Below are 1,112,094 nucleotides of genomic sequence, written 5' to 3'. Positions count from 1 at the left end.
AAAATCAGTATCATTTGTCATAAATAAAATGTACTGTGAAAATAAACACAAAGAAAGCCAAATGATCTTAGTTTGTAGACACATGTTGTTACCTAAGGAAGGCTTGCTCTCTCCCTTGAAAAAGGAGACTGAACAAGTTAGCCAGGTGATTTATACCAGCACAAACGGAGAATTTCGCTTTGATGTAATCAGAACCTGAGACTGGGATCCCAGGCTGAGAACAAAGAAGGTTTTCTTGTGTCCCCACTGTCAATAGAGTTGAAAACAATTGAGGCCAGATACCTTCTTAGGTTATCAGAGGCGGAGGCGGCTGAGCCTCAAAAAGAGCAGATGCCTGGATAGAGGGGCGGGGGAGGGGTTGAGGACCTTCAGTCCTGACTCCTGACTTGGTCAGGAATTCTGCCTCCTCTGAGGCACGAAGGGGCCTGAGAGAATCACTCTCAGGGACCACAGAATAGTAAGGAAGGAGGTGGCGTCCATCCACTGGAGGTCGGAACCCGTCTTGACCTGGAGCTGCGACTCCAGCAAGGAGTGTGGAGACAGAGGCTTTGGAGGAGCCTTGGTGCTCCCCTCCCAAGCCCCACGCCCACAGGGTGGAGAGTGCATGGAATGGGAGCTGAGGGCAGTTGAGGCGGTCAAGCCAGAGTGACCCTCCGATGCTGGGGAACCTCGCAGGGCCTACTGAAGAATGCGTCCCCACGCTAATGGGAGAAACAGAATTTAAGACGCCCAGAACAAGGGGACCTCAACAGCCAAGAATGTCAGCCAGAGAGGCAACTGAGCCAAAGAGGATCTGACATCGTTTAGGGAGGAGACATTTTTCCCTCTTCCTTCTTTCCCAAAATCATGGGAGAAAGCGATTCCACTGAGCATGGCAGAAGGGAAAAAAGAAAACATTTCAGGTTTGTACCTCGCTTGATTCAGATTGTTCAATAAACTGGGTAGAGAAGGATTAAAACAACTTAAAAAGATCTCACTTTCACACTCTGCCATCCAACTGCTGCCTAGACTGTGACATCTAAAATCATCTCTGGTTCCTCCTACAGTTTAGAAAACACTGCTCAAGGGAAAGTGAAGAGCTGCCTTCAGCCCCACCTGCAATCCAGCTGCGATGCTGAAAACGTGATAGGATGATACCTAAACAGCTTCTCCACCCCATCTTTATCAACCTTGGTCTGTCTTTTCCAAGCTATGGAGTCCATAAAATTTAGTAACATTACATCCTTGACCAAAGTGACTGTTTTTCTCTCAATTTACCCCCCTCTTTCTATTTCTCTCACTTGTTCTATTTTCCTTCCCTCTTACTGATTTCCAGTTCTTGAGTTTCCTTGGTCAGCAAGGGAGAATTACTCTCCACTGGTGGGTCTTACGGTCAAATGAGAACCAGGACACCATGGGAGGCAAAATGTTGGGGAACAAAAACTCCTGCCTGCAATGGCCAGGGTCTGAGTTCAGGTTCTGCCGTATTGTCTATACTAGTTTACATTCTGAGCATCAGTGCATGAGGGTTTTCTTTTCCCCACATCCTCACTAACACTTGTTATTTCTTGTGTTTTTGATGACTGCCATTCTGACAGGTGTGAGGCTGTATCTCATTGTGGTTTTTATTTGCACTCCCCTGATAAGTGGTATTGAGCATCTTTTCATGTACCTGTTGGCCATTTGTTTGTCTTCTTTGGAAAACACTGCGAGTTTTTTAAAGAGTAAAGTAGTGCTATGTGTTGTTCATGATATATACATATGAAGGGAAAGAACTTCAAATGTGTGGAAAAACACATTAAACTCATGCTAATGGAGAGAAAGAGGCCATGGGACTGGGGAAGGGTACCCAGGGGCTGAAAGAAATAGTCAAGGCAAATATAACAAGTTAGGAACAACTGTTCAGTCTGGGTGGTAGGCACATGAATGTTTACTGTACTGTATTACTCTCTGTGTTTTTGTCTTTTGAAAAAAAATTTTTCTTAAAAAATATTTCTGCTCAGTGTTGAAAATCTGGAGAAAACAGAAAAGGGTAAACGCAATGACAATAATAAAAACCCAACATTCATGGGTATATGTACCTCCCATCTTTTTTATTCATTTATGCATACAAATGCGCTTAAACACAATTGGATCGTTCTGTTTTGTGGTACCTAAGTTGCCTGCTGGCAGCTGGGTTGGATGGCCTAGGTGTCAAACAGCAGGCCTTACGAAAATGAAACATTCCCTCCACCCTTTTATTATTGAAGCTTCTGGTTTATAAAACTGCTCTTTACGAAAGATCTGTTGTGTAGAGCGTAAATATTTAATTTAATCCACATCACTTAGGCCTGCCTGGTGTTTGTTTTTCATTTATATTTTACTGTGTTACATAATGCCAAATTCATCTGCCAATTCACTCCATTCAGTTTTTTTAAAAAAGTAAAATAGTTTTTTGGTATTGTATAGATACCAAGTGTTCAGGTGATCCGCTAAAGTTCTTTTTTATCTACTTGGTTTAGAATTGTTTATGTGTCTTCCTTCTACCCCAGTAATATCAGTAGATGAGGGTATGTTTTTTTTCTCTTCACCCTTTCACTTTTCAACCACCTACTTCTTTGAGTTTGAACTAAACTCAGGAGTTGGTTAAGGTTTGAATACTCAACCAGTCAGGAAATCTGGATTTGGTCTCTAATAGCTAAAAAAGTCACCTGAAAGTCTAAAACTGCACTGTCCAGTGTAAGTAGCCACTAGGCATATGTGGCTCTTTAAGTTTAAATTTATTAAAACTGAATAAAATTTAAAAATCAGTTCCTCCATTACAGGAGGCACATGTCCAAGTGCTCAGTAGTCACGTGTGGTTGGTGGCTTCCATGCTGGACAGCCCAGGTCTAGAACATGTCTGTACCTCGGAAAGAACTGTTGGACGGTGCTGGTCTAGATCATGTGCCAGCAGTTATGTCATTTCCTGCACTTTCCAAATTCCCCATCTTCATCTTCCTAACTTTGAAAAGCTTCTGCAGGTGCAACTCTGGATGAGGAAACTGTGGGTAAGACATGAATGATGAAGTCAAAACTAGCTAATTGGAGTCCTCTTCACTCTTCCCTAGGGACCACTATTTCCCATAAGCTACTCAGGCTTCTGTCCTGGTCTCCATCTTTGAGTTGTTGTAAGATTTTCAGATAAAGATCTTACCAAGAGGGCTTCCCTGGTGGCGCAGTGGTTGAGAATCTGCCTGCCAATGCAGGGGACACGGGTTCGAGCCCTGGTCTGGGAAGATCCCACATGCCGCGGAGCGACTAGGCCCGTGGGCCACAATTACTGAGCCTGCGCGTCTGGAGCCTGTGCTCCGCAACAAGAGAGGCCGCGATAGTGAGAGGCCCGCGCACCGCGATGAAGAGTGGCCCCCACTTGCCGCAGCTAGAGAAAGCCCTCGCACAGAAACGAAGACCCAACACAGCCATAAATAAATAAATAAATAAGTAAATAAATAAAAAGATCTTACCAAGTGACAGAGGTAGATCCACGCACCCAAGGCTCCTTATTATGTTTATTTATGAAAGAAAGTTTGAGGATTTGAGGCAAATTTAATCGGTAATCCAGTTTTGTCCTTAGACAAACTTCTAGTCACTGCTTCCTTCTTGGAAGGTAGACTAATAGTCAACTAATAAAGGGTGGAGAGCAGGAAATTGGCTAATTTGCATCCAGTGACTCCATAAGGTCAATAAGCGGTCACAGCTCAGAACAGCTCTTATTTTTGTAGAGGACGTGCTCTATGGACAAATAAGGTGACAAGATAAAGTAGCACCTGTAAATCTTTGAACCGAGGAAAAATAGTTAGCAAATGAAATTTCTCGTGAATACACCTTTCCTAAACTTATGAGGCGATTTTTTCTTCAAATTCTCTCCATTGTTTCTGTGTACCTAGTGCACCGTGATTTAGCTTTTCTTTGTTTTTTTTCTCCCTCTGTACTTTTGCATTTAGCTTTTACAGAAGTGTGCTCTACTGCTATTCTAGAATGAGTCTATATACCACTTAACCCTTAAATCACCACATTTTATTAGAACACCTACAGAGTATTTATTATTTCAATTAATAAATGTATGTCCTTTTTGATAATTATCTTGGGGCATGAGTACCAAGTGGAAAACACTCAGAAAATTATGCAGAACTAAAAAAGCCTTCAGCCAATGACAAATGTACTCTTTAGGCATTATGCCATTTAAAATAATTACAAAGCAGCTTTCACAAAATACTCTCTTATGGAGAAGCCAGCTGAAAAAAGATCAATGTTAGTACAGAAACTCTGAAGGAAGCCAAACTAGGGGCTTCACCAGGGCTGGAGTGGGGAAGAACTTAGGTAAACAAGTGTCCTCCACCATGAGGCCTCTGTGGTTTCCAGGTCCCTCTTCTCTAGATGGAATTTGGGACCTGTGAGTAGGCGTACCCCACCAGATCACAAATTGCTCCAGCACTGCAGAGGGAAAGAGGCAGTCACTAGGAAACCAAATCTCAAACCACTTAGGTCTTTACAGATGTGGTCAACACTTACAATTCTCCTTAGAAGCAAATAAGCAACTTGTTCAGACTCTCCAAGGTGAGTTCAGTCTCATACTTGGAGACTTTCAGAGGGAAAGGCATACATCTGATGAGTTCTAATTTAAGTCTGTGAATCTTTTCCTGAATTGCTAGACAAATATTAGCCCTGTGTGCTGTTGCCACTGTCATCTCTTCAGCTCACTAGAGGCTAGTCATCACTCCCAGCTCCCTGCCTTTGCCTCTTCTGTAGCAATAATGAGCTTGGAAAGAGACTCTGAGAGGCCTCCTTGATTTTATTCATATATTTCATTTTTTATTTTTTTAATGTCTTTATTGGAGTATAATTGCTTTACAATGGTGTGTTAGTTTCTGCTTTATAACAAAGTGAATCAGCTATACATGTATATATCCCCATATCTCTTCCCTCTTGCATCTCCCTCCTTCCCACCTTTCCTATCCTACCCAGCCTCCTTGATTTTAATCAGCCACACAGAGTAACTCATTACAAACAATCTCACTTCATGTTGTGCATATTTTTCAGGGCGATGCTCAGACCCCCTGTCTAAGTATAGTCACATGCTTACAGAAAACACATATTCCCAGGCTCCACCTAAGACCCAACTACTCAGAATCTTGGGAGAGGTGTCAGGAATGTGCATGCTAATCAGCTCTCTTCCATGATTCTTTCACTAAAAGGAAAGATTGAATGGATGGAAGATAAGAAGTGTTTCTATGCCTTTTTCTATAAAGGAACAAGATGAGTCAGAAATTCAGCTAAATCTCTGAACTAGAACAAAAAAAAATTAATAATTGAGAAATAACTCTGGGCAAAAAGCAGAAGAATTTAAAGCTGTAAGTACTTCCAAGGAGTCCAGGGACTTGGCAAGCCCTTGGCCATCGTCTTTCCCTCATTTTTCAAGCCAGTTCCAGTTTCAGATATCCTGTCATGTTGGTTGAGACCACCAGCAAGTGGTCACTTCTCTTTATTTCCATTTCTCATTTGTAAAATGAGAAATCGAAATTTCTGTCTTGTACACCACATAATGTTTTTGTAACGATGGATCCAATGGGATAACATATGTGAAAGCAGTTTGCAAACTACAAAGTGCTTTACAAACATTATGAGGTCCAGGGAATAGAGAACTGTATTATTCTTTCATTGACTAATTGTTCGTCATTTTGGAAAAAAAATCAGTTACTAATTCAATCTTCTCTTCTGTGAATTAGGGCCATGTCTTTGCATCATGAGTGAACTGTATTATGGCACAATCAATTCATTCATTGTTTGTCTTTGCAATTAAGTTAACATGTGGTAATTTACACTGATTATGGAGCTACTCAGATAAGGTGCGTTACCTAGGGCTCTTGGTAAATGTAGACAAAATTTAAATCCTCATCTCTCTCACCAGTCTTCATTTTGTATCTTTTCTTCTTTGCCGTTCATTTAAAGTTATCTATTTAGTTTTAAAGTAAGTAATACATATGTAAGAATCAAAATTCAAAAGGTATAAGTCTCTTTACACGTACATCTCACATCCATCTAATTTTTGCTTACCCTTGGAAAGCAATTACTGTCATTGGTTTTTTTTTTCTTTTTAATTTTATTGAAGTATAGTTGATTTATAATGTTGTGTTAATTTCTGCTGTACAGCAATGTAACTCAGTTATACATATATATTTATTCTTTTTCATATTCTTTTCCATTATGGTTTATCACAGCATATTGAATACAGTTCCCTGTGCTATACAGTAGGACCTTGTTGTTTATCCATCCTGTATGTAATAGTTTGCATCTGCTAATCCCAAACTCCCTGTCACTGATTTCTTGTATACACTTCCAGAGATTATTTTTATGCATACACAAATAGATATAAATATAGATCATCTCTCCTTTTACTTTTCAACATGATGACAGCATACTCCACACACTGTTCTGTGCTTTGCTTGCTTCACTTAACAATACATCTTGGAGATCTTTCCCTAACACAAAACAGTTTCCTCAATCTTTTTTACATCTACAGTAAATTTCATTGCATAGCTGAGCTATAATTCATCTACCCTGTCTCATAATGATGAACTTTTAGGTAGATTCCAATCTTTTGTCATAAATAATGCTATAGTGAATACATTTGAACATTCATTATTTTCCATTTGCGTGAGTACTTCTGGAAGCTGACTTCCATATGCCTTCTTTTCTAGCCTCTGAATGTTTTGGTTGACTTTCTGGGACTCTACCCAAGTTGTGCACAACCTTCTTCAATTAGGAAAACCAAAATTGAACACAATACTCTAAGAATAATCTTCCTAGTGCTGAATATAGCAAGATTGCTTTTCTCTCTTTTGTTCTTGCAAATCAGATCTGCCACAATTGTAAGCCAGTTTTTAAAAATGGCCTAACAACTGTTCGAAAAAATTGTTTATTAAAAATAATGACTAACATTGCTGAAGAATATTAAATATCTAAGCACCGTGATTTCCAGTTATTTGACTATTTGTCTTTACATGTTTTCTTCCTATTTAACACATGTTCTTTGTTTTGGTTTCTATCTTAATGTAAGGGTTTGTTAAGTTCAAGGCTGCTCAAGACACAACAATGAAAGCAATTAAGAACAAGGTGTAGAATGGGAAAATAATATTTTAACTGTCAAGTATGTATTGTGGTTAACTGCTCTGATTTAAAATATTTCATCTCAAAAAAAAAAAAAAAAAAAAAAAAATATTTCATCTCATCTGATCATATGCCTTAGCTTTAGAATATATAATCACCACACAAATATAGAACATCTTTGGACCAGGAATTTGGTAACTATAGACTGTTAATGTTTCAGGTGTCAGCAATGGCTTAAGAATTTCCAGTTTTCTTTATTGTTGCTCAATGCTCAATGGTTCAAAGTGGCTTAGTAGCAGGCAGAATAGCCACTAACTCTAAGGAAGTTTTGAGGTATTTACTAAGCATACAGAAGCCAAATGGCACTGTATTCATTTTTGATAAGAAGTGGAACTTAAATAATGGAAAGCCACAAACAATCCCCAAAGTTCACTTTAATTAATTGCCTCACCACGATTTTCTGTCTCACTTTTTTTTCTTTTCTTTCCTCACTCCCTAATCTCCTTTTGCCAGGATTTCTCAAGAGCGGTAAAATTGACTTCAAAAAAATGTCCTTGCATTTCCTCAAAGGAATGGCACAAAAGGTGGTTAGTAGGTTGAGGAACTAAGAGGTCACAGATAACACAAAAAGTAGATGATGGTTGAGAGTTGACTTTGATTTTCGTCAATCACCTCTGAACTCAAATTAGAATTGACTTATAGCTGAGTGATAGAAAACAGCCGAACGCAGGACTGAACAGCCCAAATTTCTTTTTAAAGAACTAAGCAAAATGGCATGATGAAGAATGAGAAAGCCATTCTTTACCTTTTCTCAAAGGTGAGAATCCTGAGGCCGATTTGCACCCTTTGTCACTGTAAATTCAACCTCATAGATCCTGAAAGCTTCAACATTAATCTATCTAGGGCAGAAACCAAGAGTAAAAGAGAAAATAAACAACCATTACAAGAATAACTTCTCTTGCAAGGATAGGTTATTCCCCCTTACATCAGTCTTTACAACTTGAAACTGTTACAAACTTTCTCTTTGATGATGTTAACTCAATCTTGTGATGTTCAAGTATCACTTATCCTCACCAAATATGGCAGTTCATACGTTTGCCTTATATTTATCTTGACTGTTCTCTGAGCACTTCAGTGTAAATAATTTCTATCAGATCTGAAAGGTTGCATCCATAGTCAAATCTCAATGATTTGAGTAACAGTTATGCTTTTTTTTTTTAAAGGATATTTATTTTACTTTTTTTTTTTTTTAAAGGAATTCCTTTATTTTTATTATTTATTTATTTATTTATTTATTTTTGGCTGTGTTGGGTCTTCGTTTCTGTGCGAGGGCTTTCTCTAGTTGCGGCATGCGAGGGCCACTCTTCATCGCGGTGCGCGGGCCTCTCACTATCGCGGCCTCTCTTGTTGCGGAGCACAGGCTCCAGACGCGCAGGCTCAGTAGTTGTGGCTCACGGGCCTAGTTGCTCCGCGGCATGTGGGATCTTCCCAGACCAGGGCTCGAGCCCGTGTCCCCTGCATTGGCAGGCAGATTCTCAACCACTGCGCCACCAGGGAAGCCCAGTTATGCATTTTAAATTACTTATATCAAGTATTCAATTCCGTCTGCCTCTCACAGGCTCTTCATTTACGGGCAGCCTCTTATTCTTCAGTTTCACCCTTAGATATATTTTTTTCGTATGCATCTCAAAGGAAAATCTTTTTTTCTCACCTAACCACAATACCACTGTCACAGCTAACAAATTTAACAAAACTTCTCAAAGTGAGTCTTGATTTCATAATATTTTACCATGGCTGTGTAATTTAGTGTGTGAATACCAGCCAAGTACAGGTGATACAACCCTGGTTTTCTCAAAAGATCTGTAAAGCTGGTTGTTCCAAGATGAGCTACAGCTGAGGCCATGATGGCGGGTTAGTCACCACACGGCGCCTCGTCTGGTCTGCAACCCATTCCCAAAAAAGGAGCGAGACCGAGAGAGACCTACTGGAGTATATCTGGAAACAACTCAAGTCTTCAGCGGCCTCCATCTTGTAAAATGTAACGAGGGATTTAAAAGCTGATTTAGACTATGTTTTTGGACTGCTGGACGCTGAACCCTTTTTGTCTCAAAATAGTACAGAGATCATCAAAAGTCCCTGTAGGGCAGGCATCAGGAGCTGTTTTGAATGCAGCTGACTGTGCTTTTAAGGAGGTGTGCCAGCAAATGTGATCAGGAACAACTTCTCATAAAAAGTCAGTAGAGACAGAGCCACATAAAGACATGTCCAGAATTTGGATACCAGGTCACCTTTTGAGAATAAAACTACTGAGCACACATACTTATTTCAAGTAGCCATTTGCAGAAGGACTAGTGCTGTGGGTGAAAACATTGGAAACAACTCATTTCCAACAAGTGGACAGTTAAATATTTGGTGGCATTTGAGCGGCATGAGTCTAGTCTAGTATTTAAGACAGACAGTTCTGGAAAGAGGCAGACATGAGTTGCAATCCTGTTGTGTCCAGCTATTTTCTATGTAACCCGGAACAAATTATCTAGTCTCTCTAAGCCTCAGAGAGTTGTTGTGAGTACTAAACTAAAAGTTAAATGCAGTAATTTTCAGTTTCTCATATACCTTGATATTGGAAAGGAGGTTCTCCAAGCAGTTAGCATGAGTGATCTGGTCCTCTGAAAACAGTAATGCCATTGTCAATTGATGTATTATCTTCTAGTTCTACATGGCAGTCTCTCTCTCTCTCTTTTTTTAAATTTTGGCCACACCGCACGGCATGTGGGATCCTAGTTCCCTCCCACCCAAGGATCCAATCCATGCCCCCCACAGTGAAAGTGTGGAGTCTTAACCCCTGGACCACCAGGGAAGTCCCTGGCAATCTCTTTTGAGTTTGGTTACCTAAAGATGGTACTTGAAGGGTTCTGATAAAATTTCTGACCTGCAAAACAGTGGACTACCATATGGGCCAGGAATTCTACTTTTTTTTTTTTTTTAAATAAACAAGGTGGGTTTTTTTTGTTTTTAATAAATTTATTTATTTATTTTTGGCTGCGTTGGGTCTTCATTGCTGCACGCGGGGGCTTTCTGTAGTTGCGGCAAGCGGGGGCTACTCTTTGTTGCGGTGCGCGGGCTTCTCATTGCGGTGGCTTCTCTTGTTGCGGAGCATGGGCTCTAGGTGCACAGGTTTCAGTAGTTGTGGCACGTGGGCTCAGTAGTTGTGGCTCACGGGCTCTAGAACATAGGCTCAGTAGTTGAAGCTCACGGGCTTAGTTGCTCCGTGGCATGTGGGATCTTCCTGGACCAGGGCATGAACCTGTTTCCCCTGCATTGGCAGGCGGATTCTTAACCACTACGCCACCAGGGAAGCCCAGAAATTCTACTTTTAAGTATATACCCAAGAGAAATAAAAACATAGGTCCACACAAAAACTTGTGCACAAATATCCATAAAAGTATTATTCATAATAGTCTAAAAGTGGAAACAACATAACTATCTATCAACTGATGAATGAATAATTGAAATGTGGTCTATCCATATAATGGAATATTATCTGGCACTAGGAAGAAATGAAGCACTGATACATGCTGCAACATGGTTAGCTTAAGCTTGAAAACATGATGCTTAGAGAAAGAAGCCAGTCACAAAAGACCACATATTTTATTTTATTTTTTAAAAATTTTATTGAAATATAGTTGATTTACAATGTTGTGTTAATTTCTGCTGTACAGCAAAGTGATTCAGATATATACATATATATATATATATATATATATATATATATATATACACACACACACATTCTTTTCCATATTCTTTTCCATTATAGTTTATCACAGGATATTGAATATATTTCCCTGTGCTACACGGTAGGACCTTGTTGTTTATCCATCCTATAAATAATAGTTTGCATCTGCTAATGCCGAACTCCCAGTCCAACCCTCCCCTCCCCCCTCCCACTTGGCAACCACAAGTCTGATCTCTATGTCTGTGAGTCTGTTTCTGTTTCGTAGATATGTTCATTTGTGTCGTATTTTAGATTCCATATATAAGTGATATCACATGGTATTTGTAAAAGACCACATATTTTATGATTCCATTTACACGAAATGTCTAGAAAAGGCAAATCTATAGATACAGAAAGTAAACCAGTGGTTGCCTACGGCTGGGAGGAGGAAGCAGGGGCAGGAAACAGGGAGTGACTACTAATAGGTACAGTGATCCTTTTGGGTATAATGAAAATGCTCTAAAATTGATTACGGTGATAAGTGCACAATTCTGTGAATTTTCTAAAAACTATTGAATTGTACACTTTAAATGGGCACATTGAATGGTATGTGAACTACAACTCAAAGCTTTTATATAAAAAACAGAACAAAACAACAACAAACATAAAACCAGAAATAGACCTTGGGGTCCCACCAAGCCCCTCTTACCCTGTGAGGCTCTGCCGAAGAAGCTGACTGCGCTCACTCTCTGACATTTCTTAATTGAAACAACAAGCAAATATTGTCAATATAAGACAAAGAAAAAATCATGGCGTATAGCTTGTTCTACATCTTACCTTCAATTCAGAGGGTTTTCAGGTGACAAAGCTGAGGGGTTTCATAGACTACTTTATCAACATCTATTCAATGATGCACAGAATAACAAATAGAGAACCAAAATAAGGATCCCAGGAAGGACAGCTGGGAAGGAGGAAAGATGAAATTTGTAGCTAACTTGGCAGTACGATCCAACCTAAACTGAATGTTGAGAAATAAAGTAATCGATATTGTCTATTTCCTACTCAGTATCCTTCCCCCTATTCTCCCTTCCTATGTGATTTTCATTCTGTTAACACCCCTCCCCCATCTCCCCCCACTTCCACTTCCTTGGCCGTCCTGGTTGACTTAAGACATTCAGCACACTTTATTTTTGCCCCTCTTCCCACCTCACACCCCAGTTATTGAGTGAGGAGTGGGTATGTGACCTAAGTTGTCCAACCAGAGAATCTCAGGACTCTCGCTTGGAAGCCTGAGGCAGAAGCTGTCTTTTCTCCTGGACAATTTCCTGAGCAGATGTAGGACAGGATCAAAAACTATCACAGATGCCTCACTGTTAGCCTGTGGATGAAGCTGACAGAAGAGGAGGACCAGGAGAATCACAGAGACGTGAGCTGCAGTCCTGATTGGAACCATGCCCCATCTCTACGTTTTCACCTCTAGATTTTTCCAGTTACATAAGCCAATAAATACTATTTTTGTTTAAGCTGTATTAAGTAGACATTTCTATTATTTACAGCCAAAAACATAAAAATGGATAATTCTAATAAATTCTAAACTCATGCCTAAACTTAATATTTATTAAGATGCTTAGAACAATGCCTGGCATGTAGTAAGTGCTATGTAAGTGTTAGTTATAGTTACTATTATTGACAGAAGTCTTAGTATTATAAAACAAAGAAAATAATAGTGACTAACCTATCTACTTAACAAAACATTGTTATTAAGACAATGGAAAACAAAAGAAAAGGGCATCATTCCTCCCTCCGTTGTAAAAGTAATACATATCCATTATAGAACATTTGAAAAACACAGAAATAGATTAAGAAGAATTTAAAAATCATTTATAATCCCACTCTCTAGAAAAAAGTAATATTTTGGTTCATTTTCTTCCAGTCTATTTTAAATATATAATTGAAATTATTCTACATATACAACTTTGCATTCTCTTCTTTAAAAAATTTACCATATCTCATAAGCATTTTTCCATCATTTATTCTCATTTTGGATTATTTTCCTAGGATGGAGTCCTAGAAATGAATTGTCCTAGAAATGAAAGTGAGACTTGCAGGGTTCTTTTGAACATGAAATGAGATAATGGATACAAGAGACATTCGAAAATGGAAAAGCACTATACAAATATGAGCTACTATTTAATATCATTAGCTCTTCCCCTAAACTTGCTCCTCCTCCTGAATTCTCTATCTTGCTGAATTGCAGTAGCATGATCACCACCACCAGAAACAGCCAGCCACAATTACCTGCTGTCTTGTATCAAGAACTTATCATGTGCTGTGCATTGAGCTAAACAGGTAAGCACTTTATCCATTATTCCATTTAGTCTTTGTAAGATCCCTGCTAAAAAGGTGATAGTATCCTATTTTGCAAAGAGAATTCCGAGCTTTGATGGAATTAAATAATTTAAGGTCACACAACCAGAAATTGTAGAGCAGGGATTTGAACCCTAAAAGTCATCAGTCTAAAGTCCCTGCCTTAACCACTTGCTATTTGCTATTAGGCCCTTTTCCCCAGTGTGCATTTCTTCTGTATCCCACACGTCATTGAGTGGGGCACTTTCTGGTCCCTGTGTCACTCTCCTCTGCATTTCTACTTCTTCTGCCCTAGTTTGGGCTCTCATTGTGTCTTCCCTGGATGATTTCAATAGCCTCCTGATCTGATGAATCTGACAAAGTGATCTTCCTAAAATGCAAATCTGACCATCAGTTAGTGGTTCCCCAGATCTGCCAAGAGAAAGTTCAAAATCTTTAGTGAGTATCCTTATTTCTTGTGACCCCTCTTCTCCTGTTGCTCCCCTGTGGTGTCATGCCTCTTTATGCTTCCCCGTCCATACCCAGACCAATGCCTTGGCTAGCCATAGCTGCCTTCTTTGTCCAGGTGACTCCTATCTTTTCAAACTCAGTTAAAGCATCTTCTTTGGGAAGTTTTCCCTGTTACCATCACACTCTTTGACATTGAACAGACAGCCTTTATTTATTAAGCAACTTGAGAACAAGAAGCCTATCTTGTTTCACTTTATATCCCAAGTAAAGTATTGATTGACACATGGTATGCTGTAGGTGCTGAATAAATATCCACCAAATGAATTTTTATGTGACTTTGGTATTGATATCTCATCAGGAAATGTTAGGGTGTATTAATGAAATGCACACTGTCCAGAAAAACAACATTATGCTCTATATAGGATGTGAAATATGGTGCTCAGTTTTGGAGTCTACATTTTTAGAGGTTGACTAGTAAATTGGAATTTATAGAGAGGTGTAAAGAAGGTAAGAAGGTCTGGTAACAATGTTGCATGTAAAATGGTTACAGAAATGAGTCTGTTTACATTAAAGAAAAGACTTTGGAGTGGGGGGCAGAATGGGAGATGAGAGCCATCTTCACATACATGATGAAGATTAGCTGAATAAAGACAAAATTTCTTTTTTTTTCTTCCTTTTTTTTTTAAATTAATTTTTATTGGAGTATAGTTGCTTTACAATGTTGCGTTAGTTTCTGCTGTACGGCAAAGTGAATCAGCTATACGTATACATATATCCCCTCTTTTTTGGATTTCCTTCCCATTTAGGTCATCACAGAGCACTGAGTAGAGTTCCCTGTGCTATACAGAAGGTTCTCATTAGTTATCTATTTTATACATAGTGGTGTATATATGTCAATCCCAATCTACCAGTTTATCCCACCCTCCCTTCCCCCCTTGGTATCCATACGTTTGTTCTCTACATGTGTCTCTATTTCTGCTTTGCAAATAAGTTCATCTGTACCATTTTTCTAGATTCCGCATATAAGCGATATTATATATTTGTTTTTCTCTTTCTGACTTACTTCACTCTGTATGACAGTCTCTAGGTCCATCCACGAGACAAAATTTTCTAATCATAGAACTGTGAGTTTCTCCATCCTTCCGTTACAGCCATTATGAAAGGACTTCTGTACAGGGTAAAAAAATGCCCCAAATATATTCAAACTCTTTGATTTGGGGCTCCTCAAGCTGAGTAATTTCACATCGGCTTGTCTGAAAAGCAAGTACCATGTAGAAGTCACCAACAATAAGAACTTTTAGTGCAAGCAGTTTCCAGCGCTGAGGTTTTTATCATCATTTTATATTTTCCACACTGAAGGCAGAGGAAATCATTGGAAGAAGCACCAAACAAGAACAGTAAAAAAATGTGGCATCGTTATGGGCAGCTGAGAAAATAGCCATAGCATAGAGGCAGAACAGCCCAAATACAAGGAATGGGATGGCTCCTTTCAAATGAAGACTCAGGAACAACAGGAAATAAAGGAAGGTAAATAGGCAGGGCCGCATGCAATAACAACTCCTCCAAAAGTGATTTGCAGCCAGAGGCAGCTTTTCTGCAGAGTTAATTAAGCTCTGCGATCACTCTTTTGCCCTGGGCTCCCCTGAGACCTCCGCAGGGACTCTGAAAATTTAACATTTGTCTTTATGAGGACACCCAAAACTGTATAAGTTTTAGACCTTACAGAACTTGTTTGCTTCAAGCCTGTCAACCAGTTGACCAGCAAAACAAAGCGTAGCATATGTGTAGTGTGTTTAAAGTTATTTTTCAAGCACTGTATTTCAGCCACACCTACATACCCAGATTGTAATCAGTTAAACGGGTATTATCTTTGAGAACAAAAGATATTTACATGAAGACTCCAGGGCCAGATTCTTTCTTATGTCTAGACCCTGCCCTGGCATTATCGAATTTGGGTGCCCTGTACTGATTTTAAGTACTTGATATTTTTGTCTATTTGACTTGTTTGAAAACCAGATCCTGTTTTAATTTAGACCAGTAGGAGGTATAAGAAAGTCTTTATAAGTTAAAATATTTAAATTTTAATTACCTACTCATGTGGTGAAGGTGAAAATCATGCAAGGTTAAACCTGTTCTGCTTCTTATAGAGCGTCCCTCTGAGAAGTGATGCCACCTGTTCAACATCAGTGGCAGAGGGAACACGGAAGCCTTCTAAGCAGGAGAGAAATAGGAGACCGCTAGGGAACTTTCTAATTCCTCTTGAGTTACATTTTGTAGAGTGGCTTCTCTGTTTATGAATAGAAGTGTGATTTTACAGAATATCACAAAGCTACCTTAAAAGGCAAGCAGAGGGGCTTCCCTGGTGGTGCAGTGGTTGAGAATCTGCCTGCCAATGCAGGGGACACGGGTTCGAGCCCTGGTCTGGGAGGATCCCACATGCCGTGGAGCAACTAGGTCCGTGAGCCACAACTACTGAGCCTGCGCATCTGGAGCCTGTGCCCCACAACAAGTGAGGCCGCAGTAGTGAAAGGCCCGTGCACTGCTTTGAAGAGTGGCCCCCACTTGCCGCAACTAGAGAAAGCCCTAGCACGAAACGAAGACCCAACACAGCCAAAAATAAATAAATAAATAAATAAATAATCCTTCCCTCTTAAAAAAAAAAAAAAATGCAAGCAGAAAGAATGGCCAGCCATTGATAACATTTTCCATGTATCCATGGAGGGACTTATTAGACGAATGTTTTCTGATACCAGCTAGGGAGTTGGTTAGCATGATGTGAGCAGACGACCTTAAGTTTCTGAGTCACACAAACCAAGATTCAATTTCCTTCTCTGCTGGTTACCGGTTTTGGTTGTGGGCAAGTTATTTAACCTCTCTGAGCCTTGGTTTCCTCATCTGCAAAGTGAGGATGATATGCATCTTACAAATCTGAATGGTCTCTCTCGCACTGTCAATTTCTCCCCTTCCCCAGTGGTTTCTTGGGTTTTTTTGTTTGTTTGGTTTTTATTTTGACTGCACTGCCTGGCTTGTGAGATCCCAGTTCCCCATCCAGGGATTGAACCTGGGCCACGGCAGTGAAAGTGCGGAATCTTAACTACTAGACCACCAGGCAACTCCTCTTCCCCCGCACAGTGGCTTCTTATCAATGGTAAACAGCAACAAAAACAACAACAAAACTCTCTACCCGTACCCCACAAGAGCTGCTCCACTAGCTCGCTCTTTCAGCAGGAAACATCTTGGAGGATATGACTGTGCTTGTTAGCTCTGCCTCACCAGCCACTTAAACCTTTACTTCCTACATGTAGCTTTACATCTTAAAAAGAAATGACCAGTGACCAGGTTCTATGATCTCCAAGTTCAGTGATGCTTTCTTAGTCCTCATCCTACTTGGCCTTTTCTAGCTTTTGACTCTATGCTGTGATGATAAACATAGGTTAGACAGAAAAACAATATATCATTCTGGGTTTCTTTCTACCTCTCTTGTTGCTGTCCCCATTGGCTGTCTTATGGTTTCAACCACTTTGGGGTAGGTAAATCCCCAAATTCTAATTCTAGTTCCAAACTCTCTCTGAGCTCTTTCCCAAGTAATGACTGTGTATCTCATGCTGGAGATGTTGTTGGCATTTCGTCAACTCCACTCCCCTATCCCCATTATCTTTTCCCCATTTCTGCCAATGGCATTGTCCTTACCATATTCTCCCAGGCACCATGTTTGGACACATGAAGTTCCTTTTGTTCCTCCTCCTCTTCTCCTCCTTTCCAGTCCCACTGCATCTCTCTTCATTCTGCCCACAATCACTCTTTCCCTGATATCACAATAGGCTCCTAGTTGGCCTCCTTGCCTCTAGACTCTGGTTCATACCTCATATGGCTGTCACACTCAATTTGCCTAAAGCCAACTCTAACTATATCTTTTTTCCAAAGATTTCTATGGCTCCCCAGTATCTTTTAGGTAAACTGACCAACCATCTTACCTTTGCTATTTATTACAAACCCTGTCCTCCAAAGAAATGAAATACTCACATGTTCTCTTACATGCCTTGTGTTTTTCCAGTGCCATGCCTTTGCTCGCGTTGCTCCTTCCATGCTTTTTGTCCTCTCCTGGACATCCTTTGTATATTCACAGGAACTCTCAGATATAAGCTCTTCTATGATACTTGCCTGCTGTCCTCAGCCAGATGTAACCAACTTCTTCCCCCAATTTATTCCTTAAAAAGCACAGACAGTTCTCTTGGGCCGTTTATGACTTTCCACTTAGTAGTATACTTATGCATGCACAAGTTTTATCTTCTCTGCCAGAGTGTAAAGCTCATTTAGTTATGTGTTCCTTCAGCAAATATTTTTTGAATGTCTATTAAGTGCAACCACTCTGTAGAGATACAGAAGTGAACCAAACATGACTCCTCCCCTCAAGGGACTCATGATGTAATTAAGGAGACAATAAAGAAAATAAATCACTAATGTTTAGTTTACAAACAGTGTGTCAGAGGTATATATAGAATGTTCTGGAGAACACAAAGGACGTGTATCAGCTCAGCCTTGGAGGAGAAGGGGAGAGCAGAAAACTTCCATGAGCAGGTGATACTGGAACCAAGTCTTAAGTACTGAGTCAGTCATGGATGGTGTGGTGGGTTTGGGGGTGAGAGGATACATTCTGGGTATGGTATATTTAAAGGCTACCAGTTATAAGCCAAGGCCAAGCTTATAACCAGTTCATATTCATGTCCCATACTACATTGTTCCAACACCTGCGTTAGAGCAGGACCATTCCATTGTAAAGTATTCACCATTCTGATTTGTGATGAGAAAAAGGCAATGTAGTGAGTTGTCAAAAATTTACATTGTATCTGTCTTTTAAATTGTAAAATGATGACCATTCTTACTTTTTGTTGTTGTTAAATGTTCTTTCTTTAATGAAACAGTGGTGATAACACACAGTTGTGTCAACGTTTTATTTAGAAAACTAAAACACTGGTAATTTTTTTATTTTTAAATTTTTTTATTGACATATAGTTGATTTACAATGTTGTGTTAGTTTCTGCTGTACAGCAAAGTGATTCAGTTATACATATGTATACATTCTTTTTTATGGTTTATCATAGGCTATTGAATATAGTTCCCTGTGCTCTACAGTAGGACCTTGTTGTTTATCCATTCTACATATAATAGTTTGCATCTGCTAATCCCAAACTCCTAATCCATCCTTCCCCCATCCTCCCTCCCCTTTGGCAACCACAAGTCTGTTGTCTATGTCTGGAAACACTGGTAACTTTAAATGCTACTCCAATTTTAAAAATTTTGTTTTACTGACCCATGATGTTCAAGAATCAAGCTCTCAGAAGTATTAGTGGATTAGAATTCCCTGGACAGCTTTAAACAAAGTGTATATTGAATCCCTTATGCTACCTTAGTCTTAGTGATTCAAAATTTCCAAGGTAGGAGCTTAGGAATTTGCCTTTTTATAAAACTTCTTAGTTGATTTTGAAAAGCATCCTGATTTGGGAGCAGCTGCTCTACCTGGATTCAATTCACCTGAATAAGTGTCAAATGGATGAGTGGGTGCTGCTCATATAAGGATACGTTTAGGGACATAAACTACTTTTTTTCCCCAACAATGAAATGCACACATCTTAAGTGTACGTGAAAGATAACTCTTTTACAAGAAAGTCTGATTCTTAAGAAGAGAGGAGAAACAGGAGGTTATTTTAGGCCTTTTCCTTTTGTGAACAAAGGGTAATGAAGTGAAAACATAGTACTCTTCAAATGACTTGGTCGCTGACGTGAACATATTTAGGATGAAAAATCATTGTTTGAGAACTGCAATACTAAGTATGCTCCTGTGAGTGTCACTTAATAAAAAGAGAGTAACATTTTAAAAGAACATTGATAAATAGGGCAACAAAGTTTTATTAATGATCCTTCAGTGACCTGAAAATGCAAATAAACATCTTTCAGGACCTATTTTAATTAATTAATTAATTAAAACATATTAAGGTTTTTATTTAATTAAATTAATTTATTTATTTCATGTGGGATCTTAGTTTCCTGACCAGGGATCAAACCCATGCTCCCTGCCTTGAAAGCATGGAGTCTTAACCACTGAGCCACCAGGGAAGTCCTCAGGACATAAATAATTTTAGACAGATAACCGCCAGGTCATTTTTCTACATTTCCTTGCCCTATTCCATGATATTAGAGTTCAGCCTTGCATACACAGTCCCAAAAGCATGAATACTGGGGCCACTGCTCCGAACCTAGGGAATTTCACTTGCTTTTCTCTTAGCATTTAGATTCATAGAAATTTAGACGTCCTTGAGTTGAGTCCCTGATTTTGTGGGCAAGGAAACAGGTCCAGAGGGGCTGTAGGACACATCCAAGGCTCCACAACAGAATTAGGACTTTCACAGTCACTTGGTACTGTTTCATGCACATTTTCACAGAAAATTGCACTTCATGCTTTTCTCAACTGTACATTCATTTTTCATTGAATCACACAAATTGGGAAAGTAAGACAGGCGTTTAATATTTACACCTGTCAGGGGAGGAAAGATAGTCCACATGATGAAGGGCTTGCCCATAGTTATACAGCTACGCCGGTCAGCTCCGGCTGCCATAGCGAAATACCACAGACTGGGTGGTTTAAACAACAGGACTTTCTTTCTGACAATTCTGGAGGCTGCGAAGTCCAAGAGCACGGTGCTGGCCGGCTTGGTTTCCCGATGATGAGGGCTCTCTTCCTGGCCTTCTCTCTGCGTCCTCGTGTGGATGGGGGTGGGTGGATGGTGGAAACAAGCTCTCTGGTCTTTTCTTATAAGGGCACTAATCCCCTCTTGTGGGCCCCCACCCTCATACCTCATCTAATCCTAATTACCTCCCAAAGGCCCCATCTCCAAACACCATCATATTAGGGGTCAGGGCTTCAACATATGTGCATGTTGGAGAGGATACACTTCAGTCCACAGCAACCGTTGAACTAGGACCAGAACCCAGCAGAACTGGTTTCAGTGACGCTGCACAAACATGTGTTGGGGTGTCCGGGGTGAGGGGCCCTGCAGTATTACATACCCATGCCTTGTCAGTGGCAGGAGAGCTCCGGAAATAACTAGGGGAGCAAGTGCCAGAGTGGGGAATAGCGCTCTGGGTATTCAGAAGCAGATGATTTTACCTCCAAGCGAGCAGAGGAAGATGAAAAGGTTTTCAACAGGCAAATATTGGAGCGAGGACAGTGCAGGCATGGGGAGAGCTCTGCAGTGGAAAGGGGCCGGCTGTCTCTGGAGAATGGGTTAGAGCCTGTTCAACCACAGGAATGGGCACGTCACGCAGCGGGGCTGGAAAATCCAGCGTTCTCCTCGTTGCCGCACTCTGCGTGTACTCCGTGGACGCTGTGTCTCCCTTTTTACTGTCTGTTTCCTGGGGTAGAGACCCTGTTCTTTATTCATCTGGAAACTAGCAAGGACTATGCAGAGGGTGGTCCATAAATCTCGCGGCTATTGAAAGGAAACAAAGCCAGAGGCGCCCCAGCCGCGGCGAGGCCGTGCCAGCTGTGAACCCGGGCAGCAGAATGTTTCCCGACTGAAAGTGGAAACGCAGCGGAGCAAGAAGGCAGAGAGAAGCAGGTCTCTTGCTAGTGATCTTAAACTAGAGAAAAAAAGAAACATGATCTTTTCCTAAAATACACGAGGAAGGGGACCTGGGCTTTGAGGTCAACGTTGTCCTTGCACTACTGGTCTCCAGTGGGAGGAAGCTATCCCGGGCTCTAGTGGCCCCTGGGAAGGAACAGGAAGGATGAGGCCTAATAAACAGAGGTCAAAAGCGTGGAAACACGGCCGAGCGAAGCGGCGAGGAAAGGGCGAAGCCGGCTCCGGGCTGGCAGCGAGCTAGGAAGAGGCGCGCCCTGCGCGGGGTCGAAGCCGAGGAAAGCTGCCTCATGGCAGCCCTTCCTCTGCCAGGGGGGAGGGCCTTCTGCAAACCTGCCTGGACTCGGAACAATTCATCCTGGTTTTTTTTTTTATCCTGTTTTTAATAAAATCATTTGCAGAACCCCAAAGAGGGCGGTACCCAGAGGAATCTGGAAAATACCCCGCAGGGGCGGGGAGTGGGGCGTGTCCGTATCAGGCCGCTGCAGGCGAACAGACGGGCGCATTGCGGGCAGACAACCGTGCACGGTTCCAAAGGCCGAAGCGCGCCCCCGCCCGGGCCGAGCTGCAGGCCCCCACCCAGCCTGCGCACACCCCCGCGTACACCCCCGCGTCTCCGGGCCTCGGGGTCCCGGCGGGGGCGGGGCGTCAGCGGCTGGGGGCGGGGCCGGGCGGGGGTGCGCGGCTGGGGCGGTGGGAGGTGCGGGCCCTTCCGTCCCCTGATTGGATCTGGGCTGAACAAGGGGCGGTGTCTTGCGGCGGTTCTGCGGGCCGGCATTGGGCGCTGGATATGGAGGGCGTGGTTTTGTGAAGTCAGTTCCGGTCGGTGTAAAACCCCCGGGGCGGCGGCGAGCGGGCTTCAGATGCTTCTGGGTCGCGTTGGGGTGAGCCTTCGAGTCCGTGTGTGTGTGTGAGCTTGAGCGCCGAGCGCTAGAGCGACCCGGCGAGGGATGGCGGCCACCGGGACCGCGGCCGCCGCGGCCACGGGCAAACTCCTGGTCCTGCTGCTGCTCGGGCTCACGGCGCCCGCCGCGGCTCTGGCCGGCTACATTGAGGTGGGCACCGGGCGAGCGCCCGAGCCCTTTCTCCTGCGCCCGCGAGGGAGCGCGGCCTGCGGGCGGGCGGGCCGCGGGGTCCGGGCCGGGCGGGGGGGCGCGTCGCGCGGGGCGGTGGGGGTGGTCCGGCGCTGCAGCGGGTCTGGCGCGCCTCCCCCGCCCGCCCCTGCTTGGCACAGCGCTTAGCGCTGGAGGTCGGGCTGCCTCCGACGCCGCAGAGGCCAAATGAAAGGCATCGGGGTTGCGGGGGGCGGCGGGCCGCCTCGGCCGCCCCAGCCCCCATCCCGCCCGCGGCGGCGCCACATCTTCTGGGGACCCCGCGCGGCCCAGACGCCCACCCCGCCCTCCCCCGGGACCACGCGAGCCTCTGCCGTGCGCCCCGGGGTGGCCCGCAGCCCGAGACCCGGTGCGGCTGGGCTCGCTCCGGGGGCGGCTGTGCAGACCCTGGCCCCGGGCTGGGGCGGGCAGCGCGCTCCCCGCGCGGCGCCGGGGCTTCCCACCGGGGAGCGGCGGATGCGGCCTTTGTTGGCGAGGTGGGCCGAGCCGCGGGGATGCGGGCGTCCCGGCTCGGCGCCGGGGGAGTGCCGCGATGCGGGGCGAGCGCCTCTCGGGCTGCACCGGAGAAGCTCTGCAGCCCGCAGCGGGTGTGCCCTCTCCTTCCTGTGTGCCTCGCGCTCCAGATCCTGCGCGCTGGCATCGGGCCTTCGGGAGGAATTGTTAAATATAGCCGTTTGCCTGAGTCTAATAAACAAGGGGAAACCCCTCTCTGCTGCTGTGCTGTGTTGCTCCCTTTTGTGGTGGGTTTCAGCGAGCAGGGACGCGGTGGCCGTGAATACGTTGTAAAGACTCTTGTCTAATCGTACTTCTTTGCTGTAAGTAGTTTTTCTGCACCTGATAACCCCGTGGCATCTCTGTGCCGGGAGGATGTTCCAGCGCCTGGGCTCCTGGGTGATTCGTTGGGGTCGCGCCGCGGGGACAGGCGGCGTTGCTGAGGTCCGTGGGTCCTGCAGGGTGGCCTGGACGTGGCCGCTTCACAGAAACCTTTCTGTTCCTGAGGGAGACGTGGGACTTTATTTTTACTTGCCTTCTCGAAATAGTGCTTGAACTGTCGGACTGGAATGTTTCGGGTGTGTAGTTTATTTCCCCCCTTCGCTATTTTAAAAATTACAATGGATTTCTGCGTGGTTGGCTAATTTCAGAGAGAAGTGAGACTGGATTTGATTACCTAGGCATTGACTGAGAAGTTTCTAATAAAAACCCACAGTTAGAACGTGTTCTTCTGCAGAATGTGTAAATATTTCCACGATTAGAATAAATCTAATCAAGAACAAACCTCCGATGGAACGGCTTAAAACGTTTGTATTCATCCTGCGTAAAGCTTTGATTCTTGGGGGGCCGGGGGCGGGGGGAGAAGTTTTAAGTAGAAATAGTTAATGTTTATATACGCATGCTTTTAGATTAGGATTATTTTCGTTTCCACACAGTGGTTAGTTAGATTTATATCTGTGGTCCCCAATAGGGTGTCGCAGGGAAGCAAGCTAATCATTGGGATGGGAGGGGAAGGAAGAAGATTTTGTATGGAACATAGAATTTAACTCTTAGGTCAGGATGTCAAAAACCATTGTTCACACTGTTTTACCTCACTTCCCAGAGGTATGAGTAACTTCAGGCACTAGTGAATTCACAAAAAAGGGTCCATCAATTTTAAAGTACATCTTTCAGGTTTAAATGGAATATTAATACTTGATGCCTGCAGAGAAAGAGAAATGAACAATATCAGAATTAGCTGTTGTGGATTAAATTTGATTATTACCCACATCATTGTTCAATCGGAAAGTCTGGCTAGACAGAAAGTAGGAATTAGACATTTCCCTAAAATGGGTTTTGAATGCTGTGTTATGAAACTTCTCTTCTTTGGAACTGTATTTTTGCCCATACTTGCTAAATTATCTTTCAGATGGTTTTTCCTTTTGTCCAAGAGGCAGAATTTCCTTCGTATGTATATAATTTGATTTAGTTTATTTACTTTCAGGCAAAGGACTGCCTAAGCCTTGATTTAGATGAGGATGGCCTAAATCAGGATTTGCTTTGGGATGGTCCTTATTGAGATTAGCCAAAAGGATTCTAGCCAAATCCCTGATCAAATTGCTTGGCACAGAATTATTGATTGGCAAATTTTGAGTGTTACTTGGTGTTGACTGAATTAATCTCTTACACCTGTTTAAAAGAAAAAAAGTCTCTGTACTCAGGGTCACTTCCTCTGTTAAATCTGAGACAAGTTCAGTCGTGGGCCTGCTCCCATGTGGGATTCTCAGACGGTATTTGTGCTGAAATTCTGCACTCTGTACAGTGGACATTGAGGCTTCTGAGAGCCAGTTCATTCCACCACATTTTACAATGAGTGGGCCCTTTGATAGTCAATTTTCAGGAAACTCAACGTATGATGTCTGAGGCAGAGGATCAAGAAGCTTTGCGCTGATATTTCTGATTGGTGGTGGAGGGGATGTCACATTATGACCTGGACAGATACCAATGCCTCCGATAGGAGCATCAGCCTGTTAACCTCATAACCATGTTAAAATCGTTTGATAAATGTGATGAGCTAAGTTTTGGCATATCAGGCCCTCCTTTCGCGGGCGTTTGTTTCATCCTCTAAAGCTGGGCTGTCCCACAGTGTAGCCACTTGCAGTGTGGCTACTGTGATTGAGGAATGAACTTTCCATTTTATTTAATTTTAGCTAATTTGTATTCAAAAACACTCTATTTGGTGATTGGAAAACATTTAACTTGGTATATGAGTCTGCTTTTTAAACTATTTGATACATTTTATGAAATCTAAATGCAGATCCAGTATTTCTTGTGAAAATTTAGCATCTGAATTGAGGTGTACTGTAGGTGTAAAATGCACACCAAATTTTGAAGACTTAGTATGAAAAAACTTGTAAAATAACTCATTTATAATTTTCATATTGAGTGTATTGAAATGATAATATTTTACACATTGGCTAAGTAAAATATATTAAAATTAGTTTCACCTGTTTCTTCTAATTTTAATGTGTCTTCTAGAAAATACAACGTATGTAACTCATATCTACTGGACAATGCTAATTTAATTTCTTGCTTAAGGTTGATGCTGCCGTGAGTGTTTTTATGAGCACAATTTTTAAATATGTTGCTATTTTTTCCCCCAATAAAGTCTTGCTTAAAGTTGGTCCAGTATGATCTTAAGAACAATTTTGAATATTTTTCTGTTACTTTTTTCAATTAGAATTTTTATTTAGAAATAATTTCAAGCTTACAAAAAATTATAAAAATTGTACGAACAGCTCTTATACCCTTTACCCAGATTCATCAATTTAACATTTCTCCTATTCAGCGTTTGCTTTTTCATTCATTTTGTTATTACGTATTTTTTGCTGAACCGTTTTGAGAGCAGGTTGCATACATCATGTCCCTCTACTCCTGAAAACTTCAGTGAGTATTGCCTAAGAACCAAGGAAGTTGTCCTGCATAAGCTTAGTACAGTTATCAGCTTAAAGAAATTTAACTTTGGTACAATATTTTGATCAAGTCTGCTGTCTGTGTTCCATTTTGCCAGTTGAACCAATAATGTCCTTCATAGCATTTGAAAACATGCTTTTTTTGTTGTTGTTAAAGAGCTTTAGAATTCTTGGCAATAATATGTGAAGGGTTAATTTTTTTCCAAATATAAAAATCATATTTTTAATTTATCTGATATTGTTTCAACTCTGGAAAATCAAAACTTAAAAACCTTTCAAGATTACTTAATTATATTACTCTTACTGAATTCTTGGGGTTTTGCATTTTCTTTTTAAAATAACAAGAAAAATTATATAGGGAGTGCATATTCATTGTAAACATTTTAAATGCATTTGAACAATAAGAAATGAAAAATAATCTGAGATTGTGTCGTCTGGGGAAATCTCACTGTAAACGTTTTGGTGTGGTGTGTATCCTCCTAGAGCTCTCAGGTACATACATTATATCAAAGAGACACATAAATTGCGTATTGAAGCTGGTACCTAACAATTAGTATTTTGAATTGTTCTAAAATGAACTACTGAAAGAAAATAGTTTTCTGTGTGATAAAAAGTAGGGATAAATTTTTGTACAGTAACTGTAAAGTCTGTGGAGGGAGGCCATTTGAGAATTCGAAATCGCCCATAATCCAATTTTCATGAGTTGTTTTTTTTAGTGAGATAAACTAGATTACCTTGACTCTTAATTAAGTTTCGTATAGTGTACCTTGGTTTATGTCCTAGGATGGAAAGTGAACCATGTAGGCGCATTCAAATAGAAACAAGTTCCAGTCCTTTGTATCAAGTATAACTAATAACTAACTACCTTATTGCTGAGAGAAATTTTCTTAAATAAACATCATGAAGGCTTTTTTTTAATGAAACTTTTTGAAACATAACTATAATCTATTTTTAAAATACAACTTTTCATTTGTTATTCATCCCACTGGTGTTTGTTGAACACTGCTACCAGGTTCTGTGTTAGATGCTAAACAGTGCAGTAATAAAAGCAACTATGCATAGGGCCTTTTCCTCTGCAGTGCACTTGCATGATGTGATTTCCAGGCCCTACCCCCAGAGATTCTCACTGAGGATATCTGGGATTCTCATTGTCACAGGCTCCCCAGGGGATTTTTATGGGCAGGTAGAGAAAAACAAACTCCAGCAAACAAAAAGCCAACAGAACTCATCTGGGGACATGATCTTATGTAAGTCCTCAAAAGTCTGGTGAAGTAGGTATTCGTATCCATACCTAAAACGGGAGTCAGGTGAGGCAGAGGGTTCAAGGCAGTGCAGCAGGGCCAGGGTGAAAATTGGTCTGTCTTATTCGGAGTCTGTCGCTCACTCTTTCTTCTATATCAGGGTGTTTTGGTTGCAGATTTCTTTTTACTCCTGTCTACCTGTTTTCTCCACTATCAAAAAACCTGATGTGAATATTTTCTTTAAAAGAAGCTAATTTCATAGATGTTGTAATGTTATCATGAATCAATATATGCCGAACTGCTAACAGTGGTTATCTTTGAAGGATGTAATTACAGGGGACTTTGCCTTTTTACATTTTCCATAGGTTTTAAAAAAAACGTCTAATGCCTTTTAATATAATATGCAAGTTCTCTTTTTTTTTAAAGAGGGGTAAGCTTGTTCTATCTTTGTATTCTGATAAATTTTAAGGAAAGAAACAGTGACCACTTGTGGGGAATCTTACCAAAATCAGTGTATGGGATTCTTTGGAAGAGAAAAGGTTACTGGCACCAGATCTATGATCATTGGCCAAGTTGATAGACAAACTATTAGGAAGAGGCTGACACAGTAACCAACATGACTGGAATAAGATTGTGGTCCAGAAAAAAGTCAATCAGCATTTGGAGTGGGGCACCTGTGGTGTGGGTTAATCGAATAGCTCAGCACAACCTTTCTACTCTGCCTTCCTCAGCCTCACGCCTCCTGTGGCTGCAGAATGGCTGTTGCAGTTTCAGAACACGTGCTTCGATTTGATAACATCCAGGGGATTGTGGGGCTTTCTCAGAGCGCATCAGCACAAGACCCCTCAAGTCTTACTGTACAGAATTATATCAGGTGCTTCCAGCCACACCAGTCATGGGTGGGGAGGGGATGGTGGTGCTGTGATAGGCTTAGACTGCACACTGGGTTCTGTTGGAAAAGAGGGCTGTGGATGTTGGGTAGATAGCAACCCAACATCTGCTACCAGGGCATTATCTGTTTGGGAGGTTATATAGCTAGGCTGGCTGGAAAGAAAAAGAATGAATTTATTCTTACCTAAATGATCTGTGAGTTAAAAGTTTGCCGGTGAAATTGAGACCTCAAAGGAACCTCTCAGGTGATTTGTCAGGATCTCGGCACATCCTTTTGAGGGATATTGCCATCCAGAACAGAAAGGCAGGAATGGAGAAGTATGTAAAAATTTGTAAGGGAGGTAATTAGCCTAGAGAAGAAGAAAACGTGGGATTTAGTGTTGGTGAAGAATGTAAGCATTGTCAAATTTTTATATATTGGCTCTGGAAGGCTAAATAGATGACTTACCTAGGCTGAAGCAGAATTTTTACCTGGAGAAATGAGCCAGTAAGAGTGTGAAGAGTATAGGAGCCTTTAATTATGACTATGACCAACATAGTATAGTAAATATATAAAAGATACTCATATCCACCACCCAGTTTTTTTAAATTTTAGCACTTTCTGTATTTGTTTTAGCCTGTTTGTTGTTGTTTTTTTTTAAAGAGCTAAAACATCATCAGTAGAGAAATAAAACATTGTTAGGCCTCCTTTGAACTTTCCCCCATCCCATTAACCTTCCTTTCCAGAAGTAACTCTTAGCTTGAGTTGGGAATTCAGCATTCCCACTCCTGTTTTCGTGTTGAGAGAGACCCCCTTCATCTCTCTGGATTCCGAAGAAACTTACCCAGGCTCTTAGAGTTGTAATAAATATTTATCAGTGCAGAGTGCTAATTGTTCGAGCATATTAGGATGATTGTAGAAGGCAACGATGCTAAGATATTTGAACTGAAAGTAAGGGTAACCCTGTGCTCATGAAGGTGCCAAGCACTCAAGGCAACATTGCAGCCGTCTCCACCCACGTCTCAAGCCTGGAATATTTTTGAGCTTTTAAAAATTTAAATACACAAAGGAAAAAAAGTTATAGCTCAATGTATTTTCGTAAAACATACTTGCGTGACCACTGCCAAGGTCAAGAAATAGAACATTCCCCTCCCCCACTTCCCCCTCCCCCTCCCTCTCCCCCAGCAATTATCCCGACTTCTATGGTGATGATGTCTTGCTTTTCTTTTGTATAGTTTTACCACCCAAGCATTCATCCCTAAACACTGTAGTTTAGTTTTTCCTGTTTTCTCGCTTTATATAAATGGAATCTCTCAGTATATGTTGAGTATCTGGCTTCTTTCACTGAACATGTTTTTGAGGGTCATTTGGATTGACGAGCATAGCTGTGGTTCACTTGTTTCCACAGCTGTATAGTATTCCAGTGTATGAAGAAACCACAATTTGTTCTACTGTTGATGGACATTTGGAATGTTTCTGGTTTGAGGTTATTGAGATAATACTGTCCTCTCTGCTGCTTGCCTTTTTACGCTGTTCTTAATGATGTCTTTAGAAGAAGTTCTCAGGTTTAATGTATAATTTATCAGTTTTATTTTTTTTAATTATGGTAGGTGCTTTTTGTGTCCCATGTGAGTTTTCCCCACCCTGAGGACATAGTTATTCTCCTGTTGCTTACTAGGGGCCTTTTTTTTTTTTTTAAATTAATTAATTTGTTTATTTATTTATGGCTGTGTTGGGTCTTCGTTTCTGTGTGAGGGCTTTCTCTAGTTGTGGCAAGCGGGGGCCACTCTTCATCGCGGTGCGCGGGCCTCTCACTATCACGGCCTCTCTTGTTGCGGAGCACAGGCTCCAGACGCGCAGGCTCAATAGTTGTGGCTCACGGGCCTAGTTGCTCCGCGGCATGTGGGATCTTCCCAGACCAGGGCTCGAACCCATGTCCCCTGCACTGGCAGGCAGATTCTCAACCACTGAGCCACCAGGGAAGCCCCACTACTAGGGGCCTTTTGTTTTGCCTGTCACATTTGGAGCTACAGTTTACCTGGAACTGATTGTTGTGTAGATATGAAGTATTGGTCTTTTTATTATTTTTTTTTTTTCCATATGGCTATCCAACTTGCACCATTTATTGTCAAGGTCTCCTTTCCCTTCTGTTCTCCCATGCCACCTTTGTTGTTAATTAATATCTCTGTATGGGTGAGTCTATTTCTGGGCTCTCCTAATCCATTGATCTCTTCTCTATCCCTGTAACAAGAGTACACTGTCTTAATGACTGTACTTTATAATAAGGTTTTTTTGTTTTCTTAATAATTTTATTTATTTATATTTTTTGTCTGCGTTGGGTCTTCGTTGCTGTGCATGGGCTTTCTCTAGTTGTGGCGAGCGAGGGCTACTCTTCATTGTGGTGCGCGGGCTTCTCATTGCGGCGGCTTCTCTTGTTGTGGAGCGCAGGCTCTAGGCGCGTGGGCTTCAGTAGTTATGGCGCGCGGGCTCAGTAGTTGTGGCTCTCGGGCTCTAGAGTGCAGGCTCAGTAGTTGTGGTGCACGGGCTTAGTTGCTCCGCGGCATGTGGGATCTTCCCGGACCAGGGCTTGAACCCATGTCCTGGAATTGGCAGGTGGATTCTTAAACACTGTGCCATCAGGGAAGTACCTATAATAAGGTTTTATAACTACTAGAGCAAGCCCTTCTGCCTTGGTTCTCTTCAGTAATGTCTTGACTATTCCTTAACCCTTTTCTTTCCATTTACATTTGCCACATTTAGCCAAAAACACTGATTGGAATTTAGATTCGATTGCATCGAGTCTGTAGTTGAATTGGGAAAAATAGACATTTTTCCAATACTGAGTCTTCCAATCCAGAAACATGGCATATACCTTTATTTAGGTCCTCTCTAATTACCCTCAGTGTTTTATAGCTTTTTGAATAGAGATCTTGTACATCTTATGTTAGATTTATTTATAGATATTTGATTTTTTAAATGCTATTGTAAATGGCATCTTAAAATTGTCATTTAGTTGTGGTTGTTGAAATGAAGTTGATATTTTCAAATTGATCATGTATTCAGCGGTCTTGCTAATAAGCTTGTGTACTAATTCTAATAATTTATCTGTAATTTTTAAAATTTCTGAGTATATTCTGTGAATTGTGACAGTTTAATTTCTTTCCTTTTATTTTTAAAAAACGAGATATAATTGAATATAACATTGTGTAAGTTTACAGTGTACAGTGTTCTGATTTGATACATTTATATATTGCAATATGTTTACCATTGTACCATTGCTGCTAATACCTCTATCAAACATAATTATAATTTCTTTTTGGTGGTGAGAGCTATTAAGATCTAGTCTTTTAGCAACTTTGAAGTTTATAAAACAGTATTGTTGACTATAATCACTGTGCTGAATGTTAGATTTCCAGAGTTTATCTGCTGTTTACAAATTTGTACCATTAAACAACATGCAAGTTTTGATATATAATATTTTCATTATCATTCAAGTAAAAAAATAGATTTTTCCATTGTGATTTAATTTTTTTACCCACAGGTAATTTAGAAGTACACTTCTTAGTTTCCAAAGATGTGGAGATTATCTGGTTGTCTTTTTGCTGTTTATTTCTAAGTTAACTGCATTGTGGTCAGAGAATTAGTCTGTATGATTTCAGTTTTTTCAAATTTATTGAGACTTGCTTTATGACCTAGTTGATGATAGAATTTTTGTTGTGTGCATAGAGAAAATGTTTATGCTGTAGTTGTTACTTCCAGTGTTTTACATGTATTCTGATCATGCTGTTTTCATGTTGTTCAGATCTTTATTCTTATGTTTTTTTAAATCTTTTTTTCTTTTATTGAGAAAGGTATGTTAAAAATCTCCCACTGTGATTTTGGGGAAGTTTTTTTTCTCCTTGTCATTCTGACAATTTTTGCTTTGCTTACTTTGAGGCTGTCATTAGGTGCCTACAGACTTAAAATTGCTATCTATTCCTGAAGAATTGGGCTTCTCAGAGTTATAGTTTCCCTTGTTATCTCCAGTAAGGTTTTTGCCTTTATCAGCACTTGGTCTACTGTTTCCATCTTTGTGTTTTAGATGTGTTTATGGTTGCTTTTTCTTTTGTTAACTTACGAGGCAGAGTTCGTCTTTTACTGGAATATTTAGTCCATTTTCATTTAATGTGATTGCTAAAGTATTTGAGTTTTCATCTGCCTTCTTATTTAGTGTTTTTTGTTTGCTCTGCTGGTTCTTATGTTTCTTTTTTTTCTTTTTTTCTAATTGAAGTATAATTGGCACACAACATTATATTAGTTTCAGGTGCACAACATAATGATTTGATATTTGTATGTGTTGTGAAATGATCACCACAGTAAGACTAGTGAACATCCATCACCACAGATAGTTACTTATTTTCATGTGTGTGTGATGAGAACTTTTAAGATTAATTCTCTTAGCAACTTTAAAATATACAATACAGTGTTATTAATTATAGTCACCGTGCTGTACATTACATCCCCAGGACTTATTTATATTATAACTAGAAGTTTGTACCTTTTGACCACCTTCACATATTTTGCCCACCCTCCACCCCTCAACCTCCACTTCCCACCTCTGACAATGAGTGATCTTTTCTCTATATCTACAAGTTCAGTGTTTTTAGAGTCCACATATAAGTGAGATTGTACAGTATTTATCTTCCTCCATCTGACTTATTTCACTTAGCATAATCCCCTCAAGGGGATTATGTTGTTGCAAATGGTAGGATGTCCTTTTTCATGGCTAAATAATATTCCTGTGTGTGTGTGTGTGTGTGTGTGTGTGTGTACACACCATATTTTTTTGTTCATTCACCTGTCAATGGACATTTAGGTTGCTATGTTTATTCCCTTATTTAACTCCTTTGGAGGTGGTTATTATTTTACTTCTCTCTCTTATTACTTTGGAGCATACTTGTATAATCTTTTGTTTTCCCTTTAGTGGTTACTATAGACATTTCAATATCTTTCACTTAATCAGTGTCTTATATTAATTGGTATTTTTGCCCTCTTCCTGCTCAGTAGAAGGTTATTAGAACACTTTAACTCTATTTAACCCCTCTCAACATTTTTGCCATTGTTGTTATGTATGTTAATTTCATTTAAACCCCAGAAGACCTCATACAAGCCATGTTTTATACAATCAAATGAATTTAGATCAGTGATTGTGAACTTTGGAGGCACACTGGTATCATCTGGGGGAACGTTTATAAAACACAGATTGTCTGCACTCCAATTCAGACAGATTACATCAGGGTCTCTTGAGGGAGGGTGTCAAGCATTAGTGTTTCTTAAAAACTCCGGTGATTCAAAGATGCAGTGAGTTTGAAAGCCTCTGATTTAGATTTACATATTCTCTTTGTTACTCTTCATGCCTTTTGTATCTCTGACCTTCGTTTTGGGATAATTTTTTGTCTTCCAAAACACACTTTAGAATTTTCTTAAGGTTGGCTGGTGACATATATTCTTTCACCAAATACCTGTTTTAGTGTCTTTTTGCAAGATAGGTTCATCGGGAATAGAATTTCTTTAATCATTTTAAAGATCTTATTCTTTATTCTATTCCTGGTAAATACCCTGATGTTCAATATTATCAATAGCTTATTGGAATTAACTGTCAGATTGTTGTTCCTTTGAAGATAATGTGTCCCTTATCTCTGACTACTTAGTAGATTTTCTCTTTGAATCTGATTTTCAGCAATTTTACCATGTACCTAGGTTTGGATTTTTTTTTAATGTATAGTCCCTTGGCATCCTTGGCGGATTGGTTCCAGGACACCCCTACCCCCAATACCAAAATCTGTGATGCTCAAGTCTGTTATGTAAAATGGTTCTAGTATTTGCATGTAACCGTCAAATATCCTCCTGTATACTTGCAGTCATCTCTAGATTACTTAAAATACCTAATGCAATGTAAATGCTATGTAAATAGTTATGAATATAATGTAAATGCTATGTAAATAGTTGTAAATATAATGTAAATGCTATGTAAATAATTGTTGGCCCGTGGCAAATTCGAGTTTTGCTATTATGAATTTTCTGAAATTTATTTTCCCCTGAGTAGTTTCAATCCATGGATACACAGTCTGAGGATATGGAAGGCTGACTGTCTTCGGCTTGTAGAGCTCCTTGAATCTGTGGTTTGTTGTCTTTCATCAGTTTTAGACAATTATCAGCCATTATCTAAGTATTTAAGTATTTAAATATTGCTTCTGCCTATTTCTCTTTTCTCTGGGACTCCAAAAACAAACATTGTAGACACTGTTACTCTGTCCTTTGTGTTTTTCCATGCCTCATTTGATAGCTTTTCTTTTGACCCATCTTTCGGCTTACTAATGATTTCTCCAGCTATATCTAGTCTACCATGAAGTCCCATCCATTGAGTTCTTAATTTTAGTTGTTGTGGTTTTCAGTTTTATAATTTAAAATTGTTTTTTTTAATTGTTCCTAGATCAGAGCTGAAATTCTCAATTTTTGTCTTTTGTGTCTTTGAACATGAAAAGTATACTAAGAGTCTCTGTCTGGTAATTCCTGTGTTTGGGGTCCCTGTGGATATTTTCCTGTTGTCGGTTTCTGCTGGTTATTTATTCATGTTATTTTGTTTCCTTGTTTGTCAAGTTATTTTTGATTATGAGCCATACGTTTTATTTACACAAATGCTTATAGATTAATTTAAGGCCTAGGCTAATGTTATGCTCCAGAGAATGTTTGATTTGCTTCTACCTGGAGTTTGATGGACTAGAGATCCAGGATCTCTCGTTTCACGGATTGAGAGGATTGGAAGATGAGCTGCAGTCTCTGTGAAGTCCTGTCAATTCTGGATTACCCGTCTAGGTTCAGCCTGCATTGGCGTGTCAACTCCAAACCACTAGTGTATTTCCAAATATGTTTCCTTTCTCCTCTCCCTCCTGCCCTGGACTCCAGTCCCTTTCCCATTGGTCCTTACAGGCTGTTAAAAGCACTGCTCAGCTACTCCCTTTAGGATCTTTCAGCATTCCCAGAGGAAAAAAGCCCTGTGAGCTATATTCATCTCCTTAGACTTTCATCCTCCTCTGGTTACTGACCTAGGAAATCTTCACTGTCTTTTTAGGTCCCTACTGCCTTTAACTAAGTGCTTTTTAAAAAATATTTACTTATGTGGCTGTGCTGAGTATTAGTTGCCGCACGCAGGATATTTGTTGCCAAGTGTGGGATCTTCATTGTGACATGCGGGATCTTTAGTTGCGGCATGTAGGCTCTAGTTCCCTGACCAGGGATCAAACCCAGGCCCCCTGCATTGGGAGTGCAGAGTCTTAACCACTGGACCACTAGGGAAGTCTCTAACTAAGTGCTTTTAAAAAATATTTTATGTTGCTTTTCTAGCTGTCTTAATCAGGAGGGTTGGTCTGAATTACCTAGTTGACCATAACTGGAAATTAATTCCCTTGAAATTAGATATCTACTGGGAGTTTACAGAGAGAACCTGTGTTACTTTAGGTAATTGGGGAAGAAGAATAGACAAGCAGGAATAGAGTGGCAGATTCTGTTGGTGGTTGGAGTGATAATAACAGTGACAGTTATATTTATGGTGCAATTACTATGTATAGTGTTTTACATGTACTCACTGAAACCTTTGAACTACCTTCTGAGACACATACTATGGTTATCCCTGTTTTACAGATATAGGAACCGAGGCATGGACAGATAAAGTAACTTGACCAAGGTCACAATCAGTAAATGATGAACTGGCTTTCAAGTTTGTGCTAACTGGTAGAACAGATGGCCTGGTCAGAGGCCTGGAGAAGGGATATCTCAGGTCAGCATGGGGCCACCAAAGGTTTATGGAGAAGTTACCAGTCAACATTTAGGCAAAAGTTTGCAGTAGGTGATTCTTAGTAATCAGAAAGTAAAGAGAAAACTCTTCTGAGGTTATTTCTCTATCTTTCTCCACTACCAAACCACTATCAGGTCATGGAATTTAGATTTACAGTCATTGTACATTATGACTTGAGAGTGTATCATCTCAGGAACCTATTTGCTACTTCTTACAGTCTTACAGTCTTTCATTAAAAAAGACTGAGATTCTAAATTGATTTTTTTACAGATGATTATTATGGTGACTCTTAGTGTGTATCCTGTGTTAAAGAAAAAATATATGGTCATTGTGAAAAATCTAGAAAACACAGGTAAAGCTAAAAACAAACAAAAAGCAAAACAAAAAAACAGAAAGAAATTAACAGTAATTTACCATCCAGGTAAGTAACTTTAAAATTTTCCCAGTCTGTGTTCTGGACATGTTTGTTTTTTGAAAGAATGGATTCTCCCTTATATGTTTATAAGCTGTTTTCCTGCCTTTTGACATACTGAATAACTTTCCAAGCCGTTAAAATATTTTACAGCATCACTTTTTTTTTTTTTTAATTAAATTTATTTATTTATTTATTTTTGGCTGTGTTAGGTTTTCGTTTCTGTGCGAGGGCTTTCTCCAGTTGTGGCAAATGGGGCCACTCTTCATCGCGGTGCGGGCCTCTCACTATCGCGGCCTCTCTTGTTGCGGAGCACAGGCTCCAGACGCGCAGGCTCAGTAATTGTGGCTCACGGGCCCAGCTGTTCCGCGGCATGTGGGATCTTCCGGGACCAGGGCTCGAACCCGTGTCCCCTGCATTGGCAAGCGGCTTCTTAACCACTGCGCCACCAGGGAAGCCCAACAGCATCACTTTTAATTGAATCACCCTTCATGGTTTGGGGCATTTGAATTCCCTGCATTTTTAAATATGCAATAGCCACCACTTTTAGTTGCCTTCCGTACTCTGAATTGGGAGTACTTAAGCCGATGCACAAATATTTTGAGTTATTGCATGAGAATGCTGCCTGCCAGCCAGTGGTTGGATGTTTGCAGCAGTATTGGAACCATAATTTGAATATTTTATTGTGTTTTGCCCTTATTTTATTGTTGAGTAGCACAATGTTTGATGGAGTTGGTGCTTTCTAGATCTAGAGTCTTTGAACTTAGGTGAACGCACAGTGGGCTCAGTTATGTAGAAAGAACTAAGGAATATTTATAAAATGATAGAATTAAGTGTTTTTTTTTCCATTTTCCCAAGATTAAATGATTATTTAAAAAGCGCGCCACACTGTATAGAAATCAACATTCTCTCCCATAATTCTGTGCATCTGGGACTATAGAAATGTCACTGTCCCTGCCCCACATCTTCAAATTAACATTCTTAGGTCACAACAATAAGTCTTCCCAAAGGGGACCTTCCGGGAAAACAAGCTATTTCCTCGGCTCATATTTCCCCCTTTTTGTAGCATGCACCAGCAATCTGTCCACGAAGAATATACTGGGGAGTAGGGAGGGCATCCACCAGCAAGCCCACGGTTGTTGACAGCTGTAAGATTAGAGACAAGCACAAAGGGCTACGTCAGCATACTGGCAAAAAATCCTGTGACAGCTTGGGAATAACTCTTCATTTCATTCATGGTGGAAACCCCACTGTCCAGTGCATAAGTATTGACGAGGTAGGCCAGTGAGTTACAGAGTCACAAAGAAATACTGTCACCTAGGAGGCGAGGAATAAGACCCGCAGAAAATCCTAGGATGACTTCTTCCCGATGGATAGTTGCTAGGAAGTCACAGAGTCCACAGTACTTGGGTTCTCTGCCAGTGAGTTGTACCATAGATCTCAGAGTGATCACGTGGAAGGGAGGTGTGGTGAGAGTAGCAGCAGAATGGGCCGTCGCCTCTCGAGTTGTCGCCTTGATAACTCGGTCAAAGGAAGATGGAACTTCTTTCTGTCCATTTCCAGATCCTGACTCCTCAGCCTTGTCACACTCCTGGTAACGTGGTAAAACTTTACCATGGACCACAGATCCAAGGACCCCTGAACACAGTCTTGGGAGTTAAGCCTGTGAACAATCCACACTTCCCATTGATGCTCGCCATGTGCTGAGCATAACAAGAGAGGCCAGGAAGCTGACAAAATTGCTGCCCAAAAATATTTCATCCTGTTGTTGGAGGAAGAGGCTCATATCCCACCTGGATGAGCACCTTCACGTACGTGAGCGGCTGGGACAGGATGGTGAGACCGGAGCCCGGGAGCACCTGACTGGCCGCATCCGCCATGATGGCACCCGCGGACGGACAGACAGATGGAGCCACCAAGTGACCAAGCCGGTCCCGGATCACGTGCCAGGGCCGCTGGCTTCACTGGCCCGCCCGCGGTGCGCCTAGAATTAAGTTTTTAAGGATAATTTTTTCCTAAAAGACTGGAAATAGTTGAGATTTGTATAAATTATTAGCTTTCTAGTGACAGAACTGCCCCCCCCCCCCCGCTCCCAAAATAACATGCATATCTTTGAAGTTGCCCGTCTTTTCAGGATTTTATGTAAAAACAAGAGTCTTCTAATTCTGTCATTTATTTGTTTCTTTATAATTTACATTTCTAATTTTTCTTTAATGCAAACAGTATGCAGTAGATATCTCTTTTTTTATCCTTCTAGCTGTATCTCAGATTGACATTTAAAAGAACCTTTGGATATAACTTGTTCCAGAGTTGAAGACTTTCCCTGGTAACTGGTTCATTTGGAGTTCTTCATGGTCATGATTATTGGCAGACGTTTATTAAATTGCTGTATGCAGGGCGCTGCACAGAACACATAGCACACAGCCGAGGGCAACATATATTGGGCTGGCCAAAAAGTTCATTCGGTTTTTTCCGTAAGCTGTCTCTAGTAGCGCTTAGTTGTCTTTAACTTCATTTGAAACAGTTTTGTTAGATTGTATTGTGATAGCTGTCATATCAGTATGCATTTTTAAAACACTATCAAAATTGGTGAAGTTTTGTGTGGCCATTTTAATATTGAAGATGGAAGGAAAAAAAGCAACATTTTCAGCATATTATGCTTTATTATTTCAAGAAAAGTAAAAACAACTGAAATGCACAAAAAGATTTGTGCAGTGTATGGAGAAGGTGCTTTGACTGATCGAACGTGTCAAAAGTGGTTTGCGAAGTTTTGTGCTGGAGATTTCTTGCTAGACCATGCTGCACAGTCGGGTAGACCAGTTGAAGTTGATAGCGATCAAATAGAGACATTAATTGAGAACAATCAATGTTATACCACGCGGGAGGTAGCGGACATACTCAAAATATCCAAATCAAGTGCTGAAAATCATTTGCACCAGCTTGGTTATGTTCATCGCTTTGATGTTTGGGTTCCACGTAAGTTAAGAGAAAAAAACCTCTTGACAGTATTTCCGCATACAATTCTCTACTTAAACATAATGAAATGTTCCGTTTTTTAAACAAATTGTGACGGGCGATGAAAAGTGGATACTGTACAATAACGTGGAACAGAAGAGATCGTGGGGCAAGTGAAGTGAACCACCACCAACCACACCAAAGGCCGGTCTTCATCCAAAGAAAGTGATGTTGTGTATATGGTGGGATTGGAAGGGAGTCCTCTATTATGAGCTCCTTCCGGAAAACCAAACGATTCATTCCAACAAGTACTGCTCCCAGTTAGACCAACTGAAAGTAGCACTCGACCAAAAGCATCTGGAATTAGTCAACAGAAAACGCATAATCTTTCGTCAGGATAATGCAAGACTGCGTGTTTCTTTGATGACCAGGCAAAAACTATTACAGCTTGGCTGGGAAGTTCTGATTCATCTGCTGTATTCACTGGACATTGCACCTTTGGATTTCCATTTATTTCAGTCTTTACAAAATTCTCTTAATGGAAAATTTCAATTCCCTGGAAGACTAAAAGGCACCTGGGACAGTTCTTTGCTCAAAAAGATAAAACGTTTTGGCATATGGACACCAAGGGGGGACAGCTGGGGTGGGGGGGGGGGCCGGTGGTGGTGGTGTGATGAATTGGGAGATTGGGATGGACATATATACACTAATGTATAAAATAGATAACTAATAACCTGCTGTATAAAAAAATAAAATAAAATTCACCAAAAAAAGATTAAAAGTTTTGGGAAGATGAAATTAGGAAGTTGCCTGAAAAATGGCAGAAGGTAGTGGAATAAAACGGTGAATATATGCCGTGGAGCAACTAAGCCCGTGCGCCACAACTGCTGAGCCCACGTGCTGCAAACACTGAAGCCCACGTGCCACAACCACTTAAGCCCACGTGCCTAGAACCCATGCTCCACAACAAAAGAAGCCACCACAATGAGAAGCCCACGCACTGCAACGAAGAGTAGCCCCCACTCACCGCAACTAGAGAAAAGCCCGTGCAGCAACGAAGACCCAATGCAGACAAAAATAAATAAATTTTAAAAAAACGGTGAATATGTTTTTCAGTAAAGTTCTTGGTGAAATGAAAAATGTCTTCTTTTTACTTAAACACCCAAGGAACTTTTTGGCCAAGCCAACTTTTTGGCTTCTTTTGTTTATCATCCTAAGATGATAAACAAAAGCATTTTAGGTGGTTGGAAAAATGATAGTCAACACTTCTCCAGTCTTTTAAAAATATATTATTTTAATCTAGCTTATCTTTTTTAAAGAACCTACTTATAGGGTTTACTTCCAGGTATTTTTACATTGTCAGCCATTAAGTTCCTGCTTTCAGTTCTTTTGGGTATGTACTGGAAAGTGTAATTGCTGGATCATATGGTAATTCTGTGTTTAACTTTTTGAGAACTGCCAACCTCTTTTCCACAGGGGTTGCACCATTTTACATTCCCACCATCAGTGGCAAGGGTTCCAATTTCCACACATCTTGGCCAACACTTGTTTCCTTTCTTTTTATTTTTTTGGATATGGCAGCAGCAGGCCCCCTTTATTTGTCAGAGACTCTAGTCTCCCCAAGGGAGGCTGAGTGTGGGTTGTCATTTTGTCTTATACCCCTGTCTGTTCTCTGTCATCTAGAGGCACAGAGTTTTCAACGCTTGTTGAAAAGAGGATAAAGTTGGCTTGAAATCACCTCTTGCAATAACGATTTATTACTCATTTTCAAGTGAATTGCAAACCACATTTCATAGCAGAATCTTCGCTGATTGGCTGGTTGGACTCTGCCCTCCCCCTCCCCCCTTTTGAAGAGGATTTCTTCTTAATGCTGTATGAATGTTTTTCCTTATAGCAACTCTTTTTTTCTTCCCTCTCTGTTCCCCTCTCTCTCCCTCCCCCTCCGTGTGTCTCTCTCTCTGTCTCTGTCTCTTTCTCATAGCAACTCTTTAAGAAAAATGATTACTTGAGGCTTGATTAGCTGCCTCAGGATCTACATTAATAAAATATCCTGCTGGGCTGTTGTTTTGAAAGATTAATCTTGTGAATTGATACAAGTCATTGAGACTGAGTGTTGGTTAGTGTTGTTTTTAAACAATGGAAATAGTAGGACAGATTAAAATCAGATTAAAATGTTTTAAGTATTGATTTTGAAAGATTAAATACAAAGCACAGACTCAAAGCTGATAAGCTCCCAGCCAAGCTGAGCCATTACGTGTGTGTGGGTGTGTGATGAGTGAAGAAGCAAATTTGTCACAGGATGGTGGGAGTTAAGGCAGATTATAAATCCAGCACCAGTCCCTACTGGACGATTGAATCCTCACTAAAGTATCCCCATGGTGATCTGATACTAGGCGAGCAACATCTATGCCTGTCTCTGAAAAGCTATAGAAAATAAAATAGAACATAGACTCCGAGTCGATTTGAGGTAATGATGTTTGTTTCAGTAAACATTAAGAAGGTAATGTTATAGCTGTACCACTTCTAGCATCCTTTTTACTTGGTAATTTGTGAAGATAAATTTCTTTTGGATATCACATCAGTATTTGGAACATTTTGGAGTTTTATGGGAGAAAATGTTTGGAAGAAAACAGAGACAAGTGATCAGAGAGGTAATGTGTCCTGTACAAATATAGGACCTCGATTACATCATTTTATACCAGCATAGGTAGGGTTCATTGTTGGCCAAGTAAAATATTATCATGTTAAATATTACTGAGACTAAGGTGTGGCTTTTGTGATGTTATGTGAGGGTTATTATTAGTCTTATGTACGTTTGGAAATATTTGAAACCCATTTTTTCCATAGGGCCAAAGAATTCACTTTAACCTAATACGAACACTTGTTTTTACCCTGGCATCAGGCGTTAGAAGTGAGTTGCAAAAATTCTTCCATTGAGCTACTTACAATAGCTGTTCCCAAGGAAGGTGAAGGAGAATCATTCTAATAGGCCAGCACGGATTGCCCAAATTTGGCTTGGGTGCTAAGTTACCGGATAGTATTATACTTAAATAGCTGCTTGGCCTGCCAGTTTTTGAAGGCTTCAAGGTGAACTAGTTCTGATGACTTTGTAAGACTACTAGTACTATAGAGTTTGGGAATCTTTCCTTTTATATTAGGATTATTCTGTTTACGTGATGTCTCCCTTACCAGCCCGAGCCTCCATGTGGGTGAGAACTTGTGACTCTTCAATTTGTTGTCTCCGGAGCCTGCTCTAATAAGGCCCTTGCAAATGTGTATTGACTCAAATTCCTGTGTGATGTGAGTACCATATCATATATACTGTATCTGTTCTGGCCTTCTTTTTTTTTTTTGGTCTTTGGAAGACCTTTGGGTTTTGTTCTGTGGTTGTCAGAAGCCTGAGAGAGTGTCTTTTTGTTTTTGTTTCTCTGTTTTGTCTGTTTGTTAATGTCTCAATCAGGCTTCTTTTACTACCTGTAGGATCTAAAGAGTTGGGGGATGGAGGCGGGTTGCCATTCCTCCCCCACCCTCCAGCAGTTGGATAAAATAAGAACTTGGGCTCTTGGCACTGCTTTACCCACTTACATAACCCATACCAAATGCTCTTTAAGAAGAAGTGTCTCAGGGTCCTTTTTCCTGTCTAATTCCCGTTCGTTATTTTACTTGTAACCACTTGTCTCTTTTGCACAAGCCTGGCCTCTTTAGAGAAGCTTTGTGGCTCTTACCCATTTAGCCATCCAAGGACCCCATTCCTGTAAATGCCAGAAACTCTTGCTAGCCTTCATAACGGAAGAAAGGAAACTGCAGTTAAACAGAATCTACAGGTAAATGAAAAAAAGTCGTTCCGGTCGTGTCTTCCCCTAGCACAGTGTTAGCTGAACACTTAACACAGCGCTGTCCAATAGAAATAAAGGCGAGCCACATATGAAATGTAACTTTTTCTAGTTGACATTTTTTTTAAAAAGCAAAAATAGGTGAAATGAGCTTTAACAGTATAGTCTATGTAACTCTGTATATCTGAGATACTATCATTTCAACGTGTATAATCTCCTGGATGAATGCAGAGGCTTCCTAAGTGGCCCCCTTGTCTCCACCTGATCTTGCCACATCACACCCTCCCATCTTCTAAAATATGCCCAGCAGGGTCGTTGTGGTGCTGGCGCTGGAGGAGAGCCCCGGCCCAGTTTCCTTGGGGAAGGGGTTCTGGAGACTTAGCCGTCCACTCCCCGCAGCCCCGCGCCTACCCCTGCCACAGCGCTTCTCAGATGACGGCGCCGTCTCCACTTCCTTACCTCTTGTGCATAATGTAAGTGTTCATTTGCTAGGCTGGCCGTGGCAAAGTACCATAGACTGCGTGGCTTAAGCAGTTGAAATTTATTGTCTCGCTCTTCCTGGAGGCTGGAAGTTTAAGGTCAACGTGCTGCTGGGTCACGCTCCCTCTGAAGGTCTGAGGGGGGAATCTGTCCCAAGCTTCTCTCGGCTCTGATAGTTCTTGGCTTTGGGCAGCATAGCTCCCATCTTCACGTGGCATTCTCCCTGTGCGTGTGTGTTGTCTCTTCACATTTTTCCTCCTTTTATAGGGGTGCCATTCAGGTGGGATTAGGGGCCACCCCACTCCAGTGTGACCTGATCTTAATTACTGATATCTGCAACAACCTTATTTCTAAATAAGGTCGCATTTGGAGGTGATGGGGTTAGGACTTCAACGTATGAATTTAAGAGGGGCACAGTTCAGCTCATAACACCCAGTGACTAGCATATTGACTGTAACATAACTGTAAAATGATCAAATGAAATAATCTGAGGAAAGGATCAGAGTTTTATTTTCTTAAAGGCATTATGTTTAAATAATCAAGATAGAAGCTCTCAATTTTATTAATACTTCTCATCTCTAGTTTTCAAATATATTCATAGTTAGTGGCTTTTGAATTGTTGCACCTCAAGAGATGCAGGTGGAGGGACTTCCATGACGGTTCAGTGGCCAGGACTCCGCGCTCCCAACGCAGGGGGCCCAGGTTCGATCCCTGGTTGGGGAACTAGATCCCACATGCTGCAACGAAGAGTTTGCATGCTGCAACTAAGACCCAGCGCAGCCAAATAAATATTTTTTAAAAAAAGAGAGAGATGGAGGGTGGAGGGTGCAGGTGGAGGGTTCTAGCTCTAACTCTGTCCTGGTGAGAGAGTGAATAGACCAACAAGGACAGAGAACAGGAGAGAAGAAAAGATGTCCATGCAGACTTGACGATGGACCTAGTGACTGAGCCAGCAGACCAGAAAAGCTGGAACCTAAATGCAGGGACACCAGGTAAAAGCAAGCTGATCTGCAGAGCAGACCTTGAATGAGGGATGGGAAGCATCAGGGTGAGGCTAATGGCAGGGAGGGGTTGAAGCTAAACGTGAGTAATCGGGCCCTGAATACCGCACCTCGCCGCACCTCAGGAGAAGACTTCAGGTTCCTCGGGACGCCAGGCGCAGCAGAACAGGAGGCACTGAGAGGGGAAAGGCTCCCTTCCTAGGCCCCCCAGACCTGCAGCAGCCAGGCTCGGGGGCCCCAGTCAGGGAGCTGAAGGATTCCTTTCTGGACAAGGTCTGTCCATGACCAGCAGGGTCCCTTTCCTCAACACTGAGTTAGATGACTTAGGGTCTCCAGCCACTTCAGGAACACCTTGAACAAGAACAAAACAGATGGGGGAACAGCAGCTTGAAGACCGTGCAGGGAACAGGCAGGTAACTTCAGTAGGCTCTTGATATTTACCTCAGAGAGGAGAGGGGGTTTCCTCTGTGAAACAATAGTTTGCGATAAAAAAAAGGCTTTCTGAGAACAAGGAAGAGTTCTTGGTGGTTAGAAATGTGATACCAGACATTTAAAGATCTGGTTAGAAATCGTTCTGAAAGGGAACAGAAAGAATCTGGAAGAGGTAAGAAAGGAAGAAGATCATTATAGGAGGTAAGAGGTAAGAAAGGAAGAAGATCATTATAGGAGGTAAGATGCGGCTGGTAAGAATTTCAGAAAGAGGAGAGAGGGAACCCAGGACTGAGTGTTTCCACATTGATGTGGCCCACTGAGCGCTCAGGCAAGTGAATGACAAAAACTCAGACCCAGGCCTATTAGAATTGAATCTCAGGATACCGAAGATTGGTAAGATTTTACTTCCATGTAGGAAAAAACCAGACCTGCATAAAGAACGAGGGATCAAATTGGCTTTAGATGTACCAGCAGCAGTGCCGGAAGCTAGAAGGCCCTAGCTCCGTATCTTAAACTCTGAGGGAAAATTGTGTCCAGGTTACAATTTAGTGCTTGTCCAAATTGCCAGCAAAGTGTGTGTGTAAGATAAAAAGTTGCACGTGTGAAAGTTTTCGGGAGACTGTGGGAAGCAGTGAGCCACTGACACAGGCGGTAAGTCAGGAAGGAGCAGAGTGCTGAGTTGGGAACAGGAGAAAAGGGGGAAGGGGTTTTCAGGACGGTTGTGATCAGTCCCAGGAGTGGCAGCTGTGCTCAGGCCTGGAGAGTCGTCAGTGCAGTTGAAGCAGGAGGACGGTGCCTTGTCTTCAAGCAAAGGGATCAGAGCCATCCAATCTTCTCTGCAGATCTTCCTGGCAGGCTGAGTGCCAGCGGTCAGTACAGGCAGGTAAAGGAAGAGATGGCCTTGCAGAGGCCGAGGGGGGAAAACAGATGCCTAAGGAAGGAGCTGGAACCGTAGTACCTTTTTTAAAAAATTTTTATTGATTGATTGATTGCTGTGTTGGGTCTTCGTTTCTGTGCTAGGGCTTTCTCCAGTTGCGGCAAGCGGGGGCCACTCTTCATCGCGGTGCGCGGGCCTCTCACTATCGCGGCCTCTCTTGTTGCAGAGCACAGGCTCCAGACGCGCAGGCTCAGTAGTTGTGGCTCACGGGCCCAGTTGCTCCGCGGCATATGGGATCTTCCCAGACCAGGGCTCGAACCCGTGTCCCCTGCGTTGGCAGGCAGATTCTCAACCACTGCGCCACCAGAGAAGCCCCCGTAGTACCTTTTTATGTCATAATCATGTAAATAGGAGTATTGATTTGACCAGCAGATCAAGGGGAAGAAGGTGGGTGAACATAGGGTCTGGTGGTTTAAGAGTTCAATCCTTTTGAATAGGAAGCCGATCGATGATGTCCGGACTGAAAAGGTATGGAAGTAAAGCTTGTCATTTAGAAATGTTGAGGCATAGATAGTGGGAGAAAAGGCTGGAAGGGCCGCCTTGGGGTGGAGGACTCCGCTAGGAACCTGGTGGTGGGTGGCTTTTCAGGCTGGGCACGTGGACTCAAGTGGCAAAAGATAAAAAATGGAAACTTGCCATGCTGCCTGAGTTGTTTTCATTTTACTTGTCATTCATTACAGATGTACTTATGTGAAGGCTAGCACAGTGTTAATCGTTTAGAAATCGCTGCTGAGTGGTATCTGCTTAATTCTTACTAGCTTAACTAAATGTGTTGGAGGGAAAACAAGAGCACAGCCTTCAGAGTCAGACAGTCACCTCCTTGGGTGTGAATGATTACCTACTAGGTAGTTGGTGCTGTTTCCAGGTGCCGAGGTTAGAAAACCCGGATGCCACCCCCCCCAAACACAGCCCCACCCCCTGCCAACCTGCATCCTGTTGGAGGGATATGGGCAGTGCAGGTGAATGAGCAGGTGGTTTCCTGTTGCTGGAGGGGAAAACAAAACACCGGCAGGGTGGGGCCTGTCCTTGGGAAGGGCCCCCAGAGATGCACATTCGAGCTGGGTCCTGAAAGGGGAGACGTGACGGCTCAGGGAAGAGCAGGGGCAGAGATCGAGGTGGAGAGCCTTGAGGCAGGAGAGGCCCTGGCTTGTGCCCAGGAGGGTGGTGCCCATCGCCAGATGGGTTGATGGAGGGAGCGGGGAGGAAGCAGGGGTTGTCAAGAGTTGGAATCTCTTGGAACACGAGAGTGAGTGATATGTTCTGCCTTGAGATGATTCAGAATGCTGTGGTCGGAGTGGGTCTCGGAAGGCAGGGTGGACATAGCTCCCCAGGAGCCCACCTGACCAGTGGGACAGAAGTGCTCCTGGGCTTTCCCCTCTGGGGGGCGTTCACACACACGTTTACATCCTTTTTATTTATTCTTTTTACTTGGGCGTAGCTTTTCCTGCTCTCCTTTATGCATTTATTTAATAGTTAGGTGGCTGGTACCCAGGAAGGCTAATTAATGGCAGAGACAGCAAGCAGTAAGCATGCTGACGAGCAGCTCATACTCGCTTTATTGCTTTATTTTTTTAAATTGCTGATAATTACAATAATGTGCATGGGCACGGGTCCCAGACAGGAAGAATTATTGTCTGCAGGCAGATCTGGTGTGAGCTGATAATACAGTATTTACTTTTACATTTAAATGCTGCATAAATCATGGCAAAGATGCCTTTCTGGCTTGATTTGAACTTGGAGAGGGTGGAGCTCTTTCATATTTGTGTTATTTTCATAGCTGTTTTGATGGACATTAGAAGTCAGTGATTTGTTACATCAAGATTGGTGTGTGAATATTGCTTGACCTAGTAAACAGTGAAATGTTTAGCAGAATAGCATATGGAAATTGCCGATTTTGTATTTTTAAATGTGCATTTCCTCTCCCTGCCCTGTGAATGTCATCCTGCCAAATTGTCTTATTTTCTATTTATAAAGAAAGAAAGATATGGGTTATTCACGGAGGAATTTCTGCTCTTTCTTGCCATTCAGCGTCACAGAACCTTAGAAATAAAGTGCTAACTCTTTGGTTTTCATGGAATAGTAAAAGCTAAGAAAAACATTTTAGATAAAGTTGTCAGCTCTTAATATTGTGGAAGGAGCATTTTTAAAAAAACGGACTACCCATTTATTACTGCTGCCATCCTATGAAAAACATTTTAAAGCAAAGGTAAAAAAGAAGGGAACCTTAGAATTCAGGACAGTCACTTCTTCTTATCTTTTCCCAGATAGTGTATTAAAGGAAAAAAGATCCAGTGAAATCAGTTCAGATGTCTGACATTGGCTGTTGATGTTTGTGCTTGTAACACCTTGAAGTCAGAGCATTTCAGCCAAAGCTGACACGTTAGATAGTTTCCCAACTTAACCTTGGTAAAAATCACTAAGTTGAGTGTTTATTTTAGTGAAATATTTCTATCTGAAGAATAGAATTTTTTAAAAAGAGGTGTGACTTATTGTTTCAAGTGCATGAAATATTTGAAATATGCCCCCAAATGACCTAATTTTTAATGACTGACTTAATGCCTTTAAAATAAACAAAATATTATAGAGCATCAAATCAGCCAGAAGTAAGCTTATAACTTCTGAGAATATTGCCAGGTTTGTGCTTGGATATTCAACAGAAAACTCTCCGTTATTTGTAGTATTTCTGTCATCTGTGAATCAATAAGAATGACTTAGAATGAACATATTTAATGACTAATATTTAATCATCTGTACTTCTGGGTGTTTGTTACTTGAAATCATTTCAGCCTTTTAAGGTTTAGGAAACATGCCTACACACCTCCCGCCAACCCTGTCTAGGCTGTTTATTTAGCAGGCTCTTGGTTGCTGCCTGAGTAATATTGGCCAATGAGTGCCAAGGGGAAGACCAGGTTCACACCATGGAGATCCTCTGATGTTAATATTCATACTCCATCCTCCTGGCTTTCTGACCTCTGCAGGTAGCAGCCTTCAAAGCGTGACATACTACTGCTTTTGTTTGGAATCATGCAGATTTTTATTCAGTGAAGAAGCTGTCTTTGTTTGCAAGCCATGTTTCTTATGCATCAGGAGCTGTAGGAAAGTAGACTTCTGTCTGCCGTAGCGTGAGCCAGAGCTAATAGTATGGGTGTCATTTATTGTAATACCTAACATTTGGGTAACGCCATATTTATGTTGCCCAAAAGTGAAAACTGGGGTCAGGAGAGAAACTAAATAACCTCCGTGAGGCTACTTAGCTTGTAAGTCAAGGGGATATCCCTCAAGAAAACAGATTTAGAGAAATAACGTAGTGCCCTCGTGATCACAGCAGTGTCTCTGTAGAAAGCACAGGTTCATTTTGACCTCACTTCCATTTGGCCGGAAGCTGGACCAGTACTAGGAAGCCAGCAACCCCCCCAGTGATTTTCTTTTAAATGGTAAGGCAGTATTAAATTGTCATATAAACATTTGGTGACTGAATTCCCTGAAAATAAAGTGTGGAGTGTGAATGCAGGCCTCTTCAGGCGTGTCCAGATTTCAAAGGCAGAGAAGGAATGTGCAGCCTTCACCCCATTTCGTGGGTCTGGGGAGGATGACCGGTCACGTGGTGTGCCCATGACTTAAGCCCTGGTTCTCGTGGCCAGAGAAAATGACGTCTTCAGGAGCCAGCCGACGATAGCGATGCTAACGTTTGAGTCGGGTATTGTGCTTAGTGCTTACGTGCATTCTCTTAGTTTAATCCCACAACAGGCCCGAGAGGGATAGTATGTCAGTAGCCCTGTTTTACAGATAAAGACATTTAAAGCCTGATACTAATAGCCACCAACACTTGAAGAACGCCTATGTAACAAGCACTGTTTCAAGCACTTTACGTGTGTTAAACTCATTTAAACCTCAAAACAGCACTGTGGTGTGTAGTTACTATTGTCCTTATTTTATAGACAGGAGACTGAGGTCCAGAGAGGTTAGGGAACCTGCCAAACGTGGCACAGCCTGTCAGTGGTGGGGCTGGAACACAGTCATGGTGTGTCCACCTCGTACAGCTCGTGCTCTTCTCCGGTCACATTGCGTACTTCCTCCAGGGTCAGGAGTGGAAGGAGCGGAAGGTGACGGCTGGCCGGGCCACGTCCCTGGGACCTCTGTACCCGAGGAGGTCAGTTTCGTGGAATCCCTATTCCAGGCAATTGGAAAGAAACACAGGAGCCTGTAAAGAACTTGTTCACTTGAGAATTTTAGATCCATAAACACTGTTCTGCCTTTTTTTTTTTTTACTTGAAAGTGTTTTATGTATTTCAGTAACTTCCTTTATAAAAGACTCTTAGCTCTCATCTTAGAGACACATACAGAAAGACAGACCTCTCTTAAATCTTGGTGCTTGGATCCTCCCCAGGGTAACCCAGATGGACAAATCGCCATGTTCCTATAAAAAGCCTTGGAGACAGTCTAAACCGTCTCCAGTCTTGGAAATGATACATCATTTATACTTTAATATTCACAGCTCTAATAAAAGCAGGGATTACTTGTATAAATTACTGCCTATGAAAATTATACCTAACAGCTGGCATACGTCAGTGGAAGAATAATGGCCTTTTACATTCAGAGTTGTTCCGCCTAACCCTAATTCACAAGCTTCTAATTAGAATTAAGTTCAAATGTTAACAACAGCAACAAAAAGCCAAGGATTTTCAGTTGGCGTAACGTAAACTGTCACTTTTAAGAACAGGTTTCTCAGTTTGCTGTTCAAGCTGGAAAATGCTTAACCAGAGTCCTGATATTTTATTAAATAGTGTGTTGAAATGTTTGAAGTTTGGAGCTTTTTTTTTTTTTTTTTGGCTGCAGTGGGTCTTCGTTGCTGCACGCGGGCTTTCTCTAGTTGAGGCGAGCAGGGGCTACTCTCGTGGCACTGCACGGGCTTCTCATCGCGGTGGCTTCTCGTTGCAGAGCACGGGCTCTAGGCGCGTGGGCTTCAGTAGATGCAGCATGCGGGCTCAGTAGTTGCAGCTCACGGGCCCTAGAGCACGCGAGCTTCAGTAGTTGCGGTGCATGGACTCAATAGTTGTGGCTCATGGGCTCTAGAGCACAGGCTCAGTAGTTGTGGTGCATGGGCTTAGTTGCTTCGCGGCATGTGGGATCTTCCCGGACCAGGGCTCAAACCCGTATCCCCTGCATCGGCAGGTGGATTCTTAACCACTGTGCCACCAGGGAAGTCCTTGGAGCTTTTTTAAATTGAAAGCTTCACGCTGTACTGCTGAGGAAGATGCACTAGGGACTTCAAACTACAGTCACCCTTTGGACAGTAACAGAAGTGGAGTTTCTCATACGTTAGGTTCTGGGCAGAATTGTAATAGTCCTCCCATTGGAGATAAATCAAATGTAATATATATACGCATGGGGTTTTACTACATTAGGGTATGTTCAGAATAAATAGTTAAGATTTTCAGGTAGGTACTGGGCCTGCTCTGATTATACTTGCTCGTCGCCCTGCCAAAGAGCATGTCTTCTCTTTGCAGATTGAAACCGTCCAGTTACAGTCGAAATTCAGGCAAGCGATGAACAGGATTTAAAAAGATCAAAACTGTTTTATTTTGAACTAATTTTAGAGTTTTTAAAAAGTTGCAAAAATACTAGAGGGAGTTCCCCTGTACCCTTAGACTGCGCCTCTCTCAATATTAACATCTGACATAACCCTCGTGCAGTTATCAAAACTGGGAGCTTGACATTGGTACAGCAGTGTTAACTGATGCACAGGCCTTATTCAGATGCTGCTCCAGTTTTCCCACCAGTGTCCTTTTCCTGTTCCAGGATCCCGTCTGCGCTCCCACGTTGCATCTGTTTTTTCTCCATAGCCTCCAGTCTGAGACAGTCCCTCGGTGTGTCTTTCCTCATCTGTCCTCTTACACGAATTTATGGCTGGTGAGGTTGACGGCAGCGTCTCCACTGTGAAGTAATTTGTCTTCCCTTTTGTAGTTAATATATTGGGGCGATAACCTTGAAACTATGGATTTTTTAAACTTTGATTAAGTAAATCTTAGGTGCAGGTTTGTGGACACAGACCTAAGTCATTTTAATTTAGGAATCATGAAGTACCATTCAGAACTTAAACAGAAATGAATACAGGATCTTCACATCCATGAATAGATTGTCATTTTACTGACTTCTTCATTTAAAAAGGAGGGTCTTTGAGCAAGAGTCTGTGTCTTGATGTCACTCCTGTGCCGGTGGTGAGTAGGTGCTACACGTTCAGTGCTCTAATGGGAGCTGGAGCTGTGCTGCCCTGCTCCTGGCGGTACATGGACCACAGGAGCACTTCCTGTCGCAGGAAACAGACACCCTCAGGATTAGAATAAAGCCCTCCTCTTTGGAGGATACTCCCTCCATGGCAGGCACTTTCACAGAGCCTGGAGCCAAATTGGAATCTGGGGCAGTAGCTTTAGTGAGGAAGGAAGTAATGGATTAACTGTTTGCTTTGGATTGGGAGGCTTTGTGAAGGGAGGTGGGGCTGAGGTGGGCCCAGGAGTTGCTTCTCTTGAGGTGATGATTAAAGGCCGTGTTTGAAGTTAGGTTCAGATTTATGTTTGTTTCTATTTATTTATTGCTTTAAAGCCATTTCAGGTTTTCAACCAAGTTACTAGAAGCACTTTCTACCAAGTTGAATTTCCATCCTTGGGTAGCTGAGTCAAATTAATAAAATGGAATTTCTTATTAAGAATGAATTATTAAGTAAAATGGAAGTGCTGGGCTAGGAAAGCAGTTGATGCAATTTGTTCTCAGAGCCTTAAAAATGCTGCAGTGTGCATAGATCAAGGGCTGGCCGCAGTGCCCACGCGTGGGGCGTTAATTTTCTTTCGTAGAGGATCTCAGGTTCACAGGATATCAGAAGTGCTGACTTGGCAACGAAATCCCATTTGTAACATGTTAGGTTAGGAAACAGATTGATTTATACGTTGATGTAATGGGTCAAGGCACAGTGTGTGCCTCAGAAAATGGAGAGCACATTAAATAAGAGCATTTTCAAAGGAAAGAAGCACAAACATTACAGGAAAAAGCGGTCCTGTTACACCCTAGGTAAGGTTGGGGTATGTTTGATTAGTTGATCCCTAGACGTGGTCCGCAGAGGCTTTTTATATTCCAGATGATACCTTCTTGAGAGTCTCTGATGACCACAGGGATTAATCTTTCTGAACTCAGAAATGAATCACGGCAGCCTGTGAGCTGTCTGGACTGGCTCCAGTTGCCCTCCTTTTCCTTGGTGGAAACCGATGTGAGGAGCTGTGGCTGTCAGGCTGCCTCTTCCTGCTGCTCTAACCTCTGGTATTTTAGATCCTCCGTAGGGAAGGCACTGTTGACCATCTCTGCACAAAGATCAAGTGCACTTACCACCGATGTATTGACCTCAGTGGTTGACCCGTAAACCGAGCATTCGTACACTTGGAACTCTTGTGGCCTTTCAGCCAACAGCCATAGCGAGCCACACGTGGACTGTCGTCTTCAGCGTGACGAGCGACTGCTTGCACAGCTCTGACCGTGCCCCGGCTGTGGCCTGGGTGAGCTCATGTAATTGACTGATGCTGTTTCTTACCTGTATTCATTTCTGGAATTAAAGAGGCAAATGCCTCCCTCCCCCGCCCCGCCCCTGTACTTCTGAAAGATTAGATACCACCCTGACATCCTATTTAATGTTAAAATATACCAGTCCGTGGAGAGAATTTAGAAAGGATCGCTTAGCGTCTTTCACGTTTAACTGTGGTAGTTCATTTATAGCCGGTTTAGGAAATACTTTCCTTCTAACCTGTAGATTTGGCTTTCTTGCTTACATATTTATCATGTCTTCCTGGATTTTCTTTGTTCGTTTCTGTCTGAGCTTTTGAAGAGCAGGAAGGAAGGAATTTGCTGGAACACTGGTTTCGGTGCACAGAGCATCCCTGGCGTTTGCTTGCCTTTGTCTCTGTGTGTACCACTTATGATAATACTGTGTGCCCGTTTCCCTCTGTATCATAACCCAAGTTTCTAGCCTTAATCCTCAGATATGGCTCCCAGAAGAAGAATGGCCAGTAGAAGAGGCATTTTTGTGCACATCTCCAGCTCAGTGTGAGAATTAAGTGCCTTTGTCGTGTGCCTCTTTATACCTTTTAATGATCTGTTTGAATTAAACGCCATTAAGGTACTATCTATACCTTCTTTCCACAGATACCTTTAAATGTTTTTTCTTTCTTTGGGGGAGACAGGACTTCACACCAGTCTGTAGCTTCATATGCAGTTATTGTGAACGCACAGGATCTGTCTTCTACTTTAACAGATGATTATTCATCACAGTGGGGTGACAGTCTATTCTGCTTAATAAAGTTGCTGACTGTTCTCCTCGTTGGATTTAATTGAGGTGTTTTTCAACCCTGATTGATCTTGGCGACATTTTAGATCCAGATTAGCTTTCTCCCAGCTATCCAGCAAGTGTTCGTGCTTCCTTCTCTCACACTACTGGAAAGCAGGCTAATTTGAATAAGCTCCTAAGCAAAACGTGTAGGTGGTAAATTTGTCCTAGAAGAAGATCGGGGTGTATTTCAGAATCAAACGTAGGCTCCTAATTGGAAGGACCATTCATGTCTGTGTAACCAGTCCATCAGCACAAATACAGGAGACTTGCCTGGAAAGCACACAGTTTTCCATATATTTTAAAAGTCAGGGAATTCCCTGGCGGTCCAGTGGTTTAGGACTCTGTGCTTTCACTGCCAAAGGCGTGGGTTTGATCCCTGGTCGGGGAACTAAGGTCCCACAAGCTGCAGGGTACGGCAAAAAAAAAAAAAAAAGTCAAATCTACTTTTTCTTGTTAATATAGGAAAACCATTTAATACTAATGCTCTTTGCTCTTTTTGAAAAGATCATAATAGGCCAGAGAGTCTAACCCGACCCCTCAAGTTTTAACATTTTAAAAAGATGTTTAATTTTGGTTTTGAAAGAACTTACGCATTAGGAGAGACCACAGAACTTTACTGTGAATGTAGCCATCAGTATTGGTACATCTTTAGATGCAGGGATGCCTGTGTTTTTTCTGGTGCACGAAGAGCCTTACTGTCATCAAACCTAAATGTTTTCTCACCTGTAATTTGTGAGCTATTGATGGCTACGAATAGTTGATTTTTTTCCTAACATGAGATAAAATTGTTCATGAAATCCCTTTTAGTGTTCTCTTTCCACGCACAACACCATTGCGTGTTGAGTTGCGCAAGCCATGCTGCCTCTTGGTCACCCCCCAGCCATTGTCACCCAGTCTTGCCTGCCTTGCTGTCTCCTGGTGCTGCCTTACCCAAGTTACTGTCGTCTCTCCAGCTCCCTGAGCCATCCCCCTGCCTACAGAGAACATCAGAGCTGCATTTGAAAAATATTAACTCTGTACTTAGAACCCTCAGCACTCCATCCTTTCTTGGTCTACAGACCATCCAGTCTTGACCACGTGTGCCGCCCACCCTTCCCTTAGACCCTCCACAGACTCACAGTCTACATTCTCCCCCAACGGAGATGGCCAGAGCTACTCCGGTGTCACAGTTCAGAAAGCTTCCCCATCACCTCCTACCCAAGCCTAAGTCACATTCCCTTTTTGTTTTGTATGCTCCTTCAGCTCTGTGTTCTTTTCCTTCGTAAGACATCTGGGAATCTTTTTGTGTGAGAATTGACTCTTGAACTAGACCATAAGCCCCAAGAGGGGCTTCCCTGTTGGCGCAGTGGTTGAGGGTCTGCCTGCCAATGCAGGGGACGCGGGTTCGGGCCCTGGTCTGGGAGGATCCCATGTGCCGCGGAGCAGCTGGGCCCGTGCGCCGCAGCTGCTGGGCCTGAGCGCAGCTGCTGGGCCTGAGCGTCTGGAGCTTGTGTTCCGCGGCGGGGGAGGGGCCGCGATAGTGGGGGACCCGCGCGCCGCGGTGGGAAGTGGCCCCCGCTTGCCGCGGCTGGGGAGATCCCTCGCACGGAGGCGGGGGCCCAGCACAGCCAAAAATAAATTAATTAATTAATTAATTAAAAAAAAAAAGTAGGTAAACATTAAAAAAAAAAAAAGCCCCAAGAGGGCAGGGGCCATAACCTTTTGCTTATCCTTGTGTCCTGAGCATTTAGCACGTTGCTGTGCAAAAATAGTAGTTGCTCAATAAAATTTTGTCGTGTAAGTGAATTGAGTAAAATTGCTGGAACTCTCGCCGTTCTATACTTTTGTGTTTTGGTGTCTTAAGGAATGGAAAGTGGGTTTGCTTGTATTAGAGGGGACTGCAGGTGCATTATGTGTTCCCAAGTCAGAAGTATCTAGATGGGGAGCCGTGGTTGCAGTTCCCACGCACACTTCTCTCTGATTATATATGTCCAAAGGTCATTTTTTATTCTGGCTTAGTTCCTGGGAAGAGGATTTGTTTATGAAGAAAAAATAGTAAGTAATGAAGTTTTTTTTTTTTTTAATGAAGATTTTTTAAAAGGTCAATTCTACTGTCACAAACCGCTAAGTGACTCTCCCTCCGTGCCAGCCTCTTGGGAGTTAACCTGGAATTTATTTTCCCTTCGATAGGCCCTTGCAGCCAACGCCGGAACAGGGTTTGCTGTTGCTGAGCCTCAGATTGCAATGTTTTGTGGAAAGCTAAATATGCACGTGAACATTCAGACTGGGAAATGGGAACCTGACCCAACAGGCACTCAGAGCTGCTTCGGAACAAAAGAAGAAGTTCTCCAGTACTGTCAGGAGGTAAGCGTGCTGCCAGAAATGTAAACGTTTCTGGGTCACGTTTGAACCTGTTTACTTTAGAAATAGGTGCTCTGTCATTCTGCTGTCTTGACCTAAGACCAAGCTGGTAACGATGGGGGCAGCAGGCTTTTGTTCTGAGTGTGCCCTTGGCCTGGGTGTGCTGTGAGCTCTCTGTCCTTTCTGGACGGAATCCTGCAGAAGCTTGGCAGGGCCTTAGAAGTGCAGCCTGGTTCCCTTGGCTTCCCACGTGTTATGGGAAGTTGTGAAACAAGCCCAGTGTCACGTGTGTGCTTGTGTTTTGCACTTGCTGGTAGAAGCCACCAGTATCATAAGGGATTATCTCATGTCTGATTCAACAGACTTTTTGGGTCAACGCTTGACGTAGAAAAGGGTATGAGATGTTTTAATTTCTTACCAAAACTAGCCTTTGGGGTCAGGGTTGGAATATTATTCTGTAATTTCATTAACACACACTTCCATAGACTTGCCTCTTAAATGTTTTAGTTCTTGAACTCAGCTATTTACACGCACCCTACAAGTGGACTTGATACCTAATAGACTTGTTCGGGGCTGCACGCTTGCTGCTTGTGTAGGTCTTTTTTCAAAGAGAATGTGTTAGAAGTGGTCCAGAATCTACTTGTCAAAAGAAAGCTAACAGTTATGGTACCTCTTGACTTGATTAGTTCCGCTGGGACCAGGCAGCAGGGGGGACTTCAGATTTACGTGGGGCTTTGGGGAAGCTGAGCACACAGACACTCGTCCTGGCTCACCAGCGAGCGTTCGTCTTTTATGGACAAAGTCAGCCTACGGTGTGTGTTTCCTCTTCCCTTGCAGATGTATCCAGAACTACAGATCACAAACGTGATGGAGGCAAACCAGCCAGTCAGCGTGGACAACTGGTGCCGGAGAGACAAGAAGCAGTGCAAGACTCACATCGTGATCCCCTTCAAGTGTCTCGGTGAGCGTCCTGGAGCACCTCTGGGTTACTTCTCAGGAAGGCGGGGTCCCCAGTTTTACATTTCACCTTCTCCTGGCTCACAGTGAGATGTCGTCATCTGTTAGGAAGCCAAGGGCTGCAGGTGTTTATTGGGGGACTGTCTCTTTTGAGTACTCAACGGCTTTCTGGTGTCGATAGGTGACTTGTCTTTGATGGTCACTAACTCCACCTCTCCCATCATGGGCGTCCTCTGTTTTTTCAGGATGAGCCTTTTCCACACCCGAGTAAGCGTGCTGCCCTCGGAGTGGTCCAGCTTCGTTCACACTGAGAGTTTGAAATTACTGTTTATAGTCCTGGTATCGATAGTACCGAAGCAGCCGAGGGGTGGTCTTTTGTTCCCCTTACTTTGCCCTACACACATTTTGCAAGCACCGAAATCCTGTGTTGTTAGCCAGACCAAACCTGTGGCAGTTTTCAGAGGCCGAAGAAATGAGTCGTAGCTGCCTGTAGACAGTCAGGGATGCGTCATCCAGGCCCTGTGCCACCTGCCTTACTGAAGGGTCAGCTGATAAGGGTGTTTATGACTCTGTGTGTTTCTGTTAGCGGTCAGACCTAACTCAAGTGCAGCCGTAACATTTTATTACCCAGAAGTAGAGTCACTGCTCCAAATGCTCTTTTAGTGAATGTGCTCGTTCTGACCACTGATCATTGACACATCTGAGTTACGTTCGCACGTCTGTTGCCTGGCTGATTCAGGAACAGATTTGGTCGTAGAAACTTAAAAGGGCGAAACGATCAACTTTAGATGATCCGTGATAGGACTGACATAGATAGAGCACTAACATAGCCTGGGTAGTTCTGCGGATGTATTTAATTTTAACCATTAACTTAACCTGTTCCCCTCCCTCCTTCATTAAAACCTTTCTGGGACTTCCCTGGTGGCGCAGTGGTTAAGAATCCGCCTGCCAATGCAGGGGACACGGGTTCAAGCCCTGGTCTGGGAAGATCCCACATGCCGCAGAGCAAGTAAGCCCGTGCGCCACAACTGCTGAGCCTGCGCTCTAGAGCCCGCAAACCACAACTACTGAGCCCGTGAGCCACAACTACTGAAGCCCACGTGCCTAGAGTCCATGCTCCGCAACAAGAGAAGCCACTGCAATGAGAAGTCCGCGCACCACAACGAAGAGTAGCCCCCGCTCGCCGCAACTAGAGAAAGCCCGCGCGCAGCAACGAAGACCCAATGCAGCCAAAAATAAATAAATAGCTAAATTTATTTAGAAACAACAACAAAAAAACCTTTCCTAACATGGAACTCATTGCTTTTCTCATTCTCACATGTAGCAAAGTAACAGGAAGAGGCAGCACCTGAATAACAGTATTTACCATAGCAGTTACTTTGTTTTAAAAGTATTTGAGTACGGGGAAAAGAGGACACGGTGTGTGCTTAACACCATTTACTTAAAACTGAGCCCCATGCAGTAGTGTGAGGCTTGTGAATGGTTTTGTGTGATGTGGTTTAAAGATGTTCTTTCATTCCCTTTGGCTGTAAGAAATCTCTGAGTATGAGGTTTCATTCATTCTCTGTAAAATTCTCAAACTTAAGAGAGTACCCTTGAATATTCGTACACGATAGATAGTACCTAGCAATCATTTTCTTCCTTTTGCACTGTCATTACCAGAGGCTTTGTGGCCTGGTCTCCCCCATCCTGCATGTTGTCACTTGTTGGCTCCACTACCCACCCAGGAGTCTGAGCTGGAGACCTGGGAGACCTGTATCTCCCCACACCCAGCCAGTTCTCAAGGCAGCCTGATTTTTACCTCTTAAATATGGCTTAGAACCATGGTTCCCAAACTGTGCGCAAAGGCACCCCAGGGCACTGGGGATATTTTTGCTTTTCAAGGAAAACGTGTCAGACATTGTGAACGAGCTGGAGGCGCTCACAGTTTCAGCATCAGCTCATCCCGTTCCTTTCGATGACCGCATGTCTCTGTGGGACTGTTTCTTAGTGGTTTCTGTGAGGAAAAGCCAGCATCGCACCAGAATTGCTGAAGAAATGGGGGTGATGGTGCTGAGTGTACGGCCGTGCAGGAGGAGTTGTGCAGTGCCCAGCAGGCACAAGGTGTCAGACACAGGTGCTTTTTACTACGTTGTCGCCCTGACTACTTAAATTTTCGGCACCCTTCTGGCCTGGGGGGTGCTGTGAAAAACTTCCTGGGACACCCAGAGTACCGTGACTGGGGAAACTTTGGGAGCCTCCGGCTGGTCCGTCCGAGTCCCCTGCTCTAGCTCAGCCTTTTATCATTTCCTGCCTGGACTGTGCGAACCGCTTCTGCGCGTGTCTCAGTGCTGTTCAGTCCATCACCCTCGCTGATCCAAAATGAAGACTGAACTGTCTCTCCTGCACATAAAACCCTTCAGTAGCTCCTCTTCACCTAAAAGACCAGGTGTAAGCGCCTTAGCACAGTTTGGAAACTGCATGGTGTGGCCCTTGCTTAGCTCTGCCCCGTCCTCCCCGCCCCTGCCCCGTCCTCCCCGCCCTCCCCGCCCCTGCCCCGTGCTCCCCGCTCCTGCCCCGTGCTCCCCGCTCCGTCCTCCCCGCCCCCGCTCCTGCTCCGCGCTCCCCGCCCCTTCTCCGTCCTCCCCGCCCCTGCTCCGCGCTCCCCGCTCCGCGCTCCCCGTTCCTGCTCCCCGCCCCCGCTCCGCGCTCCCTGCCCCCGCTCCGTCCTCCCCGCCCCCGCTTCGCGCTCCCCGCCCCTGCTCCGCGCTCCCCGCCCCCGCTCCGTCCTCCCCGCCCCCGCTCCGCGCTCCCCGCCCCTGCTCCGCGCTCTCCGCCCCCGCTCCGCGCTCCGCGCTCCCCGCCCCCGCTCCGCGCTCCCCGCCCCCGCTCCGCGCTCCCCGCTCCTGCTCCGCGCTCCCCGCCCCTGCTCCGCGCTCCCCGCCCCTGCTCCGCGCTCCCCGCCCCTTCTCCGTCCTCCCCGCTCCTGCTCCGTGCTCCCCGCTCCTGCTCCCCGCCCCTTCTCCGTCCTCCCCGCCCCTGCTCCGTGCTCCCCGCTCCTGCTCCATGCTCCCACCACAGCACGTCCATCTCGTGGCTCCTGCCACGTGCAGTCCAGCTCCCACTGGAGTGACTTTATGTACTCACTTTGCTTGGCGAGTTCTCCTTTTTGCACTCATCTCAGGGACACCTCCTTTAAAGGAAGCCTTTCCTGCTGCTCTAACTTCTGTCTTGACATCCAGGTTTCTCAGCTTCTCTTTGTTACCGCCGGTGCCCCATCACCCTGCACGATGCCGGTCTGTTGATGTGTCTTTCTCCAGTTACACTCTGCGCACCTTGGGAGGAGGGACACGGCTTTAGTCTTCTCTGTCCCCGCAGTCAAGACGGTACCTGGAACTAGGATGCTGTCTGTTGATTACAAGACCACTACCATAGCTGGTGCACAGCGAAAATGTTCTTTTCTAAATGTCACAGTTTGAGTTTTTCAGTGCCAGAGAACCAGACGATGCATGATATTGTCATTAACTAGATGCATAAAACAATTTGACCATAAGCCATTCAATACCTTCTTTGCGTTGTGGTCACTGAATAATGCATAATACAGTCTTCAGTGTTAGTAAATTCACACAGTTATTGTGTTTACAGCAGCATCCATTTGGACAACTTCTTAGCCAGGAAGGAGAGCTACCTGTTGGTATTTTTAAATAAATAAAACAGTTGCCTGAGCCTAAGCTAGTAGGGGACCAGGTGACTGGAGTTTAAGGGAGGTTAGGAAAAAAGTACTGCCAATTCCTTGTCATCATTTGAGAAGCAGAAGATTGTAATGTCTCTCTGTCCCCGTCCCCACCCCTTTAGAGCCCCCAGGCACTGGGTAATTATCAGCACCACTTTCTTTTTACCATAGGCTCCTTAGAAAGCCTTTTGGTTCTAGTCTTTCAGGATTACTTTTGTCTTTTTAACTTAAAAATAATACGGGACTTCCCTGGAGGTCTGGTGACTAAGATGCCGCGCTTCCATTGCAGGGGGCGTGGGTTCGATCCCTGGTCAGGAAACTAAGATCCCGTATGCCATGCGGCATGGCCAAAAATAGGGGAAAAAAAATTAAAAATAATAACAGTTTTAAAATAATTTCAAGTTTACAGAATGGTTGCAAAAATAGTACAAAGAGCTTCCATTAAATCTTTTCCTCAGATTTCAGATTTTCCAACTGTTAACATTTGATTAATACGGTAAAATTAATCTTACCGCTTGTATCTCCCCACAGGTTTTGTTTTTTTTTTAAATCATTTAAGTTGCAGACATGGTATCCTTTTATCCCTTAATACTTCCTTGTATATTTTTTATAAACGAGGACATTCTGCCATATAACTATAGTACAGCTGTCAAAATCAGGAAATTATCATTGATATAATATCTAATCTACAGACCCTGTTCAAGTTTCACCTGTTGTTCCAACAACACCAGGATCTAATTCATTGTTTCAACGTTGCATTTAGTTCTCTCTGTAGCCTTTCCTTGTCTTTCTTTGGATTTTAGAGTACAGGCCAGTGGCTTTGTAGAATGCAATTTGGGTCTGTCTTAGGATCCTTTTGATTTGTGCGTTTTTGAGGGCACTGTCACAGAAGTGTTCTTCTCTCTGAATCATTTTAGGAATTCCATGATGTCACTTTGTTTCATGACCGGTGATAACTTTTATCACCTGGCTAAGATGGTGTCTGCATTCATTTATTCATTTCATTATGGACTCAGTGTCCAGATTTGTCCAGTGGGACCCCCCCCACTTCATGCTGACTCCTGTGTCTTTTTGCTATGTCCCTATTATTCTTTGAAAGCTTCCTTACTTTCTGGTACAAAAAGATGCTTCAGGCTCATCCTGTGTTCCCTACCCCACCCCTGGAGTCAGCCATTTCTCCAAGAAGAAATGGTTTTCTTTAGTGGGGAATGGTATTTAGAAACCAAAATCTGGGTATTAGGCGTGCTTACTGCTATTATGCTGTTATTGCTTCTAGGCCCGCTCAGCAGACAGACCTAGGAAATATATTTATATACACATATTCATGCCCATATAAATCTATATTTCTATACGTGTGGACATTAAGAGCAGTGAGCTCATATTGATACCTCCAATTCCATTATCCTCAGTATATTTATTTATTTGCTCAATATTCCCTGTAAATAATCAGTCTCTCTGCTTCTTAAAAACAGATTTGTTGAGATATATTTCACATACTATATATAATTCATCCATTTTAAAGTGTACTGTTGAATGGTTTATAGTATATTCACTGAGTTACACAACCATACACAATTCTTTTAACATACAAACTACTAAAAATTAATCCAGTAAAAAGCAAGCATCCTATATATTTTATTCCCCAGAAATAACCACAGTGAGTCCTTTTATACGTGTTAAGGTGAATACCACGTGTTGCAGTAAAGAGATGGTCATAGTGTGCTTAGCTTCAGCCCTGAAACCCCCTTTAAGATATTACTGCCCAGCAAACCCAAAGCACAGGCAGGCCAAAGGGCAAGGAGATGGGAAAACAGGCTATGTCTACTTGGTCAGGTACCCGTACTAATTGGTTTGGTTGATCCAGGGGCGTTATGGATGTCCTCAGACACTGTTTTTGTTTGCCATTGTTTTGCTAGCTTTAGGGGAAGGACGTGTCTTGATTAGCACTCTTGAAGGCTGTTTGAGAATGAATTTAGGTAACGGGTAGTGTTGGCATCAGGCCTGGTGTCTCGCTGTCTGTAGACATCTGTGCACCTGTCACTCAGTTCTGCCCTATTTTGAGAGCATGCTTGACCACCCACCAGTGTGACTCTTTTCACTGATATTCAGTATATTTGGTGAGAAGTTATACTTCAACCTTGCCTCTGAAAATGAGTCCTATATCTTATGTTATTACGAATTGCCTGTTTATCCATAAGATTTTATCTAAATAAATAGGATGATCTGAGTGGGGCAGAGTTGGTGAACTGTGAAGAAGCAAAGCTGCTGGTATTTGGGGGGAAGGAGTTAGTCATCTCTGACATTTATATATAGACTGGCTCCTGCATCAAAAGAAGAGAGCTTTGTGAGCCCATGACTGTTTCTGTTGTTGGTAATTTCTGGAAGGAGATTTGGATGGGGAGTATTACTGTGTTGAAGACTGCCAGGAAGGGTCTTGTTCTCAGAAGCTTTGAGGTGGGGCCCGGAGTGAGCTTGGAGCTTACTTGTCCGCTGCAGGTGTCTGTCCGCAAGTCGTCTTCCGCCTTTGAGTTCCTGACAGCCCGTCAGCAGTTCCCCCTGTTCCCGCTGTGGACCCTTGTTGCAAGGTTTATGTTTCTGTTCATGACGATCGTTCAGGCTCTTTAACTTCTCAGAGCCCTATTTACCTCCAAGACGTCTGCTAAGGGTGGCTGCCAGACCTCTCAAAAACTCACGTTGGGTGGTCAGGTTAATTTTCTTGGTTTTCTCTCATTACAGCAGGCTTTCTCCCCGCTGCTTACAGCTTCCAAGGGCCCCGTAAATGACATGGTCTTCCTGTTTGCAACCAGAGAGTACTGTTTTTATTGGCTGCGCTGTGCGGCTTGTGGGATTTTAGTTCCCCAACCAGGGATGGAACCTGGGCCCTCGGCAGTGAGAGCACAGAGTCCTAACCGCTGGACCGCCAGGGAAGTCCCAACCGCAGAGTACTTTTGCAGTAGGTTTATTTATACATATGAGTGTTGGTATCGAGGGGCTTCCCCAAGTGGGTGAGCAGCCTTTGTTACTTTGAAAGGAATTTTATTAACTCTGAAAAAGCTCTAAGACCTGATGGCTGCCATGGCCCTGCTGGTGGGAGGTGGTATGAAAGAGAAACAGTATCACAGGGAATGAGTGGAGACTGAAGATAAATCATAAATGCAGCTTAAATGAAAGCCTGTAGTTTAGATTTTGCTAAATTGCCGTGTTCATTGACCAGCTTATTGCCTTGAATAGTAAAAACAATATAGGTTTCCAGTGACTTAGGGAATTGGGGGCACCGTCTATTGTACTCCAACGGGTTAAATTGAGAATTGTTACAACCTTAGATAAACTTTTAAAGTGAGACCAAACCATCTTCAGTGTTTTTCTGTAAAACAGAGTAATACTGATTTGCTTAGGTCAGTCTTTTTCCTAGAAGTTTCTGATAATTATTTGTATCAAAGGCAAAAAGTAGCAGTGAAATGACAGAACTGATGCTGGGATTGAAATGTGTTCCTCTTTTAATTTACATGTTTATAAAGTTTTTGTTTTTGTTTTAAATAAAAGAAATTGGGAAAAAGGAAGGCAAAAACAATCCTTTCCAGTTTCTGCACTCCATTAACCATATTAACATTTTGGTGTATAGACAAGACTTTTTTTCTTTGGATACACATGGAAATGTGTGTGCTTTTAAATGCTTTTTTTTTTTTTTTTTCCTAAATTGGATCATGCTAAATATGCTTTCCTGTTTAGTGCTTTTTTAAAAAGTTGACATTTATTGAACATCTATTAGGTGCCACTCTTAGGGATGCATACATCTTTTGAGTCTGTCTTTTTAAACAGATTTAGCCTTAAGGAGTTAACCAGGCTTAAGGAGAGGTTAGGGATATCGGGTGTGTTTATTCCTTTGCTTATTTGTTTAATGATTGTTAAAATTATTAAACCGTCATGGAAATGGAAATGTTTCCATGTTATATACAGATATTTAACCATGTTTCTTATAACCCCATGGTATTCCATTAAGTACCATTATTTAACTAATTCCCTATTGAGGAACATTTAGGTTGGTTCTGTTTTTGGTTTTTTTTTTTAATAAATTTATTTTATTTTTGGCTGTGTTGAGTCTTCGTTGCTGCAAGCAGCCTTTCTCTAGTTGTGGCGAGTGGGCTTCTCATTGTGGTGGCTTCTCTTGTTGTGGAGCACGGGCTCTAGGCACGTGGGCTCAGTAGTTGTGGTTCATGGGCTCTAGAGCGCAGGGTCAGTAGTTGTAGCGCACGGGCTTAGTTGCTCCGTGGCATGTGGGATCTTCCTGGGCCAGGGCTCGAATCCGTGTCCCTTGCATTGGCAGGCGGATTCTTAACCACTGCGCCACCAGGGAAGCCCTGGTTCTGGTTTTTATTTATTTATTTATTTATTTTGATATTAACAATTCTGTAATAAATATCTTTGTTCACTTTCTTAATTACTTCCTAAGAGTACGGTTTTAGAATTGGAATTGTTGAATCAAGGAGTGCTATTCTGTTTTAAATCAGTGGCGTTAGTTCTTTTTTGGTTTTCAGAGGTCAGACAGATCAATTTAATCATGATTCCATAGCAGAAGATTGATGGCGTTTAATCTTACAGTTTAGCATGGAGTTAATTATTAAATTTCTGGCATTAAAATTTTTAAAATTTTAAACTTAATTTCATTTTGAGATATTTCAAGCATACTGAAAAGATAAAACATAATATGATGGCCACTCATGTACTCACTGTCCTGATTTAAGTTCTTGCCTGTTTTGCCATATTTGCTTTTTTTTTTTTTTGGCTGCGTTGGGTCTTTGTTGCTGCTGCGTGCGGGCTTGCCATATTTGCTTAATCTCCATCTTATTTTTTAATTAAGGGATTAAATGTCCCAGAGTCCCATCCTTACATCCCTTCCCTCCCTCCCTCCCTACCCTTGGAGGTCACTGCTACCCCACTGTCAGGGTGTATCATTCCCATGCCTGTTTTTATACTTTTGCTACATACGAATGTGTCTGTAAACAATTTGTTTTTGTGTTTTAAAACTGACATTAATGGTGTCATACTGCACTTGACCTTTTATAACTTGCTTTTTTACTTTATATCATTTTGGGGTTTATCTAAGGTGTAATACAAGCAGATTTAGTTAATGCATTTTTAACTAAAATGAAATGATATGTCGTACTCCACTATATTTTTAAAACCCAGTTTGGTTATTGTTTCTATAGAATATATATAGTAGTGAAATTGCTGTCTAAACTTTTTCTCTGATGTTGCAGTTGTACATATAAAATTGAGGTTTTACAAATTAAAGGATATGAACTGTTGCCTAACTGTAGATTTCTTGATAACTGTGGTTGTATAGTTTGCTTTGTATAAAACTAGTTACTCAGGACTTGAAACTAACAGCATTAACATCAGTAATTAGAGCAAATACTTAAATAATGCTTAGTGCTTACTATGTACCAGATTCTGCTCTAAGTTTTTCCTGTGTTGTACGTATTACATCCGGCCTCACAGCAGCAAGATAAAGAAACTGAGGCACAGAAAGTTTGAGTAACTCGCCCAAGACCTCTCTGCTAGTAGCAGCGGTGCTGAGATTAAACCCTGGCATTTAGCCCTGTACACACTGCCTCTTACGTGTACTCTTTTGTTGCTTTTTTGTCATAAATTAACAAACATGGGGAGTTCCCTGGTGGCCTAGTGGTTAGGATTCTGGGCTCTCACTGCCGAGGCCCGGGTTCAGTCCCTGCTTGGGGAACTGAGATCCCTTAAGCCAGGAGGTGCGGACACAACAAACACAAAAAATGTATATAAATAAAGATCGCTTAGTCCATACAGCCGCCACCCACAGTGTGCGCTGGTGGTTGGAGGTCAGAATTTCAGTGATTTCTCCTTAGACTGAGTGTCGTGGTGCTTCTCCTGATGGAGGCGAATCCTAGTTTACCCCTGCGCTTTGCTTTTTAAGCTTCGATTTTAAGCCTGGTTCGGGGGTGAAGCTTGTTTCCATCTCCCCAGAGCCTTTGGGGCCCTCGAGGGCAGCACCGTGTCTAACTAACCGTTGTGCTCCTGCATTAGTGTCAAACTGAGCTATCTGGTCCCCGAAGTCCCTGTGCTAATGGCAGAGTGAAACCTCGCTGCCCTGCGGAAGGCTGTTTGGATGTGCGGTGGCTGCCTGTGACGGTGGGAGCACATCCCCCCCCTCACAGCAGACCAGGGGCTGCCCTTTGCCTCCGCATGGGCAGCAGACGGACAGACTTCTCGGGCCCAGAGACGGAGGCCTGAGCTGCAGTGAGGCTGGGGAGTGGGTCTGCATGTAGACTTCCCGCTAGTTCAAGTCTTAAGACCTTTTTTTTTTTTTGGCCATGCCACTTGGCTTGGGGGATCTTAGTTCCCCGACCAGCGATTGAACTCAGGCCCCGGCAGTGAGAGCGCCGAGTACTAACCACTGGACTGCCAGGGAATTCCCCCTAAGACCTTTCTTAGGCCAGATTACTTTCTTATTAGACTTTCCATTTTTTTTTTAAACCTCAGAGGTTAGCCTGCCTGCTTCCTTTTCCCTCCCCTACCTATTGCGTCTCTCCTGAGCTAAGTACCACCCTGGTTTTCTTGCACTCGGGCCCTCAGTAGAGCATGTTGGTGATGCATCAGAAGCGCCTGGGATGCTTGTTCCGTGCAGATCACTGAGTCCCAAATTAGACCTACTACTGAACCAGGTTCTCTGGGTGATGAGCCAGTGATTACGTTTTTAGCTTTTTGTTATGGAAGTTACAAACATATCCGAACACGGAGAAGATAATCGCATTAACCCTCGTGTGCTGTGTAACGGTTCATGAACCACTCACCCTGTCTGTGGCCAATCTGGCCTACCCCTCGTTATTTGGAAGCAAATCACAGATAACGTTTTCTTTTCCTGTAAATACTTCAGCATGTATTTCTAAGAGAGAAGGACTCTATTTTCTAAGCAGCGATGTGTATTTTTCCCCAAGCTTTTTATTTTTGAAAGGTTTCAGACCTATAAAAAACGCAGTAGTGAATACTCTATACCTGTTACCTAGGTTTCCCAGTTTTGCCTTATCCATCTCACTGTGTGTGCCTTACTTACTTTTCATTGTTAGGCCATTTGAAAGTGAGTTGGGACATTAAGATAGTTCACCTCCAAGTAGTTTTCAGCTTGTTTTTCTTAAGAGCAAGGACATTCTCCCGTATGACCGTGATACAGCGATCACACATGGGACAATTGTCCTAAATGTTCAAATAATGTCCTTTACAGCTTCCTTTTAAAAAGGATGATACATTATATTTAATCTAGGCAGTTCCTCAGCTTTTTCTTTTGAATCTTTTATTTATTTTATTGTATATTACTTTATTGTTTTGGCGGCATGTGGGATCTTAGTTCCCTGACCAGGGATTGAACCCGTGCTCCCTGCACTGGAAGTGCAGAATCTTAACCACTGGACCACAGGGAAGTCCCTGAATATTTTATGACAATAATATCTTTTAAGAGTCTAGGTCATATGTTTAACACTATCTCTGAATTTGAATTTGTCATTTTTAAAAAAAATTTATTTATTTTATTTATTTTTTATTTTTGGCTGCGTTGGGTCTTTGTTGCTGTGTGCTGGCTTTCTCTAGCTGCAGAGAGCAGCTAGTGGGGGCTACTCCTCATTGTGGTGCGCGGGCTTCTTATTGTGGTGGCTTCTCATTGTTGTGGAGCACGGGCTCTAGGCGCGCGGGCTTCAGTAGTTGTGGCACGTGGGCTCAGTAGTTGTGGCTCGTGGGCTCTAGAGCACAGGCTCAGTAGTTGTGGTGCATGGGTATAGTTGCTTCGCAGCATGTGGGATCTTCCCAGACCAACCAGGGCTCGAACCCGTGTCTCCTGCATTGGCAGGCGGATTCTTAACCACTGCGCCACCAGGGAAGTCCCTGTCATATTGTTTTGTATGATTAGAGTCAAATGGCATATTTTGGCAGAAAGACTGTGTAGGTGATCTGTTCGCAAAACATCACTTAAGTCAGCTTGTCCGTTATTGCTTACCCAGTTAAGTAGTGTCTGCCAGACCTTCCTTCCCACTGCAAAGACGCCTCTTCCCCTTCATAATTAACCCTCCACTGATGATTTGTACCTGGATCAGTTATCGCAGTGGTGGTTTGTCTTAGAGCTAGGTGTCTGTAGGTCCACAAAGGGCTAAAGTAAGATTCACCTGTTCTTTGGGAGAACACCCAGTCTTAGTTTCCTGGGCGTTTTGTTATTAGAACTGACGTGGGCAGAAATAGAAGTAAGAGGCTAGGAACGTTGTCCACGTGAAGCCGGAGGTGGTGGGGAGTACCTGTGTGTGTTTGAGGTCATGCACGGGAGTTCTCTTCCCGTTTCCCCCGTAGGATGCTGTAGCCCTGCACCAGAAGTTAAGGGATTGAGGTCGGGAAGGAGTGAGGAAGTCCCGGGCTTTGTGGTTGTAACAGAGTGTTGAGCTCTTGTGGCTGCTGGCCTGGAGCTGAAACGTCCAGTTGGCTTTGGAAGATGAGGTGCACATCAGCTTATACGCATTAGAGACCGCTCCTGTCCGCACGTGACTGTGTGACCGTCACGGTAACCTGCAGTCAGGGTTGTTTTCACCTGGAATCATGATCAGGTTTTCTTCTGACAAAGCTTCTCTTTTCCAGTGGGCGAATTTGTAAGTGATGTTCTGCTAGTTCCAGAAAAGTGCCAGTTTTTCCACAAGGAGCGGATGGAAGTGTGCGAGAATCACCAGCATTGGCACACCGTGGTCAAGGAGGTAAAGGAGTGGATGGAAAAAGTCAAAGGTTGTTTTTTAGGAAAGTAGTATTTTTTCTCGACACCTTACCATAATTTTAAATTAATTTTCTTTCCCTTTATCTCATCAAAGTTTACAATTACTTGTATCTTTTAAATTAAAACTATTTGGTAGAAGAACAGATATTTTTGTAAGGAAGTACAGTATTAACAGTTCAGCCCCTGAAGTCAAGGACATGAAAAAGATCGTTAAGTAAGGATTCTGTCGGCAGGGCCCCCAGCGAGGCCACCCAAACCCTAAGGCGTGTGTGGAAATAGCCAGTTATAGAAAATCTGTGTCTGGACATGCATGCTGACAGGTTTAGATATCATTTCATGCTTCCCGTGGGGAGAATGACCCTTTCTTAGCTTGTCCTCTGCGTTAAGTTGGTTTTCCAGCCAGTTGCCTTTCTTTTGTCTAGTTCTGAAGTAATTCTGAATTCCTCACCAATTAGGAATGTATGTTACCATTGACCACCATTAACCAGCGTGGATAATTACTAAAAGAAACCTCCTTTCCTTAATTTTATTCCAACTTTGGGCTTTCATTGGTTTTAGCCCAGATGATGTTTCCCCATTGCAAATTAAGCAAAATTTGTACATCTTAAAATAGTAGGGTCGCAACTTTTTGGCCAAAAATTTACGTGTCCGTGAGAAAGGCTAACATTGTGATTTGGTAAGGGTTTCTTTTGGATAAAGCTAGGGATCGGGGGGTCTTTGACCACACTTGCTGTGTTCTGATGTCGGTCTGTGGGTTTCCCGCAGGCCTGCCTGACTCAGGGAATGACCTTGTACAGCTATGGCATGCTGCTCCCCTGTGGGGTGGACCAGTTCCACGGCACCGAGTATGTGTGCTGCCCTCAGACAAAGATTGTTGAATCTGCTGTGTCAAAAGAAGAGGAGGAGGAGGAGGAGGAGGAGGAAGATGAAGAGGAAGACTATGATATTTATAAAAGGTAACCTCCTGTCCTGAGCCTGTGGATGGCCGTGGCTGCTGGCCCCTGGCTTCCCGGTGAAGCGGGCACTGCCCGTTCCTGCCAGAGCTGGGCCGGCACATCTCACTTGGGCCATGGCTGAGCCCAGGCACGCCAGTGGCCTTCAGCAGCGCGTCGTCCCGGCCACGTGCCTTCCTGCAGGGTAGCCCGGTGCCTGCTGCCTGGCGGTCCCCTTCCGCTGAGGTGGCCGGGCTGAGCGCTTTAGCGGCACAGCTCACCATGGGCTGAGCTTATTTCCTGCCTCTGTCTTTGTGTTTCAGAACAGGGAAGGGACTCATTGTTGTGCTCTGTGCATAGCAATTGGTATTAACCTTCCTTTTTTTACTGTGACCTTCAGTGAATTTCCTACCGAAGCAGATTTGGAAGACTTCACAGAAGCAGCTGTGGACGAGGATGAGGAAGATGAGGAGGAAGTGGTGGAAGATCGCGATTACTACTACGACACCTTCAAGGGAGACGACCACAACGAGGAGAGCCCGACCGAGCCCAGCAGCGACGGGACCGCTGCAGAGAAGGAGATCTCTCACGGCGTCCAAGGTAACCCCACGGAGAGCCCCCGCGGCTGTAAAATCCACCTGGCAGTTATTTACTTAGAATTTGTTAATATTCTTTAATTTGCCTAGAGACTGCTTTCCTCACAGGTAAGTCACAGGAGGGTGGCTTCATGCCCCGAAGGTGAGGTCAGCTCTGGGCACTGCAGGCGGTCGACAGATTTTAATCAGGAAACTAAGCTTTGCATTGTAAGGACTTAACTAGAGAATTAGAGAGACCACGTGGGCTGCCCTCGGGCAGGATTCTTCCACATTCAGCCGGAAATGGTCTCTCCTGAGGGGGATCCCCTTCCTCAGTAACTGCTAAAGCCCCAACCTTTCGGAGTGGAAGTCACTTCCTTGGTTCCCTTCCTGAGTGTGTTCCCATCTGTAGGCTGCCCTGTTTGTCCATCAGAAAGAGGTTTGCAGCTGGGAGGGTGGAATTTGATGACCTACTGGTAGGGGATCAGGGCCAGCAGTGTTTTCATTTCACCATGTAAAAAAAAAAAAGTTGTGACAGTTCTAGACCATTTTATGTGCAGCCTCCTGCTGATAGGATATTCGAAACCAATTAGGATCTAAAGAATTACTCAGGATTCAACCAGGAGCAGATGACTTAATGAGTCTAGAAGTTTGTGATTCACCCTGGAGAACATAGAACTTACACGCGTCCTTTCCAGGGGCCTAAGTAGTGTTTACGATGGTTACCGCCACTGAAACAGCCTCTGCACCTGCCTGTCTCCTTCTGCCCTTGACACCCCCGGGACGGCCAAACCAGGCAGCTGTGCCCACTTCACAGATGAGAAGCGTGAGGCCCCTCCATGTCAGCCCTGCCCCGCTCTAGACTCGAGACAGTGCAGAAAGCACCAGTCCGTATTCTCAGGGCCTAGGGCTCTCTCTTGCATCAGGAAGGAAAACGACCACTTCCTCAGGGTTGACTGGCAGGAATTGGCAACTGCGTTGGCCAGGGCGCCAGGTGCTGCCCCATCTTGGCCTTCGCTGATGTTAAGTGTCGCCTGGTCCTTCTCCCCTTGCTGGTCTGTAGCTCTGTGAACCCCTGGAGCTGCTGCCCGGCCCCTGCTGACATTCTGACCGTTTCCACACAGCTGTCTGCTCCCAGGAGGCGCTGACGGGGCCCTGCCGGGCCGTGATGCCCCGGTGGTACTTCGACCTCTCCAAGGGGAAGTGCGTGCGCTTTATATATGGCGGCTGCGGCGGCAACAGGAACAATTTTGAGTCTGAGGAGTATTGTATGGCTGTGTGTAAAGTGATGAGTAAGTCCCGCCGCCCTGGCTGTGCAGCTCCATCCCGTCCAACGTTCTGTCCCCCGGCGTCCTCGTGACTGCGTCTCTGTGGTGCTCCCTGCCCACTCGGTGTTTGCTGTTGGTCGTCTGCTCTTCTCTCTGTGCTTTCTAGATCTAGCTTTGCTTTCCTTTCGGCAGCTGTCAGCTCAGTTTTCTGTGTCCTGTGCTCACCGTGGGCCCGTGGAGGTGGAGGTGGTGGTGGAGGTGATGGAGGTGGTGGAGGTGATGGTGGTGGAGATGGTGATGGTAGAGGTGGTGGAGGAGGTGATGGTGATGGTAGAGGTGATGGTGGTGGTGGAGGAGGAGGTGATGGTGGAGGTGATGGAGGTGATGGTGGTGATGGTGGTGGTGGAGGAGGAGGTGATGGTAGTGATGGTGGACGTGATGGTGATGGAGGAGGTGATGGTGGTGGAGGTGATGATGGTGGTGGTGGAGGTGATGGAGGTGGTGACAGCGGTGATAATGGTAGCAGTGATGGCGGAGGAGGTGGCGCTCCCTCCCTGCCACAGGGGAGAGCCCGGGGCCTGCCCTTTCTCATCCAGAGCCTCCGTGTTGGTTGGGTTGGGAAGGCAGCCCTGCCCTCCTCTGTTCAAGGCTGAAACTCACGAAGGACAAGCGGACAGGTCGTGAGTTCTGCACATCTTGTGTCCAGGCTTTTATCTCTCACTCTTGTCTTGAGCGGCCCTGTGCCAACCCCCCATGATGCACACTAGCTAAGGGGGTCACCTACTCTCCAAAGAGGTGACAATAAGGACACTTCAGGGAGCCGAGAACATTGGAACATCTTGCCATATGCACTCCAGGGAACGTGCTCTGCAGCCAAGTGGTGGTGACTCTGTTTCCCCAGTATTCTGGCAGCGCTGGATCAGGCAGAGCTTTAGGAGTTTTAGTTTATGTGTTCTTTGGTCACAAAGAAATTCAGTGTTCAGCTGAGTCAGGTTTACTTAGATGTCAGTAGGTTGCCTTTCTTCATAGTTCCCCCTTTTCCTGTTTAAGACCCCCTTTCTCGTCTGGAGCACTTCTGACCCGTGTGTAGGAGAACCCTCCGGCTAGGCAGACCCTTCTTCATTCTGATTCTGGAATTCATTGGAATAATGAGCTGCTGCCATTCCTGGTATTTGCTCTAAAGATTTTTGGCTGTAGCTTCTGACGGTTTTTCGTTCACATGCCATCTTGTTCCCTCTTTCCTTCCCCAACTAAAAGATTTTTTAAATCTTAATATGATTTGGTTTACTTTTAGGGCTTCCACTCCAGCTGCTGCTTTGTGAACTTTTTATTTGAAATGATTGAAAAGATGAGAAAACAAATGAGCCCTTAGGGAACGTTGGTGGCAGAAACTTTTTTATTTAGGAAAGATGGAGATAGAAATTATCGTGATCCTTCCTGCTTTGTAAAACTTCTTAAACTAAGGGGCAGCAAAACGCTGTTTGGGGTCAAAGCCTGAGCAACCTGGGTCGTTAAAGACCTCGCTGAATATGGAGGTGCGGTCTTTACCCAGAGGATCAGGCGGACGGTGTCGTAAGACACCGGGGGCTGGCAGATTGCTGGAGCGGGAACGGTTGCGAAGCCCGCAAGGTCGTGCTTCCCGGCAGGCCATGGGGCCCGGCTGGAGGGTTTCGGAGCCTAGAAGCATCACTGCTCCTGTGGGCAAGTTTGCTTCCCTCCTTGAAGGGGACTGAGGCCTGCACATTTCCGGCTTCCTGAGCTGGTCGCTTGCACACAGACAGAGGGATGTGGTTCTAGGTTCGAGCCCATCGTGTCTTCAGAACCAAGCTTCCAGACCTGCTGCCCCTTTGCCCTCTCGTTCCGACGGGGGGCAGGGGGGTGGGTGGGGCGGAGGCAGCTTGCGCTTGTATTACCTTCATCCGGCCCGGCGGTATGAACCAAAGGCTCTGTCTCCAACACGTAAGCCTTTAAGCTGCGGACGTGCGCTGCCAATGGCGCCGTGTTTGTTGGCACCAGTGGACTTCAGTGCTTCGAAATTCCCCTGGCTGAGCTTTTGAGTATTGTGGGGAATGTGGTTTCTGAAGCTAACTGTGCATATTCTGATTTAGTTATAGTCTGAAAATTGGCTGTTGAGATCCTATTTAAATTAATGTAGGAGCCAGATAGATGTTCTTGACAAGACTTAAGCTGTAGCTTCTAGGGTTAAAACTCAGTAGAAGAGGGTGAATGAAGACACCCCGACGGAAGGACTGCAGAGTGGCTGACTTACTTGTGGTCACACTCATCAGTTACACAGCTGGTCTCATGTTGTGTTAAAGTTACGCAGTTCTGGAAACTGGGAGGATTTGTTTTTGAATTAAAATTCGTTGATCTTGGCTTTTGCTCTCCAAGTGGCTCTCAAGTGTGTCCCGATGGAGCAAGTTGTGTGAGCAGGTTGCCTGACGTTCCTCCTTGGCCTGGGAAATCCCCAGTGAGTTGGGGTAATGAGAGTTTCCACAGGTATTTCTTAAGAGGTGGACTAAGTAAACCTGTCATCTCAACCCTTCCTGGATGAGGATAAGCTCCTTTGTGCAGATACACATCTGCCTGGGGCTGGTAGGAACTCAGGAACTTAGACTAGTTCGGAGTGTTTGTTCTAACGGGTTTGGTCCCTGGGTGGTGGCCTGGTGAGGCCAGTGAGTGCCATGGATAGAAAAGCCCAAAGCATCTTCACACTTGTGGTAAGCCCTTGTCCGATACATTGCCCCTGCTGTGGGGCTGGGGCTGAGGGACCTCCAGTGGAACTGAAAACTAAGCAGCTGGAGCTGGAGCATTTGGACTTTCTCTGCCCAGTCTGTGTGCAAAGAACATTAAGTTGAATCAGTTGCCCAAAGTGAGTTGTGACCTAAAAATAGCCAGAGAAAAAGAGGAGACCCGAGCCCCGCAGTGCCTTTGCACGTGTGACTTCAGCCCTGTCTCTGGTCAGATGCTCTCAATAGGGTAGTTCTTGTTTAGGTTTTAAGGTTTCAAGAACTGAGGGAAGGTATGGAAGTGGTTTCCTTTTCTGCCCCTGAAGTCCTAAATAGATGCCTCACCGGTCCCGAAGGTACGGGCGGGGTGCGGACGCGCCCGGTGGCTGGATATTGGGTAAGGAAGATGGAGTGGCGTCCCAGCAGACGGGCGCAGCCTGCCCTTGAGCGCGGTGCCGGACACGCCGGTCCCGTCTGCAGGCCCAGCCAGGCTTCGTTCCCTGAGCATCGTGCGACTTCCGCGTGGGGCCGACCCCTGGAGAGAACCCTCTGGTCACTTTGTTTCAGTTCCCCCAACTCCACTGCCAACCAATGATGTCGACGTGTATTTCGAGACCTCTGCAGATGACAATGAGCACGCGCGCTTCCAGAAGGCCAAGGAGCAGCTGGAAATCCGGCACCGAAACCGGATGGACAGGGTAAACCTCGGGCTCCCTTATCTTCGTGCTGTCAGGCATCAGCTAACTTGGGGTTCGTGGTTGAAGCAGAGGGACGCCACTTCCCCAGGTTGTTGCGCTAACCGAGTTAGGACAGGTGAGGTGTGAGAGTGTAAGCAGGCAGGCCTGCCTTCTGGGCGGAGCTAGTCCTCCTCCCTATCTCCACGATAATGGAATTATCCTCTGAGTGCTTATCTGTTTCAGACTCTGCGAGGAGCACTTCCTGTAAACATTATGTTCTGCCTCTTTTTCTTTGCCATGAACTAGCTTTTTACATTTTTTTATTTTGAAGAAGGAAACTTTACATCAATATTGTAAGTAGAAAGCTAGTATCATTTACCATTAGAACAAGGTAACTAGAAAAATATATTGGATGAAAGCAAACAGTGTTAAAGCATTCCAGCTAGATACTGTTGCCTGTGGAGTTTCAGGGATGCTTTCTTTTCCTTCAAGGAGTTATAAGTGCCAGAGCAACAGAGCACCAGAGTGCAACTTTCTCCTAGACTTACTTGGAAAGGTTGAAAAAAAAAATTGAAAAGGGAATTTTTTGCTAGGGCTGGGTACCACCTAAAATCCCACACATCCCCTGTGGTGGGCTTGTATGCTGGGAAATGCTTGTTGCTCTGTTTTATCCACATCAGTTCTGAGAAGTAGGTACTCCCCCTCCCCCCACCCCCAGGAGACTAAGGCCCGGAGACTGGTAGATAACCTGCCCAAGGTTATGAACAAGGCAGTCGTGGAACGGGGCTCCCCTGGGAGAGCTGACGCCCTGCATCTTCGGAGGCAGCAGTTCTGGGACAAACCCGGAGCTCATGAGTTTGTGGGATGTGATTTCCTCGTGCACTTGTCCACATTACATTCAGGGCTTGGCAGTATTTTTAGAAAATGGGATCGTTTCAGAGATGATTCTGGCTATAGTGGCTTTGACCTTTGTTCCAGGTGAAGAAGGAATGGGAAGAGGCTGAACTTCAAGCCAAGAACCTCCCCAAAGCAGAGAGGCAGACTCTCATTCAGGTGAGACGTGTCCTCCAGAGAGGGGCTCCCAGGCTGACCCTTTGGAGTATGGTCGGAGCCAGAGTCTCCACAAGTTAGAGTTTGACATCCCCTTTTGGTTGAGCGCTTACGTTACGAGGATATTTTCACTGACCTCCCAACTGGCGTTCTCTAGAATTGCTCACCTGCGGTGGAGGGAAGCCAAAGCTCAGAGCAGAGCACGCCTCACTCAGGCCTGGAAGGGACCTTAGCTCGGCTGTGTTTATTCTGCTTTCCTGGCAGAAGTCCTCGGGCATCTTCCTTCTAGGCTGTGCCCTGTTTTCCGGCAGTACTGCAGTACCGAATGCTTTTTTTTTTTTTTGCAGACTTACTGAAAAGTCAAAAGGCAGAAAATAAATCTATCAGTTTATCTTTAACTTTGGATGTAAGGATGTAATCAGACTCACAGCAGCTGCCTCCCTTTGGCTAGAGGAGGTTGTTGACAGGAATTCACAGGACTGATTTGGGATTCATAAAACTAGTTACATCTTAAGTCAGCTTGCGTTTATGTTTAGCTGAAATCTCTCTTCTCATGATGTTGATATTTTATCGGCTCACCTTCACTTTTTTATCAGTAACCTAGAAAATCCGCGAATGTTAATTTCCACATAGCCAATGCACCCTATGCAGGGAACTTCAGCTCGGCAGCCTTAAACCTGCCTGCAGACCTGGCCAGGCACCCCGCAGGGAGCTCGCCCTTCAGGACTTGGTGTGAATGGCTCGGCCTCACCTGCCACAGGACAGGACTGTGGTTTGGGGGCGCCTTGCTGCAGTGTGGGAAGAACGGCCTTCCTTTCCTCGCGGTGCACACGGAGAGGCCAGGCCTGGGCTTGCGTGCTAGGGATTTCAGTTAGGGAGGTGCTGAGGAGCCCAGACATAACATGCTCTCGTTAGATGGGGAAGTGCAGTCGGCCCTTGGACCGCAGGGGTTTGAGTTGCGTGGGTCCCCCTACACGCAGATTGTTTTCAATGGTAAAGGCCACAGCACCGCACATGGGCGGTTGGCTGAATCCGTGGATGCGGAACCGCGTGTACAGAGGCCTGACTGTAAGTTACACTGGGATCTTAGACCACAGGGAGGATCGGTGCCCTTAACCCCTGCGGTGTTCAAGGGTCACCTGTAAGTGTCCAGACGGAAGTCAGAGGAGGTGTTCTGCGACCTCAGCCCTGCTCCACACGACTCTGTGCCGCTTGCAGGGGCGCTGGGCGCAGAGAGGCACAGAGCGGGGTCTGACGCCGTGTGCGTAGGTGCCCGCAGGTGCGTGAACTCGATGTGGCTCCCGCTTTATGGTTTAGCACTTCCAAGCCATGGTGAAAGCCCTGGAGAAGGAAGCGGCCAGCGAGAAGCAGCAGCTGGTGGAGACGCACCTGGCGCGGGTGGAGGCCATGCTCAACGACCGCCGCCGGGTGGCGCTGGAGAACTACCTGGCCGCCCTGCAGTCCGACCCTCCGCGGGTGAGAATCGCTGAAGTAGCGTGTGTAGAACCGGTGTGAGCTCACATTGCGCTCGAGGGCCCGCGGGCCGCCTGTGGTGTGGACGCGGCTTCTGCTGGAAAAGCAGAACCTCGGGGTGTTGGCTGGTAGTTCCCCAATTATTGCATGTTTATAGTAGCCTTACTTTCAAAGAATAAAAACACGTCTTCCATGGACAAAGGCTTCTGAACCAGTTCTATTCTAAATAAGATGATAAGTTAATTTATATCGCAGTTCTTATCTGCCAGTGGTGTCAAACTTTATCCCTTAGCTCTAACTTGCCTTGCTCTGGGGGATGGAGAGGATCGAAAAGGAGGGTATTTGTAGTCTCCTTAAGCAAGTAAAGTCTTCTGGGTGACACAGGTCACCCTGTGCTTGTGATTATGGTGGCAGGCGCCAAGCTCAGGAAAGGGGACAGACAGACAGATTGGAGGAGAACGGTGGGCTAGAGATTCTGGAAAATGCTGTCTGTTGAGGAACCACTATAACTGTGGAACTTAGCTTTTGGTACTTAGAAGGGTAGCTTCTTGTTACTTGGTAACTGAAAGCTCTTAAAGGTACAGCTTTCATTCCTGGGTCTCGCTGAGGCTGGCTTTCTTAGTGAGTTCTTAAAGCTTCGTTTTCCTGCCCGTTTTCAGTTCCCTAGTCTCTGGACGTGAAAACCTCTGTTCTCTCTTGTAGCCCCATCGCATTCTCCAAGCCTTGCGGCGCTACGTCCGCGCTGAAAACAAAGATCGCCTCCACACCATCCGTCATTACCAGCACGTGCTGGCTGTCGACCCCGAAAAGGCGGCCCAGATGAAGTCCCAGGTACACCAGCCAGAGGAGAGGCCGCTCTGACCGGTGGTCAGGCAGCACGGGTGGTCGTGCTTCTTGTTGTTAGTCCTCGGGAAGTGATTTTGGATTTCCAAAGACAGTAGGTACAAGAGTTGGTTTTTGCAAAGGTACTATTTAAAAAATATCTTTTCCATACTTTTTAATATTAAGTATGTCCTACTTAAACTGTTCTTGAAGGTTTAGGAATGCAAGATTATATTGAAGAGATCATTTTTATATCAGTGTATTTCTGGCTGAGGGTCCCACCAGAATTAATATTTGAAATCTCTTTCTAGGCAAATATATCAAGCACATCTTAAAAATTGGTCTCTTTTGTACAGTATAGTTTTTGTGTTGAGACACTTTACATCCCTGGGTTTTGTCCCCTGCTGCGTCCTACTGGTCTTTGCAGTCATCTATAGAGGTTTGTTTCTGGACCTACTTTTCTGATTTTCGTTTTGACCATGTATTAACTTGAGTTTTACTGTCTTGTATTCATAGAAATGAACTTGCCTACAAGACTGCTAGCTTCCTTTACAACAGTCTGCCTATTAGTTTTCCTAGAGGGCCTTGTGATGCCATAACTGATCTTACTCTATTTCCTCCCGTATTTTAAACCCAGCCCTGTGCTGCTTGTAGGGACCCAGTGTGCACAGGCTGGGTACCTGTCCCCTCCTGCCTCCTGTTGCTCCTGTGGTGTGATTGTAGGGGAACTTCCCAGAAGCCCTGGGGGGCTCCCCTACGGCCCCATCTGCTGCCCAGTTCTGCTCCAGCATCTGACCACACATAGTTGAATCCTGTCTGCCCTTGAGCAGCTCACAGTTGTGTGGAATTAATTATGCTAACTGTAAAGATGGAGAAGAATTGTCCTTAAACATACGGAGCCCACATTAGCAGCTGGGTGTTCAGGGAATGAAAGAACTCAGTGTCCTAAAGAGTGGGAAGGGCATGGGTCTGGGGACCCTCGGGGCCTCTGCTGGGGGCCTGGAGCTAAGGCTCTGTCTGAAGCTGGATGGAGTAGAAGAGAAGGAGGAAAGGCCAGCAGACCTCGGGTAGCTTCCGGGAAGCTCAGGTGGGAAAAGCTTACATCCTGACAGGGATGAGAATTTTTCAGGTCTACCCGATTTTTTTTTTTTAACGTAGGTCTTCCCTGGCGGTCTGGTGATTAAGACTGCACGCTTCCAATGCAGGAGGCACAGGTTCAATCCTGGTTGAGGAACTGAGATCCCACATGCCGCATGGCACGGCCAAAAATAAATAAATAAAGTTAAAATTTTAAAAATGTAATCTTTTTTTAATTTTTTTTTTTTTTTAGAAAATCTAGACTATTATGTAGTATTTTATAGAAAAACAGCCTGTTTTGTATGGTGAGAATAGAAGGAAAGGTGAGACCTTGATCAGCGTGTTCAATCAACCTGCGAGCCAGGATCGGGGAACCACCTGAGTGCCCTGGGAGGCGGAGCATCTTTGCTGCGTGATGTTTACTGTCTGCTCGGAGCCCTTAATCCTGGGGCAGCTCGGCCGCGGGATTACACTGGCCTTTGGCCTGTTCCCTGTCCTGTTATGTAAACTCTACAAAACCCCGAATATGTTGAGCCTCTTAGAACGTGTGCACTCGATTTGAGGTGTGAGTGATGTGCTGCTGTCTCCCCCCACACACTGCAGCTCCAGGGGGCCCTCCAAAGACCCTGGCGCCCAGCATCCCACCCTGTGGTCTTGTCCTCGTGGGTGTAGGAACCGTCCTCTGCCAGGCTCCTTAATTCCTCTGACATGTGGCAGTGTCACCACTGCTGAAACTGGGGAGCTCACGGTTCCGTTTCCACTTGGATTTATTCTCTAAAGCACTCACTCTGGTGCTTTCCCATCAATTTACTTGATTGAAAGAATGGCAAGTATAAAATTAAATTGCTTTCATCTTTGCTTTTATAGGTCAGAGGGACATCAATCTACAATAAAAGCATCTTTCCATTTAACTTTTTTTCATTTTGACCCTTCATGTTAATGGCTTCAAGCCCACATAATTAATCCATTGGCTCCGAGCGCCCTCTTTAGGAAGAGCTCGGTGGCTGCAGGTGTAGCCCGGTGGGATTAGCCTTCCTGAGGAGCTTGTGTGACGTACAGCCACGTGCTTCACAGTGTCATTGGGGTGGATGTAGTCCAAATCTCCTTTCATTTCCACCCTGAAAACCTCTCAAATTCAGTGACAAAAAAAATTTTTTTTAATAAAATTCAGTGACCACTTTAATGACTTTTTTTTCTTTTTTTTTTTGGATGAACAACCTTGGAACTTCTGCATTCAGAAAAGGCAGTGAGCTATGTAAGGCAGATGGTAGATATGCCTTCCTTATCACCCCATAAAAATCAGGTTTATTTATACTTCAGTGTGCAGTTTTGAAGGAATAGCTAATTTAGTTAAACAGGAATAAACTAGCTCTGATGCTCACTGTGATAATCATTTCAAGCAGCTGCTTCACGAAGCAAAAATCCATGAATGGGCCCACCCCTCACATCTGCTTTTTAACCAGTGATTTCATTCCCTTGTTACCTCATCTTGTCTGACCAGTGGTAAAAATTGACCAACTCGTCTCCTCTTTCACTCAGAAGGACCTTACTGAGTGTCTGGCATTGTTCAAATTTGGGTTCTTTTTTTATAGTACAGTTAGCAAGTGCCTCCTGTGAAAACCAAATCAATACTTGGCTAAAGGGCTTCCCTGGTGGCACAGTGGTTGAGAATCTGCCTGCTAATTAATGCAGGGGACGCGGGTTCGAGCCCTGGTCTGGGAAGATCCCACATGCCGCGGAGCGACTAGGCCCGTGAGCCACAATTACTGAGCCTGCGCGTCTGGAGCCTGTGCTCCGCAACGGTAGAGGCCACGATAGTGAGGCCCGCGCACCGCGATGAAGAGTGGCCCCCGCTTGCCACAGCTAGAGGAAGCCCTCGCACAGAAACGAAGACCCAACACAGCCAAAAATAAATAAATAAATAAATAAATAAATAATAATTAAAAAAAAAAAACTTAAAAAAAAAAATACTTGGCTAAGGAAATTTTAAAAATTCTCCCTGAACTTTGGAGCACTCTCTGGATAAATCCTTAGATCACCGAGAGGTAATGCACACATTCTTGCACTACGGTGGCCAGTAAACACGGGGAGGATTCATACTGCCCCCCTGACCAGCTGCTTTGCTGGACTCTGTAGAGAACATCAGTCTTTGCAGAAGAGTGTGGGTGTCAGGCTGGCCCGGCTGTTCTGGTGACAAGGCCTCTCCCCCATCCTGTGCTTGCAGGTGATGACACATCTCCACGTGATTGAAGAAAGACGGAACCAGAGCCTTTCTCTGCTCTACAAAGTACCTTACGTGGCCCAGGAAATCCAAGAGGAAATTGGTGGGTGCCGACTGTTTGCATCACGGTCAGGCGGGGCTTGTGCTCAGGAGTGATGGCGGTGCCAGATGAGAGAAACAGGACACGTGAGGCCACAGAGCCGGGCATTAGCGTGCCACGGGCTCAGAAGTCTGGGGCTCACGTGGCAGGGTCAGGTCCTGGCTGGGAGCCACAGAGCCTTGAGTTTCATTGACCTTCACTCTGTTACTGGAAGAAAAATCTAGGGTGTGAATTTGCAAGGGACTGAGCGAGTCTCCCGTTACCCTCTCCCCCCTTAATTGCTGGCGTATTTTAAGGCATCTGTTTATTCACGTTCTCACTTCTTCTCCCTCTTCTGGTCTCTCTCTTCTTCATTTATCCAACAAACGTTTGTTGTGTCTACTGTGTGGCACAGAGTAAAATGTGTACCAGTAGACAGACCTCCTGGAGCTCACATTTTAGGAGGGACCGGTCAGGAAAACGAGTGTCCGTGGGGATGGGTGCTGTGCCAGAGGTGAAACTGGGGTGGGACGGTGAGGGTGCCTGGTGGTCAGGCTCCCTTGGGGGAAACCTGAGATCTGAATGATAAGGAGGAGCCCCCCACACGGCGACCCCCGGGGGGAAACACTGAGCACAGGAAGCAACGACTGCAGAGCCTGATGTTTAAATAGAGAGATTTTAGCAAAATCAAGGAGTTTGGATTTTATTCTAGGATAATTGAAAGCCCTTCGAGGGTTTTAAACCAGCAGGTGACTAGATCTGGGTTATGTTTTTAAAAAATGTGAACTTAAAAAAAAATTACTAGACTGCTCTGTTGAGAGCTGATGAAAATTGGAAACCACCCAGGAAGCAGTTATAAAAATCCAGGAGGGAGGGGATGGCTGAGTGCACAGAGATGGGAATGGAGGCGATGGAGATGTGAGTGGTCCTGAGGGTGTGTGTCAGAGGAAGGGTGAACAGGATGTGCTGATGGGCTGGGTGGGGCAGGGGGCTGAGGGAAAGAAAAGCATCGGCTCTGCCCCGGTTTCCCTGTGAGCAGCTGCCTGGGTGGTGGGGCTGCATGTTGCTCAGGTGCTGCATTCTCTTTACCTGTTAAAATAGAAGTTGCCCTCAGACATTAAGTGGAGGTGTGAAGTAGGCTACCAGGTGGATGAGCCAGAGGTCGGGGGTGCAGGTGCAAGAACAGGTTTGGGAGTCATGATCCGTGGATGGTATTTAAAACTGTGCCGTAGGAGGAAACCACTTACCCAGAGGGAGTTGATCGAGGAGAGAGGGGGGGCCCAGGATGCAGCTGTGGGGTTCCCAGCGCCGGGGTTCTGCAGTCAGCGGAGTCAGGGGGCACACCCTCAGGAGAGAGGAGGGGGTCGTGCGTGGCCCGTGTTGTGAGCTGGTGAGACGCCCCTTTAGGCAGAGCTCGCATCCCACCCATAATGACGCGAATTAGCCCCATGCAGGCTGTCCTGTGCCTAGGAACCAGATCCCTCTGCAAAGCTGGCTCCTGCGTGTCTGTCTTTGTCAGATGAGCTGCTTCAGGAACAGCGAGCGGACATGGACCAGTTCACTGCCTCCATCTCAGAGACCCCCGTGGATGTGCGGGTGAGCTCGGAGGAGAGCGACGAGGTCCTGCCGTTCCGTCCCCTCCATCCCTTCCCGCCCCTGCCTGAGAACGAAGGTGCGTGTGCGCTAACAGCCCAGCTTGGCAGGGGGGGCCGGGGGGCGGGGAAGAATGCAGTTAGAAAACTGAAGTCAGATCTGGGGCGGGCTTGTGCTGGGGAGGCTGTGTTCCCGGTGCAGGTCGAGCAGGGGAGGGGCCGGGATTCACCGAGCACCTGCCGCCTGCAGGCACCGAGTGGGGAGCCTTCAGTAATGTCGGGAGGTTTGTGATGTGTCTCGCATTTCATGGACAGTTTGCCTAAAGCCCACTGTTTGTCCTGGTCCCATCAGCTGCCTCCAGTGTGTGAGGCCTTCCACGTGGAAGCCCCTTGGCAGCTTAAATAGCACTTTCGTGTTCTAGGCTGTCATCATCTTTTCCTAAGAGTCTTGGGAGGTAGGTGACAGGGGCCTGCAGAGGTGACCTGACCCACTCAAGTGCGAGGTGGGCTGAGAAGCTGTCCCTCTGCCTCCTCCTGCACAGGCGTGCTTTCTTCCATTCCCTGCCGGTTCTCGACGTCTGTAGGGATCTCTCAGAGCTGTGGGTTTGGGGACTTCCCTGGTGGCGCAGTGGTTAAGAATCCGCCTGCCAATGCAGGGGACACAGGTTTGAGCCCTGGTCCGGGAAGCTCCCACATGCCGTGGAGCAAATAAGCCCGCGAGCCACAACTACTGAGCCCACGTGCCACAACTACTGAGCCTACGTGCCACAACTACTGAGCCTGCGCTCTAGAGCCCGCGAGCCACAACTGCTGAGCCCATGCACTGCAACTACTGAAGCCCACGCACCTAGAGCCCGTGCTCTGCAACAAGAGAAGCCACCGCAGTGAGAGGCCTGCGCACTGCAAAGAAGAGTAGCCCCTGCTCGCTGCAACTAGAGAAAGTCCGCGCGCAGCAACAAAGACCCAACGCAGCCAAAAATAAATAAATTAAAAAAAAAAAAAAAAAGCTGTGGGTCTGCACCAGAAATAAATAAGCTGCCGAGCCCAGGCCCTGAGATCAGGGTGTGGAATCAGTTTCTATTTATTGGCCTGCTGCTGTTGTGGCTGATGGTGGTGGTGATAAAAGTAGTGGCCACCGCTATAGAGTCCTCCTCGTACGCCAGCCTCGGCTAAGCACTGTGCATGGACGCTCTCGTTTATATTGTTTTCCCAGAATAACCCTCTGAGGTAGGGACTGGGAGTGCTCCCCGTTTGGGGATCCAAGGTTTAAAGAGGTTAAGTGTCTGCCCAGGGTCACGTAGCTTGTAGGTAGAGAGTAAGGATGTGAGCCTGAGCTGATGCGGTCCTGACTGCTAGGCCGATCCAGTGGTGCTGTTACAGAGGCCTGAGGAAGGGGGCGTCCAGCTCGGCCTCCAGACCCTAACACAAGTGCCTTCCTTCTAAACCAGCTCTCTCAGAGGTACCGAATCAGTGCAGTTGACCCTCTGATAGTAAAAGAGAATCCGAGGAAGGAGCCAGATAAATAACGAGGTGCCAGTGCACTCCCTAAGCCTGCTCTCTCAGACCCCACCCATGGGGCCGTAGGGTGGCTCTACTTCCTCAGCTTGTTGGGATGGGAGCGCGTCTTGCTTGGACATTTGTGAACTAGGACCTTGTCTCCTTCTCAGAAAACCACAACCAGTGCCAACTTGTGTTTTTGTTATTTTCTAAGAAAAATAACTTGGGGCTAAGCTAAATAATTTGGGAGTCTCACAGAAGTTCCCCCAAAAGACCCTAGACCGCCTGTCTTCTCTCCCTTCCTTCCAGTCCTCTGCTGTAGCTCTTACCGCCGTTTGCTTGTGGGGCAGCTCAGGCCCAGTTTGTAAGGAAGAATATGCTTTTGTTCACGTTATAGAGAAAGTCAAGTCAAAGGTAGGAATTTTGAAAGAAGGGATTTTTTTCTTAATCTCCTCTTGTGCTGTTTTGTTTTTGTTGCTTTCCTTTCTGCTAGACACTCAGCCGGAAGTGTATCACCCAATGAAAACAGGTTGGTTTTGTCAAAGATGTACCCCCTAAGACCTTCATTCCTTTCACTTGCCCGGAAGTTTCACGTTCCGTTCCATCCCATCACCTGATGTTTTCCGCCTCATGCCTTCAGACATGGCTGTGGGAGGACCAGAGGAGGCTGACCTCCGGCACCCAGAACCCAGTGGCCGTGGGTTTGCTTACCCGGTGGCCATCCTGAGCTGCCCTTCTGGATGTCCAGAGAGTACAGAGGAATACAGAGTAACCAAAGTAGAGCCTTCATAAATCCTTTTAAGCTGGGTAGACCTTAAAAGTATATCCAGCTTAAACAGGTTGGTTGCAAATTCCTAGGGTAAATAAAAACATGCTTATGGTCGGGTGGAGAGTCATTTTATTTTACCTCTTTTTCTCTGCTGCTCCCACATACATCTTTTCCCTTTCTTCTTAGCTGTCCTTTGCCTTTTGTCCATGCCCGAGTGTCTGTTTCCAGCTGTCTCATGTCCCCCGAGATGTAGCGTCCCTCAGAACATAGTAGAAGCTGATGGATGAAACAGGTTGAGACAAGTGAACCCTTGCTGTAACGAGTCTCCACTTTTCAGATGAAGTTCACTGCGTGTGAGCACAGGCTGAATGCTTGCACACTTGATCTCGTTTAACCCACTGAACACACTGGAGGTAGGGTTATTAGCTCTCTTTGCTAGATAAGGCAGTTGAAGCAGCCTCAGAGTTCAGTCATGAGTTTAAGAAGTGGAGGAACCAGAATCTGAACTCAGCTTCCTCCGTCTTCAGAGCCCGTGGTGTTCCTGTTTCATAGACCGCGGTATAGCTGCCACATTTCCTGGGGGGGAGTTGGGGGGCAGTCCAGCCTCCAGGGTCATCGTGAACAAGGGCACACGTTCACAGACTGACCAGGCTGCCTCGTGCTGTGCCCTGGCTGAGGGTTTGGCAGTGGTGTGTGTGCTGCTTCTCAGAACACAAGGGTGTGAGCTGGCTCTACAGAAGTCCCTCGTGTGCACGTGCTTTGTTTTATTCTACTTGGATCTGCCTCTTCATCACCGTGTGGGCGTTCCTCTGAGCAGCACATCTTGGATACGTTTAGATGAAGATGAATTTTCTAAAAGTTTAACTTGTCCTTATGCTTCCACTGTTATTCGTTGGGATAGTTTAAACATTAACTTTTGGTCTGTTAAATTCCCTTGTTTATTCATTCTATAAAACCAGAGTGCCTTGGGTCCGTGTTAAAGAAACATGAGGGTTGTACCACCAATAAAAGTGTTAGGAGAGTCCGCGCGCTGGTAGTAGGACTTTAAATCTGTTGGTTCAGTGCCACGTTATTTTTGAAATAGGATCCTGCCCTATGACCTTTGAAATTCTGAGGAGGAGGAGAGAGAGATGGAAAGAGCGCAGAGTTAGAATTTGTTAGGCTGGGTCATGAGCATCCTGCCGAGAGAGGGTCCTCTTTCTTACATAGCTGAAATGCACTGTTGCTGTTTCATTGACATTTTGAGACTACAAAAGCCGGCCCTGGTTTAACTCACCCTAGAATCAAGTTGTGAAACTCTTCTTTAAAATGAAAGCTGTGGAAAAAAGGCTGCCTCGTTTCTGGCTGCATTCTAACGAGTTAAGGGTTAGCTGGCCCGGGGGCTCAAGCAGCTGCAGCGCGGTTACTAGCGGCTCTGGGTCCAGAGCGAGTCTGGCCGCGAGCTGGAGAGCTTTGCTGTGGCTGGGCCTCTGGCAGCCTGGGACGACAGTGCTTTGCAAATAACTCGTGTCGGCATCTTGCTCACTTACGGGTGGTCACCTTAGAATGCCGAGTATGCCGCCAGGTTGATCTGTTTATAAAAGGTTCAAATCACAGGCGTCTATGTAGCACTGTATATAATATTATTAAGGAGGCACTCGTAGGAGAGCTAGGAGTCACATGCTTTGGGGCTAAAAATAGAGAAGATTGCGCCTCACTTTTCCTCTCCCTGGGTTTGTGCTGCGCCTTTGGACACTGTCGTCAGGAGTGCCACGCACAGGTGATGCCGGCCCAGGCAGTGTCTGACCTTGACAAGAGACTGTTGCCATTCTTGCTCTGTTTATGGAAAGGTACCATCCACCCCGGCATTAGAATTCTCCCCATGTAGGGAAGGCTTCCTTCCTGTTCATTCTGTCATAACCACTGAGGATGTGACCGTCTGATAAGCCCCGGGAGGGTTACATCCTAGTGAGGGACGCAGAAGAAAATCAATAATTACAAACAGTGACTCTTAAGTATTGTAACCTGGGAATGTCTCCCAAAAAGAGCTGATAGGAAGGGTATACGGTCAGGGAGGGTATCTCAGGCAGAAAGAATCGCCTGTGGTGTAGAAGACGGTGCCTGAGGCAGGCATGCAGGCTCGCTGCTGGTGTGGCAGGTCTTCCACTCGGAGGAAGTGTCAGAGGAGTGAGTTGAGGGGTAGTGGGTGCTTGGTAATGTCACAGGGTGGGTCGCGGGTGTTTTGATGCTGGAATGCCTTTGGATCCAGCTTCTGTTTCTAGCACAAAACGTATCGTCTCCTGAAGGCTTGCACAGTGAGCACAGCACTCTCTCCTCCTCCATGACCCCCATCGGTCCTGCGTCACTCACCCCTGTGGAGCACGGTGCATCCTCCAAAATGGGAACAAGCAGCATATCGAGAAAGGGGAGGGGGCATTTGGTGAGGGCTCCCTGGTGGCCCTCAGGAGGGAGTCTGCTGCTTCTGTGAGGTTGGCGTGAGGTCAGGCTGTCCCAGGAGACTCAGGTGTGCTTTCCCCACACAGGATCTGCGCTGGGAGAGCAGGAAGGAGGACTGATCGGGGCCGAGGAGAAAGTGATTAACAGTAAGAAGAAAGTGGATGAAAATATGGTGAGCCGTTTCCCCCTGCTCTGTGCCCGTGTTAACTTTGGGAATAATTAGAGTGAGTCGCACTGTTTTAGATGCTTTCCAGATGGACCTCCACGTGTCCGCTTCCACAGGCTAGCAGACGGGCAGGCTCCGACTGCTCCCACAGATGCGCTGTATTGTGTAGAGTCTGGGTGTGAATAAAGAATTATTTTTCAGCAGTAGCTCGGCTCTTGCTATACGGTGGAAAATATATTTGCAACTAAAGGCATGAATAAAATATGAGAGGCCATTTCAAATGAGTAGAGATTTAATAACTTGGAAATGGAATAGAGTTGAATTTGGTTCTTACGCTGCCTGAGGTTTATACCACCTATTAATTATTCATCTAGCATTTTTATCACTTACATTTCTGGATTATCTTTAACTGAATTTGATATTTAAATGCGGCTGCTTGGTAGTCTGCGCTGAAATATCTCCACAAGGGTTACCTAAAGGAAAACGCAGGGGACAGCCCTTAAAAGACCAACTGCTGTACAGTAGTTTTGCACCCACACCTGCTCCTTTGTTCAGGGGTCTGGTGCGCGGACTTAGGTGAATGGCGCAGAGCTGATGGGTTAGTGGGTGTCCATCAGGAGTCTGCTTCCCTCCACCAAATGGTAAATGGAGGGGACGAGAAGCAGTTAACACTGACACACTAAATTTGCCTTCCCTCCCAGTTGGTGACATGCTCCCCCCGCTCCCCGTTTCAGGTTATTGACGAGACCCTGGACGTGAAGGAAATGATTCTCAACGCCGAGAGGGTCGGAGGCCTCGAGGAGGGGCCGGTATGTGTCCCGCTCCAAAACCTGATGGCTGGTCCCACGCCAGCCTCGGCCATTTTCCCTCCCTCCTGGGAGCACCTCGCGCTATCTTACGCTATCAAAGGTCCCTCGTCCCCATTTCCCCTGTGCTTTCGGATAAGAAAGCTCAAGCTCGAATCTCCATGGAGATTGCAAGAGGTGGGGGCTCCCCCCACCTGTCCGGCGACCTGGATGGCAGGGTCCGGGCGCCCCCTTGGGTTTCTGGAGGCGCGACCGAAGGCTCACGGCCTCCCCCGCTGCTTGCCGTCTCTCACACCCTGTCGCCCGTCTGCTTCGTTACGGTAGGAATCCGTGGGGCCCCTGCGGGAGGACTTCAGTCTGAGCAGCAGTGCCCTCATCGGTCTGCTGGTCATTGCGGTGGCCGTCGCCACGGTCATCGTCATCAGCCTGGTGATGCTGAGGAAGAGGCAGTACGGCACCATCAGCCACGGGATCGTGGAGGTGAGCCGCCGGGGGCCTTGCAGAATTCGAGCGTCTCGTCAGGGGCTGCGCGTCAGTCAGATGGCTCTCGGGATTATTAGGTCACGTCTCGGAAGTCAGCCTCGGCTGAGTCAAGTTGATCCTGTCACAGGAGCTGTTGCCAACTCTTAACATTAATTTGGGCTTCGACCGTGAATGCGAGGAAAGCATAGGAGCATTCTATGCTGCCCAGGGTGAAAACTATTTTCTCAGATTGTTTCCTTTTTTTTCAGGTGCGTTATAGATGTTTGAGAATGAAGGACTGCTAATACTGTTTCTTTCTTTCTTATTAGTTTGCTTTTTTTTTTTTTTTTTTTTTGATTTATGGCTGTGTTGGGTCTTCGTTTCTGTGCGAGGGCTTTCTCTAGTTGTGGCAAGCGGGGGCCACTCTTCATCACGGTGCGCGGGCCTCTCACTATCGCGGCCTCTCTTGTTGCGGAGCACAGGCTCCGGACGCGCAGGCTCAGCAATTGTGGCTCACGGGCCCAGCTGCTCCACGGCATGCGGGATCCTCCCAGACCAGGGCTCGAACCCGTGTCCCCTGCATTGGCAGGCAGATTCTCAACCACTGCGCCACCAGGGAAGCCCCATAGTTTGCTTTTTTTTGACATGTTTTATAAGGAGAAAACCAGGTATATGACAGTTCAGGCAACAATGGCAATGTGAGTGAATTGAGTCTTAAAAATATGAAATAGGAATAACACTCTTCTTTTTCAATGGGGAAAAAAGCAACAGTCAATTCGGAAAGAGCCAGACCAGGCTGCTTCTCTTCCATCTCTTGCTCATCTGTGATTAGAACTGCTTACTTACACTTGTTTTTGGTGAGTGGTGGGAATGTCCACAGTGTCTTGATTCTAGAAAATGAATACAATAAAGAATAGAATATGCTGGGGGAAATGAATGCAGATGCGTGTGTCTTAGTTATCCGGCTTCACCTCCTGCTGGACACTGGCCTAGTTGTAGGGTTCCAGGGCTGGAGGGGACCTGAGGTCATCTGGTCCCGCCCCTTGGCCCTCGCCGAGGCTGCCCCGCAGAGAAGCGGCAGAGCTGAGGCTTGTCACTGTGGTGCTGGGAGATTCAGCTCCCTGTTTTCTCCAGCGTGGACCCCAGCTTTCAGTAGCCTAGCCTCTCTGACCCTCTTCTTTTCTCTTTCCTCCTCCTGGGTCCTCACTGCCTGCTCTTGTTTGGTCCACCCCGTGGTTCCCGGGCATCGCACGGCTCAGGTCTGCTGATGCCCTGGGAAGTTCTCTTGGGTTCACGCAATAACCCCCATCTTTGTTCCTGCAGGTCGACCCAATGCTCACCCCAGAAGAGCGTCACCTGAACAAGATGCAGAATCATGGTTACGAAAACCCAACCTACAAATACCTGGAGCAGATGCAGATTTAAGCAGGCGAAGCACGACACCCGGCTGGAGTGGGGGGGTGGTGAGGCAGGCAGCAGATGTCCAGAGGTTTGGATCTACGACTGACCGACAGTTACTTCCAGAGGATTTCATCTTACACTCAGACCTCCTGGATCTTAAGACTATAAAGTACTACTGTAGAATCACAATTTCCATTCTTTTTAAATGGGTGAAAAAAATGTTAATATAACAATATATGATATATAGACCTTAAATGAAGTGAAAAAATTATCTATTACAGATATTTGACTGATGTAGTTTTCTTTTTTAACTTAATCAGGAGTCCCACTTCTATCGTATTGTCTCACACATGCTCTCTGTAGAAATGGAAAATGTTGATTTTCAGTGATAGACTGTACATGCTACACGCAGGCCGTTGGTTCCAGCCGCGTTATGTAAATCAGCTCTTCACGGCTCACTGTCCTGGTTTTTATTTTTAAAAAAGAGGCAGTATTCCTCATTTATAGCTTTAAATCAGCTTTCAGAAAGTTGCTGAGAAACTAACTGAAATAGGAGCCGTAATTGATCCTTAAAATACATCATGGTACCCCTCTCAAGATTCCTTTGAAGGACCAGTTTCTTGGAAGTCTGGTGCGCCCACCACTGGGTACCTGGGTGTCTCCAGACGAGTCCTGTCACCAAGGAGGCGCTCAGAGCAAGCATTTGAGTTCCAGCATCTTTCAGCGAGCCGCGCGTGTACAGATGAGGGCCACTACTGCGTTCCTTCTGAATCCAGTTCTTCCACAGAAATTAGCCTGTAGTTTGTACATGACGTTCTTCCACTGTCCGCCGTTGAGTCACCGTAGCTTTTGACCGCTCACTTCTCTCCCGAGTAATGTCCAGATGTGCTGTTTTCCTCTTTGGGCATTTCCCACCCCCTCCGAAGGCACTGGTCTCCACCGTCCCCGCCGTTCACTGAGAGAAGACAGCAGGAGGAGGCGGCCGGCATCCTGGGGAGGATGCGGGAGGTTTGCTTTTCTCTGGACGGTGGATGCTCCGGGCTGTACGCAGGATGCTCTGTAGACCCCATGGAAAGCTTTGAAGATTTTGTTTCCTTCACGTGAGTCTTTGTGATGCTTGTATAGTTGATGTTGACACTCACAGCTCCTTCTTTTCCTTTTTTTTTTTTTTTTTTAAATTCTGAAGGTTCTGGTAACCTGTGGTGTATTTTTTTTTCTATTTCCCTGTGACTGTTTTTTTTCTTCTTCCTCCCCTTTACCCCATCCATGTCTCTTCCCACCATGCACAGATAAACTTCACCTACAAACTCCTTAATCTGATCTGTGGAGAATGTACAGAGTTTAAACACATCAATAAATACTTTAACTTCCACCAGGACTCCTTGTTTTATTGGCCTGGCATTACTCGCGGGTGATGGCTTTAACTCTCCTGCCCTGGACAGTGGTGGCTTCCTTCCCTGGAGGGTCTCTCTCAGTGCACGGCAGAGGCAGGAATTGGTACAGGAAGCTGGACTCTTGGGCTTGAATTCTGTTTTTCATTTAAAAAATAAAAGGGAAAGTGCTTCAGCCTCAAAGCTGGTGCCTTTTATTGATCTCAGAGAACTGGTCTTTCATTATTTCTTTAATGATTTCCTCCACTGTCTTTTCTGCTTTCTAAAATTGTAATTGGCTAAACCTCAGACCTCCCTGATTGCTCCTTTTTCTTTAGTTTTAGTCTATAATCTGGGTGATTGCTCTGCTTACCTTCAGCCTTTCTAGTGAATTTTGTAATTATATATAGATATATATATATTTTTTTTTTGGAATTATTCTTTTTTTGTTGTTAGGTGTGATAATGACATAGTGCCTGTAGTAATAAAAGCCTTTTTCAGTTAGAAATGCACAGTGATGTATCCTGGATAAAATGAAATGAGGTTAAGGATTTTTTTTTTTTTTTTTTAAGACAATCAGATGTTTTTATTTATTTATTTATTTATGGCTGTGTTGGGTCTTCGATTCTGTGTGAGGGCTTTCTCTAGTTGTGGCAAGCGGGGGCCACTCTTCATCGCGGTGCGCGGGCCTCTCACTATCGCGGCCTCTCCCGCTGCAGAGCACAGGCTCCAGACGCACAGGCTCAGTAATTGTGGCTCACGGGCCCAGTTGCTCCGCGGCATGTGGGATCTTCCCAGACCAGGGCTCGAACCCGTGTCCCCTGAATTGGCAGGCAGATTCTCAGCCACTGCGCCACCAGGAAAGCCCTGTAATTATATTTTTAAATTCCATAAGAGCTGCTTGCTTTATCTTTCTCTTCTTTTTTTTTTTTTTATGTCTCCACCGAATGGCATGTGGGCTCTTAGTTCCCTGACCAGGGATCGAACCTGTTCCCCCCTGCAGTGGAAGTGTGGAGTCCTAACCACTGGACCACTGGGGAAGTCCCTGCTTGCTTTATCTTAATATTTCATATAACATTTCTTCTTTTTATGATGACAAATCCATCTGAGTGTGTACATCAGGAATTTTTAAAGTTTTCTTCCTTCTCTAAATTAACTTTCCTTTTGAGCTATCGACGTGCTATAAATTCCTATAAACATGTAGTGATCGTTCATTTGATCAAATTTGAGAATGAATTACATGATTAGGTAAAAGAAATAAAATCAGTCAGAAAGCTAAGAATTCGGTGCAGCAAAATACAATTAATGTTTATTAATATGAGACTTTTCTTCCTGATCCTGGAAACAGTGAGTGGAGCTTGTGGCTGAATTTTTAGAGAAAGGTTTGCAGCCTCCATTTCTGAGTTTCTTAAATAACCTGCCACTGGTAGGCACTGTTCTTCTCATTGAAGGAGGCTTGTTTACCCCACGCCTGCTTTCAGCACTTTGTGCCTGGGGGTGGTTTTCACTGGTGATCTAACATCTGGCCACTTGTATGAGTAAACTCAGGGGCTAATCTCAAGAGTACTCACTCTAGTTTACTGTGATGCTGATTTACAGTATATGGTGCAGTTAAGAGTCCATTGCATGTACATGCATACCTGTGCATAAGTGTACATGTATGCACATATAGGGAGTGTGCATTTTATGAGCCTCTGGCGAGGAAGCACCTTGGGACAAACCAGTTGAACAGGCTGGTCCTCTGTAGCGATCAGCACGTCCCCGTCTGCCCCTCCCTCCTGCACTGGCCTCACAACTTGCTGCCAGAAAGGTCGCGAAAAAGACGAAATTTCATTTTTTTGAAGCCAGTTTCTGCCAGTGTTCTGAAGAGTTTTCACTTGACCCTCTGCAATGCCAGCTGGAAAATGTGGGTCTACATTCATTATGATTCAGTTCCAAACCTAACAGACCAGCTTTTTGTATGTTAGTGCCCGCCATCTGCTAGCTGCTTTGTATACAGCGCCTCATTTAATTGTCTGAACTTCAGAGCATGGCTGTTACCTTACAGAAAGCTGAGGTCCTCCGCCTGGTGAGGGACGAAGCAGAGACCCAAGCCCAGCTGCCACTGTCCATCCCCTTGCTCCGTGTACGTCGGCCCCGGGAGACAGTGGGCCCAGGAGTCACCTCGTAAGTGGCGCCTGTCAACCAGGACTTACCCCACTGGCCAACTCTCAGGACTGGTGTCCATTACCCACGCCGCTGTCAGTGGTGGGCCTCGGAAACGCCTGGGGCTGGTGAAATAGCAGTGGGTTCCTTTACCCCCAATGGGGTCAGTACAAAGGGAGCTGAGGGTATATCCGGACATCCTGGCGAGGCTCACCTGTCGCTCTCACCCTGGATTGATGGAGAGCTCTATCTCTGTATCTGTAGATCTATAGATGCTATATGCAGATGTAAGGCAGGGACTTGCAGGGCAGGCCTCACCTCGACCAGCTCCACTCTGCCCCCTGGCGGCACCTTCCCCGCACGGGGTCCCGAGAGAAGCTTGCTCATCCCCTAGTTTCTGCCGGTGACTCAGCCTTGCCCTCTGGGGAACGTGGCCCTGCCCACCTTGCTGGCAGCCTCCGGTGCCGGCAGCTCCCTGCGGACTTTGGCATGAGGTCATCCGACCTCCTCCTCTGCTCTCAGTTACAAATCGGAACCTGGCAATCGAGGTCTGAGCCAGCCCAGGTGTCCTAGTAATCTCTGGTTTCAGTTGCCATGACGCTGATTCTCTGATTTCAGAGACACACTGGGACGTGATGAGTCTCTAGGTTAATTTGGACAGGCCCCAGGGTCCCCTCCAAAGGAGCGCACGGTCTGACATGACTTGTTAGAAGTGGACACGGCCAAGATCGATGGAAGGCACCAGAAGGCCCTGTGGCACCCGCCCCCCGCCCCCCATTTCACAGCTGAAAGAGCCACAAGCTCACATGCTCCTCAGCACAGAGCCAGAGTCTGGGACGTGCAGTACTTTTCTGGGACAAAGGGTGAAGTGGTCCTTGTAAAACAGGGAGAGTCGGTGCCTTGCCTTGTTACCTGGAATGAATAAGGGGAAATGGTGTCTCTCCTGCCTTCTGTGGGCACTGGGTCTAGCAGGCCTTCACGATCACAGGCTGCTGTGCTTTTCCTCAGGGAATTGCCCAGGTATCCAGGGAAGGGGACAGGACCTAACCAAATAAAAAACGTTTTTCTAGACTCCTTGAAATGGATGGGGCATGACTTCTTGAGGAATCTTGAGGAGTTCTCAGGCCAACTTAACCCAGGTCTGATCGAACTTAAAATGCTGGAGTCGGTGGCTCTTTCTGATTAGAGCAGCAACCTCCAAGAGTAAAACCTTTTAAATTTGCGCCCTCTATAGAGAGTCATTGAAAAGCTGTACGCATGTACTATCATAAATGGAAATTTGGGAAGCATAAGAAAGATGAAACTTTTTTTCCAAATTTTACTTACTAAAGGTACAAAGCCTTTTGGGTCCAGTGAAATATTACAAGTTTTAGTGCAAGCAAAGTGATTATTGCTTTCATTCTCTCTCTTAACTAAAGTCCATAGTCCTTTCAGATTTCCTTAGTTTTTACCCAGTGTCCTTTTTCTGTCCCAGGATATCACATACTTAGGTGTGTCTCTTTAAACTCCTCTCGACAGTGGAGGTTCCTCAGACTTTCCCTGTTTTTGATGACTTTGAAGGTTTTGAGGCGTACCGCTCAGGCATAGTGTAGGATGCGCCTCTACCAGGATTGGTTGGCTGTTCTTCTCATGATAAGACCCTGGGATTGTGTGTTACTGGGGAGGAAGACCACAGCCAAGTGCCGTGTTCATCACAGCATATCAAGGGGACAAGCTGTCGCCAGGATTGCCACTATCCATGTCGTCCTTGATAACCTGCCTGTGGTGTGTTTGTCGGTTTCTCCCCCGTGAAGTTTCTCTCCTCTCCCCTCTCTGGCAGGACATTGCTATGTGCTTAAGGAGTGGAGAGTTACCTTCCCACACACCTTCTTATTTTTAAATTGTGTTCTAACACTTTGAAACACAGCAATTAGAAAGTCAGCTTCTAAGGTCTGCTTGTTTCATTGTATTTCATGGCTATAAAGCTGAAAGAGTTCTTGACTGTGGTGATGGTTTCAGGGGTGTGTAAGTCTGACGTGTGTCAAACTTATCAGATTGTACCTTTCTAATATGTGCAGTTTACTGTATATCAATTATACCTCAATAAAGTTTGGGTTTTTTTTAAGCCGGAAGAGGGAAATTGCAAAAACAGGCTGGAATGGGATAAGTCATCCTTGACTGTGCCTGTTAACAGCACAATACTAAATTTCCAATCCTATCTACCAATTCTATTTCCCAGCTTAAGTATACAGATAGGTCTTTCAGATGAGGCATCACTTTTGACAGCAGAATTAACTACTAATGGAAACCTTTCCAGACATTGGTTTTCAAATTTCTCCGTAGCATAGGTTTCTTTAGAAAAAGCAAGTTGAAAAGGTGTTTTTAGCTTAAAAAATAAACAGGGAACAGCATAACGTCATTAAGTTCAACAACTCTAATTATTTTGTCACAAGATGAATCTCTCTGTGAGGTACAAAATGTTTTCTTGGTCACTTCCAATCTTATTTAAAAATATTGTGAAGATTCATATTCTGATTCTAATCAGAATAACTACATTGGTTGGAGACATTTGGTAGCATTTTGTGCACTTATGATTTCCAGCATCAAACTTTATCTGGAAATATTTCGTTACTCCAACCAAAGCAGCCAATCCATCAGCATTACATTTTCCGAGATTTTTCATACTACATTCTTTCCCATAAAATACAAGTAAAATTTAAAAGGCAGCTATCATGTTACAAGTGGGAATTCTGAAGCCAAACTACCTGATTCTTTTCCTAATTTGGCCACCTACTGGCTGGGTGACCTTGAGGAGGTTGTCTAACTGCTCTGTGCCTTAGTTTCTCCATCTGAAGAAATGGGGGTGGTGATTGATAGCACTTAGGTTGTTGGGTTAGGAGTGAGTGGCCACAGGGAAAGATGCTAAAGCTACACCAGTGCCCAGTGTAGACAAGTGCTCAATGAATGTGAGGTAGTAGTATTTGTTGAAAACATCTTCTCCCAGTACATAGGGCTCAGTAAAACAACAGTATTTGTGTACTTTGTGATTAAAGCAATTGGTAAATATTATACCGTAAACTGAGCTGTACTTTCATCCACACCTTCCATAGCCTGATGTGGCTTTTTGCTTGTTTCTTCAAAGCTGTCACCTTCCGACAGCACTTGCTGACAGAAGCATGGATTATACTGTTTCCATGTTGCTTTTGTGTATTATTTCAGCCCTTTTTACTGTGGCAGGACAAGGTGATTCTACGATGGTTTATGGCTTTTTGTCTTTGGCATTTAATTAAGAACCTCAAGCCGTATATTTATCATTCCTAAATGAAATTTTGTAAATCACAAAATTGAGTATTGCCTGACTTTAGGTGCTGAAAAAATTGTAGTGGCTTGTCTTCATGTGCTGGACATTTAGTTTTTAAGTGTCATTAATCATGTTGGCCTCATAATATTTGTCAGTGCCGCCAGACCCAACATACACTTAGAGTGAGGAACGTCATTATTAATGTACGTTGTAAATGGACATTATTAATGTGTGATGTAAGTCCATGGTCTTGATAATTTAATACTTTTTGGGAGTTCCCTAGTGGTCCAGTGGTTGGGACTCCTCACTTTCACTGCCGAGGGCCTGGGTTCAATCCCTGGTTGGGGAACTAGGATCCTGCAAGCCACATGGCCAGATAAAAATAAAACTTTTTTTACCAACTTCTTATCAGAAGATAATATTTTTTACCTGATAATGTGGCCATTGAAGAGTTTGTACTAGGAGTAAAAACATCAGTCTTGTCATTTTCTTGTTCTGTGGAGTGAAGAGTGTACCCTGCAAGAATCTTGTAAAACACACATTTATTTACATTATTTGATTAAAACTTCCTTTCACCTGGTGAATGAACACTGGACTCAGAATGTAAACAAATGTATCAGGTACTTTGGTTTTTAAAAAGCCCATGTTGCAAAGCGGAAATAGAGACACAGACGTAGAGAACAAATGTATGGATACCAAGGGGGAAAGGGGTGGGTGGGAGGAAGCGGGAGACTGGGATTGACACATACACACTATTGATACTCTGTATAAAATAAAATATGACACATACACTATTGATACTATGTATAAAACTGATGGGAACATACTGTATAGCAAGAGAACCCTGCTTAATGCACTGTGGTGGCCTAAATGGGAGGGAAATCCAAAAGGAAGGGGATATCTGTATGTGTATGGCTGAGTCATTTTGCTGTGCAGTAGAAGCTAACACAACATTGTAAAGCAACTATACTCCAATAAAAATTAATTAAAAAAAATTAATAATAAATTAATTAATTTAAATAAATAAAACAAATAATAAATAGGCCCCATGCAGCACCATGGGTCAGGGGGTAGCTACAAACATCAGATGAAAGAAAGGATGAACTTGGATGTGCTGATGATGTGGACAGGGCAGAAATTCTCAATGATGCGCAGCAGAGAAGCAGGTAAGTAGGCCCAGGTAATAAAATACATATCCAGACAGGCTCCAAGACTACCAGCTCAGAGCGTCTGCATTTGCACCGTCCGTGGACACCAGGGTGTTTTGGGGGCCGCCCTGTTATGTTGGCAGGATTTCCATATTATGTGTCCTGTCTACCCAAGGCAGGAACGGAACTGGACTTCTCAGCTGGCTTGTGGGGAGGGCACAGGTGTCACTTAGAGTCACCAATGAGATGTACTCACAAGAGACTCACTCAAGAGGGAACAAAGAGACCCCACAGGCCACTCTCTGGTTATAGCGACAACAGAACGTGCAGCTTCCGGGCAGCAGGGTAGCGTGACTGGCGTCCAGGGTCAGTCTCACTGGGATAAGCTGTAGTGGTGTCTCCCTGGGACAGGGGCAGTGAGGCTTCCCAGGCAGCCCTGTGGTATGGCTGGCCTTGTTCCTGGCTCTGTTTCTTCCCTTCTTGCCTCTCTGGCCCTTCCAGAGATTCTATGAACTTCCTAAGAATCTTTTAATAATTTTCTCTTTTTTTTTGCTCAAATCAGCTAGAGCATTCTGTTGTTTGTGAGCCGGCAAGTTGACAAAAACTCCATTAAGGGCAGATTCACTGAACTCTAATGAGAAAATTGTACATGTTGCCTTCACTTAATAAAGGAGATAAGACTAAAAAAAAACCCAGTGACATGAGAAGGACTCCCAGTGTGGGAAAAGGAAAATACAGATACAAGATGTTACAGTCAGTACTACCCTGGGGTCCTACATTTGAATCAGAAAAATCAATGTGAATTTGTTGGGTATTTTATCTCTTTTTAAAAAATTCCTCGCTTTGTCCTTCAAAAGCCCCAGAAACGGGAGTTCCCTTGTGGCCTAGTGGTTAGGATTCCAGGCTTTCACTGCCATGGCCCTGGTCGGGGAACTGAGATCCCACAAGCTGCATGGCATAGCCAAAAAAGAAAAAAAAAAAGCCCCAGAAAAAATGACCAACTCAGTGGTAATAAACACTTCTTGTGCGTAGTTGATTGTCTTGAAATGCTGTTTCTCAGTAAACGACAATGGGGCTTCTTGAAGAAACGGCTGATGCACGTGTGGGCAGGGAATGTACAAGGTGAACCTGAAACATCTGACCAGAAAGCAAAGAATGATCAAAGATGAGTAGGACTGGGTCAAAAAAGAGTCAGAACCAGGACTTCCCTGCTGGTCCAGTGGGTAAGAGACTCTGCGCTCCCAATGCAGGGGGCCCGGGTTCAATGCCCTGTCGGGGAACAAGATCCCGCATGCCACAACTAAGAAGTCCACGTGCCGCAACTAAAAAGATCCTGCATGCTGCAACTAAGACCCGGTGCAGCCAAAATAAATAAATAAATAAATACTAAAAAAAAAAAAGAGTCAGAACCAACTTGAAGCCATCCCTGCTGGTCACAGAGGGCAGAGTTTGAACATCAATAGCATACAAATGGCAATGAACCAAAACATATCAATACATTTAAATCCAAGAATTCATAATAATACAAGAACAAGCAAACAAACACCAATTGTTCCCTTTGGAAGATGCTAGAAAGCTGACTATTTTGAAAACTACTCAACAGAGGGAGAGACTCAGGCCTTTACTCTTCCCTTCCTGTACAAACATTACTACCGGGTAACCACATAGATGAGAAATTTCTCTATATGGAAGTATTCCAGCATGTAGATAAACAAGGGATGATAAATTGAAATGTTACCGTTCACATTTCCTGAATTTAGAATCTAAGCACGGAACTAGCAAAACAAAACAAGACAGCCAGACGTAGGCCTCACGTTGAAAAACACACCACCACCTACGAAGAATCTTCCCTCCATAAAACAATCAAACATTCATCTGATTAAGCCTCTAAATACAACAATTTGTAGGAAATACAGAGCACAAGGGAACTCACTAAAGAGACAACAGTTTGAAGATACAGTCCACAAAATCCTCACTGTGGGAAGTCTGCAGGACAAATGGTCTGATTTCTTCAGTAAATAAATTGTAAAGGAAGAATGAGTGTAAAGGAAGAAAAAAGGGAACCTCTAGATTAAAAGAAACCTAAAAGACATGTTGGAAACAAAACAGACAAACAAAAAGCAGGCCAAAGCTAAACAATGATGTGCAGAGATTCAGGCCTGGATGATAAAAACCATGTAAGAAAAATGAGCAAGTAATCCCCATAGAGGTCCACAGCCCTGCTACTCGGGGGAATTGGGGTTGTCTGGGGACGGGCACATGGAGGGGTCAGGGTTGGGCTGTGTTGACAAAGTTCCAGTGGTGATGATAAGGTGTTGCTTTAGAATAACCCAGTAAGCTGTGAATTTTCTTTATGCTGTTTTCTATCTTTGCGTTGCATTTAACAATAAAAAGTTTTAAGTGATAATGGAAAACCAGAAAACATTTTCACTTATTCATTTAGTTTTAAAATAATTTAACAAGCATTTCTGGCGTGTGAGCTGGGGAACCAGCAGATACTGATCCTTGCCTTCAGGAACTTTGTGTTTTGAAAGACAAGTGATGCAGTGCCATGTATCTGTAATCACAGCAGATTGGAGTGGAGCTGAGTGGAAGAAGGCAGGGCTTCAGGAGGTGATGTGTAGTCCGGGGAGGACTACATGGTGGCTGGGAATAGTGAGATGCAGTAGGAAAAAAAGGAGTAGACAGATTCCAAATATATTTTGGGGGTAGAACTGACAGATTTGTTGTTTGTGGGTGGGTGGGATAAAGAAAGTCAGTGATGCCTTTAGAATTGTTTCACTAAATGGACGTTGAAGCTATTATTACTAAGATGGCCAGATTCGAAGTAACATAAAGAAGAGGCACTCATGGCACTAAAACCTGCTGCCCTGCTACAAAAGGAGTGTCTCATATCATCTCCCAGGTTCCTGGAGCATCCTCTTTTATCTCATGGAGCTGTGAATGCCTTGCACATAGAAGGCACTCAGTGCTGTCATTTGAATGCAAAGCACATGCCGCGCATTTACTGAGATTGCAGACTAGGAGGAGGTGATGCAGGCCAAGACCCTCCCCCTGACATTGCGTCGTGTCAGCTTACTGAGTGCACACCATGCGTGTGACAGAGGAAGAAGTGTAACCACATGTCCTGACATTATACCCATGACATGTGAGCTTAGTGCTTTTATTCCTAAATTGTAAGTGAAGAAACCCAACAGCCGACAGCCTAAAGGATATGGCCAGGTTCTCACACTCCTAGGGGGTAAATCCAGACTCAAACTCAGATGTCAGCCTGAGGCCCATGTAGTTTGCTGCGATGACCAACTCACAGGGCCTCCATCACCATCTTTCTCTTCCCCCACAAACACTCCCACTCCCAAGCTACCATCCCCCGGGGAAGTCCTTCTCTTCTTGACCCCAGGACTCTGTCCGCTGGGGGCCCCTCAGAAGGCCACTCCGACTGCCCCAATGTCCTTGGGGCCAGAGCCACTTAGTGGACTGACCACAGGCTGAAAGACACTGGCTTCGACTGGCGATGACATGGGGGGGATTGTGGCCGCGTCAGGCAGACCCAGCCCAAGTTTAAAGTCACCAAGCTCTGCTGCTGCCCAAGTTGGTGAGAAGGGGAGCAAACCCAGGCGGAGCAGATCACTCCAGGCCTGCAGGCAAATCCCGCTCCCGAGAGGACCCGTCCGCAGACAAGCGGTGTGGGAGAGGTTTGGAATGAGCGGAGAGCAGGGTGAACCAGTGAGGGAGCCGTCATCCGGGAATGTATCTTAATCTTCTAGAACAAGATCTGTATACCTGACACCTACCCCCCAGTGGAAGGTAAACATGCACTTTCTAAATACCAGTTGTTTAGTGGCCACGAGGAAATTCTGCCTTTCCCCCTGTACGACGCCCACCCACGCCCCTGGCCTTGACAGCAATACTGCATCTGCCTGGCGTCTTTCCCACATCACCCCCCCACCCCTTTTCTCCTTCTCTCGGTGAAATCCAAATTCAGCTGAAATGCCACTTCTGTGGAGCTTTCACAGGCATAGTTAATCTCTCCTTCCTCAGTACTTCCAGAATCTGGTACTCTCCTCAATTAGAGCTTGCACTCCAGGGCGTTTTGATTTTCCTGGTCCACATAAGAGCTCTCTAAATGTGGTTGCAGGGAAGAATGAGGCCATGAAGCTGGTGAGCATGTCAGCATATTACGAAGCTCAGGGGACTTCCCTGGGGGTCCAGTGGCTAAGACTCCACGCTCCCAAGGCAGGGGGCCCGGGTTCGATCCCTGGTCGGGGAACTAGATCCCGCATGCACGCCACAACTAAGAGTTCGCATGCCCGCAACTAAGACCCGGCGCAGCCAAAATAAATAAATATTAAAAACAAACAAACAAACAAAAAAAGAAGCTCGGGCTTCTGCTCTTGGGTTTCTTCACTTACAATTTAGGAATAAAATCACTGACCTCATATGTCATGGGTTTAATGTCAGGACATGTGGTTATACTTCTTCCTCTGTCACACGCTTGGTGTGCACTCAGTAAGCTGACGTGACACAATGTCGGGGGAGGGTCTTGGCCTGCATCACCTCCTCCTAGTCTGCAATTGCAGTAAATGCACGGCATGTGTTTTGCATTCAAATGACAGCACTGAGTGCCTTCTAAGTGCAAGGCGTTTACAGCTCCATGAGATAAAAGAGGATGCTCTAGGAACCTGGGAGATGATATGAGACACTCCTTTTGTAGCAGGGCAGCAGGTTTTAGTGCCAGGAATGCCTCTCCTTTATGTTACTTTGGATCCAGCTTACTTTCCATCATCTACACTAATTGAAGGGTATCGTGTCATTGGTGACTGTGGTACCAAGGTAGTACCTACAAAATTCCGTAGGTGACTTTGTCACAACACGCAGAAAATTATTGTCTGATATCTTCTGTTTAGCTTTGGAACGCTTCATATGATGGAAGGGGCAGACTTATTGTCTATTTATTCAAGGGATAGTGCCAGTCAGTGTGCTAGGCTCTGAGGACTCAAAGGTGCATCAGACGTTGACAGAAATGCAAAGAAAAGGTGATAAATTCCATAGTATGGGTGTAAACAGACCTAGTTCTGGTTCAGAGGGAAGGAAAACCTCATGGAGAAAGTAGTGTATCAATCTGGATGGGCTAGACTTGCTGCAATAACAAACAAACCTCGACTCTCAGTAGCTTAACATCCCAAAAGCTTACTTCTCATTGATGCTACATATCAAATGCACATCAGCAGAAGTCTCTGCTCACTGCAGCCACCTAGGGCTGCAGGGTAATAGCGGTCTTGTCTTATCTCAGCGTGTGCTTCCAGGATCGCCTAGCCAGGGAGAGAAGGCATGGGGATTGTGCATTGCCTCTTCATGCTCCTACCTGGAGGAGGTGTGTATCATTTGCCATTTGCCACTTCCCTGCCCACAGTTAGCCACAGGGCCGCACCTAACTTCACATCCTAGCCTGTGCCCAGAAGGCAGAGAGCTGGAAATACTCGATGAAGAACATGAATGACTAGTGTTGTGCAAGCGACTTTGTCCCAATGTGCAGAGATGCTTGTGAAGGGGAAGGGCTTCCCAGCGGGTGAGAAGCTTTAGGAAAGGTGCAAATGTGGGGAAGTCTGGCTGCAGAAAAGGGGTCCTAGTAGGAGTGCCGGGAGGCAAGTTTGCAAAGGAAGACAGGTCACGCTGTGAGAGCCAGGCAAGGAAGTTGGATTTGATCCAGGAGACACTGCGGGTTTTACAGGAGCTGTGGTTTAGGATGAGTAACCTGATTGCTGTGTGCCCGAGAGGTCAGAGGGTGGCAAACTGGAGGCAGGACAGCCAGTTGCTTATTATTATTATTTTTTCTAAACGCACCACTTTACTTTCCTTGTAAGGCAGCCAGGCATTACAAACCTTAAGCACGTGACAGTCACATGATTTCTTCAATAAGCCCTAGAGCTTCCACAACTCTCCTGGGGCCTACAGCCCGAGTAGTCCTGAGAAGTCTAACGTTAATGCTTTCTCCACAGGCACACGTTCCTTTGAGGTTTGTTTTTTTTTTAAATACATTTATTTATTTTTATTTATTTATTTTTGGCTGCTCTGGGTCTTCCTTGCTGTGCGCAGGCTTCTCATTGTGGTGGCTTCTCTTGTTGCGGAGCACAGGCTCTAGGCGCGCGGGCTTCAGTAGTTGTGGCGTGTGGGCTCAGTAGCTGTGGCGCACGGACTTAGTTGCTCCGCGGCGTGTGGGATCTTCCCGGACCAGAGATCGAACCTGCGTCCCCTGCATTGGCAGGCGGATTCTTAACCACTGCGCCACCAGGGAAGCCCTGATGTGTGGGTTGTTGAACACAAGCTCACTGGATCATTTGTCTTCAACACAGTCCATTTCTGTTTCTAGAAGTATTCACTGTGCTTTCTTCTCGATGAACATGCTGACACCATCTTGAACAACCTCCTAGTCAGAGTTTCCCTGTCTTCGTATATTCTAGCAGGTAGCAAAGGCCATTACAACCCTTGGTTTGGACACCAACTTTTACACCTACGTGTTCAGGCTTATCTTTCAGAAGTTGTTGTATCTTGTTTACTGCTGAAGGGATCAGGGTGAGGGTGGCCCGGGTGGGCTGCAGCTTCCTCTGGCTCACAGCCTGCACAGTGGCCCCGACTAACAAAGCCGACATCCTCGCTGCCCTGGAGCCCCGGGGCCTCGGGCCAGAGCTTGGCCACCTCAGCCTCTCTCCATGGACAAGGTGGGCACATTCTCCTTTTGCTTCTTATACTAATCCAGGCAAAGGGTGATAAGAGCTTGAAGTGGGGTCTTCTGAGTGGGGAGGAAAGAGAGGTGGTACACATCAGCTACTGAAGAGAAAGACTTGCTCAGGTCTAGAACGAATTAGGTATGAGATGCAAGGGGGCTGCAGAGTCAAAGGCGATTCCACGGTTTTGAGCCTAGGAGAACAGTAATATTATAAATGGAGAAAACAGTGCAAGATGGCAAGGCTGGGAAGGAAGTTCAGGGCTTGCTGATGCAAAGCAGGGGTTTTTATTTTGTTTACTCTTGTTTCCCAGCACCCAGAACAGTGCTTAGCATATAATATGTGCCCAATGATATTTGTTGACTCTGTAACGCCAGTAGAACACAAATGGAGAAGTTCCCAAGCAATTGTGAATGCCGAAGTGGCACTCCTTCATGATGCCAATGCTAGGAAGGCAGATTTACTTACTTGAAGCCACAAGATGAGTTGCCAAGAAAGTGTAGAGAATAAAAGGAGGAGGCTGAAGAGAGAGCTTTGGGAACCTTGACTTTTAGGGGCCAGAAGGTAGGACCAGAATCCAGGGAAGGCGGACATTTGAGGACGGGATCAATCGGTATCGGATGCTGCAGATGGGTGAGGGAGGCTGGGGACAGGTAAGAGGGCACTGGGTTGAGGAACTCAGGGGGAGCTGGACTCGGCCACAGCACGGCCCTCCTAGCGGCAGAAGAGGCAGCTGCTGGCCTGCAGCGAGAGGAGGGCAGTGGCCAGAGCGGGAGGCTGAGCCAGGGGCGGTTCTGGGTTTTGTTTGGGTTTGGAGGGGTTATAACTGAGACCTGGATGTGGAGCAAGGTGGGGAGAGATTGAAGATGCAGGGGGGAGGGAGGGAAAGACACCAAGGTGGGCCTCTAGGAGGCGGCGTGGAGGTCGTCTTCCAGCGGGAAGGGCCACTTCTACTCGAGGAGGAGGGCGGGGCGGAGGGATTAAGTTTCGCAGTTGTTGTTGGGTCCTTCCCGCCCGCCTGTTCCGTGCGGAGGCACAGCGCGGACCGAGGGCCACCCCCAGTGAGGTGGCCACCAGCTCTTCCACCACGTTCAGGCGGTGGCCTCGCTTTCCCGCTTCTCGAAGGGAGGAGGCGGTCCCGAGCCCGGCGGGATGGGGGTGGGGGAGGGGAGGGGAACGGAGGGGGGAGGGGGAGGGGAGAGAAGGGGAGCGGGGGGGGGAGGGGGGAGGGGAGGGGGACGGGAGGGGAGGGGGAGGGGAGGGCCCGGGCCCGGGAAGGTGCGGCGGCGCGGCGGGCGGGGCGGCCCGGAAGCCACACCCTGAAACTACCTGTGCGCGACAGGACGGGCCCGGCAGAGCCTCTGCGGCCAGAGCGCTGGGCCTGAGACCGGAACCAGGCCCACCCCGCGCCCCGGCCCCGCGGCGATGGCCTGAGCCGCACGGCCTCCGGGACCATGAAGAGCGAGCGGGAGCGCAGGGGCACAGGCGGCTCCGGGGGCCTCGGCGCGGGACTCAAGTACACCTCGCGGCCGGAGGTGGGCGAGCGCGGGCGGCGCGAGCGGCGCGGGCGCCTTCGGGGCGGGACGCGCGGGGGTCCGCGGCCGGGGGCCTGGGGGGCCGGGGACCGGCGGGCCCGGGGGCTGGGGGCCGGGGGTCCCGGGGGGCGGGCAGCACCGCGCTCCTCTCGGCCAAGGGAGCCGCTACGCTGCCGGTTTGTGGCCGCGGCGCCGACCCAACAGGTGGAACTTCCTGCTCGGCGGGCTCCCGGCCGGACCTTCGGTTCCAGCCTCGCGGCGCCCGCCCCGGTTCCGGCGGTCCCGCGGTCCCCTGTCCCGGCCCTCCTGCCCCTCGGGCCTTTCCCTGGCCTGGAAGCGGGCTCATCTCGGTCCCTGAAGAACTCCGCGCTGTCCGTGCACATCGGGAAAGGAAGCAGCGGCGCAGGCTCTGAGTGGGTGATTCGAGCCGGGGAAGGGATGTTTCCAGGGGGCTTTGGAGTCCTAGCGTCTTCGGCCTCTGCAGGAATTTGTTTTTGTCTTGCTGGTCAGAAGGCAGTAGAGGACCTGTGCAGAGGGCAACTGGGAGACCAGAGCTTCGGTTGCCATGGAGCCTGGAGCTTAGGACTCCAAGGTGGGGCTTGCTTGGGCTTCTCCGAGGGGGGCGTGGAGCCCTTTGGGAAGGTAACTCTGTGGGACAAGATATGAGAACCTGCGTCTTGAGCTTTTTGGAGACACTGAAGCAGGAAGCTCTCGTTTGGCAGAAAGAACAAGGACATCTTAAAAGATCTTAAAAACGAACATTGTCTTACCGTAGAGAGGCGGGAATGGGTTGTTAGCTGCTTTATTGATGGCTGCACCTAGGTGGCAGTGCCCAGGCAAAACTAGCAGCCAGGGCTCCACCTCTCTGCCAGCGGGGACCCCGGTGTCCTGGAAGGCCCGCACACTGAGTGGGCGCTGAGAGGCAGGGGCTGTTTCAGGAGGGAGAAATGGATGGTCTGCCTCTCCCTTTCCCCCGGGATCCTGGGGTCAGTAAGCTCCTCTGCTACCCCGCACTACAGCCGTTGCTCCCATGCCAGGCCAGATTTTGGAGGTCTCTCAAATCAGTCCCTTTCTCCAAGTGGCATCCTGACTGAGGGAGCTTGCAGAAGGCCAGATTCTGGGGCTGCCGTGGTTCCCTGAACCACAAATATCAACTGAGGCTGGGCACTCTTGTCTTCTCCACTTTTCCACCCCCTTTGCGGAAGGAAGTGTGGACTCAGCAGCAGTCTGGAGGCTGAGGTCTGTGTTCCCACTGAGTGTCTGCCCTGCGGGAGGTGGATGCAGCTGGGTGGCCGTCTTCTGTGGCTTCTGTTTCCTTTCCGTAATTGCCATGTTTGTGAATCCCTGATAATTGCCTATTGGGGCTCTCGACTCCTGCCTCCTCAGCAGAGGGCCTGCTGTTTGGTGTTTGTTATTTCAGGACTGTTTTTCTTCCCTCCCTCCACGTCACTTGTTCTTCCTCACTCCCCTTCCTGGGACTGCCTCCTGCTGACACTGGGAGAGCTGGGTCTTCCTGGATTCGCCTCTCACCGCCCACGCTGCACACCGTCCTCTGAGCTCCCACGGAGCTGCCACCCGTCAGCCCTCGCTTCCTTCCCCCTTCGTCCCTGCTCATTTCTCACCTGCCCTGAAGCTCATCCATTCTCCTCTGGGCTCTTCCTTCCACTCCGTTTCTGCCGTTTTCCCCCGCATGGGTCACTCTGTCTTTTCTCCTGCCAGGCTCCATTGAACCCAGTCTGTACCTCGTCCTGAGCTGGGCTCTCAAAGACAAATAAGATATGGTTGTTTCTTCCATGTCCTGGCTATTGTAAATAGAGCTGCAATGAACATTTTGGTACATGACTCTTTTTGAATTATGGTTTTCTCAGGGTATATGCCCAGTAGTGGGATTGCTGGGTCGTATGGTAGTTCTATTTTTAGTTTTTTAAGGAACCTCCATACTGTTCTCCATAGTGGCTGTATCAATTTACATTCCCACCAACAGTGCAAGAGTGTTCCCTTTTCTCCACACCCTCTCCAGCATTTATTGTTTGTAGATTTTTTGATGATGGGGAGGGTGGGAGGGAGGGAGATGCGGGAGGGAGGAGATACGGGAACGTGTGTATATGTGAAGCTGATTCACTTTATTATAAAGCAGAAACTAACACACCATTGTGAAGCAATTATACTTCAATAAAGATGTTTAAAAAAAAAAAGATATTAAGAGAGAGAGAGAAAAAAAAAAGATATGGTTGTTTCCCTTAAGGAGCTTCCCCTCTTGAGACCCACGCTGAGAGTTGTGTGCGAACATTAGACGTGACTCACTCTCCTGGAGGAAGTAGCCTGCTGTGCCCAGAGCTCCTGTCTGTCTCTCCAGGAAGTCTTCAAATGTGCCCCTCCACTCCGTGCTTTCCCAGAGCTCTCAGCCTCTGGGTCACCCTGCGGTGTTTGCAGTCAGGGTCTGCAGGCTCTCCCTTGACTCGTCTTCTGACTGGGAGGGGCAGCTGCTGTCCCTGGGTTTGTCCTTGGCATTAGCAGGGCCTGGCTGGATCCTGCTGGGCCTCACAGGGGCACTGCTGCTTTTGAGTTCCTTGCTCCTGGCCTCTTCCATCCCTGCGTGGCTGGAGAAGGATTCTGTTTGATGGTGCTTGTACCTGGCTGCCTCCTTCCCAAGGCTGATGACTCTGGCCCCTGCCCCACTTCTACCTGTTCCTATTTAGTGGGAAGTGGCCACCTCTGTGTTCCCCATCGTCTCCGGAGCCCTGATGTACGTGTTGTGTCTGGGGACTGTGTGAGCCCTGCCTGCGTGAGAGCAGGGGCACAGATGCCAGCTCTTGTGGCTGTTAACGAGAAGTGGGAAGCCTGCCTCACCGGGTGTCCTGGCCCCTGCTGAACCTTTGATGGTGGCTAGGAAGCTGCTTTGAAGGAGCTCTTGGTTCCTCCTCAAGTCAGCATTGCCCTGGGTAAGACTCAGTATCTCCTCAGCAAGCAGAGACCAGGATTGAGAAGTCAGATGTGGTGGGATCAAAATCAGAGGTCGTAGGGGCCAGGCTGTGCCGCTCTGGCTATTCAGAGTCTCATCTCTTTGTTAATTGGTCAAACATTCACTCATCCACATAATAGCTATTTATTAGGTGCCCACCGATGGAGCATGTGCCAGGTGCTGGGCAATAGCCCTGAGAAAGAGCCCAGTCACATGGTCCCTGCCTTCAGGGAGTTGAGTTCTGCATGATAAGGACTGGGTTCTGGAGAAGCCCGCGGACCACTTAGGAGGGATGTCTAACCCAGGCTCGAAGGGCCAGGGTGGGTGAATTGTGGCCAGAGCCATCTGTGATGTGGTGACAGGAGTATCCAACGTGGAGCCAAGACCTGGTGCTGCCGCTTTCCCGCCAGGTGATCTCAGGGATGTTACCTAATCTCTCTATGCCTCAGTTTCTGTGGCTATACAATGGAGATGATATATATGTTAACAGGTTTTTTGCAAAGATTAAAGGGAATACCTTACATGAAAGCCCTTCGTGAGTTGCCGCCTGGTGTACAAGTCACACAGTTTGAATTTCTGAGTTGGAAAAGCCTCAAGACAAACTGTAAGGTGATGTCGAATCAGCAGGATGCATGGGAAGAGGCTGAGAACCCAGGTTGTCAGGATGCTAATTGCGCAGGTGTGCGGCCTACCTGCTGAGCACAGGGAGTGTCTTCGAGGGGTGCTGGGGAATAGCATCCCAGCCATGCAAACCCTCTTCAGTTTCCATTTCTCTCCCTTTACTTGGCCTCTATGAGGAAGGTCCTCCTGTGAAAGGGAAATGGGTGCTAAGACCGGCTACACATCCCTTTCTCCCTCCCACCACACAAAACAGAACTTCAAGCACTTCTTCCTTTCTCGGTTCTTTGAGCCTGTGCTGGCCTCTCCGGAAGGGGAAGGCCCTGTTCTGGGAGCTGTGTGCAGGGGTGAGGAGAGAGCAGGGGCGCTGGTAAGCAGTGGGAACTAAGACAGGGACCTGGGTGCTGTGAATGGACAGGAAGCCTGCGGGCCTTATAACACCCTTCCCTCCACCTCAGTCCTGGGAGGACTTGGAAATCCGTGGCCCTCGTTTAGGACACGGGAAAACTGAGGGTAAGAGAAGACAACACTAGCTTGACAGCTGCCCAAGGAGGAAGCCCACGTCGCCTGCTACCCCTGGGAATCACTCGGGCGTGGGTTTGTCCAGAGCCGGCTCCTTGGTGAGGGCGCATCTCACCACAGGCTTCCCAACCTGGCCTCTCACTGCTAGCTGCGGCCTGTGGCCGCCGTGGTTCTGGAGTCCCCTGCTGCCAGCTCGTTCTCTGGCCTGTGGTTCTGCCCAGGCTGTTGGCTCCTGTCTCTCCTAAGAGAGAAAGTCTGTTCTTGGAAGAGGAGTGAGGGTGTGACAAGCCCCCAAGGAGCCCAGGTCCCAAAGATGTGGCTTCTGACCTTGCTCACTGGCTACTACTGGAGCGTTTAGAATACTGATAATCATCGCTGGGTTTATTGAGCATGTACCGTGTATTGGTGTTGTACCTCTTAGAGTAAGACTATTATTATCCTTTTATAGGTGAGGAAAGTGTAGCACAGAGAGGCTAAGTAACTTGCCTAAGGTCACAGCGAAACAGTGTTGAGATCAGGATTTGAACTCAGGCCGTCTGGCTTCACTATATTCTACTTGGACTGCTGCAGTGCAAGGCAGGGCTGGCAGCGCAGTGGGCTCAGGAAGGGAAGAATTACTAAGGGTAAGAGTTGGTTTGATTTCGTAAGAAAATGGATTTTCTCTACTTGGGATTTTCTGAAATGCCTGGAGCTTAGCACATTTATAATAACCATTTGGTAGTACAGAAATGGGAAATGGGAACTTCCAAGATTCTCATGGAATTCTCACCCTGGCTGGCAGAGGTGAGAAGGGTATTTGGGGTTTGCTCAGAGCTCATGGGCAGTAATTGCCCTTTTTTCTTTGCTAAGAAATTTTTTTTAAAAAATATTTATTTATTTATTTATTTGGTTGCACCGGGTCTTAGTTGTGGCACACGGGATCTTTAGTTGCAGCATGTGGGATCTATTTCCCTGACCAGGGATCGAACCCGGGCCCCCTGCATTGGGAGCGTGGAGTCTTAACCACTGAGCCGCCAGGGAAGTCCCACTAAGAACTTTTCTAGAAGCAGATTCCTATGAAAATTCTGTCTTGGAATCTCATATTTTCAGAATGTGCTTATTCTGTCCAGGCTTAGCAACAGAACCTTTAGAAACCTTGTGATAGTTGGCTAACCAGTCAGAATCTTGGATCCTTTGTCTCTCTGAGTTGGTGGTGATGATGGTGAAAAGATGGAGAAGAATATGATGACAATCATTTCTACCCATCACTAAATATTAGGACTTCAATTTATTCTCTTTCTTTATCCTCACAGCAACTATACGCGAAAAACGCCTAGTTTACAGATGACAGCACTGAGATTCAGAGGGCTTGCATAATGGCCCAAAGGCAGAGGCACAGCAAGAGTTCAAACCTAGATCTGTGCAACTTCAAAGCTTATAGCCTTAACCGCAAAACCATTGTACAGTTGTATTCCAGAGACAGGGTGATTGATGCACATCCCCAGCAAAATCCTAGGACACATCGTTCAACAGAGTACTGAGAACCAGGTGCCAACATGAATCCACTAAAGACCTCTCACACCAGACTCGTCTGGTTTCTCCTCTTGATGAGGTTACTCACCTGATAGACCAGGAGACCGGCTGGAGATGGGATTTCAACAGGCTTTGAAAAATGTAGCTTTGTTTTTACTACACACACAACTAAAAATCATAATGGGACTCATCAGGTTGTTTACGTTTTGCATGACTCTTTCCAGTCTTTGCCACATGCATGGGTTTTATCTAGTGTGTTCCTGTACATGTACTGTTTATATTCTGGAAGGCATATCAGCCTCCTATCTGATGGTCACGCTGGAGGGCCAGGGACTGGAGGAGAGTCTGGTCTGGAGGGTGGTGTCTGGCTGAGCAGCTGGGCCTACGAGGGTCCCCTCGTGCATCCAAGTCCTTTGGGGCGGTGGCCTCGGGGCTGCCCCTGATTCCCTCCTGTGTCATTTCTTTTTTTTCTTTTTTTATAAATTGATTTATTTTATTTATTTATTTTTGGCTGCGTTGGGTCTTCGTTGCTGCGCGCGGGCTTTCTCTAGTTGCGGGGAGCAGAGGATGCTCTTCGTTGCGGTGCCCGGGCTTCTCATTGCGGTGGCTTCTCTTGTTGCACAGCACGGGCTCTAGGCACGTGGGCTTCAGTAGTTGTGGCACATAGGCTCAGTAGTTGTGGATCGCGGGCTCTAGAGCGCAATGTCAGTAGTTGTGGCACATGGGCTTAGTTGCTCCGCGGCATGTGGGATCTTCCCGGACCAGGGCTTGAACCCGTGTCCCCTGCATTGGCAGGCGGATTCTTAACCACTGCGCCACTATCGAAGCCCTGTGTCGTTTCTTATCTAGTAACAACTCTGATGAAGTCTTGGAGGTTTGCTTCTCAGCTCTGTCGATGACACCCTAGTGGGAGGGAAAGGCCAATACCTCGGATGACTTAATCATGAGTCAGGAGGACCTGGGCTGCCTGCAGGAGAGACTGCTGAGAATAGCACTGTGTCCGGCTGCCTTAGGGGTAAGAGCACCACCCTGACAGCAGACGCAAAGCCTCCATCCTCCCACAGCTGGGACGTGAGGAGTCCGAGGGGCGAACAGGGCACCACAGCAGATCCAGAATTTTGAGCTGACGAAGCCAGGCATGTAATGGGGCTCCCTAAAATGTAAAGTAAAAACTTTTCCCCCTCCCCGATATTTTTATTTGTTTATACTATTTTTTTTTGGCTGCACCCACGAGGCATGCGGGATCTTAGTTCCCAGACCGGGGATTGAACCCGGGCCCTCAGCAGTGAAAATGCGGAGTCCTAACCACTGGACCGCCAGGGAATTCCCTAGAGAGACATTTTAATAACTTGGTATTGCCTATGCATATTTTCTAAAAAAAGTTGCTTTCTTTTTTCTGATTATTAAAGTTAGAAAGGATTTTTTATTTTATTATTATTATTTTTTAAATTTATTTATTTATTTATTTTTGGCTGTGTTGGGTCTTCGTTTCTGCGCGAGGGCTTTCTGTAGTTGCGGCAAGGGGGGACCACTCTTCATCACGGTGCGCGGGCCTCTCACTGTCGCGGCCTCTCTTGTTGCGGAGCACAGGCTCCAGACGCGCAGGCTCAGTAGTTGTGGCTCACGGGCCTAGTAGCTCCGCGGCATATGGGATTTTCCCAGACCAGGGCTCGAACCCATGTCCCCTGTATTGGCAGGCAGACTCTCAACCACTGCGCCACCGGGGAAGCCAGGAAAGGACTTTTTAAAGTTGAGCAATACAGAAATACACACAGTGAAATTCCTCTGAAATTCTCTTCCCCAGGTTTTATAACCCCTATAAATAGTTTAGTTTCTATTATCCCACAGTCTTCTATGCATGAACTAATACTTATGTGGATATTAATATATATGTGTACACGTATTCTTCCCCAAATGGAATCATGATGTCATTCCTATTGGGCAGCTAAAGACATGGTTGTAATGAATTAATTCATCACACGTTTATTACAAATCTTAACCCATGCTAAGATTGTGGGGCAAGACGCAGACCCCTCTCCGCTCCCCCATCCTTAAGGAGCAGATGATTGACTTTGAGAGACTGAGAGACTGGGATGCGGGTATGTTTGGGGTGATAGGGAAACTGGAGGATGTCACCCCACTAAAATGGTGGGGCAGGGGCTTTCCTTGGGAGCATCTCAGAGGAGACACCTAAGCTGAGTCTGGAAGGGTGGGAAGTGCCCAACAATTTGACTTTTTTTTTTTCATTTAATATTGTATCTTAGAGAGTTTTTCCATGTTATTTCCTACTCTTTGAAACACCGCTCTTGCTGTGTAAACTTTCATCAGGTGGATCTGTCATTCTGTATTATTATTATTATTTTATTTGTATTATTTGTGTGTGCTAATTGACTGTGTTATTGGACAATTGATGGAAACAGAGTGATGGGGGAATAAGGGAGGAAATTGACGAACAGCCCTCATGGGGACCTTGCTGGGCAGGCCCTGTTTGGATTATGCTGTTGAATTCTGGGTTCCATGTCTGAACGGGAATGTTGCTGCTGTGCAGATGGCCAGAGGTTCAGAAAACACTTTGAACCGTTGAGTTGAGCATTTTAGCCAGAGAAAGAGCAGACCCAGAAGAGTATTTCAGGAGCCTCCCTGAGCTGGAGGGATTAGGCTGGTTCTGTCTCAGTGCTAATGTGCGGGGCTATTGTGATGCCGACCACCCTCGGGGGAAGGGAGAGCTTTGTAACGCTTGCCCTAACTGAAAATACTCTTTGCCCCAGAAAGGGTGGCCCTGGGAGGACGGAGATGCAATGACGTCTAAACTGTTTCGGCTCTGAGAATCCGATCCCAAGGACACAGTTCTCTCCTCTCTCCCGTCCTTTGACTTCTGTGCACAGGTTGTAATCGTGGATTGGGGCCTCCAGGCGCCCTCCCCTGGCGACGGGGCTTTCTTGTTTGCATATTCAGTGCTTTCTCCCAAACAGCTAGATTTGTAGCTGAGTGAACATTCCTGGGAGCTACTGAAAAGGTGGAAGAGGCGTTTCTGAACATAGTCAATTCCTGGAGGCTGGTGTGCTTTGGGTGTTTCCACTAACTTCTTCAGATCCCTGGGTCCAGCAAGGCAGCTGTTAAAAAAGGCTAAAAGGTACCGTGGAATACTACTCAGCAATAAAAAGGAGCAAAGCATTGATGCACGATGCTCCAGGGAATTTTGCTGAGTGAAAAAAGGCAGCAATCCCAAAAAATTCTATACTGGGTGATCCATTTATATAACATTTTTTTAAAAATTTATTTATTTATTTATTTTTGGCTGCATTGGGTCTTCGCGGCTGCACGCCAGCTTTCTCTGGTTGCAGCGAGTGGGGGCTACTCTTCGTTGCCGTGCGCGGGCTTCTCATTGTGGTGGCTTCTCTTGTTGCGGAGCACGGGCTCTAGAGCACAGGCTCAGTAGTTGTGGTGCACGGGCTTAGTTGCTCTGTGGCATGTGGGATCTTCCCGGACGAGGGATTATCTAACATTTTTGAAAGGACAGTTTTAGGCTAGTGGCTGGCGGGGCAGAAGGGAAGTGGGAGGGATCCTTGCGTTGGAACTGTTCAGAATCTTGACTCTTGGTGGTTACAGGAACATACACCAGTGATTAAATCGTATGGAACTTAATAGTTACACACAAAAGAGTACAAGTAAAATGGGAACTCTGAATCAGATCTGTGGGTTATATCAATATTGTGGTGTTATAATGTAGTCTTATGAGATGTTACCACTGAGGGAAACTGGGCAAAGTGTACAAGGGATCTTGGTATTATTTCTTACAACTGCATTTGAATTTACAGTGATCTCAACAAAAATGTCAATAGCTAGAAAAAGCACTAGCCCATGAAATCGGAATGTGGGCTTGGTGAAAAGTCAAGAAGAAGGATGAAAAGAAGTTACACGGTACTGCCTTCACCTCTGTCTTGTTTAGTTTCTTTCTTGTTTAGTTTCTCGTTTCTTAGTTTCTTAGTCTTGTTTCTTGGTTCCTTGTTTAGTCTCTTTCCGGTTTAGCTTCTGGGGGAACCTGCGTGGTTGTGCCCCTGCGGGCAGATACTTCTGCTCCCGGTCAGGTGACGGGGGCAGGAGAAAGGGGCGTGGCTGCCCCAGGAAGATGGCCTCTGGCCAGAAAAGACAGGGCAGGTGCAAAGTTTGTGGGATCAAAGAGACTGGCTGGGTTTGGGGGTGCTGCTCTGTTACACAATCTTGGAGCCCATCTGAGATGGAATTCTCTGGTTGGAATTACAAAAGAGGTTGTGCCCTGGGGGAGCATTTAACTGAGGACTGGGAGAGGGTGAGACCGGGAGGGCCTAAACTTAGATGCCTCGGTATCGGGTATAGCAGGTGACTGGGTTGGCTGACACCAGAGAGCCTGGGGGGCTATCAGCAGATCCCTGGGGTGTGGACTGAGCATTCTCTCCCCTTCTAGGCATGGACACAGGTCTGGAAAGTTGCCTGGGGCCTGGCACCTGCCTTGGGTAGGCTACCTAATTCTGGCTAGGAAGAGAGAAGTCCTTCAGCCCATCAATCAGTCAGGTTCTAACCCTGGGCAAGGTCAAGGGAAGAGGGTACGGGGTAGAGAAGCAGTACAAAGAGGAAAGTGGGGCAGCCTGACCTCCTAGGACTGCCTGTCTGCCCTCTGTGGCTGGGGGGTATCATTGATGCCAAGGGTCTGAGGGAGGTGAGGTCCCAGGGAGAAAGACTGTGGACCAAGGTGGTCCTTGAACGCTTCCTGGAGGTGCTTGGCCCTGGGCTGTGTCCTCAGGGACAGGCTGGGCTTGGGAGGTGGTGACAGGAGCAGAGCCTTTCAGTGGCAGGATGGCGCCAGCCTCCTGCTTCCTTACAGCTTTGGGGGCCTCCTGGCTGGGGTCAAGGTTAGCACCCCCAGACCAGTGTTGAAGGGGTGGAAATCCACCAACTCCAACCCCTCATAGAAGAAAGACGAGGCTTGTATCCACGGAGTCTGGTTGCAGGTGGTGTGGTGCCAGTGCCACAGTGGTATGGGCCGGGGGGGGGTGGCTTGGGCAGTGCCAGGAGTCGGGAGGGGACACAGACACGAAACCTGCAGGAGCTCGACGCCGGCTGGCAGAGAACCACCGGGTCCCGGGCCGACAGTGCCCGCGGTCGGCTGAGTCAGGGCCCTGGGGCTTTCCGTCCCGCTCTGACCAGGTGTGCAGAGTTTTGGGTTATTTTATTTCCTTCAGTCGGAGCTATTGGCTCTGGGTCAGCTTTCTGTTCTCCTTGGACTCACAGATCTACAGGTAATTCTGGATCCTCCTTAGGGCCCCGCAGCCTCGCCCATTTTCCGGCAGGTCCTTCTTCAGGTGGGGCAGCTGAGGACAGTAACGAGGTTGAAGGGCAAGGGTGAGACGTCAAGCAACAAGAAGGCAGAGGGCTTTGGGAGTCCATCACCAGCTGACCGGCCTTGGCTGGCAGTGTGTATCTGCAGAAATCTGCTGGCAGCCTCCGGGACTTCTGGATGGTGCTTATAACCTATCGTGGGAAGGTCCTGGGCGCAGAAGCCAAGTCCAGCCCCTTGCGCAGATACCTTGCATCCCAGGTGGTTGCTTAAAATAGGCTGACTGAAACTGACACGACCCAGCTGGCTCCTGTCACTGCGGCGGGGGGTGGGTGAGCCAGGCCAGCAGCCCCCTGGGAATGGTAGGCGGCAGCGCATTCTCACAATCTAGTTCTCAAGAATGACCTGGGACACAGGTTAGACTTGCGGACCCCAGGGCTCTGCTCCTGCCGTGCTGCGTTGGAATCTCCTGGGGGAGGGGCTGGGGAATCTGGATGCTGAGCAAGCACTGTGCTTCTTTTATTTATTTATTTATTTATTTATTTAATTTATAATTTATTTTTATTATTTATTTTTAATTTTTTGACTGTGTTGGGTCTTCGTTGCTGTGCGTGGGCTTTCTCTAGTTGTGGCGAGCGGGGGCTACTCTTCGTTGCGGTGCGCAGGCTTCTCATTGCGGTGACTTCTCTTGTTGCGGAGCACGGGCTCTAGGCATGCGGGCTTCAGTAGTTGTGGCACATGGGCTCAGTAGTTGTGGCTCGCGGGCTCTAGAGCGCAGGCTCAGTAGTTGTGGCACACGGGCTTAGTTGCTCCGCGGCATGGGGGATCTTCCCGGACCAGGGATCGAACCCGTGTCCCCTGCGTTGGCAGGCGGATTCTTAACCACTGCACCACCAGGGAAGTCCCATCTCTTATTTATTTTTTATCGTTATTTTTCATGGCTAGGCAAGTCTGGAGTATGCTGGAGTGGTACCATCAATGGGAGTTTCCTGTTTCTTGAGAATCTGGCTTCTTTTGGGATCAGATGCCCCGGGCTTGTGAGTGGGTGGATTCCGACATGGGTTTCTTTTCCCTTCTGCTTTGTTGCTTCGATCATCCTGTGATGAGCAAATCAAGTGTCCTTTCTGTGCTCATAATTTCGCTGGGCCAGGACTGCTGTGGCCACAGGATAGGTGAAGTCGCCACCCTTGGGAGCCTGCATATTGGCTGCACGCTGCCCACAGCCTCTTGAATTTTTTTGTGTGTGCTGACTTAACTGGAGAGAGTCCGTCTAAGTACAGGGTCCCTTCATCACCAGCAGCTTGAAGAAGGGGCCTTTCTCCAGTTTCACCCCTGGTATCTCAGTGCTACGCGTACTGTTCTCAGCGTCTCCCGGGATGACACAAACAGTGTAAAGTTTTGGAATCCACTCCTTGTTCTGTCGTCTCCGGTGGCCTTGAGCCCATGCTGAGTTTCTGGGGACTCTGGCCAGGATCTGATTCGAACTGGCATCGGGGAGTGGCCACGAGAGTCATGCTGGCTTTGTCTTTCCTCTTGAAAAGAAAAGCATCTTTGAAGTGCCGTGGAATTGGCCCTCACCTTGGAAAACCACTGCAGGTGCTGAGACTGTGCTTTCTTGCTTGAACCATCTCATGGATATTTTATGGTCCTCATGACCACGGTGGCGGGATGACATCATGGAATTGAAATCTGTCCCAGCTGGTGGTGGGTACACCGAGTCACGGAACCGGTGAATGGAGAGTGCCTGCCACCAGTCCACGGCAGAGTTGGACGTGGCACATGAAGCCAGCCACCCTTGTCTTAGTCTCAGGTCGGTGTCTCCAGCCAGTGACATCACCTCTGTCCCTTGACCTTGATCCTCTGCTGCAGAAGCACATCACCAGACGTCACGTGAGGGCCTTTCGTGGCCCCTCCCAGGACTCTCGGCCACCTCTTCAGTCTTCAGCTTCATCCCCTGCCTTCCCGGCAAATCACACCCAACCTTGGCCAAATGAGGAACAGTCTTTAAAAAGAGAGCCTGGCATGAAGATTTATTTCTTCTCCGTCTGCTTTGACTGAAATCTTGTGCAGACTTTTAGATCGTTAGTATTGTTTTTGCTATTTATAAACGTGAACACTTACCGGTAGCTTTTCTCCCATGAGGACCGCACTGAGCTGCCAATGCCACCTTCCGGCTTTGGATCTGCTGGTCCCTGGAGCCGGTGGGAGAGCGGGCCCTGGTGAGCGAGTGGCCGGTGCCAGGCCATCAGTGTGCGCTTGGGGAACCAGGTAAAGGGTCCTCGCCAGCATGAGGATTCTGCGGTTGACTTGGACACAGTTTTGCTTGCTAAGCATTTAGCTTTCAGCCCTGGTGAGTTTCGTACTTAACAGGAGTAGGGTGACCACAAAGGTTTTTCCTATAGCATCAAATAAAATATGCCTTTTCCTTTTTACCTTCTATAAATTAGTTTTTTGGACAACCACTGACCTTGGGGAGGATATGCGTCATTCGCACTAGTGTGCTTAAACCAGCAGAAAGTATGATATTTTCCAGGGCTTATACGTCTCCCCTCCTGGATTTTTGGACGGTACTCCCTCTATCCCTCCAGGAAGTTGGGTGGGGATGGTGGTGATCTGATTTGCCCCTGCACCCCACCCCTTGGGTTCTCCCCCTTTGTCCCTTTGGGGCTTCACTCTGTGTGCACCCCTGATGCCTGTCTGTCCTCCAGGAAGTCATCCCTTGCTCTCTTGTCTGAGCTGGCCTTGAGCCAAGATCTAAGTCGAGCTGGCCAGGGAGAAGAGGCCATGAGAGTTGCATGGCCTCTCTCTGTTTGTGGTAGGCCAGCACCTGCTTTACAACACTGTGTTTTGTATGTGCACCTGTAAATGTGTTACTTTTACGAAAGAGAGGACAGGCGGAGGCAGGCGCCAGCATCCTCCCTCTTCTGTTGGCTCTGCAGCCTGTAGAGAGACGGTTATGTGTAGGGAGAAGGTTACGTTTTCAATTAAGCCCGAACGGATGGGAGCTCCCTGCCACCTGCTCCCGGGGGCTACCCAATCCCGTGCATCCGTGAAACCCCGACGAGGGTTGGTGTGGCTTGTCCCGCTTTGCTGCTTTACTGGATTCACTCCCTTTGTGACTTTGGACAGGTCACTCCCTGTCTCTCAGCCTCAGTCTCCTTATCAGTGAAAGGACTGGGTTAGGCAAGATGATCTCTAATATGCGTGAAAATGGAGCCAAGAGTAGGGTAATAAAAGGAAGTCGTCTAGTTACTGATTAAACAGCATCTCTGGGCTGAGTGGAGCCTGGTATTCACAGTGCAGGGACGACCAGGGCCTTGCCTATGAGCCGGCGCCACGGCTGACAACTTGCTCCATGGCCAGGCTGGGGTGGCCCTTGGCCTCCGCTGTCCATGCTGTTGGCCACCTTCCCCTTCCCAAGGAGTTTGCTTTCCCATATCCCAGAATACTTGCTCCCTGAGTCCTGGAAGCTGACCACAGGGAGGTAGAAAATCAGGATCAAATCTGGAGCTGCCGCCCAGTGACTGTGTGATCTTGCAAGGTCACCATTTCTCCCTGCCTTTCCGTAGAACGGCAGTGAGGGCACCAGTCATGCATGATTCCAGGATTGTTGTGAGGCTTGGGTAAGAAAACAGTTGTGAAATTACCCTGTACATTGAAAATAAACATATTAAACTATTATGTTACATTTCTTCCAACACATATAAACATAGACACACAGGGACTTGAGAGTCTGCCTGCCAATGCAGGGGACACGGGTTCAAGCCCTGGTCCGGGAAGATCCCATATGCCGTGGAGCAGCTGAGCCCTTGCACCACAAATGCTGAGCCTGTGCTCTGGAGCCTGTGAGCCACAACTGCTGAGCCCGCATGCCACAACTACTGAAGCCCGTGTGCCTAGATTAAAAAAAAAAACAAAGAACAAAAAAAAACTTACACAGTCTGCTCAGAGAGTCTAGCTAAAGCCTTACTGTTTTTTCATTTTCAAGTATGATTAGACAACCAAGGACCATTGGACATTTAAAGCAAACCTATAGCCTAGAAGGGCAAAGACAAGATTCTGAAGATAATATAAAAACAAGCAAGTTTGTATCCTAAGAAAGAACAAGGAGGTAGTGCATTCATAAAATAGAAAAGACTGCTCAAAAAAGAACCATCTAAGGATAAAAGTCACTCTTGGAAATGAAATATATAATTTTTTAAAATTAAACAAACATTTGGGGACTTCCCTGGTGGCGCAGTGGTTAAGAATCCGCCTGCCATTGCAGGGAACACGTGTTCGATCCCTGGTCTGGGAAGATCCCACGTGCTGCGGAGCAACTAAGCCTGTGCGTCACAACTACTGAGCCTGCGCTCTAGAGCCGCGAGCCACAACTACTGAAGCCCGTGTGCCTAGAGCCCATGCTCCGCAACAAGAGAAGCCACCACAGTGAGAAGCCCGCGCACCACAATGAAGAGTAGCCCCCCTCACCGCAACTAAAGAAAGCCCGCGTGCAGCAACGAAGACCCAATGCAGACAAAAATAAATAAATAAATTAGTAAATAAGTAAATAAATAAAAACATTTGTTGCCTTTTTAGTAAATCTCGAGATCCGGTGATGTAAGTCCTCCAGTTTTATTCTTTTTCAGGGCTTGTTGCATTTCTATGTGAATTTCAGAAGCAGCTCATAAGTTTCTACAAACAGCCTGCTGAGGTTTTGATCAAGATTGTATTGACTCTGTAGGCACATTTGAGGAGAACAGACATCTTAACTCTCTTGAGTCTTCCAATCCATGACACAGGATATTGCTTGATTTATTTCTGTCTTTTAAATTTCCTCTTACCAACGTTTTGTATTTTTCAGCGTACAGGTGTTTTGCATCTTTTGTCAGATTTTCCCAAAAGTATTTCATATTGTTGATGTTATTGTAAGGGTTTTGGGGGTTTTTTTTAGTTTTAATTTCCAATTGGTCATTGTTAATGTATAGAAGTACAATAGATTTTTAGATACTGATCTTATATCCTGCAACCTTGCTAAACTCACTTATTATTTCAATAGCTTTTTTGACTTACAAAGCTGCAGTAATGGAGACAGGGTGGTATTAGCATACAGATAGAAAAAGAGATCAATGGGATATAATAGAGTCTGGAAGTAGACCCGTGTATAAATGGACAACTGATTTTTGACAAAGGTGCAAAGACAATTCAGTAGAAAAGGGATAGTCTGCACAACAGATGATAGTGGATATCCATATGTAAAGGGAAAAAAAAGAAAAAAGAAAAAAAAAGAACTTTGATCCATACCTTACACCATTAAAAAAAATTTTTAACTCAAAATGGATTCTACACCCAAATGAAAAACCTAAAACATTAAAACTACTGGAAGAAAACATAGGAGAAAATCCTTGTTGCCTTGGGTTATGTAAAGATTTCTTAAATACAGCCACAAAATCAGAATCCATAAAGAAAAACCTGATAAATTAGACTTCATCAAAATGAAAAACTTCTCTTCTTCAAAAGACACAGTCAAGAGAATGAAAATCCAAGCCACAGACTAGGAGAAAATCTTTCAAAGTATATATATCTCATAAAAGACTTGTAACCAGAATACAGTAATAGGAAACTAAGCAAACCAATTTTAAAAACTAGGCAAAAGATTTGAAGAGATAAGTCACCAAAGAAGATAAACAGATGGCAACCAAGTATCTGAAAAGATGCTCAACATCATTAGTCAGTAGGGAAAAGGAACTTAAAACCACAGTGAGATACTTCTATTAGAACAGATAAAATGTAAAAGACTGACCACATCGAGTGTTGGATAGGATGTGGACAACTGGATTTCTCACACACTGCTGATGGGAATGTAAAATGGTACAGTCACTTTGGAAAACAGTTTGGCAGTTTCTTAAAGAGTTAAACATACAGCTGTCATACAAACTTGCTATTCCACTCAAGGTATTTGCCCAAGAGAAATGAAAGCATATATCAGTACAAGGACTCATACAGGAACGTTTATAGCAGCTTTATTTGTAAACACCCCTACCTGGAAACAACACAAATATCCATTAACAGGTGACTAAGTAGACAAATTGTGTTATATCCATTCAGTAGGCTACTACTCAACGCTGGAAAGGAATGCACTGTTAATATAATAAACATAATAACACAGGTGCATCTCATATGTTGAGTGAAAGTAGACAGTAAAGAGTACATACTGTTTAATTCCGTTTATATGAAGTTCTAGAAGAAGCAAACTAATCTTTACTGATGGGAAGCGGATCAGTGGTAGTTTGGGGACGGGAAAGGGAATCGGGAAGGAAAGGAGGGAAGAGCCAGGAGGAAACTTTGGAAGGTGATGGATAGGTTCATTACCTTGATCATGGTGATAGTTTCATGGGTGTATACATATGCCAAGAATTGTACACTTTAAACATGTACAGTTTATTTTATGTCAGTTGTACCTCAGTGAAACTATTTTAAAAATTCCATAGAAGGTTTATGAGAGTAAGTTTTTTTAAAAATCCCAAAATAGAACTAAATGACAAAGAAATGTAAAATATGAGAGAGGGGGAAAAATAGCCAGATAGGCGTGTAGAGGATGTACTCCTTTAAAAACATTTATTTTATTGGACTAGAGTTGATTTACAATGTTGTGTTAATTTATGCTGTACAACAAAGTGACTCAGTTACATATATATATTCTTTTTCATATTCTTTTCCTGGTTTATCACAGAATATTGAATATAGTTCCCTGTGCTATACAGTAGGACCTTGTTGTTTATCCATCCTGTATATAATAACTTGCATCTGCTAATCCCGAACTCCCAGTCCAACCCTCCCCCGCCCCCCCCCCCATCTTGGCAACCACAAGTCTGATCTCTATGTCTGTGAGTCTGTTTCTGTTTTGTAGATAAGTTCATTAGTGTCGTATTTTAATTTTTTTTTTAATTTTGGCCACGCCTTGTGGCTTGTGGGATCTTAGTTCCCCGACCGGGGACTGAACCCGCGTCCTCAGCAGTGAAAGCGTGGAGTCCTAACCACTGGACCACCAAGGAATTCCCATGTGTCGTATTTTAGATTCCACATATAAGTGATATCATATGGTGTTTGTCTTTCTCTTTCTGACTAACTTCGCTTAGTATGATAATCTCTAGGTCCATCCATGTTGCTGCAAATGACATTAATTCATTTTTTTATGGCTGAGTAGTATTCCATTGTATAAATATACCATATCTTCTTTATCCGTTCATCTGTGAATGGACATTTAGGTTGTTTCCATGTCTTGGCTATTGTGAATAGTGCTGCTATGAACATTGGGGTGCATGTATCTTTTCAAATTATGGTTTTCTCCAGATATATGTCCAGGAATGGGATTGCAGGATCATATGGCAACTCTATTTTTAGTTTTTTAAGGAACCTCCATACTGTTCTCCATAGTGGCTGCACCAATTTACATTCCCACCAACAGTGTAGGAGGGTTCCCTTTTCTCCACACCCTCTCCAGGATTTATTATTTGTAGACATTTTGATGATGGCCATTCTGCCTGGTGTGAGGTGTACCTCATTGTAGTTTTGATTTGCATTTCTCTAATAATTATTGATGTTGAGCATCTTTTTGTGTGCCTATTGTCCATCTGTATGTCTTCTTTGTATATTTTGGAAATTAAGCCCTTGTCAGTCATGTCATTTGCAATAGAGGATGTACTTTTAAGCTTTGGTGTTCTGAAATTTCAACATGATATCTTTTGTTATGTGTGCTTTTTCATTTATCTTTCTCACCATTCAGTGAGCCCTTTCAATCTGAAGAGACATACCTCTCTTTGGTGCTTGGAAATATTCTTCTAACATTTCTCTGATAACATCCTCTGCCAGACTCAGGAATTGGGCTCAGGTATTTATGGAAGATAGAGGTGAGACAGGGAAGGGCATTGTTAGAAATCCCCAGAGCCCCACCTCCATCCCAAACAAAACTACTCCTACCCATGAGTCCCCCATAAGGGCTGGGAAATTGATTTCTCCAGACTTGAGGACAGCAGGTGCCAGAAGGCTGAAGGGAAGGGGAAAACAGTCACAGGTCTTTTCTCTCCCATGTTCTGAATGGTAGTGGCTGGGTTTAAATCACCCCACCCAGAAGATTAGAAAACTATTCTCTGCAGCAACTAAACCATCCCATAGAAAAGGTCTACACAGCCTAGCAGTTGGGAGTGCCCAGTGAAATATCTGGCTAGCCACTGAATTGTGGCCCAAGGTGAAGCCACCTGCGGACAAGCCATGCCCACAGAGCTTCTGAACAACCTTTAGGACTTCATTCCTAAATATGAGTAAACAGCCACACATCCTCAAGCATTTGAGGAAAGTCTTCAACACGAAAGAGGAGGTCAACAACAGAGAAAAGTTACTCAATAGAAATATCAGGATGAGAAGATTTTGCCTCCAAAATTCATAAAATAAGAAAGGACTCTTGGAAATGAAAGTTTTGATAGCAGAAATGAAAAACTCAATAGAAAGATTACAAAACAAGATGGATAAGTAAAGCAGAGGATCAGTATAATAGAACTTACAGAAAGAGAAGAGAGAAAATGCAGGAGAGGACATAATCTACAAAATAATACAAGAAAGTTCCCCAGACTGAAAGATATGAGTTTCCAGATTCAAAGGGCAGGTGGAGAGCTCAGTGTAGTGAAATTTAAAGACCCAATTCAAAGCATTTACTCAAGACTTTCAGAGAAAGACAACAAATCATGAATAGAAAATAATGGGGGCTTCCCTGGTGGCACAGTGGTTGAGAATCTGCCTGCCAATGCAGGGGACACGGGTTTGAGCCCCGGTCTGGGAAGATCCCATATGCCGCGGAGCAACTGGGCCCGTGAGCCACAATTACTGAGCCTGCGCGTCTGGAGCCTGTGCTCAGCAACAAGAGAGGCTGCGATAATGAGAGGCCCGCGCACTGCAATGAAGAGTGGCCCCCACTTGCCGCAACTAGAGAAAGCCCTCGCACAGAAACGAAGACCCAACACACCCATAAATAATAAATACATAAATTAAAAAAAAAAAAGTAGAGGAATTTAAACAAAAACTCCTAAAGAAACTCAAAAAAAAAAAAGAAAATAATGGATTTGTACTATTATCATATTTCTCCAAAGCACAGTTAGAAGCTGGAAAACTTTGGAGCCTTCAAAATTCTAAGTGAAAATTATTTGAAACTTATAGTCCTATACCCAGCCAAACCATCAACAAACATGAGTGCAGAATTAAGGTCCTTCTAAACATGTAAAGTCACAAGAAACGTCCCTCTCTGGAAACTACTGAAGTATGTGTTCCACCCAAATGAAGTAAGCCAAGAGAGATGAAGACATGGAATCCAGGAAATAGGGGTTTTAACACAAGAGGGAGTTGGGAGTTCCCCGGTGGTCCAGTGGTTAGGACTCGGTGCTTTCACTGCCATGGCCCCGAGTTCAATCCCTGGTCAGGGAACTAAGACCCTGCAAGCTGTGCAGTGCGGCCAAAAAGACAAAAACAAAAACAAAACAAAACAACGACAAACCATACACACAAGAGGGAGTTGAAGGAACTTCCCAGGATGGTGGTGGAGGAAGTTCCAGACAGCAGCTGTGGGAAAGGACAGAGTGCCCCCAGGAGGAAAATGAAAGGAGAGGTTCTTTGACAGACTTTATATGTGGAAGATTTGAAGAACATTGCAGTGCTCTTAGATTGTATGGAATGACTTGGGTGTATGTTAAAAAGAAACCCAAGTAAATGAATATTCACAGCAGGAAGAACAACTCAGTTGTAGTGAGAAGGAAACAATAGTGAACAATATTTTCAAAGGCTAATAATGAAAACATACAGTATGGATATAATTTTTTTTTAAACTTTAGCCCCATAACTATTGGGAGGATGGGTGAGAGACAGAGAAGGAAGGACATCGAAATCCACCCTATCATAATAGGAAGTCAGCTGATTATATTTTATATAGATGAATCAAGAGTTACTGGCATTGGCATATTATTTAGAAATATGGAGACAAATTCCAGAACAAGCAGCTTGGAAACATTTTAAGTGCCTCTGGGCTGTGTTTTTTATTTTCTTTTTAAAAATTTATTTCTTTTTGAGATGTAATTGACATAATAAGATGTACACCATGTTGATTTGATACATTTATATATTGTAATATGATTACCGTGGTAGGGTTAGCTATGGGATGTATTTCTGTGTTTGATATTAGATAAAGTCACAAATATAACCAATTAGGAAACTAAAGTTAGAGAAACGAGTATCCAGATGTGGCAGGAGTGGGGAGAATCTTTCACAACAGTGAGTAAATAGGTAATGTTTGAATGTGACAAATCATGAAATGGCAATTCAAGCACATCATTTACAGTTATGAGGTTAATACCAAAACACCAAATCTGTAAACTTAAACATGGCCACATCTGTGGAATTTGGGTGGGGCTACTGCTTTTATTACACACCCTGTTGGAGTAGGTATGAGGCAGTTAACCCTAAAAGGGCCCAGCCCGGGACTTGCCTGGTGGCGCAGTGGTTAAGAATCCGCCTGCCAATGCAGGGGACACGGGTTCGAGCCCTTGTTTGGGAAGATCCCATATGCTACAGAACAACTAAGTCCGTGCGCCACAACTACTGAGCCTGCGCTCTAGAGCCTGCGAGCCACAACTACTGAGCCGATGTGCCACAACTACTGAAGCCTGTGCGCCTAGAGCCCGTGCTCCGCAACAAGAGAAGCCACTGCAGTGAGAAGCCCGCGCACCACAACGAAGAGTAGCCCCAAGCCTGCGCGCAGCAACAAAGACCCAACACAGCAAAAAATAAAATCAATAAAATTTTAAAAAACAATAATCATAAATGAATAAAAGGGCACAGCCCCTCCCTGGGTTTAGGGCAGCAGATAGAGTGTGTGCCAGAGGGCGGAAAAGTTGCCAACCTGTCATCGTGTGCTGCAGACACCTCACCTGCCCGCCCGTACCCATGCCCCCCTCTTCCTGGAGACCCCCTGCCATCCTGTTTGTTGGAAGTTTTGTTTGTTTTTCATGCTCTTGGGTCTGAGCCTGGGTGTGGATTCCAGTAGAGACCTGGCCTTCTCAGCTCACCTTGGGGTCCTGGACTGGGAGACTTCAGGCTCAGAGCAGAGTGACTTGTCCTGCAGTGGCACGGCAGAGCTGCTCAGTTTACTGCCTTTTTACTTTTGGCCGGTTAAACATCGGTGGAGCAAGGGTTGGGGTTAGGGCGTACAGCGCAGCTTGCCCGAAGCAATCCTGGCCCTGGGCTGGGCCCTCTGTCCCCACATCTGGACACCCTCCTGCGTCAAAGATGATTCCTGTAGCTGACAGCCTCAATGACTGGGTTCAGATGGGCTGTTCGCTTCCCTTTTATTGAAACTCACAACTCTTAAGCAGCACGTGCCTGGGGGTCCATGGAGGGGAGGCCACTGCTGCTTCCTCCTGGCTTTTCCTTCCTGGGTGGAGCTGACAGCGTGCAAAGGTTCTGCCCGAGCCGGGCTGGGAGGCTGCTGAGGCCGGGGGTTCTGACCGGCAGTGCACTGATCTCTCTGTTCAGAACATGAATGGCTTTGAAGAAGGCGTGGAGTTCCTGCCGGCCAACAACACCAGGAAGGTGGAGAAGGGCGGCCCGCGGCGGTGGGTGGTGCCGGTAGCCGTGCTGGCCGGCCTTCTGGTGCTGTCCTTCATGGCGGGGCTCCTGGCGTGGCACTTCCAGCGTGAGTGGACCCTCCTCCAGGGGCCCACCCAGGGCCGCCTGCTGTGAGCGGGAGGGAGGGAGGGAGGGATGGAGGGTGCGGTTGAGGGGGAGGGAAAGGAGGGCTCCTCCCACGGGGAGGTGATGGGGCTCAGGGCCTGCTCCCCCGGGGCAGCTGAGGGCAGCTGTGACAGTGGGGGGACAGGAGGGCGTGTGTCCCTTCCTCTGACCACCGTCCTTCGCTGGTCTCTCACAGACCGGAACATGCGGGTCCAGAAGGTCTTCAATGGCTACCTGAGGATCACGAACGAGAACTTTCTGGATGCCTATGAGAACTCCAGCTCCACTGAGTTTGCAAACCTGGCCAAGAAAGTGAAGGAGGCGGTGAGTCCCATCCCTGGGCAGAGCCCAGGCCCTGCTGTCGGCTCTGGCACGCGCACCCTCGCCCAGCAGAAAGGAGGCTCCCCTCTGCTCCCAGATGCCTGGGCTGGTGTGTGATGTGGGCTCCCGGGCACCTGGGAAGGGGGCCCGGGTCCCAGGAGGGAGGGAGCAGCCTGGGTGGGGGGCCGGGGTCATGGGCGCTCTCTGGACCCCCGTCAGCCTCCTCTCCTTCCCTCAGCTGAAGCTCTTATACAGCGGGATCCCTGTCCTGGGCCCCTACTACAGGAAGTCAGCTGTGACCGCCTTCAGGTGGGTGCTGGAAGGCCGGCGGGAAGGCGCTGCTGTGGTGCAGTGTCTGGGGCCTGCGGAGTCATGAGGCCGCGAGGGCCTGCCTAGAGAGCCAAGGCCCCAGTCCTTGTCCTGACTTTACGTCCAAAGTACTTTTGCTTTTGCTGGTCTAATTGAATCTTTATGGGTGCTGCGTGGCAGGTGGCATTGTCAGCCCCTTTCAAGTTCAGGAAACAGGCGCAAGGAGCTGTGCCTCCATGTGCCCAAGCTAGAGGTAGAACCCAGACTCCATCCCAGGCTTTTTCCCGCTCCTGAGCCTGAGCTGCACTGCCCCCCGCAACACAGCACGTCTGGTTGGGCGTGAGGCTGTGAGAGGAAAGGGCCCAGGCCTCTGGCTCAAGGGGCCAGCAGGTGGGTGGGCGTACCAGAGCCTGGGGGCCGGCCCGGCCTGGAGAAGGTCTCTTGGTGAGGCCCTTCGGAAGGCTCTTAGTCCTGCCCCGTCTTCAGCGGGCGCCTGGGAGGGGTGGGCCCCGGCGCCTCAGGCTCGCCCTCTCTCCCCAGCGAGGGCAGCGTCATCGCCTACTACTGGTCGGAGTTCAGCGTCCCCAAGCACCTGGTGGGGGAGGCCGAGCAGGCCCTGGCGCAGGAGCACGTGGTCACACTGCCACCCCGGGCCCGCGCTGTCAGCTCCTTCGTGCTGACCTCGGTGGTGGCCTTCCGTGAGTGCAGGGGCGCGGGGGCGGGCATTTGTCTGGCCTGGGGCAGGCCCTGGACCGTGGCAGGGGGAGCCAGCTCTCCCAGAGCCGTTGCCCAGGAGAGGAGACTGCCTGCTGGCCGGGCACCTCCCTTTAGGGCAGTAAGGAAGCAGGAATAAGGAAATAGACATGTCAGTAAATGCTTTATTCTCCCTCTTGTTCTTCAGCCACTGACCCCAGAACAGTCCAGAGCACCCAGGACAGTAAGTATGCGCCCTCCTCCTGAAGGAGAAGCGGGGGGATGTGGCCAGATGCCCTTCCAGTCGAGGGGGTCCCCCAAAGTCACATGGTGCTGATGGCCAGCACATCCCTCTGCCTCTCCCGGGCCATGAGAAGCCCACTTCCCAGTCTCTCCCGGGTCCAGAGCAGCCTGGGACACCTCACAGGGGCCAGGCCTGGGTGCCTCTCCACCTCAGGCGGGGGTCCTGGTTGTTCCCCGCGTGGCCCTGCCCAGCTCTCCCCCATATCCTCTTGCCCCACACAGACAGCTGCAGCTTTGCCCTGCACGCCCGTGGCAGTGAGCCGACCCGCTTCACCACGCCCGGCTTCCCCGACAGCCCCTACCCGTCTCACGCCCGCTGCCAGTGGACCCTGCGGGGGGACGCTGACTCCACACTGAGCCTCACCTTCCGCAGCTTCGACGTCGCGACCTGTGACAAACGTGACAGTGACCTGGTCACTGTGTATGACAGCCTGAGCCCCGTGGAACCCCGGGCCGTGGTGCAGTGAGTGTCCCGGGCGAGTGGAGGTGGGCAGCGGGAGCCTGGCGGCTGCCCATGGTAGGCTGGGCCTCCAGAATGACTGCAGTGGAGGCTGGAGGTTCAGGCCACTGCCAACTTGCAGGCAGCAGGGAGCAGGCGTGGCGTGGTCCTCGGCCCGAGCCGCAGGGGAGCACCTCAGAGGTGACTGTCAGCCTTGGCAAGGATGCCGGAGGCCCACGGGTCCCTAGATGCTGGGCACTCCTTCACCTGTCTTTTACCTGCCAGAGTGGAGGTGCCACCTGCTGTTGTATTTTTTTTCCTTCCTTCCTTCCTTTCTTTCTCTCTCTCTCTCTCTCTTTCTTTCTTTCCTTCTTTCCTTCCTTCCTTTCTTTTTTTCTCTCTTTCTCTCTCTCTTTCTTTCCACGAGACTTGTGGGATCTTCGTTCCCCAACCAGGGATTGAACCCAGGGCATGGCAGTGGATGTGCCAAGTCCTAACCCCTGGACCGCCAGGGAATTCCTCCACCTGCTGTTGTAAATGAAGGTCTCGTTGTTACTCAGCGATAGTGAGGTCAACAGTTGAAAAGATAGTTTGTTACTCACAGTTCCCGAGAGGAGGGACCACACAGGGCCATATGGGGAAGCACCAGGGTCATCAGGAGGCAGAGGGGGCTGGAGGAAAACGTGGGCAAGAGCCTTTGTTGTAGATTCTCCAGGAAAGGCAAGGCAAGGCAGGGCAGGGGAGCACCTTCGGACCGGCTGGTTTGAATAACTCCAGCGGGCTCTGGGGCCTAGGGCTGTCTCCAGTCGTCTGGTCCCTGGGTGATTAGGGCAGGTGGAGAGTGGCCCAGAGCAGGAGAACTCCACAGAGAAGGTGTTGGGGTACAGGCTCTGGATTGGTTAGTCTGCATGTGCAAGTCTCACCCTAGTCTTTACTGTCTCCAGGGATTGGCTAGCCTAGGGGGTGGGGCTGTCTTTCCAGGGTGAGCAAGCCCCAGGTATCAAAGCATCAGGGTTATAGTAAATAAAAAGGCATAGATAGCAGGTACACACTACTATATATAAAATAGATAAACAAGGATCTCCTGTAGAGCACAGAGAACTATATTCAATATCTCGTAATAACCTATAGTGGAAAAAATCTGAAGGAATATATCTACGTATAACTGAATCACTTTGCTGTACACCTGAAACATTGTAAATCAACTGTACTTCAATTAAGAAAAGGCATACTGCACCTGCTGAGGGTGCTGAGGTGAATCGGAGGCTGCCGGTGGGGGTGACCTGCCTTCACTCGGTTCCCCCTGCCGCTCCCAACTCAGTGGACCAGAGCCTTCCACTGCTGTCTGTGGAAATGAACCGGCAGACGTTTCACAACTAATAAGGGGCTAAACTTCAGGCCCAAACCAGGAGGGAGCCATCTGCCGCCACAGCTTCACAGCCAGGACTTCGGTCTAAACACCCTTTTCATGCAGGGTTTCTTTCTGTTTCTCTAACTGATTGACTGTACAACAAATGAATACCTGGTCCTGGGCGGCAGAGTGGAGAACAGACAAGTACGAAAAGGACAGACGCCACTCATAATCTTACTATCTGGAAATAATCGCTGTTAAATGTGTGTTGCACATTCTTACAGAATTTTTTGCTATGTGTATGTTTGTGTATTTATTTAAAAATAGGATTATATGGCACACTTGGTTTTGTTATGTGCCTTGTAAAGATGACGTATGTTATGATGATCTTCCCAGGTGAGTAGTGTGTCTCTGACTGTCACTGGTAATGGCTGCAGGCCGTGGCGTTGGTTAGTGCACATGACACGCCCTTTGGCCGTGAGGCCTCTGGAGCCTGAGTGCTGAGTCTGAATTTCAGTCCTGCCACATTTTTTCTTTTTCTTTTTTTTTTTTTTTTTTTTTGGCTGTACCATACAGCATGTGGGATCTTATTTCCCCAAGCAGGGATTGAACCCATGCCCCCTGCACTGGAAGCACAGAGTCTTAACCACTGGACCACCAGGGAAGTCCCCTGACACTTCCCTGGTGGTCCAGTGAAGTGGACCACCACTTTTTTTTTTGAGGGGGGGAGATTTCTTTTCTCCATTTCTTTATTTATTGACTCATTTAAATTTTTAAAAATTTAAAAATTTGTTTTAATTTTATTTTTAAATTTTATATTGGAGTATAGTTGATTTACAATGTTGTGTTAGTTTCAGGTGTACAGCAAAGTGATTCAGTTATACATATACTTATATCTATTCTTTTTCAGATTCTTTTCCCATATAGGTTATATCAGAGTATTGAGTAGAGTTCCCTGTGCTATACAGTAGGTCCTTGTTGATCATCTATTTTATATAGAGTAGTGTGTATATGTCAATTCCTACCTCTTAATATATCCCTCCCCCCCTTCCCCCTTTGGTAGCCATAAGTTTGTTTTCTATGTATGTGAGTCTGTTTCTGTTTTGTAAATAAGTTCATTTGTATCATTTTTTTTTAGATTCCACATATAGGTGATATCGTATGATATTTGTCTTTCTCTGTCTTTCTTCACTTACTATGATAATCTCTGGGTCGATCCATGTTTCTGCAAATGGCATTATTTCATTCCTTTTTATGGCTGAGTAATATCCCATTGTTTATATGTACCACATCTTCTTTATCCATTTATCTGTCGATGGACATTTAGGTTGCTTCCATGTCCTGGCTATTGTAATAGTGCTACTATGAACATTGGGGTGTATATATCTTTTTGAATTATGGTTTTCTCTGGATATATGCCCAGGAGTGGGGTTGCTGGATCATATGGCAGCTCTATTTTTAGTTTTTTAAGGAACCTCCATACTGTTCTCCATAGTGGCTGTATCAATTTACATTCCCACCAACAGTGCAGGAGGGTTCTCTTTTCTCCACACCCTCTTCACCATTCTTGTGTGTAGACTTTTTGATGATGGCCATTCTGACTGGTGTGAGGTGATAGCTCATTGTAGTTTTGATTTGCATTTCTCTAATAATTATCGATGTTGAGCATCCTTTCATATGCTTTTTGGCCATCTGTGTGTCTTCTTTGGAGAAATGTCTATTTAGATCTTCTGCCCATTTTTTGATTGGGTTGTTTGGTGTTTTTGATATTGAGCGGCATGAGCTGTTTGTATTTATATATTTTGGAGATTAGTCTCTTGTTGGTCGCATCGTTTGCAAATATTTTCTCCCATTCTATGAGTTGTCTTTTCGTTTAGTCCTGCCACTTATTAACTGTGCAATCTTGGGTAAGTTACTTCACCTATTTTGCCTCTGTTTCCTTATCTGTAAAATGGGGACAATAGTATTTAATGGTTGTTGTGACCTGAGTTAACGGATGCAGAAGCATTAAGGACAGTGCCTGGCGTGTTCCTAATGAGTGTTGGTAGTTGGTGCTGTTACTACTGCTATTGTTGCTATTATTTGGCCCATAGTATGTTTAATGAGTCCTCTATTGTTAGGCATTCAGTGTTTCTGAGTTCTTGCTGTTATAAACAGAGACAGTCTTTTGAGGAGATCCTTACTCAGGTGGCTGGTTGCCTGTGTGGGGAGGGCTTTTGGACCCCACCCTCGGCCCTCTGCCGGCTTCTATGCTCTCGTAACGCCTGCCCTTCTGCCCCGCAGGCTGTGTGGCACATACCCTCCCTCCTACAACCTGACCTTCCTCTCCTCCCAGAACGTCCTGCTCATCACGCTGGTGACCAACACCGAGCGCCGACACCCCGGCTTCGAGGCCATGGTCTTCCAGCTGCCTCGGATGAGCAGTAAGGGGCAGCCCAGGAGGGGACAAGCCTCAGGACCACGTCTGATGCTCAGGCTCTCCTGGTTGTGGAGTGTCTGGTGCCCAGGCAGGAGCTTGAGGGAGGCTGGCCAGCTCCTCAGGGCACTCGGCCTGCCTGGGTCCTTGGTCCTCACGCCCTCCCCCCTCCCCTTCCTTTCAGGCTGTGGAGGCTACTTGCATGCAGCCCAGGGGACATTTAGCAGCCCCTACTATCCAGGCCACTACCCGCCCAACATCAACTGCACCTGGAACATTGAGGTAGGAGCTGTGATGGGGGGGGCGGAAGCGGCTAGAGAAGTGGGGGGACAAGGGACAGGGAGGGGGAGGGAGGGGGGGATTGCTCCAGGGCGTCAGGAGAGAGCACGATGAGTGCCTCCGGCCTCCCCTAAGGTGCAAGTATGGAGGCCGCGGGCGGGGCAGGTTCGGGCAGCATCCAGCAGACCGGGGCTCACACCCGCCTCCTGGCCGGCGCCTGACGTGATGGAGGGACCTGGGCCCGGGACTTCCCTCTCGGGCCGTGGCTCGCTCTGGGCAACGTGAGAGCAGGGGCGCCGGCCTCTTAGAGGAGCTGTTGGGACAAGGCCAAAGGCTGAGTGACACTCAGAGGACGCGCTTGCTGGACGGCAGGAGACATGCGTCTTGCCAGTGGGGCCCCTCACGCCGTCCAGTAGATGGTGGGGGAGGACTTTCCAGCCTTCTTTAGTAACGTAATAGTGTGTCTCGCCGTTTGCAAGTCTGGAAGGTCTTCCAAGCATGGAGCCCGGATCCCTCCTGCCACGTCCTTACTGCCCCCGTGGGCCAGAGGGAAGAACCTGGCAGCCGTGCTCCCGCCGTGGTCCTGGCCCCATGGCCGCCACGGGCCACGCCGGACCTAGGAAGGAGCGAAGCCGCACAGACGATCAGCAGCGTCTCTCTCCCCAGGTGCCCGACAACCAGCACGTGAAGGTGCACTTCAAAGCTTTCTTCTTGCTGGAGCCCAACGTACCCCTGGGCTCCTGCTCCAAGGACTACGTGGAGATCAACGGGGAAAGGTGAGTGTCGGGGGAGGGGGAGGGGAGGCGCCCCAGCCCCGGGGCTCTTCCTCCCGCTGAGCTCCCTGACGCCCCCAGGTACTGTGGCGAGAGGCCCCAGTTTGTCGTGAGCAGCAGGAGTGGCAAGATGACTGTCCGCTTCCACTCGGACCAGTCGTACACGGACACCGGGTTCCTGGCCGAGTACCTGTCCTACGATGCCAGTGACCGTGAGTGACGCGCTCCGGAGGCGGAGCCTGGCTGGAGGGTGTACCCGCGATGCGCTCCCTAGTCTGCATCTTTTTTTTTTTTTTTTAATTTATTTATTTATTTATTTATTTTTGGCTGTGTTGGGTCTTCGTTTCTGTGCGAGGGCTTTCTCTAGTTGTGGCAAGCGGGGGCCACTCTTCATCGCGGTGCGCGGGCCTCTCACTATCGCGGCCTCTCTTGTTGCGGAGCACAGGCTCCAGACGCGCAGGCTCAGGAGTTGTGGCTCACGGGCCCAGTTGCTCCGCGGCATGTGGGATCTTCCCAGACCAGGGCTCGAACCCGTGTCCCCTGCATCGGCAGGCAGATTCTCAACCACTGCGCCACCAGGGAAGCACTCTGCATCTTAGTACTGTGCTCTCCTGACTGTAGGCCGCCGGAGCCGGTAGGATGCATTATCAGTTGCTCTAGTAGCTTTCTGAGGAAAGAAAAGGCTACCTTAGATACACTTATGAAAAAAGGCTGACAGTGAATGCTGGCACACACCATGTCCTTTGGTCCCTGAGTGCGGCATCTCAGGCCGAGGACCCTGAGTTCCTTTGGTCTATTGTCCCTTTGGTTCTGCATCACTTTGAGAATCTGTGCTTGTCTCTGTGGCCTTTTAGCACCTGTAGGATTAAGACCATGCTTCTGAGACACATTAGAACATACTGGGGCATGAATCATCACACTAACTACTCCTAGCTTCGAAAATTCTGTGATCTCTACGGAAGAGGTCTGGCAGTTTCCATGACCTTTAATTTCACTGTCTGCTGTGAATACCGGTTCTTCCACGTCCATGGTGATTTTTTTGTTAAAACCCTGCCTCATAGAATAACCTTTTGGAAGTCACTTTTACTGCACACAAACGTCCAAATTTAAGTTCCAATTCAACTACACGACTCACCGCCAGAAGTGTAGTTAGATGAACAAACCGCTTTGACAAGTGACTAAGCTACCTGTGCAGAGAAAGTGACAACGGCCTCCTCTCCATTTTGTCATCTGCCCGATGACATCAGTTGTCAGACACATTCCAATTTCAGAAACACCGAAATGTGGAGAATATCTTAGAATTAAGGAAAGCCGGTGATGCCGCGTGAAACTAGCGTAGGACACGTACGTCAGCCATCCGCAGAGCTGCTGCCGCCCCGAGTTGCTGACGCGGAGCCTGGCGCTCGGGGGCGTGGCTGACCGAGGACACGGGGCCGGGGCCGTAGAACTGCACGCGCACCCGCCAGCCTCTCTCCACTCTGCCCGGGGCTTCCCGGGGTTTGGCCATGGGGGGCGGGAGGGACCTCGACTGGCCCTCCCCCGCTAGCTGTAGGAGCCCCCTTGTCACAGCTCAGCGGGCCTGGAGACCCCCAGCTGCAGCCTCGCTCCTCTGTGCTGGGGGCCGGGCTGGGAGGGCTTCCCTGGCGCTCAGCGCGGCCGTGAGGTTGGCTCCGCGGGCGGGGCGGGGCGAGGCGGGGCTGCGGGTCGCGGACTGCAGGCCTGCGCCCTCTCCCCGCAGCGTGCCCGGGCAGGTTCATGTGTAACACGGGGCGGTGTATCCAGAAGGAGCTGCGCTGTGACGGCTGGGCTGACTGCACCGACCACAGCGACGAGCTGCACTGCCGTGAGTCGGGGCTGCCAGACCCGGCACCCTCTGCCCTTGCTGTGCCCGGCTTCTGCCGCCGACCCCGCGGCGGGACGGCCCGAGGCGGGGGGCGGTTGTTCCCGGCCCGGGGCGGACGACAGGCCGCCTTTCCTCGGGCTCCTGGGGGTCCCCTTTGGAGCAGGCGGCGCGTGGCCCCCAGGAGCGCGGGTGCTCAGTGAGCTTCGCGTCTAACCGCGGCCCCTCGCCCCTGCAGAGTGCAACGCCACCTACCAGTTCACGTGCGCGGACAAGCTCTGCAAGCCCCTCTTCTGGGTCTGTGACTCCGTGAAGGACTGCGAGGACGGCAGTGACGAGCAGGGCTGCAGTGAGTGGGGCGCGGGGTGGCGGCTGGGCTCCGCGCGGCCCTCTGCTGACCCGCCAGCCCCCGCTGAGCCCTCGCGCTTCTCCAGGCTGCCCGTCCGAGACCTTCAGGTGTAGCAACGGGAAGTGCCTCCCGCAGAGCCAGCGGTGTGACGGGAAGGACAACTGCGGGGACGGGTCCGACGAGGCCGCGTGCGACCACGGTGAGGCCAGGCCCCGCCGCCTTCCCTTGGGCGCTTGCCTGCCACACTCACGTGCAGCGGGTCCAGAGTTCAACACAGACCCCCCTGCACACTGAGTGTGAGAGAAAGGGTGTCGGCGGGGCACGGGTGTGGATGAGGCGGCAGGCCTGAGAGGGGCGCGAGGGGGATGGACCATCAGCTTGGGTGCGGGAGAGAGATTGATTCCCTCCCCCTGCATCCTCCTCCGTGAGCAGTGAGCACTGTCACCTGCACCAGACACACCTACCGCTGTCTCGACGGGCTCTGTGTGAGCAAGGGCAACCCCGAGTGTGACGGGAAGAAGGACTGTATCGATGGCTCGGATGAGAAGAACTGTGGTGAGCAGGGCTGCCGCGTACAGTTGTGCAGGTTGTTCACTGTGCAAGGCGCATGCGGAGGTGGGCGTTATGCCAGTGCTTCACTCACCCAGCTCTGCCCTGGTGAGAGGGTGTGTCTGCCTGGAGAAAAGGATAACTTTGCTAATTGGCACCCAGGCACTGCCTCACAGGCAGTTCTGGTCCTGGAGGCAAAGCCCAGGGCAGCTAGTACGTCAGGGCCTCTGTGGCAGGGCTGGTGTCCTGGCCACGGTGCTGGGCTGACCCCTGCTCTGTAGACCTGGCCACGGGGGCAAGTCCTGGCTTGCCTGTGCTGCCTGGAGGGGAGAGAGCACAGCTCCTGGAGCCCTCGGCAGGGTTTTGTCCCCACCCCGCCCATACTTTAATTTGCAGCCTCTTGTGTATATCAGAAGCGCTGGCCATAGGTTAGATGTGAGCAGAGCTGCAGCTGTTCGGTGACTTCACGTCACCCATTGCTCTCCCCTCTGGGAGCTGTGTCCTTCAGCATGCAACAAGAGAATCTGGGCAGATGACACCCAGATTAAATCTAAGCAAACCAGCAGCTGTCTGAAGGCCCCTGTGCCGGAGCGGGGAGGTGGGGAGTGAGGGTTTTGAATTTGGGGGCAGGGAGAGCGGCCAGGTGGCTTCCCCGGCTGCTGGGCTGGTGCCCCACTGTGACTCCCGTCTCTGCCCCTCCCAGACTGTGGGCTGCGGTCGTTCACCAGGCAGTCTCGGGTTGTCGGGGGTGAGAATGCGGACGAAGGTGAGTGGCCCTGGCAGGTGAGCCTCCACGCCCTGGGCCAGGGCCACGTGTGTGGGGCTTCCCTCATCTCCCCCAGCTGGATGGTGTCTGCCGCCCACTGCTTCATCGACCACAGAGGATTCAGGTACGCCACGGGCCGGAGCGGGGAGGCCTTGCGCCGGCCCTAAGTGGGGCGCCCCTCCGTGTTTCCTGGGGTGGAAAGGCCCTGTGTCTGTGAGTCGTGCCCAGGTGAGACAGGGCTGGGACCGGAGGGGTGGCAGACCCCCCCCCAGGATGGGGCTTAATAACAGTGGTAATAAAAATGAGCGTTTATTGGGTGCCCCTCTTGTCCAGCGGGCCTCTCAGTGCCTCTCCTAACAGCCCAGGCAGACGGGTCTGAACACGTCCCCGTTTTACAGAAACGGAGGATCAGAGAGGTGAGGACATTTGCCTGAGGTGGTACAGCTTTTAAGTGGCAGAGCCAGACTGGGGCCCACGTGTGTGGATTCCGGAGCCAGTGCGGTCAGCCTCTGCACGGTGGAGACCCCTCGGGACCCTCTCATTCACTGCCCGGCCCTGGCTTGCCAGGCCACTGTGGGCGAGTTATTCACCTTCCTAGGCCTCAGGCTCCTGGGTGCTGATGGTGACGCTGTGATTTTTACGCTGAGAGGTGTGAGAAGGGAGCGCGGGGACGCACCTGAAGCGCTGAGCCCATGCCTGGCGCACAGTAGGTGCTCAGCCCGTCGTAGCCTCAGGTCCACGGCAGACCCGAGCCCGGTGCAGGGAGGGGCACCAAGCATGCCACTGGGCCATGCCGGCCTCTCAGGGCGGGTGGGCAGGGCCAGGCTGAGCAGGAGCAGGTGTCCCAGCGCTGGGGCTCTTTGTGACTTAGGTCCAGCCCGCCCAGGCCCTCTGACCATCGGCTGCGGGAGGGGGACTGAGGGGACAGCTTGCTCCTGGAGACTCGGGCACAGGGGTCCCCCTCGCCCAGGGCCTTCCTGCCAGGCGCCTGCCCTCCTGCCGCGGGCAGCTGCGTGGGAAGGGGACCCAGGGTGCCCAGAGTGCCACGTGCGGGCTGAGGACGGGATTGCTGACCAAGTCGCCCCTTGGCCAAGAGAGAGCGGGACCACCGTGGACTTTCGGGACAGACAGGACCCATAGCATGACGTAGGCCTAAGGCCAGACACTGGGGCCAGTCAGACAGGTGCACGTGCTGGGGGTGATGTGACAGCAGAGGCCTGGGGGGAGTGGGGTCAGTGGTGGACCCCGGGCGCTGCTGGGCTGGTGAGGTGCAGCCTGGTCCAGCCTGCTCCCCTCTTCTCACTCTGTCACACTCCACTCCACTCTGGGCAGAAGCGATCTGCTTTCTTCTTGGGGTGATGGGAGCTTACTTAAGAATTTTTAGAATGAACTTATCACTTTGGAATGTGGACAAGTTGCAAAGATAGGACGCAATTTCCCCGTACCCTCGCCCGATTTCCCCGTACCCTTGCCCGATTTCCCCGTACCCTTGCCCGATTTCCCTTGATGTTATCCTGCTGCTTTTGTCAGCACCGAGAAACTCACGGTCCCTTACTAGGAACTTGCCTCCGGGCTGCCTCGGGGCTCCCACTGGGCTCCCCCCCAGGCTCCCTGGCACCAGTTTCACACCAGCATCCTTTCTGCTGTAGGAGTTTGTCCAGGTGCCCCCTTTGTGTCTGTTGTCCTGTCTCCCCAGTCTCCTCTGGTCCGGGACGATTTCTCAGTCTTTGTGTGTTTTTCGTGACCTGGACAGCCTGGAGGCCAGGGGCCCTGTAGAGCGCCCCCATCTGGATGCATCTGAGGTTGTTCTCGTGATTAGACTGGGGTCATGAGTGTTTGTTTGGAAGAAAGTCATGTTGTATCAGCAGGTAAATGATGTCAACGTGGCTTATCTCTGGTGACGCTCATCTCAGTCATCTGGTTAAGACGGTGATGCCAGCTCTTTCCCCTCGGAAGTGTTTCCCCCTTCTGTACTCTATTCTTTGAAAATGAGTCAGTGTGGAATTGCTTTGTAAGGAAGCTTTGTCCCTTCTCTCCCATGTATTTATTTAATCATCTATTTATGTTTGTAGGGACTCGTGCATATATTTATATTTCGGGTTGTGATCTAATACCGTGTTGTTTACTGTCGCTAGATTGTTCCAGAGCTGACCACTGAGGGCTCTCCAGGCTGGCGCCCAGCTCCCTAGGACACGCCCCCATTCTTTTGTTTTTCTGAGCCACCTCCTTGCTTTCGGACGCCACCTGGTGCTCTAGGCTCATCCTGTATCTTCCTGGTCCGGCCCCAGAGCTAGGCATTCCCTGAGAAGAAACCAAGATCTGGGTGCTCTGAACCCACGCGGTCGCCACAGTCCCCGTTCCTAGCCCCGTCTCCAGGGTGAGCTGGGATGTGCGTGCGCTTCCTGACGCACCTGCCCCTGGGCCCTGCCCTGCTTCTTCCTCTTTCCCTTGCTTCATCTTTTCATTTCTCATTTCCTTTTCCTTCATCTTCCCCTGCTCAGCAGTCTTACTTCTGCCCATTAATGCCCTCAACAGCCATTGTTACCATTGGCACCGGGAGAGAAAGCTGAATTAGACTTGGTCCCTGCACTTCCAGACGTCCCAGGGTAGGGGGACAAGTTGTGATACACACGTGCACGTAGTAAGGGCTGTGCCAGAGCTGGGGGGAGGCTGCCGAGGGCCCAGTGTGTGGGTTAGAGCGCCCCTGAGGGCTGGGGCGGGTGGCTGCTGGGAATGCCTTTATGGGCAGGGTGTCTGGTCTGCTGTTGAAACGTGAGGGTGTTTGTCACTAGACCAGGTGACTCAGACCTTCCAGGCAAAGGGAGGGTTGTGAACAGGGACAGGCAGGGGTGAAGTGTGCCAGGACCTGGAGTGCAGGTACTTTGGACACATTTCTGAGTCAGCAAGCGATCCCAGGGTGTTACCGAGAGGTGGCATCTCGTGGTCAAGAGCGTGGGCTGCTGGGTTCAGACGGTGGCCCAAGACCACCCTGACTGGCTGTTTGGGGGATAAGATGATGTAACACGTCGGCCCCCAGAGAGTGCTTGGCGTGGTCGGCTGTGTCGACCTCTGCCGTTTGCCTTAGGTCTTGACGGAATGGCCGGGGTTTATCTGCAGGTGTTTCTTTGCCGCCGTCTAACCCATCGCTGCTGTGTTGCCTCTTAACGCTTGAGCCTTCACCATTCTTTCTGTGTTTGCTGTGCAGCTGATGTGCTTGTGACGACGCAGCACAGGGATGTCACCCGTCGGCTCGACACGACCAGCTTTGGGGCTTTTTTTCTCCAAGAGGTCCTTCATGACCTTGTGGAGTTTCCACACTTTGTCCTTTCTTTTCCTGCTTCTTTTTCTCTTGTTTGTCTTCTGGAAGTTCCGGGCCCTCTCTGGTGACTGACACTGAAGTCTTCTCCTCAGATTCCTTCTGCTGTTGGACACGGTACTCATCGGCGGGCTCGAGCACACGGATCACTCCTAAGCTGTGCTTCCCTAGACGTTCACGTTCCCCTTTCTGAGCCAGTTCCAAGTTAGGCGCAGCCATCATGGCACGTCTTCCCCAAGGACGGCAGGCGGCGTCTCCCAAGAACAGGGGAACCCTCCCATGTCACCGCCATACGGTTATCACATCCGGAAACGATCGCACTGATGTAGCACTGTTAGCTGGCACATGGTCGGCATTTCAGATTCCTCCAGTTCTCCCAGTATTTGCAGGTTTTTTGAAAAACGTAGGATCCAGTCAAGGGATATGCTTTGTTGTAGTCATTAGTTTTGACTAGTCTCTTTAAAATATAGAAGTCTCTCCCGGCCTTTTAATTTTTGTTCTTTTATGGCAGTACGTTTTTGAAAAGCCAAGGATGTTATTTTGCAGAATATCTCTCGATCTGGATGTTCCTGCTTGTTGTTTCACGATTAGAGTTAGGTTAAATTTTTTTCTTCTGGTCAGGAAGCACTGCATAGGTGATGTGTCCTCAGGAAGTACATAATACCCCATCAGTGGGGATGATTTGGAGAAAAGTCTGATTACTTGGTTAGGGTGGTGTCTACCAGTACTTATAAAGGTACTTCCCCCGTTGGTTATGAATCTTGGGTGATGCTTTGAATCAGTGTGTATATCTTCTTTTTTTTTAAATATTTATTTATGTATTTATTTGGCTGCACCAGGTCTTAGTTGTGGCATGCGGGATCTTCCTGGCCGTGTGCAGGATCTTTAGTTGCGGCACGTGGGATCTTTTTTTTTAGTTGCCGCACGCGGGATCTAGTTCCCTGACCAGGGATCGAACCCGGGCCCCCTGCATTGGGAGCGCAGAGTCTTAACCACTGGACCAGGAGGGAAGTCCCAGTGTGGATATCTTGTTACCCAGTGGTTTTTAGCATCTGTTGATGATTCTTGTGTGTATCGGTTATTGCTGTGGTAGGTGTGAAATATGACTTACTGTGTCATTTCTTCTGTATTTATTAGCTGGTGTTTTTCTGTAAAGCATAGCTTTCCTTCTCTTCTTATAAATTATTTTGAGATTATTTTTTAGATAGATTCTCCTCCGCTCCTTATATTCTTCATCATGTATAGTGATTTAACCCCACAGTTTATTTTGGTGTCCAGATGACCCCGATCTTGACTAGTGAAAGCCTTGTCCCGCTGGCACCGTCCCTGTGCAAGCTCTCACTCACTTCTGGTAAAACAAAATATTCCTGGTTCACTCTATGTGCTACTTGCTCCAGACCTGAAATCAACCATCTCTCCAAGGAGCCTTGGTTCCTTTCCACGGGGAAGGATAGTTAGAAGCCAAGTTCTGGCTGCTGCTGGGGATGCCGTTGCGCTGAGGCCATCTTTCTGAGCAGCCGTGAGCTTTTCCTGCTCTGATGGCATGTCAGCGGCATGGGGTTCTCCTCTCCTCCGCCTCTGCCTGTTGGTGTCTCCCTTTTCCCACGTGGGAGACTGGGCCCCAGCAATACCAGGGTCTTGTCTTTTTACTGGTTCAGTCGTCCAATACACAATAGTCAGAACTGCTGCACCATCCCGCTACCGACAACAAACCTGGTGACGTTCCATCTACTGCTCAGCTCCCCTGGTACTTAAAGTATGTACCGCTGTGTTAGAGAAGTACTTGGATTGATGTGCTCCTTCCACGGAAGGGTAGATTAATGAGAAGGGAAATCTTTTTGGTAATGAGATAAGCGAGGGCAGCTGAGCATCGTCCTGGGGTGGGCGCGGGCTCGGGTTGAGGGGCGCAGGGCACCGGGCTGAGGGCGCAGGCTCAGGCCTCCCTCTCCGCCCGTCCTCCGGCCCCCGGCAGGTACTCTGACCACAGCATGTGGACTGCCTTCCTGGGCCTGCACGACCAGAGCAAGCGCAGCGCCCCCGGGGTGCAGGAGCGCCGGCTGCAGCGCGTCATCTCCCACCCCTTCTTCAACGACTTCACCTTTGACTACGACATCGCGCTGCTGCAGCTGGAGCAGCCAGCCGAGTACAGCGCTACCGTGCGGCCCATCTGCCTGCCGGACGCCGCGCACGCCTTCCCCACCGGCAAGGCCATCTGGGTCACCGGCTGGGGCCACACGCAGGAGGGAGGTGAGCGGGGGTGGGGGTGAAGCTGGGGTGAGGGGCTGACAGCTCTGCCCGCAGCCCAGCCGCTGTGGGAGGGGGTGCCTCGTGGCCGTCCTTCCGTCCCCCACTTTCTCACACGCCTTCCCAGGGTGGGTGTCGGATTCCTCACCCGACAGATGGTCAGCGCGGCCTGACCGCTCTGCCCGGCTGCACAGCGTCCCATCCTGGAGACGTGCCCTCAGGTTTTAGCCACGTGTGGGCCGCGGGCATCCGCGCTCTTTCGGGGGCTCCGCTGGTCGGGTCCCCCCGCTGACCGCCGGCCGCCCCTCCTGCCCTGTCCCCCCCTCCCCCTGCCTCCCAGGTATGGGGGCGCTGATCCTGCAAAAGGGCGAGATCCGCGTCATCAACCAGACCACGTGCGAGCGCCTGCTGCCACAGCAGATCACCGCGCGCATGCTGTGCGTGGGCTACCTCAGCGGCGGCGTGGACGCCTGCCAGGTGGGCCGGCGGGGCGGCCGGCGGGGCTGGGGGTGGGCGGGCGGGGGCTCGGTGCCAAGGCCTGGTCTCCCCGCAGGGCGATTCCGGGGGCCCGCTGTCCAGCCCGGAGGCGAATGGGCGGATGTTCCAGGCCGGCGTGGTGAGCTGGGGCGACGGCTGCGCACAGAGGGACAAGCCAGGCGTGTACACAAGGCTCTCCATGTTTCGGGACTGGATTAAACAGCAGACCGGGGTGTAGAGGCGAGGTGCCACCCCAGGTGCGCACGTGCGGGCTGAGGACGGGATTGCTTCCCGGACCCCCGGCTCGGCCCCCGGAACCCAGACTGGGACCTGATCCCCGAGCCTCTGGAGATGGAGACTCGCCCGCAGGCCTCTCACCCACCCCACACCCCCAGCTTCCCAAGCGGGGTCGGGGAGGGGAGAGGAGGGGAGGACAGGACGCTTGGCAGTGCCGGGGCCGGAGGCTTGAAGACACAGCCTCTCGGCCCTGGCGCCACGCTGGGCCAGAGGCTCTTTTCCTCGGATACAGGGAAGGCTGGCTTCATCTGCCTCGGATACAGGACCAGCTCTCGTTTGGACTTTGGGGCCCCTTGGGCGGGGCTGGTGGGGCACCACGGGCTCCCAGGGTCACACGCTTCAGGAAATCCAGGCCTGAGGGACCTGGAAGTCAGCCGGGTCCAAGGTTCGAATGTTCTACCGGCTCCCAGGGTGGGGTTCAGTGTGTATATTTGTGTGTATGAGTAAAACGCTTTATTTCTTTTTAGGTAATTTTTCTTTCTTACGGAGTTGATGGGCTCCCCTAGCCCCAGCAGCAAGAAACTGGGTTTAAATCCCCCTCAGCACAGAGCCTGGAGTCAGGCTGAGAGTGGGGACCACGGTGCCCTGTGACGGTCCCCAGGCCAGCGAGGGGCTGTGTTTCCTCCCTGACCTGAAGCTCCCCAGACAGGGCCTGGTGCCGGGACAGGAGGGGTGGGACGGGGTGCGGCTCCCCGGGATGGGGGAGGAGCGTTGTCCTGGGTGTTTCTGTCAGGTGGGGAGATGGTCACACGAATGCTGTGTGTGTGTGTGTACCTGTGCGCCTGCGCTTGCACACTCGGACACGAGAGTGTGCGTGAACTCACGGCTGTCTAGCGTGGGCTGAGTGGGTGGGTCCTGATGCTGCCGCCTCGCTTGAGGCTTCTCCCGTGTCTCGTGCTGTCCTTCCTCCTTTGATTTCTACTTAGTAAATTACAATGTTCTCTATCTTCTTGCTTGGGATGACTCAGAGGGACAGAGACGAGGATGTGGGGAGGGCTCAGGGAGTTCTTGAGAAGACGTTTGAGGGCCTTCCGTATGCCAAGGCTCTGTACGAGCTGGGTCTGGGGGATAGCAGACCCAGGAAGAGAAATCAGATGGCCGTGTGAGGGAGGGTGGGTGGTCTTTGCTCATTGCTGTATCGCCAGCTCAGGCCTGGCTCCTAGAAGATGCTAACACATATTTGTTGACTGAATGGTCTTTGCTCTCTGTGTGTTTTGGAAACCACAGGGAACAATCTGGGCAGACTTCCTGGAGGAGGTGAGCTGCCTCTTTCATTTTAGCCTGAGTACCTTACCCTCTGGAAGGAGGGAGAAGTTTTGTCTTGACAGCTGTGCAAGCATCCACATTGGGTTTTCCTTCCAGGGAAGGGAAAGGGTATCATTTTTACCGAGGTGTGGGGAGTAGGAGAATGAAGGTGCTGTCAGAAGACCCTGTGCAGACGGCGCCGAGTGTAAATAGCTGGTGTGTAGGGAGAGGCTTCACTTGTGGTCTGGTTCCCAAGGGTGAGAGCCCCTCAGGCAGCCAGGCCTGGCCTGTGCCTACCCACAGCACCTCTCTCCTATCGGCACCTGACATGGTCCAGAAGACCCCCTCCCCACGTCAGAAACGCAGGCGGGGTCATGAGACGACTTCACTGTCCCCTAAAGGGACAGCGGCTCCCTCTCCGCAGCCCTCTGTCCCAGTTCATGGTGGTTTCTCAGCCTCATTGTTGTCCTCCTGGGGCCCTTTGGGGTCACCCCGCTGTCTCAGGGGTCTCACTGGCGCGTCCGGGGTGGGACTGGGCAGGTCATCCAGGACAGCGTTCCCACAGCGTGGCCCCGGGGCTGGGGGCATCCGCACCACCTGGGGCGTCGCAGAGACTCAATTCCCACGCTCCACCCAGACCTCCCGCGTCGGAGACTCTGGGAGGCGGGGCGCAGCCATCTGCTGTAACAAGGCTTCCGGGGGATTCTGACGAGCCGCAGGGCGAAGAGCATCAGCATCACCGAGTGCCCACCAGGCGCCCGGCACTGCGCTTTGCAGGCGTGTCCTGCGGTCCTGGCAGGGTCCCGGAAGCCACAAACACTTGACGCCTGGAAACCGACAGAGCACCAGTGCCTTTCAAAAGACTGTGGAGCCAAATCCAGCGTTACTTCTGACCACAGATAAGAATCAGCTAAGGCTCCTTAGCTAGTGGGAAGTCGGCCTCGTCTTCGAGCTGTAATGAAGACAGAGGCCCCAGCACAGTCAGGGTTGACGACGGGTGTGACAGCCGGCCCGGGTCCGCTCCTCTCTGCCGAGGGCAGCGGCGGCATCAGCCCTGAGCCACCGCCTCAGCCTTCCCGCACCCAGGTGAAGGCCCGGGGAGAGACTAGTGACCAAAACTGTTTTGCACACGTTTGCATGTACAGTTCAAGAACTCCAGCTCCAAGCGTGTGACCAAGTTCAGTTCCACCCATGCGACCTGCTGTGGCCGCAGCCAGGCCCACGACGGTACAGTGCCGTTCTTGTGACCGCACCCAGGCAACCAGGCAGCGCTGCCCCAGGCAGGCGCACGGGCCGGTGCACAAGGCGCTGCCTCGGCTTCATGCTCTCTGTTGCCTTCGGTTGAGTCCCCACAAAAGCTCAACGAACTTCTGTGAGGCCTTTTCCTGATGGACTAGCCTGTTTTAGTTGCTAGGATCTTGAAACGAGCCATCTCTCTGGTCCCTCAAACTACCTTGCGTCTCACTTGTTTCAGCCACCAATCACAAGCATTAAAATGGAAGTTCAGTCAATGTTTAATCCTGGATCCTGCAGGAGGAACAGTCTGCAGGGACCCAGGGCCGGGGGAGGGGTGGGGGGGTGGAATCCAGAAGGGCGTAGGGAAGCTGTTCAGCCACCAGGGGCACCGCAGGGCTTCCCAGGCCGCCAGCCTCCCGGTGGCCAAGGTGCTGTCACAGGAGAGGGGCCCTCGCTGCGCAGGGTGGGGAGGTGGGTTGGGACGGACCCCAGGCCCCGCCGTTCCCGGAAGGCTGTCTCCTGCTGCTTCCACTCCCTTTGTGCCCCGTGTCAGGTGGGCAGCCGGAGGCCCCGCACCCACCCACCCCTCCCTGCGGCCGGGACCTGCCGGCCCTCAGACTCTGGGACCCGGAGGACGAACATGCCCAGGGCGGGGTCAAAAGAGCTTAAGAGCTTTAGGGTTTGAGGACAGAGGTGACCTGTGGCAGGAGGTGGGTGTTATCTCTGGAGGAGCAAGCGTGGAACGGTACCTGTTAACACAGCCGGCAGATGCTGCAGCCCGCGGGCAGGTACGTTCTTACGCACGCACGCACGCACGCACGCACGCAGGCGCGCGCGCGTCCTTGGGGGAGGGGCAGGGCTGCGTGTTAGCGCCTGAGCTCCCGGTCCTGGAAACATGGCCTGGCTGTTACCACAGGACACCCTCCCTCTCTGGGGCGCCTGGGGTGCCCGCAGACTCTAATTCAGGGGGCCTCCCTCAGCTCTCTGGGATGGAATGAGGCCTCCCACTTTCCCAGGCTTGGAATCACGAGGGTGTGTGTGTTTTGCACACCTGCAGCCACACGTAAGGGAGATTGGACCTTTAAGCCGGTGTTTGTCAGACTTGAGTTTCTTGGAACGCTGAAGCTCCAACATATCTACCATCTAATGAAAGTGCCTCCTGAGCGTTCTGAGTGCTTTACTTGTCTGATGTAAACCTCGCAACAGCCCTATGGTCGTTCCCACTTTACAACAGAAAACCACGGCGCCAAGAGTGTAAGTAACCGCCCAAGGTCCCACGTCTGGTCTCCTAGGACCCGGGCACCTAGGCTCTGTCCCCCATAGACTCTGTTACTCACACACCATCGTTTCATGAGGGAAGGAACTTCTCGCGGGTAGAATGAAGGGGCCACGCTCTCAGAGACCCTGTGGACCAGCCCCTAGGCTCGAGTCCCCCCTTGCTTTGGGGAACTCCAGCAGACCTGGTCACGAGGCCTCCCTGCCGTGAGAGCTATTTTCCAGGTGAGGGGTTTGCTCCAGGTGGGCAGTGCACTCGTTCTCCATCTGCTTTGCCAGCCTGGGTGGGACGCCGCTGCTTATTGGGTCCTTGGGGTCCACTTGGCCCAAAGGAGGGGGGTTTGCATCAGCCCTCGTGCCATTTCAACTCGTCCTGTAAGGGTGATGGGCCGAGGGAGGGAAGGGGGAAGTGTCCGTTGGAAGGGGGTCCGGACAACTGCTTTCAGGTCACCAGGCTGGGGTTCCTCAGGGTGACAATCAGGAACAGACGTTGGAAAGCCACCAAATACCACTCAGATGATGAGAGCAGGCCCCAAAGCAGGAATACGAATATTTATCACCTGCTTTTACGTCTCGGGTTGACCTAGAAGATCGTTCCAACTGTTCTTCCACAAGATGACAAACACGGCATTGACAACGGGGAGTGAAGACGTCAGAGGGGCTTCGAGCAAGTGGCGCTTCCTCTGGGCCTGGGCGTGGTCAGGCTCCTCCCTGAGGAGAGGGGCCGCCTCTGGCACGTCAGGAAAAGGGGGAGCGAGGGGGACCTGGGTGCCGGCCAAGCGCGAGGGCGGCCTGGGTCCAGATTCCCTTTATGTTCAGGCTGTCCTCGCCCCCCACCCCCCTGCTCCCCGCAAGAGAGATGCTGAGGAAAGAGCAGCCCTTGACTCTCAGATCAGCGCTTGCACGACGTGCTAATTGCTCCTGGTCTGATATGCCTACAATGATGACTGTATTTTGGTGAAGAAACCCCAGCTCTTCGGATTTCAATTCATTTCATTTATCTGTTTCCCCCTTTTCTTCTCCAGAGGGCTGCGTGCTCCCGTGCCATCGCCCTGCACCTGCAGCTACGAGGCTGTGTGTTTTTCTGCCTTTTCCCCTCATCTCCAGTTGTTTCCTAAAAAGTCAGGGTCCAGAGCTGTTTCCAGGCGAGGTGGAATCAACTCCATTGTCCAGTTGTTCCACTGCCTCAGAATCTTCCAGCGGGAGGGCTGTGTATTTTCCTGGGGTGCAAACCTAGCTTGCCCTTCCCCTTGGCTCTGTGCTTTCCTCCACCACATGCTTCCTTCACCCTGAGGTTATCACGATTTTCCCTGCCCACGCCCCTGTGGTCAGGAATAACTCAGTCTCCCTGCCAGACCTCTCTTCTGGAACTTCGTATGGACTTGTTTATCTCGAAAAGAAAACTCTTCCACCCTTAGCCTGTGTTCTTTTTCCAAAGAGCTGCAAGTACACGGTGTGTGTGTGTGGGAGGGCTGGGGGAGGGGAGACGGACCATGTCCGGAGAGAAGGGTAGGGGAGCTCTCTCCTTCCCTCTCCCTCTCCCTCCCACTCTCTCTCTCTCTCTCTCTGTCAGGCAACAGCTCCTGAAGGAAACAGGGCATCAGATGCCTCTTTGAATTTCATAACCTAGGTACTGTCCAAATATCTAAAAGGACAAGAAAAATGTGTAGAAACAGACTAGAAAAAATTGAAACCTATGTTTGGAACATGTGACCCTTGCAAAAAAATGGTTAAAAAATGGCTTATTTATACCAGCCAGAGGGAAGGATGAGGAAAGAAGTCACAGATTCGACAGGCTTTTGCCGAGGGTCGCCCTGCGCCCTTTGTGACTGGGGAACAGGGCCGTTGTAGGACGGGGTCTGCTTCAGGCTCCTCGGGCCTGGCCTTGCAGATGCTGGGAAGCAGGTCCTGGAGCCCGTCCGGGGTCCTTGGTGGGTGGGAGGGAGTTCACATTCCCAGGAGGTGTGAGGTCACAGGGCCTGGCCACTTGCCTCCCGGGCCTCTGTGACCCTCCAGTTGCTCAGTGGGATGACAGCTGCCTGAGGGCTGCCCTTGTAACTGGAAGGACACCTCCATTCAACCTCACAGCTGGAAAGAAGCTTTGGAGGTCAGGTAGGTAGAAACCTGCTCTGCACACCTACCCTGCCGACGTGTCTGTCCCGCCGCTGTCCTCGCGGGGGAGGGTCTGGCAGCTCAGCCGCTCCGGTGACATCTACAGTGTCAGTAACGGGGCAGCGCGTGCCGAGTGCCTCGTGTGCATCACATCACTACGTCCTGCCCACGGCATCTCGCTCAAGGTTCCTCAGAAAGAGAGGAGGAAGGATGCAAACCCAGCCGCTGGACTCCAAAGCCCGTGCAGTTAAGTCCTGGACTGCCCTCCAGAGGCAGGGCACCCCCAACCTGAAGCCTGGAGGATCCAGGGCCTCTTGCCAGGCGATCGGCTTCGTGGCTTAGGCACACGTGGAAAAGGCCAAAATGAACTAGCTGGGCTCTGAAAGGGCCCCTTCAGCGTCTCAAAGTCTTTCCCATTCCTATTTCCTTGGCTACTACCCCCAGCAGCCCCTGGGCATTTCCCTTTCTCAGGGCCCAAACCATCTGCTTTCTCTTATTCCTCCGCCTAGGGGCAGTGGGGACCGGAGGGAGAGAACGTTTCCTCGAGGTCTTGGCCGTGGGCAGCTGGACAACGTGCTCTGACCTGTGATTCAGAAGGGTCACTTCTTCTGCCCTCATCTTCCTGCCTTGAGCCATTCACGTCTGCTGAATGCTGGCTGGCCTTGGGGGAAGCTGAAGCAAAAGGAACAGAGGCCAAAAGCGATGGGGGCACCCGGGCTTGGAGAAGTGATGAAAAGGAGGACTGACAGAAGGTCTGCAGGGTCCTGCTGCGTCCAGGGAAATGCCCTTTCTCAGATTTTTTCCAGTCCCAAAGAAAGAGCCACAGAATGAGCCTGGGTGGGGTGATAGAAATGTTTCTGGGTCACCAATGACAAGGACGTTCACTGAGACCTGGGGGAATGTCGCAACCGGAGCTGAAAAGACAATCCATTTTGTTCTAGTTCAAAGGCTTTTGAAAAATAAACGCGTGGTTAACAGTTTGAACTGTTTCGCTGGGTATCTATTTTAAACAAAAGCCTTTTAATTAGGTTTAATAAATATTTTGTAAGTTTGGCTTAAAGGCAAAGAAAGATTCTTTTGAGTCCCTGCCCTGGGGATCATTCTAGGTGAGGGCAGTAGGGGGCGCTCACGCCCTGCACGTCACAGGCACAGTCGCTGAAGCAGCCGGTCCGGAAGGAAGCTGTGGGTGTCCCGCCTGTCTCCACGACCTCTTCCCACCCAATTCATGGTGAGTCTTGGCAAAGCCCAGATGTGGAACCCTGTGTTCCCAAGTGTGGAAACACCACGTCTGGGCCCACCGTGAAGGCGGCTCTCCAGCGGCTGTGCTGCCTTTCCTCTTCCCGACCCCTCACCCCAGAGTGCGAACTTCATGGGCAGGGGACACCATGGGAAACTCACCGTCCCGGAGAGGCTGGCAGGCGCTGGACGGCCAGCTCCGTAAGTGCAGCAGGGCTCGCTTACGTGACGCTGGAGCGTGTTCAGGGCTGGCATCACGCGGGAGTCCTTGGCAGACTCCTAGGCTGGAGCAGGTTTACGGGAGGCCCAGGGACTCGGGCGTCATGGTCACTGCCATGGGGACTGAGCGTCCTCTTTCCTCTCTTCTTGGGGTGGCGGGGGGGAAGGGATAGAGGGCTCCCAGAAGCTTCGCGGGTCGCCTTTTCCAGAGTGTGGATTTCATCCCACTTAATGTATCTGGAAACGTTCCACGTCTCCAAGGTCAACACTGATCCCCGTCCGGCTTTCCTCACTGATGCTGTTTTCTAGCTTCTCAGTCGTGTTCACATCACGGACTAGGGAAGCTGATGAAGAGCTTCACTCCCCCGTGAGCAACTCATAATCAGGCGTTTCTCCATCACTGAGAGTGGAAGTGAGAGGTGGGAAGTGTGTTGAGGTTGTGTTACACCCGTTTTTCATCTGTGACAGGACAGACTGCCGTTATTATGGACCCATTTCCAGGATGTGTACTCGTCCCTCCTCACTGACTGACCTCTCACCGTGTGCCAGGCCCGTGCCAGGCTCGGGCATGGGGCTGGGCAGGAGGAAAGCGAGGCTGGGAAGGTAAGTGGCTCACGAGCCCACACACGCTCCTGTCCTGTGCGTCGGTCGCAGGAGGGAAAGAACCTTCAAAAGGCAGGCGGCAGAGCCGAGGGTTTCATGAAAAGCTCAGCAACGCGCAGCTACTAAAAGGTGAGGTTTTCGCCCGGAAAGGTCCTCAGCATATTTGTTACCACGTGTTCCTGTCACCCTAGATTAACATTACTTTGGACTGAGTCTGAATTACGTTCAGCCCTGACCTCCCCGCATGCTTCTCATCCTCCTTGGGGTTAGGGAACCCCTTCTGTTTTCTACTTATTACTCATGGGACTTCGTTATGCGTAACTTCTGGGAAGCAAGGACCAAACTTCCACGTCTACACTGAAAACAGATTATGCTTCTTATGTAACGTACTTGGAGTGACGTGTGGGGAAGCAGGGAGAGGCGCCCCCCTCCCCCCCTCCCCCCGTCCGAGGTGCAGGACCCCGGGCGCTGAGGGCCGTGCTGTGGGCCGGGCCTCGAGGAGGCATCTGGTTCCCACTGGAGCCTGGGGGTTGCTGGGCAGAATGAACTGCTGGGTTTTTCCTTTGTTCTTGGCTCTGCTCACCCCTCCAACCTACACTTTACGACGGGAGATGAGCCAGAAAATCCACTGACGCACATGAGAGCTGGGGTAAACCAGTGACTGAAGGACTTCCCTGGCGGTCCAGGGCTTAAGACTCTGCGCTTCCATTATGGTGGGGCGGGTTCGAACCCTGGCCGGGGAACTAAGATCCTGCATGCCACTCGGTGGGGCCAAAAAATTAAAACCAAACAAAAAACCCCCAGTGACTGAGAGACAGTCCAGGTGGGAAGGGATTCAGCAAACTGGGGAAAAACCTTTTACACCTGGTGCCTGTCAACAGAGGCAAATTAGGGGCTCCAATTGTTTGGCTCTGGAATGGCGGCTGTTGCGGACAGCGAGGGGTGGGGCACGAAAGAGCTTCTGGTCCCATTGTTTCAGGGGTGCAGGCTCAGGGCCCCTAGAGGGTGGGCCTGGTAGCAGCCCCGGGGAGGAAGTGCTGGGCGGGCAGGACTCCCGACACGGGGAGACCAGAACTGCAGATGGACCTGGACTGAAACGGAGGCCTCCCTTCTTCCCTTGCTCCTACTTTTCGTGTGTGTGTTTGTATGTATGCGTGTATACATTCGTGTTTTGTGGCACTTATAACATGCAAGGCAAAGCTAGACCTTCCCCAAAGGTAATCTGTACCAGTCCCTCTCTCCTGGGACCACGTGGAAGGCCCTGCCACGTTGGACAGCGGATCTGAATTCTCACAGGTGTCACACGGTCGTACCTGGGAGGCCGTGGGAGCTGTGGAACCCCCGTTCTGGGTAGAAATCATGCATGGGTGTACCTGGCACGTGTTGGGCAGGACTGGATGCATCGGTGCTTGGTTTTTCCATGCATGTGCACGTTTCCCTGTTTAAATCTCATGCTTTCCCTAGGGCTTCCTTGCTGTACCGCTTCAAAAGGCACTTGATAAAACCTTCCAGGGCAGTTATGCGTATCTCCTCACATGTCAGGAGGTTCCTGGGGGAAGAGCAACCGTCTTCCAAAAGCCACTCATGTTTCCTACGTCAATGGAGATGACACGCTGGCAGCCTACACCTCATCTCTGGGCTCCGTGTACGCAGGAGCCTGGGAGAGTCAGTCCCCGGTAGGAAAGGATGCATCTGGGTATTTGATACATGCAGAAGTCTCTTAAACGGCACCTTGAACTTAGAAGCCAAAAATCTGGATACATACAACGAGCTACGTTAAAAAGTTAAATCTACAGCTGCTGCCGGTGTCCGGCCTTTAAGCTCAGTTTCTCACTCAGAGCAAGCTGCTCCTTGGCCTGTGTTGGGGAAACAGACTTCCTCTGAGTTTGTCCAGGAAAAGACGTTACACGTGGAAACAAACTTCCTCCATCCTCCATGCTCAGTCCCTTTTTAATCTCCGGGCACGTCCTGTTCTGCTCTGGCTCCTTCCCAGAGAGAAGTGGGTGGGGAGCCCGGCCTCCCTCCTGAACACGCCTGGTAGCGCCCTTGACCTTGTGGACCCTCACCTGCTTGGAGCTGGCTTACTGGCCATTCTCTCACCTTGGCCATCGTGAGAGAATGGCCAAACCGCTCCCCTGCCCACCCCCACACTTCATCTGCATTGTTGGCCACAGCCCTTCCCCTCCACCCAGATGATGAGCCCCACGAGGGCAAAGGTTTCTGTTGTTCCCTTCCATGCCGTGCTTGCAGCGCCTGCAAGTGTCTCGTGTGGCAGACACTCGGTGTCTGTTGAAGGAAAGTAGAAGGAATGTAAGAAGCAGAGCAAAGCAGGACAGGAGAAATGTCTTTGGAACTTTCAACCCCACCAACCTGGTTTAGTAGAAGCCAGGCTCTGCTAGGAAAGGGCCACCCAGCTAAGTAACTTCCTTGCACGACTATTCCTAAACCTCTCCTCACCCTAACTCTGAGCTCAGCTCTGGAACCTGACTCAGAACTCTGCCTAACTAACTCTTTCTCTATTTTTGTCTAGGACACAGAGTTCTCCCGCAAAAACAAAGGGAGTTCCCCTAAGAGTTTGACAATGTCAAGTAAATGGCACTTCGAGGGCTTGAAATAGAGCTGATATTGTCCACTGTTCAGAGACTAGACATGCTTAAGATCCCAGCCCCACCTCTCACCAAACCCTTCCCCAGACCCCTGCTCCAGTGCCACTCATGGCACCTTCCTCTGGGCTCTTCCCTGAACTACTTAAGTAATTCCTCAGTGATCGTGGTTCAGTCTGTACGCCTTCCCTCTAATCTACTTCATGCTTGTTCTTATCTTTCTAGAGCAAGCTCTGATTAAGTTGTCCCTCTGCCTCAAAATGTGTGATGCTTTTCTGTTTCCTACCAAATTCAGTTCAAGTTCTTAAAGGCCTCCTCTGATCTGGTTCCAGTCTGCTTTCTAACATTTTCTCCCATTTTCTCTTTTCAGGGATGCTGTAACTCTCAGCAAATCAAACCACTTTCACTCCCTGGACATGCCACCTCTTGTGCTCAGTGTTGTTTCCTAAGTGCCGTCCCACCCCCATTTCTGCCAGTACAAATTTCTAGACCTCTTTACAAGGAAATTCCAGCTCAAATGTTCCTCCTCCACGTAGCCTCCCTGATCCCTCCAGCCAGGTCTCTCCCTCCAAATCTGCAGAGGACATGCATGCTTTGCTGTTTCCCTCATGGCACTCAGTTATTTCTATATTCGTTTTATTTCTGTAAGTCTTTACTTCAGAAACCATAAGCTCCTAAGGTCAGAGACTTCATTCAATCAACCCCAGGCCTGGGGACACCTTGATACAAGAGACAGGTATGGCCCTGTCCTAATGGAACTTAATCGAATGGAGTTTAGTCCAACTGCTTTTAAATAATCAATTACCATTGTAATAAAAGCACAGGATGCTACGTGAACCTAACAGGAAGTCCCAGCCCGGCGTGGGAGGCTCTGGGAATGCTTCTTTAAGAAGTGAAACTTAGGTATGGACTTGATGGATGAGTAAACCGGACTAAAGGGAGGACAATGGCAGCACCAGTGTTTCAGAGAACAATTTGGAGAAATTTTGGCCAGGCTGATGGCAGTTGTTCTGAGGATTAGACCTGAAGTGGGAGTTGAGGCAAACTATCAGGTGCCATGTTTCTCAGTGTTCTGTCCTAAAGTTCCCTGGTGAGTACCTCTGAGCATTCTGGTAAAGTGAGCTTATGATCATTTCCTGGCAACATTCAATTAGTCATTCAACATTTTTTTGAGCTCTACTATGTGCCTGGCACTACAGCGGATATACAAATAGAAGACACAGTCCGATGTCAAGAAATAAATCAGGTGAGGGAGACACACTAGTTACAATAGACAAGACTTATTAAGTGGCTACTCTATACTAGGTGCTTGCTGTTCTAAGCCTTTTACATATAATTCCACTCTCATAACTGCCCCAGGAGGTAGCTTTACAAGACAGTGTGATTGAGACGTGGTTTGGTGTAGCTAAACAAAATCTGCTAGGGAAATAGACATGAGGGGCCTTCACCCCAAACCTGGAGGCAGACGGGAGTGGGGACTGAGTGGCGGGTTCCGAGAGGAGGTGAAGCCTGACCTTTGTACTGAAAGTCCAACTACAACGAGCCAAGCACAGCAGGCCGGGACGGACTTCCCAGGGAGAGGGAGGCGGACTTTAAGCAGGGCAGTGGCCCGGTTAAAACATGACCCAGCAGAAACGGGAAGGATGGACCAGAGGGGGCCGGACTGGAGAGAGGGCTGTTTTTGTTTCTAGGCCAGAAACAACAAAGGCTTGAATTAAGTAGCAGCAGCAGGGACGGAGAAAATGACAGAAAATATTACCAACAGGGGTGGGAAAGATAATCCAGAGGTGATATTTAGGTAAAAGCACACAAAGAAAAGCACATGACCAGTTCACATATTTACAACAAGGTCACCTGTAATTGTTTTACATCAGAAGAATAAGTTAACTTGACTCTCCTTTAGAACTAGGCCCTGGCACAAAAGACAAAGACACCCATCTGCATAAACGAACTCACATTTTCTGCCAGCATTACCCTCCCTCAAGGGTCTCCCAAAATGCTAGTGCCCCAAAGAATCGCAATGCCAGTACTGGCAGGGTCAAAGCTCCAGGTTTTTCTTCTTATCACTGGGTCTGGGACAGCTGAGAGCTGTATCAACTCAAGACTTCTCGGGTTGCAGCCCTGTTGGTGCCTAGGGATTTCAGGGTGGATCTAATGCCTTTTTATAATGGGTAGGAAGGGCCCCAACTATCTGTGTGGGTCATACATTTATTATTATGTCACTGGGTTTTTGAAAACCAAATCACTCACAGTGCTAGCATTTTATAAACTGTAAAACACACTGAAAAGGAATTTTTACTCATCTTGTAGGTAGACTCATTTGCATTCAACAGAGAATTCTGTTTCTGGACAAAAGTTATCATGTACACAGGTCCTACCACATGTACCACTGCTGCCTGAACTGCCAAAGAGAGCACATCTGCCTCAGCCCCTAAATTAAGGTGAACTAGTGGAATTTTATTTGCTTGTGATCTTTTCTTCTTATGTTCTAAAGCAATTTTCCCAACAGAGGGTCTCTAGATGGCAAGAATCATCAGAGGTAATTCATTTGCAGCTGGCCCTTTACTGAGTGTGTGTATGTGTATGTTGCTAAGCCTGTCTAACTTTTCAGGTTCTCTGGTCAATGAGACGCACTCACTCACTTATTCAGTCTTTCAGACTCCAGCCAAAGGCCCCCAGAAATGTTAGCTGTGGAAAAAAGTAGGCAACAATAGAAAGAAGGGTGTGGAGGCGCCCCCGCAAAATGACTCTAAAGACAACTCTGCCCATAGCCTCTGCAGTGACTTGTTTGCTTATCTATAAAATGGGTGGGTATAAAAATTTCAAGTATTTTTGGTACAAGAATTCAAGTAAACAAATCAAGAGTTTAACAACAGTAAAACAGCTTTCCCTTTGTCCCCACGGCTGTTCAGACCCTAGTTCTCATCATTTTGCTGATGAGGAAGTTCTTTCTGGATTGACTATGCCCCATCTTAGTTTTCCCATCTGTATAAAAGTTTACCCATGTGAAAAATGAATTACATTACATTTTGGGATTTGATGTTTATGAGCAAGTTCCCCCCATTTAAACTCTCAGTACATTTGCAGATCTCTCAGTTTAGTACTTAGAACAAACATTCTGTTCAGAAAACAACGCCCCAACTATGTATCCCAGTGCCATGCATCGAGGGGACAGACACACATCTTCCTTTACTACCTTTAGTATCATTCTCTGAAAGGAATTTCTCTGGCCTGTTATTCACATGCAAATCAAACTGTAAGGCACGAGCACTTAAAATTCTACGTTCTGCATTTACATGGATCACCTGTGGCTGAGGTAGCTACTGAGGACCCCAACACAGTTTGCCGGCCTTGAATGGTTTGGTAAACCGTTGTTAAAAACACTCAACACACTCACTGAATGATAGAAAATGCTTCTTAAAAATTTACCCTTTTCCTCCCTGAACTTAAGTGATGCTGGTAGCTTGGGGTCAGCGCACAATCTCCTTTGCCTGTTGCTCTCACGCTACAGACCACTTATTGTCAAAATTCACAGCAAGGTGCATCTGTAGTTAGAATGCCCTTCCTTCAGGCTCTCGCAGGCTCAGCACCTAGGCAATGAGCTGCCTTCCCCCAGTAAGTACCATTCTCTACTCCTTGGCTGTAAGGTATTACTGAAATATCCCAACAGGTCTCTAATCAATAAAGTATAGCTTCAGAAAGATTCAAGGCAACTTCTCAAGATGTAACCCACCACTCAGGAAAGCAGCTCTGCACAAGATACCTGGCTCAACAGCTCTAGGATTTGATGACTTTCTCCAACTAGCCTCCTTTATATTCTTTTCCGTTTTAGGGATGGTGTTCATGGACTCCTTGCCCTTTCAGCTCTTTTCTTACCTGCCCAGGAAGCTGATGTGTGTGCTGCCTCGCAGAACACTCTCTAGTCTGTACAAACTCAATGGATGCTTACTTAAGGCGCGCCTTGGTCTCATGACTTTTCTTATCCACTTGACCTTGATCGGCACCACCAATTCTTCCTTCCAGCCAACAGTAAATAACAACAGCAGGAAGTTTTACTCCAGAAAGCATTAATAAGATATTTTAATGAAGGGTCGGGGGGCGGGGGGAACCAAACAAACCTTAGTCTTATGTTTCTATTCAAAGACACTCAAAACTATTTTTTTCCCTGCCCATCCCTTCTAACTGCAATGTTATTTCTGACCATGTAATAAAGGCTGGTTTAAAGTTTTTGCTTTTGTTTTTTAAAAAGTTTAAACCTTCTAAAAAAAAGATTAAACAACCAGGCTAGCAAAAAGTACTCAATACATACTTTCCTTATATCAAACAAGCTAATATTTCAGTACAATGTAACTATACAGAATATATACGATACACATATATTCACAAAGCAAACACTATAGGCTCAGAACATATTTGAAAAAACATGATATTCACAGTGATTACAATAACTCTAAAAATGATTGTAACATTGAAACGGCACTTAGTATACAAAAAAGTCACAAAAATATATATATGTATGTAGTCACCAAGAACTATGGTTCCTGTAAAGTACTAATAGCCAGATACTAGTATATAAAAGGTGAAGTTCCGACACTGTATACATTTTTAGGAAATAAAACAAAATCCAAAACCATTTTTGTTACTGTTGAAAGTCAAACATGCCAAATAACTTAGCTATGGCCACTGTAACCAAGTACAGCCAAACTTGAAGGAGATGACAACTGGATACAAAGCTGGTGAACTTGGGCCTGTCCCAGGTAAGAAAGTTGTACTGGTTCTAGGAGAGGGTTGAAGACGGGACAACACCCTTCCACATAATTTAATTCACATTTCTTCCCCAGCATCACCTTCCCTCCCCCCGAGGGTTTCACAAAATGCCAGTGCCCAAAAAGAATCATAATGCTATAACTAGCAAGATAAAAGTTTCTCCCAAACTTCCTTGATGTTGGGCTATAGGCGAATTTCAAAGCATGCATTCATTAGCTAAACAGGACCGCCAGTCACCCATCTGGAAGACTGTGGTACGTACACACCTTCCTCCTAGGCTGGTGGTACTAGAAAGTACTCCAGTTTTTGAATGGAGCCGGATTTATAGGTTAGCTCTGTAAAATATTGAGCTACTGTAGCAGCAAATACAAAATTACAGAAACTAAAACAATTTTATTTAAAAATTCATTTCTGTTACACCAAAACAATTTTTTTCCCTTCACATCTGTTTCCTTTAATCAGACATCAATTTCTTCTATCACTGAATTATGGTCTATTGTCTCAAATCGACTTGTTCATTATGCTGCTGTGGAAAAAGACAAGTTCAAATCCTGGAAAGTTTACATTTACTCTTAAAAATGGGAATACAGGAAATTTAAAGTAAAAAAAAAAAGTCTGTTCTAAAAGTATCTCTCACAAATATATATATTTAAATATTAAAATAGGCTACCTAGGATTTTTATAAAATGGCTTTTGAAAAGATAGCAGAGGCACAAAGAAGCCATATGCTACCTTCCAATTGGACATAAGGTGCCGCAAGGGTGCCCTACAAAGAGGCAGGCAATCTCTATCTGATGCAACAGGAGGCACCAGCAACAACAGAAAAATCAAATATATTATTGGGACCTGGACTGAAATCAAATTTTACTCTACGAGAGACTGTTGTCTTTTTAAAAAATATCTTGAAATATAAGCATTAGAAGCCATCACTTTGTATAAGGAAGAAAATGAATAAAGTTTATGATCTTACTCCTGATCACCTGATGGCATTCATTTCAGGTACCTGAAAGAGGAACAGCAGTGTAACTTTCAGTAATTTAATGGACCGCTCTCAGTATGAGAGACTTTACATAGCATTTGTCAACTTGAAAACTGATAACTGAAATAAAAGAAAGCTCTCAGAGAAAACACAATTATAACCTAATCATAGAAAAGGTTCTTTCTAGAAAAAGCAGGTGTTACTAGGAGCTGCATGAAAGGCTTCCCATCTTTAAATGAACACAGCCTCCACTAATACCAAGGAAACAGCATGTGTTTAGAGGAGATGACGGTCCTCTTAATGTAGGGAAGACTGATCCTTCCTCAGCAGATGATGTACTTTGGTAACCTGAACATTCATTTACAGGATGATTTTTAAACCTGTTTAACTGAATAATGAAATCTGCATATGGTTAGACCGGTATTTGGGAAAACAGGGACAAGGGACAATTTAATAAAAGTCATGACACTGTAGGCCCTCAAACCATCAAGCAGCAATTTTATCAATAAATCATTACAACTGAGCCTAGGGCTTTAAGTTTACTCAGCAAAATCAGTCAGTTTAAAAGAGAAAGGCAATCATCAAAGAATCAGATTTTATAAACCAGGCACTTCAAACTGAAATTTAAAAATTTTAAGTCTTTAAAAATTTTTTTTAAAAAGTTTTATGTTTTCAACCAATGGGCTGAACCCTTAAATTCTTCGAAAACTATTATGTACATAAAAACCTTGGTATTAGTTGGAACTGGCCTGGCCCCTATGCAGAGGGAGCTATATAACCGAAGTAGCATATACACTTGAAGGCAGTCTCAATTTTTGGATACTGCCAAATTGAGATGCCAGTAACATCATCGCCTGACATCTCTGCAGAGACTATTTGTAAAGATATGGAACTATTACTTTTTATTTTATCATAAAAATATAATCACTATGATGTAGTAGAAATATCTAACTGTGTCAAGCATGAAGTTAAAAAAAAAGTACAACTATGATGTCACTAAGAGTCTTCATCCCATGATCTGACATAGGCTTAACTTCCCATTAATAAATCTCAACATATTTATAATCTAAAAATGAAACACCCATAGACTGTCTGCTCCTTAGCTGAACCTGGAAATTGGTTCAACTCTACTTCATTGTTAATGTGAACCATTATTGCTTTTGGCAAATTAGTCTTGCTGAGGACCTTCCAAATAAAAATACCCTGTGGTCACCAACATGCTGTCAAACAAAAGTGACACTGAAAGATAAAAATGGGTATAGGCAAAATACGGAATAACCTGAATTTTGACGATCTGAGCCTGAAGCCTGGAGGAGTATGCTTAGCTCTAAATACCCCTCACAGACATGGTCACTGTAACTGAGCACCTCCATTCTGTACCACTGACTGAGAAAAGAAAATCTTGTTTGTACACATGCTTCTCTCGGTAACTTTCCAAATCTAAATATATTATAAATAAATCATCTTATGTCAATAACTTACACTGAAAACCACATTTACTGCCTTTTAGCAACTTTGGGTCGCTTCCAGATGTGAGCTTTACCAGTTTTTCCCCTCCCCATTAATATTAATAACTAGAAAACTATTCTCCCTCACTTAGATGTATACTCCAGAGCTTCAGAGTTTCTAATTCTCTTCATCAATTCCTTAAATCTCAAAGCCCTTTCAGGTACAATATTATAATTTTAGGATTGTTCATTCATCAAGTAATAAGAATAATTCTCTCCATGTGGTATACTAGTACAAACTGCCAATACCTTATAAAGTAATGTATTTCTCAGGGGCTACAAAGCTAAAAGAAACTAAACCATGATCTGAGAATCTTCGAAATAAAAGCCACTAAGCTAGATAACTCGCCTCTATTTAGATTAAGTATGAGAATAAAAAATAATAAGAGATAAAATAAAAGACCGAAAAGACTTAATACAACTTGCAAAGGCTCCCAGGGAACCATTTACACATCCGGAGAGACTGGCTCAGTAGTCAGAAGGTAACAGAGTTACCAATGATAAGTATATTAGATGTGCTGGCTGGTTCATTCCACTTGGTAACATATTTTAACAAAATGGAAGTTCTTTTGTTTTTAAAACCAAAGGGCATGTGTCATAACATGGAACCAGAATGTAAGTTCTGTAAGCCAGAATGGTTGCTGAAATGTTAAAATGTAAGAATGAATGAAGCTATTTGAACATTTTAGTACACTTTTGCCTCACTGAAAGTGAGAACTTTAAAAACTGGCAATGTAACTAAACATATAACTAATTATTTAAAATGAAAATTAAGAAGGTTACTTTAAATTCAAAGTAAGAAATATCCATTTAAATACATTTGTGGGTGATAACCTCCATCTGCATCCCTTTCTCGAACTTGAAATTCAAAAAAATGAAAACAAGTATTAATGCTTTTGTTTCTGAATTAGTACAATCACTGACATGCTAGATGCTTCCACTGTTAGAATACGCCCTTAAAAATGGAAAGAATGACTGCAGGAGCTGTAATATCCAGTATCACAGCAAACATCTTTGCTCATTTCTAAAGTATGTATATCATACCTATTTGGTAGCTTTAAAATGAAAAATAAATGCTTTTCTTATATAAAATACTTGGTTTAAAAAGGCAATTTATCTTGCATCCTAAAATTTAAGCCCTTTAACAAAGTTACCCCCTTGGGCCTTCAGAAAGATAGCTATGCTAAAGTATTCTAAACTGGAATTTTTTTTATGTTTAGTTATACTGGTAATTTCTAATGGATGAGATAATATAACTGGCTTTCATCTCTTCGCAATGTTTTCCATATATTCTGGTAAAAATTATACACCCAGGCATCCTTCTCTTAAAGGAATTTTAAATAAATCTAAATAGCACTATATACAATTATCCCTCATAGCTTAGTTTCCTAAAACAGATCCATAAGCTAAGTATGCTTAAACTGTGTATCAAGAAAAATGTAGAGCCTCACTGAAATAGAAAAAAAAGGACTCTGTTTATATCACATGTTAAGTACTAGTTAGTTACCTGTATTGATACAATTTGGGGAGCAGACAACCAACAATCGGCATTTTCACTGTAGATTCAAATGTTTCATAAAACTTGGAAATCTGTATAATTTGTAATTACCAATGAAAATCTAAAGTTTCCATTTGGGAAAACATAGCCAGTGATGGTGGTAATCCTACATTCTGAGAACACAGAACACCTCAGAGCTGCCAAAGCTGTGTAGGACTCTCTTAATACAAAATTCTCAGGACAAGGGGTGTGCTAAAACACTTTCAACCAACAAATCTCCAAATGGTTCTGATATATTTCTTCTCATTAATAACCCTACTTCTTTCCTCCTTTTCTTCCTTCCTTCTTCTTCTTCTTTTTTAAAAAAATAACTCTTAGAACTGAGGGCAACAATGACTCCTGGTCATAATTTTACCGATTCTTTGTCTTCTCCATTAAGATTTTAAAATTAACTTTTGAGATTTATCTACTGGTAGGCATAACAGTTTCCAAAGAATCTATATTACATTAAAAATACAAATTCCTGACCTTTCCAGTTGAGACACAGCAGTACCGCTATTAGTATCACAGTCTGTTGAAGAAAGTAATTCAACCTATTAGTAAAGAAGCATAAATAATGGAAAGCCATCATAATCTGTATATGTTGATTTTCCTGAAGGTACTATACCTATGTGTGGGAGCAAAGAGGAAACAACAGGTTCATGAGTGAGAAAAGGAGTTGGAAACAAGTTAAAAACAGCAGAATATTCAAACAGACAGAAAGAACATTAGCCTAAAAAAAATCTTCAATGAGTTCACTTTCCCTTCCTTTACATTTGTAGGGGATAAAAGAAGTTATAGAATTAGCCAATTAAAAAAAAAATGAAACAAATCACTATAACTTAGAAAAATTTTATTATTAACAACTAGCACCCAGACAAAACTGAGATCTTGTGTTTTGAATAAGAAACTGTCTTTTCTTTTTCTAACCTAATCAGGTGTTTTCATAATTATTAAACTTTGGGTATATACATAGAAAAAAAGAGTTACTCGAAAGATCATTGTTCATGGACTCATGAATATTTAGGATCAAGGTCAGTGATGCTTTAATGGCACCAGGTAAAAACGTATATTCCAGTCTAGAGTATCATATATATTTCAACTATAAACCACGAAGTTTCTTTCTTTTCTTTTCTTTTTTTAGCAGCAAGAGGTAATAGTCATTAATTTAAGGTTTTTAGTTTTTCTTTAGTCTTAACAATTCTTTTTTTTTTCCCCAAATAGATTTGAGTCATAGATCATCATTTTATAGACTCTCCTCTACTTCTACATTATTGCTTACATTGCGTAAAAACTATCCTAACTGCTTTTAATATGACATTTGGCAATGTCTTAAACTATTTTGGAATAAGGACAATTTATCACTGTCATATGTGTATTTTGTAAACAATCGCAGCTGGGTTAAGAATATAGCCTTAACAGAGAATTCTTTATTTTGTCCAAAACAGCAGAATAAAAACATCCTCAACAATACACAAACCTATGTATAAAATATAGAACATCTCCAGTATATCTCCTTTTCATGGGATCATGCCAAGTATAGGCAAGAGAAAACTGATTTAGGCAATGACCCAATTAGCCAGGCATTAACATTCAAAGACCAGGTAAACAATAATTTTATCCAGAAAAGCAGTATGAAAGAGTTCCTATGAAGCCGAGATTCACATACTATATTCTCCATTCCTGGTCATTTCATGCACAAGTTGACTATCCTTAACCGTGGTTCTTCGCCTTCTTTCACAGAAGAAAGATTATTTGGAGGAGAGGTACTATAAAGGTACAGGGAATACCTATCCCAATACCAAATTTTCACCATGAAAAATTATAGTGAGAAAGCTTAAAAAAAAAAACAAAACAAAACACGTGGGATTTCAGAAGTATATACCCTAATAATTTTTAAGAAAGCTCACCATAAATACTTCCAAAAGCAACAGGCTTTACAAAATACTGTACAATATCCTGTGTATAGGAGTAAACATCTATTCAGGCCATTTGCCAGATTCGTTCAGTAATATGTTTCTGGTGTACGCTTTCATTTCAGGAAGGTCAATAATCATCTGATTTCTTCTTGACCTAATATCTGTTGTTAGCCTACTCCTGATAATGGAAGAGGAAACTGATACAAGTTTTAAGTCAACTGGTTCTCCTTAAGTCTCAAGGTTTCTATTATATTTCAACACCATGTTATTGTGCACTTACAGAAGCAATCTCTCAGTCATGAAAAATAAAACATCAGTTGCAGAACTTACAAAGTAAAAAGGGAAATTCTTTCCCAAACCCTTTTTTGCTTAAAAAGTTAAATTAAATTCAAATGTACAAGACCAAGCACAGGCACTTTCCAAAAATCAAAAACGAAGCCAAACCATGAAACTACTCAATAGTTACAGAAGACAGCTCTGATCTGGGGGGTCCTCTCTGGTCGCCTCGGCACAAGCACTGGTCTTTGGCTGCCCTGGCATTTCCTCCTCTTTTTCCGTCAGCCCACCAAGAGACCCCAAGGGAAAAGTGCTTTCACAATTCTGGGTCGAGGAGACCTGTGAAATTACAGGCATCTGAACAGAGGAGTTGTTTTCAAAACTGTGTTCTCCAAGATCATATTGAACAAGGGTCTCTTCTTGCTCCTGGTTTAAGTAGTCCGGTACTAGGAAATCACTAGGTAAGAGGCAAAGGATGAAACAGGGAGTTAATTTTCAAGCCAGTAATAAATAAGACACAATAAAAAGACCTGATTTGTAAAACAAGATTGGGATTTTTCATTTCTCTAATTTTTGAACGAATATTAGAACTCAGGAATTTTCAACTTCTAAACTTTCCTAAATATATGAACCAAAACCATCCATTAGAACCAAAGTATATCAACTCTCCCTACCACCAAGAGAGATAAGATTATCACCTTCAGTGTCACTCTGGACACCTAAACATCCTTACTTGTTCTATGTAGAAGAGTTTTTGTATACAAAACAGATGGAAATAGCATGTTCATTTAAACAAAGATCATTTGAATAACTTATGCGTAACCTTTCTTGGATTATACACTAATTATAAGGTATATAAACCTAGCTTTTTATTACTTCCTGGATATAAATTAGTTAAGAAACTAAATCCTCAGGCATAAATGACCTTTTATATAATCTACTACATAGAGAAATGTAAAAAACTACTTAGATGCTTGATTTAAATCTTTACTGTTAAACAAAAAAAAATTCATTACACTTTATCTCAATAACTAATATACTTAAGATTATTTTACAATTTGTCCACTATTAATAAAAAAAAATTGAAGTCTGCTCATCTGCAAAGCAATTTAAGATGTCCTATGTTATATTTTCTAAAAAGTCTTCAGGTGTTAAACAAGAGTAGAGGATAGAGGGCTCAGTACAGGGAAGACATAGAAAACAGGCATGGTTAACTGAGACACTATTTTAGTCCGGAACAAAGTTTGTTATGTCATGTATAATCTAGGTTTAGTGATATGATAACCAGACACCCAGAGTTAGAAATGATTACATTAAACAAAATGTCTGGCTTGAAGAGAAAAACAACATCTATGCAGGAATAATTTACTGAAAAATAAGATTTAAAAAATGAAGGCAGTTAAAAATTTAAGATTTGATTTTATAAGAAACTAAGGATTCCTACAGATGTACAATTCTGATAAAGTATTAAAAATAGACAACAGAGTTTTATATCTAGAGGAGACCTTAGAAATCATCTTTAAAGCTTACATTTTATCTTTCTCTACGCTTCAAGCTTCTTCATCTGTAAAGTGACGTGTTAAATCATAACACTAGTTAGTGGCAGAGCTAGAACTAGAACCTGATCCTTGGATACCCAATAAATCAGAAAGGTAGCTCTATTATAAGTTTTTTATATTAAAAGCATGGCGCTCTAAACTGAAAGAAAAAAAGGAAAACTTCATTTGATGTAAATTATCATATCCATTATAGCTGGTGTAGAAGTTTCTCTCTTACTATTTAAAGAAAAAAGAGAGAAGTGGTCAAGAATTTAATTAACATCCAAAGAGTCTGAAGTAATCCACTATCACTAAATATCATCTGACACGGTAAATTCTCCAATAAGGTCTATTTTAAAATGTACTACAGAATTACTTTAATCTTGTATTTAAAAAAACAACAACAAAAACCCACAAAAAAACCAAAACAAGCTGGTAAGTAGTCTACTTCTGTAGGAAAAGATTTCTAATGCCAACTATAAATGTATTTAAAATTGTTTATACTTAGAAGGATCAGCAAAATTTGATCAGATCAGGAGATCAGAGCATTATTGGATAGTGGGAATTTAAAAGGAATGTGACTGATTAGCTGGCAACCTGATAAAAAAACACAGCAGGCTGCCCTAAAAGCAGGAAAAGAGAGTTTAGAAAGCAGTTTTCCTGGTTCGGTTTTCGTTGTGCACCTCACCTGCTCTGGAAGTAGTTTGCTAGCTCTGACGCTTCATGGTTCAGACTCCTCAGGTGCACGATTAAATTTCCAGAGTTGGTGAACATGGCGCCACATGTTTTGCACTCGTAAATCCGAGGCTTGCGGATAATGTGCCGGGAAACCCTCATGTGGTGTTTATATTCCCCGAAGGAAGTGAAAGTGGCACTACATATCTGGCACCGGAAACAGCGTTTACCTTCATGCTTTAGGCGATGCATCTTTAGCGAGTAAGCCCTGGTGAACTTTTTCCCACATCGGTCACACTGAAATGGTTTAATTCCTATAAAATAAAGCAAAACAAAATATTATCTAAAAACAAAATAAGTGGAAATGTCATAAACCTCACAGATTTCTGAACTGTAATTCTGTAGCAAGAGATAATCTGAAAAGACAAAAATCATCAGCAAAAATGAGTTCCAAACTCAGTATCTCAGAAAAGGTACAGAACATCTAAGAAGTCACTAGGGCTTGAAAAAAGAAAGCGAGAAAGAAAGGCACCATGGGGTGGGGGTAATCGAGGCAATATATACTCCAACAGATTTTTGAACGCTTCCCAATCTTGTATTTTATAGACTTCAAAACACAATTTAACCAGAGTATTTAAGCAGAGCCTAAATCTTCACATAACATTACTTCATTTCATTAAAGTAGTGAGGTTTATATTGAGAAGATGTGAAAATGATCAGTACCTACTCTTCATTTCCTATCTCAAGAGAAAAATGAGAAGAAAAAAGGTAAATTCTAACATCTCTGAACATAATTAGTGATTGTAACAGAACTACTACTTGATTGAGTTTTGGGGTATTTAATGTAACAGTGATGGAGAAAATATGTAGAAATTAATATATGAAATATAAAGTATATTAATGGTCCCTTCCAATTCATTATCACAGTTTTAGCAAATAAAATTTCAAAAACCTTCAAAACATCATCTGTTGATTCAACAAAGTCATAGGGAATTAGTGTTAGCACAGGAATTGTTAGACCTATCTAAGTGAGATAGTTATACAGCTGAGAATAGCAGTAAAGATTTCTTACTTTATCAGAGGTCAGTGTTCTTACCCGCAAGAATTTTACTGCCTTTATGTGAACACTTAACTTAAATTTCAAATATGTTTTACACATCATTTATCCAAAACCTCTTTTACACTAAAAAAATACTACAAGGCTGACTAATCAGGGCACAGAGAAATTTAGGATTGTAGAATTAAAATTAAATTATTGTTATTAATTTTTAAAAACACTTTTTATTTGGAAATAATTACAAACTTAGAGAAGTTACAAGGAGAATAGTACAAAGAACACCAATATACACCCTGTTAACCCCATTTGCTTTACCGTATTTGTGCTTTTCTCCCTCACATATACACACACATGCATCTGATACCTTTTTCATTTACATATTACACCCGACCCAAGTCTTAATGAGAATACTGATGCCTGTAAGCAAATACATTTCTGACACTGCACCAATTCAGCAATGGACCTATGTTTATCTGTTCTCACTAGACTTCCCAGAGATAAACTTTTTTCTAACTCAAAAGCATCTGTTTACTGTTTTTAACTGGAATTTCAAAATAAAATGTTTTGGAGTGCTCATTTATGCCACAATAGGGATGACGACATTACCTGAGTGGATGAGCATGTGCTGTTTCAGGTTCTGAATACGGGTGAATCGCACCCCGCATGTTGGACACTGAAAAGGTCTATCGGGACCATTTGGACTTGGCCGTTCTGTGCTGCTGGTGGAAGGAGCAATGTAGAGTTGGTAGGGATACTGAACATTTTCCAATCTAAAAAACAGACCAAAGAAGGCAACCAGACTCTGATTTTTAAGTTCAATAAACATTTCTGCACAACTTTAAATGAACAACAACAACAACAAAACACTTTAAGACGTTTTGAAGCAGTTTAAAAGTTAAGATTACAAGGTTCATTTATAACAATAGGAGAAACAATGTTATTGTCCAGAATGTCAAGTATCTTAAGTTAAGCAAGGACGTATGACCAAGCACATATCATAAATGATTTTACTTTAGGTATCCTTCATCTCTCTAATACTTCCCTTCCTACTATTGCTTTAATTCAGGCCCTCATCAATATACGGCTGAATTAATAACTCCTTCTCTTTAGCCCCACACCCCTTTAATCCATCCTCACTGTTTCACAGTGATCTCTCTGATTAAATCAGTCCCCGGATAAAAGTCCTGCGATGGTTCACCGTTACCTTCAGAGTGAAGGCAGACAAGACTCCGCATGATCTGGGTCTGTGTACTCTTCCAGCCTCATTTCTTGTCATACTCCCCAAACATACCCATACCAAGCAGTTCCTCCGTAACAGTTCTCTCTCAGTGCTGTGCTTTCATATATTTAACTTCCTTTACGTGCCTACCGTTTCTGCCTAGATAACACACCCAGACGTTTTATGAAATGTACCCAAGAAGTTACCTCCTCCTCCCGAAAGCCTTCTTTGACTCATCAGTGGTTTAGGTAGGTACCCTCCTATGCAGAGCGACAGACCCCTCTGCAGATGACTCATGATTATCTGCTTACTTGTCTGTCTTTAACCTCTTCCCCCTCCCCCAAAGTTGGCTTGATCTCTTTGAGGGTAAAGGGTTATTACGTTTCATCTCAATATGCCCACCACTCAGCACAGTATATCTAGTATAGAAGAGACAACCTCACTAATGTTTGAAATTAAGGAATCTAGGCATATTTCCATTTGTTTACACCTTCATTAACTTCTTCAGATGACTCTGGTTCATAACCTGCTCTATCAGGTTTAGCTATTCAAGAACAATAAACCTTGTTTGAGTTCTTTGAATCCTTCAAGTTTTCAACAAATATACTTAAGTCTGTCCCGGACTCTAAGAGGAGGAGTTAATTCAGTGAAGTCTATATTCAGTGGTCAGAGACAGACAATAAACACTCGAGAAAATGATCAGAACAGAGAATTAAAACAGAGTGATCCAATAGTGATTGGTGCTGTTTTACTTTAGACTGGTGGTCAGGAAAATCTTCCTTGAGAACTGACACTTAGACAGTGATCTGAAGATTCAGGAAAGAGTGAGCAATGTGGAAATTAGGGGAGAAGGCATTTCAGGCAGAATAAAGGCCCTAAAATGGCAGACAGGCCCCAAAGCCGGAACAAATATGGACTAGAAATATTCTAGGAACTGAAAGAAGGTCAGTGTGGCTGGATATGGTATGCAAGGAGGAGCATGGTCTGAAGGAAGTCCTATCAGGTAGGCCTTTAAAGGCATAGTGAGGAGTTTAGATTTTAAGTGTCAATCTACTGGAGCATTTTAAGAATCTGCTACTTAGAACAGCAACATAATCTGACTTAATTTAAAAAACAAAATCATTCTGGCTGCTACATGGAGAATGACTGGAGTAGGGGAGAATGAAATCAGGGGCCAGTCGAAGGTTACTGTAGTAAAGGCAAAAGATGGTGGTGACCTGGGCTGGGGTGGCAGTAGCAGAGCTGGAGGAGAAGTGGACTGAGAAGGAGAAGAAGTATATTTTGGATGCAGAGCTGACAGGACTTGCTTAAAGATTAAATATGGTAGTGGGAGGTGAGGGAAAGAAGGATCAAGTATAATTCCCAGAGACAATGCTTGGGAAACTGGGGGGATGATGGTGCTGTTTACCGAGATAGGAGGACTGGAGGAGCGGGTCTGAGGGGAGGGAAAGGCTAGAGTTCTGTCTTGGCCATATATGAAGTCTTGGCCCTGCTACATCTATGTGAAAATTATCAAGCAGGAAGGGTCAATGTGAAGATAATGACTTGGGAACCATGAGTACATAGATAAGGGTTTGGTAAACTTTTTTGGTAGCAGGTCAGATGTAATTAGCTTTGGCTTTGCACACCACATGATCTGTTTCAACCCCTCAACTCTGCCATCCACAGACAATACGTAAACAAATGAGCATGTCTGTGTTCCAATAAAACTTGATTTACAAGTAAAGGTGGTGGCTGGGATTGGCCTGTGGTCCACAGCTTGCCAACCCCTAATACAGATACTATTTAAAGCAGCTGGGCTGGGAAGTCTTGGAAATGCCAAAAAAAAAAACCCTTGTACTATAAGTTGTCTAATTTATGTGGCTACCTGATGACTAAAAAATATACTAAAGGGAGGTCGCAATAAACTTTTATGTAATTCCCAGATAGAATGCTTGGATTTAGAGTTACAAGCACAGCCCTTACAAGAAAACTATGTACTATGTTAGTACTAACCGATCGTCATCGTCTGCGTGAGCACTGGTGCTAGAAGTGCTCTGAAGTGTAGGCAGCCCTTCAGTGACGCCTTCATCTACTGAACCTGTGAATAAAAAAGACAGCTGTCAATACTCTGGTGTAATAAATAAAGCCAAGATATAAATTGTAAGCTGTGTCTCCAAGCCTCTGAACAGATTATCTAATGTATATACCCTGAATTACTGGTCAGAAGTAGTAGTGTTCTATAACTTTTTTACTTTTGTTTAATTTTTACATTTTATTTTATTATTTGGCTGCATCGGTTCTTAGTTGCAGCACACGGGGTCTTCGTTGCGACGTGCGGGATCTTTTGTTGCGGTGCATGGGCTCAGTAGTTGTGGCATACGGGCTTAGCTGCCCCACGGCAAGTGGGATCTGGATTGAATCCACATCCCCTGCATTGGAAGGTGGATTCTTAACCACTGGACCACCAGGTAAGTCCCTACTTTTATTTTAATTAAATGTTTATGTGATTTAAAAAAATCACATGCAAAACAACAGCCTTATATCACTACTGAAATTCTTTCAAGAGTATTTCTTTGATATAAATTTTAGAAAGAAGTAGAGCAATTGAAATGTAAACTAAACAAAAATTCACATAAAATTAAGTAATGTTGTAACAATCATTTAAGGAAGCATTGACAAGTTTTGTTTTTTAAAACTTATTTTATTGTGACATACAACTTACTTGTTGTACACACAACTTCTACACAGAATTAGAAAGACAGCTGTAAGGTGAACATCTGTGAAACCTCCTCACAAACCCCCTAAAACACTGGCAGCATCCTGAAAGTTCCCATTACCCTTCTCTGATCACAAACCCCTCCTTCCAGGAGGCAACCATCAGCATCCTCTTTCACAATGATCATTTCTTTCCTTTTCTTCTTATCCTGCTTCCTTTTATTTATTTTTTATTTTCATTTGTTTTTGGCTGTGCTACTCCGCTTGCAGGATCTTCCCCCAACCAGGGATCGAACCCGCGCCCTCGGCAGTGAAAGCGCAGAGTCCTAACCACTGGACCGCCAGGAAATCCCCTCCCCCTTCCTTTTAAAAAGTAATTTTACCTCAAATGCATGTTTCCATAAACTAGGGGTTGTTTTATGCTACAACACAGCTGAGCACCATCGAGGGTTGCTTTCACTCCAGTGGCAGAGTGGAGCAAGTGAGCTTGGGACAGAGGTCAAGTCTAAAATATTTACTATCACGCCCTCACCACGAAGAGTACGCACGAGTACATACCATTTAATGGTGTCTGGTTTAAACCTTACATAAAATGAGTTACACTGTATGTATTCTTATGTCTTGCTTCTTTCCTTCAATATTGTGGACTTATCCATGTTGTTACATGTAAATGAAGTTAGGTATTATTCATCATCTATCCAATTCACTCTTGATGGACAGTTTCAGGCTACTATGAGCAACACTGCTGGGAATATATATATATATATATTTTTCGTTCCCGACCAGGGATTGAGAACGCACGCCCCCTGCAGCGGAAGCGCAGAGCCCTAACCACTGGACCGCTAGGGAATTCCCTGCTGTGAATATATTCAAGTAACAATGCACATACACATGCTTTTTTTTCTAGGGTATCTATATCAGGAATGGACTTGCTCGGTCACAGAATATGTATTTTTTTAACTTCATGTATTTACTGAACCCCTCTTCTGTGACATGCCTGTTCAAGTCTTGCTATTGAGTTGTCCTTTTTATCATAAGAGTTCTTTTCATGTTTGTAGATAAAAGATGTTACAAATATTTTCCCCTCTTACATGGCTTGTCTTTTTACATTTTCTTTTGATGACCGAAAAATTTATATTTTAATTGAATTGATCAGTCTTCTCCTTTATGGTTATGGCTTTCAGAGCTTGTTTTTAAAAATCCTTCCCTATCTCAAATTACCTTATGAAAGATCTAGGTTTTGCCCTTGGCACTTGGGTCTTTTCTTTAACACACCTGGAGTTGATTTTGTGACGGAACACAGTTACTGGAAAGTCTGTCTTTTCTTCTCTGATCTGCAGTGCTCTGAAAGCATGGGCCTGTTTCTGGGTTCTCTGCTAGTTCCCTCTGCTGGTCTGCACTTGCATGAAGGCCACACTTTAGTTTCTGTAGCTCTGTAATAAATCTTGATTTGAGGTGGATCAAATCCTCTCACCTTGTTCATTTGCTCCCTGAACATCTTGGCTATTCCTGGCCCTTTGCCTTTTTTACATTTTAGAATCAACTTGTTGAATATAAACGATAATAATCATTCCATTTCCCCCTTACAATTAGTTTGGAAATTACAGTCTTTTCCTATTCACTTTACTGGTTGCTTTGGAAATTAGACACATACTTAACCAAGTCTAAAAACTTCTCCTTCCTCATGGACAACAGAAGGATCTTAGAACATTTTAACTTCATTTCCCATACACACCCATTCTTCAATTTCCAAATTATTGCCTGATGTTTTACTTGTTTTGATAAAGCCCCTACTCTTTAATATAAGCAATGTTTGTCCACATCTGTTCACATGTTTACCTTTCTCTGCTCTTCATTCTCTTGTGTATATTAAACCTTCCATCTGTGTTCACTTCACTTCTACCTGTAGTCTATCCTTAAACATTTCTTTAGTGATGATATACTGCTGAATTCTGTTTTTCTTTGAGAATGTCTTATCTTCATTCTTGAAAGATATTTTCACTGTGTGTAGACATCTGGATTGGTAGTTATTTCCTTCAGCATATGGAGGATATCATTTCACTGGTTTCTAACGTTATTTAAAAGTCAGATATTCTTCTGAAGGTAATCTGTCATTAATTTTTTTCCTGGAATTTTCTCTATAATGTGTCTAGGTTCATGTTTCTTTTCATCTTTTCCCAGTTTGGGATTTGCTGGCCTCTAATCTATGGACTGTTGTCTTTCTTAGATTCCGGAAAATTCTCAGCCATTCTCTCCTCTCCTTTTAGGACTTCCATCATGCCTATGTTTGTACCATCCATAACCCTTACCCTCTTTTACACCTGTAGTCTCTACCACTGTCTCTGTGATGGTTAATTTATGTGTCAATGTACTGGGCTAAGGGGTGACCAGAGGGCTGGTAAAATATTATTTCTGGGTGTGTCTGTGAGGGTGTTTCCAGAGAGATTAGCATTTAAATTGGTAGACTGTGTAAGGAAGATCATCTTCACCAATTGCAGGTGGGTATCATCCAGTCTGGCGATGGCCTGAACAGAACGAAAAGGTGAAAGAAGGGCAAATTTGCGCTCTGCTTGAGCTGGGACATCCATCTTCTCCTGCTCTTCAACATCAGCACTTCTGGTTCCTGGGCCTTTGGACTTGGACTGGGATTTTGGACACTAACAGGCCGGCAGTTCCCAGGCCTTCAGATTTGGGCTGGAACTACACAACCGACTTTCCTGGCCTCCACTTGGCAGACAGCAGATTATGGAATTTCTAATCCTCCATAATCATGTGAGTGAATCCCTCCTAATAAACCTCCTTCTGCATATCTATATATATCCTACTGGTTCTGTTTCTCTGGAGAACCCTAATAGTTTCTCTCTCTGTGCAGCACTCAGGTGATGTCTTCTAATTTATCTTCTGATTCACCAATTCTCTCTTCTGCTGAAATCCAATCTGCTGCCAGAATGTTTGATATCCATGTTTCCTGCGTGCTCTGGTTGTTCTGACAGTGGTTACTGCCCGTGAAAATTATTTGCAGGGGACTGATTTGCTGAGGGGAGGATGAATATACCCTCTTCCAGAAAAGCTTTCTGTTTGCCCCTGCTAGGTTCCTATAGGGCAGGCCCTATCTAACCCAATTCACTGTTTGAGATTCGTTGGCCTACCCATGCAAGGAGTAAGCAGGATGTAAATCTGCAAGAGGCTGGTCTGTGCCCACCACTTCTCAGGGATGTGTTTTTCCTTTTCCCTTTTCATCTCTTAGTCGGCCCACTGCCAAGGCAGCTGTTTCTAGAGTCCCCTGGAGTCTGGAGGAAGGGGAGCAGGTTGAGTCCTAGTGCTTAATGCGTGGAGCAACTTCTTTAAGACTTCACAGCTTTCATATGCTCTGGGTCGACCTCTGTTTCCCTCACTCTTCGACTTGATGAACCAAAGCCCTCTTGTGTTTTGGCAAATGTCTTACGGAAAAACTGGTTTTAGTGCTCTGGTATGTACTTACCTCTCTGCGTCAGACCCCCCCCTAAAATTAACCTGGCAGTTCCCTAACCATCTTTTCAAATACTTTAAAACGTGACTTAAAATAAAAAGATCACGTTGTTTTCAGTGGGAGGGTAGATCTAACCAGCCTCGCCTGTTCTCCTCAGGTACTAAACCTGGCCTATGTCCTTACGGCGTGCGAATAAGCTGTGCTGCCCCAAGTAAACAAACGAGCCTTTGCGGCTGTGCAGTCCTTACGGCCAGCACCCTTCTGGTTGCAGTTATTTTAATGAAAGCTAAAAGGTACTAACTGTAACAGTTGCACAACACCATATACATGTGAACATTTAATAAATATCATCTGTTAACAGATACATAGGATGAAACTTCCTCCCAATGAAAATTTTGAATCTGATACTTCAGTTTTCCCCCTTGGAACACTTGAATTTGCTGACATTAGGAACCGAATACATTTTCCACTTAAGTAAAATTTTCCAAAAAACTAACCGAATCCCTTTTAAGGCATCCAAGCTTACTTTATTAAATAATTTGCACTAGAAAATTTGTGACAGAGTTGTATTTTGCCTTGACTTCTTAAATAAATAATACTAAATATAATTCTTTTCTTGTTTCTTGATGACTCACGGTAATCATCAAGAACACCAATTGTTATCCTGTGTTCTAATACACTGATAGAGGTTTTTGAAAGGAGACAAGACCCTATGCGTTTACATTCATCCCCAGCTGCACCTCTATTCCTCCTGTCCCCTCACCCCCATCTCGCCCTTACTGGTGTGTGTTTGGCATTTCTGTGCATGCCTTTTCTTTTTCTCATTCTCTTACTATCAAAAAACATTTATGCTTTTCCCCTATGCCTATTTATCCAACTTATTCCTGATCCTTCTCATTTGTTTTAAACCAGATGTGGGTTGGAGGACCAGATAATGTTGCATTTTGTTTAAGAAAGAGCTGTTCACTTGTCAATATCTTCCCACTGTCACTTTTTTCCTTAAAGAGGGAACTAAACACTAACATTTCAATCTGTCCTAGGATTAAAAACCGGAAAAATCCCGGTATTTGGATCTGGTCACCATGGGCACACACAAAAATCTACTTTATAGTATTCTGCAGTTCTTCAGAACGCAGGCAACATTAAAGCTTATAGGTAAAGACTTGCAAAAAAGGCCTGGAGGTGCAATTAGGGCAGGCCAGGAAGATTGACCTAACTGAAATTTGACCATCAAGTAAACTGTAATACTTTTTAGGAGGGAGTAGGGTCATGGTGAGGTGGAAATGAAACCCACTATGCTTTGGACTGATTCTGGTGTTACCAGGAGTCTGCTTAAAAGGCTGGTCAAAAAGAACTAAAATGGAGTACAAGACATATCTAGCAGATGGTCCCTCTTAAATCTATTTCCATTCTAAAATATCTAAACCTTGGCCTCTAGACCTCTAATTTGATGGATAGTAAGCATGGAAAGTAAAACAAAGGGTACTCTCTTCTAGTCCATGGCACGTTAAATGTGCCAAAAGCTAAAAATAAAAACACCAAGCTAAATTAAGAGTTAAAACAGACTTTTAGAAACCTATCCATACTGTGGACATTATAACACATAGTGTTATATCACTTATGTAACCATCAGCACAAATAAATCTTGTAAACATTTTCCTGAGATGGTGGTTTCTGCCCATGACAGCACAAGTAAACATATTAATTGGAATTTTAATTGAACTGATTTAATAGCAGGCTATACCAGCAATTTTACTTTGCTGAGGTGATAGTGATGTTTCTTAAATTATTAAAATGAAGTTTCCTTTCTAAACTATAGGGATTCTGGGACTTCCCTGGTGGTCCAGTGGGTAAGACTCTGCACTCCCAATGCAGGGGGCCCGGGTTCGATCCCTGGTCAGGGAACTGGATCCTGCATGCCTCAACTAAAAGAGCCCGCATGCTGCAACTAAAGATCCTGCGTGCTGCAACTAAGATCCAGCACAGCCAAATAAATAAATAAATAAAAATTAAATAAATAAATAAACTATAGAGATTCTGCTCTCAGTGGTAATGAGGACTAAGAATTCTGAATAGAACCCTCTCTCTTGTAAAACAGTAAAGCTGATTTATAGAGACAATCAGCTTTATATGTTAAGGGCTACTTTATCATGAGAGAATCTACTCTCTTCCATCATTAAGAAGTGCTGTATGATAGCTTCTGTTCCATCAAACTGATTTCTGTTTTCGCTAACCATTGTTTAAGTACTTAAGACACTTACAAAAACCCTTCTGGTGGTGAAAAATAATTACAGTGGTCCAGCAACTACTGCTTTTACCATGTTCCAGCCACAGTTCTACATGTTTTAAATACCTCATTTCATACTTGAGAAAGAGGAACTGGCCTGACACTGACACTTAGGAGTGGGCCTGGTATTCACAGCTAGGCCTGGTGTTTTCTGTTGGAAATAAAACAATCTTGCAGAACACCGTCAGACCCGATCACACTGGTCTCAAACACATAATTTTTTTTAAGCACAGACAAAAACAAGGTCACTGTGCAATCACAAAAATACCAAACCTCCCCCCCCCCTTTCTAGCTAATGGAAGTTCCTGCTGCTTTAGGTTTACTTTGGTCTGCATTCCTAGATATTTGTTAAGATTCTCAGTCACAGAGTTGTTTATGCTTTCCGACGTCACCAGTCCCCAAGCAAACCCCACTTACTTGAATTGGATTGAACAAACAATCCTTTGTTCTTGCAGCTGTCCTGAAATCACGTAACACAAGCCCAAATCCTCTAATAAGTCCTTTCTAACACCCTCTTACTGAGAAGCCCTAAAGACCCCATGGTGTGTGATCTCCCACACTTCAAATGGGTACTGAACTCAACTTGTTTAATTCTAGGTATGCTCCTGGTGGTCTCTGGCAACAGGGCATTGGCAGAAATGAAGGGCTCATCGAGATTTGGCTGAAGGTCTTACTGCCTTGCACTGGGAACCTCGACAAGAGTGCATATCTAAAAGTCCTTCTGAGGTGCAACCTGCCTTTGGCTGGGAGGTAAGTTCATGCTGAACTGAGCTCAACTATTTCACTGAAACCTTTCAGTGTTGGGCATATTTTGCTTTCCTAGAAAAAGGTCTTTGGGGAATATTTTGTTTATCCAGTTGGACTTGTCATTGTTCCCTGACGAAACTGTTTTCTGGCCTTCTAACACCTGCTCCTATGATCTATCTATCTAGTGTTGACTCTTGTCTACAAGAGAGATACACTGTAATGAGAGGATGGACAGAGACCCGATTAGTCCATCTGAACTGGCCCTGGAGGCTGAGTTCAGAAGATCTCCGACTGGCAAAAACATTTCAAAACTTTACAAGGTATGACATATATGAGCCTTGAAAATATAATGGAAAGTGACAGAAGTCAGTCAGAAAAGACTGCATATTGCATACTCTGATTTATATGAAATATCCAGAACAGGCAAATCTATACAGACAGTGTATTAGTAGTTGCCTAGGGATAGGGGTAGGACTAGAAGAGAGGCACTGTTAAGGGGTACACGGTTTCTTTTTGGGGGGATAATTACACAACTCTGTGAATATACTAAAAACCACTAAAGTATTCACTTTAAATGGGTGGATTTTACGATATGTAAGTTGTCTTTCAATAAAGATGTTTAAAAAAACCTTATTAGGACTTGACTTCAATTTTGTCTTTGCGTGAACTGCTTTGCTTAGTTTCAAATGCCCAGAACCAGGAGGTTTCGTCTGGTCCCTGGCCTCTGCAACTGGAAATAAAAAGTTACACAAGCATTATTCTTATGGACCGCTGCAGTTCTCATGAGTCATCTCAATCTGAAACTGCATCTCTTCCAGGCCAAACATCTGTTTCCTTCATGTTTTCTCTGTAATACTAACACGTTACACTTATCTCTCAATTGACTCAATTTCACCAAGGACAATTTGGAGTTGGAAGTAGCCATTTCGCAGGGAGCTTCCGACATGAACAAGACTGTCCATCTGAGATACATCAATATTGTACCAACACTGGGGTGGGGATTTCAAGAGCTACCCCCATGGATATTTCCAGTGTATGGCCTTCCTGGCAATGACACAACCTTGGTAAGACAAAGATAGGAACCAAGCATTGACGTACATCTTTAAACACCTCCAAATGAGCTATGAGTTTGTTTGATTATTGTTTATTTTTAGGGTAGATTTAGCATGGCGTCCTCATGCTAAAGAGCTATGCTGTAACAGCAAGAGAAAAATTAATAGATTCCGTATTGCTGATTGGGGAAATCCCAACTACTCTCAAGTAACAGGACCACACATCACACTGATGTTGCTCTGAAAGAACTCTGTAAGCTGATCTTTTACTCAGACTCTCCGCTGTCCCCATCATCCACAAACTTCAAGAGAGAAATAAAGAGAACACATGAGATCCTAAAACTATACTTATCAAAGCAGTTAAAAACCCTCTAACTTCCACAGTCTTAAGTACTGCCAAGAGCCTTGATAGCAATAAGACAAATCATCTCTACGACCCACAAGTCGACTCCTTATGAGTTAATAGTAGGCTGCCTTTTTCAAGTGGGAATTTTGGTTTAAATCTTAGGTTCTACACGATTACCAACTGATACTGCAATGATAACCCAGGTTTATCACAAACAGAGAAGAGCTTATGAATGATTTAAAATCTGGAGTTTTGGTTTTCTGGAAAAGATGCTGCCAGAGAAAACTCTCCATTGATTATCAATAGAAAGGAACTGATCAGATATTGTTAACAACTGATTCAGTGGTAACAGTTTGAGGTGGCATTCATTGGATTCATGTTTCCCAAATTAAAAGACACGTATCACATCCTTCCGACTCCTGTGCATCCATTCCTTCTAAAGGATTCTCCAGAAGATACTGACTTCAAAAGTGGACAGCTCCTACCCAAGATGACAAAATCAGATTAATTTTCTGATTCTTCAGTACTCTTTACTATTAATCTTGCCTATTAAAACCAATACGATCTTTCTTCTTCATCCTATTGTTTTTGAACTCCTAAGATCTCCTTCTGCCACTTAAGGAAAAACAAAACTCTTGTTACTTTCCCCCCTACCCCAGACCATAGTTACTAATCTGAATTTAACAGATTGCTGGATCTACTATCCTCCATCTGACCCTGCTGACAAAAACTTAATAACTGTTCTTTTAAGCACTACAGAAGGTAGATTCCCTTTTATAGGGAATATTATATCATATCCCAGGCTTCGGCCATAGAAAAATGGACCCTGACCTCAAATTAACATGTTTCTGCTGAAGTCATTACAATCCTAACAGCAAGACCTATTCAGTCAGAAAGACACTAATCCTGGGACCATCCTGATTACGATAGCCAGTTTGTTCTCTTCAGAGACACTTGAGCCTGGCTTGCAGGAACTATTTAACTCCACTTAAGGAATCTGTCCATTTTAAGGGACCAAAACTGGCTCACTCTTGCTGTAATGAATGATACTTACATTTCCAATACGCCCACTACTAGGATACTACTTCTATGTTGGACATAGGGTTTACACATGCCCGCTGCACACTAACTCATTCTGTATATTTAAGTAACTTTGGGATTTTCAGGTATTAAAACCACCACCCCAACTTGTTCAACTACAGGTGTGTTCCTGGTGGTCTTGCTGGAGAGCACTGACATACTTAATCTAGATAGGTAATACTACCAATTACTTTATGGTTATGGAAACCTGGTAAGGTTCAGTGACTTGTTCAAAGTCACACATCTAGTAAGTGGCAGAAACTGATAGCAGACTCCAAACCTGCCTGACTCCAAGTCCTGAACTTTTAATCATTACGCTATACTGCATATATGCTCAGTGTCGCAAATTCTTCCATCATTCTAACTGCTCACCTCAGCAAGTTTATTCACTATTTACACACAAACTGCCAAATTTCTCAACATCTTAACCGACCCTCATAAGTCACTTCTCTTTTAATGGCAGATTTTAGAGTCTAGAAAAAAACCCTGAATTTCTTTGTTAGCATAGTAAACTGTGGATTATCTAAAACTATTTTATTTATCTTCAGTGTATACAGATAATCGAATACTTCAAGACAAATAATGAAGCCCTATCATGAAGTCCTTCTCACTTAAACAAATTTTCCTTAAACCATACCGGATATAGATGGTCAGCTTTTTGAGAAACAAGACCCAATCTAAACTTAGCAATTATTTCTCTCTTAAATTTGCTGTACTTACTGTATTTATTGGGAGTGTCAGATTTTACAACTTTTTGCTGGGCAACTGGTAATAAAAAGAACAGGTAAAATCTTATTTGAATTAATTTCATGAGTAATTTAATTATTATTTTAGAATTTCATAATGAGTATATTCAGTATTATACTCTCAGTCTCTAGAATGACAAACTACCTGCTATATATCATCTTTAATAAGTTAGTAAAATTAAGTACTCTTATGAAGTATTCTTATGGAATATGGAAAAAAAGTACCACACACATCTTCCTCTTCTCCCTCCTACATTTTTTCACTGCCTAATATACTTTAGGAATTTAACTTTTTTCTGTAAGGCTTTATTTTAGTGTACAGATTTGGAGTTAAGATAGGTTAGTTGAGAGTGATTAGTACATCTGCTATGAAGACAAGGGAAAAAAACCTAATTTGGATTATCTGATTACACGATACTCAGATCAGAGTTCTTTGTACGGCTGCTTTGTAACAGAACCTACATTTGCAATAGTATATATTGGAAAGGAAGTATTCTTATAAAACTGAAAGGCTTATTCTACTTATGCTCCTAACTTCTCTATTTAATCATGTTAATGATATAATAAAGGCAAAATGTGAACTGATTAGATATACTTGAGAGTGGTAAAATAAGGCTATTTCACATATCTAATAAGGTTATTTCACATATCTAGTTAGCAAGATACTCAGATTAATATTTGGTTTCTAAGTTCTCAGATAAATAATTAAAATAGTAATTACTTATTAGTTCATTATTCAGAAGGTACCAAGGTGTTTTCAAGATTAAACATGTTAGTAATTTAACAAAAACTTGGTCACATTGTCAAATAGCTAGGATCTCCTGCCATCAAATATATTACTGAGTGTGTGGTCACTTGAAAAGCACAAGTATCTTGACCCAAATTTCGGAATATTATCTTTAGTAGGTATTATGAATAGAATTGTGTCCCCCCCCGCCCAAGACATACTCAAGTCCTAACCTCTAGTACCTGTAAATACAGCCCTATTTAGAAACAGGGCCTCTGCAGATGTATCAAGTTAGATGAGGTCATACTGGAGCAGGGTGGGCCATAATCCAATGACTGGCGTCCTTAGGAGGGAGATTTGGTGCTGAAGCCAGAGACAGAGGGAAGGCCCCATAAAGATGGAAGCAGAAATTGGAGAGATGCAGCTACACGTTGAGGACTGTCAAGGAATGTTAGTAACTGTCAGAAGCTAGGAAGAAGCAAAGGATCCTTCCCTACAACCTTCCCTGCCAACACCATAATTTCAGACTTTTAGCCTTCTGAACTGTGAGGAAATAAATTTCTGTTGTTTCAAATCACCCAGTGTGTGACGGCTGCTGTGACAGCCCTGGGAAACTCATATGGTGGATCAAAATCCAAGAAATTAACAAAGGTAAGAGGCCCTCCTGGTTCTCCAATCTTTTGGAGAAATCCTCTTTATTGATCTTTGTTGGCTTTTCTTCTCTCCCTGAATATAGATACTTCTCAAGGATCAGTTCTTTGGCTTTGGCTCTTACATACACATTTTCCTGTTGAGAGTCAATCTGTCACTGCTAAAAGTCCTAAACTGGTCATCTCCAGTCTTGATCTCACCCACCCTGCCTTTCAACGGCTCTGTGGCACGTTGGCTGGTCATCACCCAAGCATGGTTCACACGGAACAAACTTTGCTGACTTACTCTTAAAACTGGGCTCTCACCTCCTCCCAATGATTTTCAAAGTAGTTATGGCATCTAATAGATTCCTATCGAGTGTACAATTACCATTATTTTTTGTACCATTAAGAAAGAAAAAGTAACTGTAAAGATTATTAATTGTAAAACATATCTGAATTTAGAGATAATAAAATACGAAAAACTGTGACTTATAATCAATGAATACAATAAAATGTTATCAGTATTTTCGTAGTCATCCTGGTACCCTGACCCTCTTATTCCCTCAAACCACATATTCAATATCATCAGGTAGTAATGATTCTTCCTTTACAAAGTCTCTTAATACCCATTTTCTTTATAGTATTATGCTAAGCATCTTCATTCATACAAAGACAACTGTACTGTAACTGGTTTTTGGACTGTCTCTCCCCAGCCAACCCCCTATGAATTTGACCAATATCAAATTCATTTTCCTAAAATATCTGTAAATGTTTTATTTTTCATTCATTTAAGGTAGACTCCTTATTACCACTAGGATAAAACACAAGCTGACTTGGCCAAGCTGTGGTAGACACTGCTAGTTGCATACAATATCCATTCTCCTGTAATTTTGTGAGGCAGTTACATACCCAACTAATATACATGTATTCCCAGATTCCCTTGCAGCTAGGAAAGATGACGTGACATAAACTGGCAGAAGTTTTTTTGGGACTTCTAGGAACATTTTCCATATAAGAGTTACCCCTTTCTAGAATATGAGGCTAAAGATGAAGCAAAAATCTTATAACCATGAAGCAATAAGTATATGGATGACAAACTAAGGATGGTGGATTATAAAAATATAAGGGGCCTAGGTCACTGTAGAGCCACTCTACTAGTCCTGGACTTCCTATTTCTGAATATTTTATGCAATAATAATAAAATCCCGTTTGGTTTAAGCCATTTTGAAGGGCTTCTGTTATATGCAGTTGAATGCACTCCTAGCTGAAACTAGTGTTCAAGGCTTTTCACAACATGCTCTCAACTGCTCATTTTTCTTATTTCCCATTATTTTCTATACTTGTAGGTTTCCATGCTTTATTCACATCATTGTGCATTGAATTCACTGCTTTATCAAATATGCAATGTTCTTCTACACCTCTGTGCTTTTATACATTTTCAAAGAAATGTCATTCCCTCACCTGGGCAAACTCCTACTTACTACATAAGATCCAGCTCAAATACACAGTGTTAACTTGCTCTTTCCTTAGTGAACCTGTGACACATTGTTCCTACCTCTAGTCTAGTGCTGATTGTTGATTTACTCATCTGCTTCCCCAATTAGACTATTAACTCCTCAGACGCAGGCACTATATGTCTTTTTCATCATATATCCCCAAGTTTGGCACATGGTAAGTTTTCAATAAATATTTTAATAAAGAATAAAACACTAACTGGATTTTTTAAACTGGTATTTTTTGCATTGAAAGTAATTCACAAATCACAGATATATGAACTGTGCCATCATATATGTGTCCCATCAGATACTGTTCAACTATTTTCTTTGTTCCCCGTGGGTAACTTACTAAAAAAATATTGTAGTACTAATACCATCTAAAAAACCCAGTTACCATGTTTTATTCTTCTTAATATTTCCTATAGGATACAGCACAAAACTTTTATCTAATAAGCACTTAAAAATGCTTCACTTAGGGACTTCCCTGGTGGCGCAGTGTATAAGAATCCGCCTGCCAATGCAGGGGACACGGGTTCGATCCCTGGTCCGGGAAGATCCCACATGCCGCGGAGCAACTAAGCCCGGGAGCCACAACTACTGAGCCTCTGCTCTAGAGCCCGCGAGCCACAGCTACTGAGGCCCGCATGCCTAGAGCCCATGCTCTGCAACAAGAGAAGCCACTGCAATGAGAAGCCCATGCACCGCAACGAAGAGTAGCCCCCGCTCGCCGCAACTAGAGAAAGCCCGCGCGCAGCAACAAAGACCCAACACAGGGACTTCCCTGGTGGCGCAGTGGTTAAGAATCCGCCTACTAATGCAGGGGACACGGGTTCAAGCCCTGGTCCGGGAAGATCCAACATGGCACGGAACAACTAAGCCTGTGCGCCACAACTACAGAGCCTGCGCTCTAGAGCCCGTTGAGCCACAACTACTGAGCCCATGGGCCACAACTACTGAAGCCCGAGCGCCTAGATCCCATGCTCCACAACAAGAGAAGCCACCGCAATGAGAAGCCCGTGCACCACAACGAAGAGTAGCCCCCTCTCGCCACAACTAGAGAAAGCCAGCACGCAGCAACGAAGACCCAATGCAGCCAAAAATAAATTTATTAAAAAAAAAGAAAGACCCAACGCAGGCAAAAAAAAGAAAATTAAATTAAATCTTTTAAAAAAAGAAAAGCTAGACTTGACTTCATAGCATCATGGAAAACACAGAAGACGTTATACCTATAGAGGAAGACTGTGGACTAATCAGAAGGTCCTCTTGGACTTGTTCACTTCCTGGCACTGTCTGCTGATCACTCAGTGAACTCTGAGATGCACTGACAGGCTGGGATACTTCCTCATGGACCTCCTCATCACTTAACCTTTCTACTTTGACCCGGACATCTTCCTCGGTACCCAGAGGTAAGGTAGTTTTTGTGCTCTCACAAGTCACATAATCAGCCATTCTTCTACCTGTCTCAGATGGGCCAGGTAATTCTAAAGTCCGGGTATTTTCTGCTTGCTTAAGCTTATCAGGCTGAATCCTTCGATCAATTCCAAAAGGAAAAGTCCAGGGAAAAGCTAGAGAAGAGTCAACTGGTTGATTTCTATTTTCTGAGTAGGAAGCTGAAGAATTCAATACCTGTGGAGAACTTGTTTGTGTGCTACACTTTACAGGACTTTCAGGAGACATAACAATGTAGCTTTTGCGCTTTCTCCTCGACTCTCGGCAAACAGGAATGGTTCTTTCTACCACACTGCACTCTGAAGACACTGGAGAAATGCTTCCATCTCGAGACGTAAAATTGCAGTTAGAGTTATTTTCTTGTCCAGCATCTAGACCCTTTTCTGGTTGGCTGTTGGGTGTATTCCATAAAATGCTTGATTTCATGAACTCTGAGCAGGTGCTAGCAACACTGAACATTTGCATATAGCTGGCTGCAGCTAGAACATCAATGATATTTTCTGTGTTAATTGACAGAGTGGCTGTGTAAGCATATTCTAAAAGGGGTATAAAGCCAGTCACTGTAACATGATGCAAGTCCAACACATTCTTGTTCTCATCCTCTGCTTGGCCTACAAGTTTGGTGCGAAAGAAATCACTGCAAGCTGCTAGTACCACCTTATGTGCCCGGAAGATTTTGTCCTGGACACGAATAGTGATATCACAAAAATGTCCATCATTTCGAAGCATATTTAGCTTTCCAAGCATTTCCTGGCTGTGGGAAGAGGAGCTATGAGTAAATGTTTTCACACCCATCTTTTCCTTCCTCTTCTACCGATGCTCTTCAAGGATGCAAATGAATCAGAAATGTCCTAAAAGATACACAAAATAAGCATTAATTGATGGTTTAGTAGCTGAAATAAAAGGTGATTTAGATCGTTTTCATGAGGCCACCATGCTAAATCAACAAGCTGAAAGATGGTAGTGAGAAAGTTAGTTCAAGGTAAGAAATATACTAAAATACATTCTCTATACCTGTCCCCTAAAGTGTCCTATCAGTGGAGTCTGTGAGCTAATGTCACACTTAATGAGCTGCATAGTTTTAAATAATAATAGTTTGCAAATAATGACAATTATAGAGTACTATTTTCCAGATATAGTTCTAAATGCTTCACATTCGATAATTTTGATTGTCATTATGTCTCTACCAGTAGGTACATTTTATCCCCATTTAACAGAAAAAGGTTAACTACCTTGCTGAAGTCAGAAAGTTATTAAGTGGCAGACCCAGGGTTCAAATCCAGTCAGGCTGGCTCCAGAACCTACACTCTTAACCTCAATGCTTTAACCTGCCTCTTTTAGGATATAAAGCGAGTAAATACAAGTGACCAAGAGTCTAAGTTTTATGACGTGATAGGTCTGCATTCTTTCTTCAACAATTCCTCCAAGGCTGTTATAAGGACTAAATGAGACAATACACGCTGCACATGCTGAGCACAGTATTTGGCACTTGTGAGCACTCAAGTGAAAGCAGCTACTGCTGTTTAGATTACTAACGCGATAAAAGCACCTTTCTGAAAGAAAATTTATAAAACAAATAATGTTTAGTAATCAACTGATTGGATTTTCCCTTAAAAAAAAGTTGGTTTGCCTGTATCACATTTTACATTTATTCACTAAAAATATAAAAAACTGACATTCTTAAATACTTTTAATTTTGCAAATCTAATAATACTTTTAAATAATAGTTTTTACAGTACTTTCCCCCTAGACTCTTTTTACATCCTCTGTGTGAAGTCACGGAGGCTTGTATTAGCCCCTTGATGAAGATAAGAAAACACTAATGCTCAGAGAAGTTAAATGGCTAACAAATGACAACCAAAGCTAAGATCTGGGTCTTTTGACTGTTAGATTGCTTTTCCAATATAAGAACACATAGCTATGTACATCAATTATTTTATCTAAGACAAATAACTTTTCTCTTTTTTTTAAAAAAAGTACTAAAATAAATGCAAAACAAATTTGGGGAAACACTTTTTGTAAATCATCTCTAGATAAAGAAGATTTCAAATGCCTCAAAAATATAGCCACCAGTTAAAAATGATGTTGAAGATGATGAATATTTAATTGACCTGGAAAAATGTGTGGTTCTGAGTATTAAACGAATGCACAATTACTGAATACACTGAACACTCAACAGTGGTCATTACTATGTATTTAGAGAAAAATGTGATGAGAATATATAGACGATAATCATCTTTGTGAAATGTATACACATATGTATATATTTGTACACACATACACACACACACACACACACACACACACAGAGAGAACAAGAGAACATGAGGTCTTAACTAGAGATTCATGGATTCACTAAGGGTGCCATGATCCTTCTGAAATTGCGCACAGAAAAATGCGTGTATTGATGGTAGCTTTCATCATATTCAAGGGAATCACTGGTAGACTATGGGTGTTTATTCTCTTCTTTTTGCACATTAAACAATTTTTTTCTTTTAAAAAGCACCATACTGCTGCAAAACCCTAGGGTTTCAGTTCCTCTTGGTTCAAACCCCAAAGCCATGCAGAGTAGGTCTACTTCTTCTTTCCCCTTGAAAAAGCTTTCAAAAACTGAAGATGGCAATCACATTCCATTCTTTCCTAAGGTTTTGTTCTTTAAGCTAAACATCCCTTGTCCCTTTAAGTTCTCCTTAAAATTTGATGAACATCCTTGCTATGCTCTCAACAATCTCCATTTCCCATATTCCTTTAAAACTGGTTCCCAGAGTTGTACACAATATGACAGGTATGGCAGGATTATAACTTGAGCATAACTTTACTATTTTTACCTCCCTTGTCTGCGTACAAATATTAGTAAGACTAAACCCGGTATTCTGACAGTCAAATCATACTACTGACTGATTTTGTTTATACTATTGAAAACAATTCAATAATCGACTGATTAGATGTGAGGAACTTTATTATGTAAAGAGAGGAACACAATTAAAAATAAAACATTGTCCTTGACCTCATTAAGTTTACAGTCTTGGGCTTCCCTGGTGGCGCAGTGGTTAAGAATCTGCCTGCCAATGCAGGGGACATGGGTTCGAGCCCTGGTCCGGCAAGATCCCACATGCCACAGAGCTACTAAGCCCGTGCGCCACAACTACTGAGCCTGAGCTCTAGAGGCCGCGAGCCCCAACTACTGAGCCCGTGTGCCACAACTACTGAGCCCGCGTGCCACAACTACTGAAGCCCGCGTGCCCAGAGCCCATGCTCCGCAACAAGAGAAGCCACCGCAGTGAGAAGCCCCCGCTCACCACAACTAGAGAAAGCCCATGTGCAGCAACGAAGACCCAACGCAGCCAAAAAAAAAAAACCAAAAAACTTAGTCTTTATGAAGACGACACACGTACCTAATTAAAACTACACAGCTAGTGCTATGTGAAAGCAAATAAAGAAAAATTTAATTCTGAATGTGCAGGGCAGAAGAGGCACCATGGAGGGCAGGGCGTAATGAGAGTAGAACTCTGCCGGGTGATAAAGCAGATGGGAGTGCCGGGCTCTCCTGGGACCTCACACGACCTCAGTGAGTGCTCACCATCCTGACTGCCTTGCGTACAGTGTGTGCACTGTACTGGCAAATGTTGTTAATGGCACTATAAGTTACTCTAAATGTGGGCATGCAGAGGTCGTCAGTTCAAACATCAATCCACTACATAAACATCACTTTCGAATGTTCTTTGTAAGTAAATGTACATGTGAAGGGGAAAAGATTTTTAAAAAGACACCCTAAAGATTTCCAGCTGAATAAATATAAAAAATTCACTGAATATTCCAACATGAGAAGACAAAATGATCAATCTGAGGTTCTTCTTCATCTCATAACACAATAAATGGCATGAAGCTCTGTGCCGAGCCAGCCGGGTAAGGCCGCTGAAGTAACTACCCTGACCCATCAGAGGCGACATCTCAAATATAAACCTGCCCGTGTGCTTTCCCAAAGACAAGCAATCACAACGAGACACCAAGCAGCTAGGACTGATCTGACCAAACTACCATTTAACGTATCTGCTGATTTCTCTCTCACAGTAATGAGATGAAGAGGGAAAAAAATGGGAAAGCTTTACTTGAAGTTTTTTGTTCATTTGCTGTACCCCAGTAAACTGGCTTCTTTAAAAGCCAAGCCATCAAGAGCACTTAGTTTGATCAGGATCACGTGGTTCAGGGAGGAACATGCCTTCAAGCAAGTGACACTCATAATCCAGGGACCATCTGCATGAACAAAGGTGTGAAAGCAAGAAATTAAATAGTATATTTGGAGAACACGTGCAACAGGGTGTTGAAAACATTTCAATCTTGGTTTGGGTGGAGGCACCAAACAACAGATACTGCATCCAAAGTGAGGTGCAAGGCCACCTGTGCATGGAGGCAGAGGAAAACTTAGTTTCAACCTTGAGTTACACCCACCTTCCACGTTCAAAGAATCAAACGTTAGAAAAGGATTTTTGCCAAGTGATCAGTGTGTTGTGAGTTTCAAACCCTCTCCCACTCCCTTCTACTCCCCCATAATGGAAAGGGGTTAAGGCAAGTTTGCCTTTAGTTTACGGAAAATGTGTCATACTTGAAAAAAATCTAATGGATACAAGTCTGATTTAAACTCTGGCCAAGACTAGGAAGTATGCTTACCATCTCCCAACAGCATATAAAAGCAACGCCCGGGGTGGCTGAAGAGACCCTGGTGCCCAAATACTGGGTGCACATCCTGGTACCACCATGTGTAGCGGTGGGACCTTAGGCAAGTCACCAAACTTCACTGTAATTTCTTCAGCAGTGAAACAGGGATAACAGAACCTACTTCAGAGAGCTCTGAGCATTAACTGGCCTGATACACATAAAGTGCTTTTAACCGTACTTAGCACGAAATAAATGCTACAGAAACATCAGCCGCTGCTGCTACTGTTATTAAAGACCTTTTCTTCTGATTCAATCCTGGCTTCTCTCAGTCCTGGAGGGGCCAGAAACCACAGTCAGCAAATGAGGAGGAATAAAAGGGCAGAGAGGAAAAACAGAAAGAAAAAGGAAGCCAAACAAACCTCACTTTCCACTGCAGACCTATAGTAGGCCTGAGGTGGGCAAACAAGAAAACTTTTAACTCTGAATTAAATGTATTAGTTCTCGAAAATAATGTTTCTGTTCCCTGAAAGTAACCAGAAAAGTTATTAAGACTTGCCCTTCAAGAGGCTGGAGGGAGTATTAACCCCACAGAATAAATTTATATGGATGGTGGAAGACAAAAATAAAATGGATTCTGAGTACCTTCCGTAAATTGTGTTTGTTCAATGTAATGGTTACACACATATGGTACAAAGTATAATACAGATGGAGGTATGGAATGGAAGGAAGATGAAGATTAGACTGGGAAATGCCCTGTATGCCATGTACTTATTAATTTCCCAACACAGGTCTGTGAAAACTTAGTCTCATGGCATACTCTATAATAAATTACACAAATATAATTTAGAAATACTGCAGTAACATACATTGTGGCAAAACTTGGAATGAGATTATGTTATTTGAAAAAGTCATACATAATATGGATAGTACAGAAGCCAGAAAGTATGTCCTGAAATTTTTATAAATTAGATAATTCTATTTAAAAAAACCTCGTATCTCTCCATATGCGTATAGATGAATATGTATGTGTGTAGTTATATATTTAATTTGGAACTCATTTAAAATTCTCAAATAAATTATTTTTTAAATCCAATTACTAATGCAGAATTTATGTAGCACTCAAAATAAAAATGTATTTTGTAATAGTTTGCAATTTGAACTAGTGAGTAATTCAGAAAGTTCCCTTCCCATCCCTTTTATTCCAAATTACTTATGAAATAGTATATACGTGTTTATGAAAGCGGCTGTTGCTAAACAACATATATTTTAAGGAGAGAAAAAAATCCTATGATTCTGTTTTGCAGTTGGGTTGAAAAACATTTACCAAATAAGGTATACAGCCCAGTTGCTAGAATAGTTTAAGTTAGACAAATACTAAGTTTTGAACTCTGACTCTTCCATTTACCATTCAGGCATTAATCTTAAGTCTAGTTACTTCATCTCTCTATGCTTCAGTTTTCTCATTTGTAAAACAGGAATGGAAATTACACTTTTAAGATAGTCAAGAGGACTGAATTAGCACAATTCCTGGCACAAAGTAAACATTCAATAAATGTTAGCTTCTATTATTACCCTAGAAAAAGTGTGAATAAAACGAAATGGAGATAAAATTTCAAAATATCTACTCTATTTCTTATATGACACAGAGCACATCTTGAATATGTATATTTTGATATAAAGATTAACTGATAAAAATTATCAGAGGATTTGAGATTAAAATGGAGTAGCTCGGACTTCCCTGGTGGCACAGTGGTTAAGAATCCGCCTGCCAGGGGTGAGATGTGACAGGGTGAGTGTCATGAACATATATACACTACCAAATGTAAAATAGATAGCTAGTGGGAAGCAGCCGCATAGCACAGGGAGATCAGCTCGGTGCTTTGTGACCACCTAGAGGGGTGGGATAGGGAGGGTAGGAGGGAGGGAGATGCAAGAGGGAAGAGATATGGGAACATATGTATATGTATAACTGATTCACTTTGTTATAAAGCAGAAACTAACACACCATTGTAAAGCAATTATACTTCAATAAAGATGTTTAGAAAAAAAAAAAAAAAAAAGAATCCGCCTGCCAATGCAGGGGACACGTGTTCAAGCCCTGGTCCAGGAAGATCCCACATGCCGCGGAGCAACTAAGCCCGAGCGCCACAACTACCGAGCCTGCACTCTAGAGCCCGCGAGCCACAACTACCGAGCCTGCGCTCTAGAGCCCGTGAGCCACAACTACTGAGCCTGTGCTCTAGAGCCCGCATGCCACAACTACTGAGCCTGCACGCCACAACTACTGAAGCCCGCATGCCTAGAGCCCGTGCTCCACAAGAGAAGCCACCGCAATGAGAAGCCTGCGCACCTCAACGAAGAGTAGCCCCCACTCACCGCAACTAGAGAAAGCCCGTGTGCAGCAACGAAGATCCAATGCAGCCAATAAATAAATAAATAAAATTTTAAAAAAATGGAGTAGCTCTTCAGCATATAAAGTGAGGTGGCTGCCTCAGATGATTAAAGAGAAAGTAATTAGAGACTGCTAACCTTGAAACTAATTTGCGAGGATGTGAAACTTGATATTTAATAAGAATTTGCATGTTTAAATATCCAGCCACATCTCAAAACTGGACACTAACTTTCCAAATTATTCTAACAAGGTTTTAATTATGCTAAAACTGAACTGAGATAACTTCGTTCCCACCCTATGTTCTAATTAAAACCAATCAAGGACAGAAAAGAAGGTTAGGGAGAGAGACATACTGAATTTAAGATGCCTCTAACAGGAATATCCAGGTGGAATTTATATATGAAGTATCTGTACTAGTTGACTGTGTACAGTAGCAAATGCAGCACTAGGACCTTCAGATATGTTATCTCACATGAGGTAAGATGATAATAATCTGATTTTACAGAGGAATTGAGACTTGAAACACTGCTTGTTTGAGGCCAATTATGTTTATGTTTATACCAATGCTAAGGACCTAGGACCTTATGCAATAGGTAACCACTGGAAAACCGTTGGAGAGCAGTGTTATTTACAGCTACATTTTAAGATTATCCTGGTAGCAATATAGAGGGTGGCTGTTATAGTAGTACAAGTGTAAGATAAGATAAAATCGAACTAAGTCAGTGGCAGTGAGCATAGAGAACATAAGTTGAGAAACATTTAGGAGGTAAAACCACCTAGGCATGATTTTGTGTTGGGGATGGGATAGGGGAGTAGTAGGAAACAAGAATGTAACCCTAGGTTTTGACATGGATGGTTGAGTGGATGGTATTTTCACCAAACAAGGCAGTGAAAGAGGAAGAGCTGGTTTTGGTAGGGGTTATATTTGAATGAAAAGAAATATATTGGTTTTAAGCATACAATCTGAAATACTTCTGAGAGGAATATCCAAGAGTACATGTATATATGATGTTGCCCATTCTGGTCTGGAGTTCGGGGAAGAGGTCGGAGCTGGACCTAAATACTGGGTTTTAGGTAAGTCACTGGTAAATATCATCCTGTTGAATTTGTTAGAGCCTAAGATATCTAAAGAATGTGTAGGGAGCAGAGGCAGGAAAGCAAGTTGTGAGAAGCTTGGAGCAAGCAGAGAGCAAAAGGATTTGGTGAAAACATTTTATGGTGTCTAATTTATATTTTGAACCTGTCCAGTATTTAGCATAATACAGAGGCAGTGAAATACGTGAATGGATAGATATATGTCCTGAAATTTCTATCTGGTTTGGCTATATAAAGTGCCTATATCTATTCATTATCAGTGGTTAAAAGGTGAAGATAAAGTTGCAATTTGAATTTACAGCCTTGAATTTGAATTAAAAGCATCAGTATGAACTCATAACGTAGTTAATCTTCAGCCATGAATATCCCTAGCACCCAGACTGGCTTCCAAATTCCATTTCCCACTAAAAGAAATCATGGCTCCTGAGAAATGGCAGATTGCACTTTGGGGGCAGTAAATGTCCACCTGGAACATCTTATCAGCTATGCAAGGAAGCTATCAAAGATCACTAGGGGTATGCCAAAATGCAAGTCACTTTGAGGAGGTTCCCAATGGCAAAAAATGGAACAGTAAACTGAATCAATGAAATACATTCATGAGTTCACATGACACTAGAAACAAAAACAAACCTAATCCATCACCTTTAAAGATGCTAATGAACCAAAAAATTATTTTGAAAACTGGTTTTAAAAAGAGGGAAAGAGGGACTTCCCTGGTGGTCCAGTGGCTAAGACTCCGTGCTCCCAATGCAGGGGGCCCAGGTTCGATCCCTGGTCAGGGAACTAGATGCCACATGCATTCTCCAACTAAGAGTTTGCATATCACAACTAAGGAGCCCGCATGCCGCACCTAAGGACCCCACAGCTGCAACTAAGACCCAGTGCAACTAAATTTAAAATAATAATAATAATAATAAAAGATCTCACATGCCACAACGAAGATCCTACATGCCTCAACTAAGACCTGGTGCAGCCTAAATAAACAAATTAATTAATTAATTAATTATTAAAAGGGGGGGGAGAATAAAGCATTTATCCTGCCTTTCCAATATAAACAGCGTTTTTAAGTAATCAAATAGAATATGAAAGGTTTCTCTTGATAGAAATATTCCAGTTAATAAATGAAGAAAGAATGTCAGAATTAGAAGAACACCATTTTGCACGCCCCCCCCCCAAAATAAAGAGGCATTAATCATCATGGTTTATAACTTCACAGAAAGAGCAGTAAGACACTGCAAAAAAGACTGAACAAAAATCTGACCAAGTTTCTAGATCCAACTACCAATTCACAGTAAATACAGAGGAACAGGAATATGTTAAGCTATACCACTGCAGTGCAAACAGCAAATTTAGACTGTGAGAAACTCTACAGGACAGAAGACTTGGAAGGAAAAAAACAGCAAGGAAGAAAGAGATAAAGGGGGAACTAGAATGGGGAACTTTGTGCATATCTTAAAGAATAAACTTATGAGATAATTGGAAATTTGTTTTTATTGACTACTTGAAAATGTCAAGAAATTATTGTTAATTTTTAAATGCAATAACATCGTTATACATTTTATAAAACAGCTTTACTGAGATACAATTCACATCCTATACAATTCATCCCTTTAAAGTGTAGAATGCAAAGATTTTTGAGTATATTCATGTATGTACAAAAAGTACCCATTTTAGGACTTTCTCATACCTCAAAAAGAAACCCTGTATGTTAGCTAACACCACCATCCTCTCCCCTCCACCTCACCTTCCACCTCTCTGCCAACCCTAAGCAACCACTAATCTACTTTGTTTCCATAAGTTTCTTTATTCAGCACTTCCACATGAATGGAATCATATAATTTGTGAACTGTGGCTGGCTTCATTCACTTACCATAGTGTTTTCAAGGTACATCCAAGTTGTAGCAAGTATCAGTGTTTCACTAATTTTTATGCCCAAATAATATTCCACTGTATGGATGTAGCACATTTTATCTATTCACCAGTTGATGGACATTTGGGTTGTTTCCACCTGTTAGCTATTACGAATAACTGTAACCATTTGTGTACAAGTTTCTGTCTGGACACACGTTTACTATTTTCTTGAGTACCACTTTAGGAGTAGAATTGAGTCCTAGGATAACTCTTTGCTTAATTGTTTCAGAAACTGCCAGGCTGTTTTCGAAAGTGGCTGTACCTTTATGTTCTGATTTCTCCAAATCTCACCAATACTTCTTATTATTTGACTTCCTGATTCTAGCCATCCTAATGGGTGTGAAGTGGTATCTCACTGTGGTTTTGATTTGCATTTCCCTGATAACTAGTGATGCTGAACATCTTTTCATGTGCTTATTGGCTATCTGCAAATCATCCTTGGAGAAATGTCTATTCAGCTGCTTTGTTCATTTTTTAACTGGGTTGTCTTTTTATTATTGAATTGTAAAAGTTCTTTATTCAAGACACAAGTTGCTTATCAGATATACAGTTTACAAAAATTTTCTCCCATTCTGTGGGTTGTTATTTCACTTTCTTGGTGTCCTCTGAAGCAGAAGGTTTTAATCTTGATGAAGTTTAACATCTATTTTTTTCTTTTGTTGCTTGTGTTTTTGGTGTCATATCCACGAATACCTTGCCAACTCCCATGTCATGAGGAATTACCTGTCTTATTCTAGCAGTTTTATAGTTTTAGCTCATTTTGAGTTATTTTTTATATATGATGTGAGGTAAAGGTCCAACTTCATTCTTCTGTATGTGGCTACACAGTTGTCCCAGTACTATTTGTTAAAAAGACTATTCTTCCCCATTCAATGGTCTTGACAGCCTGGTTGAAAATCAGTTAAGCATAGATATATGGGTTTACATCTGAAGTCTCAATTCTATTCCATTGTTCTATATGTCTATCCTTATTCTTATTGATTACTGCTACTACATAGTAAGTTTGAAATCAGGAAGTCTGAGTCCTACAAATTTGTCCCTTTTTCAATATTGTTTTGGCTATTCTGGGTTCCTTGTAACTTACTTTATTTATTTATTTATGGCTGCGTTGGGTCTTCGTTGCTGCATTCAGGCTTTCTCTAGTTGCGGCGAGTGAGGGCTACTCTTCGTGGTGGTGCACAGGCTTCTCTTGCTGTGGAGCATGGGCTCTAGGCACATGGGCTTCAGTAGTTGTGGCGCACGGGCTTAGCTGCTCCACGGCATGTGGGATCTTCCTGGACCAGGGCTCGAACCTGTGTCCCCTGCATTGGCAGGTGGATTCTTAACCACTGCATCACCAGGGAACACCAGAGAAGCCCCCCTTGTAACTTTTAGAATCAGGGTGTCAACCTCTACAAAAAAAATCAGCTGAGATTTTTTTTTAATTCATTAATTAATTAATTTTGGTTGCATTGGGTCTTAGTTGCGGCTTGTCAGCTCCTTAGTTGCAGCATGCAGTCTCCTTAGTTGCAGCATGCAGGCTCCTTAGTTGTGGCATGTGAACTCTCTAAGTTGCAGCATGCATGTGGGATCTAGCTCCCTGACCAGGGATCGAAACCGGGCCCCCTGCTTCGGGAGTGCAGAGTCTTATCCACTGCGCCACCAGGGAAGTCCCTCATCTGAGATTTTGACAGTGATTGTGCTCAAGTTATAGATTAGTTTGGGGTGTACTGCCATCTTCACAACACTGAGGCTTCCAATCCATGAACATGGGGTGTTTTTCCATTTACTTAGACCATCTTTAATTTCTTTCAACAACGTTTGGTAGTATTCAAAGCATAAGTTTTGCACTTCCTTTGTTAAATTATTTCCTAAGTATTTTATCCTTTTTGATGCTACTGTGAATGGAACTGCATTAATTTCATTTCTGATGGTTCATTGTTCATCGTATTCCTTTATAATCTTTATTACTTCCTTCCTTCTGGTTGCCTTAGCTTTAGTTTTCTCTTCTCTTCCCAGTGTCTTAAGGGGAAGGATGGTTATTAATTTGAGAGCTTTCTTCTTCCTTAATATAGGTATATACAACTACAAATTTCCATCTAAGCATTGCTAAAGCTGCATACCATAAGTGTTGGTACGTTGTATCTTCATTTTAATTCACCTCAAAATGTTTTCTGATTTCCTGTTCGACTCCCTCTTTGACCCGCTGGTTCTTTAGGAATGCATTGTTTTATTTTCACATATCTATGAGATTTCCAAAATTTGTCCTGCTATTGATTTCTAATTTCATTCCAATAAGGTCTCAGAACATACTTTGCATTATTTCAACCTCTGAAGGTCTACTGAGGTTTGTTTTACAGCCTACCATATGAGCTACACTGGAGAATGCACTTGAGAATGTATATTCTATTGTTAATGGGTGCAGTGTTCTATAGTTGTCTGCTAGGTCTAGTTGGTTTATAGCGTCTACTTCCTGTTGATCTTCTGTCAGCTATTCTATTCTCTTTATTTATTTATTTTATTTTTTGGCCATGCCATGTGGCATGTTGGGATCTTAGTTCCCCGACTAGGGATCCAACCCGTGCCCCCTGCAGTGGAAGTGTGGAGTCCTAACCACTGGACCACCAGGGAATTCCCAAGCTATTCTATACATTACTAAAAGTGGTGTATTGAAGTCTCCATCTATTAATGTTGAATTGTCTATCTCTCCATTTCTGTCCATTTTTGTTTCATGTATTTTGGTACTCTGTTGATAAGTGCATTAATTTTTATAATTGTTGTATCTTCCTGATGAAGTGACCCTATAATCATTATAAAATGTCCCTAGTAACATTTTTTGTTAAAGTCTATTTTGTCTGCTATTAGTACAACCACTCTGGTTTTCTTGTAGTTGCTGTTTGCATGGTAAATATTTTTTCTATTCTCTTTCAATCTGTGCCTATCTTTGGATCTAAAATGTGTCTCAGACTTCCCTGGTGGCACAGTGGTTAAGAAAATGCCTGCCAATGCAGGGGACATGGGTTTGAGCCCTGGTCCGGGAACACCCCACACGCTGCAGAGCAACTAAGCCCGTGAGCCACAACTACTGAGCCCGAATGCCACAACTAATGAAGCCCGTGCACCTAGAGCCCATGCTCTGCAACAAGAGAAGCCACTGCTATGAGAAGCCCGCGCACCGCAACGAAGAGTAGCCCCCACTCGCCCCAACTAGAGAAAGCCCACGTGTAGCAACGAAGACCCAACGCAGCCAAAAACAAATTAATTAATTAAAAAAAAAAAAGTGTCTCCTGTAGACAGCATGTAGCTAGATCATTTTTTTTTTGGTAGCCCAATTTGAGAATCTCTGCCTTTTGACTGTTTAATCCAGTCACATTTAATGTTATTATTGATACAGCTGGATTTATGCCTTTCATTCTAATTTGTTTCTATATGTCTCATGTCTTTTTTGTTCCTCTATTCTTCCTGTAGTGAATTCTTTTGGATTAAATGAGTATTTTCTAATGTAGCACTGTAATTTCCTTAATGACTTTTCTATTTTTTTGAGTTACATTCTCAGTGACTGCTCAAGAGTTTACCATATAAATCTCAACTTACCAGAATCAGCTGTTGATTTCTACTAGCTTAATATCAGTGACACACAGAAACATTACTCCTTCCTCCCTTTTCCTAGTACTATTATTATATATATATTAATGTTACAAACACAACATTGTTATGATCATTACTTTACCATCTGTAGTCACTTGTTTAGGCTAATACAGTTTTGTTCCCCCCGTTTTTGAGCTATTATTGACAAATACATTACATTCATTACACTTCTATATGTTATAGGCCCAATATTACATTATATACCTATTTTATAACTTGTGTTTTAAATCAGTTATGAGAAGAAAGAAAAATATCCATTTCTACTATTTTTAATAATTACGTATTTACCTATACCAATGCTCTTTTGTTTGTGTGTGCATTTGAATTACTATCTAGGGTCATTTGTTTTCAGCCTTAAGAACTTCTTTCAGTTTTTCTTATAAGGTGGTCTGCTAGCAAGAAAATCAGTTTTTGTTTAAAATATTTTGCTTTCACTTTAGAAAGACAGTACAGGATTCTTGGTTGACAGTTTTTTTCTTTGAGCACTTTGAATATGTTATCACACTGCTTTCTGGCCTCCCTTATTTCTGATAGGCAGTCAGCTATTAATCTTACTTGGGAGGGTTCCATTGTAAGTAACGAGTTATTTTTCTCTTGCTGCTTTCAAAATTTTCTCCTTGTCTTTGATTTTCAGCATTTTTACTATGATAGGTCTGTTTGGAGATTTCTTTGCATTTTTCTTACTTGGGAATTCATAGAGCTTCTGGATATGTAGGTTACTTTTCTTCAAAAAATTTGAGACGTTTCCTGTCATAATTTCTTCAAATATTTTTTCTTCTCTTTTCTCTCTCCTCTCCTTCTGGTAATCCAATTACACATATGTTGGTGTGCTGGATGGTGTCCCACATTCTTCTGAGACTGTTCATTTTTCTTCATCTTTTTTCCTCTCTGTTCTTTGGTTTGAATAATCTCTACTGTGCTACGTTGAAGTCTGCTAAATCTTTCTTTAGCCAGGTCAAACCTACTAATGAGTCCCTTTAGTGAATTTTTTATTTCTGTCATTGTGTTCTTCAATTCCAGAATTTCTATTGTTCTTTCCAACAACTCCTATTTACTATCAATAGTCCCTGTTTTATGTGAAATTGTCATTACACCATCCTTTACTTCTTTAATCACGCTTTCCTTTAGTTCCTTTAATTTCCTTTAGTGAATATATTTACAATGGTTACTTTGAAGTCTTTTTCTGTTAAATCTGATAACTGGTCTCTCTCTCACAGGCAGTTTTTGTGTTGCCTGCTTTTTTTCTGGTATATGTAGCCAATATTTTATAACTATAAATGGAGTAAAACCTTTAAAAATTGTGAATCACTATTGTGTATACCTGAAACAATACAATACTGTACATCAACTATACCTCAATAAAAAATTTTTTAAAAAGCCTTCTACAACAATTAAGTCACAGGACACGAGGTAAACATGAAGAAGTCAAGTGTATTTTTACACAATAGCAACGAACAATAGGAAATCTAAATTTAATTAAAAAAAAATTTAAACCCTCAATATCGTTACAGTAATCCCAGAAAAAAAACTTAAATATAAAACTAACAAAACATGTACAGAACCTATATGCTGAAAAGTATAAAACATGGATAAAAGAAACTAAGGAGGACCTAGGTAAATGGAGAAACATTATTTTCATGAATTGGAAAACAATATAATAAAAATGTCATTCCTTCTCAAATTGTTGTACAAATTTAACACGATTACAATTACAGCAGGATTTTTTTTTGTAGGTACAGACATGTTGATTCTAAAATTTATATACAAAGCAAAAAGAACTAGAATGGACAAAACAATTTTGAAAGAGAAAAATGAAGTTAAAGTTATCAAACTAAGTTAAACACTTACTATAAAGCTACCATAATCCAGACAGAGTAGTATTAGCAAAAGGACAGACACAGAGACCAATGGAACAGAAGAGAATCCAAAAATATATCCACACAAACACAGCTGATTTTTGACAAAGGGGCAAAAGCAATTCAATGGAGTAAAGAAAGTCATTTCAGTAAATGTTATTGCAACAACTGAAATTCCATATATGAAAAAAAAACGTTGACTGAAACCTCATCCTTCACCCAAAAGTTAACTCAAAATGGGTCACAGATCTAAATGTAAAGCTAAAACTATACAACATTTTTAAAAAAAGATAGGAGAAAACCTTCGTGACCAGAGGTTAGGCAAAGAGTTCTTAGATATTAAACCAAAAGCACAATGAAAAGCAAAAAGATGATAAACTGGACTTCAAAATTAAAAACTTTTGTGAAAACACTATTATTAAAAGAGAATGAAAAGACAAGCTCCAGCTTGGAAGAAATTATTTGCAAATCACATATCTGTCAAAGAACTTTTATCCATACGTAAAGAGCTCTTACAACTCAATGGTAAGAAAACAACCCCATGAAAAAATGGGCAAGAGAGAGTTTTGATTCTGGGCCAAGATGAATATAACACTTCTTTCTATTCCTTCCACTTAGTACAGTTAAGCACTATGTACATTATGTATAAAATAAACATAAGACAACTTTGAAAGACGGAGAAATAGTAGACCCGCAAGGAACGACACTGGTGAGTCCTCTGAGTTTTATATTTACCTATTATTTCCTGGACTGGGTGAAAGGAGCCAGAAGGCCAACAAATGCCAGAAGGTGCAGACAAAAAAAAAAGTTCCAAGAAAAGCCAGCTCTTTATAGCCAAAGAACAAGGCAAGAGGAAGCCTAGTAAGAAAGAAAATGTGTAAGACAATAATTGCTCTACTCAGTCGAACGCTACAGAAAAAACTCTTACTTCAACCACATCAACACAGGCCAAGCGAGGAGCTGAGATGTCTCCCTTTCCACAAGCGTAACGAGGTGCCTCTGCCCCCTGTTGGTATGTGTCAGAGAAGGCCAAGGCGGGTACGGACTTCCATCCCTGCCCAGTGATAAAGAGGACACCCCATCAGTCAGTGGAGGCCACAAGGGGAGAGTAAACAAGGTGTTCCTCCTCTTTCACCAGGGTAGTTCAACACAGGCCTAGTGGGGAACTCAAACTTCCAACTCTGACCAGCAGTAACTAGGCACTATTTTCTCCACCATGTATTTTTTCACCTCTACCTAGTAGTAATGAGGCAGAGCCCCCCTTCCCTTGTTGGAGTTGTGTCTGAGGAGGCCTGCTAAAACTGAAGATTTAAGTAAGATCCAGAGCCTCATAACATAAATCCAAAAATGTCCAGGATACAACAGAAAATCATTCATCATACAAGGAACCAAGAAAAATGTCAATTTGAATAAGAAAAGTCTATGGATGCCAACACTGAAATGACACAAATGTTCTAACTGCTTGACAAGGATTTTAAAGTAGCCATCATAAAAATGCTTTAAGGAATCATTATGAACATGCCTGTAACAAATGAAAAAATAGAAAATGTCAGTAAAAGAATAAAAGATAAAATACAATAACGGCAATGAGATACCACTTCACACCCACTAGGATGTTGTTATCTGCCAAAAAGACAGACAGTGACAAATGTTGCTGAGAACACAGAGAAACAGAAAACTTCACACACTGCTGCTAGGAGTACAAAATGGCACAGCCACTTGGAAAACAGTCTTGGAAGTTCCTTAAAAGGTTATACAGAGTCATCATATGTTCTAACAACTCTGCCTACCCAAAAGAATTGAAGAGATGTCCACACAGAAACCTATACAGCATAGCAAAATATTCACGGTACTCAAAAAGTAAAAACAACCCAAATATCCATCATTGAGGAATGGACAAATAAAATGTGGTTTATTTACACAATGGAGTATTATTTGGTAACAAAAAAGAAATGAAGTACTGATACATGCTACAACATGGATAAAATTTGAAAACATTATGCTAAGTGAAAAAGCCAGTTACAAAGGACCACATATTGTATGATTCCTTTTATATGAAATGTTCTGAACAGGCAAATCTAGAGAGACAGAAAGTAAATTAGTGGTTGCCTAGGGTTGGGGAGTGGGGAAATTTGGGGGTAACAGCTAAGGGGTTCAGGGATTTTTTAGGTAATGGAAAATGGTCTAAAATTGATTGCAGTGATTGATGCACAAATCAATGAATATACTAAAAGCCACTGAACTGTATGCTTTAAATGGGTGAATATGTAGGGTATGGTATACTAATTTTAAAGCTGTTACAAAAAATTCAAGAGCTAGTTCAACAAAAGAATGAAGAGGACAGGGGAAAGAATCAGTAAACTTGATGATAGAACATTAGAAATTACTCAGTTTGAACAACAGAGAGAAAAGATAATGAATTGCGCCTGAAAAAATAATGAATTGCGCCTAAGGGACCTATGGAACTATAAAAAAGATCTAATATGGATATCTTCAGAGTACTGACAGGAGAGGAAAGAGAGGCAGGGGCTGAAAAAAATAATGGCTGAAAACTTCCCAAATTTGGCAAGAACTCTATACCTAGAGATTTAAGAAGCTCAACACACCTGCACAGGATAAATTCAAAGAAGTCCATGCTCAGACACATGATAAGCAAACTGTTGGAAACAGAAAGACAAAGGAAAAAATCTTAAAAGCAACAAGAGGGGAATGACTCCCTACTTATAAGGGGAAAACAATTCAAATAATGGAGTCTTTCTCATCAGAAACCATGAGGCCAGAAGGAAGTGGCACAACACTTTTTAAGTACTCAAAGAAAAGAACTGCCAACCAAGAATGCTATAGGCAACAAAAATCATCCTTCAGGAATAAAGAGGAAATCAAGACATCCTTACATGACTGAAAACTAGACAATCAGATGCCAGCAGATCCACCCAAAAAGAGTAAGTTCAGACAGCTCCTGAAATGAAAGCAAGAACAATGAAATATATCAAATTATAGTGACCCTTTGAACTGTGCAGGTCCACACATAATGTGGATTTTTTTTTCAATAGTGAATACTACAGTACATGATCTCCGGTTAGCTGAATCAAGGTTCACTGAATCCAAGGATGCAGAACCTTGAATACGGAGGAACCCTCAGATTCGAAGGGTTGACTATAAGTTATACACAGATTATCCACTGTGCAGAGGGTCAGCTCGGTGCCCCAATCCCTGCCGTGTTCAAGGGTCAACTGTATAGGCTATATAGTCTTTCCTTCTCCTCTGACTTTTCTAAATTGTTTCACATAATTGAAGCAAAAACTATAACAATGATGTGATTCTCAAAGCATGTACAGGAACTATTTAAGGCAATTATAAACAGGGGACTGTAACTTCAAAAAGAGGTAAGCCTTCTATACTTCACTCAGACTGGTAAAATACTGACAACCGTAGGCTGTGATAAGTTATTTATGTATATGTAATACTTAGAGCAAATTCAAAATAATATATACAAAGACATGCATTCAAAACACTAAGGATAAATCAAAATGGATTCTCAGAAAGGTACAAGTAACCCACAGGAAGGCAGGAAAATAACAGAAACAGAGGGAACAAATAAAAACAAAAAAATGGCAGACTTAAGCCTCAACATATCAATAATTTCCTTGAATGTACATAATCCAAATAAAACCAACTAAAAGACACAGACTGGTAGAATGCATGTTTTCAAACCATGAGCCAACTACATGCTATCTGTAAGAAACTCATTTCAAATATAATGATATAGGTAGGCTGAAAGTAAAAGGATGAAGAAAATATAGAATTACACTGTTCAATGAAGGAGCTACTAGCGACATGTGGTTATTTTAATTTAAATCAATTAAAATAAATTAAATTGAAAATTCAGCTCCTCAGTCTTACTAGCCATACTTCAAGTAATGTATCAAAAAGCAGTTTTACTGTATTGGTGATGTGCCCATATCACTTTATTAAAAAAAAGTTCTCCAAAACTGTATTATAAATGAAAACACCTACATTATCTAATAAGTTATTTAATTAACAGCAGTTAATAAGGGTTTTTTTTTTTTATTGTGGCAAAATAAATAACACAAAATTTACCATTTTAACCATTCTTCAGTGTACAGTCCAGTTTCTTTAAGGACATTCACACTGCTGTACAACCATCGTCACTGTGTCCAGATCTTTTTCATCATCCCATAACAAAACTCAGTGCTCATCAAACAGTAACTCCTCATTCTTCACCCTCTACCAGACCCTGGTAACCAACCTTCTATTTCTACCTCTATGAATGTGACTACTCTAGGTACATCATATAAATGGAATCATCCAATATTTGTCCTTTTGTAATTGGCTTATTTCATTCAGCATAATGTCTCATCCATTCTGTAGCATGTATCAGAATTTCCTTCCTTTTTAAAGACTGTATAATATCCCACTGTATGTATATTTTGTTTATATATTCATCTGTTGATGAAAATTTGGATTGTTTCCACCGTTTTTTAATCCTCTACTTAACTAATGAAAGCAAGATTTATTCACAATTTCAAAGAATCTCCAGGTAGAGATAAATCTTGGAGGTCATCTAGTTCCACAGCCTTCTAATACTTAAAAATCCTTTGATGGAAGTTACCACAATCATAAAAGTTCTGTATCATCTTAAGTAAGAGTGGCTACCACTTTAAACTGTTCACATTTCTCTTTTCCAAGTTGGCAATTACCACCAGTATTTTAATTTTATTTATTTAGCCATATCACACATGAAAGAGGATGTTCACATATATGATACACCTCCATGGGCAAAGATTCAGGTTTTAAAAAAAATTGTGTTAGTTTCTCCAAAGAAGATATACAGATTGCCAACAAACACATGAAAGGATGCTCAACATCACTAATCATGAGAGAAATGCAAATCAAAACTACAATGAGGTATCACCTCACACCGGTCAGAATGGCCATCATCAAAAAATCTACAAACAATAAATGTTGGAGAGGGTGTGGCGAAAAGGGAACTCTCTTGCACTGTTGGTGGGAATGTAGACTGATACAGCCACTATGGAGAACAGTATGGAGGTTCCTTAAAAAACTAAAAATAGAACTACCATACAACCCAGCAATCCCACTACTGGGCATATACCCTGAGAAAACCATAATTCAAAAAGAGTCATGGACCACAATGTTCATTGCAGCTCTGTTTACAAGAGCCAGGACATGGAAGCAACCTAAGTGTCCATCGACAGATGAATGGATAAAGAAGATGTGGCACATATATACAATGGAATATTACTCAGCCATAAAAAGAAACGAAATTGAGTTATTTGTAGGGAGGTGGATGGACCTAGAGACTGTAATACAGAGTGAAGTAAGTCAGAAAGAGAAAGACAAATACCGTATGCTAACGCATATATATGGAATCTAAAAAAAAAAAAAATCTGAAGAACCTAGGGGCAGGACAGGAATAAAGACGCAGACGTAGAGAATGGACTTGAGGACACGGGAAGTGGGAAGGGTAAGCTGGGACGAAGTGAGAGAGTGGCATGGACATATATACACTACCAAATGTAAAATAGATAGCTAGTGGGAAGCAGCCGCATAGCACAGGGAGATCAGCTCGGTGCTTTGTGACCACCTAGAGGGGTGGGATAGGGAGGGGGGGAGGGAGACACAAGAGGGAGGAGATGTGGGGACATGTGTATATGTATGGCTGATTCACTTCGTTATTCAGCAGAAACTAACACACCATTTAAAGTAATTATACTCCAATAAAGACGTTAAAAAAAAACTGTGTTAAATATATATAACATAAAATTTGCCATTCTAACCATTTTTAAGTGTACAGTTCAGTGGCATTAAGTACATTCACACTGTTGTGCAGACAGCACCATCATCTACTTCTAAAACTTTTTCATTGACAAGGCCAGATTTTGACAATCCTCAAAAGAACTGCAGAGAACAAAAGCAAATAGCATCAAACTTTACTTTGGCATGGTATTCCCAAAAGGATTTTACAAAGTGTGTAAGAAATAAGTTCATCATTTAAATAAATCAAAAAACTTCATTTTTATATAAAGAAAATAAATTAATATGTTCAACTTCACTTTTAAAAATTGAGTTTATTTGACAATGAGAAGGAATCTTGATTTTTTTTTTTCTGATTCTCTACTCCACAGATAATATTAAAAAGGCAGCACATAGGTAGGTAAAATTTATAGAATTACATTGTATGTTGTTACTGCAAATTTTTTCATTGAATCATTCTTGCTTATAGGCAATATGGAAGTGTAACTCACACTTTGCTTACTCATCCTTTTCATTAAAAATTTATTCATGGATAAAATAAAAGTAATTGTAATAATCACACTTAAATAATTCATAATTGCCACAGCTATTAATGGTACTGTACATTAGTAATGGTTCTTTACAATAGCTCTAGCTTTAACTCACAACTGATAAAGAGACAGCAACCACAAAACCTCTGGTAATATCTGGTCCGTTGAGGACCCTGACTCAAATTTGGTCAAGAACAGGACTTCCTACAGCAACTCTGGAAATCACCAATCTTTGAAGATACAGACAACTATGGAAAAACATAGCACTTTGATATAGTCAATACTATGTTAAGTGTCTCCAGAGGAACCATATGTCAGACTGTGAGGTATGTCTCTGGAACTGATAGTTTTCATTCTCTTATACTATAAGAGAATGTTTCATGGCTTGAACATTATCTTAGAACTTAAAGAGATAAAGGATGGAGGAATAGATTGAAAAGATGCAATTTTCCCCCCCTCAACTGGGAAAAAACCCTCAGAAAATAAATAGAATGAAGGAACTTGAATTTTAAAGCTGAAAGGTATATTAGTAGATTATGTGTTTAAAAGTTTAGTTCACCAAACATTATCAAGTGCTAGATACTATGCTAAAAAGCCCAGAAACGTTAACCAGTCATAACTTAATGGAAGATGGGAGTGGAGCTCAGATTACTTGATTCTTGGAGTCTACTGCTTTGTACAAAAATCATAGTTAAAAACAGGACCTGGAGCCAGTATTCCTAAATTACAAGTACTCTTTCCATTGATTTGATAATAGTATAAGAATAATTGTTTCCATATAGGAAACAATTGGAGACAGCTTGCAATGGGCAAAGGTTATGACACATTCAAGTAAATACCTTTCTAAATTTTCAAACAAATGGTTTAGTTAGGCAAATTCTATAACAAAATGATGTTTGAAATAAAGAAAAAAATTGCTCTTGGGCCAGAATTTTAAAAGCTGAGTTTTAGTTGTAGTCTTTGCTGCAAAACAACCTAAAGAGGAAAAGGTGACTGTGAAAATACCAAACATTAGCCTATTGTGATTATCTGAATGTCCCAGAAAAATACATGCTTATAGTTACAACTCTTCAATCTATATAGAAATCTACAATAAAGTCTTTAAAAAACCTATTAATTTGAAATTTTCTTAGAAACTTACTACCTCAAATCTCCCCAATGAGCAATATATACCTTACATCATAACTCCTTAATTCCTATTAGTTTTAAATTCTAGATATGCCATAGATAGATACTCTTAGTATCCACACCCCTTTGAACTACAGAAAATTGCTATAAGGATAAATACATTGAGTCTTTTGACACAGTACAATGCATTAATTAAAAGAATTAAAGTCTTTTCATATTGCCCAAATCCAACAACAGATTTCTCCACCTCATGTATAACTAAGCATTATTTATTTCACTATACTCAATTATCAATTAATATATTAATGGTGCCTAGAGACAGCTTATATAGTAGGAAGAGCAATTGCTTTTTAGTTCAGACAAACCTGGATCTTTGTCGCTGTTGTTGTTTTATAACCTGTTTATTATTCAAGCATAGTTAATTTACAATATTTTGTTAGTCTCAAGGATACAGCACAGTGATTAAGGTTCTTCTGCAGCCTACATTCCATTGTAGGTTCTTACAAGATATTGGGTATAATTCCCTGTGCTACACAGTAAATCCTTGTTGCTTATCTGTTTTATGTATAGTAGTTTGTATCTGTTAATCTCATACTTCTAATTTGTTCTTCCACCTCTCCCCTTTGGTAACCAGAAGTTTGTTTTCTATGTCTGTGAGTCTGTTTCTGTTTTTTTGTTTTTTGTTTTGGCTGCGCCATGCAGCTTGCAGGATCTTAGTTCCCTGACCACCAGGGATGGAACCCATGCCCCCTGCAGTGGAGTTCCAAGTCCTAACCACTGGACAGCCAGGGAACTCCTGTTTTGTTTTTTTTTTTAAATTAAAAAAATTTTTTTATACAGTTGTAAAGGTCACTTTCCATTTACAGTTATCACAAAATATTGGCTATATTTCCCATGGTGTATAATACATCCTTGAGCCTATCTTACACTCAATAGTTTGTACCTCTCACTCCCCCACCCCTATATTGCCCCCACAACTGGTAACCACTATTTTGTTCTCTATATCTGTGAGTCTGCTTCTTTTCTGTTATATTCATTAGTTTGTTGTATTTTTTTTTTAAGATTCCACATAAAAGCGATATCATACAGTATTTATCTTTCTCTACAAAACTGGATCTTAATCATGACTATATCACTGAACTGACTGGATGCCCTTAAACAAGTTAAATGTGGCAGGGGTTAAATGAGGTTAAATGAGTACATGGGAAGCACCCAGTGCCTAGCACATAGTATACACACAAGAATGTGATACAGCACTGAGTAATAGAGGAAGTATCCTTATCGATAGGTCTGACTCTCTCACCTCTGGCTGAATTAATCTCAAATCTCTAACGCCAGCATCCTTCCTGAACTCCAATTCTGGACCTCTTATGATGAGCTAGAGTGCTAGACAATTCCATCTGAATGTGTTTGCCATCCTTCAAAAAATTCACTGTCTGAAACTGAACTCAAATTCTTTCTCCTCAACTGATACTCCACAACAGGACTTCTAACTATTAATGATAGATGCTTTCAATTATCCAGTCACCCAGGGCTTAAAATCTAGTACTCATTTTTGATTCACCATCTCCTGTCAAAACCTGGAAATCTTCCCTTAGCTACTCTCCCTTCATAGGCAAATTCAGAAAAATTACAGATACTCCCCAACTTATAAATGTTTATTGATAATTCAAAGTCATTCTCCAGAGCAAGAGTGTTAACTATACCCACTACCAAGAGACAATAATAATGGTTTTGCATGGTCATTTAAATCTTTGCTCTAGTCTTCATTAGTTTATCTCTCTGTGCTTAGTTTTGAGGTAGTTATGAATACTATTAAATCCATCATGGTCAATAAACACAAAAACCGTTAAACTTAATAAAGAGAAGTATGTGATTATGGTGGAAACAAAACTCAGAGTTAAACATTTTAATAAACAGTAAGAAAGGATGCTGCCCCCCCCATGAATGGAATAAATCACTGAGCAGTATGAATGATTCTGAAGTACGCACAACAAATCCTGCAATACATAAAGATGCCATATCTATAAGATAATTGATAATCATCAGCTAGGGAGACAAGGAAAACTAGTAAAATGGAAAAACTTTTGAGTATGTCTTTAGAGTAGCATCAACACTAGATGGCAAGATTTCAAACTCTTTAGTCTCAGGACGCCTTCACACTCTTAACATTTACTGAGAATTTCAAAGAACTTCTATTTATGTGAACTATATTTACTAATATTACCACATTATACATTGAAGCTTAGAAATGCAAAAACTTCATTCGTTAAAAATAATAAGCCCATTACCTGTTAGCACAACATATTTTTCAAAAACCTATACTTTCTCAGAACAAAAGAGAAGCAAGAGTGGCATGGATTTTTGCAAATCTCTTCAAGTCTGGTTTATTATTATTTTATCAGTGGAATCCTCCTATCTGCATCTGCATTCAGTCTGTTGTGATATCCCACTTCAAGTAGCCTCTTGAAAACTCCACTGTACACCACGAGAATAAGAATGAAAATGACAAACAATATTTTAACACTATTATGAAATTGTTTTGACCTCGTGTACCCTCTGAAAGCTTCTGGGGATCTCAGGAGAGTTCCCACACCACAGTAACCACTGCCTTAACATTTAATGTTAAATCAGGAGATGGTTAGATATTTGTAGACAAGAACTTCGAAAAGGCTCAGCAAGGTGAATAGACTGCTGTTCAAACATCTGAGCCAAGCCAGAGAAAGATGGTTTTGTATATTCAAATTTGCACATCAAAGAGTAGTAAAATCCACTTGTCAGTCAAGATAATCATAAAGGACCAACTGCAACATAGACATAATAGATCTATTTAGGTAAAAGTTAGTCAAGAAAATGTTAAAATGTTTATCTGGCTAAGAGGAATAGAGCTTGCTGGGGAGATTCAGGGGTTAGGGTTAGGTCTCCTTGCTGATTAAAAAAAAAAAAAAGGCACACAAAACAAGCCGGTTAGGTGTTTTCATCTCTGGACTTAAGGCTTACAACTGTAAGGGGTCACCTTGGAACCATAAGGAGAGCTACCTTAAGATGGCAAAGCAAAAAGTTGAGAATTGAGGCCCTTGATGATGTCACTGAATTGCTGAGTAACTAACTCTGAAGCTGTCTTACTCTAGCATTTCTTTTGTTTTTGTTTGAAATAGTGAATGTTCTTAGTGTTTAAGTCACTCGATTCAAAGTTTTCTGATACACACAAAATGAATATCCATATACAGATGTCCCATAGGTACTTCAACAGGTCCAAATGAATTCAATCATCACTTCTCACAAATGTACTCTTCCTCTTGAAATTCTCTGGCCAATGATACCACATTCCAGACAGTGAAAAACCTAGGAGTCATCTTTGGCTTCTGTGGTAGACTAAAAAAGGTCACTCCTCAAAATATGTCCATGAACTACTCCCTGGAATTTGCAAATGGTACTTTTATGGCAGACTTTGCAGGTGTGATTAAGTATGCCAAAATAGGAAGACTTCTCTGGATATCCAGGTGGCTCCTATATACAATCTTTAGCATTGTTCTAAGAGAGAGGTTAGAAGACTGGACACCAATATCAGAGAAGGTGATAGGAAGACAGGCAGAAATTGGAGTGATGCGGCTGCAAGGCACAGAATGCCTACACAGCCACCAGAAACTAGCAGAGGTAAGGAATGGATTCCCCACCCCGCCAGAGCCTTTGGAGGAAGGGGGTACCTGCCAACATTGTGATTTCAACCCAGTGATACTGATTTTGAACTTCTGGCCTCCAGAACTGTGAGAGAATAAATTTGTTGTTTTAAGCCATCCAGTTCATGATAATTTATTACAAGAGCCACAGGAAACTAATACAACTTCTATCTTTCACTTTTCCTCCTAACACAGACTTGGTCACTAAGACCTTTCTCAAATCCACCCTTTCTTTTCTCCATTAGCCACACTACCTTGGGCTACTTAACATCCTGATTGGTCTCCTTGCCTTTAGTCTCACCAATCTTGAGTTAATCCTCCACCATTGTTCACACTGTCTAAAATCCAATCATTTTATACAGCAATTATTACCTCATGCCTTAGCTATCACATTGCACAACTCTGAACAGCACTAAGTTCTTTTCAGCATGTTCATATATGTATCATTGGACATCAATTGATTTCAATACATAAAATACTCAAGATAAGGCAGACTATTATCCTCCCATTATAGTGATGAAGAAACTGAAGCCCAGAGGATAAATGACTTATCCAAAGCCATAAGGCAATTAAACAGCAATTTACATCCTGATGCTAGTCTTTCTCGCTATATATCTCATATTCTCTCTGCTCTATTGTGCTTTTAGATGCTTTAGTTATCTTTTCTTTCTTGCTCTCCAACACGAACTCTTTGCTCCAGTCAAACTGATCTCTGACTCACTCTCTGAACATACTATACATATTTCCACTTCCCCACCTCTGGTCTCATTTTGGAATTCCCTTATTGCTCTCAACAGGTCAAATACTACTCTATTTTGTTCTTCCTTCTACTCTGGATATCAGCAATACCTTCCATTTGCATGCCACTTTTCAGATTACAGTGTATTTTAAAATATATTTTCTTTGGATCTTAAAAATCTTATGAAGTAGATTAGGAAATTCTTCAAAGATCACAGAAAATAAAGATCAGAAAAAATAAGTGGCCTAATAGGGCCTCAAAATCAAGTACTCTGACTTTAATCCTCTCCTCATTTTATTATTAAACTATGCTGCCTTTCCCTCCACTGAACTCCTGTAGCATTTTCTGTCTTGACCATTGATCTGGAATTTGATATAATACCAGTTTAGGTATTTGATATAATACCAATTTAGGTTTACCAGGTATATGCCCTGTCTCTCCAAGGATAATTCCAGTATATTTTTAGAATCAATTATACCCATGTTCTTTAAAAATCATTTTATAAATGCTTGAAGTATAACTGATGTAAAATAAACCAAACATATTTACAGCATACAATTAGGTCAGTTTTCACACAGATATCAAGATAAGGAACATTTCCATGACTCCTATAATTTTCTTTGTGCCTCTTCACAATCTCTCCCTCCAGCCCCCCTACCCCCCCAACCATGAATTTGCTTTTCATTTTAGACTAGTCGCATTTTCTAGAATTTTAACATAAATGGAATCAGGCAGTATATATTTTCTTATTCATCTGGCTTCTTTCACTGGATATAATTATTTTGAGATTCATCCATGTTGTTAGGCTCAAGAATTGTTGTTCCTTTTTATTGCTGAGTACTATTCCATTGTGTGGATGTACCACAGTCTGGTTATCATTTAACAGAGGACAAACTCTTGAGTTGTTTCCAGTTTGGGGCTCTTACAAATAAAGCTGCTATGAACATTTGTGCACAAGTCTTCATGTAGACACACCAGCAGAGTTTCTAAATCATTTCTGTCTCCACACCATTTACATGTGCTATACTCTTATCAGTAACGTTCCTTATTATAGTGCAGTGGTTCTCAACTAGGCATCCCTTTATGGCCACAAAAGGATCACTGCTCTTTTAATCAGTATTTTATGTATAATAGGTGATCAATTAGCTGCCTACAGATTTTGCTTTCCTATAGATTCATATGCTATTTGAGGGAAAAGGTTGAGCCTGTGTATATTCTTTAACTGCCTAACACAGGGCATTTTTAAAAAGTTGAATAAATGTTTGTGACTTATGGTGCTTACTTTTGGAATAAGCATATTCTTTTATGTTCATTCACATTATTAATAAAAGTATAATTATAAATGATGGACAACAAAATAAAACTTGAGGCAAAATACCTGAAATAAATATTTTTTAAGGAGTTTGACATATACAACATGCAAACGTTTTATAGAAAATTTGTCAGTATAGATGGTTTAAGAATGGAAGAAAAAACTTCATGCTAAAATTACACAGAAATCTGAGTGAAGTAGTGAAAATTACAACTCACTTACTTCCTTCTCCAGGAAGTTATTGTTAAAATAAGATGTTTTCCACTATTATTTCCTTTAGAATCAAGTTTTTTGGACAAATATGACAGCATCTCATACTTTAAATTTTGTTCTAAGAAAACCTGTCACTATGTTGTCAATCTAAGCAAAAACAAATATCTACATTTTTCCATGAAAGGAATCACACTTTTCAGAATGGATTCATATGAGTACTCATATTTGAGAACATGAACACTAATAAAAGTGCGTGTGCTATTTATCTGACAACCGTTTAATCCCCAAGGGTCTTCCTTAAGACTTTACTGAGTTTTCAGGAATAATTCCAAATGAATTACTGTATCTGAGTTATTAAAAAAAAAAGTCATTTAACTTTTATAACTAGCCACTTTTTAATCAAGTAAAGGTTTTAATCATTTTACTACACGAAGAAGTTTTCAAGTTCAGAGCTTTAAGAAGAGAGAATGAGATTTACCTGGAGTTAAACAATAAATCAATTAAACCAGTGACATTAAACTATTAGAATTTCTTCTCATTGCTGGTAACCACAGAATCATGCTGATTATTAATTTCTATATCCAGGGAAAATAAGTTAATATACATTGAGTAACTCCTACCAAGTGTCTTTATCACACTCTGGTCTCACAATTCTTCTTTTCTGCAGCCATTCACACACAGGTGGGCAGGTCATTGTTTCCCTGTGAGCTAAACAAAGGCACTTCAGTTTAACATTCAGGCAGAGGGGCAGGCCATTATGTATGCCTATAGCTACAGACAAAACAAAAACAATGGAAAGCAAAGGTCAAAGTAAAAGAAACAGATCCAACATGGTGTCAGATTTTGTTCTTCCCTGTTACAACCAGGATGGTAGAATGCTCCAGAAATGAAGGGCATAGAGCACTTCAAGGAGGAGTGGTTGACAGTGTCAAATGATGCTGATAGGTCAAATAAGATATAAAGTCTATTCACTTTATCTGCAAGGAGTCACTGGTGACCTTAAAACAGCACATAATGGAGAGGCAGTAGAGTTAGATGCTAGATTGCAATAAAGATAAAGACTATATAGAAATGAGGAAGTGAAAATTTTGAGTAGACAATTCAATCTAAAGAAGTTTGGCTCTAAAGATAGGGCAAGGGGGTTAACTGGAGGGAAATAAGGGCTCGAGGGAGGATACCGATATTTTTATAGAATGGGAGAAACTACAGAATGTTTTTTCCCCCAGATAAGCTTTTCTAAATTGTGGTAAAATATACAGAGAATGTTTTGAGTATTGGTGGAAAAGAATCAGAGAAGTAAAAGATATCGAAAACAGGTGATAACAGATAGTGTAAGATCCCTGGATAAATAGAAAGAAACTGGATTCAGTGCTTGAGTGTAAGAATTAGCCTTAAACAGAATGAGACCCAGTGTAAGAAAAAAGGAAAGGAAGGGGTGTAGTTACAGTTAGGCTTATAGGTGGGTGGTGAAAAGAAGTAGTGGGAGTTCTTTTCTGATAGCTTTGGCTTTTACTTCTCTCTGAAGTTATAGGTAGAGGTTAGACTGCTGAAAAGATAGGACATAAAGTAGAATTTTGAGGAAAATGAAATATGCAAAAATGTGTGGAGGAGAAAAAAAGGACAGCTAGGTGGCACTGAAGGCCCCACTGAAATTGGAGACCACAAATTTCTAGTGTCAATAATCTATGGCTTTTGAGTTATGTATATCTCAAGAAACTGTTAAAGAATAATCAATGGCTTTGAACCATTTTTTTTAAAAAAGCAGTAATAATCATTAGTTAATACTTACATAGTACTCAATATGTACCAAGCATTATTCTAGGTATTTTTTACATATTAAATAATTTAATTTTCACACAACCTTTTGAGATAGGTTATCACTTGGTATCTCCACTTAACCAAGGAAAATGAAGCACAGAGAAGTTAAGGAACCAGCCCATGGCCATACAATTAGTAAACACTAGAGTCAAGATCTGAACCTAGGTGGTATGCTCAGTGATGCGTTACACTGAACTGCCTCTCAAAGTAAAGCTAAGTGAACCTAGTTGAAGGAAGTAGGAAGAAAAGAGGAAGAAACATACCAGATGGGCCAAAAACAGAGGCAGTGATTCCTGTAAATAGAAACAATTCTCACAGAAGTAGGGTATAGTTTCATATGGCACATAAAAGGCACCAAAGATAAAAGAAACTGTCCTCATGGAGTAATGGAAAGCCACAAAAAGGAAATGAACAATGTTGGGTGATCCAAAGCAAAAGGAAAGAAAAGCAAAAGCAAAGGAAAAAGTAAAACCCAGATAGTCAAAATGTAAAAAAGGAGAAAAAGGTAAAAATGGGAGAAAGCACACACACACATGGTAGTAAACACACCAGTAAAAGAGAAAAACGAAATGTAAGCAAAGTAAGTATGCCTCGAGTCCCTGAAAACTCTTACATTTTATTTTCTTTGTTTGGACCAAAGAATTTACTAATTTTATCAAAGTGAATAAAATTAACATTTAATAGAGGGTAGTTCTGAATAGGCTGGCTTGCTAACAGTAGGTGAAGATCAGATACTTAGGTTAAGATCTGAATTAAGAGAAAATCATTTTTAAAAGGAATTATCTAAAGTCATTTCAGAAGCCCGAGGGAAGCAGTTCCACAAAATCCTGATTCCAAAGATTCAAAGTCTTGGTTATATGTTACCCAAAGATGTTTGTACAATAGTTATGCTGAATGCATCAAAAATTATCAAAACCAAGTAAACAGCAAATCTTGTCAACATTAAAAAAAAATACATATATATACCACTGAATACCTATAGAAGAATAACAATATAGAATACTGAAATTACAAATTCTTGGAGTATCAAACATTTGTAATTTTTAAGTTTTTTTTAAAGCTATACAATTATTAAAATGGAAGAACATTCAATATGGAGACAAAGAAGATGTTCTCCCAGAAAAGTGAGACATTAATAAGTTTCATCCATCAACTTTCACTCTTATAAGACAGAGTTATCAATGTGAAATACCACAATGATATAAGCCAGTGATGTACTCCATGATCAGTTATGTAAAAATGTGCTGGCTAAGGTCAGCTTTGCCCCTAATAATGTTAGTGAAGAAATTAATGTAATATTCAATGTGCCCTTCAAGCAAGAGTGTAATATAAATTTAATGTATCTTTATATTTTTAAAGACACATATGCAATCACTATTTTATTTTAGATCCTGTGACTAAGAATCCAGAGATTTCCAGCTCACTGTCTAAAATTGGGTGAAGTATTTCTGATATAAAGAACAAAGGAAAACTAATGTGGCTTTCAGCTTAACAGGAGATAAATTTCAAGCAATCAGTCTGAGGTACAGGGAAAACTGTCTCAGTCATGAATGCGGTTGCATTTAAAGTAAAAACATCCCATTATACCTTATATAAAGACATGCTCAATAGTCTACAGAATACCAGGAAACCACAGGAGGGGAAAAAAAAATATATATATACACACACACATTCAATATATATAATAAAGATATTAAAAAATTACAGTTGGAAGAAGCCAAATTAATTAGGCTCCCCCAACTAATGAAGGAAACCCCTTTACAACAGTCTTTGATTCTTGACCATTTTCAGTAACAAGAGAGTTTTATCCTTTACAAGGCTAGGAAGACTTAAAGTTTAAAACCTCCAACACTGCGGACTTCCCTGGTGGTGCAGTGGTTAAGAATCCGTCTGCCAATGCAGGGGACACGGGTTCGATCCCTGGTCCAGGAAGATCCCACATGCTGCGGAGCAACTAAGCCCACGCACCACAACTACTGAGCCTGCACTCTAGACCCCAGGAGCCACAACTACTGAGCCCATGTGCCACATCTACTGAAGCCTGCGCGCCTAAAGCCCAAGCTCCGCAACAAGAGAAACCACTGCAATGAGAAGCCCGCGCACCGCGACGGAGAGTAGACCCCGCTCGATGCAACTAGAGAAAGCCCATGTGCAGCAACGAAGACCCAACACAACCAAATAAATAAGTAAATAAATAAAAATTAAAAAAAAATAAAACCTCCAACATTTTATTAGGAAAATTTTAGATGCAATCTTCAGTGCTGCTATAGGACTAATGTCAGTCATGTACTTCCTTTAATTTGATTCATGCTGAGTGAAAATATATCCAATTTTATGACATATATTTAGTTGTAAGGTGCAGCAAAGTAGTTAAGTGAAACACTGAAGACAGACCTGAGTTTGAAACCTGGATATCAGTTTCCTTATTTGCAGATACCAGCAGCAATAACAAAGGGTTAATCTGAGATGCGAATGAGATGATGCATGAAATGTCTAGCACAGTGCTACCTTTTTAAAAGGGCTCAACAAATGTTGGCAATTATCACTGTATTAGCCCACTCAGTCTACCACAATAAGCTCTAGCTGCTATGTAAGTGTATATACCTATGCTACACTTTGTGGCATTTTTTCATCACCCTATGTGTTCTAATCTTGGATAGTATATTTTACCAAGATTAAAGACAGAATGAAAGCAAATGGGACCAAAGCATATGTATTCCTCATTTTCCCACTCCATTTCCTGAAGGAAAGAGATGTTTGCTCTATTACCAAAAGCAGTGATGGTATACACAGAGAGAAACACACCCTGGGCACAACTTTTCCTGGGTGATAGGCAGCTTATAAACTGCGTAATTGTATTCTGCTTATTTTAGACAACCACTGATTGCTCCCTTTTATATTCTCATTTGAAGGCATAATTATAATTTCTATCAAATTTTGCCCAGTGGAAAAAAAAGTGCTATCCTCACTGATCATATACCCAAATACCTTTAATATTTGCAGATAGTATATGTATGTCAGTTTTGCTGTGTGACATATAAGTAGATGGATTTATAAAACTCTACCAACTACATGCCCCTTTAAAGACATGGTTTTCGGAATTCCCCGGTGGCCTAGTGATTAGGTTTCCGGGCTTTCAATGCCAGGGCCCAGGGTCAGGGAACTAAGATCCCACAAACCTGCAGCCGAAAGGAAAAAAAAAAAAAAAAAAAAAAAATTGACCAAACAATAAAGATATGATTTTCAAAGTAAAGCTTGCAAAAACAAGCTTGAAATCTACTTCTCTGCTCACCTCTAAAGATTAGTGTTTTCTCTTTGCCAGAGGAATCGGAATCGAATTGCAAAATTTAAAAGTACTCCTATATCGCTCCACATAAGTAACATACTTTGCCTACTGCAGTCAAGATTTATGAGATTAGATATTAAAAGGGTTGAGGAAGTTAAAGAACACTTCATCTTAAAAACTAATTTGGGTGAGTCTTCTTTAAGCATACTTTTAAAATATTATTTTGACTTTTGAACCTTGTATATATTTAATATACTCAAACATAAAATTTAAAAAGGGAGCCCTTTTACACTGTTGGTGGGAACATAAACTAGTGCAGCCACTGTGGAGAACAGTATGGAGGTTCCTTAAAAAACTAAAAATAGAGCTACCATATGATCCTGCAATCCCACTCCTGGGCATATACCCCGAGAAAACCATAATTCAAAAAGAGTCATGTACCATAATGTTCACTGCAGCACTGTTTACAATAGCCAGGACATGGAAGCAACCTACATGTCCACTGACAGATGAACGGATAAAGAGATGTAGTATGTGTGTATACAAACACACACACACACACACACCCCCCTCCACACACTGGAATATTACTCAGCCATAAAAAAACAATAATGCCATTTGCAGCAACATATATGGACCTAGAGATTATCATACTAAGTGAAGTAAGTCAGACAAAGACAAATATCACATGATATCGCTTATATGTGGAATCTAAAAAAGTGATACAAATGAACTTATTTACAAAATAGAAACAGACACAAAGAAAACAAACTTACCAAAGGTTAACCAAAGGTTACCAAAGGTTACCAAAGGGGGAAGGGGGGGGTGAAAAATTAGGGGTTTGGGATTAACAGATACACATTACTAAATATAAAATAAACAAAGACCTATTGTATGGCACAGGGAACTATATTCAGTATCTTGTAATAACTTATAAAGGAAAAAAATTTGAAAAAGAATGTATGTATATCTGAATCACTTTGCTGTACACCTACAACTAACACAACATTGTAAATCAACTACACTTCAATACAAAGTTGTTTCTTTCGGGAAAAAAAAAGTTTAAAAAAGAAAACCTTAAGATAAAAAATGAAACCAATGAACCATATCAAATTGGCAGTATAACCAGAGAAAAGTGCTTCAAGTGACTTCTGAACACAGTAAGTACTCTGATTATACAGCCTTCGTGCAATATATTCTAAGGACAAAAATAAATGCAAAGAAATCTTAAACTTTATTCAGTTTATTGTTAGTAATGATATTGGTATGATAATTTTGAAATGATTTTAAGTATACATAGTGGGATACGGCAAGTATGTTAATTTTATTAGGAACCAAGATTTTTGTTTAAGACAAAAGAGACCAATATAGAATCAAAGAAGTTAAAGAAAAATTTGCTATGTTAAATCTGAATTGGATATATCACTATGAACTTGATTCACAAGCAAAAAACCATTTTCAGCTCTCCCCTCTGAAAGGGCCTAGAAATAGTGACACTCCAGCAGCAATGAATATGCCAAACATCCAGATCTTGGTTTCTATACACCATTTCTCACTAAAAAGAACCAAGACTCCTTAGATTAACAACCCATTCCAGATCTGGAACAAGGAAAGTAACAAGGCAAGCCTGGGATATCCTGTGCCAGAAAGCACTCCCAGCATTAAAAAGACACAGGAGACAGCTTGAAAAGGTTCCTACTGTCCAAATTTGGGACAGTTAGACCATCAAGAAGAAAAACGACTGTAATGGTTATTAAAAAAAAAAAGAATAAATTAAAACCCATGAGTCCATAGTGAAACTGTTAATGCAAGTTCATGTGCCTGACACACAGTGAGGCCAAACAAACTGAAACGTCGGAGTTTGGAGCAGAGAAAGGTTTACTGCAGGGCCACGCGAGGAGATGAGGTGGCTCATGCCCTAATAAGCCCGAGCTCCCCGAAGGGTTTCGGCTGAGTACTTTTAAAAGCCAGGTGAGGGAGGGGGGTCGCGAGGTATGTGATCAGCTTGTGCACAATTCTCGGACTGTCTGATGGTGAGGCAGCAGGCTGGTGCCACAGGGGTTAACATTATCAGTCCTTAGGCAACAGGAGGCCTGGGGCTCTGTGCTCAAGGTCGCCAAGTAGTTAACGTCTTCCATTTGTTGGAGGGGGGTAGGTTTACATCTGCAAAACAACTCAGGAAATGTGCATCAAACACTATTATCTAGGTACTTCAGAGAGGAGCCAAAGCAGAGGATCTGGGGGAAGGCCTGTCCTGGGAAGGCCCCATGGGGTCCTGCTCAGTTACAGTTATCCCCATAAAAAAGAAAAAAAAAAAAACACCCTTATTTGCCACCATTGGGGGTGACTATCACCCCAGCTCTTTACTCTGAATACTGATAACTGGAGAGAGGACATTAGCATTTTTAGGAGGAAGTTTAGTTCACTCAGTTAATGAAGTAAATCTTCCTGACAGAAAATCTCCAATAAAATAACTGATTTAAGCAAGAGTCATCAATGGGTGCTAAAATCACTGAGCAAAGGGTAGGCAGAAACAGGTATTTGCTTGGTGTCAAGGTATTACTCCAAGATCACGTACAAATGACAAACAGGGAAACCACATCTTTATAACAGATCTGGTAGTCACCACTTTGATCAAGTGGTCACATTTAGTATCCTTAACAGTGTGGCAATCTGACGTTAAATACCTCCTAAATGGCGTTAACATGAACTACACAGCATCATCTATTAAATATTCTTGCCAAATAAAGTTTTCCTTAAGCTACTCAAGCTTTTCTTAAGACCTAACTTCCAGTAACAGGAAATTCAGGGGGATAGAGGAATAAATTAAATGACACCATTAGGAAACAGACAAACCCAGAAGTGGGAGCATTCTATAAAGCAAGTGGTTTGGTTAATTGTCAGAATAAAAAAAGATGGGTACCCGTCTTTTAAAAAAAGGACTAGAGGCGTAATCAACAAATGCAATGCTGGGGGCAGGGGTAGATTTCCCAAAAGAGACCTTGGCATGCTAAGGAAATTTGCATATGGATTGTTAATTTAGAAAGGTGTTGATAATGATACTGGGGTTAGAATGTCCTTAGTTTTAGGAAACCATGCTGAAATACTGGAGTGTCATGGGGTTTGCAATTTACTTTCAAATGATTACATACTGAGACACACAGAAAGGGAGGAGAGGGGGGAAATGGCAAAAATGTCAATCACTGAATCTAGGTACTGGGGTGTTCACTGCATTTTCCCCTCAATTTCAAAGAGACTGACATTTTTCATAATTAAGTTTAAAAAAAGCGTACCCGTACTGAGAGGAATGGTAGAAAACACACCTACACTGGAATTATATCTGGATACAAATCTCACCTCTATCACTAACTAGTTGTGTGGCCTAAAGCAAGTTACTTGATATCACTTGAGTTTGTCTCATCTGTAAAACTCAAGTAATAATATCTTAAGTCATTAGGTTGTTCTGAGAATAAAATCACATCAGATATGTAAAATGCCTAGCAGTGTTGCACACAATAAGTAAATCTGATTTTCATAATTAATGCAATCATCCTAAAATACAAGACTATAGGAAAACATTCCTTTCATTATTGCCACATTCCATGATTAGGAAGCTACATTAGGTAAAATTAAATACCCATTGGCAGTGAAAGTGAAGTAATGGGGGTAAGTAACTGTATAAATGAAGATTTACATAATATTTTTTTAAATGCAGTAATTCCGACCGAAACCCTCTAGGCAAATAAAATCTACCTATCCAAACTATTGGTATCTATCAAATTGTGAAGTCTGCTTTTGGTATTAGCCGCTTATCCGAATAAAACAGTAAGAAAATAAGTGGAAGTTAAAGAGAATGTCTTCCCAACCAACAGAAAATCTACTTATACGTCGAAAAAAATGTAAGTTCTGGCCTTCATTTCTATAAGTCAGTCCCAATAAAGCAGACTTACTGGGCTTTACTCTAAATTCTGGTTAACCTTCATACAACTCACAAGCATGCTTCCTTTCATCAGTTCTAACGTACTCGTCATTTCACTCGCAGGTAACCCTTTTCTGGTTAGGCCAGCAGAAAATGACTAGACGCAGACTGATCCCCAGATAGCGAAGAAGAAAAGGGTTTTTTTCATTTTTTGTTTTTTAAGTAGGTGCCAACCTTTTCTTCCCAGTACCAGAGAAAAAAAGCAGCAGGGGAGAGGAGGGAACAGTGGGTCTCGCGCTGCAGGCTCGACCAGGTGAGACGCTAACACCCCGCCTCCTCGGGGTTAGGGTGCTGGGCACACGCGCGTGCGGATGCGGGGCGTCCTGGGAGATCGGGGCAATTTCTCCTGGACGGCGGGACCCCAGGCCAGTCTCCTTCCCGAAGGCTTAGATGCCATTGAGGGGACCCTGCGGGGTGTCTCCCGGCGCGGAGGGGGTGACGAGACCAGGCGTTCCCTTCCGTCCAGCGCCCAGATGGGGGACGCGCGGCATCAGCCCTTCGGAGAGCGCGCCCGAGGGCGCGGGCGGCGAAGAGGGGCCGGCCCTGCCCTCCCCTCCCCGTTACCTGCGGGCTGCGGTGCCAGGGCCCGGAGGCCTGCTGCTCCTCCTCCTCCTCCTCCTCCCCGCCAGGCTGAGGCGGCGAGGGGGTGGTGGCGGCGGTGGTGGCGGCAGCCCGGGGGGAGGGGGCGGAGCGCGCGGCCCGCTCCCTCTCTCCTCCCCCGGGAGGCGGAGGAGACCCTATCTCGGGCCGCCGCGCCTAGGCCTGTGGACAGCCTGCGGCAGGGGCATGGCGGCCCCGAGCAGCGGCGTGCCTGCGAGGTGGGAGAGTGCGAGGCGGCGGGAGGGGAGCGCTCCGGGGGCCTGAGGGGAGGAGCGAGGGGGCCCGGCGAGCCGCGCGCGGGCGGCCGTTGGGGGCGGTTGGCCGAGGGCAGGCGGCGGTTTGGGGAGCGCGGCGACGGCTCGCGTTTTCCCGGCGGGGCGGGGTGGGGAAGGGGAAGGGGAGTGAGGGGAGGGGAGGGGGAGGTTGGGAGGGAGCCGCCGCCGCGCGCGTGCGGGCCGGCGCCGCCGCGGTTGCCGCTCCGCTCACTCCAGCCTGTTTGGGGGCACTTTGTTTGTGTCCCACAATGCTCTGCGCGGGCGGCCGGGCTGGGGATGGGGAGGGCAAGTGGGCGGGGCGGAGCGAGCTCGGGGGCGGGGCGCGAGCTCCGGGCGGGGGTGAAAACGCGGGTACTGCGCAGGCGCAGAGGAGGCCGCTCCCGGTCGCCGTCGCTTGAGCTTGGTCTCCCGACGCACCCGCGGTTTTTGACAGGGGCCGTGCATCTTCTTGCCTTCGTGAACACGTGTAGAGTTGCCTTCACAGGCCGCCTAGGCCCTGACCAATTCGCCCTTCCTCTACCCGTCCGCTCAGCCGGCTTCCCGCTAACCTTGCCAAGCATTTCTGCGCACGGTGCACGCTTCTTGCATTTTTTTTTCCTTCTTTGAGCTAAAAGCGAAACAAACTCCTGTTTTCTCGAGTGGTTTCTGTAGCGGCGCTGAACCGGAACACCCCAGACGCTTTCTCTCGGTGAGAGGGTGAGCTGGTAGTCAGCCCATTTCTCACACGCGGAAACTGAGGCCTGCGGAGAGGCGGCCCCGGACAGGTGAGGATGCCGTGCGCCGCCGGCTCCCGCGCCCGCCTCCCCGCAGGCAGCCAAGCCCGGCCGGTGCCCGGCTCCCTGCGGCCTCTGCAGCCCGGCGCGTCCTCTCGGCGCCCGAGGATTGTTCTAGAATTTCCCTGGGCCACCCGGCGGGAGGTGCGGTTCTGAAATGACTGGAGAAATCCATCTCATTCCCCGAACACGGGGGGCACCTAGAGCCGCTCCCCAAATATGCCTGTTCCTTCCACACCTGGAGTCTCATTTGGTTCCACCGCCAGTAACCTGGCTTTCCGGCGAGGGAGTATGCGGGGGGCTTGAGAGTTCTCGGTCAACTGCAAAATCGCGTCAAGTGTTAAAACTCCCGGGACCCCAAGCCTTAGCGTCCCCGGCCCGGCGGGCGAGCGCTCGGACGGGGCCCGGTGGCCCGGAGGGGCGCCCTGGGCGGCTGGCAGGAGCGCGCCCCAGGCTAGCCGGCCGGCCGCGCGGGGGCCGAGGGGGTGCGGCCTGCAGCGCCCCGGGGGCTCCGCAGCTGCATGCCGTGTTTTCCCACGCCTTCAGCTTTTGCACCGAAAAACTTCTCCAAAGGGCTTTGTGCAAGGTGGGCCGGCACCCCGTCTGAAGTAGAGTGGCGTTTTCTTCCGAAACACTTGGCAACGTCTTGCACTGATCTCACTGAGAGACAAGCACCCCAGCACCCTAGCACCTCCTCTTTCTAGCCACCGAAATCTACGTGAGAAATAAAGGCCATTAAAAAGCAACGTCAAATTGTATAGCCTTGTGCGGTTTCCAACAGATTTTCAAGTATATATAATGTTTAATCCTCACAGCAATCGTCATACGTAGGTTTTGCTGTTATTCCCACCATCATTTTTATTATTCCCATTTCAGAGATGAGGAAAGTCAGGAAGATGCGAATGAGGCCCAGAAAGTTTTGTGCTGAGATTTGAAGAAGGAGAAGAAAAAGAAGGCGGAATGCTTACCCTGGGAGGGGAACGGCAGCGACAGAGCAAGTCTCAGGAAGGGCCTGGTGTGTGTGAGAGCAGGTGCACAAGGTAATACCTGGAGAAGGATCAAGGTGGGAATAAAGCAGTCAAACAAATCCCGCGGACCTCTCCTAGGGCATTTAATCGGAGAGTCGATAAGGGACCTCTAGGCAAGTCCTTATTGCTTCCCAGGGGACTGAGGTGGCAGCCCTGGCACAGAATACAGCTCTTCTTGTATTACTCTCTTGTCTCTTCTCCGTTTCCTCCCTTTTTGTACTTTTCTGTTTTTCATTTTATATTTAAAAATTATCATTCTCTCACCCCACCCCCTCCCTGGGACCGGAGGATCAATTAACCACCCAATGGCTGTGGGACCCTGAGGGCCCAGGGCTAGGTGGTTGGAGAGGGTGTGAGAAAATATACAAAGATTAACTTTGTAGGAGTCCTCTGTTTTGGCTTTGGGCAGGGTCACTTTCTGTGGCATCTGCAGCCTCCCACCTTCTCCTGGGCTAGTAGAGACTTGCCCTTGGGTTGGTGGAATATACACACCTTTATTCCACACTAGATTAAATAATACTGCTGGGAGGATTTTATGAAACCAGAATCCTGCACACAGGTGAAACAAACAAACGGAGACAGTATGAGGAACCTTTAATTATTAACCTGGTGTAGGTGATTCTGAGGAATTCAGATTTCAGGCAAAGAGGGTTTTATTTCAGCCCTGAGCTGTTTGGGGGACCAGATTCTGGCAGAAATGGCACTTGCGTGTGGTAGACCATGAGGGCTGAATGGGAACTTAGTTACTTAGTCCACAACTTATTTCGGAGCAAGAACACTGGACACTTAACTGAAAGATCTCTAGTCCAACTCGGATAATTCCAATAGAGGAGAACTCAGTGCTGCACAAAGCACCCTTGCTCCCCTGTTAGATCATTCCAACTATATTAACAAATTCGTCTTGCCCCCCGACCCTGAAACTTGCACCTCTTCTCGTATTCCCATTTCATCCTCCATACGGTTAGCACGTCAGCTTGGCTACTTCACTCTTCTGCCACGTCTCAGTTCCAACCCATCAGCAGGTCCTGCTGAATTCGTCCCGTCCTACGACCACCATCGTAATCTTGTAACCAAGCAGGACCCCGTGGCGCCTTCCCAGGACAGGCCTTCCCCCAGGTCCTCTGCTTTAGCTCCTCTCCGAAGTACCTAGATAGTAGTGGATTTGATGCACATTTCCTGAGTTGTTTTGCAGATGTAAAAAACCCCCCCTCTCCAACAAATGGAAGACGTTAACTACTTGGCGACCTTGAGCACAGAGCCCCAGGCCTCCTGGAGCCTAAGGACTGATAAAGTTAACCCCTGTGACCCCACCCTGCTGCCTCAGCATCAGACAGTCAGAGAATTGATAAGCTGATAAGCTGATCACATACCCTGAGGCTCCCCCTGCCACCCTGGCTTTTTAAAGTGCCTTGCCGACCTTCGGGGAGCTCAGGGCTTTTTAGGGCATGAGCCTCCTCATCTCCTTGCATGGCCCCGATGTTTCAGTTTGTTTGGCCTCACTGTGCATCGGGCACACGAACTTGCGTTAACAGTCTAAGACACCAACCAATACCTTGTACCTGGAGAACTGTAACACCACTTACCTGGTTTCCCGAATATACCCCCCGCCCTTCTCTTCACTCTGCATGGTAGCTGGAGTTATAATGCATAGTGATCTTATCACACAGCAATGGCTTCCTATTGTTTTTAGGATAAAATCTCAAACTTTTACCATGGCTTTCACAGCTACAAATGTGGGCCTGTTCAATACATAGCTTCAGCTTCAACTCTCATTATACTCTTTCAAGGAACATGCCAGATGCAGATTTTTTTTTCACATCTAAAATGCCACACTCTCTCCTCCAGTGCACACATTACTCCCTCTGTATATGTATACATTGTTCCCTAGCTAATTCCTCTCAATCGACACATCTCTTCTGCATAATATATGTATTTAAAGAGAAAAACCAGGGCTTCCCGGTGGTTCATTGGTTAAGAATCCGCCTGCCAATGCAGGGGACACGGGTTCGAGCCCTTGTTTGGGAAGATCCCATATGCTACAGAACAACTAAGCCCGTGCGCCACAGCTACTGAGCCTGCACTCTAGAGCCCACGAGCCACAACTGAGCCCGTGTGCCACAACTACTGAAGCCCATGAGCCTGGAGCCCGTGCTCTGCAACAAGAGAAGCCACTGCAGTGAAGAAACCCGCGCACCGCAAGGAAGAGTAGCCCCCGCTCCCTGCAACTAGAGAAAGCCCGCGCGCAGCAAGGAAGACCCAACACAGCCAGAAATAAATAATTAACATAATAATAATAATAAAATAAACAGAAAAACCCCAAGCCCAAATGGCGTCACTTTTCCTAAAGCCCATGGTACCAAACCTAGATTTAATACCTGACCTAATTGCAGTTTTGACCTTTACCGGGAATGTAATCTTAATCAGCCAGTTTGGAAGTTTCTGGTCAGCAATAATAATAATCTGTCACATGGACCCTCTCCATTCCCCACCCCATCCCGCCCCAGGAAGAAGATGCAGTCTGCATGATGAAACCCTTGCTGTCACTTCCCCCCACAGAAGAAGGTGTCCTGGCCTAAAAATAATCTTTTCTATTCTTTTATTAAACATCCCTTGCCCCCCCGCCCCCGCTTCTTCCTATAAAACCTTCCATTTTGTACAGCCCCTCAGAGCACACTCCTCATTGCTAGATAGGATGCTACCTGATTCAGGCATCGAATAAACTGAATTAGATCCTCAAATTTACTGAGTTGAGTTTTGTTTTTTTAACAATATACGTGAACATTATGAGATATAATTCATATACCATACAATGCACCCATTTAAAGTGTTACAGTTCAGTGTTTCCTAGTATATGCAGAGTTGTGCAGTCATCACCACAGTCAATTTTTTTTTAAATTTATTTATTTATATTTATTTTTGGCTGTGTTGGGTCTTCGTTTCTGTGCGAGGGCTTTCTCCAGTTGCGGCGAGCGGGGGCCACTCTTCATCGCGGTGCGCGGGCCTCTCACTACCGCGGCCTCTCGTTGCGGAGCACAGGCTCCAGACGCGCAGGCTCAGTAGTTGTGGCTCACGGGCCAAGTTGCTCCGCGGCATGTGGGATCTTCCCAGACCAGGGCTCGAACCCGTGTCCCCTGCATTGGCAGGCGGATTCTCAACCACTGCGCCACCAGGGAAGCCCCACAGTCAATTTTTGAACATTCTCGTAACCCCAAGAAGAAACTCTTACCATTAGCAGTCACTCTCCCTTCCTCCCCAACTCCTCAGCCCTAGGCAACCACTAATCTGTATACTTTCTGCTTCTACAGATTTGCCCATTCTGGACGTTTCATATAAATGGAATTCAGCTCTCTTTTTGACAACCACTCATTCAAGGCCTCCTCTCCTGTTTCCCCTGACTGTTAGATCCCATGGTATAGATTCTTAGAGCTCCCTGCATTTCTCCAACACTCTTCTCATTACCACTGTATTTCCCTCTTATCATTCACCACTTTAATCCCAGAGCCTAGCACAGTGTCTAGCCCATAATAGGTATTTGATAAATGTTTAAGGAATGAATCATGATTAATGAAATAAATGAATATGGGGGCCAGTTTTATCAGTTAGTAGAATGGCAACTTCCCAAGACCTGTGATGTCAGGGAAGAAGCTTGTGCTTCAGTAGACTTACCCATTCTTCTCCAAGATGCCAGAATATCCACAATTAAAGTCCATCCTTTTGATTTTTTTTTTTGAATGTTTGTAGCAGCTTTATTCATAATTGTCAAATCTGGTCACAACATCCTTTTGATTTTTGAAGACTCGTTAGATCTTTAAGATGCAACTGTTGAAATACAACTCGTCTTCAGATGGGGAATTGGTGGTTTAATTTTTTTCTTTTAATCCAAGGAAGAAGGCAGTGCTTTGGTCTCAGTGATTTGATCTTAATGCTTTTGTTTGCTCTCAGCCCACCTCGCCTCCCACCACAACACTATTTTTCTTCCTCTTCACAGGATTCACAGCCAGACTTCTCAAACCTAAATGTTATCCGCACTCACTGTTCTTTGTTCTTGCTTCTCCTTCTTTACTTCTCATCCCCTCTAATTTGCTCTTCCCTTCACTCTACCTTCTTACTGTCACCAGTTATTTCTGTGTTGCTAATCCAGAGGATATTTATTTGCACTCTCATCTTAGTGGATTTTTTTTGGGGGGGGTGTGCCACACAGCTTGTGGAATCTTAGTTCCCTGATCAGGGATTGAACCCCGGGCCCACGTCAGTGAAAGTGCCAAGTCCTAACCACTGGACTGCAAGGGAATTCCCCATCTTACTGGACTTTTGAGCAGCATTTGGACTTGTTGAGTATGAGTACTCGATCAAACTTGAAACACTCTCTCCCTTGTCTTTGCTGACATTCTCAATGTGCATGCAGGGTTGAGAACTAGTGTTTATACTATCTTCCGGGACCAGTGAGTCTCAAAAATGTGGTCTCCAGCCTGCAGTATTAGCGTCACCTGTCAAATTGTTAGAAATGTGGATTCTTAAGTCATATCTAGACCTACTGATTCAGAAACTTTGGGGTAGTGGCCCAGCGATCTGTGTTTAAATGAACTCTCCAGGTAATTCAGACCCTTGCTCAAGTTTAAGAACTGGTGCCCAGGCAAACCTGTCTACTCACATAAACTCTTTGAGCCATTCTTTTTTTTTTAATGCACTTTAAAAAAATTTTATTTTTATTTTTGGCTGCATCGGGTGTTAGTTATGGCACATGGGCTTCTCTCTAGTTGTGGCGTGTGGGTTTTCTCTCTCTAGTTGTGGCACATGGGCTCAGTAGTTGTGGCACACGGGCTTAGTTGCCCTGCAGTATGTGGAATCTTATATCCCCAAGCAGGGATCGAACCCACATCTCCTGCATTGGAAAGCAGATTCTTTACCACTGGACCACCCAAGCCACTGATTCTTAAATGCACGCTTCTAGCCCATATCTCTCTACCCAGCTCCAGATGTGCCTGTCTAACTGCCTACTCGTTCCACTTTGCTTGGTTGTCTCAGAAATACCTCAGACTCAACATGTCCAAGATAGGCGAATGGCCTTCTATAGACAGTGTTCTTGCTCACTGTTTTCTGATCACCGAAGGGTACCATTTTAGAACCAGGCACAAAAATCAGAACCCAGGGTCATCTCTGACACCTCCCTCTCTCGATTTATTATTAAATTATGTCAATTTTGCTTTCCAAATTTCTTTTAATATAAACATCTTCTTTATTGTGGAGAATTTCAAACATATAAAATATAGAAAGAACAGTTAAAAATATATAAACATGTACCTAACACCCAAGCCCCCAAATCCAGTCAATGGCCAACATTGCCTCGTCCATACCCCCATCAATTTTTTCCCCTTCCCATATTATTTTGAAGAAAAGTCCAGATATCATATGATTTTCTATGTAAATAGTCTGTATTTCTAAAAGAGTTCAAAAAAAACTCCCAATGCCATAATCACAAATTTAAAATAACAATGATTCCTTAATGTCATAAAATATCCTGTTAGTATACACATTTCCAATAGACTCATAAATGTTACATTTTTTTTTAACCAAATGTGTCAGTGAGGAGCTATACTGTGTTTGGGTGGTACATTATTTTTTTTAATTAAAAAATAAATTATTTTGGAGTGTAGTTGATTTATAATGTTGTGTTAGTTTCAGGTATACAGCAAAGTGAATCAGTTATACATGTACATCTGTCCACTCTTTTTTAGATTCTTTTTGGGTTGGTACATTTTTGAAAGTCCTCTGTATTTATTTTTTCTTTCTTTCTTTTCCCTTTTTTTGTTTTTGGTTTTTGGTGTTTTTGCCGTGCCGCTAGGTGTGCGGGTTCTCAGTTCCCTGACCAGGTATTGAACCCGGGCCATGGTAGTGAAAGCCCAGAATCCTAACCACTAGGCCGCCAGGGAACGCCTAGTATTTTTTTAAATTTAAGGAAGTTAGTTGTTTGTCCTTTAGTTTTTACCACAATACAGATTTTGTCAGTTGCATCCCCGCGGCATACTTTAACATGTTACCTTGTCCTCTGTTATTTTCTATGAATTGGTAGTAAGATCTAGATGTATTATCAGATTCGAGTTTAATTTTTTGGCAGGATACCTTCCTAGGTGGTGGTGTATTTTTCCATTAGGAGACACACAGTGTGTGCTTGTCTCTCTTTTTGTAGTGTTAACAGCTGTTGATGAATAATGCCTACATCAATTCATTCATTAGGAGTTTTAAAATGGTGATGTAATTCAATCATTCTTCATTTAGAAGCTGCAATATTTCTACAAGGGAAATCACCCCTCTTCAATTATTTGATTACCCGTTGGTATAGTTCATGTAAGAAAGCAGGATAAATGCTTGTTTCTTTCCCTTTCACTATCTCTTAACCCTGTCTACTCTCATTTTCAACTGCCACCATCCTGATCCAAAATCCTTAACCTAACCTCCAAGATCTTGAACCTTTAGTGCCCTATTCATCTTGCAAGGTCCTGAATGATCTGGTCCCTGCCTGTTTCTCCAGCCTCATTTCATGCTATTTTCCTCTTCCTTTTCTCACTATATCCAAGCCTCAAAAAGCTTTTGATGACCCCTCTACCTGGAAGGCTTTCTCCAATGTCCTCTTCCCTTACTAACTCTTACATTGCTTTCTTAAGGAAGGCTAGATTGGTGTTCCAGTTATAATCTCTTATACCACCTTCTACTTGTCATTCATAGCAAGTCTTATAGCTTGTATTAAGATTATTTCTGTGATTATTTGTTTAATATTTGCCTCCCCCACTAAACTATAAGATCAAAAAAGTCAGGGACCATGTCTATTTTGGTACCATATTTTTTCCTAAGCTTAATTTAATGCTCGGAATATAGTATGTGTGCAAAAAATAAATGTTGAATAACATTGAATTGAAGTCAGATTTGGGAAAAATAAAACATTTGTCTCGATTTGTAAAGAGTAAAGATAACTAACATTTATTGAGAGCAAGGTACTCTCCTAAGTTCTTCTAATATTCATTATAACCTTATGAAGTAGATATTACAATTACCTCTAATTGACAGATAAGGAACTGAAGAGAGAGTAAGCCATTTGCCCAAGTTCACATAGATAGTAAATGTCAGAGTCAGGATTGAAATCTAGGCAATCTGGGGACTTCCCTGGTGGCGCAATGGTTAAGAATCTGCCTGCCAATGCAGGGGACACAGGTTCGATTCCTGGTCTGGGAAGATCCCATGTGACGCGGAGCAACTAGGCCCGTGCGCCACAACTACTGAGCCTGCACTCTAGAGCCCTAGAGCCACAATTACTGAGCCCGTGAGCCACAACTACTGAAGCCCGTGTGCCTAGAGCCCGTGCTCCGCAACAAGAGAAGCCACCGCAATGAGAAGCCTGCGCATGGCAACGAAGAGTAGCCCCTGCTCGCCGCAACTAGAGAAAGCCCACTCGCAGTAATGAAGACCCAATGCAGCCAAAAATAATTAATTAATTAATTAATTAAAAAAAAAAGAAATCTAAGCAATCTGGCTCTAGAACCCCAGATATAAGGTTAAAACCCTAATATACTGCAGTTTGTAAGAACAACAACACAAATGTCTACACCGGAGAGGAACTGGCCTCAATTCTGTGAGTCCTAAATTCAAAAATGCCAGAGAAGGGGCTTATTAGCTTAGGTCAGGTCAGGTACTCATCCCTAAACCAACCAACCAAAATCAATGCAATGGGCATCATTAAGAACATGCAGCTTCTATGCCAGATATGTGGATGCAAAGGAGCAATTTCCAGAAGAAGGGGGAATGCCAGGCAGGCAATCTCATAGAGGGTACACACATATTTCTTCCCATACATCCAGTATCATAAATTCCCTTGTCCAACATAATGCACTTTTCCTACATAGAACAACAGATACTTTGCCTCCTCAATGAGAAACTATTCAAAGACATAACTAGCTACCACATCCATCTCTGATTCCCAGAATCTCTGTTTGACCATGTCTGGATATGATTGCACACAGTTTTGCAACCTATCGGCTAAATGACAAATTAAATACTCTCAAAACAGTAGAGTCACAATTGTTTGCAAAGATTCTAAAGTCAGCTCCTGATGCTGAATTTACCTTGGGCCAGTGATAACCTCCAAGACCCATATTAGGCAAAGTTATCCCAGAGGCCACAGAGGAGAAAAGTGCATAGACCAAACTAAGAAGCTCAAATCCCACAGTTTATCAATAAAGTTTAAAACACATAGTGAGAAGTAAGGGGAAAGGTGGGGTATGTGAACACACATTGGATAAGCTACGAGCACGGTGGAAGAACCATACTACCTGAGTCTGGATTATACAATGTTCATATTCCTGTTTTTTCCCTGTTGTGTTAGCTTTCCTCTCTGGTGGTGGGGCTTTATGGGAATCAGTTGCGTCTGAGCAAGGGGATCCCATAGACTGAAGGTACATAGGGCCATCATACACACTTGTTTATTGGAATGATGCAGGGGCAAATATACCTGGCAAATACCTGTATCAGTTACCCTGATGAGTAGCTGTGTTTTTTTTTTTTTAAGTAATTTTATTTTATTTTTTTTATTTTTATTTTTTTATTAATTATTTTATTTTTGGCTGCATTGGGTCTTCGTTTCTGTGCGAGGGCTTTTTCGACTTGTGGCGTGCGGGGGCCACTCTTCATCGCGGTGCGCGGGCCTCTCAGTGTCGCGGCCTCTCTTGTTGCGGAGCACAGGCTCCAGACACGCAGGCTCAGTAGTTGTGGCTCACGGGCCTAGTTGCTCCGCGGCATGTGGGATCTTCCCAGACCAGGGCCCGAACCTGTGTCCCCCGCATTGGCAGGCAGATTCTTAACCACTGTGCCACCAGGGAAGCCCAGGTAATTTTATTTAATTAATTAATTTATTTACTTTTTGGCTGCGTTGGATTTTCGTTGCTGCGAGCGGGCTTTCTCTCTAGTTGCAGCGAGCGGGGGCTACTCTTCGTTGCGGTGCGCAGGCTTCTCATTGCGGTGGCTTCTCTTGTTGTGGAGCACAGGCTCTGGGCACACAAGCTTCAGTAGTTGCAGCACGCAGGCTCAGTAGTTGTGGTGCACAGGCTTAGTTGCTCTGCTGCATGTGGGATCTTCCCAGACCAGGAATCGAACCTGTGTCCCCTGCATTGGCAGGCAGATTCTTAACCACTGCGCCACCAGGGAAGTCCAGTAGCTGTAGTTTCACCTACATTTCTCGGGCAGAGGACAAGTGGGGTCAGAAGGGCATCATCTATGGGTGGCTCATAAACGTTGGATGCTTGGTGTATCTCACGTATATTTAGTGAATCAGGAATATTTGGTATGTCTTGGTCCTTCCTTCCCTGTCTATCTAGTTCAGAACATGTACGCTCTATACTTATTTTTATATCTCTCCAACATTCCTCGCATGCCATTGGCTTCTATACTCGGTTTCATCTAGCCGCCTTCTTTTTTTGTCTTATTTTCTATAGTAAACATGGAAAATAACTAAATTATACAACAAACACGTTACAAATCTTACAAATCAGGTGTAGTTGAAATTACCTTGGAAGATCTCTTAAATCACCCATAGAGCACAATATGTTGTACTTATGAGCCACTGTGGAGGCTGACATGCCACCTCTCACGATGTCTGACCCAGTGGGTCTTCCCTCCAGTGTGGGGACAGATGGCTCACTCCTCTGTTGAGTACCAGAGAAGGCTGTGGGCTTCTGTTTAGCGACTCGCACTCCGACTGCTGGGTGTCCCCGAAACTGAGACCAGAAACCGAGTCCAATCAAGCAAACGACAGGTTCCCGTCTCCCACCTCCTGCTTACTCCGAGCATCCACTCGCTGGATGAAACAGTCAATGAAATACTGCCCAGTTGTGGGTAATAAAAAACCAGACTTCCCACAGTAGCCATCTACACGGGGGAAAAGAAGTTCCCAACTCCCTTAGGCGTGTTTTTAACACTGGCCGGTAATCGTGCTCTATTTTCCTAGTCAATTCACTCTTTTGCTTTCCTACAGGACTATTTCCTAACGTCTCCTCTCCTGTCAAACCTCTAATACCTCTTCTTTACTCTCACTCACAGTTTATGACCCATAACATGAATGACCACAAATGTAGTGCCTGAGATCAACACAAATATATTGTCTTATAGTTCTATAGGTCAAAACGTCGACACAGGACTCACTGGGCTAAAATCAAGGTGTAGGCAAGGCTGTGTCCCTTTCTGGAAGCTCAAGGGGAGAACCCATTTCCTTGCTTTTTCGGGCTCTAGAGGCCATCTGCATTCCTTGGCTCACGGTCTCCTGTCTGTAAAGTCAGCAACTCTCTGACCCTATATCCATTGTCACATGTTGTTCTGATGCAATCTTCTGTTTCCCTCTTCCAGTTTTGTTTGTTTGATTTTAGTAATAGCTTTATTGAAGATCTAATTCACATACTATACAATTCACCCATTTAAAGTGTACAATTCAGTCATCTTTAGTATATCCACAGAATTGTGCACCTTTCACCACTACCAGTTACAGAACAGTTTTCATCATCCCCCAGAGAAACCCTGTACCCTTTAGCAGTCACCCTGTATTCTCCCCAGCCCCAAACCCTGGCAACGACTAATTTACTCTCTGTCTCTATGGATTTGCCTATTCTGGACGTTTCGTCTAAGTGGAATTATACAATACATGCTCGTTTGTGCCTGTCTTCTCTCACTTAGCGTGTTTTTAAGGTTCCTCCGTGTTGTAACATGTGGCAGTATTTCATTCCCCTCTTCCACTTTTAAGGACTCATGTAATTAGATTGGGCCTACCCAGATAATCCAGCATAATCTTCCCATCTCAAGGTCCTTACCGTTAATCACATCTGCAAATTCCCTTTGACCATGTAAGTTAATATTCACAGGTTCCAGGGATTAGGGTGTGACAACTTTGGGGGGCCATTACTCTGCCTACCACAATGACCATCCTTCCTATATCAGAAAGGAAAGAAAAGCAGTCAGAAGAGAATTTTGACAGACTCTTTATCACCACATCTACCCACCCATCCCCACTGTGTGGATCCAGGGACTCTGCCTTCCTTCCTGTGGGGTGGTTGAAACTCTCTTGCTCCCAGCATTTCCTTCATTTTGTTTCTTGTTTTTGTTTTTTTTTTGCCTGCACCTCGCGGCATGTGGGCTCTTAGTTCCCCAACCAGGGATCGAACCCGTACTCCCTGCAGTGGAACTGCAGAGTCTTAACCACTGGACCGCCAGGGAAGTCCCAGCCCTTCCTTCAGAGACTGCCCCTTCCTCTGCTGCCAGCAAGGCCTCACAGCCACCTGGCACCAGGCCATGTCCTCTTGCTCACTCAGTAACACCCCTGGAGCTATCTCCCTGCTCTCTGCATTATCATTTCCCCCCTTCTCCAGCTTCATTACAACTGGCATCAAAACAACTTGTAATTTCTCCCTTCTTAAATTCTTTCTTGACCTCTTCCTTCTCCTTCTACTGCCCCATTTCTTTGCTCCCTTTTACAACAAAACTTCCTGAAAGATTTATCTGCATTGTTTCCAATTCTTTCCCTTTAAAAAATTTTTTGTTGTTGCATGGTTAAATGTACATAATATAAAATTTGCCATTTTATCCGTTTTTAAGCATACAGATCAGTGGCACTAAGAACATTCACACTGTTGTGCAATCATGACCACGTTGAGAACTTTCCAGAACTTTTAAATCATCCCTAACAGAAACTCTGTACACATTAAACGATAACTTCCAGTACCTCACCCCAGCCTCTGGTAACCACCATTTACTTTTTGTTTCTATGAATTTGAGCATTCTAAATGCCTCGTATAAGTGGAATCCTGCAATATTTGTCCTTTTTTGTCTAGTTTATTTCACTTAGTATAAGTTTTCAAGGTTCATCCATCTTGTAGTACGTATCAGAATTTCCTTCCTATTCCATTGTATGTATGTATATACCACATTGTGTTTATCCATTCATCTACTGATGGACATCTGGGTTGTTAACACCTTTTGGCTAGTGTGAATAATGCTATTATGAACATTGACGTACAAGTATCTATTTGAGCTAGTTCTCTTAAATCCACTCCAGTTAGGCTTTTGCTCTCACTGCTCTACCCAAACAGCTTTTGTCCAGGTAACGGATCACCTCTGGATTGCTGTAGCCAACGGTCAATGCTCCATCCTCACCTCGCTTAGTGCCATTTGGCTGAGTTGATCATTGCCTCTTTGGGATGCTCTTCACTTGACATCTGGGACACCACCACACGCTCCCAGCTCTCCTCCCACCTCTCTAGGCACGCTGTCTTAGTCTCCTTTGCTAATCGTCCTCACTGTCTCCTCCTCAGTCCTTGGACCTACTCTGTTTGCAGAGTAGGTTTGCACTCACTCCCTTGGTGGGTGATATCACCCTGTCTTATGGCTTTTAGTATGCTGACAACTTCCAAATGTATATCTCCAGCCTAGGCTTCTCCCTCGAATGTCAAACTCCAGTAATCTACCTGACATCTCTGTTTGAATATCAAGTGGGCATCTTCGATTTAACGTGCCCTACACTAAATTCCTCCTCATCCTTATCCTCCCCACCAAAACCCAATCCCCTCAGCACTTTTTTGTTTGTTTGTTTGTTTGTTTTTGTTTTTTAAATTAATTAATTAATTAATTTATTTTTAGCTGTGTTGGGTCTTCGTTTCTGTGCGAGGGCTTTCTCTAGTCGCGGTGAGCGGGGGCCACTCTTCATCGCGGTGCGCAGGCCTCTCACTGTCGCGGCCTCTCTTGTTGCGGAGCACAGCCTCCAGACGCCCAGGCTCAGTAGTTGTGGCTCACGGGCCTAGTTGCTCTGCGGCATGTGGGATCTTCCCAGACCAGGGCTCGAACCTGTGTCCCCTGCATTGGCAGGCAGAGTCTCAACCACTGCGCCACCAGGGAAGCCCTCTTTCTGTTTTTTTTTTTCTTTTCTTGTTGGGTATTATCCATTCTTTTGAATATTAAGTACAGTTGACCCTTGAAAATTCGCAGTGAAAATCTGCTTATAACTTTATGCTTGGTCCTCCAAATCTGCTGTTTAACATCTAAGCATTCAAACAACCTTGATTGTGCAGTACTGTAGCATGTATTTACTGATAAATATACACAATTCAAGACCTGTGCAATTCAAACCCATGCTGTTCAAGGATCAACTGTTGTATCTCCTTGTGGTTTTGATTTGCATTTCTCAAATGGCTAGTGATGTTAAACATCTTTCCATGTGCTTGTTGGCCAATCGTATATCTTCTTCAGATAGATGTCTTTTCAAATATTTCACCTATTTTTAAATTCTTTTTCTGTGTGTGAGTGATTCAGTTGCAGGAATTCTTTATATATTCTGGGTATATGATATATGATTGACAAATATTTTCTCCCTTTTTGTGAGCTACCATTTCACTCGCTCAGTAGTGTCCTTTGATTCACAAAAGTTTTAAATTTTAATGAAGTCCAGTGTATCTACTTTTTCTTTTGTGACCAACAAAAACAGGTGTCATAGCTAAGAAATCATTGCCAAATACAATTCACGAAGTTTTTGTATGTTTTCTTCTAACAGTTTTATAGTTTCAGCTCTTATATTTAGGTTTTTGACCCATTTTGAGTTAATTTTTACATATGATGTGAAATAAGGATCCAACTTCATTCTTTTCCACATGGATATCCATTTTCCCCAGCACCATTTGTTGAAAAGATCGTCCTTCCCCCATTGAATAGTCTTGGCACCCTGTTTTAAATCATTTGACCATGTGAAGGTTTTTTTCTGGGGTGTCTATTCTATTCCATTGGTCTACATGTCTTTATGCTAGTACCACACTGTTTTGATTACTGTGTCTTTGTAGTAAGTTTTGAAATCAAGAAGAGTGTGAAACCTCCAACTTTGTTTTTCTTTTCAAGATTGTTTTGACTATTTGGGGTCCATTGAGATTCTATATGTATTTTAGAATGAATTTTCTATTTATGCAAAAAAAGTCATTGTAATTTTAATAGGAATATCATTGAATCTATAGATTGCTTTTGGTAGTGTTGATGTCTTTACAATATTGAGTTTTCTGATCCATGAACATTGGATGTCTTTCTATTTATTTCTGTTTTTAATTTCTTTTAGCAACATTTTATTGTTGTAAGTGCACAGTTCTTTAGACTCTTTGGTTAAGTTTATTCCTAAGTATTTTATTTTTTTGATACTATTGTATATGAAATTTAAAAAATTTTCTTTTCAGATTAATTGTTGCTATTATATAGAAATACAGTATTTTTGAGTGTTGATTTTGTATCCTGCAAGTTTTCTGAATTTTTAACCAGTTCTAACAGTTTTTTTGTGATGTGTGGACTCTGTAGGTTTTCTACATATAATATCATGTTGTCTTCAAACACAGATAACTTTACTTTTCTTTTTCCAATTTGGATACCTTTTTCTTCCCTCCCTTCTTTCTTCCCTTCCTTCCTTCCCTCCTTCCTTCCTTCCTTCCTTCCTTCCCTTTTCTTTTATTCCTTCCCTTCTTCTTTTTTTCCCTCCTCCCCTCCTTTATTTCTTTCTTTCTCTCTCTCTCTCTCTTTCTTCCTCTCTCTCTCTCTCTTTCTTCCTTCCTTCCTTCCTTCTTTCCCTCCCTACCTCCCTCCTTCCTTGCTCCCTCCCTCCCTCCCTCCCTTCACCTAGTTGCTCTGGCTAGAACTTCCAACACTATTTTGAATAGAAGTAGCAAAAGTGAGCATCCTTGTGTTGTTCCTGATCTTAGAGGAAAAGCTTTCAGTCTTTCAGCATTGAGTATGATGTTAGCTGTGGAGATTATATATATATATATATATATATATATATATATATATATATATATATATATATATATATATATATATATATATATATATATATAGGCTTTATCATGTTGAGTAAATTTCTTTCTATTCCTACTTCATTGATTGTATTTGTCATGAAAGGGTGTTGAATTTTGTCAAATGACTTTTTTTTTTTTTGCATTAGTTGTGTTTTTTCCCCTTCATTCTATTAATTCAATTGATATCGTGTTCTACATTGGTTGATTTTCATGTGATGAACTATTCTTGCATTCTGGGAATAAAACTCACTAGGTCATGGTATATAACCCTTTTAAAATGCTGCTGAATTTGGTTTGCTAATTTGTTGAGGATTTTTTTTTTAATTTATTTTTTTATATTTATTTTTGGCTGTGTTGGGTCTTCGTTTCTGTGCGAGGGCTTTCTCTAGTTGTGGCAAGTGGGGGCCGCTCTTCATCGCGGTGCGCAGGCCTCTCACTATCGCAGCCTCTCGTTGCGGAGCACAGGCTCCAGACGTGCAGGCTCAGTAGTTGTGGCTCACGGGCCCAGTTGCTCCGTGGCATGTGGGATCTTCCCAGAGCAGGGCTCGAACCCATGTCCCCTGCATTGGCAGGCAGATTCTCAACCACTGTGCCACCAGGGAAGCCCTGTTGAGGATTTTTGCATCAATACTCTTAAGGGATGTGCGTCTGTAGTTTTCTTTAGTATCTTTTTTTGGCTTTGATATCAGGGTAATGATAGCCTCATAGAATGAATTAGGAAGTATTCCCTCCTCTTCAATTTTTGTGAAGAATTTAAGAAGGACTTGTGTTAATTTTTCTTAAGTGTTTGGTAGAATTCACCAGTGAGCCATCTGATCTTGGGCTTTTCTTTGTTGAGAGATTTTTTTTTTTTAAATAAATTTATTTATTTACTTATTCTTATTTTTGGCTGCATTGGGTCTTCATTGGGTCTTCATTGGGTCTTCGTTGCTGTGCGCGGGCTTTCTCTAGTTGCAGTGAGTGGGGGCTACTCTTCGTTGTGGTGCACAGGCTTCTCATTGCAGTGGCTTCTCTTGTTGCGGAGCATGGGCTCTAGGCGCATGGGCTTCAGTAGTTGTGGCACATGGGCTCAGTAGTTGTGGCTCATGGGCCTTAGAGCACAGGCTCAGTAGTTGTGGCGCATGGAATTAGTTGCTCTGCGGCATGTGGGATCTTCCCAGATCAGGGCTCGAACCCGTGTCCCCTGAATTGGCAGGTGGATTCTTAACCACTGTGCCACCAGGGAAGCCCTCTTTGTTGAGAGATTTTGATTACTGATTCAATCTTCTTACTAATTATAGATCTATTCAGATTTTCTCTTTCTTCATGAGTCAGTTTTGGTAGGTTGTATATTTCTAGGAATTTGTCCACTTTATCTAGATTATCCAGTGTGTTGGCATACAATTATTCATAGTATTCTCTTATAATCCTTTTTATCTCTGTAAAGTCAATAGTAATGTCCTTTCCCCCCAACCTTATGTAGTAATTTGAGTTTTCTCTTTTTTTTCTTATCCAATCTAGCTAAAGAGTTGTCAATTTTACTGATTTTTTTCAAAGCATCAACTTTTAGTTTTGTTGATTTTCTCTATTTTTTTTATTCTCTATTTTTCTCCACTCTAATCTTTATTATTTCCTTCTGTCTGTTAGTGTTGAGCTTCCCTGTTTGTCTTTTCTAGTTCTCTTAAGGTATAAGTTAGGTTATTGATTTGAGATCTTTCTCCTTTTTTTAATGTAAATTTTTACGGCTGCAAATTTCCCTTTTAATACTACTTTTTCTGCATCCCACAAATTTTGATATGTTGTGTTTTCACTTTCATTTTTATCAAGGTATTTTCTAATTTCTAATTTCTCTTCTTTAACCCTTTGGATATTTCAGAGTGTGTTGTCTGATTTCCACATATTTTTGAATTTTCTAACTTGCCTTCTATTTTGATTTCCAGTTTCATTCTATTTTGATAGGAAGATACTCTGCATGACTTCAATCTTTTTAAATTTATTAAGAATTGTTTTGTCATCTAACATATGGTCTATCTTGGAGAATGGTCCATGTGCACTTGAGAAAAGTGTGTATTCTGTTGTTGCTAGAGTTTTCTGCATATATATGTATATATATATTTAGTTTATGGTGTTGTTTAAGCCCTCTATTCCTTATTAATCTTATGTCTGGTTGTTCTATTCATTACTGAAGGTAGGGTTTGTAGTGTCCAACTATTTTTGAAGGACTATTTCTCCTTTCATTTCTGTCAAGGTTTTCTGCATATAGTCTTTGGCCCTGCTGTTTGGTGCATCTGTGCTTGTAATTATTATATCTTCCTGATGAATTGACCCTCTTATAGATATATAATATCTTATATAGTCCTTATTTGTCTCTTGTAACAGTCTTTGACTTAATGTCTATTTTGTCTAACAAATATAGCCACCCTAGCACTCTTTGGATTGTTCGCATGGGATATCTTCTTCCACCGTTTCACTTTCAGCCCACTTGTGTTTTTGGATATAAAGTGAATCTGTTTTAGACATTATATAGTTGGATCATGTTTTTAAATCATTTTTGCCAATCTTTGCCTTTTGATTGAAGAGTTTAATCCATTTACATCTAAAGCAGTTACTGATAATGAAGGACTTATTTCCATCATTTTGCTATTTGGTTTTTGTATGTCTGTTAGCTTTTTTGTTCCTCATTTACTCCATTATTGCTTTCTTCTGTGTTTTGTTCATTTTTTTGGTAGTCACACATTTTGATTCCCTTCTCATTTCCTTTTGTGTATATTCTCTAGCTATATTTTTGTGGCTATAATCATGATCACATTTAACATCCTAAATTTATAACAACCTAATTTGAATTGACACCAGCTTAATTTCAACTGCATACAAAAACTCTACTCCTATATAGCTCTGTCTTCCCCTGCCACTTTATGTTATTGATGTCACAAATTACATCTTTATCTATTATGTGCCTATAATAGTTTCCTGATGCTACTCTAAAAAATTATCACAAATTGGGTCACTTAAATAAGAGAAATTTATTGTCTCACAGGTATGGAGGCTAGAAGTCCGAGATCAACATGTCAGCAAGTTGCTATCTTTTGAGGCTGTGAGAGAGAATCTGTTCCATGCCTCTTACTTAGCTTCAGGTGGTCTCCTGACAATCTTTGTTGCTCCTTGGCTTGTAGAAACATCACCCTGATCTCTGCCTTCATCTTCATATAGCATTCTCCCCATATGCCTCTCTCAAATTTCCCCTTTTTATAGGGACACCAGTCATATTGGATTAGGGGTCCACCCATTCCAGTATGACCTCATCTTAACTAATTATATCTGCAATGACCTTATGTCCAAATAAGATCACATTCTGAGGTACTGAGGATTAGGACTTCAACTATTAATTGGTGGTGGGGGGGGACATAATACCACCCATAACAGTGCCCAATAACATAGCTCTATAATTATTCTTTATGCATTTTTTCTTTTAAACCCTTTATCAGAGACCTTTATTTCTTCATACAGCTTCAATTTACTGAATAACATCCTTTCATTTTAACCTGAAAGACTCCCTTTAGCATTTCTGGTAGGGCAAGCCTAGTGGTAATCAGTTTCCTCAGCTTTTGTTTATCTAAGAATGTCTTAATTTTTCCTTTATTTTTGAAGGAAAGTTTTGCCAGCTATAGAATTCTTGGTTGACAGGTTTATCTTTCAGTACTTTAAAGATTTTATCCCATGTCTTTCTGGCCTCCAGGGTTTGTTGTGAAAAATTGGCTGATATTGTTATTGAGAATCCCTAGTACATGATGATGATTCACTTTTCTCTTGCTGCTTTTAAGACTCTCTCTTTATCTTTGGACAGTTTGCTTATATGTCTTGGTTGGGTCTTTTTGAGTTTATCCTATTTGGAGTCCATCAGGCTTCTTACAGTTGTAGGTTTATTTATTTCATCGAAGTTGAGATGTTTTGCCATTATTTCTTCAAATAATCTCCACCCCCCTCTTGTCTCTTCTGGGACTCTCATAATGTGTATGTTGGTATACTTCATGATCCCTTAGTTCACTTTTCTTCATTGTTTTTGTTTCTGCACCTCAGACTCTATGATTTTGATTGTCTTATTTTCAAGCTTGCTGATTCTTTCTTCTCTTTGCTCAAATCTGCTGTTGAATCCCTCCAGTGAAATTTTCATTTCAATTACTGTAATTTACAGCTCCACAATTTCTGTTTGGTTCCTTTTTATAATTTCTGTTGATATTCTCATTTTATCTATACATCATTTTCCCTGGTTTCCTTTAGTTCCTTATCCATGTTTTCCTTTAGGTCTTTGAGCATATTTAAGTTTCATCTAGTAATTCTGATGTCTGGGCTTCCTCAGGAATGGTTTCTGTGAATTGATTTTGTTCCTTTGAATGTTTGCCCATTTCTGTCTATGCCTTGCAATCTTCTTTTGCTGAAAATTGGATATTTAACTATTATAATATGCTAACTCTGGGGACCTCCCTGGTGGTCCAGTGGTTAAGACTCCATGCTTCCACTGCAAGGGTGCTGGTTCAATCCCTGGATGGGGAACTAATATCCCATATGCCAGGGGCATGGCCAAATATATGATGACTCTGGAAATCACATTCTTCCCCTTTCCCAGGGTTTGCTGGTTTTGTTGTTGTTATTGTTGTTGAAGGCTATAATAGTCTGTTTGTTTTGAGTGATTTCCTAACTATTTTTGCAGAGGCTATTGCTGGTCAGATGTGATCACTGAAGTCTGTTCCTTTAGCTCATATTCAGCTCAAAATCAGATGTTTTGATAGAAATTTTCTTGAGTGCCAGGAACTCTTCCAGTGTTTGCAGATTGGCTCTGTACTAGGGCATTCCTTCAATACTTAGCTAGGCTAGTTCTGAGGCTAGCAATCAGTCTGAGGTAAAATCTTTAGGTCTTCTCAGCAATTTTCTGAGCATGCATCTTGCCTGGGTGTGCATATGGCTTCCTAAATCCCCCCATATTTTTGGCTGCTTTCAAATGTCCTAGATTCCCAGTCTTACCCCAGATTTTCCTCTGCACCTTAGAAGGTCTGTTGTATGTCTCCACCTATAATTTCTTGCTCCAGGAGTCTGTGGGTCTATAGTCATTTGCAAGTTTTATGAGTAGTGTCCACCACTTTTACCACCTGATTTCTGAGTTAGACATAACAGAGACAGGCTCTTGTGTCAGTCCTTCAGGTATCCACCAGACAGTTTAAATGTACACAATAATTTGCAAATAATTTCTGCTCTGCTTCTTCTAGTTTGAGGAATGATACTGGAAACCAGGTTGCTACCACTTCAAGACCAAAACCACTGCCATGCTGGGGAAGGGTGGAGTAAGGGTAACTAAAAATGCCACAGAACTTTCCTACCATTTTGAAGATGGCTCTTTCTTTTCTTTTCTTTTTTAAAATTTATTTTATTTTTGGCTGCGTTGGGTCTTTGTTGCTGTGCGCAGGCTTTCTCTAGTTGCGGCAAGCAGGGGCTACTATTTGTTGCGGTGCGCGGGCTTCTCACTGCGGTGGCTTCTCTTGTTGCAGAGCACAGGCTCTAGGCCCGTGGGCTTCAGTAGTTGTAGCTCACAGGCTCTAGAACGCAGGATCAGTAGTTGTGGCGCATGGGCTTAGTTGCTCCGCGGCATGTGGGATCTTCCCAGACCAGGGCTTGAACCCATGTCCCCCGCATTGGCAGGCGGATTCTTAACCACTGCGCCACCAGGGAAGCCCCAAGATGGCTTTTTCTTGATTGGGTATTTGTTTGGTGGCTATAAAACTTTGAGTGTTTTCCAGAGCTCCAGTAAGATTAGTTCAGACAGTTTCTGCCTTTTTAAAAAACATTTCTGTTGGGGAATGAAAACTTGGAGCTTCCTAGGCTGCCATTTTGCTGAAGTCTTTTCTTTAACCTAGTTTTGCCTTCACTTGGACTTTCACCAAAGAGCATCAGAGCACTTGGCATGTAACCTAAGTGAAGGTGTGTGTAGTTACTAAAAAATGGTGGCGCAAAGACACTCTGAGCCACTGTAAGGAGGCTTGGAATAGGAACTTGCTTGGAGAGTTGAAATTTTATAGATGAGGAATCCACTAGGTTATTGGATGACAGTTGAGAACAGATAAGCTTATGAAATGAACTTCTGTCCAGGTAGTAAATTGCTCAGGGAGTTGGCGCCTGCTGACAGTGTGGGACAGCTGCAGTTACGTGCTACAAATGGTTGGGTCTGATTTCTGGATGCGTATTAATTCCAGCTCTTGAAGGGTCTTGAGCAATGCCAAAAATGACCAAGTAGAAGAAAACGTGAAGATAATGATATGGCTGGTTCTGGTGCTGAATTAGATCCTCCCCTCAGAGCTCAGAGGGTCTAACTCAGTTCACTCCTAATGGTAGCTGTCATATCAGCTTGTCCTAACCCTGACTGTGGTTCACAGCTGTATCTCAGAAGTGACTTGGGAGGAAAACCTTTAGTAATTGTCTTCACCTCTCCATTTCTTCACTCTTTCTCCTATCATTAGTATCCCCTGCCTCTCCTCTCCTTTTTCTTCTCTGACTACTTATCCTCCTTTGCCTCCTACTACCTCAGTGAAAATATGTTCCAATCTGCTAAATGAATTCACATTAAAGTGCACATAGCCAATAAGACTCGAGTGTAAACCTGTCCAGGGGCTGTTTGCATTTTAACAGAAGTCTGTATTTCAAGCTAAAAGAAAACATTTCTAATTGTGAAGCTCTAGGTATTAGCTGTTCCATAGGAAAGAGAATTTTTAGAGGACCTGGTTCTAACTCAGAATGTTTTTAAGGTATATTCTACTCTAGATAGTATAAAGAAATTCCCAATTATAAAGGGACTTTAGAGGATCAAATCTCTCCTCGCAATATGAAAAGACGCTCCGAGGCTGATTTGAATGTGACATCATTGGATAATGAGCTTTTACACCTTTCCAGCCCAAGATACCAAGGATAAAGCCAAAACCTTGATCGTATTGAGAAGTCAGGTCAGGGAGATTTTCACCTTGCCACAGGAAAAGAAAGGCTGATGAGGAGGAATAGAACAGATCTAATTTAGAATCTTACCTGTTTTAGAAGATAGTAAGCAGCCTCCATACATTAATATGGCCTTTCTTCCCAGTCATCACCGGAAAATCTTTGGGATACAGTATACGAAGTGAGGAGCTGCCAGTGCTGGAAGGACGGGTCCCAGAAGGTAAGAGCAAAGAGCGGGAAGCACATTAACACTGATTGAATTTAACCTCTACCAGCCTCTGTTTCTTCCTCTGTAATGTGGGAACAGTAATATCAATTGAAGAGGGTTAGAACGCTTTTGACTGCAAATTATAAGAAGCCATATTGAACACATTAACATAAGTTAAAAATAAAAAAAGGAATTTGTAGGCTTTTATTCCTGGTTGTCCAAGGGCATTGGCTTTTGGGCAAGGCTGGATCCAAAGACCCAAATGATGCCTTTAAAACTCTTTGGCTCTCCATTTCTTAGCTCTGCTTGTTTTTGTTTGGCTTTTTCTCAGATAGCTTTAATTTATGTGTCCGTTAAGAAGATCTAAAGAACTTATCTCCCAGCTTAACAATTCCAACAGAAAATCTTTTTCAAATATCATTCCCAGGGAAGATTATATTGCCTTGCTCAGGTCAGATGTCCAAACCCTAGCCTATTACCGTGTGTTGGGATTTTTGGATTGGCCAGCCTAGATCGCATATATAACACAGTATTTGGCCAGTGTACCATAATTGACTGTCTCTCCAGGATCACATTGCATGAAGGGGGAGTTTCCCTAAAGGATTCAAGAGACAGAGGATGGGAAGGTATGCTGGGCATGAAAATATGGTGGCTATTATAATCTACCAAACCTACCACTATAGGTTAAAGAATCAAATGAGCAGACACAGGGAAGCTGTTCATAAACTATAATCATAATTAAAACGTCATTCAAATAATGATAAATACCATGTTCATTAAAATCAAGAAAGCTGCATCATATAACGATGGCTTTACAAATCAGTGGGAAAAGATGGACTATTCAACAGCTGTTGTGAGATAACTGGATGGAAAAACTGCAAGTCGGAGCTGCACCTCCCACCATACACTAGCATATACTCTAAATGGATTAAAGATTTAAACGTAAAAGTGAAACCATAAAAGTGTCAGAAGAAAACGTGGTAAAACTCTTTTATAATCTTGGAATGAGGAAGGTCTTCCTAACTGTTACTTAATATTCTGAACTCATAAATAATATGACTGATAAATAAAACTACATCAAAATGAAACCTTTGCAGGATGAAAAACATCATTTGAAAAAAAAAGTCAAAAGGCAGAAAACAAATAGAATAAAAGGCAGTGGGGTGTTGGAGATGGCCTGCACTGGCTCACAGGAGCTGATTATTAAATTTTAGAAATTTTGCAAGCTGGTTGTCAACCACAGCCATTATTTTAAACTAAGTTATATAAACTTATAATTAAATAAAGAATGATACAAAGGTAATATATGCTCAAAGACTCATCACTCTAATTGTTTAACTACATTTTGCTATCATCCATGCTCTTGGAGTGATTTACATCTGTTGTGTCTGTATCATGGAGATATTACATAATGGCCTGGTGTTGCACGTTTCTCCCCAACTCCACATTTAGTGATGTCATGTTGGTAGCTTGAAATTGGCTGTGGTGGGAATATTTACATCATGGAACTTGGCAAATGCTATAAACCAGGATTTATTTTCCCCAGAGACCATTACTAAACACTGACCAACACACCACTGGAAAAAAATTTTGAAACTCACATTACAGAGAAAGGGCTAATCTCCGTATATGTAATGTGCTTCTCATAAGCCAAGTATACAAAGACGATTAACCTAACAGAAACATAAGAAAGGTATGAAGTATCCATCCATTCATAGAAATAAAGAGGTGCTCTGTGTCACAAGAGAAATGCAAATAAAAACCATACTGAGGTATTATTTTTTACTTACTAGATTAGCAAAACTCTAAGTTTGATAAAACTCTGTTGGCAAGGTGGTGGGAAGACAGACATTTTTTTTTACATTGCTGGTGAGGACTTAAATTTACACAACCCCTTTGGAAGGCAATTTGGCAATATGTATATAAAATTACCAAGACATAAACTATTTGACCTAGCAATCCTATCTCTGGGAATTTATACTATTATATAGTATAGAGTGCTTTTGTTTTTTAATAACAGAAGATTGGAAACAACACAAGTGTCCATCCACATGGGCTGGTTTAATAAACTGTGGAACATTTAAACAGTAGAATTGACTGGAACTGTAAAAAAAAAAACAAAAACAAAAATTGAAGACACCAAATTGAACTTGAAGAATCTCCAAATTATATCTTTCCCTTCCATTTTATTGAGAAACAACTGACATAACATTGTATTAGTTTAAGATGTACAACATAATGATTTGATGTACGTGTGTATTGCAAAATGATCACCACAATAGATTTAGTTAACATCCATCACCTCACATAGTTACAATTATTTTTTCTTGTGATGGGAACTTTTAAAATCTACTCTCTTAGCAACTTTCCAATGTACAATACAGTATTGTTGACTATAGTCACCATGCTGTATGTTCTATCTCTAGAACTTACTTATCTTAGAACTAGAAGTTTGTACCTTTGGACTGCCTTCACCCCAGTTTCTCCACCCCGCCCCCAGCCTCTAGCAACCACCAACCTCTTCTCTACTTCTATGAGTATGATTTTTTTTTTTAGATTTCCCATATAAAGGAGATCATGCAGTATTTGTCTTTCCTGTCTGACTCATTTCACTTAGCACGATGCCCTCAAGGTCCATCCATGTTATCACAAATGGCAGAATTTCCTTCTTTTTTATGGTAGAATAATATTCTATTGTATAAATATACCACATTACCCATTCATCAACTTATATTATTGAATGAAAAAAAGCAAGGTTAATATCAGAGTAGATAGTATGTTATCTTTTGCATAATAAAATAAAAATATAGTTGTATTTGATTTGCATAAACAAAGTCTGGAAGGAAAGTAATAAAAATGGTTACAGGACGTGGTTGCTGGGTGGGAACCAGTCAGGCAGAGAATATGGTAAGAACAAGGCCTTGTGTTGCCTTTTTACACTAAAATGAATGTTGAACTATGTCAACATACTACCCTTTTACAAAATTAAATGGCAGGAAACAAATAAAAACTTCATTGAAGAGCACTTGACATTCAATAAGAAGTTACTGAGTGCCTATCATGTGGCAGGCACTGTTCTAGGAGCTGCACACAGAAGGTAGCACCATTTCATGTAAGTTGTGATGTGAAGCTGAAGAGTTCGTTATTGTCCTCAGCCACATAAACCACTCTTCAGATGCCACGTCTTCCATTATGTCCGTCCAACGGTTTTCTCTTCTCCCTTTAGTCTCATATCCATGACCTCAACAGGGTCAAACTATCCCCAGGCCGTTCAGGTCTAGCAACAATTTAATGTTTGTGTTCTTCTCCGTGTAGATTCTCTGTTTTCACATCTTGGTCATCTTTCTTTTCTTTTTTTTTTAAACTTATTTTATTGAAGTATAGTTGATTTACAGTGCTGTGGTAGTTTCTGCTGTACAGCAAATTGATGCAGTTATACATATATATATTCTTTTTCATGTTCTTTTCCATTATGGTTTGTTACAGGATATTGAATATAGTTCCCTGTGCTATACAGTAGGACCTTGTTGTTTATTCATCCTATATATAGGACATCTTTCTTCTTGACTATGTTGTTTAAGGTACTCAGTGGAAGATGACATTTTACAAGTTCAGGTCTTTAATTTTGTGGACGGTGAACAAAACAGACAAAAATCCCAGTGAATGTACATTCTAGCGGTGATCAGGGAAGGGCTTTCTGAGGAGGTGGTGCTGAGCACAGACATGAGAGATATGAGGGAGTGTGCCTTGTCAGTATCTGGGGTTACACTTGTCCGTTCATAATAATTACCATTATCACTGCCCTCAAGGAGATTGCAAAATGTTACATGTGCACATGCACATGCCCACACACACACACACACACACACACGCTCATATTTACCATTATTTATGAGCACAGTAACGCTGCCAAACCACCTAATGGCCGTGTCCTGTCAATGGCATAATATCTGGTAACGACGATGGGTTTGGATGGAGCGAACCTCTTTTTGTCTCTTGCTCTGGCCCCAGTAAGCAAGGACACAGTTCACATTTGCTAAGCCTCTGGCTTAGATTGAGGGGTAAACCTCTGATCGTGGGGGCTTAATTCTCTTTGCAAATGAAGCTAAATGATCCACAGAATTAAAGCCTTGACCTTTTAATATCATATCCTACCAACCAGAGTAAATAACACCCTCAAAAAGAAAGACATCGGAGATATGAAAACACATCAGAGAACATACAGAGAAAAACAAAACATTAAATTATTACTAGACCTTAAGGGCCATGGGAGATATTTTTACCATGCTGAGGTCATAGGTATGAGCCTGGATTGGATGAGAGACAACTGTTGGGTGGAATTTGAAGAGCGGTTCATGCATGTTTGGAGATACAAATTCTTTAGCTTTACATAACAACTTAACATAAGCTGGTGCCTGTTTCCTGGGTGCCTGTAGTACTTGTGCTCTCCTTTACCCCAGCTCCTACTGCATTTTTTCCCTTTTTTATAATTGTTTACTAGGTGGTGAGACCCTTAGAGGGGAGTACTGTGCATATTTCCTTCACATCCCCAGCACCTAGCACAGCCAGCCCTGACATTTAGAAGCTTCTAATAGGTGTTTGTTGAAAGACTGATAAGAGACATGCCCTGTGAAGCAAGACACTGGGTAACATTGTAGATATGCCTTTGGCCTGGGGGATTTGGAGTCCAAAGGCCTGCTTCGTTTTCCAGTTAGGTGGGCTGATATACCACTGGGTGTTTTGGTAACTGTTAAGATGCCCTGCTCCCACTTAGCTTGTGCTCTGCCTGCACAGGCAAGGCAGCTGGCTCAGCACAACCATCTGTGACAGTTCTCAGGTCTCTGCCAGCCGGGTAGGCTCTCCCATCAATCTGTCCCAGAGTCTCCCACACCCTGTGATCCGACAGTAATTCAATCCTCTTCCACAGATTTCTCTGATCTCCCGCCCTGCCTTCTCCTCACCTCTTTCCCTTGCTCTCTGAGCTGCAGACTTCGGCAGCCATGTGGACTAAAGCAAAAGGGAGTTCATCCACAGAGCATGTGCCTGGGCAGCCAAGTCCCCCAGGTTTGAATAAAATGACCCAATCTATTTGGCGTTCCCTGAGCAGTCACACAGGGACATGTCCATTCTGGGATGTCCCTCAGCAGGGCAGATGCTGCCTCAGCCAGACTGGCTAAGAGTCCTTGAGTGGGGTTCCTGGTGGGAGGCACAGGAGATGAAAGCCCGTCTCCCTCCCACCCCCATTCTACTAACACTGATTTTGGCTTAATAATGAGTTCCCAATAGGAATTTCGGTTCCCAATTCCATTTGGATTCTTTCCAAATAGAAGTCCTTCACCTGGTCTATAGCTGCAAATTTAAAAGACTCCAAATTGTGGCTTTCATAAACAACAGACTATTTTATTTCTAAGGGGTAAAGAATTGGCCCTGGCTAATGAGTTATATTCCGATGTACAATGCCCTCTGATTGTGTATTATATATTAGCACTCTGGACTTGAAAGAGACAATTGTGTAATGTTTGCCCATTAATTGAGAATAATCATCTCAGCTGCACAGTATTGCATACCAACCAAGCGTGTCATTCTCGTATCCAACAGCTTTTAATTGTTGTGTTGCCCTTTAACGGCAACCTTTCTCAGAGTTTGGAGAACAAAAACAGAGACCTATCTAAATATCAGCTCCTTCTCACCCTGAGAGAAAAGAATCTATTTAGATGGAAAGGATTTGAGTTGTCTAATCCCCAGGGAGTGATCATGCCTTAGCAATTTCCATTATCCATCAAGTCTAAATGCTAAGGCCATGGGATTGCTTCTTCCTAATAAAGTTAGGAAATGTATCAGACAAGAAAGGGGCTTACATGATTATACAGTAAGTTGAAGACTAAAATAGAAGTGCCTTAAAACTCATTGTCAGAACCCTTTTGAATGCAAGTAACAGAAAATTTAACTCAAACTGTCTTAAGTAAAAAAAAGTTGTTGGCTCACATAACTGAAAATTCCCAGGATGGAATTGCTTCGGCACGTCTCGATTCCAGGGCTCAAAGTTCCTTTGAGCTCTGGTCCCATGTTCCCCATATCTCAGCCTTTGTCTCCTCTGTTGCTGCGTTCTCAGGTGGGCCCTCTCTTCCTCTGGCAAGAGGGCAGCTGGCAGCTCAGCTCCAGGCTCACAGCTCTAGTGAAAAGTCCCACGCTGGAATTTCATTGGACCAACTTGGGTCATACTCCTTATTCAGAACCAGTCATGGCGGCCATGGGGAAAGGAGTATGCTGATTGGCCAGGCCTTGATCACCCTCAGCCCTGGAGGTGAAGGGCAGGGTCAGATCCATCAACCTGAACGGCACTGGAAGGTGGTGGTGACTCTCTAAGAAAAACAGTTGCTGCCTCCAGGAAAGTGGGACTGAGTGCTGAACGGGCAAGAACTGAGGCGCTGTCCCTTCATCTCAGCCTCACGGAGGAATGTTTTGCAGGTTGGAAATTTAAGCCTCACATCTTCCACCAGAAGCCTGTCCATAAAAAAGATGACCATTTACCAAGTGCTGGACATTGTACAGAGTGTTTTACATGAATCCTCTCATTTGATCCTTATGGCTACCCTACCAGGGAGGTACGACTAACCCCCTTTTCTTAATAAGGGCATGGAGGCACAGGGAGATTAAATGGCACACTCTAAGCCCACAACTATTAAAGGGTGAGTGATTATGGAGCTCTGGCCTAACTCCAAAGCCCATGCTTATTCTCCTTTTGTGTGTTTCCCAAACTTGCCCATTTACAAGACTTCTGGAGTGGTTATTAAAATGAAAATACAGGTTCCAGGCACCCACCCCCGTCCCACTCTGAGATTCTGATTTGGTAAGTCTGGGCTAAAGTCTGGGAGTCTCTTTTGTTAGCAAGTGCGCTCAGGGACTCTTGTGATCAGACTCACAGGTAAAACCTGCACGTGGCTGCTGCCACCGCCAGCCCCTCTTCCTGCCTCTCCCTTTCCCCGCAGAGGCTCTGCGCGGACTGCTTTAGCTGCAGGTCATGTTCAGTCCACTCTCTAGTGCGGTGGTCTCCAAAGATGGGGTGCATAAGAGGTTCCACTGGTGTATGGGAGGCAATATTTTTCCTTTTTCTTCAATTTCTATTTAATTTTTATCTAAAAAGAAAAAAAAATCCAGCTTTGCTAAAATTTGATATCCAAATTGGCACTGGCATTCTCCCTCCATCATGAGCCCTGGGCTATCCATGCTACCTGAGGGGGCCTAAGAGGAGGGTGAGGGTTCCACGATGCCGAGGGAGAATGGCCCCCCACCTTTGTTTGCTTCCCAGCGATTGAGACCTTATTGTACCTAAGTGGAATTATAGGTTATATTACCCAGTCTCCTGTACCCCAAAGTCACCCCAAAGTCAGGCCCAGATGGTTTTGGAGACAAGTTTTACAAAGTCATCAACAAACATACAATCCTTATATTATACCTGTTTCAGATGATAGAAAAGGGGGACAGCTCCCCATATTTTTTTATGAAGTTAGTATAACTTCGATACCAAAGCTGACAAGGACAAGACAAGATAATTATCTATTAACCACACTTAAGAATGTAGATGCAAGATTCCTAAGTAAAATGTTAGCAAGTTTAATTCAGCAACGTAATAAAGATAAAAGTACTTCAGGTGAGTAGGATCCATGGAATACAGTTGTGCAGTATCACTATTTGCCTCCTGCTCTTGTCCTCGTAAGCTGAATTGTGGACCAATTCTTTCTTGCCACTGAATAAACGAAAACTCATTCACTTTTTTGGCCACTCCAACTAAAAAGTCCTTTGATCATGAGAAATGGTCTCAGTTTATGAATTAAGATATATAGTCCCAGGTAACAGTCAAAACTTCCAGCATCACAAAGTTGAAGCTTACCTATCTTCATCCCCAGCCTGAGTCTGCAACAGGTGGAAAGCTTGCAATGGGAATAGACAGCACGGTATGTGTGCCATCTGCTTCCTCGACTAGATTTTCTCCTCCTCCCCTTGCACTCATTAGGTGGTCTCTGGCTCCTCTAGAATTGAAGCAGGGAAAGAGAGGGGAGCAAAAGGAAAGATCCTACTGGCCCAGCCCTGTTACGAGCTGGTTATCAGACCATGCTGGACTGGGCGGAGGTTTAAAGCTGACTTCTTCTATCATGGAGGTCTTCTGTGGGCGTTCTTGGACACCTTCTGTTTCTGGGAATCTCTCATCTCCAATTTCATTCATATGGGAGAGTGCATCTTTTCCACCGGGTTACTTAGCTTACCATCAGCTCTAGTTCTTTATAGAAGCTGGCCCTTTTACATGGGTCTAAGATGATCCCACAAAGACAAGTCTTTCCTATGGCCCACACCTGGCTCAGGGGAAATACCTCCACACTTCACTCAGATAAATTCTGGGGATGTGGGATCCCCCTAATGCCTGCCTTTGCTCCGCCGTCAGAGCAGCTACCAGCCAGATTTCTCAGATGTTAGACACAGTCTACACTGTCCTTCAGGCTCCGGGAGACTCTGTGGAGGAGCAAGGGGCCAAGAACTGAGATTCCATTTCAAAAAAGAAGAGGTGGAAGTGAGAGAGTGGCGTGGACATATACACACTACCAAATGTAAAATAGATGGCTAGTGGGAAGCAGCCGCATAGCACAGGGAGATCAGCTCGGTGCTTTGTAACCACCTAGAGAGGTGGGATAGGGAGGGTGGGATGGAGACACAAGAGGGAGGAGATATGGGGATATATGTATACGTATAGCTGATTCACTTTGTTATACAGCAGAAACTAACACACCATTGTAAAGAATTATACTCCATAAAGATGTTAAAAAAAAAAAAAAAGAAGAGGTGGGACTTGTTCTATGAGATATGAAGGCTTATTTTAAAATAAAAGTCTTAGAAATTCGGACATAGTGGGATGGTGCAAGAATTGGAAAATGAATCAATGGAACAGGATAGGAAGCCCAGAAACACACTCACACATATGTGGACACAATATGTAATAAATGTAGAATTATAAATAAATGGGAAAACAAAGACTGTTCAATAAATGGTGCTTGGAAAATTGATTATGTGTGTGGAAAAACACAAAGTTGGATCCCTCTCTTACATCACAGGTGGGTTAAAACCCTACAAGTAAAAAAAAAAAAAAAAAGAAAAAATACTTTAAACTTTTATAAGAAAATACAGGTCTTTATGACCTTGTGTATAGAAAGATTCTTAGGCTTTACACCAAAACCTTGAACTGCATAAGAAAAACTAAGGACAAAATTTTATTACATCATATTAACAAAAAACTTTCTGCAAAAACAAAAGATACCAAAAACAAAGTAAAAAGACGAATTGCAGACATTTGGGAAAAGATATTTAAAATGCAAAATCTGACAAAGAAAATAGTATCCAGAATATAGAAAGAACCCCGGCAAGCCAATAACGATGATGATGATGGTGATGGCTGGACACTGTCCTAAGCACTTGAGATATATTAACTCATTTAATCCTTACTATGCCCCTATGAGACAGGTGTTTACCACCCCCACTTTACAGATGAAGAAACGAGCACAGAAAGGGCTGAATAGTGTGCCTAACATCACTGATAGTTAAGTGATGGAGCTGAGCTTGAGCCTAGGAGTCTGGCTTCAGTTCCCATGGTCTTAACCACTATGCTCTCACACGCAATAGAGACAACCACGTGAGGAGCCAACACACCTCACTAGCAGTCACAGAAGTGAAAATTAAGATGCCAAGGAGAAATCACTTCACAAATTAAAAAGTCTGATAATACCAAGTTTGAGTGAGATTGTAGGAAGAAAGTGGGAACTTTTGTACACTGCTGGTGGAAGTATCAATTTGCACAAACATTTCGGAGAGCAATTAGCAGTATCTAGTAAATCTGAAAGTGCTCATACCCGAAGACTGAGCAGTTTCACATCTAGAAATATACCCTAGAGAAACTCTCATGCTATGCACAGTGAGGTGTGATGGAGAATATTCATTGCAGTATTGTTTGCAATAGCAAAATTTGAAAACCAAAGAATTCATCAACAGGAAAAAAACTGTGTTATATTTATACCAGGAAATAACACGCAGCAGTTAATATGAACCGGCAATATATCTACCAATATGGGTAAATATAAAAAATATAGTATTGTGTGGAAAACACTGGTTGAAATAAGATACACACAGTGTAATACCATCTTATAAGATTTAAATATCTGCAAGACAATGCCGTTCAGTATGTATGTATACCAAATATGTAGTAAAAGAATAAAAACTTGAACAAGAAGGATAAATAACACATTCATGGTAGTATTTACCTCCAATGGAAAAAAAAAGGGCAATGAGATCCAAGAGATGTCCGCACAGAAACTCTCAATTATGTTTGCAATGCTTAATTAAAAAAAAATCCTGACATGGGTCTCTAAATACCATTTCCCATAGTGAAATGGCTGCTTCCAGGTCTGGGACAAGAAATCTACATGATGAGCCGTGGACCACTTGTTTTGCAAGGAAACTCTTCCAGACTATTAGAGGTCATGTCAAAACAACACAGGAACCACTTTAAAGGGGCCCTTATTGGCCAAAATAGGGCAATTTCTGTATCAAAATGAATAATAACTTCAATGGATTAAAACCCGTCAAATTCATAAAAACCATGAGTTCATAATGAAACCAAAAAAATCACAAACAACCTAATAGGCTTGCCATTGGAAGTTGCTAGGGTAATATTTTTTTATTCTGAAAATGAATAAATAATGAGAAAGTATTTTATCTTTCCTATGCCATATATTATGGGGTAACTAAATCTTTGATACAAGTAGGTCCTATAATAGGAGAATTCCAACCAATAAATGCAGAAGGAATGATAGAATTTTTAAAAATGCACCATTTTCCACCTCTAAAGAGATAATTGATCTAGGCAACTTCCATTAATGAGGCTAAAACTATTAGCTGAAATGTCAGTGGGGAGCATTATGATGGAAGGGTCAGGCTGACACCACCTACACCCTTTGATCAATCTTAGCCTCCCTAAAAGTGGGACAACACAAACATTATATGTGGTGATGCAACAGGAAGTATCTCTTATAATGTTTCTTGCCTAAAAAACTGATCCTGATTTTAATCAAGTCATTAGAACTGCTGTTAATTTGTAGGAAATATGGGGGATGGAAGAACTACTTAAATGACAAGGATACAATTGGCTAAATCCAAAAGGTGGGACATTCTGTAGGAAAAATGACCCAGTTTTTCCAACTAATAATGCATTATGCTCCAACAAAAATGGCATTAGAGAAAAAGGGAGGGTGAGTTATTATTGGACAAAAACAGACTGAGAAGAGATAACCAAATGCATCGTGAGGCCCTTGTTTGGATCCTGATGGAAACAGATCCACAATAAAAAAGACTGGGAAAATCAAGGAAATATGCATAGGGATTGGTAGGAGAGGACTTTAAGGAATTATTGTTATTTCTGATAAGTGTGATGAAGGCACAGTGATTATGTTTTAAAATGTCCTCAACGTTAAGATAAGGACACTTTAGAAGAGTGTACTGGGACGCCCCTGGCCATCCAGTGGTCAAGTCCGCGCTTGCAATGCAGGGGACTCGGCCAAAAAAAAAAAGAGTGTAACATGGTGAGACGCCTTTCGAATGGTTTTTTACCCCAGCCCTTCAAGGAAGCTTAGTGAACTGCAGAAACCAGTCAGGTACTTCCCTCAAGGTCTGTGTGATGTGGGAGCCCAAGAAGAGAGTGGAATGAAACCGGAGAGGAGCAGTTGGGCCCTCTGGGGAGGGGAGTGCCGGAGCCGAGCACTAGAATGCCACACCAGGGTTTGTAAGGTCAGCACGGCCCACAGCCCAGACCGGGGCTCCAGTGGCGTCGCCGCAGCCAGAGGAAGGGCACGGCGTCCGGGGACTGAGCTGCCGGGAGGAAGCAGCCCACGAGGAAGGTTCTTGTTACCGCTGAGAACTGAGCCTGAAGTGACCATCACGGTTGCCACTCCAGGCTGATGTGGCTTGAGGACATTTGGCTGACGCTCGGAGCGTAGATCTGGCATCTTCCATACAAGCACAACAGTCCCAGTCCAGGAAAACCCGTCTTACGGCTGGGGACATAGACGCACAGAACCATTTAGCTTTTTGTCTCTTAGAAGGGCCAGGTGAGAACTACCTTCTGATTCCAGGCTGCAGCACTAACCCCCAACTGCCTGTAAATCTTTCTGATTTTCTGCACCCCTTTGTCTAACATGCAGAAAGACTGTCAAAAGAGGTGCAGGCCTCAGCCCAAAGGGTGTTAATAACTACTATCTTCTTTCTGAGCTTTTATCGGGAACTGCTGCTGTTCACAAATCATACCGTGAGAACGTTTGCCAGAGATTTCTCAGGAGCAGGCTTAACTCTTCCTGCTGTAGCAGAATTAGCCTGTTTAGTGATCTTCTCACTTCTTGGAGCCTGGGGCCTCTACCAAGCCAGGTGCACCCTGTCCCTGGTAGCTGGTGCTCTGCTCTTGTGATTTGATGCCTGCTTCCCGGTGGAGCCCAGGGGGTTGGAATGCTTCTGGGGCAGTTTGCCAGCAGCAAGAAGAATAAGCTTGCCCTGAGAGTTTCCATTCGTGGGCTCTGAACCAAGTCCAGGGAACCATCTACCAAGGAGGTCCTGGTGGCGTTGTGGCCAGGAGAGACAGGAACACTTGCAGACAGCTGTTTTCCTGGCCCTGCCTGCTGATGGAGGCGTCTGTGATTGGCTGATTTCTCACATTCTGCACAATTAGGCCGCTTCATCTGATAAAATTCCCTCCTCACTGTATCCATAGACTCTAATCTGGGAATTACTTATTTTTTTTTTTTTTCTTTTTGGCTGAGCTGCTTGGCTTGCGGGATCTCTGTTCCTGGACCAGGGATTGAACTCAGGTCATGGCAGTAAAAGTGCTGAGTCCTAACCATTGGACCGCCAGGGAATTCTTTGGGAATTACTTTTGATCTTGAAAGACTTTTGCTTTTTGGATGTATTTAGACCCTGTCTGCCTTGTTTATATAGAGTAGGACATCTTCCTATTATAAGTGCTCATCTGTACCCTCTATGAAGGCATGGGACTAAAAAAAGGGGTTAATGAGAAGGGAATAAAAAGAACTGGGGTATCTTTTCTGGTCTTCTTGAAGATAATCCCATGACATACATGCCAGAGATTAAAAAATAGAGGCTAATATTGAGCAGAATGGCCTAGAATAAAGAGCCTTGCGTTGGGCAATATGATTTCCATAAGCATTTGGTCTACATTGGCCTCGGTTACTTTGTCTCTAAAATGAGGCTAATAATAATTAACCTAGGTAAAGGTAAGAGGTTCAACCTGATAAGTATCTGGAGTGACTTTCCTTTTCCCTAAGTCTGGGAAATACTGACAGTCCATCCCATTCATTCAATTATTTATATTGCTTTATATGCTCATTCATTCATACATTCCTTCACTCAGCAAGTATTCATGGAGGACATATATGAAATTAACAATTCATGGTACTATGGGAGATAAGATAAAAGTTTGTGTCCCCAGGAATTTCCATTTTAATTGGAGAGCAAAGATGTACATGGAAAACTGGACTACAGAGTGTGCTGAGTACAGTAAGAAAGGTGCCAAGTGCTACGGGAGTTCAGAAAAAGAGAAATTGCTTCCAGGAGGAAATTTCAGGGAAGACTCAATGAAGGATGATGTGGTTAGACTGAATCTTGAAGAATAAATAAAATTTGAATAGGCAGATATGGGGGGAAATAGGCCAGAGGCCCCGCAAAGGCTTGAGCAAAGATCTGGGGGTGGAAATGTGTGGGACATGTTTGGGAAACTATAAATTACCTAGAAAAAAAACTGGAAACTGTCGAAGATATTTGAGTGGAAGACCGATTAGAAGACAGCTGCCGCAGTTCAAGGGACAGTTAGTGAGCATTTAGCTCAAGGGGCAGGGGAGAGAAGGGGATGTGAAGACTGGCTGGGGAAAGGATGACTGTGGGGATGGAAAGGAAGGGATGGAGGTGAGGGAGTCTGGAGGGAAGAATCCTCACATCTGCTTCTTTTCCTCAAGGTTGGTGGTCACCTCCCCAAACCTGACTGTCCCTCTACTTTTTTTTTTTTTATATAATTTTATTTATTATTTTTGGCTGCATTGGGTCTTTGTTGCTGCGTGTGGGCTTTCTCTAGTTGTGGCGAGTGGGGGCTGCTGTTCGTTGCGACGTGCGGGCTTCTCATTGCAGTGGCTTCTCTTGTTGAGGAGCACGGGCTCTCGGCACGTGGGCTCAGTAGTTGTGGCTCGTGGGCTCTAGAGCGCAGGCTCAGTAGTTGTGGTGCACGGGCTTAGTTGCTCCGCAGCATGTGGGATCTTCCCGGACCAGGGCTCGAACCTGTGTCTCCTGCACTGGCAGGCGGATTCTTAACCACTGCGCCACCAGGGAAGTCCCCTCTACTTTTTTATTAGAATAGTACTGGTTTTAATACCCAATTATCCGTTCAGAGCAAGTCAGAGTTTGGACAAACAGCGATACTATTTGGCTGTGATCTTCATCTTGGAGGTGATTTGTGCTTTGCTTAAGTGTCACTTTGCTCTAAAAGTCAGTGAAGGAGTCAGCAACAGGTATTGAGGCCTCACGTCTCCTTCTCCGCCCCCTTGACTTCAGACATGCACTAACTGCCCCTTGAACTATGGCAGTTGTCTCCTAATTGGTTTCCCACTCACAAATCTTCAACAGTTTCCTTTTTTTTTTTAGATGATTTATAGCTTCCCAACTATACAAAATATATTTGTATATATTTTCAGTAAGAGTTTATTGAATATCTCTGATGTTTAAGGTGATATGGGGAGAGGGCGATTATATCTCACCCACAGGAGTTTACAAACTAGTGGGGGAAAAGCTGTGTATGTAAATAATGAGACAAAACGAGGTACGTGAAAAGTGCCGTGAGATGAGCACCAGTTCAAAAAAGGCAGCATTCGGTCCTGGTAACCTGGGAAAGCATTAGGCAGGGGGTAGCCAATAAAATAAAATATGGGTCTGTCTATAAATGCTCAAGGGTGGGGAATCCGAAAGGAGTGGGAGGCTGGCGGTTGGAACTGAAAGTCCACGAAAGCAGCGGGTTTCGTCAGGGTACGCTGCCGACCCGTGGTAACTCTGGGAGCCTTCAAACTCCGTGTAGCCATTTCCCACACAACCAACCATGCTGACTTCTGCAATCTGCTCTCCTTTGGGTTGAAATTGGCTTAGTCTCTGTTGTAGGGTATGCCTAAGGCATGGTGGAATGAAGTCAGCGCAAACTACGTGGGCTCCCAGTGCAAGGATTTCGACAAGACTGGAGTTGGACGATGAAGCTGATGCAGATGGGACAGGTGGTGCCCCCAGGGCCCTTCATGTTGCTTTCAGAATCCGTGTGGTTTGTTCAAAATCCCACCTACTGCTTTTGCCAAGACCAGCTTTCCACACTCTGAGAATGGATTCCTCTTTGTGGTCTGTTAGGCCACTGTGTGGTTTCCCCTACTGGATTCTTTTTGTGGCTGCAGGTCAAACCCTTTCTTGCCTGCTGCTTCCAGGAATGTGTGGTGTGTGTCCCAGCGTGCTATACCAGAGGGTTTTAGTTCACCTCCCTTGAATGGAATGGCAGTCATCCAGCAGGCCTGGGTGCACATATAAATAGACGGACACGTAAGCCTGCATTTCATATCCAGAACATAAACCAGCCACCACTGCGCGCTACACCGTCATGTTTTGATGAAAGACTGCTGACAGCGCCACAGACCATGCCATGGGGCCCAGCAAACCACCTAATCCCAACTGCTTTATCCCAGGCATCGAAGGGGCAGATTTCACTGCCAGGAACAATTTCTTTCCAGCCACCAGCAGCTCTCAGTTTCTTTGGCTTTTCCTGCTTCAGCTGCCCATTACTGGTGACCCTCAGTCAGAGAGGCCAGGGTGAACACGGAAGACTAAAATGTACAGCTAATCCCCCCATTTTTTTTTTTCCAGGCAGAAAATTTAGACCCACTTGCCTGTGAAGCCCTTTGACTCTGGAGCTCATGTCAAAAGGGCCCATTGAAAGCTTAGCATTTCCATATCTCCTGCCTAAATTTCTCCAGCGTACAACAGGGGAGTGTCCCGTCCTAGACTCTATAGGATTAAGTATGAATTCCTGCCATTCAGATTCTTTACAATATGGTCCCAAACTACCTTTCCCATTCTATAACGACTATGTCCTTACTTTAGCCTCTGTTTGAATCTTGGTCCACTTTCCGTTTTCCAAGGCCACTTATATCACTATGCCATTGTTGTAGTGGCCCCCTCCCCTGGAATAGTCGGCCTTCTCGCTGCCTGTTGAAAGCATTTCTATCCTCTAAGGCTGAGTTTCATTCCGGGACCTCCATGACCACTCCCACTCATGTCTTTCTCTCCATAGCGTGCATTGTTTCTACTCTTTACTCAATGAGTCATTGCATTACTTATGATAGATTCTTTGTAGTCTTATAAACAGATGAGAACTGACATTTTGCACATTGGAATTCTAGATTCTAGTCTCCTCTAGAGTGGAATCCCCACGAGGTCAGGGTTCATGCATTATCTTCCGTGTAACTCCTACGGTGTTAAGTGCTGTGTCTACAAGAGGAGCCAGGAAGTGCTTGTTGATTGAATGAATAATAATCACTCTTGAAAAATCAGAGCTTTGTCAGTGTCTGTGAGTGAATCCAGGGACCTTTCAAGGACATTCTCTGGCTAAGCAGTGAAAAATTGGAATATGAGGTAATAATTTAAGTTATTCTCAGGTCCAGAAGGGAGCTGAGAGACTATCCCTCCACTGAAGTGCCCTGGAGCCTCTAGAATGTCAGCTTAACTCAGCTTCCAGGCTGGGTTGCTTCCACAGTTTTGGGTTTCTTGGCATTCTAGTCTATGGATTCAGAAGACCTGATTTTTACAATTGTCATCCCTCAATAACCTTCATATATTTATTCAGTAAATACTTGATTTGAATTAAGCTGGGAACAGTGGTTCTAACCTTTTTCTAGATATTGTGGAGAATAATGGGTCTGGGATGTTTGAGTAAGATGTAAGTGCTTTTTTTTTTTTTTTTAATTTTTTGATGTAAGTGCTTTTTATACAACATTTGAGTTTTGAACCATGCCTTTGGAATTCCATAAGTACCTGAAGTGTATAGTCAGTGATTGCAACACTTTTTCTTTAAACAGTCGATTTGACTTTTGTGAACCTCTAAATATAATTTTTAGATAAATCTGATTAATAAAATGGAGACTCAAATATGGTAATATTTTAGCACAAAATAAGGAGTTAAAATAATTAGAAAAAAAAACCCCATGATTTTTACATGTGGCTTATAAAAGGGCTTTGAAGGTGATTCCAAAAGAAAACTTTCAGAAATGTATTAAATTATGGAAGCATTACTGTAATAAGAATAACTTTCACTTACTGAACATTTGTTGTGAGTCATTAAGTACTTGATATTCAAAATCTCATTTAATCCTAAAAGCAACCTGATGAAGAGGGATTTTATTAGCTCCATTTCAGAGGTATGGAAACTGAAGGTTAAAATAGTTAACCTGGATTTGAACTCCAAAGTCCATGTACCACTGTGATGACCATCTTGAAGGACAAACACTGATTGCATATGAAAGGTGGAGTATTTCCTGCCATATCAGTAAAGAAAGTATGTCACAGTCATCACCCGATTGCAGCCACCACTGCGATGGATATGAGCTGGTGAGCCCTGAGGGAACTCAGGAAGGAAAGAATACCTGCCATCTAGCAGCCATCAGGCTGCAGCCACTCCCCATGGTGTACCCTGAGGAGACTCAGGATGAGAAAGCACAGGATACTGGCCCCAGATAGCTGAGGTGCACATCAAAGGAATGATTTCCATGAGCCCAGACTCTTGCATCTTCCCATACATAGAAAAGCGCTAAATTCCTTAACTTGGGGTATCTGGTTTTCTTTCATTAAAAATAATCTTTTGGGGACTTCCCTGGTGGCGCAGTGGTTAAGACTCTGCGCTCCCAATGCAGGGGGCCCGGGTTTGGTCCCTGGCCAGGGATTCACTCACAGACATTAGATCCCACATGCATGCCATAACTGAGAGTTCGCATGCCACAGCTAAGGAGCCCGCCTGCCGCAACTAAGACCCAGCACAACCAAATAAATAAATAAATATTTTTAAAAAAATAATAATCTTTTGATGTTCTGGCTCCCTGCCCTTTGTTGCAAAACTTCTGTTGATATATAACCTGGCTCCCACCTCACCTCTTTGGAGCAGTTTTCTCAGGGTTACTTGAGATGTTGCTTCCCGGGCTTGAAGTCCTAAAAATTCCCGCCGAATAAAACATAACTCTCAACTTTTAGGTTGTGAATAATTTTTTAGGTCCACAGATATGTTCAACTTCTCATGTTTAAGGCCACTTAGGGCTGGTCATTGCACAACTCCGGGGTCAGCACTTGCCCCCTGCTCATAGCATATTTGGGTCGTTTTTAATGACAACTTTCTAGCAGATGGCGGTAAACTGTCTTGAGCAAGGTGGGTGGGGAATGGTTCCTAATTCACAGTTGCTCAAAAATGGTTCTTAGTGCTCTATGGTCACATGTAGAAGGCAGGGGCCGTAACCTGGAGAAATTAAAAATCTTGAGCAGCTTCTAGATGAGCCATCTTGGAACTGACAAATGAGGGTTCTTATTACTTAGGGTCTGAAGTAATATCTCACTTGCCCGTTGTCAGGGTACTGCCCTTCTTCTGTATTTGAAGTGAACTGTAATCTCCTAATCTTCTTAGTTATTAACGTAATTTAATGGAACAAGCAGTGTATTGAGAATCCCCTATGCAGAAGAAGCTATGATAGTCCCTTTACAGGAGGAATGAGGATGGGGAATGGTGGGGCATGGAGAGACCCGGTGGAGGTGGGAATTCGAGGGAAGATGCAGGAATGAATGCGTGGCTGGATCTTACTTTATAAACCGCAGAGGAGACTGAACTCTCAGGACCGTACATAAGTATTATGACGGTGGGGTTGGAGGCAGGATATAAACAAGAATCCTTCGGGAACCTAAGGGAGAGAGGAGTTTATTCTGTCTGGGAGAGCTGGAGAAGCCTTCACGGAGGATGGGACATTTGAGCTAACGCTTGAAGGATGCGCAGGCCCCTGACAAAAGGAGAAGGAAGGAGCAGGAGCAGGAAAACATGAGGTGAAAGTGGTCTAACTGCCAGAGTGAGAGTGAGCTCTGCATACATGTGTTGGGTCAGGTAGGGACTGTGGCAGAAAAAGTAAAGAAACTTGAATACCCTCTTAAAGACTTTAGACTTTATTGGGCAATGGGGAGTCCCTGAGGAACTGGGGACCACCGAAGACCTTTTGATCTTTGATTTTCTGGAGATGGCTCCTTTTGCATGCAGTTATTGGCAGTGTTGGCTACATTATGCGGGCACGAGATTTCACTTTTCTTTTTTCTTTCCAGGGGAGCCGGCTCAAGGAAAAGGACCTTATTGTTCTTTTGTTCCCTTTCATCCAGGTTTGATACTCTGTTTGCCATTTCCTCTCCCTTCTCTTTGATGCTTGTGGTAGGGGAAGTTGTATCCTTGGTTCTTCCTGCTGACATCTGGGTCAGGTATTTGACTCATATTACCTCATGACTATTCTTTTCGGAGAGTTAGATGGGATAGGGAGTAAGTTGTCGTCACTGTCCGTGGGTTGAAAACTCAAGAAAGTTTAGGAATAAAAGAGTTGGAGGAAGAAGCGTGTAGACGAAGAGGTGGGACACGCATCAAAGCACAGGACAGCGTGCGCTGGGTTGAGAGAGGTCCCAAAATAGAAAGCTCTTCTCTTGGGATTCACACTGCAGGCCTTGGCAGGCGGCCCGCCCTTATCACCACTAATTTTCAGACTTCGGAATTGGGCACCACACCCTGGTGTTAAGCTGTTAACCTCCAGAATCAAGGCCACAGCTGCCGGGAAGAATTCCTCTTTCAAGCTGTGGCCTCATCAGAGTTCTTCGTCTGGACACGCCACAAAGGGTAAATGTTCCTAAATTCAGTCCCATGATTCTGGGATTCTATATATACTCAGGCAGCTCCCACTCCTTTACTCCAGGACACACACACAGAGCAGAACTGTCCTGGAGTGGATCAGGGCAATGCAGTTGCAGAGAGAGAGACAGACAGACAGACCGCCCTTCTTTGTTCTACTTCCCGGAAGAGTAAAATCGGAAAAAATGTGGATACTTTGAGGAAATAAAGGACCTTTCTAGAGCCTGGATTTTCACAGCAAAAGTCTGCTCTGGGTCTAGAGACAGGTTACAGTTTTCAGATTCAGGAGATCTTGAGACTTCACCCAGTTTTCCTTGCCATGTGCTGTGAAGTTACACCCAGGCCATCAGCAGGGGGCTCCCTCAACCTTACAAGCTGCTACTGGTGCTTGGGAGGCCACGCCATGTAAATGAGAGAAGAAATGCAGATCTGACTGTGAGTTTAAAATCCAATGCCCCAAAGTACTTTTGGAGAGAAGAAACCCTAACCCATCCCGAAAACAGACCACTTCAGCAAGAAGGTATTTGCTAGCGTTTACATTAAATGACACTGTTTAAATTCCTGGATCGAGGTCAGCGTAATGTTTATGCTCAGAGTAACACGTAGCTAAGTTATCCTTCAGAAAACCTAAGAAGCAGAACAACTCTCTGACCAGTGGTTTAATTGTTTCTGGACTGGCGGCTCGATGATTACTAAATATTGAATCACAGCACCATCAGTCACCATCGGTCCCAGGTCTGAACCAAAGCTTTGCAGATGCCAAATCCCTATGTGGCATTTGCCCAAAATCATGCCGGCTAAACACACAGTGCCTGATTGATAAAGCATAATGTCCGGGTAGCTAATGGCCGCGGTCTGTTAGGGCCGTTGGAGCTGGCCAACTGCTCTCAATTAAGATGGAAAAGGCCGCATGGTGAAGATGGAATCAGGAAAAGGAAACCGGACACTGCCAGGACCACATCTGTCTGGAGTTAATATCTCTTGGGAGTGTTGTAATTTTCCACTCTGTAGACACAGCAGGCTGGGCTCCAGTGCAAGTATTAGTAGGAATCAGGGTGCCCTCTTCCTTGGAAGTTCCTAGACAACCTCTGCTCAGGTTTTATTACTACCTAACTCTTTTTTTCTTAGCTCTAGGCAAATAATCATGTTCCTTTATTACAACTTCATCTGAGACGTGTTACAATGAATGTTGCCATTGATGGTTTGATATCAGGTATGCTTCTTTGAGGAAATTACAGGAGAATGACCCAAATTCCCCAACTACATTTGGGAGACATCTTGGACTTTTATTTGGGGGTGATGGGGACACACCTAGTCAGTGGGTGAGGTTTTGTAACCTTTTCCAATTCCAGGGAAGAGGAGGCACCATACTGTGACCAAATTCTACCTCCCACCTGTCCCCTATAAAAATGTACCAAACAGAGGGACCAGATAGCTCCTGGGCAAACTGCACCCTGAGCGCTGAGTGGACTCGAGGGGACGTGGGCTTTGGGAGGTCAGGGTTAATCAGCAGGATCTGGAGATGTTTCCATGGGGCATGAGTCCTCTTTGTGACAGAAAGGCAGACGCATCTGAGTAGAAACTTTGGGGAAGCCACTCCAGGCTACTGCGGTGGGAAACTCAACGGTTTCTGTTTGTACTGGCTTCGTTCATTCATATGTTTCTCATCAGCTGCATTCAGACTGATTCCATTTCCAAAGCTCTCCTGGCAGTCTTGGTGCATGAGGCTTGGTGGCAAAATCTCCGGCAGTTCTGATCCTGCCCAGGCCCTGCTCTTCTCGTGTAGTTTCTTGGCGCTTTAGCTTCTAAGCAGAAATTGGCTAAGCAGACACAGCAGTTGAACAAAACCAAATGTAAAACAGAACGTTGGAACACCGAATGAAGAGAGATTTCTATGTGTGGGGAGCAGGAATGCAGTGAGGGGCAGTGAGGGAGGGGCTTCCTTAGAACCAGACTGAATCAGGCTCCCATCTTGTCAGCATCCTCGCTAATTACGCCAGATCAGAAGTTGTATCCCCTTTACTCTTCTGTCTCACTAACGGACGCGATAGAAAATATTTGGGTCCCTGGCCCTCACAGAAGTTGTGACCCACGACTCGCTGACACCACTTAATTTCTCTCAGAATCCTTTAACTTAGCTTTGCACACTCCCATCAGCTTCCTTCTTCGCACCCACCTCCCCAGCCCCAACTGTTTCACATGTGTGGCTCATCTTTTCTTCCTCCGCTTGACGCTGACTTTTCTTGTGCCGTTAGGGAGGATGCTTGTCATCCCACCCTTTATATCGACACGGCAGGGAAAGGCCATCCAGTTGGAGAAGCGTCCGAGCCCTTTCTTCCCACTGTTGAGACTGGGAGAAAGGCACTGCTGTCCACAGCCCTTGGCTGTTTCCCAGGGACTGACAGCATGTGTTCTGTTGCTCTTGTCCTGCGTGTTGCTGTCTGGATTTGATTTCTGCATGTGCGGGTCATGGGGTCTGAAATTAGGGTGGAGACCTAAGTATTAGGAAGGAGAGAGTCCATTGGCTTCAGGTTCAAGACGTTGATCCAGTCCAGTAAAACTGGTATGCACACGCACAAACACGTACGTGCATGCACTCATGCACACACTTACACGCACACACAGGGCGGTCTCACAGTCACGCAGTTCAAAATGCAAAAGGCACAAAGGGCCATATATATCTTCCCGCACTCCTGTCCCCCAGCTTCTTAGTCCCCTTTGTAGAGCCCACCAGGGTTTACAGTGTCTCCTGTCCCTGCAGACATGTTTTAAACGTACATTAGCAAATAAATCATACATTGCCCCACAGTTGGTAGCATACTATATATAGTGTTCAACATCCTCTTGTTTTTTTTCACCTTTTAAAATGGCTGCATAGTGTATCATTGAAGGAATTTCCATAATTTATTTAACTAGTCCCATATGGACGGGCATTTGGGAGTTTCCAATCTCTTGCTATTGTAAAAATATAAAGTGTCTATTCTGATCCTCAGATCTTGTGTTTATTTCCCAAGTCTCCACACTCAGAGGGGGAGGAGGGTGGTCCACCCTCTACACGTCTGCCCAGCCTGGCGCTGGCTTTGAAGCCCCAGACCCCTGAGTCAGACATGGCCAGGGTGGCTCTTCTGTTCCCTCCAATTCTCGCCAACTTGCCATCACGCAGAGAACTTACGCCACCAATTCCAGTGTTCTCTAAATTTAGGTAAGTTTATGCTTTTCTTTCTCTTCCTCTGCCTACAGCCTCCTCCAACCCAGGGATTTGGTTGTTACCAAAACCCTGATCCAGCAGGTGATGCCTCCACTCTCCTAAGACTTAGGGTATTGAATCCCCTCCACTTCCATAGCACGTGATAATGTGCAGAGCACTTTCACGTAGCGTTCTTTCATCTAAATCTTACACAAATTATCTGAGGTTGGTAGGACATTTTCTCCACGAAGGAACTGTTGCTCAGAGGGACTGCGTGGCTTGCCCACGTTCACTTAGTTGGTAAATGACAGACACAAAGCTCAAAGCCAGATCACCTAACTCTCAGTCTACAGCTTTTCTAATACACACACTCACCCTTTTGCCACGTATGTGACATCCAAGTCAGCTTTCAACTTGGAACACAGTGGAGGCTGAAGATCTAGCAAATTTATCCTCAGTTTTCATTCCCATCAGTAGATAGATTGAGGCTATTCAGACAAAAGGAATTACGCACCGCTTCATCCACATGGATCCGCTGGGACAGTGTGCAACATGGCAAGGGCAACGGCAGCTGTCCGGGGAGCAGGAAAATGCGGTGGGAGAGGTGCCAGGGCTGGAGGCACACGTGTGACGTGGAGGTCAGGGGACGCGCTTGGGAACGGGCAGCAGCGAGAGGGGAGAAGGACGTCTGTGCACCGAGCGTCCACTGTGTGCCACGCTCACCCGTTAACCGCTCACGGGACTTGGGAAGGACACGCACACAGATGCGGCAGGCCCCGCTGGTTCCCTCGGGATGTGGAAGCGGGGCGCGGTGGGCCGGCTCTGCTCCGCCGGCGGGCAGCCAGGGACCGAGAGACTGCGCAGCGCACACCGAGCTGAGTGCGCGCACCGAGCTGGTCTCAGCCTCCTCCCCCCAGCTCACGTGTGCGGCTCTTTCCTCCCCCGGCATGTGTTTCGTTTCCTGTCCTCTCCGGCAGCTCCTCACCTCCTAGGAGCACAGTTTTGGGCAGTTTTACTGCATCTGCTCACCGGGCATCCTTGGCTGCACCACCCCAGCTGCAGGGATCCGGGCTGTGAAGGGGCTGCGGGCAAGGTGTGCTGCCACGGTGGAGAGAGCCACCCCGTAGGAGGCAGGGGTGTGAGGGCAGCCAGGGCACTGAACGTGCTCCTGCAGAAGAGGGAGTTATGCAGGGGCGCTGCCGAGAGAGGCACCGGACCGAGAGGAGGGCCGGGTCACCGCAGGCTCAGAAGCTGTGCTGAGGGCCTCAGGAATTGTCCTATAGGCGGTGGGAATTACAGAGGAACTTGAAGGAGGTTCTCTCCCCGTGAGCATGCACCGAGGGAAGGTCGTATGTGGACACGGAGGAAGGGGGCTGCCGGCCAGCCAGGAGCTGGGTTCTCACCAGGAACTGACTGTGGTTGCACCCTGGTCTCAGACTTGCAGCCTCCAGAACAGGGAGAATCAGATTCCTGTTATTTAAGCCCCTAGTCTCCGGTGCTGTGTTATGGCAGCCCACCTGATGGAGACGCACACAGCCCTGCGCCTGTTGGCTCTGGAAATCCAGGGCGAACACAGAATCCTCGCCCCCATGGAGCTTGCAGTCTAGTGGGGGGGGAGAGGGAGGCATGAAATGAACGCTCCTCGCAGACATATGTAGTTACTGTTACGGAAGAGAGTAACAGGGCCTCATTTAGACTACGGAAGACAGGGGAGGACTTCTGAGGACGCGACCGCCAACCTTCAACGTGAAGGATGAGTGGAGGGAGCCTGGCGTGAGCCGAGGAAAGGGCATCACAGGCTCGGGGAGGGTGCCTGTGAGGCCCCTGGGTGAGAAAGGACTTGGAGAGAAACTGACAAGACACAGTGTCACCAGAGCAGGGAGGGACGTGAAATCAGACGGGGAGCTCCGGGGGGCAGGTCGCTCGGGGACTGGCAGGTCTTGCCGAGAGGGTTACGTTTATGTGCTCAGTGCATCGGGGGGGCCATTAAAGGCTTTAAGTGGAGAAGGGAAATGATCCACTGTTCAGGTTTAAAAGAGAACTCTGAATGACGTGAGAATCAGATGGGAGGGGTGGGACGTGCTGTCTGTTCCGTCCCGGGTTGGGGGTCCTGAGCAGCTGGTGGACTAGAGGGAAGCGGTTCGCGTGGAGGCCAGTGCATAGGACGGGTGGCGGGGCGGGGAACAGGCACGACAGCTGGGAGAGGGTGAGTTTGAGGCCGCTGAGTCTGGTGGGGAGCTGGAAGCATATGGGCCTGTGGTTCAGGAGACAGAGCCAGCCTGCGCGGAAAGGAGGGAACACAGCAGGCCCGAGGCCGCCGTCCTTAGAGACACCTGATGGCACGGCTGGCTGGCCCTTGGCTGGTGTCTGGAACCTCGGCTCTCAGGGTGTCCCCGTCACCAGTGAACTGACAAGGCTGGTTTTCCGCTCCTAGACTGTCTGCACAGACCCTGTGGTTTATGCTGGACGCCGGCTTTCCTTCTGGGAGTCTGGCATGTTGGTGTGTGTGAGGCGGAGGGCGTCCACATGAGCAGCCCCTGGATACAGCCCTGAGCTCTGAGTCTCTCCTGGGCGTCCCTGGGCTGAAACCTCACACGCATGTGGCTGCATTTTCATTGCTGGGGAAGAGCGAGCTCCATGCGGCCCCCGTGGGAGGCGGAGAGCACGGAAGCCTCACGCGGATTCCTCTGGACCCGCCCGTGTCTCTGTCCCTTATGATTCGGCCGGTATCCTCGCTGTGTCTCTAATAAATCTCAGCCATGAGCACAACTCGCCCTGAGTCTCGGGAGTTCTAGCGAATCTCAGAATGATGGGGTGGTCTTGGGGACCCCTGACAGTCTCAGGATTTAAATCTGGGAGTGATCAGCATGTAGGAAAAAACCGTAACCACGTGACCATACGAAATTCCCACCCCCCACCACCGCCCCGCCCCGGGAAGAGTAAGTAGGACCCTGAGGATCTCCACAAGTTAGGAGTGAGCGGGGGACAGGAACCACGAAGGAGGTGAGGACGCAGGCAGCCGGAAGAGGAATGTCTGCAGACTTAGCAAGGTCACTGCCGGCCTTGGCCAGCAGTCCTGTGGGCAGTTGTGGGGAAAGCTGGCTTGTTACGGGGTGAGGAGGGTGGAAGAAACAGAGAGGGACGTGGGGAGGTGTAAACATATTGTTTGTAAGACAGAAAAAAAACTTGATCACGTGTTTTCTCATGTATTAAGTGCCTGCTGCATGACAGGCTCTAGGCCAGACGTGAGTGATGCAGTGAGCACAGGGTGTGGTCCAGACCTTGCGGAGTCTGTGGTCCAGCGGAGTGTTTGAAAAGCAAAGTGCACAAGGCCGTGCGGGTGTTGCACCTAACCTGAGGGCTTCCTTGACTAAGTGACCTTGAATCTGGGAACTGATGAATAAGTAGGAATTTGTTGAAGTCAGGGGAGTAGAAAAAGGGAAAAAGGTCATTTCAGGCAGAGGGCAGACTATATATGGGCTGAGGACCTTGAGAAGGTGGAGGGCTCTGGGTTCTAGAAGGGATTGATTCTGACCGGCGGAAATACCTCAACATGTAACAGAAAAAGGAAAAGAGGATAGGTTTTTAAAGAATAGATAGAGCTACAGGTAAGGCTTAGGACTGGCGGTAAGACACTGAGCTTTCTTGTAGGATGACTTTCATTCTCTTGTGGGGCAGGGTTTTGTTTTGTTTTGTTGTTTTCATCCCATCCCTTTTCTGAGATCTAGCACATTCGGGGGCTAGAAAAATAGAAGGGATCTTTGGTAATATAACACAAGACGGAGAAGAGGGAGGCATTCTTTCAGCATCGTAACACACCAGAGATGGGCGAGCATGGGGGAAAGGCTGCTGTCATTGTTGTTCTCGGTTCTGTCCCCATGAGGGCTTTTCCACCTTCCCTTCCTCCACCCTGAGATCTGAAGGTCAAGCTCCATAGAGCAGTGAAACCAGACAGAGTGGAATAACTGATAAATCATGTCAGGGAACAAGCACAAGGAAAGGCGTTACTCTGGGTGGGTGGTGGAGAACAGAGGGGTGGACAAGGATGACGGGGTAGGGAGTCCTGGATGCCTAGAACCTGACGTGCTGTGCCCTGGAGGACCTGGGAGATTAATTTAATAAGGTCCTGAATCTCCACTCTCCGACGGACTTGATAGTTACTGGAATATGCCTCTTGATTCTAAAATAAGGCAGAATCAGGATATTCCTCTAGACTCGTGTCTGTAGCCTGACCTGTCAACAGTGAGACCGTGTCCCCTCTCTCCTTGTATCATGGGAGATGCAGTGTTGGGTTCTGAGTAGGTGGAGGTGAGGTCTTCCACTCACAGCAGGATCCTGAGCTTGTGAGGAGAGTGGAGAGAGTGGAAGATAATCTTGTAGAGAAGCAGCAACAGAGCCGACGAGGGAAGCCTGTTTGGGTGGCTGGTCAGAGCTTCCACTGGAGATGCCAGCTTCACGGTGGTCCCACATGCTCGGTGGTGTGGAGCCTGGTTGCCAGAGTCATGATGGCGAGCCTCAGGCAGAGGGTGGAACGGTCTTCGTGGGCTCTGCTGTGGAGCCCCAGACAGTCAGCGGGGCTAGGAAGGTGGGAATGTTGGAAGATCGAGCTTGAGGTGCTGGAACAGGGACTTTAAGCACACAGGGAAAGAAGAAACAGAGGCAGAGAAATAAAGATGGGGACGTGTGTATGGGGGGCCGTCAAGGATCTGGGGTCCCTAGAATAAGTGTAGGGGGAGCAGTGAGAGGTCGGGAAGGATCGTAAATTGTGGTTGGGGGGCAGGATATTTAAATCTATGACTTCAGAGGTGGAGAAGTTGTGAGGAATAAATAAGCAAGTTCAGGACGTGGTCTTCGGAGGCCCACACTGACCTTCGTCATCACCGGGTCCCTCTCTTTGATCCGACATTCACACGGCTTTTCTCTCTCCTTTTAGCCTCGGATGCACCTCTCATCTCAGCTACGCTTTTTCCACTTTCTGGTCCAGCAAGAGAGACTCACAGCATCTTTTCTTACTTCCGGAGAAATTTATTCCACATGTGTCTGATTCATTTGCGTTTACAGAAACTCAACATCTCCAGTGTCTAAAAACCCTTTCAACTATTTTTTTCTTCCCTTTCTTAGAAACAGGAAGTTGTGTTTGGCTGAGGACAAACTCTTCCAGAGCCCCTGGGACTTACAAGTTGTTTGGAATGAGGAACGGTGAGGGCTGGGGAAGACTCTTCTCTCCTTTCCTGGGGCAATTGTGCATCTGCCAGGGGTAGGCTGGGCAGCTCGTGGGGATGGAAGACTAGCCAGAACTTTCCTGTCTCTCGTCGCTGAGCCCCAGGCCTGAGGGAAAGTATGTGCTAAAAGAGACAGGTGCGTTTGAAGGCTCCTGTGTTCCTCTCTTCCAGCACTAGCATCTCAGCTTAGGCTTTACTTTTGCACTGGGTCTCATCTTTCTCTTCCCAATACTTGAGCAGGGTCTTGTTTTGGGGGGTGTGGGTTGGCTGACACTCAGTTTTAAGCCGGGAAGGCCCACTACCTCCCCAGTGGAGTATCAGAGAAGGGCCCCATGTGAAGAAGCAGGGACAGAGCTGTAACGGGGCGCACCTGTTCTGATCAGCCTGGCCGGGTTGTTGGGAAGAAGTGTTGACCTGAAAAGCAGACAGGTGCCTGGGAGGGGCTGACGTGGTGCCCGCGAGGCAGGGGCAGCAGGGGGTCGCAACCCAACTGCCCTGCTCACTCAGCGCTCCAACTTCCAGTTCCCTTTGCGAGTTATTTCGTTTTGTTTAGAACTGTTTTGTATGCAAGGTCGATCTGACCACAGTATGTCTAGTGATTACCTAGATTGAACCAGCTAAAGCATCAGCTTAGGTTGGTGCCTTCTTTCTCTCTCACATTCCGTGGGCAGCTTTCTCGAAGCTACAAGCTCAGTGGAGTACCACGGGGAAAGGTGCCGTACTAGGAGAGACCTTTCTCAGAAAGACACGCCGTCCTGCAGCCGAGGCCACCACAGGCAGTGAACCCCGGTTTGCGTGCCTCCCGGGCGTGGGTGCTACTGCCTCTCTCCCCTCCTAGGACTCACGGGCAGTGCCTGCTCAGGACCCTGGGCTGGCTGAGTGTCTAATCGACGGTGGAATTAGGGGAGGAGGGCGCTGCTGGGGATACACGTCTCTCCACTCCGCACGGAGCAGAGCCTGGGTGGAGGAGGCCAGGTGTCGAGACAGTGATTTAGGCTTGCCTAAAATGCTGTCTTCACAGTCTTCGTCACGCTCAGCCCATCTCGTGTTTGACTTTGGCCATGTACTTAGTAATCTAGCTTCAACTCACCCTAGAGGCGAGAGGAAGTGATGCGGCTATGGCAGGAGAAATCTGGAAATCCAAGGATAGCACTACCCCTGATTCTCTTTGGTAAATTCCATGTTTCTGGTCACTCTTATGGACAAACCATTCCTAATTCCCCAACAGCCATGGGTGCGCCGCTGCTTCCCGGAGGGGCTTGGAGATCTGAGGCATAGCATACAGAGCCGAGATCGCTGTGGGCTCAGGAGCCTCCTTCCCCGCGACCAGGGGAGACTCGGACTCTGGGGGACTCAGGCCGCGTGCGAAGGCCTGGCGCACAGCAGAGGTACCACCTCACTTCACAGGCCTGAGAGTGAAGCTGTGACAAAGCCACTCTGTTTGTCTGGACCACACAGAGATATCACAACAAAGCAAAAGACAACATATTCTTAAGAACTTTCCTCTTGTGCCTGTCTTTTTTGTTTATTTGTTTGTTTTGGTGATGGTAGGAAGGCTTGGTAAAAATGAAGAGGGCTCCAGGGGAAAGCAAGAAGAACTAATGTTTGGATGCTTGGAAGGAGGAAAAATCCTCAGTAAGAGGGTCCACTGGCTAAAATGCCCAAACACGAAGGATCTAAAACCTAGTGGACATCATCAGAGAGCAAGGTGTGGAGCTAGTGGGAAGACATTCCCATCACCTCTGGGAGAGAAGGGTGGTTTACTAAAGCGGGCCGGGGAACATGCTTTTGTAAATTCACAAAGCCCTCTGGTCAGCTACAGGAGAATAAAGGACAGAGAATAAACCCCAGACAAGGATTCACTTGTCTCGTGGACAGGGGTTGGAAATGGACTTCGATGCTAATGTACCACCTTTGAAATATTTCTGGCAGGAGCTCGGAGGATCCAGAGGAATGACCAAGTTACCTGCTGAGTCAGGGCCTTGTGGACTTGCGCGAGGAGGCACCACTACCATTTCTGCGAGGAACTCTAGCTGGAAAATGCAAGCTCTCAGCAGAGGAAATGCAATCTTCCCTTCTCTGGGCTAGAAGGGTGGTCGTGGTAGGCTGGGGGAAATGATGGCATGGTCTCTCTCTGCAGATCTGTTTTCTGAGTCCCTGAGCTGCAGCTGTTGAGTTTCCAGACACAAACAAGTACGTATTCTGTGAGCCTCACTGAGCCCACACAGCAAGGAAGAGCCAAGCTGGATTCCATTCTGCTTTGCACATCAGCAGCCCTGCTGCCAGCTGAACTCCAGGGCAAACTCTGTGCCTGGTAATGATGCAGGCTCTAGATATGGCAGAGCTGGACTGGTGTGGGTGGTTAATGGGGACACACCTGGCCTTGATTATTTGGGGGAGAGTGAGAAATGGAAGGAGATGAAGGGTTGCAGGAACATACAATCAATCTCAGTAGAGCTGGTTCACAGCAAGGACAGATCTGGCTTTCCTGGTCGTCATCAACATGCCGGAGTGTGTGACTGTTTATGCTTAGGTAAGCCCGGCCTCCCACTCACTAAAAGCCGGCAGTCAGGGAAAAGTGGTCAGCGGCCACCGTGTCCACGGCCACCGTGCAGAGTGTGCACCACACAAAGACGACCAGCTGAGGGCACGGTAGGGGCTGAAATCCTGTTTGCCCTGCCTCTGTCCCAACGGCCTGAGTCCTCTCAGCGGGCACCTTTTCCTCATTTACACAGGGGCTCCATGTAGCATCCTCTCTGCCCAGGCCAATTTTTACTTGAAGGGGTCTTGAGAGAAAGCTAAAGGGAAGGACAAGGGGGGTGGGGTCAATGGTGACAGGAAAAGGGACCATGCAAATTTAGGTATTTTCCTCATTTTCCGTAGAATGTCATTTCTTGATGTTGTCTGTTCCTTTTCGCCCACTATGACCAAGGACTGAGCTCCCTCTACACCAGACCATATGGAAGTCGAGCTGGGGGCTTTGTCTAACCAGGAAGAGATGAGGTGACGTGGAGGGAAGATGGGATTTGGGAGGCTCTCAGGCAGGTTTCAGGTGGCTAGTGGGGAAGGTCAGGCTATGTAAAAGGGCTGATTGGGACAGTTGCAATTTGCCTGGGTTAGAAGAGTTGTGAGCTGGGAATGACATTTGGCGTGGAGAGAAGGAGCTGAGGTCATTGGGATGATGTTACTTAGAAACAGGTGCGGCATACCTCAGATGCTAGGAGAATCTTGTATCTCTGCCAGGTCAGTATGTAAATGTGAGGATGAGGACATATGCAGAGTGGAGTGGCACGGGCTTTCTCGAGAATAACGTTTTGTTATCTCAGAGCTGGAAGTTTCCACTAGAGCAGTGGTTCTCAAAGTGCGGTCCCCAAACTAGCAGCCTCCATGTCACCTGGCAACTTGTTAGAAATGTGGATTTTCAGGCCCCTGACCTGCTGAATCGGAAACTCTGGGGTGGGGCGCAGCCATCTGTGTTTCAAGCAGCCCTTTAGATGACCCTAATGCCCACTAAAGTTTGAGAACCGCTGGTCTAGATTATGCAGATAAAGACTTGCCCGAATGACCTGGATTCAGCAGACGTGAGAACTCGGGGGAGGCCTCAGAGGTGCAGGCAAGGTGCCCGCTTCCCTGGCTGTGCTCAAGGTGAGCCGACCTAGTTTTAGCCTCTGTCCTTGGGCCCTGGGTCCCCTGCCCTTTCCAAAGAAATACCGAACCAGATCAGACCACTCCATTGGCGCAAGATCACACTTTAGTTCAGAGACACATTTGTATAAATACTTGAAATGGATCCACCCCTGCAGGTGGGAGCCTGAGAACACGGGGCTCTCCACAATCCTGCGACTCGCAGCCCTCCAGGCGATGGGTTTAATACTGAAGACACTCCTGGTCATTTCTGAAGACAGTTTGGGGTGCAGCTACAGTGCTTGCTTTGACACTCACCATCCACCCCTACTCCACATCTCTCTTTGACTAATTTTTTCCCCTCTGAGGTAGATTATTTAACGAGGGAACCAAGTAGAAAAAACGTTTTTCGTTTAACTTTGTTAGTCCTTTGCAAACAGGCTGACCAAGTCTTCCTTTTGGGTCCGTAAGAGCACTCTTTACCTTTTAACTTATGCCCTCTACTTGAACCCAAGCAAGGTCCAACCCACTAGATAGTAGACTTTAGCATCTGTGGTCTGTCTCCTCTCCTCTCCTCCCCCCATGGATTCATGCCCAGCTGCAGCAGCGGGGGGCCTGGGTAGGCAGGCCACGCCACCCCCAGACGTGGGGTCACCGTAGCGTGACCCTGGTCTGCACCCCGCGCCCCGAGTCCACGAGCATAAGCCTGGCCCGCCCGCTGGGTCACAGGGCGCACGGCTGGCTTCCGCACGGCTTGCCATCCTCCGGCTTCAGAGCCTCGTCGCAGGTGGTGGAGGCCTGGCCTCTGGGGTCGCGGCACTCCACTGCCCGCCGCTGCCAGCCGGCCCCACAGCTGCTGGAGCACTCAGACCAGTCTCCCAGGACCCACTGCGCGTTGAGCAGGGGCTGGATGACGTTGGTCGTCGCTCTCTCTTTGCTGCTCTGTATGCTGAAGTTCACGTCATTGGGGACAAAGAAGGTGTATTTGACTTTGGGGGGAAAGACCTCCCCAGGGACTGTCAGGAGTTGCACGGTCAGGGGCTCAGGCAGGGGCCAGAAGCTCTGCAGCCGCTCCAGGGAGGTGATGGAACCGCTGTACTTGAGGATGGTGCCCTTCACCAGGATGTCCTGTTCCACGGCGGAGATGGCCAGGTTTCCATTGAGCAGGTACTGCCCGTCGGCGGTCTTCAAGGCCAGGTAATTGCCGTCGTTCTGGACCCCTGGGTGGCTCCGCTGTTTCACGTCAATGTTAGTGGCGCCAGCTGGGATGGTGACGATGTCACTGTAGCCATAACTATGACAGGAAGACACCTTTAGGACCCGTGGCTCCCCAGCCCGGTACTCAGGAAGTCAGCATGCGGGGACTGGGGGTGGGCAAACAAAAGTTTGCTAGCGAATAAGGAAGTAGTCGCCCCAAAGTGCCCAGTAAATTAGCTGCTGAGGCCGACAGAAACACTTGGTACACCGGGACTTTTGCTTGGCCTGGGAGCTCTATTTCAAATGTTTGGAGTTTCGATCTCGACAATAGCACAGAGGGGAAGGCAGCCTAGAGGGGGTGAATGCTGTGCCGTTGCTGCCAAACCTGGGCTCTTGGCTGAAAAGAGATCTCAGGCACACGCAGCTCCTTGCACTGGTGTAAACTTTGCTTGGCCACTTTCATCCCAGAGCTCACACCCACGTGGAAAGATCTGATCCACACACCGATTCCAGAAGCTGACCAGGTGGACGCGTCACGCCACCTCCTAGGGTCCGTCAGTTCCTGGTATTTGGTTATCGTGGCTCTAGGGCAGGAAGCAGGCAACACAGCCTGCTCCGAGGAGCCTTCTTCTGGGCGTGCCCAGCACCACGAGCGGGGCTGCCCGGGGTGCTGGGATGCTGTTTGGGGAAAATGTTCCAACTTTATTGTGGGTCTGGGGCTTTATGTGGGATGGAGAAACCTTAATTCTTACTCTTGTCTTTTGGGGTAGAAGTATTTGGCTTCGCAGGCTGGGAGGGAGGCGGAGAGGACTGAGGACGACAGCCACTCTGCTCCTGGCTGTCCTTGCCTCGCGCCCACCGGGCGGCTGGGAAGGGACCCCGGGCCCCATGTCTGATGCCTGAGAGAGCTCTGCGAAGGGACCCAACGTCTGACTGTCCCACACCCCGTGCTTCTTCTTTCTATATCCTTTGAGTTTAAATTTGAAAAGACTCCTGAGTTGTCTGCCTTAGGCAGATTCTGTTTTCTGAGGCTGATGAGGGGAGAGAGAGCGAGGGAGCCAGCTAGGGGTGCAGTGCGGCCGCAGGCGCTAGCCCTTCCTCCCCGGGAAGTGTGTGCGGGACAGGGAAAGCCCGCCCGGGAATGGGTAAACCTAGGCTCACCTCTGGCCGCCATGACCTACCACTGTGACCCTAGAAGAGTCATGTAGTCTCTTTGTGCCTATGCTTCCTCATCTGTAAAAGGGGCGTAACGGTCTTGGCCCCAATAGACTTATTTGAGGAATCCGTCGAGCCCACAGAAGTGAAAGCACTTGAACAGATATAGGAGCTTTATGAACGTGTGGCTTTAAGGTGGGAGAAAGCGTCTGGAGTTCTCAGATTCATGAAGCCCTGAGGCTGCCAAGACCCCCCTGTGGGCCCCCCGTTTCTGAAGATCCACCCGCAGAAAGGACAGGGCCCGCCAGATTAGGGTGAAATGTCCTTCCCACAGCAGGCCTGGAAGAGCTGCTTTCTGGCAAAAGTCCCGGTTACTCAGTGTAGCTCTACTGCCAGTTGACTCAGAGAAGATACATCCCTATCCGTGTGGCCTCTGGCTGCCCTGAGAGCCGTCATCTCTGCGGGCCGGACCCTGGGCCAAGTGCTCTGCCCATCTCGTGCCTCCTCACAGCGACTCTGAGATCGAGAGGACGCCGAGTTTTATGAAGGAACTGAAGCTCAGTGCTCCGCGGGGATGGAGTCGCAGCCACAACTCAAACTTAGGCCCCTGTGACTCCAAAGCCCGGTCCGCTCGCGCAGCTAGGGACAGAACTTCCGGGGAGACCCACCTGGAGGGGTTGAGGGAACCGGACACCTTCCTGCACGAGTTGCCTTTGCCGCCGCACACGCCGCATTTGTCCAGCTTCCTAGGCGAGTCCACCACGTGGTCACAGCCAGCCTTGACACACTGGCCACGGACACAGATGGCCAGAGTCTCGGGCCCGCACGGGGTGCCGTCGATCACCTGCAGCGGGGAAGCGGGGGGGGCGGTCAGAGGGCCCAGTGAGCACTGACGCCGCCCACTCTTGGGCTCAGGCCAGGGGGCCCTCCTCCCCACCTGTGCACCTGAGTTCCAGAAGGATCCTCACCTTGGCTTCGAACACTTTGAACTCACTCCGCCCCCGGGCTCGGCAGAAGAGCTTGCAGCGGTCCCGGGGGGACACCCCTGCGTACTTGGGGACCCACTGCAGCAGGTTCCCCTCCACGTCCGTGTAATTGTAGGCATTGTACTTCTCACACTGTTGCTCCCTGAAGCTCTTCCCTAAAATGAGGGCGAGAGGGCATGGAGTTAACAGGCTGAGCTGAAGCAGGCAGGACCCCATGGGAGAAATGCCGAGATTCCGGGCACCCTTCTTCCTCCCGGACTTGACCCAACCCGAGGACACAGGTCCAGTGTCACCTGGGCCCGACTTTCCTAGACACCGACTTAAGCCCTGACTCACGGGGCAAGGAAAGGAGCAGCCAGCCTCAGCTGGGCTTTCTGGGGAAAACAGTCTTCCCGTTTGGGGAGAATATTAATTCTGCTTTACAGATGAACAAATTTAGGTGGGGACAGGGGAAGCACGGAATGACACGTGGAGTTATGTTTTTGGGCCTCTGCTGATTGTGATTTATCTTGACCTCCTTGGACATGTGGCCAAAGGCTCCCAGATCTACATCTCTAGTTCTGACCTTGCCTCTACACCCCACTTGCTATAATTCTGGGTCTCTCTGGGGGAGCTGCATTTGTAGATGCTGCCATTACCTCCAGCTCAGCGAGGCCCAACTCCATATGGTTTCTCCATATGAAGAACTGGCTGGATTTTCATTTGGTGATGCTACCGCATTCCAGCCTGAGACCGGAACCCTGGTATCTTCTGAACATTTGCGCATCTACATCCACTATTCCCAACCTGTCATTAAGTCCTGTACTCTACTCAGGACGATCTGTGATTTTAAATGTCTCCTTCCCACTGTCAGCATCTTGGTCCACTGCTCACAAGCCAAGGCCTGTGGTTTCCTGCGAGACTTGGTGCCCAGCCTCCGACACACAGCCTGCTTCCTCTCCCGTCCTGCTGCACGCTGCCTCCAGAACAATCTGTCTGAAGTAAGACCTGGGCTTTTCCCTTCCACAATCCTGAAGTTAAACCCGCTCTTACTACTGAGGTTCTCCACGCCAGCTGCACATCTGCATGGTCTGTGGAGCTTCAAATCCCGGGTGGCCGTGCACTCCTCCTGAGATTCTGAGTCAGGACACCTGAGGCGTCTGGGCCTCTGTGTTTGGAAAAGCTTCCCAGGTGACCTGATGGGACAGCCAGCACAGAGAGCCTCCTGAGGCTATTTTAGCTTTTACGCACCCTTGGCTGGCCTGGAAACGCTGGCCCACTCTGCTCAGCCGTGCCCTGGGGGGATCATAGCCCCCATCGCAACACGTCCTCCTGCACCTCATCTCTGTCTCAGCCCTCCAGGCCCTGCTCAGCCCTGACTCCCCAAGAAGCTGCCGACCAGGCCAGGCCTCTCCTCGCTCTGGATTCCTTGTCAGTCTGGGGTCTGTGCCTCACAGATTGACCTTTAATTGCTCTGTAAAAGGGGTTTGGATCTCTAACAAGATCTGCACGTTCCCTGAGTACAGAGAACATGCTTCTTATGTCATTATATCACCTATTCCAGTTCTACCCACACAAGAGGCACCAAAACACTCACTGACTGAGATGGCTGGTCCCGGTGCACCTGAAATCATGGTATCACCTACGGTCCGTGTCTACCGCATGCCTATATCCATTCCCCTCCCCCTTCTCTCTCTCTCATTCCCCCGGGAACGCTTCACGCGTGTGCCAGGCAGACTCGCACAGCTCCAGAGCTTCGTGCCGTTACTGATCCTCCTCATCTTGCAAAACTGCAAAGCCTCCAGATTCCCTCATTAGACACCATTCCAATGCCAGTGCGCCTCTGCGCTTGGATGCGTCTCTCTGCTTGTCGTTTGCAGCCTGCCAATACTTCCTGGGGCTGCACAAGGGGAGCTGGATGGGATGGTGGGGAAAAGACCTGCAATGATTTGCTCTCACGTCGTCTGCTGCCCCTGAGTTAATGTGTGGGCTTTCTAGCAGGCACTGGGGAGGACATCCCCAGGAGAGGCAGAGGTGGGGTTGCTTCCCAAGAAGGCGCCGCCAGGCAGCTACCACGCTCCAAGGGGAGATGGGCAACTCTTCTCAGGGGGAATGCGCGCTAGGGTCAGATGCAGAAATCTTCCCTCCGCCCTGAGCTGGATGTTGGCTGGAAAGATATTGGAGGTTTGGCTCTGACCCTGGCTTTGGAAAACGCCTCCATTCTGCATACAGACGAGGGTTCAGACGTTATCCTAGACGCTCGCCCCTCTGCAAAGCCCTCCCCCAGCTCTAATGAATAAGTTTGGTTGGGAGTGACACCCTCCATCTCCACATCTTGGAAGACCAGGGCAGTGTCTCTCCTTTGCCAGGCTCTCCCCGGACTGTCCTGGGTCGCCATGGGCTGCTCTAAACCATTTATGTCTGCACCCAGGAAAGCTCTGCGCCCGGGAGAGCCCCGCACTCCTCTGGGGATCTGCTGCAGGCAACACAGCAGCTGCTCTGGCCGGCGTGGCGATTACCATCAGGGGGGCACTCCTCCGTGTGGCACGACTGGTACTTGGCTCTCCGACCCAGGCAGTATCTCCCTCCGTTCCGAGGCTCGGGGTCCTCGCACTCGCGGTGTGAAAACTGTACTCCTCCTCCGCAGGTCCGTGAACATTCTCCCCAGGGTCCCCACGGGGACCAGCCTCCATCCACCACGGCCTGCAACACACAAGGCTGCGCTGAGTGGGGAGCAGAGGGCAGGAGGCCTCCTCACCTAGTTGCGCCCTTCCTGGTGCGTGCAGTTCTGTAAACTGCGTGATTCATTTGTGCAGGGGCTGTGTGGCCCGTGCAGCTGCGGCTCCCCGATCACAGTCTGTGCTGGCCTTGCTCGCGGCTGGCCGCCTGGTGTCTACAACAGTGCCTTGCCCTTTGCAAGGTGCTCAACGGGAGTTGCTGAGTGAAACACTTTTATGGGAATAAGGTTGGGTCTAACGCAGCGGTTCTCCATCGGCCGGGACGCGTGGCAGTGTTCGGAGACCCTGTGGTTGTCACAGCTGGGCAGGGCGTAGGCTGCTGGCCTCGAGCGGGTGGGGGACAGGGTGCTGCTAAACATCCAGCGACGAGCACGACCGCCTCCCACGGCCGGGGTGCACGCGGCCCAGATGCCCCGGCGCCGAGGCGGGTAGGTTCTGGTCTGAAGGACTCATCTCTAGGAGGTGCGGCCACTAGTCTACCAGCCGCCAGGTCCAGGGGTAGGATGGTGCTGGGAAATAAACTAGAGTTGCTTCCAACTTTACAACTGACCCTGAGGACAAGGCATTGCCTTGGGTGGGTTCATTAAGTTTTCAAAATGAAAATAATTTTAAAAAAGTTGCAGAAGTCATACGTGCTCATATAAAAAATGAAAAATACAGAAAGGTGTAAAAAAGAAAGTAACGCTTACAAAATACCACTACCCAGATGAAACGATTGACATGATTTTCATCAATATCCTTTTGTACCTTTGCTCTGACTATAGGATCATGAAGGTGCCAGGTTTTATTTTACACAGATATGATCCTGTCATATACATATACATATATATATATACACACACACATATGTATATATAGTATTTTATGATCTGTCTTTTCCCCTTAAACATAGGTGATAAGCATCATCCGGTGATCATTTTCTGGCCACCTTTCCCTGTACTGGGCTTGGCTGGGGTGCTGGGAAAGGTTGGATGGGCTCCCTCCCTGCCTCTCCCCTCAGGAACGTGTGAAGCACACGCCACAGGACAGGGTTGGGAGAAGCTCAGTGTCGGGGTGTGGGCTGGGAGGGGGCTGAGAATGAATCCGCGGATCCCGTCCTGGCTCAGGCTTAGAAGGAGCATGTGCTTTACCCGCCCACGCGGGCCCGCGGGCCTCAGTGCAACGGAAGCACCGCTGAGGACAGCCCTCCGGAGGGTGAGCGCACAGGCCACCCTGGTGATTCCGAGCTGGGCCGGGCCCAGGCTGCGAACCCGGTGGATGCTGTTTCAGAGATGGCTCAGTGACTCGCAGAGAAATGTGATCAGCCTCACAGTTCGGGTGTATTAAGAGCAGGGCGAAGAAGCAAATCGTTTAAAAACTCTCACTGGCATTGCCTTGCCTTTCCTTGCGCGTTTACTCTGCCAGGTTTTCTCTGCCTGGTCAGAGGTGATTCTGATTCCTCCTTCCCTCCTCCTTGAGCAAGGAGTTCCCACAATTACTCTCACTCTCCTGACCCCTAGCTATGCATTCAGCTCCGACACGGGTAGGATACGAATACTTTCCCCTCGTTCTTGATTGGATGTCCCTCCTCTGCTGTCACGCTACCTGTTTATAATAGAATTCATAACGGCTTCTGTTTGTTGAGGGCCCGCGACTGCTCTTGCGCTGGAGTGTTCCACACCTAGCACCAAGCCTCACAGGCCTTCAAGTCAGCTCCGCGGCCGCCCCAAAGGCAGAGTCCCCTGAGTGCCCGGAGCCCTGCGACATCAGCCATCGGCTCTGAGTACGGTCTTGAGCAGCTCCCCTCGACTCTGGATAAATACGCTTTGCTTTGTCCAGAGGTGAGTGATTTTCCTCACAGTTGCCCCTGGCCCAAAGTCTCTTAGTTCATGGCTCTCAGGTGTGGTTTCCTCCTTGGAAACAGCCCTCCCCCTCCCTGTCCCCCACTCCCAGTGGCCGTCCCTCACCTTGGGCTTCTCTACTTCCTCCTGAGGCAGGCAGCTGCCATCCAAGCAGAGGCTCCCGGGCCCGCAAGGCGTCCCGTCCGCCCAGGGCAGGCTGCCGTTCTTCGTGTGGCAAAGGGGCTCGGCGCCATCCATGTGGCACCAGAGCTGGGCACAGATGTCCTGAGCAGAGGTGTTGGGGCAGTGGCGGAAGCCCAGCCCAAAGATCTGCTTGCACTGTTGGTCCAGCTCGTAGAGGGCCCTGCGGCCTGGGAGGCCTGTGGGCAGAGGCAGGGCCGAGGTAGGGGCGTCCAGGAGACAGTCTCCTGTGGAGGAAGCAGAGGAATAGGAAGAAGGGGTCCCCCCCATCACACTCGAGGCCTCCTTGACCTCCACCTACAAACTGTCAACACTCAGTCATCCACAGAAGCTCCTCCAAGTTTTGACTATCAGTAGCAATTTTTTTTTAAGGGTTGCATTTCTTTTGGTATCCAGAACATCTTATATGCATTCAGCGTTTACCTAGGGAAGGCCAGCTAATCGTAACACTAAATCTATGTCACAGTATAATTGGGGATGTAAATGGACTCTTAAAAACCAGGCCAGGAGAAATAAAGCCAAAGTATTGATGTTGGACAATCTATTATCTTTGTATCAAGAATCAAGAACCAGTTGTGTTTTCACTGCTTTACTCAACAAGTCAGGCTGTCTTCACCAGGCACCTCGCCCCACTCCGTGCCCTCATGGGGCACTTCCTGCCTCTCTGCCATTTGCACGCTACCCTGTGATCTATCGCTCCAGCCAGAAGCTCCCTTCTCCCCTCTGCACGACAAAAATTCTTCCATTCCTTCGAGCTCTGTTCGAACCCACCTCCTCCAGACAGACCTTCTCAGACTACTTCCACCTGCTCTGTGGGATAATCTAAAGGGGCTGCTGGAAGCTGGGCCAAGGAAGGGCATGCTTTGTGGAGAGGTCGGAACACTGAGCCCGGCGGGGTGGCGGGGACACAGCTCCTGAGTCTCTCCCAGGCCGAGATGCCTGCGCTGCAGGTGCCGGCCGCCGGCCAGGGAGAAGCCTGGGGGACCTACCGTGCCCGCCGTCCAGGAGCTCCGTGAGGTACATGGCGCTGCAGGGGGACCAGGGCAGCGTCTTGTTCAGGTGGACGAAGAGGGGCGCCATCATGTGGTGCTTGCCCAGGGGCCCGAAGAGCCGAGCACAGGGCTTGGAGTCGTCGTGGGGCATGCTGAGGACGTGCCCTGGGGAGGACGAGACCCGCGGTCCGCCCAGCGTCTCCACTGCCCTCAGCCGTCTGCCCAGGGGGCAGAGGGCCTCTGAAGGCCTAAGCAGCGCCAGCACCTCGAGGGACCACCCCGCCGCTCCGCTTATTCCTCAAAGACTGTTCCCGGCCCACTCTGCCTGGCTCTCCTCTCCCAGGAAGCTTTCTCAGAGCACCAGGAACACCGGGGTCCCTTTATTTTCTGCCGGGGCCTGTGCTGATTCACACCCGTCTCAGTCATTCGCTAGTTGACCTTCCAGAATCCTGACTGCTTAGCCGGGATGCGGCCCCACGGCTCTACCTGAGCACTGGCATTTCCCTGGTGACCTCTGAGGATGGCCCCGTGCTCAGGGTGGGGATGGAGACAGCACAAGGGCAGAGTCACCCTGCCGGAACGAGGAGGGGTGGCCCCAAGAGGCGGCCGGGTCCTGGGGGCGCCGCCCTGGCTGGACTCGGGAGGGCGGGTCCTCCCGCCCAGTGCAGCAGCCCAGGCCTCCGGTGTGGCGAGCCTTACCGAGCTCGTGGGCCAGAGTGTAGGCCGCCTGCAGGCCCTCGTCCTCGATCACGGAGCAGCTCTTGCTGGGGTCACAGATGGTGCCAATGTCCGCCACGCCCAGGGTGTCACACAAGCCCTCCTTCCCGCAGAAGTTCTGTTCGCGGAGAGAGAGGGACGTGAGGACGGACACAGGATGGAAACCCTCCCCATTCCTGCGCCTCCGGAGACACAGGACACGTTTTAAGCCAAATCCCTATTTCTCCCCAAAGGCCGTTTCTCCTTCTGTGTCGGCGTGTCCTCGGGCTGCCGGGGACTCGGAAAGCTTGTGCCGGGAGGTGGGATAGCCTGGCGGGTGATTAAGGGTGTGGACCCCACAGCGAGGCGGCCGGGGCCTGACTGGGCGCTGCCACGGGGTGGCCGCTCTGTGCCTCGGTTTCCCCAGCTGTAAAGTGGGGCTAAAAACGCAGCACTCGCCTTGGGGTTGTGCGTGCGGCCTGGGGGGTGAGCAGGGTCTCCGCACGTGATCACACTTGCTGGCCTTCAGGAAGCCATCTGTTTAAACCACACCAGGGAGATGAGCAGGCCTACTGCCATTGGGGAAGTCTTGAGGGGACCCTGGTTACCTCCACCGGCTTTAACCCCCATTGCAGCTGGACCTCCTGTCTTAGTTCCAGCTCCACATTGCTCTCTGGGCAGTTTGAGCCCGTTTCCTCTTGTTATGACCTCAGCAGACAGCTGGTCACAAACTTCTGGAGAAGAGCCCTCACGAATTCCCCTCCTTCCCCCGCACATGCCTCATACATGTCCTTGTGACCTCCTCCTCCTGCTGGTCCGCACACGAGGCTCCTGGTGTCCAGCTGGGGCCAGCAGGGAGCCGGTCCCCGTGTCTGGGCGGCCGAGGCGCCCCTCGGCGCACCCTCCCCCCCGCCCCCGGTCCCCAGAGGCCCGCGGACCTGTCTGGTGAGCAGGATGGCCGTGTCGAAGTGCTCAGGGTGCCGGTCGCTGGGCTGGTTGAAGCGCTGTTGCCAGCTGCAGAAGTTGCGCAGCGTCAGCCCGCCGTTGTCGGACACCTCGGGGCCCCATCTCTCATCCTCCACGATCAGCACCTTCACCACCATCAGGTTGATGGAGTTCCTGATGCTGGGGTGCTTGTAGATGTGGGCCGCCACAGACATCAGCGTCAGGACGTGGTTCTGCAGGAAGGAGGGGTGGAGAGGGAGGGGTAGATCTGGCCACCGCCCGCCCCTGCCGTCACATCGAGTTATGCACCCTGTGTGCTGGGCATTGGTGTATAGCATCTCGGTGAAGGCTCACAAAACCCCCGAGGCCCTGGCATTACTTCCCTTCATTGTACATATAAGAAAGTCACGGCTCAGTAGGTGGCCCAAGGTCCCAGACCTAGTGTGTCAACCAGCATGTGAACCCAGAACGCCTGGCTCCAAAGCTTAAGCGTTTAACATCCTGACCAGCCACATGTGGCCATGGACATCGAAATCCATTAAAATTCAATAAAATTAAAATCCTAGCTCCTCTGCCACACCGGCCACGTTTCAAGAGCGCCAATAGCCGTGTATGGCTCGTGGCTACTGCAGCAGACTGAGCAGACAGAACATTCCCATCATCACAGAAAGTTCTCGTGGACGGCACTGGTGATTCTACCTTAACCTTGACACCAACCGTCTCCCTGCCAGCCACCCATCCCCTCTCCGCCCTCAGCCCAGAAGCAATTATCTGAGCGCTCAAGGTTAAAATCCGTCGAGAATTTTCCTGATGTCTGCTGGGGTAACCCCTACTCTTCAGGACGGGAAAACTTTGCTCTGATGATCACTCCTAACAGTAGCTGCTCTGCACCAGTCACAGACGGTGCACGTGTCACCTCATTAAATGCTCACAATAACTCTGGGGAGTAGGGATTGTCATCCCCATTTCACGAACGAGGAAGTGGAAGTTCTCGCAAGTTAAATAACTAGTCTACAGCCGCGCAGCTCTTAAAGCCGGAGTGCCAGCCCAAGCGTGTCTCTCTCTGAGGTCTACACTCTTCTCAGTAAGTTTCCCAGGGCTTGGCCTCCTGGCTTCTGCCTGGACAGCCCAGAGGGTTCATTCCCCTCTGCCTGGGGTGGGAGAGAATTGGGTGGGTCGGTGAGACCCAGGCGTTCAGGCTCCCATCGCTTCCAGTCCCACCAAGGCCAGCTGAAGGCGGTGACATCGGTGCTTGGCCTCTGCCCCAACCCTGGGCTGCCAACTGCTCCCAAGGCTTTGGGCGAGGCCAGATGGGGCTCACTCTTCTGCCTCCAGGACCTCCAGAAGGGAGTCCTCTTGGATGCCTTCGCAGAACAGGAGACGAATGGGGCAGAGGCATACAGGCCTTCAGGCCTTCAGCCAGGAGTGTGGCCAGCCCTGCTCCCTGCTCCCTAGGGCACCACCTCCTGTAGCCTCTCTTTCTTCCCTCCGGTGTTCTGGAAGGTGGGAGAAGAAGGAAGGAAAGGAGGGTGAAAGGCTAGAGACGGACATTCCATGGGCTGAGGCCATGTGTGGGAGTTCTAGACGAATCCCATTGTCTGTGAATGGGATCTGTCTGTTCACCTCGCAGGCAACCAGCCAGATATTTTGTAAGCCCTACAAACAGGGATTGGCAGGTTACTTAGTGTGTCAAGCACTCCAGCTATGTTTAGGCTGATGTAAACATCTTATCAGCAAAGCTGAAACTTGGCACCAGCCCCTGGAGTCGGATTCCTGAGGGAAACAAGCAATCACATCATTATGCAACTGGGGGCGAGGGCTGAGGAGTGGCAGCTTGCTGGGGCTACTTCCTCCAGGCCTCTGCTGCGTCCGGGGTCTCCTACCCCAGGAAGGACCAGGGGCCAACTCCGGGAACTTCTTCCAAGACAACCTGAAACTCTCCTCACAGGAGGCCTTCCTTTCAGTCCCACCTTCACAATCTCAAAACTGGGGAGCTGATGTCTTACAAAGAAGGTGTGAAGATGAGAGACGCCAGATGCTCCGAAGCAGTCCCCGAAGGCTCAGGATAAGGAACTGAAGACCTAAGGTCTCAGAAGGGTCTGGTTCCCAAGCTGCCTGGCCAGACGAGCAGAGACCATGCGATGGGCACGTCCCCGATGACAACCAGAGGTGCACACGTACAAACTGCTGCACAAAGGCCGGCATGGGGGGGCGCGTCCCGACACCGAGGTCCTTGGAGTCTCCGTGCTTGAGTTCAGGCAGCTTACATCATCTTCTCCAGACACCGAGTAGCAACTGGGGGGCTGAGCTGGCCTGAGAGTCGTTTTCCTTCCAGGAGGTGGGTTAGACAGGAGGACGTTTGAAGGTCCTTCTGGCTGCCTTCTCAGAAGATAATTCCCATGGCAAGAGGGCTGCCAGGACAGTGTGGTCCAGAGTTTCTGCTCAAGTCCCCAGTCCCGGTCCGGCTCACCTCCGCCTCTGTCTTGCCTCACTGAACTTTTGGGGGCGGGATGCCCTGCCACCCTTGCATCGGCTCCTCTGAGGAACGGTGGCCCGGGTGCCTGTGCATCTGACAGCGCCCTGGGGGAAGGGCCACTGGGCCTGGGTGGGTGGGCGGCCGTGGGTCTGTGAGCCCCCGCTTCTCAGTGCATCTCCTGGTCCGAAAGGGCAGGCCTGACTTCCAGTCCCACAGAGAGTGGGCCCAGGAGCCAGTCAAGGAGAAGGTTAGCTCGCTTGCTCTACCGCGCCCTGTCTATTTATACCTCCCTGTGCACCACTTGGGCGCGGGCTGCGGGCTGCAGACAACCTCCCCACAATCAGGTCGGGTAGGTCAGAGCCCAGGGCCAGCCCGGCCGGGGTGGTCACACAACCCGACTCTGGAATATGGCCTGGGGATCTCCTGCCCTTGGGTCTCCCTAGGGAAAGGTGGGCACTTTTCAGGGAGCCTCCTTCTCCACTGGTGCCCCCAGGACCTGGTGGAGCGAAAAGACACTCCGCCAGCTAGGCTGGGACATAGCCCTCTGATTCTCTGAGACACAAACAAGGAGATTCCTCCCCCGGAGCTCCCTCCCGTGCAGCCAAGGCCAGCTATGGCGGGAGTCTGGGGAAGGCTGGGCCCGGGCCAAACGCACTTCCAGCAGCTCCTTTGCTCATAACGTCATCCCTGACGCTGTGGGCCCAGCGCTCTCCTCGCAGCACGCCTGGGAGAGGCAGGGAGAGGAGGGGTGGTAACATGGAAACCCTGCGGCCTCAGCAACGGGGCCATCACTCTCCCTTCTGGCATCTCTCTGGGGCCTGAGACTGCTGGGGAGGAGGGAGAAGCAAAGGGAGAGGAAAGAAGAGATGGAGAAAAGACAGGGTCCTGCACAGATGTCCTTCATCCCTCCTCGTCCTCCAAGCAGCGAGGGGCAAGGCCACCTCGCCAAAGCACGCAGTTACCAGCACCACAAGGAGTCCAGTGGATACAGTCCAGGCAGAGCAGGCTGAAAGGCAGGTCCTGTGCTGCGTGGGACAGCACAGCTGGCACAGCGCTGGCTGGCTCTGACGGCGTGGGACCGCCCTGCCCTCCTACTCTAACAAATGCATCAGCCAAGGCAACTCTAGCGCCAGCCACGCTTCGCCGAGCACCTACTATGTGCCAGGCTCTGGGTCAGGTGCCTTCCGTATTTTACCATCTCCTCCAGACACTGCCAGGACATTGGTATAACTGTGCCTGTCAGGCCGGTGAGGAAATCGAGGTACAGAGAAATGGGTAACTCGCTCAAGGCCACTCATGTCTATTTCCTGTCAAAGTCTATGCTCTTCATCATGGCACTGACTGCCACCCTCTTTGCTGCTGCAAGGAAAACTGCAGCACAGCCCGAACAAAGCATGCAAGCAAGCCAGCCAGGGTGCCCCTGACATTGTCTCTGCCCAACTCCCCCTCCCCCCGGTGGGGAGGGGGAAGTGGTGAATCAAAGACGGTTGAATACTAGGGCCTTCTCTTTGGGAAATACTTCATATAATCCATCATTCTGATGGCAGCAGACCAAAGGGATGGAGAAGACTTGGTCTTTTGCCAGTGGGGGAACATACTTCACATGCATATAACGTGGCCTGTGGAGACTTGGGCACGTGTCTGTTTCTGTTATTATCCAAAACAGGACACTTTTGAGAGTGAAAGATGAGACTATTAATAATTATGCCAGAATGAACAGGCCCAGATGGAGGCTGTGCTGGGCGAGCCGGGGTACTTGGCCACTTCGGGTATTAGGGCTGGCGGGGGAGGCGTTTCCCCAGGGGGCAAGGGCAAGGGGAGACGAAATGGCTGTGACTTGGCCCTTCCCTGAAACCACCTGCTAGTAGCCTGAATCTTGGGACTCCTCTGGTCTTCTCTGGGGACCCTCCCTGCTCAGCAGTGAGTTCAGAAGCTCAGCCTGCAGCTGCTGCCCTGGCAGGACAGCTTCCCAGACCAACCATGGGGCGCAGCACAGTCCCCACTCGCCCCTCTCCTGCTCCGGTTTCATCCAGGGAACAATCAGCTGCGGCCGGATGCAGACAGAGTTAACCGTCTCTTCCGAGGTGGTCCCTCCTTTCAGAACGGCCCCTTTGTCTGAGCTCCTTAACTGTGAAGCCAGAGAGGAAGGTGGGAGACAGGGCCCCTCCTGTCGAGGGATTGACTGAACTCAAGTGTACAGAGTCTGGAGGACTCCCCTGTCGTTAGCAGTGGGACCAGCCTTGTGCGCGGCTGATTCTTTCCCTCGGCCTCGAAGGCGGCTCCTTCTCAGGACCTGGCCTCCCACTGTGGCTGGACGTCTTTGGGCTGCTGGGTTCGGTGACGCACTCCCACAGCGTGGATGATGTCGGGGGGCCAGGGCCTCAGACCCTCCTGGTGCTCAGGAGGCGGCATGGCTCAGTGAACCAGCACCGCCCTCGGGCGCTGCGAGAGCTGGCCTTTCTTCCTCCGCCCCTTCACAGGTATTTCCACCAGGCGGTGCGTGGAAACCACTATGCAGATTGAACATGCTCAGTGGGTGGCTTCTCCACGTGGCGCTGAACTTTCCAGAAGACTCACCATGAAGCAGCCTCATCGATGTTCAGGCTAGAATCGATTACCTAGTGCAGGCGCCTCGCTTCACAGGTGAGGGGGAAGGCCCTCTTCATCCTCCTCACACACCCCCGTTGCCGGGACACCCCGAAGCTTTTTCCATCTGTATGAATGAAGTCTCCAGGAGGCCCCTCGGAGAGTTACTTGTAAAGAACTAGGCTCTATTTCGGGAGGTGGGTCTGGGAAGGCAAGGTCTCGGGGAACCGGCCCTTGACATCCACTCCTGTCTTGGCTGAGCCAGGAAGCCCAGGGAATGGAGCTGAGAAGTTCAAGTCTGTTCTGTGGCACCTCCATAGCCGGTGAGCGGTCAGAGCAGAGGGGCCAGGGGCCAGTCATAGAAACAGCTGTGTCTCAGCCCCTGCCCCACCCCAGCGCGGTGACAGCAGGATGCAGGCAGTGACGTGATGAGACCAAGGGGGAGGTGGCAGGGCTGGCCCCAAGGAGAGAGGGAGCCCCCCCGCCCGCCCAGGGAGAGGACCTCAGTCTTCAAGGTGCCTGATGCCTATTGTGACACGCTTTCCTGACCCAAGGGAGCTGGCAGCTGCAGAGGTGCCAGTCTGTGAATAGTCCAGAAACCTGTGTGTGTGCAGGGGGAACAGATGGGACAGGCGTGCTCTGGGTCACCCAGCCAGGGGTCATACGAGGCTGGAAGTACTCCTGGGTGGCTCTGCGAAGAGAAAGTCAACTCGTCTGGTGCAGCAGACCTGGGCAGAACCCAGCCCAGCCCCTGGCTTCAGTGGCTTGGGAGCCCTGGCGGCAGCAAGCACGTCTGCTTTCAGATGGCTCTGACATCCGGAGCTGCCGAGTGTGTGCTGGAGGCAAACAGACAGCATCTGAAGTGTCTGGGCGTTGAGCTGAGAGTGAGATGGTAGGAAAACGTCAGGGAGGACATTCTGGCTCTGAAGACCGAAGGCAAGTTTCTTTTTCTGCTGCTGCTCCGGTTCTTGTTGGCTTTCCCACCTCCTCGTTCTCAGGCAGCTGTCAGAAAGGAGTCGTGCATGGGAGGGGCCGAGCCCCTCAGCTCTGGGTTTGCGGTGAATGTGCTTTCTGATGGAGCCCCTGGTAGCCGGAATAGCCATCCTCACCTGAGACGGGAGAAGCCCACCGCCCTGCCGCCCTCTGGAGGACTTGCTTGTGGAAAGGAGTCAGGGAAGGCGGCTGGTGCCTCCCCCTGCTCTCATGGAAGGCAGGGAAGCAGATACTCAGTCAGTGCAGACCCACAGTCCCGGGGGCAGACCGCGCTGACGGCTCCAAGCCGCCTTCCCGTGCTCTGGGAGGACCGAATACCGGGACAGCGCCCACGGAGCCCGCAGGGCTTTAACGGCCCCGGCAGCAGCCAGCTCTTCCCATCCTTCCATCTAGAATGCATTTCCCAGTGACCACAGAGTGAGAAGGATGGGGCGAGAAGCTGGAGGGCCGGCTGCGCCTCGTCTAGGCTATTCTGCATAGGGGATGCCGAAGCACTCGGTGCCCGCAACAGCTGGGCACAGGCCGAGCCGAGAATAGGGTCCCAGCCAAGAGTGCCATCACCGAAAAGGCAGCAACTGAGCTGCAGCAGCGGCCAAGGTGCCTTTTTCAGGAAACTATGACCGCTGGGCAGGTCAGTTCTTCTCCACCGCGCACGTCTCTGGTTCTGTGCTGCCCCAGGGAGGAGAAAAGCGCAGCCTCTCCTGGAACCCTTCCACTTCACGAGGTGCTGGGGTGTAGGGTGACACACACACCTCCTGCTGATGCTGCACCATCTTGGAATCTAGTTGGAAATGGCCTGGCGACAGGAGCTGTCCCCTGGAATCAGCTTTCCTGCCCCAGCTCAGTAGAGAGCTGTGTCTGGGCAGAGAGCAGCTCGGGCGGACCAAGGCTAGTTCTGGCTCCACCAGGAACATTCACCAGAGGAGTTCAGATCCCCACCCCCTTCTCCTTCCCTTTTCCACTGAAGCTTCAGTTTCCCGGGCTGAGCCCCCAGGCAGAAATTCTGTTCCCCTCCCTTGTTGTGCTGATGCTGGCACTGCCAAGTTCTGCCAGGGCTGAGCGCCAGGTTGGCAAGGTGTCCGTGCCCCTGATCAGAACCAGCTGGGCACACAGAAGTTGGGCAGCCCCTTTCCAGGTTCAACTCCCTGCAAACAATGTCTTTTACTTATGGCAGCCTCAGTTCTGTAGGCAAAGGGAATCTTTCCATCCCAGCTGCCTTTCCCTGGGAGCCTCCCAGGTCTGGAGACAGTAGAGGGCGGAGAGATGGGGGTGGGGTGGATGTTCTCCCACATGTTCACTTATCGTGTCTGTTGGGAGGGGCAGGTGTCTGGGGCGGGGGTGCTTTAAAACCCACTTTCAGTTCAGGATGTGAGGGACGGGGCTGAGCAGGGAGGCGGACGCCCAGGGCCTGCGCTCTAAGTTGGCAGGGACGCGTGGGAGGAGCAGGAGGTAGCCCAGGTGTCAGGGGTCAGGGAAGGAGTTACTGGTCTTTCTCAGAAAGGAAAGAACCTTGTCTGGGGTGAGGAACGCGAAGGGTTTCCTCAGAGGGACGGAAAGGGAAGAATCTGGAGACTCTGGGAGGTGACCGGGGTCTCCGGGTAGAGCGAGTCCTACCTGCAGGTCGGCTCCGTAGAAAGCAGCCATGGACGCGTCGGCCACCAGCAGCGTTTCCACGAAGCGAGCCTCAGACACAAACCGCTTGGTCCTGCTCGTGGCCCCCAGGGTCGGCGGCGGCTCGCTGGCGCCTTCTGCCTCCTCTTCTTTGCCCTGCTCGTCCTCCTCCTCCTCCTCCTCCTCCTCCGCCTCCTCCTGCCTCTGACCCTCTCCCTTCTCCGCCTCCCCCTCGGGCGCTCCGGGCAAGGGCTGGGCTTCGGCGGCGGCGGCGCGCCCGGGCCCCCAGCGCTGCAGGCGGTGCGGCCGGTGCAAGGAGCCCCCCGCGCCCTGAGGCTGGATGGTGAACTCCTCGCCGTCCAGCAGGAAGGAGCCGCTCAGCCCGCGGCACAGGCTGACGGCGGCCAGCGACTCGGGCTCCCCGTTCACCGTGCCCGAGAAGAAGCAGCCGCGCAGCTGCTGCTCGCGCCCGGCCGCCCCGCCGGAGCCCCCGAGGCGTTCGATCTTGAACTCGGGCGCCAGGAAGCTGGCGTCGGGCGCCAGGCGCAGCTCGAAGTCGCGGCCGAAGGCGGACAGGTGGAGCGCGAGCTCGCCCGCGCCGCCCGGCAACCGCGTGGGCACCACCAGCGCCGAGGCCGGCCCCCCGCCTGCAGGCCCGGCCGGGGCGCCGCGGGCGAGCGGCGGCGGCGGCGGCGGCAGCAGCGGCAGCAGCGGCAGCAGCAGCAGGAGCGGCGGCCACCGGGGGGCGGCGCGGGGCATGGGGGCTGCGGCTGCGGCGCGGGCGATGCAGGAAGCGGGCCCGGCGCGGGCAGGTGCTGGCGGCCCGGCCGCTGGCCCCGCGGGCGGGAGCTCGGGCGGCGGGCCGGCCGGGTGGCCGGTGGGCGCCTAGCGGCGGCGGTCCCCGGGCGGCCCCTCCGGCTGGCGCGGCCGCTGCTCCCGCGCCCTCCCGCCCAGCCGAGCGCGAGCAACTGGCGCCCCGGCCGCGTGCGCGTCCTCCGCCCCTGCCTTCTCCCCACCCCGGGAAGCACAGAGTGGGCTGCCGAGCCCTTCGTATTTATACTTCCTTCCCGGCTTTGACATAAGAGGTTTATTTTTGATCTCTCACTATTCCCGTTTCCCCTCCCCTGGGATCAGAGAGAGAAACTGAAAAGAGGGAGCGAGAGAGGAGAGAAAAAAAAATTGGATGAAATGTAAAACCAATCAGGAGTCAGCGGGGCTCGCTCCCCCGCCCCCCCCCCCCGCCCCCCTTTAAGTGTCAACTCCAACTTTTTCCCCTTCGCTTACGCGGTCCCACATTAACTCCTCCAGTGCTGGACGGGCCCCTCAACCAGCGTCCTTGGGGAGACCCCAGTCGCTCCCTCCTCTGAGGCCAAGTGCCCGGGACACATACCCCAGGAGACCCTCACACCGGTCCCAGCGACAGTGTCACTCCGGGGATCTGACTGTGCAGAAGAGAGATCTCCAGAGAAGGTTCCAGAGCTTTTCATTGTAAAGCAAAAGAGGGAGGCGAGAAAGGTCATATTAAAGTCACTCTGTCTGCTAAAAGACACGTTTTCACCCCAAGCTGCGGATCGGGGCAAGCAATACCACCTTGGTTAAGGCAACCAAGGACTTTGTGACTGCCTGGTCGGGGGCTGGGGGCAGAACCCAGCACGGGGGTAAATTACACCAGGGGAGGTGGCAGCAGGGTGGAATCACCCCGGGGCAGGTAAGCACTTGGCGAGGAGGGCACCTGAGCTCCAGGGGCTTCGTGTCTGGCCCTGAAAACTCAACTGGAACAGCACTCAGCTGCCTGGGGACCTCAAGAAAGGTGGCACTCCCACCCCCCATCGCACTGCCCATGGCTGTGGGTACCAGTGTGTATGAGAGTTGATTCATTCTGTCCCACAACGTCACCTCCCTGGGATGAGAGGGGCCGGAACCTGGAGAGGGGAATGGTACGGTCCTCTCTCAAGACCACAAAACACAACACTGGCTGGCACCCCAGTCCTAATGGCACAGGTCTGGGCTGGGCCAAGGGTCCTGTCCTCTGAGGATGGGCTCTGAGTTGTCAGTGTGGGAGACTCCTGGGGGTCAGGACCTTTGCCGGCTCACCTACCCCAGCTGCCCAGTTCTCCGCCTGGGTTGCGGTGCCGACAGACAGTTGGGGCCACCCCTTCTTCATTTTAGCCCATCCCGCTCCCTCACCGTCTATGCAGGATCAGCATGAGTGTGAGACTCTCAGGGCTTCTTACCCCTGAAAACAGGAGCCCCTCACAGACACAAAAGTTCCTTAGCGACTACAGAATCCCAGGGCACGTCCTGGCAAATTCCCTCCAAGTGTCCCCTCCCTCTGCTTTCTCAGAAACACAGAAGGCTTTGAGTTAGATGAAAGGAAGGATGAGCTTTTTATCGTATCATGCTCCCGAGTCTTCTTTCCTGGATAATTTACAAGACAGGAATAACTGGAGTTCCGGGGGAACACTTCTGGAGGCAGGGGGATGGAAAGAATGGCCTCTTCAATCCTTTTCCAAAAATGAGCAAAACACTTCATCCCAGGACAATGGTATCACAGCCCTGGGGGAGTCTGACCCGGGCAGGCAATGAGTAATCCCATTTGCTGCAGGCCTTTTGTAACACTGTGATCATCGGTCTTTGCTTCCTAGAGCCTAAAGTCCCCTGTTCACCATCCCCCCAACCCCAGCCCCCCAGTAGAACTCCTGATTATCAATAGTAATTGGGTCCTTATGTTTTTTTTCTTTCTCCTTCGTTGGGGAGGCAACAGTTGGGAGATTTAACCAGACCAGGGAAAGTCTTGGACATCCTTGGGCCTCCTGGTTTCAGCTGGGAGGGCTCTGGGAGTTGTTGTTTTTAAATAGAATGAAATGCCTCCAAAGACAGCTCTTTGGAAGTTCCTTTGGAGAGAGGTCGGGTGGTGGACTTTGGGCTGAGCGTGCGTGGCTGGCCTCCCTCCGCCCTTCTGGATCCACCCTTCCCCGGAGCTGTACGTGCCTTGCTGGTAACTCCAGGGTGGTGCCTGCCACTTGCGCTGCATCCTCAAGGTGTCAGGCTTACCTTAGCTATGCTTCCACCTAGTGCCCTTGCCGCTGGGACTGAGAGGGGGTCCCTGGCTTGTGGTGAAAGCCCTCAGGAGAATGGCAGGTAGAAACAGTACAACAAAACAAAATGCAACAACGGGCCCGTGAAAATCCCAGGGGGGTATCTGCCAGTTGCGGATTTCCTATGTTACCACATTTTTTCCCAAAATGCATAATTACACCAGGGGCTGGCAAACCATGGCCCGTGGGCTAAATCCTGCGTGCTGCCTGCTTTTGTATAGTCCACAAACTAAGGATGCTTCCCACCCCCATTTTTGAAATGATTGAAAAAAATGAAAAAGAACAGTAAGATTTCACGATGCTTGAAAATGGTATGAAATTCACACTTCAGTGTCCATAAATAACGTTTTTTTGGAAAGCAGCTGCAGTCATTCATCTACACATTGGCTGTTCTTGTACTATAAGGGCAGGGTTAAGCGCCTCTAAAATATATGTACTATCTGGCCCTTTACAGAAACAGTTTGTTGACCTCTGAATTAGAGTAGAGCGACATTAATTTGGCGTCCTCAAATTTGGAATGTGAGATTATTTAGACTCAGTGTCTGTGATTCATGTGGAATAAGAATTGTAACATAATTTCTTGCTCTGAATATGAAGGGGAAATTATATAAAAAATGAAAATCAAAATATCTCTGTCTGTCTTTAATTCTGTATCTAGCAATTATTTATTATTTAATTAGTCTTTAAATAATTAAAGGATGTTTATGTTTATGGTACCTTATACTACAGGTTTATTATGAATTTTAAGTTTTTAATTAACTCATACTATTAGTAACTGGTTATCTCTTAGCTTATCACTAGAGATTTATAGAGTATATATTATAAATTTATAACGTATCCTAAGCTCTGCTATCTCTAGAATCTCCTTCCAATTGGAAGATCCATTCATTAGTGGCCATGTGATCCATTTGCACTCAAATCTTGCAGAGAAGAAACAAATTCAGAGGTTAAGTGACTTACCCAAAGACACATAATTAGTGGTAAAAATTTTCCTAAAATGCTATGGTACCCACTGCAGGAAGATAAAAAAAATGTATTACTTTCAAATTTCATTTGCAATTCATACCTTTCTGTTAAAAGTGAGTGCTTACTCTGAGCCAGGCAATGTTCTAAAGACTCATTTAAATTTAATTTCCATTAAATCCTCGGTAATAATAGCGTCCATCTTTTGACTGCTTGCTGTGGGCTAGGCACTGTGCTGAACAGCTCACAAACATGATTTCACTTTACCATCAAGACAAGCCTCTGAAAAAGGCATCTTACAGATAAAGAAATAGGTTTAGAGAGGTTAGATAACTTGCTTAGGTTCACTCAGTTAATAAGTGGTGGAAACAGCGGTCTTAACTAAGGTCGCATTCATAAACTACTAATTAAATATAATATTTTTCTAGTGATGATGTCCTACACTGAATTAGCGTTTCTTTGTTTAGAACCAAAGATTAAATCATGGTATTACAGAGCTGGAAGGGCCTCTAGGATTTTGATTTCAAAGAAGGGAACAAACAGCTTTTCTCAAAAGCCTGTGATGGCATTTAAATATAAACAGAGTTCTTTTTTTCTAAACAAAATAATGCCTTTTTTTGCGTCAATTCATGTTCATTTTCTATAACTTTGGTTAATTGCTGTGACCCACACATTGCCTATAACAGAGGGAGGATTTCCTGGTCCTTCTCTGTCTCACTAGTGAGCTCAGACCCCCAGCAGTTCGGGTTTGGTTTTTGACATCACTTCTGTGCTGATGTGCCTTTGTATTCCCTTTGGTATGCAGGGTTTTGTGAGCGCCACTTGTACGTACACAAGCATTCCTCTGTGTTTTTATTTGCTTAATTCTTTCTTAGTCCTAAGTATTCTATCTTTTGGAACCTTTGGAACTTCACCCGGTATATGGAAAATCTGTAATTCATATTCTTGAGGCCACTTTAAGTTCAATGTCCTAACTCCTGTGCAGCGCTAGCTACTCTGATTATTTTTCCTACCTTCATCTGACTGTTCTGGTGTTTACAGACAGTCTCAATGGGCACGCTCCCAATCCTGTTATTTACATCACGGAGAACCAGATCTAGCACAAACTTTAGTCCGATATTGACGTCGACTTGCTTGCTGACCAGACGTTGATTGATTTTAATATAACGAGCAGAAGCAAACAGACTTTTTTTGTTCCTACTTTGTATATTCAACGACTAACTGCCAAGTATTGGGCTCATTGTGGGGCACCCCAAATATAAGGTCGCCCCAGATCCATGTGGGCTGCATCCGTGATGACAATCTGTGGTCACTACCGTAACCGGCCAGTCACTTGCGCATTTTGAGTCTTAACATGCGGTAACGACGGCCACAAAGATGAATGACAAGAGGTTTGGGTCATGATTGCTTTACCACCAAATGGCCAGCAGGTGGCACTGTTCAATGTGACATTTATCCGCTGCAGAGCAACTTTTTCCAAAGTTAGACATTTCTATCACATCATGCAAGTCTGAGGCGGCAGTCCTTCACAATTGTGCACATAAATCTAAGTGTTCATTCTGTTTCTCACACCCAGTCCCCGGAGAAGGTTGAAGGAGGTGTTGGGTGGTTGTCCTGCTTGTTATAACCAGTGCTTCCCCTTCCCACCATCTTTCCTTCACCCCGATTTCCGGTCTTCATCAGACCAGTGTGTCTCAACTCAAATTACCTGGCAGTCTTGGAGAGCTGACCAAGCCGCGGTGTCTCCAGGGCCCGGGACCACCTTAATTGTGAGGATGGTTTGGCTTTCATGCGTCCTTTAATCATGAATGAAAACAATCTATTTCCTCTACATCTTCATTATTGATTCTAACCACCAGATGGGAGTCTTGTCACATTTACCTTTAATAGCCGATGCAAGAGGGTCTGAAGTCTCTCTAAACAATGGGTCTAATTAACCACTTCTGATTATACACACACAGGCACACACATACATTTAAATATATTTTATTGTACTAACGTGCAACGCTGCACGCATTTCTCCTTGTAACAGAGGGAAGAAAAGAGGGATGAAGGAAAGGAGCTGGGATTTCAGGATGGAGGGTGACTTCTCAGGGCAGATGAAGTGCTTACTCAAGGTCATCAAGGGACTTGATATAAAAACGATCCACTTTTTATAAATATGTTCCCAGTGAGTTAGGATGGGAAGTGCTAAGAAGAGTGCTTGGCCCACGGTAGGCGTATGTAAATGGTCACTGTTTTCCATCACATCGTCATCGCTGTCTTCATCGTTATCTACCGGCCCTGGCCTGGTGGACTAAAGGTCGTGAAGTCTCTGGAGTTTATCTTGGCCTCGTTCTCCTCACCCTCAGCTTCTCTCTTCTTCAGAGTTGTCCAGGGTGCTTCCCTGACCTGCTCTCATTGACAGAAAGGAATCCAAGTCATGTACCCTTTGGTTTGATAGCAAGTACCCCTAGGAGTGTTTGAATTTTAAGAGACCGGAGGAAGGGGAACCAAAAAAAATAAACAACTAATGGTGGAATTTCAGACACCATGGCTGTAGCCTGAGCGAGAAATCTGGGGGCCAGGGACACACACCAGGGCTCCTAAGTGATAGATGGGGGCACTCGAAAGGGTGTTAAAAGAGGATTTTTAAAAACTTTTTATTCTATATTGGAGTATAGTTGATGAACAACGTTGTGTTAGTTTCAGGTGTACAGCAAAGTGATTTAATTATACTTACACATGTGTCTATTCTTTTTCAAATTAAAAGAGGATTTCTGAACTGGGCGGGGGATGATGTTATGAGAACGTGAGGGCCCCATGCATTCTATTTTCCAGGTGTTCTTGGGCAGTGGAGGAAATGAGCATTCTCTTGATTCTGGATTAAAAAATCCAGATATTTTTCTCTTAGACACCTGGGCCTAGTGCAAACTGCCCACCCATCCCACTTCCTGAGGTTCCAGGACTCATTTCTTTTTTTCAGAACATTCTTCCTTGCAGTCCTCTCTGTCTGCATCAAGCTCACTGGATTTGAGAATTTAAAGAGGACGGCAGACATTAGATGAGGCTGACAGAGGTCATTTCTCCATCCTCCCGTTTTACAGATGGGGAGGTTGAGACCTGCAAGACCGTCCTCCTTCCCGAGTCACACAGCTGGTCGTCAGACAGGAGATTCAGGGCCTGAATGTGCGTTCTCAGCCCGGCGTTCTCTCTGTGTCCCATCTAACGCCACCTTCTCCTGCAGAGCGGGACCTGAGCTCAGAGGGTTCGTCTGACACGACCCAAGTCCCAGTGCTGCCTGGAGACGGGCCTGGCGGCGGAGCCCCAGTCCGTGGGTACAGCGAGGCGTGCTGGTGTATTTCAGCATCCTTCGTCAACCAGCATGTTACCTTCACTCAGAACTCTTCCTTGGTATGTTTGCTTTTTCTCCAGTAAAAGAACCTTCCATTAAGGAAGAATTCAAAGTGTTTAGACTTTAGCCATATTTAGTGACTTACAGAGGAGTGTTTCACCCTGAGTGATACTATCTAAGAATGTGGAGGTATCTTCCGAATGCCTCAAAAGGTGATGGGGAAACAGGAGAGGCCTGAGGACTTAGGAGGAGAGTGGCATTTGCACAGCCACATGTCTGGGGAGGAAGGGGAAGAGGATACAGATGGAGGGCCTGGTGCCCTTGCATGGAAAAGCTTTTTAATTAGCATCGAAGCTTCGAAATATCGAAGGCTTTTTTCCCACGTCTTGTCGTGTGTGTGTGTGTGTGTGTGCACGCCCCACGCACCCGCTCATACCTATACCCCCCAGTGCACGCACGCGTGCACACACACACACACACACACACAATGACATTAAAGGAGCTTTTGCACTTGGGAAGGAACGGAGTTCAGTGCGTCTTGCAGGTCTGGAGCAGCGGGGGTGGCGGGCAGTGAAGCAGTCGCTGGGGCAGGTGCGAGGGGTGTATTTGTTACCTGCGCACTTGAGTTTTCTTCCAGAGGGCGATGCAAACTCATTAAAGACTTGGAAGCAAGGAAGTGACATGACTGCATCCATCTTTTAGAAGGATGACTCCAGCAATTGTGTAGAACGAGCATTGCATTAAGGGAGAGATTGGAGTAACGGGGGCCTGTTATGACACGCTTTCCAGCGGCGGTGTGCGCCTGAGGGAAGGAAGGGGCGGCGGAGACGCACAGGAACGCCCTGGAGTCTTTGAGTTCGTCTGGTGATGCTGCGGGGGGCCGAGGGGAGGGAGGAGGTGGGGCTGACGCACGGCGTGATGAGGTGGACAGAGGTGCCGTTGCCCCAGTTGCGGAAAACGGCACGAGGTGTATGTGTACGTGCAGGATGCTTTGGGAATGTGCGTGGGAGTGATACCTTTGGTTTCAGACCTGTTGAGCGCCCTCTGGGACGGCTGGTGGGGATGGGAACACAGCCACGAGGCTCATGCAGGGGTGGGGCCGGGCGTGCGGGTGTGGAGCTGGCTGCCAGGATGGGTAATTGAAGCTGTGAGTGTGGCTCTGCTCTACTAATGTGTGCGCAGTTAAGGATCCTCTTTGTTTCCTCCTAAGTTTCTACTCATCTTCCCGGCATCTCCCCATTCCTTCACTTTCCTCTCTTTTCGCACCTCCCAGGGTGCAGGTGAGGCCAGCCTGTCTGATCCCCATTCTGGGGTCTTTCCCGAAGAGTCAGCACCCTTGGTTCTCCTTGATGAGATGCGATGATTTTCACCCACCTGGGCTCTGTGGTCTGCAGGTGTCTTCCAGTTGGTCTGTTGGCTGACTTGGATGTGAGGGTGGGCTGCCCTGGTGAAGGAGGAGATTCCTAGCTGGCTGGAGAGAGAAGGGGAGCAGGGAGAAGTCTTTACTTGGAGTGACTCATGTCTGGCGTCTCACCAACCACAGCTGGAAAGTACTGGACGGGTTGCTGGGCTGATCCTGCCAGGTTGGCTAAGGAGTGACATTACTGGATCCCGTCACCTCTTGACTCTCGAGAGTGACCAGGGAGACCGCACAGTGGTGCTGGGAGGAGGAGGCGAGGGCGGGCAGAGCGCAAGAGCCTTGACCAAGGAGACGACATCCTGCCTCGCTACAGAGCTTTGGGGTGCCCCGGCTGGGAGCAAGCGGGGATCTGCTGGGCACCCGGGCTCTGCTCTGGGACCCCTGCTCAGGTGGGAGGGGGCCCGGGCCAGGAGAGCCAGAGCAGCTTTCCTTTTCCCGACGGACTGGTCAGGGGCTCGTTCTATGTTCTACTTTAGTTTTTGTCAAATAAATAATTTTATTTATTTATTTATTTTTTGGCTGCGTTGGGTGTTCGTTGTGGTGCACGGGCTTCCCGTTATGCAGCTTCTCTAGTTGTGGGAGCACGGGCTCTAGGCGCTCGGGCTTCAGTAGTTGTGGCTCGTGTGCTCTAGGCACACAGGCTCAGTGATTGTGGTGCACGGGCTTAGTTGCTCCGCGGCATGTGGGATCTTCCCGGACCAGGGATCAAACCCGTGTCCCCTGCATCGGCAGGCGGATTCTTAACCACTGTGCCACCAGGGAAGTCCCGTTCTTTAGTTAAATACCAGGGTTTTCTGCCGTTTAATTTCTTTCTCTCTTTCTTCTTTTTTTTGCCATGCCACGCAGCATGTGGGATCTTAGTTCCCCGACCAGGGATCGAACCCATGCCCCTGCATTGGAAGTGCAGTGTCCCAACCACTGGACCACCAGGGAATTCCCGGTCTGCCCTTTAATTTCTGATGTCCTGTAAGCATGTCCGTGAATGTTGGGTCATGGAGGCTCAGGTGGGAATTGTCTCTGCTGCTCTGGCTCCTGCTCTGACCTTGGCCGTCCATGGCACCTGTTCCCTTTGCCCCCTCGCTTCTCTGCTTCCAGGGTGAAGCAGAGAGGCCTACGTGCATTGACCCCATTAGGGACAGACCAAGGGGAGGCAGTTCACGGAGCATTTCTAAATGCGATGCCAGAGAAAACACGCAGGGACAGTAGCTTCCTCAGTGGACACCCTCCAGTCCTGGGAGGTTCAGTGAGAACCCTTCCAGCTTGTCGGGCCCAGGGAACAGAGTGATGGGTGAGAGCAGGGTGCGCACGCGAATCAGATGTGGCACAGGTGGTTTATTTCTCGTTGTTTTTGAGACCCGCGCCCTCAGAGCTGGGCTGTGACCCTGCCTGGGAAGGTCTCTGTGCCACCCTCTCGCCCTCCTGCCCTCTTAAAGCACCTCACTTGGTGGCCACTCTCTGAGATCCTACTGTCAGAACTTTGTTTTGGAAAAGGCTTTGATCCTTTTAAGGTGTAAAGATACGTGAATGGGGAACATTTTAAAGCTGTTACCAGTTGCTTGCACCTTAGTGCAAATGAAGCTGGTGGCAGCAGCAGATTTTGAGAAAGCCAAGTGAGGATGCAGGAATTGGAGAGAGGACAGAAAGCCTGGCGGGGGTGGGGGTGGGTGGATGGGGAAGCAGAGGGTGGAGGGGGCAGGGTGGGGTGCGAACGGGAAGAGCTGGCCCCCGGGGTTTCCACGGGCCACATGCCCCCTCCCCCCCATTTTACCCACAGGAAGAGAGCCAGAGCCTGCAGCTCGCCCCAGGTTTTCTTGGCAAACTCCTGAAGCGAGGACGGTATCGTACTTTCTAATGACAAGCGTCCCAAATGATGCTATTCATTCTGTGGGCTCCATGGGTCCTCACTAATGACAGTAAGAATAGTCCTCCTCCTTCGTAGACAGACACGGAACTCAAAGCTGCAGGAGACGGGGCCATTTAGCTGACACCCCCAAACAACCCACCGCCAGAGCTGGGGCTGGGCGCCGGCTTGCAGATCTGCAGTTTGGGGCAGTGAGCTACCCTCAGTCACATCAGGGCTGCTTTTTTTCTGCGCAGGTCCTGCTGTGGCCTATCTGATGTTCAAGTATTTTAACAGCAGGCGTGAGAGGAGATTTCTCCTCTTGTTTGGGCGCAGGCAGGACTTGCTAAGCCTCCAGGAGCAGAGGGATGGGCTTCTGAGGGTCTACAAATCTCCCAAAGTTACCGGCAAAGTTCTGAGTGTGTGTCTGCGCCTGGGTGATTCCAGGGATCAGGTTTCTCACTGTTTACGACATCCTCTGTGGTCCCTAAGAGGCTCGGGATCGCTACATTGGAGCAAACTGTGCTCTATGCTGAGTTCCATTGAGCTGGGTTCCCTTAGTGCCCTAGCTTAGAAGGAAGGAAGTGAAAATGAATACAACAGAAAAAATGCCCTTTGAATACAGATTAAATAATACTCCTCTGCTATGTTAGGGTGTTCTCTGTGACTTTTTGTAAAAACTCCAAGCACAGTAGCTCAGTCACTTTAGGGCCATCAAGTTAATTGCTTTTCTTACCCATAGTGGAGATGTTACTCATTCCTGTCCCACCCCCCCCCTCCCCCAGTGTTTTGTGAGGATAAAGTCAGATAATATATATCAATATGAACTCCTTTACAGATCACATGCTATTCTGTACATGTCAAGTATTTTTTATTAAGAAGGAGAATGGGTTGATGGAGAAGAACATGGCGCTTGGGAGGCATGATGAAATTATCTTGGGGCCTTTTCTGACATCCTGATGTTTAGAGGCAGTGTTTTCTACTGACCACGCAGGGGGCCTGGGGCTCTGGTCCAAGCCCAATCTTGAAGCTACTATTCTGGATGCTGATGGTGGTGGGAAAGCATATACTGGAGGAGCAGAGCAGCAAGAAGCTTGCTTGGCAGAAAGAACGAGCTGCTTTCTAAATCCCCAGGCAGGAGTTGAGGATTTAGCCTCATTTCATCTCCATTCTAGGTGTTGCTCCTGCACCAGTTCGAAGGCCAGCGATATCCCGAACAGCCAAGAGCGCCACAGTGATTTACATTGGCGTGTGTGTGTGTGTGTGTGTGTGTGTAAATCTATGAAATAAGTTACTAAATTGGGGATCCTGAGATATGAGTGTGGTGGCTGTTATTTAAGACGGTTGAAGGGGGCACTCCGGTTGCAAGAAGGAGGAAGCCTGGAACTATTATCTGGTGAGCGTCCCCAGGCCAAGTCAGGACCCTGTGTTCTAACCGCCTAGCAGCTAAGAGAAGAGATACAGGACTTAAGTACCAGAGGGATGTCTATTAAATACAGAGCCTCAGAGGAAAAACAGAGTGGGGAAAAATAGAGTTAAATATTTCCTGTGAGCAGAGAAGAACGGAGCCAGGCCCAGGGCTATAATTCGTGGGGCCTGAGGTGAAGCTCCAGCTGCCCCAGCTGTCTGCACATCTGGGGGAAGACTGGCCAAGAGCTCCAGCACTGGTTGGGAGCCCACGGATGATGCCTTTAACACTTCCTGAGCCTTCAAAAAAGCTTCCCTAATGCCTCTGTGGATGTTATCTGCTTTGCCCGTCTCCATGGCACAGTTTCCATGAAAAGCAGGTTAAACACACCTGGGACTTTCAGGGATCTTTGCCGGAGAATGGTTGAGACATACAGCACACATGCAAAAATGGTACGTTCTTAAATCTATTTTCTGATCTAAATGCTAACATGGTAAACCAATGATTTAATAACACCTGATCTGAGGAGCTGAGAGACATCCCTCCCCACCGAAATCTTGCCTCGACTGTAGGGCTTCTTCCTACTTTCCCTCCCACTCTCTTTTCTCCTTAATTCTTATCTCCTGTTTGGGGAGATACGCCAGGATGCTCGATTTTACAGGGGGCAGAAGTCATCCTTGGTCCTGATGTTGGTGAATAAGCAGAATCTGAAAGAAGTGAGTTCTAAGTCTCCTAACGGAATCCTGTGGCTGTATCCTCTGGCCTCAGTACATCGCCCTTCGGGGCTGATCTTCTACCTGGAAACTTCAGCACACACCTGGCTCAGCCAAGCCACCCACAGCTGCTCTGGGGACTGTCATGGAGACTCACGTGAAAGAAAAGGAAGCCCCGGTTTTGCTGATTTCAGGTCCAGTGTGGCTGCAGCCCAGTCCCAGGAAAAGGGTTTAACATTTAATTAGCGAAAGGCAAGCAAGTTCGAATTGAATGTTCATTTGCTAGAAGTGGAACACACGTATGCTGAAGGAACTAAGGAAAAAGGCATAATCAAAGCTGTGAGAGTTAAATGAAGTGGTTTCCTATAGGAGGTGAGAGTTATAGAGACAAGCAGAGGTGAGGTTGGGAGGGCATCCCATGTCGGGGAGATGGTGAGCTGAAGTAACAGCTTCGGAGCAGAAGAAGCCAAACTAACTAATTTAGCTAAAGCCAGGTTTTCATGGAAAGGGTAAAGAGCAATGAGTTTATAAGATGAGCAAAGCAGCTTGCTGGCAAGGAACTTTCTCTCTCTGGACCTCAGCGGCCTCAACTATGACACGAGGGTCCTGGGCTGGGTGACTAGGGCGCTGGGCTGAGGTTCCGTCACAGAGGTGTAGGGAATTAATAATTATGGGAGCAGTTGCGGGCGCTCACAATTCTCCTGGGAGATAGCCTCACCCCCATTTGGGAGCTGAAGTTCCGTGTCCACTGCGAGTGGCCGAGCTGAGATTAGAATCGGGCGAATTCATTCATTCACTCAGTATTTATGGAGAGCTCCCTATTGGCCAAACGCTGGGCCAGGCCCTGGGGAGGTAACAGTGAATGAGACAGAGGAGGTCCCACTCTTATTCTATAGTTTGGGGGGTTCAATAAAGAAGTAAAGATCCAAGTGAACAAAACAGGTTTAGATAGAGGTAAATGCTGTGGAGAAAAATAAAATACGGACTCATAATCACGATTTGGGGCTTGTTAGGTTGGGTGGCCTAGGAAGGCCTCTCTGACGGGGTGGCACTTGGGCTGAGGCCAGAAGGCCAGGAAGAGGTCAGCCTAGTAGGTGAAGGGCATGAAGGCCAAGCTGAGGTATTCAGATCTGACAGCAGGGTCAGGCCCCGATCTTTCTTTGGGGGAAGCGCTGTTTTTTATCTCCCAAAGATCTTAACATCCTGGAGGACAGGGAGAAGTAAGAGGGTGGCACTTGCAGTGTCCTAGTATGGAAGCGGGGCCACCAAAGTGACATTGGGAGGCCCAGCAGAGCTGGGAGAAGGTGGTCCCACTAGCTTTCCTCCTTTCCCACTAGAAATACCAGAAACTTCAGAAGGTGATGATGCAATCATCTCGGTAGGTCAAGTAAAGCTTGGTGGTAATAATAATTCATAATAATAGCTAATAAGTGTATTCACAGCACTACTAGATAACTTTGAGAAAGCTTTTTTATGCACCAGCACTTCCGAGCACTTTTTAAGCATTCACTTATTTAATCCTCATAATAAGTATAGGACATGGGTAGTATTATTGCGCTAATTTTAATAGTGAAGAAGCTGAGGCTTAAGGAGGTACAGTAACTCATCCAAGATGGCACAACTAAGATGGGGTGGAGCCAGGATGCACACTGGGTCCTCCGAGCCTGGGCTCCCAATCATTACGCTCTGCCGCCTTCCACAGGCCTGGAACAGTCAGGTGGTATTTGACCTCGAAGTGATCACAGACATCACCTAGACCAGAGGTTTCCAATGCAGTCTTCCGACCGAAGACCTCTGATGGAGGAGAATCCCTCTTCCTCTGACACATGAGAAAGTGTAGGGTCAGAGAATCAGATCAGTGATAGCGCTGGAGTGTCCGTGCAGAGTTCTCCCACCTTCTCCTCAAGTGTTCTTTGTGCTTTACCTCGGCATCTCCCTAGAGCCTCAATTCCTGCTTAGGAGCCCCTGGTAAAAGTGCCTGGGCAGAATTGCAGCTTCCTAAGCGGGGAGAGACCAGCATTAAATAAGAACGCATCTAAAACTCTTGGTGCAGTGCTTAGCGGTGAGTAAGGGCTCAGTGCATGCTCGTGCCTTTGAGGACGTCCACGTGGCCTGTTGCTGTGCTCAGGGGGTGAGAGCAGCTGGGGTGAGACTGGGGAAGGGGAAGCGAGGCCCACAGCTGGGGAAAGGCTTCCTCTCTCGGGCCTGCCATCATGAGTGACATGCCACGGCCCCCTACCAAACCCCATGGATCACAGTGAAAGTAACCTTGTAACTCACCATTGAAACTGCTGGGTGTAGGAAAACAATTGCTTGCCCTAAATAAGTGACTTAACGATTGCCCTTGGTTGTCTGAGTTTCTCTTTAATTACAGGCCCTCTTTAAACACTCAAACACAGAAGGCCTTTGGAAACGTGAACTCTCTCTCTCACCGGCCTCCATATGCACACCCTCTCTCTCTCATTTACAGAGCATAGACACCGTCTCTTCCTCATTCGCAGAATGAATCTCAGCCCCATGCATCTCGGTTGAAGAGGGGCCCCAGGAGACTCGCGGGCATCCCAGCACTCTTCCTGTTCCAAGGCCCCAGGGGGCTCTTGCAGACGGGATCCTTTATGGGGAGAAGATAATGGGCAGAAAGCCCTCTCCGCCGTGGACCCGTCCCAGCTTTCTCTTCCCTTCAACAACAGGGCTGTTTACTCGCCAGCAGCCACTTTCCTGAGAAAATTCCAAACTTCTTCCGAACACCCCCTTCTCACGCTTCACGGCGACACATACTGTCCTGCCCCCTCCTCTTGCGAACTCAACCCAGAGCCCTTTGGTTCTGGGAAGATGTTCTCGGTATCAGGAGAGACTAGGAAAGGCTTCCTTCCTCTACTTGACCTCCTTCCTGGTCAGAAGAAAAGACGTGGATTTTCCGGCGGCCTAGGGAGGACCTGGGGCCCAGAGCCTGAAACCGGGCTCCTAGCCTCCCCGCACAGTAAGCGCGAGCTTGCGGCCTGACGGCCATCCCACCCACACACCCTCAGCGTCGCACTCCGGGGTCCTGCGTCTACTTGGTCAAGGATCAAATGAGAGGAAGTCAGGGCGGAAATACTTTTTCTTCATGATTCTCCCACCGTCCACCAGTGCCTCAGCGCCTCCCGGGCGGGACGAGCACCTCTGACTCTGCCTCCCCCTCTGCACCGGTGCGCTGGTCAGGGCTGAACACGGAGGCTCCCCTCCCTCCCTCAAGCCCTGAGTGGCAGCGTCTGCCCGTTTGGGTGGTGTGAACATCCCACAGGGCCTGGTCCGAGCCCCCGTCGTGACACCCCAGCCTGGGGCCATGCGGAATGGCGCACCACTCAATCCTGCCATCGTACTCCCACCCCTCTGCTCTCCTGCCCCGGGGGGCTGGGGGCTGTCCTTGAGGCTCAAGAGCCCAGATAACCCTGCAGAAATAATTAGGAAGCGATGGGGCTTGTTATTAAACGTAATTTATAAGTTCACATAATTAAAATGTTAGGAATGACTGTGTAACAGCCGACTGGCAAAGTTCTTGAAAATTAACCGTCAGTATCATCCCAGCCAGCACACCACCGCCCCCATGGCAGACTGTGGACCTGGGCGGCCCTGGCTTCCAGAAGGTCCCTCCACGTGCCCGGGAGTGTGCACATTTACAGGGGGCAATTCTTGGTTCCGGGACTTTCAGGGGACACTAGGATGAGGAAACAGGGATGCTGCAGCGGTAGGGGTGAGGGGGTCAGCGGCGGGTCTTCATGTCCGACTCCTGACCCCAACTGCCTTGAGATAAAGGCTAAGACCCAGAGAGCGGCCGGATGGTGGGTCCGGACCGATGTGTCGGGCACTGGGACTTAGCGCGAGGGCAGGACACGAATCCAGACTCCGGCGCTGGTTTCTCTGGCCAGCCCACGCCTCCTGCCTCAGCTCAACGCCACTCCCTCCCCGCCAAGTGGCTCTCCGCTCGGGAGGCGGGACCGAGTTCTTCGGTGGCCCCAGGAGGCTGCAAGCTTTGGGAGGCTGTGAGGGGAGGGAGGGGAGGGAGGGAGGGCGCTGACTGGGCAGTCCAAAGAGGAGGGGGCCTTTAATAGGCTCGCCCAGCGCCTGGTTTGCGGCGCTGCGAGCGGAGCGGCTGCGGTTCGGAGGAGCGGCCGACACCTCCCTCCAGTTCTCGGCTGCAAATCTTCGTCCTTGCACTTGACAGCGATTGTACTTAAGCTCCCAGGGCGCGCTTTGCTTGGAAAGGCCAGGTAGGAGGCGCGAACTGCCCGGTGCACGCTCGCTGCTGGCGAGGAGTCTGCCTCCCCGGGGCTCTCCTTTCTGGGAGCTGCGGGCGGTCCCAGGCGTCGGTGGTTCCGGTGTACGGGCTGCGAGGAGACGGTGCCGGCGGCCGGGGAGCCGGCCGAGCCCTTCCCAGAGCGCTGCTGTGCGCCGCCCGGCGCCATGCTTCTGCTGGGCATCTTAACGCTGGCTCTCGCCGGGGCACCCGCTGGCGGCTCAGAGCCAGAGCGAGAGGTGGTGGTCCCCATCCGACTGGACCCGGACATCAACGGCCGCCACTACTACTGGCGGGGTCCCCAGGACTCCGGCGACCAGGGACTCATTTTTCAGATCACAGCATTTCAGGAGGACTTTTACCTACACCTGACGCCGGATGCTCAGTTCCTGGCGCCCGCCTTCGCCACTGAACATCTGGGCGTCCCCCTCCAGGGACTCATGGGGAGCTCTCCGGACTTGCGACGTTGCTTCTACTCTGGGGACGTGAATGCCGAGCCGGACTCGTTCGCCGCCCTGAGCCTGTGCGGGGGGCTACGCGGAGCCTTTGGCTACCGAGGCGCCGAGTACGTCATTAGCCCGCTGCCCAACGCCAGGGCGCCGGCGGCGCAGCGCAACGGCCAGCGCGCACACCTCCTGCAGCGCCGGGGCACCCCCGGCGGGCCTCCCGCAGGTCCCACGTCTCGCTGCGGGGTGGCCTCAAGCTGGAACCCCTCCATCCTGCGGGCCCTGGATCCTTACAAGCCTCCGCGGATCGGCTTAGGGGAGGGTCGCAGCCCGCGCAGGTCCGGGCGCGCCAAGCGCTTCGTGTCTATCCCGCGGTACGTGGAGACGCTGGTGGTGGCGGACGAGTCGATGGTCAAGTTCCACGGCGCGGACTTGGAGCATTATCTGCTGACGCTGCTGGCCACGGCGGCGCGGCTCTACCGCCATCCCAGTATCCTCAACCCCATCAACATCGTCGTGGTCAAGGTGCTGCTTCTCGGAGACCGCGACACGGGGCCCAAGGTCACGGGCAACGCGGCCTTGACGCTGCGCAACTTCTGCGCGTGGCAGAAGAAGTTGAACAAAGTGAGTGACAAGCACCCTGAGTACTGGGACACCGCCATCCTCTTCACCCGGCAGGTGAGTTGATTTGTCACCTCTTTGGACCCAGATAGCCCCCATTTTTGGGGGGGAGGTCACTGCCCTTAGCTCTCCAAATGCCCTCTGTGGCGCGCAATCACCTCCATCCCCCACCCCCGAGTTGAAATCTCGTTGATCTCTTCCGACTGCCACTCGGGATCTTCCGGGGAGAGCCGGCTCCTGGGCTCGGTGGAGCTCCGGCTCTAGTGCATCCGGATGCACGTGGGCGGTCAGAGGAACGCCTGCTCCTTCGGAAGGTGTAGGCCCGGCGCGGCCAATGAGCGCCTCCTGGATCCGGCGCCGAGGGGCCGGAACCCAGGAAGTTGCCGCCCCGGAGCCGCAGTTTGTCTCCAAGGCAGACAGGAGGCGCTCTGAGGATGGTGTTGGCGAGGTCCGCCCCTACTGTAAGGGGGCGTCTAAGTCCTTTCGGACATATCCTTCCCAGGCTTCTTTTTTTCTGCTTGTGGAACTGGAAGTTGAGCGCCTGCTGCTTTTCTCGTGGGTAACATGTCGTTACCCTCTATCTGTCCTGGGCCTGGGAAAGCTGGATTGGGATAGAGGGGCTCGTTTGGGATTTTTCGTGGGTTGCAGTGAAAGGACAGACTCAAGTACAGGCAACATTTCCGTCTTCCTTGCTGCTTCTCCTACACCCGTCTGTGCTGGGCCTGTCTCCTCTTTGAGGAGCTTCTGGTCCATTCAGGGCAGGCAAACGGTTCGAGGCTTGGAGTTTCAAGTGGAGCTTCACTTAGAGCCGAGTTGAGGACATCTCTTTCACTTTTCCCGTGTCCCTGTTGGTGGAGTGTGACCCCGGGCCCTGATGTAGGCTCTGGGCAGAGCGGGCAGGGCTGCTCGTGACCCAGACTCACTGACACTTCCTATGACGGTGCTCTACTACGGGGCTCCAGCTTCTGGCCCTGGCAGTGCGGAAGTGGAGTGAGCTCAGGGCAGAGCATCTGGAGATCCCAGCTGCAGGGTTGGAAAGATACTGAGCCTTGGGATTAGAAAGACAGATCAAAAAAGCAGATCAGAAGAGCAGCTCTGCCTTTTGCTATGGATCTACTGAACATTTAGATTCGTAGATGTTGCAGTGACTGGGTGCTGTGTTTTTGGATTCTTGAAATTTCTCAGATACAGGAGACTGGGAGGAAGGCGAGCATCCCTGTGACCTGCTGCTTCCTCTGATCTGGGGGCTGTGGTTTGAATCCCTGCCAGGCTCTTGTTTTGTTGACATCATAACCACGGGCTTCTGGGGGTGGCAAGGAATCCTTGGGTACCTACGGGGCCCTGACTCTCCACCGTATCCAGAGGGACTGGCGCGCACGGGGCTGGAACAGGAGCTGAAGACGTCCACACTAACCCATTTGGCACAGCTGGGCCCTTCCTGGAGCTAAGCTTCCTCCTTTCCCAGCCTTCTCCTCCCACCACCTGGTTCCTCTAGGGAGGCCTTTGGCCCGAGGCCGTTTCCTTGCGCTCATTCTTCCAACTGAGGTCTGTGGAGCCGTCACTGCCCAGCGCCTACAAGCACTGCCTGAGTCACGGGGAAGCCGCAAAGGAGGAGGCTTCAGCCTCTGCACACAGCCCAACTTGGCAGTCAGATGGCTGGGGAAAAAGCAAAGGCCAAGAACAGGATCTCTTAATGGGCAAAGCAGCTGTTGCCCCATCTGCTACCTGGGATGCCCCTGTGGAGGCCATTCACTGGTCTAGCGTAACAGACCTCCGTCTCTACTGCCTGGTGGGGAGGCTGACTTTTGGAACCAGCCCTGGGAAGAGCACTCCTGCTGGGGCTATGGGCCATGCCGTCAGAAGGATCCGCCTTTTGAAGAAGAAGCAATCAAACAGCGTGACAGCTTCTGTTTGTCAGCGGTGTGTGCCAGACCTCCCCTAGGGGGCTACGTCGACCATGCATAATGGGTACAAGATGTGTGGCCACTTGGGTCGGAAGCAGGGATGTGCATGGTGTGACTCTTAGAACCTGTCTTTCCCTTAGGCGTGGAGAGGGCAAAGCCAGAGAGTGGGGAGGCTGTGTCGGCAGGCCCATTATGCCGGTATGTGCTTCATGCTTCAGAGCAAACGTCTCTCCTCCACCTCCCTGCCAGTACAGACCTCAGGGCCTGCTGCATTCTCAGGGCCTTAGGAACGGCTCATTCCTGAGCTCCCCGGGGAAGGTACAGTATGAGATGAGAACACCAGCGCGCAGCTGCTCTTTCTAGACGGAGGCCGACGTGGTCTCCAGGAACCTGGAGCCTCCTCTCTGCTCCAGCGCAAGAGGGATTTTTGTCTTACTCTGTAAGGGTGGGGAGGAATCCTTTAAATCAGACGTGTGAGCTTCTCTGCTTAAACCCTATTTATTGGAATAGTGGTGTAATCAATGCTTTTTCAAACTAAAATTTGAAAAGAATATATATAATTTGTTTGGATAAGATGTTTTTTACAAAGGTGCTTATTTTGTAAATTACCTTTTGTCTCTAAAGGACCTTGAGCTGACGGACACCGTTTTTTGTGTTGTTGTTGTTGTTGTTTTTAACATTTATTTATTTATTTGGCTGCGCCGGGTCTCAGTTGCAGCACATGGAATCTTCGTGGCCGTGTCCGGGATCTTTACTTGCGGCATGTGGACTCTTAGTTGTGGCATGCAGGATCTAGTTCCCTGACCAGGGATTGAACCCGGGCCGCCTGCATTGGGAGTGTGGAGTCTTAACCACTGAACCTCCAGGGAAGTCCCTTTAGAGTCACCTATCTCTTGGTTGCCCCAGAGAAATTGGAAAAATGGCGATTGCCTCTTTCTGATTGCACTCCGGTTGTGTTTCTCACGGGGAGGAAGCAGTTAGGAAGGGGTCAGGCTTGGCCGGGTGGTACCTCCTCCTGTGAGGAAGAGGTGAGAGCAGCTCCAGGGAGCTCCCGGTGCCGGGGTGCCCAGCAGAGAGCAGGAGGAGGGTAGGCCTGGCAGGCGTGGAGTTCCCCTCCGACGTCTCAGAGCTGCAGCGGTGGAAACAAGCCCGGGCCAGGCTGTGGGGAGCCTGCTTTCCCCTTTGCAGGAGGATGGAGGGATGTGAGGTATTGAAATCAAAACACTGGGAAGATGAGACCCAGGGAGGATCCTTTACTGTCCACAAAGGGGAAACAATGGATCCTACAGCAAGGATTTTGACAACTGGAGGAGTTTCCTTAAAGATTCGGAATAAGTCCATTCCCATAGGAAGAGTGCACGTTGGATTCTGCAAAGCGATCAGCCTCCAGCTCATAACAGCAGGGTGAGGTCACATAGGGCTGGAACCAGGATCTGTGGAGAATGAGAGCCAGCCGTTCTGTGTGGACATTTATTTCTGAGAGGAGGAGTTACTATGGCTTCTGCTGTGCCGGGCAGTGGTCCAGTGGGACCGCACTTCTCCGGGTCTTCTCTCTCTTTAGGTCTAGCGCCTCTGCTGTTTGGGCAACTTTGTGGTCCGCTGGCTTCCATTCACTTATCCATACATTCTCGTAACACTTATTGAGCATCTATTATTTCTGGTACTATCCTGGGCTGTGGAGCTACAGATACTCCTAAGATGTGGCCTCTGGTCTCCAGGAATTCACTGTGTGTCAGGGACCCCTGACAAGGAAACAACCCATTACAATGCGGTGTAAGTGCCCTGGCGAAGGCTCGGACCCTGTCTTCTGGAAGCCCAGAGGGGGGTCATTCTCTTTAACACCGGAGTCTGGAAGCTGAGGACAAGGGACAGACAGATGCTGGACCGAAGGAAAGGCAAGAAGGAAGGAGGTGGTGGTGATGGGACAGGAAGCTTGTTTTCTACCTTGCAGGAGGCCCTTCCTTCAGGCCACCTTCTGGTTGGCTATTTGTGACATTTCCTCCATGGGACTGGCTGTTTTTTAGGATTCATAGTTTGTGGGTTTTTGTTTGCCTGCTTATTCCTTCATTTACTTGTTTTTCCTGTCGCGCTGAGTACCGTGCTTGCTGCTGCCTCGTCCCCTTCTCGCCCCGATTTCTTCCGCGCTGTCTTCTTCCTCTTGTGGGGTCATCGAGGCAGGCTCTCTGTCATCGTTCTCTTCTCTTCCTCTCCTCACTCATGCTCTCACCTTTCCTCCTCTCACGTCCCGAGGCTGGCACTTGTCTTCCCGCTCTGGCCTTGGGTTTTGTGGGGAGGTATACGTATTCTACACTGTGCACAAAGGATCCGCATTCTGGACCCTCATTTGAAACAGAGGCCAGTTCTTTCCATAATCAACTAGTTGCAGCATGGCAGTGAAATTTAGTGTTCCGACAAAAGAAATGCTAATGATAAAATAATAATATGGATTTTACACACATCTCCCAACACAATAAAAAGAATCATAATTTTGTCAGGATCTTTTAATTTTTTAAAAAAATATTTATGTATTTGGTGGCATTGAGTCTTAGTTGTGGCAGGCAACCTCCTTAGTTGCAGCTCGTGGGCTCCTTAGTTGTGGCATGTGAACTCTTAGTTGCACCATACATGTGGGATCTAGTTCCCTGACCAGAGATCAAACCCGGGCCCCCTGCATTGGGAGCATGGAATCTTAACCACTGCGCCACCAGGGAAGTCGCCAGGATCTTTTAATTTTTTTTGATTTACCATGTTGTTTTAGTTTCAGGTGTACAGCAAAGTGATTCATGTATATATATATATGTGTGTATATATATATATATATATATATATATTCTTGTTCAGATAATTTTCCCTTATAGGTTATTACAAAATATTGAGTATCGTTCCCTATGCTCTATAGTAGGACCTTGTTGTTTATTTTATATATGTACATATGTGTTATATGTTTATATATATATAAAAAACATATGTAAGTGTATATATGTTAATTCCAAACTCCTAATTTATCCCTCCCCCAACCCCTTCCCCCTTTGGTAACTGTAAGTTTGTTTTCTATGTCTGTGAGGTCTATTTCTGTTTTTGTAAATAAGTTCATTTGTATCATTCTGTTACATTCCACATATAAGTGATATCATATGATATTTGTCTTTCTCTGTCTGGCTTACTTCACTTAGTATGATAATCTCGAGATCCATTCATGTTGCTGCAAATGGTATGATTTCATTCTTTTTTATGGCTGAGTAATATACCATTGTATAAATATACCACATCTTCTTTATCCATTCATCTGTCGATAGACATTTAGGTTGCTTCCAGGTCTTGGCTATTGTAAATAGTGTTGCTATAACATTGGGGCGCATGTATCTTTTCGAATTAGAGTTTTTGTCTTTTGTGAGAAGCTTTTTTGAAGTCAGGTCTTGGAGGAAGATGTTAGCAGAGAGAGAGAGAGAGACAGCTGTAGATTTGGCATTTCATAGTTTGTAAATCTTTATCACTAAATGGAAACTCAACCCCACTCCTTCTGGGAGGGAGGAGGAGGAGAGATGATTCTCCCTGGCCTGTAGGGTGATAGTTCTTCTGCCTCGTTTCTTACTTACAGCAAATAAGCAAGCCGGGAGTGATGGGGGAGGGTGGGGAGGAAGTTTGGAGGGAGGAATGTGCCCTGTAATCTTTTCTTTCTTTTTTTAAACGCTGGTTAGTCAGGAGGGCCAGCGAGGTCGGTTCCTCGGTAGGTCCTGCCCTTCCCCTGCCTTTCAACGTCTCTGTAGCTGTTGGCATCACATGGGGCCCTCATGCTCACCTTGCTGTGACACCTTGCCCGGGTCGCAGGGCGCAATGGAAAGAACACAGGCGTGGAGTCGGGCAGAGCTGAGTTGGGATCCTGGCACTTGCACTTTTAGCAACGACAGTGAGCGAATCAGCTGTTTGAACTACTCACCCCTCATCTGTGAAACAAGGATAATGAAGATGACGAGGGTACCTGACTGGCAGAGCTGTTGAGGGGACGAGCTACCGAGTGTTCCAGGACTGGTGCCGCTGATACCATCGCTGCCTTAGTCTTGCTCAGTATGTTTGCTGTTGTCCCGTCATCACCGATGGGTCCCTGGCCGGAGCTTAGGTTTGAGACGGCCCTGCTTCAAAGCATTCTGCCCCATCCCCCTGCAGGTATGCCCACCACTTCCTATTTGTGTGGAAACTCTGGGCTGCACAGTTGCCAGTCCCACTGATCTTCCGGGCAGGACCTCTCTACATCTTTGTAGCGCCTCCGATGGGCCCATGTGTGTCGCCGTTGTTCAGTGTGTTCGCAGGAGGGAGGTGCTGATGCAGTGAAAGGACCACAGAGCTGAGTGCTCAGGTAGTTTCACCTCCCTTCCTGGGGACTGTTCATCCAACTTTTGACGCTGCAGGGTTGGGAGAGGGAGCCTCGGGTTCTTTGGCATTTCATCTTGGCTCTTTACCATCAGGCTTTGCCCAGGAGGAGCCGGCAGACGGTGCACGGCAGGGCTGGGGTCAGAGTGTCTGTGCAGGTGTGGGGCTGGGAGTCTGGCGCAGACCCCGTTCCCAGAGCACTCGTGGCCTTTAATCCTGCCTTCCCCTCCCCCCGGGCCTCTCCGGCCTCTCCCCACCCATGACCAGCCTGCGCTCTGGGGGCAGGGGGTCCGGAATGGACGACCTTGCCCTCTTGAGACCCCCCAGCCCCTTCGTTCTTTGGGAGCACGTGCCCTGGAAGCAGCATGAAAGGGTAGGGAGGGCCCAGCTCTGCTGATGCACTGCCTGGGTTCAGCCCCCCCTCGGCCCCTCCCTCCTAGTCTAACCTGGGCTTGCTGTTTGACCCTGGGCTGGTTACGCATCTTCTCCGGGTCTCATCTGTAGAACGGGGCCTGGTAATGGCATCTCCTTCATAAAGCTGCTGTGAGGATTCTGTAAGCGAGGAGGTGAGGTGCTCAGAATAGCGTCTGTGCATGAAGGCCAGCTACTGTTGGACGTGGTACGCACCCTTCCTTGAAGTGACGGCTTCTGGAGAAAGTTGTTTGGTCTTCCTGCAGTGAGGTTGCTCTGCTTCCTCAATGATGAAATTCTTGTTTGGTTTCATCCATCTCTTGCTGGGATACCACTTTGTATATCTTGAGGTGTTTCTATCCCAGTGGAACAGAATCTGCTGATAGAAGCTGCCTGCGTGAACTAACCTCTTCTTCCAGGCGTCCTGAGTCACACTGCCCAGGCACTGAACTGCTAGATTTTTTTTCTTCTAGCAAAGCCACGCCCTCCCATCCTTGGAGATTACAAACAGAAGTGGATTCTGAGTTGGATGAAGACATCCAGTGACGCCTGAGAGATTCAGCTGGGTAACAGGCTGTGGGGCAGTGTTAATACAAGTGCAGGGTGGTTTCACCAGTGATTAGGATACCCTAAGTCGTGTGGTGCCATCCAGACCAAAGGCCCCTGCTGGCCTGGTGTCAAAAGGCACGGATGCGGACCCCATTCTTTACGTCATAGCGGCATGGCCTTGGGGGAGTGATCTTAGCTCACGGAGCCCCAGTTTCCTCACCTGCAGAATGAGAGGGCGGCTCTGAAGTTCTGTGAGTAGAATTCTTGGAAGCTGTGGCGTGGCCGTGAACATGAGTGCTGCCTCGCACGCGTAGGAGTTCAGTGTGAGCAGGAAGTTGGCTCCATCAGAACATGTATCTTCTGCCACATTAAAAAAAGAATGTGCTTGATTTTTGTGGGTCTCCCTCTCTTCCTACCGTTGAACACGCGAGCATCTCAGCAGATGGCGGGGGAAGTGAGAGGAGGTGGAAGGAAGGCCGTAAGGAAGGCAGCTGCCGGGGAGGTGTGGTGCGTGTGTAGCGCACAATCTTGGTAAACATGGGATAGGCCGCTGCGAGGTGTTATCCTTATTTATTGATTTGTTTCCAAAATGCGGCTCTAGTCCTAAATTATTTTTATAAAAAGAGACAATTAGAAAAGAATAATCCAGGAGGATTAAGTTCTTGGCCAAGATGATTCTTGGGTCATTTGGAAAGGCAGTTGCAGCTACAAGAAGAAATGGCAAATCACCAGAAATAGTGAGGGGCTGGGCTGGGCAGTGCCTACGCCCTCCAGGTGGAAGGAACCAGAACTGTTTCAGTTTCTGGAGACAAGTGCCTGAGCTGAAGAGGTTAAGGCAGCTTGAGTGCATCTGAGTTCGTTCCAGAAGGGTGGAGACACACAGGGCCACAAACGAGGCACCGTGGGACCCTGCACAGCCACCTGTGGGAGTTCAAAGTGTGGAGGCCCAGCGAGGCTCCATCTGAGTCCTGACTCGGGGCAAAGGGCCAGGCAGAGGGCCAGGCAGCACCTCTGACCCCACGCAGCTGGTCTTCCCACAGCGATGGGCTGGGTACTGCGGGACGGCTGCTCTCAGCTGCATCCGACCCGTGGGAAGTTTGCCGGCTCTTGCCTTGTTCCTCTTGTTTGATCCAGGGAAACTGGGATTTCTTGATGGAAAGAACAGGTTGCTCCTGGCCAGGAAGGGCCTGCAGCTGCATGTCTGCTTCAGAGAGAATCCACACTCCCCGAGAGGAAGGCGGCCTTTGGCTTTAAGGACCTCCTGACCACAGAGGCAGGCTGCCCCGCGGCCGCGGGACTCCGGCCTGAGCTCTCGCTCTGCTCTAGCCTTTTCCGCTGAGCAGGGCAGGGGATGGGCCTCTGAATCTCCATGTGGGTGACTTCACGTTTCTGTGACTCAGTTTTATCAACTACATAGCATGGGTCAGCAGACCAGATCAGCTTTAGGGTTCTTTCCATTCTACAAGCAGACCGTTCTGGGTGTTGCTTTTATAACCCAGAGGCCGGGGGTGGGGGGCTGAGCGCCCTGGGGTCGGGAAGAAGCAGAGGCTTCAGGTGCTGGGACCGTCTGGGTTTTAGTTGGGAACTGGCCCTTCCGCAGAGGAGGAGAACGAGGGGACAGGAGTGACTTGCCCGAAGGGACACACCTGCAGCGTGATGGGCCAGGACCAGACTCTGGGCTTCTTGGTGCTTGTTGCCGTGCCCTCTTGTACACAAGGCCAGTGCTGGGTGCACATGGTGGCCCGGGGACAGTGTGACATGCTCGTCCTGCAGGCTCTCCCTACGGCTGTGACCGCCAGGCTAGAACTTTCAGGGCGGCCACCTTTGTGGGCTCCTGTGCTCTCGTGCCCCCCTCCCTCTGCCCCTGCACGAGCCTCCCTGCCTCCCTTCCGTCCTCCGCTCTCGGGCCGCTCCACCGACCCAGCCTGCTCCTCGGCGGCCACGCTCCCTCAACCACTGGTCAGGTGAGCCTCCCCCGCGCCAGCCCCCATGCGTCCTGACAGCAGGTGTTTTCTGGGTTTCAGAACTCTGGCGTAGGGAGAACTTTCTGGGGAGTGAGCCTTTGGAGAGGGAAGGGGACTTGGAAGAGGCCGGAGTTCGAGGTCCCCCCGGGGCCTCCCAGAAGGGACAGAGGAGCCGTGAGCAAGTGCGGGACAGCCTTTTACCCGCCAGAGACTCAGGTGCCCTTGGGTTCAGTCTGATCGCCCTGGAAGCTCTCTGGCCAGAATCCCCGTGAACTCCTGCGGAGGTGTGACTATCACCTGACCGTGAGAAGCCAAGTCTGACTGCTCAGGCGGTAAACCTCTGAGCGCTTGGGATTACATTCTGCTGGTTTTCTGTGCTGTGACCACGTTTCCTCCTGTGTGCCCTGGCTCCCCTTACACGCCCTGGCTGCCCACCTTTTCCCCATGTCAGCACACGTGCACACACACATACACACACAGGCACACACACACCCCTAGGGAGACACACAGCTGAGGACAGCTCTCCGTGCCTGTTGTGTGAGCCCCTGGGCTCCCGGGGGAATCACCCGCAGTGCGCGGACTCAGGAGACCCTGGGTAAACAGCTGCGATGAAGCGGACAGGGTGAGTGTCCAGCCCTCAGACCCTGACTGGGACTTGAGCTTCTCTGAGCTTCAGGGGACTCTGAAGAGGTGTCTGTGGAGGGTGACGGTGGCAGTCATGACTCTAGGGGATGCTGGAGGATTAACTAGCACTATGTGTGTCAGGTGCAGGCCCGGTGTCAGCATTTACTCAGTCACCACCGTGATTAGCTGTGATCATGAGTCACGGTCTCCACCGTCGCCAAATGGTACACGTGTAATACTACCTCCGCCTCCTCAGCCTGTGGTGGGGATTACACGAGATGCTGCACGTCAACTTCGTGTAAACTGTCAAATGCCCTCCACGTTAAAGGCAGGGATGTGATGTAGAGAGTACCAGTGTCACCCGTTCAAAGTGTCTTCTCAGGAGGAGCAGAATGTGTACAGGTGTCTCTTCCTATTTCCAACCCTGGGCTCCGAAGGCACCTGGATGCGTTGCTGGCCCATAATGCTCCTGAGTCCTGTGAGATGTGCCCCCAGGAGACCCCTCCACATCTGTGAAGTGTATTCCGTCCGGGCTGCCAGAGGCTCTGGCCCCGCTGCAGGCTGTTTCAGGGCAGAAAGAGGGACCTTCCTGCTTAGGTCACTACTCATGTAATGTATCTTCTTCGGAGCGGCCGTGGAGCCCGTGGTCCCCCAAGCCTCTGTGGCCAGTGGAGCTGGGTCTGGATCCGGGCTCGTCTCTGCCTCGCTGTGCCTACTCCCAGCCCGCGGAAGCCGGGCCTTGGGCAGGGCGGGCCCTTGGCCAGTGACCCTTTGGCTGAGAATCTGAGCTTAATTCATGGTGGTCCAAAGGCAGTCCCTCATCAAGGATCGAGGCTCCCAGAGTCGACCCTGGCTGGGGTCGTGCCGGCCTTCCACCCCCTCCTGCCCAGTGAGCCATGACCGGAACCTCAACCGGCTGGGGAGTTGCCGTTTTCAGGGCTGGAAGGCTGTGTCTATAGAAAGCAACGGTCCTTTCAGTGTAATCCTGTACCTCCTAATTTCCTCCCAGGGCCTCCCCGGGTAGAATTTGGGTCGCATCTTCTCAGCGAGCCGCCGAGCTTCCCTCCTGAGGCTTTTTCCCTGCGTGCATTCCATGAATGACAGCCCTGCAGCCCCCTGGGCAAAGGGCCTGGCTGGGAAGTGCCGGGCCTGCTGGGGCCCGGAGCGGGGCGAGTGCCCCTCCTTCCCATCTGGTCCTTCTGTCACGTCTCTAACTTCTGGCCGGCTTCTGCTTCTCCCCCACCTGGGCAGGACCTGTGCGGGGCCACCACCTGTGACACGCTGGGCATGGCCGACGTGGGCACCATGTGCGACCCCAAGAGAAGCTGTTCCGTGATCGAGGACGACGGGCTTCCCTCGGCCTTCACCACCGCCCACGAGCTGGGTGAGGCAGGGGGCTCGTGGGAGAGGGAGGAGGGAGTGCCCTTCTGGGTTTGCACGGGGTGTTCTGGGCAGGGGTAGACGTCTATCTTTGCTCCCTTGGGCTCCTTCCTTAGGGTCAGAGTCAGCCTTGATGATGGCTAACTTTCCCGATCGCCCCAGCCCAGGTGGCCGGTGACACTGTGTCGGTCAGCGGTCAGAGTGTCTCATCAACTAGGGGCCAAGGGGAGAGTAGGTTCCCTACCCTGCTGTCTTCACTGAGCCCACAGCCGATGGGCAGGGCAGGACCTGTGAGATCATGCTCTCTCTCTCTCTGTTTTTTTAATATAACAGCAATAAAACCCCAACATGATTTAAAAAAAAAAATATTTATTTATTTATTTGGTTGCGCCGGGCCTTCATTGTGGCAGATGGCTTCCTTAGTCGTGGCTCGTGGGCTCCTTAGTTGTAGCACGCAGGCTCCTTAGGTGTGGCACGCACGTAGGATCTTAGTTCCCTGACCAGGGATTGAACCTGCGCCCCCTGCATTGGGAGCGTGGAGTCTTATCCACTGCGCCGACAGGGAAGTCCCCAGGAACATGATCTTGAGGGCACTTGCAAAGCAATCTACCGTTAGGCAGAAGTGACCCGCCTGAAAGCCGTAGACCCAGGTCCTCTAGCTCCCGACCCCCACCCACCCCTCAGGCTGCTCCACGCTCGCCCGCGTGCCGCCCTCTGAGGCCTCTCGCCTCCCCCGCAGGCCACGTGTTCAACATGCCCCACGACAACGTGAAGGTGTGCGAGGAGGTGTCCGGGAAGCTCCGGGGCAACCACATGATGTCCCCGACGCTCATCCAGATAGACCGCGCCAACCCCTGGTCAGCCTGCAGCGCCGCCATCGTCACCGACTTCCTGGACAGCGGGCACGGTAAGCGGGGCCCCGGGGAGGCGGGCTCGGCCCCGTCCCGTCTGTGCCCCGTGGCCCACGGCGTCTGACGGGTCCCATTCCGTTCCTCTGGCTTCATCCCTGCTCCCGTCGAGACCCTGCGCTGGCCACGGCCACCTTTCTGGCTCTCCCCTGATGAGCGCCCTTGGCCTCCTGCAGGCGACTGCCTTCTGGACGAGCCCAGCAAGCCCGTGTCCCTGCCCGAGGACCTGCCGGGTGCCAGCTACCCCCTGAGCCAGCAGTGCGAGCTGGCCTTCGGCCTGGGCTCCAAGCCCTGCCCCTACATGCAGCGCTGCAGCAAGCTGTGGTGCACGGGCAAGGCCAAGGGCCAGACGCTGTGCCAGACCCGCCACTTCCCCTGGGCCGACGGCACCAGCTGCGGGGACGGCAGCTTCTGCCTCAAGGGGGCCTGTGTGGAGAGACGCAGCCTCAGCAAGCACAGGGTGAGTGGGCTGGGGGGCGGGGGGTGGACTCCGGGGCCCTGTCCTGGGGACCAGCCCCGGCACACACTGCTTGCTGTGTGGCCGTAACTGTATCTCACTGCTGCTCTGTGCCTCGATTGCCCTGGCTGCGGTCCTGGCCCCTTCTTGACTGCAAAACCGGAGAGAAAAGACGAGGCCGGTCAGAGAAACTGGTGAGGCCGTAGGCAGGTGGGGTGCTTTCCCAGGGGCAGCGGGCCCGGCCCTGAGCTGCACCCTGGGAGGAGCTCTGGAGCCCAACACCTGGAGCCCAACACCTGGAGCTCGGACTGGCTCACTGCCCGCTCCTTCCTTTCTGCCCTCAGCGGGTGTTTCATGGCCGGGGAGCCGTGGGCTCAGAGCGAGCCAGGCTCAGAATCCTATTTGTTACATCCGGAGCCAAGCTTCAGTTTCTGTTGTGATTGGTCGTTTTTGAAGTTGAAACATAAATGAACAAAAGTTATTTTTTCCCGATAAATAGGAATAGCACCCAAACGGGAACAAATTCAGAATCCACATATTCTCTGAATATAATAAAAACTTTATTTTCTCCAGATCTTGGGTTGGGATAGCAAAGGGATTTGCGCTTTTCCACCAAAAGGAATGAGAGAGAGGCCCATCTTCTCCCTTGATCCTGGCGGGGATTGTCAAGCCCTCTCCTGCCCCTGCCTTGGCCACGGGAGGGCTTGCCTTGGGGTTTTATGTACTCAGAGGCCATGGATCAGTAATAAAAAAGCATTCACCAAGCACTTTATCCATTGCCCTGAGACGGGCATGGTACAGAATCATGTAGAATCTTCTGTGTTCTGGGAATATACGTTTAATTAAAGCTTCATTCATTCATTAGGCAACAACCCACTCTATTCAGGGATCTGGGTAAAGTACTGTGGTGGTCAGAAAAACGAATGAAACATGGGCCATGTCAGAGAGGGCTCACAGTCTAGCGGGGAAGCTAGAAATGTAACTGTAATCCAAGACGCAGAGGGGTGTGTGCTGTGTGTTGAGACAGAGTGCGAGAACGTGTCGTGGAGAACAGGGGTGAGAGATTAACGATGATTAGAAGGGCCTGAAAAAGCCTTGATGAGGAGGTTGGATTTGAAGGGAGCCTCGAGGGATGAGTAGGGTCTGAACAGGCAGAGCTGGAGCAGAGTCTGGGAGGTGGGCTGAGCTGCAGGCTTGCGTGGATGAGCGCTCCATTGGACGCATCTTTGGGAGGGTGGTTTGCTACTAGCCCCTAGTTGCCTTGACCACCAGCCTGATGCCCTGAGGCTGGAAGGTCCTGAGGACAGGCCAGTCACTGCCAGTTCCTTCTCTTGGGAAGATGAGCCGGAGGATAAAGAGATAGGTCAGGGGGATACTGGATACAGGAAATGTGATGGGAGAAGCTCTCTGGACCTCTCAATCCATCAGGGCCAAATCCACTCTATCCTCAACCTTCTTTCTGAGCGAACTGTCCCTCCTCCACCCTGGCCCTTTAGGGAGGACACTGCCTTCCTCAGCCAAGGTCAAAGCACAAAGCTTGTCCTATTAATCACCCCAGAGATCTCATTTCAGGGGTCCCACTCTGTCCACTGAAGCCCTATTTTTCCAGCTCACTCCCTCCAGTTTTGGGACTCCAGCAATTCTTCAGTCCCATCTGACCTACAGTCCCTTGATCCGACATCTTTCCATCGTCCCTCAGGCTTCTCAGGCCCTCACCAGCCTCTTATTGAGCTGAGACACGGTGGTCCATTGTTGGAAGCACTGCTTCACGTACACTCCTCTGCCCCCGTCCCCATTCATCGTACTCACTGGGCTAAGCCACCACGCTGGTGGCATCTGACTCCCTCACCTTCTCAGTGGTGCCAGCGTAGGTGAAAACGGCCGGAGAAGCACACGCAGCCCTGCTCGCTGGCCTCAGCTTAAATCAATGACCTGGACGCTGCGGTGGGCCTGTCCTGCTGCTCAGGGGTCACGTCACGTTTTATTTCCTGAGTTCTCACTCTCCCAACCACCTAAGCTGTTGCTTCACACCTTCACTTCTCTCTTCCATGACCAGCTCTTTCTTCCTCATTTTTCACTTTTGCCAGTGACCTTTCTTCCTCTTTCCCTAAGAAAAACGAAGCATTTAAGTTATCAGACGTGAACTGCCACCAGCTCCCAGCACCGCATCCGCCGTCGGACCTGCCTCTGCGCCCATGGCGCTGCCTTTCCTCCTGCACAGCGGACGAGCTGCCCACACGCTCACCTGAGGCCAGGCTTTGTGCTTTGTGCTCCGACGCTCTCCTCTCCTGTCTCTTCAAGGAAAGCACCCTGTCAATCTCCGCTCTCTCTCCTGCAGCATCGGATTGTCCCCTGTTGAGTCGGATCGTTCCTAACAGGATGCACGTTTGCTGTAGTTTCTTCCACCTCAAACTAAACTTCTCACGATCCCTCCTGTTCTCATGTATCACAGTCTCTCTCCTTGACTCCCTTTTACAGCAAAGTTCCTTGAAAGAGTTGTATGAACCGGCTCTCACCAATGCCTGTCTTGCCACTTTTCTCTGGAGCCCATTCCAAACAGGCTTTCAGTCCTCCTGTTTCTCTGAAATAACTCTTCTTAAGGTCACCAACGACCTGCACGTTGCTGGTCGGTGATTCTTGCCTGACCTGCGAGCAGCATTTGACCCGGCCATGGCTCTCTGCCCTGAGGACACAGCCTCACCCGCCTCGGTTTCCCTCCTCCCCCCCGGCTGCCCCTTCCCCACACTCCTGTTTCCCAGCGTTAGGGTGGGTGCTGCAGAGCTCGGTCCTCGCCCCCATCAAGATCCACGCCACCCTCTGAGGTGGTTCATCTAGATCGCTGGCTGTAGACACCATTTACATTTACATGTTGAAGACTCCCAAGTTTGCTGCCCAGACCTCTCTCCTGGACACTGCCTGTCTCCCTGGATCTCCATCTCCCCATCTGGATAACTGATGACTGTCCTAAATACGACATTTGTAAAAGGCAGCTCCTCGTCACCACCCCGAACCTGCTCTGGCGTCTTCCAGGTGCTCAGGCCAACGCCTCTTTGCCCCAGACTCGTGTCCAGCAATCCCTGTGGACTGTCTTCGAAATCGATGCAGAGCCTAACCATGTCTCACCATCTCCTCTGCTGTCACCCCCTCCCCGCCACCGCCCCCCGCCCTGTGGATTATCACGCCTGCTCCCTAACCGGTCCCCCTGCTTCTGACCTTACTCCTTACACACGGTTCCCTCCAGAGCAGCCAGAGGGATCTTTTGAAATGCAAGCCAGGTCCTGCCACTTCTCTGCGCGGACCCTTCAGGGCTTTCACTCCGCGCTCAGACCCAGTGAGCCCCGTCTCCGTGTTCAGCCCCTGCCCTTCCCGCTCCCTCCTCGGGGCCTTTGCGCTGGGTCGCTCTTTCCTAATATCGACGTGCTTCACTCCCATACTTCCTTCAGGCCTCTGTACAAATGTCGCCTCAGCGGTGAGGCCTCCACGCCCCCCTGTAACACAGGGCAGCCCACCTCGCCAGGGCCCTCCCCATCTCCCGCTCCCAGCACCTGCTTTAACCCCACCTGACACTATGTGCACAGGCTTATTTTTATGGTCTGTCTTCCCCGCTGGGATGCAGTTGCTTCAAAGGCAGGGGTTTGCTGCACATGGTGCCAGGCTTGTGGTAGGAATTCAACAAATGTTTGGCAAATGAGTGACTGAATGGCACATGGCAGGAGTGTTTCCCGTAGGAATGGGTAGGAAGAAGTGATGCCAGGTAAAAAAAAAACATAGCATCGTCTCAGAAGCCACAGGAGCAAAGTTAAATATTGAAGATTGGGGACCACGGGCCTGGGCACGGACTCTTTCATTCTTTAGGGGGGGTCACTGCTGACTGTTGAGAGGGGACACTGCTGACCTTCGAGAGGGGTCACTGCTGACCTTTGAGAGAGCAGCTCCCATGGTGCGATGGGGACAGAGCCCGTACTGCAAGGCACGGAGGAGGCAGCAGGTAGAAAGAGCAGGTGCGGCTGCCTCTGGGGAAGGGAAGGCATGAATGAGGTGGGCTATGGTTTGAGGAGAAAGCAGGGTTCAGGGAAAGTGTCCTTCCTCAGGATGAAACTCTGAGCATCTACCTAAGTTAAGGTATCTGTCTTACCTGCAGCCGGTTCCCGACTGGCTCCGTGCAGGTTTGCGGCTTTCGGTGACCTGTGACAGCCTCTCCACCAGCCTCGTACACCTGGGCCCTGTTGCCCAACTCGTGTGTATTCAGGGCTGAGAACTGGCTAAGAAAAACATAATGAAGACTATAAATTTTCTCTCCCTTCTCCACCCTCTTGAAAAGTAAAACAACACTGCATAATTCACCCCAAAGCCAAACAGAGTTTCAGGATTGCTCAATAGTCTCCTATCTTTATCTCCTCTTAGCACAAACATTACATCTGCTTGTAGTGAAACTTTCTCAAATTTAACCCCGGATTGAGGTGAAGACCAGTCTGGCTTGGTGAAAAGTCTGAATTATGGAAATCTTACAAATAGAAATATTCAGATATCTATGGCGACACGGTTTACTGGCCACCCTTTAGACTCAGAGACTTTTGTAAGGACACTAGCGGCACAGAAAGAGAAACCCTGAGCTCCCTCACGGTGGTAAGCGCGGAGCTAGGAAATTTCACACACGCTGCATCATTTAAATCTTCCATCTGACCTCACACCCGAGGTCGATGTGCTGGCCCCATTTTTGCACACGAAGCACCTGAAACTTAAGGAAGTTTCTCTGCTTGCTCAAGACCACCCACGTGGCGAGGGCAGAGGCCCGGGTGGAACTTGCCTGCCTGCCTCCGCAGCCAGGCCCCTGTCCTGCGCGCGGCCTCGTGTGTAACTGGGAGCAGTGGGCACTCGCTAATCAACGGGCTGAAGTGCCGTGTGCGTCCCAGGCACAGGATCATTTGCTGCTCATTCTCTCCCTCGTGGCACAAAGTGGGTTTCGTTCCGGTGGGATGGCACGGTGGAGGCTGTCCCCGAGGGGCTCCCGTGCAGGCTCAGCGTGTGGGTGCGGTGCCCCGACCCCGCAGGGACATAACAGACCCTTCCTCACAGGTGGACGGCTCCTGGGCCAAGTGGGAGCCCTACGGGCCCTGCTCGCGCACCTGCGGCGGGGGCGTGCAGCTGGCGCGGAGGCAGTGCAGCAGCCCCGCCCCCGCCAACGGCGGCAAGTACTGCGAGGGAGTGAGGGTGAAATACCGCTCCTGCAGCCTGGAGTCCTGCCCCAGCTCAGGTGAGCGGGGGCGGCCGCGGCCGGGCTGGGAGGTGGGCCGGAGGCCACAGAGCTCCTGCAGTCGAGATTCTCACTCCCAGGGCACAGTCCGGACGTGCAGACGTGCAGAATCCTTGGGATCATTTCTTGGCCTCGCCACCTTTGCCAGGGCTGTTTTCCTCTGATGCTGAGGCTGGGAGTTTAGATGACCCAAGGGGTCAGGACACTAAAACCCTCTTAGTTAAGCACAGACAAGCCCATCTTCATAAGCAGAAGTTCTTTTTTTTTTTTTTTTTTTAAATAGGTTAGCTTTTAATTTGTTTTCTGAGAATAATCCTTTGCAATAACAATAGCAGAATGGAAGTAATATAGTTTAGAAAAAAAAGGAACTGTTACATATCCCTTGTTTGACTTTCCTATAGCCCACGATCAGCTGTCTGTAATTTGCTGGGATAAAAGTAAATTACATCTTTTCCACATTCTCAGTTTCTTGCTATTTTTAATGAGATTGGAATAGGTACAGCCCAGTTTCAAACTCAGACACCATTCTTACTTGTATACAAGCAGGAATTCTTTCTTTCCTCCCTCCCTCCCTCCCTCCCTCCCTCTTTTTTTCTTTCTGGCTGCGTTGGGTCTTCATTGCTGTGCACGGGCTTTCTCTAGTTGCATCGAATGGGGGCTGCTCTTTGTTCCAGTGTGCGGGCTTCTCACTGCAGTGGCTTCTCTTGCTGCAGACTCTAGGCCCACGGGCTTCAGTAGCTGTGGCACGCAGGCTCAGTAGTTGTGGCTCGCGGGCTCTAGAGTGCAGGCTCAGTAGTTGTGGCGCACGGGCTTAGCTGCTCCGCGGCATGTGGGATCTTCCTGGACCAGGGCTTGAACCTGTGTCCCCTGCATTGGCAGGTGGATTCTTAACCACTGAGCCACCAGGGAAGTCCAAGCAGGAATTCTTTATCCAAGCCTCATGAACTTGGGTGGGAGGAAAATGACATCTCTATATTTACTAACCTTTTAATCTAAAATTTAGTATTTCCTTCAGTTAGAAATTTAGTAGTTTGTACTAACCTTTCCACCCAAAATTTAGTATTTCTCTTAATTAGGCAACAAACTACAATGCTAGTCACAGTACGTGTGGCTCTGCCACTAGAAATCACAGGCATTTTCATATGTTGCATATTTTCAGTTGTTGCAGATTTTCCTTCAAATGGCCTTTGTTCTCATCACTACCTCACGATTACAGTGGGTTTTAGACTCATTGTTGGATCTTGCTACTTAATAGGTTAACAAGGAAGCACATAGATCACAAATACGTTTCAAAATATATTGATAGTTGTATATAAATGTAATTGGTATTCTTTGTAATCTAGCTATGTATTTTATGCATTTAAGAACGTTCTGAAAGCAGTTTCAATAGACTGCTGGGGGGTTCTATTTAGGATTCCGGTTAGAGGGAATTTAAGGGCAGACCACTGGGAGAGGTGGCACATTGCCTGCGGGATGCGTTACCATCTGTATCCTGCATCCTTTGGTCCCCGCCTGCCTTGGGCCTTTGAGGTGGGGTGGCTTCAGTGATGAGGACCACTCGGCGGCGGGTGAGGAGAAGCTGTTTAGAGCCGGGGGAGGCTCAGCGCCCCTGAGGGGCGTCTCTCCTTCGTCCCTCCCTTTAGCTTCCTGCATGTGCTTCCCCCTCCCCAGCCTCTGGCAAGAGCTTCCGGGAGGAGCAGTGCCAGGCCTTCAACGGCTACAACCACAGCACCAACCGGCTCACCCTGGCCGTGGCCTGGGTGCCCAAGTACTCAGGCGTCTCCCCACGGGACAAGTGCAAGCTCATCTGCCGAGCCAACGGCACCGGTTACTTCTACGTGCTGGCACCGAAGGTGGGTGAGCCTGGGCAGGGGACCAGGGCAGGGGCAAGGTCTGGGGGAGCATCAGGCAGAGTTGCCCCCGCTCCTCTTCTCCCCTTCCTGGGCCACTGCAGGTGGTGGACGGCACACTGTGTACCCCTGACTCCACCTCGGTCTGCGTCCAAGGCAAGTGCATCAAGGCTGGCTGCGACGGGAACCTGGGCTCCAAGAAGAAGTTCGACAAATGTGGGGTGTGCGGGGGAGACAATAAGAGCTGTAAGAAGGTGTCAGGACTCTTCACCAAGCCCATGTGAGTCCTGGGCCCTGTGGGGTGGGGGGAGGGAAGGAGGGCAATTCCCGTGCAATTGCCCCCAGGCGTCGGAAGCTTGGGTTAGATGGAGTAAATGTCAAATCCCGGCCAGTACCCTTGCTGCAGAGGCCACTCATGCTCGGCTACAAGTATGATGTTCATTCATTCATTCATCCAACAAAGATGAAGGCTTGACTAGGATGCCACTTAGCTGGAGATGATATTCAGGCATTTGGCAGAGTTGTTAGGGTCTGTCTAGAATTCTAGAGTGAGGCTGACCTGTGTTCAAGTCCCAGTTCCCCATTTTCTGGATGACGCTGGGCAAGTGACACAATCTCTAGAATTCTAGATTTCCCCACTTGTAAAGTGAGTACGATGCTAATATATTTCATGTCCTGCTATTGTGAGGATTAGGGAGTTTATTCAAGTAACACGCTTAGCACAGTACCTGCTGCATAATAAATGCTCACTAAAGGTTCATGATGATGATAACAAAACACACCTGGGGACAGATGTGACAGCCTCCCCCTTTTCTGAGCCTGAGGCCCTGGCCTTGGGGACAGGATTAAGCCGAGAATGGCACTAAACTGCAGGGAGACGGTGGAGTGAACAGCTGGGACTGAGGGAGCTCCCTCCTGGGAGATGGGTGCCCAGATCAGCTGAAGAAATGTCTCTGCTGAGCCTGGGCTCCTGCCTTTCCGAGGTCCAGCACGTTCCCTTTATTTTCAGGGGGCTGTGCTCCTTGCAAAGTCCCGACCCAAGCTCTGGAAGAAGCAGGGGCAAGCAGAGTCCCTGCTGTCTCCGTTGAGGGGTGTGCTTGGCTCTGAGGACTTGGGGGTCCAGGTGCCGGTGGCAGTAAGGCCTCGATGGCTGTCCAGGAGCCTCGCCCGCCCCCTGGCCACAGTGCCCTCTGCCGAGCCCGGGGTGCAACCTCTCTGGGCACTCGGGTGCTGCAGGCGGATGGTGTTGCAGGCTGGCCCTCAGGGGCCCGCAGGGGAGACCGGGCTGGGAATTAAAGGTAGATCCCCGGACTCTCTTCACAGGCTAAATGGCAGGTGTCCCTTTCATAGACTAGTGGAGTGGGAAGGAGCTGAGGCATCATCTCTTTTAACCTGCTCATTGCGTAGATGAGGCCCCTGGAGCCCAGAGAGGCTGATTTGCTTGAAGTCATTAGGGAGCTGGCACCCGAGCCAAGGCTTGGTGTAGGTCCCTGCCTCCAGGGTGTGTACCTCCCTGCATCAGCCCCAGCCCTGGCCCCTCCCGTCCTCCTCGCCCTTCCCCTCCGCTCCCTCTGGAGGCGACAGGCGCAGCCAGCATATCCTGGGTGGGGGGTGCTGGCCGATGTGCCGACAGCCTCCCCACCTCTCCGTTTGTGTGACCCATGGACTGGGCCAGGCCCTGTACTCTGCTACCTGCGTGACCCGCCCGGGGTGTGGGAGGGGAACCCGTCTCGGCGTCGGAGGGCAGCAAGGTCCTCCTGCAGGCATCGGTCTAACGCTTACTCTTCTGCCGCCGCAGGCACGGCTACAATTTCGTGGTCGCCATCCCGGCGGGCGCCTCCAGCATCGACATCCGCCAGCGCGGCTACAAAGGGCTGATCGGAGACGACAACTACCTGGCTCTGAAGAACAGCCAAGGCAAGTACCTGCTCAACGGGCACTTCGTGGTGTCGGCCGTGGAGCGGGACCTGGTGGTGAAGGGCAGCCTGCTGCGCTACAGCGGCACGGGCACCGCAGTGGAGAGCCTGCAGGCCTCGCGGCCCATCCTGGAGCCCCTGACCGTGGAGGTGCTCTCCGTGGGGAAGATGACGCCGCCCCGGGTCCGCTACTCCTTCTACCTGCCCAAGGAGCCCCGGGAGGACCGGGCCCCGCCGCCCCCGGGCCCCCGGGCCCCCTCCGTGCTCCACAACAGCGTCCTCAGCCTCTCCAATCAGGTGGAGCAGCCGGACGCCCGGCCCCCCGCGCGCTGGGTGGCGGGCAGCTGGGGGCCGTGCTCGGCCAGCTGCGGGGGCGGCCTGCAGCGGCGGCCCGTGGACTGTCGTGGGCCCCCCGGGCAGCGCGGGGCATCCGCCTGCGACGCCGCCCACCGGCCGGCGGATGCGCGCGCCTGTGGGGAGCCCTGCCCGGCCTGGGAGCTGGGCGCCTGGTCCCCCTGCTCCAAGAGCTGCGGCCGGGGCTTCAAGAGGCGTCCGCTCAAGTGCGTGGGCCACGGAGGGCGGCTGCTGGCCCGGGACCGGTGCAACCTGCGCCGGAAGCCCCAGGAGCTGGACTTCTGCGTCCTGAGGCCGTGCTGAGCGGAGCGCTCCGCCTCCTCACTCTCCAGCCCCTCGCGCTGCTGCCTCCGGGGCGGCCACGGGCAGAGGGCAGTGGCCGGGGCCCAAGCCACGAGGTCACCCACATCCAGGGACAAGGACCTGGGCGGGGAAGCTAAGTCACTAAGGCACAGTCTACCTCACGCCCGGCTCCTCCGGGGCCAGCCTCGGGGTGAGGCTGAGAGGTGCTTGGAGCTGGGCAGGAGGCACCGGGCCCCGTCTCCCAGGGACCTGGAGGATGGGCGCCTCCCCGCAGAACTTCAGGGACCTTGGCCCCCGTCAGGGAGGCCGCAGGCTGCTGGAAGAGCCAAGGCCCGGCAGCTTGGCAACTTCAGGGGGCCCCAGGGCTCTGAGCCGTCTCTGAACAAGGCAGGTTTTTATGGTGCTTTCAGCCACTTTCTTTTCTGACCGATGTGGACTGAACAGTGAAAACTGGCTGGGGGTGGGCAGAGCTGAGGGGCAGGGGGCAGGTATAACTGGAGCCTGGGCCGCTCCATTTGGGGTGAGGCATGTGGGGGACAGTCCCAAGTTCCTCATCTTCCTTCCACCCTCGGCCGTCCCTTACAGGGTCACCTCCTCTCCCTGTGCCGTCCAGTCTTCAGACTAGTGGGAGGGCTTCCGCATAGGTGTCTCTGAGGCTTTGCAGGTGGAGGTAGGCGGTCAGTAGGGAGACTGTTGTCTTCTTCAAGAGGGATCCGACCATCAGAAAAAAAGATGCTGGGGTGATGGATTCTGTGCCCGAAGCAGGGAGTTTGAGGAGAGATCTAGAGGGTTCTGCTGTCACTGGGGCTGGGGCTGAGCTTTGCAGGAATGTCGCCCTAGGATGGGGAGGAGGGGGCCCCAGTTCTGATGGCTTCTTCCTCCAGGGAGCCAGATATAAATAAGGCTGTTACCTTAACCCAGCATTGCCACAGTCCTGACCCCACGAGGGGGACGTGGGACATGCCCAGAAGGGCCAGGTGCTGAACGAACAAGCGGCCATCATCCAGACAGCTACGTGCGGTCTTGCCCGGGGTCTGTCACGTTGCATCGCAGGCTGTAGTTCCTGCAGTTGGACAACGGGGTTCACTGTTTGCTACCTCAGGCTCTGCTCTCTGGGAACCCACCCTTGTCCCTCCCTGGGGCAGTGGGGACCCTGGTGCTTCCAGCAACCCCGGCTGTCATCCCCTGTAGACTGAGCTGCCCACACACAGAGATGAGCTTGGGTGCATGCTTCCTGCTCCCCACAGCCCGGCCACCCCCCGGGCCTCCAAATGCGATGACAGGGTCTCTCTCTTCGGGTGCCATGGGGACAGGTTTCAGGAGACACCAGGAATCACTTAGCTGACCCAGGGGCCCTTGGCAGCCACCAGTAGGAACTGCCGGAGACTTGTCTATCTCGGAGACACGGTAGCGGAGCGGAAACCAGAGGTTTCCTACAGCTCCAAGGGGGATGATGTTTTGGAGTTAGGGATTCTTTGGCCACGCAGGGTATTTCTTGAGGGTGCAGCTGCCCCAGCACGAAGACGGGAGAGTCTGCCTCTGAGAGCAGGTAGTGAGTCCTGGACCTCGGTGAGGTGACAGCACAGCACTGCCTTCCCTGGGAAAGGCAGTCAGCCCTTTTACTTGGTTTCCCCTGATAGAATCCACAAACCAGCCGACCAGCCAGGTGAGCCTGGGATGGTGTTCTAATCCCAGTCTGACCCTGGCTGAGCCCTGAACAAGTTCCCGCGGGGGGCGAAGGGCAGGAGGGTCTCGGAGGCTGGGGTGCAGCCACCCTTGAAGAAGGGAGCGAGGAGGAACCCCCCTCCCTGCGCGAGCGAACAGCGGGGCTGCAGGGCACAGGTGGACCCCCGCTGGCTGACGACAGCACCGCACCCTGTGCTGGGTGCAGCCCTCCTCGTTGGGGAGAGGGTGGCGCGGGGGCGTGCGGAAGGGGCGGGGACCGGGTGGGTGGGAAGGGGGGTGCCGTCACTGGGGGCGCCTGGCCCCCAGGAGAGCGGCTCGATGGATCGTTTCCAGGAGGGACAGCTAACCTTGTTCCTGACGTAAGCTGGGTCTCAGCGCTCTTTTCTGTCGTGATGTTTTCCTTTTACCCTTTTTTTTCCTTTTTAAAAGAAGTACGAGCAAGACAACTTGGGAGGTGTGTCTTGTCTGTGACCATTTCACTAATCCAACCATACTCTCCAAGGCTGAGCAGAGACAAGCCTCAAGGCACAGGTTTCTGGTGATGGAGAAAAAGTTAAAGGTGGTCTCTCATGTCTGTGGAAGAAGAGGAACATTCTGGGGCTGCAGCAACCTCTTCCGAGGGGTGTGGACCAGTAAGGGTCTGGGCTCAGGAGCCCCTGCCTCCTCTGCCCGTTGTGTGCACTGATTGGAGGATCTCAACCTCGTGGGCCTCGCCATGCTGGAGCAGGGGCAGGGGAGCCGAGGACGGGAGGAGGGACCCGAGTGCCCCCAGCCTGGGCACTGGCTCCCGAAGGCACTAGACACTGTCGTTTACCGAGACCCCCTTGTGTTTGGTTCTTTTGCATTCCGTGTGTGTACTGCAGAAGGATGGAAGGACCTGGGTACTGGCTGGGCTCTGTATACTGTGTATACGTGGGAGCTGGCCGCTGCGGGGACAACGGCCTGCTCCCAATAAAGTTGTATTTAAGACCCATGTCCTGCCTCTGTGACTTCATCTCATCCACACACACCTTCCCCAGATCTACTGAGCACGCACCATCCCCCAGCCTGTGGGTCCCTGTCTCGCGCAGCGCCCAGGCTGCCAAAGACGCAGATGGCGACAGGTGTGGTGAGTGTGAAGAGGGGTCGGACTGGGGCTGAGAAGGAGCACTTGGGTCTGGGGGTGTGGGGAGAGGGACCAGGGGATGGCTCAGGGGAGGGGCACACCCTGCTGAGTGGCGGAGGGGATCCAGAGGAGCGGGTGTGCAGGTGGCCTGAGGGGCGGCCTCTGGGGCTGGACCGAGGTCAGGGGGCCCAGCACGCTCCTGGGCACCTGCCTCAGGAGAGAGCCCAAGTTTTCAGAGGGAAGTTTCATTCTGTTTGGAGAATATTCCTTTCTTCCTTGTTTTGTTTTGGTCGGACCACGTTAGCAGACGTACGGGCACGGCAGGGGCGTGACACATTTTAAAGAACATCCAACTAAGAGTCCAGAAGCTTGCCTTGGTCTCAGATCTGAGATTGTCTCTGGAATCCCATTTCCTAATCTGCAAAGTGAGGAAGGTAGATTTCCTGTTCCCTTAGGGCGTTTCCAACATTCACAGTCTGGGTTTCTAGGCACAGTTATGCTTTACACTTTGGTGGATGATTATTTTGTTTCAATTTGGGATTCAGAGATGAGTGAGGGGTCTAAAGGAGGGGCTGGGACAAAGCTTTGGCACTTGATAGAAAGTCGTCGTGGAAGGAGCGGGTAGCCAGAAGAGCTGCATGACTCTCCGAGCTAGTTGGAGGCCTGGACGGGATCTGGAGGGGCTTAGGGTTGATGGCTAAGCTGGCAGTCAGCAACTGTAAAATTACCCAAAACATTGTCACATTTCTGGGGTTGTTATTTTTGGTATCCCTTCTGTTTTCCATTGTGGCAATTGCCAGCAAAAGCTTTGTGAGGAAAAGTTCCCATGGGTTGGTTTGGGGGTAAAGGAAAAACTGTTTCTCTGCCTACAACACTTCTGATACCAAATTCATGTGGTTTTTTTTTTTCTTTTTTCCTCTCGCCAACCAATTTTCCAACTCTCCGGGCACCAACTGGGTGTCGTATAGTTTCATTCATTTCTGGAATTAGCACCAGCCTCCGCAGGTTAAGAGCTCAGTCCCACAAGACTGCCTGCACTTCAGACACATCGCAAGTAATGGGTCCCCAGGGTCCGCACACTTCTGACCTACTTGGCTACAAAGTTGAGGGTTCCCACAGTTCCCTCTCAGGCTTGCTAATTTGCTGGAATGGCTCACAGAACTCAGGGAAACACTTGCTTGTGTTTACTCGTTTATCATAAGGGACATGATCAAGGACACAGATAAGAGTCAGACGAGGAGGTACATAGGGCGAGGTCCAGGAGGGTCCCGACGCAGGAGCTTCTGTCCCTGTGGACTTGGGGTGCGTCACCCTCAGCATGTGGATGTGTTGACCAACCCAGAAGCTTCCCAACCACATAGTGTAGGGATTTGTATGGAGGTTGCCTCGCACTGGAAACTGCAAGGGATTGAAAAGGAGCTCTGTACCAGGAACCAGCATCAAAGACCAAATATCAAAACAAAAAGATACTTCTAGCACTTCTGTCACTAAGGAAGTTACAAGTGCTTTAGGAGTTGTGTGTCAGGAACCAGGGGACAAAGACCAATATACATTTCTTATTGTGTTGCAGCAAATAACAGAGGAAGGGGAGAAGGCTGGGTCCCACCCCGCAGCGAGTCTGGGGGCTCAGGAGCGCCCCAGGCAAAGTAATAGGGGCAGCGACTTAACACTGAAACGTCAAAAGCAGACAAACCTGCCTGTGTTTTCAAGCTTTCTGGAGAAGGAAGGAGCAGTTTCCTAACCTCACTGGCCTTTAAAGAGAGGCAGGAACAATTTGCTTTGTAATTCCTCCTCGGGAGAGGAATGTCTTCTTGCCCCAGTAGAGAAAAAGCCTCTATGATTGCATAAAGGTCTTGATTCCCTGGGCCATGCTCCCTGTGCCCAGCGAGCCCTGGCTGGTCCCCAGCAGGCTGAGCTGGCACAGCCCACGGCCGCGTGTGTAACCCCACAGTCTTTCCATGGCCCTTGGCTTGTGCCCAGCCCTACTGGGTGAGTCAGGCCTGAAGCTGGCAGTCCTAGCAGCAAGTCCCAGAAGAGCCCAACGTCTCCTTCAAGCTCCCCAGACGCCACCCTCACTTGCCAGCCCACGTGGCCCGGAGGGGATTGCGGTGGCACCCTCACTGCACCCACTGTGAGGCCCAAGTGGGAGGAGACCCCTTACCGCCTCCGTCCTGGGGCCCTGGAAGGGTAGGCTCCTCCCTGCCTGCATCACGGGGGCTCCGGCAGGAGGAGACCCCAAGCTGCATGGGAAGCTCAGCTCCCCCTCACCTCCCACCCGGCAGCACCGCTCAGCCCGTGCGTGCAGCTGGGAGGGCCTCGCATTGTTTTATTCTGCGCTTGTGGTCAGTAATGTAAATCACATTCCAAGCACTGGCCGGAATGTTGTTGAGGGAGATAACAGTCCCTGGCTTCCAGCGGCATTCCAAGGACGAAGCAGAGCTATTGGTTTCCAAAGGAGAGCGATCTTGGCAGAAAGGGCAAGATAGAGGGAGAGGGTGAGAGAAGGGAATCTCCTCCTGAAAAGTGGGATTTGGGAAAATGGTGAAAGTACTGTGATGGCAAATGCTCGGAGGTTGATGAGGTTTCAGCCGCATCCCTGAGCTGTCATAAACAGTCCCCTTCTACCCACCCCTCTCCCCTGTTCCCACGTGGGCCGCAGTCCCAGAAAGTATATGCAGGGGTTTAGGCCACCGCTCCCTGGGACTTCTGACCCCACGGGACTGGGATTCTAGACTCATCAGAGAGGACCTGTCACCACCACAGGTCATCAAGCAGAGACTCCTGATGTGGGGCTGCTGGTGGTGAGGATTTTGAGGAAAGAGTCTTTGGGAGGCCTAAGGACATGTATCTGGGGGATGCCATGACCCCGTCAAGGACCCTCCTGGGCCTGGGCCTGCAGAGCGTGGGGATCTGGCCCAGGCAGCAGGTACACACACACGGAGAGCAGGGCCCGGGGCCGGTCAAACACCAGGGAGCGATTCCCAGATGGAGGCTTCCCTGGGAACATGCGTCAGACCAGGAGGGATGATGGAGCTTGTCTTCTCTGGAACTATGAGGACCCTGCTCCGTGCAGGCAGCGTGTAACCTACAAACACGCTCCCACTTGCTCTTCACAGCCGCCCTCTGTGGGTTGATCCATCCAGCCTTCTAGATGCTGAAACTGGTCTTTCAGAATATGACGTGACTTGTACAGTTACCCTGGCGAGTGGCGGAGCCAGGATTCAAGCCCAAGTTTGCTTCCTTCCAGAACTAGGCTCTTCTCTACTCCGCTGTGCTTTAGGAGGCCTTGTCAGCCTCTTGGTACGGCAGGGAGACAATGACCTTTCTTCAGTGACCAGTGTTCCGTTCTTCCGCCCTGAAAGATTTCTTGGGATGAGTGAGAGCATGTTCTTGAGGCAATGTTTTGTGGTTTCTAAAGGACTTCTTAACACAACCCAAACATGCCCTGATTCCTGTACAGGCAGACCTGGGAGATATTGCAGGTTCTGTTCCGGATCACCGCAATAAGGCAAATATCGCAATAAATCAAGTTGCACGAATTTTTTGGTGTCCTGGTGCATATAAAAGTTATATTTACACTATTCTGTAGTCTATTAAGGGTGCAATAGTATTATGACCAAAAAATGTACATACTTAGATTAAAAAATACTTTATTGCTAAAAATTGCAAACCATTGGGACTTCCCTGGTGGTCTAGTGGGTAAGACTCTGCGCTCCCAGTGGGGGGCAGTGGGGCCTGGGTTCGATCCCTGGTCGGGGAACTAGATCCCACATGCCACAACTAAGGAGTCCATATGCCGCAACAAAGAGTCTGCATGCTGCAACTGAAAAGATCCCGCGTGCTTCAGTGAAGATCCCGCGTGCCACAACTATGACCCGGCACAGCAAAAGAAAAAGAGAGAGAGAGAGAGAGAAGGAAAGAAAGAAAGAAAGGAAGAAAGAAAAAAACTAAAAAACATTTACTAAAAAAAAAAAGCTAACCATTATCTGTGCGAGTCGTAATCTTTGCAATACTAACATCAAAGATTACTGTCACAGATCACCATACCAAATACCAAAATAGTAATGAAAAAACTCGATATACTGTGAGAATTACTGAAATGTGACACAGAGACATGAAGTGAGCAAATGCTGTCGGAAAAATTGTGCTGATAGACTTGCTCGACACAGGGTTATCACAAACCTTCAATTTACAAAAATGCAATATCCGCGAAGCATAATAGAGAGAGGTGCAATGAAAAGAGTCTGCCTGTAACCTCTCCTAACAGGAAACCCATGCACTTGACTGCTTTCTTGGTATGTTTCCCAGGGGAGCGTTTTCTGAGGTTTTTTAGGGCTGGCATTTGACTCTTGGAAACATTCTGCCACCAAATGAACCTAGAGTTCAGAGAAGCCCCAGAAGTCTCAGATGGTTTGAGCTACTTTGAGTCAAAGGAGCAGAAAAGAATGATGAGATGTGAGTGAAACTGGCAAGGGAGTGCAGCAACCCCCATGACTCTTTATTTTCCCTGAAAACCTGGCAGGGGAAAAAAAAAACAAACCCAGAATTTTTTTTTTCATTTTTTTCCTTAAAATAATTATTAAATATTTAAGTCATACATAAGGAACAAAGAATAATAAAATAAAACTTAGGTGCTAATCACCCAGTGTAAGAAATAACACATCACCAGCAGAGTCGAGGCCCCCTGGGGATGCCTGCCCTTTCGTGCCCCTCCCCCCCTCTGCCCAGCGTAGGGGTGGAGCAAACATTACCTTGAATTTGGTGTTTATCACCCCCAGCCATTCCTTCATTCTCTCACTACATGTGTCTGTATCCCCAAACAATGCCTAGTTTGCTTGGCGTGCTTTTCAACCGTCCATGCAGGGTAGCATGTGCATTAACCTGCAGGGACCTGTGTTCTTCAACCTCTTACCTTCTTTGCTTAACGTTCTGCCTGTAGGCATCATTCACGTGGGTACATGTAGTTCTAGTTTGCTTGCTTTTCAGTCTGGTATATTATTTCATTATTTAGATAGGAATGATGGACATTTAGGTAGTTTCCAGAATCCTGCTAATACAAACAATTCTGCTGTGAAGATTCCTGTACGTGTTTTCCAGAGCATGTATTATGTGAGAGATTTTAGGGGTGGAATTTCTGGGCCATAGAGTATTTGCATCTTCAACTTCATTATGAGCTATTTCCAAATTGTTCTCCAATATGATTTTACCATGCCCAGTTTTCCCAATTTGCCTTACTATTTTTTAGGGGCTGCCTTACCCACCAACCAGGGTTGCTTCTTGACCCACTAACCTGTTGGGTAATGATTCACCTGTCTCCCATTTCTTTCTCTTTTTCTCACCCTCTGGCTCCCAGGATTCCAGCAGGAAATAGGCACACTCAACTTAGGATAATTTGAGGAGAGAGTTAAATAAGGAGCAGGTTACAAAGGTGTGGGCCGGGGTAGGGAAAACCCAAGGGCTCGTGCAGCACCCCAGGTAGTAACTGTTGGGCTTAGTTTCCACACTCCCTGAAAGGTGAGGGGAGAAACGTGGTGAGGACCAGAGTTAGGGAGCTCTGTGTAGACAGGGCAGCCAGACACGTGCTGAGACTTTTGATTGGGGGACACAGCTTCAATTGCTTTAACTATAAAAGAGGGAATAACAGTACTTACCTCTGCAGCTTCTGTGTGAATCAATGGACCGATGTGTCCAGCAGAGTGCCTGGGCTGTAGCAAGCCCTCAGTAAATGCCATTAGTTATTACTCTAAACCTGGAGTAAGTTACGCTGCCTCCAGAATTCTCAAAGGATTTTCATAGCTGTTATTTCCCAATCTGTGTTGAAATATAAGTGGCGTAAGGTTGTTCCTTTCATAGCTGTGTCCCCGACATTTAAAAAAATAGGAAATGTGTCATCTCCACTTTCTGTACTTTTCTGGGACTCTGCCTACTGCCTTTTCTCTAGGACCTCAGGAGTCAACATGGTTCCTGCTTCCTGGATATTGCAGAACTATTTCTGGGGCATGACTCTCCAAGGTTCTGAAGAATGAGTTTCTCAATCTCTCCCCCAATTTTTATAATGAAACATATCAGACATACAAAACTGGAAAGAGTAGAGTTACCCTTTGCTTAGAATCTGTGATTATTATTTTACTGTATTTTCTTCATCTCTTTCATCGAGAGACCTTTTTGTCAAACCATTTGGGAGTTGCACCCTGACACTTCACCCTTAAATACTTCAGCTGCATTTCCTGAGAATAAAGATTGTCTTCTACAGTCTACTATAAACATGATACCGTTATCATACCTAAGAAAACGAACAGTTCCGTGTCAGCATCTGATATCCAGTCCATATTCGCATTTCCCCAGTTGTTCCAAGAATGTCATTTATAGGATTCAGTCAAGCTTCTCACCTGGAATTTCATTCTCTGGTTGTTTCCTCACGGTGTCCTTTGACTTGTCCCATTTCCCCCTGTCTTCCCCGCGTGGCTCTCATGCTGTCCCTGGCGTCCGGGGGCTCGTAGTGCCTGGTGTTCCACTGCTGGTGAAGCTGCTGGGTGACTTGGTCTCCTTGACTCTTTTTTAGGTGTCTTGAGGCCATTCACGCCCTCTGTCCTCCGTGGAGTGGAGCTCAGCCAGCCCTCTCCCCTTCGGTTCCCCTACTCTTCCATGAAGTCCAAGGTCCCTCTCTCCTTTTAACATGTGCATTTTTTTTTTTTTTTTTGGCCCCACCGAGTGGCTTGTGGGATCTTAGTTCCCCGACCAGGGATCGAAGCCGTGCCCCCTGCAGTGGAAGCACGGAGTCCTAACCACCGGACCGCCAGGGAAGTGCCATCTCCTTGATCTTCAATACCCCAAGACGCTGTTAGGGTAAAATAATAGGCGTGCACCTACTCCTATGAAAGGCCTTTCATATGTCTTCAGTTTTAAGTGGGTCATTTAAATTCAGTGATTCACTCATTTACTCCACAAATATCTGTATACCTGCCAGGTATCGGGCACCGGCACTAAGACTATCCAGAATATTCTTTTCTCTGCTTCCTTGCTGCTTCTGTGCTGGGTTCCTCCGCTCTGTCTGGTTGTGGCCCTCATGAGCTCGTCTTCCTCCTTTGGCCCTTAAATGCTGCTCTGTGAAGCCCTCTGCGCAGCTCATTTCACGCGCTCCCCTCCCTCCCCCTGCATCACGCGCTCTCCGGTTGCTTCCGTGAAAACCAGCACAGGGATGGCTCCTGAGTCTGCATTCTAAACCTCCCCCGGGCCGGTGCTCGCCAGACTCCCCCTGGCAGGGACCCCACATGTCATCACTCACTAGTCACACGACTTAATTCCACCTCCCAGATGTCCTGAAAGCTGTCCCCTCCGTTCCTGTCCACGGCTGCTGCCTTAGCGCAGGCCAGCATCACGTCTCATCCGGGAAATGTCAGGAGGCTGCTCCCCGTCCTCTGTGGTTTCAGATTCATCCCCTTTCAGTCCTTCCTCCAGGAATGACTTTCAGCCTTGATAGTAGATGGCCCATTTTGCGCTCTCCCGGCACCTCCGTGTCCTTCTGACACTGCACTAATGGTTTGTCTGTCTCTTCAGTTATACTCTGAGGACCTCGCGGGTGGGCCCTAATTGACCTTGCACTTGTGCTTGGCACACAGCCATAATATAACAGTAATAGCCATCCCTCAGCACTAACCATATACGAGGATTGTGTTAGGAGCTTTGCTTGTATTATTGTATTTATTCATCATACTAACATTATGCATGATGTTAAATTACTGTGCCCATTTGCATACGAAGAAGCTGAGGGCCTAAGACGTAAAGGACCTAGTATGTGTTCTCCCAACTTCTATGTGGCAGTCAGGTCTCCATACTCCATATTTACTGAATGAGTTATAGAATGAAACCTCTTGTCCTGGCTCTCAGGAGGCTCACATTTCACTGGGGGGACAGGCGGATGACCGTGATGTGGCGTGGGAAGGTATGTGTTAGGTCTCAAGGTCTCGAGGTATGTGTTAGGTCTATGGGATTGTAGGAGAAGAAGTTGCAGTGATAATTTTCAGAGGATCTGGGAAGACCTCACAGAGGAAATGATGCCGGAGCTGGGTCTCAAAGAGTGAATAGAATTTGCTAGTAGCTAAGGAGGGAAGGCGTTCCTCACAGTGGGGCCAGCATGGACAATGGCACGAGAGTGTCAGAAATGGAAGTACTTGCTATGGTAGGACTACAGGGTGCTTGGGGTGGAGTGGTGGGAGATGAGGCTTGAAGGCTGGGCTGGGGTCTCATCATGAAGGCCCTTCATGCCACCTTAAGGAGTTTGTGCTTTGTTTGGTGGGCAATAGAGAGCCATGGAAAGATTTAAAATCAGATATTTAACTCAGATCAGATTTTAATCAGCTCACAACTCCGGTGAGCTTGAGCAAGCATGGATTAGGATAGGAAAAGACTGTTGGCAGAAACACCAAGTAAGAGGCTCCGGCAATAATCCAGATTCAAGACCATGAAACCTAGACCAGGGCAGTGTAAGTGGATTGGAGAAGATGACATAAGTTCTAGAAATGTATACGGTTAAGGGTGAGCTGGTCTTGAAAATGAACTGTGTACAGAGTATGACAATGAAAGAAGTGTCAGAGGAAACTGCAGATCAATGTTTTCCCTGTCAGTGACTTCCGTGCTTTACAAAGGAAGTGTAAAATGAGGTCATTCTTTGACACATGGATATGACCATGGAACAAGGGGAGAGGAAAGTGGAAATTCTTGATCTCCTGTCTGGATTAAGTTTCGAAAATATAGTACTGCCAGGGTTCAGAGGGATGTGATGACTGATAGTTTTCTTTTCTCCTGTTGCTCCTAACTGCCAACCACACCTTCTTACTAACTGCCTTAGTTCCTGGAATCACATCCCCCTCCCTCTAATCTTACTATTCTGTGGTTAGCTTGGCACCAAGAAAACATACAAGGAGACATGGGAGGTTGAAAGGAAAAGGAAAGAGCAATCAGAGGAAAAGACAGTGAGATAGTTCACTATCTTTTCCTCCACATACAGTTGAAAGCAACTGTATGGTATTTCAAATGTATTTCAGCATAGGTCATATAAACAGATTTATTTTTTAATATACCCCCTGTATCTTTCCATTAACCATACACTGTGCATAATATATTTCAATACACATCTCTCAGGATGGGAATAGCAGGAACATATGTTAACAGAGTTATATTAACTCTAGGGACAATACCACTGGGTTACGAGATATTATGCCTCCATGTGGTACCCATAAAGGATCCTGTGGCTTTATGTATAACACATTCTGCTTTGGATTGGCAAATGGATTGGAGTCAGGCTGAGAAAAATGAGGATCTTCCGGATGAGAAGGTTTATGTACTGTTCTGGGCAAGAAAACCTTCTTAAAAGCAAACTGGGTAAATCTCCTTGCTGCCCAATCTCTATCTAAATGAAGATTCCAATGGTTAGGCCACTGCTATTTTCTCCCCACCATGCTGGGAAAGTCTGACGCATACATATTGCCTTTGAGATAATTAGATAAATACCTAACTGCTTAATGGGAAAGTCTCTCCATGAGTCTAGGGCACTATGTCTGAGTCACTTTGCTCTTATTTCTTCAAAAGTCACCTATCTACACATGGCTCTGGTAGCCTGGACAGTCATGGCCTGAGAGTCAGGAGACCCAACCTTCTTTCTAGGCTATGCTACCACCAGGTGACTTTCTGCAGGTGACTTGTCTTTTCTCGGTGTCCATTTCCTTTTTAGATGAGGCATTCAACGTGATCAGTAATTTCATGGTCCCTTTCAAGCTTGAAGACTCATCAATTCCATAAATTGGAAATCTCAGCTCCAAGGGGATTTTCAAAAGCTTTTGTCTGTCACTTTTTCTGAAACAAAAGAAGATGTATTTTTTGGCTTTATACTTAGGAAATTTCCATGCTTCCCCACTTTTTTGGGAAGTGTCCCATCCGAAGTATGCCTACCTACTCTTCCATCTGCAGGCAGCCCTTGGAAGGAGAATAAATATTTAAGAATCTCACTGCAACATAGGTTTGCTACTGCCTCTGGGGTTTCCTTAGTCCTTCTTGACTTCTAAAGTAGTTTTGGATGTCATGGACCAGGAAAGTGATATTAAATATTTCCATTTCTTCCCTCTACTTATCAAACCCATACCTAGACACCAAAATCTGTTTTAAACTCTGCACTGCTGCCCAGTGGGTAGCTCTCATCATTGCATTCTCTTTATACTGGGCCTTGGGGAGAGAAACCTGGACACCGTTTGGAAAGTGGGATAATAATAAGGCCGCTGCTGCTAATAATGGGGGGTTTTCTACATCCCACCCAGGCACTGTTAAGTCTTTATATGTTGTGTATGTTGTGTGTGTTTATAGCTTATAATTATTTATATGTTACATGCGGTCTATCCTCACAGCAGCTTGATAGATAATAGAACAATAAAGTTCAACTATTATTCCCATTCTGCAGATTAGAAAACTGACATTGGTTAAGTGACAACTAGGTTGGTAGGATTTAGGGCTAGAAACAGTGAGAATCGTTCCTCCTGGGTCTCTGACCTCACAGAAGTTCTCAACAGCCGAGTTTCTGTCTCAGCTGTTGTCTCAGGCATCAGAAGAGAAGGGATTTATTCTTGGACAGTGTCTTCAGTTTAGTCCGATAATTGTCTATTGTAGTGTGTGCTTGGAGCTTTATAAGAAAGAAGCCCAAGAAATGGTCCTTGCCCTCAAAGGGCCTATAGTCCAGTTCAGAGGGTTGTGCAGAGTCTTAGGAAATAAATAAGTAGTGCAGAGTAGTCCAGAAAGTTTCCTAGAGGAGGAGGAGTTGGGGTGGGTGAGGACAGCCCAGCTTGAGTCTGGAGGCTGGAGAGGGATGGGAGGTGGCAGAGTGTGCGTGGAGCGGAAGGTCGTCATCTCCTCGAGGCAGGCACTGCGTCCTTCCTTATTCTTTTTCTCCTCTTTCCCCCTTTTCCGTACTTATCATTTTCTCACCAGAATCCAGGAATGTGGAACATGAGACGTGTAGACTCTGCGCTCAGAGGGCTCACAGTCGAAGGGAGCGACTGTATGATTAGCCTGAGCAAGGGCAGCAGCAGGGGTAGTGAGGCCTCTGCAGAGGCAGAGGTGCTGTGCCGGAGAGGGGCGGTGGGAGAGGGCAGATAAGAACCGGGCCTTGAGCCCTCACCCGGAAAGCTGGGGCTTTATGCTGAGTCACAGACATGGCGAGTCTGGTTTCCGAACAGGGACTAGCATTCTGAAATCACATGGTATTGACTGTTTTTAAGAAAGAGAAATGAGGAGAGGAGAGAAGACTATGGACATATGCTTTGTGCCAGAAATGAGTCTCTGCGTTAATGCGTTGAACTCTTTGAAGCCAACTGCAGGGAATTCTCCAACATGGCTGTGCCGCTGCCTCTCTCCACCGGCAGCTGCTTCTGGAGGGATTTGGCAATGACAACTGAATTGACTTCTAGTGTCACATGGCTTCCTAGGTCTTCGTGTGGCCTCTGTGAGTTTAAGGAATTGTGTAGGAACTCGAGAGACGAAGAGCTGGAGCTGGAGACAGAGCAGCCTCCTTGACTTCGGTGAGGCTGAGGGCTACTGTCGTCCTCCTGGAGTTAAGCCTGTGCCTGACTCTTTTCCTTTTTAGCTCCTTCTCTATGAAAAAGGTCCAGTGCAATCCGAAAAAGGAAACGGGCAACATAAAAGGGGCAGCAGGAAGCCAAGTGAGTGCAGAAAAAGAACAGTAATGAATTACTTAATAAACTACATGCATGCAAAACTCAAAGCTCCCGGGCGATAGGTACTGACTTACAAAACATGCTTCTTAGTTGACGTGAGAACCGTTCTTTGATGAATGTAACCTATGGAAACACTCACTCATAAACGTGCAAGAATATTCCTAGGGATATCCATTATAGCACTGTGTGTAATTGAAAAGGAAGAAAGAAGAAAGAAAGAAAGAAAGAGAAAGAAAGAAAGAACAAAAGAAAGAGGGGAAGGAAGAAAGAGGGGAAGGAAGGAAGGAAGAAAGGAAGAAAAGAAGGAAGGGAGGCCTTAGATTCCTACGAAAAGAGAACTATTTAAATCAATCGTGGTACATTTATCAAAAAGAATTCCATGTGGCAGATGAAAAGAACTGTGATAAAGCTGTGTATTAGTTTTCTGGGGCTGCCATAGCAAGTACCACAGACTGGGTGCCTTAAGCAATTTTCTCATAGTTCCGGAGGCTGGAAGTCCAAGATCAAGGTGTCAACAGGGTTGCTTTCTTCTCAGGCTTCTCTCCTTGGCTTTCAGCTACCTTCTCCTTGTGTCCTCACAGGGTCTTCCCTCTGTACCTGTCTGTGTCCTTTACTCTTCTTATAAGGGCACCAGTCATATTGAATAGGGACCCTAATGACCTCATTTTACCTTAATTACATCTTTAAATGCCCCATCTCCAAATACAGTCATATTTTGACGTACTGGGGGTTAGGACCCCACCATACGAATTTTGGGGGAACACAATGTAGCCCATAACAAGCTACACATACTCATATGGAAAGGTGTCTAGAATTGTTAAAAATAAATAAATTGAAGATCAGTATAATAAGTATGATACCATTGTGAAAAAACTAGTATGTATGTATATAACAAATATGAATGTATGGGGACTTCCCTGAGAGTCCAGCGGTTAAGACTCCGTGCTTCCAATGCAGGGGGCGCGGGTTCCATCCCTGGTTAGGGAACTATGATCCCACGTTCCGCGAGGTGCGGCCAAAAACAATTGAAAAATATATGCATGTATGTACACCAAAAAACATTTGGAAGGGTGTGCGTCAAACACTTAGCAGTGGAAATCTGTGTGAAAGAGGTGGGTATCGTGGCGAAGGGGAGATGGCTGTGTAACAATGGATTATGGGAATCTTCTTCCCATTTATTTATTGTATGAATTTCATTTTTAATATGTTTATTTTGGGGATTAGCTTAGTGATAAAGAGCACAAATCCCTAGACTGGGGTTGTTTGACTCATGATTTGAGCACAGACTCAAATCCCAGCTTTGCCTCTTTGTAACCGCTTCTCTAAACCTCTGGGGCTTTCTTCGTAATGGGGAAAATACTAATAAGATTTTTATGACAGTTACATTAGATAATGAATGTGAAACATTAGGCACAGTACTTGGCACTAAGTACTAAGACCAATGAATGTTAGCTATTTTTATTACCGTGTTAATAAAGAAAAAAAGCTCTCACTTGCAACTTGGGGTAAAGAGGTGTGTCCTTAACCCCTGAGTGTTGTTAATTGAATCTGGTTCAATGGAACACATAATTGAAAGTCTGCCATGTATGCAAGGCGCTGTGATAAAATCTGCAGAGGAGCAACTCAGGTCAATGCCTGCCTGTGAATAGCGAACAACAGGCAGACACAGCTTCGTCTACAAAATAACCCTAACTCACAGGAGTCTTGTGACTGTCTGAGGGAGAAACACCTATAAAGCACTTAGTAAGAATTCAGTATAAGACAACCATCGTTACTGTTATTATTGTCCTCTCTTTGGTAGTAAAATCTACTTGGAAAATTAAATTTAGAAGGCAGCTCAGGAAGGACAGATTCAGGGAGATTACTTAAGGGAAGTGAAATCAAGCCATGCACATTCTGGTCTATTCCAGCCATCTCTAGAAGCAGATAGGAATACCTGTGATGGCTGGTCACTGTGTGTGGTCTACTCGGGTGAGGGGGATGGCGGTGGGGTGGGGAGTGCCGACAGATTTCCTTTTTCTCTTTTTCTTTCTTTCTTTATTAACTTTTAATTTTATATTGGAGTAGAGCCAATTAACAATGTTGTGATAGTTTCAGGTGCACAGCAAAGCGACTCAGCCGTTTGTATACATGTGTCCATTCTCCCCTAGACTCCCCTCCCATCCAGGCTGCCGCATAACACTGAGCGGAGTTCCCTGTGCTGTACAGCAGGCCCTTGTTGGTTATCCTTTTTAAATATAGCAGTGTGGACATGTCAGTCCCAGACTCCCAATATTCCTCTTTGGTCACCAAGAGCGTCTTTGTATATAGCTGCAAGTTATAGCTACTTCGACCACTGTCCCACCCTGAGAGACTGGTCTTTTCCTGGCACTTCCTCCACGTGAATGGACGCGTTCCTGCAGATTCTCGTTCCTCGCCCTGTGCCTTGGAGCACACTTTTGTTCGTGGCCACCTGCTAGCCAGTCCTTGGTCAGGTGCACTGTGCTGGTCACCGCTCAGAAGTGACGGCGACGTCCCGGCACTGGGGCTTTTCCCTCTTGGGCTCATTAACAGGCCGGGGCTCGTCATCTCCGAGTGGGGCGCGTGCCCTTCCGGCCCCCTCTGCTCCCTGCGCGCCCCCTCCTCCTCCGCATCTGCGCCTTCGGACTCCTCCGTGTAACCCTAAGGGGCTGGCTTATCAAGACCCACTTGACTGAAAAATAAAAAGACTATTTGGGATAGAAAAGGGGAGCAGTCCATTCCTCCTTTCCTTTGAAGGAAGTCCTGTGGAATTGGCCTTTGAGCGAAAGCGAACGTAAATGTACGTATACGTACCCGTATGCGTGAACGCGTATATACGCGTAGGCTTTGGGCCCGACGCCGGAAGCTGGGAGGGGTCCGGCCAGGGGGCCGCAGGAAGAGGCCCAGGGAGCCAGCGGAGGGAGAGGGACGGAAGGCGGCGCCTGCAGGTGGAACGCTGGTCTCCAAGGCCACAAGCGACTGGGAAGCTCAGGTGAGTGGCCGGCGGTCGGGCTCACACCCGCACCTGGAGCAGGTGCGGGGCCTTGGGGAAGCCGGGCCGCGGAGCCGCCTTTCCGCTCAGGCTCCAGAGCCAAGCGGCAGGTTCAAGGCGGGTCTGCTGTGAATACGTGTGACCTTGGCTCCTTATCTGTACCTGGAGGTGATAGCAGTACCTGCCTGGCAGGTTCGCCGAGTGGACTAGGTGGGATAACCTGTGAGAAGGAATACCGAGCGCCTGGCGCTCTTCGTGTCGCCCGGTGCGCGCGGAGCGTGAGTGACGCAGGGCGCAGATGGGGGCGCGCGGCCGGCGGGGAGGGGTGGCGGCGACGGGTCACCCCCGCGGCTCCCGAGCCCCGCCGTCGCTTCCGGCGTCTCACAGCGGGTGTGACTCAGGCAGATTCTTAGGGGAAACGTCCCCCTCCCCACAGGGTCACTCTTCCAAGCCCCCAGGGTCGGGAGGGGCACCTCCTGAGCTTCAGGCCTCAAGGGCCCTCTTTCCTTGTTGGATCCTGGGGGCCCGGCCGGCAGAGAAAAGTGCCTCGGCTGCTGCTGTCGCCGGATCAGAGCAGACCCCACCCCCCTCGCCGGACAGGCGTCTCCCGAGAGGAGAAGGGGCCGCGGCTGGCTCCCCGGGGCCTGCGTGGTGGAAATATGAAGTGAGACTTCCCTTGCACAGGGGAGCCTGAGCCAACCCCGGCCCAGCTTATCGCTTTGCTCAGCGCAGTGTTTGTTTTAAGAAAATCAAAGCACGTTCCTCTTCTGCGTCGAAGGGAGCAGGAGCGCGCTGGCTGCTGCCTGGGGAGGAGGGCTGCCGGGTGCCGAGGAGTCAGCTCACAGCTTCCCTCTTCTCGGTCCCCCTCGGGTCATCCCCGTGCCCCTTCCTTGCGCAGCTAAGCGTTGTGGCGTCAGACTGCATCAGAGGCCCCAGACTTACGGCTGTGCATCCTGCAGTCTCTCTGAATTTGGCTCTGGGAGGCGAGGCTGCCTGGAGTTCACCCACCTCTGAGGACCTCGGGGCTCCCCGGTCGCAGCCCTTCCCCTCCGCTCAGCTGTAGCCCTTCCTCCGCTCCAGGCTCTGCAAACCCAGGCTTCTCTTTGCTGGACCATCCCTCGTGACTCCAGCTTCTAACTCACGAGTCTGCAGGCAGGGAGGCCTTGGCTGGACAGGAAAGTTATCCCTGCCATCCTCCGATTTCTGCCCCTTCTCCTTCCTTCCTCCCATCCCAGACCCACTAGTGGTGGAGCCAAGGCCATGTTCTCCCTCCCCCGCTCCTGGGAGGGTCAGAGCCCCCGGTTCCCCCCCCCCCCCACCTCCACTGAGGGTCAAAGTTTCTTATTGGCAGCCATTGAAGGGGCTGAGACCAGCTCTCCAAGGCCCACCACTGGATTGGGAACAAACAGCTCATTGTTTGAGGTGCTTTTAGGACCCCTCAGAGTCCACTGGGTCACCGGGTGCCCTGGGCCAGGACTCGGACGAGGCCTGCGTGTGAACTCTGGAAGGCCGCTTGGGGCTTCGTGGAGCCGGATCACAGCAGCAGCAGTGAATAGTGGGTAACCCGGGGAGTGCTTTACAGGGTTCAGATCGCTTTTCATGGCCAGAATCTTGCAGTATAAATTGCAGTGCGCCTAGGTTTAAAGTTTTTTTTTTTTTTTTTTAAATATGGGTATTTTCAAACATACAAAAGCAGAGAGAATAGGACAGTGAAAGCCCAGGTACCTGGTCACCCAGATTCAGGAAGCCCTGACTTTCTGCTGCTGCTGTTTCCTCAGCGCTGGCACCACCATGACCAGTTCTCACCTCTCTCTTTGCAGCACTCTCTTCTTTAACTTGCAAACAATTGATGACTTTTAAGATGAATTTGTCACATGCCCTTCTGCCACAGTAATTATGGTTTATTATCGTAGCTTTTTTTTTCTACTCAGGAGACATGATCTGTTTTAATAGAGAGCTGAATCCAATGGCAATTTATTGTCAGAAAGAGCAACCCAACCTCATGCCAAATGGAAAATAGTTGTTTGAGGCAAGCATTTTCCGACACCCAGTCAGACAGCATTAAATAATGATGTGACTGGCCGATTTCACAGCTGCTTGGAGCTGGTGGGTCGGCTGGGGGCTGGCTCGTACTGGAGCCCTTTCTGATCCTCCCCCAGAAGCAGGGCCTCCCTGGGTTAGAGGCCTGTCCTAACTGGTTTGGGGAGGGGGCAGCTGGTTTGGGGAGGGGGCAGCTGAGGATGCTGCTCTCAATGTTATTCATCAGCCTTTTAAAAGGACCGACACCCTAATTCCTGCAAAAGGCAGCTCCTAGAAAGGGTTTATCTTTCCCAGTGTCGGTATGATCTTTTTTTCTGACAATGAGAGCTAAGAGCGTTATCACATTTTGCTTTTTGCCTTGGCTACCAGGAAGCTTAGCACTCAATTTAGAGCCCACTTGCAGTGACTGTTTCACCTCTGGTTGCAATTAACTTATCTCCCCCAATTCCTCTCTCCATTTCCGATTTCTCAGTTTTGCCTTATGTGCCGGGGCTTAGGGGTTTTATTGTACCCAACCTTCAATTTCATTCCGTTGAAATTAGGAGTGGTAGAAATTAAAAACAAAAGCAAACAATGCAACCTCACCTTCCCTGTGATCCTTGCCCACAGAGCCTTGTTTGTGAGAAGCCAAAGAGGTTAAGGTACTAGGCCCAGTTCACGTAGTAGGTGGTGCATACACACACACACACACACACACACACACACACACGCACACATACGTATATATATATATAAAATGCCTTTATATACACACACACACACACGCACACATACGTATATATATATATATATATAAAATGCCTTTATATACACACACACACACACACACACACACATACATACACACATATAAATGTATATACAATGCCTTTACACTTTGTAATTTATGGTTTATACTTTTAAAAGGGCTTCCTCATCGGGAGCAAATTGTCTCAGTTTGTCCTTGATTTATTCTTTCAACAAAGAACTCACTGCCCACTTTATCTGTGTCCTACTAGGCAGTATGGGTGGACAAATAAACGTAAAACAAACACGTGTCCTCAGGGAATTTACACTTTAGTAGGGAATATCAGACATGTTCATCTAATTATAACACAAGATAAGAAGTGTGGGAGTGTTTTAAATAAAGTTTTTAGGGGTTGAGAGGAGGGAGAAGTTATTTGAAGATGAACGAGGGCAGACTTTGTGTAGATGGTTGGCATTTAAGTTGATTTTTTTTTTGATGTGGACCATTTTTAAAGTCTTTATGGAATTTGTTACAATATTGCTTCTGTTTTATGTTTTGGTTTTTTGGCCCCGAGGCAAGTGGGATCTTACTTAGTTCCCTGACCAGGAATCGAACCCACACCCCCTGCATTGGAAGGTGAAGCCTTAACCACTGGACCACCCCAGAAGTCCCTAAGTTGATTTTTGAAGGTGAGGGAAGGCATAGATGTAGACCCTCCTATCTTGCTATGACCTCCATGTTACAGAGGATGAAATCGGTGCAGAGAGAGGAAGGAAGTTTAACCACATCACCCAGTTAGAAGATATTACTGTTGTAACCACCCCATCTGCCTCTCCGTGTTGAAGCTGGTCCTGTGGCTTTAGGGCAACTGTAGGCTGGATTGAATTTGTTCGTAGGTGACAATTATTTAATTCATGCTATTTAAATTGTCAGAGCCCAAGCCTTGGTTTTTGGGGCAGTGCGTTTTTTTATTTGCAAGGGACAAAACATTATCTTGAGCTAACTTAGGGTAAAAAGTGGGAATGCATGGAGGCCACCAGAGTATCTCAGATCATTTAAGGAAGTGTTGAAGAACCAACTGGGGCTCAGGGACAGCTGGGACCGGGCAGGACATGTCACAAGGAGCCACTCTTTGTATCTGTGGTTCTATCAGAGTGTCAGCCTACCTCCCCCCAACCTTCCTGCCCTCCCCAGCCTGTGCCCAACCTTCAGGGCTGAGCTTGAATTAGGAACTTGGGACGTGGATGTCTTTTTCCCACGGGTGTCTGCCCTTGCTCTGGTCTGATATAGAACTTATTCTTTGTCTGGCTCCTTTGAAAGCAATTGTATGTACCCCCTTCCTTCTGCCTGACCTCCAGTACCCCTCACAGTCCTGAAGGAGAACTGGCTTCACGTGGTTCTTAGGACAGGGCAAGGCAAGGCGGCCCCGACAGCTGGTGTTTTGCATCCCCTGCTGCCATGACTTTAGGTTCTGCCGTGTTCCATTTCTGGATCTCTTCAGCTCTCCTTTTGTCATTGTTTTAAATAAAAATTTTTATTTTGAGATAGCTGCAGATTTCAGGCAGTTATAAGAAATCAGAGAGAGCCCATGTGCCCTTTACCCAATTTCCCCAATGATAACATCTTGCAAAACTGTACTGTAATATCACAACCAGGATACTAATGGTGATACAGAGTATTTCCAGCATGACTGGGTGTCTTCATGCTGCCCTTTTATAGTGATTTTCCTCTCACTCTCATCCCCTCCTTAGCCCCTGGCGACTGCTAATCAATAGTTTGTTCCTCTTTGTTGTGAGCCGTATTCCATGGTATGGCTGTACTGCAGTGGGTTTCAGCATCTGGGCTGTTTTAAGTTTTTGGCTAACATGAAAATCCCTGCTATAAACATTTGTGTACAGGTTTTTGTGTGAAATGTCTTTATTTCTCTGGGATAAATGCTAAGAAGTTCAACTGCTAGATTTATGGTAGTGGCATTTAAAAAAAATTAGACATACTTAAAGCATTAGACATTTTAAAGTGCAGTATTAGGTTCACAGCAAAATTGAGCAGACAGTGCAGAGATTTCCCATATATTCCTGGCCCTCTCGCACACGCAACCTCCCCACTATCAATGAGCCTACTTGACACAGCATTATTGCCCCAAGTCCACAGTTTATGAGAGTTTACTCTTGGTTTTGTACATTCTGTGAGTTTTGACAAATGTATATGGATCCACCATTAAAGTGGATCACAGAATATTTTCAGTGCCCTAAAACTCCTCTGTGCTCTACCTATTCATCCTTCCTTCCCTCCCCGCCAGGCCCTGGCAACCATTGATCTTTTCATTACCTCCATAGTTTTGCCTTCTGAGAATGTCATATACAGTAGTTGGAGTCGTACAATATGTAGACTTTTCAGATTGACTTTTTTCACTTAGTAATATGCATTTAAGTTCCCTCCATGCATTTTCATGGCTTGATAGCTCATTTATTTTCAGTGCTGAATAATATTCCAGTGTCTGGTTGTACCACAGTTTATGTGGCCATTCACCTACTAAACGATATCTTAGTTGCTTCCAAGTTTTAGCAATTATGAATAAAGCTGCTATAAACAATCATATGCAGGTTTTTGTGTATACACAAGTTTTCAACTTATTTGGTAAATACCAAGGAGTGTAATTGCTAGATCATATGGTAAAGTATATTTAGTTTTGTAAGAAACTGCCAAATTGTCTTCTAAAGTGACTGGCTGTACCATTTTGCATTCCTACCAGCAGTGAATTAGAGTTTCTGTTGCTCTACATCCTCACCAGAATTTGCTGTTGTCAGTGTTTTGGATTTTGGTCATTCTAATAGGTATGTAGTAATACGTTACTGTTTTAATTTGCAATTTCTTAATGACATGTGATGTTGAGCATCTTTTAATATGCTAATTTTCCTTCTGTATATCTTCTTTGGTGAGGTGTCTGTTCAGGTCTTTTGCCCATTTAAAATCAGGTTGTTCAGTTTCTTATTGTTGAGTTCTAAGAGTTCTTTGCATATGTTGGGTATTAGTCTTTTATCAGATATATCTGTTGATATGATGAATTATATTAATTGATTTTCAAATGTTGAACCAGCCTTGCATATCAGGGATAAATTCCACTTAATCGTGGCGTATAATTCTTTTTATACATTGTTGGATTATATTTGCTAATATTTTGTTCCACATGAGCTTGAGAAGCATCTGTGTTCTTCTGTTGTTGAGTGACATAGTCTATAGATGTCAGTTATATCCGGTTTATTGATGCTGTTGAGTTCAACATGGAGTTCAACTATGTCCCTATGATTTTCTGTCTTCTGGATCTGTTTCTGATAGAAGGGTATTGAGTCTCCAACTATAATGGTGGGTTTATCTATTTCTCCTTGAAGTTTTATCACTTTTTGCCACACATTTTTGATGCTCTGTTGTTAGGTTCATTCACATTAAGAACTGTTATGTCTTCTAGGAAAATTGATCCCTATGTCACTATGTAATGCTCCTCTTTATCCCTGATTACTTTCTTTGCTCTGAAGTCTGGTCTGTCTGAAATTAGTATAGCTATTCCCTTTCTTTTGATTAGTATTAGCATGATGTATCTTTTTTTTTTTTTAACATCTTTATTGGAGTATAATTGCTTTACAGTGGTGTGTTAGTTTCTGCTTTATAACAAAGTGAATCAGCTATACATATACATGCATCCCCATATCTCCTCCCTCTTGCATCTCCCTCCCACCCTCCCTATCCCACCACTCTAGGTGGTCACAAAGCACCGAGCTGATCTCCCTGTGCTATGTGGCTGCTTCCCACTAGCTGTCTATTTTACATTTGGTAGTGTATATATGTCCATGCCACTCTCTCACTTCATCCCAGCTTACCCTTTTCCCTCCCCGTGTGCTCAAGTCCATTCTCTGTGTCTTTATTCCTGTCCTGCCCCTAGGTTCTTCAGAACCATTTAAAAAAATTTTTAGATTCCATATATATGTGTTAGCATACAGTGTTTGTTTTTCTTTTTCTGACTTACTTCACTCTGTATGCCAGACTCTAGGTCCATCCACCTCACTATAAATAACTCAATTTCGTTTCTTTTTATGGCTGAATAATATTCCATTGTATATATGTGCCACATCTTCTTTATCCATTCATCTGTTGATGGACACTTAGGTTGCTTCCATGTCCTGGCTATTGTAAATACAGCTGCAATGAACATTTTGGTACATGACTCTTTTTGAATTATGGTTTTCTCAGGGTATATGCCCAGTAGTGGGATTGCTGGGTCGTATGGTAGTTCTATTTTTAGTTTTTAAGGAACCTCCATACTGTTCTCCATAGTGGCTGTATCAGTTTACATTCCCACCAACAGTGCAAGAGGGTTCCCTTTTCTTCACACCCTCTCCAGCCTTTATTGTTTGTAGATTTTTTGGTGATGGCCATTCTGACCAGTGTGAGGTGATACCTCATTGTAGTTTTGATTTGCATTTCTCTCATGATTAATGATGTTGAGCATCCTTTCATGTGTTTGTTGGCAATCTGTATATCTTCTTTGGCGAAATGCCTATTTAGGCCTTCTGCCCATTTTGGGATTGGGTTGTTTGTTTTTTTGATATTGAGCTGCATGAGCTGCTTGTAAATTTTGGAGATTAATCCTTTGTCAGTTGCTTCATTTGCAAATATTTTCTCCCATTCTGAGGGTTGTCTTTTCATCTTGTTTATGTTTTCCTTTGCTGTGCAAAAGTTTTTAAGTTTCATTAGGTCCCATTTGTTTTTTTTTGTTTTTATTTCCATTTCTCTAGGAGGTGGGTCAAAAAGGATCTTGCTGTGATTTATGTCATAGAGCGTTCTGCCTATGTTTTCCTCTAAGAGTTTTATAGTGTCTGGTCTTACATTTAGGTCTTTAATCCATTTTGAGTTTATTTTTGTGTATGGTGTTAGGGAGTGTTCTAATTTCGTTCTTTTACATGTAGCTGTCCAGTTTTCCCAGCACCACTATTGAAGAAGCTGTCTTTTCTCCATTGTATATTCTTGCCTCCTTTATCAAAAATAAGGTGACCATATGTGCATGGGTTTATCTCTGGGCTTTCTATCCTGTTCCATTGATCTGTATTTCTGTTTTTGTGCCAGTACCATACTGTCTTGATTACTGTAGCTTTGTAGTATAGTCTGAAGTCCAGGAGCTTGACTCCTCCAGCTCCGTTTTTCTTTCTCAAGATTGCTTTGGCTATTCAGGGTCTTTTGTGTTTCCATACAAATTGTGAAATTTTTTATTCTAGTTCTGTGAAAAATGCCATTGGTAGTTTGATAGGGATTGCAGTGAATCTGTAGAATGCTTTGGGTAGTATAGTCATTTTCACAAAGTTGATTCTTCCAATCCAAGAACATGGTATATCTCTCCATCTGTTTGTATCGTCTCAAATTTCTTTCATTGGTGTCTTAAGAGTTTTCTGCATACAAGTCTTTTGTCTTCTTAGGTAGGTTTATTCCTAGGTATTTTATTCTTTTTGTTGAAATGGTAAATGGGATTGTTTCCTTAATTTCTCTTTCAGATTTTTCATCATTAGTGTATAGGAATGCAAGAGATTTCTGTGCATTAATTTTGTATCCTGCTACTTTACCAAATTCATTGATTAGCTCTGGTAGTTTTCTGGTAGCATCTTTAGGATTCTCTATGTATAATATCATGTCAAGCATGATGTATATTTATTCATTTACTTTTAACCTATATGTATCTTTATACTGAAAGTGGGTTTCTTATAGACAATATATAGCTGGGTCCTTTTTTTTTTTTTTAATCCACTGTGACAATCTCTGTCTTTTAATTGATATATTTAAACCGTTGATATTTAGCGTGATTACTGACATAGTTGGATTAATCTCTGCCATATTTATTACTGTTTTCTATTTGTTGCCCTTGTCTTTGTTCCTAGTTTTGTCTTCCACTCCTTTCTTGTCTTTTGTGGTTCTAATTGAGTATTTTATGATTCCATTTTCTCTCCTTTCTTAGCATATCAGTTATACTTTTTTTTAAACTTCTTTTAGTGGTTGCCTTAAATTTTCAAATATACATTTACAACTAATCCATGGCCACTTCCAAATAACATTATACTGATTCACAGGTACTGCATATACCTTATAATAACAAAGTTATCCTAGTTCTTCTCTTTCATCCCTTGTATCTTTGCTGCTATTCATTTCACTTATACATATGCATAAATACATACACACACACACAAGCATACACAATTGAATACATTGTTGCTATTATTATTTTGAACTAACTGTTATCTGTTAGATCAATTAAGAATAAGAAAAATAAAAGTTTTATTTTACCTTTACTAATTTTTTCTCTGATGTGCTTGCTTCCTTTCTTTATGTAGGCCCAAGTTTCTGACCTATATCACTTTCTCTGAAGAACTTCTTTTAACATCTATTTCAAGGCAGGTCTAGCAACAAATTCCCTCAATTTCTGTTTGTCTGAGGAAGACTTTATTCCTCTTTACTTTTGAAGGATAATTTCACAGAGTACAGAATTTTAGGCTGGTCATTTTTTCTTTTCAATACTTTAAATATTTTACTTCATTTTCTTCTTGCTTTATGGTTTCTGCTGAGGAGAATTCAGATGTAATTCTTATCTTTGCTCCTCTAAAGGTAAGGTTTTTTTTTTTTTTTTCCTCCTGGCTGCACTGTACTGCATGTGGGATCTCAGTTCCCCCACCAGGGATTGAACCGTGCCCTCTGCAGTGGAAGCGCAGATTCTTAACCACTGGACCTCCAGGGAAGTCCCTAAAGGTAAGGTATTTTTAAACCTTACCTCTGTCTTCTTGAGAGGTATTTTTTTTTAATCTTTGATTTTCTGCACTTTTACTGTGACATGCCTAGGTGTCTTTGTTTGTTTGCTTGTTTTTGCATTTATCCTGCTTGGTGTTCTCTGAGTTTTTTGGTTTTGTGGTTTGGTGTCATTAATTTTGGGGCAAAAAAAATCTCAGTCATTATTGCTTCAAGTATTTCTTCTGTTTCTTTCTCTTTTTCTTTTCCTTTTGGTATTTTCATTACATGTATGTTATACTTTTTGTAGTTGTCCCAAAGTTCTTGGATATTCTGTTCTTTTTTTTTTTTTTCCCCCAGTTCTTTTTCTTTTTGCTTTTCAGTTTTGGAAGTTTCTATTGAAATATCCTCAAGCAAAGAGATTTTTTCCTTAGCCATGTCCAGTCTACTGCTGAGCCCTTCAAAGGCATTCTTCACTTCTTTTACAGTGTTTTTGATCTCTAGCGTTACTTTTTCTTTCTTCCTTAGAATTTCCATCTCTCTACTTACATTGCTCACTTGTTCTTGCATGCTGTCTACTTTATCCATTAGCGCTTTTAGCAAATTAATCATAGCTGTTTTAAATTCCTGGTCTGGTAATTCCAATATTCTTGCCATATTCAAGTCTGGTTCTGATGCTTGCTCTGTCTCCTCATACTGTGTTTTTTGCCTTTTGGCATGTCTTATAATTTTTTTCTTGATGGCTGTACATGATGTAAAAGAAACTGGTAAATAGACCTTTAGTAATGTGCCAGATATTGGAGGGGGGAGGGAGGCTTTCTATAGTCCTGTGATTAGATCTCAGTCTTTTAGTGAGACTGTGTCTCTGGAATGTGAACCTTACACATGCTGCTCAGTTTTTTTCACCTCTGTAATATCAAAATTTGTAACTCTTCATTTCTTAGTAATATCCCATGGTATGAATGTGCCACATTGGTTTCAGCGTTCACCTACTGAAGGGCATTTGGGCTGTTTCAAATTTTTGGCTATAATGAGAAAAGCTACTATGAATATTTGTGCATAGGTTTTTGTGTGAAAATGTCTTCATTTATCTGGGATAATTCCCAGGAGTGCAGATTGCTGGGTCATAACGATTGTTGCATGTTTAGTTTTTTAAGAAACTGCCAAACTGTTTTCCGGAGTGGCTGTACCATTTTATATTCCCATCAGCCATGTGTGAGTGATCTTGTTTCTCCCATCACTATTTTTTTATTTTAGCCATTCTGATAGGTATGCAGTGATAGTTCAGGGGGTTTTAATTTGTATTTCCGTAATGGCAAATAAAGTTGAACATCTTTTCACGTGCTGATTTGCCATCTTTAGATCCTCTTTGAATATGGCTCTTCATGTCTTTTGCTCATTTTCTAATTGGATTATTTATTTTTCTACTGAGTTTTGAGTGTTCTATATATATTCTAGATACTAGTCCTTTGTTAGATATGCGTTTTGAAAATATTTTCTCCCAGTTTGTAGACTTCTTGATAGGGTCTTCTGCAGAGCAAATGTTTTGAATTTTGATGAAGTCCAGTTTATCATTTTTCCTTTTGTGGATTATGATTTTGGTCCCATGTCTAGGAACTCTTTGCCCAGCCCTATATCCCAAAGATTTTCTCCTATTTAAGAAAAAAATTTTACAGTTTTATGTTTTATATTTAAGTCCATGATCCATTCTGAGTGAAAGTTTTAATGAGGTGTGAGACTTGGATTGAAGTTCATTTTGTTGCCTCTGGGTGTCTAGTTCTTGCAGCACCATTTGTTGAAAGACTATATTTGCCTCCATGAATTGCTTTTGCACCTTTATCAGTAAACAATTTGGCATATTTGTGTGGGTCTATGTCTGGGTTCTCTATTCTGTTGCATTGATCTGTGTAGTTTTCCTTCTGCCAGTACACACAGTCTTCATTACTATAGCTATATAATGTCTTGAAATTGGGTAGATGATTTTCTCTTATTCTTCTTTCTCAAAATTTCTTTTAGCTATTCTAGTTTGTTTGCTGTTCCATCTAAATTTTAGAGTAACTTTGTATACAGCTACAAAAATCCTTGATGGCATTTTGATAAGAATTATGTTAAATCTGTATATAAATTTGGGGAGAATTGACATCTTTACTATGTTGAGTCTTACAGTCCATGAACATGATATGTCTCTCCATTTATTTAGGAATTCTTTCTTTCATTAGCATTTGGTAGTTTTTAACATAAAAATTCTGTACATGTTTTGTTAGATTTACACTTAAGTGTTTAATTTTTTTCAGTTATTGTAAGTGGTATAGTATTTGTACCTTTGGTATGTATGTGTTCATTGCTAGTATGTAGAAATGCAGTTAACTTTAAAATGTTTATCTTGTACCTTGGAAGCTTGCTGAACTCACTCAATTCCAGGACCTTTAAAAACATAGATTCCTTGAGATTTTCCACATATATAATAATGTCATCTGAAAATAGGGATAGTTTTATTTCTTCATTTTGGATATGTATGCCTTTTATTTCCTTTCCTTCCCCTATTACACTGGCTAGAACTTTCAGCACTTTGTAAATGAGAGTAGTGAGGGCAGACGCCCTTGTTTTGATCCCAGACTTGGAGGGGCGAAAACATTCATTTTTTCACCATTAAGTACATTGGCTGTAGGTTTTTGTAGATGCTTTTTATCAGTTTGAGGAAGATCTTTCTATTGCTAGTTATCTGAGTGTTTTTATCATATGTAGGTGTTGAATTTGTCAAATGCTTTTTCCATATTGACTGATATCATGAGCTGTTTCTTCTTTAGCCTGTTATATGGGGGTGACACTGATTGTGAATTGAGTCACCCTTGCATACCTGGAAGACACCCTATTAAATTATACACTTAGTCAAGTCAAATTCTTTTCTGTATTGCTAAATTCTATTTGCTAATGTTTTATTAAAGATTTTGGTATTACATTTATGAGGGATACTGGTGTGTTTTCTTTTTCTGTGTTGTCTTTAGTATCAGGATAATGCTTACTTCATTAAATAAATTGAGAAGTGTTTTCTTCTCTTCCATTTTCTGGAAGAGATTGTATAGAATTGGTGCTAAATCTTCTTTGGGTAGAATTCTCTATGAAACCATTTGGGCCCAGAGATTTCTTTTTGGGGCATTTAAAAAATTACAAATTTAATTTTCTTAATAGTTAAGGACTATTCTAATTGTCTATTTCATTTTGGATGAGTTGTGATAGTTTGTTTTTTTCTGGAAATTAGTGTATTTCATTTAAGTTGTTAAATTTATGTATGCAGAGTTGTTCATAGTATTCTCTTATCTTCATGATGTTTATGAAGTATGCAATGTTAGCCTCTATTTCATTCCTAATATTATTAATTTATATCTTGTCTTTTTTTCTTTTTTAATCTTCTTAGAGTTTTGTCAATTTTATCGATCTTTTCAAAGAAGAAGTTTTTTGTTTCATTGATTTTTTTTCCATATTGTATTTTAGTTTTCAACTTCATTGATTTCTGCTTTTCTCTTTGTTTTCTTCCTTCTACTTTTTTGGGTTTATTTGTTCTTTTTCTAGGTTATTGAGGTGGGAGCTTAGGTCCTAGATTGGAGACTTACACTGTTTTCTAATGTATCATTTAGGCCTATAAATTGCCCTCAAAGCACTGCTTTATCTGTGTCCCACAAATTTTGATATGCTGTTATTATTGTTTTCATTTAGTTCAATTTTTAAAAAAAAATTTTCCTTGAGAATTCCCCTTTGACCTATGTATTATTTAGAAGTGTATTGTTTATTTCCCTGTTATCTTTCTGTTATTGATTTCTAGTTTGGTTCCACTGTCGTCAGAGAACACACTATGTGATTTCAGTTCTCTTAACTTTGCTGAGGTTGGTTTTGTGGTCCAGGATATGGTTTATCTTGGTATATGTTTTGAGGGAACTTGAAAAGAGTATGTATTCTGCTGTTATTGGGTGGAGTGTTCTGTAAATGTCCATGAGATCCTGCTGGTTGATGATGGTGTTGAGATCTTTCATACTCTTGGTGATTTTCTGTCTAATTTTTCTATTAATTTTTGGATAGTGGTATTAAAGTCCCCAAACATAATTGTGGGTTTGTCTATTTTTTCCTCTCAGTTCTATCAGTTTTTGCCTCACATATTTTGCAGTTTTGTTGTTTGGTACATACGCATTTAAGATTGCAGGGGAAGGTCACCTTCTACTGCCAGGTGAGAGTAGAATTCTGAATCCCTCCCTGGATCTGTCTAATGACACCTGAGGAGGCTCCTCATTACTGCTGGGCATGGGGGGGATTTCTGGCTCCTTGCTAGGCCTCCACTGAAACTTCCTGGCTGGCAGGGGGAGGAGTGCCTTGTTCTGCTTCCCACGTGGCCTCCACTGACTCTAGGGGAGGGAGGGTGTGTTGGTTTCATTACTGCTGGGTGACAGTGAGTCCTGTCTCCTCTGACACAAACTCTGCAGGTTGGGGGTTACCTCATTATTTCCATGTGGACTTGAAGTCCAGGACTCCATTGGTCTCCACTTGGACCCCAAGGGAAGGTGACATCACTGCCCGGTGGGGATGAAGCTCCCAGCGCCCTTCTTGACCTTCTAAGTGACAGTACCATGCAGGGATGTTGAGGGTGTCTTGTTGCACCCTGATGGAGCAGGTGAGGGGTAGCTCCCCACCCAGCTTTCCTGGATCACAGCCTTTTTCCGTGGCATTTGGCTGGAGTAGAGCGGTGATCGACTACAAGTTTTCTGTCTTTCTAGGCTCCCTTTTCCAGGTTCTTTGGCCAAAGAGAGAAGAGTTTTTCTGGGAGTTTGTCTGTTTTTTGGTCTGTTTGCTGTCTTCTTCAGCTCCAAGTCTGGTACATACGAGGCAAAAAATAAGCTCAGAAAACTGACTGCTATGTTGTCATCAGATTCTGAGGTCCCTCGCCAGTCTGCCTTTTTCTTTCCACTTTTCAGAGTCTTCTTGTATTTGTTTTGTATATTCTATCCAGGACTTTTAGTTGTATATGGTGGAAGGAATAGGAAAAATATGTCTACTCCATCTTCCCAGAAATGGAAGTTCAGCTCTCTCTTTGAACCCTCACAAAAGTTATCACAATAGTCTAAATTGGGGACTGGGATCCTGGGGAAGGGCAGCTTTTACAATTTTTAAATTTAATTTTTTTATACTTTAAATGTGTTAAAACATATATTAAAAATATATTTAACACTTAATATTAACAGCCAGGAACTGTGCAAGCTGCTTTACAAATATCATCTCATTTAACCCTCACAGTTACCCTTTGTATGGGCATTGCCTGTATGCTCAATTTACAGATCAGGAAACTGGGGCCTGGTAAGCAGTTTACCTTGAGTTGCTCAGATGGTGAGTTTAGAGTTGGGCTCTGAACCTGTACCTGATTTCAAAGATTCTCTTGAGAGGCTAACCTCTGTGTTGTCTGGGAGGCCTGGCAGGCTGCTGGCTTGTTGATGGTTGTTGACTGAAGGAGTTATGTCTATTATTTGGCCAGAATCTTACTTGCTGCAGTCGTTGGTGTCTTTGAGGACTCTCACTGACCCAGGAGGGTACTGGGGACAATTCTTAGAGTGTCAGAGGTTGAGCTCAGGATCTCAGGGACGATTCTCCCTTTTTTACAGTCTCCAAACCAAAACAAGTCCTTTCCTTATAAAGGGTCTGTTCTATCTGACTGCCGCATAGAAACTTGGATTTGTTTAAAAGTTTGGCCAGGTTCTTTAACCTGTACCTAACTTTATTTGTACCCCTGAGTCTCTAAATTAGAAAAGAAAGTCTTCCTCAGCCTACGGAGGCCTCTGGCTGTGCCTGTGAATGCCTGTAAAAGGAGATTTTTCCCTGTCATATGCTTGCTGGGTTTTTTTACTCAGGAGGCCTGGTTTAAAACCAAACATATAACATTTGTCTTGGAGCTTAACTAATTCCACCAACCTGATGTTCTCTTTAAAGTGCAGTCGTGACTGCAAAGGAAGTGGTGAAGAAAAAAAGGAACACCTTTCACATGTCATACCCCTGTCTCTGGCTGGAGCTGAAAGCCCGCTTTTAACACTCTTTCCTCCATGGGACCTGCTTCTATTGGGGAAGCGGCTGGGGGAAGGTGAAGGTTGAGCATTAAAGCGATAGAATTTGTAGGTTCCTGGGAAATGTAGCCACATGCAAACAAATGTGTGGGTGTTCCTTGATTTTCACCCTCACATTTTAGAAACTGTGATGAACCTGTAGGCAGAAAGAATGTGTCTAACTTGATACAAAGGCTTTGGAATCAGAGACACATTAGTTCCACCTTGGCTTCTCCACTTGTGTATCATTGGAAAGGGTCCTTAACCTCTCTGAGTGTCTGCTTCCTCAGCTGTGAAGGGAGGATGACAACACCTGACCCAGTGTTGCTGTTGGGAGGATTACAGTAGACAATGCAGGGAAAATGCCCGGTACAGAGTAAGTGCCTTGTGAACATTCACAATACATGACACGATCAAAATGCAACTTAATATTTTATGTGTCTCATCATCCCTTTAAAATTACTCAGCAGGTGCAATCTTCTCTTGCCCTAGAAGGATACTCCAGCAGGTACATCTTACCAACACATTAATTCTCCAACAGCCTCAATTGAGAAACTGCAATATCCAGTTGAAGACAATAATAAAAATGCTGAACTAGATTTAATGTTAAACTTCCTCCCCTCCCTTGGCTCAGGTGAGCCTCAGGTGGGGTCCCTCTGGAGCCTGCAGTAGGAGCGAAGTGAGGGATGTGCTTGGTTCTCTATTTTTCAGCCCTTTCTTCTCATCTTCCTCTCTTACCTCCTGAATGGTTTCTTTTCCCTCCATGGATGGGAAGGTGGATGGGGAGTGGTGAGAAAAGGTAGGGGGCAGAGGACATAGGAAAGGTTCATTCTTGACTGGAGATTTCCCAAAGTGGCTTTGTGCTTTGGGTGTGAAGAGCACTCTCTTGTGTGGGCACTTTGGTGGGTTCTCCCAGCACACTCCCTTCTGCAGACCCCTCGACCCAGAAGCTGTATTTTAAATCTACAGAACTGTATAAAAGGAAACCTGAACAATATTATTTACTTAAAAAAAATTGAACCTTTCTGATTACTTCTTTGGGGATGTGCTAAAAGTACAGGTTTATTCAGTGAAAATCAAAACCAAAAATAATTTGAGGCAAAACGTCACTGTGAAGTGATGGGTGAAAATAGAAAATGCTGTGTTAAGAAAGCCATGCTCACTAATATTTTGCACAGTGCATTACAGATGAGGAACAGCATACTGAAGGTATGTAAGATGTTTTACGTAAGTCTCATGGTAACTACAAAACAAAAACCTATGGTAGATAAAGACAAGGAGAAAGGAATCAAAGCACACCACCACAGAACATCATGAAACCACAAAGGAAGAGAGCAAGAGAGGAAGATAGGAACAAAGGAACTACAAAACAGCCAGAAAACAATGAAAAAAATGGCAATATTAATTAAGCCCATACTTTTCAATAATTACTTTAAATGTAAAGGGACTAAATTCTACAATAAAAAGACACAGAGTGGGTGAATGGATTAAAAAAACAAGCCCCAATTAAAGGGCTCCTACAAGAGACTTACTTCATCTTTAGGGACACACGTAGACTGAAAGTGAAGAGGTGGAAAAAGGTATTCCATATAAATAGAAACCAAAGTATAGTATATAGCTATACTTATATCAGATAAAGTAGACTTTAACTAAAAAACTGTCAAAAGAGTCAAAGAAGGTCATTATATAATGATAAAGGGGTCAGTTCATCAAGTGGATACAACAATTGTAAATATTTATGCACCCAACATAGGAGCACCTAAATATATAAAGCAAACACCAACATATCTGAAGGGAGAAATATAAAGCAATACAATAATAGGAGGGGACTTCAATAATCCACTTTCAACGATGGATAGATCACCCAGACATAAAATCAGTGTGGAAACACTGGATTTAAACTATATGTTAGAGGGACTTCCCTGGTGGCACAGTGGTTAAGAATCCACCCGCCAATGCAGGGCACACGGGTTCGATCCCTGGTCTGGGAAGATCCCACATGCTGTGGAACAGCTAAGCCCGTGTGCCACAACTACTGAACCCACGGGCCACAACTACTGAAGCCCGTGCACCTAGAGCCCATGCTCCGCAACAAGAGAAGCCACTGCAATGAGAAGTCCGAGCACTGCATCGAAGAGTAGCCCCCACTCGCCACAACTAGAGAAAGCCTGCACGCAGCAATGAAGACCCGACACAGCCAAAATTAAAAATAAATAAATAAATTTATTTATTAAAAAAAATAAACTATATGTTAGAGCAGATGGACCCAAAGGACATATAGAACATCCCATCCAACAGCAGCAGAAGACACATTCTTCTCAAGCACACGTGGTTCCAGGATAGGTCATGCAGCCACATCCACCTGGGCCATGTGCATCTTTACTTTCTCAGGAGTGACCCCACACCAGGTCGCTTTAGCTTCTTCCGTTGGCAAGAAACACAGTGCAGGTTTTCTGAGGAATCTCCTAGTAGCCCCTTCTCACTAGCCTTGGGGTGAGACGGTCACCCCAAGTGGGGGAGGGGTGGGACTCGCAGCTCAGCCACAGCTCTCCCCACAGAACTTTCTTCCTGCACCTTTTCCCACAACTCTTGGTTCCCTTCCTGTATTACTGATTTGCCCAAGCATCCCAGAGTGGTGCAGTTTGTCCTGGAACATTTACTGCGTGAGGTCCACACATAGGAATTGGTCTCATACTTCTGGTGGTACCAGTCTTTATGATATGAATTCTTCTGCTGAAACTTTAATTTTAGCATCCTTTCACACATTTAATAGGCCCAGAATCTAAATCTTTTTAATTTTAGTTACACTCCCTTTCCTGCCAAATCCAGGCTGATTTCTTCCCTTTCTGCCCTCCTGACAAAGGGCTCTGCGTGGTTACCCCGACCAAGTGTACCTTGTTCCCCACCATTTTGGAGAACTGGTCCCAAGTGATGGCACTGGTCTTCAGTGCTGAACTCCAGGTTCAGTAGCGGTCCTCACAGGTGGACACTCAGATTCAAGTGCACATCCGCCATGGGCATGGGTGGGGGTGGGAGGAGGCAGAGGGACATGAAGACAGGAGAAGCTGAGCTTGGGTGATCAGAGTAGCTTGCACCCTGCAGTGTGATCAGCGGACAGTGGCTCAGCACTGGCACCTCTGCCCTGGGGGAGCCTCAGCACAGAGGTCAGCAAGGTATCCGGCATCAGGCTCAGCTCAGAACTGTGGGGAGGTTGCAGTTGGGAGGACAGAATGGGTGGTGGTGGAGAAGGCTCCCCTCCAGGCTGCTGGTGCCCGGGGCTTCCCCAAGCGTCCTGGAGCTTTCCAGGCTCATTTCCTGTCTGTGCTCCCTTCCTCGCCCACCTCTCTCACTAACTCAAGCCCTCCTGGGGAAGAACCTCAGTGAGGACCATGCAGGGAGAGGAGGGAAGGGGGGCCCAAGGACTGGGCATGGTGCCCTTCCAGACCGCCCCCTGAAGCAGCTGGTAGGACCTTGGCCAGTTGGGTTCTCCGCTCCTCACTCAGGATCCCCCCAGTAGCGCGAGCGGCTGCGGTCTGAGCTCCGAGCAGGCACGAGGACCAGCCCTGCCCAGCCTTCCCCTGTTTGGCTGATGTCCTGCATGCTGGCTCCAGTGGTGCACACACCTAGTTCTCATGCTGGAGCTCAGGCCAAGCGGCCTCATCTCCCCCGCAGCCTCCGCGTGTCTCCAGCTGATGATTTACGGCTGCCCGTTAACTCTATTCAAACGGCTCAGCTCTTGGGAACATCTGCTCTGCGGTAGAGCAAGCTGTGTTTGCAGTGACACATGGTCAGACTCTTCTGGGGACAGATGAGGCTCACAGAGCGACAGACGCCTGAACTTCTGCTGCCCGGGGAAAGCCAGCCTCCCTCTTAGCTCGTCAGAGAGCAAGCAGACCTTCTCCTTACCTTCATCCATGGCCCCAGACCTCAGCAGGGTCCCAGGCCTCTGCCCGGTCCTCTTGCCTCCAGTACCTTCCCTCGTATTCTGGCTCTGATGGCAGAGAGGAGATCGTACGTCTAGACCAGTGATTCTTAAAGCACAGAGTGCTGGGCCCACCCCCAGAATTTCTGATTCAGTAGGTCTGGGGTGGGGGCCAATAGCTTGCCTTTCTAACAGGTTCCCAGGTGCTGTGATGCTGATGATCTGGGAGCCCCACTTTGAGAACCACTGGCCTTGACCAACCCTAAAAGGAGGCACCTCTCTGGGCAGGTTAGAAGGGTCCCAGGGCTGAGTGGAGGATGGATTGGATGCTATGTTGATGAAATATAGATTTGGGCGGGAAACCTTTGAGATGCTGAGCTCTCGGCAGAGATTGTAGGGACTCAGGTTGCCAAAGACCGTGTTGTTCTGGAGTGAAGATCTCCCAAGGGTCTGCACAGGCTTGAGGGAAATCACACGTATTGATTTAATCAGCCCCCGATGAGTCTCAGAACCCCAGTGTCAGAATCTGGGTAGAGAGCCCACTGAGCTTGGTTCGTGGGCACGGGGTCGGCCGCCCCTTCTTTGCTGTCTGGGTGTCTGTTGAAGAGTGTGGTCTGCCCAGCAAGCGTCCTGGGAAGAGTCCACACTGCGGAGCCTGAACCACCCGGTGGAAGGACTGTCTTCTAGGGAGGCCGAGGGACCCCAACATGGACTCTCCAACTCGACTCCTGGAGGACTCTGCCTTTGGGCACCTTGTCCCCATTGCCTACACTCTCCCCCTGCTCAGAATTAATGGCACCTGCTCAGAATCTGATCTGCAAGTTCCTGCATCAGCCTTGGGGCTTGAGGAGGCAGCTGAGTCTCCACTGCACGCGTATCTGTTCCAATCCCCAGCTCTCAGGCGGCCCACGTGGTCTTGGTTCCTGTTTAGCCAAGTGCAGGGTGCAGGCCAGGGCTGAAAGAATCCCGCAGTGATCTGAAGGGTCAGTGCTCGTGTGGAGGAGAGATGACATCTGGGCAGACAGGCCACCGGTCAGGCAGCGCCGAAGGAGCAGGTGCGGGTGAGGGTGCAGGTGGGGACAGTGGATCAGCTCCTCGAAACCACAGTGGTACACAGGCGGCTGGCCCCGTACGAGATGGACATCTCGAAATGTGACTCTCTGCTCCGAAATCCATCCCTCGAAAGCGTCCTGGCAGCCCCGGGAAGGCCGTGTGAGGACACCTCTCTCCTGCAGACACTCCCTCTGCCCTTCTCCTTTCCGGCTCTTTCTGATGCCTCCTCTCCCGCCCAGCCCTCGCCTGTTTGGCTTTGGTGATTCTTCCTTCCCAGGCTGCTGCCCCTTGGATGTGGGCTTGGTGACCAGCATGGAGAGTCTCGGGGGTGGCAGGTTGAGAGAAGGGGACGCTGATGTCCAGTCGTGTGTTGGCCCTTTGGTGTAGCTGGGTGTTGCAGAACAAGAGGAACTACAGAGGAGAATACTGAGACTCAGGAAAGTTACCCACTTGCCCCCAGTAGTGATTAGTTGGCAGAACTGGGATTTGGTTCCAGAACCCGGGGTTCCCGAGCCTGGTTTCCTCTACCTCCCAGCCCCCTCATGTGGGCTCTCCTCTGAGGCTCTCCTTAGAGTCACCGATATTTGCAGGAATAACGGGAGACAAGTATGCCTTTGCATATAACTTGCCTACACCTGTCCAGATGTTTAAAAAGTCTGCCCTCTCTGTGTCGGTCAGGGTTTAATCAGGGAAGCAGATCCACTATTGTGGGAGTTATGGGAGAAGAGATTTCTTATAGGAATGGATCCTACACCACCTGGGAGGTGCTGGGCAGAGCTGGAAGTGTGCCAGTTGGAGAAGCCCACTTGCTGAAATGACCCCACAAAGCAGGAGGGGGTGAGGAAGTCCACTGGAAACCAAGTATCTGATGGCCAGGCCCCCACTTCTGCCTCCAAAGCTACTGAAGTCCCACTTTTGGCTAAGTCTAACCCAGAACCATCCAGGGAAGGGGATTCTGGGAAATGGCTCGAGTGTAACCCAGTTGTCAGCAGGACCATTTCCACGATATATTTTTGGGTTCTTGGTTATTAGTCAGTGAGTTTAATTCCCCACCCCCCCCCGCCACCTGCTTTCTCTGACTACAAACCTTACACCAGAGAGGAGAGAGAGAGAGACCCTTAGGGGCTCTAAAAAAGTCCCTGGGAGAACTTCTCTGCCATAACTGAAATCCACTGATTTTCCTTAAAAGGCAAATTCTTCAAGGCCAGCCCTGCATGGACTTTAACCCCGAGCCCTGTAACCAGGGGCATCACATGCCCTAGTTCCCCAGCTCCAGTGTACAGCTGTTGTGCTGCATAATTATTAACGATGCCCCCTTGCGTTCTCAGGAGGATGCTGGTTTGGAGGACAGATCGTACGGTCGCTTGGCCTTTAGCTTAGCATTGAGTTGTACTGGCAGGTGAAGAGGGTGGGGAGCTGAGGGCACTGAAGCGGGGCTGCTGGGATTCCCTGGAGGCCCCACCTTCTACCCCCTGCTTCTCAGTCACCCAGGGTTACCATGGGGGTAGGGGAGGTGATTGGGCTGCAACATCAAGATCTGATGCTGAAACAGGGAGAAAACTGGACTAAGCTCCCCCATCCCAGTGCCCCTCTGCTTCCCAGGAGTTCCAGGAGAGTTCCCACCAGGTGTTCCTGCTCTTCCAACGCCTCCGCAATCCCCTGCGCCCTGGTCTGGGGCTTGGTGGGCAAGGGAAGCCCAGCCAGTGCGGCTCAGTGCCCGCCATAACCTCGCTCTTCCCTGGGCTCAGGGTGGTGCTGCCCAAGGTCTGGGGCTGCGCTTCCGTCCTCATCTCCTTCTCGTAGCTCAAGGCCATTTGCTTAATTCAGTTTTGGCTCCACAAGAGAACTGTGGTTTAAGTCAATGGTTAATTGAAATCCAAGACATTTAACATCTCTTTCCTTCAGGTCTCGGGTTTACTACACGAACGAGTAAATGGAATGAATGGAGAAATCAGTAGCTTAGGTAAAGATAATACATACGTGCTATGGGGAGGCAGTTAGGATGAATCTTACCATTAAATCTGCCTTCACGACCTTCCCAGGTCTGGTACGAGAGAATATTCCTCTGGCTGTTGTGGAAACCATGATGGTTGGGCCCAACTAACACAGGGATTTGGGAAGAGAAAGCTCAGGCTTTGTTTGGGGGACGGAGGTGGGGATGGGGCCTTGGGCAGGTGACTTAAGCTCTCCAAGCTCACCTTCCTCCTCTGTAGAACCGGGATGACACTACCTGCCTCACAGGATGATTAGAAATAGGGAGGCATTATTTATATAAATCAATCAACAGTAAGTGATCACTCAGTAGCGCTCTTGGCGACGCTGGTGTTTGTTCTCAGCCGGCCCCCAAACGCAGTTCTGCTGTTCTACTCGCATCCTCCAAGCGCTTCCTGCTCGTTCCCACGCTACTCCTCTCTAGGCCACCTCTTGTCCCCTGAAATGCTTCCCATCCACCCTTTTCATGCCCGAGTCATGGAGTCCCATCTCTCCACGAAGCCTTCCTGAGGTCTCTGTGTCTCCTCTGAGTTCCTTCCTTCCCTTGGCACTGATCACGCTGCTTTCGGTTGCCATGTGCCTGTCTGTGGACAGCTGCGGTCTTATCTCTCCAGGGAGGTGGTCGGGTCCTTGCAGACGGGAAATCTTTCTTTTTTATCCCCTCCTGGTACAAGTGCTGGCTCACGCACGCAGTGGTGTCTGATGACAGCTTGCAGAACGTCAGATGCAGCCTTCTCTCTAGTACCGAGCTTTTATGGGAAGACAAACTTGAGAACAGTGGAGTGTTTACTCCACAAATTCCTCCGTTTCCCAACAATATCCTCAAGATTGTATCTGTCCTACCCTCCCCCGTCATTTCCCAACATGGACTTCTGGGGTTGCAGCAGAAACCTAAGGATGAAAGGACGCCACCGTCTGAGGAGGCTGCATTTCAGTTACGTTTGGAGCGTGCTTCTGGAAGTAGAAACGTCCTTCCCAAAGTACTGGTCCCAGAGAAAAGACTGGTGGCCACCTTGGCCTTCTTTGCCGTTTAAGCCTAGTATCTAAAAGTAGCCCTTTCCTTGCCAAGAACATCAGGGCTTGGCTTGGGAGGACTGACGTGTGTGTGTGCTCACACACATGTGTGCACATGCATGTAGAGAGGGCTGAAGGGGAGGGGACAAGGTGGGGCTGAAACTTCATCCAGATTGACCCCATCTATTTGGATGTGCCGCAGATATAGGAACTGCATGAACATTAGTTTATAGCCATGGCATTCTTTCAAACTAAAGTTTACTCAGAAATTCGTATATAATAAAACACACCAAGGTGGAGCTGCTCTGGGGGAACCCAAGGGTGGGAGAGGGTCCAAGGAAGCTCCAAGAACATTATCAAAACTGATACCATGAATCTCATTTTTCTTGCCAAAGAAGGAGGAATACTGGCGTCTTTCTCACTCTTAGAAAGTGCCTAGCGCGGCGAGGAACTGCTGTTAGGGCCCATTTACATTTTACGCCTTTCTGTGAGGTTATGGAGCCTAAAGTCGGGCGATGTTTTTGCTTCAGCCTCCGGACTCCTTTCTCCTCTGCTCCTGAGGAGGGGCAGACGGGAGGTGCCGCAGGCTCAGGCAGTGACAGAGTCAAGTGCGCTGTGGCCTTCGCAGCGTTGCTCGCGTCCAGGGTGGATCCCCCCGAGCGGGGCTCTGCGTGGAGCGCAGCGTGGGAGGCGGGCGTCTGTGTGAGGCCTGGGTGGGGGGTGAGGCCCGCCGCGTGTGGTCCCTGCAGCCTCGGGGCCACGGGAGGCTCGGGCTTGGATGTCGCTCTGGGCGTTGGAGGCGCTTGGGCTGCTTCCAGCAGAGCTGGTGGGTGCTGAGAGGCCACGGGTGACGGCTGCGGGGACGGCACCAGCCCCCGCCCGGCCTCTGCGGTGGCCGGTTTCCGCCGCGGCCGTGTCACACGCTGTGTGGGAAAGCGGGGCCGCCCAGGGTGGAGACCCCGACGGCGCGGGTGTAGCCTGGGAGGGCGGCCGAAGTGCGAGTCTCGAGTCTCTCGGGGGGGAATACGGAGAAAGGGCTTGAAAAGCCGGATAAGGCATTTCTCCAGCGCTTGGCTCTTTATCTCTGAAAATTAAAGCCAGGCCTCTGCTGGAACGTTCAGCTTGAGATTCTGCTGGGAAGTTTAAAAGATTGGGGAAGACTGGTTGGCCAGTCGGACTTTTCTGCCTCAGTTGATAGCATATGGGCGGGGGTGGGCACACAGTGTTTTGGTGTTTATCCTTCATCGGTTGGTTGTTGAGTACCTGCTGGGTTCCGGACCCTGGCTTAAGAGATGGATGAAACCGAAGTCATGGCTCTGCTCTTAGAGAGCTCATGGTCTAGTGAAGAAGGCAGGCAAGTAAATAGATGATGGCGTGATAGGATACTCATCCTGGAAAATATCAATAATATATGATATATAATATATTTATTAGCACATAATAGGGTACTAATATTAATATACTAATAACATACTAATCTATTAGTGTATAATATACATCAATTATATAGCTGTGGATAGTAACTTAATAGAGTGTATATATACACACACACATATATACACTATTATGTATATGTATACATACATGCTATATAGTATATCATATAGTATGTATACTCTATTGATATACTGTATTTGGATGTATAGATCTGTATATTGGTATATATACGTGTATAAGTACTTTGCCGTTGCCCTTACCTCCGCTAACTCAGATAATCCCTGCTACAGTTCTGTGCTAGTAAGTGCATTAACTGGACTTGAACCCCGCAGTCTTCCCTCAGGTGGATACAGGGTGCAAGAGGAGATCTGAAATAAGAATAACTCTGCCCCCAGGAGTTGGAGAGGTTTCACAGAGAACAGGTTGTCTGCCCGAGATTATGGCTGTGTCCGTGTTGGGGGTGGAGAGGCGGGTGGGGGGGGGGGGTGGAAGGTGGTCCGAGTAAAGTATCAGTACTTCCTGGGGCATGGATATGGGGGAGAGAAAGGCATACGTGTCAGGTCAGCCCAGATCAGGTCTGGGAACCAGAACACACCCTGGACCGTCCAGCCCAAGCCCCGTCCTCCCACCTCCTAGAGGGCAGTGGCCAGCCCCCCCGCCCCCCACCCCGCAACGCGTGCACAGTTCTATCAGCGGAGTGCAGCACAGGCTGCAGGCCGTCCTGGCGACAACAGAGCTGAATCCACCAGCGTGGGAAGGGAGCGGAGGGTGGGGGAGGGCTGGAGCTGTCTGTTTCCCAGCAGTGGTGCCCGTCCCGGCCCTGAGCTCTTTGCCAGAGAGGTCAGCGTAACCATGGAGAGGGGAGCTGCCTGAGCTGTTGCTCAGCCTCCGGCACGTGGAGCCCGGTGGCCTGGGTCAGCTGGCCATCTGCATCTTGTTGAGCGTCCCTACTCCTGGGAGCCCTGCTCTCTGGCCCATCTGTCCAGCTGAAGGGGAGGTTTGCAGGCAGAGGGACGTTCTTGCTGTGTTTCTCTAACCAAACAGATGCTTCGAACAAATAAACAGACCAGGAAGCTTGGAGGGGCTGTGTCAGGCTTCGCTGAGACGTGCTGTCCTTTTTGAAGGCTGTTGACGTGCTCAAAGGGATCAACATCCAGGGCTAGATCATATCTGACCGTGTGTTGAGGCCAGGATTCTCAGATCATTCATAAAATGACAGTATTTGTTGAATGCTTTACGGTTTCCAAAGTCCCGAGATCACCAGCCAACAAAGAGTGGACGGGGGGCCTTGCGTTCAAGTTCTTGGCCTCCAAATCGTGGGCTCTTTTCTCTGCCTGTGCGATTCTCAACCTTGGTAGGTCCGTCCAGAGAACGTTAGAGGGCCCCTGGGAAATTGCAAGCTTGCTTTGACTGACCCTGTGATTGTATCGATAACAGACCCTTGCTTCCTTTAGGAGAACAGGCTGGAGGAAACCTATAGGTTAGAGCTCCGAGGTTTCGTTCTGGGGACGGTTCCCTACTGTCAGACCTTCCCCATCCTGGGGCGGATGGTGAGCCCAGCTCTGCAAACAAACGGACCTGGGTTTTTGGACTCGGCCTCCATTCAGCAGGACCTTGGATGAATTCCTTCACTTCTCTGGGTCTTGGTTTCCCTCTCAGTAAAGTGGGGACGACCATGCCTTGCTCATGGGGTTTTGCAAGGACTCATAGGGGAGTGTTGAACAACTGTGACCTCCCTTCCCGTTTCTCTCCTGGCTTGTTCCTCAAGCCTCTTCCGGCAGGAAAACCGCATCCAATTGCTTGGCCCCCTCCTCCCTTCCCTTGGCTGCCTCTTCTTCAGGCTGCTGCATACGCTCATCCAGCCCCGACTTAGTCCCCATGAGACTCAGCACTTGGCTACTGTACAGCTCCCTGCAAACATGCTGATAAGGGTTTGATAGGCTTGAATGAGATAACCCCATACAGTCGTCCCTCCGTGTCTGTGGGGGATTGGCTCTAGGACCCCCACGGATACCAGAATCTGCAGATCCTCAAGTGCTTTGTGTAAAATGGCGTAGTATTTGTATATAACCCTCGCACATCCTCCTGTACACTTTAAATCATCTCTAGATGACTTACAATGCCTAATCCAATGTAAATGCCATGTAAATAGTTGCCAGTGAATGACAAATTCAAGTCTTACTTTTTGGAATTTTCTGGAATTTTTGTGCGTGCATGTTTGTGAATAATTTCAACCCGGACTCGGTTGAATCCACAGATGCAGAACCCGTGGATACAGAGGGCGGATACAGTGCTTAGCAGAGCAGCTGGCTTGCTAACCTGTTCAGGAAATGTTAGCTATGACTATTACTGTTAAGTGGGATTCATGAGGGAAAACTGAAATGATTCACAAAATCTTGGGCCTGGAAGAGACCTTTGCGAATGTTCTTCTCTGTTTCTGCTTTTGACAGATGAGGTCTCAGTGGCAGAGTAAGTTTAGCTGTGGGGGTAGGTCCCGGTGCTAACTCATTCATTCATTCATTACCACTCACCGAACACTTACTCTGTGCCAAGTGCTGCACCAGGTATTGGTATAAGGAGACCCAGTGCCAGCCGCCAATGAGCTTATCATCTCCCTGGAGAGGCAGACACATAAGCAGGGGACAGTGCATGTGGAAGGTGCAGTAGTGGAAGCAGGCATGGGGTTTGGAGAGAGTCAAGGAGAAGCCTCTATTACACTGTCAGAGGGTCGGCAAACACTTCCTGGAGCTGGTGGTGCCTGAGCTGAGCTTTTAAGAAGCAGACTCTCATCAGGTTAAGTGGAGATTCTTGGTGGGCAGGTCAGGCGTTCCTAGTGAAGGAGAGAAAGAACACAGTGCATCCAGGGGAATCATGCGGCTCCTGACTTTTGGAGCCAGACTCTATCTATAGAAGAGGAATCTCGAGCAGGAGTTCTGAGGAAGAGAGAACGCTTAATTGGTAGAGTGAACTTTCTCTCCTGAACAAAGCCTTGAAAGCAGAAGCAACAAAATTGTATATGGGGCCCTGCAAATGGATTGGAGTGGAGAGGCCTCGGCCAGATGACGGGATGGAAACTGGTGGAAGGCTTTGAGGTCTGCTCGCTTTCTCAGGTTCTTCCCTGTGGGTTGTAGGAGAACACATACATCTCCCCAACATATATTTGCTGAGAAAAGCATTACCATAAAGGGAGTAAGAAAGCAGGACAGCAGATGAGTGCGTGGCATCTGTGAGTGTGCGGTGCTTGTGAGTTCGGTGTGAGAGCCGTCTCCCCGAGGGCGGAGCGTGGAGTTGTGTGTTAGGAGCAGAGTCCCACGTGGCGTGCGCGGCCAGTGCGGATGTAACAGTTCTCTCAGTTACCTGCTCACTGCCCAGAGAGGACAGGTGAGCATCACCTGAGAAACGGCACTTCAGGGGTTAGATGGGCACCTCCAACCAGCAGGGGATTCTTTTCTGATACATTTCTTGTTATAATGCAGCATTAGTCAGGGTTCTTGGTTGTGAAGAAAAGACTCCAGCTGGTTAACTTAAGCAGAAACTAGATTTATTGGTCGTATTCACTAGCTCTTGAAATCTATGGGAAGACGAGTGAGCCAGTCTTGGGCACACACCAAGGAGGCAAGGCTCTGCCAAAACCCTACTGTGGGAGCAGTGGGCTTGGGGTGCTGCTTCTGCTGTCGCACCTTCAGGCTCCACTCCCCCTAGAAACCCGCCTTCACAAGATCATCTCTAACTGGTCCTTGGCTCTTAAGTCGGAGTTAAACTGTGTGGTAGCCTCCGATGGGCCACACCTCGGTCACATGCCCTTTCTCCAGCTGCGAGGGAAGAGGGGGAGGAGCTATGTGACCTCTTGGGCTACCAAGGAGGCCTGTCTTCCACTTAACTTGGGATTTCTTCCCCCAGTAGGAGAGTGTTTGGATGCTGGGTGGCCCCAAGTGACAAATATCTACCATGTTCTTTGACCTTATAGGTCTGGCTCTCAAAGACCTTTGTTCTCCAAAGCTGCCCACCTCTGCTTCCGTAGCAGTTCTGAGGCCTGAACAACTAAGGGGTTTTCTCTGTCACTCTTGGGAATGTCCACCTCTTTTTTTTTTTTTTTTTAATACTGATTTAGTTCTTTTTTAAATATTTATTTATTTATTTTGGCTGCACCGGGTCTTAGTTGCGGCATGCAGGATCTTTGTTGCAGCATGCGGGATCTTTTTTTTTTTTTTTTTTTTTAGCTTCAGCATGCGGACTCTTAGTTGCAGCATGCATGTGGGATCTAACTCCCTGACCAGGGATCGAACCCAGGCCCCCTGCATTGGGAGTGTGGATTCTTACCCACTGGGCCACCAGGGAAGTCCCAGGGAGTGTCCACCTCTTGAATTCTCTTTTTTTTTTTTAAGATTCCAATCACCTCTTGAATTCTTGACTGGTCTCCTCTAACTCTTTCCCTGAAAATTGGATACTACTTTTCTTTGATTGAAAAGAGATACAATTGCTTAACTATCAAGAGGATTCCTTCTTCCTCTGAGAGATTTCTGCCAACAGACTCTTCTTGCCCTAGACTGTGTACATCACAGGTGGGCAGGAGGGAGGGGGCCACTTAGTCAGTCTCTCTGACTTTTTCAGCTTTTCCCTGCTTTGACAAATGGCATAAATCACACTCTCATTGGTTAGGCCCAAGTTAAAAAAAACCTAAGAGCCAGCCTTCCTGCTTTCCTTCCTTCCTTCCTTCCTCCCTCTCTCCCTCCCCCCCCCCTTCCTTTGTCCCCTCCCCTCCCTTCCCCTTCTCTCCCTCCTTTCCTTCTTTCTTTCTCTCTTGATCTTTTAATGGGTCTCATTTGGGTTGCCTCAGAACTCACCTGACCATGGATTTACCTCCTAGAATCAGAGGAGATGGTTGGGGAACCTGCGTGGAGATACGGGTTTTGAGCCTCTTTGGAATGCCAACAATACTTGTACTGATTTACTTACAATGAGAAAATCTGACTCTGTCCATAAAATGGTCTGAGATCATTCATCTTTCAAAGGGTCATCTCTTGATTTGTCAGAGCACTAGGATGTCCAGGGAGGGATAATACAGACCTTTTGCTTTGCTTCCTTTTCCTTCTTGCCCCCTGATCTCTAGCCAGTTGGTTATTTCCTAATCCTGCCACTGGAGAATGAAAGAAGGAAGAGGAGGTGAAACTCGTTTCCTTGCCTTTACATCTCATGAGCTCTCTCTCCAGGAAAAGTTTCCGTGTGGATGGCTCAAGATGTGCACGTTAAAATGAAGTCCCTGCATAGTTTATCCATGTCTTTCTGCCACCCTTCAAATTTTCTTCCTCTCCACTATATCTCTTCATTAGGTCTGGGAACCTTGCCAAAAGCCTGCATGATGACGTGAGGTCTTTAGGAAACCCTACAGACCTTAGGTTTTTATCAATAGAAGCTATGGCTGTTCCAAATACAGAAAGGACATAATTTCATGATTGCCCAAATTTCTCCAAAGGTCAGAGTTAAATCTCTTTATGGAATCAGTTTGCCTCATAGGGGTTAAAAGAGGAGGGGTAACATCCCCCTTCCCATTTAACAGATCACATTCCCAAGGTGAATCCAACTGGAGGAGTAGAATTTGGGAAGGCAATGGTTCCTTAATCACTAAGGTGTTAGTGTTACAAAGAAGTTCCTGGTCAGTTGAAGACCAGAACTAGAATCTAACTTTCAGCCCAAGGCTTGGTGGGTTAGAGCCCAGGGTTCAAAGCTCCACCACCATGTGTGACTTCACTGTCACAGGCACATGGCATTATCAAGTCTCAATTACTCATGACCTTTAACTCTGCTTTTCCTCCCTTCTCTTCCTCTCTCCCCTTCCCTGGGGGCCCAAGACCCAGAGCCACATTCCTGCATTATCAGACTTCCTTCTGCAGACTGGACAGGCTCATTCCAGGATACTGATCTGTGTGAAAGCTCTCCAGGGCTGGTGGGAACACTGCCCCCAGAACCTGACTTGTTTCAGAAGCTTATCTTCTGGCACTTGCTCCTCCAAAGAAAAAGGCTTAGGCAAGAGGATAAAAGAGGCAGACCAAGGGTGTGTGAAATGGAGTGTTCTATGCAGACTCACAGCCCACCCTACGGATGACAGTGAGAATGAAATAAATCTTGCCTAAGCCCCTCACCTACAATTTATAAGAAATAAATGAATATGTCCAACTTCCCTTTTACCTGGCCACACTCAGGGTCATTGTCATAGCCCTTTTATTACCTACTCTGGGTCCGGTGAGCTGTGGCTCCAGTGGGGTTACCAGGTGGAATAGTCATCACCTATGGCTGCCCCTAAACAGGAGCTGTGCCTTGTCAGTTTCACTGGGAGAGGGTGTGGGGCAAGCTGGTACCATGGCTAAAACCTCCGTCAGACGTTAGAGAGTTTTAGTGAGGGATGTGGGTAGCTGTATGTATGTATACACACGTGAATATGTGCAAGAGGGAGTGTATATTTGTTGGGTCCTCATGTTTGCTTCAAATGGATGTTTGGGTTTGAGGCCAGGGGGATGGCAGGTGCTGGGAGAGGCGGAGGATGGGGGGAGCTGGAGCTGGGGGAGTGGAATGGCTGCGGTAGGAGTGGGGGAGGCGTGTGAAATGTGGGTGGCATGAGAACTGATTTTACGGCTGAATGGAGCCTGAAAATTCTTTGTCTGGCTAAAGTCAAAGAATAAAAATTTTTTTATGCTGTAGAAATGATTTTATGTTTTCCCTTCTCTTCTTTGGTTCCTTTTGTATGATAATTTGCCAGACTCCCTCCAAAAAATCCCCCCAGTGGGTTCAGGGTCCGGAAAGCACTGCTGAACTCCGTGGGAAGGAGTGGCCACAGGGGCAGAGTGGGCTCAGCTGGTTTTGGGGACAGACTCCCCGGGCTGCTGGCTTCCTCCCCTGCCAGGAGGCCAGATCCCTGCCCACCCATTTGGAAAGGCTGCTGTTTATCTTTTGTTTTGGTTTTCATTGGCACTTTCTTTCTTCCTTTTAAACTGTGTCCAATCAAATTGGCACAGAGGAGGCTTGGGTAGACCAGTTGGAGCCATCCCGTTACTCCTGCCTATTGAATTCTGGGATTTCTGCTTCCTGCCCCATCCTGTCTTCTGACCCCGACTCACCCTGCCTCTATTGACATCACCCTTTATCCTCCTTGTCTGTGTCTATAACTCTTTGGTATTGGGGTGGTGGTGGTGAGAGTCATAACAAAGCCATTAAGAGAAAGGAAGGCATTTTACCAACATCATTAGCCGTTTGGATCCTCATTGGCCCCATACTTTCTCCATTTTGCAGACAGAACACTGAGTTATGGAGAGACAAAATAGACCGCATGCTTGCTTTACCGGACTAGTAATGGGTGTGTCTTTTCGGTTCTTCATTTGGTTCTTTGAACACTCATTTCCTGTTCTTACCCGATTGGAGATATGGAGGAGACAGTTGGATCATAGAATTTTACAGCTGGAAAAATCCTCATGGAACAGTGGCATAGAGGGGTCTTCAGTAGTGCTCTGGGGACCCCCCTCGGAAATGACCTGCTCGACTTCAGTCTGAACAGCTCCATGCCTACTGACTACGTATCTTGAGCTTTGGCAAGTTGGAAACTCCTTGGGTGAATTTCACCCACTTTCCCTATTTAATGATGAAAAAAATGAGCCAGATGATCAAAAGAAAACAAATATCTTCAACCAAGAGCTCTACTTACTTGTAATCTGTTCACTACTTAAATAACACACACATACACACACATGCAAAACAAAGCCCAAATGTTTTAATATTTAGTTGCCATTAATTAAGACATGTGGAAATGCTTTACATAATCCTAGGGGTAAAACCGTGTGAAGTTTTTGTTAAAAATGCTTTTTTGGGCAGGGCGGGAGAAGTTTGTTCTCAATGTAAATGACCATGGCATGGGACAGTCTTGACTTTTATATTTTAAGAATGTAAGTGGTGGTGACATAGTGATAGGAGATAAGGTCCAGATGCTGGATAACAATGTTACGGCTGCTGATTAAACTTCTTTTTTGTTGGTGACAAGTGATTCTTCTCTGGATGTTGAAAGTAACAGAGTTTGGGATAACAAACTGGAGAAAGAAGAGCTTGAAGATCACCTGGTGGTTTATTTCCACCATCATTGGTCCTCTGCTGGAAATGCTTTGCTTGCTGCAATCCTAAATTGAAAGAGCTTGCTTGGCCCGCAAGGGGCTGGGTGGCCACAATTAAAACAAAAAGCCAGGAAATATGAATTTCATCAATATGAAGCTCATCTATGCAATTGTGCAATGAAATCTGATTTCAACATATCCTAATATCTTGCCTTGCCTGAATATTTTTTTCAGTGAGTGATTATTTGAAACAATAATTCAGAATCTTTTCAATTTTAGATCCCCAGACAGTGAGATCATCATTGCTCTCATCCATTTCATGTAAAAGTATTGGAATATGGGAATCTTTAGATCATTGAATCTGGAGGAACATATAGATCATGTGGTTCAATAATTTCCAAACTATTCTCCAAGGAGAGAGAGAGAGATACTTAAGGGTAAGGAGTTGGTCCTAAGTGGGAGCTTTTAGGCTCCCCAGGTCCGCTTCAACCAGAGAAACTCTATATGGTTGACTGTTCATATCACAATTGCCTGGTAGAGCTTTAGAAACTGTAGTCCCTGATACAGATAGATCTTACTTTGGTTAAATCATGGTTTTCAAGCTTTTTTTTTAGCCACGGAATTATTTTTTTCTACATAAAATCTTCTGATTATATATATGTGTATGCATATATACCATTTATGTATATGTATATATTTTATCATATATAATATACATAAATGTAAATCATGTTATCATACGTTACATATGATAAAGTATATGTTGTATAAATAAATGGCTAATACCAGAATGAATGTGATTGAAGAGTAAGTGGAGGACCCAAAGCCCTACCAGCCCGGTGTCCTTGGTCTTCTGAGATACTTTTATGCAACTTTACTATTTCAGGAACACAGAATGGAAATCAATACTGTAGACAACAGGTATGTATCCAAAAGACTATGTGTAAGTGGAATCTTTGCAGATGAAATAGCATCTTACTTGCCCATATGCACTTTAGCTGAGGCAGAACAGCCTTAAGTAGACGCCACGGAAGAAGTATTTTAAAGAGATGGCAAAGTTGCATTTCCAGTGAAGTAGCATAGCCGCAGCCCTCAAGAAGCAAAAACGGTAGGTAGGCCAGGCTGTTTCTGATCATCAGCTGGCCCGGATGGTCTGGGATGAAGCTCATTGTGAAAGGGGGTGAGTGCTCCAAATGAAAGACAAGACGCCCAGCTGAACGTAACTCCAGGTACCAAACTAGCTGATGGCAGCTCCAGCAAATCCCGAGGAAAGTTGTCTTGGTTTCCATGTGGCATGGAAACACTTGAGATCACCGCTGTACCATCGAAAGTTCATTTTCTAACACTGTTTCCGATGCTCTGCTCCTGCTCTGGCCCCTTCAGTGATCCCCACACTGGACACACCCTGTGGGCAGGCATCGGCATCCTTCAGTTCCCTGAGTTGCTGGGGCCATCAGGTCAGCTGGCCTCCTGTCCTTGCTCAGTCATTTTGTTTGTATGTGGACTTTGGGATTTCCTGAATGCCCTGGGTGAGGCATGGGGAGGAGATTTACCAGGAAGTGGTGGGATTACATAAGGCAGAGGTCAAAGAAAGCATTTGGTTCTAGGTAGGGACTAGTGAGTAATGAGATTTTTAATTTTTAAATCCAACTATAAATTTTTCTTAATGAAAACCATCTAAGGAGGTTTTATGGCTAATCTCATGGTTGCTGTTTGCTTTAGGGGAGTTTTTGAGCCCCTCCTGTTGTCAATGGTCACATCTATACAATAGGCGGCCGGAAATGCGTTCACCTTCACAAGATGCTATTTCCAACCCATCCTCCGTGATTTGGGTGGGTGGGTTGTTTGTCCTGAGTCACCTGCTTTTCAGCATAGCCCATCTCACAACTCATATATGACTTTTTCAGACGCCGGTTTGGGGGTGTGGGGTAAAGTCTGTGGTTTAAGAATAGGCTTTTTCTCTGTGGGAAACTGGAAGGCCGTGTTACGGTGATCCTGGCCTCGGCCTCTATGCACAGTTAATTAATTCTAATGACAAATATTTACTGTGTCTCCAACAAAGCAGGCCATGCTCTAACTGACTGAGATGCTCTGTTGTGGTAATGGAGAGTGCGTTTGAAAAAGTAATGATTTTAAAATGTAGTTACCAACCCCAGGGTCTGCAGGCACAATGACAGGCGTTCTTCTGGCTTGAAAACCACTCTTGACCGTGGGGGGACTTGCCCACGATGTCTGGGTTGGAGATCTTGCTTCCTTTCCGCCGCTGGGGGAAGAGAGGCAGTTCTTGGCCCTGCGCCAGTGTTTGTAATCCTCCCAGCAGGCTCCCACATCTTCTGGGTGGGCCTGCGTCTTTTGTTACATGTTTGTCCCCTAACCCTGACCACTTCTGAACTCTCACGGAGAAGGCGCCCAGGAGCTGTTCAGTGGGGTAGGCGGGCTGGTGGGCGCCCTCAGGCCTAATTTGTTTGGCTTCTCTTCAGCCCCTCAGCACTAATTCATTTGTTTGCATTTGGTTAAAAAAAAAAAAAATCTGTCTTTATTGTCTACCCTTTATTTCCTGGAATTTGACATGAAAGTTGTCATTGTTTTAGTTAGTGGCCTGCAAAGGAGTAAACCATTTGAGCAGCAATTCTCCATGGCAGGGGTTTCAGATTATTTGAGTTTTAAGTCTGGGTGTCCATTCTGTTAGAATTGAATGTGCACCGAATTTGGGGCAGGGCGAAGGGGGGCTGTATTCATTTTTGAACTCTTTTAGGCTGTAATGAAAACCAGCTGCTTCTCCAGCAAGTGCCTTACTTTTCCCATTAGAAAGCCTCGCAGTGAAGCTAAAGCTATAGAGGTGTCTTGTGTTTTGACTTTTCCTCGTTTAACCTTCTTGCGTTTTACCTTTTATCTTTCAGTCCTTCAGCCCTTGGTGGTGGATTGGTTGGTACCTTCTCTCCTGACACCTTCTGTGTTTCTGGCACTGTTGGCCCTTTTAGTTAGTGGGGGACCGACTTTTCCATCACTCAGCCGTGAGGGCGGAAGTGGTAGATGCCTCCTGAGCAGGGTGGCCCCTTCAGTTTGCATCTGGGCTGAGGCCCAACTTCTCTGCTGGCCGCATATAACCCTGATGCCAGGTCCAAACAGGGCACATTATTTTGGGTGCCAGGAGAACATTCCTTCACATGTGCCATTCTACTGGGCATCTCCAGTCACCTTTTCTCCAGAAGAGTAGCACTGAATTAAAATCCTTGCCTGAGTTTACAGGCTGATGAGCAGGAGGGCGGCGGGGGGGGGGGGGCAGCAGGAAATGTAGCGGAGGGGCTGCACAGGCCATCTCCACCATTTTGGTCCCGTGAGAATGCGGAGGAATGATTTACTAGCTGCTTCCTTCACCTTGCGTGTGTGACGCCGGCAGGTGAAGGAATGCACTTTTTCCCCTCTGTAATCGAATGCTTAAAAATGGAGCAATGAGGTGAGCTATATAATGCAAACCTTCGTGTCGGAAAATCCAGAAGAAATAGGTGAGGAAAAGAAGATGGAGTGAAGACGGCCTGAGGGAAAAAGAAGATTAAAAATCAGAGAAGAGAGGGACTTCCCTGGCGGTCCAGTGGTTAGGACTCTGTGCTTCCACTGCAGGAGGCGCGGATTTGATCCCTGGTCGGGGAACTAAGATCCCGCATGCCTCACCATGCGGCCAAGTAAAAAAAAAAGTCAGTCTTAAAAAAAAATAAGTGTAAAGGATTATTGGGATTGAATGGGAGAGAAAGTTCAAAAAGGTGAGTAAAACATCAGTCATGGAATCAAAGAAGGCATAGGAGGACTTGCTCCCTGCCCTCCTCCCCTGAAATAGAGAGAAGGATTGGGGGAGGGGTTGACCAGGAGATTGAATTTATAGGTCAGTGGAAGAAATGGTGAGAATGAGAATAAGTAACTCAGATTTTTAGGTCATTGGACACCCCTGAAGCTGTGGGTAATGTGCACTTCAGAAGGATTTGGGCAAATTTCCGCAGAACCAATTCGGAGAATGTGATATAGTGTGTCCTGACTCTTTATGGAGGACGTGCTCTGTAGGACCAGAGAAATACACGCAGCTGAGGCTTTACAACTGTATCCAGTTTCCGTGTAGTTCTCTTTCTTTTCTGGTTCTCACAACACTTGTCTGTGTTCAAATATATTTAGCTCCTGAGTCTCTTCAGCACAGTGAATTGCTTCTGTCATTCACTCAGTTGGTTTTAGTATATTTTCTCGTTCCTCAAAAGACTGAGATTCTTAGGGACAAGGAGAATGCTTTATTTTTCTTTTGTAGTATTCACAGCCTTGCGGGGTGGTGAGCAGGTGGTAGGTGCTGAGGTAGATGGGGCAAGTGGTGACTTCATAGGAGAAACCGGCTCGCCTGTCTTCCTCCCTCCCTCTCTCCCTCCCTCCCCCCTCTCTCCCTCCCCCCTCCTCCCTCTCCCTTTTCACCTTCTTCTCTCCATCTCTCCTTTCCTTCCATCCAGTATTTGTCAGAAACTGACCACGTGCCATGCACTGTTCTAGGCCCTGGGCATGAGCAGCGAACAAGCAGACAAGATCTGATGAAGCTTACATTCCAGCAGGGGAGGAAGACAACACAAGGAAATGAACATGTGCCTAACACACCATGTGCTATGGAGGGCGGGGGAGGGGAGAGAGGGTAAAGAGGCAGCAGTAGAAGGAGGGCAGGGGTTCCGGTTTGTACAGGGTGCAGGGAATGTCCTTTTTAAATTAGGGACATTTGAGTAGAGGCCTGACTGACATGGAGAGATCTCCTGGGGAGGAGCGTCCAGGTGTAGGGAACAGGGAGCCCAGAGGAGAACATGCCCAGTGTGTGTGGAGGGCAGCAAGGAGGCTGGTGGGCTGGAGAGGGTCCTGAGGGGCAGATGAGGTCAGAGAGGGACCAGGGACCAGACCACGCAGGTCCTTACAGCCACGGTAGGTAAGCATATCGGATTCTCCTTCGGGCGAGATGGGGAGCTGCTGTGTGGAGGTTGGGAGCCCGCAGGGGCTGCTGCAAAGTTGAGGCCAGAACGCTGGCAGCTGGGACCGGGGCGGGGGTGGCTGAGATGAAGGCAGTGGCCGGAGCCGATGGCGTTGGCTGAGGGGCTTGAGGAGGGGAATGACGGAAGTGCCAGAGGTGAAGATCACCCAAGGATTCGGGCCTCGCCCGAAGGTTTGTGTGTAACTTGAGGTTTGTGACTCTGGACAAGTCCTTGGATGAAGGAAGCCTGGGATGACCCTGGGCCTCCGTTTCCCCGTGACTGGTCTGGGCTGATGAGCATCTGGACGGTGGTGGCCACACCCAGCCTCAGGTCCAGGTGAGAGTGGCATAAGTGAGGTTCAGGATAAGTCGTTTGCTCATTCTACACGTATTTACAGAGCATCTCTTATGGCTGCATTCTAGCCGATGGTTCAGGTCGTTTCCCCTCTTTTATCCAGCTGGCATCTACTATTGTTTTGGGACCTGAACTCCTTCTGAGTTCAAAAAAATCCAATCCAATTCTACTTCAGTGTGGTTGAAGGTGGTCAGTGCACTATAAATAGGTTTTAGTTTTAGAGCAGTTTTAGGTTCACAGCAAAATTGAGCAGAAAGTACAGAGATTTCCCACATGCCATCTGTCTCCACACACACTCAGTCTCCCCTTCTGTTAACATCCTCCGTCAGAGGGGTGCACACGTTACAATCAGTGAACCTACAGTGGGCGTCATCATCACCCAAAGTCCATAGTTTACAGTATATAGTTCGCTCTTGAGTGAAGCAGTCCATGAGTTTTGACGCATGTATGATAACATGGTTCTGTCATTACAGTATCGCGCAGAATAGCTTCACTGCCCGAAAAATCCTCTGCATGATCTTAGTTCCACCTGCTCGTCCCACCGCTGCCAACCCCGCCCGCCTCCTAGCCCACCACTGATCTTTTTATTGTCTACGTAGTTTTGGCTTTTCCAGAGTGTCATAGAGTGGGAATCATACAGCATGTAGCCTTTTCAGATTGGCGTCTTTCACTTAGTGATGTGTATTTCAGTTGCCTCCACATCTTTTTATGGCTGAGAGCTCATTTCTTTTCAGTGCTGAGTAATATTCCATTGTTTGGATGGACCACAGTTTATGTAATCCTTTCAACCTACCGAAAGGCATTCTAATTGCTCCCAAGTTCTAGCAGTTAGGAATAAAGCTACTTTAAATATCTGTGTGCAGGTTTTTGTGTGGGCCGAAGTTTTCAGTTTATTTGCTTAAACTTACACAGCACTGTATGTCAATCACATCTCAGTAAAACTGAAAGAAAAAAACCAGAAATTGCCAAAGTGTCTTCCGAAGTGTCTGTACCACTTCGGGCTCCCACCAGCAGTGGGTGAGAGTTTCTTTTGCTCTACATCCTCAGCACCCTTCAGTGGTGTCAGCGTTTTGGAGTCACCCTCTAGTAGGCGTGCAGTGGTATTTCATCGTTGTTTTAATTTGAAATTTCCTGACAACGTGTTGTTAAGCATCTTTTCACATTCTTATATTCCACGTGTATATCTTCTTTGGTCAGGTGTCTGTTCAGGTCTTTTGCCCATTTTTTTAATCGGATTGTTCATTTTCTTATTGTTGAGTTTCAAGAGGTTTCTGGTGTATTTTGGATGACAGTCCTTTCTCAGAGGCGTCCTTTGCAAATACGTTCTCCCCGACTGTGGCTTGTCTTCTCATTCGCTCGACAGTGTTTTTCGCAAGCAGACGTTTTTCATTGTAATGAAGTCCAGCTTATTGTCTTTCTTTCATGGATTGTGCCTTTGGTGCTGTATGTTAAATGTCATCGCCAAGCCCAAGGTCATCTAGACATTCTCCTATTTTGTCTTAGACGGGTGTTATTTAGTGTTTGTTCAGTGCACTTTAAGGACTGTATATGGCTTCTGAAACTGTCCACTCACTCTTCCCTTCCTTCTCATCTCTTCTTTAGTACCCCATCTCATGCAAGTGAAAAACACAGATTATCATAACTCCCAACAGCTCGCGTTCTTCTGCCTCACAGATGGAAAGGGGAGATTGTTTGGCTTCTAATTAAGTCTGTTGGAGGATCCTAGGAGACCCAGGCCAACAGGCCAGTCCTGATTTTCTCCACTGTTTTATTCAGAGATACATACCTTCTTGCCTACGGCCTCAGCTTTCTTATATTACTGGGCCTGCCGTCCACAGCTGCACCCCGCCTCCCCCGGCAACCTTGCCCTGGATTCTCTCGCATCCCGTCTGAGTCAGGAATAAACTGGGCCAGAACCGACTTTAAAACTCTTTCAGTCAAGGCTTTTTTTGTTGTTGACAAAGTTCTGGAAATGATGACGGTTGAGCTGACTGGTATATTATGTTCCAGTGAAAAATTGTGATGATGCAAAGAGCAACAGTGCCACGAAAATCTTCAGCGCATCTGCACCTACACTAAGGTTGTGGGTTACGCCCAAGTGACTTCAGCGTCATTTTGACCCAGTTTGCATCTAGGACTGATTGCCAATTTCTTTCAAAATCCTGTGCTGACTTCACAAACCCCTAAAATTTGGCTTTCCTTCCCAGTTGCCTTTATTTTTGGCTTTGCTTTTGCTGCGTGCTGTGCATAAACCTTTCCTTAGGATTTTGGAGGTTTAACTTTGACTCTTGTGGGTAAGTGGCCAGCTTAGGCACCATGACCCTGAGGAACCAGAAACCCAGAAGGGAAGTCATGGAAAATATCCAAAGAACTGGATATCCATCCTCCTGAAGCAAGTTCAGAGCTGGCTCAGAGATCTGGTAACTGCTGCATCCTTCAACCCAAAGGTGGCCAGGGCTGGGGCGGAAGCTGGGGCATGCCCAGTGCAAGGATGGAGTTGAGGAGGAGTTATGGCGTCAGCCAGGATGGGGTGAAGGCAGCACTTTGGGGGAATGCTGTCCTGCCAGCAAGCTTTGTGGGAAAAGAGCTAGTGATAAAATTGTCAAGTGTTATTAGGAAGGATTATTTTAAAAGTACAGTGCCCATGATTAATTTGTAAGCAGAGAGGAGTCGAAGGAGAAATGGAGGATGGTGCGTGATGGGAGTGGCTCAACAATGACATTCAAGCAGGTGAGAGAATCACCTGCGGGGGCTGGAGGAGGAGCAGAGGCTGGAGGGGAGCCAGTGTGTCAGAGCACGGCCCCTGGGGTCGGCAGTAGACTGGTTCCATCACAGCCACCAGGGAGCTCGAGAATTTACCTAAGATTCCAACTGAGTGGGTTTGGGTTAAGACCTAGGAATCTGTTTCCAAAACCAGCTCCCTCCCTCGCTCCATTCCCATGTCAGGCTGATTAACCTGTGGGTGTGTGAAGTCATCAGCTTAGACAAGGGGTAGGCAAGAGCGTCTGGGCCAAATCCAACCTGTAGAGACCCTTTTTTTACAGCCTTGAGTTAAGAATGGTTTTTTACATTTTTAAGGAATTGTATTAAAAAAAAAACACACACACAAACTAAAAGCAAAAAACCCAAAAAAGAATATATGACAAAAATGTCAGTGGCCTGCAGAGCCTAAAATATTTACTACCTGGCCCTTTACAGAAAAAGTTTGCCTCCCCTGGCTTAATAGGGGATAAATAAACCTGATGTTACAGCTGGTGAAGAGGTAACACAGTGGGTCACCTTCCTTCCAGGTAGGGAACCTTTGCTTTGGGTGTGGTTCTTGTTGCGGAGGGGTGCACTGCCACTTTTTAAACTCCTTTGTTTTCAGGTGCTGGTAAGTGCATCATATTCGCACCAAGGCATTAAGGTTATGGATAAGGCAGGGATCCAGTGGGCTGCCCATTAAGGGGATTATTTAAAATTATTTCAATGTTTCCTTTGTTTAGCTGGGGGAGGAGAGAGCAGATCAGACCTTGGAAGTTGAGGGAAAAAATTCTCGGTTAGACAAATATAAGGCACTTAAGTAGGCATGTATTGTAATGAGATAAGGGTGGACTACAGTTTTTGAAAAATGGCTTTGCAAATGCTGTCTTACCTCCAGGTATACAAATTTGCCCAAGAAGGAGGGAAGGAGAGGGGGAGGGAAGAAGGGATATGAAGAAAGTGGAAAGGGAAAGTTTGGGAAAGGATCTGATCCCAGGCTTTCTTGAAAAGCTTGACCAGTCACCCAAACTCAAGACGAAGGCTGAGGCTCGTGGCAAGGGCTGGTTTTTGTGTGCCCCTTGCAGCCAGCACTCATGCCCAGGGATTGCAGGTTGGGGGAGTTTGGCTGTAGATGGCGTGTGAGGGAAGATCTGTGACGCTGGTGTCTGTGTGGTGTTCCCCAGGTAATGCTGAGAAGTCCATCCTGGCTCTAGGGGCAAATGCGGACTGTTGATCTGAGTGGGGTTGTTACGGGGAAGAACAAAATCTGGCTACATGTTGGATCTGTTTCTTTTACTTTAACCTTTGCTACCCGTTGCTTTGGTTCACTAAAAGGGTACTGTCTATACGTAATGGCCTGCCTCGGGGAACCCTGCCCCTCTGCCTGAATGTTAAACCAAAGTGCCTTTGTTCAGGGAAACATGCTGACCCTGTCCATCTGGGGATGGCTGCAAGATAGAAGAAATTAACACGTCGCCTCCCTGAGGCTGGCCATTCCAGGTGATATTTGCAAAACTTATGGCCTTTTTACTTTACTTCCTCATCTCCTCCCCTTCTCTGTTCTATAAAAGAAACTGGCATCCAGACCCCGGTACGATGGTCTTTTTGAAACACTAGTCTGCCATCTTCTGGGTCTGCGGGCTTTCCGAATAAAGTCGTACTCCTTGCCTCCACACCTCGTCTCCCGAGTTATTGGCCTGTCGTGTGGTGAGCAGAGCAAGCCTGGACTCGGTGACAGGGTGAGTGGTCAGGGCAACATCCACGAAAGCGATGAGCCACTGGGTCGAGGATGCGGTACCTTTGAATTCAGTGAAGCCTGGGGTTCCTGGAAAACTCACGTACAAAGGAACTGCGAGAGAGAGACCCTAGGCTTTCTGCCAATACGTCATGGGGCTTGAACAATTTGCTAAAAAGCCCAAAGCACCATATTTGCCTTTTTACCCTGAGTCTGTATAGGTTGGTCACACACATTCATTTATTCCTGTACCAGTGTGGAAATAGAGGCTAGGGAAGTGGAGTGACTGGTCCAAGTCACACACTGAGTCAGGGAGTCAGAACCCCACCCAGGCCTGTGTGAGTCCAAAGTTACTCTCCTTCCACGTGACCGCGGGCAGAATCATGGATTATTAAGGAGATCCTACGGATTATGAGCCACTTTCAAACGAGAAAACGGAGGCTCAGAGAAGTGAAGCAATTTGTTCAAGGTTGCTCAACTGATGACCAGAATTCCTGTAGGCCCGCTTCGGGAATGGGGAGATCTGAGTGGCCGTGGACTTTCAAGAACTTCTTTTTTTTTTTTTCTTTTTTTTTTTTTTAAATTATTTATTTATTTATTTTTATTTATTTATGGCTGTGTTGGGTCTTCGTTTCTGTGCCAGGGCTTTCTCTAGTTGTGGCAAGCGGGGGCCACTCTTCATCGCGGTGTGTGGGCCTCTCACTATCGCGGCCTCTCTTGTTGTGGAGCACAGGCTCCAGACGCACAGGCTCAGTAGTTGTGGCTCACGGGCTCAGCCGCTCCGCGGCATGTGGGATCTTCCCAGACCAGGGCTCGAACCCGCGTCCCCTGCACTGGCAGGCAGACTCTCAACCACTGCGCCACCAGGGAAGCCCCTCAAGAACTTCTTATCAGAGGCATTGAGAATGTCAAATGGAGTGTGTTGAAACCCATAGGAACAAAGGAGCACTGAGGGAAAAGCGAGCTTTGCAGAATGAACACATCTCACTTTTCTTAATGACCTGCTAGTCGATGCCCTCTTTGAAAGGGCTTTTAGAGGGCAGGAAGGTTCTAAGCCGTTTTCAGCAGTTTGGCTCCAGAGAGTACCTATTTATATATTTATTAGCTCTTTAAACGTTAACTTGGCTGGTCTGAAGCAGTCACCTCAGAGTTTGGAGTTCATGGACACAGGCCAGGGAGGGGAACATGCCTCTCCACCCAGCCCAGCACCTGGGAGCAGGAGTCTTGGTGGACACCCAGCCATTGGGCACACCTGTGATCTGGCTACCCTGACCTCTCAGGTAGCTCAGGTGCTAATGGCAGTGGAAGGGATGCCCAAGAAGGGGCTTGAAATCAACCACATCTTCAAGTTCCTGTCTCAGGGCTCCATTTGAGAAGCTGCCACTGTCCAGATGAGTCCAAAGGCCAAGATCTCTGCAAATCAGTGAATTTTCAGAGCATGGAGGGTGTACGGTTTCCTGATGTGTATATCACAGAGAATCCCTGGTACACTTCAGTTTCTGAAGATGGTGCAATGCCTAGAGAAGTTGTGAAATGTTCTTGGATGATGCTTCAGTGCAGAATCTAATCATTTTTCTGGGGTAATTTGGCCGAGGGTGTTCTTAGAGGTGGGAAAAGGACTGGGTGACCTCTTTAATCTCTCGTCTTAGAGAGGTCACAGTTTTGCCCGTAAGAGCTAAGTAAGATGCAGACTCATGAAAATGTGACAGGAATTGAATTCCTGGGGGCAGCTGGCCCAGACGGGGGAGGTTATTCAGACTCTTGAGCCTGTTTCCGGCTTTCCCTCCCCAGTGCAGTGGATGTAAACCCGAGTAAGACGTGCAGTGAAAGTGGACACTCCCTGCCTTTCATCAAGCTCGGCCCATTTCTGTGGTCAGAAAAGATAGCACGGGCCTGGCCTGTTCACCCACAAAGGGAGGGATATTTCCCTGCAGGGCCTTTGGTAAAACACTCAAAGGAGATTAGAGCTAAGGAGGCCTTAAAGAATTTCTTGCTTGATGCCCTTGTTTTCAGGGGAAGAAAATAAAGCTCAGAGAGGAGATATGAGTGATTAACTTGAAGCCCACACAGTATGGTAGGGGCAAGGATGAATGGGACTCCTGGTCTTCAGATTCTCAGGCCAGTAGGTTTATGACCTGCTGTACTGCCTTCTACTGCCTCTCTGAAATAGGGCTATCATATTAAAATTCACAGTCCACAGCAAAAGGAGGGAGGAGCCAAATTCATTCATTCATCCATTCATTCATTCAAAAACTTTACTGAGCTGCTGTTGGGTATAACGAAGAACAAAGCTGGTAAGACTCCACCCTCATGGTGCTCATAGAAACAGGTGTTTGTGGAGAACACACGTGGGCTTAGTTCTCTTGTTCTTTCACTTTCTTCAGTTGGTGAAAAACAGATACAGTAAGTCTGCTATATATGAACCTTCCAGTTGTGTACTTTCAAAGATGTGAATGTGTGTTCCATCACCGTCAGGCATGAGTGAAATTGCAGCTTGCCCTCCGTCTCCTATTGCTGACGATCCTTCAGCTCTACCATCTCCCACCTCCTCTCCCTCCTCCAGGCAGTAGTTCTTCTTGCCTGTTCACTCGATGCCAGCCCCTGGCTGCCAGCTGTTGTACTGTACTACTGTACTATTCAAGGTACTGTACTGTAAGATTAAAAACGTTTTCTTTGGGCTTCCCTGGTGGCCCAGTGGTTGGGAATCTGCCTGCCAGTGCAGGGGACACGGGTTCGAGCCCTGGTCCGGGCAGATCCCACATGTCGTGGAGCAACTGTGTGCCACAGTTGCCACGGGCTGTGTTCCATAACTGCTGAGCCTGTGCTCTGGAGCCTGTGAGCCACAACTACTGAGCCCACACGCCACAGCTGGTGAGGCCCGTGTGCCTGGAGCCCGTGCTCCACAACAGGAGAGGCCACTGCAATGAGAGGCCCGCGCACTGCAATGAAGAGTGGACCCCGCTTACTGCAACTAGAGAAAGCCTGCGTGCAGCAACGGAGACCCAACGCAGCAAAAAATAAACAAATAAGTAAATAAATTTATTTAAAAAACAAAAAACAAAAAAAAAGTTTTTTTATTTTTTGTGTACTTTTTCTTAGAAAAAAAATTTATTTATTTATTTATTTATTTATGGCTGTGTTGGGTCTTCGTTTCTGTGCGAGGGCTTTCTCTAGTTGTGGCAAGCGGGGGCCACTCTTCATTGCGGTGTGTGGGCCTCTCACTATCGCGGCCTCTCTTGTTGCGGAGCACAGGCTCCAGACGCGCAGGCTCAGTAATTGTGGCTCATGGGCCCAGTTGCTCCGCGGCATGTGGGATCTTCCCAGACCAGGGCTCGAACCCGTGCCCCCTGCATTGGCAGGCGGATTCTCAACCACTGCGCCACCAGGGAAGCCCTGTGTATGTTTTTTATGTATTATTTGTGTGAAAAGTATTACACCTGTTAATTAGTATTAAACCTATTACAGTACAGTACTGTGTAGCCAATTGTGTTAGTTGGGTACCTAGGCTAACTTTGTTGGACTTACTAACAAATTGGGCGCTCTTGGAACAGAACTCGTTCGTTTGCAGGGGACTTACTGTACACAGAAAAGGAGTTTTCAGGGAGGTGGAGAGAGGGAGAGGGCGTGGAGGAGAGAGAGGGAGAAGGAAGGGTGTAAGAAGGAGAGAGGCAGAGAATATCTCCCACAAGGCATGCACAGGGAGGGAAATATTTGGCTGCTTCTTCTTCTTTTTTAAAAATTAATTGTGGTTAGCTGAACTGTATCAGACTCCCTTAACTCTCCCCAATGCAGACTTTTCTGCTTTCTGGTAAACTTGAGTTGCTATGGTGAGAGAGCGGCCTGGGAGAAGTCAAACGTAAAGCATTGGAAACAGCACCCCAACGCAGTGCAACACATCAAAGAGTTAATTAGAATGACCTGCCGTGTGTTTCCCATTCCCTGCCACAGATTCGATGGCCTTCTGACTGATCACCTGCTTTTCCAAGCAAAGCTTTAGGCCTGTTCTCAGCTCTCCTTTCTTGCGTGTGTTAAGAATGGATGAGGGCACAGAAGGTAGGGGAAGGGGACGAAATGTCTGTTCCTCCAGAAGCCTTTCCCAGGTCCTGCTGGGACTCTTCCCATTTCCGCCCCTAATCTGATGTCATTCGCCTTGGTGACTTCTCTCCTAGGCACGATTACAGCTAACTTGTGAAAGTTTGCTCTGACGTCCGCAGGAACAGCCCACAGGGCACCTCCATGCTTCAGTTGGTGCCATCTGTTCCACAGCCTTGGGCAGCAGAAATGGCCGGGTGACCCTGCTTCCCATTTACAGGCTTGGGGACGGAGGCCCAGGCAGGGGTTAACGGATGGCCTGCGGTCATTTCCACGGACGTAGGTTCGAGCTTGAGCCTCTGAACTCCAGGCCGCGGCTCAGCAGTTCTTTCTGCAGTTCTGCTGTGCTGTCAGTGGTTTGTGAACTTGGAGGGCACAGGGCAACGAGCATCTGACCGTGAATCAAAAAAAGAGGGGAAAGCCGTTTCCTCTGTCTCAGCTGTAAAGTCAGAGAGTCGAAAAGCGGGTTTACCTCTCACGTCCCAACAGGCTCTAACATCCCCTGCTACGTGGTTTCATGATAGGAGGATATGGACTGAGGCGGGGCCCCTGAGAGGCAGTTGTGGGTAGTTCTATAACATCAAATATTCCATTTTGTACAGAAATGTATTTATTCAAAACATTATCATTTCTTTCTGGCCATACATGATCATTCTTAATATTAGTGGTTAACCTTTCAGATCTAAAATTTGATTTCACACACCAATTGGAATGGCCGTCATCAAAAAATCTACAAATAACAGATGCGGGAGAGGGTGTGGAGAAAAGGGAACCATCCTACACTGCTGGTGGGAATGTAAGTTGGTGCAGCCACTGTGGAGAACAGCATGGAGGTTCCTCAGAAAATTAAAGGTAGAGTTACCATATGATCCAGCAATCCCACTCCTGAGCACGTATCTGGAAAAGATGAAAGCTCTAATTCGAAAAGGTACATGCACCCCAATGTTTAAAGCAGCACTACTTACAATAGCCAAGACATGGAAACAACCTAAATGTCCTTCGACAGAGGAATGGATAAAGAAGATGTGATATGCACATACAATGGAATACTACTCAGCCATGAAAAAGAGTGAAATAATGCCATTTGCAGCAACATGGATGGACCTGGAGAGTATCATACTAAGTGAAGTCAGTCAGACAGAGAAAGGCAAATATCATATGATATTGCTTATATGTGGAATGTAACAGAATGATACAAATGAACTTATTTACAAAACAGAAATAGACTCACAGACATAGAAAAATTATGGTTACCAAAGGGGTAAGTGGGGGGAGGGATAAATTAGGAGTGTGAGATTAATAGATAAACACCACTATATATAAAACAATCAACAAGGACGTACTATATAGCACAGGGAACTACACTCAGTATCTTGTAATAACCTATAATGGAAAAGAATCTAAAGAATATATATCTATACATAGATATGTATATATGAATCACTTTGCTGTACACCTGAAACTAATACAGCATTGTAAATCAACTATATTTCAATAAAAATGAAAAAAAATTGATTTTAGTGGTTTACCCAGAGGTGTTCAATGAGTCAGGGTTTAACCAGACCAACAATGACAATGCAATGACCAACGATAACCAACAATAAAAATTGCAAGCATTTACTGGGCACAAAACAGAAAGCGTTTTTTTCTGGAATATTCTAATTTAATCTCCCCCAACAACCCGTGAGGGAGGTACTGTTGTCATCCTTGTCAGTGAGGAACTAGGACTAAGATGCCAGATTTGCTTAATGTCTTCAGCCAGTAAAGACTAGATCCAGGATTGAAATCCAGGCAGCCTGTCTGCAGAATTGGCTCTTTTACTGATGGAATTTGCTAAGATACAGTGGGTGAGGTTCTGGTTAGAGGTGAGCGAGGGCACTCATCTTTGGAAGGCCCTTCACTGAGGACACCGAGGGACAGGTAAGACTTTGCTTGGAGATCTAGGATCAAAGGGATGCTTGGAGGGATGCTTACGTCCGACAGGTCTGATGATGTAGCAACAACCCTGGGTGGTGGCGGAGATGCCCCGAGAGTCTCACTCTCAGTTTCCTGACTCCTGCGGACCCTCACCCTCTGTTATGACAACACAACATTACCTCAGATTCATTGCAACTCAACTGAGTAGGTTACCACGAGCCACATTCCAGCGTGTGTTCCTGGGCCCACTCTGATGGGACTTGTGGGAGACTCTGGTGCCCTTAATTGAATTTGTAAGGCATCCTGTTCTCCTTGACGGAAAATGGGGAGAAGCCCTGCTCCCATCAACAACACGTTTTACAGCCATCTCCCGAGTGGTTTATTTCTGTAGATGGAGAATCTCAGTCATTTTATGTTCTTATTGTTTTCAATTTACTGACCAAATTCTGGGACCAGACCCAATTTGAGGTTTGTAATGTCTTGTGTGTTATTATAGAGAGAAGTAGGGCACAATGAATGAATTTCTCATTTTTGCCTCTGATTCAGGCCCTGGTTTTTAAGTGGGGCAGTAGGAGTTCCACAGTCATGTGTGTAGATATATGTAGATACAGATATGTATGCATATAACACATTTAATCAGAAGTATGCATATTTGATCCCATAGACTGTCTCTGGGGAGAAACTCTCTGGCTTCGTTTTTTTATGTAGCTCACGTGCTGGGCTGTGATAGACTCAGCTCCTACCCTTTCGCTCTCTTTGCTTTAACACTTCTCCCACATCAAGTGTTTTCATAACAGGAATTAGATCGCACATTATTTATCTCGTAATTAATGTAATTTAACACCACTTATGCAGCACATGCTGTGGGCTGGACACTGCTCCAAGCACGTTACAAATATGAGCTGATGCAATCCTACTATAACTCTTGGAAGCGGGTCCTATTACTGTCCTCGTTTTACAGACCAGGAAATTGAGGCAAGTTTCCTTATCTGCTGCAGAACTGGATTTGTATGGCGGGGAGTGGATGTGCAACCCTGCTGCTTTGTTTGAGAGTTCTGTGTTTTGTTTTCCATACAAAAGAATGACAAAAAGCTGTGATCTGATAGTGCTGGGAGGGAGAGAAAAAGAAGAGCTATTCCTCTTGAGCAGAAAAGCCAGAATCATCAAAGGCTGGATTTACTTAATGATATACTGGTTTTATGGCTAAACACTTATAACTATTAAAAACACTTTTATTATTAAAATTCCTGCAGGAAACATAACTTTGTTATGGTGACACTTAAACTTTCTGGCTTCTAACTTCCCTACCCTTTGAAATAATTCTGTGCATAATGTGATTTTTAATCATCTGTGGTTTCTTTGGAATGCAGAGATCACGTTCAAGCATCTCAGGGTGTCCTTCTTAAGGCTCTAGGCCTCCTCGTCTTTGCATACAAGATGCCTATTGCCCAGGATACTTGGTCTCCGTCCTCCAGCAGGCAGGGCTCCAGGGAAGAATGTCCAACAACAGCCGAGCCCTCCTCTGACGCACCAGAAGCCGAGGCTTGGGTGATGGAGCCCGTCAAACCTGGGCTCACCCCACGAGTGGCTCACGTGTCTGAGCTGTGGCTTTGACCAGGATGGTAGTGGACAGGGGCTGGGAGGCCAGTGAGTCAAGCTGTGCTTTGGAGGTGAAATAGACAGGACTTGATGGTTACCTAGTCCTGGGGCAGAGGAAGAGGGGTCCGCTGTAGAATGGGAATCGTCTGGATTTTTGCCTCTTACTGATGTGGGTTCAGGGACGCTGTCTTCCTAGTGCGTCCCACAGTGCTTGGCACCTAGTAAACAACTGAAAAATATTTACTGACTTTGTGTATGAATGAGTGATGGGTGAAGAAAATGTGACCCGACGAAATTCTGTGACCTGCCGAAGGTCACGTAACTACTTAATGGAAGAACTAACTTTGGAATCTAGGTTACCTGAGTATGATACAGCTTTTGGAGTTATGTCCTTTTTGTGGTCTCTCTTGTCTCCCTTTCAGATGTTTAACTCTTTGAAGGCAGGGACTGTGTACAGATCAGTATGACAGAAGCTGCTATTTGGCAGTGGAGACTGAGTCAAAGCTGGATGTCTGTGTGCATGTATGTGCACTTTTTTTTTTAATAAATTTATTTATTTTATTTATTTATTTTTGGCTGCGTTGGGTCTTCGTTGCTGCACGCGAGCTACTCTCTGTTACGGTGCGTGGGTTTCTCATTGCGGTGGCTTCTCTTGTTGCAGAGCCCGGGCTCTAGGCACGTGGGCTTCAGTAGTTGTGGCACACGGGCTCAGTAGTTGTGGCTCGCGGGCTCTAGAGCACAGGCTCAGTAGTTGTGGCATACTGGCTTAGTTGCTCCATGGCATGTGGGATCTTCCCGGACCAGGGCTCGAAGCCGTGTCCCCTGCATTGGCAGGCGGATTCTTAACCACTGAGCCACCAGGGAAGCCCTGCACTTTTGTTAGACATGATGTGCTTTTCTTCCGGGGGTGATGGAGCGGGGAATTGGGGAAAGGCTGGAAACTGACAGATACTGTAGGATTCCCAGGTCCTTCCACTTCCACAAATGGCCACTTTACTTTTTCTTTGTCTCTGTCCTTTCTTCTCCATTCCATCCTAGCAACAGCCCTACCTGCCCCTTGTTTGGATAGCAGCCTCTTCACCGTCCCCTTTTGTCTTGTTATGTACAGGCCACTGGCCTCGTGAAATACTTGTCTCAGCTTTGCCACGCATTAGCAGGGTGATGTCGTCCAAGACATTTATTTTTTCAGAGCTTGAGTTTACTCATTTGTCAAAAGTAGATAATGACAAAAAATCCCCTCCTAATACTGTAAAAATTTGTCGAAAGTAACTGTGAGAATCAGGCCAGACCACAAAGGCTGGGCCAGGCTGGAGCACTGGAGAGACCAACCAGCCAGACTTGGCTCTGGTGACCTCCTCTTTGGTTCGCAATTGGGAAACTTCTGGAGGTTTCTGTGAAGCCGTTGAGGACAAGGCCTGCTTCTGGGTAAACCTGCTGTGTAGGTTCTAAAGGGTTCTCATACTATTAATGCTGTTAAGGTTCTAGTGCCAGAATCTTCTCTGTGCTGGATATTTTTGCACACTTTATCATATTTGATCAACACGACAAAGGTGAGTAGATATAATTATCTCGATTTTTTCTTTTTTTTTTGGCCGCACTGCATGGCACGTGGGATCTTAGTTCCCCAACCAGGGATTGAACCCACACCCCTTGCGTTCTAAGCGAGGTGTCTTAACCACTGGACCACCAGGGAAGTCCCAATTATCTCTGTTTTACAGCCGTGGTACTGATAGAAATGTTAAGTAACTTACCCAAGACCACAAAATCAGGTTTATTTCATTCCCAAGCTTATTCATTTTAAGTGACAGTTATTTTCAAACTATATACTTCGCAGGCAGAATCTGTGTCATGTAACTGTCCCCCCGGTGCCTTGCATGTAAGAAGTACTTAGTGCATATTTTTTGATGCATAAATGGGTAGATAACAACCTATTTTATAGGTTATAAAGTTGAGGGACTCTTGGAAAAGAATTAAGATCTGAGAAGACTATGGTGGGCCTGCTTGAGGTCTAGGCCTAAACTGAAGCTGGGATGCAGAAGTACAGAAGAAATGCTAGAAAGGAAACTGAGTAGTAGTTTGAATGAGATTCCTTTTTCTCCTTTTCATGCCTTCTTATTCAGTATTCGGATAATTTTGTAGTTGGTGATGGAGGTTGGTCTATTTCTTCTGTTCACTCAATAAATATTTACCAAACGCCTATAGAGCATCAGACATGGTGGTACACACTCTAAATCAGTAGATCTTTGATTTCTCTTATCCTCACGAGGAAGGGAAAAGAAGGAGGTTGGAGAGAGACATGCAGGAGTATTGGGAACCATTGGTACTTAAGATGTTCCCATCTTCTCCAGCCTTCAAAAGTTACCAATGCCCAAATAACAGTCGCCTAAGTCTCCATTCCACTGCTATAAAGGATTCAGTATTTTATTAGGTTTTCCTCCTCAAGTAATTTTTGGGAACCCTTATGGAAACGATTCCCCAAATCCTCCCATTCTAGCCAGGCAATCTGATAGTGTCTGGCTCTGGTACGATGCTCTGCTTCTGCTGGTCACTCCTTGTCCTCTTGTTGCTTCTCCAGGCTGTTGTCTTTCTGCTTCTTCCCGAGGGCAAATCAAAAAGTTGCTTTATAAGACAGCTTAAATCTAGATTTAGAAAAAACAATCTAATGCTACAGGTCAATAATTCTTAGAGTTATGCTCAATTTATATGCCCAAATAGAATATTAACTTCTTAACATCTCAGTTGGAAATATTTGCATATATATATATATATATATATATATATAGTGCCTGAGCATTACTAAAAGGTAGCATTAAATGTTGCTTCCAGTATATTCTGTAATATACACGTGTATCAAATCATCACTTTGTGCACCTTAAACTTACACATTATATGTGAATTATATCTGCATAAAGCTGGGGGGAAAAGGCAATAATCTGCTTCATAAAATATTTTAGAAATTATAAAAAAAAATATAAAGAAAACAAAACGAAAAACTTAACATATACCATATGCATTTCCTTGCTATTATACTTAATTACCATTTTGCTAACTGCATGATCTACTCATTAGATATACTGGTTCAGTTTATGAAACCATTGTCTTATGTTTTGTCATTTAGGTTGTATTCAATTTTCACTTTTACAAATAAAACATTAGTAAACGTTAAAAAACTGTTGCTTCTAGAATTAAAAGGCAGTCTTCACTCTAAAATACAGAAGTTCATTGCAACCCTCCAATATTTATATAAATATTAGGAGGTAGAATCTAAAAGGAAAGACCAGAGCATAGATAGTGTCTTAGCCTCAGTTCTACCTGAAGTGAGGGCCTTATGTGAGGGAGATAGTTATTTGGGGAAGTGATATCACTGAGCAGGAGTTGGGCTGGAGGCAGGAGACTGAACAGGGGGAGAGAGACCCGCATGTGTCACTGTGCTGGTCACTGCCATGGGTGACTGAGGCTCCGTCCTGCTGGGAAGTGTCTGAGAAACTGTGGACTGCACCTCTCCTGCCTTAAGTACGACGTTGGGTAGTTTCTCCACTGGCTCTGGCTCCAGTGCCCAGTGATCCAGGTCGCCCCGTGGGTCATTACTTCCCTCACTTCCAGGTTTGCCCGTATGTCAGATGACCGGTGAGTGAGGAGGTGCCCTGGGGAGGAAAGTGAGACCTAGCAGCTACTGTCAAGTTCAGCCTGCATTCCTCTCTGAACTGTCCCTTTTATTTATCATGTTGCTTTCAGCCAAGAGCTGCTCACCAGTTCGAGGGTCAATTGCTCATTAAGGCTGTGGGCTGCCTGAAGAAAGCACAAATAATATGCAGAGTAAACTAAAATCAGAGCAAATGAGATGGCCTTTGCCAATGGCGGCTCCCCCTGCTTCCCATTTTTCCTCGGCTGCCATTTATTTAGTCACTTAGTGTCCCCGACGCCGCATTAGGCTCTTTACAAGGATTACCTGTCTGGTTTAATGCTCATGAGGTGGACACCATTACGCTTCCCTTTGGAGGGCTGGTTGGCAGAAGCAGACACTGTGGATCTGCTCTCTCAGTGCACCCCTGTCTGTCGCCAGAGGAGTGAGAGGCTTTGATACACGTGAAGACAAGTGACTATTCTCACTAAGGCTTGGAAAAGGCCTAGCCAACCAACTCCCATCAGTCTTTTCTGAGACTTTGCTCTATTTTCTTCTGAACCTATTATTTATTGGTTTATCTCTTTGCTTATTTTCGGTTTCCCAGCACTAGAACATCACCTTTATGGGATTGGGAGTTTATCTGTTTTGTTAGCACATTGCCTGGGACATACTATGTAAATATGTAGTTAATACATATTTACTACCGAATGAAAAAGGAAACAGCAGCTTTTATTGGTGTAGGAGCAAGGAAATTCGTCCTGTATGAGACCCTTTTGATAAAGAAGGGGGTATGGGTAGCGGCAAGTTGCAAAGTCTCAGGGAGCAGATAGAGATCTCAACTGCGAACCGGCACAACGTGGAGTCAGTGATGAGGAAATGCAGAGAAAAAGAACGAGAAGGGAAAAGATGGGAAGGATTCACTCACGGTCACCCCATTTATCAATATTTATTGGACTTTAGCTGTCCGGGTACATAATAGAGGGCACGGTGGTTGGCTACGATGTGATAAAATGTAGGGAAAAGAGCAACGGGGGTGGGGGGCGAGGGGAGATGAGAAACTGGAGAGATTTAGAGGAAGAAAGAGGCCTGCAGAAGGCTCCCTGTAAAATATTTGCAATGGCCCGGCGTTCTCTCTGAAGCATCTGCGTAGAGCTGTGGTATGTGTTAGGGAGAGGATTACAAGAAGTCTCACAATAGAGGGACCTACAGAGAATTTGACTTTGTGGCCAAGTTTTAAGAGTCAGAGGGCAAAGCTAATGTTTTCTACTGATGCAGGTCATCAGATGTCATCCAGAAACGGAGAGCGGCTTTCGTCAAGAAAAAACAAGAATAAACTAACAATTATGGAAAAATTAGTTCCCCAAGGGTGAGTTTCTTGAAAGTGGCAAGGTTTAGAAAACCTGAGAGGAAGAAGCAACGAAACCAATCGTCTTGGGCTTGGGGGATGTGGATCGTGGGATTGGGTGCCGTGTATTCAGCCAAGAGTTGAACCTGAACTCTATGTCCTGTGAATCACTGTTTTCCTCGTCAAAATGAACTTGTCAGACAGACCTGCAAAGAGGTTGAGGATCCCAAGGGTCCCAGGACACGTGCCTGCTCTTCCTTCTTTGTGTCAGAGCCCCTCTTGCAGGGCTGTCGGGCTGTGCTTCCTGTCTGTGGGGACAGGGTGTGGCCGGGTTGGAGGCTGGAATCAGAAGACCTTCCTGAGTCCCACCCCCCAACCCCCTGTCTTTCTGTCTGTGTCAGAGCTCTAGGGGACCAGATCCCAGGCTGGCATTCCTGACCTTTCCTGAAACTCTCTGTGCTGTTCTAACATAATATCACTGTTATATAAGTGATATAAGTCAAGCCAGGAACATGCAGCCCAGGGAAGAAGTAAGTTTTCTGTTTTGATTTCTTCTTCTTCTTTTTTTTTTGGCAAAAACTTGTTGCTCCCATCCCTGCGAGGGCAGAAATCAAGTCCGCTCGGTATGGAGGGGGAGAGGGCCGTCTGCTTGACAGCACTGTAGCCTGGCGCCTGTTCTGGAGGCCCCACTGGTTGCAGAGACACCCCGTGGAAAAGCGGGGCGTGGGGTGCCCTGGGCTCACCCGGGAGGTACTCTAGCTCCCACGCTGGCTCCCACAGATGTCAGCCAGGGCCAGGTCCCCTCGGTGACCTGGACGGCTGATTTGACAAGACTGCCTGGATCACACAGCGCACAGAGCGCCATCTGAGTTAGGGTAGAGTCTCATCGAGGCAATACTTTTTCCCCAGTAGAAGTTACAGGAATTATTGAACAGATTATGAAATTGGTATCGTTTCTGGGGTCATCCTTCTATCAGCTGCCCAGGCTGGAAAATCTGGGGTCATGCTGAAATTTCTCCCTTTCCTTTATGCCCTTGATAGAAGCAGTGACCGAACCCAGCATGACAGCAGTGTCTCTCAGTGACCCCTTCCCTCTTGCCCTGCCGTGCCCAGGGCACACCCCGCCCCGAGTCAGGGAGGCAGCCAGGAGGGAGGGGAGCATGGGCTCTGGAGAAGGACACTCTGGGTGTACATTTTGGCTCTGTTGTGTGACTTGGACAAGCTAACCTTTCTGTCCCTCAAGTTATTCTTATAAAATGGGATTGACAGTACTTCTTAGTTTGCAGGGAAATAACATTTATTAAAATGCAGGTGACTCAAGTCTGGTCCCAATTGTTGTTTTAGATGAGGTGATTAGTAGAAAAAAGTTTATAAGGATCTGCACCAAAATGTTAATAATATTTTTCTATTGAGGTGGGATTTATGGGCTTTTTAAAATAACTTGCATCTTTGTGCTTTTCTATATTTTAAAAATTTCCACAATGAACACGTGTTACTCTTGTAACTAAAAATCATAAATAGGAATTAAAATTCCACCAAACCTTCAAGAACCAGCTGAGATGATATTTTTATTAAAAATTTCCAGATCTTCCCGTTGGCAGAGATCAGTCTCTGAGCAAGTTACTGAATCAATCACAGGTATCTTGCTCACCTGTTGAATGGGGCCTAAAATATTTAAGTGAAAAAAAATACACTATGATGTATATATAATATAGATATGTATTATATACATTGTATGTGTGTGTGTATATATATATATATATATACAGTATTCTCTGTGTATGTATATATATAGTACGATATATATATATATGCATATATTCCAATATGTTTCAACGCCTGGTTTATAGAAAGTACTTAATAAATGCGCTTTTCTTTTCCGGAATACCAGAAGCACTTTGTACCTCTCTTTAAGCACTTAATGTATTTTGTTTTCTATTATGGCTCTTTGTGAACTTCCTGTATCTGCTGCTAGACTCCGAGACCTCTGAGGGCAACAGCTGTGTGCTCCTCATCTCTTGCCACATAGGGCTTAATGTCTTGTACGTCGTAGGTGCTAAATGTACTTGTTGAGTGATTGAAAGCCCAGGTGAAGGAAGAGGCCCCAGAAGTAAATGCTGAGTCTGAGTTGCGCCCTTCAGGGATTCGGGCATTCAGTGTCTGACCCTGGGCCACCTGGGTAGTTGCTCAGCAAGGGTCTGTTGGTTGGGTGGGCACACGGCACACATTGCAACAGGGACCCAGGGTTCTTGCAAGGGAAGCAGGAGCCCAGGTGAACGAGCCCGGCCCACGGACGGTGCCCCAGTCACCGTGAGGAGGTTGGTTCTTAGAACTGGATGGAGTCCCTCCAACTCCAGGACCTGCCCCTGAGGGCCAAGGAGAGTGAAAGAGAAAATGAAGGGAAGGAGCAGGAAAGAGTGTTTGCTTGAACGTCTTAAGAGACTGGGGAGGAGCAAATATTCCCGCTTTGGTGACAAGGTGGGGAATAGATTCTCCCCAGGTCAACTGCAGCATCACTGACCTCCCCTCTCCCGACGGTCGGGCCCAGGAGGACTTTATCACGAGCAAGAGCCATGATAGAGCTTGGCAACTTCATAGAGCTTGACACTTGGAGCAGAAGAGAAAGAAGACAGCAGGGGCCCCTTGGCAGCTGAGAGGGCTGGGGATCTGGGCATGGGGGAGCACTTCCTGAGAGCTCCCATAACCAGTTGATAATAAAAACTGGAGATTTTGACAGATTGGATACAAGTGGGCAGAGCCTGAGTAACGCTGGTTATCCTGTCCCTGTGGTGCTCTTTTCTCTTGGCTAATATGCAGCCCAAGGAATATGTATGGATATAATCTATATATGGTGTGTTTGGAGTGAAGAGGTAGTTTGAAAGAGAGAAACAAGAAATACAGAAAGGTTAGTGATCCACTGAGAGAACAGATGTGCCAACTGGGACACAAGACAGAAGGAAGTTAAACCCCGATCTCATTGTCGTGTTGTACCTGCTCACTTATAGCTCAGGGAACCATGGTGGGACGGAGTCCCAGAGTTCTAGCCCATTCAGTGGGCTCCCAGGGGTTCATGAGACCTCATGTGATGTCACTGGGAGCAGAACTGGGAGGAGGTGGGACTTTTAAAAAAAATTTATAGAAGCTTTATTGAGATGTAATTTCATGCCATGAAATTCACCTAAACTGTACAATTCACTGATTTTTAGAATATTCATGGAGTTGTACAACCATTGAGGAGGTGGGACTTTGAATGTTCTCTGACATTTTCTCCAACATCCTTTGCCAAGAGTTGTGATATTCACGTCTATCTATTCACTGAGATAATTTGTTTCGAGAAGGAAATAGTGTAGGGGGCTGGTGTTTGTGTATATAAGTGTGTGTATGTGTGTGTATGTGTATGTATGTATGTGCATGCATGTTCGTAAAGAACAAATAAAAATATTTTAAAATACCTCTTTTTTTTTTTTTTTTTTGCATGTGACACAATGTTTGTGATATTCTTGGTACGACCAGAAAAGAAGAATAATTAAAACTGTTACATATTTGAATATGTAACTTTAAGAACTTAGTGATTAAGGAGGTGTTAACAGAACACCAACATAGACAATGAAATATCTTTTGGGCACATTACAGATTTTGTCACTGTTTCACATACATCATTTCATCTGATTCTATGACAACCGTGTGGGTAGAGGTGGGTAGAGTACTCTGGTCCCATTTTACAGGGGAGTAAACACTGGGAGGGTGAAGGGATTGTCCACAGTGAGTGACAGGAACTGAACCTAGGCCTTTAGACTCAAAATCTCTTACTACTGCACTGAGAGCAGCAACCTTTTGCACCTTATCTCTCATTTTATACCTTTTATATAAAACATTTTATATCTCAAATATATACATATCTTAGATCTTACCAATCATTCTATCAAAAAATCTTGGTGTTATTCTGACAGAAATAGAAAGTCCACTTTTCCTGAGAACGGTGTGCATATATTCATAGTCTGTTTCTCTGTGATTTCCAATCAAGCTTATGGACATAAAGTTTTTTAAAGACTATTATTGGGAGTGCACTGAAGATGATATCTTAGTTGTTATTCTGAAAGCGGTGTGTCCACTTTGACCTTTGTGTCCCACTGATGACACCCCCCACCCATGGGTGGTTCGGACGACTCAGTGGTGTTGATGTGGGTGCATTGCAGGAAGGAGGTGAGGGAAAACTAAAAGACTGTGAGTGTGGTGGGCATGCAGATGCACTGCCAGGGTCCTTTGGAGGGAGGACTTGTTCCCCGGGTGCTGGGAGTGTTGTCAGCAGACAGCCGCCAGAGCTCAGACCCTTAGGGAGCTGCCTTGCCCAGGGTCACGCCCTTCTGGGGGTGGCCTGCTTCCAATGACTGATCAAGGTGGAGTGTAAAAGTGCAGCTATTTTGGCCAATTCAGGACCACTCCGAGGGGCCGTTTGCTCCAGTGTTCCCTGTAGAGCCGGCCGAGGGAGGCTGTGGGACCTTCATTACAATCTGACCCCTCCCTGTGCCCACTCCTGCCTCCTTCCTCTCCTTCCAGAGGCTGGGGTCCCAGGGGTGTTCCCCGTCTGTCACCCTGAACTCTGCAGCCCTCTCAGGGTCCATGTCTTGGAGAGCTCAAACCACGACAGTTAGCTTTAGCTATGCTTTTTTTTTGGAGCAGGGGTTGGTAAACGTTTCTGTAAAGGGCCACATAGTAAATGTTTTAGCCCTCGCAGTCCAACTCTGCCTTGGTAGCATGAAAGCAGCCGCAGATAATACGTGGATGAATGAGCCTGGCTGTGTTCCAATAAAACTTTATTTACAAAAGTAAGCGCTTGGCTGGATTTGGACTGTGTGTGTAGTTTGCCAGAGATTTACTGATTACTGAGAATTACTGCTAAATTTCAGATAACTGGGGAATTCTGGAGAACTCCTGATTAATTTCTTCATGACCACGCTCTGTAAGTTATAGAGCAGTTTATTATTGTGCATGCCGAGTGCTGAATGCTGGGTAAAGCCAGTCCTGACAGCCCCCAAACACAGTTTCAACATAAGACAGACGTACGATCTAATGTGAGAAGGGACGTCTAGCAGTTGTCTTCCGCCCTGCGCAGAGTTATTGCCCTTAGGCCTGGTTCTTCACCAACTCTGGCATCCCCTTCCCGGGATCCATGGAGATGGAGAAAGAGGACTCCCACGGGGAGGGATGGAGGAAGGAAAGGGCCGGGCCTCCGCCAGGACCTTTGCTTGTGCTATTTCACTTCATCCTCTCAACCTGTGTCGTCCCCACTTCACACGGGAAGAGATGGTCTCAGAGAAGGTGAGGAATCTGGTTTGCAATGCTCGTCAACAGGGGGATTGATTTCAAACCCTGTGTCGGGCTCGAAAGCCATGCCCTTTCCACTACCCCAAGCTGACCCGTCGCCTCGGCCTTGGATTGCAGATGGTTTCTCTTTAAACCCTGATCGTTTCTGCCTGAGAGGGTTTGGCGCAAGAAATTGGATCCTGGACCAGCTCTCGTGGCTCTGTTCCTGGGGTTCACTGGAGGCTGAGTTTCCACATTCTTGCTGCTGGCCAGCTCTGGGCTGTGGCATCTGACAAGCCGAGGCTTTTGGCTCCTTGGGCCTGACGGGGCGGTGCTGGCTGTGATGGGTCCACTTTCCTTCCGTGCTGGTATGAGTGCGGTGGGGGCCTGCAGCAGACCCTCTCGCCTCCCTTCTGTGAGGCAGCCGTCATCATCCCCCCTGGCCTTTTCTTCACAGCCTGTTTCAGGAGGCTGGCCAACTCCTTGGGAAGGTGAGAGAGGAAATTGGGAGGCTGGGGGCTGGAGGGACCCGTGCTCCCACTGTGCTCTCTTACCCTGGGCTGATGGAAATAGCACTGCTCTGGTCCCCGGAGACCTGGCTGTAGCCCGGGCTCCGCTGCACCTCAGCAGGGTGGCCCTGGGTGAGCCCTGGAGTACCTTGGAACTGCTTTTCTTCCATGTGAGAAGGGTGAGCGTTCAGCTGGTCTGTTCACTGCATGGTGTGGTTGTGAGTGACAGGTGAAGGAAAGCAGGGGGAGAGGGGGCGGGGCAGAGCCCAGCGGTTCTCACCTGTCAGCGCGCATCTGCACCACCTGTTCAGGAAGGCCAGCTGGAGCAAGAGTGTCTAATTGTGAAGATCTGGGGTGGGCCCTGGGAAACTTGCCTTTCTGACAAGTTTCTTACTCATCCTTCAAGGCCTTTTTCAAGTTTCTTTTCTGCAAAGCCTTCCTTAAGTACTGATCTCACTCCTGAACTTTTAAGCTGGGATGTCCCACAGATGTCCGCACTCCTGTGTGATGTCACCATGGCACAGCAGCAGCTGCCTGCATGCTCTGTTGGGCAGGATGCTGGAACCACATGGTGGCTCAGGGAAGAGATGTGTGGACGGGGAGGTGGTGGCATGCACGGTATGACAGATACTTGTCATCCCCGACGTAGAGACTCTGCTGTATTTTCTGTGTGCTGGGGTTGGCTTTACAATGAAATGATGCACTTCCTGCTGACAGCTGCAGTGTCTTTTACTGCTGCATCTTCTCTGATGCTTGGCCTTGAGCACATCACTCTGTGCACAGGACCGTGTCCTGTTTATTTTGAGTTCTCAGGACAACCACAGTGGTGCCAGGTGACGGCAGTGGCTGCAAATATTCTTTGCTTAGTCAAATAATAATTTCCAAATACTGGAAAAATGTTCCCCCCAATTTTTGTTCCAGTCACAGTTTCACAATGGTAAACATGATGTACTTTATTTATTTATTTAAAAATTTTATTGAAGTGTAGTTGATTTACAATGTTGTGTTAATTTCTGCTGTACAGCCAAGTGACTCAGTTATACGTACATAGATTCTTTTTCATGTTCTTTTCCATTATGGTTTATCACAGGATATTGAATATAATTCCCTGTGCTATACAGTAGGACCTTGATGTTTATCCATCCTGTATATACTAGTTTGCATAAACACGAAGCACTTTAAACTTTAATCTGTATTATTAACAGTTTCCCCGTCACTTTCTTAAGTCTAGACAATCAACAAGCCAACAAATCAGGCCTTGATTTACAGTTTTTGTCAATTTTTGTGGTCAAAATACTCCCACCCTGGCCAATTTCAAGCTACCAAAGTGGTGCCACTGAATGCAGAGCTGAGGAGAGATGTTGGGTGGCACCACTGTGTAGTATTCCCACCACGCAGACACAGTAGACAGAAATAACCTTACAGCACAAGTAAACTTACAAGGAAGGGATGGGTTTTGAGTATTTATTACCTTTTTAAAAATGTAATTGATTTGGTTGGTTCGCACAATCCCTAAAACTTTAACAACTGGCTCTTGTGTGTTCCCTCCAGCATACCACTGGGTGAATTGGTGTAGATTTGCATAAGTTAGGGCTTTTTTGGTTGCAGTGAATAAAAGCTTAATTTAAACTGGCTTAAACCAAGAGGGTATATTTTGACTCACAAACTTGAAAGCTTACGGAAGGGGAGGATGGGTCTGGCTTCAGGTCAGGTGTCATTAGGATCTCCTCTCTCTTTCAGCTTTTCTGTCCTCTGTGTGGTGTCAAGATGCCTGCTTACAGCTCAGGCCTCATCCTCTGAGATTTTAGTCTGCCAGAGAAGAAGCAAGCGTTTGGTCCTACTGGCTCTGTGTTCCATGTTTGTCCCTAAACCAGGCACTGTAGCCAGAGAAGTGTGAGGCTCTCTGCTGTGGACTAAATTGTCCCCCACCAAACTCATATGTTAAAGCATGAACCCCCAATGTGATAGTATTTGGGGATGGGGGACTTTGGGAGGTAAAGTTTGGATGAGGTGGTGAGGGTGGGGCCCTCATGATATTAGTGCCCTTATAAGAAGAGTCCAGAGGACTTCCCCTTTCTCTCTACCATGTGAGGACAGGGTGAGAAGGTGGCCATCTGCAAGCCAGGAAGAGAGCCCTTACTGGAACCAAATTGACCTGCACCTTGATCTTGGACATTCCAGCCTCCAGAACTGTAAGAAATAAATTCCCATTACTTTGACCACTCAGTCTGCGGTATTTTGTTACGGAACCCTGAGCTGAGTAAGACACTCTCCTTGGCCAGGCTCACCCTGGCAGCTGGGGTGGAGTCAGTTTCACCCAAGTTCCTGGACTGAAAGTGGAGAGGGAGTGATTCCTTAGGGGAAATTCCAGATAAAGTTACTAGAAGGGCGATTGGAAGCAGGCAGCAAAGCAAATATCCATTGTAAGACCTCTCTTTGGACAGAAGGAATAGTTTCCTGGCTCAGAGGGTTCAGGTATTGGGGGACCCTTTCTGGGAATGGGATTGGAGCACTCCTTCTGTGTATAAGGGGGCAAAGAGAGGAGGAAAAGATGGAGAGCTTAGGGCCAGCTGCTGTCCATGTAGCTCCATGATTTGGGGCCTTGGCCTCCCCCTGGGGAACATGGCAAGAAGTTTCTGGCACAAAAGACTGCTGTGAATTTTGCTCCCTGAGTCCCAGGTTTCCAAGTTTAGTGGCTTGGGTGAGAAGTTTGTGCCTGGGAATGGGAGCTCTAAGAAGAAGTATCTTTGCAGGGGAGTATCTTGCTGACACTAGGAGTATCTAGCTGATACTAGGAGTTTCTAGCTGATGCTAGGAGTATTGTGCTGGTATTAGGAGTATCTTGCTGATACTAGGAGTATCGTGCTGGTACTAGGAGTATCTTGCTGATGTTTGGTGCGAGTTCTGGACTGGCCTCCCCTCACATCACTCCTTAAGACCCATTGCCCTTAGCCCAAGAGCAGCCCCTTGCACTTGGTGGATGAAAAATTTTACAGGTGTCCAGAAAAATGAAGTGCAGGCGGGAGGGTCACAGACCAATATCTCCACCAGCAGATTTTGAAAGAAAAGGAGCTGGGGTGAGCAGTGGGCAAATATGGATGCAGCATTTTATATAAACTTCTAAGGCGGTGAAAGGGAGAGAAACTTTGAGTAGAAGCAGATGGTGGTTTATCTGTTCCAGACTAATGGCTGGTTCCTCAGGGTCAGTCAGGGCCATGGGTACAGGAGAGAACGCCAAGCTTCCTGGCCGGCAGCAGTTCCAAAATTCCCTCTATCCTCAGAGGTTGACAAGAGATGACCTGGTGTTAGCCCTGCACTTTGGGGTTTATATGCAATGGAGTGGTGTGGGAAGAGCCAGCCACGTGCATGTAGAATGTGCAATACAGTGAGATTCTCCCGTGTATGCTGGGCACCGAGCCAGATGTTGTCACACACTCATCTTCATTGGATCACTTCAACTACTCTCAACCGTAGTCAGTTTTTCCCGTTTACAGAAGAGGACCCTGAGGCTCAGAGCCCACAGTTGGACAGCTAGTAAGTGGCATTGCCACGCTCTAACCCAGACCTTTCTGACTTCCATGGCCCCGTTGACTTCCTTCACACGAATGTGAGCTGCAGGTGTAGCAGGCACTGGTCGGGCCGTCTTCACATGGGCAACCATCCTCTTAGCTGTTCTGCAGGGCAGAGTTGTGTCTTGTTTGCAACCACACGCCTAGTGGCTAAGGTGAAAGCTGAAAAAATACAGATTATGTATACTTTTCTTAATAGCCCTCAGAGTAGGCATTTAAAAAATTCCTACTGCGGGGCTTCCCTGGTGGCGCAGTGGTTGAGAATCTTCCTGCCAATGCAGGGGACACGGGTTCGAGCCCTGGTCTGGGAAGATCCCACATGCCGCGGAGCAACTAGGCCTGTGAGCCACAACTACTGAGCCTGCGCGTCTGGAGCTTGTGCTCCGCAACAAGAGAGGCCGCGATAGTGAGAGGCCCTGCGCGCCGCAATGAAGAGTGACCCCCGCTTGCCACAACTAGAGAAAGCCCTCGCACAGAAACGAAGACCCAATACAGACAAAAATAAAATAGATAAATAAATAAATAATAAAAATAAAGGAATTCCTTTAAAAAAAAAATTCCTACTGCAGAAATGAGGGAACTGAACCTCAGAGTTCAGATATGTTTCCTAAGCTCTCATAGATTGTTACTCAAACTCAGGTCTGTGTGGATTCAAAGCTGGTGATCTGTTATTTGGTGTATCTTCCCCCTTGACCTGCCCTGGGGGATATTCGGCTCCTATCCCCACTGGGTTGAGAGTGAGCTGGATGTGGACGGGGACGGGGACAGTAGAGTGGTGGGATTTGCATCAGTCTGGAGTTAAAAGAGGAGCCAAGAGGTAGACCAGTAAGCTGGTTGCAGTCACTACCCCCTTTTTCAATTAGAATGTCTGCTTTACTTATTGCAATTTCTTTCTTTTTTTTTATACAGCAGGTTCTTATTAGTTATCTATTTCGTACACATATTGGTGTATATATGTCAATCCCAATCTCCCAATTCATCCCACCACCACCCGCCTCCCCCCCGCCCCCCACTTTTTCCTCTTGGTGTCCATATGTTTGTTCTCTACGTCTGTGTCTCTACTTCTGCCTTGCAAACTGGTTCATCTGCACCAGTTTTCTAGATTCCACATATATGTGTTAATATACGATACTTGTTTTTCTTTTTCTGACTTACTTCACTCTGTATGACAGTCTCGAGGTCCATCCACGTCTCTACAAATGACCCAATTTCTTTCCTTCTTATTGCTGAGTAATATTCCATTGTATATATGTACCACATCTCCCTTATCCATTCATCTGTTGATGGGCATGTAGGTTGCTTCCATGAGCTGGCTATTGTAAACAGTGCTGCAGTGAACATTGGGGTGCATGTGTCTTTTTGAATGATGGTTTTCTCTGGGTATATGCCCAGTAGTGGGATTGCTGGGTCATATGGTAATTCTATTTTTAGTTTTTTAAGGAATCTCCATACTGTTCTGCATAGTGGCTGTATCAATTTACATTCCCACCAACAGTGCAAGAGGGTTCCCTTTTCTCCACACCCTCTCCAGCAATTATTGTTTTTAGATTTTCTGATGATGCCCATTCTAACCGGTGTGAGGTGATACCTCATTGTAGTTTTGATTTGCAATTCTCTAATAATTAGTGATGTTGAACAGCTTTTCATGTGCCTCTTGGCCATCTGTATGTCTTCTTTGGAGAAATGTCTATTTAGGTCTTCTGCCCATTTTTTGATTTGGTTGTTTTTGTTTTTTTTTTTTAAATATTGAGCTTCATGAGCTGTTTTTGTATTTTGGAGATTAGTCCTTTGTCTGCTGATTAGTTTGCAAATACTTTCTCCCATTCTGAGGGTTGTCTTTTTGTCTTGTTTATAGTTTCCTTTGCTGTGCAAAAGCTTTTAAGTTTCATTAGGTCCCATTTGTTTTTTTTTTGTATTTATCTCCATTACTCTAGGAGGTAGGTCAAAAAAGGTCTTGCTGTGATGTATGTCAAAGAGTGTTCTTCCTGTGTTTTCCTCTAAGAGTTTTATAGTGTCTGGTCTTACCTTTAGGTCTTTAATCCATTTTTTTTTAATGCTAAATGTTTTTTTGGTAATTTTTATTTTATTTATTTATTATGGCTGTGTTGGGTCTTCGTTTCTGTGCGAGGGCTTTCTCTAGTTGCGGCAATTGGGGGCCACTCTTCATCACGGTGCGCAGGCCTCTCACTATCGCGGTGTCTCTTGTTGTGGAACACAGGCTCCAGACGCGCAGGCTCAGCAATTGTGGCTCACGGGCCTAGTTGCTCTGCGGCATGTGGGATCTTCCCAGGGCTCGAACCCGTGTCCCCTGCATTGGCAGGCAGATTCTCAACCACTGCGCCACCAGGGAAGCCCTCTTTAATCCATTTTGAGTTTATTTTTGTGTATGGTGTTAGGGAGTGTTCTAGTTTCATTCTTTTACATGTAGCTGTCCAGTTTTCCCAGCACCACTTACTGAAGAGGCTGTCTTTTCTCCATTGTATATTCTTGCGTCCTTTATCAAAGATAAGGTGACCATATGTGCGTGGGTTTATCTCTGTCCTTTCTATCCTGTTCCATTGATCTATATTTCTGTTTTTGTGCCAGTACCATATTGTCTTGATTACCGTAGCTTTGTAGTATAGTCTGAAGTCAGGGAGTCTGATTCCTCCAGCTCTGTTTTTCCCCTCAAGATTGCTTTGGCTATTCAGGGTCTTTTGTGTCTCCATACGAATTTGAAGATTTTTTGTTTTAGATCTGTAAAAAATGCCACTGGTAATTTGATAGGGATTACATTGAATCTGTAGATTACTTTGGGTAGTATAGTCATTTTCACAATATTGATTTTTCCAATCCAAGAACATGGTATATCTCTCTGTTTGTGTCATCTTTGATTTCTTTCATCAGTGTCTTATAGTTTTCTGAGTACAGGTCTTTTACCTCCTTAGGTAGGTTTATTCCTAGGTATTTTATTCTTTTTGTTGCAGTGGTGAATGGGATTGTTTCCTTAATTTCTCTTTCTGATCTTTCATTGTTAGCGTATAAGCATGCAAGAGATTTCTGTGCATTAATTTTGTATCCTGCAGCTTTACCAGATTCATTGATTAGCTCTAGTAGTTTTCTGGTGGCATCTTTAGGATTCTCTATGTATAGTATCATGTTATCTACAAACAGTGACAGTTTTGCTTCTTTTCCAATTTGTATTCCTTTTATTTCTTTTTCTTCTCTGACTGCCATGGCTAGGACTTCCAAAACTATGTTGAATAATAGTGGTGAGAGTGGACATCCTTGTCTTGTTCCTAATCTTAGAGGAAAATGCTTTCAGTTTTTCACCCTTCAGAATAATGTTTGCTGTGGGTTTGTCATATATGACCTTTATTATGTTGAGGTAGGTTCCCTCTATGCCCACTTTCTGGGGAGTTTTTATCGTAAATGGTGTTGAATTTTGTCAAAAGCTTTTTCTGCATCTATTGAGATGATCATATGGTTTTTATTCTTCAATTTGTTAATATGGTGTATCACATTGATTGCTTTGCGTATATTGAAGAATCCTTGCATCCTGGGATAAATCCCACTTGATCATGGTGTATGATCCTTTTAATGTGTTGTTGGATTCTGTTTGCTAATATTTTGTTGAGGATTTTTGCATCTATATTTATCAGTGATATTGGTCTGTAATTTTCTTTTTTTGTAGTATCTTTGTCTAGTTTTGGTATCAGGGTGATGGTGGCCTCGTAGAATGAGTTTGGGAGTGTTCCTTCCTCTGCAATTTTTTGGAAGAGTTTGAGAAGGATGGGTGTTAGCTGTTCTCTAAATGTTTGATAGAATTCGCCTGTGAAGCCATCTGGTCCCGGGCTTTTGTTTGTTGAAAGATTTTTAATCACAGTTTCAATTTCAGTGCTTGTGATTGGTCTGTTCATATTTTCTGTTTCTTCCTGGTTCAGTCTTGGAAGGTTGTGCTTTTCTAAAAATTTGTCCATTTCTTCCAAGTTGTCCATTTTGTAGGCATATAGTTGCTTGTAGTAATCTCTCATGATCCTTTATATTTCTGCAGTGTCAGTTGTTCCTTCTCTTTTTTAATTTCTAATTCTATTGATTTGAGTCTTCTCCCTTTTTTTCTTGATGAGTCTGGCTAATGGTTTATCAATTTTATTTGTCTTCTCAAAGAACCAGCTTTTAGTTTTATTGATCTTTGCTATTGTTTCCTTCATTTCTTTTTCATTTATTTCTGATCTGATTTTTATTATTTTTTTCCTTCTGCTAACTTTGGGGGTTTTTTGGTTCTTCTTTCTCTTACTGCTTTAGGTGTAAAGTTAGGTTGTTTATTTGAGATGTTTCCTGTTTCTTGAGGTAGGATGGTATTGCTATAAACTTCCCTGTGAGAACTGCTTTTGCTGCATCCCATAGGTTTTGGGTCATCGTGTTTTCATTGTCATTTGTTTCTAGGCATTTTTTGATTTCCTCTTTGATTTCTTCAGTAATCTCTTGGTTATTTAGTAGTGTATTGTTTAGCCTCCATGTGTTTTTATTTTTTACAGTTTTTTTTTTTCCTGTAATTGATATCTAGTCTCAAAGCGTTGTGGTCAGAAAAGATACTTGATAACGATTTCAATTTTCTTAAATTTACCAAGGCTTGATTTGTGACCCAAGATATGATCTATCCTGGAGAATGTTCCATGAGCACTTGAGAAGAAAGTGTATTGTGTTTTTTTTGGATGGAATGTCCTATAAATATCAATTAAGTCCATCTTGTTTAATGTGTCATTTAAAGCTTGTGTTTCCTTATTTATTTTCATTTTGGATGATCTGTCCATTGGTGAAAGTGGGGTGTTAACGTCCCCTACTATGATTGTGTTACTGTCGATTTCCCCTTTTATGGCTGTTAGCATTTGCCTTATGTATTGAGGTGCTCCAATGTTGGGTGCATATATATTTACAATTGTTATGTCTTCTTCTGGGATTGATCCCTTGATCATTATGTAGTGTCCTTCTTTGTCTCTTGTAACATTCTTTATTTTAAAGTCTATTTTATCTGAGATGAGTATTGCTACTCCAGCTTTATTTTGATTTCCATTTGCATGGAATATTTTTTTCCGTCCCCTCACTTTCAGTCTGTATGTGTCCCTAGGTCTGAAATGGGTCTCTTGTAGACAGCATATATACGGGTCTTGTTTTTGTATCCATTCAGCCAGTCTATGTCTTTTGGTTGGAGCATTTAATCCATTCACATTTAAGGTAATTATCAATATGTATGTTCTTATTACCATTTTCTTAATTGTTTTGGGTTTGTTTTTGTAGGTCGTTTTCTTCTCTTGTGTTTCCCCCTTGGAGAAGTTCCTTTAGCATTTGTTGTAGAGCTGGTTTGGTGGTGCTGAATTCTCTTAGCTTTGCTTGTCTGTAAAGCTTTTGATTTCTCCATCGACTCTGAATGAGATCCTTGCTGGGTAGAGTAATCTTGGTTGTAGGTTCTTCCCTTTCATAACTTTAAGTATATCGTGCCACTCCTTTCTGGCTTGTAGAGTTTCTGCTGAGAAATTAGCTGTTAACCTTATGGGAGATCCCTTGTATGTTTTTTGTCATTTTTCCCTTGTTGCTTTTAATATTTTTTCTTTGTATTTAATTTTTGATAGTTTGATTAATATGTGTCTTGGTGTGTTTCTCCTTGTGTTTATCCTGCCTGGGACTCTCTGTGCTCCCTGGACTTGGGTAGCTATTTCCTTTCCCATGTTAGGGAAGTTTCGACTATAATCTCTCCAAATATCTTCTTGGGTCCTTTCTCTCTCTCTTCTCCTTCTGGGACCCCTATAATGCGAATGTTGGTGCATTTAATGTTGTCCCAGAGGTCTTTTAGGCTGTCTTCATTTCTTTTGATTCTTTTTTCTTTATTCTGTTCTGCAGCAGTGAGTTCCACCATTCTGTCTTCCAGGTCACTTTTCTGTTCTTCTGCCTCAGTTATTCAGCTATTGATTCCTTCTAGTGTATTATTCATTTCAGTTATTGTATTGTTCATCTCTGTTTGTTGTTCTTTAATTCTTCTAGGTGTTTTTTCTTTAATTCTTCTAGGTTTTTGTTAATCATTTCTTACATCTTCTCAGTCTTTGCCTCCATTCTTTTTCTGAGGTCCTGGTTCATCTTCATTATCATTATTCTGAATTCTTTTTCTGGAATAAGAATCTATCTCCACTTCATTTAGTTGTTTTTCCAAGGTTTTATCTTGTTCCTTCATCTGGTACCTAGTCCTCTGCCTCTTCATTTTGTCTATCTTTCTGTGAATGTGGTTTTCATTCCACAGGCTGCAGGATCATAGTTCTTCTTGCTTCTGCTCGCAATTTCTTTCTTATGATTGTATTTTTTTCCCCAAGTGGAAGGTTTTTATTTATTTATTTATTTTGCCCTTACAAACATTTTATAAGTAGAAAATATTATTCAGAGGTTTCTTTGGTTTTTAAAACTTAATGTCTAATTTATTAAAGTTATATACCTACTATATAATTTATAAAGTTATATACCTAGTTTTACCTTAAAGTTCAATTTATAAATTTTATTATGTTTATAAGTTTATCAAATGTTGTCAGTTACTTTTAAGGAGGTGTTTGATTAATAATTGGGCCCATTTGTAGACATAAATGCCTCTAAGCTTTTAAAGCTGCATGTATACATTGAATATTTTAAACTCATTTTGATGTACTTCAGTATCCTAACAAAATAAACCTTCTAAAATTCTAAGTAACTTTTATAAATTTAATAAAATAAACTTAAATATATGGCGGTCCTTAAGTACACTAACTGTTCCAAAACTGTATATAAACTAAGAAAAATTAAACTTATACAAGTCTAAATCAATTAATCACACATTGAAAATTGGAAATTTCAGTATAAGTATACTTTATAATAGTTCAAGGAAGTTGTCTTGAATGTTACACGTACTTATACTACCAAATAGGCACAGATTTTTTTCTTAATGCATAAATATTAATGTTCTAAGTTTGATTCTCTTAAACATTTCTATTCTTAGTTCTAAATCTCCCCAGAGTTGAAAGATGCATACCCACTAAGGAAATAATAATGCCATTCCAAGCAATTTTGGGAGAATTTGGAGATTTTACCTAGGATCTTAACCTGGATTCTCACCAGCCCCATCTGTACCCCACACCAGGAACTTTATAATGCTACGAGCTATTGGTCTTGTATATGGGACCGTACAAACTGGTGTGACCACATGACTACTTACCGCTGGCACCTACCCTGTTTGTTGGGACCTGCAATGTCCGGAGTGTTAAGAATTTACATTCATTTTACTCCACTAAAGCTTTGTTTGTCTAGTCGTGGAAACCTGCAACCAACTCAGGCTGCTACATGACTTGACTTGATTTCATTTTCCTTTGTCTAGGATATATTAATTTCTTTTCCATTTAGCTCCAATGAGCTTTGATGTTGATGGAATTCTATCTTCTTTGCATATTCTTCCTGAGCAGTAGGACCACACAACTCACACAGTTATTAAAATGATATCCGATTACATCCTGCAAGTCTCACAGCCTCTAGGGCCAAATGCCTGATAATTTTACAATGGTTTCTGTTGTTTCAAAAGATGTTTTAAAACATAACACTGGTAGAATCTTCAAGATTTGGAAGAAAGAACAAATATTTTGGGAGCACCTGCTAGGAGCCAAGTTACTTTATGTATATTATTTCGTTTTTGTCCTCCAACACACCTTTCAAGTGTTTATTTTTCTCCCCATATTCAAATGAAGAAGGCGGTTAAGTTTCTAAGGCCATATGGCAAATAAATGGTGAAGCTAAGACTAGCTTTTAGGATTGTTTGCAGAATTCATGATCCTCGATGCTGTTCCCATGGCTGTGAAGGTTTTATTACCAGGCTTTCTGAACCATGGGCCCAAACTCCAGAGTTCTTCACTCTGACCACCAAAACTTTCTAGTTCAGTCTGGTCTTTCCAGACCACTGCAGGGCTCCAAAGCAATATCTGTTCTCCTTCCCCTCACGGTCCTTAAGTCACCCAAAAAACGGTTTAAGATTTCCAAAGATTTTCATGACAGCAGCCCATGGACGGCAAGTCCTAAGATGCCAGTTACAGCCACAGCCATGGGTCCATGTCCCGGGTCCTGAGGGGACAGCCAAGTTCAAGCCTGACCTTGGCTGAAGTCCTAACAGTCCTTCAGCCCCACCCTAGACATCTTGGGCTTCCTTCCCTCTCTGGGAGGCATCCAAACAGTCCTAGAGATGAGTGCTTTTCTTTGCCTTTTTCTCTGTTTGCCCAGGTGAGTACTGCTCTCTCTGACAAGCCGTAGTGCAGCTTAGGACTCACACCTTCCTGCGAAAGAGGGTGGGAATTGGGGGGTGGACGCAGCTCTAGGGGCTGAGCCAGCTTCCTCTGTAGCCCATAGGCCAGCCGGGCCTCTTCTTTCCAGTCTATGAGTGCAGGAAGCACTCATAGACATTCCATGTCCCCTTTGCTGACGGTGGGGCCCAGCAGGTGGCATTTGAGTGACACCTGCTGTGGAGACCAGTGTGGCCCGTGGTGGATGGGAGCCACAAACACAATCACCTTGGGACTGGGAATAGGAGTCCCTGACTCCCGTCTTGGCTTTGTCATTGATGAGCTGTGTGATTTTTGGGCCGAAGTATAATTTAAGGTGGCCTCTGCCCATTGTTTAGAATTTTTATTTTATTTTAAAAACGTTCTTTCTGACTTTTTTAGACATAGGCTTTAAAAAAAATCACGGATCACTCTTGCACATACATAAAAAAGGAAAATATGAGTGAAATAAACAGATTAAAGTGTTCTTAAAATGTCCTCATATTCCTGAGTTGCTTTTTGGCTTAGGCATTAAAAACCCCATTTTCCCACACAGTTGTCCTGAGTACGAGGTAAGGATGTGATGGGAACCTTCGCTGATGGTTGTGATCTTGGGTGGCCTTGGCCCGCAGTGGCTTGAAGCAGGATTTCGGTTCCCAGCCAGAGATTGAGGTCGGGCCACGGCAGTGAGAGTGCTGAATCCTGGCCACTAGACCAGTGACCAGTGACAAGGCCCTGGCCCTTCGGCTTTGCAGAAATGAATTCCCACAAAGATGGAAAGTAGTGAAACAACTAAAGTGTTTATTAGGAGGAAAAATAGTACGTGTGGATAGACACATGGGTGGACTCAGAGAGAGTCGTGCCCTCGTGGCAGTTTAAATCACTTATATGGGGAATTTCTTCTGTGTTTCCTTTGGCCAATCTTGCTTTGCCTGGTTCTGAGTCCGTATTTGGTTTATCTCAGGGTCCTCCCATGTGTACGCCCATCTCTTAGCCAAGATGGATTCCATCGAAGAGGCTTATGGGTAGGTTGACATCACTCCCCTTTTGACCTCCAAGGAGCTTTTCTGTGCATGTATAGTCAGTCAGGAAGGTCTCCTTGACTTCGAGAATGGGAAATATGTGGTCCCTGTCTCTTATCTGGGCAGGGCTCAGCCTCTCCTGTCTTCATCTTGGAGTATCTGCCCACAGGGGACAAACTCCAGCTGCTCATCCTGGGGTCCATCTGTCTCCTGCCTCAGTTGAAGGTTGATGGTATGGTGACAAGGAAGGCACCCAGGAATGCCCAAATTCTGCCTCCCTAATCACACTCCCAGCAAGCCTTCTAAGAGTCCTAAGGCACTACATACCCAGGGAGCAGTGGTTGAACAGGAAAACAAGTGTCACTTGGCTGTCAGTCCTGATAACTCTCATCAAACTAAGAACTCTGATCAAAGGTCCTTAGAGCCCAGGTCATGGGAAGCCTAATGAAGGCCTTTGCTTTGGCTTTAAATCCCAGTTTGGGACTAGCCTGGGAAGTGGGGGTTAATGGGGGAGACTGGGGCCATCTCTAAGGTTTAACTGTCCATTTTGCACCAGGAGGTTCTTCCTGAAATCCTTCTGGTTTTCTGGTTTCTTCATCGAAGGGTAGCTCAGAGCACCATATATAGCCACGGGCTCTGGGACCAGGTCCACACTCTGGACTGGCATGGATGCCAACTGTTGGGCCAGACGCAAGAGCTTGAATCTCAGTCATGAGGCTGGGTCACACAGCCGGGAGAAGACACCTGAAAGGGAGTCAGTGGTTCTGTGGAGCTCCATTGTTTTCTGGAAGAGGCAGGCTGTTCAGTGTTAATAGCCACATTCTTCTTGCAGACAAGAGAACCTTTGGTGGGATGATTCACTGCCCCTCCCAACCTCGCCTTCCCTTATCACTTCACAGGATGCTGCACAGACAGAAGGTATTTAAACCTGTGGGCTTGGACCCGTTTTCTCCTCCCTCCTAGATAACCAGTTCTCTTTCCTTTTCACTATGGGACTAAGCAGGGAAGTGGGAGGAGGTTGGTATTAGTGATGGGAAATGATCCTTTCCCCCACATCAAGAAAATAATCAAACTTCGTATCCCTAAGTGGCCTTGAGGAACCTTGGCTAAAGTTTCTTGCTCAATTCCCAGGAAGAGCTGAGAAACTACTTAAGACAGGCATGGGGTGATCCTAGTCGTCTGTGCTTTCCAAGCAAGTAGAGTGGATTGGGACACCCTGTGAAGCCACAAAGATGTGAGTATGGATGTGTTTCAAAGTGGTTACAACCATGGGTTTGGAGCCACAGAGAGCTGGTTTTGACTTCTGGCCCTGCTACTTACTCTGTGAGATTGGGCTCTTAGCTCTCTCTAAGCCTCAGTTGCCGTCTCTAGAAGTGGATGGCAACAATGCCCACCTTATGTGTGCAGTGACGCTCTTAGCCCAGTGCCTGGCACCCCCTAAGAGTCAATAAATGATAGCTGTTATTATTACCTAGGGCGGGAAGGAGCCAATGACTCAGCACAGAACTAGCCATTTAGCATAGAAAGTCCTCTTATAGTCCATTGCCTTCCCTACCACCATCCCCGTCCACCCCCCACCCCCAGCACAATCTACTAATGTCTGTAAAATCTTGGCACAGTGCGATGTCTTGCCTTAAATGATGTAATGAAGGAGCCACTGCCGGAGCATGGTGAGATGTAGTGAATGTGTGAAGATGTGGTCCCAAGTCAGGGGATGAGGATGAGTTTACTAATTCTTTCGTCACTAGATTATTATGACAGTCCCATCAGCCGGTGAAATGTATCATTGCCATGGTCCAGTTTTCTTCTAGTTTCTGGATAAAGATGTTAAGTCTTTGGTTTTTAAAGCTCCCAGCACCTTCCCATCTCTAATTGAAAACAATAATTATAGAATGATGTTTCCAGAAATACCATCAGGAACTGAATGCTGATTTCTGTGTAAGAGCCCATCTGTAAAGGGGGATATTCTGGGACTTTATTAAACTCTTGTCACTAGGATGCTAGCATTAAAGTTACGGGTGGCTGCAAGCAGCTTTAAGGGTAAGGAAAACAATAAGAAGCCTTTCAGTGCCAAATAGCAGGTCTTTTCTAGGTAAATAGAGTCCACTCCTAAGGAATAGTTCAACCAGCTAAGAATCTGGAAATCCACATTGTGGCCATTCATCACAGTTGAATTCCAACTTATTCCAGAAGTAGTTCAGGCTGAGTGAGAGACTGAGGCACCTTATTTCAAAGTTCTCCCTTCATTGCTCAGCTGAAGAGCCAGACCAAAAGGATTTGAAGATAAGGAAAAGTGAGACTCCAAGAAGGGTTGACCAGTTCTTTATCAGAAAGTCACAGAGTGTTGGCTCTGGGAGGAATCTCAGAGATGGGCTAGTATCCTGATCCAAAGCATTCAATTTACAGATGTAGACTCGGGTGTCCACGGGTGGAGTGCTTAAGATCCCTGGAGACCAGAGTCCAGATTTCCTGGTTGCTGGTCCTGGTTCCTCTTCTTCCAGAAACCATTGTCACCTGTTTGTGGGTTGCCTGCTGGGTACGAGGGTATGGAGGTTCTAAGACACCTCCCGTTACACCATAGTACCGTGTAGTCAGATAAACAAGGTATGTTCACGTGAAGTAGTAATAGTATTTGAGGCTTGTGTGATAGGCACCATCAGTGTGATGGGAGTTGAGGCAGAAGAGGAGAGATATTTTCATTTCTGATGGGCCAGGGAAGCTTTCAGAGAAGGTGGGATTTCAGGAGGGTCATAAAGAATGTGTGTGATTTGGATGGGAGGAGAGGAAGGCCATTCTAAGTAGGACAAAGACATGTTCAGAGGAGAAAAGTTAGGACAGTAAAAGGAATATTTACGAGTCAGAGACAGTTTGGCTGAAGTCATCATTTTCCTGGGATCACAGGTGTTTTAATTGGAAGATGTGCCAGAGATCCTGAGACCCAATTCCCTCATTTTACTGGTGAGAGTATTAGGTCCAGAAAGGTAAAGTGGCTTGGCCAAGGTTACATGGCTATGAAGAGCAGACGGGGGGTTACAACCCTGGCCCATGACTTCTTATCCAGTACGTTTCCCACTACACCCTGCTGACCTAGGGCAGTGATAACAGAGAGACAGAAAGACCACAGAGGACCTCGCAGGAGACACAAGACATTTGTGAATTAAGCACTGAAACCTTTGAATGTTTTTGAACTGGGCAGTTAACCCGTGGTCAGAGTGATGAGCTGGGGGTGGCATGCAGGATGGATGGGAGGGATTGAAAGGAGAGGCACAGAGAGAGTGACCAATTAAAGACGCCCAGACCTAGACCAGCTATGAAATAACAGGAACTGAGGTGGTAGCAGGAGAGAAGATGAAGAGGAGAGGATGACTGTGAGAGAGATTAAGCCATTGGCTATGGGAGAGTCAGGGAACAGGAGAGGATGGAGTCAAAGGCCACTCTGCAAGTTCAGGGTTGACCAGTTGTCTGTGGAAGAAACCACCTTACACTTTCCCCTTAGCTCTTCACTCACTTATTCATTCTTTCTTTCAACCAATGTTTTTGAGCCTGTGGAAGGCATTCCATGTTCACCCCAGCCAGCAACCCACTGAACGTGATGCTTTTGTTGTTTTCTTGGGATCTGCCCCCTTGAACTCTTCTTGGTCAGAGTGTTTAGAGAGAACCGAGGCTGAGTCAGGAGAACAGCTTGGTTATTGAAAAGAAAAGAACCTGATTGTCTGGGAGGGTGTTGAAAAGCCAGCAAGATTTCAAACGCGAGGAGGATCAAAATGTCCTGGGAGGCGGGGAGGCGGGCCCTGTGCACACAGAAGCTCCTGGTCTTAGGGAGAATAAAAAATGCCAGTGTGATGTCAACCAAGGGACTCTTGTGCACTCAATAGCTGCCTATAGGAGTGGTGAACACACTTGGTCCTGGGGCCAGGCTGGGGTGGCTCTAGGCACGGGCTGCTGCCTCCCCGGAGAGTGGAAGGGCCTGTGTCTACCATCAGAATGGGGGCAGGTGCTGAGGGCTTCTTACGTCAAAGGGGGACCCCAAGACCACAGCTTTAGAAGACGGATTGCTGCTGAAGGCAGAGTCTGTGCTTTCCTCCCCGTTCGCTCTCTCTCTCGGTGATTCGTACCCCCACCTGATCTTTGGATGCCTTTAATGACTATGCTTTGTCTTTCTCCCCTTGGCAGTTGTGGCTGTTTTTATCCCAAAGGTTTAGTCTTACCAGCTGGACTCTTGAACAAATATGACAAATAGGTCAAAACACATGGACCAACTAACAGATTGGTTGTAGCTGTATTGAGATGCCTTCTCTCCTGCACCTGGGCCAAGTATAACAGTTCTCGGCAGACTTTGAAATGATTTAACTTATTTAACTTATTTTTATTTCTGTCTCCTAATAATACCAAGTGAAAATAGGGTGGAAGGAGGCCCATAAAATAGGTTGGGGAAACACGGTCAAAACCTCCAAGTCAAGTAGCTTCCCACTCACCTTCCAACATGCATGATTGCTGTGAATGTCCTCTGGTTGCCTCTTGTACCCTCTGAGGTCAGGGTGGTTTGGGTTTACAGAGACATGCTCTGGAACCTTTGCTCCGCTGCTTTCTAGTGTGTGAATCTGGTAAATTACACTGAGTATCTCTGGACTTTGGTCTTCCTCTGTAACATCGGTACGATCCCTACTTTGCATAGTGTTAGCAGGACAGTTTAGCAAGTCTCCAGCTAAGAGGAGGTGTGGATTAGGATTAGATCTGGGTGAGACCAGCTCAGAGTTTAGGACCTGGTGTTCAATTCATACTGGTATCTCAGAGTTATTTCCTATGTGGGATGCTGGGATCAGAGAAGATGGATCTCAAATGTGATCATCAGGAAAGAGGTGCCTGTGATGGGGGCTGCCATGCCCGAGTTCATCCTGAAGGTCAGCTCCCTAGATACAATGGACAGATGCCCATTTAGACGTGATTATAGGAAGCCCGAGGGCCGGGCAGTGAGTGGTTAGGGGAGTTGTGTCCCGGCACGAAACACTCGGTGACTTGTGCGAGCTGCAAGCTGAGCCGGGAATGCAACCCAGGTGTCCTGACTCCCCACCCCCTTCCCCGCCTAATGATAAGGCCCCTTCCCTCTCCCTGTATGCGGGGTTGGACATGTCGGGAGCCAAGAGAGTGACCTCAGGGCATCCGGTGAGCTCACTCTGCTGCTCTGGTCTGGATGTGGAGAAGTGCTATCGGAGCTCCTAGGGAAGGGCTTTGCACCCTGGTTTTCTCAGAGGCCAGTGGTGGGAAAAGGTCCTTCCCTGGAGACTAGAAGGACTTAGTGAACTTTGAGAAGGCTCCAGAGGCCTGGGCAACAAGGGCCACTGAAGCGTTGAAGGGAAGGGAGAGAATGATTGATGAGGGAAACCTAAATGAGAGAACTTGCTGGCTTGACCTCAGCACCAACTGAGGGGCGTGGGAGAACATTCTGCAAATATTTCAGAGGCATCGGTGCCAGAGAACTCAGTGGCTGAACCTGGATGCAAGGGAAGGGAGGGAGCGTAGGGCTAAGTCTGTCAAGGAAATCTTTCCCAGAGCCGTCAGGAGGCAGGCCTCCTCCTCAGGGACCCCGTCTGTGTGGGCATCTCCCCATGGCACAGGGTTTAAGGGCTTGCAGGTTCCAGGATACAGACCACAGGGGCCAGGGAAATAGGCCCAGATCACTTTTCCTGTAGAGAAACTGGGCAGAAAGCATAAAGCAAGACAGGAAGTGGGGCTTCCCTGGTGGCGCAGTGGTTAAGAATCCGCCTGCCAATGCAGGGGACACAGGTTTGAGCCCTGGTCTGAGAAGATCCCACATGCCGCGGAGCAAATAAGCCCGTGCGCCACAACTACTGAGCCTGCACTCTAGAACCCGTGAGCCACAACTACTGAGCCCACGTGCCACAACTACTGAAAGCCCGCGCTCCTAGAGCCCGTGCTCTACAACAAGAAAAGCCACCACAGTGGGAAGACCGCGCACTGCAGTGAAGAGTAGCCCCCACTCGCCGCAACTAGACAAACACCGCGCGCAGCAACGAAGACCAAACACAGCCATTTACAAAAAAAAAAAAGACAGGAAGTGAGAACAAGGTAGATGGGAGAGCCTTGTCTTTCTCTCTCTGTCCTCTTCTAATCGGTTTTCTGGGGATCCGTGTTATCTGTGTCAGTTGTGGCCTCTTCCCCCTTCCCCAGGGCCCCTCCCTGTACCATCTTCCTAGCCTAGGCCTCCCCAGGCTTCACAGGCAAGTTCAATCTCCACCTTCTTCAGGAAGCCCATCCCAGCCTCAAATACTGTCATTATGCACCCTCCACCCTTGAAGAGCCACAATACTAAAGGTTCTGAGATGTCCTATGGTAAAGAAATATTTTGGAATTTGTTTATCCTAGTAATTCTTCAATCTGTTTGATCACAAAATTCTGGTTTTAGGCAACTATATTACATGCTGGCTTAGAGGTTTCCTCCTGGTGAGGAAGTCATGTACATATGACTGGCTCCCTCAATCACATCCTAAGAGCTTCAGTGGCGAAGACCACACGTGCTGCTTCCTTTGCAACTCGCATAGCACATATATCAGATCCTGGGTGCCCACAACATTTGGGCTTAATTAAAAAGGAAGAGGAACATCAGAAACCAAATGAAAAAACAAATGACAAAACTGGGGAAAATTTGCAATATACGTAGGAAGGAATGATATCTTGAACAGAGAGAAATTTTTGACAATAAGAAAAGCAGTGAATGCTGCAATAGAAATGGGAAAGAAATCATGAACATTCAAATCACAGAAGAAGAAATACACAGAACTTATATACATTCGGATAAGTATTTAACCTCACAGTAATAAAAAATATGAAATAAAAAAATGAAGTGCCATCTTATCAATTAAGCTGGCAAAAAAGAAAGGGTTGGGTAGTGAGGATATAGGGAAATAAGCACTCTTTTACACTACTGGCTTTTTTTTTTTAAATTTATTTATTATTTATTTATTATTTATTTTTGGCTGTGTTGGGTCTTTGTTTCTGTGCGAGGGCTTTCTCTAGTTGCGGCAAGCGGGGGCCACTCTTCATCGCGGTGCGCGGGCCTCTCACTATCGCGGCCTCTCCTGTTGTGGAGCACAGGCTCCAGACGTGCAGGCTCAGTAGTTGTGGCTCACGGGCCTAGTTGCTCCGTGGCATGTGGGATCTTCCCAGTCCAGGGCTTGAACCCGTGTCCCCTGCATTGGCAGGCAGATTCTCAACCACTGCGCCACCAGGGAAGCCCACTACTGGCTTTTTAAAAAAACGGTAACTTTTTTTTCAAGGATGTGCTAAAAAATAGTAATTTTCACATCACAAACCATTTATCAAAAACGTGTTATTTCTGGCTGTGTAATATTCCATAATATGGAGTGTAAAAATTCATTTGGCTGCCATTTTGACTGGGCATTTAAGTTATTTCCAAGGGTTTGTCTGATCTTAGATTACTTCCTTAGCATCAAATTTTAATAATGTGCTAGTTATATACTGCTATGTACCAAATCACCCCAAAAATAACAAAATATTAAATAGTTCAAAACAACAATTATAATTAAATCTGGTTTCTGTGGGTTAAGAGTTTGAACACGGTACAGTGGGGCAGCTTGTCTCTGTTCCATGATTTCTGGAACCTCATCTGGAAGCCTGGAGGCCTGGGTCTGAATCACTCCCATGTCTGGCATTGATGCTTCAATGGGGCTGTCAGCTGGGGCCCCTCCATGTAGCTTCCTCGTGTGGCCTGGGCTTCCTCACAACATGGCGGTGGGGATCCGAGGGCAAATAAGAAGGGTATGGTATTAGTTTCCCCTTGCTGCTGTAACAAGTTACCACAGACTTAGTGGCTCAAACCAACACAAATTAATTTTCCTATTGTTCTGGCAGTCAGAAGTCTGGAATGACTCTTACCTGTCTGAGGTCAAGGTGTTGACAGGGAGGTGCTTCTTTTGGAGGCTCCAGGGGAGAATTCATTTCCTGGTCTTTTCCGGCATCTCAAGCTGCATTTCTTGCATTCTCTGGCTTGCGGCCCCTTCCTTCACCTTCAGAGCCGGCCGCAGAGCACTTTGCTTCAGTGTCACATTGCCTTCTTCATCTTGGTCAAACCTCCCTCTGCCTCCCTCATGTAAAGACAGTAGTGACTGCATTCAGGGCTCACCCAGGTAATCCAGGGAAACCTCTCATCTCAAGATCTTTGACTTAATCACATCCACGACATCTTGTTCGCCTTATAAGGCAGAATTCACAGAATGGTGGTTGCCAGAGGCTGGGGGGCGGGAAACAGGGAGAGGTTGGTCAAAGGGTACAGACTTTCAGTTACGAGACGAATAAGTGCTGGGGATCTAATGTACAGCATGGTGACTATGGCTACGAATAATGTGCTGTACACTTGAAATTTTCTAAGAGAATAAACCTTAAGTATTCTCACTAACAAAGAAACAAAGGGTGATTATGTGAGGTGATGGATATGTTAATGAATCTGATTTTGCTGATTGTTGCACAATGAATATGTATATCAAATCATCGCATTGTACACTTTAAATATATTACAACTTTATTTGTCAGTTCTACCTCAAAAAAGCTGAACAAAAAGGTAGCATTCACAGGTTCGATGGACTTGGATCTGCACAACTCAGGGGGCGCATTTTCAGCCTACTGCAGTGACTGAGGGTTTTCTTTCTCTTTGAGCTGGGTTTAGGGGAAGCCGTACAGTGGCATGGTGGGAGCTGCGGGTGGAGCTGGGGCACTGGGGCACTGGGGCAGCTGTGGTGGGCGGCGTGGAATCTGGGTTACTTGCACACGCAGCTTACTCATGCCCTCTGGTCCTGCTCAAGCTCAGTCCCTGAAATGCCCTTTCTGGTTTGGGGGATTGTCGCTGGGAGCATCAGTGTTGTGACTTGGTAGGTCTCACGGAGCACAGCTTATAATGGGCAGCGCTGAGTGTGTGGTCACTTGGTGTCCTGTGGTCAAGCATCCTGTCTCTCCCAGGGCCCAGTCATATGCTAATGACTGTGCTTGAATGATTTATAAATCCCTGCTGGAGACAGCATAGACTTACTTCAGAATCCCAAAGGACTGCGTGGTGATTTTCCCACCAAGCTGACTGTAATATCTATTATGCTGAATCTTTTCCCAACGCTGCCACTAGCAACACCACAAGGTCTGCCAGATAAAATGGCCCAAGTGTCAAGGCTATTAGCACCATGGCTTGGACCTGCTGCAGAGAACTTTCCTGCTCTGGAACCCCCTCAAGGCTGCCAGCTTCCCATGTCATCCAGTGTAAGGAGAAGGACAACATTTCTAGATGTGGAATGTGTTGTGTTAAGAACGCAAGGAAGGGACTTCCCTGGTGGCGCAGTGGTTAAGAATCCGCCTGCCCATGCAGGGGACACGGGTTTGAGCCTTGGTCCTGGAAGATCCCACATTGCCGCGGAGCAGCTAAGCCTGTGCGCCACTACTGCTGAGCCTGCGCTCTAGAGCCCGCGAGCCACAACTACTGAGCCCATGTGCCAAAACTACCGAAGCCCGTGAGCCTAGAGCCCGTGCTCTGCAACAAGAGAAGCCACCACAATGAGAAGCCCGTGCACCTCAACAAAGAGTAGCCCCCGCTCACCGCAACTAGAGAAAGCCCGTGTGCAGCAACAAAGATCCAACACAGCCAAAAAAATTAAAAATAAATAAATAAATAAATAAAATCTATTTAAAAAAAAAAGAACCCAAGGAGACCTACCAGGCACTGAGCATCCTTCTTTGTGGTGGGGATGCAAGATGCAGCAGTGCATCTTTTACTGTGGAAGGATATCCTGGATGCTTCTTACTCTTGTACCCTAAACACTTAATTCAAGGGACTGATCCGTGGATCCTCGTAGGTTTTATAAACCTCCCCTGGAGCGCATGTGTCTTCCCCGTGCCTCTTGCCTTGTCTTCCCAGCAAGCGTGAGGTTGCTGATGTAGTGGGTCAGTGTGATACCCTGTGGGCTGTCTAGGCAGTCAGAGCTCTTTGGATTATATTGTGACAGAGGGTGGGCGAGTTCACACAGCCCTGTGGAGAATCTGTAAAGGAATATTGTTTTCTGCCGCACACAAGTGCAAACTGTTTCTGATTCTCTTTTTTATTATTTATTTATTTATTTATCTATTTTTTGGCTGCATTGGGTCTTCGTTGCTGCGCGCGGGTTTTCTCTAGGTGCGGCGAGCGGGGGCTACTCTTCATTGTGGTGCGCGGGCTTCTCATTGCGGTGGCTTCTCGTTGCGGAGCATGGGCTCTAGGTGCATGGGCTTCAGTAGTTGTGGCACACGGGCTCAGTAGTTGTGGCTCACGGGCTCTAGAGCACAGGCTTCAGTAGCTGTGGCACATGGGCTTAGTTGCTCCGCGGCATGTGGGACCTTCCCGGACCAGGGCTCAAACCCATGTCCCCTGCATTGGCAGGCGGATTCTTAACCACTGCACCACCAGGGAAGTCCCTGATTCTCTTTTTAAAATTGGAATGGAAAAGAATGCATTTGCAAAAACAGTAGTCACATACCCTGAGGTCTTGTTAATCTGCTCCAGCAGTAGTGTCACTTTGGACACAGCAGCTGCAATGGCAGTTCCTACACATTTAGGCCTGTGGTGGTTTATAGACACTCTCCGTAGCTTGTTGGTTTCTGCAGGGACCAGACTAATGAATTAAATGAAATATTATAGGGATCAAAGACCCAGCATCTTGTGGGTCATTAATGCTGACACTCATCCTGCCTTCCCCCCAGGGACATGATACTTTGGCTGCGATTCAAAGGTTCCCAATGAGCTTTTCCAACTCTGATAGCTCCTATCCCGTGAGCCAGGGATCCAGCGTGAGGGTTACTCCATCGGCCCAGTATCCCAGCTCCAGTGACATCCTCGGGGACTGTGCGCAGCAAGTCTGTGGACACAGGGCCTCTGTGAGCTGTACCTCAGCCAGGCCTGCATTTGTGACCTGGCTCCAGAGGCCTCATTCTAACAGGGGAGCCATTATGATGCTTTGGGTCTCTGGCTATTGAGGGTCAACTAGGACCCTCTGTTCAACAGTCCTGGAGAATTCTGGTTCTTTCCTTTCCCTTATATACGATCACCTGAGCAAATGGCAGTAAGACCCTTTGGGGAACCACAGGGTATGTATTTGCCGTGGAGTTGCAGGGTCCTTCCTCCTGGGAATCTAGCCATCTCTCCAGTCAGTGGTTCCAGGCAGCTGTGGAGCGAGGGATCCTGCAAAGGATTGTGTTTCTTATTTGAGGTGACCGTCTGCCTTCAGCCTCTTGCTCCTCCAGTGGTGACTTTTTGGGATTATAGATATTCAGCATCACCCTTGTTGCCTCTATTTCTTGGGAGCTTTGTCATTCCTGTGGGTATGAAGAAGTCCAGCTTTGTGACTGCCTTTCCCAACGTCAGATTTAACTGGAAATCCTATATTTGCTAAATCCAGCAATCCCGGCCCCTCTAATCTTCTTAGTGATCGGTGGCCTGGGGAAGAATGGCCTTTGGGTTCTCTAGGGACGGACGTGATGCCTTAGCAGGGCTTCTGCCTCGCAGTCTGTGTTGTGCACCCCAGCACGCCCACTCCCCCAGCCTCCTCTTGCCTCCCTGTGCTGTCTGCCAGAGCAGCTGGAGCATTTCCATTCGCTGAGTGGCCGTTGCTTTCCCCTGGTCTTAGGAGCCATCCCAGCAGCTGTTTACCCCATTCCCTGTGGTCCTTTCGAGGGTGTAAAATCCATTAATCAGAGAGAGTGCCCTGAAGTCAGTCAGTGTCTGCTTACCTGGTCTTACATCCTGGTCACTTTGTTTTTGTTTTGGTCTGTCCCAGTGTACTGATAGGAACATACCAATAATCCAATATTCTTTCTTTTTTCCTTTTAAAAAAATTGGGGTATAGTTGATTTACAATATCGTACAGTACTAGTTTCAGGTGCACAACATAGTGATTAAAATTTTTGTAGCTGCGTCCTGGCTACTTTGATCTAGTGCCTTCAAGCTCAAGCCCAGGAGTGATCCCACGGGGCCTGCTGGCACGGGCATGCTGATTCTTCCACTTCCTCCGGTGGGTAGTTTCTTTCCTTCCCTCTTGGACACAGCGTGTGTGACGTGTCTGTCAGAGTCACAGAGCTGAACTTAACTCTAGTTACTGTTCCAGCACCCAGGAGAGGGGATGGGGTCAGCTTCGAAGGGGGCGCCTCTTGCCTCGTGGGGGGGAGGAGGGCCCTGGAGCACCGCCCATCGCTGAAGTGCTAGCTGTCTGTAGGGAAGGCTGGGCCACCGCTGCAAGGCCCGAGGCTCTGGAAGGACGGGAAGTCTGCAGGGTCTACATCTTCCATCAGGACGTCCCCGGTTTTTCAGGGTCCCACGTTTTGCCCACCAGGGATCTCCCTTTTGCAGAAGAGACCCACTGGCTGGGTATTGAAATGCTTCTGGAGCTCCGTGTTTCTGGAGCTCTGTGACTCTAACAGACACTGAGCCTGTCACTTAGCTGTGTCTATTTGTCCACTGCAGGGGACAAGGTCCTCACTGGGGGCTCCCTCGATGGCCCCCTAGCTCACACACATAGCCATTAAATGTTAGTGGCCCTGGTGTCCGTCCTGTTGCAGAGCAACGTTGTAACGTAGCAGTAATTAGCCAACTCTGCTGTCTTTGTAGGCATTATCCCGCCCATATTTTAAAAATGCCACAGCACTCCTCTCTACTGGGACGTTCCCTAGGGCACCACTGGTGGAATCTTTAGCGATGTGGGCCATCATCTTGTGCTAGACACCATCTGTGCCTCAACTACCAAAAAGGATGGTGGTGGTGGGGTCCAGTGCCCAATCCTTATCTTTTTCTTCTTGGACCACTCCTGGGGCTACTTGTGTGAGCAGTGTCCTCAGAGAAGCAGATGCCAGTAAGGATGAGAAAAAATGGGGAGGGGGCTGGGGGAGCTGGGGGAGGCTGGGGGAGCAGTCAGCCTGTAGTTATCGGTCTGTCCCTGGGTGAAGGTGGAGGAAAGAGGGGAAGGTTGGTGGAAGCATCTCAGTCTGCAGTAAAGTTCTAAGAGAGACCCCAGGGGAATGTTCAAGCCGAGGTGGCTTGTCAGAGGTGCCCTGTGTCTTCTAGTTGCTGGCCTGCTGAGAATCCCTGCCATTTGCTGGGAACAGCCAGTGGGACGTGTAGCCTCAGAGTGACAGTAGGGATGGAGTTCAGAGGCTGGTAGCTGGTGCTGTCAGCCAGTTAGTCTCCTACCACTGGGGACATGAGAGGGGCGTTTCCATGGTTCCCACAGGGACCATGTCCTTATGATCCCTGGACTCCAGATCAGAGGCTGAATTAGCACCACCTTCATTATTGTAGAGGTTCTAACAGAGGCTGTTATACCCTTGCCTTGGTCTTTATCCTGAGCTCCCCATGCTATATTGGCCGCTTCCTATATTTGGTCTGTGCTGTGATTTAATCTGTTATAGGCTATATTTTAATTTGAGAAATTTTACTGGGTAGAGAGACTGGAGATAAGTTGTTTTATTTATATTCTTTCTAAAATCTGAGTGCAGATTGATCAGTTATTTCAAAGTTTTTCTCTTTTTATAATATCATGTAGCGCTAAAGAAGTCAATGCATGTTTTCAACATGCTGCCCAAGTTCACACGTTCATTATATATATTTTCAATCTCCAAGTTACTGCTGGATGTAAGTTTACCAAATATTTCACCGCTGTATAACACAAGTTGCCATTTTCTTAGCCTCTGCCTACTGTCCAGTTTCAAAGCCCAATGCCATATATTTTAGCTTTTTGTTGTAGCAGAATCCCATTTCTATGCCAGTAAATATCAATTTCTATGTCATTAAATTATTGTTTCAGTAATAGTCCGTAACAAACAATCAACAGCGTCATATACAACAATGAGGCTTGATTGAGCTCATGCCTCTCTGAGTTAGCAGACACAGGCTGGACCCTGTTGGGGCAGCTCTACTCCATGGGTCTCTCATCCTTCTTGTGGGACCAGCAGGCCAGCTTGGAAGGTTCTTTCCAAGGTGATGGCAGAAGCACAGAACAAGTTCAATTGTATAAGTGCTTCTTTTGTCCTTGGTTACTTTGCACTTGCAAACCTCCCATTGGTCAAAAGCCCAGGGGCAAGGATGCCATCCTCTGCTCCTGGAGCTGAAGAGAGGAGAGAATGTTTCTGAACAATGATCTCTTTGACCACAGGTATTTACTCTATCTTTGTTGCAAACCATGTTTCCATTTTATTGTTTGGAGGTCAATTTTGCTTTCAAAGATCTTTGAAGTCAAAGAAGTTAAAGTTTTCCTGGAACCAGAAGGCTAATTTTTGTAAACACTTGTGGGGCTACTTTCAAGTCTCTATGAATAGTCTAAGATTGAAGATAAAGAGGTGGTCTGAGAAGAATAGGTTCCTTGTTGGAATTCCACCCATGTTCCCTTTGTATCTTAGGACTCCAGGGGAAGCCCTCAAAAACTCTAGAACTCTCCACAGCCACTGACCCCAGGAACAGATAGACAAGAGCTTTCCTTCTGGTACACGATGACTTTCTTTTTTTTTTTTCCAGTTATCATTTATTGACCAGTGACTGTGTCAAATGCTGTGTTAAATGCTTCAAATGTGGTATCTCACAGGATCATCATAGTGCCATGAGGTTGGCATTCTTATTACCCTTATTATAATCTCTTCCGGATGTGTAAGTGATATGCCTTAAATCTCACAGCAAAGTAAAAGGGATTTGAACTTGAAAGTTTCTGCTCTGACTCCAAAGTCAGTGCTTCTAACCTTTTCAATCCACACTAACCTTTTTATCTGAATCCTGCTCCTGTCTCCTCTTCCATCAAAACAGAGACATCTCTACTGCCCAAGAGGCTCTTAAGATCCCAATGAAACCAACAGAAACTGCTGACTCAGCAGAATTTAACTATAGACCACTGTCAGAGGTGTGAATGGTGCTGGGAGGTTAGCCTCGCATTGAGTGTCGCCATGAGAAAGTACAGCTTGCTGAAGGTTGGTTGCCAAGTACCGCTCTGTGCCCTGGTCTGTGCTGAGGAAGCCGCAGGGGCTGTGCAGAGGAAGTCAGCCCCTCCCTGCCAGATGCTCCTTTTCCTCTCTTCCTAACAGTAAATGCTGCTTCAGGAGGCTCTGCATTGTAGGGCGGGGGCTGGGGGTCAAGGGAGGAGGGGGTGGTGAAGGATTTATTGTCCAGTGAACAAAAGGCCAAGGGACTCCCTTTTGGAAGTTTCGTTTGGGGTCTCAGGCCATCGATACAGAGCAGCTCAAGCAGAAACCCCACGACCACTGTGTTCTGGCAATTTGCTCTAAGCTATCTTCCTCTTTCCTCTATAATCCCTGCCCCACTCGGCTGCCCACTGCCCAGCTCAGCATCTCTGGCCGGCCTTTGTCTCGGCAGTAAACTTTCTAGCTCCGTCTCCGAGGGAGTTGTCTTCATTTCAGGGTTGGAAGCTCCTCACCTTCAAATTACACAGTCAGTTTCTCGAGAAGAATGAGATAATGGACCTGAAAGTGCTGTAACAGGAAAAAGGAGAAGAATGAAGTAGAAACCAAAGCGTCGCCCCCCTCAAGCCCCATGTCCAGTGTGCAATTAAAAGAAATAGAGAGCTGGATTGGCCAGAAAAAGTACAGGTGTTTGGGGGGAAGGGGGCAGGAAGGGAAATTTCTAACTTAGAAGTGGCCCTTCCTGTAGGGACAGATTAACTGGGGACCATGGGAATCTGAGCTTAAAATCCCTGAGAGTTGACAGCAGCTCATGGTAGCAAGCCCAGGGCCTTACAACTTCCTGACATGGAAACTCAGGTACAGAAACATCTCAAAGATTTAGAAGTTTACCTAGATCAACCCTCTCCTGCTCCCCACTTCTCTCTCCAGCTCATGCTTGGTTCTCTTTGACAGCTCAGCTTGTCTTCTGCCCTCTGGTTGGAAACATCCAATCACGCTAAACTCCCTCTGTTCTGAGACAGAGCTTTCTCTCCTTGGGCAGGTCTGTTTTCTCTCCTTGGGCAGGTGATGGTGTTTTACCATCACCACCCTTCCTGATCCACTATGCTCTGGAATTGGAGTTAAAGCACTGTGAGCAGAGTTTGGAGGTAAAGGATGTGTTGAGGGTCTGGGAAATAAGGAAGAGAGCATTTACAGCATTTCCCTGTGCAGAGAGAGTAAGAGGCAGACGATGCTGGAGAGGTACTGGGAGGAGGCTGCAGTCAGCTGGATGTGCTCTGAGTCCCGGACTGATGCACGAGACGCAGGCATCCCAACCGCCCTCTTAGTAAATGGCAACCCCCCAGCAAGAGGCTGAATTTCCCCACATTAGGGTTTACAAGGTCTTGCCTTGGCTCTGGAACACAGTTATTCCCAAAGCTCAGAAAGTCAGAAAATGATGGAGTAGCAGGGAGACAAAGAGTGGGGCAGTGGGAGAAAGAGAAAGAGGGAAAGAGGGAGAAATCCACAAAGACAGGAAGTGACACAGAGACAGAGCATAACAAAGGGAGGGGCAGTGAGTGTGGACAGACAGGGAGAAAAGCGTGAAGTGTTAGAGGGTAGAGGACAGAGGAAGAGAAACTGAGTGACTGCAAGGCTGCCCAGCGCAGCAGCATTTGTGATGCACCCTCGTGGCTTCTTCTGGGCGACCTGACTCCTCCAGGACCAGGTCTCCAGGCTGGGGACCTCAGCGGGCAGGGCAGAGGGAGGTGGGGGCTGCGTTTGGAGGGCTGTGGACGCTTCTGCTCTGTCTGACCTGGTCCCTGAGCACCCCAGGAAAATGGGCGCTGGCTGGGGAAGGGGGGTCTGGGCAGAACCGCTGAGCACTGTCACCACCTGGCCTCCTGCTGCTGTCAGAGAGGCTGACGGGAGTAAAAGGTGGGCCCCCGCCCCCGCAGCTGGAGCCCCTCAGCGGCCATCCGGACAGCCCTGAAGCCAGGCAGCGGGCGGTCCCACCAGGGACCTGGGAGGGGAGGGGAGGGGCACAGGTGCACACGTGCAGGTGGCTCCAGTGCTTGCCACATCTGGATCCACTTATGAGATGAGAGGAGAGACATTCCAGGCTCGCCGCCCCTCTTCTTAGGGGTTGGGAAAATAGACTGGGGTGGGCTAGGGGTTACGGCCCAGGGTGGCTGGGAATTGGGCCTGGTGTGGGCTTTGTGTTTTCATTTTCATCAGTGAAACGTGTTTGCAAAAAACCTTTTCTAAACTCTGAAGAGCTATTTGTTATTACCCCGTCCTCACCACAAGCCCTGGGGAACGTGGTCCCCAGTTTAAAGAAGAGGAGGCAAGGGCAGGGGTGGGTCACAGGGTCATGCAGGAAGACTCCACGTCCAGGGCTCTGTCCATCTTGGTGTATTAGCAGCGGCTCTCCTGAAGGCCTGGGATGGTGTTAGTTCTGGACTTTGCTAGCTGGGGGAGTGGGCAGGACGTGGCTTTCACTCTCCTTAGGTGCACAACCTCAAAGTTGAGAGTTATGTCTCGTTCGGCGGACAGTCCGAGCACCTCAAGCCCGAGAGGCAGCGTCTCAGATAATGCTGAGATACTGTTCCGAAGAGGCGAGGGGGGAGTCAGGATATATATTAGGGGTTTTTGCAACAAAAGACCAGGTAGTGGGAACATCAAAAGATTACTGTTAATCAAAGAAAACCAGACATCTCAAGTTAATGAAATTAGCACTTTTCTATGTATGGGACGATGCAAAGTCTGGGCTCACTGACATCATTCCTTTGATGTGCACCTCGGCTGTCTGGGGCCAGTATCCTGCGTTTTCACATCCTGAGTCACTTCAGGTGCACTGTTGTCAGGGGTGGCTCCAGCAGTTGACTGCTAGATGGTGGGCATCCTGTCCTGTACTGAGTTTCCTCAGGGCTCACCTGGGGAGGCTGTAATGTGATGGCTTGATGGCTGCAACATCCTTTGTTTACTGATATGGCAGCAGTATTTTAGTTCACAGAGGTCTGCCTGCATTACCTGTGGAGCTGCATGGAGTAAAGGGAAAAAAACATTCGCTCTCTTTGTTTCCCACCCCCAGGGTAAAGCCACCAGCTGCTAAGCATACGTCTAGCGTGTGACTCTTGCCAGGGCTCACATACCTAGGAAGGTACACTCTGGGCCCAGTAAAAAATCAGAGATGGTCTGCCTCTCACAGGAAACCCCGGGGTAGGGGAGAAAAAACTGGATACCAATAGTACATTGCAGGGTGCAGTGGAGGGGACCTTGACGTCTTCCAGTAATCCCAGACCCTCCCCTGCCCAACACGGCCAGCCTCAGTCAGAACCCAAGGAACTTGGGTTGGTAGGATCCAAATTTAACCCTGCAAGTTTTTATTTTGTGCAAGCGTGTAAAGTTTGCTGCAGGAGGTTGAAACTGAGCAAAGTAGTTCCGTCTCACAGTCGAGTCGATGGGCCAAGACCAGCACTCCTGGACCCACAGTAACAGGAGTGCACATGCACAGAGAGGAAGGAGCAGACACGGTGCTGTGTGAGATCAGAGGAGGGAGGCGGTCCCTCCGGAGAGTGAGAAATCAGGGAAAGCTTCTCGGGAGAGGTGGCAAGCAGGGGGCCATTTCAGATCTACATGGAGCTTCACAGTTTGTAAGACTTTTTCATGCATTACTTTGATATACAGTGTTACGGTAACAAATGTTGGTGAAGTGGAGGAACAAGCAATAGCCTGCTGCTGAAAGCATAAATGGAGCATAAATGCGTGTAGTGTACTGGGAAGCAGCCTGACACCATCAGATTTCAAAATTGTAGGAATTTATGCTGCAGACACACTGACACATACGGGCAGATGGGCATGAACAAGAGACCCACTCTCACAATGTTCGTAGTAGCCAAAGACTGAAAACAACCCAAGTGTTCATCCCTAGGGATCAGATTGTGAATTACAGGACATCCAAGTCGTGGAACCCCGTGCCGCCATCAAAAAGAATAAGGTAGCTCCGTACGTGTTGTCCTGAAAACAATCTCTAAAATGTAATTTTAAGTAAGACGTAAAGCAAGGCAAAGAGTGGAATGTACAATATATTCTCATTTGTGTAACAGTTGGGCACGTGTTTATGGAGGAACAGGAAATTTCCAGAAGGACACACAAAAAGCTGTTAACAGTGGTTATTTCTGGGGAAGTAGGGTGAGGGTCTGGAGTGGGAGATGAACTGTGAAAACATTTTCAGTGGTTGTGAAATGGATCGTATAGTTAGAAGGGTACACTGAACGTATGTGCTATCTGAAAAGTCATTACAAAACAGGGCAGACTGAAGGCGTTTTGTGTAATAAATTCTTGTACTCAGAATTTAATAGCATTTGCATATAGTAATATGTTACTCTTCCTGTTTAAAACAATCTCTGTGAGGCAGACAAAAGTATCTTTTCCCGTCCCAGCTTCTCAGGACTGGCAGGGGCTGGGTGCTTGGTGGGAAGGCCTGGCAGTCTGCGGAGGCTGGAGGAGGTGGGGCAGGAGCCCCGAGCCAGGTGCTGAGCTGGGGTTGCCAGGCCAGGTCTGGAGTTTGTTAGCTTCCGAGGACTTGTCTGGGGTTTTGGGGAGTGACACCATCCAAGACTTACAAGGAGGAACTAAAATCAAGTTGACATGTACACACTGCTGTATATGAAATAGGTAACCAACAGGACCTACTGCAGAGCACAGGGAACTCTACTCAACACTCTGTACTGACCTATATGGGAAAAGAAATTGAAAAAGAACACATACGCATACATGTATGCGTACAACTGAATCACTTTGCTGGACACCTAAAACTAACACAACATTGTTCATCAACTCTACTCCAATATAAAATAGAAATTAAAAAAAAAATCAAACGCTCCGATGGTCAGCAGGTCCATCAGCCAAGCAGAGTAGCCCAGTTGAGGTCGGGGGGAGGGGCTGGTTTTCCCGGCTGGACTCCAAGAGCAGCGAGGGCGGCACCTGCTGACCCTGCGGGGGGCGTCCTGTCCCCATTTTACAGACGAGGAGACTGAGTCCCACGGGGAGCAGGTACCTTGCTCGAGGCCACACGGCTGGTACTTGGCAGGGTGCGGGGATCGGACTCCACGTTGCCTGGTTACGAAGCCCGCGCAGCCCTCTCTGCGTCCCGTTTTACTCTCTCTTTGTCTGACGCCCGCTAGTGGTCTGGTGGCCTTGCCTGCCTCTTACTCTGGGAGCTGGTGACGCTGGCCCTGCCTCCGAGACGGGTGTGGAGGGGATGCCAAGGTGGATACACGTGACTCTGGAGGCCCCCGGGCCCTCTGGTCCCTTCACCTGCCCTCCGTCCGTCATGGGGCCTCCCCGTGCGTGAGGAAACTGCAGGGCAGGGGAGCAGCGTCGAGAGTGAGTGGAAGCTTCCCCGAGCGCGGCCCGGGGGGCGTGTGGGCTCGGGAGTCAGAGCCCTGGGCCTCCCTTTGCTCCTCTCTAACCTCGTGGGCCTCTGAGCGGCGTTGCGCGTGCCCAGCTTTGCTGGGTGTCTGCACGCAGCTTCTGAGGCACGGAAGGCGCTGATGGCGGTGCTCCCTTCCTGCCTCCGCGGATCACACCAGTTTTATTTTTCAGTCTGGCACATCCCACTGATGAGCGCCATTTCCTGATGTCTGACACAGACTCCAGAGCAAGATTTGGCTAGAATCCTAAAAAAAAAAAAAAAAAAAAGGAGGAAAGAAAGAAAAAGAGGAAGGGAGAAAGAAGGAAAGAGGGAGAGAGAGAGAGAGAAAAAAAAGAGAAAGAGAAGGAGAGAGAGAAAAGAAAGAAGGAAGGAAGGACGGAAAGAAAGAGAGAAACAGTAGATGCTGCAGGGTGGCCTGGGTTCTGGACTGTGACCCCTGGATTTGTACAAAGGCACGAGGGATGCCAGCCATCCTCCGGATACTGCAGAACTGGTGAGGAGCGGGGCCATTTTCACAGTCTCGATTTGGCTGTGTGCTGGCCGGGACGGCGGTCGGCTTTGGTCACAGGGCCTTATTTGTTTTGGTGGAGCCACAGGCTGTGAGAGAGGCCTGCAGGGCCGCCTTCCTTCTCTGGGAGTTTGGTGGGAAGCACCAACGTAATAATCCTGATTTATGTCTCTAGCCAACCCCCAAGCACAGCTCCAGCCCTGACAGAAGTAATTCTCCCTTGAACAGAAACGGGTGGGAAAAGTGCCAGTTTGCGCCTGTGCTGTACATTCTTCTCCTTGACAGGACGGGGCTCCAGGAATATTTCACCTTCATAATCTTGGCCACAGTCGGGGGTTTGCGAAGCTGTCTAAATCCAGTTTATCAGCAGGAATAAATGCCCTCAGACTTAAAAAGTGGGAAGCTGAACTTGGCTCCGTTGGGCTGATGATTTATGGAGAAACGGAGAGCTGGGAATGGAGGAGGTGATGGGGGGGCGGGGGGAGACAAGGTCTGTGGGGCTCCACTCACAGCCTATAGAAGCAGCGGCGTGTCCTGTAACGAGAGACCGGGTTCCAAGATATATGTCCTCCCGTGAAGGATACGGCGTCTGGCACCCGTCACGTGGTAGGGACAGAGGAACTCCGTAGGGATGCAGCTGCCTTTGGGGTGCTTGGGAGGTGTGGGATGGACCCGAATTGGGCCCAGGGCTGGGTCTGCGAGAGCTGTGGCTTTGAGGTGTGCGTCCTGTCCCTGTGGGACCCGCTGCACCTGGGTTCCCTTGTCCGCATCCTCCTGCAGCTCCTGAAACTCCATTCTCTCCATAAATCATCTCAGACTGGTGTCCCTATGGAGTGTCCTCTCCCTCTACAAGGACCGCTCCAGGACCTTATGTGGCCCAGCCAAATCAGTGGTTTTCCTCCTTGTACATTTTGCCATGTGTTCTGTCTCTGTGACATCTGTGAGGTGACCCCCAACTTCGTGCAGGTAGAATCTCAAAGAATAAGCAGTGTGCTTGACACAGTAGGATCTGGGGTCAGGCTGCCTGGGCTGGCATCTCAGCTGTGCTACTTAATAGATGTGTAATTTGGGTGAGTTTTCCCCATGCCTCAGTTTTCTCATCTGTAATATGCGGACAGTAATCGTGCAAGTAAACCCATTATTGAGAGAATGAAATTGAACCATAACTTAGCTCAGTATCTAGCACGTGGTTTTGTTCATTACACAGTCTCATCAGAGTGATTGGTGATGGAGATGGTGATGATGGTGATGATGGTGATGATGGTAATGATGGTGATGGTGGTGATGGGGAGGATGGTGGGGAGGATGATGGTGATGTGATGGTGATGATAAGACAAGCATGGCTTTACAGTCACTAAAAAATACTGTGAACAAATGACTGTTTTAAACTGCAAACCTTTTTGCAGGTTCTGTAACTAAGCTGTCTTTTGCTTTTTTGTAGATTTTGATAATCAGCACCGGAGTCTCCTCTCAGCTCCTCCCTGGGCACAGCGCAGTGAAAAGAGCATGAGCTTTGGACTCACACGGGCCCGGAACAGAACTGTGATCATGGATAGTAATCCCTCTGAGCCTCAGTTTCCTCATCTATGAAATGGGAGCGGTGATGGCAACTTCACACAAGTGTGGGCGGAGGGGTTGAGACGACCCATACAGCCCACTGACCACAGCAGAGCATGGTGAGTGCCCACCTACTAGTTTCTTTTTCCCTCCCTTGCTCCATAGGTTCTAGGCTTCATCTGTCTAAATCCTCTTTCTCTCTCAAGATTTGTTTGAGACCTGCCTGCTCCATAAATTCTCCCCCAGATAACTGGACAAATCCCCTGTCCTTAATACATTTACAGCTTCACGTCACTGAGTTGGAGATGCCAGGTCACTTTGACCTGCTGGGCTGGAACGCCATTGCTTTGGGTTTTGTAAGCCTGAGGCTGATTTCTTTCGACTGAGAGAATTTGCCCAGAAAATGTAGATGTAACTTGCTTCCCAGCTAGAAGGAAGACTCTTCGAAGGTGGTTTTCTGTCTCACCCGTAACTGTGGCTCTCGCTCCTAGCACAAAGCCTGACAAATAGTGCACCCCAGTATGTGACTGTGGAGTGAAGGAAGGAACGCATGACGCTCTAGAGAGGCAGGGAGACACTTTACAGTTCCGAGAGGCCTCCCTCGCCACTCTGGGGGAAGCTCTTACCCAGCACCAGCTGTGTGGTTATGTCAGAGGGGCTCAGGCCTCCAGTGTGGCTCTGCAAACAAGGGGAAAAAACCAAGAGCTTTCTGATTAGCCTGCTCTGTTTGGATTGGCATCAGGTTTTCAGTTGGAATGAGAGCCTCGGACGTGAATATCGGAGTCATTCCATACGAGAGGAAGGCTTGTTGGCTCAGCCTCCAACTTTGATGTGGAGCATATGGGCCTGGGGGTGCAACCTCAAGAAAGGAGGGGGGAAGGGCACAGAGGGACCGCTTGCGTTTGGAACTTCCCAGGTCCTTCCCCGGTCATTCCCATCGGCCGGGAGTTCTAACTTGCCCGGCATGGTCAGGGGTCAGGAATAGCAGGTTCTAACCTGGGCTCTGTTGCTAGCTAGCTGTGTGACCTTAGGCCAGTCACTTTACCTCTCTGGGCTTCAGTTTCCCCATCTGTAAAATGACAGGGTAGATTAGATGATCCCTTCTCATTGTTCTATGACATTTTTTGTTAGTCTGCAGTTTGTTACATCCTGGCCAGGAAGCACTGACATTTCTGATGTATGTTGAAGAGTTGGGGGAATTGGGAGGAGATACTGAGAAATGGAGATGTAAAACACACCCTGAAATGGAACCCAAGGCTCCTTTCCCGGTCCTTGGCACTGTAACTACCTTCCCCTCTGCTTTTGCCTGTCCTCTACCGGCCCCCAAAGATGAGCCTCGTGGGAGATGCCGCAGGTGTGGAGGAAGCGCTGGACGTCCCTTAACCTGCGAGCCTTGGTTTTCTCATCTGTGTGGAGACACTGCTGCCACCTCCTTTACTTGGGGGCGGTGAGGTTGGAGCAAAGTCGAACGTGTGCTGAGCCTTGGAACGTGTCAAGCACCACGTAAACATGAGGAGTGGCGATTGTGGCATAGAGCTGGCCCCACTGGGAAAAACAGGGCGAACGTCCCTCTGCAGGTAGCCCTTTTCTTCCTCGAAGATGCTTCTGCTGCTCTCGGTCAATGGCCTGCCGTGTTCGGTTTTCCCGGCCCCTTTGAAGCCGAAACACTGCCATCTGAGTCTTTATTTCTCTGCACGCTTTCCCCCTGGTGCAGAAAACGCATTTTCCATGTGATTTGGCTTACCTGGCTTATCGTGTGCGACAGCATCTCCAGGTCTTAGAAGAAGAGCGCTTTTCTCTCAATCCCTGGGGCAGATGCCAGGGACATCTGGGGTCAGTTGGATGCTCTCCTTCATGACCCGGGCAGAGCTGGGTGTACAGAGGTAAGGGCACTGCTCCTGTGTTTTGGTTTCACCACGTGTTAGTTGAGCGTTGGACGGAACCTCAGGTAACATAGCCCAGCTCCCCTCTTGGACCTGAGAGTGAGGGTCTGGCCTGAAGTCATCAATCGGGCTAGTTTAAAAGGCGCAGGGACCAGGACTCAGTCTCTGGACCACTTCTAGCACTCTTTCTAGGGTACCACATAGATTCCTTTCTTCTTCTTTCACTCACTCCCCATCCCTCCCCATTCCTCCCTTCACCTTTGTCCTTTTGCTCTCTTCTCCGGAGCCCATTTGCTGTAACTCTCAGAATGGAAAAGTGTTCTGAGTTTCTGGGGCAGGCAGGCTGCTTGGTAGGGTTGGGTGACCCCAAAGCAGCTGGGGCGTGTTCTCAGGATGTCACATGGGTTGGGTGACCCCAAAGCAGCTGGGGCGTGTTCTCAGGATGTCACATCACCGGAGAGCATCCAGGGCGTCCGTTCACTACATCAGCTTCTTCCCAGAAATCCCGGGGATGCAGCAGCCGGAGATCCCGCCCGCAAGCCCCACGGCTGAGGGGTCAGAGACACGCCCTGTGAACTGGGTTCTGTGGTGCAGGTGCCCCCGTCCCCCGCCCCCTCCCTCACTGACGTGGAAGGAGGGCTGGTGTGTGTTGAACGCCTGCAACACAAGTGCGGGCTAAGGTCTCCCCCCCGCCCGCACCCTTACCCACCCCTGCTGTCTCGCCTCCATTCGGGGCATCCTGTCTACTTGGCAGCCGTGTCCAGGGTCACCCAGATAGCGCCGGCCCAAGTTCAAGAGCCCCTTGCGGCCCAATACTGCGTTGGCTTGTAAGGGGAGCTCACCCTGGGTAGATTTCACCCTCTGGCAACAGCTGACTCTGTGTATTCAGACGAGAACAATTTTCTTCCCCTTGCACTTTCAACAAGTTCAACCTCAGGGCACCACCCACCCCCGCAACCCCGCCCCGCTCTGCTGCCCCAAACAATAAAAGGCAGAAGGAGAAGGTACAGGGTGGGGAGACCATCTGCGCTAATTGCGCTGTCTGCTGAGCCCGGGTTTCCTGGATCTGGGCTGTCTCAGGGCCCAAATGGGCCAGTTTGCGGCTAATGGGAAAGGGAGCTGTTTTATTTCCTAATCACTCTTAGAGATAACTGCTCAGTGCATGGGGGAGACGCCTCCGCAGGAGAAGCTGACTGGCAGCCCCGTCGCCATCCTTCCTCCGGGGCTGGGCTGGAGCTGGCTCAGCAGGAAAGCCGGCGGGGCTGGGGAGCATCCTGATGGCCTCAGTGCTGTGTCTGTGATGTGTGACGTACCAAAACAAACAAGTCGGGATGCAGGGTCCAGGCACAGCCTGGCGCTAGGCTGGAGCCCTCACCTGGGCACAGCTCCCTGTTGTTCTCTTACCTCTACACTCCCAGCCAGTGACCACCCTGGAGAGGGGCGATTGGCTCAGAGCCCCTCCCCATGGAGGAGAGGGCTGGAGTGTCACTGCCTTTGGCCTTCCGTGGTCCAGACTTTCATGTGAAAAGACAAGTGTGCGGTGGGTGTTGCTCTGATTGGACCTGGCCACTCTTTGGTGTTGAGGTCACGTGAGTGCAGGGCTGGCAAGCTGGGCTCGTTTCATCCCGGGACGTGACGGCCTGGGATCCGATCAGGTTTGGGAGGCTGAAGGGAGGGCAGATGCGGAGGCAGCACGAAAGCCAACCTCACTGTCATTTGAGAACAGTTTCTTCTCCCCAGCTTGGCGTTCAAGGCCCTCGGCTCTCTCCCTGCTTGTCCTGCCAACCTGGTGTCCTTCTCCTTGTCCTGCCCCCAGCCCTCACCCACGTTCATCATTCCACGAACGTGCCCGGGACTCCAGGACGCCTTTGCTGTCACCATGCCTTCTGCTGCCACTGTCCTTCCCTCATGTCCAAACCACAACCATAAACTGAGACCTTGGTTATACTCCATTTCTTTCCCGACTCCTTGTATGCCCCTCTGAGCGATTCCTCTGGACCTTCTGTATCCCGCCGTTAGAGCGCCGAGGACAGTTATGTCTGTTGCTCATGAAGGGTCCTGTCTCTCTCTAGCTGGGTTGAGCTCCCTGAGAGAGAGATTTCCTGTTTCCTCACGGCTGTGTCGCCAGCTGGGCTGGCACAGGGCCCTGTGAGTAGGTGTGAGATAATTGCCGGGAGGGATGAGCTATCCTGAAGCGTGCATCACCATACATTTGCATAGAGCGTACAGCGCATTTACATAGCGCGCCGTAAAGATGGAGTTCCGGCTCTCGGTAGCTCTTAGCCTTATTGAAGGATAGATGATTTACAATGCTGTGTTAATTTCTGCTGTATAGCAAAGTGATTCAGTTATACATATATATAATTCTTTTTTATATGCTCTTCCGTTATGTTTTGTCATAGGATATTGAATATATTTCCCTGTGCTATACAGTAGGACCTTGTTGTTTATCCATCCTATATATGCTAGTTTACATCTGCTAACCCAAAATTCCCCTATCTCTTTCTTATTTTCTAGATGAAGAGACTCAGGTTCCAACAGGTGACTTGCTGATAGTCATATAAGCAGTTAATGGCACAGTGAGATCTGCTCACTCTGGTCACCTTGTCTTGTGGTTTTTGGAGAAGGCTTTTCTATCAAAGCTCCTGGGGTTTCCAGGGATAGTTCTGGATTCCCCCACCTTGCCTCACCTGTCTCACCTGCTGCGTTCTAGTTTGAAAATCCTGGGAAGCCTGCTCTAGACCACTCTATGCCAAATCCTGGAGGGGAACCAACTTAAATTCAAAACAACACTTGCACTGGAACCCCAGGTCCTTAGGCCCTTCCATAAGCACTGCTGGATTCCTAGCTCTGTCTCCTGGGGCATGACCTTGCAATGGATTTTAGATTGTAGTTGATGGGAAGAAAAAAGAAAATTGAAATTAAAACTAAATGAGAATAGCATATAGAAACTTGGGGAGGGCAGATCTGGGAGCTGGGACCCTGGGTTCTAAAAGGAGAGAGATGTTCTTCCCGTGAGCAAGTCATCTGCAGGCTTCCAATGAGTCTCTTGTAGGGACAGGGACTCCTATGTCCCCAGACTCCCTCCACTAAGAAAAGGAGAAGGTTCTGGACTGGAGCTTTCTCCAGATGTTGGGCTGATCAAGTTGGGCTCAGGCTCAGGGCTGGTGAACGAGGCATCTGAGAACAACCGGCAAGTCCTCAGAACCTCTTTGGCAACTAGATTTAGGAACCCGTTGGGGTGAAGGGGAGAGACGCAAATATTCCCCTTCCTCCCTGACTCAACAACCTTCATGAGCCTCATTTTCAAGCTCTGAAAAGAAGTGATTTCTAACTGTCTTTTCCTTGTCCAGGGCTCTTTGGAAAAAATAAGACAAACAGGGTTAGAAGGAGGGCAGCCCAGCCAGGCGGGTGTCCCAGCTGGGGATGTGCCCAGGATGAGCCTGGGCACCGGTCTGTTGGGTACCCTCGTCCCAGTGGGCCTGGGCCAGCCCAGTTTTTCTCTCCTCTGCCGGAAGGTGATGGGGGAAACAGGAGGCCTGGGGGTGTCCTTGGGTGCAGCCCCAGCCTCTGCTTTCTCCCTTTCTCTGAAAAATGTGTGTTGTATTATTTGACTGGAGAGAACATCCTTTGAAGAGACTGTGAAACCCAAAGGAAGTCTTTTATTTGCCATCCAGGGACCTTCTTTGAGGGCTCCAGCCACAGGGGTCAGAGCTGGCCAGAGGCCCAAGGGCAGTCTTCCTTGAGTCTCAGATGTGAGCTGTGGCTTCCAGGTAGGGGCCGAGATTTGGATTTGCCTTGTCCCCACGTGGCTTTTGGCTGCAGGGCTCAGGGAATCCTACTGCCAGGAGGGACTCACTTCCACAATCTGTCTGGCTCAGGGCCTGATGGCCCCGTCCAAGCAACCGCGGCCTGCGGACCACAGAAATGGTTGGATGTTGTGGTGTGGGCCCTGTTCGATCAGAAGCATCACCAGTGAGAAGAGTTTGGAGCATTTCTCCGTTAAACAAGTCCACCTTGAATTTTGCCTTGCCCTACCCACGGTTTCTCAGTCACTAGTGTTTATTCCCGCTCTCTCTGTGCTCAGAAAATAAACTCTTAGGTCTATTAGCTAGTTGAAGTGGGACAGGATTTCCGGGATACCTGAGGCTCAGAGGTCAGGAGAAGGAAGGGAGAAGGAAGTCTTAAGACTTGTGTTACTTTGTACAGTCAGACAGACGTTGAAGAAACCGTCATGTCCTGATTTTTCCAATTGCTATGACGCACAAACTCTCTTCTTAATCATTTTTTTTTTTTTTTTTGGACTGTGTGTTTACTTCAGGCCCTGGATCCTTTGCCTGGATTTCTTTAGATTGGCTGTGGAAACCAAAGCCCAGGGAAATTAGTGCTATTATTTCTAAAGCCTGCCATGGACTTGTTTTCTGACCTTAGAGACAGCTGAGAGAGCCTCTCTCCCTACATCTTGAATCACGCTGTGTTACCCGAGGGGAATCAGATTGGCTACTTTTTCTAAGATCTCTACATATCAGGAAGAGAAGCAAGTGGGCTAGATTCTGCAGGGCTTCAAAAGGCCAAACCGGGAATAAGAAAACTCAGCTGGGTCCAGAGCCGGCAAAGGTGATGAGTTGTGAGGTGTCATTGGAACCAGGCGAGTTGGAGTCCCTGGAGATTTTCCTGAGGGCATCGTGTCCCCAAATTCCACCTTTTGCCTCATCTGAGAGGGTCTGGCTTGGCAGAATGATTTTCCAGGAGTGAAATTCCCTCTTCCTTTTTACCCTTCTCCCTTCAACTTAAAACCTTGTCTCTACTCCACTGATTTCTCCAGGTTTTCCATTTTAGAAACAAGGGCCTGTTAAGCATAAGAAAACCAAACGTCTGCTGGTTGTCATGTGTGCTTCCAGAAATAGTGCTCAGCTGCCATTTAAGATCTCAAAGTCAGAATTGCCAAGGAAGCATCTGAAGTGGGCTCGAGGAGTGGGGTGACTTGCAGTGGCCTGGTGGCTATTCGACTCCACACATGGACCACATGTTCCTTGGGTAGTTGGACTGTCTCTTTCTCTGGGTCCCTCTGGCTAGTCTGCAGCTCAGCAGCCCCCAGAGGATACAGAGAAAGATTTGGCCCTTAACTGACCAGAGATTAGCCACCATTAACTGCAAGACAGTTAGGGGTCTGGTGTAGCCCAGAGGTCAAGAGCAAGTGCTGTGTAGCCAGACCCACCTCTACGCTTCCTTGCTTGTGTGACCTCGGGCAAGTTATTCAAAGAAGGTCCCTGGCGGGTGTCCCAGCTGGGGATGTGCCCAGGATGAGCCTGGGCAACGGTCTGTTGGGTACCGGTCTGTTGGGTACCCTCGTCCCAGTGGGCCTGGGCCAGCCCAGGTTTTCTGGCCAGCCCAGTTACTCAAAGAAGGTCCCTGGATGGCAAATAAAAGACTTTCTTTGGGTTTCACCGTCTCGTCAATAACTGAAGCCTCATGCATGCGTGGGGATAATAATATGTGCCTTATAAGGTTGCTGTAATGGTTAAATAAGCACTCAATACACGGTCGCTATTAGCAGATGTAAATTTACCTGTGGTGACGCTCCTTTCCTGGTGTGTACAAATCTCCCAATGTGATGAGCAAGAGCTGGCTTGCTTGTCCGGGTCACCCACTAGGCTGTGAACTTCTTATTCTGTTCAGTGCATTTCCTTGGAACCTAGGAGATGCTCTCTGTTTGTTGAATAAATTAAAGAATGAACTGCTTCAGTAGGTTGGGAGAGAGACAACTCCTAGGGTGAATGTCTAAGTGCTTCTTTGGAGAGGACAGGATAACGTGACCTGCCGAGACCCCCCCCCCAGCACCAATTTGCTTAGAGTCTCCGGCAGCTGGAGATAATGCTGAGACCAAGAATTCGCCCAGGAATGAGGGTCTCGGGGAGCCTTGTGGTTTCCTTTCTGCCCCTAACTCAGGAAGGCCCTTTCGCTGCAGTGCAGACACTCCCAGGCCCCTCATTCCACACCAATCTTGGGGTCACCGTTCACATTAAAGTCCCCCGTGGATGGTGCCGGTGGAGCTGTGCCCTGCGTGGCCGAGTGGCTGTACATGGCCGCACTGGACGCTCCCAGCATTGAGAACAACCTAGATTCCTTGACACTAGGACTTGCCTTCCAAAGGATGATTCACTTTCAGTGACCTGAAAGAAATGAGGGAGGTAGAAAGAATAAAGGTAGTTGCAATAGCTCCTCTGGAGATAGGACTGCAGGGCCATGGGGGAGGGGGGAGGGCACGGCGAGGGTTCCATGTCCTGGAGCCGGCTCGCGGGGTCACAAGACCTGACGGAGGGCATCTCTTCCCCACTCCATGGTGAGAGCATTTACACCACGGAAAGCGGCACACGACAGCTGGTTGTTACATATGCACAGCGCACCCCTGATTTCGGCTGAAGGCCAAGGACGTCCATAAGAAGCAGGAGAGAGGATGGCAAGGAGGGTAGAAGGAGATCCGGGGTGTGTGTCAGCCTCCCGGGCAAACACCAGTGGGAAAACGGAGTTTCCCTAGCGGGATGCAGTTTGAAAAGAGCTCACAGGCCCAGCCCGCTGAGAGCAGTTGTCTTTTCAGTTTGAGCGCTGTGATAGCACGGCAGTTTGGCAATAACTCTTTCTGGGGCCGACCCTGCCTTGACAGATGGGGGATGCCTTGGGCCCGAGGCAGCTGGACTTTCCCAGGAAACAAAGGTGGTGGAGAAAAAGGTGGGAGCAGCCAGTGCTGCAGCAGCCCAGCCCCTGGGTCCACACGACTGCCCCCGGCCTCCGTGCGGGTCCTGCTTGGTGCCGTCACCTCCCCGTCTAAGTGCTGGGAGCTCTCCCCAACAGGTAAGACCCACATAATAATCTAAATTTCAGTTTCACTCAGCAGTGCCTGACATGCAGTGGACATGCTAAAAAGAAAGAAAAAAACCCTAATATGGATGGATGGAGGGTTTGAGTATGCTCTGAACTGTTTGCTTATGTATATTATCTCACTTATTGGGTTGGCCAAAAGGCCATAAGATGTTATGTTATGGAAAAACCAGAACGAACCTTTTGGCCAACCCAAATTGTAAGCCTAAGAGCCCTGAGAATCGAGCACTGTGATTCTATTCCCATCATAGCAAAGAGGCCCTGAGACACAGGGACCCCCCCTGCCTAGGAAGGGACAGACCCATGATGCCAGCACAGCCCCCGTTTTTACCTGCTGTGCTGGACACGTGGTTGGGATTTGAACACATGTAGAGGAGAGAGAGGCAGATACAGTGTGACCTGTGTTACCTGTGCTGTCTCTGATTGGTCCTGGCTCTGAGGCTTCATTTTATCTGGGGGGCTCTGACACCCCCTGGCACAGTCAGGCCCACTGTAACACCCCACTCTCCTCCTGGGGGTTTTAAAAAATGTCCACTGGTTCTGTGCTCTGGCCCCCAGATCTCTTTCTGCCTCTCATCTTCCATTTGTTCATTCAGCCGCTTGTTAAAGCCAGCTGATTCCTGGGAAAGGTATACCGTGTGTGTGTGTGTGTGTGTGTGTGTGTGTGTGTGTGTGTGTGTGTAATAACAATAAGAAACCCAACTCCTAAGCCACAGGTTTCACTCTGCGGCTTGTTAATTTTAACAAGGCAGCCGGAGGTTTGGGCTGAGAGCTTGCTTTTGTATCAGCCACAGCTTTTCCTCCCACTGGATTTCCTGTGTGTAGTTTCCGAGGTAAAGAGTCGTGGTAGAGGCGAGCCTGAATCGCTCCAAACTAACAGCAGCAGCTCTCAAGACCTGGGCAAAGGGAGCCTCACACGGGGCCAACCTTGGTCCTTCAACATAAGAACCTTTTATAGCACACTGGTTCTGGGCCGGGGCTTGGCTCAGCATGGGAGACACAGCACAGATGGAGACGATCAGGTCTCCGAGAAGCACAGGCTAGTGGTAAGGGTTAGCCGTGCCCGAAGGGTTATTACAAAACCCTGCACGATGCTCCGGCAGTGGCACAGGCTGAGGCTGGAATGCAAAGGAAAGAGCAGATTCTGGACCTGCAGTCTTCTTGGAGGAAGTCAGATTTGAATTGGCCTTTGAGGGGTAGGCAGGTGCTTTTATTTGTTGTTTTAGTTTTGCCTTTTACAAGCAGGGAACAGCCCGTTGAGTGAAGGCCCAGAGGTGAGCAGCTGTGGAAGCAGTGACCACCCCTGGGGAGATGAAATGAGAGTGCAGGTGAGGGTGAAGGCAAGGGGAGGAAGACCCCTGGGAGCCAGGTCGTGGGGACCACGTAAGGTCATATAAGGAGTCTGGATTTTTTTTTAGGCAAATGATGGTCACTATGGACTATCATGTGTTGGAGGAACATGACCAGAACTGTGCTCTAGAAAGACACCTGGTAAGTGGTCCTCTGGGTCCGGAGGTGGGGGTCGTCACTTAGGAGGCTGTTGGGATGCACACAAGGAGGAGTGAGTGCCGAGCGGATGGAGAGGAGGGATTGGGCGCAGGAGACGACTCGGGGGGAGGCCAGGAGCTGCTGACGGTCACTCTGACGTCTTGAACTCAGGTGATGTTGACGTTAACAGACAACAGAGATGAGGAGCCAAGGAAGGAAGGGGAGGGGGCTTTCTGAGGTTGAGTTCGAGTTCAGCTGGTAAATCGCTGAAGCTACAGATGCTGCAGATCCAACTGCCAGCTACAGGTGCGGTCAGGATACTGGCTTTGGGTTTCTCCGCATGGAGGTGAAGCAGAAATTCTAAAAGAGGAAGATGATCTTCGAAGGCAACACAGGTGGGGTGATTAGAGGGTGAGGAAGGGAATCAGGAGAGTTTAGGGCTCCAAAGCCGAGGCTAGGAGAGCCTTTGAGAAAGGGAGGGGTCCGTGTGCTAGGGGCTGCAGACAGGTAGGGGTGAGAGGTGGGAAGACTTTGCCGTTAGGAAGACACTGCTGACGACCTGGGGAGAGAAGATTCAGGAGGGTGGCAGCCTCGGAAGTCACAGCATGGAGGCTTGGGTGGAAGGTTCGGAGGTGTTGCCTACACAGTATTCATTCATTAGTGCATTCATCATAAATCCTCTCAGTGCCTGGTGTGCTGCAGGCGCTGAAGTAAGTAAGCACCAGGGCTACCGCAGGGAACAAGCAAGATGGAGACATTTTCTTTCTTCCGTAGAGCTTGCAACTCAATAGAGTAAGCCCCCTGCATACGAACCTTCAAGTTGCGAACTTTCAAAGATGCGAACGTGCGTTCGCATGTCCAATTAGATAAGTTAGTTCACGTGTCTGGTGTACATTGTCACGTGCGTGCATCCTCTGCAAGTGGTTGTGCTTTTGTGTACTTTACTGTATGGTACTGTACAGAGTACAGTATCTTTATTTCAAGCCCAGGATGTCTGGAAGCAAGCGTAAAAGCAGCGGTGATGTAGCTGGTACTACTGTACTTCTCAAGGTACTGTCCTGTAAGATTAAAAATGTTTTCTTTAGTTTTCGTGTTTGTTTGTTTGTTTATGTATTATTTGTGTGAAAAGCATTATAAGCCTTTTACAGTACAGTACTATATAGCCAATTGTGTTAGTTGGGTACCTAGGCTAACTTTGTTGGACTTACAAACTGGACTTGCTCTCAGAATGGAAGTCGTTTGTATGTAGGGGACTTACTGTAGAGGAAATAAGCATTAAACACGGAATTACTAAAAGGTTATTTAATTGTATTATGACCTCTTAGTCTGAGGATCAGGAAAGGCTTCTCTGAGGAAGTGCCATGGAAACTGAGACCAAGGCGGAGTTAGTCAGGCAAAAGCGGGGCGGGGAGTGGAGGGAAGGGGAGGAGGGGGCAGAGCAGAGGGCCCAGAGAAGAAAGGAGCTTGGGGAGAGGGAGGGACGAAGGGGAGATCCCTGGGGCTCCCTGAACAGAAGGGTGTGGCTTCCTTTGGAAGTTTGTCAGTGGAGCCAAGACAGATATGAGGGTCTTGAGGGGCAGAGGTCTACGTGAAGCTGTGGTGGTGATGAGGGAGAGTCAGGGTGGGAGGCGGACCAGAATGGGAGACTCTGCTGCTGGTCTCCAAGGAGCAAACACGGAACTTTCCGTGGAGGGGGCCGCGTGGCGGGGACTTCCTGGGGCCCGCAGGACCTGAAGGCAGCCTCCGGATGACAGCCAGTGAGAAGCGGGGGCCCCGTCATGCGTCTGCAAGGAAGCCACCTCTGCCCACAACCTAAATGAGTGGCATTAGATCCTTCCCAAGTCGAGCCTCCCAATGAGAATGCAGCCTCCATCGCCGCCTCCTGAGACCCTGAGCTGAGCCCGAAGCCCTGATGCCCGAAGGCTGTGGGGTAATAAAAGGGTGTTGTCTTGTGTGGCCAGGTGTGTAGTAATTTGCTACCCAGCAATAGAACACTAATACGCTCAGTATCTTAAGGCTGAGGTGTTGGAGGCTGTGGGCGTGGAGTCGTAGAGGACGTGAGAATAAAATGTTGAGAGCATTGGGAAGGGCTGCCAGCTCTGTGTCTGGGTAGAAAGGTCATGGAGGAGGGCAGGTAAAGAGAGGATGGAGGGAGAGAACTAGGCGAGGAGGAAGACGGGAGTCTCTGATTCTCAGAGACATTCCTGTATAGACTTATTTTATCTTTTCCCCGTTTCCCTTCCATTGAGAGTGTCCTCTGCTCTGAGACGTCCCCTCCTCCCTCCTCACCGTTAGGCTCTTTCCCAGTGACTTAACGTAAGATGCTGAGCTAACTAGGGCCTGGTTGGGGCAACGCTGATAATCATTTAAAAAAATGTTTTCCTTATTTTTCTTTCCTCTGAAAATATTATTTACATGAAAGTGAATTAAATATCTCAAGTCTATTTTAATAAATTTTAAGTTAAAAACTATAATTCACCCAGAATTCTACCATTTTAACCTATTTACTGGTGTTATTTTTTGGGTGGTTCTTTCCAGCCTCTTGACACACAAGTATACCTCTACATAGTTGTGATCACAGTTACATAGAAAGCTGAAATTATTATTTATATTTTGTGATTGCAAGACTTACACATGCTCCTTAAACGTGTACATATAATGTTGAATTTTCCCTTACCATAGACAGTCTTCCATGTTTTTTCATAATTTTTCTCGTTATTTTATGGCTAATAGTCTATAGAATTGAAATAATTTACTTTAATATTTGTAGGTTGCTATGGTTGTTAAATTTTCTAGATTATGCTTTAAAACCACGTTTATGCAGATAACTTCTTTTGAGAAAAAAATTTAGGATAAACTCTTATAAGTGAAGTTACTGAGTCAAAGGTAAAAAACATTTTTATGGCACTAGATGTATGTATATATACCCATTAAAAAAAAACGTCTAAAAGTAATTGAAGTACTGTTCTTCCTTGTATCACAGAGTAAGCAGTTATCTGAGATAATTCCCTTAGGACTTAGCCCTATGACTGGGTAGTGATTTAGGAAGGTGACCCTCTTAGGACCTAGGGGTCTAATTCCCACAGATTACCCATCCGTCAACCTATCCCTTCCCTGTATCCACCCATCTACCCACCCACTTATCCACCTACCTATCCGTCCCTCCATCCTTCCATCCCTCCTTCCCCAGTAAGCATCCCCTCTTAGCCCGGCACAGAGCTCCCGCTGTTATTAAGGGAAAGTGGTTAGAGTTACTCCTGTCTTCCATACGTAACTCTGTCTGAAGTTTTTCTGACTTCCTTCCCCTTCTCTGGTTTGCCTTTGATGTTCACTTAATCAATCTTCTGGGTTTAAAAGTTTTGGCAGAAAGAAAACCTTGGCGCATCTTATGTGCCTCCCTCCTCATCCTTATAAGGACACTTCTGCTCATGTTCCAGACAAGTAGTGAAGATAGAATAGTATTGTTTCCACCTTAAAAAAACAGCTCCTGCCTTTCACAGGAAGAGAACGTTAATCCGTGCTGGTGATATGGTCCTTTCCCTGATGCCAGGCCTGCCAAGAAATATGACACAGTAATCTTATTAAAACAAGGCGTATTGTTTTCCACAGTGTGAAGAAAATTAAAGGGAGGCCATTAACTCAATGGTTCTTAGGATTCTGAGATTCTTCCTTTAGGTTTTACACCCCACATACTTCTGTTTTTCTTAAATTTCGCTGTGGTAGGTTGGGCAGTATCTCTGCAGAGCTTTGGAAAGGACGTGAGGAGAAACAGAAGACATGGACGGTGCAGCCAGACCAGGGGGTGGACCTTCCCTCCCTCCCTGCCCTCCTCCTTCCTCTCATCCCTCTTTCCCTCATTCCTTCCTTCCCTCCTTTACAGCATTCCTGAGCCGAGCCGTAGGAATGAAATTACTTACATCAGCAAGTCTCCTGTTCATTCTCAAGCATTCTGGGCTTCTATATCTGTGTGTGTAAAGCCCGGCTCTGCCATCATTCAGAGAAGGAAATGATTAGGTTTGTTTCTCCGGAGCCTTCTCCCTCTTCTAGTGACCAGCGAATACTTTCTGACAGAACCTGCTTTGGTTCCCGTCAGTCTTCCCTACCGGAAAATGACTCTGTCTGAAATGAAATGCATTATGTGTCCAGCGCTGTGTGACCTGCCACCGTCCACGCTAAATGTGTCCATTTTTAACTAGACCCCCGCGTTTCTTTGAAATGATTATTTATCCTTCCCCAACTTCCCTTGTCCACTTGCTCTCCTTCCTCTCGGTGTTTTTCTTCCCTGCTTTTCCTTGCAGCCTAACATTTTCAGTCTTAACCGAGCTCCTGGGTTGTCTTCGTTTAGGTGAAGCCTCTCTGAGGACACTTTTTCCTCCATTGGCTTTTTCTGTAGTGTTTCTCTTTTAGGTAATCCTGGCTTTATGCAGAAAATCAATCAATAGATATGTACTTGGTGTGTATGTGCAGGACACTGGTGGGTGTCTTGGAGGAAAGAAGAAACTTGGTTCTGTCCACAAGGAGCTTGCAGAGTATTTGGGGAGAGGATCTGGGCAGTAGGAAAGCTTCCCGCCAAATCCCCCAAACGAGCCAAAACCAAAAAACCAACAACCCTACGGTTTGGTGTATTCCTGTGAAGTCTTCTCTTTGCAGCTCTTCCTCCACTGAGCTCTTCCTTCCCTACGTGGGAGTTCTCCTCGAGGGCAGGGAGTCCTCTCTATAGGCCCACTTAGCTCTGGTCATTCACCCCGAAGAGCCTTTACTGAAGGCCTTCTGTTTGTCAGTGCTGTGTTACGCCGGATACTGGTGCACAGCTGCTGGTCAAGCCAGGCAGCTGAGCTGTCACAGGATTTCAGGAGAAGGAAGAGGTCACTTTGGGTTGGGGTGGACGACAGGGTGGGCATTAAGAACGTGAGCATTGGGTGCATGGGCAGGGGGGCCCACAGAGGCTTTCCAGGTGGGAGAAGCAGAGCTAACAGGATCATAGGCGCTGGGTCGTGTTAACGCAGGTCCTGGGGGGAGTGGGGAGGACGGTCTGGTTAACGTGGAGAGTTTCTGTCTGCGGCAGATCAGGTGGGGGAGGACGGCTTTTGTGCTGGGGAAGGGCCGTGGCTGCTCAGCCAGCCATGCTCTGTCGCCCAGCTTCCCACCTGCTTGTAGGCACTTTCTGTTGCTTCCTGGCCCCTTCTATCCTTTTTCCTCTGATGGACTGGGGCTGGGTTTCTGCAGGCATATCAGATTGCAAGTTCTAATATCATGTTTGGATACTGTGCACCGCTGTGCTCTTAATGAAAACATCTGGCTTACCTCTGCGTAAACCTGTCTGCTCTTGAGGGCCCCTGTGCCTCCGTGTTTACAGAAGGCTCTCGACTGCTTTACATATTTACAACTCTCAGCTTCAGTTCTCACACAGAGAAGCCCAGTCACAGATATCTCTCAGAGAGAACTCATAAAATCATGTCATGTGAGGGCGAGCTGGGGTTTTAGAGCTCAGACCTCCTCGTTGCATGGCTCATGCCACCAGGGCCCACAGAGGGTGGTTGTTTATCCGGGTCCATGCTGCCAACTTGCTTAGTCATCATTTATGTGCCTATTGTTCATGTATTTAGTAAAACATTGAAGAAGTGCCTATAAAGGCCACGTGCTGAAGCAAATGTGAATAAACCATGAGGAACAGACTTGAGGAACTCACATTCTAGTGGGACAGACTTAGGAAGAGATCATTACAAACCCGTGATAAGTGCTATAATAGTGAAATGAGCAAAGGGGGGAGGAAGGGGTTAGCTTTGTCTTGGCACACCAGGGAAGACATCACGGAAGGGATGTCTTTATTTTTTTTAAATTAATTAATTTATTTTTATTTATGGCTGTGTTGGGTCTTCGTTTCTGTGCGAGGGCTTTCTCTAGTCGTGGCAAGCGGGGGCCACTCTTCATCGCGATGCGCGGGCCTCTCACTATCGCGGCCTCTCTTGTTGCGGAGCACAGGCTCCAGACGCGCAGGCTCAGTAGTTGTGACTCACGGGCCCAGTTGCTCCGCGGCATGTGGGATCTTCCCAGACCAGGGCTCGAACCCGTGTCCCCTGCACTGGCAGGCAGACTCTCAACCACTGCGCCACCAGGGAAGCCCGGGATGTCTTTATTTTTGTTATTCATTTATTTATTTTTTATTGGGGTATAGTTGCTTTACAATGTTGTGTTAGTTTGTGCTGTACAGTGAAGTGAATCAGCTCTATGTATACATATATCCCCTCTTTTTTGGATTTCCTTCCCATTAGGTCACCACAGAGCATTGAGTAGAGTTCCCTGTGCTATACAGCAGGTTCTCCTTAGTCATCTGTTTTCAGAAGGGATGTCTTTAGAACTGGACCTTGAGAGATGAGGAAGTGGTCACCGGGAAGAGATGAAGCAAGGACACCCCAGGCAGGGGGGAAGAACAAAATCAGCCAAAAATCATGGAAGGGGATGGGTTGCCCTGGTCATTGTAAGGGTACACTGTGGCTTGAGGGTGGGAGACACGGCCACCGAGCAAGGTAAGGGTCAGATTGTGAAGGTCTGGCGGGGGTGTGGTCCTTGCTAAGGTAGCACTGAGCTGGTGAAGGTCTTTCATCAGGAACTGGTCTGATTTGACTTTTTTTCTTTAGTACAATACCATCTATGATATTGTGGCAGAGGACGTGGAGTGTGAGAGACTGATGGTAGAGAAACGAATCAGAGGATTGATACTTAAAGTCAATCCTGATGTGGTCCTGACTTTGTTTGGTAGTAACAGATTTGCAGACGGTGGACCTGATTTGGATGATGTGTCTAAGTGGAAAGGACAGGAGTTGGTAACCAAATGGATCTGGGGGATGAGAAAGAAGGGAGAGAGGAGGGTGGCAGAAGTTTTTAGTTTGATGGGCCGGCCATTCATGATGGAAGCATGTCATTAGCTGAAGGGATGCGGAAGGACGGGTGGATATGGGTGGGGAGTGAAGGGGGACATGCAGTGACTGAGTTGGTGACATGCAGTGACTGAGTTGGTTACATGCTTCCAGGAAGAGAGGGGCAGTGGGGGCTGGAGACTTGGGTCTTGACATTTAGATCTGGGTGTTATCACATCACAAGTAGATGTGTCAGGGCTGTAACCCAACGTGAAATTGACGGATTCCCAAAGTCTAATCCAGTCACCAGGCTGCTCAACCTCCCTTTCTCTATCCACGTCCCAGTTCTTGTTTGAATCTGACTGGAGTGAAGGGAGGTGACTAAATGGCCTCTCTCACTCCAGTCAAGACCAAGGAATCTCTGTTGTGTGTCTTTTCTTTTTTTTCCCCCCACCGAGTCATTTCCCAGGACTGATGGCACCTCAGGACTCCAGGGGAGGGCCTGTCAGATGGAGTTTATCTATTTAATGAAAAGGACTTAATAGTTTGGTTTTGTTTCCCCTGGTTCTTTATTTTTCTTTCTACCTCCCTCTCCTTCCCTGGGCTTTGCAGGGGAGGGAATGGGTCAGCAGCTTGGCCAAAACATTCTTGAGTATTTAATTCTTCAGCTGTTTTACAAGCCTGCCTGGTTTATGTAGCTAATCTCTCTCGTGCTTGTCCCTAGAGGAGTGTGAGTGTGTGTGTGTGTGTGTGTGTGTGTGTGTGTGTGTTGGTTGATGCAGGAGGCGGGGTATGTCCGTGGGGCCCTATTCAGTCAAGAGGCCTGAAAGCATCATAAAGTCTGGGGTGCCTGCCTGTGCTCAGCTCTTCTGTCCTCGTCCACTGGGTCCGGGTTTCTGTGCATACGCTCCTCCCACCTTCTTGTTCAGTCTGGGGAGCTTGGTGAAGTTGTTTGTTTCAAGGTTTGCTGTGAGGTCTGAAGACTCTGCAAAGATACAGAGAGACCCGACCCCAGGGTTTGGCTGTCTGTGGGCATCCCTGTGTCCAGACCCGACAGTGAATAGCCACTTGCTTAGTCACTCCCAGGCTGTGTCTTTCTTCCTTAGAATGACACTGACCACTAGGGAGTTTTCTGCTGACCCAAGTCTCCCGCTCCCTACTGCCCTTCTTTTGCAAGAACTGTGACCAGCTCTCACATGCAGCATGCTCTGAATTCCCGAGTCCAGAGACAGCCCTCCCAGCCAGCCTATCAAGCTAATATTAATTGGAACTTTTATAAAGGGCTCCCGATCAAGGAGTGGAGGACACGGTGCGACAGCAGGGAGGGGAACGGGCTTGGGAATCAGAAAAATGCAGGTGGTGGTGTGGTGGTGTCTCCACTGTAGCAGGCCTGTTTCTCCCTGGCAGAAAACGAGATGACTCCGTGATTCTGAAGTTTCCCAGATGCCTTGGATTTCATCTGAGGAAAGTATGTACATTCCTGATGGATGGGCAGTGGGAAAAGAATAGTTTTTGATGCTTCTTATATGCTAGGTCTTCTGTGAATGCTCATAGACATCATCTCACTAAATGTGACAAATCGTTGAGAAATAGACATTACTATTATTATTATTATCATAATTATTATTGTTATTTACATTGTACAAATGAAGAAACTGAGGGTCAGATGATGTGTCCGAGGTAGTTCTGCTAAGAAGTGCAGGGCCGAGCTGGGTGCCTTAGACCACACACTGTAGTACTGCATGATTTTTATGGCATTTTCTCCTACACTCACATATCGGATTCCCTCCATAAAAATGTGTGGCCAGGCTAAGTATGATTATCCCCATTTGACAAATGAGGAAACTGTGGCTAAGAAAGGTTAAGTACTTGGCCAGAGCCACAGGGCTAATTAGGAGTAGAGGCACTCTTAGATCTTGATCTGATTCTTAGTCCAGACTTTTCCTGCCTACTCTAAGCTGCCTACTCTTTCTTGTCACTGCTGTACTCAGTCTTATTCCCGGGTCTTGTTTTTTGAAGTCTGAAAAATTCCCCTGTATTAATCTCCAAATTTAAAGTGTAACTTAAAGAGTCCCAGGGAAAACAAATCAATTGAAGTGCTTTCCGTCAAGGCTACAAAATCCACCCCAGAATTAATGGGACAGTTATTGTTTATAAAATGCTAACTTGATTAAAAACATATTTGTTGAGGATTAGCAAGTCTGTAATAGCTATAAATCTCCTTCATGGTGATTAAAATCTTAAAGTATGTTTCCAATAACAATGCAATTATTATATGATAATTGCCTGAGTAAAATAGAACTAAATGCATATTTGGTGAGTATAGATTTCAGTCTTTAACACACGGTGAGCGTGGGATTGTGGGGTTGGGACAATAGGAACAACAAAGGTCTCTTTAAAAGAAGAGAGTGAATGGGAATATGAGACAAGTAGGCAAGGCCCCCCAACCTCCTACCCTCTGTGCCCCAGACCTGCCTGGGCCTTGTTGACTTTTCACATGGTGTCCATGCCAAGTGTTTTCACTGCATTTCCAGAGGTACCTAAAGTATTTCCTGGGCGTGAGTCAAGGAGGAAGAAGCAAGGGGGCAGGGCCAGCAGACTGGGCTGTGCGGCCAGCCCAGGTGGCTTGTCATCCCTTGCCCTGCCCCAGCCAACTCTTTGAGCTGCTGTTGGAATGGTATAAATAAAAGGAATTACATAATAGTATCATTTTGTGGGAACAAGGTTTAACAACCACCATAGAACTGTTGGGATTCCAGTGACAAGAGTTTTGCTGTCACTGTGATCTTAGGGGACATTATTTATCATACACTGAGATGGAATCGATGGCATATTAAGCTATTCGACAGGTGGCGTTTCCTATACCAGATGTGACCATGTGGTCTTAATCATGCACTCTCATATGTCAGGCCTTACATTATTTATTCATTCATTCACCCATTAAACACGTATTTATTGAGTGCTCATTAATTGTCAGGCACTGGTAGGCATTATAAGTGAATATATATGAGGGATAGAATAAGCCACACTCTGCCGATGTGATTTTAGGGTGTGGGGAAAAGTTCTGGACTAGACTGTCCCATTACTTTTTATTTCATTTATTCAACAAATATTTATTGAAATCTTCTTAAATACTAGGAGTGAATCTAGATGCCAGGTCTATGGCAGGGAGCAAAACAAATTCTTGTCCTCATTGGGGATACCTTCTTGATGCCTGAAATTAGTTTATAGAGGATAAAATGTTCCATTGCACAATAAGGAAGAAGCCTTGAAAATGTCTTCATATTAGAAAGAGAAAAGTAAAACTATCTCGATTTGCAGATGACATGATCTTGTATATAGATAATCCTAAAATATGCACAAAAAACTATTAGAGCTCATAAAAGAATTCAGCAAAGTTGCAGGATACAAGATCAAAATAAAGATATCTATTATATTTTAATACACTAGCAATGAATGATCCAAAAATAAAGTTAAGAAAACGATTCCATTTACAGAAGCATCAAAAAATAATAAAATACTTAGGGATAAACTTAACAAAAGCAGAGTAAGACTTGTACATTGAAAACTATGAAACTTTATTGAAAGAAATTAAATAGTACCTAAGTAAATGGAAAGATACCTTGCATTTATGGATTGGAAGACTTAATATTGCTAGGATGGCAATAGTTCCCAAATTGCTCTTCAGATTTAATGCAATCCCTATAAAAATCTCAGCTGCCTTTTTTTGTTTGCAGAGATTGACAAGTTCCTAAAATTCATATATAAATGCAGGAGACCCAGAATAGCCCAATCTTGCAAAAGAAGAAAAAAGTTGGAATATTCATACTTCTCAATTTCAAAACTTATGACAACGTTTCAGTGATGAAGATTATATGGTGGTACTGGCATAAGGAGAGATATATAGATCAAAGGAATAGAATTGAGAATCCAGAAATAAACCGTTACATTTATGGTCAATTGATCAAGACAATTGAATGGGGAATGAATAGTCTTTTCAACAAACAGTGCTGAGGCATTTGACTATCCACATGCAAAAGAATGAATTTGGACCCCTACCTCACATCATATACTCACATCATTAACTAAAACTGGATCATAGACCTAAACGTTAAGACCTAAAACTGTAAAACTCTTAGAGAAAACAGTCATTTTGGATCAGACTGTGGTTCCTTATATATGACACCAAAAGCACAAGCAACCAAAGGGAAAAAAAAATAAATTGTACTTCATCAAAATTACCAACTTTTGTGTTTCAAAAGTCACAATCAAGAAAGTGAAAAGACAACCCACAGAACGTAGAATATATTTGCAAATCATATATTTAATAAGGATCTGGTATCCATAATAAAAAAAAAACAACACCTTACAACTCAACAGTGAAAAAGACAATCAGCCTAATTAAAAAACGAGCAAAGGATTTGAATAGACATTTCCCTAAAGAAGATATATAACTGGCCAATAAGCACAGGAAAAAATGTTCAACATCATTAGTTATTAGGGAAATGGAAATCAAAACCACAATGAGGTATCATTTCACACCCACCAGGGTGGCTATTAGAAAAGTAATGGACAATTACAAATGTTGATGAGGATGTAGAGACAGTAGAACCCTCATATCTCATATCTTTCTGGTGAGATTGTAAACTGGTGCAGCCACTTTGGGAAACAGTTTGTTAGTTCCTCAAAAAGCTAAACATAGAGTTATCATATAATCCGACAATTCCACTCCTAGGTATATAGCCAAGAGAATTGAAGACATATATCCACACAAAACTGTGTACACAAATGTTCATATCAGCCTCATTCATAATAGCCCCAAATAGGAACAACTCAAATATTCAAAAATTGATGAATGGATAATAAACTCTGGTATATCCATACAATGAAATATTATTCAGCCATAAAAAGGAACAAACTACTGATCCGTGCTACAACATGGATAACTTCGACAACATTATGCTCAGTGACAGAAGCCAGACACAAAAGATCTCTTATTGTATGATTCCATTTATATGAAATGTCTGGAAAAGGCAAATCCATAGAGACAGAAAGTTAACCAGTGGTTGTTAGGAGTTGGGGGAAGGAGAGATTGAAGAATGACTGCTAATGTTTATGGGTAAGGGGTTTCTTTCTGGGGTAATGAAAATATTCTGGAATTAGATTGTTGTTACAGTTGTACAGTTTTGTGAATACACAACCACTGAACTGTACACTCTAAAAGGGTGAAGTTTATGATACGTGAATTGTATCTTAATAAAAAGTGTGAGAAAAAATTCAAAAGACTTGAAATGCAAACACTCCTAAGAGAAGCTGTAAATGACTGATTTTTTATCTATTGCAGTATCTGGTACACAGTAGGTGTTCAACATATATTTGTTGAATAAATGAATGAAAAATCAAGTTCTTTCCCCTAGGAATCAGGTTTCGATGAGAGAGGAGACAAAAGGCAAAGAGCAACTTGAGGGAACTACAATACAAAGCAGGGGTGGGTGGGTGTGGATGGAGAACAGTAGCTAAGACATTTCATCTTTTCATAATTTCACCTGGGCCTGGGGCTGTCTCTGTCTGCTCCTATAGCCTCCCTTCTCTGACCTGGTTTGGTTTTGCCCCTCCCCTCCCAGGGTATCCCTAGTGCCTGTTACGTAATAGGATCTCAAGGAAGACTTGTTTAATAAACAAATGATTGAAACTTCAGGAGCTTGTTCTAGCTTCCTTGGTCATTTTGGGGAGAGTTGGGGCTTGAGAGAAGTTGCAGTTCTTTGGAGAGAAAGCCAGGTTCACCTTTTGCAGCAGGATCCTCTTACTGGACAGAAAACTAAGCCCTGGCCCCTTGGCCCTCTGCACAGCTGTGTGCAAGGCTTGGAATCCCGTTCCTCATTCCCAGGCGACGTGGCCTGGAGCTAAGCCAGGCCATCGGAGGGAAGGGATATTCCGGAACAGCAGATCCTGCAGTTATCGGAGGACTTGACCTGACTTAGTGGTGGGGAAAGCCGTGGTGGGTTCAGTCCTTTCTCTAAGCTGTGCAGCTGAGAGAATTGGCCAGCAGTTACTGTGAGGGCTTTGTGGACGTGTTCATAGTTAGCTAAGGACTGTACTCGGTCGACAGTATACGTGTTATACGGATGGCTTCGTACATCTGTGTTGTTAAAGAAAGTATGAACTGTACAAAACACACATTTATGTGTATGAGAGAAGCGTGTATTCATTTAACGAATACTTCCTTACATACCTTAAAGAATACCATTAAGAAACAAATTCATTAGAATAATGTAAGAAGGACAGGACCAATTTTTCGTCCTGCTCTGTGACTAAGTGTGGGTCTTTGGACATGTGACCTTACCTCTCTGGCTCCCATGTCCTCATCTGCAGAAATTCAATGTTTCGTTCCTAGCTCTTGAGTCTGCCTTTTTCTGCTTACATGCCAGAGGTGATAAGGGCAAGGAACATGAAAGCTAAAGCCTTTTTAAAATAATTATTACCAAATAAAATCAACATGAAATGGAGTTCTCTTATAAAATCAGGAGCCAATAATAATAATAGATTTTACTCTGCTGTAAACTAAGCATGCCTGCGGTCAAAAAGTGGGACCCAAGAAAAGCCTTTAACTCAGCTTGGGGGACACATGAGTCAGTCCCTCTGCCATTAAGCATTGTATGCAGGGCTGATCTATGTGCCTTTTATTTCTCAAGTTCTAAAATAATGTGATAGTAGCTAACTTATTTTGAGTACTTCCTGTATGGCAGGTGTTGTGCTAAACAGTGTGCTGGTTTTATGTCATTTAATTTTCATGACAATCTTATGAGGTAGGTATGATTATCCTCTTCCTTTTACAGATGAAGAAAATGAAGCACAGAAAAGTGTCTTGCTCAAGGTCAACAGATAGTGAATGACAGAGAGAGATTTCAAACACAGGCAGTGTAACTGCAGACCCAGCACTCTCTTAACTACTGTACAACACTGCCTCCTCTCTTGGGATTCTAAGACGTGAAATCCTGAATCTCGTGAGATCCCTCCCAAAACTATAGAGTAAGATGTAGGCTAATAGTAGGGTTAGTGGTTTATCATCAAAGGAGGAACAACCATTTCTTGAACTATATCATGGTTTTGCAAGAGGATTCCTTTTGGTAAGTAGGATGGCTTAGATGGTGTTGGCTCAGTCATTGGCATGGGTCATTGCGGAGCCTGGGCACAGCACCTAGACCCCATCCTCTGTGTCCTTCTTAGTTGATGGCAAGCCACAGGGCAGTCTTCAGAGTCTTGGTTTTCTGTGGTAGTCTGCTCCTTGGTTCTGATTTGGTTTCTGGGCATAGAGAAAATAAACAGAGGAGGGAAGAGAAGAATGGAGTCCTTTTAGAGATGGGGCTGAAGGATGTTTCAGGGAGACCACTTATCACTGCGTCTGTGATTCAGAGACAAAACTAGCCAACAAGTGCCCACTGACATGGGAGAGCAGGCCTGAGGGAAGCAAGGTTGGTTCCACTCTCCATGGCGAGGTTCCCAGACTTTGGTTTATGAGCAGTAAATTCCTCCATGAGGTTTGTCTTTTCATTTTATTAGAGAAAGTTTTCCTCATAAAGTTCTCCCCCAGACCATCAAAACTCCCTCAAACTCTTGGGAACTGCATTCCATCTGCATGCCTTGTGGTTTCCTCCCCCCACCCCCCAGTGTATCTTCTCCCCTCTCTTGTTAGTAATTCCACTTCAGTCTCCCTCTCCATCCACTCCGTCCCAGTTAGCGATCCCAAGAAGCTTTGTGTTTCTAGAGCTGCCATTTTGAAAATGTTGCCTCCTGCTCTAGGAACTGCTTTAAGGGAAAGACAGATACTTCTCCACTTAGCCATAAGATGGGGGGGGGGTCACCCAAGGATCTGCATTCCTAGCACAGTGGCTGGCACCTACTGGGCGCTACGTCTACATGAACTATTGTCATCATTAAAAATCAGATTGTTCTCCTAAAACCGAGTTGACATTCTCAAATGTTTTGAATCTAGAAGACCTGAGAGTATGTGGGATTGCATGAATCACCACCGCGGAGCTATACAGAAACCGATTTTGTTATTCTTATTCCTGACAGCTCACCACAAAGTGACTTCCTGAAAACCCCGCAGAGCGTTAACAAAGGCCCTGGGGAAAGGACTGGGGACCCCACCTCGCCCCTTGCTACGTTAGGCAGCAAACCCTGCTTTCCTCCGCCAGGACCGGCAACCCGACGACGTTCCCACTGCCAGATACTAGCTTCCCTGCCGAGTGAGGCAGGTTGGAGAGGCAGATGTGAGCCAAGTGGGGCGCGATTTGAGTCGTATCCTGGGAAATGTGTGTCAGCAGCAGGTGAAAGATGTTAAGTTTCGTGTGGACTGTGCACCAGATGAAAGGTGAGCAGCACAGGAGCCCTCAGCTTTACCTTCGTGCGCAAACCCACTTTCTGTTACGTGGAGAAATGCACGGCGAGGTTGCAGGATGGAATGCAGAGCAGTCCTGGGGGCCAGGGATTAGGATGCGGGGGGGGAGGCGGGAGTGCTGACATTAGGGTCCAGCTTCTACCAGTCATGGGACCAGGAGGCCCAAAGAGGCAATAATTGCACCGCGATGTGAATGTACTTAATGTCATTGAAATATACACTCGAAAATGACTAAGATGGTAAGTTTGAAGTTACGTGTATCTTACCACAATTAAAAAGAACAAGCTGAAAGCATAGAGAGTAAAGTATTAAACAACATTAACAACAACAACAAAGGCAATACTCTGCCCCCAGTTCTTAGCCTCAAGCAACAGAATAGGGAACCAAACAGCTGAACTTGAGGACCAAGGGGGACGGAGTGTGTGCAGGCCCTCTGTGCAGACCGTACCGATGTGCACTTTGATTATTATGGCTCCATCTGTGCCTCTGACCACTCATCTTGCCCAGCGTCGTCCCTGGGACCTAAGAGGAGGTCTTTGCTCACCATAAATGCAGGTTCCTCCCAGGCTGAAATTTTCCAGGGGTTCTGCCTAGGACCTAGCTGTCAGCACACACTAGCTCTCAGACACTTATCCTGCACGTCTCCCTGCACCGCAAAGCTTGAGCAGACATCTGTGCCTTCCTGTTCCTCACTTGAGACAGCCTGATATTTGCAAAGGAACACTGCTAAAAACTAACAGAAATCAATGAGGAAATAATGACCCAAAGTACAAATTGCATTAGTAGAAAAGAGGCTCTACTTTATTAAACACATATTACAGATTAGTCAGAAAACTAAGTGCTTGGCGTGTCATTTTTAATCCTTACGATACTGTGGATGGAAATTACTAGTGTGCTTTTTTAAAGTCAAGGATACTTCTGCTCAGAGATCTTAGGCACAGAGTGAGGCTAAACCAAGACTCAAACCCCAGTCTGACTGGCTCCAAAATCTTTACTTTTCCCTCTGTGCTGCTCCTAGATTTCCCATCCAAAGGCTTCCGTAGAAACGGCAGAGAGCTTTAGCAGATGCCCACGTGCCCATGATAACCATGTTCTATCCCTGTTTTCAGGCTCGTCTTTAGGCCTGTGTCTGCCCCCCTTAGCTCCTGCCTCTCTGTTCTAAGCTCACGGGGACAGGGCTTTGCTCCCTCGCTCACTGCTGCACACCCACTGCCAAGAACAGAGCTTGGTGCAGAGTAGGTGTTCATAAATACTTGCCGAAAGGAAGAAGGAATGACTGATTTCTTGGTGACTTTGCATTCTCCCAGCACTCAAGGGCTGGTCTCTTTGTCCATCTTGTCCTATTTCCAATATCAACTTTCATTTGTAACTCATTATTCAGACCTCAGTGACTTCCTTCTTCATATCAGTTTCCAAGTAACCCTGTTAGCTGTCAGTAAATTTGAGTTCCATTGAATGGGCAAGTCCTTTCATAGCCCACGCGACCTTCCTTAACCACCTGCAGAGCACCATGGGCTGTATTGTTCACTCAGGGGAATAGTGATGGTGATTCTCATCACGGTGAGGATGCGTAAATAACATTTATGGAGCAGTTAATACGCTACAGGAATCAGGCTAGGAACTTTCCATGCATCTTCCAGTTTAATCCTCATAACACCTTTGACATAATCATCCCCATTTCACAGATGAGAGAAACTGAGACTGGAAGAAACTGAGAGAAGCAGGTTTAGTGAAATGGCCAAGGTCATGCATAGTTCTCTCTGCCTCCAAAACTTTAAACCACTTTGTACTTTGCAACCCTAAGTTTTTCTGCCTATCATGTCACAAAATACACTTAGAATAAGCTCCACCTGTTACAGCAGACCTATGGTATCACAACACCCTACAACAACCATACCATCTGCACCGTAAAAATCATCCTTTTGCACATAGACTTGGAAGAGCCCACTTGGTTGATGAGATTGTCCCATCCCCCCTCCTTCTGGGATCCTCCACCAGCGCTGCATTTCCTAACCCACTTCCTTCCTTTCAAAGAACGCAACCCTTCCAGAAAGCCCTCAAGCTGTATAAATTTTGCCTGGACCCCGTTCAAGATCAGTATTTTACACTTAATCTGCTTCTCGATGGAGTAATCAGGATCAAGAGGATTTACGAGGAGCGGTTCCCTGGAGCCTGACCTTTCTCTCATGTTTCATCGTTTATTTATAGTCTTGTGTCTTCTGTGAACTTCAGCCCCATCCTGGGGCCTCCAATTGTGTGATACTATCGGATGGCCCATCACTGCTGGAGTGGTTGTTCTTAGCGATGAAAAGAAGAGGTGGGGGTGGAGGGAAAGTATGGGGCCTTGATGCTCTGGCAGCTCAGTGTGGGCTGGGGCGTTGGTGTGACTTCTCTGGAGCTTGCGGTCAGCTGCCTCTCCACCACCTGCCTTGATTCGATTCTGGTTCTTGGTGGTCAGTTTCCTCGGGATCTCTAGAACCCAAGCCTTACCTTCCTTTGCACCTGGCTGGCTCATCTTTTGCATTGAGTTCAACATTGGAGGTGGAGAGGGAGGTGGGGGGAAGAGGAGAAGTTTCAGTCCCCTATGAGTTCAGATGGAAAAAAGCATACGGGATTTGAGCACATCTCCGTATTACCCCTGGAACGGTTTCAGGTTTTTATAAAACCCAAGCAGCATCCGCTGATGCCCCTTCTCTTCAAGGTCAAATGTTCCATGATTCTGGAGTGAGCAAATCTGTGTTTCCAGATTTGTCCAGGACCCCGTCTTCCTCACCTTGACTGGAGCCTGCACGGTCCTGATTGAGGCTTCCTTTGCAGCCTCTTGCAGGCTCACATTCGGAGAGGTGGGGCTGCCCGTCCTTCCCTCCTGCTGTCACTTTGAGATCACTGCCCACAGGGACTGATTCTTTTCTCCAGAGACTGTTTTAAAGTTCATGATGTTCACTTTTTTGTTTGTCTTTCTGTTTGCTGCAAGAGAACTCTGAATTCTGACAGAAATTCTGCCAGTTAGAAAGATAATTTTGCAAGGTCACTCAGAGTGTTGGGAAAATTGGATACCAGAATTTTTAAGATCCCTGGTCCACCAAGGGATCTTCAGGGCTCTCACAAGATCCAGAGAGAGACCCATATGACAGCCCTTGGGAACTTTTCCCCTTTAAATGCTTCTGTTTATTTATTTATGTTTAAAATTAATTAATTAATTATTTTTTGGCTGCGTTGGGTCTTCATTGCAGTGCATGGGCTTCTTGTTGCGGTGGCTTCTCTTGTTGCGGAGCACAGGCTCTGGAGTGCAGGCTCAGTAGTTGTGACGCACGGGCTTAGTTGCTCTGTGGCATGTGGAATCTTCCCAGACCAGGGATTGAACCCATGTCCCCTGCATTGGCAGGTGGATTCTTAACCACTGCGCCACCAGGGAAGTCCTGCTTCTGTTTATTTTTAATAAAATATTTCCACACATACAAATATAAAATATAATGTATATAAGATATAAAAGATAATAAATACTCCTGGACCCATCACCCAACTTGAGAAATAGAATGTTGCCAAAATGCTGAAGCACCCCCGAGCCCTCCCTAATGGTTATATTCTCCCTTCAGGGGAATTTTATGTTTACTGTTCTTTTGCTTTTCATTACAGTTCGAAAGCTTATTTAGTAAGATGAATCTATTTTATAAATTTATGTGCATTTGAACTTTATATGAATAGTATCACATGGGATAATTTTTTGTGTCTTACGTTTTGCAGATTCATCTGAATTGATGCATGTAGCCATAGTTAATTCATTTTCACAGGCATATATGACTATGTCACACTATTTTGCCATCCCCCTGTCCCTGTGCATTGGGTTGTTCTCCATTATGCTATTAAAGGTAATACTGCGGTGAATATTCTTGGCTGTGTTTCCTGGGAACATGGGCAGGATTTTCTGCTGGGTCACAGTATTTCTCTGCGTGGATCCTCTTCTTACTCAGTGACCTTGTTCCTGGTTGTTACCCTCAGAGCCTGTGATGCACACGCTGGTGGTGTAAATGTAAACAAAGCACAAGGCCTTCCTTGGGCCACTCCCAGTTTGGTGGAACAACTAATCCCAGCATTCATGCTGATCACCCCACTGGAACCCTGGCCCAGAGTTCTTGGAGGTCAGCTGGCCTCTCTCTGCTGGTCATCTTACCCCTTCCCTGCCTCAAAAATCACTATCTTTACTTATTCCTTCCCCCTGACCCCTGCCACCTTTTTGGATCCCAGACAGTCTCTGCTTTCCAAGTCAAATCTATGACCTGTCCTCTTGATTCTATCCAGAGGACCAAACCCCCCAACCACTCTTTCATACATTTTTATTTTCAGTTCACAGTTTTTCTGTAAAATTATTGTAGAATTAGGCTCTTAGTAGACACATTCCAGTCTTAGTTAGGATTGGGCTAGAGACTGGACAGGATGACCCAAGGCAGTCTCTGGACTCAGCAGTGTGGCTTTTCCCGTGAACTTCAGTGCTGTCAGTTTCATATGAGTGAACCTAGGCCTGATCTGCCTGCGTACCTGTCTGTCTGTCTCTTTCTCTCCTCGCTCCCTCCACCTCTCTTTCTCAAACTTGCATAGACGTTGTAAGAACACTGATAAGAACCTTTCCCACCATGACTCTTGGAGAGTGAGTTGGTGACATGATACACCATCAGCTCTGAACACTTTCATGTGTATTTTCTGCAAACAAGAGCACTCCTCCGCATAAGCAAAACACAGCCACCAAAACCAGGAAATTGAGTGATCCATCACCACCATTTAACCCTCAGGCCCCATTTGATTTCTTCTTACTGTCCTGGTAAAGTCTCTTATAGCAACAGGATCTGGTCTAGAACCAGTCACACCTCCTCAGCTCCTTCAGTCTACAGTAGTGCCTCGATCTTTCCTTGATTTCATGCTCTTGACGGTTTTGAAGATGAGCCCAATTATTTTGTAGAATGTCCCTCAGTTTCGGTTTACTGCCGTTTCCTCATGATTAAATTTAAGTTATACATCTTCGCTAGGAATTTTCCAGAAGTGATGCTGCGTTCCTCCCATTGTGCTACTGAAGGGCATATTATTTAAATGTGTCCCATTGCTGAGGATGTTAATTTTAATCACTAGATTAAGATGGTATCTCTTAGACCTCCTCACTGTAAAGTTACTTTTCTCCTCTTTATAATTAATGAATATTTTATGGGAAGTTGCTTTGAGACTCTGTAAATATACTGTTAATCATAAACTTTCAATTTATTCATCAACTTATTTATGTCAGTATGAACTCATGGATTCCTATTTTATTCAATGTATTTTTGATCTGTTGCTATTTATTATCATTATTTATTTTGGTACTAAATTGTCAAGCTGGCTTTTGTGTTCTTGTGACATGTTCCATCATTCTTTGAAAACTGCCTCATTTTCTGGCACAAAAAGTTGTTTCAGGCTCATCTTTTACTTTTTCTATTCTGTCTCAGAATCAGCCATTCTTCTAAGCAATCCTGGATTCTTTTAGTGAAAAATGGTATTTGGAAACCAAATTCTGGGTGTTAGATGACTTTACTGCTCTTGGGGTGTTACTGCTCCCAATCCCCTCTCAGAGGGAAGAGCCAGGGAACACACACGTGTTTTCATCTATGTTCCTCTGTGTATTGAGGACCATGAATTCACATTTATATCTCTAATTCCAGCCCATAGGGTTCATTCCAGTTTTTTTCCTTTCCATGTTGTTAACTGTGATGGTGAATTTCATGTGTCAACCTGATTGGGCCACAGGGACCTCAGATATTTGGTTAAACATGATTCTGGATGTGTCCATGAGGGTGTTTCTGGCTGAGATAACCATTTGAATTGGTAGGCTGAGTAAAGCAGATTGCCTCCCCAGTGTGGGTGGGTCTGATCCAATCCAGTGAAGTCCCGAATAGAACATAAAGGCTGAGTAAGAGAGAATTCACTCCCTCTGCCTGACCATCTTCAGGCTAGGACATTGGTCTTCTTCTGCCTTTGGACTCAGACTTGGACTGAAACTTACACCGTTAGCTCTCCTTGTTCTCAGGTCTTTGGACCAAAACTACACCATCGGCTCTCCTGGGACTCCAGCTTGTTGACTGCAGATCTCAGGACTTGTCAGCTTCCATAATTATGTGAGCCAATTCTTTATGATAAATCTTGTTCTCTCTTTGTCTCTCTGTCTACATCTATATTTACATCTCCTACTGTTTCTGTTTCTCTGGTGAATCCAGACTAATACAGTAGCCCAGTAGAAAGCCTGGCTTCCATAATTCTCAATATATTTACTTGTTTGATCAGTCATCCTATATGTTAACCATTTCCCCTTACTTCCAGCACCCAACTCCCCCTATATGGGGACTGTCTTCACCTCTCTGAGGCTCTGACAACCTGTGCTGGCTGCCCTTTTGCACACATGGCCTCTTTGCCCAGCGTGGGCTCTGAGACCCCTCGAGGGCCCAGGTCACCCTCTTGTGCTGACACCTGGCTCATGTTGCTGTCCCTTCCCCACTGCTTAAATGCCTACCTTGCTCACCTTCACCAGTAGCTTTAGGACTGAATTATTAGGAAGGATAGGGAAGGGGAGAGACAGGAAGGGGAGGGAAGAGAAATGGTGTTGAAAATAAAGAGGAGGAGGAACAGGAAGAGGGATCTGATTTTTCTTTTAAAATCTAACTCCTTCCTTGCCAACTACTTACTTGCCATTGCCACCGATGCATCCTGTAGGTGCTTTAAAATCTACATATCTGAAGCTGTTCCTATTTCCTCTCTAGTAAAAACCCTTCTCTACTCTTCTACTCAGCTGATGGGAGTACAAATGGTTTATTCTTTCTGGAGGACAGTTTGGCAATATGGTTCAAAAGGCTTTAAAAAATTCTATACATTTTTTGACTTCAAACTGTACTTTTAGGAATTTATACTAAAGAAATAATTAAAGATGTACAGAGAGATTCAGCTCTAAAAATGTTAATTATAGGTAAAATTGGAGTCGTGCAGAATGTTTTGTATCAAGGGAGCAGATAGAGTAAATTGTGATAAATCCATAAGGTAGGATCCTGTGTAAACAGTATAATAATGCTGAATTACAGTTATTGATGGGGAAAGATGTTCACTGTATGCTGTTAGGTGAAAAAGGTATAAAATGGAATGATCCTAATTATAATGAAAATATTAGAAATATATATGTGTAGGTAAAGAAAAACTTTGGAGAGTATATCAAAAGGGAATGTTAACAGTCAGATTATGGACTTCTATTTTCAGGGTTTTTTTCCCCTTAATGGAGTTTCCAGGTTTTTCTTTACTGAATACTTTTATTTATACAATAATCAAAAGTTACGGAAAGAAAACAACACACAGCCTTGTCCTGACTCTACCATCTCTGTTAATGGTATAGCCATTCTTGAAGTCATCAAACCCTTTGCATCATCCTGGATGACTGTGTCTCATCGGTCACAGAGTGCTGTTGATTCTCCTTTCACAGTACTTCTTGAGGTGTCCCTTCCTTTCCTGCTGCCACCTCCCCAGGTCAGACCTCATCACCTTCCGCTGATGGAGTTCCACTCCACCCTGACCCAGGCAGCCAGGTGAGTGGCCTTGGGGTAGTTCTGTGATCACCTTTCTTCCTGCACAGAAACCTCCAGTGGTCCTCTGTGTCCTGAATAAAGGTTGGATGTCTTAGCTCAGCCTTCCATAACCTGGTCCCAGCCTGTGTTTCCTTACACTGATTTCATAATTCAGCTCTGTGCTCCAGCAAACATGTTCTAGCTTCACTTTCTTCAAACATATATTGTATTTCCCAGCTTCTGTGGTTTGCTCAACTGCTGGCCGTTCTGGAATTACCTTTCCCTTCTACCCTTATTTCTACTCATTCTCCAGTGCTCCGCTCATGTCATCTCTTTTCTGGTGTCTCTCCCCGTGGGTGCCCCTGGATGTAATTTCCCCATCTCCGAACAAGGTAGCGTGTTGTGCCCTTCCCATTTTATAGCCCATGTTCAGCACTCTCTGCTTTCTTCAGTTGGGCACACTGTCTCCCCTAGGGTATAGTTAATCCACCCCAGAATCCGAGCCTCCTTCCTCAGAATTCTTCAACCTTCCTGTCCATTTCATTCCCTACTTCATGTTGGAGAAAACCAGAAATGGAGATCCTAAGACTTGGACTTAACTCCTTAATCTTCTTCCTTGAAATTGTCTGCTTCTCAACTCACTGGGCTATAGTTTCCGCCCCTCAAAATGCTCTCAAAATTGACCTGGCAAAGATCATCCTGATCTCCATCTGCTAAATCCAATAAACTCAAGTATGTGAGGGGTACAGGGACTCTGTAGCTGGACAGAGTAGGGTTGGAGTCCCAACTTCCTCTTTCACTGTCTCTGCCTTGTGCAAGTTACATATGTTCTTCAAGGACCAGTTTCCTCATCTAGTAAATGGAGGGGAATAATTGTACCTTCTTACTAGGATAGCAGTAAAAATGACACGTGATGATGTTAGAGAGTGTTTGGACCCATGTGTTGGACACTACGCAGTGCTCTGTAAACATTAGCTACTGTTAGGACACCATCAAGTCTAAGCACCTTGCACTGGCTTCTGCCTGCCCTTCACCCTCATCCCCTCTTGCAGCCGTGCCCTCCTGCCCATCCCATACGCTTTATGCTTCAATGAGAGCAGACTCCCTAGAGCTTCCCAAGCACACTCACTCTGTCCTATCTCTGAGGTTTTGTGTCTGCTCTTTCTTTAACCAAGAATATCCTTCACCCATTCCTTGTTTACCTGATTGAACTCCTATCCAGCTTTTTTTTTTTTTAAACATTGAGGATTCTTTTTTAAATTTATTTATTTATTTATTTTTGGCTGTGTTGGGTCTTCGTTTCTGTGCGAGGGCTTTCTCTAGTTGTGGCAGGCGGGGGCCACTCTTCATCGCGGTGCGTGGGTCTCTCACTATCACGGCCTCTCTTGTTGCGGAGCACAGGCTCCAGACGCGCAGGCTCAGTAGTTGTGGCTCACGGGCCCAGTTGCTCCGCGGCATGTGGGATCTTCCCAGACCAGGGCTCGAACCCGTGTCCCCCACATTAGCAGGCAGATTCTCAACCACTGCGCCACCAGGGAAGCCCCCTATCCAGCTTTTGAAATCTAATTCGCAAGTCATCTCCTAGTGAAACCCTACCCTCCTCTTCTCTGGCAGAGGGAGGATTTCTTTCCTCCCCTGTGCAGTCTTTGTACCTTGCCTGTGTTTCCATGTTGCGTCACCACACTGCGCTAAATCTTACTGTTGACGTTGTCACCTCCACAGCTATAGCCTCCTTTGCTCGGTCCCCATTCCTCTTTGTGTGTGTGCAGCACGTCTTAGACAGTCAGTAATATTTGCTGTATGAAAAGCATGGAAGGAGGCAGAGCTCAGAAAGAGCAGAGACCGGACTTGAGATCAGGACTTTTTACTCCTAATGCCATTTCCTTCACTGACATCCCCCAAAGTCACAAGCACATCGAGTCAGTTTTTCGGGTTGTCATCTAATGTCTGATGGCCCTGGATTGACCCTGAGAGTGAGATTTACTGTCTACTATTATAAAAGCTTTAGACCCCAGCCCATCTCAAAGGACTTGTGCAAAGAAGGGACTAAAGTATGTCAGCGGGGAGGTGGAAGGTTCTGAGGGTGAAGGCAGGAGCCTCCAAAGCCCCCATCAAAAACAGAATAAAAACTCTTTCTAAAAGCTCAGTAAAAAGAGAAAGACACTTAAAAAAAAACTGATATTAACGTGATCTCCAGGCTGTGTTTATTGAAACAATCTTAGGTCCATAATCAAAACAATGTTTTTATCATTTCCCCTCCAGGCTGGTCACAAGCTACAAACTGGATCGTTTGACACACATCTCTCGTGCACTTGAAACTCAAATTGAAACTCTGCCATTGTAACTGTACAAAGAAAAATAACTTTTCAAAGCCCCACATATATATTTTTCTGATTCATCCTTTTGATATTTTACTTGGATCAAAACGCAAATTCACTTGGTTTTCTCCAAGCACACATTTGGGCTACTTCCATCATTGTTCTTGGAAATGATTTTTCCTTTTGACATACTGTGCGTTCAATATACAACCTGGTCAACGCCATCACAGGCTGTGCCAGGGACTCCCTCATGGGGTGTCAGGAGCTTCTCTGAAATATCGTCTTCATGTAGGTTGACCAGCTGCTTAGTTGTGCAGTGTTCAGGAAAGAGTGTGTGTGTGTGTGTGTGTGTGTGTGTGTGTGTGTGTGTGTGTGTCAGAGTGAGTGAGTTCGGTGTTTGCTGGGGGAAATGCTGGGTTAGCATGTTTGGAGAATTTCTGTGGCCTGTTGGCTGATATGAATAAATGTCAGAACATGTTTTGGGAAGATATGTGTGTATGTTTTCATTTATCTGAGGGAGGAACCTAAGCAGAGGAGACTGAACGTGGGGAGACATTGTGTCTCCTGGGTGATGTAGGCAGAGGACGTTTGTTAGGAGAAAATGGAAAGCTCGTCAAAACTGGCAAATTTTGACTGTATGTCTGGGAGGGGAAGAGTCAGCTTCTTCCAGTGTCGTGGGGTTTTAGCCTGGCAGCTCGTAGGAACGGAGAAAGCCTGTCGGGGGCACGGGCAGGAGAATGGAACTAGCTCTGCTTTGGCCTCACGTTCAAGATGCCAACCTCCTTGTTTTCCCAGGCCATCCAGTGGGTGCACTGCCACCACCCAATAGAACTCAGCTCCTCTATGTAGCCTAAGCTCTGCTCTACCTCCTCCCGAGGCATTTCCCTGCCCCGTAACTGGCCTTTGCCCCTACCGTCCCCTTTACTCTTATGCCTGGTCTCCTCTTTCCTTTGTTTTCCTGTCGTATCTCTCTTTGTTATTGATGCTGGCTGTCTTCTGCTCTCGCGGTCTGTGCCACCTTAGTTCACGCCCATCTGACTTTATTTTTGCCCGTATTTTCCCTATTGCTTCTCACCTCTGCTTGTCTTTAGACGCTGCCTTCCTCATTCATGGCTGCTCATCTTCCCTGCCCTTCTCTTCTTCTCCCCCAAGCTCTGCATCTGTGCTATCAAATGGGAACCTGGGAAAATCACTGGGCAGGTAAGGAAGACCGCAGTAGAAGACTGAAGGAATATAAATGCCACGATAGGCAGGAACTATTAGAATTCCTTGGAAGAATTCAAATTCTTTTCACTTGGGCTGCTCTGAATACACAATGGGAGAATCAGAGCCAATCAAGTAATGATGCTGCCTCTGGCTCATTGCAGTTCATTTTTAATAAATGTTACAGCTGGATACAATGACCAGATGAATTTTAAGGTCCTCCCAGTGCTGAGATTCTATGGTTGGTAGAATATTACAGCTGTAATATTTTAAAACCGTGTATTGTCTGCAATCACGGGTGCTGTAATTGTCTAGTCTAATTATGGCTAAAGGCCATCCATTTATGTCCTAGCTACAAGGACCAGCCACGTTCTAAGCTCTGCAGAGTCGTTGGACAGGCATTGCTTTCCTCTCCTCTTGTCGCTGCTGCAGCCAGAGCCAGGGAACTCTAGCACACCCAGACCTTTCAGAGAGGCCAGAGACGCTGCTTTCCAATTCCTCCCACAATCTGGGGAGGAGATGAGATAGCAGTGCTTTCATTCCAGTGTTGCTGTGGCTTCAAAACACCATAAAGCAAACCGAGAATGGCCCTGGCAGAGACTTCAGTCCTGGCCTCGGTATCCTCCCTGTCTTGAAGAAGCCCTGTCAGAATCCTCCAACTTCTCAACAAAAGTAGGTGGTGTGGACATGGATGTTAGGGCCCCCTTGAGGAGGAACCCCTAGTTCTTGGAGGACATCCTTCCTATGATCTTCCGCCAGAATTCAAGTGGCTACCAGGTAAGGGACCGTATCTTGGCTTGACTGGCACCTGGCCAGGTGTGATGGGGAATTTTATGGGTCACCTTGGCTAGCCCACAGTACCCAGGTATTTGGTCAAACACCAGTCCAGATGTTGGTGTGAAGGTATTTTTTTAAAAGATGAGATTAACATTTAAATCAGTTGACTTTGAGTAAAGCAGATTATCCTCCATAATGGAAGTGGGCCTCATGCAATCAGTTGAAGGCTTAAGAGGAAAGAGACTGAGGTCCCCCAAGGAAGAAGGAATTCTACCTCTAAATGGCCTTTAGACTCGAGATCGTAACATAACTTTTCTCTGGGTTTCCAGACTGCTTTTTTTGGACTTGCCGGTCTCCACAATCACGTGAGCCAATTCCTTAAAATAAATCTCTCTCTCTCTCACTCTGTCTCTCTCTCTCTTGCTCTCTCTCTCCAGTTGACCCTTGAACAACATGGATTTGAACTGTGCAGGTTCACTTATATGCATATTTTTTTCAATAAATACATACTGCAGTACTACATGCCCTGTAGTTGGTTGCATCCGTGGATGTGGAACCACAGATATGGAGACTGACTGTAAAGGTATAGGCGGATTTCTGATTGCACGGGGGAGTGGTACCCTAAGCCCTGTGTTGCTCAAGGGTCAACAGTGTTCATATATACACATCCTATTGGTTCTGTTTCTCTAGAGAATCCTGACTAATACACCAGGCGAGGACTAATCTGGACAGAGAAGAAGGTGCCCTTTATTTTATTGGTTAATGTATCCCCTGCAAGAAGGTCCTTAGAACAACGCACTGAGTGTCCAGGATTAAATTTGATCCTGATGAATGACTGTGTTTGTGTCCCCATTTCAGGGTGACCAGCCATTTTGGTTTGCCTGGGACTGAGGGGTTTCCTGGGATGTGGACTGTTTAGGGCTAAAACTGGGAAACCTAGGAGTAAATTGGTCAACCTACCCGACTTTCACAAATTGGGCTGCTGATTTTTCTCTATTCAAGTATCCAAACTTCTGGAGAACATTACAGAGGGCACCTCTGGTGGACTTACTGAGAAACTTAACGTCCCCCTAGATCTTGGTTATTGATACAACAGGTATACAGCACCTATCACAAACATGTCATTTCAAGGCTCTGGGGTTGCATCCAGGAACCAGTCAGAGCCCTACATAAACATGTTCTCCTAATGTCCCTGAAGCACTTTAATTATGAGTGTGCCTCCTGCCAGCGAGTGCATTTGTACCCTGGCTGTAGAACAGTCCTGAGATTCTCAGCACTGGTTGCCACAAGCCACAGCAGCCCCTGCCCAGGTCCAGTTCTGTGGGCATGGTGCTTGGGGAAGCCACAGCTGTGTATCCATGAGGCCAGGACCTGAACCCTGCCTTATGAAATACTGATGCTTTGTGACTTCCAGTTTTCTGGCAAAATCCCCTGTGACTGTCACACGCCCTCCAAGTGCCCCTGTGCTAAGTCTTTCATGCCACAGCCCCTTCTTGTGACTGGCTCCCAAGTGGAATGTCTGTGCCCAAGCCCCCCAGCAGAATCTACACAGGATCAAGGGCCTCCCTCTGCTAAACTCCTTTCCTTTGGGGTATGGTTCCTTGGCCCCCCAGTCTGTGAGATTGGATAATGGAAGAAGCTGGGGCTTGAGGATGTTGATGCCCCCTTGCCTGGTCACCCTGTTCCCCTCCTTTGGGGGACTGAGTCACAGCCTCTCGAAGAGACTAAGGTCTGGAGGGCCCCCATGCCTTCAGGTCCTCACAGGCCAAGCACTTCCATGTGGCATGTGGTTCTTGATGGGAAAAGCTATCTGTTGGGGATTATTGTGTTGTTATCTGCCAGACACTAAACTTCAGTGCTCAGAAAAGCCAAAGCCCCACGCACTCTCACCCAGTCATAGCCGCTGGCCAAGAAGTGCTCACCCCCCCAGGCATGGTATCTGCAGACAGAAAGCAAACCTCTCAACGGCCTCTATGGCAGGTACTGCGTAGACATCTCCCTCTGTGCAGCAGATTTTACAGATGAGGAGATGCGCTCCTAGAGATTAACTGGCATGTCCGATGTCGTGCAGTTTCCTTCCTCTGATGCCTCACAGCGTAACAAATCACACATACGTGATATACTCCAATCTTGGGTTCATCCCCTGTGAACGTGACATGAGGATGGATGTGGGATAGACTGTAAAAAACAGCCACAAACACGCCTCTCCCTGTATGATAGCTCGTGCACTGTGAGCTTGCTCTTCTCCCATCAGGAAGTGGAAGCTTGCTCTTCTCTCCTGGAATCTGGGCTTGGCCAGCCAGCTTGCTCTGGCTGATGCGACATTAGCAAATATGCCGCGAGATGAGGCTTGAAAAGTGCTTGTGCATCGGGACTTGCCTTCCCCGCCTGCTGGAAACCTCCTTCTGCTCTGCCTCGTGCTGAGACGTGAGATGAACCACCAGGAGGGCTGTGATGCCGTCTTAGACCCCCAGCTCCCAGCTGACCCTCCCACTGACTGTAGTTGCATGATTCCAGGAGAGACTGCTCAGCTGAAGCTTACTTAATTATGTGTAGATTTGTGAGCTAATAAATAATTCAGATGGTTTGTTATACAGCAGCAGATAACTGATACGGAAGGCAAAGGAGCAGCAAATGCACACCCACACACCCTCACACCCACACCCACGTTCACACGGCAGATAATCCCATGCCGAACTAGCGTTATTTTGCACTGCACCAAGCGGAGGACGCTCCCTGCTAAACCTGCAGAGAGAGCCCGCCTGGACCGCTGGGCCTGCATTCCTGTCTTTCTCTCTCTTCCTCTTACTTCCTATTATATTCTTATTTCAGACTCTGTGTTGGGAGGGGTTGGCGGTGGCGGTGGAACGCTATGCCTGGGACTCTCTCCCTTCTACAGGATAATGAAGTACTAGTTCTCGGGTTCATGCTTCTGCTTTGCAAATTCTAAAGCTGCAGATGTTTCAAGAACGCACAGTTTTTCCTCCTTTCCTTCTTTCTGTTGAGCTCAGAGTTCAGTGTCTCCTTTTGCTTTGTGTGTGTGTGTGTGTGTGTGTGTGTGTGTGTGTGTGTGTTGGGGGGAGAATGGGAATGGGAGGAAGCGTCCTCTGACCCCTCTATGAGTGGAGGGTGGGGTTGATGAGAAAACGTTGAGAAGTGTCCACTCCAGGGTAGGGTTGGTTTGTATATGAGTGTGAGGATGAATTTCCTTCCAGGTACTAATTCTGCCTTCCTCTCATCTAGTTTACCTGAGAAATTACAAGAGAAATTTGTATTTCTCTTTGGAACATAATGTAGGCCTTATTTCTTATGACCTAAAAATCCTGTCTGTTTAAACTTTCCATCCAGTGAAAAACAATACCATTTATACGAGGTATAAGTGTCCTTTCCCTCCCCAGACTAAGTTTCTCATCATTATTGTATTATGTTTAGGCACTCATGGAGTGCATTGTAATTTAAAATAAAAATATCTCAGATTGTCACTCAGTTTTTCATACTATGTCTTTTATAAAAAAGAATGTCAGCAAGATTTGGTTCGATACTTTGGTTGAAACCATCCAGTAAACATCTAGAGCAGGAGATGGCAAACTTTCTGTAAGGGTAAAGTAGTAAATATTTCAGGCTTTTCTTTCATGTGGTTTTGGTCAGAGCTACTCAACTCTGCTCTTGTAGCACCGAGGCAACTCTGAGGCAACAGTAAATGAATATGCATGGCTGTGTACCAGTAAAGCTCTATTTTAAAAAGCTGGTGCAGGCTAGATTTGGCCCGGTAGGTCATAGTTTGTCAACCCCTGCTCTAGGACTTGGGCTTTCTGAGCTGTAGGCACACAGTCCTTGGGCTTATACATCAACCTTCCCAAGAGGACTTTGCTTATACGCACTGCGACGCTGGTGTTGGACCTTCGGTAGTATCTAATCTCATCCTTTTATTTTACAGGTGAAGCAATAGGGGCTCAAAAAAGTGAAGCAAGATCACCCAGAATTAGGAAACAGAACCCATCCTCCCGACTCTTAGCCAAGAGTACACCAGTTGCAAGGTATCCTTCTTTGAAAACTTCCAGCAAGTTTCTAAGTGTCTTTAACAGTAAGAACAGCTAACATCTGTATGTCATTTTATGATTTACTATGGTAGGACACGGTATCCTATCTTGTACGTGAACAGACTGATCTCATTGACTTAAGTGACTTGCTCATGATTGCAGAGTCAGTAAGTGATAGATCCAGACACAAGCTTGTGCCTTTGGACCCTAAGACTGGTGCTCTTTTTAGCTACATCAAGCCTGATTGCCCCGTAGACTCAGTTCTTCAGAGAATGCTCCACTCGCATCGGTCTGGCAGGGTGCAGAACCAGTGAAATAGGGAGAAGGTGGTACCTTCCCGTTTAATTGGGAGTTTTGGTCCTGAATGTGCTCCTGGGTAGAGCAGTGGAGGGGATCCTTCTTCGCTCCTGCCTTTGACGATTTGATCCCGAAGTCTGCGCCTGGCTGGTGTGAGATCTTACAGTGATCCCAGCACTTGAAGTTTAGTATCTCCAGTGTTTCCTGGCACTGCCCCAAGACATGCAAGAATCTGGAATCCACATCAACTTTTGCTGCATAGGTTCTCAGAGATTAGAGAATGCAAGGCACTTGCTGAATAGTGGTCGTTAAATACAGAATGATTCAGGCACATAAGCTTAGCCCTAGAAATGCTTTCTGCAGCCTGTCTTTTTTTCCTGGGGGGAGGAAGTGGTGAGTTTGTGCATCCTGGAGGCCAGGTACACCTGGGACAGTACAGGGTGCCCAGAGACAAGGCACTACCTGGTATCTGTCAATCCCTTCTAACCTCTCTGTGACAACCTGCCAGGGCTGTGGTGCCTGGCAGCCTCCTCCCCATCACATTCCTGAACACTGCTGAACCCGGCCCAGCTAAGCCCAGCCTGCCAAGCAACCCGGCACACAGAGCGCGGTGAACTGCTTGGAAGAATGCAGGGGCTGAGGCCAAGGCCTGCTTGAGTTTATTATCATTTATTGTGGTGTATTTATTTAATTATATTTGCAATTTCTTCTTTATTTTCCTTCCTTGCTCTTGGATGGCTTATGACAAGACTTTCTGGCATCACATCTAATTATACTACTTTAAAATTCTCCCTTCACTTTCAATCTACTGGCGAATATTTTTCAACAAACTTGATGGGATTAAAACTAAATTGGCCAGATGGCTTCTTTGCACCTAATTTAGCACAGCCCAATGGTGCCAGATTTCCAGGGCACAGGGACCCTTTATCCCCTCACTCACTTCCTTGAGCTGCTCAGCTCTGTTCTGCCTTTTATATTTATCAAATCTGGAAGTGGATTTAAGGAAATGCACAGATGTTCCTGAGCTAAGAGGAGCCCTGAGGCTTTAGGGTTTGGCAGAGAATTGCAGTAACGTGCTGGGAGAGGCCCTAAGTGGCATGAAAGGTCATCCTTTCATCGTCCAGTTCTGCTCCCTAGAGCCCAGCTAATAAGGAGGGTAAATGGGCTAGAACTGTGAGGCTGGACCTGGGTTTCATTTTCTGTCCCTATTATGTTCATTGTCTAAATTGGTTAGAGGATATGAGAATTTTCTGGTTAACGCTTAGATTTGTCCATCTATCCAATATTTCCTAAGTTCCTCTAACATGCCAGGCACTGATCTAGAAGCTAGGATATCATTGTGAGTAAGAACGACAGTTTTGCTCTATCAGAACCTGTGGTTTATTTAGGGGAAAATATTAAATAAAGGTGGTCCAGGTGTTGGTAGAACCCTCCTTTTTTCTTGGAACGGGAATCTTTCATAACCCACAAGGAAATTAGGAGTTTTGGACTTATCCATCTTTCTTCTCCATAGGTGTAGGTTCTTCCTTGAATCTTCAATCTCAAATAGCATTCACTAGATGAACACAGGGGTTCACTGACTCTTTGTTTCTCAGGCTCCAGCCCATGAATGAGGATGCAGGGGGATCCAATATTGACCAGAGAAATTTGCTGACCTGCCAGTTCCCTCTTTAACTGTAATGTTAGGTAAAGATATTACTCTAAGGTAAACATAAGCTTTGAACATCAAGCAACAAAAGACAGCGATCATGAAGAAGTAGGAAGCATATGAGGGGAGTCCTACAATTGCCCCAGCTTACTATCTGGAAAATGTTTTCAGGTCATAATACAGATGAGAGGAACCCAGGCAGGGCAGTTTCTTTCCTAAATTGAGAAGATGGAGCTGGGAGTGCAGGAAAGCCAAGACAGCTAGGATTATCAGGTAAGATCACCAGAGGGGAGAGAGCTGCACAGAGAGGGTGTCCCCTTCAAGTGTTCAGCTGAGTACTGATCAGGCCATGCACATAAGAAAATTATCCAAAGTTGGGGGAAGAATCACCTTGAAAGGATTAGGGAAAAACGATAACTGAACATCACATAGGGTTAGAGTATTGCCTGTTTCCCAAATCCGTGGTAGAAAATCTCATAATTTAAGGGGCATCAGATAGAGTTTTAAGAAGAGTCTTCCTCAACAGTGGGGAAGATTACTCCTACACTAAATGCAGCTCTGGTTTCCACCTAGCAAAGTTTGAAGCAAGTTCTGAAAGGGTCAAATGTTTTCAAGTAACTTAGCCATATTCTAAAATCCAAATTTGGAATATTTATAAGGATACAAAAATATCTAGCACATGACAAGGTAAAATCACAATGTCTGGCATCCATTAGAAAGTTACTAGATGTGCAAAGAAACAGGAAAATGAAACCCATAATGAGGAGAAAAAAAATCAATCAACCAAAAGTGACACAGAAATGACACAGATGATAGAATTAATAGGAAAGGACATCAGAACAGTAATTGTGACTGTATTCTGCATACTCAAAAAAGGTGGAGAAAGGATAGAACACATTAAGTAGACACAGAAAAAATGTTTAAAAAGACACAAAAACTTATAGAAGTGAAGGTTGCAGTGTCTGAGATTTAAAAATACACTAGGTGGGATCAATGACAGATTAAATATTGTGGAAGAAAAGATTAGAAACTTAAGGACATAATAATAGAGACTATATAAAATAAAACACAGAACAATGCTGAAGAAAAAAAAATAGACCATTAATGAGCTGTGGGGTGACTCAAATGGCCAAATAGCTACATAATGGAGTCCCTCAAAAAGAGGGCACATGGTAAAAAAATTGAATAAATAACGGCAAAATTTTGTTCAAATTTACGGAAATAATAAATCCACAGATTCAAGAAGTTAAAGTATAATATGAAGAAAACTACATGAAAACACGTAATCAGTTTGCTTAAAACCAGTTATAAAAAGAACACTTTAAAGCAACCAGAGGAAAAAGACACATTGTATGTAATGTGGAACAAATGGAAAACAAATAAATTTAAATTCAACCATATAAATGTCAGTGGTCTAAATACTTTAATTAAAAGGCAGAGAATATCAGCTTGAAACATAAGACACAACTTTATGCTTCTTAGAAGAAAGCCAGTTTAAGTGTAAGAACACAAACATATTGCAAGTGAGGGATGGAAAAAGATATACCATGATAATACTAATGACAAGACAGCTGGATTGCTACATTATGATCAGATTAACAAGGATTTCGGAGTAAAGAATATTACTGGGATACATTGGGTCATTTCATAATAATAAAAAGGTCACTTCAAGAGGACATTATAAATCTAAATGTTTACGCACCTAATAACAGAGCTTCAAAATACATGAAGTAAACACTGATAGGTAGGACTGCTAGATGAAATACACAATTCTAACATTATAGTCAGAAATTTCAACATCCTTCCATCAATAATTGACAGAACAAGTAGGCAGAATGACTAATTATAAAGAAGACTTGGAAAACACTATCAACCTACTTGACCTTAAAATTTACATTTATAGAACACTCCATCTAACAAAGCAGAATACATTTCTCTTCAAATGCACATAGAATATTGACCAAGATGTGTCATATTCTGGGCCATAAAACAGTCTCGATATATTTTAAAGGATTCAATTCATGCAAAGTAGTTCTTTGAGTATAATTGAATTAAATTGGAAATCAGTAACAGAAAAATTTCTGGAAAATTCCTAAATATTTGGAAAAAACATACATCTAAGTAAGCAATGGGTCAAAATGGAAATAAAAATAAAAATTAAAAATTAATTTAAACTGAATAAAAATAAAAACACAAAACATCAAAACTTGTGGGATGCAGTTAAGGCAGTACATTGAGGGGTGTTTATAGCAATAAACACCTATATTGGAAAAGAAGAAAGGTTTTGAATCACTGATGTCAGCTTTCACCCTGAGAAATTAGAAAAAGAAGAGCAAATTAAACCCAGAAGAAAAGGAATAATAAAGATCAGAGTGGAAATGAATGAAATAAAAAAGAGAAAACTATAGAACAAAAAAACCCCCAAAGTTGTTTCTTTGAAATGATCAATAAAATTGATGAAACTCTAGCCAGACTTACTAGTAAGTAAAAAACGAAGAATATGCAAATTATCAATATCAGGAATGAGATAGCTGATAGCACACTGGGTCCTACAGATGCTAGAAGAATAGGGCAATCGTATGAACAGCTTTATGTCAACATATTAGACAACTCATATGAAATGGACAAATTCCTTGAAAAATATAAATTACCAAAACTCATTCAAGAAAAATAACTTGAAACCTTCCACAAAGTACACTACAGGTCCAGAAGTCTTTTTGGGTGACTTCTACCAAACATTTAAAGAAAAATACCAATTATAGACAAACTACTTTAGAAAACTGAAGAGGAGGGGGCACTTCATAACTACTATTATGAGGTCAGTATTAGTCTGATATCAAAACTAGGTAAAAACATTATAAGAAAAAATTATGGACAAACATACATCATGAACTTAGAAGCAAAAATGCTTAATAAAATGTTAGCAAATTCAATCTAACAATAAAGTAAAAAGAATAATGCCGCAAGACCAAGTTGATTTTATCCTAGGAATGAGAAAGTTTGATTTAACATTAGAAAATCCATGTTATTAACCCATTAAAAAAAGGAAAAATATATGAGTTTTTCCATAGATGCAGAAAAACATTTGACAAAATTTAATATACATTCATGATAAAAACTCTCAGCAAAGTTGGATTAGAAGAGAACTTTCTCAATCTGATAAAGGCAGTCTACAAAAGTCTCTTCGATTAACATTATTCTTAATGTTGAAAGACTCAGTGCTTTCCCTCAAAATCAGGAACAAGATAAGGATGTCCATTTCAACCACTTCTATTCAGCATTATATTATAGGTTCTAGCCAGTACAATTAGGCAAGAAAAAAATGAAAGTCACCCAGATTGGAAAGGAAGAAGTAAATTGTCTTTATTTATAGAAGACATGCTTGTCTATGTAGAAAATCCCATGCAATCTACAAAAAAGCTACTAGAACTAATAAGGGAATTTTGTAAGGTTGCAGGGTATAAGATCAGTGTTTAAAAATCAATTATATTTCTATATGCTAGCAACAATCAAAATTAAAATGAAAATACCATTTACAATTGAATCACAAAATAGAAATGCCTAGGGATAAATTGAACAAAAGATGTTCAAGATGTTTACACTGAAATTACAAAGCAAAGCTGAGACAGAATTAAAGAGGAATTAAATGAAAGCTATATTTTGTTTATGGATTGGAAGACCAAGCATTGTGAAAATGTCAGTTCTCCCCAGATTGATCTACGGATTCAATACAATCCCAATCAAAATCCCAGAAGGCTTTTTGTGTAGAAAGTTTCAAACTGATTTACAAATTCACTTGGAAAAGCTTTTAAGTTTAATTAGGTCCCATTTGAAAAAAAAAATTTCACTTGGACATATAAAGGACCTAGAATAGTAAAAATAAATCTTAAAAAGAACAAATTTGAATTAATCCTTGAACACACTTTGAGACTTATTATAAAGTTAACAATGTGGCATTGAACTCAAGGGATGCAAATAGATCATGGAATGTAATAGAGTCCAGAAATAGATCCACACATGTATGACGTATACAGTCAATAGATTTTAAATTTTATTTATTAACAGACTTTATTTTTAGAGAAGTTTTAGGTTCACAGAAAAATTAAGCAGAAACTACAGAGAATTCTTATATATCCTCATACTACCTTCCCACCCCCAGTTTCCCCTATTATTAACATTTTGCATCAGTGTAATTAATATGTTATAATTGATTATAACAATATTGATTAAAATAATACTGATACATTATTATTAACCAAAGTCCATAGTTTACATTAGGGTTTGCTCTTTGTGTTGCACGTTCTATGGGTTTTGCAAAATGCAAAACGTCATATATCCACAATTACAGTATCATACAGAGAAGTTTAACTGCTCTAAACCTCCCTCGTGCTCCACCTATTCATCCCTCCCCAGGGATCTTTTTATTGTCTCCATAGTTTTACCTTTTCCAGAATGCCATATACTTTGAATCACACAAGTATATAGCCTTGTCAAATTGGCTTCTTTCATTACAAATTTGCATTTAAGTTCCTCCATGTCTTTTCCCGGCTTGATAGCTCATTTCTTTTTAGTGCTGCATAACATTGCATTGTACGATGTGCCACGGTTTGTTTATCCATTCACTTACTGAAGGACACCTGGGTTGCTTACAGTTTTTGGCAATTATGGATAAAGCTGCTACAAACATTTGTGTGCAGATTTTTGTGTCAATCTGTTTCCAGCTCCTTTGGGCAAATACCAAGGAGTGTGGCTGCTGGATTGCATGGTCAGAGTGTGTTTAGCTTTGTAAGAAATTGCCAAACCATCTTCCAAAGTGACTCTACCATTATTGGCATCCCCACCAGCAATGAATGAGAGTTCCTGTTGCTCCAGATCCCTTGCCAGCATTTGGTGTTGTCAGTGTTTTGGATTTTTGCTGTTTTAATAGGTTGTGGTGGTATTTCGTTGCTGTTTTAATTTGCCTTTCTCTGATGACATAGGATGTGGAATACCTTTTCATATGCTTACTTGCCATCTGTATACCATCTTTGCTGTGGTGTCTGTTCAGGTTTTTTGCTCATTTTTAATTTGGCTTATTCTCTTATTGTTGAGCTTTGAAAGTTGAGTTTTAAGAGTTCTTTGTATGTTTTGAATACTAGTCAATTAGCAGTTATGTGGTTTGCAAGCCGTTTCTCCCAGTCCGTCTTGTCTTTTCATTTTCTTCACAGAGTCTTTTGCAGAGCGAAGTTTTAAATTTTAATGGAGTCCACAGTTCTTTTAGCTGCAGTCCCTTTATTACGCAGGAGCCCTAATGAGATGGTGGTAATGTGTGGGTGAAGGGGGGGAGGGGAAGCATTCTGTGATCACCTGACTATGTCTCAGTCATAATCATGTGACCGTGAGCCTGTACCTCTGGGCAGTGACCTTCATGACTGCTTCTCAGCTTCTCCCTGTGCCCTCTCAGGCAAGACTGGAAAGCTAGAGGAGGCTGGAGTTCGGTTTTCCCGTCACCACGTTGACAGCCAGAGGGGCTGGTGTTGGGCATACTGCTTCTCCCAGCTCAGTCAGGCTCTGGTGGAATAGTCTCCCTTGAAGGCAGACTTTTGTTAAGGAGAGAGAGAGAACTCTGGGCATGTTACAAAATGACTATTGCTCTCCAGTTGGAAGTGTGAGGAGATTTTTCTCTGATCTTTGCCCTGAGAACTTCCTGGGGTTCCTGGAGGGTAAACTGATGAAGGTGTGGGGGGCTTGCCTAAGACTGGGCTCCCAGGAGCTTTTAATCGCTCAAGCTAGACCACAGCTCCCTCTGCAGAAATTAGTTAATTATCCCTTAAGTGTTCCTACTGGGCTCCAGCTAGGGTTTTTGCTCCTGTAAGTTCTGTTTCTCTGTATCCACCTGTCACTGCGATTTGCCCTTTGACCTCAATTCTCTGACAGATCTAAGAGGAGCGGTTGGTTTTTAGTTTGTTAGCATTTTTTCTTGTTGTGAGGATGGGGATGCTGACTTCCAAGCCCCTAACATGTGTGACTGGAAACCGGAAGTTGTCCCTTGATTTTTGACAAAGGTACAAAGGCAGTATTGACAAATAGTAATGGAACAATGGGATATCCATATTTAAAAGAAGAACTCTGGTCCATTCTCTGCACTATGTGCAAAAATTAACTCAGAATGTATCATAGAACTTGCAGGTAAAACTTAAAACTGTGAAACATCTAGGAAAAAACTAAGGAGAAAAATCTTCTTAAACTTGGGACAGGCAAAGATTTCTTAGATACAACATCAAAAGCATGATCCATGAAAGAAAAATTGTTAAAATAGACTTCACCAAAGTTAAGTATTTCTGATCTAAAGACACCACTAAGACAGGCAAGCCACAAGGAAAAAGTATTCGCAAAGCACATAGCTATTAAAGGACTGGTACTCAGAATATATAAAATCTCTTTATTAAGAAAATAAACAACCTAATTAAAAAATAGGCAAAAGATTTGAACATGTGCTTCACCAAAGAAGATATATAGCTGGCAGAAAAGCATGTGAAAAGATGTTCAGCATTGTTTGTTATTAACGAAATGAAAACACAAATTAAACCTGCAATAAAATACAGCTACAGCCCTATTAGAATGTCTAAAATTTAAGAGCTTGACCATACCAAGTGCAGACGAGGATATGGAGGGCCTGTATCTTTCATACACTGTTGGTGGGAATGTAAAACATGCATTCCCTATGGAATGTTTGACAGTTTCTTTAAAAGTGACACAAGTACCATAGGACGCAGCCATTATCATCCTAGTATTCATCTAAGAGAATTAAAAGCATATGTCTATACAAAGGCTTTTACTGAATGTTCATAGCAACTTGTTTGTAGTAGCCTAAAACTGGGAACAACTCAAATGTCCATTAACAGGTGAGTGGTTAAGTTGTGGTATATTCGTACAATGGACTACAGTCATCAATAAGGAAGTAATGAAGTATTGATACACCTGCAACAACATGTCAGAATCCCAAAATAGTTATCCTGAGTGGAAGAAGCCAGACATAAAAGAGTATATAGTGTAGGTTTCCATTTATATAAAAGTCTAGAATATATAAACTAATTTATAGTGACAGAAGGCAGATCAGTGGTTGTCTGGGGATGGAATGTCAGGGTGGGGCTGAGGAAACTTTTGGAGTGATTATATATCCATTTGTATATCCATAGACTATATAAGCATATGTCCATATAATATATATTACATATATTTATACACATACACACACATATATATGTGTGTGTATATATATATATCATTAGCTTGATTATGGTTTGGTTTCATGGGTGTATGTATATGTAGAAATTATCAAATTTTTACATTTTAAATCATGCAGTTTATTATGTGTCGATTACCCAAATAAAGCTTTCAAAAAAAAACCAAAAGTAACTAAGTGTTGGTGGGAAACTCTTCCCAGATTAGGGAACAGTATTGTGAAGTCCCTGATACAGGAAACAGCTGTGAACAGAGAGGACCACTGACTCTTCTAGTGAAAGGGACCGGTGAGGTCATCTTATCCATCCCTCTGTCCCCATGAAGGTAACAAGGGAAAGCTTTCCAAAGACAGGATTCTGTACTACTTTTAAGATATTTTGTTTTTAAAATTACTGAATTTTGATCATGTTTGTATCGGGCCACATGGTATTCAACAGTATAGCAAAATCCTTCTCCCACAGAGCTCACTTTGCATGGGAGACAGACAAGATGATGGAGTTTATAAACAGTATGTGATGCAGAATGGCACAGACGGGTGCTGTGAAGCAGAGAGAAGGGGCGGGGGTGGCTAGTAGTTTGTGGAAGGCCTCCCAGGAAAACAGCAAATGCTGTGCAAATTTGTGTCCCATCCCCAGAGGGAGATTGCAGAGCCTCTGGTCATTAGCATTCTGATGGGGAGAAATTCCCCTGTCTAACAAGAATCCCTTCATTATAATTAACATTATTTCTTGTTTTCTCCTAGAAGAGACAGAACTAGCATATCAGTAGGTTATGACATATCACCTTGCCTACATTGGAGGCATGAAAAATTCATTTGTACATTTAAACTTTTATATAGTTTCTGCCCTCAAGTTGAGATAACTGTAGATTCACATGCAGTTTTAAAGAGCAATACAGAGAGATCCCGGGTACTCTTTGCCCGGTTTCCCCAATGGTAACATTTTGCAAGGCTAAAGTACAATATCACGATCAGTATATTGATGTTGGTAAAATCCACCAGTCTTATTTAGATTTCCCCAGTTTTACATGTACTCGTTTGTGTGTGTGTGTGTGTGTGGTGTGTGTATTTAGTTCTATGCAGTTTTATCACATATGTCGGTTCTTGTGTCCACTCTCACAGTCCTGATATAAAATAGCTCCTCATCACAAGGATTCTTTGTTTCCCCCTTTAGAGGGAAACACCACTTTCCTCCCACTGCCCAGCCCCTACTGTCTCTAACCTATAGTAATCACTAATCTCTTCTCCATCTCTGTAATTTTGTCATTTCAAGAAGGTTGTATAAATGGAATCATACCATACGTAATTTAGGGGGATTGCCTTTTCTTTACTCAACGTAATTCTCTTGGGATTCATCCACACTTTATTGTATAAACATAGCTCATTCCTTTTTCTTGCTGAGTAGTATTCCTCAGTATGCATGTACCATCATTTGTTTAACCTTTCACCCGCTGAAGGACTTCTGGGCTGTTTCCAGTTGTGGGCTATTATTACAAGTAAAGTGGCCATGATCATTCATGTGCAGGTTTTCGTGTTTATATACGTCTTCATTTTTATGGGATAAATGCCCAAAGGGACAATTGCTGGGTTGTATGGTATTGCATGTTTAGTTATATAAGGAACTGCCAAATTGTTTTCCTGAATGGCTGCCGCGTTTTACATTTCCACCGGCAGTGAACGGAGAGGTAATTCTGTTTCTCTTCCTCTTCACAAGGATTTGATATTGTCACTGTTTTTTGTTTTGGCCATTCTGATAGGTATCTGGTGATATCTCATTGTGGCTTTAACTTATATTAGTGTGTGACTGTGAACAAGATTTAACTACAGAAAGGAAAAAAAGAGAGGAGTAACAGGTGTTCAATAAGAAATCTTTGGGTCACTCTGTTCACCCAAGTTGAGGAAGGACCTCACAAAGCCCTCCAGGGATAGATTGAAAGAATGTTCTATGGGGTACAGAATAAAGAATGCTGCCTGCCAGGTTGGGTTTAACAATACACTTGCAATGTATACAGGGAGCTTAAGGAGTAAAACCTGCTTTTAAAGATCTTGAAAATGTATGCACGTCAGCATGTTTACGCATCATAATCATTTTCTAAAATAGAGAGGACTTGAATCTTCCAACTTGCAATCTCAGTTCAAAGATAAGCTTAGGACAGCATTGTCCAAAGTGTATTCTCCAGAACTCTTGTTCTCAGAGATGCTTATAGATGTTATGGGAAGTAGGTGAAAGCCAGTAAAACTGGCTTTATGAGAAGTTAGAATATGAGTAATCATGTGAAACTCTCGTAGGAGCATCTACTCTGCAAACGAATAGGTCTATTCAAGCCATGAAATCCCTCTCTTTTGAGGAATACACTTTGGTGATGCTGACCTAGGGAAAAGCTTATGCTCTGCAAATGTAATATAAAACCGAGATTGGAAATCAGTCGGCTGTCCGGGAGCAGTTAAGCAGGGTTCTCTGCTCAGGATAATAATGGTAAAAATGCATACCTTTGTATATTATTTCTTAACTTTATTAAACAGCCCCAAGAGCAGGGGTCTGGGCTGTGGTGTGCCAGAAGCCAGGGTCAGGCCTGGGAACCCCTCCCTCTGATGTGAGAGGGGGTGTCTTGGGGAGAAGCCAAGTGAGAAAGCATGGTGGGCTGCCCAGGAGAAGGCTCCAGGCAGAGAGGAAGAAACTGGGTGTGCACCAGCGGGAGGAAGCTACATTTTTCAATAACATTTTTCACAGATGCTGTCACCTTTCTACTGTTCGACTTCAAAATTGCAACTGTTCTACATCAGTAAGAACAAAGGTGGGAGGAAGAGCCTGGAGGAAATCCCTTGGCCAGTGAGTGCAGGGGTCACATCTCTCTATAGGGATCAGAGCCAGGAGCCTAGGCAGGGACAGAGCCATTAAAGGTGGCCACGTATGAACACGTCCCCTGCTCACCTTGGACCCATTTAAGAGACTGTGTGTGCTCCTCCTGGGTTGACTCAGACCTAAGGCCCTGATTGTCTCATTTCTCAAGCGGGAAGCAGTCTCAGGACCATTTCTTTGGCTTCTACCCTCTTGGGAGACCAGGCGCTATGGAGTGATTGGATATTGCAGGGATCTGACGTTTCTTTCACTACAGACTCTAACACCCCATCCCGTAATGTCTAGGCTGTCGGACAGCTGTGCCGGGGCCCAAGAACTCTACGTCGTGGCTTCTGAGCAGGCAGATTTGGTCCAGAGGGTATGCTGCTGCTGGTGAGTCCTTCTCAAAACAGAATTTTTTCTTTGGTACCGCGTGGTGGTTTCAGAATGGGGGCTGGAAGGTAGTTGAGGTGTTACACAGACCAAATGGCTTTCTTTGTGTTCAGAATGAGTTGGGCATCTTTAGAAAGCTGTTCTCTACTTGCCATCTTTCTAGAGACAAAGTTGTAGGTGCCTCTGAGCAGAGACTTCCTAAAGATTCATCCTGCACAACACTGGTTCCAGAGCTAAGGGACCACAGGAAGAGGAGGTGGTAAAGAAGGAGGACTATACTGAGATCTGAATAAGCTTGGAGGAGGCCAACTTCTCTCCCACTTTCTTCATTACAGAGAGCGCTGGGGCTTCTGCAGGGAGGAGCAGTGGACGAGGGTTACCATGGGGTTGTGAGGTCACAGCCATCTGTGGACCAAGGGGAAGCATAGGTGGAAGCAGTCCTGACTCCCTACCCAGTCCCAGGGGGCTCCCAGCCCTTCCCTTACAGCTTGAAGCAGACCGTTGCCCCCATACTGGGATTCCAATGCCTAGTTTATTTTCTGGAGCCCCCTGGGGCTGGGTGGTGAGTCAGGACAGCTGACCCAGGCCTTGGTCTGTGGCTTCTGTAAGTTGTATTACGTTAATATAGAGTCAGAGACCAATGATCCTGACCCCCTCTGGGATGCAGAAAATTCTTAGAACACAGACAGGACCCAGCAGTTTCCTGGCAGTTGGATGTAACATCTTTCGAAGAGTGGCCTTGCCTCGCTGTGGAATAGGCACCAATACCCAGCCTAGAAGCCTTTGCTTCTCCAGGCACCAGTGGGTAGTGGGTGAGGGTGCCTCCATACGGGGTCCCTTTTCTCCCTGGCCTGGAGGGCTGGGGGCCCTGCACGTGGTGAGCAGGCGACTGATGGAGCAGTGTGGTCCAGGGGTTTGGGCCACCTCATGGCGCAGGGCCTCTGGCAGCCTTCTCAGAACTGTATCTGATATTTTACCCGAGACCCTGGTTGAGAATCCAGAGCTCTGGGGCTCAGTGAGCCCCACATGTGTCCATTCTCTGACACAACCGGTGAGTAGCTTTGCTGGCTACCTTCTTCCTGGCTGCCAGGAGCTCTGGTAGACTTTTTGCAACAGCTTGCCATTCAGAAGAAAGGAACTGCCCACATTTCTGTGTTCTCTGCCATAAATGGGAAAAAATATGACAGAATTTGAATTGCTTTTCTCCCCCCGTGGGATAGAGTATTTTACGTTTGATTATTTTAACCCTGCTTCATTCCACAAGGCATATGAAGTGGCTTACACAAATGCATCTAAAGGAATGAAAATAAATAATCGAATGAGTCAGGGTGATGGGAAAATATTAATAAAGCGAAGCCATAAATAATTTTATCACCCCAAAATGCACACGCTGTGGTCCTGGATGTATCCTAGGGTTGGGTCACAAGTTTGTACGTATGGTGAAGGAGGTTAAAGTCCTAAAACACAATTCACTGAAAATTTTAACCAAGGAATAAACCATGCAGTGTCTGAGTCCAGAACAGGACACAAGTTTTATATCTAAGAGCAACTTTTTCATTTTTCTTTATTAGTTTTAATATGCTATTTGATTTATACAAAAGGATATTCATAACCTATATGTAAGTTATACATTACAGTAATATAATAAGTATCCATGAACCTGAAGGATACATTCCCCAACTTGTATCTACCCACGTGCTCCCTCTTCCTCCCTTTGTCCTGCTTCTTCTCTCCCGCCAGAGAGAATCACTATCTGAAATTGTCTTTACCATTCTTTGGATTTTTCATTTTGTTTTATCCACAATGCATAAATACAGAAATGATATTTTGTTTAGTTTTGCTCTTTTTAAGTTTTGTTAAAATAATATACCAATTGAAGTCTTCTGGGATTCTTTCTTTTCCATTCAACGTCGTTTCCAAGATTCCCTCATGTTGTTGCATGTTTGTGCAGTTCATGCTTTTTTACTGCTTTGTAACCATACTTTTTGTGACTATACCATGCTTTATCCATTCCCTGTTGTTGACCCTATCAGTAGCTTCTCGTATTGTGCTATTATGAACATTTGTGCTGAATCTTCTTGGCAGATGTCTCCTGGTGCATGTATTCCAGACTGTGTCTAGGGTCATATGTGTGAATAGAATTATTGGGTAGGCTTTGTAAGATAATGCCAAAGTGTTTTCCAAAGCTGTTGTACCAAGGTACAATCCTGCCAGTAGAGTACGACCTTCCTCAAATCCTTATCCTTTCTAATATTTGACATTGTTAGACTTATTAATTGTTGTTAGTATAGTGGTATGAAAATGATCTCATGTGACACTAATTGCATTTCCTTGACTGGTTAGACAGTTGAATTTCACGTATTGATTTGTTTCATGTTTTTCCTCTTCTGAGAAGTATCTTTTTCTTATGTATTTTGCATATTCTTTTATTGGGTCTTTTTCTTATTGATTCATATGAATATTTTATGTATCTTGTCTTCGGCCAACTTTTCATTTCCTAGCCAGGCGATTTTGTTTCTGACTTCAATTTTTCTTCTATATGCTGATTACTCACAAGTTTAAGTATTCAGCCCGAGACTTCCTTTTGAGCGCCACACCCATGAGCCCAACCGTGTACTCAACATCTTTACTTGGATGTCCCGTAGGATTCCGAGGTTCAACGTGTCCAAAATTGAGCTCATCATCTTCCCACCCTGGCCGAATTCTTCAATTTTGTTTTCTATCTCAGGAATATCACCACCAATGACTCAGGTGTCCAAGCCCCAAACTTAAGTGTGGTTTTTGATGCAAGCCTCCCTCATATGCTATGTTCAGTCCATCAGTTAGGATACTAATTCATAAATATCCCTTGAATCCATTTTTGTCTCTGAAACCTGAATGCTACTTCTTTATTCAATGATCACAGGAAACCCTAACCCTTGCAGAGCCCTCCTAACTGGCCTGCTGGCCTGTCATCTTGCTTCCCTCCAATCCACGCTCTGCAGTGCAGCCAGGTGATACCTTTCCAAAGCACACGATGTGGTCAGGTAACTCCCTGGTTAAACAGTTTTCATGGCTTCTATTTCTTAACGAAGGTCCAAGCACAAGAGACTCCTCGTCAGGCCCCACTTCACCTCTTGCTCCTCATCTGTGGCCAAATCCTCTGCTTGCCCTGTGCTCAGTTGTACCCAGATATGGTAGAAACTGTGTTATCTGATAAAATTAATAAAAATTGTTGGGTAAAACAGAGAACCATAAAAATGATGTATACATGGGATGCATATTTTATTTCAAAACACGTAAATGTACATTTATTCAGCAACGTTTTGAAATAGGGCCAAGACCTTTTCTTGGAGCGTCTGTAAGTTGGTGGGTGTTGAGAGTCATCTTTCTTGCATGAACCACACCAATAATGGGTTATTTATGATTTCCAGTTGCAGTCTTCCAAAAAGTGTATCATAGACTTGACACTTGAGAAGCAATGTGAGTGCGTAATTCTTCTATCTTTTAAAGGCTTTTTTTCCTCCTCAAGCTATAGAAGTTGTTTTACCCATACCTAATTTGATAATATTTTCTTTTTAGGATTCACCTTCCTGAAATCTTTTCAAAGCATTCTACTTAGAATAAAAACAGCAACTTTCTTTTCACAATCATATTTCATGAGTTTACATGGTATTTAATTAAATTGCATTAAAACTGACATAAACAGCTTTGGGAACAAACACAAATGACCCTTGATAAGCATTTAACTCATCTGGGGGTGCAGAAGTGCACAGGCTTACAACCATGCATGCTCAGTGTGCTGTGGGCATCAGTCAGTTTGTTTTACAAAAGAGTTGATATAAGGGAAGGCTGCTTTAGAAAAGGTCTACTCTATTTGCAGTTCTTTAAATGCTCATCTCCAGGCTTTTGCCTGAGTCGTTTCTTCTGCTTGGGATCCTGTTTTCCATTTAAGTTCACTCCTAATTCTTCTTCAAGTGTCAGTGTACTTATCGCTCATCTGATAAGCTTTCTCCAACTCCCTAGGACTTGGATAGAAACCTCACTATGTGCTACCATGGGTTTCTCTCTCCCTCTCTGAGGTTCCTCAACATTTGGGGTCAGATTATTCTTTTGTGTTGGGGTCTGTTCCGTGCACTGTAAGATGTTTAGTGTCATCCTTTGCCTCCCCTAGATGCCAGTAGCACCCTCCCCCAAGCTGTGACAATCAAAGATGTCTTCAGATGTTACCCATGTGCCCTGGGGGACAGAATTGCCCTGGTAGAGAACCACTGCTCTAGATCATAAATGTTTGTTGAACGACTGAATGACTTTATTACTTGGCCTGATACAAAATCGAACAGCAACAAAGCAGCCTATAGATTCAGGAAAGTACTCAGGTGCTCTTTCAGACAGTATCTCCATCCTGCAAAATACATTTCAGTGCACTTTTTATTTGGAGCTTTGCTGCCGGCCTAGGAAGTTGTTTTTACTGCCTGCAGGAAAATGCGATGATGTTTTGTATATTTTATGTTATTTTTAGCCTGCTTTGCCATCTGCCCAAATCTTAGGCCTTCATAGTGGGAAAGACATTCTACCGGTCAGCTGAGATCTACAGTACATTTCCAGGTACATTTTGATCTCCGTGCTCCTGAAGTTTGTGTAGGAATGACTCTATGTAAGAAAGGAGGGGTGGGTTAGACGCACAGTTAGCTTAGCACCCCATCCTGTTCAACAGTCTCTCTGTACCGTACCCCTTGCAAACCAGCTCACTAGACCTCTAGGTGGGAATCATTTCCATATTTCCTGGACACTGTCCCACCTATCTATGGGAACTTTACTCATTTGTTTGACAAATATTTTTGAGCACCTAATATTTTGAGCTAGACACTGGATTAATTGCTGACCATCATACATATGTTACGTGATTTACCTAAAAATAAGTTTAGGTGATAGAGACACTAGTCCATCACTGGACTCAATGCTGGTCAGAATCCTCCGTGTTGTCTAGTTTATGCCTCCCTCGATTTAAGGGAATGTTGGGTGGTGATTAAGAAGACAAAGAAATGGTTAAAAGGCTGACTGTCTTGCTTGAGGAATTGCCGTGAACGCTGAGGTTCTCGCCTGTGGGACATCAGCAGCGAGGTGACAGGTCTCATCTAGAAAAGGGGTCCCTCACAGACGCACGGGTCCAGGCAGCACGGACACCACGGATGCCTTCCTGACCTCTGTGCTGTCGGCCCCACTGGTGACAGCGGTCTCACCCACTGTCCTTGAGACCCTCCCTTCCGCCCTGCTGTGTTTGTGCTGCACCTGGGCCTGCAGGACCGGCCCGCGGAACTCTCACTAGGAAATCCCTACCTGCTGAACTCTGCTTGGGGAAGATAGGTTTACCTGAACACTCCCAGGAATAACTGTTGTGCTTTGTGACTTTTTCCCTCCTTGAGCTGTTGGAAATACCGAGTTTGATGACGAAGCTCCGACGGGCACACTAGCTTTCTGTTAGCTGACTGCCTGCAGAGGATCAGAGGGAAATTCCCGCAGGGCTCCCTGCTCTGGTCCACCCTGGCTTCATTTTCCATCTCTGATGCTTCCAGCCGTGCAAACATACACAGCGTCACCATGGCGACTCCGGGACAGATACACGAATGTGAAGAGTGCATGAAGCAAATCTCTCCTCTGATGCATTGTTAGGAGAGGAGAAAGCCTTTAAAGGCTCTCAGAGCCACCCTGTTGCCCCCTGATTTTCACACGAGAGCAGCTACCTCACTCGTCAGCATAATATCCTTTCCCTTGTATTTTGCTTTGCTCGCGGAAGTGACCTCAAGCTCAGGGAGATGTCACTCCAGGATGAACAGAGCCTCGGACCCCTAGACCCACCTTACGTGGTTTGCCCGCTGTTGGATGGGGCTGTGGCCTCCACACTGGACTGTAAGCTCCGTATTCTCCGACCAAGACCTCTCACCTCTGTGAGCGTCTGACGTTGACCCTCCCACCTCTATTCCCACCATGCCCACCTCCTCACATCGGGGTCATTGCTCCCCTTGCTTCTGTCCGCTTTCCCCCCGGCCCCCTGCCATCCTGTGTTCCATCCTGTGGGACAGTCTTTCCAGGGCTATTCCTGAGGGAGCTGGTTATGACCATGTCACACTGGGTTCTGGTTCACGTCTGACCTTTTTTTCCAGGTGAAATCAGGCTTAAGTGAATACAAAGCAATGACAGGGAGAACGGCTGCAGCCTGAAGAATACACAGCAGCAGCGAAATGGGGGTGAAAATGGGCGGGGGTGGCTCAGTGGGGGGCACTGGGGGCAGAAGAGGGGTCGGCGGGTGCGGGGAGCAAAGGGCAGGGCTTATCTGTCAGCCCCTCCACACGGGGTGTGTCCAGAGGGCCAACTCTGATCACTTGCTAATACGTTTTGGGTGCTGTGCTGGGGAGGGATGCTGCGCTCTGCTTCTGCACTAGAGGGTGATTGATGGTGGTCACTGGCCGATGCCTGTGGTTGGTACGGCAGGCGAGGCTTTCTTCCCCTGAAATAAATGAGTGTATCTTCCCTAACGGTGGGGAGGAAGAAAGTCGATGACCAGGTATCTCTTTGGAGAAGGAACAGCAGATCAGAATAGGTCAATTTTCATCAAGTCAGCCCTCGGTTCTAGAAGGAGAGTCCACCTACTTTGTCATCAAGCCCCAGGTTCTCTGTCTGGCTTTCAGGATTTGCCTTGACCTGGCTCAGACCAACTTTAACTCCACCTTCTCAGCACACCCCTCCTGCTGTGCCAGGCACATTGCCTTTTTAGTTCTTGAAGGCAGCATCCTACTGCCTGCTTCCGTGTCTTGAGTCCTTCCCCTGCTTCCTGAAATCACTTGCTGTAAAGGCCGAGCTCAGGACCACTGCCTTCACCAGTGTGAGGACAGGTGCATCCTGGGGGGGCTGTCTCCTGCCCTCTGCAGCCCTGGCCCCTATAGTCCACACACGTGTCTTCCCACACGGCCTCCTGTGTGTAAGGCCTGTCGTGTGGTAGACGGAGCTCCAAGCTAGAGACTGTTCTGCTTACCAAGCCCCAGGGACAGGGCCAGACTTGTGGGGAGTGCTTTGTTACCACATGCTGAGATTCCGTCTTCTTCAGAAGTTTGCATTGCCCCTATGGCGCGCTCTTGGTTACCTACCCAATCTGCATTTCCTTCTTCTGCCTTGGTCACAAGACCCGGTGTTACTCCAGTAGCCTTATGCCCAGCTGAAAGGCAACCTTTCCCAGGCTACTACCCAGCTAAGGGTTAAAACAAAAGGGAAGCAGACATTCTGGGGCAGGACTTCCAGGCAAGTTTCTTAAGAGGAGGACAGAGTTAAGTGTTCTGCAAATATTTCTTTTCCCAGTTTGCAGCTTTTATTTTCTTAACAACGTTTTCCAAAGAGAAAAAGCTTTCAGTTTTGGTGAAGTCCTGGTGGTCACTTTTTTCTTTTATGCGTCACGCTTTTGGTGTCATAGCTAAGAAGTCTGTCTTACCCGTGACCACAAAGATTTTCTCCTGTATTTTCTTCTAGTATAGTTCTAGTTTTAGCACTTACTTTTAAGCCTCTGGTCCATTTGAGTTAATATTTATATAAGGTGTAAGGTGAGGGTCAAGGTTAATTTTTTTCTCTTTTCATAAGGATGCCCCATTGTTCTGAGTGCCATGTGTTAAAATGACCCAGGTTTTAATCTAGCATTAGGGGCCTCTGCGGCTGGGCTTCACGGGGTCCTAGAACCACTTGAACTTGCTTGTGACATGTTGTGAGTATGTGCACATATAACTTAGGAATGGGAGGATGGAAATGGGGCTTTCACCAGGCTCTGGAAGGGACCCCTGACCCCCAAAAGGGTGCAGGTCCCCACTGTCACGTAACCCAGCCTTCTTCACCTCACTGAACAAGGGCAGCCACAGACTAGAAGAAAGGGACGTCAAACAGTGCGTGCGAGCCCCTTTGGACTTCCTGGGAAGAAAACAATAAGATCCGTTGGGAGAAAGCCTGTACAAACATACACAGATTGCTCTTAATAATAGTATGAGAGCAGAGGCAGTAAAACCTTGTAAAGTCTGGTACTAGGCATCTTTAACATAACACATAATTCACAGCGGCTGTGTGTTTGTTTCTTCTGGACCACTGTGTTTTAAATGGAAGAACCTCAGTGAGCAAGAGTGTTTAAAATGAAACTGTAATTAAGGGGATTTTGTGAAAGTGGCCGAAATTAATATTCAGAATTCGGAGTCTTGTAATCCCCAAACATCAACCAGCTCTCATCACCGGAGAGCATCTCTCGCCGACAGGAATGGTCGTGAGGCTCTGAAAACGGCAGATGCTGAACCCCCGGAGCCGCAGGACACCCGCGGCCCTGGGTCTGAGCAGCAGTGGCCACTCCCCCGAGGGTGAGGATGGGACACACGTTCCTGACGGGAAAGAGAGCTGGACAGTCATCAGCCTTTCATTCCCCGGGGCAGCTTCTTGCCCCGCATTTTCCAAGATTTTGGTCAGACCACCCATCAGCTGACCTTTCCAGGTCTCTGTTTCCTGGGGAGCGTCCACTGTGACTCAGACCACGACGCTGGGGCCCCCGATCCACGGCAGCCGCAGCCCCGAGCGCTGGAAGGAATCTTGGATGTTGGCTGCTCTGGCCCTTTAAGTTACGGTGCAGAACATCGGCGCCCAGGGAAGTGAAGTCACTTGCCCAAGTTCACAGCTGTAGAGGCAGAACTGGAAGTAGAAGCTGGTGTCCTGACGGCCACGCCAGCCTGCTTTCCACTCTACCCGGAGGACAAAACTGGAAAAGCAAACAGACCACGGAGTCAGCCGGAGCTGGGTTTGGGTTCTGACTTTTTCCTTGTAACCTGTGGAACTTTGAAAAGTCACTTAACCTTTCTAGTTTGCAATGTCCTCATTGGAAAACAGAGATAAATATTCAGCAAATATTGATTAAGCACCTTTCCTGGACGAGCACTTGCTGCTTTTGGTCCTGGGTACACAGGGAGGGAGACAGGCCAAGTCCCTTGGCCCGAGACATGGCCCTTGTACCCTAGAGGGTGTGAAGGGTGGAACAGGGCCTCTCTGAGAAGGTTATTGTCAGCATTAAATGAGGAAGGGAGGGTGGGGTGAAATGGGAGATTGGGATTGACATATATACACTACTATGTATAAAATAGATTACTAATGAGAACCTACTGTATAGCACAGGGAACTCTACTCAGTGCTCTGTGGTGACCTAAATGGGAAGGAAATCCAGAAAAGAGGGGATATACGTATACGTATAGCAGATTCACTTTGCTGTACAGCAGAAACTAACACAACTCTGAAAGCAACTAGGCTCCAGTACAAATTAATTAAATAAATAAAAACAAAAACAAAAATTCACTTATAAAAAAAATAAATGAGGTGGTAAATGTGAGTCTCTTAACACAGTTCTTGGCCAAGTAGACATTTAATAAATGGTAGCTGTAATTGTTAGTATATATTCCAAATATACGTATGTATGTATTCACAGTCTCCCAAAAGAGGGCAGACTGCTGGGGTGGCAGGGCCCTGTCTCAGTTTCCTGTCCAGGATCAGTGTCTAGGCTCCCCAGGCAGCCTCTGACAGTCTGTTCAGGGACTAGAGTACTGCCTTCACCTACCTTCAGATTCTCAAGTATCGTCCTCACTTCTCTAACAGCCTAGTGATTAATCCAGATGCCACCCTCAGTTTCTCAGTGGGGACCGCTCCTGGAAGTCTGCAGGGGCTGGTGACCCTCCTCCAGCTGCCTGTGCCCTGCAGCTGGCATTTCCCCTGTGGCCCACTCAGCTCCTTTGCACTCCTCTGGCCCTGCTTTGGTGCTGGCCTGACCTGCCCTCTGGCTCCCTGATCCCTCATGTGGGACAGGTTTGCTCTCTCCTGCCCGGCGCTGTTGTCCTCCCAGGCCTCTCGTAAGGTGCAGGTAATGCGATTCCTGCCAACAGTCCAGCACCAGCCCTTAGAGCACCAAGTACACTCCTGGCTTCCATCTCATCCCATCTCCAAGCCCACAGTCTCTTCTGCAGTAATGGGACCTATGGGTGGGGAGAAAAGCCCTTGGCTTTAGAAGCTTGTAAACTGTACATCCACCAACCCTCACATGTGGGGCAGGGTGAGCTGCGACTTTGGTTGGTGGGTGCAGAGACAGCCATTCAGAAAGGAGAGAAAATGAGAATTAGAATGACCCATCAACACTTAGCAGGGGGATGCTGAAATCACGTCTCTCCTTCCACTGTCAAATCTCCATGATGTTCTTGTGAATGCTCCCTGATATATCAGAGTCTATTATAACAGTTCAACCCAAACTAGAGAAGGTTAGGGTTATAAAAAGAGCAATATAAATTTAAGAGAGTGTGTTTCTGGATGGCAAGCCAATTTCTGAACAGTTCATGTCTCTTCATCTTGTCTTTAGTGAAGACAATTGAGAATAAGGTAATGATAATAGCTAACAATTATGGAGCACTCAGAGATACTGTTCTAAGTGCTTTAGGTATATTAACTTATTTAAGCCTCAAAACAACCCTATGAGGTAGGCAGTACTGTAAGTCACTGTATTATAGGTGAAGAAACTGAGGCATCAGGAGGTTAAGTAATTGGTCCAAGGATATGCAGCTGAGGTCCAACCCCTGGCAGTTCAGCTCCTGAGCCATCCTGCACCACCACCTATGATCCATTTATTACTCAGTAACTCACACAAGAGAAATGCTTTTTATCTTATCCCAGGCAGGAGCAGTAATTTCACACAAGTGTGCATTCCAACCACATTCTGTTGTCAGAAGCTGTTACTGGGGCAGCCGTGGAAGGGGCGGAGCAGGGGCACATGCCAGGCTGTGGTTTTCCTTCCTGTTGCTTCAGGGCAAGAAGGGCATCTCCATCCTTTCTTCCCTTGGAAAGCTGGGTCATAGCCTTCCATCTCTCTGTAGTGGCAGCCTCTGATCCTCCCACCTGGGAAGGCTCCCTCCTTGTCCAGACTGTTTCTGTTAAAAAAAAAAAACTCGTTAAAAAAATCCCAGAAGATTTGTAAATCAAGGTGTACTTGAATGAGAAGTGATTATTCTGATTGGCAAACTGGGGGTCAGGAGCTGGGCATGGATAACGCAGCCCCCTTTCTCCGCGTGCTTCCTGTATCTGCCGATGCACTCCCCTTATCCTTGCTTTCTACAGCAGAGACTTGAGAGGGTGGGTTCTGCTCCTGCAGGTGAGGCATACCTGGTCTAGGGCTGCCGTGGCTGGGTGGTTAAGTCTGGTGAATTTCAGAGTTCAGTGTGGGAGAGCCCGTTGTTGCTGCACATCTAAGCCATGTTTCCCAAAAGTTACTTTGGTAGGAAAATTGGTATTGTTATCTTGCCTTTTAATTTGGTTCCAAACATACACAGGGAAAGGGGGAGCTAACCATTTCCTTTCCTATCACTAGAGTTGGCCAAATCAATCTTGGGGTATGGTTAAGAATATACATAGGTACATATACACAAATATACATGGATAAAGAGCTGTGAATCAAGAATCACAAGTGTTTCAAAGAAGGATGCATGTGGTGGTTTTACTTTCTTCCCCTAGGCTGAATCCACTATGCTTGGGAGCTGGACTCTTAGGAGGTAGAGAAGGTCTGAGTGTCCTAAAGTAAATTATCTGTTGTCCATGGAGCTGAGGTTTCCCCAATCTGACTTTCAAGTAGACAGGATGGAATGCAGAAGTAGGCTCAGAGCAGAGGCAACTCGAAAACATAAGTGGTAATGCCAAAACAATACTGGGCTGGACTCAAAAACAGATATATGAGTTTTGGTTAGCCTGGGTTTGGTGATCTCAAACCTTGACATACAGGAAACAGTTAACTAGAAAGATGAACAGATATGTACCATTTGGACAAGAATTTGTTCACTACCACAGATTGCATGCAATAAATGTCATTTCCTGAGTGCCCATTATGTACAGGCATTTCCATATCCACTCTTTCAGTCATTATCCTGACCAACTTATTGAGGAAGCTGGGAAGCAGAGAGGTTGAGGTTAAGGGAATTGTACAGAATCATAGAGCAGGAGATGAGATTTGAGCTCAGGATTCAACAGGGCACATCTTTTTTTTCCATTGTATGATCTAAGGACACAGGATTCCATTAAGTATGGAAAAATGACATAGTCACTGTTTTTTAAGGAGCTTAAAGTTGAACTGAAGACAAATACACACCCATGATAAAAAGATTAATTGTCAAATATGCTCAAAGAGCTAAAGAGCTAAAACATGAACAAAAACTAAAGGAAATCAGGAAAACAAAATGAGAATACAAAAAAAAAGAGAGAGAAATTTTTTAAAATAAATTTATTTATTTATTTATTTTTGGCTGCATTGGGTCTTCGTTGCTGCGTGTGGGCTTTCTCCTCTAGTTGTGGTGAGTGGGGGCTACTCTTCGTTGTTGTGTGCGGGCTTCTCATTGTGGTGGCTTCTCTTGTTATGGAGCATGGGCTCTAGGCACGTGGGCTTCAGTAGTTGTGGCTCGTGGGCTCTAGAGCACAGGCTCAGTAGTTGTGGCACACGGGCTTAGTTGCTCCGCGGCATGTGGGATCATCCTGCACCAGGGCTCGAACCCGGGTCCCCTGCATGGGCAGGCAGATTCTTAACCACTGCACCACCAGGGAAGTCAGAGATAGAAATTATATAAAGGAACTAAACAGAAGTTCTGCAGCTGAAAACTATCATAGCTTAAATAAAAAATACACTGGGGGGGATAAAGAAAAAGCATATGGGAGATGGTGGACTAGGAAGACCCCAAGCTCATCTCGTCCTACAAATACACCAAAACTACAAACACATATAGAAAAACTCTCTCTGAGAACAACCTTAAGACTAGCAGAACAGCTTTTCTACAACCAAGGGTATAAAGAAAAACCCACACTGTGACTGGTAGGAAGGGAAGAGAAGTGATCTCATTGGGACCCACACCCCTGGTGGGCAACCAGAAGAGGAGGTGGCTATCACAAGCTCGGGGATCCTCCCTAAGGAGTAGGGGTTCGAGCCCCACATTGGGCACCCCAGCCCCAGGATCTGGCACTAGGAAGACAAGCCCGCTTGGCTGGTTTTGAAAAACAGTGGGGCTTACTGGAGGGCTGTAGGAATCAAGACTTCACTCTTAAAGGCTCACACACAGACTTGCTCACTCCCAGGGAAATGCAAATCAAAACCAAAATGAGATATCATTTCACACTTGTCAGAATGGCTATTGTTAAAAAGACAAAAAATAACAAGTGTTGTTGAGGATGTGGAGAAAAGGGAACCCTCTTGCACTGTTGGTGGGAATGTAAATTGATGCAGCCACTATGGAAAACAGTATGGAGGTTCCTCAAAAAATTAAAAATAGAACTACTACATGATCCAGCAATTCCATTCCTGGGTAATTATCTGAAGAAAACAAAAACACTAATTCAAAAAGATATACGCACCAGAATGTTCATAGCAGCAGTATTTACAATAGCCAAGATATTGAAGAAACCAAAGTGCCCATTGACAGGTAAATGGATAAAGAAGGTGTGATCAGCTATAAAAAGGAAAGATAGATGAGCCATAAAAAAGAATGAAATCTTGTTATTTGTGAAAACATGGGTAGACCTAGAGGGTATTATGTTAAGTGAAATAAGTCAGACAGAGAAAGACAAATACTATATGATTTCACTTATATGTGGAATCTGAAAAACAAAACAAATGAACAAATATAGTAGAACAGAAACAGACTCACAGATACAAAGAACAAACTAGTGGTTACCACAGGGGAGAGAGGTGTGGGGAGCGGCAAAATAGGTGAAGAGGATTAAGAGGTACAAACTGCCAGTTATAAAGTAAATAAGTCACAGGGATGTGATGTATAGCACAGGGAATATAGTCAATATCTTATATGAACTTTGTATGATGTGTAACCTATAAAAAAACTGAATCACTATGTTGTACACCTGAAACTAATATAAATATTGTAAGTCAACTATACTTTAATAAATTAAAAGAATAAAGAGAAAAAAAAGTGAAAAATTCATGAGGGGGTTCAACGGCAGGTTTGAGCATGCAGAAGAACGAGTGCAGAAGATAGGATGATTAAAATGATCCAATCTGAGGATCAGAAAGAAATAGGGACAAAGAAAAGTGAACAAAGCATAAAGGATTGGGAACTATCAAGCAAATCAACACAACATTATGGGGTCCCAGTAGGAGAAGAGAAAGGAACAGAAAGATTATTTGAAGAAATAATGGCTGAAAAGTGTCAAATTTGATGAAAGACGTAAATCTACGAATGCAAGAAGCTCAACTAACTCCAAGTAGGGTAAACTCAGCGACCCACTCTGAGACACATTCTAATAAAATTGTTGAAATTTCAGAAGAGAGAAACTTGAAAGCAGAAAGAGGTAAACAACTTGTCATGTAAAAGGGATCCTTAATATTGTAGGTTTATTACCCAATTTCTCATCAGAAACTTTGGAGGCAGGATATAGTGGGATGATATATTTAAATTGCTGAAAGAAAACATATTGCAGTTACGAATTCTGTATCTGACAAAAATGTCCTCCAAAAATGAGATATAAATTACGATGTTTCTAGATAAGCAAAAGCTAAGGGGTTTTATTATAACTAGATCTGCTAAAGGGAGTTCTTCAGGTTGAAATGAAAGGACACTAGACAACAATTTGAAGCTATAGAAAGAAATAACAATCTCCTGTAAAGTTAAATACACGGATGAACATAAAAGCCAGTATTATTGCAATTTTGGTTTTTAACTCCACTTTAAATTTTCTACAATATTTGTAAAGCAAATGTATAAAAAAGAATTATAAACTTATGTTATTGGGCAATGTATGCAGATGTAATTTGTGGTGTTACTAACATGAAGTGGGGGGCAGAGCTGTATAGGATTAGAGTTTTAATATGCCATTGAAGTTAAGCTGGTACCAATTCAAATGAGATTATTACAATTTTAGGATATTATAGGTAATCCCAATAGTAACCACAATGAAATATACACAAAAAGAAACGAGAAAGGGATCAAAATGTGTCACTACAAAAAATCAACTAAACAGAACAGAAAACAATAATGAAGCAAATGAGGGAAAGAAAACAAATGGCAAAATGTCAGAAGTAAGTCATTCCTTATCAATAATTACCTTAAATATAGATGGATTATACTCCCCAACCAAAAAGGCACAGATTGAAAGAATGGATTAAAACATATGATCTAACTATAGGCTGTCTATAAGAGACTCACTTTACATCTAAAGACACAAATAGATTGAAAGTGAAAGAATGGAAAAAAAAAATATTCCATGTGAAGAATCACCAGCAGAGAGCTGGAGTGCCTACATTAATATCAGAAAGAATATACTTTAAATCAAAAACTGTTACAAGAGACAAAGAAAGACAATGTATGTTAATAAAAGCATCAATTTATCAGGAAAATCTAACAATTATAAGCATACATGCACCAAACATCAGATCCCCCAAATATATTAAGCAAACATTGACAGAATTGAAGAGAGAAATGGACAGCTCTACAATAATAGAGACTTCAATACCCCCACTTTCAATAATGGATAAAACAACCAGATAGAAGATCAATAAGGAAATAGAGCATGTGAAGAACACTGTAAGCCAATTAGACCTAGCAGACACATATAGAACACATCACCCAATAATAGCAGAATACATATTTTCTCAAGTGTACATGGAACATTCTCCATGATAGATCGTATGTTAGGTCACAGAACAAGTCTTAATAAAGTGAAAAACTTAAATCATACAAAGTATCTTTTCTGATCACAATGGGCTGAAGCTAAAAATGAGTAACAGGAGGAAAATTGGAAAATTCACAAACATGTAGAAATTAAACAACATAGCCTTAAACCATCAATGGGTCAAAGAAGAAATCACAGGGAAATTAGAAAACACCTTGAAACAAATGGAACGAAAACACAACATACAAAACTTCTGGAATACTTTAAAGGGAGTGCTAAGAGGGAAATTATAAATGCATCCATTAAAAAAAAAACTCAAATCAATAACTTAACTTTATGACTTAAAAAACTAGAAAAAGAGCAATCTAAACCTAAAGCGAACAGAAGGAAGCAATTGATAAAAATTGGAACAGAGATAAATAAAATAGAGCCAAGAAAAACCATAGAGAAATTTAATGAAACCAAGAGTTGTTTCTTTGAAAAGGTCAACAAAATTGACAAACCTTTAGTTAGACTGACTAAGAACAGAAGAGAGGATACTCAAATAGCTAAAATCAGGAATGAAAGGGGGCTACTACTACTAACTTTACAGAAATAAAAAAGATTTTAAGAGAATGCTATGAACATTTGTACACCAACAAGTTGGGTAATCTAGATGAAATGGACAAATTCCAAGAAACACAATCTACTAACAATGATTCTTGAAGAAATATAAAATACGACTAGTAAGGTGATTGAATTAGTAATTAAAAACCTCTGAACAAAGAAAAGCCCGAAGAATGGCTTCACTGGTAAATTCTACCAAACATGTAGAGAAGAATGACCACCAATCCTCAAACTCTTCCAAAAAACTGGAGAGGAGGGCACACGTTTTAGCTCTTTCTATGAGGCCAGTATTAACTTGATACCAGAGCCAGACAGAGACAATACAGTAAAAGAAAACTACAGACCAATATCCCTCATGAATATTGCTGGAAAAATCCTCAAGAAAATACTAGCAAACCAGATTCAGCAGCATATTAAAAGGATTATACAATATGACCAAGTGAGTTTTATTTCTGGAATGCAAGGCTGTTTCAACATAAGGTAATTAATCAATGTAATATATCACAGTAATAGAATAAAGAAATAAAACACATAATCACCTCAATTGATGCAGAAGACCATTTGACAATATTCAATACCCTTAAAGTAAAAAAATACTCCATAAACTAAGAATAGAAGGAAACTTCCTCAAGGTGTTAAGGCCACCTATGAAAAACCAACAGCTAATATACTCAATGGTGAAAGTGATAATTTTTTAAAAAAATCAGGAACAAGACATGAATACCTGCTTTCATCACTTCTACTCAACACAGTATTGGAAGTTAGAGCAATTAGGCAAGAAAAAGAAACAAAAGGCATCTAAATTAGAACGGAAGACATAGAAGTATTTCTGTTTGCAGGTGATATGATTTTTATATATAGAAAACCCTAAGATTCCCCACACACAAAAAACTGTTAGAGCTAATAAACACATTCAACAAACAGTGGGATACAAAATCAAGATACAGAAATCAGTTGCCTTTTTATACACTAGCAATGAGCAATTTGAAAAGGAAATCAGGAAAACAATTCTATTTACAATCACATCTAAAGTACATAAAATACATAGGAATAAATTTAATTGAGGAAGCAAAAGACTTGTAAACTTGAAAATTAAAAAACATTACTGAAAACAATGAAAGAAGATATAAATAGGTAAAGAGGCAGCCTGTATTCATGAATTGGAAGATGTAATATTGTTCAGATGACAATAGTACCCAAAGTGACCTTCAAATTTATGGCAATCCCTATCAAAATCCCAACAATATGTTCTGCAGAGATAGAAAAATTCATCTCAAAATTCATATGGACTATCAAGAGACCCCAGGTAGCCAAAACAATCTTGAAAAAAAAGAACAAATTTGGAGGAACATTTAATGGGGAAAGGACAGTTCTCAGTACAACTGGTACTGAGAGAATTAGATATCTACAGGCAAAAGATGAAGTTGGATCCATCCCTAATACCACATACAAACATTAACTCAAAATGGAATAAAGACCTAAACATAAGAACTGAAACTATGAAGCTATGAAATACAGGGGAAAACTTCAGGACATTGAATTTGACAATGATCTTTTGGGTGTGACAGCAAAAGCACAGATAACAAAAGGAAAAGAGATGAATTCGAATTCATAAAAATTAACTTTGGGGCGTCAAGGGACACTGTCAAGAGAGTGCAAAAGCAGACCACAGAATGGAAGAAAATATTTGGAAATTGTATATTTGATAAGAGATAATATCTAGAATATATAAAGAGCTCCTACAACTCAATAATGACAGCAAAACACCCAATTCAAATATGGACAAAGGGCTTGAATAGATATTTCTCCAAAGAAGACATACAAAAGGTCAATGAGCACCTGAAAAGATGCTCCACACCACTAACCATTAAGAAAATGCAAACCAAAACCAACAATTAAATTCTACTTCATATTTCTTAGGATGACTATTGTAAAAAAGGCAAAAAAGGAAAATAAGTGTTGTCGAGGATGTGGAAAAATTTGAGCCCTTTTTCATTGCTGATGGGAATGTAAAATGTTGCAGCTGCTGTGGAAAACTATTCTGTGGTTTCTCAAAAAGTTAAACATAGAATTACCACATGATTCAGAAATTCCACTTCTATGTACCCAAAGTTATTGAAAGCAGTGACCCAAACAGATACTTGTTCACCAATTTTCAATAAAACTTTATCACAGTAGTCAAAAGGCAGCAACAACACAAATGTTCATTACCAGTGAATGTGTCATACATACGCACAGTGGAATTTTCAGCCTTAAAATGGAATGAAATTTTGATACATGGTACAACATGGTTGAACCTAGAAAATGTGCTAAGTGAAATAAGCTAGACATAGAGGCCAAGTATTGTATGATTCCACTTACATGAGTATTTAGAACAGGCAAATTCATAGAGACAGAAAGTAGAGTAGTAGTAGTTTCTGTTTGGGATGATGAAAAAGCTCTGGAAATGAATAGTGGTGATGGTTGCACGACATCATGAATATTCTTAATCCCCTGAATTGTACATTAAAAATGATTAAAATGGTAAATTTTATGTTATGTTTATTTTACCACCAAAAATCACAAAAGAAACCATTTGCCACCACTTAAAAGACAGCAATAATGTTATATGATGAGTAGATATATTTTAACTTGTATTTTCCCAGAAACAATTGTTCATACTAAATCATCCATATTCTTTTGCTTGGTTCTTCTTTATAACCAATGATATCCCAGGTCTTTGCGAGATGGCCAGCTGAGCTTTGTGGTCCATATGTGAGAGGATTCTCTTATCCCCTCCACCCCTCACTTGTCATATATACAAATCCAACATATTAATATTCACTTAAAAAATTGAGATGTAATTGACCTATAACATGGTATTAGTTTCAGATGCACAACATACTGATTCAATATATGAATATATTGTGAAATGATCACCACCATAAATCTAGTTAATAGCCATCACCACATACAGTTACAGTATTTTTTTCTTGTGGTGAGAACTTTTAAGATCTGCTCTCTTAGCAACTTTGAAATGTACAATACATTATTATTAACTACAGTCATTTAAAAACATATGTGTTTATTTAGGTTTTGGAAATTAGATGTAGACAAAGCGCATATATTTATTGTGGTCGTGATTTTTAAATTTTCCTCTCTGAAAAGCTACTTAAAATTGATGATTTATTTTATAATCAATGGCATATGTAAATAGGAGAAATATGGTGGTAACCCTAAACTTTAAATGGTGTGTGAAAATCATAAGGAAGTAATCAGTCAAGAGGGAATTAAGTGAAAGAACTTAAGTGAGGAAGACTTCTTGGTGCTAACTTCTGGGGCTGGCTGGAAAGTGGCAACACAAAATAAAGAAGGAAGGAAGGTTTACATTTTAAGAGAACAGACGAGTAGAGAGGTATCAAGAAATAAATATGTCAGTCTCCATTCTAAGACCTTTATATATGTATGTTCACCCATAAACCTCATGACAAGCCTAAGAGGTGGATTTTACTATTAACCACACTTTACAGATGAAGAAATTCAGGCACAGAATAAGTAATCCCTGCAAGGTCACAGCGCTAGTAATTGACGCAGCTATGATTTGAACCCTCTCACCACTGCTAGCTCTGCCTGCTCTTGCTCCTGGTGAGAGAGGAATCCTTGAAAAAGGAAATAAGTATTTACTGAACATTTAAAACTATTAGCAAGCGAATTTGTAATGGTTGAACACCATTATATGGTTGACTATTGGCCAAGGAGTACGTGAGAAAGGACCTTCCTGTAACCGGTGAGTAGGCTGATTTTTGAGGGTGTATTTTGATTTCTGTATGGTGGAAGCACGGTTGGACTTAGACCTGTAGTGGGTGAAGATACCTCCCTGTGTGTGGGAAAGGGTCTCTCCAGGTGGAGTGAGTCACAGTGTGTTTTGAGTGTGGGGATATGAGAATGGCTTGGATAGGCAGTGGTTACTAGGTAGTCATAGCTAAATGATTAGGTGCTTGCTTTCATGACCTCCATTTTCAAATAAGAAAATTGAGCCTTAGAAAAACAGAGTAACTCTCCCACAGCTGGGACCCCAATACAGGCCTGTCTGACTTGATCCCCTGAGCTCTGAACTAAAGAGTTAGGGAAGCCTGCATCCTCAGCCAGACACATTTCTGGAGCTTTTCTCTAAAAAGCTTGGCAAGCTTTGTGTTATGTTTTTGTAAGGGAGGCGATGTCTTGTTCTTTTATGTGCTGATTAATGCTTCAGAGCCATTCCAAAGGGAGGTCTCCAGGGATACAGGACTTCCTGTGTTACCCACAAGCTTGATATGTATATCTTTTATGTCTTCATATAATTGGCTGATAAAAATGTTGAATAAGAGATGACCAGAACTGGGCGGCATTTCAGAATAATCTCAAAAGACTGACATTATGGGCCAAAATCAGTAAGATGAAATTCAACTGGGTAAAATGTCCAGGGCTCACTTAAGGTTAAAAATAAATTATATAAATACAAGGTGGTACAGAACTGGTTTGAAAAAGCTTGGTTGACTGCTCTTAAGATAAGACCACATTGTGAAATAATGAATCAGAGAGGGTGGATTCTTAGGTGGCATTAAAAGCAGGATTCATATCCAGAGCAGGGGAGATGGTACACCATTGTCCGTGGTGCCGGTCACGTGGTTTAGGTCCACCCAAAAAATCAGATTAATTCTGCATGAAGAGGGACCCTGACAACCAGAGGACTGCAGTCAAAGGGAGTGGGATGGTTAAGTGTTGAGAAGACCGTGACCAATGGGAAATAAGTCAGGATGCTCGAGGCAGAGAAGAGCCTCGATAAGAGAAGCCTTTGAGAGCAGCTAAGTTACACATTCTTCACTGGGAGCTCACTAGAAATTCTGAGGCTCTCCTGCACCAGCAAGCATAGGTATGGAGAATCCTGGGGTAAGGAAGGGATAGAGAACATCTCGTCTTCTTCTAAACAAACACGTCATGCTGCATTTCAACTCTGTTGTGAGCGTCCCGTGTTGTCTTGGGGCACGCAGTGAGACAGTCACATCCTAGAATTACAGTGGGAAGTGGGGCCCATCCTGCGGTGTCCATTTGATGGCCCCGCCCTGAGGTCCAGATGTCAGGAGGCACTGGATTTCTAAGGGAATTAGCCCGAGGGGTAGACTGTTTAGATGCCTCTGGCTCTCCATGCTAAGACTCTCTGTAAACCTCTATGATCTGAGCCGACCACAGGTAGCTCCGGATACTTAAAGGGAGCTTTCAGAATTGAAGAGTTTCCTTTCTCTTTCAGCAAAGTCTATTGTCCAGCTGTGAGAACCCAAGAAAGTCATCTTTTATACTCATTGCTGAGTAACAGCTTCTTTGTTCCAGTAGATGCGATTGATTCTATAAGTGGACAGCTTAAGAGCGCCATAATTTAATGGAAATAAAAAAATACATTTGTTTAGATATTATTCCTAAATAATAAAGGAGGCAGGTAACGTGTGGTAGGGAAAGAGAGTGGTCATGGAGCTGGAAGACACTAGGGTTTAGACTACAGTGTTGGAGTTGAGCCTACATCTTAGCATTTTTAATAAAGAACTGACGATTTAATGAATAAGAGATAAACTTTTTCTAGAATCAATACTTTTGTTGCAAGGATCATTGTATAAATGATTGCAGTGGCACAATAACCTCGTAGAAGTTTTCCTTAAAAATGCAGAAATGCCTTTCATTTCTCTGTTTCTTACACCTACCCCCAACCAAAGTCAAATGCTAGAAAACAGGAAGCACTTGATAAATGTCTGTTGAAAACAGAATATGTTTTAAGAACTGAGCTGTTTTGTATAGGCTATATGCATACTAGGAATTAAAAGAAGGTAAAAAACTATGTTTCATCTGGGCAAGTCATTATGAACTTGGGTTGAGGCATAATGGTGAGGGTTCATGCATGAATGGTTAAGAGATCCCTGTCCTTGTTATCATTGAAATAACCTTTATATTTAGGGGATTTACATGGAAACGTTAGGTTTGTCAAGGAGCTGAATTATTCAGCTCTCCCCATCAGAGTTTAGAAAAAGTCCTCAATAGTCTATAAACTCACCTGTACCCATACCTGTCTTCCTTTCCTTTCCTTCAGCCTTGGAGGACAAGGCAGTGCTTTTTCAACCTTTCTGTGTTCTTGGCACACCTTTAAATTAAGAAACTCAAAAAAAAAAAAAGTATAATGCCAGCAAACAACTAAGGGAAGTGACTACATGAGGCAAACAAAGCTTCAGTGTGTACAAAGGAATCTCCAGTTATCATGCTTTTCATTGTCTTTCTTCAGCACCAGGTTGCTGTTGGAATGTTTACTGCCCCTACTGAGCTCTCGTACATGGTCTTGAAAAGCTCTAGCATGTTCCAGGAAACACGCCACCCTTCTTTTGCACCGGCCTGTCACTGTGCTCCGTCTCTCACTTCTTATTTACAGGAAGCTGTAAGCAGCTCTCGGCCACCCTTCCAAACCTTCTCACTCGGCATTATGCCGGGCAGATATTGGCGATTACAGTGCGGATAAGCGATTGCGATACAAATAAATCTCCCACACTGATCACAGCGGTGGAGGGCACGGAGGTGAGGCATCCCTTCTTCCACGCAGGCTAACCCATGGGCTGTGTCCTTGCCTTGTTCCCTCCTGACTCCTTTGGGACTTTGTCCTCTGTCATTTCTTTCTCCTTTATTTTCAACGCCCCCGCATTTTTGACTTCAAATCTCTCCCCCTTCTTCACTCTGTCCTCCCAGCGACCCTCTCTTTTTACTAACTTTTGGGGAAAGTGATCTATGTTCACAGGCTCATTCTGCATAATCCATTCGTTTTCTCAAACCTCTGGCAGTCTGGCTTCTGTGTACATTCGACTGCAATTGCTCTTCCTTGGTCACTGCTCACCTTCTCACTTGCAACTCTTTTCTGGGCTCTTTCAGTCCTAATTTACTGGAACTCTGCAGCATCTGCTCATTGCATCACTCTTTCCTCTTCAAGATCCCTCTTCCCTTGGCTTTTTTGCGCCACGTGTCCGAGCACACCTTCTCTTTCCCTCACAAATCTTCCTTCCTTCTGCCTGCCCTGTAACTGGGGGCTCACGCCTGATCAGCTCCTCTTCCTAGGCCAGTGCTCTCCCCGGGTGATCTTATCCACCCACGAGCTTTTCATCATCGCTTCTGTGTGGATGACTCTCAAGTCTAACTTTCCAGCCCAGACTTCTCTTCTAAGCTTCTAATTCAACATGTCCGAAGTGGATCCCTTCTTCCTCCTCTGAAATACACCTGGCATTTTCTATCTCACTTGGGGGCAACAGCCATAAAGTCACTCAAGATAGAAATCTGATGTTATCTTTGGCTCTTCCCCCCTCCGATTCAGTTATCAATTCTCACTGTTTGTCTTTTCTCAGTAGTTCTTGAACAATTTTTTTCTGGTTCATCCCAACAGCCATAGCTTTATTTCAGACCCTCATCTCTTCTGTCCAGATGGCAGAAACAGCCTCAACACTGATCCTGCTGTTTCCAGACCTCTCCCTTGCCAGTTCACACTCCACAGAGCCATGAGATTGATCTCTTTAAACCTAAACCAGGCATATCACCAACCCCAGTGACTTCTTGGACCACAGGCTCCAACCTGACCTAGAATCTCTCCATCATCTCCCTCCCCATCTCATCTCCCACCACTTCGGACCTGACTCCTTCCCCCCCAGCAGTGAGAACAGCAGTACATGTGTCCTTCCCATGAAGCTCAGGTCCCTCCACCCTGGTCTTCCCTGCCTTTCTCGGCTCCGATCAAAAGTTTGCTCCTTTCTCCTCCCAATCTCTTCCCTACTAGCTACTCCCAATACAATTCCCAGCCCCTCCTGCTCACCCCTCCTGTGTCCAATGAAGCAGATATTCCCGAGGGCTCAAGAAATTTTGTCTGTGGACAGATGTCACTCACCACACTGATTTGCAAACTTTGTTTCTATAACAATAATTATTTTAAAAACGACCAAAGTAACATGATGTACGCAATTCAGAAAGCTTAGAGGAAAACATCATTCAAAGTCCCTCTAGTCCTAGAAACTCCATTATCAAAACAGTGATAGTTGGGGGCTTCCCGGGTGGCGCAGAGGTTAAGAATCTGCCTGCCAATGCAGGGGACCCGGGTTGGAGCCCTGGTCCAGGAAGATCCCACATGCCGCGGAGCAACTAAGGCCGTGTGCCACAACTACTGAACCCACGTGCCACAACTACTGAAGCCCGCGTGCCTAGAGCCCATGCTCTGCAACAAGAGAAGCCACCACAATGAGAAGCCCGTGCACCACAACGAAGAGTAGCCCCCGCTCGCCGCAACTAGAGAAAGCCCACGCGCAGCAACGAAGACCCAATGCAGCCAAAAATAAATAAATAAATTTATTTGAAAAAAATAGTGATAGTGGACGGTAGTTAGGACTCTGTGCTTTCACTGCCGAGGGTGCAGGTTTGATCCCTGGTCGGGGAACTAAGATCCTGCAAGCCGTGGGGTGCAGCCAAAAAATAAAAAAATATATACAAAATAAGCAGAGATTCTAAGTCTCTGCCAAAAAAAAATAGTGATAGTGCAGATACTACTCCAGTCCCCTTTCTGTGTGTGTAGGGGCGTATGGATTTTTATAGAATAGTGGTATCTTGCATCTTTCTTTCAAAATATATTGAGCACTTAAACATGCTCTGAGCACAGGCCCTACCCTCACTCAGCTACAGTCTAGTTGGAGAGTCAGACATTAATCAAAGAGTCACACAAATGAACACAAAGTCTGGTTCTGTTTATATCGTTGAAGAGGATGAAGGAGAGGCACATGGAACCTTGAGGGCATAAGATAGAGACACTGACTACTCAGGAGATGAAAACGAATGAGTTAAGATCTAAGAGAAGCTAGGAGTTAACTGTCTCGGAAGGGTTGTGTATTGTCGAGCTGTCTGCTGTGAATGCTTCTTTTTCTTTCATTTTTGCACTTAATAAACTGTAAGCATTTTTGTGGTTATAATTCATTTATGACACTGAAGTACTTTAGGCATAGTATTCAATCATATGGATATATTGCAGTTTAATAAATTTCCTAACATCAGTATTTAAGTATCCTACTTTTTATTATGAATTATGCTGCAAGGAATATTTTTGCACATATATCTCTGTGTGTGTCTCTGATAATTTCCTAAGGATATTATTTCTACAAGTGGGAGTGCTGTGTCCCAGGGTGTACTTATTAAAGTTTCTGCAATTGACTGCCAAATTGCATTCTGGAAAGGCTCTCCTGATCTACTTCCCTTCCACCAGCCGTGCGGGGATGCCGGCTCTGCGTGTCCACAAGCTCTGGCACTCTTCTCTCTTTTCAATCTTGACAGATTTTAATTATTAAAAAAAATGGCATCTCACTGAAGTTTTAATTTTTTTTTAACGTCTTTATGTCTTTGCTTGCCATCGAGGCTGAACTTTTAAATAGATTTCTGTGTGTGCAAATTTCTTCTGCCAATTGTCTATTTGTGTCACTGTATTGTTTTCAAATTGTCTCAGTATTTTTTTTCTCTTTATCTCGTTGAAGGCAGAGCCACTTTTGGCCCAATCTGTTCCCTCACACATAGTCGGTACTAATAGGAGGCTGTTTTTAAGTGACTGGTTTCTGGGGCTTCGCCAACTACCTGGCCCGAGTGAGGGTGGCAGCAGACAAGGCAGTAGACTTTATCTACTCTCTTAGATAATCACCCTGATTAGAGAACAAGATCTTCCCTCTGAATCACATGATTTGGTGACACATACAAGATTCACTTCTGCTACTACACAGCCCCATGTACCTAATCTTAAAGATCCCTAAAATATAAGGAAGAACTGAGCTCAGTGGTCTAACATGTCTCTTCAATATTATCTTCTCCTTTAAACCTCCAGCTCCCAAGAGGTCATGATGAAGCCAAGGAGAAGGGCAGTGGGCAAACACTGGATAGCTGGGCGAGGTTCCAAGCTAAGATGCTGAAATCTCTAGGGCCTATGAGTAATCAGTCTTCAGTGTCTGCGAGGCAAGGATGAGGATGGCGGAAAGGATATAAAAGCACACAATATATGCAGTGATTTGAAGATATGTGTGTTTATCCAATAAAAGAAATGATTTCAGGAGTGAGAAAATATAAAATCTGTCCTCAATTGCACTTTAAATATAAAAGCTATAAAAACACAAATTTTTATAACTCAAATTGGATATGACATAATGGGTTAATAAAGGAACGTGATTTACTTTGCACAAGCCACTACTGCTTATAAGTTCATTCATTCATTCATTCATTCATTCATTCTTCGTTCATTTTACAAATATCTTTTAAGTTCCTAACAGGAGCCAGACACTGTGGTAAGTGCTGAAAGCTCAAAGGAGAACAGGACAGCCATTATCTGTCTGGAGATGAGAGAATCGGGAATATCATTGCGTCAGGATCAGGAATTAGCTCTGCTCTGGGGGGCCATCAGCTGTAGTGTGTAACATGCTGACTTCGCTTGAGTGCCTTCGTTTATCGTAACAGAGGGAGATAAGGGGTTAGAAGAATTTGTAAGAAACACTGTTAATGCCAGTGCTGGTGGTCATTCAGTAGTCATAGGAAGAGCAGGCAAAATCTTTTGGGTAAAAGGAAAGTGTAACCAGACACTGGATTTGCTCAGTGGTGTTTTAAGTTTTAAAACTATCCACTTAAGGCTTTATTGTCGAAATGTCTTCATGAAACAAATTGAAAAAAAAACCACTTTGTTATCTTGAGTCTAAAGCTCTCTCACTTTAATTTCCCTTTTTTTATTGAGTGAGTCCTACTATAATGCCTTATTATAGAAGGCAAGTTTTCCTGGGATTCTACTTTGAACGACGGGACAGCCTGCATTTGAGGTCTATCTCTTGCTCTGTGTGGCCAAGTGTCAAGGAATGCCAATGACCAGAAGCTGCAGGGAAGCAGATTTTGGTTCAACATAAGAAGAATTTTGTTAAGGAAGAAAACCAGAAAGGATTACCATTTCTTTCAGAATGGTAATGAGTTGTCTCTATACTAATAGCAATGATGATAAAGATAAGGATGATAGTTTGGGATTCGCAGATGCAAACTGTTATATAGAGAATGGATAAACAACAAGGTCCTAATGTATAACACAGCGAACTATATTCAATATCCTGGGATAAACCATAATGAAAAAGAATATATATATGTATAACTGAGTCACTTTGCTGTACAGCAGAAATTAACACAACATTGTAAATCAACTATACTTTAATTTTAAAAAACAGCAAATAAAAAAATCATATTAAAAAAAAGAGATGAGGACGATAGCTACAGCAATGACACTTTCTGTCCACGTACTACGTTCCCATGTGCTGCGCTACAAATTTTGCATACGTTGTTTCATTTAATCTCAAAAATACCCAAGACGTGTTACGATCCATATACATATATAGATGATAAAAGTGAAGATGAGCTAGGCTGAACCACTGACCCGAAGTCACAAAGTTAGAAAGGGACAGCACCAGGCTCTGAACACCTGCTTTGGAGCCCCGGCTCCAAAGCCTCTGTTCTCAATTATTAGGCTGCTTGGTCAGGTGTTCATCACTGGAGGTGTTCAAGCATACATTGGATTATTGCATGAATGAAACTATAAGGAGAGGATTCAAACTTCAGATGAGAATGGGGGTCACTGGGCCGGGTAACAGCTAAGTCACTAATTTCTAAGCACTTTTGGTAATGGATCCTGTTGAGAATTTGACAACAGTTTGTGGGCTTTCTCCTTAGAAAAATCCATGTGTGCACGCAGAGGCAAACCGTCACAACACAACATTTTGGAGAGTGGGGATGCTCAGGAATCCCTTGGCACCATCTGTGGGCCCTGGGTAGAAAGTCCTTGATCAAAAGACACTTTTGCTCTGGGACATGCTTTTGGAGGTGAATTTCCCTCCAAGTTCTAACTACAGGTGTGGCGATGGTGCCACCACCATATGGCACTAATAGGAAAAAGCAAAACAAAACACCGAGGTAAAACAGAGAAGCCCTTTTGACACGTTTCTCAAAGCAGGCTTTATGTGACATTGGAAATCTCTCCCTTGGCTGTTACAACTTCAGGTGCATTCTGAATGACTCAGAAATAGAGACGCAAACCATATGTAAAGCCTCTCCTCATATTATTATTTATGGGGCACAAGAGCCTGTACCTCCCCAGCAAGCCCCATTGCCCATAAAGATGGGAAGTAAAGCCTGGGGAGCAGGGGCGAGATCGTGGGGGGAAAGTGTCTTGGAAGGAAATATTTTTCTGTGTTGTTGATTTCTGGTTCCTGCCTTGCCTCGCAGCACATGTGTTTCCAATCTGGAATGAGCTTCTGAGCTTAATATCTAGAGAGAGGCCATCAGGCCCAGGGCCCCTCCTCTACCGCTCCACTCCCTGCTCCCCGCCTGCGCTCCAGCGGATGGGAGCTCTGGTTCTCTGGGTCTGGAAGACATTCCTCAGCTGGCCCGGGCTCTCCGAGTCTGGCACCCGCCTCAAAAACACATACGCATGTGTGTGAGCACGTGTGCATCGTATGGGGTTTCATTCTCATTTAGACCTTCTCGTTTGGACGTTTGGATTGCAGAAGTTTCCGGGGGATTATGGATGCGTGTTAGGGCCTTCTGGGTCCCCTGGGGAAGGTTACAGTGTTTTTCCTCTCCTCCCACCAGCTCTGCTATTTTAATGCACTGTTACATGCTGAATTGCTTTCGCACCGTCCTCGGAACGGACCTTTCTGCACAGGTTCCTGACGATTTCTTTGTGAGGCTCTGCAGGTAGGCAGGTTTGCAGAGCAGGAGAGAGGCCAGAGGATGTTCAGCAAACATGTTTTTGTGTGGCTGTAGCCCTTGTTTCTGCTCTGCTTTGACTCGGGCCCTCTAACTTGTCTTCGAGCCATTGGTGAAAGCCTCCCAATTCCTTTCTCTGCCTCTACTTTTCTTCTCATTCAATTCATCCACCCTGCTGGCTGCCCAGCAACCTTTGTCAATCGCAAAAAATGTCATTATATAGCTTAAAAGCCTCCAGCGCCCCCCTGATATTTTCTTATAAACAATAATCACAATAACTTCTACCAGTTTTGGGCTCTTACTCTGTGCCAGGCACCTAGCCAAGCGTTTTTCGTGCAGGACTCCCGATATCTTCCAAACCACCTAACCAAGTGGGGCTTATTGTTCTCACTTCACTGATGAGAAGCTTGAGAGTCTGTACCCAAGGTCACACAGCTGGCGAGCACTGACATTGTGCAAAGTTGTGCAGCTCATACCTGTGCAGGGGCGCCAGGTGGCTGGTCAACCTTGCCAGGCCTCTGCTTGCCAAGCCCTTTGCCTCAAGAAGCCCCTTTTCTGATTCACTCTGTATTTAGGGGGCAAGTTTCATCCTTCAGGTCTTAACCAACTACCTCCTGTGATTGCTGCCTTCTGGGCTAGTCCATTTGCTGCTGGTGCTGGTAGGGATACAGAGATAATCAAATAAGGCTCCTAAGTTCAGAAATGCACAGTTCTGTTGGGGAGATGGTACAATGACGGCAGATGGCCAGTGGATAATTCCACTCCCATGGGCTAAGTGTAAAGGTAGGACTATACACAACACACTCTGGGAACGCAGAGGAAAACCGTCTTATCCACCTTGGTTGGGGAGCAGAACACCATGAAGAAGTCCAGGAAGGCTTCCTGGAGGAAGATGATGTCTGAGAAGTCGTAACAGCGAGGCCCAGTTGGCCAGATGGAGGTGGAGGCAGAGGAGAAGAAGGAATGCCGGTGGTAGGAACACGAGCACAGAACGAAAGTGTGAGGAACAACATGTTTTGGAAAACCCCTTTGTGAGTGAATTTGCAGTGGAGAAACTTTAAATCTTAAGGGAAGATTCAGTTGGAGACCTAAGTCAGGGTAAACCTATGAAAGCACTTTACAAAAAATTTCCCATTCTCTAAAATAAGGGTAGAGCTTCCACACAACTTAAATTATCCTGACGGCACCTGGTTCCTCCAGCCAGGTCCCAGGGGTGCAGGGAGGCTGGGGTGCTTTGGGGGAAAGAGCTTTGAGGCACCTGTACTGAGCTGCACATCATTTGGGGGCAGGTTTTCTTACACTTCCTCCCAAGTGTCTGGGACTTTTTTTTGTCTTCACTCTGCTCACTATTCGCTTGGTGCCAAAGCCCACCCTGTTGCTTGCCCATCACACCCACCTCTGCTCCAGTTTCACTCCGAGCTCCACTGGCTAGGGAATTCTAAGGTCCCCTCCACTTCCTTATCCCCTGGGCTTCAGTGTATGAAATCTACTCTCATTACACATCGTTTCCCTTCTGTTCTTGAACTATTTAAAAATGTATCCAGGGACTTCCCTGGTAGCTCAGTGGTTAAGAATCCGCCTACCAACGCAGGGGACACGGGTTCGATCCCTGGTCCGGGAAGATCCCACATGCCGCGGGGCAACTAAGCCCGTGCACCACAACTACTGAGCCTGCGTGCCACAACTACTGAAGCCCGTGCACCTAGAACCTGTGCTCTGCAACAAGAAAAGACACTGCAATGAGAAGCCCGTGCACGGCAACGAAGAGTAGCCTCCACTTGCCGCTATTAGAGAAAGCCCACACGCAGCAATGAAGACCCGATGCAGCCAAAAATTAAAATTAATTAATTAATTTAAAAAAATGTATCCAAAGTGATGCCTGCATAGAGTCAAACAGTGTGACAGGGATGATAAAGTGTTTCAAGCCCCACCTTCTCTCATTTATATATAAGTTGTGTCGTTTGCAACTCTCAGCTTTTTCATTAGGTATTGATAGTCATGTTTCTGAGTAATGTGCTATTATTTATTGTTGTTGTTTTTTCATTTAAGACATCACGTGTTGGCCTCTTACCATAGTAGATGAGAATTTTAGTTTTATCACAATCTGCCCCTGCAACACATACATAGTTTTCCTTCCTATATTCCATAATTCACAATTTTGGTTAAACCAGTACTACACTTTTACAGGATTATGGTTATATAAATATTAATAATTGAGCCACAAACTGTAATAATTACATTACTTTCTTTTATAAAACTTTTTTTATGGAGTCCTTTTTCTTCATTAAAATTTCTATGAATCTATCAAACTTAGGCCTCCAACTCTTAGAGCATTGTAAAAGCCCTCTCCACAGGGTCAGAAGCACCAGGCAGATCATTGGTCTCCCCGGCCCTCTCAGGCCCCTTCCTGTGCCTGCCCTGCCTCCTCCTGCTGGGATCTGCACTGACTCCTCTCCAGGCCTGCTGCCTGGCAGTCCCTGGGTCCTCCTTCCTCCGTCCCCACCGTCCTGCTCTCTTCTGACTTAGACCCCCCATTCCCTGAATATTGCATCTTCTTTCTTGCTTTATTTTCTCCTTCCTCCACTATTGTTGGTGAAGCAGTGGCTTCTTGAGAAGGGTACATGGGCGATAAAGAGTACATGGGAGGTAAAATTTTGAAAACATCTTTATTCTACTCTCACACTTGACTGAGTTTGACTGGCTTTAGAATTCTGGGTTGGGAACGATTTCTGCACATACTTTGGAAGGCATTGTTCCATTGTATTTTAGCTTCTATTGTTGCTCTTGGAAAGTCCAGTGCAATTCTGATTCCTGATTCTTTATATACGTATTTTTTCTCTCCAGTATATGTGTTACTTTTTTTTTTCTCTTTCTAGAGGTTTTTAGGGTCTTCTCATTATCTGGCCCTTTCTGAAATTTCACAATGATATGTCTTACATGGATTTTTTTTCATACTTGGTGGACTCCTTCAGTCTAGAAACTCACTTTGGTTTTGGGAAATTTTCTTGTATTATTTCTTTAATTACTTCCTCCCTTAGATCTTATATGTTCCCCTCAATTGGAAATTGAATATAGGACTCTCTGGATTTGTCCTCTAATTTCTCACTTTTCCTCTCCTAGCTTCCATTCTTTACTTTTGGTTCTGGGAAATTTCCTGAACTTTAACTTCCTCTCCATCCAATTGCTTTTTTGTATTTTTAATTTTCACTAACACTTTGAATCCCCAAGAGCTCTTTCTGCTTCTCTGAATGTGACTTTCTTCCAATAGCATCCTGTTCTTGAATGTGGTATCTTCTCATCTGTCTGAGGATGTTAATAGCTTGTTTTGTTAAAAAAGTGTTGCCTGGAAATAGAGACACAGATGTAGAGAACAAACGTATGGACACCAAGGGGAGAAGTGGGGGTGGGGCGGTGGTGGTGGGATGAACTGGGAGATTGGGATTGACATGTATACACTGATATGTATAAAATAGATAACTAATAAGAACCTGCTGTATAAAAAAATAAATAAATTAAATTAAATTTTAAAAAATGTTTTATTGGGATATAGCCTCTCCCATTCAAAAAAAAAAAGCGTTGCCTGCTCCCTCCATTGTCTATCTGTCTGTCTCTCTGTGAATACAACTTTTCTGCTTAATTCCTGTCCTCATGTTAGAGGCTTTCATAAAATGTTTAGTGAACTCAGCTGTCTGTGCTTATTTAAGAGTGAGACACTACAAAGCTTTTGGAAGTTCTAGGGTGGGGCCTCAGCTTGATGAGGGGGGAGTTTCATTGTAACATTCTTTTGCTGGGAAGGAGGAGGGACCCACAGTCTTCAGTATTGTAGGCCTTTTCTTTTATTCAGAGAGGACTCTTCCAGTCTCCTGACTAGAAAGGCACAGGCCTGTCTTGCAGGGTTCTGGTGTGTCAGGGGGCACAAGAGTGGGGGGCCTCCCTGTTCAGTTTGTAGACCTTCACATCATCTCTCTGTTTCCACAGAGCTCGCTGGCTCTGCCCTCTGCCACGTGTGGTGTCCCCAAGTCCAGAACCTCCCTGTTGCAATCCTTGCTTCTGGTGTTGGGGAGAGAGTCATATGGTATCTACAGGGTTGGAAAGGGGCCGGGGGTGGGTCTAACTCCTCCTAATATAGACTTTCTCTTTTCTCAACCTCCAAATAACCTCATCCACCAACTTCTGAGCCTTTCTGAGGTTCTGTGTTCCAACTGGGCTCCTTGCTATCTCTCCCTCTGCGGTCACTCACTTTTTTTTTTTTTGCCCCTCTGGTAGGTCAGTTCCTGTTCATCCATCCACTTCCTATCTTCCAACGTTTTGTTGATGTCTGTCCGCTGCTGTTGTCTCTCTCATTCTCTGTGTCTCCTTATGATTTCAAAATTTTACCTTCATTTTATTAGCATTTTAGAAGAGAATATAGGTTAGTGATTGTGTTCACGTTGCCATATCAAAGTAGTATTTTACCTTCCTTTTCCTTTCCTGATCTTTAATCCCTCTTTTTAAAATTATTTACAATAGTAGAGAATGCAATTTGAATATGTTGGTACTAAAAAGCTTGTGTTGGGACTTCCCTGGTGGCGCATTGGTTAAGAATGCGCCTGCCAATGCAAGGGACATGGGTTCGAGCCCTGGTCCGGGAAGATCCCACATGCTGCGGAGCAACTAAGCCCGTGTGCCACAACTACCGAGCCTGCACTCTACAGCCCGTGAGACACAACTACTGAGCCCATGTGCCACAACTACTGAAGCCTGTGCGCCTAAAACCTGTGCTCTGCAACAAGAGGAACCACTGCAATGAGAAGCCCATGCCCAGCAACAAAGAATAGCCCCTGCTCACTGCAACTAGAGAAAGCCCACGTGCAGCAACTAAGACCCAACGCAGCCAAAAAAAAAAAAAAAAAATCGTGAGTAAAGGAAAGTTGCCAATAGGTTTTGGTGTCTGAAATAAGTCCAAGGGAGTAAGAATTCTCAATCCCCAAAGGAGGCAGTATGATCTCTTGAAGCACGACACTGGATGGTGGTCAGGAGACTTGAGTTCTTCCAATTTTAATTCTCCCACTAGATAGCTGTGCAACCTTGGGCGGATTAGTTCTCCTCTCTGGGACTCAGTTTCCCCCAGAAGAAGATTCTTCTTGTTCTTTATTACCAAGTCCCTGAGACTGAGTGCTCACCTAAGGAAGGGCAGTTGTTGGCAAGGAATCGTGCATGAAGGCAGACACCCATAAAAGGGTCCACGTTCCAATGAAGTCCTTACATTTTATTACGTTTTCTCTATGTATTCTCAAAGAATCTTCTTCATTCAGGGGAAAATATTTTTTTCCCACTCTCTCTGAGATACTCTCCCCGTTCCCTGAAGCTTTGGTGCCAGCTGACTTCCAGGCGGAAGAACCTGCCTTTTCTCAAATAAGAAGACCTTCCTAAAAATAGAGTTAAGTTCTTTCTCTAGGAAGAGTTTCAGTGAATCATGCTCCTCAACCCCCGTTTAGTGATATATTTATTTGTGCACTTGGATGTTCAATGCCTGCTTTCTCTGCTAGATCTTGAGTTCCATGAGGGCAGGGACCTGGTGTGTCTTGTTTCTTGCGATACCTGTTGTTCCTTGCCCAGGGCCTGACACATGATGGGCGATTTAATGAATAAATTGGATAATAACAGTTCAGAGATTCTAAAATCACCCATTCCCTAGAGAAAGGGACTCCCGACACAGCAGGGAATTTAATTGTAGATGTGCTCTTATCTTCAGATGAGGGAAGGTGTGGAAGAGCAACTTTTTATGGTGGATAAAGAAGAGAAATAGGGATTTTATTTGAAACCAATGAGGAGTGCTCTGGAGATTTTGAAGGAAGTTGGAGTTAATTCATTCTGTTTGCTTTTGGCCCAGAATATGACCCTTGTATGATTACTGATTTGGGAGTGGTATAAAAAGAATAGAAAGGTTACTGTATCCTTAGTGTATTACATGTATTGTTTTAGTTAATTCTCTCAGCAACACAGGAATGTAGGTATTATTATCCTGATCTTACAGATAAGAAAACTGAAGCACAGAAAATTTATATAAATTGCTCACAAATACAGGTGGTAATGTTAGAGGTAGGTTTTAAACTCAGAGAGTCCAACTTCTTAGCATCTTAAAAAGATTAAAGATAAGGAAGAATTCTTATATTTATCCTCATTTTTACTATTTCCAGCACTCTTCATTTGTTTGTGTAGATCCAAATTTCCATTTGGTGTCATATTCTTTCTACCTGAAGAAATTCCTGTCACATTTCTTTTAGTGTAGGACTGGTGGCAATGAACTCTCTCAGCTTTTTTTGTGTGTCCGAAAACATATTTTTTAAAATTCATTTTTGAAAGGTGTTTTCACTGAGTATAGAAATCTGGACTGATGTTTTTTCTTTTAGTGCTTTAAAGGTGTCTTTCTATTGTCTTGTAGCCTGCACGGTTTCTGACTAGAAGTCTGTGATAATTCTTATCTTTATTTCTTTACAGGTCATGTATCCTTTTTCTCTGGCTGCCTTCAAAATTTTCTTTTTATCTTTGGTTTAAAGCAGGTTAACTATGATGTGTCTGTTTGTGAGTGTGTGTATGTATGTGTTTTAATCCTGTTTGTGATTCTTTGAGCTTCTTGGATCTGTGGTTTGTTATCTTTCGTTAATTTTGGAAAATTCTTAGCTATTAGTTCTTCAAATATCTCTTCTGTCCTGTTCTCTCCCTTTAACTTCTGGAACTCCAATTGCACATATGTTAGACCATTTGCTATTATCTCACAGCTCCTGGGATGCTCTCTTTTGTTGTTTTCTGCTCTTTTTGGGGTCTCCATTTCAACCACTTGGGAGGGGAATTGCCTGTTCCTTTGAAGTTCCCCCAAGACCCTCCTCTCTTCTTTCCAAATCAATTTCTTGTCTACCAGAAAGTGTATTATCAAACATTACCTCTTCATTTGGTGACAACTGAATTACTCCATTTTGTGTGATGCAATAACAGGAAATTACGTGGATATAGACAGAAACTCTGATTTATCCATGTAGATTTGGTCCACACAACAAGCTGAGAAGCAGGCATAGAGAATCTAAGTAATGTGGCCAAGGTCACACAGCTGGTAAGTGGTGGAGTCAGGCTGACTGGGTCCAGAGACCCACGCATGTACTCACTGGTTTATGGTGCTTCTCTAAAGTCGCTCAGCTAGAATTGTGAGAAACAGACCCAAGTGTGTACCTTCCATTTCTAAATACCAAGTGCTTTCCACCATGTTAGACTGGAAAGATCAGTTCGGATGAGGGAGTTGACCTGAAGGAACTCTTGTGCTTTTGGCCTTGGGGGGTGGGTGTGTAGAAGGATAATGAGATCTGACATGCCTCTTTTACCAAATTAGACTCTACTCAGTGGGAGCTAATTGTCCAGGAATCTTGTCTTTCTTCCCTTACAGAGATCTCTTTCCAGGACAAAATCTGTTCCCAGCTATTTTCTCAGCCTCAGAACTGAGGTGAAGGGACCACCACTGGTGGAAAGTCCCTCTCTGACTTGAGTAGCCCATTTCTGAGGAAGGGCAGAAGGCCACACTACATGTGCAGGGCACCATAATTGTTATCAGCTCCAGAAATTGCCCAACTCTAAGAGTGCTGACAAGGGCAGGTGGTTCTGCAAGATGGTGCTTTTTAACAGCAGGCATGGCCAGGGAAAGAAGCAGCCTACGGAAGCAGCTGTGATGTCTCAGGGGCTCAAGTCGCTCCAAGGCATTTCCAAGAACAGAAAGCCTAGGTCCTCTGGGTGCTGCTGGTCTTTGCAAACGTCGGTAAGCAGTGTTCATGGACTTCTAAACTCCTCAAAGCCCAGGGAATAAATATTAGAAAAAGCCACAACAGTTTAGGCAGTGTATGCCATAGAACGTCAAGCTGGTAAGGGAATGTAGGGAAGCCACTAGGGTGGAGGTGGGCTCCAGTGATTTGTTAGCTGTCTAGTTACCTACATCGATGCTCTACTAGGAATATGTGAAGATAAGATAGATATAAAAGTGGACATTTATGATGAAGAAAACAGTGTAATACACCTTAAAATAATCACAGAAATAGTTATCAAGTATTTACTGTAGAAAAGATATGATTCCAACCATTTTGTAGGCTCAAAGATTTTTCAGATATTATCTCTGGCTCCTAGAAACATGAGCCTAACTGGAGAAAGAAGATGTACACATAAAAAGCTAGTCCTATATGACAGCATATGGGAGAGGCAACATGAAATATTTATCCTAATATAGTCATGCTTGGTTTCAAATCTTTTATTCATCCTGTGGTTTTAGCTACTACCTGAGCCACATTTTCCTTACTTTTAAAGTGGGAATACTGCCATCACCTCATACAACTACTAAGTATTAAATGAGGAAAAACATGTAAAACACCTAGGTTGGCCTTAGGCATGTATTCAGACCTTAATGGTTGTTGGATCTAAATGTAATAAGTGGTTGTACTAGTTTGCTAGGGCTGCTGTAACAAGGTGTACAGACTGGGTGGCTTAAACAACAGAAATGTATCCTCTCACTGCTCTGGAGGCCAGAAGTCCAAGGTCAAGGTGTTGGCAGTGTTGGTTCCTTCTGAGGGCTGTGAGGAAGACATGCTCCATGCTTTTCTCTCAGCCTCTTGTGGTTTTCTAGCCATCTTCGGTGTTCCTTGGCTGGTAGACACATCACCCAAATCTCTACCCTCATGTTCACATGGTGTTCTTCCTGTCTGCATGTCTGCGTGTACTTTTTACAAGGACACCAATCATATTGGATTAGGGGCCCACCCTACTCCAAATATGGCCTCATCTGAACTAATAACATCTGTAACAACCCTTTTTCCAAATGAGGTCACATTCTGAGTTATGTAGGACTTCAGCATATGAATTTGGTGGTGGGAGTGGCTGTGTGCAATCTAACCCATAACGGTGGTAAAGGAAAAAATATTCTAGAGAAGGCAGAGGAGAGGGAGATAGATCACTGGTATCCAGGGTGATCAGTGAAACCTTCTTAGATCATGTGGGACTTGACCCAGGACTTGGCAGTTGGCAGGGACTTGGTGGTGGTGAGGCATGGGGGGCATGATACTGGGGGAAAATGTGGTGAGCAAAGATGTAAAGGCGGAAATGTGGAGGTGTGATTAGCTGGATGGGAGAGTATGGGCCAGGGAGTACTTTGGAGGCCCTTGACTGCTGAAGTAAGGAGTTTGCACTTCATACTCTTGGCAGGAAGAAGCCCTTGAAAGCTTATGACGCATACCACAGAGACAAATCAGCAGTCCTAAGAAGGCCTGAAAAATGTAAATATTTGCCCCAGTTATTGAAAATGACACTAGAGACCCCTATTAGTAGTGCATTCACTAAGAGTTACTTTGCAGTAGTGGATTGGATTGTGTGAACTCCTCCGGTGTCCACTCTGGAGCTCTTTGCATATATGCGGCCCCTTGGCTGTTGGACTTAGGATTATGGTCTGTAACCAGATGAGAGCTTGTCTGTGGGCCAAGTGACCTGGTTTATATGGCAGGCGGACCAGATGAATAGAATACGTAGTGTTCTCAGGGCTGAAGGGAGGATACACAATGGAGATCTGGCAGACTGTGTTAATAGGGAAATGCTGGTGAAGAAGGGGGAGCTCCAAGGAAGGGACAGTTGGCTCACTGAATGGAGAGATGGCAGAAAACACAAAGAGCAGTCTTAAGAAGCTCAGGTGTCACAGGCTGCCGCGGCTCACTGCCTAGGCTGTTCATCCTCGCTCCATTAGAATCTCAACACCTAGGTCATCCAAGAACCAAAACCTCATGGAAAAGTGAAAAATGTACTCAGTCCATCAATCGTTTGGTCTATAGGATGCCAGCTGATTTCAAGGGAAACTACTGTTTAATCTCAGTTGTCAGTTGCCATGGCAGCAAACCAGCACTGCCCTAGTGTCTGACACATCTGACCCGTCACTCAGCGCAACAGCAACATCTGGCACCAAGCAATTCTTGTGGGCAATTCCGCAGTCACCACGGACTGTGTAGGTTCGGTAATTAACTTGTCATCACCCTCCACTGGTGGCCAGAAATTTCCACCGGTTCTGGATGGCTTAGTTCAGGGTGTGAGCCATGGTGTGGGAAGGTTTTCTTGCCCTGGCTCTTGGAACCAAGCCTGGCACTTCTGTTGGGAGAGTTTGCTGCTTGTCTGTGTACTTTCAGTTATGCAGAGTTCTGCAGTACTATGTTCCTATTACAGAGAGAACCCAAACTCAAAGCACATGTAAGCTGACCAGACCCTTCTAATGTGTAAATACTTAGATTTTATATATAACTGGCATGAGACTCACGGTATGTAAAAAACTGCACTGGGTTCTCTGCACCTGGGTTTCTTTCCCTAAGGTCCCCTACTCACTTGAGAATTGGATACCAAACCTATTTCCTGCCTGTAGTGACCCTTGGCTCTGATTATCCCCCAACATGAGATAACACATGTAAAACACACTTGTTTGGCACTTGACATATTGCAACCTCTGAATAAATGGTGGATTAAAAACAATACTTACAATCACTCCCAAAACAGAGGCTTCCCAAGTCTAGAAATCACCTTGTATTTTGGGTTTCTTATGAACAGTCATATCCAAATGGTAACGCTGATGGCAATTATCAGGGAAGGAAGAGGTGTTGGCTTCTCTGGTGTGGTCAGCAGTCAGGGTATCAGCTTTATTAACTGGTGATCAGGAAGGAGGTGTGTGCTTTCCAGATGTGACAGGGATTGGTGGTCCTTCTTGTTTTCTTTCTCAGCTCTAAGTCGTTCAGTAGAAAACTCCAGAGCTAGAAGACATTTGAGGGTAATAGTTGATTGTTCCTAGTTTTACCCATTAAATTTTTTCAAGTTAGAGAAATAATCATTCACCTTTTTGTCTGTGGCTTCAGTATTGTTCTGGAAACAATGAGATCCAGAGAAGACAGAAGACATGATTCCTGTGATCAGAAATCTATCATTTAGTTAGCTAAAGAAGACATTCATACCTGAAAACAATAAATAAAGAACCTCAGGAAAAGATTTTCAAAACTTTCCAGGTACTACCCAATGCAATCTATAGATTCAATGCAATTCTTATCAAAATATTGGATTGGCCAAAAAGTTCATTCAGGTTTTCTGTAACATCTTATGGAAAAACCCAAACAAACTTTTTGGCCAGCCCAGTACCTTGCAGAAATAGAAAAATTTATCCCCACATTCAAATGAAATCTCAAGGGACCACAAATAGCCAACAAAATCTTGACAAAGAACAAAGTTAAAAGTCTCACCCTTCCTGATTTCAAAACTTACTACAAAGCTGCAGTAATCAACATAACATGGTACGGGCATAAAGACAGACATATAGACCAATAGAATAGAGAGCCCAGAAATAAACCCCTGCATATATAGTCAAATGATTTTAAACAGAAGTTCCAAGACCATTCAAAGAGGAAAGGACAGTTTGTTTGTTTGTTTGTTTTTCAACAAATGGTGCTGGGAAAACTGGATATTCACCACAAAAAAATAAAATTAGACACTTACCTTATGCCATACACACAGATTAACTCAAAGTGGGTAACAAAATCTAAATGTAAGGGCTAAAACTATAAAACTCTTAGAAGAAAACACAGAGAGAAAGCTCATGATACTGGATTTGGCAATGATTTTTGTGGATATGACTCCAAAAGCACAAGTAACAAAAGAAAAAAAGTAGATAAATTGGACTTCATCAAAATTTAAAACTGTGTGCATCAAAGGACACGGTCAAAAGAGTGAAAAGGCAAGCCACAGAATGGGGGTAAATATTTGCAAATCATATATCTGATAAGGGATTAACACCTAGAATATATAAAGAATTCCTACAACTCAACAACAACAACAAAAACAACGCAATTAAAAAATGGTCAAAGGACTTGAATAGACATTGCTCCGAAGAAGATATACAGATGGCCAATAAACACAAAACATGCTCAACATCAGTAGCCATTAGGGAAATCCAAATTAAAACCACAATGACACGCCACTTCTTACCCATTAGAACAACTGTTATAAAAACAAAATGAAAACAGAAAATAACAAGCCTAGTAAGGTAGTGGAGAAATTGGAACCCTTGTGCATTGCTGGTGAGAATATAAAAGGGTACAGCCACTGTGGAAAACAGTATGGCAGTTCCTCAAAAAATTAAACATTGAATTACCAGCAATTCCACTCCTGGGTATATACCCAAAATAATTGAAATCAGGAATTCAAACAGATACATGTACACCAATGTTCACAGCAGCATTATTCACAATAGCAAAAGGTGGAAACAACCCAAATGTCCTTTGACAGATTAGTAAACAAACAAAATACAATGGAATATTATTTAGCCTTTCAAAGGAATGATAATTATGAAACATGATACAGCATGAATGAACCTTAAAGATATTAAGCTAAGTGAAATAAGCCAGACACGAAAGGACAAATATTGTATGATTCCACTTATATGAAGTACCCAGAGTAGTCAAATTGATAGAGACAGAAATGGTGGTTGCCAGGGGCTAGATGGATGGAGGATGGGAAGTTATTGTTTAATGGGTATGGAGTTTCAGTGTCAGGAAGATGAAAGCGTTCTGGAGATGGATGGTGGTGATGTTTGCACAACAATGTGAATGTATTTAATCCCATTGAACTGTACACTTAAAATGGTTAAAATGATTTTATATTATATTTTACCACAATTTAAAAAAATTCCCAGGGAATCAGATGAAAAAAAAGAGCAGCGTGGGAGAGAATGGAGAAGGATGGCTTCTTGGAGGAGCAGGGTCTTCACAGAAGTAGTGACTGCAGATTGACAGGGGAAGACTGAAGAGCACTTGTCAAAGGCTCAGAGTTGGGTCTGGTTATGGGAAAAAAATGTTTGCAAACCATATGTCTGATAGGAGTTAATATCCAAAATAAACAGGGAAGTCATACAACTCAACAGCAAAAAACCCAAATAACCCAATTAAAAAATGGGCAAAGGATCTGATTACTTTTCCAGAGAAGATGTATGAGTGGCCAACAGGTACTGTACATGAAAAGATGCTCAACACCAGTAATAATTAGGGAAATTCAAGTCAAAACCACAATGAGATATTGTCTCATTCTTGTCAGAATGGCTATCATCCAAAGACAAAGCTAACAAAAGCTGATGCGGAGAAAAGGGAACCCTCTTTCACTGTTGGTGGGAATGTAAATTGGTGCAGCCACTATAGAAAACAGTATGGAGGTTCCTCAAAAAATTGAAAAAAGAGCTGCCGTATGATCCAGCAATTCCACTTCTGGGAATGTATCTGAAGAAAACTAAAACACTATGTCAAAGAGCTACCTGCATCCCCATGTTCATAGCAGCATTATTTACAATAGCCAAGACATCAACAGACCAGTGCATAAAGAAGTTGTAAGATATATATATATATATTTGTGACAACATGGATGGACCTTGAGAGCATTATGCTAAGTGAAATAAGTCAGAGAGAGAAAGACATATACTTATGATCTCACTTATATGTGCAATCTAAAACAACAAAAACAACCAAACTCGTAAAAGAAGAGATCCCATTTGTGGTTGACTGGAGTGGGGAGTGGGAGGAGGGGGAGTTGAATGAAAGTGGTCAAGAGGCACCAACTTCCAGTTATCAGAGAACTAAGCACTAGGGATGTAATGTACAACATGATGAGTATAGCTAACACCGCTGTATGGTGTGCAGGAAAGTTGTTAAGAGGGTAGACGCTAAGAGTTCTCATCCCAGGAAAAGAAATTTTTTTGTATCTGTATGAGATGATGGATGTCAAGTAAACTTACTGTGGTCATCATTGCATGATATTTGTGAGTCAAATCATTATTCTAAACTTATACAGTGCTGTATGTCAATGATATCTCAATAAAACTGGAAGAACCCCAGTAGGATCTGGTTAAGATACGTGTGGAGGGTACAGAGAGGCCTGGTCTGGCAGGAGCAGGAGGCAGGTCGTGGCTCGCTGGGCGATGAGGCTGGATAAATGTGGGGCGGGGGGCGGGGGGTGAGTCAGCAGGAGGGCTGCCTGGTGGTGGCTGGGAGAGACCAGGCCGGCACATGCCAGAAAGAGGAAGCATTGCCGCTGTGTTATCAGAGTGGCCTGGCAGAGAAAGAGCAGGAAGAAGGAGACAGGGAGAACGGCCAGGACCCTGCTGAAGCCACCAAGCCCAAGGTGTCAGGGTTCGGGCTAGGGGATTGGTAGGCGTGGGAATGAGAGGCCCTGGTGAACCTTTGCAGCCGGGCATGATCCCCACCTTCTCCTCTTGGTCGCCAGTGGTCGTCTGGGCCCTCCGCAGTGAAGAGCGGAGGGTCAGACCTTTGAAAATGTGAGTCAGATGTGTCTGAGGGATAGAGAGAGGGCTTATCTGGGGGAGTTTCTCCAGATTATGGTCTAGTAGATGGGAGTCGGGTTAGACGATAACTACGGCTTGAGTATTAATTTCTCAGTTCACACCATAGCCAGGCACTCTGGAAGGTACACACAACAGTGACCAGGATGACAGGCACCTGCTCTCACGTGGCTTCCTGCCCTCAGTTTGTGTCATCCCTGTTTCAGTGAGCTCACCTGTGCCAGTGCCTGGCTTAATACCTGGTGTAGAGTAGAGGCTTAAAATGACACCTGTTGTTTTCACTGCTTCTCATGGTTCTAGGTGTCCCATCAAGTCATCCTTCATCACTTTGTCACTGCTCGTGTGTGCTCTTTGCACACACACCTCTCTCCTCTGCTCTTTCTGGGGGCTGTAAAGCTAATCCCGGATCAGCCACAGGCATGAGCTCACCGGGCGTGAAGTGGGATTGACGTTGCCTAGCAACTGGGAAAATAGCTCCCGTGGGCCCCACGGGGGCTCCAGAACCTCATCCCCGGGGCACGTGGGAACGGAAGAGCTTCAGTTGAAATAAAGATACAAACAAACCAAACTGGTCCCCAGACATCACGCTTCAGGCGCCTGAGTCTCAGGGGAATGATGTTGTTTGCATCCTGCTTAGCCACCCTTTCAAGCTCCAACACGTCCCTGCAAGGGTCAGATAGGAGGGATGAGCAATCAGGGCTGGAAAATCTGTAAACCCTGCGCACAGAGATTCACACACACACACACACACACAGCGATGTAGAAATGCACACGCTCACGCACTTGGCGCTGACTTCCTGTTCCGTCCGTCAGCACTGAGTCAGGGGAGCTGGTTGCATGTCAGAGGCCATCAAGCATCCTGCGTGTTTGGATCAGTGAATGAGGACACAAGTCACTCAGGTCAGAGATGTTATGCAACCCTGTGTGATGGACGCCTGCTCCCCTTCCTTGTCTTTCTCCAACACACACACTTCTGTCTGAAAGACAGAAGCCTGCTGTCAGCCATACCACGTGGGGAGGCGGCGGGTGCTCAGGAACTAGTTCATGTCTGCAGCCACGGGTAGTCCTGGTTTGCTTGTGGAGGTGCTTCGGGACTCCGTTCCTGTAGAGGGATGATTTTAGGGTAATGAGAGATTTTTCAGCAGGATAGCTGCCAGATTGCTAGGTCAGAGGCAGGAGTAGGGCAGAGTGAGTGATGCAGTGACACCGTAAGGATTGCTTTGCCCCCCTAGCCCCCATCCGTGGAAGGTGGCATGGTTAAAAGCCTAGAAAACAAGGCCTGGAGAGATGAAGTCTCCACCTGTAGGTGATCACTCGTCCCACCAGGAGGAGAGTGAGGTTGGCTGGGCTTTCATACTGCAGGTTAGTGAAGTGGGCCCTGGGGCAGTTTGGCGGGGAATGAGTCCTGGGTCTGCCCCTCACTGGCTATGTGGCCCAAGTCCTCCTAAGGACAGTGAGACTCGTGATGCCTCGTAGGGTGGGTGTGGGAGATATTGAGGGTGTGAGCGTGGTTCAAAGCCCAGACCCCGGAGCCCTGGTAACTTTTCCCACTCTGAAGACCTAGCATTTGTGTGAGCTTTCCTACTTCCAGATCCACAGCCGCTCACCTCAGTGCCTTTATCTGGTAGAATATCATCAGCTCTCCTGTCCCTCAGTCTCTGGCCTTGACTGTTTGACTCTCACTTGATCACTTCCTGTCTTTTGGCAGGTCCTTTACGTCACCATCCCTGCCCCCCACCCACCCGTCATTGTTCTGACTCCTGGCTTGTTAGAAAATTCTCAAGCCCCAAGCCGACATATAACATTTATAAGATAATTTAATAATGGCAAGGTTTTAAAAATTATTAACCCGATTCATATATGCTTAGACTCAGTGCTTTTCCTTCTTCAGTCATAATTTGAGTCTTGGGACTGGGCTAGAGCCAGGGTTTCTGGTTCTGATCTTGTAACATTTTCCTCCTGCAGACCTGAGGTAGGAATTAGGGTGACCCTGAGTGGATTGTGAGCCAGAGCTAATCCAGGATGAATCTGAAATGAAAAGGGGTCTGTAGAAGTGGTCATCTCCCCATTCGTACTTCCAATTCACTCTGAATTTCACTCCAGTTTGGCTTTACCCTCACCACTATGTTGAAATGGCTTTTGCTAAAGTCAGGAATATGTGCTCTACCTAATGGGCATCGTTAAGTTTTTTGCACTGTTGTATATTTTAATACAAATTTATATCTATTCAGAATATAAGGTATGTCTAGTTATTCAAAGTTCCAGTGGCTGAGATTATCACAAGCATTAGAAAGAGAACGCATACTTTGTAACAAACGTGAGCTTAGGCACAGTTTTACATAGACTATTTTACCTTCAGGAAATCCAGAATCTCTAGAAATTATTAACATTATAAAGAGGTTGATTTTTATAAGTGTTTCCCCTCAACTTTGGCTAAATGTACCCACATTAAAATACTGACATTGTCTTTGATCCTGAAGGAGAACTGTATAGTGTATAGACTTGCTTTAAACCTTACTCGAGAATGATATTTATGCAAAGCTCTCTGTGAGATATACACTCATATATGTTAGGAAGATAGCATTCTGAATTTTCACATTCCCAGGTAATGTTAACCAGACTGAAAAATAAGCAGAACCAATGCTATTATATATGTCCTTTTGCTGGGAAATTTCTCAAGTAATGGGGTCACATTCAGGAAATAATCCTCAAAAATATAAATTCTTATACAAAATTTCTCTAAGTAAGCCTCTTTCCAAATTCTTGAGTTGACAGCGATACTGAAAACTCTTTCACTGTAAACTCTTAGCTTGCAATGTTTTGATTTTTTCCTGAACCTTGAACCTTCCTAAGTGCCATTAAATATATTATCTTCTGCTGCTTCTTAAAAAGAACTAATGTCCTCAGAAGGGTCATTATCAATGTCCTCATCTGATTCAGAGTCGCCCCCCCTTAGCTGTCTGGTTCTGGGGCAAGAGTTACCTGCATGATGAGCTCGGCCACCTTTGCAGGAAAAATGTCTTCTTCCACATCTGGTCCTCCTCCTCGGTCACCTCCGAGTAACGTTCCAGGAAGGCAGCTGTGTTCTAGTCTCAAAGGCGTCTGCTAGAGACATATCTCTCGATGATGCTGAGCTTCCACTTTGAGTAGAAGCATCTAGAACGGTGCCGGGTTTACCAGTTTATTATAAAGGATACAACGTGGGAACAGCCGAATGAAAGGCAAGAGATGCATAGGGCAAGGTGGGGAGGAGTTTCCACCCCACCCCCAGCATGTCCACATTCCCCAGCCTGTAGGCTCCACACCACTCGTTTCCCCTTCCTTGTCCACACGGGGCTTTCACACCGCTGACCGCTCCCTCCTGGGACACTCTGTTGCCTTCTGTGACACCACACGCGCTGGTTGGCCTCCTGCTTCTCTGGCCATTTAGTCTCTGTCTCCTTTGATGTATCTTCTCCTTCTGCCCAGTCTTTCATCGTAGAATTTCTCAGGTCTTGATCTGAGAGCACCTCGTCTTCTCATTTACTTCCCTCTGGGAGATCTCACCCACATCCACGGAGTCAAATACCATCCATAGGGAGACTACTCCCAAACTTATGTCTGTAGGGAAGACCGCTCTGCTGAGCTCTGCGCTCACACAGGCAGCTCGGGTCCATTCTACCTGCTACCCAAGTCCATGCACATCTCCCTCTCCTCCACCCCATCCTGTGTCCACACTCACTGTCCTCAGGTGGATGACCGTGACAGCTCTGAGAGGACTCTCCGCCTCCACTCCCACGTCCTTTGCTCTCAGCCGCTAAAGTGATTCTTTATAAATGCAAACCAGACTCTAGCGTTTGCCTGTGGGACACTCTTCACTGGCTCATCATTATTCCTAGAATATTCCAGTATTCTTTTAAAAAACTTTTCAATTAAAAAAAATTTTTGTCCGTGCTGCATGGCTTGCGGGATCTTAGTTCCCCAACCAGGGATCAAACCCGAGCCCTCAGCAGTGAAAGCGCAGAGTCCTAACCGCTGCACCGCCAGAGAATTCCCAAATATTCCAGTATTCTTAACATGACCTCTTAGGTCTTGAATGATCCCACTCCTGGTCATGTCTTCGGCCCTCTGGCTTTCTTTCGGGTTCTTGAATTTACCATGTTTCTATCCATCTCAGAGCCTTCTCACATCCACTCCCTCGTCAGTTGTGCCCCTTTTATATGCTTGTGTGGTGACATGGACTTTTCCTTCGTGGCTCTTATCACAATTGGCACTAAATATCTGTGAAATTATTTGTTTGTTGTCTGTTCCTCCCACCGAAATGCCCCTTAAAGCCAGACACGTGTCTCTTTTGTTCAACTGTTCATCCCTAATGCTGAGCAGAGTTTTTTTACTCAGTAAATACTTCTTGAAGCACCGAATAAACCAATGAGGGGATGAGGGGATGGGAAGACCCTGGCACCCGGCTTTTGCCTGAACCTCAAAGTGGTTGTTCGGGTTGGTGCCTCTGGATAGAAGTGAAGCCTGTCTTTCCTCCAGATGTGGATTGTAGACTTCACAGCGGGGACCGTCTGTATTAAGGTCTTTGGGCATCCCCGAGGACAGCATTGTGTGTGCATAAGCTTGGTGGCAACCCCGTGAGCCTACAGGGTGTCCAGCTTGGTTCCACTGTGAGGAGGGAGATTGTGTCATTGCTTCACTTTGACAAGTAATGAATTGGTAGCATGATGCTGCGAAAAGAGCAGAGTTCAGGCTCAAGCAACAAATAAACTTGGGTCTGAATCCCAGTTCACCAGCCTATTATCTTGTAAAATCAGACAAGTTATTTAACTTCTCCAGGCCTCCAGGTTGGGTACCTATGTCATTGGGTTGTTGTGAGAATTAAACGATATAATCCACGCTAAGTGCTCAGCTCGGTTTGGCACATAGAACTGGTTAAATGTTGCTGTTGTTGTGCTTTATTATCAGTGGTCCCAATTCTCTAACAACAAACAATTATTAGATAACGATTAATAATAATGATTTGACCTTGGCTGGGGTGTTTCCTCGAACGGTAAGAGTATCATCTTTTCTTGGACCAGATGACCTCTGTAGTCTCTCCAGCTTTAAGATTCAGTGATTCAGGGAACTTTGAGGACTCATGCATTCTGGAACTCTTTGAAACACTTCCATGGGAGGGGTAAGGATCATTTCTCTTTGCAAGCATGCTCAGTTAGTTGGATTGTCCTGGAAGATATGCAGGAATGACACACAGGGGAGGGGAAAGTCTCGGCCACTCTGGCTTGGTCCTGCCTGGAACCTGGTACTTGTGGGTGGGACTAGAGACAGATGTGTCATGGCAGCCACATTATGAACATCTTACTGGGAATGATGGCAGGAGAGGAACCAGAGAAGCAGGATGACCTGAATTTATTTTCTTGGAAAGAAGATTTTGTTGGCAGAACTCCTGCTTTGCCTCATACATGGGCAGACAGGCTAACGGAGCAGGAGGCATGGGGTTTGAACCACTCCCTTGCTGCTGGCCAAGCCCGAGAGCATCATCTCTAAGACCGTGGACCTTGGCTCCAACTCACACTTGCCTTCTTCAGAGGTCCCGGCTGTCCTTCTGCCCCTTTGGTGATCTGCCATTAATCTGATACATGTGGACTCTGAATCCATTTGGATGAAATATGTGGGAGGAAAAGAAAAGAATGCAGAAAAGGACAGACTTTAAGTGGGAAGAGATGGGGGGTGAAGAATGGAGGTATCCCAGTGTAACAGATAGGATTCTATCCGGTGGAGTGACAGAAAACCCCAAGTTAACAGTGATTTAAGCAAGGTGAAGGTTTATTTGTCCCACGTATGAATGTTAGGAGGCAGATTGTAGTGTATTGTGGCTCCACAATGCTCAGGACCAGACTCCTTCTATGTCCCTCCTCTGCCACCTTCAGCACGCACTTTCCAACCTGTGGTCCAGGCTGCTTGCACCTATGCATTCTAGGCAGCTGGGAAAGGAAAGAGGGAAGAGGAGAGGGGGAGGGCACGTGCATTCTCTTTAACGGCACCTCCCAGACATTGAACACATTGCTTCGACTTATATCCCGCTGGCCAATACTTAGTCACATGGCCTCATGCAGCTGCAGAAAGGCTGGGAGATGTGGCTTTATTCTGAATGGCCACATGCTGGCCTAACTTTTGTGGGGTTCTATTACTGAAGAAGAAGGTGAGAACAGCCTGAAAACAAGAACGGCCCCTGTAGAGTGATGTCATAAGAATAGTCACGGTCAGCCTCGGGCGTCGGCTCTGGAGCCAGGCAGCCAGACCTGCCTGGAATCTTCATTCTACAGATGCTAGCCGTGCAACGCTGGCGCATTTCTGAATCTCACTGAACATCAGTCTTCTCTTCTGTAAGTCACACTAATAATAACCACTTCAGAGAATTATCACCGGAATTAATTGCGGTGATGTTTGTTAATTGCCTGGTATCCTTCCTGGCAAGCAGTTGGAGCTTACGATAAATGTTAATGATGACCCTGTGTGTTTTGGATGGGGATACTCCCCAGGGATGTCCTTTTCCTTTGGCCCAACTGGAAATGAGATTTGTAGCTGGCTGTCATCCTTCTTGTGACCATGACCCACACCCTTCAGAAAGACCATCATTTTCTCTTTAGATAGATCCATCTCTTGCTTGGATTTTGAGTTCCTCTGGAAGCCAAGATCTCCTGGACAGAATGGAGCCCTGACGTTTCAAAAGTCATAGCTTACAAGAAGAAAACATCAGTGAATTCCCTCTTTAAGAGTGCTTCATTCCCTCAGACATGCATTTAATTTAGGCTTAATAAAGCAAGTATTTAATAACTGCTTATTAAAACATATCTGTGGCTTGCGGTGTGCCTCCATTTCCATCTTCTCCTCCCCCTGCTACCTAGTGGTCAATGTTTGTACTCCTCCAAAAAGATTTTTGTTAATTGCTATTCATTGCAGGAAAAGAACATGCCAAAGGCTACTCCTTCCACCTCTGTCCCCTTGATGAGCATACCCCAGCCCGTGCCCCTAAAATATAAGGCGTATGGTGAACTTGGATATCTGCTGGATGGCTCTCTCTTGCGGACTGTGCATCTGGCCCAGGTGCTGTGCCTGCAGCTGGACTGAGGCAGGGCTGGGCTCTGTATGTTTCCTTTGAACAGGACTGGCAGTGTCAGGTGTGAGTTCTGATCAAATTGAAAGGTAATTGAATGATACTTGACATTTATGCAGAGTTTTGCAATTCATAGAACATTTTCCTATGTCAGTATAAATAACAAGGACAATACCAACCATTTATTGAATATGTATTCTAAGTATTTCGTATACATTATCTCTAAATTTTACCATCCAGCATGGTGGGCATTATTTTATACCAGTTTTACAGATTAGTAAACTGAGGCTCAGAGAGTAGAGATGACTTAACAAGGATGCAAGCTCAAAGGAGGCAATTCTCAAAAGAGGCAAACTTGGGGCTCAAATGATTTTCCTGATTCCACGATACTTTCTTACCTCTTAAGGGAGCAAAGTAGAAGAAAGAAGAAAAGGACAGACTGGGGCCATACAAGCTCTACCTGGAAGGAAAGATTTTAGAACCACAGCTGAAGAGTCCCTGCAGAAAGATTCTGCATGTTCTAAACAGCCCAGGAGCCACTCATTCTTTTGCTGTCTCCCAGGCTCCTTTCGAGTGGGGTGAGGAGGGCAGCTGTCTCTGACGGTTACTGGCTAGGAAAGCTGGAGAGAAAGATGCTGTCTTCAGACAGGACAGGACAGCTGAAGCTCAGCACCACTGGCAGGTGGTCACATCAGGAGGAGCTTGGCGGGACACCTGATTATTATTAACAATGCCATTTTTTTCCCTGTTTCATGTTACAGTTTCCTTGGCCTCTTTCATTCTCCAATTGTTTCTCTTATGGTGAGATTCATACTTCTTAAACATCAATACATATGCTTTTTCCTATAATTTTTATAAAACAGTTTCAAAATGCATTATCAATATTACTAGTAACATAAAAACTACTGAGTAGCATTTAATATTTCTATTATCATTTAGATGTGCTGTGCAGTTGGGCTATTTTGTGTTTTTGATGTTCAATTTTATGGCTTGTTTTCTTTTCCTGTTTGCTTTAATGGTATTGTTTTTATATCTAAAGCACTTACTTATTTTTTAAATTTCATTTTTGTTTTATATTGGAGTATAGTTGATTTACAATGTTGTGTTAGTTTCAGGGGTACAGCTAAGTGATTCAGTTATGCATATACATATATCCAACATTTACTTATTTGAAGTACAACATATTGAAAAACGTATGCTCAGAAGATTTCACTCTCATGCATAACTTCTGCAGTCAGTTTTCTTCAGGGAACCACTTTCACTCGTGTCTGGACTCTTCTTCCAATTATTTTTGCAAATATGTGTGTGTGTATGTATATAAGTGTGTTTTTCGCAGCTACTTATCTATTGAAAAGAAGATATTCTTATTTTTGTCCTCATTAAGATAACACAGAATGTTTAATTGTTAAATCAGACTTAACGTGGATCTAGGTCTTACCCGGTTCCAATTTATATATGATACAAAGACATAGGCAAGAGCCACATTCCAGCCAAGCAGTCTTCCTTGGAAGAGGTGCCGGACCATCCATCGCTCTCCAGTGCCTTATCTCTTGCAGGAGGATGTGTTCTGCTTCATGTTTAACGGGCAAAGATTCAGCAACGAGCATGGAATGTTGCTGCTTTGGCGGAGAACTGTGCAGGGTTCCCGCGTGAAGGTTAGCTGATTTCCAACACCGAGGGTAGAGGGGGTGTTTCTGGAAACTCAGTGATGCCATGTGATCACCGTTTGGTCAATGCCGTTTGGAGCACTAGGTGCGCATCGCTGGGGTAAGAGCTTTACAAACGCTGTCTCATTAAATTCTCACAACATCCTTGTGAAGTCAACGTTATGATCTGTTTTACAAATGAGGAAAATGAGGCTTTGAGGTTAATGCCCGAGGATGCACAGCTGATTAGCGATAGACCCAGGATTTGCCTCTAGTTAGATTCCCATGAGCATGTAACTACTATATTAAATGCAAATAAAGTACTTATCACAGTGAAATACTTAGTAAAGAGCTGAGGGCCTGGAACGTAGCAAGTACTCAGTTACTGGTAATTATTGTCTAAGCAACAGAGTTTTGAGCTCACCGGGGGCAGGGATGGACCATTGCATATATATGTATTTTTTCGTCTCCAAGTGTACAATGCAGGACCAGCCCGTAAATGCTTCACAGTCGCTGACCGACAGTGGCTTCAGAAGTAGGACCATCAGCGGAGAAGGAACAATGTCACTTGAGTTCAGTGCTAGCTCAAGGCATGCAATGTGGACATGTTTGGTGACAGTTGACGCTCGCCTTTCCCAGAGGAGCCCAGACTGCTGGGTTAGAGTCTCAGGCTCTCCTGGGGGTGAAAGAGCCTGGGAAAAGCCACAAGAAGGAACAATAAGGTCATTGCCAGCTGTAAAAGTTCTAGGATTTGGTTTCCAAAGAACAGGGAGAGAAAATGGGCTAACTGAGTTTTCAGATCTCAGTGCATCCAAGGGGACTTTCCTAATTCTTGTAACCAGCCACTAACTGGTGAGTCAAGTGTGCGGTCAGGAAGCAGAGGAGAGGCCAGTGTTGAACACCCTTTTGGGGGGGAAGTGTCCAAAAATCATTCTGGCCTAATTTACTCTCAATCTTTGTAGGAAAAACTAGGGGCACTCAAAGGAACATTGCATGTTCGGACCAGCATTTTCCAGCCTGGTCAGCAGCTCTCCCCCAGTCACACTTGCCATCCTCTCCCTGTGGTGCCTCCCTCATCCCAGGAAGCTCGGGTCCAGGTCCACCCCCCAGCCATCCGGTCCATCAGCCTGTATTGCGTTTGGTCCGCTCTTCGGCTGAGGGGACCCCCTCAGGAGCCATGATTAGCTCCCCACTAGGGCAAACTCCATTCTTGTCCAGTATGTGGACAGCGGGTCAAGCCAGAAAGCTTGGGTAACCTTGAAGCATCTGCAAGGGCGTCATCCCAGCCCGGCTCTGGGACACCCGCGAGGTCCACCTGGAAAGGACTGATGGGGCTTTGTGAACAGGCCTCCCCGTCTTCATATGCTGACAGCTAGAGGGAGTTAAAAAGATTTCTTTTGGGTTTATTTTGGGGTGGGTTTGAAAGCTCCCCCCTCTTGCTCTGTTTTTCTTTTTAGACAGCTTTGCACAAGGGGCAAGTCTCCTGCCAGAAGGCCTCGTAATGCCCCTCTTCGGGGACTGAATTTATCCGCTCAGCTGTCCCTTGTAAATTTATTCCTGTGTGAGATTTTTCCCAAACCATTCATTCCTCCGCTTAGCTCAGGCATCTGGAATGCAGAAAAAAAAAAATACATTTTTCTTTTTTCTTTTCTTTTCTTTTTTTTTTTTTTTTTCAAGAATGTGCTTTTTGTGTGCTGGAGGGGCTGGGCTGAAGAGAAAACAAAACAAACGTGCGCCCCGAGGCCCATACACACACGGGTGTATGTGGAGGCATGGGGGCCGCTCTGGGTTGGTGGGTGGCACAAGGCCCTGGAGGCCAGCGAGGAGACGTCTGCAACGTGGGCCTCAGGTCCCCAGCCTGGGCCGGCCGGCCAGAGGAACACCTCACTGGGTGTTTCCATGGCAACATCACAGTTTAACTGGAATGGAAAGCCTCGTGCTTTAGAGCCAGGAGCGGCTCTCCAGCTGCACGTGTGCACCAGGCAGGTCCGTGGGGAGGAGTGGGGTGTTGGGAACTTTTACTTTATTTTTCCTCGAGTGATTATGGTCTCTGAGGCAGGTGAGGGCTGTGGAAGGGCTGGAGGTGACATATGTGCTTAAAGAATTTGGGTTGCCTTGGGGACAGTGAGAATTTTTCCTGCAAGGCATGACCTCTGGGGAGACCCTGCGTCTGGAGCAAACAGAGAAAGGCGTGCTGGTGTGAGCAGGGTGTGAGCAGCTGGCCTGCCGGCCTCTGCACCCCCAGGATGTTTCTCCTCCCGGGGTATCCCAGCCCCTGCAGATGGTTGAAAATTTATCAGCAATGGCAGAAGAGTCAGGACAGGAGTTTGCCCCGTTTCCTGGAAAGGACCCCAGTGCCTTGGCGCAAAGAGGGTCTGCAGTGAGCGTTAAGCACAGGAGGTTAGCGGTCCGGGCTGCGTGCTTCTCCAGCCGCAGGCAGATGGACACTTGTGCCCCAGTTCTGGGTTCCTGCCCGTGCCCGCAGCATTTTGTGAGGGCTTCTGTCGAGAGCAGCTGCACGGGAGCACCGAGGTCCCTACCCCACCCAGAATCTCAGTTTTCCCTTATGGGCTGGCAGACATGTTTTAGAATCAATGAGCCTACTGCGTCTTTTTTCTGCCTATGGAATATATGTGCCTTTTGGATGCAGGCGCCACTTATATCCCTACAACACAGGGTAAGATTGGGGGGCTTGCAGCGCTGTGCTGATTTTTCTCACATTCTCAAGGGCCTGCCACCAGTCTGGGAGGCTGAGCTAATTTGCATGCTTATGGTTTTAGGGAGGGATCCCTTCTTCTGTTGTGTGCTTGGAGACCCCCTCCCCTTTATCTGCAGCTGGGTTGATGGGGCTCAAATGACTGTATGCCATGTCCAGGAAGAGGCAAAAGAGAAATGGAAGAGGAAGCGTCTGTCTTTAGGGAGATGGTGGTCTGATGGGGAGTATGGGAGGACCTGGAGGGCCACACCAGACTGGAGGACAAGTCAGAGAGGGGCAAGGCACAGGCTTCTCAAGCTTCAAGGTGCCTAAGAAGCAGCTGGTCCTCTTGTTAAGGGACCCATTCAGTCACTGTGGGCTTGCTGAGGTTCGGCCTTTCTGACAAGCTCCAAGATGATGCCCGTGCTGCTGGTCCGTTGGCTGCCCTTTGGGTAGCAAAGGCTACAATACTCATCCCGTGGGGACAGGAAGGGAGTTTTGCACGGTGGAGAATGGAAGGATATTCTCAGTATGACTTTCCTGCCATTGTCTGCTGGCAGGGTGGTAGCTTTTCTTTGTGAGCTCACCTTTCCTGGTCTTGTCCTCCCACAAACACTAAGCAAAAACCCACAATTCAAACACCAGTTGTCAGTGTCAGTGTGCCACTCCTTGGAATGAATGAGTTTAGGGGCAACTGTGGAATTGCAATATCACTTCATGGCTAAGGGTTCAGCCCTTGACGTCAGACAGACCAGGATTTGAATCCTGGCTCCGTCACTTCCATAGCTATGCAAACTTGGAGAAGCTACCTGTTCTCTATACACTTAATTTCCTCAACTGTGAGGACTAAATGTAATAATCCGTGTGAAGCACCCAATTTATACTAGCGATTACCATGACTGGTTACTCAGTTATTGATACATGTCAGAAGTTACGAGCTGGAGGCCCACAGGCTATATCTACCCTTTCCCCAGACCCAGATGGCTTTTGTTTGGCCCGTGCAGTATTTTAAATAACATTGACTTTGTTGCCAACATCTTAAAATTGGGAAATTTCACCTAACAATCGGAATTTGGGGCTTATGTTGAAAAATCATTAGCTCTGACAAACCTTGCACCAATTTCCTGCATGGGAACAGTCGCCTAGTGGCGGGACTGAGCGGGGGCTGGCAACTTTCCATGGGATCAATGCCTCCATCTCACCGCCGTCAGCCCCGTCCTCTCGTTTGCATTATCTCCTCCCTGTGGGCACGTGCCCTTGGGTCCCCACCCCTGTAGGGTCCCTTCTGACTCTAGAATCCTAGTTACTTTGGCTCACCGATGTGTAATAGGGGCTTCTGGAACTCAGCAAGTTAAGGGGTACCTTGCCAATGACACACCTACTGCTTAAATGAAAGAACTCTGGGGGCCTCTTCTTAGCCATCCAACAGAGCGGCCGCCTTTATTGCTGTCAGGAGTACCTCGGGGCCAGAACCGTCTGGCTCTAGAAAGCCTCCCTCATCCATCACTGACCACTGGTCATCCCAGTAGCCTGTCTTCCTTGTCTCTCCCCAGAGTCTAAAGTGCTCTGACCTCGGCCTTGCAGTTTGGGTACGTGCGTCTCTTGCCCTGGTGCTGACATCTGGGTGATATATGAGCATCCTATGCTCTCATTGGACTCTTGCTTTTTTTTAGCATCTCCAGAGCTGCCTGGACCCAGTGCCCGTGAACTTTGCTCCTGGAGTTAACGGCAGCGCTAGACTCTGCTCCTGGCCGTGGCCCGGAAGTACTCCTGGTGCCCGTGTGGGAAGGGCCATGATGGGAAGGAGGCTTCTGGTTTGCTCTTTCTCTTTAATCTCCCAGCTTTTAATGTTTTACGGGCCGGAGGTGGAGCTACATGGCAGAGAGGAGGCACGGAATGAAGATAAAAGCCCTGAGCCTTTGATTCTTTTCTTCATGGGCTCTTAGGTGGACCCACAAGTTCATGGAAATTCCGTGAGCGCTGAGGCCTAGGCAACTCCCATAAAGTGCGTGAGCCCTGGGGAGGCGCTGGCCCGGATGCGAGGACTTCCCAGGGCCTGAGGTCTGGGAGGGACCGCTTGGCTGTTTCTGTGGGTGGATGGGCTTCTCTGATCCTTCGTGAATAACCCTGCCTGAGTTCTGGCCTCTTCCCCACAGCTTCCGCCCTTGGGGTAGGGGGTTTCAGGAGTGCCGTGGCTATTGCTCTGTGAACAGTGAGAAGGAGGTGCGGCTGCCCTTTGGAAAGGTGACTGAGGACTCTGTTTACCAAATTCTCCAACTCTGGGGACAAATGCTCCACGAATGATAGTTCGTAGGTTTGTGAGTGGCGGTGGACTAGGGACTCGGTAAACGAGCTTCGACGTTGTTGCCGTCAGCTCTAGAAAGTGGGCACAGAGCAACAGAGCATTTTCACAAGAGCCGAGGAAACTACTCGTTTGTGCAGAATCAAGCTTGCTAGTCAGGTCCCTTCAACCAACTTACCAGGAGAGCCAGGAAAATCCCATTTATTTTCTAGAGTATGGAGCGCCTTTAGAGAATCTGCTCATGTTCAGTGATGTAAAGACAGCTCGCCTGGAGCAGAGGCCGGGGTACATCCCCTGCACATCTGGGCACGAGCGGCCTTGTCCTCTCCAAGTGTCCGGCTGTCCGGGCTCGTGCAGACAGGCCTCCCGGGGGCTGATGGGATTTGAACCCGGTGGCCCGAGGCTGGCCCAGAAAGAGGCTGCTCGGCCCCCCTGCATCTCTCACGGCCCCACCTGCCTGAGTCTGTTCCCCACAGAGGCCAGGTTCCTTCGCGGCAGGTCACCCGAGGCTGCATCCTTTCCCACCACAGATCTGCTGCAGCAGCATCTGGAGCTCTGCAAATGCAGATCCACTGAGTCAGAGCCTGGAAGGGGCCGGGATGGCACTGCTAACAAGCGCCCCAGTGACTCTGAGCTTCAGAACCACCAGACTCACACGTGGACTTCACAAACTCACACGGAGAATGTTTCTCATTCCTCCACTTAAAACAGTCTTTCGTAGTGTCTCTGCTTAGAGTAGGGAAGTTCCAGAAACCTAGTGCCAAGCCCCAGAGGGGACAGGCTGTGGGCTCCCTAAGCATCCCATGCAGCCTCAGGTCCGGCATCCAGGGCCTCGTTACCTGGGACGCCTGCTGCGAGGCAGCGTCTATAACCAGCTCTAGACGTCCTTCCCGTTAGGCACCAATTGCTTTCTTTAAAGGCTTGACCTGAATGTCCCCTGGTTCCAGGTGGAATGCATTTTCACTTAAAACCATCAAATGTTGGCTCTGAAGGGAATTTAGAGATCTCTTCCAGAGCCCCCATTATTATAAATGAGAAATTATAGGTTGGAAACAGACAGAAAATGCTATGATGATATATCCCTGAATCCCCATTCAAGGAGTTTCATGGAGAGAGGGACTTAGGAGGAGAGCAATCAACTAGGAACAAAATCATTCTCCCCAAATCCAGCCGTTGCCTGGGGAGAGATGACCTCTAGTTTCCTGAGAAGCCTTTTAAAGGGGAGATGGCTGCCAGGCAGGGATTCGGAAACCTGTCCTTCCCAGGCTTTCCTGTCGGCTCAGAGAGGACAACTCACCGGGCTCCACCCTGCCCAAGGAGACTCTTCACCCAGACACGCTCCAGCCCCTAACCTGCATGCGGTACGGTTTATTCCGTAAACAGTAAGTGCCAGTTACGTGCTGAGCTCTACTCTAGGCCCTGGGATATGCCATGAACAGGAAAGATGGGAGCTACTTTCACCGAGCTTACACGCTAATTCTAAACTTCCTTAGTTCAGTTTCTGTATTTTTAACTGTCCAGTGCCTGCCTTGGGAGAACGTTTTGATGCTTGGATTTTTGAGAAGGAATAATTCACTCATTTTCTCATTCTGGGGATTTTCACAGGCAGGACTGCAGTGTCAGGCCTTCAGTGCTCCCAGTGGGCCAAGTGCTGCTTCAGGTGCTGGGGATTCGAGTGTGTACAAGGCAGACACGGTCCCTCTCTCCTTCTCGCAAGGAGCTTGCAGTCAGGTGTGGAGAGACGGGAAATCAATAGATAAAGAGCAGGGTAATTATGGTGGTGAGTGCTTGGGTGATAGGACAGGGAGTGACTGGGAGGAGGCGGTGACAAAAGGCGTTGCGTCTGAACGGAGATTTGAATGAGAAAAAGAGCCCGTGCAGAAGTAGGACAGAGAACAGCGCATGCAAAGTCCGGAGCAGAGAGAAGGGGAGAGGCAGGGGCTGCACCACACGGACCACAGGGGGACTTGCTGGTGGAGGCTGGGGTTTAAGCTACAGGGATGTGATCTGATTCACATTGTTAAGCGGTCCTCTAGTTGTACTGAAGAGAAAGGAGGTGGTGAGGTGAGGAGGAAGGCGGGAAGTCTGTTGGGAGGTACTGCAGTCGCGCAGGCAGGAGATGACAGAGGCAGGAGTGGAGGTGGAGAGCTGGCGTCAGGAAGGATGTGTTTTGGGGGAACAGCTGGAAAGATTTGGGGCTTGAGGGCTTCTTGCGTGAGAACCCTTTGAAAAGCACGAAATATGTAAGGGAAGATTAGAATTTTCTAGAGTCACTTTGTGAGCTTCAGAAGGGCGGGTGCCGTGTCTATTGTGTGCACCACTGTGTACAGGACAGGCTCACAAGTAGATGCATGGCAAACACTTCCTGAATGAGGAAGTGAGAGGAATGGTGATCAATGTGGACGTTTCCTTTTTAAAAGTGAGATTAAATTAACCCAGAAAAATTAGCATAAAATGAAGTACATGTATCTTAACGTGTTCTCCTTGATGAGTTTCACTCTGGTTTTCTGTGGCCATGTTACCAAGTTCTGGCTCATGTTTCAAGCTGCTTCTCTTCTCTGCCCATGACCAGACTAAAATGTGACCTCTCGAGTCTTGGTGGATGGGGCTTCTGGTGTGGAGCCGTTGGAGCCCCTCCGGTCACTGATCATGAAGAGGGCATCATGACCACAGCTGGTGTCCCAGCATCTCCACGCTCCGGCCGAGGGCATCCCATGAATGAAGACGGGAAGGAGTTGCTGAGTTAGCTATTAATCCAGTTGGGACTGAAGGTTTCTAGGAAGAGCAAAGGGCTCAAGTGGGTCTCCAGCTGTCTGGATAGAGCAGAGATCTGGGCTGGAGAAAGGGGCAGGAGAGGACTTGAACCAAGGGAAGGTTGGTGCATCCTGGAGAAAAATGACTCGAAACTAGGCGGTGGGGAAAAGAGATGCTGGCCGTCCCCCCAGGGCTGCGCTCAGCACACTCCCTTGACTGGTGCGCCACCGCCTTGGCTGTTTCTCAGCTCTGATGGGGCAGGGGTTAGCTGATAGATTGTTGTTTGGTAGAGATGCAAATAATTGCTGTTGGAGGCAAAGATAACCACAAAGGTTATTATGGTTTGTGACCATGTGAGACATTAGCCAGTTTAGGTTTTAACCTAGTGATCTTATCCTAACTTTTCTTTATTCGACTGCCTATAAAAAAAATCAAACTTTTCAAATTGTCATCTGCAGCAGTTTGAAAGTCTTACTGCTCCCCTCATTGCTTAATGGATTGTATAAACTCTGTGCCACGTCTTCATTTTATATTGCCCGAGAGTTATCATGTCACCTCTTTGAAAATGGCCTTTGTGTCATCTCTTCTTCTGAAGCTGTATCGTCTCCTGCCCTCACCCGGTACCCCCTCCTCTCCCTGCCCCCTCCTAGGCAAGCTGGTGGGTGCGACAGCGTGCCTGTCTGTTCACCGTGTGTGGAGGGAGGTGGTGTTTAAACACGGCACTGAGGATACAAACACACATGGTGAACAATCTGTTTAGGTTTCCATTTGCCAAGTTGTTCCAGGGTCTGGGGTTGCCAACTCGGGAACCAGTGACTCATTCTGAATGGAAACCCTGTACAGCAAAGTGAGGCTCCATTCTACCCCCGACAGGGCTGCCGTGACCCCACCTACCTGGCACTGTCTCCCCCCTTTTCATGTGCCCATGGGAACCTGGACTTTACCTCCACAGGGATTTCCTCATCAGACCTCGCAAAGTTGCCAGGTGGGGTGGAGGGAAAACAAAGGTGGCTCTTGAAGCCCCAGGAGCTGGCCTTAAATCCTAACGCTCCTAGGATGTGCAAAGGGCTGAGGGGCAGGTTGAGGTGAAGCAGGAACAGTCTGCGGCTTGTCAGGAAAGGAGCAAGAGAGTAATTCCATGTTAGCGCTGACTGACCTTGGGCAGCCTATGACTGCATAATTGCCTTGTAAAACGGCGTGGAGAAGCCGTGTCTGTGGAAGTGGCAGACGGCTGGGGGCCAGGAGTCCTCCCACATCTGGCAAAGCCACAAGCAGCGCAGCGTGGAGGGTGCAGGAGCCGTGGGTGGAGATGGGGGTGGGAAGGGGGAAGAGAGCAGGCAGGGCATAACCCCGTCACCCTCATCTGTGTCCCATCTGGTGCATTTTGCCTCCGCTTCCATGTGCTCTGTCAGGATGGCAATGACAGCTCATTCTTTGTTCCAGGTGAAGTATGAAGTGCTTCACATACGTCACTCAATCTTCACAGCTGCCTTATGGAATAAGTATTATTATCACAGAAGAGATCACTGAGCTCAGAGAGGTTGAGCAATTTGCCTACAGTCACACAGCAGGCAAGGGGCAGAGATAAGACTCGAACCCTGGTCTGTTTGGCTCCCCAGCACCTTATTACTATGTTATACTCGCCCCTTCAGGTTAGATTGCGAACTGGGTTGTGAAAAAAGATTTATAAGGGGATGCAGTAACTGCCAAGTTCTTCCCTCTGACAGGATTGAATTTTCGGTGCGACCGTGAGCTTAATGAGAGCAAAAGCTCAGGCCTTACACTGCTTTATGTGCCCTCAGACTCCAGAAGTGCTAGGCGTGCACGGAGAGGACAAAAGCGATATTACTGCTGTGAACTTTCATTAGGAGGGATAGAGTTCTGTTACGGGTTTGGAAAAAATCCATCCTCTCAAGAGACTATATAATGCTCAAAACAGCTTTAGAAATTCTCTTTGGAAATTGCTTTCTGAGCCTCAGGCACATAAATATATTTTTATATATATCCTCAATCATGGCGAGCCTGAGTCCTTGGAGGCTAGCTTTAAATGTTCTAGAAATCCAAAGCCTGTTCTGAGCCAGATTTGGTGAAGGAGGTGAAGGGCCAATGTCAAATCTTCAGTTTTGTTTCCAAACAAGCTGGTGTTGGGATAAGGCAGATCTTCTGATGCGCTCTGAAGACGCATCTACGCGAGAGGAATTTTAACGAGGTTTGAGCAGACGCCTGTATGTTGGGTCCTGGCCTGCTCGCCAGCGTCATCTGAAACTGCCTCCTGCTCACCCTCTGTCCCCGTCACCTGGCTTCCTTTCGGTTCCTTGGGGCCGACACGTGTCACCTGCCCGAGACCTTCGCCCACATGGTCATCTAGGACTCTTTTTTCCGGGCTTGCGTGTCCAGCCTGAGCTTCAGTGTCATTTCCACGGCGTGACCTCACCTGTCATTCCCTCTGTGGCGCCCTTTTTCTTTGCGATTGTGATGACCAGCTCCAGTGCGTTTTTACTTGTAAAGCACCTCGGCTGTGACAGCACCCGCGAGCCCCACGGTGGCAGGCACTCTTTTGTTTGGCTCACCGCTGTGCCCTCAGCATTCAGCACGAGGCATATTTTTGACGTTCAACCAAAGAATAAATAAACAGGAGCCTCCAAGTCACCCTAAGTTACCAAGCTGCTGCTCTGCCCGCCTCTGAAGGGCTCCCCCTCCATCCACAGCCACGGGGCTCCTTCCTCTTCGTGCTTCTTGAAAGACACTCCTCAGGCTGTTTTTACCTGTCTTTTCTTTTCAGGCTAAATTTCATCTTCTGCCCCGCTCTCTGGAGAGCTCCACCCAAAGTTTCCAAGGGTCCCATGCTCATTTCTACACACCTGCTCTGTGGGCACCGGGAACCCATCTCGAGGACTAGAGCGATCTTTTTCCCTCTTGCTCCTCTTCCTGTGCTTTTTCTCTGGAATGTTCTAAATTCTGTCCAGTCTCCTGAAAAGAACCTGTAAAGTGGTGTTCACCTTCTCCTTCTCTTCTTCCATGTTCAACTTGGCACCAAGAGAACTTAACTCTGCTCATGGAATGTCACTTGCATCTTGAATTCCCTATCTATTCTGATGAGAAAATTCCAGGGTCAGCCCTCACTATTTTTCTTTCTTTATTTAAAAAAAATATTTATTTATTTATTTACTTTTTGGCTGCATCAGGTCTTAGTTGTGGCACACGGGATCTTTCACTGCGGTGCGCAGGCTTCTCTCTAGCTGTGGCTTGCGAGCTCCAGAGCGTGCAGGCTCAGTAGTTGTGGCGTGCGGGCTTAGTTGCCCCGGGGCATGTGGGATCTTAGTTCCCCGACCAGGGATCGAACCTGCATCCCCTGCATTGGAAGGCGGATTCTTAACCACTGGACCACCAGGGAAGTCCCAGCCCTTGTTATTTTTCATTCGGACGATTGGAACAGCCTCAGAACTTGCTCCCACCCCGGGTATTCTCAAAGTGTGGTCCACCATCGCGTCCTTCACTGTCTTCAGCCCGGGTGTTCTCAGAGTGTGGTCCACCATCGCGTCCTTCACTGTCTTCAGCCCGGGTATTCTCAGAGTGTGGTCCTTGGATCCTCAGCATCACGTCATCTGGGAGCCTGAGAGAAATGCAGATCCTTGGGCACCACCCCAGACCCACCGAATCAGAAACTCCTGAAGGGGGGCCGGGGGAGCACGCCGTGTTTTCCTCAGTCCTCCGGGCGATCCTAACGCTCGCTGGAGTTTGAGGACCTCTGCTCTAGCTGTGTCTGGTTTGTCATTTATCTCTGAGAATTACCATCCTTTTTGGGCCTCTGTGCCCTTGCTTGTACTTTTTCATCCGAGTGGAAGGATTTGCCTTCTTCACACCATCCCACACTCTGTGCTTCTTCCACCTGTCAAGTTCCTGTTCGTGATTCCAGGTCCTGCCTGAATGTTACTCCTCCGTGAAGTGCTCCCTGATTCTCAGTCAGAATAAATGGCTCTCACCTTTGAATTTTCGCTGACTGTGCCCCTGAAGTCTTGAGAAGCGTTTGCTTCTGCCTTGTTAATTGTTTGTCTTCCCCACTGGACCGTGAGCTCCCAGAGACCGGTGTTGGTGATGTTGTTGTCCCAGTAGCCACGGCCTCCCATGTAATAAGCATTTTCTGAGTTGACTTCGGTCAATGTCCTATTTCATGTGCATTGTCAGGAAAGGGTGAGGTTTGTCTTGGGTAGAGAACCAGGCCAGAGACCAATAGCATCCCACCCCTCCAGGAACCTGATGTCCCAAGTTAGCTGCTCTGTGGCTCCTCCCATGCAATTGGGTCACCCAGAGTTGGGTAGCTTGATTTTGGAGACATACCTGCAATGGCTGGAAGCCTCTTTCTCAAAGATAGGATATCTGGAGTGAACAGAACAGAGAGCACATCATCAGATGGTCAGAAGGATGGTGATAGGAACGACTCAGGACTCCAAGCCCACATACCTAAGCTAACAAAACAAGTGGAGACTGTCATACCCCCGCCCCTCAGTAAAGAAACAAAGAGCTGTAGCTTTTTGATCTACCAGGTCAGCCAATTGTTCCTGGTATGGACATGGCAAAGCACTTTTAATTATGAGGCCATTAAGTAACATTTGATCTTTTTTTCCCCCTTTTGCTTGTAATGAGCTGAATTGTGTCTCCTAAAAAATCCGTATGTTGAAACCCTAACCTCCAATGTGACTGTATTTGGAGATGGGGCTTTTAAAAAGGTAATTAAGGTTAAATGAGATCATAAGGGTGTGGCCCGAATCCCCATAGGACTGTGTCCTTATTAGAAGAGGAAGAGACACCAGGGATGCCCCCCAGAGAGAAGGACAAACAGATGAGAGGACAGAGCAAGAAGATGGCCATCTGCAAGCCAAGGAGAGAGGCCACAGGAGAAACCAACCCTGCCAACACCTGGATCTTGGGCTTCCAGCCTCCAGAACTGTGCGAAGTAGATGTTTATTGTTTAAGCAGTCCAGTCTGTGATATTTTGTTATGGCAGCCCTAGCTGACTAGTACACTGCTGCTTTCATTTTTTTTCTCCATCCTTTTCTTTTCCCGACTCTTATATTCCCATCTACTCAATCTCTATCTTTCATTATTTTATTTTCTTTATTTCTTCATAAAAACAACAACAAACCTGACAAAAGAGCATAAACTAATTCAGAGACTGTGGTTTCGAATTTTATTGGGTAGCTCAGAATCAGCAGACTGGAAGTTTTGGTTTCCCTGGTAACAAATCTTTCATCTGAAATCATGTGTGCCATTAGAGCTTTAATATATATGTATGCAAACGCCGATAAATATATATATATCTGCTCACAATTACATGTCACTTTGGTGAGTCTTGTGGGCCCACCCTTCCTGATATGATTCTGGGCTTTCACTCAGTTCTAATGTGACTGGAGACTAAATGATTAAAGAATTTAATTTATGCCCCAACTTAAGTGAGGGGCATATTTCCCAATTCTGTCTCCTATATCCTCCCTCCACCCAAGATCTTCAAGTCCCAGAAAATAGTCTAAGAAGGGAAATCCTTTGCAGTGCCTTTAACATGACTATTTCAGTGATCTCTGGAATAGATACTGCTTGTTAAATAAGTGGGAAAAATGTGAGGATACATGCAACCAAGATGGAATTATTTTAGAATGGAGAGGAGATACAATTAGCCAATTGCTAATTTTTTCCTGGTGTATGCCAGGGCTAGAGATTACATCCTGGCCCACTGCAATAACTGAGCAAAGAAACAATAATGATGAGGACAATCACAATTTAAGAAATTTTCACCTTACCTTATATAGTTTTGTCATTTATAGATGATACTATGAAAGTCCTGAGGAATTAGTAGTATTGATTCAATTTTACAGATGAGGAGAAGGCAAGATCAGTGGAGGTATGGGGTTTGCCCGATGTAGCACGTAATCAGCAAGTGTCATTACCAGGACATGAACATCCAAGTGTGATACATCTTCCACTGGTATCTGTAAGGGCTTTGACTTTAAACTATTCCTTCTTTCTTCCTCATTCTTTACCTCCTTGCCTTCTGGGATGCCAATTTCATGTATGTTAGGCTCTTTATATTCTGCATATCTCACACTTCGGTCTGCCCTTCAGTATTTTTTTTTTTTTCTATTCACATGTCTTTAGGTTCACCAGCTTGACTTCTGCTGTTAGAAACATCCAATGAATTCTTACTTTCAGGTATTGCCATCCTAGAATGTCCACTTGCTTCTTTTTTTGATAGATTCCAGTTCTCTGTTGAAATTCTTCATCTTTTCAGCCATCTTTTTTGCACACCGTTTTCTCTATTTTCTTTTAAATATTTATAGTAGTTATCTTCAAGGTCCTTCTCTGCTAAGTCTAACCTTTGGATATTTTGTGGATCTGCTTTATTGTCTATTTTTTTTCTCGTGAATATCGGTCACATTTTCCTACTTCCTGTCATATCTCATTATTTATGGTTGTTTGCCAGATGTTTTGTATAAAAAAATTGAGAGTGAAGTTAAGGTTACTTCCCCCCAGGAAGGCTTTGCCCTTTCCCCAGAGGGACAGGCAGTGTAAGGGGCTCATCACTTCGACGCCATGAGAACGTAGACTGGGTCGTGCCTGGGTTGCAGTTGAACTCAGTTCTCTCTGGCTTCAAATGTCTCGGGGTGAGACCTGGTGCGTATTTGTCCCAGGCCCCTTCCTCTAGTGGGACTTTGTCTCCTAAGAAATGTGAGGCTGAGGGAGGTCCGACTCTTGGTCCAACCCCTATCTGGGCGAAGTTCCCCTGGGCTTTGGATTGAGATCTTGCTGTGTCTCTGTCACCTCTGTCATAAAAATTTAGCCTCCACATCCTGCAGGTTCAAAATCTGCCAAAGTTCCGATGGGGAGCCCTGTTGGGTATGGAGGCAAGCCCCTCCCACTAGTGTGACCATCTCCCAGGAGCTTTGAGGCTTTGGGTGATTTCACTTCTCCTTGCTGTCTCAGCCCCCAGTCTCCTGCCCACCCCCAGTGCAGTAACTGTCCTGTGGGGAAGCCAGCCATGCGTCTGGGACTCCTCTGGATCCATGCCCTCACACCAGGCTGCAGAGCTTGGACAAGCCCCCCGATTTCTCTTTTCTCTGCACACGGTAAGCCCGGTCCTCAGACTGGGCCTTGGTAAATGCCCCACCCCGCCTGGGGAAGAAAACTGTCAGCAACCTCAACTCACTTTGCATGTGCTCTTTCCGTCTGGGAGTGTCATTCTTATAGTCCTCTTTGCCTCTGTGGTTCTCCACACTGTTTTTAAAAACATGATTCTGTGATGTGTCTTTATTTCCCCGAGCTGTTACAGTGGGAGGAATGCCTTGCCTCTACCTACTGAATCCTACTCGGACGCAAAAGTCTAAAAATTGACTATTTTTTATACCTATTTTTTTTGTCAGTGAGAACACAGTGAGTCACATTGTTTTGCCAATATTTTATTACGAACATTTTCAAACATACAGCAAAGCTGAAAGAAGTTTACAGTGAACAACCCACGTACCTAGTGGTTTGTTGGTAAGCTGGCTCTCTGGATGAAAAATTTAAAAAGCTCTGATTTGTATGGTTTGCTGATTTCTATGGTGTAGACATTCCCACCATGGCCAATTTCAAGCTACCAATGTAACTTGGGGAAGATTTGGGCAAAATCTGCTCTCGTGAGCGAGTGCAAGGACACCACTGTGTAGAGCCATCACCTAGATTCTAACGCTAACATTTTAGTACCCTTGTTTTTTCACATGTGTATCCGGCCCCGTTTCCACCATCAATCCATTTTATTGTCTGTGAATATCAGATAGAATTCCCTCTAAATACTTCAGCATGCATATTAACCAGGGTTTAATATGTGTTCACAGTATTTCTTCCGATGAAAAAGGAACTCTCGGTCTTAATTGTACATTGGTTGAGTTTTGACAAAGTCTTACCCTTGTGTAATCCAGACACTATCAAGATATAAAAGAGTACATTTATCCCAGAAATTTCCCTCAAAGTTTGGCCAACTAAAGCTTTTAGCTTTTCTAGACATGAACTGTCACTCACCCATGAATTCTTCATCATACTTGATCATTTCATCCTAAATGTATGTCTTTGTATTGGTTCCATTTGACACTCACCAGGAGGAATAATCAGAAATTTGCAAACATATAACTTTGAAAGTAGATGCCTCTTAAGAGCCTGAGAGCTTCGGTACCAATAATGTACACCCTCAGTGAGTCATGCCAAAAAAGCATTGCAGAAGTCAAACACAGATCAAGTCCCCAGACCCCCAGGTTGGACAAGCAGCCTCACACCCCATCGCTTCAGATTCCCTTCAGCTCCAGCTCCCACACTAAGTGTATGTGAATAATTCGTAATAGTCGCAGGATATCATTGTCCTCCCAAGGAACAAGCCTTTCCTACCTCCCCCGCTGGCTGAGCTTGACCACACTTCACTTGGCAATGTGTGCATTTGGCTTTCACCTGTCATATCTCAAGGAAAAATATCAGTCAATAGCGAATTGAATTCACAATTCAGGAAAACACTCAGCAAGAAAAGGGAGAAAACAGTCATTTGCCTTCAGCTGTGAGGAAGGATATGTTAGACTCAAGTAGTGTGAAATATGGACAGCGTCTCAAGTTCTAAACCACAAATCCATGTTCCAGATGAGGAAGGCAGGTTTGGAGAAGAGCAACAGAAATCTCTTGCCTAAAGTGCCAAGAATTATTATTATTTTCAAAAATAACTTCACATATTAACAATGACAGTGACCAGGATATGACGGCCGCCTTTTATTACTGAGAACTGTTAAGATCATAATATCTTACACATGTGTCACGGTTTATATAGGTTTTGTTCTGATTACCTCACTTGCCAGACCTGCTAAGAATGGATGGAAGTTATAAGAAGGCAGGTGTCTTTAACCGTTAGAGCTGGGTAACAATTACATGAGTTATTGGTAGAAGCTTCCAGATTTCATGACCACATGACTCTCCAGTGGCCATATTTCCCAAACTGAATTTGAGTCACTTTTTTGCCAAGTAAAAATATGATACCCGGAGATAATAGAACATTCAGGAGATTGTTGTTGTTATTCAGTTAACGCAACAAAGATACAGTTTTTCTAGTCTCTTTTTACATACGTACATAGTTATGCTTTGGAGGATAATAGTTCATGAGTTCATTTAACCGTTTTCCTACTATTGCACATTTTGGTGTTTCTAATTTTTCCATGTGACAAATATTGTCACAATAAATATCATATAGAAAGCTTTCTCTGTGTGTTGAGTTATTACTTAAACATAGACTGAGGGGCCTAATCCTTTTTAACACCCTTGAGCAACACAATAAAATTCTCTTCCAAAAAGTTTGTATCAATTTACAAACCTGTATAAAATGTATCAGAGAGCCCATTTCACTGCACTCTTACCAACACTGAGTGACCATAATATATTGGATACTGAAAATGTGGGCGGTTCATGAGGATCCAGGCTGGATATTAACTCTCCAAATTTGGGGAATGTTATAAAACAGGCTCTGATTGGTAGGTTTACCTGAATGAACTTGAAGGTCCCGTCTAAACGTCTAGGATTATATTTCTAATCGATTTTAATTGCAACATAGCTAGTTCTACCATGATTGGTTTTACACTAAAGCGATTATTTTCCTCAAAACACTGCTAAAAATATACAGGAAGAGCCTAAATGGCATAGCTAGTTCATATGAGCGATGTTGGTATAATCTTTTGTTCCTCAGGATTTTGTAGACTAAAGTGGGCATGCTTGCAAATTAATTCACACCAGATCCAAATTATCTTTGTTATTTAGTTATATATGTGTATGTTTGTATATACCATATATATATATATATTTCATATGTATATGTCAGCTCAGGCTGCCATAGCAAAATATCTTAGACTGGGTGGTTTAAGTTAACAGACATTTATTTCTCACAGTTCTGGAGGCTGGAAGTCCAAGATCTGGGTATCAGCATGATCAGCATGGTCGGGTCTGGTGAGAGCTCTCTCCCTGACTCGCAGATGGCTGCCTTCTCTCTGTGTCTTCACACGGCAGAGAGAGAGACAGAGAGAGAGAGACAGAGAGAGAGGGAGGGAGAGGGAAAGGGAGGGAGAGATCTTCTTCTTATAAGGCCACAGTCCTGTTGGGTTATGAACTTACCTATGGTCTTATTTAACCTTAATTACCTCCTAGAGACCCGATCTCCAGATATCGTCACATTGGGGTTAGGGCTCCAGTGTATGGATTTATGGGGAACACAGTTCAGTCTATAGCAAATGTATCTTTAATAAAAATGTATTGGGGGGATAATATTTTAACAGTAGTAAAATATATTTTTTAAAGTATAAGCCATCAAATCGGTTTTGTTTTCAGTCTGAAGCTTTGGTCTCAAGCATCTTTCTTTGACCCCTCGTGCCGTCTCTCGGTACTTCCTGAGTGAGATGGGACACTAATTCTCCAAATAAACAGAGACAAACAGCGTCCAGCTTCTCTGAGACGTTGACTTCAGACTTTGTTCCCTTCAGACTAAGGATCAAGACCCTGTTACGGTTATCTACTGCTACATAACACATCATCCCCAAATTTAGTGGCGGAAAACAATAATCATTTTGTTATCGATCATGGTTTCAGTGGGTCAGGAATTTGGGAATGTGTGGCTGGTTGATTCTGGCCTGGGGTCTCTCATGTGGTTGTCACCAGATGGTCATTGAAACTGGAACGGTGGAGGAGAGACTGGAGCAGCCGGAGTCTGGCCAGGGCACTCTCTCTCCTCACTGTCTCAGGGCCTCTCCGTGTGGCTCTTCTGCCTGGGCTACGTTGCGCTTCCTCACAGCATGGTGGGCTCAGGGCAGTCAGACCACTTGCATGGTGGCCCAGTGCTCTAGCGTGGTGTTCCACCTCACAAGGTGACTCAGCCTCTGAAGCCATGCAGTGTCACGCCCTTGACATTCTGTTGGTTACAAATGAGGCAAAAGCTCACCCACATTCAAAGGAAGGAGAATTAGATGCCATCGTTTGCTGGGAGGACGGCAAGGTTGTGGAAGAACAAATGGAATGAATTATTGTTGCATCCAACTTTGGGGAATACAATCTGCCACAAGCCATTTCATAGAGACTCCAGACTGAGAAATGGATGTTTCCCACTAGCTCTCTATGGACGGTCCCAATCCTGCGACGTGGTGTCCTGTTCTGGGCACTTATTTTAACTGAGGTGCGTGGGAGGATGTGAAGGCTCATCCTATGAGGAATGATCCTAGGAACTAGCTTCATTTTTCCCTGGTTGAGAGATGTATGAGGACCACACTCACTTGGCACATTTGAAGGGTGCTTGTGTAGGAAGGGGAGCACGTCTGGTCTGGGCTTCAGGAGGGTGGATGAACCACAGGGCTTTTCAAGGACCCTGAGTCAAACTCAGAGACTTCCTTGGCCAGTTACCTCTATCTATTATATATTCTGCATACAGATTCTTTTAAAATCTCTGTTGATTAAAAAGAAAAAGTTTTCAAACCACTGGACTTGATCAAATAAAAGAGTGCTACAGTGGCAAGGTCACGAACCTGCCTGCCAAGGTCACCAACCTGCTGGGTGGTTTTTGATGGTCTAGAACCAGGGTCAGCAAACTTTTCTGTGAAGGGCCAAATAGTAAATATTTTAGGATTTGTGGTTCATACTGTCTTTGTTGCAATATTAAACTCTGCCATTGTCACATGAAGGCAGCCACATACCACACATATGTGAATTAAAGGAGTGGTCGGACCAGATTTGGCCCACTAGCCATGTCCACAGTTTGCTGACTCTGGTCTACATCAGGCCGGGCTTGAGCAAGTGAGCTGAAAATGCACTGGTTTTTCCTGGGGGTGAAGAGCTCCAGGAAGCTGGAGTGGGGGCAGAGGGAACATCGCTGCTGTGGTGCCCCCTCCTTTCCTGGGGTGAACTCACTCTGACTTTGAACAGATTCTCTGTGTATGGCTGGGACATTGGGAGCCACGCATGCTCAGACAAAGGGGGGGACCATATTAGGAACAAGAGTGCACAAGCCATCCATTCTCATCACTGTGTGTTTCATTATTGTACTGCAAGGTCTTTGGAAAGAGAGCTGAGGCTTTTATTCGCCTTGAAACCAGCTTCAACCCCCAGAACAATGCTGTCCATTCTGTGGATGGTCAGCAAACCCTCGCTGACTGTCTTTGTTTCTTCACCTGCGATGAGAGCTTCCCAGGCCCATATGGAAGCCTAAAAGTTCACAAGGGACTAATTCAATGCGACTCTTCCAGGGGAAGTTCAGTCCCTGTGGGAAGTGATTACACACTGATGGAATTTTTGTGCACTGCAGGGAAAAATGATCTTTGCCTCTTGGCTGTGTTGCAGTAGTAAGTGGGAGACGTTATTTCTAAGAGTGCAGCTCTTCCCGGCACTGATAAGAATGGAATGCAGGCGACCATGGAGATTCAGGTCACTAATTAGTCCCAGAAGCCTCTCTGCCTTGAATCACTGTTACATTAATTATGCAACAAATTAGAATGTTTGCAAAGGCCCAGGGCCAAGTGTGCTGCGGAGGCTGGTGACAGCATGGAGAGATCAAGGGACGTCCCGCCCAGCACACCTCGGGGACCAGAGGCCAAACCCAAGGCCTGAGCACGCAGTGACCCTGCCTGATCTCTGACCCAGCTGCTTGCATGCTTGCAGCCTCCTGCCTGTGAGCTTGTTGGCACAGAGACGACAAAGGCGGGGGTGGGAAGGAGGCGCGATGGCCACCCCTCGCTTGGGTCCGCCCTCTGAGTTCTGCTATAGTCGTGCTCAGCCAAGAAGAGCTACCACACAGCCATTTGGACATTTTATTTCCACAGTAACACATAGAAGAGACTTCCAGGTGTCTGTTAACGAGGATATAACATGTCTGGACTGTTGTCTGCCTTTGGGTTTTTATCTCAAGGTTTTAGAGTTGGGTGGACATGGCTGTAGCTTGGGTTCAACTCTTTTATCTCCTCCTCCTCTTCCTCCACCTCCTCCTCCCTGCTTGTCTTCTCCAGGAGCATAAAACCAAAATATACTCAATGCTCGGTTGTAAAATAAACAGATGATAAATAGCAGTCTCTGTGCCTGTTGGGCTATAATTCCATCGAGGGCCTGGGTTGAAGTCATAAACCATAAGACGTGAAGCGTGACCCACAAATAGGCTTCAAGATGGAATTACAGCCCCATAATTCAAAATGGACCTTTGAAAAAATAATTCTCAAACCCTAGTTTTAATTCGGGAAAAGATCCCTGGCTGTAATGACATCTTCTGATCAGTTCATCAGTAAACAAATAATTCCTCTGTGTAAATCTGTGACATTTGTTAATATTGGGTTGAGCACCTTACCTGGTCTCTAGAGAGGTTACAAATGAAACCAGGCAGTGGGGTCCCAAACAGAACCAAAGAAAGGGAAGCTGTAGTCCCGCAGTGGAAAAGTTCACCACAGATGAACGTAAGTGAGCACAAGGTGAGGAGGCACCTTGGGACTGATAGGAAGAAATGTGCGTTCCTGACAACAGGGGGCTGTCATCTCTCAGCTCTGCATTTCACACCTTCATCTTCCCTGTTCTCACTGTTGTGACATGTAGGGACTGGGGCTGAGGACTACTCAGATTGACATAAATTCCATCCCTGCTCTGTATCTTGCCTCTTTTCTAAACGTGCTGGCTACTTTTCAGACTGATTCTCCTTGATCTCATAATTCGTTAAAGCAAGTTGATCTCGTACAACTCAAGAGTTATGAGGGGCTTTTTCAAGATGGTTTCTTGTGTGATGAAAACAAATATTCACACCTAACAGAGAAAATAAACCAAATCCAACAATTCTGCAGGAGGCGTATGTTTTAATGGCAGCTTCTGGTGATCATAAATTAAGCCATCAGAACCCCCTAGGGATCCACTGTAGCCTGGGTATTAAATGGAACAACATATGTGCAAGGGCTGGCAGATGGGAAGGGCTTAATATATGGTCGTTCATGGACACAATTTGTACCATAAAATCAGAAATTCTTTATGTATGCCCTTGTATATAGCTATGTGCTTTCTTCAACAAGGCTGTTATCTATAACAGAGATCTATAGCTATGAAGAAAAGAAAAGCAACAGAAAAGAACAATTTAAGATAAACTCTCAGGCCAAAATGGACAAAGAATAAGAATTTTTATCAGAGTTATTGAGGTGTAAGTTTCATATGGGCTTTGTATTTAATCTACTCTTTCTTTTGTAGTTTCTTAGAGTGGAAACTTAGATAATTAATTTGAGATCTTTCTTTTTCAAATACAAGCATTAAAGTTATAAATTTCCCTCTAAGTACTGCTTTGGCTGCATCCCACACATTTTGATATGTTATATCTTCATTTTTGTTTTGGTTCAAAATGTTTTCTAATTTCTCTTATGATTAAGTTTCAACTTACAGGCTATTTATTTTCTAAAGGTTTGGGGATTTTCCAGAAATCTTTCTGGTGTTGATTTCTATTTTAAATTCCGTTATGATCAGAGAACATACTTTGCATGATTTAAATTCCCTTAAATTTACTGAGACTTGTTTTATGATCCAGAATACAGTTTTTCTTTGTGAATGTTATATGTACATTTGAAAAGATTTTGTATTCTGCTGTTGCTGGATGGAGAATTCTTTTATTATTATTATTATTATTATAAAAGTGTCAGGTGTACAGCATTTATAGTTCAACATCTGTATACACTACAGTGTATACATTTTTGTATACACAAAAAATGTCTTGTAGGCAGACTATAGGTGTCTTGCTTTTAAAATTCAATCTGACAATCTCTGATTTTTGATTACAGTATGAAAAAAAATTTTTTTTAAATATCTTTTGTGCAGGTGTGCTGTTGATGGATCCCTTCAGTTTTTATTTGTGTGCAATATTTTTTTCTATCTCTAACATTCTCTATTTTGTCTTCATTTTTGAAAGATAATTTTCCTGGGAATACAATTCTATAAGAGTTTCTTTCAGCATTTTAAGGTATTGCTCCATTTCCTTTTGGTTTGCATATTTTATCATAAGAAGTCTGTTGTCATGCTTGTCTTTATTACCCTGTATGTAATATACCTTTTATCTCTGGCTGCTTTTAAGATTTTCTTTTTGTCTCTCTTTTTTAGCAATTTGATTATAATCTACTTTGGCATGGTTTTCTTTATATTTATTCTGCTTGGGTTCCACTGACTTTTTTTGGACATGTGGGCTTATAGTCTCCACTAAATTTGGATAAACTTTAAGCTATTATTTCTTCATATATCTCTCCTCTTCCTCTCTGGGACTCTAATTATACATGTTAGAGTTCTTTAATATTGTTCCGTAAGTGCTATATATAATTTTAATTTTTTGTTTATCTTTTTTTTCTGTACTTAATTTTGGACATTTTCTATAGCTATGTCTTCTGATAGTTTACTGATCTGTTCTTCTATAGTGTCTAATCAGCTCTTAATCTATTCAGTATATTTTTTGTTTCAGATGATTTAATTTTCACCTCTAGAAATTCCATTTCAGGCTCGCTCTCTTTTAAAAACATTTCTTTTGGCTCCTCATCATGTTCGTGTTTCCCACTCCTTCTTGAGCATATTAAGTGTATTTATAATAGCTGTTTTAAAGTCTTTGTTTTCCAGTTTCTAAATTTCTGTCATTTCTGATTCTGCTTCTATTTACTGACTGTTTCCTGGTTATGGGCCATATATTTCTACGTTTTCGCATACCTGTTAATTTTTTCCTTGATGCCACATGTTGTGAAATTTTACATTGTCAAGTGCTGGATTGTGCCATATTTCTTTTAATTGTGTTCAACTTTGTTCTGGCATTCAATTAGAACAGTGGTTGCCTCTGGGCAATGGTGACAATGGGGTGTTGGTTACATGGGTGTGTATTGATACTTGTCACAAAATTCACCAAAATATATACTTATGACTTGTGCATTTTACTTTGAGTAAATTACACTCAATAAAAAATATTTTTTAATGTTATACATGCCATTTTAAAATTTTGAAATAACCAAATATATGGAGAGCAGAAACAAAGTTCTATTTCACTTCTCCCCAATTATCTCTTAATTATTCCCTCTTCCCCAGAATCTCACCACTCATATAACAAGTTAAATCATTATCTCCTTCAAAATCTTTATCTGTGGATTACAGATATAGCTTCATGGTTAAGATCACAGGCTCTAGGAAGTAGACTGTCTCAGACAGAATCATGATTTTAAACTCCTTACTAAATTAGTTTAGCCTAGCTTTGAACATCATATACATGGACTTAGAAAGTAAGCATCATTACGTGTCTCATCTCCCTCCCTCATTGCCATATTATTTAGGTTCATTGATGTTATTGCTTGTATCAATCGTTTATTCCTTTTTATTGTATTCAGTTGTATTTACCATTTTATGATAATTCCCCAATTTGTGTATCCATTCTCCAGCTGATAGATATGTGGGCTGTATCCAGTTGGACTGTCATGATAAAAGTTTCTGGGAACATTCTTGTATACATTTTTGGTGGACATATGTTTTCATTTCTCTTGGGTAAATATTTAGGGATGAACTTGCTGGTTCAAGTTTAAGTCTTTAAAAAACTCTATTTTTGGAAGTGGCTGTACCATTTACCTTCAACGAAGTGTGAGCATTTCAGTTCCTCTGTATCCTTACCAGCACATGGTATGGGACAGTTTTCTTTTGTTTTTTTTTAAATTTTAGCCATCCTAATAGATGTGTAGTGATATCTTTTGTGGTTTTAATGTTTATTTCCCTGATGACTGATGATGTTAGTATTTTCTTGTGCTTATTGGCCCTTCGTGTATCTTCCCTTGTGTAGTATCTGTTCCAAGCTCTTTGCTCATTGTTCTGTTACCTATCATAGTGTAATACAAATACTCCCATAACTTAGTGGCTTAAGCAGCAGTGTTGAATTTTGTTTACGAATCTTCAGTTTGGGCAGGGTTCATTTAACCACCTGATTTCTGCTCCACCTGCATCAGTTGGGGCTGGAATGGTCCCTCCAAGATGGCTCAGCCACATGCCTGGCAAGTTGGTGCTGCCAGCTGGGAACTCAGCTGAGGCTCCCACCCAGGAGCCTTGGTTCCTTTTCCTTTAATGTCATTAATGAGAAATCAGAATGTATAAAAAAGAAATTCTCTCAAACATTAAAATTATATTTGCAGATGGAGATTACAGTTTCTTTTCTTCTCAAGCCCAAGAAGTACCTGAAAGTGTCTAGGAAATAGTCACAGACTAAATACAGCTTATCTTCTCAGGGCATCAATTTTAACTATGCAATTTTGGGTAAAATCACATTTATTTTATATTAAAATAAACAGATAGATAATGGTATAGGATACGAATAGCATATGAATATTTGAAATTAAAAGTCATAATTTAAAAAACTCACCTTGGAGAGAAACCTTAGGGCAAAGATCTCAGATGCTGGGGGATGAAGGCTTTCTCTCCTCTGGGACTGTGACAGAAAAGTTTGAGAAATTCTGCAGACTCACGGAGCAAGGAGTCGAAGTCCTGCTCTTTATTTAAGATCTGCAGCCGTGATTGGATCGAGGCCATAAATGTGCTGTATTTGCCCAGTCATCTGCTCTATTTAGTTTATTTAGTTTTAGTCACAGAATGAGCAGTTTTTACCCCGTGTGAGGTGCTACCCTCAAAACTGTTCATCTGTTCCTCAGTATGTCATTGGCTGATAGAGTCTGAATGAAATGTCTGTTTCTCTGACCCTCCACTGAGTCAAGATACAGTCAGCAGCCCTCCCTTCTCTTCTAGCTGCAGACAGGACTGAGGATACCACAAAGCATTCCTTCCAGTTGACTGCTGAAGGGTACACAAGGAATAGTTTTTCATTGCGTTTAGGGGTCCCAAGTATTCTGCCTTGCACATGGGCCATCAGAGCACCTAGAGCACCAGCCCTCTGATATAGGACAGTAGTGACCTTGACAGGCCAATACCATGAAAGATGAGCAGGAACTCCCTTCTTAAGCCATCTATCGTTCATAAACACCTTGATTCAGACTAGCTGGCCATGAAGTTAAAACATGTCCTTAAATTCTTAAACACTATTACCATCAAAAGGTGGAATCTAATCCCCTGTCCCTTGAACATAGACCAGCCTTGGTGACCTGCTGTAATGAACATAACTAGGTAGAACTGACATTGTGTGACTTTTCAAACTAGGGTAGCGGAGGCAGCACAGCTTCTTCCCAGAGGGTGAGCCTTCTCTTTCTCTGTCTCTATCTCTCTGTCTCTCTCAATATACATTATTTGGGGCCCTGAGCCAACATGTAAGAAATCCAGCTACTCAGAAGCTACCAGGCTGAAAAGTCCACGTGGAGAGAACGCGTGGACATAGAGACAGGTGCTCAGGGGTCCCTGCTGCTCCAGCCTCCGGAGTCTGAGATCTCCCAGTCCAGGCACCAGGCATGTGAGTAAGGAGCTTTCAGAGGATTCTTGCCCTCAAGCTGCCCCAGCTGCTGCCACGTGGAGCAGAGACGAGCTGTCCTGCTGCCCAAATTGCAGAGTCACGAGCAAAGTAAATGTTATGTTGTTGCTCTAAGTCACTAAGTTTGGAGGAGGTGTGTTCAGTAGTAACAGGAGATCAATGGATTCTTTCCTATTGCTTAGCAACACTAAGGAAATGGGACATAAGTAAATAAAATTTTGGTTATAGAGGAAAGGAGTATGACAGAGAATCCAGGATCACAATGCATTAAAAGAGAGAACGGGATTAAAAATGTGGAAGTTAAATTACTTTCACAGATTTTATTTGCAATAAATATGTCTGATCACAGAACCTTGGACGTTTTAATTTGGAAGGGATCTTAGGGCTCATAAAACTCAATCCATTTTTTTTTAAGTGAGGCTCAAAGAGTCAACTGACTTGGGCAGGATTCCAGAGCCAGACTAGGGCCCAAACCTCCAAACTTCCACTGACAGCAGTATCTTTTTTCTCAAAGACATAGGTAATAAAACTCACCAATTTAGCAAAAAACAAGGACAAAGTCAAATAAACCAATGTAACAGCAGCAACAAAAGTACCCCACAGCCTACATGGCTATTTCTAAAAGTAATTGTCCTTGCTAAGCCTCTACCTGCCTGCCGTGTCCCTACAGTTAAGTCCTTGATATGTAAAGGGAAGCAGCTGGAGAATTTGCAGTTTCAGCTCTTCAGGCCAAGAAGAGAATGAGTCTCCCCATCCTACTGTTATTTCATCACAAACGTCGTCAGCACATTTGCGAAGTGCTTACCGTGTGCTACCAATGGTGCTAAGTGTACTTTGTGCGCATCAAGTTTACTGAGGTGTAATTTATGTATACTACAAAGCAACCATATTAAAGGGGTACTTAGCTCAATGAGTTTGACAAATGTATGACCTGTGTGGCCACTGCTGTAATCAAGATACAGAACATTTCTATCCCCTCACGTCTAAAAACTTCCTTTATGCTCCTCTGCAGATAATCCCCTTTCCCTGTGCCCAGGCACCCTGAAATCCTTTCTATCACTAGACATTCTTTTTTTGCCTGCTCTAGAATTTCATAGAAATAGAATCATACCGTATGTAGTCTTTTGTGTCTGGCTTCTTTCACTCAGCATGTTTTCCAGATTCCTCCAGATAATCGTGTGTATAATAGTTTGTGGCGTTTTACTGTTAACTAGTACTCCATTGTATAGCTATACCGCAATCTGCTTATCTACTCTGTGATTGATGGATTTGGGGGTTGTTTCCAGTTTGGGGCAATTATGAATAAAGCTGCTATAAACATTCTCGTAAAAGTCTTTTTGTGGACGTATGCTTTTATTTCTCTCAGGCAAACACCTAAAGATGGGTTATATGATAAGTATACATTTACTTTATAAGAAACTGTCAAAATGTTTTCCAAAGTAGTCATATCATTTCACAGCCCTAACAGATATTTGTGAGGGTTCCAGTTGCTCTACAGATTTGTACTCTAGTGGGTGTGCAGTGGTACCTCATTGTGGTGTTAATTTATATTTCCCTGGCAATCAGTGGTGTGAAAATTTTCTTATCTCTGTTTGCTACTTATATAACTTTTTTTTCAAAATATGTGAAATTTATTTCAGTATACAAAGGGCTTTAATTAATGAAATATTTTATAATACTGAAGAAATCATATGCCAAAGTGTGCAACTGAAATTTGGCATACAATAATCAGTTATATTCCTGAATGTTTTGAGACAAAAGAAGTACTTAAACAACAGATGGTCAACACCCTGAGTTCTAGACATCACAGCACCAATGTATATTTTGTGTGAATATCGAAATATAAGAAAAATCTCAAAAAGAGACAAAAGAAATGTTAGGATGCTTTCATAATCATCTTAAGAAGTCTTTTTCGTCATTAGAATAAAGATGCCATGAAAAAGCAAAATAAGCCTAAGAAAGTTTTTCGGCAGAAAATATATAAAAATTGTTGAGAGCACAAAACAGGGTAAATGGGAAAAAACCCACCATGATAAACATGTTGAAGTAATTGATATACAGGTTTTATTTAGAGATAGGACTCTGTTAAAGCAAAGTGAGGAGTTTAACAAATCTTCTTCCCCCAAAAAACAAGTAGAACTGGAAAAACAATCAAAAACAACTATTTCAGGGCTCTGATAATCAACCAGGGACAAACAAGAAATTGAGAAGTGTTTATTCATGAAAATCTGCTAGAACTTTGGATGATAAAAGTGGAAGTCTACAGAGAATCTACAGCCTTTTGCATGGAACTGTTCCTCCCCCAAACCCCCTCCAAAAGCTTGGTCAGCAAAGTAGTCTTACAAGGGCAGGCCTGCTCATGAAAACCAGCAGCTAGACGGGGCTGACTTGATATGGATGGAAGGCCAAAACCCATTCCTGGCAGCATTATCAGTAGAAGTATCATACCTGATAGAAGTGAATGGGGAATTCCCATAGCTTTGCTAACCTGAGTTTGTAGTCCCAGTTGTGGCAAGTGACAGACCAGTCAAAAATTTGAAAGGGAGATGCTGGAAATGAGAGGACCATAGAAGGGATAGATAAGCTCTCCATACCTCCCTGGATGAATAGGGGACAATGCTCATCTTTACGGGGCACCCAAGAAGGTCCAGAGGAAAGTAAAGCCTAGGCAGACTGGAAAACTGCCTGAACTTTGAATGCTTCCCTTAACATGCACACAGATCTATCAGCAGAGGGTGGAAGCCTTATAGGCTCAAGGTTCTTGAGCACAACCTCTTATGAACAGTTCACTTACCAGTAAGCTATGCAGACACAGGACAACCCCTAGGAAGCTAGGCAGAAAAACAAAGCAAGAATTTAAGAACAACTGAGCAGAGGCATCGGTGGCTGCATGTCTCAGGGAGATAGATTCTGCGGATTAAGTCCAAGTAAGTTGCTAACAACCACCACCTCATGGAAAAAATATAATCCAGAAATGTAACAATATATGGTCTAAAGTGTCAGTTTTCAAGAAAACATCACGAGATATTCAGAGTAACAGGAAAATGTGATCCATTCTCAGGAAAAAAAAGTCTGTGGAAACTGAGTGGACCCAGATGTTATATTTAGCACACAAAGGCTTCAAAGAAGTTCCTAGAATATATTTAAAAAATTAAACAAAAGTATGATGGCAATGATCCTCAAATAGGAATTCTCAGTAGAGAAACAGAAACAATAAAAAGGAACCAGTGGAAATTCTAGAATTTTAAAGCACAAAAACTGAAACAAAAAATTAATTAAATGGGTGAATTTGAGATGGCAGAATAAAGAATCAGTGAACTTTAAGATAAATCAATAGAAACTATCCCATCTGTAGACTAGAGAGGAAAATAGATTGAAAAAATAATGAACAGAGCTTCAGAGACCTATATAACACAACATTAAACACACCAATGTGTAATGGAAGTCCCAGAAGGTGAAGAAAGAAATGGCAGAAAAAATACTTGAGGAAATAATGGCTGAAAATTTCACAAATTTGCTGTAAAATATTAATCTACACATCCTGAGTAGATCAACAAACCCTGAGTAAAATAAACATAAAAGTCTCCAGCCCAGACATCATAGTTAAATTATTGAAAACTAAACACAAACAGAAAATCTTAAAAGCAGCAAGAGAAAAACTCATCCTAAACTGGGGAACAACAATGCAATTAATGGCCCAGTTCTTATCTGGAACAACGGAGGCCAGAAAGCAGTGGAATGAAACAAAGTGATGAAAGAAAGTAGTCAACCATGAATTTTATATCTCAGAAATTAAGATGAAATAAAGACATTCCCAGATAAACAAAGACTGAGAGAATTTATTGTTAGCAGAACAGCCTTAGAAGAAATTCTATAGAAAATGAAAGGAAATGGGAATTCCCTGGCAGTCCAGTGGTTAGGACTCCGTGCTTCCACTGCCAGGGACCTGGATTTGATCCAATCCCTCGACCCCTGGTCAGGGACCTAAGATCCTGCAAGCCACGTAGTGTGGCCCAAGAAAGAAGGAAAGAAAATGAAAGGAAATGAACCAATAAGGCAAATCCACAGGAAGAAATGAAGAACACTGGAAATGGCAATTGTGTAGGTAAATATAAAATCCATCTGCTTGTATAAAGCAATAATTATAACATTGTATTATTGGGTTTATAGCATTAATATAGGTTTAATATATATGACAATAATAGCACAAAGGAGAGAGGAGGAAATGAAGCTATATATATAGGAATAAAGGTGCTATATCCTACTGAAATTAAGTCAATATTAATATGAATTATATTGATAAATTAAGATGTATATTTTAATACCTGGAGCAAACAATAAGAAAATAACTAAAAACAAAACAAAACAAAAAACCCCCAAATCAATAGAGGAATTAAAATGATATACCAAAAATGTTTGTTCAACCCAAAAGCTAGCAGTAAAGGAAGAACAGAGGAATAAAAAAGACAAGAGCCATATTGAAAACAAAAAGCAAAATGACAGATGCAAATCCAATCATGTCAAAAATCACATTAAATAGTCCATTAAATAAACTAAACAGTTCAATGAAAATAGTGATATTATCAGATTAGAAACAAAAGAAAGATTACACTATGTGCCGAATACAAGAGACACACTTCAAATTCAAAAAATACAGCTAGATTGAAAGTTAAAAAATGGAAAAGACATATTATACAAACAGTAAACAAAAGAGAGGTAGAGTGGCTATATTAATTCATATTAAACAAAATAGACTCGTAGGAAATACATATTAGTAGAGAAAAACAGTGACATTTCATAATAAAAAGGTCACTACATCATGAAGATATAATTATTTTAAATGTATATGCACCTAACAAGACCCTAAAATACAAAGAGCAAAAACTGAGAGAATTGAAAGGCAATATAGACTATTCAATATTTATAGTTCAAAATTTCAAGACCCTTGATATTGATAGGGCAAGTAGATGGAAAATTAATAAAGATATAGAAGATTTGAAAAACAGTTAACTGACATGATCTAACTGACATTTATAGAACACTTTACCTAACAGAAGCAAAATACATTCTTTTAAGGGCTTGTGGGACATTCTCCAGGAGAGACCATATGATAGGCCTTAAAACAAGTTTCCATGACTGTAAAAGGATTGAAGTTACTCAAAGCATGTTTTCCAACTGCAATAAAATTAAATTAGAAAGCAACAACAGAAATCTGAGAATTCCCCAAATATCTGAAAATTAAACAACACATTTCTAAATAACCCAGATCAAAGAAGAAATCACAAGGGGAATTAGAAACTATTTTGAATAGAATGAAGACAGCATATATAAAACTTTATGGGATACAGCTAAAGAAGTGCTTAAAGGGAAAGTTATGGCTTTAAAGATGAATATTAAATGTATTCACTGTCGAGAAAGACCATTGTTATAAACTAGAAAAAGTCTTATTGTATGAATAGAGCCTAGACTTCATTGGTTCAGTGTTGGTATCTCTTTGTCAAAGGTTTTTAAGACTTTAAATGTATATCATTGCATTTTGTATATATGTTGATACATACATAACATATAACATATTATAAAATGCTTTATCAAGGAAGGGTCTTCTAGACAATCACCACAGACACAAAATTCATTCTAGGACCCAACAAAGCCTTTGGTCACTGTTAACGAGGAAACAATACTATGACTATACTGGGTTTTTCCGTTTGGGGCTTCCTCTGGCTTATAAATTCCCAAGGACAAGGTGCTGGTGAGGCTGCACCCAAGGCCAGATTCCTTGTTGAGATTCAGTGGGGCTCCCTACTCCTCTGCCTCCTGGGCCGGATGACCTGAAACAAAGCCCTCTGAATAGCTCTTCTCTCTGGTCGCCCAGGCCCCTGGTTTTCCTTTTTAATTTCTTTGTAAAATACCCACTTTTCAAAGGGTGCCTGTTCCTGAAATAGACACCCATGGGAGGGCAGTGGGACGGGGTATCACATCCACGGTTGCTATCTCGGTTCCCTTGACTGCTCCGTATTGTTCTTTCTTCCCGCTCAGCTGGCAGTCCTGGCTATGCCCAAGCCTTGACTGGTTTGCATTTATGTGGCTTATCTGCACCCGAATCTATTCTTCCTCACCTTTGGGCTTCATTCTCTGCGTTCCCTGATCATCTTTCTTTGACACCATTGACCTCCAAAGGTCTCTCAGGGGATTTTAGGGCTGAGCCAGAATACAAGGGGAGACGTGTGGTTATCAGAGGTCCCAGACTGTGGGGGGAGGAGAGAAGAGGAAGCTGTCTTCTCAGATGTTCACTTATCAAGCCCAGTTTACAGGCCCGGGCGGTGGACCAGCTCTCTCTGCCTAAGTGCAGGGGGCCGGCTGCAAACAGAAGGCCCTGCCCGTCCCCACTTAAATGTCCTCATTGGTCTGTCCAGGTCACCCAGGGGAGAAGAAAGGTTATTACTTGCAGAGAGAGCACCAAGGAGGTGGGCTTTAGGAAACACAATTGAATTGTGAAGAATATTAATCAAAGAGGGTGTGAAAAACCAGGGTTGCTGATGTGAATGAGGCCAGGTCATCGTGGGGGGCTGTGGAGGGATGGGCGCCAGTGTCAGGGACGGCACAGGTGAGGGATAAGCACGACTGAGGGGCATCAGAGGCGGGGCCAGTGAGAACTTGTGTCCTGGGCTCAGAACCAGGTCTCTCCCTGTGTGGCTGCAGACAGACTGAGCCTGAGACACTGGAGGAAGTCTGAAGACTGAAGGTGAGTGGTCACTATTACTGTCCACAGTTTATAACTACTTCATCCTTTAAAGGCCTTTGTCTCGTTCTCTATGTTCAGTCAAGCACGTCTTTTTATAATCCCATCTTTTAGGAAACTTTCAGGCTTTAGAACAGCTCTCTCATCAGAATCATTGCGGCAGCGTATTTATTTCTTTCAAGCATGTACTGAACGCCTACTGTGTATATGCCATGCAAAGAGTAAGCCTTCTTGGGATGAGGAAGCGACAGTGGGAGACTTGGGGTTCCTCTCTGCCATTAGATTGGATCCGGTCTTGACCTTGTTTCCCTCACAGGCCCTCGGTGACCAGTGTGTGCTCAGCACACCTTTGCTGAGCTGGGTTGTCACCTGAGGACCCTGACGCTTTCTGCTAGTGCAGCAGGATTGGTCCGTTTTCTGAGGAGCCTGAAAATAATTGTGATTAGTTGTGAATGGTAATGATGTAACAGCACTTGCATCTAAGTGAAAGTAGGTGACAGAGTGGAGAGGAGTGGAAAGGGCAAGATAGAAGAAGAAAAGTTTTCCAAAGAACAGGGGTAATGGAGAGGCGTTCTGGGGATAAAAGGTAGAGCTGGTTAAAGGGACAAAGAGAGCAGCCAGCAACCAGCCAACGGTAATTCACGAGCGGGGGCGTGAAGGGGAGCTGTGTTCCCAGGGGACAGATGGGCATCGCCGTGCTGTGCGCTCCCAGCCTAAATGTACAGAAAACACCCACCAAACGGCAACTGTCTGTGTGTATGCTTGCGGTGTCGGTGGGCTCCGCAGTATCTCAGGAAGAGCCACTGAGGGCTTCAGAGGAGACACAAAGACAAGTATAGTTTTTTCCTTGCAAAAAAGGTCACCAAAAATATTCCAAGCCTGAAGTGCTTCGCACCAAGCCATCTGGCCACCCGGAGTGACCTGAGTATGGGGTTGGACCGTGCGTATCGTAGCAGTGCAGGTACTTGGGTTCTGGTTGGCCTCATCGGGGTGCACCGCCAAACCGTTTCTTGGGATTTGGGGGCGATGTGACCTGTAGAGTCACTGAGGCAGGGCGTGAAGGGGAGGGGCGGGCAGAAGCAAGTGGGGAAGAAAGAACCCCATCTGCCCTCACCCATCCCATTGCATCCTCGAACATTGCCTGTCCTCTTGGCCCAAGCTGGTGAAGAATCGGGCTAAGAACAGAGTGAGTGTGGAGACGCTCCTTTGAACAGGTGTTAGGAGACAGATCTCCCCGCTTGCCCACTGCCCGCACAGACAGGAGAGGGCGGCTTGTTCCACCGAAGGCTTCTGTGGCCTGAACCACTGAGGGGCCAACAAAGCAGCAGCGATGTGGTGGCGAGGCAGGGATGGAGCACACGTGGAGCCCCCCTGTTCCGAGCCCTGAGTCTCCTCGTCCGTAAACGGGCTTAGTGCACCCCACCTGTGTGACACACGAGGTGGTGTGAGTGGGAAAGCTGCGTACAAAGTGCTGCAGCGTGTGTCCCCGGCACCCGGAGGTCCCCGGGAGGGGCTGGGTCCCCGGCAAGCTGTGCGGCTGGTCCTTTGCCCCATTTATCCCAGCACCGCAGCCACTGACACTCGCCCCTGCCCTGGGACCACCCGGCTTGGCGGAAGCGAGCCTCTGTGAGGCGCTCTCTCAGCTCTCTATGTCTATTCCTCTCCAGATGCTCCTTGTCCAGGGCAACCGCACACACGGTGCCATTTTGCAATATATCTTCATCTTGTAGAGAAGAGCCTTGCCTCCTCTTCCTGGCTTGGCATCTGCGGCCTGGCCGTGTTAGTCTTGGATGGCCCTGGGCTGCCTCGGCCTCGGAGCTGGCACGACCTTGTTATGCCAGCTGGAGAAGGACGACACACCTGCAGGGTGCGAGTCGGGGTCTGGGAGGTGGCCGGGCAGGGGTCCTAATGACTCGAGGTGACACAGGCTTGCCAGCACGACCTCACCTCTTTATCTCCCCAGGCAGGCTCTCCAGGCTCTGTGGAGGAACTGGGGTGTTTGTGCAGCTGCCCCGGCCCTGGGGCAATGCTCCGTCTCACCTGGGGTCACGCTTTCTGGCCTCCAGGTGGGGACTGTGCTCAAGGGCAGGCCCTTCTCAGGTCTCTGGCTTACAGAATACTCAGGCTGCTGTCTTTTCTTCTCATTTCATGTTTGGACAAGGTATTGTTTTAAACAAGAAAACTGAAAAACAGATGGGCTGTGGTTTCCAGACTTTACATCTCCAGCATCATGATAGAAAGCAGGAGTCAACCCATCTGACGCTCCAGGACCTGATTCTGCATTTCTGACACTGGCAAAGTCCTCACGGAAGAGGCAGTGCTGGAGCTGCCAGCTGGGGAGCAGGCCGGGGCTCCCCGTCCCCTCCAAACGCCACTGTCCCTTCAGCCAGAGAACTCGGGACGGGGGCTGACTAAGCGTCACGTGCTGTGGGGGAGACGCTGACCCACCATCTGGAACAGGCGCCTGGAGCTGTTTTTCCAGGGGTGGTTGGTTACAGGAGGTGCTCAGTCACCAGTGGTCTCTGCCCCAGTCACCCCTGGAGCCCAGGCTCTTCTTTAGAATTGGGGGTTCAGCAGTGTGGGACTTAGGACCGTGTTTTTCTATGTACAGAGTGGCCCTTTGAAGGATCAGGTCTGCATCCCACATGACATCGTCCCCTCAGAGGCGAAGAATGAATTGTTCCCAGCGGGCTGCTCAGCTACACGTGACATAAAGTAACAAGCGACACGGGACTGCAGACGGACCCCAGAGACCAAGCTCTGCTTCCTCATCACCCACACGAGGGATCTGAGTAGGAAAGAAGTCTCGTGAACACAAGAAAAAGTATTTGGAGAAAACATTCTGAACATTCGCCGTGGACATGCTTGTAACAAGGAAAACTTCTCAGAGTCACTCAGGGTTGCCAGGGGCTGGCTCATCGGGGGTCACTGTGAAGCCCTCCTCTCCTCACGGAGGCATGGAGTCTGCAGGAGAACATGTGTGGGAACACCTAACACAGTGTTCCCCAAAATGTGCTCCATGGAGCCCTTGTCCTTGGGAGTCGTTTTTATTAGGAAAGGGTTCCCTGGTCACGTAAGATTGAAAGATGCTGTCTGCCCTGCTTGGAGAGTCACAGTATACATTAATGACACCTAAGAAAACTTTTAACTCAGTTTAACCCCATGCTTCCCAAATTTGTTTGATGGTAGAATGCTAATATTGCAAAATATCTGTGGAACACATTTTGGGGAAAGCTGCTTTACTGGAAGATGTTACATGATGCCTGCAACTGGCAGTATCTCCTTTTCAAGCCAGGAAGTTCATATTCCTCAGGGCTCACGGCCTTGGTTCATTTGAATGGATGAGTGGTCCGTGCGGGCTCAGGGCTGAGTTTGCAACCCTCTCCTGCAGACTAGAAATTTGATGTGACATCCTTCAGAAGGATAGGGAGCGGGGGATCTATTGCCTTTAAAAATTAACTTTCTCACATTGATGATAAAAACTTTAGGGTTACAGAAATAATGAATTTGTGCTCTGAGACTAAAAGGTTAATCCTGTTCAACAGTTTTCCATCGGGATCTGTTGCTCTGGAACGGCCACTTAGGAAGTCTGGATGGAGATATTGTTTTAAACGTCTGAGAGTCAGAGGCCTTTTCTTCCATGGTTTCCCTTGTAACTCAGGCTCGTGCCTGTACCAGGCCCTCCATTCTAGATTTACTGAATGGAATCCATAGAGCTTAGCTTTATGTAGCGTCTGGCAACCAAGCGAGTGTGTAGTCCTTTGTGTGGGTCATTCCTGACTTATTTTCACATCTTGGGTTTTTGGTGGACAAGAATTTATGACCTGAGGTTTGGAAATGCTTAGTCAGAGCCCCAAACCTTCCACAGAGTTCCTCTAGGCACTTCAGTTCTGGCCTCACTTACAAAGGCTTCCTATTCAGCACTTCACACATTTTCTTGGGAGCCTTGTTCCTGCTGGCACACAGCTCCATATTCTTGCCTCACCTGCTGCTCTTCTGGTAATTCATCATGTGGACACTGTGGTTTCTCTCCTGGCTGCGTTTTGCTGTGTAATGTTCACCCATTGCCCCACCTGGACCTCTAACCCAGCTTCAAAGCCCTGATGGAACATTCTGTTCCCTTTCAGTTACCCTTCATCTCAGCTAAGAAGTCTTGAAAACCTGTTCCAAGGGGTGAAACACAGGCTTACCTATGTTCTTCCTCTCCCAGCCCACTAACCGATTTCATATCTGCTATAGATTTACCTTCAAAGGGGAACCAGGTGAAAGGGGGACGCAGAAGACCACGTTGAGTTCTGGGGCTGCTTCGGTTTCCCAGTCTTGATAAATTTCCCGGCTAAGAAAACATTCCCCCTGGAGCCATCTCTGCTGACCCCTCTGTGGCACCTTTGGGGCTTGACAGCAAATCAATGACTCCCGAGGTCAAAGGAGTTCTGGCTTCAAAGGAAAGATGCCGGACACGGGTGCCTTTGCTGGCCGATGTCCCCTCTCTCCTTACTTTTGATTGATTCTTATACACTGAAGGAGACAGAAAGTGCCCATCAGTCATCCCACAGGTCACCCCCGACACACGCTTGTAATTACAGTGTGATCGCTTGCTGTCTGTGTGGCGCATGCGTGCTTGACCCGACTTGAGGCTCCTTCCTTCCAGCCCCTTCCTTGAGGGCAGGTCCTGCAGAAGGGCACCATGTTATGTGCATTGAAGTGACTCAACAAAAGCCTTTTGACTAAATCTGGGTTTACATGATGTTTAAAAGAGAAACATTAACTCCGCTCTTTTGTCTACATAATGTCACTTATTTGACGGATTATTTCGCCAGACATTGCCAGCTGATGCACGTGGCAGCAGAGCCAACGTGCAGGGATGTGTCTGGGCGTGAGAAGCGTGCCAGCTTTCGTTCTTTGGATGAATGGAACTTGTACAAAGTGGTGCTTATCCAGTGTGTTCATCACTTCCCAGGAGCTGAGCTGGGATGGGCTTAGGTGGTCCTTAAAACTGTCACCCAACAGGATAACTGCAGAAACCACAGAATAATTTGCAAGGTGCATAGAAAAACGGTTGCCTCAGATGTGCCCTCAGCACTCACCCGTATTTACATCGTGGAAGAAGAGTTTTGCTTCTTTCACAATGAACTCTATGTGTCTCTGCCTGGCTTTCTTTTTGCGTGGGCCACTTCTCTTCCCTGGACCCAGCCTCTCTTCCTTTCTTTGCCCTGCTTTCCTCTGAAGGCCACCCGTGTATGCTGACTATCTCGATGGTAGCCAGGGAAATATACACAGAAACCCTCCCAGAAATAACATGGTAAATTCTGGTGCAAGGGGGATTGAGCTGTATCACAGTGCCAGGGACGTCCAGGAGGATTTCTCAATTTCTGAAAGTCCAGGATGGATGCATGGCTAGAAAAATTCCTAAATAAGAAACAAGCAGGAAATGTCACCATGAGGTTCTCCTGCCTTCTCATTAAAATCTTCTGTTCTTCTGCCTGTTATCCCCAGCTTCGACATTGCCATGGGCAAGGAGGGTGTGAGCCAGATTTTAAAATAATTGTGTAATCGACCACCTGGCCTTCATAACAGTATCTGGCCCTGGACTTTGTGTAAGACCTTAGGCAACTTTTTAAACCTGAGAGGTATATAGTCTGAAGGCAATTAAAATAGGTGTTAGCGGGAGCCACCTGGAAATGAGTTCTGACTCACTGATGGGTGGCAGTCAAGAAGATATTTTGCAATGTAGCTTCATCAGGTCTGAGAGTTCATTGCGGGGCCTGGTGTTGAGGAAGAGGTTCTGGTTACGTAAATATCTGGTTATCTACAGTATTTTAATAACAACGACCCTTTAAATTTTTAATAATAAGTACCTGATTATTTTTTATTTTATTTTATTATTTATTTATTTATTTTTGGCTGTGTTGGGTCTTCGTTTCTGTGCGAGGGCTTTCTCTAGTTGCGGCAAGCGGGGACCACTCTTCATCGCGGTGCGCGGGCCTCTCACTATCGCGGCCTTTAAATTTTTTAATGCTTATTATGTGCCAGCCGTAGAGTTGGATGTCATTCTATAAAAAATTTAGCTCACGTGGAAGGTAATTTTACTGTCCTCCTCATTTAGCTGTGAGGAGACTGAGGCTTGGGGAGCGGGAGCAGCCTGTCCAAGCTCGTGCTGCCACTTGACCCCTGGCCAAGTCTGACCCAAAGCCCAGTCACTTCTGCTCTCCGCTCCACTGCCTCCTGGATGGTAACAGAGGGCAGGATGGGGAGGGGTCGTACGAGCGTCCTTGCTCTGAATTCGGGTGGAAATAACCACGGCGTCAGGCAGCCCATTATTGGGTTTGGGCCCCAGCTCCAGGCACTAACGGGAAGCCTGAGTGAATGACCGTGTTTGATAAGGGCAGTGATTCTGACAGGGTCTACACAGTTCTCTGAGAGCAATGCCTATCTCGTAGGGTCTTGTGGTTGAACAAGAGAATGTTTACAAAGTGCCTGACAAATACTAAATAAAAATAATTAGTTATGAAAGTAGGTGTTGGAAATTTTCAAGCCATTTCACAATGACAATTTCAACCATTTTTCTTCCCTTTCATTCTTCCCCAGATCATTTCTGGTCAAGATGGAAATTTGTCTTTCACGTTATTTAGGGCTCGGTTTCCTGAGTTCTTTTTACCCGGGACAGTCACATTCTTTACACCGAACACAGCAGCTTCTACAAGGGCAATTCCCTTCTGAGTGTTTGTGGCGGTAAAAATGATGAATCTTCATAGGGTAATAATGATTATGATTATAATAACGATTCCCACTTATTTAGTATTTAGTGCTAATGTGCTAAGCCCTTTTGCATGCATTTTCAATGAACTCTAAAATAATCCTATGAGATAAGTGTTATTCTACACATTTTACAGATTAGCAATGTCACCCACTTTCTCCAGGCAGTCAGCGTCTGGTTTTGCCTGGTCACGGGGTGCTGGTAGGCACCCAAAACTGTGGGCGTCCTGGCACCTTCCCCATCTCTTCTGTAAAGAACGGTCCGTTTGCTGGCAGCCATTCCCAAGCACAGTGTCTGCCAACGCAGGGGTCTTCCCACCTTCTCCGCAACGTATGTGGTATAGCCTTGTATCCGGGTGTCCTCAGACCCCCTGCCCATGTTCTCCGTATACAGTTACTGGCACATCCTTCCCTCCACCTTCCGTCCACTGGGACTGCTCGCCCACGAGCTCATACCCATGAGCATGTCCTCTATCAGGAGGCGTTAAAAGTCACAGGACACCACGGCACAGCCTCAGAGAGCCAGTTGTACTCCAAGTGTGAGGACCCGAACCAGCTAAGGAATTTTAACCTGTCACGTGCCGCTTAAAGCGCGTTTATAGCAAAACCTTCTATAGAGTAGAATAGAGTAGAATACATTCCATATGTATGTATGTACATATGAATGTAAATGTACATTCCATACATTTACAAATAATGCAGTCTGGAGGAGAATACGTCCCTAGACACCAGCAATCAACGTGCTCATGTGCCTCCAGCAGGTCCTTTGGTGGAAGAGGCTGAGAAGTTCCTGACCATGATATTTATGGACACGTTTACAGTAGCCGCATGGGCACAGGGTAAACAACCAAGAGAGTCTCTGAGCCCGGCCTGATGGGAGCTGCCAGTGTGACAGATGGTATGTGTATGTTGAAAATCCAAACCAAGCCTGTTCTTCGGGCATCTGAATTAGTTTCCCTGGGGCGGCCATATCCAGATGCCACAGGCCAGGTGGCTTAAACAACAGGAATTTATTCTTGCAGTACTGGAAGCTGGAAGTCTAAGGTCCAGATGTTGGCAGGTTTGCTTTCTCATGAGGTCTCCTTCCTTGGCGTGCAGAGGGCCGCCTTCTCAGTGTGTCCTCTCATGGTCATCCCTCTGTGTGTGCAAATTTCCTCTTCTTGTAAGGACACCAGTCCGATTGGATCAGGACCCACCTTAACGGCCTCATTTTAACTTAGTCACCTTTCTTAAAGGCTCTATTACAAAATACAGTCAAATTCTGTGGTGCTGGGGGTTAGGACTTCAACATATAAATGTGGCGGGACACAATTCAGCCCATGACAGCATTTAAGGCAGTGTCACAGACAAGGCGACACCTTAAGTGGGCTCTAAAGGAATAATGGGCTCGCTGGCCACACAAGCAGATGAGGGTGAAGCTGGGTGGGGCAGGAGCCAGTCCAGACAGCGCCCTGTGTGTGTGGAAGCGCAGGAGGCCACGTGTTCTGGAGCCTGGGATGAGGGAAGGGGTGGATGTGGAGCCGTGACGGAGACCACACCAGGCAGGGTGCTGAGCTAGCGGCCTGGAGGGGGACGGTGACGGGGCCAGATCTGCACTGAGGAGGCTGGTCCTAGACATGCCAGAGCATGTGATGTGGAGAGTGAGACTCGGATAAGGGGGGCTGTTAGAGGGTTGATCAGAGCCCCTTGTGGGACTGGGTTCAGCAGGTTGAACCCAAAGTCTCTTTTTCAGACCTAACTTAGTTCCCTTCCGTGGGAGTCGAAGACCACGTCCCTCATTCACAGTGAGAAAATTACTGTAGCTAATATCTTGCAGAGTAAGTGTGTGTCAGGCAACGGTTTAAGCCCTTTACCGATGTGAGCTTATTTAGCCTTCTCAATGATTATTCCCCCACTTTACAGAAAAGAAAATTGAGGCCCACTGAGATCATATGGCCTCCCTAGGGCCAGAGGACTGATGGGGTAGAGCCAGGATGCAAGCTCAGGCAGGTTGGAGCCCTTGCTCTTAATCCCCACCCCGCCTTGTCTCTGCTGGGCAACCAACTACCCGCTGAATCCCTGCAGGCTGGTGGTGGGCTTTCTGTCCTGCCAGCTTCCAGGACGTGGAGCTTGTTCCTCAGAACTCCCGAGGTTTTGTAATAAACGTCATTAGGTTGACTGAACATAGGTAAATCCTTTCCCAGGCTACTAGATTTGCTCTGTGAGCACATTCAGAATTAATTATTGCTGGTTGAATGTGCTCAGTGGGCTGAAGCTGGAGGTGGGATAAATAAGACTTTGGCTCTGTCCTAAGGAGCTCACAGTCTAGACTCCAGAGTGCATGTGAAGGGCCCAGTTACTACAGTGGAGAAACAACTCCGGAACTCTCCATAACAGAAAGCTGCATTCAGAGGGACGGTATTGCAGGTAAGAAAGGGAACATCCTTTCCTTTCAGAAGGGGCTCCCATCACATGCTCCAAGACAGCATTACAGGGAGATGGTGGAAGAGGGAGGGACGCACTTATTTGTGGAACTTATCACTGGGGGGTCATGGCTGGTGTATGGATGAGACATCTGGACACGTCTAAACAATAGACCCACAAGTGCCAAGGAAGCCAGGTGGATTCATTCATTCATTCATTCATTCATTCCACGCATGTATTGATGGCCCACTATGTGCCAGCTGGTCTACTAAGTGGTGAGTGAGTATAAGATTAAACCGTCTTTCAGGAATTCACTGCCGTGGTCTCACCCTGCGGTGGGGATGCGTCCTGTCATTAAGCATCAGAAAACCCTTCCTCTGTTTCTTATCCTCAGCACCCACTTGGAAGATAGAGGCCTTTGAACAGGACTGGGTCTCAGTGCCCTCCCCACTCAGCCAGTGAGCCTTCTTCCTGTTACATTCGGCATAAAATATCATAGGGAAAAGCTCTCCTGCTGTCCACACTGACACATCACCTTGGTACTCGGGTCTGAATGAGCATCTCGAGACAAAGTGCACGCAGCCCATCAGTGACCCCCCTCACCTGAAACAAAATCCCCTGGACGTGTATAGAAACCATAAGAGCTCATTGTCACAACCTTCCATCGTTCCCACCACCCTCAAAAGGCACTGACTCCGGGAAAAGGGCTCTGGTTCCGGGAATCTTTTACTCACCATTGCTCAGAGAAAGTCTCCCTCTTCTGTGTGTTTACAATGAGAGGGAGAGAAACTGAGGCTGCTGGACGCCAAGAGGAAACAGACACAACTAAATAACAAACAGTGAACAAACACAAATAGTTAAGAACAAATATTGGCTTTGCACAAAAGCCAAGAGTGTAGGGGCCCTGTCACATTTGCAGAAGGGAGCCTTGTTCCCACAGACAGGGACGACCTCCGTGTCCCAGCCTCCCTGGACTTGGCAGGGATTGAAAGTCCCCGAGGAAGCTGGGTACGACCTGCAGTGCACCATTTTGGAGAGGGTAGAAGGCGTGAGGGGCTTCTGGACCTTTGTGGCGAAGTCACGAGGGGCTGGAGTTGTCGCCTGCCAAGTCCCTTCCATTCTCAGGTCCTCTGAATTGGCTTTCTACCATCTGTCTTTTACAGTGTAGACAGAGTTAATTAACTGCCCTCACTTTTCCCACTGCTCTGCCTCGTTGGGGAGGGATAACCAGGAATAAGTGATTCACACATCCCCAGAGAGAGGGAACTGCAGAGAAAAACTTGCCTTGGACAAACAGTCTGCTGTCCACCAAGCAAAGCACGTGGACCTTTGGAACTATCTAGATGATCGGTGGACGTCCTTCAGTTTTAATTCTCATGCAGCCGGTGCCTTTTGTGAGGGGTCCACCGTGCGTATATTTAGCACCAGGGAGACTTGGCCGGAAACAAGTGTGTGTGCGTGTGTGTGTATGTCTGCGTGCGCAAGCATGCATGTGTATATATGCGGCTGTCTGGGTGTGAGTCTGTGTGTAATATGAGTGTGTGAGAGAGCATGTGGGAAGGTGTGCGTGTATATGAGTTTTATGTGTGAGTGTATACGAGTGTGCGTGAATATGCCAGTTTGTCAGTTTGTGAAAGTGAGTGTAGGCGTGTGTGAGAGCTTAGTGAGTGTGTGTGTCTGCGTGCACACCCAGAAACACATGTCCATGTGTCTGAGGGCTCTTGGAAAACAAGACCCTGGATTCCAGCTGGTGATATGGGCAGTATTTCCTGAAATTGCTTCTGACTCATAAGCACTCTAAGACCAGCTAAAATAATACAAAACAATTCAAATATGCAGAGACTTGGGTTTGCTTTCTTTTGGTTAGTTTACATAAGGGAAGTTGTTATTGAACAGGGAATTTATCCGAAGGTTTCCTGAGTGCAGCCCTGTCCTGACTCAGGGTGGCTTTTGCTTGCCTGTGCTGCTGGCCTGCATCAGGCTGTATGTGACAGCTGCAGTCGTAACCAATTTTGCTCAGAGCTCAAGGTTTCAGAGCATCTGCCTGACCTCATCGCGGTTTTCATGCCATGGCATGAGCATATAATGGGAATCACAGCAAGCTGGAATCAGGAGTCCGCGTGACCTGGGGAAGGTCAGCGAAGCTCTTGGAGCCCAGCCTGGGCCCGGACCAACCTGGGATCCACACCATCTGCCTTTCCTGCCTTGGAAACGGATGAAGAAAGATGAGAAGCACATTGAAAAAGGCCCCAACCTTATTACTTGGTGATCACCTTTTGATACTGAGCAGTAAAGTCAAGTGACTCTGAAAGTCGGCCCCTGTGGTCTCTGATGACCAGTCTGAATTTCCCTAGGTTTCCATGGCCCCTTGCACTGTAGCCACCTACGAAGGGAGAGAGAAAAGGAATATTCTCTCGTGTACTGACTGTCCCAATCCACTGATTTAGAATAAGCCTTTATGTTCCACTATCTCTAAATAAAGTTTGATTTGAAAAATGCCTGAACCTCTCTCTTTGCTCATGTGCTCCTGTCTTGGCCTCTGTCCTTCCTGCAGGGGATGGCCTGTCCCCCACACATTAGAGGCCACCTCCACCTCCTTTGCCTGGGGAAGCCACAGAGCATCCCACTGGGGTGGGAACACAGCGTCACACGGTCCAGATCCCCGGCTGGACACACACCGCGACTCCACCCCCGCAGTCTGCAGTTCGCTCCTTGGAAGGGAGAGTGAGGCCTGGGTTCCAGGCAGATCTGGGCAGACGGGAATTCCACCGTGGATGCCAGCTTAGACTTCCTCTCTTCAAAGGGTACACACTGCGGGCACAGATCATCTCTTTGGAAGTTTAGATCAAAGAAATAAGAGTCAAAGATAAAAGCCGTTCTCTTGTGCCTGTGATGAGAGCCAGCAGAATCCCATTGTCACTGCCCTAATTTTTTCTTCGCCTCTTAGCCATGTCCCTCCCTGACTTTGGAAACCTTCCCTGTATTGAGTGAATGTTCAAGGGGCCCCTCTCTGTGTGAGGTAGGGCTTAAAGGAGAGGCTGCAAACAAGACACACAGGCCCTGCCCTCATGGCGCTGCAGACAAACAGGAAAGGAAGACACGAGCCACGAACTAGGGTGAAATATCACGTGTTCCGAACGGGGTGTGCATGTGGCTGAGAGCACAGCGCTCAGGGATTTCACCTTCTCTAGGGGTCAGGGTCGCCATCCTTGGGGAGATGACTTGAGGTGAAATTTGGGGGGCCTGCAAGGTAAGCTCCATGAGGACCGTCCCCAGAGGGTGCCTTACACAGGAAATGCCCCCTAAATATTTGTTGAAGGGATAACAGAGGAGTTAACAGAAGGGGATGGTTCTGTGGAGGAGATGCCAGGCTGAGAGAACTTTGCATCTGACGGCCGTGTGCTCAGCCCAGCAAAAGAGGTCCTCACGGCCGCGCTGGACAGAGCAGCACAGGGAGCTGGGGGGAGCCTAGGAGCCAAAGCTCGATCAGGAGGCAGAGGCCAGCGGGCGGTCTCCAACCTTGTCGAGGAGTTTGGGCTTATTCGGGGGTCACAAGGAGCCAATACACGCTTTGAGGTGCCACCACGCTCAGACAGGTACTGCCCATGTTGAAGTGGTCCTTCTCAAACTCTAATGGGCCATGGAACCACGTGGGCATCTAGTTAAAACGCAGATTATTCAGTAGCTGGAGCCTGGGGTTCTGCACCAGCTCCGAGGGCCTATGCTGCTGGTTCTAGGCATTGCACTTTGAGAAGCAGGGGTACAGGATGCTGTGGAAATGTTGGCTTCCTGGCCACGTAATGACCGATATCCCTTCATGATGGAGGGTGTGTGAAGTTCTGTGGTTCATTTCGGTACAAAGGATAATCACGTCTCAGAATGGCATGGGTCTTCATTCTGAGGCCCCTAACCTTAATAACTGCTGTTTCCGGGAGGAAGGGGAGCCTGTCACTGGGGACATCGTCTGCTGGTGGTGACCAAGTTTAATAGCAGCAGCAGCGGGTCTGGACCCCAGGTTTCCCAGAGTATCAGCTAAAAATTCTTTCTCCTTTACTAAACTAGCTCCATGTTTCACACGGCCTTTCGCCTACTGTGTCCCACCAGGATATGGGTGGAGGCCGGCTGTGCCTAGAACAGGCCGTCAGCTCATACCGGAGAGGATTCTGGCCACCGCCCGAGTCCTGGAGGATTAGCTGCAGTGCTCTGTGGCCTTGGAGCCAGGCCAGCCCAGAAAGTTTCCCAAGCCCAGATTAGCCACAGCCTGAGATGTGCTCCCAGTAACACTCTCATGGTCCTTCTCTTTTCTGGATTTTAATGAGTTCAGGAGCCCGCCCATCAGGTGATGCCCTGGTGGCCAGAGTGAATGACCAATGCTCCAGCCACCAGGGTGGGTCCTGGGAAGACCTACAGTGGTGGGAGGTCACCTGTGGTGCTGTAGTGGGCGGCAGGTATAGAATATTCCTCCAGCTGAAAATATTCCTCACTTGCTTGTCCTTGTTGACTCCATTTCCACCACCAGTTATTCATTCTTTGGTTTAAGCACTGCCTCACTGCCCATTCTTTTTTTTAAAAACCTGAGGTTAACTGTTAAGTCACTAACATCTTAGTAAGAACTAGGCCATCAGCTCCTCCCCAGACACTAGGGAAGGTGTCTTGGCTGGAGAAGGCCCCTGCGATGGGGACGAGGACCAGGACAAAGCAGAGAAAGGAGAGGCAGGAGACATGAGATGAAGCTTGCTAACTCCACCATCTTGTCCGGGGCCAACTCTGATTTTGACCTCCAGATGCTTCCTATTTTTTATGGCTCCTAATCAAAGTTGGTGGTGATGTAAGGAACTGGAGTGAAACCAGACTTTCAGGTTCCAGGTGGAGTTTACAGTAAAGATATGAGTAATACCTGCCACTTGCATGTGCCTCTCTGTCCCACAGACAGTATGAATCCCTGGAAAACCATATGTGCCACCTCCAGGGTGGGACAGAGGTGAGGCCAAGGTCAAGGACAGAAGGTATAGGATTTCTGAACAGAAATGAAAATGCACTTTGGTTCCATAATACCTCCCACAGTCCCTTGAAATAATGCTGTGTCACCTTCAGAGCACCGCCACACATGTGTCTTTTCTTTTTTTTTTAAAGATTTTTTTGATGTGGACCATTTTTAAAGTCTTTATTGAATTTATTACAATATTGCTTCTGTTTTACGTTTTGTATTTTCGGCCATGAGACATGTGGGATCTTAGCTCCCCAACCAGAGATCGAACCTTCACCCCCTGCATTGGAAGGTGAAGTCTTAACCACTGGACTGCCAGGGAAGTCCCATGTGTCTTATCTTTATGTCAACAGTTACGCTGTCAGAAAAGAAGGCAAATATTCTACCATGGCATAAAGGCCACTGAGGGATGTGTGACCCCCTGAATTCATGTTTCTGAGCACCACACTGGAGTGGCTTTGGAAGCTGAATTTTAACTGTCTGTGGGGGTGGGTGGGCTTGCCTTTGAGAAATTCGGAGGACTTCATAATAGAGTTGGAGGGTTACATAGATGGCTGAATTTGATCTTTAAGAGGGTGGGAGCTGCGTCCCGCTCATGTGGGCATCCCTCTCGGTGCCCAGCGCAGTGCTTTGCACCTATTATGTTCTTTTTTTTTTAAATAAATTTATTTATTTTATTTATTTATTTTTGGCTGCATTGGGTCTTCATTGCTGTGCTTGGACTTCCTCTAGCTGCGGCGAGCGGGTGCTACTCTTTGTCGCGGTGCTTGGGCTTCTCATTGTGGTGGCTTCTCTTGTTGCAGAGCACGGGCTCTAGGTGCGTGGGCTTCAGTAGTTGTGGCACACGGGCTTGGTTGTTCTGTGGCATGTGGGATCTTCCCAGACCAGGGCTCAAACCCATGTCCCCTGCATTGGCAGGTGGATTTTTAACCACTGTGCCACCAGGGAAGTCCCTGTATGTATTATATTCTTAACAAATGTTGGCAGAAGCTTAATGGTGGGGGAAATAGTCATAGACCTGGCATCTGAGCAGGGCCTCTTTAAATGAACAAGATTTTAGGAGACAAGGCCTAGGGTGGAAGGTATCCCAGAAGGAAGAGCTATGAAAACCAAAGGCATGGACGGGGTTTCCAGGGATTGGAGAGGAATCCTCCTGTTTGCTTGGAGCATAGAGTGTGTATCAGGAAGACCTGGGGGACAGGATTACAAAAATGAGTTCGAATCATATTGGGGAGGACCTTGAATTTAGGGATTCGTGTAGTTCAGAAGCAGTGGGGAAATGTGGAACCCATGTCTACATGTGTTTGGGGTACAAGGTAGGCTAACAAAATGTCAGATGGGATTTATTTCCACACTACTAACACACCTTATTTTTATTTTCGTGCCTAAATCTTTTTTTATTTTTTATTTTTATATTTTTGGTTCCAATTCATCCTTCTCTCTCTTTTTTAAAAATTTTATTGAAGTATAGTTGATTTACAATATTGCGTTTAGTTTCAGGTGTAAAACAAGGTGATTCAGTTATATATATATTCTTTTTCAGGTTCTTTTCCCATATAGGTTATTACAAAATATTGAGTACAGTTCCCTGTGCTATACAGTATATCCTTGTTGTTTATCTATTTTATATATAGTAGTGTGTAATGTTAATCCCACCCTCCTAATTTATCCCTCCCTTCCCCCTTCCCCTATGGTAACCTTAAGTTTGTTTTCTATGTCTGTGTAAGCCACCTTCTTAATGCCAGAACAAAGCAATTTGGGAGGATTCGTGTAAACCCACACAACCCCTAAAACCTTGACATTGCCTAAACTGTAATCTGCAGCCCTCCCCTTGGGAAATCTCTAATCCTCACATCAGTGACCACCTGAGTGGTACTGGGCCCTAAATTTTTATCTCCAGCCAGTCCTCTCTGGAGCTTATGATTCCAGAAACTATCTGACCATCAGATGTCCAGTAAGTGCCAGATGTCCCAGATGTCCAGTAAGTGCCTCACCTCCAACTTCTGCTGCTGTAGACCCAGTATTTCCCCTGATCCTCTTCTCATATCTCCTGTCTTGGTTCAGTGTATTCACCTGATCACCTAAATCAGAAACTGGGGGTCACTTTTACCCTCATGCATCTAAACAAGAGCCTTGGGATCCCATTTATCAGCTATGGCCCCTTTCCTACCCTGGAGAAGTTTGCAGTAGAAATGTTTTGCCTTTTCTTTTTCACATTTCCCTATGTGTGGGATTTCTCCCAATTCAGCCAGCTATGATCTTCTATCTCTAAAGTGGTAGTGGGGAGGAACAGTCTACTATAACAAGAAAATGGAGAAAAGGGGTCAGTATTCAGTATCTGACTACCAACCTCAGGATTTCTGAGTTCTAATAAGATTAGCCTTCAAAGCAGGATTCGTTGAGAGAAACACCTTTTTTCTACATTCCTTAAAATACCAATAACATATCAAGAGTCAGCTTTTGGGGGCTAAATCTTGAACTTGCCATAAGTCAAGGCTAGAGAAGTCTCAGGATCCTAAAGAAAGTTCCCTCCTTCTATGAGAGGAAAGAAAGCCCAACCCTTGTGTCCAGTGAGTGGGAAGGGGGAGACGGCCTGAGAGGTCGGTCAGACCCATGTGTCCTGACTTCTCCCCAGCAAGCTGAAGCCCCAGAGGGTGGGGTCGGTAGAGGAGTGGAGGGAAGGGCGTGAGGCACCGAGGGCTGTGGCCGCCCCTCACTTAGAGCCCCGCATGGCCCTGCACTGGCAGGGAAGCCACGGCAGGGTAAGGACGGCCCCGTGGCGCAGTGGGCAGTGAACGTGCCTGGGGTATTGCTCCCGGGCACCCCCCTCCTCCGTGACAGGGAGGGATGCAGAAACCCCTGTGCTCTGTGCAGGATGCAGGCCATCAGGGGGAAAGATGGAAGATGTGGCACAAGAGGCAAGGGGGGCTGGTCCGACAGGGACATCTCCAGGCCCGCCTGAGTCCGGTGAGCAGAACAGATGCAGGTGGGGCAGCGAGCGGCAGAGGCAGCGGGCTCCCAGTGCTCAGGGGGGAGAGGAACGCTGCCAGGCGCCCAGAGAGCCTGGGGCCCGGAGGGAGACCTGCGGGTCCCAGCCTTCCAGGACACCCAGACCCCGTCTCGGGAGAGGCCAAGCCGTGGAGCGGATGCCTGAGGACAGAACTTTACCTGAGAGACTGAGTGACCCCAGTGAGACTGTTGGAACCAGAGGAAACCAGAATACTCTCAATTCCAAGGGAATCTTATCTGGTAACAGAGAGCCCTGAAGAGCTGACACGCTACAGTGCAGACCACCTCGAAACCGTCATGTTCAGTGGAAGCAGCCAGTCATTAAAAGAGCACACTTTCAGTTTATTGCCTTTGGTTGGAGACTAAAGGTCACTGGAGGAAACACCCCTTTGCAATCCCCCTGTCTGCAATGAGGAAACTGTCACCTACACTGTACGAATCCTCTCTGTGAGGACTCAGAGGAAAAGTGCTTTGGCCTTAGATTCAGGAAGGTTGTTCTTCTCCTGAACAACTGGCTGACGTTTATCTTACAAGCATTGTGACATGTGTAAAGGATACTTCCCTGCTGGTGTTGATTGCTGGGTAGCTGGGAGCCAGATTCGTGACCCATCCCTTGTCACTCCTTTCTCCTTATTTAAACACACACAGACACAGACACACACAGGCACACACACACAGGCACACACAGGCACACACACACACACACACAGGCACACACACACACACACACAGGCACACACACACAGGCACACACACACACAGGCACACACACACAGGCACACACACACACAGACACACAGACACACACAATGTGCTCATCTCATGCCTGCCTCCAGTTTCGGTCCCTACCCTATGCTCTTTCTCTCTGTGTTGTCTGCTTCCGTTTTTTAATGTCTTCCTGTGTTCTCTGTGTATGTACGGAACCATTCTGTTCTGGAGTAAGTAGGATAGAAACCAGAGCTCCAGAACATCTCCTGAGCCTGCCCCCTTGGCTCAAGGCTTCCTGCGTCCCCGTGGATTGTTGTCAATAGGCTCCTGATTGTTCCCCCAGACTTGTGTCTCATTTCTGTGCATTCATGCTCCACGCTGCTGCTAAAAACATCTTTTCACAATTGCCTCTGTTCATAAATCTTCCGTGTCACCCCCTTGGTTTTAAAATGGGGCCACGTTTCCCAGGTGGGCACGACCCAGGTGTCAGCGCCTGACCCGGCCGGCCTCCCACCTCCTTCAAGGCCGGCCCTTCCCGTCCCTGCACTGTGTGCTCTTTCCCCCTTTCTCTCGGCCTCTGCGCATCTCTCTTCCCTCTGGATGCCTGTGTCCCCCGATCTCTCTGAGGAAATCTCGCTCATCTGATGCCCCCGCGTCTGCACTCCAGAATCCCTCGGAGTCGCTTCTGCTTGACTGTAACCACCCCCGTGGTCGATGGGCTCCTTAGAGCAGGGACGTTCTTCATCTTTGCATCATGGGTCCTTAGTGCTGGGTTTGGTTTATAGTAATGATGGTTGAATTAATTTGAGTATGTAGAAGTTGATGGCTTACAAATAATATCACCTTTTCTTTCTTTTCCACTGAATTCGGAACATTGGAGACTGATGCTGAAATCAAACAGAGGACGAGACCAAAATACCAGCTTTACTGCTGGTGCAGTTAGAAGCTGCAGCATAGATGCCGGTCAAACCAGGTTTCCTAGGGCTTTGCTCCAAGACCATTGTTGGGATGAGTCAGCTGGGGACAGCTGGGTTTTCTAGAGCAGATCTGGTTACCCAGAATCACTTCCTCACTCCTCGAGGCAGAGACGACCCTCCAGACTCACTCCCCCAAGCTGGGCCTGGGCCGGGGCCGCATGTGCTGGGGCTGTGGCTGCTGAGCTGGGTGGACGCAGCTGCTCTGGGGACAGACCCACCCCAGAGAGATGCCTGGAGGAGCCCAGCCTCTCACTCAGTTCCTCATTCCCAGTCCACCTGCTGTTGGGTAAGTCGCTCCTCCACCAAGAGAGGGGACGGGGAGGAGAGGAATGTATTCCCTCAATACCTTCCCAAGGTGAAGTTTCTGTTTGTGGGCCAAGAGGACAGAACCGAGGGAGAGAGGGTGTTAGGCAGGGTCTTATCATTAACACAAAGCATTTCTTACTGATCTGAGCAGAAATGACGACTGGGAGGTACTGAGCATTACTATGAATCCTGCTGGGTGGGAAAATGACATTATGGTTATGTTAGAAAAAATGGTGTTTTATTTTTTTTTAATTTTTATTAGAGTATAGTTGATTTACAATGTTGTGTTAGTTTCAGGTGTACAGCGAAGTGAATCAGTTATACATATACATATATACACTCTTTTTTTTTTTCAATTCTTTTCCCATATAGGCCATTACAGAGGATTGAGTAGAGTTCCCTGTGCAGTACAGCAGGTTCTTATTACTTATCAATTTTATATATAGTAGTGTGTATAGTAGTGTCTATCCCAATCTCCTAATTTATCCCCCCACCCCCCCTTATCCCCTGGTAACAGTCAGTTTGTTTTCTACATCTGTGACTCTACTTCTGTTTTGTAAATAAGTTCATTTGCACCCCTTTTTTTTAGATTCCACATATAAGCGATATCATATGATATTTGTCCTTCTGTGTCTGACTTACTTCATTCACTATGACAATCTCTAGGTCCATCCACATTGCTGCAAATGGCATTATTTTGCTCTTTTTTATGGCTGAGTAATATTCCATTGTACATATGTACCACATCTTCTTTATACAGTCCTGTGTTGATGGACATTTAGGTTGCTTCCATGTCCTGTTCCATGTTCCACTATTGTAAATAGTGCTGCAATGAACATTGGCATGTATGTATTTTTGAATTAGAGTTTTCTCCAGATGTATGCCCAGGAATGGGATTACTGGGTCATATGGTAGTTCTGTTTTCAGTCTTTTAAGGAACCTCCATACTGTTCTCCATAGTGGCTGTACCAACCTACATTCCCACCAGCAGTGTAGGAGGGTTCCCTTTTCTCCACACCCTCTCTTTTTATCAGTTAGAAATGCACATTGAGATATGTATGGGTGGAACAATATGGTATCTTGGATTTATTTTAAAATACTTCAGCCAAAACCAAAAACAAAATAAGAGGTGAGGGGAGGAGCAGAAATGGGTGAAATAATCAGCCAAATACTGATAACTGATGAACTGGGTGATAGGTGCACAGGGGTCCATTATGCTATTCCCTTTGATTTTCTGAATGCTTGAAATGTTCCATGACAAAGTTTTATATGAAAGGATATTGGGGAGCTTAGGGAATCTCTTGAGTTGTCTGCTAAACCAGGATGGGAGGTAAGGCATCCAGGAGTGACACCCCAAGCCATCCACAGGAGGGTGACCGATGGAGGCCGCCTCTGGGTCCCCCACTACTGCCGTGTCCAGGAACCAGATGCAGCGGTAACCTCCATCCTCTGCAGCCAGAATGGAGTTTCTTCGGATGACTGGCTTCTAGAGCAAAGTCTGGGGCAGGAGCGGGATTGGCTGAGCCTGGGTCACCAGGCCCCCATGTCCTGCCCTGACCGGGGCGGTGAGCATCGGGCAGCTGCACTTCTCTGGTGGGTGGTGGGCTCTGCCTCGTCCAGTGCAGGAAGGGGAATCCATCTTTACAAAGAAAGGTTAATTTCCACGGCGAAGAGGAAATGGTTCTCCTACCCTTTGAAGCGCATTTCCATTTCCATTAGGTTTTCACTGTAGCCTCTACAGCATTAGCTCTTGTGCCGTTCTTCTCATTTTACAGGTATTTTCATACCCGTTTTCCTATAATTCTAGTGATATTATGTTTGTCGTTTACAAGGTGTTCTCACACTCATTCTCCACAACCACCGTGTGAGCCAGGGTCCTCCCATGTTACAGATGAGACACACCCAAGTCCCCAGGCCTTTGAGGAGGTGACCTCAGACTTCAAAACCGTGAGTCCCACCCTGAGACCAGCCTGTGTCGTTTCCACTGCGATGCAACCAAACTTATGGCTATGACTTTCGGCCAGGTTTTGAGCATGTATTCTTCTTTATCTCAATCTAATCAAGAGCCCAAAAGTCATGGATTTTTGTCCTCTTTTGGTAACTTTTTGGGATAGTTTTTCTCAATCCTTTGAGGCTTGTCACAAGCAAACACAAGAATACCAAAATGCTATGAGCAGTTAGAATTTCAGACAGAGCTGTAAACTTGCTATCACTTCTAGGCAACATCGAAGAATACCCGGTTTACGATCCCTGTCGATCAGTTGGCGGCTCCCATAGAAGCCCGATGAGTTAACTGTCAAAGAATCTGAAGTATGAAATAGGTTGAAAGGCGATTTTAAACCTGGAAAATAGATTGGTGATGCAGGACACTGTTGGACCCCAAATACCAAAAATCAACTGAGATGCTTGCCTGCGATTCCCTGCAGCCTCCCCGAGGAGTGTTTACACAGGGCACCTGGAAAGGGACGGAGCTCTGCAAAGTGTCAGGGAGGGGCTGGTGCTCTGGATGCAAAGAACTGGCCTCAGCACATTCCAAGGGAAAAAGTGGAGAAAAAGTATGACGCGATGTCAAAAGAAGGTACGGGCCCAGCAAGCTCTCCCCTGCTGCTTAATACAGGAAATATTTCCCAAACATCTCGGCTAATCCTGCACCGATACAATGAGAAATGAGCCCGTCTGGCAGCCAAGCAGTTATTAAACAAGGACAAGAAAATATTCCCGCCCATAGCAACGGAGCCAAAGATAACAGCGGGGAATAGTGAAGCTGCAGAGAAAAGGCAGATACAAAACATTCAATCCTGGGAGCCCCCCAAGGCGACTGACGCGTGAGAAAAATAAAGGGCCTCGTTTTGCCCAAGAAGCTAAGCAATGCTCCCGTGCCCTTGGGCACGCTCCCTTCCCTTGTAAACCCCAGGACGTCGTGTACGGCCAGGATCCACGGGAACTTGGCCTCAGGAAAGAGAGAGATAGGCGGTAGAAATGACAGGCAGGACTGAACCGGGCCGCACCTTGGGGCTTTCAGAGCTGGTAACTGGCCTGTTGATGCAGCAGACATGGAAAGCAGGAAGATTCAGGCTGCGTTCTCACTGGCAGGAACACGGGGTCCACAAACACTGTGGGTGGTGCAGACTTCGTGTAGCAGAGGGAGACTTGCTTTCCAATAAATACTCCTCTTCAACGCCCCTTGCTTATCAAAGTGCTCACTTTCCCAGTGTTCTTCCGAGCTCTCTGTTCAAGGTGGGAGGGAACTCCTCCTGGGTAGTCAATCTCTCACCGACACCTTGTGGCTGCATCCAAGGGGAGCTGTTCCGTTTGTCTTTAATGAAGAGGTTGAGTTCGTGCTTCGTGCTTCCGGCTTTGGCGGCAGCAGTAGCAGCTAGTGAGACGTGGAGCCGGGGGGCAGAGGCAGGAGCAACTGGAAAAGTACTACTACTTTACAGCCGTACTACTGTAAATAACAGCAGTACAGCTGTAAGGTAGTAGTACTTTTACTACTTTAAAAGTACTTATGTTATTTGTCACTGCAACAAACATGTTGGAGAATCTTGGAATTTTATGGCTGAATGGATTTTTAGAAATCATCCAGTGGGCTTGTTTTACAGAAGGGAAACTGAGGCTGAGAGTTTAAAATTGTTTGTTCAGGAGGAGCCTGGCCCTGTCCTCCTGGCTTCTGGGTCAGCGCACCGTTCACGGTATCATTCTACCTAGTCCCCTCCTTCAACTGGGAAATACATAAACTAGACTCATATTATTTTAGAGTTCTTTTAGGAAGAAAATGAAAAATCTTCCCTGTCTTGGCGACCTGCCCACAAATTGTTAGCTTCATTGGTCCACAGCAAAATTATCCAAGTTCCTTTAAGTCATCCTTGCAATGTTTTTAAATTTTAAGAAGTTAAGCCCCTGTAATTCTATACGGAGGTGAACTGTGTGTGTACCGGCAACACCAGTTCCAAATCCACCCACTCTCTTCCCCTATGGGCACGCTCCCTCCCCAGTACATCTGTCTTCTACAGAGGGGCTGTCCACATGATGAGAAAACCACAGGCTGAAGAGTACAAAGTTACCTCAACAGTTAGTTCTTTGCTCTAGACCACGGATGACTGCCCTCACACACCTTGAGTGCCCCCTGCTCTCCAGAGACTGAACTGACCTACTTTGGCACCACGTGAAGATCACACCTGGGTCTCCGACACACACAGTGAGGAATGCAGCCTCGGGAGTCAGACGGCTCTCAGCTGTGCAAATGACACACCCTCTTTGGGCCTCAGTTTCCTCATCTGTAAAACAAGGGTCAAAATAGTGGCTCCCGGGACTTCCCTGGTGGTGCAGTGATTAAGAATCTGCCTGCCAGTGCAGGGGACATGGGTTTGAGCCCTGGTCCGGGAAGATCCCACATGCTGCGGAGCAACTGAGCTCGTGCACCACAACTACTGAGCCTGCGATCTAGAGCCCACGAGCCACAACTACTGAGCCCGCATGCCACAACTACTGAGCCTGCGCACCTAGAGCCCGTGCTCCACAACAAGAGAAGCCACCGCAATGAGAAGCCCGCGCACCGCAACGAAGAGTAGCCCCCACTCGCTGCAACTAGAGAAAGCCCGCACGCAGCAACGAAGACCCAGCACAGCCAAAAATAAATTAGTTAATTAATTAAAAAAAAAAAAATAGTGGCTCCCTCAAGGGTGATGAAGGGCAAATGAAGATGTAATGAGAGAGTCCATTTAAAAGGTTTCAAAAGAGGGCTTGGCACAGAAAAATTGCTAACTATCATTATTTCAGTGACTATTGAACTCAAAAAAATGTAAGGAAAAAAATGGGAATATTAGATTTCTGCCAACAGCCTGGTCCATTTATCTTTAAGAGCGTTGGCTTATCTCCAGATTTCAAGTTGCTGGGGACAATTTTACAAACTTTTAATCAGCTGCTTTCCCTGCAACTCCGATTTCAATCTTGTGTGCACGGAAAGGGGTGGGGCAGGTATGCTGAGACTATGGCTCTCCCTTACCAAAGCGCTACGAGTACCCAGATGTCTCCTCTCATCAGTATTGATGTGTCATCTCTTGAGCCTTCTTAAATATAAGTTTAGCTAAGACCTCCATTAACATTTTCAAAAGGAAAACACACACACACACACACACACACACACACATATAGAAACAATTGAGCAAAAGTAGTTTAGATTTCTTAGAGTATAGTCACCACTTGTTGGTTGCCAGAGCTTAAGAAGTACCCCGTCCTTACCTCGTTGTCCTTGATATGACCTGGATAAATGACAGTCAACAACTTCGAACTCATGGCAGGTTTGGGTTGGCCCAGCTGCCAAGTTGGGCAAGAATTCGATCCCTCCTGGAACTTTCTCCACAGCCCTTTTTCCAGCTGAGGGCTGGTGTCCATCTCCTCTGGACCCTCCCTCTAGGTCCCACCCTGTTCTGGTCCCTTAAGTGAGAGGGACCCTTTGTGTCTGTCTCTGGGCTTTGAGGCAGCCTTCCGTTTAACCTCTCTCCTGGAGTTTTCCGTGGTTCCAGATTCCACCTTTGCTTTTGATCCTTTCCTCTCTGCCTGTTCTATTTCTGTGCAAGTTTTGTTTGGCTGAAGCACGTCCACCCGCCAGAAATGAACACTTGTTCTCCCCTTCTCAAAGGCTTCCGGTCTTCATCCATCATCGAACATAGCAGTAGGCTCTGGCCTCTGTGACGGCCACATCTTTCTCTAGGGTCAGCCGGCCTTACATCTCCTCCTTTCAAACCTCGACTTCCCTTTACCACCACCCATTAGGTTCTCTTTCCCTGTGATCTAATATGTTGTGAGCAAATATACTGGGACCTGATTTGCTGGACACAAATGATGGACAGCTCCTTTTCTCAATGACTGATGAAATCTTTTCTGCTTCGCTTTTTCGGCACTACCCCCTTCCTCAAATTTCCTTTGTTGACTCATTCCTCTGGAGGCTTTAAGAATCTTCTGAAATTCTGACATAAGTTGATAGAATTGAACACATTATGCACATACTGTATCTTCCACATATAGCAGATGGAAAAAGACATCATTTCCACCTAAAGAATATGAGGCTTATTCCTTGTCACTTGGTTGAACAAGGATTTATTTACTCCTTGGATGGTTGCTGAGGTGATGGATGGGAAGTGTCACTGCCTTAGGTAACCCAATCAATTACTTGCTGCCAGTTGTAACCAGTTTGCTGAAAGAGCAATAAGCAAGGACCCGATACCATTCAGGTCACAGCATATTGTAGAAAATAGTAATTGTATTATGACCAAAGAGATCCAGATACTTCAGCCCCTGGGGGCTCTGCCTTCTCCAGGCCTCACACAGTTGCCCTGAGAGCTGAGGGAATTATTATCTCAGCTCATCCTAACGCATGTTGCTCAGGCCCAGGAGTGGGGAAGCTTGGCTCGAGGTTTCCAGTGGGAGTACCTTAATTGTGTATTTACACCCCTGCCCATCAAACCTTCTCCATCCAATCTCCCTGCTCCAAGTCCGAAGAAAGTCTTGGCAGATCCCTTTGCTCTCCCAGGTACTTTCAGGCATAGTCTCATTTTCCATCTAATTAAAAAATATAGGACTTCCCTGGTTGCCCAGTGGTTAAGACTCCGTGCTTCCACTACAGGGCACATGGGTTCGATCCCTGGCTGGGGAAATAAGATCCCACATGCTGTGCGTCACGGCCAAAAAAACAAAAAAAGATTAAATAAAAAAATAAATAAAAATATAATCTCTTACCCATTTCGAAGCTTCTCCCCTTGCCCACAGCAGGCTCAGAACCTGCATCAGGCAGCTGGGCTGTCTTTGTCCCCTGCTCCACCTTCCTTCCGATGAGTTTGGGTGGAAAGGAAAGAAGAGATGAGGGTAGCCTTGGCTGGTGCCGTTGATACTGGGGTTGGTGCCTGCGGTGTGGCAGACACCCCAGTGCTGACTTTCGGCTGGGACACCACTGCACCCCGCCCCCCCCACACCCTTTCCTGTGGGTCACCTCACCCTGGAAGGCAGCCGCTCTTTAACTGATGCCTCAGTGCTGACCCCTCAGCCAAAGGGAAAGCTCAGTCAGGGTGCGTCACCATTGGTGGACATGCAGCTGCTTCCCCTGCGATTCCTTGCCTGTGTCTTTGCATCACAGGAGGCACCAGCCCACCTCCCACCTTTGGGCTTTCCACATAAGGGGGAGACACCGGTCTTCGGATCCAGAGACAAAGGATAAGTTCTTCCAAAATCCCTCCAGGCGTCCCTCCAGCCCCTGGTAGCCCTGGGGCTGTGTTTACCATTCAAAGCCCCTCAGCAGACCAGCAGACCAGCAGCCCACCCCACCCATATGTCAGGAGAAAGAGGAGAAAATGAATATGGAGGCAGGTTGCTGATAAGACTCGTCGGGAGTTTTTTGTTTCTTTCAGTTTTAATTAAACCAAGCTTTCGTTTTTGTGAACTCTCAGCAATACTTAGTGCAGCCTGCAATGAACATTCATCAAAGTCTATCGTTGAAGAAGTGGTACTGCTGCCCAAGTCTGTTTTGAATCCAGTACGGCTCTCTTTGTGCTGTTTCTGCAGCACCAAAGTCCTCATGTAAAGCCTTTCTCAGAGTCCAGGTTAGGCTTTTTACTACTACTTGTGCCCTGGATGCTGTAACCTGTCTTTTAACACATCATCAGAGACCCTTGAGATTCTCAAATGATTATGTTTCAAATGTGAGAATTGTAATGCCTTCCAGGAAAAAGATGTTTTTCTTAGCCATACTCAGCAAATCCCATGCAATATATTGAATGATCTACATGAAAATGTTTGGGCAGTGCATTTCCTCAGAGGGCAGGCCGCCACATTCCTTACCTATGAATAAAGCTTTCTAGGTGGCACAAAGAGGTAATGCCCAGACTGAAATCTCCTGAGGCCAAGTTTTCTCCAGTTGATATTCCCCTCACAGCTGCTAGTGTCCTGTGGAATGGGCACCCACTATTACCACAGCAGAATCAGGGCTAGAATCCAGGGCATTAGAGGAGCGGCACTTTCACACTCTCCTTGGAGCTCCTGCAGTGGGTATATTTTGTAAATGTTACAGAGCCAGTCATTCAGAATATACAGAGATGGGAAAAAAACATAAAGCAGGAAATAAAAACAAACAAACAGAACAACAACAAGAAAAAAAAATAACAAACAAAAAACCCAATCTCCTCACCCCAACACCCAGAACTGGGAGCAAATCCTTTCACCAAATGTACTGTTGGTGATGTCAGAGAGGAATGTCCTACCAGAGGCTGTTAAAAGCATTTAGAAGGTCATATAAATGGAATCCTACAGTATGTAACCTTTTTTTTTTTTTTTAATGGTCACACTGAGCAGCTTGTGGGACCTTAGTTCCCTGACCAGGGATTGAACCTGGACCCTCGGCAGTGAGAGTGTAGAGTTCTAACCACTGGACTGCCAGGGAATTCCCAGTAAGTAACCTTTTGAGACTGGCTTCTCTCACTCAGCACGATGTCTTCGAGATTCATTTGAGTTGTTGCCTGTATCAATATAGTTTATTCCTTTTTATTTCTGAGAATAACAATGTAATTAAACATATCAACAAGCAGAAAAATGCACCTTTTAAAGTCATCTCTAAACAATAAACAGAAAATCATATGAAAAATTCAACATTCGTTCCTGATTTTAGAAGAAATCCCAGAAACAGAAATAATAAACTAGAAATAAAAGGGAACTTCTTCAATCTGAAAAAGGGTATCTACAAAGAGCCTGCAACCAACATAATTCTTATTGCTGAAAACCTCTATGCTTTCCCCGTAAGATCAGCAATAAGGATAGAATGTCTGATCTTACTATTCAACATTATACTAGAGGTTCTAACCAATGCAACAACACAAGAAAAAAAAAAAAGGAATTCAGATTGGGAAGGAAGGAAGAAGGCAACTTATGTTTAATCATAGATGACATGATCATGTACATAGAAAGTCCTAAAGAATTTATAAAGTGCTACTAGAACTTTGTGAGTTAACTCACAGTAAGTGAGTTAAGCAAGATTGAACACAAGGCTAATAAGCAAAAATCAATTATATATCCATATTCTAGCAGCAATCAGACATTGATATAAAAGGAACAATAGCATTAATGATAGCATCAAAAATATGAAATACTTCAAGAAAATAAAAGATGTACAAGCCCTGTGCACTGAAACTACAGAAACATTGCTGTGGGAAATTAAAGAACTAAGAAATGAAGAGATATATCATGTTCATGGATCAAAAACTCAAGCTTTTAAAGGTGTCAATTCTTCCTTCTTTGATATATAGATTCAATGTAATCCCACTGACAATCTTAGTAGCCTTGTTTAGAAATTGACAAGCTGATTCTAAAATTTATGGAAATGTCAAAGACCTAAAATAGCTTTTGAAAAAGAAAAATCAAAGTTCATGACTTACACTGCATAAAATCAAGAGTCATTATAAAGCCACAGAAATCAATATAGTGTAGTGTTGACATGAAGACAGAAAATTAGATTAGTGGAACAGAAATAAGGGTTCAGAAATGATCCCATGCATATATTGTCTATTGATATTTGACAAAGGGGCCAGGGTAATTCAATGGTGAAAGGTTAGTCTTTTCAACAAATGGTGCTGGGATAGTCATCTGTGGTAGACAAAATTCTAAAGATGTCTCCCCCACATTCTGTATTCTAATTATTCAAAGTAATATAGGTACTATTGCTAAAGGGACTTTGTAGATGTAATGAAGTTTATAGACCTTTAGATAAGGAGATTATCTAGGATTATCCACATGGACACAATATAATCACTTGAGTCCTTAAAAACAGAGAAATTTCTCTGGCTGGAATCAGAGCTGTTGGATCATATGGTAACTCTATTTTTAGTTTTTAAGGACCCTCCATACTGTTCTCCATAGTGGCTGCACCAATTTACACTCCCACCAACAGTGTAGGAGGGTTCCTTTTTCTCCACACCCTCTTCAGCATTTATTATCTGTAGACTTTTTGATGATGGCCGTTCTGACCAGTGTGAGGTGGTACCTCATTGTAGTTTTGATTTGCATTTATCTAATTAGCAATGCTGAGCATCTTTTCATGTGCCTGTTGGCCATCTGTATGTCTTCTTTGGGGAAATGTCTATTTAGGTCTTCTGCCCATTTTTGATTGGGTTGTTAGTTTTTATATTATGAGTTCTATGAGCTGTTTGTATATTTTGGACATTAAACCCTTGTTGGTTGCATCACTTGCAAATATCTTCTCCCATTCTGTAGGTTGTCTTTTCGTTTTGTGTATGGTTTCCTTTGCTGTGCAAAAGCTTATAAGTTTGATTTGCTTATTTTTGCTTTTATTTCTATTGCCTTGGGAGACGGATCAAGGGAACTACTATTAAAGTGAAGGAATTGATTGGGAAAGAATGGGATCCTGTAAGTTGGAATGGAGGTGTGTGGGAAGATCCCAATAAAGCTGAGGATGTGGAGCCCCTGAATCCTGTTGAGTCTTCTTTCCTGGTGGAAGAGGTCACCCCAATCTCAATGTAAGCAGCTTTGCACCACCATTAGACGTGGCCTCCCCTCCCCCACTGGGAGTAGCCTCTATACCTCCATTTGAGGGGATGCACCCTGTCTCGCCTGAGGAGACTGTGATGGCCTCCCCTGAGGTGATTCTCATGCAAGACACTGCTGATTCTCCTCAGAGCCCACCCCCACCACCCCTCCTCGTTTCTAGACTCAAGCCCCAGCTAAAGATGAGGCACAAGGTGTGACCCACGAGGAGGTGAGCTATACTCCAAAAGAGCTACTTGAGTGTCTTCATTCATCCAGATTGAAATCCATGGAACATGTGTGGGAATGGAGATTAAGGAAATGGGGTCATGGTGGACATCGGATCCAGTTTTTCCCATTGGATCAGACTCACAAAGCTGAAGTTCTGCATTTGATGTTGCAGCTTAAGGAGTTAGGCAGGGCTCTTATCTTACAGTTTGATTGGTCGGATGAAACATGGACCAAAACGTGGTCCATGGGGAGCAAGCTGGAAATGCCAGACTTGCCTTGGTTTAATGTGGAAGAATGGATGCAGTGGCTTAGGGAGATAGAAATGTTAGATAGATTTGTCATTTAAGACCCACTCACCCCCCCTAGGAGGGTCCAGAAGACATACTTTCACCACTACTATGAGGGATAAATTTGTGAACGGAGTCCTGGCATCCTCGGAGAGCTCTGTGATTGCTCCTCTCTGAAGGGCTGACCTCAGAATAGAAACTGTAGCCACTGAGTTGTCCTTATTCTATTACGAATACTTGTGTGTGTGTGTGTTACATGATATGGAAGATGTATCATAGTGTTGATGTATTATTAATATTACATCATAGTATTTAAGTTGCAGGATATCAAGGAGAAGAGTAAACATCACCCAAGGACCTTACATCCTCTTCTGGGGAAAGAGTTAGTGCATTTTCAGTTGTATGCAGGATAGCTGTATCATATTAGATGGAAGGTTGATCTTGTTATTGTCTTCATTTGGAGCTTAATTATGGCCTAAAGAGATGTGTGTGAGTATCAGGTTGACAAGGGGTCATCTTGTGATGGTTAATATTATGTGTTAACTTGGCTGGGCCACAATGCCCAAATATCTGGTCAAACACTACACTAGATGTTTCTGGGAGTGTGGTGTTGGAGAGAGTAACATTTAAGTTGGTGGACTTTGGGTAAAACAGATTGTCCTTCATAATGTGGGTGGACCTCATCCCATGAGGTGAAGGCCTCATGTTTTTGACTATTTGTGTCCTCCCCAGAATACATATGTTGAGGCCCTAGCCTCCAATGTGATGGTCTTAAGAGGTGGGGCCTTTGGTAGGTAATTAGGTTTAGATAATCCCATGATGAGATTTGTAAGAAGAGAGACACCGGGGCTTTCTCTCTTCTGCAAATGAGGACACAGCAAGTATACAGTCATCTGTAAGCCAGGAAGAGGGCCCTCACCCTCATGCTAGCACCCTGATCTCAGACTTCCTAGCCTCTAGAACTGTGAGAAATAAAAGCTTGTTTTTTAAGCCACCCCATCTATGGTATTTTGTTGTAGCAGCTGAGCAGACACCTGACTAGAACAAAAAACTGACCTCCCCTGAGCAAGAAGGAATTCTGCCAGCAGACGGCATTTGGACTTGAAAGACAGCATCGGCTCTTGTGTGGGGGTCCAGCTTCCAGACTACCCTGAAGATATTGGATATGCCAGCCTCCATAATCACACGTGCCAACTCCTTAAAATAAACCTCTCTGTGTATACACATCCTATTGGCTCTGTTTTTCTGGAGAAGTCTGACTAATGTAGTCACTTTGGAAAACAGTTTGGTGATTTCTTAAAAAGTTAAACATTCACCTTTCACATGACTTAGTCATTCCATTTACCTAAGAGAAATAAGCACACATTCATACAAGGACTTGTATACGGATGCTTATAGCATCTTTATTTCTAATACCTGCAAAACAGAAACCTCTCAAAATATTCATTAGTAGGTGAATTGATAAACTGTGGTACATCCATACAATGGAGTCATACTTAGCAATAGGAAGGAATACTGATACCCACAACATGATAAATCTCAAATAATTGTGCTGCATGATTTCTTTTACATAAAATTCTAGAGAATACAAACCTGTCTATAGGGTCCGAAAGCAGTTCGGTGGTTGCCAGGAGATGGGAGTGGGGATGGAAGTTCTGAAGGAGCATGAGGAAACTTTTGGAAGTGATGGATGTGTTCATTATCGTGATTGTGGCAGTGGTTTCACACATGTCAAAAACCATCAAATTGTACACTTTAAATATGTGCAGTTTATTGCATGTCAGTTACACCCCAATAAAGCCGTAAGTGCCCCCCGAACAACAGCGACAACAAAGCAGATGCAGACCATACCTTCCTGGTACTCACTGTTAGTGGGATAATAATCGCTAATATTTGCAGAGCTCTTTGTATGTGCCCTGAGCCTCTATATGTCATTTCTTTCAGCATTATTATTTCCTTTTAATAGAGGAGAAAAGTGAGCTTAGAGAGGTTAAATAACTTGCCTAACTTCTCTAACTTCACCTCTCTATCCAGAAATGTGAGTCCAGAGCCACTGACTATGGACACTGACTCCACAGCTGTTCTCATGTGGGGCTGAGTATAGGGGAGAGCAAAGAGGGGCGACAAGTGCACAAATGAGCCTGGGACAGAAACACAGCCTGGCGTGCCAAACTCAGGAGCCAAACCTTTATCCTTCAATTCCATGTGTCAAGTCAAGGGTTGCTGTCCTTCAGCCAGATAAGATGAGAGTCAGCAAAAATGGATTGAAATGAAGGATAAAAGAATGGGGATAAGAAAGGGATGGAGAGAAGGGAGGGAGGAAGGAAGGTGCAAGCCAGCTCATATCCTCAAGGAATTTAAGTGATAATTTAAACATAAAAAAGCACACTTCTTGTAGGGCTGGGGAGAGTGGGCTGAGATACACAATCTGGAGGCCCAAGGCTTTGATGGATGCGGCTGACGAGGGGTGGGCGGTTGTGAGGCTCAACTGCTCACACTCCTACCTAGTAATTCATTTTCTTCGGTACCCACGTCTGAAGGGCAGTTGGGGAAATTCACTCTAGTTTTACAGGAATCAGGAATGACCTCTAACACTGGAAGATGATGGATAAAGTGGGAGGACAGAGGGGGATTCAGTCAATGTTTCTTGGAATTTCCTTGGAAATGCTGAAGATACCTTAGGAGGAAAACTTTGTGGACGTTGAGATCATAGCATAATTACCACTCAGAGTACAGATGCTTACTCACAATGGATAATTCCAATGACCTAGAGGGAAATTACTCACATTGGGACAATACAGAGAGAATATCTCAATTATAGCATTTTATTACTATTATCAGTTATAAATGTGTTTAACTTATTGGAAATGTAATAGTATGGTTCCCCAAAATATAATTCTTTTCTTTCAAAAACACAAATATGCTTATTTTTCTGAAGACACCAAGAGACGCATTCTGAGTCATGGACTTAAGACAGTCTGTTATGGACTAAAAGTTTGTCCCCCCCGGATTCATGTGCTGAGGCTCTAACTTCCAATGTGATAGTATTGAGAGGTGGGGCTTTGGGGAGGTAATTAGGTCATGAGGGTGGGGCCCTCATATAGGGTTAGTGCCCTTATAAGGAGAGACACCAGAGATTCCTCTCTCTCTACACCAGGTGAGGACATAGTGAAAATGCAGCTGTCTGCAGGCCAGGAAGAGAGCTCTCACCAGGAACTGAATCAGTCGGATCGTTGATCTGGGACTTCCAGCCTCCAGAACTGTGAGAAAATAAGTGTCTGTTGTTTAAGTCCCCCAGTTGTGGTATTTTGTAATGGCAGCCCCAGCAGATGAAGACACAAGATTACTGCAATTCATTCATTAATAAAGCAAATGGAATCTCTTCAAACATCTTAGCTCAACCTCCCTGCATAGGAGACAAAGTGACAGGAAGAGACTCCCTAACATACCTGTGACTTTAGGTGAAGCTTCACGTTTGTGACTTTTAATGGACTCAGCTATAAAATGAGGGGCTGAATTCACATGCTCTTAGCCCATCTGGTTCCTAGGGAATCCGTCAGACTGCCCTTCTGTTTACTGTTGGTTGAGTTGTTATGACCTCTATTTCTTCTCAGCCTTAAGGGGTGACAAAGAGACAGGATGATTTCAGTTTTCTATTTCTGGAGGGTTCTCATCTATCTGCAAGTTTTATGTGATTTCTTACCTTTAAGAACAGATTTTCCTGGGACTTCCCTGGTGGTCCAGTGGTTAAGACTCCATGCTGCACTTCCACTGCAGGGGGTGTGGGTTTGATCCCTGGTTGGGGACCTAAGATCCCGCATGCCATGCAGCGCAGCCAAAAAAAATTTTTTTTCCTAAGGTTGAAGCTGATGGAAATAGGTTCCTGCGGCTTTGGAGCAATCATGAACGGTTAATATGTGAAGTGCCTTAGGGCAAGTTTAGCTGCCAGACAACTAGTTCTAAGTTCTTGAAGAGCCAAAGCACTAGGGCTAGTTCAGTGACACCTGCTGTCTCTGCTGTGATTTAGAGCTGTTTGTGGTGAGGCGTGCCAGCAACAGGTGTGGAGGCCTCACCTGTCATCAAAGGTAAGTGGGCAAGGCCAAGTAGGCCATGCAAAATTGTTCATGTGTACGGTTGTTCCAGCTCCCCTTTGAACGGCTGTCCGGGGAAGGGCTAGATGGACACTGGAGCCATCTGGCCATCTGGGTGGGTGGAGGAAGGTGGAGTGTTTCATGGAATTTCACAGTCCCCTTGACAGGCATAACCTGAGCCATTAGACTGATCTCATCCATCTTGATGTTATTTCTCTCAACAAGCAATAACCTTAGCTTTCCATGGCTTGTGGTTTCTGTAAGCTGGGAATGAATTCCTTGACTCTGAGTGAAGGTGTCCAATTGGAAACAGTAAAAAAAATATTTAGTCCATAAAGACATTTTGTCATCAGGGAGTGCCCTGAATTTGGAAGAGTCCAGTGGATAAAAGTCACTTTGGAAATCTGTGTGGAGCCAGAGGAGTGATTCGTCAGCCACTCAGGCATTCTTATAACCAACATTTATTAAGCATCTGTTGTGTACTAGACCCTATGCAACAAATGTCAGATATCAGAGGTGAACATATACAGGTCTTGTTTTCAAGGAACTCATGTATTAGTAAGAGAGATGAAAGCATGAACTGTTAGATTTTTTAAAATTAATTTTTATTGGAGCATAGTTGCTTTACAATGTTGTGTTAGTTTCTGCTGTACAGCAAAGTGAATTAGCTATATGTATACATATATCCCCTCTTTCATTGAGTAGAATTCCCTGTGCTATACAGTAGGTTCTCATTAGTTATCTATTTTATAGATAGTATCAAGAGTGTATATATATCAATCCCAATCTCCCAATTCATCCCACCCCTGCCTTTCCCCTCCTTGGTGTCCATACGTTTGTTCTCTACATCTGTGTCTCTATTTCTGCTTTGCAAATAAGATCATCTATACCATTTTTCTAGATTCCACATATGTGTTAATATATATTTGTTTTTCTCTTTCTGACTTACTTCACTCTGTATGACAGTCTCTAGGTCCATCCACGTCTCTGCAGATGACCCAATTTCATTCCTTTTTATGGCTGAGTAATATTCCATTGTATATATGTACCACATCTTCTTTATCCATTCTTCTGTTGATGGACATCTAGGTTGCTTCCAAGTCCTGGCTATTGTAAATAGTGTTGCAATGAACATTGGGGTGCATGTGTCTTTTTGAATTAACGTTTTCTCTGGGTATATGCTCAGGAGTGGGATTGCTGGGTCATATAGTAGCTCTATTTTTAGTTTTTTAAGGAACCTCCATACTGTTCTCCATAGTGGCTGTATCAGTTTACATTCCCACCAACAGTGCAAGAGGGTTCCCTTTTCTCCACACTCTCTCCAGTATTTATTGTTTGTAGATTTTTAATGAACTGTTAGATTTAGTCACATGAAATTGCAGACATTCAGCCACTTTGGCCTATTAAAAACTGACAATTTCATGTGGTTCAATCAGATGCTATTGTGTCTTCTGTATAACAGGCTACGGGAACAGAGGAATGAGTGGTTAATTTACATGTTGGATCATTGTCAAAAGGCTTTACTGAGGAGATAACATTTAACCTTGGCCTGAAAGGGGGAATAAAATTTTGAAAATATTGTAAAAGGTGAGGTGAGAGGAAGTAAGTTGCATTTATGCCATAAATACTTATTGAGCGTCTACTATGTGCAGGATGGTATCACACGCTTACGATACAGTGTTCAGCCTATACAGTTGAAAGTCTCTGTCTCCCTGGAATTTACATTCCAAAGAGGGATCCTGGGAATAAACACCTAATTAATTATTTAATTACAGTTCTGATTGGTGCTAAGAAGAAGCAAGTCTGCTAGGAGAGCAAGTTACAGGGGCCTGACCTGACCTGTGGATTCTCCAAGATAAAAAGGAATTAGCCAGAAAGAGATATGGGTGGAGGAGAGCATTCCAGACAGACGAACTGCATGTGCAAAGGCCCTGCAGCAGGCCAAGGGAGCAATGTTTCACCTCTCAGATTTTAATGATCCTAAGAGTATATGTCTCTATGATATGATCCCATTCCCAGGGGCTCTGACACTTGGTAAACACACAGGAGAAGACCCGGGTTCTAAGGTGTAGCCAAATCACTAACAAGGTGACTTGGGTGAAGATATCTTAGCCAGGAGCTATCTGTTTGGAAGGAAAATTAATTAATAAAATAAAAAATGAATGAAAATGAAAGCAAAACAAATAATTAAGGATATTGATTTTTTTCCCCAATTGTTCAAGTTTTCAACCTCCTTTTCAGATCCCTGCTGATTCTCCTTACACCTGAAGCCCGGACAGCCTTAGAAGAAATAGGCTTAAAACCCGTTGGGAGGTTTAACCTGAAAGCGTGTCAGAGTTGCCCACCTGGGTGGGGCACAGGCTGATTTCAGTGCCCTCCCATTTGGACACGTGTGGACCACTTCTGAAAGGCTCAGCTCTCTGCCACAGGCTTTACCAATGGACTCCACACGGAGGGAGTGCCCTCGGGGTCTGACCAGCCGAGGACACAGCTGAACCGGGCCTGGGCTGCTGGCAGAGGTGAGGAAAGGAATGGTGATGGGATGGAGAGGCCGGGGGGCTCATGCCACCTGACAGTCCCTCTGCATATTTCACAGCTTTTCTTCGTGTTTGGCATTGTTATTAATTTAAACACACCTTTGCAAATACAGTTTTTAAAAAGGAGGCTATTATTTTTTCATGTGCTTTAATATATGCTTGTGAAAATTTTTCACCTGCAGATTTAGTTCCTCGTGGACAATATCCAGCACAGAGCCTAGAGGCAGAGCCTCCTCAGACCAATTAGCCAAATCAGCCAATTCCTCGCAGAAAATCCCTGACTTCATTTTTGAACTCGAATAAGTTTCCTTGCATCCCCGTGACAACTGTCTCGCTTCTGAATCCCGATTCTTACAGAGAATCGTAAGACCTTCATCTGACCTTGTCGCCTGGGTGAAGTAAGGGGCCTCTACCTCCAGTATTTTCTAAGGACATTTCCCTCTGTCCGTGTCCGGGGCTCTCTGGAAGGAGAGGTGTGGTGCCCTGGAGGCTTTCACCCTTGTGAGCTTCAGGATGGGTGAGGGGCGTGCAGTTTTTTTATAAAGTGGGAGAAGGACGGCTGGGGTAAAAAATCGTTGAGAAATGTGAAGTACAGGTCTATTCTTAGGCAGAAAAAAATACAAATTTAAATCGAGCATCTGAAAATTAATTTCCTCAAGACTGTCAGTGCCTGAAGAGCCCCTGGAAAAATGTTCTTGTACCCCTTTTGCAGAATACTGATTTAAAAACAACTCTTGTCGGCCAACTTGGTCCCTGAGCCCTCTGTTTGTTTAGTGTTTAGAACGCGGCCACTCACCTCTCCCCAGAGTTTACTAAATCCACTTCTCTCCGTTTAGAAGAGTGTGCGCCTGGAGGACAAACCGTCCCGAGGTGAAGTTGCCCTGACGCCCGCAGGCTGCAGCTCCTGTCCCATACAGATGCCCGGCCCTGAGCTTCTGAAGACGGGATCGGCCTCAGGTAAGTCCTGTGGCGGAGCTGGTGGGCTTAATGGAGCGCCAGTCTGTCTCCATGACAACAGAACAAACGGTGTATTTTATAGAGTCAGTTTTGCTCTGGCTAAAAGAACCTCAACCTGTCCAGCACTGATTTTATACGTCTAGAAACCGAAGCCAGAGATATGGGGGGGTTGGCGTTCCCCAAATCTCACCGTTAGCAAGTGGCAGAACTGGGCTTGGAAGTTGATTCCCCAAAACCAGGGCTACCCCGGGGAAATGAAACACTGGTTGGCATCACAAAGATAAAACAAGTGGGTTCACTGACCAGACCTTTCACATTTTCCTCGCTGCCCTGGTATCTTTTAGATACAGTTGTGATTTCTTCATCTTGGAAGCCAGATGGTCATGGACCTCCCCCGGATTTTAAGAGGAATCACAGCTAGAGATGCCTGGAAGGGTTTTTTGGCCACGACTTTCCTAAGAATAGGTTTTTTAGAATTTCTATCACCTTCCAGGTGGCCGCACGGTCCCCAGGATTCCTACTGGACTTGGGCTGCAGAGGAGCCTGAAACTGAAGTCCTTCAAATCATTCCAAATTGCAGGCGCTTCAAAATAAATGTCTTTTAAAACTTGAGCAATGTTTGCCGCACCTCTGCGGCTTTTCTCGGTTAATTCAGACTTGATGGCTTATTCCCACTTTGCACCTGCTGGAAATTCCAGAGGATCAGCAGTCCAGCCATGACCAACCACCAGTTAAAGACCCCAGCCAGCTGCACTTGACTCAAACATTAGGTAGCCTTCCACGGTTCTGGGAGAGGCCAACATAAATCCCTGTGCTGAGTGGGACTCCGGAGATGGGGGGGAGCCCAGTCCTGTAGCCTCCTGGTTGGGACTCATCACCTCTCCATACCTCTGTCCGAAATGATCCTGAGCTGTGGCAGAAGTCAGCATAATGATCCAACTGAAGCTTCGTCTGTGGAGGGCGCAGACGAATCAAGTCTCTCGAGCTGGAAAAAAGCAGAGAAATGAATTACTGGTGAATTTAGGAAGAATAGAGAGTTCATCAGTGTAATCAGAAACCATTTTAGCATCCGAATTAGCAATCTCATTTCCTGAGTCCATTGGGTAATTACTTCTCTTCATTTTAGAAGTGCCTATAATAAACCCCTTAAAAAATAAATTCAAGTAACTTTGCAGAAAAATAAGAATCCAAATGGATAGGAAACTTAATTATCTAGAGTCTAAAAATATTAGAATGAGTAAGGATGTTAGAGATGCTCTGTATTCAACTATACGTCAATAAATTTTTTTTTTTTTTTTTTTTTGGCCGCACAGCGAAGCATGTGGGACCTTAGATCCCTGACCAGGAATCGAACCCACGCCCCCTGCATTGGAAGCGTGGAATCTTAGCCAATGGACTGCCAGGGAAGTCCCTCAATAAAATTTTCAAAAATAAAAGAAATAAAAAACAAAAAAAAACCCCAAAAGAAATGCTCTGTAAAATGGAGATAATATACACACCACGTAGAATTGTGCTGCAGATGAACTGTCACAATGACCATGAGGCATTTGGCCAGAGCCTTGTTTATACAACTCTGATTTCATCTAATTCAGCCTGTCATTTTATAGACGGAGGACCTGAGGCCTGGGGAAACTTCCTTGTCTATGGTCAGAAAGCTGCTGTGAGCTGACCGGGTCCTGGGCTGACACCCAATTTACAGTCCTTTCTACTTTACATGCTTCCAACACCCAGCCAGTGTAAATCAGCACATTTTGGCTTAACCCTTTAAACTCCAGAAAGCGCTGAGGGAGATAAGATTTCTCGAAGACTTCTGGTGTGTGTGTCACAAAAGTTGCTTGAGGCTGCCGGACGACTCACGTGGAAGCTTTGGTTTCCTCCTGAACCTTCTGCCTTCCTGTTGGTTACAAGCTGCTTTCACATCAGCCTGAGGCCTGATTGGAGAAGTGCTGGCTTAGGGGTATGACACATGCTTGAAACACGTATCAGGGTCCTTCTGGAAGGAGAATTGGGGAGAAGGTGGTAAAGGCTTATAAGATGGGGGATGTTTTAAAAAACAGAAGCTATGGGGCCTTCTCTCTTTTACCCCAAATTTCTAGAAATCTCACCTACAGTGGATATTTATTTTGGCCTTTCTCAGAATCATTCAAGCCCATTTTATATCAGAATTTAGAGGAGCTGGCTAAGGGGAGAATATTAATTGTGAAAGCATGGGGATGACTGGCCGGGTCCATCCTGCTGGAATTTCCACCAGGGGCTCAGTAACTGACAAGCAGAGGTAGATCACTCAATTCATATGCTATTACAACTTTGCATAATAACACATAAATCTTACAAAGTTTCTTTACCTTAAAGCCATTAAACACACTGATGATATAAATGTATTTTTCCTAAATAAAATTAGAATACTTTATTACTAATATATTCTCTTAAATTCACTCCCTTAAAAGTGGTTCATCTTTCTCCCTGTTAATTGAATTTGACTATTTTCACAGCTTTATATCCTTTCTACTCTAGTTTATATTTAGCTGCTATTTTAAAAATTCCTTTATTCCTGTATGTTAGTTATTTCTTCTTTCTTTCTTCTTTCCCCTAGTACTGTTTTAGATATAAAAACATACATTTTGGGGGGATTGGAGAAGGAAGGCTGAAAAGTGTACTTGTTCAGCCAGACTTATCCAACCATGGGCATTTATTCTTCACAACGTTCCATCCTGTCTTTTGAGATGTGTGTGTGTGTGTGTGTGTGTGTGTGTGTGTGTGTGTGTGTCTATGGTCTATATCTGTATCTATGTATAGGAAAGCTGTGATACATCGGCTTTTTTAAAAAGATGGATAAATTGTATGTATTTATAATTTTGCATTCTGCTTTTGGTTTTCGAATGTCAGCTGAGGCCTCCCTGCCTCTTTTGAGATTGGACACAATGCGCAGGAACTTCCCAGCCCCATTGCCTATGGATTTCCAAAGTTCTCCCCAACATCTCTCTGAACTTCTGGGGAGCGGGCAGAGTGGAGTTTGTGCTGTTAAGGCCTCTTCTACTTCTGGAAATTCCCTGGTGGTCCCGTGGTTAGGACTCGGCGCTTTCACCGCTGTGGGTCCTGGTTCAATCCCTGGTCAGGGAACTAAGATCCCACAAGCCATGCGGTGAGGCCAAAAGGCAAAAAAAAAAGGCCTCTTCTGCTTCTTGGCTACTCCTTTCCTTCCTGTAACTTTGTCTCCATTCACAGCCCATAAAACGCTGTCTGTTCTGTGATCAAATAGACCCAAACCTCCAGTTATAAAGGTAAGCAGGGAAGACCCTCTAAGAATGCATCCATGTTGAAATGAGTCCCCGACAGCGATCAGAGCTTCCTAGCATCGTGCTGTTGATATCGAGTCATGTGGGCGAGGAAAAAAAATGTTCCTACCATTTATTGAAACTGTGTGTGCTTACGGAGCTCCCGCCAGCCACGCTAGCTAGGTATCATAGAGACCCCAGAGACCCCTAGTGAAGACGCCTGTGAGCAGCAAATATTTTGAGGCAAAATGTTGAACTAAAACGAGGGGTGGGCAGACCATCAAGATGGGAAACTGCACCCCTGTGGCTCCGTTTCTTTCCTGTCCTAGAACTGACAGGAAAGGTGTACTATCACCAACTATGAAAATTCCTAACAGGACTGCAAATTAAAGAGATGACTTCGGTTAGCTAGAAATTATTAGGAATTTCTAAAAGACATTTGATAGAGAGAAGCAAAGTTAAGCGAGAAGCCAGTCCCCCCAACACTCCGAGGAGTGGTCTCCAAACAACCAAGTAAAGATGGTACCGGCAGTAGAAGTGGCAGCCGGCACAAGGAGTGGGTCCTGAGCCCCCATCTGGCAACTGCACATTCTACATCCACGGGTGTGTGTAAGTGCGCCAGGAGGGGTCTGGGATTGGGTGGGCTTGTCAAGTGGGACTTAAGCTATACCTTCCTTTTAAAAAACGTTTATTTTACATTGCAAACTTAAACATATAATTGCTCATTTTAAGGGGGAAATTTTCTCTGGGTTTTTAAAAAAGAAGCAATCGCATTCAGTTAAAGGGATTCAGGACAAGCTTCACGCTGGAGGCAGGATTCTCCCTACGACTTGAAGCAGAGATGACGGAAAGAGCATGCGGGAACGGGTGGAGATGGGGAGTGAGGAGCTCGTTAGGATGTGGTGAGCAAGCCGGGAACTAGATGTGTGAGGGGGCAGGGCTGCAACGTAGCCTGAGGAGGACTTGGGGGCCAGATTCGCTCGTGTTTACTGTACTCTGTGCACAAAGCAGAGTGGGAGATTTTTGAGCAGGGCAGTTACAGTGTATGACTTCTACTCTGGCACAGGTGTGTGTCCCAGGTGGGTGCAAACCGAAGCAAAGCTCTAACTGGGAGCTAGTAAAAGGCTAATGCGGACAGTTGCCTCAAATTCCCTAATGCCTCGCTCCCCGACAATGCCAACAGGAATAGGGAAGGAGGAGAGGCATTTGCAATAGACTCTGATAGTGTTTGCCCTGGGATGGAGGAAGAGAGCGGAGAATGGAGAGAGGAAGGATGGAGACGCACAGCATGGTCCAATCCTGCAGTTGCATCTGGGAGGTGAAGGCAGACATGCCCCTGAATTTAATTACCGGACAGTGGGAGGTGACCTGTGACGGAGCAATTCCAGCAGGTGGTGGGGGTCAGGGTGCAGAGCTGGGGGGAGAGTGCGTGCTGTGAGGGTCCTCGGTTGCATTGTTTAGCACCTTGGTAGTGATGGGAAGGAGAGAGAGGCCACCAGAGGGGAAAGCTGTTTTAGGAATACTCTCCTTTCTGAAAGACCCTTGCCCTCACCCACTCTCCTAGCTTCCTTCTTGTCTCACTGTGCACTCCACTCTTTTCAGAAAAGATCGAAGGCTGGGAGAGGCAGTTGGAGGGTTGGGGTCACATTGTACGTTTTCCCAAATCTGACTCCCTAGGTTACAAACTGCTCCTTGAACAACTGCCATCCGCGATGGGACCAGAGATGCCGAGATGATGGGATGGACGGGATGGGATTCTGCATTCTCAGACTTCCTCCTTCCTCCTCCCCAGGACCCCTGCTCTGAAAAATCACCCTTGGCATCAGGTACAGTGAGTCAGCTGTTCAGCGGACAAAACTACTTCAGAGCTTGAAAGTAAAATAAAATAAAAGGTTGGGTTGAGAGTTTAGGGTGGGGGAGTTCGGACTTGAGATTTCTCTCTCCAATTTATTACAACATCCAGACTAGAGTCCAGGCCCCGGGAGCTAATCACCATAATGAGAGGCACTCAACTGTTTTGTTTCTGAATAGCGTTTAACAGGGCAGCAAATTTGGAAAGCATCACTTTTTTCCTTAGGGAGTGATAAAATGACCTATTTGTTATGAGTGGATTAATGAGTACAGACTAGCTGGTAGACTCGTACAAGCAGGACACATTTTATAATAGTATGAATGTCTACACGCAGGTCTAGCGGCATCACAGGAAGAAGCAGAGGCATCCAAATGTTAGATTTTATAAAGCAGGAAGCAGGAGATCGCTCACGGCGTTTGATTTGGAACCAAAGCCGCCCACATAATGTGGCCTTGATGCGAGGTGGAATTGAAGGTTGATTTCACCACCTTCAGGACCTTCAGTCACCTGCCCGCCAAAAACCCCCAAGGAAAGGAGGCAGGTGAGAACAGCTGGGCAGCACCCTCCTCTCCAGCCAGCGTTTGGGGAAGATGTAAGGACAGAGACCGGGCTCTCTCTGCAGGTCTCGCCATCCCTCCTATAGGATGTGGGTCATAAAAGCCTGAGCTCCCTGTAGAGTGGATTTGTTTGTTTTGTTTTGTTTTGGGGCCAACAATAAGAAATACTGACATACAAATTGTACGAGGCAGAGAAGGGGGAGGCGATTCCCCACCTTCCTCTCCCCAACCCCGCCGCCCTGTCTCCGGCTGGCGGCCCCCATGGCTGAACCCAGCGGAACCCTGCTGCTACGGCGGCTTGAGAAGCACAGCCTGCAGGGTCGGCCCCCGAGAGACGGAGCAGATGGGGTGTGAGGAGCAATGCGTAGTCGACCAGCAGGCCCAGGACCGGCCCAGAGATGCGTCGCCTCATTGTTTCAGCTCATTTAGCACAGTTCAGCTACTTTGAGTTTTCGACAGGGTCTCACCCTGCCTTTCATTTCCTCCCCCCCTAGAGCTCTTCCCTCCTTTGCCGTGATTTCCTTCTATTTCTGATCCTTTCAAGATTTCTTGGTTATGAAGAAGCAAAACCGTTGTCTTCTGGGGCACAGGCTCATTTCTCAATTTCTGGGGAAAGCACTTCGTGGGAAACTAACACATGGATAGAGGCCAGTTGTGAGGCAGACAGGGCGAAAGAGCCCGTGTTGGCGTCAGCGCAGGTCGGGCTGATGCAGAGGTGGACCAGGAGATACCCGCGGAGGTGGGGGGGTGGTTAGCAGAGGAGACCTAATCAAAGCTGTGAAGGAGACGGGACTTGTCTCCCATCGGCCTTTCCTTTTTAGGAACCAGTGCTTCTTTGCTGTTCTGTCGTCCCACTGCCCTCAACCCTCTTAAACAGAAGCCCAGAGCTAAACCCAAGCAGGCTTGCAAACAAACACAAACAAACCTTTGCTTTGAGCTGAGACGAGACCATTGGTGCCTCACCGTGAATTCGGTTCCCATCCCTCTCCCAGGGGACTTGCATTGAGCGTTTCATCTCAAATTATGAAATGAAACGCCTTGTGCGCTGTTAAGGAGATGTGAGGTGCGGGGAGTCCGTGTCACCCCTTGAAGCCTATCAGCTGCTTGTGTGCAGGGCAGGTTCTGGTCGGGGGCGTGGGCAACGGAGAAGGGCAGGCAGCAAGAGGGAGGCGACGCTGACCGTCCTGGGGGCAGGCATCAGGCTGCGCTCTGGACCGAGCCTCCTGCTCTCTGGCCTCTTGGGTTTAAGTCAGAGGTCTCCTGAGCGCTGAAAAACTAGGTGGAGCAGGATATCTGTGTCAGATCAGAAAATGAGGTCAGTAAAGCCTTAGTGAGCCTCTGATGAGGTTGGAGTGGAGCTAGAAACCGGTGCCACCCAGAGCGCCTGGTGGGTTGAGTTTGTCCTGCAGACCAGAGTGGGCATGAGAGCCAAGGAGGGCAGAGGGGAAAAATAAAGGAGCTGAGTGATAAGGTTATGTGAAGAAAAACAGAAGAGAAAAACATGGCCTAATCCAAAAAGAACCCACTTACATTTTGATTTCATGTAATATACTTCCTGCTCCACAATGAGAAGTCCCATCCTCCCCCGTGCTATGTGATACCAGGCAGGGCGAAATCCCTGAGCCCTGGTCGGAACAGCTCTCAGAAAAACATCTGCGTGGATTTGCTGGCTTTCCTTAAACAAGGGCCAGCTCAGCTCCTCCAGGGCCGTGTGCAGCAAAGCTGACGACAGGCTCTGCAAGGAAAATACAAGAAGTTCTCCCTCGGTTACAAGGGGCTCTCTCCTTCCAGACCAGGCTGCAGAGAATCCTCTGGGGGTGACTGCAGTTCAGGTGAGGAGTGAGGGGCTTGAGTGGTGAAGACCTTAAACCAGACCTTGGTTTAGGCACCCAGGTCCTGCCCCCTCTTCCCCCCCTCCCCACCCCCAGACAACAGGGCCCAGCAGGTTCTTGCTACAGGATGTGGCTATGGAGGCTGGGCAGGGGGGGAAAGGTGGGCTGGGGAGTGGGGTAGGGGGGTGTCGAGTGAGACCAAGCCTGCTGCCTGGGTCATCGTTGGAACAAGGAGTAAATTCTGCTCAAGTTATGCGATAAACCAATCAATTTCTGTCTTGGGAAGTGAGAACATGTGGTGCCCCCAGTGAGGGGGCGCCTGTCAGGCCCAGACTCTGCCCTGAACCTCAGTGGGCAATGCTTTCCATGAAGACTGCTCCGCATCTCAGGTGTGGCCGTGCTGAGTCCTAGAGCTGTACAGATGGGAGGCCTTGCTGGGCTACATCCACAACACCTCAGCCCCAGAGGTGATCTGAGCATGCAGTTGAAGTCCACTAATATGATCTTGTAAAAAAGATTTCCACTGCGAGGTGAGGCTCAACTGCTGTGGCTTCTTGAGACCACGTTCTTCCGTGTGTGTGTCCAGCTCGCTCTCGTATCTATATCGGCTTCTAAAATGCTTTCTCTGCTTTAACACCTTGAGCATTTTTTTTTTTTTTTTTTTTTTTTTAGGTAAGAAGTGGATTTATTTAGAGAGAAACACACTCTACAGACAGAGTGTGGGCCATCTCAGAAATCAAGAGGCCCCAGGGTACGGGGTGGTTAGTTTTTAATGGACTGGGTAATTTCTTTTTTTTGTTGTTTTTTAACTTCCTAAATTTTATTTATTTATTTTTTATACAGCAGGTTCTTATTAGTTATGTATTTTATACATATTAGTGTATACATGTCCATCCCAATCTCCCAGTTCATCCCACCACCACCACCTAACCCCCTACTTTCCCCCCCTTGGTGTCCATACGTTTGTTCTCACAAACGTATGGACACAGATGTAGAGAACAAACGTTTGAACATTTTCTTAAATGTGACCAGTCTGAGTAGCTGGAGCAGAGGGACGGTGGAACACTCTAGATCATCCTCTCCAGTCAGTGGTGCTTCCCAGAGGACCGCCATCTCGGTGGCCTGGAGCCCTGAACCTCGGCCCAGTCCGCTTTGTCCTGAGAGCCCACGGAGCCAGCTTCTTCCCTTGGCCTGATATTATCCTCCCCTGGCGGTGAGCAAGCAAGTGTGACATTCAGAGGGCCTAGATATTGGTAATCTTGACCTAACTGGCCTTGATATGACTTAGCCACTCGTGCTTTGGAACGAAAGTGGTCCTGGTGAGAAAGCCGGGGATGGAGACTGGAGCGATACTCTGAGAACTTATCCGGTTCTGTATCTCTTGCTGGCTTAGAGGCCGGTGGATCCCAGGAACTGATCTCTCATGCTTCCTCCTAATCCCGTTTTTGAGGAACACACAAAAATGTTGGCCATGTGATTCAGCATACAAATCGCATCTTAGGTAATAATTCTAGGACATATGACTAGAAAACTAGTGATAACAAAGAAATGCCTATTAAGCATTTAACAATAGATCTTAGACGTGGCCATGAGATGGGCTTCATCCGTTGCCCTGTTTCCACCTGTCCTAAGATTTCCAGAGAGAGAGAGAGTGATTGGAAGTAAGATTATGGCTCTTAAGTGAAGGATCTACTTTTCTCTAATTGGTTAGACCTTAAAGGAAGGATTTATGTTCATATGAATTGTGCAGAAAGGAATTTTAACAAATAGAGAGGCAGTGGGAGACAACATAGACTGAGAGCATAATTCAGAGAAGAAAAGGCCTTCCAGGAAGGACTCACATACACTGCAAACTCCCCAGTCACAAGAAAGTCCTCTGTGTACTGGAGTGCCCTAGTGAGTGCATTGGATGCATTTATTCATACAGTTAGTAACTAGTCCATAGCTTGTCCTCCCATTGCTAATAACAGAGACCTGAACTGCCCTGAAGCCACACCTTGCTGGATCTCCAGGGTTTCTCAGCCTCAGCACAGTGACATTTCGGGCTGGATCGTTTATTGTTGGGGGAAGGGTGTCCTATGCATCGTAGGATGTTCAGCTGCGTCCCTGCCCCTACCCACTAGATGCCTCTGGCACCTCTCTCCCAGTCACGCAACCAAAAAGTTTTCCCGACCTTGCCCCGTTGTTCCCAGGGGACGAAATCCCTCCTCTCCCCCATGGTGAGAACCAGTGAGGTAGAGGAATGACATCTTTTTTCTCCAACGTTTCCCAACAATTAAGTTAGCTCTTTGGGGAGCCCAGAGGGACAGAAGGCATCATTCCGCATAATGCCGATCCCCAGCAGGCTGACGGAGGGAGGAGCGCGGACCACATGTGTGCCCTGAGTTAACGACTCCCGTCTGGGGGTGGAGGTGTGAAAGGTCACCGTGACAGCAGTCACGCCCACTCCCACCCCCAGCTCCTGGGTTTCCCATGAACAAACCCCATCAAGTGCTGAGTGAGCCAGATCCTGCTGAGGCTGTGAGAAAACAGGCATTCTGGATTCAGAACATTAAAACAACTCTTTGGCAACAGGCAATGACTAGAGCAGAGATGAATAATGACATGTCTCCCTAGAAGAATCCCTCTTATTTTCATAGGAATGATATCTTTGTGTGCTGAGGCAGAGGCACGGGGGAAAATGCTGTCTACATACAAAATGCTCCCCAAACATATGACGTTATCCCAAAAACTCTGGAGAGGAGGATATAACTTCAAAAACAAAACAAAACAAAAAAAAGCAAAACCCTCTTGGCTTTGTAGATAGAGCTGATACTTCCTCTATATTGAAAAAAAAATGCTTCTGTGGTCAGTCACATCTGAATGCTGTTGGGTGAGGTAACCCTGGGGTTTCCATGGAGACATGTTTTCCAGTGGTGCCTGCATCAGGACACTTCGCTGTGCTGCTTCTCATCTGCAGCTGAGCCCCTGGATGCTGAGGGAAGAAAGTCATGCCCCAAACTGAGACACACCCCAAAGGGGAAGAAAGCCGTGGCACCAGGGACACTTTCCAAACCCTTTCTCTCTGCGGACCTCAGAGTCCCATTTGTGCATAAGGAGACCGATCTGGGGACAGCAGTGGTTTCTGAGCTTGCAGTGAAGGTCAGACAGAGACGGGGTAGAGTGGAACGTGCGTGAAGACCAGGCATGTGAGTCTGACTCCGCCCACTGGTGCTCAAGTCCAAAGAGGCGCCTGCTTTGAACTCTCCCTTTGAAGTGGGAGCTGGCCCTTGCCGCCAGCATTCTGGGTTCTCCATAGTGGAGACGTTTCTGTTGCCACAAATAGATTAGAAAAGGCTTTTGACAGTAACATTTGGCTGGATTCAAGGACTCCGAAACCTCCTGGAGTAAGATTCATGAGCAGTCAGGCCGTGAGGCTAATCCACGAATGTCACGCACTTTATGGTAGGACTCAGCATGGCAGGTTTTCACAAGGAGCAATATTTATGTGACCCAGACAGGTGCCTACACAGCTTGAGATGCAACTCAGGCTCCCGTTCCTAATGGCTTTCTCTCTAAGGACCGACTCGTGTCCAGAAGAGGCTGGATCGGTCTCTGACGAGTGACGTCTCATGGCTGTTGTATCTGTTTCCAATAAGCCAAGTTTTATAGTCTGTCAGTGGACTGACTGCAGAGTTATAAAAAGTTGATCTCATAAAAGAGAAACATGAGTGGTTGACACATCACATTGTATCTGTGTCATTCTGTGCTCTGGCAGCTGCGCTGGCCCTCATTTATAGCAAAGGAGGTGACATAAAAGCAGAATAATCGGATTTCAACTATCATGGGGATTTCTCCACCCCATGGGGCTCTGAAGGGTGAGGACTATTGTGTGACTTCTGGTTTCCAAGGAAATATATTTTCCGTGCCACTGCTGAGATGTACTCAGTAAATTCCAAAAGGAATAAGGCAGAGTGGAATGGCTTCTAGCTTCTTCAGAGTGAGAACTGATAAATTTTTTGAAAGAAATAAAAACTAAAGAAAGAAAGACCACAAACTAACATTCTTGAGGCTTTCAAGACTTTACCTAAGCAAAGAATTTTTCTGAAAATATCATGGCGTCAGTTTTCACCTTATGGTATGTCTAGTTGCTGGGAGAGGTAGAGAAACAGTAGCTCCTTTTAAGAACAACTCCAGTCCTGAATATCCACCCTGCTTTGCAACCTGACCAAGACATACTTCTATCCCGGTTGCCCTGCCTCTTTTCAAAATTTTATTCCAACCAGTGTTCTAAACAGGGACGCAAGGAGAGGACCACCCATCATGTGATGCAAGACAGACCACCCATCATCAGCTGACGCAGGGACAGAATCATGACGCAGAGAAAGAGAATTACTTGTAAACCTATACGTGGATGGGAAGGTCATCAAGACCCGAGGCTACTCCAGGGACCAGTCTTCCCTCGTTGTGTCAGTTTTTATCTTCATAAAACTCTGTCTCCTGTCTCTACCAGCTGGCTTCCTCACCCTTAGCTCCCACATGGCAAATTGAACCCAGCTTTGGATGCCCCAGCTTTGACTTAACCTCAATATGCCCTTCATTTGACCTCTGCCACTGATGCCTCAGTCCCCCAACTCACCTTTTCCGGCCACCGTAGAGCTTTGGCAGCCGGTAGACTGGCTACCCCAGGTCCTTTGCTTGCTCCTTGGGCTCCAGGAACAAGAGAATTGTGCTGCCACGGCTGCCAGGCGTGTGGTAGAGCATGTTCTCTGAGAGGGGCTGTGCCCTGCCAGTAGAGATCAACCTCTTAATAAGCCATTGGCCCTCATCCCAGATCTGAAAGACATCACTCCATCCCTCCATGATTCAGCTCCAACTTTCTTTTCTGACCTTCCTTCTAGCCCAAATGAAGCACATGCTGGTCCTTGAGGACCTATCACGGACCAGGGTTCTTGGCCTCCTTAATCAATAGAAATTGATCAGAGGCCAGACAAGAAATTCAGGCAAGGCTTTATTGGGGGCTCCTGCTGCAGCAGGCGGGAGCGAGAACAAGTAACAGGTTCCCGTGTTTGCTTCCTAAGTGCGGGGGCGAGCTGGTTCCTTATACGGGGTGAGGGTAGGGGCAGGTCCAGGGGTTGGGCTGGAGGGGTGGCTGAGGTGGTCTGCCCACCCCTTTGGTGGTGTTGAGGGTGGTGGGCATGCGCAGTACCCTGCTTTTGCTCCCGGCTCTTCAGAAGTGGCAGCTGGGTTTTTGGTCTTTTTGTATCTTATTGTTCATAATTTGCCCCAGCTGCTCATGCATGCAGTTATTTTTAATCCCTTATAAGTTTCTTTGTATCCTGTTGCTCAAGCAGACATGTTTCCAGGTGCAAGCCCCACAGCAAAGGGTGCCAGGTCCCAGCCTGTCTCAGACCCTCAGCTCTCTCGCCTCTGTGGATTTTCTCCACATATGGGAAACCTGCCACAATCCCCAGCCCCAGCCATTTTTCAAGGCTCATTCTTTCTGTAAAGCTTTCTCTGATCCTGCCTGATTGAAAAAAACCCAAAAAACAAAAAACTACACTCCCCTCTAATCCCGCTAAGCATGTCTCATTGCAATGTGCTGTTGCCACACCCCAGCAGAAGGGGAGCCGATCTCTCTACCCCTTGAATCTTGGGTTTGTTTTGGCCAATGGAATATCAGCAAACATGACATATGGAGGGGCTGGAAAAGTGCTTGTGCATCAGGGCTTTTCCTCTCTCTTGCTGATAGGGACCTTTTTTCCACCAGGAGAGTGAGGCTGGACCACATCTGGAGGACAAGAGGTCCCCTCCATCCCAGCCATCCCAGATGGATGAGCAAGGCCCTCCTAGATCACCTGGCACTGCGGAGCCAGCCCCAAACAGAAGAACCGACCGGCCCATTGCAGAATCATGAGAGGCAACAGGTAGGTGTCCTCTGAGTCACTGAATTTTGGAGCGGTTGGTTATGTAGCAAAACCAAACTGATGTCCCATCCCTCTGCATCCTCCACATTGGAATCACTCTCCTTTTTTGAAGCCCCATAGTACTTTGTCAGTATCTTTTATTGGACATTTGTCACTTTCTACATTTTCTCATCATCCTTTATGGAAACACTTAACATCAGTGAGAGAATAAATTACTTGAGGGCTGAATTCATGCCTGATTCATTTTTGTATTTCACCCAGCCTCCGCTCCCACAGCATCTAACTAACCCTGACATGGAGCAAACGACCAGCAGTGTTTGTAGGGTGAATCGGTAGAGGAGGGGCAGCAGGGAGCCATGAGTGAGAACACAGATTTTAGAATTCCTGGGTGAAAACCCCAGTTCTGCTACTTACTAACGGAGTCTCCCTGGGAAAGTTATTAAGTCATTTTATTTTGCCTCCGTTTCTTCATCTGTAAAAGGAGGTAAATAGCAGAATCTACATCGTGAGGTTGTTGTAAGGATTAAGCGAATTGGCAGCTGTTATTTGTGAACTAAATAAATGAGAGGCGTCCACTGCTGCCTCTATAGTCCATCCAGCCAAGGCCACACTCAGTGTCATCTCCATTCGCCACATCCGCCAAAGGTCCTCTTTTTTTAAAAATTAAACAATCAATTAATTGATTTTTAAAACTTGAGATATAATTGACATATAATGTTATATAAGTTTAAGGTGTACAACATGTTGGTTTGATGTATTTATATGTTGAGACATGATTATCACCACAGTGTGATATGTTTCATGTTCGCATCTTAAAATTAGGTAAATGACCTCATCTTTCAAGCTCGAATTCATTTTTAGTTTTAATTTTATTTTATACAAGGTATAGACAGTTCCCTGTTCTCTGTGTTTAGAAGTATAAACAATATAAATCTGTTAATTCTGTACATAATATTTGTAATTATGATGTAACGCTGTCCTATCCTTAAAACATTTAAAATAAACCCTTTATGTGCAAAAAAAAAAAAAAAAAAAGTCTTGAGCCTCGTCTACTGAGTAACAGAATCTAACTGACGGTCAACTGGTCCAATGAGCCAGCGTAAATAGAGCTGGCTGGAGTCTGCCCGGCCTCCCCCACGCCACCCGTGCTTTGGAGCAGAGGGAAATTGAAAAGGAGATCGCCGTTAAAAGCATGGTCTTTGGAGCCATTTGGACCACGATGTGCATCCTTGCTTTATCAGGCACTGCTCAGGGGACCCTGGGAAGACGACCTATCTCTCTGAGTCCCCATTTCTTCATCTTCATTGGATGCGCAGCCGTCACTCCTCCTCCACGGCCTCCTGTTGCTACTGCTACTTCTCTCTCTGCTACAATGGCTGTGCCGTCTTGCCTGAAGGAGATGCTCAATGCCAGGGATATCTGCCAAAGGCCCCATTTTAAATTCAACCAGTTAAGGACTGCCTGGAAATACCCTCTTCGTGTCCTGTAGCTTCCGTTTTGCAAGGGCTGTTGAGTTCTGCCTCCATATGTGGTGGCCATTTGCACAGCTGTGAGACACCTCCTCCAACAAGTGCCACTTGTTACTCCGCAGTGGTAACAAGCTGTGAGCCTGGACTGGCCACACCAAATGTCAAAGGGGATAGAAGAGAGAGTGATGCTGGAGAATGTGGCTGTGCTGGACTCTTGATTTCACCTTCCAAATATCTTTTCAATCTGTCCATTCCCACAGCTGCCGCCCTAGTCCAGGCTCGTATCCTGTCTTACCTAGATAGCTGCAAATGCCTCCGTCTTACTTGAGATACCCCGAGAAAGCAGAGCCTAAAAGGACTTCTTTGCAGATTGCTCATTTAGGAGTAATCCCAGGAATCAGAAGGGAGGGACAGGCAGAGTGGGAGAAGAAGGAACGTCTATATTAGAGTGCGTAAGTGAGGTCGCCGCCGTGGGACCTAAACCCAACCTGGGACCTGAAGAGTGGGTCCTGATTGCCCATGAGGAGTGTTTATCCACCGGCTCCCATTCTCCACTGGCTGAGGGTTGCTCCTGGAAGCACAGACTCTCGTGCACATTCAGATCATTCCTACATGTGCACCAACAGCTTCCCTGGCATCGGTGTCACTGGAGAGGCCCCAGGGAAGGCAGCATTTGAGGTGAAGCCCACCTGGGAGAGTCCGCCATGGCCGTGGCCATGGCTGAATTCAAAGGGGATGCTGAACAGGTGTGGGGCAGGGCAGCTAAGGTTTCCTGTACAATCTCCTAACTGTACAGTCTCTTCCTGTACAATCTCTACCCTTATCAGTGCTCGCTCTTCTTTGCGCAGAAGCTACAGTGATTATGTTTTCAAAACGTTAAATGGATCTGTCACATATACCCTCTGAACCCCCAGGGCTTAAATCAGGTCTATGGATAAAGGTCACAATCCTGAGATGGCCTAGGGAGCCCTGCCACCTCTGCCCAGTGCTCCTGCCCACCCCCACCTCACTCTCCGGGAATGGGCCACCCTACCTCCTTGCCATCTTGTCCAAAGTGCTGTGCCCACTCTGACCACAGGGCCTTTGCACATGCCGTTCCTTCTTTCACTAGCACACCCCTGTTTGTCCTTCACCTCTCAGCTCAAGCGTTGTTTCTACAGAGGAGCCTTTTGAACCCCATCTCTGGGATGAGCCAGGGTCCTTTGTCAAGCCTGTTGGAGAACCCGACAGTCTCCTTTTAGAGGATCTGGTGGCAGCATTTACCTGGGTGGGGGCAGGGGGACGGTAGCTGGAGGGGAAGTCTGGGAGAACAACTGACTTCTCGCTGCATAGCCTTTGGGACCTTTGGAAATTTATGCCCTGTTCTCATGTTACCAACTAAACTATTAGGTAATTAAACCTAAATCAGAGCAATAAGACAACTGCAAAAATCCTAATTAATTGGCCAACTGATCGTCCTGGTTACTGTGTCTGGACGGCTGCTGCTTCGGGACCCTGCCTGTCCCAGGGCCTCCTCTTCCCCTGAGCCCGCTCACTGCCAAGCTGCATCTGAATGCCGTGGGACATGTCTTATTCTCTTCCGGAGATGAGATGGGTCGGGAGAATGTATCTTCCTGGTTCCTTGAGTGTATGTTGTGCCCTTTATTCAAGATTTGTGCTCCCCCGACTTCCTGAAGGGCTTACGCTGGCTGAGAGCCTGGGATGCCGTGTGGGGAGAAATGTTTGAGCATCACACTTCCAGGACTCTCTCCGAGAAGCAGATGGAGATGTTTCAGTCACCTGATTTGAACAGATCACAAAACTTAGGCAATAAGTTTGACTTTTAAACTCTCTGGCAACCAAGGCTGAAAAAAGGGGAGCAAAGTTCTTGGCTTTGGAAAAATTTCATCCAGGAATGTGTCTAAGTTTCAGAGGTTCAGGAACAGCTGCTAATTTTTGAACTTTCTCTCCAAAGACTCAGACTGCCTTCCCTAAGCACAGGCCCTTCCTTCTTTTTAACGGCTTGATTGAGGTTTAGTTGATACACAATAAACTGCACGTATTAATGAATACAGTTTGATGAGTTTGGACACATGTGAACACCTGTGACGCCATCACCCTGTTTTCAGAGTAGTCGACATAGCATCACCTCCGCAGGTGTCCTTGTGTCCCTCTGTTTGATGGTTGTGTAATGTAGTGACAACACTTAACGTGAGACCTACTCTCTTAAGAAATTTTTTTTTAATTAATTAATTAATTTATTTTTGGCTGTGTTGGGTTTTCGTTTCTGTGCGAGGGCTTTCTCTAGTTGCGGCAAGCGGGGGCCACTCTTCATCGCGGTGCGCGGGCCTCTCACTGTCGTGGCCTCTCTTGTTGCGGAGCACAGGCTCCAGACGCGCAGGCTCAGTGGCTGTGGCTCATGGGCCCAGTTGCTCCACGGCATGTGGGATCTTCCCGGACCAGGGCTCGAACGCGTGTCCCCTGCATTGGCTGGCAGACTCTCAACCACTGCACCACCAGGGAAGCCCCAAGAAATTTTTAAGTGTACAACACAGTATTGTTGACTATAAGCCCTACACGGTACAGCAGATCTCCAGAACTAATTCATCTTGCGTAACTAAAACTTTATACCGGGCAGCCACTCCCCACTTCGCCCCTCCCCCCCGCCCAGTAACCACTGTTCTACCCTCTGCTTCTACGTCTATTTGAGATTCTCATATAAGGGGCATCATGCGGTATATGCCCTTCTGTGTTTGGCTTTTTTCACCGAGTACACTATCCTCTAGTTTCAACCATGTTGTCACAAATGGCACTCAATGTCCATCAACAGATGGGTGGGTAAAGAAAACATGAAATGTACATACAGGGGAATATTACTCAGCCTTTAAAAAGAAGGGAAGCAGTACTTCCCTGGTGGTCCAGTGGTTAAGACGCCACGCCTCCACTGCAGGGGGCACAGGTTCGATCCCTGGTTGGGGAACTAAGATCCCACGTGCCGCATGGTGTGGCCAAAAAAGAAAAGAAAGAGAAAAGAAGAAGAAAGAGGGGAAGCAGTCCCTCTCTTCTTCATTCATCCTTTTTTAAAAATTTAATTTACTTTTTATTTTATATTGTAGTATAGTTGATCTTCATGAATCCATGGTTTTAAGCTCTCACCCCTCAAAACATGCCTCCTCTGACTCTCCTGTGCCTCGGTTCTCTCTCTCTCCCCCTTGTCCTCTCCCCACTCTTGCTTCTCCCCCTTGTCTCCCCACCCCCTAACTCTGCCTCCCTGCCCTTTCACACACCCATCCATAAGCTTCCTGTTCCTTCAGTTTTCACCATCTGAAGTGCTTCCTGCAACATGCAAGACTTGAAAGGGAACAGACAGGACTCAGCTGTCACTGAACTTCCCTTCCCAGCCCTTTCCCCAAGGGCTTCAGAATACTTCAGGCCCAGTGCAGCTCTCTCCTTCTGTAGATGCACCACTGCCATCCCTCATAATGTTACTGACCAGAGTTCTTGGCGTTCCCCAATCAATAGAAATTGATCAGAGGCCAGACAAGAAATTCAGGCCAGGCTTTATTGGGGCCCCTGCTGCAGCAGCGTGAAGCGAGAACAGACAACAGGTTCCCTTGCTTGCTCGCTCCCTGAGGGGGGAGGGGGGGGCGGTTGGCGAGCTGGTTCCTTACATGGGGTGAGGGTAGGGGTGTGTCCAGGGCTCGGCTGGAGGGGTGGCTTGGGCGTTTTGCCCACCCCCTCTGGTGGTGTTGTGTGCAGGGGGCATGCGCAGTTCCCCACATTTGCTCCCAACACCCTGTTTTCGCTCCAGGCTCTTCAAAAGTGGCAGTTGGGTTTTTTGGTCTCTTTATATCTTTTGGGGCCAGAATTCATCCCAACTGCACATGCACGCAGTTATTTTTAGTCCCGTAGAGTTTCTGTGTATTTTGTTGCTCCAGGAGAGGTGTGTCCAGGTGCAAACACTGCAGCAAAGGGTCCCAGGTCCCAGCCTGTCTCAATAAGAGCCGGAGAGCAACTTCCCCTTGGGCTTCTTGGGGAAGGGGAGGCATCCACCCCGTCTGCCTCCCCGCTCCCCGCTGTGCTGTCAGGCACCTCCCAGCCAGGTGCACCCGAGGCCCAAAGCCAACACCAAGTTCCCTGCTGGGCCGGGCAAGTGAAGTGTCGCCCCCACTCTCCTGCACCCTGGCCTCAGACAGCTGCTCCCCACCAGGAACACGTGATTGATGGAACCTCTCCAGAGAAATCCGCCTCGGCCCGCGCTGTAGGCAGAGCTGCTAACGATCACAGTTTAAATGACTTTGCCAACAACAGAGCACAAAGATCTTTAAAAGAGAGTCATCCCTTGTCTATCAGAAGAGCAGAGCCAGTTGTTAATACTTTATTACAGTTTATCTCCAGAGATGGGGGTGGAGAAGGGAGGCCTGGGGAGTTATTTCCATGTGTAGATAGACTCAGGCCTGACGTTTGTATGTCACCCGTGGCCAGAGTTCCTTTTTCTTTTTACTCCAGAGAGGAGAAATAAAACTGAATCTGCCCACTTAACAGCTCAAGGCATCTCATGCTGTTCAACAGCAGATGGCACTGGGATGCCTTGGAGCTGTCCTCGTTACCAGGGATCTCTGTGCAATGGGCACAGCCCCAGCAGCCTTTCTGCCCCACGTGGCCAGGCACATGAGCGCTTTTTTGGGATCCTTCCCAAATCAGTCTGGGACCAAAGGATATCAGCTGGTGCCCCCAAATCAAAACACTGTCTTCCACCATTTTTCTTCTTCTCATTTGGATGTCTTTGGAATTTGTGTCTGAGAGGAGCGTCCTGGGACGTTTATAGGTGAGGCTTGTGGTTTGTGAGCTGGGGGAGAGAAGGGGAGAGGAGGAGGAGGGGATGGGGAGAGGTCGAGTGGTGTGAGGAGGAGCTGGTGGTGGTTTAACAGGGTTATTAAGGGTGGAAGTTGTTGGGGGAGTGGGTATATCGCTGTGGGCAGAATGCAGCCTTGGAGCCTGGGGACTGGATTAGACAGGCTCCGGGATTGGAGCAGGGGACTCAGGACATTTGAGGTAAAGGTTTTGAACCCATGAAGGCCTTTCTTTGTCTCTGCATCTCATCTCTGCTTGCTTCCTTCATTCCCTTCTGCATTCATGCATCAGAAAATACCAGCATTTTGTATAGCACAGGGAGATCAGCTCGGTGCTTTGTGACCACCTAGAGGGGTGGGATAGGGAGGGTGGGAGGGAGACACAAGAGAGAGGGGATATATGTATACATATAGCTGATTCACTTTGTTATACAGCAGAAACTAACACACCATTGTAAAGCAATTATACTCCAATAAAGATGTTAAAAAAAAAAAAGTAGCCATGATGAGGAAAGTTCTCATTTAGTCTTTGTAACCATCTTTAAAAAGAGTAGAGGATGTCCTATTCTATTATTCTATCACAACTGCTTTATAGACATATTTAACAATGTAAAACTTTTAAATTATCTGTTAAATCTTATTTACAGAAAAAAAAAAAAAAAAGAAAATACCAGCGTTTGCCAGGTGCCAGCTCCTGGCGACACAGCCGTGTAAAGACAAACGTATTTGTTCTCCTCACAGGGCTTCCATCCTCTTTGCCTCTCTGGGCAAGGCCCTCAGAGGTGAGTCATTCTACTGCGGGAAGCTAACTCCACCCCCGAGGTCTGATGGAGGGGCTCTTGTCCATAAACAGCTGCCATGGGGCACAGCAGGAGGTGGGCAGATGCTGCTGGAGAGGGCACAGCAGCGGCCCTGCCAAAAACAGCCCTTAAATGGAAAACATACAGGCAGCTCATGGCTTATTAAGTGAGGTTGTCTGACAAAGCAGCGGATCTAGCCTGGAGAAGAGAAGGCAGGGTGGGCAGGGCACGCTACAGGATCTTCAAGATCTGAAGGATGTCACAGAAGGAAAAAGGTGGGGGTATTTGTAGCGACCCCAGAGAACACAGTTTACAATGCTGGCTGGAAGCTACAGGAAAATTAATGTTGGCTTAATGTAAGGAAAAATTATCTAAAACGTGGAGCTGTCTGGAAACACGTGCGCTGCTCCCTTGAGGGGAGGAGCCCGCCCCCGTGGAGAGGGCAGGCAGCCCCTGTGCCTCCTGCTGGTCCTGGCGCAGGAGAGACGCCACGCCGCGTGCACAGCCTGTCTGCGCGATGTCCAGCGTCCCAGCTGATTTTATGATTTTGAGATGCTGTGAAACATTGAGCAACTTTATCTTAAAAACCGCCACCACTTATTTTTAATTTGAGGGCTCCTTTCACATACAACTTTCTGTGGAGTGGGGAAAAAAGTTTCCAAGGCCTTGCCCATCTTTGCTCCCTCTGGAAAACCATCGGAGGCACCTTCTCTCTTGAGTGTTTCATCTGGCAAACTCTGGGCAAACAGGGCCCGGTGCCTTATAAACACGGGGAGGTTACACACGCTTCTGCGACCCTGGAAAACACACACTGTCCTTGTCCTGGTTTATGGTTCATTTTCAGATGGTGCTCTGAGGTCTTAACTCATTCTTATTTCCTTTTCTCAGGTTGAAGAGGCGGGAGTTAAATGCCGGTGGGTGAGTTGCCACCAGGATCATGAAAGCTGCCCTCTGAGAAAGGAGCGTCGCTCTGAAGGGAAGCTGACATTCCTGGGGAATTTGGGGCCACGCCTGGGACGGCAGTGCCAGCAGAAGGGCACCTGCCGCGCACGGCGGGTGTGCTGTCCCCCTGGGGCTCGCCGTGGCCGTGCGTCTGACCCTCCCGGGTGGCTTGTCCCCAGGCCTGAGTGCTGGCTGGATCCTACACGTGGCTGCCACCACCCGGAACTTGCCTGAGCAGCCCCCCAGGTTCTGGGCCTTTCCTTGTGAGGCAGGGGTGAGCACTGCAGGGAAGGGCAGGGGGTGGGGAGTAACCGTGTGAGCGATCTTGACTCTGGAGTCCAGCGCTGGAGGTCGTTTCAGCTTTGGGTGCCGGGGGTGGGGGGTGTCATGCCAGGGCAGCGTTGCCTTGGTAAAGGCTGCCTCCCTGCCTGGAAGAGACTTGAACCCGCTTGGAGGTTTTCAAAACCAGCCGGGTTGCAGGAAAGGAAGAGGATGTCCTTCCTGTCACCTTGGATTTATCATGTTCTTCCTTCTCATGCACATCATGCCCACATTGCTAAAACCACTGCATTTTTTCCAGGCAGCATCTCCTTGGTCGAGAGCCCAGGTGCTGTTACAAGCTGCACCCATGCCCTGGTATCCCCGTGACATGGCCTGTCCCACGGGAAAGGAGAGACACCGGCCCTTCGGAAAGACACTCAGTGACGCCAGAGCCGGAAGCAAACAGCAAGGCTGACAGAATCTCTCCCCACCCCCCGTCTCCAAATGCAGCTGTTTTCTCATGGTCCCCCAGGAAGGAGATCCGGCTCTTGCTTCAGCATCCTGCATCAGCTTCTAACAGCCCCGTGAGTGGGCGGAATGCTCCAGAAGGAATCCTGTGCCCCGTGGGCCCGCTTTGTGCATCTCCGTCACCGTGGCATCAGGCTCCTTCTGGCCCTGTTTGACTCAACGTTGATTGCAGCCTTAACACTCAAGTTCTTGATGAAATCCTCTCTTTGACTTCTGCTAACTTATAACACCCCTTCAAAGCCCCTGGGGTCCCAGAGGCACTGGGTTCTGGACCAAACACCAGGCGCCATCCCCCAGTCCCCCAGGTGAGTGTAGCCAGGGCGTCTCTAAAACGCCAAGTGGCCAAACTGCAAGTGGACAGCCGGCCGAGGGTGACCCTGCTGGTGGAGCGGGGCCTGGCAGGCTCGGCCGGTGCAGGGCGTCCCGTTACTCTGTGGCTTGACCTGGTTCGCCGTCGGCTGAGGCCGGAGCCCAGACGGCAAGGCCGACTCAGCTGTGTCCTCGGGTCCCACACAACATCTTTGTCATGAAGCTTGGCAAGGACTGCTGAGTTCTTCCTTTCTGTTACCCCAGAATCATGCTCTGGGAGGGAAGGTGCTCCGGCCGGCCTGTCTGGAAGACTAGGTTGAGGCTCCTAAGGTGGGATTTCAGCCCCTGTGGGGCTTTGATGTGCAGGGGAAGGAGAGGGGGCTGCTGACGGTCTCACTGAAGTGCAGAGACCCAAAGCCATACACGGAGTGTGAGGAATCCAGCCCGGGCAGCAGATTCATTAGGCCAGTCTGGGAAGGCTGCTTCAGCCTTGGCGACGGTCGAGCTCCCGGGGGCCGTGACTACACCGCATATTTATTTGAATTCCCTCACGTAACCCAGCACAGAGCTTTGCCCAAGTGGACAGACTAGCTCAGCGGAGCAGGGGGTGCAGGCTGGAGCCTGACCGCCTGGGTTCGGACCCCTGCTCTGTCCTTCAGCCCTGGGACGTGCGGCCGAGTCAGCCGCCCTCTGTGGGCCTCGGTGTACTGGTCTGTCCGGTGGAGGCAGCGAGAGCCCCTGCTTCTGAGGCCGTTGCGTTCAGAACAGTGTTTGGCTGACTTGCTCCCACTGTGCAGCGCCCGGCAGGCACTGGGAGAGGAGAGCGGAATCCAGGGGCATCAGACTGGCGGCTGCCCCGGGGCGTAGACGTGGGCCCCTTGTCTCGGGCACTTATCTGTTACCCTGGTGTCTGTCAACTGTTTTACACGTTGGGGACTTTTGGAATTACTCGAATCACGTGACCAAGACAGCCCAGAAGAAACTAGCACGAAGACTGAGACTCCGCGGCGAGGCCGTGAGCAGGGACCAGCCGCGGCCTTTCTACGGCCCGCGCTCGGGCTCGAATGTACGGCTCAGCGGTGCCGGGCTCTGGGTTACGCCGCCCGGCTCCCCTTGTGTCCAGAGGTGTGTCAGGAGCGGGGCAGACCCCGGGGCCCCAGCCCAGAATGCCGCTCAGATAAGTCTCCGTGGGAGTTTGTACTTAGCCTCTGGCCTTGCTGGCCCCAGGCTCTGGCCACCTGAGAAAGTGGCCGGAGACGACAGAAAATCACAGGGTAAGTCACAGGCCAGGTGTCCAGGGAAGGGCCTGCGAGGGACCGTCCCGGGAGTCCTGTGCGGGGGAGGACGCCCTAGCAGAGGAGCCCATGCTCAGCTCGGGCCCCCCCCGACCCCTCCTCCCGAAAGCCGCAACCGACAGAAATCGCCCCCAAGGGTGGGCGCTGGCCTCTCTCGCCCCTTCCCCTGCGCTGAGCTCGCTGTCGGGCAGGCGCTGCTTCTGCCAGGCCCCTGGGCTCCCCTGGGCCCCGAGCTGCCCAGAGAAGACGAGCAGGGTGATTACTGGCCCCGCTGCTCGGAACCATTGCGAGGGTGACGACAGTGAAGCTTGGCAAGAAGCCCACCACCAAATCCCCTCTCCTCTGTGGCACCCCCAGCCCCTGTCCTCTCTTCCTCTCCTCCTCACCTTTCTATCCATCCGTAGGCGGCTGAGAGCATCGGCCAGCAGCGCTCCAGTTCCGGAGGCACCGGCTCCGTCCTGTGGATTCGGAGACTCTGGGTACTGGGGGAAGGGCTAACTGGATTCTGGAAGCCTCTCTCCCCGGGGAGGCGGGGCCAGATTCAGCCAAGGCCCCACCATCTGTGCGAGGAGACGGCGTGCCTTCCCCGAGCTGCCCCCCTGCTCTGTGCAGCAGACGCTTGGCTCTGGCGGCGGATGTGGAAACTGAGGCAGGGCTGAGGGAGGCTGTGGGCAACCTGGCATCCACCCCAGGACCCCCTCAGGCTCTGCGCTCTGGCGAGCTCAGCACTGCGTCTGAAGAAAGTCCTCTGACAAAGAGGACACAAAGGTCCGCAAAGGCAGGACCAGCTGAAGAAGGGTCTGGAACTGGAGGGGCCCTGGGACAGCCAGGGAGGAGGTGACCGGGACAGCTGTGGTCGCTTTTAGTTCCCAGGCTCCACACCACTCCTGAATTCCTCTGGGAAGTGTCAGGGTACCCGCAGCCGCTGTTTTCCCACTGCTGCACCCCAGGGTCTAGAGCTGTGCCTGGCACATGGTGGCCTCTTGGCAAATCCGCCTCGGCTGGGGACGGGCATCATGGAGAGGGGCAGCAGGGGCTCTCAGGGCTCCAGGGCCCTTTCTGTCTAGAATGGCCTTGGGGTTGGGGCGGGGGACCAGGGAAGCGAGTGCGGTGTGTCTCCAAGGTTCTCAGTCAGCACCCGCCCCCCGCCATCCCTGCCTGCCTTTACCCCACTGCCACCCCACCGCCCTGCCACCCCATTCCCACAGCTTCCCTCCCCTCCTCCATCCTCTGACGTTAAGATGTTCACATTCGGTCTCACCTCGTTTGTCTTAAGTGTCAAGGTCTTAAGCTAAAGAAATAAATCTCTAAGATGACTGATCTCAGGCATCAACAGGAGAGAGGAAGGCCTGTCTTGGGGAGGGGGTGACAATGGGGACTTCAGGGGCACAGAAAATCCCCATGAGACCCAGCTCCCCGGCTCCCAGCCCAGGGGTGCCTTTCTTCTCAACACAGCCCCTCACTGCAGCGAGTCCAGGGGTCAGCGGTCTGCGAGGGCGGCTCCCCGGCTCACCTTTCCAGCTACCTGGGTGTGGCCTGGGGACAGGGAGCCTGGGCTTCCAGAACAGACAATTTCAATTTAAGGCGGCATTTGGGGAGAATACTGTTCCATTTGCTCACTTTTCTTAGTCCTCCCCCCAAAACTTGATTCAGTCAACACTGGATGAGAAAGGCCTGTTTCTAGCAATGCCACTGTGAGAAAGAGAAAAATCAGCAGCACGAAGCAGGCTGGGTTCTCATCGGGAAGAGGGCACTTGGGGGGGTAAAGAAACAGAGGCCGAGCAAACACGGGGCGACCCTGAGCCCACCACACTCCCTGGTGGTTGACCTTTCATCCCACGTGGGACCCCAGAAAAGGCACGAGAGCACGGGGAGCCCCAGTGATGATTACGCCCAGGGACACATACCTGCTCATTGCCTGGTTTCCATTAAACCGGCCTGATCTCTTTAGGCCTTTGTTTGTTTTCATGGCTGATGCAACCCAACCAGACTGATGAGTCTGGATCTTTCTTTTTCTTATGTTGTTTCCTGTTTAGTTGAATGTGTTCAATATTTCTGTGCATATTCATTTCTCATCTGATGCTGCCAAAGAGAACCATGGCCCTTATTTCCTCTCCCAAGGCCATGGTCTGGACACGGTTCATCGTCAAAGGGAGAGAATCTTTGGGAAAGATGAAGGGTTTCGGTCCAGCCTCTACACCCTTTTGGAGTTGGACAAGCTGAGTTTCTAAAGAGAAACTGTTGGCTGGACTCGGAGTTCCAGCCCTGGGCCAGAATGAGATGTTCAGGAAAGGTGTTTCTAGGAGGCATGTTGCTTTGAAAATTTCCAAGTCTGGGCTTGAGGATTTGGGATAAAGTGACCCTCCTACCTTTCTGAGGTTCTCTTTCTGTTGGTTTCCTCGGAGATCCATCTACCAGCCTAGCTCTGGGCCTGGCCAGAACTAATGGCCCTGGGTTTGGAAATATCCCCAAATACAATCTCCTCCAAGGGTTTTACCCTTCACTTGGAACTCCACTGGGCCTTTTAAAGTAGATTGAATCCATATGTTTCTGATTCATTTACACTTAACTCATCAGAATGTTCCCTTTTTTATGAGTGATTTGTTGTCTTAAGATGCCTTTTGTAGTCTTGTTTATAAGCATTTCTTTTACCCTTAGAAACAAGATACCATGTCTTGTTAAAGCATGGGGGTAGGGGCAGTGGTGGTAAAAATATAACTTCAGGTCTGAGTTTTGGTTCGCAAGGGGAAATGCAGTGTTTCAGCAGAGCTCTTTGGTTGGTCGAAAGATTTCTCTGTTTGCTCAGAGCGTGAGACTGGCAATGGCTGTCCGCACCCCTCCTCCTAGGCTGGAAACTCAGTGAGTGCTTCTCTGAGCAGCAGTGTAACACTAGGCAAATTGCTTCATGTCTTCTCTCCTCAAATCCTTCGTCTGTAAAATGGGGATGCTAATACTCCCTGCCTCACGGGGCTGTTGTGGTAATAATGTGCTGAGGCTGTTACAAAAGCATGAGTCATGCAGAATTAGCTAGAGTTCCTTTATGCAGTGCCAAGCCCATGCATTGCTCTATCCTTTCCTTCATATGCCACCCCTCTGGTCCACTTAGACTCCAATTAATCCTCCAGGACTGAGTGCAAACATCTCCTGTTCTAAGACCTTCTCTGCTCACCAGCCTTGATCGTCAGTTTCTCCTTCGTGTCCCTGCACACGTCTTACACACTTCTCTGTTGTCAGTCTCCTTGCTTGTTGGCTTTTTTGTTTATATAACCTGACTACCCCCATTTGGAAACTGGCATCTCCTTGAGGGCAGGAAAGTGATATTCATCTTGGTTTTCCAAAGCCCAGGACAGAGTCTGACCCATAGGAGGTGCTCAACAATAGTTTGAAATTAAGGAGATAAAAACAGAAACGGGGACACAATGCTGCCCATTCTTTTTGTGCTCAGGATGAATCTGGTTAACTGTACGTGGCTTTATAAGGAAGGAGACTGATGGAGTGATACAGCGACCACAGGGTCTTCAGCATGATGTGGGCTGGGGGTGGCAAGGGAGAGAAAGGGACCAGAGGAGACTTGGGATCTGAACCACAGAGGCAGAGCAAGTTCCGTGGAGAAGGTGAAGAGTTCATTTTGGGATGTGTGGAACGCAACACTCAGGTGAAAATATCTTGCAAAATGTGGAAGTGTGGGCTGGGGAAAGTTTGGATCTATAGATGTTGAAACACTGAGGGGACTTCTGAAGTTAGGGTAGGTCATACCACAGGGGAAGCATGGTCTCTTTGAGGCCTTGGAACATAAACTATCAGCCACTAACATTTTTTATTTTTCTAGATATTTAGAGTATAAAGTTAGGTCGTTCATTAGAGGTCTTTCTGTAGCATTTACAGCTATAAATTTCCCTCTTAGCACTTCTTTCACTGCATCCCATAAGTTCTGACATGTTGTGTTTTCATTTTCACTTGTCTCAAGGTATTTTACAGTTTCCCTTGTGCTTTTTTCTTTGACTCATTGGTTGTTGAAGAGTGTGTTGTTTAATTTCCACATATTTGTGGATTTTCCAGTTTCCCTTCTGCTATTGATTTCTAGTTTCATTCCATTGTGGTTGGAAAAGATACTTTGTATGCTTTCAATTTTTAAAAGTCTGTTAAGACTTGTTTTGTGGCCTAACATATGGCCTATCCTGGACAATGTTGCATATGCAGTTGAGAGAAATGTGTATTGTGCTGTTGTTGGGTGGAGTGTTCTGAATATGTCTGTTAGGTCCAGCTGGTTTCTGGGTTTGTTCAAGTCTTCCATTTCCTTATGGATCTTATGTCTGGTTGTTTTGTCAGTTACTGAAAGGGGATATTGTAGTCTCCTACTATTATACAGTAGTGTTTCTATCAGTGTTTGCTTCTTATATTTGGAGCTCTGATTCCTGTTGCATATATGTTTATACTTGTTATAGCTTCTTGGTGAATTGACCCTTTTATCAATATATAATGTCCTTCTTCATCTCTCGTAATAGCTTTAGACTTAAAGTATATTTTGTCTGGTATTTGTATAGCCACCTCAGCTCTCCTTTTGTTACTATTTGCATGGAATGTCTTTTTCCATCTTTCACTTTCCATCTATATGTGTCCTTAGATCTAAAGTAAGTTTCTTATAGGCAGCATAAAGGTAGATCATGCTTTTTTATCCATTCTGCCAGTGTTTGTCTTTTGATTGCAAATTTTAAACTATTTACATTTAAAGTAATTAGTAATAAGGAAAGACTTATGCCATTTTGTTAGTTTTCTGTATGTCTTATAGCCTTTTTTCCCTCATGTCCTCTATTACTGCCTTCCTTTGTGTTTAGTTGTGGGTTTTTTTGTTTTTTGTTTTTGTTTGTTTGTTTTTTGTAGTGACATGTTTTGATTTCCTTCCTATTTCCTTTTGTGTATATTCTATGTGTGTTTTCTTGGTGGTTATCATGGGGATTATATATAACCATCCTAAAGTTATAACAATCTATTTTGAATTGATACCAACTTAACTTCAATTACATACAAAAACTCTACTCCTTTACAATTCCATTTGACCCCAACTTTATGTTATTGATGCCACAAATTACATCTTTATATCTTGTATACCAATGAACATAGATTTATAATTATTTTTATGCATTTCTCTTTTAAATTCTGTTGAAAATAAAAAGTGAAATTATAAAGCAGAATTAGAATAGTACTCACTTTTATATTTGTCCATGTATTTACCTTTACCAGAGGTCTGTATCTTCCTAGGGCTGTGAGTAGCATTATAGCATCCTTGCATTTCAACCTGAAGGAGTCCCTGCAGCATTTCTTGTAGGGCACAACCAGTGGTAATGAATTCCCTGTTTTTGCTTATCTGGGAGTATCTTAACTTCTCCCTCATTTTTGAAGGACAGTGTTGCTGAATATAGAACTCTCACCTGACAATTTTTTCTTTCAGCACTTTGAATATATCATCCCATTGCCTTCTGTCCTCTGAGTTTTCCAATAAGAAATTTGGCTGATAATCTTACAGAGTATCCTTTGTACACGGTGAGTAACTTTCCTCTTGCTGCTTCAAGATTTTTCTCTTTGTCTTTCAACAGATTAATTATAATGTGTCTCAGTGTGGGTCTTTTTGGTTTTATCCTACTTGGAACTCATCGAGTTCTTTGAATTCATAGATTCATGTCTTTCCTTAAATTTGAGAAGTTTTCAGCCATTATTTCATCAAATAAACTCTCTGATCCTTTTTCTCTTCTCCTTCTGGGACTTCCATAATGCATATATTGGTCTGCTTGATGAGGTTTTGTAAGTCTCGTAGGTTCTGTTCACTTTTCTTTATTCTTTTTTCTTTCTGCTCCTCAGACTTAATAATTGCAAATGTCCTGTCTTTGAGTTCATTGATTTTTTCTTTTTCCTGTTCAAGTCTGTTGTTGAGCCCCTCTAGTTAATTTTTCAGTTTAGTTACAGATATCCCACACTTTTTGAAAGTTTGCTTCATGCCACTTCACTTTTACAAAAGACCTATATTAGTAACTGTTTTTACTAACCAAAATAGATCAGAAGAAAAAAGTGAAAATAGCATTAAGCATTTGTTTTGCAGTGAGCCATTTTAGAGACAGTACTTCCTCAGGAACTATATTCAGTATCTCAGCATCAAGTCACCATAGTTTTGAACTCCATCTGTGAGCATCTATGCTTTATCCTGATTTATTTTGTGCATCCATTAACTAGATGTATCCTAAGATAATTTCTTCTTTACTTTATGCTATTTTGGCTTACAAAAAGTTTCACAGAAATGCTATACTTTCAGAGAGTGGGAAAAACCTGATTGTACTTTTCAGTTTCAGAATTTCTGTTTGGTTCCTTTAGGTAATTTCTATCTCTATTCTCATTTTGTTCGTATATTGTTTCCTGATTCCTTTCAGTTCTTTGCCCATGCTTTCCTTTAGCTCTTTAAGAATATTTTAGATGACTGTTTTCTCACAGATACAAAGAACAGATTGATGGTTGCCAGGGGCAATGGAGAAATGGGTAAAGGTGGTCAAATGTACTTCTAGTTATAAAATAAGTCCTGATGATGTAATGTACAACATGGTGACTAGAGTTAATAATAATGTATAGTATATTTGAAAGTTAAGATCTTAAAAGTTCTCACAAGAAAAATAATAAAACTCTGTCTGGTGATGGATGTTAACTAGAGTTACTGTGGTGGTGATTTTGCAGTATATACATATATCAAATCATTATGTTGTACACCTGAAACTAATATACTGTTATATGTCAATCATGTATCAATATCAAATCAAATCAAATCTTTGGTACACAGATTGAATTTCCTTACTAAAATCTGAGAAATTCTGAATTCCAAAACACAGTTGGTTCCAAGAATCAGATAAAAGATGTGGATATGTGTTAAAAGCAGTTGTCTCTGAGTACTGGGACATATACTTTGTTTATTTATACTTTTTTGCACTTTCAATACTTTCTATACAGTACATATATTATTTTTAAAATTATAAAAATATCTTAACAAAGTACATATTCATTGCAGATATCACAGGACATCTGCTACCCATATTCTTTTAACAGTTAATCCAGTTAGTTTCTTTAATCTTGAAAGAAATAAAATACAGTTCTCCAAAAATTATAGAATAATCAGGCTTTTCACCAGCAGGAACTTTCTTCCACTTTAATTATTCCAGATAAGGATGGGGTATTGCCTCTGAATTTTTCTCCCACAGCCATTTATTTCCTTTAAGGAATAACTGGAAGCCAGCAGGCTTGTTTTAGAAGGAATTCACATGTCAGGTGACAGTGCTTTTCAAACTTTTCTGCCAAACGGAATAGAATGAACAGGTATTCCCAGGGGCTTAAGAGCACAAACCCTGTCTGCTCCGTTCTCTTCTGTAACCTAGTTGTTACAGAACCTGGCAGGAGTGAGCAAATGGGTGAAAAAATGAATAAGCCAATAACTAATTTTCTCTATAGAGCATTGTGTAAAAATAATTCTACTTGCCATACTTTAAGGATCAAAGAAACTCCTCATAGAAACACATAGCTTATTTACATGTCTCTTTGGAAGTTAATCAGTAACTCCTAGAACCAGTAATTTTCTCAGTGGTCAACCTAGTTAAAAAAACAAAAAAAAGACAATTGTTTGAAGTCTTTGTCTTGTATCCAATGTTTGTATTTCTTCAGGGATGGTTTCTGCCATTTAATTTTTTTCCTTTGAATGGGCCATGTTTTACCGTTTCTTACATGTTTTAATGTATGCTTGTGATTTTCTTTTGTTGAAAACTGAGCATTTGAAAAAACAACTACCCCTCCCAGTGCAGACTGGCTCTGGGCTGGGGAAATCCTTAAGTAATTAGACAGGCATGTCCTGAGCCTCTGGATCAGCTCACAGAGAAAGCTTAGGGCCTTCTCAGGGCTTTTCTGAGCATGTGTCTTGCATGGGCCTGTGTGTGGCTTTTCAATTACCCCATATACACAGTTGCTTATAAATGTCTTAACTGCACAGAGTCTCACCTCAGTTTCTCCTTGGGGCCTTAGATGGTTTACTGTGTGTCTCCACCCATAATCCTTTGTCCCAGACACCTGCAGGTCTGTAGTTTCCCTGCAGCTTTCCTGAGCAGTGCCAGGTGCTTCACTCTGCCTCAGATCTGAATCAGGTGAAACGGAGACCAGTCCTTCAAGCAGCCCCCAGATAGGTTATAACATTGCAAATCTGCTCTGCTCCCTCCTGTTCAAGGGAGGGGACTGGGAACAGCTGTGTCCTCCAAACCAAGAGCACGCTACAGCAGGGAGAGGGCGGGGAAAAGGCAAGCAAAAATACCACGGAATCTCCTACTGTTTTGGGTGTGGCAATTTCTTTGAGTGTGGCACTTTTTTTTTTTTAACATCTTTATTGGAGTATTATTGCTTTACAATGGTGTGTTAGTTTCTGCTTTATAACAAAGTGAATCAGCTATACACATACATATATCCCCACATCTCCTCCCTCTTGTGTCTCCCTCCCACCCTCCCTACCCCACCCCTCTAGGTGGTCACAAAACACCGAGCTTATCTCCCTGTGCTATGCGGCTGCTTCCCACTAGCTATCTATTTTATATTTGGTAGTGTATATATGTCCATGCCACTCTCTCACTTCGTCCCAGTTTACCCTTCCCCCTCCTGATGTCCTCAAGTCCATTCTCTACGTCTGCGTCTTTATTCCTGTCATCCTGCCCCTAGGTTCTTCAGAACGATTTTTGTTTTTTGTTTTTTTTTTAGATTCCATATATATGTGTTAGCATACGGTATTTGTTTTTCTCTTGGTTACTGTAGACCTTGGATTGTTTTTCCATAACTCATATAAGGTTATTTTATCCAATTTTTGGTGGGTTTTTTTGATGTCTCCGTGAGGAAATAAGGGAGTTTCCTAGTCTGCCATTTATTTTGCTGGTGTTTCTCTCCATTATCATTTTTATGACTCCTTTTCACCCCCTGGCTGACGCATATCCCTGACAGACCAAAAGGAAGGCAGATGAGGGTCACGTGTGATACCAGATGAGTTTCTCCCATGGGTAGTATCTCTGCTACTTAGGAGCAACAAGCTATGAGAAACAGAGGCCTTGGGAAGGCTAGCTCTTCCCATCCCAACCACTATTCCCAAATATCAAACAACTCTATCCTGGTATAACTGGACCAGGTGGTGATTTTTCCATGGTTGATCCAATGTGTGTCTCATTTTAGACAAGCAGCTCTGAAAAGACTCAGTCTCCCTGAAAGCAAAGCTGGACACAGGTGCATCCACATAAATAGTTTATTTGGGAGGTGATTCCAAGTTGCAGAAATGAGGATGGGAGAGGGTGATAAACAGAAGAAGAAAAAGCCAATATGAGAAAGTTCTGTGGCCACTGGGGGCTCAATTTTGTTGCACTTCCCAAGAAGTAGACAGAGCCATTCATCCCCAGGAATTGCCCACAGGAAGGCTGGGGAGCCAGAGTACTTATTAATTGTAAAAAGTTGTTCTTGGGGACACTAAATCTTTCCTCTGAGCTACGTATCCTGAATTTCCTGGGCTCCCGTCTATTTCTGAAGTATTACCCAGCACGTAAGGCAGCAGCAGACTCTGCCATTGGTCAAGGGTGTGTGTGAGTTGGCTCAAGTGGTACTCTGTGAAAACTGAGGATGCTGATGGGGGTTGGGCAGGGTCAAAGGTGTCTGCAACATGGCAGTCACGCTACAGCCTCATAAGTATGTATGTTTGTCGTTCTGTCAAGCAGAACTGAACAGTGTAAATGCAGCGTCTCATTTCTCCTCTTGCTCCTTGCTCTTTCCCTTCTCTCCTTTATCCTTGTCGAATTTCACCCGTTAAAAAAGGTGTCAGTACCATAATATAGAGAAGTGAATCCTATGCTTTTCCAAGCCACTGGTGATATACAAGTTTTCCCTTTGTTTTCGTAGTTTCCTAGTGGCTGGTAATCAGAGATATACATCTCAATCCCAGAGGAAAGTCCTTAGCGTATTCTTGGACTTTCCAAGGTGACTTTCTGGGTGTTGAGGAAACAGGGGATCAGGGGTTCCCCAACAGCTATGGGTCTGACTAGTGACCCTGCACTGGTCTGTACTGGCTTCTATATGGCAAATGCAGCACAAAGGAGGTGCCCGACAACCCTGCGTGTGATCTGCAGCCATTCATTCTCTTCTCCCTTAGGCTTTCTTTTGGCTGAACAGCAGGCTCTCTGGCCTCTGCAACTAGAGAACATCACTAACATAACGTAAACGCTGGGCAGCTGCTGGGAGCTGGAGATGGTTCATGAGGAAGAGCTGCGTGAGGCTTGACCCTCAGGGAAAAGCAACACCAAATCCCACCACCACAGGCTGCTTTCCATTTGGATTTAGTGCAAATGAGGCATAATAACAATTAGATGTATTTGGAGGGGAAGGAAATTAAAAAGGCATTTCATTTGGAGTAAGGAGAGTGGGTAAAGAGAGAAGAAATTCTATAAATGACAGCAGAGAGAACCTTTTCTAGACCTGCCAGAGGTATAAATCATTAGGAATCATTAGCTTTATGAGAGTAGGAACTTTCACTCTTACTTATGTGATTCTGTACTAAGTAATCCACGACTAGAACCCAAAACACCCTGTGGTTGCACAAGTGTGGCTGTGTGAAAGGAGAGGGTTAGGAGGAGAGGCTCTGTTCTTGAGACAACTGGGGACTCTGGGTCAGAGAGTCTGGGATGGTTGCTGATGTTGGATATTTAGTGGTAAATATCTAGGCTAAGATGTTCTGGGAAAGGTTGTCAAGACGTGGGGCTTTAAATCTTGGGAGAAGATTTTTTTTTGTAAGTTCATTTGAAATTCCCTAGAAACTGCTTATTTCACAATAATAAAAGGAACAAAAATAATCTACGTGAAAACATTAATCATAGGAGGTTGAAAAGGCAAACACACTGTGTCTGTAGACAACTGCAAATAAATTTTGGTTGCCTTCCTTAAGCAATGCCAGCTGTGGGTTTGCTTTCACAAACCAAGATGGACTCTGAGGAGAAAGGAGAGGTAAGGGTTTCTCCACCAAAGACCCTACGTGTGTTTGGGGTAAGACAACTATATTCTATTACTTTCCTCCTCGAATCACTATTGTAATTTGAGGCTTACAGTAGTGGTGTAATGAATGTTTGTTCAACTAAATATCTCAATAGCCCAAAGTCTACTTGGATTAAGCAAATTAAAATGACTGAAGTTGAATTCTGTGACTTTACTAAGCTTTCCCACCCGTTGTGTTCAGAGATAGTTTTTAAGAGAAGTTGATCAAAAAGCTTCAAACGGTGAATGTGTATGTTTTACGGCACAGCGTAGTGATAGAAAGCATGAGCTTTGGTGTCAGATCTGAGTTTCTGGTTCTGATCTCGGAGAGGCAGCCATGAGCGGTGGCGTGAAGTGAGATCTTAGTTCCCTGCCCAGGAATTCAACCTGGGTAGCCGGGATGAAAACCAGGAATCCTAGCCACCAGATCCCGTGGCTCTTGCCCCCAGTGAAAAATGCATTTCTCACGGAGACGGAAACTATAAAAACAGGTACAAAGTTTATTATTAGAGACATAGCACAACAACAAGTGGGAGAGCACACAGAGAAACAGTTTAGTTAAGACAGAAGCGAGGCAGAGATGCACACCTGGAGAGAAAGGGTGTGGGCGTCCCCCCTAACGAGGAGGAGCGCGGTAAAGAGACTGTTAAGTCATTTCTATGGGGCAGTTCTTCCGGGTCTTTGTTTACCTTTGGTCAATTACCTTTGGTTTCTTTTTCCACACCTGACCTGTCTTTCTGCGCATGGGCAATGTCTCCCTTACCCCAAGGATGGGAAATATATGACCTCTTGATCCTTTACTCAAAAAGGGTTTAGCCCCTCTCTGTCCCTGCCGTGACTGTTATCTTAAGGCATCTACAGGAGACAAATCCTGGCTGTTTACCCTGTCTCTGTCATTGCTTCCATCTCGGAGAGCAAACAGGAGGCTGGTCGTAAATGCCTAACCTGGAGCCCACCTATCTCCTGTCTCAGGAAATGCAAACAGGAGGCTAATTGTAAGTGTCCGGTCTGAAGCCCACTTTTTTCCTGCCTCGGTTCCATCATTTGTTAGTTTCTTGACTGTGAGAAAATGGTTCAGCCTCTTTAAAGCTTAGTTTCATCAATTATAAAATGGATACAATAACTGTATGTACCCTATGGAATTATGGAGATTAAATGAGATAATTTCTTGTAGAATACTTAGCACAGTATTTTGCACAGAGAGCACACTCAGTGTTCCTTGTAGTTGGTCATCAATATCCTCCTCTTTTCTTCCTCCTCACCTAGAACAAGGATGGGTAAACTATGGCCTATGGCCAGTTTTTGTAAATAAAGTTTTATTGGAACCCAGCCATGTCCATTTGTTTACCTATTTCCTAGGGTAGCTTTCACCCTACAGGGCAGAGTTGAGTAATTGTGACAGAGACTGTATGGCTGGGAAAGTCTAAAATATTTACTATCTGACTCTTTGCAGAAAAAAATTGCTGACCCCTGCTCTAGAAGCATGAAAATCTGGGGAAGTGTTCATGCTGTTCTTGATCTTAATTTACCAGGATAACTTTGATTGGAAGAAACTAGATGAATGAGCCCATAAAGCAACAGAATATTATGTTTACTTCATAGGTTTCCAAAACATACTAAGGGGCAGAGATGAAGAAATGCTAAGAGGAAAAACAGAGATAGCATCTTTTGGCTTAAAAGAAAAGGCACAGAAGCAAGCAGAGAAATCCTACTGACTTAGAGGATAATTGTTTCCATGGGCATTGAGCGTGTCTTAAGTTATTTTATTAAGATAGAGATTCCTGTTTCTGAGTCCCTAGATGTAATATGGAGAAAGCCATAGGGCATGTATAGCATGGAAGTATTTGCACATAATAATAGATATGGTATTTGTTCCCAGTAATTTTTTTTTTCTTTAAATCTGACAGTCAAATACAGAATATGGTGGAATTCCTGGTCTTCTAAAATTCTCTTTTTAGACTCATAGATGAGAAAATCATCTTAAAACTCACTTGGAAGGAAGGAGTGACTAAAGTTGGAAACTTAGTAACATATTGGAAAGAGACTTAACAAGGACCAAAAACAATACCTGAAAGATTAGATAAAAACTGCTCTAGGAAGATCAGCTGAAAGAGGGGGAGAAACAGAAGGGGCTTTCCCAGGGAGCAGGGTGTCTCTAAAGAAGAGACCCAGGCCAGGGGAGACCACAGGGCAGGGTTAGGGTTAAGATCAAGAAACTGGCCAGCCTCAGCCTGGGAGCCAGGATCCCTTTTGATGCAAACGCCCATCTTCCGGCCCAAGGTGCTGTGTTAGATGACCTTCTTGTTTCCCGTTGATCATCCAGAAGGAATGATGGACGACCATCGGTGCCCTGAAGTTTTGCTCAACTCTTTTCAAACTACCCTACATAATCCTAGGACTGCACTGGGACACACTCTGTGGGCACATGGTGATTGTTGGGAAGTCGTTAAGAAACTGGTGTCCAGAAGTTCCCGAGTATTTCTCTTTGTCTCTTAGATTGTTCTAAAATGTGTAATTGTGATCATGTAAAGCACTGAGAACAGTGCCTGCAGAGCAGGGGCTTAATTCATGATAGCTATTTTTATTTTCATTGTTGAAACCCAATTAGAAACTTTGGTTTTTGCTGTTTCATAAAGAAATTCTGTTTGTTTCTTTACAATGAACAAGCAAAAAGCACTCTGTCTGAAAAGTCAGTGTAGCTTTCAGATTCTCACCCTTAGAAAGTCCTAATCTTAAACACCCCCTTTCCCTCAATCTGCGATAAACTCCTCATCTGGCAATTTGCAGAAGGAGCCACTGCCCAGGACCATTCACGAGCTACACATACACAACCCCAATCTGCTTTTTGTTTCTAATTCTTGAATGAATGTCCTAAAATTCCCCATATGATAAAATCCCTCTACCAGCTCTTTCTTTCCCAGGAACACTATGATTGCTCTTTTGTAGATTTGCAGGATAAGAGAAATTTGAACATTTAAATAATAATATATTTTAAAAGGCATAATGGGGTTAGTTTAGGGAAAACAGCCCATCTCACACCATGTGCAGAAGAAATCAATATGTTTTGGAGTTCATTGGGGAACCAGAGAATATTTGATTTTATGAGAGTATTAAGTTTTCATTGAATTACATCTTTGTTCAAAGCAATTGGGTTCATCTACTGAAATGGGAAGTTTAACTCAGTGATCTTTGGGCTAGTAAAATTTAAACCATGATGAGAATCTTTTGATGAATCCGTTCTTTTTTTTTTTTTAATTTTTATTTATTTATTTATTTATTTATTTATTTATTTATTTATTTATGGCTGTGTTTGGGTCTTCGTTTCTGTGTGAGGGCTTTCTCCAGTTGCGGCAAGCGGGGGCCACTCTTCATCGCGGTGCGCGGGCCTCTCACTATTGCACGCGGCCTCTCCTGTTGGGGAGCACAGGCTCCAGACGCGCAGGCTCAGTAATTGTGGCTCACGGGCCCAGCCGCTCTGCGGCATGTGGGATCCTCCCAGACCAGGGCCCGAACCCGTGTCCCCTGCATTGGCAGGCAGATTCTCAACCACTGCACCACCAGGGAAGCCCCGAATCCGTTCTTTTAACAAAGACTCTGTTGGGCCAGATTTTGGATGTTCCCTGGAGATGAGTTGGTGGTGGCTATTGACCGCCTCTACAAGTAGCCAAGGCAAGCATGCCCAGTGCCCTTAAGTGGCCCAAGCACGTTGGAATAACTAGTGGAACAGCATGCAGGAACACCAGGTCTTACTTATTAGGGTTTTGCCCCTAATAGTTGAAGCTCCCAAACATCTCTGGACTTTAATTTTGTCATCTGTTAAAATAAGTATATAAAACTACTGGTGATCCCAAAATGCTGCTCTGATGTCCAGCTAGTTACTTAAAACTCTCCAGGGGAGATTGTTTAAAAAAAGACACCTCTTAGCATAAATCTGGAAACAACTTAACTGTCCATCAGTAGGGGGCTGGTTAAGTAAGCTGTGGTAGATCCAACCATAAGTGCCTTTTAAGAAGCATGAAGCAGACCTTCATGGTTGGTGTAGAAATATCCCTCAGTAATGTTATCAAGTGAAAAAAGCAAAGTGCAGAGCAACATGTGTGGCGAATTCCTCTTGTGTAGGTGAAAATGCAGAGATGGGGCATAGACTTGTTTTCTGTTTTTGTTTATTGAAGGATGTACAAGAAACTGTAAATAGTGTTTATCTTTGTAAACTAACTGCTCTGCACATTTCAGGGATTATTAGTAATAACAATGATAATGTTATCAGTTAAGGATGTGTTCTGATGCCTTGTTTCCTTTGTGCCCTTCAACTTGTATCTATCACTATGTGATTACAAGCCGCTAACTTGGAGTTGTGGGAAGAACACTGCATGAACCGCGTCAACCTGCGTTTAAATCATCTACTAGTGAGTGATCTTGTGCAAGTAACTTCCCTTCTCTGGAGCTCAGTGTTCTCATCTTTTAAATGGGGTGGCAGGATGAGCAATCAAATGCGGGGCTTCTATTTTAACTTGCACGTGGCATTTATCACCTATCTTGGAGACACAGACGCACAGAAACACACTCAAACAGAAAAACGAGAAACGATCACGAACTGAGTCTCAGCAAATACTTGTGAGCACTTTCTTTGCTAGCACTTTTCTGTGGGGAATAGAGAGGAAATAACTGCCCTGGAGAAACTCTATGATCTCGTGTGAGAGAAAAAACATACTTGCATGAAACAAACAGCAAATAACATGGAGCCGCATAGGAACAGCCCTGGAGTTGTTTCTCTCATTGTATGGCGCTCACTTTAAAATATTACTCACCTGAAACTCAAGAAGAGCAGGCTTAGCAATGAAAGTCAAACCCGAGCCCCTTGGCCACACCTGCACTGGTCTGTAAACTAAAGGACGAGATAGGTGGTCGCTAGGTTCCTTGGCGGTGATGAAATCTATGACTGTGCCATCTCTGAGAGCAGGTCCAAACTGAGGAACTGCTTTTCCCTGACACCAGATTCAGTAGAGTCTCCATTTCCAATTCAGGGCTCTGACAACCCCGTATAACTCCTGTGTGCAAAACTCCCCAAAGATAAAGTCTAAGAGCAGGCCCTCACTGAGTCAGTCCCGTTGTTTCTCTTGGCTCCACCCTGTCTGCAGTGCATCGGAGGGGACTGAGCTGGGGCACCCAGGTGGCTGTCCGGAGGCCCAGTCACAAAGGCCCCAGTGAGCACGGGAACCAGCACGGGACAGGGGCTCCGGGCGGGTCAGACTTGACGCCTATCTTGACCCCATTGGTAGCCAGAGTCTGATAAAGACATGATTGAGCTGAGGATTTCTTCCTGACAGCTTAACGGATGGCTGTAATTAGGGGGCCTGCACGGAGGGTGTGGAGACACAGACTCCATTGTTGGGAGGCTAAACGCTAGAAAGGTCAAGGCCGAAATATGGTATGAAAGAAGCTCAAGGTTTTCCAATATGGGTTGACTGGGCACGACCAAGTACACTGTTTCCTGTTGGTTCCTGGCCCCAGGATTGTCCTCGATGGTGGGTCTCTGCACTGGAGCTTCAATCCTTCAAGTTGTGACCCCAGAGACCAGCACCATGAAGGTGGAGTCTGAGAGGTTATCCGTGGAAGATCTCAGAAAGCACTGGACTTTCTCTCCTTCTCTGAGAACCATTTCCCCAAGAATAATAATCATGAGGTTGACAATAATAACCAAAACACATGCATAGATTTCTAATGTTACATTTAATCAATATTTGTTAGGTCTGTTTATGCCTTGTTGTCAAAATGATGATTAATGAAAGTGGCTTTAAGCCCAAGACAGTTTCTGAGACTTCTTAGGCCTTTTTCTTAGAAGCTAGAAGTCACAGTGTGCCAGCCATAACAAGATCCAACTTACGACGATAAAAAATACAGTGAGTAATGGCAATAATGTCCTCATAGAGGAAAACAACAGCTCATGATTTGGACAGAAACCCAGGGAGTCAGTGAAACTCCCAACCTTGGAGGGGTTATAGGCTGGACTTGGAAATATCCTTACCTGTTTCAGCACTAGTGAGTTCATTTCCTGGTGAAGTTGGTAAAGTAGACATCTCGAAGGAGGTTCAATAATCAAAGAATTAGATAATCCCAGGGTTGGAAGGGATTTGGGAGGCCACAGCGTCCAAAGCTTGAATTGTGTTTCTAATAGTCCTGCCAAGTAGCTGACCCTCCTCTGCTGTAAGGATTCTGGTGTTCGGAAGCTCTACCTATTTACAGAGCCAATTCCAATTTGGGCAGCCATGAGTTTTGAAAACTTTTCCTAATATTGGGCTAAAAGCTGTTTCCTTCTACCTTCCACCGATCAGACCTGCTGTGCCCCTTGGAGTTACGTAGAACACGGTTAAGTCCCTCCTGTATACATAACCAAGACTGCGTATATGATTTGCAGGGCTCAATGCAAAATGAAGAGTCGGGCCCCCCTGTTAAAAATTGTTAAGAATTTCAAGGTGGTGCCCACAGAGCATCGAGCCCCGCCTGGCTGGACAGGTGAGCACACCTGTACGTAACTGTCTTGTTTTGATTCTGAATGACTGGACGTGGCAGAGCGAAAACAGAAGGGGACATTTTTCCTCCACTTTGTGTTAAATTCTTTCTCAATTCCTTCTTCCTTCCTGCAGATCCCGTAGAATATTCAGGTCATTTTCAGGTATTAAAAAGTCCAGTGCCGTCTTTTATCAAACTCCAAACTCTCCTCTGATCGCTGCCTTTGCCTCTCCTGCCAGGCCTGGGGGCTGGGAAGCCTGCAGAGACCCGTCCCCCTCACTGGTCTTCCTGTCCTTCCCACGATTCTTGTTGCATCGGCTTTTCTGGGGCACAAGGTGGTGGCAGAAGGGCCTTCCCTACGTGACGGGTACAGGTGTGATGGGGCAGAAGCGCCCTCTGTGCTGAGGACCCAAGGCTGCCTCTTCCTCTCGTGGGGCTTTTCTAGGTTCTTTGAGCCCCTCCCACTTCGCATGTTCAACTGCTGTTTTCTGGCGTGGGTGTCGCCTGCCTTTGCTGGCTGCTCACGACATCCTCCTAGCCTGTGGCTGGTGGCTCACCTCAGTCCTCTTCTGCTGAGGTCACCCACCCTGCACCCCAACTTCGGTGGCCCCCTTGGATAGAGAGGTTTTCAAGCTGCTTCATGGCTGGTCTCTCCCCTGGGGTTCATATTTGGACCTTGGGTAACAGGTCTTTTTGTCCCGCCTCTGGTATCGCTGCTCAGGTCAATGCAGCTTTCTCTTCGTTCTGCCAACATGGCCCTCAAACCCCCAAGCCAGAGATGGCCTTTTTCCTTCAGACTTTCTTCCACACTCTCCCCTAATCCAAGGGACGTGTGTCAAAGCCACTGGGAGCTTCTTTAAAGCTCATCTCAGTTGGCCTGAGCAGCAGAGAGTTAGGAGGGCACGTGGGCACAAAGCTTTTTTTTTTGGAGAAACGTCACCTTTATTGCTCCCTCCTAATGGATTCTTAATCTTTCCCATCATCTGGAGGTGGGTGACAGGCTAACTGCAAGCAGGAAAAAATCTTGGCCTCACACCTTGCTTTAAATTTGGGGTGTGGACACCCATTGGACAAAGTGTGGGGCTTCAACAGAAACTGAGACCATAAGAGACGTCCCACTTTGACATCCTGTTGCACAAGTAATGCCCTGGGAAGCCCTGGGCTGCTATGGACTGAGGATGTCCCCCAGATTCACAAGTTGAAGCCCCAAGCCCCAATGTGCCTCATGGAGGTAGGTTTTTTATAGAAGTAATTAGGGTCAAATGAGGTCATAAAGGTGGGGACCTGATCCAACAGGATTAGTGTCCTTATAAGAAGAGACCAGAGAGATTTCTCTATCTCTGCCATGTGAGGACACAGCTAGAAGGTGACCATCTGCAGACTAGGAAGAGAGCTCTCACCAGGAACCAAGTCAGCCACCTCAATCTTGGACATCCAGCCTCTAGAAGTGTGAGAAATCAATGTCTATCGTTGAGGCTGCCCAGCCTGTGGTGTTCTGCTAAGGCAGCTGATGAGGACAGGACTCTGTGCTTCCTTGAGTGTAGCCTTTTTTATCTTCTATGCTGCGTTTTCTGAATAATGCAGGTGCAGAACTTATATTTACAAATCTTTTAATTGTTTTTCCTTCAGATTCAGCCCTTTGTTCCAAATTCATCAATTTATTCAAAACTTCTTCCTGATCTTAAAGTACCTCCTCACACAATATGTACTAATGAAAAGGGGAAAACAGTACCTTAACAGTGGAGAAACCGGCAGACACCCCTGTCAAGTGGTCACAGTTCACATCACCGTGATGAGTCATGTGAACATCACGCAGGCCTGAGAGGATGCACCGAGAAGGACACAGCCTCACTGTTGTGTTCTTGCTCAAAATGCACAACCTCCATCTTACCTGGAGAAAACACCGGGCAGGGCAGACCCAGACTGAGGAACAGTCTATAAAATAACTAACCTGAACTCTTCAAAGTTGTCAAAGGCAGACTGAGGGCCATCTCACAGGTTCTTGGAGACTAAGGAGGCGTTACAGCTAAATGTGACGTGGGACGCTGGATGGGGTGCTGGGCCAGAAAAAGGACATTACTGGGTCTCATTCTGACACCGAATCCGATGTGTATGTTTTTTTCACACCACCAAGCAATTAATTCAGTTCTGACCCTGTCTGCCTGGAGACAGCACCAGATCCCACAGGGTAAGGGCTCAGCCCTATAAGGCCCCAACCCCCAATCACAAGCCGCATGGAACCCTCCTCCGGTTCCATTAATTTGCCTAAGTGGCTCATAGAACTCAGAGAAACATTTACTTCTGTTTACTAGGTTATCATAGAAGGACATAACTCAGGAGCAGCCAGACGGAAGAGATGAGTCGGGCAAGATGCGGGGAGAGAGCGAGCAGCCCTCTGAGTGGCCTGTCTCCCCAAATCTCTCCTAACCCTGTCCTTTTGGGCTTTTATGGGGGCTTCAGTACAGAGGCGTGGTGGATTAGACCACTGGCCATTGGTGATAAAATTCAATCTCCAGCCCCTCTCCCCTTCCCTGGAGTTAGGAGTGGGGGTGGTCTGAAAGTGACAAACATCTAATCACCAAGGTTGGTCCCCCTGGCAACAAGCCCCGACCTGAGGTGACCTGGGGCTTTCCAAAGTCACCTCATTAACATAACAAAAGACACCTTGATTGCTTTCATAACAGAAAATTCCAAGGGCTTTAGGAGCCCTGAGCTAGGAATGGGGACCAAGACCAAGTATATATTTCATATTATAAATCACATTTTTATAGTGGCAAAATGGGTGAAGTTCAAATAAGGTCTGTACATTAGTTAAGAGTATTGGATCAATGATAATATCTTCCTTTCAATCATTTTACTATTGTAAGATTTTAACATAAGGGGAGGCTGTGTGAAAGATGTATAGGAACTTTGCGTTATTTTTGCAACTTTTCTTTAAGTCTATCATTATTTCAAACAAGAAGCTTAAAAAACAGATTCACTGAGCACCTGTTCTGGGCTGTTCTCTAGGCCGGGGAGATCTTGGTGAACAAGACAGATGCAGCTCTGAGGCTCGGAGCTCAGTCTGCAGAAGGACAAGTAAGCAGGTATTTTCGGTAGAGACAGTAAGTTAGGACAGGTGTATGGACACCATACAATGGAGAGAATATAAGAGGGTGAGAGCAAGCTGGAAGTGACATCTAAGCTGAACCCTGAAGACTGGGGAGGAGTTTTCCAAATAAAGTAGGGGCTCGTGGGAGTCAGATCTGGGGAGCCGTCCAGGCAGAAGGGACAAACTGTGCACAGGCGTGTCCTTTGGGGCAAGTATGTCCTGCATGTGCTGGAGGGCAGGAAGGGTGGGTATGTGTGGTCTGGGGACAGGGGGTGAATGAAGGCAGCACCTTTATGAGAGAGAACGTCGAGGGGAGTGGGACCAGTTCGTGAAAGGTTCATCCATCCTGAGGAGGATGTAGGCCTGGGAAGCCGTTGAAGGGTTCCCAGCAGGGCTTTGAAACGAGGTTTGCGATCTGGTAAAATCTCTGGGGCTGCCGAGGGGCTGGCTGATGAGCGGGGGTGAGGGCAGAGTCAGCGGAGCCCGGAGAGGCCGAGAGGTCACGTAGGTGAGAGGCCGCGGCCTGAGGGGGCCCAGAAGTCAGCAGGTGGCCAGTGTCTCTGAGTCCACTGCTGTCCCTGTAGGATGGGAAGGGATGGATGTGGTGCCTCCCATGAGTCGCGTTCCCTGCTGGACACCTGACTCCCATCCTTCACTCTGCGCCTGCAGGAAGCGTGTGTGAGCCGCAGGTCACCCCCGTGTCACTTGCAGGTGACTCTGGTTCTGGGAGGTTCCACGGTTGACCCCCAGTCCCCGGGGAGTAAACATGCCCAGGTCTGTGTGACCCCGTAGCTCATCCTTTCTTTATGGAAAAACATCACACACAACCCAACATCCCTTCAGGCGCTGGGTGTGGACCAGCCTCACTGATAACACCCAAAGAGGGGGTGGGGGTAGGGGGGGTGGGGGGGTCGTGCTCCCCGCGGAGCCTTTGTTTACCTGGCGCCGAGCGGGGCCCACGGGGCACAAAGTCTGTTCTGCCCTTTCACATGCTGTTCCGGTTAGGGGTTTATGCAATGATTTAAAATGATTTCTCTTTCAGATTTGTGTACAGTTCTTCTTTTCCACACTCAGCTGTGTTTCATGTTCAACTTAAATCCAGGTTCAAAGTTTTTCACAAGATGTTCTTGGATTATAAACTAAAGAGACCCAAAAGGCAGAGCTTTCAAAACGAATTAGGTCTCAAATTATGCAATTTCATGTCAGGGTTAAGTCTATAAATACATTCTTGTGTTGCTCTGGATCATCCTAACATGTCCTTGGTTTTTTAAGTGAGCTTCTGGATATTTATTCTCAAGGTCTCTCTCTTTGAACTCTGATGCCTTCCCTCCCCACCTACAAAGGAACCCATCTTTCCCTCTGGCCATTTAAACCTCCCCTCTGAGGCTACATCGTTTTCCAGAACTTTCCATTACTTATCTTTCTGCAGGCCCTTCGCTGTCTCTCTCTGTAAAGGTGCCCACTGTGGCTCTCAGCTCTCCACTCCACTGAGCCTCAGAAGGGAACACACTTCCCGCAGAACCACATACATCCAAGCTTAGGGGATCCATTGATCTCCCGGAGCCCGTGATAGACACTGTTGCTGGTAATTTGCATTCTGCCCAGGACAGCAACAGTTCTTAGGGCTTAGTCTTCGTGAGAAGATGGGACCCTGGCCTTCCGCAACCCCAAACACAAACTATAACAATCAACCCTCTACTCGAGTTACTTTGGGACCAATCCACTTAAGAAGAGAATGTCTTGGAGAACATTTTAATTCTTATAACTGAGATATTTATCATCGAGAAGCATAGCCATGCCTGTGTCGCCAGGCTCTCTGGGTTATTTCAGCCGGACCTCAGTGCTGGGGTGAGGCTAGGAGTTCTCAGGCCAGTCATTTGGAAGCAGGACAAAATAAGACTTTACATGATAGTCTGGGCAGGTCCCAGGCAGGAGGAGAACGCCGTCTTAATTCAAGGGAATAGATTTTTAATGGTGAAAACTTCAGGTACCTTGTTAGCAGAGAGTGAAAAACTGTGCAGGAGGCTCCTGTTTTGTCCTTTTGTGATGCAGACCTTCAGAATTTTCTATCACTTCCATGTAGTTTGGTACAAGTGAGGATATTTCAAGGAATTTTTGATGTTTAAATGGTGAATAAAATACAGTTTTCTCAAGGCAAACATTTGTTTACTTGGATACCAGATATTCAAATGTAAGTAAGATAAGAGTCCTGCACCAAGGGGAAAGTGGGGGGCGGCGGTGGTGATGGGATGAATTGGGAGATTGGGATTGACATGTATACACAAATATGTATAAAATAGATAACTAATAAGAACCTGCTGTATAAAAAAATAAAATAAAATTTTTTAAAAAGGTAAGTTAATTAAAAAAAAAAAAAGAGTCCTGCCTTTGAGTAGTTTAAACTCTATCAGAGAGAAACAGATTTTAGCAGTAAACAAAGGATCACCATACAGCTCATTAACCAAGGTTGCCGCGTTATGTAGACTCGCCATGATGACACAGAGGAAAGAGCATGTCTGCTCCAGGGTCATAGGCAGCTTCCTGGAGATTTTTAGAAAGTAGTTTGACACTGTTGCCAAAGGTAAGGTGACAGGTGAGGCATGGGAGAGGCATTTCACACAGGGGCGGGTGACCAGCCGTCCTGGGAGAGGGGGCTGAGGGGTCCTACCGTGCAGGACCTTCTGCAGCCAGAACAGTCCCAGGTCCCAAGCAGGCCTGGTGCTCACCCCCTGGGGAGGGATGCAAGCAGGGGATGCCACGGCCCCTCCCTTTTTTTTTTTTAACATCTTTATTGGAGTATAATTGCTTCACAATGGTGTGTTAGTTTCTGCTTTATAACAAAGTGAATCAGCTTTACATATACATATATCCCCATATCTCTTCCCTCTTGCATCTCCCTCCCACCCTCTCTATCCCACCCCTCTAGGTGGTCATGAAGCACCAACCTGATCTCCCTGTGCTATGCGGCTGCTTCCCACTAGCTATCTATTTTACATTTGGTAGTGTGTATATGTCCATGCCACTCTCTCGCTTCGTCCTAACTTACCCTTCCCCCTCCCTGTGTCCTCAAGTCCATTCCCTACGTCTGCATCTTTATTCCTGTCCTGCCTCTAGGTTCATCAGAACCTTTTTTTTCCCCTTAGATTCCATATATATGTGTTAGCATACAGTATTTGTTTTTCTCTTTCTGACTTACTTCACTCTGTATGCTCTGTAATGACAGACTCTAGTCCATCCACCTCACTACAAATAACTCAATTTCGTTTCTATTTATGGCTGAGTAATATTCCATTGTATATATGTGCCACATCTTCTTTATCCAGTCATCTGTCGATGGACACTTAGGTTGCTTCCATGTCCTGGTTATTGTAAATAGAGCTGCAATGAACATTGTGGTACATGACTCTTTTTGAATTATGGTTTTCTCAGGGTATATGCCCAGTAGTGGGATTGCTGGGTCATATGGTAGTTCTATTTTTAGTTTCTTAAGGAACCTCCATACTGTTCTCCATAGTGGCTGTATCAATTTACATTCCCACCAACAGTGCAAGAGGGTTCCCTTTTCTCCACACCCTCTCCAGCATTTATTGTTTATAGATTTTTTGATGATGGCCATTCTGACCAGTGTGAGGTGATACCTCATTGTAGTTTTGATTTGCATTTCTCTCATGATTAGTGATGTTGAGCATTCTTTCTTGTGTTTGTTGGCAATCTGTATATCTTCTTTGGAGAAATGTCTATTTAGGTCTTCTGCCCGTTTTTGGATTGGGTTGTTTGTTTTTTTGATATTGAGCTGCATGAGCTGCTTGTAAATTTTGGAGATTAATCCTTTGTCAGTTGCTTCATTTGCAAATATTTTCTCCCATTCTGAGGGTTGCCTTTTCATCTTGTTTATGGTTTCCTTTGCTGTGCAAAAGCTTTGAAGTTTCATTAGGTCCCATTTGTTTATTTGTGTTTTTATTTCCATTTCTCTAGGAGGTGGGTCAAAAAGGATCTTGCTATGACTTATGTCATAGAGTGCTCTGCCTATGTTTTCCTCTAACAGTTTTATAGTGTCTGGCCTTACATTTAGGTCTTTAATCCATTTTGAGTTTATTTTTGTGCATGGTGTTAGGGAGTGTTCTAATTTCCTTCTTTTACATGTACCTGTCCAGTTTCCCAGCACCACTTATTGAAGAAGCTGTCTTTTCTCCATTGTATATTCTTTCCTCCTTTATCAAAAATAAGGTGACCATACGTGTGTGGGCTTATCTCTGGGCTTTCTATCCTGTTCCATTGATCTATATTTCTGTTTTTGTGCCAGTACCATACTGTCTTGATGACTGTAGTTTTGTAGTATAGTCTGAAGTCCAGGAGCCTGATTCCTCCAGCTCTGTTTTTCTTTCTCAAGATTGTTTTGGCTATTCGGGGCCTTTTGTGTTTCCATACAAATTGTGAAATTTTTTGTTCTACTTCTGTGAAAAATGCCATTGGTAGTTTGATAGGGATTGCACTCAATCTGTAGATTGCTTTGGGTAGTATAGTCATTTTCACAATGTTTATTCTTCCAATCCAAGGACATCATATATCTTTCCACCTGTTTGTATCATCTTTAATTTCTTTCATCAGTGTCTTATAGTTTTCTGCATACAGGTCTTTTGTCTGCCTAGGTAGGTTTATTTGCAGGTATTTTGTTCTTTTGTTGCAATGGTAAATGGGAGTGTTTCCTTGATTTCTCTTTCAGGTTTTTCATCATTAGTGTATAGGAATGCAAGAGATTTTTGTGCATTAATTTTGTATCATGCTACTTTACCAAATTCATTGATTAGCTCTAGTCGTTTTCTGGGAGCATCTTTAGGATTCTCTATATATAGTATCATGTCATCTGCAAACAGTGACAGCTTTACATCTTCTTTTCCTATTTGGATTCCTTTTGTTTCTTTTTCTTCTCTAATTGCTGTGGCTAAAACTTCCAAAGCTATGTTGAATAATAGTGGTGAGAGTGGGCAACCTTGTCATGTTCCTGATCTTAGTGGAAATGGTTTCAGTTTTTCACCACTAAGAATGATGTTGGCTGTGGGTTTGTCATATATGGCCTTTATTATGTTGAGGTAAGTTACCTCTATGCCTACTTACTGGAGGGTTTTTATCATAAATGGTGTTGAATTTTGTCAAAAGCTTTTTCTGCATCTATTGAGATGATCATATGGTTTTTATCCTTCAGTTTGTTAATATAGTGTACCACATTGATTGATTTGCGTATATTGAAGAATCCTTGCATTCCTGGGATAAACCCCACTTGTTCATGGTGTATGATCCTTTTAATGTGCTGTTGGATTCTGTTTGCTAGTATTTTGTTGAGGATTTTTGCATCTATGTTCATCAGTGATATTGGCCTATAGTTTTCTTTCTTTGTGACATCTTTGTGTGGTTTTGGTATCAGGGTGATGGTGGCCTCATAGAATGAGTTTGGGAGTGTTCCTACCTCTGCTATATTGTGGAAGAGTTTGAGAAGGATAAGTGTTAACTCTTCTCTAAATGTTTGATAGAATTCGCCTGTGAAGACATCTGGTCCTGGGCTTTTGTTTGTTGGAAGATTTTTAATCACAGTCTCAATTTCAGTGCTTGTGATTGGTCTGTTTATATTTTCTATTTCTTCCTAGTTCAGTCTCAGAAGGTTGTGCTTTTCTAAGAATTTGTCCATTTCTTCTAGGTTGTCCATTTTATTGGCATATAGTTGCTTGTAGTAATCTCTCATGATCATTTGTAACTGCAGTGTCAGTTGTTACTTCTCCTTTTTTATTTCTAATTCTATTGATTTGAGTCTTCTCCCTTTTTTTCTTGATGAGTCTGGCTAATGGTTTATCAATTTTGTTTATCTTCTCAAAGAACCAGCTTTTAGTTTTATTGATCTTTGCTATTGTTTCCTTCATTTCTTTTTCATTTATTTCTGATGTGATCGTTATGATTTCCTTCCTTCTGCTAACTTTGGGGGTTTTTTGTTCTTCTTTCTCTAATTGCTTTAGGTTGTAAGGTTAGGTTGTTTATTTCAGATGTTTCTTGTTTCTTGAGATAGGATGGTATTGCTATAAACTTCCCAGTGAGAACTGCTTTTGCTGCATCCCATAGGTTTTGGGTCATCGTGTTTTCATTGTCATTTGTTTCTAGGTATTTTTTGATTTCCTCTTTGATTTCTTCAGTGATGTCTTGGTTATTAAGTAGTGTATTGTTTAGCCTCCACGTGTTCTTTTTTTTTACAGATTTTTTCTTGTAATTGATATCCAGTCTCATAGCATTGTGGTTGGAAAAGATACTTGATATGATTTCAATTTTCTTAAATTTACCAAGGCTTGATTTGTGACCCAAGATATGATCTATCCTGGAGAATATTCCATGAGGACTTGAGAAGAAAGTGTATTCTGTTGCTTTTGGATGGAATGTCCTATAAATATCAATTAAGTCCATCTTGTTTAATATATCATTTAAAGCTTGTGTTTCCTTATTTATTTTCATTTTGGATGATCTGTCCATTGGTGAAAGTGGGGTGTTAAAGTCCCCTACTATGATTGTGTTACTGTCAATTTCCCCTTTTATGGCTGTTAGCATTTGCCTTATGTATTGAGGTGATCCTCTGCTGGATGTAGAAATATTTACAGTTGTTGTATCTTCTTCTTGGATTGATCCCTTGATCATTATGTAGTGTCCTTCTTTGTCTCTTGTAACAGTCTTTATTTTAGAGTCTATTTTGTCTGATATGAGAATTGCTGCTCCAGCTTTCTTTTGATTTCCATTTGCATGGAATATCTTTTTCCATCCCCTCACTTTCAGTCTGTATGTGTCCCGAGGTTTGAAGTGGGTCTCTTGTAGACAGCATATATACGGGTCTTGTTTTTGTATCCATTCAGCCAGTCTATGTCTTTTGGTTGGAGCATTTAATACATTTACATTTAAGGTAATTATCGATATGTATGTTCCTATTACCATTTTCTTAATTGTTTTGGGTTTGTTATTGTAGGTCTTTTCCTTCTCTTGTGTTTCCTGCCTAGAGAAGTTCCTTTAGCATTTGTTGTAAAGCTGGTTTGGTGGTGCTGAATTCTCTTATTTCTGCTTGTCTGTAAAGGTTTTAATTTCTCCATCGAATCTGAATGAGATCCTTGCTGGGTTGAGTAATCCTGGTTGTAGGTTTTTCCCTTTCATCACGTTAAATATGTCCTGCCACTCCTTTCTGCCTTGCAGAGTTTCTGCTGAAAGATCAGCTGTTACCCTTATGGGGATTCCCTTGTAGGTTATTCGTTGTGTTTCCCTTGCTGCTTTTAATATTTTTTCTTTGTATTTAATTTTTGATAGTTTGATTAATATGTGTCTTGGTGTGTTTCTCCTTGGATTTATCCTGTATGGGACTCTCTGTGCTTCCTGGACTTGACTATTTCCTTTCCCATATTAGGGAAGTTTTCAACTATAATCTCTTCAAATATATTCTCTGTCCCTTTCTTTTTCTCTTCTTTTTCTGTGACCCCTATAATTCAAATGTTAGTGCATTTAATGTTGTCCCAGAGGTCTTTGAGGCTGTCTTAAATTCTTTTCATTCTTTTTTCTTTATTTTGCTCTGCAGTAGTTATTTCCACTATTTTATCTTCCAGGTCACTTATCCGTTATTCTGCCTCAGTTATTCTGCTATTGATTCCTTCTAGAGAATTTTAAATTTCATTTATTGTGTTATTCCTCATTGTTTGTTTGCTCTTTAGTTCTTCTAGGTCCTTGTTAAACGTTTCTTGTATTTTCTCCAATCTATTTCCAAGATTTTGGACCATCTTTACTATCATTACTCTGAATTCTTTTTCAGGTAGACTGCCTATTTCCTCTTCATTTGTTTGGTCTGGTGGGTTTTTACCTTGCTCCTTCATCTGCTGTGTGTTTCTCTGTCTTCTTATTTTGCTTAACTTACTGTGTTTGGGGTCTCCATTGAAGACTGGAGGCTTTGTAGTTTCAGGCTGCAGGTTCATAGTTTCCACTGTTTTTGGTGTATGCCCCCAGTGGGTAAGGTTGGTTCAGTGGGTTGTGTAGGCTTCCTGGTGGAGGGGACTGGTGCCTGTGTTCTGGTGGATGAGGCTGGATCTTGTCTTTCTGGTGGGCAGGACTGCATCCGGTGGTGTGTTTTGGGGTGTCTGTGACCTTATTATGATTTTAGACAGCCTCTCTGCTAATGGGTGGGGTTGTGTTCCTGTCTTGCTAGTTGTTTGGCATAGGGTGTCCAGCACTGTAGCTTGCTGGTCGTTGAGTGGAGCTGGGTCTTAGCGTTAAGATGGAGATCTCTGGGAGAGCTTTCGCCATTTGATATTATGTGGAGCCAGGAGGTCTCTGGTGGACCAGTGTCCTGAAGTTGGCTGTCCCACCTCAGAGGCACAGGCCTGACACCCGGCTGGAGCACCAAGACCCTGTCAGCCACATGGCTCAGAAGAAAAGGGAGAAAGAAAGAAAGGAAGAAAGAAAGGAAGGAAGGAAGGAAGAAAGAAAGGGAAAGAAAGAAAGAAAGAAAGAGAAGAAAAGAAAAGAAAAGAAAAATAATAATTATTAAAAATTAAAAAGTAATAAAAAAAGAAAAAAAAAACAAAAATGGACGGACAGAATGCTAGGACAAATGGTGAAAGCGAAGCTATACAGACAAAATCTCACACAGAAGCATACACATACACACTCACAAAAAGAGAAAAAGGGGGAAAAATCATATATATATCGTTGCTCCCAAAGTCCACCTCCTGAATTTGGGATGATTCGTTGTCTATTCAGGTATTCCACAGATGCAGGCACATCAAGTTGTTTGTGGAGCTTTAATCCGCTGCTCCTGAGGCTGCTGGGAGAGGTTTCCCTTTCTCTTCTGTGTTCGCACAGCTCCCGGGGTTCAGCTTTGGACTTGGACCCGCCTCTCCGTGTAGGTCGCCTGAGGGCGTCTGTTCCCCGCCCAGACAGGACGTGGTTAAAGGAGCAGCTGCTTCGGGGGCTCTGGCTCACTCAGGCCGGGGGGAGGGAGCGGTACGGAGGAGGCGGGGCGAGCCTGCAGCGTCAGAGGCGTCGTGACGTTGCAGCAGCGTGAGGCGCGCCGTGCGTTCTCCCGGGGAAGTTGTCCCCGGATTACGGGACCCTGGCCTGGCGGGCTGCACCGGCTCCCGGGAGGGGCGGTGTGGAGAGTGACCTGCGCTCGCACACAGGCTTCTTGGTGGCGGCAGCAGCAGCCTTAGCATCTCCTGCCCGTCTCTGGGGTCCGCGCTGACAGCCACGGCTCGCGCCCGTCTCTGGAGCTCGTTTAGGCGGCGCTCTGAATCCCCTCTCCTCACGCACCAGGAAACAAAGAGGTAAGAAAAAGTCTCTTGCCTCTTCCGCAGCTGCAGACCTTTTCCCGGACTCCCTCCCGGCTAGCTGTGGCGCACTAACCCCTTCAGGCTGTGTTCACGCCGCCAACCCCAGTCCTCTCCCTGCAATCTGACTGAAGCCCGAGCCTCAGCTCCCAGCCCCGCCCGCCCCGGCGGGGGAGCAGACAAGCCTCTCGGGCTGGTGAGCGCTGCTCGGCGCTGAGCCTCCGTGCAGGAATCTCTCCGCTTTGCCCTCCGCACCCCTGTGGCTGCGCTCTGCTCCGCGGCTCCGAAGCTTCCCCCCTCCGCCACCCGCAGTCTCCGCCCGCGAAGGGGCTCCTAGTGTGTGGAAACCTTTCCTCCTTCACGGCTCCCTCCCACTGGTGCAGGTCCCGTCCCTATTCTTTTGTCTCTGTTATTTCTTTTTTCTTTTGCCCTACCCAAGTACGTGGGGAGTTTCTTGACTTTTGGGAGGTCTGACGTCTTCTGCCAGCGTTCAGTGGGTGTTCTGTAGGAGCAGTTCCACGTGTAGATGTATTTCTACTGTATCTGTGGGAAGGAAGGTGATCTCCGCGCCTTACTCTTCCTCCATTTTGAAGGTCTCTTCCCCTCCCATTTTTATAATAACTGTCTGTTCTGTGCATCAGTGTTCTTTTTAGGGTCCCTTTTTTTCTCTGAGGTAGCAAGGATTTTGCTTATTATATGCTATTTATAGTGAGAGCTTCAAGCTCCGCTTTCAGTAACAAGTTACACCTCATTTGCTCTTTAAACAAATGCGATGCTTCGGCAAAGGCCTGAATCGGAAGAAGAGAGAACTAAGATGCTGTCGCTGTGCTTTCTTTTCTCTTTCTCCCCGTTTATTGACTCCTCCTCCTCCTGGTCTCTGCCTGCTCCTGGGGCCCCAGGACCTTCACTTTAACACGTCTTCCAAAGAAGTAGCAGGGAAGCCCATCTGATCTGGAGAAACTTGTTCCTGGTTCTGGAAGCAGCGATGCAAGAAGCAGCCAAACGGGCACAGAGCAAATCTGTTGAGAATCTCAAGAGGGAGGTATCTAACAGAATCATACTAACAATGACAGTATTTTGCTTCCTTCAAAAGCACTCCAAGTGTTTCACCCATATTAGCTAATCTCGAGTGGTGAGGAGGTGCGATTACAGCTAGCCAGGGGTTTATTGTCAAAGCCATCAGGCCACAGGAATTCCTTTGGTCACAGTATTTATAGTGGCTCCTTTTCCGTGTCTGATTCCCCACGCCTTCCTCTTAAAGAGCCTCAGTATTGGTGAGAATGCATTTGTATCCTCACTCTTTAAAAACTAAACACAAGGGCTTCCCTGGTGGCGCAGTCGTTGAGAATCGTACTGCCAATGCAGGGGACACGGGTTCGAGCCCTGGTCCAGGAAGATCCCACATGCTGCGGAGCAACTAAGTCCGTGTGCCACAACTACTTAGCCTGCGTGCCACAACTACCGAAGCCTGCATGCCTAGACCCCGTGTTCCACAACAAGAGAAGCCACCACAATGAGAAGCCCACGCACCACAATGAAGAGTAGCCCCCGCTTGCCGCAACTAGAGGAAGCCCGCGTGCAGCACTGAAGACCCAATGCAGCCAAAAATAAATAAAATAAATAAATGTATTTAAAAAATAAAATAAAAACTAACCATGAGGGTTGAAGTAGAGGGTCTTTTTCGTCCCAATATACAATTTCGCATTTACAAAAACATCTCTCTCTACTGTATTTTCAGAGGTTTCCCCATCTCTTCGCCAATCACACAAGAGCGAGTGGAGCTTCGGGCAGACGAGGCACATGGAACCGCACAGAAGTTTCAAAAGTTGTGCTGAGATTTGACCCCCGAGAACTCTCAGAGCAAACGGCTGACCACTTATCCTCTGCAGTGGTGACCGCTTCTGTCTGAAAAATGGAAGCAGTGGGATCCACTGGACGGCCTATAGGTCCTTGAAAGTAGGGGCTGCAGAGCTGACCCGTCAGGGCGCCTTCAGCACAGTGCCTGGCACACCGTGAGGCTTCCCTGCATATTCGTTTACCTTCTCATTAATGAGTCTGCAGAGGGAAAGCATCAGACTAAAGATGAAGGATTCTAACTCTTCAACACGCGAAAATATGAACAGGGACAAAGTGGGGAGCAGACGTCCCCTTTACATCCCTTCTATATCACGGGATTCCCAGGCCCCCAGTGCCCTCCTGACTCCCCAGAGCCGTGGTGCCCTGACAAAGCTTCTGTTTTCCAGGGAATAGCTGGTATTCCCATTGTCCCATTCCTTGTTTATTTAATAAAGATTTGGAAGAGAGAGTAAAAGTAGGTGAAAGTTATGTGTCTGAGCATCAGACACACCTGAGTTCCATTCTTGGCTCTGTCACTTATTAGATGTGTCATCTCAGGAAAATCGTTTAATAACTCAGAGCCTGTTCTTTATCTGCAAAACGATGACAGCACAGACCACCTCCAAAGAGTGCTGTGCAGAGACTGGGGACATGGGGGTCCCCTGCTCATCATGGTCACTCAGGGACTCAGGCTGAGGTTGCCGGGTGGCTGAACCAAAAGTGAAAGAGAGCTCCCAAGGGTCTCTCGTTAGCATTTTAAATGGGTAACAGGCCCACTTACATCGGATGGGCGAGGACCAGTCACACGGTGCCACCCACCCACCCACAAAGGGTCTGGGAAGTACAATCCCCACAGGTGCCAGGAAAGCTGAGAGCCAGAAACATTTAGCAACTAGTGCAACGTGTAAAGTAGCTGGCACTATGATGGGTGTGCTCTAAGGGCTGCATCCAGGCTAGCTATATTTTAGTTTCGATCTGTTTTATATAAAATGTTGTTTATGTACTATTTTAGTATATTCAGGAGTGTCCATGGCCGATAATTCATTGACGTATTATGTTCTCCCTTTCAGAAATACCCACAGTTGAAGAGAAGATTCGTGGAGATGTGATATTAAACCTCGAGGAATGAATCTCACCAGTAGCTCAGATGGTGGAAGGCTTCAGGTTTCCAGAGGAGGCAGCATCTGGCCTGGTTTGGGCGTGTGGGTAGCATCTCAGACACAAGGAGCCAAGGGCGACCTCAGCATGGGGCACAGAGCACCTGAGTTCTCTGCTACGGGCCTGGGAATTTATCTACCACTTGCTCATTTGTTTATTCATCGACTGTTTACTGAATGCTCATATGTGCCGGGGCCGTGGCTCTGAGGACAACAGACACTGCCTTCAGACGATGCGTTTTAGGGGAGAAGACACATGAAGCACAAGTAGGTGGTGGTAACTGCAGAGCCAAGGGTGTCGGACGTGCTGGGGTGCACGGGGTGGGAGGGGGTAGCTGCTTTATCTGGGGTGGTCAGAGAAGGAATTGAGGGTGCAGATCCAAGGGTGTCGGACGTGCTGGGGTGCACGGGGTGGGAGGGGGTAGCTGCTTTATCTGGGGTGGTCAGAGAAGGAATTGAGGGAGCAGACCTTGGGGATCTGGGTGAAGAGCATCCCTGACAGAGGGGCTGCAGGACCAGGGAAGAGTGCCACGGTGGAAAGAACAGGATCTAGGAGTGGAGTATCAGGGCTTCGTTGGTTCTGCTACTGATTTGCGCTGGTTCTTGGACCCAATGACAAAGTACCGTGATTGTGAGGATGGCCTAGGAGCTGGGCCACGTGGATGTGAATCCCAGCTCTGCCACTTACGACTAGATGAGCTGGCAAGTTACTTGTCCTTCCCAAGCTTCCATTTTGCCATCTGAAAATATGCGGGAAACCCTCGTCCTCCATGCCCTCTTTGGGAGGATTAAATGAGTTAATTCATATAGAGCACCGAAACCAGGGCCGGACCTGCTGTGAGCCCAAGCTGACGGCAGCTATTTCTATGAGAGCAAGTTGTTTCCCCTCTATGGGATGCAGTACTGTCATCCCAGATTGTGAGCTTCGGAGAGGTGGTCTCTTTAAGTGCTCAACTCACAGAGTCTTGGAAATCTGATGCTAATTTACCTGTTATTTTATGGACCATTTCATGTCATTTGTTAACTGCTTTTTCTTTTTGTTTTTACGGTCTGCCCCCATCACTGTCCTCTTGCGGGAGTTAGCTTCTTTCCAGTGATGCTGAGTGTGGGGTCCTTCACTTGTCTTTGCTAGAATTCCACTTCTCTCTGCCTCACTGGTGGGCTTTATTCCTTCCGGGATCTTTACACAGCCTCAGTACACCTAGTTGATTAAAAACATTCTCTATTAATTTCAATACACTGGCAAGGGATCTCTGTAGCAGAGACTTTAAAACATGAAATTTCAGGCTGTTTTCTGTTTGGAGACCAAGTGTCTGGGTCCCCAAAATCACAGACACTCACGGATGGCCCTCCCTGCAACATTGTCCCGGATGCCAACGAAGCTTTGAACGGCCCACCTGACTACTGCCCTGGCCACGGTGCCCCAGACAGGGGGACACGTGAAAATCCCTCCAGGCTCTCCAGAACCCACGGTGCACTGTGATCCTCGACGCTGGGACCAGCTGGTGCTCATGCTGGATGGACAGGGGTTTTAGAATGAAAACTGAAACCAGGGATCTGATATCTCTGGGTACCAGCGACGCCAGACTTCACTTCCCCAGCTGGTGGTCAGTTCCATAAGGACCCTGGTGAGGAGGGATCGGAAAGCCCGGACGGGAGTGCCAGTGCCACCATTTATGAACTCTGTGACCTGAGTCTCACGTTTCTTATCTATAAAATGTGGGTCTGCACCTTTGTCTTGATGAATAAATGACAATATGTGGCTTTATAAATTCTTTACTTATTCTGCATAAATAATGAATGTACATATTTATCTTGCTAAATAAATATACAGCGGCTCTTCAGTTTTAGATCCTGACAAGTCCACAACCTACTGAGTCTATTGTATTTCTTGGTCAGGTTGGAAGCAGAGAGAACAGTGCCTGGAGAGGGCTCTGGGTCCAGGTAAACCCAGCAGAGGGTGGACCTTGTAAGGGTGTCTCCCCCTTCTCCCTCACCCTGGGGATTACTTGTTTATCAACTAGTGAGTGCAGATTCATGCACCTGTAAATAAATCGTGCTCTTAGCGATGCTCCCTTGCCCAGAGCATGTGGACCCTGACACCCGGGGAGGGACATCTGGACCCAGCCTGAAGCCCCCGTCTGGTCCCGCGTCCTCACCGGGCTCCTTTCCTGCCACCTGTCACTCACACGCGCCCGCTCAGCCTGCAGGCTGCCTTGGCCGCCTCTGCTCTGGCTGCCCCTCTGCCCACATCAGCTTGCAGATCGTCTAGAATCTCCCCACGCCCCTCCCCATCCTGCCCACCAAGACGCTGTCCAGCACAGGGCTTGTCCTTTTCATTCCTAAGTCCTGAGCCCACTTGGTCCTACAGTATGGCTTTAATTTATGTTGGGCGAACACATGGAAGGTCGAAGAAGCTGCGGGGAAAGAGAATGAATGACTTCCTTCCAGGCCTCCCGGCAAAGCAGCTGCGCAGCCAGAACCCCAAACCGAGAATCCGGTTCCTACCTGGAGCTTTCCATCGAGTCAGGCTAGCTAGGGCCTGGCTGTGCTTCTGGGGCGGGGAAGCCGCGTTTGGTGGGGCCGCGGCGACATCTCCTTTGGGATCGCCCTCCGCCCGCAGGGGCGCCACCTGCCCGCCACAGGGACGCTGCCCTCGCGCCCAGCGGGGACCGCTCCCTGCTTGTGGCTGAGGCAACAGCGCCACCTGCTGGCCTTGAGGCCCCGGTCGCGGCCTGACTCCGGAGGTCTCGGGCGCCCTCTGGTGGGCATTCGGAAGATGCAGCTCAAAAGTGGCCTGGTTACTCCCAGGGCGCCGAGAACCATGATGTCCCTGGGGCCTTTTCCACCTTTGATGTTTGAGCCATGCTGTGGGCCCGCACTGGAACCAAGCCTAGAAAGCAAGGCTTTATAGCAACTTAGGATGCAGACGATCAGAGCCGTATGATGGAACAAGTTTCCAGGCACGGATGACATGGCATGCTCCCTGGTGACAAGGTCCACACAGCTCCCCCAAGTGGCACATACAGCCGTGGGAAAGGCGGTGGTGGTGAGAAAGAATTGTGGAGGAATTGGGAAGTAAAAAGAAGTGGAGGGAAAGGAAGGGGTGCTATTCTGACCTCCACACCCCTCCTCCAGGACTGAAGTCACCGACGAGGCCATTTGAGAAGAGCAGGCTGCAGTGTAGACAGCCTCTCCCCAGGACGAGGTCTGCGGCGTTTCCAGTTACCCTTGTCTGAGCCCTTCAGGAACACACGCGGCCCTGAGTGTCCCCTCGTCGCCGTCCTGTTACTGCCGATCATTGTTGGCTCTGCTGGAGCTCAGCTGCCCTCGGCTCCTGTGTCAGCCATGTAAGAATCTCAGAGGCTTGGGAACGTGAGCCCAGCTTGAAATATACTTCCCTGAAGGGCTTATTTTGTTTTGGGACAAGTCTCATGCCAATCTGTCCTGCCAAGAAATGATCGGTGTTGAACCGTTGGTTTCCATTGCTGTCGAACACAATCTTACATGGAGAGTAAGGGGGCAGTCACCCTGGAGGGCCAGCTGGGAGAGAAGGCTTCTGACTGGCTGGGACTTTCTTAGAAGCCCCTGGAGAATTTTTTTTTTAAAGGAATGTCTAGAATGGCTGATGTCCGATGGGCAGCACTGAGTGGGTCCCGTCCATCTAAAGTGGCTGCAGTCAGATTCCACAGGTGTCCAGGGAGAAGGGCGAACAGAGGCCCAGAGCCCCTGCTTAGCTTTGGGCACAGGCTTGGATTTCCTCTATTCCAAATGCAGACCATCCTGCAGGGTCCCGCCTAGCACACAAAGGTCGGGAAGAATGCACAGGCGATGTCCCAGTGTTTGTGCAGGTCTTAGGCTGCTGAAGGGAGTCTGGACAACATTGGTAGAGAAGCTTGCTTTCCAGTCATGCCTCTTAAGACACCTGAAGGTGTGAGGAGGTGAAATTTGACGCTGCTGGCCTTGTTCTCCTGTTTGCTTTGTTTTTCATCCTCATAAAACTCATTTGAATGCAAAACCCGTAGAAAATTGATAGCTCAGAACATGTTCGGATGAATCATCCCGTCAGACCCTGTTTTAGGAAGAGCTGACGGCTGGTTAGAAGTCAGAGACACTGACCTTGCGAGTGTTCACTGCATTCGTTCTCCCTCCCTGGGCCTCAGGTTCCTACTCTGTGCAGTTGGGGGTTGACTGACTTTCAAGGACCTTTACAGCTCTGGTGCTCTTTGGTTCTTTAAAATGAAGCCTCATATCATCCGGCTGTTGACTACCCATCCCATTATCACGCGTAATGGTCCTGACTTTACCAAGGAATGTTCATCAGCTCATGCATTTCCCTACCCATTCATTCAGCAAACGGTGAGTGCCTGCAACGTTCCGGCACTGCTGTGGGCACCAAGGACAAGCTGGGAATAAAGCGAGGTCCTGGCTCGCCTGGAGCTTGCAGTCTTGCGGGGGTCAGTCACACACGATTAAAAAAAATCTAAAAATGTGTAGCGTCGTGTACTGTCCTACAGCGTGAGATAACGTAATGACAGTCAGCTGGTAATAAGTGCTAGGAAGACAAAGCGGACAGGGGTTGTGGCATGAGGAAAGCTGTTTTCTAGACAGCGGGATCAGGAGAGTCCTCTCTGAGAAGAGAAGGTGGCATTTGGCGAGAGACGGATGGATGGCGATGGAGAGGTGGATGAGGGCGTGAGCACTGGACGTCCGGGCAGACGCGCGGGCGGGAGAGCCGCGCAGAGGCCCGATGCGAGCGTGCTGGGCCTGGCGGAGGGAGGCGAGGAGGCTGCGCGTGGGAAAGGAGGCTGCATCCCTGGATCCCATCTTGGGTTTTGATGCCAAGTGTGCTGGATGCCACTGGAGCTGGTGTGTTCTTGAGTCAGTGTTGTGAGCATGCCTCCTGGCACTGGGGGCTCCGAGAGGTAAACTACAGTCTCCGCGTGCAAGGGCCTCGAAGGCGCCCGGGTGCCCACATGTGGTGGTAACGGGCGGTGGCAGGAGGAGCTGTGTGCGGGATGGAAGCAGCGGTGCAGGCTCCCGCCCTGGAGGAGCTCCGCCTGGGGCCTGGAGGCTGGGCGCTCCGTGCTGTGCCCAGCAGGAGGCATGCCCCGGACCACCGAGAAGAGGCTTGAGCAGCCGTCTGGAAGGAGTCAGTGGGACAGAGGCAGGAGTGGGAGGGACCCACCTGGGCAATGGCTGGGCTGCCACAGCAGTTCTCACGGCAGAGGTGGCAGAGTGAGAGAGTGAGCAGGCTGGCCAAGGAGGCCAGGGCCCGCCCGCTCTCCTCCTCCCCGAGCTGCACGGGAAGGGGCAGATCCTCACCCAGAAGGTCATCACGACCGAGTGGCCAGGCCCTGCTGCCCTCTCTTGCGCACAAGAGGTGCATGGTCCCCCCTGAGGCCTCGGCCCCTCCAAGTGCTGAAAGGGATGGCTCCTCGTAGGCCACCAGGCCCCACCTGCCCTGCGGGGGAAGCCATCGCCCGCAGGGGCCCAGCTAAGGGAGGGTGGCAGCTCAGCGTGGCCGTGAGCCCACGTCTTTCGTCGTGTGACCAACTGCTGTCTGCATTCAGACTGAGCCCTCCAGGTGCTCAAGGGCCTCCCGACCAGGGACCGCCTTTCTGCGGATCAACGTGATTGTCCAAAAGTGAGCCTGTCTGCACCTCGGCCTGTGTTTCCTCGTGGCTGCTTCTGGGAGGGAAGAGTTGCAGGACCCCAACTTACTGGGCACAGATTGGAGCCGAGGGCCCCCCGGCCGTCTGTCCACTGAGAGCTGGGATGTGCAGCGCTCCCGGGACCAGCCGCCTTGAGCCGGGGCTGCCAGCAGCACGCCGGTGCCCGCCCGCTGCCACCGGCCATGAGATAATGTCTCTCCATTTTGGGACTGTGACATAGTTACATCAGACCTCAATGGCCAGTGCGCACATTCCAGGCCGGAGACCAGGGTGGCAGCAGAGAAACCTGAGCTGTGAGGAGACATTCTTAGGCTCAAAAATCACAAACCCGAGAGGGAAAGGCACTTGATCAGAAAACAACACCATTCAGGTTATTTTAATGCCCTGGATTTGCGCTGCCCTTTAAGTGGAGCCCCTTCTGTTGCGGGACTTTGGTGCCAAGTGACCCTGGGGCAGATGACTTTCACTTGTTGTTAACTGAAGAACAAGGTCACGTCTGGCTTGGTGCGCTCCCCAAGCTGTGGTTCCGCCTGCGTTTTCCGTGCACACGCCTTGCTCTCAGACGGCGGCACAGACCAGGTTCTGAGGCTCAGTGGCAGCCGGCCTGGTGTGAGCATACAGAGAACTCTCTTCCCTCCCCCAAGACAACTCCTGAAACGTCTCCCCTTTTCAAGCACTGTGGTGTTGAACGCCATCTGGGCAAGTTCTCTGACCACCTGAACTTGCAACCAAGGGGTAGGGATGATTGTCACCTACTCGGAGAGCCCACCACCAACCCCTCAGACAGTCAGTCCATTCATGAATTAAGCACTGTTTATGTCCCTGCTGAGTCCTGAGCATTTGCTACGTGCAACGGAGTGTACAAAGCCACAAACAACATAGTCCGTACTCGCAAGAAGTACATAATAAAAGTGCAAAAGACAAGACTTGTACTCAGAGAGTCAGAAACCAATGGTCCAGAATCAAGTAGTCTGGCACCGATGAAAATGGCAAGAGGAAGGAAGAGAAGAGAGACTCTTCCAGTGGACACTTGGCCTGAGCGAATGCTGGGAGGTAGGAAGGAGAATCACCATAGCAACAAGTCACCCTGAGCCTTGTCTCTTAAGACTGAAGGAAGAAGGCCTTTCCCCAGGACAGCGGGAGTGTCTGCCTTCAGGCTGTCAGTAATACTGGATGAGAGAGCTTGGTTTATAAACTTTTGAAACTTTAGAGGGTTGACACCCTGCCCAGAGCAACGGGAAGCAGCTTTGTTTAATGGAGTTCCAGAAGATGTTAGCTCTGGACCCAATAAACGGAGACTTGGATGAGCTTTTCACTGAAACGTGGATGCCCTTAGGTTCTGGTCTGCGCGCTGAGGATGACACCAGTGGGGGCAGTGGAAATATCCCTGAGCTGGAAGTTGGGGGACTCGGGTTCTAGTCTCGGCTTCGGCAATGAAAACGACAAACATTTATTACGCACTGTGTGCTAGAGCTTGTTCTAAGGATCCTAAATATAACCCCTTCTGCCGCCTGTTCTCTGTGACGAGAGTGCCATGTTATTCCCATTTAATGAATGAAAAAACTAAGGCACGGAGATTTTTAAACCACCTACTGAAGGACACAGAGCTAATCAGTGGCAGAGCTGGGATTCACACCTGGTTGTCTGTCGGCAGAACTATTTCTTAACCCCTGTGCTGCTGCCTCTTGAAAAAGTGGGTGACTGATCTTGGGCAAAAGTTTCTTTTTCAGTAAAATGAAGACACTGATAACTGCCTCAAATTACCTTAAAAAGTGACTGTCAAGATCGAAATAAAATATTGGATATGAAATACTTCATAATTTAGGAAGTCCTATACATGTGTAAAGTATTACATTCCTCAGAGGAATGATGAAAAGATAAAATGGAAGGAGAGCTGATGGAAAAGACTGTAGAAAAATGAAAACCAAGAGTGTGTACTTTGATTATCAACCCGAGACAGGCTAATCGGGGATGAATAGGTCCTTGGACTCTGTGGAAGTCTGGGGGTGCGGCTTATTCCTCAAAGCTGTATGGTAGCCTTAATCCATGCGATTTTGGCAGGCTTAAAGAGGGAAAATGGAGGATAGGGACTTTTCTTCTAGGAGCCCAGAGAAAGTCAAGACAGTCCTCTCAGAGTCAAAGCTACATTCTTTCCTCCCTCACTTTCATCATGCTTCGTTCCTTCCTTCCTTCTTTCCTCAAACTGAGACCCAAATGAAGTGGAAGAAAATCTCTACCGAGATAAGAGTCAAGATGAAATATAATCATTCATTCGTTTTGATGACAAACATTCAGAGAGCATCATCTCTGTTCCAGAAACTGGCCAGGAACTGGAAGTCACCGTCTTTGCTCTCTAACTGATCTGACAGAGCTGGACAGGGTTTCATCCAATATCCAGCCCGTCCTCTGTACGGAAAGAAAGAAAGAAAAGTCCAGGGATGTGAAGAGGTTTGTTCAAGGTCACCGTGCCCAGGCAAATGTGCGTTCCTCCCCATTTCAGCCATTCCCTTCTGGGTGGATTTGGGGTGAGGGGGAATTTGTTCACAGTCCATATACTGCTCTGTGACAACAATTCCAAAGAATGTCAGCCGATTTTTTTAAAGCTCATCTTTGAAATGGTTCTTTCTCTGCCTGTATACACTTGAAGAGTTAAATAGGAACAATCTATATAGGGGTCTCATGGGCTATTGATCACCTGCTTTCCCGTGTCAAGGAGTGCTTCCCTGTAAGACTGAGATCCGCACCCATGTATGGAGTTGTGTGTTCCTGTGAGATGAAACAGTCAGTTACGGCCACTGAACACCTAACCAGTCCCCGGGGAGCTGACTCTCTGCTCCTCTCCCGTCTTACCTTCCCTTGTCATGTGCTGGTGGCCGAATCTCCCCCACTGACTGCAAGATAATTCACATCCTCGGGTGTTACTGCTCCCTCCCACTTCAGCTCAGCATTATAAACAAGACAAAATGTAATAAAAAGGTAAAAAAGACAAACAAAAACACCTTTCACCAGGGGCTGGGTTGGGGACTAGAGAGTACGTCTGTCATTGGGGGAAAACAACACCGCTTTTTAGTCCAGACTTCATCAGATTCCTCCTGTGGTGATGGAGAGGTCCTTTCACCCCAGCAACCAGGAGGCTCCAGCTGGGCGTGTGCTGCTGAGATGGGTCTTGGCTAAGGGCCGCCAGTCTGGGGCCTGCTTCTGGGGACGTCGGCACCTCCGATGAGATGGTCAGCCTGAGAGGCGTGGGAGGCGGGGCCCGGTGTTCCTGCTGCAGCTATGAAACCCACTCAGACAGCCTCCTCCCATACTGATCTGAGAAGCTGGCAGATCTTTACAGCGGGGGTGCTGACAGACGTCTAAGGCTTCACCTCTGCTCAGTGGAAGGTTCCTGCTGTCATCTGGCTTTTAAGGGGGGTTTGAGGGGTGTGGCTCCATCGTGGGTAGGAAGATGGAGAGAAAATTGCCAGATGGCGTTGAGGATTCCAAGTCTACCAGAAGTGAAAGAAAGACATTACTCACTGACAAAAGAAGGCTGCCAACTCCACTTACAGATCAAGCTGTAGTGTGCAGGCAAAGTCTGTCCTGAGCCCGTGTGAGAGGATGAAGGAACCAGCCATGGCCTCTGAGAATTTGCGAGACGACAGAATATTCAAGGGGAAACTAGGGAGATGCCACGGTGTAGTAGTTGGAGAAATCACAGTACACAAGACAATCTGCCCCCAAGGGCTCTACAGCCGCTGGAAAGGACAGACGGGCACATCCTCAGGGGCAGGTCAGGACAGACCTGCTCCAGGTGCAGCTCCATGAGCACAGCTGGATACAGTCCAAGCAAGGTGTGCTGAGCCCAGCCAATTCAAGGGAAACTTCTGTTTCATTACGTTTCATTTCTTAAAAAGGAACTTCTTCATTACACATTGCTTCTCAGGGCAGCAGGTAAAAGGCACACAGAACTATGAACAGATACAATCAGCAACCACTTCTGCTTTTACATGGCATCTTTCCCACTTGAGCATTAATTATTTGGCATTTTCTCCCTGGTTTTCAGAAAGTTTCTCTAGGAGGTTGAACTTACAGAGATGATTTAAGGGAGAGGGAAGCTTCAGCAGTATCTCCAGAGGCTGTTTTGCATTTTCTAATGTCTGAAATTTTTACAACAGGTTTTCCATGGAAAATTCAACAAGTCACTAAACTCTCCGAGTCTCAGAACCCAGACTTAAAGTCAGGGGAAGAGATTCCCATGGCTAACCTTTCTAGTCGTGTGTCCTGTCAGCTTGGACTGCCATAACAAAATCCCACAGGCTGGGTGGCTTCAACAGAAACTTATTTCTCATGGTTCTGGAGGCCGAGAAGTCCAAGATCAAGATGCTGGCAAGGTAGGTTTCATCCTGAGGCCATTTCTCTTGGTTTGTAGGTGGCCACCTTCTCACTGGGGGCCCACATGACCTCCTCATGTGCATGAGGAGAGGAAGCTCTGGTGTCCCTTCCTCTTCATGCAAGGGCACTAATTTCATCATGGGGGCTTCCACCCTCATGACCTCGTCTAAACCTAACTACCTCCCCCTGGCTCACTTCCTGATACCATCACACTGGGGGCTAGGGCTTCAACATAAAAATTCTGCAGTGGGAGGGACACAAGCATGTTGTCTACAACATTGTGTGAATAGTTTGGAACATGTAAAGCATTTATGAAAATGTTCAATCTTAGGGTTGATGGTTATTCTGATTTCACAGAAGGGAATACTAGGGCAATCTTCCTCATAGAATATCAAATATGGAGTCAAGTATAAGAAATATCATACATTTAAGGTTTACCTGTAATCTTAAGTTGATGTCCATATTAATACATCATAGAGACAATTAGACTAGTGGGACAGCCAAGTCAACCCACAAAGACTGGTAAGCTGATACAGGAGAAAAATTTAAGGAATAAAGAGAGAGAGCAATTTTTGAGTTGCATAAGAAAGGAAAAATGACAGAGCTATGAAGTCTTTATAAAAAATTTTTTTCCTGTTATTATTTACTTCGTTTGGTTTTTAAGAAAAGGGTTTCAGAAATAAACACAGGAAAGGATTGGGTGAAGCAAACTATTGGTCCAAGGCTGCCTGCTATGAACAAGACTAGATGAGGAAAATTTCTATCACTTGGGAAACATCTACAGAAACCCTAATCTTATATAGATCTCAGGTCACTCCACTCCAGCAGTGGGCATTCTTCCACATCCCAAACCTCAGTACGCGGAGCCTGCTGAAACACAAGCTCTCACTCACCTCAATCCTCTCCAGACTGCTAGAAGGAGGTGCACAGCCCTGCTCTTCAAGCATTGCGGCCATGAGTATTACTGCCGTCTCCACACATGCATACTTATCTCCCCTCTCTTATCTGTCCAGACAAGCTCTCGCCTTGTAAGCAAATGCCGTATGCCACTCACAAGCCCATATCTGTGCAAGGCACACACCTGTATATGGGGGCAAATTCTGTTTCAAACATTAAAACAACAGCTTCTATCTCATCCAAACAGATCGTTGAAAAGGAAACTTTCTGAGTCCTCACCCATATGCAGGATATACAAAGCTGTCTGGAACAGATCTGGTATTAATTACCTTGTGCTCTACAGTGGAATAAGTGCTTGCTTAATCCCAAGGAGGTTTACACTGGAGACTGACCAACCTGCCCCGGGGTGGATACACAACCAATCTTGGCTCCAGAGACTATTTCACATCATGTGTTGTGCAAATGTGCACTGGCACAGGAATGGACTTCGTTCCACAGCAGATGGGATCCTTCTTCCGTGGGCTGACTCTAAGATAATATATGACCCAAGCACTACATTGTCTAGAGCTTCTTACTTTTCACGAAATGCATCACTGTCTTAATTCTCAGACTGAACTTCTTCCTCCTTTACCTGAGCTTGCCCTCTTTCAAGTCATGGCCTGGAGGCTCCTTCTGGGGCCCAGAAACAGCAGGCGACTTTCATGTTGACCTGCAGCTAATTTGGATGTCTTAGATTCCTAAGTTTTCATTCTGATGGCAGCTGCCCGGTTTTGATCTGTGTTTGGGCAAATAGTTGCAGCAGCAAACTTGGTGGGGAAGATAGCAAACACCTGTGAGAGTGAAGGGGCATTTATGCTAGGCTTCCTTTTCTTCATGGTTATTACTGTGTCTTTGAAGAGTTTTCCTTGCCGTATCTTAGACATGACTTAAACTATTAGAGAAGGTGTGAAATAGAGAATTTTAGATCTGGGACCAAAGGATTTCCAGAAAGCAAGTGGGAGAGAAAGCTGTTTTTCTCCTCATGGAAACTGCATTCCTTACAAATTTGTGTCTGGGGCAGGAAGAAGTTGAGAATATTTCTTGCAGGCAGATTTTTGTTTTGTCTTCTGATCCCAGTGAGGTACAGAGTAGGTGAAGGTGGGGGACTTGGAAAGTAAACAGGGTATGCTGGGTGTTTTTGTGGCTGGATCATTTTAGAAACCATTTTCAAATCAGGACCAATTTTCTTTAAAAAGCGTATAGTTTTAGAACCTTACGGCCTACATACTTAGACGGCAAACAGCACTCTTATAAAACTGTGTGGGTTTTGGCAATAGAAAAATGAACTTCTTTCATTTGATATTTGCTTTAGAATAAAGATATACGGTCCTAAAAAGGAAAACTTGGCTCCGCCTCATCCCTTTCTCCAGGTTTTGTCCCCAGCAAATTCTTCTTTCATTCAACTTATTCACATACTTTACCTCCTAAGAGTTGATAAGCATAATAGTCTTTAATTAAATGAGCTTCAGTATTTATTTTGCACTAGATAGATAAAAGGGTTGAGAAGGCAGCGGGATATAACGGGAGTAGGACAGATACAACGTTCGTTGCCCTTGAAGAATTATAACCTCTTGCTGAAGACCCCACATGTATGCACAAGGACCTGAGAGGCAGCATGTTGATAGATAACTCTGAGTGGCACAATCAGATAAAGCTTTAAGGAGAAGGTTGAACTTGAATGGCTCTGACAGATAGAGGGTGCCCACCCACGCGCAGCTGGAGGAAGGAAGGGAATCTACCTGGAGAAAGAGCATGGGCCAAAGGACAGAAGCAGGAGAGAGCAGAACACAAGCCCCTAGACTTCTGTGAAACTATCTCATCCAACTTCCTGGCTAAACCAACTCCATAATACATTCTGTCCCCAAGTAAAAGTCCTACTGCCAACCAAGCCCACATGATTCTCCTAGAGACACATGAAGCCTTAATGAACGTTGCCCTCACTGTTCTTGAAAGAATCTGGTTTGCCATCACTTTGTTGAATTTGGACTCCATGTATTTGTAAAGGATATAAACTCTAAAGAAAGGGCTGGTTTTTTCCTCAATAAGGTCTGTCCTCCCTAATGGCAAGATATGAAATGAAATGCAGACATTTTGCTAAATCATGGTAAATCTTTCTGACAGCTACAGGGGCAGAATGATTCTTTAATCAAGGGGCACAGGCAAAAGGGCTGATGCCCCGAGCTTATAGATCACCACACAATGCTATACCCAGCACAGAGAAGTCACAGCTTCTGTGGTCACGATAGTGCCTTTATCTGCAGTCTCAGACTTTTGTGTTTATCTGTCTTGGTCTTTATCCCCCATTGATTAATCCAAGTGTCTGGAACTAAGTATGACCCACTCTCCATTGGTCATAATAATATAGTGCAACGGTAACAGGGAACATATGGGGAAGAAAAAAAAGTCGAAGTGTGCACGTGACCACATGTAAAATAAACAACAAGGATTTCCTGTATAGCACAGGGAACTATATTAAATATCTTGTAATAAACTATAATGAAAATAATCGAAACATAAAAAATGGATATACACATATATACGTATAACCAAATCACTTTGCTGTACACCTGAAACTAACACAACATTGTAAATCAACTACACTTCAATTGAGAAAAAGTCAAAGTGTGGATTATTTATATATAAGCCGCAGATTTACCTCCTTAACCTTTATGACACTTTAATACTAAAATTAGCTTGCACTTCCTAAACGAACATTGGTGAGAAAGAGGCCTATCTGGGATTAAAATGAGTAGATAACGTCACTTAGGAAATGTTTTCTAAGTTTGGATCTTGATTCTATTACTTTTCTCTCATTCCCCTCCAGCCCTCCACACCCAGAAACAGTGTGCCAGCGGCCCCTAGAGAAGCGCCTTTGGGTGAGGTCTGCAGTATCAAGATGTGTGGGGAAACCAGACTCTGTCCTGCTGGTGAAGACATCAAAGCCAGGAGTAGTTCTCTGTATCCTATCACTTGCTTGTGTGCACTTCCAGAAAAGCCGAGTTCACAGGTACTTTCAGACCAGAGACAGGTGGGAGGGCGCGGGACGCGGCGGGAGGGCGCAGCGAACCTGAGAAGAGCGCCGCGCACGTGCCCCGGGGGCCGCCGGCGCCCGAACTTCCTCCACCGCTTCGTGCTGCCTCTGCTTCAACCCCGCTGCTGCCGGCTCACAGCAGGGAAACGTTAGGATGATTTGCACTTGTTTCTGGCTTGGCACATTCTTCCGGGTTCGCGTTTCCCTGCCGTGTCTGTGCACTAAGAAGGGGTGCGGGAGTACCGCGTGGGCTGGCCGCCCCTCACCGGCTCCCCGAGCCCCAGCGTGTTGTGCGTGGCAGCCTGCCCACCCTGTACACCGCAGAGGAGCGACGCAGGTCGGCTGGCTGGAAACCCTTCCGCCTTCAGCGCTTTGTTCTCTCTGATTTCTGGCTCTCCCGGTGGAAAGCAGACAGAGGAGCCAAGCTGTGGCGCAGCTCGCCCAGCGGGGCTTCAGCGAGCACAGCCTCATGGTTTCCCTCCCTCCCGTTACGGCTCCTTCCCGGTTCCCGCTCCCACCTGTAGCCCGCAGGGCTGGCTAACCTTCCCCTCCTCCCCCTCAGAAACGCCCCTCCCTCCAGCGCGCAGGACGGCGAGGAGCGACGGCAGGTTCCTGGGCGGCGGCGGCGGAGGCCGGCCTGAGCGCGGCCGGCGGGGCCTCCGGAAGCCAGGCTGCCCCACGGCTCCCCCAGGAGCTGAGGCGGGGCCGGTAACGGCACCGATGCGTCCCCGCGGGGCACCGGCGCTTTGCAAGCCTGCTCTTACACGTGATCTCAATCGACTCCCAAGAGGGTTGTGACGTTTTTGCCCCTTTTTCTACGAGACCTGAGTCTCGGGGCAGGTGAGTTACCCCACCACATGGCAGCCTCACAGCCGACCAGGTGGCAGGGCGAGGACCCCACCACCTCATACGCAGGCAGCAGCGGCAACAGGCTGGCAGGGAGGAAGGGGTCAGAAGGGGCTGAGGCAGGAGCCGAGTCCCAGCGGCAGGACCAGGCCGGGCCGCTCGCGCGCCTGTGCTCGAGCCCCCCGTTCCCCCCGTTGCCGTTAGCAGGCCTGCAGATGAGAGACGCTCTCAGGGGGACTCTTTCTTGACCCCCACCGTGCAGAGGGAACCCACCGAGGTCCCTCACCCGCCGGGCCCTCGTGCCCACAGGCCGCCTCCGCCTGACTCCCCGGGGCTCCAGCCTCGGCGGCGCTCCCCCCTCCCTCCCCACACACCGGGCTGCCCTGTGCTGGGCCGCACGCAGCTCTGTCTTTAAAACCGTTTTTTAAAATTTCTGGATTGCTGTAAAATACACGCAACATTTACCGTGTCAACCACTTCTAAGCGTGCGGCTCAGCAGGGTTACAGATACTCACACTGCTGCAGACCGGTCTCCAGGACGGCTTCCCCTCGTGAAGCGGAACCTCCGCACCGCTACACGGCCACCCCGGGCCCCTGGACCGCCATTCAATCTGGCCTGTGGGCCTGGCCGCTCGGGGCGCCTCAGATGAGCGAGGCCGGGCAGGATGCGTATTCCGGGGACTACTCTCCGTATCTCTACCCATCGGGTGCACCGTTCCCTCCACCCGGACGCCGCCCCATTCCTGCGCCGGCTAATTCCCGTTAATCCTCTAGGAGTCAATTCAGATGTTATCACCTCAGGCTCTCCGTGGCTCCCCAGTCTCAATTAAGTGCCCTTCCTGTATATTTAGTGGTGCGTTAACTGCACCCAGCTGGAGGCGGCGTCCCAGTTCTAAGCCCCGACACTTGCGGTGCGGTTGAAGGCCTGCACGCTCCCTGGCTACGTCTGGGAGCTCGTGCGAATGCGCTTCGCTAGGCCTTCACCAGGGCGCCAGGAGACTCACGCACACGCTCAAGTTCAGCACGCACTGTTCTCGCTAGACGAGGGGGCTGCGAACGGCTCCTGGGCTAAACCCAGCCGGCTGCCCTCTGCGCGGGGAACACAGCCTGTCACCCGAACACGCACTGCCTGTGGCTGCTTTCACACCAGTGGGAGGGCTGCGCAGCCGCCAACAGAGACCACCACGGGGCCTCACGGCCTGAAATACGTATTCCCTGGCCCTTTACCGCAGACGTCTACTGGACCACAGGCTCCTTCCAAGGGAGAACCCGTCTTACTTTGCTTTGTAAGAAGAAAGGCAGATTAGCACAATAGTTGTGTGTGTGGGCCTGAGGGCAGCCTGACAAGATTTGTATCTCAGCTCTGCCATTTCCCTCAAGTGACTGGCAGGTCACCGTCTCTCTGTGCCTCATGTTCCCTTATAAAATGGGGACACAGTCGAACTACGTTACAGGGCAGATGTGTGGGTTACGTAAGGTAACACACATGAAGTGCTTCACATGGCACCTTCCGCAAACGTTACCCTTAGCTGGTTCGTTATTTTTAGAGCACCGGGGACTTTGGTGATGTTGGCAGGATGGCCCCTGCACCTGACACTGTTTATCAACACCCATTCTCTGCTTCTTCCTTGCTAACATCTAATTGTTTTTTCAGGTATCTAACCTTCCTGGAGAGTGACCTCCTCCCTGGGCGACAAACACCGCTATGAGCCAGTCGTGGTCACGCATGCTCAATGTCAGTGGGCTGGCTTAGGGGCGGGCAGTTCTGGCCAACGAGTCACGAGCTGAGGGATCTCGTAGGGCTTCTGGAAAACGGTTTCCTCATTCTTTAGAAGAAAACATGGGAGAGATGCCCCCGTTCTCTCATGGATATTGTTATATGTGAATGTGATGCCCTGAACTGCAGCAACCATGAGAGTCTGCAGTCTGAGGGCGAGCTAACATGTTTACAAGGGCAAAGCAAAAAGATGGGAAGAATCTGGGCCCTCTGTGAGGTCAGAGTTGCTGAATCCATCAAGCCCTGGGCCTCACCCACTCAGGTACTGATCTGAGGGAAGACAATAAATGTTTCTAGTAATTTAATTTCAGCCTAAAGCAACCTCACTCATATAGCCAGGGACCATGCTGACACGTATTTTTACTCCGCCCAGGACCTCACAACTGTTCTTGGCTGCCATGAGCAAAGGACGAGTGGAGGTTGGAAACGAATGGGCTGGGTAGGAGAATCACGAATGTTCCAGGTTAGTGTAGGTCCAATTCTTCATTCATCACTCACTCTCTCAGCTGGAGTATCTTTTCCTGAGACCTGTGGCTCTCTCCCAAATGCTTATCTCTCTTGTCTGAACCTACTACCTAAACATGGGAGGTCATTTCAGAGCCAGATGGGGTTTGATTATTTCCTTGACGATATCCATTATTTCCCTTCTGGGTAGAAGGAGGGTCTGCAGACAGCTGATCTTTTTGGGGCAGAGAGTATGGAGGTGGGGTCTCTTATAGAACACGAAATACAAGGAAGTGTTCTTTGGGCTGGAAGTATCAAAATATTGCTTAGAATTTACAGTTATAGGGGTTTAACGGTGTGTCAGCCTGTATACTGGTTTTGTGTCATATCTGAGCCAGAACTAGTAGCAGAGATTCAAAGCAATATAGGTGGCAAGTACACCTGAGAGCGGAGAACGGGGAGAGAAGGGTAGCAGAGCACGGGGCTGCCCCCCACCTCTCCGGGAGAGCAGCCTGGCCCTGGTGGTAGGAGGTGGCGGAGCAGCGCAGTGTCAGGTGGGACCCCCTGCAATCCTCCACCCCGCAGACACTTACCACAGGGAGAGATGCTGAGCGGCTTCTCCTGTGAGTGCCCAGGGTGGGAGAGGCTCTGAGAACTCTGGAGCCATGAAGTGACTGTAGCAATCAACTTTTAAGGCAGAAGGAACCAAGTGACATGACCTTGTTCATCCCCTTGCCTTTAGGCACCAACAGTACCGCTAAAGCCCCGTTACCTCAGAACATGTTTGATGGTTCAAAGCCTTCCGGGGTGGGGTGCGGGGAAGCGGAAAGATTTCACAGCTTTCTCCCATGAGCCGTTTTAATCTAAGAGAACCTTGACGCTTGTCCTAGACCCACCCTGTTCTCGCCAGTCCAACCCCAAGACCCTCCTCCAAGTGGGAGGGTCCCAGTTCAGTGGCAGCAGATGCTCCCCAGCAAGTGCAAGCTAAAGGGACTAGGGTGAGCGACCCCCCCCCAACCCCGCACGAGACCTACGTGCAGCGCCTGCCTCCTGGCTCTCTGTCCCTCCTTTCCATCCACCAATTTCTACGAATTGTCCGTCTTTCTAATGGACGCCATGCCTTTGCTTTCACCACTGGTGCTCTTCAAGACTAATTAGATCCTGAAGGAACAGGAAGTAAAAAGCTGTTTCTGGGTAAGTTGCTAACGTTCTTGGTTTAGAGTTAAAGTTCCCTGCCAGAGACTTGCGGAGAGAGAACCCTCACTCCTCTGGGCATTCTCAGCCAAGGAGCAAGTGCTTCCCTTCCCTCGGGCAGCTCTGGGCTGAATATGCAACTTGCCATGCAACTGGGTTGAAGAAAGACAGAGAAGGCCACAGAGGTCAAAACTCACTTGCTCTTGGGGAGGGGGTTAGAAAGCTAGTAGAGAAAACCTGCGGTGCAGCTGTCTTTCAGGAGAGGGTATGGAGGGTGGGACGGATCTACCAGAAGTGTTGTCGGTCTGCGCTGAGGTCTTTGGGACAGGAAGAGTGCAGCCACCCAGGGAGAAAGCCTGCAGTGACACCCTCTGCGGGGCCGGTGTGCTGGAAGGAGTGCCTTGAGAAAGGTTTCCCTCCCTCTTGCGGGGCTGTTGGGAAGCTAGGTAGGACCAGGGGTCTGGCTTTCAAGAGTGGCGCCGAATGAATTTTTAGTTTCCTGGTGGGAACAGAGAACTCAGAAGATTGTCTTCTCCTCTACGAAAATCTGGCCGTGGTTTTTCTCCTGGTCTCCCGAGAGCGTGCGCTGGTGGGTGAGGCACACGTGTGCACAGGGCCAGGCTGTCGGCAAACCACCTTAGCGAGGAGGGCAAAGGAGAGGCAAAAGGGGCTCATTCCTCTACCTCACAGCTTCCTTTTCCAAAGGAAGCAGGATCCACCCAGCAGCAACAGTCCAAACACCACCAAAGAGGCATGGAAATGGGTATGCATGCAATTGGTACATATACCCCCTCATCGCCTGCTACAGATGGAGTATAAGCTGGGGGAGAACTGAGCCACTGAGACCCCAGGCCTTCTGAGCCACAGCCCAGTTCCAGAGGCACAGCCCTCCTGCCTGGTCTCCGGGTGGCAGAGTAATGCTCCCTTCCTAACCTTCGAAGAAATGGGTGAATAACCTCTGGCTAAGGGGAGATGCCCATCTTCTTGGGGCTGCCTGGGGTGTCTGCGGCAGAGCTGGTCACGGCGGACTCCTCAGCAGAGGCACTGAGATCCAAGAATTCCAGGATGATGTCCCAAAGGCAGTAAATCAAATGCCTGAAACAAATGAACAAAACAACTTGGAGGAGGGTCTGGCTCGGTCTAGAGACACCAGATCCTGTTTATGACATTTCTCTTCCCTCTCCCTTTCCCCTCGACCGATAGCCTTAGCGGACTCCAAACACCAACAGCTGGACAAAGCCTCTGCCATGAAATAAAAGTCTGCTGAGCTCACAAAGGCTGTGGCCCCAGTGAAGGTGGAGATGGTACTTGAGACTAGGTGTGAGGAAATTCCGCATTGCTTTATAGCTAGCTACATGAGCACATTGGCACTGCTCTGAAGAACTCTGAGGGAAAAATCCCTGTGATAACAACTTACTAAGAATTTTCAGGTTACCTGTGATGAGGTAAAGCCAGGAGCCTCGAGGTGGCGAGAGTTAATAGACACGGGGTGCTGCAGGGCGGGGGGTGCGGGGGAGTGGACGAGCACTCAACACGTGCGGAAGATTCCATCCCAAGGCACCAGCCAGGGGAACACTGACCTCTCTGTGCTATTCGAGGAGGGAGCACCAGCATTTCTGGTCCCCTTATCAGAGGCCGACTCATCATCTTGTCTACCTCGCATCAGGCAAAGACCCATGCTGAAAGTACTGCCCAGGCCAAGGGCTGTTCTCGAGATGCTCACAGGGGCAGGCAGGTGTCAGGAAGAACAGGCCTGGGGGCTGACAGGGCCTTTTCAGTAGCTCACGTCGGGGCCCGCATCGAGTTCTTCCAAATGCAAACGGTGGCTGGTCCCACCAGCTTCCGGCCACCTGACACCTGCTCAGAAGCCAGCAGAGTGGGTTTTACCCAGCGTGCGTGGACCTGGTCATCACACTCTGGGGCCAGGGCCCAGGGCAAGGAGAGACTGCGGCACCGTTCCTCTCAGTGAGGCTGTTCACCCAGAAACCCGAGATGCCTCAGACCAGAGGCGGCTTCAGCTGTGCCCACCTGTTGATGAGGGGCTGCTGCAGTGACTCCAAGACAAGACTCCAGCTCAGCCGGCATTTGTTCACCCCAAGGATTCCTACCACGATATCTGAAGAGGAGAAACAGATGTGGTTTCAGTGTCACCGCTGAAGCTTTAGCTTCTAAGGGGTTTGTCTCCTCAAGATATCTGCTGTCTTTAATCATACTGGGTACTTCTGGCACACCTCTGAACCACACAGCCGAACTAAAATCGTCAGAAAACAGGGAAAAGCCAAGAAAAATGTTTCTTAACTTTAGGTATCTAAATGAGAATGGGCCTCAAGAAACAATCTGGTAACCCGTCACTAAAGTGCAGGTACTTCTGATACAACAGTTTAGGTTGGAGAACAGAGGTTAATAAGAGTGAATAACACTGTCCAAGGGTAAGAGTTCACTACTGCACCCTGCTTCCCCCAGCACAGCCACAGGCAACAAACTGCCTTCCCCGCCCTCCAAAAAAACCACAAAAAGCAAAGGGAAAAAACCTTCTTCAGAGTTTGTTTTTATCTACTGCTAAGGACCATGCACTTCACTCACTGGCCCCAAGTTAGCAAGCTCAGCTTCTGCAGGACCTGTATCATTTTCTTCCCTGGTCCAAAATGCCGTGAGTCGGCAGAGAGCCAGAAGTCTTCACCTGGCGGGAAAATGAAGAGGCCCACCATGAAGTGAGCCTCCCCGTTCCCTTAGCATTGCTGCAAGTCCTGACCATCTTCCTGTCAGCCTCAGAAACGGTGGGTCAACAAACTTCTGAGTTTAGCCACAGTCCAGGCCCTTTTAAAAAACGGGGAAGGGGGTGGGCCATGGTGGTGAAGCCGGATGGGAAGGAAGAGTTACTGGTACAATCAGTGTCCGCGTCCAGTCACCTGGCAGGACTCCCATCAGGCTCTGCAAAGCCTGCTTCTCAGCAGCCGCCTTCTGCGCCTGGGTCCTTGCGGGCCGAGGACACTCAGGCAAAAGCCCGCCAGGCCAGATGGATTCCTGAAGAAGCCGGAGGTACTGCACCCAGCGCTGAGGACACGTCAGAGTAGCTACCTGCACCTCTAGCCACCTGTGGTCGAAGACAGAAGGGTCAGGTAAACCTGCAGGAAAGGACGCAGCGAGGCGTGAGTCATGTGAGCAATTAGAACAGAGCAAAGCCAAGTGAGCACCGACTCTCACAGGTGAAACCAAGCCAATCAACAACTCGGGATCACAGAATTTGAAGATGAGTAATAATACTACCATAATTATTCACTGAGTGTCTGCTATGAGGCGCGTGTAGTATTAGGGGCTTTAGAACAGAACATTAAAGGGGCCTCTGGCTCCGGGGAAGGCTGCACCTTTCCAACTGTCCTCCAGTGGAAAGCACCGCAACTTCTCAGTAACGTGTGCACCCAGCCTTCAGAGTGCAGGGTTTGGTGATTTTATACACATCCCTCTCCCCGGCCACCCTGTACATATCCAGTTGCTCTTCGAGCCCCCAGGACCTGCCCTGAGGACCCCCTTCGCCTGCCCTTTGCTCCTTACGGATCAGGCCTTCTCCGTTCCAGCGACAGAAATCTGTCCCTCTGGCAAAACCTGTTCAAACTCCACCTCCTCCACGAAATCCTTCCTGAGCATTCCAGCCAGAAATGCTCTCTCTCCTCAGGCCTCCTTTGGCACTCAGTTCTAGAACACAGATTTAGCACCAGAATTTCACTCTGGAACATAAATTATTTTCTCATGTTATCTACAGCTTGACTTTTCCAACTAAATTGTAAGCACCACAAGAGTTCCCCATAACAAAAATTTCCCAAGGTGAAATATTTGTTGATTGATTGGCAATTGTTCTTATTACAATGAAAATTTACCCCTTTGTCTTGCTTTCAAAAACGAGTCAGTAACGCTGAGGGGGCAGGTATGCCAAACCTGCAGTTCCTGCAAGGCGTTTCAACGTTAATTCTTTATTTGTCTCTGCATTTTTTCAGAGTGATACGGTCACTAGCTGAGGTTTAAGACTGCAGAGGCCTCCTTAGGAGGTCCCATTTTGAGACTGGCATGGCTGTGGCTGTGATGAATGAACCATCAGCCACGTTACTCACGCACAGGAGACTCTATTTGGTACCGCACCACATGCAGCTCATGCCATCACTCTCAACCCGAGCTACTTGTCGCCCATCCAAGAGCAGAGGGGACTGCCAACGCAAACTTTATTTAACCTCCACTCTGCCAGACAGTCTGCATTCCACTCAAGCTAGGCATTCCAGCTTTGGGGGCTGCAATCTCCCAAGCCCAGGGCTCACAAATGATTCTAAGAATAGGAAGTCTGAAAGGTAATGGCAGGGCAAGAATGGCAGACGTCGATGGAGATCAAGAGCGGCACAAAGCTGCTCTTGCCCAAAATAGCCATCACAATCGTATTGTTATTATAAGGGCTGCATCTCCTTCTTATAGGGCTTTTCATTCAGCGAGTCTAAGACGCCTGATGAAAGGGATCCAGTAGCAAGAATTCCTGTTCCTGTTTATAGAAGAGGGTCACCAAAGGGAGGTGGATGCGATGACCTGATCAGGTTCTCTGCAGGGAATCAAGTGACCCAACTCGTCTTCACCTCAAGCCACATACACTTGTGTGACTTTAGCTAAGGTGAAGGACGTGCACCAGCGTCTCACCTAAGTGATTTGAGGGAGAGGGGCAAGGACCTGAGAGTCAAAATATTTAAGTCCTCCAAAGGAGCCAGGAGAATCCTAAACAAGAAGGCTTCAAGCCAGCATTAGTTCTAGCTCAGCTTCTCATTCACAGACGCATACAATAGGCTGGCTTGCCCTTCTGTTTGCCCTTCTCTTTGTCCTCAGGAGCCAGTAGTACCTGTGACTCAACTCTTCAGAGAGATCTTAACATCCACTCAACCCTTCCTCGGCTAAGCATAACATACGACAGCAAACCTGGGCACCTCGGTCACCTTCAGGGCACGTTTTACAACGTATGAGTCTCACGGTTTTGAGTCAATGGTCATTCACTCGATGGGAACAGGACCTCGAGCTGCATTTGGGCAAGGAGGTCCTCTTTGTTCTCTTCCACAGTGACTGAGTGTCTCATGCACACATGCTTGATGCAAAACAAATGTGTGCACGTGGCAAAATATAAACTTATACAAATACACTAGACTGTACCTCATCAAACTCTAAATGGGGGTGTTGGGAAGAAGAATCAAAGTGTGAAAAAGTAAGAGTAAGCTGTTCTTAACCTAGGAGTGGGAAGGTTAAAAAGAAATCTGTGTCTTGAAGCAAAAGGAATGGAACTTATGTGTCTGCAATCCAGTGTGTCATAACAGCTTTTCCAGCATCAGTTTCTGGAATCTGCTGCTATCACTATTAAGCTAACAGACAGCTCAAGTTTCAAGGGGGATATACACACACATATCCCTTGGACTATTTACTATTTACAAATTATTTACAAGAAATCAACTACTAAATACAAATGTTATTGTTTATGTAATACAAGATGCATGAGGTAAATACGCTAAAATAAATACGGTAGAGAATAGCCTCAAATAGCACTGGTTTTATTTTCTACTACTATTCTAGTTCTGATATTTGATTTAGATATCTTCTTCTGCCATCCTACCTTTTTCCCAAAGAAAAGAAGAAGAAAAAAAGCCAAACCACATCTGTTCTGTCTGGCCATCTCTGAATGATTCAGAGCACAAAGAAGCCTTACTAGGGGGCCCAGAATAGGCAATAAAATGAGAAAAAAAAAAACAACAACAGATGTACACTGAGACATGCAAGAGCCGCTATGATGCCAGACGTGGGATGCAGAGATCAGGGCATCCCTTCCCCTGGGCGCACATGTCCAGTCCACGCTCAAAGGAAGCTGGTCTGAAACAGCTACACGTAGAGGGACGAAGCTGTGGCTGAAAAGGAGACAGTCTGACACTAGGGCTTAAGATGGCACTTCAAGGTTAGCAGAAGGTCATTTTCCATCAAAACAGCAGAATCAAATCTCAAGAGTAAGGGGAGAAAGCTTTAAGGGACCACATCTAATTAGCCAAATTCCCCTCACTTCTTTTCTAAGATTGCTGCTATGGCTGAGTAGGAAGGCCCTGAATAAGTATGGCTTAATGGGGAGGGAGTGGGAGAAGGACAGTGAAATAATAACAGAAAATATTCCTAAGAGCAATAACAATACTCTAACAAAAATGCCTGGTGCGGTCTAAATGAAAGGCAGTAACGGGCCTCCTCCCTGAATCCTCTTCACCCGCTGGGCTGTACCTCTGTATCCAACACAAGGGCGATGGCGCCTCAGCCACTTACAACCCACCGGAAGTACCAAATACAGGTCAAAGAGAAAGAGAGAGAAAAAGAAGATGACATTAAAGCTGCTGTCACTTTAAACAGATCTACAGACTGCAAGTGTCCACTCATCCCGTCACCCTCAGAGGAGGGTTAACAGTCATTTAAATGGGTTGTTGGGCACAGGATATTTCTCAAACTGTGGCTGAACAGCATTAGAGGTCATGGCGTCTGCTCTGTGGTTTGTGACAACGTTTAAAAGAACACCTAAATGTAAATAGGTAAGAAAAGAAAACATAAAAGCGCACCTCAAGTTTTGGGACCCTTTTACTTATGCATGTATATATGGATATAGCAGATCTGTGTGTGTGTGTGTGTGTGTGTGTGTGTGTGTGTGTGCGTGTGTGCGTGTGTGTGTTCATAGTGGGTCATGATGTAAAACGTATTTTTTACTGTGAGATGAGGTTTAAAACAAGTTTGAAAAACATCGATATGGTATAAGGAATTAAGAGTTCCAAGAGAAGGAGGAAAAAGCTCAAGCCACATTTTTAGCCTCCTGGAGACAGTCCCCACCTCCCCCCGCCCCCAAGCACCCTGTAAAATGTTTACAGTGGCATAAACCCGAAGACTGTGCTCTGTACCCACAGTCCTAGCACACTGCTCTGCGCATTTGCTCATGAAATCAGCAGGCCCAATCTACTGGGTGGAGAGAAAGGAGATCTTGAGGATGATGGTGTGGGTCCAAGGTATTTCCCATTACACAAGTTGTTTTTGCCAACTTCACACCTGATAAAATTAACAGTTCCCTTCCCTCTGATTCCTTTCCCAGGCCTCTGCCTTCCTGCTATGGCCGCTTCGTGTGTTTACAGACAGTTCCTCCCTGTCTGTGCTCAGCTCTAGGCTTCCCAGTCCTACAGCAGCCAGACCCAGGTTGCTCGGCTGTGCCTGAGAGAGTTCAGGCCCTCTGACTGTGTATCTAGGTCACCATCCTTTCCTGCCCTGTGTGGGGAGAAGAATGAGGAGGAAATGAACTTCAAGGGCAAGAAACTCCTGTTTCTTCCTCCCAGTGACTATTGTGAAATCTAAAGTGGCTTGTAGAGTCTCACACAATTTCTTCTTTGATTTTTGCTTTCATGTTTTAAATCATGGATCCACATCTTTAAAACATGTGCTTCAAAGGAAGACTACTGACTGAACATCATGATTTAAGAATCTGAGTTCTATAGTTTTATATCTAGCCACAAACAGTTTTTGTTTTTGATTAGTAACATATAAGTTGCAGATACAAAATTAATATGCTTTAAGAACTGAAGTATTTTTAACCACGGAGGTTAAAGAAATCCTCTGTTGAACCTTAGAGGTTATCTTTTCCAATCTCACCAATTCACAAATGAAAACACTGAGAAAAAAACAAGCATTTCATAGCAAGAGGCTTATAGAAACATACAACTTTAGAGCTGGAAGGAAAGAGGTTACCCTATCTAACCTCCTCCCAAAGTAGAAATCCCCTGTGTGATATCATGGCAGAGCCAAGGGTTCTGGCCTCTGACTCCAGAAACTTGGGCTTTTATCTTAGCTCTGCCACCAATGAGGAATGTGACTTTGGGGAAGTTGCGTAATTCCTGAAAAGGGTAATTTCAATTCATTTGGGATGCTTCTTAAATACTGGCACCAAAATCTGCCTCCTTGTAACTTCCAGTCATTGCTCCTATTTATATCCTCAGAAGTTTAACAGGAGGTATTAAAGTTACTTGGTCAAATCTCTTTCAAAAGACAACACTATGCATTTTTAAATTCAGCTATTATGCTAAGTCTCCTCCACAAGGTATACATCTTTGATTCTGCCAACGTCAAGGCTGAGCACACAGAAGACACTCAACATCAGAGGAATGAAGGAGAGAAATGAACCATTCCTCATCCTGGTTCCCTCCTCTGGGTGTGGGCTGCTTTGTTATTCTCTCTTAAAATGGAGTGCCCAGAACCAAACACAACTTCCAGATGTGCCCTGACCAGCAAAAAATGCAGATTAGTGCCTTGCTTGATCCAGACACCATACTTCTATTAATATAGTCGAAGACTGTGTTGGCTTTTTGGGCACACACATCAAAGCACTGACTCATACTGAGTTTGCAGTCAATTAGAACCCTAAGTCCACGTACGTACTTTAACAAAAAATCACATGCGCCTGTTAAGCCTAGACTTGTCCTTTTGTACTTGTGTAATTTTTAAAAAAATCTAAATTCTGATTTATAATATTTATTTCTATTAAATTCCGTCTTGTTTGCTTTAGACTATCATTCTAACTCTTTTGATCCTTTTGAATCTTAACTTCTGTCACCCAGAGTATTAATTATACCTCTAAGATTAGAGTTACTTGCAAATTTCTGATGAACAGGGTAAGTTCAATGCTCTTTCACTAGAAAATGCCCTCCAGGCTATCACTCTATTAGCTACTTGGGCTAAAGACACTCAGTTAGCCATGGACCACTTAAAAGTACCACAGTCCAGACCATGTATGTCCATATGGATATTAGGAAAATATGGCATAAGCTTGTTGAAATTCACAGACAATATAACAACCAATGCATTCCTTTCATTTAATGGTCTGATAGTCCTGCTAAGCAAGAAAGAAACCTTGCTAATCAGGCAGGGTGCATTCCCACTGAATGCACACTGGGTTCCAGGGCTTGCTGTTTCTCTTCCTGAGTGTTCACAAAACATCTACTTCGTAATCTACTTCAGAAATTTCCAGAGATAAATGTCAGGGTCAGGAGCCTGTATCCATTTTTTAAAAGGCCAGATATTTGTCCATCTCCAACCCAACACATCTCTATACGGAAATTTTCTTAATGATCTTAGGTCTTCAATGATAAATACAAATTCTTTCAGTTCCATGGAACAGAATTCATCTGGGTCAGGTACATGAGTTTTAAAGCAGACTGAACGCTCTCTTATTATTTTCATTCCTATTTTAGTCTTCAATACTAGTTTAATCACATTTGCTCAATTCTTCTTGTTAGACCCTTTTCCTTTACAGAAAAAAACAGAAATTAAATACCCTAGGCAAAAAGTATACCAATTCGTTGTTGAATAAATGATTTCTCAATGTAACCAGTTAATACTACAGCATCTGTTCCAAACAATTTACCTGTATTTTCTTTGTTCTTCTTGTTTTTAACATGTGCATTTTTTTTTTGTTTTTTTAAAAAATCTTTTCCACTAACGTTTATCCACAATGTCAGCTCCTTCTGAGTCAAGCTTTTTGGACACCATTCTTATCAGTTCTAGTTTCTGTTGTCTGCATTACTCAGTATGTGTCCCCTTTCTCTGTTTTTTATATATGTTCATCTATAGTCTGATCTCAGTTAACTACTCTGGTTTCATTTGATGCTGATTCTTTTCCTTTCTTACTGGAGTCATGTGTTTGTTTATTCCATTTACTCAGTACATACTGGTTGAGCTTCTTAAAAGTACCAAAAGAGTAGATTGTAAAATTTTGAGGGGAGGGATCTCAATTCATTTTGGTATATTCCTCAGCATTTACTGTAAGAGTGCCCTTCACATAATAAGGCATCAAATATAGACTGAATGAATCAACCTTATTCCAAAACTCTCAGTGATAACTTCCAGTGTTAGAACTTTAAGTTCACTTGTTATTATGGCATATAAGACAGGATTCTCTGTTATGTTCTTGTGTGAACTCTAGTACCTCTCACCTACCTCTACTTTCCTCTCTCTGTCAGCTGTTTTCCACTACATCCACTTCTAGCTGTATCTGCGTTTTTCTTGCAGCTTCCTCCTCTTTGCTGAGTTGACGGGTCTCCCGTCAAGTATACTCTTCCTACCACCCTTGGGTCATGTTCTAACCGCAGTCAGGAGTCCACCAGGTGAGCATCGTTTGCCAGAGGAAGAAAATTTAAAAACCTTTCCTCGGTACCAGCTACACAATTAACTATTCATTCCACGTTTTCCTTTTTCTTCCAAAGGCAGAGCTTACAGATAAAACAAAGGGTGAAAAGCTAGGCCTCCAAGTCCTGAAGTTTTCTACTAAAAATCTCAAAATTGTTAGAGATGTAGTCCATGCTTCCTCATGTGTCATTATTTCTTTTTACACAAAGGTAGGTAATAATCTATTGATTTATTGATTTAATAAGCAACAAGAAACTTCCAGCATCACAAGTCAGACATCCTGTTGAGAAGGATACTATGCCGTTCTGTTAGTTATGCTTCTCAATCCACAAGGCAGGAGACAGAGTCGCCCTGGACTTCTCCTCTCCTCCACCCCTAATCCATGTGCCCCACGCAACACCACATAATTATTGAAACAATTACTGAACCTAGTTGAGCGACCTCCTCAGTGCTCAGTTTCTCATGAATTCATCACCCCTTTACTATCGCTGTAGCAATCACCTTAGTTTCGGTCCCCATCACCTTTCATTTCTGTCAGTGTAACTCTTTCCTAATTTGTCTCCCCGGCTCTAACGTTTCTTCCTTCCATTAATCCTCGACAGCACTACTGAAGTGCTTTTTCTAAATTACAAAGTTGATCATGTCATCATCTATTTAAATTCTGTACATGGTTTCCTAATAAATGGGGGTCGAATCCTACGTTCTTTGAATAGCGCACAGGGCTCTGTATGGGTCGGTGCCTACTGAACTCTTCGGTGTAATCTCTGGCCACTCTGGCTGCACGTCGTATACTCCCAATCGTACCTGACTTCTTCGAGAAGAAGAAGTGCACACAAATACGCCACACTGCTTCACAACTCTGCCTTCAATGCTCTATTCTACAATGTCAGCTCTCGATTTCCCTTCATCCTTTAAATTCTATCTCAGATGTCATCTCCTCCATAAGCCTTCCCTGGGCTTCTCATAATTTACTTAGTCCCTTCTCTTAATCATGTATAGAGTTCTTTTTAAAGTCCTAACTTCATACTATAACTCCTTATTTATAAGATTGCAGGGTAGGAATTTGGGGTCTTTTTTTTGTATTTTAATCACTTAACAGTGTCTGGCACATCGTAGGTAATCAATAAATATTAGTTACTAAGTGAATTAATGATGTAAATGGGACAAACACTGGTCTTAAACATGGCGCACAGCTCAAACTAAGCTGTGCAGACGGCAAACCTCCCAATACTTAAAGCAGTGAAAGAACAGTGAGCTCTTAATTATTTGTGCTTATGGAGGAGGACAATAATTTTTAAAAAAAGTAGACAATCTAGAAATCCTTTGCATTTGGCATTTGAGATGTATTTATATAAGCATTTGGCAGATTTATTTTCCTAAGAACTTTTGTTTAGGCTAATATTAAAATTGAACTGTGTGCCAATACACCAGCTGTAGGGTGGATGTTATAAGAAGTATCCTGGGTAATAAGTCAGCTGAGCTACAATTATGAATTCGTCATGAATAATCCATGAGATTCACACCTGGTTATGTACTCCCCCGGAAGGGAAGAGAGGTGGAAGGCAAGGGAGTGGGTCAGCTGGGCTTCGTGTCTGGCACACTCCATAAATCCTAGAGAGGAGAGACAGCTGCCAGCAGTCTATGTTTTTGTCAGTTTTCCTGGCAAATAGGCCCAGAGGACAGAAGAGACTGAAAGTCAAACAAAAGCAAAGGGGTTATGCGGACCGTGAGTCACACTTGTATTCTGGGAAGTGCTCCTGACGGACGGAGCAGCATCGAGCCGGTTCCAACCCATTACTTGAAGCTATAGTAAGAAGAATACAAGGTAGCAGAATGTCTGGGTACCAACGGCCAAAAGCAAAGGTCTGGCTACCTTCCTAACAAATGCAGAATGAGAGGGAGCCGGTTGGGGGTTCTGTGTTCATGGGATAAATGAGATTGATGGCAAGTGGAAATGTTTAGAAATCTGTTCTAGACTTGAGCAGTGTGACACTTGTAGGATTCCAATTTTAAAGATGAGTACACAAATCTATGCCCCTCTGAAGGCCTTCAGGACAACTTTTCTCAGCCCCACACTATGCGGCCATAAATGTACCATAAACCAGCTCTGAAAAATCGGGACCGATAGACCTCAAAGCTGGGCAAAATCAGTCACACGTTTTGGATATCTGCCCGTTTTTCCTCTGACCCAAGTAAAAGCAGCAGCAGGACATCTTTCTCACAATCAGTAACTCCCTCCGAGTCCCTGGAACCACCATGTCTCTCCTCCAAGTCTGAGAGGTTCCTGTCCAGAAGAGGCCAACACAGTTTTCACCCCAACACTGCACATAAAACTGGTCCATACCCTTCAGGGGAAAAAAAGCTCGGTAGCCAGAAGAGCCACAAAGGCTTCACATAGCGTGTTGTAATGAGTGAAAACAGCACTGAAAAGCCACACACAGGATTAAGCCTGGTTTGGCCACTTAGAAGTTGAAACAACTCTCTGAGTTCTGGATTCCTTCTTAAGACTGATTCTTGCCTTGCTTCCTTCACAAAGTTAACGAGATGAAAGGAAAAAAATGAAAGCATTTTTGAAAGTGCTTGTGTGTTCGTGTACGTGTCACAGAAAGACTCCTTTGGATCCTCTTGAAAAACTCTACCAGATCCAAGGGACTAAATGATGGCAGGATGCTGAGGGAACTTTGCATTTCATGCTTTAGTTTTCTTTTTGTAAGACTTACTCTTCTCCTGGCAGGTTCAGGGATGTAAATATTAGAAGGGCGAACCACCTTGGTACTGTTTACAAAGGTTGAGGAGGGGCTCCCTGGGGTGATGGGTAACTTGAGGACACTATTTCAGAATCCTTCCTAAAACGAGACCTATCTACACTAAACTATGAAACAATCACCACAGGGATTGCAGGATCCAAAATGACTCCCTTCCCTTCTTTCCTTGGTCCCGTGTGAACAGCAAGCCTGGCTCGTTCTCAGTCACCAGGTAGTTATCCTGACCCTTTCCTTTCTCAGCACCTACAGTAGGGAGGTGGGTGGGGAAAGGAAAGGCTGATTAAAATGGCCACGCATTCAGAAGAATACTGTGTCTGGTGGAGGGTAAAGGTCAGGGAGAGGGAGAGAGGCAGAGCTGGAGCACTGGGAAGAAGGGCAAGACACAAAGGAGGGCAGCAGCGGGAATTTAGTGGTTGTCTTGACAACCAGACCCCTGTGGTTCCCAGTGACTCTACCTCACACGGAGATCTCCAGGCTCTGCTCTGGGCAAAGACGGTCACTACAGGAGGGGAGAAAGGAGGGGGACTTCTGGAGGAGGGAGAGGTGATAAGGAAGTACGTGCTCCACTTGATGCGCCGGCTCCCAACGTCCACAAATATTAGAGATCACAGACTTAGAGTGTGCTCAGCCACGATGTGGAAGAGAAGAATTAGGGATGTATGTAAACAAGCAGACATGGCAGAGTTTCAAATTATGCTGTGAAAACGGCGAGAGTAAGCTGGAAAAGACCAGCCTTGAAGAGAACAAAGGATGAACGTGAGAAGCAGATGTCGAAGTTAAGAAAGCAGGACAAACATTGGCAGAAGACGGGGAAGAAGGAAAGTGAGTATGATGAATAGAATCACCTTGGGGGAGAAGAACTGCCCGAAGGTATCTGTTCTAAGTTAACTGTCTACAGGCAGAATTTAAAAACCTTTCCAAACAGAAGGCTATCCATCCCGACACTAAGAATACAGGACACAGCAGTGACAACTCCAGAATCTCCACACAGCAGAGATTTTGAGGGCCCGACTTGTGGTTGGAAAACAAGAGGGAGAGAGGAGGAGGTGGCAGAGGGAGTACCTTGAAGCTGCATTTACACAGCAAGCACACTGTGTTTACATAGATTCTATATTTATGGGGGTTAAATCACCCCAAGAAAACCTTTGGTCCTATAATTATATCAGTGTTAGATAAAAGTATGTTTCCCACCAGTTCACCTTGACTCCCTCCCTGCTCCAGTACCAGACAGGCTGCAGGGCACTTGGTGAAGTCTCTGTCTCAAGACAGAGGTAAAGGCATTAACATTGGCTCCGTCTGCAAACCAAAGTTGATAGGAAAAAGCCAGACGATCTCCACCCGTGGCTGAAAGCAACAGGCTGATAAGGTTCCCAGTATCAGTGCAATCTGACAATCTCTACCTCAGTGACATGTGTATCTAGGACTCGGGTATCCTAGAAAGGCCTTCTTGAGCATAGGACCAACTAGCTTACAGAGAGTACTGACAAAATTTTTCAACCTCAAGATGTCCAGCTGATTTTATCAGCTATAAAAACCCTGGTTCACTCTGGGTTCCTGAGTCAAAACTGTTCTCAACAAATCAGCTCTAGCACTGAACCCCCAAGGGGCTGCTCCAAGGGGCACCTTCCGGCAGCACACACTGCTCAGAGAAGTGCGTGCTGAAGGACAATCAAAACAGGAGGAGGGGGAAGGATAAAAGAAACTGGGCTGGTCTCAAAGTCAAGGGCACGAAGGAGAGGGCAGATAAGCTGCCTCTGAATCGTGGAGCAGGACAACGAACGGTTTCATTACGATCAACACCAGGGCAAGGACCTAAAATTGCAGAATAAACACAGCTCCCTCCAAGAAGGTAAATAGGTATCGTTTAACCTGCAGCGCCACCTGGTGCCCAGGGAGAAATCCCATCCTAACTCCCCCAAGCAGCAATGGCCCGGTGGGCTTTCCATAATGTATTTAACAAAACAAAAGGATCACTCTCTCTGCACACGGACACTCAGAACGGGGCTGGCTGAAAATATTCAAAATATGTTTAAAGGTTACTTTTAATTGTAAGAGTAAAAATAATGTCCCTTTCCCTCTTTAAAAATGTTTCAGTGCCTGGAACATTCTTTACCCTAAACTGGTCTAAATGATTCCTCTAATGCAAGGTCTAGCTTTAAACACTTTCCTCTCTAAAGCCTACCTAACATTTACCCCCAAGAATCCTTATGATTATTTTTTTTTACTGTGTTTATGGTCTATACTGTGTCATTTGACCTCACACTGTTCAGTATTTCTGATTCTTATGGATTATCTCTTCTCTTAGGCTGAAAGGACCTTAACACAGAAATGGTGCCATAGTAGGTCTGAAGAGCTAGTTCCCAACAAGTACTTAAGTAGACACAGGCATCAAATCTTACACAGACTTTTCAAAAATTATCTGTAAAGAGATTACCATACAAGAACCAAATAAAGTGAGTTTCCTAGAAAGTAAAGGAAGAGGGCTGGGAGTACCTGGGTTAAGGGGCAGTTCCCTGGTTCTGAAGCTCTGAGTTTCTGCTCCGGGTGTGACTTGGGGAGATGTTAGGTAAGTATGTGAGGAGGACACGATGGAGTTCAGAGACAGCTAACATGAAGGAAGAGACCCTGATCTGAAGGATGCAGAAAAGGCCATCTGTCTCACGGGGTCTTTGCTACCAACAGATCACAAAGCAGGCTCACTATGAAGACCTCGCCAAAAAACCACTGCAATGTAAACACATTATCTGCCCTACATCAGACGTGTGACTGCCCTAGCAAATGAGAGTCCCAAGGAAAAGGAAGGTGGAGCTTGTAAAGATGGACGAGGACTCCCATTTATTGAGTGCCACGTGGCAGGCATGCATCAACAGGCTTCAGTCACTTCATGAGCGAGGCACTGTTACTCCCACTTGGAGAGTAACTGAGGCAAAGGGAAGTTGAGTGACTTGTTCTAAGTCACATAGAGAGCAAGCCTCAAAGCATGATTTGAATTCAGACTTCAAAGCCCACATCCTTACTTCCCCATGTGGAAGCAAAGAGGCTGAGAAGGCAAAGCAGCAACAGATGCTTCCAGAGGGGGCAAGCTTAGATGGGACCTCACAGTGGGAGGCCCACGATGGCAGAGGGCACTGCGTTCTTCTGGAAAGGAGAATGCCCCCGGAATGGAGATGGCCCGAGGTCCAACCATGGCTCTGGGAATGGGAGCTGCCCAACTAAAGACCTGTGGGGCAGGCAAGGAAGGGGGTTTCCGTTTACATTTGTGTTTCTCATCCCCAGCAGTGCTGAGGAACCCCTGAGACTCTCACCAGTAACGAGGAGAGGGACTGATGCAACTGGAAGGGCATGTGATGTTCATTCATCTGACAAATACTAAGTGCCTTCCATATGCGCGGCTAAGTGCCTACAACAGAATGGTGAGTAAGACAGTGTCCCTGCCCACAAGATGCTTACAGTCTGAAACTGTCCTCAAAAAGTGTCTTAGGTTCCTCTCTGTAGTTAGATAGGCAAGAGATACCAATAACCTGACTTGGAAAAAAGGTTTTAAAGCTTAAATACATCGATGATATTCTGTTTTTTTCTTAACTGCTACCACTTCTGTACCTTTGAGACTATGAGAATGTAAGAGCATGCACCACACACAGAAGTGCAAATGCGCACCTACCTGTTAACAACTTTAAAGATGTATTCAAGTAGAAACTGTCAGTACACGATAAGAAAGGCATGACGCCTTTATCCTAAGATGGGAGTAGAATAAGAGACCCCTAAGAAATATGACAGTGAGGTCACTCATACAATTGGAGACTGTTGGGGCCCATCCTGACCCAGTCTACGGAAGTCAAGAGCTTCCCTTTTTCAAGGTCTAGTGGAAGAGGCACGGGACAAGTAGTGTTCCTCTTCCCCAGGAAGCACAATACAACCTGAACAAAGGCACTGCTGCAGAACATAGATTTCAGCCCCTTAAAACCAGCCCAGGGCTAGAACTAGAGGGCCAGGAGATAATCGGACAGGAAAACTGGAAGACTTAGTTTGAGATAATTTTGTATCTGGGACTCTTGCAAAAGTATGCATTTTTCTACAAAAGCTATGCATAGAAAGAGATCAGGTGTAAGACACCACAAGGCACCAGAGCTGAACTGAAAGAGAAATTTATGGAGCAAAGGAAGAAACCATAATCCATGTTTCCTGAGAAACTCTGAATCGTAGCTCTGAGAATCTTTTTCTGATTGGGAATAGGATGTAGAATAGAGATACCAAAGGGAGACTATATAATTTCTGATCCGGAAGTGCTTTAAGAATACAGATGGAAATGAATTTATATGCTACCATCAAATACATGTGTCTCTGAGGCCAGTCAGATGGAAAGTCAGAGAGATTAGACGGAAGCAGTGCACAGGGACTTTCAGGTGAGGCCACTTCTAGTGGCCACTGCTTCGTGAGAAAGCTTGCTCAGTGGGGAGGCCCGTATGCAGTGGTAGGAAGGGCACAGGCTTGCAGGCCAGGATGACTTAAGTGGAATCTTAGATGTGGCCCTTACTAGCTCTGTGATTCTGGGAAGCTTATTTAATCTGAATATCATTTTCCTCACTTATAAAATACATGTGTACCTCAGAGAATTGAACTGCACCTTAGTATATAAAGTACACAGCTGCTTACCTGATCTAGTTAGTATTTAATAAATGTCAATTCCTTTTCTGGTGTAATTGCTCATGACCTTTTAGTGGTGGGCCCGGAGCGTCCCGTAAGATATAACCATCGTCAGAAAGACCATTTATCTATCTGCTACTTAGACATGCCCACCGAGAAAGAGGCCCTTGAACGGACTCCACTTAGAGAACACCTCAGATTCTGGAGTGACCGAAGAGAATGGCAGAGGCAGAAGAGCTCACGGTCATCCATTCATAATTGCCCTTAAGGAAAATGAATGTTCCCACCTGCGAACACAGCGCTCTCCGATGGTCCCATACACTGTCCATAAACCTTCTCCTGACCTTTCCTGGGAGACGGTTTGTAGAGACCTCCTTTCTAAGACAGCGATTCCACGGCCTGACACAAGGTCCAGAGCTTGCCATTTAATTTTCTCCTGGACCCACTGCTGGCTGAACAACTTAACCTGACATATTCTTTTTTTTCTTCTTCCTCTCTATCTGCTTCCTGACTTCATGTACTTTTCTACTCTCCTATGCCCATAGATCACAGAACTTTCTCTTTTTTCCCAACTCTTCTGCCATGCTACTCCAATCCCACGTGCCCTCAACACACACACATGCTCACTCACCCACACTCACTCTTTAAGAAATCCTGACACAGATGCCAGGAATGTGTCTGCTGTCCTTTTGACACAGAGCCTGATGCCATCTTCGGGGCCATGGGGAGGGCAGAGCCACAGGACGTGGCATTCGTGTACTCTGCTGCTAGCCTGGCTCGTATTTTTATCGTGGCTTTGCTCTGGGCATCCAGGCAGGGAACCGGGCCAGCTTCTTCTCATTCCTTCACTCTACATCAGGACTCCATAATAATCTCACCCCTCACCTTGGCTGGGTCTTCCTGCCCCAAACCTTCTACCATCAATGGAGCACAGTGCATCTCTCCTCTTTCCCTCCAACCCAGTCAATGTCTGAGTCCGTGTCCGGTTCCCTAAACCTGATTCTCATGCCTGCAGGGATACTGTCAGTTTCTGCTGTTTTCGGACATGAGCAGTCTACACAAGCTGGACTCACTCCTTGGCTTAGACTGCTACCCCCACTCCTCTCCCCTCCCTTAGACTCTAACTCCAAATAAGGAGTGCTCCTTCTTACATAATTGGATGTTCCCAGCACAGAAGCTGACACACGAGGTCAGGCGCGCATGTGTGCAAGACTTCCCTTTGACTTAACGATGCCTTTTTTGGGCATCTAACTTCTCTTCAGCTCCCTGCCCCCTCTCTCTCCACACCACCAACAATCAAGGGAGATTTATGGAGCCTGGCTCAAATCAGAACTCTTCCAACCTTGGCGTGGAACGAGGGGTCAGAAGGTTGAATTTACTCTCTCTCTTTTTTTTCCCTTGCAGGCCAGCGATAGAGAAGGAGGCGGGAGGAGGGGAGGGGAGAGAGGGAGAGAGAGAGAGAGATTGAGCCTGTGCAGGAGAGGGAAAAAGTGAGAGAGTGCATGCTTCTGATCTGGCAGCAGTCCCTGGCGTCCCAGGCAGTTAGTTATGCATATAGGTCTTTTAAGGGAGCAAGGAGAATAAGGAAAGCTGGAAGCAGAAGAAATTAACTTATCTTCTTGGAGATGATAATGCTGGAGGTTGGAAAATGATGACATTTTTAAAAGGAGATGCGTCTAAGTCTAGATGCCATCAGGGATGGCAGTGTGTTCAGGATAACCAGAGAAGTGGCGGTAGCTACCTGTGGCATCAACATCAACTCTCCTTCTCTTTAGAACTTAAAGAAAGAGAATCCGAGTATTCTGCAAAAGGATATGGCTCAGACACAAGTGGCTTCAGGGAGAGAACAGACATGCTGCCTCCTGAGCAGCAGTCACGGGGACAGTCTTGGAGAGGTCAGCACTGACCTGGCTGGGACCAGCCACACCTCTCTGGGGTAGTAAGGACAGGCGGAGCAGGAGGTGCCCGCGGCTGTGGGGCTGTGGGGAGGTATCACATTCCAGCGTATTTGCTTACCAAAGCAAATAAAGCCCAAGAATGTAGCACTGCATGAACCTCTTTTTAAAAATAAAAATGCGAGCTGTCCAGGGGACAAGTAACATAGGCTGACTTCAGGCTGCTGCAGAGTACTGTGTTGTATGTGAGTGCGCGTACGTGGAAATGCAGTTTTTGTTTTACAAACTGACTGGCAGTCTCCTCTTGGGGAATGTATACTGCTTTGAATCAGAGACTTTTGGGCTGGCTTTTACCCTTTCAAATCATAGGGCAAACATCTGATACTGAGAGACAGTCACTGTAGCTGAACATCAGACAAACCTGGGTTCAGATTGTGCCTCTAGTATACTTATTAGCTCTGTGATCTTGAATGAATAACCACAATTCTTTATAAGCCTTTGCATCTTTGAGATGGGGATCATAGTAGGTCTTTCACACGGCTTTTGAGGGCATTCAATGATATTGCTTGTAGTGTTCAGCACAGTGTCTGCACAAAGTAAACTCTCAACAAAAGTTTGCTGGATGGTAAATCCTGAAGCTGGTAAGACTATTAATGTCTACACTCTGAATCCTGAACTAAGCCCTGTCTTTTCCATGTGTACCATGCACATGGAACTTGCTGGTATAGACCATGGGCCATAGGCATCAGATCCTCTGAGCCTCTGGGTGGGGGGCACTGGGATTCCTTCTCCAATGTCCATGACTTCTTGACTGCTATCTTAAGGAAGCTTCAAGAACAATGTGAACCCAGCACAAGATAGTTGAGAAGAGGGCCAAGTATATCACTAAAAAAGCTGGGAGTAATGATTTATAGAGAAAGGTGAAAGGCCTTGAACAGGGAAGAGTGAGACTTCATTTAATTCTAGTTTGTAGAGGCTCAGGGCAAGGAGGGTGTCAACAGCTGTGTTCCTATTTCTGTTGCAGCTCATACAAAACAAAATGGGCTTAAGAATAAAGTTTTATTAGATATAAGAACTTTCTGACAGGAAGAAATATGGGGCAACTCAACAAGTACAAAATGTCATCACTTGGAAATACGTAGGATGAACAGAGGTTAACAGACCACAGTTACAGAGAGTTTTCCAAAAGTAACTAGCCACAAAATTCTTTTCTTGCACAGTATTCATTTTGGCTTCATTCAAGTTCACTATAAACATTCAGAATTTTCTCCCTTTAACACCAAAAAAAGATGCCACCCAATTAAGAAAAAAGTGAAAAGAGAAGAAAGTCAAGGGAAATTCAGCCACAAGCCCTCTCCCTGATTTTGTTTATGGCAGGAGCTACATTCACCAGACAGCCATCTACCCAGCTAACCAGGTGTGGTTCCAGTGGAGCTGTCAGGGTATGGGGACGGAAAGGGGAGGAACTTAGCCTGACTCCAAGTTCTTCTCGTGAGGAAAGGTGCGACTTGATTCCAGCAGCACCAGTAAACCTGGAGAACAGTGCCGCACCCTGTACAGAACCTGTGCTTGTCTGTGCTGCAGGGAGACCAGGTGGCCTGCCGCCTGCTGTCAGACGCGGGGAGGTTCTGGTTGTCGCCTTCGCAAATGAGCCCATTGGCATAAAGTCACCTCGAAAGGCCTCACACGCGGCCCTGTGCAGGAGAACAGGGGTTGTGTGCAGTCGCAGAGACAGGCACAGTAGGAGCAGCGCATGCATGCTGCAGCAGGAGACTGAGCCGGGTGGGGCCTCCTGAACAGGGGGGAGAATCTGGGGCCACTAGCTGGAGGAATCAGAAACAGAATGCACTTTTTACCCTTCTTTCCTTTTCCTGAAGTGCAAACATGAAGACCTAACATTTACTGGACATGTTCTATGTACCTAGACACCTACTGATAGACATCATTACTATTCCGAAGCTCAGAGAGATTAAAGACAGCAGAGTCGCAGTACACTGAAGTGGATAAGAACTTGGGCTTTGGAAGACCTGGGTTTGATTTCTACCCTCACCAAGCATTCACTTTGTGATCATGGATAAGGCCCTCAGTTCTCACCCCCGCTAAACCGTAAAATATGTAAAAGTAGGCACCATGTCTTATACTGACCAGCTCTTAATATTTTTTCAGTGAATAAAGGAAAAAGACCAAAACAATCACCCAGCTGGAGAGAGAGAGGAGTATTTTAAGGTAAAGTGGGATGTTTGCCACAATGCAGGCTTACACATGTCTACAGTCAGGTCAAGAAACAGCTTACACTAGAGAGCACCATCTATTTACTTCACAACCCACCCTCCACCTTACTGTCTCCTCCCTATCACGAGACAATTTATGATCATCGCCCACTGAGGTAATGCAACCCGGCTTGGAATTCTCACAGCCTGCAATTCCCCTGGATTTAATTCCTGTATTAAAGCTCCCTAGCTACATAAAATACCATCTCTTCAATGACCTTCCTGTTATACCCCAAATACACTTCTCTCTTCTTTCTGGCCCAAGCTCTTTAATATTCTGAGTTATTCAAACTTCAGGTAACCTTCCTACCTTTTTTATATATGAATCTCACTCCTTTTTGAATTTCTCCAGATTCATCTGTACTTTTCTGTTACTACTGAATAATATCTTGTGTTCTGAAACCGATTTATCATGTAAATGACTTCAGGAGGTGGGGAGTCAACGACGACACACTAGCTCGTTTAGGATGTTCCCATTTTGGGGGAAGGTGAGCAAAGGTAAGCCTAACAAAGGAAGAGAAATGAAGCCTCAATCAGCAACATTCACACGTGACTGAACAAAACATATGAAGACTCTACTTTCCAGTATAAACGTATTGAGAAGGGAAATGTTTATTCTTTTGTCCAATCTTTAATGAGCATCTTCTATGTCCCAGGCCCTGTGGAAGCTGCTGGGGACATAAGCCAGTTCTGGCCCTTAAAGAGCCACTGGTCTAGGGCAGGGTTTCTCAGCCTCTGCACCACTACTGAGTGCGTAGATGCATCCTATTCGGGGCAGGATAACTCGTTGCTGTTTGGGGCGGAGAGGGCGCTCTGCAGCATCCGTGGCCTCTAGCCACAGCCTGCCTCCCTCCCCAGTTGTGACAACCAAAAGTATTTCCAGATGTCACCAAATACCCTGGGGGAAAACTGATACGCTGGATGAATCACTGGTTTTGGGAAAGTAGACCATTTCTCTAATACACTGTGTTAAGTATTATTATCAAAACTTTGAGATTAGAGAAGAAGACTCCTTAGATCCAGGGAAAAATGGGAGAGGATGCCATAAAAAGTTTCACAGAATAAATGACGTTGAATGTTGGTTTTTGAAAAATATTTAGCAGTAGGCCAAGCAGACAAGAAGAGGGGAAGTTTAGGACACAGGGAGAGAGCAGGAAAAGAACGAGTGAAGAAGACAATGAGGCAGAGACAAGAGGACGAAGAGAGGCCTGAAGGAAAAGCACCCACAGAGTGCTGAGGCCACGGCGGACGGCGTGCACGGGGAGAGCTGGAGACGAGGCTGGGGCCAGATCACCTAAGAAAGGAGGTGGCATTTTACCATAATAAATGAATATATATTTTAAACACAGTGGAGCCCTTTTTCAAACAAAACCTTACCTAGACCCCCAGTCTATTAAACTGATCACAATGGTCCACTCGGTTTTCCCCCTGGCTTCCAAGTTGGCTTCTGAAGCGCCTCTGTGGAACCCTAAAACTCTGGAAAGCATGTTGGGAAAATCACTCTTGTAGGCAACAGAGCATCCTGATGGATATTAAGTGCAGGATATATGTTCATATTTGCTTTTCAGAAAAAGCAGCCTTGAGGCAGAGCTGAGTATGGAGGAGGGACAAGGGTGAAAGCGAGGCACAGAGACCAGTCAGCATTTTATACGTGGGCTTCACACGGAGACTGGTCTTCAGGCTGCGATACATAGGAAGAAGCACATTGGCTTTGAAGTTGTGCACATCCAGTTTCAAATTCCACTATGTCATTAACTATGGCCTTGGGTATGTTGGCCGACCTTGCCAAGCTCTACTTTCTTATTCTGTGAAATGGGGCTACCTACCTCACTTGGTTGCTGTAAGAAAATATACGTCAGCAGAGGTCAGGTGCTGGAATTGATAAACACTCAGCAAATATAAACGTGCATCCTTTTCTTTCACTTAGTTTCCTAACGATGAAACCTTACTAAGACTCCCTAATCCTATGTAACTTTAAGTGTGGAAGGGGCAATTTAATTGCTTGTTGTTAATGGATTTCCTACTTGTTGCAGAATAGATACATAATTCTTTAAGTTTTTATTTTTATTTTTGGAGTGGCCTATTAGCATGAGCCGCATGCTAACAGAAGAGTTCAGGATTTGGCTTCTTCTTACTCTGGGATCTGCCAGGATGTCTCATGCAAGAGTGGCCAAAGCTCAAGCACTACTGTGTCTCTCTGGTTCAGAGACAGTGTCTCTGGCCTTCTTCAGTTCAGCAAAGCTTGCATCAGTTTCATGGTTAGGAAGTCAGGAGCTAAAAACTCCATCTATGTACAAATCTTTCAGGAGATTCAAGTGGTGTTGGGATCACAAAGCCTGAATTATAAAATTCAAGTTTTAAATCTAAGTATCCTTTTATTCCTTACCATCCTGTGTCAGTAAGTGCTTCTTCAGTAGTGAATATGTACACCCCTCCTGGAGAAAATAATCTTTATTTTGAGCACTGACCAGTTTTCTCCTTGTCTTTCTCGTTGCTTATCGTCACAGTGACTATACACTGTTAGTTAAGAGACACATCCACTGCAACAAGGTGAAAGGTATAGGGCCTGGGGGTAAAACTGGGTGGAGAATTGATCCTAGAGGAGGAAGAGTTCAGCTGAAGTATCTGAGATCACAGGTGGTGCCTGTCATTCAGTGGATGATGCCAGAAGTCTTACAGAAGCAGACCCATTCACGCTTTAGATGACAAGGTGATACTCTCCAGGCACTCTTCATCCCTGTACCCCTAGAACAGAGATTTTATCTTCTCTTACGGCCACAGGTTTCCTGGACTCTATACTTTCCCTTTCTAGTGGAGAATTAGGCATCACATCCAACCCCTGTCCAACCTGAGATTCTAATGTGAAGCAGTCCTACCTCTGAATCAGGGTCCCAAAGATGAGATGAATAACTTTCTGCACGTTCTCCGTACACAGCCAGCTCCACTGTTCCATCAGCAGCAAGAGAAGCAGATCCAGGGCTGTGTCAGCCAACTCTGTCTCTGTTCCTGGGGAATGAAATGGCATCAAGAGTAACTCAGAAGAGACCCGTACTTGAGGAACACATTTCAGTGCACTGGGTCTTCTCCATCTTTATATCAATCATCTTAAATTTTTGTAATCTATCTGTATTCAAGTCAAGAGATGTTTACTTCATTTCTACAAAGTTCAGCAATAGGCTCTGTATTTCTTTACAATTCTTTTATGTTCCTTAGTCACTTAGTAAGTATTGCTTATCTTTAAAAAGATTTTGCATATAATTATTTTGCCTCCCTAGCTTCTGTTTCTTTTGTACTTCCCCCAGGAAGCTGAATACATTTTGTTCCAAGGAAGTGCTCACAACTGGTGACTAACGGGAACTGGCAAGGTCCACTCCCTTCCATCCTTGTATTCCACTAGCCTCCACAAAGTAGCAAGGAAATGTTGTGAGCAGCAGACCTGAGATTCACTTTTCCATAAAAAAGTTGCTTTGGAAGCATCTCCATTACACAGCGCTGATGGGTTAGGGTCCAGGAGACTTCAGTTTGATTTTGAGGTAATATGTGGCTGTAGGAAAAACATGACACCTTTGGTAAAGTGCTGTGACAATTACTCACTTCTTTCCTGTTCCAAAGACTGGAGGACCACAAACACGCTCATGCCCAGGCTGAGCTGAGCTCTCTTACACAGATGTACTTTATGGATGCGAGCACTGTTCTCTAGCCCTGTGCATGGGGTCCCATGTCACTTCCGATTTGCTTCCCAGGAAACTGCCCCAGAAATACATACTGTTCCTGAATAAATCTCAGCTGTAACCGCAGCTACAGCTGTGATTGATGTTATAATTAATCACCAACAATCATTTTATTAGCCTAGGACCAATGGGTATTCTCTGCACCAGCTGGCCCCAGCACTTCTTGCTTAAGGGTTCTTTAGAACATGAATGATTTCAAATTTGGATAAATCTGCTAGAACTGAACCTTACTTTCTTCTTAATCCCATTCAGTATATATTTTCTTTTTTCTGCACTGTATTTCAAGGGGGCATGGGAGCTGATGTGTCTACTTTCTAGTCATTTGCTCAAAATGGGATGTTCAGTTCCTTGGAAAATAGCATTCCTTATTCACCCTCTTCAATTCTATCATTTTCTCAGGTTTAGCATTTACCCAGAGCTGCCATCATGTGGTGACAATTAGTCATAGCAGTAAAAAATAAGCGAACACAAACAAGGCACCAGGTCCTCTTAATAAAAGTGGTAAATTATCTACCACGTGAACATGTTGAGTCTCTCAGGGCTGGTAGAAGGGCTCAGGCATAAATTACCCCTTTAGAGATATAACGTTCAAAATTTAAAGACTTGATTTTGGCTAGAATTATTTTACCCATCCCATTTTATTTATAATTTCTTAGAGTTCTCTGATGATTTTGCTGTCGTAACACTTCATTTACTTAACCAGTGAGATGTAAGCTCTGTGAACAGAGATTTTTCATAGAGTTAAGCTGAGGTCCGTAGAGCAGAGGTCAGGTGACTGTGGGCACCTGAGAAACAGTGGTGAAATCAGCCCTTTTTCCTTTTCTGAACCCAAGATTTTGTGACCTTTTATTTTCAGTGGGAGCCTTTGTTTTGGGGGATTTGAAAAACTTTCTTCTTAGAAAAAGTTTTGGCTCAGCAAACCTACTAATATCCAGGGCTCCCAATTTTTCCTCTGCAGAAAACATGTGCACTGCTGGGAAGTAAACCTGCCCTGCCTCAAATGCTTACGAGGCGAGAGTGGTGTCCTCACCTCTTCCTCTCTGCTCTACCTTGGGTCACTTGGTGGTGTCATTTGCCACGGCAGTAAGTAACCCAGAAGGAAGAGATCCAGGGGAAAAGATAAATTCCGTCCTGTGAATGCTGTATTTCAGCTGCCCTATAGTACATCTAAGTGTAGATTTCCAGTAGGCAGTTGGAAATACACCTCTAGTATTGAGGCGTCACCAGCGTATGTGTTAGGGTTGAAACCAACCAACAGATGAGATCACCCAGGAATGCGCAGAGTAAGAACAGAGAGCCAAAAATAAAGCTCTGGAAGGCTGAGGAGCCAACAAAGGGGACTGAGGCGGGGCCACAAGAGAGGCAGAAAGAGAACCAGGGAAGTGGCACCACAGACATCAATAGAAGAAAATTTCTAAATAAAGGGAGTCGTCCGAAGATATGCCAAAGCATGCCAAAAATAAATAACGATGGTATTACAACCGTGGATCTTCTCTTGCTGGAACTCCCTGTTTACGTGCCATGCTCCTCTGCTCGACTCAGCTCTGGGACTGTGTCGTATTCCTCTCTGAATCCCAGCAGAGTACCTCAAACGTAAGTGTTTAACACCTGGCTTGCTCAGCTGAACAGACGAGAAACTGCAGCGACGAATCCCAACAGTCCCAGGTCCCAGGTGGACTGCGCCCTGGCTCCCTTCTCTGTCACTTACCGGGATCACTGTTGCTGAGGTCTCGGGCCGGCACGGCTGCATCTGACACGCAGTCATCCACACATCCCTCGGAGATGTGTTCAGGATCTTTTCCTGGGGCCTCTGCTGGCTGCGTTTCTAGTAACTTTGTCTGCTTTTCAATAAAGGATTCCATCCCAGACATGGAGAGAATCTCAGACTCCTGAAGAAAGAGCAAGTGGCACGTCACATGAAGTACATAGAAAGCATCAGGGCAACGGCAGCACTAGTGGTTCCGCTGTTCCTTCCCTGTAAGTGTCATGAGTAGAGGACCCACTGACTCTGTGACCACCTAAGTTTTTTTTTTTTAACCTAAATTGCAAGGAAAACAATGCCTCTGTAGTCTCACTTGCCACAAAAACTTGGGTTTTCTTCCAGGAACTGGCTTTCTCATTCTCTCATCCATTATTCCAAGCCCACAGCTCTTGAGAAGCCAACCTGCCAACCCAGAACTAGTAGGAATTCCAAACCACTCTGAGAAAATACTCCTAGAATAAAAATCAGAGATCCAGATGGTTAAGTCCTTTAGGAAGGCACCTAAGTCCTTCCTGATTTTGGAGACTGTCTCAGCTGCCTATAACTGCAGGTTCAACATCCCAGCATTAAGTCCAAGAATTCTCCAGGGGCTTCTTACCACACTGCCTTCCCGGAGACAATAGAGAATCTTCTCGTGTGCCTCAGTTATATTCAGTGCTGGAGCAATTTTACTGGATGAGAACCTCAGTCTGGACCTGGTACAGAAACGAAGAGCAGAAACAGTATGTAATTCATGGTCTTGATCCCCATACAAAAGGGCTGACAGGTATTAATACCACAAAACAAGAACACCCATACTTATTCTTAGGAGCTTTCTATGGTTCAGGGTCAGAGAGACCTAGCCCTGAAAACCCCCAAACAATACATATTCTTGCAATTCTTAATATACAGTGCAACACTTGCACTAAGCTATGCCTACCCTGCGTTTGCAAAAGGACTTTTGCTAATGTAAACTAAGGACCAGCCTGTCACGGTTGTATTCCCATAGGCTAGAAGAGTGGCTAGCACATACTATGCACTCGTTAAAAATTTGTTGAATATTAAACAGACAAGTGGCACAGACCAAGACTGTCCTTGTTGTTCACACCTTTTTGCACATCCACTATTCCCCTTGTGTTCCAAATAAAACCAGGGAAAGAACCACAAGTGCTAACCTCAATGTTTCAAGGAATAGGGTTCTTATAAGCACAGACACCATGGTTACCCTTCAAATATGGGCCCAGTAAAAAAAAAAGGCTAAGAATTGTGAGTTATTGCTGGCCCATGAAACATGAACACAAAGACAGACAGAGAGACACACGCACATTCTACAACCCCCCATCCCCCATTCTCTCTCTCCCTTCGTAATGGCCCAGATACAGATACAAAGTGTCCAGGAAGGGAAGTGTGGTGCCCTCCCTCTCCACATGCTGGCTCTGAGTGCTGCCAGAGAGCACCTGGGACCCTAGTGCAGGAGAGAGTAGCAGCAAAAGCCAGTGACTAAAATCGGCCCTGTAGGTGTCCATTCTAGCCCATTTCTGTTTACTGCTAGTACACTCAACTTCTGAGCCAAGATTTCCAGAAATGATGACAAACAGATCAGTCATAAGCCTTAATTCTTAAAGGGAAAGAAACATTTCAATTTTCCAGGGGAATAAAAAAGGAGAATATCCATATTCCAGAATTTTCCTTCTAATCAAAATTCCCTGGTCAGTTTGGGCCCTGGGTTCTCATGGCAAGACAAACATTCAGCAAGTGTGCCTGTGCAGGATCTCAGGCTCAGTCTGTGGTCTGGCTTTGTATAAAAACTGGTAGGTATGACCCATCTCCTCTCTTCTAGGGCCTAAGAGTGGGAATGGGCTTTGGTTGAAAACTGGGGATCAACCTGAGAACTGGGAATGGTTTCTCACTTGGTAGCCTTCTTGCCTTCTGGCTGGGGCTTGCTTTCTGTCTCGGCCTCACTCAGCTCCTCTGTAGGGCTCTGGGGCTCAGAGCGAGGAAATGCTGTCTTCAAGGTGTCCACGATAGCGCTCACCACCACCTGCAGAGGTCAGAGATGCAGGGTCAGACAGAAACCACCAAGGTGCTTTCTGCACCCAGGACCAGTAGACGGCTGGCCTATCTAGCAGAGCCTTATCTATCCACACAGACACTAGCTAATGACTTAGTGGAAACTCTCTCCCCTTTTCTCTCTGGCCATAAAAATCTTTTTCCTCACAGAGTTAAGACAAACAATGTCATGGTAAAGAAGCCAAAACAATGGGATAAATAATAATCTGGGAGTTCTACAGGCTGGTGAAATACTTTTCATTTTCAGTATTTTTCTTTTCATACAGAAGAATGATTTTTTTTTTTTTTTTTTTTTTTGGCTGCGTTGGGTCTTTGTTGCTGCGTGTGGGCTTTCTCTAGTTGCGGTGAGCAGGGGCTATTCTTTGTTGCCGTGCACGGACTTCTCATTGTGGTGGCTTCTCTTGTCGCGGAGCACGGGCTCTAGGCGTGCAGGCTTCAGCAGTTGCAGCACGAGGGTTCGGTAGTTGTGACTTGTGGGCTCTAGAGCGCAGGCTCAGTAGTTGTGGCACACGGGATTAGTTGCTCCGCAGCATGTGGGATCTTCCCGGACCCAGGCTCGAACCCGTGTCCCCTGCATTGGCAGGTGGATTCTTAACCACTGACCCACCAGGGAAGTACTCATACAGAAGAATGATTTTTCGTTTCCAAACTGATAATACTTTCACCAAGATGTGACTAAGTGGAAGGAATATAGATAGGAATATATGGAGAAAAGAAAGAGTGAAAAAGATTATCAAAATAAGAAATACACTCTAGAAACATATGTGATATAAAAATGCTCAGAGCAATTCACACAGAGTAAAAAATCTGGTTTTCCAGTTAATTCAAACAATTTCTCTTCTTTAACTAGAGAAAGAATAACAAAAATCACTCAGGTTAAAGTTAAGGAATCTGGAATTGATATAAACTTCTCTACTCATAAGGACGAAATGAAACAATCCTCACTGAAGAGTAAGAATTATTTCTATTTCTCAGAATGGGAAAATGACATACAGACATTTGCTAAAAAGAAAAAAGAACAAACAAATGAAACCCTAAAATATCAAAACAGAAGGAGACATTTACTTTTCCTTTGGTGCCTCTGGCTCATTAATTAACACTGCTGGCTCAGAGCAGCACGGCACTTGCTTGACCTTATTCCATGTTAGTCCTCCACGAGCACAGCCAGCACAGCCGAGGCAAGGCTGAAATGGTCAAGCAGAACCACAGTAAAGACCAGGGGACAGTAACCCAGGGAAAGAACACAGAGAACCGCGTGAATGCGGATAACGTAGCTGAGAAAATACAACTCGCTCTTCTCGGCTCACAGGATGGTAGTCTGTGGCGAGGGTCCATATCTGTCTTGTTCACTCCTGTATCATCAGCAACGCATACAGTACGTGGCTTTAAGTAGGCATGCAGGGGGCGGATGTTGAAAAAATCAATGAAGGAACACATCAGCAAGGATGAACACACCTGCAGGGAACTCTGGGGATTTTACCTCGTTTATCCTTTTCTGATTTGCAGTTTTTTCCTCACAGCACTGAATGTCTCCTAACTCCCACCACATGAAGTTCCACTGTATCACTTTATCCCCTGAAGTCTAGATGAGAAGAGGGAGAGGCCTCTTCTGCCACAAAACTCAGTGTTTTCTAACCTCTTAAAACATATGCATTTTTTGATAAGCAGAAACCTCAGCCTTCTGCCCTGGAGGCGTTAAAATCAGTTGGCAACCTCTGCTCACAGGCTCCAGTGTGGCGCTCAAATGTCCTTCTCCTACCGTCTCCAAAGGTTCTGAGTTACCATCTTGAAGAAGGTACAGTTCTCTCACACTCTGTTCTCCAGCAGAGAATCACGACACAAACCTAAGTCCAGCTCGGTGTCCTGTCTTAGGGCTCCTTCCTGAGTGACCGACCCTGGGAAGGACCTTCGTCTCGGGAGAGACCTTCCTGCCCCACCTATCTGTGGAGATGCAGAAGCACCCTTACGTCCGTCCCCTGGAATCAAAACGCCATGACATCCCTGGGAGACGTGTGTACACCGACTGCGGGGGTATCGTATCCTCATTAGCTGCTTGTCACTGTCGTTCGGCAAGCAGACGACTTAACCAATACTGGCAACAGGTCTTGAAAATCCCAGTGCGTGTTCCACTTACTGCTGGGTGTGCGTCTCCCACCCCCGCCTCCACACTGATGAGAAACTAAGGCTGAGCACGGCGGCCCCGCTCGTACCTTGTCTATTCTGGAGACCATGAACGGTTTCTTGACAAAGGCAATACGAGCATCTGTGTTCAGAGCAAGGAACTCCTGCATCTCCTCACTGTTAGCGATCTCAGGAATGGCACAGAGTTGCTGCAAGAGACACAAGAAGGACTTCAAAGAGAAATTCTGGTCCCCAGCTCTCTCCACCTTGGCTTGGGTGTCTGTCCGTTGGCTAGAACGAGAGCAGAGGGTGCTGACCTTCAGGAATGATTCCAAGAGGCTCTTGCGGGCTTCCACTCTGTCACTATCCATGTTTCCAAATGGAAGATCTGGGAAGAGCTTCTTAGGACCCTTCACATCTTAAAAAAAAAAGTTAATTCATTAACATTCACTAAGAGCCATTCCATATAAAAAGCATCCTGTGTGTAAAGGAAATAGAACTGCTGAACGCATTTCCCGGGGATCTGTGCTCCCTCACCTGCGGGCTGGAGCTGAGAGGCGGCCCGAGGCTGGCGAGGCGGCTGGGTCCCAAGGCCTGGGGCTCTTCCCTTCAGAGTCCCTCCCCTGGGCCCTCCCTTCCTTGGCACATTTTTTACTTCAGGAGTTCCAAATATACCCCAGGAATATAATACAGACAACCTACTTTCATTATTAATGATAATATTAAGGTATAAGAGGCCAAACACTATAGTGGCTATGAATGAGGGCCCGGAAGTTTAAATTTTGGCTCCAAGCCCTACTACAATAATGACCTTAGGCAACTTGCTTAATCTTTCTTTGTTTCTTTTCTGTAAAATGGGGATAATGATAGTATCTATCTTATAGACTCTTATGAGAACTAAATGAGTTAATAAGTATAAAGTGCTTAGTAGAGAACTGGGCATATATTTTCAGTATCAATTATCGTTATTAAGAAAGAAAATGTGCAGCTGAAATCCACAATTTATGCCAAAACTTATTAAAATGTTTGAGTGATCGCAGGCGTTTTTTTAAAAAACAAAGCAGCTGCTTACTAGCTTATTTTTCGAGTAAAATTTTATGTTTTCTTATTGTTCCTGTGCCTCACGAGTACCAAACAGCACACCAAAAAGCCTGTTCTTCAAGGAAAGCTGGCAAGGATTCCTAGATAATATTTTAATATCTAAGAGCAATCCATCTATGAATTTGGAAAAGTTAATTTAACACCTCACACCACCTCACAGGCACAGGTGGACTGTGCAAATTTCCTTCCTAAGCTTAAACTAGATGGGGCCCCAGAACAAAGCATTCAGTGGCAAAGAAGCACCTCGGAAAGGATGTCATTAGCACTGTCCAGCACTAAAACCCAAAACACCCAAAAGCAAACTGGGGGAGCACAGGATCCCTGAGGCTGCACGCTCCCCCTCCACCCTCCCCGCAGACCAACAGGCCTCCAGCCTCTCAGATCAGGGTGGCTCGATGTGAACAGCAAGCAGGCATTCTGGGGCTGGGGTAACTCCTGACTTTTGATGAACTTTCGTAGATCGGATTTCTCCTCCAGACGGGTCTGCAGATTCAGGAACTCACGGTAACGGCGGTTCACGGTGTGGTAGGCCAGCTGCTGCAGGCCACTGCTGTTCTCGCCGTCAAGGGCAGTCTCATACTGTCGGGTGAACAAATTTGTTTACTGCATCAGCTTACTGGTCACACAGTAAGAGCAGAGTAGGGGTAAAGGGAGCAAGATGTTCCTATTCTGTTCCTGAACCTATTAGATCTGACTGTTGCTCTAAGTTGTAATGAATAACTCAAACTGAGTGAATTACGGAACAAGATGCATTTCCCAACAGACGTGGCCTAGGAAGTGAAAAATGAGTTTTACTGCCCTCCACTCCTTCTTCCATCTCAAAGCTCTCCCTGCAAACACTCTCTTTACTTATAACTATTTTCAAATCCCAAAGACACAGTATAAAAAAGAAGGTACAACACTGATAAAAATGACACTGCCTCTTTCATCCCTAATTATGGGGTTGGATGTTATAAGGGGATAACCACCTTGTCATTATACGCAAGCAGTGATTATCTGTATTAGTCGGGGAAGAACAAATAATCCAAAACAGCCGATGAATAAAAATCATTTGTTTGCCTGGAATGCATTAAAGGAACATGTGTTTTTGTTTTGCCTTGGGCAAATTAATTATCATTCTTGGGAGTGACGCTGAATTTTTCTTCCCGAGCACAGATCATCTGTATGATGAGAAGTCATGTGGAGACTGGAGATGTTTTAAGGGGTCAGAGTCTGCTGTCTTCATAGGCTTGGAGAGCTGGTATGTGGGAAAAGACGACAGTGCTGAAAGTTCCCCCAAAGCAAACACCCTGAACAGCAAGAAAGCTACAACTTCATACCTACAGGGGGAGACTTTTTGACAGAGTAGTTAAGATATAATAAATTCTGTGGAAGAACAATATATGTGCTTGTTCTCATTAAGAGTAGGTTACTGTTATTGTTTGGTTAAGGTATTATACTGTGGGCAAGTGATGGAAGAAACGATCTCCTTGTTGGTGGGACTTGAGGCTGGTGTTTAAAATTTTTCTAGAGGCAGAGAGAGGTATTCCTTATGAGCTGAAATGAGCAAAGTAGTCCCTGAGACCAGTGCTGAGAAGGAAGGGTCTAGATAAGACATGCAGGTGGAATTCAGGTTAGAACTCTCAGACTTGGAGCACCTGGGAGTTATGATGCTCTCTGTGGGACAGTCTGCTCCTGGAGGGGCACTATTTGATACTGATACGGTCCCAAGCTTGGCTGCACCTCAAAATCACTTGGGCTGGGCTTCCCTGGTGGCGCAGTGGTTGAGAATCTGCCTGCCAATGCAGGGGACACGGGTTCGAGCCCTGGTCTGGGAAGATCCCACATGCCGTGGAGCAACTGGGCCCGTGAGCCACAATTACTGAGCCTGCGCGTCTGGAGCCTGTGCTCCGCAACAAGAGAGGCCGCGATAGTGAGAGGCCCGCGCACCGCGATGAAGAGTGGCCCCTGCTCGCCGCAACTAGAGAAAGCCCTCGCACAGAAACGAAGACCCAATGCAGCCATAAATAAATAAATAAATAAAAATTTAACCAAAAAAAAAATCACTTGGGCTGCAGACTCTGCTGTCAGAACACGGATTCTGATAGGCGCTGACGGATTCTGAATGCGAATTTCCCAAGAATGGGCCCCAAGATTCGTATTTTTTAAAAATACAACTCTCCAGTTGACCTGGAGGCAGCCTATCCCAAAACCAGCTTTAGGGAGCTGCTGCTCTAATGGAACCAGACACCTGATCCTTGAACCCCCTTCACATCGTTTCTGCCAAGCAGTTCCTACTACTGCTCTTATAAACATCTCTAGGAATGAAAAACTTGCTACCTTTTGAGGTATATATAGGTAAATAACCTTCCTTCCTAAAACAAAAAGTATTAAAGATACCAGTACTTAAAAAAAGAAAGAAATTAGCAGGGAAGAAGTTTGGAAAGAATCTCTGGACAAGACTGTATCCATTGGGAACCACTGAAAAATACGACTCTCAGTATAGCAAGATTCTAGGATTGTTTGTGAGGGTATCAGAGAGAGGCCTACTCTGCTTCACAAACGAGCTTCAGACCATTCACATATAGATGCTGGCTGAATTAACCATAGCAAACTAAGTAAGAGTAGCCTCTCCCCCTCAAAACACTAGCTTCACTGACTCTGCTTTCCGACTCATTCCCAGACCAGAGTGGACGACCACAGTTCTAACCCCGTTACCTTCACCGTGTAGAGCGTGTATGGGTGGAATCCGGTGCCGCTGTGCTCTCGAGCAGTAATGGTGCCGGTAATACGAAGGTTCTGGATGACAACGGGGCCATCTGGACTGCTCAGGGGCTCAAAGCTGAAGGTGGCTGAGCTGAGGGGACCAGGTGGAGAGGAGGAGAGCAGTACCTGTGGGAGACCAGGATCTAGGGAGCTCACACCGTTGGTGAGATCTTTCTCTAAGCACGAGGGTCGTGGGGGACACATCCTTTCCGGACTGGCCAGCAAAGTTGTAAGAGAGGCGACATCTCCCTGCTCTACTTCCTTGTCTGCTGTGTCAATGTGGATCTCTGGGCAGGAATTCAGCATGGAGACAAGCAGGCCGGTCTCTGTTTCTGTTCCTGGACCCTCCTCAGCCTCTGCTCCTTCAATCCCTTCGGATCCCTCATCATCCTTAGACTCCAGAGACTGGGAACCCCCTAGGGCACACAGGGAGTCCTGAATCCTGGCAGAGAGGAAGTTGTCTGGGTTCATGAGCATGATGGCTTCTTTGCCCAGTTCAGACAACGGAGACTCCAGCTCTGCGTCTTCGGACAAGAACAGAGGCTGCAGGAAGTGAGAAGAGTTGTTTCCTACTTCTCTCTCTTCTAGCACTCCCCCCAAATCTCCCTCCAGGGCTTCGTGGCCTTCTTCAACTTCTGGGGAGGGGTGTGAAGGCTCACTACAGTCTAGGAGCACTGGGGCTGGAGAAGGGGCTCTCACATCTGCTAGACTCTGGACCTCCACAATCAGTGGCAGAGATGTGGGCACTGAGGGCTGTTCCAGGGCGCTGGCTGGGCAGAGTGGTTTACCCACTGCTGCTGGGCCAGTTCTGGCCTTGGAAAAGATGCCCACTAGCACAAGGTGGATCCAGTCCGGGTCTGAGAGCTTGCCGATCAGCGGTAAGATGACATTGCAAGTAATGAGTTCCACCACTACATGGCGGCCGGTCCGGGTCTCCAAGTGGGGCTTTGGCACTAGGCCTCGAAGCAACACGTTCACGATGCCACGTGTGTAGGCGACCTCAGCCCTGGGACTCTGTACTGCGGGATGTGGGGCGGTGGCCTGGCAGTAAGCTTCCCAGAGCTGGGAGGGCTCACCTGTGCCACTCTGCTTCCCTGCCGCGGCCTCCTTTGCCTGAAGATAGCTCTGCAGGTGACAACCACAGAGAGTCAGAACCCTCTGGGCAAGAGCATGGCTGTCCACCCTGGCCATCCTCCTCCGGAGCTCCTGGACCAACCCTCGCATGGCTGCCTCCATTTCCTCCTCGAAGGCGGGCTCCTGGCTCACCGTGCGATACCAGGACGACACGAAGTCCCGCATGACCATCCGGATGGTGCGGTCGATCTCCTGCTCCAGCTGCCTCTCGGCCTCGGGGTTTGGGGGGCAGACGGCCATGGGGATGAAGCGCTCCAGATGCAGCCGACCCGAAGGCCCCACGATGGTGTCGGAGCCCAGCCATCCTCCCAGCACCAGCAGCAGCGCAGACAGAAGACACAGGAGCCACACGTTGACCAGGAGATGGATGACCAGGAGCCAGCCGAGCACGGCCCCCAGGGCCACCAGCTTCCGGCTACTCAGCAGGTGACTAAGGCTGGGCCCGGCCGGGGGCTCCTGCGCCGCGGTCGCGGTCTCTGCCTTCATGGCGGGCGGGAGGGGGCTTCCCAGACCAGCTCCCCCCTCCTCCACGTCAGAGCCGGCGATGGGGCGCCGACTGCGGCGCGGACACGAGAGCCGGGCGGCGGGCCCCGACGTCCTACAGGCAGGGCCCGGCGACAAGGGCGGCTCGGCGGCTCGGCCTCGCCGCAGCCCCCTCCGGCCGGGGCGCGGCCCTCGAGGAAAACCCTGCGGCCTTCATGGTGCCCGGGCGGCGGCCCGCGGCCTCAGAGGGTGGGCAGGGCCGTGGGCCCACCGAACACTCACGGACGCCGAAGACCGGGGCGCCCGGGAACGGCTCGCGCTGCGCCCCGCCCCGCTGAGTCCCACCTGCAGTGAACGCAGCGGCGCCTCCTCCGCAGCCTCAGAGGGGCCCTCGCCGGGCTGGAGCCGCCGGGCGCCTGCGCTCCGCAACCCGGCTCTCGTCTAAGCGGCCGGCCGGCCGGGCACCGGCGACCACTTCCGGGTCGGCGGGCGCGAGGCATGTTGGGAGAGCGCCGCGCGCCGCGCGCCCCGCGTCCCGGCGCGTCCCGGCGCCGCCTGGTGGTGAGGAGCCGCCGTGAGCGCACAGCGCAAGCCTGCCAAGCGCGCGCCCACTTCCCGGAGGTGCGGACCTGCGAGCAGGCTTGCAGGTAAGGCCCCTCCGAGACTCACTTCCCGCTCCAGGGATTAAATGAAGTTTGCAGACACCGGGTACCGTTTAGGCAAACTCAGTAGTTCAGTTACTTTAATCTCATGTGGGCATTTTTTAGTTGGCCTGGTGATACATTTTAACGTTCACCCCCCACTCCCCAGCGCCCCTCTCCCAACACCCATGCTCAGCTCACAGAACTTGTGCTCAGGAATTGCTGAATACAAGGCATAAAACATTAACGCAGAGATAGATTTATTCCTAAAATTTCATAATACCGTTTAATAAAATCTTCTTTTGTGATTTGGGGTTATTTGCTGGTGGCATTGCCCGAGCAATCAAATCTTTTGAGCGTCTGCTAGGTTCAATCCCTGTGATAGGTAGTGTGGAGGAGTAGAAGCGGTCCTTGTCCTCAAGAACCTTGCAGGTAATTGCGGAGACGAGTTCTTGGGTCATGAGTGAATATTTAATAATGCACGTCAGTATGGGATATGGTCAAATGCAAACTATTACACGTATGAGGGGAAGGAAAGGTCACCGTGGGTTGTAGTGGTTAAGAGAGACCTCAAAGAGAAGGGAGCCTTTCTGCTGCCTTTCTATTCCCCTCCATCTCTTCTTCCCTTTTCCTCCCCAATTATATAGGAAAAGAAAGCAGAGGTAGAGATGTATGTTCAGACAGTCTTCTGATAGATTTGCTTGGGAATGTGCTCTGTTTGATTGGTTTTGGGTTTTTTGCCTTCAGTTGTCCACACAGACGGAATTACCTGTAGGAAAATTAAGTATCCGACAGTAGCACTGACCAGGTGTAAGAGTGTTGGTGACAGTTTCATGTGAAGCCGGCTTCCTTCAGCATTTTGGTCCCCGGGAGCTCCGTGTGCATGTGGCTTTCCTTTTTATTTTGGCACGGGACGTGTATCATTTGTACAGGGCTGTTCATGGTTGTCTTCAGCACTCTCTGTGCTGTTAGCAGCCTTTCATCATGATGGCCTTAGTCCCCACATATTTAGAGGAATCTTCAGGCAAACTCCAACCCAAAACTGTGCCAACAGGAAGCATATCGTGGCTTCTCCTCTCATCTCCTTTTCTGCTTTTGGGGTAAAGATCTCTTTTGAATGCAAAGGGAACCATCGTTTAGATGTGGGGCATAGTTCATGACTACCACTTCTAAAGCAAAAGTTGGATTTAGCATCAAAGTGCCCACAAAGCAAACTGGGCACATTCCTGAGCTCCCAGAACGCTGGCCACTTTGCTGGTGCTCTGCTTCTCACAGAAAAGGAGCCTCAGAAGTGAGTGCTGCTGTCTCTGTCCTCCCAGACCATTCCATTGTCCTCAGGGGCAGTTAGAAGATCACAGAGAAATGTCCCTGCCACCGAGCCAAGAACTAAAATAAGAAGTGGATGACGGGGACTCCCCTGGTGGCGCAGTGGTTAAGAATCCGCCTGCCAGTGCAGGGGACACGGGTTCGAGCCCTGCGCTGGGAAGATCCCACATGCCATGGAGCAACTAAGCCCATGCGCCACAACTGCTGAGCCTGTGCTCTAGAGTCCGCGAGCCACAACTACTGAGCCTGTGTGCCACAACTACTGAAGCCCGTGTGCCTAGAGCTCATGCTCCACAACAAGAGAAGCCACTACAATGAGAATCCTGCACACCGCAACGAGTAGACCTCGCTCGCCGCAACTAGAGAAAGCCCGCGCGCAGCAACAAAGACCCAATGCAGCCAAAAATAAATAAATAGATAAATAAACTTATTAAAAAAAAAAAAAAAAAAAGAAGTGGATGATGGAGGGACTGAGGATGAGTCTGAAGACTTCCCCAAGATGGTTCAGAGAGGAAGTTTACTCTGCAGCAGAATCTGGAATGCTCAGGGCAGGAAGAAACTGACCTTGTAAGTGGGCACTGTGCCACCTGACCAGATGGTCTGGAGCACTGAGGTAGCCGAGAGTGCCTTCCTGATCCTGAAGTGGATGTGATGAGGCAGGACCCGCAGATGAACATGCCAGCGCACTTGTCATTTTGACTGGTGTGAGCTGCTGCCTGGAGGTCTGGGGCAAAGGGCCTCAGTCTCCAAACAGATTAATCACTGGGAGGAGGTGGGAGCAGGACTGGTGTCCTGCTGGTGGTGGTGACGGTGTGTGTACATGGCGGGGGAGGCTGGCTGTTTGGCCACATCATTCACTGTCTCTGAGATCCTTCTTTCTTTCCTTCTTATCATTTCTCAAAATATTCTAGGCTTCTTGCCAGAGTGCTGGGGATAACAGGACACATAAGACACTGTAATTCACCTAAGGGAACTCAGTCTAGTTACAGGACAGAGACACTGTTGTTGTGGTTTTTTTTTTTTTACATTTTGGCCATGTGGCATGTGGGATCTTAGTTCCCTGACCAGGGATCGAACCATACCCCCTATGGTGGAAGCACAGAGTCCTAACCACTGGACCGCCAGGGAAGTCCCTGTTGTGTATTGTTTTTTTTGTTTTTTTTACACCTTTATTGGAGTATAATTGCTTTACAATGTTGTGTTAGTTTCTGCTGTACAACAAAGCGAATCAGCTATACGTATACATATATCCCCATATCCCCTCCCTCTTGAGCCTCCCTCCCACCCACCCTATCCCACCCCTCCAAGTTGTCACAGAGCACCAAGCTGATCTCCCTGTGCTATGCAGCAGCTTCCCACTAGCTGTTTTACATTTGGTAGTGTATATATGTCAATGCCATTCTCTCACTTTGTCCCAGCCTCCCCTTCCCCACCACCCTGGTGTCCTTAAGTCCATTCTCTACCTCTGCGTCTTTATTCCTGCCCTGCCACTAGGTTCATCAGTACTGTTTTTCTAGATTCCATATATATGCATTAGCATACGATATTTATTTTTCTCTTTCTGATTTACTTTACTCTGTATGACAAACTCTAGGTCCATCCACCTCACTACAAATAACTCAATTTCGTTCCTTCTTATGGCTGAGTAATATTCTATTGTATATATGTGCCACATCTTCTTTATCCATTCCTCTGTCGATGGACATTTAGATTGCTTCCATGTCCTGGCTATTGTAAATAGTGCTGCAGTGAACATTGTGGTACATGTCTCTTTTTGAATTATGGTTTTCTCAGGGTGTATGCCCAGTAGTGGGATTGCTGGGTCATATGGTAGTTCTATTTTTAGTTTTTTAAGGAACCTCCATAATGTTCTCCCTAGTGGCTGTATCAATTTACATTCCCACCAACAGTGCAGGAGGGTTCCCTTTTCTCCACACCCTCTCCAGCATTTATTGTTTGTAGATTTTTTGATGATGGCCATTCTGACCGGTGTGAGGTGATACCTCATTGTGGTTTTGATTTGATCTAATGATTAGAGATGTTGAGCATCTTTTCATGTGTTTGTTGGCAATCTGTATGTCTTCTTTGGAGAAATGTCTATTTAGGTCTTCTGCCCATTTTTGGATTGGGTTGTTTGTTTTTTTGATATTGAGCTGCATGAACTGCTTGTATATTTTGGAGATTAATTTGGAGATTTATCCTTTGTCAGTTGCTTCATTTGCAAATATTTTCTCCCATTCTGAGGGTTGTCTTTTGGTCTTGTTTATGGTTTCCTTTGCTGTGCAAAAGCTTTTAAGTTTCATTAGGTCCCACTTGTTTATTTTCGTTTTTATTTCCATTACTTTAGGAGGTGGGTCAAAAAGGATCTTGCTGTGATTTATGTCATAGAGTGTTCTGCCTATGTTTTCCTCTAAGAGTTTGATAGTGTCTGGCCTTACATTTAGGTCTTTAATCCATTTTGAGTTTATTTTTGTGTATGGTGTTAGGGAGTGTTCTAATTTCATTCTTTTACATGTACCTGTCCAGTTTTCCCAGCACCACTTATTGAAGAGGCTGACTTTTCTCCATTGTATATTCTTGCCTCCTTTGTCAAAGATAAGGTGACCATATGTGCATGGGTTTATCTCTGGGCTTTCTATCCTGTTCCATTGATCTATATTTCTGTTTTTGTGCCAGTACCATACCATCTTGATTACTGTAGTTTTGTAGTATAGTCTGAAGTCAAGGAGTTTGATTCCTCCAGCTCCATTTTTCTTTCTCAAATTGCTTTGGCTATTCAGGGTCTTCTGTGTTTCCATACAAATTGTAAAGTTTTTTGTTCTAGTTCTGTGAAAAATGCCATTGGTAATTTGATAGGGATTGCATTGAATCTGTAGATTGCTTTGGGTAGTATAGTCATTTTCATGTGTATTGTTTTGATATGGTTTCAAATCCACTTGTTTGTGACTTAAGTTGACTTAATCCACTTCTTTATGACAAAAGACCCAAAAAAGTTGTTTTTAGAAGTAAAGTTGTTTTGATATAAGAGTAAAGTATGTTGTGACATCATCTCATCAGTTGACCTTGATGAGCACTTAGCAGCTCGGCTGCTGAGGGACCCCTGGGGGCTTATCAATAAGAACATGTGGGGAAGCAACCCCGGGGAGGGGACACTGAGACTCTAAATACCGAGAGTTTGTGAGGAATATCTGAGAGTTTCTGCATGGGCAAAAGCCACCGTTTGCTGATTTAGGTCTCTGAAGATCCTGAGACACCTGCTCCTGCCATGGCCAGGCTGCTCTGGGCCGGCAGTGGTGGGAAACTGTGCAGCGGTCTCAGGCAGAGAGGGGACAGCGTTCCTGCCAGAGGGGTGCCCCTCTGGGCAGTGGCACCAGCACTGAGAAGGTCCCTGGAGTGATAACCCTTGGAGCAGCCTCGCTTGCCCCCAGCACCGACACCTCGTTCCCTAGCAATGTACGCTAGCGACGACGGACTCTAGTTGTGAGCTGGCAGCTGGAAGTCAGCTCTCGGTGGCTTTCCCAGGTACCAGCTCGTATAAAGGTACAGCTTGAACTACATTTGGTCTTTATTTCTTTCATCTCCCCTCGCCTGGAACAAGAGTGTAATTTATCATTTGTTTGGTGTCTGTTATTTCTTTATGGGCTTATTAAGAGACATTACCCTGTATGCTCTTTGCTTGTGCAATTCCCACAGTGAACCTGTGTTCAATAAACTATTGGCAAAGACAAGCTCAGTCTCTGAGCTTAATTTTGCCCCCAAAACAAAACAGACATGTAAGTAGATAAATATAACTAAATGTTATCCCGTGGGGTATGCTAGTTGCAGTAGAAGTACAATAACCTGGGAACTCAGAGGAGGGTGGTCAACTGGGGAATTGGGTGGTGCCGTTAAAGTCTTCATAGAAAGTTTACTCTTCAGTTGGAAAAAGAAAAAGAAGTAAGTTATTTTAGGTGAATGGAGGGTACAGAGAGCAAGGGGAATGGGGGGGTGTCTTTTAGGCAGAGGCAGCCATGAGAAACAAGCAGGGACAAGGCAGGGGTGCTGTAGCAAGAGGACAGTACGGAGGCAGCTCATGTCCCACCTCGATTTTCTCTCAAAAAGAGGAGTCACGGTAATGCAGGGAAAAGAGGGGTAGTGACGGGACAGGTGACTTGGGAAGAGTTGATGGTGTGGAATTATTGCTACAAGAAGTAGAAGGAAGTAATGAAGGTCATGGAGAAAAAGGAAGGGGGACCAAGGACCAAGCTGAGGTTAAATATCACAACTTTGTAGTGGTGCCAGTATGTGTTATTGAGCTATTTTCTCCCAAGGTGTTTAGCACTCTCAGTATAGGAGAGAAGAAGGAAGGGGGCTGGTTTGCTGTGATATCTGAGATGTCTGGGTAGAGGAAGTGAAGGGATGAGTTGCTCGGACCTTGGCATCCTGAGGAGAGAGCTGCTCAGGTTTAAATTCACGGTGTCTGGGTGTCCAGGGAAGGAAATGCAACAGGAGAGGGAAATGAGTTGTGAGAACAGGGTTAGGGGTCCTGGGAGAGAGGGAGCGGGCCAGAAGAACAGGAATCTGTGGTTATAGATTTGCCTCTTGGAGCCTAGGTTTGTGTGCTGGTGATGCCCTACCAAATTACTACAAACTCAGTACATTTATTCTCCTACAGTGCGAGAGGTCAGAAGTCTAGGCTGAGTTGGCAGGGCGGCATTCCTTTTGGAGGCTCTAAGAGAGGGTCTGCTTAGTTGCCCTTTCCAGCTGCCTGCATCCCCTCGCTCACGGCCTCATGTTACATCATCCTCTGCGTCTGTTGTCACGTCTCTTTCACTCTGACCTTCCTGACTTCCTCTTACAAAGACCACTGTGATTGCATTGAGCCCTCCCAGACAACCCAGGAGAGTCTTCCCATGTCAAGATTCTTACCTGAATCACACCTGCAAAATCCCTTTTGCCATGTACGGTAACATAGTCACAGGTTCTGGGGATTAAGGTGAGGACATCTTTGGGGGTCCATTATTTGACTTTCTACAGAACCTTCGTATCTAGAGATGAAAACGTTTCTGTGATGGTGAAGTCTGGGTGTGGCAACGTAATGAGTTCCTGAAGTAGGGTATGGATAATGTATTAGGGCGGAGGAAGAAACTCTGAATCTGTTTTTGAGAGGCTGATCCACACAGGATTGGCGGTCACTAATGCTAAGCTAGGGAGAGGGACCATGGTCTTGGTACACACGTTCTCAATAAATGAGAAGGATGGCCAGGAGGTTGATGGATGATATAATGAGAAGAGTAAAGTATGGAAATACCAAAAAAGGAGGAGGAAATTTTGCACAAATTAGAAATTGAGTCATCTGAAAGAAGCTATGCAGGGCTGGGACATTGTTGTGACATCTCACACCCTGCCTTAGACGCAGTGTTGAAAAATAAATAGCCACCAGAAGGCAGCAGGGAAAAATTGCATTTTATCTATTCATTCACTCTCTATTCATAAATCCATCCATCCATTCATCCAACAGACATTAACCAGATATTGAGAATTCAAAGATGGATTTTATATGGTTGCTTTTCTTAAAGGATTCACAATCTAGTGATAGGCACTGACACAATGTGTAAAGTTCTATAAAAAAATGTGTCAGAACATGGGAATGCAGAGAATTAGGGGATGTTTCATGGAAGAGGTGACATTTGAGTTGGCCTTGGAGGATGGCTAAATTTCCCATGAAGATGAGAGGAACTGGTCATTTCAGGAATAAGGACTACTGAGTAAGCTCCCGAACTAGTTTGCTGGGACTGTTATAACAATATACCACAGACCTTCAGCAACAGAAATTTATTATCTCACAGTTCTGGAGGATGGAAGTCCAAGGTTAAGGTGCTGACTGGCCTCTATGGAGGCCTCTCTCCTTGGCTTGCAGATGGCAGTCTTGCTGTGTCTTCACATGTGCCTTTCCTTTGTGGTGCCTCCCTGGTGTCTCCCTCTCTTTTAAGGACACCAGTCATGTAGGATTAGGGTCCACCCATGTAACCTCATTTAACCTTAGTCACCCTTTAAAGGCCTGTATTAGTCAGGGTTCTCCAGGGAAACAGAACATATACACATATACGTATATGTAGACGTAGCTGCACATTTATTATGGGGAGTTGCCAGTGAGGCTGAGAAGTCCCAGGATGTGCCATCGGTGAGCTGGATGCCCAGGAGAGCTGGTGGTGTGGTTTAATCTGAGCCTGAAAACCTGAGAACCAGGGAGCTGTGGTATAAATCCCAGTCCAGGAGCCAGAGAAGGTGAGATGAGATGTCCCAGTTTGGTCCATGAGGCAGGAGAAAAGGGGTAAATTCTTCCTGCTTCCTCTGCCTCTTGTTCTGTTCAGACCCTCGATGGATTGGATGAGGCCCACCCACGTTTGCGAGGATGCTTTACTCTACTGAGTCCACTGATTCAAATGTTAATCTCTTCCAGCAACACCTCACAGACACACCCAGAAATCATGTTTACTTTGAGCACCCTGTAGCCAGTCAAGTTAACATAAAATTAACTGTCACCAGGCCCTGTTTCTAAATACAGTCACTTCTGAGGTGTACCGGGGGGTTAGGACTTCAACATATGAATTTTAGGGGGACACAATTCAGTCCATAACAGTTCTTTTCTATCTGTGGGTTCTCTGAATGGTCACATTTTGATGATCAAGATACCGAAAAAAACAATGATAATTTTAGTAGTTTTCAAGGCACATAAAAATGGAAATAACAATGACCTGCAAGTTAAAGAGACCTAGGCTTAAATTCTACGTCTGGCTATACAAAATACTAAGTGTTCTAATAGTCTCTTCCATGGCAGAACAACTAGGTCCTGAATAGAAAATACTTTTTGATGAATTGGGCTCATAAGAGGATGAGAAGTAGGTGATGAGTTCAAGGTACACTGTCTTGGCCCACTCCATTAAGTTCCATAGTCATTAGCTACTACATTAACAGTTAAAAGGCAAAATTCATATTATCTCAGCAGATGCAGAAAAAGCATGTAATAATATTCAATATTCATTCATGACTTTAAACTAAAAGCAAAACAAAGAAACCTCATAACAAACCATGATAGGAAGGTATTTCCTTGACTTAAAATATCATTCTGAGTGGGAAACATAAAAGCATTTTTTCCATGCAATTATTTTATTATATTTAAATATGTTAATAGGTCTATTGAGGTCTAATTGACATAAAATAAATTGCACATACTAAAAGCACACAAGTTGATAAGCTCTGACATATGTATACACCTATGAAACCACCACCGCAGTCATAATAACGTATCCATCATCTTCACAAGTTCCCTCCTGCCCTGTCAGCATTGCCCTGCCCCCTCCCCCAGGCTTTCTCTCACTTTAGAATAGTTTGAATTTTGCAGAAATCATACACAATGGATTTCTGTGTGTCTGGCTTCTCTCACCCAGCATAGTTATTTTGAGGTGGATCAATTGTTTATTCCTTTTTATACCTGCGAAGTGTGTCCCACTGTATGGATATATGATAACGTGTTTATTCATTCACCTATTGGTGGACGTTGGATTGTTTGAAGTTTATGACTATTACAGATGAAGCTGGTGTGAACTTTTGTGTGCAAGTCTTTGTATGGAGATATCCTTTCATTTCTCTTAGAAAAATGCCTATGGGGGCTGCCGAAGGCTCCAAACAGCATCCCTATTGATCACTGACATTCAAGCACCATTGATCTGCTGGGTCACGTGGCCCAAGTGGCAGAGCAGCATGCATTTCAGCCTGGACCCTTTGCAGAACCTTCTCTTGTTCTGGGCCCTAGTCAAAACTAGCAGCTTTTCATGTCACTTGGAAGTGGGCCAGAGTAACGACCCGAATGAGGAATAGGTTGCCTCTAAAATCCAAAGTGGGCCGCTAGGCATTGTTCCTGGGATATACAGGAATATCTCAACATGCACCACAGCACTGGATTTCTAGACATTTCACGGAGGTGGAAGGCATCTGAATTTTTCTTGTATTTATTTCCCACCCTCTGATGTGCAAATGTCTTACCAATAAGTGTAGAATAGTTGCCAGTTTTAGCCTACTAGCTCATCAATGTCATTAATATTATCAGTGGAATGAAACAGCGTGATGTTTTGTGGAGGGTAAAGGCAGCCAAGTCTCTGTGAACGAACTTAACGACCTAAGGCTGGAGCATGGATGTACCCCTATCAGGACAGCGAAGGCATGTCGCCAGCTTAAGTGCTTCTGGTGGTCTTTACTAATAGCCATCAAGAAAAAAGCCTTTCCCAGATGAACAGCTGCATAACAGGTAGGAGGGATGTGCTAATGTGTTCAAGCAGTGAAATCACATCTGGAACAGCAGATGTAATTGGAGTCCCCACCTGATGAAGTTCATGATAATCTACTGCCAGTCTCCAAGATCCAGCTGTTTTCTGCACTGACCAAATAGGGGAGTTGAATGCGGATGTGGTGGGAATCACCGGCCCTGCATCCTTCAAGTCCTTGATGGTGGCACCAATCTCTGATCCATCCAGGAACATGGCGTTGCTTTTGGTTTACTGTTTTCCTAGGAAGAGGCAGTTTTAGTGGCTTCCACTTGGCCTTTTCTATGATAACAGCTCTCACTCTACAGGCTAGGGAGGCAGTGTGGGGATCCTGCCAATTGCTCGGTATGTCTGCTCCAATTTCGCATTCTGGAACTGTGGAAATAACCACAGGATGGGTTCATGGGCCCACTGGCCCCACTGTGAGATGGACCTGAACTAAAACCCCATTGATCATCTCACCTCCACAAGCCCGTACTCTGACTGATGGGCCACAGTGACATTTTGGGTCTCCTGAAATTAATGACAGTTCAGAACCTGTGTTCAGTAATCCCCCAAAGTCTGATTATTTTCCTTTTCCCTAATGAACAGTCACCCTGGTAAAACACGTTCAAGTCTGAGAATTGATTGAAGGGGCATCACTTTCTGTTTTGTTGATTCAAGTTAGACTTCTATACACTTGACCTAGAACTCTTCCACTTACTTTAGCAGATTGCCCATCTATTTCTCCTCTAGGGATGATGATCAACTAGCCAATGCCATAGGTCCCTGTGAGTCAGATTATTCTGATTACTGCTTTGACCCGGCTGTCCTGTGGTAATCACACCCACCTTGTCTTTGACGGTTAAGTGCCCCCACTTGACCCGTGCTACCAAGGTATCCAATTATCTCTATTGCATTTAAGTATCTTATTCAGAGGCAGTAGATCCTGCTGTCATTTCTGGGCTACAGAGAAGAGTGACCACAGTTAAGGATGCCAGGGCTCCCCTCACCATTTATTTCCCCTGTTTGTGGCGAAAGGCATGTCACTTGCACCCTCTCACACAGAGCGAGCAGGTCTTATGTGATAAATTCATTGTAACATTCTAATCTCTCTAATAAGCCTTTGGATACTTTCCTCTACAGTACACCAAGGCAGTTCTGGCATTTCATTTTCACGTGGTGTTGGCCAACTTTTTGTCCGTGTTTCAGCTAATTAACCAAACAAACAGGGAACTTTCTAACCCCTGAAGCTATAACATTGAATCCCGAATCTCTGCTTAGTGGGCCCATATCAATAAATTTGACCTGATCCAATTCTACCATTTTTCCCACACCCTTAATGTCTCTTACTACACATATTCTCCAGATTTCTGTCTGTATAAATTGGAAAAATCATGCAGTGCTTTTCAAGTGTAGTGCACCTCCTAACAGGTCACGCTTTGTGTCTCGCCAGTGGGGGCCTGCTGGGATTTGAATCCTGCTACAGGTCTAGAAACAAAGATGAGTCATCCTGGGGGGGTGGGCCCCGAGGAGAGCCAGCAGCATCTCGCAAGGCAGCTACTCAGGACGGGTCGTTACAGTTTCCTTAGGCAAAGCTGGGCTAACCTCTTCAGACGGGGAGAGAAGGGCTGCTTCTACTGGCAAAGAAGACCCAGCAGGATTTAAGGGTTTAGCATCCCCAGCTGCATCAGGATCTGCCCGTATGTCCCCATTCCAATCTTCAGGATACTGTTCCTTCCCAGACAGTGCTCTCTGTTTAACAGAGTATATACCCTGTGAAGTTGAGAACTCAGTTTGCTTTGTAATTCAGCTACTTGTAGGGTGAGACTCAGAGTTAGGCTTTCAGAAATCTCAGTTCTGCAGCTGTAGGAGATGCAGTTTTCTTTCACGGATGGCATAGACACTTTCAGTTAATTGACGCTGCGTTTGAGCTGGGAACTTGAGGCCTTGAACTCTTCCTTTTCTTTTCCTACTTTCTCCAGTGCACTTAGGGGCAATCAGCCAAGCTCATTATCCTTGTTATTTTAACTAAACTAGGTATCAAATACATGGTCACCCAGCACCTTGCTTTTTATAAGCATTTGATTAGAGTATCCAGTGATGATATTTTGTATATTTTTTGCCACATCACACCACAGACTATCAGTGCTTTTTACCACTGGAAGTGGTGTCATTAATGCCTTTAAATATAGTCTGATTAGAGAACCAATTCCAGAGATCCCAAACCAATTCAGAAAACTTATACTTAAGATTCTGTTTCTCTCTCTCTTTATATATGTCCTGCATATATAGAGGATTTAAATAACAAATATACGTTTATTATAGTATTATAAATAATATATGTTTATGAATATATTAACTAAATAATAAATGTATGCATGTATAAATTATCTGTCTGTCTAGAGATTTGTTTCAAGGAATTGCCTCATGCAGTCGTAGGGGCTTGCATATCCAAAATCTGTAGGGCAAATCACAGGCAGAAATTGATGCTGCAGTGTTGGGGGAGAATTTCTCATTTGGAAAATCTCACATTTTGGTCTGAAGGACTTTCAGCTGTTGCGATGAGGCCCACCCACATTATCCAGGACAGTCTCCTTTACTTAAAGTCGATTGATTGTAGATGTTAACCACACCTACAAAATACTTTCACAGCTGCACCTAGATTAGTGTAGATTAAATAACTGGGTGCTATGCCTAGCTAAGTCGAGGCATCAAAACTAACACTCACATCATCTAATAATTTTTCTATATCCATTGAAATAATCGTATGGTTTGCTAATATATAAGTTTCTCTGACGAATGTTCTAATGCTAACCCAACCTTGGATTCCTGGGACAAGCTCCTTTTGGTCACAATATATTATTCTTTTTAAAAATATTATTAGATCTGATTGGCTAAAATTTTGTTAAGACTTTTTGCATCTATATTTTTGAGGGATATGTATAGCTGTAGTTCTCTTGTAATGTCTTAGGTTTGGGTGTCAGAGGAATAGTGGCCTTAAAGAATGAATTGGGAAGAAGTTCTTTATTTTCCATTTCTCTGCCATTATTCTTTTTTATGCTCTGCTAAAAATTTGGCTAACAAGATTCCTTTCAACCTGTGTTCTAGCTTTATTAGTGTTGGAATGATTATGTGGTTTTTGTGCATTTATTTCTAACCCATTTGTGTTATGTTTAAAGTGGGTTTCTTGTAGGCATAGACTCCTTGCTTTTTTATCTATGTGGATGTTTAGACCATCTGTATTTAATGTGCCAATTTATATGGTTGAGTTTCAATCTACCATCTTGCTATTTGTTTTTCATTTGTCCCATCTATTCTTTGTTTCTTTTCTTCTGTTTTTCTTCCCTCTTTTGGATTAAATGAACATTTTAACAATTTTATATTTTCTTCTTTATTGCCTCATTTGCTATAATTTTTTAAGTGTTTTATTTAAGGTTTATAAGACACATTGTTAATTTAATACAGTCTACTTTCAGGTAATGTTATACTACTTTACATATAATTTAGGAATATTACAACAGTCTACTTCCATTTTTCGGTTTCTGACCACGGTGGTATTGCTGTCATACATTTAACTTCAGCATATTTTGTAAGTCCCAAAATACATTTCATTATTTTTGCTTTAAAGAGTGAACTGCCTTTTAAAGGAACTTAAGTAATAAAGATATATTTTATATTTACCGATGTAGTTACCATCTCTGGTGCTCTTCATTTCTTTGGTAGAGAAGATATTTCCTTCTGGAATCATTTTCTTTCCGCCTGAAAGATTCCTTAACATTTTTTGTGGTGCCATTCTGCTGGTAATAAAAATTTCCACATTTTTTAATGCCTGAAAATGTCTTTATTTCACCTTTTAAAGGTGTATTCTCTGGGAATGGAATTCAAGGTTGTTGACAGTTTCTTTTTTTCCCTCAGTTCTTTAAGGATATTGCTTCACTTTCTTCTGGCTTCCACTGTTTCTGCTGAGAAATCTGTTACCGTTCTTATCTTTGTTCCTCTGATGAAACATACCTTTTATCTCTGGCTGCTTTGCACTTTTCTCTTAAGCTCTGGTTTTTCGTAATTTGATTATGATGTTCTTTCTTGTATATGTCTTCATGTTTCTTGTACTTGAGGTTTATTGAGGTTCTTGGGTCTATGGATGTATAGTTTTCATCAGTTTTGGGAATATTTTGGCTATTATTTTCACCTGTATTTCTGCCCCTTATCCTCTTTTTTTTCAGACTCCAAAAATACATATATTCGGTCTCTTGAATTTGCCAAACAGCTCACTGAGCCTCTGCTCATTTTCTTTTTTTTTGTCTTTTTCCTTTCCATGTTTTTTTAAAAAATAAATTCATTTATTTATTTTTGGCTGCACTGGGTCTTCATTGCTGCGCACGGGCTTTCTCTAGTTGCGGCGAGCAGGAGCTACTCTTTGTTGCAGTGCGCGGGCTTCTCATTGCGGTGGCTTCTCTTGTTGCGGAGCACAGGCTCTAGGTGCACGGGCTTCAATAGTTGTGGCACGTGGGCTCAGTAGTTGTGGTGCACGGGCTCTAGAACGCAGGCTCAGTAGTTGTGGTGCACGGGCTTAGTTCCTCCACGGCATGTGGGATCTTCCCGGACCAGGGCTCGAACCCGTGTCTCCTGCATCGGCAGGCGGATTCTTAACCACTGCGCCACCAGGGAAGTCCCCCTCTCCATGTTTTGTGTTGGAGAGTTTCTATTGCTATGTCTTCAAATTCACTAATATTTTCTTTTGCAATGTCTAATATACTGTTAATCTATTCACTGTATTTTCTATCTCAGAAATTGTAGTTATCATCTCTTGAAGTCCAGTTTGGGAATTAAAAAAAATTTCCCCATCTCTAACATGTTAAATATTTCCTCTAGTTTCTGGAACTTATAGAATACAGTTGAGTCTTTGTCTGCTAATTCTGTCACCTGTATCATTTCTGGATGGTTCTTACTGAGATTCATTTTTTTCTTTATTATGTTTAGCATATTTCTCTTCTTCTTTGCATGGCTGGTCATTTTATACTGGATGTCATAGATTGTAAATTTTATCTTGTTGTATGCCAGATATTTTCTATGCCGATAAATATTCGTGAGCTTTGTTCTAAGACACAGTTAAGGTACTTAGAAACAATTGATCCTTTGGGTCTTAATGTGTCAGTGTTGCTGGGTGGAACCAGAGCAACGTTTGGTTTGGGGCTAATTTTGCCCTACTTAGGCTAAATCCTTCTGGGTACCACACCTGATGTTTATTGAATTGTTGGATTTTCTAGTCTGGCTGGTAGCAAACAGTACCGTTCTCATCCCGCGTCCGTGCTGGATACCATTTCTCCTTTTCCTCTTGAATGTGTTTCCCCCGCTGGTTTTGGGGAGTGCCCTCCCTTGCATGTGCTGATCAGTACTAAGCTGAAGATTATATAGGGATCCTCTGCAGATATTCAGTGCTCTCTGTCCAGATTCCTCCTCTCCAGTACTCTGTCCTGCAAGCTCTAGCCATCTCGGCCTTAAGACTTCCAGTTATATCCTCTCAACTCAGACCACCTGTTCTTGTCTGCAGTGTGGCCTGGAAACCCTCTTTAGGCCATTCATTGGTAGAGCGAGTGTAGATGTCACCTTGTTTGTTCTTGTTTCTCAGGGATCACTTTGTTTTGTTGACTAATGTCCAGTGTCTTGGAAGACATTGTTTCATACATTTTTTTCTGGTTTTATTATTTCAGGAGGGAGGGTAGACATGACCCGTCTTACTCCATCTTTTTCAGTTGTGGAAGTACCACTTGCTTCCCACTCCTCTTTCATACGTCACTCTTTTTTCTTTTCAGACCTCAGATGCAGAGGGTGGTTCATCATTCTTTGCAATTCATGGCAGGTAACATTGGTATACATAAGGATCTTCTATTTTAATTTTCCACGTTTTTCTTTTGACTCCTACTCTCATTATTTCCCCCTACCATGAATAATTATTTTAACGAGTTAATTTGTATATTTTTGTTGGAGTTCATGCAAATATGTATGTTGGATATTTTGTGTATTTTACATTTATACAAATGGTATTAAGGCATAAATCACTTTTTTTTTTTAACTTAGCACTATGTCTTTAAGGTTCATTTATATTCCCATGCATATATCTAATCTATTAGTGCTTTCTGCTATGTAGTAAACCATTGTATGCATCTAACATATGCATGTATTTACTCTCCTAGAGATAAAGAGAGATTTCCTTCCACATCCTATCACCAAATAATGCAATGACAAATATCCTTGTACATTTTCCCTCCTAGACTTAAGTGAGAAAACTGCCACAGTCCCCCCACACATAGAGCAAAACTCTTCTCTAATAACCCAAAGTCCCATTCAGGTAGTGCACCTGGTTCAAAATCCAGGTATCTGGATGATGCTGATTCCTCTCCATCAGGTCTTATTTTAGTTTCTTGTGGTTTACTGATGAGAAAATAAAAGGCAAAGTACCTTCATGCCAGTACTTCACATTCAATATAAAATAATGGGTATGTGATTGCTAATTGTCTCCAGGAATTTGTTCTCCCTTTCCTCCTTTCAGTAGTACAGTTTTAGTTGGGCACATGGCTGCTTGGCTACAGACCACATTTTCTAAACTCCCCTGCAGGGAGGTGTGGACTTATGACAAACGTGGAGTCAATGCAATATACGTAAAAGTGATGTGTGTACCTTATGTGTTACCTCCTTAAAGACAGGATACTCACTCTGGACTTCTAACTAGCAAGGAATTGACAAATTCCTTGTAGAATCAGAAAAAGAGGCCACAATCATGTATTAAGGATGACAGCTCTACTCTGCCAGCCTAAGACCTTGGGTTGCCTCTTAGAGTCCACTTTCTTTAGAGTATTAGCTCAGAAAAAAATAAACTTCTATTTTGGTGTCTTTTTTCTATAACAACTTAGACTTTATCTTTACTAATACAAATAAGAAAAGATAATTAGAATGAAACTCCTATTTGGAAAGCAAAGAATGAGGAACACCAAAGGTCATCAGATCTTGCTGGGCATGAATTGTGACAGCTCCCACCCTGGCAGTAGGGCTGGGGCTTGCCTAGCCCAGCTGGCTGCCCTTGGTTCTGCTCTCTGGAAGTAAGTCCAGTTTCCATTGTTCCTTGTCTTTGTCCTCTGTTTTTATTTTTGCTTTTGTTTTTTCCTTTCCCACTGCTCTCCATAGATGTGTCTAGAAAAGGTATTGGAAAATGTGCCTTTTTGGAACTGCATTATCTACACAGCCCAGTTCCTGCTAGTACAGTTTTGGGGCCCAACTGTAGCTTTAAGGATTGAACATTCTTACACTTCTAAAGGCAAGGGTTTGGTTTTTGCATTAATATAATGCCTCACAAACTAAATAGCTTTCAATCTTTGCGTTTCTGATCAGCTCCACGTAAAAGTAAACACATCCAATGATCGCTTCAGATTGTAGTTTTTACATCCTTCAAATCTCTTTTAGTTACTAGCTTTTGTGCTCAGCTCATAACTCTCTCAGTCAGTTTAATGGTAGCTATATTAAAGCCATTTGCAAAGATGGTCTGGTGTGGAAAGGCATCATCCTTAGTCTGAGTGTTGCCACTAGATTATCTCCCGTTCTCCAGTTGGTGAGAACAGTTAATGGGAGATTCTTGAGAAAGGCTCTGAGTAGCAATCTCATTGCCTGTTGTTTGGGGATACAGAGTCAGTTGATTTTTCTAAGACAGCCAAAACCCAAATCCTAGTTTCAGTCAACCAGATTGCAGCCTGTCTTTAAGGTTATGATGTGGAAGTTTCACATATTATTTCTCCCCATAGCCCATTGCCCTGAAGTTGGTCATTTGGTCACACCTAGCTGCAAGTAGCAATGATCCCAGATAAAACTCATAGTGTTCTATTACTAAAAAGAGAATATACATATATAAATATATGGTATAGTTAGCTGTCTCGGCCACACATGTAGATTGGAAATAAGAAACAAAACTCTTATCTTTTCAGATGTAATGACTTGTCAGTATAGAAACCTCAAATAATTTATTGACAAATTATTAGAAGTAATGAGAGGGTTTATCTAAGTGTCTAAAGAACAGTATCTAGAAATTATTTACATTTCTACATATAGTCAATAAAACGTTAGAAAATAATATTAAAAAATAAAATTTACAATAACAAAGATTTTTTAAAAAGACGCTTAGGTATAAATCTAACCAAACGTGTAAGAACTTTGTGGGGAAGATTATAAAATTTGATTGAAAGACATTAATGGTCAGTGTCCATGGAAAGAAATTCTCAATACTATAAAGATATTAATTCTCTTCCAATTAATTTATAATTCAATCCCAATAAAAATCCCAACAATGTTTTGAGTGAAACATGACAGATTGATTCTATAATTTATATGGAAATTAAAAGGGTCAAGAATTGTCAGAATACTAAAGGAGAGGAATAAGGTAGAAGAACTTGCCCTACCAGATATCAAGTTTATTATAAAACTATGGTGATTAAGATTCTGTGCTATTGGTGTGAGGATTGACACATTTTCCAATGAAACAAGAAAGAGTCCTGAAACAGATTGATAAATATATATGATCCAAGAAGCTTCTAGACTAACTGGAGGAAAAAGGAAAGAAGGGACTATTCAATAATCGTTCTGGGACAATTGATTTTTCCACACCAAAAGAATGGTATAAGATCTCGACTGTAAAAAAGAGCACAAAAATCAATTCCAGATGCATTAAGGACTTAATACGAAAGCAAAACTTTAAAACTGTTAGAAGAAAATGTGGGAAAATATATTTCAGATCTCAGGGTAGAGGAATATCTTTTAAAAAGACAAAAATCACTAACCAAGATAGAAGGATTGATGACTTTTATTACAGTAGAACTTAGAATTTCTGTTCATCAAAGTCATGATGAAGAAAGTGGAAAGACAAGCAATATACTAGCAGAAGTTATTTGCAACACATTCTTTTTTTTTTTAAAATTAATTAATTAATTAATTAATTTATTTTTGGCTGTGTTGGGTCTTCGTTTCTGTGCGAGGGCTTTCTCCATTTGCGGCGAGCGGGGGCCTCTCTTCATCGCGGTGCGCGGGCCTCTCACTGTCGTGGCCTCTCCCGTTGCGGAGCACAAGCTCCAGACGCGCAAGCTCAGTAGTTGTGGCTCACGGGCTTAGTTGCTCCGCGGCATGTGGGATCTTCCCAGACCAGGGCTCGAACCCGTGTCCCCTGCATTGGCAGGCAGATTCTTAACCACTGCGCCACCAGGGAAGCCCTGCAACACATTCTTGAAAATGCATTTGTATCTATAGACATAAAAAACTATAAACCACCAAGAAGAAAACCCAAATAACCCAATAAACAACCTAGCAAAGTAAATGAATAGACATTCCATAGAAGAGAAAATATGGTGAGAAAGCACTTAAAATTATTTTAAAACTTATTAGTAAATCAGAAAAACATAAATTAAGACTACAATAAATGCATCCATTAGATAAGCAAAAATCAAAGCATTTAACAATATTCAGTATTAGAGAAGATGTAAATTAATAGGAGCTCTCATACACTCTGGTGGGTATGTGAATCTTAAAGAATGTTGGAAAACAATTTGGCCCAGTGAAATGGAACATTTATGTAGTTTATTTCCCATCAATCCCCCTCCGAGGTGTGTATCCTATAAAAACTCTTCACATGTACACTGAGAGATAGATAAGATTGTTCATAGCAGTAGTTTTCATAAAAAAAAAAAATTTGGACACATCGTAAGTACTCATTCCCAGAACTACACCTACATGTAACAGCTTGGATAAATCTCAGTGACAAAACAAGTCTTTAGAACAGTGCTTCTCAAACTTTGTTATGCAGGCATACTGTCAAAATGAAGATTCTCATTTAGTGGATCTGGGCTAGTGCCCCAGATTCTGCATTTCTAACAAGCTTTTGGGTGATGCTATTGCTGCTGGTCTGCAGATCACATTGTTGATTAGCAAGGGCCTAAGACTACATAGAGTAAATACCTTCATTATGGAGCACAAAACCAAGATATACCAAGCAGTGTGTTATTTAGGTAAATTGTGCATATGTGTGGGATAAACTAACAAAAAAGGCAATTATAAAATTCAGCCTAGTGGTTACTATTTGGGGGACCAGGACCAGGAGGAGTGAATTAGTTAGATGTTATAGTTCTTAAGTTGTATAGTGGATCATGGATTTGTTGTATTGACTAGCTCTGTAATCTTGACCTCAACCTTTGGACATGGATTCATTATCAGTAGAAAGGCAGGATTAAGTTAGTAGGCATTTTCAATCCTAACTATGCACCAGAATCACTTAGGGAGATTTTAAAAAACACCAATACCTACTCCCAGTTGCCTGATGTTCTGATTTAATTGGTCTGGGTTGAAACTTGGGTGTGGTGTTTACTAAAAGATTGCCCTGCAGTGCTCATGTGTGACTAGGTCTGAGAACCATGGTAACAGACCACCTCTGATATTCCTCTTAATCGTCTGTGATTTGAACATACAGAATTTTTTTCTTATTAGATCGACTTCTTGGAAAGGCTTTCCTGGTTCAGCTTAAATATCATGTTCTTCAGTAATTAAAATAGGACCTTTTAAACTGTAATCTCCCTGACCAGCAGGGCCTGTGTCATCTGGCTCACCTGTTGTTCCCCTGTTCCCCTGTATGATACCCAGCAGAGTTGTCACCAAATGCACCTGTGAAGGTACTGGTGAATGATGGGTCACTGAATGTTAACCAGAGGTTTCCTCCAGGTCAATTTTTATCTCTCCTCTGGGTTCCCACAGCAATTTACATTGACTGCATTAAGGCAGTACTACTTCTCAGTACAACTGTTGGCAGGTCTGTCTCTCCCACTTTACTGTGAGCTCCTCAAGGCCAGGCTCAGGGTTGTATTATTTTTAGACCCTCAGAGCTTAGTCCAGTGCCTCAATAACTGGTTGGCGAAGTAGCAGATAAATGACTTTTGAAAGATTTTCTACAACGTGCTATGCTGCTTCAGTCGGTCATAATTTAATCATCCAGGAATCAAGGCTTCAGAAGCATCAGTCTGCAGAGAGGGTCTCGCTATTCACTGTGCAGAAAATAAATTTAACATTTTAGAGCAGTTTGAGGTTCACAGAAAAATTGAGCAGAGAGTACAGAGTGTACGCATATGCTCTCTGCCCCCCCCCATGCACAGCCTTCCGCACTGTCGACATCCTGACCTCCCGCACCTCAGAGGTACATTTGTTATAATCGATGAACCTACACTGACATTATTATCACCCAAAGGCCATAGTTTCCATTAGGGTTCACTCTTTGTGTTGTACTTTCTATGAGTTTTGACAAATGTGACAAGTATCCACGATTATAGTATCATCTAGAATAGTCACTGCCCTAAAAATCCTCTGTACTGCACCCATTCAGCCCCACTGGCAACCACTGATCTTTTTATTGTCTTCATAGTTTTGCCTTTTCTAGAACATCACATAGTTGGAATCATATAATATGTAGACTTTTCAGATTGGCTTCTTTCACTTGGTAATACACAGTTAAGTTTCCTCTATGTCTGTTCATGGCTTGACTGCTTGTTTCTCTGTAATGCTGAATAATATTCTATTTTCTGGATGCACTATAGTTTATTTATCTATTCACCTATTGAAGGACATCTTGGTTGCTTCCAAGTTTGGCCAATTATGAGTAAAGCTGCAATAAACTTCTGTGTTCAGGTTTTTGTGTGAACATAAGTTTTCAGCTCCTTTGGGTAAATACCAAGGAGTGGGATTGCTGGATCGTATGGTAAGAGTATGTTTATTTTTGTAAGAAAGTGCCAAACTGTCTTCCAGAGTGTCTGTACCATTTTGCATTCTTATCAGTAATGAATGAGAGTTCCCGTTGCTTCACATCCTTGTCAGCATTTGGTGTTGTCAGTGTTCCGGAGTTTGGCCATTCTAATAGGCATGTAGTAGTATCTCATTGTTATTGTAATTTGCAATTCCCTAATGACATATGATGTTAAGCATCCTTTCATTTGCTTATTTTTCATCTGTATATCTTCTTTGGTGAGGTGTCTGTTCAGGTCTTTTACTCATTTTTAAATTGGGCTGTTCATTTTCTTTTTGTTGAATTTTAGGAGTTCTTTGTATATTTTGAATGACAGTCCTTTGTCAGATATATCTTTTGAAAAATTTTCTATCAGTTTGTGGCTTATCTTCTCAATCTCATGACATAGATTTGTTTTCATATCTTTGATATAAAACTGAAATCTGATTATTTGCATTTTTATGCCAGAAGTGGAGAAAAGAAAAAAAATCTAGTTAATTGAGGATGTAGGCTAATGTCCAGGTTGATTGAGGCTTTATTATCTCTGGCTTTGGCAGGCAATGACATACCCATCATTTCCCCGTCCTTTAAGTTGGGTGAGACAAAAAGACTGTCATGACTCACACTCATTCCATCTTTGTGCCTGGTCCCACTCTATCTCCCCTTACCTGGCCAAACTATTGATGGCCAGAAACCTGGGTGAATAAGAGTGACAATGAGGCCCCTTTCTTCTCTCTCCCACATACTCTAGACTTTTATGGTAGCTGATCACCAATGAGAAGGGATTAAATGTACAGAAGTAGGAGGTAGACCAGTTGCACAAGTTGTATATTCCTCACTAGCTGTCTGTGAGCTAATCATTCAGTGGATAAAAGACTTCTTTGGAGCCGAAAGTTAGAGAGAGAGAGAGAGACTTGGGAATGTGCTCAGCATTTACTCTTGGAGCTCCTTGGGAGATGAGAATGGAACCTCAGAAGTCAATTCCTTGTGAAGGACAGGCGTCTTTGATGACAGACAAGCAAGAGGCTGCGGCCCTTAACCCTGCTTGGGTCTGTTTGCCAGCACTGGCTGAGCCCAGGCAAATGGCTGTGGGAAATTTCCTTCATAAGCAGCCTGGGCTTGCAAGTGGGGGCCTTGCACGTCTTCTGGGCTTCACTGGGAAGCAGAAGCAATTTCGAGGTCCCTGAGAGCACAGTGAAAGGGCCTTGGGAGAACAGTTTCAGAGTGTCGGGAGCTCGGGTGTAGTCCCTGCCTGTTCCTCCTGCCCGCGCCGCTGGCCTCGCAGACAGACCTTGCCTAAGTCTTTCGTCTCGTCATGTTCAAGGCCCTGTGTGTCTTGTTCCAGTTCATCTCTCCACCTGGCTGCACCTCCTTATACTCCCCTGCGTGAATCCTGCCCTGCAGAGGCCTCCTCCTCAGTGTTTTCCTGACGCGCACGATGCCTCCCTTTCGGGCTCCTTTCTTTTCTCTTAACCTTTAACCCTCTCCTCTGGTCCTCTCATTCCTCCCCTAATCTTACCCAAAGGGAATTAAAGAACTCACGCGTACTAGAAAGAGAGGAACTGGTCTTTTGTTCTTTGGTAGTACACTTGACTCTTGAACAACACGGGTTTGAACTTTGCAGTCCACTTATACACACATTTAAAAAAAAATTTTTGTATGTCTTTATTTCTTTTAAAAAAATTTTTATTTTATATTGGAGTAGAGTTGATTAACAATGTTGTGTTAGTTTCAGGTGTACAGCAAATTGATTCAGTTATACATATACACGTGTCTATTCTTCTTCAAATTACTTACCCATTTAGGTTATTACAGAGTATTGAGCAGAGTTCCCCATGCTATACAGTAGGTCCTTGTTGGTTATCTATTTTATTTTTATTTTTTATTAATTTTTATTGGAGTATAGTTGCTTTACAATGTTATAATGTTTCTTGCTGTATAGCAAAGTGAATCAGTCATTCGTATACACATATCCACTCTTTTTTAGATTTCCTTCCCATTTAGGTCAGTACAGAGCATTGAGTAGAGTTCCCTGTGCTATACAGTAGGTTCTCATTAGCTATCTATTGTATGCATAGTAGTGTATATATGTCAGTCCCGATCTCCCAATTCATCCCGCCCCACTACACACATTTTTTTCAAGAGTAAATAGTACGGTACTATACCATCTGAGGTTGGTCAAATCCGCGGATGCGGAGGAACTGTGGACATGGAGCCGGCTATGTACAGAGGGCTGACTTTAAGTGATACGCAGATTTTCCACTGTGCGCAGGGTTGGCGCCCCTAACCCCTGCATTGTTCAAGGGTTAACTGTATTTGGAAAACAGCTTTAAACATGTGTAGGTGACTGGGAACTACTCTTCTACCTTTAGGCAGAACCTCACTGAAACAACTGCCAGGAACACCCAATTCTCAGAAAATGTCCTCCGGGAATTTCAGTAATATGCAGTTTTGAGAGAGGGCACTTACTGTGCTGGTTAAGAGCACAGGCTCTGGGACAGGTACCCGAGATCCAATTTCAGTACCATAATTTGAAAACTCTGGGCCTTTGGCCAGGTCACCAAACCTCAGTTTTCTCATATGGGAATATTCATAACATTTACCTCCTAGGATTGTAAGGAGGGCTAAGCAATTTATATGTGTAAAAGGCTTTAGAATCTGGTACATAGTATGTGCTATAGAGTATATGAATGTTTGCTATTAGTTTTAATGAGAAGTGAAAAATTTGGTTTTTCAGTAGACAACATTTTTCAGGCTCTTGGCACTCCTCATTTTCAAATGCTTCCTGTTAAGGTAGTGAGTGGGAAGTGGAGAGGAGGCTTCCTGAACGCTGGAAGATCGTTCCAAACATCTAGGTGTGGTGCTTGTACTTTCTATCAACAGGTTTCCCAGGAGCCTCCTCCTCACCCCGCCAGCCACACAAAGCCATTCTCCTGCTGCCACTCAGGTTTGTCTTCTGTAGCCATCTGCAATAGGGACTTGTCAAGGGTGAAATGAAAAATTTTTATCATTATTTCTAATTCTTCTTGATGTCTCAGTCATTGAAGTTTTCACATTCAGGGCCATTTGGGTGTCATCAACGCATCAGGTTTAAAGAGGAAAGATGATGAATCGTGAATGTTTATGAGGAAATGGCAGCAATGATCATGATGGTAATGAAGAGGGAAGTGAAGAGACTGGCCCACTGGGATGTTTCTCCCAGCCCGGGATGGTGGTGGAGTGGCTCCAGTGGTCTTGGGCATTACCATTGCACCAAGATGGATGGAGTGTCTTACCCAGCAGCCCTTGCAGATTCATTGTTTTTTTTTAGAAATATGCCTTGTGGAACCAGGTTTGCAAGTTTTACATTGAGTGAACAGCTATTTCTTATGTTAAGTTATTTCAGCTGTAGAGTAGAGCATTGTTGAAATAAATGGCTGGAGAATTTGAATTGCATTCATTCTTGACATTGGAACTGACAAATAGCTTCATTCCCCCACTGAAATGGAAAGTTCATTACTTTGAGACGCAGGCATGTTCTGGGGAGATGGGGTGTCCACATTTTATTTTAGTGTAACTCTTCTAAGATACTGTGATAGCGTGAAATAAAATGCTTTTCTGAAATCCTGTTGGGATCCATCCCTTGCCCCATTCTCCACATTTGACTGGAAATAAAACCAATTAAAACATTAATTTATAACTAGTATAAAACACGATCTGACAGCTGGTTATTACTGTCTGAGCACGGAGTTCTCAGGGGGAATAGAACTGGTAGGTGGTGGAGGCAGCATGAGAACTCAGCATCCAGATGGATTGAGTTGGATCACCTGCTAGTCGGAACCTGCCCACCAGGTGCTGGGCATCTCCAAAGAGAAACCATCAAAGCTGGAGATCTGGAGATCTGGAGGACAGACTTGCCAGAGTCCTGGAAATGCAATAATTGTAGATTTCTCCTTGACATTTTCTAGCATTGGAGGCTTCTCACCACCCTGCCAGCAGGAATCACTGCAAGGAGAGAGGCAATGAGTGTGGCACTCAACGAAGCCATGAACACGGCGGAGTTGAGGGGTGGCAGGGATGCAGGCTTGCTGGAGCTGCTGGGATACTCACCTGGGCCCTCCTGCTGCAGCTCAGCCCATCCTTCTGATGGTGTCATCAGAGGAAGTGGGACACAGCTGCTCATCCTCTCCACACTACCCTTGCCCATCTTAAAGTCCTTGATCGCTGCATCTCCTCACCTTTTCCTCTCAAACTTGTCAGAGGCCTGCACATCTAACAGACTTCACGAATCGTAGCTTACCCGGTTCCACACTGGAGAACAGCCACCCCACTCACTCTGTTGACTTAATGCCGATCATTAATTTATAAAGGCCTGATGAAGGGGCCTCATCCATATGGAAAGCACAGATTTCTTCTTCTTGTCTCCTTAGCATCCGGTGCCCATGGAATGATTCCTGCTCCCTGGTAGGAATCTCCAGTGCAGAGTGTGGTCATCAGTGCAGCCTATGTGAGACCCTTGTGGGTATTTCTGGCAACTTTCAAGCCAAAATCTGTACTGGAGCTGGAATTTGACCCTGACCGTTCAAGCACAACACAGTCCAGGACTTCTGGGACCCCCTCTTCCACAGGGCTTGAGAGAAGTCTTCTGCAGTCTTAGGGATCCAAAAAGCACTGTATCAGAGGAGCATGGGTGTGTCCAGTTCACTAAAGGAATGCTCTTTTGTAGACGAGCTCACCTCAGTCCCTCAATAGAACCAGTGCTCGTTTCTCTGGAAGCTCTAGAATTTTAACTGTAGCGTGTGATCTCTGGTAGCTTTGCAGATACAATTAAAGCAGCAGCAGCTGTGCCTGTGCCCAAGCGGAATCCTCTCCTGCCACACTCATCCTGACGCTCCTCAGTGTAATTGCTTCATACACATCTGCTTGACTTGAAAGCTCCCGCTTTCTTCTCTACTCTCCCTTATTAGAAGAAAATCGGGAATTGAATCCTGTGATTAAAGAAAGAAGCTTCCAAGCCTGGGACCAAATAGGTTTTTTGCAGCCATTCATCTGTGCTAGGTAGTCCTGAGGTATGAAGCAGAGCACCAAAGCGTAACTTGAGGGGTCACAGAACCTGCTGTCCTGGGTACCATCCTAGGCATGCACATCGGAAAGGATCTTGAAGGATAGGAATTGAGTGTCCAAGGTAGAAGCAATTATGCCTTCTTCCAAGAGTGGTCTGAATGTTATTTTTCTATAAGAACTTCAGTATCCTGTGGGCTGGATTATAAAATGCTGATAGTATGGTGATGATTTCATGAGTTGAGTTTCCCAAGTTATCTAGCTGCTGTTGCTAATGATAGCAGTTATCATTTTTGAGCCCTTACTATGGGCCAGTCATTATACCAAGCACTTTAGTATTTCATTTTATTCAATCTTCATCTGGTTTAATTCTTCTATACCCTTGTATTGAGTGAGTGAACCAGATCACTCTCTTATAACTTGGTTATACTTACTCTAGGCCCAGTGATGACATGACAGCCAGAGGTGTTGGCTATCATTTCCAGGCTAAAAGTCAGTAAAGATCTAGGCTCCAGGACATTCAGAAGAGAGAATAGAGATTTAAGCTCTTATCAGTTTGCCAATAATATGGGAGACGTAATCCAGCTTTTCTACTAAAGCAGAAGGAGAGAGTTGTGCGTTAGTATCTGTTCTTTGTTGGATTCTGCTGGTCTTGACTTACAGGGCAGTGTTTATCAATAATTTGCATTCTTCTATTTCCCAGTGAACTGTGAACATGGTTGCATAGCTTCCATGGGAAATTAGGTGTGTACGTTTCTGGGGCATGGTGGAGGGATGAGAGAGGACAAGGTAAGATGGAGCACCAATTCTTCAGCCTGATCCAAAAGGTCAAAATTCATTTCGAGTGAGTGTATCGCTGATGTGGTAGTTCTGTTTCTGGGACATGTCTTATCTATTCTCATCTCTGTGTCTCTGCACATTGTTCCTTTATTCCTGGGTGGTCTTGGTCCCTCATATCTGATTTCCGATTTCTACTCCTCACCTTACAGATTCTTTCTAATCCTTGAAGGCTGTCAACTCCTACTTAGACTTCTTTCTTTCCTCTATCCTTTCTTTCCTTTCCTTCCTTTTCTCTTTGATTCTTGTCTGTACCAGTAAAAATTTGGTCATCATATTGTTCAGTATAGAGGTTAAATGTGAAAGCATGTGGGCTTTGAAGCAAGATGGTTCGGGTTTCAATCCCAGCTCTTACACTTCCTATCTATATGACCATGGGAAATCTCTTTAACTTCTCTGTGCCTCAGTTTCCTCATCTGTAAATAGGATTGGCCTTTTTTTGATGGTTTCCTTTTCTATGCAAAAGCTTTTAAGTTTAATTAGGTCCCATTTGTTTATTTTTGCTTTTGTTTCCTTTGCTTTAGGAGACAGATCCAAAAAAATATTGCCATGATTTACGTAAAAGAGTGTTCTGCCTATGTTTTCTTCTATTAGTTTTATGGTTTCCAGTCTTACATTTAGGTCTTTAAACCATTTTGAGTTTATTTTTGTATATGTGAGAGAATGTTCTAATTTAATCCTTTTACATGTGGCTGTCCAGCTTTCCCAGCACCACTTAAAGAACAGACTGTCTTTTCTCCACTTTATGTTCTTGCTTCCTTTGTCATAGATTAATTGACCATAAGTGTGTAAGTTTATTTCTGGGCTTTCTATTCTGTTCCATTGATCTACATTTCTGCTTTTGTGCCAGTACCATATTGTTTTGATTACTGTAACTTTGTAGTATACTCTGAAGTCAGAGAATGTGATTCTTCCTGCTCTGTTCTTCTTTCTCAAGATTATTTTGGCTCTTCGGGGTCTTTTGTGTTTCCATACAAGTTTTAAAATTGTTTGTTCTAGTTCTGTGAAAAACACCATTGGCATTTTGATAGGGATTGCATTGAATATGTAGATTGCCTTGGGTAGTATGGTCATCTTAACAATATTAGTTCTTCTAATCCATGAACATGGCATATCTGTCCATCTGTTTGTGTTGTCTTCAGTTTCTTTCATCAGTGTCTTAAAGTTTTACGAGTACTGGTCTTTTACCTCCTTAATTAGATTTATTCCTAAGTATTTTATTCTTTTTGATGCAATTGTAAATGGGATTGTTTCCTTAATTTCTCTTTCTCTTAGTTCATCATTAGTGTATAGAAATGCAATGGATTCTAACAGGAAAATTCTATTAGATTTTCAATATTCATATTGTCAAGGAATTTTCTTGAATGCCAAGATTCTAAGGCCAGAATCTTGGGACCAGAGTCCTTATGGTACTAGAAAGAGTTGAGGCTGCTCAGTCCACAGTGCCAGACACCCAGGCATGGTCAGCTTGCAGTTTCATGTTCTGATTAACCATTACCAGTGGGTTAATTTTGAGGTTACATATATAAAGATTCTGAGGTTCTTTCACTTCCTGAGGTTTGTGTTTGTCTCAAAGTATATTCATGTTCAGCTTAAATCTGTTTTAAAATTCATATAACCTTGAATTTATAACAGAACAAGGACATAACTTTTCAAAAGAAGCTGAACCATAAACATTACCAGGGAGCTGCACTTTTAATGTTTAAAAGGTAAACTTAAGCAATGTATTGAAATTTCCCATATCTGATGGGGACTGTGGGGCATAGAGGGTGGACTATTGGGCAGAACAAGAGGCTGGCTTTCCCTCCGCCCAAAGAAACATGCGTAAGAAGGGATTGTTGTGGTGTTATATTATGATATGTTTGTCTTTTATCCATTTGCAGTGTTGGTTGTGATGGTAAACTGAAGGTGATTCATTGCTGGTAGATTGGTCTGGCTGCTGGAAGTGTTATGAGGGTGAAGGGGAGAAGAAAAGAGGAATTAGGGTAGGGTGGTGAGTCTGTGTGTTTGCCCAGGGAAGACAGAGACACCCAAGGAAAGCAGGGAAATCAAATTGCTGGGGATGTTAGGATTAACTGAGGGAGTATTTTTTACACATCAGACCATTACATGGGACAGAAAATTTATATTACAGATTAAAGCCCAAGAGATCTCTGGGTAAAAGAAAATTATGAAAAAGAATGAAAGATGGAGACAGATTAAAACAGAATTTTTCAGTGGATTTCAGATGTTTTCTGTAATGAGTAGCACATTCAATTGTATATGAGGTTAAGGTTATTTGTTGGCATGTGATTGATACTATAAGTATCTGAAGGTAATCACAATTTTGTAATAAACAGACTAATGGCAGACTTTGAGGTTATAAGAAAGGATTATAGCGCATGGTTAAGAGTCTGTGTTCTCTTCCCAGTTGGAAATGGAGACTTAGCAAGTGGTTAACTAGAGTAATGGCTCCCTGCTGTCTACTTGCTACTCGTATATCTTGGAATTCTTGAGGCAAGATGAGATTTCCCATGAGAGTGAATATGGCCTGTCCTCCTGCCTTCTCCCCTTCACACCTGAAGAGCTATCCTCATTGTCTATCAGGATTCCATCCCAGCCTTCCACAACCTGGGTCTCAGAACTCTTAGGAAAGGATGCATAACAAAAGCCAAAATTATATACTCTTATCAGGAGAATTAAAGGCTCTAAAGAAGAAAGACTGCAGAGAGAAAACTGATGAAAATGCTAAAAAATCAGAATTGTGCATCTATGCACAGAGGGCCTTTTTTTTTTTTTTTTTTTTTTCACAGAGGGCCTTTTAATCAAGGTCTACAGATTTAGCTGAAGTGAAGAAATTATTCAACGCAAGCCTGCAGGGAAAACCAGGGATAGATTAAGCAATGATTGATAAATTTAGCAGGTAATTATTTCTATTTTTTAAAAGTTTTTCTTTAATTGCAATTCCCTTTAAATGTGGAAGGTAGATTTCATATTTATGTGTTAGCATATGGTATTTGTTTTTCTCTTTCTGACTTACTTCACTCTGTATGACAGACTCTAGGTCTATCCACCTCACTACAAATAACTCAATTTCATTTCTTTTTATGGCTGAGAAATATTCCATTGTATATATGTGCCACCACGGGGAGGGGGAAGGGTAAGCTGGGACGAAGTGAGAGAGTGGCATGGACATATATACACTACCAAATGTAAAATAAATAGCTAGTGGGAAGCAGCCACATAGCACAGGGAGATCAGCTTTGTGACCACCTAGAGGGGTGGGATAGGGAGGGAGGGAGGGAGACGCAAGAGGGAGGAGATATGGGGATATGTGTATATGTATAGCTGATTCACTTTGTTATAAAGCAGAAACTAACACACCGTTGTAAAGCAATTATATTTCAATAGAGATGCTGAAAAAAAAAATGTGTAAGGTAGGAGTCTTACGCAGAGTTCAGATAAGTCATTCAGTGTTTGGCAACCTAGTAAAGAAACTATGAGATGTAGCCTGGAGTGTGAAATGTTAGGGATTCCCAGAAGGTTGCTCATCCCTAGGGAAAGGGAACCTGGCCTACAAACTTGACCTGAATTAGAAAGAGAGCCTCAGAGTCTGAAAGGAGAGTGATTCTGAGTACAATGTACTGTCTGCTGTATGGATTCGTAGGAGCACAGAGCAAACGCTTTGAGCCCCAGGTTCCTTAAGGTGGAAGCTGAAGTCATTGATTTGAGACTTTTTTTCTTTTCTGAGATGGATAGTTAGTGCTATAGATTTCCCTCTTACTACTGTGTTAGCTGTATCTCACAAATTTTGACATAATATGATGTATGTATATGTATTATATATGTGATACATTATATATAATACTTTCAGTTCCAAATTCTTTCTAGTTTCACTATTGATTCCTTCCCTGATCAGTGTACCTCTTAGCAGTGTGTTACCAGCTTCCAAATATTTGGGGAATTTTCCATATATCTTTCTGCAATTCATTTCTAATTTACTTTCATTGTGGTCAGAGAACATGTTTTGTATGCCGTGAATACTTTAAAATCTATCATATTATGGCCCAGAATATGATCTGCCTTGGTATGTTCTGTATGCACTTGGAAAGAATACGTATTCTGCTGTTGTTAGGTGAGGTGTTCTATAAATGTCAATTAGATCAAATTGATTGCTATATCCTTACTATATCCTTACTTATTTTTGGTCTAGTTGTTCTGTCAGTTATTGAGAGAGCAGCATTGATGCCTCCAAGTATAATTGTGGATTTGTCTCTACATCCTTTTGTTCTCTCTGCTTTTTTCTTTATATTCTTTGAAAATTTTTTAGGTGCATAAAATTTTTTTAGGATTTTTATATCCTCTTGATAAATTAATCCATTTAATATTATTATTATTATTATTATTATTTTTTTTTTTTAAATTTTATTTATTTATTTTTGGCTGTGTTGGGTCTTCGTTTCTGTGCGAGGGCTTTCTCTAGTTGCGGCGAGCGGGGGCCACTCTTCATCGCGGTGCGCGGGCCTCTCACTATCGCGGCCTTTCTTGTTGCGGAGCACAGGCTCCAGACGCGCAGGCTCAGTAGTTGTGGCTCACGGGCCCAGTTGCTCCGTGGCATGTGGGATCTTCCCAGACCAGGGCTCGAACCCGTTTCCCCTGCATTGGCAGGCAGATTCTCAACCACTGCGCCACCAGGGAAGCCCATTTAATATTATTAAATGAGCTCTTTATTTCTGATAATATTGTTTCCTCTGAAATCTACTTTGTCTTATGTTAATATTGCCACTCCAACTTTCTTTTGATTAGTGTTATATCTTTTCCTATTCTTTTGATTTTCATCTACTTTTGTTTTATATTTAAGGTTTTTTGATAACTGAATAATATGTTGTTTCTTGTTTTATTCATTTTTATTCAATCTGAGGATCCCTATCTTTTAATTCAGGTGTTTAGGCCACTTACACTTAATTTAATTATTGATGGCTGGATTTAAATCTACTGTCTTACTATATGTTTTCTATTTGTTCTATCAATTATTTGTTCCCCCTTTTCATATTTTTCTGCCTTCTTTTGAATTGAGTATTTATTATAATTCCATTTAATATCTTTGTAATGTATTAGCTAAATATCTTTTTTATTTTAGCTGCATTATAATATGAACCTTTAACTTGTCACAGTCTACCTTCCAGTGATAACCTATTATATGTAGAGTATAAGAGTTTTACCACAGTATATTTCCATTTCTCTCTTCTCAGCCTTTGTGTTATTATTTTTAAAAATTTTATTGGACTATAGTTGATTTACAGTGTTACGTTAGTTTCAGGTGTACAGCATAGGGATTCAGTTATACATATACATGTATTCATTCTTTTTCAGATTCTTTTCCCATAAAGATCATTACAGAGTATTGAGCAGAGTTCCCTGTGCTCTACAGTAGGTCCTTGTTGGTTATCTGTTTCATATATAGTAGTGTATGTATGTTAATCCCAAGCTCCTAATTTATCCCTCCCTCCACCCACGTTTCTCCTTTGGTAACCATAAGTTTGTTTTTGAAATCTGTGAGTCTGCTTGTTTTGTTAAATAAGTTAACATATATCATTAAAAAAAAAATTAGATTCCACGTATGAGTGATATCATATTTGTCTTTCTCTGTCTGACTTAACTTCACTTAGTATGATAATCTCTAGGTCCATCCATGTTGCTGCAAATGGCATTATTTCCTCCTTTTTTATGGCTGGATAATATTCCATTGTATATATCTACCACATCTTCTTTATCCATTCTTCTGTCGATGGACACTTAGGTTGCTTCCATGTCCTGGCTATTGTAAATAGAGCTGCAATGAACATTGCGTACATGACTCTTTTTGAATTATGGTTTTCTCAGGGTATATGCCCAGGAGTGAAATTGCTGGATCACATGGTAGCTCTATTTTTAGTTTTTTAAGGAACCTCCATACTGTTCTTCATAGTGGCTGTATCAATTTACAGTCCCACCAACAGTGTAAGAGGGTTCTCTTTTCTCCACACCCTCTCCAGCATTTACTGTTTGTAGACTTTTTGATGATGGCCATTCTGACCAGTGTGAGGTGATACCTCATTGTAGTTTTGATTTGCACTTCTCTGGTAATTTGTGATGTTGAGCATCCTTTCATGTGCTTTTTGTCAGCCTTTGTGTTATTTTTAACAAACTTTTTACTTCTATATATGTTATAAAACCCATAGTATATCGTTATTATTTTTGCTTTAAACAGTATCATATTTCTTAAAAGTATTTAAATAATAAGAAAATTATCTTAACATATACCTATATGGTTTCCATTTCTGGTGCTTTTTATATGGATTGGGACTATTATCTGGATTTTTTTTTTTTTTTTTTTACTGTTTTGCTTGAAACAATTTCTTTAACTTTTCTTGTAGAGCAGGTCTTCTAGTAATGAATTCTTTCAGATTTTTAATGTCTGAAATAGTTTTTATTTCATACTCTTTTTTTTTTTAAGTTTACTTTTTATTTATTTATTTATTTATTTATTTATTTATTTTATGGCTGTGTTGGGTCTTCGTTTCTGTGCGAGGGCTTTCTCTAGTTGCGGCAAGTGGGGGCCACTCTTCATCGCGGTGCGCGGGCCTCTCATTATCGCGGCCTCTCTTGTTGCGGAGCACAGGCTCCCTCCAGATGCGCAGGCTCAGCAGTTGTGGCTCACGGGCCCAGCTGTTCCGCGGCATGTGGGATCTTCCCAGACCAGGGCTCGAACCCGTGTCCCCTGCATTGGCAGGCAGATTCTCAACCACTGCGCCACCAGGGAAGTCCCCTCATACTCATTTTTTTTTTTTTTGTAGTAATCATTTATTTCTTGCATCTTTGTAAAAATAGATGAATCTTATCTTCTTTGACTATTTGCTCAACATACATATTAAATACCCTCATACTCATTTTTGAAAGATATTTTCACTGGGTAAAGAAATGTAGGATCAAAGTTTTTTTCTTTCAGTACTTTGAAGTACTTCTGGCTTGTATTGTTATTAATGAATAATCTGTTGTCATCCTTATGACATATGTTCTTTTGTATATAACTGCTAGATTTTCTACTTATCGGTTTTAAGCAATTTGTCATGGTGTAGTTTTCTTCACATTTCTTGAGCTTAAGATTTGTTGAGATTCCTTAGAGCAGTGGAATTGTAGTTTTCATAAAATTTGGATAATGTATAGTCCTTATTTCTTCCAGTATTTTTGCTGTCCCTCCCATCTCTTATTTAACTCTATTTCCTTAATTCAAGGCGGGTGCTGGGCTCTGCTGGGGTTCCTTCCCCGAGCTCTCTCCAGGAAGTAGACTGGGCAGTAACAGGGCTAAGCTTGTTTACTTCTCATCACTCAGCATTGTCCCTTGATGCCTAATGTCTAATGTCTTTAGGACCATTATTTCATTATCTGTCTTGATCTTTAGCTGTTTTAGGTGGGAGGTTATATCCAGTTGCTGTTAACTTCTTCTTGGCTCATTGTTCATGTCTGGAGTGTTCTGGGACATGGACAAAAGTGCTGGGCAGGAGGCGACTCTGCCTGGAATGGGTCGTGTCTCAGAATTGCATGCGTGCTGTTCCCTCTGCAGAGAACACTCTTGCACATACTGCTCACCTAGTTAACTCCTATTAGTCTTCTAAGCCTCAATCTACGCGTGACTTTGTTTAGAAGCCTGCTCTATGAGCCTCTGTCCTTTTGTAACTTCCCCTTTTAGATGATTCCATGGTATTCTGTACTTTTAGCTGCACTCACTCATAGTATATTTCTTTTCCTTGTCTTTCTTCACCACAAGGTTATAAGCTCTATGAGGACAGAAACATAGCTGTCTTATTTCCTGCAACAGTGTAAGAGGGTTCCCTTTCTGCTACTGGATCAAAGTAGGTGTTTAGTAAATGTTTTTTTGGCCAGTAAATAGGAGAAGATGAAAGCAGTTGTGTGTGGTAGGGGCAATGGTACCTGGTGGGTGATGGGTACTCAGCATAAACATTAACTGTGGCTTGTGTAAACCACGTGGCAGCTGACTGACATTACTGACCAGACTATGAGCAAGCATATTTGAGATATGTACTAAAAAATTCCAGAAAAACTTCAGGGTTGGGGACAAGGGGAATTCTATAGGGTAATAAGATCTTTCATGGATAGATTTGTGGGGCAGGGAGAGTCAGTAAAATCTAGGTTATCATTATTGTGATTTTATCTGTCTTTATAGGCTGGTGTGCATGGGGATATACTATGTATATCATCATTATATCATAATATATCATTATATACTATGCTGTCGTGTATCATAATTTATAATGTTATATAGGAGAAATATGTATTTTTATTTGTTTGTGTGTTGTTTGTTTTACCCCCATGACATAAACTCTGTGAAGTCAGGTACTTGGTTTTTTGTGTTGTCTGCCCCATCCCTGATTCTAGAGCCATCTTTTTCACATTGCAGTTAGTCAATAAATATTGGTTAAATCCATGAGTGAGATATTTTTATACTACTCTATTTTAATTCTGTTTAAGTAGTATGCTAAACAACCATTTTTTTCTTTTTTGTTTATTTTTTTTAAACACAATTAAGTGAAAATCAAACTACATTCTCTCTTCATTTTATTATGCCTATAGGGAGTCTGGCTACTGAGATTAAAACGGTTTAACTAAGGCTCCAGTGTCCACCTGGTGGCAGCTTAACTTAATCACAGTCAAATTACCTCAGAGGAAATTAACAGCTTTCCAAGAGCTGAGCTTGACAACTCAAACATGTAGAAGCCCCAGGGCGCCCACGTGTCCACGCTGTACCTGGCTCTGGAGACAAGGGCAGCCCCACATTAAGCAGTGGGGAGACATCATTAAGGTTATGATCAAACTGCCTTGCAGGGCAAAAAAAAATAGCCTGCTGAGAGAAGGCCAGCGTCCTGCCAAAAACATCACTGCTTTGTTATTTATTACAAATTTCTGGTGATTTCCCTTCCTAAATCAAAAGTAGTAATGGGAGTATTACTGCCTCAACCTGCAGGTTGGCAGGATAAAGGCTAGGATGCACAGGGTTGGGTGTAATAGAAGCAGTGACTGAACAAGGATTTACAGGTGCCTGAGAGGTAGAGTTCTAGGGGACAGACAGCCAGGGTCAAGTAGAGGACAAGGTGCTCAGCAGGGAGACTTGAGAGCTGACCCTGGGAGGATCAGAGATATGGCCAAGAAGGTGTTGACCTGAAGCGGATCGACTGCCAGATGGTTTTTCAACAGAGATGGGTTTATTCAAGATGAGTAGAGAATGGCAGTTAGGGGGCTGCAACCATGGCGAGCCATGTGCATGTCCCCCCATTCCAAGGGAAGGAGAACCCTGTTATGGGGGGAAAGGAAGCTGGGAGGGGCTGGAGTAAACAAAGAGTCCATGGTTGTCATTGGCCGTGCCCTCACCAGGAAAGAAGTGTCTTCCACCTTCCTGTTGGGCTCTGCTGTGGTCACAGGGCATGAGAGCTCCCCCTTCTGGTCTCCCAGCTCTATTTAACTGAGACTTCTGTTTATTAGTTTTTTACAAAGGACACCTGAAGATCAGTAATTTGGGGAAGTGTGTGTGGCGCTGGTGTTGAGGGCGGAGCAAATAGTTTTCAGGGTGATCTGACTTAGATCAGCAGGATGGCATCTTTCCCTAGAACTGCCTTTAATGGAAAGCTAAGAACATGTCAGCTCTTGGTGCCCAGATGTTGAGTACCACCTGCCCCTCCCTCCATAGCTATTTTGGCTTATGATAACAGAGTGAGTTCCAGATGGGAAAGGCTTGACTCTATCTAGCTAATGCATTTGATGTGTCTATTAGGGCAAAGCAAAAAAAAAAAAAAAAAAAAAAAAAAAAAAAAAAAAAAAAAAATCAAATACCAGTGTTATTCTTTATCCATTGTTGCCGTCAGGGTTCAGTGCATGAAACAGAAACCACTCTGGGTCTCTTAGGCAGAAAGGGACTTAATATGGAAAATTAGGTGCTTCAAAATAATTGGAATTGCTACAGAATGGAGTTGAGGGTTGAAATTGTTGAGCTCAAGGGCACAACACTAGAGCTGCAATCCAGGGATCAGAAAGCCACCGTCTTTGTCACAAATGCCTCTTGACACTTGTGGAGCTGGGGACTAGGCACTGGGATGCCAAGTCTGGCTGCCGCCACTGCATCTTGATTCTCATATGTTCCGGACGTTACCTGCCAGCATAAACAGCAAAGGATAGCAGCCTCTGTTCACTTCCATCTTCCGAATATCACTCCAGTGGATCCAATGGCTAGAACCTAAGTTGGATGCAGAGTCTGAGAGACTGGGGAGTGTGGGATTTTGTTTTCATTTTAGTATTCATTTCTCTCTAGTGAGGCCAGGACCAGGGTGAAGCAGAGAGGCACCCGGGGGCATGAAATTTACAGAGGTGCTGGCTCTCAGGGTCAGGCAGGTGCAGGTGTTCACCGCATAGTAGTACTGTGATAATTAAATGAGATAAATCTTTTTACAGAACTCAGTGTAATTTTAACACATGAGGAGTGCTCACTAATTGCTGGGTCAATACCTTTTAGCTCTAGGGAGAAAAGGAAAAATGACGTAACTTTCTCTTCTCCTATGAATGTTCTTCAAAGAATTTTTTCCTTCGATGAATCTCTAGCCTTATGTTATATAGGCTTTTGAGGGTGATGGTCATAAGGCCAGTTTGGCCACTTTTCAGTGAGTCGTGCTGTTTGTGTGTAGCGCCTCTCTAGAATGTATGGGCGTCTGTTACCTTTATCCTAAGCTTTGAGCATTCAGCCACAAGGAAAGATCTTTTTAACATCTTGTCACACCTCCCTGATTCTTCCACACGTAATGGCAGCCTCTGAAAATTATACCTTAGAGTGTCATCATTTTTTACTTAATGATTGTTTGAAATATAGATACCCATAGAACAACTTAGGTGTTTCCATATTTTGGCTATTGTGAATAATGCTGTGATGAACATGGGGGTGCAGATAGCTCTTTGATATCATGATTTCATTTCTTTCAGGTACACGCCCAGAAATGTAATTGCTGGATCATATAATAAAAATTATCATAATTTAATTATTTTGAGGAACCTCCATACTGTTTTCCACAGTGACCGCACCAATTTACATTCCTGCCAACAGTGCTCAAGGGTTCCCTTTTCTCCACACCCTAAGCAGAATTTGTTGTCTCTTGTTTTTTGAGGACAGCCATTCTAACAGGTGTGAGGTGGTAGCTTACTGTGGTTTTGATTTGCATTTCTCTTATGATTAGTGACGTTGAGCATCTTTTCATGTACCTCTCGGCCATTTGTATGTCTTATTTGGAAAAATATCTACTCAGGTTTTCAGCCCATTTTAAAATCAGATCATTATTATTATTATTTTTGCTATTGAATTGTATGAGTTCTTTATATATTTTGGATATTAACCCTTTATCAGAGATATGGCTTGCAAATATTTCCTCCCATTCTGTAGGTTGCCTGTTACTTGTGTTGATTGTTTCTTTTGCTCTTTAGAAGCTTTGTAGCTTGATGTAGTCCACTTGTTTATTTTTGCTTTTCTTGTTTGTGCTTTTGGCATCATAGCCAAAAACATTGTTGTGAAGACCAATGTCTTATAGGAGTTTTATGGTTTCAGGTCTCACATTTAAGTCTTTAAACCTTTTTGGGTTAATTTTTGTGGTTGTTCTAAGATAGAAGTCCAATTTCATCCTTTTGCATATGAATATCCAGGTTTCCCAGCACCATTTACTGAAGAACCTTTCCTTTCCCCATTGAATATCCTTGGCTTCTTTGTCAAATATTAGTTGACTGTATATGTGTGGGTTTATTTCTGGGCTTTGATCCTGTTCCACTGGTTAATGTGTCTTTTTGCAAGTAACATCCTGTTTTTATTATTACAACTTTATAGTAAAGTTTGAAATAAGGAAGTATAATGCCTCCAACTTTGATCTTTTTTTAAAAAGATTACTTTGGCTATTCAGGGTCTTTTGTGGTTCCATGTGAATTTTAAGATCGTTTCTTCTATTTCTGTGAAAAATGCCATTGGAATTTTGTTAGGGATTGCATCAAATCTATAGATGGCTTTGATTAGTCATATAATCACTTTGAAAAATTATTTGTCATTATCTCTTCATGTTAAATATGTACATCTTATAACCACCAAGTTCTTGCCTAACAAAATATATGTAAAGAATAATCATAATTGCCCTTGTAACAATTAAAAGACAGAGAAAACCAAAGTTCCACTGAAAGTAAAATAGATAGATTTGGTATGTTCATATAATAAACTTCTACATGTCTATGAAAATGAATTACTATTGTACATAATAAAATATATAATTCTTATAAATACAATGTTATCAAAAGAATCCAATCCTGAAAGGACCCATTCTGTGTTATTTCATTTATATAATGTTTAAAAATAGGCTGTATAAAGTTATGGTGTCAGAATAGTACTTATCTTTGGGGAGGAGAAACAGACAGTGATTAAGAGCAGGCATGAGGGGGCTTTTGGGGTGCTGCTAATATTACATGAATGTGTTCTCTTTATGACATTTCATGAAGCTTAAGATTTGTGGTCTTTTCTGTATGTTTATTACATTCCAGTAAAAATGTAAAAAAAAAAAAAAAAATGCTACCAAAAAAAAAAAAAAAGAAAATGTAAGGAAAGGACCTGAATAGAAAAGAAAAAAATGAAAGTGGTATTTTGTTATTAGATATCATTTTTTATGTTAAAATTGAACAATACTTACAAAGTTCAACTATAACAGTAAGGCTATTTTAATGACTAGAAATCAGCATTTATTTGCATATCAGCATGATATTTGCATTTTTGCCCCATTGACCTATTTTCTCCTCTATCAACAAGTCTCTGAAACACGAAGGTACGTAGTTCAAATGATCTATATATATATTTTTTAACTTTTTATTGGAATATAATTGCTTTACAATGGTGTGTTAGTTTCTGCTGTATAACAAAGTGAATCAGCTATACGTATACATATATCCCCATATCCCCTCCCTCTTGCGTCTCCCTCCCACCCTCCCTATCCCACCCCTCTAGGTGGTCACAAAGCACTGAGCTGATCTCCCTGTGCTATGCAGCTGCTTCCCACTAGCTATCTATTTTACATTTGGTAGTGTGTATGTCCATGCCACGCTCTCACTTCGTCCCAGCTTACCTTCCCCCTTCTCTGTGTCCTCAGGTCCATTCTCTGTGTCTGTGTCTTTATTCCTGTCCTGCCCCTGTGTTCTTCAGAACCATTTTTTTTTGTTTGTTTTAGATTCCCTATACATATGTGTTAGCATACGGTATTTGTTTTTCTCTTTCTGACTTACTTCACTCTGTATGACAGACTCTAGATCCATCCACCTCACTACAAATAACTGAATTTTGTTTCTTTTTATGGCTGAGTAATATTCCATTGTATATATGTGCCACATCTTCTTTATCCATTCATCTGTCGATGGACACTTAGGTTGCTTCCATGTCCTGGTTATTGTAAATAGTGCTGCAATGAACATTTTGGTACATGTCTCTTTTTGAATTATGGTTTTCTCAGGGTAGATGCCCAGTAGTGGGATCGCTGGGTCATATGGTAGTTCTAGTTTTAGTTTTTTAAGGAACCTCCATACTGTTCTCCATAGTGGCTGTATCAATTTACATTTCCACCAACAGTGCAAGACTATACTACAAAGCTACAGTAATCAAGGCAGTATGGTACTGGCACAAAAACAGAAATACAGATCAATGGAACAGGATAGAAAGCCCAGAGATCAACCCATGCACATATGGTCACCTTATCTTTGATAAAGGAGGCAAGAATATACAATGGAGAAAAGACAGCCTTTTCAATAAGTGGTGCTGGGAAAACTGGACAGCTACATGTAAAAGAATGAAATTAGAATACTCCCTAACACCATACACAAAAATAAACTCAGAATGGATTAAACACCTAAATGTAAGGCCAGACACTATAAAACTCTTAGAGGAAAACATAGGCAGAACACTCTATGACATAAATCACAGCAAGATCCTTTTTGACCCACCTCCTAGAGAAAGGGAAATAAAAACAAAAATGAACAAATAGGACCTAATGAAACTTAAAAGCTTTTGCACAGCAAAGGAAACCATAAAAAAGACGAAAAGACAACCCTCAGAATGGGAGAAAATATTTGTAAACGAAGCAACTGACAAAGGATTAATCTCCAAAATATGCAAGCAGCTCATGCAGCTTAAATCAAAAAAACAAACAACCCAATCCAAAAATGGGCAGAAGACCTAAATAGACATTTCTCCAAAGAAGATATACAGATTGCCAACAAACATATGAAAGGATGCTCAACATCACTAATCCTTAGAGAAATGCAAATCAAAAATACAATGAGGTATCACCTCACAGTGGTTAGAATGGCCATCATCAAAAAATCTACAAACAATAAATGCTGGAGAGGGTGTGGATCTATATGTTTTTAAACTGCTCACCTTGCAGTTTCAAGATGGTGGGAATGCTCTCAACTGACGTCTGTGCAGAATCTAGTGACTGCCATCCCACAAGTTAATGCATCTGTTTGTGTGCAGGGCACTGAAAACTGACATAAAATATATTTGCATGTACACACCATTTTCTTAAATATATACAGCTACCTCTCTCTCTATCATCTATCTATCTACCTATCTACCTATCATCTATCTATCTATCATCTATCTATATCTATCTATCTATCTATATCTATCTATCATCTATCTATATATATCTATCATCTATCTAACCATCCATCTATCATCTATCTATATATATCTATCATCTAGCTAGCTAGCTAGCTAGCTATCTTCGTACCTACCTATCTATCTTTCTATCTATCATTTGGATCAAATATGTAGAGTACCCCCCCCCCCGAATCCTGGAAGGACACAGTCTGGAACCCCCGGGACTGTTTGTTTCCTTCAGTTCTCACATTCTGCCTGCCTGATTGTAAGATGGTGGTTGGAAACCTAACTCATCTCCTGGGGGTAGGTTGTCTCCCTGCTTCTGAGGGTTAGCCTGCCAAGAAGGCAACCAAACCTTTACTAACCTCTGGGCAAAAGCTCCTATTTTCCTTTGTGTGTAGAAGGCCATGGCAGCTGCTTGCTGCTTCTGTACACCCCGCAGTCCCTCCTGAGGTGGGGCGATGGAGGTGGCTGTGGACGTGGAGTTACTCTGCTGGGGAAGCGTGGAAAGCAGAGCCTTTCACTGTTTCACACCCACCTTCGTGCCTGCGACACAGAAAAACAGTAACAGGAATGTCTCCACAGACCTCGTGGAAGCCAAAGTGTTGAGTGAAATTGTTGCTTTCTGTTTGCAAAGGCAGGCTTTTCACTTCTCACCTCACTTAAAACGGATCTGACAAGAATTTGGCACAAGCGCTCCCACCCTCCTCCCTGAAGCACTCTTGACACCACAGCCTCCCTGTGCTCCTTTTACCCCTCAGGTTCTCAGGATTCTTTGCTGATTCCTCTGCTTTTCCCTAACCTTTAAATATTAGCATTCTTTTAAGCTCTATCACAACCCTCTTGGCTCACTCTACGTACTTTCTCCCTGGGTAATCTCATCCATTTCCATGGTTTTAAATATCACGTATATGTCAACAATGCCAAATTATATATCCAAGCTCACTATCTTGTTCTGAGCATCCAAAGAAACTGACACTGTCAAAGGAATATGAGCTCACAAAAGTGAGGGATCATTTGAGTTACATAAGGATTAAAAAGAAAGATGCACCATATGGTACCTATTCTAGAGGAATAATTAATGGAGTGGAACAAACAATTTAAAATAAGAAGTATTTTCAAAGAAATAAAGATATTGAAAATAGGAAGCATAAGTAAGCAGTCGTTAAGAAAAGCCAGAGTGGCATTAGTGGTTATTTCTCTGGCACAGTTGTGGACGAGGCTAAAGAATCTCCTCCAAGATGAAGGGGGACTTAGGTGAGGCCCCAAGAGAATGGTGTAACCTCATGCAGTAAGATCACCTTGACAACAAAAGACCACAGATTGCAGGAGAAGCAGCCCACGATTGGAGACACCCCTGCCCACTTTAAGTCAAAATCTCCTCTCTTCCTCCACTGCTGCTGCCTTCTTTCCTGAACAAGACAGGTAAGAGTAAGGCTTCCTGAAGTTTGCACCCAGATGGGCAGATGAGGACAGGAGAACCAGCAATAGGAGAAGGAAGGAGAGAGAAAGAAGGCAAGAGTGAGAGTCCTGCCTGGACACTGGAGAGAGAATATGCGTGCGACTATAAAAACAACATTTGAATTTGACAGAATATTTTCCTGAATGAGACTGAGATTTTAATAAGTGGATGAGTGTGAGATAACAGAAAATACCTATATCAGTCCCTGCCCCTGGTTTCCAGCACAGAACTCCTGAAACCCTTATAATTTCCTAAGTAATAGAAGTATCAAAAGCATCTTTTGTTCTAATGAGGCGACTCTAGCTGGGTTCCTGGTTGGGGGCTGGTCACCAGAAAGACCAAACTGTGATTAGAACCTTGAAATTTTCAGCCCAAACCCCCATCCTCCAGAGAGGGGAGAGGGGCTGGAAATGGAGTGATGAAGTCTCCATGAAATCCCCAAAGTGTGGGGTCGAGGAGCTTCCCGGTGGGTAAACACGTCCTCAGTGGGAGAGTGATGCACCCCAACTTCCCAGGGACAGACCTCCTGGGTCAGGACCCTCCTAGACCTCACCCTGTGTATCTCTTCATCTGGCTGTTCATCTGTATCCTTTATCATATCCTTTAATAAACTGGTAAACGTGTCTCCATGAGTTCTGTGTACCACTCTAGCAAACTAATCACATCCAAGTAGGAGGTTGTTGGAACCTTCAGTCTATAGCAGGTTGGTCAGAAGCACAGGTGACCGCCTGGGCTTGTGACTGGCATCTGACGTGTGTGTGTGTGTGTGTGTGTGTGTGTGTGTGTGTGTGGTGGGGAGTCTTGTGGGACTGAGCCCTTCACCTGCGGAACCTAATGCCATCTCCAGGTAGAGAGTGTCAGAACTGAGTTAAATCATAGGACACCCAGCTAGTGTCACAGAGAATTGCTTGTGGTGGGGAAAAACCTCTATACATTCACTGACCAGAAGTGTCAGGAGTGAAGGGTTCTAGGGGAATAACAAAGGAGACACACAGGAGGGAAACGCAGTAGGGAAGAACTGGGTTTTTCCCTACAACAGGAGGGAAAGACTGAGCTTTTCCATTTTAATAAGATTATGGAAATAATTAGACTGGACTAAAATTTAAATAGAAATAGATCGGAAAGAAAACGAGATGAGTGCTGTAGGCAGACTGCCTGTTAAATGCCAAGAAAAGTGCAAGCAATTTTGAGAGTAAAACGTATTTCGTGCTGTACCTAACTGAACTGAGAACCAATTATTTACTGACCACCAGACATGTAAAAATGATTGTCTAGGTGTTAGAGATAGAGCAGTGCATAATTCTGACAAAAATCGCTCCCCTCAGGGAGCTTACTTTCTGGTGGAAATCAAAGCAGGTATATGTGTTACCTACTGAGGAATGTCCAAGCCTGTCCTGATCAGGCTCTAGAGCATCACTGTTCGGTGGAACTTTCTGGAAAAGTTCTATATCTGCGCAGTCCAGTAGCTACATGTGGCAGGCATGACTCAGGAACTCTAAAGTCTTATTTAATTTTAACTCATTTAAATTTAAATAGCCGCCTGTGTCTAGTGGCTACCATATTGGACAGAGCAGCTCTAAGTTTTAGTGAAATTGGACAATCAACTTTATTGAAAGCCCCCTTACCAACCAGGACTCGGAAACCAATCCATATGACTGTTCCATGGACACTCCTTTAAGAATAAAGAGTTTAATAAATATCAATTAGAGATACCCTGTTATTTGTGTTATTTAGGACGTTGATATCATTACTGATTATACTCCATCACTTGATGATTCATGGACTGAGGATGGGTGTGGACTAAGACTTCCCTCACTTTTGGGCTCTGGCCGTGTCTCCACTTCCAGAGTTCATTACCTTGTTCTTAGCTGGACACTGCGCTTCCTATAATTGCTGCTTATTTGGAAATGAAGCTTTCAGGAAAATGTCTCAATTACCATTTTACACTCAATATGAGACATGTAAGGAAAGAGATAGTCCCTTTTGCCTCACCACAAATCACCATGAGGTTTTGGAACTTTGAGGGCTTTCTAGCTTTGCTGGAGCATGAGGTCACATATGCAGCAGTAGGTCCTTGAAGACAAAAATAGAGCAGCTGTTTAGACTTCATGAACATGTTTGATTCTCTCAAGAATAAATGGGGGAGGGTCATGGAGAATTGGAAATAAATACATGATAGAGTTGTTCAGGAGCTTGGCGGCATCAGGCCAACATCTCTGTGAATCTCTTGACCTTTGCTTCATGTTTGTCATTTCATGGTTAGCAGATGGCTGCTGGGGATCCAGACATCATGTCCACATTCAAGGGAGGGAAGCATGGGAAAGGGGGAAAGACTTTGTCAGGTACATCCATTCCATTCCCCCCAAAAAACATAACCTCTCCCAGGAACGTCCTGCATGTGTGTCATTAGCCACCCAGACGCTATGAGCTTTCAGGGAGGATGCAGAAGCAAGCATGTAGCCTGACACAGTGACACCCCAAATAAAATCAAAGTTCAATCAGCAGAGAAGAAGGGGGAAGTGAGCATTGAACAAGCGACTAACAGTACCTAACACAGTAGGGATTCAACTTATTTTTCTTTATATAGTGAACCTGTTTCTCAGAAGAGAAAAAGCCGTTACTGATTTTTCACAACAATCTTTAAATTACAGGTCTCTCGGTCCATGGGATTGAAATGAAACAAATGCTAGCAATAGACCCATGCCAGTCTCAGAATCACTTTTTTATTTCAATGAATAGTGCTGATGGGTTGAGCTCATTTCAGTAGCTGGATGCTTCCTACCCTAATAGGAGCATTGTCCCAGGAGCCTCCTCAGCTATGTATGCAAATACATTCCTGTCAAATCCTAACATCAGTTTGACATACATGCTTCAACATGGTTGAATTCCTGTGGAAATTATTCAGGTGAAGAATAGGGCAGATGGAATGGCACCACACAAATACGGGAAAGAGCTGAAACAGTAAAGAAATAAGAAGTCAGCAAGCATAATAAGTCATGGAGAGATTGGCTGGAGAGAAGGAAGGGGCCATGTCATGCACAGTCTTGGAGGTCAATGGTAAGGAGCGAAGATCTTATTCTAAGCACAGTAAGAAGCTCTTGAGGTACTTGGTTCAAACAGAGTGCACGCCTGGTTTACGAACTGTCACTAGTGTAGTCATCCATGGGAAAAACAATTTAAATGTGTTCAAATGTCTTCTGTTAAGTTGAATAAGCAATTTGTCAATTTCAGTGTATTCAATGAATTGCTTTGATAGGCATCTCCTGTATGTCACACATCCAAGGAGGAAACGCACCTGTGTGCATCAGAGGGGGCTCTCCGTAGACTTCTCTCTTCCCACTGCACAGAGCTGCAGAGTTCTCTGGCAAGTAAGTATCCCTTTCATGGGTTCTAGTTTCTCTTTGGTACTCTTATGCCATTATGTAAGAGTTTCATTTTGCATGTGCTCCCCAAATAACTGGGCCTATCATGTCTATTAAAGAAACCAATGGACATTCTGACTCTTGGAAATGATTACTTTTGCTTAAGAAAATGTTTGGCTCCTGTAGGGGTAGGTAACATGATACAGGGTTAAGAGTGGATGGGAAGGTAAGTCAGGGATCAATTCAGTAGTCTGAGAGAGCACGGTGCTTGGGTTAGATTGGTGCTAATGGACACGAGGAACCATGGGTGACCTGAGATGTATTTTGGAGGAAAAAATTGAATTAACGATGGATTCAGTTAAGGAAGGCATACAGAGAGAATAATCAAGTATAACTTCCAGAGTGCTGGCAGAGTACTGGTTGCATACTAGTAAGGCTTATTGCATGAATGAGAAAAAGGGGGTATGATAGTCACGACATGTACAATGCTTTCCAGTTTTAAAATAATTTGAACCTACATCTTAAGATATGGTAGGACAGGGTTTATTATTTTACATTCTTTGCAGACGTGGAAACAGAGGCTCACTGCCTCTTAGTTCTGCTTTTGCCAATCTGGAGACTGGTCAGAGACAGAAGATGTGATGTGGGAAAGAGAGAGGACATACACAAAGAGGTCAGATGAATCTTAGAGAAGAGGAAATTAGAAGGCGGCGAGGAAAGTTGTGTGGGGATGGGGAAGAGACCTGGCGTAGCTGGGACCTGCGGGAGCTATGGGGAGGCACTGTGCACTCTTGAGTGGTGTGGGTGTAGGTGAGGGTTGGATCTCCTTTTGATGTGCTTGAAGAGATGTAAGGAAAAGATTGTTTTGCTTTGTTTTTTTGGTGGGGGTTTGTAATGACTTTTGATGGGTGAGGTATTTCTGCTTCTGTGTGATTCCAGGTAGAGACTGAGTTCATTAAGATTCCAGCTTTCATGCTGTTCATATTGTTGCCTTGAGCACACATGTGAAATGGAACTTGAATGAAGGCTGATTTGGAAAGCAGAGCATGATTTGGGGGCAGTGAGAAAATGGGTTTGACCAGTTTTATGTTAAACTTTGTGAAAGACAAGTTGGACAGGTCCATTGGATACAGGTTATAGAAGGCCTGGGAAAAAAATGTGAATTGAAATCCTTACTAGCCAGATGTGCTGTAAATGCTCTGTCCTGCTGAAAAGAATTTTTAGAAATATAGAAAATTATTAAGATGATAAAAAATATTCATAGTACCATCATGTGGAAAAAAACTTTTACTATTTTAGGGTGTTTCTTCTAGCCTTTTATATGGGTGCATGTATAAACGTGTGTAAAAACTTCATAATATTTTAATAATTGAAATTATAATATACATAACATTTTACAACATATTTAAAGTGCTCGGTGGACACTTTCATATTAAATAATCTTCACAAAATAATTGTTGAGGGCAACACAGTAGTTCATCATATGGGTGAACCATGAGTTATTTAACCCTTTCCTTACAGACTTTATTTTAGTTATTCTGCCATTCCTCTAGTGAATCTTATCATTTGCTATTTCTTTTTTAGCCATTATAAATGGCACTAATTTGGTACTTGATAAATTTTTCAGAATTAGAATCTTTTACTGGTCAGAGGTAGTGGACACTGGTGCCCACTTTGGCAGCACATCTACTAAAATTGGAACAATACAGAGATTAGCATGGTTCTTGTGCAAGGATGACACGCACATTTGTGAAATGTTCTGTATATTTGGATGTTAACTAGACGGTGATCATTTCACAGTTTATACAAATGTCAAATCACCATGTGTTGTAGCTGAAACTCATGTAATGTTGTGTGTCAATTATACCTTAATTTTAAAAAAGTAATGGACACTTTTAGAGACCTTGGTAGATATTGCCCAATGGCCATCTAGGTTTGAACCCCTTCGGATGCCTTTTAGCAAATGATTGGATTTCCTATTTCACTGTCTCCTCCCCAATACTGGGAATTAACTTTTAAAACATGAAAAATAATATCTCATGGTCTTCATTTGCATGTCTTTGGTTCCTAGAGAGTTTATTGGCTATTTTTCTTTCAAAACGTACATTCACGTGTTCCGTTTATCTGTCTGTTCTGTCTTCATCACTTAAGACAGCTTGGACCCAAAACAGAGCGGTAACTAAATAAATATTTTTACGATTGACTGAAAATCCGTTGGACTACCACCCAGGAACCAGTAATGCATACAGTTTTTGTGGTTCCTCTTCTATCCATCTTCCCAAATTTAATGATTTCTCCTATGAGATGTAGTATTCAGAGAAAATGTGATTTTTTTCCCCTACTCCCTGTAATCCTAAGAGACATACTCTCAGTTGAAATTTTCTCTCTTCATTTTCACTGTTCTTCATACATCATTAGTGGGAGCTGTTGCGTTATGGGAGGGCAGTGTCTGGACTGCATATTTATTGAACTCTAATTGTGTGCCTAAATGAATATGCCAGCCATGCAACTACCAATGTAAGTCTTAAAAATAATAATTTGCGTAACTAGCCGACAGGAAGGCTTGAGCTATTATTTAAGTTCATATATAACATTACATCGTCAAGTGTTAATTTATGCTCTGTCCTTTCCAGAATGATTGAGCTGTTTGGTAGTTTTATTTATGACTCATGCTTAGATCCATTTTCCAGTGCTGATAATGTTGAGATAATGGGGATTTATAGTTCACCCTGACAAGAGGCCATAAAACAAATGGCTGGATGTTATCTCTATTGCTACAGGCTCAATTTGTATCATAAAGTACTTAATAATTGTTATTAATGAACGCTCTGTGGTTGGTATATAGACACAGCTGGGAATCACATCTGTTATCAGACAGCCTGTGTTGAGTAAAGCACAAACACTGCAGGGAACTAATAGCTACAAAAGGAAATGACATCACAGAGCCATAGGAAGTGCCATAGATATTAGCTGCACTGAGACAGAAGAGAATTAGGATGGATTTTAGGAGAAATGACAGAATTTGGCTCTTTTTAAAAATTTTCTTTCATGTGGATCACAAATATCTTCAATTGTGAGCCTGAGTTCCAGGGTCAATCCATATATTATATACGAGTAAAGCATATATCTTATTTTTTTAGATGAAAACAAATAAAAGTAGACCAAATTCAGCTTACCAACTTACCATTCCAGGCTTATCTCCTGCTGCTCCTCTCGAAACACTCTGATGTTCCATCCAAATTGGGTTCTTCGCCTTTGTTTTTGCAGACTTGCGCTTTCCTGCCTGTGTGCTTTTCCGTATATTGTTACTGCTAGTTGAGTCAATTTCCCTCAAACTATTTCAAAAGAAAAAGAACTTTCTTTCTTTGACTTTTCTTCCTTCCTCCCTCCCTTTCTTTTTCATTTTTCCTCTCCCCTCTCCTCTCCTCTCCTTCCCTCCCTCCCTCCCTCCCTCCCTCCTGCCCTCCCTCCCTCCTTCCTTCCTTCCTTCTCTTTCTCTGTCTTTTTTTCCCTTATTTGTCCACATTATCAACTTTCATTTTTTTCATTCACCACTGGCAAACATATGAATATATTTCATATGTGTCATTTGATTATATGTAGTCTTACAAAATAGGTTTTGCTTTGGGTGCCTGTTTTTTTTTTAATTTAAGGAAATCATCGTAAATTATAGACCTCATTTTACTTCTTTAACTTAGCAATGAAGTGCCAACCACGGGGCCCTGTGAACATCTAGTCCATTCTTTCTAAAGTTTCCTAAAACTCGATGTGTATCCACCAGATCTGATCTGTCCACTCGGTTGGTGATGGACACTCAGATTGCTCTGAATCCCTATCACAATAAGCAAGGTGATGATGGGCATTTTTATGTATGTTGCTTGTGGGTCTATGGAAGAATTTGCTACATTCCTGGGAGTGTAATTGCTGGGTCACAAAGTGTGTGTAAACTTGATTTGACTAAATGCCCACAGGTAGCTCTCGAGAATGCTTCACCATTCTTCTCTCTGCAGGAGTATATGTTGGTTCTTATATCCCTATGTTCTACCAATAGTTGGGATTGCCTAGTTTTACATTTTAACCACGTTAACAGAGGTACAATGATATTTCATGATTGTTCTCCTTTGTGTCTGTGATTACCACTGAGAGTGAACATCTCTTGACTGGCTTATTAGTTCTTGTGGTTCGTTCTATTTTAATCACCTATTCATATTTTTGCTCATTTTTTCTCTTGGGTTATCTGTCTCTTGTGGACTTAAAGGAATTTCTTGTATATTTGTACATTGTCCGTTTTAGATATTGCAAATATTTTCTTACAATCTGTCATTTCTCCGTTAACGCTATCCATATTCTTCTCCATTAAACAAAAATAATTAGTTTTGATGTAATTATACTTAACACATTTATGCCTGAGGATTTCTGCTTTTCAAGTATTTTAAAAAGAATTCTTCCCCACCTCTAAATCACAAATATAAATTCTGACACTTTCTTCTATTGATTTTCTATTTTATCTTTCATTAATCTATCTGGATTCTATTTTTATATGTGATGCTATTTAGAGATACAATTTTAGTTTCTCCCTAATATTATATACAAAACAACCCACCCTTTCACCTTTGATTAGTGGTGCTGTATTTCTATATTTATCATATATTAAATTCTCACCTATACATGGTCTTCTCTGAGTTTGCTCTTTTGTTCCATTGGCCTATTTGCCCATCGGTTCTCATATCAATAGCTGCTTACTTTATTACTCTATGTTAGGACAGGCAGTCTACCATGGGCACTGAGCATCCCTGAACATGCCTGCTGAGTGTGCCAAACCGCAAGGCTTATTTATCCCCAAACTGAGCAGTTTCTGTAGCTGGTCACATAGGCAACCAGGTAGGTACGCGACCATAGCATGGCTACTTCTCACTCTCTGGTGGAGGAGACAGGGAAGAGAGAGGGAGAGACTGTCTTGTTTCCTGCTTATGACAGAAGGCGCCATAACCACCTGGGTGGGGCTGTTTGGACCGCCGTTGTGCACCATTTTTATTGCTCCTACTGCTGAATGTATAATTAGTATTGATGTTTTACCTGCTTGTGCTATGAACCCTCATAAAATTCAAGGGGGATTGTCCCAATGGAAAGAGTCACTTTTAGAGAAATGATAGTTGATACGACAGACCACCAATGAGGCTTCCAGTTGCCCCCATGTTGTACAACAGAAACGATACAGAATTCCAGGAAGTGAAAAGGAAATCACAGTGTTGGGGTTCTGTAAACCCCAAGGACCCTTTTGAACTACAAGTATCTGCTACTGATAACTGCTGACTGAAACTAATATTGGTGTATGTTCTGGCAACACGTGAATGTGTACTCTGCTGTTTTGGGATGTAATATTCATTAATACCAATTATGTCGAGTTTGTTGATAGTGCTGTTCAAGTCCTCTTTATGCTTGCTAATTTTCTGTCTGTCTTGCCTATCAATTACTGATTGAGGAGTGTTGAAACCTCTTATCATAATTGTGGATTTGTCTGTTTCTCGTTTCAGTTGTTTTTGCTTCATATATTTTGAATCTGTTATTAGATGCAAACACATTTAAAATTGCTATTTTTTTAATGAATTAATCACTTTATCCTTACTTTTTATCTCTGGCAGTAATACTTGTTATGAAGTCTATCTCGTCTCACATTGTCTTAGCCATCCCAGCTTGCTTACAATTAATGTTTATATGACATAACTGTTCCTGTCTTCCAGTTTTAACTTACCCAGGTCTTTATATTTGAGGTGGGTTTCTTGGATATCACATTTAGCTATTTTTCTGAAGTCCAATTTGAGAATCTTTGACTTAAATAGGAACGTATAGACCAAGAGTCAACAAATCATTTCTGTAAAGGGCCAGTTGGTAAATATTTTAGGCTCTTGAAGCACATAGCCTGCTGAAAATGCACAACTCTGCTGTTACAACATGGAATTAGAATCTTTTTAAGTTTCCATGTTACCTCCATTTTTTTTTTTTTTTTTTTTACTGATTAGGTAAAAAAAAACTTTGTGTTTTCATTAGTGATTGCTGTATGGTTTTTTTTTTTTTTAAACATCTTTATTGAAGTATAATTGCTTTACAATGGTGTGTTAGTTTCTGCTTTATAACAAAGTGAATCAGTTATACATATACATATGTCCCCATATCTCTTCCCTCTTGCATCTCCCTCCCTCCCACCCTCCCCATCCCACCCCTCTAGGTGGTCACAAAGCACCGAGCTGATCTCCCTGTGCTATGCGGCTGCTTCCCACTAGCTATCTATTTTACATTTTGTATGCTGTATGGTTTATAATATACATCTTTACCTTTTCACAGTATACCTTTAAAATAATATTGTAACACTTCACAGATTGATTCCTAAATACTTTTACTTTCCACCCAGTCATTTGTGCTATTTTTTGTCACATATTTGCCTCTATTTATAAGTACTATAATACATACTCATTACTTTTCCCCTAGCTTTACTGAGGTAAAATGGCACAAAATTACAATATATTTAAAGTGTACAGTGTGATTATTTGATATACAAATACATTGTGAAAGGATTTCTACTATCAAGTTAATTAACACGTCACATATTTACCTCTTTTGGAGGGGTGAGAACACAAATTCTATCCTCTTAGCAAATTTCAATTATACAATGCAGTATTACCAACCATAATAACTGTGTTACACATTAGATCCTCAGAACTTATTCACCTTATGACTGAAATTTTGTGTGCTTTTACCAACCTCTCCCTATTTCCTCCACCCCCAACCCCTGACAACCACCATTCTACTCTGTTTCTATTAGTTCAAAAAAAATTTGTTTTTAGAGTCCATATATGTGTTATTATGAAGTATTTGTCTTTCTCTGTCTGCCTTATTTCATTTAGCATAATGCCCTCCAGGTTTATCCATGTTTCACAAATGGCAGGATTTCCTTCTTTTTAAAGGCTCAATAATATTCCACTGTGTGTGTGTTTGTGTGTGTGTGTGTGTGTGTGCATGAGTGCATGCGTGTGTGTATGTATCACATTTTCTTTATCCATTTATCCTTTGATGGACACTTAGGTTGTTTCCTTACCTTGGCTGTTGTGAATAATGCTACAGTGAACATGGGAGTACAGATATCTTTGAGATAATGATTTTGCTTCCTTTAGATATATGTCCGGAAGTGGGGTTGCTGGATCATGTGGCAGTTCTCTTTTTAATTCCTTGTGGAACCTCCATACTGTTTTCCATAGCGGCTGTACCAGTTTATATTCCTACCAACAGTGTACAAGCGTTCACTATTCTCCACATCTTTGCCAGCATTTGTAATCTCTTGTCTTTTTGATAATAGACATCCTAATAGATATGAGGTGATATATCTCCTTTTTTTTTTGTAGTTCCCTGATGATTAGTGATGAGAACTTTTTCATGTACCTATTGACCATTTGTATATCTTCTTTGGGAAAATGTCTGTTCAGGTGGGTTTCCCATTTTTAATTGGGCTTTTTGGTGTTTCGGTATTGAGTTGTATGAGTTCCTTGTATATCTTGGGTATTAACCCCTTATCAGATATGTGGTTTGCAAATGTTTTCTCCGGTTCCATAGGTTGCCTTTTCATTTTGTCAATGGTTTCCTTTGCTGTGGCGAATCTTTTTAATTTGATGTAGTCCCACTTGTTTATTCTTGCTTTTGGTGTCAAATCCAAAAAATTATTTCCAAGATCAATGTCATGGAGATTTTCCCCTATGTTTTCTTCTAGGAGTTTTATAGTTTCAGGTCTTACATTCAAGTCTTTAATCCATTTTGAGTTATTTTTGTGAGTGGTGTAATATAGGGGTCCAGTTTCATTCTTTTGCATGTGGATATCCAGTTTTCTCAACATTATTTATTAAATAGACTATCTTTTCCTCATTGCATTGCACGTTCTTGGCTCCTTTGTTAAGTATTAATTGACCATATACTCATGAGTTATTTCTGGGCTTTCTATTCTGTCCCGTTGATCTATATGTCTGTTTTAATACCAATACCATATTGTTTTGGTTACTAAAGATTTGCAATAGAGTTTACAGTCAGAAAGTATGATGCCTCCAACTTTGTTTCTCTTTCTCAAGATTTCTTTGGCTGTTTGGGGTCTTTTGTGGTTCCATACAGATTTTAAGATTGTTTTATCTATTTCTGTGAAAAATGCTATTGGAATTTTGATAGGGATTGCATTGAATTTGTACATGGCTCTGGGTAGTATGGACATCTTAACAATATTAATTCTTCCAATCCATGAGCACAGAATGTCTTTCTGTTTATTTGTGGCTTCTTTAATTTCTTCCATCAACGTCTTATAGTTTTCAGTATACAGATCTTTCACCTCCTTGGTTAAATTTATTCCTAAGTACTTTATTGTGTTTTGATGCTATTGTATATGGGATTGTTTTCTTAATTTCTCTTTCTGATAGTTAGTTGTTAGTGTATAGAAAGGCAAGTGATTTTTGTACATTGATTTTGTATCCTGCAACTTTACTGAATTTGTTTATTACTTCTAACAGTTTTTTTGTTTGTTTTTTTGGTGTAGTCTTTAGGCTTTTCTATATGTAATATCATGTCATCTGCAAACAGAAACAATTTTACTTCTTCCTTTCTGATTTGGATGACTTTTATTTCATTTTCTTGCCTAATTGCTCTGGCTAGGAACAAACTTCTAGTATTATGTTGAATAAAAGTGGTGAAAGTGGACATTCATGTCTTTTCCCTGATCTTAGAGGAAATGCTTTTATTGTATGTTAAGGACACTCAGCTTTGCACTGTTGAGTATGATGTTAGGTGTGGGCTTGTCATATATGGCCTTTATTATGTTGAGGTACGTTCCTTCTCTACCAAATTGTTGAGAGTTTTTCTCATAAGAGGATATTGAATTTTTTCAAGTGCTTTTTCTGCATCTATTGAGATGATTATGATTTTATATTTTATTCTATTAATGTAATGTGTTACATTTATTAATTTGTGTATGTTGAATCATCATTGCATCCCAGGAATAAATCCCACTTTGTCATGGTGTATGATCCTTTTAACATACTGTTGAATTCTGTTTGCTAATATTTTGTTGAAGTTTTTAACATCAGTGTTCATCCGGGATGTTGGCCTGTAATTCTGTTTTATTATAGTGTCCTTGTTTGGCTTTGTTATCAGGGTAAAGCTGGCCTCATTAAATGAATTTGAAAGTGTTTCTTCCTCTTCTATTTTTTTGGAAGAGTTTGGGAAGAATTGGTATTAGTTCTTCTTTAAATGTTTGGTAGAATTCACCAGTAAAGCCATTTAGTTCTGGACTTTTCTTTGTTGGGATGTTTTTGATTACTAATTCAATCTCTTTACTAGTGATTGGGATGAGAAGAGTGTTGAAATATATCCATCTTTTTTTGGTGTGACCTCTGAGCTGATGTAGAGAATGAAGAGATGAGGCTGAAATACTCTAAATAAATACTTCTGGCATATAAGTGCATCTACATCTACAGACTCTACATCTACAGATGCAGAGTCCACATAGAGTTGATGAGTACACTTACTATCTCTGTGCCTTTAGTAGCACATGCCCCATGACTTAGGAAATGAAGGTACAGCTATGATTTTAAATTACTTAGAAGCTGGCTATTTAAACAATTTCTTACACCATCAAGGGTTGATATTTAATTTGGAGAAGGCATATTTGTTTAGAAGTAAATGTGAGGTACTAGGTATATTAAAAATATAATGGCTATCTCTGTGAATTGCTTTGGAAATGAAAACATGCTCAAAGGCAATAGTGGAGCTCTTACAAGGAAATGTGGGAATGTTTGGAACTTTAATAATAAAGTTCTAAACAGTAAGGGGCTAGCAGCTTGGCAGTATACTGAGCCAGGGGAGATGATACCCAGCAGGTTGTATGATGGAATGTTACAGGAACCATGAGAGGATGAAGCAGAATGATAGATAGATCAAGATTACCAAGTCTAGCTGGTGTCTTTGTCTCAGGTCTGAACATATCTGGGTTCTAAATTTGGGAAGCAATTCTGGAGCTCATCTAGCCCAGATCCTATCAAGTGCAAAAATATTCTTTAAAATATGTCACCCATTTTTGTTTGATTGCTTCCATTGACGGGGACCTCACAACCAAAAACAACCCATTTTCTCTTTGAAAAGCACTAGTTGATTGAAAGTTCTTCCTTGACTAATTCTAAAATCTGCCTCCTGTAAACTCACTCACTGGCTCTAGTTCTGTTCTCTGGGAAAATCAAGAGGGAGTTCTGTACTCTTGGAATAATAATGCCCCATGCCTCCTTCAGTTGGCAGGAGGGTGGAGAGGGGGTGCAAGATTCCTACATATACTTGCCTCTTACCATTCACAGCCTCAGTTGTAACCACCAAAAACGTTTCCAGATATTGCCAAATGTCCCCTGGTTGGGGGGCAAAGTTGCTCTCCATTAAGAGCCATTGTCCTAGATTCTCAGTTTTCAACCTCCTTTCCTTCAAACATTTTTCTCCTTTACAGCCAAATGTTTTGAGAGTTATCTTTATTTTCCTCATTTTTCTCTCCTATAAACGTGTCTTAATTTCATTTTAGCCAAGGCATCTGACCTTGTCACTCCTCTGAAGCTGATCTTCTTAAGGTCACCAAGGAACTCCATGTTGCTAAATCCATGTTCAGTGGTCAGTCATCATCTTACCTGACCTATCAGAAACGTTTGACATAGTTGATCACTTTTTCTTCTTTAAAGAAATTTCTTTACCTTCTAAGTCACCACAATCTTGACTTTTCTCCTATGTTATTGACTAATATTTACCTCCTTTGCTAGTGCCTCTTTATTGCCTCATTCCTGTAACTCAGTATGCTGCAGGGCCATGTGCTTGCCTTTCTTTTCTATTCTATCTGCATTATTCTCTTATGACCCCATCCAGTCTTTAAATAATATCCATATATTATTGGCTCCATAGTTTGATATCCAACTGGGCTTATCATTTTAACTTCATTCTCTTATCCAGCTGCTACTCAACATCTCAATTTGCAAATATATCAGGCAGTTCAAACATGACATTCTCCAAAGCAAACTTCCAATTCTCCTCTCTAAATCTACTCTTTTTGTAGTCTTTATTTCACTATGACACTGATCCAAGTCCTAAACAGTATATGATCTCTACTCCTGGATTTCTTTATGTTGTACACATGAATTCTAGACCAAAGTGTCTGTGTGTGCTGCTTTATAATGAATAGATGGGGAAAAACATTATGCAGGATTATCATTGGGGTTGGTGAAAATGTAGGCCTTTGACTTAAGCTTTCTTTTTTAATGTGTAAAAATGTAAAAAATCCTAATTAGACTAATACGACATGATCATTATAATAAATCCATTAGTTTATAAGGTATTAAGAGAAAGTAAAGGTCACACTGAAATACCCACCATTAATATTTTGGTGACCATCCTTACATGCATTATTTTTTCAATATATACTACACATTAATTTAAATAAATGGGATTATGTTAATGTATGTGTTTTGGATACATGTTTTAATGCCCTTTCCTCCTCTGTGCTCTGCCTTCCCCCACCCTGCTCATACTTCCCGAGAATAACAACATGGGGTGTACTTTGCATGCACAGCTTTCTCCATATTTATATAGTCGTATTATAATAAGGCATCCAGTTTTGGTTTTCTTTGTATTTAGCCTTCTTGAACTTCTTTGATGATCTTGGATTTGTAAGTTAATGCTTTTAAAAAATAACATAAAGGATATTTAGACCATTATTTCTTCAGATATGTTTTTATTGCTTTATTGCCTCTTCTTTTGGCCCATCTCTGATTACACATATGTTCAACCATTAAATGTTTTCCCATAGGTAACTGAGTCATTTCATTTCAAAATCTTTTTGTTTTTCCTGTTCTTCACTTTCAAAACATTTTTATATTTCTGTCCTCAAATTCATTGATACTTTCCTCTGAAATTTTCAGTCTAGTGTTAAGACAGTCCAGTCCTTTGTTGTTGTTGTTTTTCCAGATATTGTACTTTTCTGTTCTAGAGTTTACATTTAGTTCATTTTTTTGTGTGTGGTTTCCATTTCTCTGGCACATTCCCCCATCTGTTCATTCCTTATATCCATCTTTTTCTTTGAAATCTTGAACAATAATAGCATTAAAGTTCTTGTTACCTATTTTCAAGTTCTTGTTATCTGGGTTATCTTGGGTTCTATTTCTGTTCACTACTTTTTCTCATAACAGTGGGTCATATTTCTTGTTTCTTTTTTCCCCATATCTGGTACAATTTTCATTATATTTTGGTTATTCTAAATGTTATGTTGTAGGGTCTCTGGATTCTTTAATGTTCCTCTGAAGAGTGATTATTTTTGCTCTAATAGGCAGTTAAATAACTGGCTAATTACCTTGAAATTTTGGAGGCCTGGTTTTACACTTTGTTAGCAGTTCTGTTTTGTATTTGCTCTCATTCCTATGGTGACATTCTTAGTTCTGGGATGTAGCCTTTATTTCTAAATATGATACTTCTGGGATTTCAGTGGAAGCCCAAGGTGTTTCTAAGTATTTCTAATTTAGTGTGATTCAGACTTCAGATTCTGCTTTCACTGTGGGGGGCAACAGGTGAATTGTCTCCTCAGTTTTGTCTTCATCTGTTGCTTTCTGCTGGACTCACTGAAGCCTTCTTCATGCATGTGCCATTCATGGGTCAGCCAAGGAGTTTATACACAGATTTTGGGGCTTGTTCCTCTCCAGTTTTCTCCATTCCTGGATTTTTCTTTTCAATTTCCAGTTTCTCTGGAATACTTGAACTTTGTCCCATGACTTTTCAAGTTAAAGAAACTGAGGTTTTTCTGCTTGGGTCCTAGAGGCCACTTACCATAAGGCCTTAGTGCCCTTAGATAAGAAGCCATATGTGCTGGTTACTTTTGTATGTCAGTTTGGCTGGGTTATAGTACTCACTCAATCGAACACTGTGATGTAGGTATTTTGTAGGTGGGGTTAAGATCAGTCAGTTGACTTTAAGTAAAGCAGATTATCTTCTATAATACGAGTGGGACTCATTCAATCAGTCTTAAGTATTTTCATATTTTCTATTATAATCTCCTCTGATCTTTCAATTATTTAGAAATTTTTAATACATTTTTCCAGTATATATGATTGTTAGCTGCATGATGGTTAACCTGATACGAATTACTCTGCCATATGACAAATCTGCATTTTTCCAGTAATATTGGACTAACCTTGTATTCCTGAGATAAATTTAATTTGGCCATTACATTAATACTATTATACATTACTTGATTTGATTTGCTAACATTTGCCTTTGGAGTTTTACATTGAGATTCATAATTAAAATTTGTCTATAATTTTTCCTTCTTGTACCAACCTTGTGAAGTTTTAGAATAAGTGATATGCTAGTTGCCTAAAATAAATTGATGTGTTTTTCTTCCTTAAAGGTTATCTAGAAATATTTGTCTACCATTAGTTTGTTTTTCTTTTTCTTGAATTTTAGGCAGAACCTGCCTGTAAATGTATCTGGACTTGGTATTTTTATTATGGAAAGATTAACTACAAGTTCAATTAAAAATGGTTATAGGACCATTGATCTTTTCTATTTCTTCTTCAATAAATGATAGTAATCTATAATTTTCTTAGAACTGGTATCATTTCTTTATGCCTTATAATTTAGTGGCATGAAGTTTTTGATAATAGTCACCTATAATTATTTTATTATCTGCCATATCACCAGTTATACCAAGCTAGAGATACTTAATATTTTATACATTTTATTTTGTTGTTGGTGGTGGTAGTGGTGGTAGTGGTGGTTGTGGTGTTCTCTCTTTCTCTTTTTTATCTTGTTATACATTTGTGAATTTTATTGGTATTTTCTGATTTTATTTTATTGGCTTTGCTGATTTCATTATATTAAATTTTTTAAAAAGTTGAGATATAATTGACACATAACACTGTCTGAGTTTAAGGTATACAATGTGTTGGTTTAATACATTTGTATATCACAATGTAATTACTACAGTAGTGTTAGCTAGTACCTTTATCATGTCACATATTTATCATCTCTTTTTTGTGTTGAGAACAGTTAAGATTTAGTCTCTTAGCAACTTTGAAGTTTATAATACAGTGTGGTTGATTATAATCACTGTTCTTTATTAGATCTTCAAAACATATCTATCTACTGACTGTAAATTTATACCCTTAAACAACATCTCCCCAACTCCCCCACCTCCTAGCCAGTGGTAACCACCATTCTACTCTGTTTTCACAAGTTCAGATTTTTTTTAGATTACACATGTAGGTGATATCATACAGTGTTTGTTGTTCTCTGTCTGACTTATGTCACTTAGCCTAGTGTCTTCACGGTCTATGTAGGTTGTCACAAAATGGCAGGATTTCCTTCTTTCTCATGGCTAAATAACATTCATATATATATGTGTGTGTGTGTATATATACATATATATATATACACATACATATATATATATATATGTATGTATGTATCTATCTCACATCTTCTTTATCCATTCATCCACTGACAAATACTTAAGTTGTTTCCATGTCTTGGCTGTTGTGAATAATAACAGCAATAAACCTGCGTGTGTAGATATCCTTTCGAGATGATGATTTCAATTCTTTCAGATATATCCCCAGAAGTGGGATTGCTAGATCATATGGTAGTTCAGTTTTTAATTTTTGAGGAAAGTCATACTGTTTTTCATAATGGCTGTAGTAATTCTTTATTATCTTTTGCTTCTTATTTCATTAATGGCTGCTTTTAAATTATTATGCCCTTACTTCAACTTTCTCCATATTTATTCTGATGTTCTTATTTAAACTTATTAATGTTATTTCATCTTTTTTTTCATCTTTTTAACCCTTGTTCTTTTCTAATATAAAGATTTAAGATCAGGAATTTATTCTAAGTACCACGTTAGCTGTATCCCACAAATTTTGATATGCACTTTTTTTTAATCCTTCAGGCTTAAGCATTTTCTTATTTTCCATTATATCTCCTCTGAACTTTCAATCATTTATAAATGCTTTATTTTATAATTTCAGAAATGAGTTTAAAAATTGTTTTCTTACAGTTACTGATTTCTGTTAAGTGACTTTTTAATTGAAGGAGAGTATATTTTGTATGTTACCAATTCCTGGAAGTTTTTTGAGACTTGCTTTAGTGCCTACGTGTTGTACATTTTCATGTGTCCCATGTGAATTTGCATAAAATGTGCCTCTTCAAGTTATTGTTGGATTTTAGAGGGCTGCCAACAATATATACTTAACTTTTCCACAAGAGTTCTGGTAACAATCAAAAAGTAAAACAGAAAGTTGACAGATGGAGTCCAAACTATCATTTCTATTACTGACCGAGCTGATGTTAGCAAACATGGCTTATGTCCATGGGAAAGTAAGTGTTTTAACACTAAACCTCAGATTTAGGCAGCATTTTCCATCTGGTCACAGGGAGTGCTGGGCTCAGGTGGCCCTCTAGGATAACTGGTGGTGGCTGTTATGGTCAATGACGGCACCGAGTAGCAAAGCAGAGTGTGTGGTCCCTGTTGGAAGCTTGGTTCCAGGGGAGAGAGAAGAGGAAGCGCCTAGCATCTGTATGTCACATGTTTCCTTCTACTCTGAAGAGCCAAATTAATCCCTTAGCGAAGAGTGTGCCAGGACTGGAGAGAGGTCAGAGGTGTCACTCCAGTGGAATCCACCCCCTCAGGAAAGGACATATCAGGGGTATCGTCCTCCTAACATTGTTCTCTGTGTGGTCATCACTTCAAGCTTGTTCACTGCATTTCTCAAGTCTTTCAAATCTTTATTCTATGACAGCTCAGCCAAGCATGTAAAATATTTATATATATTAGCAAGTACTTTCAAGTTTTTGTATGCGTTGTACATCATACTGCTAAAATAAATGTTTACGTTTTATAGATTTTTGCCTTTTTCTTTATTAAATCTCCGTCTCCTCATCTGAAATAGTTTTTGTTGTATTTTCCTAATTGAAGAGGACTACTAAGTTCCTTTCAGTTTTAGTTTTCTTTAATAATAAAAGCATTTAATGTTATATATTTTCTTCTGAGCATGGTTTTTACCTTGCCTCATGTTTTGTTATATTTTGTTCTTCTTTTCTTTGGTCTTAAGCATTTTTTAAAGGGGACATAAGGTTAAAATGAACACCAAGAGTGGTCTCTATGAAAAAAAAAAAAAAACCTGTTGAGTGACAACAAATAGTTGGAGAGTTATTTGTGAAGAAAAACCCCATGCTATTAACCCAGGTGACAGTAGGGGTAATATTTGGTGCAGTGTAGGCTGGTTGTATCTGTGTGAGTCACCGATTTTTGTTTCGATTTACCCCCTTTGACTTGACTACATTCTTCTGGATTCCTTCTTAAGTCAATTTCTAGATGCCTCTTTCCTGCATAAGAACTCAATTCTGTCTGCCCCCCCCCATTCTCCAAGCACAGCACCTCCAAAGAAGACAGTGCTCACGTGATGAAGAAGGTTGTTACCTAGGGATGTAACGTTGGTGAAAGTAACTCTCTTTTCCTGCATTATTCTATCACTCTACATGATTTGCCCATTCAGCAGGCAGTGAGAAAGGAGGGGATGCTCTTCTCCAAGGAAAGAAGTGTCAGCTGGGAGATGGGGGCGGGCGGTGAAGAGACAACAGGATTTCTGTAAGTGACTTCTCCAGTCCCGGTCACTTCTCATGACTTACGACAGCATATGGCCCCTGAGTAAGTGGGTAACTCTAGTATAACAGTCGACAAAAAAACAACAAAGGGGAATAATAAGTGTTAGCAAAGATGTGGAGAAATTGGAACCCTTGTGCATTACTGGTGGGTATGTAAAATGGTGCAGCCACTGTGGGAAGCAGTGTGGCAGCTCTTTAAAAAATTAAACACAGAACTACCATGTGATCCAGCAATTCCACTTCTAGGTATAGACCCAAAAGCATTGAAAGCAAGTACTCAGATACTTGTTCCTAGCATTATTCACAACAGTCAAAATGTAGAAACAATCCCAATGCTCATTAATACATGACGGGATAAATAAAATGTGATATATTCATACAATGAATCTATATTTATATAATGGAATATTACTCAACTGTAAAAAGAAATGAAATTCTGACAGACGCTATAACATGGAAGAACCTTGGAAACCATATGCTATGTGAAATAAACCAGACACAAAAGGACAAATATTGTATGATTCCACTTATGTGAGGTATCTAGAATAATCAAATTCCGAGACAGAAAATAGAACAGTGGTTATCAGAGGTTGGGGGAAGAGAGGAATGGAAGTTACTCTTTAATGAATATGTTTGGGATTATGAAAAAATTCTGGAAAGAGATAGTGGTGATGTTTTTTCAGCATTGTGAATGTACCTAATACCACCGAATTGCAAACTTAAAAATGGTCAAAATGGTAAATTTTGTGTATGTTTTTCCCCAATAAAAAAGCAAAAAGTTGGGGAAAAATAACTCGTATAGTTCTTTCAATGCTTTTGCACCCATCTTCTTTGATCCTCTAGGGTTATCCTCCCCTGCCACACTCTTCCAGATCATCCTGTACTCATCCTTTTATACCACTGATCCCAGAGAGCTAGAGTATTTGTTAAATTGTTGCCATCGCTAGACTGCAAGTTTTGAGAGGGCAGATTGTCTTCGTCTTGTTCACTGTTGTGACCCAGGACCTATTATGATGTCTGGCAAAGAGTAGGAGTTCAGATATTCCTTGAACACAATAACAAGTCTTACAGATATGTTAAATGATAGCTAGAAATCTCAAGTCTTCTGACTCTAAATCTAGTCTTCTTTATTGGGGCAACTCCATATTTTCTAATGACTTCTCTACTTCCAAGTACTTCTAGCATTTAGGCCAAACTGTGTATAGGTATGGATGGTAGATTTATCTTTCCCTGAAATAGCTTTTGCAATGGGCACACTACTTTAGGTTTTTTTTTTTTTTTTAAATTTTATTTATTTATTTATTTATTTATGGCTGTGTTGGGTCTTCGTTTCTGTGCGAGGGCTTTCTCTAGTTGCGGCAAGTGGGGGCCACTCTTCATCGCGGTGCGCGGGCCTCTCACTATCACGGCCTCCCTTGTTGCGGAGCACAGGCTCCAGACGCGCAGGCTCAGTAGTTGTGGCTCACGGGCCTAGTTGCTCCGTGGCATGTGGGATCTTCCCAGACCAGGGCTCGAACCCGTGTCCCCTGCATTGGCAGGCAGATTCTCAACCACTGCGCCACCAGGGAAGCCCTACTTTAGGTTTTAATTGTGAATTCCACTACAACCTTGAAGATTTTTTCCTTGTTTTCCTGACATCACCTTTCCCTCATCACCTATAAGATTAGTTCTGAAAATATTAAGGCGGAATTTCCCAGGAAAAAATGGAACTGACAGGGACTTCCCTGGTGGCGCTGTGGTTAAGAATCTGCCTGCCAATTGGCAGGGGACACCGGTTCGATCCCTGGTCCGGGAAGATCCCACATGCTGCAAAGCAACTAAGCCTGTGCGCCACAACTACTGAGCCTGCGCTCTAGAGCCCACAAGCCACAACTACTGAAGCCTGCGCGCCTAGAGCCCGTGCTCCGCAACAGGAGAAGCCACTGCAATGAGAAGCTACTCCGCAACGAAGAGTAGCCCCTGCTCGCTGCAACTAGAGAAAGCCCACACACAGCAACGAAGACCCAATGCAGCCAAAAATAAAAATAAAATAAAATAAATAAGTAAATTAAAAAAAATGGAACTGACAGATCTGCAGCAATACTCCTGAATAAACCAGAGATGTAATCACCCATTATCATATTTTTGTTGAAAAGTTTCCTCTTACTCCTCACATCCTCCATCAATCCAAAGAGTTTCTAAGGCACATTGTTTTCAGAATGAAGGTCACCTCAATACCAAAAATATATGGACGTTTCCAGATAACAGTTTCCAAATGCATTATTTGTAAACATTTGGCTATTTTGGAATTTGGTGGGGGGCTGTCAAAGGAAAGTAGCCAAAAAGCACAAGAATATTGTCTGGGTCCCAGGAGGGGAGAGGAAGAAGGCTTGAGAGGTGAGAGTGTTAGTTGTGTGAACACAGAATGTGGTGGGCAAGCTCGTTGGTGCTATGACAGGACTGTCCCCAGCAGAGGGCGATGTTGGTCTGTGTGAAGCCTCCTGGGTACCCCCTCAACCCCGGCACCAGCATCCTTTGATCATTGCGGTTTTGTCTTCTTGCCATTACTCTTTTTAGCTTTGGTGACCATAACCTTAGGAAAGCCTTGAGATCTGAGGTTTGGGCAATGGTTCAGGGTTTACTGGGAAATACCGTATTCACTTTCTCAGGAAGGAAAGCGCTCTTTCTAGTTGGCACCAAAGACCTGGGGACAGTGGCTGGAACTAAAATTAACAAGAAAGCTTTCAAGGCAAACAGCTCCATCTCTTCTCCCAGACACAGCTTCTTCTTCTCTTTGAACACTTGGCTTTGAAATCAAACCTATTTTCTGCAGGTTGGAAAGAAATGTGGGAGCAGGCAAGCCCTGTTTAAGTATGGCTTGTCTTGGAGAAGTGTGCTTCCAGGATTAAATTAGCTGAGCATGTGAGCAGATGACAGCCCAGAAAGACAGGGGAGTAATGTAATTTTCATTCGACAGCAAGCTAAGGGACATCTTTGTAGTGCACGCAAGAAGCCTGGGAAATGCCGGGCAGTCACGAATGCTAAAGCCTTTGGGATTCCTGCCAAGGGGATGTGGCTTACATGCTCCAGGCCATGACAACTTCATAGGCAACATAGAGAGTGACACGTTGGCTTACGCCGGAGGTTTTACACTTTGTATGCTCTAAGGCACTACTTAGCCACCACTTCCTACTTTTGCAGACACCTCCACTTCCAGAGAGATTAGAAGACACGTTTTACCCTTGAAGTGATAGTATTCAGTTACCCACGTGAGTGCAGAAGTGGGTGTTGTGGAAAGAATTCTGTGGTCTCTTACCGTAGACGGCTGCTGGGGGTATTAATTCATGGATTTTTGCTTTAAAAGGTCAAGGCTCTTATTAAGAGTGGGGTGAACAGGAATCAGGCCTTGTGGCTAAGAGCTGGGGAGGGGTGGTTAAGAGGAGAAAATGTACATTTACTGGACACTTGTGTCGTGCCTGCACTTTTCCTCTGTTAGCAACCTCATAGCCTTGTTGCATTGGGGCTTTTTTCTCCTCTTTTACCCTGTAGTCAACTTAGGAGAGTCTAAGGAATTCATCTGAACTCACAGGGTTAGAGCCAGGATTGGACTCAGGTGTGTCTGCCTACAAATTCCCGGCTCTTCCCCCCGCGCCCCCAGCAACACCGGACTCCTCTGGGCTTAAGGAGATCAAATCTTTCCACATGTGTAGCTCAGCTGCCATCCCAGGGAAGGTGCAGAAATTGTTAGAGGGAGAAGTGGCCTATGGGAAGTGGGTGCATCCACATCTTAGCTTCTTTCCAGTATCAAGGATGCAGAGTGGACCAGCCCCCAGACTGCTTCTCTCTTGGGAAGGTTACAGCCCAGGCCAGTGTGGTCTGAGAACCGTATTAATCAGAGCCCATGCTGTCAGGCTCCTGGGCCCAATCTGTAAAGTCTGTGTTCACCATGCAGAGGGCCCGGAGGCTTCTGGGAAGAAAATATTCCCTTGAAGAGGCTGTTTGTGGCTTCATTAAAACCTCTAGGAAGGAGTGCATTTTGGTACAAAGAAGAAATCATTGGGTCTAGGAGACAATGTGTAGCACTCAAATGTGTTCTGCTGACCAGCTTTGCCTGCATAGATTCTGAGGACGTGATGATGATGGTAAAGACAGGGTACCTGGCTACATGAGGTCCCCGAGCAGCAGCTTTGGACTTGGTCCACATGAAATCAGCATGACCTCTGGGTCAGGAGTAAAGTGGGAAGTGGTGAACTCTGGCCAGTAATATGGTGCAGACAGAGTCCAGGAGGTGGGAGGACCACCTGAGGCGTGAAGCAGTTTGCTCTGGGTGACTGCGAATCACTCATTATTTCTAAACGTGACCTGATACACTGCAGCCCCAAACTCCTCAGTCGTGGGAGGGGGCGCTTACCAAGACGCTGTCCTGTACGGGGAGAAGGTGAAAGTGTTCCCCCAGATACAATGCAGTTTAAGCCCCAGCATGCATGGGACGGCCCCGTCGTGAGCCTTCCTGCCTTTGCTCAGCTGCTCTCGCCTCTCAGAATGCTCTGTCTTCTGCAGCTGGTTCAGTCCCAGTCGTTTTTCAAGACCCACTTGTCACCTCTCTTTTCATTTTTCCTTCCTCATTGTCAAACATGGCACCAAATAGCCTGTTGATAAGTCAGAGCTGAGCTTGGCACTTACTGTGGTGAGAAAGAACACTGCATTGATAGACTTCTCAGAGGGTCTTGGGTGGGCTAGGGCAAAGCCAGGACACTCATGAAGTTCTGAAGTCTTGTTTAAGGTGAGTCTTTAAATGCAGAAGCTTGCTTAGGATTGCAGAACGATCAAGATATGAGTCTACGATTGGTGGATACAGGGAGGTGAGGGTTTTGAGGACAGGATGGGAAGTGACTTGAATCATAAACAATGAATTTGATGTTATCTATTGAAAAGTTGATCCATTTTAAATGGATTTTCAAGGATGTTCAGCTATTTGCAAAAGGTATCTTCCTGGGCAAGGGTTTCCTGGAAGAGTCAAGTCCTGTTGGGGAAGATGGCAGGGTAGCCCCATCATACTATGTGAGCTGTGTGGGTGTGGATGGCTTTGGTTCTCACCGTCCACAGAAGACGACTTCTCCCGCTGTGGTGAACATAGCCGCCTGTTCACACCGCATCACAGCGCTCATCCCTGGACATGCCAACCTGTCTCCACATGTGTGTCTCTTGAGGCCAGAGCTTACAAACAATCAGACCTGCAAACATCGAAAATGCTCGTGGAATTAATGAAAGAACATTTTCAAATGTGGTCCCTACACCAGTAACGGGCTGTGTTACAGTTTACAGAGAAATTCTTCAATCCGTGTTCAGGTATGCTACTCCCCCGTCTTCCTTCCTCTTGCCCTGCCTCTGGCACTCAAAGAACATGGGAGAAAAATGTGATCAATTTGGAGAGAGGAAGAAATATGAAGCTAAACCTCCTGCATTTAGTCGTTAATCAGAAGCATGGATGTATATTTCTGAGGGAGGGAAAATGGTCAAAATAAGCATTAACAATGTAACGTCACTTAGATAAACCCGGCGTGAATTGTTGGCAGCCTGCCATTTTCTTCTGAATTACTGAATAAATTTCAAGCCGGGTTACTTTTCTGGCTACAGTATTATCATGCCTTCGTTTTCTTGCTTAATCTTCCAGAATCACTTAGAATGCAATGTCTGAGCTTTGCTACAGTAATTGCCGGGGAGGGAGCTTGGCCAAACTAATCAGGGGTCGCTTCATGAGTTTTCTCCTGGGCCCACAGCAGTCACTAGAAAGGAAACTCGGCCAGGACTCAGAGCCCCTGTGTTATTTGCCGTTTGTGTATTCAGACAGCACAGGGGGAGCATCTTCCAGCAGTTTCTTCCCTATCCGTGACTCCACGTAGTATTGGAGTCTGCAGATTTTCTACTAGAGCCGTCAGTGAAAGGATGAAAGAAGGTGGGTGGTGGGAGGGAGCTGAACCAGGGCAGGATTACAGTAGCGCCAGATAACGAGGATGCCAATGATGCAGTGAGATGGATTCCCATTTGCAGAACGGCCTTGTCAATAAAAGCCCTTCCCATTTTCACTGAAGAAATTAAAAGGCAACAATCGATTCACTCTTCCTCCTGGTTACACGTGTGAGTCTCTTCTCTCTGTAGGCAATCTAGCTGACCAAATAGCAGGGGTATCATTTAGGGATGCAGAGTCCCAAGAAAGGGAGGAAGAAAACAGATGGTGTGTCCACATTGGTCCACTGCTGGTCAGAAGAGCAGTTCTAGACGAAGGTGATGTCCTTTGAATAAAAGGGTGAAATTAGGAGTTAGCAGAGGATGGTCAATATCTTGGTGAAGAACAAGGAGAGGTGACTTAGTATTGACTAATAGCTGAAACTAATAGGTAACATTTATTGAGCCCGTAAATAATTTGTCTCACAACAGAATACTACACAGAAGTGAAAATGAAGAAATAACATCTATAACATGAACAAATCTCCCTAACATAATTTTAAGGGCCAAAAGTAGGCCCCATACATGTCATACGATACTCTTTGTTTATAAGGTCTAAAAATTCAACAATACATTGTTAGGCATAGACACGTTCATAAAAATAAAACAAAAAAGCTGGGAAATGATCCACACAGCATGCAGGTTGGTGGTTGTCTCTTTGGGAGAGGGAAGTGAGTTGGGAGGAGCTTATAGGTTGATGGGTTATTGGATGTTCATTATATTATAAACAAATGCATAAAATAAAAGAGAGTGCTGCATAGACAAATGATGGGCATGTGTCATGGGCCAAGGACACAATTAATTCCAATTCTGTGTACCTGCAGCGGACACAGACACAGACTCAGATACAGATATCAAACAAACAGCCGAACACAACACATCAGACACTGAGCATGTGCCCTGGGCAGATGCTGGGCTCAGCATCTTGTACGTGTCATCTCATTGACTCCTTATGACCACTTTATGACATAGGTGTGTTATAAACCCCATTTTACGTACAAGGGTATTAGGGTCAGAGAGGTTAAATCGCTTGCTCGAGGTCCTGTGGAGGTCGGATGGTAAAACCAGGACTTGAACTAAGTCTAGCAGCTAAGCTCTATCTCTGTCGTTCAGAATTCCTAGCTCAGTTCCTTCTTGAACCTTGACGCTCCCTGGAGCTCCTCACTTTGGTTACACCTGCTGCCCTAGCACCTAGCATGTTATACAGCACTGGTCGGTCCGTGTGTGTGAAACACCCAACATCTCCTTTAGGCTGACGCTGCCACTGTGGGCCCTGCCCAAGGGAGTGGTGCTGGGTGGTCCTTACACGGACGTGTCCACTGCCTGACTCGATGTGAACACCTTACCCACCAGGGGTCTTGCCATAGTCTGGTGGTTGTTCTGTGAGATGGTCTGAGGTGAGGAACTCAGCCTCGGAACTGAGGGTGCTAAGCTAATCAGCCTTGATCTCCCAGAATTTGGATGGTAGGGTATGCACAGCATGGACCAGCTGATGGAGAATGGAGACAGCAAAGGAGAGAGAGGTCATGAGAAGCCAGGCAGGGCCTGAGACAGACCAAGAAAGGGACGCAGAACATAGTTATGGCCTGTGATTCTCTAGATACATGTACATACTGCACTTGCCCACCATGTCAAGTGTTCTCGTGAATGCAGTAGAAAGACGAAGCAGGAGTAATTATGGATGAGATACGGCGAATTCCCTTTTCTTTATCATGTGTGCAGAAGACGGTTGTAAATGCACCTGCTTTTCTCAAACTAGAGATTTCCTTATAGCAACCCTTTCTTAGGACTGACTTAGAGGCCACAGAGCATCTGGAGAGCCCAAGGAAGAAACTAGCATGAGGAAATAAAATTAAGTTGAAAACCTCCTTTGACATTTAAGAAAAGTCAACAACCATCTGAGTGATGAGAGAGACCAGAAATATAACTGGCTGAATGTCAATTTTAAAACTAGAAAGATAGCTGCTACTTTATCTCACTGAGCAGGTGTTTCTGAGCAGTAAGTAACTCACGGACGGACTATTAAACTTTAATGCTTGCGATAACAGCGAAGGGCATGTTGCCGCCCTCCTAAGAATACATGTATATGTAAATAAACAGCAATTGCCAGCATTTATGCTTTGCACCATTTTCTTTTCACGGTTGTTTTACTGCGTTATCTTTTGCTATTATCTTGACCACAAGCCCCTGCTGCATGAAGCTGATTTGCCATCGTGGACAGAACAACCTAATGGAATTAACTATCTGGGAAGTGTACAGTGATCATTTCCACATAAAAAAGCTTCTCTCCTTGAATGGACACCCTCCCAATAAGGCACTGATTTCACTGCTTGTAAAACAGGGGATGAGATGCTAATTTTTCCTGGAGTGGGGAAGCATGTTTTTTCCCTGCTTTCTTTATTTAAACTCATCATCTCTGTGAGGTTTTTATTGAAATAGTAATTATGGCACATCAAAATGACTTTAAAAAATATACAGAAGAAAGAGATGGAGCAACGTTAATTGGAAAAAGTTTAGATAGGGAGAGAGGTGCTATTTGCATCAGCCCGATGAGAGTTATTACCTCATAATGAGGCTTTGCACTCCTAGTACACTGGCTTTTGTATCTGAGCCTTTAAAAACCATGAGCTAATGAAGCTTCCTTCCTGCTGTCATTGCCAGCTGATGAATGGAGAAAATAAGCCACCAGGACCAGGTGAACTTGGCTTTTCTTCAGTTCAAACCGCTTATTAATGCCATGGTTTGGAATAAAACTTAGAAACTCCACCTCTCGGGTTCTCATGCTGGTTTGTTTCTGAAGGGTAGAAAAATCAGCCACTCCAAAACATGCCATTTATGTTGAATTAAAGTTACTTAAGAAACAGCCGGTGCCAGTAGGACTCTCTGATCCTCCTTTGTCCCCCCAAAGCATCTCCCATGTGAACGATACCCTTCCTGTACCAGGAGGAAGAGAGACATCCTCATCACCAGAGATTCAAGGCTGAGAAGGCTGTACAAACAGACCTTGATACTTCTCCACGAATTTACTACCCCAAGCCCAAATCCCATGTTTTGTCAATTCTTCACAAATGTATTGCCTCTTTGTCCAAAAGGTATACCAGCTGCCTGCTTTGGTTACTTCTTTGAGTCTCCTATTTTTCTGGATTGCCGTATGTGTGAAATTTGTTTTCCTCCCATGAATCTGTCTTGCATCAATTTAATTACCAGGCCAGCTGAAGAACCTCGACGGGAAGAAGAGAAATGTTTTCCTCCCTACCCTTCCTTTTTCTGGAATGCTCAAGGTCCTCATTCTCTGCCCGGTACAGCGAGGTCCTGTAACCGAAAGTGGGGTGCAGCTGCTCACTGCACAAAAGCCAATAAAGAGGCCAGGCTGGTGGAAAGGAAAGTTTGCTTTATTTTGGATGCCGGCAACCGGGGGAGGGGTGGGAGGGCAGACGCCTGTCCAAAGGCCGACTCCCGCCACCCCCCCTGCGGACAATCAGGGGGCAAGAGCTTTTGAAGACGGAGGGGCCTACAGGCAGAAACAGCACGGTCACCTCTGACAGTCATCTTGTAATTGGTCATCGGTGGTCTGACCAGCATCATCTTCATTGCTTTAGATACAGTTAATCTTCAGTTCCAGGTTTGGTTTGTTTCCATTTCTTTGAGGCCAGTTCTCGGAACTGTGGCAGCTTATGTCGTGGCTACAGCCTGGTCATCATGTAGTTCACTTCTTCCACCTGGTAGGGGTTTCAGTATCTATAAGACAGCTCACAGGATACGGCTCAGAATATTATCTGTAGCCCTTAAGGAGGACCTAAAGGTCCTTGATGACTAAACTATTATTATTTGGTCTCCTTTGGCTGTTTTCCTTTGTCTCTGCATTCTCTCACTTGTCTGATTAACTTTGGCTAGAGTTCTTCCACAGACAAAAGGCAGGCTGAGGACACCGGGTTAGGGTTAGGGTTGCGGGGGGGAAAGGACCTTAGGGTCCTGCTCCGTTTCAGTCCCAAGGTGCAGAGGTGGTGAGGAGTAGTGGTGCCGTGCTGGGAGCCGGATGTGAGGACTCACGGCCCGTGGGGCTTAGTGGACCTCGCGGCTGAAACCAAGTCCTCTCATGGAAACGAGGCGGGGAGGAGAGTGGCACAGCTGTGTGCAAGGGCGGTTGTTACATAGTCCGGAATTTGCCCGCTGGTTGTTAAATCTGAGGTCGCTGGAAATCAGTCGTAATGGGAGTATTTCACCTCGGATATCAGCAAACACTGCGGTTAGGGCTCCCTCACCGCCACCTGAGGAAGGCCACCCTCCCCCACGCCCCAAGCCAGTTCACCAGCACACCAACCAGAGTGTGTAAAGGGAACTGAGTTTCTGGGGTGTCAGAAGAGTCCTTTCAAACTGTTTTGTGGCAATTCCCTGGCGGTCCAGTGGTTAGGACTCGGCGCTCTCACTGCCGAGGGCCTGGGTTCAATCCCTGGTCGGGGAACTAAGAGCCCACAAAAAAACTGTTTTGCATCCTGCGTGAAAAGTAGGGTGTTATAGTCATAAATCAGAAGGTGACCCTGAAATGGAGAGAGAAAGAAATTCCCTGGGAGTTTAGGAAACTTGGGTTTATGCTGTAAATGCCTGTAAAGTCTGAGTTTTGGGCCATCAATTAGGTGGTTTGGGAAAATCTGTCACCAGAATCACGAAGTGAGCCTTTACCTTCCCTGGGAGTTTTGCCTTATTGCTGTGTCCTCTTCCATCTCCGTTCGGTTCCTGTCATTGATCCATTAATTCATTCAGCAAGTTAGTGTTAACTCCTCCCTGAAGGAGTATTTTTATTTTAAATGGAAAGGCAGGAAGAAGCGGCCCAAACAATAGGCTAATGCTTAATTTAACATTTTGTGCAGATACTTTCCTACACATTTTATAATTATTTACTGATTTAATCCTCAAAAAACCAATTAGGTGCATATTACTAGTATCCCTGTTTTACAGATAAGAAAACAGGTTCTGAGAGTTTTATGTATCTCTCTTTTGGCAGTGCCTGGACAGAGCTTGCTCAATTAATATGTAGACAATAACCTTTACATAGACATCTGGATGTTAAAGAAGGCCATTCTGGGGTCCCTTTTTGGATTCTGTAGAGGAAAGAATACTGAATTAGAAATCTGAATACCTGCATTCTAGAATCCTCCTCTGCTACTTATTTCATCTCCTGGAGACTCTCTTTTTCATGCAAATACAGATAATATCTCCTTTGTTTTCCTTCTTTGTTTTGGTGAGGGCTGAGGAGACAATGGAAGAGCCTTCTGGTTCATGGTGAGTTGTTTTACAAATGTAAAACTAATTTCGTTTTCTTCTTACTTGAGTCCTGTCTGCATCCCTTTTTTCTTACCGTCAACTTTTCCCCATGGTCTCCATCAGTCTAAGAGATTAATTTCTACGCCAAAGAAGGTGATCTTTTAAGTTATTTCCTTAAAACTTGCTAAGATCCTTGAACTGACAAACAGTATTTTATAAAAATGCCGAGGTATCACACTGATGTGCAAATTTATGCCTAATTCCTGGGAGAGGGGTCTCAGGTCCTCAGAACAAGCCTTAACCCATTACCCTGGCAGCAATCCAGGTACATACATACGCGCATCTGTATGTGCAGTACATGCATTTAAACTGATGGGGGAAGCGGAGATGGACAGGACCAGCCATATGGCGAATGACTCATGCAGCACCAATAGCAACACTGCGAGTCATCACCTCGTCTGCTGCTCTGAGCTTGCTGCAGAGAGCAAGGTCGTATCAGCCCATCGCATCTACTATCGCCCTTGTCTTCCTAATGTCCTTTCTGCTCCACCCACACACCCTCGCCTTCTCTCAGAGCCTCAGAGCCCCTGGACCTCATCTCTCAAATCAGCCTCCAGGTCTGTCCGTCCACTCATCCCAGGAGGAAAGCCACCTTTCCTACACCAAGTTGCTCGTTCTGCCCCCTGGGTCATACCCACCCACTCTAAAGGAAATGTGGCGTCCCTCCCCACACACTGGGCAGGATCCTTCAGCCAGGGAAGGGCCAGCTTGCAGAGGCAGAATCGGATCCAGCAAGCACATCAGACTTACCCTGCTGACAGCTTAAACTCTGCCCTGGGTTTTAGTGGTGGCTCTACGTCTAATTGGCCAGTGTTGGTTTAAACAACCTAGAACTAGACTGTACTGTTCAAAGTCTGCTGCAAAGAGGAACACGCTTATAGGTTAACATGACTGAGCATTTATTAAGTGCCAGGCACTCTCCTCAATGATTTACTGGCATTATCACTCTTAATCCTCCCATCAACCCAGGAGGTAATTACTATTCTAATTCCCATCTTATAGGAGAACCAACAAACACAGAGAGGGAAGGCAAGTTGCCCAAGGCCACACCCTCAGTAGAACTGAGGAGCCTTACCCAAGAGTCTACATTCTTCAACACATTCCTCTATTCCACCTCCTCCAAAAGTGCTTTGGTGTATTACTTTCTTCCCACAGGGTAATGGCAGGGTGGGCTGTGTTAAGCAGAATCTTAAGAGGGGCCCATCATCCTGGTGTTACACCCTGCATAGTCTCTTCCCCTTATGTGTTGGGGGACAGGGCCTGGGACTTGCTTCTACCGGTAGAATAGGGCAAAGGTGATGGGGTGTCGCTTGTAGGACCTCGTTGCCTTATCTGAGCCTCGTCTTAGCAGCCTGGAGTGAAAGAGACTCCGATGCTGGCCTTGAAGAGGCAAATAGCCATGACCCGCCCATGGAGAGGACCACATGGCAGGGAGATGCTGGAGGGCTTTAGGGCCAGAAGGCTGTCTCTAGCCAACTGCCAGTGAGAAGCAGAGACCCTCAGTCTGCAAGGAAGCGAGCCCTGTCAACCGTCTGAATGAGGTGGAGTTGGAGCTTCCCCAGTCGAGCGTCTCGGTGGGAATGCAGCCTGGCTCACACCTTGCTGGCAGCCTCATGAGAGTCTGAGCGCAGGGCCCAGTTAAGCCAGGCTGGGATTCCTAATACACACAGTCTGTAAGACGATAAATAGGTATGATTTAAGCTGCTGGGTTTATGGTAGTTTGTTTGGCTGCAGTGGAAAACTTAATCCAGGCTAAGGAGTTTGCCCAAGGTCGGATCCTTAATAAAAGACAGAGCTGGGATTTGAACCAGTTCAAATCGGAACACAGGGCGCTGCCACAAGTGACATTTCTTAGCCAGTTCTTTATTCTACATCTTTCACAAGTATATTTATAGGTGATTTTCTGTTCAATAATGTAATTATTCCTTCAGCTTTCTACTGCTTTAGCAACTCATAGTCCGTAATGTTCTTGACAGGAGAGAACTTCGAGGGGGCATTTGATAATACCTTTCAGAGAGCTCATCCCCTCTTTGACTTTCTTTTGGTTGTTGACAACACTGCCAGTTGCATGTGTCACAGTCTCTGGCCACTTTAGACCCACTAGTGCCCTCACAGTAGTTTCAGGTTTTGAGGGGTCTGTACAATGTCCCCTAAATTACATAATATTATATCATAGGTAGGAAGATTAGATGTCTACGAAGAAAGCCATGAAGATTTTAGATGTGAGGAAATGTAGAATGTAAGAATGACATTTAAAGCACTTAGCTGGAGACGCTAAATAAATAAAGAGACCAAACAGGAAAGGAAGCTGACCAGGATAAAGGGCTATTTTGGCCTTGGGGTAGTATGTCAGATCCCTTGTTAAAAATGATTTTATAATTTGTGCCCTTGAGTCCAGTCAGAATCGGTGACATAATTTGCAGGACCCAGTGTCAAAGGAAATGCAGGGCCTCTTGTTCAAAAGTGAAGAATTTCAAGGCAGTGAGAGCAGAACATGAAACCAAGCACGGGGCCCTTCTGAGTGGGGAGCTGTGAGGGGCTGCACAGACTGGTCCCATGAGGCCAGCCCTGAGCACAGTTCCCACAAACCCGAGGCGTCCTGAGTCTCTGGTGGTGACTGTTAGACGTGTATTCCTATTGTAATAACTCTTTTTCTCTCTGTGCGTCTAACCTGCTCACTTACTCAAAAGCGCTCTCAAGCCGATACCTAGAATTTACACGATGTCCCCCTTCCATCCCATCTGCCCTTCGTTACACTGGAGTCGGTTTAAAAAAAATTTTTTTTTTAATTTTTAATTTTAATTTGTAAAATTTTTATTTTATATTGGAGTAGAGTTGATTGACAATGTTGTGTTAGTTTCAGGTGTACAGCAAGATGATTCAGTGATATGTATATATGTATCTATTCTTTTTCAAACTCTTTTCCCATTTAGGGTATTACAGAGTATTGAGCAGAGTTCCCTGTGCTATACAGGAGGCCCTTGTTGGTTATCTGTTTTAAATACAGCAGCGTGTACGTGTCAGTCGCAAATGGGCTTATTTACAAAACAGAAACAGACTCACAGACTTAGAGGCGAGCTTATGGTTACCAGGGAGGAAGGGCTGTGGGGCGGGCAGGGATAGATTGGGAGTTTGGGATGCACTGGAGTTTTAATCTGTGAGGTAGGGAGGGCTCTTATCTTTACAGATCAGAGAATTTAATAGCAAAAATGGTTAATACTTTGCTCAAAGCCACACAGGAAATGTGGTTCCCTTTTATCTGCATCTTCTCCTCATAGGATCGTAAAGCTAAGTGAGGGCCAATTTCTCATCCTTGTCCTTATTTTGTGCCCCCTGCCCTCTGCCCCAGCCCAGCGCATCGTCCTAGTACAGTGTGGTGCCCTCAGGGTGGTGGCTCAGGATATACTTATCATTTACGAGGTTGGTTGAAATTCATTGGTATGACCCAGGGAAGAGGCTTTTTGTGGGGATGAGTGGAATGGACTTTCTGTCCATTCCAGTCCCACTGCCACCCGGATCCTGGTTTTCTCCATCCCATCCTTTGTTCCTTTCTTTTCTATAAAGTCCTTGGGGAAAAGATTTCTTCCATAAGAAGCTATGTCCTTATGTCCTGTGACAGCTCCTTTTATGAACATTGTAACTGTTTTGAGAGGCATTTGGAAGTTTAAGCAATGAGGTTGAGGGGATTCAACTTTCCTGTACCATCAGATCACCTGCAGCCTAAGGTGCCAAGGCAGGCGGGGACTCAACTTTGAAAGAACTTAGAAGTCTTTCTTCAGCACAGGCTGCCTTCGTTTCTCTTCCATCCTTCTAACCCCTCAGTCTACTGACAGCACTGTCTGTAGTCTATAGCTCTCCTCCTGTTTTCAACACTGTTTGGGCAAAATCTATTTGATTTCTGCTCATATTGTATGATTACAGTTAAATGTGTGGTACAGTCCAGTTATGAACTTTTAGAGCTGGGACTTTAGACTAATTTAACCCAATCTCCTCCTTTCATCAAGAGGAAAACCAAGGCATTGCAGTTTTTAGGATAACACGACAATCACCAGCAAATCCACAGCCAAGACTCATGGCTTCTAATTGCACATCCACTGCTCTTTCCTGCACACCAAGCAACTCCTTTCTCTATGGAGTTATTTATTATCTTCCTACCTATGACCTCAGCATGTTTATTCTTCCACGGTTGCCCTTGGTCCTAAGGTATATTAAAGATCATTCTTCTTCAGTTGTGCACATGACTCCACACCAGGACTGTGTCCAGATCATCCGTCTTGGATTCATCTCCTCTTTCCCTCTTCTTTTTGCAGGTGTGGGTGGGTGGTAGTGGTGATGAATACTAAACAGTTCCAATTCATTTATCCCTTCTCAGTATTTCATCTTTATTGATACTCAACTGTTAAAATTACATAAATTCTAACTTGAACACTTTCCAAATATTTAAGACCCAGCGTGTTTAAAAGAACATAAAAGACCCCTCCCTCTCTCCTCCCATTCCCTTCAGCCTCTGCTGGCTGCTGCCCTGTGGTGAACTTCTGTCCTTGGATGCTGAGCACCAATGATGATTTCTATTGCATAGTCTGTCTTCTTGTCCTCATAGTTTACCTTCAAGGCATCCTCTTTTATGGTAGGATTTCAAAACTATGAGGCTCCAATTCACCATACGTTAGATACATCTATTAACATGAATTAAGATTAGGTCTACAAGTGTCCAGACTCTAACTTTCTCCATATTGTCCTCTCCATTTCCTTCAAATAGGAGCTAGGTCTTTGAGAAGAAAAATGGAAGAAATATGAGATCAGCAAACTACCCTTGACTTATTGGCTGACATTTGGTGCACAAATCACCACAACCTGTACGTGGAGGGAATGTCCTTCGGAAAGAAATACATTTCTGTCACGGTTCTCTCCCTCCAAGCCGAGCTCTGGGACTCTTCTGGGGGTCTAGCCATGCATTTTATTATTTCATAAGGTCTGATGATATCCCAAGATAGATTCCCTAGGTCAGATGAGTAGCTGCCCCAATCAAGACTGGGGGTATCTACCCATGAAGAGGCTCTGTCTGCCAGGAAATGGAGAAGGGGAGAGAGGAACAAATATCCAGAGCTGCTGCCTGGCTGATTCCTGGAAGGTTAGGTTCTCGGAATCAGAGGGAAAGCTGAAATCAAGGGTTGATGGCCATCGAAACACCGTGGTAACTGCCAGAGATCTGTGTGTGGAGGCACATCAATGACAAATGAGGCCAGCAGGAGTGTGCCATGTGCCGGATGGTGTGTCAGGAACTATTCAGATGCAAACCTCAGTCGGTGGCATCTCCAAACTGTGTTGTCTTTTCTTTCCCATCATTTTGCATAATCCAAGTCCATAACTCACTCACGTCTATTTTTATTTCCTAACCCATTTCTTTTATTCCTTCTGCATGACCCTTGCCAATGAACTGGGGGAGCGCAGCTGGTCACATCTGTGCTGAAACCCAATTGGACAGAATGCTGATGTGTCCACAGCTCCACTCTGTCTGGACAAAATGGCCTAGAGGTCAATTCTATAGGTTTGCATATGTGGTGGGGTGTGTGTGCGCGTGTGTGAGCGTGTGCGTGTGTGTGCGCTGCAGGATTGGCTGCAAGCCTTTGATAACAAACTGAACAATACTGTTTATATTCACATGGGGAAAGACTTGACGACAGTACCGAGCTCTTCACAGCGTAATTACAACTTGCTGAGTGCTGCGGCTCTGGTGAACAATGAAGATATAATCAGTGCACCTATTTGTCCTCCTGGATTCCAGCTGCTAAAGCAATTTCTTTTTCACAGAACTGACAATTTGGCAGTTCTTGTGAAAATCCACCGTTTCCCCCCTGAAATCCTGTGAAATGGAGCTTGCCGGAGGAAACACTGAAAGCAGCCTGGTCCCTGCATCATCTCCATGAAATTAGGCAGATCATATTTCCAGCACCGCTATCCTGATTGCATGTTTGTTTAAAATGACAGTTGATGTTGTGTATCTCTTTCATTAGGGAGGCTCAGCGATCTTGACATTATTAAGTAACGGCAGCCTTTCCTGCATGTAAACACGAATCCACAGAGACATCTCAGATAGCTCTTGAAGGAGAAGAAGGCTCTTGGAATGTGGGGAACCAACAGAAGGATCTCGGCCATATTTGCAATTTGGCAGGTGTATTATTAGCCACTCACAAGCAAGTCATTTTCCACGAGGCCTAAACACCAAGATTCAGAGGGCAGCCATCAACGTCTGGGTTCAAGCACTTAAAGTGGCCAAATCAAGTAGAGGGGAAACGGGGGACTTCTAGAGGAGAGAGGAAGCCAGGGTGGGGCTCATTGACTTTCTTTTCTCTTGTTCTTGGAGCCCTGGCTGCATTAAGCAGCTAATGCTGGATAATGACTTACACACAGACAGGAATGATCACTTTGTTTTCTGAATATTTTGAATTGTATAGGCACCCTGAAGCCTTGATTTTAAGTGATCAGAGTTTTGTTGACTGGGAGACCTGGATATGATTTTTATGGTGTTTTCTCCCCAAGTGTTTTTAGGGTAGCCTGTTGCTACCCCTTTCATACCTAGGGTGCCCTCCATCAGAGGCCTTTGTGACGGTGGAACGCGGTGACACTCACTTCTGCTCCTCAGTCAGACTCATTTGTGGCTGTCCCTTCCTGGCCGGGAGTCCTTGCCTCCTCTCTCTCAGGCACTGACCCTCTGCAAACCTGCCTAGCTGCCCGAGAGAATATTCCAGCAGAGCCTCTGCTCCTGCTCGGTTCTTGCCCAGCCATCTTCCTACTCATCCCATGCGGCTCCTGGCCTTGGGCCGGGTCTAGGTCTACACCCCACCCCCGCCCCAATTCCAGCCACCTGTCCTCTTGGAGGGCTCCCCCGAGAAGTTCACACCATGCTGTGTCCTTAAAGAGGCGACCCCAAATTAACTCTTTGCTGACCTCATGTGGTCCACTGTGGTTCCACACAGGCCTCCAGCCCCCAATCCCATCCCTGTGTTGGGAATGGAACCAACAGCAGGGCAGTCATGATTCTTGTGAGAAGAGAGGGGTGGGCAAAGGAGTAAAATTATGCTTAGGTCTATAAAAAAGGAGGAATGACCTCGGAACCTCAAAATCATTGCTGTCCCCTCCCTCTCTCCTCTCTCCTCTTCCCCACAGAAGTCATTAATTTCACCTTGTAGATCCTTCTCCAGAATGCGGAGTGGGAGGGTAGGGAAGGTGTTCCTGCCCAGACGAGTGTGCTCGAAGCCACCACATACCGCACGAGCGCAGTAGAGAGTCTATTGTAGATAAATGGCCTCCAGATGGGGCAGATGTAAACGTAATTACATGGACCACCACGGAATGCTTGAATACACACTTTACTGAACTACCCAAGATGCTGGTCCAAAATCAGCATGAGACCAAGAAAGCTCAATTTCAGAGAACTTGCATTATGTTATCAGTACACCCTGGAAATAGTAGCATCCATTTCCACATAAGAGGATTTTAGTCTGGTTTGCCCAAGACAGTCTCCATTTACATCCAAAGTCCTGGGTGAATTATTAAGAACACCTCCTTTCACTTTGAAAAGTATTCTGATTTGGATGACAAATTACGTGGTCACCCTACCTGCAGGTTACTTGGTGTCTTTAATTGTCCTAAGCCCCAGATGAGCAACAGTCAAAAAGTTTAGAGAAATGATTTTTGTGTCCAAATGAAGAAGGGTTTGGAAAGTGAGTTTATTAAGAGAACAGGTGAACAATAAGAATATATAATCAAGCAAAATACTGGAGATAGAGAAGAGATGACAAAAACTAGGAGGCTCGAGGGAAGTAAAACTTGGAAAGACTCTCAGAGGTGACAGTAAGTAGGGAACTTTCACGGCTACTCTCCTTGGGAGGAAAGAGAGTAATTATTTGCTTCAGCATTTGGACATTAAGGGTGTTTATTAATCAGGAAACTTTGACCTCTCTTCCTAGACCCTTGTCCCTTTGGTTTTCTTGAGGGGTCTATTTGGGTAAAGGATCAACCAGGGCCCTTGTCAAAGGAAGTGATGACATATTCTTCCTGTTCTCCAAAGTGCTTTTGTGGGAATCATCAATTTCTGGAACAGGAGAGTTGAGCTGGCGTTTGATCAGACAGGGGAAACCCACCATCTGCAATAGGCCCTTTGTCCGTCTGGAAAATTACTGAACTGCAGTACATCAAAACTATACACAAACAGAAATCAATTGCTCGAGATCCCAGCTCTGACCACAAAGTCAATAAGAATGACAAGAATAAATTTGTTCTTCCCTTAAATGCTCTTAGAACACAAATGGAATGGAACTCAAATATGGCGAGATGTGTAAGAGGGGCCTTTGAAGACTGAGGATGAAGAAGAAATGAGAGAATCCAAGAGAGGATGGTGTGGTCAAGGAAAAAAAGAAATAATCCAAGGAGGTAGATATGGTGGAAATTACCAGAAAACAAGAGGGAACTCCTCTTCTTCCTGAAACGTTATATAAACTATTTTTCTATAACATTTTTTTGTACCTCAAAGGAAGAAAAGGATAAATAGGTAATTGCTAGCAGCTCTGTTATACTTGCCAGAAGGTGGGAAATGGGGATATTAGAGCCCTATAGAAAAGCATGCAGAATCATCACATTTAGGCAAAGTAATCATGATGATATATAAAAATAGTAATAATAGCTCATTCTTGTTGGACTCTAAAGATGTGTCAGGCATTTTCTGAAGTGCATTATGTTTATTAATTCATTTGATTTTTACAACTATTTTATGGGGTAGATCCTATTATCATCCTTATTGTACAAATGAGGAAACTGAGGTACAGAGAGGCTAAGATAATTATGCAGTTCACATAATCAGTAAATGTCAGATTTGAGATTTAGGACAATTGGTTGGGAATGGAGATGAATGCAAGTTCTTGGTTCCATTCAAGATTCAATGCATGGAGCGAGGGACATTGTGGAAGTTTTCCAGAGCCTAAATATAGAAACAAAGACACCTCAATCTCATGTATGTATTCAGGAAAGAAAACCAAGAGCCCATGATTGTGAGTGAGGTGAATGGATTTCCAGATATAAGTCACCCAAGATGTATTTGTGATCAATTCAACTTGCCCCCTTAATATTCATTATGGATGTGTTTCATAACTGAGCTTGTTATATTATTATTATCGCTTTTTTATAAGCATACTTGCCTGCTATGTTAGCCTGAGGGTTGGAGATGTGGAGGATAGGTCAGACTAATATTTTATGAAACAGGTTTCTGGAGAAGAATTGTGAAAAACAATGATGGGGATTCATAAGGAGAAGAATATGTGTCTTACAGAATGGAGAGAATTCATCAAGCTCTGGCAGCAAGACCACAGAGCAAAACCAGGTCATGAAATTACAGGAAAATGCTCTGAAGTTAAGCTGACCAACACTCTTGTCCTGATTTTCTATTGCCTTTGTTTATCACTAGTAAAGCAGTTCTAAAGTATCTTTTCCCTCAAGGAGCTTATTATCTAGCTGGGAAGATGATCTTCATAAAAGTGTGTATGCTAATTTCAACCCAGGTAGACTGCAGACTCTTCAAGGTCAAGGACTGTATTATCTCAAGTAAAAGGAAATCCAACTAAAAGTGGCTTGACCAAGAAGACACCTATTATCTCACAAAGAGTTCAGAGACACGGTATGACCATGTTGATTAATGTGCTGCTTCAAAGTTATCCAGAGCTCCAGGGTCCACTTCTCTGATTTTCTTGACTTTTCCCTCTTGGTCTCAAAATGGCTGCTGCAGTTCCAGGAATCACAGACGATGTCAATGTCCAGAGTCAGAAAAGGAAATATCTATATCTTTGTTTCCTTTTTAAGAATAAGCGAGACCTTCCAAGAAGTCTTTCCACATACTTATCCTCATCAGTCATAGGCCAAGGTTGCCTCATATGCCCAGGACTAAACTGCTAACTTGGCAAGGCAGAATGAAGTTACCATGATTGCTGGCTTAGACCAGCAGGTCTCAAACTGTGGACCATGGATGTGTGGGGCCTCCAAGATCCTTTCAGAGGGTCAGCAGAATCAAACAGTTTTTGTAATAAGATTAAGACATTATTGGTCTTTTTGACTGTGTAGATATTTGGTATAAAAGCAATGATGGGTAAAACAGATGGTACCTTATCATGAATCAAGGCAAAGGTATCAAACTGCACAAATAGCCACTGTGTTCTCTACTGCCACAAGCTCATAGTCTAGAAAGATGCCAGTTTCACTTTAAAATATCCTTGATGAAACAGTAAAAATGACTAATTTTATTAAATCTTGGCCCTTAAATATTTTTAAAAAATTTAATTTGTTTTAATTGTTAATTAAAACATGGATTTATAACATAAGTTTCATGTGTACAGCATTATATTTCTACTTCTGTATACCCTACAACATGCTTACCACTAAAAATTAATTTTCCAGGGTACAGTTGATCCTCTTTCCCCATTTTGCTCTCCCCCAACCCCCTCCCCTCTGGTAACCACTAGTCTGTTCTCTGTATTTATTTTGGTTTTGTTTGGTTTATTAGTTTTTAATATTCCACATGTCAGTGAAATCATACGGTATTTGTATTTCTCCATCTGACTTATTTCACTTAGCATGAAAACCTCAAGGTCCATCCATGTTGTCACAAGTGGCAAGATTTCATCTTTTTTTATGGCTAATAATCCATTGTATATATGTATACATATGTATACATTTTCTTCATTCGTATGTCGATGGGCACTTAGGTTGTTTCCATATGTTGGCTATTGTAAATAATGCTGCAATGAACATGAGGGTGCAGGTATCTTTTCGGATTAGTGTTTTTGTATTCTTTGGATAACTACTCAGGGGTGTAATTGCTGGATCATATGATAGTTCTATTTTTAATTTTTTGAGGAAGTGACTGCACCAATTTACATTTCACCAACAGTGTCAGAGGATTCCCTTTTCTCCACATCCTTGTCAACACTTGTTATTTCTTGCCTTTTTGATAATAGCCTTTCTGACAGGAGTGAGGTGATATTTCACTGTGACTCTGATTTGCATTTCCCTATCAGTAATGTCTTTTCATGTGCCTGTTGGCCATCTGTATGTCTTCTTTGGAAAAATGTCTATTTAGCCCCTCTGCCCATCTTTTAATTGGGTTGTTTGTCTTCTTGTTGTTGTTGACTTATATGAGTTTTTTAATATATTTTGGATATTAACCAGTTATTGGATATATCATTTGCAAATATCTTCTCCTATTCTGTAGGTTGTCTTTTCATTTTAAAAAAATTTTTATTTATTTATTTTTTTGGCCACACTGTGTGGCTTAGTTCCCCGACCAGGGATCAAACCTGGGCCCTCAGCAGTGAGAGCATGGAGCCCTAACCACTGGATCACCAGGGGAATTCCCTGTCTTTTCATTTTATTGATGGTTTCCTTTGTTTTGCAGAAGTTTTTCAGTTTGATGTAATCCTATTTGTTTGTTTTTGCTTTTTTACCCCTTGCCTGGGGAAACATTATCTAGAAAGATACTGCTAAGACCAGTGTCAAAGAGTGTACTGCCTATGTTTTCTTCTAGGAGTTTTATGGTTTCAGGTCTTACATTCAAGTCTATAATCCAGTTTGAGTTAACGTTTGTGTATGGTGTGAGATAATGGTCTAATTTCATTTATTTTGCATGTGGTTGTCCAGTTTTTCCACCACTTTTATTGAAGAGACTATCCTGTCACCATTGTATGTTCTTTGCTTCTTTGTCATAAATTAATTGTCCATATATGCGTGTGTTTATTCTGGGGCTCTCAATTCTACTTCTTTGATCTGTGTATCTCTTTTTCTGCCAGTGCCGTGCTGTTTTGATCACTATGGCTCCGTAGTATAGTTTGAAATCAGGGACTGTGATACCTCCAGCTCTGTTCTTTTTTCTCAGGATTGCTTTAACTATGCAGAGTCTTTTGTGGTTGCGTGTGAATTTTAGAATTTTTGGTTCATTTCTGTGAAAATATCCTTGGGATTTTGACCGGAATTGGATTGAATCTATAGATTGCTTTAGGCAATAAGGACATTTTGACAATGTTAATTCTTCCAACCCATGAGCACAGAATATTTTTCCATTTATTTGTGTCTGCCTCAGTTTCTTTCATCAGTGTCTTACAGCTTTCAGTGTAGGGATCTTTCACCTCCTTGGTTAAATTTATTCCTAGGTATTTTATTCTTCTTGTTGCAATTTTAAATGGGATTGTTTCTTAATTTCTCTTTCTGGCAGTTCGTTGTTAACATATAGAGATGCAACAGATTTCTGTATGTTGATTTTTTATCTTGCAGCTTTATTGTATTTGTTTATTATTTCTAATAGTTTTTTTTGTGTGTGTGGCATCTTTAGGTTTTCTATATTTAAAATCATGCTATCTGCAAATACTGACAGTTTTTTTTTTTTCCTTTCCAATTTGGATGACTTTTACTTCTTTTTCTTGCCTAATTGCTCTGGCTAGACCTTCCAATACTGTGTTGAATAATAGTGGTGAGAGTGAGCATCCTTGTCTTGTTACTGATCTTTGAGGTATAGCTTTCAATTTCTCACCATTGAGTATGATGTTAGCTGTGGGTTTATATGGCTTTGATTATGTTGAGGTGTGTCCCTTCTATATCCACTTTATTGAGAGATTTATCATAAATGTGTGTTAAATCTTGTGAAATGCTTTTTCTGTATTTATTGAGATGGTCATGCCATTTTTATCCTTCATTTTGTTAATGTGGTGTATCACGTTGATTAATTTGTAGGTGTTGAACCATCCTTGCATCACTAATAAATCCTACTTGATCTTTTTGATGTATTATTGAATTTGGTTTGCTGATATTTTGTTGAGGATTTTTGTATCTATGTTCTTCAGAGAAACTAGTCTGTAATCTTTTTTGTGTGTGTTGTCTTTGCAAAATAAATTAGAAAGTATTCCCTTCTCTTTAATTTTTTGGAATAGTGTGTGAAGAATAGGTATTAAATCTTCTTAGAATATTTGGTAGAATTCACCTCTGAAGCCCATCTGGTCCTTGACTTTTGTTTTTTGGGGAGCTTTTTGATTACTGTTTCAATCTCTGTACTAGTGATCAGTCTATTCAGATTTTCTATTTCTTCCTGATTCAGTCTCAGAAGCTTGTATGATTCTAAGAATTTGTCCATTTCTTCTAGCTTGTCCAATTTGTTGGTGTATAGATAGTCATGATATTCTTTTATAAGTCTTTGTCTTTCTATGGTATCTGTTGTTATTTATCATCTTTCTTTTCTGATTTTATTAAATATTTATTTTTTTAATATTCTGTGTGACAAAATGGGAAGTACACATAAAGCACTTCTGTTGCATTCTGAAATATAAAGGTTATCTTGAGGCAAAAACACTTGGGTGATTATTTGAGTGGTAAGCTAAAGTATCCACTTTTTTCATAAAGCACCACTTTCAGCTGAAAGAACAACAGACAAACTATGGTTATTCAGACTTAGATATTTGGCAGAAAATTTCAAAGGAATGAAGTGAGTCACTTCAAAAAGAAAACAACTGACAGTATAGTCATCCCTCAGTATTTGTGGAGCATTTGTTCCAGGACCCCCGCAGATCCCAAAATCCGTGAATGCTCAAGTCCCTTATATAAAATGACATAATATTTGCATATAATCTACACACATCCTCCTGCATACTTTAAATCATTTCTAGATTACTTATAATACCTAATACAATGTAAATGCTATGTAAATAATTGTAAAAGCAATGTAAATGCTATGTAAATATTTGCTGGATCACGGCAAATTCAAGTTGTACTTTTTGGAACTTTCTGGAAAAAACTTTTTCTGAATATTTTCAATCTGTTGGTTGAATCCGCAGATGTGGGACCCATAGATACAGGAGGCCAACTGTATTTGTTGCCAAGGATAAAATATGAGCTTTCAAATGAAAATTAGAGTTTCGGAAAAACCTGTATCTGTTACTGGCAGCTTGACATTGTCCCAATGCTTAAAGACTTTTTCTGATGAAATTGGTGGTGATATTAACAAATGTGTTCTTTTTTGATATTGCATAAGTGAAATAAGTGAACATTTGGAAGATGTGCATAATTTAGTGAACCAATATTTTCCAAATGACCAAGGCATGCTATTATAAAATCATACATGGGTAAATGGTCCACTCAAATAGCGAGATAAATCAATGGATTTTAGTGCAATACAATATGAAAAGGTAATTCACTTGGTTTAAGATTCCACGTTGCAACTAAGCTTAAAGAAACCACCACTTGCAAGTTTTCAAATATCAAAAAATATCCACAATTACCTGAAAAGAAAATACTCCTCTCTTTTTAAAATTACATACCTATGTAATTAAAGACCAAGTTTTCTTCATATACTTCAACCAAAACAAATATTACAACAGATTGAATGTAGAAGCAAAGATGAAAATTCAGCTGTTTTCTATTAAGCCATATCTGAAAGAGGTTTACAAAAGTGTAAAGCAATGCCACTTGTTTCAGCAAACTGTTTTGGAACATGTATTTTTCATTAAAAATATGTTAATTATGTTAATGTGTACTGGGTTTATTATTGTTCTTTTAGAAAAATTTACATACACATATTTAAAAATTTTCTCAATTTAAAATTCTAATCTGGTAAATATCAATAGATATAATATTTGTTTTGGTTGAAGAGGCAATGAGAAGCCTGCGCACCACAACGAAGAGTGGCCCCCGCTGCCCACAACTGGAGAAGGCCCATGCGCAGCGATGAAGACCCAACGCGGCCAAAAATAAATAAGTTTATAAAAAAAAAAACAGAACAAAATACCCCAAAACCCGCATGGATCCAGCCCCAGATTCTTGAGGGTCCTTCCTGATACGGTCACCTCCGGACCTTTGTCGTTCATTCTACCTACCCTAGCCCGCACACTCATACAAGCCCTATCACCTCTCTGTCTCCTGGACTAGACCGTAAGCTGGTAGCAGGCCTTGTTCATACTCTCGTCTTCTCTGACTTTGCATTTCTAGGCCTAACACATGTTTGGTCTGTACTGGGGACTTAGTAATGCTTTTAAGGATAGTTGTGACCTGGAGCTATTTTCTACTCCTGAAGGAATACAGGTGTGAGGGCACCCCTGAGGATACATGGAGCTTGGCAGGATACAGCTTGGCAGTCAGCTCCAGAGGAGACCAAAGGCCTGGTTTGCAGATGTCATACTGAGCTATCACTCTGGGGCCATCTGTAACCACCTTATTCCTGCCCCTTTTCTCCCTGACTCCTTGAGATTCTGTTTCTCTCCTGTTCCCCAGGGTCATCCCAGATCTGAACTAAGCTTTTCTTCAGCATCTCAGCCCCTGGCTGTGCAAGTCTGGGGTTCCCATCTTGCTCCTGGTTCCATCTTACTCTCTTCCTATTGCACAAGCCATTCCCTTGGCCCAAAATATTCTCCCCTGGTTTCCTCTCCAGTAAACACCCGCTCACCCCTCAAGACCCAGCTCCAGAGTTTCATGTCCTGTGACATTTTCCCTGCTTCCTCCAGGAAGGATGAACGACCTCCTTTCCCCCATAGCTTTCTGTTTGCATCTGTGTTACAGCCCTGCTTACTGAGGTTCAGGCTTTGCTGTTTTCACATCTCCCGGACATGCTGGGAGCTCTCTGGGCCAGAGCCTTCGCCTTATCCCTCAACGTGCGTGCAGCACGTAGCAAAGAAGCAGCATGTACTACGTGATCCACAGATGCTCGGGGTTCAGCCAGGGAACGAGGACAGCATCTCAGGGCTGAGTCTCTGGGCCACTTGTCTGACCACGTCTTCATTTGCTACATAGCTCACCCCACCCGCTCACTCTCCTGTCTTTTTTCTACTCTTCTTTGCCTTCAGAGCTGGAGCCTTTCCTTGGGAGTCCTGGGAGCCCGCGTCTCACCCAGGGCCTGGCTGCTGAATAATCACTGCCAATTAGGGTACACAGGTATTGTCGTTCAGCATAAGTTTTCACAGGGCAGTATTCTGTCCATACTAAGTAGTAGGTTATACATGTGCGTGCACTAGTCGGAGGGTGTTTTTCAAACGATGAATCTATTAACTTATTAACTCGGGTCTATTGAGCCCCTGTGTCATGCCTAGCACTAGTGATACGGGGGACTGCAGAAGACAAAGACGTAAATTAGCTTTATTTATTTGGAATTGCCAATATTTGGCCCTACCAGAGGAGTTTTTTATGTAGCTGGGTTGCTCGGTGGACATGCAGAGACGAGAGAAGGGTGGTAGGACCACCGCAGGATTCCTGAGGGAGGTAATGTGTGTTTGGGTTGTTGGGAGGCCAGGAAGCAGAATTTGCCTTGGGTCCTGAAAGTGGGTGAGTCGTGTTCTGGAGGGTAACACACCCAGACGCTGGAGGACTAAGAAAGCTCTATGTTTGGGGCAGGCTGGCAGGACCCTCGTGGGGAGCTTGTGCTGAGCCCGCGGGGAAGCAGGGCTGCTTGGAGCAGCAGGGCCAGGTCACACAGGGCAGGTAACAGCAAGCCTGGGGAAACCATCTTGACGTGCCTAGTGGAAGTTTTAGGACAGACCGGCAATTCCACCCAGTTGTGTTTTGCGGCGATTACACTGACAGTGTTCTAGGTTTGATAATGTTCTCCTTTTAAGATTTTTTGGATCCAGGGATGCTAATTAGCAACGAAGATATGTTAGATTTACTAATTTCCTTTAAAGATTGTCTGGCCTCGTAATAAAGAGGGATTGAGAGTAAGCTGTTTGCTCTGCTTAAAATTTGGAGGCTACCTGCTGAGGCGTATTCCAGCTGTGCTTGGGGCCTTTGCACCCTCATCTTGGGAAAGACGTCTCTGTGCTGGCTTCCCGAGTCAGAAGGCATCTGTAGAAAGCTGTTTCCTGATTGAAACTCTGACCCTGAGGCTTCTAGCAGCTCAGAACTGCATCTCTGAAGTTCACTGCACCCAGCGTCTTCTGAAATACAAGAAAGCCTTTCATTTAAATTATCTTTTTGGCCAGAGATTTTACCTTCAACTCACTGACTCATGACTGTAGCTGTGTGCATGGTCTGCAGTGCATTATCTGAGACCATTGGGAAGAACTGGTGGCTCTAAAAACAGACAACAAAACTGCTGACTCACAGCAGAGGGTGGTAGCATGTTGAGAATCTTTACCTCAACCCAAGTCCTAAAGGGAAGAAGTGATCTCGTAACTCATCATGGCCAATTCCGTCTAACCACCATGGATGCCATTATTTTTATGTGAAAACCCATTTTGAATTTCAAGTCAAGACCTCAAGCACCCAATTTTTTCCCCTAGCCCAGTTTTGGGAAAGGAGGGAGTCTTCACATTTTCTCTTACTCTGAGACTCAGCCCTGGGAGTGGGATTTGGAAGATGGACAGCCAGGGACTGTTCTGGTTCAGACCTTGTGTCCTTGTTCACCTGTGACTAGTGTCTGGTTTAATTTTCAGATGTTCCCAATTTGCACAATACCATGAAATCCCTGAAAGATATTCTCCCCCCATGACCCTGCTTCGGAGGCTCTAAGAGCAAGCCCAGGGGAGGCAGAGGGTGGGGTGGGAGAGAGGGAGAGCCTGGGGGTGTGTCCCAGGAATGTCTGTAGGGGCCCACAGATCTCTTGTGACCACGCCAGCCAGAAAGGTTGCTAACGAAGGCTCTGCCGTGAGGAATCCTGGGAGGGCTGATTTCTGCTTCAGGAACAGTGTCTGCTTCCAAAGAGAAAAAGGAAGAACACAAAATGGGAGGAACACCGGAGAAGCTCATTTCAAACTGGGCTTCGTGAGCCTGGGCGTCTCCTGCTACGGGCTCTTCTCCCCTCTGGTAAGAGAGAGGCAGTAGGTTTTATTCCCTGGAAATCCTGCTGACCACGGGAAAGAGAGAGATGCAGCCAGAAGCTCAGAGCGCCTCCTCCTCCCGGGCTGACGCTGTTTCCTGCCAAACAGAAAACGGCTGTGAAATGTCAGTTTGGGACGTGTTGCTGAGCCTTTGCTGGTAACTCCTTCTCCTGGGGGTTCGGTGCAATCCCATCGTTCTGCCAGCGATTCCCCCTTCTGTCAGTCAATAGACCCCCAAAGAATTGCCTCCACCAACTCCTCCGTCTCCCAGGGAAGCTGATCCCTAAGGCGAGGGGAAACGAGCTAATGAACCACATCAGAAGGCGAAGCAGAAGGAAAATCTCTCCTAGGAAGGTCAAGGCAGCACAGGCCTCCTTATGAGATAATACGGCAACAGGGTCCGGGACTGGGAGAGAATCTTCAGCGGCAAACTAGACTGAGTCGGAGGGGAAACGAAGGGAAGAACAGCGTTGGCGGCTTTTTACCCTGTGCGCCTCATAAAATGAATGATCAAAAGTAAATTACAGACTTGCAAATGGGTGGTTAACGACTGAGACAATATGAGTGCAGAGAGAAGCTCATCAAAACACGCTGGGCAAGAGCGGGAACGGGAAGCACGGAATACCAATGACGCGCAGTAAAGTCGGAGCATCAAAGCCAAGGTCCCCCGGCGGGGGGCCGGGGTCGTCCCCCCACCATCCGGGGCCGCAAGGGGAGAACTCGCCGAGGCTGCTTTCAAAGGAGGAGGAGATGAAGGGACTGTGTGCAGGAAGAAACTAATAAGGGGGAGCACGTGCAAAGGAGGCAGCCCAAGGCACAAAGCCCTGCTCCCTGGGAAGCTACAGGAACAGTCTTCTTCCTCTCCGGTGGGTGGGCCGGCAGCGGACGGGGGCTGGGGAGAGCAGGGGAGGCGGCAGCCTCTCCACACCGCCGAGGCCCTGCACTCTAGCAGTCACAGAGGAGGTGAGGCTGGGCTCAGGGAGCCCCAGGTGCAGGGAAGACCTCTGTGGAGCCTGCTTCGCGACCTAGCCCGTCAGCCGCTGCTCATTCCGTGGGGACTTGAAGCAAGGGTGGTGAACTCAGGTTCCGGCAGTGCTTTAGTGGGAAGGAGGGAGCCAGGCAGAGCCCTGCTGCTGCAGTGAAACCGGCACTTCTAGGAGGCGTGCCCCACGGTAGTAACATCTTCACCATTTTGGAGGAGGATGGGGGCCTGAGGCGAACCTGTAGAGCCGCCGCTTCTCTAAGGAGGGTGGATGCCGCTGCAGCCTGCAAAGCCATACACATTCATCCAATGAGTTCATCCAGTGAATTCCCTGGCCGTCCAGTGGTTAGGATTCCACGCTTTCAGTGCAGAGGGCCTGGGTTCGATCCCTGGTTGGGGAACTAAGATCCCGCAAGCCTCGCGGCGCAGCCAAGAAAAAAAACATAGACTGTGTTTGTTGATGAATGTTGCAGTTTGTTCAGGGTATGGTAGGGGCACAGGGGAGGTAGTGGGGATTCTCGGCATCAGAGCCAGTGCAGAGTCAGGCCACGCTAATTCTGCTCTCAAGCCGGCAGGTCTTGAGGTTGTTTACTGTGGGTGGAGGGAGGTTTCTTTTCTTTATTTTTATATGTATATTTTTTATTTTTTGGCCACACCACGTGGCATGTGGGATCTTTGTTCCCCGACCAGGGATGGAACCTGCGCCCCCTGCATTGGAAGCGTGGAGTCTTAACCACTACGCCTGCCAGGGAAGTGCCAAGGTTTCTTTAATTCTCTCTATGCCATCCTGCAGAAAGACTGCAGTGGGATGCCCCAGAATTCACAAGGTGCCCTCAGGTGGTGATGCTTTTGGAAAGGGAATGAAGAGCCAGCACTCTCTGTCAGACGATTATGGAGGAGACGAATGACAAGGGAAAATGGAAAGGAAACGGGCAGACAGCCTGCAGAGCGGTATTTCAACCTCAACACAAAACATTTGGTAGTAATTATAGAATAACCTTCATTTTAGTGCAAATAAGCCTGTAATTAAGATAAGGGACCTACCATTTGGCAGCGTTTTTGTTGTTTGTTTTTATTTTTAAAATTTTTTGGGGGGTGACAATTAGGGTTTCTCAGACATTCCTCTGCTTTATTGATGAGTAGTCATTACATTTATGGATTGTGTTGTGAGTGCAATATTTGGATAACTGCAGAATAGAAATTAGTGTCACTTACTTTCAGCTGCCCCCAGCAAAAGAAAAAAAAATGTGTACAGTGCATAATGTTGACATAAGCAAAACTTGCTAAGTGGCATGGCCCTGGACGACACCACATAATGTGTTGCCCCAGATCACCAGGAGCCTGAGACAAATGCACTGAGTCCGGAATTATAGGAGGAAACAAACAGCTTTGTTGATGACTTCTAGCAGAGATGCTGAGTGCTTGCAAAGCGTCCTCAGTGATACCACGTACCTTCCCTTGGTGGAAAATGGGCAGAATCAAGGGCACAATTTTTAGACATTCTCTCAATAGGGTCTTCAGAGAGGTACTATGTTGACCTGGCCTGCATGTTAGTTTGTGACACGGAACAAGCTCTTAACCTCTTTTGCCAAGTTAATATTGATCACTTCACGTATCACCTGCTATTGACTCTGGTTGACTCACACTCTGGATTAGGAAAAGTCAGACCCCCAAGGTACATTGAAAACAAAAGGGCTCTTTGCTAGGTAAGCAGTCATTCATTTATGCATTCAACACACACACACACACACACACACACACGTTTCTTTTTCTGTGTGTGTGTTTTCTTTTTTTTTTTAGCATCTACTAGCACCAGAGCTATTCTAGATGCTTGGCGATACAGTAGTGATACACAGGCATCTACCTGAGCTAAACCATCCACAGCGTGCCTGGATCACTTCTGCGGGCACATCTGGCTGCTCTTTCTGGAGGCTTCGTCCAACCACCTCAACCAGCCCTTGATACCTCTTTTCTCTAACTCGTTGACTCATTTTGGGATGGAAACCTTCTTTTCAGCTAGAAAACATTAGAAGCGGAGGGTTTCCAAGCTGCTGAAAGGTCCAGCAAGTTCAATTTATTTCTTTAATTAGCAAGGGTGTTGCTTTAATAGTTCATTAGCCATCACTTAATTAAAGAAAACTTTTTTTTCTCCTAAAATATACAGAACTCAAACTCAAAGCTCCTCAGACATTGTTCTCTTCCAGAGGTTTGTTAAGCAGTCTGAATGCTATGCTGTATCCTTCAGGAAGTAGTCACATAGTTGCCTCCTTAGTTTTTTTTTCAATTGTGCTTTGAAAGGATACGGTATACTTCTAGGCTCCTTTGCTGGATTGGAGAAGTTTGGGACAATAAGCTGGGTACCCCGAGCAAAGACAAATTCAGATGCAAATCGGACAGGTCTGCCTCTGTTCACACAGGCTGAGGCAGACCCACACCACACCCCCATTCTAACTTGTCCTCTGACACTTTCCTTCTCGATAACAAGAGGATTTTACAAAAAATTATATGCTTGAAATGAACATACCTTGCCTGAAAAACTGATTTCATAGCTTTCCTTAGACTCTCTTTATCTCTATTAGGCGTTATCTGTTTGTCTGGCTATAGACGTTTCCTAGGGAACCTAAGACACACACCCTCGGTAGAGTTTATACAGGGCCACCAAGGACTGAGGTGTGTTGTTGGATTAACTGGGGGGTATTTAACAAAACCTTCATGTCTTTTAAGTGTCTACTGTTGTGTCCTCTGGGGTGATTGTTAACTTCAAAAGCCATTTCAAGGTTCAATAAAAGTCGTGGAGGTGAGGGGGCCCACAGAGCCTCGGGTGCCCGTCCTCACCGTTCTGTATCACCCACACAGTGAACTGGCCGGCTGTTCTTCGGTGCCCACAGATATGTACGCTCACCCTTCATTTTAATTCAAGAGACACCTCCTCCATGCAGCCATCTGTAATCTCCCCTAAGAGCACTGGAATAAACAAGCCATGCTAACAATAGTTGCTCCTATTCTCAAGGTAGAAAATGGATCTTAAGATTGTTGAAACTTAGCATTTGGGGAATTATATGCAGCTTCCACATTGGAACAATGTAGAACAATGTAGAAGCTGCATAGGATTCCCCAAATGGTTCATTTTGGGTGTGTCCTGCCAAGCTTCCTTTGTACCTGGAGGGTCACCTTTTCAAGCATTGTATTCACAAGGCTTTGAGGCCAATATTGCCTGGAGTTCTTAGGAAGCCTGGAACTGGGGGAAATGATCTCAATTCCCATACTTCAGACTTAGATATTCTATTTAATAGTTAAATAAGGCTGTCTTCCTATCGCGTTTGGAGAGAATATCCTGAAGTTCATGGGCTTTGATTCCTCTAGTTGGAGCCGGAGAGTTGGGAAGGGCAACCTGACCTTGAGGGAAGGAGGACAAATTGAAGGGACTCCCGACCTGGGTGGTCAGTAGGCGCCAGTCACATGGCAAAAGGTTTAGAAAAAAGATGACCATTCATGACTCCTGTGGAGAGACTTGTCGGTGGATTTGGGAGAGTTATACACCATCATTTAATTTTAATTCTCCCTTTTAATTCTTGTAGTTCCTTTCCCCCCTAAACTTCAATCACATTTTTAAACTACTGCAGTTCTGGGTGAGCTGTGCTTAGAGCTGTAATGGGGGGATCGAGGTCTACACTTTGGGGGATGGAGGTGGCGGAGGGCTGGGGCGGTGCTGAGAGGCAGCCATGAGAAATCGGAGAGAATGGGCAGAAAAACCTGAGGCAGTGACTTGCAGAGAAAGCTGATGCACAGCATGAAGATAGATTTGTGCAAGGTTCAAGTACTCCCACCGGGGGAAGGGACTGGATTCCTCACAGTGAATCAGGGGGCTCAACCCCGTAATTCGGTTCTATAATTTGGTATCCAAATGAATGATAAGCCCCACCTGCCCTGGGAGGTTTTTTGGCCAGAGAAGTTACTCACTCCTCTTGCTCTCTGACTTCTAACCAGTTCAGTTAAAAGTGGATCCAAGGATCTACATGGAGATCAAAAGACAGCATTTGCTTTTTTACTGGTACATCTACATTGGAAAACATAGGAAAATTCAGTTACCTTAAATTTTGGGACCTGCAGAACCCTAGTGTGGGCAGGGACCACCAAGTTGCGGCAGGATGAAGAAGAGATGAACATAAAAGATATTTTCAGATGACTGCAACAGATACTGCTAATAATTCTGGGATTCCTTGCGTACATTCAGATTATTGGGAAATGTTCAATTCAGCTAAAGAGTAGTGAAAAAATATATATGTTATTTTGCCATCCAAGTTCATGGACTCCCTGAATTCTATCCTTGGCTTCCCGAGGGTTCTGTGGACCAGATTAAGTAGTCCTTCCTTAGGAAGAAACTTAATGAGCAAGAAAACCATCAACCAGCATTTTTAAGGGATTGATTGGGCTACAGAGACCCGGGTATCTCGACCATCCCTCCAGATGCATCTCCACAGGGGATTAAAGTCAGTGAAGGTGGGAGAGTGTGTCTTTCTGGCCCCAGCTGCTTCCGCCTACCCCATGCTCTGCTCCAGATCTGCCCTGACTTGAGTTTTTTTGCTCTCTTCACTAGCTCACGGTGCCCTGAACAGCCACCCACAGCCTGCTTCATTCTGAATTTCACAATGTTCCAAAGTGAGAAAAGCTCATTTAGTTTCCCCTCACTCTCTCCTGAAGGAAAAGCAAAACAAACACACACAAAATGACCGGTATCTTTCCAGATGCAGACAAATCATCTCTTTCCAGGACATTTTCTTTTCACTTTAGACAGCAGTGGGGGACTTGATCAGCAACACACAAGGATGGTTCATTAGGGATGGGGGAGGGGCACCCCAACAGCCACCGTCCTCACCCACCGCCTGCTGCTCTGAAGACCACAGGGAAAGGGGTACAGTCAGAAGAGCACATGGTAGATGGGGTGGGCTTTTTGTTGACCTTCCTGACAAACACTGGAGAATAAGGTCCCTCTGTGACTTTGATGTTGTCTTTGTCAAATCAGCTATATTTGGACATGTCCAGGACTGTGAATGTCATCATGAACCATTTAGCTGAGGGCCTACTATGTGCTCGGCACTATACAGGGCGCTGTGTTGGCTGCAAAGAGGAACTCAGTGGTGAACAACAGTAAACATCAGTCTTACCTCCCTACCCCTGCCTGCCACAGATTTTGGGGTGGTTAACTTTATGTGTCAGTGTGACCAGGCCATGGTGCCAGACACAAGATCAAACACTGTTCTGGATCTTCCGGTGAAGGTTTTTTTTGGAATGAGATTAACATTTAAACTGGTGGACTTTGAGTAAAGCAGATTGCCCTCCGTAAAGTGGGTGGGCCTCGTCCAATCAGTTGAAGGCCTGAATGGAATGAAGTCTGAGCTCCCAGAAAAAGAGGGAATCCTGCCAGCAGATGACTTCCCGACTAGAGCTGCAACATTGAATCTCCCCTGGTGTCCCTCCTGCTAACCCACCCGGCAGATGTTGGACTTGCCAACCTTCACCATCACATGAACCAATTCCTTATCATAAATCTTTTTCTACACACACACACACACACACATACGTGCACACACACACACTGTTGGCTCTGTTTCTCTGGAGAACCCTGATTAATACAGATATTTTACACCTTTCTCTTTCATCTGATTTGCTACTCTTAGGGCACATTTCCCCTGGTGGAAGTTGTCTATGATCAGGTTTTCCCATAGCAGCATTGCTCTCTGTTTCTCTGGGGACTTGGCAGAGGAATTAATCTATCTCTTTAGCCTTGGATTTCTGCAGGGAGCATCCAAACTTGCAGGAATCACCTTTGACTTAAGCAGAGGAATAAGCAAGATAAAAATGATTATAGAATACTCAAATATTTGCTTTCTTCTGTGAACTTGGAGTAGAGTGATTTTCTCATCTGACAATACAGTTGTTACAATCCCGGGCCACAGAGAAGGGGCCAAATCCCTGATACATCTAGTCCAGGGTTTAGAGGAGACAGGGAACAACTGGGAAACAGGCTTTGGTTCTGCCGGTTTCCAGCTATTCCTGCTGCACACCCTCTCCTCAGAGTGCACATGCTCATCCATGGCTTCAGTCTCCAGTGTCATGCTGGTGACTGTCACAGCCCGGGCCAGCACTGAGTCCACAATGCATACATCCAATGTGTCTTTTCAGCCCCTCTGAGATGTCTCATGGGCTTCTTAATCTTAACGTGTTGAAATCTAAGTACATCATCTTTGCTGCAGATTCCAAGTCCTACCCCTTTCCTGTCTTCTGCCTCAGCGACTGTGCCTCTGCTTACCCAGTTGTCTAAACCGGAAACCTGGGGTTATCAATATAGCCTAAATCTCTATCTTTTTCTTCCTTCCTTTTCAATAGTTTTGGTACAGTTCTTTATCCTTTCAGAACTGCTTTATGGTGGTCTCTTTTCAGGGATCCCCTTTTCCTCTTTCACTTTACCCTCCACACTGCTAACCCAGTGACTTTTCCCATGTTCAAATAGTTGTCTAGCCCTTTAAAATCCTATAAAGGCTTTCTATCAATTTCAGGATAATGTTCAAACCTCTCAGCATCGTGTATTATTACTGCTGCATAAAAAATAATTCCCAAACTTAGTGGCTTAAAGCAGCAAACATTTACTCTGTCATACAGCTTCCGAGCGATAGGAATGCGAGCGTGGCTTGGCTGGAGTCCTGGCTTAGGGTCTCTCGTGAGGCTGCGGTCGAGCTGTTGGCCTGGGCTTCAGTCTCTGGAGACTTGGCTCTGGGATCTACTTCAAGCTCATTCACATGACTGTTGGCAGGAATCTTCACTTTTTTACCTCATGGGTCTCTCCAGAGAGAGAGAGCAAGAAAGATGGAAGCCGCAGTGCTTTATAGCCTAATTTCAGGTGTGACACACCATCACTTCTGCTTTATGCTCTGGTCCTACAGACCAACCTCCATGCAGGAAGGGACCACACAAATGTCTGGATGCTGGAATGTAGGGTTCACGGTGGGTCCATTTGGAGGCTGAGTACCATATATGGCATTTAGCAACTTTCAAAGATACTGCTTTTGCTTACTTTTCCTGCTTCTTTTCTTATTATACTCTGTCAATCTCCCTCATCACCATTAACTACTTCCTCACTCTCTGGCGTCTAGCTTCCAATGCACTGTGTCTTTCAAAACTGTTGGCCATTACGTGCTGCTCCCTCTGCTTGAAAAATCCTTTTAACCCTCTTTATTTTGCCTGGATAATTGTCTTGCCTTTTATGACTCCCTACTGCCAAAAGCCTCCATGACATCTTTTCCCCCCAACTCTAGGTCTTTCTCTGTACTTGCACAGCAGCCCACATTTACCTCTATCATGCTTCTTTAAATTCTCTTCTAATTATTAGTTTATGAATCCCCTGCATTCTACTGTGATGTTTCTGAGCTCAGAGACAGTGGATTTTTTTATCACCTACTTTATTCCCAACGTCACTCAAAATGCTGGAACACAATAGGAGTTTTAATAAATGTATGATGAATGAGTGAATAAATGCACAGTTTGCTGCAGAATATGAATTTTAGGGAGGAAGGAATATAAGCCCTTCTATCAAATTTTATTACATCTCATAATCTTGTGGGTCAGGAATACAGGAAAACTTACTCTTGGCAATTCTTCTGCCTCACGTGGCGTTGAGTGAAGTCACCTCAGTGGTATACGGCTTGCATATAAGCTTGTCTGGAAAGTTAAAGATGGCTTTACTTCAGTGACTGGCACCTTGTAAACCATGGCTAAAAGGAATCAGGCTCAGTTGGGAGGATCTATGTATGACCTCACAAGAACTGGGGCTGGGGGTAGTCAGGCTTCTTGTATGGCAGCTAAGGACTCCCAAAGAGAGTGTTCCAAAAAAGCAAAGCAGAAGCTTCAGGACTTCTGACCTAACCTTGGGAGCATTGCTTAAACTGCATTTAGTGATTCAAGCGTGCAAAGAGCCAGCCCGTGTCCAAGAAAAGGATAACAGATGGTCACGAGCACCAGGTGGCAAGCCTCACTGAGGAGCCAACTTTGGAGATTAGCTCCCACAACTATAACCAACTATTGTCATGTTCTACCGATGCTAAGTTTCTCTGCTATTGTTCTGGAAGTGTAATTTTCAAACGTTTTCATCCTGTTTTCATTAATAAGAAAGAGAAATGAGGATTACTGTTGTACATTTAGGTGGATGTGTAGCTGGATAAAAATCATAGACATAGGATGTTCACCATAAAATACATGTCAGACCTTAAAGGAAGCCTATACTGGCCTGACCAAGGGCTCCTTTCTTCATACTGCAACATGTCAATGGATAGTTTGATGAAGAGTCTCAACTGCAGTGGAATCTCTTTCTTAAGGGAGTTTTGGGGGTGTAAAGGCCATTTTTGATTGTCACAAAGACAATCAAATGTTGTCACTAATACTTAATTGCATCCTGCAATATATGGGCCAGTCCCATACAGCAAAGAATTATCCTGACCAAAATTCCGTTAGCACTCCATATTGAGAAACACTGAATACATGAAGATAAGCCTCCCCCATTTGCCAATATCACAACCTAATATGATTATGATGGGAGAGCACTGGCTCGATAGCAGATTATGGAGGAAAAAACAGATTTTAGTTGGATGCAAGCTTGATAATAGCCAACACCACGATGTATCGGCCCAAAGTTACTGTTGTGTTAAGCTATATTAATAGAAATTTCAGTCCACTATATACTGGTCAGAATTCTCTAGGAGTTTTATGGTCACTTCTGGGCACCTGGTTTTAAGAGTGGCATGGATGAATCAAAGAATGGCCACCAGGAGGACAGAGAGTCTAGAAGTCATGCCTTATGAGTGGGAAACACGATAGTTATCTTCAAATATTTAAAATATTATGTGGAAGAAGGATTAGGCATAGTCTTTGAGATGCTATAAAGCAGCATGAGTATAAATGAAGGAAGACTTTTCTAACAATTGAAACAGTTTGTCAAAAAATGGAGCATTCTGCCTTGTGGGATAATTAACCTTCCTTAGGAGCGTCCCGGGAGAACAGAGCGGACTGCCGTGGACCATGGGGTGATTTGAAATGAACTATTACAAAGGGGACTCTTGTATGGGGTGCTACCTCTAAACTATCTCCCATCATTATTGTTCTTTTAGGATTCGTAGACTCATGTTTATGAAATACTTACGGACACCGTCTCTCCATACTTTTATAATAATGTCTCAGCTCTTAATACATTTTTCTCATTTTGTAACCCCAAATAAGTCCCTTCAGCTATCTAAACTTTTGTTTCTTTGATCATAAAATAGGAAATCATAGTGCCTGACATATTTTCCTAACCAGATAGCTATGATAATCGAACTACATAATAGTATTAAACTGTAAAGTATATGAAAATATGAGAGATGATTTATTTTGTTTTCCACAAAAGCTGTGGCCAGTCAATGTACATTCCTACAACTGTCTTATGTCAGAGAGAAATGTTTTAACATTCTTTTTAAAGGCCATTTGAATGACTTATAATTGTTTTCCTTTTCCTGATAAGGTGTGAAGGTCTCTAATAGCTGTCAACAAAGTGTCGTGGAGTGATTTAAGTGGCACTCACTCTTCTCTTATTGGTTGGCCTTTATTTGATCCAATACAGAGAACAACTTTTGAACAAAAGGGAGGAGGCAAGAAGGGGTGAAGGGGAAATATGTTAGATAAGCTGTTACTTAAATGATGTTTATTTTGGGAAAAAATGCCGTCATCATCACCTTCAAAGACCAAATGTGCATCGGCATCTACTCTCTTCCTTTGACACGGCTCCCTCCACAGTTACTGCAATAGCCCAAACTCCTCTGCTTGTTACCGGAAACCATCGACAGGAAAAATAACACATGGACATAAGCTAACTTTTGTGGTTGTTTTTAAGAGATTCAAGTTTGCCAAATCAGCCCTTCCAAGTTCTAAGAAAGAAAACCAAATTATTGTTCATTTAATGTTTAATGAAATTTATTATAGCTAGTAATGCTGGTTTCAGGTTGAATTTATGGTACACTAATTTTCGAGTTTTATGTGTTCTATCTGTACTTTATAGCACATTGGGGTCTCTTGCATAATCAACATGTACAATACACTTATGCCCATTTTATGTGATTATAGAAGTTTATAGTTCCCCCCTTATATCATACTGCTAGCAATGTCTGTGATTTATTTGATGCCGAATTCTTTTTTTTTTTTTTTTTTTTAATTAATTTATTTATTTATTTTTGGGTGTGCTGGGTCTTTGTTTCCGTGCGAGGGCTTTCTCTAGTTGCGGCAAGCGGGGGCCACTCTTCATCGCGGTGCGCGGGCCTCTCACTGTCGCGGCCTCTTGTGGCGGAGCACAGGCTCCAGACGCGCAGGCTCAGTAGCTGTGGCTCACGGGCCCATTTGCTCCGTGGCATGTGGGATCTTCCCAGACCAGGGCTCGAACCCGTGTCCCCTGCATTGGCAGGCGGATTCTCAACCACTGCGCCACCAGGGAAGCCCCGATGCCGAATTCTTGATGTGGAGCACAAGTCCCAATTATAGCAATCTTCCTGTAGGGAAATGGTATTTGGTTCATAACAATCCACTTTAGTATGAGATTTCTAGGAATGCAGTTACACAATGAAGCAACGGTATGCATTTTCACTAGAGGCAAGTGGCTGTTTTTGTTTGTTATTTGTTTTCTAAGGATAAAGACGATAGTTCTTCCCAGGAGAAATACACATAAGCCTCCCAGGAGTAAAAGTGATGCTTGATCTGTCAGTGGACATGACCATTGTTTGTCTTCCGTGGCACTGAGTTCAGAGCCATGCCTCCCTCTACCCTTCTGCAAGGGTTCCCACATCAAATAACACACCGGAAAGGGGTTGTCGAGAACACCTTGTGCAAGTCCCACCCTGCACAACCAGGAAGAACATTGAGGTCCAGTACTCCCAGGAGAGACTTGCCCTGGACCATGGAGCTGATCAAGGCCACCCCACACTGAATTCAGATCTGAATGCAAGCCCAGGGTGGCTTGTGCTCTTCACGTATCTCCTTACTATGGTGGTGCCATGGTTGCTGAAGCAAGCAGGAGGCACATTGTGTATTTGGCATTAGATGCCTGCTACGGAAATGCCCCCGCCCCCAGCCCTGCTATTCCCCCCGACCCAGGTGTTCTGATTGTAATCCATACTCTTCCAGGGCATTGGGTAAAATCTGGGAGATTTTTTTTTTTAATTAATTTTTATTGGAGCATAGTTGCTTTACAATGTTGTGTTAGTTTCTGCTGTACAGCACAGTGAATCAGCTATACATATACATATATCCCCTCTTTTTTTGGAGTTCCTTCCCATTTAGGTCACCACAGAGCACTGAGTAGAGTTCCCTGTGCTGTACAGTAGGTTCTCATCAGTTACCTGTTTTATACATCGTAGTGTATATATGTCAATCCCAATCTTCCAGTTCATCCCACTGCCCCCTTCCCCCCTTGGTGTCCATATGTTTGTTCTCTAGAGACTGTCATACAGAGTGAAGTAAGTCAGAAAGAGAAAAACAAATATGATATCGCTTATATGTGGAATCTAGAAAAATGATAGATGAACTTATTTGCAAAGCAGAAGTCTGGGAGATTCTAAAACCTCTGCAAAGGAAGGGAAAATGCCATTTGAGGTGCCAGAGGAGAATTAATGTGACGGCCCCTGTGATGGTTGCCCCCCATTCGCCGACCCCTCTGGGCCCAAGGCATCCCACGCCCAGATTAGCTGCTTCCTGTGTGCTTATTTATGTGCCATCAGCCAATACCCTTCAGCAAGAGTAGCAGCAGCCTTGATTTGTTTTCCCCTTTTACAGCTCTGTTGCTGGAAGAGGTGGATGGAACATTTAATTCGGCATTAAATTCTATTCTGGGGCATCGTCCCCTGTGGCAAAGGTGATGTGGATGGTTTGCATTTATGATTTTGCTCAGTTCAACTCATTTTTATGCCCAGGGGAGAGTTCCTGCTCAAGCTTTTCTTGCTTCTCTTGCAGTTTTATTTCTGATTTCATATAGGCGATTTCATAGAGTGAAAGAGTCTGCTTTCCCTTTGTAGCCAGACTGCCATTTTTCCATTAGAAGTGTTGGCAACAGCCTTGTTTCTGCATCTATGTGCAAAATAGCGCATTTGAATTCGGAGGGTAGTTCTGTTCTTGAGGGATGTGGTCTGTGTCAGCGGCAGACATGCCAGGGATGTGACGTGCATGCCAGGGGAGGGGGTTCATCTCAGCTCTCCCTTCCTTTTTGCGTGTTTACCTCTGGTTTCATAGTGGGTGGTACGTACAGGGGAGGGTTTGCTTCTTTATCCTTGAATCACCTTCAGCTGGGTTGACAGCCAGCTTGCTCTGTGTATTAGTGTGTTAGATCCAGAATGCACAGGAAATTGCTATCACGCCTCCCAAGGTGAGATCTCTTAAAGGCTCATGGCTTTGCTGAATTGCTGCGGCTCCCAGACCTGTCGGCAGCCCCCGTCTGGAGACCCCACAGCATTCTCAATTGCTGGTTTCTCTGCTCACAATTGCCCTCTGCCCTGTACTTCTTCTTAAGGTGGTCCCCTCTCCTTAGCACTCAGTCCCAAATTCCTTTCTCCAGAAACAAGAAAAAAAAGTTTGCCCCTGTTAAAAAAGAGCTAACAGGCCCCAAATGGAGTCACTTGTGCTCAGTCACCAACGCGTGACTTCATACCTCACCTAATTGCAGTTTCAACCTCTCCAGGGAGTGGGGTCTTCAGGTCATCTGGCATGACCTGGTTAGCACTGGTGAGGGGTCCTGCCTGGGAGACCCCTGACACCGCCCCAGGGGAAGGTGACCTTGCCTGAAACGATCCACTCTTTGCTGGAAACGTCCTTGTCCTGCCCTCTTTTACCTAGAAAAGTCTTCCATTTTGTACAGCTCTTCAGAGCTCCTTCCTATGTGCTGTGTGAGCTGCTACCCGATTCATGAATCAAGACCATAAGGCCTTTAAAATACACTCCGTTGAATTCTGTTTTCAACCCCCCAACTTTCCTGCTCCCACTGCAGCACTGACCACACTGGTCCTCTCGCCATTTTTCTGGCCTCTGTCTGGCCTCTTCCTTCAGTGTGTCCTTGGCAGGGAGCAGCCTGTGTGTGGATACAGGAGTCGTGGGGGACAGGGCTGAGGCGAAGGGAGAAACTGAGGCACGGGGGGGACGTTGCCCCCTACCCCTTCTCCCTCTGCCCCTTCAGGGGTTTCTCCATCACTGAATTTTCCAGGTGGATACTTGCCCCTGGCACCCAGCCTGTTGGAATGCAAAACCCTTTGTTTCTGAGGAAGCCTTTCTTCCTCCTGTTTGTGAGGGAAAAGAAATAAAAAAGGAGAGAAAACCACAATTAAGCTGCAAGCCCCACATAGAGCCTGAGGCTGTTGAAGACAAAAAGGTTTGTGAAAAATAAATTGAGAAAGAGAAACAGGCAAAAATGCCCCATAATTTTCTCTGTGCTTGGCCTGTTTCTACAGTTCCACTGTGGATGAGCATTCTGTCTGTTCTAGCAGTGGCTCAGGACGTGGCTAACCAGGAACCAGTCCCCTAATGCCACGCGGACCCCACCACCCCGGAACTCTGGGGTGTGGACCCCCAGAAGGGGTCCCCCGAGGTCCGCGGGGCAGTAGACGCTGTGAGCGATTCCAGCGCCCATCGCTAGATGGAGCCGTTGCTACGCACAAGTCCGCAGCCCCCAGGGCCCTGGGGTAGGAGCGAAGCCCTGAGCTGGGGGGCAGCATTTTTCGAGTGGTACTTGTTTAAGAGACTCCATTTCTCTTCCAGTTAGGCCAGAAGCCCAGCTCCTAGCACAGGTGCGCAAGAATTCTGGGTGTGGATTCATTCAAGCATCCTTATGTGCATGCGCGTGTGTGCGCGCGTGTGTGCACGCGCGCGCACGCACGCTCCCACCCACTACCTTTACCAACTATTTTCCTGAGCCCTGGACCAGTCCCACAGGCAGCCGCAGTCTCTCCAGGCGGCTCTTCTGTAGCCTGAAGCTCCCCATTTTGGGGTGAGACTCTGGTTTTGTGAACACACAGCTTCCATGTAATTAGCTGTCTAATTGCTCGCCCACACTGAGCCCATGTGTGTGTTACTAGTTATGATTTATTTAAAAACCCTCTGCCATTCTTTGCTCTCTGCTTCCTCTCTATTGAAGGGCCAAGGGAGGGATTTGATTTGCAAACTGTTGTGAATGGTAAGTTTACCTTCCTCTGCATGGTCCAGGCCTTGTCTTGGACCCAGTCGCAGCAGCCTGCCTGCTACCTGCTACCTCTCCCTCCTACAGCACAGGGTCTAAGGACGGGGTGGCTGTACCACCTGGAAGGTAGCAACTACCACATCAGGTGTCACCCCCCCAGATCTGTATTTCTAACACAGAAATTACAGCCGCCTTTCACACCCGTGTGCACGGCTGCTCACCGGGCATCCCCACCTAAGTGCACACAGGCAGTTTCAACTCAACATGTGCACGGCTGGATCCCAGCCTTAGCCCCAAACCCGTTCTCTCTATACCTCCTCTTGTCCGGGGTAGAGACCTAGAGTCCTTGAGTCCTCACTCTCCCTCCCAGTTTCTGCCTTCAGGTTTGATCAGTTTACTTCCTGCTCTCTCTCCACCTGTCTGGGCTTCCCCGCTCTCCCTGCTGCTGTTGGAACCCAAACCTGCCATCCTGGCCTGGGGCACAGCCACGGCCTCCCCCTTGTCTCCCTGTGTCCAGTCTTGAGACTCACACCCATCTCACTCCCTCCACAGCATGGCTGCAGGCTGATCTGCCTACACACCACGTGCCCTTGCCCCTCGCCTGTTCGAAAGCCCTCGCCGACCCCAGCACGTCTCATCAGGCCTTTCCCGAGGTGCACTCTGTCCCCCCCTCGTCTCCCGGGGTCCCCCCGACACTGAATGCTCCAGCCTCGCCTGGCCTGCAGCTCCCTCAGGCCATGCTGCAGAGACACCGTCTCCATCCTGGCCTGGAGAGACCCATGTTCATCCCTCGGCTTAGCCTCACCTGTCCCCACAGGTGTAGGTGTTACACCTTTCTGTCGGAGCCCTTATCGCAGGCAATGGCAGTCTTCCTCGCCTTGTTCGTCCCCCCCAGAGATGACCAGCTCCATGAGGCAGGGACCCCACTGGTCTCCCCAGCTCCTAACACCTAATGGTCACCCTGCAAGTGCTGAGTGGACAGACAGAAGCCACGATTCGCACTGGCACTGCAGTGTGGGGGTGTGTGTGTGTGTGTGTGTGTGTGTGAGTGAGTGAGAGAGAGAGAGAGAGAGAGAGAAACAGGAGGAGTTATGGGGCTCACAGCAGGCCCTCAATTTCTCCCTTTTAGTTAATTATTATCTAAATGAAGACCCGCAGGGCACATGGCAGTTTGCTTGCCCCCTGCCGGAGGCTGCCTACAAAGTGCAGTATTCAGAGTATACAGATGCCCTCATAACAAATGCATGCCCTGAAGGTGAGGAGAACCTCTGATAAAGGGACCCCTGCATAAGCAAAGGGCTGAGAATCAGGGGCTAGTCATCAAGGGCCCTGGATTCTGGACAGACGGTGACTGGTCCCCCTCATTGCGAGGTCTAACCAGGGACGAGGAGGCACAGAGAGGGACAGGGGGAAGACAGCGATGCTACTGCAGGCCTGCTTTAGCTTGGAGATGGTCCAGGTGAAGCCTGGATGTGGACGCGGTGCTTCCTGAGTGTGGGGGACACAGGGAAGCTGCGAAGGGCTGCCCAGGTCCCTGGAGCTCGCTGCTACGCCCGGGGAAGGCCCTCGGCATCCAGCCTCCGACCCCCAGCCCCTTCTGGGTCTCCTTACTGCCTCACCCATCATGCCCTGCCCAGAGCAGCCTGATCTGGTGACCACGCCAGGTACAGGAATAGAGAGGCCCCGCCATCCTGGCCTGGACAGGGACACAGTGATGGCAGCTGTCACCGCGGAGCCCCCGCTGTTGGCTGAGGTTTTGTCAGGTCTGCGTCACAGTTGGACTTCCCTCTTCCCAATCCTTTCTCTTCTTTGTTTCCATAGATGTTGACCCCTGACTAATATATTGCACCCCGAACTCCATCTCAGAGTCAGTTTTAGAGAATCCAACCTAGGATGCAGCTGAGCCAGGTTGGTACTAAGATGCAGTTAGTCTACGGGGGAATTTTGGAGCTGGCTGGCTCACTGTCTGGCCGGCAAGAGGAGTCCTTCGCTGCAGGCAGGTGGACTAAAGAGAGTCTCCAGCACAAAGTCAGGGTCCAGTGGTTAAACCTCACTGATGGGGCACTGGCAGGAGGGGATACACTAGTGGGCACAATATGTCAGGTGTTTGAAAGGTATGGAGAAGATATTAGCTCTAAGGACAACAGGATTGGACGGCTATTGCTAGGGGTTATTGATGCTCTGCAGAATGAAAAGAAACAGCTGAGGGTAACAGGCAACTGAAAGCCAGGTGTGAAAGCCGGAGGGTGTCTTTGGTTGCGAACAAAGGAGGTCAAGCAGATGGGCTGAGGAAGTTAAGGACTAGGGCCAGCACTCCCGGGCAGAACAGTTGAGCTTCAATTACTAGGTTAACCACCCAGGTCAATGTATGATTCAAAATATATAAATTCTGAAAAATGCAAACTAACCGAAAGTGACAGAAAGCAGATGGGTGATTGCCTGGAGACAGAGGGGAAGGAGGGATTACCTAGGGCACTTGGGAACTTTCCGCTATGCTCATTATCTTGACTGTGCTGTTGGCTTCATAGGTGTATACATATGTCAAAACTGAATTGTATGCTTTGAACATGTGCAGTTCATTGTATGTCAGTTATACCCCCGATAAAGCTGTTGAAAAGAAAAGAAAAAAGAAAAGAAAAGAAAACAGTTGAGCTTCAATTACTAGGTAAAAGGCAAGTCTTTGATACCACGGGCAGGGCCCAGGTTAGTAACACTTGGGATTCTGGCTGACTGGTCGGGGGCCTGGAATGATAAAGGTGGGAAGATTGGAGGGTGGGGGGATGGGCATATGGAAGTGAGAGCCACGTGTGAAGGTCTTTGTACCACACGTTAATGCCACCTGAGGTCATCTCCAGGGAAGAGGCACTAAACAACTGCCGAGATAAAATGACGGGCAAGTGGACATTAGCCATGGGCATATGAATGAAGGGGCCATGGTGGCCAGGATGGTGGGCATGCATGGGCCCGTCAACACAGACTCCCACTCACCAAGGCTGATTTCTGCCACCGCTGTTCAACCTACTGGCAGCAGAGATTAATGTTCAGGTTCCAAAATGGCCCTATCCCTTAAGGAGACCAACTGGACGTTTAATGGTAACTTGGCTACCATCTTAGTCTATCCTGGCTACTATAACAAAAATACCACAGACTGGCTGGCTTATAAACACTAGAGGTTTATTTCTCGCAGTCTGGAGGTGGGAGGGCCAACACTAAAGTGCTGGCAGTTTTGGGGTCTGGTGAGAACCCACTTCCTGGTTCATAGATGGTTGTCTCCTCCCTGTGTCCTCACTTGACAGAAGCGGGGACGGACCTCTCTGGGGGTCTCTTTTACAAGAGCGCTAATCCCATTCGTGGGCGCTCCACCCTCAGGATCTAAGCATTCCCCAAAGGCCCCACCTCCTAATACCATCACATTGGGTGTCAGGATTTCAACATAAGAATTTTGGGGGGCATTTAAACATTTCTTATTGCAACTACATTTCCATTCTGAAAGGGCCTGGGTTTCATTTTCACAGGAATTGGTACGTATTTAGGACATTGGTTTGCCTTTCTGGTCCACAGGTCTCAGCAAGTGCTACCATCAGAGAGGGTATGGGGACTTTGATCCACTAACTCTGAATCCCACATTTCATTGTGCCGGGCCAGGGAACCCAGTTTTCAGCAAAGGACATATGGAGCAGTTCCATGGCCATGGGATCCATTAGACACCTCACATTCCACACTGCCCAGATTCTCTTGAGTTGATAGAGCATTGGAATGGTTTGCTCAAGTTGTAAGTGACAATAGTTTGGAGGCAACATTATGGGAGGACAGGATACCATTCTCTGGGATGCAGTATACCTACTGAAGCAAAGACATGTACATGCAACTGTGTCCCCAGTAGAAAAAAAAAAAACACATGAGTCCAGGAATCAAGGGGTGGGGAGCAGGGCTGAACCCACTAGGGCACCGCTAGTGCCCACTGGGGAACTTGTGCAGGTCTAGGCTCTTCAGGGTTAGAGGTCCTGGCCCCCCTAAGGGTGCGCTTTACGGGGCACACAGCAAGAGTCACGTTGAATTATATGCTGTGGCTGTGGCCTGGCACTTTGGGCATCTTGTGTCTGTGGATTAATGGACAAGAAGAGGAGTCATAGCTTTGCATCAGTAATCGATCCCAATAATCAGGAACGGGTGGAGCTGGAGGACACAGTGGGTCCAGGGGGCAATAGATGTGGCCATTTCTAGGCACTGACTTGTCTAATTGTAAATGGACAGGTCCAGCAACCCAGCCCTGAGTATGGCATTGTGGCCAGAGGCCCAGGACCCTCTGGGATTAGTGTCACGCAGCAAGATATGCCCTGTGGGCAGCAGAGGTTGCTGGCTAAGGGTGACGGAGTCTAGACTGGACTCTGGGGGATGGAGACGGCGATCGTTAACCACATGCCTCAGAGGGACTGGCCGAGGGTTGTCCCAACAGCCCTCCTGTTCCTCAGGAGCACGGGTTGCCCAAGTTCCGGAGGAGCTACTCCCTAAACAAACGAGGAGAAACGGATCCAGGAGGCAAAGGGGAGGGCCATGGGCGACACGGAGACATGTTACCCAGCTGCCCTTCAGGGAAGGACTTACTGCCCAGACGTGAGACACCTTCCTGCTCTCAGCCTCTCTGGGTGGACCTCGGCTGAAGCGGTGGCCTCACCCGAGGTCTCGTCTCACTGAGGCAGTACGTGCTTGTGCCGAGACAGGGGGCGCCCAACACGAGGTAACCCTGATGGGCACCCCTCGCTCCCAAGTGCCCGCCAGCTTGACCGAGGCCTTGTTGGGCCGCCTCCTGTTCCCTGCTCTCCCCCTGCCCAGCCTGCTCCCTCCCCTTTCTTCCTCTCTTTCTGATCCCTAGTGGACATCTTGCACCCCAAACTCGGCCTCGCAGTCTGCCTCAGAGACCCCAACGGTGGCACCGCCCATTGGCACGAGCCTTTCTGCCTCTGGCTAGGACGTTCTTGGTCTCACGCTCGGCGTCTGTTCTCAACGCTGACATTCCGTGGCCTGCATTCTTCGTGGTAGACTCTCCTGTGGCTCCCACTCAGTTCTGAAACTTAGTGTGGAGAAAGCCTGAGTGGAAAACACTCTATTTTGAGTTTGAAAAAGAAAATCCCCCAGTAATCTTGACCACACATCCGATTCTTGGCCGCGAATCTGTTTCTTCTCATAGTTTCACTGGGGTCCTTTCATGGAATTGAGATTGGATTCACTGGAGGAGCTTTCATCCAGTCTTTGTGATTGGAGCAGAAAACGGGAGAGAAACTTCTGTTCAAGACCAGGTGGCTAAAAAGTAACAACTTGTCAGAAAAGGATAAATGTAGATGTTTGAAAATACCAGTTCTGACAGGACAACAGTAATAAGTGTAGCAGACCCAGTTACTGTGAGGTCCTAGAGCCATTTGACCACTTCTGCCGTCTCCCCACCACAGCCCCTCCCCCCCCAGTCTCCAAGCCTTCACTGCTTTTGCTGGGCCCAGGCCTGAGCTGACCAGTCGCACGGAGGCCCTGGCTTCTCCAGAAGTGACCTGAGGGGCCTGGCCACACGGCTCAGGACAGAGGTCATTCTCTGCGAGGTAAACTATGACCAGTAAAAGACAAGTGATGAAGAGGAGACAAGAGATGGCTCGTCCAGCCCTTTTCTTTCCAATGTCTTGTCCTTAAACGTGGTGCTTCTGGGTGGCCTCCCTGGAGGTGACCCTTGGGATGAAAAGCCAGCAGTGTTTCTTTGTGAAGCTGTGGCCATCTTGTTAACGCACGATCTCGGACCTTCGGTTTGCTTTTCCTCCTTACCTGTTTCTCTTCCTTTTCCTCTCATTCTTGTTTCCTGGCATTTTGCCTGTCGCCTACCCTATTAAGGGTTCTCACGTGAGCTTTGCCCCACGATCCATTTCCCCGGGAACCCAGGCCAAGACAACTCACACATACTGAGTTCTCGGTGAGTTAGACACTGTTGTTAGTGCTGTGTGGGTATCAACTGCTTTCTTCTCCAAGTTAGCACGACCAAGTGGGCGCTATTTTCATCTCCATCGTGCAGGTGAAGAAAGTGAAACACAGAGGGTTTCGGTGACTTTCCCAAGGTCCCCATGCCAGTCAAGCTAAGAACCAAGATTTAGGTCAGACTTTCCGGCTCCTGAGTTTATTGTCTTCCCTCTTGACGAACGGCCACTGTCAGAGCATCAGCTAAGACGTTCATGTTTCAAATATCACATGAGCTGGTACCTTTAGAAAGTCTCCTCTGATGGATACAGAAGAAGTATTATTTCTGAAAGGAAACTCCTTTAACACCCTCTGCATTGAAAGACTTGTGTTTATTGAGTGTCTGTGATTGTTGCAGCCTGGGTTCTGAAAATGAATCTAGCCATAGATTTATTTGTTTATTTTTGTTCTTGTAGTTTGATTTTTGGTTGTCAGTGTTGTCCGTTGACGGATACTCTCAGCTAGCAGCGCCTTCCTCCCTCCTGCTCTGTGTTTGCCCCACCGACCAGGAGTTGATAAGCACTGCCTTCCACTGATGCTCTAACTCAAAACCACAGAGGGGAGCTTCTGGTGGGCTGTGTGGCCTCGAGTGAGATGTTGGGGGAAAGGTGAACGGAGGGCCTGCCAGAAACTCCCGGCTTCTTACCGTGTGTCTGTTAACCTTCGCGTCCTGTTCCCACAGGGGTCTGTGGACACATTTGAAGTCCGTGAATAGCCTGAAATGTATGAAAATTTATGAGAAGGTCAGCGTCTGCATTTTTTTTTCTGGGAAGGAGTAAAAGGAGGATGTACACATTTCATCAGGTTCTCAGAACCATTGCTATTATGGAAAAAAAAAAAAAAACCCTAAATTTTAAGCCTGAGTATTACTCCTTTCTGTGCAGCCTCATGTGCATCATTTCACAATTGGGGTCTCAGTTTCCTCGTGTGGAAACGGAACACTAGTTTATGGCCCCTGTTTATCTCAGTTGGGGCTCATGCTATCCTACCTTGATGCAATTTTCTTCCCACCCACAGATTGGTCCGCATCAACACTCCATGTCTCCTCTCTGTGCAGCCTTCCAGGCTGTTCCCAAGCCAGAAAAAAGCCTTTCCTTACTTGTTTTCCTCCAGCGTTTGTGCTTCTGTAAAGCAAGGATCACATTGTGTTACCATTGCTTGCTTCAAATCTGTATCTTCTGCTTGAAGGTGAACTCTTCAAGTGAAGGATGTTGCTTTATTACTCTGTCTCCAAGAGTTCAGTGAGTGTGTGTCACATTGCCAAAGGCCAGGTGTATGAATGAAGAAATGGCGGAAGTGGCAGATTCCCGGCTTTCAGAATACAAGGTGCGAACGAGAGGACAGATCTAGGGGAGGTGGGTGGGCCTTGCCCTTTCTCCCTGTCAACAGTCTTAGCTGTTGCAAAACATGGAAACAAGAAAATAAAACAAGCATTGCTTCTAGGATTGTTTTAGAATTTAGAAATCCCATTGGATTTCTAGCTCTCATGTCCCTTTGGTCCAAAGGAAACAGAATCTGACAGATGTTTGGTTCCATTCAGCATAGCTCACTTCTCTGTTCCCTTCTCTTTTACCTCTTTTCTCTTATTTCTGCAGGACCTTGATTGTTTCCCCCTAGCAATTAATTCCTGCTGAGGTGTTAATAATTGGTTTGAGGTTCTGGGGTAATTTTTGTTTTAATGTGAATTCCCAAGGACTGACAGTTCTTCTAGAATCTATATTGCTAATGGCAGAATTTTAGATCTTTACAACAGGCTGTGAGTGAAGGTATTTTTGGAAGCCTTTGTATTCATCCTTGTGTTCCTAAAAACTCATTCAAATTCAGATCCAGCAAGTGCTCATCCAGCATTAGGTTATTCTCAGCATTCTATTAAGCACTTTTGCATTCGATGTATCACCAAATTGGATCTTCACAGCAACTCGGAGGTATTTATATCTAAGGAAACTGGGGATCAGAGAGATCAGATGAATTGCCTGTGATCACACAGCACGTAAGTGACAGGGCTGGAATTTAAATGCAGGTCCGTTTGACTCCATGCTCATGGCTCCTTTTCCATTAAGTCTGCTTATAAGTGGTCTCAGCTCCAAAATAGACCCTAATGCAGAAGGAAAAGCCAGGACCCTGTAGAGCAGGACCTTCCTCCTCCAGAGGGCAAGGATATATGGGTCCATAGTGCTTCAAAACTTCAGCCCCAGGTGATGCATGAGTCTCCTTCTCCCAAGGAGAAATTGACTGCAAGGCTGTGGTCCAGTAGCAACATCCCTTTGGATGGCCTTTCTGCTGGGTCACTTGACTTCCCTGACCGTGGGCTTTCTCTGTTGTGGAATTAGAGACTTGTGTGATACGATCTCCAAGGTTCCCTTCAGGTTGAAGAGAGAATAATTATACCCCCTGTTTTGGAATGCGGGGCTCTTTTACCTTCAAGGTCAAGGCCTCCGTTGAGTCTTTAAGGACTCTCAGAAGATGATGAAGAGTCAGAAGTGTTGGGAACCTCAAATCTCTGGTTTAAAAATCAGCTTTTGTGGGGTAGGAGCCCCAACTGGCAGTTTATGACCTGTGGGGGAGATGAATCAGCAGGTCTTGGGCCCCAGCATGAACAAGTGTCCCCAACATAAACTTTAGGGGTCTAGGCCGGCCACTCATGACAAATCCATGCCGATTAACCCAGTGCTTGCTTGCTCAGTATTTGGAATGGGTCTTAAGCTGCCTCGGGTAAATGCTAAATAATTCATGACGCTCTCTGGTCCTGCTATTGTGGCCTCCAACGGCTCTCGACTCTGCCCTTTTCTGCCGCCCCCCGAGCTCCTGTGAATTATGGTTTGGGGAGGAAGACATGTGAGGATGCCAGTCCCCAGGGAACGGAGACAAGCACAGTCATGGTTTCTATGGCACCCTCGAGACCCCACGCTGCTGAGCCTCTCACATATCTGATCCCAACATTTAGAGCTGCCTTGTAGTTCACCCGAGGACATGTTCCAGGGAAATCATAGAATATTTCTTAGTGTTATTACATTTTCTCCTGCACCTTTCATCCCAGAGGATACAAAATGCTTTGCTAACAAAATGTCCCGGGAGATTTTACCCATTTCTAAAATCAAGCTGCTCTTTCTTACTTTTTCCTCTTACCACACCCCTTCTATTTGCCTTCCCTCCCTCCATTTCCACCTGAATTTTTATGACCCTTCATTGCCTAACACATAACAATCAGATGTCTTACTCTGGTTGTGTTAATTTCCTATGGTGGCTGAGACAAATTACTGCAAATGCGGTTGCTTATAACAATGCACGTTTTTCCTCTTGCGGTTCTGGGGTCAGAAATCCGGAATGCCTTTCACTGGGCCGAAACCAAGGTGTTGGCAGGCCGTGCTTCCTCCGAGGCTCCAGAGGAGACTTTTCCCTGCCTTCTCACACTCTTAGGCTTGCGTTCCTCGCATTCCTTGGCTCAGGGCCTCTTCCACCATCTTCAAGGGCAGCAGCATAGCATCTCTGGTTGTCTCTCCTGTCCATCTTCTCATTGCTTTCTCTTCTACACTGAAACCTCCCTCTGCCTTTCTCTTATAAGGACACTTCTGAAGACATTTAGGGTCTACTGGCATAACCCAAGATAATCTCGTCATACCTGCAAAGTCACATTTGCCAATAAAGTAACAGGTTCCAGGGATCAGAGTTTCAGTATCTTTGGGGCCATCATCCAGCCTATCACACCTGGCAATGAAGGCTCTTTCCACCTGACCAATGTCACCATCTGATTTCCCACCAGTCCCACCATACACCTTAGGCAACTGGACTGATCAGCTCTGTTCAAAACGTTTTGCATATTTCTGCTTTGGTGTCTTTACTCATGATTTTCTCTTTGTTTGGACCAGAAATGCTTCCTTTCCCCCATGGTTACCTGCCCTCCCCGTTCATCCAAGCTGGAGCAAATCCCTCTGAAGTGTGTGCCATTCCTCAGCTCGCTTACTTAAGGTTGGGCAGGGTGCTTCCTGGCTTTCCTGCTAGGCTGTGTGCCCCCTGCCTGCGAGGACTCTCCATCCCTCACAGGACCCTCTGCCTGCCTTTCACATGGTGGGGGCCTTGAGTAAATGCCACATAGATTATTCCCACAGGAATGAAAGGACAGGGAAAGTTTGCAGGTTGATTCTTCAAGCCACAGTTTTGTCATGCATCAAACGCTTATTGTCCATTGAAAAATATTTATTAGGTTTTTCTCTGATTCCAGTCCAAATGACAGTGATGAACAGGTATGCCTTAGCAGTTAAGGAGCTTAAGACTTTGAGACTTTGGACACTGAACAAGCAAGTATGATTCCTGCGAAGTGAAAGAGAGGATCTGGGGGCTGTAGGAGCACCTACCAGGGGCCTATCTCACCCCACCGTGAGAGCCGGTGGGGTTCATTCAGCAATTAGAGCGTCTGTTAAAAGGACAGTCATAACATTATTATTCGTAACAAAGATCCACCTTTCATTTGCGTAGTGCCTTTTATGAGGCGTGACCATAATGTAATAGAATGCTTTTTTATTTTTTAAGCAAACATAACAAATTATATTACAGGGAATCTCAGCACTGGAGAGGATCTTAAAGGCCATGCTGTTCAACTCTCTTTCCGCTGCAGCTGTTCCGTGTACAACATGCCTGCTATGTGTTTGAACATTCTGCAAGGAGTGTCGTTTTTCAGAAAAGTCACCTTGGATATACATGTACATTAGAGAGTACAGAAGAAGGCAGGTGCCATATGCATCTGTCAATATATAAAATTTGTATATAGATCTACATTGTATATATAGCTACATATGGGTATATGTGTATATATGTGTAAATATGTATACACACACAAGCACACACACACACGCATATATATATATATATATATATATATATATATATATATATGCACTTCTTAAGTCTGAACAAAACTCTAAGTTTTTATTTGAAGACCTGCTGTGAAAGACAATTCCCCATGTTTCCTGGCTTTGTATGTGTATAAAGACTTATAAAGACAGTTTCTGGTGAGGGGTTAAGTCTAGGCGGGGGAAGGAGAGAGAAGCTGCACCAGTTCTGAGGTCTAGAGTTCAGTGAAACCTCAGTGCTGAAGGGAGCATTCGGTTAACCGATTAACCTAATAGCAATATATTAATACATTATGGGTACAAATGATTTGTAAATGCAAAAGAAATTAGCTTATGCTAATACACACACACACATATATATATGTATGTACGTATATATTTATGTATGTATATATACATGTTTGTAGCAACTGTGCTGCAATTCTGCAATTCTGCGAGAGGACTTCCAAAAATATTTTGGAAAATAGCATTATTGTTGGAACCCGCTGGGATATACCTATACTCTCTCAAAGTGACTAATTTGACCAGGAGCACATACATGCATATAAAAGTCTGGAGGTGTTTTAAAATTATTTCCTCTGTAATTATCTCAAAACAGTTTCCCAGGGATGACATCTGCACAGCAGCTCTTCCCCTTTCCTAAAACGAGGTCCAGGCTCAGCAGGAGGTGGCTTAGTGGGAAGACCGTGAGCCTCAGGGTCACCAGACAGACGTGAGGTCAGATCATGGCTCTCCCACTTAACTGTGCAGCCTTAATTAACTTACTTGCTATCTCTGAGTCAGTTTCATCTATAAAATGAGGCTACTAACACTTTCTTCACTGGACAGTTGCCAAGAGTAAATCTGCTTAGCACGTAGTGGAAGCTCAAGTTACAGTCTACCCTTTTATGCAGAAGCTGGGACTGGTCTTATATCCAATTTTATGGTAAATAAAATAAGAAATAAGAATGTAAGATGCTTTTTCTAAGGTTCTATAATTTTCTGAATACAAAGGCCAGGTTAATTGTTTCTGATATACGATTCTTTTTTCTGTCCAAAAAGATGCACATGGGTTTTCCTTTTTTTTTTTTGAAATAAATACAAACATACGCTTCTGTGCACACGAACCTATACCCTCTTCTGACACGTTGTCTGACTTTTCAGCTACGTGGATTGGCCTCCTCACAGACTCAAGACAGGGTGCCCTGGGACCTTGTTTTTTGAAATCAGAATCTGTATCAGATGGCTTCATGGGGTAGCATATTTTAATACAAGGCTGCATCTTACGGTTTTCGGGTGCTCTGATGACACAGGAGAGCTCACCTGAAGTCTCATCTCCTGCTTGACTCCTACCCCTGCAGTAGGTTGTTTGCCTGCAGGACTGTGCCCCGTTCGCCGCCAGCATGCAGTGCACTGAGCCCGCATCACCCTTTGCTCTCATTAAGTGAATCCACCCTGACCTCGGGGGTGAAAGCGTGGCTCGATCATAGGCAGGGAGCCAGGGTCACTGTGTCAGTGACTAGGGGTTTATTTTGACGGTTAGATCGTACACAGCTGGGAAGGAACTGGCAAAGCGAAGGTCAGAAAGGGAGTGGGAGGGAGAGAAAATGAGCCAGCAACCAACCGGTCCATCTGAGACTATGTCCAGCCTTGGGAACACAGGGGAGATGTTGCTCTCTGCACCTGTCCCCTTTGTGGGTCCCCAGCAGGTGCTGAGCACGGGTCTGCGGCTGCTCGGCAGGGTCGGTAGATGAGAGGAAGGGCTGGATGAGGAGCGGACGGGCGTGATGAGACCCGCTGGGCGATTCCGCACGTGTCCATCCCCACGTCTGATTATGGCGACCTTCATAGGCAACCCGATTGGCTACAGGTTCACTCCTGCCTTCCATATCTTGTGCAAATGCTTGTTTTGACCGGTTCCAACTTGCAAACATACAGAGAAGAGATTCTGGGGTAAGTTGTTTCCGTTTCACCAAGTTGACACAGCATCATCCATCAGTCATTTACTGAAGGAGACAAAGGAAAGGAGGTTCATTGCATGTGCACTTGCCTCCTCTCACCTGTACTCACCTCCAAGTCCCCGTCCCTTCTTGTGATGGGAAATTGGTATAAATAATAATTACTTATATTTTTATTGTGGTAAAATGTATACACAAGTCTCATGGGTGATTCAACATGTTTTGAAATATATATATATATGTATGTACATATATATATATATATATATATATATATATATATATATATATATATATATATATATACACACCTATGTAATCAATACCCCAGTGAAACCTTGTAAGCTTGGAAACCAGTTCTCATGAGCTCTCCAAATTTGTTCTTCTTTTTAAGATTGTAAAGGCTATTCTAGCACTTTGGTTATTTTCACATACATTTTAGAGCAAACTTCTTAATGTCTATGAAATGTCTGGTTGGAATTTTTATTGGGATTGCATTGACTCAATAGAAAATTTGGGGAGAGTTGACACTAATAGTATTGACTCTTCAAATCCATGAATGGCATGTATCTCTTTATTAATTTATATTTTCTTTAATCTCAGCAATATTTTGTAGTTTTCAATGTGGATCTTCAGCACATCTTTTGTTAATTTTATTCCTAAGTGCTGTATGTCTCATGATGTTATGGTAAATGGTATTTTAAAATTTCATTATCCAAATGTTGCATACTGGCTATTGTAACCTTGTATCCTGTGACCTTAATTTATTCACTTCTAAATTTTAATAGAATTTTTTTTTTTGGTAGCTTCCTTAGGATTTTGTACATAAACTCTCATAATGCCTATTGTATAAACAGAATTTCTTTCCTTTCAATTTTTATGCTTTTTGTTTACTTTTCATGCCTCCTTGTCTCTGGCTAGAACCTCTATTACAATAATGAATAGGAAGTTAAAAGAAACATTCTCACTCTTTTCCTCAAATAAAGGGGAAAGAGTTCAGTATTTCACCATTAAGTGTATTGTTAATCATAGGCTTATTCTGTAGATGTCATCAGATTAAGAAGTCCCATTCTATTCCTACTTTGCTCAGTTTCAACCACGAATGGGAGTTGAGTTTTGTCAAATGATTTTTAAATTTAAATGGTTATCTATTGGTATAATATATAATTTTCCCCCTTGCTTTGTTAATATGGTGAATTATATTGATGGGGTTTTTTTTTTACATCTTTATTGGAGTATAATTGCTTTACAATGGTGTGTTAGTTTCTGCTTTATAGCAAAGTGAATCAGCTATACATATACATATATCCCCGTATCTCCTCCCTCTTGTGTCTCCCTCCCACCCTCCCTATCCCACCCCTCTAGGTGGTCACAAAGCACCGAGCTGATCTCCCTGTGCTATATGCAGCTGCTTCCCACTAGCTATCTATTTTACATTTGGTAGTGTATATATGTCCATGCCACTCTCTCACTTCGTCCCAGCTTACCTTTCCCCTTCCCCATGTCCTCAAGTCCATTCTCTACGTCTGCGTCTTTATTCCTGTCCTGCCCCTAAGTTCTTCAGAACCATTTTTTTTTCTAGATTCTATATATATGTGTTAGCATACGGTATTTGTTTTTGTCTTTCTGACTTACTTTACTCTGTATGACATACTCTAGGTCCATCCACTTCTCTACAAATAACTCAATTTTGTTTCTTTTTATAGCTGACTAATATTCCATTGTATATATGTGCCACATCTTCTTTATCCATTCATCTGTTGATGGACATTTAGATTGTTTCCATGTCCTGGCTATCGTAAACAGAGCTGCAATGAACATTGTGCTACATGACTCTTTTTGAATTATGGCTTTCTCAGGGTATATGCCCAGTGGTGGGATTGCTGGGTCGTATGGTAGTTCTATTTTTAGTTTTTTAAGGAACCTCCATACTGTTCTTCATAGTGGCTGTATCAATTTCATTCCCACCAACAGTGCAAGAGGGTTTCCTTTTCTCCATACCCTCTCTAGCATTTATTGTTTGTAGATTTTTTGATGATGGCCATTCTGACTGGTGTGAGGTGATACCTCATTGTAGTTTTGATTTGCTTCTCTAATGATTAGTGATGTTGAGCATCCTTTCATGTGTTTGCTGGCGATCTGTATATCTTCTTTGGAGAAATGTCTGTTTAGGTCTTCTGCCCATTTTTGGATTGGGTTGTTTGTTTTTTTGATATTGAGCTGAATGAGTTGCTTGTAAATTTTAGAGATTAATCCTTTGTCAGTTGCTTCATTTACAAATATTTTCTCCCATTCTGAGGGTGGTCTTTTCGTCTTGTTTATGGTTTCCTTTGCTGTGCAAAAGCTTTTAAGTTTCATTAGGTCCATTTGTTCTTTTTTGTTTTTATTTCCATTTCTCTAGGAGGTGGGTCAAAAAGGATCTTGCTGTAATTTATGTCATAGAGTGTTCTGCCTATGTTTTCCTCTAAGAATTTTATAGTGTCTGGCCTTACATTTAGGTCTTTAATCCATTCTGAGTTTATTTTTGTGTGTGGTGTTAGGGAGTGTTCTAATTTCATTCTTTTCCATGTAGCTGTCCAGTTTTCCCAGCACCACTTATTGAAAAGGCTGTCTTTTCTCCATTGTATATTCTTGCCTCCTTTGTCAAAGAAAAGGTGACCTTATGTACGTGGGTTTATCTCTGGGCTTTCTATATTGTTCCATTGATCTGTATTTCTGTTTTTGTGCCAGTACCATACTGTCTTGATTACTGTAGGTTTGTAGTATAGTCTGATGTATCCTGTATGGGACTCTCTGTGCTTCCTGGACTTGATTGACTATTTCCTTTTCCATATTAGGGAAGTTTTCAACTCTAATCTCTTCAAATATTTTCTCAGTCCCTTTCTTTTTCTCTTCTTCTTCTGGGACCCCTATAATTTGAATGTTGGTGAGTTTAATGTTGTCCCAGAGGTCTCTAAGACTGTCCTCAATTCTTTTTTCTTTATTCTGCTCTGTGGTAGTTATTTCCACTATTTCATCTTCCAGGTCACATATCCGTTCTTCTGCCTCAGTTATTCTGCTATTGATTCCTTCTAGAGAATTTTTAATTTCATTTATTGTGTTGTTCATCATTGTTTGTTTGCTCTTTAGTTCCTCTAGGTCCTGGTTAAACGTTTCTTATATTTTCTCCATTCCATTTCCAAGATTTTGGATCATCTTTACTATCATTACTCTGAATTCTTTTTCAGGTAGACTGCCTATTTCCTCTTCATTTGTTTGGTCTGGTGGGTTTTTAACTTGCTCCTTCATCTGCTATGTGTTTCTCTGTCTTCTCAGTTTGTTAACTTACTGTGTTTGGGGTCTCCTTTTCACAGGATGCAGGTTCATAGTTCCCATTGTTTTTTGTGTCTGTGCCCAGTGGGTAAGACTGGGTCAGTGGGTTGTGTAGGCTTCCTGGTGGAGGGGACTGGTGCCTGTGTTCTCACAGATGAGGCTGGATCTTGCCTTTCTGGTGGGCGGGACCGCATCCAGTTGTGTGTTTTGGGGTGTCTGTGACGGTATTATGATTTTAGACAGCTTCTCTGCTAATGGCTGGGGTTGTGTTCCTATCTTGCTAGTTGTTTGGCATAGGGTGTCCAGCACTGTAACTTGCTGGTTGTTGAGTAGAGCTGGATCTTCACATTGAGATGGAGATCTCTGGGAGAGCTTTTGCCATTTGATATTATGTGGAGTTGGGAGGTTTCTGGTGGAGCAATGTCCTGAACTCAGCTCCTACACCTCAGAGGCACAGGCCTGACACTGGGCTGGAGCACCAAGACCCTGTCAGCCACATGGCTAGAAGAAAAGGGAGAAAAAGAGAAAGAAAGAAAGAATAAAATAAAATAAAGTTATTAAAATAAAAAATAAAAAAATTATTAAAAATAAAAAAATTAAAATGTAGTAAACAAAAAAGAAAGAAAGAAAGAAAGAAAGAAGAGAGCAACAAAACCAAAAAACAAATTCACCAATGATAACAAGCACTAAAAACTATACTAAAACAAACAAACAAACAAAAAACGGACAGACAGAACACTAGGACAAATGGTAAAAGCAAAGCTATACAGACAAAATCACACAAAGTATACACATACACACTCACAAAAAGAGAAAAAGGACAAATATATATATATATATATATATATATATATATATATATATAAGGAAGCTAGCAACCAAATCAACAAACAAATCTACCAATGATAATAAACTGTAAACACTAAACTAAGATAAACATAAAACCAGAAACAAATTAGACGCAGAAAGCAATCCCAAGTCTACAGTTGCTCCCAACGTTCACTGCCTCAATTTTTGGATGATTCGTTGTCTATTCAGGTATTCCACAGATGCAGGGTACATCAGGTTGATTGTAGAGATTTAATCCGCTGCTCCTGAAGCTGCAGGGAGAGATTTCCCTTTCTCTTCTTTGTTCGCACAGCTCCTTGGGTTCAGGTTTGGATTTGGCCCTGCCTCTGCATGTAGGTCGCCTGAGGGCGTCTGTTCTTTGCCCAGACACGATGGGGTTAGAGGAGCAGCTGATTCGGGAGCTCTGGCTCACTCAGGCCGGGGGGAGGGGTGTGGATGCGGGGGAAAGCCTGCGGCAGCAGAGGCCAGCGTAACATTGCACCAGCCTGAGGCACGCCGTGTGTTCTCCTGGGGACGTTGTCCCTGGATCACGGGACCCTGGCAGTGGCGGGCTGCACAGGCTCCCGGGAAGGAGGTGTGGATAGTGACCTGCGCTTGCTCACAGACTTCTTGGTGGCTGCAGCAGCAGCCTTAGCGTCTCATGCCTGTCTCTGGGGTCCACGTCGATAGCCGTGGCTCACGCCCATCTCTGGAGCTCATTTAGGCAGTGCTCTGAATCCCCTCTCCTCACGCACCCGAAACAATGGTTTCTTGCCTCTTCGGCAGCTCCATACCTTTTCCCGGACTCCCTCCTGGCTAGCTGTGGTGCAGTAGCCCCCTTCAGGCTGTGTTCACACAGCCAACCCCAGTCCTCTCCCTGCGATCCGACCGAAGCCCGAGCCTCAGCTCCCAGCCCCCGCCCACCCCGGCGGGTGAGCAGACAAGCCTCTCGGGCTGGTGAGTGCTGGTCGGCACCGATCCTCTGTGCGGAAATCTCTCTGCTTTGCCCTCCACACCCCTGTTGCTGCGCTCTCCTCCGCGGCTCCGAAGCTCCCCCCCACCACCCCCTGTCTCCTCCAGTGAAGGGGCTTCCTAGTGTTTGGAAACTTTTCCTCCTTCAGAGCTCCCTCCCACTGGTGCAGGTACCATCTGTATTCTTTTGTCTCTGTTTTTTCCTTTTTTCTTTTGCCCTACCCAGGTACGTGGAGAGTTTCTTGCCTTTCGGGAGGTCTGAGGTCTCTGCCAGCATCCAGTATGTGTTCTGGAGGAGCTGTTCTACATGTAGATGTATTCTGATGTATTTGTGAGGAGTAAGGTGATTTCCACGTCTTACTCTTCCGCCATCTTGAAGGTCTCCTCTATTGATTGGTCTTTGAATGTTAAAACTACCTTGCTTTCCAGGTGTAATGGTACATATGACCTGGTATATATGACTCTGTGTGGACATAATTTATAATTCTTATATATTGGTGGGTTTGATTTGCTAATATTTTGTGAAAGATTTTTGTGTCTTTGTTCAGGGGAGATATTTGATCACAATTTTTCTGACTTAAAATGTCTTCAGGTTTTGAAAGGAGGATTTTGCTGGCTTCATAAACCAAATGTAACATGGTCCTTCTTTTTTTCATTTTCTGAGGGAGGTTGTGAATGACTTCATTATTTCTTAAGTATGTCATATAATTACTGGTAAACCATCTGGACTGTAAATTTTCTTTTTGGTTATGAATTTCACATTAAAAAAGGTAGATATGGGCTACTTTTATTTTCTATATTTTTTGTGTCAGTTTTACAAAATTGTGTATTCAAGGAATTTGTTCAGTTCATCTAAGTTGTTAAATTTATTGGCATAAAGTTGTTATAATGTTCCTTATTATGCTGTTTATAAGTCTGTAGGATCTGTAGTGACAGTCCCCTTTCTATTTCTGATAGTGACAATTAAACTATTCTCTATTTTTCTTGATCATTCTTGCTCAGATTTTCTCAATCTTTCAAAGATTATCTTGTGTTCTATGTTTCTTCTATTTATTTTGGTTTTAACATTCTCTTTTTTTTCTAGCTTCTTTTAATGGAAACTTAGATCACTTATTTTAAATATTTATTTTACTTTTAATATAAGCCTTTAAAGTAATAAATTTCTCTCCTAGCGCCATTTTAGAGGCATCACATAAATTTTGACATGTTGTATTTTTATTATCATTCAATTCAAGGTATTTTCTAATATCTCTTATGAGTTATACTTTGATTCATGGATTGTTTAGAAGCATGCTCCTTAATTTCCAAATATTCAAGTATTTCTACATGTTTTTATTATTTTCTTATTTGATCCTTTGTTGTTGGAAGACATATGTGCAAGATTTCAACCTTCTGAAATGTATTGAAACTTATTTTATGGTCCAATATGTAGTCTATATTGACATATATGTGTACGTATGTTATATCATGTACACATGAAATATGTGTATTCCATAGTTTTAGGGTTATATTATTCTAAGAATCTTAATTAGATCAAGGCAGTTTTTAGTGTTGTACAAATCTTTGTATTTCCTTATTGATTTTTTTCTCTAGTTTTTCTAACAATTTCTGATTGAGAGATTTTTAACTCTCTAACTCTATGTATTTTCCTATTTCTCCCTTTATTTATGTCATTTCCTGCTTCATGTATTTTGATGCTCTGTTTTTACAAGCACTGACAGGATTGTTCTATCTTCCAGAAGAACTGATCTCTTTTATCATTGTGATATTTCTCTCTTTGTCTCTGGTAATTCCTTGTCAAGATATCTGTTTTTTTCTGTTAGCAGTATAGCTATGCAAGCCTCTTTTGGTTACTGTTTACGGGATTTATCTTGTCCCATTCTTTTTCTTTCAGTGTATCAGGGATTTTATATTTATAGTAACATCTCTTGTAGACAGCATATGATTGAGTCTTGCTTTTTTGCCCAGTCTGAAAATCTCTTCCCTTAATTGGAGTTGTAATCCACTTGCTTTTTAGTGTAATTAATGAAGATTTTGGATTTAATCTACCATCTTGCTATTTATTTTCCACTTGTTTCATCTTTCTATTTTGTTTATTAGTATCTCCTTTCCTGCCTTCTTTTGAATTCCAGATATTTTAGAATTCAATTTCATTTATTCTGTTGGCTTTTTAGCCATGCCTCTTTGTATTTCTTCAGAGTTGTTCTAGGAATTAACTTCTCAGTCTACTTAAAGTTAATATTGCATCTCATCACATATCGTTAAGAGTACAATTCCATTTACCCTCATCTTTTGTGCTACTGTTTTCACATATTTTACTTTTAAATGTATTAAAACCAGAAAATAATTGTTTTATTTTTGCTTTAAAAAGTCAGCTGTTTTTTAAAGGGGTTAAGAGAAGAAAAAATAATGTTGTTTATTTTGGTCTAGATATTTATCTATTCCTGGGCTCTTCATTCCTTCTTGTATATCAGAAGTTCCATTCTTCAGTGTGAAGAACTTTTAGCACAACTGTAGTGAAGGTCTGCTGAACATGAATTCTTTCAGTTTCCAGTTACCTAAATATATGTTTATTTCACCTTCACTTTTGTTTTAAAGATTATTTTTGCTAAATATAAAATTTTAGGTAATTTTGGGATTTTGTTTTGTTTTCTTTTTCCATTAAGCACTTTACAGAATTTGCTCTTTTGTCTTCTAGCTTTCAATGTTTCTGATGAGAAATCAGGCATCATTTGTATCATTGTTCTACTGTCTGTAATGTATTTTCCACTGGCTTTTTAAAGATTTTCTATTTATATTTGGATTTCAGTAATTTAAATATGATGTACATACATTTTTGCTTTTGTTTTTAAATTCTTCATGAGTTCACTGGCCTTGGATTTGAACTTCAGAATTCTTGGTTTATTTGGGAAGGTTTTGGTTATTATTTCTTTAATATTTTTCTTCTCCATATTTTTCTTCTTCTTCTGGAAATGAACTATGTGTATAACACTTGTGACTGTTTCACAGAACAAGGATTCTATATTATTTTATTTAAAAAAGTTTTTTTTCTCTCTCTTCTTCAGTTTGGATAATAAATATGGATCTATCTAATAGGCTCACTGACCCTTTCTTCTGAAGTCTCTGATCTGTACTTAAGCTCATTCAATACATTTCACTTCAGATATTGTAATTTCAGTGTTAGAATTTCCATTTAGTCCTTTTAATCTCTCCTTAAACTTTTATATATTTACTTGGTTATATTTATACTATTTTTGAACATATTTATTAATAGCCACTTTAAAGTCCTTGTCTACAAATTCCAAATCTGGGTCATCTTAGGGTCTGTTTCTATTGACTATCTTTTCCCTTGATTATAGGTCACATTTTCCTGCTTTCTTGCATATCTAATAATTTCTTATTGTATGCTGGACTCTGTGGGTAATGCGTCATAAGGAGACTGGATTATGTTGTCCTTTTAAAAAGAAAGTTGAATTTTATTCTAGTAAGCGGTTAAGTTATTGGTGGGTCCTTTTGGCCCTGTTAGGATTGTTTTTCTTCTTTATTAAGGTGGACCCAATTCAGATTGTCTTTAGTCCTAGGGTGCGGCTCTTACTTTAGAACCTGGTCCTTACTCTTAAGGAATGCCCTTTCTGAGGTCTCAGCGGAATGTCTAAGGTTCTCAGTGAGATATCTTTACTGTCTCCTAGAATTGTGTGACTTCTGGTATCTCCACTCATCTCCATCTCACAGAGCACCCATTCTCTGCTAGGCCTTGTGGACACTCACCCCTTTTGAGGTCACCCTTCTGTGTAGCTCCCTTCTCTCCTTTATCCTGTCCTGTAAATTTGAGGAGCGTTGCTCATCCTGAACACTAATCTCTGTTTCCAGAGAGCTCTGCTCGAGCTCCACTTCCCTGTGCCATTTTCTGAAAAGTATTCCTGGTCAGAAAGCATATGCAAATGGGAAGTTCACCTTGTATGTTTTCCTTCTCTCTAGGATTATGGTTCTGTGCTTCCTGCTGTCCAATGCCTGTAAAGAGTTTCCTTGTACATTTACTCGGTTTTATAGTTGTGTACAGTGGGAAGCTAAAACTGAAAGTCTCACAATTGCTTCAGGTTATTTTGGATACTTATATAGTTTTTCTTTCTTTTTCTCCTCTTTTTTTTTCTCCCCATCTCTTTCTTTTTCTCCACTCTTCCTTCTTCCCTTCATCTCTTTCTCCCTCCCTCCTTCCTTCCTTCCTTGCCTCCCTCCCTCCCTTCTTTCCTTCCTTTTCTGCCATCAAGACTATAATACCGGCCACTTTCAGAATTTGCCCACCTTTCCACTGCTCGAAATACATTCAGTACAATACCTCCTCTGAATGTTGGTAACATTCATTATCTTCCTGGATCCCTTTACAAGTGAGGGGTTGGTGACTATTTTGAATGGCAGCTTCTTGGTCAGCAGAGAGTATGCAATGGAGCTGTGTAGCAAGTTTCTTTGAAGCCATTTGTTTGAAGAGCTGAAGTTTCTATATTGCCCACTGACTGCATCACAAGGGACAGATAAAGTGGACTAATGAAATAATGAATGTTGGAAGAGAAATCGCCATCTAGTGTGTTCCTGAATATTTTAATATTTAAAAAAAAACTTTAAAATCTCACTTCTAAAGGCAAAGAAGTTAGGGTTGTTACTTTGATTTTCAGCAACTACAAGGGAATCTGATTAAATAATTAGGGTAGAAAATTCCATTCTCTTTTGAATAGCAGTCTGTCAGGTGGCCAGTGAACTACAATAGTTCTCACAGATCCTTTATATATATTTTTTACCCATTCTCTACTAGAATTGGGTCATTTATATTTCAACGGCCTCCAGGTTATTCTAAAGTTTTTGGTCATTAGTCTATTACAGGTGTTGAGTCTCTTGCTCTGCATAGGTCACCAATGGACAAATGCAACAATTGCAATAGTATTTGCTTATTAGAGAAGAAAATTTTACATTCAGAGGCCTGGGGTGTTACAAACCCAATTCCAAAACTAGATTGTACTTTTGGTTCAGCTACAAAAAATCTCATGAGAAAAAAATATTGAGCACTTCATCTATTTCTCTATTACGTTTTATCACATTTCATCTTGTATTATGTTTTAATGTAATAGATCTTACTTATTTGTTTGTTTTTCATCTGTTTTCCACACTAGCATGGTCAGGTCCATTAGAACAGAATCCTTGTGGGTTTTATCAGTTGCTCTCTTTTCAGAGTCTAGAATAGCTAACAGTAGGTTCTCAGTAAAATTTTTTTTTTTGCATGTATATCTCATCTCTTCTTTCTGGACTACAAATCCTTGAGGATATGTAGTGTCTTACCCATCTCAAACATTTGTTTGCCTGTGGAACAATTAATAATGGCTGAATGATTTGATAAATGAATGAAACCTCTGAAGATTTCAGTTAATGCCACCAAATATTAAAGTTGAAAGAGGGGTTGAATACTCAGGAGTGAGAAAGAGGCAAGATCCAGAGCTTGGAAGGGAAGGAGACATGCTTGATTTTTGTGAAGAGTCCTTCCTGCCTATGGCTAACAGCTACAAAATCTCATTTGGTACTTTATATAGAGGCAGTGACTCCAGGCAGAGTGTTGTTGAATTATGGAGGTCAGGGACTGGAGGTAGGATTCTACAGTCTTTTCTTGGCTGTTTAGCTGTCTGTGCACAGAATGACCTTGGAGAATCATAGCCTCTTTGTGCTGCTCTGTCCCTATGGAGATGAGAGAGCAGAAGAGAAGAGCCTTCTTCCCCCTTCCCACGTAAGTGTTTGTTTTTAGCCTCATGAATTTGCCAGAGTGCTTAGATACCAAGGTGACAGACGTCGGAGAAAATGTGACAGCAAAATAACTTGTTAGGAAGACATATAGAAATGAAGTGCATTCCTAAAGGGGGGTGGAGCATGGGGTCTGGAATCATTTAGTGAAAAGTTTGGAGATCTTTTTATGAATTTAGTAAGTAGGCAGTTCAGTCCTGATTCAGACAGGAGCTTGGCTAGCATTAAGGGAATGAGGTAGTTCTAATGAGCAGTGATCTGCGTCACCCCATAGGGGGTCTTAGGTCGGACATGAATGGCAGGAGCTGAAGCCAGAGAGAATTAGAACTCAATGTGCCACTTGTCTCCACTAACACGTTTGGCCTGCTGTGGTGATTGCTATTCCGACACTGAGAAGCTGCCTCTGAAGGTCCCACATATTCCAAGGTCCCACAAATCATGACTCTTTTTTCCAGCTCAAGCCTTCTATGGCTCCATGTTTGTTATAGTAGGAAGTAATACTGTGGACAAGCAGGGAGACATAGCCTTTTGTTTACCTGTTTTTTTGCTTCTTTGTTACCTGTATGTAGGGGGCGGGTGGGGACTGTCAGGTAGAGATAATAATGAGGATGGGAAAGGGCTGGGGGAAGAGACTGGGAAGAGTAATACCCGTCTTTATTTTGCTGGCATCTTCATTTGCAGCCACATCACAAGAGAGAAGTACTGAGAGCCATCGGAGTTGCCATAACAACTAATAAACTGTAATTAGTCAAAGGAGGGGGTAGAGTCAAGAGTACAAAAAGCAAAAACAAGAAAGAAAGAAAGAAAGAGAGAGAAAGAGAGAGGAAGGAAGGAAGGAAGACATCTAAGAAAGGGAAGTAAGCTTTCAGTGTACAATGATGTGGATATAAAAGTGTGTTTTAGAATGTAGTGGTGAAGAACATAGGATAATGAATTAAAATATGGGAGAGGAGATGAAGAAAATGACAACCATTTATGTAAGGGTATATGTTTAAAAAAAAATTGAAAAATGAGAGAAAATTCTAAAAGAGAGTTGATTTGAGATAGCAAACCAAAAGGATATCACACACACACACACACACACACACACACACACACACACACCCTCCAGGAGAGGAGTTTGAACCATCATGCAAGGCCAAAATGACTTAGGTGATTTTTGTGTCACAGTTGCCAAGAGTGCCTTTCCTGATTGAACTGATGCATTGCATGTGGGGTTGCCTTGTGTCCCCACGGGTCAGTGCCTTTTCATTACTTCCTCTCCACCTCACAGACCACAGTCTATTCCACATCTACTGCCCTTCCAGCTTCCTGGAGAACGGTGCCAGCGAGAAGTGACAGAGGCGTGATAACTGGATGGGAGGCAGCGGGCATGCCCGACAGCTTCCTTCAAAGCCTGGGCTGCTAAGTGTCAAGAGATAAGTGGATTTATTCATTCAGTAGATACTTTTTGCATCCCAAATCCCAACTATAAGTTGGGTGTGCAGTGCTGGAGAAGGGGACAACTATGGTTTGTGACCACAGGGAAGTTGAAGTTGTGTTTGTGTCTATAATCGAGAGTGAAATTTAGGGAGCTGGGCAGGGAAGGGACCGCAGTGTGTCTGAAGTCTGTTCACGAGCTCTGCTGGGAATCAGAGGAGCCCCACGGTAGTGGCTGCCCGAGAGCAGGAGGAGGGAAGGGAAGCTGAGGAGGGAGAGTCGTGAGCCTGTTCCCCGGTAGAAAAAGGATCAAAGTGTCTGCCATTCAGAAGATTAACCTTCCCAGCAATCAAAGACCTCCGCTTCTTCCACCTTGGATGAGTAACACATGGATTCCTTTTGCTGCTGATCTGAGCTCACCTTATCCCTTGTGAGCAGGGAGGATCATGGTTCCCTCAGTGGACTTGACAACCGTGTCTTACAGAAGAATGAGGCTGATGAAGTGTGGCTGTTCCTGTTTTCAGTTAGAAACATTAGCAAACTCAACTACAAAAGGCCGCGGCGCAGAACAAAAAACTTGTAACGTGCAAAGTACAATAGAAATCTCCTGGCTGCAAACAGAAGTGTCTTTGGCTGCCAAGACAGAGGGACCTTGCAGAAGATAGAGCATGAAAGGGATTCTGCACAAAACCAAAGTCAGAACACAATGGTATATATTTCAGGCCCATGAAAGGATAGGTGGCAGCAATACTAAAGAGACATGATTTTCCTACAGAATGAGGGCAGGGGGAGAGCAGAAACCCAATCAGCCAATACAACTAACTGCAGAGAAACAGATTGGGTCCTGTAAAGGGAGAGAGGAAAAAAGGCTTATTTTTTATGAATTAATCTCTAGTTGGTTTTCATAAGTTGTTCAGAAACCAGCAAGCATATGAATAATACATACTGTACACAGCCCCCGAAACACAGAGCTATATCCAGTGGAGATTGTGAAAATGAAGGCGTTTGGAGAAATATAATTGAGTAAAGGGAACAGAGAGAAGGCATCTGAAAGTGCAGTTGTGAGCAGCAGCGGGGAACAGATACCCTGGGGAGGGGGGAATGTCTGTTTCTTACTTCACCAATTAGGTTGCAGATTCTTGGAGAGCTGGGAGAACCTTTTCATCTCTTACAAATGTGTTTTTCCCCAGGTTGTATAACACAATACTTTGCACATAGCAGATGATCAAAATATTAAGAGATAAATTAATTCATTGTTGATGTGGTGATGAATTTGGCTGATTACAAGGCTGGTAATCATTGTATCATTGGGATGGAAACAGAAAGAAGAAATTTATATTCTTGGGACCAACATTAATACAGGTGAGGCACTCTTCAGTTGCCTACATGGATAAATAAACCCAGGGATGGTGTGCCTCAGTGATGTTTTATATGGTGGTACAATTTATTGATTGGCCAATCAATTCCAGAGTGGCATACTTACTTTATATAAAACCTGCAATAGTGAGCTGAAGTTTGAGGTCTTGATCGGTGCTTCTACAGAACAATAGTCCCACAAGAAGCTCTGTGGAAAAAGGATTCCATGGCCAATTAGGTTTAGGAAGTGCTGCTTTCTATATTCCCCTCATTATCATTTAAAAGGCTCAGAGAAATTCTACAGTAAATTGCCCTGTTGAACCTTGTTTAATCCAATGCTTTCCAAACTAAGTTGACCATGGAAGGTTTTCTTTTTCTTTATTTCCTTCACTTAAAAAAAAATACCCATTAGCATCTTTCAGAACTAGTTTTCCATGAAGTGAACTTTGAGGAATTCTGGTTTGGGTGAGCATTAAGAAACAGGGCATTTACCAAGTGTCTTCCCTGTTCTGTGAATGGAGGTGAGGCGGAAAGGGTAACCTACACAGGGATCCTTCTCCTAGGGGGCTTGGGATGTAGTAGGGGGACAAACCATCAGCCATGCACACCACGCCCATATAGTTCTTTGACGGGAACCATAGGCTGTGCTCCTTGTAAAGCCGACCGTGGATGTCATCTCATCATCCAGCAGGATCTTCTTACTCCTTCCCTGAGCCCCCAACATTCCATCCACTGTGCCTCCTTTACCTGGGTCACGGGCTCCATCCCCAACCCAAGCATCCTGGACCCCCAACCAAAGCCACTATGATGTGTGCTGCAGCGACCAGCTGCTATAAGGCATTGCCACTCAGCAGCGTCAGAACAGCTGTTGCAGTTACTCATGGGCTTTTCTGATTGGCCCTCACCACTGCTGCTCAGAAGAGTGGTACCAAGCATCCTTCACTCTTCAGAGGATGTGAGGGGCTGCTCCAGGTGACTCTGGCTGCTGAAGCTCTCTGTAAACAGGTCATATGGACCCTATTGTGCAGCTGTTTCCATAGCAGCACCTCACAGGGCATGAGACCCACACTTCTGAGTCTCTACCAGCAACCTAACAGAAGTTAGACAGACCTGCTCTCATTGTCCTAATGTCACCGAGTTCCTCTCCAGCCCCAGTGACAGAGGGCTGAGCCCAGGGACCCCCTGGAGGACCCCTGTGAAGATGAATTTTCAGCCAGTGATGTTATCTGATCCCCATCTTGCACCTTTCCACAGTCCCCGGCCATGTAGTCTTGAGGGCCGCTCGGTCCTTCCTGCCGTGTGAAACAAGGCTGACCTTTCCATGGAGATGGCAGCTCTGCTCCTCCCCTCCGAGGTGCCTGGTGAGGAGAGGGGGCTGCTTCTTCTACTACAGTTACCTATTTGCATTTCTGGCCCAATCCTTCACCATCTGCCACCTCTGCACCCATACACACCTGCTCTATCTTATCCTTTTGGTCCCATCGTAAGACTGTAGCTGAGTTTCAAGGCTAGTCCTAGACTTACCAGCTTTGCCACTAACTAGGGGACTCTGGGCAGGTTAACCTTCTCGAGCCTCCAGTTCTTCATCTGGAAAGTGAGGATGACATCGCTTGCTGTAGATTATCTCATAATTTAACGAACTCCTGCGGTGCAGAGACCCCAGTGTATGGCAGGCACTTAACTGTGACTTGTGTCCTCACTTCCGATGCTCCTCCCAGCCGGTGCTGTCCGGTAGAGCGTTCTGTGAGGATGGACATGTTTTACACCTGTGCTGTCCGGCGTGGAAGCTGTGGGCTGCATGGGTAGCCCTTGAAATGTTGCCAGCGCAACTGAGGAACTGAAATGTTAATTTTACTTAGTTTTCTTAATTTAAATAGCCACAGAAGGCTAGCAGCTACCATATTGAACGACAGAGCTCTCTATAAATTAACTAACCAGCAGTTTTTAATACCCAGGGTGTCCAGAAGATGAACCAGAATTCAGTCCGGGGGATCAGAGGCCAAAGCTTTTGGCTATACACCCGCACTACATTTCCCCGAGGGATTCGATACCATTATGAACACAGAGAGCGTCTAGAAATATGGCCAAGATAGGGGCAGCTGCCATGCCTCTCTGCCCTGAGGCCTGGGGGGGAATTCACACGCCCATTTTCCTGGACATGCTTCTCAGAGAAGGAGGCTGGGTCTTGGTGGGATTTCAAATATGCCTGAGTCTGAAGAAGATGTTATACATAGTGGAGAGGCTTTGAAAATCTTGCCACAGAAATGTAGGAGGCCCATCAGATTCCATTCTACTGGATTCCATATAATTACATCCATCACTGGTCCAGAGATGAAATAATGATATTTGCCAAAGAGGTTTTAGAACCTTGCCAATTAACTCACTGCACCATCTAACCTAATGTGAAATCACTTCTCCCTTAGACCCAAGCAAAACGTATAAATGTCAAGGTCTTGGAAACCTTAAAACCATCAGAGATAGAGGGTTAGAGAATTTGGTGGTGGGGAATGTAAATTTGGTGAAGAATTAGAATAACATGCAATATTTATTTTTGTAGTACAATTTACATATCTAAAATCATTTTGCTAAGAAGAAACATAAAATGTATTATGTATAACTTGATTTGCTCATAAAATTATCATTTAGGTAAAATTAGAGATGTGAAGAACTGGAAAAACAAAATGGAAAAAGTAGGAGAGAACAGATTTTTTTACTGATTCATTTTCTTTGTATATTTATTTAACAAAAAGCATCCTCGGTGGGGGGGTGGAAAGTTCCTTCTGATATATTCCTTTCTTTCCCTTCCTTCCTCCCTCCCTCCCTCCCTCCCTTCCTTCCTTCCTTTTTTTTCCCTCTTGGGTCTTCACATCTTCATCTAAAACACTCCTTTTTCAGTTTCAGCCTATTTTCTTGTTATAGGTGTAGCAGTGGAAAAGAGTTACCCATTGTCTCCCTTAAACCATCCTCCCAAGTCACAGTTACTTAGAGATGTCTCAGGTGTCTCCCCGTTACAGTTGGGCATCCCTGTTTTTTCCCATCCTTCCCCTCCTCCCACCCTTCTTCTGCTCTCAAGCCCGGGGCCCCAAGGGGAGCAGGTGTTGCCCACCTGTCTGTTTCCGTGTGGCTTCCGTGTGATCCATGGATCTCTCCCTTCTGGTCCGTGGGTAGGCTGGTGCTGGCTGGTAGAGGAGGGAGACTGAGAACCCTAATCACAGCAACTCCTATCTCTGAACTGTTCATCATGGGCCAGGTTCTCTCCTAAGCACACTGCATTCATTACTCCCTTCAATCCTCCCCCAACTCTGAAAGTACAAAGCTGTGGTGATTCCATTTCAGAGATGGAGAAAGCATGGCTTAAGGAAGGTTAAGTAGCTTGCTTGAGGTCATGCAGCTGGTAAGCTAGTGAGCCAACCTGTAGCCTGGATTCAAACCCAGTTTGTGTGACTCCCACCTATGGCCTATTACCCACTACCCAGCAGTGCCTTAAAACAAGAATCCTATTTACAGAGGCCTTGATGGTTAAAAAAATTTCTACACACACTAGCTTATGTGATTTTCACTGCAACAACTTTCCTGGGGGAGATACAGGGGAAACTAGAATCCCCATTGTAGAGATATGCAGATAGGGTCAGAGAGGTTAGATGCCCTGCCCAAGATCACACAGTAAATGGTGCTGGCATTCAAACAGCATGTTTCCTACCGGAATTTCCCTTCTCTCTGCACAACAGTTGGCCTGAACAGAGGGACATGTCTTTGGAACTAATGTACGCACATACGCAGACTTTTCAGACCTTATGCCAATGAATCAAGAGTTGGGTAGAGGGGTTCGAAGGCTGGCATAGCCCAGGGGGTTTCTACCACTGTCCTGATACTGAGTTTACAACAAGGATTGAGAGACAACAGGAGGGAATGCTTCTGGCCTTTCTTGCTGTTTTTGTTTATTTGTTTCTTCTTTCAAAATTCTCTTTATGAGGCTGCCATAAAAACACTCATTAGGCAGTGTTGATTTTCATTAATGTTGATTCTCCAAGAGCTTAATCAATCTTCTGTGACCAATGACCTCCTTCCCATGGGAGAAGAAAGCTGTTTAACAAATTAGCTTTACAGATTGTAGGTAAGGCATACAGATGTGATGTAGCCTGTGTTGCCAAAACAGGACGTGGATTAGTGGTTTAATTTGCACAAAACCAATAGGGTTCACGTGTGTCCTTGCTGTTCCCAAAATGCATCACTGGAAAGCAGCCCTCCCCCTCTCCCCTCCCCGCTCCAGCCCTTCTTGCTCTCCTTCCTGGAGCTCACTTTTGCCTTCTGTGAAATCTCTGCTTTGAATGCACCCGGAGGTAACAGCACATGTGTGGTCAGTGGGAAGGATACGCAAACCCCAGATGCACAGAGGAAAGCAGACAGAGGGAAATCGCATGGTTGCCTGCGTCGACTTGGAGCCTGGCGACTTCACTAGGGACCGTGATTGTTCAAAGTCGACAGGTAGAACCTTCCCTCTCGAAAGGAACCCCCATCTGGGAGTCCCTCAGCTGGACTTCCACTGGTACAGAGACTAGTGCTGTGGGTTAACTAGGTATCGTGTCCTTTCCAGGTGGCCTTTGCAAAGGCAGGTGTCTCCTGGATGGGTGGCCCCGACTGTCACTGGGAGAAGCCCTGGAGCCTTGGATAGAAGGGGTCATGGGCCTTGGGGCAAAGGCAGGGCAAAGACACCCTTTGCCCACACTGCAGCTCTGCTCGTGCTGGGTCTGGCGGTGCCGACCTCCATCGAGTCTCCAGTTCCTGCTGTCGGTGCTGGTCCGGCTGCTGCTCGTCTGGACGGGAACCCCCTCCGAGGGCCCCAGAGGAGCTGGGGTCGGGGCAGCACAGACACCAGCCTGTGCTTATGCTTCCAGGGCCCCCGCAGCTGCCCCCTTGTTTTATCTCCCTGGGATTCCTGTGGGGGGGGGTGAGGAGGGCCAGGGTTACTGTACTCCTGTGATGGAGAAGGCATGGCCCAGAGACGAGGCTCCACCCCACAGACCAGGATCTTCCAGGACCTTCTCGCTGTTTTTTTTTGATTTTTTTTTTGGCATGTGGGATCTTAGTTACCCGACCAGGGATCGAACCCGCGCCCCCTGCATTGGAAGCACAGAGTCTTAACCACTGGACCGCAAGGGAAGTCCCTTTTTTTAAAAAAAAATCAGGACCGTCTCTTCTGAGGGGAGAAGGGAAGCGGGGCAGCTCTTCCTCTTTTGAGTCCAGCTGGTGGGGCGAGAAGTTCCCTTGGTTCCACTGGCAAGTGTCCCTGCCCACCTTCCGGTTTCCCTGTCCGCCCCCTTGGACTCCGGTGCTGAGCTGGCCGCCCTCCTGGTGCAGGAGAGTGAGAACTCGCTGTGCTTCGTTTACAGGTCTCTCAGAACAAGACAGATGCGCATCCGGGCTGTCACCTGAGGCCTGCAGGTGCAGTGAGGCCGGGACAGGCTGGGGCGCTAGGGCTGCTCGCAGCCCCCGTCCAGCCCTCTCCTGGCCCGGCCGTGTGCCCGGATGGCCCGGCTTGTGCGACAGGGAGCCGCCTGCCTCACCCCGCCTGCCGCCCGTTCCTGCAGGCTGTAGTGCAGTCGCATGTCCGCAATCAGGCCGCCGTTGTCAGCTCCACAGCCACGTGCCATAGTGAGTCAGGCCCAGCCTGGCTGAGGAGGCTGCAGGACAGGCTACAGGGTCGGGGTGGGGAGATTTGCCGTGGATCCCCAGAGGACTAGCTCTGGCGGTGCAGGAAGGAGTTAGTAAGGCCGCAGACTTTCCTTCTGCCTGCATCCCTTTCGCTCTTCTTTAAATTGGTCAAATGTATGTTGAATACCCACTGCACGCCGCAGCCCTGTAACAGGCCCCGGGGAGGGCCAGGCAGAGATGAGGGAACAAGACTAATGCCCTGCCCTCAGGGACCCTTCCTGTTCGCAAGTGGAGTGCCCTTTGTCTGCGGGTTTTTTTTTTTTTTTAAACATCTTTATTGGAATATAATTGTCTTACAATAGTGTGTTAGTTTCTGCTGAAAAACAAAGTGAATCAGCTATACATATACATATATCCCCATATCCCCTCCCTCTTGTGTCTCCCTCCCACCCTTCATTGCAGCTCTATTTACAATAGCCAGGACATGGAAGCAACCTAAATGTCCATTGCCTGCGGTTTTTGTGGAGATGTGATTATTTTCTGACTTCTGTAAGAGTGTCCTGAAACAGTGGCCCTTTGGGGCTGAGCCCCCATTGTTTACTCTAGGCGAGCCAGCTGTTTAGTTAGCACCCAGCACTGTGCCCTTTGCTTAGTTGGTCCTCAATCAACCGTTGATAAATGATACATAAATGGACCTTTTGGACACATCTTTTTCCTCCTCTTGGGAGGAGGGTCTCTATCGATCAGTTGCTACAATTTCTTGAGCACCTACTGTGCGTGAGACAGTCTGCTGAATGAATTAGATGCAGCAGTTCTAACCTTCACGACAGTGCTGCAAAGCATGTGTTTTTATCTCGGTTTATGGATGAGAAAAGGGAAATGCAAAGAAGCGAACGAATTGGTCCAGGATTACGTAACCAAGGAAGTGCAGTCCAGGATGCAAAACCACGTTTTCAGTCTTCAGAGCCCTGGTCTTTCCCCTGCTCTTTATGACCGGGTGGAACAATCCGGCCATTAGGCCAGAGTTTCTACCCATTGGTTGTTACATGGGAAAAGTCAAACAGAAAAGGTAAAGTCGCAGCCCGAGTGCCCGCTGGCCCGTGACACCTCCGTGTTTCGGGGCGCTTCTGAGGAAGAGTCGGGGCTCCTCGGCCTGGCCAGGCCTCCTATATTCCTCTGTGGCCCTGGGTAGGACTTCCGCCAAGGCCTCACGTTACCTTCTAGGGGATCACGGGTGCAAGACGGTGTAGAAACAGACGCGCAAGCTCTCTCCTTGAAACTGGGCACAGTCTTCAATGGAAACTCAGATTCTGACGTTTCCTGGTGATCTTGGAACTGTTCCCCAAGAGCAATGACTTTCAGCCACAGCCGTCCCTTGGGCTGGAAGCGAGGCAGTGACCTCAAGGTGAAAGTCTCCGTATCCCATTACCAATCCAATTACCCGGCACTCACAGGTTAGATGGGAACTGCCAGACCGGAACCCAACAATGGATCATTTAGTTCTGTGTCTTGTCTCTGACAGTAGTCAGGCCTGAGAGTTTCACTCAGACACTTCTTATTGTCAGTCTGCAGGCGCACCAGCTTGCTCTCCTTTAAATGAAGGAACGGAGCTGGTCGTGGAGATGGTGGGCAGCACAGAAACCCACGGTATGACTGTAGCTCCCACCCAGTCCCAGCCCTGATACCCATATTCGTTAAGTCGTTGAACAAATGTTTATTGAGCAGCTACTGTATGCTGGGCCGTGCTAGGCACTGGACACACAATGGTGGACAAAGTCTCTGCTCTCACGGGCTTGCATTGGGTTGGGAGAATCCAGGCAATGATGATTAAACAGATGGACATATGACAATTGTTAGAAGTACTACGGAAAAAACACAGCATGATAAAGAGGATGCATAGTGGTGGGGAGTTGGTTCTCTGGCTCGCAGGTGGCCAGGGAAGGCGTCTCTGATAAGGTGACATTTCAAAGGCTTGAAGGCATTGTAAGGGCATGAAAAGGCTGTCTGAAGGAGATAGCTGTCTTTGGCCTTGTGTATTGGGGGTTGGGGAAGGTCTTTAGGCTAGAAGCAAAAAACTAAGCGCAATAGAAATATATCTGGGTGCTTGAGGAATAGGAGAATAGCAAGGTGGCCGGTGTAGCCAGAAGGAAGGAGTGAAGAGAGCAGAGATGCTTTCAGGGAGGTTGTATGGCCCAGATCACAGAGGCTTCAGGGACCACGATGTGGACTTTGGCTTTCATTCCGCGTGACATGGGAAGCCATTCGTAGAGTTTGAGTAGTAAAGATCACATCGCACCTCAGCATTCATTAAACATATCGGCAGGTAAATATTTGTTGAATGAATACATGAAATCCTTGTTGGGTGATTGAAAGAGCAAATATCACTGAATCACACAAGTAACTACACAGAGATGAAGAGTTCCTAGAATAACATCCTGTGTCCATATTTGCTCAGAAGAGAGGGATGTCTTCCCACTGAAAAAGCAATTAGCTGTCAGGCTACTTTGCTTTTTGTCCTGCAAACGGAGGGTGGATCTTGGTGCTAGGAGCAGAAAAGTAAAAGGAAACAGGGCAAGCGATTGAAAGCGTGCAACCCCGTATTCTTTGGGGGAAGGCAGTGATTCTCCCGCCTGGACAGGCAAGGACAGTGCCCCTCTGAATGAGGCCGTTTTTCTGGAGACGCAGAGTAGGCACTTCTCACGGGGCTTGGTTTGAAGCAAGGTGCCTGCCCGGGTACCTCTCTGCCTTCTGTTTCAGGGCCTGGAATTCCACATCACAGATCCATCCTCTTCTTGAACTTTGGAAACAACTTTAGTCTTTAGGAGTCTTCTCTCCAACAGGATGGGGGTAAACCCCTTATACTGTCTCCTCTCTTAGTACCAAGTCTCCTGTTCAAATGCCACCTTTTTGAAGATGCCTTTTTTACTCCTCTCCCCAACTCCCCGAAGAGAGAGAGAGCTTCTCTCCCCGAAGAGAGAGAGAGCTTCTCTCTTCCCTCGCTCACGGTTTGGCCGATGCCCTGGGCCCCATCTGCACTTGTTTCCCTTTCAGACCCGGCTTCCTTGATCCCGGGAACATTGACCTTCATCTCTGCCCTCCGCATCCAGCACGGTGTCTGCACACACTGCTCGCGGCATCTTGCATTCTTTTCCTTCTTTCCTTTTCATCTTTCCTCCCTTCCTTCCCCCCTGTTTTCTTGCTTTTGTTTTTAATGAAGCAGGGTGACAGTCGTTAAGAGAGCACGCGTGCAGTTCGACAAGTCTTTGGGCACATCCCGCGTGTGCCGGATTTCTACTGAGTCATGAGCCAACCAGGTCATTGGATTTTTTTTTTTTTTTAAAGCTTTTGCTTTTATTATCAAGGCAGCACGAGATCACTATAAAAAATTAGAAAATATAGGTAAGCCTTCTTACCTATAAAAACCAGCTCTATTCTACCACCCCAAGAAAATACCTGTTAATATTTGCATGGGTATCCTACTGAAATCTTCTTCTAAAACGCAGGCCTTTGAGAGGCCCCACTTGCTGGGTTACGTGCAAAAACCAGGGAAGGGGTGGAGGTGGGGTTAAGGGCCCCGTGCTGGGTAGGGACTGAGGTGGTGAGATGGCGTCGGAGAGGCTGCCGACTGCCTGTCTCTGATGCCACCCTCGGCATTTCTTGCCCTTGTCAGACCGAAGAGCCCACGCTGACCATCGGTCCTGCGGGCTCGAGCTGTCAGAGCCACCAGCAGAGTGACATTCTAATGTCAAACAGTCTGGCGCTTCGGAGCTTGAGCATCACCTCCTTTCCCAGACTCTCCGGGGCCTTCTTTCCTTTCCTGGGAGGTCCCAGGCATCCTGCTACGCACCTGACAGCCCTCAGTCCTGGAATCCACAGGTATCTGCCTTTACTGAGGACTTCACAGCCTTGACTCAATTACCCACCTGAACGTTACTACTTAATGGACTGAACCTACGAAAAACAAACCCGTGCTGATCGATAGAGAAATAATTTTGCAAATTGTGGGCATACATCTTTAGAGATCTGTGTGCACTGCCATTTGTTAAAATGCTGAAAAGGTAAATCAATTTTCTTTATTAAAACACAACTGCTTCATCTATTGCTAGTTTAGGCAGAGGCCAGGGAGGCAGGGTGTGGGGAGGGAAGGGGAGGAGTCTTTGAACTGCTTTCTTGCCCTTCATTCAGGGGTCATTTGTTAGTCTAAAGGGGTCAAGTGTTGGGGAGGAGAGGAGAGCTTTCAGGTTGGCAAACGCTTTAACGTTAGAAGAAAAAGTAGTCCCGGGCTAGTGTGATGTGTGGGAAAGATCCGCTTGAAACTGTAGAAAAAGGGTGCAAAGGATAAAAAAAAAAACAAGACATCTCTTATCCTCATAATTCCGGAGTGTATCAGCCAGGATAAGTTAGATTAAAGCCATGGTAACAAACTCAAAACCTCAGTGGCTTGAGATAGCCAAGTTTTATTTCTTGTTTACAAAGCCTCTGTAGAGGCATTGTTTGCCATTGGGGAGCAGGCTGATGGAAGAGCCATCGACTCACACTTGGTGGCTCACCTTGACCGAGATAAAGAGAGGAGCAATGGATCACACACGGTGGGGAGTCAGTCCCTGCTGCTCCCACGTCGTTGGCCGGGAAATGGGGAGCGGAAGTGGCGTCCTGTCACATGTCCTGATGGAGGCGAGGCAGAGCTCTTGGGGGCAGTTCTGGTGACCGCCACCCACGGCAACCTGGGACCTCTCCTTTAGGGCATCTCAATGAGTTGGTCAGCAACAGAGAAAGGAAGCTCAGAAGGTAGGGGGATGGTACAGAGTGTGGCTGTGAGATAACGTCTGTGGAAGCATCTTCTCTTGGGCCTGGCACAGGTGACCTTGTTTTTTCTGCATTTTAACGTGCCCAGCACTGGGCTTAGTTGTCCAAATGCACTATCTCATTCAGTCCTCACGACAGCTCTCTCGTTATCATCATTCTGCAGACTTGGAAGCTCTTTTCCTTCCACAAGAAAGATCATCACGGCTTTTGATCCATCGTGGGTCATCAGGTCCCTCCCAGCTCCCGTCACCCATCGCATCATGAAAAGGTTAAAGGACCAGACACTGCTGGTGGCCTTGGTAGAGTCACTTGCCTTTTCTGGGCCTTGGTTTCCTTATGAGCTAAAAACTGAGACAGATCGGCCCAAACCAGACTCTAAGATCCTCTCCCAGTCTCTTGTTCCATGGGATTTTAATGGCTTACACAATTTTAGTGGTTTTGCACCTGGGTTAACTGGACAGCGAAGAACTGGGATTTCTGGTATCAGTGTGTACAGAATGTTCCCTTTAAATCACACCTGAGGAAACTACAACCCAAAGAAGCTGTTTTTTTTTTAAATTTATTTTATTGAAGTATAGTTGATTTACAATTTGTGTTAATTTCTGCGGTACACCAAAGTGATTCAGTTATACATACATATACATTATTTTTCATATTCTTTTCCATTATGGTTTATCACAGGATATTGAATATTGTTCCCTGTGCTATACAGTAGGACCTTGTTGTTTATCCATTGTATATATAATAGTTTGCATCTGCTAATCCCAAGCTCCCAATCAAACACTCCCCCGCCCCCCTCCCCCTTGGCAACCACAAGTCTGATCTCTATGTCTGTGAGTCTATTTCTGTTTTGTAGATAAGTTCATTTGTGTCATATTTTATATTCCACATATAAGTGATATCATATGGTATTTGTCTTTCTCTTTCTGACTTACTTCACTTAGTATGATCATCTCTAGGTCTATCCATGTAGCTGCAAATGGCATTATTTCATCCTTTTTTTATGGCTGAGTAGCATTCCATTGTAAATATGTACCACATCTTCTTTATCCATTCCTCTGTTGATGGACATTTAGGTTGCTTCCATGTCTTGACTATTGTGAATACTGCCGCTATGAACATTGGGGTGCATGTATCTTTTCAAATTATAGTTTCCTCTGGATATATGCCCAGGAGTGGAATTGCTGGATCATACGGCAACTCTATTTTTAATTTTTTGAGGAAACTCCATACTGTTCTCCATAATGGCTGTACCAATTTACATTCCCGCCAACAGTGTAGGAGGGTTCCCTTTCAAAGAAGCCAAGTTTTGAATCCACAATGTCATAATAACATTGTTCAGCCAAAGGCTTTCCAATGTTAACAAACTATAATTAATGTTGAATTTCAAGAGGCATTTTGTGTCTCCCGTGCAAGAAAATGTGCTCAGGAATCATCTGAGGAGGGAGGCTTCAGGAGCAGAGTGTCAGGATGTGTCTTATGCAGCCTCACTGCCAGGGGCCATATGTGGACGTTTACACTCCCCATCCCATGACGGATCTTAGAACCACCCAGAAGTAGGGCCCTGACGACCAGTCTGCTTCTAACCACTTTGCTTAAAACAGACACTGACTCAAAAATCAAGTCCCTTGGCCAGACCCGGGGAGGCTGGGGTCGTAGGCAGTGTCCCCTCTGGAGTGGGTATGACAGAGGGACGGAGCCAAGAGTGTAGTGGACTGAGGGGCACCAAGCAGTCTGATGCACTGTGGTGGGACAGGGCCAGGGAACGTGTGCAACTCCCCCATGACGAAGCCCCAGCCCTCCTGGGGGTGCCTGAGACAAGTGGGGACACAGGCTCCCCATTCTGGATACTCAGTCTGTATAGAAACTGTTCTCAGCCCTTTGCGAGCTTATTTCCTTTAGTCCTCTTACCATCAACACTTTGCAGAGGAGAAAACTGAGGAACAGAGCATTTAAGGAACTTGTCTAAACACGCACAGGCCTGAGTGATGGAGCCAGACTCTGCAGCAAGGCTGTGACTTCATACTCTCAATGGTTCTCTGCAGTCTCAGGGGGCTGGGTCATTTAAAAGTCACAGGAGATCTAGACACCAGATAGAAGCCACCAGGAAGGGACTGCCCAACCCCCAGGCTCCAGGAGCCCTGTGGCAGCTATGTCTCCAGCTTCTGTGATTGTGGGGCTCACTCCCTGAGGTCCTGGCAGGCAGGAACTGTCTCCATCGTTTCTATTTCCTAGCACTTCACAGCATCTGTACACATTAGGTGCTCATTAACTATTCGCTCAAAGAATAAACATGGTCAGACTGGGCTGTATATTTTATAAAAGAATTGAAAAATCTGGGGATAGGTCATTGGGTAATTTAAAGATGGTTAGTGGAAACCCAAATATTTGAAGGGTTGGGAAGAAAATGTAGTCTGATTTTTTTTTTTAACCCAGAGAAAAGAAGGCTGGGAGGTATATAAGGATGGTTCGTCCCCTGAGAGGTTTTTATACAGTGTTTTGGACCATTTATCAAAGTTTTTTGAGCACTCACTATGCATTGGGTGCTGTCCTTTGCCCTGGGATGGCAGTGGCCACGAGACAAAGACCTGCCCTGCCTGGAACTTGGTCCCTAGCACGCTTGCCCTGTACAGGGGTGGATGGAGGCGTCACAGACCCGGGATTTTCCTGCCTTCACCCTAGAAGGTAATGAATAGTGGAAGACTCACAGGTCCTCAAGATTTTTCAAGAGAGAAGAATTCTTGCTGTAGGAACTTTGTTCAGACAGAAAAGAAATCATCTCATGTCTGCATCAGAGGGAAATAGCTGATGGAGTCAAGTTAGCTATTTTTAAATTCTGTACTAATTTTTCAGCAATTTTCATGGAATCCCAGGGTTCTGTGGGGCTGCAGGAGCCAGGTGGAGGGGAAGGTGGGAGGAGGGGAGGGGGAGCTTAGCAAGGGTTCAAGGTTTCCTGCTGCTCTCTGATTGGAGTGGCTGTTTGGTTCTGTGTATTCAGGGGTCACAGGTGAGACCTGCACATCTGACTCTGTTGCTTATTGCCTGTGTGTCCTTGGACAATTTCTTTAAACTCTCTGTTCCTCAATTTTCTCTTGTAAAAAATAAAAGGATCCTGCTCCGTCAAACAGATAAACACAAATGGCTCCAAAAGTCCCTGTTTAGGATTTGGCCTGGTTTGTCCTGCCCTCACAAGCACTTGTGGGAACCGTGAGGGGAAGGAAGCGCCCTTGCCCCCCAGGTGCAGGGAGGCTGTAATGAGAAATCAGCTGCTGCATTGACTTCTGAAAAAAAAACACTCCCTTATGCCGATGTGCAGAGAACAGCCTCTAGCTGAGCTGAGGGGGTGATGTCGGACTCCCTGGGCAAAGACCTAGAAGCACAAGACACACAGGCTTAGAGAAGGGGGGCAGTCGGGGTTTCCTTGCAGACAGTGGATGGAGCAAAGGGGAAGTGAGTAGGGGAGACACCGTCCACACAGACGGCTGCTCAGGGATGGATGAGGGAGCTCACAGATACGGGCCCACCGGCCTCTTTAGTCTCTGTGTCCTGGGCTGATGATTAGACAGAGAAAGGAGATGGAAACCCTAGGCTCCGAGGCCGAGAAGCTGGGCTCAGATCCTCGTTACACTACTTAATGGCCATGAGGTCGGGGGCATCTTCAAACTTCCCTGTTTATAAACTGGGAAGGCCACGTGGGTCTTAGCTGATAGGATCGGTAACGTGTCTATCACAGGCTCAGCACATTTTAGTTGAAATCATTTCGAAGCCCAACAAACCAACCTGTTGTAGAGAAAGTCACTGTGGGAGGGACGAGTTCCTGCCTTCGGGACTGTCCTTTCTTGGGGGACGACAAAGGACAGATGTGCAAACCCGGCACGCAGAGAAGGTCGTGCAGGTGTGTGGGCGAGGCGGGCAGAAGACATCCTGGAGGAGCTGGCGTGGATGAGGGAACTTTCTTGGATGCACAGAAGAGGCATGTGTGAGTGATTCAGGTGAGGAGGCAGAAAGGAGAGGCCCGAGTTCGTGGAGTCCAGCGCCTGGTACAGGCCTCACCGTTCACCGTCTGTCCACCTGTCAGCCACGGCAGGAGGGTGGCTGGATCTAGAGGATGGGGCCGAGTTCTGCAGGGACTTTCTGGAAATGGAGAAATGGTGGAGGGTTCTGGGGGAGCTGGTGGTTCCGGCTGACAAGGTGATGGAGTTGTGACTAAAAAAATAGAGAGGAAGACGGAAACCCACCATCAATCCACTTTCTCAGGCAGTGGAGACAGATAAACTCTCTTCCTCGATGTCAGACATTACTTTTCCCCCCTTGACCTTTTCAGGTTCATTGAAGGTGACACCAAGTTGCCATTTTTCTTCCCGCCTGGCCCCCTTGACCCTTGACTTGACTGACTTGACTGACCCTTGACTTGACCCCTGGACTTCCTGACTTTTCCCACAGGGGCTTCCTCCAGCTCATTTTTGCATCCATGTTCAGGGATGTGGGGTGTTATGGTGAAGAACAGCTTGTGCTGGTTAGAATCTGAAGATAGCAAAGCGGGGCGGTCTCTCCAGGGCCCCGCTCAGCCCTTAAGCCTGATGCACTCACCCCAAAATGCCATCCCGATGTCCACACAAATCACTAGTCTGTCTTTCTTATCCCCTCCCTTGTACTTTCCTTCTTTTCATTTTCTCTGTAAGTACTGATAATTCAACTTCTACTGTAGCAAAGAGTTTACATTTTTAATATTTCCTTTATGTGTCATGTGAATGTGAGTTATGATCTGCATTGTAGTGATGAGGAACCTAGGATTCAGAGCATTTAGTGAGGATTGGAGTCAGGCTGCAAGTAACACCAAACCTCAAATAATAGCCGTTATACAAAAAACATTTAAAATGAAGTTTGGAAGTAGGCAGCCCAGGGGTGGCATTGTTAGGGATCCAGGCTTCTCCGTTCCTGGGTGTGGCCCTTTTCCAAATGGGTCCATGATGGCAGCTAGAAACAGCGCCAGCCATTGTGTATCTATTCCAGACAGCTGAAGGGAGAAATAGGCCAAGAAAGGACAAAATCTCACACACCTGCCCCTTTGGTCTCATTAGCTAGAACTTGGTCACCTGGCCACACTTAGCTTCAAGGGGACTAGACAATGTTGTCTTTATTCCAAGTGGCCACGTATAAACTAAAAGCAGGAGTTTTATTATTTAGTGATGAAGTAGATAACAGATATTGTGGGGTGGGTGACTATCAGGGTCATGCACATGTGATGCCCGTGTGTCTTGCCCAGGGTCCTAGACCAGCAAGGGAAAGAACCTAAACCTAGGTCTTTGATTTAAGGTCCAGTGCTCTTTTCAGTACATGGGGGTAGCCCGAGGGGGACCCAGCAGTCACTGGCAGGACCCTAACCAAAAGATGAGCTACACTTTCTGCTCTGAAGTGTTGTCCAGTCTTTGAGATATCTAACTTATGAAATACACAATAAATGTTAAACAGTGTGTATCAAGAGAATATGCATTTACATACTGTAACTGCAACAAGAGATCAAAAGAAAGGACCATTTCCTTGTGGGCTGGAGCTGCCAACGATGGTTCCAGGTCTGAGCTTTGGAGGCCTACATTGAGGACTGGCTTGTTTTGTATGTAGAGGGAATGGGGGCTCTTTGATGGGGAGCTTGTTGGGGAGGTGGCTTTCTTATCTTTGGAGGACAGGATGCTCCTGATAGAAGAATTGCCGCTCAACTAACGTCTGAGCTAAAATATAAAATAAAATAAAATAAGCCTATCCTTCCGCACACATATACTCTGAAAACTCTTTACTGCAATAACAATATCGACCCACTCCTCCCCGCTATAGTAATAGTAATGGCTGACGTTTACTGAGGGCTTATGTGTTCTGAGCCCTCAGTGCTCACTTGTTCTTCTCACAGTCTTCAGGAGTAGGAATTATTTTGCTTTTATTTTATAGTCAAGTAACTGAAGCACAGAGTGTTTTAGTAACTGGCCCAAGTGAGAGCTAATGTTCAGATTTAGGCACTGATTCCAGCATCTTCGTTCCGCACGTGAGGCTGCACAACTTTTCCTGCAGCAGCCCTGTGTTTGGGAGCAGAAGCCTTTAAAGCTGCAGACTGAGCAATGTCCTCGCTGTAAGAGAGGGCGTTCCAGGGAACACAGGGTCACGTTTACGGGGCTGAGGGCAAAGCCCGTGTCCCGAGGGCCTGATGGTGGGAGCTCCTTTGCTGCTGGGTTGTTTTTTATTGTTATGGTGAAATTATTGTGCCCAGGCCTTTTGGACATGATAAGTCTTCCAGTTCTAAAAACAGAAATGAGAAGGGTGAGGCCCAGAGATTTGGGTAAGTCTTTGGGTCTCCTTGGCCTTAGTCCCCGTACCCGGGTGCTGTCTGCAGTTTCCAGTTCAGTTCTACGAAGCTCTGTGGCACTGTGCAGCATTCATGCCCTTCCTCATCCTGTCTTCCCGGTTATGAAGCTAAAACATAGACCGAGGCCCAGCTCAGGGTAGCGGCAACAGCTCCCCCTGCACGGTTCCAGGTATCACTTCCTATCTCTTCGCTCAGTAATGCTTGAGGCCTGCAGCTCCCAGTGAAGCCTACACACCCACCTTCACGAGCCCCGTGCAGACAGTCTGCACCCATTCACCAAGCATTTGTTAAGCTCCTACTATGTTCCACACGTTGCATTGTGCCTGGAGACACAAAGGTGAATAAGATACTGGCCTCGGCTCCGTCAGAGTAGAGATTCTTAACCTGAGTCCCAGGAATGGTTTTTGGGGGATCGGTAGACAGCCTAAAACTGTGTGCAACATTTTGTGTATCTGCTAAGATGCTCACATTCTTCCCTAGGGAGACATTTCATAGTTTTCATCAAATTCTGTAAGTTTATAATCCAGAAAAGAGTGTGAATCATTGACCAGATGGTCAAGACAGACTTCTCAACAAATATTCAGAACACAGTATCATAGCTCTATGTAGAGACATGAGTGAATTGCCATAGAATTGGGGGGCAGAACAACTCACACTTTCACCTGGGGATGGAGGTGGATCGGGCTCCCTCAGCAGGTGCTGTCATCTGGGGCTCGGGGAATAAGTGGGCCCTGGGTTCGTGGGGAGGCACGGGGAGGGCCCTACATGGTGTGAACTCAGGGGCCCAGTAGATCTGAACTGTCCTGTATGAAGAGAATGCACATCTGGATTTCGATGGTGGGTATACAGGCCGGGAAGGCTTGTGAAGTGGGGATGGAGGAGGAATGTTGATTTTTGAAAGTCAATGCCTTGGATTTTCCGTTTGGGTAGGGAGGGTGGCGGTTGGGAGCAGGCAGAGGAGAGAGTCCCTGATATGTCCCTGATCTGAGTAGCAGGAATCTGACCTCTGCAGACAGGCGGCCTGAATCTCGGAGAAGGTCAACTTCCCATCTCAGCTTCCCGTTCCTGCAAACCGGGCTTGATTTTTGATAAATAAATCATGCCATCTTCCCTTCACATCCTGCCCTAAATAAAAACATTCACGTTACCACCACTTCACAACCGGCCACTGTGGGCCCCTGACAATCAATTACTCACCGGAGATGAAATTATTGTTTAATGGCTCCTGGAATGGGCTCCCACTCTGACATTCATCACAATCAATAATGCATCAGCAGGGACAAAAGAAATTACCTGCCTCCTGCTAAGTGAAAGAGTCCATTTCTATGCGGCACAGCCCCTTCACGCCTCTCGAGCAGCGCAGCATAGGTGGGTTTCCACATCACAGAGCGGCTCCCTTGGGGAGGTGGGCAAGTACGTTCCAGGGTGGGAGTATGTCCATCGCTACCCACTCAGGCTGGGCAGAGTCGGTCAGGGCTTGTGGGTGGGCCAGAGATGGGATGGCGAGCGAGCGGTGATGGCTGATCAGATTCACAGTGAACCATTCGCCACTCTCCTCTCCCTTCCCATCCTTTTTCAGTGGACATTTCGTCTCCATGATTTTCTATAGAGATGGACAGGAAATAATTTCCTTATAGATATTTTGTAGGCCACTGGGTTTGGCTTCTGGTGAACCCTGGACCTGCAGCTTCCTGCAGGATGACCATAGATGAATTTTTCACCTCTTAGATCTGAGTTATTTTACCCACATAATGTACTTCATAACACTGACTGTACACACTTGTTGTGAGGATTAAATGGAGGATCATATATAATGTGCCCAACAGGCAATCCTTTCCCTTCCCACTCGTATTCGGGAAAATATTCTGTAGATGGTGTGATTCGTCCTGGTATTGCCAGTGGGTGAAGTTAATTTATAAACAAGGACAGATTAAGAGAGAAATCATATTTAGATTTCAAGTCCCCAGATCTTAGAGAACTTCCATGTTATTTCATCAGCAAATAGACTGTAGACACCAATTCTATCATTAGATCAGCTCAGAGTCATTGTAACCAAACCAGAGCCCAAGATACAAAGATTTCCCTCTTTCCTTCCCTCCCTCCCTCATTGATGCACCCATTTACTTGTTCACCTATTTTTATTGGGTGCCAACTGTGGACCAGGTGTTATATTAGGCCCTGGGGATACACAGATACAGATTCACTGCGTTTCCCTCTGAACCCTCTCGCAAAGAACTTGCAGTAGAGTGTAGATAAAGAGTCCCAAGTAGTTAACCATAGAGTGTACAGTGGGTACCAAGTCTCCTTAGGTAGGCATGGAAGGCTTCCATGAGGAGGCAATGCCTGAGCTCACTCTCACCAGCGAGGCAGGCGTTTGCTGTTGCACAGGTAGGGGGGACCCGAGGGAGAGGGCATGTGTCTTACTGCTACTTGGTCATGATTTCCCCCATCAGTTCCTTACTGTTTTTCCCAGTCTCAAGATTTCGTGCTGTGCTCATGGGTAAATTAATCCAAGGCGAGCTGAGGGATTTGTCTGACATCATTGAGAGGTTAGAGATAGAAGCAGAACTGGGATTCCCTTGTCCTGATTCTCAGCCCAGGCTCTTTAACCTTTGCTGTGCCTATGAAGAGCCTTGTATGGAAGGAGCAGATTCATTCAACACACATCAGCCTTCATCAAGGTCCACAGCCTGCTGAGCCATGGTGAGGAAGGAGGTGACATAAAGATGGAAATGATCTCAAAGTGAGACATGCAGATAACTAATAGCAGTGCCATTTAGCAGGTGTTGAGAAGGGGTAAAGCGAGGTACCAGGTATGCACAGAGGAAGAACAATGCACTTTGCTGGTGAGGAAAAGGTGTCCTAGACAAGCTGGCATTTAAGGAGTTTGTGACCACCTAGAGGGGTGGGATAGGGAGGGTGGGAGGGAGACGCAAGAGGGAGGAGATATGGGGATGTATGTGTATGTATAGCTGATTCACTTTGTTATACAGCAGAAACTAACACACCATTGTAAAGCAATTATACTCCAATAAAGATGTTAAAAAAAAAGGAACAACTATCTTTGCTGGACTGCACATAGCTCGGCTCGCCGTTGCCTTGAAGTAGCCAGGAATTCTAAGATCCCGTGATGCAGCGTTGCTCCCGTTTGTTAGCCAGCTGCCCACCTTCTTGACGTGTGGGCTTCCTGACTGATTAAAACTGGAATCTGCTCCTTCAGCTGCACACTGAGTCCTTCTCTGTCTGTGTTTCCTTCTGAGCCCGAGTCCGGATGCTTGGCAATAGTGAAGCAACAAGGCGTGCGTGAGACCAGCACTCTCTGTCTGTGGAGGAGTGTTTTATTATGATTACAACATGCGATTCCTTACAACAGCAACCCATATTGGTCATTACGTGCTGAGAGCCATCAATCTGTGCTCTGAAGGGTGCAACTTTATTGTCAAGAACACTTGATTGCTTGCCTCTGCTTTTATAACCTTGACTTGCACCTTAGGCTCCATCCTAAAGATTAGTGGAGAACCTAAGAATGAGATCTTGGCAAATCCAAAAACTTGGATGAACTTCCCCCCGCAGACTCCTGTTCCCTGCGGAGATGGGCATCCGGATGACTTACCTAAGCGGCTGCAGACACCTGGGCTGGCGAGTGAGGACTGTGAACCCTGGGGCTTCCCAATGGAGAAGCCAGTGCCTGGAGAGGCGGCCGCATGCCCAAGCAGAGACTCCTGCTGTTCATCGTATTTGATGTTTCCCTGACTTCGTTTTGAATTTATTTTCCCATTGGCTAAACATCCTGAAATTCTACCACTGGACACCCATTGCTCTGGGTTCCTGAGACCTCACTCTTATTATTCACTTTCTTTTCTCCTCTTTCTCTGTCCCACACTCCTTCTCTCCCTCCCTCCCTTGCTCTTTCTTAACACAAATGTAGGGGATCATTTTAGTCCTAGTCTTACAAAACTGAAATCACTTAAGTACATTTCTCTGCAACTTGTTTTTCTCTGAACCATATATCACAGAAATCCCCCCAGGTCAATCAATACAGATTGAACAAGACCACATTCTTTTTATTAGTTGAAGAATATTTTATGGTGTGAGTGTTCTTGGGGTGTTTAACCTTTTCCTGTATTGAGTGAGTTTCCACTTGTAGTCACTACAGACTCTGGTGCAGTAACCATCCTGTACGCATACTCTTTGACACTCTACTTTTGTTTTTAGGGGTAGGAGCTCTTACGTGTGATTTAGGGGGCAAAGTAGGTATATATTTTGAATTTTAATAGATCTTGCCAGGTCACTGTAGCCGTTCATGTTCTCGCCAGCAGTGTTTGAGAGGGCCTTACCTCCAGGATTCTTACCAGGTGAAAATCTCTTTTAAAATGCACATTCTTCTGGAAAAGTGTCTAACCAGCAGTCGAAAATAACAATGTCTACAATGTGTATAATTTTTTTTGCAGTTTACAAAGTGCTTTTATCACATGTATTATCTCATTCACCCCTACAAAAGTCCTTCTGGATGGTTTTTGTATAGAAGCAGAAACTTAGGCTCAGAATGCAGAGCGATTTGCCCAAGACCAGGGTCAGAGAGACATCAAATCCAGAACCGATGATCGATGACGCATTCCCTTACACCAGCCCCATCTTTATATTTAAGTGTCAGTTATTTGGTCCCCAGATGCAGTGAACACAGTGCCTGTCTGTGCTCATGGCCGGGCCCCGCTACTAAGGACCTGGCTGGCATTGGACAAGTTTGCTTCACTTCCTGTGACACCAATTCCTTGTCAGTAACATTGTAGCCAAAATTCCGCCTCTGTACCCTGGTACCAAATTGAATCTTGGGGACAGTTTTGGGTGAAGTAGAAAAGAATAGCCTTATTGCCTTGCCAGGCAGAGGGGGCCACAGCTAATGCCCTCAAAACTGTGTGTCCCGACCTGGAGGGGGTAGTGAGGAGTTTTATAGTAATGGTTCGAAGAGGGCGTGGTCAGCTCGTGGACATCCTTCTGACTGGTTGATGGGGAGGTAAGCAGGAGTCGGCATCATAAACTCTCTGGTTCCAACTGGTCTGGGGTCTCCGTGCTCGTGGGTGGCAGACAGTTAACTTCTCCCCCCTGGAGGGAGTTTCAGTATCTGCAAAACAGCTCAAAGACATTGTGATGTGCATCCCCTGCGGGGGCACCAGGACCCTGCCTCACGGCTGCACTGTGGTTTCTCCACCGCTCCTCCCTTGTCTCTGCAGCCCCTCCCTTCCCTGATTAGCATCTGTTTGAACCTGCCCTTTGGAACTCTGGGAAGGTCAAGGAGGCTGAGTGAAGCCTATTTCCTACAAACAAGAAACAAGGGACGCAGAGAGGCTTTCGCGCCGCGGGGCCGCCCCGGGTCCTGCTGGGTTTCTACAGGAGGGGCTGAGCTGGGTGTTCTCCAGTATCCTTCCGGCTCCGACAGCAGCGGCTCAGAGGAGGGGGATGGCGCTAACAGGGACGTAGAAGCCTAAGGAAAAGGGAATTCTAGAGGGGGTGGGGAACACAGCGGGGAAAAGGAGGAAGGGCTTCTTTAAAATCACAGAACACTGCACTAACCACGCATTCTGTGTATTGAGGATTAAAGCCACACAGTTCGAACTACGTCCAGCTTAACACCCGGCCTGCTGCCCCTGACACTGGTTGTCCGCCACTGGGATGATCGATGTGCAGTGCTGGCAGCAGAGCGGGTAAGGCCAGGCAGGAACTGGGGAAACTGGGATTCTTCTTTCTGCACCTTGAGGCGAATACCCAAATGATCTTGGAGCATGTGTTCCTGAAGTATTGGGTTGGCTAAAAAGTTCGTATGGAAAAACCCAAACGAACTTTTTGGCCGATTCAATACTTGTAAATTCTGGAGTTTAAAGACTCATTGTGTGCCAGGCAGACTGTTAGTAGCTTAATGTCCTTTGAGCTATCTTCCCTGGAGGAGGAAGGTCGTATTCTGTACGAGGGTTTTTCTGGCAGATTCTTTAGGTCAGATAGGCTTGATGTGCTCAACTTACCACTGAGGCGACATCGGAAGCCTCATGTCGAGGTGGGTCTGCTGCACCCTTGGGTCTTTTTTTATGCAATCCGTTGTCAATCCGGTCTTACCTGTCCTATCGATTAATTTTTTTCTGATTATACAAATAACACATAATCATTATAAAGGTATTAGTAAGCATTAACATAAGTGTAAATAGCCTTCTAGTCCTTAAAAAAGTTTTTAAAAACACACACAATGAGGTCTGGCTGTGTGTGTGTGTGTGTGTGTGTGTGTGTGTGTGTGTGTGTATAATTTTGATCCACTCCATGTTAGGACATCAGCATTTTCTCTGCCCCTCACCTGGATGAGATGTTCACTCCAGCCTTGTCCAGCAGGGGCAGGTGGAGAACTGGGAAGAGAGTTTTTCACAGATGCACGTTACTTTTCAAAGCAATGGCTTCACCCACTTTAGAAATGAGTTCCCTTAGGAACTTAGTCTCTCAGCGATCAAATGAGCAGTTCCTCCTCCCCTGAGGGAAAGCTGGGAAGAGAGCTGAGAGAAGGTGGTGGGGTTTCCTCTCCCTGAGCTGGGGCTGCAGCCTGGGGAGGAGGCCCCAAGAATTCCCTCCCCCGACACGTGTTTCCCTTACCAGCTTCAAGACGGCAATACGAGAAAATAGAGACTGTTGGGTAGAGATGCCTTGACTTGGTGTATTTCCCTATGAAAGATGTCAGGATCTGGGATGACTGGGTTAAAGAAACATGTTTTAGCATTTCTGCAGATTTGTTCAACTTAACTTTAAAACTAAATGTATGTGAAAATACTTTGAAACTGAAAAGTGACATCTAAATAACACTAGGATCATTATTGCTATTAAATTGAATTTTGTTGTTTGGGGACCCGGTTTTCAGTCTGTATTTAAATATTCAGGCACATGTGCATGTAGATTAGTTTCATCTGTTTTTTCATCCATAAAGTGAGTATGATAATAATGCCTACTTTGTGTTTTGTTTTGTTTTTTCTTGAGGATCGGATGAAATAATGTGGACGAAAGTGCTTTGTAAACTGTAAAGTACTAATCAGATGTTAATAATAATAATATTTATTATTAAATTAGCCATCCTTCCTACCTTTCCAGTATCTGAAGCATTTTAAGCAAGTCTTCAATCCATTTCTACTGAGGAGTATTGGATGTGCCCCGGGGAGAGGAAGCTTGAGGCTGGTCACCTGGCCCACAGTGAGTCCTCGTATTGATGCTGGATGGACAGAGTGGACGCAATGATGCCCCAGCCTGACACTTCATGACTCCATGGCTGTGATGCTTGGGGTAAGCGCCTACAGCTTCCTGAGCCAGATAAAACATATAACCCGGAATCCATATGGCATGTGTGTACATAAGCATAATGCTTGGCATATCATCATGGCTTACTCTTATAAGTACTCTTAGTTGAAGGTTACCCTTAGCTCCATGATGAAAGGACAATTATCACATATTTTGGCTGAGCAAGGAGAGCAGGTTCCGACTGGCCAGTCGAGGGACCTGAGGCTGCTGAAGAACGTTAAAAAAAAACCCTTGATACTAAGTTCTTTCTTTGTTTAAACACTAATGGATATTATTACCTTTATCCATCATGATTCAATGGAGCAAATGCTGATTCTGGGAATTATATTAGGAGAATCTGAGCTTTTTAAAAGTTCAAAGTAGCAGGCAAAGCATCATCAGAAACTGAGTAGTTTGGGGGAAAACTCAGGCAGGGAACAGGTGATTGACTCTGGTTTTGTCTTAGCCTCACGTGGGGTGGAGCGGAGTCTCGCCTCTTGACTTGCATGAAACTGGCTCTGAACTTGGAATTCCCCTCACAGCGCGCCCTCCTGGTTTGTTATCTTACTGGGTCTGACTCAGACTTGGGCGGGGTGGGGTTGGGCAGTGGCGGCTGCCCCAGGACTGCATGAGGGCTCCCAGGCGGAGGATTCTGTTAAGTTCAGGGGAGGGGAGTTTCGTCCAAGGTCCGGTTTCTCAGGGACGGGATGTGGAGCTCTGGGAATTGAAGCAGTGTTTCTGAGCATCGAGCGCCAGTGAAGCTGGGGTGTAGGGCTGGAGCAGGCAGCGAGGTCAAACCCGCAGAATGAGGAGAGAGAAAAGGAGGCAGATGGGAATCACGCGGCGCCCGTGTTTAGCTGTAATCTAACATGACTTTCCCCTCTGTCGGCGAAGGGGGGCACGTGATGTTAACATTCATTATCATGTCATATTCGATTGACTGCCAGGATTTATTATACTTTCTGCTGTTACACCCGGAATACTGACGAAACCTATTCCCTTGCCCAAGGAAGGCCTCTGCTTTCTAATCTTCACAGAATAACAGGGAGGTGGAAGGCCATCAATACCAGAGTAATGAATGTCAGAGTGAGGCCAGACCAGCGGCACCTTAATTCCAGAAGCAGCAGGAAAAGGAGGGAAGAGGGGCTAGAGGGACGCGAGCCTGCCTCTGGAACGTGAAGCACAGAGCTGGGCTGGCGGCTCACTATCCAGGGGCAGCCGAGGGGTGGCTCCCTGTGGGTGTGTCGGTGTCGACAACCAGCGTGTGTCTTCGTACAATCGTCCAGGAGGAGCTGCGGACCACAGTGCGGGGAGCACGAGAAGCCACTCCCACCACGAAGACAATCCAGCATTTTGCCTAAGTTACTTAATCACCCCCAGAACTGTTTACTGAGGATCCCCTAGGGACCAGGCACTGTACTAAGCTTCTAGGGGTCCAGGAACAGACAGATGACCTAATGGCTACTGGACAAGGTTGTAAGTTCGGTCATAGAGTTTCACTGGGTCACTTGAATATTTATTAAAGCTGTTTGTTTAAGACACTCAGCTAGATGCTAGAAATATGAAGATAAATAAAACAGGATCTGTGTGGTCTGGGACTTCACGGAGAGTGCTGGGGGAGTCCAGGGCAGGGAGACCTAGCACCTAGGTCTGTGCTAGACCCTGTCTGAGGCGGGAGGAGAGGCACAGCGCTGGCCAGAGGGCAGCCCGTAGCCAGTAGCCAAGCAGATGCGGGGCAGCAAGGGTTCCTGGAGAGGGACCGTGTGTGAAAAGGCTCAGAGCCAGGAAGAGAGCGTCTGGTTGAGGAACTTCCGCAAGCACGGGGTGCGCTGGAGCGCAGGGGGCTGTGAGGGGAGGTGGCAGGGAAGCCACCAGCCCTACCCCGCAAAGTGCCATCAGAGGAGCCTTATGTCCTTGGGGAGGTCACTCTTCCAGGCTGCATTTGCCTCCCAGCAGTCCATTTCCTCCTGTTTAGGACTCCTTTTCCCATTTCTCCCTCACCTCCTCTCCACCTCATCTCCCTTCTCTCCACCTTATCTGTCTACCTCACTTCTACCTTCTCCACCCTATTCCCTCTCCACCTTATCCTAACTTACATCTCCAGCAGCATTTTTATCTGAGTTAGCTATTAGGTGACAATGGCTGATGAGCCCAAGGGACTTACTTTTCAATGGAGATTCCTAAACTTTGGACAACTTCGCCTTCAGACCCCTGAGGCCTGCGTGGGATGTGTATGGGGGGGGGCGGTGTGGGCAGAGGCGGTCAATTTTCCCCGCACCTCTCAAATTATACCACCTGTTCCTAAAACTCATTGGCTTAGGGGAGGGGAGGATGGAGAAAGTAATTTCTGGGTGCCCTCAATTCAGGTAAAGGTGTGATTTCTTTAGTCAGACTGTTAAAGGCCGGGGCTATGTCCAGGCCTGAATCCTGAAGGATGGAACTCAAGCATGGGTTTTGTTTTTTTTATTTGGATAGAGAAAATTCCAGAGAGGTTTTGTTTCTCACATTTATCTTAGCCCTGAAGAACATCGCCAGGATTGGGGGGGCCAGAGACTCAATGTTTTAAATTCTGAAGAAAGAGCTCTCATATGGAAAGCTGGGGTTTTATTTATCTTAGAATGATTCTGATTTGCTGGAGCCCTCGGGTGGGTCAACTGAGGTAACGTTATCTTACCAGTTTTCTGTAAACCAAAGGATACATTTGCATCTTTGTTTGTACAAATTAAAATAATCATTTACATACACATTTGCATAATGTAAGAACTCTGTGTACATAAGATTAAATTAATTAGTAGCTCTGATAGGTACTTTGTATCTAAAAGCACCGACAGCATGATCTGGCGGAAAGAGCTCAGGTTCTGAAGCCTTTGAGGCAGAATCGGGTCCAAATCCTTCATCTACCACTTACTGGCCGTGTGGCTTCTCTTTGAGTCTCAGTTTCTTCGTGTATAAAAATAGGTAAAATAATCTCAACCTCACCTACCTATTGTTTAAGGCCCAGATAACTGAATAATGGATACAGTAAGTCCCCAGCGCAATTCCTGGTACAAGGAGGGTGTGGGATGTAAGTCTGTTCTTTTGACAGCTCAGGATTGTGGCCCAAACTGAGAAGCTCCTGAAGAGCAGTCTGGCAGGTGCCTCTCTGTGTTTTCTGTAAAGAAAGGGAGGGTGAGCCGCTGGACGGCTGTGAGATGAAAACAAAGATAAGCTGAGCTGGGCGCACGGCCGACTGTCCCAGCGTTCAGGGACCATCATGTTTCCCGGGTCTCACTGCGCTTCTTAACCAGCGTGATTGCACGCTCAGAGGTGGGTCTGCACGTGTTGGGAACGCCACTCCTCGGCCCCGCTGTCCCTCCTTTATGCTCACGCGGAGAAGTCCAGCCCTCGGCTTACTTGTGTGCGGACCGTGATGGGAGCAGGGGCAGGTGGCTGGAGGAGAAGACCCCTCACCGCGTCGTGTTAGCTGGAGTCAGTCGCTGAGAAGTAGATGCCGAGCTGGAGCTTGAGGTGGGTGGGCGGGGCTGACCCCTCTGTAGGACGCAGCTGGGGAGGGAGGGGTCGACAAGGAAAACTTGCAGAATGTGAGGGGGTCTGCCACCTGTGACAGAGTAAGGAGAGCCCGAGATCGTGCTGCAATTCTGAGAAAGTCTCGGCCAACGCAGTGGGGAGCCGTGGGGCAAAGGCAGCCAGTGGAGCCGTCCCACGAGGGGAACCCCCCCCCCCCTCAGCCACGGGCTGGGCGCTGCCAGGCAGAGCGTGGCTTTGGCGCAGATGTCCTGTCCGATCCTGAAGGCCCTGCACTGGGGAGCCTGTCAGCTAGCTGCCCTTCCCCAGCCGCTGCAGGTTCTCTCTTGAAACGGAGCCGGAGGGACACACCCCCCTGGCTCCTGCACAGGCCACTACGGGTGTTCCTTTAAATGAAGACCAGAAACAGCCAATGGGTCTTTAGCGCCACCGGCCAGCACGACCACGTGGCCTTTGTCAGTTCACTCCCCCCAGCGGAGCGCTTCACACCTTCATTGCTCGCCTCAAAGTTCTGAAGCTCTCCTGCTCTCAGAAACTTTCTGTCCTTTATTTCCCTGAGGGACCACCAGGGGTAACCCAGCACCGTGAGCCTATCACGATTTCTGCGCCTGTACCCACGCGCTGTGCCTTCTTGCCCGTTAGAGGCTGTGCCCTCCAGTCTACAGCCCACGCCTCCACCTGTGTGCCGCGTGCCCTCCACTTGGAGGCTCGGGACCCTCTCTCCGCACCTCTTACCCCTCAGCAGAGGGCTGTGCATTTAGCGTCTCTCCCGCACGCCTCCGAGTGACACTCCTGGAAATGCTTGTCCGTGTCCTTCATTTCCATTTTCCGCGTCCACATTTTTCTGGATCTCAATCCAATGCAGATTCTGTTCTGTCCACACACTGGTGAGGTTGCTTGGTCCAGGGGGCGTCACTTTCCATCACTTCTCGTCCGCATCTTCTGGTTCCCCTGCTCCCCTTCTTGCAAAGCCTTTGTCACGTGGTTTCAGAGACACTGTGCCCTCGGTTTCCTCCTCCTCACGGTCACCCCTCAGTGTCCGTTCCTCGTGTCTCCTAGTCTCTACTGTCTCGTAAACCGGAAAGCTGCAGGACTCAGTTTTCACACCTCTGTCCGGTCTAAACGTACTGCCTAAGCCATCTCGTCTCCTTCATGGCTTTGAACAACAGCTGTTCACGGGCACCTTCCATCTCCGGCCCTGCCCTCCTCGTTTACCTCCAGACTGGTGTGTCCAGCCGTCTCCACTTGGATATCGAATAGATATTTGAGAGTCAACAGGTACAAAACAGAATCCTTGGTTCCCGCCCCTCCTCCAAAACTCCTCCTCTCCTCTTTATCCAGGAATTCAGACCGAAATTCTTGCTGTCATCCTTGACTCCTCTTTCACACCCCGCATCCAAACTATCAACACACTATCCAGGCTGGACCTTTGAAACACATCCTGGATGTGGTTACTTTTCAATTCCTCCAGCTCCAGCCTCTACTCCCAGCCCATAGAGCCTCTCCTTGCACAGCCAGGATGACCACCAACTAACCTCCTGCGGCCACTCACTGCCCTGGGCTCTGGTCTCCACCTAGCTAGTGGTCAGACCATTCCCCAGCTAACAAGCTTCCCAGGGCTTCTGTCCCACTAAGCCCTCAAGCTTCAAATTTCCCTTAAACCTAGTGGCTTATAGCAGTTTTATGGACTGAATGTGTCTCCCAAAATTCACATGTTGAAACCCTACCCCCCAATGTAATGCATTAGGAGGCGGGGCCTTTGGGAGGTAATTAGGATTAGATGATGTCGTGAGGGTAGAGCTTCATGATGGGATTAGTGCCCTTATAAATAAGAGTCACCAGAGGGCTTCCCTGGTGGCACAGTGGTTAAGAATCCGCCTGCCAATGCAGGGGACACAGAATCGATCCCTGGTCCGGGAAGATTCCACATGCCGCGGAGCAACTAAGCCCATGCGCCACAACTACTGAGTCTGCGCTCTAGAGCCTGCAAGCCACAACTACTGAAGCCTGTGTGCCTAGAGCCCGTGCTCCGCAACAAGAGAAGCCATCGCAGTGAGAAGCCTGCACACCGCAATGAAGAGTAGCCCCCGCTGGCCGCAACTAGAGAAAGCCCGCGCACAGCAATGAAGACTCAATGCAGCCAAAAATAAATAAATTTAAAAAAAAAAGAAAGAGTCATCAGAGAACTTGCTTCCTCTCTCTGCCCTCCACTGTGTGAAGGTCCCAGGGGAAGTCTTCAGCCTGCACTCCAGAAGAGGCTCTCACCAGAGCCAGAGCACGCTGGCACTCTGATCTTGGACTTCCAGCCTCCAGAACTGTGAGGAATACATTTCTCTTGTTTATAAACCACCCAGTTGAGCAGATAAGACAAGCAGCAACTACTTTTATTATGTCTCATGATTCTGTGGGTCAGGAATCCAGGCAGGCCTGAGTTAGGTGATGCTTCCCTTCTACACGGCATCAACTGGGGTCACTCAGTAGGATTCAGCTTGTGGCTGGTCTGGTGTAGAGAGTCCAAGATGACTTTACTCTCATGCCTGGCACCTTGGCAGGAGGATTGAAAGGCTGAGCTCCACTGGACCCAGTTGGGCCCCCCTTCCTCACCATGTAGCCCAAGGCCTCTCCACATTATCTCTCCAGCAGCACCTCTACATGGTAGCTAAGGGCTCCCAGAGACCAGAATAGGAGATGGAAATTCTCCGAAGCCCAGGTCCAGAGCTGGCCCAGCATCACTTGTCTATGGGGCAAGGGCGTCACAGGCCAGCCCAGATCCCTGGGGAGGAGAAACACACCTCTCCTCTCAGTGGGAGTGGGAGCAAAGCATTTATGGCCACTTTGAAACCACCACACTAAAAGTACAACGAGGCTTCTATTTTACAGAGTACAATGCCCCACATGATCTGTCTCTGGCTACCATTCCAACCTCATTTTCTCTGCTGATTCTATCACAGTCATTCCAGCGTCCTTGCTGTTCCTGGAATATTTTTCTGATTCAACATTTGCACTTACTGGAATCCCCCAAACATTCATGCCCATCTCTCGTTCTCCCTTCAGGCATCTGCTCAAAGGCTACAACTCAGAGAGACGTTCTCTCAGCTGGCCCAGCCTCTCTTCCTGTGACCCACACAGTTACCCTTCATCCCCCTGGTCATCCCCTGGACTTCTGTTCCCTGCGGTTTGCTTACTCTTTGTTTTTCCCCTGGAATGGGATGTTTCCTGTTTTGCTACCACTGAATCTCCAGCCCCTAGAAGAGTGAAGTACACTTAGAAGGCCCTCAGAAGACGTTTGTTAAATGCTGGAGAAACCAAGTAACTCCTGTGTCTTCAAGAAGCTTAGCAGTGACGTGGGGAGACCAGACAGCAACACGGTTGTCCTCCCAAGCGCCTCGTTAGAAATCGCTGGACTTGACTTGCATTTATTTCCTATAATTGTGTGTGGGAACCAAAGGAAAGGAAAGTCCCAAATGCAGTGATAGAAGAGAGGTCCCTGACCTTCCTTGCAGTCACTGAAGCTGGCAGCCTCTGGTGTTTTCTGTTTGGCTCCGGTACGTCAGTATAATCGAAGCCTGTGTGTGATGGGCGGGTGGTCCTGCGTTTGCAGATGCTCTTGTCTTGCAGTGGTGGTGTGTGGGCGGGGGTGGAATGTTCACTCAGAGTGAACGCTTCTTCCTGAGACTTCTAGGATGAAAATGAGTGTAAGGCACCATGGCTTTGCCAGTAGATTGTTTTCTTCGTCCTTAAATTCCCAGCACAGAGCTGAGTGCCAGTCACATAATAGGCACTCAGTAAATATTAGTAAAATAATGAATTCTATTGGGGATTATGTAAGTGGCTCCTGTTGGATTCGAATGTGACTTGGTGCTACTGACCAGAACCCTGGCCGACTCTGAGTAGCACTTACAGGGCCGAGGCTGGCGGCAAAAGTGTAACGGGGTGCTGTGGACAAGTCTCCGGGCCTGGCCTGCCTGTGCCTCTGTAAGACTCAAGACCGCCGTGGCAGAAAGCGACAGAGACCCACCATGAGCTACCTAAGCAAAGTGGCCTCCATGATGGAGGGACCCTGGGGTATCTTGTGGAATCCATGGAGTTGGAGTACCAAGACAGGGCTGGGAAGTCCAAGGTGGCAGCTGGGTCTCAGGAGGGAACAGAGCTGGTGCTTGAAATGCTGGCAGGACACTCCTTATCCTGCGCTCAGGTTTTCCTGCTGTGTGTTGGCAACTTTCTTTCACACTGGGTACCAGGTTTCCACTTACGGCAAAAAAACATGCCCACCTACAACATTCCAGATGTATGGTTTTGGTGAGAAGAGGGAAGGTCATAGGACTCGATCATAGACTGAACCTCAGTAGATGAGTAGGAGGGAACCGTTGGTCCAGCTGTTATAGGTGTTGCACCCTGAGAAAATCAACTGTGGTCAGAAGGTGGAGTCAGGTAAGGACACAATAGGTCACGTGACCCGGAAGACTTGGGGGGATAAGAAGATGGTTCTCAAAGAAGGGCTGAACCCTGCTGAGCGGACAGTCACGTAGCTGCCGCGTCCACCTTCTGGGTGATGCTGATGCATGTGTCACCACTCTGAGGGACGGATGTAGCTGTGTTTTTTCCCACGTGGTCACATCTTCCATCTACAGGTGATTGTGCCTTGGCCCCGAGGCCAACCCGTCCATATGCTCCATACGTTATGCACTAGCCCGAGTGGAAACACTGGGCCTGAGTAGATTATTTCCTAGGAAACGTGGAGTTGGGAAATGTGGAGATTGAAGGAGTTAGCAGAGGAGCAGAAGCCGACAGGCTGTACTGGGAGATGACGCAGCATAGATTTGGACTCAACAGCCAAAGCCACACGGTGCTCCAAGTTATCAGGAGGAAAAGCCAGTTGTAAGCACAGGAAGATGCTCAGAGACGTAAGTCAGGAGCTGAGACACAGGCAGAAACTGATGGCCGTGACAGAGGTGGAGGTGGGGTGGGGAGAGATGTGACCCCCCCCAGAGAAGGACTAATAACGGATTCTTAGTGATTGCTGGACTTCTGTTACCATTCTAGTTTCAGTCTCAGGCTACCTGTAAGGTTGGCGTAAACTCTTATATAAGGAAGCGCGAGAAGGTCTCTGTTCCTTGAACGAGAGAAGTTTGAAGGAAAACTTTGTCCTTATGTTTTCCTGTCCCCCTGTCCTTGGTTGTGTGCTCTGCCCCCCTGCTCAGGCCAGTTCTGGAGAACAGATTAGGAAATTAAAGGACTGGGTATTCATGGTGAAAGTAAGGAAGAGGAGGAGGATTCTCCCAGGTAAAAGATGAGGAAACTGGGGTCATATAGTTAGACATCTGGCTGGAGGTTAGACAGTGGGTGACAGATTCCAAACCAGGTCCAACACCTTTCATTCCATCACAATGGTCTCACCTTCCTTTACTTACACCAAAGCTGATATGGTCCCAGGACGATCCAGTAGAATAACATTTACAAGAAAAACTCTACAGAGAAGGTGAATTTTACTTTGGCACCACTAAACAGCATCCTGCATTATGTTGAAATTCACCTGTTACGTCTCTCTCTCTCTCTCTCCCTCTCTCTTTCTCTCTCTCTCTCACACACACACAGCCGAAGAAGAGAAGAAAGCACACAGTTCTACATTAAATCATTGTTCTCCTCTGAAAAAATGAAGATAAATACTTTTCCACTGTACTTGATTGACTAACTTTAATTAATACTACTGGGAATATGATTTTTTAAAATTACCTTAACTAAATTTTAACATTTAATTTAACTTGAACAATCATTGCTTCATTAATACCTGTAGTGGTTTGAACGGTGGCCCCCCCAAAGGATATGTCCACATTCTAACCCTTAGAACATGTGAGTGTGAACTTACTGGGAAAAAGGATTTTTGCAATTAATGTAATTAATTTGAGGATTTTGAGATGAGATCATCTGGATTAGCTGGGAGGAACCTAAATCCAAAGGCAAGTTTCTTTATAGGAGACAGAAAAGGACACAGAGGGGAGGAGGTCATGTGAACACAGAGGCAGAACTTGGAGTGATATGACCACAAGCCAAGGAACACCTGGCACCTCCTGGAAGAGGCTGGGAAGGGTTCTCCCTGAGAGCCCTCTTGGGGAGCTTGACCCTGTTGCATCTGAATTTTGGACTTCTGAGCTTCAGAACTGTGAGAGAATAAATTTCTGTTTTTTAAGCCATTTTGTGCTAATTTGTTACTGCAGCCACAGCATACTAAAACCATATGCTTCCTTTTTCTTTTAAGAAAATTTTTACTTTCTTTTGCCTCTGTTTCCTCAAGCTAATTCATAATACTTGCTTTGTGATCTGGTCATGGTTTTATGAGCATTTATTGAGTATTTACTACGTTTCAGGCACAACATCAAGAGTTTTAGAGGAATATCCTCTTTCTTTTTTTTTTTGGCCATGCCACGCGACATGCAGGATCTTAGTTCCCTGACCAGGGGTCGAACCTGTGCCCCCTGCAGTGGAAGCACAGAGTCCTAACCACTGAATCATCAGGGAATTCCTCAGAATATCCTCTTTTAACTTTACGACAAACATATGAGCTTATAACATTATTCTCCTCCTTTTATGTGCAGGAAACCTTAGTTAGAGAAGTTAAATTATTTATTAATGAAAAAAAACTGGAAAGTGAAAAGATGAGGATTTGAACCCAGGCCATCAGAGTCACGAGCCCACAAGTTGTACCCTGCAGGGTTCAGTTTTGAATCTAAAGACCTGCTCTAGCTGCTTTAAGGCTTTAAGGACTAGACATTTCAGAAAATCAAAGTCTGCCTCTTTGGCTGGTCAACTGCCTGAACAAATCTATATGGTGTTATCTCTTACCTGTCCATTGCATCCAGGTGCCTCCCTTGCTAAAAAAGAGCTACCTTCCTCCATGCACCTTCTCTCTGCCACTCAGCTCATTTTCAGCTCACGTCTGTGTCTCGTGCCTTCCCTCCAGTCTGAAATGACATGAGAGGTAAACAGTTCCAATGTGACACGCCCTGACGTCTCTTTCCAGTGAAATTAAGGTTATCCTATAGGGACCAGTTTTCTAATCTCTCTACAATGTCCCTCCTCTCAACAGACATTAAATTATTATTACTTTTTTGCATATGATGCTAGAAATCATTCTTTAGATTCTTCAGTGAAAGACCACTGGCGATTGTATCAGAGGGTTAGGGCTAAGCTCGTTCTTTCTCTCTGAAACATTTAAACCTTAAATCTACTGAACATTTAAAATGGATATCCATAAAAGAGGGGATATATGTATACGTATAGCTGATTCACTTTGCCGTACAGTATAAACTAACACAATACTGTAAAGCAACTATACTCCACTAAAAATTTTTAAAAAAATGGAATTTGAGTAAAGGGAAACATTTTTCGAGCACGCTTACACAGTAGTTTTCTTCCTTCAAACTTGGCTGGTGAGGAGGAATCCTTAACTGATTGTTTTCTTGGCATAAGCCAATATTTCTCTAAGTTGATAGGAAACTGAACAGAGCAATGAAATGGTACCAGCCCTTGCCCTTCCCCGGAACTCTACAAGGTTTGTTCATATGCGTGTGCTCTCTAGGGGGCCCCTGGCTGTCCTTGTCACCAACAGTCCCATTTCTGCCAACGCCCTCACAAGTGATATGAAGGATATTTGAAGACAACCTAACAATCTCCTGAAACACTGAGGAAGCAGGAGAGAAAAGTATGCATCATGGGTACCATTAACTTTAAATTAAAAACACTACTCCCTCTCCCATCACACACACACACACACACACACACACACGCGCGTGCGCATACACATACACACACACCCAGCCACCAGAATTTTAAAAAAAAGAAGTACATGCCTAGTCAGGATTATTTATGTAAACGCTTTAAAGAATGGGCCTAAAGATATTTTTCTTCTTAGCAGCCTTTTGAGCAGTTTCGATCTTTTTCATCTGTTTTCATCTAAGCTGTACTTCAGTGCCTTTTAACTGTATAGTTTCATGTGTCACCACTGATGCTAGTCGCCAGATAAATACAGCAGAGAGCTGGCATAGATCTTCTTTATGGGCGATATATATACAAAGTGGCTTTCACATTTGTACACGTGCTCCATATCTTTGGAACCTGAAGCTGACAGGAGAAATAATAAACCAACTTTGTAAAGTAGCATATTCCCAATAGTTTAAGGCACTGAAGAAATCTTAACAACCCTCTTTATTATGATGTATTGACAGCATTCGTTCAGCGGCAGACATTTATTTTGTGGCTCCCAAGTTCTAGGCACTCTGCTAGGCATTGTGGATGCCTCCATGACTAAAATATGGGCCGTGCTTGAGACTTTTAAAGCCTTGAAAGGCAGGCCTGGGTATACGTGAACTGAAACAAAACAATGCAATAATTTAGAGTGTCTTGGGAGCGCAGAGGAGAGAGCAAGCGACATTTTCCAGGAGTAGGGTCAGCAGAAGCTTCAGAGCACGACCAAATTCAGTGGCTTCCTGGGACCAAAGAGTTAATGGAGGTATATTCAGTGCAGAAAACAGCATTTACTTTCCCTGAACAAATAGGACAGTAAGTGGGTGACAAATTGCTGCCGTGTTTATTTCTTCCTTAAGAAATGGACATATTACAAGCCACCATGAACCCTTTTTCTTGCTCGCCGAGGTCTGCCCTTAGCTCATGTGGGAGAAGAAAATAATGAGAAATGATAACTGCCTTCAAATATTGAAGGTGCTGTCTGGTGGAGAAAGCATAACACTGGCTCAGAGTTACTCCAGAGGGTCATGGCCGGGCCCCCAAGACAACAGTTAGAAGGAGGGAGATTGTAGCTTCCTGTGAAAAAGAGAGCTACCTCGTGGACCTTGGCTGCCTTGTGGGGCAGTGAGTTCCCCATCACCAGCAGGGTTCAAGCAGAGGTAGAGGATCGTGTCTGGAGGAACAAGGAGGCTCAGCTTTCTTTTACTCCAGCGGGTTCTTCCCTGGGTACGTTCATTTGTGTTGAATTAGGGAGCAGGAGGTGGGGGAAACAGTGGGGTTTAGGACAAGATCTCCAAGTGGAATAATTCCGCCTGTGATCCAGTCAAACTTCTTCGCACCCCTGGAGGGAAAGAGGCCTGGGTATTATCATCCCAGCTCCACAGAGGAGGAAACCTCCAAAACTCGGCGAGGATAGCATCTACCTGCCACTACGGGAGGGGTGGGAGGCTTATCTCATTAGGAGATGGTGGGGCTCACAGACGCTCGGAAGAAAGGAAAGCGGAAGGGCAACGTGCTGTTTATTTATAAAGACAGATTCCACATACAGTGCCTGCAGGGGATTTAGTGCCCCGCTTCGAGTGAGTAAATCCCTCCAGTGTCAGAGACATAAGACGTTGTCAAGCTGCCTCTGAGACAATGTGATCATAAAGTCTTAGAACCGAAATACCTCCAGTCACCTTGGTAAGAAAATAATCCTCTCTCAAGTGATGCTTTGAAATGTAATGGAGTCGCTCCCTGTCCAGTGAGTGAACTGCGGAGGTGCGCCGTGGCGACACGGGCCCTGGGAACGGGGCTGCAGGGCAGAGCGAGCATGCTGCTTTCTCTCGCACCCCGAGTCCTCCCCAGGCGGAGCCCAATCTGCTTTTCCAGTCCCATTTCCCGTGACTGTCCTCCCCGAAGCATGTGCCTCATCTAAGTGGTCTCCTCCACCTGCCCAGCAAGGCCATGGTGAAGAGTTCCAGCCGGCGGAACAGCCAGGGCTGGGCAGGGAACACTCCATCTCTTGAACGTGGCTTTGGATCAACAGGCAGGATAAAATGAAGGCCAGGCTGCGTTTGTGTTGATAGCCAGAGTTGGAGCCGATGATCATAAATGCATCTGGCCAGGTGACCGGGGGTTAGGAGCCTTGTAGGAATGCCCCACCCCCACAGCCCGCTCCTGGCCATGTCACAGCTGAGTCCATGTGGGTATGGAGAATGGGACAGGGGGACCGTGGTGCAGTCTGAGGTCAGGAAAGGAGTCTCGGGGGCAAGAGACGGGGTATCAGCCAGCCTGGGGTCCACAGCAGTCATGCGACTTAACCCCAGAGAGAGGAGTTTCCCTGAAAGAGCCTTGCAACCAAATGCCGTTTCAACGTGGGATCGACCTAGAGAGAACTCAGTCTCATTAAGACAACATTCTGTGCGGAAGTGAAGGGCGCATCTGTTCCTGCCGCGTCTGTGGGCCTGGATCTTGATGCCAATCGTCAGGAAGGATCTGACCTCACGGACCTGGCAGTTCTATATAACAATAGCCAGAGAGATTCTTTAACGTGGAGCTTTGTGAAGGTGACAAAAGGATTTAAGTGTGACAGAACTCACAACATGTAATGAGAACTACCTACAGTTCATTTTACACTGCAGTAGAGAGCAAGGGAAGAGCAGAGTTTCAGCTTCTTTTCACTAAGGGATTGATGATAATCCTTACTGTGGTTTAACCCATTTGGTTTTGATACAATCTGGATCCCTCTTGACTATTTCCCATATTGACCTTAACTCACAATATCTATGCTAGTGTAAATATTCCTCGCTAAAGGAGTTTGCCAATGCGCTTGTTCCAAAGGGCAGTTTTTAAGACCTGAGTCATTATTAGCTGAGTTCTATGGAAAGCTGAACTTCCCCCAGTATGTTCCTCAAATAGCTGGTTGTGCGGACATGTCTCTGAGGTCCTCTAACCTGAGCACCCTTTGGCCGCTACCTGAGATGGATGAGGCTGGGTCGATAGACAAGAACCAGACCAGAAAGAGCCTACCAGACCAGAAACAGCCTGCCAGACCATGTTGAAGACCTAGCCTTGAGCTTTATACTGTGGGCCGTGGGAGTCATTGAAGGCTATTAAGCAGGGCAGTAGATGAATCTGGAAGCAGAACATTGAGAGTGGATGCAGAGAAATGAAATCCTAGTAACCTATGGGCTTGTCATCTGATTTATTTCTCTTGAGTCTGGACCCATTTTGTATATGCTCCAATAGGCAGATCATCTCCCAGGCAGAGCAGGATGCTGGTAGTGAAATGCCAATTGCTCCCACAGTACATGGACATAAGGAAAAGATTTTCAAGTACTTGGATTTAGAAGTTCAGAGTAGAAATGAATGAGAAAAAGATTTTGAGGATAGAGGGGTCCTTGGTGATGGGAATGGAATTAACTTTATCTTTGGAAGGTTGGATTAGAAGGAACCACTACACAGAGAATCAAATTGTTCTCTATTGGCCTGGGAACTGATGTTTTTGACTTGAATCCGGTGCAATTCTTTGGCCTTCTGAAGCTTGTGAGACTTCACATTTCTAGGAAGAGTCTGTCTGTGGCTGGCCCAGTGGTGGAGCCATGGAGGAAGTGACTTGAATACCAAACTAGTTCTCCTGTTGTGTGAAGGCCCAATGACTGTAGGAGAGATAAACGTGGTGGTTGGTAGAATGACTCTGGAGAGCCCTTCAAGGCCATTAGTCCTTCCTGTCTGTCAGCCTACGGTGAGGAAGATAGGATGGGTGACTGAAGTTACAAAGTGAAGACAGAAACACATTTCTGTCAAAACTGGAAATCAAATGGAGGCCCTCAGACAAAGGTGATTGGGTGGGGTAGCTAGGGAGGTGGACTCTTTCTTGGATGAACAAGCAGAGTCCCTTGCTTAGAAGAAAGAGAGACATATCATGAGTGTGCCAATGACTATGACACTGACATTGTTACCTCATATAGGTGGTGTCAGTGATAAACCAAACCAACCAGGGTCAAGTAGAGTTTGGCAATGATCAGTGGAGATTTACAGATTTCTCAATCCTCTTTTGGCATGAACAGGTCCTTCACAGGTATTTGGAAACTTTGGTATCTTCTTGGTAAATGATCACTAGATTTCTGGCACTGAAATCCAAAGGATGAGTTGGATCTAATGAGGCAAAGCGTGGGGGGTGATGATGAGTTAATTCTCAAATATTCCTGCAAAGAAAATGTTGTGTCCAAAAGCCTGAGAGCAAGAAATGTGATATTGCCTTCAGCATGTCGAGGTTATGACATGGTCAAGGAATCACAAGAAATAGATTCATGAAAATCCTTGTAGGTCCTTTTAAAGAATTTAGGCAACGAAGGTCTTTAATAAATTTTAAAGTGGAGAATAAAGTGACAAACTTGGAGTCCAGGCAGCTGAGGTGATGGAAGCTTTGAGATGGGGAGACCTGTGAAGAGACCCTGGGGTGAAGCCTTTAGAGATGAATATCTGAGCTCAAGCCTCGGCTGCAGGCATGGAGGAGATGAGAAGGATCCAGAAAATAGAAAGCACGATTGGTCTGACTTGGGGCTTGTATTAGTCAGGGTTCTCCAGAGAAACAGAACCGATAGGATACGTATGGAGATAATGAGGAGAAGATTTATGATGGACATTGGGTCACATGATTATGGAGGCCAAGAAGTTCTGTGATCTGCTGTCTGCAGGCTGGAGCCCCAGTAAAGCCAGTGGGGTAATTCAGCCTGAGTGTGAAGGCCTGATAATCTAGGGCCAATGGTGTGAGCCCTGGTCTGCATCTGAAAGCCCTATTACCCAGTGTCTGAGGGCAGGAGAAGATGGATGTCTCAGCTCAAGTGAATTAGCTCTTCCTCTGCATTTTCTGTTGTATTCAGGCCATCAGTGGGTTGGATGATTCAGGCCATCAGTGGGTTGGATGATGCAGCCCACATGGGTGAGGATGATCTTCTTTACTCAGTCTACTGATTCAAATGCTTATCTCTTCCAGAGACACCCTCACAGAAATAGTGTGTACCAGCTTTCTGGGCATCTTTTACTCTAATCAAGTTGACACATAAAATTAACCATCACCGTGATGAATTAATATGAAAAGTTAGAGGGAGGAGACAAAGGCCAGTTTTCTAATTTGGATGGTGGGCCCCTCAAATAGTAGATGACAAGAAATGACAATCAATGACAAGAAAATTAGGCAGAGGAGAAGGTTTTGGGGAAAGAGGGTCACCAATATTTAGATATGCTGAGTATGGCGTATTGCGAGGCAAGCTAGAAAAAATATCCATCTGCAGCTCTGGTAAGAAGTCCAGACTGGAAACTTGGGTTTAGGAGACATTAACTTATGGGTGGTGATTAAGATAATGAAAGAGGATGTGTTGGCTTGGGGAAAGCCTTAAGCACGTATGAGACAGAACACATTGGGTCTCTGGTAATCAGGTGATCTGGGCCTTGGAGATTCATTCCCTCCCTGTTTTGACAGCACAGCAAGAGGCCAGTGAGACAGGCCTGAGTTAGCTCGTTGGACAGGCTGAACTCCGGAGCCTTTTCCTCTTTCCAGTAACATCATTTCTTTGAAAAGGAAGTTTCCACTTACACTGTTGACTCAATGTTCTCTGCCCCCTTCTCAACTCTCCCATAAATATGGAGTGTAATACAAACGTGTACAACATGATAGGGTCTCTTAGACCACGGTGTACCCAGCCATGTCTAACCTAAACAGAGGACCGAGGCTGCCTGTGCTCTGCCACTGCTTTCTCATAGGTTCTTCCTCAATAAGTCTTTTTTATGTTTTCAATGCATGGTACTGGTGGTGGTGGTGATGGTGGTGGTGGTGGTGTGTGTGTGTCTGTGCCCCCTTTGCATGGCATCTGTCCTTACCTGACTTGGGGGAAGTGGACTTGGGTCAACGAAATGACCTCAAAACCAAGGTTCTGGCTAATACACCCAGGACTCACTGGGAATTAGCTGGAGAGATTAGGAGCATGTAATTTTTTCCATTCAGAAGTCAGTGTAGGATTTTGTGCAAGAGAGTGTGATGGTTTTCAATTTTCTTTTGGAGGATTGGCATAAAATTCCATAATAAAAATGAAACCCAAACCCTTGAAGACTGTCTTTGAAAGGAGAAGGTCATGGTAGGAAGGGTTCTTGGAACTCAGGACTCTGCTTTTTCTTCTAGAAATTCCTTTTGTAAGTTTCTTTCTGACATCCATCATCTTAGCCAGTTCAGCATGATGGGGACATTTTCACTCTAAGACCCTTCCCTTCACACCCCTTCCTTACAACCCTGCAGCAAGGCCCAATGCTCTCATTCATTGTTTCAAAAATGGATAAACAATAATTCAAATGAGACTTTACTAAAATTAAGGAGATTTTTAAATGACAAATATAGCAAGTTGTTACTGAGTGTTTACGTTATGCAGGGGATTATCTGGAGTGCAATAGCTTATTTGCTCTTCACAACAACCCCATGAGGTAAATCCTGTGATTATTCCCATTTTAAAGATAATGAAGGAGGCAGAGGGAGACTAAATAACATGTCCAAGGGGACCCAGCTAATTAGTGGTGGAGTCAGGATACGAAAGAACACAGCTTGCCTCCAGGCTCTGGCTCTGAACTACTCTGCTGCGTCGTCTCCAAGAAGTAAACAGAAGATGACACACATCTCAGGAATCTTGACATGGATGGCTTGTCCTTGATTTACGGGTGCATAGAGTCCTCTTCATAAATAGTCAAGGGCCGGTAGGAAGTAAGTCCTCCCTTTTGCCCTAAACTAGTGTCTTGCTCTAGACATCAGCTCAGCACCCATTGCCCCAGGGGTACATACCTCCATCTCTACCACTAGAAGCCCAGGCCCTAGAGATTGAAGACCAGGGAGGGACATAAAAGGAGGCCTTTCCTCCCTAGAGCCTGCTTTCTATAGTCTGGAGTTCCGCCTGAGGCATCTGCGCTGTCTGGGAGATTGTCAACAGCAATTACTTCCCTTTTTGGTGCTGGCCCTCCCTCCACAAAAGAGCAGGTCTCTCAGCTCTGTATTTGCATCAACAGAGCAAACCCCCAGTGCAAACGGGAATTGCCCACTTGTTCCACCATTGTGTAGGTTGCTATCTGGGGTGGCTGGGAATTTCTTGACCCCTCTAGGTAGAACTCCTGTCCCTCTCCCTCTCTCTCTCTTTCTCTTTCTCTCCCTCCCCCTCTCTGACCCCGACTGTAACCTGCTCCTGATTCAATCATGGTGCCTGCTGCATTCTCCTCTGGGCTAGTCTGTAGACACGTTAAGGACAGTGATTTGCCCTCTGCTTCTGTAGCGCCTCTTGTTTTACCAGGTGGGTTCATACAAAATATGCGTTCAATGGATGAATGAGTGAACGAGTCAGCTTAATGCAGTGCAGTCCTATTTTTAAACATCCGGCCTCCTGCCCTTGGGCCCCTCTCTCAAAAGGTCTCCTGAACGTTTTAATCTGTTGAATATTCTAGAAAACAGATAACACAATTCAGTGGTAACTTAATATATTCCTGTAGACTCTTCTACTAATCAACTTAGTGATTTAGCCACACTGGACTTCATTGTCATTTTATAGTGCTTTGCTAATCTGTCATTTTTATTCTCATCCTATTTCCCTACCCCCTAATCTGTAATAATTTTTACTATCTTCCGTGTAGCAGTTTTTATCTCTCGTAATCAATATTAATTTCATTATAAGATCACATTTGGAGATGGAGCTGTTTGCTTGGTTCAAGTTTGGAGCTCGAGAGGTAGTTTGTGGAATCTGTGTTTTCAAAGGAAATTTATTAAGATAATTATCTGCCAGGCTTGCAGGAAAATTTCCATCTCATTGTTGCACAGCTCCTATACTAGTAGGTTTCTGCTTCAAGGTGACGGGGTCACTCTTGGAGAGAGGTTGCCACGGCCTGGGTGAAGGGAGTGTGTGGGGTAGTAGGGAACGGAATCCAACTGGCAGGTGGCATTGGCCCCGTTGCCCTGGATCTGTGTACAGCTGGCGCGGGGGGGACTTGGCGTTGGGAGACCGAAGCGCCGCTCCAAACTCTCAGAAGCATTTGATACTCTGCGTGGAGTGACAGTTCTAGGATCAAAGCCATCAACAAGAAGGGGCCAACGGGAGAAAAGGTGGGGGTGCTGATGAACAGGTATCAAAGCCAATATTCAGGAGAATTGCAGGGGTCTCAGAACACAATTTAGAAATTAATGGGAAACTTCTGCCCCATATTCCAAATACTTTATTAATTCAAGACATCCAGTTTGTCATGAAACCTAAAAGGGTTTTGGTGGAATTATTTTTATTAAGATGAATAATAGGAATGACTTACTCATCATTTAAAAAGCCAGGGTGTTGCTATACAATTGCAGAAGAGGAGCCACATAAGAAATCACTTCTGTTCTTTCTGGAATCGGCATTCTGAAAATTCAGAACGAGCCTTTCTTTTCTTGGCTTGTTTTTTTTTTTTTTTGTCAGGAGAACGTTATCAACTGAGTAATTATGTAGAGGTTCCCATGGGGTAAATGCCGAAGCTGGAGACGGCTCTTTAAAAAGGGACCATAAATAACATCATGGCTTATTCACAAAGGAGTCCCTCTGGTTCGTAAATAGATCCAGGAGATGATGGAGCTAGAGGCAAAACTCACATCCTGAGGATGGGAATGTACGTCCGTCTCTTTTCTCCATGCTCACACATTAGTCTGTTTCTTTTTCCCATTCTCTGTCTGAACAGCTAAATGAAACCTGCTCTAGCATCCTGCCTCTTTCTCTCTCCTTCCTTTTTCCCATTTTCTCCTCCTCCCTCTCTCCCCTCGTCTTCCTCTCTCTCTCTCTTCTCTCCTGTTCAACATTCTCTCCAAATTTTCCTCTCAGATTCCCCCCAGAATATTTGCTAATTTAAAAAAATTACATTATTTTCTTCAGGCTTTTTGGGGGGGTGGTGGGCTCACACACTTCAATGCTCATACCTAGAGTGGGAGGTGCCCACTAATAGCATCTTTTAACTGCGTTTTTGCTGTGAAGGTCCTATTAGGGTATATTTTGTCTTCTCATTTTCGTTATTTAATTTGATCTTCAGAAGCACCTTGGAAAGAGGTAGGGAGATATCTTCCCGAGTTTGGTGGATGAGGAAACCCAAACAAGACACGTCCCCTGTGCAGGCGGCCCTATCTGGAAAGCGGCGACCTCAGAAGCAGAGCCGGGTTTCATTCACGACCTCTTGCCTTTGTGCCCATCCAGCTCCCGGGGCATCACCGCCTGGGTCTCCTGCTGTCTCCACATCACTCTCGCCATTCTGTGATTTAATCTCCAAACAGAAGCTCAAGTGGCCTTTTCAAGTACACATCTGATCTTGCCGCATCATGGTATAAATGGCTTCACTTTGCTGGTGGGATGAAGGCCAATCTATTTCACGTGCCCACAGGCCTGCAGTTTCACCCCATGGCTCCATCTTGGCGGTGCCTCCATGGTTCCCACCCCAAACACGATGCTGTCCTTTCAGCCCCTGGTCTTGCTCTGCTCCCTCCCATCACAGCTGCTCTGTTCCCTCTGAAAGGAGTGATCTCTCCTCATTTCCTGACTCCAGGCATTGGCTCAAGTATTGATTCCATGAGCAATCTTCCCTGACTACCTGCCCCACAGTGGTACCTGGTCAGGTCCTTCTCTCCCTTCTTCTCAGGTACAGTAGAAATTTCACACTCACGTGTATGAAATGTTGCATATACTTTACAAATATTTGATTCATGGGTATCTATCTCCTCCAATAGCCTTTAGGCTCCATGAGGCCAGAGGCTGTCTTTATTTGCTCACTATTGTATCTTACTAGATGCTCAAAGTATATTTATGGAACCATGTCAGTGATGATAGAACTGAACTGTGTAGGGGCTAAGGACATATGAGTCCCCTATGTGACTTGTCATGGGACGGTGTGACTTTGGGGCCTGGCCAACTTAACCACTTCTTTAGGGATTGGGTCAAACACAATGGCTCAGTATGGAAATTGAAGGCAGTTCAAGAGAACCTTGAAAACTAAGAGGAACCATTAACAAAGGTAGTGGAAGATGGCTCTCCAAGAGTAGTGTGAGATGTTGAGTCATCGGTGAAGACTTTCCTGATCAACTCAGGTCCAGCTGGACGTTACCTGCTCTTTTTCCCCTCCCACCTTGTGCAGTCCTGATCTTTACATGCCTGCATCTCCAACTCCACTCAGCTCTCTCAGGGCAGGGTCGTGTTGTATTTCTGTTTGCCCGTCCACCTTCCCACATGGTTTCTAACATGGAGGAATTTAACTAATATTTGCAGAATGAATGAATTGCACTTATTAGTAAGCAAAGCCAACCCACGCCTCTATATAATCAGGAAGAACCCACTGAGCTAGTGTTCTGTAAAGGATGAAGGGTAACAGTGGGTCTCAAGCCAAGGGAGGGTCCTTTGCAGTGTCTTTGGTTCTCTCTCCCAGGCCTACGTCTGCTTCACTGAGGGGCGATGAGAAGTTTCATCTCATTGATATCATGCCAGATTCATTTCATCTCTTCCACGGGACACTTGGGGTTTGGTGGAAAAGTGGTGGCTTTGGTGCCACATGTACCTGATTTTGTCACTCGTCAGGTCTGTGGCCTTCCACAACTCACCTGGGCTTCGGCTATCCCACTGTGGAGAAGAGAGAATAATTTCTTCTTCTCAAGGTTGTCATATGGCTCCTGAGACGGGGACAAATTTCACCAGCATGTGAGTGTCCCCAGCCCCCCAGCCCCGGCCACCAAAGAACACGTCGTCTTTGTCCACAGCTACATGACTCTCCTTTCTCTTCCTCCTAATGAGAATTCAGTCTCTGACAGCAAGTTCTGCAGATTTTTTGATGCAGAATCAAGTGAAAGAATAAAGAGAGATGTGATTAGAGACATGGGTGGTAACAAGAAAGGAACAAAAGACCAGGGCCTGTGGCTGGAGCCCGGGTGTTTTCGGGGAGAACATGGGGTGTCAGAGAGGCTCCCTGATTCCAGGGCAGCTGTAGGGCAGTAGAGAGCTGGAGCTGATAGTCAAGGTGTTTTGTTTGTCTGTTTTTAGGCAATATCGCTCTGTCTTATGAACTGGATTCTCTTTACGTTGTTTAAGAGGGTTGAAATTGCAATCCCTTTAAACACTTACATTTATAACTTTCAGACTGTGATCCTTTGAATAAATCACTCTTCCAAGATTGGACCACATGGAGGTCCGGACCTTAGTGGACATTTCCTTAGATGACACGATACATGCGAGGCCCCCCAAGGACAGCCTGGAACATAATAGGCACTTAATAAATTACTCCCATTCTCCCCACATCCTCTGGCCATACTGACACTGTCCTGGGTCAGGTAGACAGGGTAATGAGGCAGATGAAGACAGTTATTGAGGTAGGTCACCCCGAAGCCCCCCTTTGCTTCAATTATTTGAGTGTTTCTAGGGGAACTGTGTTTGGGGCTTGAATTATTTAGATAATTGATCTGAGTCTCTGGTACACTTGCCCTTGAGTCAGAAAGCACTGCACGGTTTATTGCAAAGTTGGCTTCTGGGGTTTACTCCTCTTTCCTAGGTTGTTTATTGAAAATGGTGAATAAAATCTGATGTTCTCCAGCCAGCTGCCAATTATGGGTGTGATCCTGGGTCCGATTGGCTAGACGTGAGTTGACGTGCAGGTCAGCCTCGGGGCCGCAGCGACATGGTGACGCTCCAACTGCCAGAGCTGGGCCGACCTTTCCAGTTGACGTTGGCAGGTTCAGGGCTCTGTGGAGAAGACGGCTGCTCTGAATGGCAGCTAAGACAAAAAAAAGAAAGAAGAAGAAAATCAAAAAACAAATAAATAAAACACAAGTAGAGAAAGAAGATTTTGACATCAAAGGAAATAAATGCTGTGAAAGACGGAGAGAAGTTTCTGATGGTTCAGATCTCATCGGTGGCTGGCCGCCTCCCCCTCTCGACTCTCTTGTCTGTGTTTTGGGGAAAACGGAGGGAGACATTCTCTCTGATTTTTGCCAAGTGAAAGATGCTTCATATGGTAATCAGCCCCTTCTGAGGAGGAGAACAACGTTGGTGGAAGTATAGCTCCAGCAGCAATGATTATCCAGTCCCTACTTGTCTCTGGTGTTGGCTCAGACCAAAAAAGATGAAGGGGAGAGGGGGGACCACCAAAAGAGGCAATTTTAATCGTGTACCATGGGGCGTTCTGGACTTCTCAAACCGAGGGGAGCAGAGCTGGTGCTGGGGAGCTGGACGGATCCTGGATTTTTACCTTGACGCTCACTGAAACTGACTTTGGGTCATTACTTCTGTTTTTAATTTCCATACTTGACTCCCCCTGAAGGATGTGGGCACTTGCTTAGGAACTTGTGTTGAATCCTAATCTGCCTGTCTCCTCCCAGGCCCGGTGAAGGTGACGTTAAACGGTGGGAGGGGCAGCCCTGGAACGGGAGCCCTGCCACCCCATCCCGCCACAGCTCAGGCGGCCTGCCCACGGCCTGCTGCTGTCCCTCTCATGACTGGTTTAGGGTTTTCTCCAGGCTCATAAAGATAAGCCTTTACTCTCCGAGGCGCATGGGGGGAAGTCCCTCCAAAAGCAAGCCTCACTCAGGAGCCCTTCAATGGCCTCTTGCCATCCTCACCTGCCCATTCAGCCCTGTCCATGGAGGCGACACGACACGGCGAAAACAACACGTGCTTCGGAGCCAATGACCTGCTCCGTTACCTGCCAGCTGTGCCACCTTGGGAAAGGGGAGACAGTTCCTACCCATTCAGTGGGACTGTTAAGCGGAATGCATACCTTTTGGGAGGGTAATTAGACCCAGAAATACAGCGAGGGAAAGAGAGAGTGAGGGTGAGTGTGCCTAACGCACTGCCAGGCATACAGCAGGCATCATTACCAGGGAAGAGTGTCCAGCTTCCCGCGGACTCTGAGAGCCGGCTCTCTCCGGCACACCCATCTGGGTACTGGGGTCACAGGAGGAAAAGCGTGCATCCCATAGGGAACTGCTGGGGAATCTCAGATTATTTTCAGTCTCTTACACATGGAAACCACAGGCTACACTCATCTTCGGGCAGGCGGTGGCCAGGCCTGGAGATCGGTATGCAGCCCGAGAAGCAGGCAGGCATCTTTGACGTGTTAATGACATTCTCCCACCACGGAGCTGCTTCCGTGTGCCTCTGGGCTGGTTCACATCTCTGGTGATTAAGGAAACAAACACATGGGCTTATAATAAACGTTGTACATGAGGGCTGCTGCTGCAGAGTATTCAGAAAGCCCCATGGGTGAGAGACAGAAGGTCTAAGGGAAAAATCTGACGTTATCATTCGTTGAAGGCCTGCAGAAGTTTGAGGCCTGCAGAAGTGGGACCCTATTATAATACTCTATATTGCAACCTTTCTCAAAAAAACATTCCCAGTCTTAATTGAGAAGTGATTAATGTATAAATTGCAAGCATATCTAGCATAACTTAATGGAAGGAGATATTTGCGGGTGGGAAAGGGGGTAGGGTCTTTATATGTGTCTCATAAATCAGTGCTTCTGAAACTGCATTGTATAGGGACCACTCGGGACTTTTGTTAAAATGCAGATTCTGATGCAGTTGGTCTGGGGTAGGGCCTGAGAGTCTGCATTTCTAAAGCTCCCGGGTACTGCTGGTCCGCGGACCACACTCTGAGTAACAAGGCACAACATTTCCGTGGCGATCTCTGCCCCCGATGCTGAGCGGGTAGAGGCAAGAGGCGCCTGATTCATTCAACTTCCTTCTTGGACCACGTTTTACATTTCACTGGTTCTGCTTCAGCTGGAATCCCACTTGATCCATCAGGTGCGTCCTCCCCAGCGTCCTGGAGACACATCTAAAAAGACAAACAAACGCCGAATCTGGGGGCTTCTATCCAGAGCTCAGTGGGTGAGAGCTGGCACAGCTCCCCTGGATCTCCCCAGCAAGAATTCCGTCTCCAGGCTGCTGCTCTTCCCATGTTTGGACAATGATGATTAAAGGCCCACACGTTTCCAGCTAAGTGTTGGAGACTGGCTGGCAGACTTGAATATACCAGCTTTTCCAGAGGTTGATAAGCACCTGGGAGATATCGTTCATGCTGAGCAGGACTACGCAGATTACCCCGCATCTGGAGCCAGTTGCTGTACAGGTACCTGGGCTGCAGAGGAGCAGGTGAGAAAAGGCTGCCAGCGGACAAAGAAAGAGCCTCCTGACTGCAGGCAGAGGGGACGCAGCTGCAGCCCTGGGACGCTGCGTGGCCTCCGTCTTCAGTGGTGAGAGCAGCATCTCCCCGGTGGAGCCGAGAGGAGCAGAGGAGTCAGTCTACTCGCTGGCAACCCAGAGAGGAGGGTTTTGCAGAGAGTGTGGAAAAATGTAGATTCTCATCACTATAGATTAGAGTGCACGGATCACGCTGAGCTCCAAGTACCAGACACAAGTGAGAGCACAAGTCGCGATGGCTAAGCTGACATCCTTCAAGGGCTTCTATGTGCCAGGGCTGTCCCCTTGTCCCTACATGCGCTACTCTGTGAATCCTCAGAACGGCTCTTTGAAGTAGGTAGGTTCTTTGTTATTCCCATTTTATTGATGAAAAAACTGAGGCCTAGAGTGGTGAAGCGAGTCGCCCAAGAACACGCCCCTGGTGGGTGGAGCTGAGGAAACTCAGAGTATCCTGTGAACATAACAGATAGTGGAGAAACAGGGGAGGGGCCACCAACAGTCTCTTCCCCTCAGCACGTCCTCCTGCTGGCATGCCAATTTCCCTCCCCGGGCACTCCATGGAGACTTCTGCCGCCCTGCCTTAGGGCTCTCAGGTATCCACTCCCGACCCTCGCCCACCCCTGCCATCCCAGGTCCACACAGGACGCATCCTGCCCTCAGTTCTTCTTCCTTGGCGATGCCCGCCGTCCCCTGATCGCTCCTGGGGACCTGCACATCCTACTGTCCTCGCCTCTTAGCTGCGTCCTCTGAAATGACCACGATAACAACCAGCACGGCTCATGGTGCTGGTCCGTGCGGGTCCCCTGCTGGGAGCGGGCTGGCTCAGGTCACCCTGACTGTGTGCCCTCGTCCCCTGCAAGGGGGCACTCGCAGAATATGATGCAAGTACAACCCTAGTCCTGAGTTAAGGATACACATGGCTACTCCCACCCTGGGTCAACGGGTAGAGATGACGCATGTAACCCAGCAACAGCAAAGATTCCTTCTCTCAGAACTTAACACTACTAACCTAGCCTTTTACTTGCCTTTTTTTTTTAAATAGATCGTTACTGGAGTATAATTGCTTCACAGTACCGTGTTAGTTTCTGTTGTACAACAAAGCGAATCAGCCCTGTGCATACACATGTCCCCACATCCCCTCCCTCTTGAGCCTCCCTCCCCTCCTCCCTATCCCACCCTCTCCTGATGCTCCCCACCTCTTAGAATTTCTCTGCACTATTTTAGCCCTTCCCATTTCTAGCTATTTCCTTTGATTTCTTCTCCTCTGCCTGGAGGGGAACTGCTCCCCATGTGGTAGGCTAAAAAAATGGCATCGCAAAGATATATTTGCCTCCTAATCCCTGGAACCTGTGAATATCACCTTATATGGTAAAGAGTGAATCTCACCTTATAGGGCAAAAAATGGAATTAAGTTAAATATTTTGAAAGGAGGATTACTGTGGATTATCAAGTTAGGCCCTAAATCCAATCATAAATGACCTTATAAGAATGTGACAGGGAAAGTTTTGAGACAGATACACAGAGAAGGCAAAAATAGACATTTGCATCAGTCAGGATTCTCCTGAGAAACATAACTGATAGAAGATGATAGATAGATAGATAGATAGATAGATAGATAGATAGATAGATAGATAGATAGATAGATAGATAGATGATAGATTTATTATGATTATTGAGGCTTAGAAGTCCCATACAATCTGCTGTCCACAAGCTGGAGACCCAGAAGAGCTGGTGACGTAGTTCTCATCCAAATCTGAAGACCTGAAAACCAGGAGAGTCTCAGGGCAGGAGAAGGTTGATGTCCAGCTCAGGTCGTCAGGCAGAGAGAGCCAATCTCCCCTTCCTCTGCCTTTTTGGCCTATTTAAGCCCTCAAGGAATTGGATGATGCCCTCCCACATTGGGGGGAGGGGTGATCTGCTTTACTCAATCAATCAGTTCAACGCAGACACAGCCGGTAATAATGTTTAGGCAAATACCTGGGCACTCTGTGACCCAGTCAAGGTGACACATAAAATTAGCCATCACGACATAGGAGCAGTGCAGCCACAAGGTAAGGAAAGCCAACTGCCCCCAGAGGCTGGAAGACGCAAGGGTCAGGTTTTCCCTCAGCGCCTTGTCAGAGGGAGGGCAGCCCTGCTGACGCCTTGATTTTGGAGTTCCCCAGATTCGTGAGAGAATACATTTGTATTGTTTTAAGCCACCCTCATTGTATAAAATCATTTTTCCCACACGCTGCCTCTCCCCAGAAGCTGCTGCCTGTTTCCCACTCTCACTACTGTTTAATGCTCCGCAGCCCTCCACCTCTGCACCTGCCGTGCTTCTCCTCACTGCCCTGCACGGGCTCCCCTGCCCACAGATAAGGACGGCAGCATCCTCTCGGTCGCCAGCCCGCATTCCTTCCTCCTCCTTCTCCGGTCACCTCCGCTTCTGCCCGTCCTTTCCGTGAGTCTGCTCCTTCCTCCGGGCTTCCCTTCTTCTGCCTGCCTGTGAAACGTGGGCTCCCCTGTGGGTTCCCTCCTTAGCCCACCTCTCCTCTCAATCCGACGCCCCACTCCCAAGGGTTGAGCTACAAGGCCCGTGGTCGTTTGGGAGGGCTCTAACCACGTCCCATTCCAAACCTCAGTCACTTCTCGACTCCCACGAACCAAGCAGACTTTACCTCTTCTGGGTTTGTTAAAAAGGAGCAATCACCCATGGCCACTAAACCAAAGTGTATTCACTTGATCAGAAGAGGCCATTGACACAGCAGGATGTGTATACACAAGCTTTCATCGGAGTCCTGTGGTCCGCTGTCCGTGCTTTCCAAACATTCTTTGTCCTGTGTTGTGATGGCGCAGCCAGAGGGGGGACCAGAAATAGCTTCCCTGTAGCTGGGGGTCATGCAGGCCTCCACCCTTTCACTAGGTAATTCCCTCAGTGTTTCAAGCTCATTCACTTGTTCCCGATAAACAGGAAGATGTCATTGGGCATGAGCCCAGCTCGCTGGCCACTGGCTCATCGGACCGTGTGACCCATTCAGTCCTCCAGTTGCTGTCAAACAAGAAAGGCTCAGCAAGAGGACTTTGAGAGCAATGAGTAAGGGGGTCGTCAGCCGCTGTCCCGCTCAGCTGGAGAGGTGGCCCCCGACCCTGGGGAGAGCAGTGGTGCGTAACAGGCTAGGCTGGTGACTCTTAAAGGTGGGAGTCAGAATCACTTCCCTGAGTATAGTTACTTAGGTGGAGGTATTTTCTGCAGTTCAACAGGCTTCTCTGACCACGAGGGGCTACCAGCTCTGCGTGGGTGACTCCCAAGTCCTATCCTCTACCCGGGGCCACTCCGCTAAGCTTGTCTTGCCCTCATCTGCCTGGATGTTGTTACTGACCCGTTGCCCCACATACACCTCCTGCTCCAGGTTCCAAACTGAATTCATTGCCTTTCTCCTCCTGTATTTTAAATTTCGCCCCTAAGTTACTTACATTTGTTAGTATCCTTATCCCCTCGTGACTGCGCAGGACGCCGGGGAATCACTCTTGAATCCTCCCTGCCTCCCCACCCCTTCGCCTGCCTTTCGGTATTTTGTCTCAGCTGGCCTTCTAAATCTTCCTTGACTCTTCTCCCTCTCCTTTATCCTACACCTTTCTTGATTATATGGCCTTGGGCAAGCTCTTGGCCTCCCTGTACTCTGTTTTCTCTTCTGTAAAACAGAAGTATCAATAGTGCTTTCCTAATAGAGTTGTTGCAAGAATTAACTATGTAATACTTTGAATTTGAATGATGTCTGGCACATAACAAGCACTTGGTTCAGATCTTCATCATCTTCTCTCTGTAAAACTGTGATATTGACTACCGGGCTTTCTTCCTTATTTTGTCTTGCTCAAAGCTATTCTTTCCAGAACTACCAACGTGTTTGGGGATCTAACCCACAGACCTAAGCACATCACTCCTCTTTTAAAACTCTTCCGTGGTTCCCCATCACCTACAGGAGAAGACAAGAATTTCTTAAGAAGGTAAATGAGCGCCTCCAGGTACAGTCTAGCTTTCAGCCCTCGGCATCTTCTGACTCACATTTTACTTTCTGTCTGTACTAATCTGTGTGCATGTCACCGAGTCACTGAAGGTGGGAGAGCAGGTGCTTCTGAACTTCCTTTTCTCAGAGGTGTCCCACTGCCACTTAAACCCACACCTTTGGCCATGTGGCTTCCCCTGGTCAATTTAAGACTTCGTTCACGTGTACCCCTGTACCTTTATAGACTTGGCTAGGTGCCCCTGACGCCAGGTGCCTCCGTACACACCTAGATGATAAAACCCCACAGACTGTTGATGCGGTTCTGCGTTTGCCTCCCTACAGCCTTTCCCTCTTTGTATTCACGGCACGAACCTCCACAGCACACAGTGAGCGTCCAAAGATACTTGCTGTGCCTGACTATCTCCTGGGTTGAGGTGCTCTCCAGATGGGTCCGCGGAAGCCACTGCTTTGCACTTTGAGCTGGGGAAGCGAGAGGAGGGGACTGCACGATTCCAAGGCTGTCTGTTCGGGCAGGATGCAGCGTGGACGGCGGCTCCTGGAGCTGGGCAGGGGGGCGCCGCAGTGGAATGAACTAATCGTTAGGAAGCAGCTGCTCTGACACGATTAACACATAACACTGAGGCCAGTTAAGGCCACAGGGGCCAGGTTCTGAAATGCAGAAGGCTGGCACCCCTGGCCGACACAGGTCTAGAGGGTGAGACAGCTGTGGGGCTGGCCACGGGGCACAGCTGGAAGGGACAAGCACGGTTCCTGAGTGAGCCCGACTGCAGGTAGATGGTGGGGTTTGGAGGGGTTTTCATCGCGTTGCCCCTCTTCCTGTCCCGGGAAGGCATATGATAGCAGTCTCCCAGCCCAGGAAGGCACATGAACTTGAGCAGAGCAGGGTGGCGACGCTGCTCAGTTGCTAGGTGAGGTGTGGCGGGCTGGGCTCAGTCATGCCAGGAGGGATAATCAGCCAGAGCCGGAGAGAGGTGACCCAGGCAGGCTCTCAGGCATCTGAGCACAGCGTGGCAGGGAGAGCGGTCAGGATCGACTCGGGTAGTGGTGGTGAGGATGCCGGGGCCATCCTTGGGCGCTGTCTCCCCGAGGGAGTGGCAGCTGGAAGCCGTCCGGAGCGACAGGGTCATCAGGCAGCTGGGCCCGGGTGCGGGGTCCTCGGTTGAAGAAGGCGGCTAATTCCGAGCTTCACCAGGTGTTGGGGCACTGCTGACCGGCCGCCGTTTCTGGTTCTTCGATGCAGTGTCCGTCCTCTCAGTGACAGGGCGCAGCATCATTTTGAAAGTAGCTTTCAGGGAAAACAAGACGCACTTCCACATGGAATGAGCCCGTGGATTGTGGGAGGTGCCCTGATTTCAGAAATACTCAAAAGTCTTCCACCGAGAGGAATGCGGCTTTCATTAGCTCTGTGATTGGCGCCTCAGGAAGTGGGGCAAGACGGGTCCCACGGTGGGCATCCCCACGGGAGGCAAAGGCAGGCAGCCCCGGGACGTTCCGCGCGTGCGGGCTCAGGGGTCCTCCGGTTCCCGTGGGGGACGGCGAGGAAGGCAAGGAGCCCCCTGCCTTCGGGACCGCCTCCATCCTGCTTTGCTCACTTCTGCAGGCTGGCTTTGTCCGGCTGCCAGGCCCCAGAACGGTCCTGCTCTCTCTTCCCTCCAAGCAGGGCTGGGTTGGGATCCGCCTTCTGCTGTGACGCTTCCAAGACCCCCTGGGAGACGCCTTCGTCCTCATCGCCTGCCCAAGGGCTGTGCGTCCTTCCCTGTCAGGGCCGGGCATCCCCGTCACCGTGGGCGGCTGTATAAGATTGGTTGTCTTCCGTGAGGAGCCCCAGAGCAGCTGTCCGTCCCTCTTTTGGGGTGTTTTTATGCTGGTTCTTCATCTCTTCCTGGGTTCGCTGTCCCAGATGATGGATATCCCATAAGAGCCCTCTTCACCTCCTGTACACTGTCAGGCAAGCAATTTATCACTGCATTTAAAAAAAATCCTCATTAAGGCAAATTAAGGCAGCAAAGCTGGCAACAGAGGGTTTTTTGAAAAAAATAGTGTTCATGAAATATTTATTAAAACAGCCATTGTAATAAATATTTGAAAACCAGTTATTAACTTTAAGTCATATCAGTGTCAAGCATACGTTATATGCCGTCTGTTCCGCTAATTGAGTGTCAGGGTCAGACGCTCCGTCTCCCGGCAGGTCAGCTGGAGCCACGTGTCCACGCGCTCTGGTGGCTTCCCCAAAGTCTCTGCCAAAGAAGCCTCCAGAACCGAGATCGTCTGGAAACGGAGCAGCTCCCGGGACGCATGGGCCTCTAATGGCTCCGTGTCCAGCCGTAGACAGGCGCTTGGAGCGGCAGCGATGTGGCAACGTCAGCACGGGCACGCTGCACCAACCACACCTGTTTGTGTTTCCATTTGGTTTGCTTTCTTTTCTTGTACACGTGATGCGTCCACTTGTGATCCCAGCCCGTCTCAGCACCTGTGAATCCCGCCTCTACCCGCATGGTACCCGGGACCCTCGTGAAGACCAGGGCACGAGCCCTGCCTGCACGCCCCTCTGCGTCTGCGCTCAGCCTCCCCAGCCGCTATCCCTGCCGTGTTCTCCTGTCTCCATCTTCACCTCCTGCTTGGCTCTTTATTTGTCTTTTTCGTTAATGCAAAGAAATTGTGAAGAGGAAGACACAGACAATCCACGAGCCCCTCACCAGGAACGAACCTTGCCACGTGACCCCGCTCTGTGGGCGTTATCGGTGCTGCTGTCGGCTCCCTCCATTCTGACCTCTGTCCCATGGGCTCTCCCCGCTGCAGGGACATTGACCCTTCTTGGGTTCCTCGTGCTCTTTGAGCGCCTTCCGGCAGTGGGACTGTTCCCTTGCCTGGAATGCTTTTCCCTGCGTCTTAGCAATCAGCTTCCTCTCCTTGTTTCTCAGTCCTCTGCTCAAGCACCACCTCCTAGGGTTACAGCCCTGTGATGGGCTTTCAGAGCTCCCCATACCTGCTCTCGTAGACCTCACCACAGCTGTCGTTTTATGTTTGTTTATGGAACTGTTCCACCAACGTCTGTGTTTCCAACAGCTGTAAGATCCATGAGCAGAAAGACCTTGTTTCACCCCCCTTGGAACTCTAGCACCTTGCGCGGAAGCTGACACGTGGCAGGTGCAAAATAAACATTTGTGGAGGGCATCAGTTAAGAGGGGGTGACTAGTGGATGGCCCACAGCTATCTTCTCTCCAGACACTTGGCATAAACTCCTACATTTTGACATGGTATGAACCACTATACATGATTATTATTTATTTATTTTGTTTTATTATTTATTTGTGTGTTATTTATTTAACACACAAAACCAAACAATAGGCATATTCTTGTGTTATTGTTCCCATTAAGAGAGGACTCAGAGGCTCAGAGAGGTTAGATAATTTGTTTAGGGTCACACAGCTAGTGAAGGATAGGTCCCAGGCTCGTTGACTTCTAATTTCAGGCTCTTTCCTTTATGCCTTGCAGCTTCCTCTAAAGTTTAGCCTACCTGTGAAGTATTGCAGTGCAAAAGCTATAGTGAATATATGCATGTAGTGCAAAAGCCACAGTGAATATACGCATATAGCGCAAAAGCCATAGTGAATATATGCACGTAAAGATTTGTTTTCTTGACGCTATCATTTCCTCCAGTCAGCTCCCTTGCTCACTTCTTATGACCACCCCCCCAAGACATCTTGCATCTGGCTTAAGGTATGTTCCTTGAATCCTGTCCCTGACAGTTCCAAAGCCTGCAAAAATGCTATCACAAAGTACCGGCAAATATAATAATAATAAAGCTGTTCAGACCTGATGAGGGGGCAAAGCCAATTATTATTTTTCAATACAGTATAAGCTGAATGATTTGCCAATGGAGCAAGATAATTATCCCATGAGCTTTCCTGAAAGAACAGAATAAATGCTCATTCTGTAAACTACAACCTCATGCAAAGCAAAGGAGGAAAATAAATCTTACTGTCAGGATAATAACAGATACAGTAAAATCAATATTGATTATTTGGAGGAAAAGGCAGTAAAAACGTTAAGTTCTAAGGCTAAAATTATACTTTAAAAAGCTGGAGTTTAAACACAGAGTAAGGCTCAGGAATGCATATAAAGCATTTTCTGAGCAGCAGTACAAATGTTTTATTTCTGGTGTCAACACGCTCTGCTTGATGGGAGGAAGCCGCTGCGTGTCTGAGGCCCTCAGAAGCAGAACGCGGGGCGTCATCCCGGCGGCTTCTATTAATTGCGATCTCGAGGGTTCTACAAATCTCTTACCTTTGTTTTTGGCCCTGTCGTATTTCTCCAGGGCTATGGGGGAACGATGGAGAAATATGTAACCTTCACGTTGATATAAGTGCAAAGAAAAAACGAAGAGCAGAAACAGCCAGGAAAAAAGTAAACTCAGCTGCTCTTTGTGTGACATCAGGCGGATCACCCGCTCGGCTCTCCTCTTCCGGGAAGTGGAGGTCTCTCTGCATCAGGATGAAGAACTGGTTCTCCATGGAGGCCCACGGATGCACAGAGAGAGGAAATTGAAGACCAAGTGGAAGGAAAATGCCAGATAATTTAGTTTATTTTGAAAGAGAAAGTGGCCTGAAGCAGACTAAGCATATCCAGCTCAACACGAGAAAACACCCCCAATTCAGTGACACTGAGCCGTGTTTCCTAGGATGTGCCATCCGTGTTTCCCTTCCAGCACAACAAAACGGGAAGAAGAAAGAAAGGCTCACAGAGCGGACTGGCCGGGCAAGGATGAAAGGGGGAGAGGGAGGCGGTCCAGTAGTGGGAGAGACGCAGCAGAGAGAAGCATGCTGGCACCCACCAGCCCTACCCCTGCTTTCAACTGGTCTCGTAACCTGTCACTCAGTCTTCCGGGACACCAGTGTCCTCTTCTCTCAAGCAGCGAAGGAAGGGCAAGGGGATGGCTGAGGCCTCCTCAACCCCATGGCCCTGGAGGCTGTAATGCCCTGGACCACGACCTGCCCGTCACCTGGGCTCTGTGCCTCCGAGATGCTCCCTGTCAACTCAATTTCTATCGAGATGATACATGCGTATGGCAATAAATCAAACAGAATAGAAGGCTGATGGTGCAAATAAGTCCTCCCTGCCCCCTCCCCCCGTTCCCAATCCCACTGAGGTCCTTTCAGGGCAGCGACTGTCAGCCTTGACTACATACTCCAATCATCTGGGGACTGAAAGCATCTCAGCGCTCCAGCCTCACCCTACAGGAATGACAGCAGAGCCTGGGGTGGGACCAGACATCAATGTTCTTCGCAGCTTCCCCCCGTGATGGTCATGCGGCTCCGAGGCTGAGACCAGGTTCTAATCTAGGGCCTAACGATGACTAGGAGGTACGTCTAAAACTCGATGTCTTGATTTATCACTTTTAGTCGATATTCATTTACTTCTTGTACGAATGGCAAGAATTTAGATTATGAATGCTCTCCTCATACACACACACATCTCTCAGTATTTGAAACTTTTCTTGTTGTTTTAAAAATTACCCTTGACAAGCCTGATACATCATTTACGTTCGGGTCTGTGGCACAAGCAAGGCTTCTGGTTTTCGTCCACAGGTTTTCTTTAAGAGTTGAAAACTAATCAAGAGCATTTACATTATTGTGACCATGAAGAATATTATTCAATCTCTGGCCAAGGGAAGGGCTGGGATTGCATTTCCTCCTCTCTGGGGGTCCCCTCTAGGAGATTGTTCCTAGATTTGGAGTCAAATAGAGTCTTTGCTCAGACCCTATCATTTGCTTAAAATCGTGCCTCATTTTACACTGCTTCTTATTTAGGACATGAATTTCTTATGCAGTATTTTCTCATGAGGAATTAATGACCTTGTCTAGTACCATTGCCTTTGTCACACCCTCAATTATTTTTCAAACTCTCAGTGACACCTGCCCCCTGAGTCCCCGTGTTCCCAGCTCGCCTCCATCCATCCCTCCATCCTCCCCACTCAGTCTCTATGGGCGATTCTTTGGCTTCACACACAGCAGCTGTCGTGAAACGTCCTTTGCTGCTCTCTTAAATGAAGTCATCTGTTTCTCGGATCACACATTTTTTCTCTTCTGGGGTTATGGAGTACATTCCCAAATAATTTCCCCAAAAAGGGTGGTTTAGAAGTAAATTTTTTTAGTCCTTACATTTTTAAAAGTGACATTATTCTTACAGTTGATTGATTGTCTAGGTGAGCATTAAGTTCTGGATTAAAATTTTATTTCCTCTGAATGTTGAAAGCATCACTATACTAGTTTCCTCCATCCAGGTGGCTAATTGGGAATCAGATGTAATGCACGCCTGATTCTCATAACTTGATAGGTAACTCTTTTATTGATACTCTGGAAGCTTTTAGAATCTTCTATCTAGCATCTGGTTGGAGTAGTTTTTTGGCTAATTTTTTGTTACCTCGAAGCTTTTAGAATCTTCTCTTTATCACTGATAATATGTCTAGATGTAGGTCTTTTTGTTTTAATCTAAAAAACTCATGTCCTTCAGCTCTGGAAATTCTCATCTGTTATTTCATCAATAATTCTTTCCTTCTATTTATTCTGTTTTTTTTCTGTCTAGGCCTCACATTAGTTGGACGTTAGATCTTTTGAATTGTTTCTCTTCAGCTCTTAGTTTCCCTCATTTCTTTTCTTTAACTTCTTGCTTTATATCTGGGAGATTTTCTTAAGTTTGTTTTCCATTTATAGCACTTAAAATGTATCAGTTATATGTTTAATATTTATGAGTTCATTCTTATGCTCCAATTACTCTTTTTCATAAGGAAGAAAATATCTTCTTGCATCTCTCTGAGATGGTGATGATGATGATGGTGGTGGTGGTGATGGTGCTGAAAGTTGTCTTCTGTTTTCAAAATCACATCTTGTTCTTCCAGGGTTCTTTTTTATTTTTCTGTTTATCTAAGCCTTTCTCTTTTCTGCTCTGGTTCACATATTACAAGAGATCTTTGTTTGCCTCTTAATATGTAAGAAAGAATTACTGGGGATTCTGACTGTGGGCTCTGGGCATGGTGGGGTGGAACCACAGAGCGCCAACCTGCTTAACTAAACGCCTTAACTTCGTACAGTCTGTCCAACTTCTTGAGTAAACACTTTTCTCCTTTGTTTTCAGTTTGACTTTTCATTCCCTCCCTCTGCTTTGCCTGCTCGCTGCCCGCCCAGAACCATATTGGCCTCCCTGGGGTGGCTGGACGCCACCTCACGTGAAGCCCCTTGTAGGCAGTGGCCTTTGGTACTTGCTTCATTACTCACCCCTGCTTTCCATCTCCAAGAAGTGCATTAAAATGTCTATTTGTGGGCTTCCCTGGTGGCGCAGTTGTTGAGAGTCTGCCTGCCAATGCAGGGGACACGGGTTCGAGCCCTGGTCTGGGAAGATCCCACATGCCGCGGGGCAACTGGGCCCGTGAGCCACAACTACTGAGCCTGCGCGTCTGGAGCCTGTGCTCCACAACAAGAGAGGCCGCGATAGTGAGAGGCCCGCGCATCGCAATGAAGAGTGGCCCCCGCTCGCCGCAATTAGAGAAAGCCCTCGCACAGAAACGAAGACCCAACACAGCCATAAATAAATTAATTAATTAATTTTAAAAATGTCTCTTTGTTAGCCACACGCCCATATCCAAGCTCCTCTTCTCATAGCTCATACCTGTGATGTTATTCCTTTTTACGTGTCTGTACTCGCATTTCAATTGTTTCTTAGAAGGAACTGGAGACCTAGTCCACTATTTTAACCCTAGCAGAATTCTTGAAGATGTTCAATTATTGCTGGATAAAAGGTCTTCAATTCCAACTTAGAGTTAAGTCTTCTGAATTTCTGTTCTGGATCAGGCAGCTTTCTGAGAAAGAAACATTTTCTGGACTCAATGGTCAGGGATCCTAGCAATATGACCCTAAGCTAGATAAAACCCAGTCAAGGACTAGCACCTGCCAATCATAGGACCACAGCCCCAGAACCAGACAGAATCAGACAGAACTGCTCAGATTTTCTGGTAATAGCTTCTCATTTTAGGAATCAGAGAAACTTAACTGACCTGCCCAAATCACACAGCCAATGACCCTCAGTCTTCTAACTCTCCTTCCACTGTTCTTTCCACTGCACTACCCTTAATTTTAATTAAATTGGTGTTGATTAAAATAAAATTCAGATCCTTTACCTGGTGGTTAAAAGGCTGTCTTTGAATAGGCCCAGCTCATGAAGCACAAATGAGATCATATCAGAGAACCACAAATTCTAACAGCAACTTTAAAATAAAACTCAAACTTTTTTAGTATGTTTTTCTAGGGACCACATGGTGGACTCAAAATGTAGACACAACTATTTTCCCCGGTGGCAACATGGTATTTTGGGGACCTACTCCTGCAGAGTCAGGGCCAGTGGTGGCCGCAGCAGAGCAAAGCCCTGTGGTCCAGAGATTCTGGCTGTGGTCAGATGGACACAGCACCTGGAAGACGGTCCAAGGAGGCACCTCCATAAGCAGGTGGCTCATACCATCAGCCACAGCAGAGACCATGGGTCCCAGGAGTCCCAGGTGGTTTTCTCTAAGGGAAAGTGAATTCGTGTTATTTACAAAGCAAATCATCTGAGTCTGCTGGAGACTACATTTTTTTTTTAAATCCAAAAAAAAAAAAAAGAAAGAAAAAAGAGGATAATGAAGCCCAGCCCAGGCCTGGCTCACAGGCTCACATTAAAGCAGATGTAAAACAGATTTACAGCAGCATACTGCTGTGCTTTTATGTGAGGCTGAGCTAAGGCGGGCCCATCCATCTCTGATGGAACTGAAGTGAGTGAGATTTAAAAGGTGGCCTTTCTTGCATAATAGGTTGGACTCTTCAGAGTAAAAAGAATCGAAAGGTGTTAAGCATGATATTTATAATGGCAACATTGCACACCTATTTTGGTAATAGGCTTTAAGTACTTAAGACACAGAATCATCTTATATTTCATGTGCTAGGCTGTGTCTCTTCCTTTGTCAGTTCGTCACATAGGCGTTGATGTCAACACAGCCTGCAAGTAAACGGTTGTTAACCCTGAGAGCTGATATCCGGGGCCTTCATTAGCTTAGTATTCAAAAGGTCTTAAATTCCCAGGAGGATTCAGAGGGTATGGAATTGGATTGTTTCACGGGATAGAGGGGCTGATCTACAACGTGGGAAAACCCTGGGTAATAATTACAAAGTTTACTTAGTCTTCCAGAAGTTTAGTCTTTCTGTCATGAAATACTCATAAATCAGATATATCCCAAAAGTCTCCCCCTTCTGTGTTTTTTGTTAACAACATAGGCAGAGTTGCAAACCTTTGTGATGGTTTTTTCAGGGAGGTTATTGCTTCGGAGGTGAAGTTAGAAAATTTTCAGGACCTTCACCAGGTCTGGTCATCGCCGTCACCAACAAATTTGGACACTTGGATTTTCTTCCAGGTGTCTGGGAGAGGAGGGGAGAGGCTGTTGAGTGCAGAAAGGGAAACGGAGAAGTTTTTCCTGGTGTGACCCAGCGCGAGGCGAGGCTCCAATATTGCACTAACATCCCAAAAGAAGCCGAGGAGCTTCCCGATTCATTGCTGCAGAAGCTAAAGGCAGGTTATGCTGGATGAGGTGAGAATGAGTTTCAGAGTCAGATAAGGACACCTGAGCTTTGTAGGGAAAGTTAAAATGAGAACAATATCTTTGTCCATATTGAGTGCAGAGCAATTAGGTGAGACAGCAGAGGAGATAGGAGAAGACGTACCGAGAGAGGAAAAGTTGATTAATTTCCCCACTTCTGGTGTGAAAAGTTCATCAACTGAAAAGCCAAGAGTGCATGAATAACTAGGTAATAATGCATTTCACTGTCACGATGCCTCGCTTAATTCATTCCTCCCCCACCTACCCCTCGCGCCTGTCTTAGGTTTATCATATTAACATACAGTTTTTGGTATCTCTTTGCATCCCTAATTTTTTTTTACAACCTCCCAGCAAGGGTCAGTGACAAGTTCCCACTGTTAGAAAGAGAATAAAAACATAACACAGATTTTTTTTTTCATTTTTAATTTTTTTATTAATATTATTTTTTTAACTTTTTATTTTAAGTCAGAGTAGAGTTGATTATCAATGTTGTGATAGTTTCAGGTGTACAGCAAAGTGATTCAGTTATACGTATACATGTATCTATTCTTCTTTAAATTATTTTCCCATTTATGTTGTTACATAATATTGAGCAGAGTTCCCTATGCTATACAGTAGGTCCTTGTTGGTTATCCACTCTTTAAATTTTTTTTTTTAATTTATTTATTTTATTTATTTATTTTTGGCTGCATTGTGTCTTTGTTGCTGTGCACAGGCTTTCTCTAGCTGCGGTGTGTGGGCTTCTCATTGCGGTGGCTTCTCTTGTTGCGGAGCACGGGCTCTAGGCATGCGGGCTTCAGTAGTTGTGGTGCACGGGCTTCAGTAGTTGTGGCACGTGGGCTCAGTAGTTGTGGCTCACGGGCTCTAGAGCGCAGGCTCAGTAGTTGTGGCACACGAGCTTTGTTGCTCCACAGCATGTGGGATCTTCCCGGACCAGGGCTTGAACCCGTGTCCCCTGCATTGGCAGGTGGATTCTTAACCACTGCGCCATCAGGGAAGCCCTGGTTATCCATTTTTAACACACATTAATAAAGCCAGATCTACCCAATATTCTGTAATAACCTAAATGGGAAAAGAATTTGAAAAAGTATAGATACATGTGTATGTATAACTGGATCACTGTGCTGTACACCTGAAACTAGCACAGCATTGTAAATCAACTATACTCCAATATAAAATAAAATTTTTTTTAAATAAATAAAAAAAATAAAACCAGTCTTGCCTGGGCCTGTGCTGTCCCTCTGACCATGCAGAATCATCGAAGGGCCCCAGGTAATCTTGAGGGCCTTGATGATCTCTTCACACCCAAAGAGGAAATACGAGTTAATATTTTCTTCCTTTTACTGTAAGAATCTTCAGCGCACCAGGCTTTTGGTTTTCGATGAGAACCCACAAATGTATATTAATAAATCTATGTATGCTTAAAATTTTGCATAAGTTTAATGCCATCTTCCTTCCTTGTCAGTCACGGATCCAATAATAGCAGCAGTGAGCATAAGAACAGCGTATGCATTTATATAGGTAAAGAGTCACATCCTCTTTTTCTGGAAGATTTCTGAGTCAACAAGAGAGCTATTAGCCTACCAATTTATGTGTATTTCTCTCCAGGGTGAACTAAGACCAGATGTTCATAACCTTAAACTAAGCATACATTTGGCAGTTCAGCAAAAAAATTGGATTTTGTTTGGTGGGGAAAGCTCTGGACATTTTGGCCTAGTCTTGTCCAGTTTCACTCCTGAATTTCTCGTCGAGTCACCCCCAGGGCTCACCCTCATCAGTTAGTGACTCACGTCTCCTGGGTCCTGTGCCGAGTAGATGCTCCCCTCCTTGGGCTGTACATCCCCCACTCCCCCGGAATGCTCCACGGACACCCTCTGCAGTGTAAACGACAAGGGGAATTTCATTAGCGCAACAGAATTTAATTATCCATTTTTAGAATCAAGCAAGGATGTGGGGCTTACAGCTCAGCACTTGCCAGAAGTGCCCGGGGACCATCTTCTCTGAAGATGAGCGCGTGTGGCGTGTTCAGAGGCTGGGTTTTCCTGCTCCTTCTGCAAACCTACAGAGGCTGCTCCATCCCCACCGCCAAGCTCACTTCAAACCCTGCTGAGTACTGAGCCTGAATCCTAGGCAGAGAATCCCAGTCCTTAGATCTCACCAGAGTTTTTATTTTGATCATGTTTCCATTTATCTTGTTTTTTTTTTTTTTTTTTTTGTCACGTACTCTTTTATCCACAGTCCTGTATACGACCGGGTCAGTATATGCCTTCTTCAGTCACGAAGCTCTGTTTCTCTTTGAGTTATTTTTTTTTTTTTACAGTTGGATTAGCTAGTTTGAGGGAGGAAAGAGAATCATTTCAGCTTTGCCCCCGTTTGAACTTGCTTTGTGCCTCCGCACCTCCCACTGAAGTAGTGGGCTGATGTGCCGCGTTTGACACTCAGGAAAAGCTACCTGCCGTCAATGGAGAGCTGCTATTGGCCCCGTCGGATGGGGCTGCCCCAGAAAGGCCTTTCCTCCCAGCTTCCTGGATGATGTCTGTGGGCTCACAGGGACTGAATAGCACATAACTTGCAGGCACAAGGGCGTTTAAATATGAGGACACTTGTTCAATGTTCTTGGTTTATGCGTTTCTCCCTGACAGTCTGTTTGAGTGTCCTTTGTGCAACCTCTGTGATGTTCCAGGACAAAGGGAAAAGAAAGGGCCTTGAAGTTTGCCAGAATCCCTTTTAAAAATATCTTTCTTTCCCTCTGACAATTGGAATAACTCTTGACTTCAGATCTCAAAGCCCTAAACGCTCCCCTGAACCCCAGGTTTGTCTGTCTCAGTTCCTAATTGACCTATCCATGGAAGGGTCTTCAGGCGCCTCAAACTGGACGGTTCCCAGCATGTTCATTCTCCCCACCAAATCTGCTTCTTCCCCGGTCGTCATCCTAGTAGATGGAACTACCATTGCTTTAGTTGCCCAGGCAACTACATCTAATCACTTAAGTGAGGATGTCTCCTTGCTTCCTCGTCCTTCATTGCATCTCCCCAAACATAAAATCTAACAGCAAGTCCTATCAACTTTGTCTCAGAAATATGTCCCCAATCCATCTCCTCTTCATCCCTCCTGCCACCACTCTAGTCCCGGCTACCGTAAATTTTACTGGGCCTTCTGTGAGAGCCCCTCATCCTTCTCCTGCTCTCTCATCTACCTCTGAATCATTTATCTACCTAATTTTAAAATAGGGAATAAAAGAACACTTTCTCATGGTTTAATAAAGCATAAAAGGGCATACAGTAAAAACCACCCCACAATACTGTACCACATCTATTCTCTCTCCTCTAACAAATATTAAATAAAAACCAAAAAATAATTAACAACTTAGGCCAAACCATATGCAGTTGCTAATGTCTGATAATTTTTGACCTCCAAAAATGGCACTTGAATATGCTTTCATCTATTAGTTTCTCAAAATCCCTTTTAGCTATTTTGCAACGTATAGACATATAAATACAACAAAGTATAATTTGTGACCCACTCCCCCATTTTACACAAAAAAGCAGTATCTTTTACAATCTGGTTTGTGCCAACTCTTTTTTCATTTAAAAACCTATCTTGGTTGTACCAAGATAGATTTGTACCAACTCTGGTACCAACTGGTTTGTACCAACTCTTTTTTCATTTAAAAATCTATCTTGGGGATATTTTGTTAACAGTAAGTGGAGTGATTTTATTTTTTTAAACAACCGCTGAGCAGTTCCATTACATGGATAGACCCTTATCAATTGTCTTTCTCTGCTATTGATGGACATTTAGGCTTTTCCCAATATTTTGCCATTTCACAATGCTGCAGTGAATAACCTTGTATGTACACTGCTTCATAAACAGTAAATTCTTATTGAGGTTTTTTCTGTCACTCTTCCCTTCCTCCAATCCGTTCTCTAACAACCGAGGTGATCTTTATTTTTTTTTAAAATTAATTAATTAATTAATTTATGGCTGTGTTGTGTCTTCGTTTCCGTGCGAGGGCTTTCTCTAGTTGCGGTGAGCGGGGGGCCACTCTTCATCGCGGTGCACGGGCCTCTCACTGTCGCGGCCTCTCTTGTTGCGGAGCACAGGCTCCAGACGTGCAGGCTCAGTAATTGTGGCTCACGGGCCCAGTTGCCCCGCGGCATGTGGGATCTTCCCAGACCAGGGCTCGAACCCGTGTCCCCTGCATTGGCAGGCAGATTCCTAACCACTGCGCCACCAGGGAAACCCCGAGGTGATCTTTTTAAAATGTAATTCAAATGATGCTATCCTTATGCTTAAGATCCTCCAGTGACTTCCCATCACATTCAAAATAAAAACCCCCGAAGTCAAGACGGCCGACATGGCCCCAAGGGATTCAGCTTCTGCTGATCTCCATCCTCATCCTGTGCCCACGCCCCTCCCCCCGGGTCACCAAACTCCAGCCTTCTCAGTGTTCCTGAAACATGCCAAGTCTATTCTGCATTGTAGGAACTGCGATCGAATTGCCTAGAATGCTGTCCCCTGGATTTTCACATCGCTGTCTCCCTGCCACTTAGGTTGTGATATACTGGTTGGTTTTCAACATTCAGCTCTCTGGAAAAGAAAGAAGCCATGATTTGTAGCACTGGAAGCACAGAATTTGTAGATTTGTAGCACAGAACACGTGAGAGAGATTCTGCTTTGGCCTACTTAAAGCTGCCAACGTAATTTCAAACAACTCACACAACTGTGGAAATACCTGTTATTCTGAAGTGGTAGCCAGGTCCAGCACAACAGTGCTTTAAATATTTCTCTTCCTGAGCACCAAATTTAGAGTAGGCTCCAATCACTATGAAGGGGCTTTCTTTTATATTTCACTTTAACCATATCACCATCGATCTAATCTTTTCTTCTTCCTTTACTCATTTGACTATTGAATGATTCCCGATCCTCCTCTCACCCAACACACACACACACACACACACACACACACACACACACACACTCACACACACCCACAAAAGAATCTGAGCTCCAGGAAAGTAGGGACCTTCCCGGTTTCTGTTTCCTGGGCTTAGATTGGTATCTGGAACATAATAGGTACTCAGAAAATATTCGTAGAATGAACATGTGAATAAATGATTTCAATCACTGATCAATTCCCTAGCCTAATTTTGACTCCAAATCTTTAAACATCGTTCTTCCTGGTTTCCACCTGAATATGTTCCAAACATCTGACGTGACTCCCGTAGGACCAGTCTCATTTACATTTTCCTACTGTGTGGTCACTGTTTCTCTGATGGCTTCAGCGGTGGACCTCTTTGTGCTCTGCTTCCACGCGGCTGTCCAGCCTCACTCCCGAGCAGCCGCTACCCCATCGGCCAGGTCTGCTGGGCACCCCTGCCCACGAAGAGCCGTGTTGCTTCCCATTTCTGTGCCTTTGCATATTCACAATATTCACCTACTCCTATTTGAACATTTCCTCTTCTTCCCTTTTCTATTACAGTTCTTCACAGCCCAATTCAAATCCTAGTTCCTTCTTGAAGATTTCTCCTTCTCTTCAACCCATACAGATATTTTCCTTCTCTGAACTTGTATCTACAGTAGAGAAAATATCAACCCTTGACCTAAAAAAGAGGGTGCACCTTTTTTGGGGTTTGTTTTTGTTTTATTGAAGTATAGTTGATTTACAATATTCTGTTAGTTTCAGGGGGTGCAGCAAACTGATTCAGTTATTCATACATATATGTAGATACCTACATTCTTTTTCTTGATTCTTTTCCATTATAGTTTATTACAAGATAATGAATATAGTTCCCTGTGGAGGGTGCATCTTAAACATGGACTGTTTAATCTGGTGACATTAATGAATTGATATTAATTTTCTTAGGGATTATATAGAATGTCTTCATTTCTGGAAGATACTTGTTTGAAGTATTTAAGAATGGGGGGTCATGATGTCTACAATTTACTTACAAATTATTTTTGATTGAGGGGAGAGAGGAAAAGAGGGGATAAAGAGAGAGAGAATGGGGGAAAATGTTAATATTGGTGCACCGAGATGAGGGGTCTGTAGTTGTTCACTATTGTATTATTTTTTCATTATTCCTGTGGGTTTGAAAATTTTAGTATGGAATGTTGAAAGGTAAAGGTGCATCAGAAATCTCTATTAAGCTTTATGACCTACAGTTTTCTGGATCCTACCCCTGAAGATCTATAGGCTCTGATTCAGTAGGTCTGGGTGTTTAGGTCCAGGGATAGGTATTTTTATAAAATTCCACAGTTGATTCTGATGTGCAGCGTCTTAGGTTGGGCTTCCTAGAAGGCTGGTGTGAGCCCATGTGCTTCCCTGGGAACAGCTCTCAGGAGGAGGGGAGTGAGGGAAGCCGAGACAGCTATGGTCAAAGCTAAGAAGGACGTGGCCTCAGCTGGAGACTGACATGAGGTTGATCCCATGGGAAAGCTCTGGAGCACAAGTCACCCTGCAGCTCAGTCCCATTTTAGGGCAAGGGCCTGGCTTTTCGTATCCCCAGCCACTTGGTCACTGCTGAGGTCTGGTCCAGAAGCGGGGCTGGTGGTGGGAGGGAGGTGCCCAGGTGAAGATCTGCCCCGGGCACTTCTCTGTAGGAGACATGGGGTGGGGGACACAGGAGCAGCAGGCAGTGAAGGGCACCTGGGCAGGACCTGAGTGTTGAGAAGCATCACTACCGTCAAAGAGGCGTGGGTTCGAAATATATGGCTCCTTATTTTCTATGTCCTGTCTCCCCAGCCTGAGGGCAGAGACCATGTCTTCAGCCATGAATGTCTTCTACAGAAGTTAGCACGGTGTCGGGCACATTATACACAACCAGTAACTTCTTGCTGGCTACTTGACTTGCCCTAGCTCCGCACTCGTAACAGCCTCTACCCAAGCCATCAGAGAAGTGCCCTTAGGAGACAGGATTGCGTGAGTGGCACGGCAAGGAGTTGACTCGCACAGGGATAAGAGATACAGTTTTCAACTTGCACAAGAATCCCATCTATGGCTGCCGGCTCCTCATCACCTGCTCTCTATGATGCTCCCTATTCAGAACAATACATATTATCTCGCGGGGGTCTCCTCAGAAACAAACCCCAAGACATGGATTCAAGGACAAGTAGTTTATTTGGGAGGTGATTCTAGGACACACTAGTAGGAAAGTGGGGACTGAGATGGGGGAGGGAAGGCAAGTTACCACCATGGGTTCATCAAGTTACCAGCATGGAATGTGCACCTTAGTGTTTTCACACCCAAGAGCCTAGGGAGCTAAGATACTTACCTGCCAATCACATCGATCATTGCTGGGGGGCTCCTCTTGTGGGATTGGGAGACCTGAACGCTCGGCCCTTCTTGCCAGCGCTTGGTGGCGGCAGAGCCGTGTCCTGCCACGAACGAAGGCCCTGAGGCAAAGCGATGCACCAACAGGACACTGGCCAGGAGCACACCTGCAGCTCCCTGCCCACCTCATTTTACCTGCACAGTATCCCTTCACGGGAGGCAATGATATCCTCTCTTGTGGACTAGGAAAGGGAGACTTCCAGATCTTGCCTATTTCATACTTGGCAAAGCAGAATCTGAGCTCTGATGCCTGTCCCAACAGTCTGTGCTCTTACTTCTAACTGAAATGGCTTCTTGACACATAGCAACGCAGGTGCCAGTAGCAACTTTGTCGATGGTGCTCACGACGATTACTACTGTGGAACTGATGGATGGATGGTCTAGGGTGGCTGGCAGCTCTCTTCAGGCCAGAGCTCAATGGTGAATAAAAATCCCCTGGGTGGTAGTAATTTGGAAATAGGTTTAGAGGCAGCACAGACCCTCCTAAGTAGCAAAGGTCAGCCTGTCTGGAGAACCATTCCTGCAGGAGCCGGTGGCACTGAGTGATTTCTCTGGAACCACCTAAGCCTCTAGGAACACCTGTCATTTCTCTGTCGGTCACAGCTCTAGCCTGTGTGGGGTTCCAGTGGCTGCTGCCCACCTTCACACGAGTCCAGAGTCCCCCCCTTACGTCCTTCTGCATCTCCACCAGCTGTCAGAGCCCGACTGTTCTCTTCCAGAGGCGTCAGCTCAGCTGTGCTGATTGAAGACTCTGAGATCCGTAAGCACAAGGAATAGAACTCATGGGGAGGGGCTGAGGCTGGAAGAGCAGAGCTCCAAGTTGACTCACGAGGATGGACAAGCTGTCGCTCTGGCGGGGATTTCTGTGTTCAAAGTGCGCACGAGTCTCCGATGTGTCCTGATTACTTTTTGTGGGTTTCCCCAGGTCTGTAAGACCTGTCACTACATTGACCAGTCCTGGGGCACCTTTCACAGGAAGCGTGTGCCCATCACCTGGGCACCATAAAGTGTTTGCTCAGTCAGCTGGGTGCACAGCACTTTGCTGGGCCTAGAGCTGGGGTACCTAGATCTGAGTCATAGAAAAGAAGTGATTAATGTCTCCATTGCCATGAAACAGTGGCAAAGAAAACCACGTGGAAAGCTGCAGACTCAGAGTGCTTCAGAGGAGGCTGGCGGTTGATCCTAGAAATCCTAGCGGGGTGGGCAGAGGCGGGAAGTTGGATTCGATGGTCACTAAATTTCCTTCCCAATTCTAAGGTCCTATGATTCTATATCAAAGGCAAAGGATATTTTTATCTCTACCTGTAAAATAAATTTGAGAACTACTCTGTCCATATATATTTATATATTACTGTACTAATGAGTGGTTTACATTATAAAACTCATGTGTATGTATATTTTCAAAGGATGACATTAAAATATAGATCGACAACCTAATATTTTCTTCGAGGTCCCTGTGGGATAAACTTACACCTCTCTGGAGGTGTAAGCCTTCTAGTTTGGGTACCTCTGCTGTAAATACAATATTTCCTTTCACTGTTTTACCTAATACTACTTTGTAGGACCAAAGGGATTTAGACAAAACAAAGCTTCCAAGTGGACCACGTGCAGAGCCATTTAGAGCACAGGAGCTCTGGGGTCAGAGACACCCAGGTTTAAATTCCGGCTCCACTAATTTTTGCCATGTGACCTCACAGTGGCTACTTACCACGGTGAACCTCAGCTTTTTCACTTGTAAAACAGACCTAATGGTGATCGTCGTGCCCAGCTTATAAGGCTGTTGGGATAAATGGAGGTAAAGCCTGTAAAATACTTAGTATTATGCCTGACACAGAATAAGGATACAAGAGGGAGTTCCCTGGCAGTCTAGTGGTTAGGACTCGGCGCTTGCACTGCCTTGGCCTGGGTTCCATCCCTGGTCGGGGAACTGAGATCAAGCTGCAAGGGGCAGCCAAAACTAGAAAAAAAAAAAAAGATACAAGAAATGGCAACTACCACTGCGATTTTAAAATTAACATTTGCTTCCCCTGTCAACCATCACCTTCCCCAGCACACAGCGTGAGTCGTTGCTCTTGGAAAGACCCAAGCACCGCAGTGTGCAGGAAAGCTCACTGCTGCGACGCTTACCCAAGCTCCCTGGGCTTGGGCACCTGCTGCTTCCTCCTGAAGCCCTCAAGGTCCCCCCAAAAGTGCCTCTAGGACAAGTTCCCACGACGGTCCTTCAAGGTGGCCTCATCCCGCCCATGGTCATCACCATGAAATTCAGTGTTATGGAAAGAGAGTAGAAAATCTTCCCGTTGTAGCAGATGGGCCCAGTGACATAGAGGAGGGGGAGAGAGCGCCCTGATTTTGGAGATGACTTGAGAAGTTCTGTGTGTGCTGCCCCTGCTTCTTCCACTCAGAGGCCTTTCTTCCCAGAGAGTGAAGTTGCTCCTTTCATTATCTTTTTTTTTTTTTTTTTTTGAGCACAACACATTACAATTTTTCCTGAAATTTTTTCCTGGCCAAGATTAAAAATTAAGAGGTGGAACCAGAATTTGCCATTGATGAGTTGTGCCACACTGGGGAAATTGTTCATCTAGCTATCAGTTTATTCATCTGTAAACTGGGGATATAAATCAGAATAAAAATGGGTGATGTAAGGAAAAGTGCTTTGTATATATTTCCATACATATGTCAGGAATTATTTTTGGTTCTTTCTCTGAGGGGAAATGGTATGATAAAATTGTGAACAAAGATAAACTGTATTTTGATACTCTGTGCCTCTGTGGATGCTCTCGTTGAGAGAGAGAGAGAGAGAAAGAGGGAGAGAGGGAGGGAGAGGGAGAGAGAGAGATTTCTCGGTGTAATTTCAGTAAGCAGGCTTCAGAATTGGAGGGGAACAAAATGAAGGGTGAGGAGTTTATTATAATTCTGATCTATTGCACCATCTAAAAAAGACATCTATTTGAACTCCTGTTCAAGCACCAATTACCTGGAAAATAAATGTAATAAGAATCTCCTAAGTTGGCAGTAAAATTAGCATCACTGAATTTTAATTAATAGTCCAGCTTGGAAGGAATATACTTCTCCTTAGATGAAAATAATGACCTTAACCATGGAGCGAGCTCACCCAAATCAGTACTTTCAGCAGGTATTTTTTTCCTCTCTGAGTCTCCTAGAGATTTTTTGCACCCCCGATGTCACCGGGAGCTCATCCCGAAGAAATAAGGTTGATCACCAGCCTCCTCTGTGGGCCTCCGTTTCCTCCATTGTGAAATGGTGGAAACGTGTTTGGATGGGGAAGACTTGGACCCATGACCTCTTGGGTCCCTTTTAGCTTTAATGCGTTCTGTGTTTTGATCGGGACATTGTTGCTTCCAGGTCTCTCTGTTCTAAACCTTGCAGTAATAACGGCAATGAGGCTTATGGTCATGAGGACGGGGGTTTATTGAGAACCCAGGATGTGCCGGGCACTGAGTAAGGAGCTCTGCGAGCATTATTAACTGTGGTTTCCTGGCATCCCTTTGCAGTAGCTGTTATTTGCATGCCCATTTTACAGATGAGGAAAAAGATGCTCAGCTAAGCCTTGCCTGAGGCCATCCAGGTGGGCACCAAGTGGCCATGGGTGGTAACGGGGCTGATAAAAATTAAGTGAAGGTTTTTCACTGCAACTGTTGGGCGTCGCAATGCTTTGAGAGTCAGAGGAATGTCCTGCTTCTGGGACTCAGACTTAGCAGGGCCAAGTCTCTCACGACATCCACAAACACCCAACACATTACAGTTCCCCTGCAGAGTCCCTGCTCTTCCCACTTCCATCAAAGGCAGTGTGATTATTTCCTTACTCTAGTACTCTGGGCATTTTGAGATCACCTTTGGTGATTTCTCCTTCTTCATTCTTCATATGCAGGAATTCATCAAATTCTGTTCTTTCATAACTTGATTCAGTGATAGTGTGTCAGAGATGGCAAGAGAGTTATAATAATAACTCCTTCATTTATATATAGTGCTGTAGCATTTTTCAAAGGGCATCCATGTGCATTATCTTATTGAATCCTCACAGTGGCCCCTGAAATAGATGATCTGTATGTTACAGACGAAGAGATGGAAGCTCAGAGGGGACCACATCAGACAGCCAACACAAGGCAGAGTCGTGATGGAGCCCCGGCCCCGTGCTCCCTGCAACCTGCTTCTCCTCTGTGTCTCCTATATTTGTCTTCTGTTTTTTATTTCCACAGTTTCTACCAAAGTCTAAGTCCACATCAGCTCAACTCTGCTTTCTGTAACAGCCTTGGGGCTGGTATCCTTGATTTCTGTCAGTCTATTGCAATCCAGGTTTAAATCCTAATTCCTGGTTTTAAACCTCCAATAGATCCCTATTACTTGGATCTAAGTTACATTTCCCTAGACTCTCTCAAGGTTCCCATAACCTGTCCTTACTCTACCTTTGCAAGTTCATGTCCCACCTTCCTCTCTTATCATTGGGTCTCCCTACCACCCTCCGTATATATCAGGCCGTTTGCTGTGTGATTTGTTTACAGAAGTGATTCCTAGCAGACCTGGTTCATCTTTGCATCCCCAGCACCTGTCACTCTGCCAGGCACATGGTAAGCTCTCAGCTCCGTGAATACATGGCCATGACCCTTTGCATTCTATTCTCATCACTAAAAGCCTCAATTCTTAAAGACCCAACAGCATCACATTGGAATAGTCCTAAATTCTGGGTAATACTTGGAGTTTATATCTTTGCTATTTAAAGTCTGGACCAGAGGGATAGGGACCACCTTGGAGCTTGTAAGAAACGCAGAATCTCAGGGAGCCTCATCCTTAATCAAAGTCTCCATTTTAACAAGGTCCTAGGTGACTGGCTATCGCATTAGGTCGTAAGATGCATTGGACCAAAGATTCTAGTCCTAATGTGATGGCCAACAGAGGCTTTAATTCACAAAAGCCTGATTTGAATCCCAGCTCTACCACCTACTAGTTGCGTGACCTTGAATACACTAGTAAAATTCTTTGGGCCTCTGTTTCTTTATACATTGACTGAGGATAATAATAACTCGCCAACCGTGAGAGAGGTATTCTGTACGCATTATTACTAGCCAGCACAAACACTTGCGTCGGGCATATTCTTACCCCATTTTAGAGCTGAGAAAACTGAGGCTGCTTGGTGCTGGCCAAGAAACACAACGCATTAGCTGGCAGAGTTGCAATTCAAACCTAACCTACTTGATGATAAATGTCATTTTCACTCCACCTCACCATCCTGTTCTCTGCATTGTCAGGTGAGAGCACATATTATCGTGAAGGTTGAAAAGGATGTGAAGGTTGAATAGGACTCCGGTTGTTATGTGTTTTGTGCCCTGCAAAGCTGCATACAAACGTTATTAGTCATCAATCGTATTACCAGCTCAAATTGTTGTCTAACTGCCTTAAATGTTTTTTGTTTCCTTGCAGTTAATAGTGTTCTTCCTTATTGCCCGGGTATTTGATGAATTTGACGCACCACTTCTTGCCGTGAACAAGAAATATCAAATACACACTGAATGTGCATGTGGATGCTTGCATTCGCTGATGAGTGACGAGCCAGGGAGGAAATGAAAGGAGGTAGAACGTAGGGAAGAAGAGGACAAATTGGGATTTGATTGATCTGGGGGACAGGAAAGTGTGAAAGAAAATTGATTAGAAGTAGGGCTAGGAAAGTAAAAGAGATGAACCTGGAGTGTTTTTTTTTTTACCTACTTTATTTATTTATTTATTAAAATTTATTTATTTATTTATTTATTTTTGGCTGTGTTGGGTCTTCGTTTCCGTGCAAGGGCTTCCTCTAGCTGCGGCAAGCGGGGGCCACTCTTCATCGCGGTGCACAGGCCTCTCACTGTCGCGGCCTCTCTTGTTGCGGAGCACAGGCTCCAGACGCGCAGGCTCAGCAGCTGTGGCTCACGGGCCTAGTTGCTCCGCGGCATGTGGGATCTTCCCGGACCAGGGCTCGAACCCGTATCCCCTGCATTGGCAGGCAGACTCTCAACCACTGCGCCACCAGGGAAGCCCCACCTGGAGTGTTTTTGATTATTCAAAGAGGAAGTTAGGATTCTTGAGAATGTCCCAGGTGGCAAAAGCTAGGAAGGAGCTGGTCATTGGGTTTAGATATGGATTTCTGTAAGCTGAGTGTGGTATTTTTCCAGGAAGTCGGGCTTTCTCGTGCCATGCTATTTGTCCTTTTTGTATATTAATGTATTATTCACCCATCGGTGTTGCTGTGAGAGTTTTAAAATGGGAAGAATAAGCCGGTGGTCAAAATAAGACCTTAGCAACATCTAGAAACTAGAGAGAGTTGGCGTTGTTCCTGGAAGTACTTGCACAGTGTGTGACGTCACCGAATGCACCTGCCGTCACCCCCGCCCCGTCCTCCTGCCTTGGTGCGCAGAGTGGTCACCACTGTGGTGGGAGTACAGCGCCACCGCGGGACCTGACTTGTGCACTCCTCCAGCGGCCCCTCCAGGGAGGCTTTGTTCTCAGTCACAGCAGAGGAACTGAAGCAGCGTATCTGGTTTCCAGTAGGGCAGGGACATTTAGAACCTGGGAAGAGAGAAGGCGTCAACCAGCTCAGGATGCCTGGAACTACTTTAGATTTTAATTTAAACTCAGGGATTGTGTATAGAAAACAGTGAGGAATGAATGTCTTAAGGACTGGAAGCTGAGAGAGAGTTCTAGCTAGTCTAGAAGCTGAAGTCCTAGGGAGCTAAGGGGGGAATCCAGAGTCTCTTCCTGAACTGGGTCCAGCTGGACCGCACATCTGCGCTGGGTACCTAGAACGTACAGATTTGCATTGAGTCAGTATTCTTAGACCCTCACACTGTTCCCAGCTGGGTGAAGAGTAGCCCAATCCCAAGGAAAACTAAGGGAAAAGGCTAAACTTCCAGAGCCCAGTGTAAGGAGCTAAGAAAGGCAGTATCACATACTTTGATTTGGGGAATAACTGTGTATTTCATTACACATCCCAGTAAAATAATCTGCTTCAGGGCAGGACCAGGACAGCTGACATGCAATTAGAAAAATACTGACCTCAGAGTCAAAATGCTTTTGTTTAGACGTTCAGCTTTGCATTTAATTGCCGTATGCTCTGTAAATTTACTAAATCTTCGTCTATAAAATGGAATAATAATACATTTCATGGTTATTAAAATTAAATATGATGCCTGAGAACATCTTTGTAACTGCTGGTTTATCTGTTTTCATGTTACCCTAATATTTTAAACTCGATTTCATATATGGAAACTTTAAAAATCAGTGATAGTGACTTACTGAATGCTCACTGTGTGCTAGGCACTGCATTAAAGATCTTATAGTCATGCTGTCTAATCCTTGTGATATCTTTTTGCATTAGATACTATTATTGGCCACATTTTACAGATGAGTGAATTAACAAGATGAACTAACTAACACAAGGTGGTAGACTTGCTGGGTGGCAGAGCCAGAACTGGAAGTTCCAGCCATCTCTCTAAAGCCTGGACCACCTTGGCCTTTCAGTTCCAGCATCATGAGGGACAGCTGGCCGGCAAGCCCAGGGATTTGATCTGTAATAACCTGAGGGAGGAGCAGGGCTGTTGGATGAGTCGATCCTTGTTTGCCCTAAAGTCACAGACCAACATCTTTGGAGGAAAAGATGTTTTCGGTGTAGGGGCCCAGTTAAAGCTGGATTTCAGATAAACAGTGAATGTATATCCCACACATAATCTGGAACATACTTATACTAAAAATTATTTGTTATATTTTTATGTGCTAAATCTGGCAGCCCTATTATAGGAAGGCATCAGTCTCAGAATTGATTAGAATCTACCAGAACCTACACCTATAATTTGGTCTCCGGGCTTGGCTGGGATGTGAGGAGTGTTTCTGGAAGTGGGAGGACGAACGTCAGTGCACTGCAGCAGGACAGTCTAGATTGGGCCTCGGGACATCTGCTTCCAGTTCCAGGGACACTTGCCTGGATGGGGTGCGCCTTCCCCCAAGCCCGCTGGCTCTACAGTCCCTGCAGGTCTTCCCACAGTTCCTGGCAGCAGCGTACCTTTTGTGCCTGGGTTTTGGAGCAGGAGATGTTGGAGTCGTTGCAGTGTAAATGGGTGTTGTTTCCAGGAACCAAAATTTTGGGCAGAGAAGTGGCTGTGAAGCAGGGGATGTCACAGGACTGTTTGTAGGAGCCAGGGGTGAGGAGAGAATTTACATGTAAAAACTGAAAACCAATTCATCCAGAGCCAATTTCAGCTCAGACTAGGGGGAAAATTGCTGTTCAAATTGGTATTTCCATTGCCGGGTTTATTGAAAAAATGAAATAAAAAAAGCCTCTTTGTTTTATGAATTTGTTGTAGATTACCAATAAAAGGGGGGAAAAGGGGTTTATACTTTCTAGTTGGTGGCGAGCCAGATTTTGACAGGCCTTTTCTAAGAGCAAAAATGCTCATGGATGAGCCAGGATACATCCTGTTCCATGAAGAGCCCACGACTCGGGGTCTCTGGATGGAATCTTTCCTCTGGCATGCATCGGTGAATTCTGCCCTCCTTCCTGGAGGCTGGAAGCTGCTTGCCCCCATGTCAAAGCTGGGGAGTTTTGGTAAGGAGAGTGGCTTTCCCAAGGTCACAGGTGGACAAAGCAGGTGGTAGCTGCTGGGCAGAGCAGATGAGATTCCCTGCAGCTGGGCCTAGACCACCCTCTTCCTTCTACAGACCCCCCAGACCCCCTCCCAGACCTGAGCAGGAAGCCTAGGCTAACTGATGCCCCTGGAAACACTTGACCTGTCCCCATCGTTCCCTCAAGTTTACGGCCACCTTAAGGCCTGAAGTCTGCTCCTCTCCCTGGTACTCTGTCACCTCCAGCCCTCTCTCACTGGTGTTCTCAGACCTTCCCGGATTCTCTCAGTCTGTAATGTGCAGGGATCATAACTTGTGGGGTCGTACAAGAAGCCAGCAGCCCTTCCATAATTGCCACTGACATGGAAACACAGGAGCAAATGAGTAGCCATTCATATGTCTCTGCATGACAGAACAGAAACCTCTACTGAGGAATTAAAGCCATAAGCATCCTACAGGGCCCCTACCTGCAAACCAGCTCCTGACATCTGGAATGGCAGCTCGATGGAGCCACTCTGCTGTCACCACGCTGCTGCCTGCTGGCTGCAGCTCAGCTGTCAGAGCAGAAGGGACAGGATGGGAGGTGTGGGAGGAGGAAGGAGGGGGGTGACCAATCGGAACCTGGTGACAGAAGGCCCCTTCCCCTACGGTGACCACAGTGACAGAGAGGCCCCACCCACCCCTGCATGGAGGCGCTCAGAAAGCCTGCTTGTGGCAAAGGCCCTGTCCTCGCAAGAAGCATTAGCTGCTTTGTGGCTGGTCTCGCATCTGGTTGACAGGCATGTGACAGCTCAGAGTTCGTGCTCCTGGAGGGAAAAGCACTTGGGGCCGAGCAGAGGGGAGAAGCTGCAGGGTGGGGGCTGCCCACGTGGCCATGTCTGGGTCCCCGAGAGGGACAGCGCGTCACCGCCAGGGATGACTGAACCACACAGGGGGCCCAGGAGAAATCCAACCGGTGATCCTTAGAAGTGGGAGCCTAGCGAAGGGGGCTATCTTGGGGCAGAGATGAACTATTTCTGGCGGTGGGAGGGATGTTGGCGGCGGGGATGGCATCCCCTGCTCGAAGCAGCTGGTGAAATGTGATTGGTCTACTGGGGCGGGAATTCCCAGGCCTGGAGCTTTTTGCTGCTTTGCTGAATGACTTGGATCCTTCGCTACTCACAGCCATTGGCATGGAGTTTGCGGGGCCTTGAGCTGAGGGTTGGCTGGAGACGCCTCCCCTTTCCTTCCCTTTATCTCCTTTGCCCTAGGCTCAGCCTTGTGCCCCAGCAGTGGCCCCTGCATGCGGCCCAGCTCTCAGGAGCCAGTCTCAGAAACATGGCCTGGGTAACGTGCCCCTGGAAACTCTTTCTTAGGTCCTTTGTGCCTTACTTTTCCTATTTGCGAAATGGGAAGAAAAGTATTGGCTGGACACCATCTTTCAGTACTCATCTGAGTGAGTGAGTCAGGGTCTGAGATTTGAGACCTAAAGTCTTCATCCCCTAGTTGACCCGGATGAGAGCTGCCACAGCTGAAATCCTCCTGTTTCTAGGGAAATTGAGAAGGGTGAAAGTGAGGAAAACAGAAAGGAGTCCTTCCCCACAATAATTTAGGGGTAAAATTGAAAATACAATTTTTTTCTGTATAAACCAATTTTGAGATTTCATGGAATGGTGCTAAAAATAAACAGCAGGTTATCCTATTTTACATCAAGGCAAAATGAGTAGGTGTTACTTCCAGGTGTAATCCTACTGCTGGTTGTCATGTGGCTTTAGTTCCCAGGAGAACATGGGCTGACCAGCAGGAGAGAAAAATAGGGCTTCTAAGCTGACCTTCTCTCCAGCCAGCAAACCAGGTGTGAGCACTGCTCTCTGCTTACCTGTGACACCTCACTGAGGCCTTGGCATCAGTCAGTCTACATATTTTTTTTATCTTAACATTCACACACATTGCTCTAAAATTCCTGGACTTTTCAGGACTTTTAAGACACTGCGGGGTGGGTTGGTAAAAGGGAGGAGTGTGGGCTCAGAGAACAGTTTCCACTCCATATCCTGTTTCCTCACCCATGAACCACAGGCAGGACCATAGGCAAACTTTGCTCCCCAAGCCTGCCGTCCTACCTGCCAGTGGGAATAGGAATCTCACCCACTAGTGTGGTGGGAAGGCGGAGGGGCCGCTGCAAGTACTTGCTCAGCACACACCTGGCAATGAATAAATTATTCCCTGTGCTTCCTGGGCCGGCCTCAACAGTAATCATCCGATGTCACTTTTCTGCTAAGGGATAGAGTGACACAAAACAGCAACATAAGCTGCTATTCTGAGTTCATTTTTATGAGGGGAGATGGCTGGTTTTGGTCCCACCACCTCCAAGTTGGAACCCACGATAGAGTGCTGAAAAAGCAAAGACAGTGTGTCTGACCTGCACAGCAACCTGGGAATGGATGGATTGTCGTGCAGATGCAAAATCAGAGGACTGAAAAAATCTTCTAGGAGTCCTCTGATCTGGGATCCAGTCTTTTGGATGTAAAAAACACATAAACTAGAAATTGATGTTTGGCTCGTGTAAAAATATTTTGAAGATTCCCATTAAAGAGACTTTACCTGGAGGATTATATAGCATATCTTACCATCTATGCAAACTAAAGGGCAGAAAAAGCATATATATTTGCCTGTATACGATAGACTATTTCTGGAATGATTCATTAGAAATCAGTAACTGGCCCCGGGAACTCTTTCTTAGGTCCTTTGTGCCTTAGTTTTCGTATCTGCAGAATGGGAAGAAAAATACTGGTTGTACACCATCTTCAAATACTAAAGGGATGAGTCAGGGTCTGAGGTTTGACACCTAAAGTCTTCATCCCCTAGTTTACCCAGATGAAATGCTAGTGAGAGGAATTTGATGGTGTAGATCAGGAATCAGAGGAAACGATTTCACGGGTTGCCCTCGGTATCTTTTAAATTTTGAACTACGTGAATGTATTGATTAGCTATTCAAAGGAAAAATAAATAAATAGAATTCAAACTTAGAATAGAGACTATACCTAGTGAAAATCAAAGTAGTTGCTGTTAATTTCTAAGAAGTTACTTTAATATTTGTAAAGCATGCTATGGCAGATGTACTTCAAAGATAAAATGTCGATTTTAGTTAATGCCCAGAGAAAATCACCTTCTTTGTGTCTGTGCCTGGGCTGTCTCATCAAGGATTAGCCCCCAGAAGCAGTATTGGTGCCCGTGTGGACTTGGCATGTGGGTAGCGAGCTGGCCTGGTTAGGGCTCAACCCCCTGTGAAGCTGAGGCCTTAGGTTTGAGCCGTCACTGGCCCTTTAAGTCCCCTCCGTTCTGGAGACACAGATTGTGCCCCTCACTGTGATTAGCTGACTGTGGATGTGGCCACTGGCCTCGCAGTGACAACCCTGGGAAGTCTGGTGATCAAGTTCATTACTGAGTAGAAAGACAGCTGAGGCGGTGTCAGAGGTGAGAGGACCGGGGGATACACGGAGCCTGGCACCCAGGCATTGCCTATGGCAGCAGTGGGCCCACAGAGGACAACCTGGCAGGTTTTATCCTAGTCACCTTCAGTCTTCCTCACATGGTTCCCCACCTGCCACTTCTATTCCTGTCCTGGATGCTTAGACTTTATGGCCAGGATTGGGACAAGTGCCTAAGTTGGGATGGGGTTGGAGCTGTGGCTAAAATGCCTAAAAAGCTTCACTGGACATTCAGACTAAATACCTGATCATATCTGGGGAGTCTTCAGACCTGGCATCAGTTCCTCCTCTGCATTCTGCCTGGAATCAGTACTCCTGATATTTTTTGCATGAGAAAGTTCTGCAAGAGTGGCATGCCATGTGTGTGTGTGTGGATTGGAGGGCATATGGTGGGGGAGATGCAGCATGAACAGCCTTTACTCCCCTTCTTAGTGCTGAAGGTTTTCTAGATCCCCCTGGGGCTGGGAGCGGGGCGAGTGGGCCGGGCTCTAGTCCTTGTCTAACCACGTCTGTCTCGCCTACAATTTCCCATATAAGGTTCGCAGGCCTCCACAACATCCGCCAGGTTGGAATAATAGTTTTAATAACATCCACTCGTAAAAGTGTTTTCTATTTCTAGCCCTGCTCGCATGTTAATTGTTCCGTTCACTAGACAGAACAAGCCCATGAAATGGGCTTATCTCCATTTTCCAGATAAAGAGATTGGGGCCGTCCTCAAGTGTCTGGCTCAGCAGAGGGATGGAGACTCACAGAGCTCTCCTGGTCCCTAAACGTAGCTGTTCCTCCCAACACGATGTCCTGGGATGCTTGGTGTTTGTGCTTCAAGGTCTGATTAAAAAGCCGGAAGGGCACACCATTGGCAGGGAGCTTGCTCACAAATTAAGTGATATTCTCCCAAGAAAGTTTTCATTCGAGCCTAGATTTAAGCCCAAGTCCAGACTAGTTCTCATTTCACCTGAACTTAGTTTGAATGGCTACCTGTTAGTGTTCACTGGTGCTTACCTAGCAGGAAGTTATTGGTAAATATCATGCATTTACCCATAATTACACAGCCATGCAGATTACTCACTAATTACACTCAGCAGGTGAAAAAGTCATTAGCACAGCATATCCCCAGTTCTGGGGGCAAAGGAGGCATGCTATTCTGTATTAATTTGGTAATTGCATATTATTGACCACATCAAGGGTTATTTTGACACAGAACAATAACGAAGAGCTGTGGGCTTCACCTGCTGAAGCCATTTGCCAGCGCAAGTCAAGGGCGGTGTGACTGCTCCCTTCCATCGTCCAGTGTGAACTAGGGGACGGCCAGCCCAGGAGAGACTCTTGGAGGTCTCGGGCCAGCCCCGTGGCCAAACAGCCGACTTGCCGTTACCCACGTGTGTCTATTCCAAACAAATGAAAAATCCTAGCCCAGCCTCCCCAAAGCCCAGCGTGTTCCTGAGCTGCAGTGTGCTCAGGGAATTAACACTAATTTTAATATTAGCCCTAAGCAAAGCATAATTAGAAAGATAAATCTTCAGCAACTCTCTCCTACCCAGACCTCTCCACCACCACCTCCCATGCACATCCCAGCCCCCTGCCATAATGCAGTATGAAGCCAAATACAAATGGCTCTGAGATGATCTGTAAGAACACATTTGTTCAGCTAATTGAACGCTGGTTCCGACGTCAGGCAGAAACCAGTGGTGTGACACCTGTGAGGGTGGGAAAGCCCTGCCTCCGACCCTTGGAGGAGGGTACTGCCGGGCGTGGACCTTCCCCTGCTCGTGCCATCGGCTCAAACACCGTACATCATTTGTTCCTGGAGCAGCTGCTCACTTACCGTGCCCACAAGAACCTATAAAGCCAATGGTGAGATATTTCTTGCGTGAAATGATGCCGCCTTGGACTTCAAATGCCCATCTTCATCTCCAGAAGCAACTGTTCATCTTTCATAGCTTTTTATCACTGCAGAAGGACTCTCCTCGTTTCTCCTTGAGAAGCACACGCAGGTAAGCAGACAAAGGCCTGGTGACTTAAGGAAGGAGGGACCATGATACCAATAGGGTCAGCCTTACCCCCAGAGGCAGGGAACATGGTCTGACATTGTGGTCGGTAGGCTGCTCTCCATCCCTGAGGTCGCGGAGAGCTGAGCCCGTGCAGACCTGAGTACAGCTGGACTCTCAGTTATTGAGAGAAAAGAAGGTATAGGATTTAGGGAGAACTTGGCATGTGGGTTGGGTACCTTTGAACTTTCTTCCTCACTCTGTTGCAAACGGGCTTGGCTGGTGAGAACAGGCCATCTTGGTTCAGAAGACAAAACTCTGTTTCGCGTTCTTATTTATCTTTCTTCAAAGAGTCACTAAGCAGCCAGCACAGTTTGCCTTCACCGAAGACCCAGGGAACGCGTCCTCCTTTGGCAAGTGCTAAGTACCTTGCTGACAGCATCACCATCAGCCTGCAAAGTGGATACTGAAGGGAAGAGTGAAGAAGGCAACTCAGGAGCAGAGCCTGGCAGCCAGGACCCTGGAGTCGGCCTCTGCCCCCAGGTGGGGCAAGAAAGACTATGTCCAAAACCACCCCAGGCTCTGGCCATTTCCTCAGGTCCTTTCTGCCGCTCCGGCCCCAGGTGCAGCTCTTGTGGTTTTCCCGTGGACACCTCGTGAGCTGCTAACAGCAGAGCAGAATTCTGAGCCTTCTGTTCCTCGCATGTTCCCCACACTTTTTTACACTACAACTGTCGCCTTTGGCTTTCTTTGTAAATTTCTGCTCTTTATATTTATTACAAGGTGTTAAATATGGGAGGTGGGTGGACAGTGGGGCCGGTGGATCACAGCTCAATTCCAGAACCGTGCAGCAAGCTTGCTCCCTGCTGCCGGCACCCACCGATTTCTAACCTGCCCCAAGGTCAAGTTCTAAACCTGGAGGGTCCACCCACCCACCTACAAGCATCCTCCGTGGTGCATACCCCCAGCCTTTCCTCCTAGGTCCCCAGTTACCCCACATCTCACGATGTGTGGTTAGAAGGCAGGCCTGTGAAGGGGCTGGGGTGGGAGGGGTGCACACACCCCACTTCACCCCTGCTCCCCGGGCTTTGTTCGAGGTGCTTCCAAGGGATTTGCAAATCTGCAACATGCATGTCCTCCGGGCTCTTTCTCATGCTCTTTCCTCCTCTTGGAATTTCCATGTTTTCTCCATCTTTTTTTTGAGATTTAAAAAATATTGAAGTCCAGTTGATGTACAATATTATATGTTACAGGTGTACAGTATGATGATACATGATTTTTAAAGGTTATATTCCATTTATAGTTATTATAAAATATTGGCTATATTCCCCGTGTGGTACCGTATGTCTTGGAGCTTACTTTATACCTAATAGTTTGTACCTCTTACTCCCCTACCCCTATATTGCCCCTCCCCACTCTAACCACTACCGTTGTTCTCTGTATCCGTGAGTCTGCTTCTTTTTTGTTATATTCACTAGTTTGTTGTATTTTTTAGATTCCACATATAAGTGGTATCTTACAGTATTTGTCTTTGGGAATTTCTGGGTTTCTTTGTGGGGGCTTATTCATGGACCAGCTGTGGTTCCCCCTTTGTCACTGTTTCCCCAGTGACCTCTAGCTGATTTCATCCCTCCCTCCTCTGATTCCCTATTGGCTGCAGACACAGACAGAACAAGTGGTTGGGCATGGGGGGTGTGCTTTTTCTATTAGTTTGCAGGCCTCTTTTTTTTATTGAAGTAGAGTTGATTTACAGTGTTGTGTTAGTTTCTGGTATGCAGCAAAGTGATTCAGTTATATATATATATATTCTTTTTCATTATGATTTATTACAGGATATTGAATATAGTTCCCTGTGCTATACAGTAGGTCCTTGTTGGTTATCTATTTTATATTTACTAGTGTGTATCTGTTAATCCCAAACTCTTAATTTATCCCGTCCCCCGCTTTCCCCTTTGGGAACCATAAGTTTGTTTCCTATGTCTGTGGGTCTGTTTCTGTTTTGTAAATAAGTTCATTTGTATCATTATTTTAGATTCCACATATAAGTGGTATTATATGATATTTGCCTTTCTCTGACTTACTTCACTTACTATGATAATCTATAGGTCCATCCATGTTGCTGCAAATGGCATTATTTCATTCCATTTTATGTCTGAGTAGCATTCCATTGTATATAGAGACCACATCGTGAAGGCTTCTGTTTTGAGATCTGGATTCTATCTTATTCATCTTAACATCCTTGGTGCCAAGAGTGATACCAAGACACAGAGCAAGCCCCGCGTGAAGCCAGAGGGGGCCTAGCTCTCAAGGTGAGCAAAACTGTCCAGTGATGGAGGGTCACCTTGACCTTTCTAAATACTAGGGAATCTATGGGAAAGGGCCTGACATCTCTCAGTACCTACTATGTGCTAAATGCTGGGTAAGCCCGTCACATCTGTTTCTCCGTTTAATTCTCAGGATAAATGAAATAGGTATTCCCACGCCCTTAACAGGTGGGGGAAGGCTTGCAGGGGTTGAGGTGGCTCAGGCTAGTAAACGGCAGATCCCTCTGCAATTCGTGTTTCTCTGGCTCGAAAGCATGTGTGTTTTCCCGCCCTGTGCTGCCTCCCCGGCGGGGAGGGGCAGGCGGTGAGGGGAAAGAGGGGTCTCCCTCTCCACCAGGAGCACCGTCTCCTGGGAGCTCGGCTGTCTTCCAGCCCTATGGGGATGTGCTCCTCTTCTTTTCCAGGGTCGCAGACCCTGCCTGAGGGAAACCAGGTAACATCCACCTTCTCCATGTGTCGTGCTTTCTGATGAACTGTCGGACTCAACCTGACAATTTCTAACCAAATTTCAGGCTCTGCCGTGTGCACTGTTGTCTGTGTTCCGACAGCCTCTGCAATCGTTGCTCAGGGCAAGTCATTCTGGCTCCTGCACAGTGGAACCAGAAGTTCACTCTGAATGTGGGCTATTCACCATGGCTGCCTGAAAACAGTGTCGTTTCCCAGACACACTTCCTCTGAGCCCGCCGCCCCGCACTTCTCTTGTTAAAATGCCACTCACTGGATCTTTCAGCCATATAAAGGTTTTATATGATCTATCATATGCTGCTTTAATTGCTGCTGCTTATTTATTATGATTGTATCTGAATTGCCATGGAGAGCCAATGCTGAGTCGGCGAAGGTACCCAAAGACGCTTTGTTGTCAGCGAGGCAGCGGGTCTGGGTTACAGAGTGGAGGGCTACGAGGATCGGGCGGATGGGACGGGACAGTCCCGCCGACTCGTGGGGCTGGTGTGGAATTGCGAGTCTGCACGGAGTCGCTTCGGAGGAGCGGGGTCTCTGTTTAGAGTAAGCGCTACTGAAGACAAGCAGCTGAGCATCTTTCCGAGCCTTGTACAGCCCTTGTAGGATTGACTTAAGTCAAATATGCTGTAGTTCCTTCATCAAAATAACTCTCCCAGTCCGGTCTCCGTGTTTCCTCCTGCAGTAACGATGGTGCTGTCAGGATCCAGCCAAGAGCCCTCTCACCCAGCCCTCGCCCACCCCAAGGACTGAGTGACATAAAAGTGTCCCACGTGGTGTCATCACTCCTCACCGGTCAGCCTCACATTTGAAGTGGCCATCGCCACACAGGGTTCACATATGCTAAAGCCCATCCCTCTGTGAAAGGGCTCTGCTCAGAGTGTACAAGCCGGGCCATTGCAGGCCATTCGTCCACCAGTGACTTACTGAGCCGGGCCTGTGCGAGGTACTCCCTCCACACCACCATCCTTGGTGATGGGGGTACGGAGGGGCTGGTAGGGGCTGCAGAGAATGAGAAGATCTGGTTCCCATCTCCCTGGAGCCAGGGCTGGTGGGCGGGCGGAGGTGGGAGGGGATAGATACACGGAACTACCAGCAGTAGCGTCACACGGCAGGTGAACCATGTCACCTGCTCCCTTCTCTGCGCTCCAGCGCTCCAGCGCTACCGAACAGCTCACGTCAGTGTCCTCAGGTGCAGAACCTGCAAGATGTCCCTGCATTCCATGACCTCAGAGTCCTTGTGTCTGTTGGGAGGAAGGACGAACGACAGTCAGCTCCTTGAGGAAGCAATCTCTCCCTTTGTTCATTGCTTCAGTCGGAGAAAGCATCTCCGTTCTTCCCTTGGTACTTTAGGCTTATTGGTGGGAAAAGTATTGTAGGAAGAAAGTAGATCTACCTCCATGGGATGAAACTGTGGACAGAGAGGCCAGGGGGAGGGAGGAGAGCGGGGGGCAGCCCTAGCAAGAAGGCAGTGGCCTCGGGGGTGATGGGCATTGGGGAACCCCAAGGTAGGATCTGCTCTGAGAAGAAAGTGAGGAAGCGGCCGTCTGTGTGCAGAGTGGCTGGGAGCCAGGCCGGCACGGAGAATCTTCAAGGGGATAAATACTAAGAGATTTCCACCCCTTTGGGGATGAGTGCCCGGGAAAGAGGCCAAGATTGCAGGGAACACAGCCAGCACAGGGTTATTGTAATCCCTGGGAGGATTCATTTGCCAGCTACTAAAGCAAAAGCAAGCAGCACCCTGAAATGGAGACTAGCTATTTCGGAGCAATTAGCCATTGGTGCCTGCTGCTGTCTTTGGAGAAACTCCAGAAGCCAGCAGGGTAAGGAGGAGGGCAGGAAGCTGTGGTCGGCTGCGGGGAGATGACTCCATCCTGGGTACCTCTTCCCACCTGACAGCTCCCTGTGGATGCAACTCAGGGGCTCCTGTTCCCACGGTGGGGGGGCGGTGGGCAGTCTACCCCTGCCCTCAGGATGGCACTGAATCGTTTGTCACAGCCTCAGTCCACAGGACACTCCCCACAGCCGAGAACACACGGTCCAGGTTAGAGCAGTTCAGGTTCTCTGCTCCCATCAGCTGCTCTCAGCCTGGGACCCAGGGACCCTTTGGGGAATTTGCCCACACCTGACCCTCAGAGCAAGCAGTAACTGTGCAGGTGACCCTAAGGCAGGAGATGGATGGGTCCCAGCGTGAGCAGCTGGAGTTCGTTCCCTGTGGACGGAAACGCCAAAATATCAATAGCAGGACAATCGAGAGAGGACGCTGGGCCCCGCCCAGATAAGAAATAGAAGACCACATGTTCCTCATTCTCGAAATCAAGGCGACCTTCCTGACTACACATGCACAGAAAGGCTCCCTGGAGGTCGAAAAGGGAGGGGCACCACCCCATAGTAAGTGATGTCAACTACCCATAGGCCTCTTCGGTGGAATCCATCTTGGCTAAAAGACGCGCGCACACATGGGAGGACCTTGAGATAAACCAAATACAGACTCAGAACCAGGCAAAGCAAGATGACTGGCCAAAGGAAACCCGGAAGAAATGCCCTTATAAGTGATTCAAACTGCCACGAGGGAACGACTCTCTCTTGCTGAGCCGGCCCCTGTGTCTATCCACGCGTGCTGTGCTCTTTTCCTCCTAATAAACACTGTACTTGTTTCACTGTTTTCCATCTCTATGTGGAAATTCATTTCTACACAGCTGACATCACTTGTCACTGGCCACTAGTCCCTGGTGATCTAGTGGCTGGGATTCGGCGCTCTCACTGCCGTGGCCCGACCTCAGCCTCTGGCCAGGAACCGAAATCCTGCTTCAAGCCGCTGCAGGCCGAGGCCACCTGAGATCAACCCCATCTCCCAGTCAGGGATGGGTGTGTGTGTTTTTTATTTTACCTTCCCAATCTTGTTTGGGGAACAGTGAATCACCAGAAATTATTTATAAAAACAGAGAAAGGCTAGAGAGGTCCTTACTACTCCCATGCTCTCATTAATGTGCTATAAAAACATAGCTCCCCACCATGACCGCTTCAAGAAGAACCAGTAAAACGCGGATGTACTGGGGTGAAGGCAGGATGGGGGCACAGGTTGGACGTAAAATCATTAACTCACTGCTCAGTACAGGAAGAGCTGCTGCCTTTTCTCTCTTCACAGCCTCCTGAAAGTATTTCAGACTCTGGTCTTACTGACTTGGGTGCCTGCGGGTCCTTCCTGGCTTCCTGGGGCTTGGAGCTCCTGGGGGCACCTCCAGCTCGTTTGCCGGGGTTGGGAACCCTGCATAGTCCTGGGTGTGTCCTGTGTCCACTTCCCTGCCTGTCCCCCCAGGCCTTCTGGTGAGCTGTGGCCACTCTCTGGAAATAAATCCATTGGAGTAGAAAGGGATTAGGGTCATTACAGCTGAATAATTAGCAACAAACTTCCAACTTTATGAAGCAAAAGAAGTGGTACATGTTTCATTCAGCCCGCATCACTGCACTGAACACAGGGAGAACTGATTGCAAGGTAAGTGTTCCACCTGCCCGGGTAGATGAACACTGGGGAGGGAAGAGATGGGATGAATGGACACGAGCTACCATTACAACGTCAAGTATAAATGCAGGCGTCCCAACAGCTCTTTAAGCAGGGATCTCCTTTGTGCAATGAAAAATAACTTTCCACCTCTTTCCTGTGGACCATTCTAGGTCCTGGTCCTTTTTCCACCCCACCCCACTGCCATCCACCGCCCCCAAACTGCTCAGGCACTGCCCATAGTCAAGACTGGCGCTAGGATGGCCCTTGCTCCAAGCTGAGAAGAGATGCCCTCTTCCTGGTGTTTTGTGATAGGGTTATTGGGGTGGGTTAGCATCTTACTAGCCTGAAGGTGAACTTGGACCGCCTTTTGAGAAATCATGTCTCTGTGGACGTCTGCCGGGAGGTCACAGCGGTAACAGAGAGGACGGACCACGATCCCAGTGGCAGTCCCGGGAAGCAGTCCCAGCAAGCTCTGCGCTGGATGCTGAAGTGGGGAAGAGAGGAGACAGCAGAATATCACAGAGGGGTGTGGACAGCTAATGCCCAAAGGGCTTCCCCATAGGATCCCCCACTCCAACTGCTAAAGAAGAACCAGCTCCCTGAGACGCTCCCCTTCACTGGGAGGCCAGGCGGTACCCAGTGACGCCCGGCAGAGGGAGCCTTCCGGGCCCCAAAACACAGCCCAGCGTGGATGCCGGTGCTTTTGTGTGCTGTTCAGTCTCTCTGAGGGTGGATGAGAAGAGAGACCTGGGAGAAGGGAGAGGAAAGGCTTTGCTTCAGGTCATTGTGACCCTCGAAGGAGGCAGTAGCTGTGAGGATGACCCCGTCTCCCGGTCATGGATGGGTGTCTGTTTGTTGACCTTCTCAATCCTGTTGCCCAAGGACTTACATGAAAGAAGTTAGTATTTCCCAAGCACCCCTCATTTGGAAGGCAACCCCAGGGGAAGGCAGTTTGGAATTAAACGTGTTATTTTTCGAGGCCTGACAGAGGTAAGGCCTCTGGCCATGAGGCTGGTCCTTCTCTGAAACCCGTCGGCCTTAGGACCAGTCTCCCCCCACTGCACCTAGGTGCGTCTCCCCTGCACTGGTTCTCTTTCCTGGGCATGAGCCTCGCCTCCCCTGCTGCAGCCTAGCCTCCTGGGTGCAGAGGCCTTGCCGAGCCTTGCCTCCCACCCCCATCCCCGCAGTGTGGCCTAGAGCAGGGCCCTGGCGGGGGCGGGGGGTCAACAGGCTAGGTGGTATGGGAACAGGGGTGAGTAATTCCTTGGCCCTTCTCTCCTGCCCCTGTGCTCCCCTTCCCTCACAATCCCTAGCATTCATGCGAGGCTGAAAGATGATAAAGGGCTACCCACAGGCTGTGTGGACGGGACGGAGAGCAGCCCTCGTCTTTGCTTGAAAGATGGAGAGAGAGCTTCTTAAACACACGTGATCAGCAGTCTCCCTGTGTCCACGGCACATCAGCTAGCTGGCTGGAGGATGGCTTACCAGGGACACTGACAATTCACCTGCAGGACCTGCTCTGCCAGAGTCATCATCAAAAGACAACTCTGGGCTCAAGTCATACCCAAGACAGTGTGTTACCTCTGCATGCTCGCCGGGGAAGCACAGCCGTCAAAGCCCCCTGGGAACCCTGGGTGAGCGCAGGCTGGGCAGGGGAGAGGGGGGGGTCCTAGGACATAGCCCCAGGCCAGAGAGGCAGCGGCTGGGGGCCTAGGGGCAGGACCCGAGTTCTAGTGGGACCACTGCCACCCGCCAGCAGGGCCTCTGCTAATGAGAGGGAGCCTGTGGGCAGGCCCAGCTGAGCCCCAGCTCGGGGACAGGCGCTGACAGCCCGCAGGACCGCAGGCAGAGGGTGAGAAGGACTTGGAGAATTCAGGAGAGCCTGGCATTCGACAAAGGGGCTGCAAGGCTGTCAGGAAGCTGGAAGCCAACACGGGCCGAGCTGCCGGCCTCAGCGGGGAGGTGGGAGCCCCGAGTGCAGCGGCACCATCTGAACATCTTGATTTGCTGCTAATTGAGCAGCCAACGCAGCAGAACCACGTGGCCCCATGCAGCTGAGACCTGAGACTCAAGATCCCCTGGCTCTCGGGGAGCAGGAGGCCCACCTGCCAGGGCTGCGGGGAAGGCTGGCGGTGCCAGGGAGAGCGGGCTGGGCAGGGCTGCCAGCCAGTGCGGCCGGGGCCTGGCCACAGTCCCGAGGAAGGCCTGGCTCCAAGGCTCCGCTTCCCGCAAGGCCCTCCTCCCAGCTGGCAGGACAGGCATCTTCTGAGCCATGGTGGCGATTCTAGCCCAGGCCCCGTCTGTGCTCCTCATGTGCACCTCACCCGCTGTCCTGCTTCATCCCCCCACCCCTCACCCCATCCTAGGGGGGGAGGCAACTCAGGGTTCAGGAAGGTTAGGTGACCAGGTGACAGCTAACAAGCAATAAGGCTGCGACGTGACCCCCGTGGTTCTTGGCTTCAGAAATGTTGCTTGACAGCCTCAGTGTAATTTGGGGGAAAAAAAAAGGATTTGTCCTTCTGTGACTGGCTTATTTCACTCAGCCTAACATCCTCCGGGGTCATCCATGCCATCCCATATGGCAGTACGTCAGTATGTTTTCTTTTTTAAGGCTGAATAATATTCCATTATATATATATATATATATATATATATCTTTATTCAGTTAATGGGCACTTAGGTTGTTTCCACATCTTGGCTATTGTGAATAACGCTGCAGTGAACATGGGGGTGCAGGTATTTCTTCAAGATCCTGACTTCAATTCTTTTGGATAAATACCCAGAGGTGAGGTTTTGGATCATATAATTTTCTACAATTCCACTTATGAGTTACCTGAAACAGCCCAACTCAAAAGGAAACCCTCTTACACTGTTGGTGGGAATGTAAATTGGTAGAGCCACTATGGAAAACAGTACAGAGGTTCCTCAAAAAAGCTAAAAATAGAGTTACCATATGATCCTGCAATCCCACTCTTGGGCATGTATCTGGAGAAAACCGTAATTCGAAAAGATACATGCACCCCAATGTTCATAGTAGTACTATTCACAATAGCCAAGACATGGAAACAACCTAAGTGTCTATCAACAGATGAATGGATAAAGCAGATGTGGTACATATATATATACAATGGAATACTTCTCAGCCATAAAAAAAGAATGAAATAATGCCATTTGCAGCAACATGGATGGACCTAGAGATTATCATACTAAGTGAAGTAAGTCAGAAAGAGAAAGAAAAATACCACATGATATCACTTATATGTGATATCTAAAATATGACAAAAATGAACGTATCTATGAAACAGAAACAGACCCATAGACATAGAGAACAGACTTGTGGTTGCCAGGGGGGAGATGGGGTGGGGAAGGGATGGATTGGGAGTTTGGGATTAGCAGATGCAAACTATCCCATATAGGATGGATAAACAAAAGGGTCCTACTGTACAGCACAGGGAACTATGTTCAGCATCCTGTGATAAACTATAATGGAAAAGGATATGAAAAAGAATGTAGGCATATATGTATACCTGAATCACTTTGCTGTACAGCAGGAATTAACACAACATTATAAATCAACTATACATCAATAAAATAAATTAAAAATAAAATAAAATAGTCCATCTCCTAGAAGCACAGACTAGAAGGGCAAGGGCGGTGGCCTGGGGCTGGGGGGAGGGGAAAAAGGAGTTGTTCAACAGGTATAACGTTTCAGTTGTGCCGAGTGAGTAAATTCGAGAGATCTGCCTGTAGATGACATTGTGCCTGTAGGTTAACAATACTGTATTGTGCACTTAAACATCTGTTAAGAAGGGAGGTCTCATGTTAAGTGCTCTTTCCACGATAAAATAAAATTTTTAAGAAAAGGGAAGAAGGAAAGAAGGGATCCACGGTGACCCCATCAGTCATAACATTCATGAATTTCTTTAAAACTTTTTGATTCTAAACATAAGTGGGGAAGATTTGGGGCACTGGACTATCTCATACTCATCTGATACTGTGCCGTCTACACAGTGCTTTTACAATAACATCATATTTGGTCTTCACCACTTCACAAGGTAGATATTTTCTCCATTTTTTCAGATGTGGGTAAACTGAGGTTCAGGTGATGAGGAGGCTCCCCTGATAACGGAGCTGGTACCCACCTTTGGACACTAGCTAAGGGCCCGCCCCGCTCACCACGTGGTGTCCTCGGCAGTCATCCAGGGGGTGGGGCACTGATGTGAGCCCCGCCTTCACTCTGGAATCAAGCCCGGCCGCCCCGCCCACGTCCCCGTCCCCACTGCCCAGCTCCGATTTGTCAAATGCTGATGCGTCCGTTCCAAACACGCTCCTATTTTGGGGGTGTCATCCTTCAAATCCACTTGTGCCGTCGTTTGACTAAGCCAGGAGATTGGGCCACTGCGAGGAGGCTTTGACGTAGCGGGAGGAGCGTTTAAGTACGTGTGCCCGTCTCTCCGTATCTGCGTGCTTCTCCCTCCTGGCGGCCCCGAGGAGGGGAAGGCCGGGCTCGCACAGGTGAGGGAGGGCCCGTGTGCAGCCCCGTGTGTCCCCCTGTAGATGAGAAAGCCAGCACAAATGAAGAGAAAGGTCTGGAGTCTCACAATTTTTTTTTACCGAAAGTGAAAAATCAATTCGTGACCTTAGAGAAGTTTATGAATTCCTAGCTTAGGAATCAATGCGCATTGATTTCTGTGCCTCTGCGTGGCTGTACATGTACCCCATCGAGTGATGAAAGCTGGGTTCTGTCGGGCTCGGAGCGGGGATAAGCAGGCGCCATTTCTAACAGATTGCCAAGAGTGAAAAAGGAGGAAAAAAAAGTCCACTGTGCAGCATCTCAGCCTGGAGCCTGCGGCCTCTGGCTGTGACTGCCGGGTCCCCGCTCCGGCTGGGATCCCTGACCCGCCCCCTCACTCCCCTTCCTCACGCCCCTTCAGCTCCACGCCTGCCCACACACACCTGCCTTCCCGGAGGCGGTTTTCTCAGCTTAGATTTACAGCTTAGATTTCTCTTAGATTTAGTATTTCCAAAGCACCCCTCATTTGGGTGCTAAGGATTGCTTTGGGTGAGGGACTGCTAAGGAAGAGAAAGATGGGAGCAGGACAGACAAGCACAGAAGGTGTCACGTAAGGGTGACTTGATAATTTACTTTTTTTTTTTAACATCTTTATTGGAGTATAATTGCTTTACATTGGTGTGTTAGTTTCTGCTTTATAACGAAGTGAATCAGTTATACATATACATATGTTCCCATATCTCTTCCCTCTCGCGTCTCCCTCCCTATCCCACCCTCCCTATCCCACCCCTCTAGGTGGTCACAAAGCACCGAGCTGATCTCCCTGTGCTATGTGACTGCTTCCCACTAGATATCTATTTTACATTTAGTAGTGTATATATGTCCATGCCACTCTCTCACCCTGTCACATCTTACCCTTCCCCCTCCCCATATCCCCAAGTCCATTCTCTAGTAGGTCTGTGTCTTTATTCCCGTCTTGTCACTAGGTTCTTCATGACCTTTTTTTTTTTTCCCTTAGATTCCATATATATGTGTTAACATACTGTATTTTTCTCTTTCTGACTTACTTCACTCTGTATGACAGATTCTAACTCCATCCATCTCACTACAAATACCTCCATTTCGTTTCTTTTTATGGCTGAGTAATAGTCCATTGTATATATGTGCCACATCTTCTTTATCCATTCATCCGATGATGGACACTTAGGTTGCTTCCATGTCCTTGCTATTGTAAATAGAGCTGCAATGAACATTTTGGTACATGACTCTTTTTGAATTCTGGTTTTCTCAGGGTATATGCCCAGTAGTGGGATTGCTGGGTCATATGGTAGTTCTAGTTTTAGTTTTTTAAGGAACCTCCATACTGTTCTCCATAGTGGCTGTATCAATTTACATTCCCACCAACAGTGCAAGAGGGTTCCCTTTTCTCCACACCCTCTCCAGCATTTATTATTTCTAGATTTTTTGATAATGGCCATTCTGACCGGTGTGAGATGATATCTCATTGTAGTTTTGATTTGCATTTCTCTAATGATTAATGATGTTGAGCATTCTTTCATGTGTCTGTTGGCCATCTGTATATCTTCTTTGGAGAAATGTCTGTTTAGGTCTTCTGCCCATTTTTGGATTGGGTTTTTTTTGTTTTTTGTTTTGATATTGAGCTGCATGAGCTGCTTGTAAATCTTGGAGATTAATCCTTTGTCAGTTGCTTCATTTGCAAATATTTTCTCCCATTCTGAGGGTTGTCTTTTGGTCTTGTTTATGGTTTCCTTTGCTGTGCAAAAGCTTTTAAGTTTCATTAGGTCCCATTTGTTTATTTGTGTTTTTATTTCCATTTCTCTAGGAGCTGGGTCAAAAAGGATCTTGCTGTGATTTATGTCATAGAGTGTTCTGCCTATGTTTTCCTCTAAGAGTTTGATAGTGTCTGGCCTTACATTTAGGTCTTTAATCCATTTTGAGTTTATTTTTGTGTATGGTGTTAGGGAGTGTTCTAATTTCCTTCTTTTACATGTACCTGTCCAGTTTTCCCAGCACCACTTATTGAAGAGGCTGTCTTTTCTTCATTGTATATGCTTGCCTCCTTTATCAACGATAAGGTGACCATATGTGCGTGGGTTTATCTCTGGGCTTTCTATCCTGTTCCATTGATCTATGTTTCTGTGTTTGTGCCAGTACCAAACTGTCTTGATTACTGTAGCTTTGTAATATAGTCTGAAGTCAGGGAGCCTGATTCCTCCAGCTCCATTTTTCGTTCTCAAGATTGCTTTGGCTATTCAGGGTCTTTTGTGTTTCCATACAAATTGTGAAATTTTTTGTTCTAGTTCTGTGAAAAATGCCAGTGGTAGTTTGATAGGGATTGCATTGAATCTGTAGATTGCTTTGGGCAGTAGAGTCATTTCCACAATGTTGATTCTTCCAATCCAAGAACATGGTATATCTCTCCATCTATTTGTATCATCTTTAATTTCTTTCATCAGTGTCTTATAATTTTCTGCATACAGGTCTTTTGTCTCCTTAGGTAGGTTTATTCCTAGATATTTTATTCTTTTTGTTGCAATGGTAAACGGGAGTGTTTTCTTAATTTCACTTTCAGATTTTTCATCATTAGTGTATAGGAATGCAAGAGACTTCTGTGCATTAATTTTGTATCCTGCTACTTTGATAATTTACATTTGAACACCGTATCCCGTTTAAAGAATGCTTTTCCATACGTTATGCCATCTGATCACCTAACACCCGTGGTTTTTGGTCAGAGCAGGTATCACTGTCCTCATTTTACAAACAAGGGAGCGGATACTAAGACAGCTTGTGATATAGCTGGTATGTAACAGAGCCGGCACTGACGGGAGGTCCCTGCACCCCGTCTCACGCACTGGGGCGCCTTCTCCAGTGCTCAGCGGACAGGGCAGCTCTGCCATGTTGGGACCTGTAGGCTAAAGGAGAATAATCTGTATGTAGAGGGAAAACGTACAGACGGGCATGAAACACTGACAGAAGGTAATGCAACTGAACTGGTAGGAGAATAAACACAGATGTTTGGGGGGCACCGAGATGGGAGAATCTGGGCCAGAGAAAGAGGCAAGTGAAGGTGGACTTGGGGTCCTGCTTGACAGAGGGGGCAAAGCCGTGGGCCACCAGTTTCAAGACTGCCGGCCTGAGCTGCAGCCTAGCGGCTGGGATGGCCCCTGGAACTGGACTGTCTCCAGGTGATCTCCGTCCCCCACTGCCACACTCCTGCGCCGGCTGTGACTTCTAGCTCAGTGGGTGCCATTTGTCATTGTTTGGTCCAGGGACCCAGAGCCCTCTCCCTTACCCTCCACCTCCCATCAGTCACCAGCTCTTATTGATTTCACTTCTTACATTTTCTTGAATCCCCTTCTTTTATTCCTCCTCTGTCTCTCCTAGTTCAAGTTCCCATAACTTCTTACAGAAAGTATTGGTGTCCCCTCCACAGATACGTCTATCTATATGATTTTTAAAAACCCATTGTGAGGGAATAAGCCGCTTCTGGTCTTAACTGTGATTTCTCCCTTTTATCTCTCCTCTCCCTTTCCTCCCTAAATAAACAGGTCACGAGCACAGGCCAGGACCACAGGATCCAGAAGTAACTGGCATGGAGAGATGGCCTGCAACTGCTGAAGGACTCCCCAAACCTCCCCAAGTCTGTGGGAGGGAGTCTCTCAAAAAGATTGTGGTGGAAGTTTTTTTAGAACCTGGTCACATAGGGAGCTTGAAAGAGAAATTAAGGTGACTTATAAAAAGATGTATTTCTTATATACACCTAAATTTGTGGCCTGTGATTCACACACACTAGCCCCATGTATCGCCAATAAATCTCAGAGACTTTCAAATTTCAGTTTAAAACAAAGCAATGTTTCATGTCTCTCCCTACAACTCCCCCTGAGGCCTCAACAGCCGCCTGAGTGACCCAGCTTAAATGTGTGTCTGATCATTTCATTCCCAAATTGAAAACCCTCGGGGCCTCTGCATGCCCACAGCATCAAGTCTAAAGGTCTTAGCGGGGTCGTCTGTGATCTCCACCCCTCCCCCATCTCTCCGGGTTCCTTCCTCTCTACCTTCTCTCTCCTGTGTTCTAGTGTGGATCTCAGCCCCTCCCACGCTGTTTCAGGCCCCATCACCTTTACTCACGCTGTTCCTTCAGGCGACATCCTTCTCCCCCAGTTCCTTGTCACCTGGACAATTTCCACTCAACCTTAGAATTTGTCTCCTCAAAGGTCACTTCTTCCAGAAGCCTCCCCTGGCCCCAGGCTGACCCCGCAGTGCTTTCGCGGAGAAGCCCTCTCACACCACCACACCCATCTTGAGCCCAGCTCTGCGGGAGGGCTTGGTGTGCCTAGGTAAGGTCGAGGTCAAGGTCACAATTGCTGGAGGGGCAATGGCAGGTGGGAGAATAGCCTTCAGGAGAAACCGGTCTGCTCCCCCCACTTTCTGTCTCAGGGAGGACTCGGGGGTGGCGTTGAATTTGAGGCCCTTCACGGGTTGGCTTCCACGAGGCTTTCAGCTCTGGAAAAAATAAATACTCGTGGCTTAAATGAGTGTGTGAGATGAAAGGTCAAGGAGTAACAGTTAACCAAAGTGACTTCTGGCACAAACGGTCAGCACTCTGGGAATAAAATTCCCTCTATTTCTTTGGGGCTTCTGGGCCCTTCTTTTCACTGAAGGCCAGTTAAACGTGGCTCGGAGAGGGACAGAGAGAGAAGTCTCCCCACCTCTGTGCCCCCAAAGGAGTAATGGACCCCAGAGAAAGGGGAGGGGGGCGGTCCACAGGCTTCCGTCTGTGACCCCGTCCCCTGTTCTCTCCCTTGACCTCTTCTGCATCGTCGGCACTGGGACAAAGTCGCGGGGGGCATCTCGAGCTGGAAAATGTTGAGCTGATAATAACTAGGGATCCTGGTCAGTGCCCAACACCACATTCGCCTGATCTCGAGGGCTAGGTTACAACGACTGGCTGGAGATGGCGGCCGTGCAGCACACAGCACGGAGGAGAGCTGGGATGGAGGGAGGTGGGACCGGCCTTTGAGCCCCAGTCCTGAGTCCTGCAGCAGAACCAGCAACTAATCAGCCCTGGGGACCCCACAGCCAGAAGCCAGGCTTCCTCTGGCACCTGCCGGGGTGCCTCTTGTTTCCTTTGGTCCGTGTGTGTGTCGCTGTGTCTGCGGATCACGTGTGCTGCATTCACACGCATGCGCACGTACACGTGGGTGAAGAACGCGCAGAGAGAGGGGCCGGTGGTTTGGGTCCTCCTCTCTCACAGGCTTGCACTTATTCGGTCTGGGAGGGAGCGTCAGTTGGAGGATGCCTGCTCAGAGCGGTGCAGAACCTTCTGGTACCCACTGTGCACACAGAGAGGGACAAGAGACGGGGAGGGTTTCAACGCAACCTGTGAAGCCGGCCGACTCTTAATCAGAGCAGCCCGTTGTAGAGGCTGGTTTGTAAAGGTGAGAAAACCTCCCTTAAAGATCCCTGGAAATGCTTGCCGGGGAGACACACCTGCTCTGGGGTCAGTAAACAGTCATCCTCGGGCTTGCGGGGCTGAGGCAGGTAAGGAAGGGGGAGAAGATGATAGGAATGTTGTCTGGGGCAGGACAAAAAGGTGCAGCGTGGAGAAGGGGCAGGCCCAGCAAGATGGCCGGCGTCCTGCTTTATTTCGTGGAAAAGAAAATTCACTCAGAAACATCATACGGAGGAAAATCAACAGCCTGGAGTCAGGATGCGCCAACTCCTCACAAACCAGTCATTTTAATCGTGATGGGGAAGGCGGCAGGGAGAAGGATTGGGGCTTGATCTCCCCAGTTGGCAGGCAGAGGCCGTCCTGTGGGGTGGATATCTCTGCTTGGAGGTATTGCTTTTCATGTGTGTGTCGGCGGGCGGGGATCATAGGAGAATGGGGGAGAGGAGCTACAAGGAACACGTACTGAGAGAGACAAGAGTTTCTCAACCTCAGCAGCTTTGGCATTTGGGGCAGGATAATTCTTGGTTGCATCTGGGGCAGGATAATTCTTGGTTGCATCTGGGGCAGGATAATTCTTGGTTGCATCTGGGGCAGGATAATTCTTGGTTGCATCTGGGGCAGGATAATTCTTGGCTGCATCTGGGGCAGGATAATTCTTGGTTGCATCTGGGGCAGGATAATTCTTGGTTGCATCTGGGGCAGGATAATTCGTGGTTGCATCTGGGGCAGGATAATTCTTGGTTGCATCTGGGGCAGGATAATTCTTGGTTGCATCTGGGGCAGGATAATTCTTGGTTGCATCTGGGGCAGGATAATTCTTGGTTGCATCTGGGGCAGGATAATTCTTGGTTGCGTCTGGGGCAGGATAATTCTTGGCTGCGTCTGGGGCAGGATAATTCTTGGTTGCATCTGGGGCAGGATAATTCTTGGTTGCATTTGGGGCAGGATAATTCTTGGCTGCGGGAGCGGTCCTGTGCATTGTAGGATGTTCAGCAGCATCCCTGGTCCCTACCTACCAGAGGCCAGCTGTATCTGCTTCCCCCCACCCAGTTGTGACAACCCAGAATGCTTCCAGATATCACCAAATGTCCTCTGGGGGCAGAATCAGCCCTGGTTGAGAAACCCTGAGTCTGTGCTGGGCACTTCTCCCTCATTCTCTCCTGTAATTCTCACTACACACAGGCCTTTCTCCCTTATTCGAGACAAGAAGCCAGGCTGGAACTAGACCCCAGATCTGTCTGATTCCAAGGTCTGGTCTCTGTGTTCCACCAGCTTCCACGGGCGTGGAGTCCACGCCAAGTCCCCTGACTGAGGACAGTCTCTGTTCAGGGAAAACATGCAGAGACCTGATAGGAATGCCCTTCCACTGTCCAATGACCTTGGACATGACTCTATGAACATCTGGAAGACCTCTTGTCCCTCTCCTCTCTTCTTAACTTCAGCCGCACCAGAGATTCCAAGACGGGAGAGTCCATCCGTCCTTCAGCTCAAGTGAAATCTTGGTCTGCAGCGGGGAGGGGAGAGAGCGGAAGAGGAAGCACAGAGAAGGAACAATATGTGAAGCCAGTTCACATCTCAGTATGAAGAAACCCACCAGGCTCAAATTCACTGGAAAGTAAGTGCCTTTCTCTACCAGCTCCTATTTAAAGTAGCAGTAGGAGACTTTGTAGGTGAAAGCAAAGCAACATCCTTTCCTGTTGATATTGGGAACCTAAGAAAAAACATTGGTTAGGTTTCCAGATGAGTTTACTATTTTAGTACGTGTAGTAATACTTTCATTATGGTGAAATTAGCACCACTGGTGGTGTGCTGTGTGGTTCATTATCATTGAAGAAACCACGCGTGAGAATCAAACACTTCTAAACGTTCATCATTGATATTTATGGCTATTTTACAATTTAGGGCCTTACCTGTTCTTACCTGATGTTTTTGAACCGTCCCTAAACAGGGTTCCCCGACTCCAGTCTCCACCTTATCTATTTAGCCAGTGTCTCGTCTATATTTATGTGAGACTGATATTTCCATAGTATAAATCTGCCCATCCCTCTCCCCTTTCAGTGCTGCAAAGGCTCCTTCTCAAACCTCAGGATAAAATTTAAATTACTTGCCATGACTCACAGGATTTTCTGAATATGAGTTAGACCTATTGTTTGCCACTCCTATACCAAGCTTATATTTCAATCACACAGAATCAGTGGAAATTCTCCAAATGCTCTTGCTTTCTTCGTTTCTTTATAAACTTTTGTACCTGCTGTACACTTTGCCTGAAATATCCTTCCCATTTTTCTCTAGCTGGTTAATTTTTTCTTGTTTTTGAAGACTCAGCTCAAGGGTCTCTTCTTTCTAGAACTCTTCCTTAACGCTCTCCTCCTTTGTCTACTCCGTTTGCCTTCTGCAGTAACCCGAGCAGGCCATGGTGACATCCTAAGTCAGAAAGTTACTTGCTAATTTCTCTGTCTCCTTCACTAACCTGTGAGTGTCTCAAGGGCAGGGAATATATCTTAGTCATCACTTTATCCTCAGTGCCTAGCACAATGCCTGACATAGAAAAGATGGAAGAAATAATAAATGTTTGTCAGATACTTGGCTGGCTGTACCCATTAGTCACTGATGGTTCCGCCCAATCGCTTACCTTCTCCTTTTGGACACCCTAATTTAGATCATATTCAAACCTTAGAATTGATCAGAAACACTCTCACCCAGATCTTAAGAAACTAGTGAGCCATTTGGGGAGGGATCAGTTATTTTTTATTATTCTTCTGTGAAGTATTGTATTGAGTGACTGAGCCCTCAATGTTCAATCTCTTCCACCACTTGAACGCTTGAAAACCAGAGGGGGTGAGGCTGGAAAACACAGTAGATGTCGGGATTAAAGCAAAGGGAGTGTCTCCTGCCTTTGCTGGATTTGAAGTTCCCCTCTGACACATGCTCATTGTTTATTATTCATGGTGCATTTTACTTGTTCAGAAGGTTTAAGAATCGTTGCTATTGGGTTGCTATTGGGTTCGGGGCATGCCAAGTGGTCTTTGTCTTCCCAGTTAATTAGTTATCTCTTCACCAACACCACGATGATCCTTTGCATACAGTAGGTGCGCTATCGCTGGATCTACTAACTGACTGACTTAGCAGTATGTTCTGCCTGAGGGCAGGAAAGAAAAAGAAACCTCCTTAGGATGCTTTATTCCAAGACCGGTCATAGTAAGGATTCAAGCTGTGCTGAGCTGAGCAATTTACGTAAACTCTTTATTTATTAATTTATTTAGCCTGCCCACCCACCTTTCTTCACAGCTGCAAATGCCTTTTGACACAACTGTGGATTAGGCAAGGTGTCGGAAATGTGTTAGGAACAGAAGGTTTGGAGGCTGTTTGGCTGTTAATAACCTGCGACGAGTGTCAGTGGGGGCCCCTGGATTAGCTGGTGCTGGATGGAGCACAGCTCAGCAGCCCTGCCCCGGGACCCTTTCGCTCTTGGGCTCTGCTTTCTCTGCTTTCTCTTGGCCGGGTCGGGGGAGGGGTGGTGTTTCCAGCCACCAAGGGGAACCAGCCCCTGTGATAGGACCCTGGGAGAAATCCTGTGCCTCATGTTATCTGAGGGAAGAAGAAAGTTTTCCTCTTCCTTGGCTACAGCAGATTTATTTGTGAGCTAAATGTAGTGCCAACTTGACAGTCCAAAGGGTCAGACCGCAAACGGAATTGATGAAAACTTTGTAATAGCACATGCATCTAATACACAGACTATTGGTAATGGGTGGAATTGATTTTTTAAAAGTAACTGGATTTAGTATCTCCTTTCCCCCCTAACTCCAGGAAGAGACAGGAACGTTGATGTTTGCCGCGTTTTCTTGAGGAGGATGGTGTGGCCTTGTCCCCAAAGAGGAAGGCGTGGATGGGTCATGAGCACTGCAGAGGTGGGGGCTGTGAGTTCAGAGATAGAGTTGGAACCCTCCAGAGACAGGTGAGAGGAGAGACCAGTGCCTTGACACGCCCCAGGTGTGAGGCCTGGATTCTACAAGGCAGACTGTAGCAGAGGAACATCTTCAAAGCCCAAGAGATGGATGGCAAGGACAAGGGCTGGTGCTGGGCGGTGACCTTCGTCGGTGGCCGTAGCAATAGGAAAAGTCAAGACTGGGACCATCATAAGAGTCCATGGAGGGAAAAAGAAAGGAGGCCCCAAATTACTGAGCCTGGTAGCTGGGAGCTCACGGCAGATCAAGTCTGATTTTGAGAAATAAAGTGACGTTCCTTGGATTCTGCTAGCATACTAGCTACTATTTTTGGAGAAGCTGGGAACCTCCTAGAAACATGGGAATAAAAATAAACAGATTGTTGATTAGGCTCCATGCTCTATGAGCCTCTGTACGGAGAGCTGCCTCTCTTGGCTGCCTAAACTGGGCTAACGCAGTTTCTGTCCTCGAAGAGCTTGTATTCTGAGAAATTCTGGTAGTCTGTGTTTTTACAGGAGTTTAGAATTAGTTTATTCTTTAGCATGTCTCCCTAGGAGAGACGAGAGTAAGGAAGGTAGGTTGGGAGCAAGTAGATTTTCAAGCCCTTTTTGTTTTGACACTGAAGCCACATTCAAGCCTGACTCCCGTTGGATATGAACGTATAACCTAGAATCCATTGCCCGCCGCCTGGAGGCTCTGGTTGGGAGCACTGGCTCTGGAGTCAAAGGCAGACCTGGGTTGCAGTTTCTGCTCTGTAATTCATGCTTGCACCACCTTGGTGAAGCCCCTTGCCCCATAACCTTAATAGTGTCTCCATCTGGAAAATGCAGTTCTTTTTTTTTTTGGCCACGCGGCTCGCCTTGAGGGATCTTAGTTCAGGGATTGAACCCGCGCCCCCTGCGGTGGAAGCTCAGAGTCCTGACCACTGGACCGCCAGGGAAGTCCCTGGAAAATGTAGTTCTTAATAGTTCCTACCTCATGGCGCTGCTGAGGCTTCCAAATGTGATGGAACTTGCATCTTAACAGAGCATATAGGCTATCTACAAAGAAATAAATATTTATTCTGATGTCAAATAGTGAAAAGTGCTGTGAAATTAAAACAGAGCCAGGGTAGGTGGTTACTTTCAGTCCTGGTGGTTGGGAAGGGCCTGCTCCCAGGAGACGGCGTTGAGCAGCACCTGGGTGGGGGCGAGGTGAGGGTGTGAGAGCGTGTGAGAGCTGATAGATGTAAAGAACATACTTTCTTTCAGACCTCAAGCTGAATGTTCCAGAACTGCTTGTTACTCTCTTATTGAAACACACAACAACTGATTCAGGACTAACGCCCCGCTCATGAGAACAGGGATTAAGGAGACATGGCAACTCTCTTTCTTGTATTGAGTCTGAGTCTGCAAGGCTCTGGCAATGACAAAGTGTACATAATTTGCTACCTTGGAAGATGTCCTAACTATCGAGATAATACTCTTGAAAGATTGCTCAAGGAGATGTAAAGAATGAAATGTAAAAGGAACAAGGGGATATATGCAGTGTTGAGAAAAAGAAAGCATATAGGAGTGTGTGTGTGTGTGTGTGTGTGTGTGTGTGTGTGTGTGTATGAAAGAGAGAGAGAGAAAGAGAGGAAAAGATACCAGAAATGAGAAGGGGTGTAGAAACTAAGAGATGCTTTTTATAATTTTTTAATAAAGGATATATTCTGAGTCAATGGATTTCACTGGGTCTCAGTGGGTTTCTGAGCCCCAAGTTTCTTGCGATGCATTAGCCGGACTGTATAAAGAATTGGCTCCCAGAAAGGCACGATCATTTGTTCTCAGTTCTGTGTGCTCCCCAATCCCCCACCGCTTGATGTCAACTTTTGACATTTTCCATCGGGCAATTTATACACTATCACCTGCCAGCCTTCCCACAGTACTCGTGTTTGTTTGATCTCATACAAACTCCCCTCTCCGATCTGTTGATGAAATAATAAATCTGGGGACCTTTGAAGATAGTGCGCTGTGGGAGATCACAAATGGAAATCTTTTCTCGACACTTAAGCATCCTGAATGCTGAGTCCCCAGTGCTGATGGGGCTACATTGTGCATCTCCTTTCAGACACATTTAGACAAATCCATCAAGCAGGCGTCCCTAAAAGCCTGTAATTTTCCAGGCAATATGGGAGATACCACATTGGTAATGGAAGATTCCTATAAAGCAGCATGATCCTGAGCTAAGCTATCTATTTATTTGAATTAAATTGTTGTAAGCACTTCTGAGCTCCTGGTGTGATAGCAGGAGCCTCACAAGATTTAACTTAAAGACATGGGCCTGACCCTCAAGAAACTTAAAGTCCCAAATAGCATGTTCCTTTGGGATATTACTATTTCTCAAACACTTTTTGGTATCTCATAGCCCTGTGTGAACATCTTCAGGGACTCAGTTGGTTGCTGAATACATTTTAGGCTCTTTAACCTGGAATTCAGTCTTCCCCAGGTGCTTTGCAGCCTGTCTCCCAATTTTCTCCCTTCAAAACCCTCTTCTCTGACCCCCTGCCCCACTCCCAGCCCCTGAGCACTGCCAGGCACCGCTGTCCCTGCCCTTCCCATTCCTGAGAACTCGCTTCAGATCCTACTTCTTCCATGCATTTCCTCATCCCTCTTCTTTTATTTTTTTTAATAGCTTTCTTTTTTAGAGCAGTTTTAGGTTGACAGCAAAACTGAGCAGAAAATACAGAGTTTTCCCATATGCCCGTCTCCCCACACCCAAGCCTCCCCTACTATCCGCTTTCCCCGCTACAGAGGTGCATTTGTTACAGCTGATGGACCTACACTGACACGTCATCGTCACCCCAAATTCACAGTTTGCACACGAGGGTTCACTCTGGTGTCCCTCATTCTGTGGGTTTTGACAAACGTATAATGACAGGTATCCTCATCATAGCATCGTGCAAAGTAGTTCCACTGCCCTAAAAACCCACTGGACTCTGCCTCTTCATCCTTCCCCCCCAAACCCTGACAACCACTGATTTTTTATTGTCCCCATAGTTTTGCCTTTTTCAGAAAGTCATGCAGTTGGAATCATACAGTATGCAGGCTTCTTTCCCTCAGTAACAATATGCATTTAAGGTTCCCCCATGTCTCCTCACGGCTTGATAGGTCATTTCTTTTTAGTGTTAATAATATTCCTTTGTCTGGATGTGCCATGCCTTACCGCTCCTTCAGAAATTCTGGTAGTTCTTAATGTCTAGACCTGCTCTGTCTGATGCATGGGCTGCTAGCTACATAACATTTAAATAAAGTGGCTGTTTAGATTTAAAATAATTAACATTAAGTAAAATAAAAAATTCAGTTTCTCAGTCACATTAGCTACACTGAGACTGCTCGGTAGCCGCGTGTGGCTGGCGGCTACTGTTTTAGCCCAGATACGGGGCAGCTCTGATCATTCAGAAGGTTCTACTGCATACATAGCCCTGCTCTAGACTATTGATCTTGGTCACTAGGCATGTTATTTTTTTTTACTTTTTTGCCTGCACCACGCAGCTTGGGGGATCTTAGTTCCCAAACCAGGGATTGAACCCGGTCCCTCGGCAGTGAAAGCCTGGAGTCCTAACCACTGGACCGCCAGGGAATTCCCACTTCCCACTAGGCATGTTAATGTATTGAGGTTCTACCGTAGTTCGATGCCTTGTCAAATTAATGTACGTTAACTAACTTAATCCCATTCACAGCCCTATGAGTGTGGTGCTATTACTATTCCCATTTTACACAGGAAAATCTGAAGGTCAGAAAGGTTAAGTGATACATCCAATGTCGCACAGTTAGTGGCGGCGGGGCCAGGACTGGAGCCAGGTGTCCCCCACGCCAGGACACTGTTCTCAGATGCTAAGCATGCCGCCGGTCATCTGCTCTGTGATAGCTGCTCCTTCACTGCCCATCCTAAGATCCTCCATCAGCAGGGGTTGCATATAATCCATCGCTTACAGACGAGAACACTGAGATTTCAAAATGTGAGTAAACGTCTGCGGTCCCAGAGGTGACGTCATCGGCAGAACAGAGGCTGGACGCCCAGCCCCTCCCAGCCAGACCGATAGCCTTTGTTCCGCCCTGTTTTCTGGGATGCAGGGGCTGTCGCCTACTTCGGCAGCACCACAGCAGTCAGCACAAAGCCTTTGGCAAAGCCAGATCTCTGCTTGCCGAGGGACGCGGAGAGGAGAGACCACAGTCTAGCTTCCTCCGCGCCGGGAGCTGTGAGGGGTTTGTGAGACTAGAATGTCTTTCACATGCCTTCCTGGGCTATGGTTTGCCTTCTTCTGAGAAGGACATGGAGCAGATGTGAGGTGGTGATGAAGAACACGGCACTGGCCGTCGGGAGCAATGACTCGTTCATTCACCAGCGTTCGACATTTATTGGGCACCCACTGCATGCCAAACCCTGAGACAAGACTGGGTCCAGATGTGAGCAAGGAAGCTGGGAAGGCGATGTGCAAATTCAACGCTGGAGCCAGAGACAGAGGACGACCTGCCAGCAGCAGCCAAGCAGTGCGGGGTGGGAGGGAGGAGACCGGCCCAGATGCTGTCTTTTGCAGAGACAAAACTTGTGGAGGATCAAGTGGCCTCCTTGGAGAATGCCTGGCAAATGCTCAAAGCAAGATCAATTTCTGACTTTTTCTCTATGTAGGAGAAGCCTCCTGACCCTGGTGGAGGTGCCTGTAGCTACAGAACCAACTGTGACTTTGTATTTACAGCTGGAATTTACAGCTCTGCCCTCCCAACCCCCTAAGACGGCCAAGGTCCCTTCAAATGGACATTTGAGCTTGGTCTGATTTTTGGTACTTCCTGGGGAGAAGAAAGAAAAGAGAAGAGTTGGGAGGATGATGGTGGAGGGAGGAAGTGTCTGCCTTCAGGTCACTGGGTGGTGACTATTGAGTGGACGGGCACGGCCCCCGCTGGACCACAAGGCCAAGGCAGCTGGGGAGCAGGGCAGTTTTCTGGAAGTCTTGTGCAGACTTCCGCCCGCCCCCGGGAGCCTCCCCCCAGCAGCTCTGGAGGACACGGCAGCCGCTGTGCTTAGCTGAGTGCATGGCTGGCGCGGCCACCCCCCCGGGCCAGGCCTCGGCTCCACCTGCTGCTGCAGCTTCGTGCCCTTCCTGCCCTGGAAGCGTGACGGCTGCTCCTAGCGCCCCCCTCCCCCTGGGGCCGGACCTGAGCCCCCAGCGCTTTCTCCTGCCTGCCTGCTCCTCTGTGGCCGCCCTGCTCAGCATACCCTCCATCGCTTCTGTAGCCCTTGTCCTGCTCCAGGTGCTTCTTCCTGCCTGCCTGCTGCCGAGTCTGGAGACGGAATCTCAGATCCCCCTGGCTGAGCAGACGGGGTGCAGCTGGCCAGCTCTGCCGTTTGCCTCCCGCCCCTGCCCTCCCCTCAGACACAGGTGACCAGAGCGACCCTTTTAAGCACCAGTTGCCTCTTGCCATTCCTTGACTCGGGGCTCTAATGGCTGCCATTCATCCTGAGAGCGGAGGCCAGGTTCCCTTCATCAAGGAACAACAAAGCTTTACACGACCTGACCCCGGCCCATCACTCCCCCTCTCACTCACTTGGCTCCAGCCACACTGGCCCCCAGCCGCTCCTCTCATGTGCCCGCTCACCCTGGACAAGGGCTGCCTGCTTCTCCCGTCCCTGGGGGGCTCTTCCCCTGGATGCCCACATTGCTCACTTCTCTGCTGCCTTCAGTGTAGACCAGCCAGGCTAGAAAGAGAGCTTGCAAAAGGATAAGATGAGAAAGACATCCAAATTCCCCTCCTCCCCCTCCTTCCCTTCCCTTCTGGCAGGCTCTAGCCTCTTCACTCTGGTTCTGTTTTTCTCCGGAGCATGTGCCAGACACGGCTGAATCCAGGGCTCAGCCACCTCTGGAATCTCTCCCATCTCATGGATCTTCTTTCCTCTGGTTCAGCTTCACTCCCTTCTCCACAGTGTTGGCAAAATAGCCTCCAGCCTCTCTGGGCTTTAGCCTTCAGTTTGCAAAGCCAGTACAAACAGCAGGCTCCATTTCCAATGGTTCCTGAAGGAGGACAAGGGCTGGTTCTCCCTGGACTAACTTGAGACTTGGCTTATTTTCGAACCACCCTGTGTGGCCAGGGGAGGGGGCCCTTCTGCTTGGCAAGGCCCGGGTCACATATCTGTCCCTGGAAATGGAGTGGGGGTGGGATAAGCCCTGCCCAAAGCACCGAGCTTGAAACTGATGAGCAATGGTTCCCAAAGGGAGATTCGGGCACAGCTCCCAGGAGTAGGGGAAATGGATCCAGGGCAGGTGAGAAGACTCCATATTCACTGGGTTCCCCCCAACCACTTCCCCGTTTGCTTCCCAGCTCTTCCCCCCGGGCCCATCCTGTCTGCATCCTGCAGTCATTTTGAGCTCACAAAATATACTGTATGATCTGTTACTCTCCTGTTAGTAAGTCTTTGGTGCCTAGAGGTTAAAGTCCAAGCATCTTAGACCAGCATTAAAAGCCACCTCAGATCGGCCTCACCTCAGCTATCCCATCTTGTCTCCTTGAAAGCTCTCAGCCTGGCCTGGTGGGTCTGCTCACTGCCGAATCCCCCTCCCATGCTGTCTGTGCATGAGCATCCCCCCTCCCAAAATACAGCGGTGTCACCTCCAACCTGACCACTTCCTTCAATACCTGGCTGTGCCTTTCTGAAGCCCTAGAATATTGACCACTTCTGGCCTTTCCTATACATTGTCCTACACTGTTAGCTATCCACTCAAGACCTCTTCCTCCATTCCTCCAAGCCCGTTGTAGGTCACTTGAGGGTAGAGACCATCTTGCATGTTCCCCGTAGCCCCAGCTGTGAGAACCCGATAAATCATGATTGATTGTTTAGGTGCCACTCTTCCTACATATCAGCCTTATTCCAGAGAGCTTGCCTCTGCCTCCGCAGGCCCCGCAGATGGATGCTGAGACTGTGGGTTGTGTGTGACATTAAGGACAAGTCAGTGGGTCACTGAAGGAGTTAGAAACGTGAAGAGTCTTCACACACTCTGTCCCCCCCTTCTCTCTTCCTGTCTCCTTCCTCAAAAGGAGGGATTTCCTCACCAGGGATCAGTGTGATCCCTCAGATTGTTCCTAGTGGCCTCTTGTCCTCTGGAGATGGGTTCCGTGCTCTCATCTAACTGGTCAACCCCTGCTTTCTTTTCTTCACCCCTCCCCCACTGCTTGCCAACCGAGTGCCTCCTGGGGCTTCGCTCCCCCACTTCACACTCTCCCTTGGACACTGCCATGCTGTCGTGGGCACTGCCCTCCAGCCAGGAGAGTTGGCCGTATGACCTTGAGCTCTCTGAGTCTCAGTACTCAGATTGTAAGGTAGAGATGCAGGATGTACTTCACAGTTATCACACAGACCAAATGAATAAGGCATGAAAACGCTTCTGATGGTGCTAGATGCATAGCGAGCGCTCAGCTTCTGGTGATGGAGCACAGTCTCTCTCAGCTGCTGCCTCTCTGGTCACGGCTGACATGAGGCTGCCGTCTAGTAGGCTTGCAGCTGACCACTGTGAGGGGCTGGTGGGGATGGGGGCCAAGTCAGGCCCCACGTCCTCCTGGGGCAGGGAGCGTGGATGTCTGCTCTGGCTCTGAGGTGTGAGCGTGCGGCCGTGGTGCTTCTGTGGGTCCATAGCCCAGTCCCCAGGCGTGGGTCTGCCGGCATCTCCAGTGGTCTCCCTGCTAATCAGAGGGTGGGACAGAAATCCTAATCTGACCCCCACGTGGCTCTGGGTCACTTTTCCTACCAACTCCTGCTTCACGCTGTAGGTGGCACACAGGGCAGGGGGCTACGTTGAGTTTGCAGGTTTTCATTTTTATGAAGCTCAGGCCCACCCTCCCTCCACTTTTTAACAATTTTCCGGATCATCAGGTAGAATGAGTATGTTGATGGGGACATAACCAGTGCTCTTATGGCACAGAGACCTTCAAGTGAACGGGAATAAAATATACCAAGAGTGGCTCTGTGAGGATAAAATCCTACCATGAGAACAAGCTTTAGAGTCATACCCCCGTTCTGAACCATAAAGAAGTCGAGAACTTGAGCCCAGGAAGGAAGAAGGAACAGGGAGAAGAGGCAGAACTCAGTAACACGGCACAGCATTTCCAAGAGTGTGTGCACCTGCCCCTCCAGAGCTGACTAGGTGGCAAACTGCTCGGAGAGCAACGCGTGTGACACCACCCACTGGGGCTCTGCGGGGCACATCGATGTAACCTCAGAAGTCCTAAAGGGAAAAAAATGTGTTTGACTTGATGTAGCTGAGTTTTTCCGGATTAGATGGGTAGAGCAACACTTTTGTTCTGCATAACGACTGTGAACACTCCACAGAGCTATTGTTTCTCAGAGTATGTCATCAACCACACAAAGATATACACAGCTCCATATTGGACTCTGTGTACGTGGTAGGAGTTCATTCACTCCTTCAAACATATTTTTGATCCCCTACTGTGCACCAGACCCTTAGGCCCAATGATGAGAAAGACAAATCCTCCACCTCATGGAGCTTACCGTCTCCTGGGCAGAGACAGATGAAAAGCACACCAGATGGTGACAAGTAGGGTAAACAAGGGTCCCTATCTGCAGAGAAGGTGGGAGGGATGGACTAGAATTTCAGGTGCATGTATGTGGGGGGTAGATAAGTCACCCAGACATCATCCCAGGAGAGGAAGCATCAGGGCCTGGCCCCAGATGTGGGCTATGCCATCTGGGTCTGAAGAGCTGCAAGGAAGCCAGTGAGTTTGTGAGGGGTGGGGGTGGGGTTTAAGGGACAGAGGGAAGGAGGTGTCAGAGGGGGTGCTGGAATGATTCCGTGAGAGGCTCAGAGAAGGGGAGGCCTGGGGAAGGGGCAGGAGTGAAGGAAGGGTAGAAGAAAGACCTCATGGCGTTCCACACGTGGGGAACGATCACGAGGGAAGGTGGGAGGTGGAGAGCACAGCACATGCTCTGGGCTCGAGGTCACAGGATGTGGACTCAAGTCCCCCCCCCAGATCTCCGTCCCACAGTTACCAGGCAGGAGAGCGGCAGCCCTCCCCAGGATGCTGGGTGGCTATACATGATGCTGTGTGGTTATGTGTGTGCCAAGTGCCACAGAAAGGGATGGGATGGTTTCCACAGAAACAGGTACTCGGGCACCTTTGCCAGCAGTGATGTGTGAACCGCTCTATCCCATCACGGTTCAGGCAGAGGCAGGAGGCTGGTCTCTAGGATGCATTGGACAGCTTTCTTGCTCTAAATGCCCTCTCCCAATCCCCGCCCCTCAATGAGATAAGAAATAGGTACTATTGCCCATCACGTTTTAGAAACAGGGGGACCACGAGAGCAGTTAGGAGTTTTGTTTGAGTTCTTCCTGGAAGTCAACACTTGGAAGAGGAGCCAAGATAGGGCTCCACAGTTCTGTCTGTCCTGCTGACCATGACGCATTTCCAGAAGCTAGCCACGCGTTCTGTAAAAAGTTTTAATTGTGGTAAAATACACATAACATAGAATAACATCTTAACCATTTTTAAGTGTACAGTTGAGTGTTAAGTGCATTCACATTGTTGTGTAACCCATCTCCAGACGTCTGTTCATCTTACAAAATAGAAACCCTGCCCATTAAACAAGAATTCCCCCATTCCCCCTCCCCCCAGCCCCTGGCAACCACCATTCTACTTTCTATCTCTATGAATTTGATGACTCTGGAGATCTCTGATAAATGGAATCATACAGTATTTATCTTTTTGTGACAGGTTTTCTTCACTTAGCATAATGTCCCCAAGGTTTGTCCATGTTATATGTGCCAGAATTTCTTTCTTCTGTAACACTGGATAATATTCCATTATATATATTTATCCATGCATCCATCAGTGGACACCTGGGTTGCTTCCTTCTTTTGGCTATTGTGAATAACGCTGCTTTGAACACAGGTGTACGAATATCTGTTTGAGACCCCATCTTCAATTCTTGTCCAGAAGTAGAATTGCTGAATGGAAAATATGGTGATTATATTTTCAATTTCTTGAGAAACCTTCATACTATTTTTCATAGTAACTACACCACTTTACATTCCCACATATAAGGCACAAGAGTTCCAATTCCTCCACACCTTTGCCAACACTTCTATTTTATGTTTTTGTTTCTTTGTTTGTTTGGTTTGACTTTCTTTTATAGTAGTCATCCCATTGGGTGTGAGGTATGTCTCATGGTTTTGATTTGCATGTTTTTAATGATTAGTGATGTTGACTACCTTTTCATGTGATTTTTGGCCATCTGTGTATCTTCTATTCATGTCCTTTGGCCATTTTTAAGAGGGTTGTTTGTTTGCTAGTCAAGAAATTTTAATGATCACTGGGATAAGATAATAAATATAAAGGAATAGGGCAAGCTGGGCTAAGGGTTTATCAGCTCTGACTCCAATATCCCAGCTGGCTGAACCTCTCAACCTCCCCACGGACATGGCCAAGCCTCCTATTCAGGGTGGCTGTTGACACTAGTGGTGAGAAATTCTGCCCCCCAAGAAATGACTGGGGAGAACCAGGGCTGGCTTTAGGGCCCTACCTTTCATCCAAACTGAGGTTGAAGAAGAAATTATTTCTGTGTAAACAAAAATTTTTGTCCTTTCCCTTTTCCCTTTTCCAGCCCAATCTGAAGTATTACTGTATCCCCAGCAACCACAGCAACTATAACCAGCACCATCCCGACCACCACCACTGCTACCAGCATGTATCACGAGCTCACCGTGGACCACATCTGGTGCCCCCATGGCTGGAATCCATCGGTGTTCAAATCCCTAGGTGAGAAATCGCCAGCCATTAAGTCATCTGATTGGCTAAACATCCTAAGCATCTGAAACTGAGAAGACAATGTGCGTCTGCTTGTTTTGTTTTTCATCCACACCAGAAAGTAATGAAGCGGTGGTTGGGAATTTTAAGCAGCAGCTTCAGTCAGGCTGGGTGGTTTATAGAGATCAACTTACCCCCTTGGAGTGCTCAGCAACCAACCAGAAGGCTTTCCCAAACCAAGCAATTTTATAATTAAGTGATAATTGTTTTTTGGAGGGTTTTTTTTTCCCCTGGGTAGCCTAGAGAAAGATAAACAGCTGCAGGAATCGATAAGCATCAAGGTCATAGGCTGAATTATTTACCAGTTCTCTGCTATTTATCTCAAACTTTCCTCTCTACAAGGAAAAAATTGTGTCTACTTCACATGCGATTTAGAATGTACCTGGTTTAGTTTCACAGTTGTTATTACTGTCTTTACCTTTTTATGACTGAGCAAAATTGCTGTTTCGTGAACAAAGTCTAGAGAGTGGGAGCATGGAAGGGTCTGATGCCAGGGTTCATTCACTGGCCTGGGCCCTAAGCTGTAGGAATACTGGGGTTGGGGGATGGGCAGCAAAAGATGCAGGCTGTGTGCACCTAGCCCGATACATTGCTTATTTTCATGATTACTACAATATCTCCCTAACAGCCCTCCTCACCTTCTCGTTCTTATCCCACCCACTATGGATGCCGCAATCAGTCAAAATGATCTTTCCTAAACCCAAATCTGTCAATTCTCTATGAAGAAGTCTCTAGGATGATCTAAATCCACAAAAGGAATCCACCCGTACATTCCTTATGGGTTTTGCAGCATCGTTCCCCTCTGTGCACACCTGGCCTCATGTCCTGCTACTCCCTGACTTCCTCACTAAATTCCTGCCGTACTTCTTTGAGTTCTTCAAACCTACCACGCTCTATCCCCTCAGGGTCACCTCAGCTGTTGGTCCTGCTGGAATAATATCCTTCTCTTTCCCAAGGTAAGCCCAACTCATCTACATTCTATTAGCCCCCCCTTTTAAGTCTGGGTGATTGCCACTTCCTGGGTCCCCCCAGAGCACACATCCCAACCCCCATGACATGTCTTGGGTCATTTGAGATGAAGGACCATGCTTATATGAGCATGTATTATATCACTAATAATAGTTCAATGTCTAGTCTATAATAGATAGTCAATACCTATTTGTGCAGTTGATGAAGGAATCTCATAAGTTACCTTGGGCCACGGAGAAGGAAATGGGGCTCAGGGAAAGTGTTGCCTGGTAGAATGTTGCTGTGAAATTGTAACTAAGCCTCTCTGAAAAGCACCTTGCTTGCCTTCGGCTGAACCACACGCTAACAGAAAATAGCTGTGAAGGTTTAAAGAAAGCACGATACGCTATAAAAATTAATATTAAAACTCAATATATTGAGAGTTGGTTATTTTTTTATAAGATTATTATTCCTCTAAGCAAACCTGCCCATTTCCATGTATTTTACTATTGAATCAATTCGTATACAACCTTCAATAACATGTTCTATAAAACAACAAGATATCTGCACCAAAAATATGCACTTTTTGGTGAGTCCTTCACTTTTTCAGACCATTAACATATTCAATAACAGGTACAGGAATAAAGGGAGATTCAGGGGACCGTCTAGGCTAGATAGATGTGCTTGACCTCTACCAATTCCGAGCTGAGTTAGAAGAACCTACACCTCAAATCAAATTGACTTAATGTTATTTCATGTCCTTTGCAGGCACATTTCCAGTTTTTCTTCTTTGGCTGGTAGGTAACTTTGAGTCACCTCTATGTGTTTATACGGTGCCAAATATTTGGATGGAAGGCTATGTGATAAATGTGAACAAAATATCTGGGTAGATAACTCAGATTTTCTTTATTTGGAGTTTTGAGTGCTTTGTAGACAAATCTAAGACACGTGGTTTCCTATCTGAGGTCCTTCATCTTCCTTGTGGTCTTGGATGTTGATCCTGGCTCCAGGCCAGGGACCAGGCGCTCTGGCTCAGTGTGCTTACAGAGCTGTGAGCAGCTTTGAAAGAGCTCCTTGATCTCTATTAAGGGTGTAGATACCAATGATGCACTCATTTTCCCACTTTCTTTCTCACTCCTCCATTAATGACCAGAAACTATTAATGACCAGAATCAATCTGGCTGCTTGGTGAGATTAGAGGACTTTTACTTGTCTTGCAACTGCTTGTAGGAAGCCAGGTGCAGCGTCAGTTTATCATGAACTCACTTTCTCTCTCTACATCTCTGCTATTAAGTAACGCCACCCTGGGGCTTGTTCCTGATAAAGCAGCTTTATAGAAGGCAAAGCGATGGGTCTCCACACAACCCTGGTTATTATTCTCCATCCAGGGATGGCTTAAGTTAAGTAAGGCAACATGTTCGAGCTAAGCAGTCCCTCCTGAGAATCTTGGTTTTAATTCTGAGACAGTGTTTATCTTGAGAAGAGATTTTTCAGAGGTTAGATAGGGCCAGGCCTACATAGGGGCTGAGAGGCTGGATAGGACACACCACTGGCTATTTGGAAGGATTCAAATAACGCTACAGCAGGAACTCGAACCAGCTTTGTGGAATATTCTGAAACCCAATTCTTCACGTTAATCATTCTAATCCTAACATCCAGAGACTGGAGGGGAGCCGTGTCCCCATGAGGACCACTGAAAGGTAAATCCTGAGAACAAATGGAAAGTGCTGGAAATAGGCGCAGCTGAAACTGAGAGCCCAGGAAGCCTGCAGCCCAGAAAAAGCTGGTTTAGGATCAGGCAAATGATTAGGTGATTAGGAAATCCTATGCAGTACAGTGAGCAGGCAAGCTTATTCTTCTTTCCATTGATTAGACACCAGCAGACGTTTGGAAGGGTGAGGGCATATCCCATGCCACACAGGTTGACACTTGAATCTGTATATGTGTATTGTTTTCCCTTGCTGAAAAACTGCATTTACTATTTATCCATAGAACCTGTCTACTTTCTTAAAGACTATCAATCAACTGCCCTGTTTTTTAAGAAATACGTTGATCCCATCATAGACAAAGTTAGCAAGCATTAAAGTAGGGATTGGATACTCTTTTCAAAGTCCCTGTCCCCAGTTAAAAAGTGATAGCACTTTCTAATTGTTTGCTTTAAATCGGGATAACACAGGGCTTGCATAAGAAATTTAAGATACCATGCAAAGTTACCAAATTTTCTTGGGCAAAGAAAATTAAAGAGGTACTATATTAGTTGGGATTTATTCTAAGCTGCTATTACAGAGACCCACTCAGTGCAATGCTTAAACGAGAATTAAAAATCTCAGACTTTTTATTAAAAGTGCTTCTCAGCCAGTAGACAGGTGGACAGAAACTTAGGACACACACCTTTCCTTTTAAGGCACAACTAGGAAGTGGCAGCCCTCAGTCACGTGGCCACACAGCCAAGCAAGGCTGGGAAACCAGCCTTCAGCTGGGTACCAATGTTCCCAGGTAAGAACCAGGAATTCTGTTATTGAAGGAAGAAGGGTCAACAGATATTGGTGGACAAGTTGCAGGTTCTTCCACAGGTACAGACATAGAAGGAATGCAGGACAACATGGAATTCAAGATATTAAACTACTACTTGGACTGAGGTTGCAATTGAAATAAAAAACAGGAGAAAAAGGAACTTGAGGTGGGTAGATGGCAGTGCTCCCAGACTTAGATAAAGAGGATTAAACATAGATATGTATGTTGCAATTAGAAGAGGAAAGGAGTATGTAGTCCACTTTCAAGTCCTTTAAATTTGGTCCAAACTAGCGTAAATGGGGCTCAACTCTATTCAGTTGTGTTACTTGATAGTGGCAGGCCCATAAGGCAGTTCTCTTTAATTGGGCTGGATTTGAAAATTTGTAATTCTTTAGCTCTTTATTTTGAAATGTTCCTCTTTATTCCCGGTGATATCACATGTTCTGGAGTCTACATTATCTGAAATTAACAGTCTCTCCAGCTTTCTTATTGTTAATGTTTGCTTAACGTGTTTTTTTATACATACCTGTGTCTTCATATTTAAAGAGGTTTCTTGTACACAAGACATAGTTGAGTCTTGCGCATGTATTCGGTCTGACAATTTCTGCCTTTTATTTGACACATTTAGACCATTTATATTTAATGTGATTATTGATATGGTTGGATTTAAGTCTACCATGTTGCTACTGGTTTTCCTTTCGTTTCATGTGCTCTTTGATCTTATGTCATCATTTTCTGTGGCTTTTTTGGATTAATTAAGGATTTTCTATGATTCCGTTTTATGTCCACTACTGGCTAATTAGTTACATCTTTTATTTAATTTAATTTAATTTAATTTTTAGTTTTTAGTGGTTGTTCTAGGGTTTATAATATGCCCTTAACTTATCATAGACTGTTTTGAAAGAATATTACATCATTTCTTATATAACGTAAGAGCCTTACAGTAAACACTTACATTTTCCTGTTCATCCTTTGTGCTATTTGGATTGTACATTTTACATATACATATATTATAAAATCCCATAATATGTTACTATTTTTTTTGCTTTGAACATTCATTTATCTTTTGAGAAATTAAAAGATGAGGAAAAAAGGAAATATTAATATTTTAAAATACTTTTTATTTCTTTGTGTAGATCTATAGTTCCATCTGTTACATTTTTTCTTCTGCCCAAATAACTTCTTTCAATATTCCTTGTAGGACTGATATACTGGTAGTAAATTCTTTCAGCTTTTGTTTGCCTGAAATAGGTTGTATTTTGTCTTCAGTTTTAAAGGCTATTTTCACTGAATATGATGAGATTGTACAGAAATAGTAGTTATAATATGAAGGTCTTTTTAATGAGGAATTGATAATATTCACTAAAATGAGTTGACCAAAATGTTTGTCTGTACACTACTGGCCAGTTTTATTACATGGCGGGAATGTAATTATTTTGTTGAACAAAATAATTTTTTTTAATTGGGGTATAGATTTTTTAAAATTGGTATATAGTTGCTTTACAATGTTGTGTTAGTTTCTGCTGTACAGTGAAGGGAATCAGCTGTATGTTTACATATATCCCCTCTTTTTTAAATTTCCTTCTCATTTAGGTCACCAAAGAGCACTGAGTAAAGTTCCCTGTGCTATACAGCAGGTTCTCATTAGTTATCTGTTTTATACATATTAGTGTATATATGTCAATCCCAATCTCCCAATTCATCCGACCCACCCCCTTCCCCGCTTGGTGTCCATATGTTTGTTCTCTACATCTGTGTCTCTATTTCTGCTTTGCAAACAGTTTCTTCTGTACCATTTTTGTAGATTCCACATATATGCGTTAATATACGATATTTGTTTTTCTCTTTCTGATGTATTTCACTCTGTATGACAGTCTCTAGGTCCATCCACATCTCTACAAATGACCCAGTTTAATTCCTTTATATGGCTGAGTAATATTCCATTGTATATATGTACCACATCTTCTTTATCCATTCTTCTGTTGATGGACATTTAGGTTGCTTCCATGTCCTGGCTACTGTAAATAATACTGCAGTGAACATTGGGGAGCATGTGTCTTTTTGAATTACGGTTTTCTCAGGGTATATGCCCAGTAGTGGGATTGCTGGGTCAAATGGTAATTCTATTTTTAGTTTTTTAAGGGACCTCCATACTGTTCTCCATAGTGGCTGTATCAGTTTACATTCCCACCAACAGTGTAAGAGGGTTCCCTTTTCTCCACACCCTCTCCAGCATTTAACAAAATAATTTTTAATAAAAACTTAAAATGATTATAGTAAGTATGAATTCAACATATACTCATTTTTCTCTACATTAACAGTGGTTTTTTTTGTTGTTTTAGTTTTTTGGGGTTTTTTTTGTTTGTTTTTAAACAGTGGTTTACAAACATTGATGGTGTATGTCCTGGAGGGCTTGCAGCTGTGAGGAACAGAGGAGGGATATTCCTGGGTGAGGGTGTGGTGTGTGTGTGTGCAGGAGTTCTAATTGAAGCCCAGTAATTGAAGCTTGAAGCATGACTCTAGGGATTCCTCTACTGACAGAGACATTGAGCAGCCACTCAAGTTGTAGACGAAAGAATAAATATCTCTGTTCCACTTTGTCTTTAGTTCTGCAACACTGTAAAGCAGGTAGGACTGAAAATTATCAGGGTGTGAAATGAATACTCAGGGACTCAATAGTGAAGGAATGGACAAAACATCAGAGGCATTTTAGAAAGTACCTTTCTGGACAACCAATCAGGGTACTTTGTTGGGCTGTCTCTAAAAGGAGCCACACACTGGATAAACAGTCATTTTATTTTATTTATTTTTTTAGTATCTTTATTGGAGTATAATTGCTTTACAATGTTGTGTTAGTTTCTGCTGTACAACAAAGTGAATCAGCTATACATATACATATATCCCCCATCCCCTACCTCTTGAGCCTCCCTCCCACCCTCCCTATCCCACCCCTCTAGGTTGTCACAAAGCATCAAGCTGATCTCCCTGTGCTATGCAGCAGCTTCCCACTAGCTACCTATTTGACATTTGGTAGTGTATGTATGTCAATGCTACTCTCTCACTTCATCCCAGCTTCCCGTTCCCCCCTGCATCCTCAAGTCCGTTCTCTATGTCTGTGTCTTTATTCCTGCCCTGCCACTAGGTTCATCAGCACCATTTTTTGAAAGATACATGTACCACAATGTTCATTGCAGCACTATTTACAATAGCCAGGACATGGAAGCAACCTAAATGTCCATCGATAGATGAATGGATAAAGAAAATGTGGCACATGTATACAATGGACTATTATTCGGCCATAAAAAGGAATGAAACTGAGTTATTTGTAATGAGGTGGATGGACCTAGAGTCTGTCATATAGAGTGAAGTACGTCAGAAAGAGAAAAATACCGTATGCTAACGTACATATACGGAATCTAAAAAGCAGTCATTTTAGAGCTTCCCTATAAGGCATATTTCAGACGTTTTCCAGATGGGCGCACTATTGACAAATAGTTTATCAAGAGTTTTACTAAAAAGTCAAGGCCAGGGTTGTCAAGCAGAGAAGCCAAAATGACAGCAAGTTGCACAGCTGGGCGAGATGGTTTCCAAGTTATTCTTGGGGGTTATTGAGGGACCTATGTAATTGGTAGCTAATCTTACACAGATCAGATAAAAAAGATTATTATCATGCTTTTTGGGGATATCTTGGACTACCTATAAATTGGGTAACCCTTGGTATTGAAGACAGAGTATTTGGGAGCTGAATACGACTTTATCGGAACGTAATCCTAAAAGTATATACGGCCTGGCACATACATACTCCTATGCCTTCCCACTCAACCAGAGTAGGAGGCTCTCTTTTCCTCGAAAGATGCTGCTATTGGCAATCGCATTGGCAACCATTAGCTGAGGCCAGAAGAAAGTCATCTTTTTTTAACATCTTTATTAGAGTATAATTGCTTTACATTGTTGTGTTAGTTGCTGCTGTATAACAAAGTGAATCAGCCATACGGATACATAGATCCCCATATCCCCTCCCTCTTGCGTCTCCCTCCCACCCTCCCTATCCCACCACTCTAGATGGTCACAAAGCACTGAGCTGATCTCCCTGTGCTATGCGGCTGCTTCCCACTAGCTATCTATTTTACATTTGGTAGTGTATATACATTAATGCAATGCAACTCTCTCACTTCGTCTCAGCTTACTCTTCCCCCTCCCCATGTCCTCAAGTCCATTCTCTACATCTGCGTCTTTATTCCTGTCTTGCCCCTAGGTTCCTCAGAATCATTTTTCTTTTAGACTCCATATATATGTGTTAGCATACTGTATTTGTTTTTCTCTTTCTGACTTACTTCACTCTGTATGACAGACTCTAACTCCATCCACCTCATTACAAATACCTCCATTTCATTTCTTTTTATGGCTGAGTAATATTCCATTGTATATATGTGCCACATCTTCTTTATCCATTCATCTGTCGATGGACATTTAGGTTGCTTCCATGTCCTGGCTATTGTAAATAGAGCTGCAATGAACATTTTGGTACATGACTCTTTTTGAACTATGGTTTTCTCAGGGTATATGCCCAGTAGTGGGATTGCTGGGTCGTACGGTAGTTCTATTTGTAGTTTTTTCAGGAACCTCCATACTGTTCTCCATAGTGGCTGTATCAATTTACATTCCCACCGACAGTGCAAGAGTGTTCCCTTTCCTCCACATCCTCTCCAGCATTTATTGTTTCTAGATTTTTTGATGATGGCCATTCTGACCGGTGTGAGATGATATCTCATTGTAGTTTTGATTTGCATTTCTCTAATGATTAATGATGTTCAGCATTCTTTCATGTGTCTGTTGGCCATCTGTATATCTTCTTTGCAGAAATGTCTATTTAGGTCTTCTGCCCATTTTTGGATTGGGTTGTTCGTTTTTTTGTTATTGAGCTGCATGAGCTGCTTGTAAATCTTAGAGATTAATCCTTTGTCAGTTGCTTCATTTGCAAATATTTTCTCCCATTCTGAGGGTTGTCTTTTGGTCTTGTTTATGGTTTCCTTTGCTGTGCAAAAGCTTTTAAGTTTCATTAGGTCCCATTTGTTTATTTGTGTTCTTATTTCCATTTCTCTAGGAGCTGGGTCAAAAAGAATCTTGCTGTGATGTATGTCATAGAGTGTTCTGCCTATGTTTTCCTCTAAGAGTTTGATAGTGTCTGGCCTTACACTTAGGTCTTTAATCCATTTTGAGTTTATTTTTGTGCATGGTGTCAGGGAGTGTTCTAATTTCTTACTTTTACATGTATCTGTCCAATTTTCCCAGCACCACTTATTGAAGAGGCTGTCTTTTCTCCACTGTATATGCTTGCCTCCTTTATCAAAGATAAGGTGACCATATGTGCGTGGGTTTATCTCTGGGCTTTCTATCCTGTTCCATTGATCTATATTTCTGTTTTTGTGCCAGTACCAAACTGTCTTGATTACTGTAGCTTTGTAATATAGTCTGAAGTCAGGGAGCCTGATTCCCCCAGCTCCATTTTTCGTTCTCAAGATTGCTTTGGCTATTCGGGGTCTTTTGTGTTTCCATACAAATTGTGAAATTTTTTGTTCTAGTTCTGTGAAAAATGCCAGTGGTAGTTTGATAGGGATTGCATTGAATCTGTAGATTGCTTTGGGTAGTAGAGTCATTTTCACAATGTTGATTCTTCCAATCCAAGAACATGGTATATCTCTCCATCTATTTGTATCATCTTTAATTTCTTTCATCAGTGTCTTATAATTTTCTGCATACAGGTCTTTTGTCTCCTTAGGTAGGTTTATTCCTAGATATTTTATTCTTTTTGTTGCAATGGTAAACGGGAGTGTTTTCTTAATTTCATTTTCAGATTTTTCGTCATTAGTGTGTAGAAATGCAAGAGATTTCTGTGCATTAATTTTGTATCCTGCTACCTTACCAAATTCATTGATTAGCTCTAGGAGTTTTCTGGTAGCATCTTTAGGATCCTCTATGTAGAGTATCATGTCATCTGCAAACAGTGACAGCTTTACTTCTTCTTTTCCGATTTGGATTCCTTTTATTTCTTTTTCTTCTCTGATTGCTGTGGCTAACACTTCCAAAACTATGTTGAATAATAGTGGTGAGAGTGGGCAACCTTGTCTTGTTCCTTATCTTAGTGGAAATGGTTTCAGTTTTTCACCATTGAGGACAACGTTGGCTGTGGGTTTGTCATATATGGCCTTTATTATGTTGAGGAAAGTTCCCTCTATGCCTACTTTCTGCAGGGCTTTTATCATAAATGGGTGTTGAATTTTGTCAAAAGCTTTCTCTGCATCTATTGAGATGATCATATGGTCTTTCTCCTTCAATTTGTTAATATGGTGTATCACATTGATTGATTTGCGTATATTGAAGAATCCTTGCATTCCTGGGATAAACCCCACTTGATCATGGTGTATGATCCTTTTTATGTGCTGTTGGATTCTGTTTGCTAGTATTTTATTGAGGATTTTTGCATCTATGTTCATCAGTGATATTGGCCTGTAGTTTTCTTTCTTTGTGACATCTTTGTCTGGTTTTGGTATCAGGGTGATGGTGGCCTCATAGAATGAGTTTGGGAGTGTTCCTCCCTCTGCAATATTTTGGAAGAGTTTGAGAAGGATAGGTGCTAGCTCTTCTCTAAATGTTTGATAGAATTCACCTGTGAAGCCATCTGGTCCTGGGCTTTTGTTTGTTGGAAGGTTTTTAATCACAGTTTCAATTTCAGTGCTTGTGATTGGTCTGTTCATATTTTCTATTTCTTCCTGGTTCAGTCTCGGCAGGTTGTGCATTTCTAAGAATCTTTCCATTTCTTCCAGGTTGTCCATTTTATTGGCATAGAGTTGCTTGTAGTAATCTCTCATGATCTTTTGTATTTCTGCAGTGTCAGTGGTTACTTCTCCTTTTTCATTTCTAATTCTATTGATTTGAGTTTTCTCCCTTTTTCTCTTGATGAGTCTGGCTAATGGTTTATCAATTTTGTTTATCTTCTCAAAGAAACAGCTTTTAGTTTCATTGATTTTTGCTATTGTTTCCTTCATTTCTTTTTCATTTATTTCTGACCTGATCTTTATGATTTCTTTCCTTCTGCTAGCTTTGGGGTTTTTTTGTTCTTCTCTCTCTAATTGCTTTAGGTGCAAGGTTAGGTTGTTTATTCGAGATGTTTCCTGTTTCTTGAGGTAGGCTTGTATTGCTATAAACTTCCCTCTTAGCACTGCTTTTGCTGCGTCCCATAGGTTTTGGGTCGTCGTGTCTCCATTGTCATTTGTTTCTAGGTATTTTTTGATTTCCCCTTTGATTTCTTCAGTGATCACTTCGTTATTAAGTAGTGTATTGTGTAGCCTCCATGTGTTTGTATTTTTTACAGATCTTTTCCTGTAATTGATATCTAGTCTCATAGCGTTGTGGTCGGAAAAGATACTTGATACGATTTCAATTTTCTTAAATTTACCAAGGCTTGATTTGTGACCCAAGATATGATCTATCCTGGAGAATGTTCCATGAGCACTTGAGAAAAATGTGTATTCTGTTGTTTTTGGGTGGAATGTCCTATAAATATCAATTAAGTCCATCTTGTTTAATGTATCATTTAAAGCTTGTGTTTCCTTATTTATTTTCATTTTGGATGATCTGTCCATTGGTGAAAGTGGGGTGTTAAAGTCCCCTACTATGATTGTGTTGCTGTCAATTTCCCCTTTTATGGCTGTTAGTATTTGCCTTATGTATTGAGGTGCTCCTATTTTGGGTGCATAAATATTTACAATTGTTATACCTTCCTCTTGGATCAATCCCTTGATCATTATATAGTGTCCTTCTTTGTCTCTTGTAATAGTCTTTATTTTAAAGTCTATTTTGTCTGATATGAGAATTGCTACTCCAGCTTTCTTTTGATTTCCATTTGCATGGAATATCTTTTTCCATCCCCTCACTTTCAGTCTGTATGTGTCTCTAGGTCTGAAGTGGGCCTCTTGTAGACAGCATATATATGAGTCTTGTTTTTGTATCCATTCAGCCAGTCTGTGTCTTTTGGTGGGAGCATTTAATCCATTTACATTCAAGGTAATTATCGATATGTATGTTCCTATTCCCATTTTCTTAAATGTTTTGGGTTTGTTATTGTAGGTGTTTTCCTTCTCTTGTGTTTCTTGCCTAGAGAAGTTCCTTTAGCATTTGTTGTAAAGCTGGTTTGGTGGTGCTGAACTCTCTCAGCTTTTGCTTGTCTGTAAAGGTTTTAATTTCTCCATCAAATCTGAATGTGATCCTTGCTGGGTAGAGTAACCTTGGTTGTAGGTTTTTCTCCTTCAGCACTTTAACTATATCCTGCCACTCCCTTCTGGCTTGCAGAGTTTCTGCTGAAAGATCAGATGTTAACCTTATGGGGATTCCCTTATGTGTTATTTGTTGTTTTTCCCTTGCTGCTTTTAATATGTTTTCTTTGTATTTAATTTTTGACAGTTTGATTAATATGTGTCTTGGCGTGTTTCTCCTTGAATTTATCCTGTATGGGACTCTCTGTGCTTCCAGGACTTGATTAACTATTTCCGTTCCCATATTAGGGAAGTTTTCAACTATAATCTCTTCAAATATTTTCTCAGTCCCTTTCTTTTTCTCTTCTTCTTCTGGGACCCCTATAATTCAAATGTTGGTGTGTTTAATGTTGTCCCAGAGGTCTCTGAGACTGTCCTCAGTTCTTTTCATTCTTTTTTCTTTATCCTGCTCTGCAGTAGTTATTTCCACCATTTTATCTTCCAGGTTACTTATCCTTTCTTCTGCCTCAGTTATTCTGCTATTGATCCCATCTAGAGTATTTTTAATTTCATTAATTGTGTTTTTCACCGTTGCTTGGTTCCTCTTTAGTTCTTCTACGTCCTTGTTAAATGTTTCTTGCATTTTGTCTATTCTATTTCCAGATTTTGGATCATCCTTACTATCATTATTCTGAATTCTTTTTCAGGTAGACTACCTATTTCCTCTTCATTTGTTAGGTCTGGTGTGTTTTGACCCTGCTCCTTCATCTGCTGTGTGTTTTTCTGTCATCTCATTTTGCTTATCTTACTGTGTTTGGGGTCTCCTTTTCATAGGCTGCAGGTTCGTAGTTCCCGTTGTTTTTGGTATCTATCCCCAGTGTCTAAGGTTGGTTCAGTGGGTTGTGTAGGCTTCCTGGTGGAGGGAACTAGTGCCTGTGTTCTGGTGGATGAGGCTGGATCTTTTTCTGGTGGGCACGTCCACGTCTGGTGGTGTGTTTTGGGGTGTCTGTGGCCTTATTATGATTTTAGGCAGCCTCTCTGCTAATGGATGGGGCTGTGTTCCTGTCTTGCTAGTTGTTTGGCATAGGGTGTCCAGCACTGTAGCTTGCTGGTCGTTGAGTGAAGCTTGGTCTTGATGTTGAGATGGAGATCTCTGAGAGATTTTCGCCGTTTGGTATTCCGTGGAGCTGGGAGGTCTCTTGTGGACCAGTGTCCTGAGGTTGGCTCTCCCGCCTCAGAGGCACAGCCCTGATGCCTGGCTGGAGCACCAAGAGCCTTTCATCCACATGGCTCAGAGTAAAAGGGAGAAAAGATAGAAAGAAAGAAAGAGGATATAATATAGTGAAGTTAAGTAAAGCTATTATAAAGCAAAGCTATACAAACAAAATCTCACCCAGAAGCATATACATATACACTCACAAAAAAAGGAAAAGGGGAAAAATTAATATATCCTGCTCCCAAAGTCCACCTCCTGAATTTGGGATGATTCGTTGTCTATTCAGGTATTCAACAGATGCAGGCACATCAAGTTGTTTGTGGAGCTTTAATCCGCTGCTCCTGAGGCTGCTGGGAGGGATTTCCCTTTCTCTTCCTTGTTCGCACATCTCCCGGGGTTCAGCTTTGGATTTGGACCCGCCTCTGCGTATAGGTCGCCTGAGGGCGTCTGTTCTTCGCTCACACAGGACAGGGTTAAAGGAGCAGCTGCTTCGGGGGCTCTGGCTCACTCAGGCCGGGGGGAGGGAGCGGTACGGAGGAGGCGGGGCGAGCCTGCGGCGTCAGAGGCGTCGTGACGTTGCAGCAGCGTGAGGCGCGCCGTGCGTTCTCCCTGGGAAGTTGTGCCCGGGTCACGGGACCCTGGCCGTGGCGGGCTGCACCGGCTCCCGGGAGGCTCGGTGTGGAGAGTGACCTGGGCTCGCACACAGGCTTTTTGGTGGCGGCAGCAGCAGCCTTAGCGTCTCCTGCCCGTCTCTGGGGTCCGCGCTCATAACCGCGGCTCGTGCCCGTCTCTGGAGCTCGTTTAGGCGGCGCTCTGAATCCCCTCTCCTCGCGCACCAGGAAACAAAGAGGTAAGAAAAAGTCTCTTGCCTCTTCGGCAGCTGCAGACCTTTTCCCGGACTCCCTCCCGGCCAGCTGTGGTGCGCTAACCCCTTCAGGCTGTGTTCACGCCGCCAACCCCAGTCCTCTCCCTGCGATCCTACCGAAGCCGGAGCCTCAGCTCCCCGCCCCGCCCGCCCCGGCGGGGGAGCAGACAAGCCTCTCGGGCTGGTGAGTGCTGCTCGGTGCCGATCCTCCGTGCGGGAATCTCTCCGTTTTTCCCTCTGCGCCCCTGTTGCTGTGGGATCCGCGCTGATAGCCGCGGCTCGCACCCGTCTGTGGAACTCATTTAGGCGGCGCTCTGAATCCCCTCTCCTTGCGCGCTGCGAAACAAAGAGGCAAGAAAAAGTCTCTTGCCTCTTCGGCAGCTGCAGACCTTTTCCCGGACTCCCTCCCGGCTAGCTGTGGCGCACTAGCCCCTTCAGGCTGTGTTCATGCCGCCAACCCCAGTCCTCTCCCTGCGATCCGCCCGAAGCCCGAGCCTCAGCTCCCAGCCCCGCCCGCCCCGGCGGGGGAGCAGACAAGCCTCTCGGGCTGGTGAGCGCTGCTCGGCGCCGAGCCTCTGTGCGGGAGTCTCTCCGCTTTGCCCTCCGCACCCCTGTGGCTGCGCTCTCCTCTGTGGCTCCGAAGCTTCCCCCCTCTGCTACCCGCAGTCTCCTCCCGCGAAGGGGCTTCCTAGTGCGTGGAAACCTTTCCTCCTTCACGGCTCCCTCCCACTGGTGCAGGTGCCGTCCCTATTCTTTTGTCTCTGTTATTTCTTTTTTCTTTTGCCCTACCCAAGTACATGGGGAGTTTCTTGCCTTTTGGGAGGTCTGACGTTTTCTGCCAGCATTCAGTGGGTGTTCTGTAGGAGCAGTTCCACGTGTAGATGTATTTCTAATGTATCTGTGGGAAGGAAGGTGATCTCCGCGTCTTACTCTTCCGCCATCTTCTCTGATCCCCCAGTGTATGGTCTGTGCATTAATTTTGTACCCTGCTACTTTACCAAATTCATTGATTAGCTCTAGTAGTTTTCTGGTAGCATCTTTAGGATTCCCTATGTATAGTATCATGTCATCTGCAAACAGTGAAAGTTTTATTCTTTTCCAATTTGGATTCCTTTTATTTCTCTTTCTTCTCTGATTGCTGTGGCTAAAACTTCCAAAACTATGTTGACTAATAGTGGACAACCTTGTTTTGTTCCTGATCTTAGTGGAAATGGTTTCAGTTTTTCACCATTGAGAACAATGTTGGCTGTGGGTTTGTCATATATGGCCTTTATTATGTTGAGGTATGTTCCCTCTATGCCTACTTTCTGGAGAGTTTTTATCATAAATTGGTGTTGAATTTTGTCAAAAGCTTTTTCTGCATCTATTGAGAAGATCATATGGTTTTTATCCTTCAATTTGTTAATATGGTGTATCACATTGATTGATTTGTATATATTGAAGAATCCTTGCATTCCTGGGATAAACCCCACTGGATCATGGTGTATAACCTTTTTAACGTGCTGCTGGATTCTTTTTGCTAGTATTTTGTTGAGGATTTTTGCATCTATGTTCATCAGTGATATTGGCCTGTAGTTTTCTTTTTTTGTGACATCTTTCTCTGGTTTTGGTATCAGGGTGATGGTGGCCTCGTAGAATATGTTTTGGAGTGTTCCTCCCTCTGCTATATTTTGGAAGAGTTTGAGAAGGATAGGTGTTAGCTCTTCTCTAAATGTTTGATAGAATTCGCCTGTGAATCCATCTGGTCCTGAGCTTTTGTTTGCTGGAAGATTTTTAATCACAGTTTCAATTTCAGTGCTTGTGATTGGTCTGTTCATATTTTCTACCTCTTCCTGGTTCAGTCTCGGAAGGTTGTGCTTTTCTAGGAATTTGTCCATTTTTTTCAGGTTGTCCATTTTATTTATATAGTTACTTGTAGTAATCTTTCATGATCCTTTGTATTTCTGCAGTGTCAGTTGTTACTTCTCCTTTTTCATTTCTAATTCTGTTGCGTTGAGTCTTCTCCCTTTTTTTCTTGATGAGTCTGGCTAATGGCTTTTCAAGTTTGTTTATCATCTCAAAGAACCAGCTTTTAGTTTTATTGATCTTTGTTATTTTTTCCTTCAATTTCTTTTCATTTATTTCTGATCTGATCTTTATGATTTCTTTCCTTCTGCTAACTCCGGAGTTTTTTGTTTTTCTTTCTCTAATTGCTTTAGGTGTAAGGTTAGGTTGTTTATTTGAGATGTTTCTTGTTTCTTGAGGTAGGATTCTATTGCTATAAACTTCCCTCTTAGAACTGCTTTTGCTGCATCCCATAGGTTTTGGGCCATCGTGTTTTCATTGTCATTTATTTCTAGGTATTCTTTGATTTCCTCTTTGATTTCTTCAGTGATCTCTTGGTTATTTAGTCATGTATTGTTTACCCTCCATGTGTTTGTAATTTTTACAGTTTTTTCCCTGTAATTGATATCTAGTCTCATAGCATTGTGGTCGGAAAAGATACTTGATATGATTTCAATTTTCTTAAATTTACTAAGGCTTGATTTGTGACCCAAGATATGATCTATCCTGGAGAATGTTCCATGAGCACTTGAGAAGAAAGTGTATTCTGTTGTTTTTGGATGGAATGTCCTATAAATGTCAGTTGAGTCCATCTTGTTTAATGTGTCATTTAAAGCTTGTGTTTCCTTATTTATTTTCATTTTGGTTGACCTGTCCATTGGTGAAAGTGGGGTGTTAATGTCCCCTTCTATCATTGTGTTACTGTCGATTTCCCCTCTTATGGCTGTTAGCATTTGCCTTATGTATTGAGGTGATCCTACATTGGGTGCATAAATATTTACAACTGTTATACCTTCCTCTTGGATTGATCCCTTGATCATTATGTAGTGTCCTTCTCTGTCTCTTGTAATAGTCTTTATTGTAAAGTCTATTTTGTTTGATATGAGAATTGCCAGTCCAGCTCTCTTTTGATTTCCATTTGCATGGAATATCTTTTTCCATCCCCTCACTTTCAGTCTGTATGTGTCCCTAGGTCTGAAGTGGGCCTCTTGTAGACAACATATATATGGGTCTTGTTTTTGTATCCATTCAGCCAGTCTATGTTTTTTGGTTGGAACATTTAATCCATTTACATTTAAGGTAATTATTGATATGTATGTTCCTATTACCATTTTCTTAACTGTTTTGGGTTTGTTATTGTAGGTCTTTTCCTTCTCTTGTGTTTCCTGCCTAGAGAAGTTTCTTTAGTATTTGTTGTAAAGCTGGTATGGTGGTGCTGAATTCTCTTAGCTTTTGCTTGTCTGTAAAGGTTTTAATTTCTCTGTCGAATCTGAATGAGATCCTTGCTGGGTAGAGTAATCTTGGTTGTAGGTTTTTTCTTTTCATCACTTTAAATATGTCCTGCCACTCCCTTCTGGCTTGCAGAGTTTTGCTGAAAGATCAACTGTTAACCTTATGGGGATTCCTTTGTTTGTTATTTGTTGCTTTTCCCTTGCTGCTTTAAATATTTTTTCTTTGTACTTAATTTTTGATAGTTTGATTAATATGTGCCTTGCCGTGTTTCTCCTTGGGTTTATCCTCTATGGGACTCTCTGCGCTTTCTGGACTTGATTGACTATTTCCTCTTCCATATTAGGAACGTTTTCAAATCTAATCTCTTCAAATATTTTCTCAGTCCCTTTCTTTTTCTCTTCTTCTTGTGGGACCACTATAATTCGAATGTTGGTGTGTTTAATGTTGTCCCAGAGATCTCTGAGATTGTCCTCAATTCTTTTCATTCTTTTTTCTTTTTTCTGCTCTGCAGTAGTTATTTTCACTATTTTATCTTCCAGGTCACTTATCTGTTCTTCTGCCTCAATTATTCTGCTATTGATTCATTCTAGAGAATTTTTAATTTCATTTACTGGGTTGTTCATCATTGTTTGTTTGCTCTTTATTTCTTCTAGGTCCTTGTTAAACGTTTCTTGTATTTTCTCCATTGTGTTTCCAAGATTTTGGACCTTCTTTACTATCATTACTCTGAATTCTTTTTCAGATAGACTGCCTATTTCCTCTTCATTTGTTTGGTCTGGTGGGTTTTTACTTTGCTCTTTCATCTGCTGTATATTTCTCTGGCTTCTCATTTTGCTTAACCTACTTTGTTTGGGGTCTCCTTTTCACAGGCTGAAGGTTCGTAGTTGCTATTGTTTTTGGTGTCTTTCTGCAGTGGGTATGGTTGGTTCAGTGGGTTGTGTAGGCTTCCTGGTGGAGGGGACTGGTGCCTGTGTTCTGGTGGATGAGGCTGGATCTTGTCTTTCTGGTGGGCAGGACTGTGTCTGGTGGTGTGTTTTGGGGTATCTGTGAACGTTTTATGATTTTAGGCAGTCTCTCCGCTAATGGGTGGGGCTGTGTTCCTGTCTTGCTTGTTGTTTGGAATGGGGTGTCCAGCACTGGAGCTTGCTGATCATTGAGTGGATCTCGGTCTTAGCCTTGAGACAGAGATCTCTGGGAGAGCTCTCACCGATTGATATTATGTGGGGCTGGGAGGACTCTGGTGGTCCAATGTCCTGAACTCGGCTCTCCCATCTCAGAGGCTCAGGCCTGACTCCCGGCCAGGGCACCAAGACCCTGTCAGCCACACAGCTGCAGCATCAGTCTGCCATTATTTTTGCTTTCTTTCTCTCTCAACAACTGAGCACGATAACATATGCCATCTTTCTCCTGAACTGGGAGATGCTGAAGGAGAGCTGGTGGGGGCAGGAGTAGCCAAAGTCACAGTTGAGGCTTGAGTCCAGTGAAGTCCAAACAGCACGAACCACCTTTCTCCTGTGCCCTGCACCGACTTTCCAAAAGTCATCTTAATTAGTTTAGCCACAGCCACAGGGAGACCACCCTGATTCCGGAATTGGGGAAAAACTACCATAATGGATTGTCATTACTGCTCCTAACATATAGGAGTCTATCAAGAACCTTTAGAGTTCAAGTTCATCTGTTCAACGTTAAAGCATGCCTTTATCTAGCCATGCTTTCCAAGAAAACTTGTTTTTTATTTATAATTTTTTTCTTGTCCTGGAAAAAATATGTACTCCTGTTTGAGTTCATCTGAATTCAAATTCTAGGGAAAAATAATTTTGTGCTACTTTTCCTCTGTCATTAGAATGCAGAATGTGACAGTGTGTAGGCTGTGGGCTTTCACACCTGGGAGTAGAAGTGGCACTGAAATGGCTTTGCATTCATCCTGGAAATGCATTGAATGACCACTGCTACTGCTGGTGATGAAGACTCAGAGATGGTCAAGGTGTACATGGTCCCTGCCTTCATGGAGCTCCAATGCAGTGATAGAGAAAGGTAGTAAAGAGGAGTCATACACATAATTATCTGAGTAGTTTCTGGGTTGGGGGGAGCCTAAAGTGCTCAGAACTAATGTTTTGGGGGTGTTTAATTTATTCTGGGAGTTGAAGGCTGAGAAATGAAAGATGAGAAGTTAAGAGGAAAAAGGGCCAGGGTGGGAGCGCATGTGGAGGTCCAGAAGTGGGGAGGAGCTTGATTACATTTGAGGAAAGAGAAAAAGCCAGTGTCCAGGGACCAGAGTGAGGGAGAGGGTGGTTGTATGGCAATGAGGTGCTGATTTGGGGCTCAATCATGCTGGACCATGGAGACCATTCTAAGGACTTGGAACTTCATTCTAAGATCACTGGGAAATCATTGAATCCTTTTAAAACATGATCGTGATTTAAGGCGAAGCATGATTTGCCTTTTCAGAGGAAAATGGGCTGGAAAGAGGTAGGAATGTATGCAGAAAGGTGTTGCCGAAGGGTGAAACTGAGCTAAGATTCTAATACTTTACAGATGGTCTTGGCCATTCTCTCATCCTTCTGCATGCTCCAGCCAAATTAAATACTCTTTTGTAACACTTAGGGAATAGAAGTCCATTTATTAGGCAAGTGCACAGGGAAGAAAAGAGAAAAAAATGGCACAAATTACCTGCTCCTCCACTACCATTATGCCAGCCTCTCCCTCACCGGGGACGTGACTTGTGGTGCTGGTGGAGCTTGTTTATCGTCCTGGAGAGAGCCAGGGGAGTAGATGTGGATGTTAGGGTATTATCTTAATGAATTCGGATACTATACAAACCGCAGTAGCCCTCATCTGCAGACAAAACTTTCATAATTCCTCTCCTATTTCTGCCTTTTGAACAAATCTAGTTTTTCACTGTATCTCCATCCTGAGTTATCTCAGAAACAGGGGACTTGTCTGTCAGGATGTACCACACTCCCAAGATCCAGGAAAGGGGCTGGGGGAAACTAGAGTCTAACTCTCATTGGGTCAACATGTCTCTCTTACTTAGACAAGTTTACTGAATTAAAAAACAACAACAACAAAACAATCCAAAAAAACCAATCTTCTATTGGGACAGATTAACCAGTAATAAATTCTTTTTGACTCACATTGTTTGGAACCAATCCTATGGAATGTCTGCCCTTCAGTACCGATATGGCCTTGGTTTTGTTTGTGCTTTTTGCTTATTTGTTTCAGTGGTGGTGATAATCAGTAGAGGAAAATTCCTGTAGAGGCTGAAGCATGCTTTATGATTTTTCTTCCCATCATCCAGGGTTAGCAAACCACAAAAATACTCTTTTATAGCACTTAGGGTAAAAGATATTTTTAAAATATCCTCTACAGGAGACTGTCTCTGTGATAGGATCATCGAGACCAAAATTATCCCTACTACACTCAAGCTTAGTTTTCATTTCTCATCTCAGAAGATCTCCAGAAGGGTTTAAAGTGATACTACTTAGGTGTGGTTCATGGACTGGTGCCAGGCCATGAAATGCTTGTCACTGGTCTGCGATGAGGCACATATACAAACTGAAAATAAGCATATAGAAATTTGCATAAACATTTCTATAACTTTTTACCTGCTCTGTGGAATCGAATAAAGAATTCAAGCTAGTATTTTATATGTCTTAATTTTTTTTTTCATTTTCCTTGTAATTCATTTCTGTTGTATTTTATAAAATCATTTAATCCAAAAGGATTGGAAAAAGAACCAAAGCCTCAAAACCTGGTCCTCCCTGAACTATTTGATTTTTTGCAACTTCTTATTACTCTATAAAGAGTTTAAATAAAAAGCTAAAAACTATGAAAGAACATGTTAAAAAAATAGCTGCTCCCTCCTCACAGATAGTTAGAGAAGCACTAAAGCACTAGCCTTGGACTGAATCAGCTAGACAAACAGGGGGAAGAGTAACTTTTTAAAAAAATTGTAAGTTCATGGTTAGTAGTTATGGCAGGACTCATGAGGATGTAATCTATTGCTCCCTTTTTTATCCATTATCTATAATAGTGCTGTGTAAGGAAATCAAGCAAACACACACAAAGACCAGTGGCATAAAGCAATGAACACTGGGCCAGCTGTGGCCCACATGGGTCTCTCAGTCTCCAGTGGACTAGCCTGGGCTTGTTCCGAGAGGGCACAGGAGAGGTGGCAAGGCCCCTCCAGGCCTGGGCTCAGAAGTGACATTCTCACTGTGTTCCATGGGCAAGTTATGAGGCCAGAACGGGTTCCAGGGGTGGAGGAATGGATTCCACTCGATAGGATGCTGGATAAAGAAAGGGGAAGAATCGGGGCCATTTTACAATCAACTTACCAGGTCCTGGTAATCGTATGAGCTTCTACATTCTCCAAAAAATCAGGGCGAGTTCAGATTTCAGATGTTAGTGCCTGACTTCCCGGCCTTCAGGGCTGTTGATGAAATACTGCCCCTCTCCGTCAAGTGACCAAAATAGACGCCATTAATTGATCACTATACTTACTCTGCTGATGAACTTGGAAGTGACTTTAGAATCTTTAGAATTGGATTTACAAATTGAAATCTATCACTTAATGCTGCAATTATGGACAGTCAGGAGCAGCTCGGGGGCCACGGCCCCTCAGAGGGCAGCACGTGTGTGCTGCATGGTTAGTGAGAGGTGAATCTACCTTCTTGGCTACTAATCTTGACCCCTCACGGTTACTGTCGTCCAGTTATAAGGCCCATGGATATCTGTCTACAACCTGAAAAGCAGAAGAACAGCCAGACCTTTGTCAAGGCAAGCTATGTTCTCCCACCTGTGGCAGGTAGCATCAGGCTGCACGTGGAGGTCCGTGGAGCTTCTCTGGGTTAACACACAGTGTAGTTTTGTTAGTCTGGGGATTATCAAGGGTAACGGATGTGGTTAGAATACTAGAACTTCTCAGGAATGGCACAAATGAAGCCTGAACACATTACGTAACATACTGGGTCTGAATTCAGGGCATGGATGAAATTATATTTTGGATGCTCTCCTATAATCTTGGAAGACTGAAGGAGAAGGTGGAGGGAACTAGGAGCTGCATGAAATGATGAGGATTTCCCTGCTGCAGGAACGGTGTTCCTTGCCCAGTGGGCCGTAGGAGTTGCCATGGCTGAACCCAGCACAGGTGAGCCCTGGAGATGGGCTGGAAGCCTGGGCAGAATTCTTGACAAAGCAAAAGTTCTCCTGAGCTTGGCATTAGTTGAAATCTGTCTCTGTTGCAATGATAAAGCTTCCAAAGAACAATTGAAGAGACCTGGGGATGTAAGAGAGGCAGAAACAATGCATCAGCCTTTCTTCAACAGCATCTCTGCATTGGACCTTGTGATAAAAACATCACATAATTGTATTGAACCTTTACACCAATTCAGGAAGATTATAGGCCCACTTTACAGGGAGTCAAGGATGGTTAAGTGAGTTGCCCAGGGTTCCATGGGGGATCAGTTATAGAGTCAATATTTAACTCAGATATGTGACATTAGAGCCTGTCTATATACTATACTCTATGACCTCTCAGGATTTGAGAGCTTTGAAAAGGCAGGGGTTGGCCTGGTTTGTTCCAGGGATAAGGGTGCATGAGACTCGATGGTGGAGAAGCAGTGCGGTTTGGATTCAGGGAAGACTGAGGCAGCTGTAGCTAGACCAGGGGCACAACATGCATCTTACCGCTTCCCGTGGAGTCCTTGAAAGACACAAAGACCCCAGTGAACTTCCCTGTGTGCTTTGTTTGGCTAAGTAGGACCCAGCCCACCAAGAGGCAGGCCCCAATAGCAGGTGGACTGAGAAGGGTATGAATTTGGGGGCTCAGATGCGTGAGAAGCCTTCAGGGGTGAAGAGCTTCTCATCACGCTAGCCCAGTAAGAGGGAGTGGGGTTGGGAGGAAAAGACGACTGGGGAGGTGTCAACAGGTAATAGAAGTCCACCTGGGCCGTCAATCTAGAGTGGTCTGACAGACGTGGGCAGGCCCTGCCATGGAGGGGGACACAGTGACAAGGCCTAGGTCTCAGGGGCTGGGTGAGTCTCCCAAGGATAAGGCAGATAACGCAGAGACAAGAGCACAAGAGGGGCCTGACTGCAGGATACACCCTCTCCTCAGCCCCAGCATCCCCAGTTCCCAGCCCCAAGACAGAGCACAGAGAGGGGCAGCCTGGGGGCGAGTCAGCTCGAGGATGTTGCGTGAGGATTCTTCAGCTGCCCCGTCAAGGACTGTACTGGTCCCAGCCCGCGCTCAGGCCTGAACGCATGGACAGAGGCCGAAGGAGCGGAGTTACTTGCAGCAGAAGGCTTGGGGCAGGGAGACAGGAGATCCAGATGGCTTGATAGTTAGCAAAGGGGAGAGATTTCTCAGTTTTTCCCCTGCCCCGTCGTCTCAGGCCCTGCTTCAGACAGACCCAGGACTTCACAAACACGGCCTGGGGAGCTCTATTTAATTTTTTTTCTTTTATTTTGTAGCGTTCTGAACCAGTAAATTGTCACAGTCTCATATTGGGCTGGTTCCAAAAAAAAAGTTAAATTGGCTGGAATTACAGGAGAGATTTGAGTTAGACGTGTCAGAGAACTTCCTGATCTGAAGGGCACCAACGGGAGACGCTAGAGTTGTCTCCTCTGCTGTCACTCTTGCTCTTTTTCTCCGCCCAGTCCCTTCTCTCTCTGGAGTATCTTCCCCCTCTTTCCTCTTGCATTCCACTTATTGATTTTAGCCGGAGCCAGGAGAGAGCTCGTTACCGCAGCCTTGTTCCTGAGGGGGGAATTGACATGGAGATGCTGTATTCTGTGTGCTGGGAGAGGAGGAATGACAACCTCATGTTAAATTTATGCGTTCTCATTTTTGTTGAGGATGACTATTTCTGTACATTTTATTTCACCCTTTAAACATTTATGTTCCTGTGTTATGATTAATTAAGTGTAGTAAAATGAAGTGTTTGCAAAGGTAAAAATACCCTGACTTCTCTGGAGTCTTTGTACTTTGCCTTCTTTTTACTATTGTCAGTTCGTATTTCTCTTTGTTCTTTTCTCCTGTTTGTCACCTTTCTTTATTTTTCCCTTTTGCTCCTCGGGGCCAGTCTTTCAGTCCCCATGCCAGCAAAGTGTCTGCTGATGCCGGATGCTTTCAAGACAACAGGAGGGATGTAAATTGATAGAGCCACTATGGAGAACAGTAGGGAGGTTCCTTAAAAAACTAAAAATAGAACTACCATATGACCCAGCAATCCCACTACTGGGCATATACCCTGAGAAAACCATAATTCAAAAAGAGTCATGTACCACAATGTTCACTGCAGCACTATTTACAATAGCCAGGACATGGAAGCAACCTAAATGTCCATCGACAGATGAATGGATAAAGAAGATGTGGCACATATATACAATGGAATATTACTCAGCCATAAAAAGAATGAAACTGAGTTATTTGTAGTGAGGTGGATGGACCTAGAGTCTGTCATACAGAGTGAAGTAAGTCAGAAAGAGAAAAACAAATACCGTATGCTAACACATATATGGAATCTAAAAAAAAAAAAAAAGGTTCTGAAGAACCTAGGGGCAGGACAGGAATAAAGACGCAGATGTAGAGAATGGACTTGAGGACATGGGGAGGGGGAAGGGTAAGCTGGGACGAAGTGAGAGAGTAGCATGGACATATGTACATCACCAAATGTAAAATAGATAGCTAGTGGGAAGCAGCCGCATAGCACAGGGAGATCAGCTCGGTGCTTTGTGACCACCTAGAGGGGTGGGATAGGGAGGGTGGGAGGGAGACGCAAGAAGGAGGAGATATGGGGATATATGTATATGTATAGCTGATTCACTTTGTTATAAAGCAGAAACTAACACACCATTGTAAAGCAATTATACTCCAATAAAGATGTTTAAAAAAAAAGAATTAAAAAAAAAAAAAGACAACAGGGGGTTATTCTAACCAAAGAAGCAGCCCTCTTTCCTCTCCCTCCCTCCCCTGCCTCCTCTTCCCTTCCTTCCTCTTCTCTTTTTTTCATCCATCTCCTCCCATTTTCCCATCCCAATGGATCCTTCCCATAATAAGTTTTATCCAGAAAATGGCAGTGACCGGTAGAGTCAGCCCACAATGTCACAAGCCGAGGGAAATTCAGCAGCATTGGTGAGTGGGCACCTCTTGGGCCTATGTGCCCAAATCAGATAGGACGATGAGTTATGGACACCAGAAGAACATTCTGGGGTCACCATCTCTAACTTGCAGGTCGATAGTCTTAATGAAGTGACTAGAAGTACAAATAAAAGTTACCTTCAAAGTTAATTTGTTTAAACCTTCTGATACTCAATTCTAAATCTGTCAGAAGAAGGGCTTTGTCGAGCATTGGTTTAGAGATGCCTCCATTCAAGGTTGAAATGATTTACTAAAGGCTTTTGGAGCAGACTTAAAGGTGCTGATGGACAAATATTCCTTTGACTAAGTCAGTGGTTCTCAGACATCCAGCTCACTTGGTGGGCTCATTAAAATGCAGGTTCTTGGACCTCCTCTCAAAAGATCCTGGTTCGGTGTGTCTGGGAAGGGGCCCAAGAAGCTGCATTTTCAACAAGGTCTTTGGTGATTCTAAAGCAGGCCATTCCTGGACTGCACTCTGTGTGCTTAAATGAATAAAGGCTGTCGTTATTCTTGAGATGAGGGTGAGGAAAAAATTGTAAGTGATCCGTGAGGTTACTCAGGTATTTGTGCCCTCAGTGTATGTAAAGTTCTGTGTGGGACCCTGAGCGGGAGGCAAGGAAATAGAAGCCCAGGTCCGTATCAGCCATTCTTCACCTGTCTTTTTTTAACTGAAGTATAGTTGATTTACAATGTTGTGCAAATCTCTGCTGAACAGCAAAGTGACTCAGTTTTGCACAAATATACAATATTTTTAAAATATTCTTTTCCATGATGGTTTATCCCAGGAGATTCGATATAGTTCCCTGTGCTGTACAGTAGGACCTTGTTGTTTATCCATCCTAAATGTCGTAGTTGATCTGCTAACCCCAAACTCCCAGTCCTTCCCTCTCCTTTCCGTCCTCCCCTTGGCAACCACAAGTCTGATCTCTGTGTCTGCGGACTTCACCTGTCTTTAATTGCTCCTCCGAGGTTTGAAACTGGGTTAATTTCTCCACATCACAGTGTGGTCAGGTACCCCCTTTTCCTGCATTCGCTTCCCTAGGTCTTATACTAGGCATTTACTGTATAAACACACAAACAATCCAGGAAAATAAAATAAAAAATATTGTAGTAGTATTAGTAGCAGTAGTGGTATCTGAACGAAGGTCTAGGGCTACATCCAGCCAAGGGCGTCCTGCGGTCTGCATGGAAATGATGCTGAGCATGGCCTCTCTTCTAAAGTGGGGCAGCCAAGGCGCCTGAACATGTTCAGAACGAGGTTTGTGTGCTGCCTCATTGCTTCTGACAGAGCTGGGGTCTCAGGGCCTCGCCCCAGATGCTTGGGTGCAAACCCCAGTGTCCTGGCAAAGCTCCCACTGGGAGGGTCAACTTCTTATGCTTTAAGCCCCTCAGCCCCTTGTTTACATCCTGCTTCTTCCCCTCCTCCCTTAATTATGGTCTCGTCGTCAGGATTGGTGGAACCGTCCTCACTGCCCTTCTCAGGGCAAGATATTTTCCTTCCCTTTGCTTCACCTGCCAGGTGTGAACAAGCAGCCTAGGGCAGTGCCAGGGCCCGGGAGACGCCTTGAAAGACTTGCAGGTTCCTGAGAGGCGTTCCTGAGAGGCAGGAGACTGCAGACACAAACTCTGTGCTTTGCAGCTGCCGTGGCCGGGGTGGGGACATTGAGCCGGGGGCAGTGCAACTGTGTGTCTGTGTGTGTGTGTGTCTGTGTGCGCCCGCATGCTCATGTTTATGAGAGAGATCTGAGTGTAGGTAGATGGAGTCGACCTCCACTTTGAGAAGAGTGATTTCTTAAAGGGTTCCTTCAAATTAGCCTTTTAAAATTATATAAAGGGAGTATCAAAAGATTATCTATGTAAAAATCGACTTTGGAATTTTACATACTTTAAATTGGTTTGCCATCAATATTCTGTGTGGTATAAGTCATTTTGGCTTCATTTCTTTGGGGAGGATGACAAATCGCTCTCATCCCTGCCCTTGTGAAAGCTATCGATGGGATGTGCGCCTGAACTTGACATACTATTTTGTTTAAGTTTCACAGGATTATGATTCCTGAAAAGTCCATCCACGTGCTCCCAGTTAAGAAACACTGGCTGGGGTGGATAAGAAACACCCTTGTATTTCTTGAGTATAAGCTGGGCTCAAGACCCAGAAAAGGTAGGTATCGAAAAGGTGTAAACCCAGTGTGGATTACAGAACTAACCTGAGCATCTTAGACTGAAAGGGACTCAGAAACTGGGTGTTGTTTTACCTCATATTCCCTTGTATGTTGTTTGTTGCTTTTCCCTTGCTGCTTTAAATATTTTTTCCTTGTATTTAATTTTTGTTAGTTTGATTAATATGTGCCTTGCCGTGTTTCTCTTTGGATTTATCCTGTGTGGGACTCTCTGCGCTTCCTGGACTTGATTGACTATTTCCTTTTCCATATTAGGAAATTTTTCAACTCTAATCTCTTCAAATATTTTCTCAGTCCCTTTCTTTTTCTCTTCTTCTTCTGGGACCCCTATAATTTGAATGTTGGCGTGTTTAATGTTGTCCCAGAGGTCTCTGAGACTGTCCTCAATTCTTTTCATTCTTTTTTCTTTATTCTGCTCTGCAGTCGTTATTTCCACTCTTTTATCTTCCAGGTCACTTATCCGTTCTTCTGCCTCAGTTATTCTGCTATTGATCCCTTCTAGAGAATTTTTAATTTCATTTACTGGGTTGTTCATCATTGTTTGTTTGCTCTTTATTTCTTCTAGGTCCTTGTTAAACATTTCTTGTATCTTCTCCATTCTATTTCCAAGGTTTTGGATCATCCTTACTATCATTATTCTGAATTCTTTTTCAGGTAGATTGCATATTTCCTCTTCATTTGTTAGGTCTGGTGGGTTTTTACCTTGCTCCTTCATCTGATGCATATTTCTCTGTCTTCTCATTTTGCTTAACTTACTGTTTTGGGGTCTCCTTTTCGCAGGCTGCAGGTTCGTAGTTCCTGTTGTTTTTGGTGTCTGCTCCCAGTGGCTAAGGTTGGTTCAGTGGGTTGTGTAGGCTTCCTGGTGGAGGGGACTGGTGCCTGTGTTCTGGTGGATGAGGCTGGATCTTGTCTTTCTGGTGGGCAGGACTGCGTCGGTGGTGTGATTGGGGGTGTCTGTGACCTTATTATGATTTTAGGCAGCCTCTCTGCTGATGGGTGGGGTTGTGTTCCTGTCTTCATAGTTGTTTGGCATGGGGTGTCCAGTACTGTAGCTTGCTGGTTGTTGAGTGGAGCTGCGTTTAGCATTGAGATGGAGATCTCTGGGAGAGCTCTCGCCAATTGATATTACATGGTGTCAGGAGGTCTCTGGTCGTCCAATGTCCTGAACTGGGCTCTCCCACCTCAGAGGCACAGGCCTGATAGCCGGTTGGAGCACCAAGTGCCTGTCAGCCACACGGCCAGGTACGTGGGGAGTTTCTTGCCTTTTGGGAAGTCTGAGGTCTTCTGCCAGCGTTCAGTAGGTGTTCTGTAGGAGTTGTTCCACATGTAGACGTATTTCTGATGTAATTGTGGGGAGGAAGGTGATCTCCACGTCTTACTCCTCTGCCATCTTGAGGGTCCTCTTGAGTTCCTAATAGTTGTATTTTTTTTCACAATGATACTGGGATGTGATTATTTTTATCCCCGTTTTGCAATGAGGAACTAAAGGCTCAGAGAAGTTGGATTACTGACCCTAGATCCCGCAGCTAGTGACAGAGGTACCAGCCTTGGTCAGCTGGGTTTTCCACCCTCCGGTCTCTGCTGTTACCTGCACCACCCTTCTTCTCGGTGCTGCCCAGGAATCACAGAGCTGAACACACGGGTCTTACCTGGCTCCTCGTGACAACCAGCCCTCTTATCCCCTCGTATAAATGAAGGAAGGGGTGCTTAGAGAACAAGTGGAATTTCCCCGGCCAGCGCGCGCCCACCTTTGCGTGCATGTTTTATGTTCCCACGTGGGTTTTTCCTCCTCCCACCTCCCGCGTCAACACCCACCACTGCCTCCAAACCCATGCTGCCCCCTGGCTGAGTGGCATCCTCAGCAGAGCAAGCCGGCCCTCTGCACAGCCCCGGGCTGCGCCCTCTCCGGCGTCTCCTTGGACCAGCCTCGCCGCGGCCCCCCCGACTCAGGCGGCGTCCGAGGCCGTAACACTCTCCTCTCCTCTTATCACACAACAAAAACTCTTGGGGGAAAATGAATTAATCCAGACCAAAAAAAATAAAAAATAAAAAAAGCAACCCTTTCCTCCAAGTTAATTAATTTGAGCACTGTTTTCAGGAGAAGCGTTTCTTGAATTCCTGTCGCTGAAGGCAGTTTTCCTGCCACAGTCACTCAGTGTTCCTGACAGAAAGCAGCACAGCCACTCCTTGGGAGAAGGCGCCTGGCAGAAGAAGGCTGAGGGGAAAGAGGTTTCTACAGCCACTGAAGGGGCCGCTAAGGCCGTGGAGGGCCCGCTCCCCAACCCCAGGGAGGCTCCGGTGCCTGATAAACATGGGCCTCTCTGCAGGGAATAGTGACTGCTGTGGGTGCATATGTGCGCACACATGACTGTATGTGTGTGATGTGTGTGCATGTCTGTACGTGTATGCGAGCACACGTGTCACATGTGTGTGCATGTCTGTGTCTATGCATGTTTGTGTGTATGTGTGCCGTGGATGGAGGCGGTAGCAGGAGTTTTGCATCCACAGGGACCCTGGGCGCGGGGGCCAGCCCGTGTGTACAGGCGGGGTAGCCCGTGTGTACAGGCGGGGCCGCCTTCCACAAGCCCTGGAGGCCAGTTGTCTCAGAGTATCTCTGTTCCTACTTCTGTGCCTCGGCATCCTTTCAAGCCCAGGTCCAGCCAGGCTCTCTCCAGGGCATGGAGTTGACCATTACTGATGGGGAAACTACGATGGAGGTTTTTCTGCTCTTGGAAATATGGGCAAAATGTAGGGTCAGGGCCCTGGTTCCCTTAGCCAGGAAGGGTGATAACAGCTTCCATTCATCAAGCAGCCAGGCGCTGGGCAGAGCACTTTCTGCACTGGCACACATTTCTTCTTAGTACGCTTCCAACACCCCTGACAAGTTGCCATTTGGATCACTGGTTTACAGGGGAGTAAACTGAGGCTCAGAGGCCATATGGGCCCCGTGCTTCACACAATACAGCCAGGCTTTGAGCTCCAGTCAGCTCAACTGTCAGGGCTCCGCGCTGAGCCACTGCACAGCCCTGCAGCCCGTTACCAAGTCCTGGGCTCCCCTCTGGCTGGGCCTCCTGCCAAAGGAACCGTGGACCTGGGACAGGCTCAACCAGGAAGAAAGTCAGAGCAGAACTAGGGCTTCTTCCTCTCTCTGGAACGGAAAATCTCTCCATGGACTGCCCTAGCTGGAGGACAGAAGCCACTTCTGCCCTGAGGGGTGAGGGTGATTCCGAGGAGGGGTAGCCCTGAGAGAGGCAGAGAGGCGGCCCGAGCTGCTTGCACACAAAGGGCCCGGGGCAGGGCGGCGGCCTCAGGGCCCAGCGGGCCAGCACTTCCCCCGGCGCCTTTGCTCCTTACGGCTGTGGCTCGCTGACATCATTCCAGAGCCGGTAATCACGCAGGAGTAACTTGAGGATAAGATGTGATTTCCTTCTCCAGGTGGCAGGTAGCAAACCTCCTTCCTCCTCCCTGAAACTCACCTTCCTCGTTTGCAAAACGGGCACATTCCTAGTACCCGTCTCATAACGTAGCGCGGAAGAGAGGGGATGGGAGAGGGTCTGTCTAAGGCACACTGCCCTGTCGCGGCACAGAGGAGGGGCTCAGCTAGTGGTTGATGCGGGTGTGGATCTGATCATCATTGTGTTGGTAATTCACCAAATCGTGTAGGAATTCTCCCGAGCTCCTGCGGAAGCTCAGGCTGCAGTGTATTTTTCTCACCCGGAGTTGAGTGTATCCACACGGTTCAGAGTTCATTAGAGGAGGCTGTGTCCTGCTAAACAAGGCCCCTAGGAGTTGAGGACGTTTCTAACAAGCATTTTAAGTAAATCTGTGGAGTCTGAAGCCAGGACGGAGAACCTCTTTTCCTCAGGCCTGTTTGTGCTCCCTTTGGACCAGCATACCCTGCATCTGAGCCGACAGCTCTTTCTTCTTTCCTAAGTCACAAGGGCTGGAAGCACCACTCCGGGGCACTGGCATGTCCCCTGAGAAAGCCTGACGCTTTCTCAGGGGACATGAGGAAGATGGGATGTGCTCGCCTTGCACACGACTTTGGGTCTTCATCTGTGTCCCTCAGCCCTTGTCTGTCAGACCAGACCAGATTTAAGTGCTCTCATGCTTTTAGTCTTTTTCTCCTCTGCCTTACATTTATTCATTTACGTTTTAGCTCCTCTCCAGGTCTGATGTGTTTCCCTTCAATCAATTCATCCACAGATGTTTGTGTAATTTGGTGGCTCTCAACCTGATTATAGGTTAGAATCACTTGGGGGAAATTTTAAAAATCCTGGCACCTAGAGGCTGGATGGGGGGAAGATGGGCTATTGATCAAGGGGACAGAATTTTAGCACCTAATGTACAGCATGGGGACTTCCATGTATACTTGGAATTTGCTAAAAGAATAAAGAATAGATCTCAAGTGCTCTCATCACACACAAAAAAGGTAACTCTGCGAGGTGAAGGATGTGTTACTTAACTTGATGGTGAGGATCATCTCACAATGTATGCCTGTATCACAACACACACTGTACACTTTAAAAATATATGCAATTTGTATTTGTCCAAAGAAAGGAAAAGAAAAAAATTAGCAGGGAAGCTGTATGTAGGGAATGGGAAAGGAGGGCGTGAAGGTTGGCACATCAGAGTGTGGGGTACTTGGGGCAGGACAGTCCTTCACGGGTGGCTGTAGAGGGGGCTTAGAGCCAGAGGGGGTCCAGGGCACATGACGGGGGTGGGGATGGGAGGCAGGAAGGGACTTCAGCAAGTTGAAGGGAAACACGGTTTCTTTTAAAGTAAAGTTAGCCAACTATGGCCCATGAGCCAAATCCAACCTTCTGTCTGTTTCGTACAGCCCAGCTAAATGTCTGGAAAAAAAAAAAAACTGTGACACAAGAAAACTGTCTAAAATTGAAATTTCAGTATCCATTGGTAAAGTTTCCTTGTAACAAACGTACGGAAAAAAAGGTACTGGCACCCACGTCCCATCTCAGATCAACTAAAAAGGGTTAGGCTTGGGGAGGAGGGGTCTTGGGTTTCCGTTGTTCTTTCAAAGCTTCTCAGGTGGCTAAGGAGCCCAAGCTGAGAATTAGTCATCCAGTTCTCACTCTATGTTGGTAAGAATCCCTGCCTTGCGAGGTGGATGCCAAAACTCGAAATGCGATGGTGTCTGTAATTCTTTGTAAACTAGACAGAAACAAGCGTGCAGATGTTTCCTGCTGCCCTGGGCTCTTAGACAGAAGCTCTCGGTTGGATTCCAGGCGTCGGTGCGCCGTGAGCACAGCTCTCACCTGGAGTCCTAGCCCCCCCACCTGCCCGCTGTTTGCAGCCCCCTTTCCTCCCCAGCTCGCCCCGGGCAGCCCGCATTGACCTGCACCTGCCTCGGGGTGTCCCTAGGCCTGGCTGATGTCACAGGTAGCTTCCAGCCAGAGATCCATCCCTGCGGCAGGACAGAGCCCTCGAATTCATGTCACTTGTAAGCTGATCTGACTTGCTGTCGGTCGGGAGATGAAATGGTCCCTGACAGGCACTAAGGTGATCCTCTCAGCCGTACCTTGTCCACCCAGGGCACTGCTTCCTGGAAATGGGCCCCTTGGCCAGGTCCACCGAGCAATTACCGCTGCACAGAGAACCCCTGCCTTGCAGCTGCGGTCAGCAAGTCAGACAGAGCCTGTGTCAAATCCATTGTCACACGGTTTTACCCCATCCCCAATTCCATATGTGAAATAAATTACCACACATCAGGGCCTGTTCTACTCCGTAATGGAGCATTTGTCTGTACCATTGTTTGCATTGAGGGGGCAGGAAGAATCATTATCAAGCGATTGGAAATAGATTTTATATCTGCACCAACAGAGGAGGGGCTGGAGCTAAGGTAACTGGATTTAGAGCCTTGGAGGGAGCCCCATGGAGTCCCTGTGCCCTGCCCCCAGGGCTGGAGGGTTCGGAGAGGATGCTGCGTGAGGCTCCTCCAGGCAATGAAGAAAATATTTATTCACACCTGGAGGGTAAGAATAACTTCCTCTGCATCTTTTAGGTTCTATTAGGTTCTTTGACTCCAGAGAGCTGGCCTTTGTCCATCGTAACCCACACACGGCGTAGCCCTCCCACCAAGGAGATAGAGAAGCAAGCTTGAAAGCCTAGGCTTGAAATAAGACCACCTTGATAGGAATCCCCATCCAGCCACTTCATTGCTGTGGGGTTGCGGATAAGGCAACCACCTCTAAACCTCAGTTTCTTTACCTGTAAAATGGGGGTAATAAAAGCACCAGCCCAGTTCTCCCTCTCTGTTGGAGGAATTAAAAGAGACAATGCGTGTAAAACATTTAGTCCTGTACCCGGTACTATTTTATTTCCTAAACCTTAGTGTCTTAGTCAGTTTGGGCTGCTGAAACAAAGTATCACAGACCGAGTGGCTTATAAGCAATAGAAATTATTTCTCTCAGTCTGGAGGCTGGGAAGTCCAAGAGCAAAGTGCCAGCAGGCCCTCTGTCTGATTCAGAGATGCTGTGTCCTCACATGTGGAAGGGGCGAGGGAGGTCCCTGGGGTCTCTTTTACAAGGGCACTAATCCCTCATCACCCCCCATAGGCCCCGCCTCCAAATAGCATCACATCGGGATTAGGTTTCAGCATTTCGGGGTGATACATTCAGTCTTTAACACAACACCGAATACTGTTTTAAATTAAAAATTTTCTTCTCCAGCCTCCTCTAATCACAGAGGCTCTTGTCCTTCAGTCACGCTAAACACCTTCTCAGAATATCATCTTCTGAAGTCATTTTTCTTCTTTCTCCCCCTCCTGCACACCTGCTGGGGAAGGAGCTGGCCTTGCTTACCGTTGAAACCTCCCCAGCTCCAAAGTCCTAAACGTGGCTGGTGAATTCAAATAAACACACACGCCACCTTTGCATGCACAAAGACAAAGAAAACCGATGAAGGTTAATTTTTTTGGCCCTTCTCATAATGACTCATCCATAACGATTTCTACTGGTTGCATTTTCTTCTGTGACAGAAACAATTTACTGCATTCCTGCAAAGCCCATTTTCTCAGCATGATCTAGTTGTGTGGTGGTTTGGGAAGTAATTTACCGATAGTTTGCTTCAAAATAGCTTACAAAGACAAAGGGGTTCTGTTGACACCAAGGTGCATTCCTTATGGGCTGGGAAAATAGGATAAAACAATTTAAAAAGTAAAAACATGGTATTATCGTCACTTTGAACTTCGGCTGTAAATCACACACACACCCCTAGATGAGACAGGCCTCTCCTCCCCTTCATCCCCATGTCTTGCCCTGAGTGCCAGCTGAGCGCTAGCTTGCTCTGCGTGTTTGCATGGGCAGATTCTCGTTACATCTTGCTGGGAGCACGGTTTCCTGCTTGATCCTGAGCCCCATCCTCAGAACGCCAATGCACGCCTTTCTTCTGTGTTCTGCCTGCCTTTCGCACCTGTAGAGGCAGGTAACCCATGCCAGACCCATAACTCAGGAGCCCCACAGAGTCGTCACCTCCAAGGGTGCTGTCCTTGGTCCCCACTCTTTTCTCCCCTGGAGATTCCTCAGTCTGGGAGTGTCGATGCGGGCTCTCCCAGGGCTTCTCCATTCAAGTTGCAGAGCAGAGAACTTTCGGGCTGACCCCGGCCAGTCCCCGACTTTGGGCAGAAGCCATGAGCCTTGCCCCCATCCTTCAGCTCCCCAGGGAGGGCGACGACTCGGCCCCACCCGATAATCCGCTCCAGGCTGAGCTCCTTCTCCAAATTAGACAGGATTTAGGCTTCGTCTTGGTCTTAGAGCCGGCATACATTTGTTATTGGTTTTGCCCAAGGTTTTATGCTCCTTTTAAAATTAATAATGATTTTAGGATTTTATAATGGTCAAGGTTTATGATCGTCAGTCTAATCCTATAAGCCTAAATCCTAAGCCAACATGGACGACGCTCAGGACGGCCCCAGCAGCTGCACAGACCTTTGATTTCCTGAGCAGTTGACATGCGGAGGGGAGAGAGAAACAGCCACTGTTAGCTCCAAATTGCATTCTCGCCAACCGAGGGGACCCTGTGGAAATTTACTCGTAAAGGAGAGGACTTCATGGACCTTCACATTTGTTACAGATGAATTTGTTTAGGTTGCATTTATAATCTTAAGCAAATATTGGGTTACTATACTACATTTCTGGGCATTTTATTGTTTACTCTCTAATCATTTGCTCATTAGCAAACGTCTATTGAAGACCTACTATGTGCTAGGCCTTGTGACAGACTCCAAAAATATTTTTTAAGTGGTCTCTGCTTTGGAGACATCCGCCCAGTTCAGTGGAGGGTGTCCACATTCTCAAAAATATCCTTTTCTTTCTATAGCTGTAATTTCCCCCTCCTTTCGCTGGCTGGTTAGAGCTCGAAAGTGATGAGGATTCCCGAGAAATGCTGCCGACTTGATATGCGTAACGTTCCCATCCATTTCTGCCTCCTGACATCTTGACTGTTCCTTTCTCCTTTCTGTCCCTTCAGCAGAGGAAGATGTATGTTCAGTTCTAAACAAAAATACCCATGACCCATGAAAGTATCCGAGAAAAGGTCACATTTCAAAGAAGTAGCCCAGAATCCAGCCTGTCTCGTTTTTTTCTGTCCTGATTTCTGTTGAGTCCCGAGCATATGCTAATTTGTACTGCATTGTCATAGTGACAACTGGGATCCCGGGGCAGAGAGTTAATACTCTGTTTCTCAAGTCTCCAGAGTCAGGCAAGCAGGTAAGAAGTCCAGCGGGTCTGCAGATGGAACACGTAAGGCTGGAATTGTGCCATCTCTACTCCACCTTCATGGCTGGTACCAATGTCCTGGAGTAACCTGGGAGGGGCATCGCCAAGGAGTGCAACCGTGGTCACACAGTTATCACTGGGCCTCTCCTGGGCCACTTGGCCAAATTCAGGGCATTCTTTTCCTCACCCTTCCCTCCTGGGAGGCGCTGAGCACAGCTAAGTGACCCTGGGATCCTGAGGAGGAGGCTGACAGTTGTCTTGACCTGCCAGGGAGTCCTGGAGAGACAAGTGTCTGGTTAATAGTAGAACCAGCTACTTGACAAGGATCTTTTAATTTATTAGAGGGAGGCTTCAGATGGCAGGTGGTTGGAACCAGGAAGGAAAAAAGTGGGCAAATAGTGTTTCTTTTTGCTACTGGCATTGCCTTCGGAAACAACTCTCACCCCCACCTCTTTGGCCCATTGGGGGCTGGGCTGATTGACCAGCACCAATAGGAAAAGACTTCATCACAGAGCCTCTTCCCCCATCTAACTGAGACCAATGCATTTTATTTAACTGGCATCACCCCATGGCACTGGGACATCTAGAATTTGTCTCTGTGGCCTTTTTTATGCTCCTGGCAGGACTCCTGAGGCCAACCCAAAAGGGCAGCTTTGGCTGTTGAACAGGTGACTCCATTAATTTGGGATGAACTGAGTGTCAGCAAATTGGAAATCAAGGGCAGCCCAGGAAACTGTCAATCTGAAGCAGTCTGCCGTGTGTCCAAACGATCCTTAGGAGCTGGATTTTGGAAGCTTGTTTACATTGGTTTATGTAATAGCTACAATACCCCAGGTAGATTAAGTAATTTCTTCATTTAGAACATCCAAACCTGTATGACTTTTGAGAGACTTCCTCCAGCTTGTCAAGGGCAAACACTTGCTTTATTGCTCTCCCCGATTCTTTACTTAAGACAACAGACTGCTTCCTCCCTTGTGGCGACTACAGGAGCAGAGGTGAGTGGAAATTACCGCAGATGTTTTATGATGTTCAAGCCCTTGCAGTCCTACTCCACAGACTGGCTAATAGCTTCTCTCCTGTGTTTTCTCATTCTGTCTCCTGTAATTTTTCCTCCCATTTTCTTTCCAAGTCAAGATCTTTGCCCTTTGCGTGAAGCATAATAATACTTAGCATTTATGCAAAGCTCTGCACTTGTAAGACTCTAATGATCATTAATTAACCAATCCACACAAGACATAATGCTTGTGCAGCAGGCCAGCGGCTACCCCATTGCACAGATGGGAAAACTGAGGTCCCAGTGGACCGGCTCACAACCCGAAGCTGGGTAATCCTTCTCCCACATCAGAGCCTCTGGCTTCAAGTGAAGGCTCCCTTCACACTTGGCGCCCAGGAGTAGTCGAGAGAGAGAAAGGGAGAAAGATCAGAAGTTGCTTTCTCTATTAAAATCCAACCCGTTCCCATTTTCAATGGTTTTCTCAGTAATCTGAGCTGTGGAGAATTCCAGACATGTCCAACAGAAAGTGCCCACCCTGCACTTTTGGGGCTCCTCATGGCTTATAAGTCCATCCCCGCCTATCACCCACGTCATCAATGGAAACCAGAAACATTCAATCAGGACTCAAGACTAATTCCTATCCAGCGCCTCTTGTGTGGCTTCCTCTGAGTGCGCCCACCTTCTCGTGTGGTCTCCTAGGCTCGATTTGATTGGCTTATTTATGGGGCAGAATCAATAACTCCACTGTAGTCAAGCTACAGTATGTTTACTGCTTCACCATTTCTACAAGGTTCATCTTCCTTTTGGGGATTGAATTGGTCGGACATGATGGGTTCCTTTTAAAGCCACATTGGTAATTACCCAACACATAATCATTTTTCTCCCCATTTATTCTTTCTTGATTTATCTTGGGAATATTTATCATGGGCAAGTTAGGTGTTGTTACTAATCTCTCACTTTCTGAGTCCTGATCTTTCTGGCTTTCTAAAAACATACACTAGTTGGTCTTTTTCTAGTCTTTGGAAAACTTACAAGTCTTTCATGAGTTCTCAAAAATGGGATTTGCTGAAACTAAAATTCCATCCGTCATTTTTTTTTTTTAATTAATTAATTTATGGCTGTGTTGGGTCTTAGTTTCTGTGCGAGGGCTTTCTCTACTTGCGGCAAGTGGGGGCCACTCTTCATCGCGGTGCGCGGGCCTCTCACCATCGCGACCTCTCTTGTTGCGGAGCACAGGCTCCAGACGCGCAGGCCCAGTAGCCGTGGCTCACGGGCCCAGCCGCTCCGCGGCATGCGGGATCCTCCCAGACCAGGGCTCGAACCCGTGTCCCCTGCATCGGCAGGCAGATTCTCAACCACTGCGCCACCAGGGAAGCCCCATCCGTCATTTTTTTAATGACAGTATCCACTCAGTTATAAGACTTCGAATGGCAGGGGCAATATTTTATTCAATTTTTTTATTGCGATGGTGCCCTGGCAGATTAACAGTTACTTAAAACCTGTGTGAAGTGCACCCAACCCTCTGGGAAATGCTGTGGAATATATTATCTTGACCAAACTTCTAGGAATTTTCAATTTAGATGGGCGAGCAAGTCTTACAACCATGAAAGTTTTAGAAAATAGTAAATGACAATATGATCAAGGGCCAGAACTGACCGTAAAGGCCATGTGTATAATGCTCCAGCAAGTAGGATAATTAAGAGTGGGATCTTACAGCTACACGCCTGGCAGTGGGCTTTGAGTACAGCGAGAGACAGTTAGAGGCTTCCATTAGAGCTTTGGAGTCAGACAGATTTGGATTCAAACCCAAGCCTTCTGCCATTGAGTGGCTGTGTGATTTGGATGAGTTACTTGATTTCTGCAAGCCTTGGTTTACTCATCAGTAGTACAGGAATAATAATATTTCCAAAAATGCAGAAAAAAGAGAGTTCTGTCCCTTTTGTTCACTACTGTACCCTCATCAGCTGGAAAAGTACCTAAAAGATCAAAACATATTTGCTGAAACAATCGACCTCACTAGGTTTTTATTAGTTTAGGTAAAACATGTATATTAAACTTTCAGTAATACATGTATATTAAATTTTTAACACAGTATTCGGCATAATAAGTGCTCAGTAAAATCTTTTATTTTCATTATTATCATTTCACCCGGGCTTAGGAGTCTGACGTTCTGGTCATGGAGGATTTGAGTTCTATTTTTCCTGTAGCAATGAGGCAGCAGCATTTTTAAAAGAGTCTCAAGTCTGTAGAAAGCTGTACACACATTCTGACCTGGTCCATGCATCTCCTCGCCATTTTACCATGTTAATTCATCATTTGTTGACGCCAATCTTTCTGGATGATTTTGGTGTTTTCCTCAGATTATGTGACTTGCTGCATCTCTTTTTCTGCAGCCTCCATCTCCTCTTTTTTAAAAAAAAATTCTTATTGAAACATAGTTGATTTACAGTGTTGAATTAGTTTCAGGTTATAGTAAAGTGATACAGTTACACACACACATGTATATATATATATATTCTTTTTAAGATTCTTTTCCATTATAGGTTATTAAAAGATATTGAGTATAGTTCCCTGTGGTATACAGTAGGTCCTTGTTGGTTACCTATTTTATAAATAGTATTATGTATATTTTAATCCCAAACTCCTAATTTATCCCTACCCCTCTTTCCCCTTTGGCAATCATATTTCTTTTCTATGTCTGTGAGTCTATTTCTGTTCTGTAAATAAGTTCATTTGTATCATTTTTTAGATTCCACATATAAGCAATATCATAGGATATTTGTCTCTGTCTGGCTTCACTTAGTATGATGATCTCTAGGTCCACCCATGTTGCTGCAAATGGTATTATTTCATTCTTTTTTATGGCTGAGTAATATTTCATTGTATGTATACACACACACACACACACACACACACATATATATATATATATATATATATATATATATATATATATACCACATCTTCTTTATCCATTCTTCTGTTGATGGACATTTAGGTTGCTTCCATGTCTTGGCTATTGTAAATAGTGCTGCATTGAACACTGGGGTGCATGTATCTTTTCAAATTATGGTTTTCTCCGGATATATGCCCAGGAGTGGGATTGCTGGATCATATGGTAGCTCTCTTTTTAGTTTTTTAAAGAACCTCTGTACTGTTCTCCATAGTGGCTGTGTCAATTTACATTCCCACCAACAGTGTAGGAGGGTTCCCTTTTCTCCACACCCTCTCCAGCATTTATCATTTGTAGACTCTTTGATGAGGCTTTTCTGACTGGTGTGAGGTGTTGCCTCATTGTGGTTTTGATTGCATTTCTCTAATGATTAGCGATGTTGAGCATCTTTTCACATGGCTGTTGGCAATCCTCCATCTCATCTTGATAGTTGTAGGTAATTTTCTTATGAATGACCAATGCCCAGTGTGAGCCCATGAGATACAGTCTGAAGTCCCACTGGCTCCTGGATAACTAGCTTACAGTTCTTGGGGAAGGTCCTCAGACCTTCTGGGAAATTGAAATGACTCTCTGGCAGATGTGAAGCATTTTCCCAGCTACCTGAATTTTTTGAAATTCAGGACAGGACCAATTTACATTAGAGACACTATTTTTATAAAAAGAGTACAGACTAGGGGTCCACACTCCGCCATTTGCTGGCTGTACAGTTCTGGAGAAATTAACCTCTTTGACTTTGAATTTCTTCTTCAATAAATTATGGTTAAAAATACCTACCAAATCAGGTGGTGGGCAGTGTTAAGGAAAATGTTGGGTGTAAAGCACTTTATATGCTGCCCAGCATATAAATTGCTTTTATTTTTCTGTTTCTTGTCTCCAGAAACCAAGGCCAGCTATTCATAAGTTCTCCAGAATGGGATCCATTGGTCCAGAAGTCACTTTTCCTACATACAGAGAGTGATGCTCAAAGAACCAACTTCTTGCAACAAAGTCTGGGTGTGGCCTGTGCTTTCAGACACTCCGGAGTGCTGGGGGCTGCAGAGGATTCTCTGCATAACTAGAGTCCAACCTAACTCTGGCACCTGAGACCACAGCAAAGCAGCACAAGGTGTCAGGTCATGAGAGGGACGTGAAGGAGTGCAGAATCCCAGTGTGGCGGCAGTTCAGAGCTGGGGAGTTAGGGAGACCTTCCCTGAAGACACCCTGGAATCCTGCCCGGCCCTTGAAGAGCAAATCTGGGGGGTGGGGGAAACTGAGTGAGGTTTTTACTGTCAGAATATTGTAAAAAAAAGGAGCTTTTCCTGAACTAGACTTACCAGGTGTTTTAGGGGTGGTGTAAATATGAGGATATATACACTACCTGGCAGTCAGGAGACGCCCCCAGCCCAGCAAGAGGCCATGGTGAGAGCAGATGAAGATCAAGGGAGACACAGGTCCCAGCTCCATGCTTCTAGTACAGAGGGCAGGGCTGTCAATTGCTCTGCAGGCGGACCTGGCCAGCAGGGGCATTACGACAGGTGCCCAGGGGGCCGAGGAGACAAGTGCATATTTAGGGCCAGTGCATTTCACAAATCTCCGGGCACCATTCACGGAAAATTCAGTAGGAAAGGTTCCGCCTGAAGTCCACACAAGGCGGCATCCCCGAGGGTGGTCCATCCTGTACGGTGGTTCTTGCCCAGTCTACGTATGCCCTGGGGAGATGCTATCTGTAGTGAAGTAAGCCGGCAAACTCCACTCGATCAGACGGGATGGGTGCTCAGATAATGTTCACGAGGTGAAGGACCAGGCTATTATACTTAGATTTTGCTACTACCGCAACCTTTTATATGTCACGTGTGGCAACACTGCAAAGTGCATCGCGCATTGACTGTAGCTCGGAATTCCTTCCATTCAAAGTGGGTTTTTATAGGCACACATCTCTCCATGCTGTGTGGGTTGAGATTATTTTAAAAAGCAGTAAAAGGTCCCGCAATTGTCTTCTCTGACTTGCTCATTTTTAAAATCTATTCCCTCTGTTTCTTTCTTCCCTTCCTTCCCCTTCTTTTCCTTTCCCCTTGCCTATTTCTCTTTTTTCCTTCTTCCTTCTGTTGGCAAGGTGAACTGTACAAGATGCTTTCAAGGAACTCTGGCTGTGAGCATGAGCTCTACCTTGGGGCAGCTGAAGTCACGTGGGGACCACATCTGATCCCTCTGATCTACTCCTTCTCCCCCTGCCTATATTTTATTTCTAACGCTACCTTTGAGTCTTGGCTTGTTTTTTCTCTATGGATTTTGTATTTGTCACTTTTTGGAGTCTTTCAAATTTTTTTTGACTGTGAGATACCACATGAAATATCTTTTACGTGCTTATCCCAGCACGCATGGACAAATATACACACACATACATATAAAACAAATAAAATCATCGCTAAACAATACTTAACTTCATGGGGGATGCACTCTGACATTTTATATTCTATTCCGTTCTCCTCTGTTTCATCCCATCCATCCAATTTCACTTAAAAATAATTCACTGGATTCATTTCATAACGCATTAATGGATAACTGGTAGTTTGAAAAACTCTTTTTTAAATGATCATTGACTTCTGAATTAGTTCCGTCTCTGAGTGGTCTTGGGTTTCTACCTGATTCCTGAATATTCTTGATTGGATTGTCTCCTTGAAATCCCAGCCAAAAATGATGAGACCAATAATATGTAGTAAAGAGCATGGAAACAAGTTTGACACGATTTTGTGGAAGCAGCCACATGAAATTAGTTTAGAACTGGAGGTCTCACATTTTATTCAATTAAAAAAAATTTTTTCTATTCTATTCTAAACTCCACCTGCATTTGGATGAAAATCCTGGCAGGCCCGTGCCTTTTGCTCTCTATTATACAGGTGTGCACACTGGCCAATCAGTGTGAACAATGGCAGTGGGTGATCCTTGTGAGTGTACCGAGACTCTCAGCTCAGTATCCGATTGGCTCTTGAGTAACCAATCTTTTGTTTAAGTCCCAAATGCAATCTGAGTTAGGAAATTAGAATATGCCATCTATCAGAGAAAGACAAATATCATATGCTATCGCTTATACGTGGAATCTAAAAAAAAAAAGATGGAAATGAACTTATATACAAAACAGACCCACAGACATAGATACAAACTTATGGTTACCAAAGGGGAAGGGGGGGATAAATTAGGAGTTTGAGATTAATAGATACACACTATTGTATATAAAATAGATAACCAACAAGGACCTACTGTAAAGCACAGGGAACTATACTCAATATTTTGTAATAAACTATAAGGGAAACGAATATGAAAAAGAAAAAAATACATATGTATATACATATATATAAAACTGAATCACTTTGCTGTACACCTGAAACTAACACAACATTGTAAATCATTTATACTTCAATTAAAAAAAAAAGTTAGCCTTGAGAAGCAAAGCATGCCCATAGCAGAGCATTTTAGCTAGTGTAAAAAAAAAAGGCCGTCTAGGGTTTTCATCACAATCCTGAACTTGATTTAACATCACATCAGCCCTCAGTCAGCCTGACAGTAGCCCGGCTCCTCTCCCACCTCCGGCGTGCAGATGCCTCTGAAGGGGGTGGGCAGGGGCTGGAGATGGAGGAGTGGTCATGGGAACAGGGCCCTGCTTCCCATGAGGGGATTGGGACCTGCCAGCTGAATAGAAAGGTACGTGTCCACATCGGGAGAGTGATGGGAGAGGTCCCAGGTGGTGGGAGCTGTCACGGACCCTCGTTGTCCTGTTTCCTTCTCCCTGGCAGGAGCCCTCTTGGACAGGATTCAAACTGGCTCTGGCCCACCTTCCCTTCTCTGGCCTGGCCTGTGTCTGGCCACAGGACGCTGGGAGTGCCGATCTAGAGGTAGCCGCCATCTGCTTTATCCTTTTCCTGTGAGTCAGGCAGAGGTCCACGGTCCCGCACACTGACTCCCACAGTCTAGCCAGCTCTCTTGGGAAAAGAAACAAGCATACTCCTTCCTCCCTAGAGGGCTTGTGTCTGGAAGCATGGTGACAGCCCTTCCAAAAAAAACCCCAAAAGCTCATCAAATCTTCCCTTGACCCTTTTATGTCTTGAAAGCAGGTGCAGAGCTCAGAGCTGTGCAGTGAGCTTTCATTAATTTCCTTTGGAAATCTACATTCCTCTGACCACTCACTTTGAAATTTCCTACCTCGTGCATCTTGGCACCTCTGCTAAAACTTAATTTTTTTTTCCTGTCACTTTATGAAAAATATTTAGAATGACAGGAGGTTATAAAGAAAAGGTAAACTGTTTTGCATCATAACCCTTTGTGTTACTGTAAACCAGGTCAAATCAATCAACCTCAAATAAAATATTCTGTTGCATTATTTAATTATGCCTTGCTTTACAGTAGATCTGATTTTTCAAAATCCCTGTAAACCTACCCTCTGAATAATCTTTTCATATTTAGGATTTGCTACTAAAATAATGGCAAAACAAAATCTGTAATCCACTCTTTTCTGTGTTCACAAATGGAATCTTAAAACAGGTATTCCAAGAAAAGAGGACATGGTATCCTTTTTCTCAGTGACCACAATAGTACTTGGAGGGTTAAGTTCAAGGTATAGCTCCCTACCCCCCTACCATCCCCCATCCCACCACACTATGAAGTAATGGGAGGAAGAGGGGAGCCCAGTTAAGCCACGAATTGAGTCAGGAAAATAAGGGATCACCATGGTGCAGGGGCTCGGGCTGGAGAGAACAGGGCTGGGGCGGGGGGGCGGTCCATAAGGATGCAGAGAGGACCTGAGGCCTTTTGTGTTCCAGGCTCCTCTCATCCACTTGCCCACTTTAGCCTGGCCTTCGGGTAACTCAGCGTGTCCCGGTCTCTCTGCATCCTGCTAGCTCCTTTCTTCTCCTGGGTCTTACGGCCAGTAATGGGAAGATAATTGTCATCTGGTTTTGATCCAACCTTCCAGGTGGCAATATTTTCCTATTTTTCCTTCTTTTGATGGCGATTGAAATATTTTTACAATTCAACAGCTACTCTTGAATAATGAGAGTTTGGTTTGGAGGATGGGGTTTTCCAGGTGGAGGTCATACAGAAACACTTTGTGGATCGTAAAGGAACACGTAGAATAAGTATAACCTGAGGAGAAGATATTGCTATTTAAAAAACTAAATGACTTCATCCACTTGTGCATTATAAGGGACTGCAGTTTTTATCTCAGAGAAGATGGCTCTTTTGTTTAAGAAAGCCAATTAATAAACCTTTGGGTTAGGCTCCAAAGCCTAGTCTGCAGTGGCGGATTGAGACAAAAGAGAATTAAATCTCTCTGCATCATAGAGCAGAAGCCTTGACCCACGTGATCTAATTCCAGAGCTGGGTCACAATTAAAGCAGCACAGTCGGAGCTGGAGTCCCAGATTCGCATCTCCTGAGTCTGTCTTTGCCAGGGTCTAAGAACAGAGCCTGTGGTTCTGGTGCCTCTAGGTGCCCTTCTTCCAAAAACCATTCAATCTCCTCCATCTGGCAACCCTCTTCACCGCTTTCCCCCTGCCCTCCCTCCTGCAGGATTTGCCACTCATGGGTTGGGTGTGCAGAGCAGTAACCCCTGGAAGGTCCAGTCTGTGCTCATCGGGACTGTGCCTCTGAGAATTCTCTCCTAGGCTACTGTCTTTTCTCACCCAGTAGAGGAAGGAGAAGCAGAAGCCTGGGGAGAAACACTCACTTGCTTAACCCCAGATGGGGGTGATGGGAAAGATGATCAACTCTCACATGTCAGTAATTTTTGTTCCTTCCTGAAAGTTACTGGAAATTACCTGGAAAGGAAAAGCATTTAGCCACTCTGGGAACTTAGGGAGTAAGACAGCGGTAGGGTGCGTTGGGGATCGAGTATGATCTATATGGCTCCCAGGAGGTACCCAAAAAGGGGGCCGGAAGGAGAGTTCTTGTGCTGGGAGGAATTGATGGTTTTTAGGAACAATGGTATCTGGCATTGAATTTGATATGGTTTCTCTCATAGCCTAAAATTTCCTGCTCTTGTCTTAAAATCTTCGGTAAAAGCCTGTTAAATTCAACCACTGGTGGTTCTCTGGGGAATGAAAAGGAGGAACCACAGTCCAAGGTTGAGATGGAGCAAGCAGCTCGAGGGTGGAGGGAAGGAGCCAGGGCGAGAGAGGAGACCAGAGACTGGACTTCCAGACAAAAGAAGGGGGGTTTCTGGGGGGGGGGACCCAGGTGATGTGAGAGTGATGCCTATGGGGGGGGGACCCAGGTGATGTGAGACAGTGATGCCTATGGGGGGGGTACCCAGGTGATGTGAGACAGTGATGCCTATGGGGGGGGGACCCAGGTGATGTGAGACAGTGATGCCTATGGGGGGGGGACCCAGGTGATGTGTGACAGTGATGCCTATGGGGGGGGACCCAGGTGATGTGAGACAGTGATGCCTATGGGGGGGGGACCCAGGTGATGTGAGACAGTGATGCCTATGGGGGGGGACCCAGGTGATGTGAGACAGTGATGCCTATGGGGGGGGACCCAGGTGATGTGAGACAGTGATGCCTATGGGGGGGGTCTCAGGTGATGTGAGACAGTGATGCCTGTGGGTCATCCACAAAGCAGATCATTCACCTCCAGGAACTAAGAGTTGTCTCAGCTCCTGAAGTCAGCCCTGGGCATGTCCAGCCCTAATGTGAGAGGGGCAGGTGTCCGATCATTATCCTCACCTCACCCTGGTCCCCCCAAGGCTGTCCCCGTCGCATCGCTGCAGTCAGCAGCAAAGATAGCATCCTCTGATGACCTGCAGATAACTGCCTAAGACAGCGTTTCTTCTCCATGGGAGTAGACACATGTTCTCTCCCTCTCTCTCTCTCCCTCCCTCTCTCCCCCTTTCTCCCCTTCTTTTGACTGATTCATTTGACACTCCCAAGGCAACCTTTCACTCACAGATTTTCTTTTAACCTCCAATTTATTCCCTTCACTTTTAACTCTTGCTTAGTTGCTTCCAGAAATTTACTTCTTTCTCTCTCTCCAGTCTCTCTCCTTTGTTTTTCCTCCTGCCCCTCCCTGTCTCTCTTGCTCTTTCTTTCAATGTGTGAGAGGAAAATAAAACTGACTCTAATTATGGAGGATGCATAAGTAGTGCTAGGGATACACCTGCAGCAGAAGAAAGGCACCCCGTAAGTTTCCAAGGGAAATGACACGTCTTGAAGAGCCAGCGCCATCAACCTCAACAGCCCTTGAGGTAACCCCAAAGCCTCCTTCAAAAGCACCGCACAGGCTCCATCTACCTCCTTATCTTTCTCCAGTTAATCTTACTTTCCTCAAGAATGAACGTTCACGTCAAAAAAAAAAAAGACATTTCATCTTACTGTTCTACTGTTTGGTTTAATTACTGGTATCACACAGTGATTGTTTTCTACAAAGTTTTCTTGCAACTATAGCATAGTGGAAGCACATTATGGGTTAGAGAGGCATTTGTGGGCTAGGCCAGAGCACTATTTATAACATTGTTTCTACGAGAAAGCCTATTCCAGGTCCCAAGCAACTCACTTAAAAGTGAACTTTTTGATTATAGCTTGGATCAGAGCTTGCACCTGGGGAAGTGCTTGGTCACGCATCTACGGGATAGCCTTGTGATGGCTGCATCCATGCGTGTTTCCATCAGCACACAGCTCTCTTACCTGTTCTCAGTAACACATGGCTATGGGTCATGCTCTGGGCAACTTGCTAAAACGCAGAAGCACTTGCAAAAAGGCAGAGGGATCCCTACTTTATGTAAGGGGCTCCCGTTCATGTATATAGTTCTGGGACTTTGCTTCTGGACACGAGAGGTGGTTTCCAGGAGAACACTGTTTTTTCATAGGGAGCATAATCCTCCGGAGGGCTCAGAAGTCAACCCCTTTCCTGGCGGACCCCGGGAGCGGTGTCTTATGGTGGGAAATGCACAAGTGCTCTTTCCATGGCTCCTGTGGGTCATCTTGAGTTAGTCAACTTAGCTTTTCAAACCCCTTCACAACAATTATTTGGGGAAGATGTGCGTAATAAGCATCACACGCACACGCACACCCCTCCCCATTCATTTTCCAATCCCTTGTGATTCTTTGGCTGCACTAGGGTTGGCCAATGGAGGCTGTTTTCTGAACCTAACAGCAGTTTGCTTTATGGATTGGGAACTTTAATCTTCAGAGCATTTACCTCCAGCGATGATCATCTGGGGAAAAAGAAATTGCCAGGGCAATGCTGCCCCAGGCCCCAGCTCCCAGAATGAGTCCCCTGCGGAGAGCCGTTTACACTTAGGAAGAAATGTGATCACCTCATGCTTACTGTGGTGTTTGGGGTGATTTGAATTGCAATGCAGTGTATCCAATCCACAGAGTAGAGAAAACTGAACCAGTATCATTAAAGCTCTGAGTTTTGAAATAAGTGGCCTGGGCCTGGCTTTCCTGGCAATAAAAAAATTCAGCTGGTAGCAGCAGAATAAAAGAAGCCCTACTAAATATTGCCTGCGCCAGCTTCTCTGTGTGCATGTGTGTATGTGTATGTGTGTACGTGAGTATGTATACACACACACACATATTTTTTCTTCTGGTCACTGCTTTTTCTCTCTTAGATACATGACTTGTGGGAGGAACCAGATTGTTCCTCTGAGGGGCAGGAATATTTGCAAAGCCTCTAAATTCTTTTCCAGCTCCCTCTGAAAGATAAGGAGCTGAGGTGCCCTGGGGCTGTTGCAGGAGGGTTGTGTCCACACAGCATTAGCACTTCCTGGTATACAGGCACCTTTGAAGCTGCTGGCAGCACCGCCCTTAATAACATTCTTCTTTACAAAGTGCTTGTTGTTAAATATTTATGAGGCCTTGCAAGATGGGCCCCTATCCCTGCCTGGGAATACATAAATGCCAGGTTGCTCTGCAGAAGGGAGACCTGCGGGTCTTTCCACCCCCTTCTCTGTGATGCTGCACGGCTCTGGGCTGGTGACATCACTGCCTCAGTGGAAGGGTGCTGCGGAGGTGTGGGTTCCAGAGCCAGAGCGGGACAGGGGTGGGAGGGGACGGGGTAGGACTTTTCCCGGCCGAGCAGGCTTTGCTCCTACCATCACAACATTTTAAATATTAACAGGAGCCAAAAATACGCTCATAAAAAATGAACAAAACTAAAATAAAAGGAAAGGCGATAGACTGGGGTGGGAGGGACGTTTGCAGTAAAGATGACGAATGAAAGGCTAGTGGTTCTTTTCGTCAGCCCCTCGCGTCTCAGGTAGACAGGTGTTCAGCAGGAGGGCACAGCCACTGGTTTCCTGAGCTGGGCTGTGTCTGCACAGCACCTGAGGATCCGGCCACCTGAAGCTCCCGGTGCAGAAGGGCTGGAGCGGGGCCAGGGCGTCTGCATGTCTCTGCAGCCCCCAGGTGAAACCGAGCTGTTGCTGGTTCTCCGGGGGGAGGCGGGGCCCTCGCCGTGCAGCCCAACAGAACTTTCTGTGATGACCGACGTGGTCCATATCTGTGATGTCCGGTCCAACCCAGCGGCCGCCAGCACATGTGGCTACTGAACCCTCGAAATGTGGCCAGTTGACTGGGGAACTGACATGTTAGTTTTATTGCATTTTAATTAACTTAAATGTAAATAGTCTCTTGTGACTTTTGGAGGAGGAAGAAGGAGGTTTCTGCCTGTTGTCTTGGTGGCCAGCTTTTATCAGTGAGAGGTGATGTCTGGAACTTGTCTGCCGCCCAAGGTGAAGACGCGGCGGAGCCCAGGGCACCCGGCAAGCTGAGCCAGGCTGGGCTGCAGCCTTGCTCCCGGCTTCCAGGTGGCACCTTCTTGGCCCAGCTGCCAACCTGCCTCTCTCCTGCCCACCCTGCCCTTGGCACAGATTAGACCCTGTGCCATGTGACCCGGGTGAGGCCGGGGTCCCACCCAGGTCACATGTCCTTGCTAGTATCACAACAGCATGGTGCTTAGCACCCTTTTGCGGACACCCACTCCACGGAGCCTGTGTGTCCCCATCCACCCCCGCGGCCCATGGGCACCCCTCCTCCCTGACTTTGGTTTGGGCTGTTGACAGGCTTCTCGTGAACAGGTGAGGCCACAGGACGTGGAGAGAGCGGGCACCAGCTTCAGACAAACACAGGTTCAAAACCTGACTTGCTTCTTCCCACCTGTGTGGTCTTGGGCAATTGCAACTTCCCTGAGCCTCAATTTCCTCACCTAAAAAATAGAGCTATGATTGTATCTACCCTTCAATAATGCTTTGAGGACTAGAGGTAATATTTACAAAATGTGCTCAGTAAATATCTGCTGCTGCTGCTAATAATAATAATATTAAATTCTATGCTTGATTTCTTCAGCTGGCCCACTGGCTCCATCTCCACTTATTCCTATTATTATTCCTTTCTTTCAATGATCCCACCGTTGATGTCCCCAAATCTTTAAAAAACAAAATAAATGAAGGCAGGGTATAAATTCCTAAGAGGAATTGCCAGATTTACTTTATTAAGTAGAGCACATGTGAGAGAAAATACCAGTAGAGAAAAAAAATCTTGGAATTGTTTTTAGTCCTGCTAATCATTGAATAAATGAAAAGAAAATCACTGCTCAAACTATTAAAGCATCTATAAGAGCAGTATAAACTCTGTGCTGGTGGCACTGTAAATTGGGGCAATAATTCTGGAAAGTAATCTGGCAAAACTCATTCATGCAGGGAACATGTACTGAGTGCCAACCAAATTTCAGATATTTTGTTAGGCTCTGGGGATACAGAAATGAGTAAGAGCAGATCTTTATCCATAAAAGTTTATAGAATGAGCATTATGGAACACGTGTCCTCACCAAAAATGCAGCCTACTTCTTGACTCAGTAACCCCAAAGAAGTAATTTTTTAAAATATTTTCTTACAGTGATGTGCTTTGCTATGCCATCTACTATAGTGAAAAACTAGCTATTCCCCCAGATAACCAACAACTAAGAAATGTTTAAAATCATAATAAATTATCAACAGTAAAATGTAACATTGACATTCAAATTACAAACATGAGAGCTATGGAGACGTTGAAGATACTGTCAAATGAAAAGAACACAAAATACTTTGACTATGAAAAATGATAGATGAACAAATTAAGAATCAGATATCAGTACATGTTAGACATGGGGTTTTATGTTTTGAATGGAGCTTTACATTGTGGCAGTCATTAGAGCTGCTGATGCACACGGCCTCCACTAATCCCACGTCACCGCCTTCCTGCTTCCCGGATCGTGGTTTCAAGGGAGGATGGCAAGTCCCTGACCCCTGAAGTTAAGCAGGATCATGAAACTTGCTTGAATAAACGACATGGAAGTAGAAGGGCCACCCAGTACAGCTTGGTGAGAGCTGTAAAAGCCAGTCCTCTTAAGCTGGACCACTCACATCCCCTTGCCTGCCATGGCAACCAACTACAGTCCCCATGTCAGATGCTGCATCCGCCTGCATCCTGGAGGGAAGAGGTAGGCAGCAGAGTCCTAAACAACCAGAAATGCATATTTACCATGAGTGAAGGTAAATCTTTGTTATTTTTAGCCCTGCAGATTTCTTAACCAATATCCTGATCAATACAGGTATCTGTATTGTTTACTAATTTTTAAATTGTATCAATCACGTATTAATTCTAAAATGATAAGAATATGGCCTCGCAGAGCTGTGCCACAGATCACAAGATGCCATGTTCTGACCTTGGAACTCACCATTCAGGGGGCCTCCTCACATTCCATAAACATTAATGAGTTTGGACATCACTTTCCATGTTCTAATTCGGCAATTCTAAAACGTTGTGGTCTCAAAATCCCTTTATACACTTTAAAATAATTGAAGTCCTCAAAGAATGATTATTATGTGTGGGTTATCGCGATCAATATTTGCCATATTAGAAAGAAAAACTGAAAAGAGAGAGATTATTTATTAATGTAAAACAATAACCCCTTTATAGAAATGTATTCATGAAAAATAACCATAGTTTCCAAAATTTAAAAAAATTAGTAAGAAAATGTCATTATTTTACATTTAGCAAATCTCTTTAATGTCTGACTTCAGTTGGATTCTCAGATCTGCTTTTGCATTCAATCTGTTGGAATAGGTTGTTTTGGTTGAAGCAGATGAGGAAAATCTGGCCTCACACAGTTGTACAGTAGAAAAAAGAAGTATCCTGATAGGCTTTTCCAGTAACTATGGGTGTTCTTCTTTGTTACTACACCAAAACTTGACAGGTGGTAGTAGTTTTTTAAAGGTCAACTGCAGTGTGAACTCTGAAACTGTGTCAGTGAACGTCTCAAAGTCTGTTATATAAAAATTCACGGGTCTATCTTGCACTCTTGATGGATCTTTTACCCGTCTGTGATTTTATAACATCAGGCATTGGCCATTTGGAAAATACTGGTTTGTTGAGTTATTCAGATCATCCCAAAGTTGACACATTTCATAATATAATATCAAAAGTCACATTTATTAATATAACTACTGATTATATCAGAAAAGTATTCTTGAGTATTGGGAAGCTGTCAAGCTCATGGTGGCAGATACACGTTTTTTTAAAAATTCTGATTTTTGCTCAGAAGCTCATATTTTATCACTGGCAACAAATACTGTCAGTTGTTTTCCTTTAAGTGACAGCTCACTTTGCTCATTTTAAAGAAAATGTCTGCCAAATGCCTGAGTCTGAATAACCATGGCTTGTCTAGAATTTTCTCTTTCAAGCAAAAACTGGGTTCCAACAACAAAAAAAGTAGCTAGTTGAACCCATAACTCAATCACCTTGAAATAATCATCCTACTTGGTTTTGCGGCATATGTGCATTATGGGTATATCAGTTTCTCAACAGAATATTAAAAGGGTCTGTATTTAAGGGTTGAGATTTAATAAAATGAATAATTTTTACTGTTTCATTAAAGCGCGTTCCTAAGTGAACTGGCTTTTTATTTTTCTTTCTGTGGGCATATGGTGGTGAAGAATAATATACTGGCCACTAAGACATTTTGGTGCCACTGCTTGATTCCTGCTGAGGAACCAGCATTTTTACCCACCATTGCTTCTGTATCACCAATGCAGGCATCAATGGAGTGGAAAAACCAAATAGCATTCTTAGTATAACATGAAAATGATTTTGACCCTCACGGGCTCCCGAGAAAGTGTTGAGGATGCCTGGAGGCCTGCCATCCTGCCGTGCTGTGTGGGACACTGCAGTGGAACGCCAGTCTCCTTCCCCATCCTGCTCTCGGTACTTTTATCTATTGGGCTCCAGTTTCCTCGTCTGCAAAATAATAGCGTTCGTTCACTCATGCATGTGTTTATTCGTTCAACAGATATTTATAAACTGTTATGTGCACCACCTGTGTGAGGCACTGGGGGATCCAGCCAAGAAAAGGCAGACAAAGTCTTTGAACTCATTTCATAGTCTAGATGGGACCAAAACAGTACCTATGCATGTCTGTGTGTGTGTGTGTGTGTGTGTGTGTGTGTGTGTGTGTGTGCATTTATTTAGATAAAAATGATATATAAACATTTAAAAAATCATACATGAGTGAAACCAGTACAGACGGTGGTATGTGCTAGAAATGACATTAACCAAAGTGCTCTGATGGGAATGGTCGGTGGGGCGGGGTGTGGGGAGGACCACAGTGGACCCAGGATGGGCAAGGAAACCTCTGTTCTGAGAAAGAGACATTTGAGCTGAGACATAAAGATGAGACGGTACCAGCAGGCACCTTTCCGAACCTAATTTCCTGTGATCTTGACAGAGCCCCACGGGGAACCTGAGACGTTTCTTTGGGATATAAAAGGGGTGGTTCAAGAGGACTTGGAGAGGGGTAGATAAGATTAATATCAGTCAACATTTATTAAGCACATATTACCTCCTTAAAGCAGGTTTTAAGGGCCTTACTTGTAATAACTCCAGTAACACAGTAACTCCATGAAATAGAATTCTATGATTTCCACTTTGTGCAAGATAAAATCAAGGTCCAGAGGTTACACAGGTAGGCGGTACTAGAGGCAGGATTCAAACCCAGGGAGTCTGAATGTCGAGGTATTAGCCGCTCCCTGCAGTACGTAGGAAACACTGTACCATTTCATAAAACATACAGAAACCCCCTAGATGGGTATCTATTATCACTAGTGTTGCTATAAATGCAGTTTAAAAATACATGTGTCTAATGGACACCAAGGGGGGAAAGGGGAGGTGGGATGAATTGGGAGATTGGGATTGACATATATACACTAATATGTATAAAATAATAACTAATTAGAACTTGCTGTATAGCACAGGGACCTCCACTTCACTGTACAGTAGAAACTAGCACAACATTGTATAACAACTATACCCCAGTTAAAAAAAAACACGTGTCTAAATAATACAAACTGAGTTGATTTTAAAATATTTCAGAAATTACAGGACATGTTATCTATAGACATGACTAAAATTGGAATAGTGGTAAGAGGAATGAAGTTTGAGCTATATAGAAGGGGTCAGGGAAGGAAAAGTACCGGGGATTAACTGTCTGCTTCTGGCCTCGTTCTGAGCCTGAAGGGGAAGGTTAAGTATCTGAGCTTGTGTGAGGAGCCGGCTCTGTACAGCTGCTCACACCTGAGGGGCTACTCTAAGAGCAAAGCAGGGAGAACGCTACTCACGTCGCACGTCTAGGGGGCAAACCTCAGGACCGCTCTTTTTGATCAATTTGCTCCAGCTGCCTCTGCGCTCTGAAAGATGCGTCCACTGGCCTGTTCCTGAAATCCTTTCTTACATCTTACAAAAGCCTTCTCTCCTCACACATGCACACACTAATCTTGGCCTAAGGAGGGTTGGTGCCCCAGGTCTGGCTGTATTTCCTGTGAAAAACAACACTGTTATAAGAGCTGGTATTTAAATACTCTGCTGGAATGTTTTGTAACTGAGCACCGGCGCGGTCTGCGAAGCCCGAGGTTTTATTAGCGGTGGCTTCTCGACTTGCTGTTACAGTCATGCAATCACAGGACACAGGTGTGCTTGGTCTTGACTTTCCCTTTCAAGAAACTTCTCTTTTTCTTGAGTAGCGTCCTTTAAGTTTGTCCTATTTTCTCAGGATGGATTTCTAATATGGTCTTTTTTGTTTGCTTTTGTAACCAGCAGATAAGGTTCTGGAGAAACCAAACTAGAAGACAATCTGAATAAGAGTGTCTAGGAAATCGGTAGTTTTCATAATTTGATAGATGCTGAAGTGGATGTATCAGTTTGAAAAGGAAGGTTAAGTTGGAGTCAGCGCTGTGGAGGTTTTTGAGTGATAGGTCCCGGTTCATTTTGACAAACCAGCTGACGTATCCTGTCAGCAGAGACAATGAGGATTCTAAAATTCTGATTTGTTGTAGATTCATGTCTCCTTTTTAGAGGGTGCGTTGGGCAGATGCAACCTGGATCTGGAAGTTTTAACCCTGTTCTGCATGGAACACCATCTCAGCCTCATGAAGGGGATGGGATTACTCATTCCATCAACCGGTGTTCAGAGAGCACCTACTATGTGCAGGATGCAGGAATCATGCTGGGCACCGGAAAGACAGCGAACAAGGAGGCATTGCCCCACAGAGCTGGCTGCCTCGCTGCTGCTGTGAGTGACATGTTATTACAGAAGTTAGTCCTGCTGACATACAGATACAGTGAAGCCTATGCTGTTAGCATAGATGTGAAAAGTCTTTATGATAAAAGGCCTAAAGATATGCCATTATTATTATTATTAATTACAGCTGACAGTGGGTAATGGTGGTAACAAGACCCACATGTATATTAAGGTTTCCTTGTACCAAAAGGAGGATGGGTTTCTCATAAGAATCTAGTAGATACAAATTTTAGATATGAATTCTTTCCTCTTCTCCTTACCCCCAAACACTCAGTTTTCTTGTGCCGTGACCTTTCATGCCAAAATCTGGGCAACGGTTCCTTGTAAGCATTGTCCTTGGGGGAGGGTGAGCAATTATTAAAACAAAGAAGTCCATTGTCTAATTACATATATAATTTAATGCACAGCAGAAACAAAAGTCTTGGAAATGAAAACTTTCCATTTGTAAGTGCTGAGCTTTTGGAGAGAAACACAGTATCAGGGCATAAAATGTATTCTACACCAACTATTGGATGGAATATATTACATGATGGTATGCAAGTTAGATTTCACATGACCAGAAGAGATGAGCAGAACCCTTTCTGGTTACAATGGTTTCCAGAGAGATGCGGAAGTGGGCATGGACAAAACGTCACCGTTATGGGCCCCACTGCCTAGGCGCCCTCTCCACACCATCCCAGAGCCAGTGGTGGGTGGACGGCACGTGGTGGACGAATAGCCAGAGAGGTTCGACGTGAGGAGAGAAGGGGAGGCTGACACGCTCCTTCCTGGGTCCTCAGCTATGGAGGGTCCGGGTAAAGGAGGTGCCCGGAAAAATGGGCCTGGGGCCCTTTCACAGAACCCTGGCACTCCATGTGGTCCCAGGGAGCAGATGAGAGGTCCTGAGCCCCCAGGGAGGCACCGAAGGACGAGCAAGCGCAGAGAGAATTGAAACGGCCTGTGCTTGGGACAAAGATGACTCAGAGAGTTTGCTCCTGTCTGTCCCAGGACACGCTGGGATAGTGGGTGTCAGCAGAGACACCAGGGGAGGTGACGAGGACCGGAAGAGGCAGGCTGGTCCCATCCCAGAGGGAACCGGCAAAGGCGGAGGATGGAGATAGACCAGTAACAATGCCCTCAGCTGCCCTGGATGACACCCAGCCTGCCAGCCTCCTTCTTCCCCTCACCCCGGTCAAGGTCAGTCAGGGAGGGGGGGCACAGAACGGAGCACTTAGCCAAAATACGTTGTTTTAAACTAGAAGAAACAGACCAGCTTGAAGGGTCCAGGTTAAGTTTTCCACAACAGTGTACAAATGAAGGCTTAGGAAAGCTCAGTAATGGAGAAATATTGACATTCCATCTCAGTACATGTGAATTTGTGACACAGCAAGGTTGTGACAGTCGACATAATGGTTGATTCCCTCGTGGTTTGCACTTTGTTAGAGCTGCATCTGAGTGCTGGCTTAGATGAGAGCTCTAAGGTGACGTGTTGGCAGCAGGAGCTACAATCACTTAATCTGTAGGTGAACAATGGACAGGGTTTCTAAAGAGTTAACATAGGAAAGAGACGATATATACATCATGTATGTATTCAATCCCTGATGTGATTTCTGTCTGCAGTGGGGGAAACAAATCACATCCCTGACCAGACGAAATCTAAGCATTTTGTGGGTGAGTTGAAATTTTTAGTGAGTGCAAAGTTGCTTTGGATGACCTGCCAAGTTGATGCCTAGCATGAGGACGCCCTCAATGTGCCCAGATCAATATAAATATGGATATCCCAGTGTGAATTAGGCAGGAAAAGTGGGACAATCTGACAGCCCCTTGCTGAGACACAGCGGCTCCCATCCCCTGGAAGGGGCTGAATAGCTGAGTGCAGCCCTGATGGACTACAGGAAAGAAAACAGCAGCCTGGAAATGCAGATGCTTTGGAGATGTTCGCTTGACAGACTGAAGCCTGTTTGTCATCTGGGCTGTCACCTATCAGAGCTTTAAATAGGAACCTCTATAGGATGTTACATAACCTGCTGGCTCACAACAGCCCCAGTGGAACGGAACCCAGGGTAGCACGGAGGAGAAGCCGGCTGTGAGATGAAAGACGAGGCCCTGCTCTCCTTCCCCTTAATGGATTCCATGCCTCCTGCATCGGCATGCTTGAACACACAGCAAGGGGATGGAGACACATCCTCTTTAGGGGCTATGTCCATCAAGAGAAGAAAATTAGTCATGGCAAAGTTGGAAACAGAGTGGGAGAGAAAGGAGCAGGTTGCCTGTGGGGCTGGGCACTTGGGACAGTGCCCTGGGCGATGTAGGGACCTCACCCCCTTTCTGTCCTCCATCTACTTGATTGACGCTGCCCCTCCCCAACACCACTGGCCAACTGAAGGCTGAGAGTTGAATTCCATTTCCCCCTTCTGGGAGGGGATGTAGCTTCAGTTGCACAAGACTATAATATGAGTTGAAATGTTCACAGGTTGGAAATCATGTAATGGTATGAGCTTTGGAGATGTCCTGTGGGCACAGTGTTGCTGGTTTGATTTGTACACTCTTCCAAGGAGGACGCAGCCCTTTGCTGATCCTTCCAGCAGGGAGAGGTTAAGTCAAGCAGAAGCCAGTCAGGGAATAATCAGTACAGAAGTACCTTGTTATATGCAATCGGTGTAATCCTGAGAATTTACATGTAAAGTTTGGTGATGAGTTTTATTTTAGAGACCCTGGAGGAGCTGGCTATTTTAAAGAATTCTGATGTAAGAGTAAAGAATTCCAATTCTATTGTGATGGGATGACTTACTCCCTATTCCTTAATTTATCTGTTCTGTAAATTTGAATTTTACATATTAAGTTTTTCTTACCTCACTTATATTACCCACGCACTGCTGAGTCATCAGAGGGCATGAAGCAGAGAGTGAGATTTTGGATGTAAGTTTTCACATAATCATGATTATTTCACTAAAAAGAAGAGCCTTGTTGATAGGTTAAGGGGCTGTACTCAAGTGTGTGGAATTTTCATACATTCTTTGTGGCCATCTTGTGTTATATAGGGGTGACCACATTATCAGGCGTGACAGGTTATGTATGGTGCACGTAATCTGTAGCTGCAAATTCACATGAGATGATTGTTGAGACTGTCATGCTTTTGCAATGTGGTGGCAGCTCTACCAATAGAGGAGCAGGTATGGCTGGCAATATCCAGTTATAGTACACTATTTACAAAGTGACAGCAATCATTTCCCTTGTTTAATCTCCTCCCACACTGTTGGGTTTGCCCACACAACTTGTGTTGGCCAATGAAATACTAGCAAATGTAACTTAAGCAAAGGCTTGAAAATTGCTTGTGTTTTGTGGCTTGCTCTCTCTTGCTCCTCTGGTGAATGCTGTGACTACTACCATGAGAAGAAGCCCAGGCTAGTCTTTTTGACGACAAGAGATGTGCGAATGAGTCATCTTTATTGCCCCATAGAGAGCCTCAACCAGCAAGTAAGGAAAGCCATCCTGGACCATATAGTCCTAGCTGAGTCACCAGCTGATCACAATGATCAACCAAACCATCCCAGACAAGCACTGCCTAAGCAACCCACTGGAACTCCTAAAAAATAGTAAATGTTTGTTATTTAAAGCCACAGTTTTGGGGTTATTTGTTATGCAGCAAAAACTAACGGGTACACGAGGTAGGCACAGTGAGTTACAAGTGTGTTTGTGTAAGGGGGGAGGGTCATTGTCTGGATGACTTATGCACTGACAACTGTAACCTATCAATCAATTGATTATATAATGGGAAATTTGGAAACTAAAGAATTAATTAAGAGAAGTTCACATGGATGATGGCTGAATTATACAGAGATATATTAAATAATTAACCTAGCTACGTATGTCAATAATCGACATATTTGTGACACAGGTGTGACATTATCTCACGAGGGAATTAGCACATTCTTGTAGCTTTAGATAGCTACTGGCAAAGTCTCAGAGTTGGTCCCATTCTTCACAGGCTTCCCTGGGGCTCCACATTTGTCCCTGCAGTCTGGTCCTCATCTTACGTGATAACAATGTCTGAAGAGTGTGTTGGCTACCAATGAGCCTCAATATTGCTCTGTATTTATTTAGATCCAATTTATGTCGTTTTAAGCATTTTCCCTTAAAAGCTGCAGCTGCTACTGTTATGTCATTGTTAATTTAAAAAAATTTTGCTATTCCTATATTTTTGTATGTGCACATCTGCACGTGGCATAGCACTTGCTTCAGTCTTGTTTGGAAAAGTAATTCTACTTCAGTCTTGTACTTTCTATTTGATGTATATCATTGATCCATGCTGGTTGTGGCTTCCCTGAGCTTCACCAGCAACTGAGCTATGCTCATTTGCATGACTTTTGGGGGCCATTTGCACCCACTTCTCAATGCTGGAGTCTTCCTGTCTTAGCTTGGCTGCTGTAACAAAATACCATAGACTCGGTGGCTTAAACAATACTTGTTTCTCACCATTCTGGAGGTGAGAAGTCCAAGATCAAGGCGCCGGCTGACCCAGTGTCTGGCGAGAGTTCTCTTCCCAGTTTGCAGAGGGTTATCTTCTCCTGGTATCCTTACAGGTTGGAGAGAGCAAGTTCTAGTCTCTTTCTCTCCATATAAGGGCACTAATCCCATCCCGAGGGCTGTACCCTCATGACCTCATCTAAACCTAATGACCTCCCAAAGGCCCTGCTTCCTAACGCCATCCCACTGGGGGTTAGGGTTTCAACATATGAATTTCAGGAGGACACAAGCATACTCCCTTTAGTCATTTATTCCCCTAAGCTTAGCAGTTAGACGTCCTGGAACCTTAAGGGTCTCTGCTCTGCTTGCATGGCTATTTGGCCGTCCCCCTGCTTGGCCTTATGTTGATCTGACTGTGCTGGCTGACTTAGCCGCAGTGACAGTACCCACTGCTGCCCGGCTTGACCCCTTCAGGGACAGCACACGCCATACACCGGAGGGACCATCTCTGTCTTCTCCACTGCCTCTCAGACTCAGCGATTTCTCTCATCATTGCTGACCCTGGCGTCAATAAATCTTGCATCTCCTCTTAGCTCACTGGGCTGGCTGTGTTTCTCATCCTTTTTGTTTGGAATGAAAAGGCCAAAGAGGGTCCCAATAAGCCTTTTGTGATGGAATTTCATGTGTCAACTTGACAGGGCCACAGGGAACCCAGACATTTAGTCAGACATTATCTGGGTGTATCTGTGAGGGTGTTTTGGGACGAGATGAACATTTGAATCTTCAGGCTGAGTGAAGCAGACTGCCCTCCCCCGTGTGGGTGGGCTTCGTCCAGCTGAATACAACGGAAGAGCTGAGCCCCCTGTGAGCAGGAGGGAGCTCCTTCCACATGCTGTGGGGCTGGGATGGCAGTGGTTTCCTGCCTTCAGACTGGAGCTCACCCTCGGCTCTCCTGGGGCTCTCATCTGCTGACTACAGATCTTGGGATTTCTCAGCCTCCAGCCTTGCATGAGCCAATTCCTTATCATAAATCTCTTTCTGTACAAGACACACACACACACACACAGACACCCCACTGGTTCTGTTTCTCTGGAGAACCCTAAGTCACCTATCTTTGAAAGCTATTTATCTCAGGAGAAAACAACAGACCCTTTCCTCATTTGTTTTCTTTACAAAATGCCCTCCTTCTCTAATAGCTATAGAATAAAGCGTAAATGGTCATGCTTAATATACCTGATCCCAGGCATGCATTTAAATCATTACTGTTCTAGAAGAATCTGTCAAGTAACATTCTCAAAGTCTTTACTCTTTTTCTGACCCAAGATAGGCAAATTTTAATGACTTGAGAAGACAATAACCTGGAAATGGGTCTTCTTATGACCTATTGATGGAAAAAGAAAATCACATGACTGCTTTGGGATAAAGGTGGGAAGCAGATAAAGTAGAGGGGTGCATAGGGTGCGGTGAGAGAAGAGGGGAAACAATTTGACCCCTCATTCTGGGTTGTGCTGTAGGGGAAATAAAATTAATTCTGGGTAATCTGCTGTGAAGACGTGGTGATGTCACTGAGTTAGGCCTCCAGTGGTTTAAAAATAGAAATTTAGCTTGAGACGGGGGTGGTCTTGACAGGTCATAGACAGGATGGGCTGTGCTTCTCAGGTGCCAGAGGTGGGAGAGAAACAGCTCCAGGTTCTCTGGGGCTGAAGTGAGAGAGAAATAACAGGGGTCCCGAGCAGCTGTCCAAGGGGGGTGTTGAAGGGAAACTAGGTCAAGCAGACTTGAATTAACTGACTTGAAGCCGTGTCCCAGAGATTCCTCATATGTATCCAATACTACCCCAAGATTCACTGCCGCTCTAGTACAATAGTTTGTGTCCCTCTATTTACTGACTGATGTGCCAGAAAGGACAGAGTGGGGAGTGGCACCCCAGAGTCAAGCGGGGGACGGTCGCCCCCATGGCTTGAGGGAGGAGCGTGGACTTGGAGGACTGGCGGGTTCCCCAAGACCCTGTGAGCACATTTCAGGAGCTGTGTCCTCATGGCTGCTGGGATCAGCCCACATCAGACGTGCCCAGGGGTCCGGGTCGCTCCCGGGTCTGTAAAGGGAAGGGCATTCGCAAAGAGACATGCTCCTCTGCACACGGGATTTCCTGGTCTCGGGGGTACAGTGAGAGGAATGAGGCTTTCTTAGAAACTGCGCTCCCTGTGCTGGACTTTCCTTTTTCTTCTTGTGCTCACATATCCCAGTCTCTCAACTGTTTCATGTTTGGGGTCAATATGGAAACACTGGGGAATCCCCCTACCAGTGGAGGCCAGACTGGGAGCTGCCTGCAGCTAGGAGCTTGTTTCAAGCCTTCTCAAGTTTCCACCTCCAGCAGCATCTCTGTGTGGCTGAGAAAGCTCTTCAAGGGCTGTGCTGGTGTCATCAGCAGGGGGAACCACGTGGGGAGCCAAAGGCTTTGCCGTGGCGCCTCCTGGCTGTGCTCTGGGAAACATGGGCAAAGGAGCATCTGAGCCAGGAGGCAGGCAGGGCGATCAGTGACAGACACGGTGCCCTGGGCTGGTCTCATGCCGACATGCCCGTCATACCTCTACACCCGCAAAGGGTTAGCCTTGCCTTGGCTAGCGAGCCCACCGAGGCAGTTCCTCTTTTGCAGACTGGCGTGTAAGTGTACACAACAAAAGACAAATATTCTAACAGTAGAATGAGAAAGGGAACTAAAAATCTAGATTTCCCAGAGCTCGTCTCCAAGCAGGGAGCTCCTCAGCCTCCCCGTGTGCCTTTACCCAGCACGTTCGAGCAGGTGGCTGTTCTGATGCTCTGACCTGTTTGTTCCCCATCTCAGAGAATCACAGTGTGCTGGAGACAGAGGGACTTCTGAGATCATATAAACCAATGTTCACTCCTGGTTTGAGTTTCTTCAAGCAATCATGTCTTGTAACCTGTCAATAAATGTATGTCAGGTTTGCCTGTGTGTGTCTGTGCATATAATGTTTACATTTGAAAAAGGCTGGGATGAAAGAATCAAATAGGTGGTTTACAGCAAGATAATTCAGAGCTTTTAAGATGTTAGTGTATACTCCAGTATTTCCAAAGCATGTTAAGCCAAAACCTCCAATAAGAAAGATACACACACGTAAACACACACACTCATACACAACTTAAGCAAGAGTTTTATGAAACAGTATTTACCCTTATTATGTGTGATGCCCTCTGATATCTTTTATTCTAATTTCTTTTTAAAAAAATGTGCATTGAAACCTACTTAATTTCATGACAAATTTATCGGTCATGACCTGCAATTTGAAAAACTGGCAGAGTACAATTTTCTATGAGGGAGGCATATTATTTGATATTTCCCCAATTTATTTGACCGTTGCATCCTTTCTGGTGGAGAGAATGTCCTACGGGACCGGTGTTCCATGGAACATGCTTTTTGGAAATGCTGAACTAGTCCAGGCCCTTCTTTTCATAGCTCAGAGCATGAAGACCAGAAACAGGACATGACTTGCCCAAAGTCACACAGCAAATTAGTTAGTGGCAGAGCTGGAGCCCAATATCAAGGTGACCTGATGCCTAGATTGGCTTGCTTTTTCTATACCCATACCCCGAGGAAGATGATGATTATGGCTATTGCCTTAAGAGATAGGCTAGTTAACAATCAATCAACACCTGCCAGCTAGAAGGTAATGAAGGAAGAAGCACAAAGGTGATTAAGACAATATTTCTTCACTTGAGAGACAGACACATAACAGGTACCTGCGATATAAGCCAGACCATGATGGATGCTTGAATAAAGCCACGATCAGAGAACATGGGGAAATGGGGGAGGGGAACAGAGCCAAATAAACATGGATGGGAGAGCTGAGAAGACTTTTGAGAGCAGAATTTTAGTAATGCCTGGAGGGTTGGCCAGGACTTTCATACACACAAAAGGGAACAGATCAATTAGAGGTAATTAAGGGCACTTCGGAGTAAGAGACAGCATGAGCAAAGGTAGGGGAGGTACTTGAGTGTAGGGTACTGGGGAAGAGTGCCACTAGAGAAAATGCCTGGTGGGAGGGAAAGCTAGAACAACAGGGGATGGGCATTGTTCATGTAGGACCGCAATGCCTGGCTCTATCATTGGTATTATTTTATAGGCAATATGGGGTCAATGGGATATTTTTGAGCACTATTTTCAGTAAGATTTTTCTGGCATTCTGGAAGCTAGAATGTCAAGGAATATATAGAAGAGAGAAGATTCAGGTATGAAGTTGCTGCAGTAGTTTAAGTACAGGGTAATAAGGACCCAAACCAACTCAGAGACAGTGGGGTTGAAAAGGAAAGTTGGTGCAAGAGATATATTTAAGTTAGAGTCATGGGGATTTGACAAGTAATTAGGTGAAGAAGAGGAGAATAGTGAGCTGAAAGGTCTCAGCACTTGGGTGAGTAGAGGACGATGATAGTATTATCCAGTGTACAGCGCCTTGGAAATGAAGTTTTAAGGGGAAGATGGTGATATCTTTGGAGGAGATGGGGTTGATGAATTTCAAGCTGAAAGATACTATCCATAACATTAGAAAAAAGCCAGTACTCACAAGGATCATTTGCAGGTTGAAGATTGCCCCTAGTTAACCCTGTCACACCATGGGTTCAGAGCTACTTAGTAATGAACTCTTTCTGGAACTAAACTTGAGTAGTTACAAGAGGAGTGTTTTCTGACTTCTTTTCCCTTGAAATATTTTTGCCCTGAGGTCTTTGTGCAACAGGGCTCTTTTCTTCAGTAGCCAGAGATACCAGAGACTTCCTCTAGGACTGGAAGGCATTTGGGTATTTCTGCAGTATTTACAGTATTAAGGTTGAGCATAAATGGGCGAATAACAATAATAGTCATCATGAAATGTGAGTGGCGATGAACAAGAAACATGTGGAATTTGGTAAAGAAATCAGCCAGACTAAGGTGGAAAAGTCATGACAGGTAGTCAAAAGTAAGTTTTCAAGATAGAGAGCGGTGAGATGCTGGAGGAATCTTAATGTTAAGAAGAAAAAATGTGGATATGGTAAAGCTGGAAATAGAAAACCATTACCTTCTTGGGGAAATTACATACTGCAAAGATGTCTTTAACGAGGTTTGTCTAGCATAAAAATTCTTGGTGAATCAAAATTGGGGAGTTACTCAAGTCAGGGAGACCTCTAAGGTCACTGCAGTAAATTAAAGGAGTTGAAGAGGATCATATCTAGTATGAGGAAACTAAAATTTTTCTTGCCAGGATTATCAATAACCTCTATTTAAAAAACATATGATATTCATTTGCTGTCTTCGGTATATTTAATCCTTTAACATTTTAGACGTTGTCAATCACTATCTTCTTTCTGAAACTCATCTTATAAGAAATTTGTTAACTCAAATATAATATATATAAAGAAAAATGCACAAATCAAAAGTGCACACATAAATTAGTTTTCATAAAGTCAAAACTCCCATGGAACCAACATCCAGAGAAAGGAATAGGACATTAACCAACACCACAGGACTCCCCTTCTGTCCCTTCCTATTTACTTGCCTGAGCTCCAGAGCTAACCTCTATCCTGACTTCTACCGCATCAGTTAGTTTTGCCTATCCAGTTAATCTACATGAATGGAATCATATACCATGTATTCCTTTGTATCTGACTTCTAGTGCTTTGTAGTATGTTTGTAGGATGCATCCACGTTTTTATACAGCAGAAGTTTGTTCATTCTCATTGCTGAGTAGCATTCTATTCCATAAATATATCATGATCTAAATATTGTAGTGTTAATAGATAGTTATTTCCAGTTTGTTTCTACTATGAATAGTGCTTGCTATGAAAACTCTCATACATGTATTTTGGTGCATATATGTATACATTTCTATTGGGTATTCACCTAAAAGTGGAATTTCTAGGTCATATATTCACCTTCAGGAAATACTGAAAAACAGTTTTCCAAAGTGGTTATATCAGTTACACACCCACAAGTAGTGTATGTCAGTTCTAGTTGCTCTATCTCATCAACAATACTTGGTGTTATTGGTCTTTTCAAAGTAAGCCATGTGGTGATATTTTAGTGTTTTAAAATTCATGTTTCCCTGATGACTACTTAAATTGAATGCTTTCTTATGTGATGATTGCCACTTAGATGTCATATCTTGTAAAATGTCTGTTCAAACCTTTTGCCCATTTTTAACTGAGATTTTGTCTTTTTTCTAAAATTATTATTTATATATTCTGGATATGAGTCCAGTCCTCTGTGAATTGCATATATTGCAAATATTCCTTTCCATTCTATGACTTAAGTTTTTACTTTCTTAGGTATGAAAATATAAATTCTTAATTTTAACAAAGTCCATTTTATCCATCTTTTTCTTTTGGTTAGTATTATTTATGTTCTTTTCAGGAAATCGGCCTAAATCAAAGTAATATAGATAGTGTTCTTTTTATCTTCCAGAAACATTGTTTTTTATTTTCGTTAGAAACTGAAATCCATCTGAAATTTGCTTTTGTATATGGTGTGAGGTAGGGGGTAAAAAAAATTCATTTTTTCCCACATTGATATTAAATTTATTCAATGTCACTTATTGAAAAGATTATCCTTTCTTCACATCACAACAGTATTACCATTTTTGTAAACCAAACGACTTTATGAGGATTTCTTTCTTTCTTTCTTTCCTTCTTTCTTTCTTTCTTTCCTTCTTCTTTCTTTCTTTCTTTCTTTCTTTCTTTCTTTCTTTCTTTCTTTCTTTCTTTCTTTCTTTCTTTCTTTCTTTCTTTCTTTCTTTCTTTCTTTCTTTCTTTCTTTCTTTCTTTCTTTCTTTCTTTCTTTCTTTCTTTCTTTCTTTCTTTCTTTCTTTCTTTCTTTCTTCCTTTCTTTTTCTTTTCCCTAACACAGCCTATTTATTGGCTTTGTAATGACTGATAGTACATTTCTCTTAATGCAGTTATTCCAGTTTTTGGGTCACCCACCTAGCATGTATGGGATCGGATTTTATCTCGATTGCACCCCTCCTACCATATGATTGTGGCTTCTTTTTTGTCTTTGGATATAGAATATCTTTTTTGGTAGGTTCCAGTGCTTTTTTGTTGATGGTTGTTCAGCAGTTAGTTGTGATTTTGGTGTTTTCATGAGAGGGGGTGAGCTCATGTCCTTCTACTCCACCATCTATGAGAATTTCTTTCTGGGTTCTCTATAGTTCTTGTACAATACTATACTTGCTTAATTAGTATAGTTTTATAGCTTTGTAATGAGTCACGATATCTAGTAATTCAAGTGGGCCAAATTTCTTATTTTTCCAGATAGACTTGGTTGTTTTTATTCCTTTGTATCCTGGTAATTTTAGTATCAATTGGTCAATTTCCACCAAAAATTACTGTTGGGATATTGATTAGGATTGCCTGGAATCTATGCATCAATTAGAAATGATTTAGCATTTTCACAATATTGAATCATTGAATCACCATCTATACCATGCCTTATTTCTCCATTTATTTAGAATTTCTTTAATTTCTCTTAGGAATGATTTGTAGTTTTCTGTGTATGTGTACCTTTCGGTTAAATTTGTCCCCAGTGTTTGATGTTATACAAAGTTGTAAATGACAAGTTTTGTAATTTTCATAATTTCATTGTTTGTTGATGATAGTATATAGAAATATCACTGATTTTTATATAATTAACTTATGTCCAATGACCCTGATAAATCTGCTTATTAATTCTAGTAGTTGTTCTCCATAGATTATTTTAAAATTTTCTAGGCTCACCATCATGCTGTCTGTAAATAATGAAGGTTTTAATTTTTTTCTTTCCAATCATGATACCCCTCTTTTTCTTGCCTTGTTGCACAGGCTATGACTTCCAATATAACTTTGAAAAAAGGTAATGATATTGGTTATCCTTGGCTTGTTTTTGGTCTCAAAGAAAAGTCTTCAAACTTTCATTAAATATTATTGCTATAACTTTGTTGTTGCTGATAATTGTTATCAAATTAAGGAATCGCCTTTATATTTCTATTTTGGTAAGAGTTTTAAAAAAATTTATATCACAAATTGTTGTTGGATGTCATCAAGTGTTCTGCATCTAATGAAATGTTAACAGATTTTTTCATTTAATTTACATATGTGCTAAATTATATTGATCATTTTGTTTTGAATTTTCAAAACTGATTTTGAAAGAGGTGGCTTTTACTTTTTTTTGTAATGTTTTTGTCATATTTTGGTCACAAAAGTTATGTTGGTCTCATAAAACTAGTTAGAACTAATCTGCTGTGAAATTCCTCTGTTGTATTTATAATTTCAGGGCTTTTTTTTTCCAGTTTAAGAATTTCTGTTTGATATGTTTATATATGTTGTGCTTTCTGGTACAATTCTCCATCCAGTCATTCATTTTCTTGAACATATTAATTACAGCTATTTAGAGTTCATTTCTGAAAACCCAAGTCAGTATCCCCTGTGACTGTTTTCTACTGTCTCTTTTCCTTTTGGCTTGTATTTTAATGTGTCTGATAATATATGTTTTTAATTCTAGACCTGGAATATAAAGGATTAGAGAGGCTCTGGATGATGTTATCTTTCTGCAGAGTAGTTCACCTTACTCTCTGGCAGCCAACTAGAGTAGAAAAAGACCACATCCATCCAACCAGAGAGTGAACTAACAAAAGGCAGGGTCCCAGACGGTGAAGCCACCTTCTGAGTCTTTCTCACTCCTAGGGTCTAGCCCTTCAAAGGTTCTGACAGAGACCTGAATCTAATAGATGCCCCCCAAATATTTAGTAAATGAATGAATAAGTGAATGAATGTTGGGAATAGAGGGGAAGAGTAACTGTGATGAACAACGCAGAAAAAAAGAAATGTTTCCAAATAGTAAATTAGATTTAAGGACAAAGAGGGAGGGATTATAAATAGCAAAACATTTTTAGACTGTGTATCATGGTATCACTGATAACAGTCAGTCATTGAGAGCAGGCTTGAGGTGTTTGGAATGGAGACACATAGGAAGAGGCAGGGCAGGTTATGAGTTCTGTTTTAAGTTAGATAACATTGGGTGATATAAGACAACCCAAGGGCAGACCTATGGTAGACAGTTAACAAACATGGGATACGGGTTGAGAGGTCTAGGCTGAAGGAGGGGAAGGACATCGAAGCTACTTTCCAGCCCACAGGTTACAGCATGTGCAAATTTCATAAGACTATATAGATTTGACAGCTATTTAGAATGTTATTTATGGATATAGCAAGAGAAATTTGGACCCAATGAGAACAAGAACTAGAACTCAAAAGTTCTGCCTTCTGAAAAGTCCAGTTATGAATTAAGTTCTCTCCTAAGTTCAAAGAGATTTTGAATGAACAAGCAGAAGATATTTGTTTATTTTTCTGAGAGGAAACTCTCAAGGGGTTATCTTTTCTGCTCATCTTCCTGGATGCTTTGTAATCTCAGGGCTGCTAAGCATGGTTATAGGGAACACATTCCTTTATAAAAGAAATAATTTTAATGGTTCCTTAATACTCCCTATATAGGCTCCTGGCTATTTGGAAGGTCTTTCATTGGTTAATCCATTCCTGACCCGTAAAGTTGTTCTGTTATTTGTCCTCCTGCATATCTACATATTGATAAAATACAGAATTCAGTACCAGAGTAGGCAGCTGAGCTGCAAGACTCACCTAGGTAGCATACTGACCATTCTGTTTAGAAAGTTACTGAACCACACAAATCTATTTAGTAACCTACGTTTTTCTGTTGTGGGTCTGTATATATTCCTTGGGAGAAATATTCTGGACAGTCTCAGTGATGGCTCAGGGCTGCATCTCTCTCTTTCTGGGCAATGATGGAGCAGGAATCCATGTATTTGTGGCTTTAGCTGAGCCTCCAGAACGAATTATAGTAATGGTTCCAGGGGCCCGTTAGTATCCTAGAGTCTGTAATAGGTGTTTCTAGTTCTCATGAAAATATTGAACAAACATCAAGGAAAGATGTTTTACAAACTGAAGCTAATGCAGAGGGTCGTTAACATTGTTATTAGAAACAATCCAGATGATTTAGCCAAGACCTTTGACAAGGGTGTACACCTGTCTGCCTGTCTGTGGATAACAGGTGGCTGTTTATTACCCATGCTGTTAATTAGATGAAGGATAAGGCTGGGGATGGGAGGGATGTCCACTCCAGAGCGTCTAAATGGGGAGAGTGTAAGCTAAGAGATCACAAGGACTCCATCACAGATGGCACACTCGGTGCCCAGGTCAAGCTGTGGGCACAGGGACAGCAAGAGTCTGCCCTCAGGTCGTCTGGCTGCTTTACCTCCAAACTCGAATTGCATCTTCTCCCAGAATTCTCCTTAACATGAACACTACCAACAGTTTACATCATTTTTACTATTGTGATACACCCTTGCCATTATTTTGGGCATTTGAGGCTGGTGAAATTCTCCATTTTACCATCACCATTACTGAGTTATTTCTTCCTGATAATACTGGGATTGTGTAACTGCTACAGGAATAACTTGAGCCTCAAGCTGAATCGTGCTTTGGCAAAGTGAGTGAGAAATTCTGGGTGATTACTATGCAGTCATTTTTTTTAATTAAAAAGTAAAATAATACTTATTTAGAAGAGTTTAAATTGACTAATTTACTTTAATGAACAACTTCAGTAACAAATCAAACAATACCAAAATGTTTGGTAAATGACCAAGAAAAAAACATACACGTAGGCTCACAAGAGCCATGCATTGTTTTTCTTAATGAACTTGTAACCCATTTGCCTGTCTCTCAAGCCTGTTCACAGCTAGGCTTTATATGAAGCCACTTACATCTCTGGAAGAGCGTAGCAAGTTTCCGTTGTCTTCTGCTGCATCTCTTACATGTCTCACTCACAGTTGGGATGTTGAGTCACCGTCCTTGTCTCTTTTTCTTACTGCCTGGACAGTTTCTCCATTCTTACACTATAGCTCATTCTTGAGCCTGTCTTCCCATTGCTTGGTGGTTGGACGATTATAAATATCAACAATAACCGACAAGTTCACTAATACTTTTTGAATTCTCTTTATTATATGTCAGATCCATTTCCTAATGCTGTAAATGCATTATCTAATTTAGCATGCCTAGGAAGTCAGTTCCTAGTTTGGGGACGGACAGAGTCTCGTGGAGATAAGATAACTGGCTGTCCCCACAGTGAGAGATGGCACCGCTGGGGATGAACATACCTCATTCTTTCTCTGAATATCCTGAGACCATAGTAAACCCTCAAACTTTGATGTGTTGGCAAATCACCAGTGAATTTTGTTACAATGCAGATTCTGATTCTGGGAACTGGGATGGGGCTAGGATTCTGCATTTTTAACAGGCTCCCTGGGGAGGTGCTGCAGCTGGTCCTGGATCAACACTGAGTGATAAATAAGGCCAAGATGGAATTCCTTCTTCCTTGAGGAAGGGGTGGGGGTGGGATACTTGGAGGGTATCCTCACATCATCTAAAATCTGAAAGTGTCGCCTCTACTCCATCCCATTGCATTTTCCAAGTCCCAGAGGGAAATAAATTCAGTCTTTCTTTTTCTGTGTTTCCATTTCAACGGACTATCCCTGTGGACATCCACAGGAAAAGCTTTCTCTGTTGCAGCGGGTCTAGTGCAGGCCATTGCCCCTCTGTTTTTCAGCAAACACCCTTGGATGATGAGTTGCTATTGGACAGGAGCAAAACTTTTGATCTTCTTAGAAAGTCACTCCATTGTTTGCTTCAAAAATGCCCCGAGGCTGCCAGTTCCCCCAGTTGAGGCTTTAAACTTATGATGGCCATTTATCTATTTTCAACCCTTTTAAATTTCTTCTCATTCGTGTGATTTGGGACAGGGGAGAGGGCAGCACCTGAATGGCCACTACTCGCCATTCATTATCCAATAGATCTCTATTAAGCCAAAGAATTTTTTCCCAATTGTTTCTTTCCTTCTAGGGATAAAGACCTCTTTTCACCTATTATGCCTCTGATCATTTTGCTGCCCTTTTCTGAAACTTCACTTTGTTGGCTCTGCTTTCTTTGAGGCAAAGATGATCAAAGCAGTTCTAAGCATGCCAGCAATTTTTACAATAAATAGCATTTTCTGGGTTATTTTTCATTCCCATTTTAATGCAGCTCACTCACCTTGCTTGTTCTTTAAACTGTTCCTGTGCATTTTCTATGGCTTTATATCAAACAGAAAAGTCACTTCAGATTACATCAGAGTACTTGCCCCTACCCTGAATTCGCTTTAACCTAATGTTGAGGTTGGAGAAATTCAGTAAATTGTGTTCTCCACAATGGTTTCCTTTTCCTTTTTTTTTCTTCTTCCTGGAGTTTATTGGAAGCATAGTGGTCTGCCCTGGCCAGAAGTAAATCTGAGAAGAATTGAGAATTTAAGAGTTTTTCAAGCCTTTATCCAATCATAGCCATTCCTGTCAGCAACATAGTGTTCCTATAGCCTGTGTTCTTCTCACTTTCTGGGTCTTCCCAATGGAAAATTAATCACCTACCAATGGCATCTATTTCTTTTCCAACTCCAACTCACTCTTACTACTATGACTACTTGCTACCATTCCTATTAAAGGCTAAAATTTCCTGAACACGTACTATGTACCAGGCACATCACACATGTTAACTCTATACCACTCAGTAGGTGGGTTCAATTATTATTCCACTTTACAGATGAGGAAATCAAGGCCCAGAGAGGCCCATGGTTTGACCAGGATCACACAACTAGTAAGTGGAGGAGGTGGGATGGAACTCAGGCACTCTGGCTCTGGAGACCCACGTTTTTACCACCCATCTCCTTACTATGTAATAGTCAGTGCATTCAATGCTTTATATACATGAATTAGATTTCAGTAATAGTATGCCTTATTTGAGGAACTCCATGTTTCATTTAAAACTAAATATATCTCCGTCCTTCAGAAAGAGGTATTGATTAAAATAAAGGAGTAAGCAAAAGCCAGAGACTCCATCTACAAATTATAAGGTCAGTGCCATGCTTGTCACAGTTGATAATTATGGGTTTACCTCTTGCAGGCTCCATATAGACACTGAGTACCTTGAGGGCAGGAGGTGAGTTTTATTCATCTATGAATCAGCCTGCAATGGTCCCTAAGGAAGGTCTACGCACTCTTCTCTCTATGGCTGTGGAACTGATGCAAAGCTGCGCAGTATCTGAGGGTGAGTCTGGGGGGCTGGGTGTGAGGACCCTGGATGGGCTCCTTCCCTCATTGCTTGGCTCTGGAAGGTTGCTCCACATAAATGCTATTTTCTCTGACTTCCTTCTCTTCTCTCTGTACTCTGAGCAATCTTCCCTCTGCTTGTGCCGGCCACATTTTGCAGCTTCCTCTGGCTACACGTTATTGTCTTTAGAGGGGAAAAAGCTGAATTCTGGCTTCCATGTCACAGTTGACTGTACAGAGCTGGAGGGCAGAGCTCATTCTCCCTCCAAATTCCTTTTATGCCTATAATTCAACACACTGTCACCATCAGGATTAGACAACTCCCATTTGGTCAACCCAAGAAGTCAATTCCATTGACTTTGTTCCTTGTGACCTAGTACGCTGGCCTAAGAGAGGTTCTCCCAGACTGCTTGATATCCTGAAGCTCTTACAGGTGACAAGGACCATTGTCCCCATCCCACATTATATACCCACCTTGCATCCCTGGTGGGTGTGGGATTAGTCAAGACATCTGAGTTTTCCCGGTCATACCCGCCGTGTCCCTCAATATTCAGAGAGGACGATACTTACCTTGTAAGGTCCTCAGTTGACGATACTTCACAGGGAAAATGCCAAACACAACACAGGAACACAGTAATCATTTTAACAAGCGCTGCATGCCCCTTCCTGTTGTTCCTCTAATTCCCTCTCCTGTCTCTATTTCATCTTCACACTAAACTCTGAGCAGAGAGAGTTTGCTGTGTTTGTATAAAGTGAAACTGAGGCCAAGGAAGACTTGCCTACAGTAACAGTTCAAGTCACAAGCCCAACACCTCACTCAGTAACAATTGATCAGGGCAGCTTTTATTCTCAGTAAAGTATATTCACTCTCTGTGGTGGGGAATTTGGGTTCTAGGAATCCAAATGCAAATACAAAATCATACCAGCAAGCGTTTAAAATAAAATGGTAACAATAATGTTGACACTTGCATTCATGTAGTGAATTTGTTTACGGGCTGTGTTGTACAAAGCATGTTTATAGGTCTCCTTCCAAACACACTTCAGCTGAGTGCCATTTCAGTGGTGTAGTAGAAGGTAGCATCAGTAGGAACTCTAAGTTACAAGTAACAGGTTTATTTTATATTTTGTTATAACAAAGACATGGTGGTAGGCAGTGGCTCATGTTGGTTCAGCAGCTCAGTGATGTTAGGGCTCAATTCAGCCTGTATGTAATTCTATTCATCTCCTCAATGTCATAAGATGGCTGCAGCAGCACCAAGAATCAAGTCCTGCATTCCAGTTAGGAAGCATGGAGCAGCACAGGGCATTTCTCTTACCAAGGAGGAAAACCCTTCCCTTTTACATCTCTTTGACTAAAATGGAATTAATGTCCACCTCTGGATTAGGGGCTGAGCTCATGTTTCCTAAAATCAAAGGATCCCCTAAACAAATGTGGGGTGAGGTTCTGTCTGTTAGCAAGGAGAACTGGCTTTTAGGAAGGCAGTTAGCAGTGCCTGACATAAAAGAACATTGGCCTAGAAGGAAAATGAGCAAGAGGTCGGTTCTTTTTCTCCCACTGGCTAACTGATGCGCATTGTAAAATCCTCATGTCTCTGCTTACCTGAAAACTAAAGACAATAATAGAATACTTCACATAGGGATGCAGTGAGGAAATATACGTATGCAGAAATTTTCTGAAGATTAAAAGTACTGTGAAAAGCAAATTATCATACTTAGAACATTTTTTTTTCATTTGGGGGACTACTAGAGGGGCATAAAACTGTCTTTTCCTGATGGAAGTCACAGCCAGGTAGGAAACCCAAGCTGCTCATATACGAAATTTGAAATAATCTAAGGTTTAACTATCAACTCAAGACAACAGTAGCAAAGTTATTACCAGTCGTGTAAAGAGACAATAAAAAGTGATGGTTAAGACTTAAGGATTTGTAAGTTACATATACCTGAGCTGAAGTACCAATTCCAGCATATCTTAGCTGTGTGATCTTGGGCCATTCACTTATCTTTTGAGTCTCACTTTCCTTATTTTTAAAACAGAAAAAAGTTCCTTCCCCACAATGCTTTTAAGGTTTTAAATCACATGAAAATATACACAAAATACTTAGTACAGCATCTGGCAAAGGAGATGAACTCAGTAAATGTTAATTAATGAATAGTAATACGTGATTTACTAGACATTTCTCTTCCCTCCAACCATTCCCCCATCCATTAAGGAACCAGGTGCCCCTGTCTCCCTGGGAGATCGCTGTCTTTTACCGTATTGAACAGGTCCTGAATGATCTCAGTCCTCATGCAGGGTCCCTGAAGCTCCAGATTAACCTTTTTCCCAGGATGATTATTGACAATTTACCCTTAGTCTTTGCTTCCTGCTGCTTAACTGATTTTGGATTTGCAATGAGACTGTGCTTCTAGCCCTGAGTTTGCAAATGAACTCATTCCCTTCTTTGCCTGAATCTTGGCCTCTTGTTACATTGAGTGAAAATGACCCAAACTGAATTTTTCCCTGGCCTGGAAGAGAGCAGGGAATGAGAGATGGGAAAATGTCAAGTGATCAATCAGAAAAAGGGAGACCCCTTAAATAAGGTCTCCTCTGTCTCGTGTCCAGATCCTATTTCACTCCCATGAACACAGTTCAGAATTTTGGGAGAATAGGAAGATGACCAACTGTGATGGGTTTAGGGCATGATTCTTTCTATCTTAAAAAAAGGTATTTAACACATGAACACTATTATTTGGAGACTTAGTCTGGGGCTGTTTCACTTGTCAGAAATGTAATCAGGAATTGAACTGCTACAGTAGCACACTGCAATTTAAATTAGAATTGCAGGAGGGCTAGACCACAGGGAACAGGATTTTAACCCTTGACAGTTACAGGGAAGGCTGTGTAGACCCCTTCTCTGCTGTAAAACAGGACAGGATTTTAGGTGATGTCAGTTGCTATCTGTCTCAGCATCTCTCAGCTGTAGCCACGCATTCATCCTAACATTAGCGCGTTCTTCCCTCCTCCCCTCCTATGCCACACCAGGCTAGAGAAGGCAGGACACCGCAAGCTCAGACCTGTGGGCTGGTAGGGTCTGCAGAAACCTTTGAGTGATTGATGGACTCAGGACAGGCCTGCAGCCCTCCGGCGCCCACCAAGTTGCAGCTTCCTACACACGGTTCACTCTGGAGACCTGGACGAACCGGTGTCCCTTTTGGAGCTGCTGCTTAAATGGGTTTTGTGCCTGCTCTTTTCTTACAAACCCCCTCCAGTAATGGCTGAAAATGGACCGCAGTTCCTCAGCACCGAGTCGGGTCCTGCTGCAGGTAGATGGTCCCCTCTGCCTGGAAAGCCCAGAAGCCCGGGAGCCAGCCACTGCCCTGGGCCCTAGTGGGACCTTGCACAGGTCGGCCGACCTCCAGTGGCCAGTTCCAAAATCGCATCAGCTTCCTCTTCTCAGCTTCCCCTCTGCCACCCTCCTCCCCCAAGACCCCCCAGAACTGAAGACTGGGTGTGCTTTGGAGCCAGTCCACCTGAACCGTAAACATGACATTTTTCTGCATGAACTTTCAGATACCACCCGGTTCCACTTTCCAAGCTGGGCTACCAAACCCCAGGGGTATCAGCAGTGGCCTCTTGCAAGGTATTGGAACAAATATATCCGGTTCAAATCCTGACTCTGTCACGTACTGTGTGTCCTTGGGTAAGTCACCACCTTCTCTGAGCACGCAGCTCCTCATCTGGGGATGGAGATAACGAAACCTCACCATGCAGTCATTCAAGTAACACGCTCAGAACTGCACCTGGCGCAGAGTAAGTGACAATACAAAGTACCTGTGATATTATGATAGATGATTCAGGGAGGTAAACCTTTGTTGTCCTGTGCCTTCAAGTGGTAGTACTTGACTGCAATTTTTTTTAAAAATGGTTTTAAACATTAAAACAAACATGAACTCATTGTGAAACAGAGTACAACATCCACATAAATTTTTGAGATAAAACAGGTGACTTCCAAAAACTTCCATGCTTATTGTGTACTGCTTCAGGCTCCCCCTCTGACAGCCTGGAGGTAGAAGCTCTTTCCTCTGCTGTTTGAGGTATTTCAAAGACCTGAGCAATAAACAATACAGCTTAAGTCAGAAAGAGAAGAATGCAGGAAACTTGTGGGGAGCAGACCCATGTGTGAGCTATGGGTAATGATTAAGGAGATTCAGATTGTTCTGGGCTGTTTTCACAGTAGACATTTAGTGCTATGTCCTTCATCAGCTCCTCCCAGCCCTTCCTATCAAACAAACACTCCCATCATGGCTGTAGAGGAACCGCCCAAGTTGTAATCTGGAGAGAAGCCTGGTTAGGAAACTCTGCGAGCAGAGATGTTTCTTAAATTCTTTGCACCTCAGTTTCCTCATCTGGAAAATGGGTGGGTAATTCTTATCTCACAGAGCTGTAGTGGAACTAGATACGTGTCGCTAAGTTTTCTAGCACATTTCCTGGCCCTTCCCAGCATCCCTACTCCCGCTGCCCTGGCCCTGGCCACCTCCACCCCTGACCTGGGCACTGCGATGGCCTCCTCACTGGTCTCCGTTTCTCATCTCTCCACACCCCCTGCCCCTGCCTCCACTCACGCCAGGGCAGCCAGAACGGTCTCTGAAGAACTGAGCTGCCCCTAGAACAGCTCCTGGGTGGACGGAGCGGAGCAGGTGGACGAGTCGGTTGTAGCTGAGCTCCCGTTGCACCCAGGACGCCCTTTGGTGGACTCCCTTCCCACCGCTGCACAGGTCTGGCTGTGGCAGAGATCCACGGCAGTGACCAACAACCCTCCATCTGCCCACGGTCTGCAGAGAAGCCCAGCCTTGCCTGCGTCGTCTTCTAGTTGCACACAACTTAGAGAATCACTCTAAAACAAAGAATAAGATTTGCATACGGGCATGAGGCAAAAAATAAAAAAAAATTCTCCCTAAGCAGGAAGCCACACAGCCCATAATTGCTGTAGGTATCTAAGGTGCCAGGACTCTGCTGCCCAGTGACGCTGCAAACCAGCTTTTTCATCATAAAGGAATGAGCTGCCAATGATTTTCATAGCTTGATTAACACTCTTCAAACTGATCTCCATTGGGTGCAGAAGTGAAGCCTGGGGAAGATGGATGTTTCCTATTACTTGATGTAATGACTGTGAGGCAGGCTAATGAAACCTTTACAGCCCGAGTTTATAGGAAAAACCCAACAAACACAGATCAATACCTGAGTTACAGTTGGAATGCATTGATAAATGGGTGACAGGCTGTGGGCCTGGCCTCCGCATAGGAACGGACTGCAGGGAAGAGGGGTTGGGGCTTGTTGAGAGGGAGCTGGAGATAAAAAAGATGAAGGAGAAGGGTCCATCGGCTGGGCTGATGGGGCCTAAGGGTGCCGGGAAGAGGCTGTGATCTGAGCGTGTGGATGTCAAGGGAAAGAGAAGCACCAGATGCCCCGGAGGTGAGAGGGAGGGAGAGAGGAGGGCGTCTACCCAGCTGGCTTTGTGGTGAAGGCATCGGGTCCGGAAGTGAGTGATGGTGGATGCTCGTGGCCAATGGCGACCCGCCTCTGGATCATGATGAGAACGGGCAGACCCTCTACCCTCGCTGTCCCTTCCGCTAATTAAAACCTCACCCCCGCTGTTTCCGTTCCTAGCGCTCATTAAGATTTCCTCGCCATGATGCAGACATCCTTTTGTTTCCTGAGTCCTGGGATCAGATCCCCGGCCAGGAAGGCCAGCGCGTGTGCTCAGCTACAGCCTCTGTTCTGCTGCCACTCAGAAGCCACCCTGGGGCAAGGTGACACCAACTGCCGGCCAGGGCCAGCCAAGAAAGTCTCAGCTTCTGACACACTGCCCATTCATTTTCTCAGACAGCATTCCTGGGCACAGCTTGTGGCTCAGGGAAAGAATGCAGATTGGAAAAATTCATAGCTTTGCCAGAAAACCCTTCACCTCCCCCACGTCCTCAGCCTTTGCTTAAGTTTGCGAGGAGGAGGCTGCAGCGGCCGCCCTCTCCCCAAGCCCCTCGCCGACTCCCCCGCCCCCTCTCGAATGTGTTCATTGTCTGTCTGGCCCAGGAGAGGGATTTTTGTGTGTTTTCTCATTGCCGTGTCCCCAGCTCTGAGGATCCCTGTGTTAGCAACCCGCGGGGGACGGGTGTGCTGGGCTCCGCTCGGTGCCTGTTCACTCCTCGCCACGGGCCTGCGAGCGGAACCGGCTCCACTCAACAGACGAGGAGACCGAGACCGGAGCGAGAGACAGTGAGGAACCTGCCCAGCGGGAAGCTGCCGACAGAGACGGAGCCGGGCCTCCAAGGGTCCGGGCTGCGGTCCTAAAGCCCACGGCCCTTCCCCGTCACTCGGCTGCATCCCAGAGAAGATTCCAGGCCGCACAACTAGCGGAGCTGGCCCACAGCCTCCAGGCACGGGACACGTGGCCAGAGACTCACGCGGCACGTGCCAGCACGTCCACTGCCGCCACCCCGCTGGGCGGTAATGAGAACCACCTGCTGCGAGACAAAGGCAGCAAGAGCAGAGCGGCCCCGCCGTGGGCTGGAAATAGCTGCAGGGAACAGCAGCAGGCTGGCTGGGCACAGGCGGGAGGGCAGGGGCCGGGCGCGCCCTCTGTAGCCGGGGCCGGGCAGAGAGCCCAGGAGACGGCGCTTCCTCAGGACCTCCAGCCTTGGCCTGACAAAGGGAAACGTGAGCTAGCACGTGTGAGCTTTGAACGCGTGTCCCACACTGTGCTACACGCCCCACTACGCTGCACTGGATTTGCTACTTAAAATAATTCTGTACGATGGGTCTCACTCCCGTCCTGCAAAGGAGGAAACTGAGGCTCATCCAGGCCACCCTCGGGAGAGAGGAGCAGGGGGCCCAGTAAAGGGACGCAGCTCCCGAGCTGGGCTGGGCGGAGCTGGGGCCCCGAGGCCCTGAGGGAGGTGACAGCTGCCACTCTGCAGATGCTGCGCTTCTTCCTGGGAGGACTCCCGCCCCCCCGCCCCCTCTCCGCCAGGACCCGCGCTTCCTCCCGGGAGGACTCCCGCCCCCCCGCCCCGTTTCCGCCAGGACCCGCGCTTCTTCCCGGGAGGACTCCCGCCCCCCCGCCCCCTCTCCGCCAGGACCCGCGCTTCTTCCTGGAAGGACTCCTGCCTCCCCACCCCCTCTCCGCCAGGACCTACGGCTCCACCTTTGAGGTCAGGGAAACCGTCACGTCTCTGACACCCTCCCCAGCCTCCCCCGTTAGACCCTGTGATTGGAGAACCTGACCTAATGCCTAGCATGCTGGCGCCTAGCTGGTCGGGACTCAAATATTTGATGGCAGACAAATTAGTGACTAAATAAAAGGTCTAGAGTAGCACCGCCCAATAGAACCCTCGGCAGGGATAGAGAGGTACTTTAGTCCGTGCCACCCAGGGCAGCAGCCCCTGGTCACAGGTGGCCCCGGCTGTCGTGTTGGACATCACGTCTAGAGACGTGGGCTTTCTCTGCTTCCACCACTGCTGCCATCAGCTAGCTCGTTTAGTCATGACCATGTCGAGGATGGAGACCCAGCTGATTCCACTCTTGGGTGGATCCAGCTTCTCAGAACATGACGAGCCCATCTTGAAATATCTTTGGGGAACTTCCTCCATGTTCGTTAGCTGTTGGTCCCAGCTAGCCACCAGGATCATAATTTTTAAAAGCGTGAAGATTCGGCTCTCCATGGGCCCCAAAGCCCTCTCTGACAGTAAGGCAGGCTTGTTCAGCAATTCAGAGGACCATTTTGGGTCCATTTTGCTTCTCAGCCCATTGCCAGGGGAAGCCGACCACAGAGACAAAACCCGGGTGTTAGCAGGCTGGGGGGCTTTTGGGTGGAGATTGGGGTACAGAGCCGGTAGCACCCAGACCAAAGGCATCTGCGTGGGAGCAGTTTAGCACCTCCCAGGGTTCAAACACCGGGGCACGTCAATAGCCACCCCAGGAACTGGTGCATCAGGAACAGATGGATACTTGTTTAGAACAATCTGTTCTTCCTTCCAGAGCACGTGGGACCTACCTGAGAGTTGAACAAGGATCAGGGATGGCAGGTGGCAGGAGCTTTGGTCTCAGACTGTCGACAGGGCCGTGAGCCCAGCTCTAAAGGGAACATAATCTAGCTTCCTGCTCCCCAGTGTGGTTTTTGGGAGAAAGCCAGGTGGATCAGTGGCCCCTGGGTGATGGGAGGCCCCCGGGTTTAAGTGGCAGAATCACCATGTTTCCCAGTTAGGCCGAGCGTCCAGGGGAGGCGCCAGCTTGGGGCACCTCCTGACTCGGTCCCCACTGACCTGAGAGCTCGCTCTTGGAGAAGCCTTTCAAAGGTGCTCCCTGGGAAATGAAGAAGATGTGATTGTGGCTCTCAGCCAACCCTGGGGGCCCCTGGGTTCTAGGTGTTAGTGGTTTACTGGAATGTTGAGCGTAGCGGGGAGCGATGGGGCAGGACGACAGTCCTCCAGGTTGTGCTGGGACACGAGACACCGTGGATGTCGTACTGCCGCTCCACCCCACCCCCGTGTGTCTCTGCCATGCCTCCCCCCACCCTGGGCCAGGCACACTTCCCACCCAGGAGCGCTCCTTCTTCTTCCTTCTTCTTTCTTTCTCTCCTATCCCAGGCCCCCTTTCCTCCTGAGCTGCAAAGGCACGTTCCCTCCCAGCCCCGGGGGCCGCAGGATTCCATAATCCGCGCGCTGACCCCGGAAGGGAGGCCGCGGCAGCTAAGCTAATCCGAGGCAGCGGCCTTGCGCCCAGAATCCTCAGGATGCTCCGAGGAGTGGCTCAGGGTGGAGCAAACACGTTTCTTTGGTATTGGTTGAGGCAGCTCTGTACAACGGAAAATGCCTTTTTTCCTGGCTGTCGGGATCTCTCTAGACCGGCCTCTGTCGCAGCCTGAGGGCAGAGCCTCAGCATCTAGGGCCTCAGTTTCCTAATCGGTCGAATAAGGACGTTGGACCAGGTCCCATGCTTGTAGGGCTATGTCCCTGAGAGGCTGTCGCAGGGATGGAGGGGGCTGGGACCCTGGAACCCGCACCTCGGCTTCCTCTAGATTACCTACGCTCTTCTCTTTTTTGTTGGTTTCCATTCCTGTGTAAGATTTGGTTTGCAGGAAACATTTGGGGGCTAAAAATACTTTGAAATTGCTTGACTAGATGGTCTCCTAGGTGCCCTTTCCGCTCCATAATTTTAAGGTAGCACCTGCTAATTGGCTCCGATCGTAAACCCAGGTCAGAGACCAACAGCTTGTGGTAAGAAGTCCTGAGACTGTGTTTCAACTCATTTTAGCAATTTGCTCACTTCTTTACATTTGACACTCGGGGTTACATCTGTAGCTGTTTTTGTGTGTCTGAGCAGTTTTGTTCTGAAGTGAAATCTCTGCACTCTGGGCGGTGGTACAGGGGGGTCTGTCTCCCGTCTCCTTTTCCCTCTGCGGTGGCTACAGGGCTGCGGTCAGGTCTGTGAGGGAGGCCAAGGTCGTGCCTTTGTCCATCTCTTCTGGAGACTCGTGATGCCTCTGTCCCAGGAGGGGTCACCGCAGGAGGGGTGAGAGTGGTTTCATTCACAGGTCATGGGAGAAGATGTACCTTACTACCCTTAGGCCAAATATAATGACACACGAAGCACTCAGTAGTCCCCAAAGGTCACCCATAGGATGGATCCAGCGGCTTTGTCATGAATACCCATTCTAAGTGCCAAAGCTTCAATTCACCTCTTCCTGCTACCCGGCTCTTTGGGTTTGTGTGCTAGGAATCATGCTGCGAAACCTGCTTTTGGGAAGAGAGCTGAAGAACTCCTTTACCCTCCAGGGTGCTTTGTTATTTTCTTTTTAAATCAACTTTATTAAGGAGTAAATGACATACAATAAAGCAGGCCCAGTTTAAGAGCACAGTTCAATGATTCTGAGAACTGTGTCCCCGAGTGACTACCACTCCAATGAAAACGGAGAACATTTCTACCACCCAAGCCTCTCCGTGTACTGTGGGTGCCAGAACGGCATGGTGGGTAAGAGAGGGCAGGGGGTGATGGAGACCCTTTGTGTCTCGACTGGGTTTGAGTTACATGGACTACATTTGTCGACATCCGTGCAACTGGACGCTTAAAATGTGCCCGATTTATAATCGAAGAAAGTGAAGCTTAGAAAGATTAAATCCATTTCTCAATGCCACACCCTAGGGCTGACCCTCGATCTGACCCAAGGACCAGCGGATTTCTCTCCCGTTCTCTGAACTACCCTGCTGTTCTTCCTCCCTTCATTACCATGTTCAGAGATGGAGGTGATGCAAACTGGGGACTAGCCGTCTGGCCCAACTTTCTCTTTGCAAATAAAGAAGGAAACAGACACTGGGAGGTGAGGTGCTTTAGGCAGCAAATCAGCGGTGAAGCCCAGACCAGGGCCCACACTCAGTACACTTTGAGTCCAGGGATGGTGCCATGCATGGTGATGCCAGTGATTTCATACCAAATATGACTTCTCAGATTTTGCAGGGCCTCCGCACACAAGAAGAGCTCTTAATGTCCTATTTTATGACAATGACACTTCCTGTGAGCACAGAGTGCCCTACAGTCACACTTCTCAGGCTGAACCAGAATGCACAGTGAATCCCGCGAGGACCTTGCTAAAGTACAGATTCTGGTTTAGAAAGGCCCGGGCATCCCAAAACATCTTTGAAGGATTCAAAAACAAAATTAAGTAAATTCAATGTAGACACTCCCTTAATTTTCCTCTCTCCCTACAGAAGACACACAGGCACACACTTCATAGTCGTAGATCACTGTGAGCTTCTGATACCAACCTCAATTTGATCACCAAAAACCTTGACTGTAAGACAAATCCTTGGACATGGATTAATTGGTCACACCCACAAAGCACAGCTGAACATTTCATTGGCTTACATTTTCCAGCTGGAATTAGGTATCACAGGATTGAGTATTTTGATTGACTTTGCATCTGGGTCAGTTACAACTGCAGGTCCCAGGGACGCTGCTGCACTAAGAGGTTTTCATCTCACGTTGTCAGAACCACTGTTGGCTGGTGATGGATTGACAGATCCCAATCCAAGCCCAATCGCTCTTCCTTTCTGTCTAGAAGGGTTGGGGATTTACTGATCTCCGTCCAGGCTCATCTGGGGAGAATAATGCTGCTACGGCAGAGAGGAGGCCACTCGGGGTCCCGCATTGTGGGCTTTTGTTTCTCCTGCCAACTCCAGCCAAGGCTTTATCTGCAGTACCTTCGGCAGCTGGCAGGCATGATTCCTGCCTCAGACGAATCTGAGTCCCCGTTCCACTGTGTGTCCTTTGATGGCGTATTCATTTAGGCACATTACAGTCATACAGATGCAGGCTGACCCAGTTAGCTCTACATGCGTTGTGAATCCAGTTAATTGTATATCAACTAATTGCATAATTCATTTATTAAGGGACTGAATTAAAAACCAAGTGCTGCAGCTCTTCTTCAGAGCACCAGCGTTGGTGAGAAGCAAGGCTTTGGAAGAATGTCACTTTTCAGAGCCATGATTCTGCTCTCCCCCAAACTTACTCATAAGCTCTCTTTTTTTTTCTAACTTTGAATAAAGAGCCATTTCATGAAATTAGTAAGTATGAGATTTTTTTAAAAGCTACTTTATTAAAATTATTGATAATCCTTTGTATCTTGTTGCATAATATTGGGGAACAAATATAGACAGATCACACTGGCGCCACCCAAAAGAATAGATTTGAGAATACATATTCCCAATTTAGAAGGAATTCAGGTTTTTCCTCTGTCCCTCCGGGTACCCCCTCCTGGAAAGACCATCCATTGCTGAATGGTCAGGGCTACATGAAGTCTCTGATCACTGGGAGAGATACACTCTTACCACCTGTGGGCCCCAGAACCCTGGCCTTGGATGACGGTTTCTACAGGAGGTTGCCTCTTGCCAGTTGCCAGCAGCAGAAAACAAAGGTGCAGTGTGACTTCTTCCTAACAGCCTGCCCTAAGCGACCACCCTACTATTCTCAAAGTCTTCTCAGTGCTGGTTCGGGGAGCAAGTCATCACACTTCTTTCTGTGGCTTTCCCACAAGTGTAGGAATAGCCCTCTCATTCTATGTCTTAGGTTGGGCTTCTCCAGCATTTGAGTGCAAATTCTTTACGTAGGAAGTGAACTCAGGAAGCTCTGGATGAGGAGTGAGAAGTAAGACAGGAACAAGACGACCTGGATAAGGGGCGTGTTATCAAGCAGGACATCACCGTGAAGACCTCTGGGAGACCGCAGGGAGCATTCTCAGCTGTCCCACCCAGGAGTGAAGAAGCTGCTGTGTTTATCCTCCAGTTCTCACCCACCGTCGCTCAGGGCTTCTCCTGGGAGCACTAACTCCTTGATGTTTGTAGGAAGACGCTGTCTCGAATGGCCTGAGAGAAAATCCTCAGGTGGAGAGCCGCAGGTGACTGTGAAGGGGTTCTAGGGGCGGGTATGGAATGTTGAGAGCCGAGGGGAGATGGGCAGGGCACTGATGGCCAGGAGTAACCCTGGGATCTAAAGAAGCTCACACCAGCCCAATTTAATAGCTTCCAGCCTGTATACCCTGTGGGTTCAGAACAAACTGACCACTGCCTCTACAGAGAGAAATTTCCCCACCAGCCCTTGTTTTATACTCTTCCCCACATCCCAGAGTCCTAATTTTCTGCCTCAGGATTAAGTCTCTTCCCAGACGGACTCTCATTGTGTCACATAAATTATTTTCAGGGAAAGCACATCCATACCCACAGGAGTATATTCTGTCCCTATTTCCTGAGAAAACAGTTAAAACGTTATCTGTCTGTAGGATGTTTCTCAATATGGGGGTTGGCTAAATCCAATACAGTATTATCTTATTAACAATAAAATAGTAATACCTTCCTTTCATATTCTTTTTATAATTTGCAATGCACTCGTATTTCTGAGTTGATTCTACCCAAAACTCCTAAGAGGGAGGCATCATTAGAGATCAGCAAGAAGAAAACCAAATCTCTAACAGGGTCATTTGGACCCTGGGGCAGCATGAAATAGCTAAGAACTCAGTTGACCTGGGTCCCAGTGTTGGGTCCTTCGTTTACCAGCCGTGGGCCCAAACACGACTACCTGAACCCCCCGAGACTGCTTCCTCAAATACGAAGTGAAATTTGGAATAGCGCATCCACTGGGTTGTCTTGAGGCTTAAATGGGATAATGAAGTCAGGATGGGTCATTGGTACTTAGTATGAACTGACTCAGCTGAAGTCCCCCAGCACACCCACAGCCTGATCCGGGCTGCTCTGGCTGTGACGCTTGTCCTTTGTCCCACCATCCAGGTTCCTTGTTAAATCTCGAAAAATGAGCCCAAATCAGGCATTCTGAGGTTGGGTTTGTGCTGAACTTTCTTTTCAACTCCTATAAAACCTGTAGCCCACCTCGGTGTAAGAAGTGGGAGGAGGGGGCTTCCCAGGCCTGCGAATAGAGAGAAAATGATTGAAAAATAAGAATAAAAGCATAAATCGACCCAAATAGCCGCAGCTTCCACGGGTTTAAGAGAATGAATGTCATGTACCCGGCACAAAACTATCTTAACCAGAATGAATTTGCCTTTTTATGCTGCGAAGAGGCTGGAAAGAAGCTTACAGGGTCTTGGTGTCACTGGCATCATCTTTATGTTCTTCAATGAATGACAGATAAGGGATTCGTCTTATTACAGGAGAAAGGGCCAAATGTGTTTGCTTTCAAGTACAGAATAAAATGAAGTGCATATTCTCAATGTGGAACTTCATTTTGATTACCCGTCTGGAGGAGGAGAGCAGAAAAAAAGCCTCCTAGACCCACCCAAACTCTCCCCCCGCCTTTTTTTATTTGTTACTGAAGCAAAATGAGGCCAATTGTTGGAAATTTCTGTGCAGCCCTGAATGCCTCAATGGTGGCTCTCACTGAGATTAATGCATTTAATTTACCTCTTTGGTATATCAGAGACGCTATTCAGCAGCCAGTTGGGAGTTCCTGGGCCTAGAAGCTGCTCCATGATGAGATGCACTCCGGCTGTCTCGACACGGGCTTGTTTGCAGGGCTTTTGTGCAAAGGAAGAAGTGGGGTGGGCCTTGCGTGTCCAGACCCCCGCCCCTTCCTCCATAGGTGGCCATAAGCTAAAATAATGGGAAAGGTTGAAATACAAGGCAAGACAAACACCAAAGACCTGTAGTTACCATCCTTCCACGTGTTCTGTACTGTCTTCTGTCACTGTGGCCTCATCAGTAAAGGAATCACTTCCATTCAAGGCAAAGTTTCCCACTGAGGGGATGAATTAAGGGGGCTGAATAGTTTTCTTTGTGGTTCAGCAGTTTTTGGCTTTCTGACGTTAAGTATCAGCTTTGGCATCGCTCAGGATGGAGAGTAGCAAAGCTGCTTCTCCTTCCTCATTTATTCTCAAGTATCCAATGCCGGCCACTCTGCTAGGTCTGGGAGTGCAGTCGGTACAAGAGACACATGATCCAGGTCTTCCCGGTGCTTCTAGCCTGTTAGGGGAGGTCAGTTGTACACAGACAATCACACAGATCTACTTAATTACAGTTTTGATAAATGTCACAAGAGGAATACACAAGAGACCCAATCCAGACTGGAGAATTTCAAGAACGTTATTCCATAGGAGGCATAAGAAACATTATATTTTGAAGGATGAGGAAGAGCGTGTAAGGGCTGAGGCGAGAGTAGAACCCAGGCTTCCAGGCTTCTAACCTATAACTCATTCCCTGGCCTGTATCTGATCCTGTTTGTGGCATCTCTAGAATTGAGGCTGTCTCATGGCAAACACCTATGAATCTCCAGAGGGCAGGAACTCTGCCTCTTTGATCTTTTTTGTTCCCAGCATTCAGTGTGATGCTTTTCCCCAAGAGCCCGGTAGGATGAGAGATACTCTCCTTCAACATTTCCTGGGTGCCTATCCTCAGTGTAGAGTTGTAAATTACTCTACCCTATCTCCTGGAAGGATAGGGGGATATTTACCTGCTTCTCACTCCACTCCTCCAATCCCACCAGGAGTATCTTCAGCAGGAAATCACTCCAAAGGATTTACCTTTAGAAATGGAAAAGTAAAGCTTTCATCCAAGACTTCCTAGGCAACTTTACGTACGGTTAAAATAGGAGTAAAGTACCTGCTAGCCATGCCTCAGAGACATTGCAGGCTCCGTTCCAGACCACTGCAATAAAGCAATTATTGCAATAAAGCAAGTTACACAAGTATTTTTTTTTCCAGTGCATGTCAACATTATGTTTACATTCTATAAAGTGTATAATAGCTTTATGTCTAAGAAATGTACATATACCTTAATTTAAAAATACTTTATTTTTAAAAATGCTAACCATTATCTGAGTCTTCAGTGAGTCAAAATCTTTTTGCTGGTGGAGGGTTTTGCCTCAGTGTGGATGGCTGCTGACTGATCAGGCTGGTGGCTGCTGAAGGCTGGGGTGGCAATGTCTTAAAATAAGACAATGAAGTTTGCCACCTCAATTCACTCTTTCTTTCACAAACGATTTCTCTGTAGCATGTAATGCTGTTTGATAGCATTTTATCCACAGTAGAACTTCTTTCAAAATGGAAGTCAATCCCCTCAAAATCCTGATGATGCTTCATCAGCAAAGTTTATGTAATATTTTAAATCCTCTGTTGTCATTTCCACCATCTTCACAGCACCTTCACTAGGAGTAGATTCCACCTCAAGAAACCACTTTCTTTGCTCATCCATGAGAAGCAACTCCTCATCCTTGAAAGTTTTATCATGACATTGCAGCAATTCAGTCATATTTTCAGGCTCCACTTCTAATTCTAGTTCTCTTGCTATTTCTACCACGTCTGCAGTTACTTTCCTCCACTGAGGTCTTGAATCCCTTGAAGTCATCCATGAGGGTTGGAATCCACTTCTTCCAAACTCCTGTTAATATTGATATTTTGACCTCTTCCCATGAATCACAAGTGTTCTTTTTTTTAGTTTTTTTATTTTGGCTGTGTTGGGTCTTCGTTTCTGTGCGAGGGCTTTCTCTAGTTGCGGCGAGCGGGGGCCACTCTTCATCGCGGTGTGTGGGCCTCTCATTATCGTGGCCTCTCTTGTTGCGGTGCACAGGCTCCAGACGCGCAGGCTCAGTAGTTGTGGCTCACGGGCCTAGTTGCTCTGTGGCATGTGGGATCTTCCCAGACCAGGGCTCGAACCCGTGTCCCCTGCATTGGCAGGCAGATTCTCAACCACTGCGCCACCAGGGAAGCCCCACAAGTGTTCTTAATGACATCTCAAATGGTGAATACTTTTCAGAAGATTTTCAATTTACTTTTCCCAGATCCAGCAGAGGAATCACTATCCATAGCAGCTATACCCTTACATTACGTATATCGTAAATAATGAGATTTGTAAGTTGAAATGACTCCTTGATCCATGGGCTGCAGAAAATATGTAGTGTTAGCAGGCATGGAAACAACGTTAATCTCATTGTCCATCTTTGTCAGAGCTCTTGGGTGACCAGGTACATTGTCAATGAGCAGTAATATTTTGAAAGGAATCTTTCTTTCTGAGCAGTAGTTCTCAACAGTGGGCTTAAAATATTCAGTGAACTATGTGTAAACAGATGTGCTGTCATCTGCGCTTTGTTGTTCCATTTATAGAGCACAAGCAGAGTAGATTCAGGACAATTCTAAAGGGCCCCAGGATTTTCAGGATGGTAAATGAGCCTTGGCTCAACTTAAAGTCACCAGCTGCGTTAGCCCCTGACAAGAGAGGAGTCAGTCTGTCCTTTGATGCTTTGAAGCTAGGTATTGACTTCTCCTCTCTAGCTATGAAAGTCCTAGATGGAATCTTCTTCCAATATAAGGCTGTTTCATCTACACTGAAAATCTGTTGTTTAGTGTAGCCTCCTATGTTAATTATCTTAACTAGATCTTCTGGCTAACTTGCTGCAGCTTTCACATCAGCACTTGCTGCTTCACCTTGCACTTTATGTTATGGAGATGGCTTCTTTCCTTAAATCCCATGAACCAACCTTTGCTAACTTCAAACTCTTCTTCTGCAGCTTCCTCACCTCTCTCAGCCTTCATAGAATTGAAGAGAGTCAGGGCCTTGCTCTGGATTAGGATTTGGCTTAACGGAAAGGGTCTGGCTTAAGGGTCTTCTAGCCAGACCCCTAAAACTTTCTCCATATCAGCAATAAAGCTGTTTGACTCTGTTATCATCCGTGTGTTCACTGGAGTAGCACTTTTAATTTCCTTCAAGAACTTTTCCTTTGCCTTCCCAACTTGGCTAACTGCTTGGTGCAAGAGACCCAGCTTTCAGCCCATCTCAGCTTTTAACATGCCTTCCTCACTAAGCTTAAACATTTCTAGCTTTTGATTTAAAGAGAGACATGTGACTCTTCCTTTCACTTGAACATTCATTCATTATAGGTTAATTGGCCCAATTTCAATATTTTTGTATCTCAGGGAATAGGGAGGCCTGAGGAGAAGGAGAGAGAGGGGGGAAATGGCCAGTAAGGAGCAGTCAGACGCACACATTTGTGGATTAAGTTTGCCATCTTATCTGGGTGCAGCTTGTGGCGCTCCCAAACAATACAATAGTAACATACAAAGATCACTGATCACAGATCACCGTAACAAATCTAATCAAAATGAAAGCATTTGAAATATTGTGAGAATTATCAAAATGTGACACAGAGACACGAAGTGAGCAGATGTTGGAAAAATGTTGCAATACACTTGCTCAACGCAGGGTTGCCACAAACCTTCAATTTGTAAAAATTGCAATTTCCGTGAAGCACAGTAAAATGAGGTATGCCTGTATGTGGTTCCCTATGCATGGATAGATTTTCTCTTGATACTCAGGAAAATCCTATAAGATGCTGCCTCTGAAGATGAAATTCAACAGGAACACAAGATGTTGTCCCTTCAGAAGGTAAACAAATCTTCTAGACCAGAGCAAGGTCTCCAATGCAATTTCCTACATGCATTGTGGCGTGGTGAGGGCTCCTACAACAGACAAGAGCAAACAGCACCTTTTTGAAATTCAAATCATGGATAATATATGTAGAATTTGGAACTAGTGTTTACAAAAGATTGTGAATGCATGTTTCAAAACTAGCTTCAAGTGCAAATGGAGACTTTCTACGTGACATCGGGAGCTTATTGCTTCTTTGGGGGCCTCGGTAGTTCCATTTTCCAGCATGGGACCACTGCTGTTGTGATATTTTTTTCCTGATTACGATAAAGATGGATGAGGCACTTGGAAAATGCCAGAGGTGGGTGTGATCTGAAACAGTGTCATTACTGCTTTGCATCTCCTGCATCTCCTGTCAGAGAGAACCGACTGAGGGTGGGTCACAAAGCCCTGCCCTCTCTCCCCCCGCCCTCCCCCTCAGTCCTTTAATGGCCTGACTGGGGGGGTCTGGAGGAAACACTGGCCCCGCCCACAACCCCACTGGGTTGGCTGTCAATCAGGAATGGTCCCAGCTCTCTCCCCCCCGCGCCCCCGCCCTGCGCCATCCCTGTTTCCCCACCGCGGGGACCGTGAGCTCCGAGGAGGAGACGCATCGCGCAGCGTGATGTGTGAGCCTCCAGGGCTCCATCATTCACCCTGAAACGCTGTCACGGAGCCAAGTTAGTTCTCCTGTGACATTAAAAACCTCACTTCAGTGAGGAAAACAAACAGATGAAGAACACCAACTAATGACTTTGGAAGGCCAGAGAGCAGCTGAAGTATTGTTTTTTTAAACGCAATAGATTTTAAACGGCATTTCCGATAATGAGCAAGTTACCCAGTTACTGCGCTCTTCTCATTCCGAACACCTGTCCCAGTGATTCTCAATCCCCGGAGTGACTTTTATTTTTAACGATATTTATTATCATGAGTGTTATCGCATTAGATGAAGTCCGCTGAAGCCAGACGCCACGTGCGTTGACGGCACCCAAGGCGGTGCGTCCAGGGAGAGGTTTTCATCTTCCTTCAGAGGCTGCAGCTGTTCTGAGCTGTCATGACTGCCGGTCCCCAGCGGACCAGGAGGTAAGCTCAGAACCACCCTGCAGGATAAGGTCACCCGAGGGTCTCACATGACTGTCATCTCAAAGGGACTCAGCATTTCACAAAGCGCCTTCTGGAGACAAATCTAAGAGGAGCTCCACTTGGCGTCCAAAGGCCAGTGCTTCGGGGTTTGGGACAAAGCGGCTCTGTCACTGCCACACAGCAATTCCGTCTGCTCCTGAGAAGCTGCTGGAGAAACTTCAGGAAGGCAAAGGGACGAGGGCTCAGACATGGCTTTGGTGCGTCCCTTTTGCTCTTCAGACAAGACCTGAAATCAGGCAAAGGGTAGATGTACAGTCCCTGCCTTGTCTCCAGCACAGGGCCTGTCACCTGCCCTTGCGAATGATCTAACCTCAGAGAGAAACTCACCCACATTCAACTGCTAAGGAGCATGTTATCAAAGAACATTCTTTTAGTCATTTATTAACATTTATGAGAGCCCGCTGTATGTTTTATATGTGACCTCTGATATGCCAATTTGAAGACGGAGACCCTGCCTTTAAGAGGGTTCTGATCCTCGTTACTAGGGGAGGTGGCCATGTACACTCATAGTTTAGTTGAGGACGGTAATAATAGTTAGCAGTCCAAGGACCTGGCAGTGCCAGCTGTTCAAGCCTCACCACAACCTCCACTCCACACACTGAGACACAGAGAAATAACTCATCCAAGGCCACATGACACTAAGAGGTAGATCTGGGGTTGGAACCCAAGAAGTTGGTGTCCAGAGTCACGCACCGAAGCACCATGCTCAACAGTTTCCCACAAAGATGGGCAGGGAGGATGAAATTACTACCATTTTTGGCTTGTTTACACTGTAGGCTAACCAATGTTACAAGCATTTAACACGTGTTACATAATTTAATGCTTAGAACTACCCAGCCAGGTAGTCAGGACTTTGGGTTGTAAGCAACAGATTTAAGTGGGACTTAAGTGCTTCCCCGGTGGTCCAGTGGGTAAGATTCTGAGCTCCCAATTCTGGAGGCCCAGGTTTGATCCCTGGTCGGGGAACTAGATGCCACATGCCACAACTAAGAAGTCTGCATGCTGCAACTAAGAAGACCGCATGCCTCAACTAAAGATCCCGAATGCCTCAAGACCCGGTGCAGCCAAAATAAATAATAAATAAATAAATAAATATTAAAAAAAAGAAATAGACTTAAGTAAAAAGACGCGTTTAACACAAGGAGCTAATAGAATCAAACAATCAGGGCAGATCCCAGGATCACAGTGGCCAGAACCAGGGACATAAGCATTGTCAGGACTCTCTCTCATTCCCTCTCCTTCTCTCTCCTCCCCCTCCTCTTCCCCTCCCCTTCCCTCTCTGCCTCCCTCTCCCCCTTTCCTTCCTCCCTCCCCTCCTCTCTTCTTTTCCTCCCTCTCTCTCTCTCCCCTCTCTCTCTCTCCCCCCCCTCTCCCCCCTCTCTCTCTCTCCCCTCTCTCTCTCTCCCCCATCTCTCTCTCCCCCCTCTCTCTCTCCCCACCTCCCCCCTCTCTCCCCCCTCTCTCTCTCTCCCCCTCTCTCTCTCTCCCCCCCTCCCCCCCCCTCTCTCTCTCCCCCCTCTCTCTCATCTCTGGTCTACTCGTCATGTTAGCTTCACTCTGACCTACTACACACCAGCTTTTATGACACAGTGAAGGCAAAGAAGTCTGGCAGCCCCTGACTTACACCCTCACATCTTTACCTTCAGAGTAAAAGGTTCCTCTCCCCTACCCCCAGCTCTTAGAAATTTCTTAGTGAGGACATTGGCTTGTCTTGTATCGAGTGCCTACTCTTAGACTGAACACTATGCCTGATTAGCAAAGAAAGGTCATAAAAAATGACATTTCTATTCAGACCACACCTTAGGCTGGGGGGTGTGGGAAACAAGTGTTTTTTCAAAAGAAGGGATGAGAAGGGTGATATGACCATTGAAAGAATCATTAGAAACTTAAGAGCCAGCCCGATGTATGTTTATTAGGTGTAGATGTATTGATACCCTATTTGCAGATGAGAAACTGGGATCGAGAGGGGTTAAGTAACTTGCTCAAAGCATCGTCTGTTGCTCCTGAGGGATTTGAACGGGGAGGACGGGGACTGCATAATGAGGCTCTGTGTGGGGCGGCTTAGCCTCTAAACCATCTGGCACATCAGTAGGGATTGAACCACATACGCGTCCTCACGGGAGAGCTGGTCTACGCCCTGCTAACAGGAGGCCTCCATGGAGTGGAAGTCTTTTGCCTGGGTCAGAACAACAGGAGTGATGATTGAGTCCCTTCACAGAGATGCGGGGCAATGGGCTCTCTGCGCCCACAAAAGTTGCTTCGTGGTTGGAGTTTGCGCCTGGGGCTGAACGGTCGTGTCCCCTCAAAATGCAGCTTGTGTCCTTGAGGCTAAGCCATCATCACCTCACTGGGACATAAGGGCTATTCACACTTTTGTCTGTACCTGGATCTCACAGCCTCAACCTACAGTTTCTTTCACTTCCCAGATCCTCCAAAGTTGGGAAATGAGAAAAGCCAGGATGCCGGGTTGAGCCCTGCCCTGCAGAGTTCACGAGGAAGCCGTGTATCTGCAATTCAGGCTCAAGCCTGCTTTAACTTGGAACCTCCCAGAATGCTGGGTTAGTGGTTCCCGTCCCTGAATTCCATGGCCATCTCCACCTCCATCACTCTTCCTAAGCCCTGCTTGAGTTACTTCCTCTAAGAAACTTTGTTTTAACCTCAAAGGACTGTCTCTCTCCTTCACTAGACTTCTGACAGTCTCTGTTAACCACTGCTACTGCTTCGCGTGCGCTTCCTGCTGCCCTCTTTTCCTTAGTCAGGACCTTCGCCTGCCCCTGTCCTCACCCCCTGGTCCACGCATGCTTCTTGGTTCTTGCTCCCTCTGGTAGGGAGCCAAGGCATGCCCCTACTGTCGGACACTGTCTTCGAGCTCTTTCTGCCAAGTAGGCTAGAATCCTAAGAATGTGCCCAGTTTCTCTTGGGAATTTAACTCCAATGACAAAATCACGAGGGCCTCTCGGAAGGCAGCTAGCTCCCAGAATTCACCATTTCTCACCTGGCAGCTCCACCCTCGGGAAGAACCATCCACTTATTGGTAAGTTTCTGGCTCTGGACCCTGCTGTGTCACCTCCACTTCATCATCACTACAGGGGCTTTGTTAAACGACCCCACAGAACCTGTCGTGTTTCACAATCTTGTTGGAATAAAGAGAGACATTGTCCTTTAATCACAAAAGAACGAACCAGAAAAAAAAAAAAAACTGGCCCAAATCCTTAAGAATACTAATTATGAAGCATATACCTTTACTTCCTGGGCCCTGTCTCCTCTAGAGCCTAAACTGAATATACCCTAAGTTCCCTGTGGTTCAGTCTCAGAGTTCTGTTGTTTTCAGAGAACAAGTTCAGTGTCTGAAAAGTGAGGGGCAGTTTCTAAAATCTTCGTTCGATCCATCAGAGGGGGTGGTATCTCTTCCTGAGCCTCTCTGACTCTTTTTTCTGTCTCTTTGTCTTTACCCTGGGTTTTTCCTATGTCCTCAGCTAGACCTTTCTTAATTATTAAGTTTTGGGGTGTTTCTCCCATTACCCAGATTTGTGCAACAAAGTAAAGCAGAACGTAGATGCAGCAAGAAGAATATTCCTCTCTAAGCCGCGTGCCTGTATATGAGTATGCGTGTATGTGTGCGTGTGTCCACCGGTACTGTCCTGACTGCTGTCCTGCTACAGCGGAGGACCAGGTCCTTTCTGCCAGGTCAGCAGCTGAGGGGCCACAGCGCTTTGGCCCAGGGACCTTCCGGTGCTGGTCTGACTCACAGGCAGACCTTTGGTGCTTCTGCTTCCTGGAGGGGGGCAGGGAGGACAGGCTTGAGTCTCAGTTGTTTCAATTCACTTAGCAGCTACTTCATTAAAATTTCCCTCCATAAGAGAAAGATATTTCCCTTGTCGTTGATAACATTTTTTGAGAGTTGCCTCTCCGTAGATCCCCAAGTTAGCCAGAGAAGAATAAAGGTAATTAATGAATGTCCCTGCCCTCAAAGAATGTGGACATTAGGGAAGAGGTCTGTCTCTCTGTCTCTCCCTCCCTTTTCCTCTTTTCCTCCCCCTCCCTCTCCTCCTCCCTCTCCCCCTCCCTCTATCTCTCTCACAAGTACATAAACATACACATTCATACACTATAGAAACACTTAGAAACCTACATGTAAGCAGCTATAAAAATAGAATTTCAATGACTGCACACTTTTAAAGTATACGGGGAGATTCTTTGACACTTCTTGGACGAGGTGGTCAGCAAAAACATATTCTCAAAAGACATATTTTATAGGTGTTTGTTTTCTCAACTTGAATAATGTGTTGCTTTTATCATTACAGAATGGGAAATTATCAGAATCAAATATATGAGTTTCTTCTCAGAATTGTGATCCAGACAGTCTCCCTGGATTCATTCCCTTCTCAGTTCTTCATTGAGCCCTGACTTTGTGCCAAGTACAGAGTCTGGGGGTCCTGCATACAGAGATGACTGAGACTGGACCCCGCCCTCGGGCGCCCAGAGGTCATGTGGGCAGTGCCCCTCCAGGCACGTGGTGAGCCCACAGTCCAGGGGCACACAGCAAGCTAGGACAGAGGAAGGATACAGCACCTTGGGTAAAGGCGCTATTAAAGAGAATTCCTGAAGGAAGTGATGCCTCAGATGTGTCTCCAAGGGCCTGTAGTAGTAGCCAGGTGAAGACCTGGTAGGAAGGTCACTGCGGCAGAGGCCACAGAGCAGCAGGGCCCAGAGATGAGATCTGGCTGGAGCAGCCAAGAGTGCTCTTGAGTTGGGGCGAGGACAACCTCACGGTGGCCGGTGCTCCTGCAGCCTGACCTCCAAAGGAGGGCAGGTTGGGGGATGACAGTGGACAGACACAGAGGCCAGATGATGAGGGTCTTGTGAGCCATGGGGAGGATCTTGGATTTTCCCTGCAGGGTGTGAGTTGGGGACAGGAGTGAGTGGTAATTTGAGTCTGGGAGGAATGTTGTCAGACATTTATTTTGCATAGCTTGCTGTGTGCCATTGTTGGATTTGGGAGCAATTAGCAGACAGGAGATCAGTTTGTGGTCTGCTGCACTAATCCAGATCAGAACTAAGGGTGGATAAATTAGAATGAAAGAAAAGGATTCTAGAAACCCCTAGGAGATAAAATTAGTAGGATTGGTAAGTGAATTTTAATCACAAATCATCTTGGCAAATGTCAGCTCTGTTCTTCCACTGGATCAATCCAGAGAGCCGTGGAGTCATCCCTGAGTCCGGGTCTCTCCCATTCTCAGCATCTCTGGTCAGCCTCCCCGCCTCCACTGTGACCGTGGCCCTAGCCACTGGCACACTTCATCAGGAGACTCTCGCCCATCCCGCCCGGCCTTCAGTGTGCTCTCTGGACGGCAGAGAGGGCCGGTTAAAACCTCTGCTCAGAAGCCTCCAGAGCTTCTCATTTCACCCAGCAGAAGTCAAAATCCTTAAAAAGCCCTAAAACCCCACATGGCCTCCATCCCCCTCCAGCCTCTGTTCCCTTTCTCCTGCCGGCCTCCCTGCGTTCCCTCCCCCCCGGGCCAGGCCCCTCCCCCGCTCCTCTTCTAGGCCAGACGTGTTCCCATCAGGGTCCCCGCGCTTGCTGTTCCCTGATGAGTGCATATGGCTCCCCTCTTCCCTTCCCCTAGGTCTTTATTCACATGTCACCATGGCAAGGCCTTCCCAAGGCCCCGGGTAGAGTTGCAATGGTCCCCCCCAGCCCGGCATGTTCTCCCTCCCCACTTCGTGCATCTCCTTGGCCCCCTCACTGCCCAACATCTAACGAATTGTCATCTCTACACCGGCATTGCCTGAGGGTTCCCAGCTCTATCCCTATTGCCTCGAATAGCGGGTAGTCAGTGGACGCTTCCTGTTGAATAAGTGAATAAGCAAAGGCACTCATTACGCGGAGAGAGAGGTGGCTGGTGTCCCTGGTGAGGGTGGGTGGGTAACCAAGAGCGCAGGACAGCAGGGCAGGAGGCAGGTGACCGTGACGTCTGCATGTGATACACACGTTAGACACTGTCCAGTTCAAGCCACAGAATTCCCATAGATGAACCCAGAGGACAATGTGTTTACATAAAAGTAAGAGTGAACTGACTGTTATGACGAACTGAGAAATAAAACCACAAAGGCCCTGCTGCCAGCCAGAGTCGGGACCCAGTGCAGCCCGGGGAACGCATGAGCGGGTTCAAAGCAAACTCCAAAGAAATGGAAGCAGGTACAGGGATGGGGAAGACTGTCCAAGTGTGAGGGGCACTGGGGACAAAGAAGAAGGTAGTGAATTGTTCCTTTATCTTTGTAAAACGAAATGTGCTCAGTCCAGCCGCCCCGTGGATTTCCCACCGTGAAAGAGCCGAAGGTGTCCAGTGCAGCCCGAGCGCCGGGCCTTGGAGCCCAGGCCCACGCCTGCCGGACGACCACGTCCTTGTGCCCCAACGTGCCGGGGACTCCGCTCACCACAAAGACAAACTTCTGGGTTTTCTTCCGGCTCCTGGTGGGCACTTATCTGTGTGCAACACCCACACAGACGCACGAGAGGCAGAGAGCGCTCTGCATTGCTGAATGGGAGTTTAGACTGTGCACCCAGCTTGACTTCCAGCCGGCACGCCTGGAAAAGGCCCAGACACTCAGGTCCGCAGCTCAGCCCCCTCTCGCCAGGGTCCCTGGGGAGCATCTGGAGGCTGGATGTTCCCACTCACGGCGAGGTCTCTTCACCCGCATCTCCCCTTCTGCACCCTGCTCCCTGCAACGCACACGGGGCAGAGCTCCCCCTCCTGAGTCCTTTCCAGTCCTTCCCATAGCGGAGCCTACAGTGCGTGCGTGCATGTGTGTGTGTGTGTGAGTGTGAGTAGCGATGTATGTTGTCTGTGCAATGTGCCCATGCACGCAGTAATGTCTGTGTGTCTGTGCGTGTGGGTACAGCCGCATTGTCACATGTTGGATGGCTGACACAGGAAAGCTGTCTAGCACGATGATTCCGAGCATGTGGGGCAGAGGCTTCAGATCCGTGTCAAAGCCTCGCTCTGCCATTTGCTAACTTTTGATCTTAAGGAAGTACACAATGTCTGTAAGCTTTCCTTCTCATCTCGAAAATGGGGAGAATAATATCTGCTCTTCAGGGTTTTGAAAAGAATTCATTAGACAAAGTGGGAGAGTGTAGGGTTAAAAAGTGGGATAGTTAGTGGTTATGGTTAAAAGTTTAATAAAATGACAACGGACCCTTGACACAGAGTAAAAGGCACATACAAAACTGGAGAAGAAAGAAATATATGGAAAGAGAAGTGTGAATAGGTTTGTGGCATGTGTGCAGGCCTTGGGAGAGGAGGCCTCTGCGTGAGGACGCCGGGCCGGCCTGGCCCACCCTTACCGGCGCCCGGTGCTGCCAGCGGAGACGCCCGAGCAGGCTCTCCCGACAGGCCCGCGTTGAGTGGAGCCGTGGCCCAGCCAGCTCAGCAGGGCTGCTCTGATTCTGCACTAAGAGCATCTCCTCTTCCCCATCCTTGGATGACTCTCCGAACAGGAGGCCAAGGAGGAGGCCAGGCAGGAACAGGCGTGGGGACCAGGTGGCCTCTGCCCGCTTCCGGAACGCGCCTGCCCGGGAGATGGGGCCTCCTTTCCTAGGAGCCCCTGTGGAAAGTAAACACAGGATCTGGCTCTCAGGGGCTCTTAAGCCAACCTCCCTGGAAACCAGCTTCACTCAAAAATGTTTAATTAACACGCTCCCACCTTCCTAAAAATGGGAAAGAAAAATCGACAAACACTAAATGGTTACAATCCTCGGATCAAAGTGGTTTTAAATAGGTTGTACTCAGCTTCAGGCCCTCTCTCATCTCTAATCTCAAGCCAAAGACATGGACTAATTCTTCAGGAAGGGGCCTGATGTGTCCCAAATGCGTCATATGACACCTGCACACTTGCCCGTGGTGGCCGTGGTCTCTTCCATTTTATATGCAGCTTAATAGCTGGATTCATAACAAAGGAGGAGCATTTCAAAATCTTCCAAACCCTTGCTCCTTTATCCCTGGTGATGGGGTTGTTTGCTAAGCTTAGCAATTTGGGGTGAGGACGGAGTGTGGATCCAGTGAGCCAAATATTTCCAACAACACAGGCCTCAGGACCTTTGCACTGGTCCCTCAGCCTGGAAAGCTCATACCCCGTACCTTCATAGCTCCCTCGGCTCCTCTGTCTTGATTCAAGCATTGATTTCTCAGGGAAGCTTTCCCTGGTCCAGAATTTGAACACTCCCCGCACAGAGATTATCTCCCCCCTTCCTGCTTCACTGTGTTCCTGGGCGCGGACGACTTTCTAAACTGAAGACACTTGACTGATTTAAGTTGTTCATCATCTGTGTCCCTCTCAAGGAGGCAGGCAACAGAGATCTTTGTCTATTTGGGGCTCTGATGTATTCCAGGGTCTGGAATAGCACCTGGCATTTAGAAGGGGCTCACTCAATATTTGTTGGAGGAGAGGCAGTGGTTAAAAGGCTGGATTTTACAAGAATCGCTGAAACTCAAATCCCAGGTCCACCACTGACCAGCTCCTGACCTTGGGTACCGCTTCTCCTGGCTTCTCTGTGCCTTTGTCTCTTCATCTGTAAAATGGGGTGATGGTAACAGTACCTACTCGCAGAGTTGTTATGACTATTAAGGGGTGCTAATATGTAAGATATTTAAACAGAGCTTGATACGTGATGTGGGATTTACAAATGTCCTTTTTGACTATTGCTGGTAACAAGGACACCCAACAGTTATTAAGTACTTCTGTGCGCCGACGGTCCGATTGAGCGGGCTAATATATGTAAAGTACTTGGAATAGCGCTTGGCACATTTACATGGATAATAAGTATTAGCTATCATTTTATCTCGTTTCATACACAAACCACACAGTGAGGCAGATACAATTACTGTGCTGATTAAGCTCGGGAAGTTTACTTACCTCTCCCCAAGCCAGCCTGCTGTAAAGTGCAAATCCAGAGCCACCCCCGACATGAGGCATCCTTACGGGGGGACTGACTGGCCTCAGTCACACTTCCAAGGCACAGGTGTCATTGTTTGCTCACCGGCTGGTCTCTTCTTGACTAGCTGTTACTTTTAATAACTGTAAGGGGAACTCTGAGACCCCTTGGATCACCACGCCCCCGAAGTTCAAAGTCTACGCAAGTCTATTCTCTCCTTGATAAGGATGGGTTACAGGTAATTTGTCATTTGGGGACTGTTGAATGAAATTGTTTAAATTGGCTCAGTACAGACACTAAGTCCAGAGCGCGAAGCTTCCAAACCGACCTGGTTTGGGAACTGAGGCTGTGGCTTTCCCCTGAGGGCTCTCAGTGTAGGGGCTGCCCTAGGACACCCAGCTGAGGGCTCTCAGTGTAGGGGCTGCCCTAGGACACCCAGCTCCCGCATGCCCCTTCCTGCAGGAGTGCTGCCTGGCAGCGCGCACGGGCGCCCCTCTCGGCCAGCCTGACGGACACCGTCTTAAGATCTCAGAGTCGAGGGGCGTTTTCAGAACTGAGGGCAGAAGTGGGAGACAGTCAGCAGGTGAGCTGAACAGTGACAGTTTTGAGTGGCAGCAACGCCTGCAGGGACAGCCCCAAACAGCACTCCTTGGGAGGGTTCGGCTTCTCTTTGGTTCCTGGCCTGAAAACCCCTCTTGCCTCGGCAGGTAGGTCATCACCGCCGAGAGGCATTTGTTTCTGCAGCTAAGGAGACAGTGCCCTGGATCTGCAGCCTCAGGGCCCAGAGCTTGTCCCAGGAGGATGGTGAGGAGTAGGATGCAGGAGAGCCTTTCTGCCCGGGGGCAGGCTACGGGTACAGTCCTAGGCTGTGCCTGCATCAGGCTCAGCGAGAGAGAAGCTCTACAAATGGGCGACTGGAGAAGTCACCCAGGTGGGACCAGGGAAGCGGGATGGAATAGCACTGGGAGGGAAAGAAAGCCTGCAGCCTGACGGGCTCTATTAATAGGAGGAAAGAGAACAGGAGCACAGGCAGCCGAAATAGCAGGTGCGGGGATGAGAGAGACGGAGATGGAGAGGGGATGACCAGAGAGAAAGGAGAGGACGCGGGGTGGGGCAGGGGCCAGGGGAGGTGGCCTCATGCAACTGATACGTACAGAAGATGTTCTTCCTCATTGGGAGGCCTGCGTGTTGGCCCAGACGGCATCCAAAAGCTCTTTTACTGCTGAATGTCAGGAGCAAGGCTCACAGCATGCCAGCAAGGGCAACCTGGGCGAGGGGTTGAAGGTGGCATGAGCAACTTTAGGAATCACCTGAAGACCCTTCCTGCCCCTACATGAGCCTCATAGCCTACTTCTCCTTCCTTCCTTTTGTTTTTTGCTGAAATGTCCAAATTTGATGTCACTTTGGGGAGTAAAGTACACATTGGTCTCTGTAGGGGAGCTCCTTGAATAGCCTATGTTACCAAAGAAAGCTGGCGGGTCTGGTTGCCCTCTTCCGAGGGCACCAGCACCGTGCTGAGCTGTCCCGTGGGAGGACACGTGCAGAGTGAAGCTTCCAGCACAGGAGGGGCAGGCTGGCCTTCCTAGCAGGACCCCTGGAGAAACGAGGCCAAGGGAGAGAGTGTGGGTGTGCTGGGAGGAGGGACAGCCAGGGTGGGTGGTGGCGAGGCCCAGCAATACGAGAACATACGGCTGGGCCTCAGAAAGCATCATGTCGGCCCCGAGTCACGCCCTGGAGCAGAGCTGTCTCCTGCCCTTTCCTTCCTTTGCTGTTTCCCCTCAAGAAGCAGGAAGCTGCCTTTCTCACAGGACATTTCTCTCCCATCTCTTCTTTCCTCTCTGCTCAGGATGGAATCTCAGAACTCCCAAATATCTTTTTTTTTTTAATTTTTTTTTTATGAAGAAGCAATTAGTCGTTCTGACAAGTTTCTTGGAACACCATAATGAAATATTGGAGAAAAGTAGAACAGCCCCACGCAGATTTTCTCAGCGCCTCTTGCTTCAAAAAATACTCCTCCAAAGCTGTGTATTGTAAAACTAAAACATAAACACTTCTCTTATGCAATAGACACCTGAGTGTCTGTGACATCGCGTGTCACCGGTGTTCCTTGTTTCTGCTTTGCTCTTTTTGCTTCCTCCTCTTATACTGGAGCAGGAAAGGAGGAGGGGGGAGCAGTTGGAAGAAGAAGGGGCAGAGAGGCAGAGGGATGCAGATGGGTGTTGCCGAAATTTGGCCTCTGTTCACCGGTGCTGAACAGAAACGTGTAGAGAGAGTTTTGGGTGAAGTAGAAAAGAATAGCTTTATAGCTTTGCCAGGCAGAGGGGACCACAGCGGGCTCCTGCCCTCAAAGTTGTGTGTCCCGCCCTGGAGGGGCTAGTGAGAACTCTTACAGTGTTCGAGGAGCAGGGTGTGATCAGCTCGTGGACATCCTTCTGATTGGTCGGTGGTGAGGTAATTGGGAGTCGGCATCATCAACCTTCCGGTTCCAACCGGTCTGGGGTCTACGTGCTTGTGGACAGCAGACAGTTAATGTCTCCCACCCGGTCGGGGTTTCAGTATCTGCAAAACAGCTCAAAGGACATGGCTCAGAATATTATCTATAATTCTTGAGGAAGAACTAAAGGTCCTTGACTTTGTTTAATGGATAAACTATTATTCTTTTGTCTTGCTTGACTGTTTTCTTTTCTTTCTGCATTTTCTCACTTAACTGATTAAATTTATTCTTTGACTAAAGTTTTTCTACGGACAAAAGGCAGGCAGAGGGCATGGCTGGGGGTCTATCCTGGGAAAGCCTCATAGGGTCCTGCTCGGTTCCATGGGGGTGAAGGAGGAGGATGAGGAAGATGAGACACAGGGCATCCGGCTGAGTTCAGGGTTCTGGGAAACACGTTTAGTAAATCAAAATTGAAAATCAGACTCCTTGTCAATATTTTTAAAATGTTTTTCTTTTGAATACAGAGGAGAGATGTTGTGGTGTTGTTTGGTTTTCTTCATTAGAGAGAGATCAATTTCTGTTTTTGGCAAGTAAGATTCTGCTTTGAGAGTGGAGAGGGTGGTGCAGTGGGAGGGTTTGGAATTCTCCACTCAGAGTAGAAGGAGAATCCCAGAATTAGCAAGTGTGGACTATCAGATTCTGTTTAAGGCCTTTTCTTGCATGCAGAGAGATTACACCTGAGCCACTTAACGCTAAGTCTCAAGGGCTCCAGTTGGTCCCACTTCTATTAAAAATCTCGCCTAACAGGAGAGCATCGTATTTTTTTTTAAGAGGTAAAAGAGAAAAGCTGATGATGGTACTAGTCTAACTCTAAATGATACTAGTTCTTCTAATCACTCAGTGATGCAGTATGTTTGCCATCTAATTTCATCCAAAACACCCTAAACTGAAAATAAAGTGCTATTTAATAGGCATGCAAAGATGTCATTTCATTTTGCTGAATGTTCTAGTAGCAACTACTAATTATTTCAATGTATTTTTTTCCTGTAATTATTTGAAACAGACTATTCAGAGCTCCCCAGTAACTTCAAAAATATTTCGGTGTCCTACAGAAATTCAATAGTATAAATTTAAATAGCTTTTTCCCTCCTTTCTTCAATTTGCTGAGAATACAGCTGCATGAGATTGAGGGAGGAAACACTTCTTGTGCAAACAGAAAGCAGCCGAAGAAGAAGAAGAAGAAGAAAAATCCCATCCCTAAACCCTCTCCTTCTACCTGGAGGCCCCTTTCCTGCTGCATTCAATTTCCTTCTGGTTCTCGTGGGCAGGTGATAGAACTAATCCACCAGATGCTATTTGTAACTTTCTCTGGCCAGAGAGAGGCTGGCAGGATAGGAATGGCAGATACAGGTGCCTAGTTGGCTGAGGAATTGTGTCACTGTTTGCAAGGCCACCTCCTCCCAGAACCAAGCCCCGATTCCCATGTATACCATTTGGGAGGATGAAGAAGGACCAGCCAGACCGCGACCCCCTGGCAGCCACTGAGGGGCTGCCCTGCTGGGTGCAGACATCCCGGCAGCAGTTCCAATGTCCCTCTGAAAAGGAAGCCAGCACCACGTGTCTTTCTCTCCCAAGGAACTCTCTACCCGCCGGCCATAGCACGGCCAGCACTGCAGTGAGGACATGGCGGGTAAGAGGGAGCTGTACAGACGGGTCACCTACGAGGGACAGCAGAGCGGAGAACCTTGATCCTGTCCAGCTTCTTTATTTGACCCTCCTGCGGCATCAACATTGCGAAGGAAGTTTCCCCGGAGCGAGATGAATAAACTATATGTAACAGCAGGTACACTCAGCCACGCATGTTGGGGTTTCTGTTCTGCAAGGAGCGTATCCATTGCACACAAGTCCACGGACCTTCCCTAAAAGCCACGGTGCTCAGAGCCAACATTATCTGGAGATGACGCCCTTTCCCGTGCATCCCCCCACGTGGGAATAAGTGACAGGCTCCAGCCTGCGTGCTGGGCCGGCTCTGAGGGGTGAGCGGTGCGGGGCAGGGCTGAAGCTGGCCGCTGCGGGATGGGCCTCAGCTCACCCGCCTCCTGGCTGGGCTTTCTCCCTTCCTTGTGCTGCTCCTCCACCCCGACAGGTCCTTTAAGGATCTATTAAAGGTCACTTGCACATGACAGAAATGAAAAATACAACATATTTCTAGAATCATGCTGCCTAATCTCTAGCTGTGTGGCAGAGATCAAGAAATGGGGGGAGAAGTTATAAAAAAAACATCAACTTTTCTTTCCTATCATTGAAGAGTCCCTACTTCCATGTGTACATATTCTGTCTTCCATTTCATCTTTTCAAGAATATCCTAACAGTGTAAAGCAACTGTAGTCCAATAAAAAAAAATAATAAGAATACCTAAATGCAAATCTCAGCTAGGCACAAGTTAAACAAACAATATTTACCTGAGAGATAAAGAGCTGTAGGAGGACTGATCCATCCAGGAAGAGGAAGTTCTGCTGGCCAGTACAGAAAGCCCAGGGGGCATCACCATGACTCCCAGTCCTGGGAGCAAGGACCCTCCAGGAATATTGCCACCAGGAAGCAAAGCTAGACAGCAGGACCACATTGCTCTCGGCAAGTGTGCTGAGAAGCCATGAGGTGACTTCCCTGAAGCCTTAGTGTGGGTCCTGCCGGAAGCCCAAGTTTGGTGAGTCCCACCTCGGGGGAATTTCCCACTTTAAAATGTCCTGATCTTTTGCTCACGTGTCTCATTTTTACTGGCTGAGGGAGTCGGTAAGTAAAACGTGACATTTATATGTACTTTAATGGCGTTCGAAATCCTCGCCTGCGTTGGTTCTCCCAGCACCTTGCGTACTCACTTGGCGGATGAGAAAATGTGCTTTGAGATGGATGTGGGTTCCCAACCTCACCCAAGCTCTTAAGTGGCTTAGTGGAGGTATGTCCTTGCTGTGACAGCTTCATATCTCCTTTAATTTCTCAATCCATACCTCAACCTAGATGTCCCAAGAGTACATCACAACCTTCATGTTCATTGCCATTTCTCTAAAGTTGTTTATCCTCCTTAAATGACCCCTCCCCATTCCCTACAACCATCAGTGGAGCCAAAACCATCAAAGTCAGCCTTGATTCTTCCCTCTCCTGGATGCTCTGGTCACTCAGGTAATTAGTCGTCATTTTTACCTGCTAAGTGGATCATAAGCCTTCCCTTCTTCTCATCTTACTAAACATGCATTCCTGTCTGTCATCAGGTTTGTCCCCTCAAATCCATCCTCCATACAGAGCAACCTCTGTCCATTCAGAATCCCGCAGCTTGGTTTCCACTTGAAACCCTTCAGTGGTCCCTCACATCCTTCAACATCAGTGTAGTTGGGAGTCTGGGGTCCAGACTACTTACTTCTTTGCCACCTGACCGTCCCTGAAGGCGGGCCAAGTCTGCAGAGCCTTAGGGCTCCAGGACATCCAGTTTGAAAGTCACTGGATTATAGAATAAAAAGATCTTTCCATGCAGTGAAAGCTCTCCAAGCCCTGGCCTTAGCCCACCTCTCCAGTCTCATTCCTTGTCATTTACTGTCTTCCAGTTTATATAACACAGGAAGGAACACTGAGAAAATGGTAAATATTATTTTCTCTATTTGTTTTACAGATGAGACCACCAAGTCCTGGTGTGCCTAAGTAACACGCTCAAGGAGATGGCGTGAACCCCTGAGGCAGGTGGACCAGAGTCCACACTGCTCTTCACGACTAGCCACCTGTGCCCCTCATCGGACACCTCCTGGGATGGCCGTGCCAAGTGGAGTCCAGGTTGTTTTCTGTGCCCATAGAGGAGGCAGAATGTTTGATCCTGGCCTTCAGAGAATCCAGACAGAAACACTTAAGTATCCTTAAATGCACTCGAATAAAAAGGGCAATTAATTCAGCTCTGAGAAGGACAGATTCCGATCTATAAAATATTGACCTCATAAGGTGGCAAGGATAAATACGATAATGTATATGGAAGACCTCTGTGCTCTTGAAAGCAGAGAGCAGAAGCACAGACTTGCAGGAGCTGGGCAGGTACCATAAATGATTCTTCTATCCAAGGAGGATGGGGGGGCACGGGGGATCCCCGCCCCATTTAAAAAAGCAGCAGCTACTCAGTTCTAACCGGCCGTTATTGCCCGAGATTCGGAAGGAACCTCTCAGTACTGCCAACACTTCTGATTTTTAAAAAGAAATCTTGTTGCAAAATGTTGTCCCACCCAATTGTTTTTCATCACGTATGGATCAAACAAAACGTCAGGAAACTGGGAGAGGGCTTTGGCCTGGAATCTGCCAGTTTGCAGCCTCTGCCTTAGAAAGGGCTTCGGGGATGGTGGCTTTGTAGTTAGAGAAGCAGACTCTCACAAAGCAAACCACCTAAGGGCCAAGGAGTTTGGAGCTGGCAGACGTGTCCTCCCTGGGAGGGTGCGGTTGTAGCGGGCTCAGGAGAAGGAGACGGAGGACCGTCTGAAGACAGGGAAACAAACATCAGAGTGAACATCACCACGCAGGCAGAAAATTACAAGTGTCGGAATCAATCTGCTCTTCGGAGTCACAGGACCCAATCAAGGTGGAAAACAATAAGAAGAAAACTAAAATCAATGAGCTCCACGTGGTTTGTTTGGAACACTGGCTCCAAAAAGGAGTCGCATAAAACGGTGCCATCTTCCTCGGCCCTTTAGTTTTCTCACTTCCCCAAAAGCCGAGGAAAACAGAACAAAACACTCTCCCTTCACATCGAATTTTGTGAAGGATTCATAAACTGGATTCGCTCATCCTCTTGCTTAGAACCTTTTATGACTTTCCCAACTATATTCAAGGAGATAAAAGGCAAACTCAAAAATTTCAGCAGATAACCAGAACCTATAAAACACATTTCAGAAGGATAAAATAGAAATCGAACCATTAAAAAAAAAAAGCCCGCAATAAACCGTCTGTCCTCCAAGCCTATTTTACCCAGTCTTCCTCATCCTGTGAAGGCAATTCTATCTTTCTGATTGTTCAGGCCCATTAGAATCAGTGCTGACTGCCCACTCTGTCATGCCCCACACTTGACCCATCTGGAAATCCTATTGGCTCCACCTTCAAAATATACCTGAAATCCAAGCACTTCCTTCAGCTCTGCTACTAATACCTTCACTGAGTCAACGGTGTCTCACCTGGATCATCGCAGGGGCCTCCTGCTTGTTCTCCAGCTTCTACCTAGGCCCCTACATCAGTAAGAATAGGCTACCTGTGGAGCAGAAATAATTCTCAATCTCTCAGTCACTTAACCAACAAAGTTACGAGAACGCTCACTCCCACGGTTGAAATAGGTTGGTTGGCGGAGGGACTCTGTCCATCTCTTGCCCACCCAGACTGATGAACAGCCACCATTGCCATCACGTGGTGCTGGCAGAGCTGCCCAGAGGCCCTGGAAGGCTCCACCAGAAGTGAAATGTGTGACATCTGGTTACGCCCCACTGGCCAAGCCAGTCACATGAGGGTACAATCCAGCCGTGTCCCAGGAGAAGCAGACATACTCTGTGGATACACGAAGGACCAACACACACCCCCTAGGATCTGTTCTCAGCCCAGCAGACTGAGCCATCTTTTTAAGACCTAAGCTGGAAGGTGTCACCTTCCTGCCCTCCATTTCCTTGAGTCAAACAAAGCCAGAGCTCCTGTGATGACAGCAAGGTGCCACATGATCCCATGCCCCATTATGTCTCTGGTCCCGTGTGTCCTACTTTCTGTTCCTTTGCTCACTCCATTCCTGAGCCATTGAGCTTCCTCCTTCCTGTTCCTCAAACAAGCCAGGTGCAGTCCCATCTTTGGGCTTCTGCAGTGGCGATTCCCTCTGCCTAGCTGTATACGTGCGTGGCTAGTTCCTTCAAGTTCCCATCTGACCTCCTTAAATTTTTTGTTCTCAAATGTCTTCTTACTTCAAATTGCATCCATACATCCCTATGTTTGACCAGGGGAACCATAGCTTCTTAGCTGCATTATCTTGAGAAATTTGCTTAATCTCTCAAAGTTTCAATATCCTCCCCTGTAAGATTAGATTGATGGTATGTGACTTGCTGGGTTATTATGAAAATTGAATGAGAAAATATACACACGACGTTACACTCTTAGTTGGCACCAGCATAAGGCTGGTTCCTCTCGCCCATCCCCAACTGTAAAATAGCACAACAACCATTTAATCGTCATTTGTAGAATTTCATACTTTGGGGGGTTAGAAGGGACCTTAAAGTTTATCTGGTCTAGTGTTTCCAAATTATCTCCAGATCCTTGTCGACGCAAACCAAAACATAACAAAGCAAAAATAGAACAAAACGAAAACACAACCCCCCTCCCAATTCTATGGCCAAATAAGTAAGGGAGGAAAGTTTCTCCTATTTATGCTCAATTTTTGGAGATTCAGAACTCACGTTAACATATTAAAAACTCTGAGAATCCTTGCGGTAAAGAAACCTGTTCAACTTTGTTTGAACCAACATTCTCCAAACTTAATTGACCACAGAACCTTGCATTTTCCCCTTCACATTAATGCTTATTAACATCCTGTAGAACTAATGTTCTGTTGAACACAACTTGGAAAGTGCTGAGCTAGTCTAAATCTCACAGTTACTTGAGAACTAAGCTGTAGACCAGAGAGGTTAAGTGCTCAGCCCACTGTGGCACAGAGGCAGAGTGAGACTGGACCCTGACCTGGACACAATCCAGGGCCAGGTTCCTCATTTCACACTCATTTCTTTTTTTTTTTTTTTTTAAACATCTTTATTGGAGTATAATTGCTTTACAATGGTGTGTTAGTTTCTGCTTTATAACAAAGTGAATCAGTTATACATATACATATGTTCCCATATCTCTTCCCTCTTGCATCTCCCTCCCTCCCACCCTCCCTATCCCACCCCTCTAGGTGGTCACAAAGCACCGAGCTGATCTCCCTGTGCTATGCGGCTGCTTCCCACTAGCTATCTATTTTACATTTGGTAGTGTGTATATGTCCATGACACTCTCTCACCCTGTCACATCTCACCCCTCCCCCTCCCCATATCCCCAAGTCCATTCTCTAGTAGGTCTGTGTCTTTATTCCCGTCTTGCCACTAGGTTCTTCATGACCTTTTTTTTTTTTTTTTTCTTAGATTCCATATATATGTGTTAGCATACTGTATTTGTTTTTCTCTTTCTGACTTACTTCACTCTGTATGACAGACTCTAACTCCATCCACCTCATTACAAATACCTCAATTTCGTTTCTTTTTATGGCTGAGTAATATTCCATTGTATATATGTGTCACATCTTCTTTATCCATTCATCCGATGATGGACACTTAGGTTGCTTCCATGTCCTGGCTATTGTAAATAGAGCTGCAATGAACATTTTGGTACATGACTCTTTTTGAATTATGGTTTTCTCAGGGTATATGCCAGTACTGGGATTGCTGGGTCAAATGGTAGTTCTATTTTTAGTTTTTTAAGGAATCTCCATACTGTTCTCCATAGTGGCTGTATCAATTTACATTCCCACCAATAGTGCAAGAGTGTTCCCTTTTCTCCACACCCTCTCCAGCATTTATTGTTTGTAGATTTTTTGATGATGGCCATCCTGACCAGTGTGAGATGATACCTCATTGTAGTTTTGATTTGCATTTCTCTAATGATTAATGATGTTGAGCATTCTTTCATGTGTCTGTTGGCCATCTGTATATCTTCTTTGGAGAAATGTCTATTTAGGTCTTCTGCCCATTTTTGGATTGGGTTGTTTGTTTTTTTGTTATTGAACTTCATGAGCTGCTTGTAAATCTTGGGGATTAATCCTTTGTCAGTTGCTTCATTTGCAAATATTTTCTCCCATTCTGAGGGTTGTCTTTTGGTCTTGTTTATGGTTTCCTTTGCTGTGCAAAAGCTTTTAAGTTTCATTAGGTCCCATTTGTTTATTTGTGTTTTTATTTCCATTTCTCTAGGGGCTGGGTCAAAAAGGATCTTGCTATGATTTATGTCATAGAGTGTTCTGCCTATGTTTTCCTCTAAGAGTTTGATAGTGTCTGCCCTTACACTTAGGTCTTTAATCCATTTTGAGTTTATTTTTGTGTATGGTGTCAGGGAGTGTTATAATTTCATACTTTTACATGTACCTGTCCAATTTTCCCAGCACCACTTATTGAAGAGGCTGTCTTTTCTCCACTGTATATGCTTGCCTCTTTTATCGAAGATAAGGTGACCATATGTGCGTGGGTTTATCTCTGGGCTTTCTATCCTGTTCCATTGATCTATATTTTTGTTTTTGTGCCAGTACCAAACTGTCTTGATTACTGTAGCTTTGTAATATAGTCTGAAGTCAGGGAGCCTGATTCCTCCAGTTCCATTTTTCGTTCTCAAGATTGCTTTGGCTATTCGGGGTCTTTTGTGTCTCCATACAAAGTGTGAAATTTTCTGTTCTAGTTCTGTGAAAAATGCCAGTGGTAATTTGATAGGGATTGCATTGAATCTGTAGATTGCTTTGGGTAGTAGAGTCATTTTCACAATGTTGATTCTTCCAATCCAAGAACATGGTATATCTCTCCATCTATTTGTATCATCTTTAATTTCTTTCATCAGTGTCCTATAATTTTCTGCATACAGGTCTTTTGTCTCCTTAGGTAGGTTTATTCCTAGATATTTTATTCTTTTTGTTGCAATGGTAAACGGGAGTGTTTTCTTAATTTCACTTTCAGATTTTTCATCATTAGTATATAGGAATGCAAGAGATTTCTGTGCATTAATTTTGTATCCTGCTACTTTACCAAATTCATTGATTAGCTCTAGTAGTTTTCTGGTAGCATCTTTAGGATCCTCTATGTAGAATATCATGTCATCTGCAAACAGTGACAGCTTTACTTCTTCTTTTCCGATTTGGATTCCTTTTATTTCTTTTTCTTCTCTGATTGCTGTGGCTAACACTTCCAAAACTATGTTGAATAATACTGGTGAGAGTGGGCAACCTTGTCTTGTTCCTGATCTTAGTGGAAATGGTTTCAGTTTTTCACCATTGAGGACAATGTTGGCTGTGGGTTTGTCATATATGGCCTTTATTATGTTGAGGAAAGTTCCCTCTATGCCTACTTTCTGCAGGGCTTTTATCATAAATGGGTGTTGAATTTTGTCGAAAGCTTTCTCTGCATCTATTGAGATGATCATATGGTTTTTCTCCTTCAATTTGTTAATATGATGTATCACGTTGATTGATTTGCGTATATTGAAGAGTCCTTGCATTCCTGGAATAAACCCCACTTGATCATGGTGTATAATCGTTTTAATGTGCTGTTGGATTCTGCTTGCTAGTATTTTGTTGAGGATTTTTGCATCTATGTTCATCAGTGATATTGGCCTGTAGTTTTCTTTCTCTGTGACATCTTTGTCTGGTTTTGGTATCAGGGTGATGGTGGCCTCGTAGAATGAGTTGGGGAGTGTTCCTCCCTCTGCAATATTTTGGAAGAGTTTGAGAAGGATAGGTGTTAGCTCTTCTCTAAATGTTTGATAGAATTCACCTGTGAAGCCATCTGGTCCTGGGCTTTTGTTTGTTGGAAGGTTTTTAATCACAGTTTCAATTTCAGTGCTTGTGATTGGTCTGTTCATATTTTCTATTTCTTCCTGGTTCAGTCTCGGCAGTTTGTGCATTTCTAAGAATCTGTCCATTTCTTCCAGGTTGTCCATTTTATTGGCATAGAGTTGCTTGTAGTAATCTCTCATGATCTTTTGTATTTCTGCAGTGTCAGTGGTTACTTCTCCTTTTTCATTTCTAATTCTATTGATCTGAGTCTTCTCCCTTTTTCTCTTGATGAGTCTGGCTAATGGTTTATCAATTTTGTTTATCTTCTCAAAGAACCAGCTTTTAGTTTCATTGATTTTTGCTATTGTTTCCTTCATTTCTTTTTCATTTATTTCTGACCTGATCTTTATAATTTCTTTCCTTCTGCTGGCTTTGGGGTTTTTTTGTTCTTCTTTCTCTAATTGCTTTAGGTGCAAGGTTAGGTTGTTTATTCGAGATGTTTCCTGTTTCTTGAGGTAGGCTTGTATTGCTATAAACTTCCCTCTTAGCACTGCTTTTGCTGCGTCCCATAGGTTTTGGGTCGTCGTATCTCCATTGTCATTTGTTTCTAGGTATTTTTTGATTTCCCCTTTGATTTCTTCAGTGATCACTTCGTTATTAAGTAATGTATTGTGTAGCCTCCATGTGTTTGTATTTTTTACAGGTCTTTTCCTGTAATTGATATCTAGTCTCATAGCGTTGTGGTCGGAAAAGATACTTGATACGATTTCAATTTTCTTAAATTTACCAAGGCTTGATTTGTGACCCACGATATGATCTATCCTGGAGAATGTTCCATGAGCACTTGAGAAAAATGTGTATTCTGTTGTTTTGGGGTGGAATGTCCTATAAATATCAATTAAGTCCATCTTGTTTAATGCATCATTTAAAGCTTGTGTTTCCTTATTTATTTTCAGTTTGGATGATCTGTCCATTGGTGAAAGTGGGGTGTTAAAGTCCCCTACTATGATTGTGTTACTGTCGATTTCCCCTTTTATGGCTGTTAGTATTTGCCTTATGTATTGAGGTGCTCCTATTTTGGGTGCATAAATATTTACATTGTTATACCTTCCTCTTGGATCAATCCCTTGATCATTATATAGTGTCCTTCTTTGTCTCTTGTAATAGTCTTTATTTTAAAGTCTATTTTGTCTGATATGAGAATTGCTACTCCAGCTTTCTTTTGATTTCCATTTGCATGGAATATCTTTTTCCATCCCCTCACTTTCAGTCTGTATGTGTCTCTAGGTCTGAAGTGGGCCTCTTGTAGACAGCATATATATGGGTCTTGTTTTTGTATCCATTCAGCCAGTCTGTGTCTTTTGGTGGGAGCATTTAATCCATTTACATTTAAGGTAATTATCGATATGTATGTGCCTAGTCCCATTTTCTTAAATATTTTGGGTTCGTTATTGTAGGTGTTTTCCTTCTCTTGTGTT

The 1,112,094-nt window shown here is 45.7% G+C and overlaps 6 protein-coding genes, 5 long non-coding RNA genes and 1 pseudogene across 52 annotated transcripts; 7 read left to right on the top strand and 5 right to left on the bottom strand.

Moving 5' to 3' along the window:
• Positions 1–22,130: 22,130 nt before the first annotated feature.
• Positions 22,131–93,381, top strand: APLP2 (amyloid beta precursor like protein 2). 7 transcript variants are annotated; one of them, XM_082476219.1, is made up of 18 exons: positions 22,136–22,331; positions 56,365–56,538; positions 57,373–57,496; positions 69,848–69,960; positions 70,743–70,933; positions 71,310–71,509; positions 72,609–72,776; positions 76,049–76,179; positions 77,137–77,211; positions 78,526–78,684; positions 79,384–79,512; positions 82,805–82,904; positions 84,400–84,552; positions 86,463–86,498; positions 89,261–89,346; positions 90,075–90,149; positions 90,471–90,626; positions 91,932–93,381. In XM_082476219.1, exons 1-18 carry the CDS (start codon positions 22,227–22,229, stop codon positions 92,031–92,033), a joined length of 2,277 nt encoding a protein of 758 aa, XP_082332345.1. In that variant the 5' UTR covers positions 22,136–22,226; the 3' UTR covers positions 92,034–93,381. The 7 variants fall into 7 exon arrangements, with proteins under 7 accessions (XP_082332350.1, XP_082332347.1, XP_082332351.1 ...); XM_082476221.1 differs by lacking the exon at positions 72,609–72,776 and having other exon boundaries at positions 22,134–22,331; XM_082476220.1 differs by lacking the exon at positions 86,463–86,498 and having other exon boundaries at positions 22,138–22,331.
• On the bottom strand, positions 37,038–43,453 carry LOC309667624 (mitochondrial carrier homolog 2 pseudogene; annotated as a pseudogene). The gene has a single exon. The product of its transcript is annotated as a mitochondrial carrier homolog 2 pseudogene (transcript).
• Positions 93,382–107,248: 13,867 nt separating the features above from the next.
• ST14 (ST14 transmembrane serine protease matriptase) lies at positions 107,249–148,079 on the top strand. Of its 5 annotated transcripts, XM_082476217.1 has the most exons (20): positions 107,974–108,212; positions 108,723–108,804; positions 130,694–130,853; positions 131,088–131,215; positions 131,451–131,521; positions 132,062–132,219; positions 132,423–132,458; positions 132,740–132,980; positions 136,591–136,730; positions 136,908–137,005; positions 137,669–137,778; positions 137,857–137,987; positions 139,514–139,618; positions 139,854–139,964; positions 140,050–140,163; positions 140,397–140,519; positions 141,217–141,403; positions 146,568–146,842; positions 147,180–147,316; positions 147,393–148,079. In XM_082476217.1, exons 3-20 carry the CDS (start codon positions 130,697–130,699, stop codon positions 147,552–147,554), a joined length of 2,484 nt encoding a protein of 827 aa, XP_082332343.1. In that variant the 5' UTR covers positions 107,974–108,212; positions 108,723–108,804; positions 130,694–130,696; the 3' UTR covers positions 147,555–148,079. The 5 variants fall into 5 exon arrangements, with proteins under 5 accessions (XP_082332342.1, XP_082332343.1, XP_082332340.1 ...); XM_082476216.1 differs by lacking the exons at positions 107,974–108,212; positions 108,723–108,804 and adding an exon at positions 107,249–107,330; XM_082476214.1 differs by lacking the exon at positions 108,723–108,804.
• LOC309667644 lies at positions 110,912–115,250 on the top strand. The gene is made up of 2 exons (XR_014267874.1): positions 110,912–111,154; positions 113,607–115,250. It is a non-coding gene; the product is annotated as an uncharacterized lncRNA (long non-coding RNA).
• On the bottom strand, positions 126,329–130,675 carry LOC309667635. The gene is made up of 2 exons (XR_014267866.1): positions 128,242–130,675; positions 126,329–127,886 (listed from the first exon to the last, which is right to left on the bottom strand). It is a non-coding gene; the product is annotated as an uncharacterized lncRNA (long non-coding RNA).
• Positions 148,080–154,850: 6,771 nt separating the features above from the next.
• Positions 154,851–190,123, top strand: LOC309667637. The gene is made up of 3 exons (XR_014267868.1): positions 154,851–154,918; positions 155,405–155,539; positions 178,813–190,123. It is a non-coding gene; the product is annotated as an uncharacterized lncRNA (long non-coding RNA).
• ZBTB44 (zinc finger and BTB domain containing 44) lies at positions 162,193–229,060 on the bottom strand. 4 transcript variants are annotated; one of them, XM_082476235.1, is made up of 6 exons: positions 228,931–229,060; positions 190,123–191,196; positions 175,613–175,697; positions 173,005–173,117; positions 171,355–171,655; positions 162,193–169,585 (listed from the first exon to the last, which is right to left on the bottom strand). In XM_082476235.1, exons 2-6 carry the CDS (start codon positions 191,138–191,140, stop codon positions 169,315–169,317), a joined length of 1,788 nt encoding a protein of 595 aa, XP_082332361.1. In that variant the 5' UTR covers positions 191,141–191,196; positions 228,931–229,060; the 3' UTR covers positions 162,193–169,314. The 4 variants fall into 4 exon arrangements, with proteins under 4 accessions (XP_082332361.1, XP_082332362.1, XP_082332360.1 ...); XM_082476236.1 differs by having other exon boundaries at positions 173,005–173,114; XM_082476234.1 differs by having other exon boundaries at positions 168,344–169,585; positions 173,005–173,168.
• Positions 229,053–346,517, top strand: ADAMTS15 (ADAM metallopeptidase with thrombospondin type 1 motif 15). 2 transcript variants are annotated; one of them, XM_082476212.1, is made up of 12 exons: positions 229,053–229,184; positions 229,881–230,005; positions 230,891–231,054; positions 252,991–253,065; positions 318,774–321,672; positions 332,687–332,819; positions 333,555–333,722; positions 333,900–334,183; positions 339,257–339,434; positions 341,106–341,287; positions 341,389–341,564; positions 343,083–346,517. In XM_082476212.1, the coding sequence occupies exons 5-12, from the start codon at positions 320,716–320,718 to the stop codon at positions 343,855–343,857; spliced, it is 2,853 nt and encodes a 950-aa protein (XP_082332338.1). In that variant the 5' UTR covers positions 229,053–229,184; positions 229,881–230,005; positions 230,891–231,054; positions 252,991–253,065; positions 318,774–320,715; the 3' UTR covers positions 343,858–346,517. The 2 variants fall into 2 exon arrangements, with proteins under 2 accessions (XP_082332338.1, XP_082332339.1); XM_082476213.1 differs by lacking the exon at positions 318,774–321,672.
• ADAMTS8 (ADAM metallopeptidase with thrombospondin type 1 motif 8) lies at positions 285,231–311,384 on the bottom strand. The gene is given in 11 exon segments (XM_082476199.1): positions 285,231–286,415; positions 288,142–288,317; positions 288,442–288,614; positions 290,958–291,141; positions 293,123–293,424; positions 294,187–294,354; positions 294,889–295,024; positions 295,824–296,063; positions 303,500–304,348; positions 304,350–304,430; positions 304,433–311,384. Coding segments are annotated over 11 exon segments (3,024 nt in total). The 5' UTR covers positions 304,577–311,384; the 3' UTR covers positions 285,231–285,844.
• Positions 346,518–620,748: 274,231 nt separating the features above from the next.
• Positions 620,749–691,924, top strand: LOC309667631. Its single transcript, XR_014267862.1, has 9 exons — positions 620,749–633,749; positions 633,950–639,830; positions 640,186–642,240; positions 647,990–648,146; positions 656,136–656,435; positions 656,770–658,561; positions 658,987–659,419; positions 664,032–664,123; positions 690,321–691,924. It is a non-coding gene; the product is annotated as an uncharacterized lncRNA (long non-coding RNA).
• Positions 691,925–693,335: 1,411 nt separating this feature from the next.
• On the bottom strand, positions 693,336–747,244 carry SNX19 (sorting nexin 19). Of its 17 annotated transcripts, none has more exons than XM_082476206.1 (12): positions 745,094–747,243; positions 742,837–742,975; positions 741,613–741,713; positions 741,385–741,504; positions 739,015–739,145; positions 737,724–737,820; positions 737,072–737,252; positions 734,509–734,638; positions 712,762–712,946; positions 711,881–711,968; positions 710,786–710,947; positions 693,336–700,738 (listed from the first exon to the last, which is right to left on the bottom strand). In XM_082476206.1, the coding sequence occupies exons 1-11, from the start codon at positions 746,759–746,761 to the stop codon at positions 710,815–710,817; spliced, it is 2,973 nt and encodes a 990-aa protein (XP_082332332.1). In that variant the 5' UTR covers positions 746,762–747,243; the 3' UTR covers positions 693,336–700,738; positions 710,786–710,814. The 17 variants fall into 17 exon arrangements, 12 of the variants coding, with proteins under 12 accessions (XP_082332332.1, XP_082332333.1, XP_082332331.1 ...); XM_082476207.1 differs by having other exon boundaries at positions 710,809–710,947; XM_082476205.1 differs by lacking the exon at positions 693,336–700,738 and adding an exon at positions 710,039–710,488.
• Positions 747,245–747,303: 59 nt separating this feature from the next.
• On the top strand, positions 747,304–1,109,494 carry LOC309667629. 11 transcript variants are annotated; one of them, XR_014267849.1, is made up of 8 exons: positions 747,304–747,405; positions 794,095–794,206; positions 905,630–905,818; positions 984,015–984,187; positions 997,146–997,300; positions 1,070,469–1,070,612; positions 1,074,165–1,074,234; positions 1,102,696–1,109,494. It is a non-coding gene; the product is annotated as an uncharacterized lncRNA (long non-coding RNA). The 11 variants fall into 11 exon arrangements; XR_014267853.1 differs by lacking the exon at positions 1,102,696–1,109,494 and adding an exon at positions 999,065–999,093 and having other exon boundaries at positions 1,073,864–1,082,206; XR_014267848.1 differs by lacking the exon at positions 1,074,165–1,074,234 and having other exon boundaries at positions 1,104,725–1,109,494.
• The last annotated feature ends 2,600 nt before the right edge of the window (positions 1,109,495–1,112,094 follow it).

Source organism: Balaenoptera physalus, assembly GCF_965194825.1.
Source record: "Balaenoptera physalus genome assembly, chromosome: 10".
NCBI lineage: Eukaryota > Metazoa > Chordata > Mammalia > Artiodactyla > Balaenopteridae > Balaenoptera > Balaenoptera physalus.
This window is presented reverse-complemented; position numbering and strand designations above follow the sequence as displayed.

What these genes read in the sequence shown, in the direction of transcription:
- SNX19 (XM_082476206.1), bottom strand. Translation starts at nt 746,761, where the DNA reads ATGAAGGCAGAGACCGCGACCGCGGCGCAGGAGCCCCCGGCCGGGCCC. An exon ending in TCTACGAAAGTTCATCAAAA is followed by an intron (nt 741,714 to 742,836) that starts GTCAGGAGTTAC and finishes TTTTTTTTTAAG; the next exon opens with ATGTGAAGGGTCCTAAGAAG. An exon ending in GTCTCCGGGAAGGCAGTGTG is followed by an intron (nt 737,253 to 737,723) that starts GTAAGAAGCCCC and finishes CTCTTTCTTCAG; the next exon opens with GAGTCTGAGATTCTCTCCAT.
- ST14 (XM_082476214.1), top strand. Translation starts at nt 108,132, where the DNA reads ATGAAGAGCGAGCGGGAGCGCAGGGGCACAGGCGGCTCCGGGGGCCTC. An exon ending in GAACCCCGGGCCGTGGTGCA is followed by an intron (nt 132,981 to 136,590) that starts GTGAGTGTCCCG and finishes TCTGCCCCGCAG; the next exon opens with GCTGTGTGGCACATACCCTC. An exon ending in CTCGGATGAGAAGAACTGTG is followed by an intron (nt 140,520 to 141,216) that starts GTGAGCAGGGCT and finishes TGCCCCTCCCAG; the next exon opens with ACTGTGGGCTGCGGTCGTTC.
- APLP2 (XM_082476219.1), top strand. Translation starts at nt 22,227, where the DNA reads ATGGCGGCCACCGGGACCGCGGCCGCCGCGGCCACGGGCAAACTCCTG. An exon ending in ACCGAAACCGGATGGACAGG is followed by an intron (nt 76,180 to 77,136) that starts GTAAACCTCGGG and finishes CCTTTGTTCCAG; the next exon opens with GTGAAGAAGGAATGGGAAGA. An exon ending in AGAAAGTGGATGAAAATATG is followed by an intron (nt 89,347 to 90,074) that starts GTGAGCCGTTTC and finishes TCCCCGTTTCAG; the next exon opens with GTTATTGACGAGACCCTGGA.
- ADAMTS15 (XM_082476212.1), top strand. Translation starts at nt 320,716, where the DNA reads ATGCTTCTGCTGGGCATCTTAACGCTGGCTCTCGCCGGGGCACCCGCT. An exon ending in CACCACCGCCCACGAGCTGG is followed by an intron (nt 332,820 to 333,554) that starts GTGAGGCAGGGG and finishes CCTCCCCCGCAG; the next exon opens with GCCACGTGTTCAACATGCCC. An exon ending in GGACTCTTCACCAAGCCCAT is followed by an intron (nt 341,565 to 343,082) that starts GTGAGTCCTGGG and finishes CTGCCGCCGCAG; the next exon opens with GCACGGCTACAATTTCGTGG.
- ZBTB44 (XM_082476234.1), bottom strand. Translation starts at nt 191,140, where the DNA reads ATGGGTGTGAAAACATTTACTCATAGCTCCTCTTCCCACAGCCAGGAA. An exon ending in GCACATGCTCATCCACTCAG is followed by an intron (nt 171,656 to 173,004) that starts GTAATGTCGTCA and finishes TTTATTTTATAG; the next exon opens with GAATTAAACCATTTCAGTGT. An exon ending in GCAAACTACTTCCAGAGCAG is followed by an intron (nt 169,586 to 171,354) that starts GTGAGGTGCACA and finishes CCTCTTACCTAG; the next exon opens with TGATTTCCTAGTACCGGACT.